The 1,153,433-nt window shown below is 42.5% G+C and overlaps 2 protein-coding genes, 2 long non-coding RNA genes, 2 other non-coding genes and 1 pseudogene across 6 annotated transcripts; 2 read left to right on the top strand and 5 right to left on the bottom strand.

The window, feature by feature from the left end:
- Positions 1 to 138,215: 138,215 nt before the first annotated feature.
- SOX4 (SRY-box transcription factor 4) lies at positions 138,216 to 140,543 on the bottom strand. Its single transcript, XM_040967625.1, has one exon. The coding sequence runs from the start codon at positions 139,756 to 139,758 to the stop codon at positions 138,262 to 138,264; it is 1,497 nt and encodes a 498-aa protein (XP_040823559.1). The 5' UTR covers positions 139,759 to 140,543; the 3' UTR covers positions 138,216 to 138,261.
- A 118,269-nt stretch (positions 140,544 to 258,812) lies between these two features.
- On the top strand, positions 258,813 to 281,491 carry LOC121147822. The gene is made up of 3 exons (XR_005882475.1): positions 258,813 to 258,963; positions 260,577 to 260,727; positions 281,437 to 281,491. It is a non-coding gene; the product is annotated as an uncharacterized LOC121147822 (long non-coding RNA).
- A 157,846-nt stretch (positions 281,492 to 439,337) lies between these two features.
- On the bottom strand, positions 439,338 to 439,440 carry LOC121147839. The gene has a single exon (XR_005882480.1). It is a non-coding gene; the product is annotated as a U6 spliceosomal RNA (small nuclear RNA).
- Positions 439,441 to 496,779: 57,339 nt separating this feature from the next.
- Positions 496,780 to 1,137,759, bottom strand: CDKAL1 (CDK5 regulatory subunit associated protein 1 like 1). Its single transcript, XM_040967680.1, has 15 exons — positions 1,137,657 to 1,137,759; positions 1,127,052 to 1,127,221; positions 1,125,264 to 1,125,376; positions 1,034,033 to 1,034,117; positions 964,504 to 964,600; positions 948,946 to 948,994; positions 927,860 to 927,980; positions 868,833 to 868,936; positions 769,074 to 769,240; positions 715,646 to 715,791; positions 663,479 to 663,659; positions 630,059 to 630,121; positions 541,834 to 541,917; positions 538,725 to 538,889; positions 496,780 to 497,641 (listed from the first exon to the last, which is right to left on the bottom strand). The coding sequence occupies exons 2-15, from the start codon at positions 1,127,219 to 1,127,221 to the stop codon at positions 497,471 to 497,473; spliced, it is 1,716 nt and encodes a 571-aa protein (XP_040823614.1). The 5' UTR covers positions 1,137,657 to 1,137,759; the 3' UTR covers positions 496,780 to 497,470.
- On the top strand, positions 638,924 to 656,496 carry LOC121147780. Its single transcript, XR_005882470.1, has 3 exons — positions 638,924 to 639,270; positions 650,024 to 650,079; positions 656,051 to 656,496. It is a non-coding gene; the product is annotated as an uncharacterized LOC121147780 (long non-coding RNA).
- On the bottom strand, positions 644,346 to 645,252 carry LOC121147779 (annotated as a pseudogene).
- Positions 674,335 to 674,441, bottom strand: LOC121147838. Its single transcript, XR_005882479.1, has one exon. It is a non-coding gene; the product is annotated as a U6 spliceosomal RNA (small nuclear RNA).
- Positions 1,137,760 to 1,153,433: the final 15,674 nt, after the last annotated feature.

The raw sequence follows: 1,153,433 nt of genomic DNA, 5'->3' as shown, positions 1-1,153,433 counted from the left end.
AAAGACCAGCTCCTCTGTTAAAGTTGAAAAGTTAAGCAGTTAAGGGCAACCGCGAAGCAAAAACTTGTGTCCTTCATTCATCTAAACACTTTGCCTGTTCTGCCCACAAAGGAGCTGAAGAGGGAAAACATGGAAGACACCAGGTTAAAACAATCGCACTGAAAAGCACACAAACTTCTCCTTTCTGGCCTTTGTGAACACCAAGCATAAAATAGTGGTAATTCTGGGATGAGGCTGGCGCGAGGACAGAGAAAGTCTATAGCAAATTTTCACAGATGACATTACAGGGAAACAAACAAACAAACAAAACAACAACAACATCGAACTCAGGGTCTATTCCTGAAATCCACATTTTCATGTAAATCTATTCCATTCATGAGAATGGAATTCTCAGTATTATTCCGAAGTACCAGTGATGTCTCAGTTTAGCCAGCACCAAGTCATCTATTAACTTTAATTCTATAAGAGCGCCTTCAAAATCTGAAGGGAGATGCAGTAGGATAAGAAAAGCTGCTTGTTCAATTCACATGAATATAAGCAACAGATAACTGGTAAAGGAAATTTAAAAAAACCCTCTATTCTAGTCCACATTAATATCTGCTCTTAAATATTCAAGTAGAATCATTTGAAAGAATTGGAAAACAACAATGTCAGATTGGCATCTAATTCTGTGCAAGACACTCCAGAATTCAGGAATGCAAAACAATATACTGAAGATCGCCTTCTCCTGAAGAAGCAACGTGAGAAAAAGAAATCCAGGTCACGGTGTTGCCTCAACGTCCTACAAGACCATGACCAGCAGAGATGAGAATCTGAAGCAAGAACAAAGCATTCATGATTCAGGACGCATGCTGTGTCCCTTCCAAATTGGCCAATTCTGGGATCAGCTACATCAGCCCTGCGAAATGATCATGGCTCAGAAAGATAAAGGGGGTGTCGTGTGAGCTCACCCATCACTGCCACAAAGCGACACGACTGTTGTAAAGTCCTTTGGAGACAGTGTGCCAGCAGATAGGCGTAGTGGAAGAGAATATGAAGAGAAATGCTTCCCATCAGACCCTGTGGCTATGACTTGTTATCTGTGTAGAATTCTTCTACATATGCAATTCCCAGATTTTCCCCATGGCCAACCGCGACTAGCATTAGCTCCATCTTCTCATCTTCCCACAATTTGCTTTTGCTGACTGTTGTCTAAGGACATGCCTTACAACTTTCCATTACTTTTAGGGGCCCTCTTATTTCACACGTATATTCTGGTGCCCATATCATTTTATGTTGAGTAATAAACCGACATATTCCCAATTACTTAAGCCACAAATCCGTGCAAGTCCCTGAGTTTGGGTGTGTGGACTTTATAGTTTTCTCAAGTTTCTCTACTTTAAAAAAAATTAAATTTTTATCTTCTCACTGACTCACTTGAGTTTTTCTTTAAAAGCAACGGGGGTGATGATGTATAAGGTTGCATTATGCTGTCCAAGAGCATGAAGCCAAGCCGACTTAAGACAGAGTATCAGACTTCACCTGGAAGGCTTAAACAAAAAGAACTTTCTCCTACTCCAACGATTCAAAACATATGAGTAATGCTGGATATCTCTAAAAGGCTTTCCTTCTAACATGATGAAAGTAGCTCACTTTTATACACTCCTAAACAGATCTTATACATCACATTTCCATCGCAGCAATGTTCACACTGGATTTCCCAGCGAATTAATCTTGTTAAAACAGCTCTTCCTTTCAACTTTGAGACTGAAAAATAATATGTTGTTCGTGCAAAAAAAAAAAATCCATCTTAAAATCAACTTTTTCTACGATACTGTCTACATGAACAGATAAAGTTGAAGGTTTTGAGTCACACGAAATAAGATATATTTTTTTAAAATGGTGTCACAATAAACAGGCAGATGAAAACATCAAAACTTCAGACGGGGGTGGGGGGGGAAGAAAGCACCTGTTTTGTCCTTAACACAGGATGGGTCAGGAACCACGTGATGACATGTTCTTCTTCCACCTGTAGCCCTGGCAGCCACATAGGTGCCGGTTCAGATCATGTCCTGACTGCTCTACTTCTGTTCCAGCTCTCTGCCAATGGCCTGGGAAAGCTGCAGAGGATGGCCCAAGGCCTTGGACCTCTGCACCCACATAGAAGACATAGAAGAAGCTCCTGGTTCCCAGCTTTGTACTAGCTCAACTTTGACCATAGTGGCCAAGTGGGGGAGTGAGCCAGCAGGTGGAAGATTCTCTTTCTCTACCCTCTCCCTTTCTGTAATTCTGACTTCCAAGCAAAAGAAATAGATCATTTCAAAAGAAAGAAAGAAAAATCGTCATGCAAGTAATAGAAGCATTTCCCTTACAGAAGGATGGGGGCAACAAAGTATTTACCGGGTCTTAAAACCACAATTATTCTACCGATTGAAGGAGACAAGGAGAAAGGAGCTGGCCCGGTGGCACAGTATGTTAATCCTCAGCCTGTGGTGCCGGCATCCCATACAGGTCCCAGTTCAAGTTCCATCTGTTCCACATCTGCTCCAGCTTCCTGGTGGCCTGGGAAGGCAACAGAGGATAGTTGAAAGCTTTGGACCCCTTCAACCATGTGGGAGACTCGAAAGAAGTTCCTTGGCTCCTGCTGATCTCTCTCTCTCTCTCAACTCCTTCAAATCAAATAAATAAATCTTTAAAACAAAGAGCAGGAGGATCAGTTGTTGCTCAAAACAGAACAACAAAATCTGTCCTGAGTAGGAGATGCCCTGGTAGACAGGATTCCTCAGCATAATGGCATGGTACCTTGAAATGCAGGGAGGGAAGTAGATGCTCTTTATATTTGGGGAGCCAGGAGAGAGCAAGAGTCCAGTAACAACTGAGCATGCCCAAAGATGGAAGACAACGGAGTGATCAGACAGGTTCTTCCTCATGCTGATGCCCAGTCCCAGTGGCTGCAGACTTCAGCTTTGTCCCTTATTACCTGTCTTGTTGCTATGGAGACTCTATGGAGATCAACTGGGTTTGTTCCTGAGGGGTAATTTTAGCTCCATATCTTTTATACAGCTGTCATATCCAATTTGCACACACAAGACCCCTTAAAGTCTTTGTAGAATTCTTTTTTTTTTTTTAATGATTTATTTATTTTTATTGGGAAGTCAGACTTACAGAGAGAAGGAGAAACAGAAAGATCTTCCATCTGCTGGTTCACTCCCCAAGCAGCCACAAAAGCCAGAGCAAGCAGCCTGGCACTACTTCCAGGTCTCCCACATGCGTACAGGGTCCAAAGGCTTTGAGTAATCCTCAACTGCTTTCCCAGGCCACAAGCAAGGAGCTGGATGGGAAGTGGACCAGCTGGGACATGAACCAGAGCCCATATGGGATCTTGGCACATGCAAGGCCACTAAGTTTAGCCACTAAGTTACTGCGCCGAGCCTGTAGAATTCTTTCAATAAATGAAATAGCGAATGTGTTCTTTCTCCTTTCAATTATGAGAAATGATGCATTTTTGCTGCATTTTTTAAGGGATACTGCTTAAATAAATGATCATACACCCTTTGCGTCCCATCAAATATTATGCTGCCGCTGAAAAAATCAGAAAGATTTAGGTTTTTGGCTTGGGAGTTTATCAGAGGTTGGGACATACAGGAAAAAAAAAAAAAGAAAGAAAGAAAATGGCAGAAAAATCTAACGCAAAAACACAGTAATCCTTTATTTGTGAGAGGAATAAATATGAACACTTATGAACATAAGAGAAGAAGTTTGGAGGGACACATGGCCCTTGCAGCCAGTTCTCTCACAGAGAAGAGACACGGCACAAAGTTCACCTTCCTACTACCAGGCAGCTGAAAACCCACTGTGCTGAAGGAAGGTAACTAATAAACAGTGGCTGTATTCGTTTATGGGAACTGGTTTGTTTTCACAACTGCACCCTACATTTTCTTGAATTAGCCAATCATGTATATCCCAAATGCCTGACCCAGTGCGCGAGCACTTCATGTTAACAGCATGAGTGAATGCACAAGCAGTGTGTGAGGAATACGTGTCTTCAACTGCTTATAATGAGGATTGGATTCTTATGTGAAAAAGTTTCAGAACTGGTCAGTCATAGAAAAAAAAAGTGCTGCAAACCACCTTGCAAGCCTTAGGAACCCATTCCACCTGCTCTGTGGGTGACAGTCTTCTTTTTTCCCCCCCCCCTATATTCTCTTGTTTTCCTTTTCAGTTAGCAAGAGACTCTTCCCCAGTTTTTAATTCTACTGATGAAAGTGACAAAAATAAAATACCTGTTTCTTCTTTCCTCCTCTCTTCCAGCTCAAGATTATACGTCTCGGACAATTTTCCCCTAAGAACTAATAGAGCTCAAAGCTCACCAGGAGAATTTATCCTGACCAGCATCTTCCTGAAAGAACCCACAGGAATTTAATCACACTTGTGTCCAGAGATTTAAAACACTCCTGGCCCCCTCACCCAGGGGGGAACCCACAACCCACAGTTTTGTGTCAGTTCCACTGCTTGCTCTCAAACAAGCCTAAGGAAAACAAATGACCTCTAAGAGGACTACTCAGAGCTGGGGCGGAAGGGAAATGGACAACCCTTATTTCTCTGGTCATCAATCAGAACTTGCAGCATGTCTAACAAGATAAATTGTCACGCAAGTAGCAGAAGTGCTTCCCTTACAAAAGGATGGGGGCAACAAAGTATTTTACTGGGCCTTAAAATTGCATGTTTTTCCAATGTATACCCTCTTCTGAGGCAAGGATTTTGAGACACTTAAACTCTACGTAATTGGAATAGTAACCACGCTTCTGAATATTGATCACCCAATCCTTTGGCAGTAGTGAATAGATTATTCTGGATTATTTTGGACTAGAATTGTGCCAAAGTCATTGATCATTTCTTCCGTATTTTCCTCTCTCCTTAAATAAATACTTGTATATAAACTTTTACTTAGGGAAAAAGAAAAAAAAAAAAGAATCTTAGTTCTAGTGTTCAAGCAACCTGTGGAAAGGTTTAATTAAATAAATATGTATCATTAACCAGACAAATACATACATCAAAAGCCTTTTTCCTATACTAAGTTGCACTCCACCAAAACCCCACTTCGCTCAGAGCTATTCTGAATTCTACTCAACTTTTAAGGACCAGCTGAAATTACACCTTCCTCCTGAACAATATTCCTTCACCCTGTGTACCCATTTAGAGTCATTTTTGTCTCCAGCTGCGGCTATTTATTATTTCGGCACTTAATCGTAAATTCTCTTACCTGTAACTTTGATTCTTCGAATGTCAAATATGATCTGTCTGTCTAGCCCAGGTTTCCACTGCGACTTGCTTTCTTCCTTTCTCTCTTTATCACAAACCAGGCCCTTAGCCAAAACTTCAGGAATGAATGAAGGAAAAAAATGAATGATCCCACCCCATGCTGTTTGAAAATGAGCTTTGGAATTAACCACCCATGTGTTAAGGTGATTTTCCCACAGATGTTCCAAAGCCCCCTTGAATTATCCAACTAATTAAAAGGAGCAATGACTAGAATGGTAAAATAACAATACATGCGAAAGATGGTTAGACATGACATCCGAAGACGGCACGTTGAGAAATACGACTTATTCAAATAGCGTTCACTCATACTAACACCTGAAGGGAGGCTTTTCGTCCGCAGTTCTGGAATCGGAAGCAACACAACACTGCAATTTATAACACGAATGTGTGCAGACACAAGAATCACTTCCCTTAAAGAACTGTAAGTTCCAAGCAAAGATGTTTGGCTGGAAAGCTTAGGGGCAGCTTTGGTTTGCCTTGGCTTCAGAGAGTCTGCTGTATTCCAGCACATCCCAACAGGTGGCTGCAAGGGGTCTCCAGAAAGGCTGTGATGGTGACCACCACTGGCTGGAGAGCATCTGAGTCCAGAGAGGGCCAGGAACAGCTGAGAGAGCCCCCGGGCCAAGCATCTGTGGCCACATGCAACTTTAGCCATGACTCATGAGTGTGGCCCTGACAAACCTCTGACTTGTGTTGCAATGTAGAAAAGCTTGAGAAGCATCCAGAAGGCCACCCCTACATTACGGCAGGGTCAGCTAAACACCCACGCCTTCACCCTCAAGGTATAGGTGGCCAAAGGAGTAAGAGCCTGCCAGAACATGAAACAAAACAAAAGCTTAAACACATTACAGAAAGATAAAGCTCGCTAGGAGGCTCAGTAATGGGGAGGACTTCTGCATGACAAGTTTATTTGGTGTGAGGGAAGTTAGGATTAGAACAGCTGGCTCTTCTCAGCATTAGTCTTGGGGAGGGAAATACTTTTATCTTTACAAGCAACTTGAGGACAAGCAGAGGCAGGAGAGGAAGGAGGCAACCTTTGGAGCAAAACCACTCCACAAAAAATGTGACAGAAACTTGATGACAAGCTACAGAGAAAGATGAGAATAAAGACAAGGAGAAGAGGATACAGCTGTGAGCAATGCCAAGTGTGGGGGGCGAATGATGGCTACGAACACACCGAGGGGCAGGATGGTTCCCACAAGCTTTAAATTATTGATACTGCTATGATTACAGACCAGCTTAGTCTCACCAAACTTTTGTTAAAATATCTGTAAACTGGGGGACCAGCATGGTAGCCTAGTAGCCTTGCATGGGCCCGGATCCCGGCGTCAGTTCCCAGACTTCCCTTCCAGCTCCCCATTTGTGGCTTGGAAAAGCAGTTGAGAATGATCCCAAAACCTTGGGACCCTGCACCTCAGTTGGAGACTCAGAAGAAGCTCCTGGCTCCCGGCTTCGGATGGGCTCAACTCCGGCGATTGTGGCCACTTGGGAAGTGAGGAAGCGGACATAAGATCTTTCTCTCTGTTTCTCCTTCTCTCTGTAAATCTGACTTCCCAATAAAAAAAAAATAAATAAATCTTTTAGGGAAAAAGTATCTGTAATTTGCAACCCAGAACAGGCTAAGCCTCCCTCTCCCTGCAACGCCAGCATCCTATATGGGTGCTGGATGGAGCTCTGGCTGCTCCACTTCCAGTCCAGCTTCCTGCTAACGGCTTGCAAAAGCAGTGCAAGAATGCTGAGGGCCTTGTCCCACTTGGAACAAGCTAGCTGTGGCCATTGTGGCCATGTGAGGAATAAACCTGTGAGTAAAAAATACTCTCTTTTTCTCTCCATCTCTCCTTTTCTCTCTGTAACTCTGCCTTTAAAATAAAAATAAATAACTTTTTTTTTTTCTGTGAAAATCTTGGAAACGGTACTGCAATTCATGAAGGAGCTTGCAGTCACTTGGGGAGTGGATGGAAGATCTTCCTCACTTGGGGAATGAATCAGTGGATGGAAGATCTTCCTCTCTGCCTCTCCTCCTCTCTGTATATCTGACTGTCCAGGTAGAAAGAATCCACAGAAAGAATATGACATCACAGCCACATCTTTTAAGTGGTCCTGTGCAGAGCACGTGGCTCACGAGCTCTTCCTCCTGGTCCAGTTTCCCGCTCACGTCACGGTAGTGGCGATGGTTCAAGCACCTGGGTTCCTGCTGCCCACCTGGGGGACTGTATGGCATTCCTTGCTCCCAGACTCAGCTCTGACCTAGCCCTGGCTGCAGCGAGTATTTGAGGAATGGACAGCAGATGGAGGAGTTCAATCATCCTCTCACTCTTTTTGCAAATCAGTAAGTTTTAAGAAAAGTGTCAGCACTTAAACTTTCGAGGGACAACATGATGGATGAAGAGAGGATGTAAATGTATACGTGTTAAGAAATATGCACATAATATAAATTCATGTTCCCTTCTTGAATACAATTGTTCCTATTATTACAAAGATTACCTTGACACCATACAGTCTCCTAAAGGCAGTCTCCGTTTGATGCCCAATTGCAAAATTTTAAAGACCATATGTGACTTTTTTTATGTATTTGAAATAATGGCAGAAACCACTCAGATTCTATCAGAGTTTTTTAAAACTGAAAAGAAGAAAGAGATAGAGGAAATAGGGTGCTGGGCACTGTAGTGCAGTGAATTAAGCTGCCATCAGGTCCATCGGCATCCCATGTGGGCCGCACTTTAAGTTCTGGATGCCTTGCTTTTGACTCTGCCACCTGCTAATATCCCTGGGAAAGCAGTGGAAGATGGGAGGGAAGGAAAACTATGTTATTGAATGTACGTGTTTACTACCACAGTGACCAATATGCATATGTGTGACAGCTGCATAAACTTATTAAACTGGTAAAGGAAACTCTTTTGCTCCTATAGACAACACATGGATTTGAACTTCTATAATTACAGCATTGTTGGTGGTGATCTGAATATTCTGAGATATATGTCTGGTCACTGGAGCTCTATTCACAGTTGTTCAACATGAACTCTGGGCTGTGTCTACTGGACAGCATTTGGCAGACTGATGGGAGGGACAGAGCCACAAAGTCATGTTTCATCTGCCGTCCCAAATGATGTTGACAACACAAGTGGGGAGCCTGCTGCCCACTCAAAGATTGTGAAAACATATGACTGTTAACAATGACTCCCTGCTCATCACCCTGTTCATTCTTGTGTAACAGCAACTGGACTTTTTCTACCATGGTTCAAAACCAACATACAAATCAAAGTATTCCACAGAGCCAAATTCTAGAATTTGTGTAAAGAAAGTTCTGATTGGTACAAAGTCTCTTTTCGTATCTGTATTTTTTAAGTTCTTTAAAACAGATCTGCTAAATTAATATAGTTTATTTCACTTAATTAGCTATATTCAGTCTAGTGTATGATCCCAAAAAACTCAACAAAAGCCATTGATGTCAAAAGTTAAAAGGAAAGTGGTTAAAAGTTCTATTTCAGGCCTACTTATGCTTAAATGAATTTTAGCACATACACTCACTTGGTGTGCACACAGAACTATGGAATAATCCATTGGTCTATGAAGCTCTAATTCCTAACTGACATAGTAGCTTATCATTGTATTCTCATGATATTTAGCAGAAATACTAGGCTTGAGTTTTAGATCCAAGGGGACACCGTACAAGGAAAATTAAAGATGAAAGAAATCAATTGGCATCTATTTAGAACATTTATTTTTCTAAAAAATTCCCTCCTTTCCACATTTGGTTAACACAAGGGCAATTCTTAAAGTACTGATGCATTTGAAAACTTCTCCAAAGAAAAAGAAACCTTATCTTGTGGTAACATGTTGTTCTTAGATAAATATGTCACAGCTATATCACGGGACATGCTGGATTACTGTGCTTTTCAGTTTAAGTGAAGGGTCTCTTACAGTACATTGAGCTTAATGCATGCTACACACTAGCTCCTCGACTAAATGTGCTAATTGTAGACAAATAAGAGCCATCTTGAATGACAAAATAAGTTAATTTTGTCTAAAAAAGGATTATGGACAGTTATCCTAAAAACAATAGCTATGACAAGAAAAATGACAAACACAAAGCAGCTCAGTAACAATTCAGAGAATATTGTAAAAGGCAAACTTGACCAACATCACTAAATATGCTGAAGGACATTGGATAAACCCAGAACTACAAACTGCGCGCTATGAAATTCTGAAACTTACAAGTTCTATCATCCACAGTCTATGTTGCTTAACAGAAATGAGAGGTGGAGTAAAACTCATTTCCAATAAGGTTAATCTCAAGAGGAATTAGACTGAAATTAATTAATTAATTAGGGGAAACAAACTATTGGCTAAGGACACATCACATGCTCAAAGCGGCAGTTTTGACTTCCCACTAAGTCTATGGGCAGTAACACACACACACTCAAGTTGTATTTTGCCATCATTTTCCTGAAGGCTTGGAGCCAGCTACACAGCCCTATAATCATTACACACCCACAAATATTCAGAATTATCAAAGACCTGGGCCCGGCATGGCGGCCGAACGGCTAAAGTCCTCACCTTGAATGCGCCAGGATCCTATATGGTCGCCGGTTCTAGTCCTTGCAGCCCTGTTTCCCATCCAGCTCCCTGCCTGTGGCCTGGGAAAGCAGCGGAGGACGGCCCAAAGCCTTGGGACCCTGCAACCACGTGGGAGACCTGGAAGAGCTCCTGGCTCCTGGCTTCAGATTGACTCAGCTATGGCCATTGTGGCCGCTTGTGGAGTGACTCATCGGATGAAAAATCTTCCTCTCTGTCTCTCCTGCTCTCTATATATCAAACTTTTCAATTAAAATAAATAAATAAATCTTTTTAAAAAATTATCAAAGCCCGAAAAGGTCCTCCTAGTCCAGACCAGTATTTCCTGGCAGATACACGTCAGGTATCTTTAATCTGAAAATCCAAAATCTGAAATGTTAAAAAATTTGAAACTTTCAAGTACTGACGTGATGGTGGCAAAAGCAGAAAATCACACATCTGACCTTATGTGTAAATTGTCATCATTGAAACACAAGCACACAAAGCACGTCTTACATAATGCTTACGTGCGTGGATTTTATGTTTAAACTGGGGTCCCAGTCTCAAGGTGCCTCATGATGTTGTGAAGTGTGAGAGAGATCACACCAGCCCCAAGCATAGGATGTTGGGAGGAGTCTTTATTTCCCAAGCTTGGTGACAGCTCCCGCTACACTCCCGGAGTGGTATCTTCCGGAATCGGTCAGGGGTTTTTTTAGTTCTCATTGTCCAATCAGATGGAGAGCCATATAGAACAAAGTTTCCATGTGCAGGAGGCAGGAAGGGAGCTGCCAGAGCCCAATGTTTTCCTGTAGTTAACTAGCATAAAGTAGCACAACAGGAAGACTGCAGGGGCCAAGTGCTGAGCCTATGGAGCCATTTCAAAACTTGTAAAATGCTGTGGCAGGCAGGAGGAGCGGGGTACACTTGAGAGCCTCGGGAGCTGGTTTCACACATCCAATTAACTTGAGCGGTGCCAGAGGAGGTATGAAGAACAGGGAGCAGAAACTCTGTTTCCCCGAAGTCCGCTGTCAATTAACCTGTCAAGCGCGTGCTAGCCATCAAACACTGCACTCCATTACAATGATGTCCATGAGAATATTCAGACATTCAAAAAATTCTGTGCCCCAAGAATTTCAGATAAGGGATATTGAATTGGTGTAGCTATTACAGAGAGCTCAAACCTGAGCTTTTAAGTGATTTTCGCTCCCATTTTCACTGCCTTCTTCAGCTCCCACCACATGAATTCATCCTAAGATGGACCCCTCTCTCATGTTAGTGCCCTTTTCTCTCTCATCTTCATTCATAACGCTCACAGAGAGAAAAGGACCTCAGCAACAGAATACAAAAGCATGATGTCATCCTTATACTGAGAGCCTACTGTGCGTAGGACACTGAAGAACAAACTAAAACCAACCTTTCCACTTAGTGTGGCTGGAAAAACAAAAAAGTAGTATACCACGTAGAGAGGAAAAATCACTAACGAAGTACATACTGGGTAGACGTGGGCTCAGGAAATGTAGGACAAAGCAGTGGTCAGTACCCAGGGGTTCGGATCGGAGATGGAAGCCGGTCATGGATTTGTGGGAAAAGGAAGAGAGAAGCATCAAAGCGAAGAAAGACTGGTGCAAGAGCAGGAACAGGAAACACTGGACAGTGCCTAGCAGCATAAAGTGCTTTCCATTAAACATCCAATGAATGAGAATACTCCATGTTTCACACTGACAAAACCCTACATCTCATAATTATTTCCCATGTAGAGTAATATACCAAGGACAAGGTACAAGGTAATATATCACCTGCTTGAATGGGATTAAAAAAAAAAAACAAAACCAACGAAGTGAAGTATGTTATCCTGAAAAACCAAGGATTTCAAAAGCAGAAATTATGGTTTGAGTTCTAACTCTTCATTGCTGTGTGTGTGTGTGAGACACCTCTGCTTATATAAGAATTAGGGATCACATGTCCTCCGGCACACTATCATAGAACACCAATGCGATCATTTGCACCTCATTTCTGGCAGCTCTACTGCCTCCCACACGACAGGCAGGTTCAAGCACGTAAGCAGCACTACAAACCACCTAACATGGCGGGAATAAAGAAGCCTAGACTGTCACCAGCAGCTGCATCAGTCTTTGCTGTCACACTGACAGAGGATGCCCTTGGCCTGACCTTCAGAGGCTGGCATGGTGCTTTCCAAGGGAAAGTCACAGAAATGATGCTCAGGAGAGCCTACCTCCCCTTTACCCAGAACGAGGAAGAATGGTGTGAATCCACAGCCACCTCTAGTGTCTGGGTTGGCATTCTCCTCCCCACCCCTACCCTTTTATTCAATCATGGGAAAATACAGTAACATACAATTGTAATGACTTTCTTTCTTAAATGCGGTCTCTGACAAGGGGCTGCAGGAGGACATGCATCAGGTTCGATCTTCAGGAGATTTCATCAAATGTTCCACACCTCAGATTGATGATCCACGAACCCCTTTCCACCTGTTGCCTCACTTGCAAACTAGAGATGCTCCTAATGTTTAGCCAGTCGTTATCACCTACGAAACTTAAGTAGCATGTTTTACACGTCAAACTCTATTTTACGTGATCCACCAAAGTTTCCTAGCTGGTGTGATTGAAATGACTTCTTTCATGTTTCCATAATGACTTTTTTTTCTATAGTGAAGTGGTTGGATGATATCTAATACCCAGGTGAGGTCTCCCATAATTCTATCAATATCACAAAACCTAACTAAATACCATGGTTGTATATTATAGATATTACTGTATCTATACACACTGTAAAATGTGGTTTCAGAAAGTAAAGACCAAATGAAATAAAATAAAGGCATGCCTATGGTATCAGACATTCACAAACAAAGCGTATAAAGCAGTATAGACTGCCACTGAAATGGCTGTAAGAAAAACAAACACCATTCCACTGACCTCACACAACCTCATTTTGTAAACATTACGAAAACTCCTCCTCTGCTGAGCTGTTTAGAGCCGCAAGACTCAAGCTGGCTGACAAAGCCTCTTCAACGCAGTTTCAATTACTTTTTTTTTAAAAAACTAAGTGAGTTTTTTGCTGAACTCACGGAAGATTCATGTAGGTAAGTGAAGCAACAAGAATTCCTTCATTTGATTTTGAAGTGAGCCAGGGTTTTCTGCAGGGCTCCTACGGGGGTCTGTTGGTATGGGAACCACATGCTGCTGGGCTGGACAGGCCACCACAAATGTCCCTCTGACTTTCTGACTCACTGACATAATGTCCTCACTTAAATCACTCGGTTTTACAAGGTAGGCATCATGGTCAAGTATGTGGGACTTTCTGAGCTATGTGTCCAGTCTTATGTCACTTCCAGAATTCAAAACTGTGATCAACGAATAGAGGCAGCCATTGGATATGTCTCAGGGGTCTGAACTTATGCTCCCACCCCCTTCATTAGAGCCAAACTTATCCTGTCAGAAACACTTTATTCCAAATAACTGCTACATTGCTGGACGTTCCAGCACAGAGAGGAATTCTCCCCTGTCCACATGATAAAAATACTGTTAGCACTGGATTTCTGCATCTGTTTGTAAACTATGAAGAGCCACCAGGACAAAGGGAAGAGAAGGAGAAGTAGGAGGGAAAGGAGAGGAAATCACCAGGCAGATTTAAAACCAACTAAACAGATATTAAATGCAAAGAATTGAAATATTCCAGGTAAAAAAGTATCCAAGCAAAAATCTACAAATAGCATTATGCTTAACTATGGAAAAGGGGAAAAAAGGATCTTTTCATTTGACTTCATCTACTTTAAATCAATATGTATTCATCAAACATGTCTGGAAAGAAAATAAAGTGCCACTACACGCATGGGAGACAATGCCCAAAGATCTATAAAGCACTAGCAGCAACAACAAGATCATGAAATAATGGTAAAAGTGAGAAAGTTAGAAACATGCTCTTTTTAGAAGGAAAATACAAATGTCCAATAATACATGTCAAAATTTAGCATTTCCCACTAGGTATCCAGGATACTTAGGATCCTATACATTAAAACCATGAGAAGCTACTTTATGCTCACTGGGATAACAAAGGTAAGTTAGCAAGTATGTTCAATAATAGCAATAGTCAACACTTCATGAATGTTTGCTCTCACAACTTTGGAACAACAGCCAGTATCATCAAAACAAAACAAAACAAAAAAGATAGACCAAATCCCTTTCAATTTCTGAAGGAATATACACTAAGGCAGCACTTGGCCTTGTGTAACAAGAGACAATATCCACAACAGTATTACCCACAGTGATCAACAATGGAAAACATCTTTCATAGTTTAGTACGTCTCAGAAGCAGATCCTAAGATACAAAAAAAAAAAAAATGCTTAGGAGGAACCATAAACAGGAAGACTGGTAAGAGAGTTGAGAAGGAGCTCAGGAAAGGAAAAGGAAAGGAAAGGTGGCCAGGGATGTGTTCACTGCTGAGCTAACTACCATTTCATATTTGCTGCAAGCATTTGCTGGAGCTCAAGTCTCAATACCCCAACCCCCAGTAGTCCTGGGTTGAGAGCTGGCTCCCCCCAGCACACACACATACATACACACTCTCTCTCTCTCTCTCTCTCTCTCTCTCTGTGTGTGTGTGTCTCTTTTGGCCTGCCTCTGTTGCCTTGGCAGCCCAGCTTTCTGTAGTTACCATGAAGAAAGAGCCCTCAGGCATCTGGAAAGTGGGGAGAGCACCAACAGGCCTGGTGAGGCCCTGAAAGAATCTGCCACTCCACTGAAATGCAACTGTCCACCTTCCAAATCCTACCATCCAGTAGTGAAAATGAACACACTAACGCAGTGCACTTCACCAATACATCGCATTCCTTGAAAAAAACAACCAAAAAAGGCAATCGAAATAACAGCACCATTCTGTTTACTTGAAATTTTAAAAGCACGCGAAACAAAACAGTGACTACTTAGACACATGCGTGTATGGTAGAACAAAGAAAATGAAAATCACAAGACAGTGTATTGAAGTATATAAAAATATTAGAGTTCATGTGTTTATAAGAATTAAAATAACATTTTGATTTAAAGATGAGTTTTCACTGAAGAGGAAAAAAAATTTGAATCTGGAAGCACAGCTGGAGGATAAAACGCAATTGGAACCATTCTACTAAGCTGGTGCTGTATGGGTAGGCGTCTTATTATCCTTTATTTTAGAAATATACACATACTTTCTATGTATAAGACATTTCAAATGAGTAAAGGGCTAATATAAAAAAATCAAAATAGTCACATAACTATAAAAATAGTGAATCTTCTTTTCATAGCTATATTTTCCACACTAAGCACACACACTTCTTATATTAATATAACAATCTGAAGTTAATAATGCCCCCATAAGACCAACCCCCCCAGCCTAATCTCTCATTCCTCCCCCTTAACATACACAGCCAATCTATAAGAAGAGGGAAATCAAACAGCTAGCTGATGCCCTATTGTGGTTATTAACTTATGCAGAGATCCCCGGTTTGCAAATTCAGCTGCAAATTTACATTTGCCCACAGGCATTGAGGCCCAAAAGAAGTAGGCCAATTCTAAACTAAATCATCTGGTGGGCAATTAAATTTTTGATAAAAATTGAAGGAAGGACAGAATCAGAACAGCACAGATTAAATCCTATTATAAAAAAATTTTCCTATGTCTGTTTCCTCCAAGAAGAGATTTTGAGTTGGATTCAGATTATCTCTCAAACCTGAATTCTCCAAATTAATTGAAATATCTAAAATATATTAAGAGACTCAATGCATTTACAATAATTACAATGCCAATTTTTACATTGGAAGATAATAATATACCCGAGAAAGGAAACAAATCGCACAACATACACAACCGTTGACCAGGTTGAAGAAAGAAGCTGCAAGGTGCTTGAAAGAATTCACTTGCTTATTCATCCCACGCCTTATAGATTGTCAAGCCATTAGAAACTAAAATCATTTTTGCTACTCTCAAAACAACTGAGAACCTCTGGTTCCACTATATGAATGCAAATTGATAATCAATATCAACCATTCTATCAATGCCAGAAGAAAATGAATGTTCTTCAAGAGTCCAAAAAAAAAAAAATACGATTACATTGAATAGTAAGACAGGGTAAATTCGTGATACCCCTCAGATGTGTTTGTTCTGTTAGCAGCATCGTGTTCTGATGAGGCCCTAGTAGGTTCGTCTTCCTGGAATACTCCAGATCATTAAGGTTTATGTATTCATCATCAGAGAGGCCTAAGTGAATAGGCTGGAGGGCCCCAGAAGCACTTAAAAGCTGGTTGGGGGTGGGGAGGGAATGCCTGCCCGAGTAGCTTTTGCAAGGCAATGGACCGTGAATCTCCTTTGTGAGCTCAGAGGGTCCCCACGCACTCCTGCAATATCTGCCCGTGACCCCAGCCAGCCAGTTCCATTTACCCTGTTCTTCTAGTGTGACTGTGGCTAACAAAGGCTGTGCGGGAATGTCTGTAGCTATTTCAATCCAAGCTTCTTAAGAACCAAGCTTGGGGGCAGCAGGCTCTGTACCAGTTATCTGAGGGAGAAGAGAAAAGGGAAGAGGCCCTGGAATGGTTAGCCATGACAGTGGTAACCACACAGAATTGACAAGCGCGGCGTACACATTATACCATCAGTTCAGAAAATCCCTGGAACCCACGCGTGCTGAAAGACAGGGAGCAGGTACTGATCATAGGAATAACTAGTGTATTATTTCCTTAGTCTTTTGCTAAACTTCTGCACCTTGCACTGCTTCTTGTTTGATAAAAGAAAAAAAATAGCTTCTGTTTTTCCATATGGAAAGCCAATTTCAAAGGACTTTCCAGAGTCCTATAACCTAATACTGCCACTCAGAGCCTTTGTAACCAATAAATGCTCTGCTGTCTAGCTCGTAGAAGAAAACATTATTTTAATATCTAAACACAATCACCATCTTTAAACAGCATTCTAAAAGTCATAATCCTTGGATGATATAAATGTTTCATTTTTTTTTTTTGATCCTCACATGCCACTGCAGAATAACTCCCCTAGCTTTCTGATTTGAAAAAAAAAAAAAAGGAAAATCTTTAAAGCAAAGGTTATTAGCAGAAAAATATATTATAAGATCCTGTAAAATTTTCCATACAAAAATGTGCTTGAAATAAAATTTCTTTGAACTGAGCTAAAAGGTAAAGACACAATAAAAAGATACAAGCTTCAATGAGGAAAAATCTTTACATCATCATTTACTTTTCCATTTTAATTAAACTTGAATTTCAAATGACGCTGGGTTTATTAACAAGATTCTTCTTTATAAGGCACTACTGAACAGCTTCCATAAGAATTTTATGGTTTGTCAATATCAAATGGCAGAGGGTAATCTAAGAATTTAGTGAGTCAATAAAGAATAAAAGACAATCGTGGTACACCCACACAGTCACCAGAGAACTCCCTTGAGAACCAAGGGATGGTTTCAAGTTACTTTCAACTTCACCAATGAAAGCAAAAGCATAGACAGACTCCACATCTCTACATCTCTCCTTCCTCCGAGGCAGCACACAGCCCAGTCCTGCATGCACTCACTCAAGATACATTTTGACTGATGAAACTGGAATTTTTACAGCTGCAAAATATTTGAAGATCTCATGAAAGTTTACACACATCCTCCGTAACTGAAATGATTTTTGAATCACCAGAATTCATCACTTACTAGGGTACTCTGTGTACTTCCACCATTACTCCAGCTTGACTTTTTAAAATTGCTTCCTCTGTACTGGAGAAGATAACAGACTCACAAACAAGCAGAGGCTTCCACCCACAAATATTTCCAAAGGTGAGGATGGGGCCAAGGAGAAAATCAGCAGCCAGGGACTGAATCCATGTCTCCCATATAGAGGACAGGAAACCAATCATTTGGGCCACCACTGGTGACCACTGACTGGACATCAGCAGGAAGCTGGCATTTGTAGCAAAACTGGGTCTTGAACCCAGGCACCCAGGATGTGGCTATCCCAACAGGTGTGTTAACTGCTAGACCAAATGTCTGTCCCAACCATGTTGTACTCAAGGCAGTGTCTACTTTCAGGCCCAGACATGTACAGTGTAAGGATCCCAGATTCAAAGTGTCTTGAAATGCGTGCACTACTTAGGTTAAGCATAGGGGAAAAAGAACTGAGGAGCTGCTGAAAAAAACTGAGTATACAGAAAAGAAATTCCCCCAAATTCAATATCTGAACATTCAAAGCAGTTGAAGATCCTGTGAAATCTCTCTCCTAAGGAGGAAGTTCTCTGAAACCACTTAGAACTTTTTGTATCTACAATGAAAGCTAACTTCACCATGGCAGAAATCTATCAAGCTTAGAATTACAGTCCAATTCTCAGCAACACAACCCTGCTTTTCTAGCGGTGTTTATTTATTTTGTAGTATTTATTTTAATTCCGTGTTTACAAATAAGGAAAATTAAAATGAAAGATTGGAACTGAAAACAAACCAAAAAAAAAAACTTCTTTTAGTTGTACTGAGAAACAGTCCTGTGAAATGAGAAAGGAGCCTTGTACATGGCTGTTCTCCCCGCTGAAATTACATACATTGACTTCTAGGAAAAAGCTGAAAGCCAGAACTGAAGATGTGAATAATTCACACTGTATTAACTTTAATGCAATCGTTACAACCATTTATAGGAACATCCTTCCATAAAACTGCTATTATTTGCACTAAAAATTCAGCTGTCACTTCTACACTTTTTTTTTTTCCAGGATAATAATACCTCTTGGTAGAGCCTGTGGCAGAAAAACCAAATGCAGAGGGCACTGAAGGACTGAATAGGCTCATTGTCTGGTTTTGAACAGGAGGACTGTATTCATGATGAAACTGGAGTAAAACATAGATTAGAACAAAGCCTTGAAATTCAGAAACAAGTCAAAAGTAGCTGAACACACACTCAAATGGTTTAAAGTACAATTTCTATGCTTGGCATCGCCTTGGATGATGCAGCGGCAATAAAAATGTGGAGCTGATAGAAATTTATGAGGGCAGCACTTTGATATAAGAAGTACTTCCTTTGTCTTTCTCCAGTTTCTCCTGAATACTTAAAATCCTTTGGGAAAGGGAGGGAGGCTAGAATATCCTTCACATTTTTAATGCATATAAAGTGAATTGCAGATTTAGTTACTGGTACACAAGATTTTAGACTTATGCCAAAGACTGAAAGCATACTAAAAGAAGAATATTATTTCATATTTACATCTCTCTGTATAGTTTACTACATTTATTTATCAAGGAGTTTATTAGGAGTTTCACATAATTGTCTAATCCTTATAATAATAATAATAATAATAAAATACCCTGGGAGAGCAGTACAATTGGTTTCATTGCTAAGAATACTGGATGTCATTCAAGGCAGTATAATTGCCTGCTTTCCAGCTGGCCAGAACCACTTGACATAACTGGGTACTTTCAGCTCAGCATACCACTTTCCCACTTACAGAACATGGAAAATCCTGTCTTCCAGCTTCCTTTGCAGCTAGGGTTACTTCAGCAACACCAGTTAGATGTATCCTTGCTCAAGCTGTATTGGCATGTGGGCAACTTGCAGAAGGAAGCTGCTTACTGCTGTGGATTCGATTTGGACCCATCAATAAAGACAGCAAACAGGGGGACAGCAATGGTGGCAGAGCTGTGTTCCCAGAACACGTACAGCATGGCCGCTCACAATAGTTGCAAGAAAGTTAATTCCCTGGCAGTCATCGTGGGAGCCACATCATCTTTGGGCAAGCAGCCCTCACGCTAAATCCCAAACAATGTGTAATTTTTAACCAAGAAAACTGGGAGGAATGGGGAAATATATTCAAGGTGGACAGCTTACCAGAACAGAGGACCTGCAGAGGAAGGCTGCCACTAGTCTTAAGTTCAGAGTGCACTGAGCAAGAACTGAATGAAGCAAACCATCTGACACAGGTCAGAGTCCAAGCACGCGGTCGAGCATGCTCTGACCTTTAGGCCTGCCCCTAAACGTATATATGAGGAACACACACATTTAAAGTGTGAACCTGTGATATGTCAGAGTGAGATGTGTCAGCTACAGGGCAGGATTTTAAACACATAAAGGCCTTGGTGATATTCCTGCCACACATGAAAATTCATCACGTTCAGAAAACCTAACTTACATGTGAGATCTCACCTGTGAAGGGCATGCTAATGTGCTCCACATCCCCAAGTTGGATTGTGAAGAAAGCTAATGTTGACTCAAGGGTCATAGGAAAGCATGAGTTTTCCAGACATCAAACTGGTCTGGAAGTTAAACTTGAACCCTCAACCAAGGATTGAAAGTGAAAACAGAAGCAATGGAGAAACGATAGCAATAATAAGACTTAACTGTCAAGAAACAGAAGCTGTTCCAAGAACTGCTCAATCCATTAAAATGATGTCCAATTAGCCCAACACATTCAAAACTTCATTTGATCATACTCTGATCTCCCTTTTCACTTTCATGACGATTCACTGCACACGTAAATCAGTTTTGAGCGTGATACGCTCAGATGCGCAAGACCAAAAAGAGAGGAAATGAGCCCATCAGAAACGGCCCTTCACGGATCTCAGGCATCCTTTGATCCTCAGGGTAGGCGTGCCAGAGAGCTGACTTAAGGTTAAACTCAGCCAGAAACACTTCACACTTGGACTCCTCCCTCCAAGTCCATCCTTTCATGAGAAGGAAACCCAGCAACCGCGAGCAATGAGCTCTTTCTCAATTCCGTGTCCATATTTTAGCACTCTGCCTTTTAAGAAATGAAAACCCCAGTGACAAGGTCTCATATTTTCTTTATTATCCAGGATAACCCTCTATTACTCTCTGCCTTTGTCACATGAGCCCTGTCCCTTGCTACATTGCCATCTTCCGAGTATTTCTGTTTACTCCAGCCTTCACCTTTCCTTCTATGTGATATTTACGTGATGGTGTGCATAAACTCATGCATATGCAAGCGATCTAAAATGAAATCACATCCGGCGGTTTAGAGTCAGGTAAACATCATGACGCCTGTGCAGACGGCTGCACTGAAATCATTGTAACTTCTACCTCAACATGTTCACAACTGTTCTGTGTTTCAACATTAAGTCTTCTTAATTTTCCAAGATTTCTATCGAAAGTCATTATGTCTTGCTATGAAGGTACGTATACGTTTAAAATATTTATTTAAAATGTAGCATCATAATGAGAGAAGGATAGAGAGAGAGAGAAAGATCGTCACCTGTTGGGTCATTTCTAAAATCTCTGCCAAAAGTTACGACTAGACCAGGCTAAAGGTGGGAGCGAGAAATTCCAGACAGGCCTCCCGCTTGGGTGAGAGACGCACAAGAGCTTACGTCATAATCAGGTGCCCTCTGAGGATGCGCATTAGGAGGCAGCTACCTATCAGGAATGAAATTGCCAAAACTCAAATGGGGCACTCCAGTATGGGAGGTGGGCATCCTCAGCATCAACGCTGATCGGGACAATGAGTCTGTCCCAAATACCCACCCACTCCCCAATATGATTCAAGTTGTATAAAAACTCGCTCTATGCACAACCTCCCTCATCTGCAGCCCATAGGCCATTTATTTCTAAAAGTAAATTCAGTTGAAATTTATTTTATTCATCAGGTTAGACGGTAGAACTAGGAGAGGCCGTTCAGTGCTCAAACTCTGCAATCTACACAGGAACAATTTTATACCCATGCAATTGCTTCCTGCCAGGAGACTATGTGAGTATAGCCTTGGGAATTTAAATGACCGATTTACTCAGAGAGAGAGAAAGCTTATTTTTAGTAAGTGGGAAGAAAATGTTGATTTAATTTATTTTACTGCCTGTGACTCTCCTTTTCGAAAAGGAGTTTGATTAATTGGATTAGCAAATGCCGTAAGTTGTTTATTCAGTTGGTGAATCAATGTTTCCCTGAATTTAAGTTAGCTTTATTTTGTGCTTCCAAACATGATTCCAAAGGTAAGATGGGAAAAAGCAAAGGCCCCGTTATCTCAGTGCTTCAAGTATCTTTTTGTGATGGGAGGAAGACACGTCATAGTCACTCCTTTGCTTCCAGACAGCACAAAGATAACACACGAAGAGGTAGAAAAGCACAGCTAATAGAACGCAGACTACAGCACTCTACGTTGCACACTTCCTAGATTTGAGCATTTTCCTCTTTTATTGGCATTCATTGTAAATTTTTTCTAATCCGTATTAAAATCCAAAACAAGGGCCTGGCACGGTATCCTAGTGACTAAAGTCTTTGTCTTGTACGTGCCGGGATCCTGCATGGGTTCCAGTTCATGTCCACCCATCCAGCTCCCTGCCTGTGGCCCGGGAAAGCAGTCAAGGACAGTTCAAAGCTTCGGGACCCTGCACCCATGGGGGAGACCCGGAAGAGGCACCTGGCTCCTGGCTTCAGATGGGCTCAGCTCCAGCCCATTGCAGCCGCCTGGGGAGTGAATCATCAGATGAAACATCTTCCTCTCTGTCTCTCCTTCTCTGTGTGTATCTGGCTTTCCAATAAAAATAAATAAATCTTTCAAAAAAAATCCAGGGCCTGGCGCTGTGGCCTAGCAACCAAAGTCCTCACCTTGAACGTGTACAGATTCCCACATGGGTGCCAGTTCTAATCCCAGCAGCTCCACTTCCCATCCAGCTCCCTCCTTGTGATCTGGGAAAGCAGTTGAGGACAGCCCAAAGCCTTGGGACTCTGCACCCACATGGGAGACCCAGCACAGGCACCAGACTCCTGGCTTTGGACTGGCACAGCTCCAGCCATTGCAGCCGCTTGGGGAGTGAGTCAACGGACCAAAGATCTTCCTCTCTGTCTCTCTTTTTATATCTGACTTTCCAATAAAAATATATTTTTTTAAAAAATCCAAAAGGGAATAAGGAGACTTCTCTGCTAATAAAGACAGCATATTATATGACTACCAGAAAAGAATGCTTAAGGCCCGGCGCGATTGCGCGGTGGTTAAGGTCCTCGCCTTGCACGCCCGGGATCCCATATGGGTGCCGGTTCTTATCTCGGCAGCTCCTGCTTCCCATCCAGCTCCCTGCTTGTGGCCCGGGAAAGCAGTCGAGGATGGCCCAAAGCTTACAAAAAAGAAAAGAAAAGAATGATTAGAACAAATTGCTAGGCTTTTAGAAAAAAATTGCTACATTTCTCAAACTCTTCCCAGTTTTTCCTTCTTCATCTTTTTTAGTGCTTTTTCGAAAGAAGTTCCTTTCATCTGACTTGCTACATAAAATCAACCCTGATTTATTCGTTATTGAGATTTAGCCTAAGACAGCTGTCTAAACAAAGGATTTACCTATGAAAACCTGGGAAAATTGGGAATGATAATCAAATTAAAATTCCAGTTCTTCATTTTGGTAAGGAGGGTTGATTCATTTTGATATACTATTTTTAAAATTTATTAAAAAGCACAGAGCTATGCAACCTCACAGGCCACATTTTTCTTGGAATGACCTGGGTAAGTCAGAAGTTCAGACATCAATTCAACAATGTGTCATACACACTTTCTTCTTAGAAGAGTTGTTTTTTTTTCTTTCCCACTTAAGAAATCTGGAGATTCAACAGAAGGAGGAGTGGAGATCCTGGCAGTTAGGGAACCACTAGAAACTACCTGGCTCAAAAATAATCACATCACATGGAAGTGCAGTGTCGCAGACTCCTGATGCCCGCAGACGACGCTGATCATCAACTAACCGTGGAACTGGAAGGGCTTTTATTCAAAGGCTGCAAAATTCACTTCTGCCAGGGAAATTGAATATGGTCTTTAGGCCTCCGAAAATGAAGAAGATTGTAGAGTCAGAGTCTCCTTCAAGTTAATGAGGTGTAAACAGCAGGTCTTGAAATTCAAAAGACAGAAAAATGGGGCTGGCACTGTGACTCGATGGGTCCCGTAGGAGCCAGGAAAAGGCACTTTGAATTCCCCATGCATGTTTGGGGGCCAGCATCTCACATGGGTGGAAGCTGAGATCCAGCTGCTCCATTTCCCATCCAGTTCCCTACTAATGAACCTAAAAAGGCAGCAGAAGATGATCCCATGTACTTGGGCACCAGCACCCAATGACAGACTTCTGGAAAGCTCCTGGGCCTGGAACGGTGGCCTAGCAGCTAAAGTCCTCACCTTGAATGTGCCCGGATACTATATGGGCGCCAGTTCTAATCCTGGCTGCCCTGCTTCCCATCCAGCTCCTTGCTTGTGCCTTGGGAAAGCAGTTGAGGACAGGCCAGAGCCTTGGATTCCTGCACCCTCGTGGGAGACTGGGAAGAAGAGCCTGGCTCCTGGCTTTGGACTGACTCAGTTCCAGCTATTGTGGCCACGTGGGGAGTGAATCTTTGGATGGAGAATCTTCCTCTCTGTTTCTCCTCCTCTCTGTATATCTGCCTTTCCAATAAAAATAAATCAATCTTTAAAAAAAAAAAAAAGAAAGAAAAGCTCCTGGCTTCAGCAGCTGATAGATTTCTCTTTCTGTTTCTTCTTTACTCTCTGTAATGTTGTTTTAGAAATGCACAGACACACACATATGCATATACACTTACATGCATGCAAAGTGCACACACACACACACACACACACACACACACCTGGGCTTTAACAAACCCTTCTGGGACCCATGCAACAGCCTCTCTGAACTACATTCTTTTCCTTCCTTGCTTCCAGTCCGGGCTGAGATTATACTTTCTCTAAGAGATTTTTGCCTCCAAATCTGGGATAGATAATTCATAAACCATCGCCTAGGCATCGTAGAATTTACCTGTTGAACGCATTCATCAGCCCGCATTCCAGTGGTGTTGTCAACGTTCTCCAAGAATGGAAACTCCATGAAGACAGTGTAACAAAGAGCACAGGCAGGGGAGCGTGGAAGCAGGTCTCTCTTTTCTTTGATGCTTACCAAAATCGAACCTACAACTCTTGGCACATTGTGGGTGCTCAACATACTATTGAACAAAGGCATACAGGGGAAGAATGTAACCAGGTATATAAAAAAAAAATTAAAAACAAAACACTGAATTTTTGCTAATGAAAATGACTTATCATTGTTGCCCAGGAGACCGGAGCATGTGAGTGCAGTCACATGGGTTGTACAGGCTTTGGGCCTGAGCAACTCTTTCCCCAGTGAGATGACCTGGATTCAGTAGTCTGATGTTTTGCTGCTTTATTTACACTCCTGGGCCACTACTCCTCTGACATCATCCCATGAAAAGCCAGTTTAGGGCACACAGAAGGATTGCACCATTTGCTTTCATGTATTCAGATTTTCACATCATCGCTTCTCGGCCTTTTGGCTAAGATCAAGTGTAGATTTTCACATCAAAACACTAAGGCAAGAAACGCTTTTGGTTCACTGTTTCTCCTGTTTTTAAGCAAATAGGTAAAATTACACTCAAGAGAATTGTGCTTTTTGGTACAGTGATTGCGCTAACCTGGCAGTCACCCACCCCGTGGGCTGAGTTTTTGTGTGTGTGTGTTCTAACTTCCTTGAAACATGTGAAAAGTAAGGGATGATGAAATAGCTCCTCTGGCCAATTACAGGGCCCTAATTACTATCTGCCCCAACCAGACCTGAGATCTGGCTTTAGATATTTGCAATAAAACAACTCATATTTAGAACCTGATTTCATCCTATCTGTAGCATCTAGCGCCCATAAGAGAAAGCCCAAACTAGTCTGTGTGGGGGACTAACACACCCTGCAGTTTGCAGGTACTGCCTTTCCATCCTTATCCGTAGGTATTCCTGGCCCTGGTGTCCTGGGCAGAGAACTCCAAATCTTCCTCTGTCCTTTGCCCGTGCTCTCCCTCTGTTTGGAATGTGGTCTGTCCAGTCTTGTCCAGTCTCATTCCTCCCCATGCCCTTGAGCCTTGGGCCCTCTCCCCAGAGCTAAAGGCTCCTTGACCCCACTCCAGGAGGATGGAGGAGCTGCTCCTGGGGCAGCTCTCTCCTGCCACTCAACACCCTGACACTGCAAGGACCTTTCATATGCCTGGTTCCCCACCAGGCTGGGCATCCCTTCTAAACAGATACCATGTTATTCATAATTATTTGCTCACTGCATCAATCCTTCTTAGCACAGAGTAATCAGTGAATGGTTATTTTAATGGATGAATCTGCTTCATTTCTGTCCATAACCGAGACCACACATTCAAACGATCAGAATCTGACTTAACTCCAACCATGACGGTTTTAAATGTCATAAAATAACAGGAAAATGCAAGAACTACAATTTACTTGCTCTGCACGCAGGTTATAAAACTAATTGTCACAGTGACAAGCAAATTGCCCGGCTTCTGAAAACAGAACCTCAAAGGGTTGTTCCAACTTGAGCAGGAGTTGGGAACAATCCAACAGAGGACATTCGGAGATTTGTAATTGACACTTGCTATCAGTTCTTTTTAACATTTGCTTAGAAAGTATTTGATGAATACCAGCAATTTGGTGGCATGCCTTGGAAATACAAGAACTATACAGCTGGGTTAGGAAAAAAATGTCCTGACTCTAATTTAAGGTCTGTTCCCCTTAGTAAAGACAGTAAGGCACTGCTTACGGACATGCTAGAAGTGACAGAGATCGGTCATCGGGGTTTATAAGAGGGGGAAGGCAGGTGTTTGCTTCGTGATCTTACAATGCTTGGAAACAGCAGTAGCAGGTGAGCATGCAGGTCAAGATTTGCAAGAATGGTGGAGTTACAGTTCCAACAGGAACCAGAAGCTAAACTGTTAAAGTGCCCATGCCATGAAGGAGGGCAGAGGCCCATGCTAGGTGGTTTATACTGAGAACTTCCAGCCCCCATCTGAACTAGAGAAAATGCAATGGGACTGGCCTCTTTCACTCCCAGAGAAAATTATTATGTATCAGAGAGATTCAAAGAGCTCATGGAAAATGCCTGTTATGGAAAAACTTAGGAATGAATGTCAACGGTTCTGTGTACAAAATAAACATGTCTTTCAATTCCATTCTCCATGTTTTGATATATCCTTGTGTATGAACTCCCTGAATATACACTGTTAGGACACGGTTCCTGTCTTTGAGACCCTATATTCCCCTTTTCAAGGGCTAACATAGCCCCTGACTCATTCCAAGGGTTATTATACATCCAGAAGCTTAGCACATGTGCCAAGTTCAAGAAAACAGTGAAGTCATTTAATTATGCCTCCTAAAATTTCTCTAGTCTCATTTTTTCCCAATCCATTATCACATGATACGCACTCTCTGACTGACTCCCATGTACAACGTATAGCCCACGGCTTGCAAAAGATCTATTCCCTTGTACTTGAAATCTAGGAGTCTCTCAAATGCTTCAAATGTCCACCTTTCCCTGGGGACTTCCCAAGCAACCCACGCCCAAAGTGAAATACAGCCAAACCCTTTTGATATTTCAGAGCAAGGAATTCATAATGAGGAGTACAAGGATGAACCCACCATCTGGAACTGCATAAAAAAAAATCTATGCGTGCGAATATATGGATGGGGCAATGGGCCAAGGTTCCATCACTTTCAGTAAAACCTTAAAAAAGGCCTGCACTTGCATGTGCACATGCGTGTGCAAACACACACCCCTCCAAATAAAATCCCTTCACCAAAGGAAACATTTTTGCATACATATTTGATAAAATTGCCATTTATGTAATTTTAAAAACAGGATTAAAAGAGCCACGTGGCTGTGCTAATGCCACACAACCCAATATCCCTCAGAACAACAGCAAAAAAAGAGAAAAAGCCTCTAAGTAATTTATGCTCGAAAAACTTGAATCATGAAAAGATAAGAAAAAAAAAAGTAGGTCATTGTGACAACATTCTGAAAGAAGCAGTAACATGCCAGTCCTACTGACCTATAAATCACCCCGCAGTCCTGGATTCCATCACCACCCTACAAAAGGGTGATCCATCTCGGCTTTTCCCCAAACAAAACAGCAGCCAGATAACACACGCCCAGCCAGCTCACCTACAACTAACCTTGGGAAACCATCTGAAAAACAAAACAGCCAAATGCTGTCCCCCAAAATGAAGCAGGAGAATCGTCACGTAACAACAAACCGGTGTGAGATGCCGAGAGAAGAATTCTTGGGTACTTCTGTAATGAATGAAGTACGTAAGGCTAACATCAGTCTTGACTTACAACGTGAGGTCTGTGGTGCAGGGGGGTTCCAAGCAGGAGTGTGTGTGCTGCGGTCTGATCTGATCTAATAAGCGCAGGCACGGGTGACTTACTTGCTGTCATTGTTACAGCTCTCTGACACCCTTTTCTGCATAAATCCAGATGGAAACGTCTCTCTTCTGGTTCTGGGATTTGCCATTGTACTTCCCATCTGTGCTGCTAAGACCATCTCTTATTTTATCTTGGACATCAAGCAACCTTCATTTTTTTCGCACCCCCTTGTCTCTCCTCCACAGCTTCACGTGGGGATCTCTGGGCTGCTTCAAACATATCTAACACTTCTTTCTGATTATTTATGTTGGTGACAAACTCTTTCTCACCAACTGTCGGGGGTCACTCAGAGGCACTTAATTTGAAGAAGTATTTCATTTCTCATCCAATATTTTGGTATCTCTCCAGCTCCTCACTTCAGCTCTGCCAGAGTAAGCGCACTGATGAACACAATGAAACTCTCCTATTGCATCTAAGATCCTCTCTCATATCCATGTGTTAGGGTCGCTTCCACATTGGTGCATATATCTATGGTTTATTACTATTAGAAACATCCCTGAAAAGATGAATGGTGCTTTATGAAAACCCCAAGAGCTTCTTTTTACACTCAATTCAAAAATCCCAAATCTGCCATTTATTGTCAGCATGGTGTTTAAGCAAGTTTCTTTTGCACATACAATTGTATTTATGTTTGTTTACTTATTTATTTGGAAGGGAAGATAGGCAGACAGTTCTCCCATCTGTTGATTCACTCCCCAAATGTCTGCAACAGCCAGGGCTTGGGTCAAGTCAAAGGTAGGAAGCTGGAACTCCATCTGAATCTCCGGTGTGGGTGGCAGGAACCCAAGCATTGGAAGCATCACCTGCTGCTTTCCGGGTTACGCGTTAGCAGGGAGCTGGAGTAGGGAGTTAAACCCAGATACTCTGCTATGAGTTGTTAATATCCCGAAAAGCATCTTAACATCTGTACCAAAGACCCACATCTGAGCAAGTCCCTTAACTACCTTGGACCTCTTTCCTTGTCTGGAAAATCGGGAGAATGTCCTTGTCCTCTGGGTATCGAAGGTGATCTTGGATGTGAAAGGCTTCTAACAGAGACATGGCTTCCCCCACGCTGGTGCTCTTAAGTGTTTGGTAGTTACTTATGCTGAGAGCAAAGGCTTAATGATCTGTGGATAGGAGCGAATGGAATGGGAACAATTTACATTTTAAGAGCAAGCAAGCTTTTCTGTAGGAAAGCACCAAGAGCCCAGCACTGGGAGCTGCAGGCACGCTGCACTCCTCTGCTTCCTGCCTTCTCCCAAACTCTTACCTGCCTCTCCCTTTCCACCTCTTCTCTGGGTGAAGGGAAGCAGCACATGGCAGAAATGTTTGGAACATGCTAGAGAAAGACAACAAGTAGATGGAGTTCTGGGGTAAGCCAGTTGCCACACCTCACCTCTTAAAGACTGATAAAGATTTAAATTGTGACCTCACATCAGAAACACATATGGGGGTTTTAAATATTGGCATTCCATTTTGTTGCTCTTAGTAAAAGGCACCCCGACCAAAGAGGCTGACAGATTCAACAGAACACGTGGGCTCCATGGTGTCTGTCTCCCCTCCAGGTATTTTAAGTACCAGAATCAAAAGACAGAAATAAAAACAAACAAAAAGCCCCACTATCTGCCCAGACTTGGTCTTGCCAAAGAAGTAAATAAAAGATTTTTTTTTTTTAACTGAGTCTGTGGTGGGATGATTGTGGACTTATTTAGCCCATTCAGCAGGATTTTTCTCTAAGCTACAAGGCAGAAAAGATTTATTTTGTCGCCATCCAAGTCAAACAATTGAAGAAACTCAGCCTACTGCAAAATCCCCAGGAGAAACAATCTGCAATTTAATTAGTGAATAATTGAAGCAATTTAAATACAATTCCAGGCATTTTTTAAAGTAATATTTGAATAGACATCTGCTACATCGACTATGTGTTCAGGAAAAGCTCAATAATACCCGATGTGATGAGATGCCTAAGGTTATAAACATGACGGCCTGTTGTTAGGGCAAGACCTGGGATTTTAAAGACAACTCCAGAAATGTTCCCTCTTGACATTCACCCCATTCCCACAAGGGACTGCAGGAAAGGAGGAGAGGGAGAGGAGGGAGGGAAGAAGGGATGTGGGGGTGCAGGCAGGCGGGTGGGCATGCGGGCTTTAAGCATACATAGACACACGTACATGCACAAAGAAAGCCCTAGTTGTGGTCCTCAGAAATGCAATATGATGGAAACAGAACAGGATTTAAGCGGTTATCTTTACTACCTTTCTTTTCTTGCCACTGCAGTTGCTTCCTTTGCAAAACAAGAATATCAATACTAACTTTAAATAAGTTTTGAACACCAAATATGGAATAAAATATCATGCACATGTTATTTGAAGATATTCAAATACTGAAATACATTACTTCCATGCTACCTTACTATGGTATCTTTTTTTTTAATTTATTTGTTTTAATAATCTTAGTTGATTAGGGTATAAATGGTCAAGGGCTACAGAGTGAAAGTGGGTAATACCATCGTTTCCACGTTAATATTATCATTTTTCCTTGTATCTGGGGTTAGGGGAGTAAAAAAGGGAAAAGCCCCACCCAGCTTCCCACCCATCCCTGATTCCCAACAGGAGGCGCGCTCCTGCTTAAACAGTCTTGATAGTTCATCAGTTCTGAATGAAAAACTATTCAGAGTCCACTGGCTGACAGTCTCTTGATGGTTGGGGTTCTAAGATCAGCAGTTCAGTTGGAGGGATCTCCAAAGAAACTTCATCTGAGATGATCCCAGATCTAATTCTTGAGTGAGTTTGCTAGTACAGACTCCAACACCATCTGTCACACCAATCAGCTTATGCACATGCTGGTTTTTGGGATTGCTGGGTCCATTGTTTCCAGCCCTGTCTTCCACGCGAACCAACAGATGTTGTAGTCCAGCTTGATCCTACTCACTTCATACTTGGTCCTCATGCAAACCAGTTGGAGCTGCAGCCTAGTTGGGGTGATATGGTATCTTTTACTCAGAATGTTACTGGGGTGGACATTGTAGCACAGTGCATTAAGCCTCCTGGGATTCCTTCACCCCGTGAGAGTGGGTGGTTCAATGGGGCCATCACTATGTTACAAAGGGTTAAGCCACCACTTGCAGTGCAACCCACATGGATACTGGTTCAAATCCTGGACCTGCCACATCTGAACCAGCTCCTTACCAACACACCTGGGAAAAGAGCAGAAGATGGCCCAAACCCTTGGCTCCCTGCTCTCCACGTGAGACGCTCAGAAGAAGCAATGCTTTAGCTTTGAAAGATGTTACAAACATGGAGATGAATGTTGTGATGGTTTTACATCATGAATGTACTTTAATGCCACTGACCAGAACACTTAAAAGTGGTTATGCCTGCAAATTTTGTTATGTGTTTTATAACAACTTTTTAAACTTTTTTTATGATGTTCACATAGCTGGAAACCATGGTTTTATGATGTTCACATAGCTGGAAACCATGGTTTCCACATTTTCTTTTTCTTCCTCCTGTATCTGTGGGAAGGGAGGAGATAAGGGGAGAAACTGCATCCAGCCTCCCAACTGCCTCAGCACCCAGAGATGGGGAACAGTCACCCAATGCCATTCCAGGGTCCCCAGTGTGGAGCATGCGCTGAGGGTTCTGCTTAAGTGGTTTCGATAGTTCTAAAATGCTGTCAATCTCGCTGATCCAAAGATGAGGAAATCCTTCCAAAGGTCTGTTGGCTGACACAGTCCACCTTACAGTCTCCTTTCACCAGATATTTGCTGTTAATGCTTGGTTGGGGCAGTTGTCCAGTTTGTTCTGTTTTCCTTCATCTGCTATGGTACCAGATGTCCTCTGCAGACCCCAATGGACTTCCATATCCTCCATATGTATCTGGGCATGCCTTCTACTGCTCTGCATTTTCCATTGAGGAGGCCCAATTCTGACACATGCATTCTATACTCAGTCCACAGATCCTGCCATTCTCCCCACAGTTGGAGTCCAGCACTCCAGTTGAAGGGATCCCCAAAGAGACCTCGTCTAAGATGGTCCCAGACCTGACCCTTGTGTGGGCTTGCCAGAACAGGGTTTAACTCAGTCTGTCACCCACATTAGCTAACGCACACATTGGTAATTGCAATTGCTGGACTCTGATTCTTTTCTCCAGCTCTAGCTGTTCCACAAACCAATGGATGTTGCGGCCCAGACCAACCCATCCCGCTACATACTTAGCCCTCACGTACACCAGCAGGAACTGCAGCCTAATTGGAGAAACTGCAGTAACCCACACCAGGCCAACCCCAAGCCCTGGTTCTGATGCTTGCCATATGTGCAGCAAACTGGTCCAGCCTGTCTCACATCTCATTCAGCTCTCATACACATCAGTGTCCGTTGGAGTCTAGTCCAACCCCTCTATCCAGCCCACACTCATGCCAGCAGGTACCACCGCCTATCTAGCTAGGCTCTCCCTCAGACCTAGTTTTCATGCTCACCAATGGGAGTTGCCACCCATCAGAGAGGTGCCCCACAGTTTCCCTACTGGGCCCACTCCCACTCCTTGTACTCTCTACATGGTTCTAAGCCTAGCTTGACAAAATTTGCCCCCATTCCTAGCACTTGCCAGCCAACATTGCAGCAACCAGCCTGCACTTTTTAAAAGATATTTTATTTATTCATTTATGTGTTGGAGAGATAGAAAGTTCCCTTCCACCACTTTACTCCCTTCCAATGGGCAAGACTGGGTTACGTTTGAAGTGGGGAGCCAGAAGCTCAATTGTGGTTCCCCATCAGCAGCAGGCATTCAGTGACTTGAGCTGTCACTGCCGCCTCCGAGGCTCTGCATTAACAGGAAGCTGAAGGCAGGAGTGAAACAAAGTATGAAACTCCAGCAGTTCAGTATGAATCGTGGGTATGATTCTGGGTTTGGGTTTTCTTTTCTCTTTTTTTTTTCTCCCTGCCCATTCCCCCTCGCCCTGCTCAAAAAAGATTTATTTATTTATTTGGCAGAGTGCCTGAGAGCAGACATACACACAGAGCATGTCAAACCACGTCCCAACGCCCACACTAGCTAGAACTAGACAGACGCCAAAGCTAGGGTCCAGTCACTTAATCCAGGTCTTCCACCCACCTGAGTGACAAGAAACTGTCTACATAAGCCAGCCCCACTTCCTCCCCAGGTCTGCATTAACAGTGAACTTGTGTCAGGAATATGGATGGGTATCAAACATAGGCTCTCCAATACCAATGCCAATGGCCCACGGGCATCTAACCACTCAGCCAAATACCTCCCATAGGATTTCTTGGTTGGTTTGATTGTTTTTTTGTTTGTTTATTTGTTTGGGGATTTTTGCATTTATTTGAGAGACACAGAAAGAGATGTGAGCCTATTAACTGCTAGGCCAAAGACCAGCCCCTTAAAAATATATTTCATCATGATAAAAATCTCAGAGTCAAAAAGACATCTCTCATTCTTAACTCTATAAAAGCTTCAGAAGCCAAGTGATGGGGCGCAAGCCATGGAGTGGTAGACTAAGCTCCCATCAGCAGCACCAGTTCATGTCCTGCCTGATCTATCTCACTGCTTATAGCCTGGTAAAGCAGCAGAGTTTGACCCAATGCCTTGGTTCCCTAAACACCTACATGGGAGACCCAGAAGTTCCTGGCTCCCAGATTCAGATTGACTCAGGTCAGGCTGTTGCAGCCATTTGGGGAATGAACGGATGGATGGAAGTTCTCTGTCTCTCCTTCCTCTGTAACTTTACCTTTCAAATAAAAATAAACCTTTAAAAAAAAGGAGTCAAGGACAGGAGTATATTATGTATGCTACATAGTAGAGATATTCTATAAAGGCATGTTGAAAAATTCCAGGGTTCAGCCAAACTTTCAGATAGGACTCCTTTTTTCTTTGACCATTGTTCATCACAAATAAAATTGATTTCACAATAAGGCATCACACTTGCAAATTCCCATGGCTTGGACACATGAAGGTCTTGAATGACATTTGTTCCTAGGTACTAATGCATACTTCAAATCATTCTAATTGAAAATACTCCACAGACTCCAAGCATATGTTGTAACAAGTAGATTTGAAAAAACATAAACAAAAAACCTATAGCCACTTCTGTGACCTAGTAGGCTAATCCTCTACCTGCAGCATTGGCGTCACATATGGACACTGATTCATGGCATAGCTTCTCCATTTCTGATCCAGCTCCCGGCTTACCAACTTATAGACTGGAAAAGCAGTGGAGTATGACCCAGAAGACACTCCTGGCACTCAGCTTCAGACCATTCAGCTCTGGCCACGGCAGCCATTTCAGGAATGAATTGGGGATGGCTCGCTTTCTTTCTCTACTCTGACTTTCAAGTAAATAATTACATATTTTTAAAGATACTTTATTTTCACTGGAAAGCAGACCTACAGAGAGAAAGGTCTTTCATCCACTGGCTCACTCCCCAAGTGGTTGCAATGGCTATAGCCAGGAGCTTCTTCTGGGTCTCCCATGTGGGTGCAGGGTCGCAAGCTTTGGGCCATCCTTCATTGCTTTCCCAGGCCACAAGTAGGGAGCTGGAAGGGAAGTGGAGCAGCCAGGATATGAAGCAGTGCCCACATGAGAGACCCTGAGGATGCTTCTGGTATCTGGCTTCAGCCTGGCCTAGCCTTGGGTCATTGCAATCATCTAGGAGAGTGGAACCAGTGAAGAAAGATTTCTGTCTCTGCCTCTCTCTGTCTCTCTCTATGTATAATCTTTTCAAATAAATAAATACATAAATGGCTTCTAAAACTCTCTGTGGAACATCCCTTTTATTGCAGAAATTGATTAACTGCAAATGATTTCATCCCACCTGTCCTCTAGCCCTGAGCCTCAACTGGCACGGACACTCATGCATTGCTTAGAAGAGTAAGTGAATCCCATGCACCCGAAGAGGAAGAGTAACTAGCAAACTCAAAGCCAGGCATCTTAAACTGGGATCCATGCAACGCAGAGCAAGTTGCCTTGCAATTAATGGAAAGACAGAGGACCAGGCACCAAGCCAGGATGAGAGGCTTGAGTCCCAAATGCAACAAGAGACAAGAGGAGCTCCCTGCAGCAAGGAAAGACTACATAAGGAAACCTTTAGATTCCATCATCACTCCCCTGGGCTGCTAAGCCCTGAGGCAGCTCTCTCTGAGAATTTTCTATCTTGCAAAGGTGGCTGAGAGAAAGGAGTTTATTGAAGAGTTTGGATCAGGATTTAAGATTTCTAAAATCCTGACAGAAATACATTTCAAGATATAGGGTCTCTTGGTAGGTAGGCAACCATCTCTTTTGTAGAAACCAAATACTCTGTATACACAGTATTTCTTAGTCCTAAGTACGGTGGCCAAATAGTCAGTTTAATTATGCAAAGTCCTCTTAGGAAATTAAGTCTGATGAAAGGCCGTGTTTTAAAGACTAGGCAGAACTCATCTTTGTGGATTATGATTACTTGATCCTGGGGAGTATTTCCTGTCCAGGAGTGAAACTGAATCATATAGTTCCTACTAACCACTCTGGGGAAAGACCTGCAACTGATGGGATGCTTACAGAAGATCAGAATCAGAGAGGCACACATCTGGAGTGAAGCTTTGAAAGCCTCATTTTTATTTACTGAAGGAGTAAGTACTATACGTGCAGCTGTACCAGGATGAAACCACTGATTAAACACTGGGAGCAATGGCCCAATACTGGCCTACTGAGATTGTTCATCAGTCTCTCGGGAGATACCAGACCGCTTTACTAATTCGAAGGAGCCCATAAATCTGCTCCCCAGAGAAAGAAGACATCCACAAAATTTAGCACCCAGGTTTCATAGGCTTGATGAATCACTCAAAGCCCATGTACTGTCAGCTTGCACTCAAAGGTGGAAGCTTAAGGGACCACAGTGTTAGGTGATGCCTCTGACTAGAGTTGAGAATCAAGCCACCGACACCCTACATGCATGAGAAATTCCCTCTGAAGGAAATAATCATTATCTTTATCGGTCATCCTGGGAGGATATGGATCCTGAAATACAGCTAACCAAACAAGAAACTCCTTAGGGCCCACGTGATGGCTCTACTGGCTAATCCTCCTCCACCTGTAAGTGCGACATCCCATATGGGTGCTGGTGCATGTCCCAGCTGCTCCACTTCTCATCCAGCTCCCTGCTTGTGGCTTGGAAAAGCAGTGGAGGATGACCCAAAGACTTGGGATCATGCACCTGCATGGGGGAGATCTGGAGGGGACTCCTGGCTCATGGCTTCAGAATTCTAGTCACTGCAGACATTTTTTGAGAGTGAGCCAGTAAGTGGCAGATCTTTTTCTGTCTCCGTGTCTCTAAATCTGCCTTTCCCATAAAAAAAATAAGAAGATGTTAAACAAAAATTAGAAGAAACTCCTTTTGCCTTTGAGTCTAATGTAGTTCTGGCCTAGACTCTGAGCACCACTGTGCATTCTAAAGAACACAGCCTGGAAGCACAGACCGTACAGACGGACGGGGCCTATGGAATCCAAAGGTAACCCCACCTTATAGCCGCTTTTTAAGTTATTCTCTGTGCTGAAGCTGTCTCCTGTTACCCTACTCCTTTCACAGAACCTTGGCAAATGGTTCAGCTTAAAGTAGAACCCTTTAGAACTACAGGAAAGCCTTTGTGCAGGTATAACCTAGAATGCAAAAAAAAGCTAGAATGAGAAGGCTCCTTTCAAAGCCAACACAGGGATGGTGGCGAGATCATGGGCAGAGTAATGCCCTTGATGGTTGAAGGTAGGTGGCAGCAGATAGGCAGGAAACAAGCCAAAAGACAGGAAAGTCGATGAAAATTAAGGGGGGGGGGGAAGAACCATGGAGGAGTACACATACCCATGGATTTCCAGCTGGCCTGACTGCAACTGGACTGCTGGACCACAGTAGGGAGGCTAGACAAAGAAACCCTAAAGATCATCGTGAAAAGTAACAGAAAATAATACAAAGACAGTGTTCCAATCATACTCACTAAGTACTATAAAACAAACAATACTATTAGAAACAATGAATTCAACAGTCACATTTCGTGCAGGACGAGTACGATGCCACAATTAGGTATTCCACCTGGACAGTAGCTGCACTCTGGTCTCTATGGCCTTCGATCCTTCTATGCCACGCAAGTCTGGCATGTGTGCTCGGTCCCAAAGTCTTTGATGAAACACCATGCCACACAGTTTTTTAAATGTAAATAAACTACTGCATCATGTATTGATTTTGCTTCAGATGTAGTTTCTCCAAGGCCTTAAGAATAGTAAAGTCTATATTACATGTCATTCTTGTAAAGATCATTTTCTTGGAGAGGAAAAAGTAGTCAAAAGTATGATGGATTTTCTTCTGATGGATATGGGGAACGCTACCAACATAACAACTGCTGGGATAGAGCTATGCAGCTGAAGCATTCTCAAGTGAATGAAATAATAACAGCACATCATATTTTGCCACACTGTGGCTATAACAAGGTTTGGATAGACAGAGACTGGGCTGAGAAAATCCTGTGACTGATAATATGATTTTTTGCCTCTTAAGTCCTATAAATATAAAATGCTGTTATCAAACAAGTTATCAAAGAAGGGCCCAGTGTGGTAGCCTAGCTGCTAAAGTCCTCACCTTGCATGCGCCGGGATCCAAAATGGACGCCGCTTCTAATCCAGACAGCCCTGCTTCCCATCCAGCTCCCTACTTGAGGCCTGGGAAAAGCAGTCGAGGATGACCCAAAGCCTTGGGTTCCTGCACCCGCATGTGAGACCCAGAAGAGGCTCTGGGCTCCTGCCTTCAGAACGGTTTGGCTCAACTCCAGCCATTGTGGTCATTTGGGGAGTAAATCAACTGACAGAAGATCTTCCTCTCTGTCTTTCCTCCTCTCCGTTTGACTTTGCAATAAAAATAAATAATCTTTTGTAAAAAAAAAAGTTATCAAGGAAAAAATTACAGAATTCCAAACTAGAATCTTCAATGCATTATATGAGAAAGCAGGGGCCCAAGAGATTACTTTGTCTGCTAAATTAATCAAGTCTTTAACAGACACTTAGCAGTGGTTATGAAAATGCTTAAAACTTTCATTTCCCTTTATTGTCTGCACTAGGAAAGAAAAAAAGAGGAAGAGCTGGTAAAGTAATCCCACAAATCATTTTGCTTCAAAATAGATCAGCACACACACACTACCAGCAAAAACATAGCCCAGTTTCACATTTGTAAGCAGTTAGGGCTAAATTTACAGAGAAATTTTCTGGATCCAAATCTTTAAAGAAATCTTGAAGGGTTTCTGAGAAGGCTGAAGGCATACTATGAATTATGGATTCTCTCTCACATCAAATGGACATTGCAGGCAAGAAGCACAGTGACAATAAACAGGGAAGGCACCATTTACCTGAACTCTCTTACAATACCTGGGAAAAGCAACAAGCGCATCTCCAAATATTCGTTGTTGGACCTAAATAACTGCTTCTGGCCTCACAGAAACACCCTGACCATTATTAATTTTTAAATGTTTTTATTTATTTAAAAGGTAGCATTAGCAATAGGGAGAGACAGAGAGAGATCTTTCATCCATTGGTTTACTCCCCACATGACAGCAAAGGCTAGTCAAAGCCAAGGGCACTGTGTTTCCACCTGGGTATCACATGTGGCTATTAGAGGTACCCAAACCATCTCCCTGTGCTTTCCCAGGTGCACTACCATGGAGCTGGATTGGAGGCAGAGCCATCAGGACTCAAACTGGCACTCCTATGGAATGCCAGCATCACAGGCAGGACAATCTATTATGCCATAATGCCAGGCCCTGAGTTTCTCAGGGATGTTTCCACCGGCCGCACTGGCTTAGCGAGGATTATTACTGAACTGCATGGTACAAGGGATTGGTGGGGGAGGGTGATGAGTGCATCTTGTGGTACCCGCATCCCATAGTAGAGTACCTCATCAAGTCCTGGCTATTCTGCTTCTGTTGCCTGCCTCCCACGGAGGTACAACTAGCAAGGCCTTGGTGACGACGTAAGGAGTTGGGTCCCCGTCACCAAACTGGCAGACCCAAAATGAGTTCCCAGCTACGGGCTTCTGCTGACCCCGCAGTGGCTATTACGCGCCTTTGGGCAGTGTTTCAGTAGATGAAAGATCTCTTTCTCTGTCTCTTTGCCTTCAAACTAAAATAAATAACAAAAAAAAATTCAAAAGGAAAGCCATTGTAGCTTTATTTTCTTGTATTTCCAACTGACAATATCATGCTACAGCTTCGTTTTGATCCCCTGTTAGGAGATTATTTTTAAAGAATGTTGAAATACATAAGACTTTATCTTAACAAATCCGTTGACAACAAGTTGTGAGCCAATCTTTGAACAAACATACCAGAATGTTGGAGCCTCATTTAGGTTCATCACAATTGATATTAAAACTTAAAGGAAATTTGATAAAAGTACATTGTGAGTTATTAAAAGTAGATATTGCGCTTCACAATTAAACAGTTAAATATGTTCTACCCTATCTCCCTAGTATTAACAATATACACTGTTCAAACTTAACAAAAATTGCACATTAAATTTTTTAAAAATACAAATGCACACATACCTACATACAGTCATCCACATATATGGCCATGCCAAAAGAAGTAGATAGAATATTCTAGAATTTAAAATATACTTTAGCCATAAAAGGAGGAAGTCATTTCTTGACCATCCTTAAGCAAACTATTGCAGATTTCACCTCTATTTCTCCTCTGTTGCCTTCTCCACTGTTGAATGGGGCTTAAAAAGAAAAGAAAAGAAGAGAAAAGAAGAAAGAAAAGTGAAGGAAGGAACAGAAAAAGAGAGAGAGAAGGAAAGAAAGAGAAAGAAAGAAACAGCTTTAACAACTTTTGTTATATTTCTATTTTCCACAGTTCGGTATCTGCTGTTAGGGTCCGTCAGCCTGCTGTTATTGAAGATTTATTTACTCATTTATTTCTTTGAAAGGCGGATTGACAGAGCCATCTCCCATTTGCTGATTTATTATTCAAATGCCTGCAGCTGTTGAGGCTGGCCCATGATAAAATGGGGAGCTATGGGGCCAGCACTGTGGCACAGCCAACCAAGTTTCCACCTGCAGTATTGACATCACATTTGGATGCCAATACATCTCCTGGATACTCAACTCGATCCTTGCTTGTGGCCTGGAAAAGCAACAGAGGATGGGTCAAGTTCTTGAGACTTTGCATCCACACGAGAGACCTGGAAGAAGCTCCTGGATGCTTGGCTTTGGTCAGCTCCAACCACTGCAGTCATCTAGGCTGTGAGCCAGCAAATGAAGGATTCTCTCTCTTTCTTTTTGTCTTTAACTCTACAGATAAATCTTACAGGAGGAAAAAAAAAAAGCCATGGAAGCTAAGAACTCTAAGTTTCAAATAAGTGACAGGAGTTCAAACACTTGGGCCATCATAAGCCATCTTATCCAGATTGTTAGCAGGAAGCTGGATGAGAAACAGAGTAGTGGAGCTCCAGCTTAGCACTCCTTATGGAAGTGGACTTCCCACGCAGTGGTTCAACATGCTGTGCCACAAGGGCCACCCAAGGCCTCTCTTCCTGCAGACACACTTGTTCCGACCCCGCATGCACATCATCTTGCCGAATGCCAGCAATACAACAGAATACGACCTTCTCCCCACCGTTGAAGCTGTTACAATAACCAAAATTGTGGGAGATGCAGAAAGACGGTAGAAGAAAAAAAGGCAGAGGAAACAGAATGAAAGTGGAGGAAGCGCAACAGGCAACATGGGAAGAAGAATGGGGAGGGAGGAACTTCTCCAAACTCAGAGGACGGTGAGATGGTCAGAGAGAGATGCCAACAGCAGAACAGGGACCAAGCACGTCCAAGAGCCGCTCGCAGCACACAGACACAGGCCTCTCACCCAGGTCAGCTACTGGGGAGTCCTTCCTTGGTGGTAGCTGAGGAAATAAGCAGTACAGTAACCAGGAAACCAGCAAATACAGATAAAACACCTGACCACATGTGTGTGACCTGATTCAGTATCAGTAACATATGAATGCATCCAAAGCCCTAAGGTTTCTTGGGGCCAGTTTATAGATGAGGCAAAGGAGACACCGAGCAACCAAGCACTGTCCAAGGCCCAACAGCTGATCAGGATTTCAAACAGCTGCAACAGCAGGGGTCAGGAGGCCGTGGAAGGGTGAGCAAAGCCCTGGGAAGACAGGAGATGCCAAGAGAACAGCCAACCAGTGCATATTGCTTCAGTCCCTCCAACAGTCATTGTCACACGTCTGAAATGGTCCAAAAAGTAAATAATAAATAAATAAATTGCTTGTGAGTTCAGGAGCCCCACAATCAAATAGAAAATATGATCCTGGCATACCGTCATGGCATCAAATAAAAATTTTCTGTTAAGTGTTATAGCAAAAAAAAAAAAAAAAATAACAGTGCCATATTATGAAATTAATGGCAGCCAGTTATTATAAGAGGTGGAGGACCTAAGAGCCACAGTCAGGTCCTGATCTCAGAAATCTATAAATGTCACCTTAATTTGAAAAAGGATCTCCGCAGATATTACGAGGATCTTTGGATGCGGCTATTATCCCAGCTCATGCGGGTGTCCCTGAGCACTCACAAACGTCATGATTACAGAGAGGGGGGCGACACGTTGATGGCCTTCTCTCTGCCTTTTCCCTTGATGCCTCAAACATGAAAACCTCTTCTTATGCTTCCCCCTTGTCTTCTTGAAAGCGTCCCAGTTTGTATTTTTGTTTTTAACAGTCAGTCAGTCCGATCATATTTTTTAAGCCCCTGTTTATTTCATAGGATGTGACTGTGCATGTGCAGCAGGAACCAGGCACAAAGCAGTGCACAGCACACAACCCGGGCATGCTGCAAAGAAGGAAAGCCCAATAGTCGGACGTGAGGAAGCCAGCCTCACACTGGAAGCTGAGTACATAGGAGCCCTTTCATCAGCAAGAGGTGCCTCCAACATGGAAAAGCAGATCAAACTACTTCCTATCACACTGGCCTGAGCTGAAGTCTCTCTTTCCTGGATGTTTCTGTACCCCAGGGTTGTCCTAGCAGATCTATAAAGCTTCCCCACTCCCAGCAGGAGACCAGTTTCACCCACTCCTTACTCGCAAGTCAGAATGATAAGCCTTTCTTCCTTTCTCTCCCCCAAAGGGTTGGCATCCTGCGGTATGCAGGGGTCCAGTAACAATCTGGCACAAAGAGAATGGAAAAAGTGACTTTGTTTTCTATGCCTGTTACAGAATACTGGAGACCGGGTCATTGGCAAAGCAAAGATATTTACTTGGGCTCACATTTTAGAGGCTGGGAAGTCCACCATCAGGCATCAATACCCATGGAAGGCTTCAGGATGCTTTCCAGCATAGTGGTAGCCTAGTGGCTAAAGTCCTCGCCTTGAACGCGTCGGGATACCTTATGGATGCCAGTTCTAATCCTGGCAGCTCCACTTCCCATCCAGCTCCCTTCTTGTGGCCTGGGAAAGAAGTTCAGGACGTCCCAAAGCCTTGGGACCGTACACCCATGTGGGAGAGCTGGAGGAAAAAGTTCTTGGATTCTGGCTTCGGATTGGCGCATTTTGGGCCGTTACTACCACTTTGGGAGTGAACCATCGGAGGGAAGATCTTCTCTGTCTCTCCTCCTCTCTGTATGTGTGACTTTGCAATAAAACTAAAATAAATCTTTAAAAAAATTTTTTTTCAACATGGATTTCCGAGGAGACAAGCCCTAAAAGATGGTAAAATCATAACAGAGCACAGAGATGTAAAGAAATTGACCTTGCAGACCAGAGCGATGCGATCATGAGCCAAGAAAGCTCCAGGCGCCAGAAGCTCCAAGTGGCAAGGAGCAGATCTCACAGAGTCGTCCAGTACTGCTCACAAACACGGTTCCAAGCCAGTGAAACTGACTTTGGCCTCTGTCCTCCAAAACCAGGAAGAAACACTTAAGCTACAAGTCCGTCGTACTTTATTATAGCAGCCCTAGGAAACGAACATAGCTCCGCATGACACCATTTTTATTAACATATGCACATTAGCCAATGTTAAAGGATCGATAGACGTGCAGAGGGTGGAGACAAGAGCGGAAGGGCCAGAGGAAGACAGAGAGAAGGCCAGGACATCTCTGGGACTGCCCTCGCTTTTACCGCTGAAGTCACTCCTGCCCTTGTTTTGGAGAAAAACTTGGGCCTTAAGGATGTGTGGAAAAGTACCAAGGCACACCTTGTAAAAGGAAATAAACACTCATTTGCATTTTAACTTATGTGATACATCTCCCTAAAAAAACAATACTGCCAAGTGCCCGAAGTGCTGAGTTTTTGCCATATCCCGGCCCTGTGTTCAGCAGTCTGAACCACGGCGTCTTCCTCTGCTTCTGAGATGGAAACCACAAGGGATGGGAGGAAGGGGGAAGCCCAGACAGCCCTTGCCCAGCCTCTCACCAACATCTGTGGGTCCAAACCAGTAAAGGAAAGGGGCTCCACAGCAGGCTCCCTGACGGGGAGGCCCCGACTGCAGACAACCACACAGAAGCTCCAACATTGCACAACCCCCCAGACCAACTAATCGTAAATCACACTCTTCCTCTTTTTGACAACACGTTCCTAAACAATTCAATCTCTCTCTACAAAAGGTCCCCACTCAACGTTCGAAATACACACTGTTCCATTTGTTTCTCTAAAAAAAGAAAAAACAAAGATTATTTTTTCTTTATATGAAAGGCAGAGAGATACACAGAGAGAGAGGGGAAAAATGAGAGTTCTTCAGTCTGCTGGTTCACTCCCTATGTGGCAAAGCTGGGCCAAGCTGAAGCCAGGAGCCAGGAACTTCCCCTGGGTCTCCAATGTGTGCTCAGGGGCACAAATATCTGGACCATCTTCTGTTGCTTTTCCAGGCTGAAATGGAAATGGAGCAGCCAAGACTTGAACTGATGGCCTTACTGGATCCTGCCACTGCAAGCAGCAGCTTTAATTACTGTCACAACACTGCTGCCTATTCCATTGTTTGTAGATTTGAACTGAGTTGGTAAAAGGCAAGGAAAAATCCTTTCTCCAAAAAGAAGCTTCCAGGGCCCAGTGTGGCAATCTAGTTGCTAGGGTTCTCATCTTGCACATGCTGGCATCCCACATGGGCACCAGTTCTAATCCCGGTGGCTCCACTTTCCATCCAGCAACCTGCTTGTGGCCTGGGAAAGCAGTCAAGGACAGCCCAAAGCCTTGGGACTCTGTGCCCTGGTGGGAGACCCAGAGGATTCACACAGCTCTGGCCGTTGCGGTCACTTAGGGGAGTGAATCAGTAACAGGAAGATCTTCCCCCTCTGTCTCTTCTCCTCTCTTACATATCTGACTTTCTGATAAAAATAAATGAATATCAAAACAAAGAGGTTTCCCATTAAAGATCAACCAAAAACAGAAACACACTAACACACAGCAACTTGTAGGAAATTTCACCTTAGAGGGAATTATTCATTTGCCAGAAGGCCAACTTGTCACCTTAATTCTGTCATTGCCCAAAAGAATACAGGAAAGTCTGGGGTGATTTCGGTCGATGGTCAGAGACATCTTTTTAAATCTTCTGATACACTTTCCAAAAGGAAGCAGAAAAGAACCAAAGGAAGACTGGAGACAGAACCCAGACTCTGAGAACGACATTCATCCCAGGTGAGCCGTGACGTCATGCTCAAGTTCCTGGGTCTCCATTTAATGATTAATCAATTAATAGGCTGGACAGGGCGATTGAGCTCACACCCCAAAACATAGGCACATGAAGTTATTCTTCTATCCAAGCACTAATGCATCTGGCAGGTGGCCCATTTTTTTTTTTTTTTTGAGGACTTGAACACCTACTATTTTTTTCCTGACACATTTTTCCAGGCATCACATTTTCAAAATGAAACAGTAACAGCTTGCAACCATTGAAATATACTTAAGATGTAATAATGGAAAATGAGATGTTATTGATTGGCGAGGGAGGAGAAGTAACCACAATGGTGTCATCAAGTCAGAGAAAGAAAGAAAATTAACAGATGAATTCTTCAAGCCTCAGACTTGGTTGCCACCCACTACAGATGGCAGTTCTGAGTCCCAGTCCCTAGACAAAACAAGATGTACATTAAATATGTGAGACAGTCCTCAGAAGAACACTCCATTTCCTTTCCATCATAAGGGAATTCCACATCCCAGAGTAGACTGCAGCTAAAACTTATGTACTCAATCCGTTTTGTTCAGCAATAATACACACACACTCAATTGCTTGCCTTGCAATTGTGTGCCAGCAAGATAATTTCCTTTTTCCTTCAATGAAATAGTCAAAGGATATCATGGACCCACCATTTTTACAAACATCTGAAGAAAGTAGTATATTTTTAAAGGAGTAAGCAGTATTTTTGAGGACTAGTATGCTGTGTCATTAAGAGGGAGCTCCTGGGCCCGGTGTGAAAGCCTAGTGGCTAAAGTCTTTGCCTTGGAGGTGCCAGGATCCCATATGTGGGCGCCGGTTCTAATCCCAGCAGCCCCACTTCCCATCCAGCTCCCTGCTTGTGGCCTGGAAAAGCAGTCGAGGACAGCCCAAAGCTTTGGGACCCTGCACCCCTGTGGGACACCTGGAAGAAGCTCCTGGCTCCTGGCTTTGGATCAGCTCAGCTCTGGCTGTTGTGGTCATATGAGGAATGAAATAGTGGATGGAAGATCTTTCTGTCTTTCCTTCTCTCCATAAATTTGACTTTCTAATAAAAATGAATAAACATATTTTAAAAATTAAAAATGGTAAAGATTTATTTAAAAGCTTGTTGCATTTGAAAGGCAGAATTATAGATATATATTATAATTATACATATATATATATATAGAGAGAGAGAGAGAGATCTTCTAGGTGCTAGTTCTGTCCCAAATGGCTACAGCAACCAGCACTAGACCAGGTCAAAACCAGGAACCTGGACCTCCATCCAGGTCTCCACATGGGAAGCAGAGACGCAAACAGCTGTGCCATGTCTCACTGCTTCCCCAGATCATCAGCAGAGAGCTGGATCCGATGCTGGGAGGCAGGGACTCAACCCTAGATAGGCGCCCATATAGGGTGCTGGCGTCATAGGCAGTAGATTAACGTGCTGGGTCACAATGCCGGCATCAGACACCATTCATCAAAAGAGGAAGGGAGATACTTTGTAGAATAGGAGAAATAGAAAACACTCTCTTGGTAAATGTTCTTGCTAATGATTCTAATGTGTTTCATTAGTAGGCCAAAATAATTTATTAAACTTGTAGCTATTCAAGCTTGAATTTACTTTAGTGAATTGCATTAAGTTGACATAATATCAAACTACAAATTCTTAAAACAACAATAACATATTTAGAAGGTGCAATGATCTATTTTTTTCCACATTCAACTCTTTAAAGAAAATTTGCATAGAAGTTCCAATCATTTCTTCCCAGAATGAATTATCCTTTTTTTCTTGACATGAGGCTAACTGACCGTTGATTGACCAGGGACTGGAGATGACAAGGATCTCTTGACGTAAGGCTCACATGCAGAGAGCTCACTGTGGCCCTGGCAAGTGCCTATCCACCAAGCACCCAAGAAAGCAACAGCAGGTGAGAGCAGAGACCGAGTCCACTATGGGCAGTTTCTAAACTCTGCTGCCTTAGCTGCTTCCTTCACCTCGCATGGGGCAGGGGGAAGTCCACGAGCATCTCACAGGAGTGCAGAGTATGGAATGGCAGAGGGTTGGTTTGAACCACAAAGCATCTGCTGGACTCCGAGTGGCCTTGGGAGGAGAACAAAACCTTAAAGGCTGCGAGCTCCCACGTCTACACAGTCCCTCTTTGGAGTCTTAAGTGGCAAAAGGGATGTGCAGAGCCTAGCAAGAAATAAGTAATGCGTACATTCAGTTTCTTCTCAAGAGCTTACCTCCCTTGGAGAAGAGGAAGTTACTTCTGTGGGCCACCCTAAGGAAGACAAGCAGCTTGCCTATTCGTACCCACAGCCCTCATACCTACGAGCGCATTGAGGTTCAATCCGTGCTTGTGACATAAGGAATCAAGGTGTCCCCACGTTTCCTGTCTCCGGTTTTCCCTAATGTGCTCCCAAGCCCAGTGCTGACAAAAGAATGCTGGGAAGGTTGGCAGCAGGTGTGTCCCTTGCTCCTGAATGGCCATATCCTCTTGCTATGACCTCCGGGCCTCAAATGTTTCCTGTGCAACCACTTTGGGTCACATGGGAGGGCGTGTAATGCCTCGGAAGGAGATGAAAAAACTCCATACTAGTGTCGGTACAGGCAAATCGAGTGTGCAAAATTATAGGCTTGTCATATTTCTAAATCCAGAAAAAGGTTTCTGGTGGCGGTGAATAGTTTTAGCCTCAGAAGGGGCAATGCAGGCAGAAGTACTTTCCTGTCTTTGTTTGATCTAGACGTGGGCAAGGCTGGTCTTCCAGTCCCCCCTGCTAGGGTTCCTTTGTCCCAGCAACTTGGAAGTCTCGGAAATCTCCTTGAAGTGTAAAAGGAAAACACAAGCTATATCTAGGGGCTCCAGGATGCTACCAAGAAGGCAGATGCTTCCTGGTCGTGCCCTACACTGTGGAAACCACACTCTTTGGAGAGGAGCTCCTGAGTGTGCAAGAGCCTTGAAGACTCCTTTACTACTCCTTTCCTAAAACACACGCAGCAAAATAATACCCCCCCCCAAGATTGGCATCAATCATTCACTCAACTCCTGGGTGCCCCAAAGTGTTTCAGGTTATGGAGGCTGCAACACATAAGAATGACTCTCACCTTTTCACCTCGGCCCTATTCCATTTCCAACAAAGACGCCTTTTCCTTACACGGAGCCCTCTATCAGCTACAACATCTGGCCTCTCCAAATTAGTCTCTGGAATGCACAGTTCGTCAAAGAACAAAAGAATCCTTTTTGTTCGCTGAAATGTGGTCTGGTGTGCTGTGAAGAGCTCATTTGTGGGCTTTGCATGAAATAAGGCATGACTTCCAAAGGACAACTGATGGTGACCCCCCCCAACACACACACACACACACACACACACACACAGCTCCCCATCCACCTTACCCGCCTGGGAACGCCTGTCCAGCCCCAACAGTTGACCTTCCTTGCTCCCTCTTTAACCTCTGCCCTTCTTTCTCATGGGCCAACTGACAAGAAAGTCTTTGTGCTATCTGTCCATCCAGGGTGCTCTTCTGTTGGAGTCAGGGGGGAGGTGGTGATTGTGCAGGGTCAGAGGAGAAAGTAACAGAACACAGATAAATGAAATGGTTGGGAACTTGGCATGGAGAAGGGATGGGTCTTTAATTTTCAATCTGTTCAATTCATTTCACCAAAGTGTCTGCTGGCGCAAGCAGCACTATTTAACAGCCACTGCAAGGGAGCTAGGATGTGGTCCCTGTTATGCAGTCGATACCCTGGCTGTAGGGATGCCAGGTAGCAGGGCACTCAGAGCATGCATGCCCTTTGCACCACAGTAACTGTTCTGTGTGACTGTTGCCTGAGCTTAGCAGACAAGGAAATGTGTATCTGACTTGGCCAGCCTTCAGTCCAGAGCATGGAGCGTCTGTCCTGTATTGCATCTGTTCAAGGCTAACCATGGGTGACGAGGACTGCCTTTTGGAGGAAGCTCCCTCCTCGGGAGACCATTACACATGCAGCTACAACAGGGCTTCCTCTAGTTGCTGCTGCCCTTTCCCTCCTCTCAACCTTCCACCCCAAGAACTTGCAAAACACACAGTATTTCGAAGGCTTTCTTTTGGTACCCAAAAGGAGGCATCTGAAAGAAAGAAAAGAAAAATGTGCTATGCATTAAGCAAGTGAGCAATTTGCAAAAGAAATCTCAAGCAGCGTTATAGCCATCGAAGCTTCAAAGAGGAGAAGAAGAAATATGAATGGTGTGTTGCGGTCAACAGGAAACTGCCCAGAAACCAAAATGTCTTATGTGATGCCTCAAATGTTTGCATCCAGCTTTCTATTCCACGTTGCCAAAAGGGTTTTGCCTCCTGAGAGGCCTTTAATGGCATATTACTGCTGCTGTTTTAGCCAGTAGATACAACACACACACACACACACACACACACACATCCTCATCATCATCATCATCATTGACAGTAATAAAATAATCCCCAGGTTGATAACATACACCTAGGGTTGTTGGTTTTTTTTTTTTTTTTTTTTTTTTTGGTATATGAGTGGATGTGTTTATGGCTTTCAATGCCTTGGGACAGGCATCCTAAAAAATATAAAAACACAAATGCAGAAAAACTATGCATTCCATTTCTACAAATTGCAAATTCTGTTTTAAAAAAATACAAATAAGGCCCGGCATAGTGGCTAAATAGCTAATAGCTATTAGCTAATAGCCTAGTGGCTAAAGTCCTCTCCTCGCACATGCCTGGGTCCCATATAGGTGCCAGTTGTAATCCCAGCAACCCCGCTTCCCATCCAGCTCCCTGCTTGTGCTGGAGAAAGCAGTCAAGGATGACTGGGGGCACTGCACCTGCATGGGAGACCCAGAAGAAGCGCCTGGCTTCAGATTGGCTGCTGTGGCCACTTGCAGAGTGAATCAGCAGATGGAAGATCTTCCTTTCTGTCTGTCCTCCTTTCTGTATTTCTGCCTTTCTAATCAAAATAAACAAATCATTGAAAAAATACAAATAATATGCACTCATGAAAAATCCATTTCAGGGACTGCTACCGTGGCACAGCAAGCAAAGCCACCACCTGCAATGTCAGAACCCATTAAGAGCACTGGTTCACGGGCAGGCTGCTCCACTTCCCATCCAGTTCCCTGCTAACGGCCTGGGAAAAAGCAGTGGAAGATGGCACGAGTATATGGGCTGCTGGCCCCAGTGTGGGAGACCTGGATAAAGCTCAAGCTTTGGCCAGATGCAGCCCTGCCCACTGCAGCTGTACGGGCGGGTGAACAGGAGCTTGGAAGCCACCTTCTTCTCCCTCCTCCTCTCTGTAACTTCCAAATAAATAAATAAAGCTTTTTTTTTAAGTTTCAGAAGCATAGTGATGTCAATACCAAAGTATTTTCCAATATCTACCTTTTCTATGCAAACTTGAGTTCCTAAACACGTCAGATGTTTATTAGTCACCTAACTTACTCCCTTTCCCCACCTCCAACAATGTAGCATATTCAAAAGAGTTCGGCAGCATTTTCATAAATTTAAAACATAATCTGGGCCCGGCGCGGTGGCGCAGTGGTTAAGGTCCTCGCCTTGCACGCCCGGGATCCCATATGGGCGCCGGTTCTAATCCCGGCAGCCCCGCTTCCCTTCCAGCTCCCTGCTTGTGGCCTGGGAAAGCAGTCGAGGACGGCCCAAGGCTTTGGGACCCTGCACCCACGTGGGAGACCCGGAAGAGGCTCCTGGCTTCGGATCGGCATAGCATCGGCCCGTTGCGCTCACTTGGGGAGTGAATCATCGGATGGAAGATCTTCCTCTCTGTCTCTCCTCTCTGTATATCCGCCTTTCCAATGAAAAAATAATAAAAATAAATCTTTAAAAAAAAAAAAAAAAAACATAATCTGCGGGTTGCCTGGCTCAGGTCCTTGGGCCTGCCCATAACAACTGGTCTTCCTCTTTAGAAAAGACAGAACAGGAGACTGTGGGCCCAGATGCACGTGGAAGATATGGCAGCCCATGGAGGCCCACAGATGTAGCATGCCAGAGGAAGGAGAACAGAACAAATTGGACAATTACCCCAGCTAAATGGTGACAGCAAATATCTGGGTGAATCGGGACTCCAAGGTGGACTATGTCAGCCAAAGTGTCCCCTCGTCCATAGATCTGTGAGTCTGACAGCATTTCAGAACCACTGCAACCACCTGGCCGGAAGCCTCAGAGAATGTGCCACATCGGGACCACGGGTTGATACCAGGTGGCCGTTCCCCATTGATGGGTACTGGGCTCATTGGGAAGTTGGGTATGGCTTCTCCCGTTTTCTCCCCTCTTTCTCCAGAAACAGGAAGAAAAAATAGAAAACTGGTAAACAATGATCCTACCCATTTTACCCCAACCCTAGATCCTTCCTACCATGATCAACTTTGTAAACATCATCTAAAATAAAATAATTTATTTTCAAAACAAGACGACATCATCTGGGAGCTATCAGATCTTAGAGTCTTGGACCCAGTTAATCAGGCTACTCAAGAAAGGACATTCCTGGGTGTCTGTGCCCCTTTCAATGTTTCCTCCTCTTTCGCTTCAGAAAACTCTGACAACATTTGCGGTTTGCTGATGGGAGTGATTTTATCCACCAGAAGTCAATTTTTATTCCCAGTTACACTCTTCCTTCAGCTAGAACTACCCATATATTAGTCTTTCATTATAAAATAATGCCCTGCTTTCAGACTCTCTCTCTATTTTGGTACATCCTTTTAAAGTAAAAGGCATGCCATTAAAATGCATTTGTTCCATTGAGTTAGATTTTTAGACTCATTATGATGCTCATTGTTGACACAATAGCTCCTTCAGATACACAACAATCTGTCCCCAAAGACCCATACTTGGATGGGTGACAAAAGTGTTTTGCAAAGCCTGTCTTCTCAATTCAGTGGCTGTCAAAGGCACACATTAATATCGCCCTAGTTAAAGAGTATTTATTCTAAAGAGTGCAGACCATTTAAATAGAACATGACTTCATGAGCTATTTCTGCAAGTTCAGTTACTTCTGAGAACAAAGTGTTGCTAGACAGACTTTGCAGCAGCAACAGGGAGCATAGTGCAGAGGTGCAGAGCCCCGGGCTCCCGCCCGGAACATGGGCTCCGCACAGCTTCACGATGGCAGGGACTCCGGAAATCACTAGTTTTCACTCTTTCCCATAAGCAATGAGCATATCAGGTTCAAATTATGTCTTAGATGTAAATAAACTGCTTTATGGGGTCAGCAGACAAGCACCAGCTTAGGTGAAACCGCTTCCAGGTTCAAAATACTGAAGTTGGGTCATGTGCTGTATAAAAATAAATCTTAGAATAAAAATATGTTCTCTCCCTCAGAAGTGCTAAAACTAACAGCTGAACTCGAAGAGTGACTTATCCTTACAGCATGAGGTCATGCTTTATTCTTAATCATGCTGGAGGGACTTAGATACAAAGCTAATATAAAACATTACAAATATGAAGCATTTCAAATTTGCACTGCTATAATATTTTATTGTCTAGACTGTCGTCTTTAAAATATTTTATTTCATTTTGATTTTAAAGGCACACTTACACAGAGAGAAAGAACAGAGAGAGATCTTCCAACCTATGGCTCATTCCTCAAATGGCCGCCATGGCTGGATTTGGACTAGTGCAAAGCCAAGAGCCAGGTTTGCCATGTGGGTACAGGGGCCCAAGATGTATGTCCTCGTCCACTGCTTTCCAACACTGCTAGCACGGAGCTGCATGGGAAATGGAGTTACTAGGACTCAAACCACACCCAGATGGGATGCTGACATCTCAGCTGGAGATTTAGCTAGTAGTGCCACAATACCAACCCCTACACTATCATTTAAATACTGATTTTCCCATATATAGAACAGCTAGTATGTATTTACAAATACTACATAGAGCTAGGAAGAACCGCAGAAAAAACAAGTGTCCAGAAAGGTTAAATTTGCTGAAGATTACACAGCTCTTAAACGACATAGTACAGACCGCAGTTTACGCTTCTCGGTGCCTGATTCAGGAATGCTCACATTGCCTAATACGGCTTTTCTGCCTTAAAAAACAATATGTGATAACAGATGTTCAGAATCACTGTGAAAAATTAAAATAAAAATAAAAATTAGAAATGGCCTTAAAGTTATATAGTTTGTGCCCTGTAGTTAGATTAGCTTTGAAACTGCCTACGGCCATACCACCCCGAACGTGCCCGATCTCGTCAGATTAGCTTTGAAACTGAGCACCTCTTGGCTTTGCTGTGTAAAGTATATGTTAATAAAACAACTACATTTTTGTGATTCTATTCATAGTAATAGTAATGGATGCAGGAACAGACATGGTGGTGCAGTGTGTTAAACTGCCTCTCGGGATGCCCATATCCCAATTAATGGTTCAAGTCCTGGTTCCTCTACTTCCAATCCAGCTTTAATGCAGCTGGAAAGACAGCAGATGAAGGCCCAAGTCCGTGGGCTCCAGCCAGGCCTGGCTGTGGCTGCTGTGGGCATCTGTGGGGTAAACAAACGGATAGAAGGTGAAAGGGTCCATGTTCTTTTTTCTCTCCTTTCTCTCTACCAGTATTTGCTACATCTTATAAATAAGCAAACAAATAAATCTCTTAAAGAATAAGAAAGATACAGGACCACGCAAAACTTTATCTGAAAATCACAAAAAAATATTAACTATAGGCACATTGCCCACTCCTGGATGAGAAGAATAAATAATGTAAATATATTAAATGTCACAAATAGGTCCAATGTCATCTCAGTGAAAGTTCACCAGGGAACTCTTGTTGGACAGTAACAAAAGTGAGATTAGCAACAGTTAGCAACCTAATTGAAATGTAAAAAGGCAACACGCCAAGCAATCTTTTCAATGGGATAAGTTTTAAAAAGTGGCATTGTGTAATAAAAGGATTTATAAATGTACAAAGCTTAAAGTATTGCTATAATAGTGTAAGAGTGGATATCCTACCATTGAAAGAGTACAGGAATCCCACACTTAAAATACCTTAATAAAAAAAAAGAGGTGGCGATTCAAAACAAACAAGGAAGTATTGCTTCGTTTCTGGGATAACTGGTTATTCGTAGAAACATAATTCTAGATTGCTACTGTCAGCAATCTAACAAAGTGAAATACACACATCAAAAACTCAAATGCAGGAGGAAGAAAAAAAGAGGCAGTCATTTCAAAATAGACAATGATACTACTAAAGAGAAAAATTCTTGAACAAAATAGACATGGGTAATGAAGAAAGCAAGGCATGCACCAACAGAAGGCTGTGCGCAGGACAGCACTGGAAAGTGAAAACCACTGAATAGGAAGGAGGAAAGATGCTTAAGATCAATAACAATCAGAAAAACTCCAATAATTTAATGAGATTTTTCATTTAAAAAAACTGGCTGGAGACATTCAACAGATAATATTTGCAGCTGGTGAGAACAAACAAGATGCTCACCACAGCCTGAGGAGTACAAGTCAGGGGCCACATCGCCAAGGCCTATAGAATTGCTAATGAAAATACATGTTCACTCACCTAGCAATTTAACTACGGAATTCATTCTAAGGAAATAGTATACACAAAAAGATAATGTATAAAGCTACTCATTAGAGTGCCATAAACAACAAAAACACTTCTCTTTAACATATCATGCTTAAGAGCAGGTGGCCTTATGGTCGCATCAAATGGCCATTAAAATTTATTCATAAAAGAGTACGTGCTGTGCTGGGGATGGTTAACAAAGGCAGTACGCAGCATGGGGCTGATGGTTAAGAAGCTTTCATCTCATGGCTTGGTACCTGGACCGGAGTCCTGCCTCCAGTCCCCATCCTAGTTTCCTACAAATGCAGTTCCTTGGGAGCAGCAGGGGGTGCCACAAGTGTGGGGGACACAGACTGATTCACATCTAGCTTTCGTCAGCGTGGCTCAACCAGGGCCACTGCAGACACTTCCAGTGATATTCTCTGTCTGTCTGTCTCTCTCTCTCATTCTCTCTCTCTCAAATGAATAGAAAATAAGTTTAGAATGCCATTAAGAAGAGAGGAGTCAGCAGCTTATGGTGAAGATTATATTGCAATACGTACAGATCTCTACACAGTTGGAACACCCAAGAATATTGACCATAACTCCCCACAGAGGGGAAGGAATATCAGGGCTTTTGCTTGCATTGGGGCTTCTCCCAAATACCCAAATCAACCACAATGAACACATATTAATTTTCCAAGAAATGAAGCGCTCTATGGGCATTAAAATATACCACAAATATACCAATATATTAAAATGAAAACCTCTTACTATATTGCTGTATTTAAGAAGTGATAAAATTTCAACTGAAACCTACTGAGGATTTGGGGGGGAGGAGGAAAAAAGTCAAACCTCAAATGGACCGGTCAACCACACACAAAAGTATACAGGAAACTAAAAAGAATTTTTAGGGATGCATCACTCAGCCTGATCACGCGTCACTTTGGAAGCAAATCTCACGTGTCACATCATTCCATTCATACGTAGTTCATTATGTGTCTCTAAAAGATAGGGACTAGAGGCTTCCACATCATCAAAATAACATTACCACACTTGAAAATACCACATTGTAATCCTTTAATATCATCACATATCCAAGCACAATTCAAATTAGCCCAATTGTCACATAACTATTGCTTTGTTTTACAGTCTGTATGTCTAAAATAAGAACCCTCATGGAGCTCATGTATTCTGTATAGGAGACCTTTTTTAATCTGTAAGTTTTAATCATCTCCATCTCTATTTTGTCCCTTCTGGGATTTATTTATTTATTTATTTTAAAAGATTTATCTTATTTTTATTACAAAGTCAGATATACAGAGAGGAGGAGAGACAGAGAAGAAGATCTTCTGTCTGTTGATTCACTCCCCAAGTGGCTGCAGCGGCCAAAGATGAGCTGATCCAAAGCCAGGAGAAAGGAGCTTCTTCCGTGTCTCCCACATGGGTGCAGGCTCCCAAGGCTTTGGGCCATCCTCAACTGCTTTTCCAGGCCACAAGCAGGGAGCTGGATGGGACATGGGGCTGCTGGGATTAGAACCGGCGCCCATATGGGATCCAGGTGTGTGCAAGGTAAGGACTTTAGCAGCTAGGCTACTGTGACGGATCCCTGTGATTTCTTTCCCCAGGATGAATATTTAGCACAAGTTGAGTCTGAAAATTTGGTAAGATTTGGTTTGAGTCTTTAACAAATCTACCAAACATGATATTCTGTACTTCTCAGGACTTTGTCCATTTGGCTTTTTTGGGTGTGTGTGTGGGGGGAGGGGGAGTTACCATCTATTGACAACTGCCTTCATGCAGAATTCATGAATTCCTGCAAGATGGCAGCAGCATCCTGTCACCCCTTCTCATGTCTGTACGGGAACCTGAGCTACTTGGCTGCTCTGAGATTTGTTTGTTTCTTTGTTTTTGCTTACCTTTATAAAAATAACAACCTAGTTTCTGAGGCAGGGTAATCCTTTTAAAGAGCAAATGGAATCCCCCTCCTCTTGGATCTTCCCACACATTCTTTAGGAGGCAACTTGCCCTTATGATCAAGTGTAGCTTCTTCCAAGAGGCCTATCGGGCCACCAATAGTCTCTGACCTATATGCCCCGACTTTATGTTTTCTGGAACTCTCTGAGGTCCAGCTCATGATGCTCCCTACACCACAAAGCCTTTGCTTGGCCGTCCTCTGAACCTGCATTTGCAACTCCTGTCTCCCCATTCATGTTTCACATCCCATCTCTGATGGCCCTTTCTTTGCGAAGCCATCCCAGCTCCCCAAGTCTGGACCATCTTATTCACAATAGATAGGCTCATTTGCTTCAAAGTGCTCATCTCCATTTGTGCTCCAAGTGCTCATCTCCAACTGAACTCCATTCCTTTATCTGTCCCTCCCTTCCCAGCTGGAAGCCTGTTGGAACAGGTGTCAAGCCTGTTGGAACAGGTGTCAAGCCTGTTCGGGACCGCAATGACTCAGTCCCGATACCCAGGCATTGAAGTTTCTGGCACATAATGTGTGGAAACGAGAGAATGAGTAAAGGGATGTCTGGGTTCCAACATGATTTGCTATTAACTCAAAAGACATTTCCTCATCAGAACAGCCAGTGTATGCTGGGCATCATGATAGGGGCCAGGGATTTTGAGCTGAAGGCAATCCAATCTAGAAAGCAGACAAGTCGGGCCTGGTGGTGTGGCCTGGCGGCTAAAGTCCTCACCTTGAAAGCACCAGGATTCTATATGGGTGCCACTTCTAATCCCGGCAGCTCCACTTCTCATCCAGCTCCCTGCTTGTAGCCTGGGAAAGCAGTTGAGGACATCCCAAAGCCTTGGGACCCTGCACCCGTGTGGGAGACCTGGAGGAGGTTCCTAGTTCCTGGCTCCGGATCGGCATAGCACCGGCCGTTGCGCTCACTTGGGGAGTGACTCATTGGACAGAAGATCTTCCTCTCTCTCTCCTCCTCTCTGTATATCTGACTTTGTAATAAAAATAAATAAATCTTTAAAAATAATAATATTTTAAAAATTAAAATATAAAGAAAGCAGACAAGTCAACAGGAGGTTCCAAGATCATGTTGATGGTTCCCTCACACAAGAAACACAGGGCGATCCCAGGGCATCCGGGCAGGCAGGGCATAATTACACTAAAGCAGCCTGCTCCACTGTGGAAGAGGATTAGCTAGCCTTTTTAACACAGCTGCAGCCAATTCAATGAGCATATAAGGACCACAATGATTTCTTTAAAGACATAAAGTTCATCTCATAACAAGGTTCCCTTACAATTCAAGGATTAAGATCTGTGCCCAAAGCAAGAGTTCTATGAAGCTGTTGATGATACAATTTGGAGGCTACAAACATGCAAGATAGACCAAGCGCTGTAGGCAAATGGTGTTAAAAGGGATACACAGTCGGTCCTCCATATCCACAGATTCAACCAATTGCAGGTCAAAAATATGCAGAGGAAAAAAAAAAAGAAACGACACCTGTACTGAACATATTCAGACTTTCTGATCATTGCTTTCTAAGTACTACAGTATAACAGCTATGAATATTCATATAGCATTTAACCTGCAATCTATATTAAAAATAATCTAGGAATGATTTAAACACATAATATGTGCATAAGTTGCACACAAATACCATACAATCATACATAAAGTGACTTGAGAACTTGTAGAAGTTGGTATCCATGGGGAGTCATGGAAGAAATCCTGCAGTACCCAACAAGAACTATATTTTTAATCATTTCCTTAAAAAAAAACATGGCTCAGGGTTCAACACAGTGGCCTAGCTGCTAAAGTCCTTAACTTGCATGCGCTGGGATGCCATATGGGTGCCAGTTCTAATCCCAGCAACCCCACTTCCCATCCAGCTCCCTGCTTGTGGCCTGGGAAAGCAGTCGAGGACGGCCCAAAGCCTTGGGACCCTGCACCCGTGTGGGAGACCCGGAAAGTAGCTCCTTTCTCCTGACTTTAGATCGGCTCAGCTCTGACCATTGTGGCCGCTTGGGGCGTGAATCAAGGGACAGAATATCTTCTTCTCTGTCTCTCCTCCTCTCTGTATATCTGACTTTCCAATAAAAATAAATCTTAAAAAAATAGAAAACATGGATCAAATTCTCTAAGCAATTCAGAAAAGTTATAATTTCTAAGTCATAATTAAGTAACACTAAATCTATTGAACTCATCAATATAAGCTACAAGGTGCACAAATTATTTTATTAGCATGGGTATATTTTCACAAAAATCCAACTGCGGTGGAATTTGGAGCCATGTTTAATCAGGTAAAATAATTCCGGAATCTGTCTCTTCGACAATACTTAAGACCTTATGCATCATTCTATCCCTCAGGCATAGAAAGAGAGCTTGGTAAGGATAGGAAAAATGAATGAATCATCTCAAATAGGAAAGCATTAAATAATGCACACCAGAATATAAGTATAGATAGGATAATCATAAATTAGTTGTCCAAATTTAGACACTTCTTAGAGACAATGAAGATTCTATTAATAGGCAAAAAGCTGGACTGTCCAATATAAACCAACTTTTCACCATAGTGTTAAGCTACAGAAAGATCAAATTACTGTTTATAAGCTTAAGACTCAGGAAAGTTTGGGGGACATCAAGAAGAGGCCATGGCCCTGATTGTTTTTTAAATTATTTATTTTATTTGACAATCACAAACAGAGCAAGGAGATAAAGAGAAAAACCACCCATCCTCTGGTTCACGCCCTAAACACCAACATCAGCCAAAGCTCAACCTAGCCAAAGCCAGAAGCCATGAGTTCCATCCAGGTCCTCCACACAGGCAGCAGGCATCCAACTCCCCGAGCCATCACCGGCTGCCTTCCAGGGTGTAACTTAGCAGGGAGCTGGAATCAGGAACAGGGTGAGAACTCAGACACAAACCCAATACTCATATATGGGATGCAGGCATCCTAATACTGGTTGGTTTGTTTTTTTTTTCAGGATACAGTTCCATAGGCCCAGGGATTTCCCCCTCCTCTCTCCCGATGTTTCCTTTCCCTCCTCTGTTTTCCCCCATATTACTGCAACAGTCACAAGTCCATCATTCTGCTATTTAAGTGTGTTGTGACGCTGTTAATATAGACAATGGTAGAAAGTCTAGCATCCTATCATCAAGATATATTCAACAGTTTCAATGGGAGTCCATCTTTTATTTGGGAGTAGAGATGCCGCTAGGCTATCAGCTTCATAAACTATAATATTTAAATGAGAGCATACTCTAATAAATTAGCTTGCCAATGTGGAAATTTAAAGTGCAATTTCTATTCTACAACTTATGTAAGTGAATGACTAAAATTTTAAAAATGAAGCTAAGAAGAACCAGCAAAGCTGGAAAAAGTATACATTGGTATAAGCATTTTTGAGAAACTCTTTGGCAGTATCTACAAAAACTTAATATGTGCCCTATGACTGGCTAACTTTATCCCACAATAGAAATGAATATATATGCTCAATAAGAGACATTTGATAAGGACGATCATATTCATTAAATAATGAACATGATATAAAATCATCACATCATGCATTGTGAATATGTATGATTTACTTCTTTATTTGTTTGAAATGCAAAATAACAGAGTGGGAGTGACAGGGAGAGAAAAATCTTCTTCCCACTGGTTCACTCCCCAGATAGCTACCACAGTCGGGGTACAATCAAGGAAACAAGCCAGGAAGAATCAGGGAGAGAGGAACTCCACTCAGGCCTTCCATGGGGTGGAGGGGCCCAAGAACTTGGACCATCTCATGCTGCTTTCCCAGGCTTCTTAGCAGACAGCTGAATCAGAAGTGGAACAACAGAAACTTCAACTTACACTCCTAAGTGTTGCTAGCATTACAGGTGGCAGCTTAATCCACTGCATCCCTATTTTGATACCAAATCTGTATTCGCTATTTTTATACATTAATTATTTTTAAGCTGAGATGTAAACATTTGGCCTAACAGTTAAAATGCCATTTGGGAATCCTACATTCCACGTTGACTCCTGGGATTTAAGTTCCAGGACACTTCATATTCAAGCTTCTTGTTAATGTGGTGCCTCCCGCTGCTGGGTTCCTGCCGCTCACCAGGGAGATCAGGTGTCCCCTAGGCTCCTGGCTTCAGTCTGGCCCTGTCCTGGCCATTGCCCGTGGGTAGTCAATCAGTAAATGAGTTTTTCTCTCTGTGTATGTGTGGGTGTGTTGCGTACGTCTGTTGCCTTCTCTCTCAGATATCATTTTTATTCAATTTTTCTTTACAAAAAAAAAAAATGTGCAGAGCAGCGATTATTCCTAAAAATCAAAAAGTAGAAACAACCCAAATGTCTACCAGTTTCCCAATGGATAAATGCAACGTGGCATATTAAAACAATTCAATACTGTACAGCAAAGAGAATAAAGAAATTACTGTTAGACACAGCAGCATGGTTAAATCTTACAAACATCATGTTGAGCAAAAGAAAAACTGCAATGAAGTGCCTGGTGTACAATTCCGCTAATATGAATGAAGAGCAGCACAAAGCTTCTATGTACGGTGGTGAAAATCTTGAGAGAAATGACCCGTTGGAGGAAGAGCAATTGAGAGGGGAAAATGAGGAGCTATTAACAATCCCAATCCAAAGAATTTACTTTGTGGAGTTGGCATCATGGCACAGAAGTTCATCACGGTGGCAGTAGCCACATCCCAAAGGAACACAAATTCAGGTGCTGGCTGCTCTACTTCTTCCACACCACGTGCTGTGTAAGTAAGCAGCAGATGACCCAAATGTTCCCATCCCAGCCAGACACATGGGAGACCCTCCGGAAATTCCTGGCTCCTTCCTTTCCTTGTTTTTAGTAACTGTTCTCTTCAATATCAGATCAGCAAGGATCACCATAAAACAAATGATGTCACTGAATCGGACCCACTAATGAGAACTACTACTATGGAACTTCAAAATTCCCAGACTTGAAGGAACTTGAACTTAGTTCCCTGTACTTCAGAATGTGACTGCAACAGGAGAACATGAGTCAAGGAGGACTCACAGCGGGGGGCTGGAACGGGCTAATCCAATGACAGCTACCTTTAAAGGAAAAAAAAAATATGGGCGCAGGGAAAACACAGCATGAAGGTACAGAGAAGACAGCCATGTTCAGAGAGAGATGAAACCATCCCGACTGACGTCTTACTCTTGGCCCCTCAGACTCCAGACCCACCATGCAAAACAGTTCTCTGTTGTCAGACTGCCTAATTCACGGTTCCTTGAATTGCACCCCTAATTGTGCAAAATTAAGAGACTTCAATGCCCAGGCTCATGCTTTGCTGTCATAACTCTGTGAGGTGTGTGGGCTCTGACTGTAAGCTCCCCTAAAGCAGGACTGCATTTGCTTAATTTACCTGTTCTGTTTCTCAAGCCTTTTCCTTCAAATACACACTCAACGCTTTTTGTTTGTTTGGGTGAAGCATTCATTTATAGCTCTCTCAAGATTCACTTTTATCTCATCCTCTCTTTGCATCTATGTCACCCAAAAACCAAGCAAAGGAGAAAAAAAAATAGCTGCTTCTAGAAACAATGGGAAGGAGAAATGGAAGTACAAAGAACACTTCTTTCTGGAAGATAAATGAATATAGGTTTCCCTTCCTACCAAAAACAGAACATGAAAGGGGGGCAAGGAGGAAGTCACAAAGACAGAAGGAAAAAAAATAGATTGCACTAGGAAAGTAACCCCTGCAATGAGAAGCTCTAAGCCCTGCGTTAACCTTCCACGAACATCATTTATCCGCCCAGTAAGGCCATGACCCTATCCCACTGTGATTTTTACTGAGCATCCCTAGTCTTCCAGTTCTTCTGCCCCAGAAAATGTAGCAAATCTCTCCTAAAATATACATCCAGCTATGCATAGTACAGGATTAATTTAAATGCACCGGTCGTAGACCTTCTAGAAATAATTTCTAGGAATTTGTCAGGATTAACCTTTAGCTAAAACATAAATTTGTCTAAATTTAAAACACTTTAAAGAGGTGCAAAGGTTCACTTGTATTATACAAATGCTGTATCAGCAAGTCGATAGAGGCCAAAACCATACGGATGCTGGAAATATGGAGGGCTCTGTTCGACCTCATCTTCAGCGCCACAAAACAGGATGGGAAGAAGCAGTGCACAAGCAACTGAGTCTTCCTCGGCTGCTTCTAGAAAAGCCAAGCCATGTAATTAGCAAGGAACTCGATGAGGTCCACGGGACACAATATCGTGATAACAAAGAAGGAGCTCACCTCACAACATTTCAAATGTTTTTAAAATGCAACATCCGGTCTGCAGAATTAAAGGACAATCAAGCATTCCTAGATGTTATTCAGGAGATTCCAAATGGCCTATCGAATAAAAAGTACTCAGTGTTGGAAATGCACAATTACTTTCAAATACTGGCCAGTGGCCCACACCCATATTGTCCCTTCTGGAAAGGGAGGCAGAGGGGTAAAAATTACCATGCTATTCTAGATACGTGCACAGATTTCACGTTTCTGAAATGTGTTTTTTAACTCAATTATGCATAACTAAAATCATAAGAAAATTAACCCGTGCTCCTGCTACAGCATTTCTATTTCTGGAACACAAACCATCTATGCCAGATGACAACAGTATTACTGTACAAAGATCTGTCTTCAAGAAGCCAGGATTTTCCCAAAGCCAAAACTGTGTCTTGTGGCTGCTCACCCAAGCTTCCAGGAAGACCTACTAATTCACATTCAAGTGCTTTCACCACATGCAGTGGGAGCCACACACACTTTAGAACATGATAACCATGATATTGGTGGAGCATTCAATATGTGTAAGACAGCTTGTTGAGAGATTGGGGTGCTCAAAAACGCAGGTTCTTGATGAATGCTTCTTGATAAAGTGGGAAGAAGCCACAGTTGCTCCAGGATATTTCAGCTTGACCAATCTGAAATACTCCTCAAAACGGATTCCATTTTGCTTGACTCACCAACCAAGCCATAGGAGAGGTATTGTATTGCATCATATGGGAAGGTTCTTTTGCAAACTCTGTAACTCAGCCCCGGGCCAAATCACCCAGGAACCACCAGCACCTCACATAACGCAAGAACTTTGTCTGGAATGAACCAGCTTTGAATGAGCCACCTTGAAGAGGGTCAAGCCATGTCCACACTACCTGTGTATGCTTATGCAGCTCACAGCCAACAAATAAATTGTCTCTTGCTTTCCTTAAATAAAAGACACTTGATATTCTCTGGCCAAGTTTTGTTCACCCTACCATAATCAGGACTTTGGAACTGACCTTTTAAGAAAAAGCAAGGGGCCAGCATGGTGGCCACCAGGATCCCATATGGGCGTCGGTTCTAATCCTGGCAGCCCTGCTTCCCATCCAGCTCTCTACATGTTGCCTGGGAAAGCAGTCGAGGACCACCCAAAGCCTTGGGATCCTGCCCCCATGAGGCCGATCAGCGATGGAAGATCTTCCTCTCTGTCTCTCCTCCTCTCTGTATATCTGACTTTACAATAAAAATAAATACATCCTTTTTAAGAAAAAAAATCTGTATTTTGAAAGGCTGATGCTCAAAGTTTGGCTTATTAAATAAGCCAAAGATCTCTAACTAACAAATCTGCATTGGTATTCATGATCATCATCATTTACAGAAAGAAAGAAAGAAAGAAAGAAAGAAAGAAAGAAAGAAAGAAAGAAAGAAAGAAAGAAAGAAAGAGAATCTCTATTCGCAGTCAGCATTCAGAAAACTAAAATTTAAAAGTCCAAAAGAAAAGAAATTAAGATACACTTTTTCCCTCATGATAAAATTACCTTACTCCACGATTCCCAACCTCCAACTTTCTCACCAATAGAACAGTATTTCAGATAACAAATGAGTTTCCCAGGCTTGCCAATAGTAGCCAGACTTATCCCTTGGTTTATCTGATAAGCTGAGGCTTCCTACCAAGTGATTAGCAGGGTCCAGGAGTGAGGAGAGCTACCCTACACCCAGCCCCTGTCACCACAAAGCTTAAACAAACACAGCCACAAAATCAAAAAGGGATTCAACATCTATTGGGCTTGTTTACAGAATAAAGAGAAAAAATAATTCTATATATATTCAGGAAAGCAAATCTCTTAAAGTCACCTTTCTTCCTTCTTCTGCGGTGATTTTCCTTAAACTGAGTAAGATGACTTAGCTTTGTAACTGCTTTCTAACTGTAAGTATCTTCCACAGGAGAGAAAATATTCTACCAGCCACTGTACCCCCTCTATGACCTACCAAAGGGACACAAAAATCTGTCCTGGAAGTTCTGCAGAGCTGACTTCCTTGCCCTAAGCATCCCACACAGGACAAAGTACAGTGACAAATCAGATGGAAAATGGAATCTGTCTCAGGAAGAGCTGGCATTTCCGCTAAGGTGGGATACATAGAACTGGTAAAGCAGCCCAAAGCCCCAACCTCTCTGCCGAAGGGACTCTCACATGCATTTCCCTCGGAGAGAACACGTTACATTTGCCAACTGCACCTGGCACAAACAGCAGCCAAATCTATGATTTGTACAACCAACAACTCAAAGTAAAGAGAAACTCCTTTGCATTCCGGGTGGCTTTGAATCACCATCAGGAAGTACCTGCAAATGCAGTAGCCACATTTGGGTGGAGAGGGGAACAGAAGCAGCTAAGAATTTGTCCACTTAAGGAAACATCACAACATGTCACCTGTAAGAGCCAGTTCTGTCTATCTTAGGGGCCTTATTTTCATTCCACATCAATCTGAGTAGTATATTTATTTTGCTGGAAAACACAGTTTACAAAAGATACGTGGCTTTGACGAACACATTTTCATAAAACTGTTTTCAACCAGGGAATTAACAATTCTTTTCCAAAGTCCTGCTGGGTGTAGGACAAGATTTTCCACTTAATCAAATACAAGCCTTCTGAAAAATAAACAGCCAAAGAGCTGTAATCCATTCTAGCCTCCAAACTCAGAATGTCTGTCAGGGGTTTGCTAAGTAATCCTGAAATTATTGATCCTTCCCTCAATAAGTGTTTTTTTCACAAATAATGAAGGGTGAGAACACTGCTTTAGTTTCAATGAAAACAACTGCAAACTGACTTGTAGGAAGGAGGAAATACTACACTCCAAACCTATTTGCATAATCTAAAAACAAGAAAACAAGACTTTGGCCACAGGTGAGCCTTGGTAGAACCCTGCAAGAAAGGGTGGCTAAGTAGCACTGATGATTTCTTATTGTTTCACCATATCCCAAAGCAAACAGTGACTCAAAACATTTTCTTATCATAACGGCCTTTGCCAGAATGTATTAAATCATAAAAGAGCAGAAGGCAGCATGGCCCTCATGTGCAATGACTAATCTAGATATATGTACCATGTATGTATCATCAGTTCTCCACAAACATCAACTTGACCCGTAACAGATTCTGTCATTCTGCGATATGAATTAACTGAATCTCCAAATCCAATTCAAACCTTAAGAAAATTAACTAAACATTGCTTAAGTTCTCCTGCTTATAAGCGTCTCGCTTCTATTTCCTGTGCATTCTCCAGGGGCCCCTGTACAAAACAACCAGGAGCAAGTCCTATGAAACGGACTTAAATATCACTATCTCCTTCCCACCAAACAATCACAGGTTCTTACCTGCCTTTGGGAAAAATATATATAGCAAAAAGACAACATGCATATAAAAAATAAAGGGAAGAAAACTTCCATTCCCCCCCTCTAGAGTTTTGTGTGCATAAAGAGATAAACATAACCCCCCCCCCCATTTCATAGACACAACACTTGGGCTTTTGATGAAGATAAGTAACTGGCATAATAAGTAACCTCATAATGAAGATGAAGATAAGTAACCCCATAATAAGACAGGGCAAAATTCAGGTGTCACAGCACTGCCACCACAACTCCTAAAATTCAAGGGCATAACACGCTTTACACAATCTCTAAATTAGGGCTTTTACTAATATTTATGTATTTATTTATTTGAAAGTGTTACAGACAGAGAGAGATCTTCCAAGCACTGATTTACTCCCCCAGGGGCCTCTATGGGTCAGATCCTATCCCAAGAACCAGGAACTTCATAAAAGATGGTGGGGATCCAAACACTGGAGCCATTTTCTGTTCCTTTCCCAGGCTTGCTCCCAGGAAGCTGGATCAAACAGTGCTCCCAAGGGATGCTGGCTTCGCAGGTGGCCGACAGCCACAACGCAGGCCCTGGGTGCTCCACTACTAATTCCATCTTCTTGCTAATGAGTAGCTAGTTCTGCAGGCAGCCCTGATGGCTTCAAATCAGGCCAAGTCCCAGTCACCCAGGCTGGAAACAGATTCAGGTCTGACTCACAGCTTTAATGTAGCTTTAATGTGGCTACTGTAGGCATTTGGGGAGGACCAGAAAAGAGATCTCTCTCTTACTCTCTGCCTTTCAAATAATATGGATAAAAATAACTTAAAATTTCTTAAAATAATTATCTAAAAGCCTCCAGATGGTATAAACATGGATAGACAGTAGCCATATGTGGCTTTTGAGCACTTACTAGGCCAAATTGAGATGTACTCAAAGTATTAAATACATAAAGTACACAGTACACATATAAATATGTATTTACTTTGATTACATGTTGAACTTGCATTTTCAATATAGTCAGTACATTGTCAAAAGTCATTTTGCTTATCTCTTTTTCCTTCTTGAATGCAGAGACTAGAATACTTAAAATGACATCCATGGTTCACATTTGTGGCTCACACTTTGTTCCTCTTGCACAGCACTGAACCGTAAGATCGTCGTTGTGTACAATACAGAATGGGCTGCTAGGTTAATATGAGCCCAGACACACAGCTCCAGTTTTGCTTCCATCGAAGCCTGATGACCAAGTTTAGTCATTCAATCATGAATCCACTCAGTGAATAAATAATTACTTATTGAGTAACTGCTGTGTTCCAGGCAAAATGATACAATGTCTGGTTGCTGGGTTTGTCTCTAGGGAAACTCCTAAGCATTCTTACAGACAATTCCCAATCACACCACTAAATACTGCCTCACTAAGGTTAGAGCTGCAAGTGGTTTAAAAAAAGGCTGCCACTACAGCATATTTTAAATAATGACAGGCAGAAAAAGAGGATGCAAACGGAAATACAAAGATTTCAGTAATGGGACTTGCAAGCTGGGCTGAGTTAAGACTAAATTCATGTCAGCTTTTAATATTCGTCAGAATATAAGGTAGGATACACATTAAATGCAATGAAAGGAAGGTTTCTTTCTGGTCTAATCTTCACCTCACCCACATTTAGCCAAGATTCAGATTAACTGTGGCCTTGGATTTCACACTATATCACTACTATCTGTTAGATTTTACTACTCAAAAAAATTAAAACACATGTTACAAAATCTAGTAGTGAGTTTATATTTGTATATGGGGTCAGGCAAAAATGTACACCTAAATAATCAAACCTTGGGGACTGGCATGGTGGCTCGCAGGCTAATCCTCCACCTGCAAGTACCAGCATCCCGTATGAGTGCCAGTTCTAGTCCAAGTTGCTCCATTTCCTAACCAGCTCCCTGCTTATGTCATGGGAAAGCAGCAAAGGATGACACAAATCCTTGGACGCCTGCACCCACATGGGATACCCATAAGAAGCTCCTGGCTACTGGCTTCAGATCCACTAAGCTACGGCCTTGGCAGCCACTTGGGGAGTAAACCAGTGCTTGGAGGATATTTCTCTCTCTGTTTCTCCCTCTCTCTATAAATCTGCCTTTCAAATAAAAAAATAAATCAATCTTTAAAAAAAATAACAATCGAACCTTGAAGCCAACATTATGGAGCAGTGGTTTAAGCCACTAGCTGCAATAACTCTATCCCACGTGATCGCTAGATGATGATCCGACTGGTTCCACATTCATCTAATCTTCAGCTAACACGCTTGGGAAAGCAGAGACAATGGTCCAGGACCTTAGCCCCCTGCTAGCCATACCGGGGTCGCAGAGGCAGCTCCTGGCTCCAGGCTTCAGCCCAGCCTTTAGAGACATTTGGGGAATGAACCAATGGATCTGTGGATAAATGTCTTTTTCTGCTTTTCTCTCTCCCTCGTTCCAACTCCACCTTTCAAATCAACAAAATAAATCTTAGAAAAAAATAAAAATAATCAAACTATATAGCAAATCCACAAGAAACAACCACCTAGATTCCACACAACAACAAATACGAGGCCAATAGCACCTTAACCAAGTGGTGTGTGCTTTTCCGTTTCTGTATCACAAATTCTACAATATTAGTAAAATGTTCTAACCATTTATCTGAGCACCTATTTCGCTTTATAACATAAAGAAAACTGAGTTTCTTAAATGAATGATCTAAAAGGAATCTTATCTCCCCACACAAAGAAACAAAATGTACAAAATGCCTTAATATAGGAAAAGACAATGTTCACTACTATATCAGATTTTGGAGCCAAAATTCCAGATGCTGTGGCTTCCTTTTGCGTAGCATAGTTTATATCTCCCAAACCGTGATCCTGTTCAGCTCAAGCCCCCGAAAACACACTAAGCGAGCTGCTTGAGGAAGAACCAAGCTCACAGTTTCAAAATTATTTTTCATGGGAGATTTGAGTGGAAGATTTTCTGTTTTATTTGGAAATCCCAGACCACCATCATTTAGCTAGTGTCAGTGGAAAAAAAAAAAACAAACCAGAGGTAGAAATGAGACAAGTGTGAAGGTACCAAGGTAGCATCTAATGAAGACATGGAACCACCAGCTGCCATGGTTCGCTGTTGTTCTGCTAGGCTGGGCTTGCTTGGTGCTATCATTAATATTCTACCATGGCAAAGGGACGTTAAATCCAAGCGTTAAGACTGAATAAACTTACAAGGGACTAAGCCTCAGGGATATTCATTTCTTTTTTCTTTTTTTTTTGTAAATGAGTGGCCAAAGCTGATCAGTTTCATTTCTCTTCCAATAGCATTTTAAATACAAATGCTCAGGCTCTGAATTTCCCAGCTGGTGAAGCGGCTCATCGCAACACCTGTGTTTTTGAGCCCCTCGTCTATGCGGAAGCCTCTGTGGCCCAAGGAAGACACGCATAGGGGACACTGCCCCGCCCCTTACGAAGTCCACAGCCTGTCTCGGTCTCTTCAGACCACCTTGACAAACCGTCACAAACTGCAACTTTAAACACCACAGGCTTATTTTCTCAGGGGCACACGCCCATCGGAGCCTTGGGCTGGGCTAAGGGCAGGCATCCATTCTTTGCCTCTATGGTAGACAGCGGTGGCTGCTTGCATCTCCCGGCTCCCAGATACACAGCACTGATGTCTGCCTCTGTCCTCGCAGGCACTCACGGGACTATTTTCAATCCCTCAGGAGCAAATATATTTACGAATGGAGTTGGGTTCCACTCAGGTAACCCAGGGGCGGAAAGTCTCCATATGCAGATCCTTAACTTAATCCTGTCTGCAAAGACCATTTTTCCTTGAGAGCAAGTATGTGTTGCAGATATTAGTTCTTGATTTTTTTTCGTTGGGGAGAAGGGGAAATTCTTGGTGCGCAGGCTCTGAGCCTGTGGTAAGGCTGGACTCCCAGCCAAGAAGTGAAAATGCTTGCAAACCAGGCACAGTGACCCCGCTGCAGGGGCTGACCTCTGTAGGCTCAGCGGCTCTCCGCACTTCATGTCAGAACACCCAGCTTGAGCTGTGGCTGCTCCAGTTCTGATCCGGCCTCTGCTACTGCACACTTGGGAGACGGACGGGGACAGCTCAAATACTGAGGCTCCTGCTAGCCATGTGGGAGAACCCATTGCATTCCCAGCTCCAGGCTTCAGCTGAACTCCGCCCTTGCCATTTGGGAAATGAACCCAACTGAATAGGAGCTTTCTTTCTTTCTCTATTTCTCTTCTCTCTCTCTTGCATTCAAATAATTAAAAACTTAAAAAAAAAAACTTCAAGAAAACCATGATTCTATGCCAGGGAAAATTTTTAAAACTTAACAATTTAGGGCCCAGCATGATAGCATAGCGGCTAAAGTCCTCGGCTTGAACTTGCCAGGATCCCACAGCAGCCCTGCTTCCCATCCAGCTCTCTGCCTGTGGCCTGCGAAGGCAGTCAAGGACAGTCCAAAGCTTCAGGACCCTGTACCCGTGGGGGAGAAGAGGCACCTGGCTCCTGGCTTCAGATGGCTCAGCTCTGGCCATTGTGGCCGCATGGGGAGTAAATAAATCATCAGATGAAAGGTCTTCCTCTCTGTCTCTCCTCTCTGTGAATCTGACTTTCTAATAAAAATAAACAAATCTTTCAAAAAAAAAATCCAGGGTCTGGCATGGTGGCCTAGCAACCAAAGTCCTCAACTTAAACTTGTACGGATTCCCACGTGGGCTCTGGTTCTAATCCCAGCAGCTCCACTTCCCATCCAGCTCCCTGCTTGTGGCCTGGGAAAGCAGTCGAGGACGGCCAAAAGCCCTGGGACCCTGAACCCATGTGGCAGACCTGGAGGAAGCTCCTGGCTTCAGATTGGCTCAGCTCCCGTCATTGCAGCCACTGGAGGAGTGAACCATTGGATGGAAGATCTTCCTCTCTGTCTCTCTTTTTCTCTTTATATCTGACTTTACAATAAAAATAAATACATTTAAAAACAAAACACTCAACACTTTACCCAGCACATATCTTGGGACCTCCCTTACAGGGCCAGTGAGCCTCCTGAAGGAAGATATGCATCATCAGCTTATGTGTTGTTTTTAAACTGTGCAATGGCTAGAGAGCCACATTCTCGCCTTAACTCTGAATTTCCAGCATCCAGTCTAGCCCTAGCACAGGAGAGGCACTCCAGGCACTCCAGGGTATTTAACAGAGGAACAAAAGGAAGGAAAGGTGGATAGATAGATGGATGTACAAGTTGGATGTACAATTTTTTAAAAAGGATTTATTTATTTTTATTGGAAAGGCAGATATACAGAGAGGAAGAGAGACAGAGGAAGATCTTTCGTCCAATGGTTCACTCCCCAAGTGGCCGCAATGGCTGGAGCTGAGCTGATCCAAGCCAGGAGTCCAGAGTCTCTTCCAGGTCTCCCATGCGGGGTGCAAGATCCCAAGGCTTTGGGCCATTCTCAACTGCTTTCTCAGAACACAAGCAGGGAGCTGGATGGGAAGCAGGGCAGCTGGTATTAGAACTGGCACCTATATGTGATCCTGATGTGTTCAAGGCAAGGACTTTAACCGCTAAGCTACTGCACCTGGCCCACAAGATAGCATATTGAGAGACTTCGTTTCTTTAAATGACCAAGAAAAGACAAGAGAACAAAAGAAAGGAGAGGGAATAGGCAATGATGGAGAGCAGATTGAAAGGTTAGCAGGAAGACAGTGACGGTCTTCCTTTAGGGGACACTGTACTTGGGGCCTGTTCTCATCAACTAGCTCATCCTAGAGAACCCTTCCAGATTCCTAGGGCTTCCTCTGTGCTGGCTTGGATTCAGACACACTGAACAAGCCAGTTCTATCATTGACACTTCCACTTCCTCAACTGCACAGAGATATCAAAAAAGGCAAAAACCAAGCAGCAGAAGCAGTATCACATTAGGACCAGGCAGACATAATTTTCAGCCATTAAAACAACCCAACCAATCCCCGCACGATAGCTCAGTGGCTAAATCCTCACCTTGCAAGCACTAAGATCCCTTATGGGTCCCAGTTCGTGTCCCAAAAGCAATAGAAGACGGTCCAAAGTCTTAGGTGCGTGCACCTGCCTGGGAGACCCGGAGGAAGTTCCTGGCTCCTGGCTTTGGATTGGCTCAACTCCAGCTGCTGCAGCTACTTGGCAAGCGAACCAAAAGTTGAAAAATATTTCTCTGTCTCTCCTCTATGTATATCTTATCTGCCTTTCCAATAAAAATAAATAAATCTTTAAAAAAAAAAACAGTGAACACAAATGCCAGGAAATGCAAAGAGAAATCATGCATTTGGATTTGCAGACCTGCTTGTGGGATTTGCATAAGTTCTAAAACAATAAGCTAAAGTCCTATGCAAACAGAAGTCAAAAACTAAGATGAAGTCATCATCCGGTGAGAACCTCTCCTGAGACGCTGTAGGGGCTCTCATGTTCCAAAGGCAATCTGATCAGCAAGCATGAGCTACAACCCAGCTCTGGCCGCTGAGGACCCGGCCTGCTCAAAGCCAAGAAACACAGGAGGCCATAACAGCACAAAGAGGGGACCTGAAATTTGGAGTAGAACAGCACCATAATTCAAAAGAAAAGCAATCAATAAGTAAAGGATTTTATTTATTTGAAAGACAAGATTACAGACAGAGAGAGAGAAAGGGAGAGACACAGAGAGATCTTTCATCTGCTGGTTCATGGCCCCAGATTACTGCAATGGCTAGAGATGGACCAGTCGGAAGCCAGGAGCATTTCCTCTGGGTCTCCCATGTGGGTGTAAGAGCCCAAGCACTCGGGTCAACCTCTGATGCTTTCCCAAGCACATTAGTAGGGAGTTGGGTAGAAAGGGGAGCATCCTGGACTCGAACCATATGGGATGCTGGTACCACACCCAGATGGTTTTACCTGCTTGCTCCATGATGGCATTGGCCCCAACATGATCCTTTGTGTCTTTGCTTTCTCCCTTCTCAAACAGACTCTTCTAAAACCATCTTGCTGAAAATCTTCACAATATATTTAGGTCTAACAGTTTGACGAATTTTATGAGAATTTTGTATTTGACCACAGAAGGGAAATCGACAGAAAGTTTGAAGATAAACATTTCATGACCTTTTGTAAGGAGTCAGTGGGTTAAAGGCAGATAGGGTTGGATCCCTGAAGAAAGATGAGGGAAAGGGAGTCCCTTTGAAGATGCATATAATCTTGTCTCTTCTCTAGTTTTATCAGAAGAGTAGCAACTATCGGACAGGTAAGCGGAGCCTCAGGAATATGAATCCCACTCCTGAGTTTCTAACTTTATCATGACAGTGGCAAGGAGGCTGTGACTCTCCATTAGGGATCACACCCTTTCCATGGCTATTCATGGCAAGCCACACAGAAGTGGCATGCTAGTCCTACGAGTTTTATGTCCCTACCTTCTGACTAATTATGTGTACAACATCCACCTCCACCACTTTCTTGAGTCTTTCCTCTCTTGAGAGCCCCCCTGCCACCGATGGTGTGGTAGGAGGTTTCTCTCATTAATAAATCTCACTTTGCTCACTGAAATTTTCCACATAAAAATTCTTCCTTCATGTAAGAACCACCATTGCCTCCATCCTTCGCATCAAATTATCTGTAAGACTTCTGCTCAATTTCCTGCACTGAGACAAATGTTGGGGATTTATTATGACAAATTCAAGGTTTGTTTATCCTAATGGCAGAATGACAAGAGGAAATTTTGTTTATTGTTTGAACAACGCTATTCAGCAGAAGATAAAACAAGCTGGAAACATATAATGATTATTTTTTTGCTATAATACCATGTCTTTTAACTAATCGTTGAAACCAAATATTGAAACCAACACGGCTGTCGCCTAACTGTGCCATCCGCAATGGGCTATCCATCCTGCACTAACCTCAGTAAGGAGTTAGCATCCTGTTTGTGCCAACACAATGGAACGTTTTTCTGGAAAGGAAGATCAGCTCCCCAGAATGTTGACTTGTTATGATGCCTAAGCAAAATTGAGAGTAGACAGATGGGGGTCATCACACAAAGTCTGGGAGAAAAAGAAATACCCCCTTGGCAGTGTTCTGAGTTCTCAGAATTTTTTACAAAGGTACTTCAAAAACTTCATCCCCCTCCCCACCCAGGGGGGGGGGTGTCCCCCGGCACCGTGGCATTGCACAGTAACCCTCCATCTGCAGTGCTGGTATCCCATATGAGCAAAGTTTCATGTCCTGGCCACACCACTTCTGACTGAGTTGCTAATTTTATGGCCTGGCCCTAGCGCCCCTGCATCTGCATGGGAGACAGCTCTGACTGTTATGGCCATAACAGACTGAAGATTAGTTTCTACCTCTACAGCTCTGTAACTCTGTTTCCCAAGTTAAAAAAAAAAAGAAATCTTTTTAAAAAGTCAATGGGAAATGGAATTAAAAGATGTTTATTTTGAAACAGAATTCTGAAATTCATTATAGATTTTTCAAAATGACATTTTCTATGAAGAACTAAAATCCTCACCTCTACATCCCAGTAGATGACTGTGAAAGGGTGTCATTCATTATAATTAATAATCCAACTCACTCATGGTAATCTTAGGGTTCATGCTTCAAACCAAGCAGGAACTGTGCAGATACACATTGGGGTAAAATAAAAATAAAATAAAATAAAATTCATGGATACAAAGTGAAGCCCTGACACTGCTTACAGAACTTCTCATGTAGGGACTGGAGAAGGGTCCAAGTTCATTTCTTCCTTTCAGGTCAGTATTGGAAATCAGAAGCTCAGGATGTCTCTCATGTTGAAAAACCCTTACTACTAGAGGCTGAGTCAAGAAAAAAGAAAGCAAAGCCCATACGCTTGGCCCACTTCTGCTGTGGCCCTTAAGAAAAGATGTTTTGTTCTCCCCACTGGAGACATAAGGCACGGTAGGCTAGCAGGACCCAGTTCTGGGAAAGGGGCAGGAAAGTGGGAGCCATCTGGTTTAGCCCCAGTTCATCAAAAAGAGCAAGAAGGGTCCCTGGAAACCCACCAGAGCCCACAGCATCTGCTGTTCACTGAAGTAAGCAGGCAGCACAGGAGAGCGAGGGTGGCATTAAAGCCCATCATTGCAGCAAGTCCCTCTACACACACACATGCATGGCTTTCTCCCAAACATGCCCTTTTCATGAGTCTTTTGAAGATCATGCATGGATCTCAAAGAGTTTTTTTTGCACCAAAATAAATATCTCTTGAAGCCATCTCCATTAACATTTTTTGAAGTACCATGATAGGAAAACAGAGAAAGGCAAACAGAATAACCTAAGATCAGGGAGCAAGTAAGGCTGGAGACTCAAAGAGTGATTCAGTGCAGGAACTGTGAGCCTGTTCATAGCTGTTCCTTGCACATCTGACTTGAGGAAGAAAGGAGATGAAACGATGATTCAAGGCCCTGTCCAATGACTCAATTAGCTAATCCTCCACTTTCAAGCACCGAGATCCCATAAGGGTGATGGTTCATGTCCTGGCTGTTCCACTTCCCATTCAGCAACCTGTCTGTGTGGCCTGGGAGAGCAGTGGAAGATGGCCTAAAACCTTGTGGCTCTGCAAGGGAGACCTGATGAGGCTCTTGTCTCCTGGCTTCAGATTGGGCTATTTCCGGGTGTTGCAGCCAGTTGAGGAGTGAACCAGTAGATGGAAGATCTTTCTGTCTCTCTTCATAAATCTGCCTTTCCAATGCAAATAAATAAATATTTAAAAAGTAAAACAACGATTCAAAAGCCATTTCTCTTCTGCTACACAATGGGGAGGCTATGAGAATCTTGATACATAATGCATCTTTTGGGAGTTCCTTACAAAGAATGGCATCCTGACATTATGGCAAGTGAAACTCTTGGTCATGGACAGGACGTACTGCTTGTGTTGGCATCTCCAGTGCTGCTTGGACACAGTCAGTCCTGGCTATGTGCACAACCCAGCAGAGCAGCCACTGCGAGGTAAAGCAGCTCTCCAGGGCACTCTATCTTCCCAGCTGACATTATTGGCCCCTAATTTCTAGAGAAGAGTCAATGGATTTGCATTGTGCCCATTTAGTAATTTGACCATTTGGACGGCACCTTTGTTCAAAATCCAATATCTTCACTTGTAAAATAAGCATCTACTGCTACATGGGATTCAAGTGAGGATCAAATAAGATCCTAAGTATTTGTTGCTTAAATATCTGAGGTTCCTGTAATAGTTTCTACTTCTCTGAGAAGCAGAACTTTGAATCAGAAATTGTCAAAGGAATTTTTCATACCCACCAATGCCCACTGGCAAGAAATTTAAACTTCCTCTCCTAAACTTTTTCTAACTCTACTAGGAAATCATACAGGGTAAGAGAATTACTGAATTACTTAGATTTTAAAATAATCAATTATCCTGGAACGCAAGCCATGCGGGGACACTGATGTATCGAGTAGAATTCGACCATGAGTTCAGTTCAAGTTAATGGTGCTCATTGCTTTATTGTGCTCCCTGGGCAGGGAAGAGCCTAGCAGAGGCGGCTACAGCAACCTGTCAGATGGATCATGTTGTGGAACTAGTGTTGGTAAGAAGTGATATAATGGGTGTTAATGGGACCAGAATAGGGGAAAGAGAGATATACGCTTTTATACTTGTCCTTTCTGCGACATATCGTTTTTGATAATAGCAATTGGTATAATGTGAAAGAAGATAGTATTAGTAAGGACAGCATGAGCAGAAAGCTTGAGATATCTTCAGGGTATTGAGTCATGAAACTGTTTAAAATATTCAGAGAAGCCGTGTTATAGGAATGAGTTCAAGATTCGTTTCTTGGAATTTCATGCAGTCAGCAAGGCTGGAGATGATGGATTATGTATTAAAATAAAGGTTGGTAGTTTGGATTATGTGTTTTATTATTATGAAAAAAAATGTAAGGAATAGATAAAACAATTAAAAACTATTATTTCCATGTAAGCTCCAATAATTTTTCTCAAGCTGTTTAACCTAATCTAAATAGTCAAGGACTTGGTGGCTATTAACCAAGATGAGGAAAAACTGTTACTGGTCTGCCAGGAGGGTTACAGACTGATTCATAAGAAAGGAATGCTGAGGTTGACAACTGCCCAGTCATTTTCTCAAAGCTGTGTTTGCCTTCCTATTAGCTGGAACAGGTTCATTTTCAGAAAGTCTTAATATGATAAGCAGACAATACCATAATAACCTGAATTCCAATAGGATGAGTTACTTCTATTTGAGATTATGGCTCATATCTTAAAATATAATCGTTATACATAATAACAGTTGACTCCACTTCATATGTGTGCCTTTCAAAATTATTTTTTCTTTGCTTGAAAGAGACAAATATCTTGCATGCATTGGCTCACTCCCCTAAATATCTAAAGCAGCTAAATGTGAGCAAGGCTGAAGCCAGAAACTAGAAACTCAGTTTGGATCTCCCTTTTGGGCGGCAGAGACCTAGGTAGCCTTCACTGCTGACTCCTGCGTACACATTAATAGCAAGCTGGAAACAGCAGCAGAGTCAGGCATAAGTAACATCTAACTACCAAACAACCACCTCTACGTTGTATGTTTAAAACAAAAATACTTCCTTGGGCTGGCATGAGACCATCGAGCTGATGGCTGATCACTAACCATGACTCATCTCCTTTCAATTTTATTCTGACACAGGCTACTGGTGAACATTTGGGACTCCTTTCCAGGACCAGGAGTTAGTTGATCAATTCAAACCTCTTTGTGGGTCTCCTTGCCACTGAGTAGTTCATCTCATGGGCTACTATCTTCACCCTGGGAAGTGCTCCTATGGACTTCTGTTTTCCTCACTCTCAGAAAGATAGATAAAAGATCAGAATGTAGAGAAACTGAACACTCATATTTGCTCTTAGAAACTTCAAACTTGTAACATGGTGCCACCACTTTGCAACGTTTGGCAACAGGGCCAGTGCTGTAGTGTCAGCATGCCATATAAACACTGGCTCAAGTTCTGGCCGCTTTATGTACCATCCAGTTCCCTGGGTAATTCACCTGGGAAACTACTGAAGGATGGGCACCGTACCCATGTGGGTGATCCAGGAGAAGCTACTCGTTGCAGCCTGTCCTAGCTCAGTCATGTTGGCCATCTCGGTAGAACCAGCAAATTGAAGACTTCTCTCTCTGTCTCCCTCTCTCTCCATCGATAAGTCTACCTTTCAAATTAACATAATAAAACCTTTAAAAAATGAAAAAAAAAAGTTTGACAGTGCCTTTAGAAGTTTATTATCAATTACCATATAATCTAGCAATTCCACTCTTCCATATCTACCCAAGAGAAATGAAAACGTAGGTCCATGGAAAGGCTTACACACAATGGTCCAATCACTACTACTGGGAATTGCTTAACAATTCACATTCACATGTCCATTACCTCATGAATGGAGGAGGAAAATGAGCAAAATGAGGTGTGTCTATACAACAGAGCACCACTCAATGGTAAAACAGAACAAACCACATATATATGCGATGCCACACACAGAAACATTATGGAAAGTAAAAGATGTCAGATGAAAGATGATCAAGATATAAGTCTATTTTTGTGAAACATTCTGAAAAGACAAATCTTTAGAGACAGAGATCAGATTAACCATTTTCTGGAGTTAGTGGGGAACCTTTTTGTAAAAAGAAAAATACTAAAAACGGTGATGGTTGTAGAACTCTGTAGATTTATGCCAACCAACCCCAAAATCGCTGAATTGCATGAATCCAAGTATACAGACACATTTATTGATGACAAGGATTTACTTTCCTCCTTTTCACATTGTCAGCTGATGAGCAACTATGACAGACTAATCTGCTAACTTAACCAGTGTTGGAACAGCTCTATTGATTGCATTAGTGAGAAACCAAAACCAAAATAAAATCAAAGTCCTTCCGTTTTGAGACACTATTAGTTGGGTTTTCTCACTTGAGATCAAAGCCATTCTGATTAACGTAAACTAGAGATACAATCAAGAGACAATTCAGTTGCATAAGGTTCATACACACACACATTGAATTTGGGAGGAAGAATTCTGATATACGCATTTGTGATGACATGCATGTGTTCAGGTGTTTCTCACTTAGGCTACATGGTATTACCCTATGGGTCCAGAGACACACTTAACATGGTAGCTGATGAGTACCCTGTTAAAGCCTTATTTTAATCTAAGCATGAAGCAACACTGTCCCTTGACCCACTCTCCCATCTCCACTGCTTATGTTCAGCTTGACTCAAAAGGCTCAAAGCAACCCAAATGCATTCCAGCTCTCTTCCCATGCTGTTTCATCAGGCCATGTTCTGCACATCACATTTTCCTAGCCTAGAGTATCTTTTTTTTTAACCTCATGTCAAAATTCAAGAAAATGTCCACTGATCTGAATAGATAATCATTCCTTTCCCCTTTAGTTCTAGCCATGGGGTACAGCACTACCGTCATCTCACTCACACAATACTGGGGTTGGTGTTATTATTTTAATCACCTCTGTTGTGAAAGACAACAGGTTGAAGCTGACCCAACCCTGTATTACATTTGGATGACAACGGAAAAATCAGTCTACCTCAGAGTCTCAAGTTCTTCAGAACACAGATATTTAATCACCTTAGAATCTCTTAAGCTACCATGAGGCTTAATTAAGATAATACATACAAAAGCATTTTTGATTACTAAGTAGTGACATATTTTGGTTAGAATATATGACATTTTTAAGAGGCATGCAATGGACCACACAATTTGGGCCAAAGATATGTGATCTCTCCTCATTTTATCAGAATTGCTCTGAAGACTACCAAGGAGCATGGCCTCTGAAATGGCCAAACCCAAAAGTCGGTGCTCAGTTCTCATTGTCCCTAAGCTAGCAGTGCCACTTCCCAGCTCTTGCGTTCCTCCAGGAAGCACTGCATCTCCACTGGGCTTCCCTTCAGTATTCTTCCACTTCCACCTCGGGGGGGCCTGAAAGCTGACTATCAAGGTGTCTTCGCTTTCTGCTCTCACTCTCTTGGTGATCTTCTGTCTCACCGTTTTAAATGCACTGAATTTTTCTGAAATTACAGATTTGTAACTCCAAGTTTCTTTAGTGAAAACCAGACTATCAAGACTGTATGGACGCTTAAAAAAAAAAATGTGAGTTTAGGGTCCGGCCCTTGGCTGTTCACAATGCATGCACGTTTATCACACCGGGGGTGGTTCAAGCCCTGGCTCTGCTTCCATCTCCAGCTTCCTGCCAGCGAGTAACTGGAAGAGGAGCAGATGACGGCTCCAGTTCTTAGGTCCCTGCTACCTGGACTGAGATCTACACTTCTGCTTTCAGCCTTCCCAGCCCCAGCTGTTGCAGGCATTTAGGAGGAAAGCAGTGAAATGAAAGATCTGTCTTTCTCGCTCCACTTTGGGAAAAAAAAACAATCTTAATATTGTTCTGGATTCCTCCATTGCAGGTTCACTTCTCAGCTCAGTGAATGGTATTCAGTGCTTCCAGGAGCTCAGACTAAACCTCTCAGAATGATTCTCTGTCCTCGTGCTCATGTCCCCTCCCAGCCACCAGAAATTCCTCTCCATCTCAACCCCACAACATTGTCTGCTTCTAACTTCTCACAACTTCCAGCCCATGTCCAAGCCACCACTGCCTCTCACGGGAGTAACAGAAGTAGCTCCCTGATGCTCTCCCTGCTTCTGTTCTCCTCCACCTGACCTCAGCCTGCCCATGGCAACACGGGTTACATCAGGTGGGTCCTTGTTCATGACCTCTCCATGGCATCTCATCACAAGCCCATTTCCCCTCCAACCTCACTCCTACCACTTGTTCTTCTGTGTCCACCTGGTTTTCCCTTGACCCACCAGGCACCTGCCTGAACACTCCTCCCTCGGGATGAGACATAACATTCACTCACTGAAATCCCAACCTGACTCTGTGTGTGCCTGCTTCCTTTTGTCACTTCGTTTTTCTCTACAGTAGTTGTCACTTTCTAGTGTCTAATTGTCAGTCACTAGTAAAAGCTCCAAGAGTGCAGGGGTTTTATGTACTTTATTCACTTCTGTGTCTGCAGTGCTTAGAAAATAAGGTCTGGCACATAGAAGGATTAAATAAATGGCACCGCAAAGGAAGAATGAGAAAAGAATAAGGGAACAACATCAGCTTCTTAGATTTGTGACAAATAAAACTGTTACCTTTAACCAAAGGCACAGAAATACCACCCAAGTTTTTAGACACAGCCTACATTAAACAGTAAATCTGAGGTCAGAAAGAAGAAATCAAAGTAGATTTTAGAACACCAAACAAGGACTGAAAGAAGCCCTTAGCAAAAAAAAAAAAAAAAGAGAGAAAAGTATAAATGGTTCTCAGAACATAATAAAATAACCTGATAATTACCTCCTAAGTATCAAGAGAAAGTTAGATAAATACTATTTATTTCCTTATAGTACCCTCAGCATATATTATTTTCATCATTTCTAGCAGGCACAGGTAGGCTTAAGGTATCTTACTATATATACTTATCGGAAACATTTTGATAAATTGTTCTGGTTCTACTAACTCAAACTGATCCAAGTCAGCAAATAACTTTAGATAACAAAGGCCATAACATGTGATATCTATAGTAAAAGTTATTAAGTCTGTTTGGCTATGATTTGCCAACACATAACTTTTTAATGAGTTTATCAGTTTCAACTATAATTACTGACTGTTCTATCAATAGTTACTATGCTAATGATATGTCATCTACTAATTAAGATAAGTATTGTTAACAAAGTTCTGGATATGATTTTTTTAAATTTATATTTTATTATTATTGACTTTAACATCCTCTTCATATTCTCATTTCTAGACAACTAATTTCTAGAAATGACAAGCAAGGTAAATGCATGCCCTGTGAAAGGTGGGGTTAGGTGGTACTTGGCCTTCTGTCTGGGATGTTTTTGGCCCTGATCACGGTGTCTGGGGCTCTTCTCCTGATCTGAGCTTCTGCTGATAGACCTGGGAGGCAGCAGTGAAAGTTTCCAGTGGCGGGGTTTCTGTCACCCACACAGAGTTCCTGCTTTCAGGCTTTGAAGGAATGAGTTAGCATAGGGAATCTCTCTCTGTCCCTGCCCATCTGCATATCAAATACTAAAAAGCATTAGATTTTAAAAAAAGGAATGTTTGGGACAGCACAGGTAAGGCCACCACCTTGAATACACACATCGTATTAGTCCTGGCTGCTCTGTTTCTGATCCAGCTCCTGGCTAGTGTGCCTGGGAATGTTACAGAAAATAGGCCAAGTACTTGAGCTCTTGCAACCCACGTAGTAGACTAGAATGAAAAACTCCTGTTCCTCACTTCAGTGTGGCCCAGCCTAGGTTGTTGCAGCCATTTGTGAGTGAACAAGCAGATGGAAGATCTCTGTGTCTTTCTCCCTCAAATAAATAATATTTTAAAAAATATAAAAGCAGGAATGTTCAACTTTCCTAGTAGAATTTCCTAAAGGTAAAATAATACAGTCTTCCTTAAACGACATCTTCACCTGCAGAAACCAATGTGCCAACATGTCTGCTGTATTACAGACATAGAAAATGAACATCCAAGACCTGAAAGTTAATTTAGAATGAAATACAATTCTGCCAAGGGCCGTTTACATTAATTGTGGGGTTTTTAACTGTGGGTTTCAATAAAAGCCATTCTATAAAAATTAATATGGAAAAATATGCTAACGTTTTTTGATAGTCTCATCAAATCACTGAGTTATCACTTTATATTTTAGATGAAAAGTAAATAAACAATAGTTTAAAACTATAATTCATTAATACTAGAATTAAAAAGAGAACGTGGATACATGAAGTCCAGAGTCACAACGAACATTATCCCCCATTACAGATATTTCTACAAGGACGTGGAAGGACCATTCTCCTAAGACGAAGCCATGGCCTGGGGCAATATGTGTGCTCATGACAAGATGTAATAAAGTCTTGCTGAAGTAAATTAAACACCTCCTAAATTAATGAGAGAATTGAACAGACTATTTTTATATTAAAAAACTTTTTCAAATGTCTGTTCAAATTGCCTTTGAATACTTTAGTATTTTTGGTAAATATGGCCTAAACTTATAAGAGTCATCCAAGAAAAGTTTGGAGTATCCAAATATTGCCAATCCCTTGATAATGCCAATCACAATACAGTAATGTGCAGATTACGGACACTAAACCCTCTGTTAATGTTAGCCCTTTATGAATCATTTCCTACATACATTATTTTGAACAAACGTTCCCCACCACAGCCCTGTAAGATAGGTTTGGGATCTCCCCTGGCTAAGTGAGAACTCTCAGAATCAAGGAGATCAAGTCCCCTGGCCATGGCACTGCAGGGAGTCACTGAAGTTCAAACTCAGGTCTGCTTCATTCTCAAGTGCGTTTTCAAATCTCATGCCCAAACCTGGGTGAGCATTTAAACAAATTCAAATATATCCACTCTAGGTGTTTGCAGGTAAGACACTTATGGGGGAATAAGACCGGGCCCTCAGCCGCAAAAAAAAAAAAAAAAAAAATTGTTGCAATGAATAAACTTACAGTGAAGACATGTAAAGCAATCTAAAGTTCCCATACAACACATGCTGCCGAAAATATGCTTCACAGAATACTTGCAGGATATTTCCTGAGGTAACATATTCCATGCTCAGAGCCTTGATACAAAATAATCATCATTAATTCACATTAAGTTTTCCGTGCTGATTACCATTGTTCCAGAGATTAAAAATAAACTTCATCAGAGAGGACACATCTTAATAATGTGAGTAATGAACCGAATGTAGAATCTCAAACTTGGAAGATTCCTTTCAAATCAACTCAAGCTATCCTTCATTTGTGGATGGTAAATTGAAGCCCATGAAAAGAAAACAGCTTGTCTTAGTTCATACAGTGAGAAGGAAGCAAATCATAATACCTTTTTTTTACTTATAGTGAGATAAAAATATTTCCTATATTCAATTCTTTTCTTTGATGAGGCCACGGAAACAAAACTTCCACATTGCATAGCAAACAGCTGTGAACCAAGGACAGTAAGTATGGCCTCAAAGCAACTTTTTCTATTGCCAGCAGCAGGTAAATGTTTAACTGCATTCTCAGGGAGGAACAAACATAAATTTTAAGATTTACAAAAAAGAATATAGGACTCCAAAACAATCACTGTAAAAATTCAAAGTCTAGCATAATGACCAAACCAATTGTGCAGTCTGTTGCTATTACTCAAAGTTTTCAGATCCTGTTAGAACTCCCATGCACTTTTGGATTCTATTTACCAAAATAAAGTTTCTGAACAAAGGCAAAACTATAATAATGCAAACCACATGAGTTATGTAAATATGAAAATATCTGCTGTGATGTTTAAGAAGAAAATCAAGCAGAAGCAAAACAGGACATTTGCCTTTCGGACCCAGGACTGCTATGAAATGTTCTTCGTGACTTTATGTACCCCACACTCATGACATGTGTTCATACTGAAGACGATTAAGAAAAGTCCGTCAGAAATACACAAGTCATCATTGCAAAGGCAACATGATCTATTAAAACCCACAGAAAACCCAAAGTCATACATCACTTTGGTCAAGCAACAGCTCAAAATAAGGAGACAGTTCTCTAAGGGCATAAGCACCAGTACTGAAATGAAAATGATAGCCGATGAGTATTCAAAAAGAAACGTACCTTTCTAAGGTAGATAGCTTCCAGTCATCAAGTTGTAGTAATCCACAAAGGAAAGGCATTAAAAAAATAATAATAAAGAAAGAATCCCAACTACTGAACTGCGACAAGTAATTCCAAGGGAAGAAGCTTGATGACATTCCACCCAGAGGCCATTTGATATTTCATCGCCACTTTCCACATTGTTTGATGATAGATCCACTGAGAAAATGCAGGATGAGGTTCAGCACCAGAACGTCGGTCCGCCAGCAACTGGATGATGCCCTCGACACTGCTAGTTAGGACACCTGCACAATCCAAATGAAGCCGGCTTAGCTTTCAAGTCATCTTAGGCATTCACCTTGTAAAATAAAGTAACCATCACATTGTTATAGTTCATTCTTGGATGTGAACATCCAAAATTCATATATGCTTGAATCGTCTCTAGCAGGACCTTCTAAGTCACGGACACCTCAGGACAAAATCATAACTTTGGGAAGTTCCAAGACTGCATTTATGTGTTGCCTAAAGTTATGAACAGGGCATGCAATTGGACGCAACATTTGTCCTGGCAAGGGTGAGTAAGTCCAAGGGCATGGGGAAAGCCGCCAGCACTTGGAGGTACAAAAATACAGAAGGTGAGAAATAACCTTGGTATTTGGACCGATCCCACAAAACATACCTGAGAGTAATGACCTAAATTTGCCTTGTGGACTCAAGAAGCTTATTCCACACATTCCTTATCATTAACTACATCCCAACAGTCAGGACACTCATTTGCACCCTCTATACAACCTCCCCTACCCCAACTTCAGTTCTCCAAGGCGCCTTTTCTATTAATCAAGTGACAGAAAAGGTGCAAACAACTTTGATAGCCAGGTGGAAAGGCGCTGGAAGAAATTTCATGTGAAGTGGAGATGTTGACTAGTTGTTGCATGTTCCCCTCATCTGAGCAAGATCCGACCTACACATGTTCTGGGTTAAGTCACTTAGGAAACAAAGTTGGGGAGTCTCCCTGCCCACAACCCCAGGAAGAGCTGTGCGGCCTCTCCAGCCCAGTCGCTCTTAGCCACCTCTCTTTGGGGCGGGCGTGGCAGACAGAAACAAAAGGTTAAAACACAAAAGGCGGTGGAGGGCTAGGTCAGGGAGTGTCGGAGACTCACTTCATCCCTCTCTCTAGGCAAACCCAGAGATGGGAAGGACTGCTTGTGAAGTCGGAAAGGTGAGGGCGAGCGCCAGCGACTGCATGGGTCAAGCTGAGTGGGGCGTGAAACTGAAAGGGGCTGAGGGGATGGCGGACTCCAAGGAGTGGTCCAGACCCCATCCCCACATCCCTGCATCTCTCTTGACAGTCTGGAATCGGTGGCTTCCTTCACCCTACCCTAGCTCCAGAGAAAACTTTTCGGAACTCTTCCACTGTTAGCTGTAATCCCCTGGACCACAAACTCAAAAGCACAACCTCTACCAAGCAAACCCCATCTGCATTCTATTGTTGCAGCTTTTGGTATTGCTGGGTCCACAGTGGGATCCAAAGCAGTTAAGTTACTAAGCGGTAGGGGAGAGACCCCTCCTCCCTACCTTCTGTCCAAGTCAAGGCTGGGGGTTGGGGTGCACTGTCGGTGAGAGGTTGGGTTCGTCCCCATCCATTCTGGCGTATTTTCCTGGGACGCAAGCGCAGCGGGAAGGCAGGGAGGCAGTGCCCCTTCTTGGGATACCCTCCTCCCCACCCCATTCCCAGCACCTCAAATAAAGCAGTATACCCGAGAAATGCCTGCTTGGCTTCTCCCTACGGAAAAAATAATAACAAAACAATCTATGCAAGTTCCCTCAAGAACAAAAGAGAAGGGAATGGAGGGAGGAGGTACAATTTGAGCAAGCAAACTTTGCCACCGGACTGCGCCTCTGCGCCCTGCGGGACGCGGAGCCGAGCGAGCGAACGCGGGAGGGAGGCACCCAAGACAGCAATCCCCACTCACCTTCTAGCCCACTCTGGCGCACTTTCCAGAGACCCGATTCCTTCGATGCTGCCCGCCAGGCGCTCAGACACTGCCCTGCGGCCTGACAGCGGAGAAAGTGGCCGCAGCAAAGTTGCGAGCCGGAGAGACCCGGGCGTCCGGGGCGAGGGGAGGAGGGAGAGTTCATCAGAGTTCCCCCTTTTGTTCCGAGTCCCGGAGCAGACAAAGAGGCGGCGAGCGCGGCAGGTTTCTGCCTCTCACCCTTCTTCCTCTCTCTCCCTCCCCGCCCTCCCGCCCCCTCCCTCTCCCCGCATCTCCCGCCCGGCTCGGGAACCTCCCGGGCCAGCCCTGCCGCACTGTCCCCAGTTCCCCGCAACTCTGCCCCCGACCCGTCCTTCCCACACTCACCCGCAACTTTCCCCGGCTGATGCCAGTCCCGGTCCCCTCTACACCCCTCCACCCTTTGACCATCACTCTTTCCAAAGCGCACATGTCCACGGCGGGGCGGGGGAATGAGGGCGAGAATCTCCAAAATCATTGTTTCCGGCAGATGCACCTCTTTGTTTGCACTCTCCCTGCCAATCAGGATGAACGATCCACTTTGGCGTCGAGTTTCCCGCAGTTTTCACCATCCCAGGACACTGAACGCGAAGGGTCCGGGATCAGCCCCAGCAGATAAAGGCGCTTACACAATCAGAGGTGGGGCGCAAGAGAGCCTCTCCATCCCCGAACCTCCGGGCGGATCCACCCTTCTGCATTCCACGTGCAGGCACCGCTCCGTGGGGTTCCGAGAGTCAGTAAACTCTCCCCCCACCCGGCCCACCCCCACGGACTCCAGCCCCAGGCGAGGCTTGTTCTAGGCAGCACAATGGCCAGCTCAGGCCCAGCCAGGGCTTCCACCCACTTCTAGACGCTACCTGTTGCCGCACAGGCTGCACATCGCGGTCCAGGGGCTCTGAGCGTGGCCTCCCAGACCCAGCACGGCGCCCACCTTCTCAGGCCCCCAGCCCCGGGCTCTCTGATCCCTAAGTGCACTTGCAAGGCTCTATGTACATAAGGAACACCGAACTCAATCAGACCCTGCACAGAAGCGCCCCTCCCTCATTCTTCAGCCTACCCCACCGCTGTCTTATCCTGGTCCAAGGACCTAAGCAGGGTCCCCAGCCGCCTCCTCATTTTGTACTCCCCTAGGGCAGCGAGTTCGGCCCAAGCATCTCCTCTTTTGCACCCTTCCTCCACTGCCTTGCCCCGAGAAACTCAGGTGTCCAACTCCGACCCTTCGACAGGTCTTTTTCCTCCACCTCCAGAATTGGGGACCCATCCTTACCAAAACTCTTAGCCCCCTCCACCATATCCCAACTGCAGGTCACAGTGTGGGCTTGCTCAGTGACTCAGTGCAAATGCCTAGAATTCTAGATCTCACAATTAGTAAAGAAGAAAGCAGTGAGAGGGGGGAAATGGTAAAGAATCGGGTGGGGCCTTCATTGGGAGGCAGCTTCAGGGCAAATAAGGCATCCCTAAGGGAGAACGCACATTCCCATTCCCTGAGCACCTTCGCCCCACCTTCTATCCTCTCTCTATTCCGGACTCGGGGTCGACGCGAGTTTGGGACTGAGCGACTGGGTAGAAGCCTGGGGACTTGGGAGCCAGGCCAAGGCTTGGCTTAGGGATGAAGAGGCAAGATAGGGGTTGGTGAGGAGGAGGTCCCCTGCTGGATCCGGAATGTCCCGGCTGCAGGTCCAGGCACCCGGCAGGCAATTCCTGGCCAGGTCTCCCCGGAGCAGAACAAAGACGCCGCGAGGAGCGCAGACGTCCTCTCCTCCCTGCGTCCGCACCCCGCCCTGGGCCCCGTTCGCACCAGCTCGCAGCTCCCTCGGAAACTTTTGAAACCAACTTCCCCAAGAGTTAGCGCGCGCGCGGCTCGGGAGCCCAAAGACGAACTGGGACAATCGCATCCCGGGACCAGTGATGCCCTCTTCCCGGTTCCCTCCCGGACGAGGTTCCAACCAGCGGGTTAGGCAACCTACTGAGCCGGGGGCGGGGTGGGGAGGGAGGAAGATACTGGCGTTTTTCCCGCCTCCTCGAAGGGGACACGTTTGGACACCCGCAGTACTAGGCGGTGGGGTTGGACGGAAAAAGGTTGGCACAAAAGGAGAAAGCAGGAAGAAAGAGAAAAGCAGGAGAAGATGAGGACAGCGGCTTGGGCTGCGGCAAGAGGCCGAGGGCAAGGAGAGGCACGAGTGTGAGCCGCGCCCGTCGGGCCGAGTCCCTGCGCGCCCCGCTCCGCCCTGAGATCTCAGGACCCCAGACCCGCTCCCAGGCCTCCAGATGCGTGGGCATCCTCACCTGCGGGCAGCGCCGGCACCTGCGCCGCCAACTCCGGGAACCCCGGCTCTCCTCTGGGGCTGCAGCTCGCTTATTGGAATCCCAGAAACTTTCATGTTAGGTTAAGGATCTTGAAGGCACTACCATCAACCTCGAAGAGAAAGCATCCACTCCTGTCTGGCACATTTTCCTCTTTGTTTAATTATGATGACTTCCAGAATTCTCTTTTTAGGAGAAGCCTACCCTCTCCCCTCCCCCCTCCCCCCAGACAAACTCTTCCCTTCTGCTAGCCTCCGGGATCTACGGAGAACATAATGAAAAAGTCAGTGCTTTGAGACCATTCCAATCTACTCAACTAACACTTTCTCACTGTAAGTAACACCCAGTACTCCTGTATTACTAGCAAGGGGTACTCATCAAATCTACTAACATATTATTCATCATTTGAAATTGTTTACTGTGGGTTTTGTTTTGTTTCAAGGAATGAGGTGATTAAAGATCTCTTGCTAATTGGGGGGGGGGGGAGGAGTCAATATGGTTTAAGAAGGTTTTCTTCTAGCTGCCTGCCTTTGTGAAATACACCTGCCAGCACCCCTAACTCAGCCTGCTTGTGAACAAACCGATCTGCTCCAAGACTCTGGGTCCTGATCTGGCCATGTCTCCCCAGGTTTTATAAGAATGCCCACTCTGGGACCAAGCTATGGGGAGATCTACTGCTTGCCACCTTGCAAAAAAAAGATGCCGTCTTTCTCAGTTGCTGTCGCATTGTTAGGGTCTATTAATAACATCAAGTCCCAGCGATGGCTATATTAGAACAGGTGGTCCGAGTGATCCAGGTGTCCTCTGTACGGAGGGTTAGGTGGAGCTCCAGGGGGCATGTCTGGGTTTCCTACCAGCAGGCTGATGGCACCCTCCTAAATGGATACTTCCCAGGGTTACTTCTGGCTGCCAGACCTCGTTTTGCCTGGCAGAGGGACAGGGCAGCCCTTCAGGATAGCCTTCAGCTACCTTCTAAACTTACCCACAGGCACCTGGTGGATTCCTGGAGGCTGTATTTCACACCAGAGGTTTCCCAAGTCTGAACCTCAGTCCCACAGCAATATTCTGCTCTTCGAGAAAGCCTGTTTTGGCATCCCCCATCTCGTGCCATTCCTCTCTTGCCTGCCAGAGCTTTCTGGAGCCATAATACAGACTACAGCACCAGCTCTGGAACCCTACCCTGAGTCAGCTTCAAGGGCCACTCAACCCAAGGCCACTTTCCAAAGCGTTTGTGGGGAAAATGGACTTGACAAAGAAGCTTACTTTGATGCAAAAAAAAAAAAAAAAAAAAAAAAAAAAATTGAAACTCATACATATAGGTTCCTTTTTTTTAATGAGCATTTTCCATGAACTTTTCATCTTCTTTCTGAAGATAATTTGTTCTATTTAAAGACTGAAAACCCAACGTCAGAGTTTCCCCTAGAAAATAGGCCAAAAATAGAATAACAAGACATGCTTTGAGTTATTTAGTTCATTTTTATGCAGTAGTTTCAACTTAGATACCTTATTGAACGAAGCATTGGAAAAGTCATAAAACAGAATTGTGTATCATGTATGATCACTTTGGATATTGATTCAGAGTAGAAACAGGCAGAAGTTCCTTAAGTCTCATGCTAGCTCTGCAGCAAGGACTACTATTATCATCACCTGTTTGCTAAAGCAACCAGCAGTATGAAAGAGGCCTTTGGATGAGCCACCAATACACCTAACTGGGGGGAACAGGGAAGGCCACTTGGCATAGCCCTATCCTCTACAAGATGCCCAGTTCAAGTCCTCGCCCTGCTTTTGTTTCCACACACCCTGAAAGGTATATGGTGATGCCAGGTCTCTGGAACCTACGTGGGAAACCTGGGTTGAATCCTTGGTTCTATCTTCAGCCCAGCTTATTGCTGGCATTTGTGCATTCTCTCTTGCACTCCCCTAATAAAATACAATTTGCAAAGATTTATTTAGTTATCTGAAATACGGAATGACACAGAGGGAGAAAGGAGGAGACGAAAATCTCCATCTGTTAGTTCACTCCCCAGTGGCTGTAACAGCTGGGGCTGCAGCAGGCTGAAGCCACGAGACAGGAACTTCATCTAGATATGTCATGGGGGGGGGAGGGGAAATGCAAGCATTTGGACCACCATCTTCTGATCAGTTTGCTGGACAGAAAGCGGAGCAGTCTTCCTAACTGAACCAAGGATCATTTCCAAATCATTGTCTTGGGAAATCCTAAAACAGCCTGGAATCTTAAATACAAAGGGAAGTAACTCTGTCAGAGCTTACTTCCTGTACTCCACAACACCTGTGTATTTTCTGCCTTTCCCACTTCCCATCTTCCAAGTATCCCACTGTTAGTGCTATTATATGACACATTTCCTGTGGAAATGGCATTTCCACCCAATACAGAGCTTTCTCTGAAACCTCTGCATTCATAGAATAGATTGCACTGTTTTCAGTAAAATGTGCATGTATGATAACTTCCGATTACAACTCAGGTTCCTGGGTTATTATCTTCTCTGCATATTTAGCAGTCCTTCAGGCTAGCGTGAACATGGCCACAGCAGCATTTTGTTTTAACTTCCTGATTGAGAAAAAAGACTGATCCCGTGCCATGTTGAATGGCGTAATTTGGGGGTTTCACTTCTGACTTCCTGTTTCATAACATTTATCTCCTATATATCTAACTTAGATAAAAATCTTTGCCCCCACCCCAGCCAGCAGTACACTTGAATGAAAATAGTCTTTACCTGTTTTCTTTCAAGTTCGCAATATTTTTATGCTCCAGTATTCATGTAACTATGCCATAGTTTTTCACTTTCTGTGGAAATTCTTACTTGAGATGATAACAGACTAAAACAAGAATAGAACTGATGAATATTTTGTTTTGCAGAGAAAGATATGATTAGATTCTCTCCTCTAGACTTCAAAAAAAAAAAAGCCCACACACAACACTCAAGGTCATTCTAGTGAAAGAAGTTTCTCAGAGAGGCATTTTTATTACAGCCTTGATTCGCTCAACCCAGGATTCTATCACAACTGGACACAACTATAAAGCACAAGGGATAACCAAGATGACTTTGTTCTTTCCAGCTGCGCGCTCTCTCTCTTTAAGTTTATTGATTTATTTATTTGAAAGGTACAAAAATGACAGAAGGAGGCAGAGGGACAAGAAAGACAAGAAATGACTACAGTAAGTGGGGCAGGGGCAGGCTAGAATTGGAAGCCAGGAATTCCATCTGGGTCAGGGCCACAAGCACTTGGGGCATGACCTGTTGCCTCCCAAGCTGGGTGGGCAGCAGAGGCAGTGCTGAAATGCAGACACTACGAGGTGTAACGTGGGCTATCCGAGTGGGGTCTGAACCACTGTGCCAGTTCACCTAGCCCTGGTCATCTGCCTTCTGTTATCTCTCCCTGCGTAGCAACAGTGACCATCATTGCCTGTGCTCTCTTATGAACTGGAATGGGCCACCTTCCATCCCTCTGGGAGTTATCACCTGCTCACCTGCTCTCGGAGAGAAGACCCTAAATATTCAATTTCCGTGCTCATTTTTCCTTTCGGTTTGTGTTAATCTCCTGAGAGATTTCCTTCTCAATTTTGCAGTATTTTCTTCCCTCGTTATTTATTTAGTTTGCTCTTTATTTGCTCAAAGAGTAACCCTCAGAATAAGAATTAGAGATAATCCCTTCGTCCCTGGCACAGGCAGGAGCTCTGAGAGCAGACCTTCACAGGTGGTCTCCGCAGCTCAGAGCCCACTCTCCGGGGAACCATGCTGGGACCACAATGCTATTTAAACAAGGCCAAAGAGGCAGCCATTCTCTCCTTCAGGGCCAGCTGCTTTTTTTCTCCTGTAACAAATGACTTCATTCCATAACTGAAGATACAGAGGTTAAAATTCACAGCTAACTCCAATTTTTTTTTACCGCTTATAGCACCTTCCAGAGAATTCTCCCATTGATTAGTAAAAATACCACTTTGAGTCAGTAGACATGTGCTCAGACAAAATTGTTAAGAATGAAAGTAAGGGGCCGGTGTTGTTGAGACTGTCACATCTCATATCAGGCTACTGGTTCAAGCCCTAGGCACCCAACTTCTCATCCTGCTCCTTAATGGCTCAAGCATTTCATTTCTCGCCACCCACAGGGGAGACCAGGATGCAGTCCTGCTACAACTCAAATTAGCACTCATGTGGGATTTGGGAGTCCCAAAGGCTGCTAAACCTGCTGTGTATTGGTCCCTTTTTACAGAAACATACACACAGACTGTCCATCTGCTGGATCATTCCCAAGTGGCCACAACAGGAACAGGGAGGAGAAGCAAGGTGAGGACAGAGTAAGAAGGTGGCCATGAGCAAGGCAGGAGGACGGCCCTTGCTAGACACTGAGCTGACACTTGTAGCCCTAAGAGAGAAGAAAACTGCAACTCCTCTGTGATGTTTCCATATAGCACCTGAGTAGACCAGCACAGTTTCCAAACCAGCCGCCCTGTCCGTTCCCACCCTGGTGCCATCTCCCTACCACGGACAGCACTGAGCCACATTTGGGAAAACACCACTGCGATCATGATATGCCTACCCTTAAGAAAGCCATCTTCCCAAGGTGCTCTGCACTGCTAGAGCCCAAGATCAGGTTCCTCCACGATCTGGCCTTGTTTACTCACCACCACTCTCCACCATCCAGAGGCAGTCACTTAGAACTCCTGCCACACATTCCTCCTCTGTGTCTTCCCCCATCCCTCCCGTCTGCAGACCCAGGCCCTAGGAAAGGCTGCCTTTGGACTCTCCTTCTCCTTGGAAGTCTCAATGACTTGCACACTCCCCTCACTTCATGTCACCCTAGCACCTAATCACATCTTTGTTAGAATACTGAGCAACCGTGCTGCACTTCCTGTGTGTGTCTCATAAACAAGGCTCTGTGCCTTATCATTTGCAGTCCTAGTATCTGGCACACAATAGACACTCAATGTTTGTTCAGTTGGTAAAAGGATGTGACAAAGTTGGGAAAATACCAAGACAATCGTTTTCTTCCTGTGATGTCACAAACATGTGACTGTCTTTCATCTCTGTGGATATGAATCTTACCAGATTTATCGTTCCAATGTATCCCTGTTTTTAAGCATTTAGATCTAATAGGATGGATCCACAAATCACAAATTCTGAACCTCCAACCAGGTCATGTCCCATAGTGGATCAATAAATCCTGATCAAAACGCTAAGGAATGACTTTTATAATCTCCATGTCTCTCATTTTTTTTTCTCTAGGATTTATTTATGTATACTGCACTGGTCCAAGAATTTAGCCCATCATGGCTGCCTTCCCAACAGCATTACCAGGAAGTTGAGTGAAGACTGAAAAAACTGGGGCTCAAACCATGTGCTTGTGTGGGATGTTGGTATCACAAGGCAGGCTTCAATTGCTGTACCATAAGGCCAGACCCCGCTTTCCCTTTATGAATTACCTTCTCATTTCATCTAATTACTTATTTTTTAAATTCATTTTTGTTTTTGAAAGGTAGATTTACAGAGAGAGGGAAGAGAAGGAGAGATCTTCCATCTGCTGGCTCACTCCCAAAATGGCTACAATGGCTGGAGTTGGGCCAGTCCAAAGCAGGAGTCTGGAGCTTCTTCCAGATCTCCCAAGTGGGTGCAGGGGCCCAAGGATTTGAGCCATATTTTGGCTGCTTTCCAAGGCACATTAGCAGGGAGCTCGTTAGGAACTAGAGTAGCTGGGACTGAAGCTGGGATCCATATGGGATACAGGCACCACAGGCTGACGCTTAACTCACTATTCCAATTCCCAGTCCCTCAACTACTTATTTACCCACCAAAATGCCTTATTATCCAACTGTAAAAGCTTACCTCTAAGCTCCTTATCTGTCTTCAGGTTCGGGTTCCTTGTCACAAGAACATCCCACCATGATGTTAGTCTCATAAGCTCAGATAACTGTTCTTTTCGCCATCCCCTGCTGTCTCTCATGGGTGACAGTATTTAAAAGTTTTAAGCATTTTAGAGAAATTTCAAAATTGAGTTTGTGCTCAACTTGTACTCTGGGTCCCTTATTTTCACTACCTGTGAAAACACTCCTTTGGAACGCAGACCACCAATGTCGCCTCTACAGAACACGCCTTGATGCCAAGCCTTTGGAGGATGTCAAAGAAAGAAACAGACACGAAAGCTGTGTGTGGGTCTATGGGAACCAGGTTGCCAAGGCTATGCAACATAGTTACCATATCAAGCCATCTCCTCATCCATGAGAGTTTACCGGAGGACCATTTCACAGGCTTTTTGATCAAAAGTGCTTCGCTGATAGTTTAGCTGTAATCTTACAGATAAATCCTATAATTGCACAAGTTCTATCTTTGTGTCTGAACAACATAAATTTGCCGCTCTTCCTTAGTCTCTATCCAAGGTAAAAAAGAAAAGTTAGCGTGTTTGCATATGCCAATCTATCCATTTATTTGAAAGCCAAAGTTACAGAGAGAGGGGAATAGAGAGAAAGAGCAAGATCTTGTATCTGCTGGTTCTCTCTCCAAATGGCTGCAAAGGCTGTAATTGGGAAAGAAAGTCATATGTCAGTCTATATACACTCATTGATTTGTTTTTGGTTTGTTTGTTTGTTTGTTTGAAAGCAGAATTATGGGGAGATAAAAGGACAGAGAGAAAGAAAGAGAGGGAGATTTTTCATCCTCTAGTTTACTTCCCAAATGGCTATAATGGCTGGCATTGGGCCAGGCCTGAGGCAGCAGCCAGGAGTTTCAGCGGGATCTCCCATGTATGGGATATAGGAACCCAAGTACTGAGACTGGTTGGCTACCTTCTCCGCCCTATTAAGAAAGAGCTACATCAGAAATGGTGCAGCCTGCACTCAGACTGTATTGCAGGTGGCCAGCTTAAACCCTTACACCACAGTGCTGGTACTTGCATATACAGTGAGGAATATCTTCCATCTGATGATTCACTCCCCAAGTGATCACAACGGCTGGTGCTGCACCGACCCAAAACCAAGAGCCAGGAGCTTCTTCCAGGTCTCCCACATGGGTACAGGATCCCTAAGCATTGGGCCATCCTCAACTGCTTTCCCAGGCCACAAGCGGGGAGCTGGATGGGAAGTGGAGCTGCTGGGATTAGGACCGGGACCCATATGGGATCCTGGCACATTCAAGGTGAGGACTTTGGCCACTAGGCCATCACGCCAGGCCCCAGACTTGACCACCAGCTCCCCAGGCAAGCCTCTCTGTATGTAAATTCTGCTTTTGACTTTAACCCTGTCCATTCTGAAGGCTGCATAGCCTGGGTCACATGGAAGAAGTGATGGCGCAGTTTGGGCAAATCAGTACCAATCCACTGGAAACACAAATTCACCTATGAACTCATATGTTACACAGAGACATAAATCAACTTAATGTGTAGCCATGAGCTTCCTGTGAATCTAGATTATTTACACTTCTGTAACATAAGCTGACAGATACAAGTATCTAGTAAGTATTTGGTTGAAACAGATTCAGAAAAAAAAAATCTTTCTTTGGATAGATTATTTTTAAAAACCTAAACGTGTTTTAGAAAACTAGGAAGTATGCTACAAAAATCAGAAAAGAAAGGCATTTATTGTTATTATATTGATGGAAAGTTTTAGAGCTACTTAAAAATAGTAAAATTAATATTAAATGGGGCCTGGCAAGGTAGCCCAGTAGCTAAAGTCCTTGCCTTGCACATGCCGGAATCCCATATGGGTGCCAGTTCTAATCCCGGCACCCCACTTCCCATCCGGCTCCCTGCTTGTGGCCTGGGAAAACAGTCGAGGACAGGCTAAAGCCTTGGGACCCTGCACCCGTTTGGGAGACCTGGAAGAGCTCCTGGCTTTGGATTGGCGCAGCACCAGCCCTTGTGGTCACTTAGGGAGCGAATCGTCAGACGGAAGACCTTCCTTTCTGTCCCTCCTCCTCTATATATATATATATCTGACTTTCCAATAAAAAACTTTTAAAAAATAAATATTATATATAAAAGCTTATGGACTTAGGGGCCAGTGTTTGAGTCTACAGTCACAATGTCACTTGTGATACTCACACCCCATATGGGAGCACCTGAATTCTAGTACTGGCTCCATTCTGATTCCAGCTTCCTGCTGATGACCACCCAGGCATCCACATGGAAGGTGTGGACTGAGGTCAGGGCGTCTGGCTTCAACCTGGCCCACCCCAGGCTGGTGTAGTTATCTGAGGAGTAATCCAGCAGATAGATAGATTGCTGTCTCTCTGCCTTTCAATTAAATTAACTAAAGAAATACATTAATTTTTTTTTTTTAACCTAAAGATAGTACAACTTGCTTCTCAAGTCTCAGAATAACTCAATAGTCAGTTTGTGGTTTTAAGGAGATTTTTTTTAAAGCCCCCCATATCATTTTAAAAATTAATACTTATTTTTCTACTGAAATCCTTGTGGATGTATAATGACTGATATGTCGAATATAACCCAGTTTTTCACCTGCAGAAATGAAAAGATGATCGTGGCTTTTCCTAAAAGCCTTTTCCACATGCCTTGCTTGTTTTCACTGAGGTTTCTCCTTCTCAAACAGACTGTCGTTCCTTGACTAGCATTCTGAGCTGTTCAACACAATCCTTTTCCACAGTCATCGTCATCTGTGCATGCACGGTCTGAATCACCCTGACGTCACACTCATGCCAGCCTTACACAGCTCATCACATCACAAATCTGCTCAGGCGTCCTGGGAACTCACTCTAAGGATGCTGCTGTAATGACATCTTAATTTTTGGGTGGATGTTGTCAAACTTAAATAAATAGCAGCCTGGAAACATGAACTGGTATTGGTATCCCCTACCTCTCCATCAGGACTGAAAATAAATACTGTACACAGATATGCACATATATGCACACGTGTGTGTTTAAATACATTTATATATGTGTGTGTGTTTCAAATAATAAAACGGGCAGGGGGCAACTCAGTTGCGTAGCAAGCTGATCCTCTGGCTAAAGCACCTGAATCCCACGTGGGGACTCAGCTTGTGTCCCAGCTGTTCCATTTCCAACCCAGCTCCCTGATTACGGCTTGGGAAAGCAGCAGAGGATGGCTGAAGCCTTAAGTTCTTGCACCCACATGGGAGACCCAGGGGAGGCTCCTGGGTCCTGGCTTCAGATCAGCTCAGCACCAACCCCTGCTGCGATTTGGAGAGTGAGCCAGCATATGGAAGGTCCTACATATCTCTCCTTCTCTCCATAAATATGCTTTTCCAATAAAAAGCAGTATCTTTTTAAAAATAAAATTAAAGTAAGAGCAATAAAAGAGAATATCTACAGCATCAGAGGGAAAAGAGATCCTCAACAGTAGCAAAGAACCCACCTAAGGCCCCAGAGGAGCAGAAGACATGATGCCACTTCTCTCTGCCAGGACAGGACATGGAATCTATGTCATACAACAATTGTGTTGGTCAGTTGTTTTTTTTTTTACCATAGTAACAAACCCAGGAGAAGAGCTGAACAAGGTGGCAGAAGGTTTAGTTTGGCTCGAGACAGGAGGTTCGCATGGTTGCACTGGGCTATTGTCTGATGAGGATGGGAGATGGTAGAGTATGTGGGGAAAGAGAATCATGTGGGGGGCCAGGGCAGAGTGAGATGGAGCAGAGTTCTCCCCTCTTAAAAAACCATCGAGACCCCATCACAGGGTCCCACTCTTAACAAGCCAGTTCAATGTAATCACTCCCCAAAGACCCTATCTTGGTACACCCTAACTGCACCAAGCCACTGCCCGGTGAGAAGGTTGTGTCACATGCTATGGACTTTGCAATTCAAACACGGACATGAGTTGAGAAGCCAAATTCTGTTCCAATCGTAGCAATACTGTGCGGACAACCAAGATCCCCGTTATACATCGGCCCTTACTGTGACAGGTGAGCCAGAAATCTGCCACGCCACAGAGATGATTCACCAACCTATAATGCCAGTGCATAAAGAAAGTCTTCAGAGACTTTCAAATATTAAGACTATATCCTATGTAGATGTAGACTGACCAGGAATCCTAAGCTGTGAAATTTACATAAAATTGCCTGAAAAATGCTGGGACTCTCCATTAGCAATTACTGTAGTCTTATGGATATTTCAGTAGTTAGTTCTTCCAGAAGCCAACTCTCAGGCATGAAGGCAGGAGTTGATGAGCAAGTTGATTAGCAAGGTGTATGGAAGGACAAGCATGGGGAAATGTGACAGTCCATCAGTATTGTTTCCACAGCAGGCTACTAGATCAATCACTCTGGAAGCCAACCAAAGGAGCCAACAAAGGCCCTAGGACAATTCCAGCTGAAGGGAGTTTGTTATTTACGCAGCAGCTTCGGAGTGTCCCTGTTAAAGGGCTAGCACAAGGTCCATTTATTCCCCCCAAGTTACAGCCCATAGTTCCAAGGAGAAGGGAATGCAATATTGGCAGATGGAAGTCAATGACAAAATAGTGACAAGCATCTCCCTTGAGAGAAGTGTGGGACAGTGATACTTACTAGGCAGACTGGGAACAGTTAAAGCCAGACATCACAAACTGGAAGAAAAAAAAAACAAAAAACAAAAACAAAGGCAATACATCCCGGGGTGAAACAGAAAGGTGAAGATAATTTCATGGAAGGGAAACTGAAAGTTTTAGAGGCTAGAATGAGAACAACAGTTACACCTTAAATAATCTCCAGGAGAAAAAAGGAGAGCTAATTTACATGCCTGCATATGTTTTTATTGTTATAAATATGTTTTATATCTAATAATGTATGTGTGCAAATAAACATATTTTAATTATATTTGATAATTTAGTTTTGATTAAGGATATGAATCAACATACTGAAGAACCAAAATCTCAAAATAAATCTTTTCGTAAATTATTTTACAGTTGGTAAGAGTGGGTAAATACTACCTTTTGCTTTTTTTTAAATACTGCAAGAAAAACAACAGTTTAATCTATTAATTTAGGTATAAAAACCCTAATGAAATAAGATAAAACTTAATTTATCACCATATTTTAAAAAGCAATAAATCATGAACAGGCATAGAATACCCAAAGGGCTTATGAATCATTTAGTATTATAAAAATCTATTAACGTTATTTAATAAAATGACAAGTTAAAGGGGAATAATGATCAGATCTTCTTAATGATTACAAGCAAATGGTTTCTAAAATCAGGATAAAATAAACAACTTAGCAAATTAGGAATGGATTGGCATTTACTTAACACGATGTGGCTATTGGGTTAAGCCACAGGTGTACAACAGGGGAACCTGTTTCAAGCCCCAGCTGCTCCCCTTTCAATCCAGCTTCCTGTTAATGAGCCTGCAGGAAGGCAAAGGGAGATGTCCCAGGTAGTTATGCCGTTGCCAACAAAATGCGAGACCCAGATGAAGTCCAACCTCCTAGCTTCAGCTTGGCCTAGTCCCAGCCCTGGCCACTGCCATTTGAGAAGTGAACCAGCAGATGGAAAACCTTCTCTAATCTACTTTACAAATAAGTAAATGAATCTTTAAGAAAAAAAAAATGCTCCCCTAAAAAACAAATAAGCAGGCAAACAAAGCACAGTGAAGTTACACACAATGATAAAATGCTGACATTTTTCCTGGATTGTCAGCAACAAATTTTAAAAAGATTTCAGTATCACAGTTTCTCTTCAAGGTCATGGCTGGAAGTCCCACAAAGAACGAAGGGAGAAAAATAAACCACAGCCCTTAGAATCTCTCTGGGGTACACTGTTACCAGAGGAGGACACATGGTTTCAGGGAAAGAACCTGTCTTCATTGAGGAAGTTTGATTGCTAAATTGTCAGCACAAAGGTGTGGCCTTTGGCCAGTTGGAGCTGAGGCAATGAAAACCAGAAGCTCACTAGCACTTCAAATAAATTAACTCTGGGTCTAAGAAAGGGAGACCTAAGGTGAGGGAGAGGAAGAGCTTTTTGAGACGCAAATACCCATATTTGGTAAAAGTCATAGCAGGTGCAGTCCAGGTGTTGTCAACTTTCCATGTTAAGAAATTTGTACCTGCTTAACTAAGTCTTTCTACTGGCACAAAATCCTCATTAAAAACTTTTAGCTGCAGCAATCTGCTTGCTGCCTCCATAACAAAATACTGGATGCTTCTAAACGGTAAAACAATTTATTTAGCCCACCGCTTTGGAGGATCAAATCCAACATCAGGCAATCCCACTAGTTTGGTCTCTCACATGTACCATACATGGCAGTCATGCTGTATGCACTTAGGACAGAGCACATCCAACTCAGGGTGTGGAGAGAGAGAGAGAGAATGCCCAATCCAAGCTTCACACCAATCCTCATGAGAAGGAGGTCCTGACTACAACCATATTAAATTTCCACCCTCTTAGAACCATTAAACTATGGCTGCCATTTAAGCTTCTGCATGAGATAGGGGAGCAAATCACATCCAAACCTAAGCTAGCAACTTCCAAAGGGAGTGATTTTTTGAATGTAACTTAAGGTAGAGGGGTAGGGAGGGAAAGCTGAAAAAATTCTCCATCTGGACCAGTATGACACAAGCCAGAGAACAAAATGCACAGTATCAGTCTAAAACACCTCAGCACCCAGTGCAATGGCTCAATTGGCTAATCCTTTCCCTCCAAGTGCCAGAATCCCATTTGGGGGCCAGCCTGTATCCCAGCTGCTCCACTTTCTATCCAGCTTCCTGTTTGTGACCTGGGCAAGCAGTAGAGGATGGCCCAAAGCCTTTGGTCCCTGCACCCACATGGCAGACCCGGAAGAAAAACCTGGCTCTGGCTCCTGGCTTCGGATCAGCTCAGCTCTGGCTGTTGTGGCCACTTGGGGAGTGCACCAGTGTACAGAAGATCCTTTGCTCTGTCTCTCCTTCTCTCTGTAAATCTGCCTTTTCAATAAAAATAAATGATTGAGAGAAATAAAATACCTCAAAGAAAAAGGAGCCTAAAGCCAATGAAATCACAAAAATGTGGCACATCATAATTGCGAAAGGTATGGAATAGTGGGGTGAACAGAGGTCTGTGAAGATTTTAAGGGTCTAGAAAACATGGACTATTAGTACAAAAGTGTCTGAAAAGAAATTTGTACACTGAGTATGTAAATTTCTTGCACTTCACATTCCCCTAGTAGTGCGGAGTGTTGCTTCTGGCCCCCTCTCTTCATCTAAACAGAAAACTGTCCGGAGAATATCAATTACGAAAAAGAAAACAATTTCTTCTGGGGAGTCTAATTTTCCAGTGTCTACATATTTAACACTAGAATACATATTCAGTCAAACTAACGTCAAGGTATAAGTTACTTATCTTTAACAAGTGGATCCCACAGTAATTGTTTAGCTTTAAAAGAATTATATCTATATCTCAGAACACAAAACTTAAGGATATTAACATAATGAACCAGTCCTCATGGTCAGAAGGGACTATTAGAACTCTGTCGCTGTTTTTAACCATTCAAGTCATACAATTCTGTAAAACTAAGTTATAACAGTAGAAGCTTCAGCATTCATCAACTTAGGCAATATAAATACTCTGGAGTTACACTAAATGTCTAAAAGTAACCCTTTTAAAACTATTGCCAAAGCGTAGTGCTTAAGATGTCACATGCTCAAGCGCCTGTATCAGAGCGCTGGGCAGACAGCACGGGATGGCTCAAGGCCTTGGCTCCTTGCCATCCACCCGGAAGATCAACACTGAATTCCTCTGTCCTGCATCTTCTCTCCTGCCCCAGCCCTGACTGTCCCCAGGATTTAGGGAATGAACTAATACATGGAAGTTTCTCTGTCCGTCCCTTTCTGCCTTTGAAATGAAAAGTAAGCAATTAAAAATTCATATCAAATTATTGCAAAGTATGAAAAATAGTCTTGTTTCTTGGGGCTGGAGTTGAGGCAGCAGGTACAGCGGCGGCCTTTGACACTAGCGTCTGTGTGGGCGTCGGTTCACGTAGTACCCCACTTGTGACGCGGATCCCTGCTGATGGCGGAGGAGAGGCAGTCAACAAACCATGGCTCCAGCGCTTGGGCACCTGTCACCCACCTGGAAGATCAAATGAAACTCCTGGCTCTGGTTTCAGCCTGGTTCAGCCTTGGCCTTTGCTGGTTATCTGTGGACTGAACCAGCAGATCCAAGTTTCTTCTCTCTCTCTCTCTTTCTCCCACTCTGTGTGTATGTATGTCTCCTTCTCTGTAAATCTGATTTTCAAAATAAATAAATCTTTAAAAAGTCTAGATGCCTAAGATGCAGTCCTACTATGCAAGAACCCTGCGAATAAATGTTAACCAGCATGCACTTTTCTGTCAAGGTTGCACTGGATTTTTCTTTGTAACAAACAATATTGCTGCACTAATAAGCACTTTACCATACATTAGAAAACAGAATGTTTAGTCTATTTGCCAAGACTTCTTGGCATGTGGCTACATCTCTGTTCTAAAACATTTTCTCTCTCCTTTTTTTTTTATAGAATTCAATTATTCATTCATTTCATTTGAAAGGCAACATAACAGGGAAAAAATTGTAAAGGCACAGAGAAACACAGAGATTTTCCAACAATCAATTCATTCCCCAAATGCCCAAAACAACAAAGACTAGGACACGTCAAATCCAGGAGCCAGAAACTCCACGGAGGTCTCCTACATACATGCGAGGAACCCAAGTACATGGTTTCATCATCTGCCTTCCCAAGTGTGCAAGCCGGAAGTGGAACCGGAAGTGAAGTAGCCAGGACTATAACCTGTGCTCTGACAGCAATGGAGCTTTCTTCCTTGAGAGTAAGCTAGTAGATGAGACCTCCTCCACCTTACCACAGGTAAACTACGCATGTAGTCAGGGCTTCTGTATTAAGCTCTTCCAGTGAAAAATGGATATTGCAAGCAGCAAGGGCTCACCTTAAGTATTTTAAAGAATTAGGCCTGGCGTGATGGCCTAGCAGCTAAATTCCTTGCCTTGAATGCACCTGGATCCCATATGGGCACTGGTTCAAATCCTGGCAGCCCTGCTTCCCATCCAGCTCCCTGCTTGTGGTCTGGGAAAGCAATCGAGGACGGCCCAAAGCCTTGCGACCCTGTACCCGTGTGGGAGACCTGGAAGAGCTCTAGGCTCCTGGCTTCGGATAGGCACAGCACTGGCCATTGAGGTCACTTGGGGGTGAATCATTGGATGGAAGTTCTTCTTCTCTGTCTCTCCTCCTCTCTGTATATCTGACTTTTTAATAAAAATAAATAAATCTATAAAAAGTATATCTTAAAGCAACTTTTATATAAATCTCTTAAATGTGTTACTGTAAGATGGGCAATAGCCAAGACTTTCTTTTCTGTAAATATTCCAGTAATCTTTCTCCTCTCCCATTTCTTCTGCATTAAATTAAATGATCAGCACATTAAACAACTCCAAATAGGGGCCAGTACTGTCACCTAGCAAATTAAGCCCCAGACTGCAGGACCAGCAACCCATTTGCTGGTTTGAATCTTGGCTGCTCCACTTCTGATCCAACCCCCTGCTAATGACCTGGAAAGAATGGCTCCAGTGCTTGGGACTCTGAACCCACGTGCGAGACCTGGACGAAGATCCTTGCTGCTGGCTTTGGCCTATCCCTGCCCTGGCTGGTGCAGTCATTTGGGGAGTGAGCCAACGCATAGTTCTATCTCTTCCTCTCTCAATTTCTGTTAACTTTACCTTTCAAATGAATGAAACAAATCTTCAAAGAAAAAAAAATTCCAAATACCACTAATAAAGGGCTACACGCCCTCGTGGTTCTGTGCTCGTGTTCACAACGGTGACCAAAAGAATTTGATTTAAATTGCAAGAAGTGGGCCCGGCGCGGTGGCGCAGTGGATAAGGTCCTCGCCTTGCACGCCCAGAATCCCATATGGGCGCTGGTTCTAATCCCGGCTGCTCCACTTCCCTTCCAGCTCCCTGCCTGTGGCCCGGGAAAGCAGCAGAGGACGGCCCAAAGCTTTGGGATCCTGCACCCACGTGGGGGACCCGGAAGAGGCTCCTGGCTTCGGATCAGCATAGCATCGGCCATTGCGCTCACTCAGGGAGTGAATCATTGGACGGAAGATCTTCCTCTCTGTCTCTCCCCTCTGTATATCCGCCTTTCCAATAAACAAAATAATAAAAATAAATCTTTAAAAAAAATGGCAGGAAGTATTGTTAGCACAAAAAGCATGATCTCGTCCCAGTTTTTTGCACTTCTTCCTATAGGATATCACCTACAGTTCCAAGCTTCCCGACACCCTAATTTGCCTTTGATTCTTTGACTTTCCCTGTCTACCTGACAACAGAGGCCTGGAGTACGGGCGTGGATGAACTCTCCTGTTAGACAGCAGACGCTGAGGAGCTGGGAGGCACTGCACTTCCTACAAGCTGAAACTCAGTCGGCAAATCAACCGACCCAAAAGGGCACGAACCTTGAGCCAGACAGGGCAAAGGAACAGGAACAAAGCCTTTACTTCCTGCTATTTCCAAATCCCATTTCCTACCAATTTTCCTTAGCGGCCCCGTCAAAAACTAGTAATCCTGATGTCACACAATCCTTGTCCCTTTCCGGGGGCCCACAGTTCTCCTGCTTTTCCCTTACTGAGAAGGACAGAAAGCAGGTTTTCTCCGGGAATTGGGACAGACAACCTTTTCAAAATAACTAGATGACTCATGCCTACTTCATATCCTGAACAAATCAGATCCTACTTGCAACACAGCTACCAACAATAACCAAAACTATATGTAGAATTTATCTGAATCATGAGTTCTCTTGCTATCTATTTCAATCTCCCCCCAAGTCACATTCCATGTCAACGAAATACACGCAATTTAAAGAAGTACCCTGGAAGTTCTGGCTTTGTAGTCTTGACTCACCAAAACTTTTAGAGGTCAGCAGGAGTAGCAAAAACTAGACTAAAATAAAGATTTAGTTTAGTTTCATTGTTTACCAAATCTTTCTTAAGATCTAATTTTTTTTCTTCACCTCTGTTTCTTTGATAGAAGTAGAGTATTTTAAAAGTAACCATACTCAGCCCAGTGCAATAGCCTATTGGTTAAAGTCTTTGCTTTGCCTGTGCCATGATTCCATATAGATGTCAATTCATGTCCCAGCAGCCCCACTTTTCATCCAGCTCCCGGCTTGTGGCCTGGGAAAGCAGTCAAGGACAGCCCAAAGCTTTGCGACCCTGTACCCGTGTGGGAGACCTGGAAGAGCTCTAGGCTCCTGGCTTCGGATAGGCACAGCACTGGCCATTGAGGTCACTTGTAGAGTGTATCATTGGACAGAAGACCTGCCTCTCTGTCCCTCCTCCTCCTCTCTATATATCTGACTTTCCAATAAAAATAAATAAATCTTTAAAAAAATATTTGCACTACAACAAACATTTTTTCAAAATTTATTTATTTAAAGGATAGAGTTAGAGGAGGCAGAAAAAGAGATTTTCTTTTTTGAAAAGACTTATTTATTTTTACAGGAAAGGCAGATTTACAGATAAAAAGAACAACACAAAAGTCCTCTGTCTGCTCGTTCACCCCCTAAGCAGCTGCAACAGCTAGAGCTGAGCTGATCCAAAGCCAGTAGCCAGAAGCCTCTTTTGGGTCCCCTAAGTGGGTACATGATCGCAAGGCTTTGGGCCGTCCTCCACTGCTTTTCCCTGGCCACAAGCAGGGAGCTGGAAGGGAAGTGGAGTAGCCAGGATGCAAACCAGCACCCAAAAGGTATCCTGGCTCATACAAGGTGACGACTTTAGCCACTAGGCTACCTTGCCAGGACCAGATTTTCTTTTCATATTTTATTTTCTTAATAAAGCTGCACTTGGGCCCTCTTTTAAAGATAGATTTATTTATATTTATTGGAAAGGCAGATTTGCAGAAAGGAGGAAAGATAAAGAAGGCCTTCCATCTGCTGGTTCACTCCCCAAATGATTGCAATGGCCAGAACTCAGTTGGTGAGAAATGGAGGAGTCAGGACAAGAATGGTGCCCATATGAGATACCAGCAACACAGAGTGGAGGATTAACCTACTGAGCCATGGCATCAACACCCAAAACAAAGTTCTTTCCATTTGCCAATTCACTCATATGGCAGCAATAGCCAGACTGAGTCAGGTCAAAGCCAGAGGCCAGGAGCTGCATCCGGGTGTCCCACGTGGCTATAGCAGCCCTCATACTTGGGCCTTATTGCTTTCCCAGGTGCATTAGCAAGGAACCAGATCGGAAATGGAGCAACTATAACTTGAACGGGTGCCTATACAGGATGCCAACACTGCAGATGATGGCTTCATCCAACACACGACAGCCCCAAACCTCTTTTAATTAAACTTTGTATGAACTGTTTGAATTTCCCTCATATATGAAATCTCATGTAATTCTAGGTGGAAACTGTTTGAAGCGATATGGCGGTTATAGGGTGGGGAGGGCTGCGGGGTGGGGAAGGGCATACAGGGAGGATGGTCCTGGCGTCTAAGAAGGCAGTCAGATAGGAGGAGTAGGAGGAATTCCAACATTCTATATAGCACAGGAGGGTAACTGTGCTTGATAACAAGTACTCAGATATGTCAAAATCACTGGTGGAGAAGTTTGTAAATGCTCCTAACACATAGAAATTGAAAATGTTTGAGGTGACAGATATGCCAATTACAGCGATTTGAACACTACACTCAGCATACTTGTATTGCAACCACACATTATATCCCAAAGTTGGTACAATGAGTATGTCAGGAACATCTTTTTTATTATGTAATTAAAAAGAAGTGGGAATTGTGGCACAGTAGTTTAATCCACTGTCCAGACACCCACACTCCATACTGGAGTGCCAGACTGGTATACTGGGATTTCCATTTCAACTTTCTGATTCTACATCCTGGGCACACAGCAGATCATGGTTCAAGCGCTTGGGCCCCTGACATCCACATGGGAGGCACATATGAAATTCCTGGCTCTTGGCTGTGATCTGATCCACTCTTGGATATTACGGACACTTGGAACATGAACCAGAATGTGGCGGTGAGTTCTTTCTCACTCTATGCCCTTGAACAAGATGACAATAAAGAAACCTTTACTTAAAAAAAAAAAAGGCATTATGACTTCACTCAATCAATGATCAGCAAATATTTGTTGCTTGCCTACCAGGTGCTAGCCGTCATTCTAGCCACTGAGATAACAGAGGCAGACACAATAGACAAAGTCCAGTCATTCGTATCTAGGTGCTAGTGGGTGGGGTGAGAGACGAAAGAGAAAACAGAATCGTTTCAATAGTGATCAGCTGTGAAGAGGAGTCCGGGTTGGTGAAGCAAGTCCCATCTGACAAGGGACATTTGAGCTAAACGAAATGCAATCAGCTTTACCAACACCGAACAAGCACATTGTGGGCCTAGGAAACAGCTGCTGCCAAGGCCTCAGGATGAGAACAAGCTTAGTGTGTTCAGGAAACATAGCTACTGTGTGGCTGGAACCTTCTGGGCAAAGCGGGATGTGAACATCAGTGGCACATCAGGCCCTGTAGCTATGCTGGGACATGTGGAATGTATTCTCTGCTATGGAAAACATTTGGAGGGTCTTAATTAGGAGACTGACATAATCTGATTTCATTGCAAAATATCCTCTGAATGCCGGGTGAAGAAGAGAGATGGGATTAAAAAAAAAGAAAGAAGACACCAAGGTAAAAGCTTGTGCAGAAGTTACAGTGATGCAACCTGCAATCTTTTTAAAAGACTTGTTTATTTATTTCAAAGAGTCACACACACATACACACTCACACACACACACACACACACATCAGAGAGAGAGAGACACACACACAAAGATTTTCCATCCTCTGATTCACTCCCCTAAAAGGCTGCAACAGCCAGATCTGGGTCAGGCTGTTTCTGGAAGCCCCAACCTCTATCCATTCTACAATTTGACATTACCATGTTGAGAAAACCAGTTTCTTAGGCTAGTGCTGTGTGGTCCCATCCTCCCTGTTGATGCTGAGAGGCATTGGCAAGGGCAGCTTCCAATCAAGCCCAGGATTGCAGTTAAGGTGGGAGCCACACTGCTCCGCAGGGCTCTGGATGGCTGAGCTGGGAGGAACAGGAAGTCAGGTGCATTCCACCTGCTTTCCACCAATCGGAGGACTCTTGGGGCTGTAAACCCAACAGAAATGGAGGAGCATCCACCTGCTGGCTCAAAAACCATGAAGGGTGGCCTGGCGGCGGGTGATTGTGTGTGTTGGAGACAGAAACAAGCAGATTCTGAAACAGAGTTCACGGCACTTGCGCGGCTGTGTGGGGAGACTCAGTTTGAGGGAGACACCACAGAAATGAGCAAGTTCCCTTGGGCTAAATTTAAACTCAATGCTGGTAGCTCCAGAGCCACCCTTGACCCCATTTCTTGCGGTGGCTACTGAAGTGAAACTCAGGGCTGCAGCTTCCCAGGCTGCCGCAACCACTGACTCCCAAACTCTCTGCCCTGGGGGCGTTGAGTCCCTCAGCCCTCCTCAACCCTGGAGGCTGGGTGGAGCAGCATACATATTCTCAAAGCTTTCAGAGAAGAAGAAACCTGAAACTGGTGTTGGAGAACAGGCAAAGTGACTTGTCCCCTGAGTGCCTGCTGTCCCAGAAGCCTCTGCCCTCCTCCTTGCAGGTTGCCTGTCAGTAGCTACCTACCCACACTTGGGTGCATATATGGGTACCACAGGACATCCTCTGATCATGTCAGGTGCTCCGGGACATCCCACCCCACTAGATAACTCCTTCCACTCTGTGAAGGAGATGGAGGGGAAGCCGCAGACGCTGGTATTGGAGAAGTTTGGAGGAGGACAGAACAGCTGCAGGTGCGAACCGCAACATAGGGAACCAGAGATCCAGGAAGGGGAGAAGCGAAAGGGTCATGAGATGTGCCTGGTGGCAGCAGACACTTCAGGAAAAAGGAGGACGTCATCGTGTTACGGCAGATTGAGAAGTCTGAAAAAGATGGGCTGATGAGAGCTTAGTATGACTTAATCTTCCAGGAACTGGAGGCATAGTGAATGAAAAAACAGAGGTAGAAGAATTGTTTGAGGGCCCAGGGTGGTAGCCTAGCGCCTAAGTCCTTGCCTTGAAAGCACAAGGATCCCATATAGGTGCTGGTTCTAATCCTGGCAGCCCTGTTTCCCATCCAGCTCCCTGCTTGTGGCCTGGGAAAACAGCAGCAGAGGACAGTCCAAAGCCTGGGGACCCTGCAACCGCGTGGGAGACCTGGAAGAAGCTCTGGGCTCCTGGCTTTGGATTGGCATAGTACTGGCCATTGTGGTCACTTGGAGAGTGAAACATCGGATGGAAGATCTTCCTCTCTGTCTCTCCTCCTCTTTGTATATCTGACTTTCCAATAAAAACAGAATCTTCCAAAAAAATAGTTGCTTGAGGGAAGAGCAAGTCTAAGGAATCATTTTAATATAGAGCATCAGAAAAGCAGTTTTAAATGCCTTGCAAATACGATTATTAATGTACAATCTCTTCATATGCTACCTTTTGTGTATTTTAACCTTAAGTCTTTATTTTCCTAACCAAGCTCAAAGTAAGATTTTAAAAAAATCACATTGCTTTTTTCTTGTATACAGATTGGTAAAAACTTGATGACTAAGGAATAAAATCAAAATACATAAAAGTATCCAGGATATTATCTTGCATACATAGACATTTCTAAATTTTTTAATTAAATTGTGTTACTTAAGAAAAGGTATTTAATCCTATATGTGTGATTTCTCTGAAATATTTATTTATTTGGGGGCTGGTACAGTGGCATAACAGGCTAATCTTCTGCCTGCAGCCGTGGCATCCCATATGAGTTCCAGGCTCTCCAGTTATGATCCAGCGCTCTGCTAATGCCTGGAAAGCAATGAGAGATGGCCCAAGGCCTTGGACACCTGTACCCACGTCAGAGATCTGGAAGAAGCTCCTGGCTCCCAGCTTTGAGCTGGTGCAATGCTGCTCAATGCAGCCATTTTCATAGTGAACCAGTGGATGGAAATCTCTCTTCCCCACCCCTTCCCTACCCTCATATCTCTTTAAGCCTGATTTTCAAGTAAAACAAAAAATAATAATGTTTAAAAATATTTATTTAGAGTGACACAGAGAGAGCTTCCATCTGTTGGCTTACTTCTCTGCTGCCTCCAGCAGCCAGTACTGAGCCAGGCCGGAGCTAGAAGCTAGAAACTCTACCCTGGCCTCCCTTGTGGGTGTTGGGGAGCCATACTTAGGCCACCATTCACTGCTTTCCAAGGTACATTAGCAGGAAGCTGGATGGGAAGCAGAGCAGTCACTGTTCCTGCTGGCACTCAGATATGAATGCAGGAATCCCAAGATGCACTGTAATGCCCCCTGGCCTGCCCATGCCACACTGGTCTTTATAACAGCACACATACTTACTTACATATATGTCGTGAACATAATAGGTTCTCAATATATGTTGATCAGTTTTAATTATATTATATTAGTCACCTCCAGTTCTCACTCCAAATGACAAACCATGATTTGGCAATCACTAAAATTACAACGTAATTACACTAAATTGCATTCTAATATATGGATTATCTCACCCTCTCCCCCAATGAAATCCAGTTATGTTATTTTGCCAATTAAACTACCCCTTTATCAAAGGTCCATTAATCTCCTGGAGGTACTACCGTGCTCATTAGCTAAATGTCAGGTAGGCACAGAAGCTACTTTGGATTTCACTTAATAAACCAGAGCAATTTAAAGTAATTAGTAGTGTCTTGTGAAAAGAAGCCAACATGTAGCCAGTTTAACCTGCTTAGGGATCTGTGGGTGAAAGACCTTGTAAAGTGGGGAGACTGGGAATAAGAGCCACAACTTCTTTGCCAAAGCTTTCAAGCCCAGCAATGATTTACCCTCGCAAAGAACAGCATTGCCTCCCAGAGAACTTTAAAAACCCTTCTCAGGTGCTCGTAGACTACTTTAAAAAAAAATGTTGCAATATTGCTTCTCAGCCTTTTGGCTAAGATCAAGTGTAAAAAAGTGTTGCATTGTCCAACTCATTGCCTGCGTTTGGCTTATGTTGGTGAAAACCTATTTTAATAACATTTTCTCATTTCACCCATTTTCTCACATTAATGCGATGTGCTTTTTAGGACACAGAGTGGTGGTACTTTACGACATTTGCAAGAGTAAAGAAATAAATTATAAAATGTGTAGTTTTATGCCTAGTAATTTTCAAAGAGCGGATTATCATTTGGATTTACTTTAACTCACACACTTACACATTATTTAGTGTACTTATAAATGCTTTGAGAAGTGAATGAAATTAGCACACTTTATTAATGATGCTAGTCAATATAACAGACTAGTTATTATAATAATCAGGAAAACTGCAACTAATTTTTCCAAATTGTGATACTGTTAAAATCACGTGTATAATATTCATGATTACAAAATGAATTTATTATACAACTTGCAAAGTTACCAAAATTAAAGAATTAAGCAACTTGACCTAAGTTTCAAATGTTTCAGTTTGATAATCCATATCATCTGAAAACCAAATGATGTCTTTCCCTCACCTAAAACTGAAATAGTACATTAACCTGCTAAGTTAACAAGCTACTCCAAGAAGGGAAAGATAATCAATACTTTCTAAACACTTACTATATCCAGATGCTTTGAACAAGTGTCTTCTTCAGCCTTCACCCTGTACTTATAAGAACATTTTACTGATTTTTATTTTACCTCCATTTTACTGCTGAAGAGAACCAGTGTCTGTGGATGAAGCAAAGTGCCTGAGAACAGGACACTTCATGCCTGAAATCAAACTTGGTGGCGCCTGCCTAAGTTACTTCACCTCAGTAAATATCTTCTTAAAAATTTATTTTATATTTATTTGAAAATCAGGGTCACAGAGAGAAATAACCTCCATCTACTGGTTCATTCCACAAATGGCCACAATGGTTGGAGCTGAGTCCATCCGAAGCCAGGATCCAGGAGCCACAACTCCTTTCCAGGCCACAAGCAGAGAGCTGGATGGGAAGTGGAGCAGCGAGGACATGAACAAGCACCCATATGGCATGCCAGCAACACAGGCAGAGGCCTAGCCCATCAAGCCACAGCACCAGTCCAAAGGTCATCTTTAATTAAACAAAAAAGGAAAAATGACAAGCAAAGCATGTATATTCCTCCACCAAGATCTAAACTCAAATAGTATAAATTGTTCCTTTTACTCTGAAGTATCATACATATTTAATTTATTTTTTAAGATTTTGATTTATTTATATTAAAAAGTCAGATATATAGAGAGGAGGAAAGACAAAGAGAAAGATCTTCCATCCAATGATTCACTCCCCAAGCAGCCACAACAGTCAGAACTGCGTCAATCCAAAGCCAGGAGCCAGGAGCCTCTTCCAGGTCTCCCACGCAGGTGCAGGGTCCCAAGGCTTTGGGCTGTCCTTAATTGTTTTCCCAGATCACAAGCAGGGAGCTGGATGGGAAGTGTAGCAGCCAGGATTAGAACTGGCATCCATATGGGATCCTGATGCATTGAAGGCAAGGAATTTGATCATTAGGCTACTGAGCTGGGCCCACACATTTACTTTCTTAACCATTGGTCTTCTTTCTGCAGTATTCAGGTAATGCAAACCAGACTAGGGCTGATTCCTAAAGTGCAGGGTTTTCCCCACGAGGAGCTGAGACACGGAACTGTGCATGAGCAGAGAAGCAAGAAAGCAAATTCTGGGCATCGCAAGTGCTTGGATATTGTTGCAGTACAGAATACAAAGGTGGAGAGTAGAGGAAAGGGAACAAATGACTGCAGGAAACTCAACTGACACCCAGAGAGCGGGGGACCACGCTACACTGCGGGAGCTCTCCCGCAACTGACACCCAGAGAGCGGGGGACCACGCTACACTGTGGGAGCTCTCCCGCAACTGACACCCAGAGAACGGGGGACCACGCTACACTGCGGGAGCTCTCCCGCAACTGACACCCAGAGAACGGGGGACCACGCTACACTGCGGGAGCTCTCCCGCAACTGACACCCAGAGAACGGGGGACCACGCTACACTGCGGGAGCTCTCCCGCAACTGACACCCAGAGAACGGGGGACCACGCTACACTGCGGGAGCTCTCCCGCAACTGACACCCAGAGAACGGGGGACCACGCTACACTGCGGGAGCTCTCCCGCAACTGACACCCAGAGAACCGTGTTTGATGCTACACTGCGAGACCTTTCCCGCCGGTGCTAAGGGTTCTGAACGGGGAGTGAATGACTTCGTTCAACAGATCACGCTGCGACCAGTGTGATGAAAGGTCTGAAGCAGGGTGAGGCTGGATGGAGACAACAGTGAGAAAGCTTCCACGGCAGCTATGGCTGAGGCTGCAAGATAGCAAGGTCTCTCATAGTAGCAGTGGCAGAAGGAATGGGGTGAGAGGAACATTCCAGAAGGACTGAGAACGTAAAGACGAGACGTTGGGATGAGGGGTCACCGAAGAACGAATCTAGAATGGTTCCCTTTCGACACCTGTCCAACTGAGATGAGGCACTCTAGTGTCAGTCTTTAAAAAGATGGGCTCTCAGGGGAAGAGCGGGAAGGGCAGGGTGGCTCAGAATCCATACTTCAGTATGTGAGTTTGACACCGGCATGAGCCATCTAAATAGAGCTGCTTAGGAGAGAGGCTCAGGAGAGACACTGCCACATGGATTGCATGAAGCAGGGAAGAACATTGGAGCATGCTGGTAGGAGACACCGCTGCACTCAGGCCATAGAGCTTGCTAGCGGGTTGCCTGCATTTGGACAAGGTAGGTGTGAAAAGAGAGAACCACAGACTGCGAATAGGAGCGTACTTTAAAAAGTACATGGAAAGTACAACTTTAAAACCTAAGCTTTTTTTTTGTGTGTGTGCAAAAAGTAAAAAAGACATGTATAGTTGTTGTTTTTTTTTAACAACACAGATTTTCCCATGACTTTTTAAAGTCTCCTTGTACACATGGACTTCAAAATATTTTGTGCCAAAATAAACTTACTTTATTTTAAATTTATCTTCCTTTTTATTTAAAACACAGAGAACACGAGAGAGGAAAACACAGAGAGAAAGACAGAAATTCTACCTGCTTGGTTCACCCCAAATGCCTGCGACAGCTGGAGCTTTGCCAGACTGAAGCCCGGAGCCTAGATTTCAATTTAGGTGTCCAGGTGGGTGACAGGGACACAGCTATTACTGCCTTGTGGGTGTACAGTAACAGGAAACCGGAAGTCGGAGCAGACCCAGGCTCTGAGTGTCCCAAGCAACATCACAACTGCTGTGCCAAATACAGATTTCCCCCAAACTTCAATTTTCATCCCATCTTCCATGAACTTATTAAAGTACACTCAGAGTAAAGAATAGCTAGCAGCTGAAGAGCCCAAGAGAAACAAAAAACTGAAATGGAAAACTGAGGGAATATGATGTCATGGGAAGTGAAAGGAGGAAAGCTTCCACGAACCCACAATGGGCACTGTCCAACACTTGGGCAGGCGTGACAGTGAGACCAGATAAACCCTGCACAGCACACAATAGACAGTGACACCGCCAACCTTGACCAGTTTGGTGGGAGCTGTGGCAGTAGAGTTTGGGAATGGCAGCTGGTGGAAAGTTCTCATCTGATATGACTTCCTGAGTGAAACAAAGTAATCATCCCTACTTCTTACTTGCTAGGGGCTACGTGCCAATTGTAAAGTTGAAACTTTTTCTCAAGCACGGTTATATTGTTGGCAATTGCATAAGCAACAAAATTGTTCATGCCCTTTTCTTAATTACAGAGTTCACAATGTATTAGGCTGCATGGAACAAACAGTCTCATCTGTAAGATGGGTTTGCTGCAGCACAAGGTTAAAGCTAGGTCACACGCTAAAGCTATCATTGACTCAAGCTAGTTCCTGCACTTTACTTGTACGGGCTATGTTTAGAAGAATGGATGATCTGCTGACACAGTGATTACTTAGGAATAAACCTGGAAACGTTCTGTCTTCCACCCACCTTATACCACTCTAATAAAACTTTTTAAAAAGTTTTTTTAAAGAGTCACTTGTAACCTCTAAAGTACAGTTAATTGTATCATATTAGGGTTTTTTTTTTTAAGATTTTTTTTTTAATTGGAAAGTAGATCTTCACAGAGAGGAGCGAAAAAGACCCTTCTTTTGCTGGCTCACTCCCCAAATGGCTACAATGGTTGGAGCTAAGCTCATCCATAGCCAGGTGACAGGAGCTTCCTCTGGGTCTCCTACATGGGTGCAGGGTCCCAAGGTTTTAGGGCATCCTCAACTGCTTTCCCAGGCCACAATCAGGAAGCTGGATGGGAAGTGGAGCAGCCAGGACATGAACTGGTCCATTATGGCATGCTGTAGCCTCCAGGCAGAGGATCAGGCAGCAGAGCCGTGGGGCCAGCGCCTCATAGTAGCTTTATATTGATAAGTGTTTTTCTCCTGAAGAATGACACTTTACACCAACCATGCCTAAGTAGGGGCAATAATAACCTAACCTTCCATATTACTTCCTATGTTTCTTTCTCACGTGTGTAACATTTTGGACTTTTCTATGAAATCTTTTTTTTTTTTAATGTATTTATTTACTTAAAGGAAGAATGACATAGACAGGGAAAGGCAGAAAAAAACAGAGAAATCTTCCCCTAAATGCCTACAACAGCTAAGGATGGTCAAGATGAAGCCAAGGACCGAGAACTCCACTGGAGTCTCCCACACGGGTGGCAGGGATGCCAGCACTGGGGCCATTTTTCACTGCATTCCCAGGTGATTGGCAGGAAGGTGGAGCAGAAGGGTAGCTGCGACTCACATTGGCAGATGCAAAATGCAAGTATTCCACGAGGCAGCCTCACCTTCCGTATCACAAAGCCTTCCTCTGTATAACTTTGTAAATAATGATGAAAGGTCAAGTTATTTTTTGCCTCAAAAATATTCCATACTACTACTTAAATATCTACCTGTATTTAGGCATTTCAAAGCCATTCTGAACACACATATAGAAAAGTACGTGTGTGTGTTGGGAAGCTGTTTTTCTTTAACGAGACCAAGAGACAGAGACAAACAGAGGAGATTCTCCTTTTGTTGTTCGTATTTCCGAGTGTTTAATGAGAATAAGATTCCTGAAGTTTCCAAATCCTTCATTTCATCTCAGATCAGAAAGAAGGAAAGAGGCTGTATCCTTCTGGAAACTGCAAAGCTGTTCAACCCATCAGAAACTGCTCTCTCTACTTTCCATCCAATGCAATGGTGACCATTGTCATTGAACTCATGTATGGTAAAGGTCATGAGTGATTCCAAATGAGAGAACTGCTTCTGTACAACCTGACCCTCTAGCAAACACACACGCATAGTGCACTGTGTACCGAAAGACCATGCATTCAGTTTGGGATCCACTTCAGCTTATTGACAATGTTCAACCAGAGACACAACCAAGATGGCTCAAGCAGCTAGGCTTCTGCCACGTGGGTAGCAGACCTTGACTGGGTTCTGCACTTTAGCCCTCTGCCATCAGAGGCTTTCTGGGAATAAGCTAGTGAATGGAAAATCTGCCTTTCAAATAAAAAAAAAATTTTTTTAATGAATAAATGACCTTTTTTTAAAGTAGGAAAAGGAGGCCCGCATTTTCGCACAGTGGGTGAGGCTAGCTGCCACAGACCCAGCATCCCATATGAGTGTCTTTTCAGATCCCAGCTGCTCTACTTCTGGTCCTTCCCCCTACTTAGGTGTCACAGGGAAGCAGGGAAAAATGGACCAAGAACTTGGGGCGCTGCCACTGGAATGGCAGACTGTGATGGAGCTGCTGGGTCCTGGCGACAGCCTCATCTAGCCCTGACTGCTGTTCCCATGCAGGGAGTGAACCAGCAGATGGAATATTCTCTCTCTGACCCTGCTTTTCAAATGAATAGATTTTCATTAAAAAGTAGACTAACATGTTAGGCTCTGAAGCCTGATTTTTAGCCATAGTGCAACTATCATGGTATTTTTAAAACAACCAATTATAGTTAATAATGAAAAGTGTATTTTGAAGTTTGTGTCTCCTGAATTTTAAAGGGGAAAAAATGGGGAAAAAAATGTACTTCACAGTCTTTAAATAAACACAATCGCTCAAAATTTTTCATCTATAATTATAAACTGTAATAATCTATGAGGCACATAGTTCTATTAAGTTCAGCAAGAAGAACATAGAATTGATTTTTAAGATTAAAAATATTTTTCCTTGAGATTGTAAATTTTGAAATTATTCTTTTAAAGTGAAATCTGGATGTTCTTTGTGGTCTTCATTCTCTTGCTAGCAAAATAATTCTTTAATGGAGTAGCAATGACAAGAAATTCGGGAAGCAAGTGGGTGAGAAAGAGACCACAGAATTGTAATTATCCCCCAGAAAACGGAGTAGCTAAGTGCAGCCCAACCCTCGTGTTGGCATCAGGAAAGCAGATCTCACAACATTCCCAGTGTACCATCGCAGGGCCAGGCGCTCCAGCAGGAGCAGCAGAGGATGAAGGACAAGGCAAGGAAAAGTCACATGCAGCCCCCGTGCTGCACTCAAATGATAAAAGCGGACGAGCCAGAGATGAAAGTGTGGACACCTGACAAGGGGCACTGACCTGAAACAGGCTCAGAAGGGTTTATGCAGAGAGGCCTGTGGAGGCTGCAGCTCAGAGAAGCTGCACAGAAACAGAAGGCCAGGCCTATCGCTTAGGGAACAGTCAGCAAAGTGTCTCCATCTTCCTTTCAGGAAGAATTCTGACCTGCAGCAACAAAGGCCCTGCAGGGAGAGCCAGGAGAGCTTGTCCTGCCGGTCTCCTGCTGGCCAGCCTGTCAGAGGCCCCCTGGGAATAGAGCCAGTTCTCCAGAGACTGACCTACGTCATGAGGCCCGCCCCGGGCATCCCTGTACCCCCTGGGTAGCAGGTCGTGGAGAAAGGCGACCCTCTTTATTTTACAGAGGGAAGAAAAGGAGATAAGACTAACCACAGATCAGCTGAATTCGAACTATCCTGCTAGTGAACTGGTTGGGATGACTGAGAAAGTAATTCAGCAATCAAGTGTGGCCCAGAGACAATCATTGAAATCCCTAATTGTCTGCATCTTTTGGCTACTCATCTGGTAGATCTGAATATGGTATTTCATAGTCACATGACATTCTCTGAGTCGCCTTCAGACATACCTTGTGTTTGCTTTTGTGACTTCTCATTATTTTTATTTACTCAGGAGACCAAAAAGGGGCTGGCACTGTAGTATAGGCTGTTAAATCATTACTTGGCAATGCTGCCATCCCATATTGGAGTATCAGCTGGAGTCCCAGCTTCTCCTCTTGCAATCCAACTCCTTGCTAATGTGCTTGGGAAAGCAGCAGAAGATAGTATAAATGTTTGGCTTACTGACACCCACCCGAGAGGCCTGGATGGAGTTCTTGGTTCTGGCTTTAGCCTGGCCCAGATCAGACTGTGGTAGCACTTGAAGAGTGGAGTAGCATATGGAGAGTCCATTTCTCCACCTCGCTCTGTTTTATCTCCTTTATCTCTCTCTCTCTCGTGCGTGCTTTGTCTCTCTGACTTCCAAATAAATAACTTTTCAAAAAGAGAGAGAAGACACTTGCGCGCACACACACACACACGCAGATTGGCCACCCTCTGATTCACTTCCCAGATACAGTCACCAGGTCCATGCCAGCCTGATGCCAGGGGCTGAAAACTCACACCTCTCCAGTGGGTGTCGGGAATGGCTCTGGTGCATCTGATGTATCCGAGGCATCAGTTGCCACCTGCAAGGGTGCACATCAGTGGGAGGCTGCAATTTGTAATGAAGCCAGGACTTGAATCCAGGGTCTCCCATGAGATGCAGGCATCCCAACCAACAGACCAAATATACATCCCTATGACTCCACTCTTTTTTTTTTTAATTAAGACATATTTATTTTTAAACAAGCCTTATTTTTTATTGGAGAGGCAGATTTACAGAGAGGAGGAGAGATAGGAAGAAAGATCTTCCATCTGTTGGTTCATTCCCCAAGTAGCTGCAATGGCCAGAGCCGAGCTGATCTGAAGCCAGGAGCCACATCTCCCACATGGGTGCAGGGTCCCAAGGCTTTGGGCTGCCCTTTCCCAGGCCACAAGCAGGGAGCTGGATGGGAAGTGGAGCAGCTGGGACAGGAACCAGCTCCCATATGAAATCCTGACGCACGCAAGGCAAGGATTGAGCCACTAGGCTACCATGCCAGGCCCCTGAAGACTTATTTGATCGAAAGATATACTGACACACTGGGAGCGAGGGAGAGAGGGAGATAGAGAGATCTTCGATCTGCTGGTTTACTCTCCAAATGGTTGAGGAGCTGGGCTGGCTGAAACCAGAGGCCAGGAACTCCACTTGGAGTCTTGCCAGGGACTCAGGTAGTTGAGTCATCATCTGCTGCTTCTCAGACACATTGGTGGAAGTGTGAGTGGGGAGGGGGGTGGATAGGAAGTTGAAAGCCAGAACTAGAACCACCACTCAAGCTGCTGCTTTACCCACTGTGCCACAACACCCTCCTGATGACTTCATTCTTAACAAACTTTTATTTCTTCAGCCTTGGAAAATTCTACAAATAAAACCTAACCAATCACTATTAAGAATGCTTGTAAAATTGAACACTCTAAGCATGTTGGCTGAATATATGTTATACATGAACAATACAAGTAACCAGACATTTCTGATTATCTTATAATATGGGCTGTGTTCTAAATTTTGGTTAGAAGACAAGTTGCCAAACCAGACAGTCTAGGTTCAATTCCACTTCTTTTTTTTTTTTTAAAGACATAATTTATTTATATATTTGAAAGGCAGAGTTACAAAGAAAGAAATTTTGTTACAAAGTTGCAAAGTAACAAAGGGATCGGCTGGTTCACTTCCCAAATGACCACAATAGCCAGTTCTCTCCAGGCAGAAATCAGGAACCTGGACCTCCTTTGTATGGCTGGGGCCAGTACTTGAGTCACCTTCCCCTGCTCTCAGGGCACATTGGCAGGGAGCTAGATGGGAAGTGCGGTATCCATCTTTTTTTTTTTTTTAATAATCTTACATGGTTGATTAGGGTACAAAGGGTCACGGGCTACAGGAAAGTGGGTAATACCATTGTTTCCACACTAATATCATCATTTCCCCCCCCTGTATCTGGGGTCAGGGGAGAAACAAAGGGAAAAGCCCCACCCAGCCTCCCACCCATCCCAGGTCTCTAATGTGAGGCATGCTCCCAGGGTCCTGCTCAAGTAGTTTTGATAGTTCAACAGTTCTGAGTTGCTGCCAATCTCGACATTCCAAGCACAATGAAATCTCTTCAGAATCCACTGGCTGACATAGTCTCTTCACGGTTGGGGTTCTGAGATCAGCAGTTCAGTTGGAAGGATCTCCAAAGAAACTTCGTCTGAGGTGTTACCAGACCTGATTTTAGTGTGTGCTTGCCAGTACAGGGTCTGGCACAGCTTATGCATATGCTGGTGGTTGCAATTGCTGGGTCAGTTCTGTTTCCAGCCCTGTCTTCCACTGGAACCAATGGGTATTATAGTTCAGCCTGATCCTGCCCACTTCATACTTGACCCTCAGGCAAACCAGTGGGAGCTACAGCCTAGTTGGGGTGACTCCCCATAACCCCCACCAGGCCTGCCTCCTACCCTGGTTCCTATGCTTGCCACTATGTACCGCAGACTTGTTCAGCCTATCCCACATACCATTTAGCTCTCGTACATGTCAATGGGCATTGAAACCTAGTTCAACCCAACCAACTCAGCTATTCAGCCCACACACATACTGGTGGGTGTCTTTCTGTCTAGCCACCCTTGCCCCTGTCCTGCTTTGCGTACTTTCCAGTGGGAGTGGTAAGCCAAGAAGGAGTTGCACACTATTTCCCTCCTAGGCCACTGCCAGTCCTGGATTATGCACTCTCCAGGTGGTTCTGGAGTTTAACTTGACAGATTTAGCCCCCAGTGCCAGCCTCTGCCATCTGATGCTACGGCAAAGCTCAACCAACCCTCACCCACTTGCACCATTCGGAACAGTCAGCCCAGCCTGACTTTTCTCTGATCTAGTTCACGTGAGGCCCACAGGTGTTGTACCCCTGCCTGGTCAGGTTTACCACCATCCCAACTCACACTCTCCAGTAGGAGTGGTTGTCCAGCAGGGGAGCCCACATTCCCCCTGCTGGCTTTGCCCCCTCTCTCCCTGGTTCTCACGAGTGCTGTTTGGGCGCTGCGGCCCCATCTGTTATGGCTTACCTCACCTTGGCATGCTGTAATCTGTACTGGTTTGTGTCGCAACTGAACCTGGCCCGACCCACACTGTTCTGGTGCTCAAATTTGCCAGCAGGTGATGTGAACTCGTTCAGTCTGGTCTGCCCCACCGACCTATCCAAATGTATGCCAGTGGGTAACTTTCTCTGGTCTGGTCTGGGTTGCTCCCTATCATGGTTCTTGCACTCACCATCTTTTTTAACAGAGATGTTCCATCTGTTGGTTCATTCCCAGATGGCCACAAAAGCCAGGGTTTTCATATGGGTGGCCTTCTCCCATTGCTTTTCCTAGGTGCATTAGCAGAGAACTGGATCAAAAGTATAACAGCCATGACTGGAATCAGTATTCGCATGGGACTCTGTTGTGTCACAACACTGGCTCTAAAACTCTATTTCGTATTAGCTGTTTCCTGAGCTAAACTATTTAAAATCTCTGCCCTCAATTTTCCTATCTGTAAAATAGGGATAATAACTATTTCAGAGGGTGGATATTAACAGTGTGTGTGTTACAAAACTCATGGCGAGTATTTCATAAGTACTGTTGATGCCACAGTGATGATAGTTACAGGGTAAGCTTTAATAGCCATTTCCATTTGTCCTAGAGCAAGCCAAACAGTAACTTTCTGCATGAAAATCCACATTCTCTACTTATATTAGGTAAGACTTTGTTGTCAACAGTGCCTGGATCAACAGGAGCTTCTAGTCCCCGCCCAACAAGCAGGTCAGTGGTCTGTCCTTGAGTGAGTTGCACAGCTCCCAGCATCAGGGCTCTGGGTCAACCCAGCTGGTTCTCTGTTGCTTTCAGCCCTACCAAGGGTTGGCCTTGCAGCTGCTCCAAACATCACACCTTCAAACGCTAGGCAGGAAGGAAACAGGAACAGACATCATCAATGGCCTCTCACCCATCATCTACAGGAAACCGCTCTCAGACATCCCTCCCGGCTTCCCCTGCAGACTTGCCCTCAGGTCATCCTCCTGGATGCTTGGCTGCTTCTGGCTGAAGAGGAAGCCGGGAACAGACTTATCTGCACTTTCAGCTACATCAGCAAGAAAGGGGTCTGCCAACCAGGAGAAAGGTGAACCAGCACTGGCCACTTTATTTTACTATTGCTGTTCCTTCTCTTTATTGACTATATACATCATTTTCAAAAGAGCATTTCAGATGCCTTGGCCAAAATAGGATGCCTTCCTCCGTGCCTACTGAAATATTCACTGTCAGAGATAAAGAAATGTATAACCAAGCCCATCCTGATCCCTTACAGCAGAACAAGTAATTGTCAGTCTATTTAGGAATCTACAAATATGAATCCCTACAAGCTTGGGAAGCACTGAGCCAGATGGGCACTCCTGATGGCTGCTGGCCAGGTGACTCACCCTTTTGTCCTCTCTGAGAAATCCCCCTGATGTTATCACCCACTTCTCTCCCCCCTTCCATCAGATGGATCAAATGTTCTTTAAAGTATCACCTTCCTCTACTAGCAATGGAACACCAGAGGAAGGGGAGGAAACAGTGAATTGAGGGCTGGTGTGTGTATGTGGGTCAGAGAAAGAAGTGGAGGGAGAATACTGAAATGTGCCTTTCAACTTGACCTTGGCTGTGGTGAACTTCACCCACCCTATGCCTTCCCTGCTACCCTCCTGCCGAAAAAGAAAATTGGCAGAATAATGGCAAAACCAGAGGAAAACCTCTCATGCCGCTTGATTTTTGAAGGAAGCACGTCTGTCTTTTCCCTTATGCTGGAACTTGATCAGCTGCTCAGAGCCAATCTTGTCCTGGAAATAAAGCCGGCGATCCCAAAGACTGGGTCTGCTCCACCCAATGCCCGCGTGGGCCAGTTAAAGGATGCTGTCTTGGAGAGTTGGTTAATGATCATGTGTCTCTGAAGAAATGAAATCTGATCAAAGTCATTCTACAGTAGTCCCAAACCACTGTCAAATATAATCTGAGTGGGATCAACAAGGGGTCTAACCAGCACCAGAATGCAGAGGCTTTCTCCACCAGGGAGGGGAAAAAATCCACACAGTGGCAGGCAGGGAGCTCCAAGGCAGTGACAGTGAGACTGACCTCTAAGGATACTGGAGAGACTTGGGAAGATCTGGGGCTCATCAGACACGTGTGGACTTCAATGACCAGCCACAAGAATGACACAGCCAGGGGCTGCTGTTGTGACACAATAGGTTAACCTGCCACCCGAGATACCAGTATCCCACTTGACCCAGTTTGCAATCCAGCTGCTCTACTTTCAATCCACCTCTTTGCTAAGGTGCATGCGAAAGCAGTGGACTATGGCACAAGTGTGTGGGCCCCTGTTATGCACATGGAAGGCAGACCCTGATGGGACTTTCAGGGCCTAGTCCCTCAGGGCTGTCGCAACCATCTGGGAAGTGAACCAGTAAAGGGAAGCTCTTCATGTCTTCTTGTCTGTTACTCTGCTTTTCAAATTAAAATTAATTAGTCATCCACACCAGGGAACTAAGATGAATCCACTTGGAGTACATCGTGTGCAGACGCACTAATAAAGCTGGCTGAGTATCCTGGGTGGGAAGACCCGTGAGCTGGCAGGAGCATCCTTTCTCACTACTAGACATGGTGTAGAGGTCAGGTGCACCCTTGTTATTGACTGAGTGCCTGCTGGCTTCATGATTGTGAATAACATTCCTGCCTGTGCTATAAGAACTCAGGGAGGCAGGTATGCCAAAGGCCTAGGACCTACCTGCCTTGTTGTACTGAATGTTCACTTCAGTTATTAAGTCCCTCCCACCTTGATTTCGATAATTCTGCCACTTCCCACAAGTACCTGAGGACATCAACAAGTATTATGCGAGGCGAGGGGTGGGGGCGGGGGCAAATAGAAGAAAACATTTTGCAGAAACAGCACCAGGCAGTTTGTGGACAGCATGACAAATAGGTGGTCCTCAGACTTTCATTTGCGCGATCTTGTTAGAGCATTGCACTAGAAGATAATCCTATTAAATTTAGAGAATTTGGCAGAATGGAGATTTGCAAAGGAACGCAATGTTCTGTGGGATGTCGAGTGTCTCTACAAGCACTGGATAAACCTAATAACAACTTCTTGCATGTGTGAGCTGCCTGTAGACATCAAGTGCTAACACGTGCATTGTTGTAGCTACTGTCTGCTGAATGATCAGAAAATCCTCCCTTCTGGACTGCAAGCAGCTAGAATCCAGGTTTCTGGCTCTTGTTCTTCCTTGTGACCTGGCTGCAGAGTGACTCTGTTATCATGATTTTTCAGTGGCTGAGCCTGGACATTTGTCATTTCTCAGCAGCTTTCAGATCGCCCAAGAATACAGGGCACAACTCCCCTACACAGAAATCTCCACCAGCACAGAGGCTTTCAAATGTCCCTGTGATCAATTCCTCCAGTGTGGTTGGTAAACCACCTGCACCAAGAGCACTTTGGGTTGTTCGTTTAGAATAAATGCCACCTATGTCTGGTATATCCAAGTTGCCAGGTGTGAGGACTGGAAGTTCACCTGTCTAGCAAGTACCCTTGCCTCTACTAACAATGAGGAACAGTTGCTCTGAGGCTTCAGGAGCACAAGAAGTCACAGGCTGCCCAGCACCCTGCTGGGCTAACGGCAGATTCCAAGGTGGGCAGAGGAAAATGATACAGATGTGTCAATTAGTTCCTGTGCCAGCAAACCACATAAATCCCACAGCTGGGGGCCCACAGATGGGACAGACACAAAATTGAAACATTGCCCAAAAAACTCATGTGAAAGAGAGAAATAGCATCTTAAAACTTTATATATAAATATATATGTAAAGGAATGCGAAAATATCTATGATGAACAAAGCATGAAACGGGTCAATGAAGACAAGATCAGCATTCTTACCTAAGCTTTGTTTTGGCCTCAGGCTCCAAGAGGCCTTGGCCACAGGCAGCTTCGGCCAGGCTTTTTGTCCTGCAGGTCAGCAAGCCCTGTCCATCTTCTCTTCTCTCTAGAATTAGAGCCTGAGACAGAGAAAACCAAATTGTTTTACCTTCATGTTGCCATTCCAAAAGTCTGAAAAGCGAAAGCCTAATTTTCTGAACTTGAACACATTCCTCTTTCCTTTCGAAAGAGTCCGACTGAGTTCCGTGGTTCTGGATGACACTGAATTTTGATCTACTGGTAGGGTTCACCCAACCCAAAACACACAGGCTCATAAGGAGCCACACCTGCCTGAGCTGCTGCTCAATTAAAGGGATTCTGAGCAGAAAGCGTGATGGCCAAATAGACCCCTCTCTGGGGTGTCACTCTGCTTCAGATGCCACCTTCTGATAGACTCCTCTGGGTGTGTAAAATTTTAAATCCTTTATAAACATCACTGATTGGCATAATTGGTGTAATTATAGGTATCTAAAAAGGAGAAAATGCCTATGTAACAGCTGCCAATAGTTGATTTCAGGAAACATGCAGTCACTTGTGAAGAGCCGGGCTGGGGGTATAAACACTTGGCTAATATTACTTCCAGATGGACCGTGTTGAATCAGAGATGGCAGAGAGATAGACAGAAAAGGGTTCCCTCCCTAAACATTGAGTCCCATGGGACCAAGAGGCGGGGAATGATTTCGGAGCAGGGTCTCACCGAACTGCACAGCAGGTATGTGAAGTGAGGCAAGCACAGTGGGCCCAGACACTCAAACTATGGGTAGGAAGGAATAGGTTCAATGATCTTTTGCCAGGTTTACTTCTAAGTGTTCCAGAGTTGTTCAGGCCTTTGTTAATGGGAGCAACCACGGAAAAACAATTGGCAGCTGGCTCGTTTATATATGAGGGTATTTCAACAAGTTCACACACACAAAATGAAAAAGATAAGTGGGTGTTTGGCCTACTGCTTAAGATGTCAGTTAACATACCTACATCCCATACTGGAGTATCTTGATCCCTCTGCCTCCTGACTTGTTTCCTGCTGATGCAGGCTCTAGAGATGGCTTGAGTGGTTGAGTCCTGGCCACCCACATGGGCGATGCACATAAAGGTAGATGTAGACTGGGTTCCTGGCTCTGGGCTTAGGTCCAGTGCAGGACTGCTGTTCTTGGCATTTATGGAAGGAATCAAAAAATGGAAACCCTTTCTCATTTTTCTCTCTCTCCTTCTACCTCTCAAATAATTTTGTAAAAGATGTTTATTTTGGTGCAAAAGTTTTTGTCCCCCATTAATATAAAGACATCTTCAAAAAAATTCATGGAGAATGCTAACAATAAACAAACTGTGTGGATTTTTTTTTAATTGCACCAAAACAGTCCTGTATTTAAATAATATTTTCTGGAAACTTTTTCAAGTAACTTCTAAATGGAAACAGTGGGAATGGGAATTTCTGCATTATACTGTGCCCTAAATATTTGGTCCATCATAAAATGCTTATGGTTTATTCTGAAGTTTTTACAGCCAATTTAGTTAGTAATTTTGCACTTGAACCTATAAGCACTACCCCAAACCCCTTCCTACTTTTTTGGAGAACATGTGGACTTGAGAGAGGAATTAATTGGGAGAAGTTGCAAGAACATAAAAGAATAGACCCTCTGGCAGATTCCCAAAACCCGGTCCTGGTAAGCCTGCCAAAATGGGAACCAATTACTAAACTACCACTAAGGAAATCCTGCTCTCCCCATCCCATTTCCTGAGTGTTCTCACTTCATTTTGTCAAACTGCTCACCCTTCTACAAATGAACAGCTTTCCTGAGCTTAACTAGCATGTTGTTGTTTTCTTACAAGGTAAATATGGCTAGTAGTTCAAAAGACTGACGAGGACCACTAAATCCTAAAATTCCACTCAGACTGATATTGCATCAGTCCTACCTAACATCCATCCAAAAGGAAAGACAGTGGGTGGTATTTTGTTTGGAGAGGATAGAGACTTCCGATAAAGATGTTAATAATAAAGTTAACACTGGGTTATGGTTAACCTGCAGGGCACAATGGGCTCCAATGTTATGTTGGGTAGGGAGATTTGCTAAGATCAATCTTGAGAAATGAATAGAGCGGCCTCTAAAATTCTTTTTGAATCCAGACAAATTTTCAATTCTATAATCATATTCTAAAGCACTGGGTGTTTTTGCTCCTGTTTTTAAAGCAGAATTTTTTATGTAAAGCAGGTGAAAGAGGAACTGTTCTGGCTATATGTTTTCATGTGGATTTTCATGTGGATTATCCAGACAGAAGATACTGGATCTCGGGCTCTGTGATGAATAGATAAGTGTGGAATTTCTTTCCCACTTTTAGACAAAGTAGCCTAGACCTAGTCAATTTGTCTTTGGCCAATTTGCCACACGGATATACCATCAGTAGAAAACAGTGCTGTAGGATCAATATCGTGGTCCAACAAGAAAAGCACATCAACGAAAGAGCATCCGATTGTGATGTGAGAATGCAACTTTCTGGCCACTTTCAGTTACTAAAAAAGTCAACACAGTTTTTTTTAAAATTGCCTTCAACCGTGACTTAAACCTCCTCCCTTCATCGCCCGAGTCAACTTGGGCTGCTCTGAACAGAACAGATTCCTTCCCCGCCTCCTCTCTACAGTGCCTCACTCCTCCTACATGCTGGGAAAAGCATGCAAGCAGAACAGTGCCAGTGTCCTATCCTGAGCTAGCTATTGTTAACTCTCTGGTCTTGCTGTGAGCAGAATCACTCGCAAATATCTACTGGGCGATCATGACTTTGTGGGGGTGGCAGACATGTGCAGGCGGGTTTCCTAAGGGAATACATGTGAGTTCTTCTGAAGTTCCCCCCTTCCTTGGAGGACTCCAGCCTGAATTCTTCCCACCATTCTTCCTGCTCCCCACAGTACTCCTTCTACCCTCCTTGCTGCTTGGACTCCTCCTTTAATGTACTTGACTCAGACTCAACTGTTTGCTGTCAAATGCTAAAAATATGGATGATCAACAAAACCCCATCCAGCCTGTCTTCCTCCTTTCTCTCCCTCTCTCTCTCTCTCTCTCGCCGAACACATAGCTGCCCAAGTAGATGAGTGACTGCACATAGAATGCCCATCTCCCTGTCTTCACTGCGACCTTACCTGTCATGAATTATTTTCTTGGCTGTTACCTTTCACTAACTTTGAGATGGGGCAAGGACCTACTGTGCTCTCTTTAACTACATTTTAGGACTCTGGACTCACTTGCATTACTCCCCACCATCACCACCACCTTTTTTTCCCCCCACTCTTATGCTTATTTCAGGGCATTGTGGAAAGCAGAAAATGGATTATGGCAGAATCAACTCGGCTCTAGATGACTGGGGTAAAGGGTTTGGTCCCAGTCATTGCATGCTCCCTTTAGAATATAGTACATTTAATCCCTGCCGCTTTGTGACCCTATACTCTCAAGTTAAAATTAGATTAGGGCTACAGAGTAAAAAAATCATATATGCATAGATAAAAGCCAAACAAGTAGGATATTGTGGAGGATGAAAGCTCCACGGACATTGGGCTTAACTTTCTGTAGTCCACGGAGGCCAATGAAAAATGTAAAAGGAAACATGGGGGTGGTGGGGCCCCAGGAGCAAAAGCAAAAAAGAGGGAAGTTAAAGTAGAAAACAGACTTCATAGGTATGCGCTCAATGATTGGCTCAGAAGTGGACACATGACCCAGAAGCAGCAAGATCATTTACCTGCCAAGTGCTTGCTCCAAGAGCAAGCATGAGTTTTAAAGGGGCCTGTGGAGGCTAAACTAACGGAGAAAACAATGATGAGATATGGCAATGGGGAGAAGATCAAGACACAGAAACACTACGAGAACCCCTGAACAAGAGCCGTGTGTACAGATCCTCATGCTCAGCCCACAGCCCCTTCCCCTGTCCTCTGCTGCTACCGTGGACCTGGAGTGCCACTTCTCCCACAACTCCAGTTCCATTGTAAGAAAGCACCAAGATTTCAGGTTACTTGCAGGAACCTCTGACCTCGCCATCAGAGAACCTGGCCAAAAAAAAAAAAAGTGAGGCCAGTAACACCGACATGAGAAGCAGCCTGAAGAGTTCTAATGAAAGAAGAAAAAGACCCTAGAGAGTGGAGCCCTGTTTTCACATTCATTTCAGCAAAGTTAAAGTCCCCTCCCTTTTTTACTATGTGTGTGTCATGGCTATTTCTGTAACTGCCACATTTTTTGTTTGTTTGTTTGTTTGTTTTTTAATTCACATTTCTTATCCTAGGCTTGGGATAGTAAAATCAACTTAGCATAATTTTCAGATGTCTCTACTTATAAACAACACAAAGGATTCATCTTCCATGGGGTAAAAAGTTATTGTTTCAAAGTTTACTTTTTAATCTTAGTTCATTTAGATAAATCACAGATTTTTCTCCCAGTCACCCACATGACACCTGGCCTGCTCGTCTCTCAAAGCCTCTAACACTAAGATTTCTCTACTTTCAGTGGCTACTCAAGAAAAACACATTTGAAAATACATGTGTAAAAAAATCATTGTTATACTGTTCGCTTAATTCACTTGACATGCATGGATTTCAAAAATTTTTGAACTTACAATTACAAAAATTTACTTACAATTACAAAAATCAACTTACAATTCCATTTTCCACACATGGCATGGGGTACCATTGCATCTGCTCACACACACCTATCAATATGTTCAAAGACTCTTTTGGGGGGCCTTATTTAAGCAATTTCAGCAACACATTTTTGCCCAACATATTTTTCTCCTCCAAAAAATGTTCAATAAAAACTGCTAGCAAAGCCCCCCAAAGTATTTAGCACCCCATCTTTGAAACACGGGCCTCTGGACCTACGTCTGCCTGGGGAAGGACAGAGTGTAATATGCCTTCTGAGATTACAGCCCCATAACTTCCCAGGAACTTCAAATAAATTATTCAGTCCCTCTTCTCAGGGGATTGGCAAACAAGAACAGATAAAAGGCCCACACTGGGGGTATGGGAAGGTGGAGGAAGAAAACAGAGGCTCAGAGGGAAGCTCAGGCATTCCAAAAGAGGGCATTTTTCACAGGTTTTAGGTGCTGGAAGTGGGGAAGTTGGCACAGGCACCTGGACGATAATGACAACTAGCCAAATATACAAGAGAGTTAACTATGGTTAAACAAGGCCTGGCTGCTTAGTGCTCACCAAAGTGGTTAGACACACTGTACAACAGCCAAGCCTCATAGCCCAGAGCCGGGCATTCAGCACTGCCAGTACCTCCTAAAGGTAATACGTCATGTCTTCATTCGTCTCTTGCCTTTCAGATATATGTGGTGTCAGGAGCTAGCACATTCACTGTGTTTAAGAACTACTCCAAAGAATTATGTATCTGGGAAAACACCTGGAGAACCAAGTCATTGGAGTACATGGTATTTCATTTGGTTTTTATGTCCTAGCCCTTGCTTAAAACACTCAAAGCTACAAGTCTGCTGTGAACGTCTTAGGTATGATGCAAAGCAATTTTAGGCAGTGCTGTACCAATGAGTTACAACTTTGTCCTTTAACCGAAAATCTGCAGGATGAAGGAGGGCCCTACTCGAAGCTTCCTGCCATGACTTGATGTAGGCCTGGCTTATTTGGCAGTACTCCATAAACCAATTACCCTGAACTGAAATTGTCAGAAGAAAATAAAACGAACAAAATCTATTGTCACCTATACCCATGCACGCACCGCAGACACTCACAGAGGTGCGTTGTTAACTCGGGCTCCATCAGACAGCCCCCTGGGAAATAACGTTTGGTGATGTGAGGTTTTCTTTTCTTCTTCTTTTCAACATTGAAAAGCAAAACAACACATGCAGGAAACCATAAAACCCTTCAAGTTAACTGTAGGCAACGGTCAATCTCATTAGGGTATAATGGGTAGTCTGTCGCCCTCCCTATAAAGGCTGAGTGCCTGCCTCTGAAAAATTCCCAGCTTAGGGACCATGCTGGAAGCTCTGCCCTTTAAAGCACACAGCACAAGTTTCCCTCACTGGATGTATACAGCTTCTATTCTTCCCAAATTCAGCCCCTGTGTTCCTCCCCCTCACCCCCCTGTGTTTACTCATTCTTGTGAATTGGACTGTATGGATAAATGAACACGGTGAATTACTTACACTCTTCAGCTAGGACGGTGGTGGGGAGGAAAAAAACAAAACGTGGCCGTCAGAGGGCAAGGGGAAGCCCGTGGGAGGCAGGGGGCCCTGGCTAAGCATTGGTCTACTACTTCGGTGGAGAAGACCTCTCTTCAGGAGGATGGGTTGCACGTGCCCTCGCCCTCACTTCTGACTTTTTGATCCCTGTCACTGAACCATTCTCAATCTCTCCCTGTGAAAATAGGTGACAATCCCTTGCTTGCATATTAATGGGGAAAATATGCTAAAACACTGTGGGGGCTGTGAGTTTCTAACTTCTGTGAACCTGAGAAAGACCTAGGGGGGACTTAGTAAGGCCCCAGTCACCTGCTGTGACCTGGGAACCTGTAGAATCGCTATTCCTAGCAAGAATCCTCAAGTAATTCCAGCCCTGAGAAACACTGAACCAAGGGTTTATTTTTTTCAGAGCTGGGTATCTTCTGTGTTGCTGGCACTGTGTGTTAGGCTTTCCCAGGCATTAAATTTTTATAACAACTTATGAGGTAAGGAACTAGCAATTTAATGAGCCCATACACAGTGGCCTGGCATGTACATGTATTCTACATGCGCAATTTCATTAAATTCGCACAATAGCTTTATATATCAGTTAGCATTCCCCTCCCCCTCCCGCCATTAAATAACTTAGAGCACTGAATTTGGACAAGATCTTCCAGCTACTTGTTCTCAAACCCAGCATTCTAATTAACCCATGTTTTCACCAAAGCCCAGGTACCCGCCTGTCATAGGTGTAACAAAATGCATATGCATTTGGGAAGCTCTTAAGACCCCCCTGGACACAAGGAAAATGTTAAGCCAACAAATGAAGATTAACATGACTATGTGCAAAGAGGAAGGGCATGCAAATTTGTAGATACAAGAAGTATTCGAGGTGTAGCTCCTTTCCTCCAAGGAATCTAGTGTAATGAAAGAGATGGGGAAGGCTCTCTTGGATTGGAGACTTGAAATCGTGGGCTAAGCCTGTCTCTGCAGGGCCTGGACTAGCATGTGAATTCTGCAGTTTAGTTCAAGCAAGGGGATTATTGCTGAGTCCGAAATGCCAGGCAAATGTCTTAGGCGCCTCCCTTTACCTTCCACCCCTCTGCTTTAACTGTCAGTGTGAAAAACTGGACATGCATGTGGAGATAATTCCCCTGCATGAGCCAAAGAGATAGGAGTAAACATTCATGAATATGGATGAGGGAGCTATTTCAGAGACCTCAAAGCAAAGGGGGAAAGCACACAAAACAAAACCACCACCAGGAAGAAAGAGACTCCTCTACCCTGAATAGTTAAGATGGACTAGCACTACTAGAATTGAGTTTTCTTGGCTTTAAGTATCTTCCCAAATGAAGTCTGACCCACAGCATTCCCCAGCCCAGGCCTTTCCCATGTGAGTGTACCCTACACACATACGCAGCGTTTGGTAAACGTCCACGTTTTTGTCCCAGCCAAAGTGTTTCTTCCTGCCTTCCCTCTGAGCTGCTCCGGGCCTGCCGCACCTCTGTTCAGAGCAAGGCAACACGAAGCCAGCAGCCTCGCACGCGTTGCACTCACCAGCACCTGCCTGGCTCTGTATTTTCTATTGACACTTATAGAGATTCAACTAGGACCTGATAAAACCTGCTTCAGCGAGGGGCCTTGATTCACATGTCTGTTGCTGCACAGGGACAGAAGCAGTGTCTTTCAAGAAAAAGTGCTTGATAGTCTTAAAAGCAAATCTAAGATGTTTGCTTTTTTCTATTGATCCTAACTTATCTGAGCTGTTTTGTTTCCCAGGTTTATTACGCCTTGCACCACCCAAAGCCTCAGCGTCTTCTCTGAATAGAAATTGATTTAAAGGAAAGAGAATAAAAACGCCTCTTCCATTTACTCCACCACCCAGTAGGAAGAACACACACCTCGAAGCTTTTGGTTTTAAAGCAATGTTATCCAAATCCTTCGAATCATCTATGGGCATCTGTAGTCACACAGCAACTCAAGGGAACATGAACACCATTGTAGCAGAATTCTACAAAATAAATACAAAGGTATGTACCATTTAAAAAAAAATGTATCCTAGGGGCTTAATTTATGTCTGAGAGTTGATATTTATGATCTGAAAGACTAAACAACCATCAGTTCCATGAACAAAAATGAAATCTAAGCACTTTTCTGTAGAAAAGTTCTATTTTTGCAAAATTTTTAAAGACACTGAAGACATGATGCTGTTTCAAGGTTTTTGTTGTTGTTGTTTTTTAATGGGGTATTGTAATTGTTGAAATCAAATGAAACTACAAGCCAGTAGAAGAATCCATGAAAAAAAAATTGGAAGCTGGAAGCTATATTTAAAAGATGAGTTCCACTGAAATACAAGAATTATATTATTTTAAGAAAGGAGTCAATCACTGCTTCTTATTGTACAAAAATAATGGTTTGTACTGGGCTACAAGCTCCAAAAAACTCTTCCTTCAGCCCTTACCTCTAAGCAATCAAGATGAAGGGATTATTTCCCCAAACTCATTAACCTCTCCAGCCCAGTGCTGAAAAACCACAAGACATACAAAACACACACTCTTAATGAACAGACATTTGGAAGTGAGGACGGCTTTTTTTAACCCTCAAAATCAACAGGAAGTAGTGCTGTTGAGCAAGGTGTAAACAGTTACAGGCCTCAGGCATCCCAGGTACTTGCCTGCCTGGCATGGAGCTCTCAGCAGTCCTGCTGTGCCGGATGCTTCAAGCCAGTGGCAGTCTTGAGCAGCTGTAGGGTGAGCTCCTGGCCCAGGGGACCAGCTTTCCTCCTGGGCCTGGCAGAACCCACTGGTCTAGGCAGTGGCTGCTGCCCTGTGCTCTCACACTAACACACCCCACGCTGGGAACAAGCTCAAAGGGAAGATGCTTAGCACCACAGAATCTTCCTGTTTTGGAGGGGGAGAAGCACTACCCATTTGCATTTCATAATTGGCAAAGCCTAAAGCCTCTTCTACAACCGAACGTTAATTTCACAGGTTTATTTTGTTTTCCATCTGCAAAAACCAATTCTAGCCCCTGCCAGATGACAAGCAAAAGAGGCAAGTTAAGGAGAAAGCTTCAAGACAGGCTGCCCCTCCCCCCTTCCAAATGTCCAAGACAAAGGGCGTTTTTCTAGATGTGCCAAATCCCAGAAAAATTCCTAGAAAGCGTGCAAGTCGTTGACATACATTCAACTGATACTGTCATTGCGGGGTCAGGGCCTGCCGAATGGGGCCAGAAGAACTCCGTGTTTGTCAGGAGGATGCCTTTTAAGGGGCTTCTCTCTGGGAACTTCATCGGCTTCCAGGCTATGGCAGACAGGGCCGTTTGAACACATCCTAGGGCCCTCCTGAAGTCAAGCATTGGGCATAAAAATGACAAAAGTCAAGATGTAGGGTTCAGTTCCAGCTGATTTTATTTCCTTCTCAAAAAAAGTTATTTACAGAAGGTATATATCAACAATCTGACAGGCAGTGAACTTGACATGATTAGCTGGCATGATTTTCTTTTTTTTTTTTCTCTTCCCCCCAAACATTGTTTTGTGTGGCCTTGAATTTTAAGACAAATATTCTACACGGCATATTGCACAGGATGGATGGCAAAAAAAAAAAAGTTTAAAAAACAAAAACCCTTAACGGAACTGCCTTAGAAAGGCAGACGTCCCAGTGCCTGTCATGTTATATTAAACATACATACACACAATCTTTTTGCTTATTATAATACAGACTTAAATGTACAAAGATGTTTTCCACTTTTTTTCAATCTTTAAACACAACAGCTATAAACCTGAACACATATGCTATCATCATGCCATAAGACTAAAACAATTATATTTAGCGACAAGTAGAAAGGATTAAATAGTCAAATACAAGAATGAAAAACGCAGTACATAGTGTCGCGAACTCAAATCGGCATTTAGATAGATCCAGTGGTTTAAACGGCACGTTTTTGCTTATAAAAAAAGTGCAAAAAAGATGTGATTTACAAATTAAAGCTACAGGATCCCTTTTTTTTTTTGCTGTAAATGCACCAGTTTTAAAGCCTCTGGACAGAACAGTATTTCTTCTTCTTTTTTTTTTTTAAAAAATCTGTTTTTCTGTAAAGCATACAGTGTTCAGCCAATTCTCCCTCCCCCTGTTTACAAGACTGGGGTTGAAGGGTGGGTACTGGTGGCAGGTCAAGGGATACTGTCACTTTAAGAAGCCTGCAGATTGAAGTGTAAACATGGAGAAATTAGGGGCTGATTTTTAAACTGTGTGAGATATTAACCAGCCTCCCTATTATAAAATCAGGAAATCCAAACAGCGATTTACACCGATTAACACCCCCTTTATATATTTTTTACAAAAATACACTGAGAAAATAATCAAACGTTTCATCTCTCTTGTCTTTTTTTGTTTTTTAAAAGTGTCAAAAGTCTACATTTAAATATAAAAAATTAAAAGTTAAAACTCTAGCCCTTCAGTGAAGGAGACATAAAATGGCGTGGGTAACAACAACTACCAAAAAAAAAAAAAGGTAAAAAGAAATAGAAAAAAAAAAAACCTTTAAAAAAACAAGAAAAAAAAAAGAAAGTCAAAGAAGGTAAAGAAAAAGGGATTAAAATAAGAACAAAAATATGTTTGGCCAGTATAAATACGTCCACATATAAAATGGCATCTGATTACATTTACAAGGAAAAAGAAAATACGAGGATGGAGTATCGGTGAGGGAAAAAAACACGTCCTTTCATTTACACCTAGAAGGAATAAACACATACACACTGAGAAAAAATTTGGTCCTGAATTGTTTTCTTTAAAGTCCAGCACAGATTTGAGTTGCGTTTGAATCCTTTAAAGAGTTAAGAATGAAAAAAAGCTGGTGATAATTTCGTTGTAGGAATCAAACATAGCGCCATCTATCTGCTTTTTATATTATCCTACACTATTTTAAAAACTGCTCAACAGTCTCATACAGAAATCTTTAAAAGACTGACAGGATAACATGCTATATTAACCCCACCAGTGAAATAATCCAACACCATCACGATTCCGATTAAGAGAAGAAAAAAAAAAATCTTTTTTTTTTTTCCACCCCCCCGAAACCACTCGCCCTAATCTGCGCGCGCGTGCCCGTCCAACAGTCCCAACCGAGGCCTTTCGGGGGTCGCCGGCCCCGCGCCCCCGCACCCCTCCAGTCCAGCAGGTGCCCGCCAGCCCCGCGTCCTCCGCCTTCGCCCTCATCCCTGGCTGCGGTCCTCGGGTGACTTCCTAGCGCCGGTCCCTCGGGTGGCCTCCTCCCCTCCTCATCGAGCCTCCTCAGGCTGCCGGAGCAAGGGAAAAAAGAAAAAAGGAAAGAAAAGAAAGAGGGAGGGGAGAAGGAATCCAAACGGGAATTGGCCAGCGTGGAGTCTTTCCAGTCCCAACGCTCCCCTCAAGCCTCAGCCCTCGTCCAAAAAGCATCATCACTCCGCAGCCTCGTCTTCGTCAGGCAAATCAAGAGAAAGAGAGGAGGGAGGGGAGGGGGCGCGTTGCATCCCCCCCCCCAACCGCCGCCACCACCATCTCTCCTCTCCTCTCTGGACCAAGAAACAAAACAAAATCCAACACAATCAAGCAAAAAGGTGGCGAAGCAAGAGGGCTAAGATTCCTTCAGTCTCTAGGAAAAAAAACAAAAAGAAAACCAAAAAACGAGCGGGGAGGCTCGCCGGGGGCGCAGACAAGTCCGGAAGTTCTTTGGAAGAGGAGGAGAAAGGGGTTGGGGTGGGGGGGGGTCTCTTCAAGCAAAAGGGGGGGAGAACTCCAAGTAGCTTTTTTTTTTTTTTGCCATCATCATCATCATCATCAACAACAACACCAATAACAACAACAAAAGGTCGCCCCCGGCCCCCCGCACCTCAGGCTGGGCCGGGGTCGGTCCCCGGGCCCGGGGTGGGGGAAGGGCGCGCGCGTCCCACGCGCCACCGCGCTCCTCTCAGATGACCGCGACGCGCCGAAACCGGCCCTCACTGTTTCTTTTTCTTTTTTTTTTTTTTGCTTTTTTTTTCTTTAATTCCTTTTCCTTCTTCTTTTTTTTTTTCTTCAGATTTTTTTCTTTTTTTTTTTCCTTTTCCCTTTTCTCTCGACTCTTCATCCGTTCCGTTTCTCCTTTTCTCGCCGTTTCTCCTCTCTCGACCCCCGCCCCCTCCCACGTTCCTCCCCCCACCCCCCCTTGCACCCCTCAGAACCCCCTCTTGTCGCTTCCTTGCCCTTCCAAGCTTCCCCTGTCGCTCCCCCCCCACACACCTTCTCCCCTCAGTAGGTGAAGACCAGGTTGGAGATGCTGGACTCGAGCCAATCTCCCGAGATCATCTCGCTCACCTCGGGCGTACAGTAGTCCGGGAACTCGAAGTGAGAACCGGAGCCCGGTTCGAAGTTAAAATCCAGGTCCCGGTCGAGCGCCGACGACGAGCTGAAACTGCCCAGGGACATGCTCTCAAAGTTTGAGCTGGGGTGCAGGTCGAGGAGGTCGTCCTCGAACTCGTCGTCGGAAGATGAGGAAGCCGAGGACGAGGCGGACGACGACGACGAGGCCGACGAGGACGAGGCGCGCGAGGGCGCGCTGGACGGGGCGGGCGAGGCGGCGCGCAGGCTGGCGTAGCCGCGGTGGTCGGCGGGCGAGCGGCCGGCTGCCGGGGAGGACGAGGCGCTGCTCCGGCCGCTGAGGCTCGGCCCGTCGTCGGGCGAGCAGCCGGCGCCTCCGTCCTCGTACAGGCCCAGGGGGTCGCTGGGGTCTGCTGCGCCCGCGCCCACGCCGCCTACGGGAGACGCCGAAGCGCCCAGGCCTCCGAACAGGTAGACGCGCTTCACTTTCTTGTCGCTCAGGCTCTTCGCCGGGGCCGCCAGGTTGGAGGAGGCTGAGGAGGCTGAGGCGGAGGAGGCGCTGGGAGTCCGCGCCTTGTACAGCGAGTGGTGGTCGGCGGCTGCGGCTGCGGCGGCGGCGGCGCCCAGGGGCAGCAGGGCGGCGGCCCCTGCCTGCTCGGCCGCGAAGGAAGCGGCGGCGGCCGCAGCTTTCCCGCCACCGCTACCGCCGCCGCCGCCGCCGCCGGCCGCCAGGACGAGCTTGGCGTGCGGTTTGCCGGTCCCGCCGCCCGCGCCGCCGGCCGCTTTGGAGCCGCCGCAGCTTTTCTTCTGCGCCGGTTTGGAGTTGGCGCCGCCGCTGCCGCTGCTCGCGCCGCCGCCTCCTCCCCCCGCGTGGCCGTTGCCGCCGCCGCCGCTGCCGCCCCCGCCGCCACCGACCTTGTCTCCCTTCTCTCCCGGCTTGGAGGAGGAGGAGGAGGAGGAGGAGGAGGACGGGGAGGCGGCGGCGGCGGTCGCGGCCGAGGAGCCGGCGTTGGCGTTGCCGGACTTGACCTTCTTCCTGGGCCGGTACTTGTAGTCGGGGTAGTCAGCCATGTGCTTGAGGCGCAGCCGCTCCGCCTCCCGAATGAAGGGGATCTTGTCGCTGTCTTTGAGCAGCTTCCAGCGTTTGCCCAGCCGCTTGGAGATCTCGGCGTTGTGCATGTCGGGCGATTGCTCCATGATCTTGCGCCGTTCTATCTGCGACCACACCATGAAGGCGTTCATGGGTCGCTTGATGTGCCCGCTCGGCGTCTTGCACCAGCTCGGGTCGTCGGCCTTGCCGCCCGTGGAGGCGGTGGAACCGGGCGTGGGCGACGAGGCGATGCCCAGCTCGAGGCCGGCGCCCGAGTCCGAGCTCTCGCCGGCCAGCAGCGCTTCCGTGTTCTCGGCGTTGTTGGTTTGCTGCACCATGGCCCCGGCTCCGCGGGCGCCCACGCGCGCTCACACCCTCGCGGCGGGCCGGGGGCGCGATCGCCGGGTCCTCCCGGGCTGCCCCCGGGGCCGAGCACACGCCGAGCGGAGGTGGAGGTGGGCGAAGGGAGAAAAGTCCCGAAGAGATGCGGGGACGGAGAACTCCGCCTGTCGCGCTGGAGTTGTAGTTTCCAGGCTGGAGAGGCTGTCTCGCCCGCCCTCTCCCTCTCCCTCTCTCACACTCTCTCACCGACCGCGCCGCACTTTGCTCGTCTCTCGGCTCAGACCGTGCTAAAGTGGAGAGGAGTTTTCTTGATTGCTGGTTGCTGAGGCTTCCAATGCAAGTTTCTCGTCGCTTTCCAAGCAAGTCTCAGAAAAGATTTTTTTTTTTCTTTTCTTTTCGTCCCCTGAAGTAGTTGCTTCCAGTCGAGCAGTGCTCTCTCGGTGGCTCAGGAAAGCGACATAGTCTCTAGCAGTTAGTCCCTTTCTTGTAATGCAAAGCAGAAAAAGACTCTGATCCAGGACTCTCTGTGGGCGGAATCGGAGCTAAGGAGTTTGTGCAATTATTTGGTTGCAAGGTAGGAAGCCAGAAAGCCTGCATGCAACAGACTGGCATGAATAAATATGTTTTCCCCTCCCTCTGCAAAGAGGGAGCTGGTGATGGCAGAGTTCCTCCAGTGCAGACTCGTCAAGAGCGTGTGCAAAGAACTAGAGACCCGGGAGCTCCAGGGCTCTTCCCCCTCACACACAGTTTCTCTTGCTGCAGCTTAGAGCAGACCCCAATTCCGCCTCGCGCCTCTTTATCCTTTCACAGTCTTGGCCGCAGCCAATCAGCCGCTGTAACCAACGCTTCCTCGTGCCAAGCCCCTCCTCCGAGCCTCCCATTGGCTTGGAACCCGATGCAATAATAATCCCCGCGTGCAATGAGAAGCTCCACATCTGACCTCATTCCAATTTACAGAGCAAACTTTTTAAAAGGGCTAGAAGTACAGCTGAGATTTCTGCTGCCTCTTTTTTCCTTTTGCTCTGTGTGTGAGTGTGTGTGTGTGCGCCCGCGTGCGCGCGCGCTCCCCGCGTGCGTGTGTGAAGAGGATGTTAATGCATGAAATTATTAAGGGGAGAGACGGAAATGTATTCTAACCATTATGTTAGATAACAAGGAGCTAGGAAAGGAGGGCATAGATGAGGGTGAAATATTGTAAATGGAAGCTTTCTGCCTAAAAGCCGAGTGATTATTTTTATTAGTTCTTTTCAGCATTAGAATAAAGAGTCAGCCTCTAGTGCAAAATCTGTTCCACACTCCTTTAAACCAAAGATATAAAGGGGGGGGGGAGAGGAGCAGGCCACAATAAATCATTGGATATTGAAAACCACTGTGATTGCAATTATTTTAGCGACCCTAGGTACAGCATGGCTGTTGATACATCGTGCCAGTCCTTTTCAGAACCGTCTCTGTGCTGTTTGTGCGGAGCAGAAACAGGGACATTCTCCCCCCCCCCCCGTTGGTTTTTTTTTTTTTTTTTTTTTTAATAATTGCTGGCTCTTCTAACCAAATCGGGGTTAACGCCGAGCATTTGATGACTCAGGCGCCTCCGTAAATGCTGGAGAGCCGGCACTGAGGAGGAGCTTGTGCTCAGAGCACACCCCACCGGGACCTCCGAGGGAGACAGCCCTGGGGGCGTGTGTGCCGCGCTAATAGTGATGTTCTCCACCTTTTCAACAGGGAAAACCGCTTCACCGTCTATCTACCCCCATCCCACCCTCAGACACCCCCGGCTTTTCCCTTGCCACACACCTCCTGTTTGGGCCTTGGATCAAGTACAGCTCCTAAGACCAAGGCAAGGAGCGGGTGTAGGTTCCAGGTGGTAACTGGTAGCAGAAGTGAATCCGCATTAGACCTGATGGGCCTTCCTCCTGGTTTTGTCATTGTGGGGACGGGACACACCGTTCCTCAGTTTGCCTCACCCGTGACATGGGAACGTTAGGAGCTACTTCCTGTCTGTGATTGGCAGGAGGGGGTGCAGCTGAGGCTGGTGACTGCAAAACACCTAAGGGCAATAAACCCTGCGTGCGTGCTCCTCCTTCCTTTGGTAATTCAGGCCGCGGAGACACTCCTAATAGACGCTGTGTATTGTTCAAGACAGTTAAAATCTAGGCTGTCCGGAGAGGTGAGCCACAGGGGACAGTGGAGACAGCCTGTCCCCTCACGGATAGTAAGAGACTGCACGGATATTCGGGAGAATGTGGCAAAGAAAAGGCACCTGAGTATTTAGAATGCACACTCGTTACAAAGGCCACACACATCATTTGTTGCCAGTGTCTGAAAATCAGAATTTTAGAACCCATTGGCCTGCCTTCTAACATTGTAAAAAAAAAAAAGTAACTTGACTTTCCTCGGGACCAATGAGAGGCAGAGCCAAGCCAGCATAATTAAGTCAGCTTTTAATTCAAATCAAGCCAGTGCTGGGTGGACAGATTTCTATTTATCTTATCAAACTTTCAAAGCATAGAGGCTGGCAAGAGGCCCAGATTGTCAGATTTAGAATTTTACTGGGAAAAAAAAAACCCACTCTGCTGAGACATTCAAAGAGATCTCTAAGGACCAGCCACAGCGGGAATGCTTTTGTAGGTAAATGCAGGTAGTTGCTACCCAAGCTACAGGAATGCTTGCGGAGGGGAAATTGTAAAGGTTTGCTCCCCTCCCCCGCAAAACCTACACAGGCACTGGTTTTGTGTAACTAAGCTGGCATGTTATGCATTCTAGTTTTTGGCAGTATCAACAAACACACACCCCTAAATATTACCAATCTGACCTAAAAATTAATCTAACAGATTTATACTCTCTATGAAATCGACCTTTTAACTAGGATGAAAAAGAATAGATAGTCTTAGTTTGGAATTTAGAACAACTGTGATCTGAGGGTGTAAACTAGCGTGATGATTTCCAGTCATTGATGGTTCCACCCTCCAGTGTGATGGGGCAAAAATGGAAATTAGTCACAGTAATTGTGTTTTATCAGTGTACTTTTTGAAAATTGTACTTATGCATAAAGCGAGGGGATTTTAAAAGGGCATGCTCCCAGGCACAACTGGCCTGATTTTTAAAAAATTAAACATATTTTTTTGTATCTCAGCAAAGCCAACAGATTTTAACACACAAGTGGTTATATTACACAACATCAAGGAAGAAAAAACTGCCCATGAAACTGTGACATCATCCATCTTATTGCATGATGCCTGTCTCATCCAGAGGTGTTAAAAGAAAAATTTTCTCTTAGAATTCGTGAAGTATGATATTAGGAAGTTCACGGACTGTGATTATATTATCTCAGTAGATGAGTAATTAGACATTCAATGCAGGTCTTTGGGGGGATGTTAATTGTCTTAGCATAAAGACAACATGTGACAAAGGCCTTTTATTAAAGTCATCTCTGACCAGCTGAGCCAAGTGTCCATGCACTGGAATGCATCGGGCCTCTGAACACCAAATAACGAGATAAAACCAGCTTCTAGCGTTCCCATGGCCTCACTGTGTGTGCGCTGGGCAATCAGCTCTCCATTACTGACTTTTTCCCCCCTCAAATACCAGATGTGTGGTGGCCCCTGCTAAAGCAGAACTCAGTGTTCCCTCTGCTGGCTTCGCAGCACAGAAACTAGACCTGAATGCTCCTCTGTTAGCCGGAGTAAAAGAAAGCCAAGATCATTTTGCAAAAAAAGTGCTGCTTTTGGAATAACAAATGAATTGTCTAGATTAGCAGTGACCTACACACCTCAAATTTTAAACTAAGGGTAAATATTTCATCTTAGTTATTCCACTCGGTAATGAAATTGCATTTGCAATGGAAGTGTAGTAACAAGTGTAGTATTTGCTCGCGTACTGCTTCTGCTCTCACACACCTGCACAACATAAAATCAATGCCAATTCTGCCCTGTGGAGTGGGGGGCTGGATGGAAACAGAATACTCTCCCACCGCCTCACATTTTCCTATCATAGAGGAGGTTGGGGTGGGTTGGACGGAGGCGGGGACCTTGCAGGAAGTCTTCAGATTTTGCAAGACTGTGCCTGGGATTGGGTTGTTGAAACTACAATTGTACTCAAGTACCCCGTTCAGATAAAGCATAGGGGTGGGGGTGGGGAAACCCCTGTTGTTACTTTAGTAGATAGGAAAGAAACCTTGGGACTCAGACACCATGGGCCTGCACCCACTGCCAGCACTGCCAGCTTGGCTTCTGAGGGTCCCGCATCTCACGGCAGAGAACCCGCCATCGCAAGCCCATTTACTTCTTAATCTAGTCGACCATGGAACTCTTTATCTTTTGGAGTTGATGCTTTATGGAAACTGGACTGGGCCAAGGGGCTGTGTGGAAAAATAAGGCATAGGAGTAATTCTTCCCTTCCAAAACCAACCCAAGATGTGCAGGCACATGAAAACGATGTTTTCTTTGTTTGTTTGTTTATTTATTGGAACAAACTTAGAAAGGTCACACACCTGCATGGCTAATCATTTCTGCCACACTGTCTGCCCAGCATGAGCGACGAGCCCACGGTGGATTCCATACCACTGGCCCTCATTTTCTGTCACCCAGGAGGGCTTGCACGGGCCACGTCGCTCTGAGGCCTACCTCGGGACTGGGCGCTCGGTTTCTCGAGGCCGACAGGGCACACCCACCGGGAGCCCGGGGTCTCTTGCAGCCGGCCACCTCCCACTCCCCTGCAGCTGCGGCCGCAAGGTGGCAGCGCCGAGCCTCCCTGCGCCCGCGCGCAGACGTGGGAAAGCGTGGGGATGGCGAGCTTTCTTTCTTCTCTTCCTCCTCTCCCGAGCCTGTAACACACACCCGCGCGCGAACACACTCTTCTGCCTTATTTAGGTGGCAGTTTAATCGGTCGGCGAGTCCTTGGGTGTGTCGGTGAATTCGGATTTTTTTTTTCCTCCTCTTTTAAATCAAAGTTTAGGGTAACCAACTGGCGCCTGCAGTTCAGCTGTTAGGAGCTGCCGGAGGAGATTGGGCAAGCCAAGACTAGCCTTCGGTTTGCATCTTACTGGCCGCACTCGGGAGATGATTTCTTTTCCAGTGCCCGGAACACCTTGCAAAATGCAAGGCGCGGTGAGCATGCAGCTTCTTAGCCAGCTTCTGTACGGCTTGGGAGAGCGGCTCTGGGAGGGAACCAGCGCGCGTAGCTCCAGGACGAGCCAAAGCGCCTTCTCCCCCCCACGTAAAACCCCAAAATGGTTTCTCCAAGCCAGAAAGCGCACCCGGGCACAGCGACTGCGGCGCCGGGGCCGGTTCTGCCGCCTTCGGCTCGCTGGGGATTAGTAAAGCTCGGCCTCGCCGCGCGCGGCAGCTGAGCTTCGCCTTTCGATTACAGTTACGGAGAGGAAATAAATTGGAATCGACTCAGGCTGTGCTTTTGGAAGACTCCTACTATAAACATGTTTCAGGCGATCCTGTCACCAGCATTTTAACACCCGCCTTCCGCTGGGGGGTTTGTACGGGGAGAGGGAGCTCACAGGCGCACGGCCGCTTGGCCGAGGGAAGACGCCCCTGCGGCCCCACCGGCTCCCTGCCGCGCCTGGAAGTCGCTCTGGGACTTGGCTAGCCCCCCGGGTCGCGCGTCCCGCGCGCTTGGCTCCTCCAGCTCCCCCCCCCCCCCCCCCCCCCCGCGCAGAGCCCCTTGGCCCCTTTGGCGACCATGTCCAGTTCCGCCACTGACCGGAACTCACAGCCACTTCGGCCCCCTTGCTCTTTCTTGAAGAGCCTCTGACCCCCATCGCTCTGTGCGCCTAAATGCTTCGGTTACCGTGCCACCTCCGTGCAGGGGACTGCGTAGCCTAGCCCGGTGCCCGCGGACAGAGGCCGTTATGCAGCACGCAGCCGCTTGGTCTCTCTTTCAGGACCGAGGTGCGTGTGTGTGTGTGTGTGTGTCCGCGCGCGCGCAGCCCGCCAGTAGAGGCTGGCAAATCTTTGTAACCGAATCCTCAAGCGTGCCTTCCCCTGGTGCCCCTCCACCCATCTTCCTCGCTTGCGCGGGAAAGGCCCGGGGTGGCCGAGTCTGCGCGGACCACGGAGGCGCCACTGGGAGTTAAGGAGCAGTGGCCCGGGGGTGCGCCCTGCCCTGGGGAATTCGGCCCCAACCCCCACCCCGAGAACCTGCGGGAGGCGGTTTCGGGTGGGAGAGACGGGACATATGGCAAGTAGATAACAGGGAGCGGCTGCACCCCCAGGGTGCACTTCCATGGAAGCCAAAGTCTGCCGGAGGGCTCAGTTCGCTTTGTGACCTGCGAATTCGCTGGTCCCTTTGCTTTTTTTTTTTTTTTTTTTTCTTCTTCCCTCCTACCAGTCAGGTCCAACGCAGGCATCCGGGAAGGGGGTGCTACTGCAAGATCAGGGGCGCCCCCAAAAGCCCCACAGTGGACTAGCACTAGATGTAGGTTGGGGACACGCCCCTGAGCCTCCCAGCCCCAACCCAGCGACCTAGTAAGAAGCAGTTACAGTTGGAGCACCGCGGGGAAAGTGGCTTAGTTTCATTTATGGAAAATCGCGCAAACAAGAGGAAAACCGCGCTTTGGCCGATGTGAGGGCTGTCAGGGAGGGCGCGTCGGCTGCGGAGGGAACCTGCTGGGGAGTAGGCAGGGAAGCAAAATGTCCGTTGAGAGGAAGAGAGAGAGGGGAGGAAGAAAGGGACGCGGTCGCAGTGAAGGGAGGTGGGAAGAACTGGAAACTGTAGATGCTACTCTAGGACTTGGGTCGGGGAGAGAGGCACGAGCTTGCTGGGCGGCGGGCGGCGGGCAGCGGGCAGCGGGCATGGGACGCGCAGGCTCCGCCATGCACCTTATCTTGGTTCTTCCAGCTCCTGTGGTCCACTGCCCTGCCAAGCCGGCATGACGCGTCAGGTAGACTGCAGTGGAGGTTCTCCTGGGGATGGGAGGGGAGGGGGAAGGGGAAGAGGGAAGGGGTGGGGCAGAGACCAAAGAACCCTGGGCCCCAGACCGCGCCAGGCGTGCTGCACACCTGCCACCCGGGCTTCGCCATGTTTCTGCCACTGCCTCTCAAGGCCTCGGGTGTGGGCTTGGAGGAAGATGGGAGTACCGCGCCGGTCCCAAGGGCACTTAAAGAACTCTGCCCATCCCGATTATGGTGCTCCTACTTGCGTAGCCCCAGGGGGCTCCAGCTGCCTGGCTCAGGAAGTCCACCCTCTGTTCCGTTACCCATACCCGACAGCAAGAGAGAAGTTCTGTGTATATTGTTGTCCTGTACGTGCAAAATGTGAATAGTAATGCATAAACACATCTTCCATCTCTAGGGCAGGGACTCCATATGAGGAGGGGGCTTGGAAGAGTAATCTGGGGTGGGGGGATTGTGACTTTTTTGTACTAATTCCTGAAGCATGAAACACTCCCCATGCTACCTATCCCACAGGATCACAACATACAGACTAAAATGAAAAGCACAGCGGTTTGGAGGCAGCTTAGGACACTGGTCCCATTCCGGAGTGGCTGGGCTTCAGACTGCAGCTGCCCGTTCGTGTGTGCTCCAACGGGCAGCTCCTGCTGGGTACCCCCGATTCCCACAGACCAGAACTGAGTTCTCAGCTTCCAGTCCAGGCTGTTGCTCTCCTACTGGGGGTGAACCAACAGCCTCTCTCAGTAGGCCTGTGTCTCTTCCTGCCTTTCAGATAAGTAACAATACATTTAAAAGTATCAATGTATTACATATAAACAGGTTCAACAAATTTACCCATACCTTGGCTGTCAGAGTTTGTAAACAAATGAAGGTTGTCTTTGAAAGACTCAAGCTTATTTCACAAACGTCAGACACATGACTCTTGTTGTAGCAAACATTTTGTAATCTAATTTTATAATCCTGAAGTAAAACTCATGGATTGTATAACCTGCTATGTTTATAACTTAAAAAAAAAAAATCAATCTAACACATGTGATTTATAATAACAGCCAAAATTTCCACAAATAATGAAATTCTGGGCCATTGGAGTTGTTCTGCCCAGGTATTGAATTTTACACCATGGCAAGGACCAAGTAATAGGCGTGCTGTTGATGTTCTCAGTTTTTTGTTTTATTTTTCTTTGTTTTGTTTTAAGACCAAGCAGATTTACAGAGACAAGGAGAGACGGAGAGAAAGAACTTCCATCCATTGGATACTCCCAAAATGGCCGCAAAGGCCACAGCTGAGCTGATCCAAAGCCGGGAGCCAGGAGCTTCTTCCAGGTTTTCCTCATGGGTGCAGGGTCCCAAGGCTTTGGGCTGTCCTGGACTGCTTTCCCAAGCCATTGAGATGAGGATTTAGCCACTGAGCCATCGTGCTGGGCCCCACTCTGAGTTCTTAAACATGTGGTGAATGTGGTAGAGTCAAACAATCATTGGGCCTCCAGGTATGTGTGCCTTTCTGTGGACCTTCTCAGCATGACTCTGCATTTGGTCACTGGCTCGCTTTAACCAGTGGGGCTTGAGCAAACCTTGATAAGGAGCCAGCTTCCCTTGTCCTGGGGGCTGGGATATCCCAGGCCAGGCAGTTGTCAGGCAGGAGCTTCAGGGAGAGCAGGTGGTTGTTCCAGCTCCAAGGCAGGAAAAAAACAGCCCAACAGCTTGAGGGCAGGGGGTAGGAGACAGGCAGGCAGACAGGGAAAGCTCAGCCTTTCCCCCACCCCACTCCCCATCCAGGCCTGAGAACGGACCTGCCCATGTCAAAGAAGATCTGCTTTTCTGTTTTTTTGGTTTAAATATTAAACTCATTAAAAACACACACACACACACAAAACACCTGCACTGACATATCCAGAATATTGGAATAAATGCCTGGGCATCTCATGGCCCCGTTTGTTGGCCACACGATTCACCATCCCGAGCAGTCATGACTTCCACTTTAGAGAAATGATTTGACCCAAAGCGTAGCTTCTGGGCGTAGCCATCTAGAGAAGGCATTTTAATGGGGTGGGGAAAAAAAAAAAAAAGGAAAGATCTTCAGCCCCTCCCTTCCGAGGTCTTATCTAAGCTTCACCCAGTAAATAGCAATAAAGCCTAATAAATTACCATTCATCTCCTAGTCTATATATTTTTCCCAATTATAATGTATGCTAGCCAAAAAGGCTTTCTCTTGGGGCTACCACTGGACAGCAATTGCAGCTGTGCAGCTCTTCCTCCATCTCCCCGCAGATGCTCCAACCGAAGCTGGAGGGAAGGGAGACCACCGTGGGAGGGGTGGTTTCTGTCCTGATGAGAGAAGGAAGAACTGAAGGTTCAAACCGGCTACGCCTTTCCAACACAGCTTTAATTTCTCGAGAATGGAAAGTCCCTGATGTTAATAGGCAAGATAGTATCACTGAAATTACTTCATGTTTAGGATCCAATATAGGTTAGCTCAGAATAGATACAGCCTTGCTTTTTCTGTGCATGCCTTAAAGGTAAAATGAAAAACAAAACAAAAGGATGTGTGTGTGTGTTGGGGGGTAGGGGGACAGCCCAGGAAGCTCCTCTGTGTAACTGAAGGATCCCCTTCACCCACCTGCTTATAGTTCTGTTTTGCTACTCACTGCCTTTGCTATCCAGTAGTCCCAGCAGCGGTGACTGGCCATGCCCAGCGGCGGCTCAGGGAAGCAGGCCGGGTGGCCCAGGTCCTTCCATGTGACCTCCTCTATCGCTAGGGGGTGGGCAGCAGGGAGAACTCTCGCTCTTAAAGGCTGCTTCCTGGAAGTGCCCTGTGGTGTGTTTGCTCATAGTCCTTGGATAGAACGAAGCTCATAGCTCTGCTTGAAGGCTTGGAAAAAGGACTTTCACCTGCCTCCCGCAGAGGAGAAGCTGCTCTGAGTGAAATCTGCTCCCTGGCAGCTTTGGAGCTGATTTGCCGCTCCCCTCTTTTCTACTAGTAACTTTATTTTCTGCAAATACTGTGGTTTTTTTTTTTTTTAAAGATTTATTTTTATTATTTTTTCATTGGAAAGGCGGATATACAGAGAGGAGATACAGAGAGGAAGATCTTCCATCCGATGATTCACTCCCCAAGTGAGCCGCAACGGGTCGATACTATGCCGATCCGAAGCCAGGAGCCTCTTCCGGGTCTCCCACGCGGGTGCAGGGTCCCAAAGCTTTGGGCCGTCCTCAACTGCCTTCCCAGGCCACAGGCAGGGAGCTGGAAGGGAAGCGGGGCTGCCGGGATTAGAACCGGTGCCCATATGGGATCCCGGGCGTGCAAGGCGAGGACTTAACCACTTGCGCCACCGCGCCGGGCCCAATACTGTGGTTTTTTTAGATACAAAATAAAAGTCAAGATTATATTCTACCAGCATTTTTTTTTTAAATTGGAAAGGCAGATTTACAAAGAGAAGGAGAGACAGAGAGGAAGATCTTCCGTCTGATGGTTCACTCCCCAAGCGGCTGCAGTGGCTGGAGCTGAGCCAATCCAGAACCAGGAGCCTCCTCCGGGTCTCCCATGTGGGTGCAGGGTCCTAAGGCCTTGGCCCATCCTTGACTGGTTTCCCAGACCACAAGCAGGGAGCTGGATGGGAAGCAGAGCAGCTGGGACAAGAATTGGGGCCCTTATGGGATCCTGGTGGATGCAAGGTCTAAATTTTAGCCACTAGGCTACTACACCAGGCCCCAGAAAAAAAACCCATATTTTTAAACCTAGATTGATAATGGAGTATCAAAATGTTCCAAAAATAAAATTTTGGTACCAACATTTTTTGAAGTCTCTGCATAACTTTTTCATAATATGTATTGCAGCGAACTTTTGGAAGTACTCCTGTAAGCATGGATTTCAAATTTTACCTTGTTTTCCCCCAAGACTGATTCATTTGTTTGAAAGATAGAATGACCAACCTGGTGTGTGTGAGTGTTGGGGTTAGGGGGTGGAGAACAGGTATACCCAGAGGGTCCTTAAATTTGGCATTAAATAAAAATTATTTGAAAGGTGCAGTTAGGGAGAGAAAAGAGAGAGAAAGAGAGCGAGCAAGCTTCTACCAGCTGTTTCACTCTCCAAAAGTCTGCATTGGCCAAAGCTGGGCCAATCCCAAGCCAGGAGCCTGGAGCTTCTGGATCTCCCATGTGCATGCAAGGTCCAAAGGCTTTGGGCCATCCTCCGCTTGTTTCCCAGGCCACAAGCAGGAAGGCAGATGAAAGTGGAGCAGCAGGGACTTGAACTGTTGCCCATCTGAGGTGCAGGCAGAGGTACTGGCTTCACAACTTAGACTTTTAATCTCATTTCTCTTGAGCTTTTCGAGCCCATCATATTTTAGAATATTGCTATATTAGTTTTAAATCACATTCAGGGCCCGGCGCGGTGGCGCAGTGGTTAAGGTCCTTGCCTTGCACACCCGGGATCCTATATGGGCGCCGGTTCTAGTCCCAGCAGCCCCGCTTCCCTTCTAGCTCCCTGCCTGTGGCCTGGGAAGGCAGTCGAGGACGGCCCAAAGCTTTGGGACCCTGCACCCGCGTGGGAGACCCGGAGGAGGCTCCTGGCTTTGGATCGGCATAGTATCGGCCGTTGTGCTCACTTGGGGAGTGAATCATCGGACGGAAGATCTTCCTCTCTGTCTCTCCTCTCTGTATATCCGCCTTTCCAATGAAAAAACAATAAAAATAAATCTTTAAAAAAAATCACATTCAAATGGGATCTTTGTGGTGACACATCAAATTCAGCTGTGGCCTCTGACTCTGGTGTCCCCTATCAAGGTATTGAATCTAATCCCGGCTGCTCTGTTTCTGATCCTGCTTCCTACTTATGTCCTGGGAAAACAGTGCAAGAATTTCCAAGTGCTTGGGGCCCCTGCTACCTAAGTAAGAACCCTAGATGAAGTTCCAGGCTCCCGGCTTCAGCAAGGTACAGCTCCTTGACTGTTGTGGCTGGAGCCTCAGCCAATAGGTGGAAGATCTCTCTCTCTCTTTCTCTGTATGTCACTGTACCTTGGAAGTAAACGTGGTAAATCTTTAAAAATAAATAGAGGCTGGTGCTGTGATCTAGAGGGTTGAACCACTGCTTGCAGGGCTGGCATCCCATACGGGCTCCTGTTTAAGGCCCAGCTGCTCCACCTCCAGTGTGGCTCCCTGTTCATGTGACTGGGCAAGCTGTGCAGGCTAGTGCAAGTCCTGCACCCACACAGCAAATCCAGAAGAAGCTCCTGGGTCTTGACTTCGGCCTAGATCAGCCCTGGCCATTGAGGACATTTGAGGAACAAAGCAGCAGATGGAAGACCTCTCTCTCTCTGTCTCTCCCTCTCTCTTTCTCTATAACCCTGCCTTTTAAATAATAAATAGAACAAATCTGTAAAATATAAAAATAAATAATATTCACATGAAATCAATCGAGACATGACTATTTCTCTTTCTGAGGAGTGTAGCTTTTAGCCAGAAACTATCAAAACCAGAAGAGAGGAAATTACAAAAGTCATATTTTTAAAAAATTATCTTATCTTTTTTTTTTCTTTTTATTGGAAAGGCAGATATGCAGAGAGGAGAGACAGAGAAGAAGATCTTCCGTCCGATGATTCACTCCCCAAGTGAGCACAACGGTCACCAGGAGCCTCTTCCGGGTCTCCCACGCGGGTGCAGGGTCCCAAAGCTTTGGGCTGTCTTCGACTGTTTTCCCGGGCCACAGGCAGGGAGCTGGAAGGGAAGCGGGGCTGCCAGGATTAGAACCGGCGCCCATATGGGATCCTGGGTGTGCAAGGTGAGGACCTTAACCACTGCGCCACCGCGCCGGGCCCATCTTGCTTATCTTGACAGGCAGAGTAAGAGCAAGAGTGAGAACAAGAGTGGGAGAGAGAGAGAGAGAGAGAACTTTCCTGTACTACTTTTGTTCAGCTGGCTAGAGGGCCAGGCCAGGCTGAAGCCAGGAGCCTGCAGCTCCATCCGGGTCTTCCATATGGGTGGCAAGGACCCAGGTTTGACATCATCTTGCTGCCTCCCAGCATTCATTAGCAGGAAACTGGAAGCAGAGCAGGGTTCTCCAAATGATACTCCAGTGTGGAATCTGACCAGCTTCTTCCTGTCTACCCAACACTTGCTCCATGAAAGTCATGTTTTAAAAGAGATTAAATATCCACAGAAGCATAGGAGACTAGGGTTAGCAGACACAGACATTATTTGCTATCAACAATTTTCATAGAAACATGGGAAAATAGATGAAAAACTAAGCAGGATATTAGAATCTTTTAAGAATAACTAAATGGACATTGTACAAATAGAAAAATATATTATCTTAAATTAAGTGCTCACAGGATGGGCTTTATAAAAAAAAAAAAACAACTGGAAAAAGGATAAGACAGGACCAGTGAATTCAAAGACAAATCGATGTAGAATACGTGAGTGTAAGGATCGGCGTAGACGTGCAAACACTAGAACAGAGCGTAGGAGGAGTGTATGATCCACGTGTGTGGTCTAACACTCTCACTGAGGTCCTGGGAGCAGGGAAGAGAGTGGATTTTGCAAGTTGGATGGTAAATATCTAGGCAAAGCTCCAAAAATCTCAATAAACCCAAAAGTGACTCAAAGTTAAAGAGTTTTTCCATGGCACATCTTTGATAATGAACATTAAGGGAAGAAATTGAAATCAGTCAAAAGGGACAAAGCCATACCATATTGAAAGAAGAAAAGACACACAACTTTTCTGACATGATGGCTCAACCGGCGAATCTTCCACCTCCAAGTGTGGGGATCCTATACGGGTGCTGGTTTGTGTTCCCACTGCTCTACTTCCCTTCCAGATCCCTGCTTGTGGCCTGGAAAAGCAGTAGACAATGGTCCAAAGCCTTGGGACCCTGTACCCATGTGGAGGACCTGGAAGAAGCTTCTGGCTCCTGGCTTCTGGCATTGGATCAGCTCAGCTCTAGCCATTGCAGCCACTTGGGGAGTGAAGCAGTGGATGAAGATCCTTCCTCTGTCTCTCCTTCTCTCTGTAAATCTGCCTTTCCAATATAAGTACGTGAATCCTAAAAAAAAAAAAAAAAAAATCACAGAGTGTGGAAGCCAAAAGACATGATATTTATATCTTAAGTGTTTAATGATGAGTAATAAAGGAAATTGCGTGTCTACAGTCTAATTAATGTACAACCATCCTTTAATAGTGAATATTTGTGCTCTCTTTGGCAGTGGAACAATACAGAGAAAAGTGAAGATTAAAAAGGAATTAGACAAACAGGAGTTAGTGCATTTTTCTAGTACAAGGCCACACTAAGAAAGATTAAAAGAAGTCTCTCAGGCCAACGGAAAACCATCCCTGGTAGAAACACAGAAGGCTAGAAAGGAACAAAGAGCATCGGAAGAGTAAATACCTGGGGAATACAAAGGCGTGCTGACTATTTAAAGCCACCGTGATAATCATGTCTTACAAAGTTTGTACATAAAAGTAAAATATGTGGCAACAATGGCATAAAGGGTGGGAGGAGTGAGAGTGGATGTGGCCTGCTCTAAGTTTCTAGTCTATAATAACTCAAGGATGCATATGCAAAAATTGTAGTCATCGGAACACTGAAAGAGCAGTACACCAAGATAATGCCAAATAGCTAATGAAAGAGATAAAGTACAATAGTAAAAATATTTGATTAATTCAGAAGGAGCTAGGGAAGGCAAATATGGAAACAAAGCATAGGTAAAACATAAAAGCCAAAGAAAGATCACACACATATAAGCTAATCAAGCCATAAATACATTGCATGTGAATGGATTAACCATTCCTGCCAAAGAGATAGGCGAGTTGGCTTTTTAAATGACTAAAGATTTGTTTACAAAAGACACAGTAAAAACAGAATAGGTGAACCTAACACTATGTCTGCTGTACAAACACTAGAGATGTTCTTGCTTTACTGATTTTTTTTAAAAAAAGATTTATTTATTTTTATTGCAAAGTCAGATGTACAGGGAGGAGACAGAGGAAGATCTTCTGTCCAATGATTCACTCCCCAAGTGGCCACAACAGCCAGAGCTGTGTGAATCCAAAGCCAGGAACCTGGAGCTTGTGGTTTGAATGTGCCCCCTCTCAAATCCACAGGGTGAGACTCAGCTGTCCATCTGGGGCTACTGAGCAGGAGCAGTGCCCTGGCGTCAGGGTTTGGGGAAGCCTGCTGCCTACTACTGCTGCCACGGAAGAGTCGTGAAGCCGAGAGGGGAGTCTTCCCTAGTCGTGGAATCTGCTGGAACCTGGATAGTGGCTTTCCTGACCTCCCAAACTGTGAAACAGATAGATTTGCGCTGCTGACAACTTGCCTAGTTGAAGGAAGTTCCTGACAGTAGCCCAGTGGACTGACAGGAACAGTGAAACACGAGGGAGGATATGGAAGGTTTGAGCCACACTGTCAACCCAACCTAATAAATGAATTTAAAAAACATCTATTTTCAAAAACTCTATCCTAATCAAAAGACTACGTTTTGTGTGTTAAATCCAACTTCAGAAAAAAAAAAAGACGATATTTCGTAGAGCACACACTAATTCTTTTATCCATTGCACATCCATGTTGGCCTGTGATTAGGGTGGGAAGGGTCAGGTATGGAGGAAGGTGGGTGGACAAATGCTTCAATTTTCTTTTCCTCCTATGTGCACATGGGAGGAAGGCAAGGGGCCACTCCATGCTGTCACACTACATCAGCACCCAGGGGTAGGGGGAGGTTTTTTTTTTTTTTAAAGATTTATTTTTATTATTTTCTTATTGGAAAGGCGGATATACAGAGAGGAGAGACAGAGAGGAAGATCTTCCGTCCGATGATTCACTCCCCAAGTGAGCGCAACGGGCCGATACTATGCCGATCCGAAGCCAGGAGCCTCTTCCGGGTCTCCCACATGGGTGCAGGGTCCCAAAGCTTTGGGCCGTCCTCGACTGCTTTCCCGGGCCACAGGCAGGGAGCTGGAAGGGAAGCAGGGCTGCCGGGATTAGAACCGGCACCCATATGGGATCCCGGGCGTGCAAGGCGAGGACCTTTAACCACTTGCGCCACCGCGCCGGGCCCAGGGGGAGGTTTTTTGATGACATCTTAGAGACCCTGATGTGGGGAAGAACACTTCAAGATGCCACTCGAGTGGTTTAGATAGTTCTGAGAAGTTGTTGGTTTTGTTAGTAAAGTGGGTACTGTGGCCTACCCCAACTGGCCTGCACCCGTCCCAGCTCTCACCAGTGGGTACTATAGCCTGGCCCAGTCTGTCCTGACACCAGACCCGACACTCCTGTCACCTGTTGGATACTGAGACCTTGCCTGGCCTCTTCCAAGCCCATTCTAGCTCTTGTGAGCACTAGCAGGTACTGCAGACTTGGCAAGCCTGGTCCACCCACAGCCTTGGCTCTTGCATGTACTGGGTTGAGCTGCAGCCTAGGGTTCCCTTACCAGGCTTGTTCCCAGCCCTGGGTCTTGCATGCGCTGGTGAGTGCTTCAATCTAGCCTGGCATGGCCTGTCTGTAGTCTCAGCTCTCTCTGGTAGGTGTTGCAGCCTAGCCCAGCCAGGCATGGCCCACATCCTGTCCTGACTCTTGTGCCTACCAGTAGGTGCTAAGGCCTGGCCCATACAAATGCTGTAACCTTGCTTTGCCTGGCTTGGCCTGCCCCCAACCCTGGCTCTTGTGCTGCCCAGTGGAAGCTGCAGCTTAGTAGGAAAACTCCCCAAGCACTCCTACCATGCCTGCTCCCAGCCCTGGGTCCTATGTGTGCCAGTGAGTACCTGCTTGGCATCATGGTCTATCCTCATTCCCATCTTTGCATATGCCAGTGGGTACTGCAGTCCCACCAAGGGAATCCCATAGTTTTACTACAAAATCTGTCCCCAGATCCAGTTCTCTTGTGTTCTGGTGAGTACTGAGCCCAGCTTGACACGGCCCACCCCTTGTTTTGACACCTATGTATATGCATAGTACATATATAAAGTAAAATGACATGTATATATACATACTCATACATTCATACATACAGTGTATATATACTGTATATATACACATGTATGTGAATATATGCATAGAAGCAGTGAGAATCCATACATTTTAGATACATACACACACATTCATACAAACACATACAGGGTTCAGTACTGACTGTGATCTCAGGCATCCGTCGAGGTTCTTGAAATCTGTCTCCCAGAATTAAGAAGGAGTGAGACACTTCTAATCACACTGGGATTAAACGGAAGGTCAGTAATAGAGAGCTAATCAGAATTATCTCAAAAATGTTCGAAAAGTAAGTAACATACTCTTTTAAACAATCCATGCTTCAAAGGAGAACATTCAAAATTAGAAATTACTTTGAACAGATTGAAAATGGAAATATGACATATCAAAACATATGCATTCGTAAGAAATTATATAGCTTCAACTGCATATGTTCAAAAAGAAAATCAAAGACATCTTGGATTCCAGCTGAAGAAATTAGAAAGAGTAAATTAAACCCAATGAAATAAAAGGAAGAGTGATTATTAAGATAAGTACAGAAGTCAATGAAATGGAAAGCAGATGTCCTACAAAGAAAAATAGCAAGCTGGTTCTTGAAAGTGATTAATATCCTTAACCACACTAATCAAGAGGAAGAAGCAAAACACAAATTACTAATATCATGAAGAGACAGGGGCATCCATGCAGATGATACAGACATCTAAAGTATGGGGAAAAAGCATAATCCATAGCTATCCACTACTCAATTAAGAAGGAAGGAAGCGAGAACATTCCTTGTAAAACATGACTTAGAAAATTAACACAAAAGGGAAGAAAATATGAATAATCCTGTGTTTAGTAAATAAGTTCAATCTGCAATTTAAAAACTTTTCCCCCAAACAAACACAAGATTCAGACTACTTCATTGGCGAGTTTTGTCTAAAAACTTGGGTAAAAAGCAATAATTTCTTTTTTTTTTTAGATTTATTTATTTTTATTGCAAAGTCAGATATACAGAGAGGAGGAGAGACACAGAGGAAGATCAAATAGCAATAATTTCATGCAAAAATTTTTAAGGACTAGAGAGAAAAACATCAAGTTCATTTCATCAGAGAATGCAACTCCAATGCTGAAACCTGGGAAGGAGGATTTGGAAAGAGAATGTCTTATGTAGCAAAAAGAATAAAATGTAACCTAGTGAGGTGTATTGTAGGAATGCAAGATTGGTTTAACAACTAAAAACAAATCCATCAAGAACTTAAGTAAGTAAGTAAAGCTGGAGAACCATATGATCGTGATAATAAATACTTCGGAAGCATTTGGTAATTTCACAACCAGTTAGGATTAAAGCTTTCAGTAGATCTGGAGTACAAAGTAAGTTTCTGTATAAGCAAACTTTATTAATCTGATAACCCTAACACTATAGGTATGTAGAAATTTTACAGGAATTTTTTTTTTTTTTTAAATTTGAAAAGTAGGCAAACCAGACTCCTGTTTGCTGGTTTACTTCTCACATGCCAGAACAACTGAGGCTGGACCAAGCCAAAGCACACTCAAGATCTCAGACCGGGTCACATATGTAGGCGGCAGAGACACAGCCTGAGCCATCACCTGGTGCTCCTCAGGAGCACAGCCCAGCTTGAATATTAGCAAAAAAGCAGAATCAGCAGCCAGTGCCAGGACATGTACCCAGGCACTCTGCTAGGGGAGGTGGGGCTCCCAACCAGTGGCAGTTAAGATGCATGCTCTGTTTGTTTAGTACAATGTTGAAGACTTTTTGGCTGACATGAGAAATAATGCAAAGATGTCCACTCTCCTCTTTTTTATTCAGTTATTGGAACAAAGGTTCCAGCTGATGGAGTATGGTAAGAAAAAGTAATTATAAAAGATGTAGATTAGAAAAAAATTGCTTTTTCTCATAGGCATGATTTTTATATACAGGAAATGTTAAATAATGTAATTATAATTAATAGGTGTGTTCAGCATAATCAGGGTACAAAAATCAATTATTTTGCCCTGAGAGAAAAACATAGGAAGATATCTGTATGACTTTAGAGTGGGCAAAGTTTCTTAACATCAGATACAAAAGCACTAAGCAGTAAAGAAATCAAAGACTAAAGAAGGTATTCATGGGCCTGGCGGCGTGGCCTAGCGGCTGAAGTCCTCGCCTTGAATGCCCCGGGATCCCATATGGGCGCCGGTTCTGGTCCCGGCAGCTCCACTTCCCAGCCAGCTCCCTGCTCATGGCCTGGGAAAGCAGTCAAGGACAGCCCAAAGCCTTGGGACCCTGCACCCATGTGGGATACCCAGAAGAAGTTCCTGGATCCTGGCTTCGGATCGGCATAGAATCGGCCGTCGCGCTCACTTGGGGAGTGAATCATCGGATGGAAGATCTTCCTCTCTGTCTCTCCTTCTCTCTGTATATCTGACTTTCCAATAAATAAATAAATCTTAAAAAAAAGAGAAGGTATTCATGATACATGTGCTTAATGAAGGAAATACTTTATTTTGTTTTTAAAAATGGATGCAGTCATCTCAAGAAAGAGGCTATGAAAATGCCCATTGACCATTTGAAAGGGTATATCTTGAGAAAGCAAAATAAAATCACAGTGAAATACTGCCTACAAAATGGTTAAAATGAGAAGATGAACAGTATCAAGTGTGGCACAGATGTGGAATATCTAAAATATTGACTCACACATTTGCAGCCAGCATGTATGTCGAGCTTGTTTCTGAAGGTGAGTTTGGTGCACATATTAGCTTGGTAAATAGTGACAGCTCTCCATAGCAGTTATGCCCGTGCTGTGGTGGCAGCCTTATACCAATGCATATGCCATTTCCCCTACTACATCAGGAGTGAAATTTTCATGCCATATTAATTTAGAACTACTTCTGAGATACTCACTGTATGATAAATACAGTGTTAGGAACTGGTATGGACTAGAAATCAAGTCGGGCCTGAAAGAACTATCTGATGGGAGAGAAGCTGATTAGAGACACGTGGGAATTATTAGCACAGGAGAACATTTAACCGCAAGAGGGGGTTAGTCAAGAGCCAACTTCCCTAAAATTGGGTATGGGGTGTGAGCCCTAAAGAGTGAATAGGAGTTGTGTGTGTGTGAATACAGAGCAGAGCCCCAGAGCACACAGATAGAGGGCAAAGCACGTGCCAAGCAGGAGAAAGAAAAGCTCAGCATGTGTGAAAGTCCTGTGTCTGAAGTGTGCCGAGCAAGAGCATGTGGCACGAATGAAAGCAGGTGTGTGTGTTTGGAGGGGGGTGCCCAGAGTCAAAATAAGGGGTTTGAGTTCCTTCCTAACTGCAATGGGATGCTGGTTTTAATTAGCTGAATAGTGCAATATGATTAATCATTTAAAAACATCCCTGTAGCCGCTACATGGAGAATTCATGGAGATGAAAGTGACATAGCAGGAAGAATCTTAGAAAACTACTGTGCTAACCAACCCAGCTGATGTTGGCATGGGTAGCAATGAAAAATAGAAGTTAATACTTAAGGCCTGGTGTGATAGCATAGTGGCATCTGCCAGGATCCCATGTGGGCACCAGTTCTGATTCCAGCTATTTCACTTTCCATCCAGCTGCCTGCTTGTGGCCTGGGAAAGCAGTGGAGGATGGCCCAAAGCCTTGGGACCCTGCACCTGTCTGGGAGATATGAAAGAAGCTTCTGGCTCCTGGCTCCAGACTGGCTCAGCTACAGTTGTTGCAGCCACTTGGGGAGTGAATCAGCAGATGGAAAATCTTTTCTCTCTGTTTCTCCTCTCTGTGAATCTGACTTTCCAGTGCAAATAAATAAATCTTAAAAAAAAAAAAAAAGATAAAGAAGGGAATGCTTAGAGGATGTATTTTTGGAGTAAAAGTCAAAGAACTTATGAATGGGTTCTTTTAGGGAGATTAAGGAAGGACAGATTTGAGGAGAGTGAGGAGTATAAAATAATTGTGTAGGAAAGCAGTCAACTGAGCTACTAGCCACATAATTAGGTTGCCAAGCAATATTTAGTTGGAGATGTTGACTTTCCAATGATACCAATCAGTTCAGCTGTGTGCTTTCTGCAGCTCGAGTGAGAGTACAGGGAGGACAGATGGCTGGGTTCATCTAGGGTTAGAGTTGGTGTGTTTGACAAAGGGCAAGGAAGCAAGGTAATTACTACAGTGTTTGCAAAGGAGTTATTCTGAGAGACTACGAGTACTCCAATGTAGAAGTATAAAGCATGTGGGGCTCATGGACACAGAGACCAATGCGATTGCGCCCTGCAAGTCTCAATGGGATGGAGGAGGTGGGAGAGTGGGGAGTGGGGTGGGTATGCTGAGAGCCACAGAGCTACGTTTCAGAACGGGGCATCTGATTTTGTGATGTTATAAGCTACTAGTGAGAAGAATGCAAAGAACAAACCAGCTTAGTGTTTTGAATGGGTCTTTCAGGATATTTTAAAGTTGCCTAAATGAGGGTAGGAGTTGAGGTGGATCGCAATAATAATAATAATAATAATAATAATAATAGAAAGTATGGATTTAAGAGACAGAGAAAGGGGAAGAAATCTGCTTCTCTCCCTGAAGTGTCTTCAGTGGCCAGAGTGGGCCAGAGCTGGACCAGGGCTGAAGCCAGAAGCAGGGTACACGGTCTAGATGTGCCACACGGGTGGCAGGAAGCCAATTATTTGAGCCATTACTCTTACCTCTTTAGATCTGCATTGGCAGGAAGCTGGAGTCAAGTGTAGAGAGAAGGGCCCTGCACTCAGACACTGCAGTGTGGAATGAAAGCTCTTCTTAATCACCAGATTAAACACCTGCTCCCGAGGAAACCGATCTGTTGTCTGAAAATGGGCAAATATTTCCTATCAAACCTGAGGCAAGAATAAGACATGTTCACTTAGATGGTCAGCGGGGCGGTGGGGTGAGGGTTCACAGTGCTGGGTCTCATGAGGCACAGGTGGATGAGAGTAAGAGCGGAGGAGAACATCAGCGGTTTGCTGAGCACGGAGCAGGCCTTGTCCAGCATGGGACAAGGTCCAGAGGCAGGCCACCTGGAGTGATGGGTCTGTCCGCCACACATAGGCTGGACTGAATATGAAAAGATTAGACCAGCGTTTCTGGAGGGGTCATTTAGGTCTTTCAGAGAGTTTATTCCTGAAAGGTTTTGGAAAGAAGAGTTAACTTCATATAAAAGATTTTGTTACTCTTTTAACAACATATGTGATAGCTGCAGAGGAGGGGAGCATTTTCATCTCAGGGCTGCCTTAAACCTGCTCATAGGAGAGGATATCAAATTAATGACTAGAGTTTTCTCTTTGGGATGTTGGGCAAGTTCCGGAAATAGCGTGATGGTCACGCAACGTTGAGACTTAATGCCACTGAATTGAACATGACAAAGTGATAATAATAGTGTCTTAGTTTGTTTAGGCTGCTCTACTAAAATGTCCAAAACTGCCGGCATAAAAATGAGAGAAATTATTTTTCACGTTTCAGAATGCTGGGAAGTGTCTGGGGAAGAACCACTTCCTGGTTCACGGAAGCCTGTCTTCTCGCTGGGATCAGGGTCAGGGAGTTCTCTGGCATCTCTTTCAGACATGGGCTGATACAATTCTTTTAAAAACTTTTAAAAAGATTTATATATTTACTTGGAATGCAGAGTACAGAGAAAAAGGGAACACACACCCCACACACACATATGCGCACACACACTCAGGTCTTGCATCTGCTAACTCACTCCTCCAGTGGTCACAACTGCTAGAGTTGGGCTGGTTAGAAGCCAGGAGCCAGGAGCTTCTTCCAAATCTCTTATATGGGTGTTTGGGCCAAGCACGTAGGCTGACCTCTGCTGCTTTGCCAGACACATTATCAGAGAGCTGGATCATAAATTGAGCACCCAGGATTGGGACTGGAGCTCATATGGGATGCCAACCCCACAGGCAGCAGCTTTGCCAGCTATGCCACAGTTCCAGCCCTTTTAAAACTTCTTTGAACATTTATTTTCATTTTGTTTGAAAAGCAGACTTAGGCAAAAGAACCAATAGATTGATGAAATCTTCTGTCCACTGGGTTACACCCCAGGAACCCCAAAAGCCAAGGTGGAACCGTGCTAAAGCCAGGAGTGTAGAACTCAGTCTGTCTCCCACATGGGTGGTAGGTACACAGTCTTGTGACGTAACACTTGCTGCCTCCTAGGCTGCGCTTTGGCAGGAAGCTGGAATCAGAGGCAGAGCCAGGACTGGGACCCAGGCGCTTTGATGAGGGATGGCTTGTTAGCCAGTACAGGTAGTCTGTTACCCGCTGCACCAAATGCCAGCCCTGCTGGTTTCATTCTGCCCAAACGAGAGTCTCTCCAAGACCCTTAACACCATACAATGGGGAACACGGCTTCACACAGATGATTTTGGGGGACCAAGGAAGACAATGTTAAGATAATTGGAAATGGCATGTTGTTACCATGGCAAAACAAAAATAATGGACAGACTATTGAGGTTGCCAGCCAGGATTCCATCACTGAAATCTGCTCTCAGGCATGGGTGTCTGCTGCAGACTGTTTCATAATATGTGTAAAGAAGAGGAAGTAATTTCCAGTCAAGAATGTAGTTTCCATTGTTTTTAAAAAAAAAAATCTTTGGAGAAGGTCTGGCCTGATTGCCTAGTGGCTGAAGTCCTCATCTTGAATGCATCAGGATCCCGTATGGGCTCCAGTTCTAATCCCAGCAGCCCTACTTCCCATTCAGCTCCCTGCCTGTGGCCTGGGAAAGCAGTCGAGGATGGCCCAAAGCCTTGCGACCCTGTACCCATGTGGGAGACCAGAAAGGACCTTCTGGCTCCTGGCTTCGGATTGACTCAGCTATGGCCATTGTGGCCGCTTGTGGAGTGAATCATCGGGTGGAAGATGGTCCTCTCTGCATATCTGCCTTTCCAATAAAAATAAACCTAAAAAAAAGTATCTGGAGAACTTGTATAAGATCCCTTTAAAAGAACCAGGCCATCTAGTAGCAATGAACTCTTGTTTCTTTTTGCGTAGTCAGTGGCCTGTAATCTTTTTTTTTCCTTTTAAAGATTTATTTATTTTTATTGGAAAGTCAGATTTATAGAGAGAATGAAAGGCAGAAAGAAAGATATTCCATCCACTGGTTCACTCCCCAAGTGGCTGCAATGGCCAGAGCTGAGCCGTTCTGAAGCCAGGAGCCAGGAGCTTCTTCCGGGTTTCTCTGGTGAGGATGCCCCAAAGCACTGGGATTCTGCATCCACATGGAAGACCCGAAAGAGGGCTATTGGCTCCTCGCCATGGATTGGCTCAGCTCTGGCCATTGTTGCTACTTGGGGAGTGAACCAGTGCATGGAAGGTCCTTCTCTCTACCTCTCTGTAGATCTGCCTTCCCCCAAAAATAAAATTTAAAGAAATCTTTAGAAATTAAAGAAGTAATAAGCCTTCTAGGCCCTGTGTTTCAAGAAAAATGAGCGAGAGGGGAGAATATCTTTCTTTGTGGAAGGACAACTGCGTTTGAATGTGTGAACAAAGTGTGAATGTGTAAGCAAAGTGTATCTCGGGAATACAGTGTGGTCCACTTCAGCTGTGTTTATTACCTGCCCAGCCCCCCACGGCAGGGATGTTTGCCTCGCTGATTTATGTAAGCCATTTTTACTGTAAGTTTTCTATAATTTATGCCATTGTAAAGTTTTAAAATATTTGAAGCTCATAGAAAATTCCTAATTTTCATCAAGCCTGTGGATAATAAGCATACTCTGCCTTTGAGCCTTGGGGGAACAAGATGTAGTTTGAATTAATTGATTAAAATATTGTTCTCAATATTCATTCATTTGAAAATTAATGAATCATGTTCTGTTTTCTGTATGCAAGTGAAAGGGGTTATGTAGATCTCCCTTATTCACTGGCACATAAACTCACTGTTTGTGCCAAATGAATCAGTAGAGATGGGAACATGAAATCATTGAGTGTCAACATCACTGGGAAAAAAATGTTGGTACACAGAACAGGCACGTCCTGTCACTAGAGAAAGTGCCCTGACTTCTTGTTTGAAAGTAACACCTGATCTTTCGGCGTGGTGATTGATTCTAGTCCCACGTATCCTAATAAATGTTAAATACTTTTCTAAAAAGATTTATTTATTTTGAAGGGTGGAATGACAGTGAGAGGTAGTAAACAGAAATTTTCCATCTATTGATTCACTCCCTAAATGCTTTCAGCAGTCAGGACGGGGCCAGGCAGAAGCCAAGGTGTTAGGGGCCCCGAGAACTTGAGTGTGCACCTGTTACCTGGGGCACATTAGCAGGATGCTGTGTTGAAAGTGTGGAGGTCAGCTTTAATTCTCTTCCTATGGGCTGAGCTCATTTTGGACAGCTTTGCTTGATAATAAACATGTAATGAACGATCAGATTGCTAAGTGGCAGCTGGAAACAACACTTAATGAGAATGAAAATTCCCAATTTCTTCTTAGGATTGGAGGTTTGTCCCAGTATCTGTCACCACAGTCTGACATCTGTTGTTGTCCTGGACATTACAAAATATACCCAAGACCCAGGCCAAGTCGGGGAGAGAGAGAGAGAGAGAGAAAGAGAGAGATACAGATTCCCCTCTGCTGGCTCACTGCATATTCAAGTGGCCTTTAAAAAGTTCATGAGACCAAGCATAAATAAAGGGCATGCTTGAGAGTGGGCACTCTGGCACAGGGGTTAAACTACCTCCTGGGATGTTTGCATCCCGTATCTGAGTGCCTCATTCGAGTCCTGACTACTCCGTACCTCTGACCAGCCTCGTGGTAATGCGCCTGGGAGGCAGACTCTTCTGGCTCAAGTCCTTAAGTACATGCCACCTATCCGGTACACCTGGAATTTCTGTTGGTGGCTTTGGCCTGGCCTTTCTAACTCTGGCAGCTGCTGGCATTTGGAGAGTAAACCGGTGGATAGAAGATTGATCGCTTGATTGATCGATCATCTATCGCAATCTCTCTCCTTTCAAATAAACCAAATTTATTTTTTAAAAAATTTATTTTTGGACATGTGAATTTGAAATCCACTCATGGTATTTTTGGGGGTGGGGGTGGTCAGGGAGGATTGTTTGTTTATAATAACACAATGCTAAAAAAAAGTAGGGAGTTAAAAGTTAAAAGTAGGGAGTGTGGCAGCATTATGGCATAATGGGTTAAGCCGCCATCTGCAATGCCAGCATCTTACATGGACACCGATTGGAGGTCCAGCTGTTTCATTTGCGATGGAGGTCCTTGCTAGCGAGCCTGCAGAAAGCTGTAAAAGGTAGTCTCAGTGCTTGGCATGGCGGGTTACCATGATGACGACTGAGTTAGCCCTGGTGCCATCCTGACCTCGGCTGTGAGATCTCTCTTCCTTCCCTCATTTTGGCTTCTGCATCATCTCCCATTCGGTCTTTCCAACATGACAAGATAGTCGATGGCAACCTTGATCATTTTACACGGGTTTCTGATTGAGTAAGCGTCCTAGCATGCGCCTTCCTCCTCCCATCCCCCGCCCAAGCCTTGGAAATGGAATCCTTTGATAAGAACCTGGAGAAGCATTCCTGAGAGTCCCTGCTGTTGGACCCTTCCCTCTGGTCTTCCGTGCTTGCCTGTGCTGCTTAGGTGTCCCAGTGTCCATCGCGTCGGCCATCTGATGGCAGCTGGCTTGCCTTGTCCCACTTCTCGCTCCCTTGGAACCCGAACTCTAGACTCAGCCCCTAAGCAGCTGAGAACTGCGAGAAATCACACAACTGACTCATCAGCTAAAAGTTCAGGTGCTTGCCAGGAGACATTTCATTGCATCCACGAGATGCTTAATCCTGGGACGTCACTGATTCCCTCCTAGGCACACCTCACCCTTGAGTGTTAATTCCTGGAGAAAATGCACAGGTACCTTCTTAATTTCATGGTATCAAATCTGAAGATGAATCTACCCCACCACTTTGAACTCCTCATTTTCAACAGAAGCAAATGAAGTTGATCTAGGATCTTTAGCTGCTTCCCTCAGCCTCTGGAGCCAATCCCTTCCCGTCTTCTAGAATCCCAAGGACTCTATCATTGTCTCCGGCACCTTCAGGCTGCATCCCCTTCATTGGTCCTTTCCCTAAAAGAATCTTATGTCTCTTTTTTACTTTTCTGTAAACCAAAAATCCTTCATTCACCAAAAAATTTCTCTCTTAATTTGATACTTGCCTTTACTACAAAAATCACAATAACTTTCCCTGTGCTATGCATTCAGTTCCCTTTTCATTTTCAGTGAAACTTATATACAGTTCATCTATAGTTACACATATCCATTCTTAGATCCAGTACACTTTGCTTCCCTCTCCAAAGTGACTAAACACTTGAGTACTATTGGATCCAATAATACTGTTTTATTTTTTGCCTTTTCTGGCAGCATATGCTAATCTTTGACTCAATATTTCTTGAAATGTTGTCTGCGTGGCTTCTTGATACTTAGAATTTCAGTTTTTTTTTAATGTGTCTTCATTATTTGTTTGTGGTTTTTTTTTTTTTTTTTGCAGGCTTTTCCTTATTGCCTCATAAGCATTGATATTTTTTGGTTTCTATTCTTGACCATCTCTATTCCTTAAGCTAAAAATTTTCCTATTAGATTTTGCTATGCCCATGAATTTTTTTTTTTCTGACAAGTTGCAACTTGGCTGTTGCTCAGGTTGCCCCAGAAATTCATACTCCCCTGTGCACCTGTCTGCTAGGCAGCTTCCCTGAGATAGGCCATGAAAACCTCAAATGGACCTTGTCCAAAATGAAACTCAATCTCTACTTACTAGTACTCCTCTTCCATTCTTGTTTCAGCTCCTGTGTTCTCTAAATTAGTCCTTATATCATAGCCCTGAACTAGAACTAGATGCCAGCTGAGTAAATATCCCCTGGGCTTTATAACACGTTGTGCCTCTGGCCACTGCCAATAGCCTGTATTCCAGCCTCCCCCACCACACACACACACTCACACACTCACAATGGCCTTTTAGGAAGTAACAGAAAGCTATTCTCTGTGGTGAACAGTAGGCCACACATGATGGTAATTAAGACACTCAGCCAATGACCCAATGGAATTGCTTTATAATGCCCCAGTTCTTGGGCAACTTTGAGACATTTGGTTTATATCCTTTCACAGGGTTTCTGCAAGGGGTATGCCCCAGGTATTTACAGCATCCTAAGTGTATTTGTCACCTTTTTTTGTTACTGTAATGAAATACTGGATGCAGCCTAATTTGTAAGGAAAGGAGGTTATTTTGGCTCATGGTCCTGGAGGTGCAAGGTCAGGGGGGTTATCTGGTGTCATTCTTCTTGCTGGTGGTCTCCCAAGGCACTGCAGGCAACACAGAGCAAGACACTGCCTGTATTTTTCTGTGTGATTTCCTATATAGCCACAAAAAATTAATCATGGGGCTCCACCCCGATGACTTAATCCACTGTAATCACTTCCCAAAGGCCACACCTCTCAATTCCATAACTAGATTATCTTTCTATTCTCTTAGAAATTGTAGCATTAAAATAGGATTGGGGATTAGACGTTTGAGTTCAGGGACCAACCAGATCATGCTCAAACCACAGCAATGCGATGCTTTTCTATCCTCCCCCCTGTAAGAAGTGACTCAAACGGTGACCCCCCAAGATTGACCGCACTGTCCTGGACCTCGAATGCCTGCTGACCCAGTGCGCCTTAATTCCCCTATGTCTCTGTCCCCTTGAATATCTGGGAGGGGGGACGAAAGCAGGGAATAGAGAGAGAACCATCTGTTGGTTCATTTTCCCCAAAGCCTCCAGCAACCAGAAATGGGCCAAGCCAACGCCAGGAGCCTTAGAACTCTACCCTGTGGCTATCAGGAGCCTGAGCCATCACCCACTGTTTCCCAAGCATATTTGCAGGAAGCTGGACAGGAAGCAGAGTAGCTGGGACTGGAATGTGGCTCTCCATTGTGGGGCCAGAGGTGTCCCAAAAGGTAACTTAACCTCACTGCTCCATCCTACCTGCCCCCAAGGTATACCCTTTTTTAGACTGTCTTTCCTTCTTTATTGTGCTTCCTCACTTTGCTGCCAATATTGTGTGTGTGTGTGTAAATAAATGAGCTATTTGCACTGGAATTTTCCCCTGGAGGTCTGTTTGTGTGGGAAACCAAAGTAAGACATCATTCTCCTTTCCTCTTCTTCGCCCCATTTTGTTAATTCTATCGCCCCATTTTGTTAATTCTCCCTCGTAATCGTCTTGAGAAGCTGGCGGCTTTCACAGCCCCATCACACCCTTGTTCTCCCTCTGGGTTGGGTCACTCAACAGTCTCCTTCCTGCCTCCCTTCAGTGTTGTGGCTTGCTGCACTTTCTGTTTGCTTAGGCAGGGATCTTTTAAATATGTAAATTTGATTAGATCACCGGTATCCTAACCTTTTTAGGTTCATTTACATCTAACTTCCTGTGGGAAGCTTTCCTTGATCTTTCAGTTCTAGAGACGGGATTAAAGAGAGCCATTTCCTTTTTAAAGCACCTCTCACACAACACTAATTGACTTTTCACTCAGTTTGTATTCATCTCTTGGCTGTACTTTACAGAGAGAGGGTGTTTTTTTTTTTTTTTTTTTGTCTTTTCTGGGTCAGCCTTTTTCTTTCCTTGTTTGCTGTTGTACTCCTAGACTATAACTCAACATAGTACACGGAGTTAAAATTCAATTTTTGATAAGTAAGTGGACGCTTAATCAATCATTTCTGGTGCATTCATTGTGGCCAGTTTCTCGAGGGCCAGAATCTGATTCTCTGAGGACAGTCTGTGGTGGCAGGTAAATTCACTCACAAGTTGATTTGCATCTACTCTTCCGTTCTAATTCCAGATGTTTGATGACTGGTGACCAATGATCTCCCTAGGGCATCTGCGTTGAGCAGATAATGGGGAGTTGTGTATAGGATTGATTTTGTCTAACCCTTGCCAGGTAATCATCCTTATTACTTGGTGTAAGAAGAAAGATGGACAGGGTGATAGCTTAGCGCCTCTGAAATCTTCGCAGTTAAACATTTTCCTTAATCCCTTATATTTACTTCCATTTATTATTCATTTATATTTATGCCCTAGGTTGACAAAAAAGCTACGTATTTATGACCTTTGGGTACAGGTGTATATTGTGAAATTATGACGTCAAGCTGAATAATATATACATCACCTCACATACTTGTGTTTTTTTTGGGTGTGTAATGAGAATATTTAAAGTCTGTGATCCTAGGAATTTCAAAACACACAATACATTATTAGTAAGTGTAGTCATTGTGCCGTACGATACACCTCCAGATCATTTTCCTACTGTAATTTTTTTTTTTTTTTTTACCAACATCGGTATGTTCTTCCCCATTCCTCAGCTCCTGCTAACTGCTTGTTCCTCTCATGTGGGAACATGTAGATTCCACTTATTAGTGAGACCCTGTGGTGTGCGACTTACTGGGTGTGAGGTCCTATGTGTGTCTGACTTACTTCTCTTACCACAGTACCCTCCACAAAATGAACATAGCACTCACTCACGTTGCGGCAGGTGACAAAATTTTCTTCTTTTTTTAGGATTAATCACATTACATTGCGTGTATATATATATATATATATATATATATATATAGTATACTGATATATTTTGTGATATAAATCATAGCATATATAATATACACAATAGATGCACCTGATATATACTAAACAATATATGTTGTGTATTTTGTATATAATATATTTATCTATCTGTCCCACATTTTAAGATCTATTCACCCACAAAGGAATTCATATTTGATTTCTCATGTGGTGGTTAATGTGAGTAGTGCTGCAAGAAATGGGGAGATACAGATTATCTCTCCTGCATACTGGTTTCATTTCCTCTGGGTGTACACTCAGCAGTGGAATTGCTAGATCATGTGACAGTTTTTTTTAAAGAAACTCCATATAGATTTCCATAATAGATTTCCAAGCTTACATCCCCCACACAGTGTGAAAGGACTTCTCCCCATCCCCTTACCAATGCTATTTTTCTTTCTTTCTTCCTTTCTTTCTTTTCTTTCTTTCTTTTTTTTTTTTTTGCTGCTGTTTTTTCTTTTTGACAATAACCCCCCAAGCAGGTATACAGTGATGCCTCATTATGTTCTGAACTGCATTCTCTTGAGGATTAGTGAGGTTGAACAGTCTTCATCTAGCTTGGCCATCTGCATGTCATGAGGAATATCTTTCCAGGTCTGTTACTTTTTTTTTTTTTAAATCTGGGTCACTTTTTTTTCTCTTACTTTTGAGTTGTTAGTTACTTACATATTTTGAATATGAACCTCTCAGCAGATACGTGGTTGTAAATCCTGTTGGCCACTCCTGGCTGGCTCTATGTCAACCACTGTTTTCTTTGCTGTGCAGAAGCCTCGGTACTGATGCAGTTCTGTTTACCTGTACGATTGTGCTTTTGGAAATCTAAACATTTCCTTGCCAAGACTACTGTCAAGAGGCTTCCCCGCCCCCCCCCCCATCCTTTCTAGTAATTTTACAGCTTTAGGTCGTTATATGCATGTCTAAGCCTTCATTTATTTTGAAGTCTTTTCTGCGTATGAGGTGAGATAAGGATCTTGCAGTCTAGTTGTCTAGAGGCTGTCTAGTTGTCATCACGCCTCGTTCAGTGTAGTACCCTTGTGAAGACGGATTGGCCGTAAATATGTCGATTTTATCTCTGGGATATCTATTCTATTCCACTGATCTGTATGTCTGTTTTTATGCCAGCACCATACTGTTTTCATTACTCTAACTTTGTAGTGTATTTTGAGAGTCACTGTGATGCCTCCAGCTCTATTCTTGTTACATAAGATTGCTTTTGTGGGCCAGGTGCACTAGCCTAGCAGTTAAAATCCTTGCCTTGAACGTGCCGGGAACCCATATGGCCACCGGTTCTAATCCCAACAGCCCTGCTTCTCCTCCAGCTCCCTGCTTGTGGCCTGGGAAAGCAGTCAAGGACTGTCCAAAGCCTTGGAACCCTGCATCCGTATGGGAGACCTAGAAGAAGTTTCTGGCTCCTGGTTTCGGATCTGCACAGCACCGGCCGTTGAAGTCACTTGGGGAGTGAATCATCAGATGGAAGATCTTCCTCTCTGTCTCTCCTCCTCTCTGTATATCTGACTTTGTCATAAAAATAAATAAATCTTAAAAGGAAAGATTGCTTTTGCTATTGTAAGTCTTTTTTATTCTGTATGAATTTTAGGATTTTTTCCCCTGTGTCTGTGAAATCTGCCATTGGAATGTTAGTAAGGTTTGTATTGAAACTGCACATTACTTGGGATGGTATAAACATTTTAGCAATATTAAGTACCCAAATCCATTAATGCAAATTATGTTTCCATTTATTTGTCTTCTTTAGTTTTTTTTTTTATCAGTGTTTAATGGTTTTCAGTGTATAGATCTTTCTCTAAATATTTTTTTTCCTTGAGGTTGTTGTAAATGGAATTACTTTCTTGATTTCTCTTGTGGTAGTTCATTTCTAAATTATTTTCTCAGAAGAGTAAATATGTTATCTTATTAATGCATTATTATTTCAGTTTGTTAATTGATTTTTTATTAACATAGCTATGTTTGTACTAAAAAATAAAATGCTACCCAATTTTACAAAAATCAGACCTCACAGCTTCTCTCATACCCATGTCCTTGGACTAGAAGCTTTCTTTTCTCACTAAAAAGTATTATAAATTTGCATCTGTTCCAATTCTAGCATTTATAGAAATGGTCGATAACAATGTTTGTGATATAAAATTTAAGATGTCAAGTACTAACTGCTTTCTCTTTCCTTTTCTCGTGGTAGATGCTGAAAGCACGACTTTTAGAAGGAGACATGCCAGAGAGTCTTGATTCTGCTGCTTATGAAACTGTGAGCTGAGGTGGGTTGTTTGGCTTTTCGGTGCCTCTTCTGTTGAAAGAGTAATGTGATATCTTCTCTTAGACTTGCTGTGAAGATAGATGAGACCACATATGACAGTCACCACCGTTACCATTATATTATCTGTTAGCTGGAATGTAAACTGTTTGTGTTAGTTAAGCCTTCCTAACAAGACTGTCATATTGGCAGTGCTATCATCTATGTATTAAAAAAAGCGAGGCACATTTAAAGTTATGTACCAATTAGTTAGAGTTGCCATAATACTGTTTTCCAAGTGCTTTGACCTCCAAACTTGTACAGTTTCCACAGAGTCTTACGTAAATTACATGAAGAGAGTAGAAGTAATCTGATGATGATGTTAGAAGGCGAGGTCCTTGGGAAGTGATTGGATTTGGTCACCAGGGTAGGACCTGGGGATTGAGTTCTGGTGGCTTTTTCAGGACAGAGCAGATGGACACAGGCTGTCTCTCTCTCTCTCTCGCAGTGTGCTTCCTCTGGTCCAGGCTGACAGGAGCATCATCTGCACAGGCTGAATCCATGGAACCGTCTGGTCTTGAACTGTGGACTTCTCAGACCAAAATAAATATCTGTGGCCTTCCAGAGTTAGACTAGCAGATATTTTGTTATGGTTGATAGCCTGAAACTAAAATAACAGATAAATATTAAGTATTCAAAATATAAAGTTCTCATCACGTATCAGGATCCACTGTAAACTGTTTTCATGTGAATTGATTCCTTCCTGTCCTCTAAGACTGAGGTCTTGCCATTATCTGCAGTTTACAGAAGGGATTAAGGCTGAGAAGTATGCAGTAACTTGTTCTCCCAAGTGGTGGGATGAGGGTTCAAATCCAGGAAGTCTGGCTTCTCAAGTTCTGTGATAAAGTGGCATGGATGTTTAAAAACCATTATTCTGAGACTCTATAGGCTGTTCTTCTGTAGATATCCCATCCTGGTACCGGTTCGAGTCCTAGCTGCTCCACTTCCGATCCAGCTCTCTGCTTATGACCTGGGAAAGCAGAGGAGGATGGACCACAGGGTTGGGACTCTCCACTCATGTGGAAAACTCAGAAGAAGCTCCTGGATGCTGGCTTTGGATCAGCTCGGCTCTGGCCATTGTGGCCTTGTGGGGAGTGAACCAGAAGATGGAAGATTTTTCTCTGTCCTTCTCTCTGTAGATCTGCCTTCAAAATGAAAATACACTAATCTTAAAAAAAAAAAAAGAAAGAAAAAGGAAAATCATTATTCTTGGTGTGATAAGCTAGTCCCCAAAGTCAGATATTTTAAGTCAGATATTTTGTTTCTCTGATATGTAGCAGTTGATACAGAATACAAAAAAAAAAAAAAAAAAGATAGGAATGAAATGGACATCTTATAATAGGACTATTTTTAGTCTGTTTACAATCTGTGGAACTGTGATTTTTCTAGCTCTTACTGATTGAGTATATATTTTTAAAGATTTATTTTTATTGGGAAGACAGATATATACAGAAGGAGATACAGAAAGAAAGATCTTCCATCTGCTGGTTCACTCTCCAAGTGTCAACAATAGCCAGAGCTGTGTCAGTCTGAAGCCAGGAGCCAGGAGGAGCTTCTGCCCGGTCTTCCACATGGGTGCAGGGTCCCAAGAGCTTGACTGCTTTCTCAGGCCATAGGCAGGGAGCTGGATGGGAAGTGGAGCAGCTGGGATACCCATATGGGATCCTGGCATGTGCAAGGTGAGGATTTAGCCACTAGGCTATCATGCTGGGCCCTACTTATTGAATGCTATGATTAGTGATGAATTATACCTGTGATTATTGAGTGGATTGAAAGCACATCTTTGCAATAATTAGAAAAAAAAAAGGAAAGGAGGAAGCAGGGTGTGTGAGGGAGGGAGGAAAGAGAGGAAAGTATGGTTATCTTCCTAGAACTGTCCCTATGGAACACAGGAAACCTATTCTCGTTATATTACTAAAAATTTAAAAGACAGATATAAAAGAAGCAATTAAAATAATGACTATTGATTAGGAAGTTTGAGAAAAAAACAGAATTACATTTCAAGTCTAGAAACATCTAAGCCGTAAATTCCTGCTATTTCCCGATACTGGTACAGAATCTACGAAACATTTCACTATCCTGTCTCCTAGTGGGCTCTTTACAATGGCTACTGATGTTCTATAACAAAATTTCATAATCAGCCTAGGTTTTTGGCAAGGAAAGATTTTTAATTTCGGCGTCACAAGCGACTATGGATTTTATGTTGTTTTGTTGGAATCAGACTCAAGCTCACAAACTTAGCTCTCAGGAAAAAATAAAAAAGAACCTTGGAACTCTCATGTAACATGTTGCCCTTCTCTTTTCTCTGGAATATTGATACACCTGTCACACTCAAGCAGGACCTAGGATTAATCTTAATGTGCAGGTGCCCCTCCCCACGGCCAGATGCCTGAATCTGCTTCCTTCTGTGCAGTCCGTTTTAATTTTGATTAATTTTGCCGTCAGGAATAATAATTTCTCAGAGAAGATCATTAGGAAGCCACCAAATTGATTGTGTTTAGCTACAGAATTTGTAAAACTCGTCACCACCAAAGGAAATGAACACGGAGGCCCTTTTATATGGCATGCACAAGGAACGTTTTGGTTTATTCTAACTGGATTTCTGAGACAAATTCGAGTTTAAAAGATTTTTTTTTAAAGATTTATTTGTTTTTTTTTTAAGATTTGTTTTTATTATTTTTTTTATTGGAAAGGTGGATATACAGAGAGGAGAGACAGAGAGGAAGATCTTCACTCCCCAAGTGAGCACAACGGCTGACACTATGCCGATCCAAAGCCAGGAGCCTCTTCCGGGTCTCCCACGCGGGTGCAGAGTCCCAAAGCTTTGGGCCGTCCTCGACTGCTTTCCCGGGCCACAGGCAGGGAGCTGGAAGGGAAGCGGGGCTGCTGGGACTAGAACCGGCGCCCATATGGGATCCCGGGCGTGCAAGGCGAGGGCCTTAACCACTTGCGCCACCACGCTGGGCCCAAGATTTATTTGTTTTTTATTGCAAAGTCAGACATACAGAGAGGAGGAGAGACAGAAAGGAAGATCTTCTGTCTACTGATTCACTCCTCAAGTGACTGCAATGTCCAGAGCTGAGCTGAGCTGAAGCCAGGAGCCAGGAACTTCTGGGTCTCCCACGTGGTTGCAGGATCCCAAGGCTTTGGGCCGTCCTCTACTGCTTTCCCAGGCCACAAGCAGGGAGCTGGGTGGGAAGTGGGGCTGCAGGAATTTGAACTGGTGCCCATATGGCAACCTGGTGCGTGTAAGGCGAGGACTTTAGCTGCTAGGCCATCACGCTGGGCCCGCTTTAAACCTTTTTTTTTTCATAAATAAAATACCTTCAAACTTGCCCTTGCTTCACCAACAGACTTTCCACCTTGTACCATGAATATCTGTGGCCGAAGTTGATAGGCACAAACAGTCAAGGTAGTATGCTTTCCATATAAACTTGCGAGTATCTCTCAGTACATATTTGCAGTGGTGAGCTGGCAGATCCATAAGCCCCTGAGATATAAGAAAGGGGCCAGGCTTATAACCCCCAGCCAAGTCCACTGTCTTTGTTGAGACACTAATGGCTTTACACTGTGGCTACTGCACCTGCCTCTTGTCTGTCTACAGCTTCATCCAGGCTTATGTGGTCCACACACCACCAGGGCTATCCAAAGCAGAAATGTTATATTGTCACCCTGTTAAATTCTTAACAGCTATATAGTATTTTTCGTGTAAGAGGTAAGCTCTTGCCTGCAATATTCAGGGAAAGCATTTTAATTGCTTTTTCTTGACCGCATTAGTGAGATTCAGTCAAGAGATGCTGAAGCCCTAGACCTCCACCAGCTCTCACATGGCCCGAAGCAGCCAGTATGCTTCTCTGCCATTGGACGTCTGCCTTCCAAGAGACACTGTTCACTGGTGGAGCATTTGATTCCAAAGTGCATTAAGGTGGCATCTTCATTCAAGTTCTTCTCCCTGATGACAGCAGCAAGGGAAAGGCGATCAGAAACATGACATGGCATGGGCGCAGGATTCTGTGGCAGCAGCACATGATCTCAAGCCCCATAGATCACTCCCTAACACCCGTCATGTGGCCCTGCTCAGCTGTACTACAGTCAGGAAACGCATCCTGTCTCTAAGGAGGGCAGAATTGGAAATCCTGGTGGGCGTTTGGAATGTCTGCTGCGATGCCTCGTATAGGAAATGTGAACTCCTCATCAAAACATTGCAAGGAATGTCCTTCATGACCGGATCTCTGCGTGCGTTATCAGCCTCCCCTGCTCACCAGCAACTTCTGGGCCCACTCATCTACTCCTTTGCAATTACTGGCTTCTCCCTGAACTGGCTGCACTCGCGTATCCTTTAGGGTTTCACTGTCGCTGTGTTGAGGCTCTCACCAACACTGGCCTTAACTTTTCAGGATTCACATTCATTGCCATCTGCTCCAGGATGCCTTGCTCGTTAAACTGCACTTCTCCCATGGCCCTTGTCTTCAGTCCCTTGCTGCTTAAGCTCAGTTCTATACAACTGCTGTCACATTCTGTCAGTGCTAAATGTCTGTTTCTTCTATTAGACTGTGAGGTTGTTGAGAGAGGAATTTCTGCCTTGTATCTTTCCTGCTCTAGTGTAGGAGAGCTTAACCTTACCACTCCCCGCCACATCGCTTTTAAGACTCGGATGAAAGCTCCAGACCCTAATCTCTATTCAAAGTATCGTCAGTTTTTTTTTTTTTAAAGATTTATTTTTATTATTTTTTCATTGGAAAGGCGGATATACAGAGAGAGACAGAGAGGAAGATCTTCCATCCGATGATTCACTCCCCAAGTGAGCGCAACAGGCCGATACTATGCCGATCCGAAGCCAGGAGCCTCTTCCGGGTCTCCCACGTGGGTGCAGGTTCCCAAAGCTTTGGGCCGTCCTCGACTGCTTTCCCAGGCCACAGGCAGGGAGCTGGAAGGGAAGCGGGGCTGCCGGGATTAGAACCGGCGCCCATATGGGATCCCGGGCGTGCAAGGCGAGGACCTTTAACCACTTGCGCCACCGCGCCGGGCCCCAAAGTATCGTCAGTTTTACAAATAATTACAAAAAGTTCTGGAACACTCTACCTCTATCTGTGGACCTTGGGAATCCATCGACCCCTAAGTCAGGAAACTCCACACTCGCTCCCAGATAGTCATCCCTTCAGGTACTGTGACAGGTGCCATTCTGAGTGCTTCCTGTGACTCACAGCCATCCTTGAGGTGGTACTGTAATTATCCCTAGTTTGCTTTTGTGGAGCCTGAGGAACCACATTTAAGTGATTTATTCAAGGCTTTGCCTGAGCTTGCTCTCTCAACCACAACGACATATCGCCGCTCAGCTTTACTCCACGACTGCACGTAGCACTCCACCTTAAAGACTGCATGTCTGTGGAATCAGGGCAGGCTCTTGGCACAGCAGTCATGCGGACACTTGGGATGCCAGCAGCACACATTGGAGTATCTGTATTTGCGCCCAATTCCACTTTGGATTTGAGATTCCTGCTAAAACAATGTCCTGAGAGGTAGTGATTGATAGCTCAAGTAGTTGGGTCTAAATTAAATTCCTTACTTCTAACTTTGCCCTGGCCCAGTTCCCCTGTTGTAGGCGTTTGGGGAGTGAACCAATAGAAGGGAAATGTCTCCTACTGGATGAAACAGAATGAACACAAGCAACAGTGGTGTATACCAACAGCCTTAAATATGGTTAAAATCAGTCAGAAAATAGAGGCTTCGTAAACACATGGTTTGTAACTGTTGTGATATTTCTCAGTGCAGTTGATAGCATAGGCTACAAGCTATGTCCAACCTTTAGGCAACCGTAAAGTTAAGGGATGGACAAGTAAAGAATGTTGATTGAATGCTTAGTGCATGCCCAAGACTGAATTTGGTTCTTCTTTAACAGACCACACTACACGATAATGCCAGTGTTTCTAAGAATGTAATAGAATTTAAAAAAAAAAAATGTGTGTTTACCCTCTTGAGCAGGACCCTTAGAGCATGCCCCACATTGGGGACCCTGGGATGGCGTCAGGTGGCTGTCCTCCATCCCAGGGTGCAGAGGTGCTTGGGAGGCTGGGTGTGGCTTCTCTCCTTGTCTCCTCCCTCCCCCCAAATACAGGAAGGAGAAAAAGAATGTGGAGATAGTGATTTCACTCACCTTCCTGTAGCCCCTGACCTTAATCACCCTAATCAACTATGTAAAAATAATTTAAAAATTTAAAAAAATGTTAAATGTGTGTTTATTTGAAACATGGAGATCACACATCCACTGCTTCTTTTCTCAGTTATCTGCCATAGGCAGGACTGGGTCAGGCAGAGCTCAGGTCTTAGTCTGATGGGGTGCAAGTACTCGAGCTGTCACCTGCTACCTCTCCTGTGTGCAATAGCAGGAAGCTGGAGCTGGAAGCAGAGCTGGGTCCTGCTTCCAAGCAATCTGATAATATGAGATGGGCATCTCATGCAGCATTTTAACTTCGGTGCCACACACCTGCCCCCACCAGTTTTGAGCTGTGGGGAAGCTCTAAATGGGGAAATGTAGTGTCATGTTCTCAAAGCAGATGTCATTAAAACCAGCAGTTTATTTGGTACCAATCAACGGAAGTTTGACTGCTTAGAACATAGACAGGTTAAGGAGGTATGGGTGGATAAGTTCTTTCTTTTCATAAAGATAAGCCTTTCAAGTTTTGACGATAAGGAAGAGTTATACAGTTGCAGTTAGATAAGACTGGGGCCTTCACTCAGTTGTGCACACATGCACGCTCAGGTGGGAAAGGAGGGCAGGAACGACAGGAAGAGAAATCTGTAAGTGATAATTGTGTCAGAATTACATCGACAGATTCCAAACGGGGTCTTTAGTCCAGGGCTTCTATGATGATCTGTGATTCAAAGGTCAGGTGTCAATCAGTTGATTGGAGGGGCCTACAAGGAAGCCTAACCCTGCCTCAAGAAACTTGCAGACGTACTTGAAGAGACAGAACAGAATTTCATGGAATACAATATTAGCGATTCTAATAGCGACCATGCTCAGTCTGTTTCTTTTTAAAGATTTATTTTTATCTGAAAGGATAGCAGAATTACAGAAAGACAAGGAGAGGCAGCGATCCATCCTCTGGTTCACTCCCCCAGAACTACAAGGGCCATAGGTAGGAGCCAGGAGTTTCTTCCAGGTCTCCTATGTGTGTGCAGAAGCTCAAGCACTTGGGCCTCCTTGTTCTGCTCTCACAGGCCATCAGCAGGGAGATGGATGGAAGTGGTCTGGAAGTGGAGCTACCAGACCTCTAACCAGGGGTGCCAGTGCTGCAGCGGAGGCTTAATATACTACACCTTAATATACTACACCTTAATATACTACACCTTAATATACTACACCTTAATATACTACACCTTAATATACTACACCTCAGCACTGTTTGTGAGCAATTTTAACCATTCTCAAGAAGGTCCAGACACAATAATGTATATTCAGTATCTTATGTCCTCCATGGGTTCCAAGGACCATCTGAGAGTATTTTGGAATCTGATTCAGAAGATCCCTCCCAGATAAATGTTGAATCTGTGTGTGAAGGTAGCCCAGATTTGCACAGGACCAATGGATAACCCTAGAGCTCTAGAGGATATGAGTCTTCATGCCTTTTGGGGGGTGGTGAGGTGGTGGGAGGGTTTTTCCAGGTCAACCCCAGGGTAGATGACCCTGAGGTTTATGTCCTCAGTGGCTAAAGGACTTGAAATTCCATCTCACAAGTCACCATTAAAGCACAAAGGAGCGTAGAACTTTTAAAGTTCTATGTTCCAAAAGTATTTGGAACTAAATTTAAGGAAATGTTTCTGGCTTTGTTTTTCTACAACAGAAATACTGGCTGATATGTTAACAATTTTTTTTTTTTAAATAGTTGCTTGGAAGACCCAGCACAATTGCTCAGTGGCTAAATGTTTGCCTTACACATGCCAGGATCCCACATGGTTACCAAATCATGTCCTGACTGCTCCACTTGCCATCCAGCTTCCTATTATGGCCTGTGAAAGCAATAGAGGATGGCTCAACGCCTTGGGACCCTACACCCATATGGGAGTCAGGAAGAAACTCCTGGCTTCAGATTGGCTCATCTCTGGCCGTTGTGGCTACTTGGGGAATGAACCAGTGGATGGGAGATCTTCCACTCTGTCTCACCTTTCCTTTGTAAATTTTATCTGCATTTCCAATAAAAATAAATAAATCTCTAAAACAAATAGTGGCTTGGAAAAGATGTTAACATTCTCTAATATTGGCTTGAACACTCTTCCTAATTAAGCTGTTTTAAATGACTACTATCTGTACAGAACTCTTACTTTGAAATGCAGTCATTTTCTCTCATAAATCATCTGAAAGGGACTAAATCAAGCCAGCTTTCCACTGAGTTACAGTAATAGAGACTCTAATTATCCAGTCTGCATCTCAAGTTGTGCTGTATTTCATTAAGATTCTCTTTTGCTCCTTTTCAGTTGGATGTATTTCAGCATTCTAAACTCTAGTCTCTTCCTGTTTCACAAAATGTAGACAGTGAGTAGAGTATATTTGGATCTCATTTGTTGGTTAATTTGATTTTGTAATGATCTCTTTGTTTCTTCATTTCTATAACCCATGACTGTGCCTATCTTACCAGTCAAAATGCAAATTCTCCCAGAGCTTAGCTCCTATGGTTCCTTAGCAAAAGAATTTTGATCTTTGGGACTGATTTGCCTGTGGATGTAGAATTCCCGTGACACCGTGGATTTGCATCCAGGTGCAAATCCAGAGAGAGCAGGCAGGAGAGGGAGCTGGAGGTTTTAAAGGAAGGTGCTGCTACCCAGGGTGTGGAGAATGCAGTCCAACACTAAGAACCAGAGTGCCTGTGAAGCCTGGAGGTTTGCTCTTCTGCAAGGTCTGCATAGGTGTGTGGCCGTTGGATGTCAACAGCCGTCAGAGCTGTGTCAGTGGTCTGGACTTCGGCTTTCCCAGATGTCTTTGGACAGTCTGTTGAGGGGAGGTTATCAGGTCTCCTGCCTCTCGGTGGGCTCAGTCTGTAACTTGTATAAACTCTGCAAGGGAATGTGACTTTATTCCTGCCTGTGGACCCTATTGTCTTTGTTCTCAGGCACCCACAGAAGTTTTGAAATATTCCTGCTGAGAATGCACAGCTTTGGTGTTGCCCACATGAAGTTCACCTCTCTGCGTGTTCTGGCATTTGTGTCCAGGGAGCAGTTTGGCGCAAGGATGAGGCTGACGGTCTAGTTTCTTCTCCCAGTGAGACAGCACGTCTTTCAGTGTCATACCTGATGTAATTTCATCAGGAAGAGTAGACGCCAAGGAAAAAATGCCATTGAGAATTAAGAGAAATACATGTGTGTTTCCTCCTCAAACATTTTAGAGAAGAAAGAGCTGTAACTGACCTTAAAATCCTGCTTTGTGTTTTAAGATGGGAAGTTTCTAATCTTTTTGGGACCATTGCTTGCCGAAGTCAAAAGGAGAAAGGAAGCTAGCAGTAACTTTAATACATATCCGATTTCTTATCTGGGTATTATATTACAGCTCCAAATAGAGGGAACATGAGTTTTAAATTACACATGGTAGCTCAATTCTCCCAGAAAAACGAAATCAGAGTGCTCATCAAAAATTCTGTGTTTTACTTGATGTAGCTTTACTAACAGAAATTTTCAAGAGTATTTTCCTATTGCTAAAGCAGTGATTATACTGGCTACGGGTTACACTCTATAACAAGATTAAAAACATTTGAGCTGATTAGGAATTTTATCTAATTACATTGGTCCATTAAAAGATAGTATCCCTACGCTGGCTAAACAGCAGAAATGCACCCGTTAAACTTATTGCTAGAAATCCAAAAGCCATTTTCCTCGCTTTCTTTTCTTTTGTCCTGTGGAGCAGAGTGCATCAGAGGATATTATTTTGTAAGTTTTGGCAAGAAGACTTTACATTTTTTTAATGTGATTTCTGTTACAACTTTTGCTTTAAAAAGAGATTTATTCGAAAGGTAGAATTACAGAGAGGGAGGTGGAGATGCAGAGAGATCAGCCCTCACTGGTTCACTCCCACAATGGCCACAGGACCCAGGAGCTTTAACTGGCCCTTTGTGTGATTGGTAGGGGCCCGCATCCTCGGGCCATCTTCCACTGCCTTCCCAGGCACATTAGCAGGTTTCTGGATTGGAAGTAGAACAGCCAGGGCTTGAACTGGTGCCCAAATGGGATGCTGGGGTTGAGCCATCATGCCAGCCCCGCACAAATTGCTTTTAATACCTCTCCCTTTAGGTCCTATCTGTGAGGCTCATTCTTTCTTTCACTGGGTAACTACATTTATGTTTGGACTTACCTTAAGGAGTCTTGCAGTCTTTGAGGGCACTCAGAAAGTTCCTAGAAAATGGAATTGAAAGATTGTATTTCGGTGCAGAAATTCTTTTGAAATTAAGGCAGAGTATACACTTTAATTCATCCTGTGTGTATGGATGTTAATTTTTTTTTTTTTGCAACAAAGTGAGTTTATTTTTTTAATCCCATTTTCCACCAACTTTTTGAAGTATTCTCATACGGATTCATAATAACCAAGGACAGAATAAATAATGATTGCAGTAGCTCTACTATTTTTTTCTCAGCATGTAGCTATTTAATGATGGATAAAAATCAAATAGGTTGCTTTCGTGGTAACATTTGAGATTCTCAATCAACAGAGACTAAAAACTACTCTCTTAGTAAAATAAATACATAGGCTCTCACACTTGAAAAGTTGGAAAACAGCTAGAAACTAGGAATGTAAAGTGTCATCATTATGACACATTTACGCTTCAGCTTGGGTTCCTTGCGTGCTTCTGAACTGCCCCATACTCAAAGGCATGATTCAGTGCTGAGAGTGAATCAGGCCAGTGTAACACGCAGGTCTCAGAAGCGTGCAGCCTGAGAGTTTGTAGGAAGCAGGAACACGTTCAAATGCCCTGCCTGCAAGGAGTCTGTGCTCTGGTTTTCAGTGCTCTCAAGTTACTGTGTTACAGCTCAGCAGATGGCAGCTGGCCCTGGAGGTCATGCCCACAGATGGTCAGGATCCACTGGCTCATGCTTCAGTGTGCCCAGCCTCACCCCATTCCCTACATCTCCCGGCATGCAACTGTGACTGAGTAGGGAAGAGTGAGGCAAGGAGGGGGGGGCCACCTATAGGCAGATGCCCCAGAAGGCATCACAGCAAAGTCAGGAAGGGATGAAGTCCTGGGTTTTAATCACCGACTAGCAAAAGAACCCGCCTCTGCCACTCTGCTAAAAGCAAAACTTGTTGCCTGAGCTCTACATACAAAGGACAAGGGCCAGGGTTGGTGGGGGCACATTTTGAATCACAACCCCTGCTTATCAACAATCAGGAAAGCGTCGACTTCCACTCCAAGTAGGCAAGTAAGTCCACTCATTTTGTACACTGCACAATTTTTTTTTATTGTTTATAAATAGTTACAGCTCCCTTTCATGTTTCAACATTCTGAGCCCAAGGAAAGAATAGAGTTGGGCCTGTTAACCTTCGCCTGCGACTCTGAGGCAGTTTATGGCTGGCCAGGTGCAAATGCCCTCCCTATCTAATCTGTCCCTGCGCCCCGTCTCGCAGCAGCTGCTGCGGTTGGAGGGAGTTAGGCAGTGATTAAATATCAAGGAAATGTTTGTGCCAATACAGTCCCACTGCTCGGGGCGTTCTGCTCACAGGTTGTTTTCCACTTAGGAAGAGTGGCACTTGTTAACCAGGAAAAGCCGTTCTGCTGAGATCCCAGCAGTGGGGATGAGGGCAGAGTGCTCCATCCGGAGCCTAGGGACGTGTGGGACTCTTTATCAGTTGACTTCCGTGTGAACAGTCGGGATTATATTATTATGTCCCCCATGATTGGCAGCAGGACATTAGCTGCTCAGAGACAAGGTATATTGACTCGGAACACAAAAGCCTTCTGTTATCCCTCGGTAATGCCCAAGGGTGTTAAAAAGGCTCATAGTATCGTCTGGGATATGGTAATTTGAGACCTCAAAAGGGAGGTTCTACAAGGAACTATTGGAAGCATACAGGTAGTTCTGTAAGCACTGAGCCCCAGAACTCCATGCATGGGCGGCTGAATCAAGGCATCGGAGCCCCAGTTTCCTCAACTGCACTACAATCAGTTCATCATTGCAGTATGGCTTTTGCTATTACAAGTCTGTATGAAAGGTATACCACAGGGGCCAGCACTGTGGCATTGCAGGCTAAGCCTCTACCTAATGCACCAGCAATCCACGTGGGTGCCTGTTACAATACTGGCTGTTCTGTTTATGATCCAGCTGCCTGCCAGTGGCAGGGAAAAAACAAAAACAAAAACAATGGTCCAAGTGCTTGGGCACCTGTACCCATTTGAGAGATGTGGAAGAAGCTGGATCCTGGCTTTGGACCAGTCCAGCTCTAAGCGATTGTGGTCAGTTGGAAAGTGAACCAAAGAATGGAAGATTCTCTCTCTCTCTCTTTGTGTCTGTGTAATTTTTAAAAGTAAAGGTATGTTACAGGGATGGGCATTGTACAGTAGCCAGTTAAGCTTCTGCCTATAAGATCAACATTCCAGATCAGACACAGGTTCAAGTCCTGGCTGCTCGACTTCTATCCACCTCCCTGCCAATGTGCTTGGGGAGGGGGCAGAAGATGGCACATGTTCTTGAACCTCTGACAGCCTCTTGTGGTCCAGCCATGTGAGGTCTAGATTCCTGGTTTGGGCCCACATCAGCTGTGGTCAGTGAATCAGCAAATGGTGTGTTTGTCTCTTTCTCTGTCTCTGTTTTTTGGTTTTTTTTTTTTGTTTTTTTTTTGTCACTCTGCTTTTCAAGTAATGAAATAAATATCTAAAAACAAAAAACAAAGGTATGCCCATACACACAGAATAGAGGGAAGCACGGTAGCAATTTCAAAGGAAATAAGACATAATCTGTATGATTGAATAATTAAGTCTGTATGAGATCAACACAGGTATAACAATTACTGACTTGACAATTTTTATGAAGATGTTAATGTCAAAATGATCACATACCTTCAGTGTTCTATCCTTAATTCTACTATGTTTCTTTTCATCCTCCTTAATTTTTAAAAAAAGATGTATTTATGTTTATTGGAAAGGCAGATATACAGATAGGAGAGACAGAGAGGAGAGACAGAGAGGAAGATCTTCTGTCCAATGAGTCACTCCTTAAGCGGCTGCAAATGAATGGAACTGAGCCAATCTGAAGCCAGGAGCCAGGAGCTTCTTCAGGGTTTCCCATGCGGGTGCATGGTTTCCAAGCTTTGGGCCATTCTTGATTGCAGGGAGCTGAATGGGAAGTGGGGCTGCCAGGATTAGAACTGGCACCCAAATAGGATCACAGCACATTCAAGATGAGGACTTTTAGCCACTAGGTCACCGTGCTGGGCCCAGCAGACCTCTTATTCTTTAGCTATTTTCTCAAACTGTTGACCAAATCTTGGCCTTAATTGACGGTATCACGTTGTCTGTGTCCAGAAAGGAAGGAGCCTTTTCCTCTTCTGATCTGATCTGCTCTGGATCTATGCTTGGCCAGCTGGTAAGCCATTAGCCTGCACCAGCACCAGCTTAGCCACAGCGGATCCAGGCGGCGCTCGAGGCAACCTCCTCCACCCTGGTCTCGGCCCTTCCACCTTCTGTGTCTCCAGAGTATCACATCCTACTAATGCTTTTCTGCTCAGCTATTAACTGTATTCAAAAAGTTTACAACCTAGAATAGCCCTCACCAAACATCATTCATAGAATGGTGTGCCTTGTAACGGCTGCTTCTAAAATGCTCTCTTAAAACACACTTGTTAAACTAATACAGGATGGACACTGTCCCCATCTCCTTGCCTCCCAGGCAACTGTCCTTGACTCCCAGGCAACTGTCCTCAATGCCTGTTTGGGAGCAGCCCCCTCTGTAAGTCATACAAATTGACAAACTGGATGCTCGTTTCTGGGCTCTTCCTTTATGTCATGTGCATTGAGGAAGCTCTCATAAATCTCTCAAAAAGTTTTGTTTGCACAAATGTGCTGCCTTCAATCACTATAATCTTCAGATTGTCCCAGAACTGACCCTAAACTTTATACAGTTTTGCTGATTCTACTGCGTTTCTGATGGCACTCTCTAACACAGGAAGCCTAACTATGCCTGTTCTTTTATACTTAGGAAATTATTTTAGCGAGTGTAACTGCATTTGTTTACTTTCAAAGATTTGTTTACTTGATAAGTAGAATGATAGACAAAACTGCAAAGACACAGAGAGATAGATGCCATTGCTGGTTCACATCTCAGATGTCAGGATGTGAAGTCAGAAGCCAAGGATCTCATCTGAGTGTCCCACATGGGAGGCAGGGGCTGAAGTAACACGGGCCATCATGCACTATCTTGAAGATGCACTGGCAAGAGGCAATATCAGCAGTGTGAAGTAAGCAGGATCCAAAGCAGGCACTCTGATGTGGGATGTGGGTGGCCTGTTGCGCTACAACAACTCATCTCTATGTTTAATTTATTGTGAAAGCAATGATTTGTTAAGTGGTAGAGTGAATGAAAAGTGGCTGGTTCCATTTTGATTTATCAGCCAGTTAAGCACAAGTGACAGTAGGGATCAGAAAAAAAAAAAAAAAAAAAGAAAGAAAAAGAAAACCCATGCGATTTCCCCTGGATTTGCCATTCTCCAAGTACTGCGTCTTCTGAGAATGGAACAAACCTGAATCGCTTTGGCAAACTTCGGAACTCAATAATTCTACAAAGACATGGAAAATCACATGTTGAGAGTTATTATTTTTTTAAAAAAAACATCCCCAGCTAGAATATGAGCATGTTGAGAATGTTGGTGGTCTTGGGAACTTCTGGTTCCTGATGATTTTAAGTATTAGGTCAGTTCTATGTGCAGTGGGTATGATGAGCAATGCACTTCAAGGAAAAGTTCTCCAATTTCTAAAGGAAGAAGGGAAGATAGTCACAATTATCTTGTTACATTAGAAAATATATTTTTCTTACAAGGTGCTTATTTTTTATTTGTTTTATTTGTTATTTGCAGAGCATGATTAGCATAAGAAATCGCTAAGGAGAGGATGGAGCAAGAATCCAGATCCAGGACCAGTGGGGATGGAGGGTGAGTAGGGCTCTTTCACTGCATCATTTGAAATGAATAAGATGACTCAAACTGTGAGAGGTTATATTGGATGACTGCTTGTGTTTTGAAATGGCAATGCAAACTTTTAAAAGTACATCCGCATGCATTAAGTATTTGTCTGCATTACTCACTCAATGTTTTCATTCCCAGCTTAAAACGTATAAGCCTGAGCCAGATAAGGCAAGCGATGTGCCCAGTGTCTGCTACCTCCTAGCTTAAATGGCTCTCCCCCATGCTGCAAACACTTATTTAATTTTATCTCTGACCTTTAGTTTCCATCCCTCAGCTGGGGAGGTGGGGTGAGGGGGAGTAGGAAGGCAACAGAGAGGCAAGCTGACTTTGTGTTAGAACAAAATGGACTGGGAGGTTAGTGATACGTTAAGACGCAGCATATTCAGATGCCAGAAAGAGTCCCCTCATTAAACAAACAGAAACCTTTGCACCAGTGTGTATTTATTCCAAAAATAAACCGCCTTGAATGGTCAACTTCCCAAAGCTTGTAATAACTATTTCAAAATATTTTTTTTAGAAAAAGAAAGTCCAGCTCCCATACCTAGGAGTTCTTTTAAAATTTGTTTTCATTTTTTTTTTATTTGAAAGAAAAGACAAAATTTTTTGTCTACTACCCCAGTCCCTAAATGCTACAGTAGCCAGAGAGCCGGGCTAATGAAGCTGGGAGCCAGGAACTCAACCCGGGGTGTCCCATGTGGATGACAGGAATCCAGCCTCTTGGTACTTATTAACAGGAAGCTGGAATTGGAAGCGGAGCTTGGACTTGAACCCAGACACTTGGAAATCACTTGTGTGCTTCCAGTGATTAACTGTTGTGCCAAATGCCCCACCCCTGTACATGCGTTTTGTTTAGCCTTCACTCAGGATCCCAACACTTCAGCGTACTCATGTTTTACCAAAACGTGCTGTCCAAAGGTGTTATGGCTTAATGGTAAACAGACCTAGAGAAGGAGTAACCTGAAAGTATTCCTCAGGTGAAAGAAACAGTTGAGGGGAATATTCTGTTAAATATATTTTCATGGAGAGATCAAATAACATGCAATTATTTTGCAATTACCTTGCAGCCCCTTCTGCTATGTAATTATTCATTTGGTTATATGTGCTTTACAAATTAGCACCCCTAAAGATCTAAAAAAATTACACAGAACATGGTGATTATCTTTGGAGTTACATGGTTTCCCAAAGGGTAATTGGCATTTAATTTGCTAGATCTGGGTTCATATCATGGCCTCATGGTAAGTCTGTACTTACACAGTGACTTGTATGACTTTGGGAGGCCTCAAAGTATTATGTACAAATAAAACATTGGGGCTTCTTGGACTCATGCTGTGTGATGATCCTGGCCCTGGACGCCACCAGGCCTGCTTGTATGTGGGGTGGGGAGGGAAGGAGATTCTGCAGATTACCCGGGGAAGGGGATTTGGGGGTGTGGGAGTAAAGCCACCAAAGGAGTGTTTGACAGGTGTGGAATGTCTTCTAGGGGACTGGAAGGACCAGGCCATTATACTCAGAGATGAGGAATGACAGCAGGGGGCTTCCATGTACCAGGCCACTTAGACTTACAGGGAAACTGAGATGAAGCCATTCAGAAAGGGGAAACCAGAGGGCATGTGTGGGTCAGACTGGGGCATCCACCTATGTGACTGGCCTTGGCTGGGTCAAGTAGCATCACCTGGTGCCTGCTTGCACCCAGGAAAGCTAGCATGGCAGGGGCCTAGGCCACAGTACCCGCCAGCTAATGTTGGAGCAGGGGATGGGGCGTGCAGGGCTGGGCCGTGACACCAGCCGCCTCACAAGAGAATTGGGTCTGGGGGCAGATTGTGTAAGGGATTTGTGGGCTCAACCCTGTGGGATTGTAGTACCAACCAGTTTGCACTAGAGCTGTGGAGGGTGACAAACTGAGCCAGGCACAACCATGGAGCTAACTGACCCCCTTGGGGTTGGGAGCAGTCAGGGATGGCACACGAATGACTTTCAATCAGTGTTGACAAATATATAAGTGAATGTGGATTTGCCCATATATACACCTGCAGGCACTCTTGCATTGCCAAAGGCTGACCAACTTCCCAAGGTAAGGGAACTTTTCATCTAATCAGGGAAGAGCCACTCCACTTAAAAAGTCACCCACATTTTCAAGATCTATTCAGTGATCAAATAAAGTAAAGCATGAATGTCTCAGCTCCCTTTTAAAATCAAGAACAGAAGGCAAAGCACTATTATGACATACAAGAAGTGAAAGTAAGCAGTCTGAAAGATACAGAAGACTACCCAAGATCTGTAAACACCACAGAACTCTATATTTAAAACAAAATCTGCCATGAATATACAGACACCCCCTCACTCTTGAGGGGAACTGGATCCAGGACTCCTCTTTGGATACTGAACTTTGAGAGTGCTCTAGCTCCTTAGTAAAAGGGCATGGTGTTTCCATATAACCTATGCGCATCTTCCCATGTGATCAAAACCGCTGTTTGCTGACTTGTAACACCCAATGCAATGTAAATGCTGCATAAATAGTGTTACAGTATGCTGTGTAGAGAATCGTGACGTTAACAAAAGCAGTACTTTCCATCTGTGGTTGGTTGAATCAGCTGACACAGAACCAGCGGAGGCAGAAATACCACAGGAATTATAACACGATGCTGCCTCTGCTAATGTAATTCAGGAGACTGTTACACCACTGCTGGCCTCTTGACATCAGCCTTGATGGCAGTGTTTATACCACGGGAATTGGCAAACACAGCAAGCCTGGGCTTCCTTCGCCTTTGGTTGAGAACCAGTTTACCAGCCCTTCACTGAGTTCAAATACTATGAAAGGGATACTGGGATGTAAAAACCCAGTTTCCTAGTAGTTCTTCCTCTATAAGTTTTCTCTGCTCCTCAATTCTCAGACTTTTAAACTTTCTAATGAGTGTCTACAAGTTTAATTTCTGCGTTTTCCTTATCTCTAGGCTTTCAGTCAGAGACTGAGATGAGTAACTGCCATTTGTGGGGAGTTCATACTTGAGCGCTAATGGCTAAGAGGACAAAATTTGACTTTGAATTCTAGTTCCAGCAGGTTTGAACCTACCAAAGCACACGCACCAGATGTGTCAGCTGGACAGTGTTCATGCTTTGGGGGTTTTGTGAAAGCGGCCTAGTAGTACCCATGAAAAGGAATCTTGATGGGAATACAGGCCTCTTGTAGGGATTACATGAGTTACCAAACAAAAGGACTTGAAACAGTTCATGGTAAATGAAATTAAAAATCAATCCATGTATAGTTTTTTTCATAGTGTTCTTTTTTTTAAAAAAATTTATTTTAATTTGAAAAGCAGAATTAGGGAAAGGGTGGGGGGAGTGATCTTCCATCTGTTGGTTTACTCCCCAAATGGCAGTAATGGCTAGAGCTGAGCCAGTCTGAAGCCAGGAGTTTCTTCCAGCTCTCCCATGTGGGTGCTGGGGCCCCAGGATTTATGCTGTCCTCTTTGGCTTCCCAAAGTGGAGTAGCTGAGACATGAACTGGTGCACATATGGGATACCAGCACCACTGATGGAGGCTTAGCCTACTAGGCCATGGTCCTGGCCCCATATAATGCTCATTTTCATGACCTGCTTGAGGACACTGTAAACACACGGATTTGAAAATATTTTTGCACCTGCAACCTGTGCTCGAGCTCAGTGAGTAAAGCCCCTGACTGCGACACTGGTGTCCTGTCTGAGTACAAGTTTGAATCCTGGCTCCTCTGCTTCCCATCCAGCTCCCTCTTAAGGTGCCTGGGAAAGCGACAAACGTGGCAGAAGTATTTGAACTTCTACCTTTCACATGAGAGACGCAGATGGTATTCATTCTCCTGGCTTCAGCCTGATCCATTTCCGGCCATTGAAGGCAAATGGGGGAGTGAATCAGAGGATGAAACAGCTCCATTTCTCCAGGTGTGTCTCACCTCTCTGTGTCTCTATGCTTCCAAATAAATGAATACATCTGTAAAATATGTGTTGTTACCCCCAAACAAATTTATTCCATTTCTGCAAACTTTTGAAAGTATATTTGTATGTACAGCTTGTGCCTCTGGCCACAGCATGGTAAACTGTGAGAAGTGATAGTGAACATCAGTTAGCCTGAGTGTGGCCATCATCTCGTGGTATATTTGCACAAATCAAAATACCACCTTGTACACATTTTTTACTTGTTATTTATACCTCAACAATTTGGGGATAGAAAGCAACATATATGCATTTTTTTTGTATGTGTTGTTCGGAAAGGTAAGATTATCACATGCACTTGGTACATTTTGGACTCTCAGTAAATGGTAATTATTTTTCTTCTTCTTTTTGCATGTTTGTTGCTATACAGGATTGATATTTGGGTTAAAACCACTGTTTCTGTAACAGATAGAAGGATCATATCTCCCGGGCCATGGCCTGGCAATGTAGAGATTTCCTATTGGCAAACTTGAAGCTTTTTTTTTTTTTTTTTTTGGTCATGAAAAATGAACCAATAAAGAAGCTTTCAAACAGAGTGCCGGGGACGGTAGGGGGGCCTTTTGCACACAAGGCAGGCCCAGGGGGCACTGGCTGCTTATAACTCAGTCTGTAGTAAGCACTTTAGACTTTGTTCTGCCTTCTTCATGACCGGGGATTATATTTATATCTTGGGTGTCATGTAGGTGATGATGCTCCTGTTTTGCTGTTTTGTGGTTGAGCAAGATTGGGTGGAAGTACAAGAGCATCCCACCCCTTCCCAGCTACCTCGCATCCCTCTGCTTACCACAGCAGTCCCGTTCTCAGGGACCTTCGGACTGCGGACCCGTGCCCTGGGCACGTCACTGCTCACAGCCCGGGGTGAAGACCCACTGTCAGAGCCTGTCTGGCAGAATAGCTCCTTCTCTTCTGTGCAGCAGGGTCTCCAGAGCCTTTGGGGAAACGTTGATTCCCCTAAATCAGCCTCATGAGTAGAGGCTTTCCTGTTTATTTTGTTAAAAACATTTTTTTTTGTTAAATTTTTTTATTTTGAAATTTTGCATTTTATGGTACAATTTTGTATAGACCGGAATCCTCTCCCCTCAAACTCCCACCCCCCCAACAGATTTTCCCCATGTTGCTACAGTAGTACAGTCTTTCATAATGAGTCGTAATTCCATCAGCTGATTTTACTAAAAACATTTTTATTTACTACTTTTTATGTTTCATTTGAAAGGCAGAGGTAGAGATGGAGAGAGATCTAGCTGTGTCTCATTCCTCCAAATCCCACTTTCATCCATGATCTGGCTGAAGCCAGGAGCCTACAGCTCCATCTGGAATTCTCGTACGGGTAGCAGGAACCCAAGTTATTTACTGACTCCCAAGATGCACATTAGTAAGAAGCTGGGTTGGAAGTGGTGTGGTCCGGATTTGAAGCAAACACTCTGATATGGGATATAGGAATCCCACATGTGTCCCAAAGAGCATTTCTTCAATATGGAAACTGTGTATCTTAAGAGGTATGTTAAGTTATCTACTAGATTCACAAGTAAAAGCAAAGTGAAAAATGTGCCTACTTAACTCTGGGGTAAGAGGCCCGGTCGTAACTTTTTAGGACGATTCTCCTCGTCAGTAGTATGGCTCTACTTTGGTTTCTATAAAGCTGTGCCTGAAACAACGCGTATTAGTGATTAGACTGTTGAATCGTGGGGATCTCTGTTGTGACTTGATCAGAGTTTGGCTCCCCAACCTTATTCGCTCATCAAAGCCCTGAAACCGTGTGCTAATGATTGATGAATTAATGTTGAAGGTTGGTAGATGAAGGGTAGGCTTCTGATCCAATAATAGTGTCTGAAAGTAGGGCCTTCAGAAAGGTAGGGCTCACGGAGCCCATGAGGGAATCCTGGTGGTTTCATGAGGGGAGCTTCCTAGCTCACCATAGGAGCCACCCTGCTTATACATCCCACCCTCATCAGAAGCTGACCTTGTGGGACCACTCCAGACTGCACTGGCAACCTCCAAGGCCTAAGCTGACTTCAGTTTCCTTACTTCTCAAGTATTTTAGTTAAAGCAACAATAACAGAAAGGCAGACTAATGTAATCTCTCAGAATGTATACCAAAAATAACGCCAGCCCTGTAAGTCTCCTTAACCTATGGAGACTCCAGAAACTCAAGCTGCTTGTGATGAAACGCATTTGTGTCAGTGCAAATGAAGTCAGTCTGCCATGATGATCAATTGAATTAAAATAAAAAATAAGGGAGGAAGAGGAAAATAGTCATCGTGATGAGGCCTCGGGAGCTGTGTGCTTGCAAGGACGTGTGTTGGGTGGCTTCATGTGCACTGTGGGATACACATAACAGTCCCAGGGGCATGCTCTGTGAGCGCTGTTTATAGAAGAGGAAGCTGAGTCCCAGAGAGGGAGACAAGCTTGCTCAAGTTCACACAGAAATAAATGATATAGGCAGAGAATTTAAAAGGCAGTCTGACCAACGTGAGAGCTTTCTGCCTAAACTCCTCACCTTTTATTTCTTAGCGTTTAGATCTTATGGATGGATTGAAGGAGATATGCGGCATACCATGTCACACCATGTAAACCTTCCCTTAAACACACATACCCCAAAAGACACCCTCCTTGATTTGTAGTGTTTGCTAGTGCCTGTGGTGTAAATATTCCCTCTCTGGTTAGTTTCAAGCTGTTAGTATTTTATAACCAAGCTTATAAAGTTCCTGAATTTTAAAAAATTGTCTCTCTCAACTGCTGGCTCCAGGATATCACTGCCTGTAAATATGTTGTAGGAGAGCGTCTGACATAGATTTCGTAGACGTATGCTTTCCTGTTTCCTCATCTAAATGACATTGCAGCAACACACTACCTTTTTTGCACTGCCCAGACTGCCCCCAGTTATAAAACAAAAACTTGGAAGAATCAATTTCCTTGATCGCTTTTTTCCCCATGGAACCTTGGGAAGAGTCTGTACATCATGACTAGATCAGTTTGCAAATAACAGTAATTTTAAATACAAACATGGAAAATATGTGAGTCACTTAAAAGTCACTGTTTTTAAAAAGACTTACAGAGAGAAGATGAAACAGAGAAAGAGAGAGGTCTTCCATGTGCCGATTCACTCCCCAAATGGCTGCACTGGCTGGAGCTGAGCTGATCCAAAGCCAGGAGCTTCTTCCGGGTCTCCCACGTGGATGCAGAGGCCCAAGAAATGGAACCATCCTCTCTGTTTTCCCAGGCCATAAACTGGGAGCTGGATCAGAAGTGGATCAGCTGGGACTAGAGCCAGCGTCCATATGGGATGCCAGTGCTACAGACAGTGGATTAGTGTGCCATACCACTGCACTACCCCCCTAAAAAGTTCACTTTTAAGAAGACACATTCAGGGCCTGGTGTGATGATTCAGTGGCAAAATCTTTGCATTGCATGTAGCAGGATTCCATATGGGCACCGGTTTGTATCCTGGCTGCTTTACTTCCCTTTCAGCTCCCTGGTTGTGGCCTGGGAAGCAGTGGAGGACAGCCCAAAGCCTTGGGACCCTGCACCTGTGTGGAAGACCCAGAAGAAGCTCTAGGCTCCTGGCTTTGGATCAGCTCAGCTTCAGCCATTGCAGCCACTTGGGGAATGAACCAGCAGATGGAAGATCTCTTTGTATCTCCTTCTTTCTGTACATCTGCCTTTCCAATAAAATAAATAAATCTTAAAAAGAGAGACACAATCAGTTTTAGCTTTCAATTCAATAAATACAATCCTCAATTCCTCTTTCCACCTGCTTATCTTGTCTACAATCTTCTTGACCTTGTTTCCATGTTGGGTAATAGTTGGAACGGAAACAAGGAAAGTAGCTTTGCAGTTTTACCTTGAAAAAACTTTGATTTCTAAAGAAAAATGTTTTTGTGATTTTCAAATGATTATTTATTTATTTATTTGACAGAATTATGCAAAGAGAAGAGAGAGAGAGAGAATCTTCTGTCCACTGGTTTGTTACCCAAATGGCTACAACAGTTGGAGCTAGGCCAGGACGAGATCAGGAGCCAGGGACCAAGGCACTTGGACCACAATCCATTGCTTTCCTAGAGATTAGCAGGTGGCTGTATTGATAGTGGATCAGCTGGGACACTGGACACCATCTGGGATGCTGGTTTGTCGGCAGCCGCTTTACCCACCACAGTACAACACCAGTCCCAGACCACTTCTTCCTGTTGGGTGAGGGCCTGAGAGGAATCATAAGCAAAGATAGGGATGATCTGGAGGAGAGTGAGAGCTGTCCAAGTCTCCCCTGACCCTGAGGACCTGCAGTGCTCCAGTGTCTGTGCTGTGGGCTTAGTCAAGCCTTCCTGGCCACCACCAGGACAGGAGCCCCGTGCCACAAAGCAGGAGATGCCACTTCCCTGGAACCGCCCACCCTGAGCAATGACTTCCCACCCAGACAGTGGATGCTTGGAATTCCTCCATTTTAGGCAACCACACCTTTTCTTGAACCTACTTTTCCTGAAAAATGTAAATGCCTCCAAGGAGTGCCCCCAAACATATTTGATAGTTTGTTAACATTTGGAGTTTTATAGCCTGTTAAAATGTAAACAGAATTTGAAAGACCCTAGCAAGGGAAGCTTATGTCTCTATAGGATGTTGTTAATGAGAGCAGGATAGGATTCAGCAGAGAGGGGGAGAAGCCTAAGGCTGGCACGCTTGGGGAAGCACCTTTTAGCACTTGCCTGTAGTCCCCCTCCCTTCCCCAAGGTGGAACCAGTCTCTTCCTTCCCCAAGATGGGACCAGTCTCTTATTTGAGTGTCACGCGCTGCTCATTCTAATTCTACAGTTCTGTGGACAAGCATGTTTGATGTTGCATTCACCTCTCTGCTATTTAGATATCTCCTCGCCCAAGCAAGGCTCACAGGGCGAGAACCAAAGGGAAGCAAACAGAAACAGAAATGAGCAATGTGGGCCGGTCTCTGTGTGCTGTTCCTGTACTATGTGTGCAGTGCTGGCTCAGGCTGGTGAGCGTCCGTCCCCAGAGAGCATGGCTCCTGGCCGGTCTGTAGAGCACTTAGCACATTCTGAGTGTTTTGGAAATCCGAGAACAGGAGGTTATCTTCAGAGATGTCTCCTCAGAGGAAGAAGGTGCTATGCAAATCCTAGTATTGTTATTCTTTGAGCACAAATTTATAATTGACTTTCTGTTCCACATTGCGGCGAGTTAAATTAATTCAGCATGATTACAGTCATTAAACCAATGCCTGGTAATGACTGCTTTCTTATTTTAGCAATTCCTCAAACCACTGGGGTAATGGCACGTAAGGCTTTCTTTCAGCCACATTGTCAGATTAACTGGAATGTGACAACCTGCGCCCCTGGACAAGAGCACACACACTGCCTCCCCCCAAGTGGAGGCACGCTGATTTAAGGCTACTTCTCGACTGGTGTTCCTTCTCCTTTTTCCTCCTCCTCTTGCCATCTTGTGACATATCGTTTACTAGTTCATTACAGCCTGCAAGTAGCTGAAAGCAATTCCCACCTGTTTTTTGTTTTTTTTCAAGAAAGAGAAGAAAGGTGCTGTTTTAAACCCACAGCTGGGGCAAAGAATTCTCTCACAGTTATTCCTGTGATGCTGAAATGGACCCCGCGTGAGAGGGATGGTGAGAGTTTGAACCTATTTCACTGGGGAATGATCGTCCCACGAGTGAGACGGTAGCACGCAGGAGAGAAACAGTTAAGTCCGCAGAAGGCTCTGCGGCAAAAACTGTCCGCCCAGGGAGAAAAGCAGCACAAGAAGTCCCTTGCTGGCCAGGTGTGGATAGAGGCGGGCAGCTGTCCTTCAGCCACTTGACGTTCCACGGTCAGCTGTCTGGTGCCACCTCAGGAACTGGCCTGATTCTGGAGAGGACATTGAATGATAGCTCCCTGTGAGTCAGCTGACTGCCGTGTCATAGCTGCTGCTCTTGGCATTCTAGCAACTGGCAGCTCTGGCTCCTGCAGCGTTCCCGTCGCAGCGCGGCAAAGCGGAGGCATGGGACTAGGCACAGAGCAACCGAGTTTTAAAGTCTTACTTGCCTGCGACTCTGCAGTAGCTTGTCTCACACGAGGAGTATTTACATTCGCTTAGCCAGGAGCCGAGCTGCAGTCTGCATGTTTGTGATGGCTTCTAACTTGGCAGCGTGAATTTGCAGCTGAGCAGGTATTGCTTGGAGCCTGGGGACCAAAACCGCCTCAGCCGGAGCTATGGCTGGTTTCCCATCACTTGTGTGAATGGTCCAGAGGGTTTCTTGATGCCAGCCTGCTCTACCTGCAGCAACCAAGACTAGGACAAAGGAGATGGCGCTTGCCTCGGTGTGCCTGGCTGGGGCCTGGGCAAGCGGCTCACCGAGTTGATGCTGTGCGACTTCCCAGCTCGCATGTAGGACTGGTGCAGAGCCCCGCTGCTCAGTTAGAACACCGTTGTAAAGGAGACACCAGACTCAGTGACTTAAATCAATACCAGTCCGTCCGTGGACGCGGGACAGCTGTCGACTGGCACTGACACCACCGGCCATCGAGAGGAGAGTCCCTGCAGCCGCAGTGGATGCAGGAGGAGCCTGTGAGAGTGACACAGTCTGATTTTGGCGATCCAAGGGTTTCTTCCGGCTTTCCTTAAATAATCGCTCTCGCTAAAGTAGACAATGGTCTGGAGGAGTCTGCCTGCCCCCCTCAGTCCTCATCATCTCTGGCTGGAAATCAGGGTGCCAGGCAAGCTTGCATTAGCACTGGCTCCCTTCTGCGGGCTGCTGCGCAGCCAGGATGGGTCCACACTGACAACAAAGAAGGAAGCAGGATGCTCCACTCTGTCTCCTCCTATGATGTTAGTGGAACCTGACTCTTTCGCAGTGATGCCCTCGTATGTGTGTGCATGTATGTGTGACTGTGAATGAGTGTGAGTGTGTGTGTGTGTGTGTGCGCGCGCGCGTGAATTCCTCTAATCAAAGAGCCTAACAGAAAACATCATGGATGCAATTTTTAATGAATTGGGGGTGGGGGATGGGAATGCAGCCTGTGGAGACAGCTATTTGAGAGGGAGAGCAGCACACGTAGGTTATTGCCAATTTGAAAGATTTGGTTAGCGAAGCCCAGCCCTAAGGGACCAGCTCGGTAACTGAGAAAGAGATCGTAGATAAAGAAGTAAAAATGACAAGCCTAATGGAGGCTCCGAGAAGGGACTGTCAGAGCATCAGTTTGTGGATGGCAATCGCGCCAGGCTGAGATTGAATAATTCATAGATTGAAATTACCCTGCTTTCACCTTTCCATTTAAACCGGCATGATCTGAATCTCTAATAAATTTTCAAGATAAAGTAAAAACGCCAGTTTGAATCTGAAGAGCTTTTCAAACCAGATGCTGCCTCCCTGAATCTTTCGGCATCTTTCACAATTACCCTATGAGAACCACACTTCATCATGAAGCACTATTACCAGGGAAAATCACTATGATTACAATAGCAACAATAGAATGCCTCCCAGTGCTCTCCAATTTACCTAATTTGCTAAGACCGCGTGGGCTCCAGACTCATTGTGTGTTACCATGCCCGGCGTCTGTGGATCTTTTTTTTTGCGTGTTGGAACAGAAAGTAAGGTGTATTGTATAGACCTACCAGACAGCATTGTCGAGGCAACCACGTCTCATTTCGCTTGCACGCTTGTGTTTCTGGTTTGTGTGTGTGATGTTTGGTGTTTTACTGATGCTTGTGCCCCCAGTTGTGTGTTTGGGGAATGGTGAGCCTGTCGTGGATGGCAGGCTTATTCTTTGCCACAGGGAAGCATCAGCGTGTCTGTGCACCCACCACCGTCCTGATGGCTTGCAAGCACGTGTTTGCCACCAGGGAGGAAGGATTCTGACCTGGGAGAGTGCAGCCGAGTTGTATTGCGCTCTTTTCTGCTTTGAAGGCCGTCTGCTTCCAGGTTAGCAGCGTTGCAGGGAGCTTCGTCCCCAGCGTGATTTGTTTCAGACCAGGTGTTACTCAAGCACGCGTGCTGGATGCGGGGCGGCTTTGGCTCTGCTTGTGTGTGCTGTGTGCACCGACCACATCGGTCTTTCGGGGAGCTCGTTTTCTGACCGACTGTGCAGGTCATCTCACGGTCACCGTGCCATCCTGAGAGGGCGGCCTGGGTCGTAAATCCTCCCTGCAGAACAGGCTGCAATCGTCTAGAAGGCACGGTGACTTCTGGATTTGTCAACAGCATGGTGTCACTGTGGGTCCCTCCTAGCCAAGTGGTGTCTCTGGGTCTGGTTCTCTGCCATCTCAGGTCAGGGACACATTTGGGAGGAAGGTAGCTCTGAAACATCCCTGTCCAATAGCCTGGGATTTTTGGCCCAAGAATCTTAGGTATGATGTGTTCCTTAATGTGTTGTGATGGCTTTACCCCTTCCTGTAGCCTGCACCCCACCAGTACCTTTGCAGAAGGAGGTAAGTTGTATTTCTAATCATTGTTTCAGAATTGACGGTTTTCTTACTGATGTTTTGAGTACATACTTGGTATATTTTCTGTCCGCAATCTGCTCTTCTCCCTTGCCTCAGAACCACTCACAACTTCCAGCTCCACCCCTGTGGTTTTCTAAGTCAAATAAAATTGTAATACCTTAAAATATGACCTAATGTAGTTTTTGTCCACTTTAATTGCATGAGACATTTCAGTGTTTTTCAAGTGGGGGGCAGTGAATGATTTGCATAAGTCGCCAGAGAGGAGCTGTGTTACCATACTGCTGTCTTTACCTGGCTTACATTTCTAACACTAAATTCCTTATTGTTATCTGCCCAGGAAGAGCCTAAATGGCGAGGGTCGGAGGGCTTCTCAACAAATCCTCTCCTGCCTGTGTGCCGAAATGTTTTCTGTTCTTGCTAAACCACAGTCTGGAACTTCTATAAAGGATTTTTAATGTCTGGCATTTTCAAGTTCTTCAGTAGTCCAGGTTTGAATAGGTAATCATGGATGAGAACTGGTGTTTTAACTCATGCAACCATCATAAAATCATCTAGGATTAAGAATCAGATGTTGGTCAGGTTGTGAGGACTCAAACTCTAACTGCATTCACCTAATAAGAATAGAAAATTTAGAGCTAATCACTTTACGATTTAAATATCTGTCATTTATAGTGTTGGGAAATGGGTTTTGTTTTGTTCCATTAGGATGCAAATGCAAGGATAGTATTCCCTTTGATAAAATACCAGCAAGAAAGTACTGTCATTATCATCTGTCAGTGCTTGATGAGGTTGGAATTTACTTGTTTTGATACAGAGAGAGAGAGAGAGAGAGAGAAAGAGAGAGGTGTCAGACAGAACTACTAATTTGTAGGAGTTGAAGTTCACTGTTTCTTTGAAATAAAAAAAATTTTTTTTACAAGCTTTAAGTAACTGAATATAAATGAACATCATCTTTCAAAATAAGTTTGTGAGATTTTAAAAAATCTTTATTGATACTCTTTCTAATATTTATAGACCCATCTTATTTACTACAGTGCTCCAGGTAATCTAAGTGTAAAGGGTGGAAAGACTATAAGGATGATTTTATAACGGCAGTAATTGGAAAATAAAGAATTAGGTGTGAAATTATGCTGGCCGGGGTTATTTTAAGTAAACTCTGAGGCACTTGTGGCTAAAACCCTCTGTGTTTTTTGTGGAGAGAAAGGGAGAAATAAAGTGAAATGATTACACACACTCTCTCAGCCCCCTAGGGCATCACCTGCAGTTGTAAAATGTGGTTTAAAATTTAAACACCTGCCAACAGACCCATGGAATCCACAAAATCTGCCTCATGCCTTCAGATAAGCTGTGTACTTATATTATTCAGTTACTTTTGGAATTGAGTGTGTTTTAGATTTTATCTCATCCCCCAAGTTCAGTTGGGAGTGAAAAACAAATCAAAAAAGCAAACTAAATGACAAATCTTCACCAGATAATATATTAATTGCTCCAGTGTTAATGAGTTCACAAACACTACAGCGAATAGATGCATTTCACACATCATCAAATGGGAGTCGGAGTTGACAAGCAAAGCTGGAGATCTCTAATTAACATATTTTAGAAGAGCGATGGCACAGCGTATTTCCCCCTGAGTTTTAAGTGAGAATTAACTTACCTTTATCAATATCAGTATCTGTACTGTGCTGTTCTGTCTATGAGAAAATGGCAAGCCAAACAAAGACACAGAAAAGTATGAAAGAGAACACTCATTTATTCAGGAACTTAAAGAACTGACATGATTGAAGAAGATTAATAACCTTGTGTCTATACACTGTCTTTTTTTTTTAGATTGATTGATTTATTTGCAAGAGTTACAGAGAAAGAGAGAACAGACAGAGATTCCGTACATGGATTCACTCCTAAAGTGCCTACAATGGCCAGCGAGCCAAAGCCAGCAGTTTCTTCCAGGTCTCTGGAGTGGGTGGCATGGGCCCAAACCCTTGGGCTGTCTTATGCTGCTTTACAAAGGCCATTAGCAATGAGCTGGGTCAGCAGTGCATTTAAATTGGTGCCACTATGGGATGCCAGCAATGCAGGTGACAGCTTACCCACTCCATCACAACACTGGCCCCCCATGTACTTACTGCCTTTTCAATGATGCTCTTGTCTCTTAAATAAACATTCTTTCAATAGTCTATCAACATTTCAAGTGTATGTGTAAGTCAACCATCGTGAGCACCCATATGTCAACCACTGTGAATATATATATATATATATATATATATATTTTTAAAAGACATTTTAGGCTACCTTTTGGTCATGTAGCTTCCCAATTACCCATCCTTACGTTTATTCAACCATCCATCTTATTTTCTGCGCTGTCAAAATGAGCTGCAGATGCAAAACACTTCACCACCAGGAACAGGCCTGTTGAAACATTCAGTTACAATTCAGCCATTGTTTACAGTACCTTCCTAAGTCAATTTTGTACATATAAAAGATAGCATTTTGAACAATAAAGTGCTGTGGTTTTTGACATGGCACAAATCATTGGTTTAACATGAGCGGAAGCCTGAGTCCTACCTCCTGATTCTGTTTTAACTTGAAAGGCATACATGTCTTATTCACAGTCAAGGGAAATTGTTTACGGGAGAGGCAGATGGGCGATCACCAGCCTGAAGCAGCCCAGCAGGCCAGCTTTGCTCCACTAGGCCCAGAGAGCACAAGGGGCTTGCCTCTAGTCTTGGAGTAGATAAGGGATCAGGGAAAGAAGGAACATTTCCCAGAGTCTGTTCTTACTCCTGGCCAGCATTCCTTCTGTCTCCTGAAGGAACCTGAGTTCAACCCAGAGACGTCTTAAAAAACACCAGGCCTTCTATTTCTCTCTACACTCCTTCTTCCCTCCCACTATTCCCATGTGACCTCCCCTTGATTCCTTCTCATAAATGTTTTGTTCCCGGAGAGGGGGAAATTCAGTTTTGTTCCACTTCATAGAAATGGTTGTAGAAAGCTAAACTGAGGGATTAAAGAATCTAGCTTTATTGTGCAATTCTAAAATAAATACAATTCTAAAGGCAGGTAGTTTCTCTTGGTCCAAATGAGTTGAGGATTGCTCCCGCAAGGTCTCCACAAATTTATCCTTTGAGTCTCGTCTTGCGAATGACATCAACTCATTTCTTTCTCTTGCTCGTTAAATATTTATTTATTTTTTTTATTGGAAAAGACAGATTTGCAGAGAGAAGGAAAGAGAAAGAAAGATCTTTCATCCACTGATTAACTCCCCAATGGCCACAATGGTTGGAGCTGAGCCAATCCAAAACCAGGAGCCAGGAGCCTCTTCTGAGTCCCCCTATGTGGGTGTGCAAGGTCCCAAGGAAATTGTGCCATCCTCTGCTGCCCCACCCTCCCCACCCCCAGGGAGCTAGATCAGAAGTGCAGCCAATGAAACACAATCTAGTGCCTATATGGGGTGCTGACACTGCGGGCAGAGGATTAGTGCGCAATGCCACTGCCCTGGCCCCAATTATTTCCTCTTAACTGGCTCCCACACCGTATCACACCTACCAAGCTTCCCTGAGATTTGTGCTGGTAGAGCTCCTCAGAATGGGGCCATGCTTTATGTTCCCCACCAAACTACCAGGTTTTATGGACTCTAGCTGCCAGTTACTGTCTCTGGCCCAAAGCACTTCCATTTAGGGGCGGCGTGAAGCTGCATGTCTTTGGTTCTTGTCCTTTCCCAGGCCTTCTTCACTAGGTTTTCATCCACGTGTACCAGGCCAAAAGTCAGCTTTGATGCGGTTTCTCCGTAACTAGGCCATTTTTCTTTATTCAGTGCAACATGTAACACTGGGTCTGTCCTTGGCTAAAATTCTACCAATTTTCCTATCTTTATAAAATAGTGATTGGATTTAATAGAATGGTTACAAGTTTAGGCTCTGTAGTGAATTTAGGCTCTGCAGTATAATCTCAGCTTTGCAACTTAACTAGCAGCGTCACTCTAGGCAAGATATTAAATCATTCTAAGCTTCTTCCAAGTGTAGCTGTGTTAGCTGACAGTTATGTGTAGTAATATATAGAAACACAGCACGGTGCCTAAGACTTACTTGGTTCTCATTGTGGATTAGTATCTTACATTATCACTGTCAACAGGTACCCTCTCATCCATCAATGTAGCCCTCCTTCCTTCATGATCACCAAAGGATCCTGCTACGCTGCCCTGTTTCCCTATGTCCAAAAATAATTTTTAAAGATATATTGATTGATTTGAAAGGCAGAATAAAAGAGAAGGAGCGAGATCATCCATCTGTTTGGGTCATTCCTTATCAGTCAGTCAGGGTTAGGCCAGGTCAGAGCCAGGAGTCAGGAACTTCATCCAGGTTTCCCCTGTGGGTGGCAGGAAGTCAGGCACTATGCCCTTATCTGCTCCCTTGCAGGCACATGGAAAGGGAGCCTGATCCGAAGGACTGGGGAACCTGGACTGGACCTAGGCACTCTGATGTTGGATGCAGACTTTCCAAGTGGTTGCTCAACTGATTGTGTCTGCAGCACTGTCCCCATTCGCCGCCTTCTCCAAATTTGCTGATTTTAATAGGCCTCCTATGAAAACTCTTCCTTTTTAAGGTCTACAAATATCCTATCTTTCAGCCCAGTGTAAAGCCTGGTGACCAACCTGGCCCACCAGTATGTTCCACAGCAGGATCTTTTTGGAATTAAGTATATTAGAAAAGCAAAATTATTGAACATCCCCAAGCACAATTAAAATGCAGTTTTAACAAAGCGGCACACAGAAGGTCTTTCTTTCTATGAGGATCTTTCTCCTGACCTTTATATATCAAGAAACATAGCAAATGACTAAGATTCTACCAGAGAAACATAACCCTTAGGCCAGCAAGAAAGCCTGCTAGCCTGGCCCCCCACACTTCTTTCCCAGGACTCTGCCCTTCTGCCTGCCCTGTCATGGCCCTGTCCCTTGGAGCTGGAGTGAGAGTCCCCCCAGAATTTTGCTTCACACCCTTGCAGAGCATGTTCAGGTCTCCCCAACCCGGAGCCCTGGGCTCTCTGCAACATCAGAGCCTATGTGGGCTTCTTCCTGGGCAGATCGTGACGCCCAAGGGCCTGCTAACATTTACACTGTGAGTCAGCAATGATAGCTCAGAATCTAAGTCAAAGGCATAGCTGGGAATCAAGCCTGGACACAGTTGGACCTCCCAAAGAGCATCTTAGATGTCGGATGTCCATCCCTAGCTGAAGGTGATAGTCCAAACACTTTTCAGGTCAGTAAATTCTGAATGTATTCATATTTATGTATAAAGTGGAAAAATAATAGTTATGTAGTTACAGAAAATTTATATGAAACAGCTGCGTGGATTTCAGTTTTCTTGCAGCAATATGAATTTATCATTTCATTACCCTTTTCCATGAACTTTTTGAAGCGCCTTTATATCGTGTAACAAGAGGAAATAATGTTGTTTGCTGATGTCTTTCTCTCTACTGGGATAGCCGGAAGGTTAACTGTTTTTGTTTTTTTTTTTTGTAGTGGGCATATCCAGAAAGCGAGCAGCCTAGCCTACTGAGTTACAATTGGGCCAGCACAGTGAAGGATGGGGGGCCCCACATTCTTGGTTGGTTTGAGCTGTATGATCGTTGTTCCCCCATGCTGAATTCAGTATTTGGTGCTGAGCTCGGGAAGTGAAAACAGAGATGTTAAGATGTCAAAACTCAGGAGCAGAGAGTAATTTTCTCCATTGGATTTCCAAAAGAAAATTCACAGGAGACACAAAGCAGAAGAATTGGAAAGTATGAGGAAATAATGTGCCTGAAACAGTGCAGATGTTTTACACATAATAAATCATTGAATGCAGATGTCATTCAGTGTAGGGCAATGTCCCATGGGAGCAAATATGAGGATACTTCTGAAAGTTCATGCAGGGGTGGGCACTCTGTGGCTGCAGCTTAAACCACTACCTGGGATCCCTGCCTGTCATATGTTAGTGCTTGGGGTCCACTCTCAGCCACTCTGTGTTGAATTGAACTTGTTGCTAACATGCCTGGGAGGCAGCAGAAGATGACCCCAGTACTTGGGTCCATGTCACCCATGTGGGAGACCCAGACAGAATTTCTGGCTCTTCCATTTCAGCCCAGCTCAATGCTGATTGCTCTGTGCCTTTATGAAATAAAACAGCAATTGGAACAACTCTGTCTCTTCTCTCTCTGCTACTCTGCCTGTCAGTTAACTAAATAACTTTAAAAAAAAAGAAAAGCATTAATTGGGACTGACATGGTGGCTTAACAGGTTAATCCTACACCTTCAAGCACCAGCATCCCATATGGGTTTATGTCCTGGCTGTTCCACCTTCAATCCAGATACCTACTTGTGGCTTGGAAAATCAGCAGACAATGGGCCAAAGCCTTGGGGCCCTGTACCCTTGTGGGAGACCCAGAAGAAACTCTTGGCTCCTGGCTTTGGATTAATTCAGCTCATTTGGGGAATGAACCAGAGGATTAAAAATCGTTGTTTCTCCTTCTGTCTGTAAATCTGCCTTTCTGATGAAAATAAATAAATCTTAGAAAACAAAAAGTATTTTGAATAAACAAATAAATATTCAGTTTATAGATAATACCGTTTCTGTGCAAAAATTTCCAATCCACATATAGTTCTTTTGTTAGTACACATTTTCCATGAACTTTTAAAAAACCCTTTGTATGCTTGAATTTTGAAATTTGTTTGCACCAAAGTAAACTAACCTTTCAAATCTAGTTCCATCGAGTTTTGTAGTTGTTGGTATTGTTTGGGGTTTTGTTTTGGCAAGGTTGAATTGTTTATTTGAAAGGCAGAGTGACAGAGATCCTCCCTCTGCTAAGTTACTCCCCAGGAGCTGTCATAGCCAGTCTGGGCCTGGCCGGAGCTGGAAGCCAGGAATGACACATTGGTCTCCCAAGTCCCCTGTTGCCTTCCCGAGCATATTATCAGGAAACCAGATGGGAAGTGAAGCAGACGTAGGAGGGGCATGGCATGAAGCCTCAGCCTAACCTGCTTTGCCACAACGCTTAGCCTCTGCACCAAGTTCATAGAAGACCCTCAGAGAACCACACTGAAGCCAGAGGAACAGGACTTGAACCCGGACTTTGATGCTTCTCCTGTGCAACCAGGGTTGAATTTCCAACCCTTTGTTTCTGCCTGCTCAGACAGAAAGCAGTAATCCTTGTGCCTTCCTCAGAGAGAAGGAATGAGGATTCACTTAGTAAATATTTGCAAAATTATTAGAAGAGTGTCTGGCATGTAGTAGGTTCTATGAGAGTACTTGTAAAAACATGAAGAAAAATGAAAGATGAAGAAGTTGAAACCCAGAGAAGTTATTAAGTTGATTTCAGTCATGCTGTGCACAATAAAAGATTTATCATCCGGCCTGGCTCGTCGTGGAGGTCCAGCTCTGAAAACTGTCCTTTGCCCAAGAGCTGCTTTTGACCAAGATAGCATATAAATTTTCATCGCTTGTTAGGTCTCTAGTGGAGAAATGAAAAGAGCTACAGTGTTGTACTGACAAATATTTTAAGTTTCTGTCTAAAACAAAAAGTCTCCTGTGTTTTGTGTTTTTCTTCCCATATTCTCATTGTATTCCCTCCTCAAGTTAATTTCTTATTCTAGACCCATCAGCCTATTGAGTTACGTGACTGCTTCACTTCAGTTGGTTAGCGACTCCAAGGAAGGGTCAGTGCCCCCACTCGAGCCCCATGCACTGCTGCATGGTGCCTGAGACCACACACACACATTGTCTCTGAAACTGAATGTGCATTGCATATTCTACATTGTACCCATATCATTTTTTTCTTTTTTAAGAAAAAAAATATAGTTTATTTGAAAACATAATGACACAACAGGACAGGGAGAGAGAGATCTTCAGTCCACTGTTCTACTCCCTAAATAGTTGCAACAGCCAAAGCCATGCCAGGCTGAAACCAGGAGCCCAGAACTCCACCCAGGTCCCTTACATGGGTACCAGGGACCATCTTGGCAGGGAACTGGATAGGAAGCAGAGTGGCCAGTCCTTGAACCAGAATTCTGACAATGGAGTGTTGACATTACAGGTGGTGATTTAGCCCGCAGGCCACATGCGGGTTCCCTACTTTTTGAAAGTAAATATATTACCACTGTGTTTCCAGACCACTGAAGTATTGTTTTAAAAATGAATTCATTTAATTGCTCTTATTCAAATGTAAAATCCCTCTAATAGCACAAAGATCCCCATATTTTTATCATATGTGTTATCACCTGACCTGCTATAATTTTTCATATGACAAGATAAGATTAACCAGACCCATTTTCTGGGCTGTAAGATTCACCATTGAACAACAGGGGACTCTCTCTCCCCTTTCCTTCTCGAGGACCTGCAGGAGGCTTTGCGTTGGGCAAACTGCACTGACCCCAGTCCGGGGTAAGGACCTTGCTTGCAAGAATGCATGCTCAGCAAACTGGGAGTCATAGGTTAAAAGTCACGGAGGCCTTGGCCTCTTCGAGGTCAACGGAGGAAAGAACCAGACCCATTCTGAGTGGAAGGGAGGAGCGCTACTCGAGAGGCCAGGGTTCCTCCAGAGGCTGTTGAAGGCAGCCTGGAAGTGGCAGAACCTCGACGCGAGAACATGCTGCAATCTGCAGACTCTGCTGTGCTGCTGTGCAGGTGTCAACCTGCCTATACTTCAGAGCTTTGTCTGGGCACAGTGCTCCCCCATGACAAAGCTAGGGATATCCTCCCCTAAGTGCAAGCACAGTTCATGTCCCAGGCCTGTCTTCAGTCCCAAGGATGGAAAAGGACAGCTGGGCCACAAAAGGGATTGGGGCTTCTGGCCAGCGCTGGCCGGTGCTGATCAATCAGGTGATTTGTTCAGAAAGATCACATGACACATCAGCAGCAAGTAGAGTTCATGCCTGACTTTTTCTTTTTAGAGATTTATTTTATTTTATTACAAAGTCAGATATACAGAGAGGAGGAGAGACAGAGAGGAAGATCTTCCCTCTGATGATTCACTCCCCAAGTGAGCGCAATGGCCGGTGCTGTGCCAATCTGAAGCCGGGAACCAAAAATCTCTTCTGGGTCTCCCATGTGGGTGCAGGGTCCCAAAGCTTTGGGCCATCCTCAACTGCTTTCCCAGGCCACAAGCAGGGAGCTGGATGGGAAGTGGAGCTGCCGGGATTAGAACTGGCGCCCCTATGGGATCCCGTCGCGTTTGAGGTGAGGACTTCAGCCTCTAGGCCACGCCGCCGGGCCCCATGCCTGACTTACATAGTCCTCTGGCAGGTGTCACTTCCTGTGTCTGATTCTTTGCTTAGAATAAACTCCTGGAAGGGAATTGAATTAGAAAAGTCCAAATAGTTTAAGACTTTTTGTGTCTTATTGCTAAGTGTTTGCATGTTTTTCAAGGGTACCGATTTCTTCTGTTTATCCTTAAGAGAAGGTTGTTAGGGAAGGGAGGACAAGCAAAACGAGAATAGTTAATTGATCCTGAAGTATAGTTGACCATTATGTATAAATTTCTGTCTCTAATCTGTATCATCCCAGAAGAATTAAATTACTGAAGAGGTAATTAATCACGAAACATTTAAGCAGGCCCATGTAAATTTCCGCATGAGAAAGTGAGTGAACTCTATGAGTTGTGCAGACTGTCAGAGAATCATCCAATAGACTAGCAAAAGGTAGACACTGGAGTAAGTCGAAGCAGTTCTGATCTGTCCCCTCAAAACCTCACTTTTTTTTTTGGCACAATAGACAATTTTTGATCCTATTTTCATGCTAACTTTTTGAAGTTCCCCCAGCTCCAAGAACGGAGTCCCATTTTTATCTAATGCTTACAGAAGGGAAAGCTGAAGGTCAGGGAGGAAAAACAGCTTGGTCAAAGTCGTGCACCTGGAGAGTCGGCCAGGGAGCTAGGCTGCAGCACCAGGCCACTTAGACTCCACCAAGGTGTGCCACAGGCTGTGAGGGGAGGATGAGCCAATTGAGACATTGTACCAGCTCCTGTAAACCAGTCTTTTACAAGACAATCTTTTTTTTTTAAAAGATTTATTTTATTTTTATTGGAAAGGTGAATATACAGAAAGGAGAGACAGAGAGGAAGATCTTCTGTCCGATCATTCACTGCCCAAGTGAGCACAACGGCCGATGCTATGCCAATCCGAAGCCAGGAGCCTCTTCTGGGTCTCCCACGTGGGTGCAGGGTCCCAAAGCTTTGGGCCATCCTTGACTGTTTTCCCGGGCCACAGACAAGGAGCTGGAAGGGAAGCAGGGCTGCCGGGATTAGAACCAGCGCCCATATGGGATCCCGGGCGTGCAAGGCGAGGACCTTAACCACTGTGCCACTGCACCGGGCCCCAAGACAATCATTTTTTAAAAATTTATTTGAAAGGCAGACTGTGAAAGACAGGAAGAGAGGGAGAGAGAGATATCTCACTCTTTTGATTGACTCATCAAATGCCTGCAGCAGCTGGACCTGGGCCAAGTTAATGACAGGAGCCCCAAACGCAGTCCAGGACTCCCAAGTGGATGTCTGGGATTCTAAGGACTTGGGGCATCATCTGCTGTCTCCCATGGCACACATTAGCAGGAAGCAGATCCAGGACTTAAACTAGGTGTGGTGTGGGGACAGACATCCCAGCTGGCATCTCAACTGCTGTGCCAAATGTCTGCCCACATTGTATGTATATTTGCCTAATACAGTCTGGTTGCCTAAAGGTTGATCTTTCCAGCCGTGAGTTAGAAGAAAGTTGGAGCCAACATTGTGAGTGTGGAGATGGCTTGGCTGGGGGATACTGGGAATGGCCTGGGGACAAGGGGCCTTGACCTGGTCAGCTGCAGAGTGCTGGAGGTCCACAACAACCATGCTGGTTCTCTTTCCCCTGGGCCTGCCTCTGTGGTTCTTGCCCATGGCTAAGTGGAGGTGATTTTTGAGATTTGCCCACCAAAGGGTAAGTCACTGCCTGTGTTCCACTTTCCTCCCGTACCCTGGGAATTTCCCATCAGAAGCTGAAGTGGATACTCTGCTCAGGATCTTTCCTTGCTTCATCATTGCACTTAATCTTTAGAAGGATGCATTCTGGGCCCCAGTTGAATAAATGCTGAAGATGAATGAGCATTCATTCGGAATGTCAATGCTGTGGACATTGGGAAGAAGGAGGTTGTGAAAGGAAATGCTTAATTTCATTATCCCTGCTTATAATCTTTTTAAAAAAGGATTTGTCTATTTTTATTTGTAAGGTAAAGCTACTCAGAGAAGAGACAGATCTTCCATCTGCCAGTTCGCTCTCTCAAGAGCTCCACAAACTCATCTCTTCTAGTCTTCTAGTATTCATAGAGAAGGAGAGAGAGAGAGATTGATCTTCTGTCCACCGATTCACTTCCCAAATGGCCACAATGACTGGAAATGAGCTGATCCAAAGCCAGAGGTTCTCCCCAGGTTCTCATGCAGATGCAGGGTCCCTAGGCTTTGGGCTATCTTCTACTGCTTTTTAGGCCACAAGTAGGGAGTTGGATGGAAGTGAAGCAGCTGGGACACGAACTGATTCCGGTGTGTGCAAGGCAAGAATTTAGCTAATTGAGCCGTCCACTGGGCCCTCCTTTTGATTCTTATACCAGGAGTATTCACTGTTTTGTAAGAGTAACAGATATTTGCAAATTGTGCTCTCCAAAAAGATACTGCACTTTTATTACAATGGACAGTGTAGATCAAGCCAGCTGATGAGAAGTACACAGCAGGGTACTGGTTAGCACTGTGGATCATGGCATGAGACCATGGCGTTAGCTTGTCTTCAGCTTCGCTGGGAACTAGTTCGGTGACCTTGAAGAGTTGTGTACTCTCTTAGTTTCTTAAACTTCTGAAATATAAGCAAGTAACCAGTAGTTTGTATTGATGTAAGGTCTGCCACTGCTAAAGCAGGCACTACTTACACACAGCACTTGCTCCTGAGGATCTGCTGATGGGTGCTTGACTTAGAGGCAGCTGACAGTCACGTTTCACATAGAACCTGGTACATGATAGGGAATTATTTTCAGCTATCAGTAGGTACTATTTAGGAGAATTCCATAAATGAATCTGGTGATGTAATAATAATAAGTACGTGTGAAACAGATCATCTAACTGGTTGATGTGAAAGGATTCCTGGTTTACAAAGACTGGAGGGGAATAAAATGTCTCTCACATTTGCACCGCACACGGGGAAGAAGAGGGACTTCACCTCTGGTCTCGCTCACAGTCTTGGGCTGACAAGTCCAGGCTGGCCTGAATCTTCAGGGGGTTTGTGAAGTTGCAGCAAAATTACACCACATTTGCAAAGCTTGTGAAAGTTCATAATGCTGTATTGTCTTCCCTCCCCTGGGGCAGGAAGGTTTGTCTGGAAAAGGTTAGCTGTTGCCATTACAGGGGCCTGGCGTAGCCAAGAGAGAAATGTGAGGCAGAAATAAACCATGAGCTCTCAACACATTTGCCAAGTGATTTACACATGTGTTTATTTAAAAAATAAGCATCACACACAATCTTGTATAACATTATGTCTAGGGAAGTTTTGTGACTGTATGCTCAAATGCCCACATCATACTCAAGTAAATCCTCCACATGTTCCTCGTAGGAATTTAGACCAATTCTTAGCTTTATCCAAATGCATTTTAGTAAACTAAACAAACCTGGATTTCCTGCTAGTATACTCACACCTCATCTATCGCACACTTTTTTTTTCTTCACATACTTGAAGCCAGCTTCGTATAAGGAGAAGAACCTCCGACACAGCCTCCTTTGGAAGTATCCCAGTGAAGGAGAGGGCACGGAAGGTTCTAGTTGTCTAGTCTCTCTTGATGTTTTATAGTGCTTTGAAGCATAGCAGAGACAGGCTTTCAAGTAGTAAATCAAATGATTGCAGACCTAAGGGATCATCTGGTCAATTGCTTCGTCGCGGGCCAGTGGACTTCTAGATCCCCGAGGCAGATGAGAATGAATCTTTCTGAACTCAAAGCTCTTCAGAGATAAAAGCCTCTGTCACCCGATTGCAGGTTTAACAAAGGTTCTCTACATTCAACTGCAACTTCTCCTGTGTGACCCATGGAAAAGAACTGATCTTGTGGGCAGACAGATGGATAGACTCAGCACCAATTCCTAAGCACCTTTTCCTTTCTTGCCTCTACTACAGAAATTGGGAATAATGTTGCCAGCTTCCTTTGTAGCCAGGAGTGATGATGTGAAAACTCCCAGAGGGCTGTGAGCAGGGTTAGGGACAAGCTTTGTTCCCTTGGTAAAATGTGACTGATATGTCTAGCCACACTGATTTTCTTCCTGTCTTAAAAGCCAGCAGTGAAATCTGGAGCTCCAGCACTGTGTTGGAATCATGAGGGAAAAGCCAGGGGACCTATCATGATGGTATACACATTCTTCAGCTACCAAACTCCAGTAGCAACCACTAAGCCCTAGACTGCCACTAAGAAAAATTTGCCCCGTTCCTTTCCATCACTGTCATTAGTTTTTTTCTGTCACTTGCACTTGACTTTAGTGCTATGTGAAATGCATCAACTCCAAGAGTGTGTGGCTGAGAAGACATAAATCAGCAACTTTCCGAGGTTGGCACTGTTGTACACATTTGCATGTTGTCAGCTCCCCCCATGCCCAATCAAGCTCATGGAGGCATTAGTTCCTTTATTGCTTTCCTGTCTTTGTTCCACTTCTGTCTCCAGGTCAATGTCTGTTCTCTCCTTAAATGCATGTACCTACCCTACAGCCTTCCCCGTGACCTGTGCAGGCACCATTGTCCCAGTAAGACACTTCTGGGGCCCATGTTATGGCATAGAAAGTACAGCTGCTACATACAATACCAGCATCCCTTATGGGTGCTGATTTGTGTCCCAGCTGCTTTGCTTTTGATCCCGTTCCTTGCAGGTGCAAATGGGAAAAGCAACATCACGGACCAAGTTCCTGGCCCATGCCAAATATGTGAGAGAACCAAAAGAACAGACTGGCTCTGTTTCCACCTGGCTCAGCACTGGCTGTAAAAGCCATCTTGAGAATGAATCAACAGGTGAAAGATGTCTCTCTCCCTTTGTTGCTTTCCCGTCTCTGGAACTGGTCTTCATATAAAGATATCTACATAGCCACACTGTAGTGGAGACCTTGTTGTGCAGTCCCAGTGAGGATTCTGCCCCATTGTCCATAAATGTGTTTACACTTGCTAGACCACATCCCCTGGTGTGTGTATGAGAGGGGCAATAATAAAATGAATTTCATTTCTCTTAGCTTAATATGCGTTTGAAGGATAGGGTCATAGATGCTTCCTATCTGAGTTCTTCATGAACAGACTGTCAAGTAGCTACTCCCACAGAGTAGCTCATCTGCTGCTCCAAGTGCCTCCCTTTTGCTAGAAACAGGAGCAGGGTTCAGACATTTCATGGGGTGAAGAAACCACATTAAGGGCTACTGGCTAATGGGGCAAATGCCTTGAAACATTAGTTCTTCCACCATTCCCTGTAGTCATGCATCTTCTGTGTATAAAAAGGAGTTTCTGGAGCAGATGTTTGGCACAGTGGTTAAGATGCTGGTTGGGATGCCCACATTTCATGGAGTGACTGGATTCAAATCTTGCCTTCACTTCCCGCTCCTAAAATCCTAAATTCATACCCTGGGGAGCAGCAAGTAAAACATCAAGTACTTGGGATCCCTGTTAGCCCAGCCAGAGACCCAGATCATCTTCCAGCTTCCTTGTCTATGTGTTATTTAGGCAGACAGAGAGAGATACCTTTCTGCACTTCTTTTTACTCCCCAAATGCCCACCACATCTGGAGGTGGGCCAGGTCAAAGCCATGATACCAGACTTCGAGTCTCCCACATGCATGGCAGGGATCCAAGGGCTCATTCTAGGGTTGCGGTGGGGGAAGTACAACATGAACCTACAACAATTGGTATGTTATAAACCAAGAACATGTTCAAGGAACAATGGAGCCACGTAAGACAACTCAGAAGGTAGACTCCAGTAGACTCCTTTTGGCCAAATCTCAGATAATTCAAGTGTTGCAATGAATAACTATAGTCTCCCATCATTATCCCATCATTATCTATGGGGGGACTGGCTCTGGGACCCTCACGGATAGCCAGATCCACGAATGCTCAGTTGCCTTCTGTAAAACCTCAGCTGCCTCCAGACACAGGTAAAGTCACTGCCTGTGGTGCTGACACATCCTGGCCTCCAGTTCATGTCCCGGTTGCTCCACTTTCCATCCAACTCTCTGCTTATGACCTGGGAAAAGCAGCAGAGGATGGCATGCATCCTCCTCTATGCCTCTCATTACTTCCAGATGGCTTATAATTCTGCAGCTGTTATGTACATCTCCAGATGGGCTGTGAGTCTACTACTATAATGCACATGCTCTGTAAATAGCCAGTAGTAGCCTTTGTTTATGGGATGACAAGAACAACTTAGTAGAATCTTTTTTTTCCCAAATAGTTTTAATCCAGATTTGGTTGAATTCATGCTTGCAGAAACTGAGCATACCCAGGGAGTGACTGCACATAAATACATTCCTGTGTACTTAGTAACTCATCATCTACAATGGTCTGACCCATTCTCAGCTGTTGTGTGCATGTGGAGAGTGAACCAGCAGAAGGGAGTTCTTTGTCTATTTGTCCTCTCTGCCCTTAGGATAAATAAAGTCCCCCCCCCCCCAAATAAAAGAAAAATTCCTGAATCAGAAGTACTTTGACTCCCAGGCTTCTTAGAAAAAGGAATGTCCAGTCCATGTGAGGAAACCTTAGAGATTATCCATAGTCAGGGGTACTAGCAAAACAAATTCTTGCATGAAAATGTGAAAACTTTATGGGAGATATTTGAAGTGAGAAATGGTAAACACTTGGCCTTGTTGGCTTGCAGTCAACAGATACTGGACAACATTTTGAAATCTTTAGAAACTTTTTTTTTTTCGTTTACATACTACATAATACCTTATCTTTGTGTCATGTTATGACGACCCTATTGGCACAGATTTTTACACATTCTCTTATCTGGCTTCGTCGACCCTGAAAAATGACATTCATCAGATTCTGGATTTGGAATTCAAGGTGAGACTGAGCTTAGAAACCGTGAGAAGGAAGGGAAGCCAATTTCATGGTTCGTGTGGGTTTTTGCTTCATGTGAATAGGTGTAATCTGAAATAATCAGGAATAAGACACCTACATTGCTTCCTGGGAGGGAGCAAAGAGGAGATAACCTGAGCTGTGATACTACACTGCCCCTTTGGGTGTGGCTGTGTGCCCGTGGCCTCAGTGAATTTCTCATCTATCGCAAAGGGTTGTCTTAAGAAGTAAAAGCAGATTTTTTGTGTTGCAAAACTCATAACACAAAAGGCTTTGCGTGGAAACATTTTGAGATAACTTTAAAAAATGTATTTTATTCAAAATTCAGATTTTAAAGAAATGTTTATTTATTTTTACTGGAAAGGCAGCTTTATAGAGAGAAAGAGAAATAGAGAACAAGTAGATCTTCTATTCACTGCTTCACTCCACAAATGACTTCAAAGGTTGAAGCTAAGCTGATCTGAAGCCAGGAGCCAGAAGCCTCTTTGCGCGCTCCCACTTGGGTGCAGGGTCCCAAGGATTTGGGCCATCCTTTGCTGCTTTTCCCGGGCCACAAGCAGGGAGCTGGATGGGAAGCAGAGCATTCAGGACATGAAGTGGCGTTCATATGGGATGCTGCACTTGGAAGTAGAGAATTAACCTGTTGAGCCACAACACCAGCCCCTTGAGATGATTTCTGTTTAGTAGTCTACCAGAATGATTGATATAAGGTGTTATTAATGCAATTCATACTTATGTGTCAGTTGCTGAATTGATGAAACCTAACCAGAGTATATAACTGTAATGAGTAATCCTTTAACCTCGGTGGCTGTCAAATTGAAAGGTACGTTGCTATTTTTCATTAATTCATTTTACTTGAATGGCGCACATAGAGAGAGATATTTTCCATCTGCTGGTTCGCTCCCCAAATGCCTGAAAGCTAGGACCTGACCCCAGACCTCCCGTGAGATTGGCAGGGGCCCAGCTCCTTGACCCGTCACTCCTGCTTCCTAAGGTGTGCACTAATGAGAAGCTGGAATCAGAGGCAGAGCCAGGAATGCAGATACAGGAGCTGCTGAGCCCAATATCAGCCCCCTCCATTCTATTGAAACCCCTTCAGGAAGACCCTTCAGGGAAATTGTCCTCCTCAGGGTGGTTCAGCGAAGCTCCTCATCCAGACTTCCATGATGCTGAGTCAGGAAGACAGAGTTGCATAACTGAGTACTGGCAACTTGATGCCTTGACCCACATAGGAAATGCCATTGCCACTTACATTTCATTGGTAAAAGCAAAATAGATGGCTAGAAGTAAGCTCAAGGTGCTTAAGAAATGCAATCCTTATGTTCCCAAAAAGAAAATGAGAAATATTAGCACATGGCTCTGATAGCTTCAAGTCTGCCATCATGGGTGATCTCCAGTTGAGAGCTGGGGAGGGGCAGGGGGAGGGAAGTGGTCAAGATTTGAAAACTATGTAAAACTGTAGTGGACACTTCAGTGATTTCTGAAAATAATACAGACTCTTAGTAAGGCTATTTCTTTTTAAAAATTTTTTCATAAATTCCATTTCTTACATGCTACATGCTGCATGTTCCCTGCTTTTTTTTTCTGCACTTTTGTGACTCCAACAGATGGCAGTAAATCAACAGTGCACACAGTCAGACTTTCAACTTTTTGTGAATTTGAATAACACTATCTTGAAGAGACCACATCTGCAAAGGCAGCCAACTGATAGATCGCAGTTCACGTCCAAAGTCACAAGGCACCGAGGGAGCCAAAAAGAGACTTTGACGCTCACTGCCATTAGCCACAAGAGTGCTTTTATAACTTCCTTGAGAAAAGTTGGCTCCAAAGGAGTTATTCATGTTTGTTGGCAGTTTGCAAAGGTGATTACCGCTTTTAGCCTTGGACTGTGCTCATGTACAGAGCATTAGGCACAATCGTGGTGCAAAATAATGTCAGACACAGTTAAACACACAGCCTGCATGCAGGTCCCCTCGTCGAGAGTCTGTCTGGAGAGAGAAGGCACACGACTGCTTTTCTTTGCCAGGTGCCTCTCTGCAAAACCTCTGCCACTATGCAGTCAGCATCAGTACTTCCTGTAGCCTTTCCTATCTTCCTGATAGGAACAGCCTGTCTGTCTTATACTGGATATTTATCTCCCATAAAGATACAGATCTGTTTTTTTTTTCTTTAGGATCTACTTATTTATATAAAAGGCAGGGTTATAGAGAGGGACACACACAGTGTGAGAGACAATATGTTTCAATTGCCAATTCACCACCCAAATACCCTCAACTGCTTGTGCTGGACCAGCTGACATTGGAAGCCTGGAACTCCATCCAGGTGTCCTGAATGGATGTTGAGATGCAAGCTCTTGGGCCGTCTGCCACTGCTTTCTTGGGTCCATTAACAGGGAAATGGATCCAAAAGGAAGCAGCCAGGACTCAAACTGGTGCTCATATAGGATGCTGGCTTCACAGGCATTGATCTAACCCACTATAACACCGTGCTGACCCTACAGATCAGGTTTTATTTAGGTTTTTATTTTATTTTATTTTTTTAACTGAAAAGGCTGATTTGCAGAGAGGAGACAGAAAGACTGTCCATCTCCTGATTTATACCTCAGATGGCCGCAATGGCTGGAGCTGAGTGGATCCAAAGCAAGGAGCCTGGAGCCTCCTTAGGGTTTCCCATGAGGGTACAGGATCCCAAAGCTTTGGGGTATTCTCCACTCTTTTCCCAGGTCACAAGCAGGTAGCTGGAAGGGAAGTGGAGCAGCTGGGACATGAACCAGTGTCCATATGGGATCCTGTTATCACTTGGAGGTGGAGGATTGGCCAGTTGAACCAATGTGCCAGCCCTTATTTAGGCTTCTTACCCCTTACACCCAACTCGGAGACTTAAGCAAAAGGGAGACAAAATAGGTCTTTGTTGAATTGGACAGTGAACATACATTCACTTCATAAACCTCAATTGTAGTTTTTAACCATATCCTTGCTATGTCTTAAAACTACCCACCAATACCTATTTGCCAAGAAGGACAAAACCTGTGTTTGTATTCTCCAGCCAAGGCACATGTCATGCCAAAAGAGAGAACTGATTCCATTTGAGAGTTGAGGCCTCAGGTAGATCCAAATTAATTTGATCCTCAAATGACGAAGCCGATTAATTGTCAGGTCTGGTCTTTCTTCCCAGTCAACCTTAATCCCTTGTAATTCACCATGAAATTAGTGGGAGTTGACTGTTGCAGGCATGAATAAGGTAGGTCTTGTTCAAAACCTCCCCGGGCCTTATTGAGGCAAGAAGGGTGATGGGGCTGGCTGCCCTGTGGAGGAGCAGGTGTAATGAGGATTAGGTCACATGGTGGGAAGGGGGCTGCAGCAGGCAGGCAGCTGGTGCAATCCCAGGTGTGTGTGATTTGGCAGGGGTACAAAGGAGAGCTGCAAACAGCTCAAAGTCCCTGGGCTGTGCAGCTGCTTGTTTGGCACTTGTTTGGGACCCACCTGTAGTGTTGATGGGCACAACCCACTCCTAGGAGCAAGGAAACATGAAAGGTCCATGAAGCTGCAGCAGCCACGCCCCTTCCAGGCAGAAGGCTGGAGGAAGCCAGCTTTGCCCACTGACGGCTGTGAACGCGCATCAGCACACCTTGTAATCTTACAGTGCTAAAACACTGGAGATCTATGCCTTTTCCATTTCAGGGGTCGGCCCTTGGGAGGACTAAGATAAAGTTACATATTTTCTTTGCCTTCAGGTACCACTTTACAAGCACTTTTAGAAAGTAAGAAAAAAAAAAACAACTTCTTGAGCTGGAGAATAAGTTAGCAGGCCGATACTCAGAGGAAAAAAAAAAACAGGCTTAAGGCTAAAAGACAAAAACAAATGACGATCCTTTCTCCCGAGCTGTGGGGAGCTCGAGTAAACAAGCTCATCAGAACAAGCCCTTATTCATCTGTTTGTGTCCCAGTGCTAATAGCTCTTGCGGTTTTTCGTGGGGTGGAATACAGTCTCAGTGCTGAGGCTAGTGTTTCAGATTCAGTGACTGAGTTATGGGAGGTCCCTTGCTCTCCAAGGAGCTGCCGGCTGCAACTCTGACCAGTTGTACGTGCGGGTCAAACAGGAGTCTCTCTCAGATGTGCAGGCTGGGAAAGCAGCATTATCTCCTCTGTCTGACAAGACTGGCTTCTTGACCACTCACTGTTTATTTTGGCTTCCCCCATCTCTGCTTTTGAGTACAAATGATAGAACCTGCCGATTCATGCCATGAACTGCCATACTCTTTCTCCTAACAGAATCCTCTTTGGGATAAGAGGAGAGTGGCAATGTACACGGTGATGACATACTCGCCCAACTGGACTGCCATCCCTGGGTGTCTATAACTTGGGTTGTCAAGAAGATTTAAGCGAAGAATGTCTCCCAAAGATTTCTCCACGTAATCATGGCCCATTTGGAATGCTCCTTTTTTTTTTCCTGTAGGGAAGGCCAAAGAGGCATCAAATACGTGTTGTCCCCACCCCCGAACACTCTATACCATAGGAGAAGAGAATGAGTCAGGGTCCTCGGTGGCATAGCCGGGGGCTGAACCCAAGCCCTGACTATCGTCTCCTGGGCTTCCTCTTGGAAAGGATGCCAAACTTGAGTGGTCATGTGAGACAAACTAAAAACTGTCCATTGCAGAAGCATTGACTTGCAAGCCTGAAATTTTGTACAGTTCCCACAGGGTATTGGTTTCAAGGCTGCTCAATCCTGTATAAAATAATGTCATATCAACACACGACCTATACCCTTCTATACTGCAAATCATCTCTAGATTGTTTAAGAGGACCTTAAACATACAATGTGGATGCTTGCTAAACTGTGTTGTTTAGGGAATGAGGACAAGAAAAAAGTCCATGTGCAGTGTTGATGCAGTTTTTTTCCAAATAGTTTTGATTCTCAGTTGGTTGAGTCTGTGGCATACACTCTGGGCTGACCCTGTTCCTGACAAGTTCCCGGATGCTGCTGACACTGCTGACTGGAGACCGTATTTTGAGAGCCATTTGGGGTAACTGAGCTGCTGTCTATAAAGGTCACTCACAGTTGCACACTGTCCCAACTGACGCTGCCCTGAATCTCTCAGTGCCAGTGCATCTTGCCAGAACCTTCCACTCCAGAGAGAGGTGGAAAGTTCATAGAACCAAAGGCATAACTACTCCATGAGGTTCACCCTCGCTGTGGATTCTGACAAGAGAGGAAACATTAGGTCGAAGTGGAGAATCTGCTGGGAACTCTGAGATGTCATCGGAGCTGAAGGGAAGGAGGTCCCTGGAACAGGAGCCCAGACTTAGACACTCTGATGTCAGACTATCCAGCCCATCGCTTTGTTGACTTGCGAGTGGATTTTCTCTGCACCCTTTCACTCTGTTTTACAGTGGAATCTGGGGAAAATGATATAGCATGTAGGCGCTTCGGTTTTCTCATCTATAAAACTAGAATGATGATAACTTGTCACATGGCTTATTGTAAGGCCCGAGTGATGTCAGGGGGTCACAGATGACCCGAGTCTCTATTGTTGGAAAGTAGAAAGGTGTGTGTGTGTGTGTGAATACCACAGAGATAATGAGCAGATGTCCTGAACAGATAGATGCACTTGAACAATCGCTAAAAACACAGCGCTTAATACAGGTATGCAATGCACTGGATTTTATGAATTCAACAAACATGTATAAAAAACAATCCCCCCTACATAGCATTAGCAAAGGTATGCATGAAATACATGAAAATGGTATTCTGTCAGAAAGGGGGAATGGGGATAGGATATGGATATAAAATTTAAGGAACAAGAGTGTCCATGAATTTTTTTTTGACAAAAAACACAAAGTCTGAGAAAATACCAAATTTTAATGAAAATATGGTGTCCGAGGAGCTCTCCCGTCCTGTTGATGGGACCAGATGTTGGTGTAGCCTGGTATGGCCGTAGTGGTTCCCAGTACCCATTTCTGCGGCTACAGAGTGGAATCGTGGCTCTTTAGCCAGGCACATGGTCACTCTAATCCCTCCCATCATCCCTCCCCAGAATTAGGTGCGATCCTATGAATAAGTTCTGGCTGGGGTTGTAACACTAGAAATACCATCAGCAACTTCTGGACAGTTTCCTTGAAGGAGGAGAGCTGAATAAAATGATTGGGGACAGGGGCAAACACCCTAAAGAGATGGAAAGATACATCTCTCCTTGGAGCCAATCCAGCCCCCAACTGGGAATTAAGCAACCATAAATGCTCATGCTCTCTCCTTGAGGGCCCTGGGAAACTATACCCTGATCAGCCAGGGTGGGACGTGTCAGCATGGCTGCATCCTGAGAGGAGAGGCAGAGAAGCCCACACGAAGGGGGCAGCTGTAGAGAGACCTGACGCTCCAGGGCTCCAGCACGGGGCCCCGGAAGTCTTGACGCCTCCTTCCTGAACCTCTGCTGCAACCTGGCGATTCGTCAACAGTAGTAGTGCTTCTTGTTTGTGCACTCTTTGACATATACACAAATAAATATCCAACAGCTTTTTTTTTTTTTTTTTTTTGGTAACTGGGTGAGAGCCCTTACAGCAAAAACAGTTATGAGTTCAATTTGTTCATATTTCTCTTTCCTAAAAAAAGAAGGCATTATGATTCTTAGTCAGCTGCCTTCTTTCAGTAACAGTGTGCTAACCACCAAAAGCCATAGCTCACATCTGTTCCTAATAAAAGCCCAGCATCAGCAATGCCCGTTGCCTTTCAAAACTTATTTCCTTCATTCCCAAACTATGCACGGACCTGGCCAAAGCTTGTCTCTGTTGTCACCGAAGACATAATGGCATTGCATTTATTCCAGGATAAATAAATCAGCCATGATTCCAAGTAGAATCCGTGTCAGCCACTTAGGCTATTAAACATTTAAGTCTTAACTGCAAACTGAAAATTTCATCTATTAATGTGCTGAAGTGTACAAGCTGTTTGTTTTTATGTTTATAACATTCAACTCTTTATGATAGTTGGTTTCAGGTCAGAAGGCTAAAATACACTTGGTAATAAAAAACAATTCACATTTTCAGAACAAAAGGGACTCTCCAAGGAGCAACTTACACACACACGCATACACACACACGCACACACACACATTTATAAAACTTGTGGACTTCAAACTGACTCTGCAAATAGCAGACTAGGCCACTGTCTAGCAAAGGCCTTCTTGTGGAACTGGCCTGTAGGCTAAGAGCCCTTGGATATGGCATTCAGAGATGGCCCGCAGTTCTGCTTGTAGCCTGTCTGGCTGCTATGTGAGATCAGTCTGCTGGGCTTGTTTTCAAAACAGCCTTTATAAAAAGCACAGTATATAATTCTGGGTGAAAGTTTAGGGTCACTTTTCCTGGCAGTGACAAATCCAATATGTTTTCTTTTTCTCCCTCTGAGAACAGTTGATCCTCAATGTTTTTTCAGCTTTGAGCCATTTTCAAAGAGAAGCACATGTTGGAAGTTTTAGCAAACTTCCATTTGTCCTAAAGCAACAGGGTAAGTGTGCAAAGCAGTGTGCAAGAGGACAGAATACGGCAACACAGGCAGCAATAGGGGCCCAGGAGCAGCTGCAAGACCTTAGAGGATTTGAAACACTTGTGTGCATAGCTATCCAGGTGTCAAAATGGGAACCACCATCCTGCATGAGTCCAAGGTGAACCTGAACCCACACTGGTCACTTCAGACATCTTTGATTTCCATTGCTCATTGCTAGTAGGTGTCTTTGAGCTACAACCAGCTCATTCAAGGATGTAGTAAACAATGTACAGTAATCCCTTTCGACAGATTGGGATTGTGCAAAACCCTGAAAATCGTAAATCCTGTTTTATAGAGTATCACCAAATGAGGTTTGGGGAATGATAGGAGGGGAAACTCAATGCATAGAAGGAACATGACGAGGCTGTAATTTGGGATCTTAAGAATAAAAAGAGAAGGTACCTTAATGATGCTTTTTTTTCTCTCTACTAGGAAGCTGTTAATTGTGATGCAAGTGAAAGAATCCTGATTTTTTCCCCCAAGGCAAGTAGCCTTAAATCTAGTAGTCCTGTTCTGTTTTGTGCTTCATGAATGAACGAGTTTGCACACAAAAATATGAAGTTAATTTTCCCAGAAAACCCTGAAAGAACTGGGATTGTGTTCCAATGAGACAGTGGTTAACATCCCAGGGGGTGAGGGGAAAATAAAAACATTGCCTCCTGATGAACCATGAGTGAGTTCACAAGCCAGACACAAGAGTGCACTGGCACACTCAGGGACTTTCGAAATAAAATGATGGCTTGCAAAGTGTCCTCTAGGGTTGGAGACAGGACACTTCAGCAGGACACTTCAGGTACGTGGTGACATCTGCAGCATTCCGTCTTAGCATCTGAACTGATACTAAGAGACTTTGTGTTGTCTGCAGGAGTTGAGACTTTGTTTTGCACTGAGCACTTGGAAGGACAAGAAGACACAGGGAAGCAAGGAGACCACCTACGTCTTCTGATTCCCCCGCCAGGTTGGGGTTTTGCCTGTGAACCAGGTAAAGGTAGATCCAGATTCAGAGCAGCTGTTGACAGAAGCAGAGCTGGCTGCCTTCCCTCCCTCTTCCCCCTTGTCTCCAGAACCCGTGAAGTTCCAGTGCTGAAAGAGGTGACTCCCATATGTTCATGTGCTATGTACAGGGAGGATCTGCTGTATAAGTGCTTACAGAGCCACGTAGCTCTTGGGAAAGGCCGAGGCAACTGTCCTCGGCCAAGGATAGTTACCAGTGACTCTAAATGGCCTTCACTTTGTCCTTCCTTGCTTAATTTATTCAGTAACTCTTGATGCAGCATTGAAAAGGCACCATGCACTCTTCTAGGTGATTCAGACATAGGAATGAACAAGAAGAAATCCTTGACCCGGTGGGGTTTACATTTTTTTTTAAATTTGTATCTGTTGTTAATAGATCCTGAGACATGTTCAAACTGCATAGTAATTGAAAACTTTTAGAGCAGTTATGTTTCACGGAGTTTCCCCGAGAAAGACAATTCATAAATCAGGCAACACTCAGAACCAGAAGCTCCAAGGGTTCTACAGGGCAGCATAGCTGAATTCAGGAGCAAAGTCATCACCTGTCGGGAACAGCTTATTTTGGCAGGGTGTGTTGGATTGAATGGCTGTAGGTGGATGAAACCCAGCCGTTCCTGACTGGCTGGAACCTGGCTTTTGTTAACAAAACAAATATTACTAAGCTGTAGTAGTTAGTGGTCGTCGTAGTAGTACAGGTTGTTTGATGGGAGTGTTCAGGATGGAGGCAACCTCAGGCTTATGGACACCTGCTTATTTTGCCATGATGATAGTACATTAAACCCAAATGAGCAGTAAGAATTCATGGAACTTATATGTACAGTTTCGGATGGAAGTCTGGGTATTTGTGTTAAGATGGTGGCGTTTGTGATAGTATGAAAAGGAGGCCATGGAGCAAGCTATGCAGATGCGTGCGCTCGCGTACACACACACACACACACACACACACACACACACACACAAGCATTTCAGGCAGCAGACAGGCAGGTGCCAAGACCTGAAATAGGAGTGCCCTGGAATGCTGGAAGGACAGTGACGTGGTTGCTAAGGTTGGACTGGATTAAGAAAGTGAGAAGCATGACGTCTGACAGCCGACGAAAGTCCTCATCCTGCAGATTGTCATGGCTGTTCTGTCATCCTGTGTGTACGGAGGGGAAGCTGTGCGAAGGGGTGGAGCAAAGCTGTGAAATTATCTAATTTGGGGGGGATTTTTTTTCCTTGAAATGGATTTTTTTCCCTTAACATTTATTTATGTAAGCTGCAAGTCAGAATTACAGAGAGAAGGAAAAACAGAGACCAATCTTCTGTCTGCTGCTTTATTCCCCAAATTGCCACCAATGAACATAGCTTTGCCGATCAGAAGCCAGGAGGCTCTTCTGGTGAGATGCGGGTACTGTGTCCCAGGGCTTTGGGCCATCCTGTATTGCTTTCCCAGGCCATTAACAGGGAACTGGACCAGGAAGTGGAACATCCAGGACTTGAACCAGTACCCATATGAAATACCAGAACTGCAGGTGGAGGATTCACTTGCTAAACCACTGTGTTGGCCCTGAAAAGGAGAGATTTTACCATTCACGTCAGAACAACTCTCCCCTGGAATACCTGCAAAGATGGGCTCATTAAAAAAAAAAAAAGGCATAGTGTAGCATAAAAGTCCTTGAGTTTGGGAAACTTGAATTTTCATTGCCTCTGAGCATTTTGTCTAACTTTGCCCTCAGCAGAAAGCCATCGAAAATGAAAGTTCCCTGAAGATGGAGTCATTCCCAGTGTTGCTCCATGTGGAGTCTAGAACACAGACTCAGGTAACTCAAAACCCAAGCAGTACACAGAAAGGTGCAACCAGTCTAATGCTCTGGGGCTCTGTCCAAACTTCTGCCCTTTAAGCTGAGGTCTGAACTGTATGGGAAGCCCTGCTAAAACTATATATGGCAATTGCTTCTGCTAAGGATTTGATCAAGTGCTGGATACCCGTTTCAACAGCGTCCAAGGAGGCTGTGAAGAGAAAGAACAAGAGGATGCCTAAGCAAGGGCGCTGTGGCTAACGGAAGCTCCAAGGAGATGAATCTCCGTTTTAAAGGAGAATGATATCACTGGATCTTTTTTATAGCCTATGAGGTCAGAGGAAACCCCAAGTCAGTCAAGGTTCTAAGACTTCTGCCAGGCTTGACCTGGAATTGCCATCTCTACTGGGATGAGAAAGCAAGAAAGTGTGTCCGGGGACACCTGGAGCCCTTCCATCTGTTTCTCCTGCATGACAGCTGGATAGTTCAGAAAACTTCAAGGATCTCTAGATAAATCTTCATGGAATCTTGTCTCTACATAAGAGCCCACCGCAGTATTAAATATTTTCATTTAAAAAGAAAGATTCCTGTTTACTAGAACAGAAAACCTTGTGAGGACATTGTGTGTCTGACTCAAAAGCCAAAACCAATTTAGATCGTTTGATTTTAGTGTCTGCTACCAAACAGGATGTAACTTGTCTTTATATAGAAGGCGGAAATGAAGGTTAAGAGGTAAGATTTGCCTACAGGTCGGGATTTGTACACAGAATTTCCAGAATGCTGTAATTCAACAGGGATCACCGTAGAGACACTGGAACTCATCCCACAAGGATTTCACAGGTGAAGGGGACTTGATAATGTTGATTTCTCTAATAAGTGACAAAAATTATGTGAGTAACAGTTTGATGTCTTCTGAGTTAAAGTCTCTATTGAAATAGAAAGCGTAAATTAATACTCTTAGGAGACCTGCTTAAAGGAAAAAACAGAATGGAGATCATAAACCCTATTAACTCACATATCTCAAGTCTCTAATGAAAACTTCCTGAGTGAATGTGGAATGAGTGGGATGCACCAAGACCTCAAAACATTGTAAAGCTTACAGACTTGAGTTTTATAGAGTTTCAACACAGCGTCCTGAACTGATTTTACAACTGCAATTTCCGCTTCCGATCAAATAGAATACATAGCGAAAGAATGACTCTGCTAAGCCCTTTCTGCAGAAAGAATGATAAGCCTCACTCCCCCCCCCCCCCCCCCCCCCCGCCAAAATATTTACTTTGCTGAGTAGTCTGCTTTTTTCTGTAACTTCTCCACACTGGCCCAGTTAGGAACTCAAAATCTATTGTTGTCATCAAATCAATTTCCCTATAGAATGAAGAATCCAGTTACCACAATCCTCATCATCTTTTAAGAACTCAAGTCAACAAGAATCCCTGAGATTGTCTGGGCCCAGGGATTAGAGGCAGAGAGAATGCACAGGAAAAAAAGAGAGAGACTTGCACTGATGATTTTCCAAAAACTGCTCATCTTATCAGAAAGTAAAAGAAATTAAATTTAAACAGATTTATTTAAATTCAGCTTCTACTCTTCTGCAATTCCCTTTATAAGAAAAAAGTAATTTATTAGAGCTAAACACAAAAAAAGTATTTTGGGGCAAGAAAATTTGAAATCCATGCAGTTTTTTTTTTCCCCAGCTTCCTACTGATGTGCATCTTGGTAAGCAGCAGGTGCTGGCCATATTAGTAGAATCACTGTCACTCATGGAAGAGATGGAGGCTGAGTTCCTGGCCTAGCTGGCCCAGCCCCAGCTGTTGCAGTCATCTGGGGAGTGAAGAAAACTTAAAAAAAAAAACCCTTTAAACTGACATTTTATTCCACTTTCACTCAATTTTTAAAATATTCTTGAATGCCTAAAATTATGTAGTGTTGAATATTTTTAATGGGCACATAAATTTGTTCTACTTATGACTAATTCAATGCATGTACATAATGTGTATGCTTAAGTCAGGGTAATGCCTCCTTTAAAATTTATTATTTCTACATATTGGGAAACTTCAGACTCATCTAGTTATTTTTAAGTATAAATTACTACTTACTATAGTTACGCATTTAAAAAGTTTTTAAAGATTTATTTATTATTTTTATTGCAAAGTCACATATACACAGAGGAGGAGAGACAGAGAAGATCTTCCGTCCATTGATTCACTCTTCAAGCAGCCACAACTGCTGGAGCTGAGCCAATATGAAGCCAGGCACCAGGAATTTCTTCCAAGTCTCCCACATGGGTTCAGGGTCCCAAGGCTTTGGGCCATCCTTGACTGCTTTCCCAGGCCACAGGCAGCAAGCTGGATGGGAAGCGGGGTGGCTGAGATTAGAACTGCTGCCCATATGGAATCCCAGCATTCATGGCGAGGACTTCAGCCTCTAGGCTACTGTGCTGAGTCCTGAAAATTATTTAAAGTAAAATAAGTTCATAAGAGTAATATCCACACTTTATTCCATACCTACTATGTGGCAGACTTTTTATGTAGTTATGTACTAATGTTTTCTACAACTGTGAAAAGAAGTGTTAATATTCCTGTGTGACAGATGTGAAAAGAGACTTATGGAGGTTGTCCTAAATTGAATCAAGTTTTATTCGTCAAAAAATACGTGTAGAGCCAAATTCGCACCTGCATCTAACTTCTAACCCTGGGACCCTCCCACCTTAGTGCTCCCTCAATGCTACAGCAATTAGCCAGCTGTCAAAATCTAAGACACCAGCTTTCACAAAGAAAAATCTTCTTCCATAATTAAAGGACATAAATTCATTTCAAATACATTTGTGTGCATGATTCCTCTAATCAACTCTAATCAGCTCCCTTGATTGAATTCAAATTTAATAGACTTCTTGATTCTAACATGAAGATGGAACTGTGCTTTCTCCTGCACTGCTGGAACACCCACCATGATGTGCAGGATTGCTTCAGACCCTGGGAGGCGAAGGCCTAAAGGTTTCGAAGTGCCTGCACTAATGCTGTGGCAACAGCAAGTTGCAAGCACTGCAGAAAGTGTTTGAACACACTGCTGTTGAGCCACTAACATTGCTGCCAAGCCTGACTTGCTGATTCTTCACCTTTCATCTTCTCTTCCCATGTGGCAGTTACCCAGGATTTTACACTGCGTGTTTTTTGGTGTACTTGTCTTATAAGTTTAAAGGTGAGCAGAATGCTGGATTAGAGGCTGGCTCTGCTGTACCTGCATCGTGATGTGCAGCTTCTCCAAGGCTCAGTTTCTTTGTAAACATGCGGATGGGAGCCGCCGTGTTAGGAAGCTGTGGCTCAGCCTCTTGTGCACTCTATGTAAGAACCTGTGTGGCTCCTCAGTCCCACTCATATTCTTTCTGTTGCTCTGAATACCTGAACTGTGTACTTTGGGAACTGACTGATTTCTCTGACACACTGAGCACTTTCCATGCACCCAAGTGATTTCATATCTTGAGCATCACAGCACTTCCTTGTCTATGGAAGCTTTTCCCATGTGTAAACTTTGTCCAGTCTGGTGTGCCAGCTTCTTCCTCTGTGCTCACACAGCACCGAACCAACATTTCCAGCACAAAGCCACAATTTTTGTTGAGTTGTTGATGGTCACCATCTGCACCAGCTTTTAATAATCTCTAGTCCTCAGTGCACTCAGAGTAATGCCGGCTGGAGCAGTGCTAATAGATTATGAACAAGTAGATTATCATTGCAATAGAAGGAGGCTGGGTGGTTGGCCAATGTGATAGCTTAGTGGCTAAAGTCTTTGCCTTGCATGTGCTGGGATCCCGTATTGGCACTGGTTCGTATTCCTGCTTGTGGCCTGCGAAAGCAGTGGAGGACAGCCCAAAGCCTTGGGGCCCTGCACCCACACAAAGAAGCTCCTGGCTTCAGATTAGCTCATCTCTGACCATTGCAGCCACTTGGGGAGTGAACTAGTGGATGGAAGGTCTTCCTCTCTGTCTCACCATCTCTGTATATCTGGCTTTCCAGTAAAAATAAATAAATCTTAAAAGAAGAAAAAAGGCAGAGGGCCCAGTCTGATAGTGTAGCAGCTAAAGTCCTTGCCTTGAAAGCACAAGGATTCCATATGGGCAACAGTTTTAATCCTGGCGGCCCTGCTTCCCATCCAGCTCCCTGCTTGTGGCCTGGGAAAGCAGTTGAGGACGGCCCAAAGCCTTGGGACCCTGCACCCACGCAGGAGACCTGAAGAAGTTCCTGGTTCCTGGCTTCGGATTGGCTCAGCTGCGGCCATTGTGGCTGCTTGAAGAGTGAATCAATGGACGGAAGATCTTCCTCTCTGCCTCTCCTCCTCTGTATATTTGCCTTTCCAATAAAAATAAATAAATCTTAAAAAAAAAAAAAAGAAGAAGACAGAAGGCAGGACTCCCCTATAGAAGTGATGCTATAGGAGCACAAGCAGCATTCTGCAGTGTGCCGATGATGGTGTAATCACCTCCTAAAGACAGCAGAGTGCACACAACCCTGAATCTACGTGACTGTTTGCTGAACTTGGGTTTGCATATCCCTACTTACTTACAATATACACATTAATATAGTTGATAATATGGCATGTTTTATAATATACTGTATAAAACATAACTTTCTTTCAGAATCATCTTGCATTTCAGGTAAATGTAAAATATTTACAGAAGACAAGGTTTGCAGTGAAGAAATAAAGAGTTTTCATACTTTCTTGTGGCAGCCCCCACAAGAACACTTCTTGGCTGATCAGCACTATTTTTTTCTAATAGAAGAAAATAAGTCATGTTTTTCTTTCCCTAGACTACTCCCTGATGTAGGCTGCTTTCTCTCTGTCTTCAGGTTCTCTTACGAGACCACCAACATTCTTCAAATATTGGTGAAATAAAACTGGAGGAGGGTTTGTTGCTCGGGAGTCTCAGAGTGGAAATGTTACAGTTTAATCCCGAGGGTTTGCTGTGGAGTTGTAATCATGACACTGTGAAACTTGACAAATTATTCTTGAATTCTTTGTTTGCTTTCCTTGTGACCTGACTCATAAAATTAATTTTATTTTTTTCTTGCAAACTCCCAGAGTATGTGGTCATATGACTTCAGAAGAGAAAAACACTGTCAAAACATCATCAAGGATTTGTCACTTTTACATTGTCATCTTCAGATAAAAAGCCTCAATGTACAGACCTAATGATACATTTTTATCTGTAGTTCAAAGAATCCCAGTACTATAGTTATTAATATTAGCATTAGTTATTATTTTTAGTATTACTATAGCTTTATACTCTAAAGAAGCAGTCAATATGTATGAAGACACAGAATGTTTTAGGAAAATATATGCAAAATGCCCACAACATTGAAACCATTTTAATTGCTGGCATACACAAGGAAAAGATAAGATGGATATTTTATATATATATTGAAAGGGATTATCTTAGATAATGAGAGACTGAGTTTAATTTTTTTTTTATTGTATATTTTTGTGATTTTTTTTCCAAACACTCTTTCATGGGCAAATTTGCTTAAGAACATGCCTGCCAATGTTGTGCAGTCATTGGCCCCCCAGAAGAAAACTGCTTATTATTTCTAAGTTCTGTACTGCATTTTAATTATAGCACAGTTTAAAAAAAGGTTTAAAAAGGTTTATTTCCTTTTCTTTGAAAGACAGATTTTAGTAGGAGAAGTACAAGAATTAGAGACAGAGAGAAAGACCTTCCATCTGCTGATTCACTCACCAAAGGACAACATGGCTGAAGCTGATCTGAGGTCAGGAGCCTCTTCTGTACAGGGACACAGGGACTTGGGCTATCCTACACTGCTTTCCCAGGCCATAAGCAGGGAGCTGGATGGGAAGTGGAACAACTGAGACTTACACTGGCACCTATTTGGGGATGGGGATGCCAGTACCACAGGATGGAGGATTAGTTTGCTGTACCACTGTGCTGGCCTTCATGTAGAACAATTTTTAATGTTATTTTGTTTTTGTATAAAAAAAAGTTGGGTTTTATTTGCTTTTAAAAATTTTTTCCTTTTTGATTTTTAAAAAAAGATTTTTTTTTTTGCCTGAAATATAGGATGATACAGAAAGATAGAGATCTTTCATCTACTGTTTCATTTGCCATAGGCCCACAGTGGGCTAAATCGGAGCCTGGAAGTCCTTGCTGTTTCCCACAAGTACGGCACATTCACAAGGAGCTGGATTGGGTGGAACAACTAGGAGTTGAACAGATGGTTTGGTAGGGATGCAATTTTTAACACACTGTGCCACAACATTGGCCCCAGCCCTACAAAATTTTAACTCAATTCTGTTCCAAAAAAAATCACCCTATTGATTTTGTTTTTGCAATACTAGTTCTGGGTTTTTCAGAATAATGGTTAACATGTTCCTTTAATTCAGGAGTCTAATTTGTGGGTTCAGAACACTTGGGCCTTGACCTGGTACTCTAGCTGTCTGGGGCCCAAATGCAGCAGCCTGCGAAGCTCTTATTTGGTTTAAGATCCTTGGGAGCCTAAGCCACGACAACACGTGAGGCGGTCACGTTGGTATTCTCCTTGGTTTCCATAGGACTCCTCAGGCGCCTCATGCTTTTTTCCCCCCCGATTTCCTCGTGCAGAAAACTGCATTTTGCTCCCCAAGGCTGTTGCCATTTCCCCATCATTTCCCTTAGCTGCTGCAGGAGTTAAAAGGCTATTCTGTCATTGCATAGAGGAGGCACCCATTTGAGACTGTAGAAAGACAACTCGACCCAGAAGTGCCTTGCTTCTCCATCAGTAGTCCTTCGCTCTGTCTTCCCTGACAGAGCCACCGCTTCCTCTGGACCTACAGACTGCTTTTCCATCCTGCCTCTCTTCTTCCCATTCCACAACTCGGAAACCCATTGGAGCAGACTCAAAACTTTCTGCATGAAATAACATAGTCATTATTCTTACAGCTTCTTGCTTCTGAAATGATGTGGGCAATGAATATGTCAGTGTGGGATCCAGGTCTATGTCTTCCACAGAGCTTAGCAATACTAAGTGGAGACTGGCATCCTTTGCAAATAGGAATGGTTTATTCAGCAGGAAGAGAATAAACACACATTCACGTGGCAGCGGGGGCTGCCCCACACTGAGAGAAATCCAACATGAGTGGGCTGCAAGAACTGCGCATGAATAAGAGATAGAGAACAATAGCTCAGCGTTTGTGGTTCACTGTGAAAACAGCACAAAAGGCAACTGTTCTCTATGCTGAACTCTCTCCCCTTCTACTTTTTTTAAAATGGAAGGGTTGTGAGGGCAGTGCTGTAGTGTAACAGGTAAAACTGCTGCCTGCAGTGCCAGCATGCCATATGGATAACAGTTTGAGTTCTGCTTGCTTCACTTCTGATCCAGCTCCCTACTGATGTGCCAGGGAAAGCAGCAGAAGATGACCCACGTTCTTGGGCCCTATACTTCCATGGGAGACTCGGGTGAACCTTCTGGCTCCTGGCTTGGGGCTGGCCCAGTGCTGGCTGTTGCAGCATTTAGAGAACAAAACAGCAGACAAAGAATCTCTCTCTTCCTCCTCCCTCCGTTTCTCCCTCTTTGTAACTGTGCCTTTCAAATAAATAATAAATCTTTAAAAAAAAAGAAAGGGAGGGTGGTGTCCTATCCTGTTATGCAAACAGGGTGGTGCCTGAGCATGTGCTCTGCTTCCAGATGCTTAACAGTTAAAGAGACAGCATCATTTTTCAAGGACATAAGAGCTCCAGCTTGCCTAAACTTGAATTAACTAGCTGTATCAAGAGGACTCACAGAAGCCACATTTTTTTGAAGATTCATTTTTATTTTTATTTGAAAGATTTACAGAGAAAAGGAGACAGCGAGAGAGGGAGAGAGGGAGAGAGTGAGAGAGTGAGAGAGTGATATCTTCCATCTGTGGGTTCATTTCCCAATTATCCACAACAGCCCAATCTAAAGCCATAAGGCAGGAGCTTCTTCTGGATCTTCTAAGTAGGCCAGAACCATTCTCTGCTGCTTTCTCAGGCCACGAAAAGGGAGCTGGATTGAAAGTGGAGCACCTGGAACATGAGCTGGTGCATTCTATATGGCATGCCTACCTACAGGCCGAGGATTCACTTGCTATGCCATGGCACAGGCCCTGACAAATGTTTTTCAAGGCAAAAATGCCTGGCCAGTGGCCTCCATCCCATGCTTTGGGAGTGGGCATTTAGCCTACTAGTTAACACAGTGATTAAGATGCCTGTGTTCCACAAAGAAGTGAACCAGCTCTGGCTGCTGACTTTAGCTTTCTGCTATTGCAAACTCTGGGATGCAGATTCAGGTCTCATCACCCCTTAGCGGCCTAGATTGCCTTCCCAGCTTCTAGCTCAGGCTGCAGACCCCACTCTGGTTGTTACCAGCACTCAGGCAGTAGGCCAGCAGGTGGGGACTCTTGTCTCTTTAGCTATCCTTGTCTCTCTGTGTGTCTGCCTCTCAAATAAGCAAATAAATAACCAATGTTTTTCTTTTCCATGAATCAAGGAATATACTTAAAGGTACTAATACCCATCTAAAATATTCTTTTTTAAAGACTTCATTCGAAATTGTCATAGTCAAGTTTTCCTTTGGGATCCCAGAGTCTCTAAATAAGGTGATTCAAAAAACTTCTAAGTAAGACTATTTGTCAAGCAAACAACAGCTATGTTTATTGCAGGACTATCATAATAGTACATTTGGAAGTAATCTGAAAGTTGACTAATGAGAAAATTATTAAGTAAGGTATCACATAGGTATTCCGTGAAATATTGTATAGTCTTTAAAAAAATTAGCCAAAAAGCCCAATGTGATAGCCTAGAGGCTAAAGTCCTCACCTTGAACATGCTGGAATTACATATAGTCACCAGCTCTAATTCTGGCGGCCCTGCTTCCCATCCAGCTCCCTGCTTGTAGCCTGGGAAAGCAGTGGAGGATGGCCCAAAGCCTTGGGATCCTGCACCCGTGTGGGAGACCCAGAAGAAGCTCCTGGTTCCTGGCTTCGGATTGACTCAGCTCCAGCTGTTGCGATAGCTTGGGGAGTGAGTCACTGGGCAGGAGATCTTCTTCTATGTCTCTCCTCCTCTGTGTATATTTGACTTTGCAATAGAAATAAACAAGTCTTTTAAAAAATTAGCCAAAAGGCATGTAAGCCACAAGAATACATAATTGTGAGATCATAAATCCATCCGTAAGGTGTCAGGGCAGGTGTTTGGCCTCATGCTTGCATCCTATAACAGGATCTAACATGTGTTAGATATCCAGCTTTAGCTCCTAGCTCTAGCTTCCTGCTGTTAGGACAACGGGAGGCAGTGAAAATAACTCAAGTAAATGTGTTCCTGTTGCCCTAGTGGGATGCTTGATTCCTGCTTCTTGATTTGGGCCCCTGGTTTGGTCCTGGCTGTTATGGGCACTGAAGAGTGAAAATCATAAAAGAACCCTCAGTTTTTGTTTGTCTCTCTGCCTTTCAAATTTTCTTTTAAAAAATTTTTAAGTAGGAAAAAAAATAAAAGTAGGGTGTCAACTTGTATAGATGATGGTAAATGATACAGATACTTAATAGGGAACATAGGAAGTTTACTAATGTACAACGTGTGATCGTGTTTGGGTACTCAAACTATGGGTAGTCTGTTTATTTGCTTCTTTTCTCTATAGACCAAATTCTCTGTAGTTAAGTCTATTTTATTAGGGATAAACTTACAAGGTCATTCATCATGAGACCAGTTTTAACGTACAGGATCACCCTGAAAATATGAACCTTTAAGCTAAAGCAGGAACATAGAAGCTGTATGAAAGCTGAGCATTGCATGTATGCCTTATGACACGCCTTAAGTTCTGTGCTTTAAATTCACCTGTCGTTCATTTAATGGTACCCTTTTTCCCAGTCAGTTCCATTCTTGGGAGTGTAGTCAAGAAGTAGGTCAAAGTAAAAAGTAACAAGGTTCTGGTAAGCCGAGGGAATTGTCGGAGCCTGCATTGTCACAGCCTCTCGCCAAGAACCAGTTAGGCTCATTCTTGCCCCAATCCTAACAAGCTCCAATTTCTAGGCCACAGCATGTGAAAAGCAGGAAATGGAAAATGGATGGGATTGCAAAAACAGGAGTATTTGACAGCCAAACTGTCCATTCCAGAGATAGAGTAAACCACCCCAAAGTGGACCAAACTGTTTTGGTTACTGGGTGCCAAGTATAACTGTACTCCAGCTCTCTCTACTGAAGTTGGCCGTGCTGATGACATTGCGTGCTGGAGAGCAAGATACTAACCCTACTTGGAATGCTGGCTTGTCACAGAAACGTGTGGAATACACACTTTCAGAAAGAATTCCACATAACATGGTTGCTTTTCAAAATGTCTATTTGGTGCTTGTTTTGCCTAAAAAGAAACAAACAAACAAAAGCACTCTAAGATAACTACCTAGACTTGCCCACTCCTCCCTGACAGGCAGTATAAGAAGTTATGGTTGAATTTTGCTTGAAACCATGGCCATTTCTAGAAACACCTTTCTTCTCAAATCTGTGTCATTTTGCTCTATTGCTAATTAAGCTCCCTGAGAATGTTTTCGTCTCAAAGCTTGCAGTGTGTCCTTTGGTCTGCTTTTCCAGACCCTCCACCCACGCCTGTTCCCCTCCTTGCTTATCACAGACTTGAGCTGCGCCAGTCTCCGGGGCATTAAAACGGAGATATTTAAATGTCAATTTCTATTATAACTAACAAGAAACCCTTCCCACCAGCATCTCGGCAAGTGCTCCCAGCCCTGGGAGATGCCCGGGTATCGCAACGCAACAGTCAGGCTGTTTGGAAAGTTTTCAGGTTGTTTGGTGAGTGGATTCATTCCAAGTGAGGCGCATGTTTTTTCAAGAAACGAATGCCAAAGATAACAAAAAATGCAAAGGAGGCAGGGGGAGGGGTGGAGGGAGGCTTATCCAAAGTGCAGGAGTGAACCAGGATAAGACTTACTGAAGAGCAGAATGTTCAAGGGCACTTGAAACTCCACCATAGTTAGAAGAACCCGGAGTGCCGGAGGTTAAAAACAACTCAGTCATTTTAGAAGACAGTGATTTGGGACTCTTGAACATGTTTCACGTTTTCACGGCACTTGAGGCACAGGTCACTGTGTTATTGTCATTTTAGCTGTTTACGGCTCCATTGGAGTGGTCTTTGTTGACCATGTTGTTTCTGAGTAATTTCCTGAAAACATTATGATTCCTGTTCCCTGTCATTAGCAGCTATAATTTGTTTTCAGGACCGATGGTCAGCATTGTAATTGCGCTGAGAACACTGAGTGGGTTTGCGTGATGTTTGGGTAGGCTTCTGTTTAAACTCGTGCTATTTGTTGAACATGTTTTAGAATTAAAAGAGTATGCCACTTCCTTCTTTAAGGAAGCTCATGCACGATGATTATTTCCATGTTGTTCTCACTGAGCATTCACCTAGCATTTACCTTTCCAAAGACATTGTGATCAATTATCCAGCCTTGTGCCCTTGAACTCGACACCATTTAGGTTTCTCTGATTTCTAGATAAATCGCAGAGGATTGGGGAAGGGTAAGTTGGCTGAAGAGAGGTTCCTCCCTTCCTGTCAGGATTCTCATCTTTTTTTTCCAGGCTACCCCACCCAACTGGGATATGCACAGGCTAGCTTCGGGACTGTGTTTGAAGTTTTATGTTTGATCTTCTCTGGATGTGTGTATAAAACACATTCCAAAAATCACTTAAAGATCATTTTTGGATTTTCTGATCTTCTGGATTTTCCCTATTAACTTTCACTTCCATGCATTCATTAAAACCTGGGTTGAGTTGCTCATTTATGACAGGCTGTAGACTCTAGGGGAAGATGAGGTCTGTGGGCTAGCGGGTAGATAGGAAAGGACAGAGGTGGGAAGTTGAGCCCATGAGGCGCTCATTACTGTCAGAAGGTACTCCAGGTGAACCAGTGCAGTTGTTTCTTGGGAAGTCAGGGATTATGTTTTTGAACTGGAATTTAGAAACCGCAGTTTCGTGCGCATTAGGTTGGCATGGGTAGAAAAATGATGGAGACAAACAGCTTTATTGCAGATGACACAAGGACACAGAAAATGAGAACTCAAGGAAGAATCACTCATTTGCCCTGATGAGATGGCTTGTGGTAAGGAGGTGTGGTGAATTGAAACTGGAAAATGATTTGGAGGAAAGTTCTGCATGGTCTTGAATTGTCTGCTGAATGGGATATACTTCTCCGTTTAGCCGTGTCTCCCCAGTTGGTCTGTAGGTGAATGGAAGTGGCAGAATATAGCGAAAGCAGTGGGAGAGATGATTACAGAAATGGTGAAATGTATGGGTAAGAAACGAAGTGAACAAATAACCGAGAGAAGTGAACCAAAGAGCTGATTGTTCCTGTCTTCTCCTTGTGGGGGTGGCTAGTTCACAGTGTCAGCAGAGGGAAGAGTTAGGGGCATCAGGGCTTCTAACTGAGACCTCGAGGAGCCTCAGGGACACCTGTCCCTGCAGCTCACCATCACAGGGCTCCCTGTTCACCCCTGTTCACTCCTGGATGTTGGCCTTAGAGATAAAGTGATCAAGGTATAACTTATATTGGTGGGGTTTGAACCAAGCAAGATTGACTAGAACCATTTCAGGCTTTTATCATTAGATAAACAACATCTTGAAGAGCTGCTCATTTATTTATCATTTGTAAGTGATTAAAGGGTTCCAGACCCTGTGTCTGGCAAAACTCATTTGTTCATAGATGCCTCTGTCCACTCCCTTCTGATTTTCCGTCTCTGTCCTGTATGGCATAAAGATGTCTTCAGGCCAGATTGCATAGATAAGCCAACAATGTCAGTGACACTGGGATCTCTGCACTCCATGGAAATGTGTGAGACACATCACAATCTTTGTCCATTTTGCTCTCCTACATATCACCGTGCTTGGAAAGCTGCCCCTAAGGACAAGTGGACCTGCCCACCTGATCTCAGGCATGGGCACCACAGACTTTGCTCTTGACCCATAACCTTATTCCGTAAGTACACAAAGTAAAATAATAAAGTAGGAGCATCTATGTTTTATGGAATGCCTACTGTGTGCTGAGTTCCAAGCCATGTTTACCCACATTGTCCCATGTAACTCACTGACTCTATAATATATTTTTTTAAAGATTTATTTTATTTTTATTGGAAAGGCGGATATACAGGGAGGAGAGACAGAGAGGAAGATCTTCCGTCCAATGAGTCACTCCCCAAGTGAGCGCAACGGCCGATGGCCGATGCTATGCCGATCCAAAGCCAGAAGCCTCTTCCAGGTCTCCCACACGAGTACAGGGTCCCAAAGCTTTGGGTCGTCCTCGACTGCTTTCCCGGGCCACAGGCAGGGAGCTGGATGGGAAACGGGGCTGCCGGGATTAGAACCAGCGCCCATATGGGATCCCGGGCATGCAAGGTGAGGACCTTAACCACTGTGCCACCACGCCGGGCCCTAAGTGAGTAAATTCTAAAGACATTGTTGAAGACATCTTTTTAGTAGTAACTAAATAGGCCTCAGCACAATTTTTAAACACAGGAGCCTCGGTTATTCTGAATGAAGAAAATGAATAAATTAGGAATTATTTTATGAATTAATATCTCTGATCACTAAAATGATTGTAAATGTCTTTCCCACCATCATGGCTTGAGTTTCCTTTCTTGAGTCCTAATGCCCAGTATGTTAGAATGTAACCTCACTTGGCATGGGATCCTTCAAGAAGTAATCAAATTAAAATGAGGTCATTCCAATACAGTATAAACAGTGTCATATGTACAGGGGAAAGTTGAATACAAAGGCACACACAGAGGGTAGACAATGTGAAGAGACCCAGGGAGAAGGGGACCTTCTATATACAGCCCAGGACAAGAAGCCAAGGTAGTTTATTTCCTCATAGCCTGCCTAAGAAACTAGTCATACTGATACCTTGCTTTTGCATTTCCAACAATCAGAGATGCAAGACAAGAAATAATTGAGGTGTAAGCCAGCCAGTTTGTGGTGCTTTGCTATGGGACCTTTAGCAAATGAAGGTGTACGCCCAGTACAATGACGGTTGGAATTCCCTCTCCCTGGTATTCATCAGCATAATTAAGAACCAACAGAACTGACAGCACTTGGATGAGCTGCTGTATTTTTAGCTTTAAGCTAGATAGTAAGCTTTTCCTGCAGGAGTTTCCTTTTAAGTTTACTGATTAAATGGTTTCATATCTAAGAACAAGCATTTGAATATTACTCTTTCTGGATTAAAAAATTTTAATGAAGCAATTAATTAGAGGTTGTAACCAAGTTGGAGCCCAACCCAGTGGTGACAGGTGTTGGCTGTAACTTGGGTGGATTTCTACGCAGTTACCAGAGAGCACTAACAGTATTCGGATCTGGTCTTGACACAGGCATATGCAGCTTCTTGCTTATGATGTGTGAGTAGCCTCTTTATTTATCCCTTTTGCAAGTAATTTTCAAGACAAGCCCAAACATAGCTCTCACAGTTGGTTGCTAGAAGAGTTAATGACTCCAAGCTCACCAAAAATGGCTTTTTTTGATTATCCATTTGACAAAATCTCCCCAAGGCCACCACCTTCTACCCCCTGCCTACTTCCCTAGTTGAAGTTAGTGACCATGTATTAATTAGTTGAAGCCAGATTTCAGAAAGCACCAACCCTTGTCTTTTCTGGTTAAGAATGCTAAGTTCACATTAGGAGGCAAATAATTCTAAATTACCTTCAGGCTTCTTGCTATGTATCCTGAAAGTTTCCTAAATACTTTGTTCAATACTTTCCTAAATACTTTGTTCAAGCTTCCTAAGTTAAGGACTTGTCATCCCAGTGACACTGACTCTCCAGGCAGGCAGGCAGATAATTGCTTACCTGAAACTATTAGAAGAAACATAAGCAGAATCCTCTTCAGAGCAGTTTTTATACTGGCTTTCCACAATTGAATGTCCTATAAAACACACGATGTGTAGAGTTAATCACTGTCTTCACTTCTATACAAGATGTATCATCCCTGGATGAACTAACCTCTGGTTCCTACCTGAACCTATCCACAGGGATGGGGGACCATATAGATGTAAGCCATAAGGGCCACACTACAATCTGGAGATTGAGGTTCAGTTTTCCAGGAAACACTGGGACACCCTGTAACCAAAGCAACCAAGGGATGGCACCAGGTCAAAGTGTTGAGAGTCTTCTCAAGACCAGGGTTGAGTTTGCTGAGCTCCTGCCTAATGGGGCTTCGGTTTGCACAGTTCCCAGCTCAGCAGTACCACCTGAGTAAGAAGCCCATCACTGGATGGTGAGAGGACATTTGGAGGAGCGAGTATGTTAGCGTGAATTAGATCTCTGCATGGAATTTTCTGTGGCTCAACTAATGAGAACTGCATGAGAGGCTGGGTCTCCCCTGGGGACTGCAGGGAGAGGACACCAAAAAGAATAAAAACTGAAAATAAGCCTCTTGATGATTCTGCATCTATCGGATAGGGACTTTCCATTTTTTTTTTTTGCATGTCCTTTTGGATACAGAGAATGGAAGTCTGGGTAACTTAGTGATACAACACTTCAGGAAAGCAGACTGCTTATTTTGCTTTGCAAAGTGAAGAGAATTCTTCAGGCATAGTACACAGGGATTGGCAGGCTTTCCAACATTCTCCGCCTGCCAGGTGGCATCCAGGCTTCTGTTACCACCAGGGCCAGCTGTGTAATGTGTGCGGTCAGTGCACAGTGAAAGATGCAGGGCCCATCGTTCAAAATGCAGAAAAACAAAAGACATCCCTCAAGGGCACAAAATAGAAAAGTCTTTTCTTTCTTCCATGATTTCTCTTTGAAGTCATGATTTTTTAAAACTTTCTATTTGATATTGTTAAGTAAAAACAACTTGAAACTTTAAGTTGTTAGCATGAACTCTAACATTCTGCTTGTATGAAACACTGATATTTTAGATGATTTTAAACTCATGAGAAATCTTATTATTGAATTTACGTATTTTTAAAGATTTACTTTAGTTTTATTTACAAAAGAAGGAGAGACAGAGATAGAGGGGTCTTCTATTCACTGGTTCACTCCCCAAATGGCCACAAGGATCAGAACTGGACCAATCTGAAACCTGGAGCCAGGAAGTTCTTTCCAGGTCTCCCACGTGAGCGCAGGGGTCCAAAGACTTGAGCCATCCTCCAGTGCTTTCTCAGGTCATAAACAGAGAGTTGGATCAGAAGCGGAGCAGCCATAATACAAACTCATATGCCTTTGGGGTGTGGGCGCCTCAGGTGGAGGATGTTTGCTAAACCACTGTACTGGCCCCCACATTTCTGTTTTATAGCTTATAGGTGATGACATGTTTTATTCCTACCAAAGCAGAAGAAACGCTGCACAAACTATCTCAAGCGCTTCTATTTTTCTTGTTACCCACACTGTCTGCCTTACCTCACTTGTCACTCAGAAAGGAATAAAAGAAAATGGAATGTGGGTAGCCTCTCTCTTTCCTTCCCTCCATGTCATTTTCAGCCTGTGTGGCTGGCTATTATCAGGAGAGGTCTGAATAAGAAAGCACAGGATACTATGCTTTGGTCACCACTCTACTTTGAACACCATTGCCTTCTTTCTCTTTGTGAAGCAAGTTTCAGCTTAAAGGAAAAGGTGTCATCTATGGGCTTACAGGCTCTTGCTCTTGCAGTGGTTAACAGAACACACTTCCCTTGAGCTCATTTGGTGTCCTGCTAAACTCCCATGCTCATGGTTGAGTACCTGTCCATGGAGCATTGCAAATAGTGCCAACAGGTTCCAGCATGCAAGGATTTGGACTTGATCATCATGATAGGAGAACCCCACACATTCAGCAGAAACTGTGTCTGAAAGTTGAGTTTGGCTCTTTTCCCAATCTAAAGCTACACATTCCAATCGTCTCTAGTGATGCTGGGCCATGCCAGTGAGTGCACCTCTCAGGCAGCCCCAGAGTTATGAGGGAACCTCCACAAACACACTTGTTCTGCAGTGCACTGTGGTACTGGGCCAGAATACATGGGAGGTTAGGGGCATTCAGTGGATTTTCCACTTGTGATGTTTTCAACCTTTGATGAGTTTATCAGGATGCAACCTCACTGTGGCAAGTCAAGTGCATTCGTATTGTAAACAATGCAGCAATGAGACATGCCAATGCATTTCTCCACGGTCCTTTTAAACTTTATGTGCAGAATGTGAAGCTCAAAGCTAAAATCTCTGAGACCGTCGAGACAGTGACAAACAGCGTTGAACCAGGAGCTAAGTGCTTCTGGTACATGTTTCATGCCCATGAAACCGATCCTGATATCACAGTATGCCATGTGAATTTCAACTACCGCCAATCCCTTCTCACCCACCCACCATCCTTCACTCCTCCATTCCTATGGAAATTTGTCCCTTTTCTCTTTAATTATCTTTATCTCCTCAGCATTTCTCAAGGGCAGTAAGCACGCTTGGGTTGTTTTGTCTGCTATTCTGTGTTGAGCGATACTACCCCCTCTAAAAGGTATCTTAAAGTCTTACCTAGCAGTGTCCCAGGATGTGAGCTTAATTTGTGATTGTACTTATAGAAATAATCAAGCTACAGTGAGGTCACGGTGGGGGTGGGGTTCTAACCCCATATGATGGTGTACTTATGAAAAGGGAAAATTTGGACACAGAACACACATATGTATAGGGAAGAAAATGTTGCATTAGTCTGGTCGGGCAGCTGTAACAACATGCCATTGTTAAGCAACGTTAAACATTGACATTTAACAATGTAGATTGGCTCAACAGTTCTAAGGGCTAGTAAGGTTAATATCAGGGTGCGTGCTAATTTCGTCCTTGATGAGGGCTCTCTTTCTGGCTTAGAAGAGGCTGCACACTGGCTGTGCCCTCACACGGGAGAAATAGTTGGGGGTGTGAGGGGCAGGCAGAGGAAGCGCTGTGGCACTTTTCTTTTAAGAGCACTAATTGTATCGTGAAGACCACATCTTCACGACCTTTTGTGGAACAATCTTCCAAAGAATAAATATTCGAGGACTTATAAAAGCTCATGGAAAATGCATAGTATAAAGAAATACAACAGATATTAGCTGTTGATCACCACAATAAGATACTAGACAAATTCTTATGAAGGAAGGAAGTTTATTTTGGTCATTATTTTGGAGGTTACAGTCCAAGACTGGTCGGCTCCATTGGCTCTGCCTTCTGATGAGGCTGGAGGGTGGCAGTGAGAGAGTGGGCAGAAAGGAACAGTAACAAGCAAGCTGGGAACCGGAGCAGCTGAGCCTGACTCTGGCTTATCTAATCAAGCTTCTCAAGAGAACTGCCTTGTAAAGACTCTCCTCAATGACTAAAGACCTCACACTAAGCCCTCTTCTTAAATAGCATGATTGCGAGGAGTTTCCACCCTCTTAATACTGTTGACTTACGACTTGGGGGTTTAAATGTCTGCATGAATTTGAGAGCCACTCTGCTGGAAATATTGGCACTGTGCATGGATTTCAAAGTTATTTGTACCAGAAGAAACTTAGATTCTATTTTTCCACAAACTTTTTGAAGGAGTGCCCTCCTCTTCCCCTGCCCCACCCCGTATCATCACTTGAGGAATAGGATTTCTACAGAGGAATTTAGGGAGACACAGTTCATCACTCTGCAGATATGCATGATATCGGGGAGAGGATGACCATCTACAAGCCAGGGGAGGGCTGGGGCAGATTCCTTCCCAGCCCTGAGAAGGAGCCAATACTGCCCACTCTCTGGTCTTAGAATTCCAGCCTCTGAAAATGAGTCAAGTATCGTTATCTGTGCGCCTTTATTATGGCAGCCCCAGAAACTAATGCATGTGCTTCACATTGGACTCGTTCATTGTGTGAATATGTATAAATGATTGAAAATGCCTTTCTCCAAATGGTCTGCTTCTTTGTATTGGAGGCTGCAACTATACACTCATTCAGTATCCAACCTTGCAGGGATATTTAAGGTATTTTAAAAGTGAACTGTTCTGTTCTGTTCTGGATAAGATATGGGGGATAATCAGCCCAGGTTATCATTAAAAATAAATATAGTTGGGCAAGTAGAACCGGAGCTTGCAATAGCCAGCAAGCAGTGCCTACTACGGATAGTATCGGGATTTTAAAATGTACAGACACAGTTCATGTAACAGTTCTATGATTTGAATTTTAATGCAGACACACACTAATGAAGCAGTGTAGTATACCTTATCCCCTTCTGCAATTGAGAAAGGTGACGTGCAGAGCAATGAAAGCACTTCTTGGGCATCATGAAATTAGTAAGAGGATGTAATTTCCAGTAGTTAGGCTCTAGAGTCTCAGCTTTTAATCGCTAGGCTGTTCTGCCAGAATATTTCCTTTAGCAGTGGAAAAATAAAATGAAATTGTAACCCTACCTCACACCACACAGAGAAATGAACTCAAACTAAATTGGAAACCTGGCTGTGAAAACTAAAGCGTATCTCAAATCAGTACATGTTACTGGGTTATTATTTCCTATCAAAAAAAAAGTATACAATTAAGAAACATTTAGCTTGATTTGTTGTCTTTTCTCAAGTGGCTGTCCTATCCTTAACTTTTAAGGTTTTGTCTTCAGACTAACAAATGCACCTTCTCCTTCTGCTAACGCTGCCTACATTCTGGCTACTTGATCACATTATTTTCTTTTGATTGTTATTGTCCCCATCAAAAAAGTTTTTATTCATTCTGTATCATGCCAAACCACATAATCTGAAAGAACAAGCTACAAGTCCACTTGGAAAGACCTAATTGGGTTTCAGCCATTGCAAGGAAAATTGTGGTCCCTGTTCAAAATTATTAATTCAACTGGCCAAATGCCTGTTATTCCCAGATTAATAGTTTCTCCATGGTGCCTGAAATCTTGATGTTATTTTCACTTTTACACCAAATTTCTGCAAATTGGAAGCAACAAAGTCCTAGTATGCCCTCAATTTCATAAATAAAAACTTCTGTTGTTTTTCTCATTCCCCACTTCAATAAATCTACGCTTATGAAAGCAATTCTCACTGCACTGGTTTTCATGATCTTTGTCCATTCACCTACCCATCTGCTTTTGCTGCTGACAGAAGGAAACATTGGCTTATCCTGCATTTGTTTCATTCAGAGGAGCCTTGACATGTCCTACCTTAAATTATATGTATCATCATTAGTCTGGTGACAATAAACTATCGGTGGACCAAGTCAAGTTTAGACAGTAACATGGGATTGAGATAAATGCAATAAGTTTGCGATAGTATGGTATATATACTGCCTCAGTTATAAAGCACTAGAAAGTCTAAAAATCTAAAAATGCAAACTTAGTGCAAATAAAATATCTTTCTGCTGCAAGGTGTTAAGTATGAAGTTTTTAAACTCAACGAATCATCAGATACTTCCTGGTAATTAACAGAACTATTAAAAAACTAAAACAACCTGAACATTTTAGTCTTGGCTCCCTCAGGACAAAGTCTGAATCTGTTAATGACAGCAGGGAAAATAATTTATTGGTTTCCATGGCTTTCTCTTTCTCTGTCAACCTTTTCACCTCCAACTTCTGAAATAGCCCAAAGTCAGAAAAATGTTAATGTACAACCCAAGGGCAAATTTATGTACAGTGAGTAAAATCCAGCCCTGAAAAATCTGAAGCTGGGACTGCAATTCTAGAGAGATTTCTAAGGATGAGACAATCTAGAAAATCGATTGAGGAGGCTGTACTAATCACTCTGGGACCCTTGTCTTAGCCCAGTCAACCCAGTGCCCTGCCCCAAACAGGGGCATTTTGCTAAAGAGGATGGTGATTACCCTTGGGTGGTAAGCCCTCTCTCCAACCTGTTATTGATTTATTGTCTGTATGTTTTTCTAAACCCTAAAGCTATTTGTCTTCTCACCGACATAACAAATTCTGTGCATATCCAATCTGTTACATAAAATAGAACTTCTTTATCCCTTAAACCAACATTCTTAAGCTTCATAAAGATTCTGAGATTTGGGGAACAAGTCCTTAAACAGATTTCTCCTTAATTTTTATGATTGTATGGATTTTCACGAGTCCCCTCAGCTTTCCCCCTTTATCATAAATACTTTTATCCCAAGAAACATGGAGGAAAAGACTAGTCATGGGGGAGGGAATGGGAAGGGCATGAAGTCTGGATTTGATCATGGTAGAGCAAAGGCTTCCGGTAAAGCTAGGGATAGCCAGGTAGCAAGTTCTGCACATGTTGAAGAGGCAGGTGGTTGAAAGAAAGAGCTGCAGATGAAATCAGTTGCTACACGCAGCAATAGGATTGATAACAAGTTTTAGCATAATAGAGAGTTTCTAGGTCTCAGATTTTAAAACCTCATTGACAAAACAAGTCACACACTGGTGTGATTTCATGTATATGAAATATCGGAATGGGCAAATCCATTGAGACAGAAGATTAGTGGTGGCAGGGGCCTAAGGTGAAGAGGAGATGAGGAGTGGATGATTAATAGGCACCACTGTCCTATTGGGGTGATAGAAATGATCTGAAATTGGACAGAGGTGATGAATACCCCACACTGTAAATGCACCAAATGCCATTGAATTGGTGTGCACTTTAAAATGGTGATACTGTGTTTTGTGAATTTTAACTTTAAAAGACCCTTAGAAAATTTTTTTTGAGCAAATAAATAAGGAATTCATTGTAATGGAATTCAGTTATTACAATGCACATTAAAATTTGAATGATAGAACTTTTTATATCCAATTCTCATAGACATAGTGTATATATAGTACAAGTAGACCTCAAACAGTTCATGGAAAATGAAATTAAAAGATGAATTTATTTTTTTAAATCCATGCCCGGCTTTTTCATGCTATGCATTTTCCATGAATTATTGAAATCCCTCTGTATGTCTTGAATTAGTATTTAACAAATATTTGAGTGACAACAATGTGCCACCCACTTTGCAGCTACGGGGAATTTGTCAATGGAAAAGCTAAAACTGACTCCAGTCTTTCCGGAGTTTTCAGAAACTAACCACACAATCATGGTGTTATGCGAACAACACTACAGCAAGAAGGCACCTGCAGCTGTGGAAGGGGTTTGTGACACAGACTTCCTTGACCATCAAACATGCATGTGCATTGCCATGCTAATGCAGATAAGGCATTTTGCTGTTAGTTCTCCTAACGTTTTCAGGTAAATGGTTCTTTATGGTTACCCCACAAGTTATTGTTGGTGCGTTTGTCTTACTCATTTTTCGCCAGCTCTCACTCACCCAGACTTCTCTCATTGTTGACCCAGAACGCCCACGTTTCTGGTAACCTTCTTAAAATTAGACTCTGTATTTCATAATCCGTGATGGTAGCACTTGGTTCAATCTACTGACACACTTAACCTGACCAAAATTACTTGAGCAGAAACTCTGCAAGAACCACTGATTGCTTTTATTCCTTTCCTAGGGCAAAATGCTTTCATTTCTTTGCAAAGTTGCCCCCACCCCTGCTCCCTTTTTTTTTTTTTCTCCTTTCAGAACTAGATTTGTTTCCCAGCAAAACCCACAAAAACCGGCAATTATTGCCAGTTGTTAATGGATGCTAGCAACAGGCTTTTCCGTAATAGAGTCAACCACATGAATTAGAAGGGTTGGGTGGCCTGGGCCAGGATGGATTAAGGGCAGGTTAGGCATCTCCAAGCAGAAATCTCTCCCAGGTCACCCCGGCCCCGGTGCCTGGGACTTCATCTTGAGTGAATCACCTCTTTGTAGTAAACATTGCTTTCTGGAAGGCATTCTTCAAAGAAATATCAGATTTAAGTCCAGTTGGTGGCCAGCAGGATGAGAGAGGGGCACTATACTAAGAGGAAGAGGGTTGAAATAAAGGTGTTAACATGAAGCCTTGTGTACTGACAGTTTCATTAAGGATTTTTGTTACAACACTGGTGCACGTGGAATAGGAACCAATGATGAGAGGATGATTCCAGGATGGTTGGAACCCCTGAGCACATGCTTGATATGGTCTTACTATTTATTTATAGCAGAGCTTAACACACAAGCACAGATTGGGGCTGGTGTGCTGGCTCAACTGGCTAATCCTCCACCTCCAAGTGCAGCATCCCGTATGGATGCCGGTTTGTGTCCGGCTGCTCCACTTCCCATCCAGCTCAATGCTTAGAGGCTTGGAAAACCTTGGGACCCTGCGCCTGTGTTAAAGACTCGGAAGAAGTCTGAAGCTCCTGGCTCAGCTTTGGCTGTTGTGGCCACTTCACAAGTAGATCAGCAGGAGGGAAATCTTTCTGTCTCTCCTCTCTGTAAATCTGCCTTTCCAGTGAACATAAATAAATCTTAAAACACACACACACACTTGTATGTCTAATTGATTTTTTAAAATAAGCACAGACCTGATTTGAGGTTAGCCTAATTCAATATAAATGACATGTTTTGGGCCCAGCAGCGTGGCCTAGTGGCTAAAGTCCTCGCCTTGAATGCACCTGAATCCCATAGGAGCACTGGTTCTAATCCCAGCGGCTCCACTTCCCATCCAGCTCTCTGCTTGTGGCCTGGGAAAGCAGTTGAGGATGACCCAATGCTTTGGGATCTTGCACCTGTATCAGAGACCTAGAAGTTCCCGGCTCCTGGCTTCAGATCAGCACAGCACCGGCTGTTGTGCTCACTTGGGGAGTGAATCATCGGACGGAAGATCTTCCTCACTGTCTCGTCTCTCTGTATATCTGACTATGTAATAAAAATAAATAAATCTTAAAAAAAACCGCAACAAATGACATATTTCTTTAAGACAATCATTTTTCTAGTCTAAGTAATTCTGTCCTGTTCTCTGAGAAGTTATTGGGAACATCTGGAGACATTGGGGGTTGTTATGTATGGGCTTGGGAGATGGAGTCCTACCAGTGTCAAGTGGGTTGAGGCCAAGTGATATAGCTAATCACCTCGAAGGCCCAGGGCAGCCTCATTACCCAGGCACTCCCGGATTCAGGTTAGGCCTGCCAACTTGACTGAGGTACCAGAAGCCCGAGCTGGGAATGGTTTCCGAACCCAAGCCCACCCTACCCTCTGAGGGTGACCCTCTTCTAGCATCCAGCAGCCTTTGTTCTGGGCTCTGAATGCCAATCCAGGTGAGACTCCTGGATGCAGATTCTGTGTTTTCTTACGAATACTTACCGGGATCACTAATGCTAAAAAGACTCCTTTCTTTCAGTACTGCAGGTGCCGTGACTCAGCACCACGGAACCTTACACCATACTCTGCTCTTTCTGACTCGGATCATGGCATCTCTGGGCTGCTGGGCTGCTGGGCTGCTGGGCTCCAAGCCTGCACCCTTGTTTGATACTTGCTCTATCTGACTTGACCCTGGCTGGTCTGTGTAGGACACTGCTGCGTGCCGAAGACAGCTTGTCCAGATCTCCTGCCCGAGGGAGAGAGGATGGTGCTAATCTTTGTTCTTGCAACTGAGATACATGGGCTGGGAAATGTCTCAAGTGTGACAATCTTATCACGGCTTACTCCTTTGTAAATGCCTTAGTAAGTCATCAGAGGAAGAGACGTGAAAAACAGCCATGTGCTCTCTTCCCCTAGTCTTATTCTTTTAGTCACGTTGTGACAAACCACTGATTTCTGCCCTATTAATTATTTAGAATCCCACCTTCACGTTGGAATTGGAAAATCAATCTCCCTGATTAAAAAGTGACCAGCCCCATGCTTCCAAATGTCTCTTTAATCTTTTAATTGTGTCTGGTTATAGATAGCATGAGGCCCAAAGAAGCTGAGAGCTGCAATCTGTGCTAACTGAACTATGGAATGCAAAAGATCTATAGTCCAGCAGCCTTCTCACTGAACCATTTGGCATCGTTACTGTCAGGGCAAACTGCTCTCAGAAATACTGCTGGACACCAAGGGACCTGCAACTAATATATTTCTATTTCAAGGTCACATTAAGGTTTCACATTTTCTAACGTCCCCAACTAAAACAGAATTTAAAGGGTCTAATGAAAGACACTGCAAGTATAAATGTCAGTTTAATTTTTAAGAAAAGAGATTTAAAGCATGCAAATGTCTGTATACTGGCCTGAGAATTCATCCCACACCCACCATCTTGGGGGTGCCAGCATCCCATACTAAAGTCTCAGATGCTCCACTTTGGATCCAACTTCCTGCTAATATACCTGGGGAGGTAGAAAAAGATAGTCCTTGGGTATTTCAACCCATGTGGGAATTCTAGACGTAGTTGTAAGATTCTAGGCTTACCCTGGCCAAGCACTGGGTGCTGTGGCCATCCGGAGAGTGAACCAGTGATAGAACTCTGGCTCCCTTTCTCTTTGCTGCTATGCCTTGCAAGTAAAAAAATAAAAAAAGAAATCTTAAAAATAAAAAGCAACAACAACAAGAAGAAACCCCTTCTTAAATAGAAACAGCCACAGTAATCTCTGTGTGTGTTGAAGATTCATTTTATTTTACTTGAAAATGTTGCATAGTAATTTGTGTGTGTGTGTGTGTTGAAGATTCATTTTATTTTACTTGAAAGTGTAACAAAGAGAGTGGGAAACACAGAGCATATCTTCCATCCACTGTTTCACTCCCCAAATGAGCACAGCAGCAAGAGCTAGGCCAATCGCATGGGAGCCAGGAGCTCCCTCTTGGTCTCCCATGTGGGTGCAAAGTCCCGTGTACTTGCCCAGTCTTTGGCTGCTTTCTTAGGGCTTTAGCCAGAAGCAGGGTTGGAAGTAGAGCAGCCAAGACTTGAACTGGCAACTCTAAGAGATGCTGGCACCACAGATGGAAGGATTAGCTTACTGTGTCATTGTGCTGGTCCTCAAGTGTAGTATGTTTTAATGGGCTTACAGGTGGCAAAAATTTTGGAATGAATTATAATCACTTCAGCAACCCAATTCTTCATAAAACCCACATCTGTTCTCTGACAGGCAAGATGAAAAGCAGACACCAGCAGGCTCCCAAATGTAAGCCTAGGCTGCCAAGTGCACAAGCAGAGACTGAGATAAATCTCACAGTGATTGCTAGAGGAGTCATGTATCAGGTATCTTACCTAAAACTGCAGTGAGACCTACAAGGAAGTATCATCTGGAACAACCCAATCACGGCTGACTCCTTTGTAAATCCTTTAGTCAGTCAGAGAAGACAATAACAGAACCAATATAGAGAACAATAATGTGGTCCAAGAAATCAAAGCTGGCATGGAGCTATTGGAGATTTCATGTCTGAAAGTCCATGAGCATAACCCTCAGCTGACTACTGGGTTTTTGAAACACAGCTGCTGTGTTGTCTGTGTTCTCGCTGTGACGGGAATGTCAAGGCACTGTATCTCATACTGCAGCAGGGCACTCCTTGGAGGTGAAGCTGTGGGCTCTGACTGTGTGGTTGGGGTCCTGGGGCACTTAAAGCCTCAGGGAATCTGGAGCACCGCACTGAGCAGCAGAGGGAGACGCTGGCTGAGAGGTTTATGGGACATGAAGGCCCTGAGCACGTGGCGCTGCCCCAGGCTTCCTTGGTCCAGACAGGGTTCTGTCTTGACAACCCCCATCCCACGGAGCACACCCTGTCAAACCTGTGTGTGTCGCTGATACCATGAGTCTGTAGATCTCTGTCTCTTCAGGGACAACTTCTTCATCTACCCTTGTGTTTCTCAACCATGCTGTGGTGTTGTAACAACCTCAAGAATTTCTGAGCAACTTTAAAATGTACACTTTAAATTTTATGTTACATTCTTCTGTTTGAAACCCTGTAATCTGGAGAACACACACTGTATCTGTTATTCCTAAAGGATTGGGAGGATCGTCAACCCAAAGGTCTTCTGGCCTGATTTTTTTTTTTTTTTGCTTATTAGTATTGTTTTATAATACAGTTCCCCCAAAACATCCCTGCTCACACTGATTTCCCCCATGTCATTACAATAATATAATTCTTTTTATGGTCATAAGTCTGTCATTGCAAGCATAGGCAATGGAAGAGAGTGAAACATCCTATTGTCAAGATACAGTTTCATTGGGAGTCTATCTTTGATCTTTGACCTGTAAGTAGAGATGCATACTGCATTGTATCCTCACACCTGGATGTGATGGGCTCCATTGCATAGTCACTACACATCACCCTAAGTTAAAAGTCACAAAACAAGATCAACAACAGGAAGAAAAATAGAAATTTACAATGCCATGAAGTTAAACAACATGCCGCTGAATGTCCAATGTGTTGCTAAAGAAATGAAAAAAAAATCAAGAACCTTGTTGAAAAAAAATGATATTGCAATGTAATTGATGTCAGTGAAGAGTTTAATATGAGAAAAAAACAGTTTTGAAGAAATTAAACTAAAAACAAAAGCATCAAAATGCATGAGATATAGTTTCTGCTGATCTTTGTTGGTGAAATGGGTCTCCTGTAGGCAACAGATAGATGGGTTTTGTTTTTAAATCCAGTCTAATAATCTATGACATTTGCTTGATGAGTTTAAGTCATTTACTTTCAGGGTTAATATGAATAGGAGGTGATTTGGTCCTGTCATTTTAGCAATGGGTTGTTCATTGTTTGATTTCGTCTTCTATTGTTATTTTACTGGGATGTTCTTCACATTTCCCTTTGGTTTTGGTGGGTGCTATTCATTTTCTCTTATAAGAGAATATCTTGAAGTGTCATTTGTAGGGCAGGTTTGGAAGAGGTGTATTCCTTTAGCTTTTCTTTACTATGGAAGAATTTTATCTCATTTTCAAAGGCAAAAGAAGGCTTTGATGGTTGAAATATGTTGCTCCATTCTCTTCTGGACTGTAGGGTTTCCTGTGAGAGATCAGCTATGAGTCTTATATGTCAATTCATTTTTTTCACAAGCACATTTCAGGATCTTTTCCTTATGCACAACTGAAGACCTTCATTATGTGTTGTTGTGAATATCACTTTTGGTCAATCCCAATGGGAGTTCTGTGCCCCTCCTGGATGTTGTTTCCCAATTCTTTCTCTGGGTTAGGCAAGTTTTCCTTTATTAATTCATTTAATATATTTTTTAACCCAACTTCTCTTTCTGTGCTCCATGGAACTCCCATAACTCTTACATTTGGCATTTTAGTAGTCTCTCTTAATTTTTGAATACTTTATGTAACTTGACCCAGCTCTGCTTCCAGCTTTTTGATAGTTTCCCCATTGTGACAAGAAAAATATCTTGTCACAGTTCTGACACTTTCTTCTGCCATGTTCATTCTATTATTGAATTTTTCCTCTGAAGTTTTAATTTGCTCTGTTGCATTCTTCATTTCCAGTAATTCTGCTTGATTGTGTTTCAGTGTTATTTCCTGTGTGACATATTCCTTAAATTCCTTGAACTACCTTTATGTGCTTCTTGTTGTTGATAACAAGCTATATAACGAGTTTTCTGAATTCTGTACTTGTCATTTTCTTGTTGTCTCCCTCATTTAGCTCTGCAGTTGACCAAGACTTTTGTCTTTTATAGGGTAGTCTTCAGTAATATTCATTGTGCCTCTGTTTCTTTTGCTCATGGTCATTGTACTTCTGGTTCCCAGGCTCTTCTCCTTGAGGCAGGTTTCCAAACTCTGTCACCCAGCAGTCTCAATTTGATTTTACTTATTATAGTTGGTACCCTCAGCTCTTTGTTTGTGACCACTTGTGCCACTCCAGCCAGCCAGTTCCAGATCTGGGCTCCTATGTTAGACTTCCACCAAGGTCCCCATAGCCCCAGCTCTTGGCTCACCAATCTCTACCTCCTGTGATGCCGTGCTGGGGCTGCACCGCTGTCTTACAATCTTTCTCCCACTTCCTGTTCGAGCAGTTCCCAGGATTAGGGAGACACCAGATGTCCTAAATAGCTAGGTTGTTGGTGGTGCTGATCTTGCCAGAACATTCTGGCTGTTAGGTCTGAGGGACATTTGGACATATTTTGACCTATAGGATGCCAGAGTCAGTATTATTTTCCTTGTGGTATCAGTGTAATATCCTGCGCTGTAAGTAACTTTGCTCTCAGCTAAGCACATGTTCAGCTCACTGTTGTCCCTCCGGTATAAAGCCTTTGCTACACTATATAAAATGGTGCCCGATGTGCACTGCAACACTACCATGTTGTCTCCACTGTCTTCCCATGTGTGCCCCTCTGCTGCTGGCCTGTCTGCTCTTTCCTGAAATGTGCCCTCTCTGCTTCACCTTGCCTCTGTTTAAATGTGTCCTTACCCTATTCCAACATCTTGATTCCTTCAAAAAATAAAAACAAATTTTAAAAAAATATCCTGGCCTGATCTTCACTGTGAAGGCAGGAGCATGGCTGTTTGGCCTGGGGGTGAGCCAGGGGTCCCACCTTGCTGTGCCTGGGTTCCAGTTCTGGCTTCTGATCCAGCTCCATGCTAATGCAAACTCTCTGAGAAAGTAGTAATGTCTTAAGTTGCTGGGTCCCTGCCACCCATTTGGAGAAGTGGATTGGCATCCTGGATCCTAGCTTCGGCTCAGCCCAGCTGTGATTATTGTGAGCATTTGGGGAGTGAACCAAGATTGGGGATGTCTTTCTGTCTTCTATGTCTGCCTGTCAAAAAAGAAAATGAAGAAGGTGTTTAAGAGCCAGATGTTACTGGGCATTCAGGGAACACTAACAGAGAAGAGGGCGTTGATTGGTGGGTTCCTTTGGGATAAGCAGTGTGCTGAACATGATGGAATAAAGGAAGGATAAAACATGCTATTGGAGATCAAGAGACTTCCAAGTAATTGGGAAGATAAAAATGGCCAAAAGAAGCATGTTAAAATTCAGTGCTAGATTGTAAACCATGTGTTACCATTTATAGTAACTGGAGCCTTGCGTGCTGGTCCAAGGTGGTATCTGTTCCAGGGAGCTTTGGTCCTGTTGGATACAGAGGCAGAGGCAAATATTGTCCTGATTGCTGCAGTAAGAGCAGCGCTGGGGCTGGGATTGTGTGTTATGAATAGCCCTTGATAGAGCACGATTGCTTGCGCTAGACAATGATGAAGGGTTGTGTATCCAAATATGTTTGCTGTCTTCACAAATGAATTAGTGAAGGGAGAGATGGCTGGAGAGACCAGACTTCAACTTGTAAGTGAAAGCTGCAAACATGGACTGCTGTACCTGCTTCCTCTTGCCTTCTGACTTTCATTGTAGGGGGCTCCAAACCATGCCTCCATTAACATCTGAGGGTCTCCCATGTGGAAAGATTGCCAGGTGGCCCCTTGAACCAAGAGAAAGAGCCTCGGTCTGTGCAGCATACAGAAGCATGGCTGCATGTAAAGATACTGAGTCATATTTTCAGCACCATTAGTGATCCAAGAGTTCAGAAGAAAATGGGGTTTTATTAATATCAGCCAATAATTAAGGAAGAGCACAGCAAACAGTGATTCATCTAGTAAGAAAATACCTCAACCTGTGGAATTTGAACTTCCTTTATTTACCCATTCATTCAGTACACATGCATGAAGAGCCAACTTGAGGCCCAGCACTATACCAAGTTTGTGGCTACTGAGAGTAACACATAGTCTCAGCACTTGAGAGGGTTGGGTGCCTTGGTGGTGAGAGAAGGGAAAAAGATGTCTACCATTATTTCTGTACTCATAGCTTATCAAAAACTGCTGCCCCCAGGATTTACCTGTCTTGCTCATTTATTGTTACTATTTTAAAAAGATTTATTTATTTGAAGAGCTTAGGGAGAGAGATGGAAAAATAGAGAAAAAACTTCTGTCTAGAGATTTACTACTCAAATTGCCACAATGGCCAGTGTTGGGCCAGGCTGGATCCAGGGGCCTGGAACTCTATCTAGGTTGTTCATATGGATGGTAGGGTCCTAAGTACTTTGGCCATCTTTTGATGCTTTCTCAAATCTCAGCAAGGAACTAGATCTTTAGGAAAGTAAAAAATAAATAAATAAGAAAACCAAAGGAGATGATATTAGATAATGATATTGATCCAGAATGACCAATAACTGAGTGATTGTTTCATAAGCTAAAGGAGGTGGGAGGGAAACAAACAATAAGAGCTAAGATATAAGAAAATTTTACAGGCTTTTAGAATAAAAGAACAACTGAAAGGAAAGACTTGACCAAGAAGCATCATTTTGAAATTTCAGACCTCCAGATATAACACAATGTTCACATGAAAATGACAGGGAATTAAAATCACATTGAACTTGTAAATGGAAACATTGAAAGCTGGAAGATAATGATTCCATTACTTTAAATACAGATGGGAATTATGTTAAAACTAGAATTCAATTCTTAGCCAAACTGCCAAACAAATTCAAGAGTAGAATAAAGATACTTTCAGGCAGGAAAATTCCCAGTAAATTTACCTCACATGCACTCTTTCTCAGGAAGGGTGTGCCACTGAAATGTGGGAATGAAACGACAAAGAGGAAAACATGGGAACCAGGTAGGCTAGTCTCCAACATAAGAAGGAGGTAAAGAGGGTCACTAGGATGATGACCAAGGGATGTGCCTGAATATTGATTCAGCCAAATTTGGGAGCAAGGGGAAACAGTATTGAGGGCTGGGAAACTTAAAGCCTCAGCCTTAGTCACTATGACAGTCTAGTAGAACATGTGCATTGTTTAAAAATCTTAGGACATTAGTGATATCATAGCCCAGTGGAAAAACCAATAACACATTGGGAAGAAAAAAAAACACCCACAAAGAGAGTGATAAATTTATATGTTATACAGTAGTGTGTGGAAATTCGGAGAGACTGTTAGAAATTGTGGCAGGACTTAAAGACAGTTGCATACAAAACTAGGGTGGTGAAAAAGCAAGGCAATTGTTAACTCCAAGAAAAACAAAAAGTTGTACAAGAAAGGAAAAGTAATTATAGTGTAGCGTTAGTTCAGTGGAGAACATTATTTATATAGCTATAATAATATAAACCCGGAATATTGATTTAGTCAAAACTGGGAGCAAGAGGAAACAGTATTGAGAGCTAGGAGACTTAAAGGCTCACCCACAGTTGCTAAACCATAGTCTAGTGGGACACGTGCTTTACTTTATTTTTTTATTTTTTATTTTTTTGGACATGTGCATTATTTAAAACTATGGAAGTTAATCCCAGAAGAAAATTAAAATTAATTAAGAAGTAGTTTCCTCCAGAAATATTTCCAGTGATGAAGAAAGAGGACCCAAACATTGTGATTTTTTTCCCGTTTGTTAAAACCTTTTAGTAACATTGCTTTTTTAAAATGTGTGTGTTCATTTTAATAAATTTGCACCTATTTTTAAAAATATTAAGTTGCCATAACTTTGATTACTAGACTAGTAAGATGACATGTTCTACAAATTAGATCCATTTCTGCCCCTCATTAGTCCACCATGTAGACAACAAATCTGGGAAAGCCATTTTCTAATGTAACGAAATACAGAGTTTAGAAGCAGCATGAATGTGTTTCCCCTGTTTTTCCTCTTCAGTTTATAGAAATACTTAAAATGAAGATGCAACATGAACAGATAGCTACTGATGTCCTTCCAAAATGTTTAATGGATTAATTACGTTACTACAATCTGACTGGATATTTGAACATGGTAGCCACTTGCACCCTGAAGTACTGTATCTTTATTAGAGGGTAAGTTCAAACAGACACAGCACTGGGGGTCACTGAAGTTGGAGCCAAGGTCTTTGCATAAATGACACGTGCAGTTCTGAAGGATGGGAGACAGTTCTATCCCCCGAAGCACAGAGCACAGTGAGCAGACAGGAGAGTTGTAGGTCAAATCCAGAGTCGGAATGGCCCTGGGGGTTCTCAGAAACTTGCAAGGTTTGGAGAAATAAGATGTTCAAGAGTCTGAGGATGTAACCTGCTAATTCATCCCTAAACTGCAATCTTTCGGATCACAGCTGAAATCCCTGGTAGACTAATAAAGACTTTTTGCCTAAAGCAGCGTCAGCCCCGACCAGGCAATAGCTAGCTGCCTCACAACAATAATAACGTGTTAATGACTTTGATAAGAGAGGATACATATCATTATCACGTCTTAATTACCTTTTGGGTAATGGGAAAGCAGCTGTAGAATACACAAATCAAGAAGCTGGGGGAGGAAGTTTGCTTTAAAGTGGTCCCTGTGATTGTTAATTTTGTATTTTCCTTGCCTCCCTTCCTCAGTCTTTCTTCTTTTTTAACGGTTGCCTGCCATTCATTAAGCAAAGTAAAGTGGTGGATTCAGTTTCAATTGCAAACATGGGGTTTCACTCTAGGAACAAGCTTACAGTTGGCACCCGTTGTTGATTTCCCTAGTGTCTTCACAGCTCTGCTCCTGTACCTTGCAAGCCAAGATTGGGGAGATGTGTTGTAGGGATAAGATTCCTTAGGAAAGCAAAGTCCAGTTTTTCTCTTCCATGGCGCCCAGCACAGTGTATGACATGAGTCAGCCAAGCAATCAATCTTAACTGAGTCTACTCCAGATGTTATAGACATTATGCAGGTCTCACTCTTTTGATTTGTAGACTGCCTTTGAGAGTCCTGATATTTCACAGTAAATATGGTCGAAGCTGGACCATCTCTGCTTGCTCCACACCATAGTCACCCGAATACCTTCTGTAAACTACTTCTGTTTACCATTCCAGGGAAGGGCAGGAATGGCTGTAGTTCTAACCAAGATTGTCCTTATGCTTTCTACCTGTGGGATGGGGAACCCCCCAAAATGTCAATCCTGAGGTATCCTGTCCTTCAAAAGTCTGCCCAGTGGCCGAACCAATGACTGTGCAGCCATCCAATATCCTCTCTCTCCCCTCACCAAAGTCTGTCCCAGACTTCGCAGATTTGGAGGTTACACGAACACTATTCCCAGGATCACTTCAGGATTCCTCTGAGTGAAGAATTCTAGTCCTTGATGGGATTCTTGTTAGGTATAAAATTCCCTATTCATCTTTCGCTGTTATCAGTTATAATAGTTAATGATCCTGAGACATTTCTCTATCGGTTGGCAAAACAATTGTCAATATTCTGCCAAGAGACAGGGGATGGGGGCAGGAAAGCTGAGAGAGAGCCAAAGAGAGAGGGTGGGCAGGAGGGAAGCAGTTAGGTGGGGGGTGGGGGGCGGGAAGAGGAAAGAAGAAAGTAGGTTGGGAATAAAGTCAACTGGAAAACAGTGAAATGCTGATTCTTAAAACAGTGAAATGCTGATTCTTAAGCTTTCGACTTTTTTTTTTTAACTAATTTTGTCCTAATTTGTGTTTTAGGCCTGTAGCAGAAGTGAAAACATGGCTGATGCATTTTATATTCATGAACCCAGGGCAATCTAAATCCAAGATTACCCTTCAGATCTGAAGTTAACATAAACCCTCAAATGATGAGTGGGCAGCTGAGAGGACCACAAATTCTGCTCTTTGGGTGAGTTCAAAATAAATAAGAAGAATTATTATCTAGATTAAGAGCCCTGCTGATTTTTCTACCGGTTTCTGTATCATTACTTTCTTTCTTTCTTTCTTTCTTTTTTTTTTGAAAGTTAAACAGATCATTTGAATTTTGTTGAAAAAAAAAAAAGTAATAGTGCAGGCAAATGCAGCTCCCTTGGCCCAAAGCCCTTTGCTCTCACCTCTTGGTGGTCGCTGCTGCCAGTTCAGCGTCTGGGGCTGAGCAAGAGGCCCGTCAGAACCAGTCAAAGAACAAGTCCCAGACAGAAGAGGAAATGAGAGAGAGAGAGAGGCCGTGCAGCCCTCTCTTGGCCACCCAACTCCCCTTCCTCCCTCCCCAAGCCTTGTTCAAACCCACCCACAGCCACTCTGCTGTGTTCTAGAATCCAGACCCCTTGGTAGCCTGGGGCAGACATTTTGCTACAATAAGAAGTTCTTGCTCTAGAGGGTGGTGTTTGGGAATAACCCCCAGCTGACTTTGATCATCTCCTGAGTCTTCCTCTTCCCTGTTTGAACTTGAAGATGAAGGAAGGGCGTGAAAACTCTATACTGAGCTGCCTTTGCTGTCAGCATCACAGACAGGAGGCATCTACAAGGTCAGGAGGAGGGGGAATTTTCCGGAAGTCAAGCCACCCAAACTGCAAGTCTGATACCAGAGCAGTGGGGGCAGAAGAGATACTGGTTCACTTCCCAAAAAGGCCACAACAGCTGAAGCAGGGACGGTCCAGGTATCCGGTATGCGTGCAGGGACTCAAGGACCTAAACCATTCTGTACTGCTTTTCCAGAGCATAGGCAGTGAGTTCAATCAGAAGAGGAGAAACCAAGACACAAAGCAGCACCCATGAGTGATACTTGCGCCACAGAGAAAGGCTTAGTCTGATATGCCACAGCACCAGCCCCACACAGAACTCTTAAGCTTCCATCTTCTTATGACACCTTGAAACTTTGACCCTAAGCTGGGGATCCTGGGTCACCATGAAAGAGCTTCAGAGACTGTCACGTCCTTCACGGGACACCTGGAAAGCAGGTGGGAGGGGCAGGATGCCATGGCGCCAGTGTGCAAAGTTAAAACCCTATCGCTTTCTGAGCAAATCTGTTTACATATGGTTAGAGCCTATGATATTAATATTATACTACGCCAAACTTTGGGTACATACTCGAAATAACAAGCTTTTGTGTGCTAGTCCCAGGGCATAAACACACTATGCAAAAACATTGTTTGAATTAGAAAAAGGGGTTCCAAAGTCCCAAGGAATATTCTTAGCAACGAACTGTTTGGGCACAACTGGTATATAATTTGCAAACTTCCTGTGTGATTTTTTAAGTCAGCTTTGGTCATTTGTGCCCTGAGAAGATGGAGATCCTACCATTCAGCCAACACTGGTGTGCCTTCGTACTGAGCTGCTCTGCCCTCACAAGTCCCGGAAACAGATGCTCAGTGGCATTGGGTGCTTTCCTCTCTCTTTCTCTCTGCAATCCCAAACCATCCCCTGGTACTGTTCTCTTTACATGGCGCTGTGTTTGTGGATTCATCTTTCCCAAGAGACTGAACTAGGTTTTGGTTACCTTTTTGTCCCAAGATGAACAGAGTTCAGGCTCCAGTAGGTGCTGTAGAATGTTTGTTGACTGAAATAAATGACTAAAAGTTATGAGTGCACACATAATGAGTTCTGAATAAATATAGTAGGGTGGGAAGGGAAGAAGGGGAAAAGTGGGAAGCAAAAAGGAAGGAGGGAAGGAAGCGAACAAAAAGGGACCAAGTCTGTGGGTACCTGTTGAATATAGCAGTGTTTATTTCCTGGATTAAAACACCCCGACTCTAAGATTCCATGAATTATTGAACAGCTGTTATGAGCTTAGCACAGGAGGAAAGGAAAGTGGGGGGTGAGCAAATAGTATTGATCACGGAAGTCATTCTTACCATGAATTTATATAGGAGACTAAAATTAACACATGAGGCAATCAAAGGACATTACGTTCTAATGAGACTCTAAACTACTGAATACAGACAGAATTGTGAAAGCAGAAACCAGCAGTCCATATGAGCTGGAGGAATATTGAGTGGAGTCTATGAGTTTGGGAACTTAGGAGCCCTTGAATGTGACAGGGAGGAGGGAGGAGCTCAGTGGGTACCGAAGAAGGGATGCCACCAGGTGGGCATCAGTGAGACCAGTGTGGTTATAGAGGGACAGGATAAGGTGGGACCAAATTACATGTGGCCTTGGGAGTCAGCGTAAGGTGTTCACATGTGACATGGGAGCAAAGAGATGCAGCCTCAGAGGTGTTTGGGCAGGATTCGGTGACATGCTTGGCTAGAACTGTCCTGTGGCTGATGAGCTCCTGAGAACGTGGTGGATGAAAGTGATAGAGGCAGCACCAAGATGCTCATTCTGCTTCCCAGGTGCTGATGAATCTGGGCCAAGAAGTATCACTGTTTCCCCAAGTTCCGGGACTTCGCAAATGTTGCAGGGAAAGGGGTGGGAGATGGGAATAAGGAGCTTGCCATGAGAGCATTGCCAGGCAGTACTTTGTGAGGGGCATTGAGTGTCAGACTCAATCGGAGATGCTGCCCACAGGTGTGTCACTTCTCATGCCAGGTAAGACATCAGTCAGAGCAGTCGGGGTGCTTTCCTCTTTTGCAAAACACCCCAACCTTTCTGTACCCTGGAGATTTTCTGATAGTCATAGCAGTGTTTTGCCTCTATCTTTGAAAATATACCCAACATGCTTCATAGAGTACACAGTAATGACCACCAGTGAAAGCAAAAGGTGCCACAATCTTTGAGCTAGCATTATATCGTCCTGATTATCACAGAAATAACTGCTTGGAGTGATTGTGCTATTTATAAATATTGGAGCTTTCATAAAATGAAAACATGTCATAAAATAAATATCTTTTAAATTATATGCAAATGACTCATTTTGAATAAAAGAAATGTTAATTAAGATTATATATGCAAATTAATTCTTATCAGCCATGTTTTCATACTTAGCTATTAACCACAACTTTGTTTTATAACTCATTGTAATTGGCTCTTCATTTAGAAAATATTAACGAAAGAATGCTTTATATTTTTATGCATTAAAGATTGAATGTTATCATTCAAGTAAAAAAAAGGAAATACACTTGACAATTTACTATGAAACAATAAGGAACAATTTTATGGAATGAGTTTTATGTTAATTTGAGAATTGAGACTAGAGAAATTATGTGCATGTATGCTTCTAGTATGGGAAGTGCATTCAGAAAGTTAGTGGAAGTGTGTAATATGAAACTAAATATGTTTTTAAAACATGTTTTGCACCAAGATAAAATTAGCGGCAGCTCCACTTTCCATAAGCTTTCTGAAGAACCTTGTCTTTCTGTGGTCCCCCCTTGTTTCTCCATCAGACTGAGTTTTCAGATTCTTTTTATTGTATTTAATTTTGATGATGTTTATGTAGTTGATCAGGGTGGGAAGGGTCAAGGGTTAGGGGAAAGTGAGTGAGACCATTGTTTCCAAATTTTCTTTTTCTCCCTCCAGTATCTGGGGGAAGGGGAGAGATAAGGGGAGAAGCCACACCCAACCTCCCAACTGTCTTAGTAGCCAGGGATGACCACCCAATAGTATCCCAGGGTCACCAGTGAGGAGCTCAGAGTTTTGACATATGAGTTTGGAGAGGATCTGGACGTGCAGTCCATCCCAGTCTCCTAGACCCATGCTGTCCAGCAAAATAGTTACTGGCTACGTGTGGCTACCAAATCCTTCAGTGAGGCTTGTGTCGAGTGACACTGGTGAGTACAAAACACACACCCTCTTTTGAAGACATAAGATGCATAATACACTAGAAAATACATCATCCTTAATTTGCTGGCTTTACCTTCAGACCAGAGATGGTCTCACCAAGAAATTGTTGAACCCACTAGGATAATAAGACGCTGGACTTTATGCTTGGTAAATAGTTCCAATGAAAGAACCTCAACTGAATTTGAACTGTGGTAACGCAGCAAGGTGGAGAAATCCACCATGGGGAGAAGGTTCGGGGAGGGGTGGGGGGATTCCCAGTGCCCATAACACTGTGTCACATAATACAATGCAATTAATAAAAATAAATAAATAAATAAATAAAAGAAAATACATCATCCTTAGTTTTTACACTGTTGACATGTCAGATGATAGATAGTATCTGGAATATATTGGGTCAAATGAGACTATTATTACATTTTATTTTGCCAATTTCTTCTGTTACATAATGCAGCCACTGGAAAATGTGAAATGACATTTGTGTCTGACACTCATACCTGGATGATACAATCTTGTGCCCCCACCCACCAAAAAAAGTTTGAGGCAGCAGAAGACCACAGATACGCCTGTCATCCTATGAGACAGTGGCTGAGCTAAAAAGCTTCTGTCACCTCATGACATCACAGCCATTAGCATGGCCTAGCATAGAGCATCACTCACCTTCTTTTGTAAGGCTGACACCAACACAAGTGTGCCGCTGGTTGTGCGGTACATTAAAGTACAGCAGTGCAATTGCATAGCACATGAGAGAGACTTACATCTTTACTGTCTACACTTGATACAGTGATTTTTGAGTAGACTCCTTCTTACTTCTGTATTAAAAAGTTTACTGTCAAACGGTGCACATGACACCAGCCCGAGCCTCACAACATCTCTTGAGTGTGTCAAGTGCTCACATTGAACAGTGGATCTGCACCATCCAGGTTAGAACAGGTGCAGTGGCGGCTGTTTCCAAAATTTCCTCCCTCCCCATTGTCATTGTCTCCTGTGTTTGAGTAGTCACAAAAATATTCACAACAGATCTCAGTAAGACCTCTCTTCACAGCCTCACTGTTTATCATTGAAACTGATCAGTGCTTTCCATCGTAAAGATTTGGAACTCAATATGAGCAAACTAGGCAAGGGACTCATCTTATGGGAGCTTGTTTCTGCCAGAGGGGCTGGAATTGTGATGTGCTGAGACCAGCTGCCACCTGCAACACTGGTTTTTTGTGTCAGAGCACTAAGTGAAAGGATTAGCTAGCTGCCTTGCCTCTGATTCAGCCTCTTGCTAATGTGCCTGGGAAGGCAGAAAAGGATGACACAAGTGCTTGTGTCCCTGCCCTACGGGAAAGAGACCAGGTTGAAGTTCCTGTCTCTGTCCCAGCCATGGAAATCATTTAGGGGAGTGGATCAGTGGAAGGAAGATCTCTCTCCCCACCCCTGCCCCTCTCTAAGGCATTTTGCTTTTTCAATTAAATAAATAATGTAAAACTAAATGATAGAAATTAAGTAATTAGCTGAATGCAGTTCTAACCTGGTCACATTCTGGAAGTAGGGTTCCTTTTGAAGGGATGTCTCATTTGGGCTGCTTTCCTTATGTTTTATTTTTCTTCTTTCTTCTTTCCATATAGTTCAGATTATTTCAGCTTTCTGTTCATGTTTTGGCAAGGAGTTATAACCTCACTTAGATTTGATGCATGCAGTATATGAAGTTATTGAACCAATACTTCTTGTTGCTGTCTCCCTGAGCAGGAAAAGCACAGATTCCTTGAAGTTCTTGGTCAATTATTGCAGGAAAATAAATTTCGCTCATTCAGTCTCTAAGAGTGGACACCTGCTCCATTCCTTCTGAACCCCCACAGGGTTTCATTTTGAAAAGTCCAATTTGAACTTCCAGATCTGGATGTCTTGCTCCCTATAACTTCCTCTTCTCAAAACACAACAGTTGCTTTGAGATTTAGATTAGGCACGTAGGCTTGTGGATTTATACGGTTATTTCCTTGGATTCTGTTTTGAAGCGGCAAGAGGTAGTATTCTCTTAAACTCCAAATCTTCAAAATTCAGGCACAAGGCAGGCTCCCCATGGAAGCAAAAATAAATTGGTTAGTGATGGGTGAACAAAATTATCTTGTTATAGAAACCACTTAAGGAAGACTGGGATCAGTTTGCAAATACTGTGCTGCATTATTCAACCACAGGAAGAAGAAAGGAAACCACATAACTTTACACAACTTGAGTACCTCATATAACCTTCCAGAACCACCCCCTCTAGACAGACCCACCCCTGCCTTTAAAGGCCGTAGTTTTCTGGAGTTAAAAATTTGGCTAAAATAAGCCTAACTAATTTAGACTCTATGATGTATGACTGTGTTGAATAGTGGAGAATACTTGATTGAAGAGGAAGAGTTCTCCAAAATTTCAACTCTTTTCTTGGATACGTGGCAGGATTGGGTGCACTTTCTCATATTGTTGGATTTAGAGGCCATATAAGTGGCTTTGGCTGATAAACAGTGCACGGCATTTTTTAAAAAAATTATTTATATAAGTCAGAACGAGACACAGAGAGAGATATCTTCCATCTGCTAGTTCACTGCTTAAGTGGCTGCAGTGGCAGGAACTGAGCAGATCAGGAGCCAGGAGCTTCTTCTGAGTCTCCCACACTTTCCCAGGCCACACACAAGGAGCTGGATGGGAAGTGGAGCATCTGGGACACAAACCGGAGACTATATGGGATCTTTGCAGATGCAAGGTGAGGACTTCAGTCACTAGGCTACTGTGCCAGGCCCAAATCACAGCATTTAAAAAATGTACTTATTTATGTATTTATAAGTTAGAACTGGGAGGGGAGAGGCAGAGAGAGCGAGAGGGATCTTCCATCTGCTGGTTCATTCCCCAAATGGCCAGAATAGCCAGGACTGGATTAGGCTGAAGTCCACAGCCAGGAGCTTTATCCAGGTCTATCATGAGAGTGAAAGGGGCCCAAGCACTTGGGTCGTCTTACACTGCTTTCCCATGAGCATTAAGAGGGAGCTGTATTGGAAGTGGAGCAGCCAGAAATCAAATTGGCATCCATGTTGGGTGCCAGCACCGTAGACAGGGGTTTAACCCTCTGCACCATGGCACCAGCCTCCAAAGTGCACCACTTTTGTTCAGGTTTGAGACAAAATGACCATGGCAACAAGTAATCAGATACCCAGATGCCTACATAATCAGAGTCCTCCACACATGTACTTTGTATGAGGGATATTCAGATAGTTTGTGGAAGTGTGTAGTAACAAAACGAACAACAACAAAACCCAAACAATAACAACAAAACTACATATAAATTTCAAAATAAATTTTATACCAAAATAAACTTAGTTTTAAAAAATATTCATTTATTAAAAAGGTGGTTGTGTAGGGGAGAAAGGCAGTTCTCCAGTTTACTCTTCAAATGGCACAGCAGCAGCTCTGAGCAAGGCTGAAGCTGGGAATGCAGAGATCCATCCAGGTCTCTAACAGGGATGGCAGGAACTCGTGCACCTGACCCACCAGCTGCTGCCTCCCAGGAACTGTGCATCAGCAGGAACTGAATTACAAAACAAAATATCCAGGACTCAGATCAATGGGGTTCAGGCATCCCTTGCAGTGCCGTGACCCCTTCTTCTACACTCATCTTTGAATTGTGTTTCCCCATGAACTTTCAAAGTACTCTCATGTATGGTGGCGTGAAATACTAAGTCACTGAGGTTTATTTTTTTCACGATTATGGCATGTCCTAGGCTGCCGTTACTAATACAACACATCACTGGGTATCTAGCATTTTCTCTACCTTTCAGCAAAGATAGTAACTTCTTCCCACCTTTCCACGGAAGGGGGAAATTTTATAAGCACATTTGAAAGAGTTCATTTCCAGAAAGAGATGCCCGGAAAGCACAGGGTGGAAAGCACGTGGTCTTCAGACAGCAATTGTTTCTGCTACCAGGCCCTGTGTCTCTGCTCTTGTCTGTTTTCACAGTGCCTCTTCTCCACGTTCAATACAGTGGTTTGCTCCAGTTTGTAATCTGTGCCGGTTCAACAGCATAACCACAGAACTGCTTCTAATGACCAGTTTTTCCATGGCCTGATTTTGGTGTCAGCCAGTTTTCCATGATTTCTGCTGCTTGTGGTCCGTTAGAAAGGAGACTCCCTGCTCAGAGAGGACACCTGCAGGGCTTGGACTCTGTAACCAACTTTTCCATGCACTTTTTTTTTTCAGTTTCCCCTTTGGGTACTGAGCACAAGCATGCAGGCACGAAGGCTGGATGCTAATAACAAGAGAAACTGGAGTTGCCTGTAGTATATTTCTAGATTGGAGATTCTTCTGGCCACCTGGGCATGCGTCGTCAAGCAGGTTGCCTCTGGTGACTCAGAAGTTTAGTTCTTTTCCTCTTTGCTTTCCATTTAATTTGCTATTTAATCAACATGGAACATGAGCAGCATTAAACAGATCGAATAATACTACAAAACCTACCGTGGAAAAGTACCATCTACATAGCTTTCTTTTGGCCTGTGATTGATACATTAAAATCTAGTCATTGTTTTTCTCGGTTCTCCAGAGCTGCATGATCTTTCAGGTTTAGTTAGATGTATTGATTTCCCATTGTAGAAACTGGAACTTCGCTTTATTTTATTAACACCTTCTACACGCACCACCCCCCCAACACACACACACATATCTGTGATTCGCTTTTACTGTGTTAACAAACACCCCAGGACAGATTGTTTAAGGTCTTAGTACTTTGCCTCAGCAGGCGGGAATTGCTGGACAGGTGATTTTAGTCAGACATGAGCTCATCCCCGCAGCTGCCATCAGATCATGGGGTGGCAAGGGCTGGCGGATCACATGGCTCCCACCAGGATGCTGTTGTACACTCTTTGCAGTTTGTCACTTTCTCTCTTGCTCAGAGGATGGGTTGGGTTGTGGGAGGAAGCTAAGCTTCCTGAGGGTCGGGCTTGCTAAGAACAGGCTGGCTGGAGCTTTCTCTCATCTTCTCACCAGCACAATCCTGTGGGAGGGGAGGAGACGCAGACTGCCTCTTCATCGGAGATGCTAAAAAGCCCGATTGCAAAGAATGCAGGGAAAACAACTGTGGGCATTTTTTGTCACATTTGACATAATACACAAATGACACAGACACACACAGCCACATTACACATACTTCCTCTTAGCACCATCACCACTATTCTCTTTAGCTATAAAATACCCTGTAGCACCAGTGGGAGTTGAATCCACGTTCAGTATTTACATTAGTGTGATGATAGATGTCTATTTACAACTAGACCTCATAATGAACCAAGATTATTACTTTTTCTTATATTAGGGTTTCGGCAACGATGCCCTCAGAGTAAATAACTGTTTTGAGTTGTTTGCCTGGTTTTCATTATGTAAGGACCGCAAATTCTGCTCCAAGCTCTCGGCTGTAAGTGTAATTTCCTAAGAGCAACCACAACCTGCATAGGGTCTGTTTCCACCAGCACTCCCGCCCCCTTGTAGTTATTCCCCTGGAGCCTGCTCTTCAGGCCTGCTACACCCATAATCACCCAGAGCTTCCCCAAGCTGTGTTTGTCTGTGTTCCATCCTCCTTCTGAATTTCCTTCTTCTTGGAGTACTGTATGTCCCAGTAGATTCATAAAAAGGCATGCATAGGAGGCATGTTGAGTGTCCCAAAATGCTTATCCCATGGGGCACCTGCTTGGCAGTCTGCAGCAGTTCCAAGATGAGACTGATTTTCTTCAGTGTTATTAACCATTACTCTTCTTCCTTCCAATATTATTTATGAGGACTCCGAGGTCATTCTAATGCCTGCTCCTTTACACATCATCATAGTCTCTTTTCTAGAAGTTTCTAGGATCATATCTTTATAATTGGGCTCATACAAAGAAATAACAGTAGGAGACTTTTATACATTCATGGTGTAGGAACATCTATTCCTTCAACGTGATGACTTTCTTTGTTCAGGGATTCTTCTTGAATATCATGTACAGATGCCCTAATATTCTTTTTATTATAAAACTATTTGTTTTGCCTCATTTTAAATCTTTGAGTGGCTCTAAAATTATTTTTTTCTAGGCCCAGTGTGGTAGCCTAGAGGCTAAAGGGCTCACCTTGCATATGCCAGGATTGCATAGGAGCACCAACTTGTGTCCTGGCAGCCCTGCTTCCCATCCAGCTCCCTGCTTGTGGCCTAAAAAAGCAGTTGAGAATGACCCAAAGCCTTGGGACCCTGCACTCATGTGGGAGACCTGCAAAAAAGCTCTTGGAGCCTGGCTTCGGACGGGCACGTCTCCAGCCATTGCAGCCACTTGGGGAGTAAATCAGTGGACATGAAACCTTTCTCTGTCTCTTCTCCTCTCTATGTGTGATTCTGAGAAAAAATATAAGTACATCTTTAAATAGTCATTTTGTTATTTTTAAATTATAAGAGCTCTTGGAGCTAAGACTTCCTTTTTAACAACATACTATTCTTGTTTCATAGATGCAGTATTTATAAATCTGTGTTTTTCTTCTGCTCCCTGGGTGTCTTCCTGACTGTTATGTTTGCTAACTTTTTTGCCTTTTGTGTTACATTTTTCCTTCATTGTTGTTGCCTCTTGGATCTCTGTTTTTACAAGTCCTAATCAGCTGATGGTAACTAATGTTTGCAGCTGAGGTTCGCCAGAGAGTGGTCAGGTATTTTGCATTTGTATTTGTTTTCCATTGCAGTTGTAACAAATTACCATGTACATGGAGGCCTCAAAAGATAAAGCTGCTGTTTTATTGTTGAAGGCCAGGAGTCTGAGACCAGCTTACTGTGGTAAAATTAGGAGGAGGCTGCCTTGCTACATTCTCTTCTGGAGCCTCTCGAGGGGAATCTATTTCCTTCCTTTTCGTGTCTTCCAGAAGACTCTAATAGCAGTGGGTCCAGCTGTTCTCACAGCACGTGACTTCCATGTACTTTCCTGCCTCTCTTCTACCTTTACAAAGTTTGGTGATTACAGTATGCTGGCCTGGGGAACCACCTGGATAGTACCACCTGATTAACCAACTTAGCAGCACCTGTTATCTTATTTCCCCTTTGCCACAGAACCCACCACAGACTCTATCTACAGATATGTCGCTGTCCTGCGGTGACACTAAAATGACGAGGAATCTCGAGGACCTGGAACCGCCACCACAACCGGCACACACACACACTGAACGAACACACGAACACACACACAGGTGAACCAGAAAGGAGAGAGAACAAAAAGGGGCAGGTGAACGAAAAGAGAGCGAGTTTATTGCCAAAAGTGGGCTGCTTATATACAGTTCTCCACCAATCACTTCTCCCCGTGGGTCCACAGGACGCTACCTGATAGGCCGGTAGAATCGCTAGCCTATCCCTGTGACTTCCTGTTTACCTGCTGGCGAGACAAATCCCGCCTCCTGGCCCTCAGCCAGGCGCCATCTTGCAGCAGCCCCTCATACACTGGGGGTCAGCCGCTCCCCACAAGCCGCAAGATAGATTGGGCCCATCAGTTTATCCAAGAAGGGACTCTCAGCTTTCCTCTATGCCTGTACAAGCCTGCCAACATTGTAAGTCACAGGTTGAATTGTTGCAATGCCATAATTTGGTCTGTCGTGTCCCCTTGCTCTTTGTGCTTTGCCTACACCACTATTGCCCTCAGCTGTGTTTAATTCCTTCCTCTAGAACCGTCTCAATCAACCTTGTTTGGGAGTAAAGCTGCAGCCTTCAGGGATTTGGAGCAGACAGTAGCAGGCGGGGCAGGATACGGTTAGAGAACCTACCGATCAAACTATGCCTTAAGCAGATCTTGCTCACCTCTTCTGTTATCAGCCCTGCCCACACCCTTCCCAAGGCGGCTGGTGTCTCTATTGCTGGGACTCTCCAGGGTTCTGTAGTCTCATTCAAGCTGACTTTTTTTTTTTTTTTTTGGCTTTCCTTTTACTGGTAAGTCAGTGATTGCCAACCCATCTGCTCTGTGGTGTTGAAATACTGCTCTAGAGAAGGACAGTGTGCCCTTCTGACATAAGAAAGAGCATTCTATGTCTTGGGGATGGATTCTGGGACAGGCACCGCTCTTCCAAGGTGAACATCATAAGTAGAATCTGGTGGGAAGGCCAAAAGCTGCGGCTTGTAGAACACCAGGAGCGTGGCCAGGCCTTTCACCAGGAATCAGCTGTGCCTGTTTGCGCTATTCAGTGTTTGTGCTCTGACCTCGCAGTGTGGATTGTAAAGCCCACTGGCTCCTCACAACTCGCCAGCAGGAAGAAAATCAACTGGCTGCTTTTAGTCCCTCCCAGAGTACAGGTAAAAGTCTCTTCAGGTCAGATGTGTGGGTTTTGCTCTTGGATTTAATAATTTTGCTCATGAGCCCTGTTGCATTTGGGACTCTCATAGCACCACTGCTGTTCCCTGTTTTGCTCTCATGGTTCTTATTGCTGTCTCCCTAGTGTGACCTAGGGGAGTTACAACTGCTTATTTGTTTTTAAAGATTTATTTATTTTTATAGATTTGCATGAAGAAGGAAATACAGAGAAAAACACCTTCCACCTCCTGCTTTACTCCCCAAGTGGCCGCAACAGCCAGAGCTGAACCTGCCCAAAGCCAGGTGCTTCTCCTAGGTCTCCCACGCGGGTGCAGGTCCCAAGGCTTTGGGCCGTCCTTTACTGCTTTCCCAGGCCACAAGCAGGGAGCTGGATGGGAAGTGGAGCAGCAGGGATATGATCCAGAGCCCATATGTGATCCCCGAGCATGCAAGGCAAAGGCTAGAGCCACTAGGCTACTGCGCCGGACCTTGGGAGTTACAATTTTAAGATGTACTGAATTACTGGAATGTCTAAGTGAGAGAAAGAGAGCTCTTCCACATACTTGTTCACTCTCAGATGAATGCAACAGCCAGCGCCAGGCCAAGCCAGGAGATTCTTCTAGGCTTTCCATTTGGGTGACAGGGCCCACTTGGACCAGGAGCTTCTTCTAGGTTTTCCATTTGGGTGACAGGGCCCACTTGGACCATCTTCCACTGCTTTTCCCAGGGAGCTGGATGTGAAGTGGAGCAGTCAGGGCTTGAATTGTTCCCCTATGGGATGCTGGCAGGACAGGTGGCAGCTTTTCCTGACTCACCACGATGCAGGCCCCTATGCTTTAACCTGCTTGTGTAGCTGGAGGTCCCCGTACTTTGTTTTCCGGAGCACTGAGTAATTATGGCACCAGTTCTATTATTCTTTGTGTGCTGCATAACGATCACTTTTCCATTCGTTTTTATTTAATGTCAGCGATAAAAATTCAGACATTTTTGTATTCCCTGTGAAAGAAAAAAATTTTTGGAACAATGGTGTCAGTTATCAAGTGGCAATCTCAAAATAGTAATGTAAGAATAGCCTGCTTTTCTTGCTCCAGAGCAAGTGCACAATGGGACTTTTGTATGAGTTGCATGATGCCCAAAATACACTCCAAGAATCATGCAGGTTCCGATATTAGTCCCAGTATCCCTAAGCATAAGCTATGCATACTGACCTGGTGCTAAATAAATGATGAATTTGCTCATTGTTTCTAGATTGGAGCTGGGAAAACCAGCCTGTGCCCAGTGTTGTAAACAGATATTGAAAAGTGCTGCTTCCTAATCAACTTCAAAAAAAGTCAAAACTTGAATTCCCTTGAGAACATTGAACCTGGTGTATTGACAGAAGGTCAGTTAATTTTATGTACAGATATGTGGCTTTTATTACCTCCTAGTTATATTAATATGTGATTATGTTTTTCTCCTATCCCCACACCATGCTTTCATTGTTTTATTCTTTTCTGACAGCTTGCATTCAAGGAATGAAAGTTGGTCCAAGTTGTATTGTGACAGTACAGGTGAATGGGGTGGGACAGCATCCAATTAGGGGTAGCATGAAAGCTACAATCTGACTTTCTTTTCCTCTAGCACCTTGACTCTTTTTGCAAGTAATTGCTGCCCCTCTTGTTCCCTGTGGATATCTATGAGGTGTGGGAGCCTTCAGGCATGTAGCAGTTTGCTCAGCCCAGTAGTAATGTGGCAGTTCATCGGACCCTCTCCCAAATGAGGATGTGGGCTGCTTCCAAAGGCCTTCTCCCAGCCTTGAACCATTGCCCCCAACTGTACTGGGTTCTACTGACCCCTGGGAGCAGCATCTGTACCCAGCACCATTATAACACCGGAACTTTATTGTGTTAGTAAGGTATGCTTCTCTGAAATGCTACTAATAAGCTGTTAACACATGGCACATTCATACACACCTCCCTGCATAGAACAGCCAGCTCAACTTGAGCTTAGAGTTGACAGCCAGTGAGAAGGAGTGGTTATGACATGTTCTGTTCCTTCAGAGTAAATGAAAAAAAAAATGTTATTGGATGTATTGTATTTAATAGTACTTTGTTGTGTCATTATTTATGACTCCAAACATGGACCTTGATTGGAAGGCATGTGGAGTGGGAACAGAAGAGGAGGGAAAATATTTCTTTTGTAATCTGCTTTGCAATGACCTGAGGAAGGAATACTTATTAAAGGAAGGAATACTTATTAAAACCTCTACTAGCTTTGGGACCTTGATCACAATCTTTCTTCTGACTTGAATTTTTCTTGGTTTGGAAATGAAAGGATTGGATTCCTTGTATGTTAAACTAAGATTTTTTTTCAATGTTAAAAGCTGAGATTTCAAGAAATGTAATTTTCACACACTAGTCGGAGCCTGTGAAAAGACAAGTCTCGCATTATGTAAGGATTTATAATTATACCTAGCTTGGATATAGTTTTAAAATCTTATATAATAAGTCCCTAGCACCTGTATTTTTGTAATGGTGAGGAATAGACTGAAATATGGAATAGAAAGAAGTAACATTTTAGAAGCTTCTAAAACATATTGCAAGAGGGGCCAGTGTGATGGCTTAACAGGCTAATCTACCTGCAGACACCAGCATCCCACATGGGCATCGGTTTGTGTCCCAGCTGCTCCACATCCCATCCAACTCCATGAATATGGCCTGGGAAAATGGGGCCAAGGATGACCCAATTCCTTGGGTCCCTGCACCTATACAGGAGACCTAGAGGAAGCTCTTAGCTTCAAATTGGCTCAGCTCTTTCTGTTGTGGCATTTGAGGTCTTGGTTTCTCTATCATGTGTAACACTCATGCCACAATGTCTTCAGCAATGTGCTTTGTGGAACAATGCCAGTCTGAAAAGAGCGTACATACACAGAGAGATCTCTACTACAGACTTATTCTGATATGCTCATTGCAATAAGCAAAATGACAATACCATACCACTGAATTTCACATGTCACATGTTTTAAACTCAACTAATGATAGCCTAAAATGCCAAACATGTTCATGCCAAACATTCAGTACCTTTTAGGGACAAATATTATGGTGTAGCAAAAACACCAGCATCCCTTATGAGTGCCAGTTTGTGTCTCAACCACCCCACTTTCTGGGTCAGCTCTTTACTAATGGCCTGCGGAAAGTAACCAAAAATGGTTCAATGATCTTAAGACCTGGCACCCATGTAGCAGACTGGACGGAGCTCTTGACTGCTATCTCGCCCAGTGCTGGCTATTGCTGCCACTGCCGAGTGAACCAGTAGGTGGAAGATTCTCTCTTTCCTTCCTTCCCTATTTCAGAATTGTACAAAGTCATTATCTTCCAGCTTCTGTCATGCTTTGGTGATCTTCCTCTCAAACCTGCTGCTATCCTGACACTTGCTGTTCATCCAGAACCTTCCAAGGTATCTTGGGCTCTGATCTCAGGGCACCCTTAAAGTTGGTCTTGAGGTCACCAACATAGAAACTGTGGACATTCTCTACTCTCACCAGGGAAAGCAAACACACACACACACACACACACACACACACACACACACACACACCGTTTCTATTAGCACACAGTTCTGGTCTTCTCTATCTTTGAATGATACCTGTTGGAATCCAAATACTGCAGCCATTAGTGTCTTATTTGAAGTCAATTTGTGATTCTCCAAGCTCTGCTCCTTTCTATGACTTAACCCACCTAGGGTTAGACCAACATGTGAATAATGAAGCCCTGGAAAACAAAGACCTAAGAAAGACAGAAGTCTCAGTTCTGTTCCATGTAAAGGAAGACTTCAGCAGTTAGTCCAGAAGAGTGTCTTCAGAAAACGGTCACTTTATGCACTCTTTCTGTCTTGCTGCATGGCAGTTCTTACTACAGGGCTTTCCCCGTGCAGCAAAAGACACCTGCTTGTATCTTATCCATTTGTTAGCTGCCCTGAGCTCAATACTGGCCCCACTACTTGTGGGTGTCTGATTTGGATGTATCACTTAGCTTTTTCTAAGCAGCTATTCCTTTCCATGAAAAAAGTTTACTAACTTCGCAGGGTTTTCTGGGTTAAATAAGAAAGTGCCTTACAAAACAGAATTTTCTCGGGCTGGCACGGTTGGCTCAGGTCTGACTGTTACAGCCATTTGGGGAGTGAACCAGCAAATAGAAGACCCTTCTCTCTTTTCCTCTCTTTGTAAAATAAATGAGTGTTTATTTAAAAAAGAATATTCTGTACAAATAGTGTAACTTGAGGCTGGCAGGATCCCAGGTTGATACAGAAATTCCTCAATAAACAGACATTGTTTATAAACAGACTGATAGGCATATTAGTGTTAAAGAGACTGGTGTGGGATTACCTATGTTCACATGGCAGTTCCAGCGCTTGCTAGCTGTGTGTCTCTAGGCAAATAGCCTGTGTGTGCATCACTTTCTCTAAAACAGAGCCTAGGACTCTATGTAAGTACACTGCACTGGTATGTTCACTTAAATTCAACAGTTCTCAAAGAGCCATACTGGGTTTAGAGAAGGCACACAAATGTTAACTAATAAGAGCAGAGATTGTGTTATTGCTAACTGGCTAATGGGAGAGGTTAAGTAAATATCCAGGGTCACATTCCACATTAGTACCAGAGCTGGGATTTGAACTCTGGCCTTTGTGAATATTCTGTAATCTATAAGTCCAGCTGGAATGCTATCCAATTCATACTTATCTACATTATTTCTAAGAACATCAGGGAAACCTTGGTTAAGTGTTTCCCTGGATTTCTCATAGTTTTGGTGGTGCAGGGGGCAGTGGACAAGAGAGATCTGAGTTCCTGAAGATAGCAGCAAGGTAGATTGGCATGCCTGATCTGGCATGCAGAGGATTGCTTGGGGGTACAGTTGATGAGTTCACTGTTCCTGAAATCATTGAAAAGCCCCAGGCCAGGCAGCCCGGTTTAGTTGTTTATGTCTTGAAAAAGTTCCCTAAAATGGCACCTTCTTACTTGAAAGTCCATTTCTGGAAGTTGTATGTCATACTTCCCTTTGTGTCATTAGGCAGAACTTAGTCACATGGCCATAGCTAGCTGCAAGAGAGGCTGGAAAATGTGGTATTCATATAGTTGTAGCAGAGTTTAATGAAAATATTGTAGGGAAAGATCACATATCCTGGATTTTTTTTCCATGATTAAATATTTCTAATCTATTTTCCTGGAAGAACTTCAAGATAAGCTTAGAAAGTACTGTCCCATGTAAGACAAGCCAAAGAGGAGAGAAGACATATGAAAGACTATGTTAGGATATGTGATGTGGATGTCATAACACATCCATACATGACTCCGTCCACCTATCAGGGTGATTCAAGGTCAACAACAGTTGTGATTTAACTAGAGATATTTCCATGGATAAATTTTATCCCACACCAAAAAGGAAAGATATAATTATGCAAGATAATTAAGCAGGGTCTTTCAGGAATGAGCAGTTTCCCTTTAAAAAAATTCACAAAGTTATTCTCAGTGCCCTTAATTCCTTCCTACTACATAATTTTCCTCCTGTGCACTATTTGGGTGTATGATGTATGCACACACACACACACCCCATACACAGTCTACACAGAGGTGTATACTAACTAATGTATTTGTGAACCATGGAGAAAGGTAAAAAATGAGTCTACTGAAAATGAACTCTTACCTACTTGAGATTTCACTTGCTACCCATCCCAAGAGGACTGTGCAAATTAAAGGTTAAAACTCCCCAGGAATCACTATATCTCTGAATCTATTAACAAATTCCTCGGGGGGAGGGGGTAGATTCTTGCACAATCCTCAGAGGATCATAAAAGAATACCTCAAAGAGGTTCTACTCCTATAAGTGGAGAGCCAGGCCATAAACCTCCCAAGAAAAATGTCCAATATGATTATTCAAATTAATATGAGGGATCCGGGACAGCAGAGTGTCATCATAGTTTGGAAAAAGGCTTAGTGGGCAATGAGTTGTACTTTCTAGGTAAAAGTGAAAGTGGGAAGAAGGGAGCTCTTAGGTCAGGTGGAAGGACCAAGCCGAGAGTATAGAGGTGGACAATGGTCAGTAGTCTGTATGATGGAGCCAGACTATTGCAGGCCATCGTGAGGCTCCGGGCTGAAAGTACAGCTGGAGACCTTGGGACACAAGTGAGGAAGAAAGAGACCGTACAAGCCAAAAGAGAAAAAGTCTGGAGCAGGGCTGATCCCCAAGTAATGGCTCGTGTGGGCAGCACACTGACTGAAGGCTGAAGTGGCAGGCTGCAGTTGGGAGACCAGCTTCTGTCCAGGTTAAGAGCTACCAGGGACCAAAGCAGAGGCTGTGGAGACTGAGAAGAGAGAAAGCATCACTAGGTGTGGAAAGATCACATCAAAGAAAGTGGGATGCTGTGGCAGGCAAGGAGGGGAGACCTTGTAGGAGCAGGTGACAGGAAGTCAGCTCCCCACGTATCCCAAGCTTAGGGGTGTGCAAATGGAGGAAAAGGCAGAGGAACTGCAGTGAACCAAAGGCGAGAATGGAAAAACAGAGTCATGGATCAGCAGACCATCCACAAGTCTTACTCTCTATATATAAAACAGAAGCAGGCCTCAGGGAAATACTGGTATCCAAAGAGATGTGGACACCCCTGCCCACCCACCCACTCATCCCTGATGCTAATGACTTGGCAGGAGAGAGATTACCACTGTGGGGTAAGTCATGAGACAACAAACTAGTGGAGACAACAATGCATATCACAGATACATGGCTCGTCCTTCATAGGCAGCACATCGACTGATCACAGGAAGTACAAGATGAAGGACCCAATAAAAACCAGACAAGATCCTGGGCAGATAGTTCACACACACACACACACACACACACACACACACCCCCTTATACAAATGTAAGAGACTCAACATGACTCAAAGTCAGAATGAGACATGTTAAGATGACATGGTTATCATTTCTCACCTCCTAACTGAAAGGTGGACCCAATACAGCTGATGAGGCCATGAAAACATCATCACTGTTTTTGCAGAACTGCTTTGGGTCAAAGGATAAAGGAGTGGCAATTTCCATCACTCCTTTATCCTTTGACCCAGCAAACCAATTCTGCTTCCTCCTCTTTATCCACACACTTGTACGTGCATGAAACAGCATACACATGTAGCTGTTCTTGTGGCATTATTGGAAAGAAAACCAGTCAGCTAACAGGAAGAACTGGTTCCAGAAACAAAAGAACAGCTGCATTGTGGAATAAAATGCAGCTGTGAAAATGACACAGAAGGTTCTTTATGCCTTGCTAGAGAATAAACTCCAAGCTATGTTGTTATGGGAAAAAGTGTGATGTGGGGTATGCTGTCAAGTAGAAGGGTATGCCAAAGAGTGTATGGAAAACACTTAAAAGCCGCTTGTTTGCAGCATCTTGCAATCCTTGTATCATAAAGGTCTTCCAAAACCTCACAGAAACACATACTGTTAAAAAGCTAGCCATGCATTTCAAACATTTCTGCACCAAATAGCAGTTCAGTATCCCCTTTTCTGGAGCACCTTGTATATTATTTCTGGTGTTACAGAGAAGAAAAGCACACGTTTTTGTTTGTTTGTTTTTAAATTTACATTTGGCCTTGTAAAACACTGGATATATAAATGAGAAACTAACAATGTCTATCTAAAGGGAAAGGGAAAAAACTAGACAGTTTAATATAGATCTTCATATTTCACTTAGATTTTTGTGTCCTGGATGCTCCATTTCCCACCCAACTTCCTGCTTAGGATCCGGGAAAGCAGGAGAGAATGGCTCAAGTCCTTGGGCTCCTGTACCCATATGAGAGGCTTAGAAGAAGCTCCTGGCTCCAGGCTCCAGGCTTCTAACTTCAGGTTGACTCAGCCTCATTTGTTACAGCCAGTTGGGTGAGTGAATCAGCATATGAAAGATCTTTGTCTCTCCTTCTCTGTAAATATGCCTTTCAAATAAAAAGAAATAAATCTTAAAGTAGCCATACCATAGAATCCAGAAACACAACTTGAAATAAGGCATCAATGATATTATCATATCCAAGAGATTTGTCCTAACCGGAGCAGTCAGGAAGGGTTCCCTTGAAGAAGTCACTGTGGAACTGCAATCTGAACAAAGCATTCAAATCTGAGAGCAAATCTGGGAGGCAAACCACACTTAGGAGGAACTGAATGGAAGCAGCAAAACAAATCAAACTATGAGACAAGGCTGGACCTGTAACGGCAGGCCCCACTTGTGACTTGTAAGCTGTGCTGAGAGATGTGTATTTTAATTCTAACAGTGGTAAGAAACTGTTAGAGGGTTCTTAACTGGCAGACATGAGTAAATCCAAGGTTAGTTTATACTTTATTCAGGGGGTTATCCATAGTTACTAAAAACTGTCAAGGTAAGATTTGGTGCAGTCACCACACTTGCTTATGGAAAGAACTGCTGGTCTCAGTTTTCCCACATTCACCCATAAAATCACACAATACTGCTAACAGCATTGTGCATATTTTAATTATGACCCATCAGTTGCTATTTGCTGAAAACATTACACAAATTGCACAAAGGACAAAGTTGTGATAGTCTAATTTACATTGGAACTTCTCTTGGTTTCCAGGCAACATCATCACCCTGGATAATGATGGCTCCGACCCTTAGAATCTTTGACAATTTGGTACGTGAAATGAAGGAGGAAACCAATTTCTGTGTGTTCAGGCCAGTATTGCAGTCTATTACATCCAACCAGGAAATAAAACCCATTGTTAATGCACCATTTGATAAGAACACTTAACCTCAGTGTGTGTTGTAATTAAAGAGATAATTAGAACTTCACTAGAACTACTTCAGACCAGACATACATCTGATACTCACCTAGAATGAAAATGACATTGTCTAAGAGCAATGCGAGGCATTTCTTTTTCCTCCCAGGTTTACCTTGCCAGCTTTTCCTACCCCAAAGCTTTTACAATCTAATACATGGGAAAAGGTAAGAGCTTTATAGGTAGTGTATATCATAGAAGGCTAATGAGTTCAGTCAAAAAATGCTTTACAGTTATGTGAAGACGAGGGGAGAAAATCATAATTTTGAAAGCCAGCTTGAGAGACCAAGCACAGAAAAGATTAAATGAGTCATGTGTGTGGTGAGGAAAAAAAAAAACCCGCTCATGCATGAATCCACTCATAAAATGTTAATATATGCATAAGAAAATTGTGTTCCTTAATCTCTGAAGAAACACTTATCACTAAGAACCCTTTAATTCTTTTCCTGTGCTTGATTTATTAGCTTATGAAATTATGTTAATAGCCTTCATGTTAATGGTTTGGGGGCTCAAATGACCTGATTTTAATAATGAAGTAATTTATGCAATAAATGCAATCAGCATCTATGAATCTTACTTAACAGAACATATTGGTGATTAGCCAGTGCTAAAACAAGTGACTGTCAGCATGGGGCAGGCAAGGCTGTGCTTCTGCTGAGAGAACCGAGCTGCTGATGGCAGGGGAGGGTGTGGGCTCCGTGGGCCACGTGATCCAGGCTGCGGCTATTGGCTGTGAAGGCTTTGCCGGGGTAATGGAGAGCAAGCATGAAATTAATTTGCTAAGTGTTCAATGAGTCTGGTACGTCAGTAACTGCAAAGAGTACATCTAAATGGGCTGTGTATGCGTGACGAGGAATATCTGTGTCTTTGGTGGAGTGGAACAGTTCCTAGAAAGAGACTAGAGAGTACGGAAGACAACAGCCAGCCTGCTCTCTGTAAGAAAGCCCCAGGAGAGGAAGACCCCAGAGGAGCTGGCAGTGGGTGTGAGTGCGGGGGAGCAATTGCAATCATCTTTAACATGCGTCTTGTCCTGGAGTAGTGTGGGTGGTAGTGTTTCCTTGAAGACCCAGAATACAGGTATTGATTTTGTGATAAAGTCACAATGTGTGTAAGTTTGGAAAATATATACAAAATACTGCTTGTAAGCAAAGAATATCAATTTTTAGCAGAATTTTAATTCTTCATCTTATTGACCATATTTGAATTTGAATTTGGGTCATCCTGAAAGCTCGTGTTTTAGACATAACCTTATACCCCCATTTTTTTTTGGATCTACATGAGGTTGATCATAATTTTACAGCACTGTAAAATATGAAATAAAATGTTTGTGAAAGGCTTTCTGTATGACCTGCAGTAAGAGCTGCCATATGCAATTCCATGGTGTAAAACACTCAGGGACAGGAATGCCTGTTAGATGATGGCCACTGACTGCTCGCCCGCTGGTGGAATAATATCGGCAAATCGTTCAGAGTTGAGATGGAAGCTTTATTGGAAAATCCGCTCCTGGGCCCCCTTCGCGCAGAGGGGAAGGAAGAGGGAAGTGAAAAGGGTGTCTGAGATACGTGTGGAGGAGTTTTATACTCCTCTAGACACGAGGGCGGGCAAAGGGGCTGTCTGTGTCCCAACTATGTAAGGAATGTCCATTCAGGTGTGTCATTGGCCAACTGGAATCCCACCAGGTCGATGATGTAACTGGCTCCTGTGGGCCTTCCTGTGCCAGGCTGAACTGAGGCAGAGCAGACCAGCCCCTAGTCTCCAGTGCCCTGGGCAGCCATCAATGCCTTTCCCTGCAATGCTCCTGGCTATCAAGCTGATGTGCAGGTGCAGGCTGAAGATTAAAAAAGATCAGCTCACGAATCACTCCTGGAGACGAGTTCCATGGAGTGTTGGTTGCATTTCATAAAGAAAATCATCCCCTAAGAGATGTTTGTAACCCCTTCCGTGTATCTCCAAGCACACTGCCTGAGTGTTTCACCTACTATGATGTTTACTGCAACTTCACATGCTCATCAAACAGGAGTTTAACCTATGTGGTGATAAATAGATTCATAACATTGTGAAGAGCTAGCTCTGAAAGTTATCTTGAAATGTCTCATGGAAGAAGTTGAAGTTTCCTTTTCCAAGTAGAAACTATTATAAAAAGGGAAGAAAGCCTATTTTTCCCAACACTGATACGGGATAGAAGATTTTAACTAACGTCTAGCATCCGAGACGTCCAACTTTGCTCTTGAGTTTTTCTGGAATTCTATGGCTTTTCATATTTTTCCTTGGTTCTTATCACTGCTATTTTAAGTGACTTTGCCCTCACCAATGGGAGAATGAAAACTCCCAAGAACACATCCTTCCATTTTTTGTGGCAACTATTGTACTGTGTGAGGCAGGGACAAAAAGTGATGGTGCAGTTGGAGCTGGTTGGGGAGCGGTTATCCTTTCCTCCCTTTTCTGAGCTTTGATTCCACACAACCCTCCCTCCATTTGGGGAGCTAATGTCTTCCTTCTACCTTCTTCTCACTCTTCCCTCAGATGCCACACTGTGCCCTTCTACCTTCAAGACACAGTGGCCAGTTCATAACCACTTTGAGCAACACAAGAGGTGTCATAATTATTTTCTAGGTGGAAATAGAAGGTTAGTTATCCTGTGGGCTTGAGGTGGCCATTATGTCTCAAATACAACCCTTCCCTTGTTCTTCAGGGTTTATTGGCCATCTCCTACTTGTGTTTCGGAAGCATGGGCCTTTGTTAACTCAAGAGCTTCTTGTACCTGCTTACTCTCATGGTTCAGAAGACACTCATCCTTCTGTGTTTTAACTATGGCATTTTTTTGCATTAGTTGCTGCTGTTGAGTATTTTAAACCAGTCATTGTGTCAAAGGAAATGTGTTAGCATTTCTGCTATTGGTTATTCACATCTCTCTCTCTCTCCAAGCCAGGGACAAAGGGCTGAGTTCCTCCTGGTCATGTGATTCTCCTCTTCTCCCCACACATCACTGTTCTGTTCTGGGCAGGGCAAAAACTCTGGCCCATTTTATGTTTGAACTCATTTTGGAAAATGAATGGGTAGCAGAGGGGGAAAAAGTTCCAATCGCTAAAATAGCAATTGCTGGGTTTAATGAATATAATCCCCTCCTCCCCCTCAAAAATAGCCAGAAATAGATTATTTTTTAAATCTCAGTGTCTTTTTATAACACAGAGCCACAGTATTGTGGTGGAAAATGTGGGTTCTATAGCCAGAACGGTCTGGATCTGAATTCGGTCCCTTGTAATTGCTATGTGTCTTCAGACGGTGTCTTACTCTTGTGCTGCTTGCTTGGTCCAAGTTTAAAAGGAGGTTATGGGTGGGTGTGGAGTTCGGCTGCCTCTCTGGGTACTCACATCCCATACCAGAATGCTAGTTCAAGTCTTAGTTATTTTTTCTTGCAGTCTAGCTTCCTGCTAATGGGCAGGTCACCAACCAGCATAGGAAACCCAGATTGGGTTTCTGAATACTGGCTGCAGTCTGGGCCAACTCTCACTGGTGTGGGCATTTGGGGAGTGAACTAGCAGACGCAAGATCATCTGTCTCTCTCACTCTTTTTTTTTTTTTTTTTAAGATTTATTTTTTATTGTAAAGTTAGATACACAGAGAGAAGAGACGGAGAGGAAGACTCTCTGCCTGATGACTCACTCCTCAAGCAGCTGCAACAGCCGGAGCTGAGCCGATCCAGAGCCAGGAGCCAGGAGCCTCTTCTCCAGGTCTCCCACGCAGGTGCAGGGTCCAAGGCTTTGAGCCATCCTCGACTGCTTTCCCAGGTCACAAGCAGGGAGCTAGATGGGAAGCAGGGTAGCTGGGATTAGAACCGGTGCCCATATGGGATCCTGGCACATGTAAGGCAGAGACTTCAGCCACCAGGTTTCTGTGCAGGGCCCTTGTCTCTCTCACTCTTGCTCTCATGCAACCTTTAAAATGGATTTATTTTTTTAAACAACAAAATGGAGGTAGAAATAGCCCCCACTTCAGTTGTAATGCAGATTGGCTGGATTTATAGATATAAAACCCTAAGAACCTCTGGCACAAAGTAATTGCTGAATTCCTGTTATCTATTGTTAGAGTAATATCACATGCCAGGTCCAGTCCCAACAATAAAATGTCTCTCAGGGACAAGACCGTAAAACAGTTTGAAGGGTTTTTCAGACAGGATCAGGAAGAAGATGTTTTGCTTCTCATTTCCTCTCTAAAACATTGTCCTGTTTACTGTTATAAAATTCCTTTGATCAAGCACAATCTTCAGGAGATACTTATCAAGATAGCTGCGGGGTTGTCTGTTTTAAATCAGATGATTTAGAGGCAATGAGATAAGTAAATGACTGGCAAGGCTGAGAACCCTTGACAACCCTGGTTGGAACCCTATGTTCCAGAAAATTCTCAAGGTGGGTGGCTCAGTCAGCTTCCTTGCAGAAAGAAAAAAGCCATCTCGGACTGGAGCAAATTAAAATATTTGCCATTATCCTGCAAGAATTTCTCATCCCACATATGAAGCAAGGGTTGCTGTCACTGCATTGAGCTTTGAGGAGGGGAAGTGAAGATGTGGCTGGTGGAAGGAATTAAAAATTACTCATCCAAACTGTCTTACAACATTGTGTGTGCGTGGGGGGGTGGGTGGGTTCTGGAGGAAGGTCACAGTTCCTGTTCCTTCCATCCCATCAAGATTATCCTGCAACCTGACATTTCTTAATCTGAGTTTATTTTCCAGGTCATTAATTTGATTTCTCAATGTTTTGCAGCCTTAGGAAGTCTCCATTAAAAACAGTATCATCAACATCAATCATCATTTTCATTTCTTCCTTATTGTGTCCCTCCTGTTTTTTAAAAATCTATTTTCCATCACTATTTTTGAATAGTATCTGACCTGTTTGCATTAATTCAAGCCAACCCAACTTAATAAATCAAATTTGAGTTTCTGAAGGGAGACAAATGGAAATCCAGGCAGGCCTAGTTCCTGGATTGTGGAAGCCAAAAGAATAGCAACGTTCAGGTGTATTTTTGTCTTTGCGGTTAAGCTCTGCAAGAAACAAAACTGACTTGCAATAAAAGAGAGGACAGTGCGGGCCCAAATGTCCCAAACCCTTGTGACCCTGCACCCCAGCACCCACATGGGGAACCCGCGGGAAACCAGCTGTGGTCGCTGCAGCCACCTGGGGAGTCAATCAGCAGGCCAACATCTTTGTCTCTTTCCTTCTCTGTAAATGTGAATTTCCAATAAAAATAAGTAAATGTTTAAAAAAAAAGAACATGACATGTAAAAGCTTCTTAGAGAGAGAGAGAAAGCAAGAACAATGCAAGGGATAAGTAACACACCCCCAACCAGCAGTGTACTTCCATTAACTATCTTCATTTTTTCTGAGCATAACCATGGGAGTATTTCCCTTAGCATCCTGCATGCTCTACTCTTATTATAAATATGGAGGGTATTTCTTTGCTGCTGCTTTAGGCAGATTGGATCTCCCAGAATACTGAAACTCCTAAGTGAATGAGGTTTTAAATTCAGAAGAAATTAAACTGTATTCCAGGAATTTCCCTGCTTTGCTGTTTAAAACAGAAAGGAGTTCAAATGGTGTGCGAGGTCTTGGGTGGCAGGGCCCCCAAGCACCCAGACCGTCTTTTGTGGCCTTCCCAGGTACAGTAACTGGAGCTGGATGGAAAGCAGAGCAGGCTGGACTTGGGACCAGCTGTCTGATAATGAGATGCCAGTGATGTAAGGGTTTAACCTGCAGAACCTTAAAACTGGCCCTCATTTGTTTAATTCCTATGTCCGGTTACATATGAAACTAGGGCTTTCTTACCTAGGAATAAGCATACTTAGTTTTATTTTGTTTTGGTTAGGGTACCTGAGGTCTGAAATGACTTGGCATTCTCCATTCTTACTGGCTGCTGTCAGGAAAGCCCTGGATGTCTTCACCTAAACTTGGTTGGTTCTTGAAGACTGTTCTCAAACACTTCTGCTTCCATGGTGATCCAAGGCAGGACAGCTGCTTTCTGCAGAGGCCTGACTCCCATCGCTTAGCCATTCAAAATCTCGCTTGTTATGCATTGCTGTCACCTGCCGAGGCACTTCACATGAGAGCTAGATATACTCAAAGGATATGGGCAGTGATAGATAGGTGATTCATGGTATATGATCCTGTAATTAAAAAAATTCAGGGCCCAGTGCAATAGCCTAGAGGCTAAAGCCCCTACCCTGCACATGCCGGGATCCCATATGGGCGCTAGTTCTAATCTTGGTGGCCCCGCTTCCAATCCAATTTCCTGGTTGTGGCCTGGGAAAGCAGTCGAGAAGTGCTCAAAGCCTTGGGACCCTGCACCCATGTGGGAGACCCTGAAGAGACTCGTGGCTCCTGACTGACTTCGGATCAGTGTAGGTCTGACTGTTCTGGCCACTTGGGAAGTGAACCAGCAGATAGAAGATATTTCTCTCTGTCTCTCCTCCTCTCTGTATATCTGACTTTCCAAAATAATAATAATAAAATAAGAAAATCTTTTTTAAAAATTCAGAATGCATTTGCTTTTAAAAAAAAGGTTTATTTATTTATTTTGGAAAGGCATATTTACAGTGAGAAGGAAAGACAGAGAAAGATCTTCCATCTACTGGTTTACTCCCCAAATGATTACAATGGCTGGAGCTGAGCTGATCCAAAGCCAGGAGCTTCTTCCAGGTCTTCCATGTGGGTACAGAGAGTCCTAAGGCTTTGGGCCAGCCTCTCCTGCATTCCCAGTCTACAAACAGGGAGCTGGATGGGAACTGGAACAGCCAGGACACAAACCAGTGGCCATTTGGGGTTTCTGCACTTGGAGGGGGAGGATTTGTCAGTGGAGCCATGGTGGTGGGTCTTGCATTTGCTCTTAAAGATGTTAGGTACTTGCGTTTTCGTGTTTACTATGGAAATTTAGTCAAGCTGTAAGGCAATTGAATTGGAATGTTGTGATTCCCCAATGTTCCTTTAAGGAAAATAGTGAAGTATTCCTAAAGTTAAGGTATTGGAAGCTGGATGAGAACTCTGCCTTTGCTATGGGCCCAGACCCCATTAGTGGTGTTTCTTTGCATCGTCTCCTCCTTCCTCACTCAAAGACAGAAGAATTTCTTTCTCTTTTTCTGTTTCCCCTCTCTGGAAGTCTGAGTGGGCTGCTTCAGTCCTCCCATAACTTCTCAAGCCTGTCTGCCTGTGGAGTCCTCCCCAGCAACCAGGGGAGGGAACCCAGAAGCAGGTGGTGACTGTGGTCAAGAGAGAAGCTTCCTACAGCTTGTTACTTCCATCTCAGCTATGCAGTCCTTGGGGACTGCTGGCAGCAAAGAACGGTCACTGGCACTGTCCAATAATGCCCTAGTCATAAGACAACTTCATATCTATTACCACACTTGGTGCCCACTAGGAATTTCCAGGGTAGGTGTATTAATCAGTTTTCTATTACTATGGCAAAATATTTGAGTTGGATCACTTATAAAGAGATTTATCTCAGAGTTTCATGGTCTGAAAGCCCAGAGTGTCTGGTGCTCATTCTGATGAGGGGCTGTTACACGCTGGGGGAGGAGGCACCCGTGGTAGAACACATGTGAGAGGAAGAGCCACTTAGCAGGACGAGAATCCTACACAAGGCTGGAGTCTCAGAAGAACTGTGCTAATACCTGCCTAGGGAAGCATGCGTAGTAGACTGATTACCTCCTACAAGGCTCACCCTTTTAAAGGTCTCACCACCTTTTATTTATATTACCATACTGAGAGCCACTTTTCTAGCACATGAAATTTTAGGGGAAATGCTTAAAGCATACCCAAATTTAGAGAGAACATAACTGAAGCTTGAAGGTGAGTATCTTGAGATCGCTAGCAGAGCTAGCATTCCCAATTATCTTCAGAGTATCAACAGAGTCTTTGATATGAATTCATGATAGAGGCACAGGTAGAGCAATGATAGAATACATTTCTTTTTACTGCTATTAATCAACTTCCCTTTGTAGGGTAAGTGATTTTTCTTTCTAAAAAGCAGTATACTTCAAAGGTTCTTATCCTGTTGTAATCATGCAACTGCTCAGGAGCTGAAATTTTGCAAAGCAAACTTACTAGTATATAAAACAATTTATTTCAGGAACCCAAGATTGGACACTTAGAATTGTATCAATATTCCATGAGTAAATTAGTAGAAATATGGGATTATATCAACACAGACAAAATAACAAGTGAAACAATTCAGTAGGCACCCATGAAAAAGGTTTTTTTTTTTTGTTATTAACATTGTATTATGTGATACAGTTTTATAGACACTGGGGATTCCCCCACCCCACCCCCCATAGTGGATTCCTCCACCTTGCTGCATAACCACAGTTCAAATTCAGTTGAGATTCCTTCATTGCAAGCATATACCTAGCATAAAGTCCAGCGTCTTATTGTCCAGATAAGTTCAGTGGCCTCTTGGGGAGACCTTCTCTGGTCTGAAGGTAGAGCTAACAGAGTAAAGTTCCGGTCAGTTAAAAGCCCCAACAAAACCTCAGCATCGATATACAACATTATGGAATTAATTGACATAGTATTGAGTAAAAAATATGTTAAAAGGAAAAAAATTACAAATACTTATCAAGACCCAATGAGCAATATCATGCTAAACAAATTTCCCACCACATTCAGAAACAGTATTGCTACCATTATTCAGAAAATGACTTGGAGCCAGTTGGCATTGGTGAGGGCATTTTGATAGGGAGGAGGGAGCATCATAGAGAAGATACCTGAGAAATTTGCACTCAGATCCTGGGCCAAGACTTGGATGTTTACGTATGGGACAAGATTCTGTGACACCTAGTGTAGGGAGGCTGAGGGCTGAACAGAGGTGGTAGACATGACACAGAATTTGCAGACATTGAAATGGTGGCCCATCCAAAGTACAGAACCATTGCTGAAAACATGAGGTTCTAGTCAGAGTTCCAAGAGAAGTCCTGCTGTATGAATCAGGACGGTATCCAAAAGTAAGGGCCGTATCCTGGAGCTCAGGTCAAAAGGGAAGAGACTAATGTAACAAAGTCCACAACAAAATCTGATCAGGTCAAAATCCACCAACTACACAAGTGCCTACTAAAACACTTCAACACACTTTAAAAGTAGACAATACGATCAGTTCTCTCTGCAATGTCTAGCATGCAATAAAAAATTACTAGACCTGCAAAGAAGCAGATGGTTAAATCCATCATCGAGGGTGAAATAAAGGAAACAGACCTTGAAATAACCCAGATGTTGGGAGTAACAGATAAAAATTTTAGAACACCTATTAGAAAGATGCTTAAGGATGTGAAATAAAACCCTGAGCAAGAAGGAAAAAAGGAATCGCAATCAAAATATTACAACTTTTTTTTTTTTAAAGAGCCAATGGAAAGAGCAGATCTCAAAAAATCCTGAAACAAAAGATTCCCTGGAGAGGTTTAATAGCATAGGATACTACAAAAGGAAGTGTCACTGAGCCTAGTTTTCAAACTGCTAGACACACAGAAGATTGAAATACAAATGACCAAAGCCTCAGAAACTCAGGGGACATAGAAAGTGGTCTACTCTATTGTCAATGGAGATGTAAGACAGGAGATAACGTAGGGAAAACTTATAAGAAGTAGTAGCTGGGAACTTTTGAAAATTGATGAAAGACATCCATCAGTAAGAAAATCATACACAGGTGATCCTCATCAAACTGTTGAAAGCAAAGCTCAAGATAGAACTGTAAGGCATTCTCGGAAGAAAAAGACACATAATACAGCAGGGAACAAAGATAAAGATGATGAATGACAATTCACAAGCAACAATCAAGGTCAGAAAGTAACGGGATGATTCTCATACAACAGAGAATTCAACAGCTGGAGAGAAAGTGCTCCAGTAAGTGAGGTTCAAGTGAATTTCTGAATCCAAGCATCCGAGGGAATTCATCACGAGCAGTTTCTCTTGAGGAGAAGCTGGAAGGAGATATTAGCAGATGAACACCCAGTTATACAGAAAGAAACAAAATCCCACCCATTAGTGTAAGCACATTTCTTAAAAAGAAAATTATTTACATCAGTTATAAAAGCACTGCACTGTGCATTTTATCATATCTATATGCAAGTAAAATATGACAATTCATTAAGGATGGAATGAAAGCATATTGAATTGTGCCTTGGTAACAGCTTTAGGTTTTACTCTGAAGCATTACATTATTAATCTAAGTAGACTGTGACAGATTAACAATGCACAATGTAATTCATAGAGCAAAACTTTTTAAAATATAGAGGAATAACTCAATATATAGAGAATCTACAAATGATGATACCACAGTTAAATGCCCACATGCTAAAGTCCAACCCATACCTTATACCATATGAAAAAATTCATGTGAAGCGGATCATAGTTCAAAGATTTGCCTCTTGAAAAAAGGTTTCTGGAAGCAGGATTTAAAGGAACGTCACACTGTTGAGAATACAATTTTTCTATATGTACTTATCTACATGTTTTTCAAAAGTTTTAGGATTTACACCTAACAGTGTAGACTTCATATTATATACATTTTGCCTAAATTGAAAATAGAATTTAATACTCATAACAAATAACAAATTTTAAAAATCAGATTTCTAAGTTAACAAGATAAAGAACAAGGAGGAGGATCGGTACTTCAGAAAATACAGAAATTTTTCTCAGGTTTCAAGGAAAATGTATTAATGAAAGCAGGTGTAAAATGATGAATTATATAAGTAATTTTTTCGTAATGAAATAACCTCTACCTTATTGATTTGTGGAAAAAAGTTTAAGGAAAAATTCTAAAAGCTTATAAACAAGATTCAGACTGTCATTAGATATTAGAAGAGTATGATAGAGAAATAGCTTTAAAGTTACCAAAGAAAATAACTTGGAGCCAAGAATTCTATGATATATAAATATGTATGTATCTATGTGAATATTTATAGTGTATGGACATATATGCATACACATATAGCCAAAAGGAGAAACAAAAGAAGTTGTTGGAGAACTAGGCATAGAAAGGCACATAATTATGCAGTAAGTAACAATTAAATGAACTAGAGCTACGTGTAGCTGTACAAGTAGTCTCCCAAGAGCAAGTTAAAAAAAAAAGTTATAGTATGAGGCAATGTGTGTTAACTGAAATTATCCTTGTTATGGTTAATATTATCATCAGAGAACATGCTTTTAGAGTCCCTTATGTGCCATTTGTGGTGTTGATTCTGTATTTTAGTCCATTTAATCATCATATCAACTCTGTAGAGAATGACTGTCACCAGTTTACCAAGAAGAGAATTGAGTGTAGAAAGTCCTTTAACTCAGGTTTCAAAGCTGTTAAGTAACAGAGATGGAATGTGAATCCAGGCTGAACAGTAAGTTCAAACTGTATGCTCTAGTGTCTCTTTGCGTTAACTTTCTGGTTACTACAACAAAATACCCAGAACAAGATGTTTATGAAGGAAGTAGGTTTGTTTGTTCCTCACAGTTTTAAGAGCTCAGAGTCCAAGATCAGTGTGGCTGGATTCCATTTGTACAGCCAGAGGTGAAGATGAAGGACGACAGTGGTAGAATATGTGCAGAGAAAGGATCCCAAGGCAAGCTGGGAATCAGAGGGTAGCACGTCCCAACTCGGGTTTTCTGACCAATCTTTTCAGGAGAACTATCTTACAGTGATACACCCCTGATGACCTACGGCCCTCTGAACAAGCCCATCTAAGTCTCCACCCTCTCACTATTACCAACTATGATTTTGGGATTCAACCATTTGCATAAATTTGGAGAGAACCACAGTCTCTCCAAATCATAGCACCCTTTATGGTGTTGTCTTACTCAGCAGATGTAGGAAAACGTGGTTAGGAAGATTCATCAATTTAATTATAGGGATGATCTTGGAGCGGGGAAGAAAAGGAATCAGATGAGGGAAAGATACCAATTTCCATTTGTAATATCTTATCCCATTAAATAAAGTAAAGCAACTATGGCAAAATAACATGTTGAATCAGAATACAGGGTATATGGAGCATTCTGTAAGATTATCCCCTGTGATTTGCTGCACGTGTAAGCTAATTTAAATCAAAGTGATGAAGCTACGAAGTCTTTTCAGTTCTTGTATCTGTACATAGATGAGAGTCAGTGAATAAAATTAATTTGCCAAGACTCCATAAAAGAACTGTGAGCCTCATGACCTCTGATTCATGAGTAAAGAGACTTAATTTTATTGCTGCTTGTATTTTACAAGTAACTCATATTTCATATCACGATGATAATTCCGTAAAGAACAACCAACAGAATGGCAGAAAATATTTGCAAACTATAGATTTGCTAAAGGAACAATATGCAGAATCTTTAAGGAGCTCAAGAAGCCTAGCAACGAAACAGCCTAATTATGAAATGGGGTAAGGCTCTAGGGCCGTCCCTCTCCCCCAGGTGCTGGTGTAGTTTGATGGAACAGCAGCAGCCCTCTCCCCTGTCTCCCCTGAGGATGCAGGAAACAAAACAAAACACTGAAATGTGTGTCCCATTCACCTTGCTCCATACCTGAGCCTCTCCCCCCTGAGCAGAGGCCCACCTGTGTCTGCATCCCTCTCAACCATGTAAGCAATATTAAAAATACATTTTTTTTTAAAAAAAAATGGGGTGAGGGTATGAATGGGCATTTTTCAAAGGATGAGAGACAAATAGTCAACAGCCACATGAAAAGATGCTCAGGATCCCTAGCCGACAGAACACTGCAAATAAAAACCACAGCGAGCTTAAACCTCACCCCAGTTACAAAGGCTGCCGTCCAAAAGTCACAAAAAACGCTGGCAAGGATATGGGCAAAGAGGTGCCCTAACACAGTGCTGGTGGGAATGTACTGCCATCACGGAAGACAATGGAGATATTCCTTAGAAAACTAAAGCTAGAGGCGCCCCATGACTCAGCCATTCCTCTCCTGGGGATTTGCTTAAAGAGACTGACATCAGAATTTTCTGTGCGCCATGTTTATAGTGCGTTACAGCTAGGATGAGGAATGAACTCAGATGTCCATGAACTAATAATGACTGAAAACAAAGTGTGATGCATATATACACGACAGAATACGACTCACTGTAAATGGGTGCTTAGGGAAATAAGTCAGTCCCTGAGAGACAAAGCTGATGCATTTTCCCCCTGATTGGGGGTAACAAATATACAGAGCACAAAAATGTGTATGAGCAAAATTGACATTTCGAGATTTGATTCGTGTTTAGAGTGATTGTCTACAGTCTTGAACAGCGGTTTTTCTACTTGTTGAATTCTTTGTTTTGTGCAGGGTGAGGCTTATGATTGTAAAACGTATGGAAGGTATGTCATGGCAAGCAAGATGTCTTTAAGTGAGAGAGGATGGGGGAGGGTAGAGTGGGAATATCACTGTGTCTTTAGTACTGTTTGTGTAAACACATGAAGCTTGTTCTCTTTAGCTACGTTTGAAGGTCCTTTTAAAAGATGATTATACGATTCACCACGGTCTACGTAGTGTTGGAAGACTTATGACTCAACTCCTCCTCGATGCAGTGGTGGCTGGGTCTCTTTTGTGAACTCGTTGTTAGAATTAGAGCATCTCACTAGCTTCACTGGACCAAGAGCCACAGCGAAGTCTCTCTAAATGAGTTGCTCATAAAAGCAGAGAGCTTTTCCAAGGCAATCAATCATGTTGTTTACAATGGAATTCAATTGTTAGCACGAAATTTGATTCAGTCAGACCTGCTGGTGGGACCATATTGTTGAAATTTCATTTTTGTACACTCCTTATATGGAAGTGACATTTAAAAAAAAAATCTTTATAGTCAGTCTTCTTAGTTTCATGTATCCGGCAGTTAGTTTAACTGGGTCCTCGGGGCAGGGGAGCAGTCAGCCTCATATTACCTGATGTTTAAGCTTCCAAGGCTTCATGTTAAATACAACACTCTATTCTAAGTGGGGGTGAATACAAAGAAATACAGGATAGGGTGCCTATTTTCTAGAACTTTCCAGTTAGGAAAAGATGTGTAATATTAACATCTACAGCTATAATGTAAGTTAGAATGAAAGATCTCCAGTGTATATGTCCAAGAGGTACACAGCCAGCCCTCCAAATGTATAGCTTCTGCCTTGGTGATTCAACCTATCACAGATTGGGCATATTTTAATAATTCTATCTGCTGACCATGGAAAGACTTTTTTCATGTATTTATTTGCTAAGCAATGCTGTATCACAAGTGACTATACATTTATAATATAGTTGGTATTATAAGTCATCTGTAGACTTATATTATGCAAACCCCATGATATTTTATGTGAGGAACCTAAAAATTCATATATTTTTATACCTGTGAGTTCCTGCAACCAATCCTCCATACACACCAAAGGCAATTATACAACTAAAAGGTTCGTGAGGTTCAGAGAAGGAAGTTAAGGGAGTTAAGGTAGGTTATCAAGAAAGACTTTTTTAAAAAAGATTTTTAAAAAAGATTTATTTTTTCTCTGAGTAAATATTTTATCTTTATTTATTTTTTATTAATTACATTGCTTTATGTGACATAGTTTTATAGGTACAGGAATTCCCCCCTCCACAAACCCTCCCCCCATGGTGGGTTCCTCCACCTTGCTGCATTACCACAGATAAAGTTCAGTCGAGATTCTTTCATTTCTTTCATTTACCAAGCATAGAGTCCAGCATCTTATTGTCCAGATAAGTTCAACAGCTTCTTGGGGAGACCATCTCTGGTCTGAAGGTAGAGCTGGCAGAGTATCATCCCAAACAATTAAAAGCCCCAACAAAACATCAGCAACAATTTATAATGTTATAAAATTAATTGAGATAGTATTGAGTAACCAATATGTTAAAAAAAAGAAAAAAAATGCAAGTTCTTACATCCTGTGACTTTTTCATTGACATTTCAATTTTAGTTTATATACAACCGGGTTCTATACATCTTAAAATGGCTATAGATTACTGTTCAGCTGTCCCATGTCTATTTTCATTATAATATTTGGCATTTTATAGCATTGAAGCATAATTTTGCTGAATTTTTTTTTTCGGGTAGTCTAGACTGGCTTATAACTCTAACAAGACATTTGTCAACAGTTTGGGTTCCGAACAGTGTTAGGAGGGGTGTGCAGAGAAATCTTCAATGCCCTAGTGAAGAGTAACTAATCTTTGTGTCCTACCTCGTAAGGTATAAGTGAATCCACACTGTTTCCTGTCTGATTCTAAGCTTTCCTTGTTGTTGTCTGTCTATCCGTTCTAGATTTTTTTGTTTATTTGTTTGGTTATTTTTATTTGAAAGTCTGATATATGGAGAGGAGAAGAGACAGAAAGGAAGATCTTCCATCTGTTAATTTACTCCCCAAGCAGCCACAACGGCTGGAGCTGCGCCAATACGAAGCCAGGAACCCAGAACCTGTTCTGGGTCTCCCACTCAGGTGCAGGGTCTCAAGGCTTTGGGTTGCACTGCTTTCCCAGGCCACAAGCAGGGAGCTGGATTGTAACCGGTGCCCACATGGGATCCCAGTGTATGCAAAGTGTGGACTTTAACCATTAGGCTACTGTGCTGGGCCCAGGAAAGACTTCTTAATGCTCATGAAGTTTTTATGAGATTCTTAGAAAAATCAGGCATGGGAACTGAACGTGGAAGGTAGTTGGATGGCAGGCACTTTAACTTTTATTTTTATTATACATTTAAGAGAGAGATCTTATCTGTTGGCTCACTTCCCAGGTACTCACAGTGGTCAGGGCCAGGGCACTACAAAGCCAGGAGCCAGTTACTCAGTCTGGGTCTCCTACATGGTCTCCTGGTTGTCAGGGATCCATCCCCTGTGGTCTTTCATTCTGTATTAGCAGGAAGATGGAGCTGGGAGTTGACTCTTGGTACTCTGTTGTGGGAACTGAGTATCTCAATCAGTATCGTATCTGGTAGGCCAAATGTCCATCGCTCTGTGAGGTTTTTAGTAGATAAAATTTCCATCACTGGGCAGAAGAAAGCAGTGTTGGCTGGGAACAAAATGGGAAGATTCAGATCAGGATGAGGCTAAAACAGGAAATGAAAGACGTGTTTGACAGGCTGATTTTACTGACTTAAGGGTGAGGACTGGGATGATGTATAGTCTTGCAGCCTCAGGAAACATAGGGTCAAACCATGGAGGACTAACCCTCTGCCCTGCGGTCCGTGGGGGTGGCTCATTTCCATGCTCCACAGTTGAGCAGGTAACACCGAGAGCAGATTTTTGCCTTTGCTTGCGACTCTCAAGAGTGTTGATTCCTGTATGTCTTTTGTCTTTAGAATAAAGCTTCAGACATGTCAACCCACTCCTCCTGTCTCATTGGCAGACTGGAAGGCACAGCACCTTCCAGAACAAACACTGCATCATTCCTAGCTCGATCTGGGATTCCCTTTTCTCCCAAGGTATATTCCTGCATCTGAGATAACTGGGTCTGAACAAATTAAGAATGCTTGTGGGATCAAAGTGTAAGGAAAGGCAGTGGACACTGCATGGACAACCAATAATACGCACCATGGGAACCAGCCTGTGCAGTGACACAGGTTTGCAGCGATGTTGAGCTTGTCTAACACATGCAGAGATCTAGATCCAGGGGAAGCTGCCCAAGGGCCAGGCTGAGATGTCTGAAGCAAAAATGCCTTTGCACAGGAAAAGGATGCAATCAGAAACATGTTTTGGAGGCTTAGAAGAAAGACACTTGTGGGAGAGGAGAGATTGTACATTTATCTAAGAGTAGCATGACTTCTTGTCAAAAACAGGTAGAATTTTCCCTAGCTTTCCTTTCTCTTTGGGTTTTGTTAGTATCCCTTCTTTCATTCCTCTCTTTGGCATCGGATCAGTTCAGCTCAGCTTGAACAGCACATGGAGTACATTTGATTTAAGATAAGAACTGAGATGATATATGATAAATGGATAAACCACAGTTAAATAACAAATAGCCTCTCCTGCTACTCAGAGGGGTTTTGTACAATTGAAAGAAAGACAACATGATCATTTGGACCAGTGGTGAAGATGCTGCTAGGGGTGTCCACATACCATGTTGTGATGCCTGGTTCAAGTCCCATCTCTGTTTCCAATCCAGCTTCCTGCTAACACAGTGATGGCTTAAGTATTTGAGTCCCTGCCACCCATATGGGACACAAGTATTGAGTTCTAGGCTCCCAGCTTTGGCCTATACCGGATCCAAAGTATTGCTGGCATTTGAGGGACGAATTGGCAGATGGAAGATCCCTGTCTTTTCTGTCACACATTGTCCATTTCCATGCCCTAGGGGTGGTGTTTTGCCTCACCCACTGCATGGTGTACATAGTTCCCTAGCTGGATCCCCTGTCACTCTCTCCTCTTGCTCAGTTCCCTGCCTCCATATCTCCAGTCCTTACCTCCCTTTGGTCCTACCCCAGCCATTAGGACATTTCCAAGGAAGTCTGGAGGTCATTGCTCTTAACACAAAGGATCCGTCTCCTCCCATTCGTGTTCATGTGGGTTTTTTCCATACATTACCTTACTTGATCCAGACACACAGTGTCCTTGTTCCTATGTTCAGGAGGAAGTGAGATTATTGAAATTTATGTTTGTTTTTTTAAATATCTGAAATATATTTAGGAGTTGATTTTTACCACCAGACTGTAAGAGGGTACAAAATATCATAGGATGAGAGTTAGATTATAAAATATTAATGCTGTCCCATGACTGACAGGTGCTAGGCAGTTGGGCTCCACACTCCTGTCTGGGGCCTGGGAGACCAGCCCCTGCTCAGGACCAGCTGATAGAGGTCTCTGCTCTCATTGTCCCTTTTCTCTGGTTCCTCTACATCTTTCCTTCCCCTACCCCAGTCCTCCACCCTGCCCCAGCCAGATTCACTGTGAACTGAGCAAATGGCAGCCTTCAGAAGGGAAAAGAGAAGAGAGGCCAAGGCCAGGCTTACAGGTACTATCTTTTCTCCTTTGTCATTGCCTTAAGCAATTCTACAAACACCTGTTAGTAGCCCGAGAAGGCTTGTGGCAGGGCAGCTGAACCCTAAGGTCAGTGAGATAAATTCAGAAGAGGTCCTCCACCAGGTTTGTCCTCCGGATTAGCATATATGGGGACACCCTCAGCTGTTTGCCCAAGTTTCCTTCAACTTCTATGTCAGACAGGAAGCACTGCATGTGGGACTGCATGTCCACACCACCTGCTTTTTTGGAGTTTGGGGTGCACTTTCTCACCATCTGAGAAAGGTGGCTTTGTTGTGTTGGGAGACTGGACTGGACCAGAGGCATGCACAGTCTGCACGTGGAAGCCACAGGCAGAGCCCCAGTCCTGATCGTCCAGCACATGAAACGCTGATCTAGGATGGGAATTGCCACCGCTCTGCTCTTCCCCACACCCCGTCCCATCTCCCAAACCCTTTGTTGTGGCTCCATTCCAGGCAAACTAGGCTTTTTCAAGCAGAGTCAACCAATCTGCTCTCCTAGCATTCACTTGGGACATGCTGTCCTGGACTTGAAGCTTTCTGGGTGAGCCCTTTTCCCTAACTGCCCCCTAGAATGCCTTCTTAGTATTGAGCAAACATCGATTCTGCCGATGTCATGATTTTGTCAATATGAACTGAAAATGTGCTGGCTTGTTTTATCATCACTAACAGCTTTCTTAATTAACCCACTGGTAGAGTCAACAGCACAGTTCACTGTTCACTGTTGGCTCTGCAGCCACCGCAGAGCCAGGATGCTCTTGGAGAAGTACAGAACACTCGCCTGAGGTTGTTTTGTTTTCCAGTAAGAAGGGGGTTGGGGGGTGGGGAAATCAGGACCGCAGTGAATTTGACTTAATTGCTAAAACTTCCTTCGGATTGTTTTGCCCCCGAGTAACAGCCCTTCCTTAACTAATAGCTTTAATTATAGCCACCACTAGTTATAAAAGTGTACCTTTTTTCTTGACTCGGTTTGTTCCAGCAAATTCTAATTATGAAACCAAGGAACAGGAAGTCAGCTTTACAGGTTTCCATTAAAAAGGCTGAAGCTTATAGACTTACCAGCTGTATGAGAATTCTTCAACAAGTTTGTGGAAAATGGAATGAAAAGATTAAAAAAATTTTTTTTTCACATTAAAAATGGAAATCTGTGCATAGCTTTTTATAATACCCATTTCCAAGAACTTTTTGGGGGCCTTGCTGGCATTTCTGGCTTTTGGAACCAACCCATCATGGCTTCAAATCTACTGGACTCTGTTTTGGTAGTTTGCCTGACATGTATGCCGATAAAGAAGTGAAGTCAGCATTCAGTCCTCACAGAATTCATCTTTAGTGGGTGCTGAAGTTGAAGCTGTTGTCTTCCAGCTTTAAGATGAAATGTAAATTTTCCACTAAACCCAAATCTTTCATTTCAAAAAGTGGATCAGGATGGTACAGTTATGGTTTTAAAAATCAGCAGGCAGCTAAAAAATCCAACACACGCCTGTTCTCTGGCTCTCTACCCACCACATTTTCATGTGATTATGAAGAAAATAACATTTTCCTACACTTCAGGCTATTTTGTAAGATTCTTTTTTTGTTTGTTAATGGGATGGTGTATCTGTTAGGGAACAAGTGAGGTTTAGGGATGGTGAGAAACTGCTCCAGTGACCGACTGTGGCTGCATCGCTGCCAGGTGAGGACAGCCTCATGTCTGATGACACATCGGAGCAAGATTGTGCAAACAGCAGGGAAGCGTTTCTAGACTGTTTTGCCTTTGCTTGCATCACCCAGTGTATTCTCCTCATGTCCCCTTGCAAAGCTGCTCTTTTTCCTTCTTTGAAAAATCCCTCAGTTCCGCCCCCTCCTATGTGAAATGGTGTGGGGTGGCCATTCTCCCCCTAAGCCCTCCGTGGGCAGCCTGTGGTTGGCCTCATTCTTGCATCCCAGGGGACATGAGGAAGGAAGCACCTTTCACAGCATGTGGCCCCCATGTGTGGACTGGGGATGACTGGGTGGGCGGTGACCACTGCCCATCCTTGCTGTAATGAAGGTGGACAGCCCTACCCACAGACCACAAGAATTTCCCACAGACTCAGTTGCAATGTTTGATGCTGGCAGATGATTTCCAACCGGCGCCTGTGTGTGCCTGATGGGAGGCTGACCCACAAGTTTCACTTCTTGCAGTGAGGTTTTCTCACTCTCTTTCTCAGTGTTCAATTTTAATTCGTAAGTCATTAGTCATTTCTCTGTTCTAGAGATAGCAAGCTTTCTTAGAGGGCTCTTTGGGAAAGAGAACATTAACGTAAAATTAATGAGTGCATCTCGGAAGGGGTGATGTGGACTGCCTGTTTTAGTTCGTTTTCTGTAACTATAGTAAAATACCTGGGGCCAGGTACTTATAACGGAAAGAGGTTTTATTTAGTTCACAGCATGGTGCTGACTCTGGCTCATGGTGACACTACAGGTGTTGTGTAAGAGAGGGAGAGAGCGACCAAACAGTGAGACAGGGTACCAGAGATGGAGAAGGGCCAGCCTGCTCTTTCTACAATAGCCCTTTCCAGAGAACTAACTCAGGATTCCCTGGGGGCTGCCATAATCCCTTCTGAAAATAGAACCAGCAGGACCTAATGTTATCAGAAAAGCCCAGTGGTTCTTTCTTCAGCTTAATATAGAAATAAAAAGGTGGGAATCAGTTGCAAACAGAAAAGTTTAATTACAAAGGGACCAGGTGAGTGGGGACAGAAGTGGGAAAACACCTCCCGAGAGAAAGCCGGGAGCTGGGGTGCCTCTCGAAAGGAGAGAGGGAGAGAGCCCTAAGGTTTGAGGAAGAGCCTTAGGCTTTTAAGCCTTGCCTGACCCCTCCTTGTTGGGTGGGAACCTACAGGTAAGATGTTTCCCATTGGTGGTCTCTTAACCAGTTAGGAAATGGGTGGGCAATGCTTGTGTCACCCACTTGAAGGTGTGACCAAGACCTCAGCAGACCTGGATGGTCTTACCTTATAAACAGAAAACAGCAAGACCTAATAACATCCATTCCTTAAACAGCTGGCCACCTCTTCACAGCACCACACTGAAGCCTCCAAAGATGAATGCCTGGAGGAGAAACCACCCCCATACCATAGTGCAGACAAGGTATGCTGGTGGGAACACACCACGATGGGGAGGGGTCGGGGGATCAGGAGAGGCAAACTTGGTTCCACTGGGAAAAGCTGGGGAGGTGGTTCTGGTGTAGGTATAGTGCAGCCTGCAAAGTCCTCTGGGCCCATGCGTGGAACTGAGTGGGTGTGCTGAAACTGCTAAGCCCAGTGATGCAAGCACAGAGCTGTCAGTCACAGGAGATCTTTGAAATGCCTTTAGGTGCAAAGCCCCAGACCTGCAGTGGCACGATGATGGTGGCAATGGGTCTGCATTAGGGCGCTGCTAAAGGTGGGGCAGCCACCAGTAGGATGGTCACACGGTGGCAGTTTCCTCTCTGAGAAGTAGCAACCTGGATAGCTGATAGGGATTGAGGAGGATTGCATATCCACGCATCCCTGGGGGCTCAGGTCAAGTGTAATCTGAGAAACAAAAGACGAGGCTTCATTGGCACCCAGTATAGAACTCCAGCTCAGAGACCACAGAGATCATTTAGTTCTCACTTTGCAGGGGAGAAGTCATCCGTCCAGACCAGTTTATCCCCATTACAAAGCAAGTCATGAGAAGCACGTGGTGCTGGCAACCAAGCCATTATCTTTCTGTCAAAACCTGAATTCCCTGGCATGGGTGTTTGACACACAGTGTCACCTGTGAGACCTCCACCCCATATAAGAATGCGTGGGTTCAGTCCTTATTCCAGATTCCCACTAATGCACATCCTGAGGAACAGCAGGTGTTGGCTCATGTAATTGGGTCCCTGGCACTCACACGGAAGACCTGTAATTGCATTTTAGCTCCAGTGACAGATTGGCCCTTGACTGTTGTGGGTATTTGGGGGGTGAACCAGCAGATACGAAATCTTTTCTCTCTTAGTCTCACTGACTTCTAAGTAAATGAGAAATAAATAACCTCCTTCTCCTTCTAAATGAATTTTTTTTAAAAGTCTATGGTTTTGGCGAAGGGATACAACTTCTTCCTTTGGAGTTTTGAGATTAAATGAATTTCCCTGTTTATTTAATGAGATATATGTTACCAGATTTCCTTCAATCACTAGGAAATCCTAGTAGTTTCTTGGTAAAATGACATCAGTAATGAATCTCTTTACTTCTGACCCTAATCCCGAATCTCTCTCCCAGGCGCTGGTCCTCTGTGTCCACCATTGATGCTACCCCTTTCCCTGGATGGTCCATGACCACTGCCCAAACAGCCTGGTCAGAAGCTAATGGCTCTCCTTGGCTCCACCCAACCAAACCCCTCTTCAGAAATGACCTTCTGGAACTCCTCCTCCCCTTTCTCTCTGGTGCCACCTGCCAGCCTTTTCTCTCCATCACACGAAGTCCTATTTTTCCTGGCTCGGTAGATGCAATTTTCTCTCCTCTTTTTCAAACCCTGCCATGGCTGAAGTACTTTAGGCATGTCTTATCTTTGATTTGGACTGCGAGAGTGTCCTGATTGGTTCTTGGGTTGTTCTCCCATTGCAGGTTCAGAACGTATACCTGTGATCTTGTTACTCGTCAACACAGCTGTCTACGCTGCCAAAGTAACCTCCGTATCCCTACATATGCAACGAGGGCCTCACAGCCACTCACTCCTGTCTCAGGCTTGCCTCTTCCCCTTCTCCCTTCCTGCCTGGCCTCTAGGTGCCAGCCAGACCCAGCTCTCAGAGATCTATTTCATGCCCCCCACTCTGCCCTTGTGAGTTCCCTGCCCTAGGAATGTCCCTGTGTTAGTCTGGTGGCCACTGACAGCTTTGAGTGTCTCTTCTCCGACAAGCTCTTCCTAACGTCTCCATTGCCTGGGAGAGTTCCACCTGAACTCCATGTAAATTTCTACCCTGACACTGCGAACATTTCAGGGCAGCTACTTGTTTCATGTCTGTCCTTGCTTTGTGACACTGAGGACAACTTGATGCCTTCTAAGCATATCATATTTATCCTTGGTTTCCTAGTAGCAAGCACAGCACCTGTCATATAATAGGTATTGGATAAGCATCTGTGAAGGAAGGCAGGAAGGAAGGAAAGAAAGGATGGAGAAAGGGCAACAGAGAGGGAGGAATGACTGAGTGGAGACAGAGGAGATAATGTCCCAACATACAAGGATATTTCAAGAAGTTTATGAAAAAAACAATTAAAAGATAAACTCATTTTAAGATAAACTTTTTTGGCACAAAAGTTATTGGAAATCCAGGGAGTTTTTTCAGAATATAAAGGTCCAGTGAACTTTTTGAAAACCTTTCCTATGATTGTTCCTTTTTATTTTTTACAAAAAGGCATATTGGTTACACTTGTCACTATTTCTTTATAACACTTTCTATAGTACTTATTCCTATAATAATAGGTAAAACTAATTACCAGAGGCAGTCAGGACTTTGATTAGCAGTGTTAAATAACAGAAATACTCATTGTCATGTTTTACATGACATGACCATTAGTTAGATGTTCACAAAATTCTGTTGTGTCTAGAATGAACAGTGGCAATGTTTGGGATGTCCAGTGTTGTGGGGTGTGAGAAAGATCACACCAGACAGGTCCAGAATGTATTAAGCAGTCTTTATTAAGCAAGCTTGGTGATTGCAGGGCCCACTAGAAATTAGCAAATGAAGTCATTGTGGCAATCCAGTCTGAATCGAAATCCTGAAAGGAACAAATGGTTGTTACTATGAAATCTATCCATTAAATTGAAAACCTATGTTCCAGCTTCCCCAGCAATATAAATTATCCTAAGATGTGTGCAACGAACAATCTGGACACACTTACAAAGCTGTAAACATCTACCTTTCCCTGGCTTCTCTGCCCATACTGCATTATTGTTAGGCCTCACCTCTCCCTGAACTCTTGAAAGCACACATATTAGAGATACAAAACATCTTAGCATTTGCGCTTCACTGACTCACACATGTAATGAACAGAGGGTGAGGAATACAGATACACAGAGGCCATGTTCAGGGGCTACTTGTCCTCAAAGTCTGTCCATGGCAAGCCAGAGAGCAAGCAGGTACTCAGAAGGCCAAGAGTCGGAATGCGAGTGTGATGGAACCATGCAGTCAATACAGAGAGCCCTTCACCATCACGGACCTTTATGAGGGCTTGAGAGAGGAGTGGTTATGCAACTGGCTGTGATTCCTGGCCAGACTCCATATCAATGGCCCTCTCTATTCTCACCTTTGCTATTCCTGTTCTACACTCAGCATCTTCTCCAACATTTAGCTCTGAAACGCTCATGAGCACCTTCTCTGCTCGATGTACTAAGTCCCTGTGCACAGAAAGGCAAATACAGCGTGTCATACACTCAGGAGGTTTATGGAGAAGTTGGGAGATAGATGGGCCAAGGCACCAGAAAGTGTGATGAGAGCAGAGGGAAGCAGACACAGACAGGGCAATTAATGGTGGGAGGATGGCAATCATGGAAGGCTTCTGGGATAAGCTATCTCGAGGGCAGTCACAAAGGAGGAAAATCAGAGAAAGCAGAGTGGTGCTCCAAGAAAAGTGATGCAGATAAGCAAAGGCCAACATGGAAAACTGTAGAGGTGAAGTTTAAGATAGGATTGAAAGGAAGCCCACAGTGATGTGGGGGGCGGGGTGGAGGAAGAGGTCACGCCATGGAGGACTTCATGGGGACTCCAAAACATTCATGAAAAAAGGTTTATTTTGGCTTAGAAATATTTTTTTTTCTTTTTAAAGATGTATTTATTTTTATTGCAAAGTCAGATTTATAGAGAGAAGGAAAGACAAAGATCATCCATCCACAAGTGGTCACAACAGCTGGAGCTGAGCTGATCCGAAGCAAGGAGATAAGAGGTTGTTCAGGTTTCCCACACTGGTGCAGGGTTCCAAGGGTTTGAGGCTGTCTTCCACTGCTTTCCCAGGCCATAAGCAGGGAAGGAGGAAGAGGGGGAGGGAGGGAGGGAGGGAGGGAGGGAGAGAGAGAGAGAGATACCAAGATAGAGATCATCTCCCCATGGTTCACTCCCCAAGTGGTCTTTGTGTGTGTAGGAGCCCAAGTACCCCTCTGTGTCTTCTGCTGCCTTTCTGTGTACACAGAAAAGCTGGGTGGATTCTTTCCTCAGCTTAATATACAAATCATAAGCTGGGAGTCAGTTGCAGACAGAGAAGTTTCATTTGTGAAGTGTACAGCCGAGCAGAGAAAGAAGAGAGAAGCACCCTCCAAGAAACAGCCGAGAGGTGGGGTGCTTCTTGAAATAGGCAGGGACACCTCAAAAAATTCTAAATCTGTGAATACGTAGAATCATCAGAAATTTCATGGAATATGTGTATTGTGAAAAAAAAATGCATGAAATTTTTTTTTTTGGCACCAAAACAAATGTATCTGTCCATTTCGTTTGCCTTGAGCTTTTTTATGAATAGGTTGTCGTGTGTTGGATGTGCTATGTTGTGGCGGATGTTAGATAAGCAGAATGGCACCCAGGCTAATAGGAAGCCCTGCAGGATTGTCCATAGTGGGGTGTTTTCAGTCAGTGGTGTGTACAGGAGAACAGCGGCTGGAAGGCACAGGCTGGAGAGGAGGAGGCCCATGAGGAGGTTATCAGCCTGGCCCAGGTGCACTAAGATCGCTTGAGCCCCAAGTGGGGAAGTAGTGGGAGAGGCGGGGATAAAGGGAGGGAGCAAAGCGGTTGTTAGGAGACTCTGAGTTTCCATAGAGGTTCACCTTTGCTCTTTGTCCCGGGTATTGTCACAGCCTGAAGAGGCTTAGCTGATAGGTGCGTGATAAATGGTCCCTTGGCATACCTCCCCCCCAGCTCACCACCTTCTGATATGATGAGATTGTGCCCCATCAGATTGGCCGTGGGGGTCCAGACAATCCTTCATCTCCCTTCAAAAGTGACAGGAGTAATGCAAAGGCCCCTAATATTTTTTCCGTGTCAGCAGACATCTTTGACAGCGTAAATTATTAATCTTTCTGGGCTTCCTTATAAAATATTTTTCATTTATCAAGACGATCTTATTCAGAGTTTCAAAAGAGTCTTTAGCTAGAATGGCCTTTCTCCTTTTTACTGGATAGCTGAAGTACATTAAAAGCAAATAGACAAAAGAAGAAGAAGAAGAAGAAAAAACTAAAACTAAACACACATGACCAGTGGCTAACAATGTCAGGCATGGCTGTCCAATTTTATCAATGAAAAATGAGGCCAAACTGCTAAAGTCACTGGGATTTGAAATCCCCACTCCCCAAACAAATCTATGCTCACACTGGTGTTCCGGGATTGGGCCCAGCAGACAGTTTGAATTCAGGACTCATGATGCAGATACACTGGCTCCGTTCCCAGCAGGCAGATCACCAGGAGAATCCGTATCTCAGTAGCTTGGGATTGGGATAGCAAATCTTGTCCTTAATGGAAATAAACACGAGAACCACGAGACATCCGGTATCATGCAGAGACTGATAGGGAGGAAGTATTTGGCCTCCTTGCAGAAATGTGCCCGTTATTCTTGAATTTTGGGACTAGTACAAACTGCATGTAAAAAAGAAAAAATCCTCAGAATGAGATTGAGGCTGCTCAGGGAGATTGTCATAAGTAAGATATTAGAGAGTCCCCACCCCATCAGCAGCTTCCTGAGTAACTGATCGCTCTAGGTATGGGTTTGTGTAGTCCTGTGTTGTTTAGGAAGTAAAGGAGCCCAGAGAGCAGCCGGGGCTCAGAAGTGACACATTCCCGGAGACACCCCTCACCACACCACCCCAAACCTCCAGCAAGACCATTTAAAAAAGTCCAGGCAAAACAAATTAGTCCCTGCCAAGTGGTACAGTTCTTGTTTGTGCCAAAGGAAAAACATTAAAACCACAGTGGATTCCTATCAGCTCCTGCTAGGGGACATGCATTTGCAGGTATACCTGGAGGGGAGTTCCACATTTAGCTTGTTCTCCCTCAAAAATAACGAATGAGAGCAACTGTATTTAGAAATGGGCTTTTCCTCTGGGAGAGCCCATGCCTGCCTTGTCCTAGGGCACTCGAATTTTTCATTTCTAGACAAGCTTTTTCTTGGGCATTTTTTGGTCTAGCACTTCCAGGTGTCCAAGAAGAAAGAAAAAAAAAAGTCTGTAGATGGAAGGGAGTGTCTCAAAGACCTAATTGCAACTCTGACAAGCTTCAGATCAAAGGAGACTCTCCTAGCTTCTTTGATCTCCTGATAACCACATTTAGCACGTCCCTGGGCTGTGCCTGGGGCAGGCAGCCCTCCCTGCAACTCCCTCTTAAATAATTCAGCTGCTAAGCATTTCCAAAAGAGTGAAAATAAGCAAATTCTTGAAGACTCAACTCCTTTAGGAAAGCCTTCTTAACATATAAGTTTGAAAGATAAAAATCAACATAGAATCCCCAAGAGGGGTGATGGTGGTGTGGTGTCAAGATTCTCCAGCCCTGTTGGACTTGAAGTTGTGCAGTGAATGCTCAGGATAGGGTATCGGCTACAGCTGTAGCAGCCGAGATACCCAGGTGGGGATAAGCAGGACAGTTGGCTTCCTGTGCCTTTGCCTTCATCTCTCCTTCCTTCCTCCCCTCCTTCCACATTGCCAGGATAATTCAGTGAGATTTCATCCCGCGTCTCCCAGAGTCCTTCCAGTGCTGGGTTACCCCATCAGCTGTGCACAGCCTGTTCTACTCAGGAGTGACCTTCGTGAAAACAGCAGCAAAGGAGAGGAAAGCTGTGCTGTGAAACAGTGAGTGAATAAGAGCACAGGACGTCGGGTAACGTTGAATTTCAGACAAGTCACAATAGTGTTTTAGCAGGAGTCTGTCCTAAATGAACCAATATACCCAAAACATCATCATTCATTGTTTGTATGACATTCAGATGTAACTCAGTGTCCTGTATTTTATCCAGAAACTCCACCAGGGTGTCTTTATTACCCACCTTGCTGGAATGCCAAGGTGTTGTCCAATTTCCGAACACCACAAAGACTCAGCTTCATCCTCACACCTCCTTGAGAATCGGGTCTTTTCTAGGTGGTGGCAAAGCCTTGGAGGTAGCATTTGTTGAACATCTGCTTGCTTGAGTTCCTTCTGAGCTTCATAATACCACCTCCCTGCCTCCCAGGGAGGAGTGCTAGATTATTCTTAGTTCCCTTGTATATTTGATGGAACTGAGGCCTGGAAAGCAGGTGGCCAGTGTATGGGGACGGATTCTAGCCCAGGCATCCCAAACACCAAGGGAATGATCCAGCCGGTACCTGCTGCCTGCTGCCGGCTCTTTCTCTCTCCCCAGTGGAGCAGGGCAAACCTGAGGCAGAGGGACTTGTTCCAACATCAACAAGCTCCTGCCATTCCAGATAGATCTTTCCACATTAATCATAAGCTTCAGATCTTATCCTCTGGAACCCTGTGTCCCACCATGAGCAGCAGAGGCCTGTGGGAAATTTAACCTGAGAAAGAAAAATAGATCTGAATGAGGGGCTTAGGAATGGACACACACTGAAGGGAGTCAGGAAGAGTTTTCCTGCTGCAAGTGAGCACATGAAATGCATTCATGTGCACTCAGTGTGAAGTAAGACACCAGTATGTCAAGAAATCTTGGCTTCCTTGTTCTGAAGGGCTGTGGTTCTCAGCTTGGAGTTGCTTCCAAACCTCCTGGAGGGCTTGTTTAAACACAATTTGCTGTGTGGCAGTTGTGGTGTAGCAAGCTAAGCTGCTGCTTGGGACACATCCCATTTTGGAATGCCAAGGATCAAATCCTGCCTCCACTTCCAATTCAACTTCCTGCTAATGTGCCTGCAAGGCCCAAATATGGTGGCTTCAAGACTTCATTTCCTAGCCATCCCCCACCACCAAGGAGAGCCAGATGGAGTTCCTAGCTCTTGGCTCCAGGGGTCACCAGAGGACGAAGGGAAGAAGCTAAGTCCATACAGAGACAGGAAATGATAGGGCAAGTTCAAGGGCTACAAGAAGTTTTCATGGCTGATTTGGTGATGGATGGGGTTAAGGGAGATTTAGGGGATCTCAACAGACAGGTCAGGCTGCCTTCCTTGACTTCAAAGGTGGAGATGAGGCATTGGGTGGCTGTGTAATTGTGGGATACCATGATTAACCCCATAATTTTGTCAAGTTGAGTAGAGAGGTTAGTGTCTTATGTTCAGGCTACTAGGACAAAATACAGTGAGCTGAATTAAAAAGCAGCTGTTAAAAAGCAGAAATAAAAGCAGTAGAAATGAAGAGATACTAATCTGTTTCTCACAGTTCTGGAAGCTAGTAAATCAAGCATGAAGACAGATGTAGTGTCTGGTAGAGGCCATGTTCTTAGCTTATCACAGCATCTCCTTGCTGTCTTTTCACATAGTGGAAAGAGAGCTCTCGGGTGTCCGCTAGTAGGACACTAGTCCCAACTGTGAGGACTCTGACCTTCCTCCTCTCACGCTGTGGGGGTAGGATTTCAACATATGAATTTGGGGAGGGTACAGGCCATGGTATCCAGGAGTACCCAACATGGGGGGCAACGAAGGTGTAGGGGAGCATGAGGGCTCTCCAGGCTGAAAGCAGAAGCAATACTGAGCTGAAAACATTTGTTTCACTCCCACTCCCATCTACCACTAAAGAAGACTATATGCGTGGCAGAGTAAGATGCAAATGTTTGTTTTTTCCCCTCTCTATATGTGTTTACTTTGGTTCATTTGTTGTCAGTTTATTTGAAAGGCAGAGAGAGAGAGAAAAGAGATTCCTGCTGGTTCACTCTTCCAGTTCCTGCAATAAACAGGCACTGCCATCAGAAGGCCAAACTTGCAGCGAGGCTCCCAGGCAACAGGTGGGGACTTAGGTCCTTGAGCGATGTGTCAGCTGTTGCCTGGTAGGCTGTGCACTAGCAGGAAGCAGGGTCAACAATGGAAGAGGAGAGACTCACCCAGGGACTCCGACATGCGATGCAGGCATCAAAACACCTGCCCCTTGCTGTGTGTTCTGACCACAGTATCTGCCCTAAAGTGTTCTGCTCCTGGGATTTTTTTTTAAAGATTTATTTGTTTTATTGGAAAGTGAGATATACAGAGAGGAGGAGAGACAGAGAGGAAGATCTTCCGTCCGATGATTCACTCCCTAAGTGAGCGCAACAGTCAATGCTATGGCGATCCAAAGCCAGGATCCAGGAACTTCTTCCAGGTATCCCACGCGAGTATAGGGTCCCAAAGCTTTGGGCCGTCCTCGACTGCTTTCCCAGGCCACAAGCAAGGAGCTGGATGGGAAGTGGAGCTGCCGGGATTAGAACTGGCGCCCCTATGGGATCCCTGCACATTCAAGGTGAGGACTTTAGCCGCTAGGCCACACCGCAGTGCCCTGATCCTGGGATTTTTAAGGACTACTTTCATTTGTAATCAGATATGCAATTGTACCCTGCTGCCCATTCCCAGATGTCTGTTTATTTGTGCAAAATCATTTAGTAGCTTCCTGACTGGAGAGGAAGGCAGACAACTGGAATTCACCATGGCACATGGTACAGTCGGGGTGTGTGACAAGACCAGTGTGACCAGAGAGGAAGGAGGAAAACACCCAAACCCTCTTGAAGAAAGTTATCTTGTGAACCTGAACAGAAAGCACTGACTTACTCCGTAGTTGAAAAACCACCTCCATGATGATCATGCATTTTGTTTCCTCTTTGTTAAGGCCTGATCAAACAATCTCAGTACAGACACTGGATAAAATATTTCGGTGACTGAGAAAATGAAGCTGTTGTAACATATTAATCTCACTTAAGTATCAAAACTCTAAAGTAAGTAGAACTGTCTCCATAATCTGTTTTCCAAATGCAAATATTTTATTTTATTTAAAGATATTTTTTACTTATACTAAGCGAAGGCAAGACTGTGTTACCCCAACCACCAGGAACACATGCTTAGCCTTAAAGAGATAATTTGACTTCACCTTGGGGAGTAAGTTCATGCAAAGAGCTTATAATGGAGTGATTTCAGTGAAAACATAGATGAAAATATGTCCATGTTCGGGAGTGGGAATTTAGAAGATAAAAAAATGTTTTCATAAGTCACTCCTCCTCGTGTACTGAGAATCTGTAGTGACACGATAAATCATTTGAATCTCTTTAAATTAGGCAAGTTTGATAAATCATCCCTCCAGTGATTTGATGCCAGGTGCTTGGGGTAGAAGTGATAGAAGTTGTCCCAAAGGAGAGCAAAAACACCCTTCTCAGGGCCTCCTGTGGCCACAAGGTCAACCTGGATGGTAGCTTCCCTTGAACTCCAAAAATGACCTTGGATAACTCGTGCAAAGCACTGTCACTCTCTGCGGTGTCCACCACTCAACTGCTGTTTGTCTTTGGGACCTGCCAGCAGCTCCATCCATCAACAGACCGGGCGTGCCCTTGATCCTTCTCATCCCGATGTCCTGACCTCACAGTGGGGAAAACCCAAACCCTCTCAGCCAGAGGAATCTCCAAAATGAAATCAAAGGCAAATTAACTGGGAGAAAGCTAGAGGAAAGAAATTAAGCGGCATGATTCATGATCCTCCTTTTGGCTCTCGGTGGCACGGGTTCACGGCTGGTTTTGTTCTCTGGGTTCAAGATCAGCCCTCATGGTGTGCAGCCCAGTGAAGGCAGCCTCGGGTGTGTCCACCTGACCCCAGCGCTTGGAGACCACCCAGCTGGGGAGGCTGGCAGGCAGAATCCTAGTGTCAATCGAGACCAAAACCAGGAGGACCTGTTGTCTACACCTCTCCTTTTGCCTCCTTAGGAGTGCTGTAATTGCTAGCATCATTATTAACCTCTTGGAAAAGGTGTGTGTGTGTGTGTGTGTGTGTGTGTGTGTGTGTGTGTGTGTGTGTGTGAAGAGAGAGACCATAAACATCTGTGACATCAAATTTGCAGATGCAAAAAAAGAAATGTGAGTGACTGACATACCAAGGAGCTGTCAATCCTGGGGGAATTACAAAATAAACAGGCTCATCATTACTATCACTGCCTGCTGCCATACCACCTCTCACTTAATTCACCTGGGCCTTTCCACTGCCTGGCTATTTTCTGTTTTCACATATTTCCACTCTTTGGACTGCCTACACACCCCTGTTTTAAAATGTCTCATACATGGAACCACTCCTATTTCTCCTCTTGGGTCCATCTCTGTCCTCTACACCCATCAGAAATCGCCTGCCTGGAGGAGCAGGTGGTGTTCTGGTTCAGTTATTTGCACTCAGGTGAGGACGGTGTCAGTAAGAGCAGCAGGGCAACCACTGGCTCATCCATTGTCCTCTTTGTAGCTGTAATTCCGGGACCAACTTGCTTTCTCAACCAATTTGTTCTCTTGGCTGGCCATGAGTCACCGTGTTGGCCAAGGAGACATAAGCGCAAATCGGCTAGGGGTATCCTTGAAAGTGTTTGCTTGATGGAAGGGGCCCACACACCTGGAATGTTTCTCTGTTCTCTTCTTGGGAGGCAGCACCACAGCTGCAGGTTGCAACCAGGCTGCTGGTGCCAGGAGGCAGCCAGGAAGAGTAAAAGAGTATGGGATGGTCCTGTTTCCAGCTTGACCCATGTGCAACCCAGGATCCCTCTGGGCATCCTCTTTTGGCAGCATCCTTCATCCCCTTGCGTCCTTCTATGACCCTCTGTCCTGGTGACCTGGATCCAGCTGCTTCCTGACGTTGTCCACCGCTGAGGTGGTTTTGTTCTGTTAGTTGTGGCGAGATTGTAGGAGAGGTGGTCCACCATCTTCAGCGGCTGACTCAGCAGGGTCAGCTAGAGGAACAACACTGAAGAAGAGATCTTTAGAACTGGCTCATCTGGCCTAGCTGGCATTTCATTCCTGTGGATGCGCAGCTAACCTTTGCCCCCTTCTTCCTGGCTCCTGGCAGCCAGGACTTTTCTCTCTGCTCCTGTGAGAGTGACTGCTGGAGACCCTGCCCCAGCCCCGTGAGATGGGGTCGGTGCCATGCTTGTCCTGCTGTGCTGGCTTAGCTCCCTGGCCATGTGGCGGTTTTTGATTCTTTCTGAAGTCTAGCGAGTATCCCCAGCACATCTGAGGTCTTAACCTCAAGTTTTCATCTTTACTTAGGCCTTGCCTGGAGTCAGTCTACATTCACCCTTTCCCACAGGCGCCGAAAAATGGAAACTGTTGGAATTCAGTAACTTTTCCCGGCACTTCAATCAAAGGGAACTTGAAGAAATCCCATTGTAAGTTCACTAAGTGAGATCTGCCTTGCCCTTACCGGTTCTTTCCTCATTGTTACTGAGCTTACAGTCAGAGACGAACTCAATCCCTTTGCCAACTCCACTGGAATAACTGTTGCTGGGTGACTGAAGTCCTTTTACCTCAAATTCTTTCCTTGTGAAATAAAATAATTTGACATTTTTAAAAAAACATTTATTTTTATTAGAAAGCCAGATATACAGAGAGGAGGAGAGATAGTGAAGAAGATCTTCCATCAGTTGATTCGCTTCTCAAGCAGCTGCAACAGCTGGAGCTAAGTCAATCAGAAGCCAGGAGCTTCTTCCATGGTCTTGGGACCTTGGGTGCAGGGTCCCAAGGTTTTGGGTCGTCCTCAACTGATTTCCCAGACCACAAGTAGGGAGCTGGATGGGAAGTGGGGCCGCCAGGATTAGAACCAGAACCCATATAGGACCCTCACATATGCAAGGTGAGAACTTTAGCCACTAGGCTACTGTGCTGGGCCCAATTTGACATTTCTTTACCAGTATAATAAAATAAGTGCAAATGAACATATCTGCACATAGTAAGTATTTGGTAAATATTAGCTATCATTTTTTGACAAGGTATATGCCAGTACACAAAGAACGACACCTCTGCCACCTTAAGGCCACTTTTCTAGATACGATCTATAGTTCATTCACTGGGCTAGGCATCCGCTTGTCTGCAAAACTGCTTTTTATTCTTGAAAAGAGAAGAGCCATTGGCACACAGACTGAATTTGCTGGAACAAGCTGGCATAGAATCAGAACACTGCAGGCAGACCCAGGCTGTCGAGGGCAGTCAGACGGGGAAGAAACTGATGGGAAAAGTGGAAGCAATGGGGATGAAGACACATCAGCCCCAGACCTGATCCTAATTATTGCCTTTTCTTCTCTGTTGCTATGTTCACTCCCTTTGGTTTAAAAATATAGTGTCCTGTTTTAGCTCTAATTACGCCTTTTATTTTCCTATTTCTAAGATTGCGTAACCTGTCCGGGACAAACTGTGATCAGAGGTGCTTGACGTGTGTTGTGGAGGGAAGGGAAGGCAGGCCTAGAGGCCAGCCCCAGTAGTATGCGTAGCGTGAGAATTTGTTTGCCGAAGGTTTGGGGATTGTTCTCCTAGGCAAGGAAAACCAACTCAAAAGAAAACAAACAAGCTTGTATTGTGGGGGGAGTATTTCCCAGAAAAGATGCAGGTATGGTTAGGAAGCGGGGATTCGGTTTTGTTTTTGGAGCTGCAGCGGGTGGCGAAAGGTCAGTGCTGTGTTGTAACCCACTCTGGTGCCTCTCAGCCCGAGTCCTGACCACAGGCCTCTGAAGGCTGTGCACTTGGCAGCCCCAGGATGAAACTGAAGGCTGTGCAGTTGGCAGCCCCAGGATGAAACTGCATTTTCTAGATGTTTTTTTTTTTTTTCCCCCTGGTACCTTGACACGTTGATGCTAGGTTTGGGAATGTTGTGGGAAAACTCTGCTGGATGAAACTGCAGAATTATTTTCCTGTGAGAAAGCTGCATAGACCGTTTCCCTTTTGAAAAGCCAGTGAGGCCCCCAAGACGAGGCTAGGGTGGAGGGGGAGTAAAGGTAAGGGTCAGGATTCCTCCATCTCCTCCCCTCTTTTTCTCTTCCTCCCCATTGCCCCTCTTGGAATTCTTTCCCATGTTATCATAGTACGATAGTGCTTTAGGTACAGTTACAAATTTAACTTTCTGTTATTGAAGTGTATCATGGCATTGTAGGTATCGGCAAAGATAGACCACCTAGTATCATACTGTAAGATCTATTTAACAATTTCATCGGAAGTCCTCCTTTCACTCAGCATTAGAGATGTATACTGCAACGTATTTTCACTCCCAGTATGCTAGTCTTTGTTATACATTTCATCTATATGATACATTTCATTTGTAAGAATATATGTAGAAACTTGATTATTTATAAATCTATTTTGTACTTTTCATGAAAGCTGTCTTAAGTCATAGAGACTTTTGGGGACTGGCTTATTTCACCAAGCATGACGGTTTCCAGTTGGGACCACTTTGTTAAAAATGCTAGGATCTCAGTCGTTTTTATGGCTGTGTAGTATTCTGTGGAGTAGATGTACCCCAATTTTTTTTATCCATTCCTCTTTTGATGGCATCTGGGTTGATTCCATGTCTTCACTATTGTGGATCATGCTACTATGTAGTAACTAAATAATTTTTTTTTAAAAATTGTTTTTATTGGAAAGTAAAGATATGGAGAGAACTAGAACTCCCATCCATTGATCCACTCTCCCAAATGCTACATAGGCTAGCTTGAGGCTAGGGGACTGGAACTCAAAGCAAGTCTCTCCCAGGGTGGCAGGGACCCACATACTTTAGCCATCACCTGTTGTCTCCCAGGGTGGGCATTAGCGGGAAGCTGGAGTAAGGAGCCAATCTTGGACTCATACCCAGTCATTCCATATATGGGCATTCCTGTGTCCTAACCACTGTGCCAAATGCCTGAACTAAAAGCAGGAACACTTACCCATGTGTGAGTGTGGGTTGCTAAGAAATCCACCACCACTACACTCTGCGTAGACTGCATCAAGCACACTTTATCAGTACCAGCAGGAGTCTGTGTCTCCTGGATGGAATGCCTCGCCTTGGCCCATGATTGGGGTCTGCATCTTCCTGCATTCGAAGCCTAGAGCAGAACTGGCCACCTGCATATACTCAATGAAGCTTTCAAATGATGGAATCGCACAGCAGTCAGTACCATTAGGGAAGGACATGCTGCTTAATGCAGGTTCCAGTCTCAAACTGGATTAACAGTCCTAACTTCATTCAGCTCATTTCTAATTAGTTCTGGCATTAAAGACTTAATCCAGCCTCCGCTAAGAAGTCAGCACTTGACTAAGCTGAGACGCCACCTCCTCTGCTGTGGATTGAATTGCCTGCATTTCCACTCACAGCTCATATGGTGAGATTGTAACCTGCACGACCTGAGACTGTGACCCATTCAGGAGATAGTCTTGGCAGAGGTGAAGACATCAAAGCAAGGTCATGAGGCCGGGCCCTGCGTAATCGGGCTGGTGTCCTTATTAAAGGGAGAAAAGTGGACACAGACACATGTACCCAGGGAGCAGGTGCATGTCAGATGAAGGTAGAAGCAGAGATGGGTGTGGTGCTTCTGTAAGAAAAGAAGACCAGAGATGGGCAGCTAGGGAAGATGGTGCAGCAGGTGCCCCACCCACCCCACCCCCCATCCCTCAGAAGAACTGACTCCATAATCCAAGAATCGGGTGTCCAGCTGCCAGAGCTGTCAGACAAGGCATTTCTGTTGCTTTAGCCACCCCAGTATGTGGAATTGGTTATTACAACTGGAGAAAATGAATCCATGTCTGGGGTTGAGGGCCCTATGCTCAAGAAACAGGACACTACAATCCTGAGCAGGAGAATAACGGTACTCACTGAAATTGGGGGCAGCTTTCCACAGCCCTCATGATCAGCAGCATGTTCCCAGAGTGGCATGCAAGGTTCTTACAGTAATGAATAGAATTGCAATGCTTATGGTTAAAAAGCAAAATGCATTGTTTTTAGTCACTCCCATCTGCCTTGTGCTGTTAACTTATTTCCCACACATCCATGGTGTGAGGAAGATGAGAATGATCCTTTGAAACTCTGAGTACTACAAACCCATCTTATAGTACCCTTGACTTCACAGTATTGTGTGCTGCCACCACCCCACGGGCAGTACACATCTAAGTGAAAGAAGAACAAGAATTCCTGGAACCCGGATGTCAACATGTCCTGTGCCATTCAACAGTGATGCTGCGTTAAACGTGAACATCTTCACTGCTCTAAATCCCTGGGGCTCCATGGGAGCCCGAAATGTTCCCAAGTATTGATAGATCCCTTTGGGGACCATGACTGATATTGCCAGAATTAAAAAAACAGTCTAGCAGATCCCAGATGAAACTATCTCTCCATTTCCATAAGGATATTGGCTTTGGAAAGCTTCGTGCCTGGGACTACATGCTCTGTGGGCCTTAAAACACCTGCTGATACCGGAAAACTAACCAAGCAAGCTGACTCAATATTATCCAGCAGTTTTTCTGAACTCACTTTGCAAAAATCATCCATGGAACTGATTATTAATATGTGAGCCAGTCATGAAAACAAGTTTCTCCTTGAGAATCTGTGATCAGATGGGCTGGTACTTCATCCCCCTCCCCCAGGCGTTGCCCCAGCACCACTGGTACCACCGCCACCACCATCCCCAATATTTACATCTTCAGCAGAACTCCACCCCAAAACACTTCCTTGTACTAGTGAGCCTATGCATTTTTATAAACAGAAAGCTGGCGTCAGATATAGCATTAAGCAGAGTAGAAAGATCACGATTCAGTTGATGGTTTTGAAGTGTACCCCTTGTGTCCAGTCTACAAATGCCCAGGTCAACGTTTGGTGTTCCAAAGAGGAGAGCGGAAGTGGCACTTTGGCAGGTGGCTTCCAATCAAACCAACAAATAAATGCTCTAGGATATTCTTGTGTGTAGCGTCTTTTTAAATAATTCTTTACACAAAACATGTCCAAACACAAGTGCTGAGGTCATGAATGTTGAGTAGTGGACCAGATGGAAGATATTCCTCTGTCCACCTTCCCAGGGTTTTACCTTCATTTTTCAATCCTCTCTTGTAACTGTGTGGGGACAGTTATCTCCTTGAAAGTAGTGGCCATGACCATGAAGCCCCAGGCATTTGGTAATGAGCTATCAGAACAGGAAAAGCTTAGTGACTACAGACAGAAGTCTGAGTGCCATGGGGTCTCTGTCACCTTGCTTGCTGTCTGATCTCAGGAAATTACTCACCACAGGATCATTCTGAGGATTAAATGAGCTTGTGGGTAAATGTAAGCACTGTCAGAGCAGGTGCTCAATCTGCTTTTACTACTGCTTTTGTTTCGGGCTAGGCTGGGCACAGAGTAGATCTGGAGGGGGAATCTTACGGACTCTGTTGGCCTGGCAACACTCAGTTGCTTCAGAATAGTCAGTCTCCACCTCTGAGAATAGCTAACCCTGGCCACACTGGCACAGGTGATACTTTCCTGGAGCCTCGTGCTCCTTCTTGGAATTCTTTGATTCTTTGGTTTGGGTCATGCTGCATTACAGTGGACCCTCACCTGTGGAATGTCTCCTGTTCTGCCTCTTCTTTTGACCTCAAACTCGGTGGCTTCCTAGGCTGTGTTCTAACCCAGGGCTTGTAGCATCAGGCTCATTGCTCCAGCTGTCAGCTGAACATGTCCACGGGGGAGGCCTATTAGCATCTCACATGCAGTCAGTCCCAAATCAAACTCAGCAGGTTCCTCACCAGGCCCAGCCCTATCCCCCATTATAAGCTCATGTGTCCTGAAGGCCATAATTGCCACTGCCCTAGCTTTCAGGCCATCATTAACACCTCTACTTACTGTTGCAAGGATCTCTCTCTCTCTCTTTTTCTTTCTGATTTTATTCTTGCTCTGTGTGAATCCATCCTTCTAGAAAAATCCTAAAATGTAGACTTGATCACAGTCCAGATGCCTCTTTGTCATCCATCCACAGAGAATACATTCCAAGATTGCTAATGGATTCCTGAAACCATGGATACAATCAAATCCTGTAAATATTCTGACTCTTTTCCCTATACACACATATCTACCAAAAAATTTAATTATAAACTGGACACAAGGAGTGGTTAATAATAGTAATCGATGACAACGTAGAGCAATTATAACAATATTGCCAGCATTGCTACTGTTGTACCTTGCATCCATTTAGTAAAAAAAAAAAAAAGTCACTTGAATATAATAGCCCAATAATTGATGTGATAATAATGGAGACAGCCACAGGGTGACTAAGGGAGGGTAGCAGATCCAGTGTTAATATACAGGGCAAAGAAACAACTCAATGCCTCAGGAAGGATGGAGAAGGATTGAGTGATTCTTAAAAATTATCTATTTGAGAGGCAGAAAAACACATATGCGCGCACACACACACACACAAAGAGAACGAAAGAGAACACACCCCCCCCCCATAGCTGCAATGGCTTTAGGCCTGGGGCAGACACAGGAAATCAGGAACTCAACTGCAGCTGGGATCAGAGCTGATGGCAAGGCATCAAACTCAGGTACTGTGAGGTGGGGCAGGGTCATCCTAACTCATGCCTTGGTCACTAGGACCATTTTGTCCACTCAGTGTGATGAGATTGCACGAAGCTACTCAGACCAGTCCTCAATATAAAACTGGTGAACTCTTTATTTTTGAAACGTTTAATATTTTTGGACCGTGGTTGACCTCACTAAAATTGCAGAAAAGTGGAACTGAAGATGAAGAGTACCCTACTCACCCCTCAAACACATCCTCCACACATACTGACACCCCTTAAGCCTGCCACCCAGTATCTCCACTCTGGCCCCAGCTGGTCTTCCTGCCTCATCTGGGACACCAAACCACCAAATACCTTAGTGTTATCCCAGCACACCGGGCTCCTGCTGCCTCCCATCTGACTTCGCCTCCATCCCCGCCCTTCTTCATGGTTCTTAGAGCGGATGCTCCTGACACCTGCTCAGATGCCACCTTCCTGCCCTGGTTCCTTGCTCCAGCACTTGGCTACCACTTCCCCTTTGATACTAAGCTGTTCCTAGTCATTCAGCTCCGTGGAGGTGTGTGCTTTTGCCCATCTCTTCTCCAAACCACCTTGCTACATGTCTAGAGCAGGACTGGAGGGTGTGCTGCCCTCCCCTGCGTCTGCCCTACTTAGTGTTTCTGAGTCCATGGCTTTGCTAGGGAGAGCCTTGTGCAGGGTTGGAGACCTTCAGCTCTGTGGGCTGTTCTACTTGAGCACCTCATAACCATGCTGGAACATCACTTCTTCCTCCACAAAGGTGATGGCTTAGATGGACCAAGACCTCTCCAGTTTTTGGTTGTTCAAACAAACAGGCTTTTCGTTTCTGTTCATCTCAATACCTATGATAATGCCTGCTGTTTCCAGAACAAGTTACTGTGTTTGCTTATAGCGTTTATCTCTTAGGCCAAATAAAGTATATGACTAGGATATTTTAACCTTTATCATAAAGAAAATTTTATTTTTTCACTTGTTCATAATTAGCTCTCAAGCAGTGACTTCAAACATGTAATCAAATATATGCTTCAAAATGGCATGTGTATAAATAAGAGACTCCCCTTGCAAACTGAGTTACTCTAGGAAGATTGGCATGGATATAACCTGTGAATCATAGAATACACTGCATTAAGGGTGAGACGTGCACATGTCTGGAAGTGTCCCATTCTGCTCAGAACATTTGAGAGTGCCCATTTCCCACACGCACACCGAAGCGGGGCAGAGAAACTGCCGGAGCCGGGACCAGGGTCCAGCTCTGTGAGCGCCACTCTCCTCCCTTCTGACTTCAGACCCTCTCAGCTCCTACATTAGGTCCCAATGTCTTAGTTCAGCTTATTCCTTTTGGCAGGTTCTTCTACTCTTTCTGGGATCCTTGATCCTGACCAGGAAGGCCTCTGTCTTCTGCTCTGGGGCCAGTCTCATTTCCATCTCTGTCTGTCTGAAGCCCTCACTTCTCCTGAAAAGCCTGATCATGCCAAGGATTTGCCTACGTAGACATCTCTAACTCTCGGTCGAAAGTTCAGTCTCCATCTTCCTGACAACAAAATGCCTGTGCCCTCAAGCCTCCATGTGTGCGTGTTGTTGATAAGAAATGCATGATGGAGGAGGGTAAGGGCCAGCTGTCCTGAGAGCTTGTTCTCTGTTGGTGTTCCAGCCTCCAGAACATCCACTGCTGATACTACAAAACCAAAAAGCTTTGAACCCTGCTCCTCCAGTAGAAAGCAATCCCTTCACCCGACCTTGTACATCCTGAGTTTAAGACTTTATTTTTTCAGTTCCTTACCACCTATTTAGTAGGTATCTATGGGTTCTGCATCCAAGGATTGACCCAATCACAGATAGAAAATACTTCAAAAGTTTTTCAGAAGTGCATCTGTACTTTATTTCTGCCATGTTCACCTACACAATACAGTAAAACAACTTTTTACATTACATTTGCTTTCTGTTAGGAACTGTAAATGACCTAGGTAAAGTGTGCGGGAGGATGAAGACAGGCTCTACGCAAATAGTACACCATGTCAGAGAAGGGACTCAAACATCTACAGATTTTTGTATTTCTGAGAAATCCAGGTCTCAATGCCATGCAGATACAGAAACGACTGTATGTTAAAGTCTGCCTACCTACCAGAAATGACACTCAAACAGAGGTGTTCAGTGTCTGTCTTCTCCTTGACAGAGAAGAATTGACATTCCAAGCATAAAACTACTTTTCGGAGGAAGTGCCTGAAGGAGCACACTGGAACTCAGGAATCCTGTAAGACATGCAGAGCTGGAATGGCAGCATAAAGAGTGGAGCAAAGAGCCTGGTGACTGATCCCCCAGCGCCATGGCTGGAGGGAGACTGTTGCGTGGGAAAGTGTCAGCTTCTGCAGCAAGCCACAGCCATCACAGGCTGGGAGCCCAGCAAGAGACGCTACCTGGAGCTTTGCCTCAGGGAAGGAATTCACTTTGTCCCCTATCCTCCAGGCTCAGGCTGTGGCAGTGTGGAACTAACTTCCTTGAGAAGGAGACCAGATGGATACTGCCCTAAGGGTGAAAACCCCCTTGCAGATCCCCATCTTGCAGCCCCCTCCCCTCCGAGTCATTCCATCTCACTAACAGTAAAGACTACGGCTTCATGAATCCAGCCAGACCTCACAGCGACTGTGGTCGCGTCACTTTAGTTCAAGCAGTGCCTGTACAGCAGGACAGGTGGTTCCACACAGAAGCATGGGATTTGCCTCGGGGCCCTAGGAGCACTGGTGTGTGGCTCTCCAGATTGAGACTGTTCCCACATGTTCCGTACTGTTCCCCCAGGGCAGTGCCCATCACTCCATAGTGAGCCAAGTGGGCTGTGACTCCCTTTCCAAGCCTTGCTGGCATTCGTGGGCCATGCCCATCTACCATGAACTTGGGCCTGGCACTGTCGTGACTGTAGGACTCCCATACTCCTACTGGGACTGGGAGCAGTTTCCCATTGTCTCTCCTGCTCCCACCATTGACGACAGTGGGAAAAGATGTAGGGAACTATTCTTCAACATATAACCAGTGCTGAGGCCAAAGAAGCCTACCAAACTGGTGCCTGAAGGTACAACTTCAGAAAAACACCTTTCATCCACAAAAGGTTCTCTGGAAGCAATAACCTATGAGATGCATAGCTGGCAAGGTAAGGACACAAGAAATATGAAAGAGTGAGGCAATGTGACTATCCAAAAGGGACAAATAATGATATGGTGTCAGCTTCCAAACAAAGGGAGATTGATGAAATTCCTGATTAAAAAAATTCTAAAGACCACTCAAAGACAATAGAGAATACAAATAACAGTTATATGGAATTAGGACAGAATGCATGACATGAATAATGCATCCAACTAGGGGAGATTTTGAAAAAGAACTATACAGAAATGTTAAAAATGAAGAGCTGAACAACCAAAAAGAAACAAAACAAAAAATGCAGAGTTGAAAGCCTTAATAACAACAAACAACAACAGAAAACCTTAACAACAGATTAGATCAAGCAGAGAAATTCTGACTTCAAGGTAAGTCTTTTGAAATAGCCCAGACAGGGGTAATACAGAATGAAGACAATCTCTAAGAACTTTGAAATCAGAGGAATCTCTGGGGTAGGCAAAAGGAACGTGGGTATAGAAAAACCTATTCAATGACACGGTAGTGAAGAACTAACCCAGTCTGGGTATATATGTGGATATCATGTGTGAGACATCCTGAGGACTCTAAGTAGACATGACTATAAAAAAGTCCTCACTGCAATTCGTTACATTCACACTGTCAAAGTGTAATACAAAGAGAATTCTAAAATAGTCAAGAGAAAGCTCCAGATCATTTTTAAAGGAAGGCCCCATTAGGCTATCAGCAAAGGTTTCAAAAGTACCCTTCTAAGCCAAGAAGGAATAGAAGGATATATTCCAAATTGTGAAAGAAAACAATGAACCTGATAACCAAAAATACTTTACTCAGTGAAGCTATCTTTCATACACAAAGGAGAAATAAAGACTTTTCAAGACAAGTAAATTCATCACTACCAGATGGGTCTTACAAAAGATGCCTAAGGAAGCCTCTAACAGAGAAAGAGGGCCTCCATCACAAAAACGTGAAGGTATAAAACCCACTAAAGAAAGAACAGAAATCATTGAAAATCAGTGGAAGATTTTTTTAGATGACAGGACTAAGTCATTGCTGATTAATAATCATCTTAAGTGCAAATGGACTGAATTCCCCAATGAAAAATTATGGACTGGCTAAATGCATAAAAACACAAGGTCCTATGACATTCTGCTTATAAAAAATCATTCATACCAACATAATCTTTTTTGTGGAAAGATAAACAAAATTAATGAATTTTTAGCTAGACTTAAAACAATGAGATTCAAATAAAGTGAGGAGAAAGTGGAAGCATTCTGATTGATATAGAAATATAAAGGATCATTAGTGATTATTTTGAACACTATACCTGAACAATTTGGAAAACCTAGAAGACATGAATAAATTTCTGAACATACAGAGGCTACCAAAACTGTGAGACTATTCAAAATGTCAACAGATCAATGATGAATTTATAATGAAAAGTCTCCTACAAAGTAGAGCTCCAAACCAGATGGCTCTATTATCCTAAACTTAAAAAAAAAAAAATCTAACACCATTTTTTGAGGTTAGCAAAGCTGTCTTTCTTTTCTTCTTTAGAAGATATTTGTTTGTTGATTTGAAAAACAGAGTTGCAGAAAGAGGTAGAGACAGAATGGATTTTTCTGCACATAGAATTATGTCACCTACAAAAACAAGGGTAGGCAGAGAGATATCAAATAACCCACTTGTGGGTGACATGATCTTATATGTAGAGAAATCCAAGACTCCAAAAAGGACTAATAGAAGTCGTAAACCAACTCAGGGACGTTTCAAGACACACAACCAACACACACAGATTGGAACTTTTTTAAAGATTTATTTTATCTTTATTGTAAAGTCAGATGTACAGAGAGGAGAAGAGACAGAGAGGAAGGTCTTCCGTCTGATGATTCACAAGTGGTCACAATGGCCAGAGCTGAACTGATCCAAAGCCAGGAGCCAGCAGCCTCTTCCTGGTCTCCCACATGAGTGCAGGGTCCCAAAGCTTTGATCTGTCCTCAACTACTTTCCCAGGCCACTAGCAGGGAGCTGGATGGAACCATCACCCATATGGGATCGTGGCATATACAAGGCAAGGACTTTAGCCACTAGGCTATTGTGCCAGGCCCCCAAATTGGAACATTTTTGTACAACAGGTGAACTTACAATAAGAGTAGTCTCATGAATAATAGTTACAAAAATACTTTGTAATTTAGTCAAGGATGTGAAGGATCCTACCATGAACCTTTAGAAGTACTAGTGAAAGAAATTGAAGGAGACACACAAGAAAAGGAAAGAACTCCCATGTTCATGGATTGGAAGAATCTATTAAAATGACTCTGCTGCCCAAAGTGACTTATGGATTCATTTCAGTTCTGTCAAAATACTGATGATTTTCTTTACAGAACTAGAAGAACAATCCTAAAATTCATTTGTAAGCACTGCAATAGTTTAAGACATACAATGTAACTATACTATTATAACTAAAATATTATAATGCTGGCATGGAAGTGGATATAAAGACCAATGTAGCAGAGCAGAAATCCCAGAAGTAGGGACAAGTACTGTGCACAGCTGGTTAAGTTACCACTTAAAACACTGGCATCTCCTGTGAGAGCACCAGTTCAAGCCCTAGCTGCTCCACTTCTGAACAAGGTCCCTGTTCATGTGCTGGAGAAGCAGTGGAGGGTGGCCCACATACTTGAGCCCCTGCCAGCCATGTGGGATACCCAGGTGGAGTCCCTGGCTCCTAGTTTTGGCTTGACCAACACTGGCTATTGCAGACCTTTGGGGAGTGAGAGAGTGGACCAATGATCTCTATTACTCTCACCGTCCCCAAACTCTTGATAACTTTCCCTTTCAAATAAACTTTAAGAAAAAAAATCCCAGAAATGAATCCATGCATTTACAATCACTTGACTCCCAACAAAGGTGTCAAAAACACGTGATTAAGAAAGAGTGATCTCTTCCATAGCAACAGTGCTAGGAAAGCTGCATATTCATTTATACAGAGCCATCCTATATAAAAGTCAACTCAAAATAAATGAAAGGCCTAAACATAAGACCCGAAACAGCAAATATACTAGAAGAAAACTCATGGGAAATATTTCAAATCCTATAGGCAAAGCTTTTTGGGTAACATTTTAAAAGCATATGCAACAAAAGCACATGTAGGGGCCAGTGCTTGGGCGTGGTAGGCTGAGCTTGTGTTGGTTGCATCAGCATGTCCAGCTGCTCCACTTCTGAAACAGCTCCCTGCTTGTGTCCTGGGACAGCAACAGATGATGGCTCAAGTGCTTGGGCCTCTTTCACACGTGGGAGATCCAGAGGAAGCACTTGGCTACTAGCTTAAGATCTGCTCGGCTCCGGCTGTTGTAGCCATTTGGGAGGTCAACTGGCGGGATGGAACATCTCTTTTTCTTTCTCTCCTTTTTGTAACTCAACTTTTCAAATAAAAAGAAAATACATCTTTAGAAATAAAGGATTTTTTAAAAAAGTTAATTAGAACAAGTGGGTTTATATCAAACTAAGAAGCTTCTGCACAGCAAAGAATACAGGCAGCACATTGGAGAGACAGCCAACAGGACGAGAACCGACATTCGCAAATTATTTGACAAAGGAGTAATATCCAGAAAGTATAAATAACTCAAACATTTCTACAACAAGAAACAATCCATTTGAGAAATGGACAAAAGATTTTAATGAAAATTGCTCAGAATAGGAAATATAAATGGCCAACAAATGCATGAAAAAAAAACCACTATTAGCTATAAGGGCAATGAAAGTAAAATCTAAAATGAGGGATTATATCATCCCAGTTAGAAGAGCTATGACCAAAGAAACGAACAACCCATCAGGTGTTGGCAAGTATACGACAAAAGAGAGCCCTCATAGATTTTTGGTGGAAATGCAAATTAGTACAACCAATGTGGAAAACTACACTGAGGTTCCTTAAAAAACAGATCTAGCCAAGTTCTCAGTGTACAGTCAAGGGAAATGAAGTCAGCCTATCAAAGAGACACTTGCATTCCCATGTTGATTACAGCAATATTCACAATAGCCAAGGGTAAAAAGTTAACTTATGTGTCCATCGATGGAGAAATGGATCAAGAGAAGGCATTGTGTGTGTGTGTGCGTGCGCGTGGCTACTAAATTTTCAGTCATTTAAAAAGTATGAAATCATGAGACTTTCAAGGACTTTGTAGGAAGTGGTGGTCATTAGATTAAGTGATATAAGCCAGACACAGAAAGAAATTTACCATGTATACAGAGGCTCAAAAAGTCTGTCTGAATGAGGAATGTGATTGCTAGGAGCTGGAAAAGCAGATGTAGTGAGAAGTTGGGGCATAGACACGGACACAGGGAGTAAGTTCTGGTGTTGCATAGCGTGGCAAGATGACTACAGTCTACAATAGTATAGTGTAAACTGTGTAAAGATCTGGAAGAAAGGAGCTGACAGGCTCCAAACACAAAGAAAACATACAGAACTATGGAATGGCTGCTTGGTTTGGTCAATTAATGATACATACATATGTGTGTGTGTGTGTGTGTGTGTGTGTATGAAATATTGCAATGAGCCCCATGACATCTATAAGTACTTCGTGTTAATCAAAAGCTTTTTAAAGCTTCAGAAGGATTAAGAAAACGCCTGTCTAACACAGAAGTTCATCAAGGCTGATGTTAGGAAACAGCAAAGGAAGTGGTGTCCTGTGAGGGTTGGCCTGTGTCTATACTTTCCCACAATTTATGGACCCAGGATTCCCTCTAATTGTAGAAGCTCTCCCACCTCCGATATACACACCTTAATTGCAAATGCTGCCCAGGAATCCATGATTACCCAGGCATCACTCCCATCAGAAACTCCTTGGGTGCTTGTTAAAATGCAAATTTTCAGTTTCCTGCAGCCTCCCTGAGTGGAAATGTTAGGGTAACTTCTGAGGGCTGATTTTTGTGCTTATCATGCATTTCCATGCATGTGGAACAGCTCCGAGAGTTGTAGCAGAAGCTGTGATCAGTTCTTGTAGGAATCCGAGGAATTACGACTAATTTGTAGGCAGAAGGAGAAGCTGGAAGAGTGAGATGGGGGCAGTTTGAAAATTGTACTGCCTTTGGGAGGCACCACCTGAGTTATTAAGATCTTCTGTCTTCTCCAGCTGCCTGGCACCTGAAGCCTACAACAGTTCAGAAACTTTGAAAATAGAAGTGCTGCTGAGCACTGGCACAAAAGCCATTGGTGTTAAGAATGTGGAGCCCCCCTTTCACAGGCTGACAGCCATGACAGTCGTTCTATGTACCAACTGGCCAAACAGGACATGTGCAGGTTTTAGCTTCCTCTTCTCCATCTTCTGCTTGTCCATCTCCTGGGATGGACAGACCACATGCGTTCCTCTTATGTCGCCATCTTCCTCCGGACCAGCAGCAAGGGGTCTTCCTGCCCCAAGTCTTTCTGACAGAGAGCCAAGGGACCTTTGCAATTCAACTAAAAGTGCTTAAGAAACAGCCTCCAGCTGTTGTTTTCCTTTCCAAAAATAATTCTCATATGGTGCATTTACCAAGAGGAGTTAATATTTTTGAACTTAAATTGGTGACTATTAATATAGATATCCCATAATCCCTGGGTTATCATCCAGTGCATTGAATCAGAGTACATTTCAATAGTTGTGGCCAATCTCTGCTACAGTGACACAGCAGTCATCTGCTTTTACAACAAGATCCCCAAGAGACTACAGTCACTGCAATATCGGGTCCTGCAGCACACAAAGGATGAGTGACTCAGTCCCGGAGATGTATTCTGGTAAGGCTCTGGATTCCTGTGAACGTGACTTGGCTCTCCAGGGAGACCTTGCAGTGAGGCACGGAATGAGTCTAACTTTGTTTCAAACACCTAACCATATAAATACTAGGTGTTCAATGCAGTTATTGGTTTGGTTGTTTCTACTACCTTTGATGAAGGGAAGACAGGATGCACACGCAATGTCAGCAAGGAAATATGCAGGTGCCATGGCTCATGCTAACAATATTTTGCCTGCTGAACCTCATTTGATCACCCAGCTACCGGTGGTTTTGTGTTTTGAAAGATGAGAGTTGTAGAGAACAGAGAGAGATGGAGAATGTTCACTTCATAATTGGTCTCAATGAGCACGGCTGACCCAGGCCTGGTCCAGGAACCAGGAGCTCCATCTGGGTCTCCCATATGAGTGCAGGGGCTCAAACACTTGAAAATTCTTCTGCTGCTTTTGCAAGCCATCAGCAGGGTACTGGATTAGAAGTGGAACAATTGGGGGTCCAGCATGATGACCCAGTGGTTGAATCCTCGCTTTACAAGTGACTGGATCCCATATGTGCACCAGTTTGTATCCTGGATGCTCCGCTTCCCATACAGCTCCCTGTTTGTGGCCTGGGAAAGCATTAGAGGATGACCAAAGGTCTGGGGACCCTGCACCCGCCTGGGGGCCCCAGCAGCAGTTCCAGGCTCTTGGCTTCAGATCAGCTCAGCTCTGGTCTTGTGGCCACTTGGGGAGTACACCAGCAGATGGAAGTTCTTTCTCACTGTATCTTTTTGTGAATCTGCCCTTCCAGTAAAAATACGTAATTCTTAAAAAAAAAAAAAGTGGAGCAATCAGGGCACAAACCAGCACCCACATGGGATGCCAGCATGGCACGTGGTGGCTTTGCCCACCAAACCATACGAGTGGTTTCTAGTTCACGTGGTGGTAACATTCAGACACGGGATCTGGAAGGCTGGGCTTACTCTGCTCTTGCACAGTAAAGTGCTCTCATTCTTGGATCAGTATCAGACAACTGATTCAGAAGCTGACTCTGACTTCTGTGTCATTTTTGATACTGGCTAAAGACACTTGGACTTCAAACGGCTATGTCACTTCCTATCTGGAAATCAAATCACACTTTGCCAAGTAAATGTGTAAGCTAGACTTTGACATTACTTCTTCACAACACACACACACACACACACACACACACACACACACACACACAGGCTCATGGCAATGTATTATCAAACTAGAAAGCATGGAGTTGCTTTCATACTAGTGATATTGGGAGCAAGAATAATTATAAACTGTAGGAGTTGAAGTTAGGATGACCATGACAAAGCATTGAGTTTATCAATTTGCTGTTTTTCATGGTCTAATTCCAGGTATCTTCTAAGCCACATGTTTCCAAAATAATAATGTGAGAGATAATTTTTTTTAACAAAAGAAATGATTTAAAAGTTTCATTTTGAGTAAACCATTTATATGCATTATTCCAATAAAAAGCTCCTTTCAGCTGCTGGGGTCCAAGTCTGGCTGGGACTCTGGTTTTCCTTTGCTGTGATGGTGGAATTTCCATGAAGGTCAGAGTTTATCCCTGCAGCAAAGGTTAGACAGGGCAGTAATTTGGCAGTGGAATAAAGGATTCAAGAGGGACGGAAAAGAATTACAGCGAATATTAAAAATATGATCTGCTCTGTGAAATGTAAAACAATTTATCCTAGGTCTCACGTTCCTAATACAGATGAACAGAAATGCAGAGAAGCCAGTCAAAGAAAAATTGTTTAATTGTGTTGTTTTTTTTTTTTTCCCAAAGGTTTTTGAGGCTGTACAGACACACCCAAACCATTTTGGCTTGTTCCCAAAAACCCCAGACTCTAGTGCTGCTGTAAAAATAGCTGTCAGGCTACAAGGAATTGAGGGGTGGGGGAGTGGGAAAAGTCTGCATTTCTGAAAGAGGCCTTGTTTGGTTTCAGCCTCAGAGGCTGCCTCATGGACAACCTCATTTGTCCACATGGATAAATGCAGCCACGGTGATATTCGCATTCCCAAGACAGTGTCACATGAAGTCAAAGTCTCCCACAGTGTCACGCTCAGTGGGGGAAAGAAAGTTGGGCAGTCCAGATGTGGCTAGATAATGCTGAGCTGTTTCCATGAGGAGTTGTAGCAATGGCATTAGCTCACATGGAAATAATGTTTTCCCTGGCTGGGAGTGGTTCCTGGAACATGCCTTGATTCTGCCCAGATCTAACCCACCCTGGGCCACTGCAGAAACCCTACCCAGACGGGTATACCAGATGGGGAAAAAGACTTCAGTAGAACCCTGGTACACATAAAGTTGATTGGAAAAGGCATGGGCTCTATCACTGCTAGTCTGGGTTAGGTTAAAGGGCCTCTGAGAAACAAGAGCAGAACTCAGCCATAGCTCCTCAGAATGCTGCGATAATGCTGCAGTGATGCCTAGGGAAGCGGGGTGATGAATGTGGGGAGAGAGAGAGGGAGGAGAGAGAGAGGTTTCCAAGGGATTTGGGGGCTCGTGTACAGCAGCAGGCAGGAAAACTACCTTCTCTACCTATCCACTGGATTAGATCTGCCACTGACGGACTATATATATATATATTTTAATTCCTTGTCTATAACAAACATTCCTGGCAACATGAATTCATCTCACCTGATTTTCATTCTAAGGCAATGTTGAAATGGCCAGCTCAAGTTAATATCTTTTTATTTCAGGGTAAGAAAGCGTATAAGGGGGTCTTTGGAATTAGGCTTGGAGCTTGAGCCGGGCAATGACTGTCTCCCCTCCAGCACTGCCACTCTAGCATTTGTAAGATAGAATGATGTTAAAAATTAGTCCGAACAAGGTGTACACTCCTCTGTCTTAGGCTAAGAGCTGGCTGCCTCTCCACAAGGCCCTGTCGATGCCTGTGCCACTGTGAGAAACTCTGCAGAACCAAGCCTTAGCAGGACAGTGCTTTGAAAGAACATCTCTCTTTCTCTTCCCTTCTGTGGCACAAGACTGTTAATTTCAAGGGTTAGAGAGGATCCATCAGATCTTTTAGGGTGGCTGCACAAGTATGGTACAACCTCAGTTCATAACCCTTAAAGTCAGCTATTGCCTTGGCAGAGAGCAAAGCGGGTTCCCAGCTGTGGTATGTGCTCTGGAAGGAATCTACCAAAGAGGAGAATCACTTTGGGAAACAGGGATGTATCTACAAAGCCAGGTAGAGACTGGGTGGGAGGAAGAGAAAAAAAAATGAGAGGCAAAACTTGACATTAGGAAAGCACATGAAAGCCCAGAGCAATGGCTCAGTGGCTAACCCTCCCCTTTCAAGCGTTGAATCCCATATGGTTGCCAGTTGTGTCCTGGCTGCTCTATTTCCCATCCAGCTCCCTGCTTGTGGCCTGGGAAAGCAGTAGAGGATGGCCTGAAGCCTTTGGGACCCTGCACTGTGTGGGACACCTGGAAGAGCCTCCTAGTTCCTGGCTTCAGATCAGCTCAGCTCTAACTGTTGCAGCCACTTGGGAAGTAAACAGATGGAAGATCTCTCTCTCTCTGTATCTCTTTCTGTAAATCTGCCTTTCCAGTAAAAAAAATATATAAATCTTTAAAAAATAAAAAAGGAAAAGCATGTGCGGCATTAAGCAGATTTGGAAGGTGAGAATCTGGTATGCAAAGAAAGATGGCTTTTTGAATTTAATTTTTATTGCTGTTATTTTCCATGATATAGTTTTGTAGGTATAGAGATTCCTCCCCCACCTCCCCTTACTTCCTCCCTATTTTCCTCTCTTGGTATTTTCCCGCATATTATCACAGTATAATCAGAAAGATGGCTTTTTAGTAAAGAAATTGGAAAAGCAAGGAGCAGCTATAGACTCAGATTCTGTGCCAAGGAAGATAGCATGACTCCATTGGGTCCCTCCCTGGGTGCTTTGGAGAGTTGAACTACAGGTTTTGCTGAGAAAGTTGAATATGACCTTAGTGAAAACAACATTCAATTTGGGTCGTGAGATCAAATCCAGGATGGCTAGCGCTTAAGACATACTTACACTAAAGGAGTTCTCCAGCAGTCATTAGCTACAGCAGTGGTACTGCTGTTTGGAACGTCTGCAGCCCACAGCTCAGTGCCTGGCCAAATCTAGGTCCTCTGTTGGCAATCTAGCCTCCTGCTAACATGCACCCTGGGAGGAGCACATGGTAACTCAAGTATCTTAGTCACTGCCTCCCACATGGGAGACTTCCATGAAATTCCCGTTTCCTGGCTTCAACTTGGCACACTTCTGTCTGTTGTGGATATTGAGGGTATTTGGCAGAGTGTCTCTACCTGTCAAATAAAGTGAAAAGAAACAATTTTTAAAATTGATTTTGTTGTTTGAGATTCAAATGTAACTGGGAATCCAATAGTTTTATTTGCTAAGACATGCAAATCCAGATTCAGTTTGCTAAACATAATATGATTACTTAAAACTATCTACAGTCTACATAACAGGCTTGGGTACATGTCCCTACTTCCTTTTATCTAAGAAACCGAGAGGTGAGAGGGTTTAACCTTTAACTGGTGTGGCTTGGAAAACAGCTTGTCTTCGTCTCAAGTCTGGATCCCAGCATGCAAACCATATGTGGCGTATGAGCCACAAACCACACCGACTGTACCAGGACAGCCACTGACTGCTTCCAGGCCATGATTGCCAAGTCATTGTCTCCTTCATGCATTTACTTTCTGCACTGTTGATCAGGCAAAGCTTTGTTGGCCTTCAGAAGACTTTTCAAAAGGCTGAATAACCTTCATTTTTCACCCAGTGGGCCTTTCCTGGGCTTTTCCAGGCCATCTCTGCACAGTATGGGTTCCCACTGGCAAGCTCTCCCTCTTGTTCTACTTCTCTTGAGATACCTTCCAGAAGATTTGAGGCACTGTGGAAATTGGTTTCTGTCTTCCACTGCTTAGCTGCCAACTATACCCTCTGCTACAGTGTCACTCACTGGCTCCATGGGGGTGATGAGAACCCATGTCTCCAAGCTGTGCTCACTCTCCTGCATCCCAGACTCCATTGCCTGTCACCTGGGCACCAGAGACCATCATCGAAAGCCAGGAAAACATACGGACCTAGCTGCAGAAGGGGCAGTGTCCTGGAATGCCAGGAAGGAGTTCTACTTGGGAAGTGCCCATCGTCACTTAGAAAAACTCAAGGAACCCTGGGAGCGAGTTCCAATCCCACCTTGAAGGGCAGATACATGGCATATAGCTCCACTTTCTGAGCCAAGGAGCCAGGGGAGAGGCTTTCTGGTGCCAGGAGAGTCAGCCCATACTTGACAGGAAGATGGAGGCAGGGATGAGGACACTGACGCAGAGCCGAGTGCTGAGGGAAGTGGGTGCTGAGCTGAGGGTACAAAGCACTTCCCCCTCTTTTTCTTTCTCGTGAGCTCCCATGAGAGTTTAACTTGGTTGTGTGGGGTTCTTCTGTCTTCCCGCAGTCTTGCAGAGGTTAACCCTCCTGATTTATTAACATGTAATACTTGTACATGTTTGGGGGATTTGATGTCATATTTCAATACATGTAGACAGTTTGTGAGGATCAAGTTAAGGTAGTTAACATTCCCACTTGTCATTTCTCTGTGTTTGGAGCCTTCCAGATGATTCCTTCTAGTTCTTTATAAAACAGAACAGGTTCTCGTGAACTACAGCTCCTCACTGTGCTGTGAAACACTGGAGCATATCCCTTCCTTCTGTCTCTGTTTGATATCAGTTATACCACGTCCCTTTCTTACCCCTGTCACTATTCCACACTCAGATCAAGTATTTTTAGCTTCCACATAAGAAAGAGAACATGTGGTATTTGTCTTTCCGTGTCTGGCTTACTTCGCTTAAAATAATGCGGATCTTGATATTTTACGGGTGGTTACTGGAAGCTCAATAGCATCCTCTTTAAGGATAGCAGTGGGAGCATTTAGCCAACACCGTGATAGGGGGTGACAGGTGTAAACCCGAGAGAGGTTGGCTACCTCCATGGGTGATATTGGAAGAGGCAGACTTGATCAGCGCAGTGGACTGTTTGCACAGCTTAAAGCTTCAAATGAGATTATTGATTAGGTTAATTTTCCGAGGGATATTGGATTCGGTTTGCACTTCAACGGCAGAGTTCATTAAATTTGCATTGCGGTTGATTATCTTCCATTAAGAAGCACAACTTCAAGTTTCATTACTGGGAAATGTATGTGCCTCGACACATCTTTCGTGCTAACGTTAAGAATGCAAATAGAGGAGCTCTCTGTTGATTTCATCGAGCTTCCCTAGGTGGCCTAGGCCCATATTCTGTTTGAAATTCCTGTCCCAGCTTCTTGAAAAAAAAAAAAAAAGAATACCACTACTAGTAACAACAAGGCGGGCAAGGCTAGAGCCCCTATGGGCCCATCACACGATGAACATAGTTGCGTAATGAAGAAAACTGCTTACCACGACAGTTCTAAGTTAGCGGATACTTAACTCAGTGACTTTTGAGGATAACGTCACTGAGTCAACTGGAGGCTTAGGATTTTGTTTTGTATCGTTTTGATTTTTGGTTTTCAAATACTATGATATCTGGGTTTCTAAAACTATCAAATGGTACTTCAGAAAGTTCATGGAAAATGGAGTTAAAAGGTTAGTGGGGGGCAGGCGTTGTGGCACAGTGGGTTAAGTGGTGCTTGGGACATATGTATCACATCTGAGTGTCTGGGATAGGGTTTTGCAGACCAGCTTCCCGCTAATATACACTCTGGGGGGGCCCAGCGTGATGGCCTAGCGGCTAAAGTCCTTGCCTTGTATGTGCTGAAATCCCATATGGGCACCGGGTTCTAATTCCGGCAGCCCCACTTCCCACCCACCTCCCTGCTTGTGGCCTGGGAAGGCAATAGAAAACAGCTGAAAGCCTTGGGACCCTGTACCACGTGAGAGACCTGGAAAGAGTTCCTGGCTCCTGGCTTTGGATCGGCACAGCTCCAGCTGTTGCATTCCCTTGGGGAGTAAATCATTGGATGGAAGATCTTCCTCTCTGTCTTTCCTCCTCTCTGGATATCTGTCTATGCAATGAAAATAAATGAATCTTTAAAAAAATGCTTAAATATATATATATTTAAATATATATATATATATACACATACACTCTGGAAGGCAGTAAATGGTAGCTCACATACTTGGGTTCCTGCTTCACAAAGAAGGCCTAGATGGAGTGCCTGGCTCCTGGCTTTAACCCAGTCCAGCCCAGGTGGTTCCAGATAGGATCAGATCTCTTTCTTTCTCTTCTCCTTTACCACCTTGAAAATACGTAACAATAAATAATTTTTCTTTTTTAATGTGCTTTTTTTAAAAAAAAAAATATTGGAAAGGCAGATTTACAGAGAGAAGGAGAGATAGAAAGATCTGTCTGCTGATTCACTCCCCACGTGGCTATCGTGCCTGGGTCTGAGCTAATCTGAAGGCAGGAGTCTGGAACTTCTTCCAGGTCTCCCACGTGGGTGCAGCATCCCAAAGTTTTGGGTCATCCTCAACTGCTTTTGCAGGCTACAAACAGGGAGCTGGATGGGAAGTAGAGCAGCCAGGATAGGAATGGGTACCCATATGGAATCCCAGCACGTGCAAGGTGAGGACTTTAGCCACTAGGCTACTGTATCAGGTCCAACAATCTTTGAAAATTGCACAAACACAAACATTTTTGGAAAACTGTACATGATTTTTTTCATAATACATATTTTCCAGGAACTATTTGAAGACTCCTTGTTTGTGTGGATCTCTCTCTTTTTTTTTTGCACCAAAATAAACATCATTTAATTTTATTTCTTCATGATCTTTTTGAAGTGCTTCTATATTTCATATTGATAATCCAAAAATGATACATCCCCAAGAGCCTGAGAGCTGGAGAGCCCCCAGTACATCCTATGAACACTCATCAAACATGAGTGAAAACATCCTCCACGACTGGCAGAACTCCAAATGTCTTAGCCTTGGCTTCAGATGCTATAGGTAACTTTTCTTTTAATATTATTATTATTTTTTTCATTAAAAAGAGGGAACTTCTGTCCTTTGGGTCACTCTCCAAATGGCCAAAACACCTTGGAATTGGACTACGCTGAAGCCAGGAGCCAGGAATTCCATCCAGGTTTTCCTTATAGGTGACAGGCATCTGAGTACTTGGGCCACCTTTTGCCTTCTTAGCCACGTTAGCAAGAAGCTGAATCAAAAGTGGAGCTGCTGGGACTTGAACCAGAGCTCCTATGGGATGACAGCATGGCAGGCTGGGAACTTAACCTATTGTGTCATGACAGCAGGCAATAGAGGTTTGCTTCTTTAAGGCAAAAGCACATATTTATGAAAAATAAGAATTTCCAAGGAAGACTTTACAACATTTGGACTTCATTTTTAAATCTCTCGCTTTTGAGAAACCTGAGCTCCCAGGAGTATAAATAAAGCTGTTGAGCAGTGGAAAGCTCTCACTTGGTGTTTGGGATTTGTTGTTGTTGTTGATGTTTAACCATAGCACTGAAGAACCTGAGCCTCAGGCATGAGGGAGAGAAGGTGCTTGTGAGCCCCAGTAAAAGTCTGTTGGCATTCCAGCTCACCCTCTTGGTGACAAGATGACGTTTCGAGAAGGATCTCGCAGTAAAGCACAGCAGTTTCAGGTTGGAGCTTGGCAGTGATTTGCACCAAGACACGCTGTGCACGTCAGTGCCACATCTGTCTGCCTGTCTGAGGAGTTTAAAGTTCTCTATTCAGAGCTCGGGCTCCAAATGGGAGTTTTTGAAGTTACATACCCTTTCTGACTACCCCTGGGGTCTTGAACCCAAAGCTTCTGGTGAAGATGCGAGCCCTGAAGATGTGTGGTTTCAGCCCTGTGCTTGTGGTCCCAGCTGTCCTGCAGCCACGTGTTCTCTTAAATTATTGTCTCACCAGCACAGATTGAAGGAAAAACTGGGAAATCACATCCGAGTTCCTGGAAGCAAAATGTCCCTTAAAACACCTTTTGATATGGCTCAAGTTTTCTCCAAGGAAAGTTATATTCAAGAAATCTAGAGGAAGGCACGCTTCATAGGATTAAAAAAAAATCAGAGGCAGGGAATCTGTAAGCCAAGACAGTTTCAAAGGTCAGAACCCAGAGCAGACAATCAGTTCAGGTTAAGTCAATTGAATATGATAGATGCATAAGATAAACCCTTGCATAGAACCCAGATGCAAATTCAGTTATGCCTGGGCTGTCAACCCCAACTATACATTGGAATCACATGAGCTGCATTTTAATCCAAATCCAGAACTCCAGTCCTCCCTGTTTCGATTGGAGGTGGGACTGGCTCTGAGCATCCTTGTCTGAAATTCTTCCCACGGGACTCTAATTTGAATCAGACCTGAGAAGAACAAACCTAACGCTTTTCTTCCGTATTCTTATCTGGGACAGGTAGTGGGCTATCCTAGAGAGCAGGAACTTGGCCCAAGGTAAGGACAGGGAATGGATGATGCTGGGATAAAAGGAACATAGAAGGAAGCAGCTGAAGGTAGAACTTGATGCTTGTGCAGCTATTTGCAGCCTGTATTCCAGAAAAACAGAAGTGTGTCGGCTTCTTAGTTCGCACCAGCCTATGTTGTATTGCTGGTATGCCCTTGGGTCGGCTCCATTATTGCTTCTATTTCCTCATTGCTAAACTTCCCCATGGGGATCGTAGCACTGGCTTGTGTGCTCAATGCCCTGCCGTCTCATAAGACTCAATTCTGTAGCACTCCATTATCCATCTCTTGAAGTTCCCTCATTTCCCCGGCAAACTCTCCAGTCTCCATGGATGACTCTAATGAGGCTCTTCACATCCGTCCAATATGGAGCAGAAGGAGAAAGCTGGTGTACTTTATATTTCTGTGAGCATCCAAGATCTTGTTGTTGTGACACAATCAGCTGAAATGAACTCATGTCTCACTATGTACTGATGCTGTCTCTCTGGTTATTGGTGTGATGCACCCACCTTCATAGAATGCACCTGTCACATCCAAGGCCAGGTTGTGTGCTGAGACCACACTGCATCTGCAGATCCAGCTGAGGGAGCACCCTCTTCCATACAGAAAGAGATGAAGTATGCAAGAGAGCTCTTTTCCCACCATGGGCCCTGCTTGCAAGTACCACCCTCATTTTCTCTTCCTGCTGCAAACTGGAGGCATCCCTCCAGTCTCACACAGAGGTACCGTTTCTGATTTTTTTTTTCTTTATGAACAATTCCTATGACTCACTTGTGTTGAGTAGTTCTCAGTGGAAGGTGGCCCACACTGTCATGGGGAATGTTTATTTATTCTCTTCCTGCCAAACTTCCTATTTGCCCACGATAAGATGGCTGTGTCTGCTTAGTGTTTTTGTGTGGGAGGCAAGAACCTGGATTTAAAAATTGATATGTTCAAGTCCCCTTTCTTCTTTGATCATGAAAGAAGTCTTATGCTAGTCAGCTCAGTTATAGAGAAGGAAGACTTGCTGACCCAATTCCGAGTTCCAGACATTATAACTTCTTCCTGGTATGGCTTAATCTACCTTCTAACAGTCACCCTGGTCAGTTCCCACTCAGGGAGTTTCTCTGATTCCAGGATCAGGAGGTTGTGATTTCTTTCCCACACGATGGAAGCTGTTCTACCTGCCACTATTTCAGCTTCTGAGCCCTGTTTTGGATTAAACTGGCCTGGTAGTTGAAGTTCTTCTGTGGTAACTCTGGATTCTATTATTAAATCTGTTTTTAAAAGTCTTCATCTGCTTGTTGAGTATTGATATCAGTAATTTCTAGGTTATGGGTATAACATATCCACCAGTGGGATCCTTCTGGCTGTAACAAAATTCTCAGAATTGACCACTGCCTTTCAGAAAGCAAGAACTCACAGAATTATTTTTCCTTTGATACTCATATTCTCTTTCAAGTTTCTCTTTTGCTTTTGCTCTCATAAACGCTCAAGAGTTATTCCTGTTACACCTGGAGACACCCAGAGTGCAAACATAGCCCCTTCTCCAATTTCTTTAATAAAACCACCCCGGGATATATCTGATGATTTATTTCTTTTTCTTGTGATTTTACTGCAGATTCGAGAGTTGCCAGGAAATGGTCATATGGTAGGTCACATGACCTATGACTATTTCCCTTGCTCTACGTTTATTCCACTCCTTATATTCTCCACTGCAAAGAGTGGGTTATCACTTTGAAAGACAGTGTCCTCAAAAGACCCATCAGGAAAACACAGCATCTCTGCCATATATCACCTTGAATTAAGAACATTTACATGTTGATGGCTGTTGTGCCTGTGGGAAACAAAGGCTTTATTCTTTTTAAAATTTGGCTAAGGCAGAGAGAGGAGCTCTTCCCACTCATTCGCTGATTCCCCACATACTCCCAATAGCCAGAGCTGGGTCAGGCTGGAAATGGAAAGGATGGAACCCAACCAGGTCTCCCTTGGGTCCTTTAGGCCTCACTGGCTGCTTCTCATGTGTGGCTTAGCAGGAAGTTGGATGGAAAGCAGAGGTAGAACTTTACCCCAGGAATTGGGATGTAGAGCATCCCTAATGGCATCTTAACTGGACCAAATGTTCTGCCCTGCTTTTTCTTTTTCCTTTATTACTGTTTTCAAGCCTCTCTTTTTCAACACCTCAAGATCCAGACCACCCCTAGACACAACTCAGGCCCTTCCTTTCATGGTGTCAGTGCTGCCATTCTGGCAATTCACCCCTCCCACCCTGGATGTTGTTCCTCTGAGAATGGAAGTTTGTAGGGTTCTGAGATGGATTTCTTTTGTAGGGTAGTTTTAGGTTTGCAGCAAACTGAGAGGAAGGTTCAGAGATTTTGCAAATGTTTCCTGTGTACCCCAGGACGCATGTGGTCTCTCATTGTCATCAACATCCCTGCCAATGAACGTGGCAATCAATGAAGGCGTTTTGGCACACGTGATGGTCAGTCTGGAGCTATGCCTTGTGTGAGGACTCTCTCTTAGTTCTCGCTTGGTAAATGGGAGCATTTTTTTAGCAACAGGTTTTATGACACCTGCTGTGTTATTTGGGCTCATGGAAAGCTATGAATTGCTGCTTTACTCTGCCTGCCCCATCAGTGGACCTGAGATGAAGAATCTTATTTCTGAGTTCTTTCTATTTCCAAAGGCCTTCAACATCCTGCCATTAGCTATTGCTATGAACTTAAAGTTCTGGAATATAGAATTTCTCCCCCCTGCACATGACTTTAAACAAGGCCTCAGGGTCATCATGTTTTCATGATATCACAGGGGTGAGTTTTCAGGAAAGGGATTGTCTTGGCCTGTGAAGCTAGCCATCGAGATCTGTTGATAGTAAGTTAAACAGTGCCAGATGCAGGGTTCAACTCCACCTGCATTGCAGAGAGCATCAGGGTGCAGGATAACAAGTTACGGGATTGTTTAAAGAGAAACTTGTCCTGGTTTCTTTGATTACATTTGAATTCTCCACTTCCCTCTAACATAGTCTTAGATCCAAAGCAAATGCATCTTAGTTCATGTGGCCTGCTGGGAGCTTCTTCACCGACCAGGCCCTGACAGCCATAGTTTGTGAACACTTGAATGCAGCACTTTTTGCTGACTTTCTCATTGTGCAACTGGAAGAGACCCCTTCATTTTTAAAGGATTCCAAAGGCAGAACTCATCTCAGAGAATGTTTTCTCGGGGAATTCATTTATAGCAAACAATGAGAATTTTGAAGCCAGTCTGGGTTATTGTTTCATATACCCTGAGGCTCTTGCTAACAAGCTAAAATTAGAAAATAGAACTTTTTTTCTTTTTTGGACACATAGACTCAAAGACAAGAGGAGAACCTGATGATTTATATATATATATATATGTATGCACACATACACACGTATATGATGTGTTTATAGAAAAGAAAGGTCTTCCGTCTGCAGACTGACTACCCACATGGCTGCAGCAGGCTGGACCAGGCTGGAGCGCTGAGCCAACGACTCGGTCCAGGTGTCTCAAGTGGGTGACGGGCACCCAAGGTCTCGGGCCATTATCTGCTGCCGCACAGGTGTATCAGCAGGAAGCATGTAGTTACGGGGACTTAAACAGGTGCTCCGTTAGGGGGTATGGGCTTACCAAGATGTAGCACAATTTGTTACCCCACAGACAGTTCTCATCTCTGCCACTTTTTTTTTAACTTTGTGGGAAATATGTTTCTTTCTGGAATCATGCTTATTTAAGTTATGAATGATGAATATGATCCCAACTTTTCTTCCACAATGTATAAAACATTTATAAAATAAGAGTTAAGGGAGATGCAAGGAAAAAAAGGAAAGTGTGTTTACTGGTTTTGCTGCTTTTTTTAAAAAATAAAGCTTGGTCAAAAATGTAGCTTTGGAAAACTTTGTCTTGAAAATTCTCTTTGGGAGAAATAAGGATGGTATTTTTCAGCTTCTTTTACTTTGTTATATTAATAGCCTGTAGTAGTCTCTGTGTTGCTTTTATCATTTTATTTTTTTAAGCATTTATTTAATTTTCTTATTGGAAAGTCAGATACACAGAGAGGAAAAGAGACAGAGAGGAAGATCTTCCATCTATTGATTCACTTCCCATGTAGCTGCAATAGCCGGAGCTGTGTGGATCTAAAGTCAGGAACTAGGAGCTTCTTCCAGGTCTCCCACATGGGTGCAGGGTGCCAGAGCTTTGGGCCGTCCTTGACTGCATTCCCAGTCCACAAGCAAGGAGCTGGATGGGAAGTGCAGCTTTCGGGATACAAACTGGTACCCATATGGGATCCTGGTGCCTCATGCTAGGCAAAGACTTTAGTACTAGGCTACCACGCCGGGCCCTCATTGTATTTATTTTCTTAAAGATTTATTGGTTTTTTTTGGAAGGCAGATTTATAGAAAGGAAACACAGAAAGAAAGGTCTTCCCTCTGCTGGTTCACTCCCCAAGTGGCTGCAATTGCCAGAGCTGAACCAATCTGATACCAGGAGCCAGGCACTTCCTCCAGGTCTCCCATGTGGGTATAGACAGTGTCCCAAGGCTTTGGGCTGTCCTAAACTGCTTTCACAGACCACAGATGGGGAGCTGAATGGGAAGTGGTACAGCTGGGACATGAACCAGTGCCAATATGGGATCCTAGTGCAAGCAAGGCAAGGATTTAGCCACTGAGTCATTATGCTAGACCCGGCTTTTATCATTTTCAACTCTTGTTTGAAATACATACATTAAAAAACATTTGTATCCTTATAAATCAAGTGTAAACCTCTCTAGAGTGCCATCTTGAACTAGGACTGGGTCAAGCATCTTGATTTATTTTAGCGTTATATATTTTTATTGCAAACTGGCCTCAACCAATTTGGCCATTCATAGTTAACCTCAGGAGACTGGAGGCAGTGATGTGCAGACAAATGTTTAAAAATCACCTCCCATAATGAGGAAGGCTCTGATGTGTTCATTTTCTCATTGTCATAAAGGATTTCTGTCCAATGTGTGGTGTCACTGAATACAGAGTTGAGATTTGTATAATCAACTCAAACATGCAGACATAGAAACACATATGCAAACACACACCCATACATTCTTAAGTTATGTTTTTTTAAGATTTATTTTTTATTGGACAGTCAGATTTACAGGGAGAAGGAGAGATGGAAAGATCCTCTGGCCCCTGGCTCACTTCCCAAGTGGCCACATAAGCTGGAGCTGAGCCAATCCAACACTGGGAGTCAGAAGTTTCTCTCGGGTCTCCCGCACAGGTGCAGGGCCCAGAGGTTTTGGGCTGTCCTCCGTTGATTTCCCAGGCCACAAGCAGGGAGCTGTATGGAAAATGGAGAAGCCAGAATACAAACCAGTGCCCACATGGGAGTCCAGTGCATGCAAGATGTAGTCCTCAGCCACTAGGCTACTGGGCCAGGCCCACACTGTTAAGTTTTTTCAAAAAGATTTATATAGGGCCCAACATGGTAGCCTTGTAGCTAGAGTCCTTGCCTTGCATGCACCAGGATCCCATAAGGGCATTGATTCTAATCCTAGCAGCTGTGCTTCCCATCTAGTTCCCTGGTTGTGTGGCCTTGGAAAGCAGTCTAAGATGGCCCAATGTGGGAGACCCAGAAGAGGCTCCTGACTTTTGGCTTCAGACTGCTCTGGCCAATGCAGTTGCTTGGTGAGTGAATCAATGGGGAGAAGATCTTCTTCTCTGTCTCTTTTCCTCTCTATATATCTGAGTTTCCAATAAAAATACAATAAATCCTTAAAAACATTGATTTATTTTATTTTTATTAGGCAGATATTCAGAGACACACACAGAGAGAATTCTGAGCCAATCTGAAGCCAGGAGCCAGAAGCTTCTGCAACATGCAGGATCCCAAGGCTTTGGACCATCCTCTACTGCTTCCCAGGCCATAAACAGCTAGATGGGAAGGGGAGCAAGCTGGACATGAACCAGTGCCCATGTGGGATACTGGCACTTGCAGGTGGAGGATTAGCGGGTTGTGCCATCCTGCTGACCTCACTCCCATGTATTCTAACCACTGTGGATGCATCAAGACCAAATCCCAGACTGATTCTAAGCCATCTAATAGCAAATAGGCACACAAGGCCATCCCCACATGTTTATGAAGGCAGATGAAGAGACCTCAGGTCTTTGTGCCCTTAAAGATCCTAGTGAAAATGCTTATAAAAAGATTTATTTATTTATGTTGGAAAGGCAAATCAGATTTTACAGAGAGAAAGAGGGAGAGAGAGAGAGAGATTTTCTATCCACCAATTCACTCCCCAAATGGCTACAGTGGCTGGAGCTGAGGTGATCCAAAGCCAGGAGCCAGGAGCTTCTTCCAGATCTCCCACATGGGTGCAGGGTCCAAGGCTTTGGCCATCCCCCACTGCTTTCCCAGACCACCTGCAGGAAGCTGGATGGGAAGTGGAGTAGCCAGGATACAAACTGGCACCCATATGGAATCCTGACACTTGCAAGGTAAGGATAGAGCATCAAGCCATTGTACTGGGTTTCTAATGAGAGATTTAAAAAAAAAAAAGACTCCTTGAAAACATACATTCCCAAATCCTGATGGAAAGATCTGGTGGCTTCTCAGTGAGTATCAAGTAACAGAATCGAGCCCAAAGCAGATGCTACTGTGTAGAACCCAAGTTCCTAGGCTCACAGCTCCCCTGGTCCTTGTTGGTACTGGGCAGGGGGCTCTCTAGGTCTTTCCAAGGCAACATGCATCTTGGGCCCCACTGATCTCAACAAGTAAAAGTGTTTTCCAACACCTCTCCTGCTAAATCACAGGCCTTTTCTACCTGCTGATGGAGACAGCCGAGAGGAGCAGCCTAGCCTCAAAACAACTTCCTCCTGGGGGTGAGGCAAAGTAATGAAAGTGCTAAGGACCCAGCCAAGGAAGCAGGTATTCCCCATAAAGACCGAGCTAGGCTCTCTGGGGGTGAGGAGATGAGAACAGAAAGCTGTGTAGCTCAGAAGTTGGCTCTCCCACCCAGGGAAAGGCCCGGGCTAAGACAGCTGGATGCTGACCCAGGCCCTCATGCTCCCCAGGATCTCATCCCTCCTGGTCTACCTCTGCAAGGGAAGGGAAGCCAGGAATCAGAAGATGGCTCTCAGAAAGCAATCCACTGACTTCTCCAGCTGCCTCATGGGTCTCCTGGTTTCCAGGTTTCCCTGTAGAGCCGTTCTACCCATTTTGTGTATTTGCTCTCAGTCTATGCCAATGAGGTTGGCTAAGTAGTGAAAGATGTGCAAGTGAAGTGAGCAAACAGGGTAGGTTTGGCAGGGGCAGGTTGAGGGTGAAAATGACAGAGGACAGCTGTGCAGCCCACAGAACTCCTGGGCTTGAATAGCAACCTGGGAGAAAGCTGACATTTCTACCAACTCATTTTATGGAATGGCCAATCTGTAATACCTGCTTGACATGGGGATTGGGCAAGGTATAGAGTGCTTTGAATTTCTATTTCCTCATCTAAAAGAGAACTTTAGGGGCAGGGGTTTGATAGGTTTGATAATAGCTGTTAAGTTTCCACTTGTGATACCCATATCCCATATTGGAATCCAACTCATGGAGCTCCCACTCTGCTTCCAATTTTAACATCTTCTTGCTACTATGCACTCTGGGGATGTACACCCTGGTTCATATCCTAGGGTCCCTGCCGCCCACGTGAAAGACCTGGACTGAGTTCCCTGCTTCTGGCTTTAGCCAGGCCCAGCTCTGGCTTTTAGGGGCATTTGGGAAGAAAACCAGCAGATTGTGTGTGTGTGTGTGTGTGTGTGTGTGTGTGTGTGTGTGTGTGTGTGTGTGTGTTGGTCTCTCTGCCTTTCAAATAAAATTAATCAGTTTCTTCTCTAGAAAACCAGGAAGTGATGCACCTTGCTTGGGGAGGCGATATTGTCAGGTAGTTGATAGGACAGTGATTCTAACCTGTTACTGTGTATATTACAGGCACAATTTTGCATACTTTGGTTAATCTTTACTGAGAGGTTTCAGGCTAAACATCATAGTCAATTTCACATTACAAGCAACTCCGTGAGACCCTAAAACAACCCTTTATTTCCCTAAAGTTTCTCTTCCTGAGGAAATTTCCCTAAAGTTTCTGTTTTCAGCCCAATCATTTATTCTTACTTCAGTTTATTGAGTCAATGCATCAATTGACAATCTCTCTTTTTTAAAAAAAAAAATTATTGATTGCCAATCTGAGAGATACGGGGAGGTGCCAGGCAAGGACTAGAGAAAAAGGTGTACTCACCACCATTTTTTTACACACTAGAAAAGAATAGCCAAGAATAACTGATTGGTTATGCAAGAAGAAAGGGATCTATATTTGACAATCTCCCCATTTTTATTTCTGCTAGACTGCCATGCCTCCTACTGTTTTAACCCAGTTTTGAAAATTTATTTTACACATCCCAGCAGTATTCTTCCTGTCACGGGTAGCTTTTATTGCCATGATATATCTCACGACAAGAGGTCTGTGGCTGCTGAGAACATCTTTAGGGGATGATGAGGTTTTGTGATTGGGCCTCTGTGAATAAGTGTATAAGCACAGACATATGCTGGTACCCACAGACACCCTTAGGTTCACAGAGAGTTTTCAGTTTCCCTAAATGGGCTTGCATCTCAGGATTTCCTTTTATTTATTTATTTCTTATTTCTATTTTGGCTGCAACTTCCTAATGGCCTACTCTGCACCTGCATCAGGCAGAGCCTGGCTGTGACCTAGCATCCTTTGGTCCCATCAGCTCCAACCTCCCCAAGGGCTGGGCAACTAGTGTCGAGCCAGGACCCACCCCGGAGTTCAGGCAGAATGATGAGCCCAGCTCTTTCCTCAGCTCTCCCATGGAAGGCCTGTGAGGCCAGCAGGAGCTCCAAGTGCCCAGAGGCCATGCTCTGCCACTTCCACCAGGCTATGGCAGCCTTGCCTTGCAGCTGACCTCAGGAGCACCTGCCGACACACGCCAGCCATCAGCCTTCTGCCCCAGGATACTCCCAAGATGCTGCAGGACATAAAATGGAGAGACACACCATAGTTGATTTCTGCAATGTCAGATAATGTGTGTGTCACCCAACAGAAGGTAGCAAGAGATCTGTGAGATTCCACTGCCGCCCACAGGGCCCTGAGCAGGGTTTCAGTGCTGGTACAGCCAGAGGGCACTTGTGGCTCCTCCATCTGAAGAGGTAGACTCTGTTCAGTAAGAGAAAGAGGGCATGCAGGAAAGGGGTCTATGCCCATTGTAGAAATGTCTCTTCCTAAAACCGCACCAGGAAGGGTACCCCAAGCAGCCCTGGCCAACAGATAAAACAAACCTCTGAACATAGAGGGCTTTCCCCTCTAAGCCAGAGCTGTGACCACTTGTGTTTAGATGTGAGGATGGCAAGTCACAGAGCTATGGAAACAGATGAAAGAGTATCTATCATACACATCAAATGTATACATTTGTTTACTTCCTTGTCTACGAGGACCAGATCCATCCCCCAAAAGATCCCCATGGATCAAATGGAATCAGATCTTGGAATGCCTACCCCTGACCTCCCAGATATGCCAAAGCCCTAGAATGAATCCAGCTAACACTTCCGATATGGACCTCTCTGAAAAGTGCAATGCAATGCAGGTGGTGTAGGCAGTGGGAAGCCCTTAGATACCTAAACACACTCAGTTAAATGAAAAAGTCTTGTTGTTTAGCATCTACTAAAACATTACTGCACACCAGCCGCTGCTTTAGATGGGTGTCTGGATTTAGATGAGCCAGATGGTTTGTGCCATCAAGGAACTGACTGATGTTCTCGCTGGAGAAAAAGGAGTGAAACGTTGATTGCTTTTCAAGGGGATTGTCAGTAAGACAGAGTCCAAATAATTGAATGGGATCCGCTTTAATGCTGAAATGCAGAATAAAGCTTAGCTCTGAGGGAGTTCTGGGAAAAGGGCTGAGAGAGGTGGAGGGAAGGCTTGTGGAGATGGAGGTTGGGGAGAGGAGAAAGGAAGAGCATCGGGAAGGGGAGGGATGAGGGCTTGAGGCTGGGCCACTGCATGCGAGTTGGCAGGTGCGTGCAGTCACCTGCAGGGCAAGGCAGTGAATTAGACCGCACTCAGACTGTAGAGAATGTTAAAACCCACGCAACAGGAATGGCCTTGGCCTTTAACCTTGTTAAGAAAAGTTGACTGTTCTTAAGGGCGAAGTGGGAACCCCAATTTTTTTGTCTGTGTGTTTCTGAAGTCCTGAGGGACCAGAGGTCAATATTCTTTTTGCCAGAATAACTTCTGAGAAGATGGGCACAACCTTAAAATATCAGGATAAATTGGAGACATTGCATGCTTCCTGTTCTAACCATGATCATGACCTTCACTCCCACTTCGGGCAGGAGGAAGCTGAATGCACATGAGGTATGCAAGAAAGGGTGGATGCACATGCAGTGCAGTGTATCAGCACACACTCAGTTGTGCCACTGCTCCTTGGCTGCAGGTGTGGGGCTGCCAGAGACAAGGACTTGGTGATGCTGTAATCCAGCTCCCTGCGCTGAGGCACTTGGGTTGCTGCTCGCCCACTGCCCCTGGAATGGTTTCCTGCCCTCCTTCCCCACCCTCCAGCAAAGCTGTATCTGTGTGATCTTAGCTCCCATAGACATAACATATCCTTGAATATGCATTAATGCTTAATATAAAACATGGGATAGCAATTTTTTATAAAGGGACAAATGGCTTTGTGTGCCATGTGGCCCAGTTCTGTCACTATAGTGTATCATCAACCATGATCAGTGAGACTTATCACCATGAGTCACTGATTGTGACTGTGTTCCAAGAAAACTTTATTTATAAAATGAAGCAATGGGCCAGATTTCCTCTACAAGCCATAGTTAGCTGGCTGTGACTATTTCAAATATGTAACAGTGCTTTTGAAGAGCCTGTTATTATTTTAGAAATGTTTGCACAATCTTAATTCTTCCTCACAATCATGACAGATGGGAAGGGTCTGCATTGAGCATATCGTCTTTATTAATAACTTGTTTGAAACAGCCAGAAAATTAAAGTGGAAATTCAGACCCAAACACATGTTTTCAGAGTTCAGGATAACTTTGTATGTCCCTCTAGCCTCTCTTCCCTCCTTTCCTTCTTCCTATTATTTTTGAAAGAGGGAGCTCCCATCCTTCTGCTGGTTCTCTCCTCCAGATGCCTGCAGCAGCCAGGCTTGGTCCAGTAGCCCAGGACTGTCAATCCAAACCTCCCGCCTGGGTAGCAGGAGCCCAATGACTCAGGCCATCACTGCTGCTTCCCAGAGCTGTGTTGAGTGGAGAGGTGCATAGAGTGATCCCAGAGGCTGATTCCAGATACAGGCACCTTAACTCAACTCACTGTCTCTTACTCCAGTGATTTCCAATGTGTATCTCTCCTTGTCAACAGATGTTATGGCAAAAAGGAGATCTGGGATCCAATAAGTATATTTGACCTTAAACAAGGTTAAGGATGATTTTCATGTTTGTCCTGAAAGTCCAAGGAGAGATTATGGTAGATTGAGTTTCTCCTTCATATCTTCTCGGGTCTTAGACTTTTAGGATTGGTGCCTGGTGACACCTTACTCAGCATAAACACAGCCAACAAATCAGAGAAGAAATGGCTGAGATTGCAAATAGGTTAAGGCCCTCATGTAGCTCACCCAAGACAGACCCTAAGTTTGGATCGCATCCCAATCCAAGAGAGTAACAACTGGATAATAAAGGGTCATCAAACTCCACACCTAAATTGTGGTGACTGAAAGAAGTCTGGAGGGAGATGTATTTTGCTTTTCCCACACAGTAGCTGGCTGTGCTCTGGCCTTCTCTGGAGGAATTCCCATCTCCTGGGTCACAGTTCAAGTCAATGGTTGGGCTCTTTCTCCCTGTAATCTCTACTTTAGGGAACAGGCACTGGCCAGGACATAGTGCGTGGTTTGGTTAGAGTTCATGCTTTCTGACAGTGCCAGGTGCAAATCACAATTAGTGGAATATTTCTTTGATGAAAGAGTTATGTACTTCTAAACGTTTTCCCATATGAACATATGTCTGTTGGGTATGCCATAGTCATGAACATGGTAGCCCCAAATAAAAATATGTCCATTCCTAGGATCAATGAATGTGACCATGTTTAGGAAAATACTCAAGTAAGTTAAATAATTTTTAAAATAATTATTACCAGGGCCAGTATGATGGCTCAACTGACTAATCCTCTGCTTGCAAGAGCTGGCATCCCATATGGGTGTATGGGTGCCAGTTCCTATCCAGTTGCTTCATTTCCCATCCAACTTTCTGCTTATGGCTTGAGAAAATGGTGGAGGATGGCTCAAAGCTTTGGAACCCTGCACCTGCATGGGAGACCCAGAAGAAGCTCCTGGCTCCTTGCTTTGAATCAGTTTAGCTTCAACCACTGTGGCCATTTGGGGAGTAAACCAGCAGCTGGAATATCTTTCTGTGTCTCTCTTCCTGTCCAATAAAATATGTTTTGAAAAGATTTTTCTTTTCCACGAAAGTCTTTTTTTGGTAAAGATTTATTTATTTTTATTGGAAAGGCAGACTAGTAGAGGTGTTTCATCTCCTGTTGCCCTCCCTAAATGGAGGGAATAATAAATAGGGCTGGCCAGGCCAAAACCAGGAACCAAGGGCTGCATCCAGGTCCTCTCTGGGGGTGATAGAGGCCCATGTGTATGGGCCATCAATTACTGCTTTCCCAGGTGCATTATCAGGGAGCTGGAGAGGAAGTAGAGCAGCCAGAATTCAAACCAGCACCCTGAAACGGTGTGTCGGTGTCTCGAGTGGTGGTTTAATCTGTTGTGTTACAACACTGGCACCTGGAATTAAGGATATTGAGTGAAGGAGATCATAGTGGATGGTTGAGGTTGGTCTAAACCAATGACAGGTATTCTTAATAAAAGTGCACTGAGGGAAAGTGGTGTGCAGAGATTTGATTAATACGGAAAGTCACCAGAAGTTGAAAATAGTATGGAAAAGTTCTCCTTCAAGCCTTCAAATGTGGTGCACGTGTGGCCAGCATTGTGGCTTAGGATGTTAAGCCATCTCCCGTGACTCCAGCAGTCTATGTGGGCCCTGGTTTGAGACCTGGCTGTTCCGTTTAGGATGAAGCACCCTGCTAATGAGCCTGATTCAGCAGCAGAGGATGGCTCAAGTGGGAGACCTGATTTGGGACAAGAACCAGCAGATAGAAACCTCTCTCTTTCTTTCTATCTTTCCCTCTCTCTGTGTAACTCTGCCTTGCAAATAAATCTTTTTTTTTTTAAGAAAGGTAGTGTCACACTGCTGGAAGTTTGCCTTTGAACTTCTGTCCTCCAAAGCTGAGAGAGAATGGGTTTCTGTTGTCTTAAGCCCACCACTTGGTGATAATCTTTCATAGCAGACACAGGAAGCAAATACAGGCATTAACTTTTTCAGTCTGCTTTTTAAATTAAATTTCAAATGTCACAGATACAAGGAGATGCTTCTTCATATTGAACATCTAATTCTGCCCCTGCAAGTACCAAGACCATATTCTAGGTCTACACGCAACCCTGAGCTAGCTTCAATCCTGACTTGAGAATCGACAAAGCTGGCTTCATGGGGGAGCCCTGTTCAGGTGCAGATGGAAAAGAAGGACATTCAACCAAGCAAGCGAATTAAGAGGAAAAAATATTCACAGACTTTGAGTAGGGAACATACTTGGATTTCACAGAAGATTCTGGTAATGCTACCAAATCCAGCCCTGTTGGCACACCAGGCTAAACCACCAAGAATACCTGTGCAGAAGTAAACATCTGAACACCTGACACAGATTCACCTGTTAACTTATGGCTCTGTGTCACACATACCTGCCACCTCCCAGCCTCCTTCCCATTTAATCTAGTATAATACTTTGTCATGATTTCAACATCTTAGAAAATCACTGATGGCTTTTACCCCAAGTTGATTCTGTCTCCCTCCAGAAACTGCAAGGGCCAGGGTGACTCCCAGGAGATAATTGCAAGGGAATTTGGTGGGGGAAAGTTTCTGAGTTTCCAATTCACACAAGTACTTGGAGTACTTTTGTTTGTTTTTTTGCTTCAGTCAATTAGGTCAAAGGGATTGCAGATTTTGAAGGGATGAAGTGACCTAAAGGCAACCCCCACCCCTTTCCTCAGCCCCCCACAGGATTTGAACTAGCACAATTAAGTTTCCCACAGGAAGGCACATGATTTTTCTAATAAACAGGTATCTAGCCAAAAAAAAGCTAACAGTAAGCAATAGGCATTGTTCGCAGTGGTCACTTCTCAATTTTCAGGGTCCTGGGAGGTATTTTTCCACTGGGGGGTGGGGGAAACAAAGCAAAGGAAGCTGGAAGTTACTGCCAAAACAGATCAGTTCACCCAGAATGCAGCAAGCAGGACTCTCCTTCCTGCTCTGCGAAATGATGTGATCCTCCCCACCCTTCTAAATTACCCTGACCTCGTAGACTGGGTGTCCTCACTGCATATACAGAGTGCAGCTATTAGCTGATAACGTGGCCTGTGCTGCTCTTGGCAGAGACCTATATTTTTTTCCCAAGAACAGAACTCAAGTTCTGGAACACCAGGCTTTTGGAATTAATGGCCAGTTCTTTGTCCTTTGCAGAGGTGTGTGTGTGTGGGGGGGGGGGGGTGTCTCCTCTCTTACGTCATCCAGCCATCAGCCCGGAGGCTACAGCAAGAGTGTCCATGTCATAGTTCTTTGAAATCACAACTACAGGAGGGGCTGCATTACATTACATTGGAAGTTTGCCCCAGATGCGTCTTCCTCGCTCTGTGCTCCATAAATATCCCTGTGTCTTACACAGAGGGAAGTCTGCTCCTAAGTTAAAAGTCATTACAGGCTTGAGGTCACAATGGCAGCTGATGACCTCAAAATGGGTCAAGATTCGGGTCTGGTTGACCTGCTCAGAAATTCCCCGACAGCAAAATCCAAGCTGCTCCCAATATTTAACTTCCCACTGAAATGAAAACATTCGATTCCTAAATGGTGGTTTCAAATACAGGCAATAATTTGTTCCCAGCTGCTACAATTGTTTAATGAAATGCCTGCTGGGTCTCCAGAAGCGACAGTCTCCTCTTCTCGGCAACAATGAAAATTACCCCATCTTGGGGGCCACTCACTCAATCCATGCAAAATGTTCTCAACTTGAAGTAGAAGGTTTTCAATGGCAATAATTTGCCATATGGAAGAAGGAAAAAAATAAATTTCAGAGGTACACAATAACCTGGAAGAGAGGGGGGGGAAAAAAAATTCCAGCTGAAGGCTTGAGCCATTTCGCTATTGGAATAATTATTCTTCGAATGCGTTAATCAAAGGAAGCTGCCTGTCTCTTTCCCTCATCTGTATTCAAGCCACCACACTTTGTAGGTGTTCATCTCCACGCCTTCAGGCGGTTCGAAGGAACGGAAATTGGCAGTGCCTGAACCGAAGAAGCCTGTAGGAGAACCGTACCTGGCACTGCCCTTAATTATCTCGATTATGTTAATACGTGTTGTTTGTCAACAGCTAGGAAGAGAAGAGCGGGAAGCAAGTGGGTGGTGGGTTTTTAGATGTCAGCTTGGGTGATGAAGATGAACTTTCTTCCATGATTTTTAAAAGAGCTTATTAAAAATCGTCATTATGAGAGTGGAAAAAGGGACTGAAAACTGCCCATAATCCCAACAAGTATTTTCTTAAGAGCATTTGTCCAATGTGGTTTCAATAAATTTTGTTTTTTCTTTCTCACAAGTGATCCAAATGTTTGTCAACATAATTAGATAAATACAAATATTTGGCACAAAGGATCTAAGGGTGTAGGATGACAGCAATTTATTTTGCAGCAGCTAAGCAAATAAATAAATTATGATATCAAGTAAGTATCGCAGACTTCCAAAGGCTATCCAAGGGAACGATAACAAAACCATTTCATATTCAAAACCATAAAATTAGTTGATTATGCTAGAGCAATATAGAAAAACACATTTTAAAAAGTTTGTGGAAGGACCCAGCATAGTCCTAGTGGCTAGAATCCTCACCCTGCACACACCAGGATCCCATATGAACACCAGTTCAAATCTCGGCCACTCCACTTCCCATCCAGCTCCCTACTTGTAGCCTGGAAAATCAGTGGAGGACGGTCCAAAACCTTGGGACCCTGCACCTGCGTGGGAGACCCGGAAGAGGCTCCTGGCTTTGTATTGGCTCAGCTCTGGCTGTTGCAGCCACTTGGTGAGTGAATTAGCAGAGGGAAAATCTTCCTTTCTGTCTCTCCTCCTCTCTGTATATCTGACTTTGCAATAAAAGGTAAAATTAGGGCCCAGCGGCATGGCCTAGTGGCTAAAGTTCTCGCTTTGAACGCGCCATGATCCCATATGGGTACCGGTTCTAATCCTGGCAGCTCCACTTCCCATCCAGCTCCCTGCTTGTGGCCTGGGAAGTCAGTCAAGAACGGCCCAAAGCCTTGGGACCCTGCACCCGTGTGGGATACCCGGAAGAGGTTCCTGGATCCTGGCTTTGGATCGGCACAGCACTGGCCATTGCACTCACTTGGGGAGTGAATCAACGGACAGAAGATCTTCCTCTGTCTCTCCTCTCTGTATATCTGACTTTATAATAAGTAAGTAAATCTTTTTTAAAAAGTTAAAATCTTTAAAAAAAGATTTGTGGAAAATGGAATTAAGTTTATTTTTGTGCAAAAACTTTGAAGGGCAAGTACAGTTTTCCCATAACAAACAATTTCCAAGAATTTTTGAAGACCCTGTGTTTAATAGGAATCTTGGTCAATTTTCTATTTCCTGGCACAAACAGCAGCTGTTACCCAGCCTAGGATACTCAAGTATGGACCACAGAGGGAAGCTGACCTAACTGCTTTGGTCGTCATCCATCTCTGTTCACATGCTCTCCTCTGAGCAGCAGAAGAGAGCAATGTGTGCTGGTTTCCTGCAGCCTTGCACGGGGGTGTGTTCACCTTCGATGATCTAGTCCACGTTCATGCTTTTCTCAGAATGTTTCCCAAGTTTTCTGGCCTGAGCAGTCTGAACCCTGGTAGGAGAGGGAACAAGCAGTGGATTGCCTGAATGTTGCAAAGCCAAATTCAGACTGGCTGGTTTTTAGCAGCCAGCTCTAAATACCTCTGTGTTGTGGCTTGTTGGAGAAGCCTGGAAGAGGAGGAGTAATAAATGTAGAAATGACATGTGTGATCATTTGGCCAACAGCATCAAGGGTGCTGGAGCCGAGCCATTCTATTCTATTCTATTCTATTCTATTCTATTCTATTCTATTCTATTCTATTCTATTCTATTCTATTCTATTCTATTCTTATTCTTATTCTTATTCTTATTCTTATTCTTATTCTTATTCTTATTCTTATTCTTCTCTATTTTATTCTTCTTATTCTTCTTATTCTACTCTATTCTACTCTACTCCTATTCTATTCTATTCTATTCTATTCTATATTTTAAAGTCAGAGTTAAAGAAAGAGAGAGGGAGAGAGAGAGAGAGAGAGAGAGAGAGAGAGAGAGAGAATCTTTAACCCATAGATTGAGCTGCAACAGTCAAAGTGGGGCCAGGCTATGGCCAGGAGCTGGAAGCTTCCTTTACTTTTCCTTGTGGGTACAAGGCCCACGCACTTGGACCAGCTTCTGCTACTTTCCCAGGTGCATTCACAGGGAAAAGGATGGGAAGTAAAGCATCCAGGGTATAAACTGGTACTCATATAATGTGCTGCATTGTAGGCAATGCCTAACTTGTTAGTCCTTACAGCCTTCTTTCTGAAGTCCAGCATGTGACTGCCTCCTACAAGAGCCCACAAATAGTTGGGCCACAGAAGGAAGGAGCAAGATAACTATATATTAAAGTCCTAGATTCGAGTTTTGATTCCAGCATCAACCATCTGGGCAAGTTGGGTAAGCCACCAGCGCTAACCAGGTGAGTTGAACCAGCCACCAGTTACAAGTTTGTTGAGTTGGGAAGTCATGATTTCCTAGCTGGGAGAGTTGAATAAGTCACTTAACATGTTCAAAATCAGATTCCTTACGTGTGCAATGGAACCGGTGCAGTATCTCTTAGACCAGGTTATTTGTAAAAATTGAACTAATCAAATTAACAAAGAGAAAAATTTTATAGACGATGGTAGATGATAACAAGTGCTATGAAGATGTTCTCCTACCCTCACTTTCTAAAAATATTTATTTTTATTGGAAAATCAGATATACAGGGAAGAGGAGAGACAGAGAGGAAGATCTTTTGTCCAAGGGTTCACTGCCCAAGCAGCTGCAACAGCTGGAGCTGGGCCAATCCGAAGCCAGGAGCTAGGAGCCATCTCTGGGTCTCCCATGTAGGTGCAGGGTCCCAAGCCGTCCTTGATCACTTTCCCAGGCCACAAGCAGGGGGCTGGATGGGAAGCAGGGCCACCGGGATAGGAACTGGTGCCCATATGGGATCCCGGTATATTCAAGGCGAGGACTTTATCCACTACACCATTATGCTGGGTCCCTCCTTTTCTTTTCAAAGCAAATCCTACTTTCCTGTTCAGAACACTCATTCCCACTGGCATGCTAAAAACACCCTCAAAACACTCAGTACTTCCTGTTTAACCTACCTCCTTGGTAATGTGTTAGAACACAGTTTCATGGGGGTGGGGGAGGGGATGTTTTGTAGTGAACGAGGATATTTTAAAAATTCTCATTGAAAATGAAGCCAAATCAGATACAGCTGGCCCTGGATATCCACAGATTCGGAGTCCAAGGAATTAGCCAACTATAGATCACAAACACGTAGGAAAAAAAAATGTGTCTGTACTGGGCACGTTCAGTCTTATTCTTGCCTGTTGTCAGTGTCTAACATTAAGGTACAACAGATATTTAAATATCATTTAAACTACGATAAGTTCTGTAAGTAACCTCGACATGATTTAAAGTGCACAGGAGGGTTTAATGCAAAGGGCTCGAGCATCTGCCAATTTCAGTAGCTGTGGGGTGTTCCGGACACACTCCCCCTGCCTTGATGCTAAGTATTCACTCTATGCATTTGAGCTAGAAAGAGCTAAAGGGAATGTAATTCACTGTGTTCCTCAATTACAGGCAAGCTGAGAGGGTGGAGCCTCCTCCTGTTCTGTAAGGGAACACAGCGAGAACGAGAGGGCGTGAGGGCTCCGGTCTTACAGATGCCTTCTCCTTGATGCCCAGCTGAAGCACAGATGCCCAGTGGCAGCTGCTTTCCTCCTAGCAATAGCCAACAGTTGTAGTAGATTCAGTGCAGCCCATAAGGCCCAGTTAAGGTGCAGTGTCAGATAGACCATGCTAAGTATTTCAGAAGTAGGTCCTATGGGTCAGTTCAGTGTTGCGGTACAGGGAGTTAAGGCACCATGTGTGGTATGGCTGCTCTACTTCTGAACCAGCTTCCTGCTAATGAGTCTGAGAAAGTCGTCAGGGATGACTGCAGTTGTTGGGTTCTGCCACCCATGAGGGAGACCCAAATGAAGTTCCTGGCTGCTGGCTTCAGCTTGGCCCACAGTGCTGTTGTGGCAATTTGAGGAAATGGCCCAATGGAGAAAAGATTGACCTCTCCCTCTCACCCTTTCCCTTTGTCCTTCCCCTCCCCCACCCTCTCTTTTAAATAAATCTTCCTAGGGTCTGGCCTGGTGGCATAGTAAACTAATTCTCCACCTGCAATGCCAGCATCCCATATGGGTGCCAGTTTGAGTCCCAGCTGCTTTACTTCCCGATCCAGCTGCATGGTGATGGCCTGGGAAAGCAGTGGAGGGTAGCTCTCAGGTCCTTGAACCATGTGGAGAGAAGCTGCACCCATGTGGGAGAAGCTCCTGGCTTCAGATGGCTCAGCTCTAGCCATTGCAGCATTTGGCAAATGAATCAGTGCATGGAGGATCTCTCTATCTCTCTGTTTCTCCCCTACCCCTCTCTCTCTAGCTTTAGCTTTCAAATTGAATAAATAAATCTATAAAAAGGAATGAATAAATAAATCTTTCCAGAAGAAGTATATCCTAAATATTATATCTAACCTCCCTGAAGCGTTGCCTGTGGCAGAGGAAACAATGCAATCATGGGCTTTAGTTCTCTTTGTAAGAGAAGAGAATGAAAGCTGGGTTCAGCCTTCTGATTTTATGCCTGCATTTATAGAAGCCAAGAGAGTGACCCTGCAATAAAGAAAACCAAGGTCAATTTTCTACCTGTATTGCGGGTGTGACTGATTCTTTATTTTACTGGACTAACAAGTCAGAGTTTAAGAAAGAGAGAGAAAGGCTCACTGAGAGAGAGAGATCATCTACCTGCTGGTTCACTCTAAATGGTCACAAAGGGCCAAAGCTGGGCTGGTTTGATGCCAAGATCCATGTCTCCCACATGAGTGCAGGGTCCCAAGATCATGGGCCATCTTCCACTGCCTTTCCAGGCCATAAGCAGAGAGCTGGATCAGAAGTAGAGCAGCTGGGATTCAAGCTGGCACTCATATGGGATGCCAGCACTGCGGGCAAAGGATTTACTTGCTATGCCACTTCAGTAGCCCCGTGATTGATTTTTAAAGCCAGTTGACACACCATACTGTCATAGATCTGAAGAAGTGCTCGCCAGCACGCAGGGATCACGTGTTGGGCGGGAAGAGCCAGCTCAGGAAGGGCCCTGAATGAGTGAATGACTCTGTAAGTGTGCAGAAGGACATGGTGAAGGTCCTCTGTTCACCAGCCTTAATTGAGATGAGTCCATCATCAAGCAAGGGTAAGGTCAGAGAGGGGCAAGAAAGACAGCTGACGAGGGGGAGATTTTTTAACAGAATTCAGAATGGAAATGTATCTGGTCATAGCTGCTTCGCCTGTCCTACCTGCACACCCCAAGGATGCCCGTTCCAACAGGGATGTGTGGGCGTCCGCACCCAGCACACCAGCTTCCTTTCTTCCCTGGGAAGAATGGAGACAGGATATTGTTTGGAAGCACTTTTGCCACTCAAGGACAAAGCACGAAACAAAACAAAAGCATGCAGTGTAATGAAAGCTGGATTTGAAAGCAGGCTGGAAGCCTTGCTGTGGCGGATACAGTGGGGAAAAGATGGTATTCAAAGGCTTCAGCCCCATAATTATAAACCAGTACTTGTTTTTTCTTTTCAAATCCTTTTACCTTGTCCCATGAGACGCCAGGTACACACAGAGCATTATAAAGAGAATGCTAGGAGACAAGCTTTGTCTTAGTACTTCCTCCCCACACCTTAGAGCTGGCCAAAACACTCCAGTGATGCCACTGGCCAAGTCTCAATGCCCGTAAAACACTTTTGGAACTGCTATTTATTATAGTGTCTTCTGTGACTTGCCGTTAGTAGCACACACAGGCCACCGAGGGACTTTCCCCTTCCTGTTTATCCATTAGCACCAACGCCTTGGCACGGCCCCCCTAGTGACTGCACAATCTCACACCTGCCGGTGCTGGCAAGTGGTGGCAATGAGAGCTGTGTGCCAGAGCCCCCTGTGCAGCACTTCACTCCATCCAAGCCCTGCCTTCCCCCTGGCTGTTGGCAAAGCAACTGATTTCTTGCACTTGCTGAAACTTTGGCAGCAACAATATGCAAACAGCCCATGCAAGGACAGAGGAGGATGCCAAGAGCCAGGGGTTCTCACAGGGATACTCTGGCTGCCTCTCATTTCCACTGCTTTCTACCAGGCCCTCACCTCCATGTTCCTGTGCTCTCGATGAGAGTTTGCAAGAATGAGTGGGAAGACTCTGACCTAGGAACATGTTCGGAGCGTCGACCCTTGGCGAGGCCTGGGGTGAGGCACATTCTTAGATTTGATCTCCTCTGATCCTACAGAATATTCTGGGTGGTCATGAAGGTCCCCATGTTGTAGAGGAAAAACTTGTGGATCAGGGAATGGGACGTTCCAAAGCTGCAAGCTGATCTTTTTCTAGACTACATGATAATCTGTTTTACAATCTGTGTCCCGGTTAGAATTCCTCCATCAACTACAGTGAGCCCAAAAGAGGACAGCAGTGCCAGTGAATAGCCCACAGCATGAAGACAGTGCCCACGGATTATGGCCAAAACATCATCACTTATGCCCACTTATCGCCGCACTCTTCCTGGACAAGAGTCTGGCCTGTCAGATGGACTGGGCCCATTGAAAGCAGAGAAAGAGTGACACATGTTTATACTCCGTGCTCCTGAAACACATCCCAACTTTTCCCTGTAGATTGGTCATGCTCTATTAAAACTGCTGCTTAAAATTATCTTCACTTGATACTTTACAGAAGTATTGAAGTACCAATTGCCTACCCAGTGCCATCTCCCTAAAGAACCAACCTTAACACTGTGCTTGACATCTGTTCACACACTCCTGCCTAGTCATAGAAAAATATACAAGCATCTCATGTAAAGAGTGAAGAATCAGAGAAGCAGACTGGGGTGTGAGGAAGAATGCGCAGCCACGCAGAAGTGTGGCTGGACAAAGGGGACACAGTCTAGTAGAAATAAACTGCTGGCCAAGTAGCAAGGCCCATTTGTTCAGTTTCTCTCTGGGTGTCTCCATGTCCTTTCCCGGAGTCCAGGGAAGGGCACCTGTCGATCAGAATCTTCAGGGCACAAGGGCAGGAAATGCTGCTGCCTTCTCAAGTGCCAAGGTGCCATGTTTTGGTGCATCATTTTCCTCACCCGATATTTAGGATATCCCTGAATCAGTTTTCTCTAATTTCTTTGCATACAGTTGAACTGTATAGCATCATGGATTTACTACCGCCTCATACAAGAAACTATGAATTTCCATGGCATAGCTCTTTTGATCTCTTCTGGTTCCAGGTTTCAGTCACAACGAACACAGCAGCAATAAACACTGTCTTAAATAACTGTGTCTACGGGAGAAGTTTCCTGCAGTGCTAAGTTAGAGTATGCTTCCATTTTGTCTCGTACAGATGTGACTGGAGTTCTCTCCTAACAGGCTGTAGCAACAATTCACGTTTCAACCAAAACAGGCACGCACGAGTGCTGGTTTCTTCTACCGGCTGGCAGGCAGGCAGGCAATGTTGGCAGTTTCGTCTTTTCTCAATAGAGTAGGTGTAAATGGGCAGCTCATTATTTTAAGGCGCAGTCCCCTTACTGCTGGCGTCATCCAGCATCATTTCCATATGTTCTTGACCTTTTGAATTTGCTTTTCTCTAAGTGCCTTGCAATTGCCTAATTGTTTCTCGCGCTCTCCCCGGAGTATACTGCCACTCCAGCAAGTGCCAAGTTGATCCTGTTACTCTGATTGCTTCTGGCTCCTGAGCAGTCTGCTGGAAAGTAGTAAATGCTCAATAAAAAGCCAAGGAATGAAAGCAGGAATATTCTTCCACCTCGCAATTGTCCTCCAAGGAACAGTGCTGAGGAGGTGATAATGGTCGTGCATGAGGACTGCCAGTAAGAGCATGAATTATAGCTTTGTAACTGGAAACAAGCCAAAAGTTTCAATACTAAAGTTATAAAATACATAATGATACGTGACCCGGAAGGAAATGCATTGTGATGACTCGAGGAGCTAGCTTTCACTTACTGGATAATTTCAGGTAGTGGGCTAAGAGTTTTCTTAAAATGAATGTTCTTAATAAATCTTCATAATACATCAAGTGCTTACAAAGCAAGTATAATACTATCTGCATGATAAATCCATCTTAAAGAAAGACTTCTCTAAGCATGTGTAAATAACCAGAAAGATTCACCCCCAAGCAATCAGCAATGACATATTTGTGTAAATAACAAAGTTCAAATTGTTTTATTTTATGCTTATCGCTATTTTCAACATTCATAATAGGAAAAAGAATGTTAAGGAAAACTCTTAATGAATATTCTGCTGTCTAGTGATTTCTTCTTTTTTCCAAAAAGTGTGTGTATATATAGATATGTGTGTGCTTGTGTGTGTATAGGTATATGATATATTTGTATACATATATTTAAGTATAGATGTATTACCTATTCAGATTCACATGAGGGAGGGTCAGAGCCAATATATACACGAATTTCCTTTAAGCAAGTGAAACCCTGCAATAAGGCTGATAAACACTGAATGAAATAATTCATTGGCTGCCTCATTTTTCCCAGATAATGTACGTCCTGGGGCTTATTTCTCCACGAATGAGGCAAATTTGTCTCCTCTATTTTTCAGGGTTGACCCATAGAGGCATTCATCATCCTGTCTGGAGCCTAAAGAGAACCCTCTGGAAACAGGCTGAGGTGCAGCGAACCTGTCGGCCACCAAGGCAATGATGGAGGTGACTGTCCGCCTGGCTGCAGCCGGGCACAGGAGTATGTGCTAAGCAACAGGTTCATTTCCCGCCTCACTAGCCTACACCGCAGGTGAGGCACACCCACGCATGTGCCCAGAGCAGGGGATCACAACTGGACAATGATTGTTCTGGAGGGCAGGGCTGATGTGCAAGACAGTAAATGGTACCAGGAGGAGACAAAGAAGCACTTGATAGAAGGATAGGAGAAGGGTCCCCTGCTGCCCCTGCCTCCCCCAAAACATTTCAAACAAATTAGAAAAGAAAAAAAAAAATCAGGGGTCAGTGTTGGCCAGCACGTTAAGCCACACACAGCCTGCCGCGTTGGCATTTCACAAGAGCTCCAGTTGGAGTCTTAGTTATGTCACTTCTCATGAAGCACCTTGATAACGAGCCTGGGAAAGCACTGGAAGATAGGCCAAATCCTTGAGCCCTGAGCAGTGTGCCCATGGAAACTTGGTGCTTCAGGGGGCCTGGTGGGAAGGGTCTGTGTTATGGAGGCAGTGACTCCAGGAGGGGACCCACTCCTTTCTCCCAGGAATCACTGGGTGTCCCAGGGGTCCAACCCCCCCTTCCTCTCATATGGCTTCCCGCCAAGAGCACTAATCCTCCAGCGGCAGTGCCCCAGTGTCCAAGACCGTGACCCAATATGAACCTCTTTCCTTTTATGAATCACCTCCCAGGTATTCTGCGATAGCAGTAAAAGAAGACCTATGCCCCTGCCCCCACAATGCCCCCAACACACAGAAATACAGACAGAGCAAGTGGCTTTTTCTTTTTAACTTTTTATTATTTTTGATGATACAGTTCCGTAGGTTCAGGGGTTCCCCTCCCCCCACTGATTTCCCTATATTATTACAATAATGTAATCTTTCAACAACGGTCGCAGATTCCTCATTCTGCTCTTTAACTGTATCCTGACATTCTAGGTATAGGCAATCGTAGAAAGTTCAGCATCCTATTGTCAGGATATACTTAGCATTTTCATTGGGAGTCCATCTTTAGTTTGGGAGTAAAACGCTTATGACTGTTAAAGTCTAAGAAGTGGAATTCCTTCTCCGCAGCTACCCAGATGATGGCTTTTGCTATCTGAGGAAAGTACACGAGGAGCGTTGAATTTGCAAATGTAGACACCTGAGTAGGTCTCCATCCCTCTTGACACAACACCACCAGCAGTAGCAAACATTCCTGTGAGAAAGGAGATTGGCTTAGCACCCAGAGCTACTCACACCAGAACATCCTCTTTTGTGCAGTTCCGTTGACTGTGGTGGACCCAGGCAAACATACGAGTTTGTATTTCCAGCTCCTGCTTTATTCTTACTGCACAGGACCCTCCCCCCCCCCCCCCCCCCCCCCCGTCTCCTTTTGGACTCCACGACTTAAGATATTTACTGTTTCAAGGACAGACTTTGCCCAGAGCATTTTGATATTGGTGGAAAACAAAACTAGATTCACTTCAAAAATGACCCAAATGTTGTTACATTTCTGATTTTTTTTTTTTAATTCTCCTCAACCATTTAAAAAGAAATGCCTGCTGTTTGAAATAATCACCTGAATCTCCGGAGAAGCTTTCAATCATGTTAGACAATTAAACAGATTGCTCGCCATCACCCTGGCCGTCTGCGGGCTGGGGTGGCTTGGAACGGCGCCGCAAAGCTGGAGGTAGTAATTGGAGGGCACCCGGCAGGTGTAAGTGATGTCTTTTTTTTTTTTTCCCCCCAGCAGAGTCCACATCTCAAAGTTGCTTTGATAACATCCCTGCGAATTGTCAGTGTGACACTTCCAGCACAGTCTTGCTGCAAAATACCTCTTGTGTTGATAAGACCACAGGGGTTTGGATGCCAGCTTGTTCTCTCACGTCTGATACGTTAGAAAAAGACAGAGCTAGAGGACATGACGCCAGAGACGTCAACTTTCCTTTCCATGATTATCTATAGCACAGTGTGTAGCTAGGGCTACGTGTTGGTGGAACCACAGTTACAGACACAACTAGAATACGCTGGTGTCAGGGGCATACAGGAGCGGCCAGCCCCTAAGCACAGCTGTCTATATGGACAGTAGTTTTAGATCACTGAAAGGTTAATGAGGAACTCTGAAATGTATGACAGGTGGAACACTTATGCCTTGGAAACAATGCAGGGGCAAGTGTGGAGGTGTGCCATGTTACACGGCTGCTTATGATCCCAACCTCTCATATGGGAGGGCCAGCCTGAGTCCTGGCTGCTCTGCTTGCCATCCTGTTCCTTGTTCATGTGCCTGTGAAGGCAGCAGGAGATGCCCAACTACTTGGAGCCTAGTCACCTAGACAGGAGAGCTGAATGAAGTTTCATGTTTTTGGTTCTGGCTTGGTCTAGCCCTGGGCGTGGCAGCCATTTCTTTTCTTTTTTCTTTTTCTTCTTTTTTTTTTTTTTTACACTTGATCTTAGCAAAAAGGCCGAGAAGCGATTCTCTTCTTTTTTAAGATTTATTTTTTTTTACTGCAAAGGCAGATTTACAGAGAGAAGGAGATGCAGAGAAAGATCTTCCACCTGCTGGTTCATTCCCCAAATGGCCACAACAACCAGAGCTGAGCTCATTTGAAGCCAGGAACCAGGAGTTTCTTCCACATCTCCTATGTGAGTAAACGGGGTCGAAGGCCTTGAGCCATTATCTACCACTTTCTTAGGTCCTAAGCAGGGAGCTGCATAGGAACTGGAGCAGCTGGGACTCAAATGGGAACCCATATAGGATGCTTGTGCGATAGAGGCTTAACTTACTATGCCATGGTGCCAGCCCCATATACAAACTTATTTGTCTAGATGCAATGGTGGACTTTGGATGCCAGTTTCAGATGGACACAATGAAATTGTAAAAAATCCCAATACCTTAAGGATTCATTTGTAAGCAACCTGGGTACAGAAAGGATATGGCAGCTTACAAAAAATATATGAAATTTCAAACAAGATTTTTAAAGCCTTATGAAAAGTGAGAAAGAGTGAGAGGTGTGTCGGGGGGCGGGGAGGAGACAGACAGAGAGAGAGCTTCCATCCATTGGTTCACTTCTTCAATGCATGCAAAAGTTGAGCCTGGCCTGGCTAAAACCAGGAGCCCCGAATTCCATCCGGGGCTGCCATGTGAGTGACAGGGATCCAAGCACGTGGCTCATTATCTGTTAACTCCCCAGGCACGTTAGCAGAAGGCTTGATTGGAGGTGGAAGAGCCGAGGCAGGAACAATCACTCTCACACAAGATGCAGGCATGCCAAGCAGTGGCTTAACCTCCTGCACCACACAGTGTCCTATCTCTTTTTAAAATTCTGTTTAAATACAAGTAATAAAATGTACCCTCTTATCCACCTGCAAGAGTACAGTATAGTTGCAATATATGCCGTATTTTGACCTGGTCTTTAGAATATTTTGTTTCACCAAACTGAAACCCCAAACCCACGAAACAGCTCCCTATTGGCAATTTGTTTTACATAAGAAAATTGTGTATTACCCACAATACGTTTAAAAATTAACCAAAACATGATAACCTTTGCTGGTCTTTCAGGAAAGCTTTTGACTATGAACACAGTGATTTGGGGGACAGAATAAAAAGCTAATGAAAGAATCGGAACACAGTGGCATGAGAATAGGGAAGAGCAGCCAGGAACCGTAACTTTAGCACAAGCGTGGGTAGTCTGTTGCCTGAGTTGATCCATAACTTTCACCAGAGGTTCTCCGCAGCCATGGAAGAATGACAGGCAAGCAGAGAACCAAAGCTAACTTTTACAGCTTTCTTGAGAAATCACCAGAAAATGAGTTTCAGGAATGGGGTTGTCCAGAAGTTTAAAAAGCATGAAAACAAAAAAAAGAGGCAGGTGAATAGAATTTGGGTGGATTCAGGGCAGGAGGTTAAGCATCCTTTTAGAATGCTTGAATGGAAGGATCTGAGTGCTATGTACTTGACCTAGGTCTGCAGTGAGGGATGAAATCAGATCAGATGATCTGGAGTATGGACTCTAGGGCATCGGGTGGCACTAACTTGGGGTAAATTCTGAGGCACTGCTGCATTTGTGAAGGAAAGTCCGTCTTCAGAAAGAACCTTCCTTATACCCAAGCCAGTGAGATAAGAAAAGTCTCTCTCTCTCTTTTTAAGATTTATTTATTTTAATTGGAAAATCAGATATACAAAGAGACAGAAAGGCAGAGAGAAAGATCTTTCATCGACTAATTCACTCCCCACATGGCTGCAATGGCCAGAGCTGAGTTGATCCGAAGCCAGGAGCCAAGAGCCAGGATCCAGGAGCTTCTACTGGGTCTCCCATGTGGGTGCAGGGTCCTAAGGCTTCGGGCTGTCCTCAGCTGCTTTTCCAGGTCACAAGCAGGGAGCTGGATGGGAAGTAGAGCAACTGGGACAAGAATCACTCACTCTGAATTCAGCTTCTTATTAGCTCAACACTTGAAATCTATATCCAAGTGAGTAAAATGTATTTCTCTAGTCTACATTCTGTAGCCCACATTGCGCTTGCAAGGATTCCAAGATGATATCCTAACAAGGAAAATCCTTTGGCTGCCGGCACTAGAATCTACCAGGAGAAAATAGAGAGAACGTCTGCTAAATTTTAGGAAAAACAGATGAAAAAATTCTGTCTCATTTTCGATGGCACGGATGCTATGGAAGAGAAAGTTTTCTTAGGTTCACAAAAGATACTTTTAGATCCACAGAAGAGAAATAGTCAAACTTGGAAGTTCTTGACAGTGTCTCACAGCTTTCGTTGGAAGAATTTTAGCAATGTTTCCCGAAATTTGGAAACTTTTCAAGCATATTCTCTGACATTTTTATACTGCTGTATGCTACAGCACAAGTGTATGACTCTTACACCACACAGACATGTTACCATGGCACGAGGGCTGGGGCAGGTGCCATGGTAAAGCGGCGTTAGATTCTTGACAAATCCTGTTCCTGAACAGATTTGTGATAATGGGGAAATCAATCATTCCACATGTTCATCTTGCACCTGTGTTATAAGGGTAGTAAAAGTGTCATAAAAGTCATCGGGGGCCAGGCATCTGGCCTCGCAGTCAGGATGCTGGGGAAGACACCCAAGTCCTACATCCACGTGCCTACTTTCAAGTCCCAGTTCTGCTTTCAGTTCCAACTTCCTGCACAGCCCAGGAGGCAGCAGTGACGGCTCAAATCACTGGTGTTCTTCCACTGATGTGGAATCCTGGCTTGTGTACCCTACTTTTTGACTCCAGCTCAGTCCAGCCCAGGTCTGGCCTTTCTTTCTCCTTTTCAAACTATATATATATATATATATATACATATATACATATATACATATATACATATATATATATATATATATATTTTAAATTATCAGGAAGAATGTGGGTCTGCAGGATGAAAGAGTGTTAAATGAATTTTAAAATATAGTATATTCCTTCCTTGGTATCCTTAGGTTAGTTCCAGGATCCCTTACAAACACCTGGATTAGCATATGGTGAATATTCCTATATGAAGCAGAGAGTATTTGCAAGTTATCTACATGTATCATCCCATAGCCTTTAACTTATCTCTAGATTGCTTTCAGCAGCTAAATCAATATAAATGCTATGAAAGTAGTTGATATACCATGTTCTTTGGGGAATAAAGGCAGGAAAAAAATGTCCATACATATTATGCAGAAGTGCAATTCTTTACCTAGACTTTATTGTTCATCCTGTTGCTTAAGTCCACAGACAAGCAGGCCCATCTGTACTTTACATGAGCCTGAACTAGGCTGAACCCGTCCAGTTACAAAGACACCCACATAGTGGACACAGCATACACCTAGAATTGTAGATGGAGAGCTTCAGGCTAATAAGAGACTAGCAGGTGACAGAAACAAGTGAAGTCAAAACCCAGAGAGCAGGTATAGTTGAAAAAGTGGCCCAGGCTTTCACTGGGTTTCTCAAGTTCTGGCTGCCATGTGATGTGTTTCTAGTGCCCACAGCAGGAGATGGGTGAGTGGTCTCTGTCCACTGAAGATGACATCCTGAGCCGAGAGCTCCTGTGGCCGTTGTGAGCTGTGCTGATTTGCCCAGGCTCCCGTGTAAAGATGCCACGGTCTGGGTGTCTGGAATGACCAGCACAGGTGTGTTTATCTGGAGGCTGAAAGTCCAAGATGAAGCTCTGGCTTTTCTGTGGCTTGTAGATGGCCGTCGCTCCCTTGCTGTGTGCAAATCCTGGGTGTCTCCTTCACATAATGACGTCAGTGGTAGTGGATAGAGCCTTTCCTGACACCCTGTGTCCAGGCACAGCGTGATTCTGACCACTGGAAGTTAGGACTTCAACACCTATGTTTACAAGGGACGCAATTCATTCTGTAACAGGCACCGTCAAAAGGCATGCAAGAAGGCCTAGTGAAACAGCACGAATATTTAAGTCATCTCACCACTCACCGAGGGCCTTAGACAGGAAGGGGAAAGCTCGGCAGTGAGAAATAAAACGCCAGGCCTACAATACGGATACAGATTTGCATTGTGAATATATTCTCCCTGTGCAGTGGGGGAGATGTGAGCTCAGAAACGTACATAAAATGCTGGCTCAGGCCCCAGCTGTTGCAGCCATGTGGCGAGTGCTCCTCGGGATGGAGGAGATCACTTGCCTTCCGCCCTCAGCCTTCCTCCTCTCTCCCTTCCTCCTCTCTGTCCTCTGTCACTGTGCCTTCAAGCAAATAAACAAATCTTTTTTTTACCATTATTATTGTTTTAGGATATCGTTCCATAGGCTCTGGGATTTGCCCTTAATCCCTCCTCAAATCCTTCCTACCCACTGATTTCACCCATATTATTACAATTGTATAGGTCTCCATAAGCAGTCAGAAGTCCATCATTGTGGGCATAGACAATAGAAGAGTCCAGAATCCCATCGTCAAGATTAATTAACAATTTCATTGGGAGTCCATTTTTGATCTGGAAGTAGAAATACATACTGCATTGTATCCTCATATCTGGATATGATAGTCTCCATTACCCAGTTACTATACATCTCCATAAATGAAAAGCCACAATACAAAATCAACAACAGGAAGAAAAACAGAAATTTACAGCACCATAAAGTTAAATAACATGCTACTGAATGGCTAATGTGTCGCTGAATAAATGAAAAAGAAAATCAAGAACCTACTTGAAGAAAATGATACTACTACCTATGAGTCAGTGAAGAATTTAATATGAGAAAAAAACCTGTTTTAAAGAAATAAACTAAAAACAGAAACATCAAAATCCATGGGATATGGTTCCCGCTGATCTTTGTTGGTGAGATGTGTCTCCTGTAGGCAAGAGATAGATTTTTTTTCATCCAGTCTAATAATCCATGAAGTTTGGTTGATAAGTTTAAGCCATTTACATTCAGGATAATATGAATGGGTGGTACTTTGGTCCTGTTATTTTAGCAATGGGTTGTTCATTGATTTAGTCTTCTGTTGTTATTTTTAGTAGCATGTTTTTCACATTTGCCTTTGGTTTGGGTGAATGCTATTCCTTTTCTTTGTCAAGTATCATTTGCAGGGCAGGTTTGGAAGAGGCATGTTCTTTTAACTTTTCTTTACTGTGGAAGAATTTTATTTCATTTTCAAAGACAAAGGAAAGCTTGGCTGGCTATGTTTTCCAGGCCCAACAATTTTTTGCTTTTAGAATCTGGAATATGTCACTCCATTCTCTTCTTGCCTGTAGAGTTTCCTGTGAGAGGTCAGCTATGAGTCTGATTGCTATTCCTCTATTTGTCAATTGATTTTTTCACATACATATTTAAGGATTTCTTTTTTCCTGATGTTCGGTTGAAGAGAGCTTGATTATCATGTATCATAGTGAAGATCGCTTTTGGTCAATCCTAATGGGAATCCTGTACCCACACCCCTCCTCCTGCCCCCAAATGTTGTTTACAAATTCTTTCTCCATATGAAGGAAGTTTTCATTTATTATTTCATTGAATACAGATTTAAACTCAGCTTCTCGTTCTGTACCTTCTGGGACTCCCATAACTCTTACATTTGGCCTTTTAACTCTTGAAAACTTTCTAGCTTGACCTAGCTCTGCTTCTAGCTTTTTGATTGGTTTCTCGTTGTGACAAGAAATATCTTCCAATTCTGAGATTGCATTCTTCATTTCCAATAATTTGGCTTGATTTTGTTTCAGTGTTTCTATTTCCTGTGTGATATATTCCTTAAATTCCTGCATGTGCTTTAACTGTTGATAAGAAGCTTTGTAATGAGCTTTCTGAATTCTCTATCCCACATCTCCTTGACGTATTCCTCAGTTACCTCTGAGGTTGGCAAAGGCTTTCACTCCTTTGCAGGGGAGTCTCCAGTAATCTTCATTGTGCCTCTGTCTTTTCTTTTGCTCTTGGTCATCGTGCTTCTTTTTAGCAGATTCTTCTCCTTAGAGTAGGTTTCTAAGCTGTTTCGATTTTATTTATGGTGTTTGGTACTTGGTGTTTTGTTTGTGATCACTTGTGCCACTCCTGCAGGGAGTTTCAGGTCTGGGTTCCTTTGTTAGGCTTCCATCGTGGTCTCCATCAGCAAGCTCCTGGCTTTCCACTCGCCACCTGCTGTGATCCTGTGCGGAGGCTGCATGGTTATCTATTCAACCTTTCTTTCCTTCCGGTCGAGCAGTTCCCAAAATTAGGGAGACACCAGGTGTTCTGAATAGCTAAGTTGTTGGTGTTGTGATCTTGCCAGAACCTGTTGGCTCTTAGATCTGGGGGTTACCTGGACTTAATTGACCGATAGGATGCCAAAGTTGATATTGTTTTCCCTGTGGGACCAGTGCAATGCACTGAGCTGGAAGTGAGTTCCCTCCCAGCTCAGCACATGCGTACCTCACTGTTGTCCCTCCAGTTTCACAGCATTTGTTGCACTGTACAAAAAATGGCACCTGATGTGCTACTGGTGAAGTTCTGGATCTACTCATCATAAGGTCTGGGGGCTTTGGACCTGTTTTGTATGGAACCTGTATGATGCCACATTGTTGCAGTTCACTGAGCCATAAAGGAGTTCACTCCCAGCTTAGTGCTGTTCTGTCCTACAGCCTTTGCCTCCCTACACAAAATGACACCTGATGCAGCTCTGATGGGGTCTGGGCTGTGAGATCCACCCTGCTCCTGCACCACCTATTTGGGATCTAGTACTCTGGTTGAATCAAACAAATCAGCAGGACAGGCAGTTTTTTGACTGGGTTCACCTCCGGAGCTCTTGCTGAACTCCCCTTCCCACCTAGCTGTTGATGGTGCTTTGGCTACCAGCGGAGTTCAGATCATTGCTCACTGAATGCCACTGTGGTATCTGATCAATGCAATACCACATCATTTTCTCCACTGCTTTCTCATGTTTGTCATTCTCCAGGTGCCCCTCTCAGCAAATCTTAAAAACAAAACAATGGCACTGGGACCTCTATCCACCACCATCAAAAAACACGAACTGAAAGAAATAATCAGAGAAAAATTTTACAACCTAGGACACAAACTCTAAAAGAAACTGCAACACGAGTCATTGGCAAAACATGCCGATGGGCCTCAAAGGGGGTTTCTGACATCTGCAAGGAAAACATTACTGGAATATGCTTGGAATACATGTTCTCGGGCCCTACCGCAGCCCCTGTGAATCACAAACTCTGAGAGAGAAGCACGCATCAAGGGGTGTCTGCTGACATGTGAGAAGCATCCAACATAATAGATGAATTAGCTCCCCAGCAACCACAAGCCATGACCCCTGCAAGGCACAGCCTCTCCTTCCTCCCTTCCTCCAGGGCAGCCACCAGCTCAGACACTCTAGCCACTGCCAAGCATAGCCTCGCCACCCATCCCTACCCACATTACTCCATTCCTCGTTCACCCTCACTCTTTACAACTTTCCCTTGGGTGCTCTGGCCTTCCCTGCCCTCTCCAGGGATCGGCACATAGCAGATGCTCATATCATCCCTGCAGGATGGAAGGATAAACTAGAGGTGCGTGAGTTGTTGAGACATGTTCTGAATCCTCTATTTACCTTCTCAGATGGGTATGGTGGGCTGCTCCCACCAACAGTTCCATCCTGACAGCACAACTACAAGACAAAGGAAGCGACTCTGAGAGGGTTCCATGGCATGAACATGACAGCTCCGTTGTTTTTCCTGTATCTTCACATTGTTATCCTTCTGCACGTGCCTGTCCCTCCATGTGACATTCTTCCTACAGAGACACTAGTGGAGCTGGTGTCAGGGCACAGCGGTATAGGCCACTCCCTGTAATGCCAGCATCCCACATTGCAGCTGCAGTTTGAGTCCTGGCTATTCAGCTTTGGATCCAGTTTTCTGCTAATGTGCCTGGGAAGGCAGTAAAGGATGGCCTGTGTGCCTGGGCCTCTGCCACCCATGTGGGGGACTCAGAAGGCGTTCCAGGGCTCCTGACTTTGGGCTTGTCTAACCCTGGTGGTTGCAGCCAATGGGGCTGTGAGACAGCGAATGGAAGACCTTTTCTTTCTGAGTGTGTCTCACCTTTCTGCCTCTTCAGTAATTTAAAAATTAAAAAAAGGATACCAGTCATTGGGACCAAGTTACACCAGTGGGATCCCATCACCGTTCCACATTAGACCTGTAACGGTCCTTTCCCCACATCTGGTTATTCTGACATATGAGAGTTTAGAATTGGTGATGGGAAATGGGGAATGGCAATTTAAATAATACATGCATATTGGGTAATATGTACATTTCTAACATGTACAGGCTTTCTAAACTTGGTAAGAATGTAGCATATGTTTAGGGTTCCATAAATACATAGCAAAAGCATTTTTTAAAATGCATGGGAAGAAAAAGGCCAACTTTAGCTTGAGGCTTCCCTCAGAGGGGAATGATGTCCAGAGAGGTCTGGGGAGAAACTATGATTTGGTTTTTAATATTCATTTATTTTACTTGGAAGAGTTACACAGAGAGGTGGAGGGAGAAACAAAAAGAGATCTTCTATCTGCTGATTTCACTCCCCAGTGGGTCCCAATGGCCAGAGCTGGGCTCATCTAAAGCTGGGGTCCAGAAGGTCCTTCTAGATTTCCTACATGAGTGAAGGGGCCCAAGGACTTGAGCCATCCTCTGATGCTTTCCCAGGTCATGAAGAGGGAACTGAATCAGAAGTGGAGCAGCCAGGATTTGAAATCGATGTCCAAATGGGATCAGCACCACAAGTGGAGAATTCGTTTCAAATGCCACAGCACCAGCCCCAATCCATGATATTTTTTTTTAAAAAGATATATGTATTTTTATTGGAAATGCAGTTTTACAGAGGAAAGACAAAGGTTCATCTGCTGGCTCACTCCCCAGTTGGTCACAATGGCTGGAGCTTAACCGATACGAAGCCAGGAACCAGGAGCTTCTTCTGGGTCTCCCATGAGGTTATAGGGTCCCAAAGCTCTGGACCATCCCACACTGCTTTCCCAAGCCACATGCAGGGAGCTGGATGGGAAATGGAGCAGTTGAGACACAAACTGGTATTTCTATGGAATTCCAGTGCTTGGAGGGGGAGGATTAGCCAGTTAAGCCATCACACTGTTCCTAATAATCCACAGTGCTAGTAGCTTTCAGTTCTTTCACATGTGAGGAAGTATGTGACATTATTATGTGTCACAGTCTATTTTCTGTTGTAAGAAAATACCTGTGACCAGGTAATGAATTAAAAATGAAGGCTTGTTGGCCTCATGGTTCTGGAGGCCAGGAAGTCCAAGATGTTGGCACCAGCACCTGCATGGTACTTGTACTGCAAGTGAGCATAGTGGAGGCTCACAGTCCCAGTCTCTAGGTTATGGTCTCCTTTCACGCACATCAAAAATACTTCCATGTCAACCTGACTCTGTCTTCACGGCAGTATGTTCTAGAAGCAGTTTAGCACTCCCATGTTAATAGCAAATGTAGGATTAAAGGCTTTTTAAGAACATGTGCCAGTAAGCAGCCTGACAAGAGTGTGTGTGTGTGTGTGTGTGTGTGTGTGTGTGTGTATGAGAGAGAGAGAGAGACAGAGAGAGAGAGAGAGAGGAAGGGGGATTACAGGAAGAGGATACGCAATCAAGAGGTTGCACGGATAGGAGACCCTGCTTTATGGGAAGACCAGGGTCCCTAGCAGACCCTTCTGATCATTTGTGGTGCAGTGGAACTATAAGGATGACCTTTGCGTGGAAGAGGAAAGGACGCTTGTCCCGCTGCGGTGCCTGCCAACAGGGAGGCCCCGGTCCGGCTGAGGCTCACGGTGATTGTTATTCTAGCCTGGGGAGAAAAAAAAAAAGTCAATTCAAAAATTGCTTGTTCATGTCATGGTAAATCCTTAATGCTTTTAATGAAAATTCTTCTCCTTCATGAAATATTTTCTATTTTAAAGAAGAACAGCAAATTAATACAGCATTTCCAATAGCCTTTAAGTCAGGTTTAATTGGGACAATTCCCTCCAGTGAATCGAAAGATGACATTCGTCTTCATTGCCTGGGTGGAATGTTAAAATGGAAGCAGGGAGGAAATGTCAAGGTAAAATAATGCTAATAATTATTCTGAATGTTACATTCTCCTTGACCTTGGAATTTAAAGGGCCAAAATGAAGGCTTTTTGTCAAAAGTCAAGAAGTCATCTAGAGACACAGCTGACATTTATGATTAATGTAATCTGGGATGATTAGGAGAGAATGCAGAATATGATTAGCTCTTAGTACCTTTGTAATTCATTTTTATATTATTATAGAAACCATATAGTATGTGGACATAAAAAGAACTGACACGCTGTGGATAATCCTAATCTCCAGAAATTTAAAAACGAAACCTCGAATGATAAGTAAGACTTTTTAATTAAAGCAGCAGTGACCAAATAATTAAATTTATAGCTCAGTAGTAAAAGAGGGAAGAAAATGACCCTGGTCTTGGGAGAGATAATGATTTCTTCTGCACCACACACATGTGCACACAAAAGAAATGAAGGCCCTCTCTGCTGGGGCCCGTCGCTTCAGAGAATTTTCTGGTTCATTTGCAGTGACAAGAGAGACTGAACGCAGCTCGCGGCACTGTGCCCTGAGCTGGCAACTCAAGCTGCTGCTGAAAAATGAGGCCGCGGCTGAGAGCGAAACACCTCTGTGGGAAGAAGGATGGCCGAGACCAGCTGGGGCGGAGACACAGCTCCTGTTTCCGGCACCAAGAGCAGGGTAAGGGTCTAGCAGGGCAAAGTACAAAGGCAAGAAGAACCTATGCTTTGTGACTCAGTTTCCCTGCTAGCTCCCCCCACCCCCTCTTCAGTAAATTCATCTCATTTCCCGGTTCAGCCTAAAGCTGAAAGGTAGAGGACAGAGCAGCAGGGACACTGCTTCTGAGACAGAGAGAAAAATAGCCAACTCCCATACGGAAGGGAAACAAAGCAAGAAGGCTTGCGAGAGAAAAAAAAAACATAAAATGTTCCATTCCTTATTTTAAAAAGAAGAACTGGAAATAAGTGTTATGCTGTGCAATCGAGTAACATTCTGATACATAGAAAGACAGCATTTACATGAAATATGATACATTATATATATACACATATACACACATGTATATATATATAGAGAGAGAATTTACGTCAATGTTTTCCCCCAAAAGAACAGATGAGGGATAATGAAGGAGAAGAGAAAGAGGAGGTAAGAAAACATTAGGAGGGAATTAGATGGAGCAAGGGGTATAGACAGAAGAACGGGGCCAAAGGGAAAAAAAAAAAAAGGGGGAAGCAAAAGCCCAGTTCGGGCATTTGTTGTGTCTTGGTGTACATTAGGGGCATGTCTGCTGGCTGTTGGTCAGCTCTCGGGCAGTTGGCAGCAGATTGAGGCCTCCCTCTCGCTGTGCTGGCAGCACAGCTCTGGAGGGTTGGTTGGTTGGTGCCCAGATCAGTGCTTTCCCTGTGAGATCTACAGACACCAAGTGAAAGCCCCTCTCCTTCGTGGGCCTGTGCAGTCTGCATGATGCTGCAGGCATTTAGCCTCATGATAAATAATAGTTTAGAAGAAGCTGAAAGAGGCGTTATTTAAAAAGCCATCATATGAACGCTTTCACTTGCCATGTTGTAGGGAAGGTGCTTGGGAAACAAATGCAGGTAAAGACACCTGCAAAATCCCAGTAAGGCTGAGAAATTTTTGCTCAAAATATAACTACATGAACACAGCCAAGTCAAGGACTTGAGAAGTCTTCAAGGTATCTGAGGTCTGAGGTGAGGCAGCAATCATAGTTTGTTCTGCTGCTTCTAACATCCCTTCCCCACAAGCAGGTGTTGCTGTCTTAGATAAATAACAACCCTCAACTGATGTCACAAGAATAAAAGACACAGCCACTGCGAGTTGATGTTGAAAAGAGATAGAAAGTATCCCAAGGACATAACCCACCATTAGAAAGTGACAGACTATGGGGCTGATGTTGTCCACTAAGACCTCCGCTTGTCACTTCATTCCATGTCAACAGCATGTGCCGTGGCCCATTGGTAGACCCTGCTCTGGGCCCTGGAATGTGGGGATGTACAAGTGTCACAGCATTAGCCACCCTCCTGGTCCCCTGGAGGAGGTAGACATGCAATCCAGCAATGACAAAGGAGTGCTGTGAGAGCCTGGGTGCCAACAGGAGGTCCTGACAAGGACATTCATTCAGCAGGTGCAGGGGCTCAGGAATGGGTCACAAGACATCTCTGCAGAGGTAGCCCTTAAGCTGAAATCTTGGTGACAATGGAGGAGGAATCACTCAGGCAGGAAGGGAAGCAGGTGTAGATGACAGTGGGTTGGGTGGGGCACGCACATGAACGGGAAGACCCCCCACATAGGCCATCATGCTGTGCAAGGCAACAGCAAATCAATAAATGGCACTATGGCCCATCCAGTGGCTTCAAGGCAGAACCTAGGAGTCACGCCTAATTCCCCTATGGCCCTCACAGCTCGAGCCAAATCATGAAGACCTGTTGAATTGGTTGTAAAATAGCGCCCAAATCACTCTGTTTCTCTCCCATGCAACTTCCTGGTACAGGCCTTGTCTCCTCCAGACCCTGCAAATGTTCTCATTCACTGTTCCAGACTGAATGTGTAACTTCCTAAATCCACACAAGGAAGCCCCCACCCTCAGAAGAGGTAAACATCTCCACTCAGAGAAAGTGAATGAGCCATAGAGTTGAAGCAAATGGTATTTATTGAGGGGCTGGTGGGCAATCCCCCAGCGACAGAAGAGAAAAGGCAGCCCTAAACTATCAACTGGGGCAGGCATGAGATGGGAAAGAGCTGCAGCTGGCGGAGGAGGCCACGCGGAGGAGAGCAGGTCTGCTTTTGCCTGGAGCATCCTCGGCTGCTTTCTGCTAGGTGCTCAGAGAGGCTCATGGAGGAAAAGACTGCCCACCCTGGTACAAACTGATGTGGTCTAACGGCACAGATTAGGAGAGCTGGGATTCTTACACTCTACTAAGCAACGTTTGTCTCTTTGTCGACTTGACACACCCACCTTCATAGGTTGCACCTGTCTCGTCCAGTCTCCGTACCAAGGCGCATGCCCAGACCCCTGCTCTGTTTGTAATATCCGCCTAAGAATCATACCCCCTACTTCCAGAAGCTGGGAAAGGGGAGAGATCTCTGTCTTCACCACGGACCACCGCCGTAAGAGGTAAGGTTTTCATTTATTTTTCTTTCACAGACAGCTCTGTGGCCCTACCTGTTGGGTGTTCCTCTGTGTGTGCGTGCGGGGTGGGGGTGGTCTACACCCGGTGTGTGAAATGCAGGTGTATTCCCTCCTGGTGAGGTGATCCCGCCCCTGTTTGTCGCTGCCAGCCTCCTTTTCTCCGTGCAAGGCAAGAACCTGGAGTAAAGATTAAGATGTTCGTGCCCACATCAAAATGACCCAGTGTGAGACTCAAGTGAATAGCGCCAGCCTGCTGGGAAACCGTTGAAAGATTTCCAAATGAAAGGACACTGACTTGTCATTTTAACACCAGCACGCTTAGGGCCAGATAGAAGGTGGGCCGCTGTGGGAAGCAGGAGCTCCCCATGCAGGTGGGGACCCACGACCCTCCTGCAGGAACTAGGAGAGGCCTTCCCACTGTTTGAATTCCAGCTCAGCTTGACCACCTGATTTCATGAACTGCTGTCTTGAAAGATTTCTTCCTCCCAGCATCACTAGAAAACAGGGACAAAAACAAAAGGCAGTGCTGTTTCATCCAGAGAGCCCCGCATTCCTTAGAAGAGTTGGTCAACCACAGGGAAATGCCTCAATACCTAATAAAGGCGTTCTGCTTTCAGGTAAAAATTACATTCTCTAGCCTAATCATCACTTTGACTCTGCATTGTTCCGAAATATCAGATCCGCCCCGAAAGTCAAAGGTTTGTCAATTTCATCTAATTTTTGTTTTTAATCTAAAGAAATTCCAACGGCTTTTTTTTTTAAGCATTTGTTTTTAAAGTCTAAAATCGAAATGGTCTCAAAGCGATGAAGTGAGAGAGGTCCCTGGGGTGTCATTTTGAGCACGTGCATTCTAAAACTATCAAGTACGAACGGATGTGTTTGTATGCATGAGGATGACAGATGAGTAGATATGCATGTCACACACCAGAGGCTGTCAAGATACTAATGGAATGCTCCCAGAATCTCATTATTCTTGAGGTTAAGGGTCAAACAAAATGTAATTATGGGGTGTGCAAACTAGCCGCATGATAATCATCTACTTTGTTTAGTTTCACTTTTACAAAACAAAGATATTTCTCCAGTTCTAATTCTGAATGTTTACTGTGTCATAGCCGACATCAGTGTGGCTACATTTATAGCCACTAAATGCAAGACCCCATTAAAACGTTATAGAGAGAGATCGGTAGCCCTTATTTGTGACAACACATCTTTTCATGACTGGCTTGCTATAGCTTCAACCAAAGTGCTGAATCTTCTACAGTCCATTAAATATATTATCCTATCAAACTGAAAAGGTCATTTATAAAATCCAACAGGAACATTCATAAAATATTGAGGGTAGATGTTAAGTATTTTTTTAAGATTTATTTTTTGCTGGAAACGCAGATATACAGAGGGGAGGAGAGACAGAGAGGAAGATCTTCTGTCCGCTGATTCACTCCCCAAGTGGGTGCAGTAGCTGGAGCTGAACTGATCTGAAGCCAGGAGCCAGGAGTTTTCTCTGGGTCTCCCATGCAGGTGCAGGGTCCCAAAGCTTTGGGCCATCTTCCGCTGCTTTCCCAGGCCACAAACAGGGAGCTGGATGGGAAGCGGGACAGCCAGGATTAGAACTGGTGCCCATGTGGGATCCCAGAGCATGCGAGGTGAGGACTTTAGCTACTAGGTTACTGCACTGGGCCCGGTAGATGTTAAATCTTTTGACTAAATTCAGTATATTAGAAATTTTCTAAATTAGATTTCATCAGCCCCAGTTACCCAATTACACAAACTATTTTGAAACGCCATTGGCTAGCCATAGCACTTATTGCTACAGTAGTGAGGGTCAATGCCAGAAAAAATTCCAGCCGTGCTGCAAATTAAGAAACCAACTGAGCAACCCATCAGGATTAGAAAATTTCTTAACAGGTTTCCCAAGCAACCATCTGACCTTATGATTTAAAAAAAGTACACAGCTTTATTTACTTACAGTGTACACACAATTGACACACCCTGTGTAGAATACAATCATTTTGGAAAACATATTTGATTGCGTAATTATCACACTGCCATTATGACCCAATTATGAAACATATCCATCAAGCTCCCTTGTGTCTAGTTACATTCAATCTTTAATGGTTATCTGCAGGCAATTTCTGACTAGTTTTCCGTTTCCACAAAATTGCCTTTTCTGGACTTGTGGTCTCTCTTGTCTGCCTTAGGATTCATCTAATGTTTATACATGTTTGGGTGTTTATCAACAGTTCATTTTTCAAAGTCTGAAAAATTCTGTGACTCATGCATACTTCATCTGGTCACTTGTTCACTGATAAACACTTGGACAGTTGCTAGACACTTGGACAATTCCATTTGCAACTATTGTACGCAGTTGTATTTATCCATGATCTCATTCATATCTTTGTGCAGTCAGAAGTTGTTACTTCTTCTGGTGCATACTAAAGACACAATCACTGACCTGTGGGTTGTCTGTGTGTAACCTTTTAAGCAGGGGCCAAATTATTTTCTCAAGTGATTGTACCATTTTGTATTCCTAGCAATAGTATATCAAGATTCCAGGTTCTCCATGTCTCCACCAATATTTGGTACCATCAGACTTATTTATTATAGCCATTCTAGTGGATATTTTGTGGTAGTTTTACTGTGTTTTGCTTTATAATGATGTTGAATACCATTTCAAGTACTCACTCGCTGTTAGCATATCCTCTTCAGTGAAATGGCCACTTAAATCTGCCAATTTTAAAAATTGGATGGTTGTCATATTATTTAGTTGGAAGTGCGTGTTTCAAGAAGAGATACAGTCCACCACCAGGCACACTGGTGCAAATGTATGGAAATCTCGTCTTTGCAGAGACAGATTTTGGTGCTGCTTCCCTGTCCAATTTGCAAATACTTTTTTCTCGTCTGCTGCCTCTTAATGGTGTCTTATGAGAAGCAAGCTTTATCTTTGATGAATCCAGATTTTATTTTGGATATATGTCTATTCAAAATACACATATGTACATATTTAAAGTTATTTATATTGATTTAAATTAGATGTGACGCTGGTATTTATTTAGGAAACTTCTTTGCTAATGGTCACCAAGATTGTCTTGTTTCCTTCATGTTTTAGGCTGTTACTGCTTCCATTGTAAGTCTCCAATCCATTTTGAGTTGATTTCTGTGTATCACGCAAGGTTTACATGGATGTTTTATTCCCGTGGACAAATTGCCAATTGTTCCAGCACTGTTTATTGAAAAGATTGTTCATTTTCCTGCTGAGCTGGCTTTGCACTGTGATAAAAAAATCAACAGACCATAAAGGTGAGGCTTTATTTCTGTATTTCGAGTTTTGTTTCCTTGAGCTATGTGTTTCTCCTATGCCAATCCTATAGCTACCCAATTTCAGTGAGCTTCAAAATTGGGTAGAAAGTCATCAAACTTTGTTCTTCTTAAAAAATGTTTTGGCTGTTTTAGGTCCTTTGCCTTTTCATATACACTTTAAAATTGGTGGAAAATCTACAGATTGGTTTAGAGAGAAGTGTTGTCTTAACAAAATGGAGTGCTCTAGTCCACAAACATGAACTGTCCCTCCATTTATTTAGCTCTTTATGCATTTTTGTCAGCAACATTTTAAATTTTCAGTGTGAAAATATCTCCTTGTGTTAATTTTTTTCTAAGTAATTTGTTCTGGAAGCTATTATGAATAGAATGTTTCCCTCATTTCAATTTTTGGTTTATTGTTATAGAAAAATAATTGGTTTTGTATTGATTTCTGTACAACAATCTTTTATCCTGGAACTTTTCTAAACACTAATAGTCCCATTCGTTTGGTGTTGGAGGTATAGTGGTGAGCATAGCTGCCTTCCATTAGTTTGTATATGCTTTTAAAACTTAAAAATAATTTTAGTGTTGTTTATATAGTTGAGAGGGATGCACATCCTGTGGGCTTCCAGTTATGGTGGGGAGAGTCGAGTCATGGAGCAAGGTAGGTGGGAACAAATGTTTTAGTTCTTTTCTTTTTATTCTCTTGCTCTGCTGTCATAGTCCATTTCCGTTAGCACTCCAGGACTGGGGACAGTCATTTGGCGATGCCTTAGAGACCTCCATGAGGGGAAGAATGTTCCGGAGATGTTGCTTGAGTGCCTTTGAAAGCTCTAGGACATTATCAGCTTCCTTGCACTAGGGTTGAGTTATTGGCTGACCGTGTCCATCTCAGTGTGCATCCGTACACAGACACTTGTTGCAAAGCTTGGTCATATGAGTTGTTCGAACTGTTTTGCTTTCCAACCTCTGATGAGGCACTCAATGTCCTCTGCTCTCCCAGACGAGCTGGCCGTCACATCCCCCATGTGCATCTGGGCATTTTGTCCACTGCACAGGACTGAGGAGGCCTAGTCCTGATACACGCACTCCAAGGTCAAGCCATAAATCTTTTGATTTTTCCTGTGGCTGGAGTTCGAGTCCAGCAATGTAATTGGGGAGTCCCCCAAGAAAACTTGCTTGGGTTGACCTCAGAATTGACTCTTCTGTGTGTCAGCAAGTACAGAATCAAAATTTTTGGAAAACCATACGGTTTTTTTTTTCATAATATACATTTTCTGTGAAACTTATGAAGATTCCTCATAAGCAATGACTGTAAATTTTTATACCACAATTTAATTTTTCAATTTAATATTTTGAACAGTATTATTTTTTAAATGTTATCTTCAAAATGCCCTTTTTTTTATAAAGATTTATTTTATTTTTAATGGAAAGGCGGATATACAGAGAGGAGAGACAGAGAGGAAGATCTTCCGTCCAATGATTCACTCCCCCAGTGAGCGCAATGGTCGATGCTATGCCGATCCAAAGCCAGGAGCCTCTTCTGGGCCTCCCACACGGGTGCAGGGTCCCAAAGCCTTGGGCCGTCCTGGTCCTCGACTGCTTTCCCAGGCCACAAGTGGGGAGCTGGATGGGAAGAGGGGTCACCGGGATTAGAACCGGCGCCCATATGGGATCCTGGGCGTGCAAGGCGAGGACCTTAACCACTGCGCCACTGCGCCGGGCCCCAAAATGCCCTTTTATGCCAACTTCTTGAAGTACCATTATATATCATAAAGCACAATGACACTGTGTTAACTTTATATATAAAAAGTATAACTTTTTATATAAAGCAACACTGTGTTGCTTTATATGATCATACATATAGTTTAAAGAACCTGGGTGGGAGTGAAAAAAATTAATTTATACTGTGTTCTCTATTTGCCCACATATTTACCAACCCTTATGCTTAGATTTATTTTCTAGTTATGTGTCTTCCACCTCAACTCCTCACCCCCCATTTGCCCTCCAAGTGATCCAGCTGGAGGAAAACAGGATGATACCATAGAAAATACCCTGAAACTAAACACAGTCTGCAAATTGTGTCACTGAATCAATTCCTGAAAGGAAGAAACTTCATAAATGTTTCAAGTACTATTTTGCTAAACAGCCTCTTGCTGTGAATAAAGAGCTCTGCATTCTATAATTTCACATTCTTCTTTTTAAAAGATTTTATTTATTTAAAAAAGCAGAGTTAGAGAGAGAGAGAGAAAGAGAGAGATCTTGCTTCTGCTGGCACACTCCCCAAAAAGCCATAATGGCGAAGGCTGGATCAGGCTGAAGCCAGGAGCTTCCTCCTGGTCTCCCACATTGCTGGCGGGGTCCCAAATGCTTGGGCCGTCTCCACTGCTTTCCCAGAGGCATTAACAGGAAGCTGGATTGGAAGGGGAGCATCTGGGACCTGAACTAGTACCCACATGGAGTGCTGGCATTGTAGGCGGTGGCTTTTACTATCTACACCACAACGCTGGAGGCTATGAACTGGTCCTTGTGGTTGCTGATTTACTTGTTCCCATGGTTATTCTTGGCCACCTCATCTGTGTGGTTCTAACATCTGGATGCTTCTCTCTACCTCTCAGTGAGAAGATTAATTTTATAGGTATGATTCCTTGGAATAATCATCCTAGGCATTTTTGAGTAAATTAAATGAATATAAAACATATCTTTATGGAATGCAACAATTTAATGCAGACACAAGTCTTACAATACCACTCTGGGAGCCTGGCACAATGGCCTAGTGGCTAAGTCCTCATCTTGTGTCCATTGGGATCCCATGTGAGCGCTGGTTCATATCCTAGTTTCTCCAGTTGCTTTTCAGCTCCCTGCTTGTGGCCTGGGAAAGCAGTGGAGGATAGCCCAAGGCCTTGGGACCCTGCCCACATTGGGGACCCAGCGGAGGTTCCTGGCTCTTGACCTATCAACACAGTTTTAGCCATTGCACACATTTGGGGAATGGGCCTTTCTCTCTGTTTCTCCTTCCCTCTTTGGATCTGCCTTTCCAATAAAATTAAAAATAAAATCTTTGAAAGAAAATGCTGCTCTGGAAAGAAACCCTCTATTCAAGCTCTTTCAACTCTGAGATAATTAGTTTAACTCATAGACTTCTAAGTTTGTATTCCAGGTCTGATAAGACTTGACTAAATGTTTTATTATAATATAATTATGGTTTCAGTGTATCACTAAGAAAATATTCAGACATGTGATATCTGTTTTAAGCGGTTATATAAAGCTATGCAGATAATTGCTTTTGCTTCATCAACTTAATTATATATTTGTATTTTGAGTTTTGTTGTTGTTGTTGTTACTGGTGACTTGGCATTCCTAAAATTACCGCTCATACAGCTTCCCACCTCTTAAATTAGGACTATAATGTTTATAATCTTGATCTATGCGATAGGGTGGTCTGTACAGATCACAGGTAGAAGGAGAACAGAGAAGGAAGGAAAGAAGAATGGGAAGGAGGGAAAGAGAAGAGAAAGAGGAAAGACAAGTAGAGGAGAGAGAGGTGGGAGGGAGAAAGGAGAAGAGTAGAAGGGAAAGGGAGGGCAGCAAGCAAAGTGGGGACAGAGAGAGAGAGAGAGAGAGAGAGAACTGACATGCTTTGTGCAGAACTTGTATCCCCAAATCCATACAGATGCTTAAACCCTCAATGTTCTTTTTAAAAGTTTGTTTTAGTTGTTTTATTTTTGATGATTTGGGATCGTAAGTGTACACCTTCCTTTCTTCTCTCCCGATTTCCCTCTCCTGCCATTTTCCCCCACATGATTATAGTAGCATAGTTCCTTTAGTTGCAAGTTTAGCATTTTGCTGTGTAAGTGTATCATGGCATTGTGGGCATAAGCAAAGCTATAACATCTAGTAGCATACTGTCGAGGTATTTTTAATAGTTTCATTGGGAGCCCTTCTTCTGTTCAAGAGTAGAGATGCATACAACAACATATCTTTGCTTCCCGGTAAGCTATATACAGTTCATCTATGAGATGTATGCATATATTTATTTGCCTATAAATCTATTTATTTTGCATTTTGCATAATGATGGACTTACATCAGAGAGCACATTTGATATTTGCTCTTTGGGATTGGCTATTTTCACTGGGCATAATGGTTTCCTTTCTGGGTCCAATTTGTTGCAAATGGTAGAATCTCATTGTTTTTGATGGCTGAGTAGTAGTCCTTAAGGTAGATGTACCACAGTTTCTTTATCCATTCCTCTTTTAATGGGTCTCTGGGTTGTTTCTATGATTTTGCTATTGTGAATTGTGCTGCTGTAAATATATGCAGGTCGCTTTCTTGTATGCACATCCACTTCATCTGGATATATTCGCAGGAGAGGGATAGGTATATCATATGGTAAACCCTAAATTCTTAAAGTTCATGAGTATGGATTAGTATTAGAGGTTGATGGGTAGGAGTAGAGATGTGTTCTACTTATGGTGCCTGAAAATAGGAATCTGAGGAAATGATTGTGTTGAATTAGCTTGCTGGGATGGAGCTGCAAGGTGGAGTCACCATGGCTTCACAAAGAGAGGTACGGGGACCTGGGGAAGAGTGTGTTCCCTGAGAGCTTCCTGGCTTGGCGTGTCATCACTGCTCCCCTACCCACCAGCCTCACAAAATGTCTGCGCCCATGGAGGACCTGACACAAAGGTCCAAATGTACACGGAAAGAGGCCTCCTAACTTTCTCAGTGGTTGCCTTCAGGTATTTGCTGAAGTGATGAAAAGATGAGTAATTTGAAAAGAAGGAAAACTATAAGCCAAACAATGTGAGTAAGGATTTGAAGAAATAGCCTGTGCCTCATCCTTTGGTTCTGTTACTACTCAAGAACACAAAACCGTGGAGCCCTAAAATGAAGGAATTACAGAGTAGGGTCTGGGAGAAAACTTTAACAAACTGCATATTAGGTCCTAATGCAATGACTCAGTGGCTAAACCCTCACCTTGCAAGCATAGAATCCTATATGGGTGCCAGTTTGTGTCCTGGCTGCTCCATTTCCCATCCAAATCTTGGCCTATGGCCTGGGAATGTAGTAGAGGACAGCTCAAAGCCTTGGGCCCCTATACCTGCTTGGGAGACTCAGAAGAAGCTCCTGGCTTCAAGTTGATTTAACTCCAACCATTGTGGCCAGTTGGGGAGTGAACCAGCAGATTCTCTCTCTCTCTCTCTCTCTCTCCATCTCTTTATAAAATCTGATCTGCCTTTCAAACTAAAAATAAATAAATTTGTTTTAAAAAATAAGAAACTTTATATTAATCCTCAGTATGCTTTAATTTAAAAAGATAAATAGGACATTCTTCTGCCTTTAAATGAAAGGCCTATTGAAATGGAAATTACTGATGTCTTCATAGGAGGGATGGATAAGAAAGGGTTTGATGCAAAAAATAACTAATATCCTTCACAGTCATTATTTGGTTATTGACAAACAGAAAGCTACAGTTTAAAATTTTATCAAGCTTATTAGTTCCACCTAATTAAGGATACAACCAAAGAGCATAGTCAACCAAACTCAGCTAACTTGTTTCTTTGCTCCTGGTTATTGTGAACATCCTTCCTGAAATGTGACTGGTCGTCTCTGCTCATCTTGGCCAAAATTGGAAATAGAACTCCAGGGCAACAGTCTGCTCTGGCAGTACCCAGGATAGAATTGTCTAGAAATGACCTTCTTGTTGTCTGTGACAAAGCCTTGTCTCTTACCAGAATATTGTCAGAGAATGCATGAAATTTGTTCATTATCCTTCCAGGATAAAGAACATCTATAGAACCTTGGTGGAGATAATTTAAAGGCTGCTATTTCAATTAGTATTGCCATCTTCCACTCCATTTATTCTAAAGTAAAGTCCAGCATTTTTTCAGAACCTCGAAGATGTTTCAGCCTGAGAGAGTCAAAGAGAGGCTTTTGAAATCAAAAGTTAGAAAAGGAGGAAATTAGAGATGCATGCCCATGCAAACACCCACTTGCTCCTTATTTCTCATCTTCTACCTCTTTCTCTTTCTTGGGAAACTCATTTTTAATCTTCCTTCCACCTGTGTCATAAATATGGAGAAGCTTAAGAAGCAGGCTGTCCTTTTCCGCAGCTCTGGATCATGGTGAAACGAGGGTAGCCACAGGTGCCTGCAGCCGAGAGGCCAAGTAGATACAAGTTAGGTAGCCAGACCCAAGACACACATCTATGAAGGTAAGGGCGAGGTGGAGAGAGAAGCCAGGAGTTGGAAATCTACTTCTTAGCCCAAAAGCAACAGAAAGTAAGCAAATGCTGATGGTACACAGCAATGACTACGAGTCTTCCACCAAGAACTCAGAGCATCAGCAATAGGGACCCCAGAAAGGTAGATCCTTGGAGGCAAATATGTGCTTGGGACAGATAATATTCTGTACTGAGAATAGAGCCTCAAGTGCACTTGCTACCTGTCTCCCAACAAAGGAGTGATGGGCTGGGATCCAACTGCTTTGTATTCTCTACAGGTTCTTTAAAGCTATAACTATCTTCATAAGTGATTCTTACAAATAAGGTCTGTCCCTCTATAAGGTGTTGTTGACCTGAAATTGTAGTCTTGAAATGTAAAGCCTAGAGCCATCAGAGGTGTAATTTCATTGCCCTTAGTTACACAGATAAGGAAACTGAGTCTCAAAAAGACAACCTGAGATTGCTCTTGAAGTTAAGCCATTGAGTTAGAAAACTAGTTGAGTACCTGGAACAATGACTCAGTGGCTAAATCCTAGTGTTGCACACACTGGGATCCCATATGGGTACCAGATCTAAACCAGTGGCCCTGCTTCCCATCCAGCTCCCTGCTTGTGGTCTGGGAAAGCAGTGGAGGATGGCCCAAAGCCTTGGGATGCTGTGCCTGCATGGGAGCCCCAGAACAAGCTCCTGGTTCCTGGCTTCAGATCAGATCAGCTCCAGCCATTGTGAACACTTGGGGAGTGAACCAGCAGACAGAATATCTTTCTCTCTGTGTCTGCTTCTCTCTGTAAATCTGCCTTTCCACAAAAAAGTAAAAAACAAAACAAAACAAAACTTAAAAATCCCAACTAGTTGAGTCACAAAACCTTATGCTCCATTCAGTGCTGTCTATACTATCATATGCTAGCTTCCCTTCTGCAATGCCTAGAGACGCCAATACTATACTTTTTTTTTAAAGATTTATTTTTATTATTATTTTTTTTATTGGAAAGGCAGATATACAGAGAGGAGAGACAGAGAGGAAGATCTTCCGTCCGATGATTCACTCCCCAAGTGAGCGCAACGGTAGATGCTATGCTGATCGGAAACCAGTGGCCTCTTCCGGGTCTCCCACGCGGGTGCAGGGTCCCAAAGCTTTGGGCCATCCTCAACTGCTTTCCCGGGCCACAAGCAGGGAGCTGGAAGGGAAGTGGGGCTGCCGGGATAGAACTGTTGCCCATATGGGATCCCGGGCGTGCAAGGTGAGGATCTTAACCACTTGCGCCACCGCGCCGGGCCCCATACTATACTTTTACTTTGGCTTGATTTGGGCATACCCTGGGGACTTTTATTTTCTCAAGGGAATCATTCCTTAATGAGAAGTATATTTGACTAAATTATAGAAAATCTGCAATACATACTTTAGGAGTTTGGTTTCTTCTTGCATAAAACACACCAAAGCCAGGAGTCAGGAATTCCATCCTGGTCCTCTGCATGAGTAATGGGGACCCAACTACTCAGGCTGTTAACAGGGAGCTGGATAAGAAGCAGAGCAGCTGACATTTGAACCAGTAATCTACTGTAGGCAGTGGCTTAACCCACTACGCCATAATGTTGAACCCCAGGAATAACTTAGGGAAAAAAAAAAAAAACCCTCTCAGGCAAAGAACCATTTCTGTCATCCAGAGAAGTGAATGAACATTTGTAAAACTTAGGAATGTTATGGCCATAGAATCTTCTCTCTTGGATTTTCCTCCTGAACTCTTACTCTAACTGCCATGATCACTTTTTAAAGATATTATTTTCTTGTCCCCTTTACCACTGAAATAAATATTATATTACTAAGTATTGAAGATTATTTGTGTTGAAGAACCTGTAAGAATGTGGCTTGTGTTTGTAGAATAACAGGTTAAGCCACTGCCCATAGTGACAGTATTCCATATGGGGGTACCAGTTCAGGTTGCAGTTGCTCCATTTCTGATCCAGCTTTTTGATGATGTTCCTGGGAAAGCAGCAGATGATGGCTCAAGTACTTGGCCCCTTACCCCCACAGGGGAGATCCATATGAAGCTCCTGGCCTTGATCTGGCCCAGTACTAGCCACTTGGGGAGTAAACCAGCAGACGGAAGACTTGTCTCTCTATCTGTCTCGTCCTCTGTAACTATGCCTTTCAAATAAATGTCTCAAAAAAAAACCCCCACTTCCAGAAATATTCCATGAATATGATTCTCAGGAATCCCATTCTGGACAAGATGGAAAGAAGTGTGGTGGGAGGAAGCATCATCTCCTCACTGGGATTCATATAAAGTTCTGGGAGAGCATAGGCCAGGGTCGGCTTTATGGATTCGTCTTTGCCATTTCCTGCATGCACACAGGACATGTCCTATTCCTGGCCCCTTTTCCAGGGCCAGCCCTCAGCAAAAGAAAAAAACTGGGGAAAGTTTGCCTTTGGTCTTCTATAAATTGAGTCTATGTTCTCCCAAGGAGTTGATTATTTTCCAGTCTTATTGCCGTATCACTATAAAATCCTTTTTAGCCCAGTCCTTTCTTCCTGTTTTATTGACATATTCCACCCCTTCTCTCTCACTTCGGATCCAATGATCTCAGACAGTTGTGCTTTCAAAACTTCAATCAGTGGATTGCCTTTCCCAAAGGTGCTAAAGACGTAGGATGTATTCATGGGTGTAGAATAAAAGGTTCTGTCACTGGGTGACATAAACGACTGACTTTGGGATGTAGATGGTCCAGATGCATCTTGGTCCATATGCACATGCAAGCTGCATTATTGGGAATTTTCCAGTAATACTGTGGTGGGACAATGAAAGCAATACTGGTTTTTGTCTTACACTGAAGAAGAAATTCCACCTAGATGGGGACAAAGAGCAAAGTGAAGTTTATTGAAAGTGAGACACCTCCTGCCACAGCAGTCAGGAAGGGGATGCCTAAGGGGGGAGTTGCTGGGGTGACTTGCAATTGCTGCAGCTTTTATACATGAAATTGTCTCCTTTCTGAGGAGTATAGATTTAACCAATCAGGAAGCCAGAATAATAGCCAACCAGGACGTAGGAGTTAGTAACTGTGCCTCAGTTTGTTTTCTCTTGCTAATGACACCTACTGTGTAAGCCAACGGACCTCAGAGTAGTCTGATTTTTATAGAAGTGTGCAGCATGCTCAATTAGGTTTATTGGACAGAATCAGCAACATCTGAAATTCCAATTTGTTTCTCCCATCTCCTTGGATCCTACTCCCTCAGGGCTCCTGGAGAGAGTTGTCACGTATTTTTTTTTTCCTTTTCTATGTTTTTGTTTCTTTTCTTTCTGGGAATTCCTGGTGTCCATAACTCCCAATAGGAAAAAGGATGCTGGCTGTGCTTGCTGGTCATATTGGCTGCTTCATGCTGAAGTGTGGGTGGGCATTCTTGAGGAAGGGTAATAAGGGACCATCCCCAGAGATCTATCAAGGGGTGTACAATAAGTGGAAGTTTCCATGCAAGGCTCCAACTACATGACCATCTGAAGCTTGATTGGATCTAAAGAAGTGACTCAGGTTTGAAGATTGAAGAGACAAGACAAAGACTCAGGGCTACCCTGAGCCAGAGGCCACTAAGGACCACAACCCTCGGAGGTGGCATCTGGTTGAGTACCACTATTCATGGCAGTGACTTACCTGGGTGATGGTGTTTTCAGCCCTATCCATGTACATGAACACCCTACAGCTTAGCAGTGACACCACTGGGTGAGGTCAAGAAAGCAGGAGGATGAAAGGGCAAGGCACACAAAAAGGCATCATATGAAGCATGCCCTGTTATTATCTGCCCAACCCCGAGGGGGACTGTGCGGAATCCTGCCTGTGTGATACCAGTGATCAGAAGTGTTGCTTCTGCTCCGTGGTTTTTATTGCCTTTTCTCTTGCCTGCCTGTAGGTGTTATTATCTGTCCCATGAAGCCTTCTACCATTGACAGAGAGATATGCTGGCACTGTGGGGGGAACACAAGGCAGCTGCCTCGCGTAGAACTTCTCCCTCCTCCTCTCCTTTGTGCACAGTCACGAGGGAACTTGCCTTGCACATAGGCTCATCTTTGCCCCTGTTCTTCCACTCCCAGGAGCAAGGAGAGCAGGGAGACCTCTTTATTCTCTGCGATCTTGAGGCACTATTCCAGCACGCACGCATACACACACACACAGAGTTCTGAGGAAAGGGACTTTGCAGTCAAGCTGGTTGTCTTATCCAAATATCATCCCATTTGACCTCCCACCCTCTTCGTGTTCATAGAAACACTGATGATGGCATGTAGGTTTGGCAATTGATTCTTCCAAGATCAATGAAAATGACCTTTATCTCAGTTCAGCTTGCCTACTGCTAGCAAGCAACAGATTCCTGTGGAAATGTGATGTCAGAATGAGGAAACCCTACCAGAGGTGTTTTAACCTTCTATGGTTATATGCACAGCAGGTGAGACAATTAGCACATCTGTAGCACAGAACAGTATCACTTCAACTTTTCTAAATCCAACTTTCCTGTGGAAGCTGTAATTTCTTTAGTCCATCGTTATTTTCTGCGCCTCCCCAAATTTGTTTGAATTGCTCAGCAATGCAAAATGCTTACCTATAAAATGACAGAAAATCAAGCCTTAACTTCAGATTAAGTTGTTAGAGTCAGGGAAATTCCTTAAAATGTGCTGTGGAAGAGTGTGGTCCTTGGAGAGTTCCCATTTCATCATTAATTTTAACCGTTCTTTCCCATTTCATCTTAAGAGGGGGATATTGGGACCCTACCCTTCATAAGAAATTCTTCCAGAGTAAAGGGACAGGTGAGATCCATGTGCCACTTTGGCTACAAGGTCTGCTATTTGATTGCCCTTAGTTATTTTATTGGTTCCTTATAACCTATAATCTAACACACCATCAAGTCCATTGAGCTCTCTCAGAGTAGCTCCACTGTCAGACTGGGAGCCACCTTGTGCTTGGACAGCTTAGGAAAACTGAATAAATGGCTCTGTAACAGAACATAGATCAAAACACACAGAGGCACCCCACTTTGCATAATCTGAAGGGAAGCTCAATGTGAATGACATCAATAGTTTGAATGGAATGGTGGACCCCATTCCATTCTCTGGAGCTACCCAGAGCTGGCAAGATGGCAGAATTCATGGAGCTTCGAAGTTGTCCTGCAAGAGCTGTGGGACTCAGTGATGTTTAAATATAATAGGAAACTCCCCCAGCCACCAGAAGGATGGTGTCTCAGCAACCCCCTAAGAAGGAAAACCACAGAGCCCTCCCCTCTTCCACTGCTCTTTCAGTCCATGTCCTGATAGGATGAAAAGAACCAGTACCCAGCTCTCCCAGACTGACCAGTGCCCCAAGTGCCCAATGGTCTAAGCTGTGGTAAGGCCACCTGGAGACAACTGCAGGCACACTTGGTCCCTCTGGGTTGTTCTCCACCCCTGCCATACTTTCGCCTTTAAACATGGAAGAGGTTTTCCAGCAGGTATCTCACTTGGACACCCTCACCATCCGTTGGGTTCAGTCTGGATCTATCAACTGCAACAGCTTATAAGAACTCTGGGTCTGCACACGTTGGCATTGACATGGCTGCTCCCCACAGCCACCGGCAGGGACCAGGGACGAACTGGGCGTGCAGCTGGGCCCAGGATGTGGACTGCTCTCTCCAAGTACATCATCACGCTCTGTACCTTCTCAGAACCTCCAAGGCTGAGCTGTGGGTGGAGCCAAAATCCAAGCTACTCGTTGTGTCCCCAGGAGTCGCCTCATTATTTTTTTTTTCAGCATAATATTTGTGCAGGTAACTATGCTTCACCCCCAAGCAGTTGTGTCAAGTCTGAGAAGCAACTGGTGCCTCCTCTCATCCCCCTCTAGGGAAACCCCAGCTCCAAAGAGGCAGCATCCTGTGGGCAGAGTCCTGCACAACAGCCTTCCACAAGCAGCCCCCTCGTGTACAGAGCACTATCTGATTGTAATAAAGTCTGCTAACATTTTTGAAGAAGCTATCAGAAAACTGGAATCCAAGAGCTGCCATGAGAATGTAAATCAGATTGCGTGAGTCTTTAGGGAAGAATGCAAAATGATAAATTGTGAAAATTTTTAAATAGCCATGGTTGCCACAGGATCATCAACCTTTTACAGTTTTTTTTTTCTAGAACATAACTTAGTTTAGTTTCATCCTGTATCTTGACAGTACTTTTAATATAATCAGCATAAGCTAATTAGTTGTTGTCTCCTCAAGATAAGATGTATCTTTTGACATTTCCAGGGGCCCTTCTGGAAACATCAAAGTTTAAAGAAGTTTAAACATTGGCTTCAGAAAAAGAAAACTCTCCAAGAGGCCAAGAGTGCTTAAAATATCTAGTCAAAATAGGAACCCTTATCACCATGAAAGAGTGCCCATCCATTTAGTCACCCATTTGGAGTCCAGTTTTAGTCATGGCTGTAATGCCTTTGAACACGATCCCTCTAAAACAACCAGAAGAGCAAAATGATATTTGCAGGACTACTAATGTACACAGGCTTTCCTCCCCTTTTTTTAATGTTTTAATTTTTTTTTTAACTTATCGCATACATGTAAAGGAGAACATGCGATATTGGTCTTTCTGGGTCTGGTTTATTTCACTCAATGTGATGTTCTTCGGTTGAGTCAATTTTGCTACAAATGGCAGAATTTTTCATAGCTGATAATATTCCATTATGTATATATATCACATTATATATACATTCATCTGATGATGGCACCTTGGCTGATTCCAAGTTTTAGCTATTGTAGGTACTGCTAAAAATGTGGTGGTATCATAAATTCTGTAATTCATTGTATTGTAGTTTTTTGGGTATGTACCCAGGAGTGAGATTGCTGCATGCAGCAGCAAGTCTATTTTAGTTTCTTAAGGCATCTTCACGCTGTTTTTCCACAGAGACTGTGCTAATGTGCGTTTCTACCAATAGTGTACAAGTGTTCCACCTGGCTTACACCCTTGCCAGCATTTGTTCCTTTCTCTGTGCTTTGCATTTGAGCCATTCTGACAGATGTGAGGTGATATCTCACTGAGCGTATGACTTGCATTTCCCTGATTGCTGGTGATGTTGGCTGTTTTAAAAATATATTTCCATGTATTTGTTGCCTATTTGTATATCTTCTTTTGAGAACTGCCTATTAGAGATGTTTGCCCATTTCAGAACTGGATTGACTGACATTTTGTTGTAGAGTTTTAAGGTGCCAATATATTTGGGATATTAATTCTTCGTTAAATAGGTGGTCTCCATATATATATATTTTTTACCATTCTGTTGGGTGTGTCTTTCATTCTATTGATAGTTTTCTTTCCTGTGCAAAGGCTTCTGAGTTTGACAGAATCCCATTTATGTAGTTTCGCTTTTGTTGCCTGTGCTTCGGGGGTCATATCCAAGAATTAGTCCCCAACATAAATATGTTGGAGTATTCGTCCTACATTTTCTTCCAGCAACTTCTAAGTCTCAAGTCTTAAGCTTAAGTCTTTGATCCATCTTGGATTGATTTTTCTATAGGATGGAGGTATGGATGTAATTTTCTTCTTCTTCATATATACATCCAGTTTTGCCAACACCATTTGTTGAAGAAATGAGCTTTACTCCACTGTATGATCTGAGAACTTTTGTCAAAAATCAGTTGGCTGAACATATGTGGATTAATTTCCGTGTATTCGGTTCCATTGATCTGTGTATTGCTTTTTATGCAGTACCATATGGGTTTTTAGTATGGCTTTGTAGAATGCTTGAACTCAGGTATTGTGTCTCCACTTGAATTTTTTCTCATGCATGATCACTTTGGCTACCCTCAGTCTTTTGTGATTTCATATGAATTTTAGGACTGCTTTTACTAATTCTGTGGAGAATGTCATTGGTATTCTGATACAGATGGTGTTAGCTCTGTAGATTGCTTTGGGCAATGTGGACAACTTAGAGATATTGATTCTTCCAAAACATGAGCAAGAAATAGCTTTCCATTTTTTTTTAATGGGTTGAGGATTGCCTTCATTAGTGTTTGATAATTTTCACTGTAGAGAACTTTTACTTTTTTGATTAAATTTATTCCCCAAATATTTGAATTTTTGTGTGTGTGGCTTTTGTGAATGTGATTTGTTTCCTGATCCTATTTCATGAGCTCATCATTAAAAAACAAAACAAAAAAGACTGCTTTATGTTTTCTTTTTTGTTTTTGTAGCCTGCAATTTTCCTGAATTGGCTGGGAATTGTAACAGCTTTTTGTAGAGTGTTTTTCCACCTACAACATCATGTCATCTGCAAACAAGGATAATTTGACTTGCTTTTCTTCAATTTTGATGCCCTTTATTTCTTTAGCCTCCTTAATTGTTCTCACTAAACCATCTGTGTTATGTTGAGTTAGAGTGGCAAAAGTGAAAATCCTTGTTCTGTTCCAGATCTGAAATACTTTAGCTTTTCCCCATTCAGTAGGATATTGGGTGTTGGTTTGTCATACATAACCTTTATAGTTTTGAGGAATGTTCCTTCTCTACATAACTTTAGGGGGGTTTTTATCATGCAGGGTATTGAATCTTTTGGAATTCTTTCTCTGCATCTATTGAGGCCATTCACTTTTTGTTCTTCGTTCAGTTGACATGATTTATGAGACTTGTGGATTTGGAAATGTTGACCCACCTTTACATTTCCGGGATAAATCCCAGTTGATCATGATGTATGATCCTTTTAATGTGGTTTTGGATTCAATTTCCTAATTTCTTTGCATCTATTTTCACTGGGGATATAGGTCTGTAGTTTTCTTTTCTGTGCGGTGTCTTTGGTTTTGATAACAAAGCAGTGCTGACCTCATTAAAAGAATTTCAAACTTTATTTTATACCTATATCAATGTTACAATGCCATAGTTTTAATTATCTGTGATTATTTTATAATTTACTATAGATGGGTGAAATAGTCATTTTTCTGTTCAATTATTGATGATAGCCCTTGTTGGTATTTCCACTAAACTAAGGTTCTTTGTTTTTTCCTTATTAAACTTATTTTTAAAAACATTAACCCTTTTACTATAGTACAAATATAAAATGTTATTTCAAATATATATATGTTTTTTATTGGAAAGTCAGATATACAGAGAGGAGAAGAGACAGAAAGGAAGATTTTCCATCCGTTGATTTACTCCCCAAGTGGCTGCAATGGCCGAAGTTGAGCTGATCTGAAGCCAGGAGCCAGGAACTTCTTCTGGGTCTCCCACGTGGGTGCAGGGTCCCAAGGCTTTGGGCCATCCTCGACTGCTTTCCCAGGCCATAGGCAGGGAGCTGGATGGCAGGTGGGGCTGCTGGGATTAGAACCGGTATCCATATGGGATCTCGGTTTGTACAAGGTGAAGAATTTAGCCACTAGGCTACTGTGCCGGCCCCATCTCAAATATTTTAAAACAAAGAAAGGGAAAAGGAAAGAGAATGGCAGGGAGGGGGAAGGGAAGGAGGAGGATAACGCTATTATGTTTTTGGAATAGTATCCAAAAAAAAACCCACATTGAGCCTATTAAATATTGCTTAAAATTTAAAAAATTATTAAAAGGACATGAACGCATACAAGTTATTGGCGTGCTTCATAATTCAGAAGCAGGAAAGATAAAGATTGACTAGAAAAGTCAGAGAGGGTTATTGATTAAATGGGAACTGTGAAAGAGTTTTGGGTATGGAGGACAAGTAGGGGAAGTAGAAGGATCCTGTGGATTCTTTTGTGGTCCTCGTCAAGACAGAACCACCCCAATACTTGAGTCAATCTAACAAACTTTGTAATCTCGATTGTCTCATAGTACCAAGAAACCCTGTATGTTAGGGACCTCGACCCACTTCCTACTTTATGACAGAAGAGAGCTCATTGAAGAATGGTATTATAGCTAATTCCAGCCTGCAGAGGCCAATTTTGCCTATCCTCTGGCTTGCAAGGAAGTAGGCACTTCAGGCGTTTTTTTTTTTTTTTTTTCTCTCATCTCTGAGCATCGAAAGAATCTCAGTGTCTAAGGATGTACCCCAAGGGATGCCTGATCTGGATGGTTTATTTTCCATCTCTAATGAGAGGATAAAAACAGAAATATCCTTCAGGTTTTTAAGAAATATTTTAAAGGGTTTTTTTTTTAATTTTCATCTGAAAGGCAGATTTACAGAGAGGAGAGATAAAGATTTTCCATCTGCTGGTTCTCAACAACAACAGGAGCTGAGTTCATCCGAAGGCAGGAGCCAGGAGTTTCATCCAGGTCTCCCATGTGGCTATAGGAGTCCAAGGACTCGAGCCATCCTCTGCTGTTTTCCCAGGTCATAAACAGGAAGATGGATTGGAATCGGAGCAGCCGGGACACCAACTAGAACCCGTGCTGGCTTTAGTTTTTCTCTCTCAGTCTCTTTCTGCCTGCAGCACCCAGGCACACACTGAAGCCCCCAGGGAGGGTGGAGGGTGGAGGTGACACTAGCATGAATTACCCACACTTAGCCCTTCCTCATCTGTGACCTGGACAGTACACTCTGGACCTATACAAATCCAAACTGTGTCTTATAGGCCTGAATTTAGAAGTGAGCTTCCATGATAGGAGTCTAAACTGGTTTTTTGAGCTAGAGTTTGCGTGGAGGGCACCAGCCCTGGTCACCACCCAGGTCAGGGACTTCGCTGATGAGGTGATAAAGGAACATGGTAGGAAGGTAAAATGTCCCTCCTGAGGAGGCTACCTCTGAGGTCTGGGTTATACAAAGGACCCAATGGAGGGTAAGGGCAGGCCACATGGGGAAAACCCACAAAAGGAAGGAAGAGGACATCCAAGAACATGCTGGAAGACTTTTTTCCATAAGTCCAGGTCACAAGGCACTCTATGCCTGAAGAAGTGACTAGACGGAAAGGCCACCTGAGTCTGCAAGGTGATATCTAAATTCTGATCCCCCAAAAGAACTCTACGTTTCAGGAGAAACCAGTGATGTCACAAATCTGAATTCATACAAAATGAAGAGAGTTGGCAGGACCAAGAATATCTGGGGTCCATAGGGTGGTAAAGCAAGCAGGGGTGGAGGGGAAGATCAGGTTGAAGTCTGGGGTTAAAGTAAGGTCTTGGGGAATGACACCCATGGTTTCACTCCAGGCTGAGCCCTGTCTCAATAGTACTACTCCCTGCACAAACGGTACTTCTCAGCCAAGCCCCATGGACTGTCAGTGTTTGGAGGCCAGCAAGCAGACTTTTGAGAAACACCATGGTATAGCCCCAATCCCAATCCAACAGTCATTTCAAAGCTTTCTCCTAGTCCCTCACAACAGGCCAGTCCATGCAAGGAGGAATGAGATCAGAGTCTTGGCTGCAAGTGATTTTGATCCAACTTTAGTCAGCAAGCCAGGACTCTTGAGTCTTAAGATCTGCAGCCATGCTAGCCACTTTTAAGTGGCTGACTGACAAGAACCCAGTGTTCTTGAGAATGGCTACGTAGGAGAGTGGGGCATAGGCAGGCTACTTGCTCACCTGTCTGATGCGGCAATCCAATGCAAATCTGAGTCAAAATATTGCGGGATGATGAGAGCGACATAGACTCTTCTCTCACACCAGAGAAACATTTCCACATGGACAGAGACAGTGAGCTTAACGAGGGCAAGAGACCTTCAGCCAAGTCAGGAGGCAGGTTTCAAGGGAGGAGTTGCTAAGGAAGCTCGCAAGTGCTGGTTTTTATATCCACAATGTGGCTCTCTCTGTTGACTTCTTCTGAGAAGTGAGTATGGTTAACCAATCAGGAAGGCACAATCACAACCAATCAGGATGCAAGGATTAATAAATATATCTTTGCCTGACTTTGCATATTCTTCCACTGATGCTAGACCAGACCATAAATAAGTTATGGAAGTTCAGGTGCAAGTATGACAGAAATAGTAGTAGTAGGAGTCTGTGACTCCACTTGCTGGGTCAGTGTCTCATCTCAAAGCAATATAGCAGATCCCTTTTTCTGGGTTTTATTTCATTATTACCACCAGTTGTTTTCCATGAGACAGCTTTGCTGGGATGGACTTTCTTCCCTCTGCTTTTTCTTCCTCCCTCCCTATCTTCCCCTCCTGCAATCTTCCCCCATATTGTCACAGTAGAGTACTCCTTTAGTAGCAGTTACAAGTTTAACATTCCACTTATTAAAGCAAAAGTAGAATGTCTGGTATTATCCTATCAGGGTCTACTTACTGCTCCGTTGGGGGGGGGAGTCCTTTTATTCAGGAATAGAGATGCATACTCCAATGTTTCTACTTCCCAGTATTTTTTACTGGAGTCTTCAGGAGTAGCGTGGCTCTCATGTCCTAGCTATTTCCTCTCTCCCACATCCATTGAGTGCTACCACCGTTTGGTTACAGCTTCTCTTCTCTGCCGGGTTCTCTGTCTCATGACCACAAGGAATAAGACAATAAGAGTGAATGGAGGTTTGTGGTAACCAGGATGGCCTGCCCCAAAGGGTTGCCTGCTGGAAGCTCTTCTCAAGACTGCCTGGATTGAAATTTTAAAAGTAGGAAGTTCTCCCCGATTGGCCGATGTGTATGCCAATGAGATATCTTATGTGAGCCAATCAGGATGTTGACATTGGAGTAGCCTGTTTCTCACAGACGTGTGCAGGGCACTCAGTCAGCTCTGTTCTACAGACACAACATCTCCAGGTTATATTGTATATGCTTCTCTCCAGATTGTATTATCCATGTTCCTCCTCTCCTTCAGGGATCCAGTGAAAATCATATCTTGTGTGTTTTTCTTTCCTATGATTTTTCATTTCCTTTTCATGGCCGCTTGAGTCCTTACCCGCACAAAACCATGTTGAAAGGAAAAAAAGACAGCTCCAACTCCATAATGGTTGCACAGTAATTTCCACTGACTCTTTCCAAATGTGTATGTCAAATTTCTTGACCATTTTTTAAGTCCTAGTGTGTCTGTTTGACAATGTACCTAGCACTAAAAATAATAAAGAATAAAACTTCTATTTCTACCTGCAAAATGTCTATCACATGTAAAAAACAAACAACAAAAAAACCCAGCTGTAACTTGACTGGTGGGCCTAACCAGGCATGTCAAGGATCACTTTTCCTAGGATTCCCACCACAAGTTCCAAGGAGCCAGAAAACGTGGACTCATTTTTCATATAAGCCAGAGAATTGTTTTAAATCCCTTCCACCCAATTTGCAGAAGTCCTGTTAATGCAAACCACACTGTAAATAGCAAACAGAATGATGGAGGCTATTTTTACGATGTTATTCCTCCCATCTGGGGAGCATTTTGAGTCCTGGAGGAGCCCAATGCTGAGCCCCAAATGTCACAGCTTGGTCATAAATGCTCACCATCACCTTGACTGTTTTGGAAAAAAGTGGCACTGTTCCACTGTCCTTGATTTATATTTGATGTGGTTATTCCTGCTCTACTTCATGCCAGCCAGAAGGGCTCTGCCAAACTCTGTTTTTCTAGCAGAACGAGCACGACTTACAAAGATTCAGTCTGACAGTGAGTAAGTTTGTGCATCTCAAATCATATTGGATGTCTTGATGCAGAATTCTAATATTATAATCAAGTCATAATGTTTCTGGGAAATCTAATTTTGACCAACTAGTTACAAGCAGTGGGCAACGTCAAACAGGAAATTCCATAATTCAAATAGACCATTTATCCATTTTCTGAATTTCAGAAAAATCCTTGATGGGATTTGAGTTTTTCCAGTTTTCTTCTATGGCCATTCATTCATTGGGTTACATGCAAAGTCCTTCTGGTTTTCAGTTCCAGTTTCTTGACAAGGGGATCGTATGCCTGCCCCTAGCATTTGGAGAGGAAGAAATCACTTGAAAGTGACCTTGAGTTTTGTGAAATTACTAAGATCATGCATCTATTTCTCTTGAAAACAATCCTTGAAACCATTCCAAAACAAAAAAAAAAAAACAGATGGAAACATAAAGTTATCTTTAAGGAAGCAGGTCAGGTGTAACTGCAGCAGCAATGGATGATGATGGGAAGCCAGCAAGGCATAGCAACCACTTTGTAGAGGTAGAGATTTGAACTTGAGTGTTGGCAGAATTGAGCATTTTTCCTCTTTGAAAATTGAGGAGAGCAGAGGTATTGGAACATTCCTTTCAACAGAAGGAAAAAGGTATATGTGACATAGGAGATAAACATAGGGAAAACGTCCTACTGTGTGGAAACACACTGACCCTGGCTCCTTCTCCACCTTTATTGGGGAACATGCTCCAAAATGAACAAATCCATAAACAGGTAAGCTCCCCTTCTTTTGTAAAAAGAAAAAAATGGAGAGAGCAGAAGAAAATGTCAAGACATTATACTCCTAAGATGTGATTTTAAAATATCAACAATAATAATAATAATGTTCAACATCTTAGAGCTCCTGAAAATGGAAAATATGAGACTTTCAAATTGATTGAGCAGATGGAAGGTGGAGCGGCACTTTACATATTGTGTGTATATATATATAGCAGAATATTACACAAATACATATAATATATGTTTATTATACAGAATAGGGACAATGGGAGGAAAAGGGTTTTAAAAAAACCACCATGGATTAGATGAGAATATCCAACACCCAAATAATAGGAGTTCCAGAAAAACATTAAGGAGAATACTATCTAATAACAGTGATGATAAAAAAAAAAAAGTAAAATTCTAGAACTGAATTTGGTGCCTGCAGCTCCAAACTAGAAATACCCACAGAGTGAATATTGAAAACAAAGGGTACAAAATGTATTATGGTAGTGCCGAACACTAGAAACAAAGGGCAGATCCTGAATGCTTCTAGAGGTCATCTGCAAAGTAGCTGGACTCAAAATAGCACTCAGCTAACCCTCCACCTGCAAGCGCTGGCATCCCATATGGGCGCCAGTTCAGGCCATAACTGCCCACTTCCAATCTAGCTTCCAGCTTGTGGCCTGGGAAAGCAGACGAGAATGGCCTAAGTCCTTGGGACCCTGCACCCACATAGGAAACAGGAGGAAGCTTCTGCCTCTTGGCTTCAGATAGCTATTAGGTTCGTTAGATGAATTGTATCACAGTTATACAATGGAATAGTAGGTAGTTATTTAAAATCCATCTTAGAAGAATGTTTAGCACATTCCAAAAACTAACAAGATGGTGAAGGTGAAAATGTGACATAGCGGTATAAGCGATACAACCCAGATTGGGATTATTTGTCTATCTGAGGGAACTGTATCAAAATATCAATGCTTATCACCAGTTAAGAGAGTTGCTTATTGGTCTTATTTTTAAAGATGGTCTTATTTTTTTTTTAGGGGATTACTTCACTTCCTAAATATTCTATATCAAACATTTCACCATTTGGCAATACGTACATGTCTGTTATTTGAAAAGCACATTATGATAATTTGGCTTTTATGAGTGTCCACCAGATTAGGCAAGTTTAGTTTCTATACTACATCCCAGCAGATGAAGATTGCTTTCATCATTCTAGATAGCACATTAAAAAAAAAAAATAAGATACCGTGAACTCTGTACTATCCACAAAAAGCAATGGGAGTGTGGTTACAAGCAACACAAAGAAAAAATGAGAATCCTTTGTGAAGTGTGTACATCAGCCTCTGTGTTACTGTAGCGGAGACAGGCTACTTTTAGAAGAAACAGGTGTGTTTGCTTCTGGAAGTGTGAGGTCCAAAGCACATGCACAGGCTCTTTGGAAGGCCTCCACCCTGCTTCCCAGGATGACAGTAGTGTGTGTTTATCTCCTCTGCTCTGTGCACTCTCTTTCCCAGTTCGCAATAAAGCTACCAGAATTCAGTCCCAGGCAAACCACCCTAATAGCATAATCTAATCACTTCCCAAAGTTCCCACCCCTGAAACCTCATCACGGGATGAAGTTTTCATCCTTTTAATCCCAGTAGCATAAGATTTGGGAGATTAAACCAAGCACAAGCTCAGCAGGAAAAATCCTTTTCAAGCCATAGTAGGAGGCATTGCCAGTCCTGTTAGTGCTGATGTCCAAATGTCCGCTGTCCTATGCAATGTTCCCATGATCAGGAATTGTATAAGAACATTGTAACTTCTAGTGAAAATTTCCTCCAGGGGCCTTAGGACTTGAATAATGCTTTCTCTCTAGACTACAAAGGGAATTCCCAAAGGAGAGGCAAAGTTGGGCTCATGCCACCCAAACTCACCCAGTATTTCAGTCTCACTTTTTCTTTCTCTTTCCCTTTCTTTCTAGCAAAGAACCTCACTGGAGAAGGAGCCGCCTCACTCCCCAAGCAGCAGGTAAGCCCTTTCTCTCAAGCCCAGAGTTGTGTTGGCAGAACCCTGTTACAGGAGCAGATGGACCCAAGAGAGTTGGCAGAACTATGGAACCGTAGTAGCGAAAACAGATTTATTTTTAAGTTTTCTCTCGCCAGTGGTATCTGAATCTACACCAAGCCCCACAGATTTTACTCATTAATTCATAAAATTACTATAAAAAATTAACCATGTAGCTACAATAAGCAAGGAAAGCATTTACAATTGGACATTGTCATGGATGAACTTGAAGTCCGTTGGAAGTCGCATATTCTTATCTCACATCCAAGAAAGATGGGCACATTCTACTCAGGATTACCCAGCTTCTTTGACAGAAATCTCCAAATAAATGATGCTTCTTGCTAGACCTCCACGTCCCAGTGCCCCCTTGTCATGCCCATGTGGGACTGTGTCTGTTTCCATTCTACCCTAGACCACAAATCCTACCATGAAAATGCCTAGCCAGTGATTCAGCCAATCCTTGGTGTAGAAATGAGCAATGCCTTGCTCTTCCAGTGCCTCTGGTAGCCATACAGATAATGCTGAGGTCTGGGTGCTATTCCCCTCTTCACTCTCCCGATTCGCCCTCTCAGCCCTCTTCCAGCTCTTCTGAAGCAGAATTGAAGCTCGCTCCCGTGAGCAGTGCACATCCTCAGTGAGGAGGGAAGGAGAGGTAATGTGAGCAGTTCATCAGCAAGTGCCCTGAGCATGGCCATAGGGACCCCAGCAGCAAGTGGCACTGCAGTAATCTCTGAGGGGCTAGGGGACCATGTCCTTCCAGAAGTAGGCATCAGAAGAACACAATTGCCAGATGTAGAGTTGGCAAAATCATATGGAATCGATCTTATGTTTAGTAACAGTGTAACACTAAGGCTTAATAAAATTGGCATGCCTGGTGATGATACAAAGAGGATTAGAAAAGAAAATGTTGTGTGGGCTTGAAACACTTGAGGGACCAGTGTTGCGGTACAGTGGGTTAACCTACTATCTGTAAATGCCGGCATCCCATGAATACTGATTCAAGTCCCAACTATTGCACTTCTGATTTGGCTCCCTGCACCTGAGAAAATAATGGAAGATGGCTCAAGTACATGGACCCTTGCCATCCCATGGAGACCATGATGGATTTGAGGCTCCTGACTTCAGCCTGGTCCAACCTAGCCACTGGGGCCACTTGGGGTTTGAGCCAGCAGACAGGATTCTCTGTCTTCCAAACACTGAATTTAGAAAAATACGAAAAATTGTGAAACAGCAACTCTGCAGCTCAACTTAAAGAAATTCTAATTTCTTTAGAAATTAGAGAGAATAAATCATAGCATTAAACTTCAGCCATTAGCGAGCCATCATTTACTCCACAACACTGTGTTTATTAAAACACACAGTTCTGTGTTGTTTGTTTTGCAAAAAATAAAATGCAACTGTATGTTACAACATGGATTGACTGCCTCCTGACCCCTAAGTCCTCACAGTTCTTGATGCATCGTCCCTCTAGAGATTCATCAGGGCCAAGTTCAGTTTCTGAGCATGAAAGCAGTCTGAATTTCCTGATACGGACTTTTGTCAATGCTTTCACATATAAAGATGATCCTTACTGTGGGTTAGATGGTATGTTCGTTTTCTCTCACATTTAAAATATATTTAATCGCATGCCTTTTCCTATCGTGCTGCATTAGCATGACTGAGGTAGATGATTACAATACTCCAACAGAAGAATGGGGCTTCCCTGCGAAACTCATGTGCCCAGAGAGATCACGTGCCTGGTTTATGGCTCATTGGAAGCCATGTGATGCTCAGTGACAGACGTGAGCCGATCTGGGATCTTGTCCTGCTTTCTGCAGAAGGAGGCCAGGGAGAAGTTGCAACTCCAGAAATCAGAGTGGAAGTGGCAGGGCACATCTGGGACCTGCAGAGGTCCAGGACACAGAGCATTAGTATGCTGTATGGCTCATTCAGAGTTTCCAGCAAGCCCCCCCCCCCTCCGCAGCAACCCCCCTCCAAAAAACAAACAAACACACATGACAGCCTAATTAAGGACAGGACTAGTTTTCTAAAAGGAAAAGCAATTATTCTCTATTTTAATTGTATCTGCTTGGCTTATGTAAAAATACATTAGAAAGTTAGGCTCTGTATTTTTTTTTTAAACATTTGTTTTATTTTTATTGGAAAGTCAGATATGCAGAGAGGAGGAGAGACAGAGAGGAAGATTTTCCATTCGTTGATTCACTCCCCAAGTGGCTGCAATAGCCAGAGCTGAGCCAATCCAAAGCCTGGATCCAGGAGCTTCTTCCTGGTCTCCCATGCGGGTACAGGGTCCCAAGGTTTTGGGTCATCCTTGACTGCTTTCCTAGACCACAAGCAGGGAGCTGGATGGGAAGTGGGGACCTCCAGGATTAGAACCAGTGCCCATATGGTATCCCAGTGCACGCAAGGCAAGGACTTTAGCTGCTAGAATACCATGCTGGGCCCTATGTGACTTTTAAATAGAACTTATTGAAAATGGAAAGAATCATCCACTAGTTGTAGCTATGTCCACAGCTCCGTCATTTAAGCAGAAGCTGGAGGATTGGTTGGTTTGTTTTCTACTCCAGTATAACTGCCAAGTTCCAGGAAGTATCTTGACAGATGTTGATGTGTTTCCTAATACACAGAGGAGTTGGTAAAAACTGGCCAAACATGAGTCACTATAGAAAAAAGTGTCTGAGGTGCCCCATTTCTTATTTACCTTTACGAGTTCCCAGACCAACTCAGTTTGAAAGCTCAGATTTCGGACTATGTACTTGCCTAGCCCTCACTGTCCTTGTGTAAATATGAATGAGAGCTGGCTCTACCCACACCAACCTAGTCTGCCCATCTCAGGCTTTCTGCCAGGGTCTCTGGTCCCAGTCCATATTCCCGCTGGTTCTCCAAGCTCCACAGGTCACATGCTGCAGTCGTTCTGAGAGCAGTGGTCAAACATTGAAATAAAAGCAACCTCAGCCCCATTGGATGAGCAGAGTAGAATCACGTGTGAATGTCAACCAAACTCCAGCGAGAAAGGCAGCTGTGCCACCGCACGCATAGGGCTCGGAGCACCGGTGTGTACCGCTCTGCCATCGGACCCACTTCTACCTGTGGCAACTCCAGGCTGTCAGCACCGGAACTCATTAAAATATCCACGTTGTCAGGGAAATCAAAGCTTTCAGACTCCTTTCTGTCTGCCTCAAGATTCTAGATGAGAAAAGTGGGTCATGAATCTCGTGGTCAGGCAGAAGAGTTGACTTATAGAAGAGTTCCGTTTTGGAAATGTAGTCCTAGGTGTTACAAATGCAGTTATCAATTCATGGTTAATAGTGCTGTAGTGTTAAAATCATTCTACTAGCATTTATCACACTATCAATCAGTGAATGGATAAGCACCATATGATGGAATAATACTCAACTACACAAAGGAAGGAGGTACTGACATGTGGCTGTGGTACTCATGGGTGCTGTGTACGTATTACACATATGATTCCAATTATATGAAGTATTTAAAATCATCAAAAACAGAAAGGAGGCTGGTATGAGAGGAGTTTCAGGGTCAGGGATAAGAGAAAATGGGAGGTGACTCCTCCAAAGATAGGGAGTTTCATTCTAGGGGAATGTAAAGTTCCAGAAGGAGATAGTGGTAACATTTGCACAGGAGTGGGAACATGAACATCCAGTCACCAAGTATCCCACTGTACGAGGGTTAAAACGTGGACTTGGCTACAGGTTTTTAAAGAGAAGATTAAACCTCTGTATTTTGTTCTCTCAACTCTTAACTGTACATAGACTCTCGAGTCCGTCTTCTCTAATCCAGTACAAGAACTAAAGAAGTGACTTGATGAAAATCTTTGCAAGTGAAAATGTGTGTGAAAGGAGACAATAAGAAGCACCCTGCTGAGTACACACTTGGTGGCTAAAACTGTCCAGGTCCCTCTGGGCTAGGATATTAAAAGAGGCAGCTGCCGTCTCCCACACCTCATGGGGCAGCCTCTCTGCTGCCCACTTTTCCTGTTCCCTCCCCACTGCGAGCCCAACCCCTCCCCCAGTGACTCCTAAGATAAATTGCCAGTCACAATTTACAACAGGAATACTACTGAGAAATAGAAACAGGCCACTGTGCTTGTTCCTGATGTATTCCAGGCACTTGATATGCGGAGAGCACAGGGCGATCTTTTTTCACACGGCTGATCTCCTTAGGGTCTGTCTTCTAGACCATTTCAGCGGTTTCAAATACACTGTGGTTCAGGCATTGTGAAGTCGGCTGGGGTGCCTGGAGCAGGGAAGGAGGGCAATTTGGTTCACCATGCTGAGATTTTTCTTGTATTTAAATCGTTTAAATGTCCAACTCCCATCTTTTATTTCTTTCAACAACATTAAGCATTGGCGTGCCACTTGCCCCTCTGTTTCTAGGAACCAAGAGTAGAAATGTTAATACAAAACATTAACTCGGGGGCCTGATCTGGCAGCGTAATAGATCTTTAGAACTGCAGTGGCAAGACCTGCCTGCGCTTCCTCCAGTCACAATAAAGCACTATAATTCTTTTATTGAGCCAAGAGCATTTAAGTCACAAATGTATCTATGCAGAAAGCAGTTGTGGCAGCTCCTGGAGTACATGACTGAAGGAACCATTCAGTAGCAGCTCTGATGGGGCCTGGTGCTAAAGGTGAAAATAACAGGGTGGATTAGAAAGAACTGCTCAGACCCAGAGCAATCAATGACACCTCAGAATTGCCTATTGGAGCTGTGATCACTCTTATTTCACATGCAAGGCACACTGCATTAGCAACCAGATGGTATCTTCTTTTTCCTTGCTGGACGTCCTAGGGTTTCCAAAGACCCTAGCCTAAATTATTTCACTTTCTCCAGCCGGCTTAATAAGGTTTCAGCTAGCTGACAAGCCTGAATACAAAGAAAAATGAATCCCAACAAGTAAGCACAATTATATATTGGGCTTAAAAGAAGAGAGGAGAAAAGAAAAGAAAGCATGGCTTAGACATCAATAAAGTCAGTATCTGTGACTCACTCTCTCTCCCTCCCTCCCTCTCTCTCTCTCTCTCTCTCTTTAATACACTGAAAACTCACACAATCTCAAATCTGGAAGGGACATCAGAGGGTAACTAGTCAGTGTGCTGAATTAGATACCTACTAATACATAACAGATCTTCCCAACATCCAGAGGCTTGAATACGCAGCATCTATTAGCTCAGCACTTCTGCAGTGCCAGGAGTCCGGGCACACCTACATGGGTCTACCGTGGCTGCAGTCACCTAAAGGCTTGTCCCACCCTCCCACCATTCAAGAGCTTATAGGCTGGAGTCAGTTACTCCTGGAAGGCTGTTAGACGGAGGACATCGGCTCTCCTGAGCTGTGAGCCAGGGGGCTCTCTCTGTTCCTTGACATGTGAGCCTCTGCATAGGGTACATTTCTTGTCACCGTGTATACAGATAAAATGAAGAATACCTATAGGAGATTGGTGGGGGGGGGAGAGGGTTAAGAGGCAGCTAGGAGAGCGAGGACTAAATGGAAACATGTTATGTGCTTGCTCTGTTATTTAAAATTCAGTGACCTGTGTTCTGGGCCATTAACATTGTTCCCTAGATTGGAATCCGTAGCTAAAATTAAGCTAATCAACTTTGAAAAAGTTGTCTCATGAATTAGTTGGTTGATTCAGATAGAGACATGTTTCAAAATGAGCAATGGCAGCAAATATTGCACCGGAAGCAAGTAAGATGCCACCTGAGTCCATTTGCTGGCATGTTCACTTGTGAGCCATCCAGTGATACCATAATTAATTGAGAGTAAAGATATATATATATATAAAATATATATATATTGTTTTTTGCCACTTTCGCTTTTTAGCTTCCCCTCTCTGCTATTTACATTTGCATCCTTAGAAATAAACTGTGACATCCTAATTCTGTATGCACTTCCCCAGCCTTCAGGGTGGGGAATGTATGGATGAGAACCAAAGAATGCATGGACTCCATCAGCCCCCTGACTCCAGTACTTGTCCTACATGCTACAGAGCAAATTTGACATTCTCATTAAGGTTTACATGCTGAGTCCCCTCTGGGTGAACAACAACATCAATCAGTAAAAGAAATATCGGTAGAGGATGAATGGGAATACAATGAAGTTTGTCCCCAGAATTCATGGGAGGAACTTAATTCCTCCTTGTTGAGGCCTAGTGGAAGATGTTTCAGTCATGGCATGGAGCCCTCATGACCAGATCTTTGCTTTTCTCATGGAAATCTATTCACTATCATATGAGTTTGACCCCTTTTCTTTCTCTTCCACTCCCACCCACCCATTTGCTTTCTGTTTTCCACACTGAGTTCACCCATCCGTCACCAGACATAGCTGCCTCATCTTGGGCTTCTCATGCTGCTCCAGAGCCATGGGCCAAAATAGAGATCTTTTCTTTATAAATTGCCTAGTATCAAGATTTTTGTTGTTAGAGCATTAAAAGGACTAAGACAGGTGTATTTTTACATCCACGAATGATAGTAAGCAACCATTAGCCCTCTAGAAATATATTAGTGATAGTGTATACAGGAATGTTACAAATATGAGTCAAAATTGGCTCTCAGGTGCTGAAAGCACATTTTAGCAAATATGAAATCATTTGGAAGTACAAACATATTTGTACAACAGGCATGAATTAACCAAAGAGCCATAGAACAAAGGTTTTCTAAATGCAAGGTTCCTCTAGAGCAGCCAACTGGCCTACACTCATACTCACCACTCACCATTTCAGGCCGGCTAAAGATCAAAACATTATGCTTCAACATTTAATTCCAGGGAAATTTAAGGTGTCTTCAAGCAGTCCAACTTGAAATAAAAGCAACCCTTACTCACAAAATTTTTTTCAGATTTCCATATTCTGATTCACAAGTTTCTAAGCGAATGATAATAAAGTATTGTGCTCACTTCAAAGACGTAGATAGTTGTCCTTCAGTATCCAGGTTCATCTGTGTATAGTAAAACTTAATTGATGCTCAAGTCCCATGCATAAAACCATGTAGCATTTCACATGTAACCTCTACACATCTTCTCATGTATACTAAATCACCTGTAGATTACTTAGAATACCTACCAAGCCATATTGTTTAGGAAATAACTAAAAGGCAAAGACCATTTCCAGTACACACATGTTTTTCCCCAAATGTATTTGATCCACAGTTGATTGACTCTAGGGATATAGAGCCCACAGAAATGGAGAACTAACCATGCTTTAAAGAATATATCTATTCGCAAATGAGGAGAAAGGAGCCAGGGAGTGCTTCCTTCTTCTGTCTTTGTCCCTTAGGAGAAGATGCACAGCGAGCGGGCTGCATAAATCCTCCTTCTGCTTTTGCGGGCCGGTCTCTCATGAGATGTGAGAATGAAGATCATTCCATGCTTCTGTTTTGGCCTGACTTAATAACTTACTAATTGTAATTGACTAAACACTAGGCATCAACTCACACATGTCAAGACTCATTCCTGTCACATTTTTGGACCCATTGCGTTCTACAGAGAAGCATGCAGTGCAGAGTCTAATAGGTCAGCACAACATGGTGGACCCAAGATCCATATCACAATCATCCAGAATAGCAGGCCAGATGGTCTGAGAGGCAGGGCCGGGAACAGGGAGGTGCAAGTCAAACAGACGCTACAGGAGCAATGACCAAGGCCAGCAGTCCTGGGCTCCTATGATGGAACACTCCCCGAGATGTGTGAGTGAGTGCAGTTCTGAAGAGCCACAGTTGGGGCACTAGGTTAGGGGATTTTGAAGCAGGGTTCATCTCACACCTAGAGAGGGCCACTGCCCAGGCTAAATAGCTTCCGTTCTGGACACCTCTGAAACATCTAATCCCCACAATTGGAGTTTGTTCCTCTGGGGAATGAAGGACCTAGGGGCATGTGACTGGTTACCTAGAAATACTATTTGCCTTGATTCGGGGGGTGAGGAGGATGTAAAATAGGATCACAACCCGAAGCAGTTTCACCCAGCCCATAAGTACCCTTTGTCATCCTCCTATTGGATTATCCGGGGAAGTGGCATGAGGAGGGTTAAACGTCTTGGCCCAAGACAGAGTGGAAAACCTGGGCTACAACCAGGATTTAGAGCGTCTGAGTTCTAATTTGATGCTTTTTCTACAGCTACTCTGCTATCTTTGCACATAAGTTGTTAAGATAAAATTCCTGTTTTCATTGCCTCCTAACACATATGCAAGATAGAATTATCTACAAAACGGAGCCCAAGAAACATTATCTAGTAGAGCACTGCATGTCAAGGACACATCAACTATTGGAATAAGGCAATGAAGGGATTATTGTTGCCCCAGGAGTTGGTTTTGGGAGGGCTGTACATTTACCCCCTTCCTGTGGACCCTGAATGGAGTCCACACTTGGTTTTTTGATGGTGACAAAATGTGGAGAATTAAACACCTCAGTGACTTGTCATCTCACGGTTCAATAGCATTAACTATGTAACGTTGGTTGGCAATCCTCCTCCTCATTATTCGTCCATCAGACTCTTTTCATTTTGCAAATCTGAAATTCTGCATGGAGGCACAATTTGAAAACATTGTCTGTAAGGACCAGTTTTCTTTTCCCTGGCTTCTCTCAAAGGGCTGTGGGGTTAAATCCTTCACGACTTTCTATCTCCTCACCCCTCCCAGCCCAGGGAATGGCACTGAGCCCAGCCAGCAACCTTTGCTGTAATCTCTACTCCTCGGAAGAGACAGGGCAGAGGCTGTCTCCAAGCCCATGACTCTAACAGGACAGACTTCTTCTCTCAACACTGTATTTATTACTGGGGTGTGAAGCACAAATCTGCAGCTGCCTTTTCCACTTGCCTGCTGTTAGGAGCCTGCTCAATAATTTATTTCTCTCTCTTCCTTACAGACATTGGGGTTTGTTGGCTATTGCTGAGAGTGTGTGGGATGGGTTTTGGGGGGGTGTCCTGAGTCCTCCCATCCCCTCTGCCATCCCCTTTTGTGGCTGGCTGGCTCTCATCAACATGAGTTTGCAGCTGTAGAGGCAGAGGCTGTTTCTTTCCAGGGCAGCCACAGCCATTATTGCTCTTTCACAGACATGGGACTGTGCCGGCTCCCATTAGATTATCACTGCAAATTGATGGTTACTTAAAAAAAAAAAAAAAAAAAAGGAAAGGAAAAGACATTCACAATAGGAGACCAAACACTGGCAACAGATAAAACAAAAAGAGGCACTGAGCTCTTTAATTAAGGTTCATGAAGGCATGAGAAGGCTGCCTTTCAGTTCCCCTGCTGTGCCTCTGCCTGATTAGCTTCAATGCATCTGCTCGGTTTCCTGGTATCCATCTGTACCGTGAGGGAGCAATGTATTCGGCTTGCCCTGATTCTCAATAAGATGACTCGAAGGCATCAGCTGCAGATAGACTAATGGTTATGCGTGTTGACAGAGTGTCTCTTGTGCTCCTTGCTGTGTTGACATGTAAAATCACACCACCTTACACGTACCTAGGCATAACCTACAGCCATGCAGGCAGCCAAAATGAAACGCCTGCTGCAAGAAAGCCCAAAGATTTTTTAGGATGACTCATTTCCCTGTTGTGGTATTTTTGGTTGGAAATAGACCTAAATCACACCCTGTTTGCAGATTTTCCCCACCTTTCCACAATGGCTAGCACCACACAAATCCTCCATGTATTAGAATGACAATGAGAATTGGGACTACTCTGCACAGGGCAGCATGGGGACTTTGCATTTCAATGCAGCAGCGGCAGCAAGGAGTGTGTGTTGTGAAGGAAAGAGCAGGCAAGACCAAAGCCACCTCGGTCTGGAGCTGTGTGGGCCAGAACGTGCTTGCCACTGGGACGTGTTGGTTCTGTGTAAATGGAAAGAGCTGATCCAGGTCACTTAGGAAAATGAGGATTTGTTAGAAAGTAGCACTGTCTGGATTCTACCATTCTTGATTAAGGTGCTATTATGTGATTTATTAGCGCTGATTCTATGAGCTCAAATCATAGAGTTTTCCTTTATACAAACTCAGGTATTTGGAACTTGAAAATATTTTTCTAAACCTAATGAACACTGGTGTATTTTCAAATTAAATTTACACTTTTTTTTCTTACTTAGGTATAAATAAAAGCAAAACTTAGTTTAAACTTGATATTACCAAGAAGGGAAGAAAAAAGTCCATCTGGCTCTCTGATCCCAGAAAGACAAGGGCTTAGGAAATCATGGATTAAAATTTTGCTATCATGAAATCGGTGCTGATTTAGATCATTTCATCACTTCTTAAATAGTTTAATTTACTACACTGAGGCAGCAAGGGCCACAGTCTTGGAGGATTTCGTATTTTTTGGCAAAAATGTTCAAATTGCATGTCTTGAGCTATGAGGTTAATAGCAGGTATAAAATACTGGGATTAAATCCATTTCAGGAGGAATTTCTCCTATAAAGTGCCTTGGCTTGGAAATCTAATGCAAAGCTCTATGAATACCAGGAGCCGACTGGGAGCAGACTGGGAAAGACCAAGCATTGTTTTCCCTTTGTCTGCCGGATTTCCGTCTGCTTGTTCACACTAGCATATAAATTAGGGTTATATTTGGGGCAATTATCATTAGACTAGCCCTACAGAACTTTAAGGAACTCTATCAGAAGTACCACTAGAGTCTTCGAGATAACGTTTTTCTTCCCAAGTTTGAGAAGTAAGGTTCAAAAACATTGAGAACACCCAGGCAGAAAGAATTTGAAATCAAATGTTGCATAATTATAAGGTGTAATTATTAATTTTTAAATTTTGCTTATTTGTTACTATTATTATCATTTTATGATACAGTTCCATAGATCATGGGATTTCCCTTATCCCCTCCCCAGTTCCCTCCCCCTACCCACTGAGTTCCCCTATATCATTACTAAAGTATAGTTCTTCATATACAGTCATATGTCCATCATTGCAGGCATGGACAATGACAGAAAGTCCAGCATCCTGTTGTCAAGATATACTAAACAGTTTCGTTTGGAGTCAATCTTTGGTCTGGAAGCAGAGATGAGTACTGTATTGTGTCCTCAGATATGGATATGATAATCTCCATTACACAGTTACTATACATCCCCTTCAATGAAAAGCCACAAAGAAAATCAACAACAGGAAAAAAAAATTTGGAATACCACAAGTTAAATAACATGCTACTAAATATGATAGTTTCCATTACACACTTAAATGAAAAGCCATAAAACAAAATCAACAGGGAATGCCTTTTGTTTGGGTGCTATTCCTCTTCTCTGTCAAGAGTACATCTTTAACAATCATTTGTAGGGCAGGTTTGGAAGAGGCATATTCTATGTGTCAACTGATTTTTTTTCACGTGCACATTTAAGGATCTTTTCCTTATGTTCGATTGAAGAGAGCTTGAATATTATATGTCACGGTGAAGATTGCTTTTAGTCAATCTTGTTGGGAGTTTTGTGCCCCTCCTGGATGTTGTTTCCCAATTCTTTCTCTAAATTAGGAAAATTTTCCCTTATTATTTCATTAAATGCATTTAGAAACCCAGTTTCTCTTTCTGCCCTTTCTGGAACTCCCATGATTCTTATATTTGACCTTTTAATAGTGTCTTTCAATTGAGTCCTTTTTTTAGGTTGAGCCAGCTCTGCTTCCAGTTGTTTGTTTCCTCCTAATGACAGGTAATATCTTCAATTCTGAGATTCTTTCTTCTGCTTCATTCATTCTGTTTTGGAGACAATCCACTATATTTTTAATTTGTTCCACTAAATTCTTCATTTCTGATATATCAGCTTTCATTTGATTTCCGGTGTGACATATTCCTCAAATTTCTTGAACTCCTGTATTATGTGCTCTCATTGATAAGTTTTATAACAAGTGTTTTGAATTCTGTATCCCCCATTTTCTCAATGTCTTCCTCAGTTAACTCTGAGCTTGGCAAAGGCTTTTCCTCCTTTGCAGGCGAATCTTCAGTGATATTCATTGTGCCTTTGACTCTTTTGCTTTTGCTCATTGTACTTCTGGGGTTATCAGATCCTTCTCCTTGGGGGAGGTTTCCAAGTTGTGTCACCCACAAGTCTACAATTCAATTTTACTTATTACAATCGGTACCCTCGGGTTGTTGTTTGCGGCCACTGAGCCACTCCCTCCAGTAAGTTCCAGGTCTGGGTTTATATGTTAGATTTCTACCATGGTCTCCATAGCCCCAGCTCCTGACTTATCACTCTCCACCTCCTGTGATCCTGTGCTGAGGCTGCACTATTGTCTGTACAATCTTTTTCCCACTTCCGGTTGGAGCAGGTCCCAGGATTAGGGAGACACCAGATGTCCTATATAGCTAGGTTGTTGGTGGTGCTGTTCTTGCTGGGACCTGTTGTCCATTAAGTCTGAGGTCCACACAGACCTATTTTGACCCATACGATATGAAAGCCAGTATTATTTTCCTTGTGGGACCAGTGCAATGCACTGAACTGGAAGTGAGTTCACTCCCTGCTTAGAGCATGCACAGCTTACTGTTATTCCTAAAGTCTAAAAGCCTTTGCCACATGATACAAAACTGCACCTGATGTGCCACTACTAGAGTTCTTGAGCTGCTGGCCATCAGGTCTGGGGGCTACCCACACCTATCTTGGGTGGAACCTGTAGAAAGCCACATTGTTGCAGCTCATTGAGCCAGAAATGAGTTCACTCCCAGCTCAGTTCTGTCCCATAGCTTTTGCTTCCCTACACAAAATGGCACCCAGTACAGCTCTAAGGGGCAGACTAGGCTGCAAAATCCACCCTGTTCCCATACTGCCCATCTGGGACCTGCCAGTCTGTCTCTGCTCCCGATGAAATTAAACAAATCAGCAGGATGAGCAGTTGTTTTTCTGGGTTCACCTCCTGAGTTCCTGGTGAAAGTCCCTACTCCTCTGCTGTTGTTCTGTCCTCTCCTGTTTACTGAAATGTGCCCTCTCTGCTTCGCACTGGCTAATGTTTCTCCATCTGTTTCAACATGTCCTTACCCGTTCTGCCATTTTGATTCTCCATAAAGTGTAATTACTACTGTTATCATGGGCAGCCACTGGGCCAGAATCACTCAGCTGCTTAAACCATAGAAGATTCTGAACTTCATGGAGCCAGGCATAAGTCTTTATAATTTAATTATGGACAGTACTGAATCCCACACGAGAAAGTGTTTAATAAATAATCAACCAATTGCAGCGTGGATTCTTTAATCCCAAGCCAGAGGAGAGGATCGCTTTCCTCTTCAGCAAGAGCGCAGGCTAAAGAGAAGGCATTTGTCCATCAGTTTGAAAAGAAAGGAGAGGGAGAAGTTTGCAATTTTTCCTAGGGGAGAAAACTGTAATTGTTGGGAGCTGCTGTGTTACATCCATTGAAAAGTTATATTTCCGAATTAAGAGAACATTGAGTGGGGAATATACTTTCTTTTGAAAAACCAATTACCAACCCAGTATTTGTATGCCAGTACCCTTCCTAAGTACACAAGTCATAGCCTGTTTTGTGCACCAGTGACATCTACCAGGACAGGAAAAACATCATTCTTGAGATGCTTTCCTCCCTGTCCCCCATTTCTCTTGATCTCCCGCAAAGCCAAGCCAACTTCTTTAAAAACAGATCAGGTTGAAATAACCATGTTCCATGCTAAATATCAACAAGATCCATGGCAATGAATGAGAATGAAGGAGAACATTTCATTTCATATTTAAAATGTTAAATTGGGTGCTTGTAATTCCCCTGATTTAGTTTTTTTTAATTAAAAAATTCAAGCTTTATTCAAGATTTGCATATTCATGCCTCTATAATGTGCACTGATTGCATTAAAGGCAGAGAAAAAGCATGTTAAGTGCAGCACAAATATAGTCACTCATCAAGTGTACCATCTATGTATGCATAGATAAATATTTCCAAACAAATTAACATGCACCCTAGTGCAGGTGCTCTGGCCTCATAGCTCCCCCCAGCTATTTCAACTCTTCCTTTAAGTTTGAAGAGCCCAAAAATCAGTTTAGAAATGGTCTAATTTGGTGATTTATAGAATTAAGGAACCTTTTGACAAGTCACTGAAATCATTGGTCAGAGTGATTGCTTTTTTTTAGTTTATGTATTTCAAAGGTGGAATGAGAGAGCAAGAGCAAGAGAGAGAGACTGAGATATTCTGATTGCTGGCTCACTCTCTAAACGTCCATACCAGCCAGGGCTGGGCCAGGCGGAAGCTAGGCACTGTATCTGAGACTCCCATGTAGGTTGCAAGTACTTGAGCTCTTCATTGCCTGCTGCCTACCCAGGCATGTTAGCAGAATGTTCACTTGGAAGCGTGGTGGGCTTGATTTGAACAGACACCATAACGTGGGATGCCAGTGTCCCAACTACGGCTCATTCTGCTGAGCCACAGTGCCCGCTATGTGAGTGACTAATTCTTTAGCCAGCAACAGCCAGGAGGGAAAAAATATTCAACTGTACTCTGTATTAAAAACCAAAGGTATGGGCCTCAGCACAAATGGCTCAATGGTTCAATGGCTAAATTCTCACCTGGCAATCACAGGATGCCGTGTGGGTGCCAATTCGTGTCCCAAGTGGAAGCTCCACTTCCCATCCAGTTCCCTGCTGTGGTCTTAAAAAGCAGTAGAGGATGACCCAAGTCCTTGGGGCTCTTGTACCCAAAGGGAGGGGCTCCTAGCTCTTGCCTCGGGTCTCAGTTGCAGCTATTTGGGGAGTAAATGAACCACTGGATGGAAAATCTTTCTCTCTGCGTCTCCATCTCTCTGTAGGCCTGATAAAAGTAAATAAATCTAAAAATAAAACCCAAAAGAGAAAGGACTCAGTTGGCTAGGCCTGGTGGATACTGCTGATGGTCCAGCCAGAGCTAATCCCCTCTGACTTCCTGCCTGTTGACCATGACTTTGTATGAAGCCGCAACATGCTCAACTCAGGAATAGGCCTTGCTGTGTTGGCAAACTACCATGGCCCAAATTCAGCCCACCACTTGGTTTTGTAAACAAAGTTTATTGGGAACAGACATACATATTTGTATGCTAATTCTGTGTGGCTGTTTTTACATTCTCAGGACAGACCTGAGTAGTTGCGACAGGGATCATAAAGCTTGCAAAGTCCGAACTGTTTACTCTCTGGCCCTTTAGGGAAAATACCTGCCAATCCCTGGTCCAGGCTAATGCCTGCCAAGTTCCCAGCCTCTCTTTTAACTAGGAGGATACGGAATGCTGCACAGTAGTGAAGGAAGGGAATGTTGCTGAGGGCTACTCTAGGTAACTGAATACTTGGCAGAGGTACTTGCTGAGATAGGAGCCGTGGAAGTGCACTGAGTTTGGGGAATGAAGGGCAGAAGATACAAATTCAGGACATCAGAAAATAGGATTTGAAGTACCTAGTGGAAGTCAAGTAAATATGTCAATATTCAAACACAGAACTCAGATAATTTCTGAGGACTAGCCCTAAGATTTCAAAGGTTATTTGCATGTTTGACTCAAATAGAGTCTTGCTGGGTCTTAGGTGATACAAACTGTGAATTTTTACATCAGTCCTCTTGACCAGTGCTGCCTCGTTGTCATTTGATTTTCACTTAGTCTCTGCAGTGTTAGTGGTTCCCTAATCGCCTCTCGGACTGTCCCCGTGGCCTTTCTGCCCAGATCTCATCATTTCACCCCCAAACTGGGGGATACTTTCAGATTTATTCTCAGGCTTCCATGCTCCCTTTCCTGTGTTCTTTGCACCCTCTTATCAACCTCATAATTTTCGAACAAATGACCCTCAAATTGACATTTCTAGCTCATATCTCATCATTTTCTCTGGAGCACAACTCTTTCTTTGATTTATCTGTTGCAAATTTCCAAATAGGTACCTTGTTGGCAACTCAAAATCTGCATACCAGGGCTAGTATTGTGGTCTAGCAGGTAAAGGCACCACCCCAGATGCTGGCATCCCCTATGGGCACTGGGGTGTGTCTCAGCTGCTGCACTGCAGTGGAAGATGGAGCAGCTCCTTGGGCACCTGCCACCCACACGAGAGGTCCGGACAAAGCAGCTGCCTCCTGGCTTCCATCTGACCCAGTGCTGGCCATTGTTACCATCTAGGCAGTGAAACAGTGAATGAAAGAGCATTTTCTCTCTCTTTCTTTCCCTCTCTATAGATCTTTCAAATATACGAGCATATATATTTTTTAAAAAATACGTGTAGCTAAAATATTATCTTCCTCCATCTCTCCTAAACAGAACAGGGAAAATATCTGCTATAGTGTCAGAATTACTCATTTTGAGCACTGGCTTTGTAAACTTAGTAGTTATGTAAACTTTTACAAATTCCTTAATTTGCCTCTATTTCATCATTTCTATTTGCTTCCAGATGGACACCAGGTTTTCCCCTTGCGACTGCTGACTTCGAATAAATAGGGAAGGAAACCTGGAAACCTAGAGACAAAGACAGTATTTGATTTGAAGAGTGTAAAAACTTCAAAAATCCATAGTCTGTCCTTTGACAGGGCCTGAGTTTAGTATATGCTGAAAAGGAACACACTTCCAGCCCCAGTTGGAAAGCTGAGACAATCCAAAGACCATTTTTGTTTTGGTTGCCTGCCTCAACTCCCCTCAGTCCAACCTGTGTTCAAGCCAACAGCATCTACCCAACCCACTTTGTCTCCCAGATATTCCTGAATTCTTGAATTTCCAAGTCAACTGAAATTTGACCTCAGGTTGGCATCTGCTTTTTCCTCTGCTTTAACCTCCTTGATTGAAAGCCCCAAACCCAGTAACAACAGTAACAGAACAATGGGACTGAGCTTCACAAAGAGACAGTTAGTGTGGGTGTAAGTCCCTTAAACCATAGGATTATAAGCAAGACATCAGCCACAACTTTCAGGGATGTTCCTTTATGCCAAGCAGCCAGAAAACTCTGTGGCCCTTCCCTGCCGTGGCTGACCTGCTGCTGGTCCTTCTGGGACGTGGTTTGTAGATGAAGGTGATGGGCTTTTCTGGCCTCTCCTGTTTTCTACATGACATTTCCATTTCGTGTTTGCTGAAAAGATCAACTTTGAGCCTTCCTGTTTGACACAAATGAATCTTTTCCCCAAAAATACTTTTTCCTGTCTTGATATGCAACCCCAAAACCCAGATCCAGAATATTTGAGCAAATATTTCTAAAATCTTTTAAGGCTATCATTTCAGGGGTTTCTTTATTCCTGTTCCTTAAGAAAATAGGAAAGCAAACTCGGTTATGAATGGAAGACAAAAAATGACTTTTTAAAAAAGATTTATTTATTTATTTATATTGGAAAGGCAGATATACAGAGAGGAGAGGCAGAGAGAAAGATCTTCTGTCTGCTGATTCACTCCCCAAGTGGCTGCAATGACCAGAGCTGAACCGATCTGAAGCCAGGAGCCAGGAGTTACTTTCAGGTTTCCCACGCAAGTGCAGGGTCCCAAGGCTTTGGGCGATCCTCGACTGCTTTTCCAGGCCACAAGCAGGGAGCTGGATGGGAAGTGGGGCCGGGACTTGAACCGGTGCCCATATGAGATCCTGTTGCATGCAAGGCAAGGACTTTAACCGCAAGGCTGTTGTGCCAGGCCCAATTCTTAAGCCAGGTAGCTTCAACACACAGAAAGTACAAGATGGGGCTTCCTCTGAGCTGATTGTAACACATTCTGTGCATATACCAAAATGTCACATGGTAGCCCATAGATAGATACCATCATCACATACCATAACAATTTAGGAAGATGTACTTTTTGAAAGGATAAAATTCTCATTGCTGTCTCCTGTTTGATACGTTAGGATTGGGAGCTGCCCAGACAGACAAAGTTAACACAGAAGCCATACTCCTCTATGTGAGTCCAGCAGCAAAGTTCTCTCTTGGTTCTCTCTTTGTAGTGACGACGAGGTACTTCTGCCAGTTAGCGTGGGGCCACGGGCCTGGCATTGGAACAAGAAGTGAGGCCAAGCCTAAACGAAATCAAACTGTGAATAAAGGAAGATTAAAATAAAAATTGACAGCATGGTTCACAGAGCTAGCGCCATGGCTCAGCTGCCTGGAAGTCATTGCCATCATACGCTTTGGACACCAGACATGAAAAATTGCCTCGAGAGGTACTGGCAAGGGAAGGTTGTGGGAAGCACATTTGTCTGCACTTTGTCGCATCTACAACACTGGAAAGGTAAGAGGGGCTGGTGAGAATGTTGACAGGCTGATAAGTTTCTTTGGAAACAGCTCGTAAAGACTGCCAACAATGTGAGAAGCTTCATGTTCATATTCCAAAGCGATACTTCCCCTGCTTTAGGACCTCAGCAAGATGATTTAAAAATAACTCTTACAGAAGGAACATGGCATTAGGGATTGGAAATGTAGAGTTTTTTTTTTTCTGACAACTTTCTTTTTCTCTGATAATTCATCATCTAGCTTTGCATGAGACATGTAACTCGGGTTAGTGTGCTAGAATTAGGAGTATTTTCAGTTTGGGGCAGGGGAGGGAAGAGTCCTGGGGAAATTGGAGGGGGGTTTGGGAGGAGATTTGGCTCTGGAATTCTGGGTCCAGACTGGGCAGAGATGTGCAGAAGAGGCCTGAGCCACAGCTAGTCCAAAGGCTTGGGTTTATTTGCTCAGCATCTTGATCGAAACATTGGGTTGACTAGATGTTTCTAAAGAAGATACCCACGTCTTCATCAGCAGAAGTTATGAATGTTATCTGGTCTTTGAAAAAAGAGTTTCTTTGCCCATGTAAATGAGGATCTTTAGATGAGACCATTCTGGACTTGGGGTGTGCCCTTTATAAAAGCAAGCAGAGGGAGGATGGAGATACTCAAAGACACAGGCAAGAAGGTTGCATAAAAACCGAAACAGGGATGGTAGTCCCCAACCCCAAGGCCCCTGGAACCTAGAACCCCAAGAAGGTGTAAACAGTAGCAAAGGATTCTCCCTGGAGACAGTAGTGAGAGTGTGGCTCTGCCTGTACCTTGATTTCAGACTCTAACTTCCAGAATGTGAGAGAATAAGTGCTTCTGCTGTTGTACGCCCTACAGCTTGGGGCAATTTGTTACAAAAGAGCATAGGATCTTTCAAAAACAAATGCAAAAAACCAAAGCCTTCTTCTAACCTTGTGGTTTTAGAAACTTTCATTTAAAAAAAAAAGGTTTCACTCTCCAGGAAAGCAGAAGGCAGGGAATGTTTTTCCTCTAACCCTTTCAAACACCGGCTACTCAGGAAGACGAGGGCTTTCTGCACTCATCTAACCGGAGCCCAGAAACCCAGAACCAAGTCTCATCCCACCCCGCCTGCCAACTTCTCTAGTACTTCCTAAGGGAAGATGAGAGATCACAAAACAGGAACGACCAGTTCTCAGTCTCAGTCCCAGCTGGCGCAGTACTCTCGCACTCTGTGTCATGTGATTGTAGTTCCAGGAGTCTACCGTCACCATGCTGTAGACTTCATACATATCCCTGATACCACCTGTCCTCCCATGGGTATGAGATAAACTCGTGGGCTTGCTACATTTTTCAATCCAATAATCAATAGTTTTGTGCCCCAGTGGTTGATATTGCCTGATTAGTGCTCACCACCCCACACTTTGACCCTTGTCCCAACACAAACCATGGCAGGTGTGTGCCAGTGAAGGGCATGGCTGTGGCCCTCATGTATCTTGTACTGCATTGGTTGAGCAACAAGTCAAGGAAAGGACCATGTACAATAAAGATGCCTGCATTTTTCCAAAAGAGCTAGAGTGATCAATGATTTATTTTAAATACCCATTGAGAGCTTTCATTACTGAATTCACTTGCCTCCTTATGCCTGGACCAAGAGAACTTTTGTATAGAGCATCGTTCAGGTGGAACAATCCTCTTTAATGCTTCACAGTGCACTGATCTAAGAATAGGAGCTACAAAAATATTCAAGGGGGGCATTCTCCTTTTCCTTAGACACAAATTATTACAATCTTAGCTACACTATTTCAGTTTTAACTAGTTAAATGTTTTATTATTTCTAATTGTGGTAAAATACACATAACATAAAATTTGCCATTTTACGTGTTCTGGAGTATTAAGTAATCACTAAGTGAATGGCAGTTCACTACAATTTTACTGGTTTAATGGCTCCTCACCAGTGAAGTGAATGTGGTCCAGTAATTCATTGTACTCACATAGCTATACAATCTCTAGAACCTTCTCACTTTGCAAAACTGAAACCATTTCTGTTTGATTAACTCCCTATTCGCCTTCCTCAGCAACTGCTCTCTGTCCCTATGAATTTTACTGTTGTGGTTATTTCTTTCATGTGGAAATCATCTAGTGTTTGTCTTTTTCATAACTGCCTTCTGTCATTGACTATAAATTGCTTGGGTTTTGTCCATGTCTTAGCATGTGTCAAGATGCCATTCTTTATTATTATTCCTTCAGTCCTTATTATTCATTCCTTTCAAAGATTAAATATTCCATTTTTGTTTGTATTACATTTTTGTTATCCATTTACCAAGTGGACATTTGGATTGCTTCTATCCTTTGGCCTTTGGGAACATGCTGCCAAAACATAGTTGCACAAATGATGAGTGAGAAGTTTCATTCTGTTTGTGGGTTGAATGCTCCTTGGACTTCCCTTGCATATTTCCGTATCTTACTCCGTACTAATACAAAACCATGTCATTGTTATGAATGTCCTCGAAGAGATTCTTCTGCTGTCTCTTTGCATCCAAGGCTCACAAAGGATCCCATAGCACATTGACAACTCATTCCTGGCTGTTGCCATCTGCTTGGTCATAAGGAATCCTATCAGTGGCCTTTGCCACTTTGCTACACTGTGTCATCATTCACACAGCAGAACTGGAATTGATTTTCATCTTCTACGCATTTATTCTACATTTATAATCCTGTGGCAAATGCTGCAATGTTCTGAGATATTGGTTCCTAGAACTTCTGACCCTTCATATCACCCTAATACAATTTGAATGACATTCTGTCAGAGAGAGGCCATGCTTTTCATCCTTGAATTTCTAATGAACTCTTCTGTTACCCTAGCTTACCCTGAAATAGAGATTTCAGGGTTCGCATGTCTTCTAAACAGGTCCTCATAAGCAATAATTGCAATGCTTGACAGTGGCATTGCCTTCTTTTTCTTCTAAGATTTATCATTATTATTATTGGAAAGGTGGATTTACAGAGAGAAGGAGAGACAGAAAGATCTGCCATCTACTGGTTTACTCTCCACGTGGCCACAATGGCTGGGGCTGAGGTGATCTGAAGCCAGGAGCCAGGAGCTTCTTCCAAGACTCCCACACGGCTGCATGTCCAAAGGCTTTGTCCAAAGGCATGTCCTCCACTACTTTCTTAGGCCACAAGCAGGGAGCTGGAAGGGAAGTGGAGCAGCCAGGATACAAACCAGCTTCCATAAGGGATCCCAGTGCATGCAGGGCGAGGACTTTAGCTGCAAGGATACCATCCTGGGGCCAGGATTGCTTTCTAAATACTGTCCAACTCCACTGAAAATCTAAGGCCTCTATTTAGGTAGCCTGGAGATCAACCCCTCTGCTGTAGAAAGAGGAAAGGATGCAGAGGCCACTGTGTGGATTTGGGACCAGCCAGGATGCTCTGAATGATCATTGTCCTAGGTGTTCTTTGATGTCACACTCAGAAACAGCAAGCGGAAGGGTTAGAACTGTGGAAAGCTGATTATTCATCCGTGTCATCAAAAAGGGCCCCTCTTTGCCTAGCGCTTGGAGTCTGACCTTGGTTTCATCATGTAACCACTCTTACCAGTTTGCTCATCTGTAATAAGGCGTTAATGATGGTGCCTGTGCCACTGTGTTAAAATTATTAAGCCAGTCAACACTTGTAAATGCTTGTACATATACACATGTATATCTCGATATCCTATCACCAGGACCAGGTTACTTGTTTGGATTGGTTTTGGGCCATTTTCCATTATTACTCACTCCTCGTCTGCCCAGTTAGCCATAAAGGAGAAAGATTTGTTTTTATTATGTCACTGAACAGGCAAATATATATTTTTTTAAATTGGCATTTTCTCTGTCCGGGGAGCTGCCCTGGACAGAGTCGAACTCCGCTGCTGTAACGTGGGAAAGATCCAAGCTCTAAATCTCAAGCCAGGTGGGTCTACCTAACACACATCATTGCTGAATCATCATTAACTTGCATCAAGTATAAGTCGGGAACTATCTGTATGAATGGCATAAAACAGGACAGTTTTTGAAACTTGTTCTATTGGTAGTGCCAATCAATGTAACGAGTGATACATGGAGGAAATGTCTTAAATTAATATTTATTTATTTGATAGAGACAGATCTCCCAATGTACTGATTTACTCCCCCAAATGGCTACAACAGTTACGGCTGAGCCAGACTAAAGGCTGGAGCCAGTAGCTTCTGGTTTTCCCACGTGGGTGCAGGGCTTTATTCATTTGGGCTATGTTCTGATGCTTCCCAAGGCACATTAGCAGGGAGCTGGATCCTGGGACTCAAACCAGCACCCATGTGGGGATTCCAGCACTGCAGGCAGCAGCTTAACCTGTGACACCACAATGTCAGCCCCAAGTGGAAGAGGCTTTGAAGGCCATTTGGAAAACCATATAGAGTTAAAGAAGGAGGAAATGCCAGCTGCCAGCTGCGATGGCCCCTCCTCAACTGGGTCCTCCATCCTAAAGCCTGACCCAGGCTAGGTGATGAATAAGCTATAGAAGAAACACATGCGATGCCAGGCTCCGTGTGCTTGGGCTGCTTATCACAACAGCCTGGTCATCTGCTCCACTCGAGGCCTTCCTGCCAGACCCTCCCACTAATTCTCAGAATTCTCAGTCCGTACCCTGAGCTGCTGGAGACTATCCTTATCTTTTATGTAAACAGCCTTTCAAAGTAATGAAAGAAAGATGTGGACCTCTATGGCTCATAAAGCTGCTTGCACATATCCAGCGTAGCACAACCAGCTTCCCTTCACAGTGCAGTTTAACACGTCTTCACACCCCGGGGATCTTGAATGTTCAGTAGCTAACGATGAAGTGAGAAGGAAGCAAAGGAGGCTGCATGAAGAGGCGTGCTTGTAAATGAGTGGCTGGTGTCCCATGTAAGAAACCTAACACCTCCCAGACATGACAGGGGTAATCCTGTGAGTGTCATCACAGAATAGTTATGAAGTTTATGATGGTTTGGATTGTGTCTTCAAGCCTGTAAGCCTGATATCGAATCACTTTCGTCTCTGTTTTTTTCATATACGATATCACAGTGTTGGGGGTTTGTACATACATTCATTGCTTGTACTGGGGAGGTTGTGGCCAGGTTACGGGGGGGGCTACCAAGCGTATCACAAGTTCACTCATACTGGGGAGCTGGCCCAAATGCTCATCCACTTTTAGACAAGATACAGCTGGCCCTGACAGCTGATTGATTCATTCCAGTCTGACAGGTCTTGCTGTCTCTGCCAGTTTCCCTTCTGACCATGTTTCAGCAGCACGGTCCCTCAAACATAGCTACAGTCAACCCTTTCCTTCCAGCTGGCATGGAGAGATAGAGGCCTGAAAGTCAGCCTGGGTCCTGCCCCTAAACCCTCAGCTCCCACAACCCACACAGCTCCAGCATCTTCACCTTCCTGTACCAGCCTTTTCCACTCCCTGGTACCTGTATGAAACTACCACCACACCTGCTCAGCATGTCCCTTGCCAAAACGATTACAGTACCAATTACTAGTCGGATGACATTGCGAGACCTCCACTGGATGCCTGAATCCATGGATAGTGCCAAACTCTATTGGTAACTTCAAAAGTTTATGGAAAAATGAAAAGTTTATTTAGGTAACAAAAAAATATATTGCAAATGCATGCATACTTTTTTTGTTTGTGAACATTAATACAGAGATTTCAAGAGTTTGTTGCATCAGAATACATCTCTTTTCATTTTCCATAAACATTTGGAACTGTTTTCTAAAAACAAGTCCTGATATGAATTTTAGTTTATAAATTAGGCATAGTAGGCGGTTAATCACAATAATTAATCAGAAAGTATAACAATATACCGCAATGAAAGTTACATGAACGTCATTTATCTCGAAGTACCTTTTTGTACTGTAGCGCTCATCAGCCTCAACATCTGATTCCTATCTTAAATTACGAACTTTGGCTAAAAGGAAGCACTCCTTGCTTTCCATTGGTGTGTTTCAAGTGCATGGCTCTTGCACTTCAGAGTTCCTTGAATTCAAGCACTGTAATACCATGAGAGCTGACCTAACAGTTGGGGTAGTTATTAAGTGATTGACTGGCTGGGAAGCATATATGGGCAAGAGGGTGAGTCTCATCCTGGGTGGGGTAAAGCAGGTCACTGCAAGATTTCATCAGGGTGCTTAGAATGCCATGCACTATAAAACATACAAATTGTTTATTTTTGGAATTTTTCATTTTGTATTTTCAAGCTGTGGTTGACTGCAGGTATTGAATCCTCAGAAAATGAACTTAGTGATATGGGAAACCTGTTGCGTTCCCAGTCCACCTCTTGTCCACCATTCTGCAGACGGGAAGGGAACACAGCCCCAATGTCAAAGTGAGGAGAGTATGAGGTGAGTGGCAGCCCTGCAAAACAGAAAGAAGCCATTTATCAAGGAGGGAAGACTGAGGCATCCATCGGGTGCTGCCCTTGTGGCTGCAGGCTGGGCAGGGAGTCATCTTTCTCCTTCTCTCCCCAATCCCCTCTGCATACACTGCATACTCTCCTGCTCTGGGCTCCCTGGTTCTCTCCTCAGTCCAAGGTGCAGAGTTTGTCTTCCAGCCCAAGGAGCTCTTAGTTCTCTTCCTTAGTCTCTGGTGAATGATTCCCTGGATCTTTCGGTGCTTTCTGGACACCTTCCTGCAGCTCCAGCTCCTCATGAGGCGTACTCGAGACATGAGGAGTGGCACATTAGTTGGGACAGACTGAATACTGGTGTCCCAGGTGGAAGCCGCCTCACCCCCAGTTGTCCAGGAAAAGTGCGCCTTGCACAGTGCAGTTGCTGCTCCGGTTTTCATTTAGAATCTTGTGTTTGTTCTCAACCAGTGAACACTGCCATAGCTGACAGATGCTTGGTGCATACCCCACATTCTCCAGCAAACAGCAGATGTGAGCCAAGCACTCAGCTTACCCACAGTTACAGGTTCATGTTTTGTTTTGTTTTGTTCTTTTCCTCACTTGGAAGTGACTTTCTGGGCCCATTTTCTCATGAAATAAAGAGATCTTTCCTTCCCATCTCTCAAGCATAGGTTTTTCCAAATTTTCTTCTTCCATAGAAGCTTCCAGAAATCATTTCACATCAACAGACACCACCCCCTACTGTGAATTTTATTTCGCTTACAAATGCCACACAACATATTCATTTCCAAATGTCAAAATCGCTTGGTTATTTTCTTCATGTTTACCATCTCTTAGTAAATATGTCACACATTTTAAATGCTATTTTTCCAGCATCTGTCCCACTTCTTACATCCAGTAGCTCCATCCCTAGGTTAAGTTACACGTTCTTAATTTTGTGTAATTATATTAATCTGTTGAGCAAAACCTCTGTTAAAAAAAAAACAGTAGGTAGACATGAGAAAGATAAAAACAACACACAATCACAGCTCTTGAGGATTTCAAACAACACTAAGGGCGAAGTTCTGACAAAAATATTGTCATAGAAATTTGAATAAAATTGGGGAAATGGAAGAGTCATTCACTTTGCTGGAGAAAGATTCAGTGAGGGGAAGCGACCATCTGTGACACCAGCATCCTATACGTGCCCCGGCTTATAGTTTCAGTCCTGCCTGTTCTACTTCTGGTCCAGGTTCCTACTGACATGTTTGGGAAAGAACGGAAGATGGTCTGAGTACTCGAGCCCTTGGCACCTAGATGGAGTTTTAAGTTCCTGGCTTTGATCCTGGTTGTTGCAGCCATCTGGGGGAGTAAACCAAGGGATCAATGATCTCTCCTTCTCTTTGTCTTTTCTCTCCCTCCTTTCTGTAAATGCTGCCTTTGAAACAAATAACTAAATCTTTTTTTATAAAGGAAAGGGAAAGAGCCTTTAGGGTGGGAGCAGGGATGTGTAAAGGATGCAAAGACGTAGCCCTCACAGCAAAGAAGGAAAGCTGACCAAGCAGAGGATGTATACAGACAAAGGCATCGTCACCAGTTAGCCATGCCTGGTTAGAAGACAGGGAAAAATCTCAGAAGATCTGGGGTGAATTGCCATGGAGATGATTCACAAGGAGTAGTTTGGCAAGGCAGGTTGGCAACGTAGAGTGACAACAGTAGGGGATGCTGCAGTATAAATATGATGTGGTCAGCACACGGCAGGGATCACAGTTTGTAAAGTCACCTTTAACTTTAAATGTTTTAAATTTCTAGCACGGCAGTTGTGATTAGGATGTGTGTGACGCTCAGGATGGTGGTGTTGCGCTGAATGTGAGTTCCAAAGGAAGAAATCACTTGCCCAAACCTTAGCTGTGACTACCCAGTCCACCCAAGAAAGGCCACTGCACCATGATAGTAACCGAAGTTCCTCTTCTCAAAAAGCGGAAGTGTACACTCAGTTGTGGCCAGGCCATGGTCATCATTCGAAGTGTAAGCATGTTGTTCGGCCACATGGGTCCTACTGCTCTCTGGGGTTGAAAACCGGGGTCTGGTCCACCTCACTTCCACTTCATAGCCAAGGGAAGTGAGCCAAACCACATCTATTCATTCACTTCATTTAGTAAAGGCCTGTCATTGGCCCCTTTCCTAACATGGCCAAGGAAATGGCTATCTTACCTCCGGAAATAAATGCAAAGGTAGACTCATCAGATTTAAATATTTTACAAAGTAGAAACAGGTGGTTTAACGTTTCTGTAACACTCACAGCCTGTTTTATCTTTATCCTTCTTTTTTTTTTTTTTAAAGATTTATTTTATTTTTATTGGAAAGGCGGATATACAGAGAGGAGAGACAGAGAGGAAGATCTTCCGTCCGATGATTCACTCCCCAAGTGAGCGCAAAGGCCGATGCTATGCCGATCCGAAGCCAGGAGCCTCTTCCGGGTCTCCCACGCAGGTGCAGGTTCCCAAAGCTTTGGGTCGTCCTTGACTGCTTTCCCGGGCCACAGGCAGGGAGCTGGAAGGGAAGCGGGGCTGCCAGGGATTAGAACCGGCGCCCATATGGGATCCCGGGCGTGCAAGGCGAGGACCTTAACCACTGTGCCACTGCGCCGGGCCCATCTTTATCCTTCTATAAAGGAAGTGATTAAAGAAATCTCTTCAGGTGATATCAGTCATCTACTAGTTGTGTGATCCCAGTTAAATCACTTCACTCCTTCCTCGAAGACTCAGTTGTTCTGTAAAATGGGCTATGGTGAGGTTGAAATGAGACAGCAGCTGCTATAACGTTGGTTTCTTTTGAAAGACAGATTGATGGATGGATTTGAAAGGTGGGCGGAGAAGGAAACAAGGTGAGAATGAGAGAGAGAACCTACTGGTTCATTCCCCCAAATAGTTGAAACAGCCAGAAGCCAAGAGCTCTGGGTCTCCTACAGGGGGTAGCAGGGGCCCCAGCACCAAGACCCTCATCTGCTGCTTTTACAGCACGTTAGCAGGAAGTTGGGTCAGAAATAGAGCAGTCAAGCTTCTAACAGGCACTACAGTTGGGGAGCTGGCGCTGCAAACAGCAGGTTAAATTATTATGCCAGAACACTGATTGCCTACCCCGAAATGAATCGATCTAGTACTTTCACCAACTCCTTTAGATACCCTTAGAGCTTTAAGTCTTTGAATTAATTTCAAGAAGTTTCAGCATAGTCATGAGGTATATAAGGGTGATATTTTGGGATATTATCTGGGAAATTTCCTTCTCAGTTACACTTGATCATGACCCCAGATCTTCCCTTCATGGTAATTCTCAGCGAGTCTCCGGCTTAGTTTCTTACTGGAACTGACTCTACTTAGCCAGATGACCTTAGCTCAGCCTAATCCCACAGCTTGGGGACCAACGGTTCTGACGCCACTCACAAGTTTTGTGAAACGATTCCATTCTGTCATAGGTGAAATCCTCCAGCACCGGGGAAGGGAAGGAATGCTAGTCAATTATTCATTGCTATTCATTAGAGATGAGGGGAAAGGTAAGTTCACGTTTCTTCTGACCTCTTTGTAAATTCAAAGCAGGCAGCTTGGGAAGACGACACCCTCTCACTCATCCAGAATTGGTGGGATAGGACAGTCACAGGCAAACAGTCATTCCCTGAACATCAAATCTCCAGTAGGAGCCCGAACAATCCGCAACCCATATGGAAGAGAATCATGAAATCCAGCAAGGCAGCTCCTGCACCTTCACTCTCCACTTGCCAAGGCAAAGAGATGGCTATGGGATCCGGCCCTCAATCCAGCCAAGGGTGCAAGGTGTCAAAATGCTGAAGGATGGGAAATCTTTACAAAGATATTCACGAATTTCTATGTGAATTGCTAAAAGTTTTACAAGTCTGCAAAGACTGAATTATTCCCTTTCCTTAATCTGTCTCTGAAGAGTGGACTCTGTGTCTGGGGACAAATCCCAGGTGCTATGGATTCCTAAATTGGAGCTGTTAAGAACAAGGCAGCCCACAGCTATTCCCAACTCAACACTAATCAGCGGGCCCTTCTGTGCTCTTGGGTGTGTGTAAAAGTCACCTGGATAGCCTTAAGAAGAATTAACCTAATGGCTGAGTCTTACTCCTAGCACAGGATTCTCAAATTTTGTTGCATAGAAGAATCACCTGGGGGAGATTTTAGACTTCCCAATGCCCATGCAGTACCCCAGACCAATGTAACTTTCTCTGAAGATGGCAGCCCAGTACCTAAAGCTCTTTAAAATTGCTCATGGGATTGAGAAGCAGTGTGCTAGAACTTCTAATGCAAGTGGTAGCAGATGGTCCTATGGGACCGTCTCATGGACCAAACCCTGTTGTATCAGCAGTGAAATAAGACACAGATGAGAAGGAGCCAATCAACAGGAAGACATCCACAGGAAGGAAAATAGTAGGAAGGACAGAGTGACCTGGATGGCCTGAGTGGACTGAGGTGGACAGTCTTGGCATTCACTGTTGATGGTGCCATATGAGGGGACCCCTTCACTATTACTAACAGAGCGTGATTTTGTTCTGTTTTAAAAGCCCCATGCTCAGGCTGGTTCACAGTAATGAGCAGACACGCCCTGAGCTGCTAGCAGGTGGAAGTGATAAGGCAGAGAGCCTACAAAAGCGCTTTAAAAAGGAGCCAACTCAGCTGGAAGAGCTTCTGGTGTCGCTCCTTCTCCCTAACTCTTGCTGGAAATAAGAGTGGGAAGCTGGAGTTTGAGACCCTGACAGAACCCAAGGACACAGACACGGCGTGCCAACAATGTTGGTCAGAAAACCTAGAAGGATGGAAGATTCTGAAGTCACCAAGGAGCCACTGAACCAGCCTGTCTGAAGACTGCAAGTAAGAGAATTATCCCTACTCTAAGCTTTTCTATGTGTTTGCTTTATGCACCCAGGGAAGAAAGAGAAATGGTGAAGCTGGTAAGGGAGGGAAAGTATGGAAACTCATGGCGGAAAGTGTGCATTCAAACCCTTGTGGGAAGGGACAGAAACATGGTGGTAGAGAATGTCTATATTTGAAGGATAACCTGTCTGTGTCATGTTAGTATTTCTGTTTTTCACTGTTGGTTTTAGTTTCACGACTCCTTTTGAAGTTGCCTCGAGTTTGGCTACTTTTCTACCATAGCAACTATTACAATTGTGAGCTCTGTGGCTTATTGCTGACGTATCCAAGAGTACTTAAAGTACTCCAGAAAGCTTGTGGCAACCGAAATGAAAGAGCTTATTTTCATATAAATACATGTTTGAAACTCATGCATCCTTTTTTCCAAGTTATTTTCTTTTGGCTTTCTAGTTATTTACTTACGTATCTTTCTAAAAGGCAGAGATGGACAGAATGACCAAGAGAGATGTCCCATCAATTGTTTGAACCCCAGATACAATAAGCAGACCAGTTCCAGGCAGGCTGAGGCCGGGAGCCAAAACTCCATCCAAGAGTAGTTAAGCTATCACCTGCTGCTTTCCAGTGTGCTCGGGTGTGGGGTTAAGTTGGAGAGCTTCGTCTCTAACCAGGCATCCCAAGCCATGGCTTGGTTGCTGGTTGCTGCGTAAAATATCCACCCTTTCTATGAACTTTAGCTAAAGATCTTGGATCTGCATGGATTTCAAAATCGTTTTCCACCAGGATGAATTTATCTGAGTTCTCTTTGGAAGTTCCTTGCATATGCAGTGATCATGCAAAACAAGTGAAACCATTGTATGTGTGTGGGTTTTCTTTTTTTTAAGCACAGAACATTGTCTTAACCACACACAAAAATGCAAAGACATTGCTTACATGGTTTTCTTTGCTGTGAGAGATCTCCTCGGACTGAACAGAATTTGACACAGCATAGATTCCGTTACGTTTGGAAGGAAAGAGAGGAAGGGTGGAAATGTCAGTGGGGCACTAGGGAAAATTCCCTCTGAGCTAGAGACATTTTAATGTGGAAAAATTGCTTTTAAGTCGCTGCTGGCCACTGGGTAGTGAAGATGTTTTAACACAGTTGTTCATGTGCAGCAATTCTGTGATGGCACTTCAACATTCTATAAGAAATTTTCAGATTAGCTTATTTTAGTATGGGTTATTTTGAAATCGTGCCTATTTCTTCATGATGCGTGATCAGTAACACAGAAATCATGCTTAGAGATTTCCTCAACGGAAACACTGCTACTTTTGTCTCATTATTAGTGAATTCTTTCAACACTGTACAAATTAATAAGCGGTTTCCAAATTTCAATAGCTGGGAAGGTGATGGTGTTCAGTGAGGTGACTCTTGTGAAGTGCCTACTCGTGTGCTAGCCAAGTTGGAAGGTGCGTGCTGGTTTCTGTTGATTGCTTTTGGTTAAGAACATCATGTTCTGGGATGGGAGTTCTTGGTGTTGCTTCTAGTCAGTGCTGGGACTTGAACATTCTGAAGTAATCTTAACAGTTCTTGCAAATGCTACTTCCAGCTGAGAAATTCTTAACAGAAATTGTTGAATTTGACAAATTTTGAATATTTTCAGTTGTGTTTTCTTTTACCTCTTACTAATCCTTTCTGACACTAAGATGACTAAAGTGGCAGCACCAGGTGATGGGGAGTGGCTGACAGCTGTGAGGATGACAGCTCTGTTGTGTTTCCATGAATGATAGTGAGCCCTTGTCTCACTCCCCTCGTACTGTTCTTGTATGAATGGACAGGAAACTTACAGCTTCCACTCTTCCTGGTGTTGAAGAAGCTAATGAAAGCAGGAAAAGCATCTTCTTTTGTTTGCACAGGCTACGCTTTTCATGGAAAGATGCAAAGGAGATTTCCTTCTTCATGGAATTAACTGTATATATGCTACAATGGGTGATAGATTGATACAGACCAGTGGGTATTGATCAAATCAGGCTAATAGAAAGTATTTCAGTGTCCACAAACATCTTTAAAACATTTCAAAACTCGATAAGTGTACATATCTATGGAACATAGAATAACATTTTAACAAATGTATATAATACTTTGGACCAAATGAAAAGACTCAACACCTCCGTTTCTCTATTCTTACTATATTGGAGCCCTTGAGTGCTTATCACCTATTTGTTCATAAAATATGCAATGGGTTACTGTAAACTCCAGGAGCACCATGGACCTGAAGACCCCTAGACTCACATTTGTCTAATGGGAGTACTGGAACCTGTTACTCAGCCTCCCCCTCCTGCGCTCACTTTTCCTAACCTCTCATAAGCACTTAGATTCACACCATGTGAGAGAGAACAGGTAACACTTGCTGTTGAATCCAATTTCACTTAACACGATGCTTTCCAGTTGTACATTTTTCTGCAAATGATAGAAAAGCTTGTTTTTTTTATGACTGAAATAGCCTGTGACATAATGTGATATAATCTGATAATGTGAATATATCACATTATCTTTGTCCACTCATCTATTGATGGACAACTGTATTGTTTCTGTATCTTAGCTATTGTGAATGAAGCAACAATGCGAGTTTCTCTTTGATGGGATTGTATTTTTAGTTATGTAACAAATAGGATAGTTTGTGTCACAGATCTCTTAGGTTTTTGAAAAACATGAACATTGTCTTATAAGGGTTTTTATAATTTCAATTCCCACTTGCGATGTGTAAGTGTTCTCTTTTCTCCAAAACCTCACCATAATGTGTTTTTTTTCTTGCATAGTAGCCATTGTAAATGGAGTCAGATGATAGTTCATTGTGATTTTTTAAATTTACTTTTATTGGAAAGGCAGATTCACAGAGGAGAGAGAGAAATCTGCTGGTTCACTCCCCAGAAGATCTCAATGGCCAGAGCTGAGCTCATCTGAAGCCAGGAGCCAGGAGTTTCTCTCGGGTCTCCCACATGGGTGCAGGCTCCCAAGCACTTTGGCTGCTTTTCCACATCACAAACAGGAAGCTGGGTAGGAAATGGAGCAGCTGGGACATGAAGCAGCACGTGTATGGGATCCTGGCAGGTGCACGGCAAGGAGTCAGCCTGGAGCAGCCGGGACTGAGCCATCGCAGCAGGCCTCCCTTACTGTGATTTTTGGCTATCATTTCCCTCATGGCTAGCCATGTTGAAATTTTTTCACACATTTATTGGTCACTTGGATTTGTTCTTTGGAAAAAATTTTCATGTCCTCTGTTCTTATAAAATTTATTTTGTTTATCTTTGTACCATTTGAGCATCTTCTATATCCTGGATCTTAGGCAAACAGTTTGCAGAAATTTCCCTCCATTCTTTGTTTTCTCTTCCCTCTCTTTTGTTGAACAGAACTTTCATAGGTTAATAGAATCTCATCTCTAGTTCTGCTCTGTTGTATGTGCTTTTGATTCTTAGCCCTCCCCCCCGCCAAGCACCCATTGCCTACACCCATGTGAAGTGTTTCCCCTGCGTTTTCCTCTCGTAGTTTTATACTTTCTGGATTTGTATTTAGATCTTAAATCCATTTGGAGTTGCCTTTTGCAAAGAGTGAGACAGAGGGATCAAGTTTTAATCCTCTGAATGTGAATATCAAGTTCCCACACACCATTTCTTGGAAAAACTGTCCTTTTGCAGTATTTGTATTTGACTTTGAGAGTCAATAGGCTGTGAATGCATGAATTCCTTCCTAGGGTCTATATTGAATTCCCTTGGTTTACGTGTGTTTTTATGCCGATCCTGTACTGTTTGGGTAATCAGGCATTGTGATATCTCCAGTTTTTTGTTTTTGATTGCTTTTCCTATTACTTGCATATGAACTTTATGATCTATTTTTCTAGTTCAGTTTTATTTAATCTATCATTAAATCAGTTTCATTTCATTTTGGTTAGCATAGACATTTTAATGCTAATATTTCCAGTCCATGCATATGAGAATTTTCATCTTCTATGCCTTTCTGAATTTCTTTCAGTGTTTAACTATTTTCACTATGGTGGCCTTTTACATCCCTGGTTAAACTTACTGCTAAGCAGTTTTTGAAGATTCCCTTTTATTGGAAAGGCAGACTTACAGGAGAAACAAAGATCTTTCACCCACTGGTTCACTCCCCAACAGCCAGTGATCGCAGCAGCCAGAGCTGAGCTGATCCGAAGCCAGGAGCCTCTTTCAGGTCTCCTGTGTGGATGCAGGGTCCCATGGCTTTGGGCCATTTCTCCTCGGCTTTCCTAGCCGCACGCAGGGAGCTGAATGGGAAGTGGAGCAGCCGGGACATGAAGCAGCACCCACGTGGGATCCTGTCACTTGCAGGTGGAAGAGGAGCAAACTAAAGCTGGGGGCCGGCACAATGCCTTTTTTTTTTTTTTCAAATAGCGATTGTGAATAGAACTGTTACTTAACTTTGAGTGAGTGCCTCACTGGTACATAAAAGTGTCTTTTTTTGTATATGGTGTTCAACTTCACAGATCCAGTAGTCTTTTGGTAGAGTATTTAGGTTTTCCTATATAAAGGAGCATATCAAAGGTAACGACTTTTTCCTTTGCTATTTGTATATCTTTTGTCTTAACTGTTCTAAGATTTCAAATATGAAATTGAATGAGAGAATAGACACCTTTGATTCCAGATACTGCAGAAAATCCTTTCGGCTTTTCCCCATCAGCAATGCCTTTGGCTGTGAGTTTATCACTGACAGCCTTCCTTAATTTGAGGTGTAATCCTTTTATTGACTTAAATAATGATAAATCAATTTTCTCAAGTACTTTCTCTGTGTCTAATGAAATGATCAAATTATTTTTATCCTTCATTCTGTTATGTATCACATATATTGGTTTGTGTATGTTGAACCAACACCACATTTCTGGGATGAATCTAACTTCATCATGGGAACCTGACTTCTTCTTGAGATGCAATTGAATTTAATTTGTTAGTGTTTTGGGTATTTTCAAATTTATGTACATCAAGGATATTGGTCTATAGTTTTTTCATCGTCTTTTTAAAATATGGAACACTTCACGAATTTGCATGTCATCTCGTGCAGGGGCCATGCTAATCTCTGTATTGTTCCAATTTTAGTATATGTGCTGCTGAAGCGAGTACTCTTTGAGTCTTTTTTGTGGTTTTTCTATCAGAATTGCTGGTCTCATTGTATGAGCTGGGGAGGGACCCTTCGTTTCAGTGTGTTTGGAATAGTTTGTTTTTTGGAGAAGAATTTGTGTGCATTATTTAAAAAGTTTCCAGAATTTAGGCCCAGCACAGTAGCCTAGTGGCTAAAGTTCTCACCTTGCATGCACCAGGATTCCTTAATGGCGCTGGTTCTAATCCCAGCTGCTCCCTGCTTATGGCCTGGGAAATCAGTTGAGGATGGGGAAATCAGTTGAGGATGGTCCAGACTTGGAACCCTGTACCTGCCTGGTAAGAGACCCAGAGGAAGCTCCTGGCCCCTGGCTCCTGACGTCAGGTCGGCTCAGTTCCAGCCGTTGTGGCCCCCTGAGGAGTAATTCAGTGGATGGAAGATCTTTGTCTTTTTCTCTGTAAATCTGACTTTCCACTAAACTTTTTTATTTTAATGTGCAGAAATCAATAATGAAGGTATCTCTGCTTGAGTTTCATTTTAATGGAAACTTTAAATTACTGATTCAGTCCCATTACTGATCTGTTCAGGTTTTCTCTGCTTTCATTGTTCCATTTTAGTAGGTTATACAAATCTGTTTCTTACAGGGTTTCCGATTTGGGCATATTTATTCATAATAGAACCTAATGACCCTTTGTTTCTGTAATATCAGTTTTAAATCTCTAGTAAAAACTAATAGATGTAAAAATTGTACATGTTATAACATCCTTTGATCCAGTGTAGTAATACATTGCATAATATCTAACCAGGGTAAATATACTTACACTCTCATGTATTTAACATTTCCTAATAATGAAAACTTCTTCTAATTCTAGAGAAAGTTACACTATCGTCTTACTAGGTTGTAACAGAACCCCAGAACTACTACTTTCTAGCTATGCCCCAGTGCCCTTCAACCAGTTTTTCCTGACCCCCTCTCCTCACTTTCGTCTGCAGCCTCTGCTAGTCACAACTGTGTTCTTGACTTCTGACAGCTCACTGAGATTCCTCATGATTTACATCCTATAATGTTTGTGTTTCTGGGCGTGGTTTGTCTCATTTAACACAATCAGCAGTACCATGCGTGCTGTTGAAAATCAGAAACTTCAGCTTTTTATCGCTAGTTTCATTTTGTATAGCTACCAGCCTTTATTCATCAGGTAATAGAATGGTCACTTGTTGGTGTTTCCTGGCTGTTAAAAATGGTGATGAAATAAGTGAAGGAGTTCGGAGATCTGTTTGACAGAATAATTGCATTTTCCTTGGATTTTATATACCCAGAGGTATGGCGGTGCTATTTTTCACTTTTTCTGCAATAACTGGACTGATTTAAATTCCCATCCAGAGTGCAAAGGGCTACTCTTTTCCAGATCTTTACCAACAATTACTTTAGTTATTATCAAAAAGATAAAACAGTTTTAGTGGAGTGAGACAATATCTCATTGTGGTTTTTATTTTCCTGTGAATAGATATTTTAAACATTTTTTTCCTCTACCTGTTGGTCATTTTTTTGCCTTTTAGAAATGCCTGTTTAGACTCAATACAGCCTTGACCTTTGTTTTTGCTATTGCTTGGGTTCTTTGTATATTTTGCATCATAAGTCCTTGTCAGGTGCATAGCTTATGTACACTTCATCCCATGTTCTGGGCTGTCTGTTTCTTTGGGTATGTAAAAGCTCTTCAGTTTAATGAAATTGCACTTGTCCACTTTTGCTTCTGGTTCCTATGATGTTGGAATCTGATCCAGAAAATCCTTGTTTGTTCAAATGTCCTTCAACTTTCTCCCTATGCTTTCTTACAGTACCATAATTTCAGTTTTTGCATTAAGTCTTCAATCCATTTTGTGTTAATTTCTGTTAAGGGTGGGAAGTAGGTATCTATTTTGATTCTTCAGAACATGCGTATCGCTTCTCGGCCTTTTGGCTAAGATCAAGTGTAGAACATGCGTATCTAAATTTAGCAGCACTATTTATTTAAAACACCATCCTTCCTCAAATGTGTGTTCCTAGCACCTTTGTGAGGATCTGATGGTGGCTAATGCATGGATCACTTCTAGGATCTCTGTTCTGTTCCACTGTCTGAAGGATCTGTTTTTAGGCTATCTGTGCTACTGTAATTACTTCAGCTCTGTAAAGTCAGATGGTATATCGCCTCTAGCTTTGTTCATTTTGTTCAAGACTGCTTTGTTCATTCAGGGTCTTTTGTAGTTACATATGTAAGAGTTTTTCCTAGGTCTGAGAAAAATGACACTGGGATTTTGGTCAGGTTTTCTATCTAAAAATTGCTTTGAGTAATATGTACATTTTAATGAGATTGACTTCCCAAATCCATGAACATGGGATGTCTTCCCATTTCTGTTTGCTTCATTTAACCCATCAGTTAATTATAGTTTTCACTGTAGAAGTCTTATCTGTCTGGTTAATTTATTAGCAGGTATTTTTTATTCTGTAACTATCAAACATGGAATTGCCTTCATATCTTTTTGGGCAATTCACTGCAGGTATATGACAGTGTTGCTGACTTTTGCACATTGAAGTTGTAGGATACAAAGTCAATGAATTTGTTTATGCTAACAGCTTTCCACTGGATCTTTGGAGTTTTCTGCAGAGTGGAAATTTGACTTCATTCTTCCGAATTTGGATGATCTTTTTCTTTCATCTGTCACCTTCTGTATTATGTTGAGTGAAAGTAGGTATCCTTGACTTGTTCCAGACTTTTAGAGAAAGCTCATCTTTTCACCATTCAATATGATACTAGATTTTGGCTTGTGTATATGCTGTACATTGGTTAAAGTAGGTCCCTTTTATACCAGATTTGGTCAGGGTTTTTTGTCATGGGACACTGAACTTAACAAATCACATTTCTGTATCTGAAAATTCTTATTTTTGCCCTTTATTCTGTTGATGCAGTGAATAACATTTATCAATTTGAGGTTGGTGAACTAGCCTTGCATCCCTGGGGTGAATCCTACTTCACTGTGATGAATGAGGATTCTAATCAGCCATCAGGTTCAATTTGATAGCATTTTTTCTTTAGAATTTTTGCAACTATGTTCTTTAGTAATACTGGCCTGTAACTTTTAAAAATTCATGTCCTTGTCTCTTTTGCTATCAATGTAGTACCAAAATCAGAATAAATTTGGGAGAATTCCCTCTCCTATTTTTTTGAAATAATTTAAGGATTGGTGTAATCCTTTGAATGCTTGGTGGAATTGATCAGTAAAGCCATATATTTGTTCCTTTACTTTTCTTTCCTAATAGCTTTTTTGTAAGATTTATTTTTTTTATTGGAAAGTCAGATATATAGTGAGGAGATAGAGTAAGATCTTCCATCCACTGATTCACTCCCCAAGCAGCCACAGTGGCCAAAGCTGAGCCAATCCAAATCCAAGAGCCAGGAGCCTGGAGCCTCTTCTAGGTCTCCCATGTGTTGCGTGGTTCCAGGGCTTTGGGCCATCCTCGGGCCATAAGTAGGGAGCTGGATGGGAAGTGGGGCTGCTGGGGTTAGAACTGGTGTCCATGTGGAATCCTGGTGCATACAAGGCAAGGACTTTAGCCACTAGGCTACCACACTGGGTCTTCCTGATAGTTTTAAGTGGTTCAATCTAACCACTGCTTATTGAAACAGGTATTATGTTTCTTCATGAATCTGGGTCATGTCAACATAACCAAGACTTCGTCGATTTTCTTCTAGATTATTGAATTTGTTGCCATAGTTTATAATAATCTCCCAGTCCTTTGTATTTTTCTGACTGTGTTAATGTCTTCATCTTCCTATCTAACACTATGCTGTTGAAACTTCTCCTAGGTACTTTTAACTAAGGACTTCTTAACTTTATCTTAAAGAATAAGACATCAATTCATTGTGTATAGCTGTGGTTTTTTTTGTTGTTGTTGCTGTTTGGGGGCATTTCTTTCTAGTTTGTATCATTTCTGTTTGAATTTTGTCATTTCTTGCCAATTTGGGATTTGATTTGTTCTTATTTTTCTAGTTGCTTCAGGGTGCTGTGCTAAGTTGTTAACTTGATCCTTAAGAATTTTTGTATGTCTCTTGATATAGGCATTGGCTGGCTCTAAGTCTTAGTACTGCTTTTGCTGTATCCTGTAAGTTTTCATTTTCATTATGGAAACACAAATGAAAAGCACATTGAGATTCCACCTAACCTTGATGAGATTGCCTTCACATTTGGAAATCTTAACACCTGCTGGGTGTGGATGTGGGAGGAGAGGTATGCTACCCCAGTGTTGGTAGGAATGTAGGCTGGTGCAGCTGCTGTGAGGGAGAGTATGCAGAGTGCCAAGACAACTGAAAACGTTCTCCTGTACACTCAACTATCTCACTCCCAGAAATGTATCCAAAAGAAGAGAAATCTGCATATCAAAAAGTGACCTGCAACCCTATATTTACAGCAGCACAATTCACAATAGCAAAGTCATAGAAATAACTAGATGCCAATGGAAAGAAGAATGGATAAAGAAACTGATAGATCTACTCCATGGAATACTCCTCAGCCATTCAAAACAGTGACATTGTATCATTTGTAGCAAAATAATCCCAAGTTGAGACCGTGATGCTTAGTGAAATAAGTCCATTAAGGGCAAATATCATATGTTCTTGATATAAGGCAATCTCCTTGCAAAATAAGATAAATAGATATATATACCCATTTACTTATACATGTTTTCGTGGTTGAACTATAGAGTGGAAACTAGCATACTAAGAAGTGAAGATACGCTGCAAAATGCATCTACTCCTGAATAAAAGGCAGACTCCCAATAAAACTAGCAAATATACTTTGAGTTTATGGTGTTAGACTATCTACCATTGTCTACACCTATAATGCCATGACACGTTAAATAACAGTGTTGGAGTTGTGACTGTGGAAGAACTATGCTATTGTAGTAATATGGGAGGAGATGGAGGGGAGTTAAGCGGGGGACATTCCTGTGTCTATGGAACTATATCATGGCATTTTTAAAAAATTACTCTAAACACGAGAAATCAAATCTCTGAATCTCCTTGATTTTTTTTTTCTTTGATCAGGAGTAGCTGTTTAATTTCCACATATTTGTGTGCTTTATAACATTTTTCATATTGGTTGATAGTTTAAAATATATCCAATGTGTTTTCTATTTTAAATTTGAGACTTGCTTTGTAACCTACTATATGATATGTCCTGAAAATTTAAAATTTCTGTAATTTTCAAAAGAATGTGTGTTCTTATGCTATTGGCCCAAAACGTCTATAGATGTCAGTTAGATTATACCCTTGATCAATTGGATCTTTGTTTTTTTATTATTCTTGGTTCTGTCATTTTTTTCCCTTTAATTTTTTTTAATGATCTTACTTAGTTGATTAGAGTACAAAGGGTCAAGGGCTACAGGAAAGTGGGTAATACCATTGTTTTTACACTAATATCATTTTTTCTCCTGTGTCTGGGGTCAGGAAAGAAACAAAGGGAAAAACCTCACCCAGCCTCCCATCTATCCCAGGTCCCCAATGTGGGGCATGCTGCGAGGGTCCTGCTCAAGCAGTTTTGGTAATTCAACAGTTCTGAGTTGCTGCCAATCTTGCTGTTCCAGTCACGATGAAATCTCTTCAGAATCTACTGGCTGACATAGTCTCTTCACGGTTGGGGTTCTGAGATCAGCAGTTCAGTTGGAGGGATCTCCAAAGAAACTGTCTGAGGTGATCCCAGACCTGATTCTTGTGTGTGCTTGCCAGTACAGGGTCCAGCACAATCCATCACCCAAGTCAGCTCATGCACATGCTGGTCATTGCAATTGCTGGGTTAGTTCTGTTTCCAGCCCTGTCTTCCTCGTGAACCAACAGGTGTTGTAGTCCAGCCCGATCTTACCCACTTCATACTTGGTCCTCACGTAAACCAGTAGCAGCTGCAGCCTAGTTGGGGCGGCTCCCCATAACCCCCACCAGTTCTGCCCCCTACCCTGGTTCCCATGCTTGCCAGTATGTACCGCAGGCTTGTCCAGTCTGTCCCACATCCCATTTAGTTCTCGCACATGTCAGTGGGCATTGAAGCCCAGCTCAACCCAACCAACCCCCTATCCAGCCCACACACATACTGGCAGGTGCCTTTCTGTCTAGCCACCCCTGCCCCTGTCCTGGGTTATCTAACTTTGTGGTTGTGTGGTGTTTGTTTGTTTGTCTAGTTGATTTTGTCCATTCCAGAAAGTAGGGTGTCAAAGTCCCATACTATTACTGAATGGGAACCTCCTTCTTCTCTCCCTTTAATTCTATTACTAGCTTTATAGATTTGGGTGCTTCAGTAGTAGGAGCCTATATGGTTATGAGTTTTATTTCCTCCTCCTGATTTGAGCCAATTATTATATGATCTTCCTGGTCTCATTTTTTTTTTTTTTTACAAAGATTTATCCTTACTTGAAAGGTGGATTTGCAGAGATGAGGAGAGGCAGAGGGAGGTCTTCCATGTACCGGTTCACTCCTTAAGGGGCCTCAGTGATCAGAACTGAGCTGATCAGATGCCAGGAGGTTCTCCTGTGTGCATGCAGGGTCTCAAGGACTTGAACTGTCCTCTGCTGCCCTCCCAAGCCGTCCTCTGCTGCCACCCAATTGGCATCACCGGGTGAGGATTAGCCTGAAGCGCCACAGCTTTCAACTGCTTTTGATTTAAAAATGTATTTTATTCTTTCTTCCTCCAACTGCATATTTTCAAATAGTCTGCCTTTGGGCTCCCAGATTCCTTCTTTGATCTATGTTGCTATTAATGCCTTCTATCTCATGTTTAATTTTGCTTTGTGTATTTTCCAGTTGAAGGATTCTTGCTTGATTTAGCTCCATTAGATCTCACTATTGGATCTCCTTGGATACTGAATCATCTCTCTATGTTCTCTTGAGTTTGAGTTTGCTTAAAATAGCTGTTTTGGGATCTTCACCCAAGAATTTGAAAAATTCAGCTCTCAGGTGGTAGTTTTCTGGCACCTTAGTTCTCTTTTTCTTTATTTTCGAGCAAAGAAACACATGAGTTAGAGGAAAATACCTCCCATCTGCTGGTTTACTTCCCAAGGAGCTACCATGGCCAGGGCTGAACGAGGAGTTAAGAACTTTATCCAGGTCTCCAATGACATTTAGGCCTTCTTTTGCTATTAATTAGTTCATTAGCGTAGAGCTAGATCAGAAGTAGAGTAGCCAGGACACAACTGAACTGGTGCCCATATGGTATGGTGATATCACAGGCAGAGGCTTGACCTACTCCATGTCAGTGCCAGCCCCACTGTTCTTTACATAAGGTTATGGAAGTTCCTGATGCCTATTGGAATATGATGTCATCTGCCCATTGTAGGTTTGGTTTTTGTAATCCAGGTTCACTTGTGGATATCCCTCTGAAAATTCTAAGAAGTCTGTTCTGCTCCTGAGATGGGTACAGCATTATGGCGGTGACCCCGACAGCCCCTGGAGATGCTATGAGGCATTCAAGACTCCTCAAGCGGCACCATGGTACTCCCCTGGGTGTTGCAGCCGGCCCAGAGGCGCCATCTGGATGGAAAGTGACCTTTGGAATGGGGATTGCTCAAAGGGGCTTGATGGTGGGTGTTCCCAACCTGGCACAGAATCCGTGCAGGCCTGGGAGTCCCTACTGTCTGCCCAAGGTTGGAGGAGTGAGAAGCAATTCCTTCATTGCTCAGGTAGCCCTCAAGCGGGTTGCATCTGGTCTTCCAGTAACAAGTCAGGAAGCTGTCCTGGGGGTAGACACTAGGGCTGCAAGAGACTGGTGGCGCTCCACACCAAAACATGCCCATCTCAGGAGGCAGGACTCTGCCTGATACAGGGGCAAGTTCAGAGATTAACCAGAGGAACTGGCCTAAGGGTGGAAACCATTAAGACTTGCCCCACATTGGGTTTACTAGTCCACCTCTGGTTTCTGGTATCTTGCTGTCTGCTCAAATCAGAGGAAGGGTGACCAGGGTCCTCCACCAGCCACTGACATTGGCCCCAGCCTGGTCACATCTAGATTCCAAGTCCCCAAGCCCCACCAAGTCCTTGGGCTGCCTCCATGTCCCCCACCCTGAGGCTAGTAGCAACACACTCCAAAGTGAGTCCAACACACAAGAGTTCAGGGGTCTGCCTGAAGGCAGGCGAATCTGGAGAGTTGGTTTGTGAGCCTTGGCTGGCGGTAGAGACCTTCGGACTTGAGCAGGTTTCAGGTCTGTATGTGGGCAGTCTGGGTGTGACTTCCAAGGCAGAGTTCTAAGCTCCTTCTAGCTCCTGCAAGCCTGGGAGTTTTCTTCTGTGGGTGGTGCGGAAGGCCACCTGATGCAAGTTTCCAATACTCACTTCAGGGATAAGAGCCTGGTGGGCTCAACCAGATGGAGTGATTTCATAGGTGCAAGAATTCCATCTTCTTTTACATGCCATGCTCCTTGAAGCCACAGGCGAATGGACATGGAGCGCACTTTGCTTCTTGCTTTTTTCAATGTGGCTTTTCTTAAGGCTATAAGACAAGGTAAAATGGTCACTCACTTGACTTCCGTAGCTCTCAGGAAGTGATTTGTGGTGGGCACCACAGTTTACCATGGCTTCTTGCTCAGCCTTGGTGTTAGTTTTGACACCAGTTGTTTCATTGTGATTGCATCATGAATCATCTGTGTCCTTTTATTTCTTGTTTGGGCTACCTAAAGATTTGCCCAATTTGTCTACCTTTAAAAAGGGAAAACTATTTTACTGATTTCTTTTCATATTTTTTTTATTATGTTTTTCCTATTTGAAGAAGGGAAATCTAGGTTCCACCCACTGAGTGGATACCCAAATGGCCTCAATGGCCGGACTGGGTGAAGCCTAAGTCAGAAGTAAAGAATTCCTTCTAGACCCCAATGTAATTGGAGCAAGCACTTTAGTCACTCTCCTTTGCTTTCTCAAGCACTTTAGCCAGGAAGCAAATTGGGAGCATAGAATTAAACCACTGCAAAAGTATGTAATACTGGTAACTTAGGCAGCAGTTTAATGTGCTGTACCACAACCCAGGCCTCTGTGTTGTCTTCATTAGCCTCTCTATCTGGTTTCCAGTTTATGGAAGTTCTCTTTTATGTGTAAAAACTCATTGTGGCAGTCCAGTACAAATATGTGACAGAAAATTAGTGAAGATGGATAAGAATAAGGACTCACGTTCTGCAAGATGGGCAATGCTGCCATAGCATCTCTCAGAAACCTTTGGAGTCGTTCTTCCAGAACAACTCAGAGGCATTAAAATGTAAGAATCAATCATTGGCTTGTGAAGCACACCCAAGAATTGGCGCTATGTGGGTGTAAAGTTGCCCAGAAAGTTGCAAGGGGAGTGTAGCTGATGTGGCTATTTCTACTCAGGTCAACAGTGTTACCTAACAGCAGTTGATTCTCTTAAACACTTCTTGCTGGGCAGGCTCCTAGTGCTGGATTCACTGTTGCTTAGATGGACGTGTCTTCATTTTTAAAGGGAAAGCTTTGCTTGAAATAATATTCTTGGAAATTTTTTGTCTCCTTTGTTAAAGATCTATTTATTTTGATTGGAAAAGCAGATTTACAGGGAGAAAGTGAGAAAGATCTTCCATCCATTGATGAACTCCCCAAATGGCCGCAGTGCCTGGACTGAGCCGAAGCAAAGCCAGGAGCCAAGAGCTGCTTCTTGGTCTCCCACATAAGTGAAGGATCCCAAGACTTTGGGCCATCCTCTATTGCTATCCCAGGCCATAAGCAGGGAGCTGGATGGGAAGTGGGGAGCAGTTAAGGACACAAACTAGTCCCCGTGAAGGATCCCAAGACTTTGGGCCATCCTCTATTGCTTTCCCAGGCCATAAGCAGGGAGCTGGATGGGAAGTGGGGAGCAGTTAAGGACACAAACTAGTCCCCGTATGGGATGCTGGTACTTGGATGTAGAGAATTACACAGTTGAGTCCTCATGTCAGCCCTGAAATTTTTTTGTTTAACCAAAGCTTGTAAGATAATTTTAGCCCAAGGTTTCTGGCTTATCAAATTCCTATTGAAAATCAGCTATTAGTCTAATGGAGATGTCCCTTAAATGTGACTTGGGTTTTTCTCTCACAGATCTTAGAATTGTTCATTTCTTTGATTTATTGTATCAGTGTGACACATTATCTGATCATGTCTACTTGGGGTCCTGTACTTGTTGTCCATTGTTTTCTCATGACTGGGGATACTTCAACTGTGACTTCTTTCACATACCCCCCAGATTTCTTTCACATACCCCCCAGATTTGAGTGTTTCTTTGTGTCATGGTGTCCTAGATTGTCTTTTTGTTGCTGTTTAAGGTATTTCATAACTTCTGTTTTAAAACTCAGATATTTTATTCAGTGTCATCTATTATCTTATAACTCTTTTGTTTGTTTACTGTAAAAATCAGGGTTACAGGGAGAGATGGAGATGTGTTCATCCACTGTCTCACTTCCCAGACGGCCGTACTGAGCTAGGGAGAAGGCAGGTGTCTGATGTTTCCTCTGGGTCTTAACTGAGTGAGAGATGCTCAGAAACTTAAACCATCCTCAACTTTTCCCAAGCCACTAGCAGAGAGCTAGATTACTTTGCTTACTTTGCTTAGCATAATGGTTTCCAGTTATTACGAAGAGCAAGCTTTCACTTTTTTTATGGCTGAGTGGTACTCCACAGAGTAGATGTACCTCAGTTCCTGTGTCTATTCTGCTGTGGATGGGTTTGTGGGTTGTTCCCATGTCTTAGCTATTGTGAATTGTGCTGTTAATAAACACAGGATTGCAAGTCACTCTCTGGAATGCAAAATTTTTTTCATTTGGATATATTCCCAGGAGTGGGATGAGTGGGTTGTTGAGTGGGATCAGTTTTCAGTTGTGTGAGGACTCTCCATGTTGACTTCCATAGCGGTTGTATCACTTCACATTTCCATCAACAGTGGATTAGGGCATCTCCCCCCCGCCCCCCATATCCTTGCCGGCCACTGTTTGTTGATTTCTATATGTAGCCTATTCTTACAGGTGTTAGCTGGAACTTCTTTATGGTTTTTTTTTATATTTGCATTTATTATAGCTAGAGAACATGAGCATCTTGTCATGTTTTGAATTTCATCTTTTGAAAAATGTTCGTTCATGCTTTGCCCATTTCTTGACAGGGTTATTTGTTGGAGTTCTTTGTAGAACCTGGATATTAGTCCCCTATCTGTTGGTAGTGTAAGTGAAGATTTTCTCCCAATCTGTTGGTTCTCCCCTTATCCCTTACCCCTTACTACAGTCACTTCTTAGTTTGGTATAGACTCATTTGTTCACTAATTGTGCTTTTGGTGTCTTTTCTAAGAAGACTTTGCCTACACATTGGTTTGGATTCTTCATCAGGCATTTGATCAGTCTCCTTTCCTTGGGAGACTGCTACTAAAGCACCAATACTTCGGAGCTATCTCATGCTCTTGGTTTTTATACTTGTCTCCTTGTATTGATCTTTGTGCATTCCATAGATGGGTTCTTTCTGTCATTTGTAAAGGGTGGTTGTCAGGGCTGACATTGTGGGATAGAGGGTTAAGCTGCTGCTTGCAGCACTGGCACCATGTATGGGTGCCAGTTTGAGTTCTGGCTATTCTACTTCCAGTGCAGCTCCATGCTAATGTGCCTAGGAAGGCAATAGAGACTGACCCATGTGCTAGGGCCTCTTATACCCATGTGGAGATGCTGGAGAAGCTCCTTGCTTTGGCCTGGTCCAGCCTTCACCATGAGACCAGCTAAGTGGAAGACCCCCATACCTCTCATTCTCCCTCGTGCTCTCAAGATTTATTTTTATTGGAAAGTCGGATATACAGAGAGGAGGAAAGACAGAGCAAGGTCTTCTGTCTGCTAATTCACTCCCCAAGTGGCTGCAATGGCAGAGCTTAGCCAGTCTGTAGCCAGGAGCCTCTTCCATGTCTCCCACATGGGTGCAGGGTCCCAAGGCTTTAGGCTGTCCTTGAGTGCTTTCCCAGGCCACAAGCAGGGAGCTGGATGGGAAGTGGAGCAGCTGGGATACAAACTGGTGCCCATATGGGATCCTGGCACATGCAAGATGAGGACCTTAGCCACTAGGCTACAGCACCTGGCCTTTTCTCTTTGTAACCTTGCCTTTGAAATAAATCTTTAAGAAAAAATTATCTTAAAAAGGCTGGCTTTTATGGCAAAGGCTTTTTTCCCCGAAGACAGGCCTCTAGTTTGGTAGCCTACTTTGGCTTTAGTTTCAGCTGAGTGCTTTAGTGAAGTCGCCTTCTCTTGGAGATTGGTGGTGGCAGCAGTGGCCTAGGTCCATCAGTCACAACTGGGATGCACAGGTCCCTTGGTGATGGTGCCGGAGCCCTCTCACAGTCCTGGGACAAGAGACTGGGGCTGTAAGTCCAGCTGTGGTCCATAGGGTATGGCTAAAGTCACAGGAACACTGATGATGATAGGTAGAATGGGATGGGTACACAATCCTGAAGGTGACCCAGGAGGTTGTGGAATTGCTGGAAGTCGGGAGGGTGGGACCCTGGCAGCATCCCCAGGCAGTGAAGTCACAGGAATATGGCTGTCAAAAGCCTGGGCAGAGTCTTTGAGGTCAGGAGGAAGCCAGCAGCCTGGAGCTGTGGTCAAGGAGGCCCTGGCTGGTAGTTGTAGTCTGCATGTGTTCCTGAGACCATAATGATGCTACAGGGAAGGGAAAGCAATGCCAGGGGGATGGCACCCAGACATACAGACCTCTAACACCTTGCCGATGGGGTCCTCCTGCTGTACCCTTGTCCTCTGTAGGGCAGAGCAAGGGCGAGGGCTGGGGTGCTGGGCCCCCAGGAACTGGGCTGAATCCAGTTGGATTTGGGAGGTGACAGCCCCTTCCAGTGTGGCGGGATGTCTAAGGCCTCAGGGATGAGAGATGTCAGGGTTTCCATCCCCTAGGTAGGACGAGTTCCCACTGTGACTCCTTTCTCAAGATGGCATCATACTGCCTTGGCCTGTGCTCTGGGTGCCTGGAGGAAAATGACACAGGGCGTCCTCAAAAGCTGGGCTCCAAGCCTGTGGATTCCTCCTGCTGTGAGGATTCCTGGGGTACGGCATCCACATGGTTCCTCTCTGCTGGAACCTGCCGATTTACCCGGTCCTCTGCAATGGGGCTCCCTCTTGCCTGTGGGGCCGGAGTCAGTTGCTGGTTTGCTTGATTCCTCTCCTGATGCTGCCTTCCCAGGTCTCCATGTCACAAAGTTCCCATATGGCCCTTGATGAGTCCCAGTGTTCCACCTCAAGCATGCACATGGAAATGCAATTCTTTTTGTGTTTTGAGCTTTTCTCTGAGGCAGCAAGTGCCAGGCACCATGATTCAACTATCTTGAAACTCAAATCTTTTTTTAAATAGGCGGGAACATTGATTTTAAATGGATTAAACAACCTATAGGTTGTTGTCCTGTTTAGTTGCACACGGAGTGGCAAATGTCAATGTTTTTGATAACTGTAGAATACAAATACTGATTTAAAGAAATTTAGTTTGCCAAAATGTTGTACCTAGAAAAGTAAATCAAGCAATTTAAAACAAATTTCCATTAGGAAATTGAAAGTTATTCCGCAAAGATATTCTATTTGGGGCTGGCACAGTGGTGTTGTAGGCTAATCCTCCACCCTGTGGTTCCAATTCCCTGAGGGCACCGGTTTATGTCCCAGCTGCTCCACTTTTGATCCAACTCTGTTTATGACCTGGGAAAAGCAGCAGAGACCAAAGCCTTGGGACTTTGCACCCATGTGGGAGACCCACTAGAGGCTCCTAGCTCCTAGCTTCAGATCAGCTCTTCTCTGCCCACCTACAGCCATTTGGGGAGTGAACCAGTGGATGAAAAGGCTTCTCAATCTCTTCTCTGTAAAATCTGCCTTTTATATAAAAATGAAGAAATATCACTTAAAAAATATTCCATTTTGGCTTTAAAACTTTTTATTTGAAAAGCAAGAAACGGAGTCAGAGAGATTCCCCCAAATACCTCTAGCAGCTGGGCAACCAAGCTAAAGCCAAAAGTCTGAAACTCGGACTGTGTCTCTACTTGGCTGGCTGGAACCCAGGGACTGAACTATCTTCTGCCTGCAAGGGTGCACATTTGCAGGAAGCTGTAACCTGAAGTTGAGCTGGACCTAATCCTGCATACTCCGAGATGGAATGCAAGTGCTAAGCAGGTGTATTAAACCCACGTGCCAAATGCCCATCCCTGAAGCTACTTAAACTCGATTATCACACTCATTCATAGATGATGACTTAAGAGATCAGAGTGTGTTATGTAAAATTTTGAATAATTTTGCATGGGACAATGACTTACCAGTTCAGAAAACGGGCTGTTGCGAGAGAATACTTCAAGTAATGAATGTGGGGTTTTGTTTTTTTTTTAGATACTGCAAATAATCACTATGCAACAAAGCAAGCATGTTCACTCTTCTGCCTGTCTCTGTTCTAAAGCTTCCCACTGAACATTTATACTGAACTGCTGAACATTCATAGTTGCTGGTGAAAAATAGAGATCGACTATGCAGCAATGTTCAAAACAAGCTATTTGATACCCACCTATATGAATGTAATAATCCCTCACCTATTTGAATATATAATAAGAGTGATAATTAGCGGACTTCAACAGAACCATTCCAGTACTTTCTGACTCATTTTCTACCCCCTTACATGCAAAAATGAAAATGACACTAGGACTATGGCATACTGTAGGACACAGGAAGCCTCTCCTCTGTGGTTTCAGTACCCACAGTGAGTGGCCTGGAAGTCCTCATTCTTGTCAACCCATTTGATTTGAAAGGAGAGGAGGGGAACTCCCAGGCATTGCTTTATTCCCCATACACTCAGGAGGTGAGAATTCCAGCCATTTCTTCAGTGTGAGTGGCAGGGAGTCATCTGCTTGAGCCATGCCCGGCTGCCTCCCAGTTAATTCACGAGCAGGAAACTGGAATCAGAATGGAACTGGGTCTCAAACCCCAACACTTAGCTATGCAACACAAGCATCCCAACCAGTGTCTTAAGTCTGGGGAAGGTATTTAGCATAGAGTTTAAGAATATCAACTAAAACATTCCAGAAGTAAACTACTTACGAGCTTTAAACTGCACACAATTCTGAGTGGCATGACAAGATCTTGCTCTAGCTTGCTTGGGATGTGAGTCATCCCTTTAACCAGCATGTCCATACTGTGTATCTTCCCTACCCATTAGTAACTTGGTAGCTGTCACAGTCATCAGATCTCCTCTAGAGCTACCATACTACTCGAATTCAAATAATCCTTATTTTACTTAATAGCCCCAAAGCCTGTGAGTAGAGATGTTGGCTATTTAGTTTAGTCTAACTTACCAGTTAAATCTTATGTATATGTGTATAGATGTGTACATATATATCAGATAATGAAAATATAGGATGTGGTACTACCTACAGGTTCCAGCATCCACCAAGGCTATTGGAATGTGTCCCTTCACAAATGAGGGGAAAAGTGACCTTCTGGAAAGCAAGCTCAGCTGTTCCCCAGGCTTAGGAAATTGATGTTTTGGCAGGCCCCAGTAAAAACCATGGTTAAGTCATTCTGTTGAATAGTGAAGCCATAGGCAACTTAAAGCATGGTTGAAGCAGAACAAGGGATGGCAAGCATTTACTTTTGGCTTATCTACAGGGACAGTATAATAGCAATGCTCTTTCTTCTGCTTGGTCGAGTCAGCTGGTTCATTGAAATAGATGGCTGTAGTTGAGTTTTTAAAGATGACTTCATGGTCTGGTGTTGAGGCATAACAGGTTAAGCCACCGCCTACAGCACCAGCATCCTGTATGGGTGCCAATTCTAGTCCCAGCTGATCCAGTTCCTAGCTAATGCATCTGGAAAGGCAACAGCAGAGGATAGCCCAAAGCTTGGGCCACTGTACTTCTGGGAGAGACCTGGAAGAAGCTCCTGGCTTGGGCCTGGCTTGAGCCTAGCCTGGCCCCAGCTATTGTGGCCATTTGAGTGGTAAAGTAGTGGATGGAAGATGTTCTTCCGCTCTCTCCTCCCCTCCCTCTGTAGCTTTGCCTTTCAAATAAAATCTTTAAAAAGCAATGACTTTAAAATGTATAAACCTCTACTCAGTTGAAAATCTTTCTGTTACCCCAGAGTCCTTCCTGTGAGTACGGATCTACTTCTTGCAACCAAGTCTTTCTTGAACAAATCACATCCGCAAATGATGCTCTTCAATTCTTAGTGTCTGTTTAGGATGGCCTGAGAAAGTGATCATGTGTGAGAATCTGGATGCAGGATCCTTGCAGACAGGCACAGCTGTGCTTTCAGATGACTTGCTTGCTGTTTTGTGCAGCATCCCGAGTCCTATCTTTGTAAGTCACTCAACTTAGTTTTCACTGAAATCATGACCATCTCCTCTTTTTGAAACTTACTACATTTACGACATAGATTTAAATTGAATGTAAGTAAAACACTGTCTACAGGGCACGCAGCTGACGCACTTTCAGCTGGCAGAAGTGCCTGTGTGGCACCCAGGGAAGGAGGAGTAGTCAGTGACATCAGCTACGGGGTGGCTTGCTGCCTGAACTTCTCCTACGCTCCCCCTGTTAGGAAATGTACGTGTTGACATCGTTGGGGGACTTTGTCTTCCGAATGCTTCCTTGTTTTGGGTGACTTTCATGTCTTTCACTCAATGGCAGAGGATAGGATGTTTTGCCCTTCACTGTTCAAAGGGTACAGCCTCTGGAGAAGGTTGCTATGGGGCTGAGAGAACCCTGGCTGTCCACAGAATGGTCCCACATTTCCCAGTATCTCTTTGTGATTTGTTTATTGTCACAATGTAAGATCTTTAAAATGCAAATTGCTGTCTAGCCAAGCTGAAGGAGTCACTGGGGATCTTTGATACTTGGCTAATAAGATGTTGTCAGGCATTTTTATATTAACTGTATTCCATTTCCTAAACTACTGGAATGAGCATTCCTCAGCTAAGTGAACCCCCCGCGTGGGATGTGAGGGGATGGGGAGTGGCTAAGCAGAGGGTCGCTATCATGGATTCCATTTACAGAGCTCATATGTCAATGTGTGCTCTATAAACCAGGAAATGCTTGTGTATTATTTCTCTTGAAAAGAAAATGCATTAAAACAACAATGAGATGCCAGTTTACAGCTACTGTAATGGCTAGAATCTAAAAAACTAAGAAACTGCTGATGGGGATATAGAACAGCAGTCACATTTATCATTTTGTGTTTCAACAAATACAGCCATTTTAGAAGATGGTTTGGCTGTTTCTCAAGACACTAAACATTTTTTTTTTCAGTATAACCCAGCAATTGTGTCCCTTGCTATAGACTCAAATTAGTTGAAAGCGTAAATGCATACAAATGCTTTCACACATGTTTATCAGTTTTATATACAGTTACAAAGCCTGAAAACAAAAACATAATGCTCTTAATAGGAGAATGAACTAATGGGTTTGGTATAGCCATGCAGTTGAATATCATTCAGTGACAAAGAAATGAGCTATCAGGAGGCAAAAGGACATGGATGAATTTTAAATGCATAGTGCTGATTTTAAAAGTTAACGTGAAAAGGTTGCGTATTATGTTTCAAGAATAGCACATTCCAGGAAAGACAAAACTATAGAGAACAGATTTCCAGGACCCAGTAGGTGAGTGAGAGGGTTGAGGAGGTAAAGTATCAATATTTCCCAAGGCATTAAAAAAACCAGATGCTATTAAAATGGTAAAAATAAAGACATTTAGTATCTGTCAAAACTGAGTAAACATAAAATGTGTACAAATCTTAATCATTCCTAAGGTGAGGATGTGAATATCTCAATGAAATAACTTCATTGATGGTTTCAGAATAAGATGCTGACCACAAATGCTTTATTTTATTTTTAAAGAAATTGGATGAAATAACTACTCAAACTGGTTAGATTGCTTCGTACAGGGGTACAGGTTAGCAATTTGTATTGTTTAACTCCAGTACAAATGGATAACCATTTAGTGAACACACAGCAGACAGTGGGAGCCAAGTTTCTCATTGCTAAAGTGCAGACTTACAGATGAACACCAGTTGGAGGCTAAAATCTTGTGTATATAGATATAACAATATGTAATTTGGAATTGCATAGAACTGGAAATATTAATGTGAATTTGTGGTTAGTTTAATAGATATTTCTTACATATATGTCTGTACACACACTTGTACACACACACACACACACAAAAATTTCCCTTGCTTATCAGCTGACAGGGTTTTAAATAACCAGTTGGCGGAGAATTAAGATGGTGAAATAGGGTAAGGACACTTTTAAACAGATGGAGAATGGTTAGGGCAAAGCAAAGAGAGCGCAATCCAGGAAATGGGAGAGGACGGGCTGATGGCAGAGGGGAACCTAGAGACTGACGGAAATGAGGAAGCAGCAAAGATGATGGTATTGCAGTGAGTGACCAGATACCTAAGTGGTATTCAGAGAATGGCAATCTGAGCTCCACTGGTGGCCAGAACTCTCCCAGCAACCAGGTGGAAAGGGGCATCCACCAGGAATTTAGGAGGTAAACCCAGAAAAAGAACTGCCCATCCTGCTGGTTTGATTTGACTAAGAGCAGAAATGGAGCAGCAGATCCCAAACAGGCAGTGTAGGAACATGGTGCTGTTATAGCCCGGGCCCCTATTAGAGCCAAATGGGGTACCATTTTGTTTAGGGAGGCAAAGGCTATGGTATAGGATTGCACATGCACTACACTGGAAGCAAACTCATTTCTGGCTCACTGAATTGCAATGACGTGGCATCCTACAGGTTCCACCCAAGATAGATCTGGGTAGCCCTCAGACCTAACAGCTAGCAGACCAAGAAATCTATAGTGACACATCAAGCACCATTTTGTACACTATGGCAAAAGCTTTGAGACTGCAAGGAGAACAGTGAGCTGTGTATGCCCTGAGCTGAGAGTGAAATCGCTGAGCTCAGTGTATTGCACTGGTCTGACACTGAAATTAATACCAACTTTGACATTGCACAGGTCAAAATAGGTCTATGTGGTCATCACACCTACAGCCAACAGGTTCTGGTAAGATCAGCACTGCCAACAACCTAGATATTTAGGGTACCTGGTGTCTCCCTAATCCTGGGAACCAGAAATGGGAGAAATGTTGTATAGACAATGGTGCAGCCCCAGCATAACATCACAGGAAGTGGAGAGTGGTGAGCCAGAAGCTGGGGCTAGAGATTGTAGTGGAAGTCTAACACAAGAGGCCAGATCTCAAATGTGAAGAACATCTCAACAAAATAACAGAAGACTAAATGAACAGCCTATTGCTAAAATGACAGACCAAATTACCACCTATTCATATTAACCTTGAATGTAAGTGGATTAAATCATCAATCAGATGTCATAGATCAGTGGACTGGATTAAAAACACAAACCATCTGTTGCCTACAGAAGATATCGCCAACAAAAATCAGAAGGAACTCCTATCATTTATTTTGATGTTTTTGTTTCATTAAGTTTTTTTCTTGTTAAATTTCTGACTCATACATCCTACAGTAGCATAATTTTCTTCAAGAAAATTCTTGATTTTCTTTTCAGTGATGCATTAGTCATTCAATAGCATGTTACTTAACTTCATGATTTTATAAGTTTGTTTTACTTCCTGTTTTTTTGACTTTCCATTTTAGGCAATGTGTAGTAACTGTAATAGACTGTCATACCCAGTGACAGGGTGTTTAACTTCATGGCATTATAAATTTGTTTTTCTTCCTGCTGCTTTTTTTCTTTGTGGCTTTTCTTTTTCAAAATCTAATTTTAATTTTTGAAATTCATCATGCAATTTTGTATAGTCTGGGATTCCTCTCCCTCCTTTTCCACCCCCGATTGATTCTTCTATAATGTCACAAGTCTCCATAAGGAGTTAAAATTTAGTCAGTTTGCTATGTAAGTGTGTCCCAACCTTGCTGGCACAGACAACATCAGATAGTCCATCAACCCTTTGTTTAGATATATCCAACACTTTTGTTGGGAGTCCATGCTTTGTTTGGAAGCAAAGATGCGTGTTGCATTGGGTCTTCACTTCTCCATTACTCCACCACTCTACATTGCAATTTGCATGATGGTTTCCTTATTAAACAGAGCATATGGTATTTCTCTTTGTGATTGATTTTTCACTGAGCATAATGGTCTCTAGTTGGGACCATCTAGTTGCAAATGGTATAATTTTGTTCTTTTTAATAGCTGAATAATATTCCATGGAGTAGATGTACCAGTTTCTTTAGCCACTCCTCTTTGGATGGGCATCTGGGTTGTTTCCATGTCTTTGATATTGTAGATTGTAATGCTGTAAGTATAGAATTACAGATCCCTTTCTCATATGTAGTTTTAATTTCTTTTGAGTATATTTGTAGGAGTGGGATAGCTGGTCATATGGCAGGTTTATTTGTGATTCTTTAAGCTCTCTCCATACTGATTTCCATATTGGTGTACTAGCCTGCACTCCCATTAGCAGTGAAGGAGGGTACCATTCTCCAAACATCCACGCTGGTCTAAATGTAGACCAATCTCACTGGAGTTAGGTGGTACCTCAAGGTGGTTTTCATTTGTGTGTCTCTGATTATGGAGCCTGAGCATCTTTTAATATGTCTGTTAGCCATTTGGATCTGTTCTTTTGAAAAAAAAAAAAGTCTGTTCATTTCCTTTGCCCATTTTGTTATAGGGTGTGTGTGTGTTTTGTTTTTCTGCTGTTCCTGGGTTTCTGAAGCTGTTTGTAAATCCTGGTCATTAGTCCCCTATCACTTCTTCACTTTGCTTCCTTTGCTGTACAGAAGCTTTTAAGTTTGTAGTTCCATTTGTTCATTTTGATTAAGAAATCTTTCCCTGTTCCTGTATCTTGAAGTGTGCTTCCTATGTTTTCCTTTAATAGTTTGATGGTTTCTGGGTGTATATTTAGGTCCTTGATCCATTTAGAGCTAATTTTTTTTTATGTGACAAGTGTGGTTCTTCTTCATTCTGCATCCAGTTGTCCCAACAGCATTTGTTGAATAGACCAGGATTTTTGCCTGTATTGTTTTCAGTCTTGTCAAAGATGAGTTGGCTATACATGTGTGGGCTCCCTTCTGGTGTTTCTATTCTGTTCCATTGATCATCTTCTCTGTTTCTGTACCAGTACCAGGCTGTTTTGATAATCACTGCTCTGTAGTATGTCTTGGTCTGGAATTTTAATTCCTCCAACTTGATTTCTATTTTTCAGGATAGTTTTAGCTCTTTGTGGTTTTCTGTGGTTCCAGATGAACTTTTGTATCATCTTTTCTATTTCTGATAAGAAGGATGTTTGGATTTTGATTGGGATTGTGTTGAATCTGCATATTTTGGTAATATGGTCATTTTAATGATGATGGTCCTGCCAATCCAGGAACATGGTAAGTTTCTCCATTTTTCAAGGTCTTCTATTTCCTTTTGAAATGTTTTGTAGTTTTTGTCATAGAGGTCTTCCACATATTTAGCTTAATCCCTAAGTATTTGAAATTTTTTATTTTAAAGAATTTCAATTTGCAATTGAAATTTATAATTTCTTTCTCATCAATTGAATTATTTGTGTACTCTAGTTCCATCGACTTGTGTGCATTATTTTGTATCCTGGTACTCTACCAAGTCTCTTATGACTTCCACTAGTCTCTTGACTGAGCTTTTTGGTTCTCCTATGTAGAAAATCCTGTCATCTGCAAATAGATAATTTTAGTTCCTCATTTCCAATTTGGATTCCTTTGATTCCTTTTTTCTTTCCTAATAGCTCTGACAAGGACTTTCAATACTGTATTTGAGGAGTAGTGGTGACAATGGACATCTGTCTAGTTCCACATTTTAGTGGGAAGGCTTCCAATCTTTCCCTGTTTATGAAAAACCTAGTGCCAGCATCATTCTAAATTGTTTTGGCTGTGTCATAGAATGTTCCTTCTATGCCTACCTTACTTAGGGTTTTCAGCATGAAGTGGTGTTTGATTTTTATCAAAACCTTTCTCGGGCCCAGCGCGGTGGCGCAAGTGGTTAAGGTCCTCGCCTTGCACGCCCGGGATCCCATATGGGCGCCAGTTCTATCCCTGGCAGCCCCGCTTCCCTTCCAGCTCCCTGCATGTGGCCCGGGAAAGCAGTTGAGGACAGCCCAAAGCCTTGGGACCCTGCACCCGCGTGGGAGACCTGGAAGAGGCTCCTGGCTTCGGATCGGCATAGCATCGGCCATTGCGCTCATTTGGGGAGTGAATCATTGGACGGAAGATCTTCCTCTCTGTCTTCTCTCTGTATATCTGCCTTTCCAATAAAAAAAAATAATAAAAATAAATCTTTACAAAAATAAAAAAACTTTCTCTGCATCTGTTGATGATCATATGTTTTTATTCATCTTGTTGATGTGCAATATCACACTGACTTGTGGATGTTGAACCATCGCTGCATGTCTGGGATGAATCCCACCTGTTCTGGGTGAATGATCGCCTGATGTACTGTTGGGTCCTGTTGGCTTGTATTTTGTTGAGGATCTTTGCAGCCATGTTGATCAAGGATATTGGTCTGTAGTTCTCTTTCTGTTTTCTCTATCTGGCTTTGGTACTAAGGTGATATTGGCTTCATAAAGAGTTTGGAAGAATTGCCTCTTTCTATTTTTGGAAAAGCTTGTGGGGGCATTGTCATAAGTTCCTCTTGAAACGTTTGGTAGAATTCAGCAGTGAAGGCATCTGGTCCAGGACTTTTCTTGGTTGGGAGGGCTTTAATTACTGATTGAATCTCAGTGCATGTTATAGGTCTATTTAGATTGTTAATTGCTTCTTGATTCCATTTTGGAGTGTATGTGTCCAAAAATCTATCCATCTCTTCTAGGTCTTGTTTGTTCACATAGTTGCTTGTAGTAGTTCCTAACAATCCTCTGTATGTCTGAGGTATCTGTTATGCTTCCTTTCTCATCTCTGATGCTATTGATGCGTATCTGCTCCCTCTTTTTGATTTGTTGGGCTAGTGGTGAGTGTTTCTTAGAGTATTAGCTCTTTGATTCATTGATCTTATGTATAGTTTTCTTGGTCTCTATTTGGTTTATTTCCTCCCTTATTTGATTTCTTTTTTCCTAGTAATCTTGGGATTGCTTTGCTGTTTTTCTAGTTCTTTGAACTAGAAGGTTAGCTGATTTACTGGATGCTTTTCTAGCTTTTAACGTAAGCATTGAGATGAACTTTCCTCTTAACACTGCCTTGGTTATGTCCCATAAGTTCTGATATGTTATGTTGATGCCTTCATTTGTCTCAGGCAAAATTTTATTTTTAAAAGAATTACTTACTTTTTTATTGGAAAGGCAGATATACAGAGAGGAGGAGAGACAGAGAAGAGCTTCCTTCTGATGGTTCACTCTCCAAGTGGCTGCAACAGCTGGAGCTGAGCAAATCCGGAGCCAGGAGCCAGGAGCCCTTCTGGGTCTCCTATGCAGGTACAGGGTCTCAAAGCTTTGGTCCATTCTTGGCTGGTTTCCCAGGCCACAAGCAGGGAGCTGGATGGGAAGTGGGGCTGCCGGGATAGAATTAGCACCCATATGGGATCCTGGGGCATACAAGGCAAGGACTTTAACCACTGCGCTATCGCACCAGGCCCCTCAGGCAAATTCTTTATTTTCCCCGTTGATTTTCTCCCTAACCCATTACTCATTTAGTTACATATTATTCAGTCTCCACACGTTTGCAAATCTTCTTAGGTGTTTTTTGACTTCTTGGTCTCTAATTTCACTCCATGATGGCCTGAGAATATACACGGCATAAGTTTGATTTTTCTTTTTTTTAAAAATTGAGGCTTATTTTGTGGCCCATAATCTGTTCAGTTCTGGAGAAGGCTCCATGCACTGATGAAAAAAGTGTTTATTTGTAGGGTGAAAGGTTCTATAGATATCGACTAAGTCCATTTGCTCTGGAGTTTGGGTGAGTTATGTTTGAGTTTTTTTTTCATCTGTCCATTGATGTTAATGGGATATTAAGGTCACCCACTATGATTGTATTGGATTGGAATCTATTGATTGGAATCTATTGATTGGAATCTATTTCTCCCTTTAAATCCGTTAATGTTTGCTTCACATCGCTTGGATGCCTTGGCATTCGGTGAATATATATTATGGTGATCTTTTCTTGCTGAATGAGTCCTTTGATCATGTGGTATCCTTCATCTCTTAATGTTTTTCACATCAGTGTCTATCATTTGATGTAAGAATAGCTACCCCCGCACAATCTTCCTTACCATTAGCTTGGAATATCTTTTTCCATCCTATCACTTTCAGTTTCCTCTTATCTTTGTTAGTGAGATGTGTTTCCTGTAAACAGCAGATGGATGGGTTTTGTTTTTTGATCAAGTCCTCTAATTTATGGCAGTGTCATCTTAGTAATGGGTTCTTTGAGTCTTCTGTTAGCCTTTTAGTGGAATGTTCTCCACATTTGCCTTTGGTTTTGGTAGCTGCTATTCCTTTTCTTTCTTGAACATCTTTGAGTATTAGCTGTAGGGCAAGTTTGGAGGACATGAATTCTCGGAGTTCTTTATTGTGGAAAAATTTTCTTTCATTTTCAAAGATAAGAGCTTTGCAGGCTATGTTATTCTGGGATAAAAAAATTTTCCCTTTTAGAGCTTGGAATATGTCACTCCATTCTGTCCTGGCCTGTAGTGTTTCTGAGAGATCAGCTGTGAGTGTTATTAGGGTTCCTCTGTAGGTAACTTGACTTCTCTCACATGAGACTTCAGGATTTTTTTCTTAGGTTCAACTGAGGAGAGCTTGATTATCATGCGTCTTGCTGAAGGTCGTTTTTGGTCAACCCTGTTGAGAGTTCTCTTCCCCTCCTGGATGCTGTTGCCCAGTTCTTTCTCTAGATTAAGGAAGTTTTTGTTATTTCATTGAATAAACCTTTAATCACAGTTTTGCTTTCTGTGTCTTCTGGAACTCCTATACTTCTTACATTGGGCCTTTTATTTTATCTTTTAATTCTTGGATACTCCTTTTAGCTCAGCCTAGCTCTACTTCCAGCTTTTTGTTTCCCCCTGGTGACAGGAAATACCTTCCAATTCTGAGATTCTTTCTTCTGCTTCAGTCTATTTTTTACTCTCCACTGGACTTTTAATTTGCTCCACTGTATTCTTAACTTCTGGAATGTCAGCTTTCATTTGATTCATTTCCTGTGTGACAAATTCCTTAAATTTTTCGAATTCTTGTATTATGTGCTTCTCATTGTTGGTCAGAAGCTTTATAATTTTTCTGAATTCTGTGCCCCCCATTTTTTCAATGTCTTCCTCAGTAAACTCTGAAGGTGGTAGAGGCTTTTCCTTTATGGGGGAGTTTTGCATATCCTTCATTGTGCCTCTGTCTCTTAACTTTTGACATTGCAGTCCTGTTTGGATTTTTCTTAGTAGTGCAGATTTCTAAGATGTATTACCTACAGGACTACAAGTCAGTTTTTATGTTAAGTCAGTGTCCTGGGTTAGGAAGACACCAAATATCCCAGATAACTGGTTTACTAGCGGCACTGAGCTTACCTAAACAAATAAGATGGCACCTGCTGGGGCACTGCTGGAGAGCTGGGGCTATTGGCCCTCCGATCCGGGAACCACACTGATCCTGCAGGATGCAAAGCTGGTGTTGTCCTGCCCATGGCATCATCTGGGTGTTACTAGCTGGAAACACACCCACTCCGGTGTTTGACCCCTGTGCTGTTAGCTCTGACCTGCCACCAGTCTACCCTGAGGAGTCCATAGCTCCCCTTCCGTTCCTTGCTGGGATTCATATTAAGCAGGATTGGCCAGTTCCAGAGCCTTCACCTCCTGAGCACCCTGTGCAAACCCAAGCTCCCATCTGGCTGCTGCAAGGGCTGATCTGTGGCTGCTGCTGGATCCCTGGTTGTGGCTGGAGTCCGGATCACAGCTCACCAGTGACTGGTGGGTTTTCTGTTTCCTGTAATACTGCTCTGCCATTGTCACCTCTTCCCTGTGTCCAGGGGGGGTCTCCAGGTACCTCCCCTTTGACTGCCTGGCCCCTATCTGTTTCTGTAATCTGCTCTTTGTTCTTTATGCTGTCTAATGATTTTTCCATCTCAAGCATGTCTGTACCCTTTGTCTTTTTGTGGCTTTTCACTTGGGGGGATTTATAGTGACTGTAGTGGAAAGTGACATGTCCAGATGTGAAGATGCAATGCAGTGTGCATCTCTACTTCCGGACTGAGGATGGATTCCCAGTGAAACTGTTAGAATCCAGCAACCCATTATCAAGACACATCTGTCAATTTCAATACCCACAATGATGGACTTACGACTGTTACTGAGGAATATACTGTTGAAGTATAGTCTTGTAATAATATGGGGGAATCCAGGGTTGGGGTTGGGAAGGGGTAGGGGAAATCCCAGGGCCTACAGAACTGTGTCATAAAATGATGCTAAAAATGAAAATATATAAAACGAGTCTGGAGTGTGTTGTAGCACTAGGAAGTAATGTGAACAAAGTAAAATAAATCACCATGTTGCTGGAAATATTAAAAGATCTCCCAATATTCAAAAGCTGGAACCATATTAGTGCCCCCAAAATAAAATAGCATTGGATTTTAAAGCCAAAATAAATAACCCAAGTCTGTACTGATAAAAATGAGTTTTAAAGATTTTTGAAAGGCAGAGTGAGAGAAATCCATCTTTTGCCTGCTGGGTCACTCCACAGATAGTCTCAATATCCAGGGCCAGGCCGATGCCAGGAATCTGGAACCCAGTCCCGGTCCCAAGTACATGGTGCGTCTTTCACTGCTTTCAAGGTATACCAGCAGGGAGCTGGATCAGAAGTGGAGCAGCTGGAACTCAAATCGGCACACATAAGGGATGTTGGCACCAGTTGGCAGCTGGCCCTGATATAAATATAAATAAATGAATAAGCAATTGACGAAAGACAAATCTCTCTTCTACCAAATGGCAGTTTGTACTGCCATCCCCTCTCAGGCAGGCCGTGCATGATTCCTCCCTAAGTGTGAGCTACACATAGGACTTACTTCCAAAAACGGTCTTGAGCCCTGAGTTAATAGGACCCTGATGGCTTAAATACATTGGCAGACACATCTGCACGTGCCTCAGCTGCACCCGAGACCTCCTCAGTCTCTAGGATCTGGGGCAGACAGGGCCACGAGAGCTGGCAATTCTCGCTTTCAAAACCAAACATGTCCTTTTACATTAAAGCAGGAGAATGACAGCTATAGGACCTTAATGTTCAGGACCTCAAAGTATTTATTTTCAATGAATGTATAAAGATGCCACAGGAAGAAGCCATTTCTTCATTTTACAATATGATTTGTTTTCCTTTCACAAGTGAATAGCATAGATAAAAGGGAAGGGGATTACAAGAGCCACTTTAGGATGACATTTTAAGTATAACCTCTTCTAGTACAACAGAGCTTTTGGGATCATGATTGAAATAAGTCAAAGTCAAGATAGTGTTTTCAGACTATCTTGGAAATGTAAATACAGAATAGTATTGACATAACAAGAAATCTGTTAATTTTGTGATGGTGTATATCTTAGAAAATGCTGTTCCTTGTTTTTAGTGTGGCTTAAGTGATTTGAAGGGAAATCATGGGACCACTTGGTATGTGCTTTAAAATGTCATCAAAAATCAAAAAATGGTAGTGTATGGAAGCAAGTATAACAGGTTATGGTTATTGAGAATGAGTGGCAGGTGTATGGAGTTTGTGGTACTTTGAACTCTTGCATTAATTTGAAAATTTTCATAGCCATTGTTGAGGATACAAGGGAAGAGAACTGTATCATCTAAGAATGACTTGCTTAAGGTAGACGTCTAGGAAAATGGTTTGGCGTCACAAAAAGTTATACATAGAATTACCATATCACCTTGCAGTTCCACTCCTACCTGTGTGGAAGAAAACTGCCAACAGTTGCTCAAACAAATACACGTGCATGCATTTTCTTAGAACTACTCACAATAAAAGGGGGTGAGAGTCTAAAACTCAAGAGATAAACAAATGTGTGTGTGTATATATATAATTGAATCTTATTCTGGCATAGATATTACCAAGTTCTGAAAAGAACAAGTAGCCTGGCAGTTAAGATGCGGACATGCTCACGTTGCATAGAAGAGTGCTTGGGTTTGGTTCCTGGTTCCACCTTCCCTGGGCGGCAGTAACGATGGATCTAATAGTTCCTGCCACTGACAGGGGAGACCTGGGTTGACTGGGTTGAGGTCCTGCCTCTGGGCTCTAGACGGGACATATCAGAAATTCAGGAAGTTACCAACAGGTGGGATCTGTCTCTCTCCCCCTGTGCACTCTGTCATTGCACACACTCATCTTTTTGTGTAGTTTTCAAGGTTTTAAACCATCAGAACTTTGCTGTCTTGCCATGTGAATGAACCTTTAAGATGTGCTGACAGACAGTCTGACAGACTGACTTGCGGTGTACATTTCCAAGAATGGGTGAATTCATTCCAGGTAAAACAAAGGCTGCCAGGGGCTGTGAGTAGGAAAATAAAGAGCTTCTGCTTAATGGGGGCTTGCTCTCCAGCGATTAAGATTTTGGAAATACATAGATGGTTGTATGGGATTTGTGGATACACTGAATGCCACTGAAATATTCATGGCAAAAATGCATGCTATAGGAATTTCACCTCAGTCTTAAAAATAAGAGGAGGAATGCTAGGCAATGGTAAGAGGGATGTGAGGGTAGTGGAGGGTTTCCCCTGTGTCCATGAATCTGCATCTGTACCACCAGGTCCTGTCTTCCTGGCCAATGGGAACATGTTTACAAAAAACACCCCCACAACAAATGACCACCCATGTTTATAGAGCACTAAACTTTGTAAGACTTTAGCACGTTTTGCCCACATTAGCATCTTGAATTTCTTAATTTTAAAAATTATGTGATTCTACCATTTCAGATCTAGAGTCCTTATTCAGGAAAAACATGTTTTGAGGTTTGATTGAATGAAATCCGCAGCATCAGAGTGAATTCTAACGCACTGACTTTGACACCATTATTTCACCTAACAGTGAAGCTTGTCAGATGGTCGAGAAGGGGTTGGTGATTGCTGTCGGCATGAATGCTTTCCCCATTACAAATAAACCTTCTCAAGCTTCAATGTATTGTGTGTCTGGACACAAAATGAGCTTATAAGGAGGGATGCTAATAATTGGTGTTCTCCCTTCTAACCCAAACCACCAGGGAAGGGGCAGGTATTGCACCTGCATGCTAAGATGGTGATTGGGGTACCACATCCCACATCAGCATACCTGTATTTGAGTTCTGGTTCCACTCTCAGTTCTACCTTCTTGCTAATGTACACCATGCAAGGCAGTGGTGAGGGCTCAGCTGGTTGGTTCCCTGCTACCCACACAGGAGACCCTGGTTGAGTTTCTGGAACCTGGCTTCCACCAAGCTCAATCCTAGACATGGTAGGCTTTTGGGAGGTGGACTAGTGGTGGATAGGAAACCCCTGCCTTTCAAATTAGAAAACAAAATACTACTAGAGCAAACTACTGCCTGATACTAATTTGAGATGAATCAAAATTTACATTTCATCTGATAGCGTCTCGGGAGATCCCTCATCTTTGCTCTCTTGCAGGGCTGTCTTACTCCTCATCCTGTTACACCCAAACACTGTTACTCAGTGTTTGAAATACTCCCACTCTTATTCTTGTGTATAATGGGCTTTTCCCTAGATTGTCTTTAGAGCCAGGTGGTGGACAATACGTTGGAGAATGTGCACAACTGGTGCCTTCCAAGGGGTGTGGTTTTACTGATGACACAGGGGTACATCCTGTGGAGACAAGCATTTCTGAATGTTTTAGCACACCCTGCCTATGGGTTCTTTGCCTTTCAAATAAATACATATTAAACAGTTACAGAGATATGGGAGGTAGAGGGAGAGAGAGAGAATGAGTGAGAGAGACAATCTTCCATCCACTGGTTCATCCCCAAATGACCGAATGGCCAGGGCTGATCTAGGAAAAAGGCAGAAGCAAGGAATTTAACCCAGATCTGGTAGGTGGCAGGGGCCCAAGTACTTGGGCCTTGCTCGGCTACTTTTCCAGCCACATTAGCAGGGAGCTAGATTAGAATTGGAGCAGCCAGAACTTGAAGCTCCACTCATGTGCTATGCTGACATCACGTTGCTTCTCAATGCCAGCCCTTGCCTGGCTGCCACATTCAGATGTGAGGCAAGGATGTGCATAAGGAACTGAGGGGAAACTGTTCTCCAGGGCCTTTATCCTCTGAGCCCTTGCCTGGATCAGACCATGGAATCTGTTCTGTTTCCATCTTTTCATCTAGTTCAGGCAAGAACTGGAGCCTGTGTAGTTTTGTCTTTGGTTTGTGTTCTTGTCTTTGGAATTTTCATTCCAACTCTGTCCACTCCTTTTTTTCTCTTTGCCCTCCAACATTAGGGAGCCACCCCAGTCTTCCATCAATCCATGGTCTAACAACTTTTCTTCAGGAGGAAGCAGACAGAGTTGGACAACTTCCGTGAGAATTAGAAGATATCAAAGATTCAGAGTTGGAGAGTTGTCAGACCTCCGTTTCCATGAGGAGGAACTCTATTTTCACTCATAGCCCAGCAAGAGATTAGCGGCTTGAAATCACTTTGACGGCGTCAGTTGCTCTATTGCATACCACAGGGAATTTTAATTCCAGCCTGTGAAATTGTAATTGCTTCTCAAGGAGAGGTGAGGAATCCTGGGTAATGGCCATAGTCGAGCTCTATGTCAGAGCTGCCCGTTGCTGCCACATCAGATATTACTTGCTGTTATTCAAAAATCACTGCAGCTCTCCATATGGGAAGTTGAGCCGGGGAGTGAAACTAAATTAACAGAAACTGTCAGCTGTTCAGAACAGCAGAGACAGCAGTGTGACAGGTGGGCGACTTCCCAGCAGAAAAGGTAACTTGGCCCCTCTTTTCAGCTAAGATAAAGAGCTTCAAAAATTTCATGACTAATGTATGCCACTAAATGATGTCATTATTAGGCAAAAAAATGATCTGGCGCATGGCATGATAAGATTAAAGCTGCCAATTTCTGTTTACTCCTTCTTGGAAAAAGTATGGGGTGGAAAAAGTAGCCTAAGAAAATGAAAATAATGAAGATAACAAGTCCCTGTCGGGTGGCTGTCGGGTGGGTTGAAATGACTATCTCGGCAAGACATTTGAGAAGGTCCTTTCTCAAAGACGTAGAAAATCACATGCAGAGGGGGAAGGGGCTACTTGACCAGTAATAAACAGCACTGGAATTCACATTTACTGTCTCTGTGGAAGGCCAGAAAGAAGAGGAGCTAGATAGAATATTCCAGAAAAAATGAACAATCTGGTGTTGTGTGTTGGATTTTTTTAATGGAGAAAATTCTGTGTCTGCTTATCCATATTTGATCATATTTAGTGCAGATCACAGGTGCATGTCAGTTCACTTTCTGGCCAAAGGACATTCTCCTACTGAAAGTGCTACTTGCCATAACTTTTTCTCTTTCCAGTGAAAGATGGCAAGAGGTTTTGTGCCTATTTTTGAGTGCTGTCTTCTCCCACTACTATTTTCAGTGAGTTAACTAACTTTAATTTAGAGGCTGACACGCAAGTGGGGGCAGCATGATGGGTTAGCACATTAGTGCTATACCTGCAACCCCTAGGGGCAGTGGTTCATGTCTCAACTGCTCCACTTCTAATCCAGCTCCCAGTTTATGGTCTAAGACAGAAACAGAAGATGCCCAGGTCCTTGGGCCCCTGTACCCATGTATCTGACCTGGAACAAACCACTGGCTCCTGGCTTCAAACTGGCTCAACAACTGTTGCTGTGGCTGGTTGGGAAGTGAACCAGCAGATGGAAGATCTTTCTCAGTCCCTCCCTTCTGCAAATCAGCCTTTCAAATAAAAACAAATCTGAAAGCCTGATGCTGATGTCTTCCAGTGTCACTACAACTTGATGCTCCTCCCAATCCATCCAGCTCCAAGGTCTGTTTTGCTTCTTTCAATGAATAAAATCTTTCTCCAGTTATTTAAGATGCAAAGAAGAGGCTTAATTTTTAAAAAATTTTTTTTTTTTTTATTATTTTGTTATTGGAAAGGCGGATATACAGAGAGGAGAGACAGAGAGGAAGATCTTCCATCCGATGATTCACTCCCCAAGTGAGCGCAACGGGTCGATACTATGCCAGGAGCCTCTTCCGGGTCTCCCACGCGGGTGCAGGTTCCCAAAGCTTTGGGCCGTCCTCGACTGCTTTCCCAGGCCACAGGCAGGGAGCTGGAAGGGAAGCGGGGCTGCCGGGATTAGAACCGGCGCCCATATGGGATCCCGGGCGTGCAAGGCGAGGACCTTCAACCACTTGCGCCACCGTGCCGGGCCCAATTTTTTAAAATTTTTGATGGATACAAAATTGTAAATATGTACTTAAAGGGTCTATAGGATTTTATTGTACGTGAGGTTCTGATACACACATTGTCGTTAGAGCAATTAGCATATCCCGTCTCCATAAACATTTATCATTTCTTTGTCATGAGAACATTTAAAATCCTTTCCTAGCAATTTTGAAATAAACACATTGATTCGCTGTAGTCGCCCATTGCGCAATAGAACACCTGAACTCATTCACCCAGTGTAACATTGTACCCACTGACTAATCACTCTACCACCTCTTATAACTGCTAGTCTACTGTCAATTACTAAGGAATCAACTTGAAAATTCCACACATAAGGACGATCATGAGATGTTCTTCTACATTGTTTATTTCATCTAGCATCTTCTAGGTCTCCACTTGTTGCAAAGGATGGGATTTCAATAGTTTGTCTTGGAATTATTTTATGACACAGTTCCATAAGCCCTGGGGTTTCTCTTACTCCCTCCCTAAATCCTCCCCTTCTCCCCCCACTTATTTCCTCTACATTATTACAATAGAATAATTCTTCCTTAGCAGTCATGAGTCCATCCTTGCAGGCATGGACAATGGCAGAGTCCAACATCCTATTTTCAAGGTATAGTAAACCGTTTAATTGGGAGTCCATGTTTGATATGGAAGTAGAGATGCATACTGCATTCTATCCTGACATCTGGATGTGAGACACTGTATTACATAGTTACTACACATCCCCTTAAATGAAAAACCAAAAAACAGGAAAAAGAAGAAATTTACAATGCCATGAAGTTCAATAACATGCTGCTAAATGACTAATGTTATCACCGAAAAAAATCAAGAACCGACTTGAAAAAAATGATGCTACTGTGTATGGTCTGTGAGTCAGAAATTTAACAAGAGTTTTGAAGAAATGAAATTAAAAACAAAAACCTCAACCAATGAGATGGTTTCTGCTGAACTTTGTTGGTGAGATGTATCCCCTCTAGGCAGCAGATAATGGGTTTTATGGTTTTAATCCAGTCTACTATTCTGTTTGAGTTTAAGCTGCTTACATTCGGGGTTAATATGAATAGGTGGTAATTTGGTCTTGTCATTTTAGCAGTCGGCTATTCTTTGATAGTCTGTTACTCTACTGGGATGTTCTTCACATTTGCCTTTGGGTTTGGTGGGTGTTATTTCTTTTCTGTCAAGACAACATCTTGAAGTATTATTTGTAGGGCAGGTCTGTAAGAGGCAAGAATTTTTATTTCATTTTCAAAGGACAAAGGAAAGCTTGGTTGGGTACATTATCCTGGACTGGCAATTTTTTCCTTTTGGAATCTGGAATATGTCACTCCATTCTCTTCAGGCCTGTAGTTTCCTGTGAAAGGTCAGCTATGAGTCTGATTGCCATTCCTCTATATGACAGTTGATTTTTTCATGTGCACATTGAAGGATCTTTTCCTTATGTTTGATTGAACAGAGCTTGAATATCATGTGTCGTGGTTCAAGATCGCTTTTTGTCAACCCTGTTGGGAGTTCTGTGCCACTCCTGGATGTTGTTTCCCAATTCTTTATCTAGATTAGGGAAATTTCCCTTTATTTCATTAAATGCATTTGTAAACACAGCTTCTCTTTATGCACCCTATGGAACTCCTGTAACTTTATGTTGGACCTTTTAATAATGTTAATTCTTCTTTTTTTTTTTTTTAAGCTTGACGCAGCTCTACTTCCAGCTTTTTGATTCCCCATTGTGACAGGAAATATCTTCCACTTCTGAGAATTTCTTCTGCCTCCTTCAGTCTATTATTGTGACTAGCCACTGAATTTTTAATTTTCTCTATCACATCCTTCATTTTCAATAATTTGGCTTGATTTTGTTTCAGTGTTGCTATTTCCTCTGTGACCTATTCCTCAAATTCCTTGAATTCCTGTATGTGCTTCTCATTGTTAAGAAGCTTTATAGTGAGTTTTCTGGATTCTGTATCCCCAATTTCCTTGATGTCTTCCTCAGTTAACTCTGAGGTTGGTAAAGGCTTTTGCTCTTTTGCAGGGGAGTCTTTAGTAATATTCCAGTATCACTGTGACTCTGTCTTTTGGCTCTTGTTCATTGTGTTTAAGAATATTCCATATGTGTTTAAACATATTCCATGTTTGCTTGCTTCACCCATTCATCTACTGATGGACATTGGGGTTGATTCCATATTTTGACTTTTGGACTAGTGATGCAGTGCACACCCCAATGCTGATGTGTCCTTGGACTCACTTCTGCATGCCACTGGCAGAACTGCCCTATCATAATCGCTATATTTTTAAGATTTATTCATTTTTATTGCAAAGTCAGATATATAGAGAGGAGGAGAGACAGAAAGGAAAATCTTCCCTCTAATTCACTCCCCAAGTGACTACAATGGCCAGTACTGTGCTGATCTGGAGGCAGGAACTTCTTCCAGGTCTTCCATGCAAGTGCAGGGTCCCCAGGCTTTGGGCCATCTTCGATTGCTTTTCCAGGCCACAAGCAGGAAGCTGGATGGGAAATGGGGCTGCCAGGATTAGAACTGGTGCCCATATGGGATCCTGGCATGTTCAAGGTGAGGACTTTAGCCACTAGGCCACTGTGCTGGGCCTCTTTTTTAAAGAGCTATATTATAAAAATTTTTTTGGAAATAAATTCAGAAAGCTGACTTAGAAATTTTGAATCTCCCCATATATATTTGTATTAAATTCATTAAAGCATGAAGAATGCACTAAAATTGTTTCAAACCTGTTTCCCCAAAGATAACTGAAGGCTTAAATAATTTCATTGGTGAATTTTGGATATGAAAGAAATCATAGCATAATAATGTTCTTCAGAAAATAGGATCTTCCTCATTTTAAGAGACAAGCTTAACTGTGCTATCAATCTAATGAGAGAGGCTGGCATTGTGGCACACTGTGGTTAAGTCCCCCTGATACCAGCATCCCAGATGGGCAGTGGTACATGTCCCACCCAGCTGTCCTAGTTCCATTCTGGCTCGCTGGTAAGGTGCCTGGGAAAGCAGCAGAAGGCGCAAGTCTCCGGGGTCCTACCCCCGTGTGGTAGACCTGGAAAGAATCTTCTAGCTTCTGGTTTCTACCTGGTTTAGCCCTGGCTGTTGAGGCCATTTTGGAATGAACTACTGGAGGGGAGATTCTGTGTGTCTCCTGTCTCTAACTTTACCTTTAAAATAATCTTTTCAAAAGGCAAAATCTCCTGAGAGGGCTCAGTGTAGTAACACTATGGGTTAAGCCATAAACCACTACCTGTGACCCCAGCATCCCCTTCTCCTGGTTGCTCTGCTTCTGATACTGCACCTGCGCCTGTGCCTGAAAAGGCAACAGATGCTGATGGTCCAGGTCCTGGGGCCCCTGACTCCCATGTGGGAGTTCCAGGTTTTGACCTGGCCCAGCCTTTACTGTTCCAGCCAGTTAGGGAATCAACTGGAAAACGGAAGATCTTTCTCTCCCTCTGTGTCACGTTGCCTCTCAATAAATAATAAATTTAAGAGCACTTAACAAACACAAGAATTCTTATAGTCCTAATTCATACTGATGAAAATACTCCTAGATAGCAAATAAAATCCACTGAAAAGGTAAATAAAGCATGAATCATTACATCTTTGTGTGTCTGCTCCATGGTTGATGTTAGGATTTTCAGGGTGATGGTTATTTTACTTCAAGTCCAAGAACTCCCTTAAGTATTTTGTAAGACTGATTTGGTGGGGAGGTTTTTTTTTAAGATTTACTTATTTTTATAGGAAAGGCAGATTTACAGAGAAGGGACATACAGAAAGATCCATCTTTTGTTCAGTCCACCAGTGGTCACAACAGCTGGGGCTGAGCCAATCTGAAGCCAGGAGTTGCTTCCAGGGCTTCCGTGTGGGTCCAGGATCCCGAAGCTTTGGGCCACCCTCTACTGCTCTTTGAGGCCACAAGCAGGGAGCTGGAAGGAAAGTGGAGCAACCAGGATATAGACACCTGGGATAACCCGTGCCCATATGGGATCCCAGCGCATGTAAGGTGAGAACTTTAGCCACTAGGCTATTGGGCTGTGTCCCCTACAGCTTTTGCTTGCTATGGAAAGTCTTTCTTAATTTCTGATTGGCGATTCCACTGGATGTAATATTCTTGGCTGGTAATTTGTCCTTTTCAGGACTTTGCATATTTCATCCCATTCTCTCCTGGCCTGTACAGTTTCAACAAGACTGCCTTAAAAGGGACTGGATGCTTTTCTCTTGCAGGCTTTAGAATTCTTTGACTCCAGTTTGCTGCCGCTGTTGGCTGGGTTTCCTATACCTCAGAGCATCTCTCTTCACTGACTCCATCAGGGGTCATCTGAACTTCTGGACCTGGATATTTGTACCTTTCCCAAGATTTGGAAAGTTTACAACAATGATTTCATCAAATAGGATTTCTATGCCTTTTGCCTTTTCCCCCTAGAGTGCCCATAATGTAAAGATTTGCTCATTTGAAGGTTCAGTCTTTGCTCCTTTCTTTAAACTTAATTTTCCTTTTTGGATTTCGAAAGACCTATATTTTAAGCTTGTTAGTTCTTTCCTTGACCCACTCGATCCTTCTTTTGGGCCTCTCTGCTGTATTTTAAATTTCATTTATCAAGTTCTTTAGCTCTAAGATTTCTGACTGGCCCTTCTAACCATTTGTCTCTTTGAGTTCCTCACTGAAATCAAGAACTGAATAGTCTTTATAATGTCATTGAACTACCTATGTATATTCCGATGCATCCAAGTAACTTTTTGTAAAATTATCCTTTTTCCTTTCCGGTCTTAAAGGCTGAAAGTTAGAGACAGCAAACATTCCCCGCACACATTTACTGCTTAAAAAGGCAGAGTGGGAGCAGGAAGGGATGCTCACTGCAGTTCTTACTTTATTTAACATAAAAAGCATAAGGTATAGAACACTTTCCTTCAGCTCCTGCTGTGTAATATTTAAATACTAGCCCTAGATATACATAACTAATTGTTGATTGCTTCCACAAAATTTCCACTCCTTCGTTTTGTTTTTAAAGCTGAGTTAGAGAGAGGCTAGATCTTCCATCCACTGGTTCACTCCTTAAATGACCTCAGTGAACAAGACTGGGCCAGATGAAGCCAGGATCCAGGATCTTCTGCAGAGTCTCCCACAAGGATGCAAGGACCCAAGGACTTGGGCCATCCTCTGCTGTTTTCCCAGGCACATTATCAGGGAGGTGGATCAGAAATGGAGCAGCAGGGACTTAAAATGGTGCCCACATGGCATGGTAGTGTCATAGCTTAACCACTATACCACAATGTCAGTACTGCCAGCCCTGTTGAAGAGATTCTGCTAGTATCCCCTGGGGAACCACCTTGTGATACAGTGGATTAAACTGCTACATGTAACACTGGCATCCCATGTTTTTGTCCCACTAGGTTATGTCCTGGCTGCTCCACTTCCTATCCAGTTCCATACTAATGCTCCATTGGGAATGAGTTAGCCGATGAAAGGTCTGAGTGTGCCTTTCAAATCTTTTAAGACTTACTTTTTTTTTTTTCTTGGAAAAGCATACAGAGAAGAGACAGAGAGGAAGATTTTCCGTCTGATGGTTCACTCCCCAAGTGGCCACATGACGAGCTGAGCCAATCCAAAGCCAGGAGCCAGGAGCTGTTCCAGGTCTCCCATGTGGGTGCAGGGTCCCAAGGCTTTGGGCTGGCCTCCCAGCCACAAGCAGGGAGCTGGATGGGAAGAGGGGCTGCTGGGATTAGAAGGCGCCCATATGGGATCCTGGGTGTGCATGGCAAGGACCTTAACCACTGCGCTATCCTTGCCGGGCCCTCAAATCTTTTAAAGAGACTTTTACAAAGCCACCAAGACCCCCTACAATGAGCCCCATTCCCTGTCCTCAAAGGAAAGGCAGAAGGATCTCCCATCTGTTGATGTACTCCCCAAATGGCTGCCTCAGCCAGAGATGGAACTGATGCTAAGCCAGGAACTTCCTCCAGGTCTCCTACACAGGTGCAGTCCCAAGGCTTTGAGCCATCCTCTACTGCTTTCCCAGGCCATAAGCAGGGAAGTGATGGGAAATGGAGCAGCTGTGATTAGAACCGGCATCCATATGGGATGCCAGCATTTGCAGACAGAGTTGGCCAGTTGAACCACAGTGCTGTCCTCTCCACCCCCTGCACGACTTCCTTGAGTTTGATTGGATGTAAAATTTTCAGTCATCATGGCTGTTGAAGGGACCTTCCCACGGGCCAGCCCTCAGTGGATGCTGAGCAAAGGCTAGCTCACACCTGATCTTCAGCCCCCAACTTCCAGGTCAAGACTGAGTCTACCCACTCAGGTAGACCAGCAAAGAGTTACTGCCTCCTGGCTAATGGGGCATAGAAGGGCTTGCTGGGCTGACCCTTTCAGGCTCAGTCTCTGCCTCCACCTCCTGTGTCTCTAGCAATCTTTTGAAAAAAAATTAAGTTTTGTTTTTATTGGAAAGGCAGATTTACAGAGGAGATGCACAAAGATCTGTCTGCTGGTTCACCCCCCACTCCCAAATAACTGCAATGGCCAGAGCTGCAATGGTCAATCCAGAGCCAGGAGCCAGGAGCTTCCTCTGGGTCTCCCATGTTGTCGCAGGGTCCTAAGGCCCCAGGCCATCCTTGACTGCTTTCCCAGGCCACAAGCAGAGAGCTGGATGGGAAGTGGAACAATCAGGACACGAATTGGTACCCACATGGGATCCCAACAGATGCAAGGCAAGGATTTAGCCCCTAGGCTATAGTACTGGGCCTCTTTTGAATTCTTTACTAGATAATTGTGGTTTTTTTTTCTTTATTGTTGTCTACAACTAGGAAACTGTTGCTTTGTGTTAGCGGTTTCTTCGTGTGTGTGTGTGTATGTGTGTGTTCCTACATTGACTGGTATAAATGGTGGGTGAGTTGCTTCTGTTTATAGTGGTTTTCATGGTAAAATATGTTCTGCTGGATGTTGGTTGGAACACCACATTAGCCTTGCTTCCACAGGGTGACTGTGGGCATGTAGGCTGCTCTGCTAGTTTACATGCAACTGCCTTGGCCTGGCAGGTTCATCGGCAGCTGTGTGCGTGATGTAGCAGCTGGACACCTGCTCCCATCAGTTAATGCACAGTGTGTCTGGTTATAAGTTGGGATGATGGGGAGGGAGGAAAAGGGGGCTGAGCTGCAACACCGTGCCCAATGGGGAGCCATACAGGTGTCTAACTTCATGGGACCTCTGGGGGCTGACCTGCTCCTAAAGGGCCTGTCCAGTTGCTTCCCAGGACTAAGGATGGATGAATGAGACCAGTCCTCTGCTTATGGCCTTAGTGGCTACAGCTGCTCACCGTGGGCTGCTCAGCTGCCTCTTGGGGCCACGAGTCGTGGGTGGGTAAGGATTTTCATCTGCTTCTGTGGGCCTCTGTACACCAAGAGCCTTGGAGTTATTGCCTGGTTGCTTTCTGAGCTGAGCGTGAGTGAATAGGGTCACTTGTCTGCTCCTGGGGCAGCAAGATGATGGGTATGGTACCCACAGTTTTCTGGGGCTCCTCACTGGCTAAAACACTAAGGAAGTACCATTCACATTCTCTTTTGGGCCATCAAGGGTAGGTGGGGCTCATTGGCTGGGTCTGTGGGGCAGCTAAGAGCAGCGGGTTCACAGGCCCACAGATGGGTGAGTGCCTCAAGATGGCTCAAGTAGGAGGAGCCTGGGGGAAGCGGGTATGCAGAGTGGGCTGAGCCCTGTCTCAGGAAGCTGTTCCATGGCCTAGTAACTCTGGGGCACCTATGTTGGCCTTGGGATTCTCCAGCAGCAGGTGCCTCGGGTGTGTGGTGTGAGTGTGGATGACTGGAGGCCTCCTGTTCACCCTTCCTACCTAAGCCCCTTCTGATTATGGGTTGATATCAAGAGACAGATGCCCAAATGCTACTTGCCTGGTTGCTTTCTGTATAAAGCCAGTGTGTGTGTGTCTGTACTGCCACACTCAATCTGGTGTCCTACTGCCAACTGCATACCCAAGGTTGAGAAACCCCAGTCCCCTGACCAACATACTTCCATAGACACTGGTCTAGGGGGTTGGACACCGTGCAGCTCTGCTTGTTTCAGTGTCAGGTGCTAGGACCTACACTTCATTCTCCCTGGCTTCCCTAATGAGCAGGCTTCTCATTCCATGTGTGCTGCTTGGAGGTGGGATGGAAGTGATGTGGGCATTTACTCGTTCCTGCCTTCTTAAGTGCATCTTACAACACTGAATTGAGGGTACTGTGATCCCTTGCCTGGCTTCCCTAGCTCTCCTTAAGAAAGGTTGGTGTGTGAGCAGCTATTCAGATTCTGTTCAAATTGGTGTCTCTGTGGAGGGTCTTCGCTACCACTCTTGTTCCACCTTCACCCTTAATACCGAGAGGGTGTTTTTCTTTTTAACCCTGCTTCTCTTTTTCCATCATCAAATCCAAATATTTTTAAAAATCCAATTTTTTGAGATGTTACACAGATAATGACAGGTCTCTTGGGGTCATTACAATGGGTTGGGTGTAGGAGAGGTGTCAGTGCAGTGGGTTAAGGTGCTACTTGCAACAGATCCCTGCGTCAGAGTGCTGGTCTTGAGTCCAGGCTACTTTGCTTCTGACCCAGTTGGCTACTAACCTGCCAGGAAGGCAACCCCTGCCACTCATGGGAGACCTCAGTAGGGTTTCTGGCTTTGGCCTGGCCCAGTCCCGGATGCTGTGGCCATTGGGGTAGTGTGCAAACAAATGGAAGATTCATTCTGTGTCTCTCTAGCATTACCTTTTGGATAGATAGATGAATCATTTGATCTTTTAAAACATGGGCTCTGGAATACACAAACAAAATGGTGACACGCAATAGGCACTAAGGTTAGGTGGCCTTTGTTTCAAACTGAAAGGACCAGTGGCTCATTTGCATAATACGTGTCTGGATGTGCAATAACCTAAACCTCGGTGCTGAGGTAGCACATATTGTGAAGAAAAGGTATCCGGTCAGTCTCGGAGCCCATGTCATGCCCAGCTCCATCTCCTAGTGAGCCTTCCAAAACTGCAATCTGCTGTTAGTCTGGACATACCGAGCTCTCATTCCATTTATTCTGCAAGCTGTTTGCTCAGAGCCTCCCCTCTGGCACAGGTTAATCGCATTAGATAGTGAGTATGCTGAAAACTGTTGCACAGCAAAGTCCAGAATTTAATCCCCGAACAGCCTGACACCAAATACTTGGGAGACTTGCTCAGAAATGCCTCCCAAATCAGAGGTATTGCCTTGGGTGAGTCTCTTAATTCTTCCATCTGTACAAAAAGTGGGGTCTATGTATGCGATCTCCTGGATCCCCTTGCTCGTTTTCTAGGTTGAGTTGCAGGACTGGCATCCCATGCTTTTGCAATTCCAGGTCCCCTATGCAACAAACACACAAATTGCATTTCATCAGGCACTGAGAAATAGCGCCTTATTGTGACTCTCAAATCTCGCCTCGAATGTCGGATGCTACTGCAAAAATGGTTGAATTCCCTATGTGTCTGAAACAGGTTGCTAGGGTTGGTTCCCAGAAGGCAAGCCAGGGTTACTTTCCAGCACCTTCAATTTGTGACTTCAGCATCGGGTGCCACAGGCTTTGCTTTTAATATTAATTGGAGTTACTGTAGCACCTCGGTGTGTCAGCTTGATTCTGCCACACAGCGTGAGGGAAAGCTGGTGTTAAATTGCCTGGGTTTTCTTCCCCCTCACTCTCCTTTTGATTTATATGTCTGAAGCATTAAAACTATTCTTGAACCTGAACCACAACATTTTTAGCTGCTGGATTTTTTTTTTTCTTTGTAGCTTTTTATCCTACTTTTGGCCCAAGGCAGTCTGGTTTGATAAGATTAAATTTTTGGGACTGGTTATCCAACTTTTTTCTTAAGCTTGCCTTGGAACTTGCAATCTTTCAGCTTGTGCAATCTTGGAGGATGTCAGGTTAAAAAGGAAAAAAAAAAAAAAAGAGGACCCTAATTGAAGGCTTGAGACTCTCGCCTTGAATAGAGGGGTTAGAGATCAGACAGGTAGGAAAAAACTACTGGAGAATCAGATGAAAAGATGTAAAATCAGGGAAAGATGCAAGCAGTCAAGGGCAGCAGTTATAGCACACTTTGGGGGACTTCTAGATCATTCTGTTGAAAGGCACAAACCCCAAACCATTGTGGATGTTTCTTCACCTAAATCATTTGAAGGTAAACTGAACAATGCTCCTTTTCCCTGTCCTGGTGAGTGGGCCTGGCTTCTTCCTTCACTATAGCTTGTCACTAGACTTTCTGATCAGGAGATTCCTGGGCAACCATCAAAAGCAAAATCGTCCCATTCCCTAATGAATTCATATTAAAGATCTTTTTTTTAAAAGATTTATTTTTATTATTTTTTTTATTGGAAAGGCAGATATACAGAGAGGAGAGACAGAGAGGAAGATCTTCCATCCAATGATTCACTCCCCAAGTGAGCGCAACGTCGGAAACCAGGAGCCTCTTCCGGGTCTCCCACGCGGGTGCAGGGTCCCAAAGCCTTGGGACGTCCTCGACTGCTTTCCCGGGCCACAGGCAGGGAGCTGGAAGGGAAGCGGGGCTGCCGGGATTAGAACCGGCGCCTATATGGGATCCCGGGCGTGCAAGGGGAGGACTTAACCACTTGTGCCACCGCGCTGGGCCCCATGTGAAAGATCTTAATAAAACCAGGCCCACATGCCAAAGGAGACACTGGAGAAGAAGCAGGCCAGGTTGGTAAGGAAATGCTCATGAGATAAGGCATGTAACTGTGCTATGTCAAGGTCACCATCTCAACAAGCTCCTTGGACAGTCAGACACGTATTTTTGGGACCGTGATTTTCTTCTTAGCTTGAATGAGCTGCACTACTCTATCGGGTCAGTAATAAACATATGAAATATTTTTTGGGGGAAAAATGATTATTTACTTCTCAAAGTTCAATTTTTGGCTGTGTATATTGTTTGGCTCCTGATTTTACTATCAGATGTGGGAACAGAAGAGAGCTGATCTTGACCCTTTGTCTTTGATTCCTAGGAACAGACAAAGCTTGGTACCAGGTTTACTTATTTGGCCCTAAAACATGGAGTTAAGACCAAGGGTTTTTCCTAACATGTTTATGAGGATCTCTGATCAGGATCAGAAATTTAGTTTTCCTATCAAGCTTGGGTTTAGGCATAATGGGTGAGGCATTGATGTCTGTTAGGAGAAGTCCTTTCTTTGTAGCTCAAATAATAGCAAATTAGCTGTGTGATTTTTGCCAACTTAACAAAAGTGGGAAAAAAAACAGGAATAAAAAATCAGTAACATCTGGCCTCTAAGATTATAATCTAATACTCAAGAGGCTTTTAGTGAGGTGTTCGTGTCCATCCATTTATGAAGAATAAAGAATATGAATGCTTAACTGAACAGGTGTAGTAACAGAATTTGAGAAACAGAAGAGCAAAACCAAAAAAACAAAAAAAACTGGAGTTCATTGTTTACATCTCAGTGAACAAACAAAGAGCAGGTGCTGGGGGGTTGCTGGGTCCCCAGAAGTTATTCATGGTGGAAGTGTCAAAGCCAGGATTAAGGATCAACGAGGCTAGCTACAAAAACAGGACTTGCTCTTGCTGATACACTTTCTTAATTAAAATAAGGATGGGATCACAACTACACACACACACACACACACACAACACCAGTGTTGGCATTGGCAATGAGGAAACCAAGAGCCGCCACCACCTGCAGAAGCTGGAGCTTGCTAACGGGTCTTGTGGGCAACAAACACATTGCCAAGGAGGGATTAAATCTCTGCCTACATCTTGCTTAGGAAAGTGGCTGCCATGTTGTCTGCTTCCAGAAGGGTCAGCACAGAACGAGGTGGCCAGTGATCTGGACCATCAGCTGGAGAACCAGCCCCTTGGCACGTTGTTACTAGAACCTCCTCACAGCCCACAAGTTCAGCAGCCTGCAGTGGCTGGTCCTGAGCAAAGCAGTAATAATCCTTACCATGTGGCCTAGGATGATGTCTCAGCCTAATGTCCCATCGCTTCCCTTATATGAAGATCCTTCCAAAAAGTTCATGGAAAATGGAACGAAAATGTTCTTGATGCAAAAACAGTTTTGAAATCCTTGCATAGTTTTCTTATCAGATACATCTTCTGTGAGCTTCTTGAAGACTTCTTGTATCACGGATTTCAAAGACCCTTGGTGTCGTAACATGCTTTTAATTCCTTTCTCCACGACTTTTTGAAGTACACGCGTATGTTATTTTTACCTCATACATTCTGAAAAAATTAGTGCCCGAGAGGAACTCCCCTCCCTCTCTGCTCACCCCTGGCAGCCTCTGAGTTGCTTTGTCTGTATAATTTGTCTATTCTCGATGTATCATGCAAGTTTGTCTTTCTGACTTACATTACAAAGCCCATTTTCAAGGCTTATCCACATTGTGGTACCTAACAATTTCCCTCGTAATTTTAAGGCTGAAAAAAATTCAGTTGCTTGTACATTCTTCTATGTATTCACCTTGCAATGGACACTGGGGGAATTTCCATCTTTCAGCTCCTGGGAATGCTGCATGAATCTCGCTGTATACACATCTGTTTGAATCCTGCCTTCAATTATTTTGGATTATGGATTTATTTTGGATTATGTATTTGGATATATATTCATATTTAGAACTGCTAGGCTGTATGATAGCTTTTTTTAGACTTTATGTATTTTTATTGGAAAGTCAGATTTATAGATGGAGAGAGGAAGAGCTTCCGTCCTTTGATTCCCCAGGTGGCCGCAATGGCCAGAGTTAAGCCGATCTGAAGCCAGGAGCCAGGAGTTTATTCCAGATCTTCCAAAGGCTTTGGGCCATCCTCTACTGCTTTTCCAGGCCACAAACAGGGAGCTGGATGGGAAGTGGGGCAGCTGGGACATGAACCGGCACCTGTATGGGATCCCAGTGCATGCAAGATGAGGACTTTAGCCATGAGTATTTAGTTTTGGACAGTTTTTGTATTACAGTTTCTAAATTTCGAGCAGGGTAGGTATTGTGTCCTGCCTCCAATATCCAAGCACCAGTTTAAGTCCAAGCTACTCTACTTCCCTTGCAGGTTCGTGCTGATGCACATACCGTGAGGAAATAGACAATGACTTAGTCCTTTAGTCCTGCCACCCATATTGGGAGACCCCAGTTAGAGCTCTGGACTTCTATCCCAGCTGTGCCTGTGGTCAGTACGTAGGGCAGTGATCCAGCAAATGAAGATCCGTCACTCATTGTCTTCCAAATATAAAGATTTTTGAGGAACTACCGAGCCATTCTCTATAGAAGCTGTACCAATTTTACATGTTCAATTATAATGATTCTAATTTCTCCAATTCTCATCCATTATTCTGTTTTTAATTGTACTCTTTGGATAGCTAACAAACTAATGGGTGTTAGGATAATACTTCACTGTGATTTCCCTGAAGACAGTGTTGAATGCCTTTGCCTGTGCTTAGTGGCATTTGTTAGTAAGCTTTCAAGAAATGGGTATCCAAGCCTTTATTTGCTTTTAGCATTTCCGTTGTTGCTTAGTTGTAGGATTTTTTATATATATAATAGACGTGTATGTCTTGTCATGGGACTTACAAGTATTCTCTCCTGCATGTACTGACTGTTTGTGTTCTTGCTGGTATCTTCTGATACGTAAGTCCAATTTATCAAATTTCCCTTTTGTCTGTATTTTTTGGTATCTGAGATTATTGCCAAGCTCAGTGTCATGAAGATTTTCCATATTTTCTCTATGAGCTTAATAAGCTTAGCTGTTAAATGAAGGACTTTGATTTATTCTGGGTTAGTTTTTCATATGATGTAAGGTAAAGGTGAAACTTTATTCTTTGTTGTAAACGTACCATCTTTATTGAGTAGTCGTGACATCATCAAGAATCACTTGATATGTGAGGATTCATTTCTGGGTTGTTTGTCCCATTCTGTGCCATGGTCTGTAAGCCTAACCTTAAGCCAGGGCTATATTCTTTTAATCAATGTAGTTTTAGGTTCTGGAGTTGGGACATGTGGGTCTTTGATCTTTATTTTTCAACACAGGTTTGGCTATTTCGTGTCTCCTGTGATTCCATTTGAATTTTAAGTATTACTTTTTCCATGAAAATGTTATTGGAATTTTGTTAGATTTCTTTTTTTTTTAAAGATTTATTTTATTTTTATTGGAAAGGCAGATATACAGAGAGGAGAGACAGAGAGGAAGATCTTCCGTCCAATGATTCACTCCCCAAGTGAGCGCAACGGGCCGATACTATGCCGATCCGAAGCCAGGAGCCTCTTCAGGGTCTCCCACGTGGGTGCAGGTTCCCAAAGCTTTGGGCCGTCCTCGACTGCTTTCCCAGGCCACAGGCAGGGAGCTGGAAGGGAAGCGGGGCTGCCGGGATTAGAACTGGCGCCCATATGGGATCCCGGGTGTGCAAGGTGAGGACCTTAACCACTGCGCCACCACGCCGGGCCCGAATTTTGTTAGATTTCATTGAGTCTATAGCTTGCTTTTGTTGTTGACATATTAACGATGCTAAGTAATCCTGCCCATGAATGTGGGATGCTTTTCTGTTTTTAGTGTTCTTACGTTTCTTTCAGCAAGGTTTATTAGTTTTCAGGATAAACATCTTTTACCTTCTTAAGTTCATTTTTAAATATTTCGTTCAAATGCAATTTTAAATTTCTTTTTGGACTATTCATTGCAGATCCATGAAAACACAACTGATTTTTCTTTATTGGTCTTATAATTAATAACGTCACTCAAGTGATGTATTAGCTCAAGTAGTTTTCTTGGGTTTATTCAGATTCCCTAAATCCATGTTACCTGCCATGTCACCTGCAACTAAATAGTTTTACTTTTCCCTTTCCAATTCAGATGTTCCTTTGTCTTACGGTGGACTAGTGTTCACTAGAACTCACAGTGTGTGTTGAACAATGATGTAAACAGATTCTTGCATTGTTCTTGATCTTGGAGAGAGAATTGAATGTCTCCCCATCCAACGATATCAGTGTTTTCACAAATATTCTTTTCATGTTCAAGAATTTTTCTCCTAATCCTACCCTTCTATTTTTCATGAGGAATGAATGCTGAATTTTATCAAATGCCTCTTCTGTGTCAGTTGAGCTGGCCATGTGGTTTTTTTTCTTGGTTTCACTGATACAATATATACATGGATTGATCATTTTATTCTGAATATCCCTTATGTTCCTAGGATAAATTCCAGTTGATCACTATAAACAATTATATTAATGTGTCGGAGTTTCATTTTCAAACATGTTGATTTTGCATTTATGTATTAAGGATTATTGGTCTTCATTTTCCTTTCTTGTGATGTCTTTGGCTCTGTTATTAGTGATGCTGCCTTCAAAGAACAGGTTAGTCAATGTTCTCTCCTCAACTTACAAAAAATAGTTTGAGGACTTGGTGTTAATTAAATTTTTGGTAGATTTCAGCCATGTAATCTGAAGTGTCTACTTTTCTTTATTGGGTGTGTATCGACTCCCAACAGCATACTCCCATGCCAGTCCAGAGGGGAGTCTGCTTTTTGGGAAATTAAGTTTTGTTCCAAGTCGTTTCCTTAAGATTGGCAAGCAAGGTCCCACAAAGAGTTTGACCAAGGACTCCTATCATTTCATCTAGTTCAATCTTACGCCTCAGTTGCCAGGTATGTTTAGATTACTTCTGGTTATTTCAAAACAAGGAGGATTTTCAAAACTGTATCCTCCTCCAAGGGCTGACTCTTGGTATTCACAACATAGCAGCAGGAATGACTTTCAGGATTCAGTGTCCTGTGGCCACTTCACGGTGATTACATGAGGGAGGTAACACTCCATTTAAAGTAAGCTGTGGTTCCTAATTGGATTTTTTTAAGATTTTTTTTTTTTTGTAAAGTCAGATTTACAGGGAGGAGAGACAGTGAGAAACATCTATCTGCTGGTTTACTCCCCATGTAGTTGCAGTGGCCAAAGCTGAGCCAATCCGAAGCCAGGAGCCAAGAGCTTCTTCCAGGTCTCCCACATGCGTGTAGGGGTCCCTAATCTTTAGGTCATCCTCAACTGCTTTCCCAGGGCAAAAGCAGGGAGCTGGAAGACAAGTGGAGCAGCTGGGATGCAAACCTGTGCCCATACAGGATCCTGGCACACGCAAGGTGAGGATTTAGCCACTAGGCTACTGCACCAGGCCAAGATTTGTCTCACATATCATGGCTGACATGCTACCACTCACGAAGATTGTGTCCAAGCATGAGAAGTCACAAGTAAACAGCGTGGTTTATATCTACTTGGAAATCTTTAAGTCTGTTGGGATTCCTCTCCGTAGATGTTGAGGGTAAAAATGGAAGTTTTAAAAACTTTTGTCCTTGAAGATAACAGTCTCATGTTTATGGTGATGAATTAGGCATATTCAATGCAGGTTAAATAAACTAAGGAGTTAAAATTTTAGATCTTGAGAGCATATACACAACTTTTACCTTGACTCAAGATGGTCCCCGCTTTCCCTTTTGTCCCCTGGGTACTCATCAGTGTATTCAGGTGAAGTTCAGAAAATAGGAAGGCCTCTAGAAATCATAGGAAACTGTTTGCTTCATTTTCTACACATCAGGTTTTTGGTCACAGAACTGTGGGAAACAATAGTGGAAGGAAATATTTGATAGAAACCCAGTGAAGAATAATGGTCTTGGCATTTCTTTCCCCACCCATGACAGGCTGGTTTCCCCTTTCAACTTGGCCCATGAAAGTCTCCTTTCTGATCCTTTCTGTTCGTCTCTTCAAATACAACCACAATTCCTTTAGTTTTAGGTCTTTTTTGGCTACGTTCAGTAGATCAGACTCTGAGCACATTGAGTGAGGCAGAAATCTGGGTATGTCATAAATAGTCTTGGGTGATCATGTGTGCTACTCAGAATTTAAAATGTGTATATCATTTAGAATATTGGGTTTCTTCTGTAAATGGCTAAAGTAATCCGAGGAAATGTGTGTGATGCACATAGTACTTGATAGACATGAATTTACTTCACTGAAGCTCAATGATCCTGCAATGGAATGTGATCGCTATTTTATAGATGAAGCTTTAAAACAAATGGAAACACACAAACAGTGGCCTGGCCAGAATGTGAAGCAAGGATTTGATGTCAAAAATCTCCTGCTCTTACCTTATATTATCTGCTGCAACTTTCTACTGCAGACAAGTGGGACCTGAATCCAGCTGGTTCAGATCCTTACCTCCTTTACAGTTTCAACATCATAAATACAAAAAGCAACGACAAGTCAAGTTTAAATTTACCAAGCATGTGTTACTGATGAGCTAACTTTAAGAAAAAGGGGGGGGGGGATACTTTCAAATTTGATTAATACCCCAGAGTAAATTCAAGTCTGGCATGAATTCTACAAATTAGGTTATACAACAGAGAAGAGGGTCTCATTTTTATTTGAAAAATGGAACCTCTAGGATAAAAGAAATGAAAAACCATTCTGTTTATTAACTCCTCTGCAGCAACTTAAGTATTTATGTCCTAAATTTTTGAAGAATTATTTGAAAAATAATCTGTATAACTTGATGTATTTTTATTTCAAATGAAAATTTCTACAATTATTAATGGCAGGTGCTGTTCTGTTGGGCACTGGGCAGTTTCTCAAGTTTAGAATGTAATCACCTTTGTTTCCTGTTTCACATACATTTTTATTTGATATTTGCCTTTTTATTATAGCCACCTTAAAATCTAGTCTTTTCAAAAACATACATTTGAATTTGGAAGATTAATACAGACAGGGAAGAAATGAGAGATTAGGAGAGGTGGTGGAGAGAGATTTCCATCAAAGAATTTGCTCCCCACGTGGCCCCCATATCTGGACCCGGCTCTCGGCCAAAGGCAAGAGCCAGGGATTCCATCCTTGTCCCCCACGGGTTCAGGTACTCAGGCTGTCTAAGTCGCACTAACAGGAAGTGGGATCAGAAGTGGTGCAGCTGGGACTTCACGGCCGTTTGAGATCTTAGCTAATGTGCTATAACACTGCCCCGTCCACAAAATATAGTCTTAGCAAAGATATGATGTCATAAAAGATCTATGCAGGCTAATGCTGAAAACAAATAATTGGTGCTAATGGTTTACCTGATGTCTGACAGATGAAGTTGTGTTTCCCTGAAAAATTAAAAATATGCTAGGTTATTTCTGTGAATTCCCTATGGGTAACTGAGCAAGTTGGCCTTTCTTACATATGCGAATTTTACTGTATTTAAAGTATACAAGGTGTTTTGATACATGTATACACAACTTATTACTGTCAAATTAACACTCATCTTCACACAGTCCCTTGGTTGTAATCCTTAAGAATCTCTTCCCCCCGAAAAAATCTTTTCCCATCCCTCTCCCTCCCTGCCACCCCTGATTTTTCTTACATTTTTTTAAGATTTATTTTTATTACAAAGTCAGATATACAGAGAGGAGAGATAGAGAGGAAGATCTTCTGTCTGATTCACTCCCCAAGTGAGCGCAATGGCCAGTGCTGCGTTGATCCGGAGCCGGGAGCCAGGAGCCAGGAACCTCTTCCAGGTCTCCCATCCGGGTGCAGGGTCCCAAGGCTTTGGGCCGTCCTCGACTGCTTTCCCAGGCCACAAGCAGGGAGCTGGATGGGAAGAGGAGCAGCTGGGAGTAGAACCGGTGCCCATATCCCGGCACATTTAAGGTGAGGACTTTAGCCCTAGGCCACTGTGCAGGGCCCTTTTCTTACATTTTTTTATGATGCCAAGATATCTTGAAGATTCTATTGTCATCTCACTTCTCTTTCCATGATATATTACAATAGATACTGAAATGAACTGTGACAATGACAACCTGATGTTCAGACATGTTCCCAGCAGCAAAGCAAAGCTTTTACAAAAGAATTCTTTACAGTTTCATGTGGGCTGTCTCACAAGGCACGCAGGGATGGTCTGAAAGGGGGGAAGGCAGAAGGGAAGTGGGGGAGACAAAAGCCTGATTGTCCTTACTTGAGTTCATCAGTCGCCATCCCATCCTTGGAGGAAGGCAACGTAAAATGAAGGTCTGGACTCCTCCACAACCTGGGTACCACGTAATTAACTCTGGATGTCAGAGGTCTTCATGAAGTTCATGGACAAAATGTAACATGAGAAACTATACGTGGATTTTTAAAAAATAAATAATATTGATTTTTTAATACACAATACTGGTACATTTTTATGGCTATGGTATAATACTTCTAAATGGGTAAGCAGTGTAAACTGACCGAATGGGGCAACTGGCATGTCCTTGTCCTCCGGAGCTTGCAGTGCCACTGTGAGTGCCTCCGACTGTGCTGTGATCGCAATGGTGGCTCCTCCACTGTGCTGTGCTGTCTCTTTGATCAACCCGTTACCACATAACCCTCCGTAGTCCCCCTCCACCACTCCTACAATTGCTAAGTTCAGATAACTTTCTAAAATTCCCACATGTGACAGTGAATGTGTCTGGCTTGAGTTAACATAACATGTTAATTTCACTCAGTTTCCTATAAATGTCAGGATTTCACATTTTCTGGATGAATGGAATGGGGATTTAAATGACATTTTCTTTCATGAGTAGATACCTAGTTCAATATTTTGCTTTTTGTGAAGAGCACTGCAAAAGGTGTAGACTGCTTTTATTACCTTAGGCTCTCTATTCTCTCCCCTTCCAACCCTCCACCCAAACTGGGTTATTATGTTACATTTGTATTTATATATTTTTTAAAAAGGTTTATGTATTTTTATTTGAAAGTTAGAGATCTTCCATCTGCTGATTTCACTCCAAGATGGCAGCCACAGCTAAGGCCAGACCAGGAGCTATGAGCTGCTGCTTGTTCCCCCATGTAGGTAACAGGCCACTTGCAGGAGCTGGACTGGACGTGCAGCCGCCAGGAGAGACGGTGTCCCAGGAGAGAGATCTGGGATGCTGGTGTCCCAGGAAGGTGCTTTACCCACCATGCCAAAATGCTGTCTCCTATTTAACTTTTTTGAAGAACCTCTGTACTTCTGTCATAATTGCTACATTCCCACATCCCTTCAAATAGAACATACGGGTTTTCTAGATCCTTGCCAGTACTTATTTTTTTGTCTTTTTGGTAACTGCCATTCTAAATGGCTGACACCTTATCTCCCTGATATTGGGAATTGTTTTCTACATTTGCTTTTCTTTTAAGAAATGCCTATTTAGATCAGTTGCTCATTTTTCATCGGATTTTGTTATTGCTGCTGTTCTTGCCTACTCATTAAATTTTTTTTTACTTGTAAGGCATAATTACAGATGGAAGATCTTTCTCCGTCTCTACTATCTGCTGACTGACTCACCAGATGGTCACAGTGCTAGAGCTGAGCTCATCTGAAGCCAGGAGCTGCTAGGAGATTCTTCTGGGTCTCCTGGAGGGTTAGGGTTGATGCTGCCTTCCCAGGCCATAAGCAGGGAGCTGGAAGGGAAGTGGAGCAGCTGGGACATTAACCATACAGGCTGTTGGTACCATACTATTCCACAGTTCCCCTCCCACCCCACCCTCCACTTATTAACTTTCACTTGTTGTCTTGAGTCTTTGAGTTCCTTACATTTTCTGGATATTAATCCTTTGTAAGAAGCATAGTATGCAAGTATTTTTCCCTTTTCTATCAGCTGTCTCTTGACTTGGCTCTGTGTGCAGTAGCTTCTTAATTAGGTTATTATCTCATTTATCTAGTTTGGCTTCGTTACCTGCATTGTGGTGGTCTTACAAAACAAATCTACACTGATACATCATAATTAGAGAATCAGGCCTTGTATTTAGTTCTTCGACCCACCTAGGGTTGACTTTCATATGAGAGGTAAAAATGAAGCTTAACGTTCTGCATATCAACTTCCGGTTTTCTGAGAGGCCATTTTTTCTCCAGTGTATATTTTTGCTAGCCTGGTTGACGGTACTCCTTCAGGATTCTGATAGTTCTTTCGAATTCTTAAGGCATTTCAGTCAGCTTTTGTTTGGAGTCCATTAGTCAAAAATCACTGGGTTCTTTTGGCAACATCGAACTGCTCTGCTTTTAACTGTGCTTCCTGAGTTCCTGTGCTGGTATTTGTATTCTGGCAGTGTTTCTGCAACTTTTGTAGGCTGCCACTCCTGGTGGAAGACTTTATTCTGAATTGGTGACTTTGAGTGTGCACTTCATATTTTGGTTCTTACTGGATGGTGAGGTGCATTCTCCCTAGCCTTGTCTTCCATTAAAATGGATGGCAGCTGAAGTGGGATGCACCTCTCAGTTCTGGCATGGGTCTCAGCAGGAGCCAGGAAGGGGGCGGCCATTGGGGCTGTTGGCTCTCAGTCCATGGATACTGCATGCATAATGACACAGGTCCAAACTTCCAGGAGAGTGGGCACAGCCCTTGGGGGTGGAAAGTAGCATCAGGCTGAAGTTTGGGGCAGGTGCATAGCTAATCACTACACAAGTGTTAGAATTTTCTGTTTTAATGCCACTTCTTCCCCCAAGCATTCTGTGTTGTGCTGTCTGGGGCTCGGATAGGACTGAGTAAAGCAGTCCTATAGTGGCCAACATTGCAATGCTGCTAAGTACCCACAGCCTACAGCATGCCAGAACATTAGCAGCATGCAGTAGATCACAGCCCATATTATCATGGGCCTCCTCCTACTGAGGTCACTGTACTCAACCACAGGTCATCATGACTGGAATGTTTTCTTGTCTAAGGTCACAGGTCTCCATCTGGGGCAAAGTTCAGGGGCTCCATCCACTGGCAATGTCCTAGGACAAGGCACTGACCTGGCACTGATTCTAAGATGAGGTCTTGTGCTCCCTTTGGTGCCCTTCTCCTTGGGTCTGGAGTCTCACTCCTTGCTGTTTGCCCAGGATTGGGGGAGGGCTGATGAAGGGACCCACATGACCCCCAAGACTGACAATAAGCAGAGCTGCCCCTGCATCGAGCAGTCCAGTGGACTCTCTGCTGCTTTGTGGATGGGTGCTGGGCTTGTACAAGTCTCCAGATGACATGGGCTAAACCACTTTGCCCTGGCATGGCACAGGTCTCCTTCTGATGCTACGTCTTGGTCTGTGTGAGTCTGGGGAGCAGGGGCCATGGGGCTCTTATATTAGGGCTCACTACAGCGGGACTGGCATTGAGCTTCAAGAGTCCAAATACCTGCCAGAAGCTGGGGTTGGGGTGGTGGGCTCAATCATTTAGTCACCTGACTGTGGAGAGTCCCAGGGTTTAGTGTGCAAGTACTGGCTTGGGGGCAGGGACCATGGGATCCTACCAAGTCCTGGATTTCACGGTTAAGACCTGGATGTAATTCCATCTTCCTTCCCCTAGTATGAAGCAAAGGGTCTCTAAAGGCTGACACAGGCATGTTTCCTTCCAGTCCTTGTTAGTATATCTTAAGTCAAAATCAGAATTCTGGGCTTCCCCTTGGCTTCCTTAGCTCTTGGGATGGTGAATTGCTCATTCGTAGCTGTTCACATTGGTGGCTGGGTGTGCTCATGACTGCTGGAATATCTGACTCAACTTTCATCTTACTCCTCCCCTACAGTTTACTTAACTCCATTTTTTTCCCCATGAACTTTTGGACGTACCTTGTATCAGTTGGTGCAACGCAAATTGAGGTCAAATGTGAGACAAAGGAGTAGGAATATTCTTAGCACATGAATGCAAGCTTTGGAATCAAGCTGTGTCCAAGTCCTGCCCCTATAATTTAGCTGGTCTGTGTTTTCAGAAATTGCTTCATTTGTTGGCTTTGAATGTTTTTTTTTTTAGTAAAATGACAGTAATGCCTATCTCATTTCTTCAGAACAATTTTAACAACTGTACAAAGCACATATCTAGCATATGTAAAGGACAGACAGCTTACGGTTTTCAATATTCTCATGAAAATGGAACTGCAGGACCCAGTGCAATGGTTCAACTGGCTAATCCTCTACCTCCAAGTGCTGGGATTGTATATGGGCACCAGTATATGTCTGAGCTGCTGTATTTCCCATCCAGTTCCCTGCTTATAGCCTGAAACAGTAGCAGAGGATGGCCCAAAGCCTTGGGACCCTGCACCTGCATGGGAGACTCGGAGGAAGCTCTTAGCTTTGGGTTGGTTGACTAAGGTTTGACCGTTGTGGCCATCTGGGGAGTGAACAAGTAGGTGGAAGATCTTTGTCTCTCCTTCTCTCTGTAAATCTGCCCTTCCAATAAAAATCGGTCTTTTAAAAATATTTGGAACTGTGCCATGGAAGAAAGGAACAGACAAGGTCTGTAGAAAAATATCAAAGGTTCAAAGGAAAAAACTTAGTTTAAGTCCACTGCTGGCAGGCATGCAAACTGGTGCAATGATTACAGAAAAGTGGCTGTGCCCACTGAAGCTGAATTGCTTTGACCCAGCAATTCTACTCCTAGGCCAAAATTCACAACGTGTGGCAAAACATGCTTCTAGCAGTGTTTTCCTAATAGCAACCAAACTGGGAACAAATTGTGAAAGGATACAACACGGTATAGTCATCCAGTGGATTACTACTAAGCAATGAGCATGAAGCTCACAGCGACTGGATGCCTCTCTGTGTGGAGTTAGAGGCAGATTCAGAAATGATGCTGTGTGATTGCATTTGTATAAAACTGATCAGGAGGAAAACCAAGCTTACAGTGTTAACGATAAATAGTGGTTGTATTTCAAGGAAGTAGCTGGGAGCAGGTGTGAGGAGCCACCCAGAGCGGGCTGCAATATGTCTGCAATTCTGTACATTTTCATAACGATATTTTACTCTAATAAGGAGTTGAGGAAATTGTCCAGACCACAGACAAGATTTCTTCCTGGTTTCTGTTTCGTATACAGGTGGCGGGGGCACACGTGAGAAAAAAAAAATAGGTGTTACTAAGGGAAAACAAAACATACAGCTGCGTTTTCAACCTGCAGGTAAAGTATCCTACCATGATGGGAGTCAGGCCACACCACGGCACAACCCCAAAGTCCAGTTATTTCACACAACACAAGCACAATGCCTGTTCACTCGTGCGTCTTGGGACATGCTGCTGGGGGCTTTGTTGAGGATCCTTCACAGTGGTGGGACAAGCACAGGGGGAGCTCTGCTACACAGGAACGTGTACCCCATACATTTATATTTACACCAGCCCTGTGGGCATGCCTGCCTTCAGAGGGTGAGAATGCAGGCTCAGCCCTGGGCTTGGTCCTCTGCAGAATGCCACTGGTAGGTGTCTACATTGCTACCTCCCTTCCTGTCGCTGGAGGTAACAGGAGAGCAACAGCTGGGCTTCCAGACTTGTGTTACACCCTGGGTCACAAAAACAGTGGCTGAAATCGCGTGTGTTCCAGGCTGTGCTGCATGGCTGTGGCTCTGGTCCCTGTCTGGACCGAAGGGACAAGGGATTACACCCTGACAAGGGCAAGTGGCCATCTGTGCAAGTGGCCATCCTGGCATGGCCTACACAGCCGGAATAATGCTTGAGGACCCCTGGCCAGGCGTGAGCTGGCCACAGTGTGACTGTCAAATCAAATGGGAGGGGAAGAATGGGGACAGCAGGAGCAAAAGAAAGCAAAACCCTGTGTGTCCTGCCGGGTGTGGGGCTAGGGTTCTTGGGTGCCGCATAGGTAACACAAGGCTTTAACACGGTGTTTCTCTCCCCTGGGTGTTTGCTAGAAGAGTACCACTTTTATTCACCCATCTGGTCACAAACTGTGGACAGCTCACAACTGGAAACAGCCTCTGCCAGCCTCCAGACTCCCCCAGAGAAGTGAGGGGGCTCCCAAGTGGATACTGGACTCATCTTGGATTGTAAATGTGAGTTCTCTTTACAACACATAATGGGTTCAAGAGAAAAGTACTAACACCTAGAAATAAAAATATTAAAAACATATATATGTGAGTATATAAGTTTAAATTCTCCAACCAAAGGCATATTTAAATTTTAATATGCAGGTTCCATAACAGACATGCAAGTGTTAATGGGTGTAAAATCCTAATCTCTACCAGATACCTGACTTTCTTTTGCCTGAAAATCCAAGTAACTTAAAATTTGACAAGCGTTGCATTTCTTTATTGCACCAATTTTTTTTTCCACTGCAAGTGGACTTGCTTAATTCAATGGTGTCATGTAGAAAGAAGGCATTAGAAAATGGGTTACAGCCTGTTTCTGACAGATGCCGTTTGTGGGAGTCGGTGGGTGCTGCAGACAATAGGTGATGGTTCAAATCTTACAGAGTGTTGAGCAGAGTCCTTTAATTGGTGGCCTTTTCCGGTGCCTTCCAAAAACAGGCTTCAATATAAGCTTTTTGGGCATACATCTGCTATGAAAAAGAGGTCTGTAGCATTAAGACTTTAAACAATGCATGAAGGGGAAGGCGTATGTAAAAATGTTTATTAAAGTTAAAAATTCTTCCTAGGGAACAGATGATCTTGGTCACTGTACCATTAGGCTCTGACTGCAACTTTTTCTTTTTTAATGCCACCACTTGCATTGCTTGCTAAAAATAAACCAAAAGGAGTTTAATTTGAAAAATATGCTGTGGCAGTTGGGATTAGGTTTCAGGTCAAATAACCAAGGGGCCCCACTCCGTGAGAGACAGGGTGAGCCTCATTAAGAAGTGTGTCGAGGAGGAGGCAGCTGGGCCCGCACAGATCACTGCCCTTTGGAGAACTGATGTGGTGGCCTTCCTGGTCACTGAGGATTTAATTAGAATTCCTTCATGGAGACTTGGTTTGGTTGTGTTCTAATTACAGACCCTGACTAAAGAAGCCACGAGAAACGCCAGCAGCGCGAGGCCCACCGCGACCCTCAGGGCGCAGTCCTCGTGCAGCCTTGGGGTCTGCTGCGTCTTTCTGGAACTTGCTGCGCTGCGGGATGTGGAACTGTGGTGAGTGCCGAGCTTGCTGGTGGATTCCTAAGGAGACAAACAAGAGAGAAGGTGACTTGAGGACTTGACCTTACCCTGCTGTGAGGTCCAGCAGTGAGCAGACTCCCCACTGCAACACGCATGCCTTTGAACTCTCACTGTAGACCAGGTGGCCCAAGGTGGGTAGGAATAAGTCATGACTGCTTTCCTTGATGGGACAAAGCCACTTCATTTTCCTAAGGCAAGACTACAGGAGGAGAAACGGTATACCTACAGTGAACCAAGGGCAGACAGATGAAAGGTAGACTTCGTGACTTGGATTGTCCCACCAGAATGTTCTAGGGCTGCAACCAGACTCAAAGAATGAGGGTAAAAAAAAGGATGGGAGAGCCATTATATGTAGCAAACACCTTCCTTAGGACCGCCAGCTGCTCTGCTGCAGGGTCTGGGTGACAAGCAGTCCCTGACACCCCACTGTGCCAGGTAAATCCCATAAGGCCCAACCGGGGTGGGTGAGGGGGCCTACGTGGAGGCTGAGAAGGCCTCCCCAGGAGAAGGCAGCTTCCTCCTGGGCCAGCAGTCCAGCAGTGACATAGGGAACCACCAAAGTTGAAGGCACACCCCTTTGTCCCCTAACCCCACCTCTATTGCCCCCCGATAAAACAATCCCTCACATTTCCTGGTGAACCTTGCCTGGGAGTGCTCTCAATAAAGCTTGATTTAAGCTGAATTTTTTTTAAGATTTATTTTATTGCAAAGTCAAGATACATAGAGAAGAAACACAGAGAGGAAGATCTTCCGTCCAATGATTTCATTTCCCAAGTGACTGCAACAGTGAGGGAGCCAGGAACTTCCTCCGGGTCTCCCACATGGGTGCAGGGTCCCAAGGCTTTAGGCTGTGCTTGAGTGCTTTCCCAGGCAACAGGCAGGGAGCTGGATGGGAAGAGGAGCCGCCGGGATTAGAACCAGTGTCCATATAGGATCCCAGTGCGTTCAATGCGAGGACTTTAGCTGCTTGGCCACTGTGCCGGGCTCTGAACTCTATACTTTGTGGATTTCTGGTTCTGAACATGTCCTATTTTTCTAGGTGCATCAGGCATGGAAAAAGCGCTGAAATGATTTTGGAGATGGTGTGAGTAGCTGGGACCGAGACCAAGGAAGAGCAGGTAGGGAGCACGTGCCATTTGAGAGCTTTTTTTGTTTCAAAGCGAGTTTGTGAGGGGAGATTCCTTCCCCTACAAGGTGCTGTTCCAGGAGCAGTGCTGCCCCCCCAACACTGAGAAGTGGGCGTGGTAAAGAGGTAGATGAGAAATGCTGGGAGGACAAGTGAGGAGGGACAAGCTGGAGGCAGGACACAGAGGGCGCCACGGAGGAACCAGGAAGTCAGTGTAGCACAGAATGCAGCCAAGAACCATTTTCTGGGTTCATTTTTACCAGCATATGCTCTCCGATAGCTGTTGGTGAATTTGGCTTCTTTGGGGTCACCATGTGTGCTAGATGGTGCCTGTGCAGGGATGTGGGGGGTAATGAGGGAGGTGGGGCATCGACCATGGAGCAGATCACCAGGGCCTATGTTGCAACTGTGGCAGAAGGGATAGAAAAGGAAACGGTTGTTGTGGACACAGAACGGACAGGATGTGAATACATGAGTGGATAGTGAGAGATACTTTCATTTCTTCATTCCTATTCTCTGTAACTTCCACAGTGCGATTTCCACAGGCTAATATTTACACATGATGGATGAGGAAGGAGTCTGGCTTGGACTGTAGGAGACTAATTGCAAAGTTAATAAAGCTGCCGGCCTCTAGGATAAATCTTGCAAGCCTAATGAAAGTCAAACCATCATTTATATCCCTGCTCCCAGGTAGTTGGGCCCTTACTCTGTGGTTTTCCTTGAACTCTGGGTCCTGCCCAGACTGACACACAGCTGCACAGAATGGAGCAGCCATGCCCACAGCAGGAGGAGCTGATGGTTATGTTCACAGGGACCGATGATGGTGCAGCCGAAGCTGCTCCAGCCCCTGGGAGGCATTCCCTCGCAAGACTGGCTTTCCGCATGGTGTTCTGAGGTTGGAAACCTATTGGTGACCTTCCATTTGGATTACAAATAGCTCCAAGGCTGCAAGGGCGGCATACGGGTGGAGAAAGATGGTGGCACAAGGTGATCCTCTTGAAAGGATCGTGAGTTGGACCATGATTCAAAAATTAACAAGAGGTAAGGGAGCCGGGTGAGAGGCTAGTGTGTCTGCTTTTAATATACCAATAGAAGACTCACTTAGAGATAGCTTTCTTTCTGCCCTCTTTTCTTCCACGGCCTGGAGAAAGATGCCTTGCTTTCTGTTGGAATGGGGTGGCAGTGAGAGAGAACTAAGCTCAGTACCAGGCTGTTTATCATGCAACCTAGATGAGGCCCCACTACCACTCGTGCCAGGCCAGTACCTGTAGTGTTTGGGTCCTTCTTAGCCAGATAACCAAAGGCCCACACCTTCCCCAGTTTGATACCAGACTAAGCCTCAGGGGAGTTCCATGGGAAATGAGCTTAGGCTTCTGCCTTGAAGCTGAACGGCAAGCTTGCCTGGGTGAGACCCAGCACCACACAGGGCCAAAGGGCCACTCTCCCAGGCTAGTGGTAACAAAGCCTGTGGATCTGCCTGACATCACACAGCGGCCTACGACATGGTGGGACAGATTCACTTTGGTGTGTGTCACTGCTAATTGCATAGGGCCTGGGTGTGCACTCCTGAGACTGCATGGTGCCTCGTGACTCAGATAGGTGAACAGCCCAGGTCCTAGCCAGGGTGGCTTAAAGGTGCTGCCACCATTTCCCAAACCTCACTCAATGAGCAGGACTTGAACTACAAGGGAGTAGGGCAGGAAACTGAGATCAGAGTTTGCCTGTGGTTCATTGCCACTGCTGCAGCAATGAGATCCAGAGCCACAGGGAACCCAGAGGTCCCTATCGCCAGGCCAGTATTTGCAAACAACCTCCTAAAGACCAGTGCCTCGATTCCTAGGATGGGTGTCTTTACCTGTACGACCATATCTTCTTGCAAGGATCTGGTACAGATATGATACACTGTGCAGAGCCCTGTGGCTGCAAGTCAGTACGTGTAGCCCAACTTAGTGTCTGTCTAGTTAAGCAATACAATGTTCACCACCCATCCTTAGAATTCAGTGTGGGTTGGCGAAACAATCAGCAGATCCCAACCATCTCTGCTCCATGCCAGCATCTCTGGCTAGAGCCTCTGGTACCTGCCTTGGTACCATCTGGATTACTGTGGCACTGGGTAACTAGACTCATACCCTGGTCACTATCAGCTGTGACTTAATGACCCTGGGATGCAGCTGTACCCTAGCAGTGTGATCCTTGGCCCAATCTTGTGCTGGGGGCACTGCAAACTAGACAGCTGGCTGCGGGCATTCTCATGACATCTGCCACAGTCTCAAGAGAGCTAGGCTTCCTTGGGATGAACAGGTACATTCCACAGAAACTCGGGGTTGGCATGACTACGATCCCAGTGCTGCTCCTGCTAACGTGGGGCCACGGGGCACTACTGAGATCCATGCAACTCTGAAAGGGTTGGGAGGTGTGCCACATAATACAGGCAGACTAAGTTACAGCCTCCAGCTGAAACCAGAGCTGAAAGGGTCTAACCAACCAACACTACACATACCTTTTCAGGAAAAAGCCATTTGCCCTGAAACACTCATTAAAATGTATAGAAATAACTGGTCACCCAATGTGCAAATATCAACATGTGGATGGAGGAAGTATGGAAAAGCAAGGCAGTATGACGTCCCCACAGGAAAACAGTAAAAGGAGATGGAGGAAATGCCTGATGAAGAACGCAAAGGGATGGTTGTAAGAGCTGTCAGACAGTTGCAGGATGATGTGCAAAACCAAGAGATTGGAAAACCAATGCATGACATGAGAAACTTCACAAAGAGAAAAAGACCTTAAGAGCCAAACAGAAATCTTGCAAAGATCTTACTAAGCCAAAAACAGTTGAACACCTCAAGAACAGATGAGATGAAGTAGAAGAAAGAATGAATTAAGAATTTTTTGAAGTACCTGTCAGACTATAAAAAAGGAACCTTTGGGAGCCTATTAACTAAGCATAGAAAACCCATTCCCTTAAATAATAGCTTAAAAACCCCAATATTGAAAAGGATGTGAACATTCAAGCATAGAAGGTCCCCACAGCCCCAAGTAGACGTGCTCAGAAAAGATCCTCCTTGCAATGCATGGAAGTGTTGGAGCAAAACTCAATGGGAACACAAAATGATTATTAAAATATGTAAGATAAAATTGACAAGTTATACTTAAGGTGGCACTCACTAGATGAACAGATTTTCCTTCCAGTAGACCACTTAGAGGCCAGTAGGAAATAGAATGATATATTTCAGGTTTTCAAAACTGTCTACCTTTCAGACAAATCTGCTGCTCAAGAATGCAACACACAGAAAAGTTCTTCCAAAAGTTGGCAGAAATAAAGACCTCCCAAGACCAGCAAAAAATGAAAGAATGGAGCCGCATCAGACCAGCCTTGCTCCAGAAGGACCCCCCTTAATTTCACCTTCATAAAAACACGTGAGACTTGGGCTGGGCATGCGGACGTGGACCTCTGTTCCATCGGCTTTGGCTGATGGGGGGGGGGGGAGTGCAGCCTAGCCCAACTGCTTAAAAAATCAACCAGTGCCATTTTGGCTCTGGCGGCACCTGGCTTTGTCCGTTGGCTGCCTGTTTTGTCTGGGCTCATGGGGGTGTGGAATAACTTCCTAGGGACATCCATGGATAAGGTCATTGTACAGGTAAGAGAGGAATGAATCCTGAGGGACTCCCAGTGACAAGGCCATTGTACCTGCAGGTAAACCGGGTGACTGAGACCTGGTGGTTTGGAGGGAAAAGACTGGAGGGTCTGTATGGGCCAGACTGATTCACCAGCCCACATGGGAGTCCTGCTTCTTAATGCAGAACATTGCTGACTGCCACAACAAGCCTGTCCACATGAAAGCTAGGGCTGGGGGCCTGTCTAGCATGGCTAGATCCCAGTGCCTGACTCGGTGTCAGAACAGGGTGGCGTCACATTAGGCTGGGCCATGACACTAACCAGCACGTAAGAGAACCAGGTCTGGGGCTAGATTTTCAGGGGATAAGTAAGCCCAACCCTGTGGAAATACAAGTCCCACTGGTTAGCTTACGAGTTGGGGTGGTGATGGACTAAAATAGGTGTGATCATGGAGCATGCCAACACTCAAAGATACTGGGCCGAGAACGGGCTAGGAGGTTCAGGCTGCAACATCCGCATGTGCATCCTAAAACAGGATGTGGGGCAGGCTGGGCCACAACATTCACCAACCCAAAGCCAAGATGAAGGGGCAGGCTATGCCAGGCAAGGGCCTAACTAGCACCTACTGGGATGCGTGAGGTCTGGGTCTGGGAGTGAGCTGAGTGGGGAGACTTGGGAAACTCCCCTACGGGGGTCATAGCTCCCACTGGTGAGCATGTGGTCCAGACCTGGATAGCAGGCAAGGTAGCTCCATCCCGTTGGCAAGGATATAGGTTGGTTTGAAAGGGGGTGGACTGGGCATAGCTGAGTAAACCTTAGCTCATTGCAAAGTGCAATGCAGGATAGAACACAGGTCATGCTGGGCTAGGCTGTCAAACCTGCCTGTCTGCATGAGCTAGTGATGGGGAGCAGACTGAATCAGCCCAGGTGCCAGAACCTGCCAGTGAGAGTTGGGACTGGGGGCAGGACTGGTCAGGCCAGGCTGCAGCATCCAAAGGCAAAGGCCAAGACAGCTGAGGGACTAGGACAGGCAGGGTCAGAGCAACCACTGGCACTTTGCGAGATCTGTGGCTGGGAAAAGGCCTGGTTGGGAAGCTAAGGGGATGCCCTGGCTGGGTTGTGGTTCCCACTGGGTGAGTGCAGAGTCCAGAATAGGGGCTGCTGTCAGGTCTGGACATGGTTGCAGTCTCCTTGGCACAGGTGCAGTCTGGCATGCACCAGACTGGGCTACACTCCAGCACCCACTGGTGCTCATGAGAACCAGTGTGGGTGTAGGACAGGCTAGGCTAGGTCTCTGCCCCTAGTGAACCATGTGTGAGCTGTGTCTGGGTGTGGGTCAGGCTTGGCTGTGCTGTAACACCCAATGGTAAAAACTGGAATGGGTGAGGACCAGTCAGGAAACGCCACTATCTCTGCTAGGACAAGAAGGGGACTAAGTAGGGCTGCCCCAGGGAGCCACCAGTATGCACAAGATCTGGCACTGGGAGAGGCTCTAATGGAGGAGCTTGGGGAACTCCTCTGTTTAGACACAGTCCCTGCAGGTGAACATAAGAACCATGATAAGGAGCAGCCCAGGTCAGGTAATGGTACTCACCAGCATACATTTGGCTCAGGTTGGGGGCGAACCAGGTGGGTCAGTTCATGTCACCTGCTGATGAATCTGAGTACCAGAATGGAGTGTGGGTTGGGCCACAACACAAGCCAGTTCACAGGACTGGGGGCTGGCTGGGCTGGACTAGGCTAGGCTGTAGCCCCCACCAGTGTGAGTTGAGCCTGGCCAGGCTACAGAACCCTCTGGCAAATGGCAAGGTGAGGTGGGCCATGCTTGATTTGGCTGCAGTGCACAACCAGCACACGTGAGACCCTGAGGGTAGGGGATGAACTGGGCAGGGGAGCTGCATGGGACTCCCCTGCTGGTCCATCACTCCCACTGGAGAGTGGGATAGCTGGGATGGGGGTCAGAGCAGACCAGGCCAGGCAGGGCTACAAACACCTATTTGCATATGAGCTGGATCTGGGAAAAGCCAGGCTGGGTTGACTGTTCCTACTGATACATACAGAAGCCAGAGTGGGTGTGGGTTGGCTGGCCTCTGCCACAGCATCAATTAGCAGATGCTAGCACAGAGGACTAATTCTGTCATGTTAAACTGCAGAACCACCTGGGGAGTGCAAGCTCCAGGAGTGAGTGGGCACCTTCCTCTTGGGTTGCCACTCTGATTGGCAAGCATAAGAACCAGGACTGGGGCAAGCATGGCTAGACAGAGGCACCCACCAGCAGGTGTGTAGGTTGCATAGTGGGACTGTTTGGGTTGAAATGGGCTTCAGTACCCACTGACATGAGCGCTGAATGGTATGTGGGACAGACTGGACCAGTCTGCTGTACATACTGGCAAGCATGGCAACCAGAGCAAGCGGCAGGCCTGGTGGGGGTTATTGCGGGTCACTCCAACCAGGCTGCAGCTTACACTGGTTTCCGTGAGGGCAGGATCAGGCTGGGCTCAAACACTGGTTTGCACAGAAGACAGGGCTGGAGACAGAAATAACCCAGCAATTTCAACTACCAGTGTGTGTGACAGACTGGCCAGAAGCAGTCTTGGCAAATACAAGAATCCGGTCTGGGAATACCTCACTAAAAGTTTCTGTGGGAATCCCCACAACTGAATTGCTGGATTTAGAATCCCAAGCACAGAGAGAATTGCAGGTTCCATGGTCTGACTGTGGAGTGCATGTGTTAGAGCTGGGCTGCCTCAGTGGCTTCGATGGAGCAGCGGACAGCCTATCCACATGCACATGAAGGATATGGCAGTAAATTGGAGTATACAGAGGATGGAGAACAGAACACCTTGATCAACTACCCCAACCATGTGTTGGCAGTGAATACCTGGGCAAACAGACTCTAAGGTAAACTATGTCAACTCATGGATTCTGTGAAGATTAGATGATGCTTTGAGTGGTGAGATCAGTAATTCAGAACTGTTGAACTATTAAAAACCTCTTGACCAGGACCCCTGGAGCTTGCCCCACATCAGAGACCCTGGGATGGTGTCAGGTGGCTGTACTCCATCCCAGGATAGAGGCAGCTGGGAAACGGGGTGTGGCTTCTCCCCGTTACCCCAGATGCAGGAAGAAAAAATGAAAATAGTGGTCTGGCCCACTTTCTTGTAGTCCTTGACCCTTTGCACCCTAATCAACTAAACAAAAAGTGTAAAAATACATACGTGAAACTACAAGACCTGCTAGAAACAGGGAGAATCCAAGATGGCTCACAAGGAAAAAGGTGTGCTGATTTTGCCCTGAGGAATATACTAGAAGAACAAGGAACTGCCTTCCCAGGGTACAGGTGAAGGTTTGCAGTGCAGAGTCTACAGGAAGAGGACAGATTGCGTAAGGAGCAGTGAGTGGGACAAGATGAGTGGGCTTCCACAGCCAGTGGCTGGGGCAGGGGATGTTATCAGAGTAAGGAAAGAAGAACCGGGGCAGCTCCTGGTACTGGTGATCCCCACTGCCTGGGGGAAAATGTCACACTCACTACTGGCTTTGAGTCTGGTCTGGGTCCCTGAAGCAAGGGCATGGTGCTCCCCTTACTCAAAAGGTGTCTGATTTAGGGCCTGGTGGCGTGGCCTAACAGCTAAAGTCCTCGCCTTGAACGCCCCGGGATCCCATATGGGCACCGGTTCTAACTCCGGTGGCCCTGCTTCCCATCCAGCTCCCTGCTTGTGGCCTGGGAAGGCCCAAAGCTTTGGGACCCTGCACCCGCATGGGAGACCCAAAAGAAGTTCCTGGTTCCAGATCGGCATAGCACCGGCTATGCCAGTGGGAAGTGAATCATCAGACGGAAGATCTTCCTCTGTCTCTCCTCCTCTCTGTATATCTGACTTTGCAATAAAAATAAGTAAATCTTTTTTAAAAAAAGTGTCCGATTTAACTTCCAAAGTAGAGCACCAACCTCTACCGGATGGGGAGTCTTGTGGGGCTGGGAACACCTTGGTTATCCCTGTGACCATGCCATGGGGAATGGCTCTGAGCTCCCTGTATAGATCCTGAGTGGGTGGAGTGTGCAGGCAATGGGGGGGGCGTCGCCCCGGCAGACAGCTTTGTCAGGATGTCAGCATGCACATCACCACCCTGCCTCTACCACTTGCTAAAGACAGAACAGCTATGACCAACCTGGGTGTCACTCTGCACTCTTGCCCCATCCCTCACTGGCTGGACCGCTCAGGCCACACTATGCATCCTTAGAGCTCCACCGAAGGAACACACACTCCACTAAGCCAGTGAGACATATTTCAAAGGTCTCAGAGGAAAAAATCAAGTGTTTCTACTAACAAGAGGCATAGAAATACAAGGAAGACACAATAACATTTCAGTATTACAATGTGAATGGGAAGAGACTAACAAAATGCCTGAAAATGAATTCGAATGAATGGTTAAAGAACAGCGACCAAGCTGTTCCACTTCTGATCCAGTTGGGAAAGTAGTGGTAGATGGCCCAAAGCCTTGAATTCCTATACTCATGTAGGAAACCTGGAAAGAAGCTCCTGACTCCTAGCATTGGACCTGCTCAGCTCTGGACAGTGGATGAACAGTGGATGGAAGATCTTTGTCTCTCTCTGTAAATTTGCCTTTCAAAAAAAAAAACTGGATCCAAGAGCACCTTAGATCATTCATCGGCACCAAGGGATGCTGGAATATTCAGTACACACAAATCAGACATATCACATTAAACTCATAGAATCATCTCTACAGATGCAGAAATAGGCATTCAACAAAATTAAACATTCAGTCATGACTAAAGGCCTACACTAATGAAAAGGTGGAAGGACTGTCCCTTACCAAAGTTGTGTACAACATATCCACAGCCAGTATATCATACTGAACGTGGAGAAGCTGAAAACGTTTTCTCTACAATGGGAAACCCACTCTCATCACTCTTGTTCAGCAGAAGTGAGGAAGTTCCACCCAGGGCTATTTGAAAACAAAGAATGGTAAGACATACACCTGGGGACAGAGGGTCAAATTATCACTGTAGATCATGTGAGACTGAGGTTGTAATGCACACAAACTACTCCATGGAGAGACTAACCAGAATCGACAGATGAATTTAGTAAAGTTGTAGGACACCTACAATCAGCAGATTTACACACCAATGAGAAACTCAGAACAATGTCATTCACCATAACTACAAATACCCTGAAATAAATTTAAACCAAGAGTATAAAAAATTTCCCCAATGAGTTATAAAACACTGATGAAACTGAAGACATGCAAAGAATGAATAGATTCCATGTTCATAGATTAAAAATCTTCATAAACGTTCATACTACCCAAAGCCATTTATAGATTCAGTGCATTCATTGACAAAACTAGATAAAGCAATCCTAAAATATGTATGTAACCATAAATGACCCCAAATATCCAAATCAAGCGAACAAAAAGAACAAAACAAGAGGTATCACAAAACTTGATTTAAAAACATACTACTGAGTAACTGTAACCAGGGAGCATAATATTGACGGAAAAGCAGACACATAGATCCCAGCAATGAATCAGCTGGTTCTTGACCAAGGTGCCAAAGACATGTATTAGAGAAGGGGCAACCTCTTTAATAAACGGTGCTGGCAAAACTGCACCGAAGATTTTAATCTTCTATTTCTCCTACCATTAACATTCACCCTTCACAGAAATCAACACAGCATAAACCGAAGACCTAAATGTAACACCGGCAGCCACGACAGTACTAGGAGAAAACACAGGGGAAACCACTGAAGACAGCACGGGCAATGGTTTTCCAGAAAAGTCTCTAAAGGCAAATCAGATCAACTCAAAATCAGACAAATGGCACTGGATCAAACTCGGACGACTACACAGCAAAGGAAATAATCAGAGGGAAGACAATCAACATGGGAGAAAATATTCAAAACTAGTCTAAAAAATTGCACAGCAAAAAGACAAAATGAAAGAAAATATCGGAAACCAGTGATCCAACAGAAGATTAATAAATAGGGAATTTTTGAACTCCTTAACAACAAATCACCTTATTAAGAAATGGACGAAGGATCTAAACAGACACTTCTCAAGAAGAAAATGCAAATGGCCATCAAGCATACGAGCAAATGCTTATCACCAGGCAACAGGAAAATCTACTCCTCATGCTGTTATCAAAAAGAAAATAAGCAATGTTGATAATGATGGGGAGAAATGGGGATATCAAACCAATAATAGGGTTGCAAAATAGCACAGTCATTATGTAGCACAGGTTCCTTAGGAAGCTAAGACCAGATCTCCCATATGGCCCCGCCATTTCATTTCTAAGTATAACTATAAATCCAAATTAATTGAAATATTCACACCAGAGATACATTTGCACTGCCATATTCACTGTATCACTATTCACAATGGGCAAAATATGGAATCAAACCTGGCATTTACCACTGTGTAAATGGAACTGGAGGTCATTATGTTCAGTGACATTAACCAGACATGAGATGACAAATAGCACAATTCTTTCTCTTGTGTGAAAGGCAGAATAGTGATTACTGCAAGTTAAGAGTGGGAGGGGCAGAGGAGATAGAGGGAGGTTGGGTAATGGGTGCCAAACACAGCGACGTAGAAGCAACAGGTTCTGATGTTTCACAGCACAGTGGGGCAACTGTCATTGACAATGTAGTATATACTGCATGAAGATAGGTTCCCCATCTTGATACAAAAATGCAAATTAACTGAAGTGGTCCATTTACTGCATGCATATGTTAAAATATCGAATGGCATGTTAATCAAGAATTGTATACATATAAAAAAAAGGCAGAGTCCCTCTTTGTCTCAAGTGATGGAAGGTATTTGAGTTCCCAAGAGGCAACAAGGATGCCTAATTTTTCTCTGGCTTCCCCAGAAGGGAGTGTGGCTAGAGATGTGTGTACGAATGCATTAACACAGAGCAGTGTTTTCCGATGAACTGTGTAACCACCAAGGACGCACCTGAGATTCAGGTCCATGTGTCTGTCACGTGGTATTTTCAGGGCATTTGCTGCACATGAGTCATGAACTCTTGTCTCTACTAATTAATGAAATGATCACTAAGATTGGTTTTGGAAGATCAGAACTAAGAGGCTGAATTAGTGTCTCCTAGACTGGAGTCTTTTCATCTTTGCCACTCACAGATGGCTCTGAGATGTGAGAACTACAGACCCTTTGCCAGAGATCTGCGCACAGCCACACTGTCTATTACTACAGCAGATTCAGACGTAGCCAAACTCAGCCGTGCATCTAGATTATGTACATGCTAATATCTTTCCCTCAATTTCCAAAAAATTTTATTGGAGAGATTGTCTACCAACAGGTTCATCTCCCAGATGCTGGAAGGCAGAAACTCCATCCTGCTCTGCAAATGTCTGCTGCTGGGATACAAATACTGACTCATCATCTGCTGCCTACCAAAGCACTCACACCAAGAAAGCCGGAATCCACAGTGCATCCAGGGCTCAAAGCGAGGCCCTCGGTGTGGGACACAGGTATCCAGCACTGTTTAACAGCCACACCAAATAATTACCCCTGATGCCTTCAGTGTGTGTGTGTGTGTAAAACCATGAATACAGAATTAGGTACAGGTCTTAAAGGAGTCCTTCAAAGTAAGAGGTGCTGAAACCCCAGCTCTACTAGGGAAAAATCCACCCCTGCCCTCAGCCGCAGAGCAGAACATGACCTTGGTTCTGTGCCTGCAATTTGAAAAGTGGCCACTTTGATTAGTGACGTGAGGGCAGGGGTCGGGTTGACCCAGGCAAGGCTAGGGAGTCTTAGAGCATTAAGCACTAGCTTTGGCTTCATGATACATTCTGCTCCACAATGCTATTTGGGGAATGCGCCTGTGCTATTGGCCTGAACGCAAAAACAAAAACACAACCCAAAGCCTTCTGACATCTGATGTCAATTTCAGAAGATTTCTTCTTGGATTCACTCGCAGAAAAGTTTTGCTTAGAATACAAATGTTACCTATTAAACTATGGCACTAGGTTATCAGTGGCTGCTTTCAATGGGGTCAGTCTCCCTTGGATGTTGATTTTTCTTTTGCCCCCTGAAACACGGAGCACATCTGCACCGAAGGGTCTGGAGCTGCCCTGAGGTTCCAAATGGAACAGCTCTGTGCAGCTTCTATTTTCAAATCAAAACCTTGATACTGTCCTTCCATATAAAACTGAAAGACAAATGTCTCTGATGACATAGTAACCACTGGCTCTGTGCATTGCAACTGTCACGACCTCCAGGATATGACAGCAAAAGTAACTTGGAAAGGTGGGAAATACAAGGTCTTCCTCATAAAGTTCATATTCAATCATTTAAATGTATAACCACAGCAGATTTCTACAGGGTTACAAACTAATGTAGCACTTCTAAATGTAATAAAAAGTGCTCACAGGTGAAATGTTTATGAATAGCCAAAAGAAAGTAATAAACAATGCACAGTTATGTATATAATTGATGAAGAAAAATTCAATATGTTAGTATTTCTAGAACAGGAAACTCAAACCTCCCCTAAGCCTTTTAAACATCATCAAGGTTACTTCTGAAACTCTTGCCACATATAATACGAAATATAAGAGATTCTTTTGTTAACACAGACCAGATGTCCATTTATTAGATGTCATTTTAAAAAAATAGAATTTGGGGTTGGCATGGGGCACTGGGATTCATTTTTCCTTAGGATGCTCCCATCCCATTTCAGAGCCCCTGGTTTAAACCTGATCCAGCTTCCTGCCTCTGTGCACCCGGGAAGGCAGCAGATGCTGACTCAAGAACCTGGGCCACTGTCACCTATGTGGGAGATCTGCACAAATTCCTGGCTTCTCTTGACCCAACCCTAACTGCTGTGGGCACTCGTGGAGTGACTCAATCAGTAAATGGAAGAGATCTCTTTGGTCATCTCTCAGCCCATCTTTCTTTCAAGTCAAACGAAAATAAATTCTGTTAAAAACCTCCATTTCTACTCAGAAATGCCTCTTTCACCACAGGACAAAATTTGAAACAAGGCAAGATTTGATCTTTGTTAAATAAAAAAGATGCATGTATTCAGACACGGTAGCCCAACAGTCCCACTAGGAATTCCCATCAGGTACTCTCGTTATCTTTTATTATCCTGTGTTTTCTCCCCTTGTAAGTTTGACTGTTCCCCTAAGTAATTTCCAAAGCTACTTCTTAACTCTTAAGCTCTATTTTTTGAAATTTAGAGGAATATATTTATCAACAACTGCCCACGTAAGAGATGGGTTATAGTATAACCAAGTATATAAAATACAAAGGAAGAAAACTTTCATGTTCAGAAATTGAGGGACTGGATTTCAGTCAGTTACAAAGGAAGGCGGAGCAGGCGGGAGGCTGAGTAAGATACTCCACCAGCACAGATGGTAATTCAAACAGTATCTCATGCACCAGTCTACCTTCACAAGAGCAGGGAAGCCAGACCAGAGACGATGGTACATGGCTTTAGTGCAGTAAGTAAATACACTAAAGAAGGCAGGAAGGAAAGTGCTGACTGTCCCACCCCTCCCCATCTCTAAGTAGCAAGTTGTGGAGAGGGACACCTCTTGTTTGAGGAATGAAGAGGGAATTCAGTCCAGGTCTTAGCACTAGGCATAACACCAGGCTTGCCATGGTAAAATCCACTTTTGGGCAGAGCACCACAAAATGGTGGCCCAAAGCCAGGTCCTATGGTCTGAGCCTTTGGACTTAAGTTAGCCAACTGGCCAAGGAATGCCTCTATCACATTTCTACAATTTTGTATGGTGTGGACGAAGACCCCACTCACTGCAGGGGTTGGAGGGTGGAGGGCAGGAAAGCGAGCATAGACACCCATGATGGCCTTGTAAAGAGAACTAAGCACACAGCAGCTGCTGGTCTGTCTCCTGAGCCCAGGGGCACTTTGCTTGGCAGGTAATGGGAAAACAGGAGGGCCCTGGCAGTCACCCCATGTTACAGGCACCTGGAGAACCCTGCAGGCCCTGAGCTTAACTGCTGTGCTGCCATTGTATGATGTGGGATGAGGAGCCCAGCCTATGCTGCACCCTTTGCATCCAGCCACTGTACTCCACCCAACCAGTGGCCCCATGAAGCAGCTGTTCCACCGACAGCCCTGCAGGTCAATGGGGAGGTCCTCCCCACCTTTCTGTGGCCCCAGGGAGAATGTGGGTGCCATGTCCTGAGCAGCTGAGCCTGCAGGGACCCTGAGAAGAGTTGGGTGGCCCAACCCACCCATCTGCTGTCCCAGAAGCAGCTTGTTGGCCAAACCTACCCACTCTGAGCCATGAGGGAAGCATCTGGGGAACTAACCTTGAGTTGCTTAGCACACAGAGGCTGCACTCATGTTTCCAGGAAGCAACTAAGTAGCCTTTCTTGAGAGTTTTTAGGCATCAAATGGATGGCTGTGCCTACCCCGGTCCCCAAGGCTCAGCTGAGCAGCCCAGCCTCGCATCTTGGCCTAGTGAGACCTTGAGAGGCAGACACATGGCCTTGCCACCCTTTTTCCAACCCAGGAAGATGATTTTCAGTCCTCCCTGGGCAGGTTGGCCCCCCCAGAGGACCGGTAAGTTACCCATGCCGTCTTCAAACAGCAACAGGCACTCTGCTTGTTATGGCCCAGCCCTTGTGCAGACAGACACCGACAGGCATGCCAACCTGTTACTGTGCACACTGCACTGTATACACCTGTGGTCACAGGACCACAGCCAGGAACCTTCTCCATGTAAGGGAGCTGCATGGCACCTGGCAATGCAACGCCACAACCCCTGCAGCTCAGGCCACTGAGATATCCTCGGATATCACCAACGTTGAATACAGCTGAAGAAACTATGTGGATACTAAAACAAAGGGCCTATCCAGAACCACAGTCATCACAGTATATACAGATGAAACTCTAGAACCAGCATTATCTCTGGCATATTTACTATGAATGATACCCTGCAATATTGCTAGTGGCAATGGACCTATTAGCACAAAAATTCATGTAAGGACACAAGAAGCATGAAAAAAGCAAAGGTAACATGACACTTCCAAAGAAACAGTAATTGCCCAGCAATAAGATGTTAGGAAATGGAAACTAACTGGCTGACAAAGAATTCAAACAATTTTAAGGAAGCCATGAGGCACATAAAACCCCAGACAATTCAATGACATCAGAAAGCAAGCTTTCGATATAAGATACCCTTCATGCAAAGTACAGAATAAGCAGATATAGGTAATCATGTATACATATATACTTATTTATATACATATATATTTATTTATTTATATTTTCTCATAGATGAACTGTATAATGGCGACTAGCATGCCAGGAAGTAAAGATCCATTGTAGTACATGTCGCTACTCCCCAATAAAAGTAAGATTCCCAATGAAACATTTATATATACCTTTACAGTATGATGCTAGATTTTTCTACCTTTGCCTATATTTACCACGCCTTAAAACACTTAAAAGGCAGAGCGCTAATAGCTGAAGGGCTAACTTGTAACTATTACTAAGAGACTGTACTACTGTGATAACATGGGGGAAATGGCAGAAGGGGAAAACGGGGAAGGAGGAAGGGGAGGGAGGAACTATTCTTACAAAATAAGTGAAAACAGTAATGATAAAGTCACAGCTAAAAAATACCTTTAAAAGACTTAAATTTTCTCAGAAGAAATATGTTGTTGAAATGACTGACAAGTTCATGAGTTTTTCTAATTTGCATAAAATTACAAATATCATTCAGTCAAATACATGCACTTGCCATATGTCAATTAATTGAAATTTTGTATAGATAATAATAAGGGGCAAAATTGAGAATCCAAGGTCAAAAATAGAGATTTAGACATTAGTATTTGCTGAATTGTTAAAATATGAATAACTGATTAATATGCAAGTTATTATATACTTGCAATCCTGGACAAAATAAAGCTATCAAGACTTGCAAGGCAGTATTTCACAGTTTATGTGATGTGTGTTTCAGGAGAAGAGATGGGAACAGACATATAAAACATATTCAATGTACAATAATTTCTAAAACTTTCCAAATCTTAGGAAGAACACGGAAACCCAAGCCCAGGATGCCCAAAGTACCACCAGTAGATTTAATGAGAAAAGATACTAAGATATATTATACTTAAACTGATATTTGAAAATATTCTAAAACATCGAAAGGGGAGTGAATTAATGCATGGAAGATCTTCCTGTCTCTTCTCCTCTCTGTATACCTGACTTTGCAATAAGAAAAAAAAAAGCATTATGTGTATCAGGTCATTTGTAAAGGAATCCACATGAGATTAAGAGCAGATTTGTCGGTGGAAACCTTATAAGCCAAGCCAAAATAGAATGAAACAGCTCCAACTCCTGAGCAGAAAGAGAGTATTATACCCAGCAAAGCTATCCCTTAGAAATGGCAACAAAGAATCCATGGCAAGCACAACCTGTTATCCATGGCCTCTGGAGTGGCCTACAAAAGATGCTTACTGGAGTACTATATGAGAAACTAAAGAATGACAACCACTATCGTGGAAACACATGAAATCACGCATCCCAAAGGGAGAACAAACATGGAAAGAGAAAGGGGAAAACCCGAATCCAAATCTTTATAACAGATTATATGTGCTATATATCTAGCTGGGAGTACTTCCAGTGTTAACTAGGATTATGAATCTCTCATTGTTTTTTCTTGCATTTATTAGGCTTTGACATCTAGGTATAACTGGTCTTTTAAAATGAGTTGAAAAGCATTTTAGCCTTCTGTGTTCTCGGAAAGAACATGTGGTATTACTAAAATAATTTAATGTTTTGTAGAATGCATCAGTGAAATCATTTAGGCCTTTACTTATCTCTGGGGGAATATTTTTACAGTGAATTTAATATTTTTATGCATTTTATAGGCAGATTTATAGAAAGAAAGTTACAAAGTTACCACGTGTCTATCCACTGGTTCATTCCCCATATTGCCACAGCAACCAGAAATGGATCAGGCTGAAGCAGGCTAGTCAAAATGCTTTCTTTCCATGTCAACTTTTGGAATTTGTGTTTTTGGAGAAATGTGTTCATTTCACTTAGTTGCCAAAATTGGGCAGAAAATTGCTGAACATCCTTAGGAGAAATAAAATTTGCGCTACCCTATGGTGCAATAATCCTAGCACTGGCTACATATCCAAAAGAAAAGAATCAGTCTCTCCGAGACATCAGGATAAGTGTCCATTAAAAGAGGAATGAATTTAGAAATGTGGCATATAAACAAAATGGAATACTGTTCAGACATGAAAAAGACCGAAGTGCTGTCACTTGCAACTACAAGGATGAACCTACAGGACATTACATTAGGTGAAATCGATCAGGCTCAGAAAGACTAACACCACATGATCCTTCGCATGAGTGGAATCTTAATCAGTTGAGAGAACAGTGGTTGTCAGAGGGTGGTGATGAGAAGGGACATGGGTAATGAATGGAGAGACTGGAGAGAGGTCATTCACAATGTACAATGTCATAGTCACATTGGAAGAACAAGTTCTGGTGTTCTAGCGCGCTGCAGGATGACTGGTTAATAATAATGAACTATTTTATTTCAAGATAGGACAGGTGCTGAATATTAACAAAAACAAGGCGATGAATAGACATGCTAATTTAATCATTAGATTGTGTATGCATGTATCAAAATGTAACATTGTAAATCATAAATACATATTTATAATTATGTGCCAGTCAACAAATCACACCAACACAAAGTGTCCAGAACCCAAGCAGAAAGTCTGGGAGACATAGGTTTAATCTAAAGAGCAGATATTATTGTGACATGACAGGAGTGTGTCTTGGAATGGAGGCCAGGGTCTTTGTGCCACTCATCAGAGAACGGAGACGATGACAACGCTGCGGCCTGAACCTGGCGCTAGCGTCCCAAACACAGACCTAAAGACCTCCTGTCCACCATGCAGTCAGCAACTCTCGCTCACTGGGCTCTACCCCTGGCCGTCTCTTGTTGTTTTCTTCCACAGGACATGAATAGGAATCTCTCTCTCAACCCCCGCCTGCCCAGCATGAGCCTCAGGTCCTGTCCACTGGCCCTCAGCCTGGCACATGTCAACAGTGGTATGAATCTCCTGCTTCCTGTGTCTTGTGCTGCCGGGTGCCAACTCCTTCCAGGGAGACCTGGCCTTCCTGGGCATCAAGGAGAGAACACCTGCAGCAGAATATCTGATGCCAGCATTTCTATCTTAACATTTGCATTGCTGCAAATATTCTTTTCCAGGTGAGTGGTCGTCTACTTATGGTATTTATATGCTCAGGATATTTTTCCCCTCAGACTCAGGAGTTTAATCCCCAGAGTCATATGTTACTGGCACTGAGAAAGTAGACTTTTGCTGCATTATGGTATTCGGGGCTGGAGCCTCTGGGAGGTGAGTAGACTGGCTTGGATTGTTGGGTTGGAGCTGCCAGTGCTTAATCCTGCTGTTTTATAGAAGAGCTATAGAAAGACATATGCGCCCCCTGTCCCTTGCCATGGATACCCCTTATCTCTGGGGACTTGGCCAGCATGAATGCCACAGCCAGAGGCTGCTCAAAGGTGGACTGTGGACTTCCAGAACTATGAGCTAAATAAACCTCTTTTTATGAAGTTGTCTGCAGTAGGTACTTTGTCATATTAATGAAGTGCTAAGACAAGCATCTCTCACGAGATTGTCAGGTATCAGAAACACAGAGTCACGCATCACTAAGCCCTCATGCCATGAATAAAATAGGGCCACTGGGGAGGAAAAGTACCAATGTAGAAACAGCATGCTGTAGTAGTACTCTCCGGCTTCTTTAAAAGTGACCACAAACCTAGGGTGCTAAGCAACATTAGATCTCTTCACTCTGGAGGTCCTAAGGTCTAACTCCAGGTGTTGGCAGGGCTCTTCCTGCTGGAGGCCCCAGAGGAGGTTCGGGTTCCTTGCCCTTGGTACCTGCTAGAAGCTGCTTGCAGCCACTGGCCTGTGCCTTGGCGTGCATTTTTAGAGTCACTAATACAAAATGGTTTTAGAGGATGCTTTTATTTTTTTTTTTTAACAGTGGAGTCACCTAGAGAGTCTAGGCTCACCACCCCCATTCTCAAGATCATTAACTTGAGCACAACTGCAGAATCGCCTTTTGCTATAAGGTATCATCGTCTGAGGTTCAAGGTATTAGGGCGTGGACATCTTTTGGGGAGGGAGCACCGGTGCTCTCCAGGCTCTCATCAGCAAATATGCTCAATGACCTTGCAGCTGAACCAGCAGCCAAGAGAATGCACTCCAGTGCAAGTGTGATGCCCTCTTAGGCTACCTCCAGGGCAGAGGGAGGGGTGCAGGGCCTGTGGCTGACTGACTCTGAGGCGTCCTGCGAGAGGAACACACACGCACCTCCGGGGTTGTTTACAGCCTTTCCTTCCACTGAGCTAGGACAGACTTGCTGAGCCAGCCACCAGCCAAGGAAATGGGGAGAAGTTGGGCTTTCGGGACCACCCAGATTTGTTGTACTCATTAACTATCAGAGATGAAGACTTGAAGGAACAGGTGCCTAGAGGGCAGTCTATCCCTGTTTCCTAGGGCTTTCTTGTACTTCTATCACTTTGCATTCTATAGCCACATCTTCATCTAGCCACAAATATCCTTTTTAGGCACTCTGTGGAAGAAGGTCACAACATTCATGGGACAATTCTTAACCAAAACACTTCGTTTTCACCAAAAATACAGATAAATTTTAACATGGACAACAGCTATGGAGCCAAATGCAGAAAGATCCAGTGAGAAAGGGAGAGGACAGGATATTTACAAAAACAGTAACCGGAAGAAACATTGATGGATATTAGAATAAGACCAGTATGGTTCTAAGAACTCTGCCTGCCTTTTCTCCAGTTTCCAGTAGCTCAGTGAAGGAGTCAAGGAGATTATGAGTGAGCCCCAACTTTTAGCCACTAAAAATAGTGGATGCAAGTCTTGGCATTAGTTGCACTAAGCATGGCCCTGTAGCAATGTAAGTAAGTGAGAGAGAGAAATAGAAAAGCTGTAGCAATGGAAGTAAATGAGAGAGAAAGGAGGGTGGGGGGAGAAGCAAAACACCACATGGTTGGGACCCAGCGTGGTAGCTTAGCGGCTCAAGTCCTCGCCTTGCATGCTCCAGGATCCCATATGGGCACTGGTTCTAAACCCAGCAGTCCTGCTTCCCATCCAGCTCTCTGCTTGTGGCCTGGGCAATCAGTGGAGGACAGCCCAAAGCCTTGACACCCTGTACTCACATGGAAACCCAAAAGAAGCTGCTGGCTCCTGGCTTTGGATCGGCTCAGCTCCGGCCGTTGTGACCACCTGGGGAGTGAACCAGTGGACAGAAGATCTTTCTGTCTCTCCTTCTCTCTATAAATCTAACTTTCCAATAAGGATAAATAAATCTTGAAAAAAAAAACCCACATGATTATTAAAATGGCCACGGGGCTCAAGTTTTTTACTTAGTAGGGTTTATCCACTTTACTTGCTGCTGTGTCTTCTGCAAGTAATCATGGGCTGTCATGTTTGCCTTCCAGAAAAGCCACCTTGGGGATGGACTTCTCTGCCATGTCAAGCTTCAGTGTGGCCTGTAGATGGCACGTGGCTGAGAAGTTGCCTGACACATGCGCACACACACACATGCTGGATGTACTCATACGAGAACACGTCGCAGAAATGTGTTTTAATGAGGAACAGTTGGTCTGGTTCTGCTCAAATAAAAGATATCCCTGTAAGAGAGTTGCCACCTGTCTCCCCATCTTGCGGTGCAGCTTCTAAATGAGCTCCTCTGTCCCTGACACCAGCAGGTGTTGCCAGCTCCCTGGCTCGGGTTGACAGACAACCCCGCCCCTGGGCTTCCTGTCATTACCAGACACACACACAAATGTAGAATGAGACTGAGGGCACAACACTATTGTTCGGCAACATCCTTCCAGATAGTCCCCAAGCAGGGACGTCTTAGTATCATGTAAGCAGCAGTGCCCAATTATCTGCCAACCAAAGCTGTTAGCCTTGTCTCATTCCTGAAGCCTGTGTCAAAAGCATGTTAAATGCAGAGTCCATCAGCTTTACAGGCACGTTGGAATGTAACAGGATCAACACGCCTGGAATTAATTATGCCTTTTCCTTTATTTTGGAAAGAGCATATACATTTTAAAACCTTTGTCACACAGTCACATGATGAGAACACAATGCTGTCAGCCTTTCTGTGTCATTTTTGGGTGTGAGTAATTCCGGCATACCTAATCCAGATGAAAGTCTTCCTTTATCTCCTTACCTCACCTGTGTAATTGCTATCAAGTCATTAAAATTATGATGGGGAAAAAAAAACACTCTAAATTTGAAGAAACAGACCAAAAAAGTGACTCTAAACTTCATATCATAGATGTGTTTTTATTTTAGTTTGGTGAGAGTAAAAACAAACACAAGGCTTTGCTAATAAGGTGGAACATAAATTATTAATCTTTCTACTGTGTGATCAAATGCATCTCAGACTATCTATTCTGATTAATCTTGCCTTGAAATCCACCAAAGGGATGGATCTGACGTGCCCCTGTGGTCCTGGTGATCCCTCTCTTGCAGAATGCCCAGTCCTCAGACCTGGGCCGTGCCAGATGAAAGAAGGAGATAATCAAATCACAGCCCAGAGTGTGGCATCTGTCCGTCACCTAATTATTAGCTTTCTGTAAGACCCTGTTTTATCCGACCCCAGAGGTATGAAAATAGTTCTCTGGCTCTGAACTTACTTTAATGGATTCAAAACATTTCTTATGTGTAAATTTTTCTCACAGCAATCTCAGAGGCACTGTTAAAGCTTCAAGTGTGAGCTAACAAGAATAAAGGGAAAAAAAAAAACAAAAAACGTATTTGATAGCCCACATCTCAAGATAAATCTGAGTTCAGAACAGGTGGTTTTCAGCACCCCACCCCCTCCTGACTGAACCTGAACGTGGCAGCAATGCAGCAAATCTACTGAAACTGAATACGTGACTGATTCATGATGCTCCTGAAATATGCATCATGCAATGCAGAATATGCTCAGAAGGGAGTTTTGTAAAGTTCATGGTTTTAAAAAGTCTGCTTTGAATATAAAACTATCCTCTTATCAGAACACTATCTCTGTCCCAGCCGCTTCTAAATCCCCAGAGTATATGCTGGGGAAGCCCCTCCTAGTTGGGGCCATGAGCTTGAGCAGTGGCATCAATCCTCCAGGGCAAGGAGCCTCGGAACTGACCCCTCGGTCGTCTTAGCACCTTCACGATGCTCCACTTGTAGCCTCCTTTCAGTCCCTTTGTTTCTGGCATTCTTGGTCTTTGTTTCATTCAGCACCACATGTCCAGTCAAATGAACCTGTGCTCTCTCAGTGTTGGCCTGATACATCTACCAGAGTAACACAGCAGAGTCCTCTTCTTTGGAATTTATCTATGCACAAGTTTCTTAGTTCTACCAAAAATGGGTACTCAGTATGGAAAGTGCACATCAACTGCTTAAGAAAAGACAACAGGGTCCAGCACAGTGGCTAAATCCTCCCCCTGCAAGTGCCAAGATCCCATCTGATCCCAGCTCTCCACTTGCCATCCAACCCCTTGACTGTGGTCTAGCAAAGCAGCAGAGGATAGCTCAGATCCTTGGGTTCCTGCACCCACATGGAAGACCTGGAAGACTCTCCTGGCTTCAGATCAGCTCAGCTCCAGCTGTTGCAGCCACATGGAGAGTGAACCAGCAGACAGAAGATCTTTGTTTCATCTCTCCATAAATCTGGTCTGCCTCTCCAATAAAAATACATTAAAAAAAAAAAAGAAAATGACTTGGATATGTTTACTATAACTACATTAAATGAAAACACGTGAAAAAATTTTACATCCTTACATACTCCCCTATCATTTCCAAAGTTCCTTTGCACATTCGTCCAGAATCCCAGACCAAGGTCCACTCATGCTATTTCTATTTTGAATGCAGATTATATTTTAAAAGTGGAAAACAAATCATGGTCCTAATAAATACCCCTTAAAATAACTGGGAATAAATTCATGCCAGAAGATTTCATGATTTATATGAGTATCATTACCAAGGGTGGTAGCAGTTGTGAACACGGCCTGCAATGATGTTTGCCTCCCAATATTCACACCCTTGTGTGAAGCTTTCCTCTTGATTCTAGGATGAACTTTGCAACTTGTTTTTAATTAACAACAGCTGATATAAGGATGCGCCGTCACTTCTCAAGTTAGGTTACAAAAAGCTGGGCTTCCATTTTTCTTGTTCTCTCTGTTTATCATGCTATGAGCTGCTTGGAGCAGAAACCCACATGCAAAGAAATTAAGGGATGCTTCTGACCAGTTCCCTGAAAAAGGCTGTGCCCTCATGGTCACAACTCAGCAGCAACTGAATCCTGCTTTTACCATCCTGAGTATCTGGGTGAAGCTGCAGCACTGGCTGTGTCCCTGGTTTAGGCCAAGGCACCCAGCTACACTGCACCCAGATTCTAATGCATGGAAATGGTGAGGCAGTAAACATAGTTTCAAGTAGCTACATTTTTGCACTCATTTGTTAAACAATGATAAATAACTAACATAAAAGTTAACAAGTAGAGTGTTAAAAACCAACATATACACTTGCAGGAGTTCGATTTATAATAATCTACTCTGGGTCAGTAAAAGGATGGAGTTTCAATAAAAAAAAAAAAAAGGTTTAAAATGATTGGCTATTCATGTGTGAACCTAAATCTCTACCTGCCATGCTTGGAAATCCATTTCTGGCAGATTAAATACCTGGCAAAGGCGCAAAACTGGAAAAATTATAGCAGACAATATGGTAGTAATGTAACCACAAGGTAGGGACATATTTCTTAATCCAATTGCAAAAATACATCAAGTTCTAAACAGACAAAGAGAGACTACAGCTGCCGACTGGGAGGAGACACTTGCTTCATATACAGCTGACTTTAGGTTATCTAAAGAATCCACTGCCATCAATAAGATATCCAGTGGAAGAAGATGTAGAAAAGACTTACCCGGATGCATCAGTGAAGAGGAAACTAGAACAGACTAATAAACAACTTCATTTGCAATTAGAGAAATAACAACTTAAAGACACAATGAACTACTAATTCACACACACCAGGTTAAAAACTAAAAGCTTTAACACTGGCCTCAACACAATGGCTCAATGGCTAAATCTTCACCTCGAAAGTACTGGGATCCCATATGGGCACCGGTTCATGACCCAGCTGTTCAACCTCCCATCCAGCTCCCTGCTTGTGGCCTGGGAAAGCAGTCGAGGACGGCCCAAAGCCTTGGCACCCTGCACCCATGTGGGAGACCTGGAGGAAGCTCGTGCTTCAGATCGGCTTGGCTCTGTCCATTATAGCCATGTGGGGAGTGAACCAGAGGATGGAACTTCATCTCTTTTATCTCTCTCTCTCTCTCCTCTCCATAATCTTGTCTGCCTCTCTAATAAAAACAAATACATGCTAAAACAACAGCAACATTAACACTACCAAGTCAGTGTTTAACTTTTTGAGTGTGTGGAAAGTGAAAGCAGTGGGACACTGCTGTTGTTACAGGGGCATCCACATCACCCCTAGGCACCAGTGGGTATCTAGTGAGGCAGAAAACAAGATTGAGAGGTGTATGGTAACACAGGAACTGTCACAGCAGCTTCCCAGGATTGCCACTCCTAGGTGCATCATCCAGACTGGGAACAGTATTAGAGAAGTGAGGACCTCAAGCTGCCATCACCGGACAGGGTGTGGACTAGAGATGGGGGAGAGGGAGAAATTGGTCAAAGATCAAAAAAGTGGCCCCAGGACGTGGTGCTCAAGACCTGTGGAGCTGGCTTCTGAAGAACTTAGCTCTCCACACTGTCCAACAACCTTTCTTTTTTCTAATGGGCCCCAGCCAACTCCCTTTCTTGTTCTCTTTAGCGCCCTTCTTTCCCCACCTCTCAATTCCTAAGTGCTCCTTTCCACAGTATTCCCCAATTTGCTTAAATGATAGGTCATTATGCAAAAGAGATGGGACATGAAGCCCCACATCTCCTCATTTATTCCTGGCTTCTACAGGATAAAAATCAGGGCCTGGAATTGTTTCCTAGGGTTGTTGTAGCAAACTACCAGTAAGTGACTGACAGCAACACAAGGGTATGATTTCACTGTCTGGAGCTCAGAAGTCGTATAGAAATCTCACTGGTATCAAATCAGGTGGGGTGCTAGCTTCTTTCTAGAGGCTCCAGAGCAGCATCCATTTCCTTGCCTTTCGTAGCTGGCATCCCTTGGCACGTGGCCCCTTCTATCTTCAAGGCCAGCTTTCCCATTACTGTACCTCAGATTCCCCTGCTGTCTACACTGAATCCTGGGAATCCCCGTGATTACCTTGGGTCTATCTGATTAATCCAGAAGTATCACTTTCAGACCAGCTGATTCCAAAATGTAATTCCAGTTGTAAACTTAAGGACTTCCTGCCATGAACCTGACATATTCATGCGTTCCAGGTGTTAAGATATGTATGTTGTTGGGGGACTATTACATAGCTTATCACAGGCCTCTGTGGTGAACAGGATGGGAGTGTTGGGTACAATACACAGAGCGCGCACCTGGAGTACTTAGCAATCCTTCATAGGAAAGACAATTCTAGCCAAGGTCTCAACTGAACCAATTTAACAATCCTAAAATTTTCCGAATGTTTAAGCTTAGTGAACTAGAAATATCCATTTTTAGTTCTACTGAAATCTACATTTATTTTTTCTGACATCTAGATTTCAGGTTCTCTTTCATTGGATCACACCCTTCCATTTCTACAACTAAGAGAGAGCTGCAGGATGAGATGGACAGCTAGAGCCACGTGTGAGTCCTTGTGGGGTTATATAAACTAAGTGGAAAGATGGGCACATTGCAGACAGAGACACCCCATTTCACAGGGTGTGGCCGACTCACATCAATGGTTCTAGCTCTTTCCACTTCCCCGGACTGAGATTAGCCTTGGGGCTTAGTTGATCGCTGAAATGTTAACAAAGAAAGCATGCCAAGGCTTGAAACACAGTTCCGTATATCTACCTGCATGTTCTACCAGGAGAACGTGCTCCAGTTGGCCTGTTACAAGATGTGATGCACAGGGCTGAGCTAATTCACTGGAGCCACCAAGATGTACCAACTGCCAGTTGAACCCCAGACACGTTAGGGAGCCCACCAAGGCTGGATGGGTAAATACACATTTGTGAGTGAGACTGGTTGCCATCAGTTAATTCACCCTGGGGCTTTGTGGTTTTGTGGCTCTGTTTATCATGGGGCATCAATGGTAGAAACAGATGACTGATACATGGGCTGCTGTAGGATGACCAGATAGGTACTTCAGCAATCCTTCTACTGAATGGGTATGCCCATGTCTCCAGAGCAAATTCTTTCCTTCAGACATTTACAGAGCGTTGTTCCATGCCAGGCACTTTTCTAGTCATTAAGGACACAGAAGAGAATGAAGCAAAGTCCCAGCACTTAGAAGCTAGAGACAAATACATGAATGGGGTGGGTGTTGTGGCATAGCACGTTAAACTTGGGATGCTCACATTCCATGTTGGAGTACCTGCGTAAGCTCTGGCTACTCTGACTCCAAACCAGATTTCTGCTCATGAATCCGGGGAGGCAGCAGAGGATGCCTCCCGTGTCTGGCCTCTGGCACTTCTGGACTCAAGGCTTGGCTCTCGTGGCCATTTGTGAAGAGAACCGGTGAATGAAAGGTCTGTTCCTCTCTCCTACTCTGTTGCTCTTTAAGTAGATGAAAATAAATCAGTAAGCATTAAATGAAAGGAACATAAATACTTTGTGCATCTAATGGTAAAGAATATCCCGGGGGTTGATATAAAGACAATCGTAGGGGATGCTGGGAAAGTATGACTTTTATCTAAGGTTACCCAGAATGTTCTGATAAGGCACAGACCAGAATAAAGTGGGTAACAGAGAAGACACAGGGCCTGTAGGAGAAACGCATTCCAAGAGGGACTGGCAGTGGAAAGGCCTTTGCTAGGGATGAACATGGTATATTCATGCCCTGGGAGCATTGTGGAGGCCAGTGTGTCACTCGGTGCTCACGGTGAGAAAGGTAAGGGTCATGGGCCTTGCTGACCACAGGAGAGTTCTGCAGCTTTTGCTCTGAATACACTGGGATACCCTGGATGGTGGTGGTTTTTTTTTTTTCCCCCAAGTGAATGTTTTATTGTGGTAAAGCAAATAACATCAGATGTTTTAAAGCCAGTAATTCAGGAACACTGATCACATTTACCACTGTATATACACAGATCATGGTTACCAGGTTGTGTGGTCACCATCGTCTCTTGACAAACTTTTCCCAAACTGAAACTCTGTAACCATTAAGAAAACAACTCCCCAACCCCAGCACCAGATCCTGATCAGCTCCAACCTACTCCAGGTCTCTGAATATGCCTGTTTTAGAAAACTCACATACATAGAATGCTTCTACTTTCTGGGTATTGTGAATTATGCTGGTATGAGCACTGCAGTACAACCGTCTGTTAGACTGCCTGCTTTTCAGTCTTTTGTGATTATGCATAGGAGTGGAATTGCTGGGTCACGTGGGACTCTATAGATGATGTTCAGCATCTGAGACAATCTGATTTATATACAGGGCAGAAACAGGGAGACCAATTATGCAGATTATTCGTGTGCTTTTTAGATAATAAAGGACAGGTCAGGGAAAATCACCTCCCACAAGAATATTTCGGAGAGGAAAGCTCACGGTGAATGACACTATCTTATCGCATGAATACCTTGTTGTTCAGAGGAAATGACCTCACAGGGAGAACAAAAGAAAAAGGCACCTAACGTCAGTGAAAAGGGGAAACTTAAAAACACTACCACAGAGCATTTATTTGAGACAATGGCCAGATCTTGAAAGACCAGTGACCAAGCATTCTCCTCATGGTACGTACGTAATGGGGCAAAGCATCACCCATGTCCATGGATATTATTAGTGTCTTCTTTTTTCATTTTTATTTGAAAGGAAGAGAAATAGACAGGGACATGGACAGACAGAAGGGAGATGGGGGAAGACTGATTCTCTGTCCATGGGTTTACTATCTGGATGTCCAGGACAGCCAGGGCCAGGCCAAAGTTGGAGTGGGATCTCCATCCAGGTCTCCCACATGGATGGTAGGGGCCCAAGCACTGGGACCTGCTGCCTCAGGGTGCATGCACGGCATGGAAACTGAATAGGAAATGACGTAGCCATGCTCTGATATGGAATGTGGGATTCCCAGATGGGAACCTGACCACCGTGCCAAGCACCCTAGTACCTGATTAACTGGACTCCAAACAAAGCTTCAGTAATTATCACCATGCCACCAATCCCACCCCACATATTGATTGATCAGTTACCACAGCCACAGAACGCTCTGAGTGTTACCCACGTTGTTCCTAACTTCACTGTCCAACCACTGTTCCGGTCCCTGACTGATAGGGGAGGAAACCGAGAGAGGACACTGACCAGATGAGGCTCACCATCAGTGAGGGGAAGTATCACATTTGTGAGGCTGAAGTCTGACCCCAAAGCTCATGTGTGTAAGTGCTACTCTATTTTTTTTTTTAAATAGAACTTTGCAATTAAGGCGGCCTGGGAGCCAGAGATCTGTGGAAAGAAAATGTTGATTATTGCAGGCTGCAGTGGTCCTTGCCTTATGCTGTCCTCTGGATTTCTCTGGCAGATCTGAAAGGCCCTGCATCCTATTTTTACAGATTGACTGACTTTGTATATGGCTTTAAATAATTTATGTTTCTAGGGAATTTTATATGAAGGCATGGATTTTTAAAATTGTGTGCACCAAAATCAACTTAACTTTTAATTCTACTTTTCCATAAACATTTCAAAGTCCCCCTCACAGAGCTGTATTTGGGACAGAAGAAGGGGAAATCTTGTTTCTCCCGAGTCCTTTAACTTTAAAACACAGCAGATTATGTGGAAAACAAGCATGTTCAGCTTCATTAATTTAAGCATATTCTATTTTATTTAGCTAAAAAAACAGGGTCCTATTATTTTGGGCACGAAGTCAATCCTCTGAAAGTGACAGGAGAAATAGACTGTCACTTTCATCATTGAAAGGAAGAAGGAAAACTAAAACTTCTGGTTAGAAGCAAGCCCTGCTCTAAAGTACACAGTCTTATAGTTCCCATGACAAGAATTTAAATGTACAAGATTATTATCAGTTTTAAAAAGAGCTTTTGCAATCTGCTTATCAAGATGTCAAGTAACTTCTAAGAGCAAGTTGGGTGGCTTGACTATGTGTGTGTTTAAGCACTCAATGAATACATTAATGTTCTACAGAGAAGTAACAGAAGATTCCAAACTTGCATATAGTCTCAACTTTCCTGTCCCTGCTGGAGAACTCATCCATTCCACCATATTTGTCACTGAAAGTCAAGTTCATGCCACAGACATGTGCTGAACATCAACTCCCAGGCAGCCACCATGCTAGGGCCTGAGCTGATGGTGAACAGAACAGAGCACACAAGGAGACCTTCCACTCCAGAGCTTGCATTCACTTAGTTATGCATGCTCAAAAAAGTTCCTGTATACATGGTACGAATTTCTAGCATTCATCCATATCATCTCCTTATTCATATATAAGTATGCATTTCCCAGGCTCCTGACATTCGATGGGGCAGTGGACGTGAACAGAAAAACCACATGCCTCTCTGGTGTTGAAGCAGTGAACACCCGAACTTGCCAGCAAGGCTCTTTTCTTGCCATAGACACACGTTGTCAACCTGTGTCCATGAGCCACTGTGTGGAAAACACAGTTCTTGATGCTAAAGTGCCTACTGAGTGGTGAAACTCATCAGTGTGGGTAGGAAATAAACCTATGTAGTGAAGAGAACACAAGTTTCATTTGTCCCTGGAGCATATTCTTACTTCTCCTGGATCGATAGATGTACTGGCAAACCTGTTAGGTATTACAGGATTTGACTTCAAAACCCACAGGTCCTACTCCTTATACTGAATGTCATTTTCCTCTGCCTCCCAACTGCTCCCAAATCACATTTATCCCTCCGCATCCTGTCCCGTGACCTGCCTTTCACAATGAGAAGATATCCCTCTTCACTTGTTGGAGCAGGGTCCTTTTCCTCTTCAAAGTGCAGTTCTAATCCTACCAAGCTCGTACACCCTCTGTAATAGAAATTGATCCTCAGGAGTAGGAAAATTTTCATCAGTGATTGCACAATTAGTGATGCAAGTGAAACGAAAGCTAATTGTTTAGCATCAGTTGGCTGTGATGATGCTTTGGATGGTACTCAAATTGGTACATGGAAGGTACCATAAACATACTAAACACAGTTTTGGTTGACTTGCAGAATCATGCAAGTACAGCTGCGATGGCCCAAAAAAACACAGCTCAGCAGCACAGAATAAAAGCTCTGTAAATAAATGGTAAAACTCAACTATGAAAAAGAAGAAATGAGCAAAATATTAAATGTGCTATGGTTTAATTGTCTGTGACTCCAGTGCAACATATGGGCAACAAAGAATTCAATCCTGTATAAATTAAAAAAAAAAAAAAAGAACTGGAAAAACTGCTTGGGACTGGAGCCAATGTCTTGGGGGGGTGGGAGGAGACTGGGCAGGAACACACCCTCATTTGCTTCCAACACGGTTAGCTGGTCTGTTTGAAATTAGATCCACCTTCAACTGTTTTAACTTAATTATTAAGCCATTTCTTAACCTTATGAACGCAGTTTTCATGTGCTTTCAAATCTGGCCCTGAACTAATAGTCCCTTTCACTTCACTGGTTTTGGAAATGAATGTTAGGTGAAGAGGAAAGCATTTTCACGGTGTTTTTCTAAGGGTCAAAGCTCTGAAAACACAGTCTAGGTTGTATATAAAACTCACCACACCTGAATATCCTGCTGGCGTTTTGTCTCCTAATGAGGCAAACCATGGCACCCTTTAAAACTTGCACTTCCTTTCTGAGAGCAGGCAGCTACGTGGGTGCTGGGCTGCCCTGCTGCTCCAGTGAATCCATTATTAGCATCAAAGTCCCAATAGATGGGAAACAGGTGTCAGCCAGGCACCTGGGGGGATGGTGCGGCAGTTTTCTCTTGACTTGTGAGAAACAGAATGGCAAGGCCAGGTCTCCATCCCAAAACATTCTCCTCACAAAGGGGACATGAAGAATAAGAGGCAAAAACCAGCTGTCCGCAGGAACAGACAATGCATGGGACGGCTGCCAAATCTCTGCCAATTTGTCATTCCCATTGTGTGGGGGAATCTCCTAAGTGGATCCAGCTTTATCCACCGTTTCATAAGAAACTCATGGCTGGTCAACACAAGATCTGAAATGATGGAATACTGTGCAAACTTTATCTGCACTGATTAAAGCAAAATCACGCCTTGGCATGGATCACAGGTTGCAATAAGAACAGGAATACTGGGCAATGTTTATGAATTGCTAAGCCATGTCCGTGCAGAGGGGAAAGAACCAAGGGTGAGAGAGATTAAGAGGCCTAATTTTTTTCTTGATAATGATTTTAAAAAGAAGTGTGAAATGCAGGTAATCAGAATCCAGAATCCATGTCTTGACTGCTAAACTATACTGTACAATGAAATTCAGTGCAAAGAATTTCTTAAGTAAAATTAAAGCCCTCAAGAAATCAAAATAAAAGTGAAAACATCACTGTTTTTTATAGCTATTCTTTGTTTAACATTTTTTTATTACTTAAAAAAATATTTATTTTTATTGGAAAGGCAGATTTACAGAGATGGAGAAACAGCAAGAAAGAGCTTTAGCTCGCTCAATTGGCACAATGGCCAACTGAGGTGATCTAAAGCCAGGAGCTAGAAGAGTTTTTTAGATCTCCCATGTGGCTTTTGGCTCTGGCCACAAGCGGGGACCTGGAAGGGAAGTGGGGCAGCGGGGGCACGAACAGGCATGCATATGGGATCCCTATGTATGTAAGATGGGAATTTAGCTACTAGGCTACTATGCTAGGCCCTTTACATTTATTCTTGCTGAATCCTTTCATCAAATATTTCACATCCTCCTACGTGTTCTGTCCATATCATCTACTTTAATCCTCTGTGAATTGGTCATTACCTATATTTTACAAGACACTGATTCAAGAAGATGAGTTGAATAGAACCTCAGGAAATATAGCTATCACTTGAACCCAAGCCCCACAGAGTCCAGATCCCCCAGCTCCTTCCCCAAGGCCACCCCTACCTCTTGTCACTTTAAAGTGATCCTTTACTAGTAGGAAAGAATTCAAAAGGAGCAGAAAGCCTTTGCAGAAATCTTCTGCAATAAAGCTGACTCCAAGTAGACATTTTACAAGGGAAAAGTGCTTTTCATCTTCCACCAGGCACAAAACAGTTCCGATTTCTTAAGTATCAACTGAAGAAGGGCTAAGAGTCAAGAGATTTGCTACAGCATCAGTCATACAAGCAGAAACATCAGTAGTAAAACTAGATAGTTTTTAATAAGATGCACAGTAGCAACATACATATTCTCTTATCTGAAGGCAGACTTATGACTCCAATACCATATTTAAGTCAACACACAAAACATGATTAATACCGCACGTGTTCACATCATTCCCATTCTCTTACACCCTGTAAGCTTACTCTGGTATACAAAAGGGATCTGCTAGCTACATGTTATCAAATAGGTCGCAATTGAAAAGGAAAAGACAGTATGAACTGACTTAGGCTTAAAAACACAGGCTTGGGCTAGCCTATGGCAGAATGAGTTAAGCTAATTATGACAATGGCATTCTATGTCTGAGTGCAGGTTTGAGTCCTGGCTGCTCCACTTCTGATCTAGCTCCCTGCTCATGTGCCTGGGGAAAGCAGAAATTGATAGCCCCAGTTCTTCAGCTCTGCTGCCTTTGTGGAAGACCAGGATGGAGTTTGAGACTCCTGACTTTAGCCTGGCCCAGACCTAGCTGCCATACCCATCCGGATAGATGCATGGGGTGGGTGAGTGGGTGGGGTGTGTTGTGTCCTCTCTGTGTAGCTCTGCCTTTTAAATAACTTTAAAAAAGAAAGCCACAGGTATGATCCATATTTGTTAGGATGATTATTATTAAGGAAACAAGAAATAATTAGTGGTTGGTGATGGTGATAGAATCTGTAACTCTATGCATTGTTGGTGGGCATTCTAAATGGTACAGCTGTTGTGGGAAAGAGAATGGTGATTCCCTGAGAAAATGAAAGAGGGTGGCATTTAGTATAAAGGTAAAGAGACCAGTCAGGTTGCTCGCATCCCATATTGAAGAGCCTAGGTTGAGTGCTGGCTCTTCTGCTTCTCATCAAATTCCTGCGTACTGGAAGGCATCAGATGGCAGCTCAAGTATTCTGGTCCCTTACTACCCACATGAGACACAATGGTTGAGTTCTGACCTCCTGCTTTTGGCCTGGTCCTGTCCTGGCTGTTATAGACATTTGAGGAATGAACCAGCAGGTGGAAGATGATTTCTCATTCTTTTTCTCCGTCTCTGATTTCTCTAATAAAGTGAAAATTCCCTCTTTCTCTCCTACTCTCTCTGTAACTCTTTCCAGCAAGTTAAAAAAAAAATCAGAATTACTATATGATCTGGCAATCTTACTTTTGGGCAAATATCCAAAAGAGCTGAATGCATAGCTCTGATGAAATATTTGTGTACCCTCATACATAGCAATAGCACTCATTAATAGTCAAAGGGTAAAAACAACCCAAGTGTCTACCCATGGACGAATGGATAAACAGAGAGCAGCACACACATGCAGTGGAATATTACTCTGCCTTCAAGAGGAAAGTTTTGACTCATGTGTTTGATTCTGATTGGAAAGCTAGTATGCTTTTCAATCAGATGTGTAGAATGGAAGTAGACTGAGTTACCAATGGCTGGGGAAAGGGAAAAATAGGGAATTCCTGCCCAATGAGTACAACTTCCATTTTCAAAGATAAAAATTTCTGGAGATAGGTAAACAACACTGTGAAAGTGCTCAACGCTACTGAATATGACACTCAGACAGGGCTACAAATCGTACAGGCTGTACATATTTTTACCCCAATCAAACAACAAACACACGCGTCAGTAAATGCCCCTCCCGTGACTGTAAGTTCTTGAGCTTTCGATGCTCCGATTCTGCAGCTGTGAAATGGAGATGCTAACAGCTCCTTCCTGACAGGGCTATGAGAACAGGAATACATGCGTGTAAGGTAATGAGCACAGCAGTTGGCCCACAAGCAGCCCTCTGTGCCTCTTAACTTCAGGGAACTGCAGCAGGCTGTAAGGATTTGACCAATGACAATTATAGTGCAGTTATTTTTAGGTTTGATGATGTATTGCAATTGTGTTGTTAAAAGGAATGTTACAGGTATTTACTGATACATTTCTAGGTGAGATGAAAATGATAAATCCTCAAGAATAACCAGAGAGGAGGGGGGTGGGGGCAAGTGAGAGTGACATAAGTGACATAACACTGGCTGCGGCATGGCAACTGTCACAAGCGGGCAATAGGTTTCATGAGATTACTATCCCATGCTTTCTACTTCTGTACATGCCTGAAATTGTCCATAAATATATTTCTATAATACAGATTAAAAATCACCAATGCCAACCTTTGTTGGTGGCGCTTAGAAAAATTTTCCTTAGTGTTGAAGGGTCCTAGATTTGGTAGAGGGGACCTCAGTTCTGATTACGGGAGGTTTTCTTTAGGCAGAATCATTGAACAGAGCAATAGTCTCACAAGGAAGTCTCGAGGATGTAAGATGCTTACAATGAACAGGCTACCACAAAATGAGGTACTATGAGAGGAGTGTAGTAAAACTGCCAATGCCTTAGCATCTGAAAACTTTTTTTTTTCTGATTTCCTCTTCTTCTGGTTTCTTTCACTGCATGAACGTGTGCGCACCCGCACCCATACCCACTGTCTCTCTCATAGCCCCAATAATCACTTTCTGAAGAACGATGGCTGCCTGTATCCCCAGCATGCAGACTGGCATTGGGAAAGCTTGGAATTATTACACTGTGATATCAAAACTGCCCTGATAAACACCCAACCCTGCTCTCTGCCGTATGAATTCTTTTCTTAGACAGTGGATCTCAAAGATCAGGGTATGCAATATACCATTATCATCTGGAAAACCCAGACTGCTCAGGCCCACTGCCAGATTTTCTGAGTCAAGAAGCTTAACGTGGGCCCAGGAATCTGCATTTCACAAGTTCCCAGAGAATGCTGATGCTGTGATTCTGGGTACCATGCTTCTAAAACTATTTCCTAGAGTGTCGATAAAAACATCTCTACTTTCTGCTTACTCCATACTGTTTTTCCATTCTAAGCACAAGGTCCCTTGACGTATCCCATGGAAAGGATCACAAGCCAGGCATCCTTTGATTTTTATTTATCCCTTTGAGCTTTGGGATGCCTTCCTTTGAATAATTATTATACAACATCTTTCTGAAATTAATTACTTATTCAAAAAGTCCCTTATTGGGTTGGAGGTGCATTTGGCATCCCATTTTTCCCTAAACATAATCAAGCTAATTTCGTCTCTCCTATTTTCCCATTTTTCTCTTTGTCCATCCCTCTGATCAAGCTGAAATGAGGAGTACTAATCACAAAAAGATGTTGTATTGTGGCGTTTCCATCAGAATAAAATTTTTTAGAGGACAGTAATGTTATTTCCAATTTGTTTCAGCTTTTCCTTTCTATCATGCTATGGGCACCTAGTTAATATTATCTGAAAATAACAAGGCTTGTCTGATAGCTATTAATATTTATAGAATTCAAAGGATAAGCATTTGTTCTACTTCGTTTTAATATTTCTAAACATATCTGAAAGCCAGCGTTACAGAGAATCAGGGAGAGACAGAGAGAGATCTTCCAATCACTGGGGCATTCTCCAAATGGATGTGACAGCCAGGGCTGGGCAAAGCGCTCAGGCCAGTCTCCTGTGCAAATGTAAGGGCCCAAGGACTTAGGTCATCATCCCACTGCTTTTCACAGGCCATCGGCAGAGAACTGCATCAGAAGCGCAACAGCCAGGACACGAACCAGTCTACATGGGATGCCAGTGCTGAAAGCAACAGCAGCAGTTTTACCTGCTATCCTAAAACACCAGCTCCCAATTCAATCCATTTTTGCTAAATAAAATACTTTAATCACAGGATCTCCTTAGGGTGCAAGGGTTCTTTTATGATCACCACTTACTATCATTTCACATGTGAGACAAACAAGGTACAAGAAACCCAATCATGTACAAATAATCATCACGTATGTTTCTGCAAGAAACAGAGCCTATGGTTCAGACTCTGGACTACCAGCCCAAGCTTTTTTCCCAGTCTGTTGTACTTCTGACTCATTCCATCAAAGGCAGCCAATCATGCCCCAAATGAGACCAAAAAAAAAAAAAGAAAAAAATCCAAAGCGTGGGGAAATTGTTCCAGAAAAACTCTGGAGCAGCCAGGAGGATTTAGAAAGACAGAAATTATGATGGGGTTGGTTCTGTGATGCTATTATTCATAAAGAAAACATACACACTTCCTTGCACCTCACCAGATACAAGGTGTAGTGCATGAGCATGGCTCAAATAACGAAAAAGAAACAACAACAAAACTGTTAGTGCCAAACTCACCCACAGCTGGGTCATGCTAGAGGTAACCAGATTAGAGAGAAAAGAACTAGTCGGTAAACACAAATGTGGGCCAGGAACAATCTGTTAGCTCACAGGCACTACTGAATGTATGCCTTTCATTAACATTGTCAGACAGATGTCATTACTCCCATACCAGATGCAACCTCAGGTCTATCCAACCCCCACGACCTTCACTCACATAAGGCTCAGTTGAACTCTCTAAGAAAAGGCTTTGATTTAGTTTTTTAGGATTTATTTATATTTATTGGAAAGTCAAATATACAGAGAGGAAGATCTTCCATCTAATGATTCAATCCCTAAGTGGTCACAATGGCTGGAGCTGAGCCAATCCAAAGCCAGGAGCCAGGAGTATCTTCCAGGTCTCCCAAGGCTTTGGGCTGTCTTCAACAGCTTTCCCAGGCCACAAGCAGGGAGGTGGATGGGAATGGGGCCACCAGGACATGAACTGGTGGCCATATGGGATGCCGGCATGTGCAAGGTGAGGACTCTAGCCACTAGGCTATGGCGCTGGCCCTACTGTATTTTCCATGAGCATGATCAATGTTGGTTGAGCTATAACACAGACCTCCAGTTGCATGTACTGTAGTTTTAAAACAAAGTGGGAGTGGGGGACCCTCAACTGTTAAGCTTGCTAAAACATGTTTTACACTCTTTGCTATTTGCATAATCTGTAATGCAATCTGTAACTACAAGGCTCCTTGGTGTATTTATGAACAAACCACTGTCATGTGGTTTGCTCAATCCTGTATTTTCCTGTCTTCTAATCCTACCCAATCCCTCCTCCTGCTCTGTTAGCCCAGCAACTGGTCTGGACACCCCATCACTTGCCCTGCCTAAGGCAACATCTGGGAAGATTGTGATTCCCAAAGCACTCAGCCAGTGAGGAACTGGGCGAAGGGGCCTGTGTACCAGGAGATAAAACAGTGCTCGGTTTCTGTCCTGGGTGTGCCTGCCACCAGCCACTGCCCTGCAAGGTCATGCATGAAGCTTTGCTTCTCATGACCTTCCTGCGTCTGAGTCCAGCCGTCAGTGGGTAAGTGGTCTCAGGTGGGCATACTTCCCACAGCTTCTTCATTCGAGTCCCACAGCTAGCATTTGCTGTCAGGTCAAAAAGCCTGAATCATGATTACAAACTCTATCTACTTAAAAAATAAACCCTACAAAATGCAAGTTTCCTGATGAATCTGTATAGGTTCATAATATTGGCAAAAACATGTTGAATTCAATGAATTCAATGACGAGGCCTTTTGATCTTAATGCATTTGGCATATCTTTAAAACTAATAATGAGTAAAAAGAATGTTTCCTAACTTAGAGCAAGTCAGAAATAGTGATAAAAGACTTGCCTGATGTTTCCTGTAATGTGAATACTCAAATCAGTTTCCCCAACCCTGCCACCTCACACGCACCATAAAGCTGCTGGAAGCCCAGGAGGGCCAGTGGTCAGCTGTCCCGTTTCCCTCATCTAATCTAGGACTTTTGGGTCACTGAGGTTTGCAGCAGGCTTTTGGCAGGACTGAAAATACTATTTTCCAGGCTGGAAGAACAGATAGAATAAAAGACTAATCAGGAAAACTTCAATGGGGATGCCCTTTCAGAAAGTAATTAGAAATTAGTTAAGGAACTAATAAGTGGACAACACTTCTCTTTATCTGTGCATTAATGACAATGTTTTAACCCTTTCCTTTTCAATAGGTATAAAGGACAAGTCCTCAAGACGTTCATGGAAGTATCTGGCACCGTGGCTCAGTGGCTAAAATCCTCGCCTGGCAATGCTGGTTCAATCCCCCACTGTTCTGCTTCCCATGCAGCTCCCAGCTCACGGCCTAGGAAATCAGTGGAAGATGGCCCAAAGTCTTGAGACCCTGTACCCGTATTGGAGACCCAGAAGAAGCTCCTGGCTCCTGGTTTCAGAACAGCTCGACTCTGGCCATTGAGGAGTAAACCAGCAGATGGAAGATCTTTCTCTGTGTCTCACCTTCTTTCTGTAAATCTGACTTTCCAATGAAAATAAATAAACCTTTTATCTGGACGATAAGATGCTGGACTCTATGCATGTTACATGCTTGCAATGAGAAAGAATCATGACTGGATTTGAACTGCAATACTGCAATAAGGTAGAGTAATCCACCATGGGGGGAGGGTACGGGGAGGGGTTGAGGGAACCCCAGAGCCTATGAAACAGTGCCATAAAATGAAATGTACTAAAAAATAGAAAAATAAATCTAAAACAAAATCAATTGTGTAAAACACACTATGTAAGAAAGTGAAAAACTAAGCCAAAACTTTCTAAAGTATTAGCTAACATTTCCAAAACCAAAGCCCTGGTTATACAAAAGAGGTGCTAGGTCACACGGTTTTATTGTGGCTGTTCATCCCACCCCTCCCCTCATAAAAAATACTAGCAGGGGAGGCAGCAGGTGTGGCAGTTAAGATGCTATGTGTGACACCGATACTCTATACCACGAAGCCTGCGTTCGAGTCCCGGGACCTCTCCAGATTCCAGCTTCCAGCTACTGTGCATCCTGGGAAGCAGACGATGGATGGCTCCACCAGGGTGGAGAACCTCAACGGAGTGCCCACATCCCAAGCGTTTGGGACGTTTCTTGCTTTTCCTCCTCTTACCTCTTTAAATTTAAAAAAAATATTCATAGAAATATCTATGATGCATAGCTTTAGAATTCTCCTGGGCGAGCAGGAAGACCCAGTGAAGGTTTTGACAAACGGTAGACTACACCTTTCTGTCACGTACCACAGCAGAGGCCATGAACACAGCCCTTCATTTACACATGGCAAGCTCAGCAAGTGTCACTCCAGTTGGATCTGAGAGCTCGGTATTTAGGCCATGGGAATATAATGTGCCTTCTTTGTCACTATTCTCAAAGGAAAAGCTACACTCCCTTTGCTTTCATGAACATGCCCATCCGATTTATTTTGTAGGAAAAGATAATGAACAGATCAAGACAATTTTAGAATTACATGGTCAGATAAGTATCAGTTCTCCTTTTTGGGGGTATGTTAAGTCACTGCCATATACTTTTTTTTTTTTGAGCGCTTAACAATTGTGTTGGAGAAAGGACATCAAATGATGCTTAGAAATGTGATACACATTTCCATTTCACACCCCATCAGCTTTTACAACTGTAACTCAATGCAGTGTAGGAGAGAACCTGGCAAACGGCCATATTTACCAAGGTAGAAAATAGGGGTCAGGTTATTTTTTTTTATAGAAAAAAAAAAAGTTTAATTTTCACTCCACATGAATCAAGGAAATATGCAGCTAATGCTATAGAGAAACGCACCAAAACCACACATACGACACGGTATACTGCCTATTCAAGCACATGTGGGTTTTTACATTGCTCAAAACAGCTTTGCAAGGAATGAAAGCCCTGCTTTCCTCGGCCCCTCTATTGCAGATCCACTGATACAGAGACAGGCTGCATCAGATCATCTTCAGTGTTCAACCTCTTACCTGCAAAGAATGCTTTCGCTCTCAGCTTCTACCCTGCAAGCAGAAACCGCTTATTCCCTTTGCAGTAGGGAAGTGGAGCCGTAGGCATTAGCAAAATCACATTTTTCTAATTCAGGTTTCAGTCTGTCAGAAAGGATTAAGGCCTCATGCCTACATGAAAAGGGAACCGTGAGCGCTCCTGGAGCCACCGCCCCGCTCCAGTGCTCATGGACGGGAGGAGGAAGGCATCTCTTACCTTGGTCAAGCCCGAGACCTGGCCCTTGGCTAATGGTGTGCTGATGGACGGTGTGTATACTTTGGCATCTGATACTGGTTGTCCTTTCATGAAATGTTTCCCTGATTCATAAATGTCCACTTCAACCATTTTCCCCAGGAAGGCGGGATTCTTCGGCACTAAAACCTTTAAAAAAAAATTCAGAAGGCTAAATTTTTTTGAGATAAACTTTGGATTTAAGGTTAGAAACGTTGTCAAGACGGAACGCAGGGTTCCTGTATATTCACACCCAGCCTCCTCGACTACAGTCACGTCTTAGGTTGGCATGATACATTTGTTACCATCAATGGACCCAACACTGATAGATGACTATGACCCACACTCCCCACTTCCGCATCCCTCAGTTTTCCTCTGAGGTCTTTTTTCTATTCTGGAATCTATTCTTTTCTGAAGTGGGTATGGCCCCCCCCACTTGCAGCATCCAGGGGGGTGCAGCATCTGGAGGTGTGCAGACCTGGGAAACAGTCTAGGAAGCAGCTAGCACCTCTCAGGCCTTTCAGAGTCAGCTCCTGGCTGCCCCACGCAAGGCAGGAAACCGAGACAACACTGGGGAAAGCCTTGTACTTGATTTGAGTTCATAGTTCAAATAAAATAAAAGCTTGTATGTATATATGTATATATATAGCTGTGTGTGTGTGTGTGTGTGTGTGTGTGTGTGTGTGTGTGTGTGTTTTGCATTGTGTGTGGCGGTTGGAGCTACATGACTCCTGTAACTAATGCCTGCTTCGCACTTCTCCGGCTCTGCTAGAAAAACAAAACATGTGTATGTTAGTTTTGGGAGCCCACCTTCACACAGAAGCAGCTACTTCACGGGTACTTTGGCCAGTTCACAGGAAGCCATCACATGTTCTCATTTCACTAGATAGAAGCACTACTGACCCGGAGCGAATGCTTTCCCTCCCCAGCAGCTTACAGGTGCTTGGTACGCATGATGTCTCCCCTTACACTTGTATTTTAGTTCTGTAGCTACCTGCCAACCTTTTCAAGTGAGGATCCAAAACAAACAGGCCAAATACAATCCAGCAAGAATTTGATATTTAGATACAATCATCACTTCTGGAACTCCTACCACAGATGTATGCTTAGTTGTAGACACACACACACACAATCAGATGAGAGGCAACAATTTTACAGCCAATCTCTCTGAAAAGCAAACTCAGTTCTCGGTCTTTTGCAAGTTTGATTTTTACAGAGACCATGTACACTGCTTCCTGACAGCACAGGTTACGAGCATGGTGAATCACTCAGGGAAAGCAATGGCACCAAACTTCAGGATCGGGATAGGCTTTTTAACAGAAGGAAACCTCCAGTCGAAGGTGGCCCTGGGAGATCTGCTGCTCTTCTGGGGCAAAATGTCTCTCCTTGATTTGTGTGAAGGACTTGCTGTGTTTTCCTCCTCCGGTTTTAATCATTGGGAAAAGCCTGGCTGCTTTAAATGGGAGGAAATGGTTAATGAGGCATGCCATTGCCTTTAAAATGAAGAGAGGGAGAAAAAAAAAAAGGTGCCTGCTGTGGCACAAACCCAGGTGGCAAGAAAAAGGAGAGGGAAGGAGCCCCTGAGACACAGTGGAGCCACTCCCCAGGGCCCAGCTGAGGTCTGGCCTGCACAGGACGGCGGTTCCCTAGAGTGGGAAGATGGCGTGGGGCTCAGGATGAGGCGCTGGAACCCCTTCCTCATGGCCGGCTCCACAGGGGCTGAGCGCAGCTTGCGTAGTCTGACTGCAGAGCTGCCTTTCCATTTCCTGAGGGCCCTTGGCCCAGTCCTAAATGCTTCCCAGCACAGCATCTGCGCTGGAGGCCTTAAGAGCTCTCCTGTCGTTTGATGCAAACAGAAGCTTCCCTGGCTTGCACTGTAGCACAGCCTGTGAAGCCACTGATGGTGTGTCAGCATCCCACTGAGTACGGATTCCAGTCCAAGCTGTTCCACTTCCCACTCCCACCCAAGTGTTTGGGCCCATGCAACTGTGTGGGGCACCTGGATAGAGCTCCATCCTCTTGGCTTCAGACTGGAGTTTCTATCCAGGCTATTGCCGACACTTGGGGAGTGAACCAGCAGATGGATGATCTCTTCCCAGCCGTCCCCTTCCCCCATTTCTCTATGTCTATCCCTCTCTAAGTATGATTCTCATTGCAGATAACGAATCTTAAAGCCTTTTCAAACCTCAGCTCCATGAGGTAGAGGAAAATGAAAACCACTTCTCATTTTAATGAAGATAAGAATGAAAGAAGAGGGAAGCCCTCTGACTTCAAGCAAAGTTCACAGAGTTCACCATGAGAATTCCTCCACCCTCGGGAGAGGCCCTGGAGCACTTCCTGCCTGGTCCCAGCCACAGTCACTGAGGGAGGCACGCTGTTTGCCTCAACTGCTTGTAAGGCCTTTTTCCAAGGGACAAATGGAAGCCCAGAAACTGTGCCAGAATTCAGGCTCCCAGCAGGACGAGTCGGGCTGCCTTAGGTGGGTGAGGTGGGGAGGTTGGAAAGTGGTGAGGGCCTAAGCTTGGCCTTCAGCAGTCTCCACACTGGCATCCAAGTTCACAAAACTTGGGTGGAAGCCAAGTAGTAGATTCCTTTTCCATTGTTCCCAGCATAGTTATCAATGTAGACATAAAAAAAAAAAAGCAACTAAAACTAAACACAACTGGAAAATCAACCAACCACCCAAACAAAGCAACTGGACTGAGTGGTGTGGCAGCAGAGGAAATCCCTGCCCTGGGTGCTGGTGTGGCCCATGCACACATCCTTCCTGCAGCCTCAGTGGGACCTTCCCGCACCCAGCCGGACTGTGGGAATCCTGGCAGTGCCCCAGGCCTCCCACAGGCCTACAGCTGGTCCTGTCAAAGATTGACACAGACCACAACACATACCAAGCGTACTTACTGCTCTGTATAGAATTCACTGTGGAATATGTCACAAAGCTGGGCCCCCAGCTTTAGCCTACTCGCTTCATGCTATAAAGTAGCTTTCTTGTGGTAAGATTCAATTTTCGCCGCTTTTTGGAATCTCTTTTGCTTAAACTTTTGGGACTCTTTCTCGTTTTGGAGGAAGCACAAGAACACCAAATACCTCTTACCTGTTCATAGAATCGATTGTGTGCGACATAAAACTTGGAATCAAAGGATTCTTCGGTTACTAACACTTGCTGTCTCTCACCAATCTGTGCAGAGAAGAAAAAGGGCAGATAAGGACAGATACCCAAGAGTGTAAAACTCTCCCAGCCCAGTGCCTCTGCACCCAGTGGTGTCCTCCTGGATTGAACGTAGACTCAAAATGGCAAGTTAATTCATAGTTAGCACTGTCCAAGCCACCAATTCAAATTTCTTGAAACACAGAATTGGAGAGTAATATACAAAGAACAGAGTAGGAACTCTCTTTTTCTTACAGAATGAAAAAAAAAAAAACCCCAGAATTTGATCTTATTTTTTTTTTCCTTCAACATAAGTAGGATAATTAAGGCTTCTAAGACATACCCAAATCTTCTAAATATCACTGTTTCTTAAAACAAAGTTTCAAAACAAGCCAGAACAAGCTGCTTCTAATCCAAATTCATGAAAATATTTTGGCAATATGAAAGAATAGTAATAAACATTAATTTGAGCGATGAGGGATGTAACACTAGAGAGAATGCTTCCCCAAACTAGTCGTCGGGCCCTGGTGGTGCACTGCTTTACACGCTGAGTGTGATTCAGAGAAGACGCACACACATGGCTTTAATTATATACATTTTTCTCTGTCACAGGCAACTGTCTCTTTGCTGTGTCCATGACCTTTGGTCGATCTTTTTTTTTTTTTTTTCCAAAGAGAAAGAGCAAATCCAGGACTATTACAGCTACATATACAATTTAAGAACATATCTCTAGTCAATAACAAGTTACATAAGTTAAAACAATGGTTAAGGAAATAGGATTATCCTCAAAAAAAAAAAAAAAAAAAAAAGCAAAAACCCAAAAACAGGAAAAAACAAAGAGAGAAAACACCCACCATTTCCAAGTTAATTCCACAGTGAAATGCAGCATTTACAGTATCTTTTATGAAGATGCCATCAAGTCTGATACAGCAAACCAGCTGGATTGAATGATTGTGCCCAGAATTATTTTTGCCACTGCTACTTGATAAATACAACCCTCCAAATGGAAGCACTCTGGCAAGATGATTTTTCTAAAAGAAATTCCTATTCTCATTTGCAGCAACTTGTCACCGTGTTCATGCTGTGGTTACCATTTAGGAAACAAACACAGCTGCACTCAGCGGACCACCTAACAATTTAAAACAAAACAAACAAAATCAAAATCCTGTCTCTACCGCACAACAACAATGCCTAAATACTCTGTGATTTAATGTATGGCTTTCTATCTCATTCCAAATGCAGCCCCTGTAGCCAAAGGTTGTGAGGTCTTTGTTCCAAGATGACACTTAACGAAGACTCATTTCACTCCCTGAAAGCCAATGAAGGTTCTCTGACATCAATCCTCAAAAAAGTCAGGCAGCAAAGGTTGGCACCGTAATGCAACAGGTTAAGCCAATTTTTGTTGTGTCCCATATCATAGTGTAAATTCCAGTTGCTCTGCTTCCCAGCCGGCTCCCTACTAGTGCACTGGGGGAGGTGGCAGAACATGGCCCATGTATTTGAGTCTCTGCCACCCACACGGGAGATTTAGTGTTCCTAGCTCCTGGCTTTGGCTTGGCTACCAGCCTGGCCAGGGTAGCCATTTGAGTGATCCAACAGATGGAAAGTATTTTCTCTCAAACAAATAAACAAATAATTTTGTTTTAAAAAGCAAGTGCCAAAAACTGAAAAACTCTCCTAACCTCCACTTTGAACTTTGAGATCTTTAAAATAAAATAGTCTAATACTGGGTGATTTCGTTGACATATATTCTTCTAGAATAAGGCTTAGAATGTTGGCACACATTTCAGTGTGAGTTGTTCATGACTTAGGATAAGTATCTGTCAATGGTTCTTAAGGAAATCTGCAATTACACTTCATCTAACACTAAGTTTTCAGGAAATTAACCTAACAACAATATGACACTGCAGAGTCACTGAAAATGGATCCTGTGACATTGTTCTTGCTAGGCTTAATGTGGACAGCTTGGAGCCATCACCACCTGAGACGGCCACGATGACAGCAAGGCATAGGCATCGAGCCAGAAAGAATTACTCTTCAGGACTGGGCTCTCCCACACCCATGAGAGAACCATTCGTATACGTGAGTATTTAAATATTGTTTGTCAATAATAGAATTGTCAAGCATGGTGTTTTCAAAGGGCAGACACCTCTCTAGTCACCTGAGGTGTGCCCTTTCTTGCAATGTTGTTAAAGTGCATTTCAAATACAATCTTTAAGAGAATTGACTACTTCAGATTTGTTTTTTTTAAAGCAGCAATAAGGAAGAAGAAATTCAGGTGGAACTCTCGGGAAAGCAAATTTTCCTGGGTGACAATAAAGAAACCTGGGGGATGAGCAAATGTGTATAAGCCTCAGGTTTCTGTATACTTTCCAACAACTGTTTCTCTACCCAATATGCTAATCCTGTGTCATAAAGACTCCCACATGGGAACCAACGTTCTGTTGCAGTGTTAAGCTGCCAATCTAGATGCTGTCATCGCATATTAGAGCACAGATTCGGGACCTGCTTGCTCTGCTTCCAATCCAGCTTGCTGCCAATACACCTGGGAAAGCAGCAGAGTATGGTCCACAGTACTTGCACACCTGCCACCTGTGTTGGAGATCCAAGAGGCAGTTTCTGGCTCTTTGCTTCAGCCTGGGCCAGTACTTGTTATTGTGGTCACTGGTGGAGTGAATAAGCAAACGGACGTGATCTCTATCACTCTTCTAAATAAGTAAATACATCAAACATACATACATATATACATATATATATATATATGTTTTTATGAGTCCTATAACAACATCTAGGGTAACCAGTCTGATTTTCCACATTCTAAGAGTCTTGGGTAACTGAGAAAGTCTCAAGTCCAGACTTTGCATGGCACGCAAAGAGGGAGTAAGACTGTAAATAGTCTTGGGCCAGTAAGACCACATCTCCCAACCACCTATGATGTTAAAGAATCCATACAGAACATAGAGAATCCACTAGAAAGGAGTCAGGTGTGCTGTGTCTCATTCAACTAATGGTGAGATGCCTTATTGTTTCTGACAGAACCTCTTCCAGAGGCTGATGCTGTGGCGCAGTGGATAAAGCCAATGTCAGCAAGGCCAGGATCCCACAGCGACAGCACTTCATGTCCAAGGGGCTCCACTTCTGATCCAACTCCCTGCTAACACACCTGGGAAAAGCAGTGAAAGATGACACAGTGCTTGGGCCTCTGCCATACATGTAGGAGATCTGGCAAAAGTTCTTGACTCCTGGTTTCAGCCTCACCCAGCTGTCGCCATTGCGGCCATGTGAGCAGCGAACCAGGGAACAGACGTTCTCTGTCTCTTCCTCTATCTGTAATTCTGATGTTCAAATAATGAAACAAAACTGTTTGAGAGAAAGAGAGAGAAACTCGCCCAACAGCTGAGACCACCCACAGGTAATTTGCCTGCCAGCTAACATTACTCTGAAAGACAAAATTCTAGAAGTATGTAAGAGGCTGAAAACTATGGTTTTCAAAAGTACTTGATGGGCAGTACAGTAGGGCTGTTCTGCAGAGATGATTAAAATATACCTGAAATGGCACATCCAGAAAGCTCTTGGATGGCATCAAAGTGGTTGGCATCGGGGGACTGTGATATTAATGCAGGAAGGAAGGGTAAGGTGGCAAGGACAGAGAAGAAAACAGTCAGAGGTTCTAGTGGAAGCCAAGGCAGAGGAGCCAGGAGGGTTATTCAACACCTGCCACCCAGTGTCTGGATAGGCCAGGAAGAAAGGAGGATAGAGGGTCTGGCAGATCATTCTTGAGATTGTAGAGATCTGAGTATGCTTTGGGCTTTCAATATTCTTATCTACAAACTGGAAGGCAGACAGAAGTGATGGAGTGCAGAGCTGGAGAGCAGGTAGACGATGATACCTATGTAACATTTCCACTCCCAGGTTTTCAGTCCTTGTTCGTAAGAGATTTGTAGGTCAGGGGCTGATATGCCCCTCAAAGGAATCACCAGAAGAGAATCATGTGTCCTAAATCAACACTGTCTTTTTGTAAGGTAAAGACATGTTTGGCAACCTCTGTGAAGAACAGCCATTTTCTTGTTGCACTTAAACAACTTGATTTTTAACAACAACAAAAAAGATAAATGTGTTTGAATCATAAAATGACAGATGCTGTAGATGAGACCGACAGCGAGAGACCTTCCATCTTCTAGTTTACTTCCCAAACGCTTCCCCAGCTAGGGTTGGTCCAGGCTGAAGCCAGGAGCCAGGAACTTCACTGGGATTTTCCAAATGAGTGGCAGGCATTCAAATATTAGGGCCATCGCCCACTAACTTGGTGCATTAACATAGAGATGGGACTGGAGTTGCAGAGTAGCCAATATTGAAACAGACACTCTGATATGGGATGCAAGCATCCCAGGCAGTGGCTTAACCCACGGCACCACAACCCTTGCCCATGGCTCGATCTTTAATAACCACCAGAAGATGACAAAATCTATCAAAAGGCTATCGCGTGACCTGATGTCTCCTTAGAGCAGCCTGTCCAAGTCTCTACGAAGTCCTTTCTCTTCTGATGTGCTGTGTAGGTATATACTTTATAAGTGATTAAATAAGATGCTTACTTAATTTCTGCTACATGCCAGATCGTAAGAGCCATGTCTGAGAATACAATGCCCTGCGACAGCATTTCTTGGGGGCTGTCAGTTTCCCTTTACAACACTTTGATCTGTAGGAAAATAACTTGATTCCAATGATCTGAGAAAAGGAGTAATCCTTACCCTTAAAGCTTGGGCCCTTCCTGAAATGAGCTCTGTCGACTTTTGGATATGGTCATTGTTAGTATCAGCTTTAACAAGCTGGGTACTCCTGCACTTTACAATGAACTTATTAACCGTAAAATGTGTTCATTATTGTTTCTTAAGATGTACTGGTCTTCACTTACTCCATCTTAGCTCTATTTTATAAAAGCAATTTTTATAAAAACCAGATTTATAAGAAGAATCCTGTAAACCCACCCCTTCCAGTTCACAGACTGCATCACTGGAGTGAGGGGACCTGCACGCCAACACTGCCCCTCCTCCCTCACCACGACCATGCATCACAGGGGGGTCGGGAGCAGACCCTGCAAGAGAAGCCTGGCTGTGGGGTAAAACGGGCTACGCAGGAGGGAGCAGTGGACGATGCTAAACCTTGGGAAGAGAATACAACAAAAGCTCTGAGAAGAGGGGACTTTAAAAATGCCCTTGTGGAAAATGGAAGCAAAACATAAATTTGTATTTTGCAACAAAAAATTACTGAAATCCACGCATACTGTTTTTCAAAATACATTTTCATAAATTTCTGAAGATGTCTTTATGTGTGGATTTCAGAACTTCTGTCATTGCTATTGCTATTATTATTATTATTATTATTTGAGAGGCAGAGAGAGACAGCCAGAAAGATACAACTCCCATTTGCTAGTGTAGACCCCAAATGGCTATAGTGGCCAAAGCTGGAATAGGCTGAAGTGGGGAGCTAGGCATTCAACCCAGGTCTCCTGTGTGGGCTGTAGAGACTCCAATACTCCAATATACACCTTTAGACTAATTACTGCAGTGTAATGTTGCCCTCCCCACCTTATTTTTAATTATTTTTCCCATTAATTTTTCAAAGTACCCTCATGTTTTGTTTTGTTTTTTAATCCTCAAAGGCAGAAAATAAAGGCAGTACTTGCCCAGACAGATACACAGCGTAAGAACTCGGAGGGAGGTCAGCAGTCTCCCTGCTGTCACAAGGAGGGGACACGGGACACGTGTCCAGCGAGACGGGCAATCTGCTCAGAGGCAGCGGCAGAGGGAAGAGAAAGTCGTTGAATTGTTTCCACTACTCCTGTTTAATTGCTAGTCATAGAAAACTTAGAAAACTTAGAAAGCAAGGATTTAATTCAGCAGTGTAGGACTTTTCCTTGAGGAGAGAAACACTGAGATAAACAAAAAGCCATGTTTCTACAATTCAGATGGGTGAGGGTAGACTTTTCAGTATGTTACAGAATCGGGCGGCTGTGTCATTTGTGTCACATCTATGCTTCGATTTTCTAAAATGCCTGGAGTTGTGAGAAACATCAGTTTTAACCATATGGCCAGAGAACACACATCAAACACAAGTTTGCATTTAAAAAAGCAGTGGTTTCCAACAGAACTCGGTTGCTGAATGAAGGCTCATTCAAGGACACTATTCCCCCAGTTGACAAACACCGCTCCACGACTGTATACAAGGATGTAGAGACAAAATGAACAGAAGTGTTAAACAAAGACATCAGGGTATTTGGGCTAATGCTGTTAAGTCGGTGAGAAACGTTACCTTTCTTTAAGTACTCTTTCGGCTAGAAAAAGCCCAAGATTTGCCATAGACGTATGTGGCTCCAAGCAAAAACTCTGTTAGAGTACACTTTTATTGTTTTTACTTTTTTCTGTCTTCTTTTCACTTTAACTTACTTAAACAGAAAACCTGAGATGGCCCTATTGAAAACAGCATCAATCCAATTTTATATTCTGAAACGTTGAGTTAAAAAATTATTATTTCAGTGTGATAGTTTAAAAACAGTCTCAGAGTACTATAGATATATACACACACATAAACACATACATATAAAACACATATATGTGTTATGTATATATTTGTGGGTCTAAGATAAACATTCGTTTTTTAAAAAAATAATTATAAAGTGATAAAGAGTATTACTTTGCTTTCCCCTCTCGAGTTCTTAATCATGATTTTTTTCTGTTCCTTTTTGCCTTAGGAAGAGAATGAAGATTAAAATACACTTATCACAAGTTCTTATACCATCATGGTCCTAAAAAACTTGGATTTTTATCTCTGTTTATCCCATGAAATATTCTGACATGCTACTTCTGCAACTAAGCCTTTTTCTTTTTACTTTTGTAGATAATAAAATACAATTTTTCTATCTGAGTGGTTTCTGAATGCATGACTCTGGGAAATGTCAAATGTCAAATGTCTTTCTTTAGCTCCAGTCAAATTAGTTTTTCTTTTTTTTTTTTTTCCCCTAAGCTGCCTGGAACATGTTAAACACAAGGCTGTGACCTTAAACTCTGAAATAATATTTCTAGTGTCTGGGCAGAGGCTGCCCTCATATACACCTTTAGACTAATTACTGCAGTGTAATGTTGCCAGTGAACCGCTGTAATTACACTGGGAGAAAAGTATGGTCTTGTTCTTTCCTAGCTAATGAAAATGATAACCTTTCCATTTTGATTCATCATTCACAACAGGCATAGGCTGCGATGCGGGGTCTCCGGGGTATACAGTAATTTTCCTGACTGTTTAGGAACACTTTTGCTTTCTGGCCTTGTAGAAGCTGGGAAGAAAGAAGCAGGCACACTTAGGCTAAAAACAGTCAACAGTAATAATAGCAATAACATTAAAACTTAATGTCCTTATTCCACAGTTCCATTCCATAATGAAACAGGGCCATGACACGGGGGTAAGTGTCAGAAATGATGGTAGTACAGAAAAAGGCAAGGCTGAGACTCAGTCCCCGATATTCAAGATATTTCACCAACGTTCACCAGCTGAGGATTCTCCAGGGAAGAGGGTGGAGGGCTAACTTTCATAGGGGCTGTACTTGTATCTAACTTAATGACAAAAAAACACTTTCTCAGATTTGTAAAATCGTTACCCTCTGTTTAGAGAGAAAAAAAGTTGTTAGTTATGCTTAATAACAGGATTATATTTATCTAAAAGGAAAAGAATGTTCCTTGGAATATCATGCTTTTATGTCTTTAATATAGTCTTACCTACATGTCATGAGTCTCGCAGTGACCTTGTTTCCAGAAAAAGACTTACACACAAAGAAAAGCTGCAAAGCAGTTGGGTTCTGCAAAAGTCCCTCCTCTAGAAACAACCAGGCAAGGTGCACAGACCAGACCTGGGGCAGCTCTACCAAATCAAACCACACGATGAAGCTTCTTCTGCAAATACCTTCCTTGCTGTTTTTCTTCTAGCCATGTGAGTGTCCACCAGAGTAAGAGCACAGCTCTCTGCCTGAAGCAGCCTCATTCTCAATGCATCTGCTGATGGTGAGCCCACAGCAACGACATATGGCCCAACCCCTTTCTAGCATCGAAGATCCACACCCAGTACGAACTCAAGTCCCAGTTCAACCAAAGGTGGAGTTATAACTACCTGCTTACACATTCGTGACATTTACAAGGCATTCACGGAACGTTTTAAGACACACAATGAAATATATTCTCTCCATAAACCCAGACAAGTTGACCCTATAGACCTGGCACAAGTACATTACTTCTATTTTTTCCCCACAACAGGTAAACTCTACTCACATCATAGCAGTATGGGAAAGTGCTCAACATTTCGAGGTATCTAAAGTCCTATGGCCACACATCACTGGTAATATTTATTCATGAGATCTTATTATAGATTTTAAATGGGACCCTCAGGAGCTACATGCCTAGAAACTTTTCCTTTTAAAAGCTAAATCCTAAAATTGAACATATTCTCCATTCACTTCCAAAGTTCTGATCTTTTTCCACTGGTCTCTGTCAGGCATTATTTGGTAGGCATGTGTCAATCTTTTTTGACAAGCTTCTCTTAAAGGAACAGATGTGCACTGAATATCTTAAATAAATGTATACAATGGTCTGAATACAATTTTATGTGTTAATTAAACCTCAAAAAAGATGGAAAATGTTTTGCAAAATTATGCTTAGCCACATAATATTGTAAAGACCTATTTTTAATATAGTATCATGTTTTTTTTAAATAACAGCTTATGAGTTTTAAATTGCATGCCCTTCTGAACAGGGTGCTGAAATCTCACACCATCCTATTCTGTCTTCCCCAGGATGTGGTATCCCCACTGTAAACATCATTGCTCATCAGAATTCATAGCACAATAAGGTATTTTCAGAGAAGGAAGCCATATTCATAACTTTTATTGCAGTAATATTATTACAGTTTTTCCTTATTATTGGTTTTAGTCTCTTACTTTGCCAAATTTACAATTAAACATTATCATGCATATGTATATAGAAGGTTTATGGCATGCATATATCAGGGGTATGAACATACAAGCTTTAAGGGGGGAAGGTCTTTACAAATCTCTCTTTAGAATAAGGGCTACTATATATAAAGTACTACCCATCAACAAGTTAAAAAGAAACTGAAAAATTTTACTTACATGCTGTATATTACATATATGAGGGGACCTTAAAAAGTTAAAAAAATTTGCTTCATAATAAAATTATTATTTGTCTTAAAGATTTATTTTATTTTTATTGGAAAGGCAGATTGGTAGAGAGGAGAGACAGGGGCAAGATCATCTGTTTACTGGTTCACTCCCCAAGTGGCCGCAACAGCCAGAGCTGAACCAGTCCAATGCCAGGAGCCAGGTGCCTCTTCTGGGTCTCCCCTGCAGGTGCAGGGTCCCAAGGCTTTGGGCTGTCCTTCGCTGCTTTCCCAGGCCACAAGCAGGGAACTGGATGGGAAGTGGGGTGCTGGGATATGAACTGGCACCATCGGGATCCTGATGCTCGTAAGGTGAGGATTTAGCCACTGAGCCATTGTACTTGGCTCAACAAAATTATTTTTAACCTCATATTTTTAAAAACTTTCTATGTAAAAGCAGGTTTAATAAAACAGTAAGAAAACAACGAAGGCTCCCATTTCAAAGAACTCAATGACAGTTGGGAGGAGTGGAGGATAGTCACTTAGCCTACAGGTTCATGTGCTGATTCAGATGCCTGTGTCCTGCACAGGAGTCCGTGGTGGCCCTGCTCTGGGGCTTGGGTTCCTAACGGCAGCTTCCTGGTAGTGGAGGCTCTACCTGGGAGCTAGAGGTAATGGTTCAATCAATTGGGTACCAGCCATCCATGGGGAGACCTGGATTAAGTTCCTGGATCCCTTGGCTCCAAAAAGACAAATATCATACGTTCTCTCTGATCTGTGACAACGAATACACAGAGCATAAAAATGTAATCACTGTAAATGAGATTACCATAGTGGGAATAAACTGCAGTATATGACACGCATCTGTACTCCTGAGTAATAGCAGGATTTCCATTTTCCATTTTATTTTCTTTCTTCTACTTGCTACACCAAGAAACCTTTATATATAAGAAAGCTAAGCTTACTACTCTGCAGTGAATGAATATGCTATGGTAATAAGTTAGGGAAAAATTAGGGGGGATACAGGAAAGGAGGAGAAAGAGTAGGCAGAAGTCATGAAAAATGTAATTTACTCATTTTCTGCATATTTTTCAACAATAATTAAATTAAATTAAATTAAATTAAGAAGACCTGGCTTCCTGACTGGGCCTTGCCCATTCTTGGCTGCAGCAGGTATTTGGGGACCAAGTTAGTGGCCAGGAAATCTGTGTGTCACTGCTGTGGGGGATCTTGGCCTCTCAAATAAATGAGAAGAAATTTTAAAAACAGACAAACCAGAAAATCTGAATTATCTATAGATATGTCAAAATCTTCCACTTCACTCTCAAAGAAACAATGAATAAGAAAATATCCCTTGTTCTACAAAGGGGTCAAAATATGCCCCCACCCCACACTCCGAGTTACCATAGCTTGGTTGAAAACGGAAGGTTTCTGTGGGGAAGGGCTGTCCCCCTACTGATCAGATACACACATCAGCCACCATTGTTTTAAAAAAGAAAAAAGGAGAGGCCCAAGCTGAGTCTGTGTATTGCTGTATTTCTGTCTTCCACTTGCCAGTTCCCTTTACGCCTTCTTTGTTCAGATCCTCACTGTCAAAGCTGGGGGCAGGGCACCTCATCTGCCCACACCACCAGCCCCCGCCCCCGTCATTTCTACAGGACTCCAAGGAGCTTATGAAAGACCCAGACATCTGCAAGAAGAAGGGCTGGGTGCACAGGTGTGAGTGCACAGGACACTGTCCAGCCTTGACTGCGACCCAAGAAAACGTCTCCTCACATACACAACTGTGAGTGGAGATGGACTGACCTCTGAGAATTTCTTAAATGTAAGGCATTCAGAGCTGGAGTGGCTGAAAGGTGAGAACTGACTGACCATTCAGTCCACTTTGCCTACATGAGAAGACAAAGGCACCTTGTGGAGTAAGCGACTTGGTCAAGGTCAGACAGCTGGTAGCATTTAATCCATATGTTAAAAGTGTATTTTATTTCCTGACAGTCATTATAGGCAAGTGGGAAATTCCTCAATGACTCTAAAATTGTGACCTCCGCTTCATGGGCACCAGCCCCAAGTGGCTTGAAACGTGGCTGAACTCAGATGCGCTGTGAAGTGCACGCCATAGATACCCAAACATGAAAGACAGAATATAAAATTTCTCATTTGTTTTCCTGTGGATCACATGATGAAATGAGAATATTTTCATGCACTGAATCGAGTAAAATTCATTATAAAAATGAATTTTATCTGTTTGCTTTTACATTGTTAATGTGGCTTCCAGAAGATTTAAAATAACATTTGCAGTTCACCTACGTTTCTATTGAACAGGGTTGCTCAGTGTTACTACAGTCCTCCGTTTCACAATTTCAGAATCATAAATTCATCACAAGAATCCTAACGACAGTAATCACGGACTGTAGTGCAGTGCTTTAATTTTAGGAGAGAACGTGTACATGGCTATACATTGTAAAGGCCAAACATTTGCATTTCTGTTTTTGACCTTCACATTATTCTTCCCTCTCCATGGTTGACCCCAACCTCCGTAAAATCTGAAGGGTGTTTGCAGGGATATGCAGGCAAACGGGCAGCAGTCATCTCAGCTTTCCAACCTGTCACTTCCCACTTGGTGTGCCTGAAAAAGCCAGTATCTAAAAAAACAACGGCATTTGGACTTCAAAGGCAGAAATCAGTCATTCTCAAATGCTTAAAAAAAAAAAAAGGCCATCACGGAATGTCCAAAACACATACTGCCGCTGGTAAGATAAATCTTTCATTACTCGCCCTATTACTAAAGTCCTCAGCATAGATGTGAGCAAGAAATAACACGTGCAGAACATCCTACCATCTTTCAACCATTTGCCAGTCAGGACTCTGGCTGAGGAAGCAGAAAGGATTAAGCAGAAATCAAAGACAGCCAGGCTCTAATGGTGTCTAATTAGCATAACAAAAGACTCGGCCACAATCTTTCAGCGGTGGGCAATACATCTCATTAAAGGAGACTGAGTAACAATTATTCTCTCTGCTAGCAGCCTTCCCCACCCTGCACTTGTTGAGACGGCAGAGCTCAGCTCGAGAGCTTCTGCCTTATTGGCCATTCAGGCTGCAGGGGAAAGAGCCCACTTGTATTACTGTGCACCTGCATCTCAATGCTTTATTCCGATTTCCTCTCCTGCTGTGCAAATGCAGCTTCTTCAAGCACATACAAGCCCTGCTATGCAGTTTGTAGGAATAGAACATTGGAAATGTCAATGAGGATAGGAAAGGAGCAAAAAAGAATATAGCTGCCTCTAAAATGTCTTTCTTTGTAAAGAAAATGGATCTATTTGGTTCTCTTTGCCTATTCTGTTTTTCCAATTTAATACTACTTCACTGTCTAGGACTTAATGAAGTCAAATTGAAATTCTACCAAATTTTACTGCAACCAGTAATTAGCCATGTGCACGTGCACACACATGCGGACACACACACACGCACACACATTCTGCAATTTAAAGAGGAATAATTTGATTCAGACCTCTCCTCTCCACCTATTTCCTTTTGCTAACAGTTTAGTGAGAAAATATACTACTCAACACAAGGAAACAGGCATTTCAGATGATCATGCAGTGAGTAGTTTTCTGTACATTTTTGTGTGAGAAATGTTATTTTTTAAACTATATTTTATTTTTTACATGTTAATATGATACTAATACAAACAGAACAGATTCAATGTAATTCATAAATAAATTCATATATTTATTCTTTATTATTCTATATTCTATATTATTCTTTATTCATATATTCATAAAGAATATAAAAATATCCCCTCTTTACCTTCCTTCTTCCCTCTGGTTTTTGTACACATTTAAAGCAAGAACAAAGATTTCACCTAAATCAAGAATTAAAACGAAAAACCTCTTCCATCATGTTTAATAAGAAATCTAAACGCTCCAAGCCATTTTGTGGACTTTTTCATATTTACTTTGGAGAAAGAAGTGAAGGAGTTAAGGCAGAAAACACGGACAGTTATTTAATACAAACGATGTTCAATGGTGAGCTGTGTTTTTTTTTCCTTGTTCAGCCACACCTTTTAAAAGGGATTTTGGCGGAGGGGCTGGGAGGAGAAGGGCGTGTGTGTGTGTGTGTGTGTGTTCGTGTGTGTGTGTGTGTGTGTGTCTGTCTGTCTGTCTGTCTGTCTGTGTTGGGCTCTTCTGCGAAACACACTATCAAGCATCTGTTTGTGCCCGAAGACTGCTACATCCCCAGGAAAAGCAGCTTATCACGGATGCAGGCAGGAACCGTGCCATTATTCCTGCACTGCACAGCAGAAACGCAGTCCACTCGCAGGAGTGGCTGGGGAAACCTGCTGAACCTATTTGGTGTGCGTGGATTTTCTCAACTGCTGCAAAATCTGCACTGTGAGAGAACTGAGAGACCTCGAGACTATTCAAGTCATTAGAATTATAGACTGGAGACCTGGGGTGAGACATTTTAATGCTCTAATACTCTGCATGTCACAGCATCCACTTAAAATAAACCTGGGAACATCACTTAAATCCTAAAATGCCCTTCTCAATGTGGGGAACTACTTGGCATTCAAGAGTGGCTTGTGGATTTTTACATCTTCTCTCCTGCTGAATTTCTTCTGCTTAATAAATCACGTGGTCAGATATCCATATTTTTTACTTCTTGCCTACCTGCATTTTAGTTTTGTCAAGAAGGCATGCAAATGGAAGCTTGCATTGCTGTCTGATGTAAAGTTCATTCACATGAATTTTGTATCTTGATCCATAGTCCCTTGTTACTCCATGTTAGTTAGAACCCTGGCCAGGGGAGTAGGACTTGGAGAGATCCAGCAGGGAGTTGGTGAGCCTCAGTCTCCCCTGCGCCATTCTAACGAGCTGCCTAACTCCAAGCAAATCACCTTCTCTCAAGCCTCAGTTCACGCTTCTGAAAACAAGAATTGGGGAGTGAAATCAGCTTGCTGGATAGCCAATTCTGGCTCCTGGCTCTGAACATGAGGCTCTCTGTGGTGCCTTGGATGCAGAAGTGAGATGCCATCAAGCCCTAGGCCCTCAGCTTCATAGATTTTTTTAAAAATCAAACATCTTACCAAAATGAACTCATTAAATCCAGGGACTGGTCCAGTGGCCCCACAGAGTCCTTGATCACAACACACAAGAGGTCATTTCTCCTCCCTCTGCATAAATGGATGCCTTGAGGGATTCTTTCCCAGGAACCCCAGGCACACCACAGCAAGTTGATTGGGAAGCGACAATGCTATTACCAAAATTCTATCATTAAAAGTTCCCAAGGAGGATCATGTGCACCACAGACCAACCAGGGATCTGCATAGCAGCTGAAGAAGTTACCTCTCCAACCCAACTCCAGGTGTAGCACCCCTTATCCTTAAATCCTGCAGGAGCCCAGAAACTAAGGAAGAGCAGCCCACCTCCTTGCTCTCTGCACTTTGCAGGAAGAACCTACTTCTTCCAGCCTTTCCAATGTCAGTGACTGGGTTGCAGCACACGGGCAAGCAAGCCCAGGCTTGGAAGCTTCTTTTAACATCTCTTAAAGTAAGAGAACCAAGGAGGTGTCCAGCAGTGCCCAGTGGAAAGGGAGAAACTGCTCTCCACGGCTGGGGCATTCGTGTAGGTCCTTCTCCCTAGACACGGTTAGGGCTGGCTCTGACTGGGTAGACTGGCATTCATCCCATCACTACCATGGTCCTTTCTTTCCACAGCTGGCACCCAGTGTGGGATCCAAAGACAGAATGAAAGAAATACCATTTGGGAAATTGTTTTCTTTCTGAAAGGAAACATTAAAACTAGAGACAGTGGCAGGAGTAATGGTACAGAGGAACCCAACGGAAGTGCCAGAGAAGTCAGGTAATTATTGGGAGCAAGCCCTGTGCAACTGATAGCACTTTTGTAATCTCCAGGAGGGTCCCTATCAACTGAGCTCTCCCTATATCTTCCATGAACTACGAGAAGACAGCTCTGTGAGTTGAAATGGACTCATGGTTTCAACATTATGACAGAATATCTTTAATCAAGCCTCAATTTTAAGCAGAATACTGTCCTGAGGTTTGGTTCAACTACAGCTTCAGACTAGAAGCAACTTTTAGACGGGGACACTCTCTGGATGTACAGCTAATTACCTGGAGTCCAGATTGTTGTAAAAAGCACTTAAAGCGGAGGGTTGCAGGAGGCTTAAGGATCTGAGATCTGGAGAGGTACAGGTTAGCATCCTGCAGGCTGTTTCCTTTTGAAGCCATGGCTCCGAAGGATTGTACAAAAAACACAACATATGTAAATGGGAGACTGGAGGAACATTTCTCAATATATATCAATCTGCAATTAATTCACGTTTCAGTAGCTATTGGAAAGATGGATGACACTGGGAAAAAAATTCCAAGCAGTTTCTTGTTATTCCTAAAACATGATTCTCTGCCTGCCTGAAAGAGTTAAGGCTGTAAGCTGTATAAATATTTATCATTCTTCTTTCAAAAGAATAAAGAAAGATTTCCTCTGCATACATGAATTACAGATTGCTAAGCAAACATCAGGATATGGTCAGGGAGCCATCATCTTAATGAGGATATGGTAATGATAATGATTTTTTTTTTAGCTTGCTTATATGTGATCAAAACCTGGAGTCTGTGATTTTTATACTCAGGCATGCATGGATCCAAGAACAGTTAATGCTTTTGGAAGCATATGGATGGGATGACAGGAATACCATCAAGGGCTTACAGTGGGACCAGGGTAAAAGATTCATTAAAAGTGATAAATGGAACATGCCTTTCTGAATGTTCTGCGATTGCATATTCAATACAGCAGGCTAGTGACTATGCATTTTAACTGTCTTTATTTTTAAGAGAGCTGCCAGATTTTAATTACAGATTAAACAGTTATTTGCAAATGAGTACCTCTTCATTAACATCCCAGAACCATAATAATAAACCATTCTCTTACTGAACAGAACATAGGATAGTATGAAGTTTATTAAGAATAATCTGTATGTATGGCACCAAGCAGGGCACAATCTCTTCTCTATTTTGAGCAAACTGATGACCTTAAAATGTGTGAAGGGAGATAAATGACCTCAGTGAAAGCTCACAGGACCCGAAGTTCCAGCAGTGGGGATTCTGTTTGTGTGCAGCTGTGTTACTAGTGCCTAAAAAAATAATGCTTGGGTCATAACAGTTTCTTGACAAAAATATTAGTTATAGGAATGAATAAATGAATCTATTAATAACCAGGTAGCTACATTTTTATTTTTTTGCAGTTAAGATGTCAAGCCCTGATACCTTTAGAGCATTTTTAAATTGGAATAAAGTTATGCCTATGTGGTGTTTTCCCCAAGGATTCCATCCTGTCCTGTGTTCTAGGGGCCTTAGAACAAGTACATCTTTCTGTTACCACCAGCATCACAAAGGGCAGCTACAATAACCTGATTTCATGGAGTGCCTTATTTTTCATTTTCACTTGTACTTTTGTTGTTTCCCACCCACCCGAGAAGCACAGGGAACTTAAGTAACGCGGTTCAGGGTGACTGTGAGTTAGACCTCTCAAAGTGACAAGTTTCCTAGCCTGATGTTCTGGGTGTGATAAGAGGCTGTCCATCTCTGCTACTTCCTGTGACTGGAAGCAAGCCTAAAAGACGTTTTCTGAGAAGAAATAAGAGGTTCAAAAACAGCCACTAATCACAGATCCTCTAGCTCTACAATAAAGTAGAAAAAGATGGGGAATGCAGACTTTTTTCTTGTTATTACAGTTCACTCATCAGCAGGGGAAGATGGAAGATACTACAAATGTTCTCTCAGTATAGCCATCAAGAGTCCTTCGCTGCTTTGTATTATTGACACCACAGAAAATACCAAAATGCTAGCATTACAAGGAGGCAATGAGAAATTGTCTTTAAAACCAACATAGACCTTTTGCAAATGGCTCCATCTGGTTTGTGTTGTTGTAATGGAACACCTGAGAATGGGCGATTTTATAATAAAAAATGATAATACTAAATTTACCTCTCACAGTTCCAAGAGGCTGAAAAGTTCAAGATCAGGGGGCTGGCATCTCAGGAGAGCATTCCTGCTGTATTACTCCTTGGCAGAAGGCAGAAGGGCAAACAAAGGGTGAGGGGGTGCGAAGCTAACTATTCCTACCGTGAGGAACTCATTCCTGTGATCACAGCTTTCATCTATCCACGAGGGCAGAGCGCTCAGCACTCATGGCCTATTCTCTCCTGAAAGTCCTACAGCCCAACACTGCAGAGTGGGGGGTCATGTTTTCCACACATCAACTTCAGAGAACACAGTCAAACCCCCACGATCGCCAAATCAGCTTCTGCAAGACGACGCCGTTCAGAGACAAGCTGGATTGGAGGACATGAGTGAAAGTCAGATATGGACAGGTCAGTGCTGGCCACATCACAATCAGAGGATGAAACCACAAAAGGCTCTTCAGAAGATGTAATTAAAAAAAAAAAGAGGGGGAGGGGTTGGCATACATGATGATTAAACTGGACACAGCAAAGGTGGTAGGGCTAAAGAAACATAAAGAGAGGACAGGGCATGATGAGAAGCATTACTATGTTCCTAAATCTGCATCTATGAAATAGATGAAATACAATCACCTTAAAAAGCTAAAAAATTATTTTTAAAAGCCCAAGATGTTTCAAAATTAAAAATGATAATCTAGTCTCCTTAACAGTAATTTAGGAGTGGCTGAGTGATGGCTCAATTGACTAATCCTCCTTTGGCCAGCGCCAGCATTCCATATGGGTACCAGTTCCTGTCCTGGTTGCTCTACTTCCCATCCAGTTCCTTGCTTGTGGCCTGGGAAAGCAGTCAAGGATGATCCAAAGCCTTGGGGCGCTGCACGTGGGTCCTGGAGGAAGCTCCTGGTTCCTGGCTTTGGTTCAGCTCAGTTCTGACCATTGCAGCTATGTGAGGAATGAACCCGCAGATCAAAGATTTTTTTGCCTCTCTTTCCCTCTGTAAATCTGCCTTTCTAATAAAAATAAATACATCTTAAAAATAATTTTGTACTAGGAAATACTCTTAAATACCCTAATACCCCATCATGGTTTAGAATGATAACACGAGATGGATTTTCTACCATTTTACTTCCCTTTTCTTGGATATTGAATGACTGTCCCTTTAAATCTTTTTTTTTTTAAGATTTATTTACTTTTATTGGAAAGTCAGATATACAGAGAGGAGGAAAGACAGAGAGGAATATCTTCCATCTGATGATTCACTCCCCAAGTGAGCACAACGGCCGATGCTCTGCTGATCCGAAGCCAGGATCTGGGAACTTCTTCCAGGTCTCTCATGCAGGTGCAGGATCCCAAGGCTTTGGGCCGTCCTCGACTGCTTTCCCAGGCCACAGGCAGGGAGCTGGATGGGAAGTGGGGCTGCTGAGATTAGAACTGGCACCCATATAGGATCCTGGCGCGTTCAAGGTGAGGACTTTAGCTGCTAGGCCACGCTGCCAGGCCCTGTCCCTTTAAATCTTCACCTACTTTCCCTCTGCCTACAACACTGGCAAAGACTACCATGTAAATTGCATTTTCATTATTTTGTTAATAGACTACAAAAAGCATGAATTAGAGACAAATCAGGTTGAGTTCAAGAGAGATTCTTACTCTTGTGTGGACCAGCTTTTCAGTTCTGCCTTTTATGAAATGAGGAAGCTTATAGCAAAGACTCCACATGAAAAGATCAACTAAAATACTACAGTATCTATTTTAAAATTTCGTTTTTTTCAAAGAAATTAATTTTGGAGAAAATTTCATTCCTTATACTGATTTACTCAACATTTTGAAGAGACTGCAAGTCTAACAGAAAATTTCAGAAAATCACAAGATACATCATTATATATGCTTTCCTGTATTTATCTATGTTAGAGTCAATGTTCAGGCTAATTACTCAACACACAATGTACCCCTTTGCTGCTGGAAAATAGAAAAAAAAACCCAACAGGTCACATGATACTTTTAACAAATACTCAGACTCTACGTCACAATGCATTCTTTATGTCAAACCTCTAATTTAGCAAATCCACTCCTTGTTTTGTGTACAACACCCAGTTTTCTCATCTATTCATTATTAGTAGTTAATGAAACAGCAGAGGGAAAACATCGTATAAATTGAAGCTTCCAAACAGAATTAGGCAGTTAAATTAAATCTATGCAAAATTTGTTATCATTATAAACCTGAACTGGTTCTTTCTATATTTGATAACAGACATACTATCTACGTATTAAATTGCATGCATTGAGGGGGAGAAGAATTGAAGTGCAACTGATCAAAACAGTATCTTATAAAATGAAAATAGAAAGTGAGGCCTTCCACCTGCTGGCTCACTCCCGAGACTGCCGCAGTGTCCAGAGCTGAACTGACCTGAAGCCAGGAGCCAGGAGCCAGGAGCCAGGAGCTTCCTCCAGAAGGCCATGTGGGTGCGGTGGCCCAAGGACCTAGTCAACAGGCAGGGAGATGGATCGGAACCGGCACCGTATAGGAAGCTGGTGCTGGCGGGCAGAGGCTTAGCCTGTTAAGTCAATGTGCCAGCACTCATGTATTTCATATGTACAGTTCTAAGAAGATAATAATACTTCACATTCTCCAATTTTGCTCCCACTCTGTTTTCTTTATTTTTAATTTTTTGACGACATACTTTCAAGTTACTTTAAAGTCATGAAGTTAATTCTCCATTAACTAAATGAACCTAGCAAGTAGTAAGAAGGAAGCTCACTGATGTGCCTCTGGAGGACAGCAAGGGCTGCAATGCCTTTCTAATAAAATAAACTCTTTAAAAATGCTGCTTTGAAAAAGAAATACATGAAATCTGTTTCCTTTATATAAATAAACTTGAGAAAAAAAATTTCAAAAAAAGGAAATAAACTGATACTTTAAGGTAGAGAGAGAGAAGACACTCTAAAGTTGAAGGGAAGAGATTTAAATTTAAAAATCATGTAGTAGAGTAGATTTTTATTCAGTTCAAGTCTACCTAAATTAACTGAGAATACCCAAATGTCTGAAAATGCATAGTACAGGATAATTTTAATTTACGGAAGGAAAAGCCTTGCTTATATAAATAATTCAAACAATCAGGGAAGTTGCTAAGTTTTCTAATCATAATTTTATCTCTAATAACCAGGGGGCTGTGAGAATTGCTTCTTATAAACTGACTTCCATCAAGTGAAGAACGTTTCAGACTGCAGGGACAGCAAGATCCTATGCCTCGGCTGCCTTCTGATTCTTAATTTGCCACATTCCAATGCACTTTTCATGCTCAGTGGGCGGAGACTATCTGTCCACATTTGTAAATCGAAAGCAAAAACTTCAAGGGTCCTCGTATTGCAGCATTGAGTATTTTGTGTTCTAAGGATGCCCACTCTAGGTAAGAATCTTTCCACTGTACTTATTCATTGCACAAAGAACCATTGCACGGGTCTTACACATTTTTATGGTTTAATGCCGTATGAAAGCACCATCTGAAGGAGGGATCTTCCTGATCTGTGATGCCACAGCTGGTGGGTGACAGGCACAGCCTGAATTCACACTGCGCACTTTGGTGGAGTCTCAACTACAGCATCATGCTATCTCAGCCAATCTAAAGCCAAATCACAGTTATAAAGCAACAGTACACACATTTCATTAATCTAGATGTGTACTCTGCTATGCAAGTAAAAATAGTTCCTTCTTCTTGCAAGATCTTTCCTAAGACAATGTGAAATATTCACAGTGTGAGGAGATCAAAGTCAAATGACACCTTAAAGTCACCAATAGATCAAAGAGACTATGCAGTGAAGATGGGAATGCCAAGGTTCACTTATTTATCAGTAATTCCAATCTGCTAGTTTTTAGGAACGGATAAATTGGTACACAATAAATATTGACACAGCCTTGGAAGATGCAGATAAAATAGTGAATCAGAGAATGAAACGCGATGCCAGTTACACTCTAGATCCAAGTTTGGGTCACTCTCTAGAGCTGGGTGACAAATTTGTTTCTGAGCTTCCAAGGGTAGTTGCCGAGATAATTTCCACTATCTCAAAAAGGGAGTGGTGGGAGGCTCTGTCTGCAATGCGAATGGAAGGAAACGAACAGATTTGTAATTCCAACCAGTTTAATGGGTGGATTTTCCATTCTGGAAACCAACATTTTGTCATCATTGCCAAGGTAAGTGCTTTCCCTGCAGCAGCTTACAAAATATGTCCCAACAGAACACCAAGCTATATTGCCCCATGGAAATATACTTTGGCTGTGTGACAGCACTTTCTCAGCTCTTTACTGTCACAGAGTCACCATTAGTGCTCAACTGAATTAATGGGCTTCTAATGGGCTTCCTGACTCAACTCTGTCTCTCATCCATTTCCCATAATCCATCCAGAAAGGCAATTTAGAAAATACCAAGCCTGGTCATGTCTCATCTCCACTTAAAACCCTCTGCAGGTTTCCCACTGCTCCCAAGAGAAAGCCCATGACCTCATATTGCCACACAAAGTCCCACTTTATTTTTGAAATCTGTGCACAGCAGGACTTAAAATGAAGTTGCTTTCCTATTAAAAAACATTTGGCATGTTTATAAGTTTTGGCTATTACCAATAATATAATGTCTCTTTGGAGAGGTAGCTGAGTTTTCCTCTAGAAGTGGAATTATCAGGTTGAAAGATGACTATTATTATATGATTTTCATACAGATAAGGAATGTGTATTACCAACCACCAGCTTAACTAACGTGGCTCTGTAGGTTAAACCACCACTTGTGACATCTGCATCCCATTTCCAAGTACTGGTTGGAGTCCTGGTTGCTCTGGTTCTGATCCAGCTTCCTGCCAGTACAGCAGTGGACACTGGGTGATGATGGCTCATGGACTTGGCTCCACTGCCAACACAGGGGAATCCAGGATAGGGTTCTAGTTCCAGACTTTGGCCTGGCCCAGTCCTAGCTGTCACGCACATTTGTGGAGTGAACCAGCGAATGAAAGATAATCCTCATCTTGTCTGTCTCTCTGGCAGATGAAAACAAACAATAAAAATAATAATGAAAATATAGGAAGAGTTGATATCATCATTCTGTTATGCTACTCTAAGAATATGCTGTCTTATTAAGCATGCTTTTTATATTCTAAAAATATTAGTTTTCTGTATAAAGGTCTTAATTTTTTACTTATTTCATTTGTATTTATTTCTAGAACTCAGTATTTGTTTAGTCTCTTTTGTGAATAAGATCTTTTTTTGCTGCATGTATTTAAACTACCCTTTCTATTAATATAATTTGATGAGATTTTTAGCCAGTTCATAATTGTTTTGTTAGTTTTTCAACTAGTTATTTCTGTGCCTGTCAATATTCTCTACCAGACTAAAAATTGCATGACAGATAAAATTATATCTATCTGTTCCCATTACAGCCACTGCTGCATAGGTAACCAACAAATACCTTCTGAACTAAATGGACCTGGCAGTACAGAAGCAGGCCTCTCTTCCCATGAATGGGTGTCAGTACATGTTCAATTCTCCTTGTGAACTCCCTGAAAGAATGAACAGAGGATTCTCCTATCTGAAAATGTGATGGGTGCAGATAACACATTTGGAAATTCAGAACACTTCCTAAATAAATGCTGGATTGGAAGACAGAAAAATTCCAAGTCAATTTAGAAGACATGGAACAATAAAAGAATAAGATATTCAACTTCTAGCATTTAGAAAATAAAGTCATTCATTTTAAAAAGGGTTTACTTGTTCATTTAAATGACTGGGTGATTAAGGGAGAGATGGAGAAAACAAAAATCCTCTTTCTACTGGTTTCTACTGGCCATTCCCCAAATGGCCATAGTACACAGGGTTGGGCAAGGCCAGAGCCAGGAGGCCAGAATTTCATCCAGGTTTCTCACATGTGTGATAAAAACGGAAATATCCGGGCCATCCCTGACTGCTGCTGTCTGGAGCACATTAGCAGGTAGCAGAACTGGAGCTGGAGTAGCTGGGACTCCAGTCAGCGGGGTAAATTCATACTGCCACAATGTGCATCTCTAAAAGTAACACTGAATACATTTCTCTTAAAGGGTGCCAGGCAAGGCTTGCAAGAAACATCATCCTAAACTTACAGAAACAGATTCGTGACATGGAGTGCAATATTTCAGGAAGGTTGTGACTGAGATTAGAAACAGTGGACCCAACTAGGCAGAAGAAAGGATAGAAAAGTTAAGAGCTTCTCTCTCCTAAAGGCTGTGGTAGCAGGGTTGAGCCAGCTGGCACTGGGGTGGAAGTGTCTTGGCTGTGTCCAGAGGCCCTGCCTCCCTTGTTCCCTTGATTCCTGTGACCTCGAGTCAGCCACAAGCAGAAAACATTAAACAGAAAGTTCCAGAAGTAAACACTTTGTACAGTTTAAGTAATCTGTATTATGGCATATTGCTATCATCTGTCAATTTTATTATTTTATTATTGCTCATATCAATCTCTTACTATGCATAATTTAGAAACAAAACTTAATCCCAGGTAAACATGTATGTGAAAAATGTGGCGTATATAGCATTCAGGAGGACTGATGGTTTCAGGCATCCAATGGGGTCCTAGGATGTTCTCCAGGGCGGTAGCTGAAACAGGAAGGACACTGGAGCAAGCCACCTTCCCCGCTGCACTCAGATGTAAGGATGAAAGGAAACGATTCCTGCTTAAAGCACTTAGTACCATGACAGCAACCAAGACGAAGCCAGGAGCCTGGAGATTGTTCTAGCTCTCTTACAGGAGCCCAAGCAATTGGGTTATCTTCTGCTGCTCTCCCAGGACACTAGCAGGCAGCTGGATCGGAAGCAGAGCAACTGCAATACAAACTAGAGCCTATATGGGATGCTGGTGTTGCAGGTGGAAGTTTCCGCAGCTAAATCACAAGGGCAACTCCAGTAAGTTATTTTTTCTTAAACAATCAAGGGGAAGCCATTAAAAATATCTTCTTTATAAAGCAGACAGAGGCTGGTGCCATGGTGTGATAGCTTATGCCTCTGCCTACAGTACTGTCATTTCATACAGGAGCTATTTTGAGTCCCAACTACTCAATGTCTTTTCCAGCTCCTATTATTATGCCTGGAAAAGCAGCAAGAGATACCTCAGGTACTTGGACCCTGGCACCTACCTGTGCGATCTGGATGGAACTCTAGGGTCCTGGCTTTGGATCGGCCCAGGTGTGGCCATTACAGCCATTTGCGGGGTGAACCAGAGGTAGACTATCCTGCTCTGTCTCTAATTCTGTCACTCTGCCTTTCAAATAAAAATAAATTTGGGAAGAAAAAAGCAGATAACAGCAGGTAATCAGATGGTACTACTGCTGACCATGTTGTGATGATAATAATATTCTTCCTATTTTTTGTTAGATATTAAGATGATTTAAAAACACTACTGATGAATGACAGTCCTACAAACAAGCATCATTTCATGTCTTCTGAATCACCTGAGAATGAGGGTTCAGAGAAAGGTATCTGGCTTGGAAGGTCAGTGTACTGTCTTCTTTAGTCTCCGTAAATTGCAGGTTTTCCCTACCATCCACTGAAAGTATCAGTGAGAAAAATTCCTTGCATCAGCAACATTATAGAAACAGTACCATAAATTTTTAACTTTATAAGGAAGAAAGAAAATCTAAAACAGTGCTCAAGTCATAATTTATGAAGGTACTCCAGAAAAGTCCACAGAAAATAGAATTTAATGTACAAATTTCCTGTGGTAGAAAAATTTTGGTGCAAATTTTCTTTCATAATACATGGAAAATGCTTATTATGAAAAACCTATGCAAAAAGCTCAACACTGTTTCTGCATGAACATAAATTCACCCTCCCACCCCTTCCCGCAAAGACCAATTTGGAAGGTAGAGCAGCAGAGAGGGAGGGAGGACAGAGACACAGTCCATGCTCTGCTTCACCATCTGAATGGCACAACACTTGGGGCTAGAAGATCGTGAAGCTAGGAGCCAGAAGCCCCCTCAAGTCTCCCTTTGGGTGGCAAAAGACCAAGTGCTTGGACCATTATTTTCTGTCTTCCCAGGTGCATTAGCAGGGAGGTGGTCAGAAGTGGAGTGAGCACTCAAATCAGCACTGAGCTATGGGGATACACACATTACAAGCAGTGGCTCGATCTACTGCAACACAATGGTGGCCTAAACTCATGCCTTTCAGTCTGCTTCTCACAAACCTTTTGGAGTAACCGCTTCTACGAAATCACACAGCCAATACAATCCATGTTGCTGTTTCCTCCTGGAGGCAGTTCAGCATTACAAGAGGAGATGTATCCATCAGTGTGTCCTCTGAGGATGAATACCAGCCTGGCGGTCACCTTGGGAAGTTTGCTTCTGGGATTCCATCAGACAGAGCTAAAGACAGGTGCACTGCACATCACTGTGTGAGCCACAGATCATTAGCTGTCTTTGCCATTACTGAGCTTCTCTCAGTGGTGGAGATGAATTCATCTACATGTATCAGACATTTGATGGCTTTTCTATCACTTCTTTCTTCATTCTGTCAGAAAATTGACAAACCCACCGAGAGTGATGCTAGTCTGGTAAACATCACTTTTTAAATTACTTAGGTTTTCAGTGGGACACAGGTGCACAACATCTATAATAGCTGCTCATCTCTATTATCATCAGATGGTGGACGTTGAAAAATACCTTCACTGCAATTTTGTTTTAAATGCACAACTTGCAGATCATGTTATTTCACAATGCTTTATTCCTTTTGTCTGGAAAAAAAAAATCATCCTGCAGCGGTTCCTACCGTCTCTAACTAAGCCATTTTTCCTTTGCTTTTCTCACCTGATTGCTCTACAAGTTTTACTGCCCTGGAACTCTGTCCTGCAGTCCAAAAGATTGTATGCCTGTTAAACTGGTTCTTTTCTTGGGGAAAAAAGAATGATACAGTGACATATTTATGAATTGATTAAGGTGGATATTTATAAAGGCAAAAGGGAAGGAAAGAGATTAAGAGAGAGAGGGAGAGAGTAAAAAGAGGGAGAGAGCAGAGAGGCAGAGAAAGGAAGAGAAGAATAAAGCAAGACAGATGAGAGAAACACTGAAGCTCTATTGGTTTATTGTAAATATATTATCAAGAAGAATACTGCTAAAAAGCCTGCTATTTACATGGGCTATGGGTACAACAGTGCATTAGAAATTGTTTTTATAGCTCTTTGAAATGACACTCATTTTTTAAAAAATTCCCTTTAGCTCTTAGAAACAGATGGTGAGCTTTTTATTTTGAAATTACCCCTTCCAACTTTTCCCAATTGTGGCATATTACTCTCTGATTTGTAAGGCAATAGCTCTGAGTCCAAGGAAATGTGCAATTAGACACACACACGATTTTTCTCATGTGTAGCTATGTCAGTGAAGTAGTAAAGGTTCTTCCCACTAGTGAATCAGAATTAATCTCTCTGAGCTTCCATATGTTACCTGGAGAGCAGCTGCTCAAATGAGTTGTCTTTCCTGGCTGGTTGACATTTTAGGACCTGATAATGATGCCATCTTGGTTTAATCTCAACAGCTCTTCGTGAGTGATGCTGCGGAAAGGGCTGGAGCAGCCCTTGTCATGTGCGATGGTTCTGAATCTCACAGGGAGGCAGCTGGGTGCACTGGTGCTGGAGGCCCCCTTAGGGGAAGGCTTAGTCTGACTGTACTTACTTCAAGTCTCTTAGACTGTTGCTTTCAAGTCTCTAGTAGGGTGTGCCATATAGCCAGCTGCTGGCCCAGCTGCAGAGTGGAACATAACTCCCTCATTCTGGAGGGTTATTGCCAAACCCCAACACTCTGCCCACTCAGTGTGGCTGTTGGACACACCTTCTTCAGCACTGCCCTTTGACTCTGTGGATCACCACAACAGCTTCTGAGGCCTGTGAAGGCACCAACAGGAGGTGGTGGCCAAGGGCTTCAAAAGCACCAATGTCCAATCCAACATCAGCTTGATGGTCCTGTATCTTCTTGAGTAAGGCTCAGGAAGCCATTGCTACATACATTTTTACTAGCTCAAATGCAATCTAGGATGATCCTGACTTCTTCCTCTGGTGACCAAGGGATGTTGTCTAAAACAATTAATAACCCAGAAACGATTTCAATCAGTTGACAAGCTTCATGGTAGTCATTTGAGAGTGGGCATCTCTTTGCATCCCGGGAAGGCTAGACAAAGCCAAACCTCTATCCTTTCCATGAACTTGATGTAGGTTTTCTTGACCACACAAAGAAGTCTGAAATTGTGCACTAATAATGATGACATGGGCCAGAGGTTAAAGCTGAGCAGCTACTGTTGGATACATTCCTCATGTCTGCTATAAACGAATCATGGTCTTTGCTCTAAGCTAATTACAAATTCTCTGGTATTTATACAACACTCATTCCATGGTTGATATGGAAATTGGTCATGGCTACTTTTGGTAGACAGTCACTAGAAGTGACTAAGCCAATCCATGGTAAGCTTTGTCATACATTTGGCAGAACTGTTTCAGAAAAGCAAATCTAAGATCACAGCCTAAAAGCATCTGTATTTAACCTTCTCACCTGAAACGTGAAAGAACCAGAGAACAGAAAACTCAACCTAGCCCATGTTAGTGTCCAGCTCGGCTAGCCAATGTCTCTCCTGATTTTCTGGTCTCATGCTGCCTTCACCAATATTATCTCATTTGTTCCCGATGACAACCATGGACACTGGCGAGGAAACTGAAGCTCCCAGAGCGTTAAGTGACAGACACAAGTCAGCCAGCAGGGTAAGTGACAGAACCAGACATTAGTAGACCAGGCTAGTTTCCTTCCACTCTCCCACCTGTCCTCTCAGGGAATTGGCACAGATACAGTCATGAATAGAAGTAACAGGTTAGATCAAGCTGGGTACCATGTATTTAACAGAAGATTTTCTTTCACCAGCTGTTTGATTATTCTTCTAAAAAAATCAGTATGGTCAGCACTATGTTTGCCTATGACAGCTGGTTTGAATCCTGGCTGATTCTCTCTTTTTTTTAAAATTTATTTATTTTTATTACAGATAAAGATATAGAGAGGAAGAGAGATAGAGAGGAAGAACTTCCATCCAATGAATCACTCCCCAAGTGAGTGCACCGACCAGAGCTGAGGCAATCCGGAGCCAGGAGCCAGGAACTTCCTCCAGGTCTCCCACGCGGGTGCAGGGTCCCAAGCCTTTGGGCCGTCCTCGACTGCCTTCCCAGGCCACAAGCAGGGAGCTGGATGGGAAGTGGAGCTGACGGGATTAGAACTGGTGTCCATATGGGATCCTGGTGTGTTCAAGGTGAGGACTTTAGCTGCTAGGCCATGGCCATGCCACCACTGATTCTCTTTTAATCCAACACCCTGCTAATGGCCTGGGGAAAACAGCACAAGTTGGTCTAATGCTTAGGTCCCTGTATCCATGTGGGTGATCCAGATGAAGCTCCTGGCTCCAACCTTCAGCCCAGCTCAGCCCAGGCTGTTGTGGCCTTCTGGGGGTGAACCAACACATGGGGATTTTTCTCTTTGTCCTCTCTTCTCCCCCCCTCCCCTCATCTCTCTCTCTCTCTCACTGACGTTTAGTTCCTTATAGGAACTAAACACTTTCCCTTCCAATAAAAAATTATCCACTATGTCATGTTGATTAGTATGCTGAGAATTAATCAAGCCTTTATCTACCTAAAAGTTTTTCAGCACGTAAATTCCAGATGAAGATGGCTGACTTGTTTGGTGGCCAGTGCGTGCAAGAGTCTAAACTGTCATGCATATATGGCAGCCATCACGCTGTAACTGAAGTGTCAGGTGGCAGGTGCAGTCTTCCTCAGTCCACTTCAGAAGGTCTAAGCTCTACAGTGTTTCTTATCTGGCATGGTATCTATGATCTACTTCATGCTATCACCAATCTTTTCCTGTGTTTGCTTTTCCTAACATTAAAACCGATGAGATAACCATCTTTATAAAGTCCAAATCTAGTCACTAGAAATTTTGTAATGTCCCCAAAACCTACAGAATATATTCTAACCTAAACTGTGTGTATACCCCCCGTGTCTCTGTAGTCTCAGGTATAATGACTAATTTGGGGGCAACAGTATAAAATAACATGAAGAACACTGAAGATGATCTGTTCTCATACACATCACTCTTTTTCTCAGATCGACATCTAGTAATAGTGAAAAACTAACTCTATGCCAGACTTTTACATTCCTCCCATGCCTAGCAAAAATTGTGGTTATTTTAATATACATACAAAAGATTTACTTTTAGTTCTGTATTTACAGATTTATTTATTTGTATTTGAAAGGCAGACTTACAGAGAGAAGGAGAGACAGAAACAGGAAGATCTTTCATCCAATGGTTCACTCCCCAAATGGCCACAATAGACGGAGCTGAACCAATCTGAAGCTAGGAACCAGGAACACAGATGCAGGATCCTAACCACTTGGGCCATCCTCTGCTGTTTTCCTAGGCCATTAGCAGGGAGCTTGAAGGGAAGTGGAGCAGTTGGGACATGATCTGGTGCCTACATAGGATGCTGGCACTTGAAGATGGAAGATCAGCCTGTTGAGCCATGGCACTGGCCCCTACTTGATTCATTTAAAATGTGGGGCTACGGACAAACAGGGACAGAACGAGTTCTACCATTGGCTGGTTCACTCCCCCAGAATGCTGCAATAGCCAAAGCTGGGGCAGGCCAAAGCCAGTAGCTTCATTTAGTCTTCCAAGTAAATGTAGGGGCCTAAGGCCTCAGGCTATCTTCTGCTGTTTTTGCAAACCATTAGCAAGAAGTAGAGCAGCCAAGATTTGAATCAGCATCCACGTAGGATGTTAGCATTACAGGCAATGGCCTAACTGTTCATGCCGCAATACCAGCCCTATTTATTTATTTCAAAGAGAGAGAAAAAACAAGAGATCATACCATCAACTTCCTGGCTCTTTCCCCAAGTGAAAACAACAGGGCTGAGCCAGACTGAAGCTAGGAGGTGAGGATCGCCTAGCTGAGTCTCCTGTGAGTGCCAGAGAGCCAAGTACTCGGAATCATCACCCCTGTGTGCCAGAGTGTGCATGAGGAGGAAGCTGCCATCAGCAGCAGAGTGGAGACTCAAATCCAGGCACTTGTTTATGGGATAGGAGTGTACCAAGCAGTGTCCTAAATGCTGCGCTGAACTCCTGCCCCAACATGTACTTGATCATGTGGGATGCTTACAACAGCTCTGCGAGGTAAGCATCATCTGATAACAAGGAAGCTACTGGCACAGAATGATAAAATTGCTTTCCAAAGATCACACACATAGTTAATGGAAGAACTAGAATGTGAATTCAGGCGAGCAGTTTTCCGGACATACTCAAATCAGGAAGTCAACTCTTACACTCAGGTGACACTTTTGTGAAATGTCTTCTGAGCAGCTCCCAGCCTTAGCAGGTGTGTGACACACCCTCTTCTCAGCTGCCACACACACCACAGCACATACTGCTCTGTAATCAGTGAACGAGACTCCCTCCTGACCTGCTTGACCTGGGAGGGTAGCACTGCCCCATCCATTCTGTGCCCTCCACATCTTTCACAAGTTTGGGACACAGTCAATGCTAAAACACTGCCTTTTAGTCCAGCAAAATAAAAAAAAATGTATATTATTACAATGTGAGTAGTATGTTAACATGACTATGTGCTAACCCAGTTTCTTCTAAAGGCTTTCAAACAAGAGCATTTTTTTTTCTTCTTTACAAAGCTTAAAGATGCATAATTCTGAAGTTTTTTTTTTTTAAAAAAAAAAAAACCTAAACGGGAAAGAAGCTATGACTGTTTTTGTTACATCTACTCACAAACTGTTGAGAGCAAATAATCTAATAATAGTATCAGCTATCCCTTTGTAGTACAGCCTCAGACTCCCTTCATCACACAACACAGAGATGTGGGCACCACGTGTTGGGGAGTCGGGCAACAGAGAGACAAATGACTGCAGGGAAGGATGTGATGGGTGAGAACCTCCTGATTAGCTTGGTCCTTCCCTCCCAAAACAGGAAGTGGAAGGGAAGGCTGGAGAAGTGGGTGTGAGGGGGTTGCCCTTGCCACTGCCAGAGCTCTGGTTAGTTAGCAACCTGGCTCTAGCCAACAAGGGGGTCTGGTCCTCTGAAGAGAGGCTTTGAGGAGGGAGAAAAAGGCTTCTGCTATCACATGGATTAGCTACATCTTTGCTGCCTCACCATTCTGACATCTGCGGAGTGCGTGCTAAGGCCGTGAAGATGAATTAAGACAGGTACTGGCCAAGGAGCTTCACAGTGCCGTGATGGCAACAGACATCAACCACAGAGATTCCTTCCAGCATCAGTGGTGCATGCTGCTGAGGGAGGGGCAAGCACAGGGTAAAGTGGCGACACACAGGCTGGCATACTGACGATGCCGCTGGTGCTGTTGTGTTTCCATGCGGTTCATCGAGGTGGGAAGGCTCAGAGGGCATTCTGACCTCACTGTAAATGCCAAGGATTTCTGGACTCGGTGTGGAAGAACATTGACCTTATACCAGCACTGATTTTTTTCTGGTTTAGGTCAAGGATAGGGAAGAGGGCTAGTCCATGGCTTGTGTGTGATGCTATAACACTTAGACTTCTTTTTGTTTTTTAATTTCTTAACAGACACATTATCAATTATATATTTATGGAGTACAATGTGATGTTTCACTCAATGTATATACCATATAATATCCAATCATAGTAAAGACAGTTATCCTTTTAGATATTGCTTTTACATACGATGGTGGCTGCAGTAGGTCAGACATAGTAGTCACACACACACACACACACACATTTAGTTTAATGCCTATGCTCACAGTCATTTCATAATAGGAAGGGATTTTCAAGGGCAGACTTTAAACTGATCACATTGCATTGTTCTCAGTATTGTTCTATGTGCAGATTGGAGAAAATGTCACCCAGGACCAGCATGTAGTGGAACAATAATGAGGAGTACTTGGATGCAACATTCTGCGTCTTCATTAAGATAAAGCTAGAGGGGACAACACTGGTGACAGGGAGCCCAATTAATTATTAAAATAATGGCATTATTTTATAAACACAAAGTTTAAGATAAGATTTCCTTTAGCACTCAACTCCATTTGCCTTTTCCTGGTTTTCATCTAACAAATACCTGCGGGGTTGCAGCCTGCACAGAATGGGCATATTGGACAACGTGGGAGCCTCAGACGAGTGTGGAATGAACCCGAGTGGAAAGAAGCATGCAAGGCTGAGAGAAGAAGGTGACTTGGATAGACCCTGAGGGCAGCCATGCCCCTCAGCTGCAGAAGGTGCGGCCTGGGGTCCTAATCTGATGCCTGTGGAGATAAAAGCCCTCGACCCAGTCCATCACAGCTGGAGCCGGACAGCAGGCCTCTGCATACCTGAGAATATGGAATAGAGAAGCTCATGGAAGTAACCCAGGCAGAAGGGTTTGGTGACACAAGATGGGAACAGCCGGCAGGAACTTCCCCAGGCAGGACTGTGCAGGGGTGGGAGAAGATGGGTGGGAGAGTGGCATTTGCTAGCTTCACACGTAAGGCATGATTCCGAGGTCTAATTCTGCATGCTGGGTGCAGAGTACCAGTGCCCATCTGGCGGGGTGTGACCTGAGCCAGTCCTCTTGGTGGGTCATGACAGGCAGGCTTGAACTGGCCCTATGAAGGAGAATCAAGCCAAGCCTGTTCTAGATCTTTCAGAGCAGACAGGGGGTGAGGACATTACAAATGGGATGTTGAGCCTGACCGAGCTGGGTGGTATTTTGTTTCTATTTTCTATGTCACAGCAAAATCTTTTTTTTTTTTTCTGAAGATTTCTTTTATTTGTATTGGTAAGTCAGATATATAAAAAGGAGGAGAGACAGAGAGGAAGAGCTTCTGTCTGCTGATTCACTCCCCAAGTGACTGCAACAGCTGGAGCTGAGCCAATCTGAAGCCAGGAGCTCAGAGCCTCTTCTGGGTCTCCCACGCAGGTGCAGGGTCCCAAGGATTTGGGCCATCCTCTACTGCTTTCCCAGGCCACAAGCAGGGAGCTGTATGGGAAGTGGAGCAGCTGGGTTAGGAACCACATCCATATGAGATCCTGGTGCATTCCAGGTGAGGATTTGGCTGCTAGGCTATCGTGCCAGGTCCACAGCAAAATCTTGACTCTAAGTTTGAGTTCCAGGGCCTGAGCTGATTTTAGGTGAGACAGAAATTGTGAAACGAGCCCGAAAGTTCTGTGTCCTTTTACCCTGTGTTACTCTGAGGCACAATTTTCAGCTTTGTTTTAGTTGGGAAGATATTTGCTTTTAAGACCTCAAATGGGAGCAATTTTTATGAGGAATTAGGAGTCGAGGGGGGGGGGGAAGAGGAGTTGTACCCCTTTGGCTCTCCTGACAATCACATCATTAAAAATGCTTTTGGATTTTTTTCTAGACTTTTGGAGAAAAAGCAGTAAATTGAGGTTGATAGGCAAGAATGTTTTTAAGACAAGAATTTTGTAGGGGGTCCGTACAGCTCACTATATACAGTATACTATTTATAGATAAAGTTCTAGCACCAAATAAATCAATATTCAGGAAAAAGTTCCCTAAACATCAAAGATGCCATGCTCAAGGATACATTTTAGACAGAATTTTAAAACAAAGACTGCAAGAATGAGGGCCCTCTGTTGAACCTGGAGACAGCAGCTCATTGTTCCAAAGCACTCCGGGATTCTCTCTGCAGAGTCCTGCAAAGGTCCTTGTGCATCCCATGAGTCAAAGCGTCAGGGAAAATGGGATACCTGTTTTTGGAGTTTGAAACTGTTCTTGTCTCCCTTTGCTAAGGTGCACCTGAATCTCCAAACGCTTTAAGAATATATCGCCATAAATCAACTCACGGAAGCGGTGTCTGTTGTGCTGAGGAAGACTCTGATGCTAGGCACTGTGGGCTCTTGCACTCGGGCACTGAATTCACATAAACGGCAATTTGCATTTTTCCATTCAAATGTGCTTTCTTTTGCACCACTTTCACTTCCTTCTAAATGTAGCTTTTCAAAGAAAATGACAACAATTAGGAGCCCTTTGAGAGTTAAAATAGGAAACTCAAGTTATCAAGCCTTAATAAAGGCCTAATAAATTCCTTTATGTGTTACATTATGTCTGCCTAATTACTCTGTACCCATGGAGGAAGCACTGTGGAAATGGAGTTGATATATTCACTTTACAGAAGAGTGAATTTTGAGATGCTTTTCTTGCAATTTAATTCTCTGTGTACATTTAAACATGTTTACTCAGAGACATTATAAATCTAGAACACAGATCATTCTGATAAATGTACTATGTGGATAAAACTGATGAAAATCACCAAAAAATTCTTTATCTCAGAAACAGCAGCTTACCAGGCCAGTAAGCATCTCTTTGTATTGTTCAAAGTTTATCTCTTCCACGGACTGAAGTGAGAAATATAACATGTTTGCTTCAACCACCAATACAGTCAGGGTTTTCTATAGAATGTAAATACTGAGGCAGGCGATCATCCTTACTTGGAAAAAAAAAACAGTCTTTGTTTATCTGCTGCTGTTTAGGAAAATCTAGAAAGCCACATTATCGTTATGCTGGTAATGCCAGTCTTACACGGTGTCTCTGGAGAAGGTGGAACAGAGTCTTGTTCAGCACATACGGAAGACGGGCCCAAGGATGTAAGGTTCATGTCTTCACTTTAGAAGAGGATGACCATGACTTTTGCATACTGATATGAAAGGTCAGGTTGGACACCCCAGGAGGTCTTACTCCTTGTGCCTTCTCCGGACCTCTGATGCACCTTCCCACCAACACAATGGGCTTCCTCCATTAAAACCCCGGCTCTCATTTTCACCTTAATTTGAATTGTACAGCTGTTCAGGGCATACATATATATAAACATATATATATATATTTAATGCTCAGGTGAAAATGTTGTACACGAAAACTGTTCTTCAGGGGTTACAGTTGTAATAACTGTGACACCACCATCCCATACAGGCAGCAGTTCACATCTCCAGCTGCTCCACTTCCCATCCAGCTTCCTAGCAATGGCCTGGGGAAAGCACTGGAAGGTGGCCCAAATATCTGTGTTCTTGCAAGCCACCTGGGAGACTCAGATGCAGCCCCTGGCCTCTGGCTTTGGCCTGACCCAGGGCTGGCCATTGCAGCCATCTGGGGAATGAGAAGAAAATCCATTTCTTCATCTCTCTTTCTCTCTGTCTAGACCGTTTTCCAGATAAATACATAAATCTATAAAATAACTGTAGAGAAAAAAAAAGCATTTAATTCCTCTTCAAAACAGAAAGAATAAAAGCAAAAAGGAAGGCTAATCATTTCAAAGGCATAAAGGACATATTCTCACCAAAACTTTAAAACTCAGACCCACAGGCCTGTAGGTAAATCTGGTGACATATCTACAGAATACCGGTATTTCAAAACAAGCAAGATGCTTCCTCAGAGAAGATCCAAAAACAGAGAAAAGCAACTGATGATTCTAGGTCACAGATTAGATCCTATGTTTTTGTTGTCAGCACTAATTTTTGTACATTTTTTGATCTGGGAAATATGACACAGAATTAATCCAGCCTCATTGCACAGATCTTTTTCAACAGTGGCTAGAAAAAGTCAACTATGTGCCTTGGTTGTGTGCACCAAAGCCACGTCTTTGAACTCTTTCTGGAAGCATCAAACCCTGTCCAAGCAGGGGTTTGCATTGCAAAAGGTTGTTCGGTGGGTCAGTCAGAGAACAGAAGGTGAGACTTTGGTACCGTGGTGATCCGGTGAACTAGATGTCGCCATTCAGAGTGAGTTCCTGCTCAAACTTGGACCAGGGCAAGCAAAGACACGCTGTCACTGGACAAAGTGTGCTATGGACATCATCTTTAACATTGAATTATTCTACAACTCTTGTCTGGGCATCTACCACAGGGTAGTACCCATGCTGTGTTCTTCTAGAATTTACTTTCCAGTGAGGGAGGAGGAAGAGGTAATCAAACCCACCACATAAATGGAAAACGGCTGCGTCGGTCACAAGGACCCACAGGCTGTAATGAGTGAGTGACCCAGATGGGACGGATAGGGGAGGGAGAGTGGAGCATAGGAGCAGGGAGGGCAGGCCATATGTGAAGAAGCGGCCCATGGGCATGTGACCGTGGTGACAGCAAAGGGCTGAGAGGGCCAGGGGAGTGTGGGGAAAAGATCTGGCTTTGCAGATGCAGAAAGGTTTGGCCTTTTTCTTAAAAAGCATGGAAAGCCACGGAAAAGTTTAAGCATAGAAGTACAACAACACAAACAGATGTGCTTGTATGAAAGCTCATTCTAGTTTCCCTCTAGAGGACAGATGTGACCCGGATGGAGGATGGATGTGAGGCACTGCAATAGTCAGGGTGAGAGAAGCAGGTTGCCTGGGCTAGACTTGACTTTCCACAGAAACGCATGCACATGCGAGTACTTCATAAAGTTTGTGCAAAGTGAAAATCAAAGATAAACTCATGACAGCATTAAAACAATCTGAAACCCATCCCAAGCACCGTTTCTGTTGGTTTATTTGTTGTTTTTAAACACTTTACATTTTCCCTGAGCTGTCTGGAGGCTGCTCTTATTTCCCAGGCAGAGTGTTTCACCAGCGCACAGTTTCTTAATTTTGAATAACAGAAGCTGCATTCTACCCTAGAAATCAATTTAGTCTCAGTTTTATTTCTTTCTCTTTGATTCAAGACATTTTTTGGTCCAATATCTTGCTAGTAGAAAGATGCCAAAGAGACCGCCAAGACACATTAAGACCCTGAAAAACAAGCCCGAGGAAAGGCTAGAAAGTTATCCACAGGCAAAGCCTGGGACAAGCTCAATAACTCGGCATCGTTACCGGATGAAGCTACTCGTGACTGCCTTCTGAATGCAAGCTCTTGATCAGATGCCTCTACCCCGAGCTGCAGGCTCCGCGGGACTGAAGCCTGGCCAGGGCAGCCCTTCTAGAGCTTCTGAGTGGAAGACTCACCAAACTGCAGGAGCATAGAGTGCAAGGGATGTATACCACAGAGACCCCAAGGATGGAGCTGCTCTAACTGCTAGTTACGACGTACAAACAGACCCACTGTTTGTACCTTACTGGGGGAGAAAAGAAGTATTTAAAAAAAAAAAGGAAAATTTTTGTTTTTGCGGAGCAATATAGAAAAAACTTAAAAAAAAAAAAACCTAAAAAAAATTTCATAAATCAATGGCCAAGAGATCTCAGGGCAAGGCATTAGGCAAATATCTAAAGTCTGCAATGGTCAGAATAAGCACGTTTGGAAAGGATCATTTCTCATAACGAAATTTAAGAAAAGTAAATCAAATACAAGTTTATAAATAATCTTCATATACATGTGTTTAGTTGTATATGTTTCTAACTGAAAAAAAATAAAAGAAGCTGAAGACTCAAGTGGGAAATGCATGGGAATATTTAGTTACTTTGGTCAGAGTTTTAAAAGATGAAATATTTCTATTTATCTCAGATCACTTGAAACTCCTTGAGTATAGCATCCTTGATACGGAAACAATAATAAAAAGTAAAATAAGCTAGCAGTAAAAAGATTAACATCATAAGCTTTTTATAATATAAAGTAGCTAATAAAGAATACAAAAAAACATACAGGACCGAGCTTGTCACTTTGGGATATGCTTGTCCTTTTCAGCACCCGTTCACACTCCAGGGGAAGTGTGGGCTTCTGGTTTTTTAACCTGCTCAATATTACAGTCAGTGGCAGATAAAGCCTGCAGATACACACTGGATACTATTATACCTTAGCAACAACTGACGGGGCCAGGGAGGCAGGGCTGCTGCTCAGTGGAGCAGGGTCGCGAGCCTATTAGGGTCGTCTTCTCAGACTATATGCAATCTGCACTCTTTGTATTCATGAAGCATTTAATAAACAGAAAAAAAGTAGAAAATTAACACCCGGGCAGTAGGTTTCAGTGAAAACACAGGTAAATTCAAACTTTTCCATGAAATTGCTTTCAGGTTGGATATAAAGTACAAAAGAAACAAATTAACTTCATGTTTAGATTTGAATCTATCCTTAAGATATCTAGTTATGTGTGTGAAAATATTCCAAAATTTGGAAAAAAAAAATCCCACATCTGCAATGCATCTGGTCCCATCCCTGGATAAAGGACACCTAGCTTGTGATGAATGATGACATTATTACTAGAATTTCTAGATTCAAATGGATGCCATCCAACAGGCTTTGCTTGGGTCTCAACAGAAAGGGAAATGCTATATGATATTCACAAAATGAAGCCATTATTTCTGACGGGCAGTCAAGATACAAACCCATCCTAAGTTTATTTCCGCAGGGGAGTTAGCAGTGCCTGCAGTTATCTGGCCAGTGTACGTCTTGCCCCTGAGCAAAGCAGTGCACACACCCCTAGCAAAGGCTGGAGCAGAAGGCAATGGAGAACAAAGCTTTGACACTGCCATGACAGGATCGAACAGACTGCAAGAGGCAGTAATAGGAACAGGATAATCTGATATACTGGGGTTGTAAACTTTGCCAGAAGCTGAACAGAGCTTACAATGGAAGATAAGGTAATATCATTTACTTTTCTGAGCAAAGTAAGGTTGGGTCAAGTCAGGCAAAGAAACCCCCTTATGTAAATGGAAACTAGCTCACTATCATGCACACACGGAATATGTCTATATAAAGACCACAGGTTATAAACATATATAAAACTTCATGCTAACACATATGTATACAAAGCATTCATGCTTTGGCCTAAGAATAGATGGTAGGAAAGCCAGAAAGAAAAACAAACTCTTGTAAAAGAATCTTTCAAATGGAAAGAGTACTCTAGCAATTTTAAGCTCACTTAGTATCATATTGCTCCTCAAGTATTACAAATAAAATGCCTCTGCATCACATTGCTTTTCCAAATAAACAAGCACATGTAGACACAGATTTTGACTGAGAAGATTTAATTCACAACAGAAGGATGTTGCTTATGGAGTGCGAAGTGAAATCACACCCCTCTGGGCACACGCAGGTGCTCCGCCAGCTCCCCAGAATGAGGCGGAGCGGTGTGCTGGCAATTCTCAGAGACTGTTTGCTTTCCATAAGACCGCTTCGAGTGACAGCGGATGTCACAGTTCAACAGGAACACTATCAAACAGCTGACTATGGTTAGCAGCACTCAGAGCCAACCAAGCAGGTTGTTTGTCCTGGTGAAGGTTTTGTCCTAGCTATTTTCTTGATAGTACTGGGTAAAAACTACCAAAAAAACAAACAAACAAACAAACAAACAAAAAAACCTCCAACAAACAAAAAGGACAACAGAAACAAAATAAGATGTCAACATAAGTGTATGTTTTTCTAATAAGACATACCGGGATGATATAATCAAGAGCAAAGAGTATCTTAAGAGCAATGAAGAGTAACTTAGCAACAACTCGTGACTGTCTATCACTGTGAAAGGCAATGAGCTGGTGACTTTACGCACAAACACCTCGTATAAATCTCAGCAAAGGAATTGTTATTAACCTCATTTTAACACTGCTCACTCAGCACAGAACCAAATTCACCCCAGGCCATGGAGCTTACAGGCGACTGAGCAGGGAACCAACCTGGATCTGATGAATTCTGCCAAGCTCAAAAGCCTGTATCTTTACTCTGAGTATCATGGCATAAACAATATGGTGCAGAAAAATATAGCAATAAACATACACGAAAAGATAAAAGAATGCATGGCTAAAACGTGCTTAAGTCCTATGTTAAAATGAAACAAAACCACCACAGCTGAGACAGGCCAGTCTCCCTGGCAAAGTTTACCAGGTGTGCAATATTCAGATCAGTGCTACATCCCACAGCTCCACACTCCTAAGTGGATGCCACGTGAATGCAATGACAGTAGCATGCCTGCCAATCTTACTCCCAGGATTCAGGCATCTTGCCGAGCCTCTCTTCCAGGATTGTATTAATGTCACCATGCAGATTTTTTGGTAGATGCTGCTTGGAGGTGTTGACTCATCTCTTTCCCCGTACGCACGGTTCTTCCTCCCTCCCATGCATACTTCACGCCTTACAGGTGTGCGTAGCCCACCCATCTACAAAATGACACTGGAAAACTCTCCTTTCTCCTTTGTCTCCCCTCCCTCCCTTCTCTCCAAAAAGCACAAAAAGGGAAATATAGCCACTCAAGATTATGACTTTGACAGGTAACTCCAGAAAAACTGATAGCGTACTTACTGTACTTCTCAAAGTTCACTGGGGAGCTGATGTTATATAGCAAATTAAGCTGCCGTCTGCAACTCCAGCATTCCATAGGGACTTTAGTTTGAGTCCTGGCTGTTCCACTTCCAATCCAGCTGCCTGTTACTGTGCCTGGGAAAGCAACTAAGGATGGCTTACCTCATACCTCATGAGGATGGCAGCCTGCAGGCTCCTGCACCCATGTGGGAAACCTGACCGAAGCTCTTGGTTCCTGCCTTTGGACTAGCTTGACTCCAATAAGTGCAACCATTTTGGGAAGGAATCAGTGGACAGAAGATATTTTTCTTTCTCCTGTTACTATAACTCTGTCTTCCAAATAACTAAGTCCAAAAATAAAATTCATGAAAAAATGAAAAGTTTTGCAGCAATAATATTTTGAAACCTGGGCATAGCTTTTTCATGATGTATACTTCGCATAAACTTTCTGAACAGCACTCCTATGCATAATTTGAAAAATTTTGCAGCAACATAGATTTGCCTTTTAATTCCATTTGCTGCATAATTTTGAAGTGTACTCATACTTTATCAGTCTTATTTTCTAAGCAAATAGTTAATAACTGTTTAATAATATTGATGTTATAGATAGGTCATCTTGAAATAATTTGTCAACTTGACATATAAATGAATATCCTCCACTACTTATAATTAAATATGCTCACATAACAGGTTTGTAGTGACTGCATGGCATTATAACATGAATAAAGCATGTTAAATTGTCACCGATTGTTGGACACTCTGGCTGCTTTTTGAATTTTACTATTTTAAACCATTCTGCATTGAACAGCCTTACTGATTTATGTTTTATTAGATCTGTGACTCTTCATTACACATTCCTCAGCATATTTGGAAGAACCTGATCCATACGGTCAGACTGCCTTGCTCACAGATCTTATCAACTTCCATCCCGTCATGACTCATTCCTGATGCATGGGAAATGGGGATTTTGAACAGAATGAATGATTGCCAAGTCACACAGTGACTTATAAGCGAGTGAAGTCATTCACTCAGTACTCATGAGTGCTTTACACATGTGAGATACTGGGGCTTTGGCATGCTTCCTGCTCCTCCATGACTTCGTGAGTCTTGAGGTGAAAAGCAGAGCAGTCATAGCAGGCCCAGAGAGGTGCAGTGAGGGGAGCTGACATCCTGGGCAGAACCAGGCTTCTCCAGCTGCTGCTCAGACTCAACCCCTCACCCTCCAGCCACCAAGAGCATCCTTTGTCCCTGTGCTCTGCTTACTGCTTCCATCTCTCACTTTGGCTGGTGGACCTCAGGGCACTTCCAAGTCCAAAAGGAAGTCCTACCAAGTCCCATAGCATTGAAAAGTTATGGATCCTCGTCCCACTAATTATGATGAGTAATTCTAGAGAAAAACTAGAAAAAAATAAAGCAGTTACTTTGAAGGGAAAAGTGTCCTAAATATTTAAAAATCTAAATTTAAGTGTTTTCTAAATGTATTTATCAAAATGAGTTTCTAGAAATATTGTCATCATCAATATGGTAAACAATTCTGATGAACATAACCAAAATTGGTCAGCAGTGAATGGCTTAAGGGTTTTGAATGGAAGCAATCACAACATGCAATAATTATAGTCTTAAAATCATGTCATTATCCCATGTGCTTTAATATTTAGTGTTGCATTTAGCCACCACTGAAGCTTAACTTTTGCAAAGTAATTTACTTTTCCATTTCATGTAGGCAAGAATCAAATGACTAAAACTCTTAACATGTCTGATGAGACCTAGTTACAACATTGCTTTAGAAACAAAATACATTTTTCCTCCAAAGAATAATTGTATAAAGATTAAAAATATAATCAAAACTTTAACTAAAATTTTGGTTTTGGGGATGACATTGCACTACAGTGAGCACAATAATTTTGATTGTAAATTATTAACTGACTTGTTCAGGATACAAAATACTTTATACTTGAAGAGTTAAAATTGCTAGAAGGGTTTTAAGGGACCATTTTTGTTTTCTTAGAATGGGCTTTAGATGTATGACTTCTTTGCAATTAAGTTCACAGTAAATACATAAAAAACAAATTTCAATCTTCTATCAAACGCATGTCCACGAATCTGGGAGATCTGGACGGCATTTATCCTAAGCAAACAGTTCTCCACTTGCTTCTACATGTGTTAATCTAATCAGCAGGACAACTCAATGAAGAAACAGATGATGACCAGAGTGACTTCTTTCCTCAGGGTAGACAAGTAGTGATAGCGGACTTGGGTCCCAGTCACGTGTGAGCTCCAGATGCCACCTAGGGTGGCCCTGTCCCTCAGACCCAGATGATGAGCTCCCACCTTCCCTTCCTTTCCCCTCGTTCTTTAAGTGACTTTAAACACTCAGAGATTTGAATTCTCATGATCCGACCCAGCTCCCAATTTCTGATCTTCTTGGTTCTGTAAGTATCTATGGCAAGAGGCAAACAATCCCAAAGCTGAGCATCAGTCATTCCCTTCTGCTTCCTCCTCTTCCAGCACTCCTTCTCTATGCTGAGAAGACAATACTCCATTTCTCCACTATGCAGAAATTGCTTCAATTCTTCACAGCCTTGTGGCTAACTCCCACTTTCAGGGCTCAAGTTCTTGAACCATTATCTGTTGTCTCTTAAGAATGTTAGCAGGGCTTGGCATGATAGCCTAGTGGTTAAAGCCTTGCCTTGCTAGTATATAATGAGCCTATATACATAACAAAAACCAGAGAGCAGTCTTATAATTACACACCTGGAATCTTGCATAGGTCAGATTCCCGGAAGGGCACATGTTTGTGTCCCAGCTGCTCCACTTCCAATCCAGCTCCCTGCTTGCAGCCTGGAAAAACAGTAGAGGATGGCCCAAAGCCTTGGGACCCTGCACCCACATGGGAGACTGAAAGAAGCTTCTAGCTTCTGGTTTTGGTCTGGCACAGCTCTGGCCATTACCAGCATTTCAGGAGTGAATCAGCAGATGGAAGATCTGTCTGTATCTTCTTTCTATATATCTGCCTTTACAATAAAAAAAAAAAAAAAGACAGAAATCTTAAAAAAAAAAAAAAAAAAAAAGGGGAATGTTAGCAGGAGCTGGACCAGATGTGAAATAGCTAGGACTCGAAGTAGCACTCCCATGTGGAACGCAGGCATCCCAAGTAGCGTCTCAACATGCAGTATCACACCCCCATCCCTGAACTGAACGAGCTATTTAGTTTCCTAGGCAAAGCCAGGCTACTCCTGAGAAAAACGCCATTGCGTGCTAAAAAGAGAACTCCATTCTCCCCACATGTACATAAAATATGGAAATGAGACATCCTATATTACAATTAATATAAAATATTACAACTGATGATTAAACAGCTGCCATAACAGAACAGATGTAACGTATGTTCACTAAATTTTCAGAATAGAGGCAGAAGCAATGCAAGTTCAAAGGGAATTAGGTTAATGTTTTAAAGTCTTAAATAAAACCATATGGAATCCATTATTAGTTTTATTTTTTTTGTATTTGAGAATTCATGGTTAGAAATGACAACACTTATGCTTTTTTTTTTTCTAACCAAAAGAAATCACATACCTTTACCCTGCCAATTAGGTTGTCAATACAAATGACAAGTGTTAAAAAGCCATGCCAAAACATGATTAGAGACAATAGGTTAAAAATATCATTGGAGGCAGACACAGATTTCTAAATCATATATGCCTAGTTCACATAAAATGAACTTGCAAATTCTCACATATATCTGAACTAGTGAAACTGAATTATTCACATGGTTTCATAAAGCAAGAGGATGCACATGAACAGAAGAAAGAAAAGACACGAAAAAATGTGTAAGATATGTTGTTGTTTCAAGCCCAAAGTATTTTGGGAGCACCGACATGCAAACGTTACCCACCCTGGGCAGTGTCTGGCGCCCATCAAAGCTGCATGGTTGAGAGGGTGAGTGGATGAAGCAGACTTGTGTTTGGGTATTCTCTCAAACAAAAAGAAATTCTGTTTTTGAAAACAGTCTTTGCTTTCAAAACGTGTTATAGCAATTGAGGAAAAATTGCATTAAGTTTGTTATATACGAGGGGTCTTCAAAAATGCCATGAAAATATGCATTGAGAAAAAAATATGCAGATTTCAAAACATTTCCTTATGATTTATTGATTTATTTCATTTATTTGAAATACAGTTATACAGTTGGGGAGAGAGAGAGAGAGAGAGAGAGAGAGAGAGAGAGAATGAATGTATCATTTGCTGCTGGCTTACCCCCAAATGGGCATATCAGCCAGGGCTGTGCCAAGCCAAAACCAGATGCCTGGAACGCCATCATGGTCTCCCATGTGCATGGTTAGGTGCACAAGCACTGGGACCATCGTCTGCTGCTGTCTGAGGGGCAGCAAGAGGGAGCTAGACCAGAAGCAGAAGAGCTTCATATGGGATGCAAGCATCACAGGTGGTAGTTTAATCCATGACACCACAATGCTGGCTCCTGACCTCAAATTATTTTTTATATCAAAGTCAACGTATCTTTAAATTCCATTTTTCATGAACTTTTGAAGAAGTCTGCTTGCAAACTTACTTCATTATTTGGGCTTGTAGATAAGACAAGAAGCTTGGCTAGTACGAGCTCGAGGAAGAGCATCCACTTGCCTTCCTAAAGTGTGTTCTTCCCAGTTACATGTTGCTTGATCTCAACTCACTATGTTTGCTATTTTAATTGCATGCAACCCATGCAGCAGGTTCCCTGTTGGGCAGGTGCAGCAGGAGAAAACTGCTTAAGGGAAGAAACCATACACACAAGGTATACACCTATTCCTTGCCTCACCACCTATACCAGTGGAGTAGATTCATTTTCAGCAAATTAATGGTAACTGGGTAGGTGGAAGAAACAGGTTAAAGGGGGGAGACTACTGCTGTGCCCATCTGAAACAGGGAGAGGAAGACACAGGACTTGTGTGGACGGTAGGTAAGGGTTCCAGGTATTCCAGGACTCATCACTGAGCTTGGTGATAGAGGAGTGGATGGTGTTCTGAGACAAGAAGGAAAGAAAGAGAAGGAAAAATACATACAATCAAGCCATGAGGCATAGACCTGTGTGCAGGGGCAAAGAATAGGACATAAGAAAGGACACACGCTCCATCTTCTCAACGAAAATGATAACGTGTCTGTGAAGGTGCCTCTGTCAGTAGAGCCTGCCACACGTCAGGAGGGTGGAGCAAGCAGGCTCTGAGCCCTGAACTGGCACAGGCAGAGACCAAGCACTGTGTTTCCGCGTGAGTGGGAAGGCAGGAAAGAGTGCGCGATAGGTAATAAAACTGCTTTGGATAGGAGCCTTGCTTTTCAAACCAATGTTTTAGTTGTTCAATAGTTTTATCAAGAACTGTGCTGGGTATTGGGGGTGGGGGGGTGGGGGGAGAGCATTAGAGAAATGTAAGATATGACTCTTGTCCCTGAAAAGTTAAACAATAACCCAGAGATATCTCATGGCAGAATGTGTAGATATGTCAAAAGAGAGAGACAGAGAGAGAGAAAGAGAGAGGACAAAATGCTTTGGAACAAGAACTATTCATCTCATATTTTTCTGTATACTACAGTCTAATAACTGCCTGTTCTATTATTTTTGATGTGTATTGTGTGTTTTATGGTCAATAAAAAGGCTGGATTTCATAGTGGAATAGTTATTTTAACAGATATTTGAGTTCTTCTTTTGTTTGTGAAAAAAAAAATCCTCAAGGTTCAATGAGTAAAACGGGTCCCAGGGCTCCGGCTGCATCCGGCTCATTCGTCAGGTGGACAGAAGGGGCTCTTTGTCAGCAATGCACTCTGTCGACCTGCAAGACTGTTTCCCAGGACTCCGCAACACACAGTGACTGTTCTACTGCCCAGTAAAACTCGAGGCTGGAGCCGATAGGGTTAAACTAAAAACGAAGTGATGTGGCTTCCCCTTTAGTTCACTACAGCTTTTCTATAATTCTCTAGAGCCACGCAGCTGACAGCATGGATTTTTATTGAAGAAATGCTATGACATTTGTTCTAAATGTCACATTTCTCCCCCACAAACTAAAAATAGCATGTCACCATACCCCTACCCCTAATAAAATTGTTGGCTTGGAAATGACATTGATAAGCAAAATGAAGCATATAACCTTTTCTCCCCTTTTCTATAAATGTTTTATTTATTCCCGAGTAGCATTTGGTATCTTTTGTGGGCTGAGATCAAAGGCAAAAATCAGTAAATTTTACTGCTGGGGTAGTCTTTACGGGATGGGACTGTCACTTTTAAAGCGTGTTCCAGGCAGGCGCAGCTGTCATTTGAGTAGTGATCTAGTGACTGAAAGAAAATATCTGTAGAAATAATGTGTGCTCTCATAGTAATGTGACATTTTATGAGCAGTTTGACTGTTTTCATTACTCTGATTTCAGTTTGTTGGAGAGTCAGTTAGAAAGCCAGCAATGGAACACAGAAAAAGACTGTCAGCATGGAGTTGATGGGACAACCCTGAAATGGGGTGACTATATTTAATAAGACTTGATCAGAATTATCTGAAGCCATTATAAATAGTAAGTTGCCCTAAATGCTTAATCTGGTCAATTCCAAGGTCACTCGCTTTATTGACAAGTGTGTTTGGTCAAGTGACGAGCTGAAAGCCAAGTTCCAGATGAACTTTTAGGAGGCATTGGCTTGTGTATTTGCCTTCATTATCTTAACTCTGTTTTTATCTGAGAGTGAAGATTGAGTTATACAGGGGAAAAACTTCATTACCATCAACTCTTTATCCAAACTGTTCTCTTCGGTGGCAGAACTGTGCTAAGAACATACTGCTAAACACAGGTCTTGGAGCACAGGACCTGGCCATGACAACAGCTCATCCAGAGGCTCTCCAAGAAGTCACCAGATTTTAACAAGGCAAGGAAGGAATGCCTGTGTACCTTGCTTATACATGCCCAAGGCCCATTTATCTTTGGCTATTGGTGAACGTGTGGTGTAGGTAGGAAATTCTGAGATCCCACAACTCTGCTTTGAACAGGGTATGCTCAGAACACACGTGTGTTTATTTTGTTGATGCACAAGTGTGCAAGTCCCAGGCTACATCAACATTGAGAAAGTAGAGTCATTCATGAGGGACATCAGCCCATTCTTAGTGTGCACCTGTATAGAGCTTACTATTAGTATCATAGTGATTTCACAAATACCTGAAGATATCACTCAAAGTTTTCTATTACTTCTGAAAAAAATTTTAGGGGACAGAAGGGGCTCCTATCTGCTGGTTCACTGCCCGGATGTCCACAGTGTCTGGGGCTAGCGAGGGTGTGCCACAGTTGGGAGAAGCAAAATCAATCCAGATGTCCCAGGTGGGTGACAGGGACACAACTGCTCAAGCAAGCTCCTGCTGCCTCCCAGAGTCCGTGTCGGCAGGAGACCGGAGTCAGACATCAACTCCAGACACTCTGACATGGGCTGGGAGGATCCTAACTGGAATCTTAATCACTAGGCTGACAATGCCCTTCCCTATAAAGCTTTCTTAATATTCACAGAGGCTTAAAACGGACCATTAGCAAATGTCAACAGACTACAACTTACCAGGGATGTACAAGACTTCCAAAACTAGGTGGAAAGATGAAGTTGAAATATAAATTTATTTTGATAGGAAACTTTGAAATCCATGCAGTTTCTTTCATAATGTGCATTTTCCATAAAACTTTTTGAAATACAAAGCATTATTTTCATTGACTATTATTAAAATAATACTTTATTGTGTAAGTCTTCATCTAAAAGATTCTGATTTAATGCTGTATTTCCTGTGTTGCTGTAAGTCTGAGTTCGCTCTTTGGGGATGGCTACTACTTTACAATTGTTGGTTTCCCTAAACACCTAGCAGGCATCTGCAATGTCCTCCAGCATACTAAAGCCAATGTCTGTACCACTTCAAGATAAAACTTAATCCTGGAATTCTAGTATTCAAATAAACACTGTCTTTACTTCATGGAGCTATAATGTCTAAACCATGTTTCAACACATTTCACTGATTTATTACAGTTTCCCAGCAGCCGCATTTATTTGAACGCTAAGGGCATGGAGAGGGAGAGCGAGATCTGGGCTAAGCTGTTTGCTCTCCATGGCCTGCCACAGCCAGGGCTAGGAGCATGGCTCTCACTCCAGGTGCCCCCCAGCAGTGGCAGGGGCACACACATTTGAGCTATTGCCTGCTGCATCAGAGGACATGTACTATCCAGAAGCTGCAACTTGAGGCAGTGCTGGAACTTGAACTCGGGCACTCCAAAACAGAAGGCAGGTAACCTAACTGCTGTCTTAACTGCTGCCCCAGGCCTCTGGTGAGAGACTGAGAGGAACAGATAGATTTTTCAACCTGCCAGTTTACTTCCCAAATCCCCTGATGTCATCAAAGCCAGGAGCTGGGATCTCAAGATAGGTCTCTCACATGGATGGCAGACATGTAAGCCGTTACATTTACCTCCCAGGGTGCACATGAACAGCATGCTAGAAGCAGGAGTGCCACTGATTGAAATCCAGGCATTCTGAATTAGGACACGGACATTCCCAAATAGTTTTTTTTAATTACTATTTCTCCATGATATAGTTGTGTAGGTACAGAGATTCTCTATTCTACTTCCCCTTCTGAAATACCAAATATCAACTCATTGATAATCTTTTCAAACTGAAAAAAATAAGTCTGCAGTTCACATTGCCTTTCCTTCCTGCCCATCACCAGATTTTTATGGTCTATTACTAGGGACACTGCAGTCAATACACTGCCATTCTCTGAGTATAATCAGATGCTTTAAAACTCCAATCATTTCCTTCAATTTTGAAGACACAATTAGCAAGCTTTGACAAAGCTCGCAGCAATAGCTGCTAGTTTAAAAAAGGAAGAAAGAAAAACATACTCAGAAAAACCTGTAACAGTTTGAGAAAACAGGATGAAACAGCACTTTATTTGGAGCTCTATAATATTGTAATTCTGGTCTTTGTTAAGGATATATAACACTGAAAAATAAATGTTTCTGAATTTTGCAAAAGAATCATATATTCTGTTGCATTTGAATGAGTTTACGTTTTTGCATAATGGTGATTATTTTGTAATGTCGGAATTTTTTTCCCTTAAGAAGGATAAATAAATGTGACTACTTCTCTCAGGTGAGTGGAGCTATTCATGTAGGTGCTCCAGGCAGAGAAGGACCACCACCCCCCGCCCCCCCTCACACAGGACCACACACACAGGACAGGGTAAGGTAAGACATGGCTCCTGTGGTTCACTCTCAAACACATCTCCCTTCTGGTCTCTCGTCCCATCCCCCTCCACTCCAAACAAAACATTTATTAACTGAAGCTTCCAACTGTGACAGAAATTACAGTCATGTTAATGGTACAGATGGTGCAAAAAATGCAATCAAAAAACATGATTAAAAACTCACAAGCTAGGTAGCCCAGGTTCATCTCGGACATGGCTGACCAGACATTGATGGGGAAGGAAATACACGTTTTTGGTTAATTGGTTTGCTTTTATCCATCCCTGTAATTAGAACATGCTTTCCCCCTACTTAATCCTAAAACAGTCATTAGATTTAATAAACCTTTCTCGATTGCCACAAATGAGAAAATGAATTAGTTAAAAAGTAAGCATTAAGCTGTATAAGCAATATGATTGTAACATCATGTGCATAGAAATGTTTTTGTTTAATTATTAAGCACTAAATACATCATTTTGCAGCTTGGTGCAAGAGATCATTCAGGTTTTTCTTTCCCACCTTCTTTCTCATGTTGGTTCAGAATGGAGTAAAAACACTAATTTTGCCCCCACAGAAGCTTTTAAACCAAATGGAAGGGATTATCACTCATTCTTTCCACAAATCAACCCACAATTAGCTCATTCTCAGGATAAAGTGGAGCAGGAGTCCCACGGGATCAAGGGTGGGAAGGTGGTCTTGGTGGCGGGGTACCAGCTCAGAAGCCTGGCGGAAATTACTCCACGGGACCTCAAGGCCGGGATGACTGACAGTGGAAACAGGGCTACGGGTCATCTTTGTTTTTCTTGTTATTTTCTTCCTCCTTTTTGTTTTGTTTTGGGGCTTATTTATTTATCTGAAAGGCAGGATTACAGAGAGAGAGAGAGAGAAACAGAGAGGTTTCTTCTACCCACTGGCATACACCCCAGATGGCTACAATGGCCAGGGCACTGCCAAGCAGCAGCCAGGAGCTCCATCCAGGCTACCCTGTGGGTGGCAGGGGCCTGAGTACTTGGGCCATCTTCTGCTGCATCAGGAACCAGATCAGAACTACAGCAACCAGGTGACTCCCATTTGGGATGCCTGCTTTACAGGTAGGGGCTCAACCTGCTGTGCCCAAACTCTGGACCCTATTCGCAATATTTTCAGTCTTGAAGCTTCCTGTGAAGCTCAGATACTCCCAGGAGTCCCCCTCTACTCCAATTTTCATCTCCATCACAATGTATCTGCCAATCTAGTAAGTTATATAGCACAATTCATCATTTGATCATAGGTTAAAATAATTTCAAAGAGTTTATGCATGTATGATGGTGGTCCCTAAGGTTATACTGCCTAGTGATTTCATAGTCCTTTTAGGTTGTGTACATTTATCCTCTGATGTTTACATAACATTGAAACCCTCTGACGATGCACTGCTCATAACATGTCTCCATTATTAGGTGATGTATGATTGTATTATAAAGCTGATGACCGGGACCAGTACTGTAGCATAGTAGGTTAAGTCACCACCTGTGATGCTGGTATCTCATACAGGTGCCAATTTGAATCCTGGCTGCTTTGCTTCTGATCCAGCTCTCTGCTTCTGGCCTGAGAAAGCAAGAGAAGATGACCCAAGTGCTTGGTTCCCTACACCCATGTGGGAGAACCAGAAGAAGCTCCTGGTTTCTGACTTTGGCCTAAAGTAGCCCTGGCACTTGTGGCTATTAGGTGAGTGAATAGGCGGATAGAAGATCTTTCTCTCTCTCTGAAATTTAGCCTTTCAAAGAAACAAATAATAATAATAATAATAACAACTGCAGATCCAGGCTTTCTAAGTTGCCATTTTGTTGAGCATTCTCGGTGCTGTTGGAGTCCCTCTTTTTTTTTTTTGTCACTAAACATTATAATGAAACAACTTCCTGCAGCCAAAATCTCAAATTGTGTTGAAAACATTAACGTCAGAACTCTTTGCAATAACTTCTCTGTATCTCTCTCAAGTAAACAGAATAAATCAATCTTAAAAACAAAACTAGCTACTCTCATGGGCGCACTGGCTTGTTCCTCGTTGTTCCGCTTCCAATCCAGATCCCTGTTAATGCAGTTGGGAAAGCAACAGAAGATGGCTCAAGTGCTTGGGCCTCGGCACCCATGTGGGAGACTCAGAAGAAGCTTCTGGCTTCTGCCTGGCCTAGCCCTGACTTTTGTGGCTGCTCAGCAGTGAACCAGAAGAAGGAAGATCTTTCTCTCTTTCTCCGTCTTACTGTGTCTGTATGTATGTGTGGGTATCCCTGTTTCTGATTAGTTGAGATGACTTTATTTTTGAAATTCCTATCTTTGCATGACTTCCCCCTATCACTGCACCTTCTAGGTTCTTTTGAGGTCAATAGGATAATTTACAATTTTGAGCACATTTCACAGAGCAGAAAACTGAGGCTCAAAAAAGCTAAGCGATTTGTTCAAGACAACAGGATTTGGTGGTGAGATGATGAGTGCATATAAAACACTAAACAAATAAAAATGAGATGATTTGGGAATGTCTAAGTGAAGGCAAATATGATCATTTTATATGGAATGGCATTTTGACTTTTTCTGGATATGGCTCCTAAAAATTCAGCATCTTTCACCTTCAGACTCTATCTGCACTTGGCCATGAAGAGGTGCTTGGCCTTCGGGCTAGGCTGGCAGGTCCCGTAATGCCCTGTTCTCTCACCAGCGCAAACCAGTCAGTCAGTTATCCAGCATGTGGCAGAGAGCTGCAGCACACAATTATGTGCCTGGCGAGGGCTCCCTAAGACCCAGACTTGGAGAATTACGGTATTAAGAAATGGTGCTTGGTCCGATCAATAGTCTCTCAGGTTGACTTAATGTGGAAAGAAAACAGCATTAAACAATTATGTCGCACACGCGCATGCCACAGAGGAGAGCACTCTTGATCATTTTTATGGTTTCATAAAAACATATTTGCTGTTTGTTTATTACAGATGCACGAGGAAAACTGAAACTTATTACATGGAATGGCAGCTAGTTGGCAAAACACCAGCTCAGAATGAAAGGCGGGCAAACTCAAAAAAAACAAAATGCCAGTTTCTAATATGTCAATAACATCAAGAACATTTTGTTTAAAGACAAAAACCGGACTGTTGTTTGAGGCTGCTGGTTACCCTCATGCTTCCTCAGGAGCAAAATGAACAGGGAACTTTAGTGATGAAATGCCAATGGGCACAGTTGGTCGGGCCCTACCTTGCACTCAAGAGACAAGCTTGTCATTGCAGATGTACTGGCTCTGATGACACAATACTTAAGTAGAGACAGGGGGAAAAAAACAATCTACAGATTACAGAAATGTCAAGGGAAAAACAAACTTTCAGAAATGTATTACTGAGTGTACTTGAGCTTTCCTAATCAGGGCATACTGCTTTATTCCATTAGCTGTTTTTGCTTTTGATCTGCTGGCAAAATGGTGTTTTTAACTTCTAAGAAGTGAAATATAACTAAATGAAATATGAACGGCGAGGTTTCTGTTTTACCATCTGAGAATAAGGATTAGGGCAAACCAGCAAATTAATTATGCCCCCCTGCATTTTGAGCCTGACAGAATGATTATTTGGCTACATGCTGCATAGATCACGCATTCTTGTCTGTAACAAGGCAGATTAGATATTTATGCTTCCACTGCAAACAATGCAGACACGCTGTCTGGAGGGCTTTTTACTAAGTATCCCTGTAAGGAAAGCTTTGAAGTCTTTCCATGTGGCAGTGCAGCCTAGCATACGCACATGAAAGGTCTTGCTGAGGGTCACATGGCTGCCTACTGACATAGCCAGTGATGGGATGGTTGTCATTACCATCTCCAGGCCCCAAGGATTCTGTACAAACGGTGCTCTTGTATGAATTTGTACTCATATTTTTACATAAAGGCTGTGTCATTATCTTGCACACACCCCTTTTCCTGGAACAGTCTGTTTGTGGACTTGTCAAATGACCAATATTGTTCATCTAAATCTTCACAGTATTAGCATAAGTCTCCCACCTTCTAGGGAGGTCAGAAACTGCCTCCTGTGATCTGTTCAGTGGCTTCCAAAGAGGGTCCTGGGCTGAGGAACCCAGTCAGCTCCACTGGTTCTGTAACAGACCACACTCAGGGTAGAGAGAATGTTGGCATTCATTAGGTCTTCAAGGAGACAGATGTTAGACCTTGGTGCAGCCACATATCCTGCTGCCGGAGTGAATCGACCTGGGCATGCCAACTTCGAGAGTCCTAGTGCCCTGCCAGCCTGGTGTTATGCATAGCAGTGACTGTTCTGATTTTCAGATTGGCATGCCAGTCATGGTTAGCAGCTGCCTTTCCTAGAACTCCAGGTACCCAGAGAGGACCCTGACCCTACTCATTAGTCTCCATCTCAAGCCAGGCATCCTCTGCCTGATGGGAGAAGAGAGGGAAGAACTGAACAGTTTCTGCTTCTTCAGCATCCAGCTTGGAGTCTGGTAGGCAACAAGCTGGATTCTGTTGTGAGTACCAGTGCCCGTGTTGCTCACACTACCTGTGCTAAGGACCAGAGGTTCAAAGAAAACACTTCCTTTTCAGGAAAACAAAAACAAAACAAAAAACCCTTCAGATCCATCAGGAACCAATTCTTTACATAACACAATAAAAATTCAAGACTAGGAAAATGGAATCACCGAAAAATGAAATCTAAGACAAATTTTGATATTTTAACATAAGACTTGGGTGACATAAAATTCAGTCAAAGCCAGAAGTGCTTGGCTCAACTTCTGTGCCAACCTTATTTCATACATTTGTGGACTGACTAGGTGGCTCCAGCTGCCATGTTCCTCTCCCAGCTCTGGCCGCTGTGCAGTGACTCAAGTCTGAGCGCATCCCCGTGTAAGCGTACCTTCTCCCTTCTCGCTACCACTTCCCTGCCCCTGCAACAAGGATGCGTTCCTTCCTCCACAAGGCCAGTGTTGTTGCCATCCACATCCACGCAGGCCTCCATGTAGGGTTCTTCCCAGTCATGGAGAGCACATGATATCAATTTCTTTTCTGACAATGCTAATGATGCATTCATTAAAAAAGTATTTGGTTGCTCCATTTCCCCTCCAGCTCCCTGCTTACAGCCTGGGAAGGCAGAAGACTGCCCAAGGCCTTGGACCCTTGCACCCATGTGGGAGCCCCTGAAGAAGCTCCTGGCTCCTGGCTTCAGTTCAGCTCAGTTCTGGCTATTGCAGTGATTTGGGAAGTGGACCAACAAACACAAATTCTTTCTGTTTTTCCTTCTCTATCTGTAAAAATCTGCCTTTCAAATACAAATAAAATATATATTTTTAAGAATAACTTTTAAAAATTTATTAAGTATTAGGTATCAGAGCTTGAGCAAACTGTTGGGACATGCAACTCAAGAGACAGAAAGTCAGCAAGTCACCCCGTGCAATTTGCTGGGATAACGGCCATGCCAGAGGGAAGACACACGAAGGTGGCACAGTTGTTGAAAGTGCTGGGCTCCATCTGGGTGTGTAGTGAACATAGGCATCATGAGCACCAAAGCTGAGGGCTGAAGGGATAAGGCATCCATCAGGGGCCAAAATGGGATAGGATCTGCTGAGATGCAGAGGTACTCACAGTGCTAGGCCTGCCCAAGAATGAGGTGGCTCAGTAAGGCTGAAACTGTGGGCGGGGGAGCAGGAGGGACAATGAGCAGGAAGTGGAACACAGAGCTGGTTCATCACGAGTAGCGCAGCTTCTTGCTGAGACTAAACGCCAGGAGTACTGCCCACCCCGCTCCCGCCTACCCCGCTCCCACCCGCCCGCCCCCGCCAGCCATGGACACCCCCCAGAGAACCCGGGGTACTTGAAGATTTGGTCAGGAAGCAGAGAAGTCTCTGAAGTGGTAGCAGTTTCCCCTGAAGTATAAAGTGCTGTTCCAAAGGCACAGCCAAGGGGGAGGAACCCACAGCAGCCATGTCTAAGAGATGTCCAAAGAAAACCATGCCAGCCTTCGCTAGTGCTTACACCTGGTCTCCACCAAGTGATTTGTAAGTAACTTTGCCATTAATTCAATTCCACTCAGTAAGCATTTACTTAGAACCTATTAAATGTCAACCACTAGCCGAGGTTCTTTTAAGGACATTTGAAAACATAAGACAGAGCCCCTACTCTCGAGAAATTTACACTCTACTTGCTCAGATATAGTGAAACAAATATACCAGGTAATATATAAGCCAGAGTTTGACAGCATATTATTCATACGTTTCATGGGAACATTTAGTAATTAAATGGATTCTTTTTTTTTAAAGTCCTTTTCTTTGTTCTTTCCTATCTGGCCCAAATTCCCTATCAGGAGAATAAAAGAAACAAAAAGTCAGCAGAAAACTAAGATCACCAACAATTACTTATAAGTTTTCCAGTTTTTCCCTTATTAGGGCTTGTGGAGAAAATAATAGTGCAGTTTAACCAAGGTGTGTATGTGTGTGGGGGAGGGGCGGGAGAGGAGCAAAGAGACTCTTGCTTATGCTGCGTATCTTAACAGTTAATAAGATTCTCATTCATTTTGGGATGTTTTCTGTAAGTAAAGTTCCAGAAGATTTTTATTTATTTATTGAAGAGGCATAATGAGAGAGGGAATACGGAAGTGAAAGAAGAAAGGGAAAGAGGGAGGGAGGGGCAGAGGAAGGGAAAGGAGGAGAGGCAAAAGAGGGAAGTAGGGCAAGGGTGAGAAAGGAGTAGAGAGAAAGAGAAAGATCTTCCATTTTCTCATTTGCTCCCCAAATGCCTATAACAGTCAGGACTGAGCCAGGGCAAAGTCAGGAACCTGGGACTTCATTTGGGTTTCCCATGTTTATGGCAGGGGGCGGTTGGGCCACCATCCGCTGTCTCGCAGGTGCACTAGGAGGAAACTGTATGAGAAGCGTGGAGTAGTTGGGATCTGAACCCGCACTCAGCCCACGGTGCCACAATGCCCAGCCTCGGTACAGTTTCCTCAGGTATCCATTTTCCATTTCTTTTGAAGATTCCTTACGACAGAATGAAGGGCAAGGAAGTGGGAAGTATTTTACAAATAGTTGCTAGAAAAATGGTATCTTCCCAGTGGAAATTATTTTCCCCAGATCACAGATGACAAAATGTGAGGGTCGGAAACGTGAGAAGATGTGTGGTGAATGTGTGGAGTGGCAGGTTAAGCAGCTGCTCGTGATGCGCATGTCCCCTGATTAGAGTGCCCAGGATGGAGTCCCACCTCTGCTTCCCGCTATGGCATAACCAGAGAGGCAGTGGGAATGCCACAGGTGTTTGGCTCTCTGCCACCCACTTGGGAGACCCAGGCAGAATTCCTTGTTACTGACTTCAGCTCAGTCCAGTCCTGGATGCTGCAGATATTTGAGGAATAAATAATGGATTATTCTTTCTTTTACTCTAGTTCTTGCTCTATTTCCAAATAAATTTTTTCTTTAAAAAAAAAAAAAGAGGATGAGGAAGAGGAAGATGAAGGGAAAGAAGGAGGAGAGGAAGAAACAACAAAGAAAAAGACAAAATTATGCCCAGAGTTTCACATCTACTCCCTGAGGGAATGGACAATCGAGGCCAGCACCACACAGCTCCAGAGCTGCTGCTCTTCTCAATACATGCCCAGCATGATGCCTAGGTTATAAAAATAGTAGAAAAATGATTTTTAAAGTAGCTTTCAGACTTGTGTATCTGTGGTTGAAATAATAAAAGGATATCCTACCCCACCCATGTCTGCCTATTGTTGATTATCATGGCTCAGTTACATTTTCTGTTGCATGCTAGCATTTATAAGGCAATAAACCATCTACCCAGATTCCTGGGGACGAGGGCTGCAAGCATCCTCTGACACAAAACAGGACTTCAGGATTAACATATGGAAGTGAATTACACAGCTGATGTTCAAGGGGGAAAAAAATAAATGAAACAGCAAGAATGAAATGAGACCAGAAGGGATGAGCATGGGTGGGGGCTGCTCCACAGCACAAGGCCCATGTGTGCACTGCACACAGAATTCTAGAAATGGCTGTGAACTGTGCTTGTGGCATGGCAAGCTGTGGGAGTAAGGATCCTGGCTCCCGGGGGAAGCTGGATGCTGGTGCTCTAAGCGCTTTGGTTCGGACGAGCAGCTTCCTGCCTTCTTTAGCACTCGCTCACCCTGGTCACCTAATATTTCAATGTTCTTTTTCCACTGTTTGGATCATCTGAAATCAACAAGTTCAAGCAGGAACTGAGCCCTTATCATTCTCCCTGTGAGTAGTTTCTTCAATGACGAATCGTAACAGAATGAACTCCAGGAAAGACAAATTTCTATTCTCTTTGTGTTCTAATACAAAAATGGCTAAATCATAAGAGTTCTCTTAAAAGACAAACACTCCCATATTTATAAGACAGCAATGCCCTGTGGTCTCTGGGCTTCTACACTTTACCTCTAGAAAACTTCAACAGGTTGTGGGAAAGACAGCAAAGGGGCTGTTGTCCCACTCCTTATACAACGCTATACAACGCCTGCTGGGGTGGTGGGGGTCAAGTCTGAGCCAGTAACTGAACCGACTCACAACTAGTAATACACAGGTTGATCAGCTCTGGTTACACATAAACAGCTCTGTCAACAACAACAGTATCTTCACCTCAAAACAGAACAGTTGCAGGATCCTGGATTTACTGAAGTGAAGCATTTTTGGAGTGAAGAACAATGTTCTCTCCCATTACTGATGAGTTGGTGACCTGTCATTCACAGGGATGTCCCCAGGCTGAGTAACGCATGACTGCCCTACCCTGTTCCCCCAGGAGCCCTCTTTGTAGTTCCCTGGCCTGAGGGGACACAACTGTACGAGGCAATGGAAATGGCAGACACCGGTCTGGGCTCTCGATAGCCTGGGGTGTATTTGGATAGAGCAAAGGGCAAATCATTGATTCCAATAAGGGAGAGGGAGCTAGGAAGTAATTCCTCAGTGTTATCTTTATGATATCAGATACGTGAGCTCAGATTATCAGATGGCCATGTGGTATGTACTCCTTGCTTTTTTTTGACAACTTAAGCCAGATGTAACACTCTGGTACCCAGGACTACCATGCTCCTGATGAAGTTGGCACAAGAACCACAACAATGTAGACAAGCATCCAAATAAGGTCATTAGGAGAGGAATAAGTCAATATTTTCAAAGTTTTAGGAGAAATTATTTGAACCAAGGAATGCACGGATCACGGTTTTCCCCCACCACCCTCTTTTTACTGAGTATTTTATTCCTTCAGGGTTCCAAATGATTCACAGTTAACTGTGGTTCCTTTAAAACATTTTTATGCTTTGCTATTAATTCTCCCACTAAGAAAACAGTAATAATATTATTAGTGTTACTGACATCCTGTATGAGTGAGGACTTAAAATTAGCTTGGGGCAGGTGTTGTGGGGGCAGTGGCTTCATCTGCTGCTTGGGCAGCCCACATCTTAGGTCAGAGTGCTGCTTCTGGCAACTCCACTTCTGAGCCAGCTTCCTACTACTGCTCCCTGGGAGGCAGCAGGTGACAGCTCAAATACTGGGGCCCTGTCACCCATGTGGGAGAACTGAAGAGAGTTCTTGGCTCCTGGTGTTTGCCTAGTCCAGCTGTATCTGTTACAGTCATTTGGGAAGGGAACCAGCAGATGGCAGATTCTTCCCTACCCCCTACTCCTGTTACCCTGTCTTAACATTTTAAAAACTAGCTGTTCAAGACATGAGCATTTAGCTTGACAGTTAAGATGTCTGTCAGATGACTGTCTGAGTTGGAGTCCCAGCTCTTCTCTGCTTCCAGCATCTGGGAGGCAGTGGGGATGGCTCCAATAATTGGGTTCCTGGAGCCATGACGGAAACCAGAGTCAAGTTCCCAGCTCCTGCCTTGGGCCTGGCCCAACAGAGGCATCTGGGGAATGAGCCAATGGATAGGAAACATCTCTCTTTCTCTTGGTCTCGCCCTCTCGTCCCCCATCTGTCTTTCTACCCTTTAAATAAATAACGTGCTATTCAGCTCCATCATCCTCACAGATGAAGAGTGGTATCTTACTGTTTGCATTTCCAGCACCTTCTACATCCATGATTGATTAATTCATTGAATATGAGACACACAGAATTTTATAGAATTCTATTGAGTTCCATCATGAAGACTTAGTTTTTATGTACATGCAAATCGGCTCTATGGCAGTAGGCCCAAGTACACAGAGAATATATGACTTCACCCAAAATCTTAAACAGCAAATGTAACCTATAATCAAAGTTATTTTTCCTTGATTTTTAGAATCTATAAGTTTTTAGACAAGCTGGCAACATTAAGAAGTGCTTAAAAAAACCTGAAAGTATTATGTAAATTGTCTGATATCAATAACAATGTAAACTCATTATAAATACTACAAATGGGGTCAGTCTTATGCAGTGGATTAGCCCAGCAATTGCAACGCTGGCATTCCATACCAGACCATGGTTCAGTGTCAGCTGCTCTACTTCTGATCCAGCTTCCTGCTAATGCACTTGAGAAGGAAGCAGGGGATGGCCCAAGGGTGTGGGCTCCTCACACCCGTGTGGGGGACCCAGCTAAGTTCTGTCCCCTGGCTGCTGTTGCCACATTGGGGAGTGAAGCAGAAGAAGGGAAATCTTTGTCACTGCTTTTTCCCTAACACTTTGTCTTTCAAATAAATGCATAAATACATCTTTTTAAAAGTTACAATGAAAAACCCTTTGCGGGTACCAGTATTGGATTAAGCTGCCACCTCTAACACCAACAGGTGCTAGTTTGACTCCTGGCTGCTCCACTTGCGATCATGTGCCTGGGAAAGCAGCAGAAGAGGGCCACATATTAGGGTCTCTGCGCTCACATGGGATACCTGGAAGAAGCTCCTGGCCTCTGGCTTCAGTCTGGCCCAGACCTGTTTATTGCAGATAGAAGATATCAGTCCCTCCCACTTCCTCTGTAACTCTATCTTTCAAATGAACTTATATACACACATACTTACACACACACACATATATTAAAGTGGTGGTTTAAAAAGTAGTATTTGCAATCAGTAATTGCAAAAACATGGAAGCAACCAAAATGCCCATCAGCAGAAGATTGGATAAGAAAGCTATGATTCATCTACTCCATGGAATACTACTGAGCTATTGAAAAAAATAAAATGCAGTTCTTTGTGGCCAAATGGGCCCAACTGGAAACCATAATGCTAAGGGAAATGAGCCAATCCCAAAAGGTTAGATACCACATGTTTGCCTTTATTTAAGATGAAATGATGTCAATATGAAAAATAGTACCTGTAAAATGTAATTAAAAAAAAATATTGGTTACTCAATACTATGTCCACTAATTCCATGACATTGTGGATTGTTGCAGATGTAATGTTGGGGCTTTTGATCGGTCGGGATGACACTCTGCCAGCTCTAGCTTCAGACCAGAGATGGTCTCGACAAGAAGCCACTGAACTTATCTGGACAATAAGATGCTGGACTCTATGCTTAGTATATGCTTGCGATGAAAGAATCTCAACTGAACTTGAACTGTGGCAATGCAGTAAGGTGGAGGAATCCACCATGGGGGGAGGGTTTGGGGAGGTGTGGGGGGAATTCCAGTGCCTATAAAACTATATCACATAATGCAATGTAATTAAAAAAAAACAGTAGTGTTGGTATTTATTTATTGAAAGGGGTGAGTTGGCACTCACGAAATTTGTGGCATCTGGCTCAAAGCACGTTGATAACTTGTGCAGGAAGAGGGGAGTTTGTGGGTCCACTCCCTTGTCCACTTGTTCCTGTCCCCTGTCTGCCAGTGGATATGAGGGATACTGCCCCCCCGAAAGCTGTCTTCCTGAGCTAATGAAATTGAATGTTTATAAGGCCTTCCTCTTTTAGTCTGGTCTGAGTTTCAGCATGAAATGCCCTTAATTTTTTTTTTTTTTGATGATGTTTACATAGTTGATCAGGGTGGGAAGGATTGAGGGTTAGGGCAAAATGGGTGTGATCATTGTTTCCAAATTTTGTTTCTTCTTCCTGTATCTGGGGAGGGGGAACATAATGGGAGAAACCACACCCAATCTATCAACCATCCCAATACCCAGGGATGGGGAACGGCCATCCAATATCAACTCAGAGAACCCAATGTGGCGCATGTTCCGAGGGTTCTGCCCAAGTAGTGGTTTTACTAGTTATGGAATGTTGCAGGTCTTGCCGATCTAAGGGTGAGGAATCACTTCCAATGTCCATTGGCTCACATAGTCGGTCTCAGAGTCTCCATTTGCCCAGATATTTGCTCTCACTGTTTGGCTCGGGTAGTTGTCCAATTTGTTCTGTCCTGCTTCCTCTGCTATGGTACCAGATGTCCTCTGTAGGCCCCAGTGGGCTGCCATATCATCTGGGCCAGCCATCTACTGCTCTATCTTTTCCACTGAGGAGGCCCAGCTCTGACACATGAATTCCACATTCAGACCATCAATCCTGAACATGAGATCTCAGGCCCCTGCACGCACCCACCCACCTGTACCATTGCCAGATTCCTGCAAGCCCACACACCAAATCTCCACAAGTATGCTCCTGGGTGGCCAGTGAGATTCCCTAGGTACCATTAGCATCCCAGGTAATCTGACTAGGGCCCTGCAGGGCTACCCATCACAGGGGCTCATGGACCCGGCACCCACTGTACAGGCGGGCCCAAGGACACGGGCCAGGCAACCCAGCACCAGACTTCCTACCCGCGGGACTCACAGACCTGGCACCCACCATGTAGGTGGGTCTAAGGACCCAGGCCAGGTGACTCGAGCCCTGTCAGAATCCTGCCCCCAGGCTAAGAGTCCCAGCACCCACCATGAAGGCGAATGCCCTCAATTTTGAAGTTATAGTCCAAATAGCTTTCACATTGCCAGAAGATGAAATTACATTGTCACATTTCAGAAGTGTAAGATCCCTCACAGGAAGAAAACAGGTTTTAATCTCTACCATAAACTCTAGGAGGGAAATTTGGCCACTGGGAAATACGTGTAGTCATCATCCCATTGGTTCCTAAAATCTCCTGTGACACAGGAAGAGTATGCATCACTGTGCGTACACTTATGAATAGAACATGAAATCCAGAAAATTCTAATCAAAGAAAATGATGGCACTTTTGTCATACTTAAAAACCTGTAACACATTCATGATCTCATATAACCCCCCAAAACAGCTGACAAGTAGAACAGTCATGATCTTTATGTTTAAGAAACCAGTCTTGAAGTTATTAAAGACACCTCATTATTTTTCAACTAAAAAGCTCACTAAGACTCTCAAATCTTACAAGAGAGTTAGCCGGGAAATAGATCAGCACCAGTTTAGACTTCGTTTTTGAGATCATCCAGCCATCCGGCAATCCCTTCCTTCTTGGGGCCAGGTAAGTCCTCTCCATAAACCTTCTAGAACCCCATCCAGGTTTACCTGTTCAACTCCACCTCAAGTCAGACTCCGGGTTACATAATACCTGCTCCTCACCGTATTCTTGGCAGTGAGAGTATTTCTTTAAATTCATAGGAGAAGACTGAATTAAAGAATGGCAGGATCTAAATTACTGGAAGAAAGCGCTAAAAGTGATTTTAAAATATGGGCCAGCCAAATAGGAAACTATTTGTTTCACCCCTGAACTGATTTCCCCCTTAGCTTTCTGGGCAATGTTCTCTTAGCATCTTAAATTCTAATGTCAGTTTGTATCCATGTACTACAGTCTCTGCACTTTCCATTGGTACTGCTCACAGTGCTTCTGTGACTAATTAAACCTCTCTGTAATTACATTTCAAACAGAAGCTGCAGTTTACTCATTTCTCAACACAAACTATGATTGTGTGCCTTGCTTCCCATGCATTATCCCATGACTGATTGCTGTTACAGTATGGGCCGCATTTTGCATTCTGTAGCACACAAACATTAATCTGCACTTATTCTCCAATCAATAGTCTCATTCATTATAATACATACTTTAAATTTGAGGCACACAGGAGAAGATGTACCCACAGAGGAATACAGTGCTCTTATGACCAACACAATTAATAAAACATAAAATGTGTTTTATGAAGTTACAGTTTTAATTTGCTACCTCAAGAAATATGCTCAAGCAGTTTTGTGCACGGTAACTTCCCTGGAGAATTTAAATCTCCCTCACTCCCCCTTCCCTGGGTCCTGGAAGGATTATGATTAATGCACGCTAAATCTCTCTGCACTGGAAAAAGTCCTAGCAAATTTCTAAAACCGAACGTGAGCTGCTGATAAGTACTGTAGTCTGAATCTGGAGCCCAACTTTGCTTGACTTGTGAATTCCTCCTCTGCCCTTCCTGGCCTCTCTGGTCCTCTCCCTCCCCCGGCACTGTTATCACACAGCATGGGACCCAGGCGGAGGCACAAAAGAGCAGACCACGGTCATCCCCAGCGGCCCAGGCAAAAATCGATGACCTACATTAGGTGCCAGGAGTTCAAGTGAGAAAAAGTGAATCTGGGTTGCAGCTTGCGTTTAACCTGGATTCCAAAAGGCAATTAGAGAGAGGCAGAAAGTAAACACGGGTAAATATGTGTGACAGACACACATCACTCTCAATTCATGGGCGATGCCAGCAGAACTGTATGTGTTCATGGAAATGTGCACATGGTCCTCCTTCTCTTAATTCCTCAATCTTCATAAACAAATGTACTAGTGGGAGGTTAGGCCGAGTAGAAACAGCACTAATGGGCCGCATATTAATATTTATGCTTTACTATATAAAGACCTTGCATACATTATGACTCTGTTTTGCAAGCCGAATGAATAACTAATGTTACATTATGTATGGGTACATATTAAGCAGACATGTCTACACTTTCTTAGTTCAGGATATGATTAATGCGGCCTATCAGAAGCCAGATGGTGCAGAACCACAACCATCAATCAAAATGAAAAGACCACTGGGCGCTATCCACAATGAGGTTCTCACAAATGGAGATTCTGTTCACAGGCCCTAACTGGTAATAGGCAGAAAACGCCAAGAACATAGCTGCACGTCCCACTGGGATGAGAAGTCGTAGCTCAGGCTTGGCTGCATAAAAAATCTGGCATAGGAATATTCTGCCTGGAGTCCTGAGTATCAGAAAATGGGAAAGCCTGGAGCAAAACAACACCCCAGCCTGTCCTAAGAATGGGGGTGGAGGTAACGGCAGCAGCAGCTTTTAAATTATTTTAATAATGTTTGTGCTGATGACAGTATCTGTCAAACAGTCCCCATTTCCCATTTGATTTTGGATGGGACGGTGCCACGGAGTAACAAAGCAGCTGCCACTGTCTGCCTGACACGTGGGCTGGCATCTTGTTTCTTTTGCACAGGTTTTATTATAAATAACCCCACATGCTTTAGTGTTATTTTGCAGCCTTTCTTCAAGGATCTCTGGGAAATGATTTTTACTCTCTGTTAGGTGTAATACTGATGGAGATTGCTAGGGCAGTTGTAGAGAGAAAGGAGGCCGAAAGACGCTTCCTGTCCCTTTAAGGCTGTTCATAGAAACAGCTTTGGAAACCCGAGGTGCTTTGTCCTTGCAAATGGATCTTGTATACCTAGAAAATGCTAAAATATCCCAATGCACTGTAAGACCTCAAAAAAAAAAATCAAACAAACATGCAGGCTTCATTTCTCAAGATTCACTGAATTTAGAATTCTTGTTCTGTGGAGTTTGTCGGGGGTGGTCACATATGGAATAAAGGAGAACATTCCATGACCTACAGCTTCTTCTAGAGGAGCTACGCAGTAAAATGCTGAGTTACTTAAATTTAATATACTAAAACCATAAATATAAAAGGTTGATGTCATGCGTAATATTTCAAAAACCTAAATGCATTTTGGAAAGAGAGGAGCCAATTTTACAATCAGTAACACTGAAAACAGGACAGTGCTTGTTAACACACATAGGGCAAATACAAATTTATTACACAAATGTAATATAAGTAAAATGATTGTCTTTTATCTGCTCTTTTCATAATCATGTAGTTCTAAAGTAGGACTGTCTTCCTAAACATAAAATTTTGTTACCTTCTTTTCCCACTAATAACAGGAACAGTTAGTTGCTACACTGGAACAGACTTGGCAGAAATGTTTTTCAGCTGGGTGGTGTTCTACTGCTTTCCCCCTCATCCTGCAATGTACTTACACAATTTCCTGAACAGCCAGAAAGAATGTTTTTTTTTCCTCCTCTCTCCTTCCTATTATCAATAACAACGCAACAACTATCTCTTCTTGTAAAATGAGATGTTTCTGTCTTTAAGATTGCTTCCTTAGAATAAATTTATACAAGCCAAACTGCTGAGCTAAATGATACCAATTTTGAGGCTGGTTTTGAAATTTACATGTTCATGCAGCATGCAGGAGTCTCAACTCAAAAACCTTCAGTAATTGTACAGATGAGAGCAGTACTTGCTGCAATTTACTTTGTGTTGTTTTAATTACTAGAGAAATCACAAACTGTTCAGTGGTTTAAAAAAACTATTTCCATTCTAAAGTCTTATGGGTATCTTTAAAATATAGCTTATATATTAATTCTTGCCTCATTACAAAAAAAAATCACAGAGTATTCCTCTTTAGAATGCTGATTTTGTCAGATTAGTTGAATGCCTTGAGTTTAATTCACTTAGACAATATTTAAAGACTCTGCACTAATTTAGGCAGGTCTCTCATGAAATTACTTCAAATCAATGACAATTTAACATAATTAACTAAATGTTCTGAACTGTGGTCACCTATTTTTATGTTTTTTTTTTTCAGTTAGCAATGTTAGTTTTCTTAGTAGTGCTTGCAATATTACTGCTTTTCTGCTATCAAACTTAATATTGCACAGTCAGAATCAAATTGCATTAGGCTCAGAATCAAATTGCATTTGGCATAGCTTTGATGGCTTCTCTGATAGATACATACAGATCATATCCACGTAACAAAGATGTGTGGTATAATATGAAAGAATAAATAGTTGTGATTAATCTATAAGACTATTAAAGTGATTCAACCAAAAAAATTAAGTTGATGCAAAATTATGTGTTGTTAGTAGACATAATTAAGACAAAGCCCTCAAAAGACAGTATCTATCATGAATAATTGGGGTTTCCAAGATTCAGTGGTGCTTTACACTTAAACTGCAAGTAAGATATAGCGGGAAGATTACATTTGCATATAAATAAACATATGTATACATGTGTAAAATCAGAACCAACCAGAATTTAAACAAATGATCTAAATTTTCTCGGACAAAGTCACAGCCTCTTTTATGCCTCACTCTTAAAAATCACGTTCCCCCAGTGGTAGACAATTCAGAATCACAGATACACACATGGTATTGGTATTCTGACTGAGTACATTGTTGTGTGCCTGCTCCACGGCTCTGTGCCATTCAGCCTCGTCTGGGGACACACTTCCAACCTGAACATGGTGGACGGAGCTGAGCAAGCACCAGAGTTGCAAGTACGTTGAGCACCACTGGTCAACGAGGAATGAATTCCAACTCAACACTGACCGGCAGGTCCTCTCTGTCTTGGCCCTGGCAGTTTCTGCCATACCGTCCTCTCAGCGGACTACTTTGCAGCTGTAGCTGGGTTTATTCCTGGGGTGGCAACTGCAGTGAGGTAGACCAGGGAGCTAGAACTGCCCTTAGCCTGGCCAATGCAGAGACTTTTGACCAGCAGAAATGCAACAGGGGGCAAGTCAGAGATGCTGGTTGAAAGGACCAAGAGCAGTAACTGGGTAACAACACCCATCTCATGCCCCTTGCCCCACACCACATGGAAGCCTGGTAGCCTGAAAATCCACTGCTCAGCTAGGCACATCACCCACAGAGATCAAGTCACATGTTAGGTCTGGTTTTGTAAAGGGCAGACAGAGCACAGTACAGTTTTGAATTTCAGAATGATGGAAAAGTAGTTTTGTCCTGCAAATTACAAACACTGGATATCAGCAGTTGTAAATAAAAAACAACAAATCCTGCCATAAAAACGAAAATGCTCACAAACAACAGCAAAAAACCCCACCCCAACAAAAACAACCGAACCAAACCAAACCAACAAACAAAAATGAAACAGAACATCCTGGGCTAAGGGAAAGATATTTCAGACTAGGAGGCAGAAAATCAGGTTTGTTATTAATTATCTAACTGTCTATGGGCCCTAGATTCAAGCTCTAAATTTAAAAAAAATAATTGAAAAAAGCAAAGACTGTATTAAGTGGATCCTAAAAAAATCCTTGATACCTTTCAATGCTTATACTTAATTATTCTAAAAATATACCCTGTTACTTTATTTTGGGGCAAACATAAAAAGCAACCAATCTCCACCACATTAGTATGTAAAGCATTCCAGGTGATCTTATTTTGGGTTCTATCTAGAGTTGGTAACACAGTGACTAAACTATTATCCCCCTGTGCCCTTTAAGCCATTAAACTATATTCAGCATATAGCAATCCTGGAAGACAATAGACCTTGGCAAGTCAGCCACCCAGACACCAATGACCCTGCATGCAGCTCAGTGCCAGTCTGAGGCCGAGGGGCTGTCACAAGTGGCAAGTGATGAGACCTGCTCGAGGTTCAGACGTTAGCTAGCTTTTCGTCATTATGGCATCTTGGACATCTTGGAGAGTTTCAGTGCTTGTCTAAAAACATTAAAAGGCGAATTCAAACACCATTTTCATTTCTCTCCTTTAGAGTTTCAGCCTGTTAAGATTTCTTAAGTAGTTGAAGGGTTCTGATATAATCCTTTTTAAATCAACTAGAGTTATATCTATAATTATAAGTAATCAACATCAAAATGTTCAAATATATGAAGCAAACATTCCTAGAGCTGAAGAGGGAAATACACAATGACAAAATAATATTACCAGATTATAATATGCCACTTGGAAAGATGGACAGAGAATCTGTACAGAGTGCAAAGAAGCAGAGGAACTGAGACATGCATAATCAAAGGTGCCTAATTACATGCAGACTAGCCCACCCAACAACAACAGAATATACCATTCTTTGTAAAACCAAATGGAACAACTGGCACTACAGAATACATGGTAGGTCATAAAATAATCCTTGATTTAAAAGAACTGAAATCTGATGCTATTATTTCAGCATTTAATTGCATGCTTTCTTTAAGTACCATAAAGATCTCACTGCTGACATATTTATGGGCATTTAGTTAGAGGAATAAATGTTTACTGATAGAATTTGTAAGAATCATCCTAACTATTATTTATTAAGCCCTGACTACATTCAGGGCAGTAGGCCAATGTCTTATAACAGATCTTCTCTTGCTCAATCTTCATTATAACCTTGGGGGGGGAGTAGGTGGTAGTTTCTCATTCCCATTTTAGAGAGGAGAAGGCTGAGCCTTGGACAAGTTTCCTATATCACACAGTGAGTAACGAGAAGAGTCAAACCCAGGCCAGATTATGTTTCCGCTGAAAACTGTCCAACATGGCTTAAGAGCTTATTGGGTTTTATCAATTTTATATCATGGTCCATTATGCTGTTCAACACCCCTTCAGAGGAAGATTGATGGGATATACTCCATTTAGAGATTTGCCCTGAGAACAGGTTGCCACTGCCCTTAAGTGAGAGCTGTGCATTTAGCTGCATTTGTCTTTTTGTCTTTGATCTCAGCTGACTGAGATCTGGTGACTCTGACGTTGAGTGAACAAGTACTTATTGTATCTTAAGTATCTTTTTTCTTTGAAGATTAATTCACTTATTTGAAAGGCAGAATGACACAAGGGGAGAAACAGAGAAGACAGAGATTGCCAGTCTTCCATCTGCTGGTTCACTCCCCCAACAGTGGCACCAGTGGCACCGGTGAGGGCTGGGCCAGGCAGAGGTCAGGAGCCAGCAACTCCACCGGGTTCTTCCGTGTGGGTGGTAGGGACACCAGCACCTGGGCCCCGACTGCTGCTTCCCCAGCAGGAAGCTGGACCATTACTGGAGCACCTGGGGCACAATGTGGCACTTGGGCACAGGATGAAATCAGCCATGCTACAATGCTGGTCCCCGTCCTAAATGTCTTATCATGTGCTTTTTATATAGGCTATGCTGAAGCTTCTTTAGACAACAGCACAAATTTAAAAAAAAATAGGTTGTAAGTAATAAAGACCATGTATTAATAAAATTACATTTTAATTATGAAATTTTATTTGGTCAGGTAAAGTCAACCTGATGAACTAGTAAAATTAACAGTAACAATTAACGCTGACTCCTCATTATATGCTTTAACATTTATTATCTCATTTGCTTCTCACATAAATTCTGTGAGATGTATTACACCTGCACTTAGCAGATAACAGAACCAATGATCAGAAAAAATAAATAATATATCCAAGGTCAGACAGATAGTTAAATGGCAAAGCAATGTGAAGTCAGTTCTTCCATTACACTGTTCTTATAATATTTATTAAAATAACTTTTAATATGCCCAGAAGAATTAAACTAATTCAATGATATAATAAGTGATTTCTTACAATATTTCTAAAACGAATATAGCTATTACTTTTTTTTGCATTCACTTCAGTAGGACTTTAAAATGGTCTAAAATAAGCAATTCTACATGTAACAACAGTTCAAATTAAGCATATAGTGCTCAAATGCTGATATAAGCTTTACGGACAGATAATACTGACATAATTTGCAGTAGTTGAACATTTGTCATTTCTTCTTTGTACATTCTTTACTCCTTGGGCAGTTGACAACGACTTCATCTCCCAAACATCAGCCAATGTGTCTAGAGTGTTTGGTTTCACCCCAAGTCCAGGGATGAAAATCCTGATTGACTCTACTCAACTCACTCAGTTTCTCACTGGTCCAATTCAGGTCTGTACTCCCAGCTCAGAGCACTCACTGGCACTTTGGTTAGCCTTTCCAGGCCTTCTCTCTTCTTCATGTCTGGTGCTAGGCATGAGGTGTGGATCTGCAGCAGCCACTTTGCTGGTTCCCCGTGGGTAAACCTCAGATTAGTTGACAGATCAAAGACTGCCAAGAGAGGGCTACACCAGTGCACTCTGTTTGAGTCATAAGTCGAGCCTTGCTTAATGCTGAAACAACCTTGACAGTTCAATTAAGGAAGCCAATAAATTATAAATATAAATTACCTCTTTGTTTAAAGCAGTATGAGTTGGGTTACTCATAGGATAGCTCTAAATAAAATAACCTAAAAGTCAATTAAAATCCTCAGGGCCAAGTGTTACATTATCAGATAAAGTACAGTGTGGATAAAAATAAATATTCAAAATGGTAACGTCGATTCTGTTTGGGTAACATAATAGAAACGAATTCATGGGAGTTGGGGAAATCCAGCATGAGCCAGGGAGCCAGGAGGATCAAGGAAAGTGATGACATTCAGGAGAAGAGCCAGGAAGAATGTGAGAAGAAGATGACTGGATAGATGCTCAAGGATCAAGACTGGCTGTCCAGCTGCTGTGAGATGGCTTATCTGTGCACTTAAAGCAACACAACACAGGCACAGTTGTGTAGACTCAAGATCAATGTTCTTTAAAGAATCCTGAGTGATTCTCATGTGTCATCCAGTGTAAGAATCTCTGAGAGAAGCAACATGGGTTTGAGAAATAAACAAAACCATTGTTGTATGCAGAGATAACAGCCAAAGAGAGGATGATGTCAAATTTACATAAATCAGATAATATGCGTAGGAAAGTCAAATCAATCAGACTTATTGGGAAGGGGATGGGTATTTGGCCTGATGGTTAAGACCAGATAAGACACAGGTATTAGTGTTTAGCCAGGTTAAGCTTTCAATTCCAGTTTCTTTCTAGTGTGCAGCCAGAGAGGCAGAAGTGATCGCTAAAGTTGTTGGGGCCCGATCAATCATGTGGGAAACCAGATCCGAGTTCCTGGGTCTTGGCTCTCACCTTGCCAAGCCCTTGTCTTTGCAGGCGCTGGGGAAGCCAACTGGTGGGTGACAGCTCTCTCTTTCTTTCTGCCCCATCCTGTCACCCGACTCTCACTTTTTTACTCTCAAGTAAAAAAGATTAAGCTGCATGGAAAATATATTATAAAAACAGTGTTGGGTAAAAGGGGAGGGCGAAATTCAAAATGATACCCTGGTTTGTGCCTTAGTTGCTGGAAAGATGTGAGAATATCCAAGACACTAAACACAGTGCACACAAATGTGTGTTGGTGCAGGTTGAAGGAATACAGGAGGAGACAGAGGGAAACATCCCCAAGTCGTGTAGTACTTTGGGACATTCAAGAACAGTCACGGGCTACTGAGAACAGGGATGCTTTGGTGAATGGGCAACAGCAAAATCAGAGACAAAATTAAGAAGCAGCTTAGGAGAGAGAGAGATCAAAAAGGTAAGAAAAAATCCTGTTAGTGATCAATATAGCCTACTATTCAAATATTATGAATTACATATACTGAGATAAGCTTAGTGTAAGCCTACTGGGAAGTGTCATGTCAACTGCACATTCAGATTGTGTTTTATGAACACTCATGAAAAGGATTCTTTTACTCCTGAGTTCAGAAACATTATTTTAAGTGAACATATTTGCATCTTACAACTGGCAAATGCTTCAATCTATCAAAATGGAGTTCTGAATCACTAATCAGGTCTTGAGACAGACCCCTGAGGGAGCTGAAGCGTTAGCAGCTGTTGACCTTTGGGGGCACCAATTTAGTGATAGTTCGGTAACAATGTAAATCGGTTGTTCAAAGCCTTCCTGCAGACTGTGACAGTCTTTCCATAGGAGATGTTAGGACTGTCTCAGTTTTTCAGAGCAAACTTTTTGGTTTGGCCTTTTTAAAAGTAAGTGAAAGGTGAGGGCCAGTAAAGTCAGACACACACACATCAGCAAATGAGTCAGTGATAGACGCATAATTTTAGAACATGTGAGATGAACTTGAACCTCAATGGCTGCCTGGACAAGAGCAAGGGCACTTGAGTCTCCCTGACAAGGCAGGAGAGCAGGGGCAGGCTGTACTGTAATAAACAGGCAGTTTTTAACAAAACCCTGACTCAAGCTCTATCTACTAAATGTAAGGCAGCAATATTTACACTTGATTCTGAGTACACCCCCAAGTTTTAAGGTCACTTAGAAGACGGGAAAAATAATATTAGCCAGAAACATGGCTAACTGGTACAGAATTAGGTTATCCTAGCTCATTTTGATATCTACCAGAGAATTCATGTGTTAGTCACAGCATGCATATCTTTCCCTCTTTCTCTTTATCCATTTACTAAATTTTATATATTTATATGACACTTTGTAGACATAATATTACACAATTTTATATTATGAAAATATTTTATATTGGACCTATTCAAAAGAGCTAAATTGATATTACACTTCAAATTCTCAAAGATCCAAAATAGACTTATGGTATAGGGGTATTCAAATACACCTGCTCCAGTTAAAGTCCACAGAAGACTTTCAACAGGCAGTCTAAAGTAGGAAATTTCTATGATTCAAAAGGAAGAACGTAAGGCTAAAGAGCCTATGGAATATATGAAGATTTTCCTGAAGTCCACAGCACATACAGCCAACAAACTTGAGTTGGCTACAAAATTATGGCAGTCATGTACTAGTAACAATGCTTCTATCAACAGCTCCACCACATACCTAACAGTGGCCCTTCCCTCTGTATTACATCAGAGCCCCGAAAGTTCTATGGCCGAACTTATCTGGACAATAAGATGCTGGACTCTATGTTTGGTAGATGCTTGCAATGAAAGAATCTCAACTGAACTTGAACTGTGGTTATGCAGCAAGGTGGAGGAATCCACCATGGGGGGAGGGCTTGAGAAAGGGTGGGGGGAATCCTAGTACCTATAAAACTGTGTCGCATAATGCAATGTAATTAATAAAAAAAAAGTTCTATGGCCTTTGATGCGACTGTAAACATACCCACTGGGCAATCATATAAAAGGATACTAAGTACAGTTATACACAGTGCATGGCATCTAGGAATGATGTTAAATGATTCTGTCACTAGTTTTTTATTTGTTATGTCTTTGTCAAATTTTTAGAGTTCACATTTTCTGTTTATAACACGAGCCAACTGCACAGGTATTTGGCAAAGTGGTTCAGATCCGCAAAGTGGTATTGCGTGGTTGGTTGAGTCAAGGCTTCCTGTTGATGCAGGCCCTGAAGAAGGCAACAGCCATTGCATTCCTTCTGCCCACCCTGAGTCCCTGGCTCCCGGTTCCTGGCTCGTGGCTTCTGGCCCAAGCCTGGCTGTTGCAAGCAACTGGATGGAAGATCTTATTCTATCTCTTAATGTCATTCATTCTATTTTCCAAATAAATTAAAAATCTTACAAAATAGTCTGGCTATAAAACCCTATAAGCTGGCCCCACACCTCCCATTTTTACAGACTCTTGCTTCAAAGACCATGTCTCTTGATTGTCCTACACCATCTAGGTTTGTGTAAATAAGAGAATACTTTAAAATGTCAATAAAAATGTATCTGTGACCTGTGAGCACCTGTAACTCACAAATAAAGATTTTTTAAAAATATAATTAGCATTGGTTTATTCACCTTCCATATACAAGCTCTTAATTACCAGTGCCCAAATCAATATTTTCTTTTAATGCACAAAGTGTTCAGCGACCCAAACTGAAACTATACTATTACAAACTGAAACTATACTATTACAGTATGTGTTAAAAGCTTAATATGGTGATAAAAAGATCCTGTTCTAATTGGATGAAATCATAAGATTATAATCTAGATTTTATAAACCGTTGACTGAACTCTAAGGTAAGCTTTCTACAGATTCTCTGAAAAAATGTTAGAGGAGGAGACAGATCAGTTCCTTCAATCAACAAATAATTACAGAGCATCTCTCATATGGTAAGCACTGTTTCAGGTTTTTAAGGACACAGCTTTAAACAGACAAAATCTCTCCTTATCTGCTAATAACTATCATTTTACATTAATAAAAACTAAAAGGTATTTATTGGAAAGGTACTATGTGGCGAGTACTGGCAGTACTGGCAGTATGTCTGACATCCCAGTAATTTTAACTTAAGGAAGAATAGTCAATTATTGAGCACTTTTGTGCAGGGGGCCATTTTCTGGGTACTTCTAATTTTATCGTACAACAACTCTGAAACATAATTGAAAACTACAGGACCTAGTGTGGTAGCATAATGGCTAAATCCTTGCCTTGCATGCATCAGGATCCCATGAAGGTGCCTGTTAGTGTTTCTGATGCTCCACTTCCCTTCTATTTCCCTGCTTGTGGCCTGGGAAAGTAGTAGAAGATGGCCCAAAGCCTTGGGACCGTGTATCTGTGTGGGAGACCTAGAAGAAGCTCCTGGCTCCTGCTTTTGCATCGGTTCAGCTCCGACCATAGTGGCTGCTTGGGGAGTGACTCAGAGGATGGAAGATCTTTCTCTCTGTATCTCCTTCTGTGTATCTGCCTTCCCAATAAAAATTAAATTAAAAAAATAAATAAATGAAAATTGCATGCATATGGTTCTCCCCCTTTCCCATAACATGAAAAGATGGTAAGTAAGTTGGAATAGCACATACCACACCAGGGTTGGTGAGGAATCAAGCAAGCACTCTCCCACACTGTTGATATAGCGCTCATTGGAATTCTTGCTTGACTGGGAACCTGGCAGTATCCACTCTAGTTAAAAATGCACACACTTAATATCCAGATATTACACTTTCAGAAACTTATCCTGTAGCTCACAGTTACAAATACATGAAATGACCTGTTTGCTAGATTATATAACTGCAGCACCATTCGTAAGGGCAAAGAATCAGAAGCCACTCAAAGACCAAAAGTTCAGTTAAGTAAATAAACATCAGGTACAGTTTATATGCAGCTGCTTTCTAATAAAAGAACGAGCAGCTCTTTAAAGGCTGACTGAAATGATTTCCAAGACACAAAGCAAAGCAAAACAAGAAGAAAGTGACAGTTTGACTTAAAACAAACAAATGTTTAGGGATTGGTGTTATGGTAGAGCAGGTTAAGCTGCATCTTGCAATGCTGGTATCCCATGTGAATGCTGGTTAAAGTCCCAACTGCTCTACTTCTAATCCAGCTCTCTGCTAATAATGCCTAGAAAAGTAGAAGGTAGCCCAATTTCTTGGGTTCCTGTAACCTATATGGAATATCTGGATAGGGTTCCTGGCTCTTGACTTGGGTGTGGCCCTCCCCTGTCTTGTCCCCTGTCTCCTTCCATCTGTCTCTGTGTCACTCTTTTAATAAATAAGTCTTTAAAAAGACATAGATGTATATGTATAAAATAAATCTAGACACATATACACAAGGAAGAGGGGTTGTTTCTGGGAGGGAAGAGTGGTCAGTAGAGCAGGGCAGTAAGGGAGATTTCCCTTAAATATGGTAGTAAGTACAGGAGTTACCTATTTTCCAATTAAACTAAGAGCAAATTGAGCATATTCTTCCATAGCTGTGTCCATTATTCTTTCTTTTTTAGATTCATTCTTTTTTATTATTATTATTAGAAGGGCAGATTTACAGAGAGAAAGAGACATAGAAAGATCCTCCATGCCCTGGTTCACTCCCCAAGTGGCCACAATGACTTGAGCTAATTTGACCCAAAGCCAGGAGCCAGGACCCTCTCCCCAGGTGGGTTCAGGGTGCCAAGGTTTTGAGCCATTCTCTAGTGCATTCCCAGGCCACAGGCAAGGAACTGGATGGGGAGTAGAGCAGCCAGGAACCGGGAACAGACACGAACTGGTACCCACATGGGATCCCAGTGCAAGCCAAGGCAAGGATTTTGCCACTAGGCTATCATGCTGGGCCATTGGTTCATTATTCTTGAGACATTCTCACTAGGTACTGACAGAGTTCCAAGTCTGAAATTAGATGACTGGGTTTCATTCAGTTCTTTGCTTTTTGTTATGTATATATAAGCATATTAAATTCTAGCTCATATTTCAAGGTCCTTGCCTGGTCAGGTAGGGGAACTCACAAGATATGGCCTTGTTTTCAAGACACTAAAAGTGTAAAAGGGCAAATAGTGATGTCCACAAATAAACACACAATAGAACAAAGTAATTACCATATAGGTAACCACCATCTTGCCTTGTTTTTAGACTATGTATTACCTAGTCATTATTTCTGTCTCCTAAAAAATGGATTACTTATTGAATTTTAAGAGCACAGCAAGTCAAACAACAAATATGTGAAGTAACTTTTAGAAATTCATTGAGAATAGAATTAAGACATAAACCTTAAACAAATTACCAATTTATTTGAAAGAGAGAGAGAGAGAGAGAGAGAGAGAGAGAGAGAGAGAGAGAAAGTCTTCCAAATTCTGGGTCAGTCCCCAAATGGCCCTGGGGCTGGTTCAGGCTGAGGTTAACAGCCAGGAGCCAGCAGCTTTTTCTAGGTTTTCCATGTGGGTTCTGAGGGCTCAAGCAACTTGGCCATCCTTCACTGCTTTACTACGCACATTAGCAGGGGGCTGCACTGGAAGCAGAGCAGCAAGGAGTCATACTGATACCAGCACTACAAGCCACAGTCACAGCACTGGTCCCAAGAGGTAAGTTTATTTTTGTGCAAATTTCTCTTTATGAAATCTCTGCAGGAAATTTTTTTGTAATAGCATTTCCCATGAGCATTATTTTTTGGGAAGATTCTTCACAGTATTTATGATGGACCTTGGTATAAATGGTACACATAAGTCCTTGATGTAAGTTCATGACAATAGAACAATTCTGTGTATCAGAAAGTATGCCAAAGAAGGGAAGAAATGCAACAGGGTCTTGAAGGATGATGAAGAAATCAATAGGAAAGGGAATCTTGAGGCTTTATAGAGTGGAGATGGCACCACCTGAGCTCTAAGGGGCTGCTCCAGTTCATGCCTCTCATCAGGGAGGACAGATGCGTTACTGTTTCCTGTTATAACCTGCCGTAGAAGAGAAACAAGGACCCGAAGGTATGCCGCTGAGAATTCCCAAATCACACTGTCCAGAAGGAAAATAATGGAGGGTGAAAACTGGAAATGTCTAAGAAATTACATGGAGAAAATATGAGTACCAAGAATGTATACAAGCTATTCGTTCTTCAGCAAAAGAACCTGAAGACAAAGAAGATAGTAGCTGTTACCATACAGAAGGGTAGGTGGGGAAAAGGAGAGGAAAATCAAATTTGCATTAACTTAGAGTCTTAAGGTTATAAAAGTGCTGATAAGAAATAATCAAGACAAAAAACCCTGTGGTTTAAAAAACAACCCTTAACCCCCCCTGGAAGCCTAAAATGAATTAGCGAGAATTCTTAATTGCTGGGTTAATTTTTATGCTTCCCTGTAATTAAAAATGCAGTAGTCTCCTTTTATACCCAGGTGTGTACCAAATGATTGCTACATTCAAAAGGATTTGAGTATTTAAAACTCCTTCACTTTTATTTGACAGATGTGCATATACACTTCTAGAATCCTGAAAAGCACCCAAACACAGGCTGTTGGATCATGGGAAAAATTAACAATCATTCAAACAAGCAAGTTAACTTATTTTCTTCCCAGATGCTAAAACTTAGTTTTTCAATTCCAAGATAACAGTGTTAATGGATATATTTTTCAAAACATAGTTTAGTAGTGCCATAAATGCACACTCTAATCACATCGTCTTAATCTTATAGGAAAACTCCGGAGAGAATGAATTATTTGCCTTGGAAATACTTTTGACCCACTACTCTTTGTAAACAGAATCCTGGATATTGTTTTGCACAACTCAGAATCTGTTCGGAGGGTCGGTAATCATTTGAGAGTGGCACCAGGACTGAGACCTCTTAATGAATAATGTGCTGAGAAAGACAGAGGCCAGGTCTGGGGAGCCTGTCCCTGAAACAGCATCGGCCCACATTCCGCCCAGCACAGAGCTCTGGACAGCCTTAAAAACCTGGGCTGTAGAGCCAAGAATAGAACAGGCAGTATGTACTTCTTCCTTCCTCTGGCGGATGCCTGCACTGCTTGCTTTATCCATCCTTAGCATGAATGTTTCTAGGACATTTCAATAAAAATGACTTGAGCCACAAAGAAGTCATTAAAAATATGTTGTGATAAAATGTATTGCTGAGAAACAAAGTGTATCTGTTGTCATGGTGGGGAAGTGATTTGAGAATTAAAAATATGGATGGTATGGTGTTTTTCTTCTCTTTCTGCCTTCCAAGATATTTCCCAAATGAGTTTTCTGTTGCAAGATTTGAACATCATAGTCAAGCAAGTTCTTTTTTTCAGTAAGTCAGTAAATGTTGGGCTAACTGTAACTGACATAGGCTGTGGCCTTTTACAAGGAGGCCGGGCACATTGCAAAGGAAGGTTCATCATAGTAAACAAAGAGAAAAGTTTAAAATGATTTTTTTAGTTTACCCCACTGTAGATGCTAATTTCCTTTTTGGCATTCCATCTTCATTTTGCCCAAATAAAATGTGCACTGTGCAGGCAAGTGGCATTGCCATATACAAATAGGACGCAGAAATCAATAAGAATTTCAGTCAAACATAAATAAAATGTTAGTATCAATATTCCCACATACTGCATGTCATGCTAAAAACATAATCAAACCACTGCTTTCTTAAAATTCACATTTCATTGGGTTTCTCATATTCTTATTAGCTAAGTCCTATGCTTAACCAACTGAACACAGTAAAAGGATAATAAGCCAGCCAAGGGGCTGAGAAGGGTTGATGAGGGACAGAAAACCCTGGTGGTGAAGACACAGCAAAAACAGGGTTGATGGGAGCAGAGCATGAATCAAAACCCTGACACTGTCAACAAAGGTGGCATACTGTGACGGGGCTCAAGGTCTGATGGTGGAGGACAAGTCAGGGTACCAAGCAGTGTAGTGGTATGGACTGGGCTGTTACTGACGGATGGTCCTCATGCTGGTTCTTGGTATGATGCAGTTTCTCCTTGCTGCTCTGTTCACTGCTTCCTTAGGCTAGTGAATTCCACAGAAGCAATACGTAACCAATTGACAGTAGAAACACACTCATAGGCTTAGTACATAGTTTGAAAATACAGCAACTGCTGTAACTACATAAATCTTTTGACCAACTTTTTATCAACACTTTTTGTATGGAATGTTGGCTAAGGATTTGACCATGAGCTGCATTTGATCCCTGTCGCTGATACTCCTGGGAGAGCTTGGGTAAGAGACAGAAGAAATCAAAAATGTTATTACATAGGGGACTCTAAGATAGAGGAACTTACCAGTATTTGCATCCTGAGCACAGGATTAACAGTATACACAAGATTAACTTTCTCCCAAATTCTAACATTGCACAATTTCCCAATTTCATGACCAATATTGTGCTAATCTCTACAAGTATAAAGTGACATGAAGATTGGCACTGTAGCACAGTTTGAGCAGCTACCTGTGACATTGATGTCTGATATGAGTGATGGTTCTAGTCCCAACTGTTCCACTTCCTAGCCAATTCCCTGCAATAATGCCTGGGAGAGCAGTGAGGGATAGCCCAAGTGCTTGGGCCCCTGTACCTATGTTGGAGATTTGGTTGGAATTCCAGGTTTTTAGCTTCTGAAATTCTTGGCAGTGGGTCCCATGGTAGCGGTTACTGTCATCTGTGCAGTGAACCAGCAGATCGCTCCTCTTCCCACACTCTGTGCTTCTCTACAACTCGTTCAAATTAAAATTAGAAATCTTCAAAGGGGAAATTAAATACCTTCTCTAATCTTGTATTTTTAATTTTGCACATTCTGGGGAGAATGAATAATGACCCTCTGAAATAATTCCACCTCACTATACTTTGTAAACAGAATTCTAGAGAATATTGTGCAGATCAAAGCTGTCTTGAAGAGCTCGCATTATGGCACAGTGCATTAACCCACAGCTGGCAATGCCAGCATCCCATATGAATGCCAATTCAAGCCCCAGATGTTCTACTTCTAGTCCAGTTCCCTATTAATGTGCCTGGGAAAGCAGCAGAAGACCACCCCAATTGTTTGGGCTCCTACCACCATATGTGAGACTCAGAAGAAGCTCTTGCCTTCTAGCTTCAACCTGGCTCAGTCCCTGCTACTGAGGTCATTTGGAGAGTGAACCAGCATCTTTTTTTTTTCTTTTTTAAAGATTTATTTTATTTTTTATTGCAAAGCCAGATATACAGAGAGGAAGAGAGACAGAGAAGAAGATCTTCCATCCGATGATTCACTCCCCAAGTGACCACAATGGGTGGTACTGCACCGATCCGAATCCAGGAGCTCTTCCAGGTCTCGCATGCGGGTGCAAGGTCCCAAGGCCGCAGGACATCCTGGACTACCTTCCCAGGCCAAAGCACTGAGCTGGATGGGAAGCGGGATTGCAGGACCAGAACCGGCAACCGTATGGGATCCTAGTGTGTTCAAGGACAGGACTTTAGCCACTAGGCCACCATGCCGGGCCCTGAAGACTTCTTTTTCTTTGGGCTTCTGTAACTCTTGCCTTCAAAGCAAATCAAGATTTTTTTTTAAATTATGGAAAGGTAGAATTAAAGGGAAATTTATTTTGTTACAAACATACATAGTTTTTTCTCCCATAATATGTGTCTTCCATGTATATTCTGAAGCCACCCTTTTATGAAAATTTTTCAGAACAGTGCTAACTATGTGACGTGCCTTGAAATGACTGTTATATAATCATCATCATAATAAAGATTAATTCCAATTTCCTTTCTAAAGCAGTTGTCAGGGCACAATTGTGGCATCTACAGCACTGTGGCATTCCGCATCTGTAACAATATATTTGGTTACACCATTTCAAAATCTTCACACTTGCCCTAGAACTACCCATCTTTAGGGTTCTAGGAAAAAGTTACTTAAGCCAGTATGTGCAAAATAAGATTTAACACTGGAAACAATAGAACATAAAAAGGAAAAAAAAAAAAGGTGGTGGGGGGGGACATTTGAGAACAATGCCAAAGGCAGGCCCAAGGGGACATGATGATGTGTTATTCAACAGTTTGCATCACAAGTTCTTGAGTTAGAAAGTGAGTATGATGCTCTGGACCACTTGGGTACAGATGAGGGAGGGAGAGTGGGCAAGGCGCCCTGGCAGAGGCAGGAGACAGCTGTGCCTGCAAATCAGGTGACAACAACACGATCACTGGGAGAGGGAAGCTATCTTTTTTTTTTTTAAAGATTTATTTATTTTTATTTGAAAGTCAGATATACAGAGAGGAGGAGAGACAGAGAGGAAGATCTTCCGTCAGTTGATTCACTTCCCAACTGACCGCAACAGCCAGAGCTGTGCCAATCCAATGCCAGGAGCCAAGAACTTCTTCCAGGTCTCCCATGCAGGTGCAGGATCCCAAGGCTTTGGGACGTCCTGGACTGCTTTCCCAGGCCACAAGCAGGGAGCTGGATGGGAAGTAGAGCTGCCGGGATTAGAACCCGCACCCATATGAGATCCTGGTGTGTTCAAGGTGAGGACTTTAGCCGCTAGGCCACTGCGCTGGGCCCCAGAGGGAAGCTATCTTAATGAAAGAAAGCGCAGGGCTCACACCAAATTGTCCTGTGTGCCCTTTCCTGCAGTTGGCTCCACAATGGAGTCGAGGCAGCGTTCTCAGTATTTACCCAGACACTCACTTCCTTCCATCACAACGCCACGCCCTGAGCACGGTTTTACTAGAACATAATAAAACCATAAAGAAACTCAACCAATTACATACGAGTTCAGTTGTTCTCGATATTTAGTAACATCCCTAAAATTACTTTTGAAACATTTTTTTCTTTTAAATCTCTGCCAAAGACAAGAACTGGAGTTCAGTGCACGGATGGCTTTGTGCAATCTGCTGCAGGGAACTGTCTGAAGCGTGGCATAAACACGCCAGATCAATAACTTGTCTCTTCATCTGCACGTGCCATGCAAATCTGGCTATCATCGAGTGCCGGATACATTAAAAACTGAATTTGCTATTTCCAGACAGCAGATAGCTCAAAGCTCAACAGGGCCAGCAGGCAGTAATCCAAATCCACATCTCTGTCTCCAGGAGAACAACTCAGAGCACTCTGTTGCTACATTATGTTATTCAAAGAACAGGAGATAATGAAGGCTTGACAACACCGCGGCTGTTCAGGAAGGAGTCAAAGGGCCCTTGTGCCTCCAACACGAAGGGACTGTGCGATCTGACATCACCAGACAACCCTGATCTAACACAGAAACATGTACAAATAAGTGACTTCTGAAATGAAGTTGCCCCTTCTGCTTAAGAGGCATGTGAGAGATATTTATGAAAGCTGATGCCACAGAGCCTGCTATTTGAAGGGAAGAATGAATGGCACCTTACACTTTGAAGGAAGCTTACTTATTTTCATTAGTTGGAAAGGTAGAGCAAGGGACAGGATGGACAGACAGACAGTAGATGAAAATTGATTTTACATCTGCTCATTCACTCCCAAAACACCCACCACAGCCAGGGCTGAGTTAGGTCAAAGTCAGGGACCTAGAACTCTGTACGGGTTTCTCATACAGGTGGCAGGGGACCAAGCACCTGAGCTATCTCTGGCTACCTCTCAGGATGCACTAGCAGGAAGCCAGATGGGAAGCAGAGTAGCAGGGACTAGAACCGGTACTTCGGTATGGGATGTACATTTCCTAGGCAGGGTCTAACATGCAGCATCACAACGTCTGCCCTAATACTACACTTTTAAACATAGACTGTTACTGTATGCTTTTGCCCAAAGCTGCAGAAAATATTTTAAGCATGATATTTCGCTCTATACCAGTAAAGATAAATCACAGACTTTTTTCTTTTTATTAGTAACAGTTCTTGGGGAGTAACAGCCTTGGGGAATATTGATTATTGAAACATATATAAATGATTTTGCATATTTAATACTGGAATAAGGATCCTCTGTATTAATACATTACTTAAAATTATTTCACTTAACTAGAAGTCTTTCAGATAAAACAAAGCAATTCTCAAAAACTGGCATTTTTGTAGTATCTAATTGCATAAATAAATAATTTTTAGCATTATTGATACTTCTTCCCTTATTTTTTACTCTCCCAAATCTCTGTTGTACCTTACCAAACCACCAACATATAGTCAATCGTTTGTGATTTCTTTTTGGTTAAAACACTCTCAACAGTAATACTCCATTTACTTCACCTTTTTCAGAATCAGCTATTCCTAGGAGGATTTTCAACATCAGACTTACTCCCTAAAATACTAATGTTTCTAAAAATAGTACATGCACACTTGTACTATTTTTAAGTGAAACATCTGCTTCTTGATACAAAGTCATACCCATGATGTTCTCATGGTACTCTTGAGTGCACAGGGCACACCTGAGTGTTTGGGTCTACAGAAGTGGCTTCAGGCAGCTGCCCTGCTAATGACTTGTGGCTTTTGCAGCCCGGACTCCCTTTCATTTAGCATACTGTCACTGCTGATTTGAACTCTGACTTCCTGAAGCAACAGCCACCCTCTGTGTTAACTGTTTTTTGAGTTGACCGAGGTTTGGGAGAATTCTGTTTGTTAGAATAGCCTCCCACTCCCTACCCTGCCAAAGGAGAGGGAGGGAAGGAAAGGGGAGGAGAGAGAGAGCACGAGCGAGCTGCTTGTGGACAGGGGACTGAACAAGGAACGAGGAGAGGGCCGAAAATCGAGCAGCAATGTGCATTCGGGCCCAGGTTTGATGCAGGTCCTGTATCATGCCAAGAAGGCCCAGATGACAGCACCAGAACCTCTGGTTGACTGACAGCAGTGATGTTCTTTTTCTTTCTATTTATGAGTTAACTTATCAAGGGCATTCATCCATGGCTGGTTTTGCAACAAATTTGTTCACAGTTCCATTGGTGTATGTCTACAGATGCAGAAAAAATACTAAAAATCATGATAGTCAGCAAGAGATTTAAAAAAGCCCACCTCACCAATGCAAGGACTGTATATTTCTTCTCAACATGTCCCTTTACTTATATTTATATGTACACAAAAGATTAAAGTACCAAGTCACTAAAGGAAAATGAGAAGCCCGTCTGATAAAACACAGCAGGAGCATGAAGACTCACTTTTAATAGCAGAGTAAGTCTTGATTCAGATTTACCATGTTTAGGAACTGACTCAACTCTGAGCTTTTGCCCAAACTGCTCTAAACCGCAAAAGAGTTTTTCCTTCCCAGAGTTTCTATATTTTATAAGAACTTTCTATTAGCAGCTTATAGGCACCTGTATTTAGTTAGTAAACCTAGATTTCGCCCAAAACCCTGATAAAATATACCAAAGGAAAAAAAAAAAGCTACCTTTCATGTGCAAGACAGTATTTTTTTCAGGCCAAGGATACACAACACATGCTGATTTATATGACTTTAAAGAAAGTTTTCTAATTATAGCATGTCTTGACTGACCCGTGAAATTATCCAAAGGAAACATTCAACTCCAGCTTGGCTTCTGCAATCTGCGAGGCCTCTTAGCCCTGTCACCTTTCCTGGAAGTTGGTCAGGGAAGTTTTCAGAAACTGCCAGCTGTGCTTACTATCTGTTTACTAAAACAACAGGAAAGGAAGCAGAGCATCAAACAGAAACAGGTGACCCGTTACTTTGCAGTACCTTTCCTAATGTTTCCTTTCATCAGGACACAGCAACGGGAGCTAGCTTTCCTTGAGTTCCCCTTTCATTTTCTTTCTTTTTAATCCTAAAAAATCTCCAAAACATTTTTTCAGACATGAATATGGAACGGGGGACAAACTATCCCAAACCAAATTTTTTTTTTTTGGAAGAACTCAAAGTGTTTCTTGAGATGTATTTTGGGTGCACATTTTGCGCAGAGGTGTATTTGCTTTTTGCAATGGCACTGAAAAGAGAAAATCAACTGAGCATTTACTGCCTAAACAATGGCTTCAGGGTATGACTAAGAAATGCACCTGGCCTCTCTCGAACAATCCGTTTGTTTAACCTGGTGACTTTCCTGTGTCTGGGGTCAGGTAGGAGCAATCTTGCTTGGGGAAGAGAGAACAGCCAAGAATACAGCCTGACTCATGGAGAACAGAATGGCTGGACTAACTACCCTTGGTAATTTCAACTGTTTTAACAGTTTCTATTAGGCAAGGCTATCATTTAACTGACCATCTGTAATTTGGGATACAACTCCAGGAAATTATGCCAACTTTAGAACAGGGGTTGCATTTCTGAGTTTACTCAGTATCAAGAATCCACTGAAATGCTGAATATTCCTTCTCTGGTACAAATTGACGTCAAGGGAAAAATTAACACTAAAAGGAATTGAACTAGAGAGAAAAGAAGACCCACAACTTTCACTCCTAGGAGCAGACCTTAGTTTATTTTACTTTTTGTATCTATTTTCTTATGGGAAATTTCAATCCCATGGAAAAATATACAGAATAGAATAATGAGCCCTCACAATCCTATCACTCCATTTCCATAATCACCAACACATGCTCAATCTTATTTTACTTATTTGACCTTGTCCACTTTGCTTTCAGTTTTTTTTAAAGCAAATCCCAGACAGCTGATATTTGATTTTATATAAGCCTTTATTTACAATGCATGTATGTATTTTCGTAAAGATTATTCTCAAAATCTCAGCAAGCACGAGATGTTTAAAACAACCTGAACCACGTCTTGTAAAACACTTTACACTGAAGCCTATTTGCCTAGAAAATGAATCTGTTGGAACACAACTGATAAAATGACAATATAAGCTGAAACACAAGGCTCTATTATTTCAGTTATAGGGAAGAAACACACACACATCATTCCACGGCTGAGAAAATAGAGCATGTTCCTTCATTCCTATGGTTTCTAGTCTTGGTGGACATTCCAGTCAACAAGAAGCAAAGTCAAAAGCAGTACGGTTAGACTTGCCTGGATGGAGCTGGGAAAATAGGAAGAGGCTAGGAAGAGGTCAGGGGCTGCCTGGAGCAAAACTTTCCCCCTCCTTCCTTCATCACGTACTCAGAGAATTCACCAGGCCAAACCTAGGAGCCTCAGAAACCACTCACAGAGCCGACCAGAGACTTCCAGTAATTTATTACCCATCTTAAAACAAAGATCAAAAGGAGCCCCATCTAGCATTTATACTCCTCACTGCCTGATGACTAACCTGTAGAGGAATGAAGTCTTCATAAGGGAAGCCAAAATAATCTGAGGTGACTTTGATACAACGCCACAAAGGATATGAAGAGGAAGCCGGGAGAAGCTGCAAATGGCTTGGTTCCATTAAGACTTGTAATAAAAGAATAATGGAATTTCCCTTAACTATGAATTGAAAAATGTTAGAAGTGGGTAAAATTTAGGTAAGTTAGGCAGAATCTTTGATTTTTCTCCCTTTTGCCTCTTTCTTTCTAGTTGAACTTTAGCCACTTAAGTTCATTACATGGTTTCATCTGAGAAAAAAAATGCACCATTCTCAATACAAACGTGGCCAACTGCATTTCTTTTGCTGTTGTATTGCTTGTCAGCCTGCAGCCCTGTATGCACTGTCACACACGACTGGTTCTCTCAGTTTTTCCAATTGTGTGTTCTGCAGAGCAATGGATGTGGCTAGAAAATCATACTTCAAAACAACAGAATTCGTAGTCTTGTACATCCCCGCCATCACACAGAACAGAAGCACATCTTTCACAAGTTTTTGCTGCTGAAGTTCATGGGTCACTTTAGAAACACCAGCAGCTACTCCGAATCACTGAATGACTATGAACAACTGGCATGAATTTTCCCTCCTGAATCCAGACAGCTCTGTATTTTCAACTGAGGAAAGTAGTTTTCACACTACTTATTTTGGCTAGTTAAAAAATCCCTACCACATGTCTCCTTGTAAATTTATAAAGATTCAAGTTTATATTAGCATTTCAACTGTGCAAATTTTTTGTTTGCTTCTGAAATCACCTCAAATTAACAGACTGATTGGAACCCTACATGGAATAGAAGTTTCACACAAGCCTCAGGAATCTTGTGATGCAATTCCCCATGAAAATACAGTAAGAAGCATTTTCTTCAAAACGGCTACAGGTTTTAAAGGAATCACTCTTTTATATTTTAAAATGTACAGTGAGATCCTTCTAAGAGAAAAGGCATGTGGGAATTCTTCAAATTTGGGGATGGAGAGTGTGTCTGTAAACGCAAAAGCAACTATGAGTCTATGAAGTTGTGTGGGATGGAGAGCCAGGACAATGATCATATCATTTGGTTTCCTGGGCAAACTCTCAGCAGTGAGCATTTCAGGTATAATGTCATGTCCTGCTTTTTGTTAATATTCTATTCAGAAAAGAATCTTCTATTAGAAAGAACAGAGAACCAAGATCCACCAGCCAATTTTTCAACTACACTAATTTGAAAGCCAAGTTCATCCATGGCAGAACTTGGAAAGAGAAAACAAAAATGAACCCAGCAAAGAACATCCAAATATCTGTCTTTCCATGGTCTTTGCAATTTCAGTGACAATATGTAGCTAGATTTTAATGTGAAGGCAGCATAACAATTTCAGCTCAGAAGTATAATTTTTTTGTGTTCGTTAAAAAGTTTGAAGAATCAAAATGGAAATATAACTGGCTACAGTACTTCAAAATCACGTTCTATTGGTTAAAATCGGGCTTTATCACTCCAAAAGAGAAGTGTAGCTGGTTTCCTGATAAAACACCAAGTCCTAGATTTTATAATGACAATGCTAATCATCATTAAAACTCCAGTATCTGATACAGTAATGCAATGCAACTCTTACCTTATGATCATATGGATTGTAAGAATGAAACACTCGAGAAAGATCTTTTGTTCTTTGCTTTTTCTGTCAAAGGAAAAAAAATTGAGAGTTGGCAACTGGCAATATACGTGTATTTGCATATATATGAGCGTATCTATTTTTATCTGTTTATAAATAGACAATATTTATTTTTACTGTTCCGCTGTTTTCCTATATATAAAGTGTAGTGGGACACAAAGATGCAATTAAGAACCAAAGTCATTGTGGGTCACTGTCACAGAGCAAGCAGGCAACCTCTTCCTAGAAGGTTTCATAATGAAAACACTACCAACAAAAAGATTCATAACTCAAAGATTAAAATGAAGAAAAAACAATGAAGAGAAATAAAACAATACAGATCGAGGGCACTTTCAACTCCCTTGTAATATCAGCCACTGTCTCTTGAATTTGGGCTTCAAATCTTCATACACATGAGGCTGCTTCAATATGTTCATGAAACGTGGAACTGAAAGATGTTTCTTAGTGCATTTTTTTTTTAAAAAAATCTGTGAATAGTTGTCTCATAATACATATTTTTCATGAGCTTTCTACATGGATTTCACAATACTTTACAATGAAATACACTTATAATTCTGTTTTCCATGAACATTTTGAGGTAATAAGGTACATACACGCAGAGCGATTATTACTTTGAAAAAAGGAGCCCATTCCAATACAATGTTCTGTAATTTTCGTTTTTCCAGGTCACAGTTTATCCTTGCTCGATTTCCATGTTTTGTTACATTTCAAAACTTAGGTCAGATTTAGAATATTGAATATTTCTGCACTTCCTAATGACAGAATTTACTCCTTGTATTTATTTCTTGTCCATGATAGTTAGCCACAATGACACCGTATAATTGACATGCAAAATACCTGCTGGCCTTTAACACTGCCCTTGCCTTGCCTCTGGTTCTATCTCAGGGTGATTATTCCAACTGCTAAGCAACTTAGCTGCTTCTTGGCTTGGTATCCATGTGTCCCTTCTTACTTTGGCATCCTCACTTGTCTATCACAATTCCCCAATGCCAGAGATCTAATCAGATCCCTGCATCCACTTGGCTGAGCAGTGAGATCTGGTGTTAATCAGGGGCTTGTCTTAAAGTCATCCATACACACACAAACTGTTCCCATTAAACCATTTCCTTCTTTCAGAACCATCAGTAGAGTTACAGCGTCAGCAGTCAGCCTTCAAAGCACTTGGCCTGTTGCTTCTTTCTGATGCCAATGCACTTCATTTTCCCTGCAGCTCAGCTGAAGTTCCCACCTCCTCCGGCCACCTGAGTAGTGTTTCTGACAACCTACCCTAGAGTAATTTAGCACTCCTTTTACCCAGAGAGCAGAATCATGTCTCTAAGATGATTGGAAACAGTTCCCTGGGCTAATGAAATGTCAGCTCGGAGAGCCTTGGAATCTGCTTTGAACAGGTCACTTGCCCATCAAAGTTTCCATTAGCTTATAATTTTCTTTCCTTTCCATACACCCACTTATTTGGTCTAACAGTTCTTGGCTTATACTTCAATCAAAAGGAAAATGATGGAAACTAACACTTCCTTTGGAAGGAGACTTGATAGAAAACATTAGGGAAAAAAATGGGACAGGAAATTATGCTACAGAAGATAAAATAGGCATTATAGCAATACTCCATTTAGGAGGGATCCCACAGTCTGATGGGTCTCCCAAATGGCTGAGCTACCAGCTTGAGTTGGCAGGTGTATAAGAAAGAATAAGAAGCATAGAAGTCATTGCGTGAGACCGTTTCATGTGGATTTAGATTTTATCTCCTATTTTGATCTCTAAAACTTACATATGCCTTTTATCATAAGCAACTTCAAAGAATTTTGGGAGGGAAGTGGGGTTAAGCAAATTAAAAAAAAAGTATTGGGATTATCTTCAAAAACAAGTCACTTTTTATGACAACAAATTTATTATGTAAAATTACAATTAAGTCTTGGCCATGAGTATTGCTCACTTTTTTTCCCCTTCCCCGGAAGTCAGTTATACGGCTCAATGGCATATCTTCTGCTATCCAAAACAAGGGTAGACAAAATATGGCCCATGGACCAGTTCAGGCCACTGCCTGTTTCTATAAGTCCAATTTTATTGCTGATATACAGCTATATCCACTCAATTATTATTTTCTACAACTGCTATCATAGTACTACAGCAAAGCAGTTAGTGAGAGATTGTATATATCCTATTCTAAACTATTTTTAGGTTCTTTATAAATTAACCCCTTGCATTCTAGACTCTATCCCTTAATCCCAAATCAATGGGATAGTTAACTATCCATCTGGATAAAGTCTCTTCCTCTTACTTATGTGAGGAAGAATCAATCATAACCCACATCCTGACACATCAGGATGAAGTCACCAGGCTTAGTGACAACTGGCTGTGTTGCTGCGCTGCATTCTAGGAAAAGGCAGAAAATACTACAGGTTAGTTTCTAGAACATGTTGAAATGAATCTTTTGTAGCTTTCTGCATCTACCTGTGACTGCTGATCATGGGGGCCCTGATAAAAAGGACTGTCATTGACATTGTAGTGCTACAGCCAAGTACAAGGTTCCACAGACAAGTAACTGAAACATGGCCATTGTTACTGGCGAGCTAGCCAGCCAGGAGTAGGTAAGGTTGAGTACTGCTCAGCAAAGCTTGTTGAGCCTTGCTATTAGCACTTTTAACTGAAACTCAAATCAGAGCCAAAAATGGAATAATTAGGTATTTTCCTATTGCATCAGAGTGTATGTCTAAATAACCTCCCACTGTTTAGCCTGTTAAAACAAACATCTCAGTCATGCAATCACCTGTTGATTCTTCAAGTGTTTAAAAAGTAAACATGTTAAACAAGTTGTGTGATGAACTTGCTGCGAGGGTGGCCAAAGTACAATGAGTACGGCAAATACCTCTTCCAGAATTGTGTGAGGTACTTGCAAAGTCACCTTCATTAGTAATCCCCAATGTATTGGTCATGGCAAGGAGAGTGCATTGAAAACTACACGCTGAGTCTTGCAGTGCATGTGGCCTGCAGTGGCACTTGAAACAGGGGACAGTGTGAAAGTTCTGTAAAAACTTGTAGACTCCTAAGAAAGCTAAACACGTGCAATTTCCACTCCACGGACACTTTATAAATTGCTTTTGCAGATGGATCGCCTTAGCAGAAAACAATGAAGACTCCCTTTCCTTATACGCATGATTTTTCAATTTCTTTTTCAAAGCCCAACAAATACAACAGCCTTGAGGGAGCCTTTTTAACATTACTAATTACCAGATAACAAATCATTTCAATTTTATCAAAGGTAGGTAGTAGCACAGCTCCGTCCTGAAAGAGGTTCCCTGTGTCAAGAGAACTGGCATTCTGAATATGAGGTTATACAATCAACTACACTTTAACAATATCTACCAATTAAACTACTTTTGGTTCCTCAAACTAATTCCATTCTCTTTGCTAGTTTGAAGACTAAAGCTCCGCTCCCCCCAATCACACTACCATTAGGCAAAGCTGAAATAAGACAATGGAATTAATTTCCACATGTGGATTCTCAAAAGGTGCAAAAGCCAAAAAATTTTGTAAGAGTTTGATAAGTTTAAAATATACTGTACTAAAATGGAAAGTGCTCAGTAAGTTTTCATCATCTTTTATGGTAAGAAGCCAAATGGGCAAGTTTGAGTTTCAACACACTTGCTTTTTTCTCTGCTTCCTTCCTGGTTGACAGCCTGGTTGGAAAAGGTAACAGGAAAGATAAGAGGCTAGGACAGCCCACAGACTGGACAGTCAGGCTCTGAATAACTCAATGCTGTGTCACACAGGGCCACTTGCGGCAAGTGGACAGTGATTGGCGGAGACAGAAGGCTAGTCTCTCAAAACATTCCCAAAGAGGCTGGAGTCCAACTCCAGGTCATAAAAGTTAGGGATCAAGGACTTGGCAGTTAACTACACGCCAGGGACAAACACTGTGTGCAGAAGGCAGAGAACCATAATCTAAGGCAAAGAAAGAGTTGACAGCAGCCAGAGGGTACAAGACAAAAGCAAGTGACTGAGTGTCCAGGGGTCCTTGGAGAACTGGTCAGAAACTGGGAGAATCACAATTGAGTACCTGCGCTTGGCAAGAAGTTGTAAGGGACCCTCAAGTCAGGGACAAAAAGTAAAGTAGCTAGAAAGCCTTAGGAGGTAAGTGAAGGCATTAACCACCAAGAATGTGGCTTGCCGTTAAGGGCAGGTCTACCGTTTATCTTGGGATTGCCTATTTTGTAGTGCAGGGCAGGTTCAAGGTCAGGGAGTGGGCCATGGTAAGCCTATGAAATCTGGTGTGCAACGTGACAGCAATTGGTTGAAGCAGGAAAAATAAAGCTTATTGGAGAGTTAAATCTTTGATTAAAAAAAACAAAAAGCAGGAACTAAAGCACCAAAGTCTACAGATAAATGGCAGCCATGTAAGGATTGCAAGGAAACAGGTAGGGCATGGCTGTGTGAAGACAGAGGGAAAAGGAAGGGACCTTGTTGAAAGGAAAACCTAACTCTGAGAGCACATGATTACAAGGAATTTGACCAAGTTTCTCTTTCACATATAGCATCCCAATGTTAAAGACAGAATTAATGTGGGAACAAAGCTAGAGGCACAAGATGGTATGAGTGGCTGATACAGTCAATCAGGAAAAAAAAAAGTAACATCCCTAATGAAGACAGAGGCAGTGGGAGAGGGCAACAGAGAATTCTTAAGAGCCAAGAGGCAGGACGGACAGCAGGTCATGACTGATGACTCTAGAGTCCATGAAGGAAGGGCAGAGCAGTGACCTTTCTGAAGCAGCTCGCTGTAGGAACAGAAGGCCTCTTTGATGATACAGGTCATCTGGATTGAGCAGCAGGTTTGGGGACTTGGTGGGGAGCGGGGCGGGGAGGGCTGGGGGAAGCCAGGTTTCAACGTTCTGGCTGTTGGACACTTAGAGATATGATAAGTATGTACCAGAGCAGTAAATAGTCCTCAGAAGAGGGATATGACCCACAGTTCTGGGGTTAGGACCTAAACAATGATCTAACTTACAATGGGGCAGGAAATGGGCTCACAGAGGACGTATATACAGTGAGGGAGGTGGGAAGATGACAGAAGATGGAGGCAAAAATCCTGACAAGCCACAGCTTTCTGACCCTGAGACAAGTGCAGTAGGCCTGTGATTCTAAATCCTGGTGGACTTCAGAATTACTGGGGAATTTTAAAATATACCCATGCTCCAGTCTTAGTCCCCAGTGACTCTGATTTCATTGGCCTTCTAGGACCTGGGCTCATGTATTATTTAAAAGCTCTTGGGTATTTCCCATGTGTGGCCAAAGGTGGAATACCCTGACAGAGATGACCCCTGGAGTTTCACCACTGTTGACCTTGGTGCCGCTTTTAGTAACGGACACTTGGTGTTCTGAATTGTGTCAGGTTTTTCATTTCCAATCTTGCTATTATGCCTGGAACTTGGCCATATTTCCTGACCTCCTCTTTTACTTAGAAATGGACTACTCAGGCAGGAATGCTTATGGGCACATTGAGACTTTGGCCGCAGGACAGGCTGCTGCTATGTATCTGGTGAGTGCTTCCAAAAAATAAGTGTGAAGCCCATTTAATAACCCAACTGCATTTGTTGTTACTAATGTCCAAAATATCATAGGCTTAATTAAAAACCTTTGACAACATTTGTATTCTGTCACAATCTCATGTTTAAGCTATCCATATTTTGATAATATCCCAAAGGCGGTAGGAAACACTCTGCAAAAAATCAGTGAGATGGGGAAAAGATCTTGGGAATTTGGACATGAACCTCGAAATCTGGTGAAAAACTCTTGATGTGAAATATGCTTGGCAGTCAAGAAGTATCCCCAAATACACAGGGAAATAGGTAATCTAAAGATCTAATCTAAATTTCCTTTGTGAGGCACATATGTCTAATACTTCCCCATTCTTCTATGAGAAAGAATGTTTTCATTAATGTCCTTGCAAAAGGAAAGGAAAACACAGCTGTTCTTGCCAATATATTTTTATCCCTTACTGTGCTAAGATCTGCAAAACAACTGAGATGACAATAAAGGTCACTAATTGTATCCTTGGACTTCCATCCCTTCATATAGTCGCACTTAGCTTCTTTAGTTTCTCCTTTGTCTGCTGCACAGCACACAGGGCAGGCATGTCTTACAGGACTTAGAACAGTACACTTGTAACAGAGTCCGAGAACAGCTAAGGGAGGAGTTGGATGCTGTGGGTAAGAAGCTATTGGGGACTCCTGTGTCCATACTGGAGTGCTTGTATTTGGGTAGGAGTTCTCTCAATTTTAGCTTTCTGCTATGCCCACTTTGGGATTCCCTACCATCTACACGGGAGACCCTGATGGAGTTCCTAGCTCCTGGCTTTGGTCCAGACTAGTCTTGGCTGTTGCAGGAATTTGGAAAATGAGCCAGGGGTAAGATAGCTCTGTGTACCTGTGTCTGTCTGTCTCTCTCTTCCTTTTAAATAGAGAAAGAAGAAGGGAGAGAGAAAAAAAGGAGAGAGAGAAAAGAAAAGGAAAGTAGGAAAAAGAGAGAAAGAAAGAAAGAAAGAAAGAAAGAAAGAAAGAAAGAAAGAAAGAAAGAAAGAAAAAAAGAAAAGAAAGAAAAGATAAGTTGTTTATCTATCTGATTGGCATCAAAATATAACAACCAGGTATGTGTGGAAGCACACAGCTCATTTCAAAGCATAGGAGAAATCAGTGTGAAACACTTTTTCAACCTTATACATTTTAAAATAACATTAGAGGAAAGAACGCATGAGCACTATTTTCATTTTTGCTGGAGGCAATGAGAGGGGTGGTAGAGGGGCAGACACCGTTTAGCTGGTAGGTCCTTAACTAGGCAACAAATGCTGGTAGGAAACGCAGAGAATTTTGCATTCATTCAGGAATATGGGATTTGATAAAACATAAGTAGTCGTATCATCTCCCAGAACGGTGATTCTGTTTTCCAAAGAGAATGTTTGCTTTCAAATAAAGGTTATTTTTTGGCTACTAAGGTATGGGCAGCACACAAGGAAGGCAGGAGACTTGGGTTAATTTGTAGTTATCGCATAGGGCCAAAATGAGCAGCCATCACAAGTGGGACAGAAACAGCCTCTCTGCTAAGGTAAATCTCTGTGTAGCTTAAGGTCAAAGGGCTCTGAGCGCCAAACAGCATGTAACAGTTTGCTCTGGTACCCCTGGTATGGTCCTGTACGGGTGCTCACATGTCCCGCACAGAGCAGGGTATGCTCTGAACATGAATTCAGCATCACAAACCCTCACCTTGTCCTTCAGGCTGACCTCAACAGAGCATTGCCCTGGCCTCTTGTTGGGATGATGACAGTCACATCTGCCTCCCTGGCCTCAATCTTCTCCCCCTCTCTCGAAGATCACCTAAATATTGTCTGTGGCCCAAATGCAGCCAGCTGACTACATTTGTACAGTCTGCATTTGTTTTACATGGCTGGGAAAGAAGCGGAATATTTATGATATGTGCAAATCCCATGAAGTTCAAGTCCCATACATCAGGAGTGACTGGAGCACAGCCACACAGCCGTCTCTCGCTGCTGCTGGGCTATCGCAGCAGAGCTGATCGGCTGCAACACAGACCCTCCGGCCCAGAGAGCTGAAAAGATTTACTACCCTCCTCCTTTCTGGAGTTTGCCAAACCTGGCTCTAAATCACAGACTTGCAACTTTGGCTGAACACTGGAATCTGGGGATTTAATTAATATGGACTCCTGTGTCTCAGGCCCAGAAATCCTGATTGAATTACTTTGATGTTTAATTGCCTAACCTACCCCTCTACTGAGTGGAAAGCAGAGTAGATACGGTACCATCACCATCTAAGGTCACCTACCATCACTCTCCTCTTCAGAAAGCCCAAGGGCTCCTTACTGCTCAGCGAATCCCATTTCAAGACTGCATCTCACTCTTCCTGCTGGAACCAGTATTTCATTCCTAAGGGGCCCTGAATTCTCCTGACTCTACATCTTGCCAATCTTTCTCTCTTTGCCTATAATGTATCCATCACCATCACAATGTACTTCATTCATTTCTAAAAAGCAACTGAGTGATGATTCTCTCTTCCTGGATTCCCCAAATAGATCTGTCCACCACATTCAAGATGTGTCAACTCCTCCTCAAGGAAAGAAAGAATGTTGCCATGATGGGGACACTACCCCATTCCCTCTGCAATTCTACATGAAAGTGCCTAGAGCTGTAGCACAGTGGATTACACCACTGCCTCTCAACTCCAGCACCCTATATGAGCACAGGTTTCAGTTCTGACTGCTCTTCTACTTCTGGTACAGCTGCTTGCTAATGTGCCTGGGAAGGCGGCAGCAGGTGGCCTCAGTACTTGGGTCCCTGTCACTCACATAGGAGACGCAGTGTTCCTGGTTTCTGGCTTTAGTCCAGCCCAGCTCCATTACTGCCGACATTCAGAAGGCAAAACAGCACATGGAAAACCTGTTTAGTCTTCTATTTGTTATTCTGCCTTTCAAATAAAATAATCTTAAAAATGTTTTCCTTTCTGTTTTATTTTGAATTTTATGATACAATTCCATACACTCTGGGATGTTTTCCTCCCACATGATTTCCCCCATATTATTACAATAATCTTAACAGGTAGAAAAATAAAGGTGTCTGACATAGGAAGATGCTCAGTAAATATTTTCCATCCCTTTAATCCTACAACCCTTTTGGTTCACATTCATAGAGTCTTCTCGTTCCTTCAACTATCCACCCAGGTCATCTGTTTCCTCTAGGCTCTCAATTCATGGCACAGCACCTTAATTTCTGTCTTGTCAGTAACCTCAGCTTCCCCTTGCAGACTCTCACTCCCTCCACTCCCCTTACGCTAACCTGAACGCCACAGCACTGAGCATCGGGGGACTGATTCTTGGCTATTGTTTCCATCCCTGTTCAAAGCCTCCCAGCCTGTTTTCCCATCTCTACTCTCCCTCTCTATGCCTACAATCCATTTGCTACAGATTAAAGCTTACGTGATTAACTGGATGACATGTCCAGTCGACACTTCTACTGCACACCCATCATGCTGCAGGCATCGCACCAGTGAGAGAAAGCAAGGAGGAGAGGCAGTGAGGCCACTGGACTCGGCACAGCTTCAAGGCGAGTGCGGGATGACAAGCAATTGCATACTTAACTAGCAACCAGGCATACGGTAAGTGCTTAGGTACTGGTTGGATGACTCCAAAATTATTATTAATACTGTTCTCCAAGTAGCTATGTGGATGAATGACCTGCTCATAGTTCTTAAATAGATTACTAAATCAAATGCAAATTTTATGCTCTATAAATTATTTTTATAGTTATAAATAGTACCTCACGATGATAACTATAAGCATTCTGGAAGTTGAAATTTGTTTTCCACTGGACTTTAGTTTTGAGTATTTAGTATTTCTAGATCAACACATGAATAGAAATGGTACCCCAGCTTACAGACGTCACTGTTTTCCTAAAACACAAATTACCCCTTGGACATATAAAAAGATAGCTATTCTACAGTGATGACTTTGAAAGATTAGCAACTTTGGTGCTAAAAGTTGGCCATATCCTTACAACCCAGTGGAGAGTGTGAGACCACAAATCTGCTGCAACCCAAACTGTTCTTATTTCTGTCTTCAAAGTTTTGTGTTACAGTCTTCATGAAAATTAACGGAGTGGGAAGTGTGAGGCTTTATTTAACAAATTTATACATTTTAATGATGCTTGATTGCTACAAGGTAATTTAGTAAGGCCAAATAATACAATTAAACTCAAGGTAAAAATAGAAGTCCTATTAGAGATGTTAACTGTAAAGAAATAAGATTTCCCAACTGGAAAAAATAAAAGCAGTATGGGTTTTGCTAATCAGTACTCGAGAGTTCTGTGTAGGAGTTCTTCTGGATTGTCACTAACCACCTCTTGCATGTGTGAGCAGTCTGTGAGGACAGGATGAAAGCCAAGCTCCGCAGAGCCTGGATCTATATGAACTCTATCAGCACTGGAGCCGCACGCTAGTTTCTAGGGGATAATCTGCACGGCCCTCAAGGGGGAAAGAGATGAGAAAAGAATGGAGAAAACAAAATTTCTCTGACCCATGGATAAGCCACTACACAGTCCTAAAAACTGATCAAAACGAATGCATTTCATGTCATGACCCCAAATAACCCTGAGGATCACCTCATTGGGAAAGCTCAAAAATAGTCTTGTGCCAGTTATTACTGAATCTCTAGATAAGCCCACATCTCGTTTTTATTATGATTCCTCGGCTGGGACCACGGAGGTCAGACATGACAATGTAGGCTTGATAACTCCCTTGCTTTCTACATCTAATTTAGTACCTACTGTAAAAAAAAAATAAACCATTTCTATCATCCATGCAACCATCATTGGTATCTCTCGCTGCTGCATCATGCCAATAACAAGTCTCAAATTCATTTCAGGGGTGGCTGGGCTTTTTGACCTATCTTATCCTCAACTACTATGTCAAAAATTGTCTTATTTTTGTTCCATATTTTAAGCATACATATTTTCTTGTTTATTTTTGGCCTTTATGACAAAAGAGTCTTTATTTGATAACCAGAAGATGATATAATACACAACCTGTCTTGACATCACTTCAGAAATCAGTTGATGGTCTTTTAGGTTGTAGGGTGAGGTTACTACAGAGATAACCAGTGAATGAAAAATTTCTAAAGTTGGCCCATTGCCAAAACCTATTTTTCAGTCACAGGCAGGAAGGGGTCTTGTTTGTGATGGGAGGGAGCAGAGGCTGAGGAATAGTGGTCTAGGGAGGAGGCCAGGCCGCAGGCATGTTTTGCAGAGAAGGAATGACTTCTGTGTTCTTCCAAAGACTAGGCCACTGCACCAGCAGGTAGGCGAGGGAGCCGAGACATGTAGCAAGTAAGCTGGGCTTTCCCCTATGCCCACCAACCCTAGCTCTACATAATTCATGCTATGAAATTATCAACCACATTCATTTCATCTGGTGAAAAGATGTCCACACAGTACAAACAATGCTTCAGCTAAGTGCACAAAGCTCGCAGGCATCTGTGGGCTCAAGTATTGCTGTTCTTTCATTCATCCTCATCCTCCTCAGGAGCCCAGGGCTCAGGGCTCTCTGTTTAACCTCAGGAACCTGTCCTCACAGCCCAGTCTCTTATCCCCCTGCCCCTCCACTGTCCCCATCTTCATTTAGCTCTTTAGAGACAAGAGCTAAGCGAGAGAACGGAATCATTTACGGACTGTGTACGCTGCAGATTTTCTGGTTTTTCATTGAGACAAGATTCTGAAGTATTTACCTGCCCCCTCAAAAAGAATTGAATTGGCTTAATACACAATACCACTTAAAAAGTTCATGGAAAATGGAATGAAAAGATATTTACTTTTGGTGCAAGATTATCCTGAATCTTATGCACATGGGAATTTTTCAGTTTCTGGAAAACACCTTCTCTAAAAAAAAAAACCATCCATGGAAACAGAAATTCCTTTGCACCAAAATACACATCTTTTAAATCCACTGTACAGGATTTTTGGAAGAACCCTTGCAGATAGATATATGATTAAGATGTAAAATGACAAGTAAATCTCCGGAAAGCTCAATGAACTACATATGATGACTACAAAAAAGGTATACGTAAGCCCAGTGTAATGACCTAGTGGTTAAGTCCTTGTCCTGCATGCACCAAGATCCCATATCAATGCCAGTTCCTGTCCTGGCTGCTGCAGTTCCCATCCAGCTCCCTGCCTGTGGCCAGGGGAAGCAGCAGAGAATGGCCCAAAGCACTGGGACCCTGCTTTCACACAGGAGACCAGGAAGAAGCTCCTGGCTTCAGATGGGCCACTTGGGGAGTGAACCAGCAGATGGAAGCTCTTTCTCCATACATCTGCCTTTCCAACAAATATAAACTTTTCTTTAAAAAAAAGTTAAAAGGATATAATCCATTTCAAAGTCTAAACATCTTTGATATTTATATGCCATTATTTATTTTCCGTGTTCATGGTTATATTTTAATGGCAAAAATACATTTGTCCAAAGGTAATTAATTGCAAACTCCATGCATATCAGCACACTACCTCTTTTATTTTCCCCCATTGTTTTCCTCTGTGTACCATCAACTTAAAAAAAAAAGCACAATAAAAGTTCCTTATGTATTAATTGTAAAGAGAAGCTCTATATTCGTTTTACTTTTTTCTTCATATTCAACAGCAGCATCTTTCCAATTCTCTATATTCCTGCACACCTGGAGACAATTCTAGGGGCTTTCTGTAGCAGTGGGCATTTATGCACTGGTGGAGGACAGCTGTGCACGGGCCAGTGTCCTTGTACCAGTGACTTATCTACGATACTGTGGTTTGGGGGAATTCCTTGGCTATTCTTCTCACAGACATGTGAGCTACAGAGTTCCTCTTTATTGGCCCCGTTGGTTAAGTTCTGAAATGAGTGATTCCATTTGAGACTAGTAATGTTCACCATAAGCATATGAGCTGAAAGAGTCAGCAGCTCAGCAGTTCACCAAGGTCCTTAGTGCATGCTCTCGACATCTGTGTCCAGGCCACTAAACAGCATGTCTTTGTTGTTGCACTTGATTCGTTTTTTGGTGCTAATAGTGTCTATTGACTTCACACTATACAAGATGACTCTGTAGTCTTCCCTCTGGCTGTTCAGGTTATTTGTATGTTTTCCACCTCTGCTTCACAAGACAAGTCCCTTCCTGCCATTCGTATTTCCATCATTTCTTTACTTCAATTACAATTGCATTCCTGTATATTTTGTTTTCCTTGGTAGCTTAAAAAAAAAAACTTTTTTCCTTCGCTAAATTTTCTATGTATTTATTGTAACTTCAGTTCCAAATTTTCTTTCAATGATCTAAATCATCTCTGTAGAATTTCATTCATACTCAATATTAGCCTTTTTAAAAAATTAACTTAAAGATGAATTTTACTACATGTAAAATGATATAAATGATGTTATACTATAAGTAGCAAAAAGGTTATAATGAAGTAAATTGGCATATTTTTCATCTCACATTATTTCCAACTTCAGTGTGTACGTAGCAAGGGCAACTAAAATCTATGATTTTGGCAAAGAAACTGAATACAATACAATTACATTAAATAGTGTTCTCCACAAACCAACTCTGTAGAATTGCTTTGGCCATTCAAGGTTTTTCAAGACTACATGTTTCAGGATTATTTGCTTCTAATTCTTTCTAAAACATTTTAAAAACTATTTATTTATTTGAAAGGTAGAGATACGAGGGAGAGATACAGAGACAAGGAGATAATGAACAACAGAGAGAAACAGAGAAAAAGAAAATCTTCCACCTGCTGGTAAACTTACCAGATGGCCACACAGCCAGGAATAGGTCATAATCAACCCAGGAGGAGGAACTTTGAGTTTCCCACAGGGAAACAGGGATCCGAACACTTGTGCCATACTCTGCTGCTTTTTCCCAGGCCATCAGCAAGCTAGACTGGAGGGAACTGGAGCAGCGAGGATGTGAACTGATGCCCATACGGGATGCCAGCATAAGTGGAATTATTTTCTTGATCTCCCTTTTGGCTAGGTTATTATTCATTGATAAAAATGCAACTAGTGGTTGAATTAGTAGTAATCCTCCAACTGCAGCTTTGGCATCCCGTAATTGTTTTGCTTCTAATCCCAGATGCTCCACTTGCCATCCATCTTCCTGCTAATGGCCTGGGAAAGCAGCAAAGGATGGCCCAAGCTTTGGGTCCCTCTACTCATGTGAAGGGCCTGGAAAAAGTTCCTGGTTCCCAGTTTAGTGCTGCCCATCTCTGGCTGTTGCAGCCACTTGAGAAGTGAATCAAGAGATGGAAGCTTTCTCTGTCTCCCCTTGCCCCCAATTCTTTATAAGTCTTTTAAGTAAAATAAATATTTCTTTTTTTAAAGCAACTGATTTTTATACATTGATTAAGAACCTTTGCAAGCTTATTACAGTATTTATTCTAATAATTTTTGGTGGAATTTTAGGGCATTTCTACACATAGAATAATACCACGAGTAAATAAAGTCACTTCTTCCTTTCCTATTTGGATGCCTTTTTAATTTTTCTTGTCTGAGTGCTTATGCTAGTATCTCTAATACCATAACTACAAGAGTATGTAATATTATCTTGTACCACATATTAGAAGAAAAGCTTCCAAGCTTGTCCCCATTGATAATGATATGTGTGTGTTTTTTAGAAATGAATTTCATTACATGTGGAGATCGCCCCTGGGCATCTGCCTGCTTGGCCTATGTGGTAGGTCATAAGGACAGGGGAGTCCCCTTACAATGGTCTTGGCACAACCAAGACCTCAACCTGACCTGATCACTGGCCATACAGGAGAGAGCACTGGGCAGTACCACCACCTTCCTTCTCTCTCCTTGGACAAGCTGCACTGGGACTTCCTTGTAAACTGCTGAGGAGTCAGTGCAGGCCCACATCACCTGCCAGTTGCCCATGACATATGTGACTTGCAGGCTGCCTGGCAGCCGTAAGTGATGTATGTGACCTGCAGCAGGACTGGAGGGTCCAGAGACATAGGGCTGCTTCTAGCCAGCTACAGCGCTGTTGGTGGGTTATAGGATTGCCAGGAGATGCCCTTCTGCCAGCCCATTTTCTGAGCCTATGTAAGTTTGTGCTTGCTTTACAATAAATGGACAGCCCCTGGTATCTCATCACTGTTACTCATTTCCTCAGTGGTTGCCAGGGTCTACTGGTCAGAACCTGTGAGAATTATGTTGAGAAATTATTTTTTTTTAATTTATTTATATGCATGCATTATATCCCAGGAAAAGAATCCCAGAGTTTTTCCCTCCTGTGTGTCTTGCTTCTTCACGATCTATGATGCCAGTAGAGATTGTCAGTACAACAACATCAAACTGACAGGATGGGAGCAGATTATACTGCCAGTTTTCTAGATCTTTCAGCTGCATGTCCAATCTGGAGCTGATCACTCCACACTTGTTTAACCTGCCCGTGATGTTCTTAGCTCTGTGGTCACCAATGAGTTCACTCACCAATGTACCCAACTTCATCATCATGGTGAGAGAACGGACAGTGTCCTTGGAGCATGGCCCAATGAACAGCTGGCATTTGCCTCTTTTCTCAGCACTGTAAATGCTCTACAGGGCATCGGCCAGGACACTCATGCATACTGTAGTGTTGGCACCAAAAGATGGCACCAAGAGAACTCTGCTATTTCTACACTACTAGAGTTATAATCCACAAAGGATGTTGAACGCTGTCAAATTTCTGAGCCAAATATTTTCTTATCTCATTCTGCTAATGAAATATATTACATGGATTCTTTTGCCTATGTTAAACTAAGGATATCAGGAATATGCATATTAGTGATACATCCTATTTGTTCATGCTGTATATAATCTTTGGATATGTTGCTGAATTCAGTTGTTTTCTTTTACACTTTATTGAGGAATTCTGCAACGGTGCTCATTAGAGATATTGGCCTGTGGTTTTCTTTTTTGAGGCCTATGGATGAAGATGGAGCTAACCTTTTGGCTAAGATCAAGTGTCACCTATCTTTTCATCTCACCAAAGATGCTTCTGGACGGCTCTGTTGCAATCTGGCCACTTTCCAGCTCTGCTGCCCGGCTGCCTCTCCTCCTGACACCCTGGAGATCCTGCTTACCACTCTTCTTTTCCTTTTCCCCCTGGCCTTCTCTCATACCTCACTCTCTTGTTGATGATGTTCAGATGATTTAGCAACATTCTGAGAAGAAGCATGCAGAAAGTGGAGGGGTGCTGTGATGCGGTATAAAATTCTAGCAGGAAAAGTGCTATTCCTTAAAATGTAGAAGATATCCCTCATTCGTTGTCTGAGTGCTGCTGAGAAGTTTGAAGCCATCCTGTTTGCTGATCTTAGAGTGTTGGTTCCTTCTTAACTCAGAGCCAGGCCTATTCTTTACTCAGTCCAGAGTGACTGCTTTCATTTGGTAATTCACACCCTTGCATAACTAGAAATGTTCTTGAATTATGTCATTGATTATTTTACCTTTCTCCTCACTAATTTTTGGAATACCAATTATCTAAATGCTGAACTCCTTTCATAAATATGCTTTTACTTTTCTGTTTCTACTGTTCTCTATCTAGATTTCCTCTATGTTTTAGAAAGCTGTCCCAATGTTATTAAAAAATTTTTTGCAACCCACTTTTTTAATTTCTAAGAATTCTGTTTTGTATTGTAAATCATTGTTTTTGTCACAGTCATTGACCTTAAGTTAATTCAAAACTGACTCATTTATCCAAGAATATCAATGCTAGCTTTTATTCTTTTCTACAACCTGATTAGTCCTGTTAATAATTTTTTATTTTTTATTTTTCTCACTTGTCCCTGTCCGCTTGTGTGGATCCTATGACCAACAGCTGAGTCACCTGATGCCTTTTCTCAAGTGTCTGGTAATCCTTGTCTGTCACTGATATTTAAGGGACTAAAAGGCTGGCTGAACGGTCTGAGTTGATGGTTGCACATGTTAATATGAGGCTGGTTATAGGGATGATGTGGCTGGACTGCTGAATTTGGAAACACTGATAGCCAACATCTTTACAGCCTGGATCCAACAGGCTTCCCAAGGACACTTCTCTAAACTCTAATCAGGATGGCAAGCTCATGTTGGACTGCCAATCTCCCAGCTGCTGAATGAAAAAAAAGGACATTAGACATCCAAACTGACCAAACTTCTATGACCCTTGGTGTCTTTCAGCCTACAGATTTTGTTTCCCAAAAAGAAAAAAAGGATCCAATATTTTGTTGGAGGAACTCTAGGATGTTACCTGGAAGCCTGAGTTGTGGACAGGATGAAAGAATTTAATGGCTTCTTAAACGGTTTTTAAACTCTCTTACTTTATTGCCCCTGTTCCTGCCTATTTTTCTTTCAGACATACCAGCCAATTCTTCTACAATCTGAGGACTCTGTGGTATACAGCTGTCCCTTATTATTTGAGGATGACTAGTTCCAGAACCCTTGCGGATCCCAAAATCCTTTGGATATTCAAGTTCTTATATAACACAGTGACGTATTTGCATGTAACCCACAGAATCCTTCCATATTCATTAAACCATATTATTATAAACTGAACTTCAGTAACAATACCAAATAAAATGTAAATGTCATGTAAATAGTTCTATGCTACAATATTTTTTTGAGGAAAAATAACAAAGAAAAAGTGCATACAAGCTTAGAAGAGAATAATAGCTTTGTTCTGCAAGTGGCTGAATCTAAGGAAGCAGAGTCCATGAATCAATATCAGGTTGATATTTAGAATTTTAAGCTTGGTGAAATTAACTGCTAATTGTTTGTATTCTCTCCAGCTATTTGTCATTGTTGCTGCTTCCATTCCTATGGTTTTTATCCTTGAGAGCTAATAGAATGTTATATATATATATATCCTCCATACTGTAGTTTTGCCAGGATTTCTTAACCAGAAAACACTTAGTATTTGAAGCATTTAATGAAAAAAAAAACCCCTTAGTTTACAAGTACACATATGGAATTCATGTGCCTCATTTCAAAATAATCAACAAAGAACAAATTGAGTGATAATCTAACATTAGGATCCCATGCATAAATGAAAGTGAATTTCACATGAGGCTAGAAATTCTGTCATGATGATCCCCCCTCCTATTTTAAAAAATATTTATTTACTTTTAATTGGAAAGGTAGATTTAGAGAGGGAAGGAGAGACAAAGAAAGATCTTCCATCCACTGGTTCACTTCCTGAGTGGCTGCAATGGTTGGAGGTGAGCTGACCCAAAGCCAGGAGCCAGGGATGGGAAGTGGAGCAGCCAGGTGGGAACTAAAGCTTCTGTGGGATCCTGGCACTTGCAAGGCAAGGATTTAAACCACTGAGACACAGTTCCAGGCCCAAGGATGACCTTTCTTGTTTTAAGTTTTTTTTTTTTTTTTTCACTCTGTTATGGCATAATGGATTAAGCTGCCATTCAGAGCACTAGCATCCCATCTTATCCTTGTTACTCATCCTAAACCTGCTCTCTGCTAATGCAACCGGGAAGGCAGTAGAGCTAAGTACAAGTGCTTAGCACCCTTCACCCACATGGGAGACCCAGGGCTTCAGCCTGGCCCTCTCTGGCCATTGCAGCTATTTGGGGAGTGAACCACCTGATGGAAGACCTCTGGGTTCATCTCTCCTTCATTCTAACTCTGCCTTTCAAATAAATAAAACTTTCAAAAATGAAAACTTACTTTACTTGAAAAGCAGAATCAATCAATCTCTCTCTCTCACACACATACACACACAGAATGAATGAATGAATGAATGAATCTTATGTCTGTTGGTTCGTGCCCAAATATGCCAAATAGTAAGAGCAGAGCAAGGCCAAAGCCAGGAGTCTGGAACTCTACTCATCTTAGTCATGTGTGTGGTAAGGGCCCAAATACTTAAGTCATTATTTGTTGCCCCCCGAGGGTGATTAGCTGGAAGCAGAATATCTAGGATTCCTACCAGGCACTTTATACAGGATAGAAGAGAGGCAGCTTAACCCACTGCACCATGATGCCTGCCCTTTCAGGTATACTTTTATGGCATTCTTTGTCCCAGAGGCTGTACCAGAGTCCCTATCAGCAAAAGGAGTTGTGAAAGTGGAATCATGTTTTTTTTGTGCTTGATTCCAGAATCAGCTTAGAATATTAGAGCATTGTTCCCTCACCTCTTCATATTTGTTTGGCTTAAAACAGCAGATTCAAAACAGCAATAAAGTACTTTGAGAGTGAATCTATGATTCACCAGCTATCACAGGTTGAACAGAGACACAGGATACATGGGAAGTATTTTTGACTCCAGTGGTTTGCCTATGACACTAAGTCATGTCCAGATAGAATCAGTGAGTCACTATCTTAGTGTTTCAAGAGGAACATTTTGCTCATGACTGGGAATTTCCCCATAAAATTTAAAAGATTCAGCACTCAAAAACTCACTTTTTTAAAAAAACTCCTATGTCTTTGATCTGTGCAGTTTTTGAAGATGAAGGTGTATGTGTATCACCTGCCTAAGAAATAGATGAACCCTTCAGTGAAATTCTCCATCTTTCCAATTTTGGTTTCCAAGTCACTGAATACCCAATTTATGCCACTGTGTTTTAAAACACACATACACACATACACATATACACACATACACAGTCTATGCAACACTTCTAGAAAAAATGCAAAATTCACAACAAAAATGTTTACACTGTACAAATGTGGTAGTTCAAGTCATCATACACTTTAAAACACGGGGTATGTATGGTGGCTCTGTGGGGGCATGTACTGTGGTTCCGTGGGGCATGCAGTGTGGCTCCGTGGGGGCATGTACTGTGGCTCCACGGGGTATGTTCTGTGGCTCCATGGGGCATGTACTGTGGCTCCGTGGGGCATGTACTGTGGCTCTGTGGGGGCATGTACTGTGGCTCCACGGGGTATGTACTGTGGCTCTGTGGGGGCATGTACTGTGGCTCCACGGGGTATATCCTGTGGCTCCGTGGGGCATGTACTGTGGCTCCGTGGGGTATATCCTGTGGCTCCGTGGGGCATGTACTGTGGCTCCATGGGGCATGTACTATGGCTCTGTGGAGGTATGTACTGTGGCTCCGTGGGGTATATCCTGTGGCTCCGTGGGGCATGTACTGTGGCTCCGTGGGGCATGTACTGTGGCTCAGCGGGTTAAGCTGCACCTGTGATGCTGATATTGGAGGGTTGGTTCAAGTCTCAGCTGCTCCATTTCTCATATAGCTCTCTGCTAACATGCCTGGGAAAGCAGCAGAAGATGGAGCAACATGTGGTGGGAAACCTAGATGGAGTTCAAGGCTTTTGGACTCTGATCTGGCTCACGCCACTGGGGTCATTTGAAAAGTGAACCAGCTAATGGAAGACTCATTCTCTCCTTTTCTTTCTCTTCTTTCAGGAATGAATGTTTTACTGTTTGTAAGAGCAAGGAACAGAAGACAGAATGCAGCCCAGGTATTGAGCTTTTTTCACTTAGTTATGGAATCTGGGGCAAGTTGACTTAATGAAATACTGTTGAAAGAATAGCAAGAAAAAAAGAATGCAAGAAGCACACACTATGTTTGAGTGCAGTAACATTCACACAATAGAAGCTTTTTCCCCTTTTCCCCTGCCCTAGTCACTTCTTATCTTTAACAGCACTTGTCTGAAGCCAGACTATTATGAGTACCAAAAATAAAGGAACAGAACATTCATCTTAGATTGTAAGACTTGAGATGGAATACAATAGAGGAGTGTACTTTCATCCACTTAAAAGCTTATCTGGCTCATATTTGATCAGTTTTTCCTTAATGCTGAAATAAACATGGTAACCAGGGGCAAGTATTCGAATGGAGTTTCATATTGGATTACCAGATACACCCTGCTAACCAGAATACATACTTAATGTTAGCGTTACCATTGAAAATGACATGTTTAAGTCTCTCAGGAGGTTATAAATATAAAGTTATTAATGAGCCAGGGCCACAGTCATCACAGAAAAGAGACTCAGATTAAAAAATCTAGATAAGTTTTTTTTTTATCTTTAGAAGTTATTCCAAAGAGTCTACTCACTTGTAACACTGTTATTAGGGTAATAAAAATGAGTTCAAATATTACAATTTTAATAAATCAAGTTCATATCAAAGGCACAAAGGAATTATATAGGTCTCTATAATTTTTCTGAAACTTACATGAAACAAAGCATGTAGAAAAGTTAGACTGAAATATAATAAAGATGACTTTCAAAGAATAAAATTCATATTCTCTTAATACATATTTATCCAATCTTTCTTACTACTCTATTGGAACTTTCTAAAAGCAGTATGATAAAAAAGAAATATCAAAAGTAAAGCAAAAAATTAAACAACCCGAGTGCATTTCTTCTACAGGGTGTTCTCTTTCAGCATTTTAAATGATTTCCAATCAGCTCGCTACACGCCAGAGATGAAGACTACTAGCACTGAAGTCAGGGTCTCAGAGTGCATCTGAGTCTTCAATGTGTATCTACGGTCCATGTATTTAAGCACACTTGAAATACTGACTTTCCCAAGTCCCCAAATACAGACATTCCTGATTCTTTCCTGCAGTGGCTTATAATTAACTGAAGAGTTAGATGAAGGGGCCTTTGGTGTCTGTGGGGTTTTTCTTATCATAACCTTCTTGGACAAAAACCACTTGCCAGGGAAACAGGGTCTTTTCTGGAGTTAGCGAACGCTTGTCATGTGAGTATGACACACATTCAGTCCAGCACCAGTGGGTCAGAACTGGACAGAGCTGCATGGTACTCTGCGGCAGGCAGCTATGCGCGTAGGGTGAGAGGGCAGAGAACTGTGAGGAGTAGCAAGAGAACAGAGGGAAAGATAGGTTCGGCAAGGATGCTTCCGGCAGAGGAATCAGGAGTGTGTCTTTGAGAAACCACCTGCAGAGGCCCTGGGGAGCACGCTCCTCTTGGTGTTTCACGGGGCCCTCGTATGGGTCCCCAAACACCATGCTGTGAACCCCCTTTTATAACATACTAACCAGACGCCTGTTTCAATTCAACACAGATTAATCACACTTAACTTTTCTGATGTCTCAATGTTCAAGACGGAAGACACCAAAAGGCTTTGTGATGATGGCAAGGCCAAGACAGCATGTGGGCACTGGCAAGCCTCCTTCTGTGCAGCTGAGCTGAACAACCACCTTTTCTGTGTTTTACGTTTTTTCAGTAATAAACATTTTTTACCTTCTTTTCCTTTAGCGTCTTTAAAATTTTAGTGAGAGAATGGATAAATGGATAAAAGGGAACCGCTCTGCTTAAAAAGGGTTTTTAAAAGAATTTCCAATTAGACCTCCAGTTTCTTCAAATGTTCCCAAATCTAGCATGTTCATTCTCTCCCTCTCCCTCTCTCTCTCTCTCACACACACACACACACACAGACTGAGTTGATAAGCTTATCATCTGGTGCTTAAAATAACAAAAACACAAAGATAAAGAGGCTACAAGGAAAAAGCCAATCTTATAAATGTAGAGCTACTTTGGCTTCAGAACAGACAAGATTACCAAGGGCAGACAAGGGGAGGGACCAGAAAGGAGTGTACAGGGTCTGGCAGTTCCAAATCAGAGTGGAAGAGGCACAAGCCTCATCCAGGCAATAATCTCATGACAGTACTGGTTGGAGAAAAAGGCAGAAGAAATTATTGCTGCAAGTTTTAAAAAACATTCAAGGGTCCTTGTAAAATGTGCTGTCCTACCAGGACTTTATCTACAAGTCTATGTGGCATTAACAACAGAAAGAGAAATTATTACAATTAATTCAGCTATCTTGGAAAGTCAGATAATTTAAAAGGATTAAAATATCCCACAAGGGCTGGTGCTGTGGGCACTGGATTAAGCTGCCACTTGTGACACTGATATCAAGTACAGTTTTTAGTCTCATTGACTCTGCTTCTGATTTAGCTTCTTGCTAGTGTGCCTGGAGGCAACAGATGAGGCTTCAAGAATGCGGGCCACCCTGCCACCCATGTGGGAGGATGGAGTTCCTGGCTTGAGGCTTCAGCCTGGTCCAGAGCTGGCTGCTCCGGTCAATGGGGAGTAAATCAGCAGGTGCAATCAAGCAATCAGTCTCTCTCTCACCCTACTTTATATATAAATAAATATGCTGTAAAGAATAAGTTATGCCCCCCCCAACTAGTAGGTTAGTTCCTTATTGTTGCAATAACAAACTAACAAACTCAGAGGTTTAAGACAACACAAACTGCGTATCTCACAGTTCTGGAGGTCAGGAATCTCAAATGGGCTTTGGAGCAGAGAGGAGGCTCTCGGGGAGATTCTGCTATGCTGGATCCTTGGATCCATGGTTCATTCCTTCCCTGACATTCCAAGGGCATCATTCTGCCATCTGCTTCTGTCCTCTCATTTCTAAGTTTGGCACTCTTGCCCCCTTCTCAACAAGAGCCTTATGATTACAAAGAACGTACCCAGAAAATCGATAGGAATCTATCTTAAAAACTTTCATTTAAACACATCAACAACTCCTTTTCATTATGGAAGCTAAGAGTCGCACATTTTATGAGTGAGAAGTATATATTTTGGGACGGGGTCATTACTCGGCCTACACTGACTGGTCTCATTTTTGCCATGTAAGCCGCATAGAGAGCTGATTTAGTTATGTTTCATTGCTCCTGATTTACATTCCAGAAAAATTCAATCACTTGATTATATGAGCAAAAATGAATCAGATTTATGATAAAGTTAGAAGGTGAATAAGTATGGAGTGGAGATACAAGAGTCAGGACAATCATCCTGGGGAAGAAAAAGTATCGAGATCTTAGATAGATCTTAGATACACTTTGTCTTAAACTGAAAGACAAAGAATCAAAGGCTTTTTAGGAAATTTAGAGAGATCACAGAAACAATCATAATGAAAAAATCTGGTAAGTGATCTGTTGCTATCTAGACACAACAAAACCACGGTTAGTTGAAATACTCAGTGAAGAATGATGTGGTCTGGACGTTGGCTGCAGCAGCTTCAGTTGCTGGAGCCCACTGGAATGGATTCCTGGCTCCTGTCTTTGAACTCAGCCAGCTCTGGCTACAGTGGCTAACTGGGGAGTGGATCAGCGGATCGAAGCAACCTCCCACTTCTCCCTTGCCTCTTCTTCTGTCACTCTGCCTTTCAAACAAATCAATAAAAAAAAAAAATTTTTTTCAAATAGAAGTACCAACTGGCAGCAAACACAACTACTTAGATAAGAATGTCAAGATAGCCTTAAAAAATGTGAAAATGAGAAGTATTTTTTCAGAAAAGGGCTTTCCTAGAGTCGCCTGGAAGCCAATCAGTAACAAAAGTCTAAGAATCTACAGCATAAGAATTCCTGAATTGTTTTTTCCCTGGGGTTGGTGTGGTGCAAGTAGTAAATGCTACCGCCCACATGGCAGCATCCTATGCCAGTGCCACCTTGAAGCTCAGCTGCTCTGCTTCCAATTCAGCCTCTGAAAAATAGTCCAAGGACTTGTGCCCCTGCAATCCATGTGGCACATGGCATTCCGGGAACTGGTCTGCCTGGCCCAGCCCCAGCTGTCACAGCTATATGGGGACTGAAGAAGATGAAAGATCTCTTTGTCTTTCCCTCCCTTTCTAACTTTTTCAAACACATAAATAAATATTTAAAAATTTCTTTCCTGTTTTTCAAAGAAAAAAGTTTAATCTGAAGAATTAGGATTTTAAATAATTATATCACCAAGAAAGCTAACAGTATCAGCCCTGTTCCTATTGAAGCAACTTGATGGTCTTTAAAAGGTTGAATTGTTAAGTGTAAAAACAACATTCTGAAAAAAAATTATAAAAATTTTTACAGACGGTGACATTGCCCTTTTATATACTATGCTTTGCTTCCTTCACTTTTGTTTCTACCTTATCTTGGACTTCCAGGCAGCCAGTTTGGGTGAGTCAATACTGAACAGGCTTCTACATATGATTTAAGAGCATTCCTCTTTTATATTTATTCCTACTTGCTTTGAACAACCACAGCAACACTTTAATCCTTCACAAGAAAATTCACCATGGACAACTTCAGCAAATCTGTCTCTTTCAGTGTCAACAATGTATCCCACCAGTTTCACCAATACACCTCCTACTCAGGTTTGAGGAAGGAAGACTCCAAGTGCACAGTCCACTGTGGCCGTGCTCCCCGGACGCAGACAGTCCAGGCGCAGCACGTAACTGAGCAATGTTTGCTTTATGCTGACAAAGTTGAAGGCACTGTCTTTACTCCCTGGTTCCAAGATGTTAGGAGAAGTAAGCAGGTGCATTTGCTATCACGATTTAACTTCACACATCAACAGGAACACCCCAACAGGCATCTTTGTCATCTACAGAAGTTCCCCCAAATCATAGCATCTAAAAACAAAGATTTCATTATTCTCTACCAAAATTTTCCAAAAAAGCAGTCTGGAACTGACAGCTAAGGATCAAAGTATTGTTAAACTTAGGTGACCTTTTCTGGGCAAACCAAAAAATCTCAGCCACATTTTAAAATACTAATCTAATTAATTAAGATGCACGAAGGTTAATTAAGGAAAACCTAATGAAATAGAAACTACACACATGCAAATTTGACTTTTCATGTAAAATTCCTAAGTCACTTTCATTTGGCTCAGGTGATTTTACTATCGTTTCTTATACATTATTACTCTTATAAAAACTGGGAGAAAAGTTTCAAGTTTATTCTATTCACAAAAAATATATTGCTTAATTTATTTTTATGTATGTTTAAGAGGGTGATATGCTTTACTTGGTAGGCAATAAAGCACTGGCAAGAAATTCTTTCATTGCTGAACAAATGCAGAATTCAACTAAACAGTACTCTATTCACTTGGTGTTTTAAGTGATTAAAGCTTATGCAGTTGATTCATCAGAGTTCTCCTGTAAAACACTAAGACACCAAACTTCATTTCTACTAATTCAAGTGTTTGTGTAAAAACAGAGAAAAGCATATACTGAAATTATTTCTGCTGTGTATGAGTAGAGCAAATGCTTTAGAATTTGTTTTGAGCAGAATTAAAATATAGCTAAGAAAATGCTATCTTTTTTATAAAAGGCATTCTAAAACTCAAAATAAGGCAAAAGCCTTAAGTAGGTAGCATTTAATAAGATTCTTTTACTTTTTTGGCAAAGAAATGAAAAATAATCAAATATGAAAAATATTGGTAGCCATTTTGTAATTGCATTATAGTGAATTCTTCATGTATAAGGCAATTTCAAAAACTACATGTGACAGGCAGAGCTAACCATATTAATTTTTGGTCAATTTAGGAGACCCAACAAGGCACAATGCACATTAAATATATATTTATGAGATCAAAAAGAATATATGTATATATGTATATATATTTTGATATCAGATTCATTAAATATTTGTTATAGTGAATTTTTTCTGACACTCTTTTATAGTTATTTGAAAGGTGGAGTGACAGCAAGCGAGGAAGAGGCAAAGAGGGGAGGCAGGTACTCTTCCAGCCACTGGATCATTCTTCAAATGGTCACAAAAGCCATGGCAGGATCTCCACGCTGCTCCCCCTCGGATCATCACCAGCTGCCTCCCAGGTTCATCAGGGAGCTTCTGGCTTGGAAGCAGAGCCTGCACTTGAATCTAGGCACTCTGGTGTGGGGTGCAAATGCCCCCAGCAGCATCTCAACTGATGTGCCATATGTCATGTGCCAGGAATTCTCCAATCTTTTCATCTAAACTTCTGAATTGCATAGAGGAACCTGTTCCAAGTGCTCATTTTACCTACAGTGTAATTGTAGTAACATAAAGCAGTGTTTTGGACTGAACTGTATTCATTCAAAAGGTTGTACTGAAGTCTTAATTACTGGTACCCCAGAATACAACTTCATTTGCAAATAAGGTTACAGACTGCATCCTTAATTCAGCATATTTGATGGTCCTTATAGAAAAATGAGGCCAGGGACGCACAGAACCCCTCATGGCAAGGGTACAGACTAAAATTATGTAAATTTAAGTCAAAGAACACCTGGGGTTGCTAGGAAGTGGCAGAGGGCAGAGGCCTGTCTTCATACATGGAACCTACAGTCCTGGGAGGCAGTTCAGGTCTCTTTTGTACCTTAGTAGAGCTACCCTAAAAAACCAAGAAGAGGCTGAGTGAAGAGACATCTGAATGAATGAAGAATTCCTAATACTGGGTTTCTGAAAACAATGGGACTGAAATTGATGAAAACTCTTATGCTGCTAGCCTAGAACAACCTTAATCTTAATATACAGTGAAAAGTTAATAATTTTTACAAAAGGACACATACAACAAGAATACACTTTAGGAGAAAACAAGCCATAAAATGGGAGAAACACACAAAACACATAAATGATTTAAAATACGGTTATCTAAAATATACAAGGAAAGCTCAACAACAAGAAAATAAACGAGATGGTTTAAACATGGGTGAAAGAACAGAACAGAAACCCACCTCATCAAGGAAATACATAGGGGCCAACAAGTATTTGAAGATACTCCGTATCACACATTATCAGTGCCTACAGTGAGATACCAGCGCACCTATTGTGACAGCTGAAATCCCAAGTGACAACATCAAATGCTGATGAGAATGTGGAGCAACAAGAACTCCTGATGGCTGCCAGTGGGCAGCAAATGTGAACAACACATTGATCATGCTGTGTACCACTGATGTGGTACAACCACTTTCAAACACAATGCAGTGGTTGCTTACAGCACTGAATACAATCTTACATACAATTCAGTAGTCACACTCCTTAATGTTTGCCCAAATGAGCTGAACACTTATGTCTATGCAGAACTCTACACCCGGATGTTTATGGTAGTTTTGGTCATAACTGCTAAAACATGGAAGCATCAAAATGTCTTTTAGTAGGTAAAGAAACTGTGGTATGTCTAGATATTATTCAGCAATGAATCACATTCAGTGCTAAAAAGCTGTGAAAAGACATGGAAGAATCTTAAATGCATATCAGTAAGTGAAGGAAGCCAATCTGCAATGGCTACATATGTATTTTGCCAAAGACATGATACACAGGGGAAGGCAAAGCTCTGAAGAAAGAAACAAGATCAGCAGCTGCCAGAGTTGGGGGAAGTAAGGCATGAACACGAAGACAGCTTGTAGAGCGATCGGACCACTCTCAATACTGTGATGGTAGACATATGTCATCATACATTTCGCAGAGCTCACAGAACGGATGATGCCAACAGTGAACGTTGAGTGCAACCCAAGACCTTGGATAACAATGACAATGTCAGTGGAGGGTCACTTGAGTGTAACACATGGACTAGGCAGGTGCAGGCCGCTGACAATAAGAGGCTCTACACAAGTGGGGACAATGAATAGAGTGAAACTCGATAGGCTTCTGGCTCAGTTTTGCTGTGAACCTAAATTGCTTTAAGAAAATAAAGTCTTGGAAAGAAAAGATTCCACCATGCAAGGCCTGAGCAGCTGCTGTGTGAAAGTGTGAGAAAGACACTGAGAGGCTGTGATAAGAAAGGACAAGACAGAAAAAGCTCTGGGGAGCTGGGACCCAGAGAATTCCATTCTGGTGGAAGGAAAAACAGTTTGCTTCAGACCAACATTGCTGCCACAAGCAACTGCGAGTGGAGAAGTCAAAGTGCTAACTCTAAAAGCCACCAAGGCAGTGAGAACCTGAGGGACCCAGCTCCCCACCAGAAAGGAACCCACAGAGGACAACTCAATATGCAGAGCCACTTTCCCTGCCAGGTGTTTGTCAAGCTGTAAGTAGTAGCTGGCAGGCTGAGCAGCCAAACAAAAGCTTTGAAGACTGAAACACTACACAACCTGGTACACCGGCAGGAGCTTGGGGAACTGGGAAGGAAGGGTCAAGATCTGCCATGAGGGACAGGCCGTGGGCACCACAACAAAGTTTCAGTTGGGAATCAGAACTGCACATGGTGATATGCTGGACCTAGGTCACACAGGCTTACAAAAGGTGGCTGTGTACACCTTCTGCCAATTTTGTGGCCAGGGGCGTGGTGGGTTTGAAAGCAGCAACACTAGAGGGGTTTGTATCAAGGGATCCGGCAAATGCTGTATGCCTAGACCCATTCTCCTGAGAGGCTTTTGTTAAGCAATTGCCAGTACACAAGGCCAAGGCAGAAATAAGCCAATCCTCAGAAAGACTAGGAAACCATTCCAAAAGCCAACGCAGTCCAAGAGAGAGGCAAAACAGCTAGTCCTTCCTTAGGGCCCTCGTTGTCCTCTAGAATATAGAGGGTTTGTTTTGTCTGATAAATGATGGTCATTACTCAACAAAAAATTATTATGGACATGGAGAGGAACGAGAACACGCTGAAGTTTTCTGTTCGTTTGTATCGTTTAAAGAAATTAAGAAGGAATTAAGAAGAAGTGAGATTTACACATTGGGGAAATTAGGAAGTAATACAACAGTAATATGTTCATAAAATAGAAAGGAAAATATGGAAATCTTAACTAGAATAACAGAATCTATGAAACAGAATCAATTTGTAATTCTAGCAATAAAAAATGAACAAATATTAGAAATTTCAAAAATGCCATGGGGGGGAGGGTTGTGGGAGGGGTGGGGGAAATCCCAGTGCCTACAAAACTGTATCACATAATACAATGTTATTAACAATAAAAATAAAAGAAAAAAAAAAAAAGGAAAAAGGGGCCAGGACAGGCAGCACAAGAACCCTTCCAGCTTAAAAAAAAAAAAAGAAATTTCAAAAATGGATTTTATAGGTTGAAAACAAATAAAGGGTTGACTTTGGGAAGGAGACACAAGGACCCAGTTCTGTTCAGTGGCACGTTGGATGTTCAAACCAGACAAAAGCAAAAAGAAATAAAAGTTACGAGGATTGAGAAGAAAAAAATAAAATCACAATTATCGGATGATAAAATTGCACACAGAGAAAGCATGCAAAATTAAAGCTACAAATAAACAAATATATTTTAAAAATTTCTGAAGAGCAACAAAAAAATGAAAACCAAAAATCTTAACCATAGCAAAAGAGATAAATCTAATCAATAATATGTGAGACATACAGAGTATGTATGGAAGCATTACTGACAGAAGTTGGAGATCAAAACAACAAAATGCCATGTAATTCAGGGATAGAAAATTTGATATTGTTACAATGTCAAGTTTCATCAAGAATGACCAGTAAAATAACTACCATGCTAATAAAACTGACGGCCTGATTTCTGCTAGACCGACAAATTTAGAAGATCTTAAATAACTGCAACTGGACCATAGCTGTAGAAGTACAATGGAAAATGACAGCACCTATAAGATGGTGTGGTAAAGTAACACATTTCTTAAACAGGACACAGAAATCACTAACAATAAGAAAAGTACTTCTACCACCGTATTATATTAAAGGTTAAGGATGTTCTTTGAAAGGTGGCATGATAACAGCTGAAATGACAAGTTACAGAATGCAAGAAGCTATTCCAGTTACCATGATCTAGCCTACCAAAGGTTTATTCCCCAAATTCCTATGTAATTCCCATTTATCAGGAGTAAACTTGAGAAGTCAAAGGACAAATGAGTAACAGAGTTGAATGGGCACTAAATGGAAAAGGACAGTCCGTAAGCGCACTGTACTCAGTATCGTTTCTTAGCAGGGAGAGGTTACGTCAGAGTGAGGCACATTCTATTTCCTTCAGAAGGGTTACCATTGCCAGCGCCACACTGCCAAATGCTGGAGAGTACGGACAGCAGCTATCACTTCCATATACTGTGGCTGCAAATGTCATCATTTTGAAAAATCATTTTGTGGGCCCGGCATGAAAGCGTAGCATTTAAAGTCCTCACTTGAACGTGCCAGGATCCCATATGGGCGCTGTTTCTAATCCTGGCAGCCCCACTTCCCATCCAGCTCCCTGCCTGTGGCCTGGGAAAGCAGTCAAGGATGGCCCCAAAGCTTTGGACCCTGCACCTGCGTGGGAGACCTGGAAGAAGTGCCTGGCTTCAGACTGACTCAGCTCCAGCCGTTGTGGCCGCTTGGGGCGTGAATCATTAGATGGAAGATCCTCCTCTCTGCATATCTGCCTTTCCAATAAAAATAAATAAATCTTTAAAACAAAATGAAAAACCATTTTGTATTATCTACCAAAGCAGCTCAACTGTACCATCTATGACTAAGAAACAACCCTCCTAGTTGAATACACAGCACAAATGTGGACACGTGGGTAGCACAGGATACAAAAGAGCTGATTAGCTGTATTAGAAATATTGGGTTACTAAACACACCCAGTTCATTTCATTTGGTTTTAAATTGGAAAGTTGTATTTACAGAGCAAAGAAGAGACAGAGAGAAAGATCCTCCATTGCTGGTTAGTCTCAAAGAGGCTAACGCAGTTGGAGCCAGTAGCCAGGAGCTTCTTCTGGGTCTCCCACACTGCTGCAGGCTCCCAAGGCCTTGGGCCATTTTCTGCTGTTTTCCCAGGCCACAAGCAGGGAGCTGGATGGGAAGTGGAGCAGCCGGGTCACAAACCAGTGCCCATATGGGATCCCGGTGCATGCAAGGCAACGACCCCAGCCTACCATGCTGCACCCTTTTTTTCTCATCTTACCTTTCAACATTTCCAAATCTTTATTTTTACCAAACTCAGAATGTGGTGACAAAACACCCTTGTATCACTGCAAACAACTAATCAACTATGACACTCAGACATTTATCTTTGCATTCCACATGCACATTTTCTATTGTAAATCTGTAAAACTGGGCCCAGGGTGGTGGCCTAGTGGCTTAAGTCCTTGCCTGTCACATGCTGGAATCCCATATGGGCACCAGTTCATATCCCAGCGGCCCTGCTTCCCATCCAGCCCCCTGTTTGTGGCCTGGGAAAGCAGTAGATGACAGCCCAAAGTATTGGGATCCTGTATCCAAATGGGAGACCTGGAAGAGGCTCCTGGCTTCAGATCAGTTCAGTACTGGCTGTTGCGTTCACTTGGGGAGTGAATTCGCGGATGGAAGATCTTCCTCTCTGTCTCTCCTCCTCTACATATATCTGACTTCCCAATAAAAAAAAAGTAAAAATAATTTAAGAAATTTTAAAAATAAATCTGTAAATTCATAGTAACTGAGGATACATGATTTCTTATTAAACAGCTCCAGTTCATGTGAGCAAGCATTAATAAATTCTTTTAAATACATCATCATGGAAAATGTAACAGGTTCAATCCTTAATTTTTAGAAAATTTTGTAGGATTACATTTATTTACAAAGGATTGTGTCAAATGTGTTCTGCCAAAACTTTCTCCATCGTTTTTCCTTTTGCTGCATACTGCTGTTTTAACTATCTTTAATTCCATAAGAAAACTACTCTTCCAGTTTCACACATGATGGCAAACAAAGGCAAAAATCTCAGCTTCCTGGACATCCAGAGTTCACTTTCAGGCAGAATATGATGGAGCAGGAAGGATGTTAGGGCACTAACATCCTGAGATTTACATTCTAGTGGGACCAAGGCTCATTCATACAAGTTAAGAGGTTATGATAAAAGGAGAGCAGGTGAGTAAGAACCCACAATGAGTAAAGACCACATGACAGGGCATGTGATCCGGCCCGCTATACCCTGTGACAATAAGTATTGGGAATGGCTACCCATGAGAGTTGAGGCAAGGAGAAGGAAGGATGGCATCACACCTTGGTCCCGGTACATTCCGTTCGTTGGGCTGCCATATACTTTGCGTGAAAACCTAAGGCATTCTTTGCTAATGTGATCAGCTTTTATGGCACCACCCTTTATCTGCATTCCATTCAGTGGAAAACCCTACTGGCTTACAAAGTTATGGAAAGTCAAACATTACAGTTGTTGCATTGATGAGACGGCCACTGGAGAATGTGTTTCCAGGTAGCTTCACTCCGTTTTAACAACAGAATAGAAAAAATTGTGATATATGCATGTATGCAATTCTATGTGTCAATGAGAAGAGCAAATCAGTACACCATGGAAACCAGAGCCTAGTTCCATTGACATAATATCAAGGGGAAACAAAACCATAAAAAAACTCCCCACAAATTCAAATACTGGTAAATGTATCCAATTAAGTGGAAATGTAAAACATTGGCAAGTTGATACTTGGTATCAGCAGGAGTGGCAACTGTTTCCTCTGAGGAAGAGAAGGCTGCACAAATGCAATAATGGCACCACAGAGATCTTGCCATGCTGGACATTCTTCTTCATTTCTTTCTCTCTCTCTTTTTTTTAAATAATTTTTACCTATTTGAAGAGTAGATAAAGAGGGGTCTCCCATAAGCTGGTTGGCTTCCCAAAGAAACCCAGGTTGAGGTCAGCAGCCAGGAACCCCATCCGGGTCTCCCACATGGGGAACAGGATCCCAAGTGCTTGAGTCACTGTCCTGTGCTGATGCAGGCCCAGAGGTAGGAAGCTGGATTGGAAGCAGAGCAGCTGGGACTTGAACTAGCAATCTGACATGGGATGCTGGTGTTACAGTGTCTTAACCTGTGATGCCACACCAGCGTTTTCCATTTGTTTTGACTCATTATTTTAATATATACATGCACAAATTAAAAAAAAATGTCTTTGGCATCAACACAACTTACTTTTTAATTTCATTTTCCAAGCACCCTCCCAAGATAGCTAAATAGCAGATAACATTTAAACTTATTTTCCCAATGTGATGTGAACCTCTTCAAAAGAAGCAAAAGGGGTGATTTTAGCTGCTTACAGTCATTCAGTTTCTCCAAGGTCACCCTAGCTCTTTACATCTATTTGGAAATCTTCCTGTATTTTACATGAATTATACCATGAGCGAGTTGTGTTTATGTGAACAACAACAGCGGTATTATAGCCACTGAAAAAAACAATAAAAACACCTTACAGGAAAAACACCTTACCACGTGTGCTGGAACTTGTTCCATTTTGGCAGCAGGGGTTCCTGGTCTTGGATAAAACTGGTTAATAAAGAGGCTTGGAAATCTGTACTCTTCAACGAGTTTCACTGTTTCTTGAAAATCCTGATCTGTTTCTCCAGGAAAACCACAGATAATATCTGTGGCAATGGTTATTCCAGGAACTCTAGAAAAAAGTAGTAACAAGACAAAAATGTAAAAAAGGTGATTTTAGGTCATAATTATTCTACTTCCCTGACATACTCAATACCATTTTAAAAATTAATTTTTTAAGACACTTGTAGATTGTCCTTAAAAGCCCTAAATATTAAAAGCTTATAATGAAAAATGATGACCTCACGTTATTCTCAGAAATATGCATTTTAAATTTAATGTTTCTTTGTTCCTTCCTCTCTGTTAAAATAAATGATTTTGCTATTTATAGATTTTACTTTTTTAAAGAAATGAGGCCTTAAAAATATCTATTGATTTATTTGAAAGGCAGAGTTACAGAGTGAGGAGAGAACCTGGATCAGCAGGCTCACCCCGCCACATGACTGCAGTGGTTGGGGCAGTGCCAGATGGAAGTCCGAAGCCTCTTCTAGGTCTCCTTTGTGAACACTGGGGTCCCTGCACTAGGCAATCCTCTGTGGCTTTCCCCAAGCCTTTAGCAGAGGGCTGGGTTGGAAGTGGAACAGCCAGGATACGAACCAGCACCCATCTGGGATACCAGCAGGCAGTAGCGTTACATGCTATACCACAATGCTGGTCCTCTAACACTGATGTCTAAACCCTGAATGTATTATATGATTCATCAATTCTCTTTTTTTCTTCTAGAAATGATTTTCTACTTATTTGATTATGTGTTTGTTTTATAGTGAATTGGCTATTATTCTTGGATGTTGCTATCTGTGTCCTTTCTCTCAATCCCTTTTGAATGGTCCTAGTTCTGTGTTTCTGATTAAGCTGGGAAATGCCACTACTATGAACTTAGCATGTTTGCATGTATCTTAATTTTATCCAGCTGTTGACAGCACAATCGTACAGTACAATCAAAATGGAAAAACAGTATCAGAATTTTGTACTATTTTTGTTAAGCTGGCAACTTAGCTGATTCCCTCCGATGCACACTTCATTACGTGTGTCCCTAGCTCTCCTAAGCATCAATTATTCCTGATGATTGTCGAGTTCACAATATTATGAGTTGGATGGCATCTCTGCATCCTTGCATGAGGTACAATCCATACATTCATGATCTTCAAGCCTGGGAAATGTTCTTCTTTACTGCTTCCTTAGCAATTTTTCTCTTCTTGAGATTGTTCTCTGAATATTGAATCTACTGGATTCATCTTCTATTCGGTTTCTCTCTTTTTTCCCATCTTGGCCCATTCGTTCTATTTCCTGGAAATTTTACTTGAACATATGGGAGTACTTCAAAAAATTCACAGAAACAGGAATTAGAAAATAGTTTTAGTCTGTGTAAACAAAATTTGAAATCTCTCCATAGTTTTTTCATAATACGCATGTTTTCCGTGACGTTTTTGAAAACTCCCCGAATCTTCCAATTCTCCTTTCGGCAGAATTTTAATTCAGCTGTATAGTTTCAATTTCTTTCTTTCTTTCTTTCTTTTTTCCTTTTTACATCATTGTCTTCTTGTTTATCTGGGTTTATTAACTAAGCTTGTTGAACTTTTTCTGTGGCTCACTACTTTATGACTACATCCTCGGGATTCCTATGTTCTCACACTTGTGACTCAGGCATGGCTTTCCATTCATAAACAGTAATTCTCCTTTGCTATTTAAGAGCCAATCACTGACAGCTCTGTATCACAGAATGACTGGCTAAGAAACTGCCCTTGCACTGGATGGACCCAATGTTAGAGTCTACAAGTGACTTCTTTGGTTATTCAGTTGCTCCATGTGTATGCTACAATGTCTCATTGTATTTCAACAGTCCAACAACAAATAAATGACATTACCAATACTCAAAAATACAGTACTATTCTGAATCTATGAATTACAGGAAAAACAGCCTCAAACATTATAGTTCATAACTACTGCAAAAAGCACTATCAATTTTCCTATCATCTCAGTGAAGTTCTATACAGAGGAATAAAACAATCTAATGGAGTCACTTAAGACAGTTTGAAGCATAAAAGAGAACCAGGACATACCAATGACAAAAGGCAAATTATTGGATTTCTAATAAAACAGCTTCAATTTGCTTATGGAACACATTAATGTCTGTGTAAAAAAAATCACAGCGTATTAAAAAAACTATTTCATTTCTCATTTTTACTTGGTCTCACCTATGTAGCTATTAACTCATTTGAATTTTAATTAGTAAAATAAAATCCAAGGACTGGAATATAAATCTGCAATGATAAGTAATATTCATATGTAAAAAAAAGAAACAGCAATATTTAGAACTTCAAAAATTTCATGGTGATATAATAGTTCCCTTCATTAAGGGTGATTGCTAGTTACCTTTGAAAAATCACAAGCATCATATGCTGTTACTGTAAGTTATACATACAAGACCATTTATTTAAACCAACGACAAAGTATGTGGAAACGGAATAGTTATGTGAGTAATTTTTGGTTAGCAAACTAATGACACTTGTCTTTAAACTAGTCCAAATCAAAATAAGCACGTTAAGTAAAAGTAAAAATAGATTACAACAGGTAACAGGGAAGAGTCCATCAAACACTTGGAAACACCAAAAAAAAAAAAAAAAAAGTCAACCTTGAACTATCGCAGAAACAGGCAATTGTTTATTGTCTTCAGTTATGAACTGGAACAAACTGGCACTGGATCACGGGGCATTCCCGAAGGAAAGTACCTTGCTGATCTTCCCCATCCCTCTGGATCCATGCTAACTGAGCTCAGGATTGTGCAACACCTGCTCACTTCGGCCTTCAGGTCACACACAGAAGGAAAGGACAAGCATTCAGAAGGCTCACCACAGATGTTCCAGGATGTGCCACACGAGGATGTATTTGATGAAATATTCTAAAACTTTACAGGCTATGATGAATTAGTGACTGACACTAGTCAATATTTCAAAGCAAAGGCAGTTTATCTGGTTTTAAAGTATCTATGGATCTGATCATTTAGATTTTTACAGCTGGAGACTGTAATGTCACAGGAGGATCATCCATACATGAGTTTTATGTATGCAAATGGTGCCACTTACATTCCTGAAAGCAATTCGGCCCCTCAGGTGAGCCAAAGACAATCTCATTTATGCTGCTAATTTGCCTAGTAAATAATTCTCCTCAGTGTATGAGCAAATCATAGAAGTTTGAAGTGGAACAAATTCTAAATTAATAGCGTACAGTTTTAGGAGTGAAGAGAAAATAATAAGAAGGTGTAACAGGGAATATTAATCCAAATATTTAAGATGCTAACAGTAGGCAAATGCTCCCTTGAGATGCTATGAGTTCTTAAAATACTACCTTTCAAAATGTAATTTCCACAAATCCTCTGAAGTTCAGAAGGTAATGTATATAATTTCTAAGTAATGTGTTCTTAAAATTTTAAGACTTTCCATATTTATTTTTCCACAGTAGTTTCAAGAAATATTCTGAAGGATGAAAATGGAAAGAATCGAGTCCTTAAATAACAGGGAAATGTTAACACATTATAGGTTTTTTCCCCCCTCTCTTTTGCCTTATATTTAATGGCCAAAAAAAAAAAGTTTATCATATAACTTGGGATTAGAATTTTAAAATTCCAGAAATCATTTATAAACCAGTGGGGCATTTTCAAGCAGGTTAAGCTGCACGTGCCACATGGGAATGCCATGTGGCAGCAGTTTGAATTGCTTCACTTCCAGTCCAGCTCCCTGCTTCTGTGCCAGGAAAAGCAGTACAAGATGACCCAAGCACTTGGGCCTCTGCCGCCACGTGGGAGAGTCAGAGGGAGTTCAAGGCTTCTGGCCTCAGCCTGACTCAGCCTGGCTGTGGTGGCACCCGGAAATGAGTCAGTGTACTGATCTTTCTCTCCTTTGTCTCTCCCTACCTTTGTTTCTCAACTAAATCTTTGTAAAAAAAAAACAGAATACAAACTATTTGTTGGCTCTAAACTAAAATTTCAGAGACACCTAAATATTCTAAGACCTCATTACTTTTTTTTAAAAAGATTTATTTTTCTGTGAAAGGCAGATTTAAAGAGAGAAGCAAGAGAGAGGGAGATCTTCCATCTGCTGGTTCCCCCATGGCCCCAACCGCTAGAGGCTGCCATCACCACAGGTGGAGGGGCTTAACCTGCTGTATATCATGCCAGTCCCAAGACTTAATTATCTTATCTTGAACAAAAAATAGCCAACACTATATATTACATTTTAAACAAATGAAATACTCCTTAAAACAGTGTAATTTAATTAATCTCAAGATTTTCAACTGAATTCACTGTTTCACAGGCAACATTTTTTTTTACTCCATTGTTTAGGTTAATCACATTTAAATTCCACATGTAAACAAAAGTAAAACTAGCACAAATGCTATTTGTATCAAAAGAAAAAGGAATGTGTGGCAGAGGATGAAAGTCATTAGAATTAGGCATAAATAAAACCCATGGTTAGAAGGAACATTTTCTAGTTATATGGAGATATATTTAGTATTTTTGGGAAAAGTGAACAGGAGGTAGGTGAGAAAAACATCTTTGAATGAATGAAAATGAAAGTGTAACACATCTAAACACAGACAATGTAGCTAAAGCAGAGCTTAGAGAGAAATTCTAGATTTAAATGAATATTAGATATAAAGAAAACAACATAAGCTTCAACCCTCACAGAGGAGCAAATGAAATCCATAGCAAGACAAAGAAAAGAAATAATCAAAGAAAAAAATCGATCATATGAAAATAGTAAGAAAATTCAACAAGACTGAAACAAAATGTTTGAAAAAAAAATCACTAAAGTACTATGTAAGCCAAGAAGGAAAAAAGAAGAAGAAGAAAAAAACAGATGACCAACTTCAGCCATGGAAGAGAGAATGATACTACAGATGCCACTAACAGTAAAAGGGAAGTTAAATTGTTACAAACCATTCACAATTTAGATGAAATAGGAAAATTCTTGAAAAGCAGAAATTATAAAAATGAGCCTAAGACAAAATGAAAAAGCTTTTCAAGACTTGTTTATTTTTCCTGGAAAGTCAGATTTATGGAGGAGAGATAGAAAGACCTTCTGTCCACTGATTCACTACCCAAGTAGCCGCAACCGCTGGACCTGAAGGCCATCTGGCCAGAGCTGATCCAAAGCTAGAAGCCAGGAGTTTTGTCCGGGTCTCCCATGTGGGTGCAGGGTCCCAATGCTACTGCTTTCTTAGGCCACAAGCTATAAGGGACAGGATTCCACACATAAATAACATTTTATTTTTATATATTAATAAGTAGCAATCTTAAAATGAAATCCTGATGTTATTTCATAACATCATGAAATATTCAGGAATGAATCCGAGAAAGCAAAAAAGGTAAACAGTAAAAATGAAGAAGAAAAATTTTCCTAAAATATGCTGAGAGGAAATTCAAGAAATAAAAAAAACAAAAAACAAAAAAGATAAATGGAGAAATGGAAATAAAGGCGATTCATTAAGATGGAAATCCTCTCTAAATTTATATGTAAGCAATATAACTGCTCTAAAAATATCAGCAGAATATCTGCAGAAATTGAAAAACTGATCTGAAAACTTACATGGATTTAGAATAGCAAAAACAATTTCCAAAAGGAGAAAAAATTTAGCAGAATTTAAGAAATTTAATTAATTGGCAGGGACTAGTGTGATGGCTCAACTGGCTATTCCTTCATCTGCATGCACTAGCATCCCATAATGGATGCTCAGTCCAGCTGCTCCACTTCTACCCAGCTCTCTGCTTTAAGGCCTGGGAAGCAGTGGTGGATAGCCCACATACCTGGGATCCAGCACCCCTGTGGGAGACCAGGAACTGGCTCAAGGCTCCTGGCTTCAGGTCAGCTCACTTGTGGCTGTTGTGGCCATTTGGGAATAAACAAATGGATTTCAGATTTTTCTCTCCATCTCTCTTTCTCTCTGTAAATCTGCCTTCCCAATTAAAAAAAAAAAATGGTATGGGGGCCAGTGCTTTGGCATTGCATCTGAAACCATTGCTGGTGATGTCAGCTTTCTGTCCTGAGAATGTCGGTTCAAGTCCCGGCTGCTCCACTTCTGCTCCAGCTTCTGGCCAGTGTGCCTGGCACGACAGCAGAACATGACTTAAGCACTTAGGTCATTACCTATCACGAGGGAGACCAGATCTCGGCCTGGCCCAGACTTAGCATGTGTAGTTGGTCTTCAGGAGGTAACTCAGCACATGGAAGATCTTATGCTGTTTCTGTCACTTCTCATGAAAAAAATCACAAATTTTTTTAAAAAAATGTATCAAATCTTTAAAAAAAATACTATTTTAGCATAAAGGTACAATAATCAATACCATGCGACATCAGAATAATTAAATCAAATAATATAGTCCAAACTAATTTTCTACATTTATGGCTAACCAGTTAATAAAATTGTCCAGCCAATTCATTGAAGGCAGGAGACAAATTGCTTTCAATGTTGCCATAACAACTGGATAGCACATGAAAACATAAATTTATTTCACCTTTACCTTAGACTATTAAAAAATTTTCAATTGTATCACAGACTTAAGAACTGGAATTATTAAATGTCTGGAAGAGAATATGGGAGCAAATCTTTGTGGCCTCAACTTAGACAAAGATATCTTAGCCATAACAGCAACATTAGAACCATAATTCAGAACAGAAAACCTTGATATACTAGTGCATTAAGCCTATTATAAAAGGTACCATTGACAAAATAAAAAGATCAACCATACACGGGGAGAAAATACCTGCAAATCATTTAACTGCTAAAGAGTTATTTCTGGGGTCACCATGATGGCCTAGTGGCTAAATCCTTGCCTTGTACATGCCAGGATCCCATATGGGAGCCAGTTCCTGTCCCAGCTGCTTCACTTCCCATCCAGCTCCCTGCTTGTAACCTGGAAAAGCAGTTGAGGATGGCCCAAAGCCTTGGGACCCTGCACCCACAGGGAGACCCGGTAAAGGCTCCTGGCTGCAGATCAGCTCAGCTCTAGCCACTTGAGAAGTGAACTAGTAGATGGCAAATCTTTCTGTCCCTCCTTCTCTCTGTAAATCTGATTTTCCAATAAAAATAAAATATTTTAAAAACAGATGTATTTCCAAAACATATCAAGCTCTCTTTTTCTTTAATGAAGTCCTTTTAAATGCTTATTTTTATACATTTGAAAGGTGGAATGACAGTGTGAAACAGAGAGTATTTTTCATCTACTAGTTTCGTCTCCAAATATTGACAACAACCAGAGCTGGGAGAGGCTGAAGTCAAGGACTCCTGTGGGACCTCTCAATTGGGTGCCAGGGACTGAAGCACGCAGGCATCCTCTGCTGCTCCTAGGGAGCGCGTTATCAGGTAGCTGGTTGGTGAGTAGGATGCGATTCAGGCACTGGGAAATGGGAAGCAGGTACCCAACTGCCAGCTTACCTAAATACGCTGTATCTCCCACCACATATAAAAAACTCCACCACTCAATAAAAAGAAAAATACAACCATGCAATGACTTAAAGACTTTTACTAACACAGTATCCAAAGAAGATACATGAGCAGCTAATAAGTCTATAAAAAGTTGCTCCACATGATCAGTTGTTAGGCAAATCCCAGTTAAGCCCATATAAAAAGGCAGTGGAATGGACTGTTACTGGGAAAAGATGAAAAAAGAACGTATGCTGGGAAACATTCACAGAAACGGAAACCATAGTGCACTCACTTTGGGAAAGGATTGGACAGTTTCTTTAAAAAGTTCAACACATATCTGTAGTCAAGCAGCAATTCTACTACTCATAATCTAGTCAAGAGAGATGATAATAAAATCTCACAGGAAGTGTGTACCTGGATGTTCACAAACCACTTTCCCTAGCAACCCTATGCTGGAAGAGTCCATGTGTCTATCAACCAGAAAAGGATCAATGTCTCAAGGCACATTCCAACAATGGAAACTGACTTACAACCAAAAGAGAACCAACTGCTGATATACACACCAACACAAGCAGATCCCCACACATTGTCCAGTCAAAGAAAGGAGATACATGGGACTACTATTTTATAATTAATTTAAGGAAAGCAAATCTTCCTACAAGACTCAAAAAGTAGCTCAGAGTTGCCAGGGGCTGAGGCTGGGAGTAGGGACCCATTGCAAAGATAAGAACAAACTTTTTGATGTGATAAAAGCTTTGTAAACTTGAAGTGCGTGCGTGCGTGCGTGCGTGCGTGTGTGTGTGTGTGTGTGTGTGTGTGTGTGTGTGTGTGTGTGTGTGTGTGCCTGGCATGATGGTTCAAGAGCTAATCCTCTGTCTGCAAGAGCCAGCACCCATTTGGGCACTGGTTCATGTCCTGGATGCTCCACTTCACATCCAGCTCCCTGCTTACAGCTTGGGAAAGCAGTGCAGGTTGGCCCCAATAGGACCCTGCAGCCACGTGGGAGATACCTGGCTTCTGATCTGCTCAGCTTGGTGTTACAGTCATGTGGCAAGTGAGCTATTGGGTAAATATCTGTCTTTGCTACTTTTTTTCTGTAAGGAGAATAAATAAAAATAAATACATTTTAAATTTAAAAAACCCTGAATCATGATGGCAGTTGGCACAGGTACACTTATCAAAAAGCTTTAAACCACACACTTATACTTGATCAATTTCTTTCCAAAATTATATCCATGATAAATAATAAATCTGCTAAAAGGGAAGACAAAAAAGCTTTGTGAAGACAGCAGGAATCTTCTTGTTCTTCTTAGAAACATGTTCTTCTGAGAAACCTTTTTTTAAAGATTTATTTTATATGAGACGCTAAGTTAGAGAAGGAGAGGGATAGACAGAAATCTTCCTTCTGTTGGTTCACTCTCCAAATGGCTGCAATGGCCTGGCGCTAACAGGCAGAAGGAAGAAACTTTTGCTGTGTTTTCCACCTGATGCCGAGGCTCAAACACTCGGGCCGTTCTCCACTGCCTTCACGGACACAATAACAGGCAGTCGGGTCAGAAGTGAAACAGTTGTCCCACACTGCCAGCTCCTGAGAGGGCTTCATAGCTGAACTTCTGACTGGGTGTAGCAAAAAAATCAAATGGGACAAAGAAAGGCAAAGGCAAAGAAACACAAAGCAGTAAGGTTGAAAGGAATTACATTCAGAGCACAAAATCTTGAAGAATTCAAAGTAAAACCCAGGGGGTCCACATGATGGCTCAACTGGCTAATCCTCCACCTCTAAATGTGGCATTCCATATGGGTGCCGGGCTGCTCCACTTCCCATCCAGCTCCCTGCTTGTGGCCTGGGTAAACAGTAGAGGATGGCCCAAAGCCTTGGGATGCGGCATGGTGGGTGCCAAGTGGGTTCCCACGTGGGAAACTCGGAAGATGCTGTTGGTCCCTGGCTTCGGAGCAGCTCAGCTCCTTCTCTCAAAATCTGCCTTTCCAATACAAATAAATAAATCATTTAGAAAAAGAGCAAAACCTAGTGCTACACCCCACAAAACACCCATACAACAAGGGATGTTCCAACTGAACTCAAAGGGTAAGTTTAAGGAGAAAGAAGTCAACATTTCCAATGATATATCAGAAAATTTAGCAGTTCAAAATTGATTCTTAATCTGATAAAAAAAAATCTGAAATGATCTAAGCCAAAAACAGATAAAGCATCGAAACATTTGGAGAACAGTGGTGAAGCCAGCAAGGGTCTCTTGGACAAAGAAGGACTCGTGTGATCTGGGAGTCCATCACACATCTTTCAACAGGAGTATGTGGTCCAAGAATTGGCCCTTCCATAACTCAGATTTTCTGCCACTAATTGACGCATTCTCTTGGGATGACACAGAGGATGCCAGAGTACCCACAGGTAAAAGCAACGCATTCATGGATGCACAGACTGTTCAGAACAGTGTTTGGTATGAATTCACTATTACTGTTATAACCTTGTTAGAGCAATGATACCAATTACCATTAATTACAGAATCCTGTGTACCATGCAGTACCCCTTTTTAATCAACCATCTGTAAGTAGACTGTATCTCAATCTCTACCTGCAACTGACAAAGTACAATTGAGGCAGCGCCATTCAGAGTGGGAGCGCTCACGTGCATTGTGCTCAAACCAGCGCACATTACAGGAAGGATCCCCGCCACTCAGGGCCACCTGCACTGATGTTCTGCAGCACACAGAAAACAGATAATCACTGTTAGTCCCCGTTTAGCTCGGCTTACTACAATGTGGTAAAGCTTGCCTGTGTTTTGGAAGTACAATTTTACAGAAAAGGAACTACAGTTTGTAGAGGTTGTGTGATTGATGACAGGTGACCGAATTATTGCTCGTAGGATGAACTCAAAACTGCCAATCCAATTCGTGCCCTTTCTATTGTTTTTGCTCTAAACAGGGAGGAATTTCAAACCCAAGTAGCTACTGGCTAAATTGATTCTTTCTAGGACTCTTTCATTTTTGTTTGTGTGTTTCTTTTCAGATTTGTTGTGGGCCTGATGTTATGGCCATGGTAGGCTAGGCCAGCCTGTGACACTAGCATCACACCTACAGGGCCCAGAAGTTCCTGGCTCCTGGCTTCAGTCTTTCCCTGCTCTGGCAATGAAATAAATCTTTGAGAGAATTTTGAATGACATGTTGTTCATTTGAAAGGCAAAGTTAAAGAAAAGATTGATCTATCTTCCATTTACTGGTTCACTCCCTAAAAGAATGCTAGGATCTGGCCAGGCCCAACCCAGAAAGAAGCTCCATGTATGTTTTCCACACAGAAGCAGGGATTCAGTTAAAAATATGGAACACTTCACGAGTTTGTGTGTCATCGTTGCACAGGGGCCATGCTAATCTTTTCTGTCTTGTTCCGACTTCAGTATATGTGTGGCTGAAGTGAGCACAGAAGCAGGGATTGAATCACATGACCATCTTCTGCTGCTTTCCTGGGAACTTTAGCAGGGAGCTGGATAGGAAATGGAATAGCCAGGATAATGAATGACCTGTGACCATATGGAGAGTGGCATAGGAGGCAGCTTAAGACACTATGCCAAAACATCAGTCCCACCTTAATTCTGGTTTTCATCATATCATCCCTCATCAAGAAATGAGATTCTTTTGTAAAAGACTGATTCATTTATGTGAAAGGCAGTGTGATACACAGGAAGAAAGAGGTTTCCCTTCTGCTGCGTCACTCCTCATCTGCCTGCAATAGTCAGGGCTGGCACAGGCTGAGGTCACGAACCTGAACTGCCTCCAGATCTAGCATGCAGGTGGCATAAACCCAGTCACTTGGGCCATTTTCTGCTGCTTTGCTAAACTGACACTCCATTATGGGATGATGCCAGCATTGCACGTGGTGGCTTAATCTGCTGCAAGACTATGCCAGCCCCTCATTAGTTCACTTTGCACACAGTTCAAACAGAAGTAGCAGCAAGAGTGTCAGCAGAAAGGAATCACAATTTAGGCTAAGAAAGCTTTGGGGCCATGGTTACAAGCCACCTTCGTTCAAGTTTTCTGACTAATCAGACCCTCAGGCCCTTCCCCGGAACAGGGCCAACATCACATCTCTGCCGGCCTCCCTGGGAAGCTCAAGTCAAGCAATCAAAGTACAGCATTTGGAACAGCAGCTTGTGCACAGCAGGGAACAGGCAGATGCCAGTTGGCTTTGGCTTCCCTGAGACTGACAGACCTGAGGACCAAACTGCACCAGCCACCCTGAACCTGGATTTGTCCTTCCAGCACATTCAGGCCCCCTATGCATGCTCACTTTCCCTCTCTGCCTCTGGCACTACAGGTCAACCATTGGAAAACCACAGGGGGAATGTAATCAGAATCTAAAACATCCTGAATGAAAGAGATCTTGCACAATATGACCATCGGGCTTGTCTTTAGCACAAACTGTATTCGCTGAACTTGGAAGACACTGACATTTGGTGAGCTGGTTTATGCATAAAAGATAAGAAACTCTAAAATGCTCCAGATTTGGTAAACCTTCTGGCTGTGGTACAACCTGAAAAACAGCTTTTAAATCTCTAATGAAGGCATTACTTCAGCATGAAGTTTGTTCTGAAAGTTCATTATGTCAAAAGTGATTGCATAAATAAAAACCGGCCAAGCCATGCTGAGCACTGAGCAGACAAGATTTCACCTAGAAAGTAATTCATTTCGTAAGTGGCAATTTCATACAAAATTTTGTCTTTGGTAAACAGGTGTTCATTTAATGAGTAGCATCCATCTGTCTGTCCCTCCATCCACTCATCTGCCCTCTAACTGCGTCATCGTCATCACTAAGTCAGTCCCTGGGATCACTCTCCTATAGCACATTTATGAGCAGGTGGACACTGTAGTTTCAAATAGGCAAATTTATAATGAATAAAGATGAAAGGGATGCCAAGGAAATCAAACAGCTTGACAACACTGCCTTCCCTACCTTTTTTATGTCATTCTGTTTATTTATTGGTGTCTGAAGTCCTGGATATTCTACGCAAAATAGAATGTGACATTTTTCTGAGGGAAGTGGTTATTGTGATCTTGTTTTTTGGGGGGGGGGGTGGGCTTAATAATACATTAATAAACATGCCTGTGAATACTTTAGGAGCTAACAAAAATATTTAGAAAAAAAAAAGATGACGGGCAAGAGGCAACCTCAGAACTGGTAAGACAGTCCATGTTTAACAGAGAAAGAAAGGTTCATCCAAGCTGAAGTCATCTTTGAAGCAGTGTCTTATATGATCCATAAACTGAGACATATTACGCTGTTGCTTTGGGGAAGTGAGCAAATTAAAAAATGGACAAAAGTCACTTTGGTGTGACTTGACTTTAATAAAACTCACTAAGTGAAACTGTCTCCACTTCATCAACTATTTTGGTATTTGGAGATCATGAAAACAGATATTATTCCTACTGACTTGGAGTCTTCAGAAATCTTCTGGACTGTAACACTGGAGCTGCATGTCCAATGGCACATTTTGCTTCTAGGTTCTGAGGTTGAGATTCCAGAGTCTAGGACATGCCATGGCATAGTTGATCATTTACCCTCTTCCATGTTGCTCCTTTAGTTAATTGAGCTCTATGCAACCAATCCCCTATGTTAATCATCCTTGGTGAGAGACAGCAGCATAGGCATGGGTGTGATGACACAGCTGGTGAGGCCACCTCATGAGACACCTACATCCCATGTGTGACTGCCATGTGCACACCGGGCTGCTCTGTTGCAGATCCAGCTCATAATGCACCTGGGAACACACATGGTGCTAGTACTGGGTCCCTGTCACCGGCATGGGGAGACCCAGATGGACTTCCTGCCTCCTGGCTTCACCTTGGCCCAGCCCAGCTTTTGTGTAGGCATTTGGGAAGTGAACCCGTAAATGGAAAACCAATCTCCCCATCTCTCTGCTTCTCTGTGACAACGTGCCTTTCAAAACTAAATAAATCAGTCTATTAGAAATGTTAAAAAGGAATACTAGCATTTTTCTTCCTGATCAAAACCCTGATCAAAAAAATCAAATTCACCAGTGTTAAGATTTAATGAGAATATATTTACAAATCCACATATTCACTTAGGATAAAGCAATACATTGGAAAGTGACAATAAAAAGGTAGACTTTTAAAAAGCCTCAACTATATTACTGCAGACTAAATAGAACAAGAATAGTATAAGCAAGAATAGGTGTCATTTTCCACTGAAGAAAACCTATACAATTTCTTTCTTCTACATGGAAATCTGAATCTACTTGTTTGTAGAAATTGTTCTCAAATGTTGGACAAAAGCTAGATGACAGCATTCAATTAACTTACCCAACATACCATACTTGATATTTAATCAAATGCAGCCTTTGAAGGTTTAATTCTGAATAATATTCAGTAGCAATTAGTTTTCAAACTACCCTCTGCCTTTGAAAGAAATAAAACTACTTTCAGAGGTTAAAAAACAAAACAAAAAACCAAATAACTCCTAGATGAGTCATTTTGTTTAAATCTCCTATAGTTTATAAAGCAAAAAAAGCAATCTGTAAAACAAGGACAATGAAATACATGGATAAAATGACTTAAAAAAAACACTACCCTATATCTGTGGTAACAACTGGACAAATGTATTGGAAAACCATTTCTGAAACTCGAAATGCAACATGGTTGTCATGTGGCCTTAAAAGGGGGAAAGGAGACTAGGTATGGGCTACACACAGAGATGGCACCAGGAATCCAATGCCATTCATTGTGTTTCTAAACTTGGCATGAATCCAAAACATACAGTTCGGCTTCAAGTAAAACTCAAATGAATCATCAGTGTTAACCGAAAATTAAATAAGAACGTTAAGTAAGTTTTCTATCCCGTAACATTATGCCAGCACTCCACAGCAAATATTTTAGAATCAGCACAAAGCTTATATAAGAGCAAAGATATTGCTTTAAAAATTAAAAGTAAGCATACTGGATAAGATGGTTATAATATTTAAAAGGGACCATATTAAATTTCAAAGAATCCTTACACATCTGTTATTAAAATCATTTTATGATCCCGCTGGTTAGAGTGAAGGTATTTACTATCTATGGTACTGTTAACACAATTCTTATATTGAGTTTTTCTGTTTCTATGGTAACATGAATTATAAGGTTCAATGAAGCTGGATTCAGTAATGTGTATTTTTCTGTTATTCAAGGTGAAAAGGAAATGAAACATTTCTAACATTCATAAACTGCAGCAAATGTCTGAGTTCCATTTGGAGATAAGACGATAATTATTAAAGTAATTAGAATTCTTCCTGGATGGAATTATTTTACACACAGCGGAGATTTAGATTTGGGAATGAAAGCCGAGGCCAGAGTACATTCAGCATCAGTAATTAATTACTCCCCCATCCAGTCCCCCATCCCGCCATGTCGGTACACATCACACCTTCTTTGGCTTGCTGCTGACTACAACATGAAAGGAAACTGGGCCCCCACCCCTGTCCCTCAAGTCAGAAAGATAAAGTAGGTGAAATCATTTTATTCAAGAGAAAATCCAATTACAGAAATAATCAACTTTACCCTCTTGCTTTATTTTTTCATATTTGAAAGGGCATTCACATTAGCAGAACCAATTAAACGAATATCAGGACAGGGCAAAAATTACGAAGTTGAGCAAGTTTCTTAACTCTTTTGAAATTAAACTTTGAAAAAATACCCCACTTATTGAAATTTTATAGATTCAAACTCAGCTCAAAGTATTCTTTAATTAAAAGGCAAAACTGAAAGGCGACTAAACACCAAATTTCAGGAAGAATAATTTATAAAGCCATACAGTTGTAATGCAGTTGTCTCTATTGTCCAGCCCATTGTTAATAAGAAATTAGCCAAATTATTACCTCTAACAGAAATGGCATCATTAAGAAATGGTACTCAGAGACATTACAATTCAAGTCATATGTCATTTGAAAGTACAATTTGTGCAGAATCATCATAAATAATCCTGAACAGGAATTACAAAAATCAAATTCCAGAGAGAGAGAGAGAGCGCTGGAGAAAGGTAGGGGAGACGAGAGGACAGAAACTAGAACAGAAACCATTCAATCAAAACAGAGTGACTTATAGTATTTTCTTTATTCCTTATTCACTGAATTTCTATTGTTGCCTTGGCTTAAAATTAATTTTCCTTCATTAGGTCATGGATTAGCAAACTATATATCATGTGTCAAATTCAGCCACTGCTATTTTTGTAAATAAAGTTTTACTGGAGCACAACTATACCATTTATTTGCATACTACCTATGGTGCCTCTGGTACAACATAGACTTGAGTAGCTGCAACAGATCACATGACCCCGAAAGTCAACAATATTACTCATCTGTCTGGGAGCCTAACCAACCAGTCACATGGTTTTGATATTTACTAAACAATGCCAGTGACACTCCATTGTAAGTTTCAGGGACAGTGGGTAGGTATATGATACTCTTATTGATCCAACTCAGATACAACACCCTCACTACAGCTGAACATACTATTCAGAGTGGCTTGTGTCTCTGAATTAAAAATTTCCTTCATTTTCTCTTAGTATCTTAACTCATTTACAATTTCCTGTAGTAACTGTGTTGCCTTTTTTTTTTTTCTTTTGCTAGCATCAATCTCAGAATTTTCCTGTGAAGTCCTGGAAGTTATCTAGAACAGAGGAAGGGCCAGTGGAGATCCAAAGGGCTTTGTAGGCCATGGGCTTCTTTTGAGGACAGGCCAGATAGTGGCCACTGCTGAGAAAACGAGAGCTGCAGTTCACCTGATCTGCTTAGAGGCCCAGTCTTAGTTCTTAAGTCAAAACACAGTTGAAAAAACATGCTGTGTCTTTAACATTTCACTTGAACATTTCTATTTCTAGGAATAATTAGGATGTTGAGACTGGTTCAATATTTATACAAAAGGGTACTGTGAAAAACCCGTGGAAAAACAGAATTAGATGATGTTTATCTGGTTCTAAACCATGTTGAAATCCATGCCTAGTTTTTTTTTTTTTTTTTTCACAACCTACACATTCACTGGGATCTTCCCGAAGATCACTCACTGCTATGCATGGACTTCAAAAATCTTTCAAGCCAAGGTAAACTCAGCTTCTAATTCCATTTTATACAATCTCTTTTTGTACTGCCTATATATTAAATAATGACTTTACCTGCAACGCTCTGTGAAAATGCAGGCAAAGGGGTATAGTATAGGCTGGAGTCAAGGGTCCTGAAAAGGAGTTTGACCTAATGCTGCTCACAGGGGATCATGTCTGCTTTAGAAAGGGAGGAGTCCCATCACTCCCATACCAGTTATGGACTAGATGGTGTGTCTTCCTCAAAGTCCCCAGTGGTCACCACTTACGAGGCCTGCTGTGGTTGAGCATGGCAGGTGCCCAAGAACCCTGCCACACAAACACATCTGCAACCTGACTGCTTCTGTCAGGAATTTCGCCCTGTTCTGACACAGCCTCTCAGATGCCCACTGGGCCTGTGTCTCTGCCACAGGAAAGGGCTTTGTGAGGTCATCACTGGCTGGCTTCGCAGCTGTGCCGCTTCCTGGTTCCCAGAGTCAGCCACCACAAAAGCCTCAGATGTGCTTCGTCGGCCTGCAAGACGCTCCAAGTTCATCCTGACTCCCAGGAACCCAATTCCCCTTGGGCCACTGCAACTCTTCCACAGTCTTCGCCTCCACACCCTCCTCAGCAGTACCAGATGTTGGGTGTCATTACTAGACTGGCAAAAGCAGAGCTTCAACCAAGAAACACTGCAAAGCTCAAGAGTGGAACCACTACATTAGGGAACATTGGGGCCATTACAGTAACCCCCAGAGTCATCATGTAGGGAAGGAAAGAGCATTAGTCACACATGAGCTGGCTCCACATAGGGTTCAGACTGTGGCATTCCCACCCTCTCTAAGCTTACGGTAATAAGAGCTGCTGCTGACAATCTTGCAAGGGCTTTTCGTGTGATGACTCACTGATTCCTTAAAGCGGGCTAGGAGACAGGTCATCTCCTCAGTTTATAGAACTGGCATTGGAAATGCAGCAGAGCAAAGCCACCTACTGAGCAACACCCAGCAATGAGCAGCTGGGTCTCGAACTGAATGCACCTAGCACCTGATTTCAGAATCTGTGATCAAGTGAACCACCACCTCCTGCAGATGGAGGGCAAGGTCCTCTTCTCTCAGAAAATACTACTGGATATAATCTCTCAGGGACTTGAGACTGCTGTACACAAGCACCAATACTGCCCCGTGACTCTGTAACTACTATAAAATCCCCTGTGTAATGTTAACTTTCATCCACTCTTCCATTATTAGACTGCTACCTCCATGTTAGAAAACAAAACAAAAATAAAACAGGGCACCAAGGCCAGGTCGCTTGTCCATGCTTACGCAGCTAGCTGATAGGAAAAAGGGCCTGGGATTAGCACTTCTGGCTCCCAGGGCTCTACTTACGCATTTGCTGTTTCAGCCAAGGAAACATAGGGAAAAAAAATCCTCACCAGATAACATATCTGTGCCAGTTGCCAACAAACAGATACTCACAGAAGCTTACATTTCATCACACATACTTTCTGGGATGCCAAAATGAGGGAAACAGAGATAGGACCCCATGAGACTAGAAACAGTAATAGATACAAGTAGCCTCTGGCTCACAAAGTCAGTGAGAAAATAAAAAAAATCCTGTTAATCTTAACACTTTACATCATGCCACAAATCATGCAAGGTCTAGAAAGTAGCACTGATTACATTACATTTTGGCAGACTGATCACTACGTGGCAGCGCTGGATGTCAGGTCCTGGACAGTTCCTACCCTGACACATACACTGAAGTGTCTATGTACGATTCAAACCAGAGGCATGCCTTCATGGGCTCACAGAGGACTGCGCAGAAATGCCCCCCTTTTCTGTTTGTTTTTGTTCTTGTTTTTCACTGTTTCCTGCAGAATGCACGCTCAAACTTAATCCCAGCAGGCACTAAGAGGTGGGGTCTTTGGACAGGAATAGAGTCGTGAGGGCTGCATCACATGGTTGTGACCCAAGGGCTGGAGGTTGAAGGGAGAGCTGTGCCTGGCCCTTCCTTCCCTTACACCTCAGCGAGGACACCCATGTGACACCTTTTATGAAAAGCCAGCCTGCACGAACCAGTGAGTCTACCAGACTTCCCAGCCTCTGGCATGGTGAGAGATAAACCTCTACTGCTTAAACAACTGCATGGTCCCACGTACTCCCAGGTACCAAAGTCGTGGGATCCTGCATCTGCATGGGAGACCTGGAGGAAACTCCTGGGTCTAAATAGGCTCATTTGCAGCCATTTGCAGCCATTTGGGGAGTGAACCAGAGGACGGAAGATCTTTATGTCTCCTCTTCTCTGTAAATCTATCTTGCCAATAAAAATAAATAAATCCTTAAAAAAATTTCCTGAGAAGGGGTGATAAGTTTACTTGCAAAGGGCAATCACAATCTGAACACTACTGTCTCCCAGGAGGGTAGTAAAGGAGAGCATTCTGTGATAAACAGTGGAAAGAGGAAGTGTATGGAGGCGATTATGAAGTAGTAGGTAGTCAGGTGTATCAGGATGGCGTCTTGACTTAATGGCAGTTTGATTCAATTCAACCAGTATGAACTGAACACCTGTAGGCAAGGGGTAGGAAAGAGACGCAGAATAGAAGGCTGTACAGCATTTACGGCACCATTGTGCCAGCTGACGAGAGCATCAGGGGACAGCTTCAACAAGACAGGCACCACAAACCTTAGAGAAAATGACCTTGGAATTACATGGGGAGAGAAAAAAGACACTGTGGGGGTTCAGCAGGACATGAGCTATAATGAGCTGCCACCTTATGCTGAACTGCAACAAAGCATGACACCCTTAAATTTATATTCCATGTCAACCTTTATGCATGTAACTTTAATTACAGCAAACATTTTCCTTACTGAAGATTTCTTTTAAACAAAAATCATTTCTGACTTAAAAACAGAAAAAGAAATGAAGAGACCCCAGACAGCGAAACTGAGTTAATTACTGTTATCTCGCCACGGTAATTGTCCGAAGCAAGAGTCACCTGTTGAGAGCCACAACTTGCTGCCCGCTCTGAGCTCCCCGCTCGCATTCCCTGGGGGGCTGTGAAGAATTGTTTTTCATTGTATGAGCATGTGTTCTGTACATGGGATATACATAAACAGAACAAAACAATCACAAGAACGACTCTGAGACAGTGCCCAAGCATGTGGTCCCAGTGCATCAGAAGGATGGATAGAACAATGTTCAGGGGCACAGAAGTGCAGAGAGAAACATCAAAGTGTGGAGAGAGAATACATCTCTAAGTGAGCCTACAACTTTTTTTTTTTTTTCAAAAACAGAGGACAGTCATAAGCAGCAAACTTAGGAGTGTTGGCCAGGATATACCACTAGGAAAAGCAGAAAAGGAGGAAACAATATCATGTAGACCTGGAAAGCCAGAGAGAACTTGAAATATTAATGCAGTTTTTCCCCAGACCACAACCAGTTTTTAAAAATCCTACAGGCAGAAGAGTTTCTTTGGGCTTTGATGACTTCGCAAAGCACATTCAGTTTAATCAACATTCAATGAAGTTGCTAATCTAACCAAAGCTGTATAAGGACCTCTTATGTTCCCACCCTGTGTGACATGCCACACACCAGGACGCTACACCTTTGTTAAGGTCTCGCTCACAGAGATCAGCAAGGCATACAGCAGAAGGGGAAACTGCCCAGAAATGCACGGAGCATGTCTGCTTCAGATTTTCTTTTTCAGATTTGAGAATATTTGCATAAATAATAAGGCAACTGGGGATGCAGACTCAAATCTAAATAACAAATTCAATGTTCCATATATTCCTTATACTCGTAGCCTGCAGGCAGTGTGTCCTCATTTTGGCTATGACCCAATCACAGGAAATCATGTTTGGAATTTTTCTCTTTTTATTTAATCCTCCCAGCACTTGGACAAGGTAGGCACTGTCACCATCCCTACTTTTTCCTTTTTTTTTTTTAATTTTACAAAAGCATGGAAGGCTTAAGTGACTTCTAGGTAACAGAGTTAGTAAAGATCAGAGCTGTGATGTGAATCCATGAAGCTTGGCTGCAAATTCTGAGCCCTATGCTCAGTCATATCTTATTACCCGGTGAATCAATCCAATCCAAGGCACATTGCAAAAGTGCTACACAAGCACTGTAGGCTCAGTACTGCAACGCAGAGAGTGAGAGATCCAAGATAACTTCATGAAAGTGGTTCTTTACCTGAAGAATCATACATGCAGAATGGTCCCTGACAGTAGAAATATGGTACAAGTAGCACATGCATTGATATGTTTTCTAACAGTCCCATTAAAACAAGTAACAAGTGGGGCTGGTGAAGTGGTATAGTATGCTAAGCCTCTGGTTGCAGCACCAGCATCTTGTATAGCTGCCAGTTGAGGAAGCTCCTAGATCTTGTCTTTGCATTGGTTCCGTTCTGGCCATTGTGACCATATGAACAGTGAGCCAGCAGAGAGACAATCTCTCTCTTCCTCTTTCTGTAAATCTGCATTTAAGATAAAAGTAAATAAATCTTTAAAAAGAAATTATTAACTTTTAAAATATATACACTTAAAATTTGAGAAACAGACTGATAGAGAAGGGGAGATGGAGACCAGTCTTCCATCTGTTTGGTTCACTCCCCAAATGCCCATGATAGTCAGGGATGGCCTAGACTCCTCCATCCAGGTCTCCCAGTAGGGTATCAGGAACCTAAGTCTTTGGGCTACCTTCTACTGCTATCTCTTGGGAATTTGCAGGCAGCTAGATCGGAAGCCAGGAGCTGGGACAGGAGCTGGCACTCTGATATGGAATGGGGGCATCCTAACTGGTAGTTCACCCCGCTGCACCACAAGCTTCAACTCAACATACGTAACTTTCCAAACACAGTATATGCAAATTATTTAGTAAACATGTAGTTAATATAAAAGCCAGGGATATATGTTATACTCTTTTGTGGTATGTATTTTATTTTTACAGCTAGCCATATTCCGCATGCTCAACAAATGCTATGACTGCAATGCTGACTCCAGTGGATAATGTGAGTACAGAAAGGCATTCAGTAACAAGAAACCAATCCCAAACAATACAGGATGCAATGTGTATCAATGAAAGTGATGGAATGTTCAGCTACAAAGGAGGCTAGGACCAGCATGTAAAAGAGTTTAGCAGAAAGCAAGGCCAAAGAGACTTGGGAGAAGCCACATATAAGTAAGATGATTCTGGTAATAAGCAAGAATGGTTTTTGTGTAAGATGATATAAAACAAAATCAGGATGATCTCAACTAGAACACTGATAAACAGGGAAGGAAAGGGGCTAGTTGCGGCTGGCTAGGGTAAAGGCATTGCAGGCAGAACCAGATCACTTGGATTTTTAGTATTCCCCGTGCTCAACGCACAAGGAACACCTAGAAAATTAAGCAGCATGGAAAGAGAAGCCAAAGGGCGAACAGAGGCCAGAGGGAAATGATCATGTAAGGTTACACAGGACAAACTAGCATCCTGTAAGTGGCATTAGTGTATCCCGTTGGTAAGAACTGCTGGGAAAGAAACTGCAGCTGACTTTAAATGGACTATGAATGGAGGATTTCAACTAGAATTTTCCCTGGTAGTTGAAAGCAGTAAAAATAGTGAAGACAAAAGAAAACAAAACCAGACATCAAATTGCATCTAGGTAAGTGTTCCTTTATGACACGAAATGTGCAGGCAACTTAGAAAACATGCTTACCAGGTAAGTCCTGCTCCAAACATTTGAAAGAAAATACCTTCCAACAGGCAAACTGTGTTACTCCTGGAATTCATCAAAATCAATCTTACGAATGAATGCAAAACATTAATAAATGCTTCTTTGTACCCTGATTAAATCAATGTGATTTTGCCAATTATTCGCTACTAATCATAAAAATGTTAGGACAGATATATCAAAATTAATATATTCTACAAAATTTAAAAACAAAAGACACAGCAAATCTCCAATATTTAACACGATAAGCAAACACTGTAGACCATATAATGAAATCTTTTGCAGAAAAAAAAAATTTTGAAATTTAAAGAAAACAAATGATTTTTTTTGGAGTTAACAATGAAAAAAATGTATGATAGAAAGGTAATTTGATGCAAAAACTATTTTATTAAATTGGAAATATAATTTAAAAGAGCGATTTTTAAGCCTGAGTTTTTTATTCAAACCTTCTGTTTCGATTACTTTTTACAAATTTAAATCTGCTGATGGTGTGCATATTTCCAATAAATACAACAGCATGAGACTCTATGCTAGCAGGACACCTGCTAACATCTTTTATTCATGGACGTGCTCCCAGTGCAAAGCAATTATATTATTTCAAATATTTTAAAATGTTTTCTATTACTGCTTCACATAACTGTGGGTTACCTCACAAATAATCGCTTTCCTTTCGCACTCTCTCTGTCTAATCTATGAGAAAAAGACTTATCTGCTGGTGTTGCATATAGAAGTCAATAATAGCTTACAAGTAATCTCAGTCTGCTTTTGCTTGCATCTGATTACAGACGTGAGAACATCGCTTCCTATCGAATGCAAAAAAAAAGACATGCACATATAGATTTTGCTTCTTATCCTTGATCCAGCTCCTTGGAATTGGTTTCCAATGTTATAAATGCTGAAGACGAAATGAGTGTTAAAAGGTAGTTATTACAGCTCCAAAACGCAGCAACACTCACTGTCCCCCATAACTAACCACAGTCTTGTCAGCTTCTCATTGTTAGGCATGGACAGAAACATATGGAAGGGTAGAGTGTTTGAGAGATAGAGATGGGGGGGAGGGCGAGGCATAAACAAGCAAAGAGCCAAACCTAGTTTTGTTGCATTTGCCTGTACTATTGCACTGGAGATAATTTAGTTACAGCTTGCAGCTGAAGAAGATAAATCTGAAAGGCAGTGGATTTCTGAATACTAGCATTAGGTTGACGTATTATGGATATATCATGACATTTGTTCTCAGTGTAAGTATCCAAGGTGAATATAAGGCTAGTGCTGAAGATTAGAGAAAAACTGTGCTTTTGGCACCGAAGCAGTAATCCCAATGTTTAATGTTATTTTAAATTAATCAGAAAATATTGACATATGCCTAAAGAAACCAAGGATTTTCAGGAAAGCCACTCCATCTATTTAAAGCCAAAATTCGCATGACCTATTAAATATTAATGGTAGCTAATATCTAATTGGCGATAACTTATCTCTGCCCATTTCCAACCTGAGCTTTTGCGGCTGATGGTGACTACTCAATGAAACATACACTTCATCTCAATCTCACAGAGACGTCCTTTATAAAGAGAGTAGCCTCACACGAGGCTTTATCGCATGAATGCGAGCCTGCAGACCATCATTATTATGACAAAAAAAAAATGAGTGACTTAAGACAAAAAGCTCAACATCCTTAAACTTCATTTCTATTCATTCTCTAATAAATACCATCTGTTGTGTACTTTAGGGATCTAATACCGTCAAAAACTCCATCGTATTATGAGAACCAGCACCAAGTTGATCTGAAATGCATATTTGAACAGATGTGTTTAAATTACATCTCCGTCTATCCACATGCAGAAATTCAGAGCGTGTGTTGATTTAAAATGCATAAAGAAAGGGATTTGGAGATGCATCAGAAGTGAACAGCATCTCAATGGATCAAGGCTCACATTATGAAAGGTCATTACTAAAAATAAAGTTTGCATTTATTAAGGTTGCACCAGGGGACTGTACATGGGGTCTGACTTAATGTTTGTGGCACAAAATCAGTCATTGAAACAATTTTAATTTTTCCCCCACGTAAAATATGAAAACTGTCATGCATGAATACAGAAAATATGGAATAGTAGACATCAAAATAGAGAAAATCATACAGTAGATCTATTGTTGTGGCTCATATAACTTAGCTGCCCATGTAACAAACTCACTATGCATACTTTCAAAGTGTTTGAGTGACTTCTGCAAGCATAATATTATTCTGATTTTGTGTTTCATGGATATGAAAACAATTAAATCCCTCTGGACCCATGGGGTACATCAACATTTAGTGAGAAACTAAAAAAGTCAAAATACAGGCACTAAGATGCAGGTCTTTAAAGGTATATGTATAGTAGATATATTCTGCAAGGTGATCATGTTTTTGCTGGCTTTTATTTTCAATAAATTTTACTGATGAGCTGGTGTTGCCCATCCTCCACTAGCAGAACAGCAGGAAAAACAAGAACTCTAATCGTCGAGTGAAATTCTGAGTATCAATGCTAATTATATGCTACATATACATGTGGCATCTCAGCTTTAGCACAGAAGCTGAATGTAAGAATAAATACATCAGATCAATTCTTGAGTACTCGTTTCTTGGGATTGTTATTACCCAAACAATTGTTAGCTAGACCATGCACTAATATTTTCTTTATTCATAGATGAGGAAAGTACAAACCAAATGTCAGGGCCAGCACTGTGGCATATCAGGCTAAACCTCTACCTGTGATGCCAGCATCCTATGGGTGGTACATCAAATCTTGGCCATTCCAGCTCCCTGTTTATGTGCCTGGGAAAGCGGTGGAGCATGGCTGAAGTCCTAGGGCCCCTATACTCAAGTGGGAGACATTGAAGAAGCTCCTGGCTTCAGACCCTCCCAGCTCTGGCCATTGTAGCCATTTGGGGAGTGAACCAGCAGACAAAAGATCTTTTCCTCCTCTCTTTGTAACTCTGCCTTTCAAATAAAAATAAATAAATCTTCTTCAAACTAGATCACATGCAAAATTGAAGAGAAGTTTTATATAGTCATCTTTTAAATTAACCTTTATGACACTATGATATATTAGGTCAGTTTAAGAAAAAAAAAAAAAAGGGATGACCATGTCAAAAGAAATTTCAGTTTTGATAGAACATACCTAGTCTTTGCAGGTGTCAATTCATATTTCAACTTTGTAACAGGGTTTGGAAAATCCTCTGAAGCTTAAATGAACTAACCAAAGGCCAGTAATTGAAACTAACTGTATTCCTTGCATTGTTTAAAAACCAAACATACAACAATAACAACAACAACAACAACAACAAAACCCTGTTGTTAAATCCTAAATATTTTCAAGGTGTGCTTGGGCTGGTTATTCTGTCCTCTCCACCCCCCCAGCTCTCGCCATGGGCACTGTGCTGCCCAGCTGTGGGCCCCTAGAGGCTAGTCGACTCCCTTCCCTGGCTTTGACAGCTTACTGTGACAATCCAGTCCCTGTGACTTTCCATTTTTTTAAACCCCTTTACTGTCTGGCCTACATGCATACAAACACTTCCTTGTTGCTTTGAGAAACTATTTCACAGAGCTAGCTGCTGCTCTGTGAGGGTCTCAACAACACTTTAGGGAATCTTCCCTGAATTTAGAATATACTTGGTATCTTCTCAAAGTTGCCAAGTCCTCTGCCTGTTCTGTGGTTCCCTTACATCTGCTTGTGATTTCTCATTTGCATCTCCTAGGACTGCTGTGGTCCTAGCCCTCTAGCGACTTTTTTTGAGATTTGACTCTCAATGTTTTATCTGTAGTAGGTAAAATTAAATAAATATTAATGTGAAACATTTAACAAAATACAGCAATCTTTTAAGTAAGTGACAAAGTAAAGAAAAATACCTGGAAAAATGGAGTAAGTTTGAATGAAACCATTACCTACAGCTAATCTGACCAATATTGTAGATGCTAATCACACATGGATATTTAAATTAAAAGCTGCTGAGTGAATTAGCTTCCTCTGGTGTTAGATTACCATATATAACCAGGTACAACCACAGTCAAAGCCATAGGTATTGAATATTTGCATCACTGCACCAAGAACTACTTTAAGGAGATCCTGTAGGTGTTAGAACCTAAAGAACAAACAAATCCATTTTACAAAATGGCAATAAAACCCATAGATTGCATTGCAGTGTTAAATAAATGAGAGTGCAGTGAGTAATACGTAACAGTGATCAAAGCAGCTTCCTCTCTACTCCTACCATGTAAAGGTACTATGTTCAAGGCAGATCCTACCACTTGGTGAAAAACTGTCCTTTTCTTACTCGGTGCTAAGAACAATGTTTTTCATTAAATATTTATTTTCATTGCAAGGTTAGATATACAGAGAGGAGGAGAGACAGAGAGGAACATCCTCCATCCGCTGATTCACTCCTCAAGTGGCTGCAACAGCTGGATGCAAGACAATCCAAATCTAGGAGCCAAGAGGCTCCTCCGGGTCCCCCCTACAGGTGCAGGATCCCAATGCCTTGGGCCATCCTCCACTGCCCTCCCAGGCTAGAAGCACGGAGCTGGGCAGGAAACAGGGTCACCAGGATACAAACCAGGGCCCACACGGGATTCGGGTGCGCACAAGGTAAGGACTTTAGCCACTAGACTACCATGCCGGTCTCAAGAACAATGTTTTTCAAACTGTTATTGAGTGAAAGGGAAGACCAGGTGGCCCTTCAGGACAAAGGGTACCAGGGCCTTGCACTTTCTGACTCCAACAGAAATGGCTTCAGAATTACTACATACCCTACACACCTCTCTCCCATACTTTGTCCCTGAGAGAGGACAAATCTACAAGCAAATGTCCAAGAAATAAAATCCCCTTATTTAAAAATCTATCCTGTGGCTGGGAGGAGCGTCCACCTAACCCTCAAGAGGCACCGACTAGCACGATGTAAGACACCCAGAAAAGAATCTCAGAATTTGTGTCTTCCAAGTGATGAAACTGTTCAATAAAAACCATGCTAGCCTGATATTTCATGACTGAATTCTCTGGCAGTAGGATCTGTGTGAAGAAATTTTAAAAGATAAATTACCTTCCGTCTCAATACATATCAACACTGACAAATCAATAATAATTTATTTTAACAGGGCAAAAATAAATTTTAAGGTAGAATAAGAGAAATATTACTCAAAGTAATCCTATTCCTTTCAACAGTAGACGTCTCTTATAACAAAAAATTGCATACATTAACATTACTTTTTAATTGCGTCATCTCTTCCCTCAGATATATTCCTGGCTCTTTATCCCCAAAGATCACTAATTTCTGGACCAATCATCTTGAATAGCTTAAAATATTTGTAGAAATAAAATTCTCCTCTCAAAATTGAGCTACGCTTGAAAGAACATACATGACTGTTAAACAATTTTTAGAATAATGAAGGAGATTCAGTGTGCAGGAGGCTCTCAGCAGGGCATCAAGCTAGCTGCACCTTCTCCTAGGGACTGCCCAGGCTCTTATTTTTCTGGATAATTTCATATAAAGAATTTGAGGGGGTTTAAAACAGGCTCAGTTTCCAAAGATGGGTCTCAAAATCTTGCTTATTGAGAAATTAACTCTTGAAGCAAAATTTAATTATATGCTCCTGTGATTGCCTAAGACTGTTGCTGCTAAAGAAAGAAGTTAAAATAAAATCCACTGAATCACAAACATCAACACATGCAATCATGAACAGAATGTTTCAATATGAAAAGTCCTTAACATGCCACTGCATTTTTATTCTATTTCGTTAAAAATGAAACCCAGTAACAGACATTATCTCCTCACGTGTGATATGTGAATAGCCCACAAAATCGTAAACTTCATAGGTTAAAACATTTTAAAAGCAACTGAATTTATAATTCACAAATAAGATTCCTAAAATCAACGCTTGTGCCTTTGCGCTGCTTGTTTAGATATGGAAAAACGTGTCACACATGAGTTGTTCATGTTTGCTTTCTCTGTATTTATCAGGGATACCAAGACTGGTTATTAAAAAATAATAATGTGCTGAGGTTAGATTATGAAACAGCTATGCTAAACCAACCCTATTGCTCCCAAGAATGACTCCGAGATGCGCCAAACTTACAGCCAGTTGCACTGGTCTGATCTGGACCAAAGCAGATGTTTCCCGAGTGCTGTGGCTGCTTCATCACATAGACAGGTACTTTACAAACTGCTTTCATTTCTCTACAATGGACCCATCACAGGAGCCTATACCGCAGCCCCTTTAATAGCCTACATCCTTGAAACTACACAGGTGTGGCTGCAAGACTGATTTTTAGTTTGGAAATATTGTTTATCATAACATCTTTGAAAGTTAAGCAAGGTAAGAATAGAAGCTGAGACCAAGGTACAAAGCCAGCAAGTGCTTACAGAAAATAATGTTGACTCATTAGCTGGGAAGACGAAAACCATGTGGCAACACTGAGTTTTAACTTCATATTCCAGTGAAGTTTCATTGAATTTTCTTTATTTCTCCCTAGACTCCAAGGAACACCTTTGCTGCTCTGTCACTGCTCTCTGAGTCCTGTGCCTGCTCCTTTCTTCAGCATCGTCATGCTCTCCCCCTGCACTCTAGCACCTTCCCTTGGCAACTAGACACTTCCACAATTTCCCTGGCAAGACCCACCACTCTGCCTCTCTAGTTACGGAACAAGTCAACCCACCTCGCCTTACCTAACTCCTCATTCCCCTCTTCTTAACTTTTCCCTCCTTTCCAGACTTCCTAAAGAACAGACTTTGGCTGGCACTTCCGCTTCCTCACCAGTGATTTCCAGGGAGACTCTATAATCTGGCTTCTCACCCCCAAGCATGCCGAAGCAAACATAATCCCATCACTGGCACATCTGTCAATATTAAACAGTTTTCTGTCCTAATTCCTCCTGACTTAGGTATATCTGACACTTTCAGCTACCTTTTTCTTAACTGTTCATTTGACAGATAGGCACTTAGTACCCACAACAAACCAGGTTTCACAGCTGTGGCTGCTGCTTTCATGCCCACAGCCTGGTATGAGAGAAGTGACACAGCAGGGGCCCAAACAAGCTACACAAGCAGTGCAGGCATTTTGAGAAAATGATAGGACAGGGAGTGGAGGGGGGAGCGGAGGAGAGACTCCCCTTAAACTCTCTTTGCTTGGCTTGTTTTTAAAAGTCATTTATAGGACTTTTTCCTGGAGTCCTCTGTAATTCCTTCCCAGGGATTTTGATATCACTTTCCGAATGACATTGATGTTTTCCAGTCAGGTTAGAAAATGCTGAGTCAGCTCTGAGGCATCTGTTACATCCTTTACAGTCAGTCAAGCTCTAGTTAAACAAACACATGACCCAGTCTCACATGCTTACCCTTATCCCTTCCACCTTCCACTGCCAACCTTCATCTCTCAGTGGCCACTGTCACATGTTCTCCTCACCTGTCGGCAAACACTCCACAAGCTTTTCAAATTTGTTATTCCAAGTGCAAAAGCACAGGCATAATTTTTAAGTCCCTTAAAACTTTAAATCCAGTTTGGCTGTCCGTCTGCACTTTCAAACTTCCCAACTATACGCTTCCAAAATCCAACCTGTTTTCCAACTGGCAAAAACACACATTCCACTAATCTCTAAAGCTGATTTGGAGACACTCTCACCTGGACTGCACCCTCTCTGCTGAGCAGCCAAATGGAAAGAGATCCCCAACACCCAAAATCACTCCTCAACAACAAGAAACACTTAGGAACCTTTACAAGGTGATTACTGCTGCCCAGGCATCATTCAACTCTTTGAAATGCACTAAAAAATTTGTTAGTTTTTACAACAAACTGAAGTTGACAGGTATTATAACCTATTAAGAAGCAGAGAAGGGGTAAGCAACTTGCTAGTCAAAAATGGACAGTCTTCTCTGTAGAGCACTTCTGGAGTAAAAGAAATGAAGGCGTGATCATTCTGTATCATTCTGCCTGTGGTCTCTCTGATGTCCGATACAAATGCAAGAGCGGCAGGTGCCAGGGTGTCATGCTCCCTTCATGCAGACACCAGAACAATCACTCTGCTGCCCAGGCACAACACAGGCCTGGGATTGGATTGGAATGAGCCAAAGGTCCATGACTGTTACTACATAAGCAGCACAAGGAAAAAGCAGCTGAGAAAGATGGGGCTTCTAGAAGCCTCAGTAAAAGGCAAGCTGTGTCTATCAATGTATTCAGATACAGCAACTTTGTTGAGCAAATAGGGTACGAGGAGGATGCCTCAAGAAGACTATGGAAAGATGGAATTAGGTTATATTTTAGCATGATAAACATTAAAATCCATGCATAGGTTTTTTTTTAATGAACTTTTTAAAGATCTGTTGTTTGTATGGATTTCAGAGGTTTCTGCACTAAGATTAGCTTACCGTTTTATTCCAATTTTCCATTAATGCTTTGAAATATCTTCATGTTAATGAATATGCCAGGCAGAAGCCAAATGGTCCTCATCAAACAAAGACAAAGTCGCAGATAATGGCAAGAACACAGGGTTAGTTGATTGCCTATCTGGGAAGTTTAGGGACTTGAAGGCATGTTCTGAGTAATGCTCAAAAGTTAGGCAAACAATGCTCTGAGAATAGAATTGGTAAGGAGAGAAAAGGAAAGAAGATAGGGGTGGCTGACTCCTAAAGCATGGGCAGACTTACAAGAGGAGTTAGATTGTGAAAATAATCAAGCCGATTGCACTACCACTCCCAGTGCTAATTTGTACCCCAAGGCACTGTTTCCAACCCCATACAGGAGTTAAGACAGTCCTTATAACCCAGTATAAAATATGAAAGAGAACTGTAGGAAGAATTCTCCTTCTAGTCATCTAGATTCAAACTTAAACACATTTTCCTCATTATTTCTTCATGTTGTTATTGTTCTTTGCATTTTAGTTGAAAGGCAGAGACAGAGAAGTTTACCACTGGTTCACTCACTGAAAGGCTGCAAAAGCCAGGTTTGGGATAGACTAAAGCCAAGAGCCAGAAATTCCATCCAAGTCTCCAGTGTGGATGGCAAGGACTCAAGTAACCGAGCCATAATATGCTGCCTTCCCAGGGAATGCATTAGCCAGAAGATAGACTGGCAGCAGTGTTAGGACTCAAGTCATCACTATGACATGGGATGTGGGCATCTTTCAGTGTATCCTTAACTGGATAAGTGATAAGGGTCCTTCTAGGGTATTTTTTCTGTTTTAGTTTTTTTTTTTTAATTTTTACATATTATTTGGGATACAGAGAGATAAAGTGAGTGAAAATGATTCTCTCTCTCTCTCTCCACACACAGAGACACACAGACACACAGACACACACACACACACACACACAGAAATCTCAAGATATTTATGTATATCACAGGAACTCAGCTACTTGGGCCATCAGCCCAATACTCTGAACCTACAGTAGCAGACAGCTGGAACCAAAAGCCACAACTGGGTATCTAATGCAGATACTTCAATAAGGGAAAGGCAAATGGCCCACCCTTGAAAGGAAGAATCTTTTTTTTCCCCTGGCAGGAATTTAAACGGTGTTCCAGGTTTTGTAAACATCTTTTTAAAAATGTTATAAAATCAAATTTCAAATACTTCACAGATTAGGAGCCTCATGATACTCCCCACCCTAGCCTCCCTGTCTCTATGCCTCACCCACCTTTCTCCTTGACAAGAAGAATTCTAAGATTGTTCCTAATACCTTCTATCTCTGTCCTGTAGGTGCTTATCCCAGTTAGTCCATCAAACACTTATCTGTGTTGTTGCTTTTAAAGAATACTGCACATGGAATTCAAGTCCTAAATCAGTGGACCTCAAGAACATCCTGATGGATCTGATCTAATCAGAGAAAGAGTTCAAATAAAGCAAAAATGCCTTTCTAAAAGTTTATCTGAACATCAGAGTTGGCGAGAGAGATCAAAATCCTCTACCCACTGTTTTCTCTCCCCAAATGGTAGCAACAGCCAAGGATTAAAACCATGAACTTCATCTGAGTCTCCTACATAGATGCAAAAGTGCACAAGGACTTGGGTCATCTCTTGGTGCTTTCCCAGGCATATTAGCAGGGAGCTGGATTGTAAATGCAGTAGCAGGGACTCTAAAAGGCATCCATTTGAGATGTTAGGGACACTGGCAGCAGCTTAACCCAGTATGCCACAACACTGGCCCCATTTTCCCCTCATTGTTGCCAGGAGGGGAAGTCAGAGAGACGGTCTGAATGTTTTATTAAAAATAATCAGACATCCATGTTCTCAATTACCAGTGGGTGCCATGTGGCAAAGGGCCACAGGCATTCCACAGGAGCTGAGCTGAGAATGCTGCCGGCTAACAGCAGCTAGCAAGAATTCAAGCACTTCAGTCATAAAGCTAGAAGAAAGCGCACACTATCAACAACCAGGGAGCTTTCCAGAGGACCCTGTGTCCTAGATACATGGTCCAAGAAACACGTTAGTTCCAGTCTGATGATATCCTGAGGAGAGAAACCAGCTACGCTGTGCCAGATGTCTGACTACAGAAACTTGTTTCACAATAGTTTGTGTTCTTTTAGGCAACTGGGTTGATGGTCATGTGTCACACAGCAACAGAAAAACTCACAGAATGCAAAATGAGGCAAAGTCTGAACCTCTGCTGGCACCCCATCTTTACATAAAAGAGAATGAACAGACAATGAGTGAGTGAATGAATGAATGAATGAGTGAACTCTTCCTTCTTCAGTTCCCCTAGACAGCAGTTACAGCGAAAGATACACAGGCAGGCACTTCAAAGAGCTCCTGGAGAGGCGGACATTTGTCACAATGGTTCAAATGGGAAATCTGCATCCCATTTTGGAGTGACTGAGATGGAGGCCCAACTTTGCCGCTTCACCCCAGTTTATTGTGACTGAGCTCCGTGATGCTGATGGTGGGAAGAACAAGGAAGGGAGCACTTAGTCCCACGTGTGTGACTCAAGAACTTGGCCACCCACATAGGAATATGGACTAAGATCCTAGCTCCAGAAGATGCAACCTTCATCAGCTCTTTCACACTCACTAGTACCAGGGCCTCCCTGCTTCTGCCATACTTTCTAGCGCCCCCGCCCCCCCCCCCCAATGCTGGTATATCATTGTTTCTAACTCAGGTGTGGCCCAGTTCCAGCTGTGGAAGACACTGAGGGGGAAACCAGTGGATGGAAATACCTTTGCTCCTTCTAACTCCTGTCACCCTGCCTTGCAAATAATCTTTTCTTAACACCTAGTAGGCAATTATTAAAAAGATTCAAAGTCACATAACTACTTAAGTCTTTATCTTTTTGAAGATTTTATTTATCTTTATTGGAAAGGGAGATCAGACAGATGCAGGTGTCTATTTTTTAGTCCATAAATGGAGGGTAATAACTGTTACAGGCTGTACTCTATCTCCCCCAAACACCTGTATGATGCAACTCTATCTCCAGTGTATGCTGCAGACACATCCCTCAGATACGGAAGGCTCAATGAGATCATAAGCATGGTGTAATGATCTGAAAGGGTCAGGCTCTGGGTGAGAAAGAGGCCCAAGGGAGCTCTCTTTGCCCACCCACTCATGGAGGAAAAGTTACATAGGGAAGAGAAGTGAATATCTCTAGGCCAGGAAAAGAGCTCTCACCAGAGACCAAGTCTGCCAGCACCTTCGCATTGAATTTCCAGCCTCTGGAACCCTGAGGAAACCAATTTCTATTGTTTAAGCCCCTTGGCGTGTAGCATTTTTTTTCCAGCAGCTTGAGCAGACTAATACACTTGCTGGGTACAGTAAAGATCAAACATCTATACAGTCCTAAGATACTGCCTGATACACAGCAATTCATTAGGTATCATTACCACAGGAATGTAACAGCTGGATCAGAGCCAGAAAAACTTTGAACCATCCAGAGACAATATTTTACTGACAGGCCCTCTGGATCTCCAGTCATCATAGCGTCACCATTCGGCCCAGAGATTCCTGTCATTTGGTCTTGTCCCATGTGAGCCTGGATGGAGAGCCTGATTCTCTTGCTGTTTATATAAAGATACAGTTCCACTGAATTAGGCTTGCATCCTTACCCTTGGGTATCATACACGTCATTACACATACACATATAATCCCCACAAAACGCTACCTCAGCAGTCCTTCAGATGCACTAGTGCCAGGGCCTGCCTGCTTCAGTCACAGATTCCCTGCCTTCTCCCAACACTCAGTCTACTTTATTTTTCCTCTAGTTAACACCCTGGGTCTCTGAGGTTTACCTGGGATTCATGGGCCAAAGCCTTCAGCTGACTTCACGTGGTAGGCCTCCAACTAACTCCATCTTCCAGAACATGGCTATTGAGTAACGTCACCTCTCTCACTCCTGCCCGCTATGATCCATTTCAGTCTACAGAAGAGGCAAAGCGGTAACTTCTCAGACAAGAGGATGGAGAATCCAACTAGTATGGAGCTGTGTTTTGAGGAAGATAAGGAGAGGGAGAGTGTGTCCACTGTTGAGTAGAGGCTTGAATAAAGCTGGCGCAGAGGACAAAGATTGGACACGGCTAACACCAACATGGAAGAAGAGATTGAGGCACTCAAACAGGAATGAATGTTAATAAAATAATACAACTCCCACAGCAAAGTTTAAAACAGGCCCTGGCCAGCCCATGTAGCAATATGGAAGAAAGGGGTTAAGTGGAGGGATAAAGGCCAGGGATGAGTGATACACAGGTTAAGGAATACCAAAACCAATACCAAAGATATTACTGAAACAGAGAATCCATGGGGACGGGCCAGGTAGACGGTGGAAGACTGAAGAATTCAGAGAGGTAGGAAGCCTGGAGATCAGGATTAGGATGAAGAATATGAATGGAAAACAAGAGCAGGGAGTCTGAATCTCACTGGGACATTTCTGATCACCCACCCGCAGTCATTTCTAGTGACAAATAAACATGAGCAAACAACCTCAAGTGCCTGGAACAAAAAGATTTTCTGAGATAACATCTCAGTTAAGACTGCAAATGTGTCTGGTTTTGAACACAGGCAGTCTGTACTTTTCCTTACAGAGAATTCCTAGAAGACGCATCATAAAATTCTGCCTTTTCTCCTAGGAATAGTAAAAACACTGACTGTTGCTCTCCTGATGGTGACTCTGCACAAAGTCAATTACAGATAAGTCCAAGAACATATCATAAAAGCAAAGCTGCAAGAATAAACCGATGCAATCACTTTAAAACAGTGAAACTATAATCCACGTTATTCAAACGATGGAATGTTAGAGCAACGGAGGACCTCAGCATCTGTTTAACTTAATCCTCTTGCTGAAAACTCGAGACTCAAAGTGAAGCCAGCAAGATTAAGTCAGTTTTTTTCCCCCAACTCATCAACCAGCACAACAAACTTGTTTCATCATTCTCAAATGCCTTCATGGCTCATTTCAAACGAGTCCCACAAAATAAGCAAAACACACAGTGCATTCTGGAAATGGGAAGATAATCAGGGTATTTTCATAAACAAAAGTACTTCAAAACTTCATGTAAAATTTATTTGTCTGTTTATTTATTAGGACTTCTGTATTTGAAAAGGAGAGTGATCGAGAGGGAGAGAGAAACAGAAAGAGATCTTCCTCCCACTGGTTCATTCCCAAATGACTGCAACAGCTGGAGCTGGTGCAAGGAGAAAGCTAGGAGCTTGAACATCGATCAAGTGTCCCACATGAGTGGTAGGGGCCCATGTACTAGGGCTACTTCCTGCTGCTTTCCCAGGCACATCAGCTGGAAGTTGAATCGGAAGCAGAACAGCTAAGACATGAGCTGGCAATCTGAGTTTCAAGCATTGCAGGTCATGTGTATCACTGAGCCAAATACCAACTCAGTTGTTTTAGAGATGAGCATTGGTGCAGGAGTTGAGCTGCTAAATGGGGCACCTGCTGGTTGTATCACAGTGCCAGGGTTTGAGTCCTGCATTACTTTCTGATTCCAGCCTCCTTTTACTGTACTCTGGGAGGCAGCGAGTTATGATTTAAATACCTGGGTACTTGCCACCTACATGGAAGGCCTAGATTGAGTTCTGAGTGCCAGGATTCAGTCTGGCTCAAGTTTGGCTGTTCTAAGCATTTGGGAAGTAACCCATCAGATAAACTGATCTTATTCCTTCCTCATATAAAATGAAAAGTGAACTTTTATAAATGAATGAATAAAAAGCCAATTTTGGTGGGAAAAGAAAAAAACAACCTTGAGTTCACGCACACAAGAAGTCTTCAAGGACTTCACAGAGGGACCAGTGCTGTGGCAATAATGGGTACAGTGCGGCTTCTAATGCTGGCGTCTCATATGGACACAGGCTCATCTCCCAGCTGCTCCACTTCCAATCTAGCTTCCCATTAATGGCCTGGGAAAAGCACCAGAACATGGAACAGGTGTTTAGCCCCTACCACTCTTGAGGGAGACCCAGATAAACCTCCTAGCTTCAGATAGATCCAACCACTGCTGTGGTGGCCATTAGGGAGTGAATAATCGGATGGAGGATCTCCCTCTCTCCTCTCTCAAACTCTTTCAGAATAAATAAATTGGTCCTAAAATATTAACAGTAAATGCATGTTATGAAAGGATGATGCAACTTCAAATTTTTTGCCTCTATGTAAACTTATCTTTAAATTCCATTTTCAATGAACTTTTTGAAGTATTTTCATATATGTACATAGATACAGTGAGCCTACAGAAGTGAAAAATGCAAATGTACTTTGTCGTTGTTTCATATTCCCTAACACTGCAGTAATATTATATGTATACATATTTGCATGTATTTTCATGTATTTGCATGTATGTAACTCTTGCCTCTGTGGTATCCACCTTGAAAAAAGAAAAAACAATACACTGAGTTGTGAATTCAGAGAACAAGATAGTTGAAACCTAGTATCACTATATATTGTTTTCCTATAAGGTTATATCATGTCTACTGTATAAGCCAATATAAAGTAAACAGATAGATAAGCTGTCAGGGAAATTTGGAATAAAGTTTTCCTTGCAGCTAGAAATAGGAACAGAGGGCTTCATAACACATTCTACTGTTTATTTCAAAGAAAATGTAAATACTCAAAGAATGAGCTAAAAGTTATTTTCCATGATCTAGAGAAAATACTAGTTTGAATTGTCTTTCTGTTCACCTTTATTTCCTTGTTCATGACCTTCCTATGCCTATACTAACATGTCTCTATGTGTTTCCAAAGAGAAAGCTGAGATGTCTGAAAGTTCTAGAAGGAAAAAAGTATTATATATTTTAGATAATATATAAAATATATAGATATATTTTAGAGAGAAGTCCACTTCCACACTTGAAAGCCTGCTTAAATACATACTATACAAGGAAGGCAAACCAACCAAACCAAAAATACTATAGCAGTCACATAAACCTTTGTGAAAAACGGAACCAAATACACAGATAAGCAAATAGATAAGAATATTGAACGAAAAAATAAAAACCTAGTATGTTTCACTATCAACTACACTGATAAAAACATACAGTCATAGCTCATATTTATAGTCCAAAATACAAAGAGAATTCTGGGGAGGGAAAAGGTTGAGGACAAGGTGACTGATTGTCAAAGCCACAATTTACCAGAACCAGTGTTCAAATTATTTATTTCCCATCAATTGTCTAAAAGTGGATTACAGTTACATTAGACAAACAGATTTTTTTTAAAGCCTGAGGATCTTTCCTTGATTGGCAATAACACACAACTCCATCACAGATACTGTTTGAACAGTATCAACTTTACTGCCACTCGATACACACACTAGTTCCCAGAAAGAGACCAGTGGCCAAAGAACACGGGACCCATCAGCCCCTCTAGACGGTCTAAATTACAATAATTAAACCATGCTGCATGAAGGCTTTGCATTGGCTTCCTCTGGACTCTGATTTGGCACTCTGCTGCCTGAGAAAGAAAGGAAAACGGCTCCCCTGTGGCTGGGAATGAGGCACTGTGTTACAGCAAGTCTCACAGGTCAACTTTTTGCTCCCTCTCACTGATAAAAATCGTGTTTGTGAACTCTGGATCTTTAAGCTTTTTTAAGATTTATTTTACTGGAAATAAAACAGGGGAGGAGAGTCAAAAAGGAAGATCTTCCATCTGATGGTTCACTCCCCAACCGGTTGCAATGGCTGGAACTGAGCCAATCTGAAGCCAGGAGCCAGGAGTTTCTTCTGGGTCTCCCAAACAGATGCAGGGTCCCAAGGCTTTGGGCCATTTTCAACTGCTTTCCCAGGCCACAAGCAGGGAGCTGGATGGGAAGTGGGGCCATCAGGATTAGAACCAGTGCCCATATGGGATCCTGACACATTCAAGGCAAGGAAGGACTTTAACTGTGATGCTATCGCACTGGGCCCCCAGAATCTGTAAAATTTTTTTTTAAGATTTATTTATTTTTATTGCAAAGTCAGATATACAGAGAGGAGGAGATACAGAGAGAAAGCTCCTCCATCTGATGATTCACTCCCCAAGCAGCCACAACGGCCGGAGCTGTGCTAACCTGAAGCCAGGAGCCAGAAGCTTCTTCCAGGTCTCCCACACAGGTTGGGTTGTCCTCAACTGCTTTTCCCAGGCCATGAGCACAGAGTTGGATGGGAAGTGGGGCCGTTGGGATTAGAACCTGTACCCATATGGGATTCCAGCACGTTCAAGGCTAGGACTTTAGCCACTAGACACGGCGCTGGGCCCAGAATCGTTAATCTTACAGCCTACCATCTTATACAGGACAATGTTTCTCTCCTTGTACCATCTCATACAAAGTTCAAGGTCAAAGATGCAGGCCTTGCCTAATAAAGACTATGAGACTAGAAGACAGTTTTCTGGTAGTAACCTTAAAAAAACTATTAGTATTAAAACTGCATTGGCCCAGGTCACCTATCAATCTCTTCCACGTTTTGTCCCAGGAAAGAACACTGCTTCTAATGTTTACATTTCTTATGACTCACTTATAAAGTTAAACCTTATGAGAGGAAAGTATAACCTAGCAGGTATAAACTTAATAAGATATGTATTATTGTTTCCTAAAAGCTGACGTGTAATGGCCAAATTATTTGTAATTTGACTAGTATATGTATATATTTATAAATCATTCAAAAAAGAAATGAAGTTCATTAGAATTCACAGAACTTTCTATAGTGGAGGATAATTTTCCCTTATTTGATGATCTTATGTAAACCAAAGAACAAGCACTGAGTGACTAAGGGACCCACTAAAATGAATGACAAGAGGAAATGATGAAAAGAGTCATGAAAGATTTGTTCCCATTTTGCCACGGAAAAGCTAAATGGATGTGACCCTAGTGACTCTATGTTAAATAGGAACATATGTGTCATTCTGTTTATTTTTCTGTTCTCAGTGAAAATTTGCACACTGTTCCAAAAATAAATGGAAACAAAACTGGAAAATAAAACAAAAGCCAGGAAAAGTTGTAGAACATATTTTCTCAAAGCTTTTCCATTAGAACACAGAAGCATCCACAAAGGAGAAGCAAATCATTTAAATGATTTAGAGACTCTCAAAATCGTACAGGGAAGGAGATAAGGGTTATCCAGTTCGATAGGAATATGGCGAAAGAATCACTTGACCTATGTACTAAAAGGCCTTGGGTTTTCCAAACCAAAATCTAATTTACAGAAAGAACACAAAGGCAATTCATATCAAAACACTGCCCTCAAGGTTTCCTGAGACTCCCAGCCAGGTCCTAACAGGAAAGTGTAAGGTTACAGTCACCTTGCGTCACCTGCTGGGGCTCAGCTCTTTATGGAGCTTCATCCTCCAGTTAGGTATTCTTTCATCCAATCCAGAGAAACACACATCTCTAGAGAAGGGCTTAAATCACGGCAGAGTAAATAGATTAAAGCTAGTATCCAGGAGGTATCAAGCTTCCATTTATGTGTCTACATTTAAAAATAATAAATCATGACTACTGAAGTTCAAAGAAATAAAGTTCTTTGCTAATGGCAGAGAAGAAAATTAAACTGAAAACCACTCATTTTCAAACTTACACACACAAAAAAACAGAACTGACATTAAACTGTTAATGTTTATTTCATAGATTTATCTTCATGCTTTCAACCTTAGATCACTCCTAAAACCCACATCTAACCTGAATGATCTAATCAAAGGTAATACAGATGATTCATGCTGATGCAACATTAATTCCTGCTCTGCTCTAGCCTAAAATGTACAAGAGACAGGAGTTCTTCCTGAAAATCCATGGAGTGCTACGTGGCACACAGATACAAATTCTGATACTGTGAACAGCAATACATTCACTATTAAACATCACCAGCAAAAGCTAGATGTAGCAGAAAAAGCTGGATGGAGCAGAAAGCACACTCTTACTGTGGCAGCTCCACCTGGCATGTGAGTGGCTACATGGCCAGGGATGCACATGATGATGGCAAGAAGAAGTTTCTGAAGCCCGGACACCTAAGAAGTCACCAAGGACCACACACTCAGGCTGGGTGGAGCTTGCAGCAGGCACGAGGCAGGAGAATGTGACCAGAGAGCAGCTGCCGTTTACCGGGAAAGGTTTACAGTTACACCAGCCGACCCAAACCAGAGTCAGGCCTAAATATGAGTCAAGCTCTCTTGACAACTTAAATCAACAGTCCGGGTGTTTGTAAGCCAACCCGCCACTAAGCTGAGTTCCCGCCACAATGCATTGTTTGGAGTTAACTAAACTGATTGCATCTCATAGGACTCTGGGCAGCGGCCAAGCCAGGAGAGTCACGAAGATTATCTATCCATGCAAATAACACTCCAAGTTAACTCTGTAGCTGGGCAAGAACCTGCAAGGTAACTTGGGACAGGCATTCTTACTTTATTTATTTTTAAACCAACGGTAGAATGAGATAATGTTTGACATTGTGGGAGGTGCAGCAAATGAATAACGATTTGAACTATAACTGCACTGCCACCCTGGGGGAGCTGGCAGAGAAGCGGAAAGGGAATGGTCACGCGCATAATGGCAAGACAGTAAGATTCATGGGCCAGACTCGCTTTCCACCCAACCCGCTCTCATAGACACTAGCCGGATCCTGCAAGAACCACATCAGTCTCTTCCTCTAAGCCTCCCCCATCTAACACACACACACACACACACACACACACACACACTTAGAGATCGCACCACCTCAACATTTCCACTCAAACCATATGTGAACTGAAGCACTCACGCCGTGTCCCTTCAGTAGGCCTAAGCTAGCTTCTGCACTTACATTAAGATGTGAAGATTCGGTAAGTCTGCAGGTGATCAGCAGTGACAGGGACACACGGTGTCCCGGGAAAGCAAATATTTCTGAGGAAAGATTGAAATGTATGGACAGCTGGAAATACGAGGCACAGAAGAGGAGTATGTCAGCTGTGGCAGCTACTTTCGGTGATGGAATAAAGCAAGAAATGTTTACTTGCGGTGAAAACCCTGGTCCTGAAAAAGAAAAAATCTAATTTCAACCCTGAAACTCCATGTCATTACATCATTCTTAGAGGCATTGGTGGACTGCAATAAACATATAACTGGGATATACTCACCCAGCACTCTCAATGCTCGAGAGTTCTGCCTAGGGCACATTTTACAAAATCCAGCAGAATTACAACAAAAGTATGTTCGCAGTCTCTGTCTTGTCTCAAAACTGATCCATGTGCATTTTAGAATAACGGAACCATGAGTGTGGGCTTCCAGCTATCATTATGTGCTCATCTTTTAGGTTGCATTTGCTGGCTGTATCTTCAATGGTGCCACTTGCTCATTATGGTTTTATTAGAAGAAAAGCCAGGACAGATCATTCAATTAATGTTTCCCAGGACTCACTGAATTCTCACCAAAAATTTTAAAGAACAGGTATGAGAATGGGTGTGACTCTCCTCATTTTACAGACAAGACCACCAAGTCAATACTACAGAGAGACAAGTTTCACACCTGGTTTACCTGACATCATGGCTGTGCTTGGTGACTAGGCCACAACGCATTGTTGATCAAGAGTTCTTCAGTTTTAATGACTCTCATAGAGAAGCTGCTGTTTAGAATGAAGTACTGGCAGCACCTGGCTTCACACCCCCTGCCTGAGTGGTGGGATTCCCAAGTCACCTGGCTTCACCTTCTTTGTCTCTGGATTTCCATTCACGTAAGTGTACCCGTGACTCAGTGCCTTTCTATCAAGAGCAGCAGGAAGTAGTTGAAGATCTGCTGCTAGCTCAAGGAAATCCCCTTGATATTCCTGCCTGGAATTTTGAGCAAAGAAGCCTTTTCAGGCAGCTGAGGTACACCAAGGTTGACCAGAGATGAACTTGGCCATTACATATGAGAGAGAGAGAGAGAGAGAGAGAGAGAGAAATGACTAATTTCTTTAGGCCTTGGTTAAAAACAAACTATGGCTTTTAAGGTACTTTCTAATTCCACATGTTCATAACCAAATTCACTAACCTGGCAGACCCACGTACCTGATACCTTTTAGGAGGTCTGTTTTGAAAGGGAAAGAGAGAAAAGGTTTCTAATAGGGTTAATACAATAGTTCTTAAGACTTCTAAACAGCGTCATTTGGAATACTGGTATTAAAAGAATTTTTCTTTTGAAGATAAAATTTTTATTGAGCAATAGAGGAAAAAAAAAAGCGAAAGAGGAACACTGGCCATTGTATAACAATTTGAAAAAAACAAGAGGGAAAAATTAAGCTGGAAGCAACTTTGAAGATCCTTTCCTCAGCGCCAGTTGAAACAGGTCAATGCAGTAGCCATCTTGCTGCTGAGCATCTCCTAGTGGCCTGCTGGTACATGAAGCATCCTGATGGCTAACACAGAAAAAGTTGATTTGTTCCACTGCTATATGGGTCTCAGTTCTTATATTTAGTCAATGAAATTAAGACACAATTAAAATACCCACATAGTATACTTTGAACAAGACCATATTTCAGCACTCATACCAGCTAGCCACAGGCTGCTGTGACAATTCCTACAGCTTATGGCAAAGGCATTTTTAAAATCTCACATACCTAAACTACTTATACTTATGCTGTACTACATCAAGTCTGTTTTTAAAATGCAAAAAAAAAAATATATATATGCTCTGGGAACTACAATTCTATACACAGAACCTGACCAGTAGTAGGAAGAATACCACAAGGATACTAATCAGAAAAAAATATATATATATATTGTAGCAAATGGGCATCTGTAGAAATAATTTCCTTTAAAAATCAGAGAAAAAGAAAAAAAAGGGAATAATCAGTGACTTCAGGGAGGAGAAAAGAACAATTAGTTCTTAAAGATACCACAATAAATAAAGAGTATGGCAGATGACAGAAGCAGAGTTTGTGAAGCAGGTGGCTGGGCCTCCCTTTTGCCCAGAAAAACAATCTACTCTGTATGAGGATTTGACATTATTTAAATAATCATGTTGGGAAATAATAGAAGAGTGAGTCAGCCAGAAAATCTCTGCCATCATAAATAACCAAAACTAATGACTAGAAACAAAACAGCGCTGTACAAATCTGTGCTATTACATTTTAGGTTAATGAAGGCTTCTTGTGTTCCAGAAGATTTCATTTGACCAGAAGCACGATGTATACAGCACTGGCAAGAGATTAGGTAGTTCATTCTATGTCTAAGTACAACCTCTATGACTCAGGCAGAAGCTTATCTAAACACTCAGTAATGCAGGAGAATTTCATTTTTGTAAGAATACATTCCATTAAGGTGACATGATATAAAAAGACATCATAACGAAGTGCCACATCTACAAATTTGCGCTTTCAAAAATCAACTTCAGTATTAACACTTTGTTTTAGGAGAATTAGAACCCAATTAGTTAAGCTGGAATCAATATTTTTCTCAGCAGCTTTGGAAAGCCAAAATCCAGCAGCAGGGCCTGTTTACAGCCACAGCCAGTCTGCACATTCCTGACTTGGTCGTTAGCTTTATTTCCCTTGGTATGACATTATTTCTAAAAACCTAATGTTGGCCCTGCGTTTGGCTATCTAACTTGGAAGTGCTACTTTTAACCCACACCTCTTTCAGGAGGCGACTATTCCAGCGATTTGTTTTGAGGAAGGGGTAAATTCATACCGCACTTTCTGTTGGTACAGCAAACACAGCAGCAGCTTCGGCACTGACGGCTGCAGGGAGGGAACAGCCTGCTCTCTGACTCCGGCTAGCAATCAGTTTGTGGCCTCCAGCACAGCGCTTCGTAGCCCTTGCAATTCTAGTTTAGCTTTTCGAACACTTGGTATTATTCATAGAAATGTCAAATTCTTATTGCTAATATGACCTAACAGTGTTGGTGACCTCAGCTTACACTCTCTAAAACATCTCAGAAACTGAGGAATTATATTAAATTTTATGTATTTGAAGTTAAGCTCCCAAGAAAGGGCAAGAACAGAGTTTGCTGCTGAACATGGAACACCAATGCTGTGTAAAAGCCAACCATTGAAGCAATACAAACAGGCTTCACAAAACCAAACCATCTTACAACAACAACAATGAAAATCGTTCTCTTTGAGCAAAGAATTGGGCAAAACATTTAAGAATACAATTGATTTTCTATGGCTTTTTTTCTATTAGAACAATTATTTTGCGTTAAAGTATGGGACATCTGGGTGTGAGGCTGCCAGCAGCCTATATGTACTGAACAAAACCCTGCAGACATTTGCCCAACCTGCAAATCTTACACACCTGCATCATGATGCTGTCCTCAAATAAATTAGAATTATATTCCCAATTCTTAAAAGCATAATTCCAAAGGGAAGAAAGAGCCAAATCCAATTAGTGAATCTATTGTGAAGACTTAGAACAAACTGAACAATGAGACATTTTTGAAGGAAAAGTCCCCAAAAGAATTACGTAAGTATATTCTACCAGTGATGCAACTGAAAGTCTGAATCACAACCAATTAGAAAAAAGTACATGGCAAAGAGTCACTACTGGACAGTGGGACCTAAGAAGGGAAGGGGAAGCTAATGTTGAGCTTTGCTTACATAGCTTAACAAATACAATTTGTTCTAAATAACCATTAAGGGAAAAGATACCTGTTAACGTACTTAAAGAATATCAACAAGAGTATGATCAATGTAATTGATCAAAATCAAACTGAAGATTTATCAGGAGAAAATTCCATTAATACATAAAAATGTTGTGTCCGGTGCAGTGGCCTGGCAGCTGAGGTTCTCGCCTTGAATGCAAGGGGATCCTGGTAGTCCTGCTTCACATCAAGCTCCCTGCTTGTGGCCTGGGAAGGCAGTTGGGGATGGCCCAAGGCCTTGGGACCCTGCACCCGTGTGGAAGATCCGGAGGAACTCCTGGTTCCTGGCTTCGAATCAGCATAGCACCGGCTGTTGAGGTCACTTGGGGAGCGAAACATTGGACAGAGGAACTTTCTCGTTGTCTCTCCTCTCTGTATATCCGCCTTTCCAATTAAATAAGTAAAACTTTCTAAAATATACAGAAATGTTAAAAAAATAAAAGGCATAACAGAGCACACAAACAACCCTCACATGACAAAGCAGAGTGAGCTGGAAAGTAGCTTGCACACACAATCAGATTCTCCCCATCTCTCTGTTTTACCAGTGTACCATGTAGTAATCCTGGGAGCACGCTAACTCCAAGGTACTGAGCATCTGGAACTGGAGATAGAGTGTAAGAAGAAAGCCCTGAAGACTGTTATCTCAGTTTCCGTTAGCGGGACAGACAGTCCGTGGAAAGACATGTTCCAGATGGCAGAGAACATAATGTGGTGTTATGCTTCAGATTAGATCAACAGTTAAGACATGACCGGGGACACATGACTGTAGGCAAATGACCTAAAACCTCCGGGCACTGAGCATTTCATTGGCCAACATGGTCAACAGTTGGCACAGAAGTGGGTGTGGGCTGTAACATAATATAATAATATAATTTCAATAAAAATATTTAGGTATTTTATTGCTTTTCTAACATTTCTATACACAACATAAAACCTGGAAAAGAGTATGAGTCACTTCAGGTACACGTGTTAATGGAGGTGGGAAGGGCCCTAGCAGAACATGAGGATCTGGTATCACCAAGGGTCTGTTCCTTACGAGTTTCCATCAAGTCTTTTTAACCATTCTGAACCCTGACATTTGCTTTGTAAAAGGTTGGTGAAAATGCTATTATCCCTCCATCAGGTTAAACTTCCGTTAAGACACCAAAAAATGGTAACACAAGCTCAGGGAATATAAAAAGCATCCGCAATGAAAGGAAAGATGCCTACTCTTAGTATACTACTTCCTAGACACGTGATTTGTTTAATGGCACAACACTGACTCAGGAAAAAAAAAATTATGTGGAAGATAAAGGGAAGTTAACTTTTTGTTTTCTGAAAAGAATTATACCATTGTATTATCCAGTCAAAAGATAAAGAGGAAAGAGGTTAGAAAGATAAATCAATCAAAAAACATGATTTGGAGTGGTTCCCCCAATTACATGGTACTTGGTACATGTCGTCAAACTATTTAGCATACAATTTTCCAAGTGCAAATTTAGTAGTACATCAAAAAAATATACTTTTCTTCCGATAACTGTTCCAATGATATTTATTTACTGACTCAAACAAGCAATGGAAGAAAGGGAAAAGAAGCTGACTATCTCAGAAAGAAATCTGACAAAAGATAAAACTGCAGGGCCAGCATGGTGGCACAGCCCGCTAATCCTCAGCCTGTGGCACCAGTATCCCATCTGGGCACTGGTTTGAGGTCCAGCTGCTCCATTCCTGATCCAGCTACCTGCTCATGGCCTGGGAAAGTAGCAGATGATGACCCAAGAGCTTGGGCCCCAGCACCCATGTAAGAAACTAAGAAGCTCTTGGTTTTGACTTCGAATCAGCCCTGCTCTGACAACAACAGCAATTTGCACAGCAAGTCAGTGGATGGAGAGAGATCTCCCTCTGTAACTGATCTTCAAGTAAAAAAAAAATAAATCTTATAAAAGACAAAACTGCAAATGGGTGGGACCCTTAAAGACGTTCAAAGTAACAACGTAGTCTAAGACAGTCAAAATGAAGAGGGGAAGCCAGGAAGCATTTTTCAGGGACTTATTCTGCCTAACTTGTCTTGGAGGTGGTTATTCACTGCCTAGAAACACATCTGGAAATGAACTAAAAGGAAACCCAATTGCCTAATCCTTGAGATTTTCAATTGTTCTTATTTTTTTGTAGTTCCTTTTCTTCTAATCAGACAAGCAGTGCTACTTATGTGTCAAACCATTAGAAAGAAAACTAAATGGACAAGGAAAACTACAATACAATGTAACTTAACACCTTTCAGCAGATGTGTTTCAGTAACATCATGTGGATGATGAGGATGAACAATAGGAGAAAAGACACACAAAACCCTCAACACATTACTGAATTAGCATGAAGCTGTGCATACTGACTACACCTAAGCCCTAAGAAGGCTTCACAACTTGAGCTGTGACGCACAGAAATCATCGCAGCAGAGTGACACTGCTTTGTGGTGACAGTCAAGGGTGAAACCCTTTCCAGAAGACTGTGACCTCCCCTTGCTTTGCTGCCTCAGGCCCAGTTACTCCTTAGTTACTTTCTCTGGGATTGCTCCCTGGGCAGGCTCTGGGTAAACTCAAAAGTGTGGATTTCAGAGTGAGTGCTGAAAGTTCACTATTTTATAAACAAGGAAATCTAACCCAGAACTAAAATATACTGTGAAATGGTAACAGCAAATTCTGTGAGGGCTAATGTCATGAGGTTAAAAATCACTGCAAAGAAGCTCCAGTAAGACTCAACTTGCTGGTAAAGATAGAACTTCATTATTTCATTCAAATATAAGTGCCACCTTACATTTGACAGGAGATCTCTGTCACTCAGCCTTGCAAATAAATTATTACATTCATAAATAAATTTTGTCTAAACAGGCATTTTAAAGAATAAATGTTCATTTCTTAAAATAGGTGTATTGATGGGGCATTCTCGCATATTTCTTTCACACTTTAACGTGTGACTTTAACAGCCCCAACTCTTTTCTTTAGCATCATATGCATGTTTGCCACAATGATGACTCATGTTGCAATGTTTGGAATATATGCTAATACATGGTTTGTGTGGGACAGTGTGTACATTTAGTGTTTTTCAAATATGGGGGGGGGGGGTCCTATCCAAGTTCATGTCCAAGGTCCCTAGACCCTGGGGACACAAATCACATAATCCCAGCATCTCAAAGTAAAAAAAAAAAAAGTTCTTGAACTGAAAATTCTCTCAAAATTACGTGATAAAAGAATTTTAATCACACCATTCTAAAACTTTTTAAACCCAGTGATGAGAGGAACCAGATAAGAAACAACAAAAACAAAATTCATGAAATATTTTTTAACATGATTCTTTCTTCATCTAGAAATGTACCTTTGTTCTATACAGTTTCTTTACACATCTCTAAAAATCTCATTATATATTTCAAGGCATACTAGCCCTTTAAATAGAAACATCAAACTGGACTAATAAAGCAGAATAGGATAATTTCAGATGAGAGTGTCTGTTTAGGGCCGGCTGTTGTGAATTAGTGCACTGAATGATTTAGGCACTCTTTTCTGCAAAGGTTGCACCATTTGATAAATTCCCGGACGCCTCCACACGTGCCCACACTGCTAGCTCATCTTCAGTCGAGCTGCTGTTAGCCATCAGGACTACCGACTTTCAAACAGCTGGAAGGAAGGATGAATTCGCTGCAAGTTGGCTCAAATGTAAACTTGTATTGCTCAGAGCTAAAACACGGGCCACTTGCAATTGTAAAGAATTTTTTAAAAATGTAAGATTTCCTCCCCACCATGAAAAACACGCTCCACAAAATGCCACTGGACTAGTGGTTTCAAAGCATACGGCTTCAGGTAAGCTCCCTTGGCTTGACTTCTCAGTCTCCGATGCTGCAGGTCTCAGGGATTGGCCTGGTTTGAGGAAGCAGATCAAGAAATGCCTCCTTTGCGATTTCTAACATGGATATTTGACAAGTCTCAGAAAATTAGACTTTCATTTGTTAACAGTTCAATACACACACACACAAAAAAAGTTTTCAAAAACTTCAAGAGAAACAGGAGATACAAAAGCCAAGAGCCACTAGTTTAACAGGGTTCTAAAACGCAATTAAAGAGGAATGTACCAATGAGTCATTTCAAGTGAGGGTCATTTTAAGAATGACTTTTACGCACAAATCAAGGCCAGGTAACAGTATTAGGTGTTCTAAAAGTGAATTTAACATACTGATTGAATAACACATTTTTTGGCTGGGTCAGTTATTTAGTGATTCTACAGAAATCCCTGAAACTTTGGTGTTTCCAAAATAAGCACTGATCTATTTGTGCAGAAAATAAGCAAGATATATGGCAGAAGTTGGCTTAGAATATTTCACTTATTTCTAAATTCCCATAAGAGCTGGGAAGTTCTCCTTCAATGGTCAGACTCTCCCAAAGAAAACACAAATTCTTTTTTCCAAAGTTGGATTATACTGTTATTTCACATCAGCAATAGACTGGACTGGAGAAACACAGACTTGCATGGATTTAGCGAGCTTGTATGGTATAAGATGTTTACTTAATTCATAGCTATAATCTAATTCCTTAAAAAATATAGAATCCCTGAAATTTACTCCGCTCTCTGCTATGCATAGGAAGTAGATCCCATGGTCTCCTTGCCACAGTTTTCCAAAATGCCTTGGCTATCCTCTAAATGTAAAACTGTTCACCAGGTGGCTTCTGTCTTGGCTTCATATATGCAGCACAGAGTTGATTTAAAAATCTCCTAGGGATGCTAAATGCCTAGATTTATACTCTACAGAACCAGTAACTTACAGCATTTGAAATGAAACCCCGCACAGGTACAAGGTGGGGTGTTTTCCACAGCACCCCACCATCCTCTTCCAGGGATCTGTGATGTTTCCAGTACTGAAGCTATGAGAGATCTTTGGGATCCTGCAACTAATGTTAAATCTACATGCATGCCTAAAGGCAACTCAGAATCTAAAGAAAAGAACCTGGGTTTGGTCCATGAACAAATAGACAGGTCACTATTTCCTAACACCTGGATGTGATCATCTTCTGACCTTTATGTAGCTCCCAGAGGATGTTGAAACTGTTCAAGATGCAACGGACTTGACAAGTCCATCTTTAGAGCAACATAAAAGGTTGGAACTTATTGCGAAACTGTTGGCCAGTTAAGTAGCCACAGTAACAAACAACTGAGTCAGCAGTCACCCAAACGCAGTAAAGGAGAGGTGTTGATTCTCATTAAAGCTCATTTGATCCTATCAATGCAACAAACTATTTGGAAAGTGTTCTGACCTCTTCTGCACAACAGCATGCATTTTCCAAGTGTGCATGTCCACACTTGGAAAATGTTGTGCAACACGTAGGAGGGCTGCACATTATTTGCTGCTGCTTCCACAAGCAGGAGGCAAGAAATTTCGTGGGTACCACAGTTTCCTTGCAACTTTACAAACAATATATTCACCAGTGCCAGTATGCCCAAAGGAGTCTCTTACATGAAACTACTTCGGCTAGCATAAACTAGAATGCCTGCAAGGCAGTGAAGTAGGCCAAGACACTGAACAGGAAAACGTTTATTCTTTAGCCATGATGGATACTCAAGACCCAATGACTTGAGATGGTCATTGTGATGGGCTAGTGATGCGCTCAACTCTTTGTCACTGTGAAGGCTGTATATACTTAATGATTACAATTATGAAATCTTGGGATAAATACACTTTCTACTTAGTGATTTCAATATTCAAACAATTAGCTGTATTTATCTCAACGCATAGTGACTTTATTTCCAGTGGTTAGAATAATCAAATGCCTAGAGGTGAAAAAAAAATTAGACATGAAGTATGGGAAAGAAAAGAAAAATAAATAGATGAAGAAAAAGACTTTAAAACAAATATACACAGTCAGGAAGGATGACTAATTAAAGGTAGAAAGATTGCTCCCAATTTATATAAAGTAATCATACCTGCATAAAACTTCAAAATGGCACGAAGGTGCAATATTATCAACAAGAAAATGGAAACAATAAAGATGTCTCTTAATGAAGAGAAATAAGAGAAGGAGAAATTACGGAAAGTAGGAAGACCCATTCCATAATTATGCAAAGATGAATGGCACACCACTTCCCCCTTCGGGAGAGTTCTGTGTGACCTTGGCTGCCACTGCTACTTCCTGCCTTGTGTAATGTGTGCTGAGGAGGAGGAGGATTTTGAAGAATATAATTAAGGACTGCAAGTGTTTTCTGTGGAAACAAAATTATCATTCATGTTTGAGATTGTGTAAATATGTTTTAATTTTGGTCAGCAGCGATTTGAACTTTTAAAAACTAGAACCCTCAAACCTCCTTATAAGTCATAGTTCTTCAAGTTAACTACAGGGGTTTGTGTATAAAGGTAAAGAAATTCCAGATACTCTGGTCAAAAAGATTATTTTGCAGATTACGATCTAGCTTTTGGTGACACAAGATTTGGCCTATGTTCATGTCAAAACCAGCTTACCCCTTCAAAAAGCCACATTAAAGGTGTGTGTGTGGGGGGGGGAGGGGCGGGGTGGTTAGCAGAGCAAAGCTCCAACAGTTTTCATCTACCAGGCCAGGTATAAAAATAATCACAATTCATGCTACCTTAGGAAGACGGGCAATCTTCCACAAATTAATGGTGTGTCATGCACAGATGTGAGGTGGAGAGAAGCTAGCGAGAAAGGAGAAACCACATCAAGGGCGCCTAAGGAAACCAAAGGCTTTTCAAAGCATCCAAGGTCTCGCCTTCTGCCCTGTACCTTTAATTGTGAGGCTCAAGTAGGTGCATTTTTGCCACATGCTTTTGACGGAAGAAAGATACGGTGATTTTCTTAAGTACTAACAGACTTACTTCTCCTTCAGGAAATCCACCACGCTTTTGAAGTCGGCAACGCAGTACTCTCTCTTCATCGCCATGAGCACGCTGTCGGAGGCCGACTGGACTGGGATGTGCAGGAAAGCGTAGACTCTGGGGTGATTGAGGATTTTCGCCATCTCCTTCAAGAGCGGAAAGAAGAAAAATATTCATCACTTGCACAGATCTGGGAATGATCTTCAGATCCAGGCTCACAGATGCAAGCCGACAGACACAGTGGAGAGGAAAGCCATCATCAAGACTCTGCAAGCGAGCAGCCACACAGATGCTCTGTGCTAACCCTGGGTTGTGACAGGTGACTTTCGGAGGATCCCACACAAGAATTATTTCCTTGCACTCTGTCTCTCCCAGGTGACCAGAGAGTCACAGAGTCACACGATGGCAGCCAAACAACTAAGAGGCTCTTAAGGACTTGAAAACAAACGCCACTGCTTCTTCACCTCAGCTTTGCTATTCTGCTTTGTGAGGCAGCGAGGAGGCGACAGTATTTCAGCACTGACACCCACTTCCCTGGACACCTGAAACAGACAAGGTCTCCAGACTTCCGGGAGTGGCCACACTGAGAAAAAGGGACCTGCAGCGCATCTGCTTCTTCTTTCAAGTTGCACTTAGTTCAAGAACTCATGCCATTTTCAGTATCAACTATGCACAAAGCACCTGGCCAGAGAGTCTGGCTAGTGGGCTCCAAAGCTCAGGACACAGACTTCAAAAGATGACAAAGAGGGAAGAGAGGAAATACCACAAAAAGTGACAAAGAGTAAAGCTGAGGGAAATAAATGAGGACATTGAGAGCATCTTATAATTCTTCTCAAGATACAAGGTATTTATCAAAATCGAAAATTAATAGAAACAAAGTTGTGCTCTGAGCCAGCAGTGTAAGCAGAAAGACAATGACTGACTTGAGCGCCCCACTCTCCCGCCGCGAGCCATCAAAACATCAAACTGAGGTGAACCGAGGGTGCCAGGCAGAGGCCAGCAGTATCAAAAGTGGCAAAAAAAAAAAAAAGCTGTTTTTAAAAAATGTCCATGTGTCCTGTGATTTTTCCGCTTTCAAACTATCAACATTTTCATATCTGTTAACGATACTTCACCCTTAAAACAGTATTTGGAAGGCTCTTGTGGAGTTAAAAAACCAGCTAGATCCACAGGCCTGCTTCATGGCAACTGAAGAGCCAATCCTTAGTAACTGCACTCTTTGCTTCATTTCTTTCTAGTGTGTGTCCTGGGATGTTCACCCAAGTGGAACAGAGAAGTCCACATCACTGAATTCTTAAAAACAACAACAACAACAAACCAAGTATATTGAAAGAGACAGGTGGAGAGACAGAAAGAGATCATCCACTGACAGCTTCACTCATCAGATGGCTGCAGTGGCTGGGACGAGCCCATCCACACGTGGACGGCAAAGGCCCAGGTACTCGGGCCAAGTCCCACTGCCTTCCCAGGTGCATTAGCACGGAACTGGATCAGAAGTGGAGCATCCAGAAATCCAATCACTGCTCAAATGGGATGCTAGCACTGTAGGCAGCAGCTTTACCCACCACACCACACAATATCCCCCAAATATCTTGACAAACAGGACATTACACGAAAAGATTCTTCACTCAGTCTCTGTGGCCTTAATTTTCTCATCTGCAAAACACAGCCAGTGATAATTTCTACCTCTTACTACAAAAATAGAGAAAACCAGTGTGTGCTTGTATAGCAAGCCCTCAATAGAGAAATGATCTAACATTCTCTCTCCTTGGAAAATAGCTAAGGCTCCTTATAAACAATTAATACACTTTCATGGAATTAAAATGGTAAAATAATAAGCCAGCTCTGTAGCTAGCAAGTAAAGGACAGCTAACTTCTGTTGACTGGTGTTACCGAATACGCTAGGCGTTCACCAACAAATGTGACCCGGGTCAGGAAAGGCAGCACAGTTTTTCTTGGAAACACTCAAGGTGGTCTTCTGTAACCAGCTTTCCACCTTAAGTCAAACACTGTCCTGTTACAGGGTGCCAATTATACACATGAAAATGTTAACGATAAATAATTAGGATGAATGTGGTGGCTTTTTTTCCCTTTTAGTTCTCAAAATAAGGCTTTTGCATTGGCAATGACCTCCAGCAGCATAATATGGAATCAGCAACTTAAAACATGTGAAGTGCTGGAATATGACATAAAACGTGCCTCTCCCAGGCTGCCACCAAGGACACCCCCAGGACTTAGAATGCTGCAAGCCAAGGACACAGGTTGTGTGATTTTCTTCTTCTGTTAGTTTCTCTGATGGTCTTCTCATTCACTATTCCTGGTTAACAGAAACTCTGCTCTCTTCTGTTATTTTTCGCAAACCTCACCCTGGTGTTAGCAAAGGGTTTATGCAGTTCTACCTGACAACATGACAATGGATTTCAAGACTGAACGCCCTACAAAAGCAGTGTAGGCCACGTTTTTGCTTGTGTGAAAGAATGCCTTAATAATTATTTTGGCTTATGGGTCTAGAGCGGCAAAGCTCATACAACACTGAGCAGACTTTGCCCCGGGCAGCCCCTGGGCAGCCTCAGCTGCTACTGAGGGTAGGTGTTTGTCTTTCTGTATGATCTCCCCTTGGCGGGTTCCAATTTAACAACAATCTAATCCAATCATTCCCAGGGTCTGCCCTCTAAATAACAGCGCCAGGTTAAGCTATCTCTTACTAGCATTAATATAAGGAATTTGGGAATTAAAACTCCTGCATTAATTCCAGTGGATAGATCATATTCAACCACAGCAGGGGGAAGTGCATCTTACCTCTTTTTATGGTCTTTTTCTTTTTTCAACATTTTAAAATTTATTCAAAAGACAGCATTACGCATGCATACACACACACACACACACACACACACACACACACACACACACACACACACACACACACACACTATACCCACAAGTCCATGCCTCCCCATAATAGCTGGGGCTAGCTCAGATGGACACCAGGACATGGGTTGGCCATGGCAGTGGCAGGCTGAGCAGGGTACACATTAATAGGAGGAGGAATTTGGAAGCAGAGCCAAGGAACTCAGGTATGGAATGTGTATTTCCCAAGAATGACCCAACTACTGCCATGAAAAGCCCACCCTTAACATTTTGTTATCAAGTGATAAGTATCTATACATAGTTATGAAGTACAATTTCTGATCTATATTACATACATTACATCATATATAACATATTACATATAAATAGAGTATATCAATCAAATCAAGGTCAAATCTATTTACTTTTTTATAGAAAATGTCAAATGAGGAATAGTTCAGTTTGGTTAAAGCAAGCAAACAAACATCTACTTAGATGGCTAATCGACCTGCCTTAAATTTTGGAATAAGTGAAAAGTTACATGGGACTGTCAGTAAACCTTCATATAGGTTCAAACAATCCAGAGACTTTAGAGTGAATCCCATCGACCTGTATTTTTAAAGTGTCTGCTCAAGCTCTAGATTGGAACCATACACTCTTCCACTTTCTAAAGGATATAATTTATAAATGATGTGTAAGAATGAAGTTCCCTGGAGGCAAAGGGAGCACTTGGTTCAAAATTAGGCTGACGAAGACTGGCAGCCATGAGTATCCAGTGCTCTGAGCTGGACCAGAGCCAGAGCACAAGGAGAGGGAGTGGGAGTGAGTGGCTGTGACTGGGCTCTCAGGACTTCCAAAGGCACTTTGTGTGCACACTGTATCTGCTTTAACATTTTGCATGCACACTGTGTCTGCTTTAACATAAGGCCATTTGTAACCAAAGGACTGATGTGACAAGGCAACTGTTTCATGGGCAGGGACTGAAGAAGAGCTAAGCAGATTAACAAGACAGTTTTTCTCTCCACCACTGATTTACAAGGGGAATCCTACTCACCAACTGATAATTACATCAATGTTTAGAACTTCTAATCCTGAAACTAAAATGTAAGGATAAACCCAGAATAAACTGAATGAAAACAGACTTGATTTGTAAAAATACGATGCTCTGTATGGCTATGGTTTGGAAGGAACTAAGCTTCATTTTTACGTGCCCTCAGGTATCCAGCTAATCATCCTCCTCCACCTGGTTTGGAAATATAATATCCTACAAGCTTAACGAAACTACTGTGGGTGAGGGTGTGCCATATGCTCATACGTGCCTTTGGACACATACGTATTCACACTGATAGTTATCAATCGGAAAGCATTCTCAGATTACAGCTTTGTTATGAAGTAATAGGCATGCTTAAAATGCTGAACTACATGGGGCCATGTTTTCAGCTAATCTGACTGATAAAGCAAAAAAAAAAAAAAAGCCTTTAAAAAGAAAAAAAGAAATTGCACTATTTGCTTTTTAAGATGTAAAAAATAACGTAAGATTTAATTCACATATCAAGTTGACATAGTCAACGTACACGATTAAATTTTTAAGCACATTTACAGAGTTGTACCACGATCCCCACAACCTAATTTCAGAAGAATTTCTTCGATCAGAACACTACTCCTTAGCAGTCACCTGCCTTCCTCCCCCTTTCATCAAGTTCCCCCAGGTTTAAACAATGACTACCAACTTCTGTTTTATGTTTAGGTAGATAAATTTATATATTTCTGGACATCTTATATAAATGGAATCCTATAATATGTGTTATTTTGTGACTGACTTACTTCACTTATAATATTTTAACAAACAAGATAAATGCTGCAACATGTAAAAGCATTATTTCAACTAAATTGTAAAACACAAAGCTTAAAATTTATTGCACAGAATATTCTAGGTATAGTAAGCTATTATTAGATTATTACGGTGGTAAAGGAAGTTTCACCCATGCATAGGGCATTTGAAAATAAAACATTCTAATGGCATAAACCCCACAGCTATTCCATGTAAGGTTTAATTAGGGAAACATTAATACGGAGATAAGATGAGGAGGGAAATATTAGGAAAATTTCCTTTAACAACTGGCGTGCTTAAAATGAGAATAATGAGAGCTATTATTATATGGTTTATGTTTAATTGTGGTGAATTACATAACACAAAGCTTCCCATTTCGACCATTTTCGCGTGAACAACTTGGTGACACTGATGATGCTATCAGCTCACCATCCAGCATCCATCCCTAGACCTCACCCCTCGTCCAGGGCAGCGTTACTCCTTCCTGGGCCCTGGACGGCAGCACTCCGCTTCCACTCTGTGAATGGGACTCCTCCAGCTGCCTCACCTAAGTGGAGTCCCATGGCCAAGTCCTTTTTGATCTGGCTGATTCTACATGGCCCATCAATGCTGTCACTGTTTTCCACATGTCCTGCCTCGGCAGCAGATGGCTCCCCTCTCAGGGAAGGAGCCCATGCTTCAGACTTTTGTACTGTTTGCTTATATTTCCATGTCACGCAGTGTTACCACACATCTGCACAATCCAAGGTGCTGCGCTACTATTTCTCAATTCCTTGCTCAATGCCTGGCTCTTCAAAACTCAAATTACAGCTGCGTATATGAAAGACGGAGACAAGCACTCACCAAATGATCAATACGACCCAATCAACTATCAGCATGGTTCTTCTGGAGCAAGCCCCAGGACTTCTAAAAAAAATAATCAAATATAGGATGCCTGTGTTCCAGGAAATCCTATTTCTGGAATCATCTCAACACCACAAAGTCAGGTAAGTCAAGACAGACTAAGTGTAGTAGCCTATCTCATCCGTTACTTCATTAGTGAAGTTCTAACCACCATTAAGTGAATTACCAGTACCTACATTTATACTCAGGCGCTCGGTAATAAATTATCATTAACAGCATCAGAAAACTAATCAGGAGCATGGGAAGGGAAAATTCCCAGGCCTTCCGTCCCAAATGGAAAGGGTTAGAGTCTGTGAATAGATTCTAATTTACGTTTGACCTATAACTTAATTAGAACAGGAAATTCACCTTTAAACTGCAAAGAGTTAACATTTTCAGTATTTATGCTAAAACAGGTTGACACGGAGTGTCTGGTCTAATTAGCTCTCCCAGACATGTAACAGGACTTAGTGCTCCTTCAGCATCACCACTTCATCTCAGATCAGATTCAACAGTCAGACTCTGTACTACGGAGATAAAAACATACATCTTGATACTCATGTCAAGATGGTGACTTTAATTACACACACACATACATTTTGAAATGACATTATTAGTATTTTATTTTCAAGTTATTATTTTGGCCTGTTAAGGTTATGAGGCAAGATTGTGGCAGTGCTTTCATAAGTCTACACATATATTTAAGCCTCATGAAAGGCAACATACCAAAAAGTCAATTTTATTATAAGAATATTTAGTTCTTTATTTGAAAAGCAGGAATCCAGGGCCTGGTGCCATAGCCTAGTGGCTAAATCCTTGCCTTGCACATGGCAGGATCCAGTATAAGTGCTGGTTCATGTCCCAGCTGCTCCATTTCCCATCCAGCTCCCTCCCTGTGGCCTAGGAAAGCAGTGGAGGATGACCCAGTCTTGAGACCCTGTACCCACATTGGAGACCTGGAAGAAGCTTCTGGCTCCTGGCTTTGGATCGGCTCAGCTTCAGCCACTGCTGTCACTTGGGAAGTGAACCAGTGGATGGAAGCTCTCTGTCCCAGTCTTTCCTTCTTTCTGTATATCTGCCTCTCCAATAAAAATAATCTTAAAAAAAAAAAAAAGAGCAGAAACATAAAGAAGCCTTATATCTGCTAGTTCACTCATCAAACGCCCACAGCAAGTGTGGCTGGGCCAGGAGGAAGCCAGGAGCCAGAAACTCTGGCAGGCTCTCCCATTTGTATAACAGGAACCCAAATACCAGGCTGCTACCAGCGGCAGGCAGCTGGAGCTGAAGAACAGCCATGCCCTCAACCAACATTTCCACACAAGAAGTGGGTGCTTCCTCTTCTTTTTTTTTTTTAAGATATATTTTTATTGCAAAGGCAGATTTATAGAGAGGAGGAGAGACAGAGAGGAAGATCTTCCATTCATTGATTTGCTCCCCAAAAAGTCACAATGGCCGGAGCCAAGTCAATCCAAAGCCAGGAGCCCAGAGCCTCTTCCTGGTCTCCGATGCAGGTGCAGGATCCAAAGGCCCCAGGCCATCCTTGATTGACTTCCTAGTCAATCAGGGAGCTGGACTGGAAGCTGGGCTAGCAATATTAGAACCCACGCCCATATGGGATCCTGGCGCATGCAAGACAAGGACTTTGGGCGCTAAGCTATCCCGCCGGGTCTGAAGTGGAGGCTTCTAAGGAGCAGCCTAGCCTGCCGCACCACAAGGCCACCCACCATAGTACTAACTTTAAAATAAACCAGCAAGGAACAAAACAAACAGTAAAACCTGTGACCCAAACCATATAGGATACAACAAGGACAGTTAAAAGAAAAATGTTAACCCACTTAGAAATCTTTTTCATTACAAAAACAACCCCCCCAAAAAAAAACTGAGTCAAATACTTAATATTAAAACAAATCAACAACAAGTCAGTTTAAAGAAAAATACCCAAATTCAGCAATGAAGACAGGACAGTTCTGTTGGTTTCTCTTACATGATATAAAGAGTTAAGGAATCCAACTGAAAGGTAGATGCAAAAAAACATATATTTAGATACATTGACATTATAGGTTGGGCACTGGGTTAGCCCACTGCTTGAGACGCGCACATCACAACGGAGCTCTGGTTTGAGTCCCAGCAGCTCCACTTCTGTTCAAGTTCCCTGCCAATGCATCCTAGGGGGCAGCAGATGACGCCTTGAGACTCAACTGCGTGCTCGGGAGACCTGAATGGAGTTTCTGGCTCCTGGCTTCAGCCTGGTGCAGTCATGGCTATTGCATGGTTATTGAATGGGGTGTGAGGAGGGCAGGAGGGTGGGAGAAGCAGCAGATGGAAGATCTCTCTTTGTATCTCTGCCTTCCAAATGGATGAAAATAAATGTTTTTAAAAGTCTTTCACATTGGTGGCCTATGGACAGATGACAGAAACCGAGGCTGAGACTGAGACATTTTAGCTTCTCATTTTAGGGAGTACAGAGTAGAGAGAATGGTCTAGTATCTTCTGTCACTGCTTCAATTCTGAGTTTCTTAGTGTGCAACTAAGAAGGTACTCGCTAAGCATCACACTTTCCGGGCTTCGGAACACAAAGCAGACAAGGCCTTTCTAAGTCCTGGCATTTCGTAAAGTGCACAAATAGTGCTGCCTCTAACAATGGAGCAGAGTGTGACAGGTGCTCTGCTAACGGGTTAGGACCATCTCATTCACCTCCTTACTGGTTAGGCATATCACTCAACATGGATCTTTCTGGTTTCTGTAAGTGATTTTACTGTTTGCCGAAGATGCTGACATCCCTGCTTATGAAAGTAGCATAACCCTTGCCAACTCCCAGGAGTTAGCTCTGTGACTTACTACAGACAATGAAACAGGAACAGAAGTGACCTATGTCACTAATGGAGAGAAGTTTTAAAATTCATGGTTCTCTCTCTCTCCCTGCCTTCTTGCGCCACAGTCTAATTGAAAAAACAAACAACTGGAACACACCTTCAGCCAGTTTATGATGGATGTGCTGGGCAAGAAAGAAACAAAAGCTTTTCCATTGTAAGCCACTGAGAAATTGGGTTGGGGGGTGCAGGATTTGCTATATTACATAACTCAAATAACCTTTACAAACTGTGACAGCTGACATTTTGAGTCAACCTGACTGGGCTAAGGGATGCCCCGACAGCTAGTCGGGACATTTCTGGGTGTGTCTAGGAGGATGCTTCTAGAAGAGAACAGCACATAGAGCACTGGACAGTAAGAGAAGGACACCTTCATCCATCGGAGCAGCCACCACCCAATCCACCAAGAATCCAAACAGAAGAAAAACGCAGAGAACAGAACTTTTTCTTTCTCAAGCTAGCCCAGCCTAGACCTAGTCCTAAGAGCGTCCTGACCTAATTCAGAAGGGCTGTTGGTGCCTGTGGTGTGAGCCCCCTATCCACAGCAAGGACCCTCGCGATGCACAGGAGTCTGCTGAATGTGTGGACTCTGCTGGTTCTCCAGCTTGCACACACTAGAAGGAGAGGCATGCAGGTCTCCACGTCCATGACAGGCAGTTCCCAGAACTAATCTCCTCAAGGCGGTGTGTGCTCCTCTGTAGAACTCCAGGTAATCCATTTTAGAGACAAAATTATAGGTTTTCATGTGATGACTTAAAAAAAAAATCCAATGTTTAGAGACATTCAAATATCACATGCCTGAAATCAAGAGTCCTGTGGGGAAAAACTGGATTCAGAAACTCTACACTGCAGAATCACTTTTCGAAACACCTTTCAGCTCCTATTGAAACAGAAGCATACATCAATTACAAAGATAGAAGAGGGGAGGAAACTATCAGTCATGTTACATAGGAAAAGAGGATTCAGCAGAGGGAGAGCTCAATATAGAAAGGTTAATTTTTTTCCTCTTGGAATGCAACAGGTAACACATACATTTAAATAATAAAAAATGGATGCCCAGTGCTTGATAACACAAGGTCAACTGCTCACAGGTAATCGGAACAGGTCATCCTCACTTCTCCAAAATGCTAACCCTAACTATAAACAAGCTGGTTTCTCATAGGTGAGATTCAAATGGAATCACAGTAGGTACTGTGCTCAGTGGAGCAAGATACCACTTGTAGTAACTGGCTCAAGTCCTGGCTGTTTGGCCTCAGGTTCACCCTCCTGCTACTGTGCACCCTGGAAGAAAGCAGTGATGTGGCTCAAGCGCTTGGCTCTCTGGCACCCACACAGACAACCCGGACTGAGCGCAGGGCTCCTGCTGTCAGCCTGGCTCAGCCCTCACTGTCGCAGGCAGCTGGAGGCTAGAACAGCAGATGGAGACAGATCTCCATCTCTGCCTCGCTGAACCTGATTCTTAAACGAAAGTAAAATTTTAAAATAGACACACGCACGCACACACAAACACACACGCACATCAGAGACTATGTGATGACCCATCACACACATCAAAAAAAGGTCAAAATAATTCCGCTTTCTTTCTTCTATGAACCCTGCTAGAACACTGAGATTTCCTACAATTTTGAGTTTGAGACACACTGGTCCACTCAATACCTTTCTTTTGTATGCACAATAAACTATTTAAAACTTTAACTTGAAATAAATTTAGAAATACATACAGTAGTCTCTTAAAAGACATGGTTATTTTATAAATCATCCAATAACCTGTCATGTCATATGTGTGTATATAAATATGCATTTACATCACACACATACATATACATGTATATATGTGTACATAACTACAAACAAGAAGCATACTTTTAAGGGCAGTGCATCAGTAGCCGGAATGAATTTTTCCCATGATCCAACAGGTTTTTCACAAATGATCTGCATTTGAAGGTGTAACTGGGAGCCTTACTGCCGTTAGCTTTGAGACTCTTCCAAAGCACTACTACCGAATGCCTACTACTTCAATGAATCTGCAAATAGCTTCAATCTTCATTAACATCATTCTAAAGACAGAATTAGTTAAAGGTTGGGCTTATAAGAGGTTGAACTGGTTACATTTTCTTAAAAAAAGGGGGGCTTTAAATAATTACTGCATGTAAAATAAACAATTTTACAATAATATCTCCTGGGCTACTCCCAAATCATTTACTTTCCAGGTGGTTCTGCAGTTTAACTTGACAGAATCAGCCCCCAATGCCAGCCTCTGCCAGCCTCTGCCAGGCAAAGCCCAACCAACCCTCACCCATTCTGATTAATATGCACCAGTAGGGACAGTCAACCAAGCCTGGCTTTTCCCTGATCTGGCTCACATGAGGCCCACAGGTGTTGTAGCCCTGCATGGTCTGATCTGCCCCATCCCAGCTCACACTCACCAGTGGGAGTGGGGTTCTAGCAGGGGGGCCCTCCAAATTCCCTTTACTAGCTTTATCCCCTCCCTCCCTGGTTCCTACATGTGCTGGTTGGGCACTGTAGCCCAGTCTGGTATGTCTCCCCTTCACCTCAGCATTTGCCAGTGAGTGCTGTAGCCTAGCCTGGCCCAGCCCGGCCCGGACCACACACACTTTCAGCTGACACCGGTGAGGGTTACAGTCTAGCCCAGCCCAGCCAGCACCCAGTACCAGCTGTAATGTGTACTGGTATATGTTGTGACCGAACCTGGCCTAACCCATACTGTTCTGGTGCTCAGATTTGCCAGCAGGTGATATGAACTGGTTCAGCCTGGTCTGCCCCCAACCTATGCTAAATGTGCGTTGGTGGGTACCTTTACCTTATCTTGTCTGGGCTGCTCCCTATCATGGTTCTTGCGCTCACCTGCAGGGACTCTGACTTGACAGAGTATTTGCCCAGGATCCTCCATCAGAACCTTTCTCAGTGCCAGACCTCAAGCACATCAGTGGCTCCATGAGCCAGCCCTACTTAGTCCATCTCAGGTCTTAGCAGGAACCGTGGCCTTTCCTGAATGGTCTCCAACCCATTCCAGTTCTTACAGTTGGATGTTTCAGCCCAGCCAAGGCTCATCCATACCCAGACATGGCTCACACATGGCTCAGTTGGGGCAGAGACCTAACCTAGTCCAACGTACATCTACCCTGGTCCTCCAAAGCATCAGTGGGTGCTGGAGTCTAGCCCGGCTTCATGCGTCCAGTCCCAGTTCACACTTGTGCCAAGGGAGACTGCAGCCATATCCAGACCTGAACACAGCCCCCACTCCAGCCCCTACACTCAGAGGGCTAGCTAGGGTGTCCTCTTACATCCCAACCAGGCCTGCTCCCAGCCATAGGGTTATCACTCTCACTGGAGTGCTGGATGGTGGGCCCAGGTGAGTTGAACTAAGCTTCAATGCCCATTGACATGTAGGAGAGCTGAATGTGATGTGGAACAGACTAAACAAGTCTGCATATTGGTAAGCATGGGAACGAGGATAGTGGGCGGGCTTCGTGGGGAATATTGGGAATTGCTCTGACTGGGCTGCAGCTCCCACTGGTTTGTGTGAGGGCTCAGCATGAAGTGGACAGAATCAGGTTGGATTCCAATATCCACTGGTTCGTGTGGAAGACAGGGCTGGAACAGAACTGACCTAGCAACTGCAACCAGCAGCATGTGCATAAGCTGATTAGGGCGACAGACTGTGCTGGGCCCTGCACTGGCAAGCACACATAAGAAACTGGTCTGGGATCGCCTTAGACAAAGTTTCTTTGGGGATCTCCACATGTGAACTGCCCAACTCAGAACCCCAACCATGAAGAGAAGTGCAGGTTCCATGGTCTGACCGTGGAGTGCAAGCATGTGTCAAAGAGGAGCCTTCTCAGAGGCTCAGATGGAGAGTGGATAGCATACCCAGGTGCACATGGAGGATATGGCAGCCCATTGGAACCTGCAGTGGATACCTGGTACCACAACAGAGGATGGAGGACAGAACAAATCAATCAACTATCCCAGCCATGTACTAGTAGTGAAAATCTGTGCAAATGGAGACTTGAAGGTAGACTATGTCAGCCAGTGGATTCTGAAGAGATTTCATTGGGCTTGGAATGGCGAGACTGGCAGCAATTCAGAACTGTTGAACTATCAAAAGCACTCAAGCAGGATTCTCGGAGCATGCCCCACATTAGGGAACTGGTATGGGTGGGAGACTGGAGGGGGCTTCTTCCTCTATCTCCCCACTTTACCCCAAATACAGAAAAAAAAAAGCAATAATGTGGAAACAATAGTCTTACCCACTTTCCTGTAGCCCTTTACCCTTTGTGCCCTAATCAACTATGTAAAGATAGTAAAAATAAAGCAATTAAAAAACAATACGTATGCAAAACATTTTAAAATAGAAAATTCATCACTGCTCAAACCGATCATTATTAAAATAATTCATCTTTGGAATGACTCAATAACAAAATTACACTTGATATTATCCTCTTGGCTTAGGAAAAGTGAAATAATTTTTGAAGATCAAAATATTGAGGTAGCAGTATTTCCTGACATCATTACAGCTAAGCTCAGTTTCTTCCCGAATAAAGGAGGAAAACTTTTTTGTAAGCAAGGTCCCAATCACCTAGGCACTTATTCTCCAGGGACCTAATGCTTGCACAATAATGTAACAGGAGAGAGAAATCTGAATATGAAAACAAAGGAGAATCTGAGATAAAAATCAGCAAAACAACCCAGCATCATTCCTGAAGAAGTCATTACTTTTACTCCAGTGTTGTCCCTGGAGCTATGAAAACAAAAGGTAAAAAATAAACAGACATGAAAGGAAAGATGTTTCTTTGTTGGAAGAAACATTAAAAAAAAAGAGAGAAAGAAAGTAAAAGAATGATGGGCAATTGTCTTCCCCCTCCTAAATTTATTATAATATAATGGAAGCTTCAAGAAATTTTTATTCTTTTTAAGACCTCAGGTCTTAAAAAACTAGAAACATAAGAAATGTCTTAGTTACCACCTGTAGGCAGCTTTTGGTGCTGGGAGAAAAGCAACCACTAGCTGGCAGATATTCTGGGCCTGGTTAATGCCAAATCTGTGGTAACTGTACCACTGTGCTAAAATAGTTGCCTATTCCATTTTCTTTTAAAGGTAAGTGGGAGGAGCAGGTTGGTACCCACCAAAAGACCACCCCAGGGCCCACGGTGGTGGGGCAGGAATGGAGGTAGGTGGAGAAGGAGTGGTTGCTGTGGGTTGTTTGGGGATGTGTGGGAGTGGAGGCATCCCAGGGAGCACAAGGACCGGGAGTGGAGACAGGTTGGGTTGGGCAAGACCATGCAACTCCAATGACACTGAACTGTACTTGGGAGCAGGCTGTACTTGGCAGGCTGCAGCACCTGTGAATGTAATTACAAATTGGGTCTGGGGTTGGGCCGGGCCTTGGTGCCTATCAGCATATGCAAAGGCCAGGACTGAAGGTGGACTATACTGGGCAAGGGCTTAGCACCTGACAGGACATGTAAGATCTGGGTCTGGACTTAGGGCCTGGTAAGGGGACCAGGAGAACTTCCTTATCAGGCCACAGTTCCTGCTGGTGAGCATGAGGGCTGGAGTGAGCCAGGTCAAGCAGGGCTGAACCACTGGTTAATATTTGTGTGGTCTGGCTCAGGGGGCAGAGTAGGCTGGGATGCACCAAGTCTGGCTCAGCACAGGGGAGTTAAGTGGGGGTGGGCAAGGACAGGCTGGGCTGGGGCTGGCCAAGTCTTAGTACTCACTTTGACGTACAGGAGCCGGGATGGGGTGTGGACCATGTTGGGCTACTTCACCTGCCAGTTAACATGACAGTCAAAGATGGGACGGGCTGTGCAGTGCTAGGTCACAACATCTACCAGCAGGAATTGGGAGTGGGGGTGAGCCTGGTTAGGGTAAGCTACAGCATCCACTGGCAAGTGCCAAGACTGGGGGTAGGCCAAGTCAGGTTGGATCAGAACACCACCAGTGTGTGCAAGATCCGGACAGAGAGAGGGCCTTGTAGGGGAACTATGGACTCCTCTGATAGGCTGATTCCCAGTAGCAAGCATGAAAGCAGGGGCTGGAGACAGACCGTGGTAAATACGGCTGCAGCACCCCTTGGCATATGTGTGGGTGGGTCCAGGAGTGGGCTAGACTGGTTTAGGCCCCAGTACTTGTGCTCGTAAGAGCCAGTGTGTGTGCGAGACAGGCTGGGCTAGGCTGCAGCTGTGGCAAGCCCACATCAGAGTCAAATCTAGGTGTGGGCCAGGTGAGGCAGGCTGTAGTGTCTGCTGGTGAGAGCTAGAATAGGTATAGCCAGTCAGGCAAGGACACAGTAGTTGCCAGACAATGCTGGGATGGAAGCAGACCATGTCAGGCTGGACAGAGCACCAGTATATGAGGTGTGGGGCTGGGAACTCGTCTGATAGGGAAACTTAGGTACAGGCCAGAATGGGATGGGTTGCATCACTTGCCAGTTTTTATGAGAGCCAGGACTGGGGCATGGCTAGGCTGGCTAGGTTATAGCATCTGCTATAGTAAGCTGGGACTGGGGACATGCTGGGCAGAGTCAGGCTGCAGCACCCATGGGTGAATACCAAGGAGAAACGGACCATGACAGACTCAGCCACAATACCCAACAGCATGCACAAGACCCCAGGCTGGGTAACACTCTTGGAGCATTCTTCGCCATTCTGAAGTCTCTAAGATGACATTAAATGGTAGTCCCCAACCCGGGGGTGGATGTAGTTTGGCAACAAGGAGAGCTCCTCCCTCTTCTCCTCCCCCAGACAAATAAAGAAGAAAAAAATTGGAAACATCTGTTCTACCCTCCTTCCTCCATTTTTCTACCCTCCACATCCTAAGCAGTGGCACACATGGGCATACAGACTTCTCAACTACGCAAACATTAAAAATAAGCCATATAAATGTCTTAATTGATATGATTATAGAAGAACAAAGAGCTGCATAGCCATTCCCACATTACAACAGAATTAGTAATGTGGGGATCCCAGAAATGCCCCCCAAACATGCAGCTTTCACCTGCTGAGAACTCTGAATTGAAGGACACTGGAAGGTCATATAAAGTGTTTTAGAACCAGGATTTCATTAAGCTCCTTTTGTTTCCTCTCTCCAAGCCTAAGAAGGGGCTTTCTCTGAGAGTCTCCACAAAAACAAAAGAAATGTAATTGTCTTGGACACCTTCTTTAAAGTCCATCAGCAAGGGAACTTACCATTGGAAAAGATACTAAACAGACATGTGGCTCAGGCAGACTCTGACTCTCATCTTACAATTATCTGACACGCTCCCACAAAGACAACTTTCATTCTCTGGACACTCTGGTCCCTCATCTCCCAAAGCCCAAAGGGACCTGGTCTCAGGCCACAAGTCTGTCCTCTAGATCCATTCATTTTCCCTAAGGTCATTGCCGTACCTCCTTAATAGCTTATTGCTTCCCTTCACGCTCTCCCCCACGAAGAGCGGTATGTACGTTTTTTAACTACTTTAGGAGCTGCGGTTTGAATATGATTTGGATCCGAGATTCACAATGATTTTTAAACCCCACATAGGTAAATGGCACTAATGGGGTAAGAAACTTAACCGAATGCTGACGTTCAGAAGGTGGGGACTAGCAGAGGTCCTAAGTCATTGGAGGTTTATACTTGAAAGGTAGCTCTCACAACACAGTTATTCATAAAAGTCTGGGTTTAGGCCTGGCCCGTCTTCTGGTTTCACCACGTGATCCTTTTCTATACTTACCCAATCACTGCCATTTGCCATTCTCAGCAAAGAATAAACCAACTGCAGTTTTCAAACATGAAATTTCCCTAAACAAACCCCCTTGGTAAAACTGGCCATTGATGTTCTTAATCATGGAATAAGCAGGAATAGTCATCTCACTGACTATGAGCCTGACGGACCATGTGTATTGCTCCTTTAATTCAGTCCATTCCTTTGGATAAGGGACAGGTAAGGACTCTGTGGGCGAGGGTAGGCAGACTAGAGGCCGGGGCCGGCTTGCAGGATTTGTTTCATCCTTTTACTGTACATATACTTTCCTTGTTTTCTTGAGCCCCTCTTACGCATATAGGCTAATAGCTACCTAGTGGATGATTTGTGTCCCACCTGCTCCAGCATCCTGCTGAGCAGAGGACGGCTCACATCCTTGGAACCTTTTGCCAATACCAAAGACACAGAAGAAGCTCCTGGTTTCTGGCTTTGGTTGAGCCCCAGCTAATGTGGCCCTTTGGGGAATGAACCAGTAAGATGTAACATATTTTTGTTGCTTTTCTCTGTAACTCAGCCATTCAAGTAAAAACAAATCCTGGAGGAAAAATTAGCAGCAAGTTACAGTGTGTGAGAATCAGAGACAGCAGCAGGAGAGAGTGAAAAAGAGACCTCCCATCTGTTGGTTTACTCTCCAAATGCTCACCAAGGCCAGAGTCACAGTCAAGAGCACAAGTGAGTTATCTAGTGTGGGTGTGCACACTGAACCCGTTACTCAAGCTATTACTGCCACATCCCAGCATCTACACGAGCGGGAAACCCAGAACTAGCACTGGACACTGGGCATTCTGATGCCCATGGGAAATGGGCATCTTGACTGCTAGACTAAACGCCCACTTCATATAAAACAGAACTGTTAATGACTGGCTAACCAAAAATTACTTGTCCTCATCTGTAAATATGACAGACCAATTATGAATATTACTAAATTATAGGGGTCTGAAATAAAAACATTTTTAAGTGAAGCAACAACAGCTCAAGAGGCAGCAGACAAGGCCATTCAAGGATGAGTAAAATACACTATTTAAATAGTATGTTATTGCTCAAATATAGATCTCATGTTGGAAACAGATTTTGCAAATACAGAAAAACTCTACTCTTTCCTTAAAAAAATAAATTCCACATTCACTAGCTATCTCACTATCCCTGTCATAAAAATATGTATAAAATGAAATTGAAATTTTTCACTGTACCATATGTACAATGAGAAATGTTCATAGCCCATGTTGAAGAAAATCACTCAGTAATAATACTATTAACTCGCAGTCTAAAGAGAGTCAGGATACTTGGTAGTCTCAAGCACAGCTCAAATCTGTTGGTTTAGCCTCACATTTACTTCATGTTTGTATTTTCACAGACTATTTTGTATTGCTAGACACAACCATGTATTTCTGTTAAGAAAGCCTTAGTATGAAGCCTTTTTTAGTCTCATCTGGATGCAATAAAGGAATGCAAGTCCAAAACGGTGCAAGTGTGAAAGCAAACATCTACTTTTAATTGTAACAGAAACAGCTGACTGGCCCTTTCCTCACCTGCTAATAACGCTAAGGAAAACACTGGGAACGCGTGAAGCTCTGAGTCAGTCTAAGAGTCGGCGAGCCACACACAGGTTGACTCGGTTTCAAGCTGACTTTACAAAACCCAATCCAAGGTCGAACCTTTGCAACATTCTTTGTGGAGTGTCCTTCGGGATTCTGATTACGTAGTAGCTGAGTAGCCACATCTGTGATGGGTTACAAAACCAAAGCAGTTGCCAGTAAAGCTTTTAGTATTTTATTTTTAAAAACATACAATTTTGGTTTAGAAAACCTTCTATTATCTTAGTAGTTGAAGAACCTCAGTATTTTCTGCTTCTGTGATTTCTGCCTTATTTGTTTGGTTGGTGGCTGGGTGAACTCCAGGCCTGACAGTCTATGTGACACCTGGCAGGTCACGTAGGCAGAGCACTCCTCAAGAAGGAGGTCCCTGGTGTTAGATAAGACTCCTCACTGCCCTACAGCCCACCAGTTTGTATTATTTGAAAGCTGCTTGCTTCAAACCCACCAATAGAAGCATGTCAATTTGCTCTTTTAAAAAGTTAACAGATAAACTGACCAATCATGACTGTAAAATTACATGGAATTGGCTTGAAATGCATAAAAACCCTGTGCTGTTGAACCTCGTGCTCTTCCTCTGCCTCTTCTCCCGCTTCGGCCGCTGCATGGTGGCTGTCACTGCTCCCCCGTCCTGCTGCGCTGGGAGCCTAGGTTGCTCTGAATAAACAACCTTTATGCATTTGCATCGACTTCAGACTCCTGATGATGTTCTAAGGATCGCAAAATCTGGGCACAACATCATCTACAATTTTAGATTTACTTCCATGACTTTGACTAACCGGATTTTTCTCTTCCTTGCATCAGTGAAATTTGATTAATTAGACTGAGTTAAGTATTATAATGAAGTAAAATATTGACCAACTTTAAGAGACTTACTAATAAGTCAAACTTCCCTCCTATCACCCTTATTTCTAAAGTCAAGGATATTGAAATCTTTTGCCTTAGGTCATGTGGCAGTTGCTCGGCGCTAGAGTTAGAACCATGGTCTTCACATTTTTATAACAGTGACTGCTTAACTGTGACTTGCACTATTTAAAAATTACATGTTTATTTCAATCATGCCAGAGTGTGTTTTAACAGAATATCATGCAGCTGTGAATGAAACCTCCCTACTCTGAACTATCTCATATCTTGAATAGGTATTGTATTTCCTATGCCTTGGGTGTTTTGGGGGAACAAACAATCCACAAACAATCTTGAACACCACTCTATTTGTTGAAATATAACAGGGATCATTTTTGAAACAGTCTTTACTATTTCCTACCCCAAAATGTGGTTAACAGAGTAACATAAACTCTTACACATGGCTGGCAATTTTACTAAAGCCAAACTCGAATCCAGCAATTCTATGCCTAGATATACACTCAGGAGAAATGAGTGTCTTCCACCACCAAAAGACATGTATGTAACGTCTGTAAAAACTTTATTCCTAACAGTTGAAATCTGGACAATCACCTAAAAAAAACTGGTAGCCGAATCATGGTAGACATATGCACCATTTTGCAGTGAAACAATAGCAACGAATTATTCAGACACTCATCAACAAGGTGCCTTTCAGGGATACTCTGGTGAACAGCAACAACAAAAAATCAACTTTAGAAACGTACTTAGACTTCATGACCCAAAACTCAAGAATCAGCAAAAAGGGGGACACTGAGGTCAATATCGAGGACAGCAGTCGTGATAAACACACCCCATATCAAAGCGTCCATTCCAGCTTCCTGCTTACACACACCTGGACGGCATCAGCTATCTCAAGCAGTTAGGTGGGTTCCTCCCTTTCCTCTTGGGAGACCTATGCTGACTTCCCAATGCCTGGCATGAGCTGGCCCAGCCTCAATCATTTGGGACACTGGAGGAATAAGCTAGTGGATGTAAACTTCGCCTCTCTGCTTCCTAAAAATATAATTATACATTTTTTAATTTAAAAATATAATTTTTATAAAAGAAAAAAAAAACACCTTGGGCCAATGTTGATGTACAGTGGATTAAGACTCTAAAACTGGTATCCCACACAGGTGCCAGTAAAAATGCCAGCTGCTCTATTTCTGATCCAGTACCCTGCTCATGTGCCTGGGAAAGCAGCAGAGGATAATCTAAGTACTTAGTTCCCTGCACCTAATGGGAGGTCTGGATTTCAGAGTATCTAGGGAGTAAAGCATCTCATTCATTTTTCTCTTGTTCAGTTATTCTGTAGTTACCTGCCTTTCAAGCAAGTAAATAAATCTTAAAGGTGAAAAAAAATCTCAAAATAAAGCAAAACTTAATACTGATTTGTTTTACAGCTTTTAAAAGGATGTATAGTAACTGTATAATAGAGACTACTGTATCCAGATGTGAAGACACAACGCAATATGCAGCTTTACTTCCAAACCAAAGATGGGCTCCCAATGAAACTGTTGAATATATCTTGACAATAGGGTGCTGGACTGTTAACATTGTGCATATCTACAGTGCCAAGGTACAGTGAAATAATGGAATGATGGACCGATGACTGTTCATGTAGGACTATGCATTGACAATACAAGCTGGTGGGGGTTAGGAAAGGACTCAGAGGGAGGTAGGAGGCAGGAACCTTAGAGCCTGTGGAACTGTATCATAAAATAAATTTTTTAAAAAAAATTAATAATGATTGGGCCCCGGCACAGTGGCGCAGTGGTTAAGGTCCTCGCCTTGCACGCCCGGGATCCCATATGGGCGCCGGTTCTATTCCTGGCAGCCCCGCTTCCCTTCCAGCTCCCTGCATGTGGCCCGGGAAGGCAGTCAAGGACGGCCCAAAGCTTTGGGACCCTGTACCCGCATGGGAGACCTGGAAGAGGCTCCTGGCTTCGGATTGGCATAGCATCGGCCGTTGTGCTCACTTGGGGAGTGAATCATCGGACGGAAGATCTTCCTCTCTGTCTCTCCTCTCTATATATCCGCCTTTCCAATAAAAAAAATACTAAAAACATTAATAACGATGGAAATTTCTAATGCAGACTAGTACTTGCCTCTTGGAAGTGTTCATAAGGAAGGGACTTCAGAAAAGTACATGGGTTTTTAAATATGTTTTATTCTCTCCATCAGTTGTAGCCACATCTTAAGTTCAGTGTACTCCTCTTCTCTATTCATGGCATACCACAGGGAGAAGTGGTTCTAATCAAGTATAAGAACAGGTTGAAAGTCTAAGCTGCATTCTTGAGAGACAGGGACTCATTTATTTCAACTCCTCTGGAAGATTTAATCATTTCAAACAGCTTTTCTTGCTTTCAGCTACATACCCATTTGTAAGTTTCACTTTATATAACAAAGTATACACTTTACTAATTTTTAATCAATGGCTTTAAAATAAAATTTCTGTGGCAGTGATAAATTGTGATACATCCAGACCATAGGATTTATCAGCACTAAGAAATGAACTATCGGTCCGATGCAATGGCTCCACTGTCTAATCCTCCCCCTTTGAGCGCTGAGCTCCCTATGGGTTGTCCTGGCTGCTCCACTTCCCATCAAGCTTGTGTTCTGGGAAAGCAGTGCAGGAAGGCTCAAGACCTGGGGGTGCTGCTCACACGGGGGAGCCATGGAGGAAGCTCGGGCTCATGGCTTCAGATTGGCTCACCCTTAGTCATCAGTCATTTGGGGAGTGAAGCAATAGATGGAAGGTCTTTGTCTCTCCATTTCTCATTAAATCTGTCTTCCCAATAAAAACAAATAAATCTTTAAATGAAACAAAAATGAAAGTCACAGTGAGAGAAAGTACAGCTGCAACAATCCTGGCCTGTTAGGCAAAAACTCAGTCAATCAAACACTCCTGAGTCTATCCATGGGATTGGTCACATATTCTTTTAAAGACTGGTAACTCTACTTAAGATTTATTGTTCCTTAAAAATATGTTTTAAATAAAAAGTAGAGAGAATTTGACTAATTGTTATCCCACCCACAGGCTCACATTCCAAATTCCTGCAAAAGCCAGGGCTGGGCCAGGCTGAAGCCAGGGACTTGGAACTCCATCTGGTTACCCATGTGGGTGGCAGAGACATAAGCACTTCCGCCATTACCTGCTACCTCCCAGGAGGCCTTCATCAGGAAGCCAGATGGAAAATACTAAACTAGACACTGATATAGAGTGTGGGTATTCCAAGCCATGGGTTGATTGCTGCCTCAAACACATAAATTTTTTCCTTTTTTGGCAACTTTATTGAGATAATTCATATGCCATACAATCCCTCTCACTACCATTTTATATACACAATGCAATGCTATTTAGTGTATTACAGAGCTATGCAGCTGTTATAACAATCAATTGAAGCACATTTTTTTTATCAACTCAGACACACACACACGCCCTTCAGGTGTTACCCCCTGATCTCCCATCTTTCCTTCCAGTCCTCTACAACACTCAGCTATATTTTTTTTTGCCTCCACAGACATGCCCATTTTGGACATTTCAGAGAAATGGAATCAGGCATGTGGTCTTTCTGCAAAGACCATGTTTCTAGCATTCATCCGTGCTATAACACAGGCCAGTGGCCCTTTTTCTAACACCTCAATAATATTCTACTCTATGAACTTATGTCACATTCTGCGGTCCTATTCCTCAACTGATGGCCAGAATGAGTAAGGCCATTAAGAACACGTGTGTGCAAATTTTCTTGTTTTTGCTTTCATTTCACCTAGGAATAAAACCTGTGCATCACAGCTAACTATATGTTTAATATTTTGGATACCTGTTATGTTTTCCACAGTGGCTGCATCATGCTATACTCCCACCAGCAGTGCATGAAGGTTCCAGTTTCTCCTGATCCTTGGCAACACTCATTTTTAATACAGCCACCTCAGTAGGCATGAAGTGCTATCTCCAGGTGGTTTTGCATTTGCCTGATGCTGGCAAGCATACTTGCCTTTCTTTTTCTTTTATGACACCATTTAATAGGCACTGAGGTCTCCTTTTTCCATCCCCAAGTTCCCTCCCCTCTAGTCTCACAATGGGTATCTTTCATGAATTTTCACAATTCCATCATGCTGCCACTGAGGTGTCTCCCAACAACATAGGAGATTGTTAGCCATATCGCTGTGAATCCATCCTTGTACTACATGCATGAGAACTTACTTCTGTCTCCACTTATGAACATATTAATTTCCACTACACTTCCATTACACATCCCCTTGAGGGCACTCCAACATGAGGAAAAAAGAAAAAGTAAAACAGGACATAAAAAAAATAGTGAACCTCACATGAGGTTGATGAACATGTAACAAAAGTATCAGTGTGCACTAGGGTGGTGAATAAGAGTGTCCAGCAACCTCACATAGAAGTAAATTCCACCTTGTGTCCCATGCGCAATGATGAGAGTACGATAAGAACTAGATCATTATTACTTATGGGCAGTAGCAACAACACTGATATAAGGGACATTGACAATCTCAGGTGATTACAAGCAATCAGTCTCATGGATGATTGATGAACGAATTACATCACAAGGTCTTATTGCAAAGGTACAAATAATTAGGAAGTGCAATAACGTAGAATTCACAAGAAAAATCCTTAGATTTGACATCATACTATATTAAGGCAAACATATGACATCTGATCTTTTGGGATTGGCTCATTTCCCTTACCATAATGGTCTCTCGTTTGGCTCATCTGACTATAAACAACTGTATTTCATTTTTTTTTTTTAAAGCTGAATAGTATTCCACAGAGTAGATGAACCACAGTTTCTTTATCTAGTCCAGTGTTCATGGGCATTTAGGTTGTTTCCATGTTTCTGCAATTATTGATTGTGCTGCAATGAACTTTGGGGTGCATGTTGCTTTCTCATGTGACAAGTCTTCTGGATGTATTGCTAGGTTGTATGGTAAGTATTGACTTCCATAATGGTTGTACCGGCCTGTAATACCACAAGCAGTGGAGTAGGGTTCCTTTTTCCCCCCAACTTCATCAGCAGGTGTTGTTGATAGTTTTTTGTATGTGGGCCATCCTCACTGGAGGATGCCTATTAGCCATTTGGATTTGTTGTTTTGAAAAGTGACCATTTCTTGATTGGTTTATTTATTTTGTTGCTATGGATGTTCTGGAGTTCTATGTATATTGTGCAAATTAGCCTTGTCTCCTATGTAATGTACAAAAATCTTCTCTCATTCTATTGGCTGCATTTTTACTTTGTTGATCGTTTCCTTTGCTGTGCAGAAGTTTCTTAGTTTGATGTAGTCCCATTTGTTTATTTTGGTCTTGACTTCCGTTGCTCTTGATGATTTTTCTAGTAAGTCCGTGCCTACGTCTTTCTCTTGCAGAGCATTTCCAACTTTTGCTTCCAGAAGTTTGGTCATTTTAGGGTATAGGTTTAGATCTTTAATCCACTTAGGTTTGCTCTTTGTGTGTGGTGAAAGGTGTGGGTTTGCTTGGTATTTCTGCAGGCTGTTAACCAGTTGTCCCAACAGCATTTATTGAAGAGACCTTTCTTTTTCCCTGGATTGTTTCCTGTTTTTTTGTCAAAGATTAGATGGATGTGCATGTGTGGGCTCCCTTCTGGTAATTCTATTCTACTCCATTGGTCTTCTCTGTTCCTGTGCCAATATCAGGCTGTTCTGATAACCACCCCATAATATGTCCAAAGGTCTGGGATTATGATCCTTCCTGCTTGTTTCTTATTCTTCAGGATAGTTCTGGTTAATCGTGGTTTTTTGTTTCCAGATGAACCTTTGTATCATTTTTTTACATCTCTGTGAAGAATGTTCTTGGTGTTTTGATTGGGATCACATTAAATGTAGATACTGTTTTGGTAATATGGACATTTTGATGATATTGACTCTAATCATCCAGGAACATGGTCTGTTTCTCCACTTACTGAATTCTTCTCTTAATGTTTTGTAGTTTTCTTCATAAAGATCTTCCACATCTTTTGTTAGGTTTATTTCAGGTATTTCATTTTCTTCTCTGTTATTTTGAAGGGTATTATGCTAGTTAGTTCTTTTTCCGCCTTTGAGTTGTTTGTATACACTATGGCTGTTGCTTTTGGTCCACTCATTTTGTACCCTGCCACTTTACCACTTAATCATCTACAAACCTCCTCATTTCCGATTTAAATTCCTTTGATTTCTTTTTCTTGTCTAATAGCATCTGCAAGTACTTAAAGCACTATGTTAAGTAGCAGTGGCAATACTGGACATCCTTGTCTGGATCCAGATCTTAGTGGGAAGGCTTCCAATCTTTCCCCATTCAGTATGATGCTGGCATTGAGTGTTTCATACAATGCTTTGATTATGTAGTAGATTGTTCCTTCTATGTCAACCTTGGAGCTTTTAGCATGAAGTGTTATTTGATTTTATCAAATCCTTTTTCTGCATCTATTGAGACTATCATATGATTCTTGTTCTTGAGGTTTTTGATGTGATGTACCACAATTATAACTTTACGTATGTTGAACCATCCCTGCATGCCCAAAATGAATCCCACCTGGTCTGGATGAATGGTCTGATGTATTTTTGTATTCTGTTGGCTAGTATTTTGTTTAAGATCTTAGAGTCTATATTCATCAGGGATATTGGTCTGTAGTTTTCTTTTTTTTTTTTTTTTTTTTTTTTTTTTTACTTTTTTTTTTTTTATTGTTGCTTACATTGTATTATGTAGTACAGTTTTATAGGCGCTGGGGATTCCCCCCACCCCTCCCATAACCCTCCCCCCATGGTGGATTCCTCCACCTTGTTGCATAACCATAGTTCAAGTTCAGTTGAGATTCATTGCTTGCAAACACATGCCTAGCATAAAGTTCAGCGTCTTATTGTCCAGATAAGTTCAGTGGCCTCTTGGGGAGACCTTCTATGGTCTGAAGATAGGTCTAACAGAGTAAAGATCCGGTCAGTTAAAAGCCCCAACAAGGCCTCAGTATCAATATACAACATTATGGAATTAATTGACATAGTAATGGGTAGACAATATGTTAAAAATAATGCAAGTTCCATTCTTCGAAACATCTGGGTTGAGACAGTATCAATGACTGGCTCAAAAAATAACCAACAACCAAACAAAAAATTACAGGTTAAATCAAGGCAAACATGTGGTATCTAATCTTTTGGGATTCACTCATTTCCCTTAGCATTATAGTTTCCAGTTGTGCCCATTTAGCCACAAAGAACTGCATTTTGTTTTTTTTAATAGCTGAGTAGTATTCCATGGAGTAGATGAACCAAAGCTTTCTTATCCAATCTTCTGCTGATGGGCATTTCGGTTGCTTCCATGTTTTTGCAATTACTGATTGTGCTGCAATGAACATAGGGATGCATGTTGGTTTGTCGTAAAACAGGTGTTTTGGATATATTCCTAGGAGTGCTATTGCTGGGTCATATGGTATGCAGATTTTGAGTTGTTTGAGTGTTCTCCAGACTGATTTCCATAAAGGCTGTACCAATTTGCAGCTCCACCAGCAGTGGAGTAGGGTTCCCTTTTCCCCGCATCCTCGCCAGCAAGCGTCGTTGGTGTTCTTGTTTATGTGGGCCAATCTTACTGGTGTTAGGTGGTACCTCATCGATGTTTTAATTTGGATTTCCCTTATTGCTAGGGAGCTGGAACATTTTTTCATATGTTTGTTTGCCATTTGGACTTGTTCCTTTGTGAAATGTTTGCCCATTTCCCGTGCCCATTTCTTGAGTGGTTTGTTTGTTTCGGTTTTTTGGTTGTTTTGAAGTTCTTTGTATATCCTGGAAATTAGCCCCCTATCGCCTATATCGTGTGCAAAGATCTTCTCCCAATCTGTGGGTTGCTTTTTTACTTTGTTGATTGTTTCCCTTGCTGTACAGAAGCTTCTTAGTTTGATGAGGTCCCATTTGTTTATTCTGTTCTCAACTGCTATTGCTTTTGGTGTCCTTCTTAGAAAGTCGGAACCTACTCCTAGGTCTTGCAGGGTATTTCCTACATTTTCCTGCAAGAGTTTGAAGGTTTCTGGATGTAGGTTTAGGTCTTTTATCCATGTAGATTGGATCTTAGTGTATGGTGATAGATGTGGGTCTATCTTTTTGTTTCTACAGGCTATCAGCCAGTTGTCCCAACAACATTTACTAAAGAGGCCTTCCCACTTGCTTGAGTTGTCATTGGTCTTTTTGTCAAAGATTAATTGGCTGTATTTGTGTGGGTTCCCTTTTGGTGCTTCTATTCTATTCCATTGATCTTCCTTTCTGTCTTTGTGCCAGTACCAGGCTGTTTTGATAACCACTGCTCTATAGTATGTCCAGAGGTCCGGGATTGTGATTCCCCCTGCTAACTTCTTATTTTTCAGGATGGTTCTAGCTATTCGTGGTTTTTTGTGTTTCCAGATGAACTCTTGAATCATTGTATCCAGTTCCGTGAAGAATGTTTTGGGCAATTTGATTGGAATTGCGTTGAAAATGTATATTGCTTGTGGTAGTATAGACATTTTAATGATATTGATTTTGCCTATCCAGGAGCACGGGATGTTATTCCATCTTTTGAGGTTTTGTTCAATTTCCTTTTTAAATAGTTTGTAGTTTTCTTCGAATAGGTCTCCTACGCTTTTGGTTAAATTTATTCCCAAATACTTCATACTTCTCTCTGCTATTTTGAATGGTATCCTGTTGGTTAGATCTTCTTCCATCTTGGTGTTATTTGCGTACACTATGGCTGTTGATTTTCGTTCATTAATTTTGTACCCCGCCACTCTGCCAAACTCTCGTATAAGTTCTAGCAGTTTCTGTATTGAGTCTCCTGGTTTTTCTATGTACAGGATTATGTCATCTGCATATAGTGAAAGCTTGACTTCTTCGTTTCCTATACGTATGCCTTTGATTTCTTTTTCTTGTCTTACGGCCTCTGCAAGTACCTCTAGGACTATGTTGAATAGCAGTGGTGATAGCGGGCACCCTTGTCTTGTTCCAGATCGCAGTGGGAAGGGTTCTAGCTTTTCTCCATTCAGTATGATACTGGCATTGGGTTTTTCATAAATTGCTTTGATTATGTTGTGGATTTTCCCATCTATGCCTACTTTGGCTAGAGTTTTTAGCATGAAGAGGTGTTGGATTTTGTCGAAAGCTTTTTCTGCATCTATTGAAACTATTATGTGGTTCTTGTTTTGCAGTTTTTGGATATGGTTTATAACATTTATGGATTTCCGAATGTTGAACCATCCCTGCATTCCAGGGATGAATCCTACTTGATCCGGATGAATGATCTGTCTGATGATTTTTTGAATTCTATTGGCTAGGATTTTGTTGAGAATTTTAGCATCAATGTTCATCAGAGAAATAGGTCTGTAGTTTTCCTTCTCTGATGGTTCTCTGTCCGGTTTTGGGATTAAGGTGATGTTAGCTTCATAGAATGAGTTTGGGAGGGTTGCTTCCTCCTCTATTGTTTTGAAGAGCTTGTAGAGGATTGGGGTTAGTTCTGTTCGGAATGTTTTGTAGAATTCTGTAGTGAAGCCGTCTGGGCCTGGGCTTTTTTTCGTTGGGAGATCTTTGATGACTGTTTCAATCTCTGCCTCGGTTATGGGTTTATTTAATTCTGCAGTTGCCTCCGGACTGAGTTTTGGTAAGTGGTGGGAGTCCAAGAACTTTTCTATTTCTTGGTGGTCCTCAAATTTGTGGGAGTACAGTTCTTTGTAGTAATTTCTAATTATTTTCTTAATGATTGCAGTGTCTGTTGTTATGTTGCCTTTTTCATCTTTAATGCTATTGATTCTCACTTTCTCTTGTTTTTTTTTGGTCAATCGGGCCAGTGGAGTGTCTATTTTGTTTATTTTCTCAAAAAACCAACTTTTTGATTTGTTGATTTTATGTATAGTTTTTTTGATTTCTATTTGGTTTATCTCCTCCCTTGTTTTGATGATTTCTTGTTTCCTATTGTGTGTGGGACTCTTCTGCTGCTGTTTTTCCAGATCCTGGAGGTGTGAGGTTAGTTCCTGTATTTGGCGTCTTTCTTGGGCCTTGACATGGGCTCCGATTGCGATGAATCTACCTCGTAGCACTGCTTTGGCGGTGTCCCACAAGTTTTGGAATGTTGTATCAGAGTTTTCATTGGTTTCCATAATTTTTTGATCTCATCTTTAATTTCTTCTCTGACCCATTGTTCGTTTAATAGCATATTGTTCAATTTCCAAGAGTGCCTATACTTCCTGGGGAGTTTTGAGTTGTTGATTTCCAGTTTCATCCCATGGTGGTCTGAGAGGGTACATGGTATGATACTAATGTTTTGGAAGTTGTTTAGATTCGCTTTATGTCCTATCATGTGGTCGATTCTGGAGAAGGTGCCATGCACCGCTGAGAAGAAGGTATAGTCTGTGGCCTTAGGATAAAAAGTTCTATATATGTCTACTAAGTCCAGTTGTTCTATTGTTTGTGTGAGCTCTGTTGTTTCTTTGTTGAGTTTTTGTTTCGTAGACTGGTCCATTGTTGTTAGAGGTGTGTTGAGATCGCCTACAAGAATTGTGCGGGTGTCTATGTCTTCCCTTAAGTCTGTAAGTAATTGCTTTACATAAGTAGGTGCATTAAGATTCGGTGCATAAACATTAATGATGGTGATTGCTTCTTGATGGATCATTCCTTTCACCAGTATAAAATGGCCTTCCCTGTCTCTTTTGATGTTGGTTAGAATGAAATCTATCTCGTCTGAAATTAGGATAGCTACCCCAGCTTTTTTTTCTCGTCTATTGGCGTGAAATATCTTTTTCCATCCCTTCACTTTCAGTTTCTTTGCATCCTTTCTGGTTAGATGCGTTTCTTGTAGGCAACAGATGGTTGGGTCTTGTTTGATGATCCATTCTATTAATCTCTGTCTTTTGATTGGTGAATTTAGACCATTTGTGTTGAGAGTTAAAATTGAGAGGTTGCAATTTTGCCCTGCCATGTGATTGTGTTGTGTGTGTGTTGTTGCCTATGTAATTGTCTTGTTGGTGCGGCCTTTAGTTTGGAGACCTTCTTATTTGCCAACTTTGTTTGTGATTTGCCTCCTTTTTGTCCGGGACTAGCGCATTTCTAAGGAGACTTTGCAGAGCTGGTTTTGTGTAGACATATTCTTCTAGTTTTTCTTTGCTATTGAAGTATCTGATTTCGTTCTCATATACAAATGAGATCTTTGCTGGGTAGATTATTTTTGGTTGACAGTTGTTTTGTTTCAGGACTTGGAAGATCTTTGTCCATTCTCTCCTTGCTTGTAGGGTCTCTTCGGAGAAGTCAGCAGTGATTCTGATGGGTTTTCCCCTGTATGTGATCTTTTCTCTACTTCGTACTTGTCTCAGGATTCCTTCTTTGTCTTCATTGGAGTAGAACTTGAGCACCGTGTGTCTGGGTGAAGATCTCTTTGGATCATGTCTGTTGGGAGTTCTCTGTCCATCCTGTATGCGGGGTGGATTCGTGTTCCAAGTGTTTTGGAAGTTTTCCTGTATAATTTCATCGAGCACTGCTTGCATCCCAGATTCTCTTTCTACTCCCTCGGGGAGGCCGATGATCCGAATATTCAATTTTCTAAGGTAATCCTTCATCTCTTGCATCATTTTATTAGTTTTGCTGAGGTTTGTCTCCAGCTGTTTAATTCGCTGGGCACTTTCATTTTGTGTGTCTTCTGTTTCAGAGATCCTTTCCTCTGCCGCATTTATTCTGTTGATGAGGCTTTCAATCTTATTATCTTGGGCATCCAGTTTGGTTTTGATTTGTTGTATTTCGGTGATTATACGGTTCTGGAAGTCTTCCAGCTTTGTGTCCACGTCTCTGAGAGATTTTAGCATTATTTTCATCAATTCCTTTGTTGGTAACACTTCCATGTCTTCATCTCGTATCGTCGATATTGATAATGGCTTTTGGCCCTTGTTTGGTGGGGTGCTGGCTCTTTCATCTGGAGCACAACTCTTTCTGGTGGTTTTTCCCATTGCGTTGGTGTATTCTGGTGAGGCAAATGGACCCGTGTGTTGAGGGGCTGTCAGGTGCTTTCCTGTAGAGATTGGAGCCTGTAGGCGTGGTGTTGCCGGGCGTGGTAATTTTCAAGGCACCGTTGGTGCGTTCTCAGGGCCCGGGGCTGTAGAGCACCACCTTGGGGGCCCAGTGGATTCCAGGCACACTCTGGGCACCTCTTCTACAGGTGTGACACCCCAGGGCGTGGCGGGATGGAGGCGCTCTCTGGGTGTGCTCCCTTCACGGGAATCCGCAGTGCGTAGAAGGTTTTATGTGCTTTCTCCCTGCGTTCTCCGTGTCAGGGACTGCAGGGTTTTTCAGAGCCCACCTGGTGCGTCTCCCACACACGGGACTGTGGGTGAGGCACTTTGCAGGCGTGGCTCTTGTGCAGTGAATCCACCACTCGTGGTGTGTGGGTGTTCAGAGCCCCTGCTCCCGTGTGGCTCCCCCACACAGGCCCTTAGCGGAGGAGTGGCCCGGGCGCCCTGTTATAATGACTTCACGGCGGCAGGTTCGCACCGTGTCAGTTTGTTGCAGGAGTTCTCCTGACACCTGAACCTGCGCTACGGAGGTGCTGCTGCTGCAGGCGGGGCGCCCAGCCCGCTCGGTGCGGCGATCAGAGTCCTGGTGGTTTCAAGCACTCACCAGGCAGGATGTGGGGGACTCCAGACCCTCGCCAGCTACCTCTGCGCACCGAGCCGCACTGGTCCCCTCAGCGCAGGGACATCCGATGCGCCTTCCCGGGGCCCCCTCAGCCACCAACACAACACCACTGTGCGTAGTTCCACACAAACCCAACAGTTTCGGCCCTCTGCTCCGCGTTCTGAGGCTGGAGCCTCAGCGGGGGGCAAGAAATGCGGAGGCTGCCACGTCAACCCCCAGCTCACCAAAGGTCCAGCCGCTGCAGCAGTCTGCCTCCACCGCTGCCGAAGGCCTCCCGCCGGTGACGATCCCCCTGATCTCCCCGCCTCCGAGCTGGCCGCGTCTCCCGTCAGGCCGTTTTCAAAAGTGACTCAGCAGGTCTGGAGTGGGATGTCGGTTTCTCTGCCTTTGCCCTGCTCCGTTCTCGTTGTTCTTCCGAGTTGTGTGGATCTTTTTGGCTCCACACTGTCCCAGGGAGCTTCACGGACCTCTCCCTGCGGTTCCCTGCTGTTCCTCTTTGCTGCTTCTGTAGCTTTCTATCCCTCTCTCACTAGACTCTCCCTCACAGCCTTCCTCCTACGTCGGCCATCTTTGCTCCGCCCCTCTGTAGTTTTCTTTAGGTGTTTATTCTCTATCCAGCTTTTATATTAAGGTGATGTTGACCTATGAGAATGAGTTCGGAAGAACTGCTTCCCTTTCTGTTGTTCTGAAGAGTTTATAGAGGATTGGGGTCAGCCCTGCTTGGGATGCTCTGTAGAATTCAGCAGTGAAACCATCCGGGCCTGGGCTTTTCTTTGTTGGGAGCATTTTAATTACTGACTTGATCTCTGCCTCTGTTACAGATTTAGGTTTTCTGTTGCTTCATGACTAAGTTCTGGTAGATGGTGGGAGTCCAGGAATCTATCTATTTCGCGGAGGTCTTCTGTTTTGCAGACACACAGTTGTTCACAGTGATTTCTAATTACTTTCTGTATGGCTACGGTGTCTGTTATGCCCCCTTTTCATCTTTGATACTACTAATTCTTGTTTTCTCTGGCTTTTTCTATGTCAGTTGGGCCAGTGGGACATCTGTTTTGTTTATTTTCTCAAATAACCAACTTTCTGATTCATTGATTTTGTGTTTTGGTCTTCTGCCTTGCACAGCTGCAGCCATTATAACCCTACATACAGAAGATCTCACCTAACCCCAAAACTCTATTTTACAAATTAACAAATAACTCTTTAATAAACACTTGAAGATAAAGCGTTTACTGCACAACACCGCATCACTCTATACTATACTTGTTTCTCTAAAGTTTTTTTTTTTCAGCCATTGTTGGTGAAAACAGAGCCAGAATGGGAACTGTTGGCAGGACCATGGTAGGTGAAGCAGAGACACAGGTGACGCTGGCACAGCTCTGTGCTTACAGTGACTGTAGCATCTCACATTTTCACAACAGCTCTTATATATCATTCTCCTCCGTACTGACTGGATGCCACAATTTGCTTTGCTCTATCAATCAAGGGATTCCCAATGAGGAAAAAAAATCATGAAACTTGAAATAGCTAATATAAAAGAGCCTTTTATATGGGTGAATAAGGTTCTATATTTTGATATATTTGTGGATGCATCCTAATACAAAAATTACAAACTCCCTCTTACAATAATTTTTATTATTTTCTTATCTTTCAGAGAAATGTTGTATTTGTATAATACACTCCAGTGTCAGGAATGGCCAAAATGGGTAGGCGACACCCATGGAACCTCGTGTGGGGATGAAGAAGGTGATCCTCAGAGAAGAGGCTCCCTGACCTCTGACAGGTCAAGAGCAGATTGGCACAGGGGAGGAACCTGAATCCTTGGCAATGGCCAAGCAGCACACACTGTTCCAGTATCAGTTCCTGAGCTGGACCCACTCACTATACAAACCCTGACACCAATCACGATAATTACTGCTCTGTCAATGGTCAGGGAGGCAACACTTGTCTAGAGCTCCAATTTGGCTACCTAGAGCATGGAGGTACTACAGAAAGGTTCTTTAGATCACTCCTCTGGCGTACTCAGGAGGAGGCAGGCACACCCAGGTTGATTAAGCTCTGAGTACAACAGCGGAACAGAGTGGGAGAATTAAGTATCACTCCCAGGAGTTTTAACTGCTGAGCCCCTACAGTGTGCTAGGCACTGTTCTTAGCATTCTATGCATATGGATTCTTTGTTCCATGAATGTTCATCCATCACTCAACAGTGATATTCTGTTACATAAAGTCTTTAATTTATATGGCATCCCTCAAAGCACTGCTGATTGACTATCCAGTATTCGTTATATAGGTATCTGCTCATATACCCCCTACTATATATCTGAAAGCATCAAAACTTATAGAAATGTGAAAATGTACCCAGTACTCCATACAACTCTGAACAAACCCAAGGCTTCATGAAGCAGCAGAATTGATTGTAGATAAATAGCAACACTCAGTTTAGTTTTTATAAACACTGAGATCTAAAACCAAGCTCCTTTGATCAAGGAAAGAGAAAAGAGGTCCCTGGTACATGCAGCAGTGAGGGCTGGGGATTCAATCATCGATAACCCACAGTCCAAGAAAGAAATACACTTGAAACTAAAGGAATGAATGGAGATGAAATGGGTTAGGCTGACAGAAGAGCAAAAGATGAATCAATATATAGGTTATTGTTTAACTTATTGTCACTTAAAAACCTCCTCCCATGGCCCCTAGAGAATCTGGAGGATTTTGAAATGAGAATCTTGGAAAGAAAATGACAGGCTTTTTCACATAAAATTGAGTGTGCAAAAGGGAAGAACATTTTCCCGATGTACCTGGGAAAAACAGAAGGCTCACCAAGCACCAGGGGAGAGTGTAAGGGCTGAGAATGAAGAGCGTCAGCCAGAGGGTCCTTTGGGAGGTTGCAGAGATCACTGCCACCAAGAAGGCCCCCCACTCCTCTCCAGGGTCATTGGCAAGAAGAGCCCCATCTGCAGAACCAGCAGTCCTTGAATGGCAGGTTTGGCCATGCGTGCTTCTGCATACATTTCATTTTCATATGGTTATTTACAGAATGAAAAACAGAATGTAGGGAAGGAGGGTCATGCTATCTTAAAAAAAAAGGCTTACTTCTTGGGTGTGAGTGCAAGACTAAAGTCAAGGGAGTGATTTTCTGTGCTCACCAAAGCAACAGAAGCTTTTATATTCCAAGGCTTTCTGACACAAGGTTACATAAATATGATTCACAACAGTCAATAGCAGTGTTGAGATGATTATTCCATACCAAATGACAGCTCACAATGTGGTTCAGCCCTTATTTGATATGCTGTTTTTTCTCTTAAATTACAAGTCTCATCAAGTAAAATGAGCTTAAAAAGTGTTTTAGCAGGCCGAGAATTAGATATCACATGGAAAATCAAGTCTATTTCATTCAGGTCAATCCTTTTATTATGGCCATGCTTTTAGGAATGGCTCAGATGTAAATGGAGTGACCACGCATGGGAGCTTAACAGCTAAAGTTCTTACCTTACATGTGCCGGGATCCTATAGAGGTGGTGGTTCTAATCTCGGTGGCCCCACTTCCCATCCAGTTCCCTGTGTTTGACCTAAGAACGTATTTGAGAATGGTCCAAAGCCTTAGGACCCCAGCACCTGTGTATGAGACCCGAAAAGAGCTCCTGGTTCCTGGCTTCAGATCGGCTCAAGTCTGGCTTTTGCTGTCACTTGGGGAGTGAATCAATGGGTAGAAGATCTTCCTCTCTGTCTCCCCTCCCTCCTGGATATCTGACTTTCCAATAAGAACAAACAAATCCTAAAATAATAATAAAAACAATCTTCCACCTCTTAGTTCACTCTCCAAGTGCCTGCGTTGCCTGCAATAGCTGGAACTGGACTAGGTTAAACTTAGGAGTCTGGAATTCCATTTGGATCTCCCATATGGGTGGCAGGGGCTCAAGTCCATAGTCATGATCTGCTGCCTCCCCAGGTGCATTAGTATAAAGTTGGGTCGGGAAAAAAAAGTTGAAATTTGTACTCTTGATAGTGGATTCAAAGCATCCCAAGTTGCAGATGAACTCACTGCACCAAAATGTCCAACCCTAATTTAACACATCTCAACTTGTACCAACTCTCCATACAGTAATTCATTTGGTTGAAAAGATAAAATTACAATTTCATAAAGATTTACCAAAATGCTGGTAACAGAACTGAGCCACAGTAAAGCTTGTATTTATATCCCTGGTAGAAAAACACTACACTGCAGATTTCAACATGTCTCTTTCTCAAAATTGAATACTCCCAAAATATCACTAGCAGTTCACTGAAAATTCTAGAGTTTAAACTATTAACTTAAACTCTAACATATTTTTCTTTAGTAAATCAACACTCAAAGAAGCTCGTTTCCAATGAACGGTTCCTGATTGGTACACTCTGCTTTCTAAGTCACTACACAGACGATGAAGCATGGCTTAGAGACAGACCCTTCATTAGTCAGGAAGACAAAGCTCTCCCACGAGTCCAGCCCAACAGAGGCATCAACAGCATCAAGCACATGATAGGAACTTGACTACCCACTAGAATAGGAATTCAACAATACATGCTTTGAGGCTTTGCATGAAAGCATCAAAAAAGGGAAGGAGGCAATTCATAGTCATGGAAGAGAGTGGATGTGTACCACATCATTTTGACATTCTAATCTGTACATATATGTGCTTCCCGTGACGGTGACCCAACAGTGACCGCAGGCAATCAATAACCTAGTAAGGACATGAAATTCAAAAGCGTTAATAGAGCACATGACACCAGAAGTGATGGATGACACCTTTGACACAGAAATCAAAAATTAAGAAAACTGATTCAAACTCAAACACTAATGGCACAATGGCCAAAAGAGTATCAGATGTCTAATAATATATATCAAACTATTTTTATGTCAACAGCAGTGGTGGATTAAAGACCTCTGAAAATCCTCTCTTCCACAAAAACAATGAGGTTACGGACCAAAGTCAGCTTTTTCAGAACTCTGGAAACTAAGTAAAACCTTATAGCAACTTGGCAAGTCTTAATTTAAGAAAAACAAGCAGACCACAGTAAGAACATAAACTGCACAGTGTTTTCAATGCACCCTACTCTCACCTTCTGCTTTCTGGGTTCATAGTTTTCTTGAAGCCTTTAGTCATGATAGAAACCAGTAGCCAGGCAACCAATGGAGTCAGCAAACCAGGGTTTGAGATGCTTCAAAACCCCATTCCCAGAAAACTGCCATTATCTGACTGCCTGGAAGCGCCATGGAATAAACCACAACTTGCTCATTTCACATGACCTGGCATTCACCCAGTGAGAATAGCCTTCTGCCCAAGGGCGTTTGTCAAAAATAATCAGCAGCGATTGTTTAAATCACAGCTGCCTAAGGCTATGAATTACAATTGCTAACACTAAGCAAACCAGAAAGCTTAAAAAGAAAAGCTAGGGCATGAGATATTCATAGGGGGCTTTGAAAATACTACCTATTCCTGGGAACCTAGAAGGCCAAGCCTGTGTACAGGGCTATGTGTGTTCAGGTTGAGCAAATGCTCAGCAAAACCCAGACAAGGGGGCCTGACGCCATGGCCTAGCGGCTAAAGTCCTCCCCTTGAACACACCGGGATCCCATATGGACACTGGTTCTAATCCCTGAAGCCTGGTTTCCCTTCCAGCTCCCTGCTTGTGGCCTGGGAAAGCAGTCAAGGATGGTCCAAAGCTTTGGGACCGGGACCCTGCACCCGCATGGGAGACCTGAAGGAAGTACCTGGCTCCTGACTCTGGATTGGAGCAGCACCAGCCGTCCTGGTCACTTGGGGAGTGAATCATCGGACAGAAGATCTTTCTCTCTGTCTCTCCTCCTCTCTGTATATCTGACTTTGCAATAAAGATAAGTGATTCTTAAAAAATAAAAAAGGAAAACAAACCCTGACAAGCAGTTAACTTCACCTCCAGATAAATCTGAGCCTTTCTGTACAAGGAGGTAATGAAAGTGTAAGTGGAGCTGTAAACGAACAAGCTGAACGCTGCGCATACCTACATGGCCTTTACAAAACCTGAGAAATGTTTTGGGTCCAGCCATTTAAGGAAACCTTAGTCATATCGTTAGCTGACCACTCAGCTACATTGGTAGAGGATCTCACTGTCTTCATATGAAAAACAGTACAGTCTTACTTCACAGAATAAGGTCAGAAAAGGCATTATACAAACAAGGGCCACAACCACCATGGGCATGCAGGAGAATCTGATTTCTATAACTGCTATAATCATATTATTTTACAACTCCAATTTCAATAAAAAGTTATAAAACATACGAAAAAAATTCCCCCCTCCTCAAATAAGAAAATATGGCCCCATATACTTAAGAAAAAATATGATCAATAAAAATTATCCCAGAGAAAGTCCAGTAATAAGACTTAATGATCAGCAATTCTGATGTTTAAAGAAATTTTAAAAACATGTTGAAAGGAGAAAAAAAAAACAAAAAAAAAACAAAAATAGAGAATGATGTCTTACCAAATAAACAATATCAATAATGAGAAGAAATTATTTAAAATTATCTCCAGTGAGAAATTTTGGTATGAATCATCCAAGAACTGAAAGACAAAGTTCACCATAAGATTTGAACAGGCAGAAAAAATAGTAAGAACTTACAGTCAAATGAGGTTGCTTGGCTTGAGACTATAAGAAGAAATGACTGCATACATACGGACAGCCTTACGAATCTGCCGGAAGCCATCAAGCATACCAACATACATGTAATGGGGATTCCAGAAGGAGAGGAAAGAGTATAGGAAGAACATTGGAACAAATAATGGCTGAATCCTCCCCAAAACCTGAGAATTGATAGACCCTCTACAAATTTCATTGAGAACCACAGATATCTAAGCCTACAAAAACCACAATTGAAAAGTTCAAAGTCAAAGCAAAAAGAGAATCCTGATAGCAGGAAGAAAGAAGCAACAATCCTGGTTAAGAAATACTAAACATGATTAATGGCTGATTTCTCAAAAGAAAATACGGGGCCAGAAGGAAGTGGGAGGAAGCACAGCCTTGTCAACGGTGCCAGTCCAGACAATCAAATTTGAGACAATAAGGCTACATCTCCTGAATCATTTCTGGGACGTATCCATAACCTTGGGTTCTCGGGAAGACATTGGGTTCTCGGAAATGTTTCCAGCTTTGAGTCCCTAAACTAGACCCTTGTATTGGCCCCTGCATCAGCACTGCCCATTTATATAATCCTTTTCAATTATTTGTGGCAGAAAATAAAAGGGTAGTTCTAACTCAGACCCCAGGGCCACGGCAGCAGCTGGTAGCTCATATGTCAGAGGCTGAACCCAGTAGTTGCTGGATAGCCGTCCAGCCTTTGGTTGATAGTAGGAATGGCTAGTAAAAGAAGTTGAAAAGTTTGTTTGGGTCAGAATCTCCCACTTGTAGCCCCTCACTCAGCGGAAGCCCTCCTGAGAAGCTCTCCAGACAGTTGGCTAAGAAAAGCTTAACTGAATACCAAGCATTACTTTCAGACCAGCCCAGGATAAGATTTCTAGTAACTTCTACCCTCAACCTCACTGCTTTGCTCCATGATGATTAGCCTGACAACCCAGTGCATGACTGTGTGTCTGTCACTGAAACCCTTTCTGGCCTGTGCCCAGAGTTGACTGATATGCCTTGAACTGATCCAGATGAGGTATTATGCACTGATGGGAGTAGCTTCATGCAGAGTCGAGTCAGGTATACAGGAGCACTGGCTATTAAAAAGAAACAGCCTGGGCACAAGTCCTGGACCATGGGATCTCTGCCCAAAAGGCTGAGCTAACTGTTCTAACCCAAGCCTTGAGATAGAGGAGAAAGTGGACAGCATTTACACTGACAGACATTGTTGCCTCTGCTACCACCCATGTGCATGGGTCTCAGTATCAGCAGACAAGATTATTAACCTAAAAAAGGAAAACAAAACTGAAAACATTCCAGGGCCCAGCACTGTAGCCTAGAGGATAAAAGCCTTGCCTTGCATGAGATGGTTCATGTGTCAATGTCCTGTTTCCTATCCAGTTCCCTGCTTGTGGCCTGGTAAAGCAGTTGAGGATGACCCAAAGCTTGCATCCACGTGTGGGAACTGCCACTTGGGGAGTGAAACAGCAGATGGAAGATCTATCCTCTCTGTCTCTTCTCCTCTTTATATATCTGATTTGGCAAAAAAATAAAAAATAAATAAATCTTCAAAAAATTAACTCCCATTTTATTTGTCCAAAAAGCAGATTTGAGTTGCAAAAATGATGGTCATTTCTGCCATGCTGTGACTGTCCAGACATGGATGAGGCCAAGACCGGACTCTGATTAAAAACCAGTGGGGGAGTATGACAGCTCAAACAATGAAATATGACAACAGTAAGGCTAGATCCGCTGAAATATTTCCAGGATATATCTATAACCTTAGGTTCTCAGAAAGATCTTGGGCTCTTGGAAAGACCTTGGGTTCTTGGAAGTCCCAGAAATGTGAAGGAGAGTGCTGATTGCGAAAACCATCCCATTCCAGGACGAGATCTTGATCTGTTAGAGCTCATGAAGTAAGCCAATTGCCCCAAATTGGTTTCTGTGCATTGACGTGGAAGGATCTGTCTGGATCTGTTTGGTTCAGTTGTTCGCCTCTAGACAGGATGTAGCTCCTACTTACTAGTCAGTTTAGACAGCAAGATGTTTAAACTAATTATCTGTTTAATACCACTACAGTTAACTGAATAATTTGTATTGTGCACTCATGTAAGCTTTGTTAACGGAATGATTCGTATCCTGTGCCAGTGCTCTTAGTTGATTGGATGATGGCTGCTTAAAAACCCCTGAGCACAGTTCATCAGGGTTGGTCTCCTCTTACACTTGCAATGGTATGGGACAGTCAACTGGTTGGCACCAGCCAGTGAATAAAGACTCTGGAGCTTTCCAGAGTCTGCCTCTGACTCATTTCTGGGATTTCTTCAGTCAATTCATAACATCAACCAAGACTGCTATCAGTAGGGAAGCCATTGCTCAAAAATGAAGAAGAAATCAAGATATTGTTGGATAACAAAAAAAGAGAATTCACTGCTGGCAGAACTGTTTTCCCAGCAGTATTTAGTAAAGTTCTTCACACTCAAAAGAATTCTGGGAAGGAACTCCAATCTACACGAAGCCATGAAGAGCACTAACAAAGACAGCATTAGTAAACATGAAAAACTGTACTATGTATCTTATTTATAACTTTCATGTTTATCTTACCTGATTAAAAAGACAACTACATAAAATGCTAATATGAATCTATTTTGATGGTCACACATTATATAAAGACACAGTTTATGAAAAACATAATACAAAGAAAGAGGGTAGAAAAGGAGCTTACCCCAGTTGTTGTTTATTTTTCTTGCAAAGGCAGACAGACAGAAGGAGATAGATTCTCTGTCCACTGTTTCACTCCCTCAAGTGGCCAAAATGACCGAAGCTGAGCCAATCCAAAACCAGGAGCCAGGAGCTTCTGCTAATGGACTGTTTACGGAAATAACCAAGTTGAACCAAGGTCACACTGCATTAGGGTATGCCCAATCCAGTGACTGATATATAACAAGAGAGCATTTCAACAGAGAGACAGAGAGAATGCCAGATGAACAAGGAGCTGGGGTTCAGAGTGACATGCCTGCATGCCAAGAAACCCCATGGCACTCCAGGAACCTCCAGAAGCTCTGAGTGTGGAAGTGAACAGAATTTCACTCACAGCCCCCCAGGAGAATGACCCTGTGCATACCCTGATTTGGGACCATACGCCTGCAGAATTTTGAGAGAATTAACCTCTGCTGCTTGAAGCCACCCAAATTGTGAGCCTTTGTTCCAGCCCCTGAAGTAGGACAAAGGCAGTAACACAGGAATAGAGGAACCATAATCAAATTAACAGGTGTTTTTTGTTTTTTGCTTTTTTAAGGTGGAGAAAACAAAAACTGAAAGTGCAGCATCCAGTTAACTAAAAGGCTAGTGTCTAGTCAATTCCCTAAAATAGCTGAAATGGCCAGGGCTCAACCAGACTGAAGACAGAAGCCGGAACTCCATCTGGGCATCCCACAAGGGCTGTACACTTAAGAGTCCAGCCATGAGAACTGCTGAACTACCTGAACCTCTTGAGTAGGACCCTTGGGGCATGCCCCACATCAGGGACTCTAGGATGGTTGGGAGGCTGGGTGTGACTTCTCCCATGATCTCCCCTCTTTCCCTCAGATACAGGGAGGAAAAAGAAAATGTAGAAATAATAGTCTCACTCCCTTTCCTGCAGCCCTTGACCCTTTGCACTGTAACTACATAAAAATAATAAAAAATAAAAATAATCATCTTAAATTAAAAAAAAGAGTCGAGCCATCATCCACTGCTTCTCAGCCGCATTAGCAGGGAGCTGGATTGGATGGGAAGCAGCCAACACAGGAACCAGTGCTCTTGCAACACCAGGGTCCACTGCCTTACAACACCAGCCCTGATGGTCACTTCTGCATTGCCAAACACTACTGACAAATTTATTTGTAATATTTTCCCTGCTCAAACAATCCTTTACGGAAGCAATTCAAAATTCCATGGAAAAAGCAGCTAATAGTAAATTTATACGTGAAACACATTTATGAAACTTTTGCATAACTTTTTTCATAATATGCATCTTTCACAACCTTTTGTGAAAATCACTCATACATGCTATAAAGAGAAACAGAACAGATTTTTTTTTACCCCCTCAAACTAACGAACAATTGGAAAGCTGTCAGTATTATCTAAACAATCAGCTTGATTTTCTCTGGCTCACATACAGACTTTTCTATGCTAAAGACAACTTAAAACACACAGACCATTTGTGCCCATTATAATTTATTTGGTTGTTGCTACCATTCATGAAAGAGAATGAGTTTGTAAGAGTGGTTGAAATGATGATGATAATAATATAAAAAATTTACCTTTCCATTTTGGACACAATGATTATTCATTGTTAAAGAAAATTAGGCATTTTGAGATTTAAATTCTGGAAACTTACCATTTTCAGGTAGATTACTGTGGTGGTAGGAAAATTAAGATGAGTGTGTGGGCAGGTGGGAGAGGGATGAGATAAACAAAGAAATCAACAATTTAATAGAGTCAAAGTAAACAGAAGCAGACCACAGCTATGAAGTTTGTTTTCTGATAAATAGGCAATGTGGCTCACTATCAATTATTCTATGAACCATTAACTTCATTACCGGTCTTGCCGTTCTACACCATGAATCTCCTGAGAATTCTATTACACACCTGATACAAACTATGAGGATTTCATTTCAGCAAAAGCTAAATTAGCAAGTGCCTAAGGTAGCTTTTCATTTGCTCATCCGAGCAAAGAAATCAATAAAGGACTTCAGAATCAGGGGGAAAGAGTAAGGGAGGCTACGCTGACTGCCTTACGTGCTAGCCGCGCCGTGTGCCTGAGAAAGGAAAGGTGAAGACAGCTTCCCCCAGAGGTGTGAGCCTGACTGACTTCCTCAATTAATAAGGAAGTCAGAGTCTGCATTTGGCTCACTGCGAGGGCTGAACTGTACTGATTTTGACAGGTGACATGCAAGTCTTCTCAAGTACTCCAGTGAAATTAAGGAATCAGGGCACTAGCAAGGTAAAAGACCTTTTAAGATGCAAATTAAATCATAACCATGTCTAATGCCCTTCGATGTAAACTGAAATATACACTACACTAAAATGAATGCCATAAATGAACTATGCCATAAATGAACTATGTAAATTACCAGCTTCTTCAGTATGCTCAAACGAAAGAGATTTAACTATATATTTTAGAAGTCTGTTTTGTAATATACAGAAGTCTGTTTTGTTAACAGCAAAAAAAATGCATGGCTCTAAATACCCGACTGTGATGTCAGTTTCTGTATAAGGGATTTGCTAAAGCATTTTCACTCGTTGCCCTGAAACACTATTTTATCCCTACATTCTTCTTTTCCTCTCAGCAAAATATCAGCTTTTAGAAATGAATATCTGTAGTTACAACATTCCATTAACAGTATTCTGTAATTTAGGCCAACTGCAAGGGAGAAAATGGTATTAGCAGTTGAGAAGCTCCAAAGTTTATGCCACAGGATGGACCAAAGCATTTCAGGATAATTAAACATATTTGGCCACCCTGAGCCAAGAACCTCGTTGCATTCTATCTTGTAACAGAATCTGGAACTAAGGTGTGAGCCCCCCACTGTGCTCAAGGGAGACATACTCAACATTACTTACACAAGGAAATCCATATTCATTCCCAGAACAGATTATTTTCCCCTCTGAAAGCATACACAGGATTATAAACATTGTGCAGCACTGGAGAAAACTTATTCCAAGATCAAGTCTATCTTCTTAGGAGTCATATTTTTCTTGGGTCCTCAATCACCAGGACATCTTAGTACTAACTTAGGCTCAGGCAGTTAGTAGTATGTTATGCACACATTTCTGAGGGATCCTTGAGTTCAAGAAAAGCTTAGGCTCTTGTGGCAGGGCTGGAATCCAGGGCTAGAGCCTGGACAAGACAATAAGTATCCTGGGAAAGAAGAGGTAGAGACACAGTGATGGGTAGAGACACAAGGCTGTTGGTTGGCGGAATACCCCTACTGAAGCTGTGTTAGAGCTTGGGCCCAGGCCCAACAGGCAAGGCAGTGTTGGGAAAGCTGGAGGATGCAGCAGAAATCTCTCTGTCCTCAGAAGTCAAATCAGCCAGCAAGTGGAACTGGACCATCTCTTCCACCCACAGCTTTACTTCCAGAGGGCCTCTGCCACCTATGAAAATTCAGTGCCTGGTAGAGTCTGGGTAACTTTCCTTTGTGGGCAGAACTCTTTTCTCCTCCCTCCCACCCTCACACCTGTTTTTCAGCGGCACAAATCTTGCCCACACTTTCAAGGGATTCACTGACCTCTGAAAATTTATTCATAAATGCCATGGTAAGAATGAAATAGAGCTCCGATGATTACAAATAGCAATAAACTGGTGCCAACAGTATGGTCAAACCACACATGGTCATGTCTCCAAAACTATCAGTGGATGACAGAAAAGAAGGATTTTCCATCTCCTTGCTCAAAATAAATCATCTAACATGTCCTTTTATTTGTCAAAAAAGGAAGGAAATGTTTTAGATATAACAGACTGTATATGCATATATTTCTCTTATTCAGAAAAGTATAAACCCTAAGGGGAAAAATTCATAAAGGCCACTTATGAGTTGCTGTGTTCAATTTTGAAACTCTCTATTGCTTTGATGAAACACTAAGCACGAGTAAGTATTGAATGTGCTATTATTTTGGAACTCTGAGGTCTTTTCAAAAGTCTGCATAACCTGAGGTATTGTTAATAATCATAAAACTCCAAGCAACAAAAGTCCCTCACAGATATCATCTGTCCTTTGCCAGGCACAATGATTTTGCTAAATTTACAACTGTATTAGGATATAGGTTATTTAACTAGAAGAAAAGATGCAAAAATCAAGGGTAGCAGGAAACCAATTTGCTGTATCGAATAAGACTACCAAGCTAAAACCACAGGGGATATTGAATGATCACTACTTGTGACTGTCTTCATGATGGCATATAATATAAAACACCTAAATGCAAGTGCTGAATAATATATTAATTCAAGCTAACTAGTCACAGCAATGTGAATATCAGCATCCATGCTTTGTAGTGATATCTTATGAAGATATTAACATGCAATTTATTGCTTCATTCACAATTTGAATTTAATATCCTTAATAAGAAGCATTTGCACTAAAATTAATTGTCTCTGAGATACACACCTAAGTGATCATTAAAACTGATATCATGTTGAGACATACCTTACTCTTAAAGTACAATAACTGCTGCTTTAAATTATGAACAACTCCAGGAGAACCAGGAGAGTTTAGATAAACATAATAAACACACATCTCCAATTTTCCTTACCACTCAACAGATTCAGTATCTTTCCCTTATCAGTCAAGCCTCAAAACTATAATCATCACAAACTGATTTTAATTTCTCCGTAACAACCTACTGCCCATTTCCCTAATGAAGTTTATAAGAAGCAGAAGAAAGAAGAGTGAGTAATTTAATAACTGCACAATGAGCTCATTTGCTGTAGGTAGACCTAAAGATCTTGTCTCTGTGGCATTTGAACAGGGCAAATAAAGCAAAATACACTCTCAGGTGAGGTTTCTGTAACTCAAGAGAAAAATAAATGATGAAGACTGCAGTGCAAGGAGTAAGCTGCTGCCCTTGATTCTGGTACCCTGCATCAGACTAGCAGTTGGTCTGCAGGCTGATCTGCTTTTAACCTAGCTCTCTGCTAAACCATCTGTGAGAACAGTGCAAGGCGACCCAAGTGCTTGTGTCCCTGCTATGTGCATAGATGACTCAGAAGTTTGCCTTCGGCTGTCAGCCTGGTCCAGCTCAGCGCAGTCACCATCTGGGAAGCTAAGCAGAGGACAGAAGACATTTCTCTTCCTTTCTCTTGCGCTCTCTCCTCTCCTACTTTCCTTGCTCTCGCTTTCCCTCTTTCCTCCCCTCTCCCTGCCACTGTCTTCCAAATAAAATAGAGAAAAATACTTGCCCATTATTCCTAACTCTCCCAAAACTAGCTGCTCTTCAAAGATATGAAGGTATCCAGTTTATAACAACATAACAGACAAGGAACAGCTAGAAGAGCTGAAACTCAGAGGTATCACATTATGCAATACACATTGAGTGTGTGTTATCAAAGGTACTAAAATACAAAGACAAGTGTGGACAGCCTCTCCCTACAGACAGTGCTTTTGTTAGACATGCATGTTAAATAATCACTGAGCACCACAATGAGCACTGAGAGACCTGCTGACAAAGTGCAACACTTCACAGAAGGTAGGCAGGAGCAGCCCAGGAAGTGGAAAGGTGCTTTACACTCAAGCAGGTTCAGAAGCTAGCCAGCAACATGGCTTAAGCAGTTACTTAATCTAATACTCGGCTACCCAATCAATAAAAGTGGCCAACAATATCCATACAGTTAGCTTGCTGTTAGGAGAAAAGTCATCACAGATGTTTAAGAAATCAGCATGGTTTCTTAGAAATAACAAACACTTGACAAATTATACTGGTTTCACCATTATTACTATCATTGTTCAGAACCGAAAAGAAAAAAAATTAGTCATTTCTGATGTGCCACTGGCAGTAGCTGTTGCATCACTACTACTGCTCTTACCATACCATCTTGGGTTCTTTTGTACTAGCTTGTGGGGGAAGTAATGGTTCACCCATGGACTGCCTACCATGAGGATGGCAAAACTAAGCAATGCAGTTAAAAATGCAGAAAAAAGGAAGAGGAAGGTGGATGAGAACCAGGGGAAAATGGGAGGATGGGGGAAGGTGTCATTACTGTGAAATACATGAAACTGTTCACCTTACATGGACAAAATAAATTTAAAAACATGTAAGCAAGGTCCCAAATCACTTCACTTTATAAAATGAGAGCTGATTAAAGAGGGGCAAGCTAGGGTTATGACACTAGCAGTTTTAACAGCAAAGGAAGCACAGGAATACCACCTCGTGTGCCACTATAGGATCAATCCTACCAGTCAACATGACGGGCTCGCAAACAGGAATGCATTTCATTCACATGACTGTTACTACCAGCTGCCAACATACACTCAGTATGGAAGAAGAGAAAAGTAAAGTGCAAACTTCAGAAATACCAAGTGGTGAAAAAATAACAATAATGAAGGATGCACAGGAGGCCTGAGAAGAGCACAAAGGAGCCCAGCATTCCAAAAGAGAAAGCCTATTGAGGACTGCACTTATTACGCTAGTGAACCTGCTGTCAGCCTGCAGCCAATTGCAGAGGCACCAGCAGATGAGCTTAAACAGTGTTCAGTCTATTGGTTTACCACTTCCATTATTTTTCCAAACTGAATACAGTATTATATAAGCTCACTGTCATGATTAATGCCAGCGTGTTTCCACAGTATACACATTTGAGATAACACTGGCAGTTACGTCATCATTAAAATGAATCCTATATTGTTTTTAAGGAGGGATAAATTAAAAGCAGGGATGCTGGAGGTTACAGAAGGTCACTTTACTCCGTGCCTCCTTGTTGCTGGGAATAAGGACTTTCCCCTCCCTTCCTGTAACTCAGTACACATTGATTCAGTATCTACCATAGAACATGCCGCACACGTTAGGTTCTTGATAAAATCTTTAGCCGCAAAGGCATGCCACCAGGCCCAGGTTCTTGATAAAATCTTAACAAGTGCATCACATGTGAAGTGTAATAGGCATCTTTTATCCCCAGGGAGATTTAATCAAATGAAATCTCAACCCATCTATTTTTCCACACCGTACTATTGAACAATACGGTACAAATCTGGGTATTTTCCTTTAAATTTTTCAAGAATTTTTTTTTTAAGCTGGTGAAGGTTTCTTTTTTTTAAATCTCAATTGTTAGGTGAAAGTAAAGTGAGGAGAAAGAGAGAACAGCCCAATGAACCGCTCTCTAAAGAAAACCTGCCCAGTGATGCATCTTGCAGACACACAGGCGAGTCGAGTCCTACCAATGGAGTTCTCCAGAAACCCTCCGAGGGCAAAAACACAGTAGAACTATCATTTCAAGGTAGAATCCTTCAAATCCTCAATTTAAAAAAATTAAAAAAAAAAAAACCTACCACCTTCTTTCACAGGCATTAGTTTCTTTCTGTTCCTCTCCTTTTTCTTACTGATAAGCACTCCTTAGATAAGCCAGGTCATTTTTATAGAGTGGCCTGAATGTGTCAGAGGAAAATGGAAAAGCCAACGGGCTCCTGGGCATGGAGATCACACCAACTGGGCTTCTTCCCACTCTCCTTCCAGATACCAGGAGCCATGTGAGCCTGCCATATGACTCACCTTTCTTTTCAGCCATTCGGGTTGTATCTGTGGAGTGGCGAGCTCTGGGCTCTGCCACCCAGATAAGGATGAAGAGAACCCATCAGGAATGAAGGTCATGTCAAAGTGACAAAGAGGCAAAAGGCTCCCAAGTTCAGATGGCGGGGCTTCCATGGGCCCATTTGCCTTTGTTTTCTTTTGCCCCTTAGCTCCAGATGGTGTCTCCCCCTTGGAGTGTGCAACGGCCCTGTCCACTCTGCCTGTGAAGTACAAAGGACTGGAAGGCTTTCTAAGGGTCAGATCCTCATCTGAGAAGTTCATATACCCCATAATGACCTTATTTAATTTTTTAAAGATTGATTTACTTTTATTGAAATTCACATCAGATTTATGGAGAGGAGGACAGAGAGAAAGTTCCTCCATCCGCTGGGTCATTCCCCAAATAACCACAACAGCTGGAGCTGAACCAACTGGAAGCCAGGCACCCGGAACTTCTGAGTGTTTGATGCAGGTCCAGGGTCACAAGGTAGATCATTCTCTACTGCACTCCCAGGCCACAAGCAGGGAGTTGGATGGAAAGCGGAGCAGATGGGACACGAACTGGCTCCCACATGGGATCCTGGGACTTTCAAGGTGAGGATTTACCACTGAGCCCTTGCACTGGGCCTCTTCTGGTCAGAGTCTACACTTAAGATATATGGCTACACTATAGGCTGTACAATTCATTTTAAGCAGAAGGCTGTTTGATTCCTTCTCTCCTACATTCATTTATTGAGTCACTACTGGGAAAGGTATATCCAGAGAAAGAAATGACAAAGTCCTGTTTTAAGATGACAATGTAGGATGAAGACCAGATTCATACACACCTTTATCGCAAAAACTTAATATAAATGGTAACAAACTAGAACTTGTGATCACTTGCCAGCTGTGAACCACACATCTGGTATCTCCCAATAATACTACAATGTCGTATTTTGGAATGGTCCATTCATCTTCAGATCCTCTCCTCCAGCATCTATTTTGGGCTGGCTGAATTGGCAGTACTGGCACTGGTTTAGGCGGTGAGCTTGAGGATTTGTTCTGCATTCTGTCTTAGCTAGTGCAATCTTGTAATCCACTGAAATGATGAATTTAGTTCAAGTAGTATTTGGTTAGTCTATTCAGAGTTAACACATGAATATTTCTCTTGTGTGGATTTATCTGAACTTCTGACTCTAGCTACTCTGGGACTATCCATCCTTACTATATACATTTCTTCATTTCAAAGAAATTAACATGTTATCACAAACCATACATGGGTGAGGTCTGTTTCCTTTTCTGCTCACACATTCACTGCATCCACTGGTGTTCACAATGTGTGTCTCAACTTTCCTGCAAACACGGCATGGCTGTCATACTTCTTGGTATATTTTGTTTTGGTTGAGATTCACTTGTTCTTACAAGTGTTGAGTCAAAGTGCTGAATAAAAGTTGACATGCCTATGACAAATTTGTAAACAGCAAGTCTTAATCATCCTACACTGAAGTACTCAATAAATTTAAAGTATAAATCACATATAGTTACTAGAATGACCTAGCTAGGGAAACAAGAACAAGGCTAAAACTGCTAAGTCTTTTTCACTGTATATTTATAGTTAACAATCAGTTTGATATGAACCACACAGAATGGCTAAAGTGTATTTCTGGTAAGGCAGAGTCTATTCACTAAAACTTCACCAAGTACAGAACTAGGCACCAAACAGGAGCTCCATGCCCCCTGGAGCATGTAGTGGTGGCTGGGTGAAGGAAGGCAGCCTAGGTCCGTGACTGAGGACTTTGACCCCACCAGACGCCGAGAGGCACTGGCGGCTCCTTTAGCTGTGCTGGGTGCGCCAAGCAAGAGTTCCAGCTCCACCCCAGCCCCAACCGCACTGCAATCCCTCCTACCGCCCATGCCAGCAATGTCAACACCCATGTCAGGAGCAAAAAACTGGAACCATTTCTCTTTCATTTCTAATTTTAAGAGACTGTGCCCTGGTGATGCACTAGCTAACATGGCTAGGGGATCTTTTGCTGTTCTTCTCAGGGAATGGCTTTTTTTTTGTTTCATTTTACAGTTTTGCAGTGTCAAATCCAATTATTTTTTCCTGTGAATTTACCTTTTCACGCTTTCTATTTGTATCTTTCTCATTAAGTTCTTGTGATTCATTAATTGATCATCCATAAGAGTCTCCATAAGAGACTGATTGCTTGTAAATATCTGAGATTATTTTGTAAATATATTTTTATATTGAATTTTGAATTACGTGGTACAATTTCGTATAGCTTGGATTTCCCCTCCCAAACTCCCACCCCTGACAGATTTTCCCCATTTTACTACAATGGTGTAGTCCTTCATAAGGAATAATGATTCTATCAATCTCTTTTTAAGTGTACCCTGACATTGTTGCTACAGACAATGTCAGACAGTCCAGCATCCCATTGTCTACACGTGTCCAACAGTTTCTTTGGGAATCCATCCTTCATCTGGAAGCAGGGATGCATGTTCCATTTTTTTACCCCCACATCTGTATATGAAAGACCCCAGTACTCCATCACTACACATTTCCATAACTGAGAAGCCATGAAACAAGGTCAACAACTGGTATGAGTTAGAACAGCCACAACAACAACAACAACAAACTACAGCACCATGAAACTATATTATATACATCTAGGTGGTCCCAAGTGGAGACCATTATGCTCAGTGAAAGGAGTCGATCACAAAAGAACTAATATCATATGTTCTCTCTTATATAAGGAAACCAGCATGGAAAGTGTAACTTCAGTAATCCAATCCATACTGTTTTTTGTTTGTTTGTATGGCTGTATCCCATGTGTTTTGATGTTTTTTATTTCAATTTTGTTTATTCCAAATAATTCCTTTTCTCTTGTCAAATTCATCACTGGCTCATGGATTACACAGAGACATTATTTTTCACAGAGACTTTTGTGTTTCCTTTTTGTTACTCATGTGCTGGTTACTCAGTGGCAAGTTTGTTCAAACACCTGAGATTGATAATGTGCCTTTTATCCCTGTTATTGCTACATCTCATGAGCAACAATGTTCTAGTTTCTATTGTAATCTCTTTAGCACAACATGTGTCATGCGCTGGCATCTATTCCTACAAGAAGATTCTTGACACTCTCTCACTGCTCTACTGATGCACTCGTATTTTTATCGCATGTTCGTTAACTTCATGTTTTGAAAGTCTACTCTTTTTTTCCCTGTTGTGGACTGTGCACACTGGCTCTGTATTTAAAGGAATGAATTACAGAAGTATAGTGGAAACAAATGTGTACAGATATGGAAACAGAGCAGTATGTCTCTACGAACCCCCAGTGAAACGGCTGAAGATGTCCTGACAGTAGGACCCTGGACTCTCTGACACTGTCCATGCCTACATTGTCGGGAGACACTTCAAAGCAGCATGAGGGACACCCACTGTAAAACTAGAGGGGAAATCAGTGGGCAGGGGAGGAACTTGGGGAGGGGGATGGGAAATGCAAGTGGCTATTTTAAATTGTGTCATAAAACAAAAATTAAACAAATAATATAGAGAGCTAATTTTAAAAATGACAACAGTAATGTCCACTTAACTGTCAGATGGTCAAGGCCTCTTCACAAAGTTTATGGGAAATATATACTACGGAAAAAATATAGACCTTAAGTTGAGAGAAATAATTTTTTTAGGAGAAAAAAATCTTTTAAATGCTTAGATATTTGTATTTATCAATTTCAAAAACTGCATTAAATTTAAGCTTTTAGGCCTGGCACAATAGTGTAATGGTTAAAGTCCTTACCTTGCACGCCCAGATCCCATATGGGCACCAGTTCTAATCCCGGCAGCCCCACTTCCCATCCAGCTCCCTGCTTGTGGCTTGGGAAAGCAGTCAAGGATGGCCCAAAACCTTTGGACCCTGCACCTGCGTGGGAGACCCAGAAGCTCCTGCTCCTGGCTTTGGATTGGCTCAGCTCCAGCTGTTGTGGCTGCTTGGGGAGTGAATCATCAGACGGAAGATCTTCCTGTCTCTCCTCCTCTCTGTATATCTGACTTCCCAATAAAAATGAATCTTAAAAAAAAATTTAGCTGTCTTCTGCACAAATATACTGCAAAGAGCACACTGATTTCAAGTACAGATTTTATACAGTGCTTGACAGACTGTATGTCCGTCACTAATAGTCTGAGGTAATTATTCTATTTCCCAAGTGACCTTCGGGCAACCAGTGGATACTCTCTAAGCCACATGGTTGCTCTCTTGTCCTTATTCATTGCTCCCTGTTTTAGAAAATTTATTCAGCTGTTTATTTCTTCAAAAGACAGGAACAGACAAAAAGGTGGAAAGGTAGTTCACTGGTACACTCCCCAGATGCCTGCAACAGTTGGAGTCGGACAGGCAGGAGTTGGGCATCAGGAACTGAATCTGGATCTTCCACATGGATGAGAGGGATCCGACTGGTTAAGTTATCGCTGCTACCAGCCAGGATGTGTATGACAGAAATGGGAGCAGAGCCACGACTCGAACCCAAGCACTCTCATATGGGATACAGTTGTCCCAAGCACTACTTTATTGGCTAAATCAAATGCTGCCCATTCCCCTGTTGGCATTTGTTATCTGGCACCACAGTTACTTGGACATATGTCCATTTCTCTAACTTGTCACTTGAGCATGAGTGCACTGATGGGTAACGAGAGCATGGGTTTAATGACCTCCTAGTTTGTTTGCAGTGACCCTAGATGAATCAAGTGGATGGATATCAGACTCTGGGTTTCCCATATACCATTCATCCCCAGATGAAAGGAAGATGTTGAAATCCATGCTCCAACTGAATGCATGGTATTCTTACTGAAACAGGTTAAAATATTTCAGGTAAAACACAGTGACTATTAGCTGCAAGGATTACTGTTATGTGACAGCAGCCAGGAACAAGAGAGAGTTCACCAGGGAAGAACTAAGGTAAATCTATTTAATGAAAAGGAAAAGCTGCAAAGATACAAGAGCTAAGGTGGAAAATATAAACAAGAATCAGGCAACATGCATTAATGAAGAGGAAGGAAAGAAAACGAATAGGCTGGCCACCAGTCTCCATTCTCCATCAGGTGGCACTACAATAGAAGCTGGAGGCGACCGCATGGCAGTCTGCAATGAGTCCCATGGGGAGACACTGTTGCTGGCCCATGGTCAGGTCTGCTTAGGCTCTGTGTCTTGAGTCAATGGCTCCTTTGCCTTACCTGCAGATGCTCCAAAATATAGGGTGGGTTTGTCATGCCAAGCCTCAACATTGCTCCCTCGGGGATTACTTCAACGAGCTTCCACAACAGCGTGGGGAGGTCAGTGCCAATATCTCTGCCGTAGGCCCCTGTGTCCTCACTGGTCAGCCAGATCTCACAGACGCCCTCTGGGAATCAAGGAGATAATGAACAAATCTGTTAGGTACTGTCTCAGGTGGCATAGCTGCTCATTCTGATGCACTATTTTTCAACATCATTAAGCAGTCAGTCTGGGTATGCAACTGCAGAGAAAAAAGCAGCTTATCCCATGGTAGCAGTGGGTTAATAAGTCCATTTTATGAACACCAAAGAGTAACAACATTGCTGTGAAGTATCAGTGCATTCTATGAAGTGATTAACATTCACAGCCAATCAGTTCAGCTGTGCTTCCTCTGAAGCACTTTGATCAAGTCTAAAGCTTCATCCCACCTCAGAGAATACCTACTGCATTGAACACCACCAGCTCTGGAACTAAAACAGACTCCCCACAGAACAGGTACCATCATCAGCTAGCTCACTCATCAGCCTGTCACCAGCTCTAGAAAGTATGTCAAATGTAGCTTTAACTCACAGAATTTCTCCTGCAGTAGCTGCTCAAATCTGCCATTTTTATGCAACTAAAATTGGTGTTCATTTCATTGCTGCATTCAGAAAAGCTGATTGATGTGTTAAGTTCTTTGTGTTAGAAAAACTGTTCACAGATAGCCTGCATCCTATTTTCTATCAGACAGGCTAGGAAAATGAGTACATGCACCTAATACATTCAGTAAGCATTCTGGGTACCACACATACACAAAACATGTATACACAAAGGTGTGTTTGTGTATGTATACGCTATCATAGGCATACAAAATCCTGACTGCAAATTTTATAGCTTATAATAAAATCATTCTGAAAATCAACAGGAAATGCTTTTAGCTCACTGGGTGCTACTTAAAATGAATGAGAGTCAGCAAGAATCATCCAGATTTTCATGGTCCACACACAGAACCTTTCAGAACTCAAATTCCAAGGATGAGCCTATTTCACAAGGCCAAGTGACTGAAAAGGCTAAAGCGCACAAGGAATCGAGCCTGGGAATTTGGTCCCTGTTCAAGTGATTTGCTGCTCTGAAGAATCCAACACATCCACAGGCCATAAAATGATACTGCAGCTTGATCCAAGGTAGATGTTTCTAGAGAGTGCCTTAAAATTATAATTTTAAATGGTCTTTAGTTGACAGAACACAAGAATTGCAAAACACACTTGAATATTCCTTGTCAAGAGACACATCAACATAAAAAAAAAAACCCACAAGTAAACCCAGAAGTTGTCTTTCTGTGAATGTGGACTTAAAAGTGTAATAAAACAGCAGAAAGTAAAGATCTGTAGTCCTTAACATATTCCATGGAGGCACAATAACATATAGCGCCAAGATCTCTAAAAATGATTTTTTCCTTAAAGATACATTGACTATTATTTTAAAAAATGCCCAATCTATGTAAAAACATTTTTTGTATTTTCCCCACCTGCCTATCTTTGAGACATACATATCCTCACCCATATCCATTTATCATTAAAAAAAAAAAAAACACCCAAAGGAGGGAAATAAAAGTTTAGCTTTCCAAAATTACAGAATCAATGACTTAGCACTGAGAACGGAAGACACAAATCACAGCTCCATTTTAAAAAGTTGAAAATGTTTTTAGTTTTTGAAAATCATCAGTATTAGATACTTTAATTAGGAAAACCCATGACTTCCTAACTGTAGAAATAATCTTTAGTTTTAATCACTTAATAACAAGCCTATCTTCCAAAGAAATCATCTGGCATATACATAGATTATCTTTGTAGTCTCAATTTTATAAATATTCTGTTCATGGAATATTTTTCTATTTAGAATTGGACTACAATTAGCAGTATCATCTTCATATCATATATGCCATCAGACACTGAGCTAATAGTCTTTCTTTTCCAAAAAAATATTTTTAATCACAAAACCACTTTAGGAAAAGATGGCTAAGTAACAACATAAACAGATTTCAAAACATTCTAAAAGGGGTTATAAAAACAGGACATTATCCATGATTTTCCAGTTACTGGCATTTGAGCAACACAATGTGAATATTTTAAAATGAACAGAATAATTTTAATTTATAATTTTTCCATCCAAATGGTTCCATGTTATGCCGTATGTAGAGGGAACGATTTCTTGGAACAGTGCCTCGGTTGCTTGATGAATATAGAAGGGGAAAATCACCATGAATAGGAATGGAAATAACAACCACGCAGAAAACAGCAGTTGGCTCTTAAAGCTACATAGGTGGAAGAGATCAAGAGCCCCCTGGTGGGGTGAACCACCAAATGAAATCACACACACACACACACACACACACACACACACACGAAGGTGCTGGAAACCCTCCTAAATGGGCAAAAAAAACCCCAAAAAACCCAAAAAAAAAAAAAAACAAACAAAAAAAACCAAGCAGCAGTCTGGGTATCTCCAAGATGAAGGGAGCTGAAATACAACACGTAATAGCAACCTGGTACAAGAACCAATTAAAGGAGAGCATCTGTGCAAAAATACACACCCCTCACACAATTCTTTACTCAAGCACCAAATAGTTACCAGGCCCTCACCTACTGCAGCTGTTTCAGCTCAGCACACTGACTCATCATTAAGTTTCTCTGAGCATTGAGGGCCAATGTTGTAGCACTCTGGGTTGAGTTGACATCCTGTGTCAGAGCACTGGTGCAGTAGTCCTGCCTCCTCAACTTCAAATCCATCTCCCTGCTAATGGGCATAGGAAGCCTGCCTAAGGTGTCTTCTCCTCGTACCTGGGCTGCTGCCAACAGATACAATTAATTAAACACTAGCCCTAGTGCTTGCAACCAGTTGGAAAGTGAACCAACATATGGAAGATGACCCTCTCTCATAGCCTGTCTTTCAAATAAGAATTCTTTTTCAAAACTCCCATGAACAAAAACCATGACACAGGAGCTGAAGAGGAAACACTGACAGAGGGCAAGTTCATGAGCATCCCTAGTGGAAGTGCCAGAAGGGGACAGAAGGAATTGCTGGGATGAACTAAAGTAGATAGGACATCACTCCAAATGAGATAAAGCCAGGCTGCACTGCAACTTGGGCTTTGAGGAAGAACTAAGAGAAATGATGGTACACTAAGCAGCCCAGACCTGTAAGCAGAAACACACGCCAAAAATGGAAAATGGTGGGAAGCAAAACGCAAGACAGAAATTAGTTGTCCTTGTAAGCTTTCAGAAAGAAATTTTTACATTTTCCCATAACTGTTCATCTGTCTGACATTTACTTCCCTGAAGCTGTCCAGTCTCCTTGACTACTGTGATGTAATGCTGGGTTCAACGAATCATGTACTACCTTCAAGATGAATTCCCCTTGAAAAGCCTAAGCCAGTACTAACAGAATGAAATGCACTTCACAGCAGAAAGCCCTTAGAAAACAGCTGACTTGTTGGAATCTGCTACCATCTCAGTCATGCAATCACAGATGAGCCTGTAGCTGGAACACACAGCTATGTTCCCCTGCTCACAGGGCACCCTCTACAGCCACCTTGTGATCTCCAACCGACAGTCATGTGAGATGTCGACAGCTGACGGAAAAAGTAGGAGACATAAAAGGCTCATAATAAAACAAAGATAATGTCCTCAATAAAACAATCCCCCAACAAAGAAAATGTCCTGGAAAAAGTGAACTTTGCCAAAATCCAATTTCAAAAGTTGATGACTCACTCTGACTTTCCCTAGGTATGAACTTTTTTTGTAAGTGAGTTAAAATTTGGGTGAAGATGAATTCCATCTGGTCAGAGGAGAGATATTTCCCTAGTAGCACTGGCTTTATCGTTGAAAAAATTTCCACAACAAGTTGTTCAAGTAGCCCAAGATGAGCAGCCTTCAAAAATAAGAACTATAAAAATAAAGTACTGCAAACAGCTATTAAAGAGATTACAATTACAGGGTCCTAGATGAAGAGACAATCACATCTATTAAACAATCTGAAAATTCCCTCCACCTGCACCTCCGTCTTCCTTTTGCTGATGTACAGTTCTCCTTGCCTTTTGTTCTCCATTCCTATTTTCTCTACTCCTTCATCCTCCCAATTTTATACCCCATTTTCCAACATCCTGATACAGGTTTCACTCTCCCATAAGGAATTAAAATGAAACATAGTATTTGTTTTAGTAATTTAGTGTTCACTAAATGATCCGCTTTTACTTCTTGTCGCTTGATTCTGTTAGAGTACATATTAATTATGTTGTGAATTATTTCTTCATAAAAATAATCTTAGAAAGTCAGAAATAAATAGGGTCTTCTGTTCAAGCATTTGAACTGTGATGGAGCGGCCAGGGCTGTACTGCAGTGGGTGGAGTGAGCCACTGCTGTCAACATCAGCATCTATATGGGTGATGTGTCAAGTTCTGGTTGCTCCACTTCTGGTGCAGCTGCCTGCTAATGGCCTGGGAAAAAGACAGCCGTGTGCATGTGCCCCTGCTATCCACATGGAAGATCTAGATGAAGCTCCTGGCTTCTGGCTTCAGCCTGATCCAGCCCTGGCTGTTGTGGCCACCTGGGGAGTCAACCAGTAGCAGAGTCTCTCTATCCCTCTCTCTCTCCAATGGTAATGCCTAGTAGACAATACTACATATGAATATATATATATGCATATCTATATATGTGCTTACTGTCTACTAGGCACTATCCTATATTATATGGGCTTCTTTTTTTCTCCCCAAACCATCTGAGAACTGGTGCAAACACTATAGCACTTCACTTCTAAATACATCAGCACATGTCTTCTGGGAACAAGAACACTCTCTCTCAACTAGTGCTCTTGATAAACAACACAGCAAAACACTTCCACTTCAACCAGGATAAATCCTCCGTAGCTCACTGGGCAACTCGTTGAAGTCTCTGTGCTTTAAGCATACGTTTCCTCTTCCACTCCTCTTTGCATAACGACTATCTCTTCCAGAAAACTTTCATGGAAGCTGAAAGTAATTTACCTTCTCTCTTTTGTGTTCTCAACTACCAGGTACACAATTCCCTAACACACTGTTACAATTATTCTTACTTGACTTGTCTCTATTGACAGAACATAAATATCACCTGGACAGAAGTGCACACATCGTAACAGAAGCACATAGGCCTAGGCCCACTGACGGCGCCTAGCAGACAGCAAGCACTCAGGACATGTTGATTACATCAACGGTATTTAAGAAGGACGTTTTCATCACCAAAAATGTGCACATTTAAACTTAGATATTACCTGCAAAGCATTTAATCTAACACACACATAGCACATGTGTGTATGACTACACATGAGTACATACACAGCGGGAAGAAAAAGTGTGCACAGGAGAGGAGGAATTTCTGTATTAGCCAACGAGGAAACAATATGCATATTTCTTGGACAATATATAGACATGCAGCTTAAATGCTGTAAATCTGGTCGCAATTCTCTTACCTTCTACGCAAGATTAGTAATTTTGCTTTAGCCACAGCCAGACAACATACTACCTGGACATCTTTTTTGTTAGAAACGAGATTTCTTTGTATAAAACTATTAATCTTTCAAAATGAATTATATGGACTTCATAAATAACAAACAAGCGGGAGAGGCCCAAAGTCCCGCAGCTCCCATGCCTGTCTCCCACACTGGCGCGCCTGAGCTTTGTTCCTAACCGCTAGCACAGGCTATGGGATACGGAGGCAGTAGGGATGGCTCCGGGACCCGCACTTCTTTCCAGGACACCATAAAGAGTAGGAAACAGAAACAAAAAGAAACCAATGAGGAACAAAGTTGAAACTTCTTAGGAACAGAGTGTATTTTCAAAAGATTATTTACTTATTTATTCATTTATTATTTGTGAGCAGAGTAAGAAAGAAAAGGAAACAGACAGGAAAAAAGGAGATATTTTTCTCTCCCCTGACTATCTCCCCGAGACATAATGAATCCAGGAGCCTGGAAGCTCATCCTCGTCTCCCACAGGACAGGCAGGCGTCCAAGGACTTGGGCCAGCATCTTCTGCCTTCCCAGGCACATTAGCATTAGCAGAAAGCCTAACGGGAAGCAGAGCAGTCGGGATTCCGACTGACACTGATAGGAATCCTGAAGTCACAAACGCTGGCTTAACCCAGTGCACCACAATATCAGCTCCAAAGACCAAGTATTTTTTTATGACTTGTTTCTTTTTTTTAATCCTAAAAATCTTTCTGAAAAATGGTATCCACCAACGTGTGTTCAATAGAACTTGAAATTCTGTGGCTATAATAGCAAAATTTATTTTTTAAGGTAAAACTTATAATTCACTACTGTAAGTATATTAACTATTAGTTTTCCATTGTGTAGTTATAATCTTACACCTTCAGCTTGACTATTTAGTTATATAACGTAAGTGTTCTAATGCAAACATTTATTCTTTGTTCCTTTCACCAAATTATTGTTGAGTGTCTAACTAGACGCTGCTTTGAATATTACTAATATTTCTGCCTTCATGAAACTTATCCAGATGGCAGGGAAACCATTCTGAATCAAGTGGCATACTATCAAGCAGCAATAACTGGCAATAACATTTCTTAATGGAAGCTAAAAGGTACGAGTGATAAAGTGGAAAAGGAAGGATACTGATATTTTCAGCAGGGAATAGTTGAGCAAGACTAAGGATGATCTAAACCTGTGTGAGCCAAAGCAGTAAGCCACCTCAAGCTGTCCTACGGAGGCAGAGGCAATGTAAGAGCAAAGTGTGAGTGTCTCACTTCCTTTGAACTCCAAGAGGCCCGTGTGGTTGCAGTAAAGTGCAAGAGGCACCGCGATGAGAAAGAATGGTTCAGAGGGGCACCGGCTGCTGCACAAGGTCAACAGGGCAGGGCTGAGTGAGCTAACTGACACTGACAAACTACACACCTTCATATGTGATCAGCACGCGATACCTACTATCCCTGCCAGTGAAAGCTCTCAGCATCTCCATGCTTCACAAGGCACTCAGGCTTGCACTGATCAATACTGAATGCAGTTCCAGGACCCCCTAAATCAGCACATTTGGTATAAAACAGTCAGGAAAGGAAAGAACGGATGATGTTCCTATCCAGTCTGCTCCTCCAAAATCCTTCCCTCTTTTTTGCTGCGACAGGACATTTACAATTACTGACAAAGAATCAAGACCCAACACTGACAAATGTCAATGGACACAAGGAAAAGGAGCCCCAGATGAGTAAGGCATGCACTCATTCACCCAGCATCACCTCAAAGGAAAAGAGCTGGTGTTTCTCTTTCATACTTCTCCTTTTTCTTCCTTATTTTCCAATAGGGACTAAATACTATTAACTATTGGGGTTCAGCTTTCCTCTTAGCATCACTTAACCTGACACCCCCAAATCAGCCACTGCTTTGCAACACATTCCAGTGTCTGAGTCTGAAGCATTGTGACGGCTTCAGAGCAAAGCACAAGCAAGAGCATGTAAAAGGAAATCTCTTCTCAGCAGTGAGAGGCACGGTGAGAGAAGTGTGTTCACAGCCTACGAGCACATGCAAGTCTCTGTAATGACCAGTGTAACCACCAGAACCACTGCTACTCTTGTCCACAGAATAGCAACTGATCAAAGGGTGGTTTAACTAAAACAGTCTTGATGTGTGCCTTTTTCAAGTTGGAGGCAAAACAGAGGTCAGAAGTCTATGCCCTATAGAGAATACAAAGTGAAAAAGTGTATGTGTTTGTGTATGCACGTAGGAATGTATAACATGCAGGACGGACTGCTGGCTCTGGCCATGCTAATGACAACCAGAAAGCTTAATTAAAAGAAATACTGAGCCACTTTGACACACACACAACAGTAACTGTTGCAAGGATTATCTTAACACTATCAACAACTAGAAAATTTAGTAAAATACACGACTCAACAACCAGAAGATCAGGAAAAGCAGTGAGTACAGGAGCATGATTCTCAAGAGACAAATGTGGCAAACCTGAGGACTTCCTGGCCGTTTGTGGGGGCCACAGTGCACGAAGCAGCAGACAGACAGACCTCAAGGATGTGGCTGAGTTCAAGGAAAAGATACCCAAGTTCAGAAGGTACCGACTCGCAGAGGAGAGCACTACACAGAGACACAGCTCCAAAGGTCAGGAGGAGGTTCCCCTCCAATTCTCAGCTGACTTGTGTTGGGCTTGCAAGAAAACAAAAATCCCACAGCAGTTCCCAGAAATCATGTTGGGAATAAGAGATGATGTTCCTCCAAGCAAAAGGACAGACACTGAAATGTGTCAGTCATCGGAGAGTGTCATGAAGCCCTAGCGATGGAAGAAACTTGAGTTTTAACTGAAAAATGTTCTGGACCTGTGCTTACCAAAATCTACAAACAATTTAACTAATACAAGTTAACTAAGTAACTTTAGACAGAAAGACACTGAAAATTTTTTAAAGAAATGAATCTATCAAAAAGAAGGGAAGAACAATGAAGTGCTGCTGGTTTACCCTGTTCTTTGTAAGACCACGCTTAGTAATTGGGGCCTGGTTCCTATTTGGGATTGTGTACTTCACCTTGCAAATGATAGCATCTCATTTGGGGGCCAGTTCACATGCCGGCTGCTCTACTTCCTACCCAGCTCCCTATTACTGGACCAAAGCCTTGAGACCCTGCACCCACGTGGGAGACTCGGAAGAAGCTCCTGGCTCATGATTTCTGGCTTTGAGTTAGCTCAGCTGTGGCTACTGCAGCCACTTGGGGAGTTAGCAGCAGATGGAAGATCTTTGTCGCTTCTTCTCTCTGTAAATCTGCCTTTACAATGAAAATAAATAAATCTTAAAAAAAAAAAAAAAGCACAGCAAAGACCAACAGTCAACAGTGTAAACTGCAAAACGTCTGACATGAAAAATAAAATTAACAGACCCATAGGTAAGAAAAATACTGGCTCTGGTCATAATGAAGAAAAATATCCATTAAAACAAAGACAGCCAGGAACAACCGAGATGGGAAATGGAAAGGTATGTGGGATATTTGACTAGTTTACAACATGTATATGTGGTGGATTATTGCACTGTATGTCATAAAATGGACAAACATTACATGTTCATCTGAACTTTTAACAAATGGATTATGTTTAAAAGGAGAAAGAATTGATGGAGATAGGGAAATTAGCAAACACCTAAATACAGAAAAAAAAAAAAAGAAAAGAAAAGAAACATTATGAAAAAAAGAAACTAAGTATTAGAAAAACCCTCAATTGAGCTTCTGGAGATGAACCTGAAGACCTAGTAACAAAAACAACGCAAAATGAAGCCAGAAGAAAAAGAGCACTGGGAACAAGAAGGAACAGAGCAGGAGCCAGCACTAAGGCACAGCCTGCAGTGGTGCAGCGTGTTAAGCAGTTTCTCGAAATGATGGCGCCCATAGCAGAGGTTCAAGTCCCTCAGATTCAAGCTCTAGTTGCTCTGCTTCCAATCAATCACCGTACTAATGTGCTTGGGAAAACAGAGCAAGATGGAACAAGTGTTGTGGATGCTTCTACCCACAGGAGAGATCGGGATGGAGTTTAGAGTTGTGAGTTCTGGCTTAGGTCTTGACCAGCCCAGGCAACTGTGGCAATCTGGGAGAAATCAGGAGATGAAGACCTGTATTTTTCTTTCTCTGTCACTTTACTTTCAAGAAAATAAAATAAATGTTTAGAAAACACACATGAACAGAACAGACTAACAAATGAGTAATTAGATAACCTAAAATAATGGTTAGATTTTTTCCAAATTTGTTGCCAACCAAAAACAACAGATTGAAGAAACTCAACCTTTCATAAGAATAAATATACAGAACAGAAATTAAAGTCACAAAAAAGAAATACTTTAAAAAACGATAAACAGAAAAACGAAAATCAGGGAATGTGGGGAAATGTATACAGGCACAAAGATGAGAAAAACAGAAATCTATTTGTCAGAAACTATGAAAGCCAAAGCATCATGGAGAGACATCTCCCAAAGACTGAAAAAAAATATCAAGCCAGAATTGTTTATGAAACAGCCAAGTGACTCTTAAATATGAAGGCAAAGTACTATGAAGACAGACGGGGCACGGAAAAGTCAATGTCAGCAGACCTCTCTTCTCAGGAATAATGAAGATCAGGAAGTAGGGGAGAAACGATAGCAGATGGAAAGCACCAGACCATCCCCAAGGGAAAGAGCTGCACCACAAACAAGCATGCAGGCTTGTGGATTGCAACATTTTCCCACCAAAATAGCTTATTTTTAAAGGATTTATTTGTTTATTTGAAAGGCAGAGAGTGACAGTGTGAGCAGGGGAGAGATGAAGTGAGATACAGGAAGGGGTGAGAGAAGGGAAGTGGCAGACAGAAGGGGCGAGAGTCCTTGGACCAGCTGTTGCACTCCACACACGCCTGCAGGAACAGGGGCTGGGTCAAGATGAAGCTAAGGAGCTGTCTCATCTGGGTGCCAGGGGCCCAGTGCTTCTGCCATCTGCCACTGCTTTCCCAGGTGGATGCGCAGTAGTGGGATCAACAGTGGAAGAGCTGAGATTTGAACAGTGTTTGGGGGGGAGGCGATGGTGTCCTGGGAGGGGGGTTAACCCTCATGTCACAATGCCAGTGAGGATAATTTTTTTATTTCTACTTCCCCACAAACTTTATAAGATATAATTTGTTTCTCATTTTTAAAAAAATCTTTTTTTAGGATGAAATATTGATGATAAATGTCTTTTTTTTTCAGATTGTTTGATTTGAAAGGCAGAATTACACAGACCAGAAGGAGAGAAAGAGAGAGAGAGAGAGAGATTGAGAAAAAGAGCGAAACATAAAAATGTCCCATCTGCTCATTCACTCCCCAAATGGCTAGAAAAGCCAAAGCTGGACTGGGCTGGGCAGCTTCTTCCCCATCTTTTTGTGGCTTTCCCAGGCACATTAGCAGGGAGCTGGATTGGAAGTAGTACAGCTTCGACTTAACCAGCGGCCTTAGGAGATGTCAGCATTGCAGGCAGAGGCTTAACTTGTTATGCCATGGTACCTACCAACCACTCATTTTTAATCTCTTTGAAATGTAATTGCTTAAAGCAAAACTAGCAACAGTATAGCACGGGGGTTACAGTTTGTAAAATCATGACACTAGTACAATGGAGCAAGGAAGGAAAGGAAGGAAGGAAAGAGGAAAAAAGGAAGGAAGGAAGGAAGGAAGGAAGGAAGGAAGAAATTTTTTATAATTATAAAGTTCATACATTATAACTGGAGCAGTGAAATTCACAGTAGATTGTGGAAAGCTAGGGAAGTATATTTACAGTGTAGATACAGCAACTCCAAATCAATGAGCAAATCAAAAAGGCATAGCTAAGAAGACAATCCTGGAAACCAAATCGAATTACATGACTTAGTCCAAAAGCTAGAAGGGGAATCTGCAAAGTCGGAAAAAATAAATAAATGAGAGGAATTACACCAAATGATCAACTCCAGAGGAAACAGTAGAACCACAGCAGATCCAACCAGTGGGCTTTGTTTCTTTAAAAGCTTTTCTTGAGTATGATAAAACCTCATGATGTGATACAAATGGAAGATGTACTTTCATGTGTTGGAAATAGCTTTAAAATTTCATGACAATAACCAACATGATTACATAAGTTTTGATGTCCGTTTTGCTTCCATTTCAAAAACCATTTAGAAACAAGCTAAGTCAACAACAGAAGTAGAGGTGCTTCAGAATAAGCATAATCAGGTAAAATGTTTACTGGATTCTGGTAAGGTAGAATAATATAGAGAGCTTGTATTTAGGATTTAAAAACAGACTGTTGGGCCCGGCGCAGTAGCCTAGTGGCTCAAGTCCTATCCTTGCATGCATCGGAATCCCATATGGGCGTCTGTTCTAATTCCTGCAGCCCTGCCTCCCATCCAGCTCCCTGCTTGTGGCCTGGGAAAGAAGTCAAAGACGGCCCAAAGCCTTGGGACCCTGCACCCACGTGGAAGACCAAGAGGCTCCTGGCTCCTGGCTTCAGATCGGCTCAGCTTGGGCTGTTGTGGTCACTTAGGGAGGGAATCGGTGGACAGAACATATTCTCTATCTCTCCTCCTCTCTGTAGATCTGATTTTTCAATAAAAAAGAATAAACTTTTCTAAAAATTATAGCATATTAAAAAAAAGATTGTTACCACAACACTGCCCAAAGGGGCAAGACAGAATGATCATGTCCAAAAAACTGTTTCACTGAAGGAAAAAAAAATGGCAGTTTTTCATTATCAAGAATCAATTTTTCAAAGAAAGAAAGAAACCATACAACTAGTTGGTGACACAGAGAAAAACAAGAACCAACTCTACTTAGCTCACTTTATTCCAGACCAAATTAAACAATTCAGAGCTTCCCAGTTTTTACCCAGATATGATGTAAGATTTGAACAATTTTACAACTAAGCATGAACTAACCCAGTTTCTCTGTCTTCATGGCCAACTGCCACACTTCACTAAAAGTAAGTTCTATTAGGCCCTTTTCAACATCACATCTGAATATATTAGGGTGATTTACCATTGTGTGTGAATTTTTAAAAAATGCATAATGCTTACAATTAAGAATCATCAAGGGTCCTGTGCAGTAGTAGCCTTTAGTGGCTGAAGTCCTCGTCTTGCATGCAATTGGGTCTCATTTGGCCATCTGTTCTAATCCCAGCGGCCCCGCTTCTCGTCCAGCTCTCTGTTTATGGCCTGGAAATGCAGTCCAGGATGGGCAAAAGCATTGGGACCCTGCACCCATGTGGGAGACCTGCAAGAGGCTCCTGGCTCCTGACATCGGATTGGCGCAGCTCTGGCCATTATGGCCACTGTGGAATAAATCAGCCGACTAAAGATCTTCCTGTCTCTCCTCCTCTGTACATCTGACCTTCCAATAAAAAAAAAAAAAGAATTATCTAATGACAGGATATCAAACACCTTAATCCATTTTAATCTACAAGAAGGCTCAAATACTAGAGGCGTGAAGAGACTTGCCGAAAGAAACGGAATAGCAGCAGCAGAGCAACGATTATAATTAATCTCTCAATCTCCAGGAAGCAACCCCAACATCAGTATTTTTGTCGATTTAGTGACTCAAAGAGAACACCTATGAAATACTGGCCATAATTATGGTAACATGGCAAGTACCTCCAAAGAAGCCTTAGGAGCATCCGAAGTAAAAAGTGAAGGACGGAAACCAAAACAAGAGCTGTAACAAAGATCCTCAAATGAATTAACTGACACTGCCCAGTGTGACTACTAAGTGCCAGGAATACAGTTTTCTGAAGTGAAATGGCAAAAAGTAAGAGGAAAATAATTGCTACTGACACAATGACAGTTTGGCATGTTTTGAGTTATTTAAAATTAATCAAATAGGCCTGGCACTGTGCTACAGCAAGCTAGGCTGCTCCTTACAATACTGGTATCCTATATTAGAATGCCATTTTAAGTTCCAGTGGTTCTGCTTCCAGCCTAGCTTGCTGCTCACGTGCCTGGAAAGGCAATGGAAGACAGTGCAAGTACCTGGGCCCCTGCTAAGGACACATCAGGACAGAGTTTCTGCATCCTGGATTCAGCATGACCCAGACCAGGCTTTTGTAGCCAGCTGGGGAGTGAACTAGCAGATCTCCATTCCTGCACCCCTCCTTCCTTCCTTCTGAACCCACCTCTGAGTCACCTGACCTTCAAATATACCCTTATGCAGAGGTCTACGGGAGGCTGGGTGTGCTTTCTCTCCTCATCTCCTCCTTTCTCACAGATACAGGAAGAAAAAAAAAAGAGAATGTGGAAATAATGGTCTCACCCACCTTCATGTAGCCCTCAACCCTTATCACCCCAATCAACTCTGTAAAAATCATCAAAAATAAAAATAAGCATAAAAATATTTCAAATAAATTCAATTCAACCTGCATCTTCTAAATATGGCTACCAGAAAAAATTTTAATTACACATATAGTGCAGAAATATTTCTATTGAAAAGCTCTGCTATAGAATACAGAATTGTCTTCACTGAAGAGGTGGAAAAAATAACATGATTTTCTATTTCATGTGATAGCATGTGAATAACACTATACATCTTTTCTAAGTACTTCTCAGCAGACGCTGACAATTCTTCATCGTTAAATAAATATAATTTACAGATCTGAGATGCTAAACCTTTGGGTAAAGAGACCACCTAGGAAGCTGGCAGGTCACATGGGGAAGGATCAGCCCCCTGGTCGCTCCATTTGCACTCTAACTCCCTGCTAACAGCCCGAGAAAAGCAGAAGATGGTGCAAACACGTGGGCCTTTGCCACCTGCGGGAACGCCAGAGGATGCTCCTGGCTTGAGGCTGACCTAGGCCTGGCCATTGCAACCATCTGACAATGAAATCAACTGACCTAAGTCAGTGCTCGCTCACTCGCTCAGTCACTTTCCTTTTGCCTCTCTCACTCGCCCTCTTCCTGTGTCTATAAATCTGATTTTCTAACCTTAAAGAATAAGATGCTAAATCCTTTCCATTTTGTACTTCTTTTACTTACATGTTGTTTTTCTGCGTTGACACATTTCAAACTCATAAAGCAGTAACAAGCAGTCACAAACTTTAGAAAGAGCCACTTTGAGTATTCTTTCAGTCACATAATTACCTGAAACTGAATAAAAGCCAACACCACCATCAGCCTCAGTCTCCCTGCAGAACACAAGCCACGCCACCCCCGCCTGCTCTCCAGCCAGTTTCTTACTGTAGAATTTCCTAACAATGATTTTAAAGGAAAACAGAGTATTTGTGAAAACTGTGCTGGCCCAAACTTCAGCAATTACAGAAAAACTACTTTATTACCTTTCCTAAGTGTGCTCATTATGTTTTTTAAAGGCCTTATCTGTGTTAAGTCTGCCAAATCTCTTCTAAAGAAAATCCATTTTAAAGTTTCAAACTTGAATTCACTTGAATATTTTTACAAAGCCGTTTTGGCGGAGAAAAAAAAAAAACTTCACTCTCACTTCTGAAACTTGCCATCTCCCTTGTCTCCTGTGTTATTTCATGTAGCTTTAGCTGGTCACACACTAACCCATGTTCTTAGGAAAAAGCACTTCCATTCCTCATTCATTTTATTATTTTGATTTTTTTAAATACATATTTTAAATTTTGGTAATTTTACATAGCTGATTAGGGCACAGAGGCGCAAGGGCTACAGGAAAGTGGGTAAGACTATTGTTTCCACACTAATATCATTGTTTTTTCTTGTATCCGGGGTAAGGGGAGAGATAAAGGGAGAAGCCCCACCCAGCCTCCCACCCATCCCAGGTTCCCTAAAGTGGGGCATGCTCCCAGGGTCCTGCTCAAGCAGTTTTGATAGTTCAACAGTTCTGAATTGCTGTCAATCTCGACGTTCCAAGTACGATGAAATCTCTTCAGAGTCTACTGGCTGACATAGTCTCTTCATGCTTGGGGTTATGAGATCAGCAGTTCAGCTGGAGAGATCTCCAAAGAAACTTTGAGGTGATCCCAGTCCTGATTCTAGTGTGTGCTTGCCAGTACAGGGTCTGATAGAGTCTGTTGCCGCATCAGCTTATGCATATGCTGGTGATTGCAACTACTGGGTCAGTTCTGTTTCCAGCCCCCATCTTCCACGAGAACATCAATGGGTACTATAGTTCAGTGTGATTCTGCCCATTTCATACTCGGCCCTCACGTAAACCAGTGGGAGCTGCAACCTAGTTGGGATGACTCCCCATAACTTCCACCAGGCCTGCCCCCTACCCTGGTTCCCATGCTTGCCAGTAGACTTATTAAATCTGTCCCATATACCATTTAGCTCTCATACATGTCAATGGGCATTAACAGCTACTTCAACCCAAACAACCCTACTATCCAACCCACACACATACTGGCAGGTGCCGTTCTGTCTAGCTACCCCTATCCCTGTGCTGGTTTTTATGCTCTCCAGTAGGAGTGGTAACCCAAGAGGGAGGTGCCCACTATTTCCCTACTAGGTCATTCCCACTCCGATTATGCACTCTCCAGGTGGTTCTGGAGTTGAACTTGACAGATTTAGCCCCCAGTGCCAGCCTCTGCCAGGTGATGCTCTGGCAAAGCTTAACCAATCCTCATCCATCCTAATTAATGCTTGCACCAGTAGGGAAAGTCAACCAAGCCTGGCTCTTCCCTGATCTGGCTCACATGAGGCCCACAGGAGGTGTAGGCCTGCCTGGTCTGATCTGCGCCAATCCCAACTCATGCTCGCCAGTGAGAGTGGAGTGGCTGTCCAGCAGGGAAGCCCACATTCCCCCTGCTGGCTTTTCCCCCTCCATCCCCGGTTCTCATGTGTGCAGGTTGGGCGCGGCGGCCACATCTGGTACAGCTCACCTCACCTTGGCTTTCTGTAATGTACTGGTATGTGTTGTGACCGAACCTGGCCCGACCCACACTGTTCTGGTGCTCGGATTTGCCAGCAGCTGATTTGAACTGGTTCAGCCTAGTATGCCCCCAACCTATGCCAAATGTATGCTGGTGGGTATCTTTCTCTGGCCTGGTCTGGGCTGTTCCCTATCATAGTTCCTGCACTCACCTACAGGAACCATGTCCTGACAGAGGATTTGCCCAAGCTCCTCCATCAGAACCTCTCAGTGCCAGATCTCGCACGTACTGGTGGCTCTATGAGCCAGCCCTACTTAGTCCACCTCCTGTCCTGGCAGTAACAGCAGCCTTTTCTTGCTGGCCTTCAACTCATTCTGGTTCTTACTGTTGAATGTTTCAGCCCAGCCAAGGCTCATCCATACCCAGACACGGCTCACATATGGCTCAGTAGGGGCAGAGATCTAGCCTAGTCCAATATACATCTACCCTGGTCTTCTAGAGCACCGGGTGGTACAGGAGTCTAGCCCGGCTTCATGCGTCCAGTCCCAGTTCACACTTGTGCCAAGGGAGACTGCAGGCATATCCAGACCTGAACACAGCCCCTACTCTGGCCCCCGCACTCACCAGGGAGAACCCCACTCCAGTTAGGATGTCTTTTTTTTTTTTTTAATTATTGGAAAGGCAGATATACAGAGAGAGGAGGAGAGACAGAGAGGAAGATCTCCATCTGATGATTCACTCCCTAAGTGGCCGCAACGGCTGAACTGAGCCAATCCAAAGCAAGGAGCCAAGAGCTCTTCCGGGTCTCCCACGCAGGTGCAGGGTCCCAAGGCTTTGGACCGTCCTCAACTGCTTTCCCAGGCCACAGATAGGGAGCTGGATGGGAAGCAGTGCCACTGGGATAAGAATCTGCCCCCATATGGGATCCCAGGCGTGCAAGACAAGGACTTTAACCACTATGCTATCTCTCTGGGCCCAGGATGTCCTCTTGGGGAAGCCCTAGATTACACGTGCTAGTGGTTGCTCTGACCCAGTTGGTTTAGCCCCTCACTTATCTCAGCCTTTGCCTTCAATGCTGTGGCCTAGTATCTCTGGGCTCAAGCTGACCAGCAGGTGTAAAAGCCTAGCTCGGCATGACCTGTGCTCCACCCTTATGTCTGTTTTTTCTTGTGAGTTAAGATTTGCCCGGCCCTGCCTGGTCTGCTCACTTCGAGTTGGAGCTCGGCCCACTCCACATCCTGTTTAAGGATGCACATTTGGCTGCTGCTACCTTGAGCTGCCCAGACTGTTGTCGGTTCTGTTATCTGTAAGTGATGGCAGGTTCCATGGCCACACCTAGGTCAGCCCATCACCACCCCAATTCTTGAGCTAACTAGCGGGACTTGTATTTCCACAGGGTTCAGCCTATACTTACCCTACAGAATCTACCCTCAGACCTCGTTCTCTTACATGCTGGCTAGTGTCTTGACCCTGCCAAGTGTGACCCATTCCTCGTTCCATCACTCAGTCAGGTACTGGTACCTAACCATGCCAGACAGGCCCCCAGCCATAGCATTCATGTGGACTGGTGTGTGGCAGTCAGTGTTGGTCTACGCTAACAGCCCACTTCAGGGTTCCCATGTGGACTAGTAAATCAGTCTGGTAGAAATACATCTTATGGACTCTCCCCTCCAAACCACCAGGTCTCAGACCCCACACCTGCCAGAAAGTTCCCGTGAACCGTTGCTGGAATCACCCAGAATTCATCACTCATCTACACTCACACTGGGCTTATCCATGGATGTCCCAAGGCAACAATTACATACCCTAAAAAACCCAGAGCTTGCCGCTGGTTGGCCAGCAGGCAGAGCCTGGCACCAAACAAGCCTAGGACTTGATCACCACTTGGCAGCAGTGACCATGGGCCTGAATTCCCAGCATTGGTTCCAGCCTGGCTGGAGCACCCCCTGCAGCCGCCACGCTGAAGGAGGCTTCTTTCACCCCAGCCCCAGGGCCAAACATTGCCCTGGATATTCCTGCCACCAGATTATAGCAACAGGGCAGAGCAAGGGCCTTAATCCAGTTCCCAAACTCCCCTTATGATGTACTTATCCTGAGGGAATAAGTCTCTCTGGTCTGGAATCACTAGGACTTGGTCACCACATGGCAGCAGTGACCATGGCCTGAGTCCCTAGCATTGGGTCCAGGCTAGCTTGGGCACCCCCTGCAGCCGCCATGCTGCAGGAGGCTCCTTTCGCCCCAGCCCCATGGCTAAACTTTTTCCAAGATCTCCAATTGTGCCATACAAAGAGAAATAACTCTGGGATGTTGTGCAGGGGAGGAAAACACAGAAGGAAGAGTGGGAGGGGTATCGCTCTGATACTCACTGGATGGTTTACTACTGATTACGTTTACCACCCCCACACGTAGAATGTAAAGTAGAATTAAGACTGGGATTGTCATCGATTTTGTTCACTGATTAAAGCTGCATTAGAGCAGTGCTTAACACCTGGGAGGGACTCAATGTACATCAACTGACTAAATGACCTTATTATGCTTTTACACGGCAGGAACACAGGAAGCTAACAACTTTCAAATGTATACATGCTATTCTCATTACAGGCGAAATATCACAATCAGCAAATGTCCACAATACATTTTTATGTAGTTATTTAGCATATATAGGTATTTACACATATATTTATAAATACGTGTATTTATATATAAATGTATGCATATATTTACACTTATATCTGCACAGATGTATTATTATATATTTACAAATACATATTTAACAGTAAAATAAAAAAACAGGCTGATAAGAATTATAAAAGAATGTTTGAGCTTCTTACACCTTTCTCACCTTTCCACAGTTTATATCTCATCTACTCAGACAAATGGGGAGTGGCCAAGAAACATCCGGAGAGCTTAGAGAGAAATACACAACACTGACACAATGCTGTATCCATTTAGTTTATTCACCTTTTAATGAGAAAAAAGTGGCATATTTAATTTTAATAGGAAAAGGGCAAAACCTCATCAGAGACTCATGTGAAGACTAGGAGGTCTCCATTGAAGCCTCATCTTTTGGTTCCAGTTGAACTCCACAAACATGATTTTGAAGACTTTAAGGCAGAAGACCAATTCGCCAGAAGCAAGGAACACAGGAAATGACTGGACTTTGGTTTTTAAACACCATACTTCAATTCAAAACAAACAAACAAACAAACAAACAAGAAAATGAAAACACCTACAAAGGACAGGCTGGGAGGGATAGGTCAGGCTGTTGCTTCTGCCAGGGCTCAAGAGCTGACTGAAGGATGGCCAGGTAGGGAGGCCTGGAGGCTTTCTCCAGGCTGGGTCACTGCCCCTGCTAGCACGTGAAGATCTGATGTAGGGACAGACTGAGCAGGGCAACCCTGATCTCGGTGAACAGAGCTCATAGATGTATTTCAGCCTTGCAGCACATGTTGCATGGTTGGCCATCTCCTTGGACAACTCCTGGGCAAAGATGAAGAACCTACCCAGGTGCTCACGAAAGATGAGATACCCACTCTTCTGATCCAACTGAAGACCTCAAGTACCTCTTCAAAAAGTGCTAAGATAAGCAAGCTGACCAACCCTTCAGGCCAAGTACCTCAGCAAGCACCCGTGTCTAGACACTTCAAAGTAGTCATGGAAGGTCACTGATACACTTAGATCAATAAAGAGCTTGTGTGGGGATGGATGAAACTTGTCAACTCCTGTTCAACTGAACTCAACAACTTCCCGGAGCAATCCAGAAGATCCAGGGGACGAAGTGATGGGCACCATACGGAAGGCGTGCAGTTCAGAAGAGTCCATTTTAAGAGGGAATGAAATGGGACAACTAGGCAGCACATTATGATTGTGAGTTGGAAGTCGAATCTACCCTGCTCTATGTAAATTCCATGCAGATATCAGTCTAGTAACCAGGAGCCAGGTCCTCCCCCAGGATGTCACTCCCGCTCCCAGGGTCCTGTGACTACTCCCCTTCCCTGGCACCGGCAGGTCGGAGCAGGGGCATACTCTCTCTCCCACCAAGGACATACGACGTAAAGTGAAAACATTCTGCTCACCCACCTTTTCCATTTGTTCATAGCCCAAATGTACCTGTAATCCCCTCACCTTTTTAATTTCTTAAAAAAAAATTAAAAAGCACAAAGTTTTCTTAGAAACATGGGTGATTCCAGCTATACTGTTAGAACATTTTCTGGGGCCCAGCACGATGGCATAATGGTTAAAGTCCTCGCCTTGAACGTGCCCGAGATCCTATGTGGGTGCCAGTTCTAATCCCGGCAGCTCCACTTCCCATTCAGCTCCCTGCCTGTGGCCTGGGAAAGCAGTCAAGGATGGTCCAAAGCTTTGGGTCCCTGCACCTGCATGGGAGACCCGGAAAGAAGTTCTTGGCTCCTTGCTTTGGATTGACGCAGCACCGGCTGTTGTGGCCACTTGGGGAGTAAATCATTGGACAAAAGATCTTCTTCTCTGTCTCTCCTCCTCTCTGTATATCTGCCTTTCCAATAAAAATAAATAAATCTTTAAAAAAAAATTTTTCTGGCACTGGAAAGTAAGAAAATGGTCACAAACAATGAAGGACTCTCACAAAATATAGTAGTCAATTTGAGGAAGCTCCCAACTGTCCATCAGGGGCAATTTGAGCAAAAAAAAAAAAAAAGGAATGTAATATAAAGTACAAAATGATGAAAATTAATGGGTATATACCGAGAGCAATAAGTAACTGAAAAAGTAAAGTAAGTGAGAAAAAGTTCAACTCTGAATACAATAAAAATCCCCACTGGTAAAAATGAAAGACAGAGGAAAGAACAATCGGTAGGTTTCTGTTAAAAAATTAAGATGTATTATGCATACCTGTATGCATTTGAAACACAGAGCTAGAGAGAGACTGAAGAAAGCCTTGCATTTCCTGGTCTCTTCCTGCAATAGGCACATCTGAGCCAGGACAAAGTCAGGATCCTGGACATCCACCCTGGTCTCCCAAACGGGTGGCAGGGGAGCCACTTAGTAAATCATCTGCGACCTGATCAAGTGCATTTACAGGAAGTTGGATCAGAAGCAGAGCAACAGGGATTTCAACTGGCACTCCAATATGGGAAACTGGTGTCACAAGAGGCAGCTTGAGCTGTTGTGTCATGATACCTGGCATAGAAATTTTTGTAGTTTAACTATCCTTATTAATTTAAATGCAGGGAGGGAGGGAAAGAGGGAAGGAGAGAGAGAGAGAGAAAGAGAAAGAGAAAGCACTTCCACATCATCAGTTCATGCCCCAAATGCCTGTAACAGCCAAGATTGGGCCAAACTGAAGCCAGGAGCTTGGAATTCGTTCTGGGTCTCCCATGTGGTGTCAGGGACCTAAGAATACTTGAGCCATCACCTGCTGCCTCCCAGGCAAGGAACTGGAATCAGACATGGATCGAAGGCTTCAACCGAGGAACTTCCAATACGGAATATAGGCATCCCAAGCAGATTCTTCATCATCAAGTCAAATGCCTGTCCCCAGTTCCCCAATGGATGTTGAAGGTATTTGGCAAAAGTGAGAAAGGGACTGCTTTCATTATATTGAAGTATTTTTTAATAAGATAATCATTAATTAGAAGGACAAAAATATTAAGCACACAATGAAGAAAGCTGGCACCACTTTAATAAAATGAAGCTCACTGGTAATGATACCTCTCTTCAACAGTGCCCTTCATACCCTACAAAGTGTGTCATTTCAAAAATACAAGGGATTTAAAAGACAAAGAGTCAAAGTCCTGACTTCTGCTACAGGTGAAGACACTATGGAACTAAACACAGCCTGGGACCCTGGGTTGGACTGGGTCCAGAGATACAGCGTGAGCCACACAGTGAATGAAATGTGGAGCACTCTGTAGCTCAGAGTACACAGATTATTTCTTCAATACAGAGTGCCTATTCAATGGTCATGCATGATTTGAACATTAGAGGAAGTCAGAGGAAAAGTAAACACAAACTCTGTATCGTTGGTGCAACACGTTCAGGAAATATGGTTAACAATGAACAAAAAGAAGATCAAGGTGAGTTTTGGAGTTAGTGCAAAGCACCACAGGTATGTGCGACTTCATTCACCAACTTCCGCTCTAGAAGTTTCAGATGAGGTGTAAGTAGGGCAGGCCCAGCAGCTTTTGCCTAATGCAAATCAAGAACCAGTTTCCTCCAGTGTTGAGTCAAAGCTTTCTAATTAAAAATAGCTATTACTAGAATGAACCTAAAAATCATCATCTTATTTTAAAAGCCCATCAGAGGAACACATTCTTCAAAAAAGTCTCATATACTACAAAAATGGAAATCTTTAATATCCTGTGTTTACAATTTGAAACTTAAAGGGGGAAAAAAGTACCTTCTGACCAAACTGCTATTATCATCATCAAATATCATTTACTAAGTAGTTGCCTCCAAGCCCCATGTGAAATTTCTCAGGGCATACATAAGCTAAATTGAAAACAAGGCAATGAATGAAGAAATGAAATGCAACGAAGAATTTCACCCTGAAATGTTCACAACACAGCAAAGTACAAGCATAGGCAATAGGCCGAGTGGATGTGAAGATGACCATGACTGTCAGCAGTGGAAGGAATGTCAGTCTACATTTTTTTAAGACCTAAACTTATAAATTCACTTATTAGTCTGCCTTTTTCCACCACGGTTGATCACTATCACAATCTAAACACAATGCTTTAAACATTACTGGCATTTAGTAAATAACAAATTACCATTAACTATTAAAACTAAAGATTAAACAGAGAACAACAGAGGGTAGAAATCTCTAGTGACCGCAGAACTGCTGTGACACTACAAGCTATCTTGCTATAAAAAGGCCTCAAATTACAAAATATGCAGATTATCTTTATGCAAGAACTGTACCAAATATTCTAAGATTCTGAGTGCTTAAAAATATTCATCCAACTGGGATGATTTCAGATTAAAGAAAATAAGGCCTGTGTAATTACACACACTTACCTTGACAAATAGAAAGCAATCTGTGATTAGAACACAGCAATTAGTTACAAAATGCTTCACATGGATTTAATTACCCATCCATCTACATGTAGCTTAATTACTTTTATCTCATTGCATCAGTAAGAGATTTCTGCCTGAGGCAACTGCCAGTCATATATTTATAAGGCTTCTAGACTTTACAGTGAATTCATTATAATATTCAGGCAAATGTGCTAAGTTACAGTTGCAAAGGCATTCCCAATTTTGAGCCTGGAGTTTTAGTTCAGAACCATCTCTTCTTTTTCTTAAGAGTCAACTCCCATCTAGTTTTCAAAATGACAGCATCACCTGTTTGGTTAAGTTACACTGTTGACATAAACATCACTTCTGTTTATTCTAACAGGAGAAGGACAGACCTTCAAAACCAAAACAATCACCTTATTTCCCTGAAGGCTACAATAAGCAATGGAATGCAGGAAGGAGATGACCCCACTCTCCTTAGATGGTGAAGACGCCCTTCTCCCTCCCTGATACTCTGCTGATCCTGGCTTTGTCAAGGCAGTGGCTTCCAGGGATGGATGTTTTGTGGTTCAGGATAGAAAGTGCTATCTTCCATGTACTCATTCTTGGGATGAAGCATGTTTCAAAATCCAGCTAACCAGATCTGATTCCTAGCTTTTTTGTTGATGAACCCAATATCTTTAAACATGATACTTAATTAACCTGAGGATAAGTGATAACAATCTCATTCAAGTGTTAAATTCAATAACACCGTTAAATGAGAAAATAACTAGTAGCGGGTCTGGCTCCCAGTGAATCCATAATAAAAGTTAATGTTTGCTGGATTTACCTTTGAGAATCACATGAATTGTGGATAAAAAAGGGGGAGTTTCTTAGTAACTAATTAGAAAATGCCCTCCCTGTACCATTTTTGGAAGAAACATTTTGAAGGGGAGTAGGCTCAGAAATTAGTTTCTTTCAAAGGTGAGACCTTTTCAGGACTGTGGAATCTGGTGTTGTAGGGTCTGGCTTGATATCCTGGATAATGGAGACAGGTGCAGGTGGAGTTAGATGGCACTGCATCAACTCACACAAACCTAAAATGGCTTCCACCAGATCTGGCAGCATTCCTCTGCCACCCCTTTCACATCATAATTCCTTCTGCGCTGCATTAATACAAACAAAATAGACAGAACAATGATGCCCAAGTGTTACTAAGCTTGAGTCACCTATAAAGAACATGTATAACTCAAGTGGGAAGCAGCGGAGGAGATGCTAATTAGCAAGGTGTGCAGCAATAAAGATTGTGTTCATTGGTGATCTTGACAGCCAAGTTACGAGACACCCCAGGTTAGAATCACGCCAGGAACACAAGAAATAGCAACAACAGCTTAAATAACTTGCTTGTTGGAAGTTGAAAAACATTTGTAGACCTCTCAAAGACTATTCCTCCCTTGAATTTAGTTAATGCTCACACTATGATTTTATTTATTTACACATTTGCCAAAGGAATCACTGATCTCCCAAAGGAATATAGCCCCTAGATTCTTAAAAATAGATTAAAAAGGGTTCATGTATCATCATGACGCATGACTTCTCCAATGTAGTTTAAATAAAAAGAACTGGGTAAAAGAACTTCACATATGACAGGTATATTAAATATGGTTATATCTACACCCAGTGCAGTAGTAAAGCAGCTGACAAGTCCTCACCTGGCACGTACTGGGATTGCAAAGGGACACGGGTTCTAATCCCAGCAGCTCCACTTCCCATCCAGCTCCCTGCTTGTGGCCTGGGAAAGCAGTTCGAGGACCACCCAAAGCCTTGCAACTCTGTACCCGTGTTGGAGACCCAGAGGAAGTTCCTGGCTCCTGGCTTTGGATCGGCTTGGCTGCGCCCATTGCGGACACTGGGGGGTGGGGGATGAATCAGCAGATGGAAGCACTTCTCTGTATATCTGACTTTTCAATTAATAAATAAAGGGGGATATCTATGATGTGAAATTAATCCAATGAAAGTTTAATGGAATTTTTCACTCCTTTGCAGAACTCATAGCAAGAACTAGATACTAGTTGTTCAGGAAACATTCTGAAGTTCTTTCATAGAAAGTGATGGGATTTAATCCTTCCATGTACCCTGCTGCTGGGACAGTGACTATAATTTATATTAAGTACTAAATTGATGTCTGAGAAATGAAGGAAACTGATGGGTTGGAAACACTTCAAAACTACCCCCTTCTCGGCGGGGAGGTGTGTTTTCCAAAATGTTTTTCCTACTACTACAGTGGGTAGAAAATCAATTATTACAAAGCGCTTTAAGGATAATCAAAAGCCATGGACATAAATAACCACTAAGCATTTTAGAAAAGAGCAATTACATTTCAATTTCTTTGTGCAGTTGGTCCTCACCTAGCAAAGGAAGAACAGCTCTGTTTGGAGACAGTTTCCCTTAAATTTGTCTCTAACAAGGTCATAAACAAACACGTCAATATGTCTTATGCCTTGATCATAAAATGGCCATAGTGATGCTGCATTAGTACAATTCCCTGAGAGTAAATCTCACAATAAAGGACCTGGCACAAGACCTGCTAGCTGGCACAACAACAAACAAAATTCACTATATTCAGCATGAAGTGACTTCAAAGATGAGCTATAAGTAGAAAACCACTGCAGATAAAGTGGTAAAAGCCCATTCGTTTGTATCAGCACAGAGCCATGATTCATCCATGTTAAGTTTGGCTGCAGGTCATTCTGGGTTAGAATCCGGCTGTGCCATTTATAAGCCAGATAGCCTAGGCAGATTTCACTACATATCTTGGAGTTTAGGCTTCCGAACTATGAGACTAGAATTGTAGCACACACCTTGCAAACCTGATATAAAGATTAATTTTATAATAGATGTGAAACACCTCCCACTCCACCTGGCACACTATTTGAAATAACACTGTAGATTTATTATTACGGTAGGTGACCAAGTAATGAGGAGGGGTGTGGATCCAGCTGAGATAGCCACACGGCTTTTGTTGGCTGCACAAGGTTCTACTGCCAGTGGATACAGGAAATCACAATATGTTGAATAACACATTTGAGCTACTCAAGAGTTTGCGTATAGAGAAAAAACTACCTCTGTGACAGTAAAGTTGCAATAAAAATGAACAATTATGGCATAGCTTGAGCAGACCGATGTGCAGAAAACACTCCAGTTGCAAATGGGAACCACCCAAGCAAAGAAATACAGCTTGAAACAATGAAGTTAATTAAAAGAAAAAAATACTTTTAATAGAGTTCAAAAACAAGTCAATTTTCTTTTCAAATTTACATTCATGGTGTTAACAGTCAAGCAGTTAAAAAAGCAACGAAATAAATGCATAAAACCACTTCAACTGACTTGTCTTAAATAGCTTTCATTAGTTTGGTGTGAGTATGTTTTAACTCATTAAGTATTTTGAAAATTAGATCTGTTCCTTTAATGTAGCTTTTCAGGTTCTTTATGGCAAGAAAGACATCCCGAAATCATTTACGCTTTTGCTAAAAAAAAAATAAACGCAATATCTATTATTGTCAAACAAGTTTATTGAAGATAAATTCAAAGTAAAAAACTATAGATAGTCTCAAATGACAAAAATAAGTGCAAAAGTCATAAATCATGAGAAAACTTCCTTTTAATAAACTACACTGTGTCTCTGATCCCTTTTTCTCCTCATATTTACCAGAGGAGAGAGCAAAACGAGTCAACCCAAGGCGAAAAAGACCATCTGACAATGGGAAGGAGCGCTTCTACTTGTAACTCCTAAATGGACAGGTGTCAGCTAGCCAGCCAGCAAAAGTTAAAAACAAATCAGCCTACCTACCTGCAGCAAAGTAACACCCTCAAAGCCTGTTTCTACAATGGTGGAAAAAAATTAAAAGTTGCTGCAAAGAAAGTCAAATTACAGAAGGCGAAGATTAAGTATGAAGCTCAGATGCGTTATCATTCTTACCTTAATGCTTTTGTCATTATATTTTTTTCTAAAAAAATTTTATTTTTGTATTTCAAGGCACAGTTACTAGAGTTAGGAGAATCAAGATGATGGGATAGGGTAAGGACATGTTTAAACACAGAAACATCAAACAGTATGAAGCAGAGAGGGCACATTCCAGGAAATAGGAGAGGACAGAATGACAGCAACGGGGCATCCAGAGACTGACAGACACAGGAAAGCAGTGAACACTACAGTGTGGTGTTGCAGTGACCCATAAACCAGCAGCATTCAGTGAGTGGTGATCTGAGCTGCAATGGGAGTTGAAAATCCTCAGCAACAAGGTGGGAAGGGACATTCACCTGGAGCTTATGAAGTAAACCCAGACAAGAACTGCCTATCTTGCTGTTCTGTTTGATTTGACCAGGGACAAGACAGAGCAGCAGGTCACAGATGGGCACTATGGGAACAGCATGGATTTCACAGCACATTCTGCTCCCTACAACCATACTGGGCACCATTTTGTGTAAGGAAGCAAAGACTAACAGAAAGGACTGAGCATGCACTGAGCTAGGAGTGAACTCGTTTCTGGCTCAGCAAACTGCAACAACGTGCTATCCTACAGGTTCCATCGAAGAGAGGTCCCAGTAGCCCTCAGATCTGACAGCCCTCAGATCTAGAACTGTAGTAGTGGCACATCAGGTGCCATTTTGTATAATGTGGCAAAGGCTTTAGGACTGCAGGGACAACACTGAGCTGTGCATGCCCTGAGCATAGAGGAAACTCACTGAGCTGTGCACTGCACTGATATCATAAGGAAAAAATACCAACTTTGGCATTGTACAGGTCAAAATAGGTCCACGTGGCCCTCACATGTAACAAGCAACAAGTTCTGACAAGATTAGCACTACCAACCACCTAGCTATACAGGACAGCTGGTGTCTCCCTAATCCTGGGGGACTGCTGCAACCAGCAGTGGGAGAAAGGTAGTACAATGGTGCAGACTCAGCATGGTATCACAGGACGTGGAGAGTGGTGAGCCAAGACCTGGGGCTACACAAACCCTGGTGGAAACCTAACATAAGAACCCAGACCTGGAACTCCCTGGAGGGAGTGCACAAGTGACTGCAGAAAAACAGCCACATATCAACTGTAATAAGTAAAATCGAACTGTAGACCTGTAGGTGACACAGCTTAGAAACCTGCCCCAAGGAGAAGAATCTGATAAGCAGAAGTACAATGACCAAGAGCAAAAGAGACAAAGGCAAAATGAATATTACTCTAGATTACCCTGCAAAGGATCAAAAGCCTTTGCCAAACTTAGAGTTAACTGAAGAATACATTGAGAAAATGGGGGATACAGAATTCAAAACACTTGTTATAAAACTTCTTATCAACAATGAGAAGTACATAATACAGGAGTCCAAGAAATTTAAGGAGTATGTCACACTGGAAATGAGTCAAATGAAAGCTAATATATCAGAAATGAAGAATACAGTGGAGCAAATTAAAAGTACAGTGGAGAGTCTCCATGATAGAATGAATGAAGCAGAAGAAAGAACCTCAGAATTGGAAAATATTTCCTGTCACCAGAGGGAAACAAACCAAAAGCTGGAAGCAGAGCTGTGTCATGCTAAAAAAAAAGTATCCAAGAATTTACAGACAATATTAAAAAGGCCAAATATAAGAGTTACAGGAGTCCCAGAAGGTGCAGGAAGAGAAGCTAAGTTTGCAAATGTATTTAATGAAATAATAAGGGAAAATTTCCCTAATCTAGAGAAAGAATTGGGAAACAACATCCAGGAGGGGCACAGAACTCCCAATAGGGTTGACCAAAAATGATCTTCACCAGGGCACATGATAATCAAGCTCTCTTTAATTGAATATAAGAAAAAAAAAAATCCTTAAACATGCACATGAAAAAAAATCAACTGACATCTAAAGGAATGCCAATTAAATTCACAGGAGACCTTTCACACAAAACTCTACAGCCAGATGAGAATGGAGAGACATATTCCAGATTCTAAAAGAAAAAAAATATTGGGCCATGAAAACATACCCAGCAAAAGTTTCCTTCGTCTTTAAAAATGAAATAAAATTTGTCCACAGTAAAGAAAGTTAAAAGAATATGCCTCTCCCAAACTTGTCCTACAAATGATGAAGATGTTCTCTTGACAGAGAAAAGGAACAGCAACCACCAAAACCAAAGGCAAATGTGAAGAACATCCCAGTAAAGTAACAGAAGACTAAATCAATGAATACATTGCTAACATGACAATACCAAATCTCCACTCATTTATATTACCCCTGAATGTAAATGGCTTAAACTTATCAATCAAATGTCACAGATTAGTAGACCGGATTAAAAAACCAAACCCATTTATTTCTTGCCTAGAGGAGACACATTTCACGAACAAAGATCAGTGGAAACTGTATCTCATGGATTTTTTTTTTTGTTAGTTTCATCTCTTCAACATACTTTCTTCTGATTATATTCTTCAATGACTCATAGATCATACAGTAGCACCATTTTCTTCAAGAAGATTTTTGATTTTTCATATTGTCAATGACACATTAGTCATTCAATTGCATGTTATTTAACTTCATAGCATTTTAAATTATTTTCTTGCTGTTGATTTTGCTTTGTGGCTCTTTTTTTTTTAAGATTTATTTTTATTATTATTTTATTGGAAAGGTGGATATACAGAGAGGAGAGACAGAGAGGAAGATCTTCCGTCCGATGATTCACTCCCCAAGTGAGCCTAACGGCCGATGCCATGCCGATCCGAAGCCAGGAGCCTCTTCCAGGTCTCCCACGCGGGTGCAGGGTCCCAAAGCTTTGGGCCATCCTCGACCGCTTTCCCAGGCCACAGGCAGGGAGCTGGAAGGGAAGTGGGGCTGCCGGGATAGAACCGGCGCCCATATGGGATCCCGGGTGTGCAAGGTGAGGACCTTAACCACTTGAGCCACCGCGCCAGGCCCTGCTTTGTGGCTTTTCATTTAAGGGGATGTATATTAACTGTAATAGAGACTATCATAACCAGAAGCATGTTATTTAACTTCATGGTGTTGTAAATTTCTATTTTTCTTCCTGTTGCTGATTTTGTATTATTGCTTTTAAATTTAAGGGGATGTATAGTAACTGTAGTGGAGACTGTCATATCCAGATGTGAGGATACAAAGCAGTATGTGTCTTTACTTTCAGACAAATATGGACTCCCAATAAAACTGCTAGCTAAATTTAAAAATAGGATGCTGGACTCTGCCACTATCCATGCATGCAGTGATGGTCATATGACTGCTTATGAAGAATTATACTATAGTAATAATACAGCGGAACTCAGAGGTGGAGTACTTAGGAAGGGGGTAAGAGAAATAACAGGGCCTATGGAACTATATTGTAAAATGATAATAATAAGAAGGAAAAAAATAAAATGAGTGTTAATGAAAATATCTCAAAAAATAAAAAAAAAAAAAGCAAGCAGAATTAGAGAGAGAGAGAGAGAGGGAGAGAGATCCTCTATCTGCTGGTTCACCACTTAAATGGCTGCAATACCCCAAGGCTGGGCCTGACCAACTGCAGGAGTCATGAGCTCCATCCATGTTTCTTCATGTGGGTGACAGGAGCCCAAGTGTTTGGGCTGCCTTCTGCTTTCCCAAGTGCTTTAGCAGGAAGCTCGGTTGGACCATCCAGAACTTGAATCAAGGCTTATATGGGCGCCTGCAGCGCCACAATGCTGTCCCCAATCACTACTTTATGTAATTATATATCTAAATGACAGAATGACAGATAGTATTTCCAATCTCTGATTCACACTCCAGATGCCGGCAACAGCCCTGGGCCAGGGCCTGGATCTCAATGCAGGTCTCCCACATGGAGGTAGGAATCGAAATGCTTGAGTTATCACCACCTCTCAGGGTCTGCCTTGGCAGGAGCCAGGGTCAGGAATCAGAACTAGGAACTAAACACAGATGCTCATTTGTGGGATGCTGGCATTTAACCTGTCAGGCTCAATGAGCCCTCCAACTGCTTTCTGGAGCACCAACTCTGATCCTTTAAGTACCTCCTGCAGGAAGGGTTGGGACAGTATCTTTATGTGTCCCCTCTGCTAGAGAAGTCCTAGAACTTCCTAAAGGAAAACCTGGCTAACCAATGGTTACACACATGGCTGAGACTTCAACTAGACAATCTTTTCCAGGTCTACTTGGAACCCATCACTATGTATGGACTTCCACTATGTATGACTTGGCAAAAGAACAAACAAACAAAGAAAACCACCAACACTACATTTCCACTTAACAGAGTTTAAAAATTGTGGTAGAAGGGGATTTTTTTCAATTAGAATATGTAATAAATATTGGCTGGCTTTACAGATGTCCTAAAGTTAAAAGGAAAAACAAAACAATATTCTAAGATAACATGATTCCAGTTCAGATGTTTTGAGTTGAATAAATATTTGTATGAAAAAGAGGTCATAATATTTTTTTTTTCAATTCTAGGTTCTGAACATCAACTTATGGAAGAATATTGGAAACCTTGATGACAGTCTATAGGAAAAGAAATCATCTCAACTGTAGACCTTCTATTACTGCCTCATCTTACACAAATCCTTTGTTTTTCATCAGCTTCATTTTCTTCATGTGGAAAATAAGAAACCTTAATCCAGGCACGCAGCTCACATTTCTAGATTAGTGATCCTCTTTGGCACTGAAGCAACTTAAGGAACCTTTTCACAATTAAGCAACTGTCGGAGCTAAGTCGATATGTCAGGTGATTCACAGATCCTTGGAAGCACATATGCGAAAAACTTCTGAACTACATACATTCAGTGCACACAAACACATTTTAACAAGCAGGTATCTGTTTTGTGGAATCTTTAGAACTAGAAAATCAACTTCTTTACATCCCCAAATAGCCACTGAATAATTGCTTGAAAAACTTAAAAAATGTTGACATGACATTCACACTCCAGCCCACTCTCCGTGACCGTAACATAATCAGGCCAGCTGAAGACACCGCAAAAGTCATAATGTCTTGGTCCCGAGACTTTATGAGTTCTCCCCCAACATCAATGAGATACTGTTTAAGGCTAAAGGGACACTTCCCACATTTCCCTTTTACATCAAATGCAAGCTGTTTGCTAGGAATACGAAAATAAGAGTGGTTATGAAAGAAGAATTCCACTGATCGGCAGACATGTGATCCAATTTAATAAGCAACAGTGTGAAAGTTCAGTGAAAAATTGATATTTTTACATCAAAAGAAGATGATAACGATCAAGATTACTGCTACAGAAAATAAGGAAATTAAAGATGTACGGCTGTTTTACATTTAAATGAGAAGACACCATTTTGAAGAAGAAAATAGCCATTATTAGGGATTGTAAGACACCAAGACAAATAGGCAAGTATGAAGAAATTTTAAAATTAAAAATATCATCGCAAAAGTAGGATAGTCCTTTTGGATTATTAATAGGCAATGCAACAGAAAAGGTCTTTGTTGGTCATTCATCACTGCCCTTGCAAACAGTTTCAGAATAGGAGGTGCTGAAGCATGAAGACTGTCTGCAACCACTGCCTTCTGAAATCACAGCGCAGGGAACTGGCGGAATTCTTGCCGCCTTCGGTGATTATCAGACATGGTGAACTCTGTTTAAAAACCGACTATAAATCCTCAAGGGGGTCCCTTCCATCAAGGAAATATTTAAAAACAATCCCCATCTCCCATTTTAATGTATTCTGCCCTAAGACTGCCATAAATATTTAATATAAGAAAGGCACTATTTAAACACAATGAATAGCTTAAGAAATTAAAGCTGGCAGATGGATTACATTGCATATATCATACACTGTAAATAACGACAAGGAAAATGTGAGCAGCATTGCTAACTTTCACTTATTTCTCTCGACACTTTTTAAGGAATATTCAAACGATAATTAGATGTGAAGGTCCTAACTGACATCAGAGTAGAACTAACCCTAGAAGCCATTCTAGTGTTGACCATGTACATAAACAACTTTGTGCATTAACACACTGAAATGAGGCAGTATGCTTTCCATTTCCCAAGATGCCTCTCTTCATTTGCTACCCGCTTTTACAAAAGTCACAGAACTAGTAGGGATGCTTTAGTTACAGATTCTTGTGTTTAAACTGGAGTCAGCGTGTGCCATTAGACATTGCTATCACATAAAATACATGTTTACCAAATGAGTACATACAGTTATTGCCAGATGCAATTAGCAACTGCATTCCCAGGTTCTAAGGAAAGTTATTCCTCTCTCTTTCTGGTACTACTCCAACAACCAACCTGCACGTTTTCAAAACCCCTCAAGATCCATTTATTCTTTACCTAAACAGAAGTAGAGAACAGCTAGTTTTTCCCCTCCTTATAACTCCAGGTCATTTGATTCTTAACGTCCAAATCAAACAATTTACACAATTTTTAATTTTCCCACAGGCTTCTTTTTTTTTTCTAGCCCATTTTCATGGAACTTCTGCAGAGTGTAATAGAAGAAATTTTCTCAATATTTATACAGCATGCCCTAAAGCAATCTTAACTCATACAAGAATAACACATCTTTGACAAAATCTTTTTTTTTTCTTTGCTGGTTTAGTGCCAAGCCCCATTTCTTTACATGAGCAACTCCACATTCAACACACCACATGGTTATTGATGTCTCTGACCAAGCTTTCCACAGTTAGTCCAGATTCTGTTATTCTCTTGATACCACTGATTTTTCACATATTTATATCATGCAACAATAATGTTTTTCATTATTCTGTCATTTCATAACATTTGTGTGTTTTTCACTCCATTTAATAAATAAAAGGCAACACTGTACTAGGCTAATGATATCATCTGTAGAGAACCACGCACAGCAGCTGGGGGAGATCTGTATAGTTACCTAGAACAAATGCTGATTCACCTCTCTAAAATTCGCACGGAAAGAAAAAAGGTTGGAATGTCCTCATGATTAGCATTATTGTCTAGTTTTAGGTACATCCTTAAACATAATTAACATAGTATTACTAATGCAGAGGAGTTATTAACATGAAAAGTCAGACTTACTAAATTGATATTTCGTGCTAGAATTCTAAACATCTTAACATACTAAATATCTAGGTTTATGTGGGGATGTTTTCCTCCAAAAAGACCTGTCAGCCTTATGTAGCTTCTAGCTTGTGAAAGTACCATTTCATTTATTCTGAAACTCAGCATTCCAGGGGCGGGAGAAGAGAGATCTTCTACCCACTGGTTCACTGCCCAGATGGCCACAACTGCCAGTTCTGGGCCAAGCCAAGGCCAGGGGCCCAGAGCTTCATTAGTATGTCTTAGGCGGCTGGCAGTGCCAAGCGCTTGAGACATTTTCTGCACTTCCCGGGGAATTAGCAGGCAGCTACGTTGGAAGTGGATCTGCGTGGATACAAAGAGGCACTAGCATCGAGACAGTGCCTTTACCCATTACATCACAATGCCAGGCCAATAAGAACTTTTTTAGTCAAATACCACACCTCCAACATCCTTACGTGTATTATTTAAGAGATGTGCCCTGAGCCTAAATTGTGCCAACCATTCCTTTTATTAGAATATCATGATTAATGGATAGATGTGCCCAACATACAAACTATTGGATAAATTTAAGTTCTATATATTATCTAGACTCACTGAAACTTTTTGTATCAGACAAAAACTTGCCAAATAATCAGTTACTGCTTGAATAATTACAAAAGCTACAAAATCGAATTTTTATTTTACTAGTCAAAGGGTTGTCAAAACTTTCTTGGAAAATGTGCATCCTGAAAAAAAGCACATAACATCAAAAATTTTTACATTAAAATAAACTTATCTTTTCATCCAGCTTCCAACAAACTGTTTGAAGTTGCCTTTATTTTGCATCCCAGATCTAAGTCAGAGAGCATCAACTGCAGGCTGTTGTCATATTTGGTAAAAACATATGTTCTCGAACTATTAAAACTTAGCACTGAATGCAATGAACAAGAAAATCACCCTTGGTTTGTACTTGCCATGATTCCGTTGCAGAAGCATACCCATCTCTCTTCACAAGGCCGGGCACAGGGCCCGGTGTGTTAGCCCGGTGGCTATACACCTTGAAGTGCTGGGAGCCCATATGGGTGTGGGCTCTAAACCCGGCGACCCTACATCCCATCCAGCTCTCTGCTTCTGGCCTGGAAAAGCAGTGGAGGATGGCCCAAAGCCTTGGGACCCTGCATCCTCATGGGAGACCCACAAGAGGCTCTGGGCTCCTGGCTTCGGATCAGCGCAGCTCTGGCCGTTGTGGCTGCCTGGGGAGTGAACTAACAAACAGAAAATCTTCCTGTCTCTCTTTCTCTATATCTGACTTTCCAATAAATATAAATCTTTAAAAAGAGCCGGGCACATACACATATGGACATATGCTATCAGCTGTGCAATCAGAATCATCTCTGCGACACTGCCCAACCTTTCCCAGGGGAGCTCACTCAGATTTGATTATTCCCACTATCCCTCATCAAACCTTCCAGCTATAAGGAATCCTGTGTGTGAGTGAAGAAAGAAAAGCTTCAAATACAGGATTTCTTCAAAACCCAGTAAGCCTGGACTTGTGTCTCCCGCTCCTCCTCCTTCAAAGAAGAGAAAAGATGTCCACCGTTAGTACGGCCACTAGTCAGGCAGGGTCCCGGTTCCACGGAGCAGCCTGGTGCTCATTGGCTGTTGAGGCCATGGGTGAAGAACGCAAACTAGAGAAACTAAAGGCTCACACCGGAGAAATGACTTCAGCAGCAGGCAGTGAAATGACAGCGCTCTTTGCAGTCACTGCCACATGCTAACAAACAGGCTGTGAAACACAGCACAGAGCATGCGCAGAGGTGAAAGATAACCATGACCTGATGACAGGCTGGCAAGGGCAATTCACTAGGCTCCCAAGTCAGATGGAGAGTAAGCAAAAATAAGGTTCTTAGGAGAGGTATCCAAGTTCCTTTGTATTTAAAAGTTACTCTGCTATGTCAACTGAAAGCAGACCTGCAGAGTGAGCTATTTCACCTCCGTGAAGCTTAAAGTTTTCTTTACAAGTTAGGATGGGCAGGCCATCTTTTCCCTTGTGTTTTGCAGGGCTCCAAAATCATTTCTGTAAAGCATCTAATGCCTTGAGTGTATCTAGCTGGTCCTTAATAGGTGGAAAATAGAACCACGATCTCTTTCTCTATTGGTAAGAACATGTAACAGGAAACTTTCAGCTCCTTATCTAGCAGACAAGTTAACTAAGATCAATCTTAAGTGAGATAGGCATAAATCATTATTAAAGTCATACTGCCTCCTGCGCACATGTTCCCACGTTACAGAACTACTTCAGCAAACGCTCACTGCGGAAGCCTGTTATTACATTCCATGCAGTACTAGCAGAGCTTTTTAAAGATCTGATTTAAGTTGTACCGTTTCAAAAACAATGAAGAATAGACAGGAAGATCAGAATTCAAAATTCTCCACTGACTACCTGTTAGGTACACAGTACTGTTTTAACATCTCGGGATACAGTGAAAAGACAAACATATACTAAATAAATTAGTATAAATAAATCTCAGATCAGATTACGAAATAAAATCAAGGAAGAGATGAAAGGTGGTCAGCGTGAGCAGTGACGGGGACCAGGGTAGGGAGAGCACACAGGTAACACCTCCCTGAGAAGGTGAGTATGCGGATATTCAAGCCAGTGTGACCTGCAAAGAACAGAGAGCCTGACTGGCCTCCAGCTCCTGTCTGCTGCTGACTGGGCTGAGAGGCTTTCATAACATCTCTGATTTCATTCCCGATTCCTATCTCTCTCACTTGTTCCTGAGTCAGGATCTCATTCCTACTGCTCAACTCACGTTTACTTAGGAAATAAAGGCCTGACCAGCATACCACCTCCTCCCTGGAAACTCATCCGCAGAAGCCACAAGACTAAATCCATCTCCTCATCCAGGCAGGAAAAAGTCTATCGGGATGGATTGGACCACATTTCAGATGAAAAAATAAGCAGCAAACATAAGCTAAATGGAAAGTTGGGGACTTAGAAAAGGAACACTGGACACCTCTATGGATTTAATTCAAACAGTAACAATAATAAAAAATGCCTGGCAAAAATCAACAGCAGAATCGGGATGTTTCATTCTCTCTGTCCTTAACATATATATGTTAAAACGGGCAATGAATCAGGGGCACATTAATCACCAGGTGGTAGAAAAATACAAGCCATATCAAACTATTGGGTGGTCCTTTTTCTACAAGCAAAGTTGTCGGATCCATCTGACTTTGATCACTCACTCACAGAAACAGCCCGGAGAAACTTCTCCACCCCATAAAAATAATAAATCTCACAAGCCACACACTCTGCAGGCCAGAAATCACCTCTGGTGAGAAATTCTCCATGCCAGTGGGTTAAGTAAGCAGACATTAACTGTTCAAATGCTTGGTTGGAAACATCACAGTGGGAGAAACTAAAAAAGAAAACACCCAAATGAGATGAGCCAGGAGAAGGAGGGGCTCCATCTCTCCAACCTTCTCTGTCACTCCACAATTCAAAGTAAGTAATTCTTTTAAAAAGTTAAGCAGACTCACAAGCTCATCTGTTCCTTGGGAGAGTCTAGAAAGCTGTTAAGCAATAGCCCAGAAATTACTAACAAAAACTTCTGGGGAAAACTGGGTTCAAAATACAGTAGAACAGTAAGAGAGTTGGTGGTGTAATGATGAGAGTGATGCAGACAACAATCAAGAAAACAAGAGTTGGAGATATGAACGCTTTTCTAGTTCAGAACATAAGACAGGGAATCGGGTCAGAAAATCACAGTCCTCGGCTTCTTGGGGAGGCTAACTCAATTGTTAAAGCTGTTTCCTCGGTGCCCTTCTAGTCGTGTGGACCTGCTAACCTCACAGGACATCTTGACCAAGGTTGCTTTTGGAACGGAAAGAGGACCTTTTGGAGTGTGCAGCTCAGCCCCTTCTGCAACGCATGCTGGAAGCTAGGGGCCTGCCTGGGAGGGGACTGCACTGAAAGATGATCTGCCTGCCTACAAATGGAGAGTCCAAGGGCAGAACCGTGCCTTGTTTCTGGGTGGGCTCCCTGCAGCTCACAACACTGTAATGTTTCCAACACTGGAAAAATAACAAGCAAAACCAGGGAAAGTATCACATTTAAAAACAATCTGTCTTTTAAGTTGATTTTCAACAAAGCACCTAAAGCATTTAATTAAATCTGATTGCAAATGCAGTAATAGCTTGGGTTTGACTACTAGCCATTATAAGCGAAGTATTATTGGTTTACAAAACTGAACTACACTGAGGAAGTGAAGACTCACAGGATTAATTCCAAAAGATGATAACCATGATATAGTCTTTGAACAGTGTGACCCATTTTTTTGATCCCTTCACTGATTCTGATTATCTAATTCCAATTATCTCCTAGTACTAGATGTTTGGAAAGATCATTGAGCTTGGTATAAATAGAATCCTGTCCCAATGAGATAATTTGAGACCAAATGGAAAGCTAAATTAGTTCAAACCCAGAAATACCTATCTCTCTCTCTCTCTCTCTCTCTCTCTCTCTCTCTCTCTCACACACACACACACACACACTTTCATACTATAGCTTATTTTAGTTTTAGAATTTTACCTAAATGGTCACATTTGGTTTCATAGGTTTATTTAAAAAGGCTGCAGAACAAATAGGGACCAAGCAGAAAATTGGGCAACTCATCAGAACATATTTGCTGTCCAGTATTCATTCAGATTCATTGTAGCAAGACTCAAGGATGAGAAATCTATGACAAAAGGAATCACAATATTATGACTGGACCAAAAGCAGTTCAGTAAAAACACAAATTAAAATTCCTTTCAGAAAAATAACCAGGCAGAGTATGTAAGCTTAAAAAACATATTTCATCACATTATAGCATAATCATTTTGAGACAGACCACAATGGAATCAGCCTACAATGCACTGTTGAAATGCCAGGAGTCCATTCATTAGAAGACTGCTATTTAGGATAAAAGTGTCTGTAAGTCAGTTACTGCCAATTCAAAACAAATTTTCTCCTACAAACATGATGAAAGAAGGTCACACAAAGCATTAATAGGCTCATATGTGTGTGTATATGAATACACACAAGAATACACACACATATAACTTCTTTAAATCTTTATAAACAAAGATTGCAAGGATGAGAAGCTATTAAACATTTAAATACAGCCTTATAGTGGTGTATGATACACCCAATATTAAAATCCAGATCAAGTGATGTGCAGTTCAGGGTACCTTTTTGTTTGCCTAAGTTTCAAAAGATTCAGAAAGAAATTCCTGGTTATTTGTCAATAAATTTTTTTTTTACCTTTGTAACTCATATGTGCTTAAAACTTAGTTTCAATCAATATTACATGTTTTCAAATAATTATACCCAGGCCTATTAAAATGGGATAAGACAATATTCAAATCTTATGACAGTGACCATGGATATTCAAGATTATCACTTGTCGTTTAGTGAAAAATACAATATACTTATACTGTTAGGTTTCCATTTAATAATTCTAGTATTTGAAGTGTCTCTATTTATCTATTTGAATGTTTGAATTAAAGAGAAAGGAAAAGACAGAGGAATCTTCCATTCACGCCCTGAAGCGTCTACAATCTGGCAGGAAATTTTTCTGGGTCTCCCACAGGAGTTTCAAAGGTCCAAGCCAGTTGGGCCATTTTCAACTGGTTTTCCCAGCCATTAGCAGTGAAATTGCCTTGGAAGTAAAGCAACCAGGATGTGAACCAGAGCGGACACGGGATGCTGGCATTGCAGGCAGCAGCTTTACCTACTATGTCATAGAACTGGTCCCAAATTATCAACTTTCAGGAATCCCAATATTCAGATTTCATCTGAGGCAGTTTGTTTTGTGTGAAGTGGCTAGGCTGGGATCCCCCAAGGATACTATTCTGGACACTCCTAGCGTCCCAATGGCCCAAGAGGAACTGGTATGAGACCTAGCAGCAGAATCAAGCAGCAATCACACTCTCTTCATGAAGGCTATCATGGCTGCCAGTGCCACAAAGAACCCAGCAGGTCTCAGCTTTTCTTTATCCTCCTCCTCGTGGCACTCAGGCTTCTAGGCCAGCAGACACTGCTGACCTACAGAACCCCCGATCACCCATTGTTTGCAGCAGAACCACTAAGCCATTGCTGCATACTCCCAGCTCCCCAAAAGCCTGATGACATTCACTTCTACTACCCACTTGGGCAGCCAACTGTCCTGGGATCCTTGTATTTCTGCTTGCTACTCCAACCCACCCTGGCTCCTCCCATCCATGAAAGTTTCAGTTCCTAGAATAATTTCCTTGTCCCAAAATTGGGTGGTTGGACTCACCCTCACTGATAATTTCATTTTGCCCTCTGACTCCCAGATTCCAAACTTTCTGGCAAAAAACTCAAGAAAAATCTGATAGCTGTTCCCTTATATGTGACAAAACAGCTCTCTCATTGTTTCCCAGCTATTACCTGGTCTTTCCAACCTCTGAGTTCATTCTACTTGCAGTTTACTGAGCTTATACAATCATGTCTTTTAGTAAATCTGGTTAAATATTCTGTCAACTTCTTTTCAAGTGGCCACAACAGCCAGCATTGAGCTGATCCAAAGCCAGAAGTCAGGGGTCAGGGGCCTCTTCCTACTCTCCGATGTGAGTACAAGGTCCCAAGGCCTTGGGCTGTCCTTCACTGCTTTTCCAGGCCACAAGCAGGGAGCAGGATGGCAAGTAGGGTGGTTGCTGGGACTCAAGCCTGCACTCATATGGGATGCCGGAGCACACAAGGCAATGACTTTAGCCACTAGTCTATCATGCAGGGCCCTCTTGTAAGACTTTCACAAGGAACATATTGATACATTTCAATTGTGTGTTACAGGTTCCTTTTTTTCTTATGCAGTTGCAATCAGCCTATTTTCAAGGACATGGATTCTTCTCTCTACCTTCTCAGAACTCCCTTTAAATTGCTCTAGTGAACTTTCCATTTCAATCATAATACTTCTCAGCTCCAGACTGTTTTGGGGTTTTTGAGGGGTCTTTCTTTTCAGTATTCATATTCCCATTTGCTTATGTTTTCTTAATGTCACACTCATTTTTGTCTATTTGACATTTTTTTTTAATGGAGAAAATATCTGCACTGCAGCCATCATCCACACTTTTAGGATGACATCTATTTCGTTTAACGTTTTAACACAAATGCCTTAGTTTTTATTTGGCAGATGAGCCATGAGGTGTATTGTAAAGATATTTTTTGTGGGGCCCGGTGCAATGGCCTAGCAGCTAAAGTCCTAACCTTGAACGTGCCTGGATCCCATAAGGGCGCCAGTTCTAATCCCGGAAGCTCCACTTCCCATCCAGCTCCGGCCAGCTTGTGGCCTGGGAAAGCAGTAGAGGACAGTCCAAAACCTTGGGACCCTGTGCCCATGGGAGACCTAGAGGAGGTTCCTGGCTCCTGGCATCGGATCAGCGCAGCACCGGCCATTGCAGTCACCTGGGGAGTAAATCATCGCACGGAAGATCTTCCTCTTTATCTCTCCTCCTCTCTATATATATCTGACTTTGTAATAGAAATAAATAAATCTTTTTTAAGAAAACAGATATTTTTTAGTTGCTGGTGGTTTTATTTTTTCCTCTGAACAGGGCACATTTACTTACTACATTATGTTTTCACTTTTTTTCCTTCTTTATTAAAAACGAGTCATTTCATATAATAATGTTGTAATTGTGGAAATGAAATTCTCACTTCCTGAGAGCTCACTGGGGGGCAGGGATGGGACTGGGTTTTGACTGCTGTGACCCAAAGGATCACCCACAGGTACAAACGTGACGTCTGTTCAGATGTTTCCTGAATCTGTACCACTCCTGGACCATGAGCATGCATTTCTAATTTCTCCACACACGTCACTGCCTTTGATTATCCTACTTTTTCACTATCTAGCTTCTAAAAGGGGCAAAATGATAAAAAATAAAGGATGAAAGAGGATCTAGTCCTTTCAATTCCTTGAAAGTTGGAGGAGGAAGGCTCCACAGCAGCAGCTTTCATATATCTGTGTGAAGGAAGCAGTAAGAACGAAGCATGTCCATCTTTGAAGATCAGGGTCCTTGTTATTGACCCCTGCTAATACAAGCTGCTCCCAGAATAGGCATAAGACTGCCTGCCATGATGATCAAGTGTGGGAGTGAGAAGCTACTACAATGCTAAGAACAAACCAAAATGAACCACAATTCACCATTCATGGCTTCAACAAGTTTTAACAGATCTCAGAGTTCCAAACTAGCCAGATCACATAGGTCAGTCCTGCCACTGAACCTGTTGTCTCAATAGGGAATCAGATTCCTGACGCTTCCTATTCTGCTACTGTCTCAGAATTCTCTTCTGTTACTTTTCAAACTATAATTTCTAATCCAAAAGGGACTCACGTTTATCACAACTAAATTAAGGCAAATTCAACTATACCCTGAGATATAAATGCACATGAATTTCAAAGTTTGTTTCTTAGGTGTGATTATAAACACTATCAAATAAAACATTTTTTTCTATTTACAATTTGTACTTTTGCTACCAAATTCTCCTGTTCTCAGTGACCATGTTCAAGCACATGGATAAGTCATGATTGCGCAATCACACTAAAGCTCGGAGTAGCAGAAAAATCATCTCATCTTCGCTAAATACCTAAGGAGCACTGTAAAAGCAGCAAAGCTAAAAGAGGGAACATCAAGATTGCTCTCTGCAGACTTCTAAAATAACGCGTATTACTAATGTTCAATTATAAAATCTCACAGGAATTAAGGCTGAGTAAAGTAATGAACATGCATTTGCCAATTCCAGCAGCATGTATTCAAGAACACGTCTCCAAATAACGAGGCTTGGGAAGAATAAAGGATACAGTGTTTCAAAGCCTAACCTCCTCAGAAAAGGTTTGAAATTAAAATTAAGATATTCAGCATTACAGTCTGTCTTTGTGCACATACATAGGAGAGAGCAAGTGAGCGAGCACCAGCCAGTTTGGCTGTTCATATAAAAATCAGGCATGGAATTTGGGTTTAAAAAACATACACACATTAAAAAAAAAAATGTCCTTGAGGCCAACATTATACAGCAGCTGATTAAACCAACACTGTTGATCCATGAATCCCAGCTGCTCCACTTCTATCTACCCCCTGATAATGTGCAAAGGAAAGCAGTTGAAAATGGCCCATTCCGTTGGCTTCTTGCCATCCATGTGGAAGACCCTGAGAGAGTTCCTGGCTCCTGGCTTTGGCCTGGCCCATCCCCAAACACTGTAGCCACTTGGCCAGTGAAGCAGGGAATGAATCTTTCGCTCCCTCTCTCCTCTCTCTGTAAACAAACAAATACATATATCTGTATGTAGATATGAAAATCTTTTAAAATTTTTTATTTTCCTCAAGTCACAAATTGAAATCTACCTATATCCACCCCAAAGTATCAGTAACTTCCGATTTCACCTGAATAGCATCCTGTCTATATGACATAGTGGCCGCTAAATGAAGAGATAGAGCAAAGACTATTTGTTGGCAAAGGCATAAGGATCAAATTGAGCATGTGGCCTGACTCCTGGGCGAGTCCTGCCCTGGCACTTCTTCGTTTATCAGCTGCTTATTGAACCTATTCCTCCTCTTCTGTTACTGTACTTCTGCAAGCCTCCTCTTTTCTTGTCTCCTGTTTTGCATGCTGTAACTGTTTGAATGTGATTTTACTTAAACGCTCCAATACGATTTTAAACTGCAATCTGTATTTCAATAGCTTGCAAATTTTAATCTACAGCACAGTTCCCATTTTTAGTCTTCAGACACACATAAAGGGAATTCAGAATGTTCATAGAAAAAAATGTAATGAAAAGATGTTTACTTCAGTACAAAAAAAAAACTCACAACTTGGAAAAATCTTCCATCCACTGTTTCACTCCCCCAACTGGCCACAACGGCCTGAGCTAAGCCAATCTGAAGCCAGAAGCCCAGGGCCTCTTCCTCCAGATCTTCATTGCAGGTGCAGGGTCCCAAGGCTTTAGGCTGTCCTTGACTCCTTTCCCAGGTCACAAGCAGGGAGCAGGATGGAAAGTGGAACACTTGGGTCATTAACCCACACCTATAAGGGATCCTGGCACATGCAAGGCAAGGACTTGAGCCACTAGGCTATCGCGCCTGGCCCCCATTTTCATTTTTTTTTTTACATAAAATACATTTTCCGTGAAATGTTGGATGAGCTTTTAATTTAACTGCATCCCTGAATATTCCTTCAATATCTTACAGTGATTCCTGCTAGCCTTCCACATTCTTATTCATTTGGCATATCTAACTTCAGCTTATGTGACCTAATAAACAAATTGCATATGAATGAACGCTTGTTGAAGATGTTTATTTCTCTCCCTCTGTGAAGTTACCATGTGATACCTTCAACTGGACTTTTCACTTACATTTGAGATACCCAAAATGTGTGCTCCACACTGCAGCTGCTGATCTTACAAATTAAGTCAGATAGGATCCAGCGCGACGGCGCAAGTGGTTAAGGTCCTCACCTTGCACGCCCGGGATCCCATGTGGGCGCCTGTTCTGATCCTGGCAGCCCCACTTCCCTTCCAGCTCCCTGCCTGTGGCCCAGGAAAGCAGTCGAGGACGGCCCAAAGCTTTGGGACCCTGCACCCGCGTGGGAGACCCAGAAGAGGCTCTTGGCTTTGGATTGGCTCAGTTCCAGCCATTTGTGGCCGCCTGGGGAGTGACTCATCGGAAGGAAGATCTTCCTCTCTGCCTCTCCTCTCTGTATATCCTCCTTTCCAATGAAAATAAAAAATAAATCTTTAAAAAAAAAAAAAGGAAATTAAGTGAGATAATGCCATCTCATAGACTATGGTCTTCCCATAGCTTCCTATCACAGGAAACAGTTCAAAATACATGACGGGTCCTTGTGAAAAAGCCAAAGGGTTGCAAGTGCTAGAGATCTGGAGAGGAGCGGCACAGTGCTTTCTCAGTTGCTGGGATGCTCTATTTCTCAATCTGCATCCATTTTAGGAAAAACATAGCCTTAAGAGTTCCTTCTGGGCCCGGCGCAGTGGCGCAAGTGGTTAAAGGTCCTCGCCTTGCACACCCGGGATCCCATATGGGCGCCGGTTCTAATCCTGGCAGCCCCGCTTCCCTTCTAGCTCCCTGCCTATGGCCTGGGAAAGCAGTCGAGGACGGCCCAAAGCTTTGGGACCCTGCACCCGCGTGGGAGACCCGGAAGAGGCTCCTGGCTTCGGATCGGCATAGCATGGGCCGTTGTGCTCACTTGGGGAGTGACTCATGGGACGGAAGATCTTCCTCTCTGTCTCTCCTCTCTGTATATCCGCCTTTCCAATGGAAATAATAATAAAAATAAATCTTTTTAAAAAAAAGAGTTCCTTCTACATATATATAAGGGTACTTAAGTGCAGAAAAATCTGAAATCCATGGAATTTTTCTAAGACATCTTCCATGAACTTGTATCTTTATGCATAAATTTCAAAGATGTTAGAATAAAAAATAGACTATTAAAATTACATTTGCCAGGATCTCTTTGAAGGATTCTCACATGCTATTTTGAATAAAAATAAAGAAAAAGCCAAGAGGGGAAAATAAACAGGCAATAATCACAGCAGTGCCATCTCCATCAATGTGCATCTGCGAACAAGCCGCGTAGCATGCATCAGGTGCACCTGATCTAGACTGCTCTCCTGCTGGTCTCCTCTCCCCAGCTCCTCCCTGCCTCACACCGAGCAGGCACGACGGTATCACCTCTGGATTTCAAAGCAGACACAAAGGCTCCTATTTTCATACACAGGCACCAGTGGACACCACCTCATCATGAATAACACAAAAGGACACTTCCCATTGATTTTCACCACCAGACGGTTACAGAAAACTATTGCCAATTACATACCTTTCAGAACAATGTTTTTTTTTCACTTAAATTTAACATTTTCTTTCTAGAAAACAATTTACACACATGATAAAATAGGCCATTACAGGTTCATAAAAGATTTCCTTAAGGAATGTGGTCTATTTTCTTCCATTACTTAGGTAGAAATACTACAGTAAGATTTTGAAAATGAGTTTGTGTTTTCCTCCTTTATGAAGAAATCCATTAGCAAGGAGCATGGTGACTGCATAGAAAGATGGAAATGACTCTACCCTAAAGGTGTTGTTTAAAAATGACATTTCTCACAAAGGAGCAGATGTGTAGGGGGAGTCTTTCTGAATACGCACACAGTCAATGACACTCAGACTCATCATGAAGTTTAACAGCAGCCCTTTCACTGGAGGAGCCCGTATCTGATGTGCCACTAGCAGCACCTACTTAAGGAGCGGGAGCTTTAATTTGCAGCCTGCACCAAGGCATGTGACATTTCAAGTGGGAGTGTGGGAGGTCACATGACAGCGCCGCAGCGTGTCTCACTGCTTCCTGAGGAAGCAGCTTCGTTAGCACTGAAGCCTTTCACTGTAACTGTCGGGAGCCTCTCTTTGAAATGGTTAGAGCCATCAAAAAACGGTTTTCATTCCGTCACTTCTACCCAATGACCCTCAAGAGTGGCTTCGGTGGGATCCTACATATATGTGGCTCAACACTCTTCCGAAAGAGCAAGCCAAGCACTCAGTCACCATCTGAGAAGCGAGGTTTGTCAAACTCTGCGGTGATCTAGAGTAAAGTAGGAGGGCCTATTTGATTTAAAACCTTCCCAGAACAGTTCTTGTAGGTGAAAATGCTAGAATATTGAGAAGATTAAGTGTACGCAGAAACTGTACCCCCGCACAGTAAAGACAGATGGTTCCATCACATCTCATCACCAGGAAGTTCACCTGTATACAATGCTCATACGCAGGGCCACAATGCATACACATTTACACTAACATGGTCAAAGCTCTCAGACCCTTTTGCCTCCCCATCAGCAAAATGGGAAGGAAAAAAAATACCTTCACAGAAGATTCATGAAACTAAAAATACACCAATGACATAAAAATTATCTGGCACAGTGTCTATGAAACATCCTATTTTTTTTTAAATAGACTTTAAAAAGCCAAACCATTCAGCAGAAAGAACATATATTATGCTCTAAAAATAATACTCTATTAGTAAGACATAGTGTAACATGGTAGCTCAAGAACACACACAGCAAGGGGCCTAGAAACTCTTGGTTGCGCTCACTGGTGTTAGCTTTATAACATAAATCCTGTAGCTTCCTGCTACTCAACTTCAATACAGATAAAATGTGCAGTTCAGTAAGAAAATCTTCAAGATACTTCTTGGCATTAACATTCCGTGCAGGAATCCTGGGAGTCCTATTCTATGAGTAGAAGCTACTGTGAGCAAACACAGAGTAGGAAAAAACTTAATACAATTCCATTATAGGATAATATGTACAAAAACCACATCCTATGTAAAAATCTCAAAATATTTTATATGATTTGTTTCATAAAACCTTATTTGATTCGATAACTTTCAGGATAATACTACTTTAGTAATGTTTGGTTTAGCAGTCTACTTCAACAATTAGTGTTCCTAATCCTATGAAACCCTAGGATTTATGAAGAGGAAACAGATTTCCACCCCTCTGACTTTAGATGCCAAGAAAAACAGTCATTACTCAAAAGAGGAGTCCACTGTAGAATGACGGTACCCCATAAAAATCAGCTCACCTTTGAGAAGAACCCATGAGAAGCTTAGGAGGTCACTTTCACATGACAGTCCCATCAAAGAACCTCTTCCAGTCTTTACCTAGTGTTCCGAAAAAGTCCATTCAGAACACCGCAACTGGAGAAGGCTATAGAGCTATCAGGATCCAAAGGAAGTTCCAAGTAACACAGGAGGGAGAAAGGGAAACAGCACTGCACAAGTGGACAGAAACAAAGAATGGCACACTTCGCAGAAACAGGGACCAAGAGGACACTTAGAAATGCAGAGAAAGGCAAGCGGAATCAGAAGACATCTGCAAACCAGTAACAGTTGAGGCAAGAAGGGAATACAGGTAACTGAACCCCAACTCAGCCCCAGCAGAAGCTACAAGGAGCCCAACCAGGTTGCAGTGCAGAACACAGCTGCCACTAGCTACACGCAGACTCAAGGGCAGCCAGGTTACCACTCCCCACCCACAAGGAAAGGAATCATGATTAACAGGACTGCACCATAAAAAAGAAGCTACATTTTCACGGTGTTCACTGCAGACTCTGAAACTTGATTTATCAATTCATTAGACCTCTGAGTCATTCATATATTCTAGTGTTAAATAGATTTTTAATGTGTTTTTAATTACTCCTTAAAATGCATCTTAATTAATTAAATGTATTTAATTACTTTCTAATTAGGAAAAGAAGGCTAATTCGTGTTTGTAGTAAGAACTACAGATAATAGGCACTATCAAAAATTCCATGAAATTAAAATTTTAAAGAGTTCACACAAATGCAGAATCATTTAAACACTTTTTAAGTAGCCTGTTTCTAGACATAAGAGACTGTTTTACCCTATAATGCAGTGATATCACAGCTCCTTAGTAAAAAAATATGAGATATTATCTGGACATAAAACTAAAAGATTTTTTGGCAGAACAAAATTAGAGCAATTCCTGTTAAGATCATCATGATTATTTGTGTTTCCTGAATTACTGATAGATGCTATATGAGGTCATGGAGGTCATGACCTGTAGCTAGTCTGACTTGGGACAGCATGGGGCAGCCTCCACTTTCAGGCAGTTGACATGCTAAAGAATGCTCCATCACAGCCAGCTCTTCCCTCATGCCAGCCTACGTGTTTAATATTTCTACTGCAATCCAGCAAGCCAGTATACCTGCTTGTAAAGTCCCACTTGACTTTGCCTTTTTGAACAGATCCTCAAAACTAAATCATCTTTAACAACAGGATACGCATTGGCATCTTCTTGGTATAAAGAAGTAGGACCTTGGTGTTGGGGGTTGGGTTGGAGGGTCAAAAATATTAAGAATATTCTAGAAAACTGAGTCTGGTCCCTTAAGAAAAAGAGGAACCGGTCAAGCCCTGTGCTGTCTGAGGACAGATAAAAAGTTGTTATCTGGGAAGCAGGGAGTGGATCTTACCAGACCCTGACCGGCCACACACTGTCCTCAGAACTGGAGTCTCCACAATGATGAACAATAAACTCCATGCTGTTTGTAAACCACGCCTCTCTAGGGCAGTTTGCTACAACAACCCAAACAGACTCATTCTATCATTTCTGAATCCAAGAATACTTTAACCTGACCTTGAGTTGTACCACACCAGAGTCCCAAGGTGGTTTCTTTGAGAGGTTTAATGTGAAGAGAGTAGACAGAGGGGCCAGGAAGAGGTTAAAGATGTGAACTCTGCCAGACTACACTGCCACTGTGGTGATGTCTGGTAGTCTTACTCTCTAACTAGAGGCACAGAAACCTAAATGGTAATTAACTAAATAAAGAAATAACCCCTTAATTTGATGAGCTCACAAATCAAACCAAACTGTATCTTATTTATTTTTAAAACCACCAAATTCAAAACATGGCCTTCATTAGTGATTTAAAATATTCTTTACTGGTTACTTTGTTTAGTGGTCAAAAACAGTCACTTAAAGCAATTTCAAATACATGGATTTTACATCAAATGGACACACACAAATGTGCTTACTAATTTATTTTGGCCATGGCTTTGTAACATGTTCTTTCCAACCCCGTTTTCAAACTGCATAAAATGATTTCAAAAGAAAAGCAGCCACTTCCAATCCCCATCTCTTCATTTGTATCCGTCAGTGTTCCTTTAAGTCCCTGCCCAGAATGTTCATACTTTTTTTTTTCTGACAGAACTCCAATGATCCTGGAAAGCAGCTGCAAGTGGCAGAGTATGGGAAGCCACACTGCAGAGGGAAATGACATTTTTCAGTTTCATCAATAGGGCCACTGGGCATTCAAAGCCAATGAAAAGACTGCAAGGAGTAACTGCTAAAATAGGCATATTTCCATAAAATGTGTGTTTGGCTACCATAATGTTTGCACTAGGATGGATCCTTATGGGGAGCCCACCCCATTTCTTTCCAGAAATAATGCAAACCACTTGAGATAAGCACCTCCTGCATGGATACATCCAGACAGACCCACTACCACCTCATGCCAGAACCCAAAGCCATGAAGTTCAGTCTTGCAGTAGATACATTTAATTCTGAAGTAACTGAAGAGTGAGCAAGGATATGGAAACAGGGATGCATTACACTCTGCTGGGATGGAGTCTATGAGAGCACAGAGGTAAAACTCAGCCAATTGAAAATAAGCCTGTTTATTAGCACAGACCCTCACAGGAAATGTAAATTGAAATAAGTTATATGTGTCCAAAAGGAAACACATTCAAGGATGTTCACTGTAATTACATGACTGCAAACAACCCCATCGCCACATGAATGAACTATAAATTCACATAATAGGACTTTATATTGGCGCTACTAAATGAAGTGATTCAAAGTTTTGATCTTTTTCATGAATCATAATATTGATATATCTACATTGCTAATAATATGTATGCACATATCTATATATGTCAAGCAAAAATGCCAAAATATTTCAAAAATTGTTAATCTAAATAAATTCATTGAACTCATACTTTTCTGTATCACTTTGAAACATTTAAGAATATGAAAAAGAGTGAAATATATGTAGAAATTTATAGTTCTTACATGATATGGTAAGAGAAAATGGCAAGGTTTTAAAAACATGAGCTTAAGACCCAGTGCTGCAGCCTAGCGGTTGAAGTCCTTGCCTTGCATGTGCCCAGAACCCATAGGGGTGTTGGTTTATGTCCCAGCATCCCCACTTCCCATCCACCTTCCTTGAGAAAGCACTCAGGGATGGCATAAAGCCTTGGTACCCTGCACCAGCATGAGAGATCTGGAAGAGGCTCCTGGATTTTGGCTTTGCATTGGTTCAGTTCCAGCCATTGTGGTCACTTGGGGAGTGAATCATCAGATGGAAGATTTCCTCTCTGTCTCTCCTCCTCTCTGTATATCTGACTTTCCAATAAATAATTTTTTAAAAGTGAGTTTATAAACCATATTCTAATATCATAAACTAACAAAACATACAATTAGAGATACAGAGAGGAAGGGAGGTCTTCCATCCTCAAGTTCATTCCCCAGATGGCCATAACAGTCACACGTGGGCCAGTCTGAAGCCAGGAACCGAGAATTTCCACTGAGTCTCCCACCTGAGTTCAGGGGCCGAAGTACATGAGCCATCCTTTGCTACATACCCAGGTCATAAGAAGGGAGCTAGACCAGAGACGGAGCAGCTGGGACTCAAAACAGTGTCCATATGGAATGCTGGTGCCACAGGAGGAGGTTTAGCCTATTTATTTAAAAAAAAAAATCACAAAAAGAACCTAAAAAGACAGGTGACAAAACTAATATCTGTCCATTCTCTATGAGGAATTCACCAGTGTTAGCTATATTTTCATTGGTATTTTGTGTTGTTTTTGTCAAAAACTATACTTGAAAAGTATCTTAATGTAAAAATTCAAACAATGGTTATCACTATGAATGTAGAGGTAGTTAATTTAGAATTTCTTCAAACTTTCCAAGAAAAAAAAAAACCTGCTTGTCCAGACAAACAGCTTTATAAAGAAGAGAATCTATCAAACTGTTCTAGGAAAACAAAGCTGCTTAAACCTGACATTTTAAAAACACAGGAGTCAAGTTTGTTTTTTCCCCAGGTTTCCTGAGTTATCTACTGTCGCTGTCCCGCAGCGATGGACTTTGTGCATGGGGCCGATAATAACACCTGTGGACTCTGATGGTCAAAGCCGAAGTTTGTTAGTGGCCTCTGACTTTATACACTGAGGGTCATATAGGATAAGAGAGGAAGTATTGAGCTCAACAACAAAACCTATCAACTGTTTCTACACTGTTGTTTGGAACTCCTTTCCACTCAACTGTTCTCACACAAATGATATTCAATCAGTTATACAAAAGGTATCCATTTGGTTGTTATCATACAAATATTATCCAATCAACTGTAATCCTGTGCTCGTTGACTTTCTAGGATCACAATGTCCTACAACCTACTTTGTGTTTGGAAGCACAACAAGCAATTACGTAGGCTATAGATTCCGAGGTTACTTCTCCCAAGTTGTAATATTTTTACATTTACCACTATTAACTTAAGGTCATCTGAAGAGGATAGCAAGAATAAAGTGCTGTTAGAAACACATACTAATTTCTTAGAACTGTATCTATATAATAGTACCCTTTATACTGATAAACATTTACCAATATAAATGCTAATTTATAAAGCATACTTGACAAACAATTAAGCTGGCTTTAAGATTTATTTATTAGGAAGAGAGAATTACTGAGAGATCATTTATCTGCTGCTTCACTCCCCAAACAGCCACTCATGTTGGGGCTGGGCTAGGTAGAATCCAGGACCTTCATGTGGGTCGGCCACAAGGATACAGAGGGCCTAAAACTGGACCCATCCTCTACTACTTTCCCAGGCACATCAGCAGAAAGCTGGATGGAAAGTGGAGCAGCTAACTCTTGAATCAGGGCTCATATAGGACATTGGTGTTACAGGCAGTAGCTTAACCTGTTATACCACAGCACTGGCCCAAAGCTTGTTGTCTTTTTAAGTTTATTTATCTGAAATACAAAGAAATGAAGCATCTTTCATCTGCTGGCTCACTCCCCAAATGCTCAGCAATAGTCAGAGCTGAGCCAGATCAAGACACATGGTCTCCAATGTGGGTGGGCAAAGACCCAAGGAGTTGAACTGTCACCTGCTACCTCCCGAGTGCTCATTAGCAGAGGCTGGAAAGGAAGTGGAGCTAGTACTTGATTCTAGGGACTATAATAAGGGATTCAGGTGTCCCAACAGGTAGCTGAACTTGCAGTTCATCAATGCCCATCCCTAACTTAATGTTAAAAGAGGCAAAGAATGAGATGAGTAATAGGCTGAACGATAACTACTGTGGCATTCTGACTTCAGTATGCAGCTAACAAACAAATGAACTACCAAGATCTTCAAATATACTTACCATACAATCAAGTATCTGAAAGTTTAACAGATAAATGGGAGTGGGTGAGGGCGGAAGGGAGGCAGGGAGTGGGGAAGAGAAAACAGGTGAGCTCCCATGTTCTTGATCCTTTTGCAAATGTCTACATGGCCAGGGCTGATCCCAGTCCAAGTTTAGAGCTGGGAATACAATCTCTGTCTCCCACATGAGTGGTAGGAACACACATGACATGAGCCAACCCTGCTGCCTCAAAAGGGCTTGCATCCACAGGAAGCTTGAGTCAGGAATTGAACCTGCACTCTGATGCGGCATGGTGATGGCTTAACCAGCTCTAGGATAAACTTTTTTTCTTTTTGATAGAGCACAAGTTTTACTCACATAGCAAACAAATAATCATGAAAAAAAGGAGGGAGGGAAAAGCACATCATACAAGGCATCTGGGAACTGGGGAGTCTCCTGAAAGACCACACACACACACACTCTCTCTCTCTCTAGCGTGAACTCAAACTCACATTTACTCTCTATGCATTTATAATTTCAACTCTATTTGCATCATTTGAATGCTTTGACAAGGGCTGTCTTACTGGCATGAAATAATGTTCAATGTTACTCTAGTAAGAAGCATTGGGGGCAGGTGTCACAGCACAACCGGTTCAGCTCCCATATGCTGCCACCTGGGATGCCTGCATCCTATATGGGAGTGCTGGTTCAAGTCCTTGTTACTGGACTTCCAATTCCAGCAAATACAGCCCAGAAGACAGGGGATCTAGCTCAATGGCTCATTTCCCTGCCATTCACATCAGGTATCTATATGCAGTTTTAGGACCCTTGACTTCAAATGCAAACAACCCTGGTTGGTGTGGGCATGCTGGGAGACTCATTGGGGGAACACAACTCCTGCTCCTTGTCACTCCTACTTCCTAGAAGGAGAAAATAACCAACCATGAAAAAAACCAACAAAAATGCTACGCCCATATACTACTAAACTACCCCTACTACTTATAACTGTCCTAAAATCAAATCTTGAGCACTTACTCCATGTCTTGCACTGTGTATTTTTTCATTGAATTCCTATTGCAACTTCTATTATCACATTATAAAGTATGAATCTGATGTCACAGATATTAAATATCTTACACTAAGTCAAACTTAGCAAACAAGAGAACAGGGCTTCACCTGATATCAAAATTCAATTATTCAACCATTATAGATTTTATCTGACTATAGGAGTCAAACATTTAACTAATGTTCTACATATAATTAGATTTTTTTCAGAAAGTGGAAAACAGCATATGTGTAGTCATGTTTAAGACAACAGATAAAGCACTGAGGTAAATACACTTTAACATTTATATTAAATTTTCCCTATGGTTACACCTTCTTTGCTTAACAAATCCAGTCACATACCCCTTAACTTATATCCCCTGTTCTTCACTGTGACTGCTGGAAAGCATTTGTTGTAGGCATGAGATCTAAACTGAATATGCCAAGAACCATTTATTTATATGTGGGGAAAGCAGGCACAAGGCATGCTATTGTTCTTTTGCTCTGAGGCAAGCAAAAGGCCAGTGAATACTCGTGGCAGCAGGCTGCCTATAAACTGCCTTCAGAATAGCAACTTGAATAAATCATGATTATCTTACTGACTCCAGTCAAAATCCCAAAGAATCTAGCATGTTATTAAGATGTCCTAATGTGCTTCTTTTGTGATGCCAAGTCAAAAACATCAGCTATTAAAAATGAGGCTGTACAAAGGGCTGCATATTTGGGATCATTCCAGACCCACCTACAGGGTAATGCTGTTCTGCTGTCAACAGCTGTTTCTACTTACCTGAGGTGCGGCAGGTGCAGAACAAAAGAAGCAAGCGACTCTGCACCTGCTCCCTCAAATTCAACTCAGGTAAATCAGTTAAAGTGACCTTTGTGAGTCTGTCACAAGCAGATGTCTAGTGGAGGACCAGGAGCTTTTCATCCACTTGACTTTGCCTCAGTCTAATTCATTCACTGTAACCAATTTGATCAGATTCTATCGACAGATGTTTAAGGCCACTGCTTCCAAGAAAGTTTGGCTTATTTAGAAAAATCCTGTCAGGAAATGCTGGAACCAGATCTTACCAGACCAAGGTGGAAGCTGGTAGTTAGTAAGAGGTAAATGGAGACACCTTAGGATAATCAGTTGTAACATGAAAACTGTCTTATTAATTCTGGATATTAGTGTAGATGAAGAACAGTTATGAGAACCTATTTTGAACTTTCATTAAAGCATATATAATGCGAAGGTACATCAAAATAACAGGGGAAATTAAATCACAGATTACCTTACCTTGCTGCATTTAACAATCTGAGCATAATTTTTCATATGCACATCCCATGAATTTTCTAAAGAATTGAAAGTATTGTATAATGGATCAACATGTGCTTATTAGTCACTTTTAATAAATATCAATCCACATACAGTCACAGAATCCCCTCCCCAAAGATTTTTTTTATTGTTACAATAGACTTACATTTTTCTAAAAATCAGGAATATTTAGTTTTTAATTGTCTTATAGTGGTCCATTTAAGGTCTATGATTGCAATTCCCTTAAGTCTTAAAGCCTACGGTTCCACTTCAGCCTCTACCACCTTTCCACATAATGCTTCTTATCTTTTTCTTTGCTGAAGAAATTATTATTATTTTTTTATTATTTTTTTTATTAGGTACTACAGTTTGTTTCAGTCGGAATTTTGCTGACTGCATAACTGAGTTGCAACCCTGTTCTATTTTGCACCATTCTTATTCAAATTCAAGTTCAACTTTTGTCAATCTCCTTTATGGCAGGCTGTGTGTAAAGAGCGTGGAAACACTCATTTTTAATAGATATACACGCAACATTCACATGTCATGTAAGTGCTAAAGAGGGGACAAGACACAAAAACAAGAGCATTCTTATTATAAAGATGTTATAATGAATAAGAGTTGAGGGGAAAAAACTCTGTAGACAAGACGAAATTTGCAAAAGGATAACAGATGACCACCAAGAAAGCCCAAAAGCACCACATGCCATCAGAAACGAGCAGGATGGGCAACAGAGTGTAGATGCATATGGAGCCGAGGACAAGCAGACCACTGCACTGGGGGCCATCATTAACTGTGTTAAGGGCAGGCTGTGCACGCCCACCTTCCTGCTGCTAACCAGCGCCCAAGCCAGAGCTCAGGCAAACACTTCCTACTGGCAGTCAGTTCAAGATCAAAGCTGCCTGCAAGGAGATGAGCAGTGCGACACAGAACCATGGTTATCCCCATTTACTCACCAAAGAGAAACTCTTTCCAGCCTTCCTTCCTCATCACCAAAACAATCTATTCCACCATTACCACCAAAATAATCTATGCTTCCTGCTTCCTCGATGGCCGCCACTTTCAGCACTGGCTCAGCCATAAGTGCTGAAGCTGAAATCTAAGGGCTTCCAGCCTGACCCTGACACCTGCGATCCAAGCAAACACCATCTGCTCTACCTGTGTCCCTTTAGGTAGTAAAAGGGTTTTTTTTTTTTTTAGAATTAAACTAATATAAACAAAGTTTTCAGAACAGTCACTGCCAAGTATTCAATACTATTATCTTTACATTGCTTTTAGTATTATTGCATTGAACTATCAAACTTTTTGGTCATCAATGAGAATTACAAAATCTTAACTGATCTTAATATATTCTTTTCTCTTTTTTTAAATATTTATTTTTATTTGAAAGGCAGATTTATAGAGGAGAGATAGAGATGTCTTCCATAATCTGGTTCACTCCCCAGATAGCTGCAATCGCTGGAGCTGAGCCAATCCAAAGCGAGGAGCCAGCATCTCCCATGTGGGTGCAGGGATGCAAGGACGTCAGCCATCCTCTGCTGCTTTCACAGGCCATTAGCAGGGAGCTGGGTCAAATGTGGAACATCTGAGGCACACAGCAGTCAGCGCTTGCAGGTAGAGGGCTAGCATACTGAGCTACCAACTATGCCAGCCTCTTCATTTACATTCTTTAACATATTTATTGAAAGACCAACATCATGATCCCCACCCATCCATACTGCACAGCAGTCTCCAGGGCACGAGTGTAGGAATCACACTTTGACTAATACTAGGGAACTCCTTTTCACCTCTTCATTTATTTAGTTACTTCCACTTTATTTGAAAGACAGAAATATACACAAAGAAATAAGACCCAGAGAAATCTTCAAGACACTGGTTTGTCCCTCAAATGCCCTAAAACAGCTGCCACTGGACCAGGCTGAAGCCAGTTGCCAGTAACTCAGACCTTTCCTCCCACACGTGTGGCAGGGATCGACATTACTGAGCCAACATCTGCTCTTTTCCATGGGACCATCAGCAGGAATCTGGAATTGGAAGCTGAGTAGGCCCTAGAACCACACACACTCTGGAATGCAGAATACAAGTATTTCCAAAGAACATCTTAACCACTGTGTCAAATGCCTGTTCCACCCCCAACTCTTTCACAAAGAAATGTTGAAGACACACTTGAGAGCCCAGGACAGAAAACACAATGCCACCGGCAGGCTCCAACAACCACAATGTTCACTCAGCTGTATATAAATTGTGTTGGCCACTGACAGAAAAAACTTCATAAGTGCTTTTTCCTCCTAAAAAACACATCAAACTGCATATTGGTTCTTCCACATTACTGAGTACTATTTTCTGGCAATTCTGATTACAGTATTCCAATCAAGGCACCAAAGATCTTATTTCAGGAGAAGTTCCTGAGAAAAGAAACCAAACTGCCAACAGCAGTGTGCATCTTGCTTAGCATCTACAATTGATAATTAAGCAGTAAGAGATGCAGAGATGAGGCCTGCAGCACGAGCTAACACACAAGGCGCGCACTGTGTGACAGCAGGCCGTCCCAGCCCCAGGGCAGTGCTACCAGTTCCATGAACATGCAGTTGTTTGATGATGCCATGAAACTCATGGATTCTTGTTTTTCATATCACTAGTCTTTTATTTGATAGCAAATTTACATAAAGTGAAACACACAGATCTTAAAGTCATTCTGGCAGCTATGTACATCTGTACTATGAAAATTACTTTCTAGCCACTTAACACTACAATTCCTCTGGCAAGAGACCCTGGGAGCCATCTCAGACAATTTCTCCCCACGCCCATGTCTGGAAGTAATAGAAGTATTTTGACTTTTTTCCTCCCCTGCCGACTAAGTTTGCCTCTTCTATAGATCTGTATAAATTGGAATTGTATTTTGTGGACTTTCTGCATGATGCTTCTGTCACTCAGAATAAAATCACTGAGCTAAATCCCTGCTATTGTCTGAATCACTAGTTTGCTTTCTTTTTTCTTTTGATTCATTTATTTTTAGTAGAAAAGCAGATTTATAGAAAGGAGGAGAGACAAAGATCTTCAACATGCTGATTTATGCCCCAGATGGCCTCAAGAGCTAACGCTAAGCTAATCCAAAGCCAGGAGCTTTTTCAAGATCTCTGACACAGGTGTAGGGTCCCATGGTTTTGGGCCATCCTTGACTGTTCTCAGCTGAAGAAGAGGAGCCCAGGGGACACGAACCATCACCCCTATGGGCTTCTGGTGCTTAGAGGTTGAGGTTTAGCCAGTTAACCAATGTGATGGCTCCACTTCCTTTTTTTTGTTCCACAAATGACGTTTAATTTTGTCAATAAACCCCATGCTGTTTCTTTATTCTTTTACTGAGGGACACACATGCTGTTTCTAATTGTTAGAAATGCTGATAGAATGGCTATCAGCATTCTTGTACAGGTTGTCTTGTAAAAATGCTTTTGCAATTCTCGTCAGTAAGTACAATTACTGAGCATAGAACTCATCACAGAACAAGTGGATGTTTACTTTCAAAAGAAGCTATCAGACCTTTCTCCACAATGTTTGGAAATCTTGAGTTCCCAGCAACAAAGTTCAAGGATTCCAATTGTTCCACATTCTTGCCAATACTTAGTGCTGCCAATCTTTTAACTCTTATTATACAGTAGTATGCTATTATAAACTAATTTAGTTCTTTCAGGACTGATAACGCTAAACATTCTTAATATTTCTGTCATTTGTATCTCCTGTTGTAGAAAATCTTTTGCCCATTCGGAAATATAGTAGAAGTGTAATAATTCTTTATGCCATAGACATCAATTCATTCTTTTTTTAAATTTCAGATGATGTTTACATAGTTGATCAGGGTGGGCAGGATCCAGGGTTAGGGAAAAGTGAGTGTGATCATTATTTTCCAAACCTTCAATTTCTTCCCATTTCTGGGGGGAGAGGAGAGACAGGGGGAGAATCCATACCCAGTCTCCCAGTACCCCAGGACATGGAGGTGGGACCCACCATGCTGTATAAACCCAGGGTCAGTGTATGGCACATCCTGAGTGTTCTGCCCAGCTGGATGCAGTAGTTATGAATGCTGCCAATTTTGCCGACCTTTGGATAAGGAAACCCTTACAATGATGGACATCAATTCTTTACAAATAAACATACTATGAGTTTCTTTTCCCAATTTGTGGCTTGACTATTTTTAACAGTGTCTTCAGTTTTAATTTTATATTTCATACACATTTATTACAGTCACAATGTTGTGCAAAAATTATTTGCAAACTTTTGTCATCGCAAATAGAAACTGTGAATCTTACTGACAACTATTGTTTGAACACCCTATAATGTGTTTATATTTTTTCTAGAAATATGTGCTTAGACCCTTTCTAATCATACTATTTACGTTATTGATGTAAAGACTCACTTTGTATATTCTGGAAATCATATTCATCAAATCTATCACTTGCAAATATTTTCCCCTATTCTGTAGATTGTCACAATCCATCATGAGTTTATTTTATAGAATTACAATTTATCTATTTTTATCCATTAATTTCTGGTTTTGGTGACCTGTCAGCATTAATTACTAAATCACTCACATTTTCTGTTTTCTAGAGTCTTACACTTACATTCAGATTCATTTTGCTATTTCCCCCCTTTAGATTTCTTTTTATTGGAAAGGCAGATATTGGGAGAAATGAGACAGAAAAATCTTCTAGCCACTGTTTCACTCCCCAAATGGCCGCAAATGCCTATAGCTGAGCTGACCTGAAGCCAGGAGCCAGGAGTTTCTTCCCGGTCTCCCACACAGGTGCAGTGTCCCAAAACTTTGGGCCATCCTCTAGTGCTTTCCCAGCCCATAAGCAGAGAGTTGGAAGTGAAGTAGCCAGGACACAAACTGACATCCGTATGGGATGCTACTGCTGGCAGGTGCAAGTTTAGGCAGTTGAGCCATCACACCAGCCTCCTAGATTTAGTTTCAATCAATCATTATAAATAGTGTGCTAGTTTAGCACGATCCTTTTATGTAGACAGCTATGATATCCCATGCCAGCTGATGAAGAAACTATTCTAAGTGGATTTGCCACACTTGTCAAACATCAATGGGCTAGATATAAAGAGCTTCCAACTCCATCTGAACTGATCAATATCTATTGCCATGTGAGCACCACAGTATTTGGACTATTGCAGCTTTGTAGTGACTGTTGAAATTGCAAAGTGGAAATCTGTCAATTCTATTATTTTTAATGAATGCTCTTAGTTAACCAGGACTCATTCAAGTGCCTATGAGCTTACCTATTTCTGTAAGAAAAGGAGGGTGAGACTATGACAATTTTCATAGAGATTTGATCAAACTATAGTATACTTCAGATCATAACAAATTTTTACTAAATCTACCCACTCCAGAAAATGGTAAGTCCTCTAAAACGTGTTTCAGTAATGCTTTGTAGCTTTCACTGTACAATTCTTTGCGGTCAATTTAGTCCTAAGCACTTTATCCTTTCCCATACTGTAAGCTGAATTACATTCTTAATTTCCCTTTTAGACAGTCCCATTTTGTGTAGAGAGACACCAATTTTTATGTTCTCCTATTATGAAATCTTGCCAAATTCATTTCTTAACCCCATCAAACTGCATACTCTATGGTTCCACTTATGGAACATCTGGAAAATGCAAAACTATAGCAGCAAAACCCAAGCGTGCAGGCACCAAATCTTGTCATAGGTTTCTACTACACTGTGCCTAGGTGTGTATTTTAATGAATAGTTTTAACTATGTAACTGGCGTAACTGTGCCATATAATGCTTGTAATGGTGCCTACAGTGTCCAAAAAGACAACATTTTAAAGTGTGTGAACAAAATAAAGTATTTAAGACTTATTTGGAGGCAGAATCATGAGATTCAACATTATAAAAACAAAGGACAGGCTAGAAAATATGCTAATAATAATAATAGCAAGTAAAGCAACGATAAGACATTTGGCAGATAGTTATTTTAGGACTAATTAGAGATCAGAGAAAAAGAAAAAAAAAGTACAATCGACTAGTCAGAAGCCCCAAAAGGATCAACTAAGAAGCTGTAAGACTAATAATTTAAAAATCAAATCAAGTATGTACAAAAGGTAGCAAACTTCCCAGGTTCTTCATTTTACAAGGGTTGGATTAAAAATTCCTGCCAGGGAAAGAATCCATTCATCAGAGTACAGGGAGAAAAAAGCTCAATAATAATGTACGTGATTCAAAACAGTAACTGAAAATTGAACCACTTATATAATATGTGTACTGAAGAAATGTTTATGAATATACATGGCAAAGAATGAATCATCAACCAACAGTAGAAGAATGCTATGTCTTCAGGCTTTGAAAAGCAAATTTTTATACTCAACTCCAGATTGACTGAATTGCACACTGTGGGCACGGGGCTCAGTGAACTTTAGCAAGTCCTTCATGAAACTGTCATGATACTGTTGCTGGGGATCATGCTTGCACAACTGTAAGTAACAATGAATGGTGATGATGGAGGGCAAGGGGCAACTAAGTGGAAGAATATCAAATCAGTCTTTCAGACATACTAGTCTGTTCTATATAACTTCTAATGTAGACAATCATATATATGAATGAACAGCAATATAAAATAGATAAGCTTATGTTGGTGCAATTAAAAATAATGCTATGTAATTTTTCCTGATGTGCATTTTCCATAAAATCTTTCAAAGACGTTTTACAATGCACAAATTTAGAGAATTAACACTAAAATCAATTCATCTTCTAACTCCATTTTCTTAAGACCTTTTAAATGTAACTGCATGTGTATGTCTATCTTCTATTTATTTCTTTTTTTTTTTAAAAAAATATTCTTGTACATGTGTCTATTTCAAAAGCTTATCCAGGTATGGGCATCTCCATCCTGACATAGTGTTGTGGGGAATTTGATGGGAAACAAGGCAGCAATCCCATTTCCTGTCTCACATGAAAGAAGAATTTCATGTGGACAACTCTAGTTTGCAAAACAAGACTTATTTAGGTACAGGAGAAAGAAGGCTCCTGTGGTAGTGACAGGGGGGCTCCACAGGAGGAAAGCCCTGAAATGGTGGAGGGAAGGGGGCTCAAATGAGTCACTCCAAGGGCAGAAAGAAGAAAAAAACCCTCATTTGCAATGGGCAGCCATGTCTACCACCTCTCCAGAGCTTAAGTCCATCACAGAGGTAGGACTGGTGGCTTCGTCCTCGCATTCTGAGAACCAGGCAGCACCTCTTTGATGGTAACCCAGAGATAGGAACAGTAATGGCTATGTCTTCTCGCTTTTGTTAAGACAGCAACTCTAAGAGATGGGAAGTGATACGTTGATTGTGTTCCTTTGTTTCCCTTGGGGGAGGGGGGCATGTTCCTGAAAGAGTAAGAAATGGGAACAGCACCATTCTACCATTTAAAAGATAACTTTACCAGGGACCAGAGACCCTAACTGCCTACTACTCAGACTCCTCACAATAAGCTACATATGGGAAAACAGGTAGGGATTAATGGGCTTTGGGAGGCAGGTGGCTGGCGAATTCTCTCAGTTCTCCCTGATGGTCCTCTCTGGCCAGCAACCAGGCTCCTGTAAATTCCCCTCTACCTACCGTTAGGTGTACTTAACCTGAAAGAACAAATTTTCTAATTCTTTTTTCCTAAATCCTATAGGAACTTACTTAGCAAGCCTGCCCACCAACATCCTTATAAGCACATAAATTATTTTGGATAATTAACTTTCAAAAACGTCTCCAGGCTCACACAGCAGACAAATTTAGGAGGATTTAGGTAAATGTGTATGAGACTCAGAAATTTATAAATAGGAAAAGTTGTACTATGACACATTATAGCATTTTAACAGCACATGTAAGATTTTAAAACCTGAAAGAATTTAATTTCATTCACAGAATTAAACACACAAAATATGTCGAACTGTTGACTCTTGCCTCAGACACCTTTTATTCTGTCAGCACTGACTGAGATAATTACTGGTGGGGGAGATTTACTTAAAATCTGATAGAGTTGTGACAGCATTAAAGATTTAGTGACTTAGCAACACTTGAAGGAGTCCAGGACCAAAGCGTTCTGTGTAAGAACAAGGACAGGGCAGGCTCTAGGGGGTGTGAGCACAGGAAAGGCTGGTGTGGATGAAAGCTTCCGGGAAAGAAGGAGCAGCTCATTAGATAAGAGCAGATAAAGAGGGCATTCAATCTCGCTTCTTGGTTATTCCCCGAGAGCTGGGTCTCCACTCTGCTCTGAAAGCAAGTCACTAGATGGGAGATTGGCAGAAACAATTTACTATCTCACGGGGTGATAAGACACGAGACATACAGCCACAGCACATAATGAGAAAAATAAAATGCCATAAAATATACACAGGGCCAAAAAAAGAGAGCTCATTTCAGGTGGAAAAATCAGGGCAAATTTCAGATGCAACATGGCAGTCTGGAGCTCAGCCTGGAGGAAGCGGGCAGGCCCGCCTCACCTGCTCAGCACAGGCCAAGGTTTGATAGAGCAGCAGGGAGTGGGGGTTAGGCTTAAGACTGCAGGTAAGACACTACAGATGGCCTAAATTTCCAGCATTTGGAGTTAGGATTATAACAACACAAAGTCAACTAGTAACATCCAAATGTCCAAATCAAAACACAACAGGAAATGCTGCTTCAGAGAGAAGGCAGGCTCAGTTAACTCCCAAGTAGACAGCAAAGATTGTGGCATGAGTCATGTCTAGATGAGCAACAATAAGAAATAGACAGGGAACTCACCAAGAGTCACAAACAGTTTCTCATGTTGAACCTTAGCTGAAGAAGCAGGATCATGGCCAGCCAGGGTGATAGAGGGTGAGTCACTAGTAAATCAGTGACAAGGCTCTTAGCCCGAGGACAGCCAGCTCAGGTGGCCTGCATCACATCCAGACAGACCCCTCCCAGGCTTGGCCAGTCTGAGAGGACACCCTAAGACTGGCTGACAATGGGAACAGACAACAATGTTAGAAAAACAGAGGGTCTGAAAACACTTGGGGCACTTTAATTTCAGCAGGTTTTAGAGGGCAGATGCTTCTACATGACACTCACCAGGCTGCCAGGGTCAGAATCATCGTCATCATTTAACAGTGTGCAGTGTTTCCATGTGCAAATCCTAACTGTTTTGTTAAGTGTTCCACATTCTACATCCCTTTCTGCAAGAGATCTTTCCTAACCACAGGGCACTGGTCAAGCTGTCACATAAAAGCTTACTGATTTTCTTATATTCTCAGCAGTTGCTACCAGAAACATAACCATCACCATTACGCCTCGCAACACTTAGCACATACGCAAGGTTAAATCGGTGTGCTGATCAAATAAGCATACCAAGTTGTCGGCTAGTTCTGACTAGTATGCAAATGTATAGCATGTGTAAGTCTCATCTGTAGGACAACAACAAAGCAGTTAGAGATGGATGACAGACCTGTGTGTCTGCATGCTCACATGTGATAACCACATGCACCATCTTGTCACTGATTGTCTTCATCAATGAAAAGGGCTAAAATGTAACACTCAAAGGAAACGGTCTTCACTTGAGGAAAGAAAGAAAATGATTGATAGTCATATCCTGAATTCTGGTTTCCGCTTCTACTTACAGAATCAGAATATACTGGGTTTTCAAGGCACAGACAACCATGAGCATTCAGCGTATCAACATGTTTCCATTTAAAGCACCAAAAAAACAAAAACAAAAACAAAAACCAAAAAAACACCTTACATTAAAAAATGCATCCTTGGGGCCCGGCGCGGTGGCACAAGTGGTTAAGTCCTCGCCTTGCACGCCCGGGATCCCATATGGGCGCCGGTTCTAATCCCGGCAGCCCCGCTTCCCTTCCAGCTCCCTGCCTGTGGCCTGGGAAAGCAGTTGAGGACGGCCCAAAGCTTTGGGAACCTGCACCCGCGTGGGAGACCCGGAAGAGGCTCCTGGCTTCGGATCGGCATAGTATCGGCCCGTTGCGGCTCACTTGGGGAGTGAATCATTGGATGGAAGATCTTCCTCTCTGTCTCTCCTCTCTGTATATCCGCCTTTCCAATAAAAAATAATAAAAATAAATCTTAAAAAAAAAAAAATGCATCCTATTCTTAACTCTATACTTAGGCACATTAAAAATAAAAGCCTACTAACCACAGAAGTAATTTCTCATCTATGAAATGAATCCACTACTGTTCAGGTACATGATTATATAACAAATACTAACTCTTTATACCAAATTTCTGTTCATGTTCATATTTGCAGTATCAAGGGCCTCAACACAGACGGAACAATCTGCACAGATTCCAGGAGAGGAATTACTCCCCCAAAGGACACAGTGTTAAAACAGGCCACCAGGACCTTGTATTTACACATTTCTAGGCTCACAGAAACCGTAACAGGAATGGCAGTTATCCAAGGAATTGGATAATATGAATTGTCCCAATAACTCTACTCTAGAGATAGTATTATTGCTCCTTTCCAGATGAGTAAACTAAGGCTCAGAAAGTTTCAGAAAACTGTTTGGCAAGATCAAATGGCCAAGAAGTAACAGAATCCATATCCATACCCGGTAATACCAGACTTGAAATTCAAACTCAAAGAAATCCCTATCTCTTACATGCTCACACTAAAAGCTGTGGACATGAAAAAAACAGTATTAAAACAAACTTAAAATAGACAAGTAATTTCCCAATAATGTTTATTGTCATTTTGCTTAGCATATGTTTGTTATCTAACAGACTATTGCTAAATTGAATTCACCCTCCAAGCATGACCCACACTCAAAGGTAGTGGCACGGCTCACGTCCCAATAGGTAAGCAGGAAGCGTACATGGTCGGCCTCCTTGTTAAACCAGTTGCATGTGTGCAGAAAGGACCCCCTCATTCCCTGTCCCTAGTGGAACACTCTCCTACCTAAAATTACAGCGACCTTTTTTGATCACCAGTCCAGCTTAGCCTGTTTTAAACGACACACTCATATTCAGCAGCAATAGTACACCAGCGGGTTTAGACCCAGTGTGTTTAGCTGGTAAAAATGGAATGCTAATTCATTACAGATGGTAAAATGTTGCTTGTGTTTGAATATATTTACATTTTCAGAAATTCTGAATCTGCAGTTCACAGTGCCAAATTATTGTAACGTATAAGGTTAGCCTTTTTAATTTAGTCCATGCACAACAAAAATAAGTTTGCATGTTAAAAATTCTTCTAGCAAGCCCCATTGGTTTTATATTCCCAGTTTATTGTAAAAGCCCTTAGAGTTGAGTCTTTGTTGAGTGTCTTGCTAGATAAATCACACTTAGAGTCAGGTCAAAATGAGGTCTAAATCAGACCATAATGTTTCCAATGCAAGTATTAGTTGTGAGAGTAATTTTATATCTGCTACAATTGCCATGTTTACAAATGTGAGACTAATAAATTACTAAATTGTAAGATTATTAAATAGCTCTATAGTCCTAGTTTTTTCCCCCCAGTGGTTTAGATTATAGGGACAGAAAACGCATTATTACTTAATTTATAAAAGCAGCAGTGAAGAGAGAAAGGACGCACCCACACAGAATGCTTACAGCGCTGCTGCCCCCTCCTGGAGTCACTCTTCCAGCCCCTCATCACAGCACAGAAACAGCAACAAAGGGGAAATTTCCTAATTTCCAACAGTGAAACATTTGATAACAATGCCTATGACTTCCTATTATTTCTTTTCTTCTATACCTCCAACATTCTACATGGATATATTTAACCATCAGGTCACACACAACCATTCTCATTCTGATTGCTTACTGGAAGCAGATATCCTTAACTTTTTAATGCCTCCTATGAAGAGAGTCCCCAAATCATTCCTTTAAAGTTTCTACTCTTCCTAACATAAGTTCAAAAAAAGCTGGGGGTGGGAAGGAGGTGGCACAAGAATGCTCCTCTTTCCTTGTTGTGTCACAGTAAAAAAATGTCCCTAAACTTTTGCTAGTCCACCATTCCTGTCCTTTCTAATCTCTTTTGGAATGATCTGCCCCTCAACAAAGATGCCTCATGCTTTCTCCTTTCTTGTTCTTTGCCATCCAGAACAAGGTATGAATACAGAAATACCAATTCTGCAAACAGTTGCCTTCTCATACGCATTTTTCCCCTATAGGAAAAATGGTAGTTTTTCATGGGGCTTTAGTAATACCCTGACTCCAGCCTCGACTATTTACCTCTATATCCTAGGCCCAATGCTACTACAACTAATAGAAAATATATAATGTTAAAGAATCTAGGCATGCTTGCCTTAGCACTGCCATCTTAGGCCCATTCTTACACAGAATACTGCATCTCTTTTTGTTATTTTAAGGATTTATTTAGAAGGCAGAGTTACTGAAAGAGATTGTCCCAGCTGAGCTGATCAGAAATCAGCAGCCTCCTCTGTGTCTCCCACAAGGATGCAGGGGACCAAGGAATTGGACTATCCTCCCCTGATGTCCCAGGCACATTAGCTGAGAGCTGGAACGGAAGTGGAACAGCCAGGACTCCGAGCCAGCAAACATGCAGAACATTGACAAAGCAGGAAATGGCTTTAGCGACTATATCACAGCACCAGCCCAGAACTCTTTACAATTTCCACAGTCCTGCCTTTATTTACTTCCTTTCCCTCTCAGCCCAGCTCTCTGCAACCTAATGTTGTCTCCAATTAATCACGAAAATTTCATTGAAGTGAAGAGAAGCCTGGTCACTTAGTTACTTGAAGGCTCAAAGAATATAAAAAATTAAGCAAAATCACAATAGTGTCACAAATCAACACATTTGCAAATAGAGCACCTATGGGTATGTGAGTCTAAACATATGGACCCCCTGGAACTACTTTGATAGGTCCAGCACTATTAAATAAACACTGATTATTAGCATGTACTAGGAATACCAGATTGACGAAGATCTTGGGCCGCAGACCCATTTCCAGTTGTGTAAATGTTTTAAGGAGTGAGCTTACGTATGTATGTATTTAAAAGGCTCAGCAACAGAAAGAAGGAGATGGAGGAAGAAAAGAGGGAGCAAGAGAAGACAAGACAAGGAGAGGAAGAGGGAGACAGGGACAGAATCTTCCATCTACTGGATCAGTCCCCAAAAGCCTGTAACCGTCAGAGCTAGGCAAGGCGAAAGCCAGGGGCCAGAACTCTATTCTGTTCCCGCTCATGCGTATGAAGGACTCAAATATACTTTGGTCATCCTCTGCTGTCTTCCCCAGGCACACTAGCAAGGAGCTGGATGGGAAACAGAACACAGGGTTTCAATGAACATTCCCTTAATGCATACCTGAAGATATAAGTCTTAACCTTTTACACCACAAGGGTAGCACCTGATAGCATAAATTTCATTGAACTTCCATGTGATCCTGCTTCCCACTTACACAATACAAAAGCTTGTAGTGCAGATCTTCAGTGTTCCTAAGAATACGAGGTGAGTGGATAGACAACACAGACAGGAGGAAGGGTAGGGTGAGAAGTTAAACTATGCTTCTAAAATTTATATTGTGAAATTTGTTCACTTCATAAGTATTCTATCTAGGGGGACAAAAAAAGGAAGAGAAAAACTGATTGCAGACAAAAACCTGCCTAAAATAGTAACTATAGTAAGTCCTTGACATATCTCAGCTATCACACTAGCATCATAATCTTCATCTGAGTGCTTATTAACCTGACTTCCAGGTCCTGCATTCATAATAGGTTTGTGACAGAGCTTTCCCAGTGTTTTGGAAACCCAAATTTGAGAATTACTAGTCTTAAGAAATATGTCTTCAGATAAGCGACAAATTTCTAGTTGTTACATCAAATGATCTCTTCAACGTATGCTACCCAACCTCTGCAAAAAGAGTTGGCAGCCCTTTAGCCTTCCACTGTAATGTTTGAATCCCAAAACTTCATGTGGACTTGAACTATGCAATTGAGCTTCAGAGGAAACCCTGAACTACACCACTGTGTGACTATTTTTCCAGGGAGAAATACTAAGAGCATATCTTACTCTGTCTAGGCTGTTATAATGAAATGCCTTCGACTAGCTAATTCATGAAAAAGAATTAGTTTCTCACAGTTCTACAAGTTGGAAAGACCAAGACCAAGGCAGGGAGTGGCAGATCTGGTGTCTGGTGAGAGCCCATTCCTCACAGACGGCAGTGTCTGTGTGTCCTCCCTGGGCAGGAAGGGAAAAGAGACAGCAAGAGGCAGGTATGGCTCCGTGGGTTAAGCTGCTGCCTACCAGCATTCTGGTTGCTATGCTTTCTACCAGCTCCCTACTAAAGAGCCCTTGAAGACAGGCTGACTCATGTATTTGGGTCCTTACCACTCTTGTGGGAGAGCTGAGGCTCCTGGTTTAGGCCTGACCTGGCCTCAGCTATTGCAGCCTTTTGGGGGAGGATTATGACTCTGCCTCTTTCATGGAGAGTTTGCATTTCAAATAAACATATCTTAAAAAGAGAGTGGGAATAAAGGCAGCAGTAGTTTCCCCTACCCCTACAACACTCATGTGCTGCCACTAGATTTCTTTCATAAGGACATTAACTGCATTCATGAAGGTTCCACCCTCAAGATCTGGTTGCTTTCCAACAGTCACAAGTCTCCACAGCAATACGTTGAAGATTGGGTTTCGACCTATGAGTCTAGGTAGGACACAAACACTGAGCACAGCCCTGGTTGGGGATGGAGACTGCGATGCCCTTTTCCTGTGAAAGCTGCTGCTCCCTATGACCAATCCTGCAGCACTGACACGCCTTCTCCAAGCCCTCAGCCAGCCTCGGTCTTCTACGCCTGTGCTCCTTCCCAGTCCCGGATATTTCAAGATCTGTGCTCACCAACATCCTTTGCTTCTGACCTATCCTTTTCAGTAATCACTGAAGTGGAAATTTCACACCAAGAGCCTTTAAAAACAGCCTTTAATGATCTTCTCGGCGTCCCATGTCTTCCTGTTTCAAATCATTTTTGATTCTACAATCTGAATCATCCTAAAATGTAGATTTGTTCACGCCTTCTGAATGAGAGAAAATGGAAACATTTATTTCTTTACAATGGCGTGTACAGTGATGGTTAAGCTTATTAGCATAGGATATTTGGTCCCTGGAGCACCCCACTGCACACTGCCAGGTAAGCACCTATTCAGACTGCACAGTGCACCCGACCAGCATACACATGCCCCTCTTTCATTACTGGCTCTAGCAATTTCTTCAGCCACAAATGGAAACTTCCCTTCCCATATTACCATTTACTGCATCCCAAGTGTCCTTTAGAATCAGCTTAAAGGTCATTTCCTCTAGAATCTTGTACCATCTTAAAAGCCAAAATCAATCTTTCACTACCCTCTGACAACCCTCACTACAGTGATATTTTTACTCAGTTCTGAGTACAATTTTAACAATCAAAACTATACTAATGGATTAACATACTGAAGAAATAGGCAAGAAAGTGTACATGGGCTGGATAGGGGGGAGGAGGAAGCTTTTTACAGAACAAAGAAAATTCTGCTGTCTTAAAAACACATTTTAAAGGAAAATATTTTTTTAACATACAAGTTATATAACATATTTGTAAGCATAGGATATATTTTTGTTGCCTTTCCTTTCTATATTAAAAATATTTGAAACTATGCAACACCAAGGAAAATGCTAGATTCTTTTCTATTGTTCCATATTTTGGCAAGAACATTTTAAGACTTTTGTCTAGACATCTCTAAAAGTTTAAGCAAAATCATTTGCAAATATCAAGCTCATAATCTTACACACTCTTTGTTCACAGAGACAACTACTTGGGCTATAGACTAATTGTCTCAGAAAAGTGACACACAGATTCAACAGTGAAAGACACATGTTTCATAGAAAAATCTGCTTGTAGTTCAAATGAGACAGCAACATCTGTATTCAAATTAAAAAGTAAGGAGCTATTTCATATCCTAGGACATAGCTAATCTTTTAGAATGACAGAGGTAGCAATGAAGGGCTCATCAACCAGGGGCCTTGGTCAATGGCTGGAACAGTAATAACCTTCTGGTGTGACACTGTTAGTCTGTTTTTAGATTATTTTTCATATTAGCAAGTGTGTTTATTAGTGATTGTCATTAAAGCTATGTCTCCTTCATTAAATAGGCTAGTTTTGAGTTGCCTACACTCTACTGGGACCAGAAGTCCTGTGTCTAGCAGCCTAGAAGGACAGATCTGGGAGACAGAAGGGGAGTCCGAATAGTGATGCTGCCACCAGACCCTAAGAAATCAGACACTGCCACACCGCTTCAGCCACTGCAGGTATCCTATCACCCACTACTCTGAAATTAGTGTAGAGAGCACAGAGATACATCCTGTTACTCAATGGATTGATAAAGCAGCACATACACTACAACAATTTTAGATATTAATATTAAATTTAATTTACCGCCTGCTCTTTTAACCCTTTAAATGTTATTTTTGGGTATTTGAAATTAGCATGACAAGGGACCTATAACATTGAGAACACTTCAGAAAGTTCATAAAAATTTGAATTAAAAGATATTTGTTAACCAAAAAACTCATAATGTAGAGCTCTTATAGACTTTTAACATGCCTTCATAATGTACATTTCAACACTTTTTTGCACCAAAACCAACTTATCTTTTAAGCTCAAATTTCCTCCAACTTTTTGAAACATTATGTATTTCTCCTAATTGGCTAACGTCATCCAGTCAGCTGGCATTTTTAAAACTGATGACATTGAAATCATTGCATGGGTAGTGTTACGGTCTACTGCAGCAGGCCTCTACTTGGAAAGCAGGCATTGCATTTAACAGCACTGCTTAGAGTACAGGATGCTCCAGCCACAATCTTGTTACACCCCTGGAAAAGCACAAGTGTTTGAGCGCCATTACCTACTTGGAAGACCAAGAGGAGTTACTGGCTTTAGCTTGGCCCAATCTTATCCCACTGTGGCCACTGTGGCGAGTGCACCAGTGTTTAGAATCAATCTGTCCCTCTATCACGTCACTCTGCCTTTCACATTTGTTTGAAAGTATTAATTTACAAATACTTATGTAAAGAAAAAATATCACCCTTGTCCTTTAGAAATGGACAGTATCATGAAATATAAGATAATGGATTACTCTTCTGTTTGGCCTCTGGAAATAATCTAAATGCTACATATCGCATGAAGTTTTAATTGTCTTCATGTTATGGAACTTTTGCTTGTAAATAGAAACTGTAGCAATAATCTTCCAAGGCCACATACAGGTCTACGCTGAGGGTATATTACCATGATTTCTCATATGTTTATGTTACAGTTAAGAAGCATGAGGCTAAGAGTCACTCCTTTCTCAAACCCATAAAGCTGGTTAGTGGACAAGCTGGGATTTGAACAGCATGACTACCTGCCCACCTCTTCACTAGCTCAGAGCCTGCTACACAGGAAATCAGCAAATACATGTTAGATGCATAGCAGGTGGTACGGGGTGGGGAAAGGGTGAACATCCTAACATCTACATGCCTTGAACATAGATGGGTAAATTTTAGGAGGGAAATAATGTAGTGTTGCACACTTGTTGTTTAGTGCCACACTGTATAGACTAAGAGCTAGCTGAAAGAAAATTTTCAAACTCTTCTCACAACTGCCCTAAATCATTTTACAGAAAGAAAATGGGCAGGCAGAAGGTAGAGAAAAGAGGCATATTTTATCAGCTATTTAATGTGTTTATTCAATGCAAACAAGTTAAAATTTTAATTTGGCATTAAAGTATTAAAATAGCTTACAAATAACAGTATCCTCTCCCAGTACCCAAAGCATCTGCACACCAGGCTGGGAGTCAGGAATGAGATATGCAAATGGCAGGAGTGTCACCTACAGAAAAGCCACTGTGGCACCACAACAGGGGACAGTGCGCTAAGGGAGGGGCTATACCACTAGGAGCACCCATGGAGTTTTGGGACAAACTGTTGTGTTTTTCTTCTGGAGAGGTGGGGGAGGGGTTTACAGAGACACATCTTGAGAGCCAGAGAGGGACTTTCTATCTACTGATTCACTTGACAAATAGCTGCAACAATAGCGGCTGGGCCAGGCCGAAACCAGGAGCATGGAACTCTTATTTAGTTCTTCCACATGGCAGTAGTTGAGCCATCTTCTGCTGCCTTCTCAGACCCAGTAGCAGGGAGCTGGACAGGAAATGGAGCAGCTGGGACTTGGCATTCATGTGCTACACCAGCATTGCAAGTGGTGGCTAAAATCATTGTGACTAGATACCTAGGGATTCTCTAAGTGGAAGATTTTAGTGGGGGCATTTAATGAAATCCATGGAAAGCTCTTCAAGAATCTTTGACTACAAATATACTGTAAGGTTTTTTTTTTTTTTAAAGATTTATTTATTTTATTGGATAGGCAGATGTACAGAGAGGAGGAGAGATAGAGAGCCAGGAGCCAGGAACTTCTTTCCTGGTCTTCCACGCGGGGACAGGGTCCCAAGGCCTCGGGCCGTCCTCGATTGCCCTCACAGGCCACAAGCAGGGAGCTGGATGGGAAGTGGAGCCGCCAGGTACAGAACCAGGGCCCACATGGGATCCCAGGGCACTCAAGGCGAAGACCCCAACCATTACGCTACCGTGCCAGGCCCTTATACTGTAAGTTTTTAAAAGTGAGGGAAAAATCATGAGTCAGTTAAACACAGGCACAAACATTAGGCCTGCCCAAATTATTGTAGCACATTGCACTGCTATCAAATATATTAGAAACAGGTCAAGTTTGACTCTAGTAGCATGTATTGATATAACATGCAGAATAATCTCTTTTCATTGATATTCACACTGATAAAGAAGCCATATATGAATAACTTTCTAACACTATGCTCAGTGCTTTCAACATATTATTGCAATGTTACATGGGGGAAGCATTTTACTTCCCTACACAATATACATTTTGAACACTATTTTTCATTTTCCTTTAATCTTTTTAAACATTCTTAAGTATACAAGTCCAATGCTATTCAATCTATACCTATATGGTTTGGCAATCACTACCATACATTCTCACTTTGAAGCAAGACTAAAAACCCAAGTTTTTGTTACATTTGAAGTACAAAACTGCATCAGCCTGTAGTAATAACACACAGGGGTGGCTGCCTGATGCTGCTTTAACTTGGGAACCCTGACTCCCTACTATGGAATACCTGAGTTTGAATAACAGCTTTGCTTCCAATTGCAGGTTCCTGCTGGTGCACATTCTGAGAAGCAGCAGGCGATGGCTCGAACCCTTAGGTCCCTGTCATCCACCTGATGATGGCTGACTTAGCTCAGTCCTTGCTGCTATACACATGGAGGAATAAAGCAGAATATGGAAGGTCGGTCAGTGCACAGTCTCTCTCCCTATATCCCTCAAATAGAAATAAATAAGAGCCATAGTTAAAAAAAAAAAGATAAAAGTAAATGTAATATGGCTCTTTTTAAATGTTATACTGTATAAATTATTTTAAAGAACAAATGTCATGTGGTTGCACGGATAACATTATTAAAAACAAACTACCAACTGTTTAAAATCAGATGGCCATGTGATAAGTGTGCATTATTCAGAAAGAAAATCAGCTGGATGATTTAATATATTTCACTAGGCAAGGTTGTGAATTACATCATATCAACACCACTGTTGAGAGCAACTCCCACCTAAAATGAGATGGGATTCTGAACAGATGAAGTGCTGTTCAAAGTCAATGCAGCCCAGACTTAGGGGACAGAAGAATTAATGAGAAAATGAGAATCTACCAGATGGTGCTGCAGTATCCCTCGCTGCACATCCACCACCTCAAGCAGCTTCTATACATGCAAAGCCCCAGGGCCCCCACCTGGTAGCGGCATAATTACCCTAAATGTGCACTTGTGTTTCATTACACCTTGGTCATTACTATGTGCACTGATTACAAGTATCAATCCCTTTCATTTCCATACACCTCTGCAGTTCCATAGCATTCAACTGTGAAAACTCAGCACTCCAGTCACTTCTAACACATGGCCCATGCTGATAAAACCACAGAGGGTAAATTATTTGTCACTCTACAGGGTGCCAATTCAGTTTGATAAGGATGACATCATGCCCATTTCACCAATAACAATGGCACTAACAAGAACGTGTAATCAACAAACCTCAGTCCTCTGCTAGCCCTGGCAGGTGCAACTCTTTTTATGCTAAAAATAAGCCAACATTAGCTTCCAGCTCAAAACTATTTCTTTTATCACAATGCTAAGCAGAAGTTGGCTTCCATAAGGCACTGCAGCTGCTGCTGCCGCGGCCGCTTCTGCAGATGCCTGCATTAATTGTATCAAGGACTTACTGCAGTAAGTGCTTATTCAGCACAATGGCTATTGGGGAGCAGCTGGAGGCACAAGACAAACCGTCTTGAAGAGACTGTACCAACCCAGTGTGTAAATTACAATGATGAAGTACAGAGAGACCCTAAGCTTAAGGGTATACTCTAACTGCAGCACAGCAGGAAAACTTAGCGTTACCAGTGGTGCCTGGGTCAAATAAATACGAGCAGATTCTGTCAGATTTGACCAAAACTGCTTTCAGAATGCGGGTGCTACTCAGCACATTTCAATACAGCAGAAATAGGAAAGTAGGTATTCAAAGTATAAACAGTGTTGACACTGCCCTTCTCCTGTGTATAAATCATAATAATACAGTTCCCTCTCACATGTATGTGTACATGTATGGGCATTTCAATTAATGAATTAAATAGCAATTTAAGAAAAGCACTGTTTATTACAAGAAGCAACATTTGGCTCAAAAGACAGTACAGCCTTCTTCCTGATCCTCTTTCCAGCTATTCATGAACTCTTTATACATTAGTTTACACACATCAGTCATTATCCCTCCATTTTCTAACTTCCACATTAGAGAGAGGAAATGAGATAATGGTGACTAAAGGCTACATTCCAGGTGACCATAATTACAGCACTTTTGCTTATGCCAGTGCAGTGGTGATATAGAAATGGATCAGTAAAGATACTCCTAGAGAAGGCAGGGATGTGAAGTGAGAGGAGAAGCCGGGGGCCTGCCCTCAGTCGTGTGGTTCTCCGTTGGCCTATATTGTGCTGTCCTGGCACTGAAGCCCTTGACAGGGGTCTGAGGGTCTCTGCACTCCTGTGCTGCTTGGGAAATGGGCCTGAAAACACACAGTGGTCCCCACTATACAGATGTCCCTAACCAAACTGTCCTCTGAGATGACAATCCATCTGCTTTGTCTTTGCAGTTCAGACAGCACTGCCTCAACGGTCTAGGTCCAAAAAGAACGCAATTTTAAATTTTCACATGATTCACTCTACTAGTAAAGAAATCCAAATAATAGAAGTGACCTCAAAACAAAACAACTAGGTAATGACAAATTTTCAAATACTAGGGTCTTTAAAAGCTCACTGAAGATATAAACCAAGCTGCACATGGACTTCAAAATCTTTTGTGCCCAAATAATTCTGTAATGCCACTCAACATGCACTTTTTGAAGTAGCCTCATATTAAAATATGCAAGTATTGACAAATATCATAAGTCAGAGGTTATGATAGTACTGTGGCTAATTGCATTTAGATGACATTCCACACAGGAAATATTTCACAATGTACAAGTAAAAACTCACGTGAGACATTTCTGTACATTGCAGTGAGACATCATAAGTGCTTAGCTGCCGACTAGACAGGGCTCTCTTAATGATCTGCTCTTCGTATTTGGGCTTCAGAGTAGATGCTGTCCAAACACAAATGCAACTCTAAGATAATTCAAATGGATTTTCTTCACACTTCCAAAGTATGAAGAAACAGCTTAAAAATGAAAATGGCATTCCACAGTCTCCCATTGCCAAGGGTGTCTGTATCAGCCCCTAATACAAGGTGCAGATCAAGTACAGTTTGCTTTAATTGAGTATAAATACGAAAAAGGTATTCTCCACCAAGAGAAAGGCAGGTTCACAAAACACAGCGAAGCACACTTACACAACATCAGCTGCACCTGCAATCGGTACGAGGCACCAGATTCCTGTCTCCACCAACACATACATACATACACACATACACACACACACACACACACACACACACACACACACACACACAATAAAAATGTGTTTTTTACATAGAATCTTCTAGCATAATTGTGATGATGCTAAGATGGTGCTACTGTCATATACTGTCATATAATGGTAATTCTATGATCTTCAATTCCATAAAATACCATTTTATGATAAATGAATGAATACTCTCCAAAAAAACGTAGCTGACTGACAGCAGTCCCGGCCTGAGTGAGTGCATCCAGTGACCCATGTCACTCCAATCTATAATATAATATCTGAATAAATAGCTAAGGAGTTAGAACTTTTATGAAGAGTGAAGCAAAATTTCTGATGCAGAACTTGAAGCACTACAGCTCTTATGCCCCAAAGGGTCATGACAGTACTTTATGCTGAAGCAGCCCTGCAAATGTCTGATCTTTGACAGATATACTACCTCTTGAGCAGCACTGATCATGTTTATTTTAAATAGGTTTGCCTTGCAACAGCTGCCTAAGATGCTAATCTCCTTTCTTGGACCTTTTGTAAATATTTGAAATGACTGTTCATTAACAGTTGCACATTTATTCAATCCTGTTGTACAGCTTGTGAACTGGAATTAGTTTTATTTTTATTTTTCCTATCTGTTGGCCAGAGTAGAGAAACCCTGCTGTTTGGGTTCAATCTGTCAAGGTTCAAATTACCCTCAAACTGAGAGTTAATCAAGGGCACCTGACCTGGTTTGCAAATAAATGGGGGACAAAAGTGGGTTTATTTTTTCTTTCTTTGCAGCACTGGTTCTCAGAAAAGTGAAGCAAAACAAGAGCAGGTCACGAATGCAATTGCCTGAAATCAAAAACAGGCATGAGCAGCAGCTGAAGATGAACTGGATTTGCTCAGCGTTTCTGAAGCCTTGGATTGCAAGCTGTAAATCCATTTTTTACAGGAATTGGTTTGCAAATATACTTCATATTAAAATTCACAGTTCATTTAATGCAAGTCTGTGGCACGAGGAGCACATAGATTGCAGGCAATCTCGCTGCTGGGATGGGAGCGTCATACACCATAAGCATCTCCACGGATCCCGAGCTGCAGACTAATAGGCATGTGCAGCAGAACTAATCTTTCTGCATCATTAACATCCTTACCATGTCCATTTTATGTACGTCTCTGAAACATGAAATGGAAGTCGCTTTGCAACATCTTCAATGCCCAAGCCTGACAAGGATATTTACAATTCAGGAGAGTTAGTTTTAAAAGCACCTTAACAAACTACTTGGTGAATGTACTTAAATGATTTCTTATTACTAACAACATTAAAACACTATATCCTTACTATACCGAGGTTCCCAAAGAATAAATGATAACAACTTATTTCAACATTCAGTTGTTTCTAAAAGATATTTAATCATTTGAAACAGATTATGACAAGGAACCCAAAAATCTGGGAAATGTGTCAGGACTACCACTCAGGAATATTTTGATTGCAGTTCCACTAAAGGCTTCCCTTAAAATGATTCCAACTGATGAAATGACCCCGGTTATCCTAATCAACTAAACTGCACTACAGCAACCAATGCATTCACAATGCCGCAACACTGAGTACAACATCTTCCCCAAGGGGGCCACGCTATAGTGTGAAGCACACTGGCTCAGCAATCAGGAAATCTTCATTTCAAAACCGTTCCTCACCCTCAGTGTCGCTGCTCTGTGGCTTGATAAAACGGAGATCACAGTAGCAGCAGTGAAAATTTAGTGTGGAAAAAATTTACCAAGCCAGAAATAAAAAGCTAAGTGTGGAAGTGCGAAGAAAATAATTTAATATACGCCTCTTAGGCCATTTTATTAATATACGTGCCTAGGAAAGAGTATACTGTCTGGAACAAACTTTTAATCATGATTACTGACATTAAAAGCAAGACTGAAGATTAAATAAAGGAATAACACCAGCGATATACAAGCAAGGGCTCTACTTTATATTGACTGGTGGAATAATATACCGATGTGATGTAGCACAAAGATTTCTATTTATTAAATGGTGCCAATTATGATTCTTGGAGCCAATATTTAACAACAATTAGTGATACAGTAGTTATCTGATGTCAAGAATTAGTTGCTAAGATGCACCTTGAAAAAAACCTCTTTACTTAAATTATATATGTGAAATATTTATTTACCCCCTTATTTCAACAATTAGAAGACTGCCAACATTATGTACATTATATTTTAGCAGTTTTCGATTTCAGAAATACAAAGTTTCATAACTTGCTATCAAGTCATATGTATAAATTACAAACTGCCTGAAACAAGAAGTTGACATTTATGTCAGAAAATTCAAAACGTAAACTGCCTTTTAGCAACAACCTTTTCTTTTTTTTCGCTTTTATTAATCTGAATGGCAGACAGGCACAGAAAGACAGAGCAAGACTGATCCTCCATTCACTGTTCCACTTCCCAAATGCCTGAAAATATCATGGGCCCAGGGAAGATGAAAGCAGCAGCCAGGAACACAATGTCTTTCCCTGTGGGTGCTGGGACCCCACATGAGGTCATCACCTCCCTATGTGCACATCAGAAGTGGAGCAGACACTGGAGAGACACGGGAAGCAGACATGCCAGAAAGTGCAGCCTCAGCAAAAACAAATCAAAACTGCCATACCTACAACAAGCCCTATGGTAAAAGTGAAATTTAATGTATACACTATTCTCAATGGAAACAATTCTCTTGTATTGACTCAAGCTATTTTAAAAATTATTTGTTATTATTAATGTCATTGTTTTAAGTTCACAAGCATACAACACAAATGTTACTTCATCTGAGGAAAAACAGTTTAAAAATTCATTTGGAAATCATACTTTTCACATAACCCCAATATTTATAAATTTACAAAAAATATGCACTGCTTTAAAATTTAGTTTCAGAAATATTTTGCACAACAATAATTAGGCTAATACCATTACAGAAGTTATTGGGAAATATTTATTCAATTTATTCTCAAAGTGTCAAGTTTCTTTTATTTTCCCCCATACACATATTGTTTCTAATAAAGCTAATCAGACAGTGCATTACATATTATAGTCAAGACAACTGCAAGAAAGGAGCAGCACTGTTTTCATATAAGCTACGACAGTCCACAAATAGACATTAAAAGAGAAATCAACTGACTTGTGTAAGCACTGACTTCATTTTTCAAAGGGAACATTTGTTGTTTACTTCCAGTTTTCTTCATCATTCCCTATGTAGAAGATATGTTTTGCCTCAAAAATTACTCAATTTGCTACGATTTTTTATGACACTGTATGCCAAAATATTGAGAGAAGTGAAGTCTCAACCATGTCTCATCCACACTGCACTCCTGGAATCACCTGGCATTTGCAAATACTCCATCATTCCTTCATTATCTACCAAGGGTATCGGGGGCCTTTCTGTCAGGCTCCAGGTTCCACAGGGAGAGAAGGCTCAGCTTAAAGTGTTCAGCAATTTCTTCAGGGGAGGTTAAAAAAAAAAGGTCTCAACTGTACAGTACTGAAATGCACAAGAGCATGCATTCATTCCAAATGCATTTGTTGGACATGAACTGTGATAGGATCACTAAAACCCAAGCAATCTATTGCACAGAAGGAAAAATGGAGGATTTGAACACATAAACAAATCACTTTAACCACACCTGGTAAGCATTATCAGGCATCATAACAAAACATTGTGTGTGACTGGAGAGCAGAATACACAGTACAGAAGGACATGAAATAACTGCTCAAGATAAGAGCTTGACTAAAATATAAAGAGACACAATCTAAAAGTCCATACTATCAGCATCACCCAAAATAGAGCTTAAGAATGTAGATTCTTAGGGGGCAGCACTCCAGTGCAGCAGGTAATAGCACAGCCTATGATAACAGAACCCCATTATGGGTCCCAGTTCAAGTCCCAGCTGTGCCACTTCTGATTCAGTTCCCTACTGATGACCTGGGAAAAACACTGGAAAATGGTCCAAGTGCTCGGGCCCCTGCCACATACCAAGATAAACCTCCTGCTTCCTAACCTAACCTTGGACACTGCAGCCAATCAGGGAATGAACTAATAGAAAAAAATCTCTCTGCCTCTATTTGTCCCTGCAATTTTCACTCCTAAATATTAAAAAAGGGAATGAAACGAAAACCATCCAAATAACACATGTAACCACAATTCTCCAGTGACTTATACACTGTAAAATATGAGAACTGTGCCCAAAGTACAGTGTTTGTTTTAATGTCTTTCACATAGAAAAACGAGATCAGAGAGAGAGAACAAATGGCTATCTTAGAGTCACAAAACAAAGCATTGAAACAGAACTGAGCCCACTGTGTTCTCCAGCAAAACGCCATAGCATCATGTCTCATTTGCATCCTCCCTCTTACCACCCAGATACAGACTGTGAGCCCTTCATCACTGGCTCTGGGGTTTTCAGTTCCCTCTATGCCTAACAGTTGCTAGTAATAAGACATCAACTGCTAAACCACAAACCCAATATTATCACTTGCTAATCAATGATGTAAAATGTAACTGGATTTGTCTTTCCTTTTTTTTTTAAAAAAAAGATATTCTTTTTCTCCCGGGTCTCCCCCGTGAGTGCAGGGTCCAAGGGCTTTGGCCAGCCTCTGCTGCTTTCCCAGACCACAACCAGGTAGCTGGAAGGGAAGTGAATCAGTTGAGACATGACCAGCATCAATATGGGATTCCAGCGCTTGCAACATGGATAAGCCAATCAAGCTATTGCACCAAGCCCTTACTTAAACTTTTTTTTAAATGAATTATTTTATTTGAGAGAGAGAGAAAACATGCATACTTCCATCCTCTGGTTCACTCCTCAAATGGCTGCAATGACTGAGACCCAGCCAGCCCAAAACCAGAAAACAGGTGCTCCATCTGGCACATGGGAGCAGGAGCCAGGAGACTTGGACCATCTTCTGCTGTTTTCCCACGCACATTATCAGGGAGTTGGATCAGAAGTGAGACTACTGGGACTTCAACTGATACCCACATAGGATGTTAGTATTCAAACAGGCAGCTTAACACACAATGCCACAATACCAAACACTACCTGACTAATCTAAAAAGGTCAGATGATATATGAAAAACAGCATGCTATTTTTTTAAACATCAAGGACAATACTTCTACTGCTGCAAGATACATGCTGTAGAAAAATTTCATAATCTAAAACAGTAATTATTATCTCCTATGTGGGTTAGGCTCTGGTGCACAAGTCTTTTGATCAACATGGTGGCTCAAATACTCAATGTGGCTTCTTGAACCACCTGTTCAGACTGTTGGCTGAAAATCAAGCACATCTGCGGTCTAACTAAGCCTCACTGTCCAAATATCATCAGTAGGGTAGTTACACCCTGATCCAAAGTAGCCTGGGGCTACAAGCAACAGTGGACCACAACAGGTGCCATTGAACAGGCTTATCAAACTTCTACTTGCATCATGACTTCTAATGTTCCCCTCATAAAAGCACCAGATATGACCAACCTGACAGCCAATGCAGAAAGGCTCTTCACATAGCATCATGACTGGGTGATCGACTCACTGAGGGCTACCAAGTAACAGTCTACCAAACAGCACACTTGTTTTTCATCTCATGTCAGCAAACAGGAATTATGGACTCTCCTGATTACTTAACAAAAATATACATAAGTAATTATAAATATTTAAAGTCAGCAAAGTATCAACACTTCAATTACATTTTAATGTCAAAAATGAGCTTTTAAACCCTGAGTCAAGTCCAGTCCAAGTGGCACATGCTTGAGTTTGGGGAAGAAGGGAAAAAGAAGGGAAGGGAAAAAGACAACACAGGAGAGAAATCGAGACGAAGGATGCTGGCAAGGTAGCAAAGCATGATATTCAAGGAAGCAGAGCTAAAGGCTGACTGATTCCAGAGGCGTGGGTAGCCTGGGTAGGGCATGAGAGCAGAGCCAGAGCACAAAGGGCCACTGGGGCTTTGATCAGACCTGAACTGCATTCTCCTCCAAATAGGCAACAGCCCATCTGACCCTATTCAAGTCCGTCCTTCTAAGAAACTACTGGATGTTCTAGTCCACAATGTTCCCTAAACTTCTACTCTTCATCTCTTTTTCTCTCTTCCATATGCTTTGAAATATCTTTCCCAAAGGATGCTTCAATGCTTCAGCTGCGCAAAGAAGTCACTGGCATGGGTGCAAGGAGCCGGAGGGCGCCTCCTACCCTGCGGAGCAGTGACTTTTTTCCATGTCTGGAAGTGAAAGGCTAAGGACTGCAAGGCCTTCTGGAGTGCTGCAACTTCTGACTGAGTTACAAGCCTGTACTTAGGACTGCAGAGTGAGGCAGGAGGCAGAAAGCCAAAGTCAGGTGCTTCCAGATGTTTCCTGAAACAGATCTTCATAATAAGGTTTGTTATTTGTTAAAATTCTTAGCATAACAGACGATCCTACAAGCAGAGTGTCTGCAACCATTCCAATGCAATGCACAAATATCTTTTTAGTTCAATAAATACTTCTACAGTCACACTTCTGTTTCTTTGTCTTTAGTAATCAACCGTGACTCTGATTTCAAACCTTTGTGACTTAGCTTTCCTTACTGAAAAACTCTAGTAACATGAAATTACTTAAAAATAGCCTTTTTTCTATACTGTTTCTATACTTCACCTAGACTGAAATGCAGCTACGAAAGACCTGAAAAAATGTTAAGAGGAGAAAAAACGAATACATTCTTTGTTACTCAAATAAAAGTAACTTTTGGGTTTCATTTCTCCTTTTTTCCTGTTCTTAATTTTTGGCTACTTATTTTTCAAAAATCAATTGTGATAGTACAGTTCATATGCATTCCCCTGTCCCTTCTAACAACAAAAACCCCCAAAACAAACAAACAAAAACCCAGCATCAGCTTGCTGTCAACTCAGAAAAGCTTACTCAGTGATCAGGCAGAACCTGACCCTGCCAGACCTTGATCGTGGCCTTCTCAGCCTTCTGGGTTGGAAGTAATACATTTGCACTGGTGAGGAATTTCCCAGGCAAAGGCATGCTGTGACAGCCATCTGAATGGACTGCTGGACCACAAGCCTCCAAGTGTCATTTTCAAGGCTCCCCGAGTTTAAGAATCTCTACACTAAGACTTGCTGAAAAGGGCAGAAAGGCCTCTTTAACCACCCTTTTGGTGCTACAATTTGATGTAGGCCTTTCAAAACAGAACATCACACTGTCATAATCAGAAGAATAAAGGGACCATAAATTCCCTTGAATATGTTTAATACAACAAAAATGCCAACATTATAGAAATGACTATTATATATAAACCTGCTATAATTAGCTCATTTGTTTTAAAGGTATATCAATAATATGCATATTCGTGTAGTTTCGGGACATACATGTATTTTTCTATGCTAAATCTAGAGTACTTAAGAAGTCTATACCCTCACTAGTTTGAGACATTTTCACAAATGGCATAATATTGATGTCTTTTTTTTTTTAGAGTTTATTTGGGGGCTAGCGGCTAAGGTCCTTGCCTTGAACGTGCCGGGATCCCATGTGGGCACCGGTTCTAATCCCGGCTGCTCCACTCCCCATCTAGCTCCCTGCTTGTGGCCTGGGAAAGCCGTCAAGGATGGCCCAATGCTTTGGGACCCTGCACCCGTGTAGGAGACCTGGAGGAGGTTCCTGGCTCCTGGCTTCGGATTGGCACAGCACCGGCCATTGTGGTCACTTAGGGAGTGATTCATCGGACGGAAGATCTTTCTCTCTCTCCTCCTCTCTGTATATCTGACTTCGTAATAAAAATAAATCTTAAAGAAAAAAAGAGTTTATTTGATTTTATTGGAACATCAGATTTACAGAGAGAAGGAGAGACAAAGAGAAAGATCTACCTACTGGCTGACTCCCCAAGCGGCTGTAATGACTGAGGTGAGCCGACCCGAAGCTAGGACCCAGGAGCTTCTCCCGGGTCTCCCACATGGGTGCAGGGTCCCCAGACCCTGGGCTGTCTCAGATTGCTTTTCCTACACCAAAAGCAGGGAGCTGGCAGGGAAGTTGAACAGCCAGGACAGGAACTGGCACCCATAAGGGATCCCGGCACATGCAAGATGAGGACTTTAGCCACTAGGTTACTACACTGGGCCCAGGTTTCACTTCTTAACATAGTGGGGGTTCTTTTTGAGAAACACAAAGTTTCAGTCCCTAACAGATGTTGGATGAGAATCGGAATTCTTTCAGGTGAAGCCTGGGAAATCAGTATTTTCAACCTTCTCAAAATAAATGTTGAGATCTAATGCCCCTGTACTGAGATCTGGTGTCCTTGATGAAGGGCTCTTTCCATCACAGTCCCCCCATTCTGGCTTGTGAGGACACAACACTCCATCCCCCTGGAGAACTAAGCAGCAAGGCACCACAACGAAATATGAGAATGAGCCCTCAAAAGACAGGGTATCTGTCGAGTGCCTGGGCTTCCACTTCAAGAGTGGGAGAAAGAAGTCTCAGATCTCTGTAAATTGCCCAGTTTGTGATACTTTGTCTTAGCAGTGCAAATGGACTAAGATAAAGGAGCTGGCATGGGAAGAATGGTTCTGGCCCACTGAAGGACTAAATGGGAACAATTAGCCCAGGTTGTTACAGCCCTTCAGCACACTTCTTTCCGATCTCAAAGGAGCATCATGATCAGATGACTCAGTGTACCGAAGCAAGAATGTCCACTATAAGTAAGGTCACTGGAGTGTTGTTCAGATCACCTGCAACCATCGCAATTATTTGGAATCATTCACCTGCGATTAGTCTATGGCAAGGCTACAAAATTAGATCTGCTCAGAAGTTTGTATTTCAAATACATACCCCTGAGCTTCAGAAACAATTCTTATCAACTGCCAAGGTTTAAACTGACTTCTACAAATGATGACTGCCTCGCCATTCACCTTCCTGAACAATTCAACAAACCAAAACAATCTATGTGCAATGTAGGACCATTTGAATCATTCATTTCTTTATTATTGGACTTATTCATCACATCTTTCTCATTCTTTCCCAGTAAAATTGTTACTGAGTAATCTTTTTACCCCCCTAATTTTCACAATTTGGACACTACCAAAAACAGTGATCTTAAGCATACTTTCAAATATCAGCCACTGGACAAATTTTTTTCTTGTAATAAGCAAGAGATGGCTTGCAACTCACCAAGAGAAATAAAAAGCTTAAGTGAGAGCAACAAATAAAGAAACACAGAAATATATTTCTCCCAGAATAGCCAAGGTCCCGCTCACAAATATTTTTCTCACGCACAAAGTTGTACATCATACGGGATGCTGCACAAGTATGTTTACTGCAATTTAATACCCACACAAGCAGAAGAAATTTAATAATTCTTCAAATGAAATGAATTGACACAAAGTGCAAGGAAACTGCAGACTCCACAGAATCAATAAAAGCTGCTGCCACCACAAGGTAGTACTTTTGCCCAGAAAACATCTCAAAAGGTCAGGTTTACAAACCACCAGGTAGCAGGATCCCTTTCCCATCTTTCTAGGGCTATTAAAATTCCATTAAACAACCTACCAGAACTGACCAGCAGTCTTCAAAGTGCACCCAAACCATCGCAGGGATAGTTCAACCTCGGTGGAAACTTGGAAAACAAGCTCTTGGCTAACTTTAGCTGCTGTGTCACCAAAAATCGTTTGCAGAATTATATTTAGGAAAAGGAAAAAAAAATCAAAGCAAACACATATTTATTTAAAGCCATCAACTCGGGGTGAAGTTGATGCACAATTTTAGCCAGAGGACAGGCATCCTCCAGAAATGGCATTTCAAAAGTAAATTCACTACCTGTTAACAGACCCAGGAAAGACACCCGAGTAACAGCTGCTATTACACAAAGACGCCTGTGTTACAGGACTCGGCACTCAATGCTGTGGAGAAGCACATTAAACTACGTGCCTTTCGTGTACTCCAGAAACACACTGTATTCTCACTATTGGCTCCAGATCACACGTGGAATCTCAGCAGGCATGATCAATTCTAGGTTACTCATTTAACCTTTACTGTGCACGTGTTAAACTCACAGTCACACTATACAAAATTTGCAGAACACCAAATCCCTCTCACCTCAGTATTTCAGCATCTCAAAGACCTCACTGCAGTTTAGGAGGATATATGCACTCTTGGGAATGAAGTGCCTTTCTCAACTTCTGGCCAGAGTTGCAGAGCTGCCTGTAAATGCAGTACTGCAAAGAGCATAAACTTCATTACTGGCTTATTTGATTTCAAAACCAAATGCACGGGCACTCAATCATAATCGAATAGGGACACCAGCCTTGTTCAAACTAAACACCTGGTTCAAAAAATGATGCTTACTTGGAAAATAGGCAGACTCTCTGTCCCTCTGTATCTGTGGTCTCCACATTTTTCACTGTTACTTTTTCTGCATCTATTTAAAATTCATCCCCATGGATAACTGTCTAACAATCACATTCATGAGCCGTTACACGAAAAAAAAAAAAAAGAAATGAAAAAGGATTTAAAAAGTAGGAAAATGCAAACACACACTCTAGTGTCTGTTTCCTGTGCTCTGATGTATCACCTCCCAGAGCAATGAAGCATGTGCGAAAGCCTAAGGGCTGCCAGCCTCTGCAGAAGCCCTTGATGGCACCCAAAGGCTACAGCATGAGCTAGACCACCAGTGGGTAGCCAATGTATCATCTGTGTTGTCTTGGTCTCCCGAGAAAGCATTTTGGCTTGTGATATGAGTGTGATGGGAGTACTGTTGAGACTGACTTTGTCTCCCAGTTCTCAACAATAAATTGCTACATGAAAACTTCAAGATCTAACGTCAACCTGGTTTCCTTCACTCCCTCCTTCCCTCTCTCACAAAGATAGTAAGCCTATGGTAAGTTTAGCATCAAAGCAGGAACTTGATTTTTAGAAAGCCCCTTTGTGATTATGGTGTATTTTCCCGAGTCTTCCAATTCCCCATCAAGTCTTGAGTTTTCTATTCTCATCTATTTCCCTGAAGTCTCATTGTTTTACAATTTTCTATTCCATCTTTCATTTGAAAGTTGTTTTGTAGAACACAATGAAAATAAAACTCACCAGAGACAATGGGGTAATAATATGACTTTGACAAATATGGAGACAAAAAGGTATTTCTTTAAAAAAAAAAAAACGGAGTATTTCTAGAAACTTCAGATGTTTTGTGCTTTAGATCACCTAGAACCCTGAAAAATAAGAGAACTGTGAGGATAGGTCATCCTGTACGATGCCCTCAGGATCCTGTTTCCCACGGATAGAATGAGCTGCCTGATCGGTTATCGGCAAACCTGCTTGCTCCTCTCCTCCTTCCTCCACTCCCCCCATCCCTGACTGAAGTAGTCAAACACTGATTATAATAACGAATCATCTGTCACAATTTTTTTTTCCCAATAAGCATCTCTCTTAGTAGAAACATCAACTGCTTCTAATAAATGCTCAAGAAATACTTGTGAAGTAAGTAGTAAAATAACCACATAGTTCTAATAGTTACTTTAGGTAAAAAGCTACTTGAGTTTCTTTCATGAACTTCTAGCATCACACAAACCACAGGATTCAGAATGGAAAGTAGAGTTCATCTCCACTACTAGGTGTAATCCAATGGAAATGGCTAACAAGAACTCCATAGGGAGAAGAGAATTGGTGAAGACTGGCAGCGCATGTGGCAAGTTCGGGAAGGTAGAGCGGCCACACAAATATTGTCAACAGCTGTCACTACCGTGGACACATACTGGACGGCCTCTGCACAGGCATCTGGCACCATCTGCAGTACCCGAGTTTCAGTCCTGGCTTTGACCACAATTTCAGCTTCCTGCTAATGTGCATTTAGAGAGCAGCAGGTGATGGGTCGCGTCACCCACAAAGAGAAGCAGACTGAGATCTAGCCTCCTACTTCCAGCCTGGTCCAGCCGCTGTGATTACGCACATTTAAGGAATAAATCTGTAGAAGGAAGCTCTCAGACTCTTAAATACAGAAAAAACCTTTACGAAAAGTAAAAAGTAGACCAGCAAACACTAAGCGATACTAGCAGATTCTGGCTGGATGTGACAGATTCTGGGGAAACCTTTGATGATCAGGAAACCTGAACAGCTCTTACAGAAAGTCACAGAATGGAGCAGGCAAAAGCCAGGGAAATCACACTATTTTTGCCAGGGGTGGTAAAGGACTAACAGTCTCTGAAATCAAAGTGATGAAACTCAGCTTTAAATTGAATGGAGGGGCCCGGCGCGGTGGCGCAAGTGGTTAAAGGTCCTCGCCTTGCACGCCCGGGATCCCATATGGGCGCCGGTTCTAATCCCGGCAGCCCCGCTTCCCTTCCAGCTCCCTGCCTGTGGCCCGGGAAAGCAGTCGAGGACAGCCCAAAGCTTTGGGACCCTGCACCCGCGTGGGAGACCTGGAAGAGGCTCCTGGCTTCGGATCGGCATAGTATCGGCCCGTTGCGCTCACTTGGGGAGTGAATCATCGGATGGAAGATCTTCCTCTCTGTCTCTCCTCTCTGTATATCCGCCTTTCCAATGAAAAAAATAATAAAAATAAATCTTTAAATTGAATGGAGATATGACTATCTGGGCATTCTCTTTACCTAGTTACTAAAAAATTCACTTTTAAAATTCTATTTTAATATTCTGCTTGGGGATTTTTTCAAGAACACAAGGAATCATCATGACAAACTATATACTACCTTTTATGCGCTCATATCAACTCATGCCAATATTTCCCTGTTCTGAAGAGGCAGAAGTCCCAGTTGTAGAATCACCGCTTCCTTCAAAACAGGACAGCATTTTCTATAGCTTCTACTTTCACAGACTATTACATGCAATCATTTAATATAAGCTGCCACAAATCCTTTTTGGAAGTTGACAATGTATAACAAACATGTAAATTAGCATCATTAATCCTATAGAAGAAATGGATTTCGCAATTTTATTTCAGCATTGCACAAATGAAAAGATAAGAAATTAAAGAGACATTTAATTTAACTGCCATAAAAATTAATGGAATGCAATTACTGGACCCTTTTTGATTTTGGATCAAAATCATTATATAGCAATCAACATGAGAGGTGATCAAATGATGTATACAGCTCAAGTGAGCAAGCTGATGCTTACACATAAGAGAATCGAATACTGCTCATATTACTTCCAATTTGAAATAGTACAAAGCAATGTTTCATTTCATGATTAATCTAATGCACAATGGACAGGACCATTATAAATCTTAAAATACAGCAGAAAACAAACAAAATTCTAACATTAATAGTGCAATCACTGAGCATCAAGAAATTTTCTCCAGGCTCATTTTAATTCATTTTACCTTTCCATAACCGGTTTATGCTGCTTATCTTGCGGGAGTGTTTCAGATTTATGAGGCAGAAAAAAAATATAAACCCCGCAACACACAAATGAGATCTAGAAAAGCCTGCAATAGCTATAAAAACAGCTCATCCATCATCTCCACATTTTGATTCCAGAGACAGCAGTGGAAGGCGTTTCCACACCACTCACCCAGCACACTTAAAAAGGTCTGCTCCGTCACTTGCACAACTGAGACTGATTGATTAGCTGCTTGAGAAAAATCAATACAAATATCCTGGAAAACACTAGCTTGTAAATTCATCCTGGCCCCCAACAAAGTCCTGGCCATTGCTTGACATGTTTTTCCAGATATCTAACCCCAAGCCCTGAGCACAGTTAATGCCAGGAATTTTTAAAAGCCCTATCTCAGTAGAGGTGAGGAAGGAGGGAGGAAGGTTTTCCAAGAGTCCCTGAGAACCACGGCATGACAAACGGAAGCTGCCTGGAAAATTCTACACTGAGCATGCAGGACTGTCCATAAAGAGGAAAGGCACACAGGGAAGGAAGAAAGTCAATGAAAACATGAAGAGGAGTAGGTGAAGCGGAGGGTGAGGGAGAAACGAGGAAACCAATTAAACACATATTTTCTCTCATTCTTGCTCTTCATCTCTGCCCCAGTCACTCCCCAAACCCCTGCGAGATACACACATGCACTCAAAGGAACATTGGAAAATTTATAGAAAAATGAAAAGTTAATACAGAATAATTCTAAAATCCATTTATATGGGGGATCCTCAAAGAGTTCATGGAAAATGTGTCTCATGGAAACCTATGCATGGATTTCAAAACATGCTACCTAAAGAAGCTTACCTTCTGATTCCATTTTTGCACAAAAATTTTTGCAGTACACACATATATGTGGGTATATAGCATGTACAAGAGAAACAAGTTTTCTATTTAAAAATTCTATTACAATGCTATTTATATTTATTGTTAGTTGGCAAGGTTTGTGTCTTCATTTTTACCAACTACAAACAAATGAAACACTTTCAGCAATTAAGGAAGAATTTTGTAGTTAATACTTTTCATAGTTCCTGCAACATTTCTTCTGTTTCTGATTTTTAAGTTAGCCCTTTTTTCTACATTCATTAGATAAATAGTAAAATAAACTTTTAGACACGGAAAATGTTTCATAAGTACAATACTCATAAAGAAAGTTGTGGTTTTACTATATATTCAATCATGACAGGCAACTTTGTTTCAATCCCAATGCCTAAACTGACTTCAGAATTCTCAAACTGAACATTGTATTTCTGACACATAGTACCTCTCCAAAAAATGACGAAGATGACAAGAAAGAAGCAAGAGTTTGGACTAGCAATTAAGAAACTGTTTAGGACTCCCATACTCCATCCGTCCCTTGTAAACGGTCATGGGCTCAATACCCAGCTCCGATTCTCAACTCCAGCTTCTGACAAGGCCAACCCTGGCAGGCAACAGGTGGATGTCTCAGGCAGTGGGTTCCTCACACCCACACAGCAGCCCATGGTCGAGTTTCCCGTTGTGATTTCAATTCCCAGTCCAAACCCAGCTGCTGTGCTCACTGAAGTGTGATCCAACACACAGGGTCACTCATTCTTCTCGCCCCTCCTCTGAAGGTCTCTCAATTAAAAACGTTTTTAATGGAGGAAAGAAAAAGTAAGGAAATGTCACTTGGAAGGAAAAAAATTGCTTCTACCAATAGAATGCCTTGAACCACAGATGGAGAATTCAATGACAGCATGTTAGACTTTCAATTTTAAAGTAACTTCTCAAAAAGTTGTTTTTCCATTGCGGAACTACCAAGGTAATTATGGTAGAAAATAAAAATTAATGACTTCTGGACCAAAACATATTCCTAACATCTCAACGACTAAAAAGTAAATATATAAGAGAAATAAGGAAATGAATTTTCTGTAGATGCTTATAATTATCCCTCACAATTTTAAAGCTCAAATTGAAGCAATATCTGATTACGAAAAATCTCAAAGTACTTTGTAGATAAAAGAAATCTACTAACTCAATGTCTTTATAATATGAGCTTGCAAACTGATATTCCCTATGGTAAAAGCAGTTAGAAGGTCACCTCTAGCATGAATCTGTCCTTCTCCAGTTCAGAAAACATGAAGTAACTCTCCCAACTGAGGAGTCTTTTGCTCTAGAGAAATTTTTCATAAAACATGTATTTTAGAAATTTTAAAAACCTTTTCTTTTAATTGCAAAGTCAGATATACAGAAAAGAAGAGACAGAGAGGAAGATCTTCCATCTGATCATTCACTCCCCAAATGACCACAATGGCTGGTGCTACGCCAATCTGAAGCCAAGAGCCCGGAACTTCTTCCAGGTCTCCCACACGGGTGCAGAGTCCCAAGCCTCTGGGCTGTCCTCGACTGCTTTCCCAGGCCACAAGCTGGGAGTTGGATGGGAAGTGGACCTGCCAGGTTTAGAACCGGCGCCCATATGGGATCCCGGCACATTCAAGGTGAGGACTTTAACTGCTAAGCCACATCACTGGGCTCCAAAACCCTATTATTTTATTCTAATCATTACCATCTTCCAATATGCTCACCCAAAGTTAAACCAGTGGATTCATTTTCAATTCCTTCAGTATAAGTAACATGTCTTCTTCACAAAACTAATACGGCAAATGACTTGACTTTGTTATCTCAGATCTTACAACAAACAGCAATAAATGTTCTGGTGTGGAAGACATCATGGCTTGTCCAGATCACGTGGCTGTAAACAACACTGCTGCTAACTCAAATGCCACCTATAGCTAAGAGCCCCAAATATGTCACCACTTAACATTTTCCTGAGCACACTGGCTCACCCAGCAAGTTGTGACCTCAACACTCCAGCACCACATATCAGCCACACAAAACCACTTATTAACCAAGTTAGTTCAGTAGTCCAAAAACTGATGCTCACTTTCAACTCTGACTTACAGATAACAAAGACTCCAGAAATACTGCCCACTGCAAACACTGCAAGACCGGGAATAAAAAGCCATATATACATGTTTGCTGGGGCTCACGGTCACCCCTCTAACACTTGTGCCACGAATAGTCACCATATCTCTGCTGATTTGTTCTTTGACTTACTCAGCTCAGCTGGCCCAACTCACTAGAATAGGACAATATTAACTGGAAGCTAAAGACCTACATGCTGCATTTCTTGCTCACACGGTATTTCTAAAGGCAACTTTTGAAAACTCAGCTGTGTAACTTATGGAAACTGCTGTAACTCTTTTATAAAGCCAAAGTCTCAGTCTTCTCTCCAATGTTAAGTCAGGAAGCAACCATATTCAAATGTTACCCTTATCATCGAAGAGTTCAGGCAAAAGTATGTGGAAAAAGGACTTTCACCACCCTATGTCTGGCGATTTCTTTAAAGAAAAAAAAGTTTTCAACTAAATGAAATCAGAGACATTGTGAAATTATATGCTGTTGTACTTAGGCATAGGTAAGAGGCAGACCCTGGCGGAGCAGTTACAACTTCCCTTGCGGGTCTGGCAGTTTGGCACAGCAAGGAAAATCACTCTTCTGTGATGAGGCACCCCATATTGGTACTGGTTTCAGTCTGTGCTGCTCATGTCCAATCTAGTTCCTCATAAATGACATGGGAAGCAAGTGGAAGAGAATCCAAGTATGAGGGTCTATGCCACTCATAGGGGAAACCTGGAGGAAGTGCCGGCCAGGTTTAGACACTGAAGCAGCCTAGCAAATATTTTTGCCTCTCCCTTTCTCTAACTATGGCTTTCAAACTGGTCAATTAGCCAAGCAATAAATCTTAGGGTGATGGGTGAGGAGGGGGTGTGACAGCACAGTGGCCTAACAGCTACTCATCTTGCATGTACTGGGATCCCTTATGGGTGCTGGTTCATATCCTGGCTTCCCAACTTTCCATCCAGCTCTCTGCTAATGACCTGGGAAAGCAAGAGAGGATGGCCCAGGGCCTTGGGATCCTGTATGTGTGGGCGACACGGAAGCAACTCTTGGCTCCTAGCTTCAGATCATCTCAGCTTCTACTATTGTGTCTATTTGGGAAGTGAGCCAGTGGATAGAACTTTCTCTCCTTCTCTGTAAATTGGACTTTCCAATAACATATCTTTAAAATAAGCAAATAAATGTTGGGGGGGCGGGGGGGAGAAGCGACTTCATTTAAGACACCCATATCCCACTGTAATACATGGTTTCAGTTCATGGTTCACTAAGTGCAATGTAGCGCCCTGCTAATGCACACCATGGGAGGCAGGTGCAATGGGCTGAAGTATTTGGGGCACTGACATGCAGTTGAGACATGCAGACTCGTCGTTTCAGGATTGCTGGCTTTGGCCTGGCCTACTTCTGTCAATAGTGGCCACTTGCGAAGTAAAAGCAATGCATTAAACACATCTCTGTCTTGCAAACGAAACAAAAATGTAAAAAAAAATTTGAAAATGTGATTTTATAAACACTAATTTCAAGGTCTCCTAATTAGTTCAGGTTGGTACACACACTCATTTAACATCCCCATTACCTGACAGAGGGAAAGGCAATTAAGAATTGTATCAAGGACCAGCACAATGGCTCAACTGGATATTCTCTACTTCTAAGTGCTGGCATCCCATAAGAGTGCTGGTTCATGTCCCGGCTGCTCCATTTCTCATATAGCTCCCAGATTATAGCCTGGAAAAGCAGTGGAGGATGGCCTTGGGAACCTGGCCCTGCACCTATGTGGGAGACCCAGAAGAAGGTCCTGGCTCCTGGCTCTGGGTTACATCAGCCCTGGCCATTGCAACAACTTGGGGAATGTACCAGTGGATAGACGACCTTTCTGTCTCTCCTTCTCTCTGCCTTTCCAATTAAAAAAAAAAAAACTTAAAAAAAAAAAAAAGAACCACAGCAAAGGCAGTAGGTTTTCAAAAAGACCATGTTTCTGTGCAAATTTGTACCCATTTGAAAAGCCCTTAAAGCAGTCAGCTTGTGGAACAGACAACTACCCAGGTTTTCTTTGGATGAAACAATGGCACAGTTTTTTTTTAAGGATTTATTAATTTTTATTGCAAAGTCAGATATACAGAGAAGAAGAGAGAGAGGAAGATCTTCCATCTGACGATTCACTCCCCAAGTGACCACAATGGCTGGTTCTGTGCCAATCCGGAGCCAGGAGCTCTTCCGGGTCTCCCAGACGGGTGCAGGGACACAAGTCCTTGGGCTGTCCTAAACTGCTTTTCCAGGCCACAAGCAGGGAGCTGGACGGGAAGTGGAGCTGCCGGGATTAGAACCGGCGCCCATATGGGATCCCAGCGCATCCAAGGCGAGGACTTTAGCAGCTAGACTACGCTGCGGAGCCCTGGCATGGTTCTTAAAACTGAATAGTAGCAAGAGTCAATGCATTTCTTTTGCTTCTCTTCAATTCTATTTGAAAGTGAATGGAGGAGCTAACTGAACTAAGAAAATTTAAAAATTGCTGAGAAGCATTCACAAATCAACCAAGGGTATGTTTATTTCTACTAAAAGGAACATTCCCAGCGCATACTACTGAAACACTGTGTGTAGACTACACGTTTTGGGAATTCACACTCTGAGGTTCAGGATATGACCTACTAAAAATAGCACAGCAAGAGACTTGTTGGGGGCGGGGGGGAAGTACACTGTTGGTAATATAATCCGCAAGATTATGAGACAATAGGTTATCTCATGTTGTGTGTAAAAACACACCACTATTATTTGCTCGGATGATGAACAAAGACAGAAAAGGAAGTTCAAGGTTAAGCAGCAATGTATTGGCAAATGAGTGACTCATATTATAGATAAGTCTCTCATTCAAAGTGAGACACAGCTAGACAATCAGTTTCCAGCAAATGATGACTCAGAAGTAACTGGCTATCCCAGACAAAGCATTTTTCTCATTAGCATTCACCAGCCAATCTGTTCCTTCCTGGATCAACAGCTCTGCATCTAAGGAAGCAGGTCTTCCCTGCTATTGCCAGGAAAATTTAACTTCTCCATCAAGACTCCTGGAACCTTTCACTTGCCTTATTATTTAACAGCCAAAAAGTAAAAAAAAAGAAGTAAAATCTAAATATCTCATTCCATAGATAAAAAGACTGATATCAGAATCTCATGGGTATCATTTTTTTAAATTTTTCACCTTTTTTAAAAAAGATTATTTTTATTGGAAAGGCAGATATACAAAGAGGAGGAGAGACAGAGAGGAAGATATTCTGTCCAATGGTTTACTCCTCAAGCAGCTGCAACGGCTGGAGCTGCGCCAATCCAAAGCCAGGAGCCATGAGCTCTTCTGGGTCTCCCAGGGGGGTGTAGGGTCCCAACACTTTAGACTGTCCTTGACTGCTTTCCAAGATCACAAGCAGGGAGCTGGAGGGGAAGCAGGCCTGCCAGGATTAGAATTAGTGTCCACATGAAATCCAGGCGCTTTCAAGGAGAGAACTTTAGTCATTAGGCTATTGAGCCAGACCCGTAAGTATAGTTTTATTTTTACTTTTCTGGAATCTAGAGATGGGTGATAAAGATTGAAACAGATTGCTTAAATGATAAGTACATAGAAAGACAGAAGTAGAATAATGAATACAAATAATGCAATCCCAAAGCACCAAGGACGTTCTTATCAGATCTAGCTAAAATTCATATGAAAAAGAAGAGGGCCCAATAACTAAAGTAATCTTAAACAAAAACAAAAATGGAAGCAACACATTGTCCCATAGAAGACATAATACAGAACAGCTGCAATGAAACAGCCTACAACTGGCACAAAAATAGACATGCAGAACAACTGCAGAGGTGAACCCCAGAAACTAACCTACACATTTACAGCTGATTTTTGTAAAATGAGCTAAAATCAATCCCTGAGAAAAAACAATCTCTTCAACAAATCATGGAGAAAATTGGATCTACATGTGCCAAAGTATATTAAAAAAAAAAAATCCCTCTCTCACACCTTACATAAAAATCAAGTCAGAATGGATGAAAAATTTATAACCCAAAACCACAAAACTGCTAGAGGGAAAGATTAGGGAAACTGCAAAAACTTTAGCATAATGACTTTTTGGAAGCTCAGGTAATACAAGCAAAAACAGACAAATGGGATTATACCTGGCTAATTATCTTCTGCACTTAAACACTCAACAAAGTGAAGAGTAACCAACAAAATCGGAAAAAATACTTGCAAATTATGCAGGTACTGAAAGATCAATACCAAATCTATAATGAGCTCACAAAATTCAGTAACAACAAACCACACACACAATCCAGTTAAGAACTGAGCAAAGAACACCATCAGGCATTCTTGCAAGGCTGAGGTACAAAAGGCAGAGAGACACTTGAATTGATGCTCGGGACCACTAAGTCATCAAGGAAAGGTAAATAAAAAGCACAATGAAGTTTCACTTTACCCAAGTTAAAATGACTGCTGAGGATGCTGGGGGAAAGGCAGCATAATTCACTGTTACCAGGAATATAAACTACTATGACCATTATGAAACACAGTAGAGAGATTCCTTAAAATTCTGAAAATAGATCTGCCATATGATCTACATTCAGTATTTGGAAGAGTCATTCGTATACTCATGTTTTTTGCAACTCAACTCTTAATTGCCAAGACACAGAATCAACCCAAATGCCCATCAGTGATGACCAGTTAACTTTGTGCTATGTATACTACTCAGTCATAAAAAAGAAATTGTCTTTTGCAATAAAACTAATAAAATTGAAAACCAGTATGTTCAATAAAGTCTAAAAATTGCAAATATGGCAGTTATTATAGAATTTAAAAAACACAGCAATGAAACGGACATCTTGTAACATGATTTGTTACTTTTTGCTCCAGTTTATACTCTCATGGAACTCTGATCTTCCTGCTTCTTACCTGCTGAATATTATGGGTAGCAGTTAATTGGGACTGAAAATATTGGTTTTTGAAGAAACTGATGAAAATTTGAAGAAATTGATGAAAAGAGAGGAAAGGGAGGCAGAGCTTGGGAGAAGAGTGGGAACCATGGCTTTATTCTTGGAATTATACCTATGTAGTGCACACAATCTGCTCTTATATTAATAAAAAATGCAAATAAAATCTGAGTGGTTACATCAATAACATTTACTTGTACCCAAAGCAAGATATTCATAAATTCTTTAGAAAGCTAAAGGTATCAAATGTGAAGTGGCACTTAGAAGACTAATGTAACATTGTATATTCCAAATAATCTCTTTTCTCTAGTTGAATTCATCACGGGCTCATGAAATGATGGCATCATTTCTCCCAAGAGACTTTTGTGTTTCCTTTTTTTGTCACTCGTGTGTTGGCTATGTAGTGGTGCATTTTTTTTCATGGTGCTGTAATTTGTTGTTGTTGATGTTACTGTAGCTGTTCTAACTCATAACAGTTGTTGATCTTGTTTCATGGCTTCTCACTTACGGTAATGTATAGTGAGGGAGTACTGGGGTCTATCATATACAGAACATGTATCCCTACATCCAGACAAAAGATGGAGTCCCAATGAAACTGTAGGACATGTGCAGACAATGGGATGCTGGACTGTCTGATAGAATTAGGATTCTTTATGAAGGACTACACTATTGTAACAAAATCGGAAAAATCTGTCGGTGGGGTGGGAGTTTGGGTGGAAATCTCAGCCTATACAAAATCGTACCACATAATTCAAAATTCAAAATAAAAACGTATTTAAAAAAAGAAGACTAATGTAACATTAAGATAAGTTTCTCACAGATCTAGAAATTCTTACCTTGAAAAGATTGCTTGGCTCTATCTACGAGTTCATCAATTGGATAACTGGCCAAATTTCCTCTGGCATGTTTAGTTTTGCAGTAGGTACAAGCATTGAGACACCTGTTGAAGTGACAGCAATAAATAAGGATCAGAATTGTAGATGGTGTGTCCTTAAGGGGAGACCCATTCAAATACACGTGATAGTGGTATCAGTAGTAGTTGCTTAATACCTCTGGATTAAAAAAAAAATTAAACATATCTCATACTTATTTCCACTAAACCCAGAAAGTTGCAATTGTTTCAAATTGCAACCATTCCAGATGACTGTATAAATCATGTATTAAGTGCACATGTCCAAAAGGCAGTTTATAAATGTTTATGATGAATAATCTAAAGACTGTCTAGTCACACACCTTTTTGTGGTAAACCACTGACATTTATTTGGGCATCATAAACTAGGAAACTGTAGTACTGATCCTGTGTGTGTGTGTGTGTGTGTGTGTGTGTGTGTGTGTGTGTGTGTGTGTGTGTACCTCAGAAATGATGCAGACTCATCTAACTTGTAACCAACAATGTAAAAATAGTCCACATGACATTCCAGAAAATACACCCTTAGAAATTTCCTAAAATAGTTTTCATTTCTTGAACTCTGATAAAAGGAATGTTAAAACCTTCCCAGTGAATATTTCCTGGGATTGTTTTAATCAAATTAAAGTAGTAGAATGGCATGGTTAACTTTAAAAATTTAGAAACTAGATTTCTTTCCCAATACTTTTTAGACAACTTTTAATGTGGTAGGTTCTACTCAGAATGTTTAAATGTAATTTAAATATATGCTTCTTACAATAAAAGCAAAAGAAACAGATACAGCATAATGGTCTTTCTTCCAATAAATAAATTACAACAGTGCACAAAGTAAACAGGAACATCTCTTCAGTGATTCAATGACCGTACCAACAACGTTTTGGAAATACCATCCACTAGCCAAATGTGTGCTTTAAAATTCCACACCCCACCCCACCAAAAAGTACTTTTAATCACTGAACCTGATAGGTTTTTTTAAAATTAACACATGACTTCAAAATATACACATTCACTGTACTTAGCAGTCAAACACGCAAAGCTTAATTTCTGATCACTTTCCCATGGAACTCTTAACGTCAACTACCCCATGCATTGTGAAATGTGCTCCACCATTTAAATAACCATACTATCTTAAATTGCTTATAACCTACCATGTAAGCAATTTATATTATTTCTATAAACGCAAACTTCGGTGTTGGTTAGGTGAGTACAGTTCCCATTCTTTTTGAAATTGTGAAGTGAGCAGAGAACACTCTTCTGGTTTTCTGTCCTCGGGATGCAGAGAGCTGTCTACACTTAGCCTTTCCTCAGCAGCGACCTTGCTTTTATTGAGACCTCACTGATGACCAGCCTCTCTGACAGATGATGTATCTTACTTTATCACTGAGTATTTCTAAAGTCTGACACCACTTACTGCTTCTTACGGACAAGAATCTACTCCCAAATACTGCTCAGGGTCATGTAACAACAAATTTAAATCCTGGTCAGTCAAGATTTCAAACAACATGGTATTTCCATATAAAGCCACCTCTCTTGAGACAATGTGTTAGACCTCCTAGTTCTATTCCAAAACAAACAAAAACACAGAAAGACATTCAACGTAAGATACAAAGTAACAGGCCATACACATTCCCAGATGTGGCTAGGACTTGTTTTCCTGTGAATAGAACTGTAAATCCTGCTATTCTGTTGTTCTGTGGAAGCCTAAGATCAGACTTCTGGTACATTCCCTGGCTCACACGTGCCACTTTCATCCTCCTTGCTACTGTTCAAGCTGTTTTTGATCCTTTTGCTGGTTCTAAGATCAAACATGTCATCTCATTGGATCTATCCTGTTATAAATTCGATAGTTAAGATTGTCTAAGCTGTTTGCTGGGTCCACATCCCCTCGGACATTTTTCTCAAGAGTCTCCATAACTCACTCTATATAGGAGACCTTGCCACTTACCTGTTATGTCTCCTTATAGCTTTAATTCCATGACATACACAAGAAGTACTCAAAAAAGTCAGATAAAAAGTTGTGTGTGGATTTAAAACAAATTTTTGTAACACTGTAAACTTTTCGTTTAATTTCAATTTCCATTTGCTCTTTGAAACATTTCTGTACTTCGGTTTTCATCTGTTGTGCCTGACTGGTAAGGCCCTCCCAAAGGTATGTCATAGAAACGTAAACAGGGCCTAGTGCTGTAGCATAGTAGTTAAGGTCCTTGCCTTGCATACACGGAGATCCCATAAGGGCACCTGTCTGTGTCCCGGCAGTCCCGCTTCCCATCCAGCTCCCTGCTTGTGGCCTGGGAAAGCAGTCAAAGACAGCCCAAAGCCTTGGAACCCTGCACCTACGTAGGAGAACTGGTTCAGCTCCAGCCATTGTGTCCACTTGGGGAGTGAACCAACAGACAGAAGACTTGAAGACTTTCCCTCTCTGCTTCTCCCCATCTCTGTATATCTGACTTTAATAAAATGAATGCATCTTACAAAAAAAAAAAAAAAGAAACGTAAACAGTGGGCCATAGGAAGCTTCCAATTCCTGCAGGCAGCCTGACCCATATACTGGAGAAAGGAATGTGGAACAATCTGAATGGAGGGCCAGTGCTGCAGTTTCCCCACTAGTCTGTGATTCAATGAAGTTCCAATCAAAACCCAAAAGGTCGGGATTCCAAGAGTTTCCCAACTCTTGAACAAGTGGTGGCTCCTGGGGTGTGGCCTCTAGAGAACACAAAGAAACTCTACTCACTTCTCTCCAGAACTTGCCCTATTCATCTCTGCATTGGTGTACTCTACAGTACCCAGTCAACAGAAGTGTTTCCCTGAGTTTCATGAGCCCGTGTAAGGCTTTAAACTCCAGGAGAGCGAAGGCCAAACAACCTGGGGCTTGGAACGAGCACCTAAAGGGGAGGGTGTTAGTGGGAGTGGAGCCCTGCATTGTGGGAGCTGACACTGTGTCCGGGAAGACTTTCGAATGGAACTGAGTTAGAGGACATGGAAATAACGGGCACTGCTGCAGCTTATTGATGGGGAGAAACCCTCATACCTTTTGAGGTCACAGAACTTCCTATGTTGATTGTGCAATGAGAACGGGGGGGGGGGGGGGAGAGGAATGTGTGCGGCTTTTTTTTTGTAAACAACTGACACACCAGTGAAATAAGCACCCTTCCAGGGACCTGCCACATTGCCTACTGGTATCACACGGGTCTCGAAATGGCTTTCTCATATTCATCCTCCGATCAACAGACTGCAGAGTAATCAAATACATGATGTTAATGGAATTACTGGTATATTTGACTTGGGTTATAACATTAAATGAGTTAAGCCATGTAAAGCACTTGGCATAGTTCCTGCCCTAGTGACCGGTAAGCATTGGTCACTAAGCCCATTAGCATGACTGTGTTTAAAAACTTTCTCATGGAAAAGTAACGCATTATCATGTCCTAGGTATACCCAACTTTATGAAACAGATGTGTTGCTGATATGTTAGCTAGCACAAAGTCAGCATCCCATGTTGAGTGCCAACTCAAGCACTTTCAATGTGCCTGGAAAAGCAGTGTAAGATGGCCAATTGCCCAGGACCCTGATGCACACGTGAAGGACCTGGGAAAAAGCTCCTGGCTCCTGCCTTCAGCCATAGCTGTTGCTGGAAGATATCTGTCCTTGCTCCATTTAATTGTGATACTTAAATAAATCCATAAATATTTTTTAAAGTGTTTAAAATTTTTTTTGGAAAAGTCAACTTTGTTAACCAAATCATTTTCCTACTGCCCTACTTTAGACAAGTGTAAATGTGTTCGGAACGAAAAGTCAGTCGTGAAAGCTACTAAAAACTTTAAACAAAACATGGTGATAATCCAAAACAGTTAGAACACTTAAAACAAGCCAGTAAGAACAAAAATTAGATTATGAATTCTAAATATTCTTCACTGAACTCTTTTTCGGCACCTGATTTTAGCCAAAAGGCCAAGAAGCGATCAACTGCTTTTCTGAAATTACGCTAACAGTCCTAACTCAAATGACAAAGTTATCTGTATTACAGAGAGTGAAGCTGCCATCTGTGACGCAGCCATTCCATTCAGTTCAACTCCCAGCTGCACAATTTCTGACCCAACTCTCTGCTAACGCACCTCGGAAAGCAGAAGACGAAGGCAGAAATGCTTGAGGCCCAGCCACCCATTTGCGAGTTCAGGATGAAGCTCCTGGCTCATGGTTTTGACTGAACTATTGCGACTATCATAGCCATTTGGGGAATAAGCCAGCAGATGGAAGGTCTCCTCTCCTCTGTGTGTCTATCTTGTCTTTCTCTCTCTCTCTCTCTCTCTCTGTTAATCTGCCTTTCAAGTAAACCAAATATAACTTGTTAAAAAGACTATTAGCAATTAGCTTCTCAATCCTCTTTGGTTTTGAAACAATTTTTCGGATCACCAAGAATTATGTTGATCAATCATTTCACCAAGACATGATTTCCATTAAACAAAGGATTTCATAATATAAAATTTCAGTAAATAGTTCTAATTCTCTGTAAACAACTAAAGAATTATCTAAGAGGCAGCACACTGAGCGTGATTCTTAAGCCATTCCCCAAACACAAGATCTTTGAAGGCTGTCCGTTGAAAGTCAAAACCAAGAAGTGATGCCTGCAGAAATGCAAGGAAGACACAAACTCATGAATGACCCACACTGTTGTGATAGGAAGATAAGGCCTACATACCACATCCCCTCAAATAGTAAACTGGCCGCAGCCAAGAAAGAACTGAAAGCCTCAACAGCATGGGGAGGTTAAATACTTAATTCAGTAGTAAATTTCTGGCATCTTAAAAGCTTAAGGTTGCATATTAGTTTTTATTTATCTTTTTAAAGGCACAATGAGAGACAGAAGAAAACACTCACATCCCCAAACAACCAGGATGGCAACAGGCAGAGCTGGCTCGGGTCAAAGCCATGAGTTTGGAAAGCATTTCTGGCCTCCCACATGGACAGTAGGGCTCCAAGTGTTTGAGATGCTATCTTCTACTTCTAGGGTGTACATACACAGGAAGCTGGATTGGAAGTGGAGAAAATAAGACCCAGACCAAGGTCTTAGCTCTGGGATACAGACAAGTGGCAACTGCTGTATTAAATGCCAGCCAAAATTATTATTTACTTCCAATTAATAGGGTACACATTTCACATACTACAAGAGAACATGCTCTTAGTAGTAGCCAAGCATTGAGAAAATCCTACTTTGAACAAGCCACTTCCTACATTTTGAATTCTGAAAGAAAAAACAGCATTCCATGAAACAAAAAGTAAACATGGTAGACGAAGCCAGACTGGTAAATAAATTCTATTGTGAGCCGTTATCTTGGTTTGAAAAGTTTTTCCAGAAAAAGTGCAAACCTTTGGATCTTTTACACAAATACATGAGATTTTTGTTTCAGCAGGGTCGGATATACATCTGCCGGTGATAACATAACACCTGTCTGCCAAGGCCAAAATCCTGGGCAAACAATGACATACTAGCAAAGTTTGCAGAACACAGTTTCCAAATCCTAGACTGTTTAAGCCATCTGTGGCCAAAGCTTCTGCATCTAAAAGGAATTCATTCCCTTGGTTACTGCCCTGACCTCCTGCGCCAAATCCAATTTCATATTCTAGTAACTAGCTTCACTTCTCCCACAGTGCCCACTCTGGGGTTTTCTCGCTTCTGCATCAGAGAACTTTCCTGAATTAACACAACTGCTGCTATAGTTTGTCATCTTTTATCCCCATTACCTACATGCTATTTCAAAGAGTCATCCCAATATATTGTAACTCCCTATCTTTGTTTCCTCAAATTCACCTGCAAGCTTCAGCAACTGAGCAACAACCGCTCTAAAAAAATCACACTGAAGGAAGAGTGGCTAATAAGAAAGTATAGTTGCTAAATGCTCGCCAAATACTCAATCATGCTTGAATAAATATTACTCCTACCTATAGTGGAGAAAATTAACAATAAGATTGAAAAACTTGCTCATCGCTACACTAACAGTAAAGTTGTACAGAATCTTATCTGAAAATCCTTTATCACTTATCATTCTGTAAAACAATTACTCCAAATGCTTTTTCCAATGCACAATTAACTTAGGGAACAAGTACATATATGTGTGTGCATATATATACATATGATATATATAACTATGTTGCTATCTAATTGCATTTATCACAGCACCTTATAAGCTAATAGACTTATTAGTAAACATCCAAAGCTATTAGTGATTTCATCATGGGCAAGATCAACATTTGGACACACAGCTAGAAGGTATGCTGGAAAAGGACATTCAGTAAACTACAAGGTGTGGAAAGGGAAGGCAGGAATGTAAAAGGCATGCAGAAGTCACAATAACACCCTTGTCTTAGAAGTAAGGAAGTTGGAAATGGAAAACCAAAGCTTAGAGACCAAAACTTTAACATCAGGGGCCTAAGACTGGGTATAAGCACATTACAAGTGCACACCATCCAAGAGACTACCTACCTGCAAGAGATTAACACAGGAGAAGTGATTTAACCAGGGTGTCACCTCAAGATATGACTAAACCACACACTAAACACAGTGATCAAAAAACAAAACAACGCTGAAAAATGGGTCCCAAAACACTGTCTGTAAGTTAGAAAGAATCCGCAAGGGGAGCTATTGCTTTTGCTTCCTCGGGAACTTATGTGCTGGTGTCTATTGAGTTGAAATTTCACAGAAAACACTGGTTGAAGCTAATTTCCTAACATTTAACAGGTGCCGGATTTTGGCTCCTAGGATAAAAGGTATTATTCGAACGGTGGTCAAAACATGCTGGGAAAGGGGGGAAAAAAATCCTGCATTTCAAGGATTTTGAAACTAGAAAGTTAAATTCAGCATGGGAAAACTGCTCAGGTCAAGTAATGTGTGAGCAATTACATAACAAAGAGACATGAGGTGTTTAAACTGAAATGGACAAGTCATGCCTGGGCATCTACACAATTAACTTCCATTTTTAACTTCAACAACCCTTCTCAGTTGGAGGACTCCAATTTTAATCCACATAATAATACTTTGCCTGTACCTATTTTTTTTTTCCTTTTTTAAGAGATCCCAACCAAAAGAGGCACCAGAACAAAGTACACTTAAGAGAGAAATGAAATGAGGAAGTACAGTCTCTTCACCAAGAACCAACCAGACTTCAGGCTGGCTGCTCCAGTCTCTGCAGGAACAAGGCAAGCTCACCGGGTTCTCATTCACACAGTGGTTCAGTGTATCTTCTCCCTCGTACACAACATACTTTATTCCCTAGACTGACTGGAAGAATCACTACTGATCCAATAACAGCTCTTTCTTCCTGTATTGGAATTTGGAGAGGGAGTGATAAAAAATATACCTATTAAATACAGAATTGAATTGTTCATAAAAACAAAGACAAAAATCAAACCAAACCAAACCACACTGCATTTAGACAGAGTGGAATGGGGTCCAAGAACATGAGGCGAGGGGGTGGGGGCTGTGAGTCATTGCTGGCTCACTCCACAAATGACCAAAAATGGCTGGGGCAGGGCCAGCTGAAGGCAGGAGCCAGGAATTCATGTGTATTCTCTACATGGCTGCAGGGGACCCAGTACTTGGGCTATGACCCACTTAGTGAGCAGGTGCTTTTGCAGGCAGCTGGATTGGAAGAGCATCCAGAACTGGTAACAGTGCTCCACTTGGGATGCTGACATCACAAGCCAGGGATGAACCTGCCAGTTCAGGAAGTCCCATAAGCTTTTATTGCTTTTCAGTACTGGCAAAACCACTGGACTTGCCAGAGAACAGCTGAAACCTAGACTATCTATACGTGACTACCTTGGAGGCACTAATTTTTTTTTTTCAAAAAAGTTATTATTGAGACTGGAGAAGAGACGAAACGGCTAGATACAGAAGACTCCTATGCTCCAATCTTGGATTCTTGCCCCAAACACCTGGGATTCAGTCAGGCCCAAGCCCGGAACTCAGAACTCAACCTGAGTGTTTCACCTGGGTGGCAACTACTAGAGCCATTACCTACTGCCTCACAGGGAGTGAGACAGAATTGGAAGAACAGTCATGACTTGATCCCAAACACCCAATATGGGATGTGGGTATTCCCAGCACAATCTCAGTAGGCCAGGTGCCCACTCCCTGCCTTCTTTACGGTATCTGGGGACAGATAATCACTGCAGTTACAATATTTGCACCCAGCACTGGAATGCTTGGATCTGGTCATATAGACCTGGGAGGCAGCTGGTAACAGACCAAATGCCTGGGTCCTTGACTCTCACAGGAGGCCCATATCCAGTTCTGGGATCCTGGCTTCAGTTTCGTACTACTCATAGCAAACATTGCTGGGAAATGAACTAGTGACTGAAAGATGTCTCTTTCTCCTTCTCTTTCCAACAGTAAAACATATACATATATATACACACAATATACATATATATGTATATGTATATCTATGATGCATATCATATATATGATATATATATATAAATACCAGGAAAAATGAAAAAGAAACACTTGAAAAATCCACAAACATTGCATCTTTGGTGACATGACAACAGCAATCTAGTGAATCAATTAGCCTTTGCAACACCATCATTAGTTTGATTTACATCAGGTCTTTTCTTTGCTCACTGTGAATTCTTTTGCAACTCCAGGTTAACTTTACCAGTATGCAGTCATGTATTATACATCTGTGGCTTATTCACAGGACAAGCACCCTTATGTTCTCTTTGTGTCTGCACAGGAGGTGTAAAACAAGCATGAGTGAGAAGAAATGCATGGGTATCTCATGGAAGAACTAGAAGTTGGATAGGAGTCAGAAGACAACAACCAAATGCCAGGCTTTGTGTTTGCAACTACTTTTCTACTAGTCTTTGGCAGGGGACTGCCTAATTTCTTAATATATACCATTTAATGAATAATTGTAACATTTATTGAAGTAAAGCTGATACATTACAAAGTGTACTTTTCTAAAGTGCGTAATTTGGTAAACGTTAGTTAAATGAACATAAAATGCGAAATCCTTGCTAAATGAAGACCATGAGTTTACCCATCAACCTAAAGGTTTTAATGTCTTTGTCACCTTTTCTTCCCAGGATCCAAGAAATTATTTCCTTTCTTTCTCTCTAAGGTAGCATTCATGAGTAAATTAGTTTATGACAATTTTATATAAATAGAACAATAGAATACATGCTCTTTTTGGTCTGGCTTCTTTCATTCCCTCCATGGAAAACAGTAATTGTCCACTCTTTGTTACTGCTAACTATTATTCCATGGATTCTGTGTTTTGCCAGCTGCCCAATGAGTTTTCATTAGAAGCTAACAAATCAGAAAAAAACTGGACAAGAGAAGGGATTGTATTTTCTTTGTTTTTTTGTTTTGTTTTGTTTTAAATTTGTTTCTTCTCATTTGTAGCACTGGTTTCTAACAGGTCAAAATCAGAACTCATAACCAATGAGCAAATGCCTTTAATTCCATGATTTTTCCAGGCAGTTTTTGTTTCACAGATGCTTCAATTTAAAGTATCTTAAATGGGAAAAAAAAATCTTAAGATTGTGGAAATGTGTTGACAATTTCTTCTGATCCAGATACACTCAAGCTGAAAGCACAAAAGCGAGAAAATATACTAACAGCACACAAGTTCCTCTTCCTCCAGGACTCCCAAAAGCTCTAACACCAGCCATTTGTGGACTCCAGCAAGGTTCAAACAAAAGCCAGTGAAATAAACACAAAGTCAAGCTGTAGAAGCCAAGCTCGGATTTGTGAAAACCAGGACTGGAAAAGTTACAGATTCCATAGAAGATGATATTGGAGCCTGGGATACATCTAAACCCCACCCCCACAGCTGTCCTTTCCCAAGCATCTCCAGGAAAGCAAGCCTTGCCCAACAAAGACAATGCAGCTCATTGTGGAAACACAACAGAGATGTAAAGGGCAAGCAGAGGCCACTGGAGGCTAGGCTTTTAAAGTCCTAAGGTACAGGTAGATGCTTGTAGCTCCCAGTGGGAGAATCCTAGACTTGGAAAGGGTAAAAAGGCTTGGCCTTTGGCTGTGGTTACTGCAAATGGAATGGCCCATAAACAAGTACACTGATAGTTCCCTTGGCTTTTATGGGAACTGACTGGACCACAAGAGCCACAGAAGCCTGCTGAACGTCTCAGTAGGTGGTTCTGAGTCGCAAAGAGCATCAGAGGCTCTGACAGTCTCATCCAGGCGGACTGTGGGACCCCTCAATCTGACTCAAGTCTGCACCCCAGTGACAGTAACACTACTGGGCATGGGACTGTAGCCTGAGAGCCACATTAAGGCAGCCCATGATGCACTAATTACAGAAGAACAACTGAACATTACTGTTTCCAGATCAGTCTTTTCCAAAGACTGAGAGGCTGCTAGGAACACAAGGAAGAAAGCCACGCAAGCAGGGAAAAAAATATCAGATGCTCTCAAATACACTAAGAAATTTAAATTTTCTGCCACCTTGGGTAACATTAAGTATTCCGGGATTATAAATAAAATAACCAATCTGTGGCCTTTCTGATCATCCTTCTTTTAAAATGAGAATTCTTTTCAAAATCACCCTGCTGCTGCTCAGACATAAAAAGACAGGCACATATGACTTACTCTTCAGGCATGGAGTGCAAGACCATCAAATATTCCATCAGACTGATGGAGCGTTACACGGACTCAGAGATCCTGGTCTTGTACCACGATTAAACTCAAGATTTGTGCTCTGGAGTGTGGTGGGGATACTTCCTTTATGAGCAAGTTTCAATTAAATACATGAATAGAAGCAAAGGTGTGGCTGGACGTCCAGGAGCAGAAGAGGTGACTACTTCAACCTATTCCTTTCCTAAAATATTAGATTCGATTTGAAATTCTACTCTTTTGTTCTGCGGTCCAGAAGGCTCAAGGTAAACCAACCCTAAACACCAGTTCCAGAGTAGAGTTCAAAGGGAAATCTCTTTTTTCGATAAATGTTTAGTTCAGGACTTCAGGTCCAGGACAAAAAGGCACATAGCATTCTTGTGGAAATTGGAATTCATTCAGAATTATGCATGGGACTAAATTCCTATCACTGACACGTCAACGGACTCTAAGAAAAACACTGCTCTTAAAACAGAGCCCTTTTCTTTTAGCGATTGTGACACGTTTGTTCTCAGCACCACCTGACACTCAGCCTGAAAGCCAAAGTAGGTACTGCCCAGGAAATCACAGGAAGAGGCCATCAAACTGCTGGGTTGAGGTATGCCTCTGAATTTGAAATTATGCAACTCATTTCATTTAATTACCATTGGGTTATCTATGATCTGCAGTGGAAGCAAGCATCTCAATAAGCAGCACAAGTATGAAAACCCACTGAGAGCTTCAAACAACCAACTAAATGGTGACTGCCACAACAATTATATATTCACCTGAACAACTCTTTCCATTTACAATCTTCTAGATGCCAATTTCCAAGACTACCTGGTATTGAGGCAAATGAGAATTATTAGGAGAATAAAATACAGTCTCCAGCCTCAAATGATGAAAGTGTTTTAGGGTAGGCATGTTGCAGAGCTTTTATAAAACACTTATACAGAGTAAGCTGGTAGATTTCTGAATCTGAAGCTTACCTCTTACCTAAGATTCAAAAATCTAATGGATACAAAAATCAAAAGTAGAAAGCCCCTCAAACTACACATCTACTTACACCTTCTCGTTGTTTTAAATACAAAAAAAAAAATGGAGACCAAGACTCGGGTAATTAATTTGAAGAAGCAAAACACAGGTTTTCTGGAAAGCAGCTTAGTAACGCTACACCAATGGTTCTCAATCCTTTTTCTTGGCCGAAGGTAGTGCTAAGATATGCCCCACCTCCATAGTAACATCAGCAGAAGGCAAGAAGAGGGATAGGTATGGCAGAGAGCGAGAGCAGTGAAGAAGCGAAGTGGGACACAGAACTGCTGCTGGTGGAGGCGAGGGAGCAGGTCAAGAATGCTAGAACGTGAGCAACGCTGCTGAGGGAGGAAGTCTGTTTTACTGCTGCCTCAGTGATTTAGATATTATGTACAGTCTTCTTAGTTTGTGTTAGATGTTTTAATTTAGCACTAAAATACATGGTTCTAAAATTCACTTCTTAAGAAAAACGTGGTGAACTTTCAGGAAATGATATAATGAGTGGATTCTTGAATATTATTATTCTCAACTTGGTATAAACATTTTCATGTGCTACAGAGATGTAGGACAAAAATAATATAACTGTCTTTACAATTGGATTAATTTATTTGCAGAAAACAAAAAGGGAGTCATACTTCTCTTATCTAATTTTGTTGATGTTATTATTCTAAAGTTTAGGTTCAGCATAGTTCAACTATGCAGTACTGAAGAAAGTGAAAAGGGACTCATACCTCTACTATCAAGTTCTTTTTTGTTGATATTATCATACCACAGTTTAGGGTCAAAACAGTTCAGCTATGATGTCACTGGTAGGCAATAGTTCACTTTAGAGTGAAAAACAAACCTATTTTAAAAATAAAATCCAGAATTCATTGTCATGGTCACATTGGAAAGAGCTGATCAAAGCACTGAAAAGTTACACAGTAAAGGTTTCCAGTTCTTCCTACCCTCTGTAAGTCTGAGAAATCAACATTACTAAGGCCAGTCCATTTCCTTATGCTCAATACAGAGTGACCTCAAATAAAAAAGTTCAGGAGACTTTTTTTCCCCCTTTTTTCAGGGAACAGGGACGGGAAGGTGGTCATCTCAGCCTTTTGGATATCATGGAAAAAATTAATCAAGAATCCTACAGAGAAGTTTGCACATCTAATCCAAGGGTTGCCCAATTCCAATGTTAATTTGTATGACAAACACTGAAGGGTAAGTCCTGCCTTGCATGCAGCCAATTAAGTTTTCCTGAGATGAGGGAGCAAGCAGAAACAACTGCTATAACTAAAATATGTAATATTCGTTATACTACAGTATAATGAATCAAAATGGATTTGTTAAGGACTAAATATTGTCACAGTGGATAACAGTGAGGCTTTGCTGAAATCTATTGACAGGATCTCAAAAAAAAAAAATGTATCCAACACAAAATCTTTATAGACTGAATATAAAATGGCAAAACCACTGGTAGTTTTTAAAAAGTCAAAAAACAGGATCACCACATGAGTCAGCAATTCCATTTATGGGCACATACACCAAAGAACCCAAAGAGATGTGTAGATCAGTATTCACAGCCTAAGTTCTTCACTAAAGCCAAAAGGTGGAAGCAATCCACATGTCAAGTAACACATGGCATATGGGAACAAAATGTGACGTAAGCACAGATTGCAATATTGTTACGAAATTAAAAATTCAAGGAATTCATTTTATCCAGTTTCAGCTTAATAAATTTACATTGGAAAGGTGAAAAGTTTCTGTAGATGGAAGATGGTAAACAAAATGAATGTGCTAATGTCACTTTGACTGTTCACTTTAAAAAAAAATCATTAAAATAGCCCATTTGATATAATGCATATTTTACCACAAACAAAGGGTATGAGACAAGTTAATGTTGACACTGCATCAAAAAGGTTCGAGTAAAATAAAATTCAAAACACTCTAAATGAACCCCAAGTTATAAATGCTGGTTAAATTTCAACATAAATATGATGGAACAGGTACCACAATCCTTTTTATAAAAATTAGTTTTGTATTATCCCCAGAATGACTGCCAACTAAATCCCATGCCTACATATAATAAAGGTTTATTAAAACTAAAACTGGTTTTCCCACACTAAAATAGAGCAACAGCAATTCCACATTTGTTGTTTGTATTTCATCACTGTTTTTCAGACAGAACAAGAGTTCTGCTGCCTACACACCATTTCTCAGCATCAACACTCATTTTCTTATGCAATTTTAAGTTCTGTTGGCAGGTTTCAGGCATGTTTTCCAACCACAGACAAAAACTTCTTTTGATACTCTAAGTGAACGTTCAAGGAAATGTTCCTAATAAAAAAAGACTATTTAAAACAATAATGTGAATGTGCATCAACAGTCTAAGGAAAATCTAAGTAGTAATGCAATCAAAACTTCACTTCTAATTACAGGATATGAGGACTCTAGCTACACCGTTAAAACATCACCTCTTGGACTCTTCAACAAGGAAAAAAATGTCTGAAGAACATAGAATACTAGCATGCCTTAAAATGAGCAAAACTACATTACCTAGTAACCTATGTCAGTAACCATGAACTTTTATCACTTCAAACACTATCATGCAATAGTCCTTGCTGATAAAAAAAAAATCTAGCTTCATTTATTCATTCCTTCATAGATACACACAAGTGGAAGCAGCTATTTAGCTTATTAGTTGAGACTCCAGTAAAGACATCTACATCCCATGTCAGAGAACCCTATTTTAAGTCCTGGACATATTTCTGATTACAACTTTCCACCAATAATGGAGATCATGGAAAACAACAGTAATAGTTCAAGGAATCTGGTTCCTGCCACCCACCCATAGGCAAGACTTGGACTGAGTTCCTGGCTCGTGGCTTTGGCCCCAGCCCCACACCAGGCATTGGAGACATTTGGGGAGTGAATCAGCAGATGGTACTTCTGTCTCTTTGACTCTCAAATAAATCACTTAAAATCTGAAACAGTCACAGAAAACTGACATATACTGAAAAATATTAGCTTGAACACAACTTAAGTTCTAATTCTTGCTTCAAGCAGCTCATAAAATTTATTTTTGTATAAAATAAGAACGTTTGTGGTACCAGACATTTATACAGCATGTATAGGGCAGAGCTAGGTATGGCTACAAGCACTTGACATGTACTAAATCAGTTACTCCAGAACACCAATCATCAACTAGGAATTATGCTAATTTCCGGTTGTCCCAGGGAGGAGGATGAGACATGGAGTGGTGAAATGATTGAAAGATCACATGAACATTGTACAGTTGGTCAGTGGTGGAATCGGCACATTGTGGTTCTTTTGGGCACTTGTTAGGTGCACATGTTACCCATCATCATATGCTGGGAAGTACAGATTATTTTAACAAATCTCTTCAAAAACATAATAGAAAATATTTCAGTTGCCTATGGACTACTGTAATGCATTAACTGTTCCCTTGGGCATTTTTGGTTGCTAGAGCTTTTGTTTTTAACTCTGTGTCTCTGCAAGAAGAGGAACAAAGACAGGAGTCACTATTAGAACCTAGACTCTGGGCACTTTCATGAGGAAGAAGGAAGTAAGTGCCAGAGATTTGTGGCTATTTAAAAAAATCTTGAATTTTTCAATCACTATACAAATATAGAAAAAAAACCTGACAGGAATAGGTGTTGGCTTGTCAAAGAAATAAACATATCCTCCTATAAGGGGGTTAAAACACAGCCAGCCAGTCAGACTCAGTATAAACAGAAATATAAAACTGAACTTTTCAAGATATTAGTTTCAAGATGCTGAGGTATAGGTAAACTGTCCAAAATAATCAGAGATGTGGAGCAAGGGCAAAGTTCATGGTCAGTATGACTCACACGTGCCTCACAGCAAAACAAAAACCACCAGACGGTTTATCTTTCAAAACAAAAGACACGGAGTCTGGCACCAGCCTGCAAAGCAAGAAACACCATGTGCAAGTCAGACGTTCCTGTGAGGTTTAAAAATAACATGGAGAGATAGGCACATGAGGAGTGATGACATCTAAAGCCGACCTTCTCTGAAATACATAATCCATTTATAACATCAAAAAACAAACCAAAAGAAAAAAAAACCCTCAAGCACCTGAAAACATCAATTTTGACAAGTCAGAAAAACTAAAAATAAAACACATTACAGTAAGAAATAACTGTATTAACAGAAAAAAAAAGTACTGTTTTTGCCATACTGACTGTGATAACGAAGCAGGGTGCTCCTTCCCTGTACCCACATGAACTCTGTGAGACCAGCTGTGCCCTTCCTTCAGCCAGCCTAAGCAGGCCTGGGTGCACTGGCAGACGAACCATCTCCCACCAAGAAAAACTGTTCCCCAAAACTTCAACTTGGGGGAAGGTGTTTTGCCATATCAGGTTAAGCCACCACCTGAAAAGTCAGTATTTTATATTGGTGCTGGTTCAAGTCCCAGATGTTGAATCCTTCTCCCTGCTGATGTGCCTTGGAAAGCAGCAGCAAATAGCTCAACTGCTTTGGCCCCTGTATGCTCAGGGGAGACCAGGAAGGAGTTCCTGGTTTCTTGTGTGGGCCTGGCCCATTCTCACCTATTGCAGTCATTGGGGAGGGAATCAGCACACACAAGATCTGTCTCTGTGTACCTCTGTCTTTGAAATCAATAATCTTAAAACACACACACACACACACACACACACACACACACACACACACACACACTCTGGAAAACCAAGATGACAGAATAAGGTAAGGACATGCTTAAACAGATGGAGGAATATTAGCCAGTGTGAAGAAGAGGGGACACATTCCAGGAAACAGGAGAAGACAGAACAGCAGCAGAGGGGTACACAAAGACTGACAGACATAGGAAAGCAGCAGACTCAACAATGTGGTATTGCAGTAACTGATATCCCTACAACATTGAGCAAGCAGTGATCTGAACTCCACCAGCAGCCGGAACTCCACCAGCAACCAGGTGGGAAAGGACGTTCACTGGGAGCTCAAGAGGTGAACCCAGACAAAGAACTGTATGTCCTGCTGTTTTTTTTTTTTTAATTTGATCAGGTACAGAGACAGAACAGCAGGTCCTAAATGGGCACTATGGGAAAAGGGGGGATTTCACAGCCCAGTAGCCTACCTCCTAGAGTCGAATCAGGTGCCATTTTCTTTAAGGAGGCAAGGGTTATGGGGATGGACTAAGCATGCACTGAGACAGGAGCAAACTCATTTCTGACTCTAAACTGAAAAAAGAGGCAGCCTACAGGTTCCACCCAAGACAGGTCTGGGTAGACCTCAGACATGAAGGTCAGCAAATTCAGAACTCTAGCAGTGTTGCATCAGGCATCATTTTGTACAGTGTGGCAAAAGCTTTGAGACTGTGGGAACAGTGCTGAGCTGTGCATGCACTGAGCTCAACGAGAACTCACTGAGATAAGTGCATTGCACTGGCCCATAAGAACATAATACCAACTATGCCACTGTAAGGGTCAAAATAGTTCTGTGTGGCCCTCACATGTAACAACCAACAAGTTCTGACAAGACTACCACCATCAACAACCTAACTATACAGGACAGCTGGTGTCTCCCTAATCCTGGGGAACTGCTGGAACCAGCAGTGGGAGAAAGGTTGTACAGACAATGGTGCAGACTCAGCATGGTATCACAGGATGTGGAGACTGGTGAGCCAAGACCTGGGGCTACAGAAGCCCAGACCTGGAACTCCCTGGAGGGAGTGCACAAGTGACTGCAGAAAAACAGCCACGTATCAACTGTAATAAGTAAACTCGAACTGTAGACCTGTAGGTGACACAACTTAGAAACCTGCCCCAAGGAGAAGATTCTGATAAGCAGACGTACAATGACCAAGAGCAAAAGAAGAGACAAAGGCAAAATGAATATTACTCTAGATTACCCTGCAAAGGAGCAAAAGCCTTTGCCAACCTTAGAGTTAACTGAGAAATACATTGAGAAAATGGGGGATACAGAATTCAAAACACTTGTTATAAACTTATCAACAATGAGAAGTACATAATACAGGAGTCCAAGGAATTCAAGGAGTATGTCACACTGGAAAGGAATCAAATGAAAGCTAAAATATCAGAAATGAAGAATATAGCGGAGTGCCACCATCCAGCAGCGACTCTAAAATGATGAGGAACACTTGCAAGAGTCTGGAAAAACAGGAACCACCACCGCAACCGGAACACACAAACACACAAATGCACCAACAACCGAAAAAGCCTTTATTGCCAAAAGCGGGCTACTTATATACAGTTCTCCATCAATCACTTCTCCCCGTGGGTCCACCTGGCGCTACCTGATAGGCCAGTAGCAATGACATAATCACAGCGAGGGCATCAGCCTATCCCCATGACTTCCTGTTTGTCTGCTGGCAGGACCAACCCCACTTCCTGGCCCTCCGCCAGCCGCCATCTTGTAGCAGCCTATCATACATGTGGGGTCAGCTCTCAGTACACCGCTCCCCACAGTGGAACACATTAAAAGTACAATGGAGAGTCTCCAAAATAGAATGAAGGAGGCAGAAGAAAGAATCTCAGAATTAGAAAATATTTCTTGTCACGAGGGGGAAGCAAACAAAAAGCTGAAAGCAGAGCTGTGTCATGCTAAAAAAAAGTATCCAAAAATTGAAAGACACTATTAAAAGGCCAAATCTAAGAATTATGGGAGTCCCAGAAGGTGCAGAAAGAGAAGCTGGGCTTCCAAATGCATTTAATGAAATTTCCCTAATCTAGACAAAGAATTGAGAAACATCCAGAAGAGGCACAGAACTCCTAATAGGGTTAACCAAAAGCACATGATCATCACCAAGACACATGATAATCAAGCTCTCTTCAATCAAACATAAGGAAAAGATCCTTAAATGTGCCTGTGGAAAAAAAAAAATAATCAACTGACATATAAAGGAATGCCAATTAAATTCACAGGAGATCTCTCACAGGAAACTCTACAGCCAGATGAGAATGGAGAGACATATTCCAGATTCTAAAAGGAATAAATTGTCGGCCCAGGATAATGTACTCAAAACTTTCCTTTGTTTTTGAAAATGAAATAAAATTCTTCCACTGTAAAGAAAATTAAAAGAATATGCCTCTTCCAAACCTGCCCTACAAAGGATACTTAAAGATGTTTTCTTGACAGAGAAAAGCAATAGCACCCACGAAAAACAAAAGCAAATGTGAAGAACATCCCAGTAAAATAACAGAAGACTAAATCGATGAACAATCCCTTTCTGAAATGTCAAACAAATTACCACCTATTTGTATTAACCCTGAATGTAAACAGCCTAAATTCATCAACCAAACATCACAGATTAGTAGACTGGATTAAAAAACAAAACCAATCTATTTGTTGCCTACAGGAGACACATTTCACCAAAGTTCAGCAGAAACTATATCTCATGATTTTTGACGTTTTTTGTTAGTTTCATCTCTTCAGAACACTTTCTTCTGATTATTCAATGACTCCTAGATTACACAATAACATTTTCTTCAAGAAGGTTCTTGATTTTCATTTCTTCAGCAATACATTAGTCATTCAACAGCATGTTATTTAACTTCATGGTGTTCTTAATTTTTTTTCTTCCTGTTAATTTTGTATTGTGGCTTTTCATTTAAGGGAATGTATAGTAACTGTGTAATGGAGACTATCATATCCAGATATGAGAATACAATGCAGTATGCATCTCTACTTCCAGATCAAGATGCATTCCCACTGAAACTCTTTACTATATCTTGATAATAGGATGCTGGTCTCTGCCATTGTCCATGCCTGCAATGATGGACATACTGACTGTATGAAGAATTATACTATAGTAATAATATAGGGGAACTCGGTGAAGGGGGAGGAAATTGGTGAGGGGAAAAGGGAAATCCCACAATCTATGGAACTCTGTCATAAATAATAAAAAGAATTAAAATAAAACTGATTTCCATCTAAAATAAGAAATGTTAAAGAGACACTGAACTTTCTATATATTTATTTAGATACAAATTCTACTTAAGAGGAATACAGTACATGTTACAAGAACATCCTTTCTTGGACCCAGTTCAGGTCCTATCTATGAGCAAAGACCAGACAATCCAAAACAAGATCTAATAAATGGAGAGGAGACAGTCATCCGCCAATAACAACCAAGCAAACAAAAAAAAGCCATGAAAGTACGTCCACTGGGGACTTGTGGTACTGTCTCTATCGAGAACTGTGATATTTTTAAGATTTTCAATATTTTGGGTCCAGCAAGTAGCCTAGCAGCTGAAGTCCTGATTTGCACACACTGAGATCCCATGTGGGCGCCAGTTTGCATCCCGGCAGTCCCACTTTACATCTGCCCTGTGGCCTGGGAAGGTGGTCGAGAACAGCCCAGGGCCTTGGGACCCTGCACATGTGTGAGAGCCCCGGAAGAGGCTCCTGGTTCCTGGCTCTGGATCAGCTCAGCTCCTGCCATGGCAGCCACCTGGGGAGTCGGTCACCGCTTGGGGAGTGAACCAATGGATTAAAGATCTTCCTCTCCTCTCTGTCTCTCCTTGTCTTTGTATATCTGACTCTCCAATAAAAAGAAAATAGATCTCTAAAAAAGATTTAATATTTTAGTAGTGTCATAGAAAGAAAAGGAGAAACAGACAGCAAGATACTGTGCTGCTTTACAATCCAAATAACCACAAGAGCCCGAGTTGGGCCAAGCCAAGGCAAGAAGCTTCTTCCTGGCCTCCCACTAGCGTACAAGATCCCAAAGACGAGGATCATCCTCATGCTCCCCTTGGCTAATAGCAGAGAGCTGGATCACAAACAGAGCAGCCAGGGCTCGAACTGGCACCCATATGAGATAACAGCGTAGGCCATAACATTTAACACATAACTAATAAGCAACTTGAAGTAAGTATTGGCAAACTACCCGTTTAAAATTCTTTAATTATACTTACATTGTCACAACAATTTTCAAAGTATTTACAGTATTTATAGCCTGTTCCTAGCGTCTACGCTCTCATGTCACAAAGCATTTCTAGGAGGAATTAAGCACACTATAGCAGCTCAGGAGAAGAGGGATAAAAGCCTAGGATGCGATGCACTGGTAGCAGGCACAAGTGTGTACACACACACACACAATCCTACAGAAGCTTCTAGGCAATCTATTTCTGTACGAGCTCTACCACAGAGCAGTAACAAGCCCTGCCACACCAGCAGCACTCCACCTTCTGTGCATCACTGATGCACAGCTTCTTCCTTACAAGCTCCAGGAAGGCTGGAGTCTCAACAGGACCCACCTGAAACCTGTCTGAGAAGCAAGCTCAGCATTACTGTCTTGTCATTTAAACCATAGAGCGGCCACACAGTTCCCAAGCACATAAAGTCGTTGAAGAATGCAAGTGTAAAAGTAATTAATCTCTAAAAAGAAAAAAAGAAAATGGTCCAAGAGAATAGAGTTGAAAGGAGTAAAGAAACACAAGGGGGACCAGAAGCAGAGCTGCCTGGATGCAAAGGCAAGGGCTGAAGATGTAAAACATGACCAACAGTGTCAGATTCTACCCAGAGCTCATGACTTGGTGTGTCTGCTCTGCAGCAGACTACTTCCAAGAACTGATAAGAAACAGATGAGGCATCAATGTAAACTCAGTCAAAATTACTAGATAACTGCAACCTATCTCCTGGAAATACAAATGTATTTTTATTACTCTTATACATTCCCACAAACACATCATCCCAAAAATTCACAGTATTTTACACACAAGCAAGTGAACTGGCCCTTCCACAGGTAGAGAATTCTCCCACCAACATGTTCCATGTGAATGGGCTTGTTGCCAACAGACTATATTTAGGGTGGCCTGCATACGTACGCCTGCTGGAAGCCAGGTTTGGATAGCACCTCATGGCACCACATGGCAAGATGCTGCCCACACAACTGCACATGATTGTGTTATATCTGACTACAACATCAGTCTAGCAAGGAACCTCTCCTTTACTGGCTTTGAAGAAGCTATCATTTTGTACGCTGCCAAATGGAGCAAACCATGTGGCAAAGAATCAATGTGGCCTCTGGGTGACAACAAGAAATGGAGGTTCTCAATCCAAAACCCAGCCCCCAATGACCAGGTGACTTTGGATTGAGGTAAGACTTTGGATGAAACCCGTTTTACAGAAGACCCTAAGCTGACTGGGAACCCGATCATCACAGACATAGTATGATGATGAAGGCAACTAGGTTTGCAGTGCTATCACTTTAAGGCAGTAAAGAACACACACCAAGACTTTCACAGTTGCCAATGCATTCCACTTACATGATACTTTATGGTCCTTCTGACAGGTTGGGGAATCCACACCCCCCACTAGCTACTGAAGATAAGAGGACCGAAAGCATTTCCAAGAGCAGTGGTAGCAACAAACTACTTTGGTAGGTCTTGCCATGCTTGCATCCACATGAGGATGAACTCACAAATGTTACACACAACCACCACCCACCTTGGCTAACAGCAAAAGTGCCTCAGCACAGTTTTGAAAATTGTGACTTGAGAGCAATGCAGTAAATTACACATGACAACACATCACGGGCAAGGACCACTCTACACCGAGCACTGTGTCATCATCTAGGTGAATCCAGTGGGCAGGAAGACGACCGTGACAAGGGGATGACACCTGAGGAAATAACAGTGAGGAGCACAAGAAGGGGCAAACCAAGCAAGGAACCATGGTAACCAGAAGCAGGACAGTAAATTCACAAATGGACACCAGGGCATGTCCCCAGATGGAGACAGAAAAGCTGCTGTGTGTGACAGGCGGAAGGAGAGAGAAGACAGATGAGACAGGGAGCTGAGAGAGGCAGAATGAACCGACAGTGTGAGCATAGGAAACAGTAGGTGTTGTTAAAGTATAATCAGGCCGGACAAGAAACTGAACATCAGATGGAGAAGTCTGCACTTAATTTACTAAAGATTCAAAGCAAAATTTTAAACAGCCAGGGTCAGAGAAAACGATGCTATTTGCCATTTGGCCTGGTGTTATGAGATTCCAAAACCGTTATTTAAGAAGTGTCCCTGGGGCTGGAGTTCTCTTGGGGTCTGGTCTGACTGCAGAGACTGGGACTGCATGGGGGCAAAGTAGGAGGGACTACAACATCTAAAATCACTTGCAGAATTCTGTTTTCAATTCTGCCTTTTAATATTTTGCAAATAAATCAATTTGGTTGCAATCAACTATTTTGTTTCACCATCAAATACACTCTCGTTGTTCAATATTTGCTCTCATTATCATTACTTTATAATACATTTTCAGGTAGCAGTAAGATCAGCATCGCAGAATATATAATCCCATAAACATAAGGTGTATTAGGACCTGGGGCACATTCTGCCCCTAAAGAGCCAGCCAATAAATATTTCAGGTTTTAAAGGACACAAGGGCTGTTTTACAGTTTCCCAATTCTGTTGCTACAGAATAAAGCAGCCACTGACAATGTGTAGATGAATGAGCCCAGCAGACCTGAAATGAAATTCCACTTGCAAAAGCAGGCCACAGCCTGAGTTTAGTCCATGCATCACTGTTTGGTGATCTCTAACCTATATTCTCTAACATTAATTTATCTCCATATAAAAGAGTAAAATGTGACCTTATTCTGCACATTAGCTTTATAATATAATCGTAGCAATGTTTGAGGTTGACTTGCATGCCAGGTTCCAAGTTATTACCTGTAATCTATTCTTCCAAAAATGGATGAGAATATCCAGATGGAGATTCTATCAGCTTTATCTTTAAAATGCACAAACTCCCCTCCTCCCCAGATCCAAACTCCTCACACCTCCTTTTACCTCAGTACTCAAGCCGGCCATTGAGTAAGCACCTATCAGGTGCACACTCTGAGCCTGGATGTAACTCAGTACGGTCCGGCTAAGCCTGGGCTATCCAGGAACGAAGCACATAGCCCTGCAGCCCTCGGGTGGAGGCTCCCCACAGGATGTTGTTGCCACCACTACTCCTAGGACTCCTCAGCAGCATCTCAGTCCCTAGTCTTCAGTTCTGACTCCACAACAGAGGTTCTCCATGAAGCAGTGCAACGGCACTGCCAAGCTCACCTTCATATCACATCCAACTGCAGCACACGGTGTACAACGCCCAGGGGCCGACCTGGCTCCTGATACATCCCCATTTCACATCCTACGACATTCCATGATACACTGCTCCATGGATCCAGGACCCCACCCTCAGCACTTCACCCCTGACGCCTCATATAGTCTTGGCACACAGCAGCCTCCAACAAACATTCCCACAAGGTCACAGAGCAGCCAAGTGGCCAAGCCAGGACTTGTGCTTGTAACTGCCGGATACCAAGGCCACACTCCTTACCAGTCGTCACTGAAGGCAGGTCCTCCTTGGGAAAAGGGCAAGACAAATCAGAAAGTCAGCTATGGGGACAAGGCCTCTCAGCGTCAGGTTTCACCAGATTTGTGACAGTCCACAGATAAAAACCTTCAGGGCTATTCACTGTATCTAGAACCTCCAAGGACTGAGAGGAAGAATATTCATGCTAATATTTTGTCACTGTTTTAAGAAAGCCTGGAACATTACAGGTGAACATTAGGCAGATACTGAATCAAAGTTTTGCAATAGTGTAGAATAACTACGTGGAAGAGGAAAAGAAAAGCAAAATACCATTTGAAAATAGTACTCTTTGAAATTGTTCTGAATGACCAAGCTCAACTGAGTCCCACGTGAAACACCAGCAACTCTAGTTCAACCGGATGACTGTTTTAATTCAAATCATAAACCCATCAAGCGCTTGAATCACCCGTAAAGAAACAAACTCCTTTTGCCAGTTAATAACCCAGAGGTCATGAGCAGATATCCAAAACACTCTATTCAACCTAAATTCTAAGCACACGCAATAAGCAAGATGTGCCACAAGGTGAGCAATGCTCCCAGTAGTCCCACTTGATGTCATTTCCAGCAACAGAGACATGTAAAAAGTACCACATGGGTGCACCATAACACATTTACCAAATTTTACCATGAATCTCTGATGTTTATTGAAGTTTAAGCATCTGTTTTAGCAAAGTCTATTTTTTGATTATGTACCATGCCTTATAAAACCAAAGCTAGGGGGCCCAGCACAGTAGCCTAGTAGGTAAAGTCCTCACCTTCACATGCTGGGATTCCATATCCATGCTAGTTCTAATCCCGGCAGCCCTGCTTCCCATCCAGCTATCTGCTTGTGGCCTGGGAGAGCAGTCGAGGACAGCCCACAGCCTTGGGACCCTGCACCCACGTGGGAGACCCAGAAGAGGTTTCTGGCTTTGGATTGGCTCAGCTCTGGCCAATGTGGCTACTTGGGGAGTGAATCATCAGAAGGAAGAACTTCTGTCTCTCCTCTTCTCTGTATATCTGACTTTCCAATAAAACAAAAACTAAAAATAAAACTAAAGCTGTAATTATGTAATCATGCTTCGTTGTTTTGAGCATTCACAATACAGATGTGTTAAGTTTATTTTAATTTGTTATTATTACTTGAAAGGCAGGAAGAGAAAACTCCCATGAACTGGTTCACTCCCCAAGCACCCACACCATCTAGATCGCACCAGGCCTAAGCCAGCAAACAGGAACTCTGTCCAGCTCTCCCTCACAGCTAGCAGGTACTCAAGTACTTGACACTGCACCAGTCATCCTCCAGGGCATGGCTTAGCAGGAAATCGGAAGAGGACGGAGAAGCAGGACTCAAACCCAGGCACTTTGGATGCAGGGGTCCCAGACCGAATCTTAAAAACCCATACAAAAGGGCCCGGCGCGGTGGCGCAAGTGGTTAAGGTCCTCGCCTTGCACCCCCGGGATCCCATATGGGCGCCGGTTCTAATCCCGGCAGCCCCGCTTCCCTTCCAGCTCCCTGCCTGTGGCCTGGGAAAGCAGCAGAGGACGGCTCAAAGCTTTGGGACCCTGCACCCATGTGGGAGACCTGAAAGAGGCTCCTGGCTTCAGATTGGCATAGCATCGACCGTTGCGCTCACTTGGGGAGTGAATCATCGGACGGAAGATCTTCCTCTCTGTCTCTCCTCTCTGTATATCCGCCTTTCCAATGAAAAAAAATAATAATAAAAATAAATCTTTAAAAAAAAAAAACCCATACAAAAAACATCTGCTCAACTTCTTCGTACATTTTTTTAAAAGATTTTTAAATTCTTTTTATTGGAAAGGCAGATATAGAGAAGGGGATCTTCCATCCACTGGTTTACTCCCTCAGTAGCTGCAATGGCCTACTGCTTCCCAAGCCACAAGCAGAGAACTTGATGGAAAGTGGAGTACCTGGCATTAGACCCATATGAGGTCTCATAGGGTCCCAACGGATGCAAGGTGAGGATTTAGCCACTGGCTATCGCGATGGGCCCTACCTCTTTGTACTTTGATAAGTGAAGTTTAGGTTCTGCTGAGCAAAACTTATAAAGTGCATATTAATCGACATCATGATGTGCTAGCAATCAGCTACTGCTATTATTGCCTCCATAAACAGATTTACCCACAGTGCCAGATCACTGGAAAAAAAAAGAACTGGAGTTCACACACTTTCCTTAGAGCGTTTACCCCAGTTGATTTTAAAAGATGAGCATGCTCTTCCATTATTCTTGATAACAATTTAGTTGCTTTTATTTTTAACTAAGTAGAATAATTTTTAATCCAAATTAATCATTTAAAAAAAAAGTCAATCCAGTTGCATTCGAAAATTTGTAAATATGTTGCCTTATATTTCTGTTTCTGTTCGTTGCCTGGTTTAGTAAGTCATTCCTGGCCCTTTTTCATGATGTTCATCTTGGTGCTTACTTAACACACAGCACTCCTCAGTCATCTTTCTCATTTCTTGTTCAAATATTTATCTACCACCCCCTTTGCTATTTTTGTTATCTGGCCAGTCAATAGTTATTCTGTATTACAATGAATTAAGTAGTATTGCAGCTGTGTTTAACACTCGCATGTTAAGTAGCATAGAGGACCGTGGAAAGCAGGCTGTGGGAAAGGGCCCAGCATCCTTGAGGTTACTCTGTGTACTGTGGTGTGCTCTTTCCCGTTTTGCTTTTCTTTAACCCCTAACACTGCACTAAAGCTGTGCATCGGACCTATTTTAAGTGTTACAAAACTTAACACAAAAAGAAAAAAAAAATCATCGCTTGGCTCCTGGTATGTTTTGCACTAGTGCTCAGACCAATGTTTTGCAAGTATTACCTCCTTTTGTTCTGTATGTACCGGCAGCCTCCAGCTTAGGCAGGGGGTTCCTGTAAGCATCTTACAGGTATTCTACAAAATAGCCCACTCTAAAAAGTGAAGGAGAATCTTGCTTAGTTTTATCCTTGTAATTGCTTAATTTCCCATTGATGTACTATCTCATCACTGTAAATGACAGGTCAAAATCTCAAGGAAGGTAGACAACCTTTTCATGCCAGTAACTTTTTACAATCAAGAATTTTCAATGTTTTACAAAAGTACAAGGAGTCCACTGATTGTGTTGTTTGAAGGGTAATGGTGATGTTGTCCCTCCAACTACAGCAAACACGGAGGCACCATTTGTGTAAATGCTCTGTACAATACAAAATAGCACAAATTAACTAGTATTTATTAAGTAAATACTAGTTTTGGTGCACTATTTATGGCTCATATCAATAATGAACTTTTTTTCTAGGGTTTTTTTTTAATTCATTTTGTCTCCAACAGCAGCATGAACATGCTTGTATCCTGACGTGTGAGGCTCCCAAAGGAGTATGTTATGTCCCAACACCCTTCCCCAAGCTCTTGTCTCCCTCCCACAATCCCATTTGTCATCTTCATCAACCCTGATGTCCTGCGGTTCACAGTGTGGTGTCACCTGTACCCAAAGAGCACCTTCTCTAATAATGACTGGTCACTTCTCTAATAATGGAATGTTCCTGAGCTGTCACAATCTCTTGTCCAGTCTCATGGGAATGAATGTTAAATTATCATGATCAACGGTTGGACTGTAGTCTTTTGATAACATGTCTCAAACTGGACTGAGCAACTTATTCACCTGAGGTGTGTTTAATTGAATATGATGAATTCTTAAGTAACTGGCAATGCCATGCATCTCATATTTGTGCTTTTCATCATTTACACACAATACAGCAGTGATATTACATTAGATTGTATTACAATATATCAACCCAGTATCAACTACCTTTTATTTTATTTTTTATTTGCTTCTGAACTGTGTTCAAGGAAAGTGATAAAGATCCTCTCATTAAAACTGACATAATTTTACTCTGCCACTTTGCATAATTCAAATAAAATACACACAAGTTACAGAGGTGAGTACACTGGCTAACAAACCACCTGAGTCACATGGATCCCTTACCAGAGTTCCTGATAAGGGTTCAAATCCCAGCCCTATTACCGATTTCAGCTTCCTAGTAATGTATATCCTGGAAATCTGTCTTTCAGATAAATACAGTACAACTTTTACAAAGGTTTGTTTAGCTAGCTATTTGAATGCCCAAGCTACAGAGAGAGAGAGAGACAGAATCATCATCTGCTAGTTCACTCCCTGGATAACTCCAACAATGGGGCTGGGTTAGGCCATGCAAGGTATTAGGAGCTTTATCTGGGTATTTCACAATGGCAGGAGCCCAGGCACTTGGCCATCTTCATCGTTTTCCCAAGGCCATTAGCAGGGAGCTGGATCCAAAGTGGAACCATTGGGAAACAAAAGGAAGCTATATGGAACATGGGTGTCACAGGGAAACAGCTTTACCAACTATGTCAGAAAGTCACCACAAATGTTTATATTTTAAAAACAAGAAAAACAACGAAAAGGTATAATGGACTCAGTAGGGCCCTCCCAAATTTCACGCCTATCTGGAACATGTGAACATGGACTAATTTGGAAATGAGCTGTTTTTGCAGAGATTATCAAGGTAGGATGAGATCAAACTGAAACAAGCCAGGCCCTAATCCAAAAGCCAGCACCCTTGGAGAGGAATGGGTCAATCTGTACACAGAGAAAAAGACCACATGAAGACATACACAGAGACTACTCTTCATGCTGAAAAGCCGGAGATGACCAATGATGTCAGCAACCATCAGAAAAGCGACACTTCTCCAGGCCTTTAGGACAATCATGGCATAGTCCATCCTGATTCCAGGTCCCTGACTGTGAAAAAGTAAATAAGACCCCCAGTTTTTAGTATTTTATTTAAAATAGCCTGAATAAACAAGTACGTGTACAAAAAAGTTGATCTCAATTGTGTTAGCATTAACATGCAATTGCATGCATGCTAACAAAACAGAAGATGCCAAACTAACATGGTTATCTGCAGGTGTTAGCATGGCTGATTTTTATTATGCCATCCATGCTTTTTTCCTAAAGATAGAAATCCTTTTTCAATAAACCTGTTTACTTTTATAAGCAGAACAAAAGCAAAGTTTATACCACACATTAAAAAAAATCTGTACAAAGTTAAACTAATTGAGAAGCCAGGGATTAAAAAAATAAACATGCAAAATTTAAAAGGGTATGGGATAAATTACCAACAAAAAAGGACAAAAATTATAAGACTACACAAACTCAGATAAATATGAAAACCCAGAAAAAGTGGGTAATTCCTTAGAAAAATACAATATGATAAAAGTGATTAAGAAAGGTGGAAAGTCGAAGATTTGAATGAAAACAGAGCGTCTCCAGCATTCTCCTATCTGTTCAGCCTTTAGACAGCAAGTGCTCTAACTGCCACATAAATTATTCCTAAAGTCAGAAGAAAAAGGAAAATTCCCACTACTTTTGCTGTGAATCAAACATGATCAGTTTGAAACCTGACAAACAAACCAAAATGTAAAAATGCAATCATGCCAGAAACGCCAATGCAAAATGCTAACAAATAGAGCAAGGGCCAAGGAATTCTCTGGCCAAGAAAAGGGACAGGGACTAGGACATCTACCCTTTTACATTTAGCACGTAAAAAGTGAGATAAGCATATATGGAATAAAAACAAGTCTCAGACACTGCACCACAAGACGAGAACAACCAGTGCAAGAAAGTAAGAACTGAGAAAATGGGAATAAACGGGATGAGCCTGTAGATCTTCCAGCATTCTGCCCTAACAGTGGCCAAATCTTGCTATACAGTGTACACAAGAGCTCTGGCAGATTCCATGATGACAAATCATTCAGATCCAACACTATGTCAACACCAATTTGCACAGAATGGTTTAAATGATGAAGGAGCTCTAAAGAATTCCAGGGAAGCTGAGGATGGTCTCCCTTCAGAACTGACCAGCGTACATTTGAGGTCAAGAGAAAACATTTGCAAAGAAACAGGCAGAACAAATCCTTACCAGCCAGGAAGAAAGACTTGCTAGCATACAGGTACCTGGGCAACAAAGATTACCAGCAAACTTAGAAATGGCCAAGCTATTATCCAAGTAAGTGCCCACCAGAATACAGTCCAAATTTAGAAGAATAAAAATAACTTTACAATGTCTGGATCCTAAAAAAATGATCAGGCATGCAAAGAAATAGGAGAAAAGATGACCCATAATTGGGTGAAAAATCAGTTAATAGAACACAGATCATAAAATTAGCAGACACAAGTTTACAGAGCAATTCTAAGTATATTCCATATGCCGAAAAAGGCAAAAGGTAAATTGTATGCTAAGAAAACGAGTATCAATCTTCTAGAGATGCAAAATAACAGCAGAAGAAAAACAAAACATTGCACAAGAAAGGAGTAAGAACATAAAGGCAACAATAGAAACAATACAAAATACAGAGGAAAAAAATAATAGAAATGATTAGCGAGTACTACTGAACTAGGCAGTGTCAAACAAACAAGCTGCATCCCAGGAAGAGGACAGAGGGATATCTGAAGAAATACTACCCAAGGTTTTGGAAATCTGATGAAAATATTAGGCCCAGAAATGTCCATGAATCTCAATGAACACAAAGGAATGATTTGACAAATGTACAATGCATCATAATTAAACTCTTCAAGACCACAGATGAAATGTTTAAAAAGCCAGAGGACAAAAACAAAACAAAAAAACACAAAAAACTTTATCAGACCGAAATTGAAGATGACAGCTGACATCTGGTAACAAATGATGTAAAGGCAGTAAGAACTGGTGCAAAATTGCTTAATATTGGGAGAAAAACTGTCTAGCGAAAATTCTAACCTCACTGAAAATACCAATCAAAAAATAAAAAGTAACACAAAGACTTTTTCAGATCTACTAAAGGGAGTCATTTCCAGCAAACCAGTACCGCAAGAAGTGCTTGAGACTACAAAGACAAAGATATCGAGTGGAAAACCAGATGTACAGAAAAGCTAGAAGAGTACATGAAATTATAAAAACATGTGACCTTCTACAAGTGATTTTTATTCAAATACATGCAATTTCAAAAGTTAGTATCAATTTCAAAAATACACAATTTTTGGAAACAAAGCAAAGGTGCCTTCTTCAAGGGACATCCATGGGAGCACTGTGATCCTTTAGGCAAAAAACCAAAACAAACCAAAACACTCAACAGCTACCTTCTGACAGTCCTAAACAATCTATTCAAGTTTTTGATAAAATGGAGAAAAAGCATGCATGAGACATCTCTATGTGAACTGTACAGCTAAACCACCAAATAATGGGGAACCCCGCTCCTCCCAAGGAACTTCAAACAAAAGCTGAAGGAAAAACAGAATTAAAATACACCCATTTGCAAAGTTTTATAAAATAATGGATCCTGTCCAGAGGTCAGCAAGCGACAGCCGGCTGACTAAACCTACCCAGTCCCTGGTTTAATGTATGAGCAGGGAGCTAAGACGGTTTTTTATCTATGTAAAGGATTGTAAGAAGAAATAAAATTATCTGCCAGAGAATTCTGTAGTTCACAAAGCCCAAAATATTTATTTCTTGGCCCATTATAAAATATGGCTATCTATCGCTGATCTAGCTAACAACTCACTCTGCTTTTAGTATTATGCAAACCAGCAACATTTTGCGCTTGGCATCATAGCCTAGTGGCTAAAATCCTTGCCTCTCATGGTATCTGGATCACATCTAGGCACTGGTTCATGTCCCTAGCTGCTCCAGGTCACCTTCAGCTCCCTGTTGGTGGACTGGAAAAGCAGCACAGGATGGCCCAAAGCCTTGGAATCCTGCACCTGTGTGGGAGACCTGGAAGAAGGTCCTGGCTCCTGGCTTCGGATCACCTCAGCTCCAGCCACTGCAGCCACTTGGAGAGTGAACCAGCAGATGGAAGATCTTTCTCTGTCTCTCCTCCTCTCTGTCAATCTCTCAAATTAAAAAAAAAAAAAATCCTAAAAAAAAAAAAAAGGCAACATTTTACGAAGCCTGGATCAAGTTACACACAACTCACAGATGAACAAGTAGGACAATAAGACATCAACTTCCTACTATGATGCTATAGATAGCACACAGCAATAGTCATTGTGGCATTCTCAGGAAAATTCTGAACTCTGATCAAGTGGCCAAATCTAACTATTGAAGATTTATTTATTTTTATTGGAAAGACGGATATACAGGAGGAGGAGGGACAGAGAGGAAGATCTTTCGTCCAATGGTTCACTCTCCAAGCAGCCCCAACAGCTGGAGTTGAGCCAATCTGAACCCAGGAACCATGAGCTCTTCCGGGTCTCCCATGTGGGTGCAGGGCCTTGGGCCGCCCTCAGCTGCTTTCCCAGGCCACAAGCAGAGAGCTGAATGGGAAGCATGGCTGCTGGGATTAGAACCGGTGCCCATATGGGATACCAGCATGTGCAAGGTGAGGACTTTAACCACTACACTATTGCACCTGGCCTGCCAAATCTAACTTCCAGTTTATAGCAGAAACTGGAGAGAAAGCAGCATATTAAATAACACCTTGTGGATGGAATCGGCAAAATCCAGAAAGAGGATCTCCATACGACAAATCAGATGGTTTCCGCAAATTGCAAAAGAATACTTCAAGAGATCATAGGACAGAGGGTTAATGCTGAATTTCCTAAAAATGACCTCAGACCTCCTATTCTCACATTCGTTTCCTAGGAATAACTGAGAAATGCAGAATGTTACGTCTGCTTTGTTATGCTTTGTTATGTGGAACTGTCCTCACGTTAGGTGGGCCTTGGTGCTGCCTCACTATGGTGGTCTAAGAAATTACGGAAAAATCAAGAGTACGTTTTCATTGTGTCAAGGTGGTATCTTATGTACAGCTGTCAAAACACACCATTCAGCTGACAGGCTAAAACAGTACGTCCATTGTGATAACTGCTGGTTTCCTGAAGACATGAAAAATGCTTTACCTGGCATGTCTCCTACCTATAATCCTCACATGATTTTAAATGATAGTATTAGATTACAGTCATTTGAATCTGTAATGTTAGATGCACAGATTTTATTTGTTTCCTGTTTCCAAGTAACCAGTCACAGGGAATTGGCATCTGGCCCAAGCAGCCAAGACCCCCTTTACACTGCCATCCTACATCAGAGAGCCTGGGTTGCAGACCCGACTTCATTTCCAATTCCAACCTCCTGCTGACCAAGGCAGTAGGTGATGACTCAAGTACTGGACTTCTTGCTCCCCATGCCGGAGACATGGATTCAGTGCCCAGCTTCTGACCCATCCCGAATTGGCCTGCACCAGCAGCTGGAGTCATCTGGGGAGCAAACTAACTAGATGGGAGACTGCCCCCATCTAAGTTTAACAAACCAAATCTCACCACTATTGTAGGGATTGAAGGTAGGGGATGAAAGAGAAGAATGGACAAGAGCATTGTCCACGAAAGTCTAGAGAGTGGCCAGGTATTTGATGACATGAAGGAAATCCAATTAATTTTTGGTTGACTATGATATCAAGTTATGTTGCTGCCTTACCCTGCTTTCCAAAAAGAAGATACACAAAGAGGGAACAAACTTTCCTGTAGTGAATATCAATTAACTGATGTCATATCCAAAACCTGCTTCCTAACAGTCCAGTTGAGCTGGGGCAGAAGGGGCAGTAGATGATTCATGATAATATCTGAGGTTACTGTGGCTTAACAGCTGCAGCTTGATATGTGCTGGAGGGTTCCTTCTATCCTGTTTCTAAATATCTTTTTTTTAAGTTAGGGAAAACTGAAGAGTTAAAATGTGGCAAAAGGATGTAGGAAAACAGTCCAGTTTTTTTCCATCTAAAGTTTTAGATGTGATGACATCACCCTTAGAGATCTTTGCATTTTACCTTTAACTCACCTTGTTGCTTCCATTTCCATTTCATACCTTGTTTTTCTTCACATTATAAAACTTCAGTAAACATTAATACTTTCAACTTTTGCTACGAGCCTCATTTTTCAGTTACGTATCTTAAAAGACATAACTTACGTAAGAATGTAATAAAAATATAAAGCAAATCAATCGCTTTTTCTAAAACTTTATTTTATATGTAGTTATTTTAATGTCAGAGAGACACAGTGAGAAAAAGACCAGGTTCCCATCCGCTGACACTATCCTTAAATGACCACACACTTGGGACGAGGTAACAGTGAAAACGGAGCCAGGAAGGCAATTCAGGTCCCCGCCCCTCCAGATGAGGGAGCCATCACCAATCAACTCCTAGGGTGTGCTTTAGCAGGAAGAAGGAATCCGAGTGGAGCTGGGGCTCAAACAACAGGGTGGCCTGTGTTGTACCAAATGCCCACCACTTTGCTGATTTCCTGTCACTTGCCAAGTTCTTCAAGAGCTACAGCAACCTTTTTTCCTTATAGAGTTTATTAATTCTTAAGTTGCTAGCCCTAGGTTGGTGATTTTATTCGATGCAAAAAGAAAAAAAAAATTAACTTATTCACTAGAACAAAGCATTCACAAGGAAACAAGTGAAAACAGAAAAAGCGGAGCAAAGCATGGCCTTCTCGGAAGCCAGAACTAAAGTGCTCAACACCACCTACTTCAGATTCCAAAAGCCTTCCTAATGCACTGAATCACCAATGCATTAAATTCCCTGCTCCCTGGCTGCTTCACCGAGACACCTGCTCAGCATACTCCATTGCTAAGTTGAGTCTCAGAACCAGGCACCATAAAAAATTTAGTGACACGAAGTAAAACAAAATTCTCCATCATATTGTTTTAAAATGAGACAGTTATGGCTTCTGGAAGCTGAGTACTAACATGAAACACACACTGGCTCAAGGAAGGAATGGCCCGTGAATGAAGGCTGGGACTGGGAGCTCCAATGGAATATTCTTAATTAGGAAATACTGACCTTAGCTGTCTGTTACAGTAAGTTGTTTTGGAAAGAGTCCTCAGGCAAAAAGATCACAGATTTTGTTATGCTTCCCACTGTACACAAGTTTTAGCTTTCCCTCTGATAAAAAACACTGTGGTTTCTGCAAGCAACAGTAACGGAGCCAAAAATATGTGTCTGCTCTCTGCCTTCAAAACTGATCTGCTAGAGTCTATTTTAGCTGAGAATTAAAGTTCTATGTAGTGAAACAGCATTAAATTATGTAGGCAAGAGAATGTGACACATTCTTTTGATATAAATCAAAAGAGTGGTTACTTATTTTAGATCACTGTCTGTTTCATCAGAGAAAATACATTGGAAAAATTTATTTTTTAAAGGAACACACTATATTAAAAGCCACACCTAAAGTCTATCACAATATTATCCTAGTGACAACTTGTCCATGCCCTGATTCCTAAGTCCTAAACTAATGGCTGAGAATCTCCCACCACACCCCAGAGTAAAGTCAAAATTCAGCTGATCTATCTTCATTGATCTGCCAAATCTTGTCTCTCCTCTGACCTGACTGCAAAAATAGCATAATGCCCCAGCCAGCAACCAAGCTTATCCTTTCTGGCTTTTTCCATCACATCACTTATATCCAATTAACAAGGGGCTGGTAGATTATTTTATGTCAACCATCTTTTTTATGCACATAAATATTTTATAGGCCAAATGACAACATCAAAGGTATTATGCAGATACATATATAAAAAGGTACAACAAATCTCCATGAGACTGACTAAATTCAAATGTAAGAATTAATACAAAGATTTCTGAAATATAACTATTAATGAGAGAAACAGAATCTATCTTGTTGGAACAATATTGCAATTGGCATTCAAAGTTAGTATCTCCTACCATCAAATAGATTACAAATGTCCATCTATTGACATATAAATAGTCTACTTATTTCCTCTCTGAAATGTCTTTTCACACAGGTAGGTAACAGCAAACCTGGAAAGCAATCCACATGCGTGTGATATTAATTCAGCAAATTCATGACTTAGAAGGCATTTATATAAGTCTTTTATTGGTATTTACCTTTTAGCATGTCATTAACAATCGAGATCAATGACTTCCAAAAGAGGTTAAGTGGTACCTCCTTAGTGAACATGTAAATGAATTTTGAAATACAGAAATTTCCCTTGCTCCTGACTCGACATCCAAACCAATGCTGCCAGAAGTGTAGCTGGTGGGGTGTCTGCTCCAACTTCACAGACGTGAAGAATTTGCACTTGGTTGAATTTGGCAACATATCAAATGTGGAGAGTCCTGACATTACTTGTGCAAATGTAACTTGTTATCAAAATGACTTTACTGTTACATTTTACATAAACATGCCTGTTTAAGTTTTTATTTAAAGATTTATTTATTTATTTTTATTGGAAAGGCAGATATACAGAAGAGGAGAGACAGAGAGGAAGATCTTCCGTCCGATGATTCATTCCCCAAGTGACCGCAACGGCTGGAGCTGAGCCATTCCAAAGTCAGGAGCCAGGGGCTTCTTCCAGGTCTCCCATGCAGGTACAGGGTCCCAAGGCTGTGGGGCCATCCTCAGCTGTTTTCCCAGGCCACAAGCAGGGAGCTGGATGGGAAGCAGGGCTGCCAGGATTAGAACCAGTGCCCATATGGGATCCTGGGCGTGCACGGCGAGAATCTTAATCACTACACCATTGCGCCAAGACTCAGAGTTTTAATCATAAATCAATTTCATTGTGACATTTCTTTAGTAGGCCCAGCGTGATTGGCTATTGGCTGAATTCTCTCACCTTGCGTATTCCAGCATACCACGTGGAAGCCAGTTCCTGCCTCAGCTGTTCCACTTCCCATGCAGCCCCTGCTTGTGGTCTGGGAGAACAGTGGAGGATGGCCCAAATCTTGGGCACCTGTGGGGGAGACCCCAAGGAGACTCCTGGCTCCTAGCTTCGGATTGGCTCAGCTTTGGCCATTGTGGCCACTTGGCAAGTGAACCAGCAGACGAAGGATCTTTCTGTCTTTTCTCTACATACCTGACTTTTCAAGTGAAAATACTACATAAAATTTCTTTAAAGACATTTCTCCAGCAAAACCTACTTTCCATGCCAGAGACTGTTTAAAACTGGAAATGAGGCAGAGATCTTGCTCAGAAAAATTTCAGTTTTGACGCCAACAAGGAAAAGGAAAAAGGAAAAAGGAAAAAGGAAAAGGAAAAGGAAAAGGAAAAGGAAAGGAAAGGAAAGGAGAAAGTAAAGGGGAAAGGAAAGGGGAAAAGGGAAAGGAAAGGGGAAAGAGAAAAAAGAGGAAAGAGGAAAGAGGAAAGGAAAAAGGAAAAAGGAAAAAGGAAAGGAAAGAAACACACACAAAAACACAGTAAAACTTTCCTATTGCTAAGGTACAAAATACTTACAGGAGGGAGGACAGGTGAAAATACAGTTTTACCTTCAGAAAAAAAATTCGCAGATCTCTTAATTGGCTATATCTTCATCAATTCACCAACACTTAATACAGATTCTATGTGCTGATAGACAGTAAATACAAACATGATCCAATGAATAATTCAGCAAGCAATTACCTACAAAAATGAATGCCCACAACAGAATAAAAACAAGGAATAACTGAACACTTTAACTGCCCTATATTCTTACAGAGTTGTAAAATTTAGACCTCTCCTACCCTACAATCTCATCATCAGTTGAGACACATCGTAGCAGATTCCACTTCAGCTCCTACTGAATTCGTAACTTAATTATTACAAGCTATTACAGACCTTCACTCTCCAGTTCCTTTAAACTTGCCACTGATTTCCTCTGAGCGAAACTGGAGCCATGACATTAACCATGTTAAATAATTTGACTTAAATCACTGATAACATCTACTAGCTAATAATCTTAAGTTTACTTTGGCTGGGAATACATCTTCAGCTGCTTTAATCGAAGATGATTTTTTTAAAAAAAAAAATCTGATTAATTGATCATCCGTAAGAGATAGCTTATAAACACCTGAGATTGTAAATGTCCATTTCAACACTGTTTTGCTACATACCATGAAGTACTAGTTATTATAATTCCTCCAACACCACAAGGGTCATGCATTGGCACGTATTCCTACATGCAGGTTTTTGATTCCTGTTTTTACCACTCTTGTGGTGCATTTTTATTTTAGTAGCATGGTTAACTTCATGTAGATGGAAAACTTATTTTCATCCCGATGTGGACTGTGCTCTGATTCTGTAAGTTAGGGGATATGTAATAGAAGTGTAGCAGAGACTGATATGTTCAGATACGAAGAAAAAGTGCTATATAACTATGCATTCAGATCAGAGATGGACTCCCAGGGAAATAGTTGAATATATCCTAACAGTAAGATGGACTCCCTAACAATGTCCCTGCCTACACTGTTGGGAAATGCTTGAACAACAAGATGGACCTGTGATTCTTAGGCAAGATGCATGGATCTTCTACTGGCTAGTTCCCCCACCCCACAAATGGCCACAATCGTTGGAGCAGAGCCTTGTTGAACCAGCAGCCAGGAATGCCATCTCATCTCCCATTGGGGCGGCAGTGACTCAAGTACTCCCAGGCGTATTAACAGGAGCAGAGTAGCACTCTGATAGGGGAGGGAGCACCTCAGGGCACAGCTTAACAAGCTGTTCTATAGCACCCATCCTTGCCAGCTGCTTTTCTGAGAGTTGTGACTAGAGTGAAGAGGCTTGTTCAGCCAATGTTAAAGCATATTGTATTATTTTAAACAATGTTTTTCACTTAATTTTATATCAAAGTTATTCAATAAACTACACCATTCAAAGCAAATTCATTTTCTCTCTCTGTCTCTTGTTTTATCGGTATATACTCCTAATAAAAAGTAATGAAAAATAAAAAGAGTGACACAAATTCATTCAAAATACTAAATAAAATGAATATAAATGAAGAAAACAGATGTATGAAGAGAGATATGACATAGTAAGGAAAATAAGAGATTTCACCGTGGGTATACAAGGTGTCCAATATCGCTGTCTCATTTTCTAAAATTTTGATGCAGAAAAATTAAGTGTGCTTACTACATTGTTTTAGATCTTTTTAAGTAAGCCTTAAAGCCCATAATACAGAATATGAGTTATACTTCTATTCATTGCTTCAAACATAGATCTAGATTACAAGCACAATAGCAGGGTAGTACTTCTCACTATTACAAATAAAGATGACCCACTTTGAGCTATTAAACATCATTTGATGATGAATTCATTTGACAGAGATAGGAACCAAGAGAAACCAGCCTCCAGGAACTGCTAGGCTGTAAGCTGAGATTATATATAATGCCAGAGAAGAGCAGAGGGGCATTATGTCAGATGAAAGAATCTAGGCCTTCCCATTAAAGAAATAATGTTACTCTAAGAGTGGAGAAGTTGAAGATTCTCTTCTGCAACTCACTGTAGTGTTATGCCTTATACTGAAGACTAACAGGAGACTGGAACAAGCCTTTTAGGTGGATCAACCCAGTAAACAGAGTCTCCTTAGAAGTAAAACACAATTCCTGGGATTAGAAGTCTGGGCAGCCCAAGGGAATAGGGAATGCATCGAACAGGAAAGCAATCATAAATACCACCTCCTAAGTGTGTAATACAGGCCCCCAGATTCTTGTGGGTACACACACATTTTAAGAGCCCTCTGACTCCCATCCAAATATCCACTTGTACTCAAAATGTTAGGTGTATGTGTCTTTTTCCTAGTTTTCAGACAAGAGGTCCAGGGTGGTCATCAGACACAAACTAAAATCTATGAAAAATCACTGACTGAAATGTACTCTTAGATTAATGTACATGACATAATAAAGGATTTGTGAGGATGACCTTAATAAACCTGTCCAAAAACCACCGGTTGGGGTAAAGTCCATTTTCCACACTGAATCTTCCATCATTTCCCTTGAACCTCAAAACAAGCAAGCATTCAAGAGTATTAACTGTATTGTTAATGGTGTATATGGGGAACACCAGGTAAATGTGTAAAGCCCAGGTTACTAAATATCAACAGTTACAAAAGTGGTAGCACTGAGTGCTTCCGCCATGTGCAAATAGCTGCCTCAGGGGATAAGAAACCAAAAGCTGGAGAGTATACACAAAAAACCAGTAAGACAGAACACCAGGTTGGTGTCTTATGTGCATGAAGACAGCGGTAGTATATCCACATCTGCTCACTTTTCGGCCATGAGTCAAAGTCATTCTTCCATGACCAACATGTTTGTTCTAAACAAGATTTCATCCTTGCCCTCTAACCTCTGGCAGCACCAGAGAACTTCAGAAAGTTGTTTTCCAAACAACAAATGGAGACTGGCAGGCTATACCAAAATGAAACAGTTTTCTTTAATGGGAAATGACACCAAGTAATTAAAGATTTCTATTTAATAAGTCAAGCCATAGCACAATTCTGTCACTTAATTGTATTATTCTTCCACTCTTACTTAGAGGTGACATTATTCTGTTGACTCCTGTGGACAAATCCAGTAATGCTTTATTTAACTTTCAGCAAATATTCTGAAGCTCAGCTCTTCTCAAATACACAAACTCAAATCTGTATCCCCTCCCTGTCCAGAAGACCTTGTTGCCTGTTTAGATGGCAAACTATTTGACATAATTTCAATTTACCCTGGTTCTCTACCTTGGCAGGTTCAAATAACTTCTTTAAAATACCCACATATAGTAAAAGTGGTTTTCAAAACCAACAGATTTTCTATTAATACACTGAATGACACACATAATTATAGATGGTCAATTATACATACAGATAACTCTATATAACCACCTTCTTTGACTCAGCATAAGGCTTATTCGACTGACCCAAGATGGTGAGGGCATCAGTTGTTCTTTTCCTTTCATTAATCAAGAGCAGTCCACTGAACTAATGTTTATTTTTCCATGTACCTGAAGACCACGAGCTGTTTTTCATTTGAAACCATCAAGAACGGCTAATTGTAGGCTTTGTGTAAACTTAAATTTTTCTCGTATGAATTTGGAACCTTGGTTCCATTTAACATTCTAAATTGTTCGAACTATTTCCCAAGTGGATACTATATGTGGAATCCCCACCAACAATGTACAAGAGTCTTATTTGCTCTATAAACTCATCAGTATGTGGTACACTCAGTATTTTATCAAAGCCAGTTTTACAGGTGAGCTTTAGTATCCCCAATAGTAATGATACTGAAGAATGTTACATACACTTATTTGTAATTTATATGTCCTCTTCAGGGAAGTATTTGTTCAAGTATTTCACCCATTCAAGTCATTTCTTTTCCTATTTTTTTTATAGCTCATTATATATTTGAGAAAATCTATGCTGGGTATCTTATTTCCAACTGAATTTTACTTTTATTCTCTTAATAATATCATTCACAGAAAACTGAAGTTGTAACACTGACGAATCCCATCTTTACACAATTCACACTTTGGGCGTCATGTCTAAAAACACTGGACCTAATGACAGGTCACAAAAAATTTCCTCATGTTTTATTGCATAACCTTTATGCTTTTACATTTTGATAATTAATCTCTCTTGGGTTATTTCTTTTTTTAAAGAAACACATGTAAAGATTGAGTCAAAGATTTTTCTTTTTTCTACCTGTGTATCTATTATCTCACAATTAAAACAGTTCTCCCCATCCTTTCCCCAAGAACTAACTTTTGCATTTGTCAAAAACTAGCCTTATCCTAGTGGGACTCCTGTAGCTCCAGAGGCTTGTGTGCCTGTCCCTTTAATACCACCATACTGCCTTTATTGCTAGTACTTCAGATTGTCTTACAACAGGGTAGTGTAATACCTCCAACTATATTCTCTTTCAGAACTGTTTTAGATAACTTTACTTTTCCTGCCTTTGTGTGTAAAATTTAGCATTACTTTACCCAATATTGTAAGAGGATTCCTACTGGAATCTGTATTGAAACCACTAAAAAATATAAATCTAAATAAATATATATGTAAATATATATACACACACACACACCACTACATATGTGTGTGTTTATTTCATGGGGAAATGATCCCTTCATTACATGTATCCTTCCAATTCATGAACACTATTGTGGTTACTTAGATCTTTGATTAGGGTTCTGACATATATATACATCATACACATTTTTAAGTTTACATGTAAATACTGTATATTTAGAATTATATAAACTAAAAAGATCCCTTCTATTTCAGCTTCTCATTGTATATTGCCAGTATCAAGGAATATGATTGGGGTCAGTGCAGTGGCATAATGGGTCAAAGCTGCTGCCTGTGGCACCACCATCCCATGCCCTGTGTAAATATAGTGCCAACCCTCAAATACCAGGAGAAGATACCAAGTTCATGCTCATCACACTCAACCTACCAGTTCCAGTCTGTGTCCCTCAGCCTTGAATCTTGTGTCAAAAACCTAGCAAGTTTCATATGCAAGCCCACACAAAAGCCAGTTCAACATTCCGGCAGTATATGCTTTGAGAAAAATACAACATGAAAAATCTATTGCATGCTAATGTTTTATTTTTCTTTCCCCAAACAAACAAATTTACTGTAAGCTATTCATCTTTACATCAACTTAGTAAGAAGAAAGCTTTGTAATCTCACTAAATAAATGTAAAAGCACTAAAATCGAGTCAATGAATGACAATAATTCTTGGAAAAATCAACCTCAGAGGGTTATTAGAAGCAACTGAATAAATCAGCCATTCTTAGCATTCTAAAGACTGACTACAGAAGACTGAGCTGTGATGCCCTGTCAACTCTCCCAAGGACAGTTCACAGCTATTATCACTTCAGATGCTGAGGAAAGCAGCTTGTTCACTGTAAATAAGGAATGTTTTAGGATGTTCACCCAGGTCAAGGCTCAGAAAATTGTGTGACTTTGGAACAACATTATACCACCAGTATTTGCAAACTGAGTCATAGAAAGTATTTTCTGGAGAGCTTCTATATGCTAATTACTATCACATACAAGGGATCTAATCACACACATTGGAATAAAAGGAAAGTGCTTGGTAGGAGCAGAAATAGAGAAGGGCAATAAATTGTGAAAAGGAGAGGAACACAACATAGTAAGAAGTCTGCAATTCCTCACAATGCTCACACTCCAAAAGAAGTCTCAACAGTGGCTTTCCACTCCTAATACAAGACAACAAATATAATGTTGTCTTGTTTCTTTTAACAAACATCACCGACAACAGTGACACGATTTCTGGCACTCTTTAGCTATACACTTTCCAAACCCAGCCAATATAAGCTATTTTTTTAATCAACCCTTTTTTCCTAAACACGTGTATGTAGACCACCAAGAAAATGCTGTCAAGAACGAATCTATGTATTTATACTAAATACACTGAAACCACGCTAGTTCTCTGTCATTTACCACACTAAAACAAGGGGAAGTTTAATACAAAAATATGAAAAGTATAGATTCAAAAGGCAAAGACAGCAAAGTGCCAAGGGGACACAACAATGACTTTAAAACAAGAGACTACAGGGATATAAGAACAGAAAAGAGTTATAAAAAGATCAACCAACTAAAGTTCTATCATCTAGAGGTGTCCAGGTTCAACAATTTTTGTGATATAAGCAAAGCAGTACTGAAATAAAAAGCACCACCACCGAGAAAATTAAGCAACCTATACTAACACTGCTTCAAATAAGCATCTGTGGGGGATATCAAGAAAATATTCTACTGATGGTCACACTGAATTATAAAATAAGGCATGAAAGAAAAATAAAAAATTGAGAAACAGTCACGGAAACACTGGTATTTCCTCTCTCCATAGCTCATTCTGGACAATCTACCATAAGAACTTGGGGTGGGGAGCTTGGTGCTGTGGCACCAGAATCCCCCCATGTGTACTGGTTCAAATTCCTGATGCTCCACTTATGATCCAGCTCTCTAATGCACCTGGGAAAGCAGTAGAAGATTGCACACGTTTCTGAATCCCTATACCCATCTAGAAAACCCAAATGAAGTTCCTGGCTCTTGGCTTTGAACTGCCATTTGGGAAATGAACCAGCAGATGAAAATACCTCTTTCTCTCCTTCTCTCTCAGCCTTTCAAACTAAAAAAAATATTTTTCATTTAAAATCATCTTAATGATATCACTACATTCCACATAGAACATCTGGGCAACAAAGCTCCAGTAAAATTAAGAGAATTAATTATTTGACGAAGAACTACAAAAAGCGAACTACTTAAGAGCAAGACATCAGACAGCAAGCAATCACCATGTAAGCCTTTAAGCAGCCATCAATTCTGCACTTACAGGTGAGTGTTGTGGTGCAGATTAACACGCAACTTTGGACACCAATGTTTCAAATTCCGTATCACAGGTTTGGGCCCCTAGCTTCTCTGCTTTCAATGCAACTTCCTGCTGATATGTCAGCAAAGCAGCCGATGAAGGCAGTTCCTGGCTTCTGGGTTCAGTTTGACCCTGCTCTGGGCCTCAAAGCCTTGAGCCCCTGCATCCATGTGGGAAGAATGCTCCTGGAGTTGCCAGGTCACTTCTGGCCACGACTGCCATTTCAGGAGTGTCACTTTCATCTGCCAGTGGACAAAAAATCTTTCCTACTCTCTCTGCATCTCTGCTTTCAAATAAAAACAATCTTTTTTTTTTTTAATTTTAAAGTTAAAATGAAAACAAAAACATTTACTTTGATATAGTAACCACAAAATCAGCATTTGAGACAATGTGGGCTGCCTGAACTCCAGAGTGAGACTAGCGCGTGCCGATGGTGACTAAAAGCTGAACAGCACTCAACTAACCAAGAAGGTGTGAAACTAACATCACGCACATGCTGTCCATTATTAGTGACAAGCCTAACTGTAGCAATCATATCATACAACTCCTATTTTACGTATTATCATTACCTGTGGTAATCTCTAGGCCCACAACTTTACATATAGGGTACCATAGAGTTTACAAAGACTACGATGAAATTATCTGTAACAACTACACTAGATGGTCGGGCTTTTGGGAACAAAGATGCAGTAGGTAGGTCTTACTTGTTCTATTACACTTAATACAGCATCTGATTAAAAGAGAGGTTCAGTAAATACTGTACACATGAGTGAAGAGCACACATTAAAAAAAAATGTAAGAAAACTCACGAATAAAACAGACCCCACAATCCTGATAAAATATTTTAACAAAGGTCTCCCAAAATATAAATCTGACATTGTATACCTTGTTCTAATAAACAGATGGACAGGGGAGCAAATACTAAGAAGGAAAAGAGCACCTGGAAAAGGGGAAAATACTCAAAATCCAGTTTCAACCTGTGTTTTTTCCCTAAGAGCCATGACAGAAAACTACAGACAGGCAACATATTTTTCAAGCTACGAAAGTCTTCATGCATTTTTTTTCATGGTAAAAAAAAAAAAAGGTTGTCTGAACTATACATTCAAAACACCAAACTCCATGCGTTGTCTAAAAACTGAAACCAGCATTGCATGCGATGACCTCGCCTTCAACCCAGTTTCCTCAGTGAATTTATAGAACAGACATTCCTCAGAGACTACCTCATCAGAGAAAGGCAATGAGGTCTTAACTGCACGCACTGTTGCCTTTTTAAAAAACCAAACAAAACATTCTGCTTTGTCAGGCTTAGAAAAAATAAAACCGATGCTACCATGCTGAGATGTAGTAAAATAAAAGCCAAGTGGTTTCAAAAATAAATATGGGATATATATATTATCCTTGTATTGGAGAAAATGGGTAGGCGGTCACCCACCATCACATGTGTATCCAATTATACCAATTACACTTGGGCTGCACAAATTTTGAGGTTTCTTTGCTCCTGAGAGGGCTGGAAAACAAGTTTTCTTGAGGTAACAGGAAAAGCAAGAGATGTCAGCTCTTTGCTCATGTCCAATCAAAGCACTTCGAAGGGCAACTCTTTACATGCACCTTCATCCAGGAAAGGATTGCAAAGAGAGAAAGACACAAGAAACCAAGGTGGGCAGACGCCGCGGTAGAGATGCTAACCCTCTATGGGCGCATCCCAGGGGTGCTCCAATTAGTGTCCTGGCTGCTCTTCACATTGTCACGGCAAATCATGAGCAGATCTCAAGCTGTTTTAAAAGCTTTCTTCTGTCATTCCCTTAGTCAAAACACTGTCACACTGACCCAGTCATTGTTCTCTGTGAAAGGCACGGTCTTTCATAACTCAATATCACTCTTAATGTGTTTTTCAATATACATAAATTGCCTTGGAAAACACCTGAGATAAATTATAAGATAGTGTTTAAATAGTTCTCTCCATGGCAGCCTGCTCTAACTCAGCTATGTTATCCATCATGATCCTAAGATAACGGCTCCTTTCTGAACTATTGCTCTTATAATGCTATATTTTAATCACAGCACTCTTTGTGTGTTCCACGCTCCAATCCGTGAGGTTCTTAACTGGGAGCATCAAAAGAACTTAATTTTCCACCCTCAGCAGTCATGGATGGCTTCAATGAAAACTGAAAACTGGGAAGTAGGATTTTCTTCCTTCCTCTTTCTTTTTTCCTTTTTTCTTTATTTCTCTCTCTCAGAAATAGTGTATCATTTTTGCAAGATCCATTTATGTTTATTTGAAAGGAAGGACAAAGAGAGAAAGATGATCCGTCCACTGGTTCATTCTACAAGTGCAAATAACAGCCAAGCTGAGCTGACCTGAAGCAGAGGCCAGGAGCTTCTTCCAGGTCTACAATGTGCATGCAGCGTCCCAAGGCTTTGGACTATACTCCACTGCTTTCCCAGGCCACAAGCAGGGAGCTGGATGGAAGTGGAGCAGCTGGGACATGAACCAGCGCCCATACGGGATCCAAGCACATGCACAGCAAAGACTTTAGCCACTAGGCTAATGTGCTGGACTCTCTACTTTTTTTAAACAGCAAATCTTTTATTAAGAAATGCTTATTTTTAATTACAAACGTAACTTACAAAATGATAAAAGCAACTTGAAGTTGTTAAATTAATATAAATGACATCTAAATATGAACCAACATGAACAATGTGTTTGCTATTATCACTCAGTTAACTTTAAAGTTTCCAAATGATATATCTAAACTTGAGCATATTTAACTTTTTGCTTCTTATCCAACTTCAAAGTTATTCTTCCTTTTTCAAACCAAATAGCTGCATTACCTAAAAAAAAATTTCACTTTTCAGTTGGGGCAACCGAACCCTATACCATGCTAAAACTCGCAATGACTTTCTAAGGCCCCCTCTATGATTTCTCTATAACATTAGCTAAATAAATTATATATTCTTTTTAAAGCTTATTTAAAATAGAAATTACATAAGGAACAACTTCTGAACTTCAGCATTAACTCTCCAGCCTGGTGCTGTCTATGCCTCGAACCTGAGCTGCTCTCTTGGAAGGCATGCCTTAAGCCAGCATTTCTAAGTTCTGGAGTCTCAGGATGATCGCATCACAGGTACAAGCCAACAGTGCCATCCACTGTTGCTGTGAGTTATCTTTCCATGAGCAGTGTTACAATGCACTGAAAACAAACACTTTAAAATCTCATTTGTGCAATATTTCAGGGGAGAGGAGGTATCTTGGGGTTCCATTGAAGACATCCAAAAGCAGCAAGTTTCAGGACCACTAGTTTTTACAGTCACCAGCGAAACTACTGTAACAAGCCCAAATTTGCCATAAGTACTTCAATTTCACACATTTAATTGTTTAAGTTTCATTTCATTCACAGGCCAAATTAACATACTCTTTTTTTCCTTGCAAAACAATCATCTAGAACAAAGAGAATTCAAACTATATGCCAGTTCAGTCAGAAAATGTTTTCAGCATTTAAGCTACACTGGTGTCATTGAGCTACTTAAATATTTACAGAGGAAGAGTGTGAAAGGACACAGCAATAAAAGCTACAGGGGGTATTAAGAGAAAAGGGGATTTTTTTAACCTCTAGCGGGCATTCACTTATCAACCAAAGAACTGATGACAAGTAAGATATAGCACAAGCCCAGCAATTTTTTGCCCAAATGATAGAAAAATGAAGGGGAGAAAGGGCACTGAAGAACGGGGTATATAACACAGGATATAACATCAAATTTTGAAAGAAAATACTAATGTGTCAGGCCACACCTAACGCAGGTGACACTGGGCCTGTGTCAGAGATGAGATCATCTGGAAGAAGTCATCTCATTTGACTCGAGCAGCTAGAAACTGACAAGATGAGTGAAACTGTATGACTCCTGGCTCCCAGCCCTTTCCCAGCACTCCTGCACTCTTTCCAGAAAGAGCTGGGATCAGAGTCTAGGCTCAGAAAACAGAGCTCAGGAGCCCACACTCCAGTAGGGTGGAGACCAGGAACTGTAACCACTCCATAGTTACCTCAGGGAAGAACCAACAGATGTGGTAACCTCTGAATTTTCAGTTACACAAAGGTCCTGTTAGGATATCTTTACATTTATTTTAGGAAGCGTGACATGAACTGCAAAAGATATAAGCCCCCAAAGCTTAGGACTCTGAGAGCAGCTGGACTCAGAAAGGCCACCTCTTGGAAGGAGATGAGCTGCCTTTGAGCCTTGGCTAACATAGAGGGGTTTTTTGCTAATTAGCATAACAAAGGGTAGAAATAGATTCTCACTTTTTAAAGTAGTAACTGCTAACCACCTGTGGTTAACTAATAGGATTAAAAAATAATAAAATAGGGCATCTTTAGTGAAAGCAGCAGCACTGGAAAACACTTGGAGTGGCTAAAATAATGTACAGAACAGGGCAAAGAAGTTTGCAACACAGAAGCCAGGAGCAGTGTTTCTCAAATAATCTACACAAACAGACCAAGACTGTTACTGTCAACTGCTCGTAAACCAGTATTTGTGTAAAATACGAGTGAATATTACAATATCGTAGAAGACACAGGGGTGGAAGGAGACAAAGGATTCAGCTTGTCCCTACGGAAACACTGACTGTAGCATGGCTTAAGGGAACATGCCAGGGAAAGATGGACTTATTAGTGACAAGGAAAGAAAGAATTGCTGGGTTAGGCCAGCTTACATTGTAACTTCTTCCTATGGAGTCTGGACTGCATTTGTTTTCACTGTAACCTGACAGCCAGGTGGTAGGGAATCCCCAGTTTTTCTGAAAGGTATCACTACACACAAAAATTCCCATTGGCATAGAAGAACGTACACAGCAAAACTGGCTAACCTTAAGCCCACATGAAAAAAAGTGATACTGGGGGCCCAGCACAAGTAGCCTAGTGGCTGAGGTCTCACCTAGGCATATGGGCATGGGTTCATGTTCTGGTGTCCCTGCTTCCCATCCAGCTCCCTGCTGGTGTCCTGGGAAAGCAGTGGAGGACGGCCCAAGGTTTTGGGACCCTGCACCCTCATGGCAGACATGGAGGAAGTTCCTTGCTTCAGATGGGCACAGTTCTAGCTGTTGTGGCCACTTGGGGAGTGAACCAGTTGGCAGAAGTTCTGTTTCTCCTCCTCTGTGTAGATCTCATTTCCCAAGACAACAAGAACAAGAACAAGAACAAGAACCAAGCAAGCTGATGCTAACACATAATACTTAGTGACAGAGAGGAGAGAAGCTGGCCTCCTCATCCCCTGCCTCCCACCTGCCACACACACACACACACACACACACACACACACACACACACACACACGGAAGGGGGTCAAGCACAGAGCAAGAGAAAAACATTTCCATCTCTGGTCTACTCCCCAGATACCTGCAATGGTTGGAGTTGGGCCAGAGCCACAAACTATGCGGCCTCGCATGTGGCATGCAGGGGCCAAGCCCTTGGGCCATCAGCTGTTGATTGAGTCATATTAGCAGGGAGCTGAGCTGGAAGGGGAGCAAGCTTAAATCAACACTCCAGAATGGAACACCAGTTTACAAGGTGAGGCTTAACCAACTGTACCACAAATGCTGCAGCACCTGAATTCTTTTTGGAGCATACCATACCTTGAAAGATTGTTAAAGGTCTCATGATCTTTTGGTAGCTGTGCCAGAGTCCAGTACCAAAGTTGGACACGCTACCCTCAAGTAAGCCAATTCAGATTATCTGAATACTGGTCCAAGAGAAACTAAAAAATTCAGCGTATCCCAGGTTCTTAACACACACACACACACACACAAAAAAAAAACAATGTCAGAACTCAATAAATTAGCACTGAAAACACTATGCACAAGGGCTCCTTCCAAAGAGATTATAGGAGGCCTAAAAATAGTGCAAAGAATTATGCTGATAACAAATATAAGCCTGATACTATGTTATATTCAAACTTCTAACAGGATCACTATGGAACCTCAAGAATGTCCCAAATCAGATACCCACAAAATGATTATGTAGTTATCACACAGCTATCAAATAAAGACCAACATAAAATGCAGCACTGAGAGGTCAGCATGGTGGCTTAGCACACTAATCCTCTACTTACAATGCCAGTATCCCATATAGGCATTGCTACATGGCCCAGCTGGTCCATTTCCAATCCGGCTCCTTGTTTAAGACCTGGAAAAGCAGCAGATGGCTTGTGTCTCTGTGCCCTGGCCCCCACCTCAGACTCACAGGAAAAGTCAGCTTTCTGGCTTCAGACAGACAGTTCTGCCTATTGCTGCTATTGGGGGAGTAAACCAGTGAACAGAGAAGCTCTTTCTTTCTGTCTTCCTATAAATGTGCCTTTCAAATAGAAAAAAAAAAAGTTAAAAAAAAAAGCCAGCAATATTGAAGGATTATGTTATCCTTATGTACGGCAGCCAACCTATTTGACTACAAGGCCAAGGAAGAAACAGCCCTCACTGTGTTGCACCAAGCAAGACACCAAGGTGCTCATGACAGCTCTTCAACCAGGGAACCTGAAGACTCTCACCCCTGGGCAGACAGACACGCAAGGATCCCAGAGTCTGCCCATCTTACAGATGAACATGGGATGCAAATCTCTCCCTCAGGGAGAAATAGTGAACTCTGCACCCATAGCTGCATAAGTCAATGACTTCCTCTGCATTAGGACCTGCTGGCTTAGGAAATGCCTATTTCTCTTTGAATGCAAGCTAGTGCCTAAGTCATAATCCCTGGTAATGTGGTAAGCACATTATAACTATATTTTCAGATGCATCATAACCATTTCCTTTAAAACTGTTTGGGGCCCAGCGCAGTAGCCTAGCAGCTAAAGTCCTTGCCTTGCACGTGCCAGGATCCCTATGATCACTGGTTTGTGTCCCGTCAGCCCCACTTCCCATCCAGCTCCCTGCCTGTGGCCTGGAAAAGCAGCTGAGGACGGCCCAAAGCCTTGGGACCCTGCACCCACTCAGGACACCTAGAAGAGGCTCTGTGCTCCTGGCTTTGGATAGGCTGAGCTCCGGCCACTGCAACCGCTTGGGGAGTGAATCAAAGGATGGAAGATCTTCTTGTCTCTTCTCCGTAAATCTGACTTTCCAATAAATAAAAATAATACATTTTAAGAAAAAAAAGATTTTTGTGTTTTTAATCATTAGAACCAGAAAACTAAGAAAATGTTATGAGTAGTGAACGTCTCTGTGAAAACACATTAACTGGGATTAAACCTGCATTCTTATTCATTTACTCTTTCAAGTAATTATAGAGAGATTCTTTCTCCAGCACAGGAACAGAGAATAATATAACCTAGAATGTGTACAGGAAGAAAGCAAAAATACTCCAGCTAAGATGTTATTTTCTCAAAGCTAAGATGTTATATGGTAGCAGTAGGGGAGTGGAGTTATGCACACTTTTTAAAAGTGCCAATAATTCAAGTATGTAATTAACCTCAAAGAAAATTGCATTCCCCTTCAAGGTTCCTGTATTTATCCTTTTACGTCCGATTTACAGAAAATAAGACAAGATCAAGTTTTGAATGGAAAGTATCAGTGGAGTATTACAGCGGGAGGCAGTATTGCTAAGATGTGTTTAGCCTGGAGGAAGATTTCAAATCTATAAACCAGGGATAACCCGATAGGCATATCTACAAAATGATAGAACTTATATTTAAACTGCTAAGTAGCAACTGAATCTTGGCTTTGGAAGATAAAAACTGCCAACAGATTATCAGAACTGATAACTTTAACCATGATGGAGAAGGCAAAATAAAACCCAGATTTTATTTATGACCTAATTTTCATTTTTTTAAACTTTGATGCCCTACACAATTACTTCACCATCTGTCCCCATACTCTATTCCCACTGTTAGAAAAATGAGAAACCTAGGGGCCAGTGCTATGTCTCAACAGGGTAGTCCTCTACCGTGTTGCTGGCATTGCACATGGGTACTGGTTCCTAAGACTGTCCCACCTTGGATCCAGCTCTGTTTACAGGCCGCGGAGGCAGCAGAGGATGGCTCGGAAGCAGGTGCACCCACATGCGAGATATGGAAGAAGCGCCTTGCTTCTGGTTTAGAACCAGCTCAGCTCTAGCTGTGGGAGTCAAGAGGGGAGTGAATCAGCAGATGGAATATCTCTCCTGTGTAAAATCTGCCTTTCAAATGCAAATACATGAATCTTTAAACAAACAAAATAAGACATCCCCTCAATTGTGCCTCAGTGAAACACTGAGCTATGAAACATTAGCTCTCTTTTGGTTAATGCCAGCCCCGCTACTGACTCTGGGGACACTTTCTCTTAATTCAGTATACATACACAAATATTTCAGAAGTACAACCTCCTCTACTCAATAAGAAGCAAATACTCTGGCAAGAATCCTCAAATTTTGTTTCTTCAGAAACTCAAATACTTCTGGTCAAATATTTATTAGACTCTAACATATTTAGACAGTTTCTGGATGGAACTGGAGGAGAGGGAAGGAAGAAGTGAAGCAGACAGGAAACAAAGTCTAAAAGAATTTCCCAAAGTCCTTGTGATGGGTGAACGACCCTATCTCAGGTCAATATCCGGAAAAAAAAAAATTTGTGCTTAAGTTAACTAAGCCGTATGAAATGTCCCACCTGCATTTTGTCTGGTAAAGTGCAATGGCCGGGATTTTCCCAAAGATGAAAGTAACGAGTTCTCCTGCTTACTCAGGCTGCCACTCCAGTCTTCAGGGAGTCACAACACCATCTTTCTTCCTTCCCAATTCTCGCGTTCCTGTGTTTCCCCTCGCATATTAATAGCTACCCTTTGGCTCTAAACAAGCACAGAGATCTTTCTGTTCTTTTTAGAACATCTGTCACATTTTACAGTTTTATTTCTGCAGAGTAACCTGCTTTGTCAGAGTTTACTGATTTCCCCTGAGTCTTTCATTGGACCAATCCAAAGAAAGGGCTCACTGTTGTCAGTGCTGTGCCTCCTGATCGAGTTGGAGGGACATGTTACTACCTGACTACCTCTATGTTATACAGGACATCTTCCTGTCCTGCGCACTGGCCACTCCCCATTAGTGTCCTATTCTCACCGGTGTCCCATCCACTCTCTTCTATCCACGGGGTGGCCCTCGCTTCCTCCTGCCAGCCTTTCTTTGGAACCACCAATGCCCTGGTTTCAAAAACTGCCCTGGATTACACCAAAGCTCATATTCATCAGTAGTTCTGTCATGCATGCTTTCCATTCCCCAAACTACCCTGGGGCCCTCACTTCTTCCACTGGGTTCTTCAAGGAGTTCTTCCAGAACACTGTTACCAGTTCTTCTTGCCATTCTGTCCCTAGGCCACATCAGCACACACTGGCATCAGAATAATCCTCTTCATTCACTCCAGGACTGTCCCTCACCTCTGCTCGCCTCATCCTGCATCATCTGAGTAAGCATGGGGAAATCCCAGGCTCCACTTAGTAGATACCTGGCCTCACATTTCCTCAGTATGCAGGAAGCCCCAGAACTAGTGGACAAAACCATTCTCCTCCCGGAGGACATGCAGTGTCCTTACCTCCGCTTTGCTCTTTTCCTTCTCTCTTCCTACCTTTTTGCTTAGTTCCGTAAGAATAATGGTCCTCTAAGGACACACTCAACCTCTGCAGCTTTTCACGGCAAGGAATAATACAAGTTACAGATGAAACAAAGTTCCTAATCAGCCAGGATTTAAACAGAGAGGCTAGCTGGGATGGTCCAGGTGGGCTCAGGGAAATCAATAAGGTGGAAGAGTCAAAGTTAGAGGAGGATGTAACTAGGCAAGCAGTAACAGCTGGCCTCAGAGCCAGACAAGAGACCTGCAGCATCGGGAAAGTGGGTGATGTTTAGATGCTGATTAAGCACGGCAACTGATTCTCTTCCTCAGGCTCCAAACATCACCCAGCTAACCACCTGGATTTAGCATTGTCATATTTGTGTTAGACTTGGAATTCCAGAACTGCAAAATAAATTTGTGTTCTTGAAAGAATAGGTGTCTGCTGCATTTGTTACTGCAGCAATAGAAAATTAGTATACCTTCTTTGTATTATCATCAAAATTCTATCCTCCTCTAATGAGGTGTCTGTTGTCACAAGTGCCCTCCATGCCAACTGTAGCAGATGCTGAGTCTTCCTTTCTCAAAACTTTCCAGTGTACCTGGCAGGATTTAACAGGTGAATTTCTGTCTTACGCACCTATCATGAATCAGCCAAACTGTACTTGATTTTCCTCATTTGCAATACATCTCTCACAACTGTTCTAAGAGTTAATTTCAGAAAACATTAATATGCATGACTTTCAGTCTTGTCTATATAACTGATCAACACATCAGCAAAGCATGTGCCTATTCATGTTTATTTTGGGTACCGTTTTCATACAAGGAAAGCCTAGAAATAGTTGTATTTGAACACTGTTCACCTGAAAAGAACACTGTACACTAATGAATCAGCTAGAATAAAATTTATACTCACCACAGTAAACAGAACGAGGTAAATCATTACCAAAAGAGGATATAAAGAAAAAAGTGTAAACCAGTAAAAAGCAACTTCATAATCACTGTTCTCTATCTTTCTAAAGATTGCTAAAAATTTATGTGAAAGGCAAAGACACTGAAAAGAATCAAAGAGACAGAGATCTTCCATTTGCTGATGCTCCACCCAAATCCCTGCATCGCCAAGCCTGGGCCAGGCCAATGTGAGAGCCAGGAACACAGTCCCTGTTGCCCAAATGGGTAGCATGGACCACACTCTTGAGCTGATGCCTCCTCAGGTTAGCATCAGCAGCAAGTCTGAATCAAAGCAGAGCCAGGACTTGAACCTAAGCACTCGGATGAGATGAGGACATCCACAAAAACCATCTTAAACACTATGCAAATGTCCATCCCTCCATCTTCTAGAGTAATAGCAACAGTAATAAACAACCAGTAGTCATTGTATACACCGTCACCAAACAAGCAGTATGCAACTGATCAAAATACAGCATTATCTAAAAGTGCCACTTTGCTCTCTAATGCAAGTACACTGTCCATTTTAAGTTTCAAATTAAAAACATAATGAAGCATAACAATCGTACAGAGTCAAATGGCAACTTGCATAATTCACTACTATGTGTAATAAAACTTGCAGGGAATGAAATCATTTTCCTTAAGGAAAAGCGGAAAATTTATATGAAATTTATAACTCCATAATCAACAGGAAAGAAGTAAGACTTTTAAAGGCGCTGAGCTCTTGATGAGAAGCATAATTTTATACTGACCAAAGCATTGTGGGTATATACATTTTCAAACATTCAAAAGTAAATAGAAAGGCAATAAGCTCCACTAAGTGGATTTTAAAAATGAACTCGGAGCCAGGATGCTATAGGACAATACACTAGACAAACAGAACACGTCTATCTGAGAGCCAGTGATAAGACAGCAGCCGACTCAGAAAATGCAGTCAGGGAACGGTGGAAACACATCTCCATTCCGAAACACAAACCAAATTATCTTTGCAAGCTATTTGCTAACTTACTTAGGAAGGGTAAATCATACATGCCACTGTGAGAAATAAAAGAGGATAAGAGAGTGACAGTAAACACCCAGTGAGTCTTCAATAGACGATAAAGTAGTTTCATTTGAGAATATTCTAAACCCAGAAACAGGGAAATTCAAATAATATACATGAAAAACCCACAATGCTATTTATACTGATTAGCTGAAACAAATGTTCTAAAATTTTAATGCATCTTTCAATTTAGTAGAAGATGTGAAAGAATATCAAAAGGTCGCAAGAACCCAATGTGATAGCCTAGTGACTAAAGCCCTTACCTTGCTGGGATCCCAGCTGCTCGACTTCCCATCCAGCTGCCTTTTGGCGGCCTGAGAAAGCAGTAGATGATGGCCCAGGGCCAGAAAGTCTGCATCCGCATGGGAGACCTGGAAGAAGCTCCAGGCCTCAGATTAGCTCAGTTCTGGCCACTGCACCATGTGGAAGATGGAAGATCTTTCTCCATCTCTCCTCCTCTGTGTGCATCTTTCCGATAAAAATCAGTCTTTAAAAAAAAAACACTAAAAAAGGGACTGATATTGTGGCAGGCATCAACACCAGCATCCCCTATAGATGTTGGTTCAAGTCCCAGCTACTCCATTTCTGATCCAGCTCCCTGCTAACGCACCTATGAAAATAGAGCAGATGGCTCAAGTGTCCGGGGCCCACACCTATGTTGCAAGAACCACATGGAGTTTCAGGTTACTTGCTTCAGCTTGGTCCAGCTCCAACTGTTGTAGCCATTTGGAGAGTAAATTATCAGATAATCTAAATTTGCCTTTCATATAAATCTTTGAAAAGAAGTTTGCAGAAAAATGAAATCTAAAGGTATGTTTACTTTAGTGTCCAAAAAATTTGGAAGACATGTACAGCTGACGTTATAAGTTTTTTGGCACCAAAATAAACTTAGCCCTTCCACACCGCCCAAGTCTAAATGATACAGTGGGAACTGTTGTCATGATTGTGTTAAAGAGGGGCAGTGGGTGGTAGATACACAAAGACAGAGGATATAGTCAGCTGGTTTTGGAGGGAGGAACAAAATAGCCACCCATCAAAAAGACATAAAGCTAAGTGGAGAAGGCTCCTAACCTGGATAATAGGGAAGCAAAAACATGCCACCATGGCCCCTCACCCAGCAGAGGGGCCTGGACACTGAGGATTTCAAGTAGCTCAGAGCAACTGAACATTGGAATAATGAGGAGGCAGCTGTGAACAAACATGTACCTGGAGACTACACAAATTGGAAACAGATACTCCACAGGCCCAAACGAGTGATGAAGTCAACTGCAAGAGATACAATAGCTTTCACCTAGAAGAGGTTGACAGGCTGTGAAATACTGCAGGCCAACAATCTTGCACAAACCAAGAAAGATTTGACTTCAGTCTTCCACAGAAATTGTTTGGGAGACAGTAAGTGTAATCAGCAACCTCAAATGCTATTGTCCAATGGGCCAGGAAACCAGTAATGTGAAGAGAATGTAGCAAATGCCTGTTAAATGCTAACACTACCCTACCTCAAGAAATGAATACTTACCAAACCCCTAACAATCTAAAATCACTATCACCATGGAACACGCTTGCCAGGAAGGAGAAAGAATCACAGTGCAAGCAACATCCATTAAGTTGAAGCTATAGAGGTCCTTAAGGGGGGAAATAAGGAAGACCACAATCCGCAAAAGCAAATGAGAAGCTAACAAAAAAAGTACTGCAAGGTGTCAAGGAAGAGAAATGAAAAAGAAAAAAACAAAACAAAAAAAACAAACAAAAACAAAAACCCAGCTAACAGCCAGTGTGGATAACAAGACCCTGACTAGAGAGGAAAGACCAAAGTCCTACTGCGGTGATACAGCTGGACTCCTCACCACCAAATTCTGGTTTAATCACTAGTTTTGGGCTTGACAAATTCAAATTTTAAAATGCTCAAACACTGAAGCCCTGGCAACAAATTCACAAGTCAATCAAATGCCACTCAAGAAATTTAGGTACATTTTAAACCTCTGCCAATCTTTTTTTTTTTAATGATTTTTAAAATTATTTTATTCTTTATTTACAAGGCAAAGTGAGAGAGAGGGCAAGAGAGAAGAATAAATATTCCATAGGCTGGTTTACTCCCCAAATAGTCACCAACAGCCAAGTCTGGTCCAGGATAAAGTTATAAACCTGTAATTCCATCCTGGTCTCCTTGGTGACTGGCTGGCACACAAATCCTTAGGACACAGTCTGCTGATTTCAAAGCACATTAGAAGGAAGCAGACAGAAAGCAGAGCAAATTAGGATTCTGATTCAGTAGCCAGCACTAGCAAGCAGTAGCTTGAATTGCTACATCACAATCCCATCTCCCTTTAGCAGTCTTTTGTGTTAGTGTGAAAAGTGAACCAGCATCGTAAACAGCACAAGAATGACTAGCAACGATGCAGCTACAGTAATGAAACAGGAAAAAGGAAGGCACTGAGTCACAGAGACAGACAGATGCTACAGAAGGAAAGCCGAGCTCCTCTTATTTTAACTGGGAAGAAATACAAGGAAATAAGGGGACAGAAGGAGAACCATTTCAAAATGGAGGGAAAGAAGTCAACACGTAAAGAAAGTTTACATTCACAAAAGTGACCAGAAGATCTACAAGTTCAGCTCCACATAACAGAAGCCCTCGATCTGGCCAAATTTAGAGAAAACAATCACCTTCTCAGAGACTGTTAGAATTTATTTTAAAAACCCAAGCGTAATAAATGCCAATAAAACAAAGTATGAATGAACACATCAAGAACATAATCATGAAAGATTTCAGACCAAAATATGGAAATTGAATCATTGCTTATTCTGTAATGATGCTTTTCATCTTGGAAACTTATAAGGCTATCATTTTAAATATGCATTTCAGATAGTCATCAAAACATGGTTAGTCATTTGGGAAACAGTGACTACAACCTTACTTTAAAAAGCAGTCAAAGATGATGATCAGTATATTAAACATTCCATGGGGAAAAAAATGCTCTAAAATAGATTTAACCAAGGGCATACATAACTAGAAAGTGAAATTCATGTTTATTATCAAAAAGACGACGACTATTAGTCCAAGACATAAAATCCTGCTGCAAGAGAAAGCGTACCTGCCAGGAACATTCCAGAAGGACATTTTACAACTACAGTTGCTGCTTTACAGATATGTATGATTTTTTTTTCTTTCCCAAGAAAATGTTCACTTAATTTTCTGTGTCAGATGTCCAGGAGAAAAACTGAATTCTTAGAATATATTGAATATTTCATGAGTTGAGTGCAAGAAAGGCTTACCCAGTATTGATGGAAATGATTTCTATCAGCGGATTCTTCCTTATCTTTGGCAAATCCAGTCGTGCTCCCCCAAGCCGCCTTCCGTTCTCCTTTTTCTGACCCAGCAGTCTCACGGAGTGACCTTCCAATCAAACACACAGACATACATTAGCAAGGATAATACAACTTCAGTTCTCAGTTTAACAAGTGTGTTTGCCTTTACATTTCAGTGTGGGAATGGGAAGCAAACAACCTACACAAGATGCCATCATTGGAAACTAAGGAATACTGTCAAAAAGCACAACAGTCATGTTTAAGGCTTATACTTAGATGTGCCTTGGAGGACCACTGCAGTGGCACAGATGAAGATGCCAGTGGCAATAACAACATCGCAGTCCTAGCTGCTCCACTCCACGTTTGATCCAGCTCTCAGCTAACCTGCCTAGGAAACAAAGTGGCGGAAGACGGTCCAAGTGATTGGGTTCCTGCCAGCCACAAGGAAGAGACTGAAAGAACACAAGGGTCCCGACTCCAGGCTACCCAGCCCTGGCAACTGCAGTCATTTGGGGATGAACCAGTACACGGAAGATCTCTCTCTGCCTTTCAAATTATTAAATATTTTTAAAGTGCCTTGCTTATATTATTTGCACATTTTTACTTCAGAGATGAGAAAGCAAAATAGAAATATCCTCAAAATATCATTCCACAAGTGTGACTGCTCCCCAGTGAAGCAAACATCAAACTAAAGGAGTAAACAATCAAGACTGAGAAAAAATGTACTTTAGGGCTCACTTGGCTAAAACAGACAAAACTTTCTAAAGGTTTATAAAATGTCACATTAGAAACATTTTTATAGTTCCTTTTTAACAAGACTTATTTGAAAGGCAGATTTTTACAGACAGTGAAGTCTTCCATCCATTGGTTCATTCCCCACATGGCTGCAGTATCCAGAGTGGAGGTGAGGTGAGCTGAGCTGAAGCCAGGAGCCTCCTCCCAGCCTCCCAGCTGAGAACCCTGGTCCAAGGTCTCGGATCATCCTTTTGTTTTACCAGGTCCTAGGTAGAAAAGTGGGTAAGAAGTAGAGCAGCCAGGACATGAATCAGTGTCCATCTGGGATGTCAGCACTTTACATGAAGAGGATTTTTATAATTCTGAGGTGTATTCTATATCCTATAAAGTTCATTCACTGTGGGCATGCAATTTAATGATTCTCTATTTTTATAGCTTTGCAATCACTAACCCAGTTTGAGAATAATTCAATCATCCCAAAATTCCCTCATTATAAACAGTTCAACTCTCTCTCTCTGCATACCACAAGCAAGTAAGGTGTACTTTGTTAATCCCTTCACTAGCTGATAGATATGGGTGTGCATCCAACAAATTGCATTTACCAAAAAGCTTCTATGAAGATTCATACATCAACGTTTGTATGACCGCGTTTTCATTGGACTTGGGCAGAAACGTGGGGAGGAATTTCTAAGACGTGCTCTCCTGACTCTTGTGGTTGGTACCATTTAATAATCTGGCCAGCAATCAATAAAGTTTCAGATTTTCTATATCGCTGCAAACATCTCATATTGTAACTTTTCTTTGGTAACAGCCAAAATGGTAATGAACTATGATTGTAGTTTGGAAAATACACATAACTTGCCAAATGTATTTCCTCAAAACTGGTTAATTCTAATATGCTAACTTGATTGGACAACAGAGTGCCTAACTATTTTGAACAGTTACTACTCTGTAACTTTCTAGGCTGGGATTTCTGGGTGAGATTAACACTGGATTTGGTAGATTAAGCACAGATGATTCGCTGTAATGCGTGGGCCGCACTCCCTCAGTTGAAAGCCTAAAGAGAACAAAAAGGGTAGCAAGAGTCCGTTACTCTGGACTGACTGCAGGAGCTACAGTACTGGTCCTTCTCAGCCTGCGCTCACACTGCAGTGCTCTTCAGTCACGAGTATGTTTGCTGGTGGAGTGGAACCTACATCACTAGCTCTCCCGGCTCTCAGGTTCTCAGAGTACACACTGCCTTTCCAGCATCTCCAGCTCCTGTTGTGGAGTGGACAACTTCCCAGTCTCCACAATTGCACACATCAATTTCGTGTAAAGCATCTCTCCACTTTTAGCATTTTAGTTAGTATCAACTGAATGCGTAACACTCACCCTCTCCCCAGTTTTCCAACATTTTAACTGCGATATTGCCATTAATGAATTTTAAGAATTCATAGAGAAAGCCATTCATATCCAAAGGCTGCACATTTGCAGGTTCAAACAACCAATGACAATATTCCAAGTCATTTGCTATACTAAACATACACAATTTGCTTGTCATTATTCCCTAAGCAATACAGACTTGCTACTTACACACCATTTACATTGCATTACATCTACATCTGAGGATGACTTAAAGAATATGAGGATATCTAGAGATCTATGCCAATATTATGACGTTTCTATCAAGCGACACTCAACATGTGCAGAATTTGGTATCCCAGAGGGGCCCTGGAATCAATCCTCTGCAGATACGGAGGAACAATTGCATACTGTGGTTACAAGAATTCTATCAGATATATGATATGTAAATATTTTCTCAGGCTGTGACTTATATTTTCATTTTCATGATAGCATCTTTCGGAAAAAATGTTCAATTTAATTAAGCTCAATTTATCTTGTTATTTCTCTGATGGCTCATGCTCTTGCTATCACATGTAAGAATGCGACCTACCCTTAGGGCAGAAGGCTGTCTCATATTTTCTTACGAGTGCTTTATTGTTTTAGCGCTTACGTTTAAGCCAAGGATCTGCTTTATTAATTTTGTGTATAATATAAGTTCCTACTTTTTTAAGATGGACATTCAATTGTTTCATACTTATTTCCTTTACTTCTTCCTCTTTTGTGCTTCTGTGATGCCTATTAACATAAACGCTGCATAAGGCCAAAAAACATGGTGCTTTAACCATTGCTTTATATACCTGTATTTTTATAACAAAGGAATATTTTTACAGTATTTACACATATCCAAATGTCATTTCCAGCCCTTGCAATTTGTTACAATTTGATACTCCTTCCTTTCTGCCTCAAAAACTTTAAAAAACGCCTGATAAAACAACTTAGCTATCAACTCCTACAATTCTTTGTTTATTCAGTTCTATCCCACTTTGCTTTCTCTATTAAAAATAGTTTTGTCAAATATACAACTGACAGTTGGCAATCTTTTTCATTAAGCTTTGAATATAACATTCTACATCTTATTCATTATGGTGTCTGGCATCAACCATACATGTCTTTGTTGCTCCCCTGTGTAAGTCATTTCTTCTCCTAGGCTTTCAAGAGCTTTCCTTTTCAATAGTTTGTAAGTTTTCTAGCTCTGGATCTCTGACTATCCTATAGTAGATTCCATTAATTTTTGCATTAATAAAGTAACATTTATCACCCAATTTATGAAGCTCTCATCATTTTTTAAAAATGATTTTCTTCTGTAATTGCCATAACACATTTGGCATTCTAGATATCCCATAAGTCTTTCAAGCTGTTTTAATCAGTTCCCTAAAGAGACAAAATCCATGTGTGTGTATACACACACACACACATATATACATATATATATTCACAGAGATACATAGAAAGGAATTTACTAGGGAAATTGCATGACATGATTACACTGGCTACAAAGACCCGTGAAGAGCCATGAGACATAAGCCAGAGAATTAAGGAATCCAATCTCATTGTTTATCACAAGTCTCAAATCTCAGAATCCAGGGAACCAAGGGTGCAATTCTCTGTCCAAAGCTAAAGTTTCAAGAGCCTAGAAGGCCAGTTGGTGTGAGTCCTGTAGTCAGGCCAAAGAACCTGACCTATGAAGCCCCAACACAGAAAACGAACTGCTCCCCAGCACTGCAGCACTCAGTCCACTGAGACAGTCCACTCTTTTATGTTGCAGCCTGGCACCCGAGCTCACTGGATGATGCCTTCCCAGACTGAGCATGGATCCTCTCTACTCAGCCCATTGACTCATATTCTAATCTCTGAAGGCACCCTCACTGACTTCCCAATCTGTAATATAAAGGAAAACCACCTGGGTATCCCTTTCAAAAGAAGACATATAAACTTAGTCTTACTAATGTGTTGGGAGTCAACACTGCTTCACTGGCTTTCTGAGTATCACTTATTCTCACAAACACTTGTAAGCACGGTGAAGGACATTTCAAGGATTAGCGGAGTAACATGTTGATTCGCTTTTAACCATTTGTCCAGCTTTATTGTTGCTTTTGGGAGAACAATCTGATGACCTACTCATGAATTCACGCCAGAGGCAAAAAATATGCAGGTTTTTAAAATCAATTAAAAATACCTTCAAATACAGATCGATTACAGAAACAAGACTCTAAGCAATTATCGCCTCTCATTTTGGAAACATGCATTGCTTAAGTATCTGCTGTACAGATAGCTTTTCAAAACCAGAAGTAATAAAACCATCAGGAACAGCTTTTTTACACTAATGACTTTAATAAGAAACACTAATACTTCATTCATCTGAAAATTTTTTGCTCTGACATGAAAATATAACTAAAGTCAAGGAAGCATCTAGCAAATGAAATTCCTCAGATTTTCAAGATAAGTCGAACTCATCAAAAGTCCAGTTAATGAAGAGGTGAGCAAGATTGGCATGATAACATAATAGTGCTCTATGAGATGCCAAAAGTTCAATAATGAGTACACAAAGGCATGCCATTTCCATACTAGCATGAGACAAATTTCATTATGTCCTGCTGAGACTCTGGTAATACGCAGCCTGCACTAATAACATTTGATAAATTATTCATCTGCACTATCTACATGCAAATAAAGGAACATATCTGTGCACGATGATATAATGAGTTATTTTCCAAGCCATTAATTATAATTCCAATCCAATTCATTAAAAAGTAGTAGGTCTAACAATCAGCTATTTCTAATTGAAAAATATAGTACACTGAAATAAAGGAGAAAATACATTAAAAATCGTTTGCTGTATGGGGCCCAAGATAAAATGCAAAAAAATCAACCAGAGAATTATTTTCTTAAAAAAAAAAAAACATAGTGAAATAAATCTTGTGTCTGTGATTCAACATCACTTTTAAAAGTACTATCTCAAATAAAACTTTGCTGCTTCAAATTAATTGATTAATACATAGGCCATGGCCTAAAAACAAATATTGTGAATCATTACCTATCTTAAGTGCAATTATAGGTAGACTAGACTTCTAAAACAAACTGAAATTTTACACAGTGAAGAATAAAACTGAAGCAGCTGTCTTGAACATATCTTTCTAGAGAAAATGAAAGAAAACAAGGGCCCAAGAAACATGCTGAGAAAGTCAAGAAATTAAAAGTGAAAGGGAAATTCTCAAAGCAACATGTTCGGGAATCAAGATGGCAGAAAAGGGAAAGGACACGTTTAAATGGACAGAAAAACATCTAATCAGGATGAAGCAGAGAGGACATATTCCAGGAAATAGGAAAGGACAGAACAAAAGCAGAGGGGTACCTGGAGACTGACAGACACAGGAAAGCAGCGCACACAAAGGTGTGGTGTTGCAGTGACGGATTCTCCAGTGACATTCAGCTAATGGCGATCTGAACTCCACCAGCAGCCGGAACTCTACCAGCAACCAGGTGGGAAGGGACTTTCACTGAGAGCTTGGGAGGTGAGCCCAGACAAAGCACTCTCCGTCCTGCTGGTCCAGTTGCTTTGACTAGGAGCAGAGATAGAGCAGCAGATCCCAGATGGACAGTGCGAGAACAGGGTGGATTTCACAGGCCAGTCAGCCCCCTAGAGCTGAATCGGGTGCCATTTTGCGTAAGGAGGCAAAGACAAGGGAAGGGACTGAGCATACGCTGAGCTGGGAGTGAACTCATTTCTGACTCCGTGAACTGCATCAATGTGGCATTCTGCAGGTTCCACCCAAGACAGGTCTGCATAGCCTTAAGACCTGATGGCCAGCATATCAAGAACTCTAGTAGAGGCACGTCAGGCACCATTTTGTACACTGTGGCAATAGCTTTAGGACTGCAGGGGACAACAGTGAACTGCGCATGTGCTGAGCTCCACAGAGTCACGTGGATGGAACTGGTCCCGCAGGAAATTAATGCCGACTTTGGCATAGTACAGGTCAAAATAGGTCCGTGTGGCACCCAGAACTAACGTCCCACAGGTTCCAACAAGATCAGCACCACCAACAACCTAATTATATAGGACACCTGGTGTCTCTCTAATCCTGGGACCTACTACAACCGAAAGTGGCAGAAAGCTTGCAGAGACAACAGTGCAGCCTCAGCACAGTATCACAGGAGGTGGAGAGTGGTGAGCCAGGTGCTGGGGCTGTGGAGACCACAGTGGAAATCTGACATAAGAATCCAGACCTGGAATTCCCTGGAGGTTGTGGCACAAGTGGCTGCAAGCAAAGAGCTGTGTACCAACTGCAATAGCTAAAATCACATTGTAGACCTGTGTATGACAGAGCTTAGAAACCAGCCCAAAGGAAAAGACTCTGCTAACCAGAAGTACAATGACCAAGAGCAAAACAAGAGACAAAAGCACAATGAATATTTCTGAAAACTCCCCTGCAAAGGATCAAAACCCTATGCCAACCTCAGAGTTAACTGAAGAAGACATCGAGAAAATGGGGCACACAGAATTCAGAAAACTCATTCTAAAGCTCCTGATCAACAATGAGAAGCGCATACAAGAGTTCAAAGAATTTAAGGAAGCAATAAAGCAAATCAAGGCTGATATATCAGAAATTAAGAACACAGTAAAGCAAACTAAGAGTACAATGGAGAGTCCCCAAAATAGAATGAAGCAAGCAGAAGAAAGAATCTCAGAATTGGAAAATATTTCCTGTCACTAGGGGGAAGAAAACAAAAAGCTGGAAGCAAACCTGGATTAGGCCAAAAAAGTATTAAAGATTTGAAAGACACTATATGAAGAGGCCAAATATAAGAGTTATGGGAGTCCCGCAACATGCAGAAAGAGAAGCTGAGATTGCAAATGTATTTAATGAAATAATCAAGGAAAATTTCCCTAATCTGGAGAAAGAACTGGGAAACAAAATCCAGGAGGGGCACAGAACTCCCAACAAGCTTGATCAAAAGCGATCTTCACCAAGACACATGATCATCAAGCTCTCTTCAACTGAACATAAGGAAAAGATCCTTAAATGTGCATGTGAAAAAAAAATTGACATATAAAGGAATGCCAATTAAACTCACAGGAGATCTCTCACAGGAAACTATAGGCAAGAAGAGCGTGGAGAGACATATTCCAGATTCTAAAAGAAAAAAATTGACAGCCTAGGATAGCATATTCATCAAAGCTTTCTTTTGTCTTTGAAAATGAAATATAATTCTTCCACAGTAAAGAAACGTTAAAAGAACTTGCCTCTTTCAAACCTGCCCTACAAAGGATACTTCAAGATGTTCTCTTGACAGAGAAGAGGAATAGCACCTACCAAAACCAAAGGCAAATGGGAAGAACATGTCAGCAAAATGACAACAGAAGACTAAGTCAATGAACAACCCATTCCTAAAATGACAGGACCAAAGTACCACCCATGTATATTTAAGTCTGAATGTAAATGGCTTAAGTAAATCAAACATCATAGATTAGTAGACTGGATTAAAAAAAAACAAAATCCATCTATTTATTGTCTAGAAGAGACCAACAAAAATCAACGGAAACTATATCGCATGGGTTTTGATGTTTTCTGTTAGTTACATCTCTTCAAAACACTTTCTTCTGATTAAATCATTCAATGACTCATAGATCAAACAGTAGCATCATTTTCTTCAAGAAGGTTCTTGATTTTCATTTCTTCAGCTACACGTTAGTCATTTAGTAGCATGTTATTTAACTTCATGGTGTTGTTATTTCTTTTTTCTCCCTGATGTTGATTTTGTTTTGTGGCTTTTCATTTAAGGCAATGTATAGTAGCTGTGTAATGGAGACTGTCATAGCTAGTAATATGTCATTTAACTTCATGGCATTGTAAATTTCTACTTTTCTTTCTGTTGTTGATTTTGTATTATGACTTTTCATTTGAGGGGATGTACAGTTGCTGTGAAATGGAGACTAATATGCAGATGTGAGTATACAATGTAGTATGCATCTCTACTTCCAGACAAAGATGGACTTACAAAGAAACTGTTCACTATATCTTGACAATAGGATTCTCGACTCTCTGCCATTGTCCATGCCTGCAATGATGGACATATATTTTAATAATGATATAGAGGAACTAGGTGGGGGGAGGGAATTGGGGAGTGGATAAGGGAAATGCCAGGAGCCTATGGAATTGTATCATAAAATGATAATAGAATGTTTTAAAAAACCAGCATGTTCATTTTGAAGGTAAGTGAAGCAAAGACCACAAGTACACACCAACAAATTCCAAGGGTAAGGACTGCTTTTGTGATTTCTGTGAATTTCATCACCCTCTGGCAGAAGAGGGAGGGGAGAAAAAAAATCCGAGCAAGGGCATTCAAGAAGAGAGGGAAGGGCCCGGCGCGGTGGCGCAAGTGGTTAAGGTCCTCGCCTTGCACGCCCGGGATCCCATATGGGCGCCGGTTCTATCCCGGCAGCCCCGCTTCCCTTCCAGCTCCCTGCCTGTGGCCCGGGAAAGCAGTTGAGGATGGCTCAAAGCTTTGGGATCCTGCACCCACGTGGGAGACCCGGAAGAGGCTCCTGGCTTCGGATCAGCATAGCATCGGCCGTTGCGCTCACTTAGGGCGTGACTCATTGGACGGAAGATCTTCCTCTCTGTCTCTCCTCTCTGTATATCCGCCTTTCCAATGAAAAAATAATAAAAATAATAAATCTTAAGAAGAGAGGGAAGTGTTTATCTCATTTCATCATTTCAATCATGTAATAAAATGAAAAGGAATAATGGAAACAGATGGGAAGAATGATGTACCAGGTGACAAGACTGGCTAATAATGACACAAAGCGACTGACAAGATGGCGACAGAGATGTAAAGTGATCGACACAGATATGGCACTTCCACAGAAGAATGAAGGGGGGGGAGCACTCCATACATAGTGGGATACACTCAGTGTTAGCTCTCGGAGATCTTCCATCTTTTCCACTTTAAATGCAAATTCGTATTTCAATCCCTCTAATTAATGGTCAAACATGTCTGTAGGTTTATTATCTATCTTTAATAAACAGCCCCCTAAGTTGTTACTTACAAGTGTCACATAAAATTCAACCTGTTAAATTCAATTCTAAGCCTTGAGGCTGTCAGCAGTTATTTATAAAACAGCTAAAAAACCCTGATTCCATGCTGGTTTCTAAATTTGACTTAATCCACTAAAGAATGTTACTAAATTGTTTTTATCTTGCTACCGTTCGTATATGTCAAAAATTTTCAAGCAACAAGCTAACTTTTAAGTAATTCACTCTGATGTGCACATCTCTGCATTCATGACCTTGGAGGACTTCTAGGAAGAAAAACCCAAACACTGTACAATCACTGCCATCGTGGATGAACCAAGGCTCAATGCTGACTACAGATACCCCAAACCAGAAATCTTTCCTAATTCACATAGTGCTCAATGCATTGAGCATTACTAGATTGTACTGAGTTCATCTCATCAATAAATACTAGACAACCTATCCTGCCAATGTTATCAGAAAGTCCATTAATGGTCAGTCACACACCAAAAAAAAAAAAAAAAATCCTTGAAACACATAAAATGCATATTAGCGAAGACATGTTTTTGACACAAACCAAGCTTTCCCCCTTTATTCTCACAAACTAGGTAAGGCATTGTACATGTAGGCAGTAGGTTAGCACCACCTATTAAACACCAAGAATCTGGTAACTTGGATTTCTATTATTTTTGCCTTTAATTTTTTTTTCTTTTAAGGCCTCTATAAATAGCCAGATTTTCCTTCATTACTTTATTCAGTACACCTAATTTTAAAAGTTATTGATTTGTTTCCTCAACATGTGACCACCCACCAGCACCAGGGTGGGTTCATGCCAAGCTTTTTTTTTTTTTTTAATCTATTGTTGGCTGCCCTCACTTCCCACATACTATTAAACACACACTGAGAAGACTTTTCTGAACTCTCAACTCTGGGTCAACATACTGCAAAACGTCCTAGTAAAGCGATCCAAGAAGCACAATGCCAGGGCACAAGGCGGAAGACGACTGGTAGGAAGACAACTGGTAAAAAGACAAGTGACAAGAAAAAAAAAATGAATAGAAGAAATGCAGCTTAAAATTCCCCTTCAATAACTTTGGCCATACTGTTTTATTTAATAATACACAATGGTGTTCAACGTAACCTGCCTAAAATATGAGTAGTCACTTGACACATGAACAACAAGCATTTTTAACTATCCAAACACAAAGCCAGAGAGAAGCAGTCAAAAGACTGTCTCTATTATTTCTCCTTTTCAGGAAGGAGAGAGCAGGAAGCATGGAGGAGGAGAAGGGGGCAGGGAAGCATTTTCTGAAATTCAAACTAAAGTGTGACGCCCCCTTGGGATACTTTTATCTCAAAAAGGAAAAAAGTGAAGAAGTTGGGTTAAGTGGAAAAAGCAGTCTTGTCACAATTCTGTTGGAAAAATTCTTAAGTATGATTAACGCTAGAACTGACAAAAGCACCACGTTGTGATGCTTCAAGTTTCACTTTTTAGCTACGAAGATTAGGCAGTGTCCCGTCTTTCAGAGTCTCAAGAGCTTCACTGTTACTTAGAGCAACAGAGCAATGACACCTGGACAACGATGGTACCATGAGGTGAAAACAGTAAGAATCAAGGCAAATCATCAAGGAATAAGTGGAGAGCGTGTATGGTCCTTGAACACCTTGCCCAGAAGGCGGCTGGGAGGGCATGAAGGCTGGGGGAAGGAGATGAAGGGAAAATCCTGCCACCCAAATTACATCCCCAAAGTATTTAATATCAATGTCTGCTACACACAAAAATGCATGAACAGGAACTATGAAAGAAAATGATCATCTCTGTCAAAATGGATGGCTCCTGGGCATGTTTTCTGTCCATTTGCACATTGCACTGAATTCAGGCAAAGAAAATGAAGTTATGTTATCAAGAGATACATTTATCAAAAAATCCATGTCCACAGAATAGTCTCCTAAATCTATGGGTGACAGCTTCTCGGGACAAACTCCAAGGAGCACTTAATGGCGTGGGTTAATTATGTCTTTTGCAACTGCACATGCTTTTTATAACAGCACGAAGAGATTGTGGTGCCAGCTTTCCGTGTAAATCAAATGCACGTAAGAAGGGCCCAGAGTCACAATAAGGAAAGGCACTGTTGCGCACTGAATTCACTGTTGCATGTCTGCATGCTATTGTTAAGTACCAGGGATCAAATCCTGGCTCCACTTCCATTCCAGCTTCCTACTAACACAGCTACATGGTTACAGATGATGGTCCAGGTGTTTATCTGCCGCAAATGTGGATGACCCAAACCAACTTTCTGGATCCCAGCCTGAGTGCCAGCTATTGTAGAAACTTGAGAGGTTAACCAACAGATGAGAGAGCTCTCTTTTCCCTGCCCATTCCTTTTGTTGCTCTTCCTTTTAAAATACACGCTTTATTTTTTTTTAAGTCAAAACAGTCTGATGAATACCTCAAAATTATCTCACACATAAGGCAGACAGAGCTCCCATTCACGGATTCACTCGCCAAGCATCCGTGATGGTTAGAGCTAGGAACTCAATCTGGGTTTTCATGTTGGAAACAAGGATCCAGCTACTTACACTATCACTTGCCGTTGCCCAGGGTCTGCCTTGGCAGCAAACTAGAGTCAAGAACCAGAAGAGAGCATCAGATATGCCGAAGAAAGAAGTAGGCTAAACATCTACTCCCACAATCACATTTAACTTTTGAAACTCAGTCCAGATTCCCAATATCTATCTGTAATTACAATTTCAATTCTATTCTTGTTTGCCTCAAGCCACAATAAAGGATGACAGAAGCTAGGGAAACAAAGCTGGAGAGTTGGCTCACCTAAGTCCCTGTAAGAATGCCTGTCCCTCCTCAGTGCCCTTCATTTCACCTCTAGTTAAAAGCTGGGCACACTTGGGGTGATGTTCGGTGTAGTAGCATAAGCTGTTTGTGCTACGTGCATCCTAGTCTCAGCTCTGCTCTCCACGCTCGCTTCCTGCTAACATGCACTTGAGAAGACGCAGATGATGAAGCCTCAATCTCAGAATCAGACACCCGGACTGAGTTCTAGGTTCCTGGTTTCAGCCTGGCACATCCCTAGCTGCTGCAAGCGTTTGGAGCTAACAAGCACATGCAACATAGCTGTGAGTCTCTCTCATCTTTTTTTCAAAAGGCAAAACATACTTGTATTGAAGGCAGTGTAAGGGCAACACAAACTAGGAAGCAGGCATCCAGGGTTTGCACGCCTTTAAATTCACACTCGTGGTCCCTGAGATTAGTGCTCTCAATGCTCTCAGCAGACACAGCAACAGCGCCACAAGTTTACCAAGGTAGGAGAAACAGAGATACATGTTTTACATTAACATACTACAACAGAATACACTACCACACATGCTAACTGCAAGAGAAGCCTGATTATGCTACAGATGAGCTTAAAAGGGCAGCATGGAGTATTTAATTACTTAATATAATGGGAAGACTGTCAAAATGTACCCCATCACCTTCCCAACCCATTCTAACCTAGCCATGCCCTTCATTTCTGTCCTGAAGAGACTAAAGCTCTTTCAGGAAACAGACTCAAAGAAATAACTGAAGTGAACTGTCAGATCCTGTGAGGGATGTTTCCAGGGCTAGGAAAGGGAAGGTGAACCCCATGCGCGTGTGGCCAACAGCTAAGGGAGAGGCAGAGGTTTCCAGGAGGGAGGCTGGGCAAGCAGAGCATGCAAATCCAGGATCACGTGCTTCACAGCATTCACTGCAATTCCCCATTGCCACTGACGTTCCGCTTCTTAAAAACAATCTAGTGAAAAGCCTATCACTAAAACCAGATTCTATTGAACAAAAGTTATTCATGAGGGAACCGCAGGGTAAAACACATACCTCTAAGAAGAAAATGCACCTAAAATGTAATTTATGAAACAGAAATTATGTGGCCTGAAATTCTTAGTTCTTGCAAAAAAACTAATCAAGTTGTGTTTTGTAAACTGAATCCTAATAACAAAAATAGTTATGAAATGTTGAAGAACAAAGCTACATTAAAATACTTTTATGTTTGCAATACCTGCCTGGCTTAAACACTTAAGACTTAGAACACAATTCACATTGTTAAAAAATGTGGGAAATCTTTTAACCTAACAATTGAAAAGCTAAAAAATAAAAAAAAGCATAAAGTGTGTTTCATACTAAATCCTTCAAACATTACCTTTAAAATACACAAGGCAGTTTTCTCTGCAGATTGTCTTAATAAGTTTTGTGGACTAGGTCATCTTTTGATTGCTTGTTTGCAGTTAATACTTTTATACTTTTATTTACTCATATCCTAATATTCCCAGTAAGCTATGAGCAAAATATTCCATGCAAAATTTTTTAAACAAATTAAACAAATCCATGTTAACTCCTAAAAAAAAAATATTTTACTAGGAAGGTTTCTGTTTCCAAAAAATAAATTGGCAATTATAACTAAGAAAACGGTAAGCAGAAAAAAGTCAAAATAAAGACAGGATATTAGAAGGATCAAATTGATGACAGAATGTGAACTACAAAAAAAGAATTAAGTAGTGATCTTAAGCAATAGCTAAGAGTCTAAGAAATGAAATTTTCTTGCTCACTTCCCCAAGTTCAGTGTAAGCAGCTTAGAAAATAGAAAAGGAATATGGAACCAGAGGACTAAGTTTCCAGTCATGGTTAACTGCTTCTTAGCTGCACAATCACCATGGTCCGGCATCCTGTGGAAGATACAGGAATTCATATATACAAAGAGGTACAAGCTAAAAAAGCTACACTGAAGTTCATGATATTTACCGCCATCATGAACTCAAGTGTACTCTTACCACGACCTACAGTGCTAACGACGTTTCTCAAAAGGCAAGGAGGTTGTCAAAAATGTCACACAACACAAGTGAAAGTCATATCCAATTTAAAAGCTCTGGAGAGACAGGAAATAGGTCACACATGGTTGCACTGATAATGATATTCAAGTCTATGAATGGCTTGTTAAATAAAGCAGATCCAAGGTCATCCCTAGGAAGTCACTTGCATTTTGATATAACTTCCCAAGTATGCGAGAAGGGCAAGAAGGATTAGTAGCGCATCCGGAACGGTATAGGAACGAGACTTAGCAATGTGCACCTAGACAGCATCCAAGTGACTCTCAGCTCCAGCAGTGGCTCACGACGGCGATGGATCCAGCTGGGGGACCACAAGAATCCTTGCCTGGCTACCTCATTCTAGTGGTAACCTCTCAAATTTGACTCTGGGTCACAAACTCATACAGTGCAACAATTTAAGGATGCAAGAGATATTCTAAACACACATCACACAATCAGGAAACTGTGTGGGTTGTTGAAGAGTCAGTCTGCAAAGCATCAGTATCGTATGATTTCCCTGATGTGTGGTAACTCATATACAAAATACAAAACACACTATATGGGCCAAACTGGGGTTTGGAGATTTGATTACTGTATAAAGCCCTTTGCCTAGACGCTTGATGAACAGTGTTTTTTCCAGCTGGTCATTTTAAAGAAAATTAAAGTATGCCATGTAAAAATTAAAAACCCAAATAAGCAAAGGAGGATGGAGGGAGCAGAAGTGAAGGGAACGCAAGGTGTAACGTATCATGCTTTTAAAACAGTATATTTGGGGCCCAGCACAGTGGCCTACAGTCTAAAGTCCTCACCTTGAATGCACCAGGATCCAATATGGGTGCCAATAATGTGTCCCAACAGCCCCACTTCCCATCCAGCTCCCTGCTAGTGACCTGGGAAAGCAGTCAAGGACGGCCCAAAGCCTTGGGACCCTGCACCCACTCGGGATACCTAGAAGAGGCTCTGGGCTCGTGAGCTCTGGGCTTCTGAGCTTCAGATCTGAGCAGCTCCAGCCACTGAGACTGCTTGGGGACTGAATAGTGGACAGAAGATCTTCCTCTCTGTATTTCTAACTTTGCAATAAAAATAAATGTTTTTTAAAAACTGTATAGATGTAACAAAAAAAGATACTGCAAAAATTAAAGCAGGAGGTAAGTTTGAGGGAAAGAAGAAGGGAAAGAAGTATGGTTTCTTAGAATTTTATCAATGAAATACATGAAAACTGCTTTATATTAACTTTTTTTCATCAGGTGACACTGCCAATGGCAGACGTCACTACAGTACACAGCTCGTCCTTTTGCCTTGGAGCATCACACAGCTGCATGCTTATATTTGTAGAGTTACGATAAACACTGAATGTATTGGAAGCCGTCTTTTATAAAGACATTTCAATTACTATTTCTTTATTGCCCTATAAAAATGTGCTGTATTACTTAGTGGTAGAGTTGACATGAGTAGAAGTATTTCTTCTTAAAATCTGTGAACTTCTACCTAAAACATATCAACAGCTGATGTCCTAAACAGAGACTCTAAGTGAGTTTTCTCCCTTCAAACCCATACGTAAACAAAACTGCTATTTATTCTCCTCGTTTAAGAAGTAATAGCTATATTTCTACTTCTCAGTGTTACAAAACTGAAGAAAATGCATGAATTAAAAACAAAGTACAGGGCCCGGCATGATAGTGTAGCAGCTAAAGCCTGGTGCATTCAAGGCAAGGAATCCCATATGGGCACCTGTTCTAATCCTGATGGCCCCACTTCCAATCCAGCTCCCTGCTTGTAGCCTGGGAAAAAGCAGTCAAGGACGGCCCAAAGCCTTGGGACCCTGCACCTGCATGCGAGACCCAGAGGAGGCTCCTGCCTTTGGACTGGTTCAACTCCTAGCCGTTGCTGGCGCTTGGGGAATAAATGGACAGAAGATCTTCCTCTGTCTCTCTTCCTCTCTGTATATCTGCCTTTCCAATAAAAATAAATTTTTTTAAAAAAGGAATAGTACACAAACCAACCAATAGATGCTGACTGTTAAGATAGCCAAAGTATTTTTATTATGTCCCTACTAGTATCATCGTTAGGGTTCCATGATAAGCACACAGGGTCAGTAAAGAAAGGACGTAATACAACCAGCAAAGCAAATTCTCAAATAAACCTATTCAAGAGAAAATAAAATTTGAATCTCTGATCTATCAATACCTGAGCTGTTAAATTACTCCATGATATCAACTTTTTAATTTGGCTATTATAAGTTACTTCCCCGGCAACATAACATCTGTGTTTGAAAAAAGAAAAAGAAACAAACAAACAAACAAAAAAAAACCAAAACCACACACCCTCGAGGTTACCTGAAATTTTGAAAACCAAACCTTAAACCTTTGATCTTTGAACTCTAATATGACCTGGTTTTCACCTTCTAATTTCTCTTTAGAGAACTCAGTGATAAAACAAAGAATTATCGATTTACTACTGTGTTAAGATCAAGCCCAAAAATACCAAAATTAATCAACAATACTCATTAGAAAATACCATGTATTTTTTTTGTTCATGCTCACATAACCTCCAAATCCCAACAGGCTAAATACAATTGGATGCCAGGTGGCAACAGGCTTACTGCTATAAACCACACACAAGTGGTTCATGGGTGTAGGTCAAGGTAGAAGAGCAGATCTGGAGGGACAAACTGTAGTTTTCTTCTTCTGTAGATGACTCAAACACGAGTGAAAACCAAGTTGAAAATATACAACAGGCATCTAACAGTACAGGTGGCTGCACCAAAAGGTGAGAGAATGGAGGTCATGGAACAGCATGCCAAAAACAACCGGAGTGAGTAGAAGACAAGATCATACTAAGAAGCTGCAAGCTAACTTCTTGGGCGCCAAGCACCGAGTGGAAATATAAGCAGGTGAGTATGTAACGCCCAAGGTCATAGCAACTGCACAGACTCAGAGAGCAGAGTCCTATGGCATATAACACCTGGACTCTTCCAGCAGGCCAGGTGGTAAACATGCAAAAGAACTGTCACCCTCGCACTCAAAGACCGCATCCACTAATCCACCCCATTCTAATATGAGAAAACTGAACCTCAGAAAATTACCTTGGTGAGAGACAATCAACCACGATTGGTTAACTTCTACAAAAGTCCTGTGACAACGGACACTGACTGTTGAAAGGACATACTGGCAGTAAAAACAGAAAGTGATGAACAGAAGCTGACTGGCAGTCCCAACTGTTCACTGAGAAAGAGATCTCAGATATGAGAGATCTCTTTGCTTCCTAATGTGCAAATTAAAGATACCTAGGCGGCTATCACAATTATTCCTTACCTCACTAAAAATCTTGCCACATTACTAACAGGCCTGAATCAAACCCATCAATGAAGGAAGATATCCATCAACCTCCTCTTAGCTCGCCTTTGCTGTCCACTCATTCTAGAAGATGCAGTCTAATAAATCCACTGCAGTCCAAACCAAACAGGGAAAAGTCATCCCTGACTAACTCAAGCTGAGGGAAGGGAATAGTGACAGGTCACCTAGTATTCCCACAGAAATTATATATCTCTACAAATCATTTGACAAACACTTAAGCACACTGTTAATTATTGATTTTACTTTTAGAGCTATTAGGTAATAAAATTGAACAGAAGTAGAGAATTTTTATGTGCCACTGTCATCCCCAGTATTAATATCCTGCCCTAAAATGGAACCAGAGTCTACACAGATACATCATCAACACCCAGATCCCACAGCTTACAGTGGAGAGCACTGTAGGTATTATCCATTCTATGATTCCATCACACCTCTACAGATTACAGTATCAAATAGGGCTGTGTTAGTCAGATTTTACCAGTAAGAAATACTTGCAACTCTATAAAGGAAGGGTGTTTATTATGGCTCATGGTTTGAGAGCACCCTGGTCCACAATTTGGGATTCTGTTGGTCTCTCTGGAACAAGGATCTCTCTGACGCTGGTTTATTGACATCCACAGTTTCCAACACTTGCATGGCATAACATCTGCAATTTCTCACAGGCAGTTCATGTTGCCAGCACCTCTACTTTCCTAAGATTTCCTCTGTACTGCCTTTATTTCTATATGTGATATATTCATCACTGCCTATCCTTTAAATAAATGCAATCACTGACCCTTTTTAGAAAATTTATTTAGTTTATTACTCCATGACACAATTCCATAAGCTTCAGGACTTCCTCTCCCGACAAATCCATAGCCTCATGACTTTCCCCATACCATCACAATAATATAGTGCTTCACAATTGGTCATAAGTTCATCACTGTGCTATTTAAGTGTACCCTGACACTGTAGGCATGGACAATAGCCGAGAGCCCAGCATCCTATTGTCAAAACACATTGAACAGTTTCATTGGGAATCTCTTTCATTTGAAAGCAGAGATGCACACTGCATTGTGCCTTCACGGCTGTATATGATATGCTCTACTACAGTTACTATGCATTCCCTTCAAAAACCGAAAAAAAATCAGAAAAATAGAAAACTTACAATATGAAGTTAAATAATATGCTGTTGAATGAACCATGTGTCACTAAAGAAATGGAAAGAAAATCAAAGACCTTCCTGAAGCAAATGATGCCACTGTGTGATCTATGAGTCCGCAAGGAAATCAGGAAAACAAAAACTTTTACTCAGTAACACCTGCTGTTGAGGATGTAAGGAGAAAAGTACCATTCTTCACTGTTGGTGGATGTGTAGGCTAGTACAGTCACTGATCCTTTTACTCCTCAGTTCAATTGCTATGGTTCAAATATCAATTTGTACATCCTGCAAAGGCCACGTGTTAAAGGCTTTGTACCTAAAGTCTTAGGTTGAGGGCTTATGGATTAATGTTAATGGTTAATGGATTAAGAGTGGATGCTTGATTCAATTATGGCTGCCCCATGATGGGATCACAGCTGCTTTACAAAGAGAAGACAACACAGCTGTGCAGAAGCTTATTCTCCATGTCTCTGCCTCTGGCTCATCACAGGATCTACTCTACCTGTCTTCTGCCATCCCCACCATCATCTGATGTCACATTAATAGGACAAACTGACCTTGAATTATGAACCTCAGAAACCATGAGGACAAATAAACTGCCTTTTTCCTAAGTAGTTTCTCACTGATATGTGTTATAATCATGAAAAACTAACATGAAACCCCTTCTACAATGTCCCATGGGACAGCCCTTTCACTCTCCCCTCTCTAATTTGCACTTATGATTCAATTATGGCTTTGTCTTTTCATGAGTTAATGACTTCTTTCTATTCAGCACGGAATGCAAGTCCATTTTCTGGTTTGTCACAGATTAGTGACTCATCTACTTACAAAAAGAAACCTTTGTTGTCTAAGTTTTGCCAATCATGAATAAAAGTTTTATAAATACCATAGGCAACTATCCTTGGGGACATTTAAGTTGTCAACTCATTGTGAGAAGTAAAGGGGCACAACTGTTAGGTTAACATGTTTCAACTATGCCTAGTTTTGTTAAGAAACTGCCAACCTGTCTTCAAAAGTAGCGGCATCATGAAGCAATCAACAAGGGTTCTTGTTGTTCCAGGAAATTCTCACCAGAATTTGGTGTTGTCAGTACTCTGGGTGGCACATCTTTGCTGCTTACTTTATATTTCACTGTGACTTTTGATGGTGAGCATTTTTTTAACATGCTCATGTGCCATCTGCATATCTTAGTTAAGTATTAAACTTTTGCCCATTTTTTTTGACCAGCCATTGATTTTCTTGGATAAATTTAAGAATTCTAACTGTATTTTGTATTATATATGTTTATCATGTGACTTCCATATACACTTACTCTCATATTGTGTTTTCCTTTGCCATTCTCTTCACAGCGTATTTTGCGGATCAGAAGCTTTCAATTTTCATGAGATACAACTTGACCAATTATTTCTTTCCCATACTATACCTCTGGCATTATAGCTAAGATGTCACTGCCATACTGAAGGTCATCTAGATTTTCTCCTAGGTTATCCTGATGATCACTGTACTTTTAAATTATTGTGTGTTCAGTGTGTGTCTGGTACACAAGACACAAGATGAACAAAGCAATAGAACCTTCAAGCATCTTGGAACATTGTTTAAACAGCACAATCAGACAAACTTTAAGACAGTGACTCAATTGAGAGAAAACAGGAAAACCCCAGGACTGTGTGAATCACAGGCTTCGGAGCCAGACTCCTCAGACTCAAATCCCAATTCAATCCATTAGCACCTAGGTACCCGAAATGAGCAGAGTATGAATCTTTACCCCATGGTACTAATATAAAGATTAAACTACTTAAGCCTTGTGAAATCTTAGCTAAATCCATACTACATGTTCACACTCAGATTCCCCAAGATGAAGCTGAAGTTTAGTTTGTAAACTTAGTATCATTGTAAATGTTTAAATGTCATTTTGGAAATACAATTCAGTACAGTCTGATCATTATCGCACTTGGTGAACAGCAAACCTAATAAAATATTCCAAAATTAATGAATCAAACCCTGTGGTAGCAGAACAAGGCAACAGGGAAAGTGCAGTGGTAATGACTCCAATTTTGCAGATGTTGTCCATATCAAACTTCTCGTTCATAAAATATAACAAATTTTACGGAAAAACCTCAATTCATTTACTAATCCAATAATACCAATATTTCTTTCTGCTAATCAATCTGCTAACAATTGAAAACTAGTTTACAAATACTTAAAATAAAAGCACCGTTCAAAAAAGGAAAACTGCATCTAATTACCTGATAAAAAAAGCAATCTTTACTTCTATTAATTCAATTTAGTCTTTTCAACTGAGATTACAGCTAAAACCATTATACATAAAAATTTTAAGACCAAAAAAATTATCTTCTGACTCTTAGTCATGTAAAAGCCTAAGAAATATGTGATTTCTTCATTTTATGTTACATTGGCAATGTAGAAACCTAAGAAGAACTTCAATAAATTTATATGTAAAGGAATAATCTTTACAAACATGCTTGGAACCTGTCAACTTAGTGATATTTTTATAACACAGCTCAGAGAAACATATTTCCCTACTTATCTCACATTAACAGTTACCTTTAATTGTTTCCTCCACAACTTCTACCACACGATCTATCTGTTGAACCTAGAAAGGAAAACACTGTTAGATAAGCAATTACACAGAGAAGAATTTATTTGTATTTATCTTCCTGCTTGACTCAGTGTTACAGTTTCTGAGCACATCAATGCAGGTTTACTGTAATTCACTCACTTGGAGATATCATTTTAAAACTCTGTATTAATGTTCTCGGTTACAATGAAGTATGAAATTATTACCTTCCTGTTTTCTGAAGATAAATGAAGGAAATACACTGCATTTAAATAAAGTACCTGGACAGCTTAGCAATAAAAACTCAGCGTATGTGGAAACATAAGCCTAAGTTGGATTGATACCTATTTCTTCATGCAGATCTTTAAGGAAAATGACAAGCACACTGGAGCATGCTAGTATTAAGGATATCTCTCCAAAATTCTACTCCATTCTTTCAACATTCAAAACTTTCAATTATTTTCACCATGTGCTCAGGACCGAACATGGAATAAAAACTTAAACAATATGATTGCAAGAAAGATTTCCCAAGGTACCTGGGAAGACAGGAAAGTTCATATAATTTGACCAAGTGATCCAGGAATACTCTCTGGGAAAACAAGAGAGATCGAATGATAAGAAAAGCTCATAGAGTAGAGAAGGAAAATGAGTAACTTCTTGGCTCATAATTATACTCTGCTTTAGAGGAAGAAAGTAAGAACAAGTCAAAGTTAATTGTCTGAATATCCGTAAATGTTACTCATTTACTGTAGAAGAAACATATTGCTGGAAAAGTTAGAGCTGAATGAGAAAAAGGAAGTAATTCAGATCACTCATCACCCTCATTGCAACTCCATATATAAACTACTCATTTTGAAAGGCAGAAACTGAGATGTGTTCCTCTGTGTTAAAGACTTATTCATGTATGAGTCTGTTTTATAAGACTTTCCCTCGTCCGTCTGTTTCTCCTACTCAAATAATTTTTTTCAAAAACACACTGTCAAGTGCCTTTAAAACATTCCTTCAGTCTCAAGGTCTCACAAGAGAAAAGGGAAGACAAGAACATAATGGAACCCTCCTCTGCCTCCAACCACTCAAGCCCAGCGTAACAGTAGTGGCAGCAACAGTTACTAAGGAACTGAACAAAGTAAAATAAAAAGGAAGGGAGTGGTCAACCTTGTCAAACGGCACAGAACAGTAAGTAACATGCAAACTACAAGAGCATGCTTGATTGAACAATAAGGAGGTCAATAAGCATAGGTGAAGTAGCGAACTATGCAGTAATGAATCATAAATAGGAAAATTGAGACAGCTAACAGAGACCACTCACACACACACACAAAAGCTGTGTAAAAGGAAAAGAGGAAAAGGACATCTGATGCATGCACACATCTTTATTTAGACTAGGACACTGAACCTTTTGTTTTTAATAGTTTCCATGCCGAGAGAAAATGGCAACAAAATGGAAGAATTGGTGATTGAAAAAACAGATGAAGTAAGGACCCCTATTATGATATTAAATTCCATCCTGAAGGATGGATGGAACCACATAGGAAAGTCAGGTAGAAAAAGAAGCCCAGAATAGAAAGACAAAGTATGCTAAAACAAGAAAAATTAGGAGAGAAACATTGAACTACATGCTAGTCCAGGCGAATGCTAAGCAAATTCCTATTATTGACCTCAATTTTTCTCAATGAAGTAAGAAACTCGTAGGCAAAGAGAGAGCATATTGTGAAAAAAGAACAGAATGAACACTCAAAACTACCTATTACAGAGAACAAGACAACAAAATGACTGGGAACATGTAAAAATTGCCAGACAGCATGGAGACACTTTTAATTTAGGGACTAGGAGTTTCTTTCAATGACTCCAAGGGTAGGTGTCATTTTCCTCAAGGACCAGCAGTTCTGGTACTAAAACAGTTCCATCCAACATTTGTTAATCCAATCATTCATGTGTTCGTCATTTATTGAGTGTTTAACATTACCAAGATGATTAAATGTCACAGAAATTTGTGTACAACTTAGAAAAAGCCTACAAAAGTTAGCTATCCATTTCAGGAATCATGTAACTCACAGAATAGGTTAGGCAGGGAAACACAAGGAGGAGAAATGAAGTGTCTGAACGTGGGAAGGGAAGTAAAGAAAGGGGGAAAGAAGGAAGAAATTGGAGGATGGAGGGAAGAGACATCAAGAGACCACAAAAATAATCCGGCAGTTCCTCAAATGCTTAAATATGTTTATCATAGGATGCAAAAATGTTAATGGTAGACACAAAAGAAACATTTATTAATATTGCTAAACAAAATTTTATTAAATATATGGTATATTTACCATTCTAGTATAACTTAGATAAGTATAATTATTCAGTGATAATTAATAAATAAAATGTAAAAGTAAAGATTATACATTCATGCAAATACTTGTATCATACAATATCCAAAGCATTATTCAGCAAGGCCAAATGGTGGAAATCATATCTATTCACTGATAAACAGATACACACAATAAAGCATATCCAACCAATTAAATATTAAGCTGAAAAGGAATGAAGTATGCTACAAGACTATGCTATTTGAAAGAAAAACAGGAAAAGCAATCATATGCTTGCATTGATATGAAACATCCTCACAGGAGAATCTGGAGACAACCTGGATTTGTGGTTGTCTTTGGATGATGGAAGAGATGGAGGGACATGCAAGGGAGTACTGGATTTCTTCTTGGAATGATGAATATTGTCCGATTGTGGTAATGGACACAACTCTTAATATACTAAAAACACTGAGCAAATGCATCCTTCTCAGTAAGTCAGTTACTACTGAGAAAAACTTGGTTAAATGGCTGCATGAGGGACAAGGAAAAATGAAGGAAATGTTACAGATTAAAACAGACTAAAGAGGTCTGACTGCTGAAATTGACTACAAATGTGGGGCCCTTCTTTTCCTCTTAGGAGTATCACTGAGACAAACGAAATCTGCATACAGCCCATAGACTGGCCTGTTGGGTGGTATCAATGTTAGCCTCCCGATTTCACGGATTACATACTAATGATACGATGGCCTGGTTTTTAAAACATACAAGCATTAAGATGTAAAATAAAACCTGCTTAAAACTTATTTTTCAGAAAAATATATGCACAAATAGATTTATGAAAATATCAATATTTGGGAAATATTATAATTTAGGGTGCTTTGGAATTATATTAGTCAATTTGAAGACATTTGTCTCATAGTAGAAAAACATGCTGAGTTGTTGGCTCTTGCGGGAACTTTCTAAACGTGAGAAGAGGCAGGTGTGTGCTCTAGAAGATAGGTACACATGTCCCCTAGGAGAGTTCCCCACTCTGGACTCCCACTTCCTGCCAAGGCATCTGAGAGGCAGCAGTCATAGCTTCCACTCATAGGCGACCTGACTCGAGCTTCAGCTCCTGGCCTTGGCTCCATGCCCCCACACTGTGGACATCCAAGCAAAGGGCATTCTGTTTCCTTCTACCCTTCCTTCTCCATTCATTCATTCATATTCTCTCTCATAAATCAGTCAGTAGATGAAAATAAGTAAAAATGTCAGGATTTTTCAAAGTAATCATAAATAAGCAGGAGAGATGTTCCTTAAATGATTTAAAGCAAATACTAGGTGCTTTTCCACTAAAAAGGACAACAGAAGAACTATCACATGGAAAAACTACAAAAAGAAGGGATATCCAGAATAAAAAAATAATGGTAGGACTCTCACAGAGTTCTCCAAGTGCAGTAGCTGGGTAACAGCACTAACGGATTCCAACCCCAGCTTTCGGCCAATGCATACTCTGGGAGGCAGCAGGTGACAGCTCCAGTAACTGTGTCCTTGCTACCCACAGGAAACACTCAAATTCAGGACCCATCCTTCTGCTGGCTCTGCCCTGGCTATTGAAGACCTTGAAGGCAGCAAAACACCACATGGACGATCTTCAACTCTGTTCTTTAAATAAAGAGAGGAAAGTGTCCGGCAAGCAGGTGAAATGAAAGAGGAAAAAGTTAGGAATTAGAAAAAAAAAGTACAAAATGGGAAGCTGAGAGAGAAGCAAAACAAATCAACAAGAGAACACTCAAAATCCAAACACAGTGATGAAGACTACAACAAATTCACTCTGGAGAAAAAGGAAAGCCATTCCTAATTAATACTATAAATTGTAGCCCTGGATACACAAGAGCTTATTCTCTGGCATATAATTCAAATAAAGTAAATACAACAGTATCTTGTGTCCTTCAGACGCTTAGTTATAAATATCCAGGAAAAAAGGCAGGCAGTATGTTCTATTACTGACTCCATATGTTCCCAATAATGAAGAAAGGGATTGGTGAATAAACAACTCATAAATAACATTAATGAGTCATTCTGCTGCAGAACTTTTAGAAGTAGTCCGTAAAAATATTTTACTCAGCTATTATAAGCTACTCCAAATTTATAACTAAACAAATGTTGAAGATACAAGTCTATACAACATCATCTAAAGCAAATAAAAAGTGTTCTTCTAAGACCTGCTAATTGCTTGGAGCAGTGCTGTCAACAGACCTATCAACAGTGATGGAAGTGTTTGCCCACCGTGCTGTCCAACACAGTATTCGTCAGCATCATGTGGTCACGACTGGTGAAGCCTTCATCAAGTCTGAATTCAGTTACACATGACTACCAGCAAGCCAAATGTACGGGTTAGGGAAAGGCGGAGACAGCCATCCGATACACAAGAATTGGTTAGAGAAACAATGGAAAAGGCACAAACAGATCACACAAACGCTTATCAGCAAGACTCAAGCAAAGGTGCACCCTTGCTGGTCTGCTCCAGAAGCAGTCTGCACCCTGCAAAGAGTCTGCTGCAGGATGCATGTTACACGCACCAGCACCAGGTAAGGAAGGACTAAGAATAACACGTTGCAGCTAAGAGTTTGAACAAGGCCTTTGCACGTGCATGATCACTTTTCATCTTCACAAAGCCCCTAAGGCAGGAGACAGTGCTGTTACGTTCAAGGAGGAGGGGACTAAGGTACAAGGATACCCAGTTGGAATTTTGCCAACTATCCTTAGCACACCATGGCCAACAATGGCAGAGTGGTAGTCCAGCAAACTGAATTCCCTCTTCCTGTGCACGTGGAGGTCATTACTGAACAATCACAGACAACTATCCAAATGCACCTGGACTTTCAAGAGACTAAGCAGCACCTATTCCTGCCAAACAACTGCTGGCATGAATGCAATCACTTGACAAATATTGATTAAGCACCAATTATGCACTGCATTCCATTCAAGGTACTGGTTATACAATGGTGAAAAATATAGAGTTTCTTATTAGTGTATTTTGTATTCTAGTTGGGATAAGCAGATACACACACACACACAACTGCACATCTTCCATTTCTTTTCATTACAGACTCTATAAAGAAAATAAGATCTAGGAGTGGCAGGAGGTACAGAGAGCGAATTTGCTATAGAGGCCGAGATAAATCTTTTAACAGGCGGCATTAATCTAGGGACCTTAACCACACATGAACCCGGATGGGAAAAAGCAAGTACAAGGACAGAGGAAGAGAAATGCTGCAGACTGGGCTGCTAAGTAAAAAGAAATTTCAGTGAATTTAAGACTGAGGGGTGGGAGACAAGGGCAGATGACCAGAGAAGACTGTATGAGATCTTAGAACTCACACTATGCAATTTAGATGCTATTCTATTTACTAAAGACATTGAACAAAAAGAACTTTTAACACTGCCTAACGTAATACTGAAAATTTCTAAAGACTGCATTTTATTCACATTTTTACATTACTATGTATGACTCTTTATGGCTGCATGAATCTGTCAAGGATTTTATCCCAACACCCTCAAATTGTTTGGACATAAATACAGATCAATACATTATATAATATACAGAAACTTTAAAACAGCAATTTGTTATTCCATTATAAGAAATATCAGACCAAAGCAAAACTACATGATAACTCCACTGACCACCAAAGGAAAAAGAACAATAACAACAACAACAAAAAGCCATGAAAAGATGCAAGGCAAGGATCCTCTTTGTTTGCGGCACATGAATATCAGATTTTCCTACCACCACTTTAATCTCTCAAATGTTTACCTATTTTTTCACTACTTAAAAGCAGAATGTTAGAGTGATCAATCTTCCATCACCTGGTTCCTTGCACAAAGGTCTGCAAAAAATAGGGTTGGACCAGGAATTCAGCAGCCCAGAACTCCACGTCTCCTACGTGGGTAGAAGCATCACAAGAAACTGGACAATGACAATTTAACCTACTGAGTCACAATGCTGCCCTCTACCAACACTTCTCCTCCACTGCCAATTGCTAAAGTTATTTTGCCACTGTGTCTTCTTGGAAATCCAGCAGAAAATCAGTTTACAATAAATGTTTGAGCCTATTTTGGAGTTATCCATTCTGCTCCACTGGACTATGTCTTTGGTTTTGGTTTTAAAAAAAAATTAAATTCTTATGGGAAAGTTGGTTCATAGAAAGAAGGAGAGAAAGATCTTCCATCCACTGGTTCACTCCCCAAAGAGCTGCAATGACTGTAGATGAGCTGATCCGAAGATAAGAGCCAGGAGCTTCTTGTGGGTCTCACATGCAGATCCAGGGTCCAAAGGCTTTAAGCCATCCTCAATTGCTTTCCCAGGCCACAAGCATGGCGTTAGATAGAAACTGGAGCAGCTAGACTATGAACCAATGCCCGTCTGGGATCCTGGCACATACAAGGCGAGGACTTAAGTTATCAGGCTACTGGGCCGGGCCTAACCTATGCATTTGTGTTAACATAGTGTTCATAATGTAATTTGAAAGCAGAAATAAATGAAATGATGCTCTTGCTCAACTCTTGGTTCAGTGGGGAACTTTCATAATTCCATGCAATATCAGAATTGTTTATGAAAAAATTCCAGTAATTTTGATAGGAATTGCAGTAAATCTACGTATTCCACTACACTTTGCACATAAAAGGGTCCAGATGTGAGGATACAAAGCAGTATGCATCTCTACTTCCAAAACAAAGATGGACTCCCAATGAAACTATCTTGACAATAGGATGTTGGACTCTGTCACTGTCCATTCCCACAATGATGGACATATGAGTGTATGAAGAACTATATTATAGTAATGATATGGGGAAATTCAACGAGGGAGGAGGGAATTGGGGAGAGGGTAAGGGAAATCCCATGATCTATGGGCCTGTATCATAAAATAATAAAAGAAATAAAATTTAAAAACGTAACTTTTAAAAAGGGGGATCAGTATAGTGGCACAGTGAAATAAGCTGCTTCGTACAATGCAGGCATTTCATGATAAATTCCAGTCTCAGTCCTGGCTGCTCGATTTCCAATTTAGACTGGAGACTCAGATGGAGTTCCAGACCAAAGGCATCAACCTGGCCTAGCCCCAGCCATTTCAGTCATTCAGGGCATAAACCAGCAAACGGAACATCTCTAACTCTTTCAATTATATAAATTAATCGTTAAAAATATATACAATATTTTAAATAAAAATCAATATTGAAATTCTTCAACTACTATAATGAGTTTATCAAACTGAATAGATCTACATTCAAACTCAATTTCATGTTAAAAATGGAGAATTAAAAGGGCCTTGAGCAGTAGCCTACTGGCTAGGGTTGTTGGCTTGCATGCACCAGATCTAATCCCATTGGCCCAGCTTCTCATCCAGCTCCCTGCTTGTGCCTTGGGAAAACAGTCCAAGACGGCCCAAAATTTTGGGACCCAGCACCGGTATGTGGGAGATCAAGAGGAGGCTCTGGGCTCCTAATTTCGGATCGGTACAGCTCTGGTTGTTGCGGCCACTTGAGGAGTGAATCAGCAGATGGAAGATCTTCCTCTCTGTCTCTCCTCTCTGTATCTGATATTCCAATAAAAATAAATAAATCTAAACAACAACAAATAGAAGTACACAACCATGAGCAAAAGAAGAGACAAGAGGCCCAATGAATATTATTGAAGACTCCTCTGCAAAGGAGCAAAAGTCTTTGCCAACCTCAGAGTTAACTGAGGAATAAAATGAGAAAAGGGGGATTCAGAGTTCAGAAAACTCTATAAAGCTTCTTACCAACTATGAGAAGCATGTAAAGCAGGCATTCAAAGAATTTAAGGAAAACGTCACACAGGAAATAGTAACACTGAACAAAATCAAGCAGAATTACTGGAAGTGAATGATAAAATAGAGCAAATTAAAAATTCAGTGACAATTCTCAATAACAGAAGGAAGGAGGCAGAAGAAAAAAACTCAGAATTGGGAGATATTTCTTATCACAATGGAGAAACAAAAAGCTGGAAGCAGAGCTGGGTCAAGCTAAAAAAAAATTACTGAAGACTTGAAAGACACTATTAAAAGGTCAAATATAACAGTTATGTGAGTTCCAGAAGCCACAAAAAGAGAAGCTGGGTTTAAAAAGCATTTAATGAAATAATCAGGGGAAACTTACCTAATATGGAGAAAGAATTGAGAAATAACATCCAGGAGGGGCACAGGATTCCCATTAGCATTGGAAAAAAGAGATCTTCACCACAACAAATGATAACCAAGCTCTCTTGAACTGAACATAGGGAAAAGATCCTTAAACGTGCATGTGAAAAAAAAAAATCAATTTACCTATAGAGGAATGGCAATTCAACTCACAGCTGACCTCACAGGAAACTACAGGCGAGAAGAGAATGGAGAGACATTCCAGATGCTAAAAGGAAAAAACTGTCAGCCTACAATAATATTCACATCAAAGCTCTTTTGTCTTTGAAAATGAAATAGAATTCTTCCACTGCAAAGAAAAGTTAAAGACAATATGCTTCTTCCAGATCTGTCATACAAATGATACTTAAAGATATTCTCTTGACAGAAAAAAAGGAATAGCAGCCACCAAAACCATAGGCAAATGAGAAGAATATCCCAGTAAAACAGAAGACTAAATCAATGAACAACCCATTGCTAAAACGACAGAACCAAATTACCACCCATTTGTATTAACCCTGAATGTTGTATTAACCCTGTTCTTGATTTTGTATTGTGGTTTTTCATTTAAGGGGTTGTATAGTAACTGTGTAATGCAGACTGTCAAGTCCAAATGTGAAGATACAATGCACTATGCATCTCTACCTCCAAAGATGGACTCCCAATGAAACTGTTTACTGTATCTTGACAATAGGATGCTGCACACTCTGCCATTGTCCATGTCTGCAATGATGGACTTATAACTTCACGAAGAACTATGCTATAATAATTACAGCGGAAACCAGTGTGTGGGGATAGGGACTTTGAGGAAGGATCCAGGGAAATCCCAGAGTCTATGGAATTGTATCATTAAATAGTAATAAATGGGGAAATTATAGTATGCCCTCACTTAAGTGGTCAATCATATTTTGTTAAGATCGAATATATAGGGAAAGACTAAAATAGTGTTGGCAGGAAGAGAAGATGTAGGGGAAAGGAAACAACGTTCAGCAAATACGTGACAAAAAATGAGATGAACGATGCATAGGACCACAGTTAGTGAAACGGTGCTGTGCTGGGAACATATGGTAAGTACATGCAGCTGTTCTTGTCACCTGAAGTAACTATGTGAGATAAATGCATTAGTATGCTTTAGTACAGTAACCATTTTGATACCTTCATATATCCCAAAACATCATGTTGCAAGCCTCAAGTAGATTTAATAAATACACTTGCATATTTAATATACAAATCTAGGGGAAACAAGTAGGCAAGCCCATCAAGACACTTCAAGGAACATACGCGTCCATAGCTGGAGTTCAACTTTAAAAAAAAAAAAAAATTGTTATTGGAAAGCCAGATTTACAGAGAGAAGGAGAGACAGAGAAAGACTTTCCATCTGCTGTTTCACTCCCCAAGTGGTCACAACGATGGAGATGAACTGATCTGAAGCCTGGAGTAGGAGCCAGGATCCTCCTCTGGGTCCCAAGGTTTTGGACCAACCATCTTGTTTTCCCAGGCCACAAACAGGGAACTGAAGTAAATGGAGCCAGGACATGAACTAGCACCCATATGGCATCCCAGCATGTAGAAAGTGGGAACTTTAGCCACTAGGCTACTGCACAGGGCCCTGGGCCCTGGGGTTCAACATCTAACACTGCTCCCAATTCTGCTCACTGTGAAAGGCAGCAAGAGATGTCTCGGATGCTTGGATCTCAGTCAAGACACACACACACACACACACACACACACACACACACACACACACACACACACACACAGGATCTCAGTCAGACACACACACACACACACACACACACACACACACACACACACACACACACACACACACACACACACACACACACACACGAAACTCCTGGCCTGGCCCAGCCCTTCCAGCCATTTTCGAAGTGAACATGTAGATGGAAGTATTTTCTGTGAATGTGTCCATGTGTGTGTTTTTCTATCCCTCGTTCTCTAATTATCTTTCAAATAAATTCTTTAAAATGATTAATATCAATATACACAACAAATAGAGCGCACAGAGTGTCCATCACTGTATTATGCTACTATTGCCTTCCTCTTTCCATGCAGTTATGACCTACCCCACCCGCCCCTCAAAGCTTCCACACACTCCTATCAATCCTGACCTCATTTCCTTGAGGGAGAACCTCGTTCCTACATCCTCACAACTGTGGTATCACTCATCTGAACGCCTCAGGCCATTCCTCCTCCTCCTCCTCCAGACTGCCTCTTCCACTGCTTCTTGGTGATCCTTCTCCTTTCCAGGTGCCCAAATGCACACAGGCCCTTAGTTTTTTTTTTTTTTTTAAACATTTGTTTGTTATTTTTATTGGAAAAGCAAATAAAGAGAGGAGGAGAGACAGGAAGATTTTCCATCTGATGGTTCACTGCCCAAGTGGCTACAACGGCTGGAGCTGAACCAATCTGAGGCCAGGAGCCAGGAGCTTCTTCCGGGTCTCCCATGCAGGTACAGAGTCCCAAGGCTTTGGGCCATCCTCAACTGCTTGCCCAGGGCACAGGCAAGGAACTGGATGGGAAGCAGGGCCGCCGGGACTAGAACCAATGCCCATATGGGATCCCAGCGTATTCAAGGATTTGAGATGAGATTGCATGAAAGCCTTCCTCCTTTCTCCACTCCGCAAACCACTGCTCACCCTTGAAAGCAAGTCAAGGAGCGAACAGCCCTCTCTGTGCCCATAACCATGCGTTCAATGCCATTCTGTGCCTCTCATCAGATTTCACAGTCATTAGCAGAAAGACATGTCTTGATCAGCTCAGTATCTCCACCAGATAGTTTCGTTCCAGGCACAAAGTCGCTCTCAAAGTTGATTCTACCATTAAGTGAATCCAGGAGAAAGCCATAATAACCAACAGAGCACACCATATGCCAGGCAGCACGCTAAGTACATTACATGTATTAACTGATGTCACTCTTCCCAACCTGGTCAGGTTCTACCATTATCACTACTTAACATATTTTACAAAAGCTAAGGTACAAAGAAGCTGAGCCAGTTGCACAACGTGAATCAGCCACGAACTGGCAATGTAGGGTGCAAGCATGCACCATCCAGCCCCTCAGTCTTAAGCACTACGTTGCCCTGCACTGTAATACGTCAATGGATGAAAAGCACACACGTGCACACTAGACAGAAGGGACCCTAATAAAGAAAAGCATGAGGCCGAGCAAGGGAAAGGCAGGAAGGGGGTGTTCAATGTAAATGTTACCGCTTTCCTACTACTTTTCAGATCACAAAAGGTCAAACAAGGGAAAACAGGAGCTGTAAAGAAATGCAAACAGAATGCTTTCCCAGAACCAGGCCATTGTTAGAGACACTGTGTGACTTAGTGCAACTGTTTGTACATGGTATATAACAGAAATATGTCCAGATTCACGTCTTCCTCAAATCATTTTGAATACTCAAGATACTCAATGGCTCACATTTGAAGCAACCACTGTGCCATAACTTTTCAGCATTAGAGCAATCTGCCGGAAAAGCTGTTTAAATCACTGCAGAACAATCTGGGAGTGACAGTTGTTAAGGAGACAGCTGCGTTAAAGCGCATTTCTGTTCAGCTCTCCAAAGGGAATGTCCACTTCCCAGCAGGACTCACAGCTGGAACATAAAATCTGTCTCCCACATTTTTTAATAAGAAATTATACATTCTCCTGCCAACTCCATGTTGTAAAATATTTCAACCGGTGTTATTAATTTGCAAGATTTCCAGAGATACAATATAAAGTCCAATAAATCAACACCAAGTTCAACTGCCGTTCTTGCTGTTAGCACAAAACATCTACACGAAATATGCAGTTTTGTAAACATTCCTGTAAACGTGTAAGAACCTTTTCCTTATGTTCAATTAAAGAGAGCTTGATTATCATGTGTTGTGGTGACAATAGCTCTTGGTTAACCCTGTTGGGAGTTCTGTGCCCCTCCTGGATGTTGTCTCCCAATTCTTTCTCTAGATTAATGAAATAAAAAGGGAAAATTTCCCTATATGCATTTGTAAGCCCAGGTTATCTTTCTGCTCCTTTTGGGACTCCCCTAACTCTTATATTTGGCCTTTTAGCAGTGTCTCAGTTCTTGAATACTTTTTCTGGCCTGATCCAGCTCTGCTTCCAGCTTTTTGTTTCTTTCCCCCGGTGACAGGAAATATCTTCCAATTCTGAGATTCTTTCTTCTGCCTCCTTCGTTCAATTTTGGAAACTCTCCATTCCACTTTCAATTTGTTCCACTGTATTTTTAACTTCTGATATATCAGGTATCATTTGATTAATTTCCAGTGTGACATATTCCTTAAATTCACTGAACGTCTGCTTTATGTGCTTCTTGATAAGAAGCTTTATAAAAAGTATTTTGAAATTCTTTCTCTGAAATCAAATTCTAGATAATTTTTTGTCCTAGTAGGTATGTTTTCCAAAATATCCCATTATATGCACTTAATATTTATACACAAAACTCAAGTGCAGGAATTCAGTTCAGGAGTGAAAACATCAGTGTACTGTATCCATACCACAGGATTTTAAAGTGAGTTCCACTTGCCTCTCAATTCCAAGCTACCAGTTAACACAAACTCTTGAAGACAGAATACAAAGGCTCAAGAATTCCTGTCCCTGACACTCATGTAGGAAACCTAAGCTAAGTTTCTGAGTCTTGATTCTATCTTGTTTTGGTTTTAAGATGGATGCATTAACTCAGCTTGGCACAACAGCTCAATGATTAGATTCTTATCTTCCAAACACCAGGATCTCATAGAGGCACCAGTTCTTGCCCTAGCTGTTCTACTTTGACTACAGCTTCCTGCTTAGGGCCTGGGAAAGCAGTGGAGGACAGTCCAAAGCTTTAGGACACTGCATCCTCATGGGAAACCTGGAAGAGGGCCATGGCTACTGCTTCGGACTGGACCACCTCCAGACACTACAGCCTTTTGCGGAAAGAACCAACGGATGGAAATTCTTTCTGTCTCTCCTTCTTACTATATATCTGCCTTTCCAATAAAAATAAATACATCTTTTAAAAAGCAGTTTTGACAGGTCTGGCAAGGTTGCCTAGTGGCTTACGTCCTCACCTTGCATGCTCCAGTATCCCAAATGAGTGCTGGTGCTAATCCCAGCTGCTTCACTTCCAATCCAGCTCCTTACTTGTGGCATCGGAGAGCAGTAAAAAATGGCCCAAAACCTTGGGAAGTTGCACCCATGTGGGAGACCCAGAAGAAGCTCCCAACTCCTGTCTTTGGATCCATGCAGCCCTTGTTATTGTGGCAACTTGGGGAGTGAATCAGCAAACAGAATATCTTCTCTCTCCTCTATAAATCTGACTTTGCAATAAAAAATAAACAAATCTTAAAAGAAATAGTTGAGAGTACTTCTTAGAAAATACAAGATTAAAAGTCTAAGGAATTAAGCAACATTATAACAAATGCATTCTTGTAATTTAACTATGAATTTTCATTCTATCTGTTTTTCAAAGTGTACTGTAAAACAACTCTTTAGAATGTTAATAGTATTAAATGGGACTAGCAGAATGAAACCGTATTAAACAAAAACAAAGTTCCTTTGTTAACAGCACAACTATCACACTTGAATAATACACCGGCAACCGCCTCCTTGTTTCACACTTCAGGAATCTTTCTGTGCCTCAGCATGTGCTAGTTGTTCCCCTGTGCACCAAGGAGTTCAGAAATGATCACAGCATATGCAGGAGGCTTTTTAAAGAAAGAAATTCTGCTATCCCAGGAACTTACATCCTTGGGATGAGATCTAAGATGAACTCCAAGCATTTGCCACATTCCATCTCTCAAACAGAGTTCCTAACTGGCTTCCTATTTCCCCAACACAGCAGGATTATGTTTACAGAGAAAAGAAAGTCTGACATGAGAAGATAGCTCATGAGTCCCATATTCATTTCATTCCTCAAACCAAGAGAAATCAAAGTGTAAACAGACAAATGGTGAAAACAAACAAAAGTTACCAAACATTCAAGTTTTATTTGTTTAAAGAAGAAATGTTTGTTCAAAGATTATTAAATTTGCTAGTGAGGGAAGGATTTCACAGCAGAACAGTTTATTATGCTGAGAACATAACACAAGAACTTGTGAATAATACAGCAAATAAGGAAAAGCTATTAAACTCAACTCAGACACCAATCATTCATATATCAACTTTTTCCATGGGTATACAATTTTTATATATAATGACCCATTCCATAAAAGGCAATCATTGATGAACTACTGGATACAGATTCAATAGACAGAATTTAAGAACCATGCGCAGGAGCTGAAAAAAACATCAACTATATCAGGGCATTTGGCAAGCACTGATGGCCACAAGAAATGTTAAGTGAGAGAACAAAGAGTACCTCCCGACTTCACAGAGCAAACTGTGCATCAGGAAAATCATGCCAGTGACAAAACCGCAACTGCCAACAAGCACTGATACACACACACACACACACACACACACACGAGAATTCTGAGAAAGACAGGAGAAACATGGGGAGTGTTTCTAAAAAGAGACTGAAAGCTGCCCTCACGAAGCTTTCACCTAAAAGACGTGGAGCTTATTCAAGCAATCATAAAGCTAAATGTGAAGTCACACAATTTTGTCCTGAACAAGCAAGAGGGAATCCGGACACAAGACAAGGAAGGAGGCCACAAAGTGGTCTAAGAAGGCGTTACATCAAGGCTGTGCTGGAACTGCCCATGGGGGTGAATGTTAGAGAGGTGGGCATTCCACAGGTACCTACATTTAGGGGGTGCCAAGTACAAATTGCATGGACGAGGTGAAAGGGGAATTGTAACGATACGGAAACACATGGTAATGGGAAAAAGATGCGATTATTGAAGGATCTCAGCTGCCTAGCAAAGCTTTTCATCATGTTCCTCTTTCTTATGGAAACTCAGAAGATGCTTTTGCAATAAGGTTTAGTTACAGACATGACCAAGTTGCCCTGACAATGGAAAGTGTACTTAGCATACCCATTAGCAACACAGAAACCAGAAATAAAATGGGGAACTAATATATGTTGACGACATCAAGTTTCTTTCTTCTCATCTTGTGTAGGCTTACCCCAATGATGCTCAGTCCTTTAAGGTAGTCCTGACGGGGCTGGGCTTGAGGAACGCAACCAGCCAGCACCACCTTCTTGTTCTCTTCCTGAGCCTTCCTAAAAGGTTGGAGAGAAAACAGTGGTGAATGTCACTGCCCACAGGTGTTCCACTGGAAGCTGTTTTTGTGCACACAAGTCTTCCCAATAATATGCTCCTGTAGCATGAACCAGAATTTTCTTCCAACTGCTTCAATAAACTATAGTAAAATCAGATTGCTGCAGTGTATGTCGAACTTGCTATGTGATTAGACAACATACAGCAATTCCTCAAATAACACCTTTCGTTTTTATCTCATTGCAAAACAAGACAAAGAAAATCAATTTTGCAGGAAACTCCAGAGTATGAATCATTCTTCAGGATATTTTTTTCCAAAGTAACCATTCAAATTAGCCATTTATAGTAAATAATAAAAATATTCAAACCTATTATCCCCAATGATTTGTCTGAAATAAAAGCAATGTGTGTGTGTGTGTGTGTGTGTGTGTGTGTGTGTGTGTGTGTATTTCTTTTTAATGAACGTTCTGATGGAGAGAACAACAAATAAAAAATGAAGTATTCCACATTCTGGAAATCTCCCCATCTTCCCAGTCCTGCTCCCCAGGGACCATCGGGTTATTGATTGCTTATGTCTGCCTACCAGTGCATTCCTTACATGTATAAGCAAAATAATTACATTTGTGTTGTATGCACACATATACTTGATAAAGTATTTCTGTATTATAGAAACCCAGATGTAAAATCTATGTTCAGCTGTGTCTTTATTTGCCTCCCTAGCATAAATTCTAAGGAGCAGAAATGCTGGTAAAGGATCAATATCTCAAAAGGGAGCTGCAATATATTTTTAGGCGGACATTACTCATCGGTGTGAAACATCCATATTGTACAATAAACACTGATTCTGTGCTTGAAGTTAGTAATGAACAAAGCAGTTTCCATCTTTTCCCAGAAACTACCCATATCCTTCATGTATTTTGAGATTATATTTTCCAATTTTCAATTTCTTTTCAAGTCCAAGGACTCGGCAATGTTTTGGCATCAGTTCCTTCTGCCTTAACGCTCAGGTTCTGACAACAACTGAGGTCATCAGTACTGCTGTGGACAACTGGCTTCAGACTACACCGCCCAATCAGCGAGAAGCATCCACACTTGGCATACTCTGTCGTCTTTTCAAAAGCACAAAGTCAGAACTGGAAGGCCAATGAACTAAGTATGATACACACTATGTCAAAACCTCCCAGGAAGTAGACCAAGGATTAAATCAATAAACAAGCACAACACATGATATTAATTTTTTTTACATAATACTATCTTGACAACACACAATTCACTAACATTAGAATATTTTTATGGGGCCCGGTGGTGTGGTCTAGTGACTAAAGTCCTCGCCTTGAATGCACCAGGATCCCATATGGGCGCCGGATCTAATCCCGGCAGCTCCACTTCCCATCCAGCTCCCTTCTTGTGGCCTGGGAAAGCAGTTGAGGACGGCCCAAAGCTTTGGGACCCTGCACCCGCGTCGGAGACCTGGAAAGAAGTTCCTGGTACCCAGCTTCAGATCGGCTCAGCACTGGCCGTTGCAGTCACTTGGGGAGTGAATCATCGGACAGAAGATCTTCTCTGTCTCTCCTCCTCTCTGTATATCTGACTTTGTAATAAAAATCAATAAATCTTTTTTAAAAATTTGTGTAATCTTAAGTTTGAATCCTGAAAAATCTTAATTTATTAAAAAAAAAAAAAGTCTTCAGTATATTGAGTAGACAGCCCAGAGACTTACTGCATGGCTCTTCTACCTGGTTCCCCTTTGTTATCAGTACCAAGTAAATACTTTTCCTGCAGGAAATGGAAAATACCTTATCAAATGATGAAATCCCTAGTTTCCATCTGGCTCCTTCGTGAACTTTACATCTAACACCAAATGTCACTGTCAAATAGCTAAGAGATTGTCAACAATTAAATCCAAGCTTAAACAGCTGCTTCCTGTAGCACAACTCAATCATTTAATGATCAAGAACATCCAACAGAGTGCAGTGAGTGAGGAAGGGTATACAGTAATGTGGAAGCACTTTGCACTCACCCCGCCAGTGCTTTCTAACAAATGAGATGTGAAAGAACCTAACACAGCAGCAACTAGAATGCTCTTAGTGACAGGTGGGTATGACATGAAGGGTAGGAGACAGGAAAAGATAAAAACAAAGCACCAAGAAAAAAAAAGATCAAGCGGCGAATTCAGCAGAAGGAAGAATGTTAGGGAATAGCCCCAAAGGAAGAGGAGGAGCACATGAATACCAGTTCAACTCCTGGCTATTCCACTTCCAATCTGACTGCTTATGAGTGTGCCTGGGAAAGCAATGAAAGATGGTGACCCCGTCACCCATGTGGCAAACCTAAGTGGAGTTAGGCTCCACTTAGGCTCCAGGAGGCTCTTGGCTTCTAGCTGTTTCAAGCCCAGCTGTCGCAATCACTTGGAGAGTGAACCAGCAGATGGAAGATTAAAATCATTCTCATCCTATCTCCCACCTCTTTCTATTAAAAAAGATATTTTGTTTTTGAAAAGCATACAGTGAATACTTTACCTATGCCTGGTCACAGCTCTGTTGCAAATACGTAACGCTGTCACTTTAGTGCAAACTGAACCACAGACAACACTTAAAAGAATGAGTTTTTGTGTATGCAAAAAAAAAAAAACAGGCAGAGGGCTGGACTGGGCCCCTGGCTCATGGTCCATGGCCCATAGTCCACTGATCCCTAAACTAAGCAAATCAAACAATCAGGGTCTCACCAGCTCTCAGCTGCTGGCTGAGTACCAGGAGAGAATTCTCTCAAGAGACACCAAATCTGAAGCAGATATTGGCAATATATTGCAAAGTCCTAGATGATGACAGCGCAAGCTGCAGTCCCCAGTGGTAATGGAGAGAATCCTACAGAAAACACAACTTCATGGTTCTTCCATTGCCTATCAGTCTTAAAAATCTGGTCCTCCGTAAAGTGCAAATACTGCCACAGAATAAAAACACTGCAGAAGACAAAGAGGAAACATACCAATAAGATTATAGCAATAATAAACATGCCACATCACGGTAACAATCATCATATGTTAGTTATACAAACTATGAAAACATGGGTGGCTGCTTGGTCTAATGGATAAGAGGCCAGTTACGGCACACGCATTCTGGCTCAGAGCACTGGGTTTGGTTTGTCTCCAGCTGCCTGCCAGTGTCACCCTGACAGGCAGTGGTGCAGCTGAAGGACTCTAACTTGCTGACTTTCCAGAGGAAGCACTGAACCGAGTTCCCTGGTGTGGACGGTCCAGCCCAGCTCTGTGGACAGCTAAGCAGCGAATAAACAGATGTGACTTTTTTTCCTGCACCTGACCTCCAGCTCTGCAGTTCTCAGATGTAAAAGATAGTAAAATACAGTAGATGCCAATAGATGATAATTAAGGGAAAATGTTCTGCTGATGCGAGAAACACCAAATCAGGTTACAAAATCATACTAGACTAATTATAAAGGAGTAAGAACGCCAGAAAATGAATGGGAAATTTCAAAACACAGATGTGTGGTGATGAAGAAATGTATTTTAAAAATTATGTTTGAGTAAGCCTTTAGAATGTAAGAGCAGAAATATAAATCAAACAGAAGTCAAAACTTAAAAAAAACCTCAGCATTGTAATATTATTACAACTTTTTGTAAATGACCAACCAACTAGCGAAAGTTGTAAAACAAAATTTCTAGTCATTCTTGCTCTGAATCTTCTCCAGTGGTACCCTATTCTTTTCATCTAATGAACTTTACTCAGTTAAAAAAAAAAAAGGAGAAATGTTTCTTTAAAAATTTACCAAACACAGATGTACTTTAAAAAGCTTTTATCCTTAAAAATATGAGTATTGGTAAGAGTAATAATTTGAGAGTTTAAAATAGCATAAATTCCCATGTCTTCATTTCAGATTCCCTTGAAATGTTAATTAAAATGAAAACTGGTTCACATTTCTTGAAACTTATGTTAAAATAGAAGTGGTGATGTGCCCTGTTGTGACCATTAACTGAAGTAATAAGGAAAAATGAAGAAGCCATCCACTCTTCCGGCCAAAGCTCTGAATATAAGAAATAATTTGTACATAATTTCAAAATACACAGCAGGCAAAGTCGCTGAGAGATGCCACATGATCATTCCTTTACTGTACTGATGAGAGAACTAAAGGTTAAAAAGATAAAACGATGGAGGCTCCAAGTCCCACACCTGGGGGAGTTGACCGGAGCTGCAATGAACATCTGAGACCTCCTGGTTTCCTTAGCATCACACTGCACAACATAAATTTAACTTAAATTTTGATTATGCGATAAACATTGAAACAAGTGTTTCTTGATTAGAACAGCACAGAGATGTACAGAGCTATGGCATACTAAAAGTCTATAGAGGGGGCCTGGTGCAGTAGCCTAGTGGCTAATATCCTCACCTTGTAAACTCTGGGAGTCTGTATGGGTGCCAGTTTCTAATCCTGGTGGCCCAGCTTTCCATCCAGCTCCATGCCTGTGGCCTGGGAAGGCAGTGGAGGATGGGCCAAAGTCTTGGGACCCTGCACCCACATGGGAGACCCAGAAGTGGCTCCAAGGCTCGTGGCTTTGGATCATTGCAGCTCTGGCCATTACGGCCACTTAAGGAGTGAATTATCGGACAGAAGGTCTTTCTTTGTCTGTCCTCCTCTCTGCATATTTGCTTTTCCAATAAAATAATACTAATAATAATGCTATAGAGGTTGGTATGTGGTATAAAGCTGTCCTCTTTGGTGCCACTTCAAGTCCTCGCTGCTCTATTTCCAATCTAGTCCCTATCCACATACCTGGGGAAGTAGCAGAGGACTCACGCAGGAGCTGCAGATGAAGCTTCTGCCTCCTGTGCCTCCTGGCTGCACATCAGCTGTCTCAGCTCTGAGCACTATGGCCATTTGGGGAGTGAACCAGTAAATACGTGAAGAGGAAAGCAATGGATGGAAGATTCATTCATTCCCTCATTCTCTCTCTCCTGCATGCACACACTTTTCAAATAAACCTTTACAGGAGAAAAGACAGACTGCAAAGTAAGAAATGCCTTCATATTTGACACTTCTTGTTTCCTTGTTGCTAGCGAATAAAGTCGGGGTCCAAGGAGAGTAGCAAGTGCTGGGAAGAATTCTCTAGAAGCAGCAGCGGAGATGCTGCTGCCTCCACCTAGCCCTTTGTCACTCCCATCCCTTCCCTGCAAGAAGCGCAGGGGGACGTCCACGTACTTAACCCGACTTTCCCTCAAGTGCTTGATTTTTGAATTGTGAAATGCATACTAACACACTCAAAAACCCTTCCTCCCGACAGCAGCAGGAGGAGGGAAACCCAGCTATTTCTGTCGAGAACAAGCCTAGCTTTCACCGCTGCCCATGACTGCTCTAGGCATCCAAACGTTCCAGCGAAAGGACACGAACAGAAGTACCGATGCGCAGGTGTGCAGCGGCATGAGCTGCATACACACAGCGATCAGAGAGACGTCAGGAAATAGAGCTAATGAACGGCAGCAGCAGCACAGTCATCAACCGTGACGTCTGTCCAAACTTTTGGAACCAGCCAAGGAGGAAACAGTTCATATCAACACCTCTCTAAATACATGCATCATTTGTTGTTAGAACATGAAGAGATAACCTCTATGCTGCCAATAATTGAAAACAAAGTCACTTTAAGATATGATTTCATCAACCTGAGAAAATAATCCATCAGGATATATTCTCACATGTAGCTGGGGATGTACAGAGATGTAAATCCATACTAAATGATGTATGATCTTGGGAACCCTAGATAGCATTCTATCTTAACCAGCAAAATTAAAACACTGCATATTTTATATGCCTTAGGAAGGAAAACTACAACAAGGAAAGGACTCATCCGCATACCACTAAGGAAGTAGTTGAAAGGATACAAATGAGTGGGCAACACCCCAGGCACGTGGTCAAGGTAATCAAGCCTCCTGCATACAAGCTGCCATTCTGTTAGCATATCCAGATACACCAAACTAGGACATTCTGATGAAGTGGCCAGACAAAACCAGTCAAGAAGTCCCCTTGAACTTGATTCCAAGTTCAAGTGGTTTCCATGACTGCAGATTTGCCAAGAACTATTGTTTATGTAAAAGTCACTAACTCATCAATTCATGTTCTCACTCTACCATTCACTCATGCACTGCTACATGTTGACAAGAAACAATGAAAACAAAGATAAAACAGTCACTGGTCAAGCTGAATCCCGAGACAACACAAACAGCCAAGATGCGGAGGTGGCAGGGAGAGGAGAGTAGCATTAGTGGAGAGGGAGTCAGCGGAAAGAAGCTATTTGTTTTTTCTCATACTTGCTCCACTTTTGAAGTAAGTCATTTTTAAACAAATAAGTAAAAGCTTCTCCCCTGCACAGAGCTAGATCCCAAATCATTTCTCTATTCTAAAGGAAATGCTTCTCTTACACAAGACATTTTTACATTGCAGAAAATATAATGGATCGATACTGAACTTGTGGTTGATTGCCTTAAATAATCACTGTGGATATAAAATTCCACAATTCTAGCATGCCTCCTTTCCAGCAATGCCATGACATTTTATGAAAAAGGAAACCAAGGATTGGAAAGATCCACTAGCTTGCCAGAGGTCAAAGTAAAGGCAAAATCACAACTGTAAGCCATTCATCACTGCCCGTTGCCTTCACCTAACACGCCATGGGCCAGGGGTTACCAAAACCCGTAAGATTCTATGGCCGCAAATAAATAATTTCAGTAGGCCATAAACACTGGTCACTCTTTTGTAGATGTCAGGCATTACTTCGCCACACATCTCACCTGTCCATTCATCCTATGGTCATCACTTCCAACTGTATGCAACAAATAGGAAAATTTAGAGAAAGTGAAAGAAATTCAGATTTTCATTTTGCATATCATACTTGCAAGTTCTTTAATAGACTATTCTATGCTTATCAAGTATGTAATATATATTCAATGGTAGAGCAGATAGCAAAAGGAATTTTCACTTCTAGGAACACAGATGAAGTTTAGGTCTCTCGTCCCTAAAGAAAACTAAAAAAAATGTAAATTATACAGAAATACAAACATTTCAAATTAACATGATTAAGTAAATTAATTCACAAACTAGTGGCCATGAAACATTTTATCAAGGCATTTAATGTTGTTACAGACTCAAAGAATGAAAATACCCTCAAATGACCCAAATATGTACAGCTGTGTAAAACCCAAAATTAAATCCATGTAGTGCTAAAATGATCTAGTCTCCCATGTGAGTGCCAGAGGCCCAAGCACCTGAGCCATCTTCAGCTGCTTTCCAAGGCACAACAGCAGGAAGCAGGATTGAAAGTGAAACAGTTTACACATAGGGCATTCAGATGCAAGATGCCAGTGCCATAATACTGGACCCTGTACTAAGATGTTTTATACACTGTAAAATATATCCTAAGAATCACATATTTTAAGATGAGTATTACAAAAGGAAATTAGTCATCTGAGCTCAAACAGGGGAGAAGTCACTGCAGGACCACATAAAGGATTGATAAAGCCATGTATAACACTGTCAGTTACCTAGAAACCATTCTTCTCAATGGAAGAAAACGAAACTAAACCAATCGAAACCCCCCACTAGGGCATAAGGATCGTTTTGATAAAATGGCAGCCACAGGTACAAAAGTTTTCTGTCCTTCCTACCTAGAAATAATTTAATCTGATTTGAAAATTTTATAAATGAACCTGATTTAGCATATATATTTAAGTCATTTTTGCACAACTAACCACTTCCGCTAGAAGCCTTTTAGTTTGCTGACTCTGTTCTCTGTACTTGGGCTCCTTTGTTTTCATGGTTTATAAACTCTGAATTAAAACCAACTCCTTGGATCCCATTTCTTTGTGAACTTCTGTACATATACTTGTAACTAAAAATTTTTTGCTATTAATCCGTGGTTTTTCACTTTGATCTGTGGGCCTCAGTTTTTCAGACTAGGAGAGAAAATGAAGAGTTTTTTTTTTTTTAATTCTCCGGTATTTTAAAATTTAAATTGCAATTTCATCACCAAGGTAAAGATGACTGAGTGCTGTTTATGAGGAGCCATGCTATGCATGTAAGATGCCTCCCTTGTTCAGAGCTCACCTTTGTACCTGGCTATTACACAAGCCTTTCCTCCTTATAGAGCAAGATGATAAGCACTCCTATTTTAAAAGAATTTCCGTAAGCAAGTAAGATTAAGTGTATGACATGAACTAGGGTACTACAAAAGCTCACAGAAATAGAACTAGAAGTTTATTTTAGTACAAAAAGTTTTGAAATCCACCCGTATGACATATCTTCAAAAAGCCCATGAACACTGATGTATACAACTTTAAAAAAAAAAAAAAAACCTGAAGATTTAAACTTTTGCAGCAAAAGAAATTTATCTTTCAATTCTATTTTCCCATAAACTTTTGGAAGGACATTTGTATACTCCTATTATGGAGAAAACCCATTTCAAATAACAAAACAAATCTACAGTTTAAATAGTTCACCCCCCTTAGAACAATACCAATACTGCAGAAGCATCACTGTACACGGTAATACCCTTCCAAAGAGGGATAGAACAACTAAAATAGAAACTCCAAAGTGTACTGATGCATCAGAAGACTTCAATCTAGTGACCCTGAGGAAAGAAGCCCTGATGAGCTGCTGTACCGACTGAATCCACCACCTAATTTGCACATCCTCTTGTACTTTAACACATTCATCAACCATGACTAAAATGAGGGCGTGAATCTATTATATTGGGGGGCAAGAGACAATCAAATTCAGTTTCCAGCTAAGAATTGAAAGGATAAAGCTTATAAGATATTTTAATGTTTTTCCCAGTCAGTGTTAAAAGTCCTGAAGCAAAATACATACTTGGGTTTATTATTACTAATCACACTCATCTGAAGACGAGGAGGACTACTGGATCTCGAACTGATTTTTGATTGTAGACTTAAGCAAACTTAAAATATGTTGTACACAGGTGGTTCTTGATATGCAATGCCTTTATAACCCAATGAACCCACTGTAAATTCAAAACACACTCAAAAATGTATTCAATGCCCTTAACCTTTTGAACGGATAGAATTTTTACAAAATATTTACCACTTTTGAACCCTGTAAAGCCAAAATATTGCTAAATGGAACCATCTTAAACAAGGGGCTATTTATATATTGAAACTAAGTTTCTTTAAAATTTAGGTGATTTGGGCCTGGCGTGGTGGCGCAAGTGGTTAAAGGTCCTCGCCTTGCATGCCCCGGGATCCCATATGGGCGCTGGTTCTAATCCCGGCAGCCCCGCTTCCCTTCCAGCTCCCTGCCTGTGGCCCGGGAAAGCAGTCAAGGACGGCCCAAAGCTTTGGGAACCTGCACTCGCGTGGGAGACCCAGAAGAGGCTCCTGGCTTTGGACTGGCATAGTATCGGCCCGTTGCAGTCACTTGGGGAGTGAATCATCGGACGGAAGATCTTCCTCTCTGTCTCTCCTCTCTGTATATCCGCCTTTCCAATAAAAAAAAATAATAAAAATAAATCTTAAAATTTAGGTGTTTTTTTTTTACCTCCTTTTGTAGTCACTTTTCAAGTGTGGTATTACTTAATTCATTAATATAGCTGATCCCTTCCTTAACAAGAAAAATGAAAAATCATCTTTAGTTACTGAAAGTTTAAAAAAGTGAGCCCTAGCAACTAATGGAATCCAGTCTGAAGGGGCGACTCCTTGACTAATATATAGCCATGGAATCCCACACCTTCTGAGACACAGGCAAATACTCTCAGCTGGGCTTCAGCAAGTTCCCATCTCACCTGACCCAAAGATTTTGCTGCAGGGGGAAAAGGCAGCCAACACTGGTATCTCAGGACACTAGAAAATTCACCTTGGCCATATTCTTGTTGAGCTGGGTATGTCAAACCACAGGGGAAAAAAAAGTGTGGGTTTATCTACACATGAAGCACTTTTCATGTCTCATGGAAAATGCATATTATGGGAAAAATACACAAGAATTTTAAGTTTCCCACCAGAATTCATTCATAATTTTAATTCTATCCTTCAACAAACTTTCAGAAGTCTACCTATACAATCGTCTCTAGCCTATCTTTCCACATTGGACAATAAGCAACGTGAGAATAATGGCAAGACACGATACACTTTACTCAATGAACAATTTTTAAGAAATGTTTTTGTAATTGAACAAATGAAAGAAAGCCAATAACAGGAAATCCAAAACCAATCATTGGTTAATGCTGTGACTAGTAGCTATGCTTGTAAGTCTAAACTGAGTAGTCACCATTAAAGAATTTTCCCCCACTATATGAAATACAAATGATACAATCAAAGGAAAGACTTGATTATAGTCAACAATATTTTTTTTGTCAATTTCATGGTACTGTATTTGTACTACGGTAAATGCCATATTTGCAATATGCTCAACATATTAAACAGTTGATAAGAATCACCATAATAGTGTTAAGAATTATCTTCTTACTCCTAAAACAGTACTGCTTTTCCACCTTTCTCTCATATCCCTTCTTTTCCCCCTTTAAACAGTTAAAAAAAAAGCTCTTCTATTTCTACTATGTCTGTAGAAACATACGACAGATATTGGTTATAAAAATCTGACCTCAGACCACGATTCATCACAAAATTATGTAACTTAATACAGTTTAAAATATTTTGTGGAGAATTTTAATCGTTGCTGGAGATGAATTTAGCAGTCACCATCTATTTGCAGTTCCAGATAATGCAACAATTTACTGAGAACCAATGTCCCACATGCTGAGTGATAGTACATTACGGTCAATTACACACTCAGAATTCAATGTTGGAAGACAAAAAGCTGCCAAGTTCATGTTTTTTGCAGTATAAATCAAAGAACTTATACTACCGTCAATTGAAATTATCACCTGAAATAAGGTAATTATACCCATCATTTAGCAACCTCACTTGAACAAACTGAAGTCACCGTAATAACCAGGACACTTAGTGCAGCAATTAAGATGCTGCTTAGGATGCGTGCATTCCTGACCAGATTGCCTGGCTTGAGTTCAGACTCTGCTTCCAACCCAGCTTCCTGCTAATGCACAACCAGGAATGCAGCAAGAAGAGACTGCAGTACTTGGGGACTCAGAAGCTCACCTGGGAGACAGAGACAATGTTCTGAGCTTTTTACAACTTTAACTGTTGTGGACATTTGGAGAGTAGGGCAACGGACAAAAACTTTCTTCTTCTTCTATTCCACTCCAACCCCACCCCATCACCTCTATTCTTTCTGTAGCCATTTCATATAAAATAACTAAAAAAATCACTTTACAAGAAAATGAGATTAAAACCTAAGTTTATTTTGGCACAGACATTTTTTCTTTTTTCTTCTTAAGATTTATTTTATTTTTATTGGAAAGGCGGATATACAGAGAGGAGAGACAGAGAGGAAGATCTTCTGTCCGATAATTCACTCCCCAAGTGACCGCAATGGCTGATGCTATGCCAACCCAAAGCCAGGAGCCTCATCCCGGGTCTCCCATGTGGGTGCAGGATCCCAAAGCTTTGGGCGGTCCTCGACTGCTTTCCCGGGTCACAAGCAGGGAGCTGGATGGGAAGCGGGGCCGCAGGGATAGAACCGGCACCCATATGGGATCCCGGGCCTGCAAGGCGAGGAGCTTAACCACTGCGCCACCGCACCGGGCCCCAGACATTTTTTCAAAGGGCTGGCACTGTAGTACAATGGGTAAAACCACCAATGGCACTGGCGTCTTAGCTGCTCCACTTCTGACCCAGGTTACTGGTAATGCACCTTGGAAAGAGGAAAATGGTTGAGGTACTTGGGCCCCTGCCACACAGCAAAGATCAGGACAGATCTTGGCTTTGGCCTGACTTGGCCCTAGCCATTTGTGGACATTTGGAGATTGAACTGGCAGATGGAAGATATGCATGTCTATCTTTTTAAATCTTGTTCTGAAAATACAAGTATTTCTTTTGTTTTAAAGATTTATTTATTTTTACTGGAAACAGATTTACAGAAAGGAGAGACACACATCCACTAGTTTACTCCCCAAGTAGCCACAACAGACAGAGCCAGGCTGATCTGAAGCCAGGAGTCAGGAGTTTCCTCCAGGTCTCTCATGTGGGTGCAGGGTCAAGGCTTCAGGCCATCCTCTGCTGCTTTCCTAGGCCACAATCCTGGAGCCAGATGGAAAGTGGAGCAGCCGGGACATAAACAAAAAGCAGTATGGGATTCTGGTACTTTGCAAGGGGAAGATTAGGCAATTGAGCCATTTTACCAGGCCCAAAATACACAAATCTAAGGAAAAAAAATGCATGCACATGAGAAAAAAAGTTTTAGTTAATGGAAATGATTATTATGAAAAAACTGTTCAGACTTTAAAACTTTTTTGCACCAAAATAACTTCCATGAACTTTCTGCTGTACCTGCGTACGCAACAGAACCAGACTTTCATGATTAGCACCTTCCACTATGCAGAAGGAAGCGTCAAGGCCAACAGAATCGCAGATGGGACTTTAGAATTCCTCCACACAGGCTGTGGGAAAGAACACGCTTCTCCTCGGTGTCCAGGCACTGTCTCCCTGAGGAATGGCTATGATATGAAGACTGCATCTACACATGAAAAACCTTACACAGGACAATGGCAAGTGAGATTATTATCCACTCAACAAATGGTTCCTGACTGTGTAGCAAGGTGTGAAGCATTTGGGCACAATTACATAGCCTAAGGCTGAAGACAATAGGTTGAACTCTACCAGTTCTATTTAGGATGCATTTCATTTTGCACAAACAAAGCAGGAGATGCTTTTACAAAATTAATCACTTGATTGGTCCTTTAACTATGAATTTGACTAATGGCAAAAATGAGTCAATGTATACATACCTACAGACAGGTTAGTATGCACAGGGAGAAGAGTGGCAATGCCAGCAATAGTCTATTAAGCTATTGCTTAACTTTAATTTCAAGATTAACATGCAAGGTACTATATATCTTTGTATGTTTTCACACAAAGCAAATGAGACTGTAGAAGTGATGTAAGTAATACAAAAAATTTTAATTTGAAGCTAGAAACAAAGGGTAGAGGGCCTGAAAGAAACAAGAAATAAAATCCAAACTGCTACAGAACAAACGGCTGGGAAAAAGCCGCATCGGGGAACACAACAGCTGTTCCTGTTCTGTGTTATGCAGCTGCGTGTGCAAGCCACCATCTCAAACCCAAGTACGAAGAAACTGCTGTGTACCACCACACCTCCACGGACTTTCACTTCCGCCTGGCGGATCTCCCTGGAATCTGATTTGGAGAACTGCCCTTTCCACACTTGGCAGTGAGAAGTTACACACCGCTTCTGCTCTGCTCCTCCCAGGTCATACTCACGGCGATGTTTGGGGTAAAGGGAACCCACCCCCCCACCCCCACCCCGCTGCCCGGAGCCTTCCACAACTGTGGGAGATGTTGGCAAAAGCCCCAGAGCAATGCTCACACAGGCTGAGTAAGGAACCAAGGTTTACCTTTGCTTCTGGCTGGCAGTACACTTAAAAAAAAAAAAAAAAAAAGACAAATCCGGCCCGGTGTGATAGCCTAGTGGCTAAAGTCCTTGCCTTGTCTGCACCAGGATTTCAACTGGGCACCGGTTCATGTCCCGGCTGCCTCAGTTTCATCCAGCTCCCTGAGTGTGGCCTGGGAAAGCAGCTGAGGACACCCCAAAGCATTGGGACCCTCTACCTGTGAGAGACAAATGGAAGAAGCTCCTGGCTTCAGATGAGCTCAGCTCCGGCAGTTGTGGCAACTTGGGGACTGAACTAGCAAATAGAAATCCTCTCCCTCTGTCTCCCCTTCTCTTTGTTAATCTGACTTTCCAATCAATCAACCAACCAACCAGTCTTTAAAATCTGTTCCCAACCTGGGAGATATGAGGAACAACCCTAATGCATCTTGTAAAATCAGGAATTTTTAAATCAGTTCTCAATGCCACTGGCATCTGGTGGATCTTGCAAAGAATCCATCTATATTCCGCCTCTCTAAATTCATAGCCCACAGAGCAAAATTTCCTATACACCTTATAGTCGCCTGTAGAGCAGCGTTCAATCACTTAGTTCCAATAATAAAGCCACTGGTGTTCTAAGCCACAGCACCGTTTGAACTATCGTAACAAGACCTGAGCAGTTACTCATCTGTATCACACACACCGACAGCCAGAGTTATTAGTGCCCCAAGCCCCAGCATCACTCCAATTTCCCAGCAGGATAAAAGGTCAGCCCCTTCATCTCCCTCAGGTTCAAGAATCAGGCCCTGGCTGTCACAGTCACCATAGAGATGGACACCAAAGTCTCTGTGGACCAAAGATACACACCTTGAGGGACCATATTCATCCCATAGCCGGTGGTCCATCACTGAATTGAATCAAATCAAACTACTCTTTTCACTCAAACGCCACAGCCATTAAGACAAAGAAATCATTCTGACTATACTCCAGGGCTCACCTACAACCAAAGCCAAAGCAAGAAGCCAAGGGATGCCCTACACGCCAGCTAAACCATAAGCATTTTGCAATAAAATCTACTTCATGAAGAGGGGACAATTACACCAATGGCACAGACATCAACACAGGACATGGAAGACATGAAGAAAGCAGCATGATGCCCCCCAAAGAATACACTAAGCCTCCAGAATTAGATCCTCCACTGAAACCTATGAATCAGGCACAGAATTCAAAATAATGATCGTAACGAAACTCAGACGCCAGAGAACACACGGAGGAAATCATTGAGTGACATTAGTCAAAATATTACTAAAGAGATAGAACTCAGAAGAAACAAAGAAATGCGGAGGTTAAGCTTCAAAGTCGGTGAACTTCAATCATAAAAATGACTGACAGCTGTATCAGAATAAACCAAATAGAGGAGAAATTTTTTGACGCCAAGGACTTAAAATATCAGAATGAAACAAATTTTATTAAAGGAAAATTAAAATTAGTCTATGTGAAATATGGGATACCATTAAATAAGCAAATACGCATAGCATAGATACTCCTGAAAAAAAGGAAATACACACGGAAACCCTGCTAAATAGGAAAAAAGTTGGCCAATTTGCACATCTTAAAAGAGTCATGACCATTCAGATACAAGAGGCTCAACAAAGCCCAAGCAGACGTCCAAAGATCTTCTCAAACCATACTGTAAGCAAATTGGCAAAAATTAAGGAGGAGAGGGGCCTGGTAGCATGGCCTAGCAGCCAAAGTCCTCACCTTGAACATGCTGGGATCCCATATGGGCGCCGGTTCTAATCCCGGAAGGTCCATTTCCCATCCAGCTCCCTGCTTGTGGCCTGGGAAAGCAGTCGAGGATGGGCCAAAGCCTTGGGACCCTGCACCTGTGTGGGAGACCCAAGAAGTTGTTCCTGGCTCCTGGCTTCGGATCGGCATAGCATTGGCCGTTGTACTCACTTGGGGAGTGAATCATCAGACAGAGACTCTTTCTCCATCTCTCCTCCTCTCTGTATCTCTGACTTTCAAATAAAAATAAATCTTCAAAAAAAAATATGAGGAGAGAATCTGAAAGACACCAGTAGAAAGGTGCCATATAAAGAACATATAAACAAAGTATACGATCTGACTGAATAAAAAAGTCTGAATTAATACACAAAACCTTCAACAAGGAAATAATTTCAACACATTTCAAACTATTCCAAAATACTTAACAGCATAGAAACCTGACATTCTTTTTATGAGACTGGCATGACATCGATAGAAAAACTGAACAAAAACACAAAAGGAATCATACAAATCTATATTCTTAATGAATATAAGATGCAAAGCTTCTCATCAAAATGCCAACAAATTGAATGCAAAACCACATCAAAAACACCATACACCATGACGAATTGGGATTTATCCAGAAATCTAAGAGTGGTTCAGTATCTCCAAATCTATGGCACCAGAAATCACATCACTAGAACAAAGAACAAAAATCACAAGGTCATGTCAAAGTTAAAAGAAAGCATTGGATAAGATTCAGCACTCTTGGTGATGGCACCATGGCTCACTAATTTTCCACCTCTACGCAGCAGCTCCCATATGGGGCCAGTGCATGTCCAAGCTGTTCCACTTCCCATCCAGCTCCCTGCTTGTGGCCTGAGAAAGCAGCAGAGGATGGCCCAAACCTTGGGACCCTCTACCGGGAGACCCGGAAGAAGCTCCTGGCTTGCTTCAGATTGGCTCACCTCCTATCATGGACATCTGAGGAGTAAACCAGCAGATTGAAGATCTCTATCAATCTGTCTTTCCAATAAAACCAAATAAATTCTTAAAAAAAAAAAAAAATTATTCGACGCTCCTTCATGATTGGGGGGGGGCGGGCCTCCAAAAAACATATAGAAGGAACATACCTCTAATTCACAAAGACTACAAAGGAGAAACCAACAGCCAATACCATACTGACTGGGGAAAAGCTACAAGCATCGCTCCTCAAATCTGACCGCGTCATGGGTATCTTTTCCCACTACTATTCAATATAATACTGAAAGTTTAGGCAACAGAAACTAGGGAGGAGAAAGAAAAGAAAGCATCGGGATTAGAAAATGGGAAGATAAATTAACCATGTTTGCAGATGACATGTTGTTATACATGGAAAAACCTAAACACACCCCCCAAAAAACTGTTACAACAGATAAACCACTTCAGTAAAGCTACAGGTTACAACAGTAGTTTATATTTTAACTCTGAGCTCAGAGACGAAAAATCCCATTCCATTCACAATGAACACCAAAATAATCAAGTATTTAGAGATTTTTAAAACGATGTATTTTTTTTTAAAGATTTTTATTATGTTTTATTGGAAAGGCAGATATACAGAGAGGAGAGACAGAGAGGTAGATCTTCCGTCCAATGAGTCACTCCCCAAGTGAGCCCAACGGGCCGATACTATGCCGATCCGAAGCCAGGAGCCTCATCCCGGGTCTCCCACGCGGGTGCAGGCTCCCAAAGCTTTGGGCCATCCTCGACTGCTTTCCCGGGCCACAGGCAGGGAGCTGGAAGGGAAGCAGGGCCACCAGGATAGAACCGGCACCCATATGGGATCCCGGGGCGTGCAAGGTGAGGAGCTTAACCACTTGCGCCACCGCGCCGGGCCCGATGTATTTTTTTTTATTAGAAAGTCAGAGTTACAGAGAAACAGAGAAAGGGCTTCTATCAGCTACTTCACTCCCCAAATGCTCACAGCAGCAGGAGCTGAGCTGATGGAACCCAGCAGCCCCTTCCTGCTCACCCACACAGGGACAGATTCCCAAGGCTGTAGGACATCTTCACTCTTTTCCCAGGCCACTGGCAAGGATCTGGATGGGACAGGGAGCAACAAGGACAAGAGGTGGTACCCTTATGGAATGTGGCAGTGGCATGCAGTGCATCAGCCAGGTGAGTCAGCAGGAGGACACCAGCAGCCCCTGTAATTGCTTGGGAAACCTGAAAGGAGAAGCTTCCAATTGCAAACTAGCCCAGCAAGGGCTCTTGAGGCAAATCTCCAGGGGGGTTACGATTTTCTCACCAATTAAATGCAAACGTTAAAAGACAGCGAGACTTGTGGCTTACTCCAGTCCTAAAAATCTGATTGTAACAATCAATCCATCAATAGCCTCGGAGGTAGCAAGTGTCACCAAAACCCAAACAGTAAGGGTATTTTCCCTATTAATAAGTGAGAAAATTATTTGACTTTTCCTCCCACAAAAAGCAGTGACCAATGTTCAAGTTTCTTCATCCAGTAAATAAAGAAAATGGAATTTAGTGGTTGGGAGAATCAGCAAATGAAAACAAAGTTCACTTTAACATCTTAAATTCTAGTTTTATTCTGCTGACTTTAATATATCCACCTATAATGAAGTTCACCTTTTCTAAAGCTCGCAGCTCAAAATCCCAAATATATTCAAGTCGCTACCGGAAGCCACTCAACAGAAAGAACAAAATGAGGAGCACACATCTGTTGAAGATCAAAGACAGGAGTTCCAGGGGTGGACCTGTGCCAACGGCCATGACGCATGGAGAATAAAATGACCACCATGACAAGACATTGCTCGCTTGCTTGCTGTGGGCTTTTCCAGATGGTTTTCATCCCTTGCAACATGCCACGTCATGAGATGCTTATCTTGCCATGAGTCCAAGGGAGAATTTTTCCCAAATGGCACACTGCGGCTCAGGTAAGTTAGTTAACTTGAAAACAGAACACAGGAATAAGGGACGAACTATCCTTGGCCTCTACTGCTTACAGCAAAAGTGTGCCCTTAATTTACTGAAAGAATACAGAATGTACACAGGGATGGCTTCTTGGTCTGCTGGCTAAGCCCATACAGAGAATATATGCATGGAATATATGCTGTGGTTCTGTGCCTGTTTCCAGAGGAAGAATGGGTTCACTTTAAAATCTCATGGGGCGCAGAGAAGGCAAAGCAAGTGAAACCGAGACCTGTAACCACAGCATCCCATGGGGTGCTAATTCAAGTCCCAGCTGCTCCACTTTGAATCAAGCTCTCCGCTTATGGCCTGGGAAAGCAGAGGAAGATGTTCAAGGCTTTGGGACCCTGAAGCCATGTAGGAGATATGGAAGAAGCTCCTGGCTCTCAGCTCCAGAACAGCCCAGCTGACACACGATCGTGCATTCTCTAATACTGATTTTCAAGAAAAATAATTTTTTTTAAAATTTTTATTGGAAAGTTAAGACATACCGAGAGAGGGACGGAGAAACAAAGATCCTCTGTCCACTGATTCACTCCCCAGGTGGCCACAACAGTTGGAGCCGAGTCAATCTGAAGCCAGGAGTCCGGAGCCACCCAAGGGTCTCCCACATGGGTACAGGGTCCCAAGGCTTTGGGCCATCCTAGACGGCCCTCCCAGGCCACAAGCAGGGAGCTGGATGGGAAGTAGGGCTGCAGGGATTAAAACCGGCGCCCATATGGGATCATGGTGTGTTCAACATGAGGACTTTAGCTGCTAGGCAGCTGGGCCAGGCTCAAAATAAATAAATCTTTAAAAACAAACAAAAAAACAAAACACTGGCAGTGGTCATATGGCACACTGGTTAACATCCTCTGGGAGGTGCCCACTGAGGGAAGCCTGTGCGATGGCTCAAGCACTTGGGTCCTGCCATCGCATGGGAGCCTCAACCTGACTTCCTGGCTCCCAGGCACTTTCTCAACTTAGTGATGAGAGGTCTCTGTGCCTGTTAGTCTGTCGGCCCCCTCTCTCACACTCTGTCTTGAGTGAAAATAAAGTAAGTGTTAAGAGCAACAGAGTCTTGAACGGAAGTCCATCTCACGTGGGGCTGTCGCAGGTGGGGCACTCCACCTGGCAGGGCAGCTGGTAGCTCCACAAGGCTAGCACTACGCCCTGAAGTCTCTAGACCGCCCAACACTGCAGCTGTGTGAGCTCTCAGACCCAAAAGAAAGTGTTCTGCTTCTCCCCTGAGTCATATGGAAAACCAAAGACACTGCAACAAGGCGAAGGTAAAAACTCAAGGTTCCTCAATTTCACCTTTCTCTCATTCAAGAAAAGCAGGGGAAGAGAGGACAGGATTTTATATTTGGTCAGTGAAGCTCAACTCCATGTGTAAAGAAGATATATTTGGACATACTACTACATATCTTAAAATCAACAAAAATAATGTAAGTCAACAGAGGAAAATATTTCTAAAGCATTGTTTTAAAACTAAAACAGCTGTTAGTTTGCCACTAAGCATGCCTGCATCCCAGCCTGGACTGTCTGGATGAAGGCCCAGCTGCTGCACTTCCAATAACACTTCCTGCTAAACTGTACCTCGAAAGGCAGTGGCAATGGCTCAAGTTCTCAGATCCCTGCAACCCACGTGGGAGACCCAAGTGGAGATCCAGGCTCTGCCTCTGGCATGGTCCCATCCTGACGTGGCTGTCTCAGAAATGAGCAAGCAGATAGCAGGTCAATGATAGGTCTATCAATCTCATTCACCGAATCCTTCTGTATGTGTCACCCTTGGCCTTTCAAATACTAAAATGCACAAAAATCTGGGTAAATAATTAAGCAAATAAAGCATTGCACACTCCTAACATGGATAGTCTCCTCCTATTAGAAATCTCAAATGGCCTGGTGTCTAATTTCAAAAAAAAGTCAAACTATCAGAGGGTACATGGTACTCCTTTACACTATCCCTATCTATGAAATATCAACAACAATGTTTCATAAAACAGCTCATTTTAGGGCAACAGCTCCATGGTATAGCACGCTAGGCTTCTCTGCACAGCGCTAACATCTCACATAGCTATCCGTTCATGCGTCAGTTGCTCCACTTCAAGTTCCTTCCTTATGGCTTGGGAGAGCATAGTCAAACAGCTCAAGTCCTTGCACGCTGATACACAAGCAGGAGACCCAGAAGCTCGTGACTCCACATAAGCCCACCTTCTGTCATGGGCCATTCTGGGAAAGAACCAGTGGAAAAAAGCTCTGTGTCTTCTGTCACTGTAATTATACCTTTCAAATAAAAATAAATTAAAAAAAAAGAGCAAGCAATGATAGGCTCTCCTTGGGGCCTCGTGAGTCAGATGCTTCCTGCTCTGTGCTCCACACAGCTACTCTCACACAGACTGTGTTCTTGTAAGTGCCCCCTTTTCTTCTAAGCAATCTCTCCTTGATGGTTCATACTCAAGAACACACAAACATCGAGTAATATGCAATCTTAAAAATACAAGATAAAAACACTTCCTTCCCCAGCTCCGGCTTCACTCTCCTGCCCTTTTTAGCAAACTGCCTCTAACATACAATCTGCCCTGAGTCTCACTTTCTTGCCTCGCATTCCATTTTAAGTCCAATCAGTCCTGAATCCCTATCTCTCCACTGAAACTGCTCATCAGGAACCACCAGCAGCTCCCACTTGACAAACTCGATAGATCAATTTTGACTTTTCGTCAGACTCAATCTCCCAGCAGCACTTACACAGATGATCACTCTCTCTTTGGGAAACACATCCATCACTAAAATCCTCTGGGCTTCCTTCTCTCTTGCTCAGTATCCTTGAGTCGCCAAAGCAGCCTCACACCCCAGGCGGCCAGCAATCTTGCAGCTTAAGTACCATCCAAAGGGTCAAGATCCTCATATTTCTATCATCTCAAATCCTAACTTCATATACACAACCTGTCAGCCAGAATATCTAATAGGCAAATCACCTCTAAGTAGTACAGACCTACATAGAGGGAGACAGAAAGAAAGAGGTGCCATCCACTGATTCACTCCCCAAATGCAACAACAGCTAAGAGTGGACCAGGTAGAAGCCAGAAGCTAGGATCTTCAAATTCATCTCCCACATAGATGGCCTGGGCCCAAAACATGGACCAGTATGCCAGCAGCTGGATCAGAATCTGAGAAGTGAGGACAGAAATAGGTACCCTTATGGGACACAAGCATCACAAGCAGCAGCTTAATCTTCAATATCAACACAAGCCCCCCATTCTTGTCTCTTAAAGATAAAACAATGTTTCATACTGAAAATAAATAGTGCCTTCAAATTCATACAACTTTTTCTTGAGTAGGAAGGATCGTGTTGAGCATTTGCTGTTGTAGCTACAGATAACTGAATTTGAGTTATACTAAACATTAAATCTTACATTTAGCTTCAAACTTTTCATAAAATATTTCCAACCCACCACATGGCCTGGGTCCTGTACTATAAAAATTTGGAAGAAGGCTTAGCTGTTCCATGACTAACTCCTACATGAGCCTACTCATTCTTCAGGCACAGACTCATGTCACTTCCTCGAGACAATGTCTTTTCTGACTGCCACGACTTTAGAGTCACGTTTCACATTAGCCTGCCATCCTAACCCATTTCCCCATAGCAGACTGCATAATGTTCTTTCTCAGTTTGTGCAACTGCTTCTGGATTCTGAGCAGTGTGGCTCACTACCACTGGTCTTCTCAAGTTCTCCCCTCGGCTCACCTGCTTTCTTCCTGGCACACAACTGATTTTGTCACTTGACCTGGAACACGATGTGGTCAGGACTCAGAGACAGTGATGTGCAGTAGATCTTTTCAGAATGGACTTCCTTCCTACTAAAAACTAATACCTTTCCTATTCTTCATGCTGGTATATAAATCTGAAACCATTGTTATTATAGCAATATTGAAGTCATGGATTAAGTTCTCGTGGACAAACTAAAAATGACAGAATCAATCACTGGAAAATTTCACAGAAGATCCTTAAGCCATGAAATTATCAACCTAGAACTACCAGTGTCTAGATGCTTGCCATATGACCAAACATTTAAAGTTCAAGTTACTTCTGGCTGAGGCTTCTGTTACCTTAGTCAAAGCTATCCACACTGAAGTAGCTTCCTGGGATAAAATGCAGAATCCATGGGATGAACCCATTTCTGCTCGACTCCAGCATCCATGCTTTCATTCCGGGAATCCATGAGACTTTTTTTTTTCAAGAGCTGAACCAGGACCACAAGCCCCAAAACCCAAACCTCGCTTTGCTGTACCATAGGTCATCAAGAGAATTTTCCTCTATGCTGTTTACAAACCAATTTCTCTAACAATCCTGATGCAAAACATCATTAGAAGTCACTTGGCCAATAAGGCATTATAAGTATTGGGGAAAATCTAAAGTGCTTATACCTACAAAATATTTCCTTTCTAAAAAATTAACACAATTTTCATTAAAGGGAAAAACCCACTATTTTCTAGCATCCATGTATGCAATGAGGACAAACAGGTACCTCACAAGCTTCACTCACATTTTACTTCATATTGCTCAAACTTTTAACATATGATTTCAATTCCAGTATAAAGGCACCTTGAGAGGAAAAGACATTCTTCAATTTCCAAAGCCAGGATGGGCTAGAAACCAACAAAAGCGAGCACCATTCTGAGGCAACTGCAAGGCAACTTGTTCACAAAAACAGAAGTTCAACCTCTTACTAAAAATCATACACACAGTTATTACAACTAGAAACTTGGAATCTCATTTCCAAATTCACTGCTCTTCCTGTAATAAATAATACTTCCAAGTATCCTAATAAGTTACTGAGGATATTTGGCCAAACAAAAATTATCTGCTTTTGTACATTCAACTAATCCAAAATCCTTTTAAGGCGAAGGTGACAGGTACACACAAATTACATTTCACTTTCATATACAAGATTTTATTAAATAAACAAAACAATCTGTTATCAGTTGAAACAGGGGAGAGACAGTTTGATCTCTAAAATATAGCATTATAATACTGTGCATTATATTAAGTAAATTTAAAGACAGAACTTCATATTTTTGTATTTTAAATGTTTCAATTTCCCCCAATGAAGTAATTATCTCATAATGTTGATTTTACCCAGCATCCTCTTGGTTATGAGCCTAATTGTTCTGCAGTATTAACTTGGGAATCGGGAAATCAAAGATCTTTAAAAACCTATTTATAGGGTGCAACACAATAGCCCAGTGGCTAAATCCTTGCCTTGCATGCTCCGGGATCCTATTTGAATGTTGGTTCATAACCCAGCTTTTCCACTTTCCCTTCCAGCTCCCTGCTTATGGCCTGGGAAAGCAGTAAGGAATGGCCCAATGCCTTGGGACCAAGCTCCTGCATGGGAGAACTGGATGGAGCTCCTGAGTCCTATATTCAGATCAGCAAAGTTGTGGCTGCTGAAGTCACTTGACCAGTAAACCAACAGAAAAAGATCTTTCTATTTGTTTCTCTGTAAATCTGCTTTTCCAATAAAAGCAAATAATTCTTCAAAAAAACTATAAAGTTCAATGACTATTTCACTTAGTGAATATCACGGTTGATTCTAACATCCACTTCACTCGAGCTGATTGTTGTAAGCCAATCATTACAACTCCATCTCCTTTGCCAATCTTCAGGGCAGATGAGTGTGAAGCCAGCCAGACCACTAAGCTATGAAGAAAACCGTGCTCAGGTATTCAAGAATACTAAAGCCAATCGCTTTTCATGAAAAGGTAAACAAGGAAACCATAGGCCTGGTTGTTCTTGGACTCACAATCAAAGAAAGCAGCAGCTTTATGGATGAAGTTAAAGAGGCAAGAGGAAGACAGCAGGATGAGCCTGTGACTCTTAGCAGTACAATGACTTCAATCAACCCACCCTGAAGCTTTCTTGGACTTTGTATGGTGCTACATGAACCACTTCCTTATACTGAAGTAAGTTTCGGTTCAGATTTCCATTACTGAATCAAAGAGGATCTTGATTGATAAACTAATAAAAACCAGATCCAGGGATAACAAACACAAGAAAAAGGAACTATAAACCTACAATATCACAAAAACCATCTCTCAGAAGTAACTTCATTAGATGGTTCAACTCTCAGGCAATGTTCAGGGACTTCTATAGAGCCAAGGAGCTCCTTAATAACACAAAAAGGCTATATTTCCAGAACCAGCAGAAAACGAAAGCATTTGTGTTATGGTTGAATAGTTGTGAGACACCCAGCATTCTTCCTGACTTAGGATACAGCTATAAACCAAAGAGCCTGCCTTTGGAGCAAACATCACAATAGGAAGAGGCTTGACAAGCAAATAAATCTCAACCTCTGGATTTAATTATACTGAGGAAAAATCACCCAGTACCCAAAAAAGCTTTGTCATGAGAGTTGTCTGAATATTACAATTTTTTAGGGTAGATAAAATCAAGAACTGGTCAATACTTCCACCTCAATAAAGAGTCAGAGACAGAAAACAAACAAACAAAAAAAGACTTTAGACCAGAATTACAGAAAACAGAATACAAAAAGAAAAAATATATATATATCAAACACACCAAGGAAGAAAATAAGTAGGCGATTTTAAAAACATCTGTTTTAATTTAATCCTATTAGAAACAGGGAGACTAGGACAGATGGGATGTTAAACCGATTAACAAGGTCTTGAACTTACACTTCTAACACCTTTTTAAAAAACACCTGTCTCAGACCAGAAGAAAAGGCCAAAGTTCCCAGTGCAGATCCCAGAGTCCTTCTAAATCACAAAATAACTTGCCAAAACCCTTTACAGTGCAACCCACATTTCAAGGCTAAGCTGAGCCCATTCTGTCTGATCAGTTCTCTTGACAGGCAAGAAACACCACCTTGTTACCACCTACAGAAAAGAGCAGAAATTCCTACCACCTTGGCTGTAGCATAACTTAAGGTTTATAGGAGACTGGAAATTTAAAAAATAAAGAAAAGGGCCTGGCACTGTTAGACTAGCAGCTGAAGTTCTTGCCTTGCATGTCAGGGATCCCACATGGGCACTGATTTTATCCCCAGTGGCCCCACTTCCCATTCAGCTCCCTGCTTGTGGCCTAGGAAAGTAGAGGACCAACATGGGAGACCTGGAAGAGGCTCCTGGGTTCCTGGCTTCAGACTGGCTCAGTTCCAGCCATTGCAGCCACTTGGGGAGTGAATCAACATATGGAAGATTTCCTCTCTGTCACTCTTACTTATCTGACTTTCCAATAAAAATAAATCTTAAAAATGAAAACTTCTAAAGCAATAAAAACAGAAGTGCAGAAAAGATTATCCAGTCTTTATATACTAGAAAAGTAACAGAACACCATCAGGGAAGGAAACCAAATCACTTGGATTCTTTATTTTTCTCGGAAGGGATTTAAGGAGTTTCTAAGTAGCCACTGAATTGTTGAACAACTCCAACTCAAAATGGTGAAGTAAGTTGGGTGCAGGATAAGTTATAGCACTTGACTAAATGGTTCACACACTGAGCATGCCATTTACATGATTTTAGAAGTGTTCATTGCAATCTTTAAGAGTTTTTCACACCTGTGCACTAGATGTTAACATCGTGTCAGTCTCAATCTTACGTCAGCAAACGCCCAAGAGTGGGCCTTAACACCAGGAAAGCCTACAGATCCTAAGCTCTGAAATGTACATTTTTAAAAGATACTTGGCAGAAAATTTTAAGATTCTTTTAAAAGCATACAGAGATATTAAATTTGAAACTATCTGGTAAGTGCTTACTTTGTATGATACAATTTAAACACAGGAACACAATTGGATTGCTCCCTGGGTTGCCTGTATACCAGAGTTACTTCAAATCCAGCTCCTCTACTTCTGATTGTTTCTCGACAGCACATCCTGGGGGCCAGAAGATGGCTCAATTAGCTGGATCCCTGTTACCTGGATGGTGTCGCAGGATCCTGACATCAGCATCCTAGAACCTTGACTTGTGTGGGCAGTTAGGGAGTACATCAAATAGAAGAGCTCCCTCTTATTCTCTTGTTCTTTGTTTCTGTTGCCTCTATTTTAAGTAAATAAAAATGACATTAAGAGACACCTACACACATATATACACACAAGAAAATTCTTAAATGCATGAGGAATGCTTGCTTAACCTTGACTACAAAGGGTGGTATAGATGACCAGACCTTACAGAACTGGAAAATATCCTAGTCTATACTTCTTATTCCAGCATAATTGTTACCCACTCTGTCACTCCCAGATCTGACCCAGCTTAGTCACTCAATTATATGGTTACCCTATGGCAGTGGCTAAACAGACAGGTGCTTTATGGTGGCTGGCTACCATAATGCCAAACAGGTTTCTTTTTTATGTTGTAGATAAGAACAAGCTGCCTCCAGATAAGATGTAAAGACTCCAATGCTCTATCAACACAATAAAAGCATTCTGTGGTTGCTGAATAATAACTTTAAAAGGGATTTGTTTTCTTAATTCAAAGATGCAGTAGTCAAATACTCCATCATTCTGTGCTACCAGATTAATCATTTGCAAGCAACTCAGGCAAATCCCAAAAACCACATGACCAGCCAGAGAACCAAAACACTGAGGTTTCTTGCCAGACTGCCAGAAGAACAAAGGCCTAGCAGGTGGCCATCCCCTGGCTCCAAATTAGATCACGCAGCACAGAACACTATCTCCATCATCATCTAATGTTGTTTGTATGTAATGTAACTCCTCATATCCAATTTTCAAAATTAAGACAAAATTGTTTTCAATGACAGACAAATCACAATAGGAAATCACCATGATCCCAGTAAAGCTGCTTAAGCTGCTTGGGATGCCGTAAAAAGGGCCTCTTCCACGTCCCAGAATCAACCACCAAAGTCCACCCTTCCTCACCCTGATATTTGTTCAATGTAGCAGTGCAGTATCTGGAACAGATCCCAAGGCCTTGTTAAACAGCAGGCAGCAGGTGGTATACTCAGGTCTTTTTTTTAAAGCGTACCCTAGCTCAAACTTTTCATCTTTATGACATGCAGCACAGTATTTGGGCAAGTGAAACTGTCTCCCAAGTACTTGACACACAGACCATAATTACACCTGTGAGTCATCACCTTTAGCCCAGAAGCAGCAGGTCAGACAGATGCTGTCCTCCTGGATTATTGATGGCTCTGCATGGAAGACATTTAAAGGATATACCTAACCCAGGAATACAGATATTTAAGTGTATTTAGATATTTCATGATGTTGATTTCCTTGCTGTAAAATAAACCTGTAGGTAGGTTACATTAAATAAGCACTTTGGTTTAAGCAAGTAAAGGTAAAATGGAAGGGCCAGGTGGCGTGGCCTAGCGGCTCAAGCCCTCACCTTGAACGCCCCGGGATCCCATATGGGCGCCGGTTCTAAACAATCCCGGCAGCTCCACTTCCCATCCAGCCCCCTGCTTGTGGCCTGGGAAAGCAGTCCAGGATGGCCCAAAGCTTTGGGACCCTGCACCTGTGTGGGATACCTGGAAGAAGTTGCTGGATCCTGGCTCCGGATCAGCATAGCATTGGCCGTTGCGCTCACTTGGGGAGTGAATCATCGTATGGAAGATCTTCCTCTCTGCCTCTCCTCCTCTCTGTATATCTGACTTTCCAATAAATAAATAAATCTTTAACAAAAAAAAAAAAGGTAAAATGGGGTGGGGGGAAAGAAATACATACACAATATCATGATGTCTGAGATGTCTTTTCACAAGAAATTTAGCTGGGGTTGCATCTTCTAGGGATGTAATCCTACTTGAGGGTCACCAGAAAGAAGGCAGGTAGGAGTCTAAAGTGGGAGAAGCTGAATTGATCGGCTCTCCTGTCTTCAATGCCCACCAGACCCCACCCCCACCCACCACACACACACACACACACACACACACACACACACTCACTCACTCAGCACAGGTCCAACCCAATCAGCTTTGCCACCCCACCACACAAGGCTAATGAAGAGTACGTTTATCTTGATGCAGCAGAGAACTGGGGTGCAGGGATGTTCCCACAGGACCAATGGCCTGTCAGGAGGCAAGCTGTCTGTGCCAGCTTACTGGAATGGGTCTTCCTCACCTGCACAGCACTGGGAAGTGCAGAGCAGAAGGGTGCTCAGGAACACTCCCCGCCAGCACCCCATGGGCAAGGACATCCAGCACTATGAATAACCCCTAGCTCAAATGTTGGGGCATAACAAGTACCTCACCCAAGGATCCCATCATAAAGCAGCTCTTCCATGAACACATGCTAATGCACCATACAGCACAGAGCCACTTACATCCTAAAACACCAATGCTGACACCCAAGAAAGCTACCAATGTTGACACAAAATCAGATCTCTGAACGGATTTCAGAGGCGTCTGGCACGCCTCTGAAATCTGTGCAAAGTGCACTGGTGCCTAACATATGTCACACATACTATGACTTCCAAGGAACAAGATCTGTCCTGAATTCCAAATATTTGCCAAAGAGCTTTTCAGAGTCGGTCTGTTTAGATGTGAGGGTCTTCCTGGTAAAGCACTTCCCTCACCGTCTCAATGATTTACATTTCACCTCTTTTTGTGGGATTTCAGTAATCATTTCTAAGAGCCGAACGTTGAAACTCTGCAGTATTACCAGAACAGTAGCTACACAGTTGTGGTTCATGGTGTTACTTGTAAAATATAATCATCCTGAATCAGTAACAACTTCATTACATCAAAAACAAAACTTCATTCATTGATACGGATTGAGTGTCCCTTATCTGAAATGCCTGAGCCTACAGAGGGTTTCAAATCTTGTAGTTTTTAAGTTTGGGAATGTGTGCCCAGATTTTAACCAGTGGAGTCAGCCTGATCTGAAATTCCTAAATTCAAAATGTTCTTGAATCTGTAACTGAACACAGGTGTGACCTTGAAGATGCCAGAGACCTTAGTGCGGGTACTAATAGCAGTGACTTCAGAGCATCTGGCTTCAGTCCCAGCTCTGCTCCCCAGCTCCAGCTATCTGACCTGCAACCTGATAGGCTGCAGAGAGGACTCGATGGTTGGGTCCTTGTCACTCAGCTGGAAAAATCTGAACTGGGCTCTTGACACTCTGCTGCCTGGTGAGTGACCCAGCAGATGGATCTCTACCTATCCCCCCTTTCCCTGCCTCGCAAATAAAAAAACATACATAAAATACATACATTTTAAGTTAAAGCAACACATGTATTATTTCAACAAGCATTGCATATTTTCAGAATAAAGAAACTCAATCTGTACTTGTTTTAAAATTCAAAACCTCCCCTAAAAACACTGCTCAGCTATATTGAATAAAGCTAAATTGCCATAAATACTGTCACTTACTTAAAAGTAACAGACTTCTAAAAATTTTTAGCTACTTTTGTTCAAATATATTGCACAAGCCCTAGGTTAATTAGTTCACACTTCAAGTCAGCTACATAGTATGCCTTGTAATTATAAATACCGTAATCAGTATATCGACAATTTTAGGAACTTGACCATTTTGCACAACACTTCCAGGAAAAATTAACACTTGGAACAAAGTTGACTTTTAAATTTACAACTATTAATTATCATCATATATCTAATCTCCCCTTTACCCTAGCACAATGAAAAATCATTGCAGGCTATGCACATTTTAATTGAATGTGAATTGCTATTCTCATTTTAGTCAGGCTTTCTGACCCATTTGTTCCAACCCTCATATTCTCTGCAGCAAATTAACCAGATGACCACTATATAATGGGCACTGGCACACCATAAATTCAACAATTTATATAGACCTCAGGGCACTGGATTGTACCATCTAGAATTCCATTTTCAGACAGTGAACTGCCAAAAGCTTCGCAGAATTGAGATTTAATTTGGGCCACAAGCAGCAAATGGACTCTTAATTCTGACTCATTGGTCTAGGGACCGATCCCATGGACTCTTGCATCCTGGTTTCATACCACTGTCCCTCCACACAGAATTTACAGCCCCCAGGTGAATTTACCTCTGATATATATTCAGAGCCATTCATTCCATATAAAACAAACTCATCCCATGCTACTCTCCCCTGGCTCCTTCATCTCCAATTACTCTGGCTCCTCCTGGACATCCTTTACAAGTAACAAGCACATCCCTCCCCTGGGGTTTTTCCATTGAAGCTCCATTTTTTCTAGAATGTCTGTTTTTCAAACACTGCCACTACTAACGATATTACTTAGGTATCTGCTCATATTTCCTTTAATCAGGGAACTTCCTGATAGGTCAACAATAGCAATCCCATCTCTTTCAAGAACAGGTTTTCATCTTCTTTATAGGATTTGCTATCCAACACAAGTTAACTTTCTTTTCAACTACAGTGTTTCAATGACAGGCTTACGAGACAAAAATTCGTCTTGGTCACACTGCCACAGCCCCAAGACTTAGGAAGCACCTGGCAAGGATCAATAAGTAAATGAATCAGAGGCCAGCACAGTGCTGGGTTAAGCTGCTGCCTGCAATGTCATCATACAATATAGAAGCACCAATTATCCAAGTGACTGCACTTTCTTCCAATCCAGCTTCCTGCTAATGTACCTGGAAGATGGTCCAGATTCTACTATCCCTGACATACACACATGAGAGGCTCAGGCGGCATTCATGCTCCTGCTTTCAGCCAGACCAGAGCCAATCACTGTGGTCATTTGGAGCATGAACCAGCACACAGGACATCTATCACTCTAGCTTGTGCACAAATCTATAAATAACTGAATCAATGCACGTTTGTTTCTTCATCTCCTCATTCGTGGTAAGGAGATATCTTGTTTCATGAAATGCTGAAATCTAAGTGCCTAAAACAATGCTTAGTATTCGACACTCAGTAATTATGTTGAATAAAATTTGCAATATATGCCTGTTTTTAAACTCTCAAAGTTTGAAACAGTACAGATACCTAATTAGTTCTTCATTTGTTCACTAAATGGAAATTCAGTATTTCAAAAGTAACAAACTTCAAAGTTTCCTTTTTTGTATAAAATAAAATCATCGACTTATTTGAAAGGCAGAGCAACAAAGGGGGAGAGAGAGAGAGAGAGAGATCGATCCTCTATCCCCAAGTGGACAGACATGGAGCTGTGTCAAGCCAAGAGCCCAGAGCTCCTTCCAGGTCACCAATGTGGGTGCAGGAACCCCAAGACTCTGGCCACCCTCTGCTGTTTTCCCAAGCGTATTATCAAGGAGTTGAATTGGAAACGGAGCGGACAAGAGTCGAACCAGCACCATATGGGATGCCTATATCCCATTTCTGTGTGTCTGGCTCCAGTCCTTTTTACTGTATTTGATTAAGCTTCCTCTTAGCTTCGTGGGAGACAGTAAGAGAAGACTCAAACTTGGGTCCCTGCAGCCAATATGAGACTTAGACTGAGTTCTGTCTTTGCCTTTCAAATAAGAAATTTTTTAAATCATTAAGCATTCATGGAAGTATCATGTAAAACTAATCGGGCAGTGACATGTTTTTGGATTCACAAGCATCACATTACTCCCTCCCAAAGAGTCACAACCCAAAACTCACAGGAAGGCAACAGACGGAACTGAGAAACAGAGGACAAGGAAGCAAGCGTTCCAGGGAGCACCCAACAGGCAGCGCTGGTAAGCTCAGGCAGGGTACAGGCTGCAGATGCAGTGCTGCCACATCAACAGGGACTCTAAGAGAGCCAGAAACAGGCTTTAAAAGAAGAAAAAAAACAGTGAAGCTACAAACAATTTGTGCGTGTTTTATTTTTGTTTGTTTTTTCAAACATTCAAGAGGCCAAAGAAACTTGATCTGTACGACAGACTGCTGGGTTGGCAGGTTTTCCTTGCTCTGGTAGAAACTGCACTCTTGCACTCTCCAGTGTAACAACCCAGAGGGGCAGCGCACAGAGTTGCTGGTGCACTGGCTTCTTGACAGGTCAGCAACCAGCCTGGCTTTTACACTGGGGTGCTGCCTCATGGACCCTGAAGGAGATGCCATTCGCAATCTGCACTACTCAGGGAGGGAGTGTCCATCTGAAGCTAAGAAGCTTGCAACCCACACTTCAGCTTCCGAGTTCAATTTCCACTCCTCTGTTTCCAGCTAGGATGTACCTTAGGAGGTAGCAGGGATGGCTGAGAGTATGGATCCCTGTCACCCACACAGGAGACCTGGATTAAATTTCCAGCTCTCAGTTTGGGTGGGGCTGTGTCCCATCCACTGCAGGTATCTGGGAAATAAAGCAGAGGATGAGATCTCTCGTCTCTGGGTTTCTCAAATACTGATTTAAAACTTTTTAAATTTACATTATTCTATAAATACCTACAAAAGTAAATTTAGGTATTTCTAATATGCTACATAAAACAATTTTAACCTTCTCTTATCAAAGTCATCTCAAAATTAAAATGATTTAGAAACAGCTAACAAAAAAAAAAATCAAAAAATCTCCAGACCACTATAGGATGAAACCAGTTTTCCATATTTGCTTGGTGCTGAGTGATGTGTTCAAAATGCAATTTAGAAATTCATATATACAAGTTCTACCTGGTACTGAAATCAGACAAAAGGTGGCTCAGCGGGTACCTTCCTTTCTCACTATTTTGTGTATCTTACTCCCAGTTCAGCTTGCTCCAATCAGTAGTATCTTCCTGTGGCAGAAGGTGAATTTCAAACAAATCTGAGCTTGCCATGAAATTTAGGCTACTTAACTAGGGGCAGACCTGTCACAGGTCAGGCCTGCCAGCTGCTGTGCAACTTCTGCTCCAGTTTCTGCCCAGGCCTGTAATTATTTACACTCTTGCACCTGTCAGGATCCTGGAACAATGACTTTCCTTGTTCCTCAAGGTTTACAGAGAGCCAAGTGTACTCCATTTCAAAACGGAATAGTAAGACACACGGGGCATCACTACAGTTCAGCTTTTAAAATATTTTAAAATAAATGAGCAGAAAAAATAAGTTTTATAGGTGATAAATAAGAAAGCAGTTTCTCTCAATCTTCCAGAACACAAGAATTATTTGTAAGTTGTTTGAAAGATATGTTTAAGTAAAAAGGGAGGTCTCCAAAATAAGAATTTTAGGAATAGGGGAACTGGTTCATATTTTCCATATGGTATACAAAGTATGTTTTTCAACTAATACAACAATATAATAAACAAAAACCATCATCTTAAAAGACTGCTTAGTCACTACTAGAGTTGAATCAAAAACTGTTTGGGGTAAGGGGAGGCATTTATTAGATATTTCTGTGAACAGGTAAAATTCAAGTACTAAGTACACCAAAAAAAAAGGAAAAAAAAAAAATGAGTGGTCTATCTGACCGCTCATAAGAAACGTAGGGGCAGGCACTGCGGTCCAGCAGGTTAGACCACCCTTTGCCTCATCGCCACATCCTGTATCAGAACACCTAGGATGGAAGGCTGCTTCCACTTTTGACTCAGTTTCCCACTCATGAGCCTGGCAGGCAGCAAGACGGCCCAGTACCTGGCTTCCTGTCGCTCACGTGCGAGACCTGCATGCAATCTCCAGGCTTTGGCCTGGTCCAATCCTAGCTCTCGAGGATATCCAGGGAATGAGCCAGTGAACAAAAGGTATTCATTCTCTTTTTGTCTCTCTCCCCTCCCTCTGTGCCACTCTTCCTTTAACACAGATAAATAAATCTTAGAGGAAGGGAGCAGGGGGAAAAAAAAAAAAACATGCAGGCAGAAAAGAGACAGAGGCAAAGAGTGGAGAGAAATGACCCCCAGGACAGGACAGGGAGTGTGAGCTCCGGTCAGAAGCTCTTTAGTTTCCCAAGTTATGCAACTCTGTCCAGAAGGTGCATATTTCGTTAAGGCATCAGCAGCCCTGGGTAAACAGGGTGCATCTGGTGAGCACATGTCCACGAGCAGGTAAGCACATGATCTCAGTAATTGCTTCCAACGCCATCTGTCAAGCAGGTAGTTCTGAACCTACTCAACAGGAAAGGCAGTTTGAAGTAATTTTTTGCTTAATAAAAATGAAGATCAAAACACAGACCTAGAAACCTGTCTCCTTTGCCCTGAATTTACCCAGGGCACAGCCAAACAGGCTCTTTCTTGTAACTCAAATGGATAATAATGCTGCACAGCCTAAGAAATACATGAATCTGATTAATTAGCCCCAAAAGAAAATTCCTTATAATTAAAAATGGCAGTAATTTATTCATCACTAATCAATAACTAACAAGACTTGTCTCTGTAATAAATTAAAGTGTGTCACCTGTCTGCAAAACTGCCTCACCATTAATTAAAGAATAAACCACTCTGCTGACAAATGCTTTGAAATATTTCCCAATATCATTAATTCTGCTTAGAAAACATAAGGCTTCATGCAAAAGGAAACAGGGAGAAACTAAATCTACACGGCAGGAGAGAAAAAGATTAAGAAATTACAATTAAGAATTTTTACGACTTCAAACATTTGGCTCCCAAGAGACCTTCTAGAAATCCATTACATTTATGTGTAGCTATAAAAACCACTGGTCAAACTTTTATCACATAAAGACTGTCAACTTTTAAGATTTGAAATGCAGAGTTACATAAAGAGGTAGGGACATGCTGAGAAACTCATCCACCTGCTGATTCACTCACTCCCTAGATGGCCGCAAGGACTGAGGCTCGGCTAGGCTGAGGCCAGGAGAACAGAAGTCCATCCAGGTCTTCCAAGCTGGTACACAGGCCCAAGGACTTGTGTCATCCATCTGCTGCTTTCCTGGGCACATTATGAGGGAGCTGAATAGGAAGTGGAGCAGCTAGGACAGGAACTGATGCCTATATGGAATTCCAGCAGCATATCCCACTATGTCACAGCGACAACACAGGCTCCACTTAACAATTCACAGCTTCAAAGGTGATGCAAGAGTGCGAACTCATACAACTGGCCTCCCAAGGAAATTTACATTTTCTTTTGGATACAATTCCCTCACCTACTTTGCCACAATTTTTCCCATTGCAGCACTGATTGATATTATACATCTTGACTCTTCTCATCAATCCATTTTAAGAATGAAACACTGGCTACTCAATACCATGTCAACTAACCCCATAATGTTGTAAACTGTTATCGATGTTATGTTATAGCTTTTAATTGGTCGGAATGATACCCTACCAGCTCTGCCTTTGGACCAGAAATGGTCTCCCCAGGAAACTGTTGAATTCATCTGGACAGTAAGATGCTGGACTTTATGCATGGTACATGCTTGCAATGAAAGAAACAAAACTGGATTGGAACTGTAATACTGAAATAAAGCGGAGTAATCCACAGTGGTGGGAGGGCACAGGGAGAGGTTGGGGGAACCTCAGAACCTATGAAACAATGTCATAAAATGAAATGCAATTTAAAAAAATGAAACACTGAAAATGAAATTGCTCAGGATACAACCATACTAAAAATGATTAGAATGCCACTTAATTTGTGTAGTTCTCACTCAAAATATGCTGTAAACATGAGAAAATCAAATTTAAGAGGCATTGTTCAAGAGAACTCACCAGCTTCAACTCATCAGGATCAAACTATGAATTGTCTAAAAAAAACTGAGCCAGCCAAGCCAGAGGAGACTTGACAGCTAAGTGCAACACAGAATCCTGAACAAGGTCATAGAACACAGCAAAGTCACAAGGGAGTAATTCATAACATTTGAATGAAGTGTGATGTTGAGTGAACAATAGTGTACTTACATAAACATCTTTGTTATAAGAACCATACTAAAATGTACTAAGATGTTAACAACAGGAGCAAAGTGTCACTGGAAATTTCTAATTTATTCCACAACTTTTTGTAAATCTAAACTTATTCCTTTTTTTAGAAAAAGATTTATTTATTTCTATTGGAAATGCAGATTTACACTGAGAAGTGGAGACAAAGATCTTCCATCTGCTAATTCACTTCCTAAGTAGCCACAACAGCCAGATCTGAGATAACTGAAAGCCAGGGGCCAGGAGCTTCTTCAGCGTCTCCTAAATGAGTGCAGAGTCCCAAGGCATGGGGCCATACTCTGCTGCTTTCCCAGGCCACAAGCAGGGAGCTGGAAGGGAGGTAGAACAGCCTGAAGATGAACTGGTATCCATACGAGATCCCAGTGTTTGCAAGGTGAGGATTTAGCCATTGAGCTATCACACTAGGCCCTGGATTGAGCCTTGTAGTGAAATATCACTGCGATGTCAAGTTTGCTTGCAGAAGAGGATTACACAATTGAGGTATGTAGGTCTATTTCTGAATGTGCTTTTCAATGGGTAGAATGACCAGTTTATGAAATTGTGAGCATGTGACTCAAGAATAAACAGTCTTGATTAATCCAGAGTCCACCATCTGCAAGTGCTTCTTAGTTAACATACTTTTCATTTCAACTACCAAATTCACATTTCCCTTCCCATTAAAGTGACCTTTTTAGCAAGAAGTATCTATCTTTCAAAACTAAGCAAGAGGTTAGGCACTAGCAGGTATAATTCATTTGACTTTTTTAATATCTCACCTTAAGCAAAAATAAAGTCCTTCAGAAGTTACTAATGTGTGATTCATTTCTGGGTTTCAAACAGTTTTACCTAAAAGTTCAAATGGTTTGCACTTCTCGGTAGAAGTTTGTAAATAAAACCCACAGATTTCACTCATGTTTGCAGGATTTCCATGCTGATTTTTGTATTGCATTCTGCTTCCAATTCAATCCAATCCCAGTAAACAATCTGTTTTCCTCCTTTTGCATCTCTAACATCTTTTTTCATTCTGAATGAACTGGCACAAGCACAACTACCAGCAACGCTGTCCAAGGTCAGATTATCATCTCGGCATTTGAGTATCTGATACAGCAATACACACGGAAAAGGCTGAAACTTATTCAAGCAAAGGTTATGAAAAATGACTCTGATATCCACAGTCCACAAGATTCTTCAGCACATACTGTTCACATCAAGTTTGAAGTGAGGAAAGCTGGAGAGACACAAGTAGCAGTCACTGACTGCTTCGAACAGTCACCTCACAGCGAATCCAACACCATACAAGGTAGTTTTCATTCCATGACATCTGTCAACTTAACATGTCTTAAAATAACACTACCATTAGAAATAGGAATATGTGGTCATAGGAACCTATGGGATATAATGAGGCAAAGGGGGACGGAGGCAGAGAGGGAATGGTTCCCAATGCATTTAAATCTGTATCAAGGGCAAGACAAATGAGTAACTGCACATTTTTTTTAAGATTTACTTTTCTTTATTGGAAAGGCAGAGATACAGAGAGGAGATGAGACAGAGGGGAAGGTCTTCCATCCAATGGTCCACTCCCCAATCCACCGCAATAGCTGGAGCTGAGCCAATCCAAACCCAGGAGCCTCTTCTGGGTCTCCCACATGGGTGTAGCGTCCCAAAGCCCTGGGCCATCCTCAACCGCATTCCCAGACCACAAGCAGGGAGCTGGATGGGAAGTGGAGCTGCTGGGATTAGAACCGGCACCCAAAAGGGGTCTCGGCATGTTCAAGGTGAGGATTTTAAGCACTACGTTATCACGCCAGGCCCTGCACATATTCTTTTAACAGGAGATGGAAATACATGGTCAGATTTTACATAATTAAAAACAGCTAAAATATCGTTAAAAAATTAAATACAAAGCCTGTTTTCCCCTAATCTAAGCAAAATCATGGATAAAGTATAAAAGCAGATTAAAAAAAACCATCTTTGCATTCAGTTCTACATAGAAACATCAAAGGAAAATGGCTTGGCCAGTTACTAAACTAACTTGGAATTTGTTTTCTCAAGGAAGGATATCATTTGTTTCCCTACCATACTACAGTTGCTTTTAACTACCTGGATTCCTAAAAAACTGTCTGACTTTAAGAACTTTGGAACTTTAGACCCTTGATAAAGCCGAACATGAAATTCTCCCTCTTCCAGTAAAATGTTGCTGACACTGGAGGATCTAAAGACATGGGGGGGGTGGGAACGCATTTGCTTTTAGCTGGTTTTTCAAAACCAGTGTTTATTTTAGTGAGCAAGCTATTACAGATGGGGCTCCCCATGTGCTGCTGCTCTCCTACTCCCCACTGGCCAATGAGGATACTTTTGGGGCCACGGCAACAAGAAAAAAAACTGCAAGCTCAACTGGTGACTGAGCAGCAATTGAGGCAATGTGGCAGTGGCTTTTACAAATGTATATATGCAATATATACATATATTTAAAATTGGGAATATGACTATATAAGGTGTATGAGAAAAATTCAAAGGAAAAAATAGAACAGCAACTCCTAAAGAATGTTGAAATGAGAAGACAGTTATTGTTCCATGCGTATGACATTTCAGTTTGGGATAATGAAAGAGTTCCAGAATTAACAGTGATTATTGTACAGGAAGGGGAGTATTCTTAACGTATCTGTATTTATATATCTGTATCTACATCTAAGCACTTTGGAAAAGGGCATGCACATCCAGATTATGTGTTTTAGGTCTGAAAAAAATGGGGTAGTAGGGGGAAAAGTCAAAAAAGAATGAAGGAAGTAGCCAGTACAAGTTATCAAGATACTAGGTGGTATGTCCGCATCGGCAGACACGATAAAGGAAAGGCTGTAGAATGCTGTACAAACATCACTCCCCTCACTTGTAAGCAGACATCTGGGCTCAGCTTGTGAGAGAGATTATGGTGCACTCATCAACACCCAAGGAAACCTTGTACCTGAGAAGTACTCAATGATGGATCTGACAATAACTTTTCACCCAGGCAGAACAAAACGGGGGTGTGGGGGGATTAATGCAACTGACCATCAGGGGATAGAAGTTGGAGATTAGTGGAAAAATACAGTTACTTAGTTTTAGAAAAAAATTGTAGATAGTTTCTATCAGTGGAAATTTTTCTCTAGGAGAAAGCTTGGTTCTGACAGTCACACACTGTTTCTATCCCAGCAAACCTCCATCATTTAAAAAAAACACATGTCTGGGGCTGGCATTGCGGTATGGTGAGTTGAGCTGCCACCTTGTACAGGTGTTGATTTCTATCCCACATGCTTCACCTACTATCCAACTCCCTGTAACTAGGGAAAGTAGCAGAGGATGCCAAGGGCCCTGCCACTCATGTGGGAGATTCAAAGCTCTTCAACTTGAGCCAAGCTCAGCCATGCCTATGTGTGGTCTTGAGAGTGAAACTGCAGATGGAAAGCCTCCGTCTCTCTCTCCCTCTCTGTAACTCAAACTATCAATGAATAAATATTTATTTCAAATAATAAAAACAAGGCCTCAGCAAGGTTAGTCTAGTGGCTAGAATTCTCACCTTGCATGCACCAGGATCCCATATGGGCAATGGTGTGTGTCCCGATTGCCCCGCTTCCCAACCAGCACAATCTCCCAAGTTTGTGAGACTTAATCCAATGATTTGTATAAAGCACAAAGTAGAAAATAAAAAAACAGAATGAGATAATAATGAGTTGTTTAATGTGTCCTCCCTTCCCGTCAGTTGTCAATGCATTGCTTTATCTCACCCTGAAGTGTGTAGTCCCCACTTACAGGTCAACTGCAAGCCTCAACAAAAGCAGTCACAAAGAGAGCTCTCTTCCACCAGGCTGAAGAGGCCACGACAAATCACTGAGGACTGAAAAACCTGTAGCTCCGGAGAGTTGCTTTTGTCCTTTTCTCTATTACTGTCACGTCTCCCGAAGTAATGAAGGGCAAGGAAGGAAGTAGAGAGCATACAGCAAGTTCAAGGCCACCAGTTAGTTAAGCATGCTAACAAGGGGGCTGACTAGAACTACAGATCACATTAACTATTTCTGTTCCTTCTGCCATCTATGCCCTCCCCATGGCCAGGTACTACTCGTGCCACCCTGCCTCAGACCATTACTCCGAGTAGGTTCTGTTATCAATCACCCTCTCCAGCATCACAAAGCAGGAGGCAGGCTGGCCCCACCAGGCCATCTGCACGCACACCTGCTCGAGCAGCAGTGGCTGCTTAGGGTCTGTTGGCCCAGAGATGCCTGGGTTCAGTGAATACCATTGTAAATGCATGCTTTGTACAAACTAGTCCAAAGATTTCAGAAGAAAAACTTGAGTCAAACATAAAAGAGGGGACACTGAATGACAGTATTTCAAATAGGAGCCACATAATCTCCTGGGGACTAGGGAGAGGTGATGTCATGAACTGCTCTGCCCACTTATACTGCCTAAGGGATTTCAAAGCTGTTATTGCCAAGTACCTCTTTATAACTTCCACTTTCCTGAAAATCTATTAAAACAGTATTCTGTATAATACATACTTTCTATTGCCTCCAAAGTATATCTAACATGACACACAGCCTAACAATCGGCATAGGTATCAGAATCCTAATTAAAGTCACAAAAGCATTCAAATAGGTTTTGGTGAATATGTGAATATGTAGAAATATTACCCAGTGAATTCACATTATGTCTGAAAATTCTATTCTCAAAATTTGAATGTTAAACTCATTCAGTAAAATTATGTAGGGCATGGTAAAGCAGTTTTGACTTTAAAAGTTCTCTTAGCTCATTTTTAATACAAAAGGAGTTCATATAAATGTAAAGAAAAACATCAAGTCTACAATACACAACAGCAATCAAGCTAAATGAAAAATGATAATTTTAATATGAAGATACATTAGCAGAATGAAATATTAGCATGTCATTATTTTATATTTTATTTGTGTTATTAAAAATAAATTTTTGAAGAGTAATTTAGTTAAATAGCAATGCTAAACAAAGAGAAAGGGACCCCAGCCATAGGCAACTGCCTAGGTAGCCTTCTACCTAGGCAAGTGTTAGCACTGTTAGGAGAAAAGCAGCTAATCACTGGCAGACATTTGGGGCCTAATTAATGCCAAATCTGTGTTGCCTATGCCAGAGTGCCAGCATAGTTGTCCATTTGTTTTAAGACATGTGGGGAATGTTGTGCTCTAAAATGCCACCCTGACCACAAGGCTAGGTGGGGAGTGGGAAAGGATGTTGCACATTGCCCTGGGAAGTGGGTCTGAGGATATATTGGAATGGGAGTGGGTGAGGGTGTATGTAACAGGGAAGAAATAATTTCTGGAGCCTTCCATGGACCAGGCCACTGCACTTGCAGACAGGCGAGGGAGCTAAAACAGAGTAGGTTAGAGGGACTGGAGAACTGGAGGGCATGTCTGAGTCAGCCCAAGGTACCAGTCCATGTGAGAGATTTGGGCTGGGCTAAATAGTCACCTGCCACCACTGGCACATCTAAAAGCTGAGGCTTGGGGTATGCTTTACTGGGCTAGGCCAAAGTACCAACTCTGAGTGTAGATGGAATAAGTCAGGCTGGGCCATAGAACGCACCAGAATGCAAGAGAACCAGATCTGGAGGGGACTTGTGGGCTCAACTCTGTGGGACTGCTTCACCTACCACTTTGCACTAAAAGCAGGGGGCTGTGACAGATCAAGCTAGACTGGACCACAGAACTCACTTAATACTCACGGGAGCTAGGACCAGGACAGGTACGAGCTGGGCCTGTGGCATCTGCTGGCACATGCAAAGGCCAGCCTGAGGCCACCAACATGCATGATATCCAAGACCAGGAGCAAGCCTCATAGCGGGGAGTGCCCTGTCAGGCCACAGCTCCCACTGCTGAGTGCAAAAGCCAGAGCTGGAGGCAAAAAAGTCTGTGCAAGGCTGCAGCAACTGTTGGCATATGTGTGGGCTGGGTTTAGGGGCAAACCAGACTGGGCTAGGATCCAGCACCCACTGTCACTCACAAGAGCCAGAATGGGTATGGACAGGCCAAGCTAGGCTAGTTCACATGAGAGCCAGGTCTAGGAGTGGGCCAGGCTGGGTTAGGCTGTCACCTACCTGTGAAAGCCTGAATGCGTGCAGGCCAGAAGGGCTAGGTCACAGTATCCACCAGTGAGGGTCAGGACTAGGGGCTGGCGACATCAGACTGGACCACAACATCCACCATCACATCCAAAATCTAGGTCTGGGAATGAGCCTGGTAGGGGATCTTGGAGAACTCCCCTTCTAGGCTGCAGCTCCCACTGGTGAGCATGAGAGTCAGGATTAGGGGGCAGGCCAGATCAATCTGAGCTGCAGCAACCATTGACGTATGTCTGAGCCACAGCTGGCAGCAGGCCAAGCTGGGCCAATCCACAGCACATACCGCCTTGAGCAACGACCAGGACAGGGTGCAGGCCAGTCTGCCAGTACACATGAAGGCTGGACAAAAGGTGAACCGACTGGGCTAGGCTGCTGCACCTTCAGGAATGTAGCAGACCCACTGCTTGGCGCAAACCTGGTAGGTGAGCTTTAGGACTCCCTTGTTAAGCCATTGTTTCCACTAGTGAGTGTGGGAGCTGGGACTGGAAGAAGGCCAGTCTGGGCAGTAGTCAGGCAGGGCTAGGCCACAGCATTAAATGACAAACGCTGCAAATGGGTGTAAGTCATAGCAGGTTGGACCTCTGTACCTCTGGCAGGTATAAAATCCGCAGCCGGCAGTGACTCTGGAAGGAACAGTTAGCACTCTCCTGCTGTTGATCATGAGAGCCAGGTATGAGGGGCAGGTCAGGCTCGTCAAGGCAACAGCACCCATTGGCTTATGTGTGGGCTAGGTTTGAGAGCAAATTGGACTGAGCTAAGCTGCAGCATCCATGTGTATTGTTGAGAGCCAAATGAGATGAGAGATAGACCAGGCGAGGTTGCAGCATAAGACAGCACACACAATGGCCAGGGCTGAGGGAAGGTCTGGTAGGTTGCCCTGACCAGGACCCAGCAGCAGCAGCTGGTGTGCACAAAGACCAGGCCTGTGGACTAGGCTAGGCCTCAGCAGCCACTGCAGCACCAGCCAGTGCAGGTGACAGACTAAACTTGACCCTGCACTGGCTGATGAACACAGGATTCAAGTCCGAGGTCACCCCCGGCATGGTTTCTTAAGGGACTCCTGGATAGACAGCTGGACTCAGACTTTGGCCACAGGGAAAAATCACAATATATGTAGTATGACCTTAGAGTGCATGCATCAGGACTGGGTTTCTGTTTGCTGATGTGTGTGCAGTGAAGAGCACACCCAGATGCACATAGCGGATGCTCATCTAGGCCAGAAGAGAACATCAAGTCCCTCAGAGGATGGAAAGCAGAACAGGTTGGACTATTCTCCAGCCAACTTTGGCAATATGTTCCTGAGCCTGTGGATGCATGAAGATACCAGTTCAAATCCCAGCTGCTCCAATTCTAATCCAACTCTGTGCTTATAGCTTGGGGAAGCAGAGGAGGATGCCTCAAGTTCTTGGGGCTCTGTACCCTCATGGAAAGAACAAAAGTTCATGGTTCCTGCCTTTGTATCAGCTCAGCTCTGGGCATTACCACCATCTGGGAAGTAAAACAGCAGACAGGAGATCTCTGAATCTCCCTCTCTTTCTGCAACTCTAACTTTCAAGTTAAGTAAATCCAAAAAATAATAAGTACACAGGTCAGGAAAAAATAATTTTCTGAAAATCAGCTATTTTCTAACATTGAGACCAGCAATAAAAGCAGAGTTCTTATCATTCAATTCTGAATAATTCTGAAATCTGAAAGTCAATGTCACAGCATAAACCTTTAAGAAATAGCAGCAGCTGAGAAGGCAAACACCACTTACGCACAGGCAAAATTACACAACTCGCATGAAATCACCACTATAGTTTTTTCCAGCAAGTTTTCTTCCCCTAAAAGATATCTGTCAGACATCGAGTTTCTAGTTCAACACATGAGAGTTTGGAAGTTGCCATTTCCTATCACTGTCAAGTAAAAAACTAAGCAAACCAGAAAAAATCAACAGCTGCTAGATACAACTGAGGTCACAGAACAAAACTCTGCTGCTGTTGATATTGGAAAGACCAACAGGCAGATAAAGAGAATGGCAACTCACCTCAGCAGCAAAACCACAAACAGAATCCTACACAGGAGCCAGTGCAGGGACAGGAAAACCTCAACTCCCGCTGAGAACCACTGGAGGCTCAGGATAGACCACTCTGAGAACTACAGGGCCACGATGATGCGGGGGAGGGGGGGGTCTCACACTTCAAATTTTACTTCTGGGAGCTTGACTTAGTTCTCACAGTGAATGTTGGAGAAGAAAAATAAAGATCACTAATACTTGCAGCAGAGGAATGAGTAAACGAAGCCATAGGGAAGCAAGTCACATACCACTCTGCTCTTGACAGGGCCTGCCTACTGGGGCTGGATCAGAGCCCAACACATCAGGGAGAAGCAGCCATCTCCTGCCAGCCTGGTCTGAGTGTGGGGGGGGTGGGGGGCAGCCACCTCCAGTCAGCCTGGCCTGAGTGTGGGGGTGGGGAGGGAAGCTACCTCCTGCCAGGCTGTCCCCAGTCAGGGAGTGGGGGGGTCACAGCAGCGGCACAGGCACTCCGAGAGTGTAAGGCTGACACCACACTCCCCTCTCCCACACTAGACCCTCGCATGACTAAATATGGGTTTACAACAATTCCTTTTCCCAAGTTCATCATGGCCAAATATTAATACAAGGCACATTAGAAGCAAAAACTCAGTTTGAAGAGGCAAGAAGAATCACAACTAGAATCAGCTGGTGGCATTATCAGACTACAATTCTACAACAGGATTTCAGAGAAACGACATGGCATACGAGAACAAATGGGCGAAGCTGGCACAGTGGTATAAGGGAACAAGCCACGTGCTGCAACACCAGCATCCCCTATGAGCACTGATCCAAGTCCCGGCCACTCTACTACAGAGACTGCCCCAGAAACACAGCAGAGGCCGGGAGATCCAGAAGAAGCTCCTGGCTCCTGACTGACAGCTGGCCCAGCCCTGACTATTGCAGCCATGTGGGGAATAAACCAGCGGATCAAAAATATCTTTGTGTTTTACTCTGCCTTTCAAATAAAACCTGTTTAAAAATTAGGAATAAGCAAGAACCAAACAGGAATGCCAGAGCTCAAGACCACTGTAACAGAACTGAAGAGTGCCTTTGATGGCTGGTTAGACGTGACTGGGAAGACTCTCCTGGCTGTTACAATGAAAACGTCAAAAAATTGAAAAACAGAAAGTAAAAACAATGTAAAAGATGGAGCAGAATACTGAAGAACTGTGAGAAAACCACAAAATACACAACTGGCACAAAGCAGGAATACTGCAAGTAGAAGATAAAGGAACAGGAGAAATACACAAAACAATAGTTATTGAGATCTTCGTAACTTAACGTGAATGCCAACCTAAAGGAAGCGCAGAAACTACACATATCCTATTCAAACCACAGCCAATCAAAGACAAAAACTCTGACAGAAGGCAGAGGGGCAAACAACCTGAAGCACCTCTTACTCACGGAACAGAAAGACTAGAATTATCATGGGCTTCTCCACAGAAACCAAGGGAAAAACGAAAAGAAATACCTAAAGTATTGAGCAAGAAACAAAACATAAAATTCTACAATTGGTGAAAAAGTTCCTCCAAGATAAAATAATTTCTCAGATAAACATTTAGGTAACTCATCACCATTTTGTATTCCTGGTGAGATTGTTAAAGGATCTTCACAGAGATGCTAACGTACCCGAGAGAGGCTTAGAGCCACACACAGAGCAGGTACTGTTGAAAAAGCACAGTAGCAACACAAGTTTCCCATCTTCATCTTAATGGCTCCCACAGGTAAATTTGTTCATAATAAAAGCAACAATACCTTCAATTATGGATTCTTGTCTCTGTATGTATATTAATGATCACGTTTTAAATAGGTGACAGCAAATAAGTACTACTATAAGCTAGGATCTATCTCATATAATGGCGTTTGAGCCATTAATGGACTGCATGTACAAGAGTGGTCCTATAATAGTTGAAAAGTTTCGATTCCCTGGTAACATTGTAACTGTCTTAAAGGCATCAGCAATGCATTACTTCTGTGCTTCGTGAAGCTAGTGTAAACAACCCTATTGTACTGAGTCACGTAAAAGAACACAACCATGCACAACAAAATACTCCAAAATAATAACAAATGACTGTCACTAGTATGTAATAGTAACAGACTTCTATTTGGAGAAAAAAAGGTAAGTACAAAATATTGTCTCTTGTTATACTGGAAACAGCCTGATCTTACATATTTGTCAGAATGTATCCACATCATTAAGTGACACGACAGTGATTTAAATGAAAGAGAAGACATCACTATAGACAAGGCTATAAGGACAATAAAACCATATTATGAATAAGTCTATGTTCCCAGATTTGATCGGCCTAGACTGATTAATCAGTTCCACATGGGAACAGGAATTTGTAAAATACACCAGACAGTCTGAATAAGCCAACAGCTACTAAAAATATCAAATCAATAATTAACAACATTTTGGGGGCTAGCACCGTGGCACAGCAAATCAAGCCACCACATGCAGTGCCAGCATCTCACATGGGTGCCAGTTCAAGACTGGGATGCACCTCTTCTGACCCAGCTATCTGCTAGAGAACCTGGTAAAGCAGTGCTTGGGCCCTTGGACCCCTGCCCTGGGCTCCTGGCTTTCGGCTGTCACAGCACCAGCCACAGATGCCAGCTGCACAGGGCATCAGCAGATGAAGTATGTCTGTTTTCACATCTCTCTGTAACTCTGCCTTTCAAATAAACGCAATCTTTTAAAAAAAGCACTAACATTGTTAAACTCAGTGTACCACACTTAGAGGGGTTAAATGGGGTCACTAGTGAATTCTACCACACATTTCAGGGAAAAAAAAAAAACGCACAGTAGATTTGCAGTCTATAATATCTTTCAGAACAGAGGGGGGACTTTCTAACTCATGCCAGGGCCAGTATTACCCAGTGCAAACCAGACCAAGAAAACACAAAATGACCACAGACACAAGCTAAGTTGAATCTAACCATGTGTAAGACAATGATCAACCAGAATGCATCAGGTATGCAAAGCTGATTCAACAGTCGGCAATCAACATGGTAAATCAACTTACATTGGTAACTGACCACGAACAGCTTTTTCTTTTTTTAACCAAGATGCAGCAAAAAGCACTTGACAAAACAGCACCTACTAAAACAGAATAGAAACCTCATAGAACAACTTCTTAAAACTATAAAAACCTATTTAGTGACAAGAAACTTGATGATTTTCCACTAAAATCATAAACAGGGCTACGACAGCCCTTTTCATACTCCTTTTTTTTTTAAAGATTTATTTTTATTATTTTTATTATTGGAAAGGAGGATATACAGAGAGGAGACAGAGAGGAAGATGGAAGGGAGCGCAACGGCTGATGCTATGCCCATCCGAAGCCAGGAGCCTCTTCCGGGTCTCCCACGCGGGTGCAGGGTCCCAAAGCTTTGGACCGTCCTCGACTGCTTTCCCGGGCCACAGGCAGGGAGCTGGATGGGAAGCGGGACTGCCAGGATAGAACCGGTGCCCATATGGGATCCCGGGCGTGCAAGGCGAGGACCTTAACCACTTGTGCCACCGCGCCGGGCCCCATACTCCTTTTCAAATTCATGCAATTCCATGAAATAAGAAAAAGGGGTGGGAGGAGAATAACCGGTGTACTAATTGTGAGGGGAAAAAAAATCAGACCATCTTTGTTCTTGGATGAAATTATTATCCACATAGAAAGTTGAAAGTAGGGCCTGGTATGGTAGCCTAGTAGCTCAAGTCCTCACCTTGCATGGGTCACAAAACCATATGGGTACCGGTCCTAATTCCAGTGGTCCTGCTTCCCATCCAGCTCCCTCCCTGTGGCCTGGGAAAGCAGTCAAGGATGGCCCAAAGCCTTGAGACCCATGTGGGAGACCCAGAAGAAGCTCCTAGCTCAGGCTTTCAGATCAGCATAGTTCCGGCCATTGAGGCTGCTTGGGGAGTGAATCAGCAGGTGGAAGATCTTCCCCTCTGCCTCTGCTCCTCTCTTAGTTTTTACTAAAGTCAGATATACAATCTTTTTTTAAAAAGTCAAAGTAATAGACAAATCGACTCCTCAGTTAATAGTGTATCTAAGCAAGTTCACAAAATGTAACATTAATGTATAGAAGTCAATTTACCTATATGCCAGCAATGAATAAGTGGAGTTTGAAATTAAAAATACCCTTTTCAGAAGCACCCCCAAAACTGAAACACATAGTTACAACTACATCAGTATGTATGTATGTATAAATATGTGATCTATGAGGAAGCTATAATACTCTAATGAATTAAAAATAAGCAAATGGCATTGTATTACATACTTATTTACAGGAAGATTCAATATTGTCAAATGGCAGCTGTAACTTTGGTCTGTAGTTTCAATGTAATCACTATCAAAATTCCAACAAACAATTTTGTGGCTATAAACATACATGCAAAAGTTTATATGGAGTAGCGAAAAAAGGAATAGCCGACATAGAATTGAAGGAGAAGAACAACGTGAAGCGAACAAACACCACGCAGCTTTTAGAGCTATTACAAAGAGTAATCAAGAGAGTGTTCCAGCGTCAGTGGAACACAGCGCAGAGACCAGAAACACATCCACATAAATATACTCAGCTGGTCTTCGGCAAGGAAACAAACGCAATACGATGGCATAAACATCATGACAGCAGGACAAATCAGACACATGCAAGTGGAAGAAAGGAATTGGGCACAACCTCGTGGTCTTCACGAAAATTAACTTAAAATGGATCAGAGGCCCAAACTCAAGACACAAAACTATAAAATTGCTAGCAAGTAATACGAGAAGCCTTGACACTTTTGAGTTTCAAAAATGACTTCAGAAGCAACACTAAAGATATAATCCACTGAAACAAGAATCGATAAGCTGAACTTGAAAAGTTTAAAATTTCTCTCTGCGAAAGACATGGTCAGGAAAATAAAAACAGGCTAAAAATAGATAAAAACATTTACCAAATATATCTGATTTTTAAAAAAAAATCTAAATATACAAACTTTTAAAAATTGGTAATAATTCCACTAAATTAAGAAATGCCCAAAGACTTGTACTTCAAAGACAACATACATATAACATGTAAGCAATGCTCCATATGATGCAGTAACACCAGGTACCCAATGCACTCTGACAACCTCGAATGCTGGCAGCAATGCAGAGTAACAAGAACTCTCTCAGTGAAAATGCAAACTATCATCGCTTGGAAAACAGTTTGGCAGCTCCTCAACACTCACACAAACATCTAGCAATTGTCGTCCCTCAGTATCTTCCCAAAAGAGCTGAAAATTTATGCATCAAATTCTGTACATCATATCTATGGGTTCAATCATAACTGGAAAAATCTGAGCACAACCAAGCCACCCTTCACCAGGTAAATGAATAAACTGATAAATCCAAATAATGGAATACTATTCATTAGTAAAAAAAAAAAAAATGTTTTATCCAGTCATGAAGTCACGTGGAGAAAAACTAAACACTTATTCAAGTTAGGGAAACTAATGTGAAGAGGCTATTACGATACTGGAAGCCAACTATGTCATATCCTGGAATGGATAAAAATAGAAATTTGAACTAGTTCAAGAAGCATTTGAGAGGCTCTGTTAGACACTAGAGACTCTGAAATAGAAATGCCCAGAGAGTTAAAAATGCAGTCCAAGGGGATAAGGCAGTTACAGTCAATTCAGGGTGTTGTGAAAGAGTGCAAGGTATAAAAGCCTAACCCAGGCTGGGAAGTTGAAGGATTTGTAAGTGGAGCTGAACAATGAAAGCATCACCAAGAGTGATAAAGAATGGAAGATGAGCAAAGCTCAATGACAGCTGTAGCTGGAACTGGACTCTGTTGTAAGACAAAGCCAGGCTGTGCTCTCCGGGTGGTTGTCTCCCTCTCAACTCCACACAACCAATCTCCAGTGCAACAGTGTCAGTAGCAAGACCTCCGAGTGGTTTGGTGTTCTTGTACAGGAGTCTCCAGAGCTCCCTGCCCCTCGAACCATGTGGGGACACAGCTACAACGAACAGGGACACATCACCCCACCAACACACCATAGCTAATCTACCATCACCTTCATCAGACTCCTCAGCGACATGTTTCTCTTGCAAATCACCCTCTCTATGCTATCCTGTTATAGCAGGCCAAGAGAGAAAGCAGGATTGCTACTGCACTACCGTGTGAGCTCCACTACACAGCTCCACACACATACCCCACACCACCCAACCCAAGCCCAAACCGCCCTACCCCACCCCTGGTTCCACCGTGAATGAACAAAGCGGGAAGATGGAAACCCAAAAGGCTTTTTCTGCTGGTATCACCTTGCAGTTTCCCTCTAGCACCATTTCCTAACAAAGCCATCATTATACCAGCTAACAAAGGACAACTATCCCAGGGCAGTCCCACCAGCAAAGGCAAAGCAAAGGTGGCTGGACAGGGAGCTGGGAAACAGGCACACTCCCTTTCCTGTTAGAGACAGGACCCTGTCTTATTCTTCTCTTCTTGGTCCCAAACATAATGCCTGGCCTAAGGCAGTAACTCAACAAATGTGTAAAGCACAGTATAATGGAGAGAACACAGAGTTACATGCAGTAGACAGTAGTTTGAGCCACTCCAGACACAAGGCCGGTACGATCTTGGGCTATCAACAAGCAACAAGAATGAAATTTATCTCCCAAGAGCGATGCATACACACTCTGTTGCTTGCCAGAGTCATTCTGGATACCAGACATTTTAACTTTCTAGAATGTTCCTTGCAAAAGCTAATCCAAAAAGAGGCCATCTTTCAATTCTATTATAAAAATTCACAACTGAAACAAGTGAGATCGAGTCAGCCATCAGGGAAGAGACTCAAACTAGCAATCTCCAGCTAATGTGATTCAGTTAACAAAACTGAAACCATGCCCCCTTCCTAGCCTGGTATTTCATTATTCAGAGAAGACTGATTGTTCTCTGAAGGCATTAAATAGCTTGGTATCTTTGGAGTCAATAATCTGTTATTTGCTGCTCCTGGAATCATATCCTGAGGTCTCAGAACTTTGATGATCAAACAAGATGTCTCTTTGTGGGCTACCAAACAAGAAACACGGGTTTAAATTTTGCCCTGGTACACATAACCTTGCCTTCCGGAACAGAGTCAGCAATGATGGATTCTATTTTTCAGACCATCCGTTGGCTCAAGATTTGATTTAAAAAGTGCCCATCAAGCTGAGTGTCAAAGATTTTAACCTCAGGAAAAATTTTTTTAAAACAATTTCAGGTACACAGCACAGGAACCAACATTTCGTGTTAATGAAGCTTTGCCTATTGCTCCTGCCAGAAGAGGTAGACAAAGTCAACCTGCACCAAGGATCCACTGGTGTGAACAAGATCTGCCACTAGCAGATCTAATAGAGAAGCTTGGGGCTACTCCTTTGTCAGGATGCAGTCCCTACAGGTGAGCACAAGAACCAAGGCAAGGAGCAGCCCAAACAAAGCCAGGCTACAGTACCTGCCAGCATACATGTGGGTCAGGTCTGTGGGCAGGCCAGACTCTGGGCCAGTTCGAAACATCCACTGGCAGATCTGAGATCAGGACAGGGTGCAGGAGGTACTGGGTTGGGCTGCAACACCAGCCAGCTCACACTGGGGATGGGACTGGAGGCCAGGTGGGCTGAGTTAGGCTGCAGCATCCATCAGCAGGAGCTGGAACGGGGGGCAGACAGGACTGAGCAAGGCTGCAACATCCACTGTTGGATGCCAAGGTGAAGCAGGCCAGGCCAATCTGGGGACAGTGGGTGATGGGTTCATGAGCCCTGGGGAAGACAATCTACATGGTGGGTGCCAGCTTCATGAACCCTGGGAGCGGAAAGGGCTGGTGTGACCTGGGTCACCTTACAGGGCCCTTGGGCTGCCCTGTGCAGTGGTATCAGGTTCACGAGCCCCAGGACATGGGGTCCAGCAAGGCCAAGGTCCCCTGGACTGGGTCCCTGGGCCTGCATGCACAGTGGGTGCAGTGTCCATGAGCCCAGGGGCATAGTATTCAGAAAGGCCCAGATTGCCTGCCTCATTCCTTGGCCCCAACTATAAGAATTGGTCATCCTCAGTGGAAAAGATGGAGTAGTGGACGGCAGGTCCTGATGCATATAGAGGATTTGGCAGCCCACTGGGGCCTGCAGAGGACATCTGGTAGGATAGCAGAGGAAGGAGAATAGAACAAATTGAACAACTACAAATATCTGGGAAAATGGAGATCTAAGGCGGACTGTGTAATCTAATGGACATTGGAAGGGTTCCTCATCCATGTCAGAACTTTCACAACAATCTGGGCAGAAGCCTCAGAGTGCACCACATCAGGGCCCTGGGTTGATAGCAGGTGGCCATTCCCCATCCCCAAAGCACTGGGCAGATAGGAAACTGGGTATGGCTTCTCCCCTCATTTCTCCTGACCCCAATTGGTAATTCTTAAATTCATAAACAATGATCACACCCACTTTTCCCTAATCCCGGTTCCTTCCCACCCTAATCATCTATGGAAACATCATTTAAAATTAAAAACACTGCTGAGAGGGCTCGGCATGATAGTCTACTGGCTAAATTCTCGCCTTGCATGTTCCAGGATCCCATATGTGCACCGGTTACTGTCCCAGCTCCCTGCTTATGGCTTGGGAAAGCAGAGGATGGTCCAAAAGCCTTGAGACCCTGCACGCAAGTGGGGAGTCCTGGAAGTAGTTCTTCGCTCCTGGCTTCAAATCGGCTGCAGCCACGTGGAGTGAGCCAGCGGATGGAAGATCTTTCTGTCTGTGTAAATGTGACTTTCCGATAAAAATCAATAAATCTGAAAAACACTGCTGAATGACAAAACATAAAACGATGTCCAGTCCTTAGATGATATAACTTCATTAAAAACACTACTTTGCCCTGTAAGCTCACTTATTACAAGTGAATTCCTAATTTGCACATATATGTATCAACTGGATTTATCATGAAGTTAGACAACACAATGTTACAATTCATTTAAAAAAAAATACTTAGAAACATCATGGGGCTGGCATGGAGGGATAGGAGACAAATCCTCCTCCACCTGGGACACCAGAATCCCATATGGGCACAAGTTGATCCAACAGACGGAAGAGCACACTGTCTAACTGACTTACATTTTGATCCAGCAACCTCTGCTCCAGGTATTTAAAGGTACAGCTCAAACACATGCAGAAGCTTACTCATCCCAGTACTATCTGGAATTCCAAAGGACTGGAAACATCTGAAATGCCCACACAGAGGAGAGGAGCTGAAAGAAGCATGACAGTCACTCAGCACTACACAACCATGAGGAAAAAAAACAAAACAGGATATTTATGAGCTGAAGCAGGGTTACCAGGTTCTATCTCCTCCACCCCCCAAAAATATCTACAATACGCTATCATAGGTAAAAATCAAAGGGAAAATTTTTAAATTTATGTGAATTCCATATATAGAACTCTATTTCTTCATATTATGCCCATAGAATAAATAACCATGAATGTGGTAAAAAAAAAAAAAAAACTGACAAAATTAACAAATGGGAGTAGTATACAATTATTCCTTATTGTAAAACTGATTAATACATGTAGAATGTATGGTTGAAACAAAAATTGCCACTGTGTTCATGTATATTTGTACAAAAAGAAGATAATCACAAACAGGCTCAGGATGGAAAGAACTAAGACATAAGAAAGGTTTAAAAAATTAACATAGTTCAAACTTTCGGGGTGATGCTAATGCTTCACATACTCAAATTAAAATCATCCAGGATATGGGCAGAAGCCACAAGTGGTAACAAATTATCTTAACTGTATTACAAATTACAAGTACGATCACACTGAAAAGAACTGATTTTGACAAAAAAGACCTACACCCAGTTAGTAAAACTTGGTTTGCACAAGATGGGTTAGAATTTTTTTTGAAGATTTATTTATTTATTGGAAAGTCAGATACACAGAGAGGAGGACAGACAGGAAGATCTTCCGTCCGATGATTCACTCCCCAAGTGACTGCAACGGCCAATGCTATGCCGATCCAAAAACTTCTTCTGGGTATCCCACACAGGTGCAGGGTCTCAAGGCTTTGGGCTGCCCTCAACTGCTTTCCCAGGCCACAGGGAGGGAGCTGGATGGGAAATGGAGCTTCCAGGATTAGAACTGGCACCCATATAGGATCCCAGCATGTTCAAGGTGAGGACTTTAGCCGCTAGGCCACGGCGCCGGGCCCTGGTCTAGTAATTCTTAAATATTCTACATAATTAGAATGAACAAATGATGTAAGCATATTACTTAAAATTTGTGCCTTTTACTTTTTTTTTTTTTAACTGGGGAAAGGGCTAAAGCAGAAACAAAGGGAGAAGTCTGACCTGGCCCCTTTTTAAAACAAAGATAAAACAAAAACAGATACAGTTGTTTGTGTACACACCTACATCTCCCAGCTCTGCCCATTACGTGCAGCAAGAAGCCACGGCAGCCCATCAACAGGAAGGGCCCAGATCTTACAGACCAATCCAGACTTGAAACAAGGAAAGCACAGGGTCACCTGGTAGTACTAACTGATGGTGCTGTGAGGAGCAACATGTCTGACAGAGGCAGCATCAACACGTATAGGAGCTCTGCCTAAAACTGAATGGACCCTGCCCACACTTCTCCACTACGCACTTCACAACAGGTGGTAAGCCAAAGACACCTACGCAAATTTCTACATGTTAACCGTTTGCCTATTTTTTAGCCACAAAAACGTATCACCTATACAAAAAAAAAAAGGAGAGAGGGGAAACAGGTGGCAAGATACTGGCATTTGGGGAATCTGGACAGTGGGTATGTAATAACAGCACACGAATCTAAACTTTCCTACCAGTCTGAAATTTTATAAAACCTTAAAATTTACCAAAAACATGGTGTGTACAGAAGAAATTATTCCTTGACATGTGGAAATTGAATTTCAGGCAACTATCTTATTAAAGACCAAGATGTCACACTGAACTTGACAAAACTGGGGAAGAAAAAAAGCCAGAAATGATTAGGGTTTTCAGTATCAACTTTGCTCTATTCAACTTGGAGCTGCCCTTCCTGATACTTACAATGGTAATGAGCTTTTCTTGGGAGCAGGAGGTGGAAAAAAATGATACTTGGGAACACTGTAGGGTACAGACTTGAGTAAGACCTCAGCCTTCAAAAGCTCAGGTATCCCAGGTGCCCACCTCCATGGAGGAATTGCTACCCCACACCCCCAAACCCTGCTTAGTTTGAATAACTACAGTCAAGACAAGATCCCAGCCTTCTTATTAACCATCCAGCTCTCAGTTGCACTGGCTGTATCTCATTAACCCTTACAGCACCAAAGCCTTACATAACACAGTGGGCAGTCCACAAGGATTAGTCAAATTGAATGAATACTAACTCTAGCTTCTCTAAAGATGCCTGACCAGATATGGTACAAACATCAGTGACTTTGAAAAAAATCCCACGAGTGCTACTCAGGACAAGGCCAAGGAAATACAAGTTTATTTTAACGCAAAGAAGTTTGGAAATCACGTATAGTTTTTTTAATATAAATTTTTCATGAGCTTTTTGAAGACCCTTATCTCATTTTACAGGGCCATGTAAACCGCAGTCATACGTAAACAGAGCATGGCTAATAAACAGAAGAGACAAAACCTACATAGCTAAGAGTGTCCAGAGAAAATAAACATTTGTTTCAGATGAAAAGTTCTACATCTTCTAAGCAATGCACAGTTAATGTCTGAAATTGGACTCTTACGAAACAAGAATCCAACATTATTCCACAGAAACACTTATGTCACAGCTATTGACAGAAGCAGTTTGTTCTTTAACAATAAGCAGAATCCAAACACTTAGAAAGAAGTTATCACGGCGTGTTTGTGTGTGTTTTGAAAGGATGCCATGGAGGATAATGTTATCACAATCAAGGGAAGATGTTAGAAATACAGAGATCCAGGTCCTCACGTTGCTTGTCCTCTGGGCAACTCTACAGAGGCAGATACCAGGATGGACAGCAATAAAAGCACCGCCAATGTGCCCAGAGAGAAGAAAACCTAAGTGGTATACTATGGCAGACTTGTTTAACACCTTTTGCATTCTAAACAGTGACACGTTGTTTCCATTCTTGCACACTGGTGTTTTCATATCTCCAGAGGACTACAGAACACAGGACTGCTATATCAAAAAGCACACCTGTTTCTATTTTTGTACTTTTCCCAGATTACAGCAATGCAAACCCTCACCAGCAATGAAACCGTAGCTGTTCTGATCCTCTCAGCAGCAATGAACCTGTTAAGAAAATAGCTATCTAGTGGACAAAAATTAGTCTCATTTTAATGTGCATTTCCCTGACTACTGGTAATGAACAAACCATTTTCATTTTTATTTGATACCATACTTTCTCTTCTATAAATTGTTGCTTCAATTTGGGTATAAATGAAACTAATATATTCATAGAGCAGCTCTCATTTATGGTTTTAGCCAATTTGAGCTGTTTAAGGTCAGACAAATTTTAGTCATTATCTGGTCAAGTCTATCAAATCTTCTGAGTTCTGACACTGATTCCAAGTTGCAGAGTGGGCAGAAGTCAGGGATATTAAATGCCTTCCACGGCACAGGTCTCTACTACACAAAACGCCAATTCTAAATATCCCACTAGACATTCAAGTAGAAAGAAAAGAACCCACATTAACTCAGTAAAGGTCTAGCTCACATGCTTATACAATTCTGGCAGTTTCTGAAATTCAACTTCTCTGAACAGAAGAAAAAAAAAATACTTACTTAAAACTTTAGCAAGACTTAATTCAGAAAAGCCCAATATTGGAGTAACACTGTTGCCAATACTTAAGTTCCTAAAGACATACATATCAGTGAGAATTCATCAATTGGAAATTCACTATAATTCTATACACAGTGCATTCAGCAGGCATTCAGTTGTATTTTTGTCTAAATATTTCTACTTTGAAATATATGTAATACTACCATTTTTTCCAGTTGACTTTATTTGCATTAATCATACTGACAGCACTGTGTTGGTGCATTTGTGACTATGTGCATGTGTAGATTCATTTATGCAGTTCATTTAGAATAAAGGGTGCAATGCACACTTAAAAGCATCACATTTCTAATGCTCTTCAGAAACACTGCCCCAGGTAAAGATGGCAGGTGAGACACCCACCATCCCAGTTCTGCATCTCTGTCCCTTCAACGGAGGTTAGGGCAACTACTCCTCACTCGCACCCTTCACCACGACAGCAACTCAGCCTCTCAGCCGTATTTCTGGATACTCTCACCCACCCAGCTCTACAGTCCTCGCAGCTGCCCAAAGTCTCATGGGCTGTGGGACGACGGGAGGAAGCCATTTCGCTCACAATCAATCCTAAAGATTTCCAATTATGGTATAAATCATTCAAGTCAGCCCCTTACCCAAGTCAGTATATTTCAAATTTCTCTGCATCTCTCTGAAATGATAAGACTGCATTCTAGAAGAGAAAAAGGTTTTGTGTTTTTGAACTTGTTCAATGAACTAGCCACAAGTGCTGTACGCTTTAACTTTTTAAAATTTACTTGGTAATGACACAAAACTTAATATATAGTAAAATTTTCAAAACAGTGAATTAGTCATTCATCAACTGTGATTGACAGGAATACTACAAAAATCAGTTGACTCAAGCCATTTTCTCACTTAAAGAAAAACAAGCCCTCTCTATCACTTTTCTAAAATATTGACAAGCATTTAAAAAGCACCAAATTAAAGTTCTTAGTTCTGCCATAAACTTATCTGATCTATCTTGTAACAAATTTATGAGCTTGAAAGCATACCACATCATTGGCTGGCACAAAGGATGAGCTGTTGACTTCTAAAACACTGTTACAGACATGGTTGGCATCTACTTTAATTTGTATTTTTCCAAAAACAGCTTCTACCATATGATTCTGTCCGTTTCCTTTCTAGCACATTTACACAGAGAAACACAATCAGGAAGACACACACACACACACACACACACACCCTGCCAGAAGAAAAACAAGAACCATTGTAACAAATATGCCCAATAGTTTATGATAGTGGTACAGTATCATCACTATGTGCATACAAGAAAATGCTTATATGGACCATGTAGGTTACATTCTAAGGCAAAAATTTCATATCCTTAACTGCCCTCTGCCCATAGCACCAGTCTATGGAATAATCTGCAATCAGTTTTACAAGTCTCTCTTCCCACTGGTAATTTTCACTGTTATATTCAAATCTATTTTCTTCCATTTAAACACAGAACATTAAACGTTGATATTAGTAAGAAGATGTATTGTTCTCACTTATAACTTACTTGAAATTATGCAAGATAATGTTTGCTAACATTTTAATAAAATGAATTTGTTATTCAACCTATGTTAAATCACTGAAACATTAATAATCCATAAATCCAATTTTCATGTTTGAATCTAAAAATTTCCAGTTTTCTGAACTAGACTTACAAATACATCACAGAACTGAATCTCAAGCAATGGAAAACTGCTTTCCTGATTCAATTTTGATTTTGAAGATTTGTTTGTCTGAAAGGCAGAACAAAAGAGGAAAGAAGTAGATGAGACACCGCATCCATTAGTTCACTCTCCAAATGATGGCAAGATCCAGGGTTGGGGTCTGGCCTAAGCCAGGAACTCTATTCTGGTCTCCAATATATGTGGCAGGTACCCAAGAAGCTGGGCTAAGTTCTGCTGCAGCACATTAGCAGAGAGTGGATGGGAAGCAGAGGAGCCAGAATTCCTACCAGCACCCTAACACGGCCATTTAAAATATGGTCATTGCAAGTCTGAAGAGTGGAAAAGATGTGTAAGTTCCAATTCTTTGTGCGAGTATGTGTGTACAACATCTGTGTCATGAGATTTTCCTGTGTATTTTGCTATTACTTCATCAGAACTTGCTAAAGGTAAACAAAATAGAGAATGTTCTCAAACGTCTGTTATTCCTTCAGTGTCTTAAATAAAGACAGTAGAAGATGCATTTGTTCACAGGCATGGCGGTGGTGGTCATCTCCCACGTACTAGCCCTGATAAATGATACAAAGGTAAATAAAATCCCTATCTGCCCCAAAGTATACCCATCAATAGAGACATGTGAATACCTAGATGACTTTAGTTGATTATCCACAGTAGACATCCTCCCTTTCTTCCTTTCTAATCCCAGTTCTGTGGGGAACACTGGTCACAATATAAAACACTATTTCCCAGGTCCTCTTATAGATAGCGGTAGTTCCGTGTGCTGCTTTCCAAGACAAAGAGATGCAAGTGCAAAGCTTTGAGTAGGACTTCCCATGAAGCTCCTTAGTGGAGAGGCAGGCTCAGTTGGCTGTACTTTTGATACATCTTCCTTTGGGGAAATTTGACAAAAATCAATTCTCTTCCTCACTTTGGCCTCTACACTTTTTGGTTTTCTATGTCATGCTGTTGAAGCTAAATTCAAAGTCATACAACCTAACAAGAGGACACAGAAGAAGTCCCATGAAAGTCCACCGAGGATACCAGAGGCAAGGGGTGGAGGAATTGAGAGCAGAATCACGAACAAGGCAAAGATAGCAGCGGTTGTCCGATTTGTTCAATAAACAATGCCAACCACCATACTAGGTGCTGGGACACAAATGAAAGACACTGCAGCTGCCCCAAAGCAACTGTGAAAAGAGGGACAAAGAAGTTATTAAAACAAAGCTTTGTAAAGGGATGGCCATACAGTGATGCTGGACTGTGTTTTATATAGTTGTCCTTACATCCAAAGAAGCCATACTGTCAAAGGTGACGGAGAGGACAGGCCTCAGCTTTTAGAGACATAAAACCAGGAGCAACAGGCAGATAGAAGTGGAGAAGATCTGCACCCACATCTACTAGCTCTCAACTGCAGGCAGCAGTGCACAGCAACCACAGGTTTCCTTTCTCCCTCACTGTCAGCCCTATCCATTTTTCAGGATCACAGACAGCCAGGTCTTAAGCCAGTGTGAAATCTCAGCCACTGTGTTAACGTGCTTCAGAGAACACCTAAGCCCAGACACTGCCCTGCGAGAGGAACAAAATACGTTCATATTGAACGCTTGAGTCACAAGTGCTATGGGTTTAATGAAACAGATTTTTCTTTTATTTCTATCAGTTATAAAACAATGCTGCTGACTAAAAATGTTTAAAAGATTATATTTGTCAAACAGGGTATTCAACAAGGAGAGAAAAACCTCACCAGACATTTTTCCCCCTTCTGCTGTTGTATAAACACACACACCAAGAATAAGTAGATGTCTTTCAAACTCAAACAATAGGAAATCACTCTTGGCTCAAAGCACGGGCTCGGATCATGTTGATTTCTTCTTTAATCCTGCTATAGCACGTTTCCGCATGCTCTCTGCAGCCTCCACCTACAGAGCTGTTAGGACAGCGGCCAACACATTTATTTAATCACCTAAGTATTCAATGCTATCAGCCAGCTGTTGCCAGTACATAATACACTGACCTCTTTCACGCACCCTCATGCATAAAATGGCCAAAACAAAGCAACTGTTGATGTAACAGTAATCATGAAATATGCAAAGCACTATTCTGCAGAAAGATTTTAGATAACTACAAAACTTGGTTTTGCATTTTAAAACAATTTACTGCCTAAGAACTGCTTTTCCTGTTCCTGATTTGCAAATTACTTACTAATCTTAACTGTAAGTTCAATTCTTCCTTTATTTTACTTTTCTAAAAGTCAACTAGTTATTCAAGCCTTAAACATGTTTTCTTCTTTATTTCTAATTGTATATCTAACCAGGACACATTTACATGATAACCTACTCCAAAACTACTCACGGGGGGGGGGGGGGGGGGGGGTGGGGGGGGAATGAAGTACAAAGTCCTCACAACAAAAAGTTGACTACACAGAACATGGCAAATGAATTCCTAAATGGTAGGTGATATGAAGACAAAAGCCCAAGCCAGAAACTCACCCAGGGAGATGTGGCCCTGAGCCCATCACCTTTAAATACAGTTGAGCATCCAACCAAACAGTATTTATCAGGCACTATACTACAGACTAAGGATACTTGCATAAGGAAAACAAAACAGCACTGTCCATACAGATGTCCATCAGTGTGTCACTCTTCTCCCAAGATTCTATCAGGTAACTTCAACAACACCTAATTGTTATTTTATTCACTTCTCAACTTCAGTGGTATATCTGGTATGCTTTCCTCATTCATCAAGACTGAACAATCTGACCCTCAAACTTAAGTGATATTTATACTGGGTAACTTACACAATTTATAACATGCTTAACGTAATACACTAACAAGGATCCAATGCAATGACAAGAGAATGATGCTTAGCTCTATTTTCCAAAATAAGGAAGAATCACTTCAACTGAGTTGTCCGATGAGCTACTGAGTAACTCTAATTATGTGTCAGACTGAAGGCCCAACATCAGGTCTGCATCCACCTTTCCTGTCTGTCTCCAGATGCTTAATTAGGTGGCCACAGTCTAGTAGCTGGACAGTTCATTTTGTCTGATAGGGTGAACAGGATGGTGGCATTCACAGTATAACCAAGTAACTAGCACAAGAAAACATTCTTGCGACTTTCACTATTTACACTCACCCACCACCACTACCCCCAAAAGTAAAACTGACGCATTATGGAGAAACACATGCCTCCTACCTGGTTAGGATAAAACAGGTTTCTGTATATTGTTTCCCTCGACTAGGAACAAGCAAAACAGCCTAGTTTCTTAGAAGAGAATCCCTTCTCTGTGACACAGGAGCCACAGCAAGATGGGCCTGGGGGGCATTCTCATGAAAATGAAAACCGCCACACGTTAGCATCAGAGGGTCACAGAGCCCACAGAAACAATTTTCCAGAGGTCAATATCCGGACTCCCAAACTCACAATCTGGTACAGAACCTAACAGGTAAACGAATAATAAAATGTAACAGGCAAAAAGAGATGTACGAGATAAATTAGCACAGAACAAAGGGCGGTGGCAGGTGTGGACTTTGAGGCAAGGGAGCGGGTGGGGAAGGCTAAAAAGGAGATGACTTCGCCGAGGATCTTCCTTTAGTTACTTGGCCAAGCAGGACTAACATGGCAGGGGGAGAGGTGAGCTGGCAAGTGCACAGAGACACAGGTGGGAGAAGCGAGGAAACAGGCTATTCCAAGACAAAGCATGTATTCAAAAGACATTATGTGCTTGGAAATTTTGAAATTTTCTGGAATGGGGGATTACATTTTAAAGGAGGTTAAGAACATGTAGGCCAGGAACAAACAAAAATACTTTGTTACACCAAGAAACTACAACTGCATCCTATAGCCGAGAAGGAACCATTACAAACATCTGGAGGAGGAGAAAGCATGAAATGGAACAGAACAGACACTGATTCAGCTTTAAACACAAACCAAAAACAAGTCTACTGTAGTAGTAAGAGCAGAAGATGAGAGCCATAACTCTACTAGCAGCGATCAGGACAGGGAAAGAGAATAAAGTTTCAAAATCATGTGCCTAGTGTCTCACAATTATTTTTTAAAGATTCATTTTATTTACTTCAAAGGCAGAGTTAATGAATTTGAACTGTGGTAATGCAACAAGGTGGAAGAATCCACCATGGGGGGGGCGGTTGTGGAGGGGATGGGAGAATCCCAGTGCCTATAAAACTGTCACATACTGCAATGTAATCAATTTAAAAAAAAAAAGGCAGAGTTAAGAAAATAGAGAGCGGGAGAAACATCTTCCATGTGCTGGTTTACTCTATTGCACAAAACCACTAGGATCAGGGCTGAAATCAGCAGCATTATCAAAGTCTCTCCTATGGGCAAACGGGGTCAACAACTTGGAACTTCACTGCTTTCACAAGTGAATTACCAGGGAGCTAGCTGCACAGGAAGTAGAGCAACTAGGACTTGAACCAACACCCACATGGGATGCCAGTGTAGCAGGCAGCTGCTTTACTGGCTATACCACAACACAATCCCCTAGTTCCTGACAACTTGCTGAAGAGGTGAGGAAACACGGGTTCACCGCTGCTCCCAACAGTAACACTAAGCACCACAGTGAGTGACGAAAGCCTAGTAACTAACACAGGGCAAAACTCTGGAAAGGGGGAGTAGACATTTTGGAAACAGAATTCATTCTCCACAATAATGAACATTTCCAGCTGACTGCAACCAAATATGATACTAACGTAAGCAGTGTCTAGAGAAAAGGTGTGAGTGCATGAGGAAGAGACTGGGGAATGGAGATTTGAAATGTCCATGACCATCCACATGGAGGCGAACAGGAAGGCCCCCAGGAAGGAAAAATAAGGGTCAGGCACAAATGTGGGAGGAGCCAGGCATTAGAGGCAGTACCTGGACAACAGAAACACAGATGTGAATGGACAAACTGTAAATTCATATTAAACCTATCACTGGCTAGGGGGAAAATTTCTAATGAAAAATAACTGATGGGAACTACACACCAAGTCTAAATTCCCAAAGCTTTGAACTAACTTTTCATGTGGAAGGAAACTTTGCTGGGCAAAGATGGATGAAACAGACCGTCACTGGTGAAAGCACGCCATGACTTAATGTGTCTGCTATCAATATCAAGCAAAACAAAGCTGATACTCAACATAAGGTCCTTCACAAGAAAAGCCAAAGCATCTGACTAAGTAGTAAACTACAGCACTAAAATGTAAATTAAGCCAACAGGCATTATCCAACTTTTTTAAAGGTAAAATTAAACCCCAATGTGGCTTATCTTTCTAATGCCAAAAACTTCAGCAAGAATTTAAGCGTTTAGTAAACATAACCTATCAGTGAATCCTGCGAACAGAAACAACTAGGGTGTATTTTCTTCTGAATCAGAAAATTCTGTCTGGAAGAACAAGCACTCTGCACTTAAGTCGGCTTCTCAGACAGTATTTTACAAATTGGAGTTGAGTAATGCTCTCCTTCAACTTCAATTTATGATAAAAAGGAGATCTACATAAAACAAAGGATATTTTCACAATAGAAATGACAATTTATATATTTTGTTGACAAGGTTATCTTGGGAATCTTCTTGGAGATTAGACGGCAGCTAGAGCAGGTATCCTCTGTCAGACAGATTTCCTCTACATCCACTTCTGCCTCTACTTTCCACTGTGCTGTCAGGAACTCGCGGACATCTAAGTCACTCCTTTAACATTACCATTCATTTCTCCAGGCAACAGCAGTTCACAGACCTAGTGGCTCTTGTGGATCTCCTATCAGTCTGGTTAAACCACAGCGCCCATTTGGGTTAATAATGTGCAAGGTCAGACAGAGGTTGACAGTCCGTGATCAAAGTCAGCTGGATAGTCTTTCAGTCATTTATACAGAACACACAAGATGTGTTTATTTTCACCAGCCTCCGCCTGACCTCCTTTAGAGGTGGCATGGAAAAGATCCCACATTTCTATAAAGCATTAACTAAAGAAGTTTTCTGATTTAAAAAAAAAAAAGTTCTAAATGAGAATATCAACTTTTGATCTTTTTTTCATTTACTCAGGAACCCTTCAAGTTAAAGGCCATGTTGTATAAATTAAATTGGAATAATGGATAAAACAAGGACATGGCAGCTGACAAATGCTCCAGAGTAAAGCAAAAAGAATGAATCCAATAGATTACCCTCATACAATGTGGCACCCATTAGTGATTTTTTTTTCTAAATTAATAAAGGCCATAGCATTTAAGATTTCAAAGTTCAAAAGACATCTAAAAAACTCTCTGAACTCTCTGCTCTACTATGCAAACCTCTTTTTCATCAGTCTGAACTTGAGTAAAGCCTTGGGAACAATACCAAAACAAAGTCAAACAAGAACAATTCAGTCAATAACTATCCTGTCAAATTCAGAATTCCTACATCTTACTCAACAAGACTTACTAATCAGAGGAAACAAACTTCTCAGAGTCATTCTTTATTACTTTTTTTTAAATGAGGTGTTCTACCTAGTGACTCAAGAGACACAAAACAGGGTGGCAAACAATTAAAGACAAGTATTAACAACCAAGAATATTTATGTGCATGGATTTCAAATTATTTTTTCACCAAAATAAACTTAAATTCTAATTCAAGTCTGTACCAACTTGAAGTACCCAAACGCATTGCAAGAGAAATAAAGTCTGTTAGGAACAAAGTCACAAGATGACAGTCTGTTAAAAACAAAGTGAAGCAGGCATCATGCGAAGTCCAGGTGAGTAAAACCAGGCTTCACCCCATTACTGTAAACCTCTGGATCCAAGTCTGAGGGACAGGACCCGAGAGAGCAGCAACACTACATCACACGCTTCCTGAATGTAAATCAGACTGCAGGCTCAGGAAGGAGGAGCGGGGAGAAGCAAACTGCATGTAGATCAGAGTCTGAAGAGATGGTACCAGAGAATGAAAGCAAATAAACGTGTGGCATCAGCGAGTCCACAAACCACTCTGCTTTGCTCTGGTAGGAAAGGGTGACAAGTGAGAAGGCATCTGAACACAAGATGCTCGACAACAGCTCATCATTCATCTATCAAAGATGTGAGTGTCGCTGGAATCTGATGGTTCATTCAATGTACACTGCTATAGTGCCTTTTACAGAAGTTATTCTGGAAACCAAATGCTAGCTTTCTCATTGTGTTCTGTTTTAAAGGTTTCTTTTACAGGCAGGGAAAAGGGGAGACCTTGTATGTGCTGATCACTCTCTAAATGGATTTAACAACTAGCACTCAAACCAGTGTTACCATATGGGGTGCCAGAGTCTGGACTTGTGCTGTAACAGGTTAAGCTTTGGCTAGTGATGCTTACATTCCATAGGTATACCAGTTCAAATCCCGGCTGCTCTACTTCCTGTTCCCTGCTAACACTCTTATCAAGGCAGTGAAATATGGCCCCAAGAGCTTGGCCCCTGAATCCACGTGGGAGACCCAGAAGTGGCTCCAGACTCGTAACCTCACCTTTTGAGGTCACCTGGGCCTCAAATGAATCAGCTGATGGAAGGTCAATCTCACAGTCTCTCTCTGCAACTCTGCTTTTCAAATAAGTAAAAACTAAATCTTAATTGGGATGCTGGAGTCATAAGTAGCTAAACACAATGCGTGAATGCATGTTTTTCATCTTTTTTCACCCTTAATGTCTAAGTGTTGTTTAACAAGAGTGAGCTGTGATAAGTATCTTCAAAGCCATTAATGTATATTTAATCATAAATGATGTTCTCTTTAAATAATTTGTCCAACAGAACAGGGACAACTCTACCACTTGGGAAGTGAACAGCCTTGGAGAACTTCATTTATAAGTCAGATGCTGTTCAGCTGTGAAATCAAAATAAAAATGTTATCTGCATAAGAGGCCATGGAGAGCAAGTCAGATAATAGCCAACTCATGCAGAGTTCTTACAACACTGCCATGTAGGAGACGATGAAGGTCAAGCACATTTATTTAAAAAGGCTGGCTGTGACTCGATATAGAATACCAAAACGAAAACATGTCTTCCTTCAAGTGGAATTCTTTCTAGAATTCCTTATCTCATTCTGAAAGCCACAGCCCTGAGAGGCATGGCAACTGAGGTGCAAAGAATGCTTCCTCCTTACAGCACCAACTTCTGCCTATGCTTAATGTTCCCTTTCAGATAACACCATCTGAACCTGGATTCTGGCAGTAAACTTCCTTCAGGACTCGGGAAAGGAGCTTTCTCTGGTCCTTACTTAGCTCCAACTTTGGATCCCCACCTTCTCTTGCAATGACCACCAGGGTCGCTCCAGTGCCCACCCCCCAAATACACATACACATACACATACACACACACACACACACACACACACACATATTAGAATAGATAGAACAATGAAAGCTTAGAACCAGACAGGAAACAGTCAGCGTGGAGTCATAGATACTTTACTAGGTAGGACACAAAGATTAGTTACTCCTAAGGTACTGAAGATTTCTCTGCACACCCCTCCTAACACTGTTCTGCACCTCAACTGTTGACATATGCCTTGCTAGAGTTAAAAGCCAGTTTAGGCTATCCTAAAATCTGCCAAGTTCAGCAAAATTAAGCGTCAACACTAGAAACTGCTATATACTAAAATGAAAATAGACACGAAACAGCTGAGTAGTACCCTATAGTCATTTTAAGGTGTATAGAACCCGGTAGTATATAAACTAAAATTGAAAATGCCAATGAAGTAGTCTTAACCAGAGGATGTAGTTAAGAACTTGCATTTTTTAACATATTGGTTACTCAATACCATGTCAATTATGTAATTATGTTTTAAGTTGTTGTTGATGTTATGTTGGGGCTTTTAATTGATTGGGATGATACTCCGCAGCTCTGCCTTCACCAAGAAACCGTTGAATTTATCTGGACAATAAGATGTTGGACTCTATGCTTGGTATATGCTTGCAATGAAAGAATTCTGCCTGAATTTGAACTGTAATACAGCAACAGGTGGAGGAATCCACCATGGGGGGAGGGTACGGTGAGGGGTTGGGGGAATCCCAGAGCTTAAGAAATTGTGTCACATAATGCAATGTAACTAATAAAAATAAATTAATTAATTAAAATGGAAAAAAACGAAAATTGGAAAAAAGAAATGTTCCTCAAATAAAATTAAAGAAAATTTAAATACAGCTCAGCTCTGGCCACTGTGGCTGCTTGGGGACTGAACCAGTGAACTGAACAACTTTATCTCTCCTCTCTGTATCTATGCCTTTCTCTTGGTATATATGCCTTTCTAATCAAAATTAAAATGAATCTTAAATATAGGACAGCATCTTCACCAAAAGCCTGACCACACCGACTACTGGAAAAACAGATTCACACATCTACTGTCAGAGGGAATGAACAGTGGCACATGCAGTTATGAAAAGAAATGGGCACTGTCTGCTAAAATCTGAATGGACACATATCTGTGAGCCAATTACCAAGTCCTAACTATACATTCTAGAGTAATTCCTCTACGCACTAGAAAACATTAAGAACATTCATAGCGGTAGTATTCATGAAAACAAAACAGAAAAACTAACAATGGTAAACATGGATAGACTGGCAAATTCAATGATCTATGAGGAATGGCTAGATGCTTTGGAAAAAGGTAAATCTAGGAAGAACACATGGTATAACACCAATACCAAAGTTCAAACAGGGCTAAAGTAAACGACACATGGTTTAGATACATACTTGATAGTAGACTGTCGTAATAAATGATTCCTTGTCTAGTACAGGAATGGAGGTTCCTGTACTTCCCATTTGAGTTTTTTTAGTGGAAAATTTGGCAATCATAAAGTGGAATTAAGTCATTACAGAAAAACCAATTTTTTTTTAAAGAAGGGAGGAGGAAGAGTTGAAAAGAAGGGGGGCAGAGTGGAAAGTATCATATTCTTAACTGTATATATGAGAGACCAGCACGATGGCTCAGTGACTAAACCCTCGCTTTACAAACGCTGGCATCCCATATATACCGCAGTCCATGTCCTGGCTCCTCCACTTCCCATCCTGCAGCCTGCTTGTGGCCTGGAATGCAGAAGACAGCCCAAAGCCTTGGGATTCTGCACCTGCATGGCAGACCTAGAAGTAGTTCCTGGCTTCATATCAGCTCTGCTCTGGCTGTTGCAGTCAGTTGGGGAGTGAACCAGCAGATGGAAAATCTTCATGTATCTCTTCCACTTTGTAAATTTCTGTTTAATAGAAATATATCTTTTAAAAAAAAAGACTATATAAAATTCATAAAATCGGTTTCCTTTGTGCAAGTAAAAAAATTCTTAAATAGTAATGATTACAGAAGTAAAGATTATTTCTTGAGGGACATGATTCAAAGAGGGGAACATTTATCACTGCTTTTGTCTTACAATGTTACAATTATTTTTTATGCTGCTGGAGTGATTATGTGGATGTTTATTATTACTGAAAGCAGACATTTTTATACGACATGCTTCACAATAAAATCAACCAAAATAAATTCAGGAAGTAGCAGACCTTAAGAAGTATCATGTGGAGGGCACAAAAAAAAAAAGACAGTATCTGGGCACACATGCTAACTGGACGTGGACATGTTTAAAGGCTAATGAAAAGGTACCAATGAGGTCAGAGAAAGTGACACATTCAAAAGGCAACACTACTTCCCCTCTGGCCTGAGGGAACACAGCAAGCAGCCGGTCTTGCCCAAGCTGCTGGAGTTCCCCTGCAGGCCTCAGCAGCAGCGCACAGGGAATGAGAGTGCTCCACCAGGCAGCTTCACCCAGCTCACCTGGATTTCTCTAAGAGCTTGGCGTTGCAAAGACAATCGTCTGAAAAGCCCAACTCATTTTTCAGAACATACCAAACATTTTGACATTAGGTGCTTTTAAAAGGTCAATTTGTTTTGGCCAGTCCTTACCTTGATGACAAAAAGAAAAACATGGAAAAAAGCAACTTGACTTACTTAATTGAATTTCTAAAGTGGTCCTCGGCTGGATTTTTTACAGTACAACTGTTCAGGAGCCATAAATCTGCATCCGATGCATTTTCTAGCAAAAATAAAGGAAAAATCAATCTCAATATCACATTTAATCATCAACTATGTCCCAGTGTTCACCCAGATGGCACTGGAAATGCCAGGACAGGGGAGAGAAGGTCAATGGATCCTCAGACAATCGGTAAAGCAACACAGCAAGCCTGAGCAATAGACAAAAAGATACATTTTACCCGAAAAGTTGTAACAATTCTACTTATTTTCAATGTTTGAATGTATTATTTTATGACTTGCAAAAACTAAAGTGAAGTTTGCCCGATCTTTGAAATGTAAAACTAATTGCCCCTTTTCTGAACTGTCTGTATTTCTCAAGCATGGGTAGCAGCAGACACAGAACAATCACCTTGAAAAATTATTGAAAACGTAACTTATCTGTCTTGAAAATTAATGACTTACCTCAAACTGAAACTTCTACTATCAATTTTTTTTACTCTGCCATAACAAATCCCAATTCCAAATCTATATTAATGTCTTAATACTTAAAGTGTATGAAGCCATTGTACCTGCCTTAAAGATATACTAGTTGCCTAAAACAATCTTACACATTAAAGATTACCATAAAGGTAACCAAAAACTGAAAAAATAAGCTACAACTGCTGTAGTTAATGAGAAGCAATTTCACAAGAGCATTATTGCCCTACTCCTTCCATTTCTTTTCCAAACTCCTGCTCTATTATCTCATTTTGCCACCAACAGCCCAGACACACCTTTTGTGACATATAAGCAACCATTTCTTTGCTGAAATACTAAAATCATGAGCATTCACCTACTTTCTCCTTGGTTTTCTCCCAATCTTTCCCACAATAACATGAGAAACAGTCCTCTCATATTGACCTGACCTTAAACAAGCTTTCAATCTTCCTTCTGATTCATTATAGTATTACAAAACCTGTCCAGATCCAGCCATCCACCATCCACCTGCAATAACCCCTTCTCCCTGAACCCACCTGCCCATGCAGCCAGTCTCTTAGTCACCTTCATTTACTGCTTAAGTCTCGCTGGAGGCCACTTCTCTGCCCTCCCACAGTGGAAGGAACACAGGATATTCTTGCACTTTACAACTGTGTATTAAAATCATTCACTTTCCACCCTGTTCTTGCTAATTATTCAAAAAGATGCTGAAAGCAACATTTTTATCTGTTGTTCTCTGAACGTCCACATGTTAACGCAGTGACTGGCACAGAGCAGGGATGGCAGCAGTATATAAGGTGTCAGGATAGAGACAAGGAGGGCCGCACACCTCTAACACACACATGACACTTGCAACAACTTGCAAGGTTGCACAGGCCACACTCAAGTTCAAAATCGGGCTTCAAGTTAGTCCCAAACTTCCTTAACAGGTATTTAGGACTGAGACTTTTTCCCTAATCACAGCTAGATTTACAGCCCTTTACTACAGTGCCTGGTACATGGTGGATGTTTATTAAAACTATATTGAATGTTTAATTTTGAAAGGCAAAGTAATACTATAAGCAATGCGTTATGCAGGTAGAGAAAGTCATGGATGTCTATTACGTAACGGTAAAAGATACATAGCTATTGTGGATTTACCTTGATAACAAGCCAATAAACCACCCTAATGGCAAAACGACTGGGCCAGATGCCAGCTTTTATCTACTTCATTATCCTTAGGTACTCATATATATAGCTCTGACTCAAGAAACTCCAGCAAAAAATAAGTAGAATAATTCTTGTTTATGTGAAATTCTACCAGTATTTGCTTCAAATTGAAGCGAACAGAATGGTGCTTCCAAAGGTTCAAGGGAAAATGGAATTAGTAGTTAAACTGGATTCAAAAAGATTTTGTGAAGTTTATTCTCACCATTTACTTCCACAAACTTTTTGGAGATGTTCTGCATCAAAACATGTATTTTTTTTATTTCATATTCCATGAACCTTTGGAAAGATCTTCGTACTATCCTTGCTGATCTCGCATGAGACATCTTCATACTATGCTTAGTGATCTAGAAAAAAAGACTCCTGTGACTCTACCAGATTACTCAGCTTTTCAGGAAACCACTTCATTCTGACAGGAAATGCCCTTTTCCATTAACAGGGTTTTTTTTTTTCTGAATTCAGTCACTGCTGAAAGCAACAGTTCCACATAAAGGAATCAATGATGAGCCCATGATGAGAATTTATCACGTACCAAGCTGTGTTCTGAGCATTGGAGAAATAAATGGCTGTGAAATTACTCAATGAGTTTGAACTCTTGAAGACATCATCTGACTTAAAAGTTAAAAATTTTAAAAAGCAAGGAAACAAGCAAGCAGTACCATTAAGATGACAAAAAAGAGCAAGGAACCAAAAATAACTGGGGCTGCCAACTAAAGCAAGCCTCCCTTGAACGTGGAAAGGTGAGCTGAGAGTTAAACAGCAGGAAGAAATCTACTACACCAGGATCATAAGATAGATCATTCTGGCAAGAGGACAACCTCAAAAACAAAGGCTGGGAACCATTCTTCACATCAGCAGAGCTAGGAGAAAGTCCGGGAGACAGGTAAGGCATGGATGATGTGAACAAATTCAAAGTTTTGGATTTTATTCAAAGTGTGACAGGAAGTCAGCTCTGGATTTCAAGCATAGGCTCATGCTTATGTAAGAATGTAATTCTGACAGGGCTGGGAAGAATACCAAAAATAAGGAAAAAGTAAACACGTTCGGGGTGGGGACCAAACAGAGACCAGAAAGCCAGTGGAAGGAGCTACATTAGTCTACAAGTAAATGAAAGACCATGGTGACATGGCTCTCAGCACCCAGGAGTGGGAAGTGAATGAAGACTGTACTTCCCAGGTAGACTTAAGGGAAAGCACTGATACATTAGATGATGGTTGTGCAAGACGGAATCAGGAGGAATTCCTGAGCACACGGGAAGGATTCAGGCCTAAGCATCCTTCACTTGTCTGGGCACCAACACTGAGGTAAAAATGTTTGGGAAGAAACAGATTCGGGGGACAGGAAACTAGTATTTTTGCTATGGCCATGTTACTTTTGAGATTCCTTTTAAACAGCCAGATGGAAATACTGATTGATAATTTATACATAAAATACTCCAAAAAGTGTGAATAATGAAATAAAATAGATTTGGGGACAAAAGAGCTGAAATCAATGTACAAAAGAGGCCTCAAACATGAACAGGAAGAGCAAGGGAACTGATGTACAGTTGGAGGTTGAGAGAAGGAACAACGGGAGAGGGAGAAGGGAAAAGAGAGGAAGGGAAAGGAGGAGGAAGGAGGGGAAAGAGACGCCAGAGGGCAGAGACAGAAGACAAACACTGGACAGAGAAGATCTGCCAGAGAAGGTAACATAAGAAAAACTAAAAATTAGTAAGAGCGGAGAAAGACTACAAAGCAGGATGTAGTAAGTCTTAAGAAGGCAGCATTTTTTTTTAAAGAAAAGAATTATAATGGATGCTAAGTGTTCAAGAAATATTTGATGTCAATATTGTTAGCAAATGCTGATCCTATCCTTTATTTTCCTTTCTCAATTCAAAGCATTTGCTTACACAATCATCTAGCTCAGGCACTTTTTACTAAGTAATTTAGAAAAACTCATGAGAAAGGGAAACCAAGAAGGAAAACCGTATATGCCTATTGGCCAAAAAGGAATGCTGCGTACACATGGTTTTAGCCTTTTATGAACACATTTCTTGGATTCCATCATGCCATCAACTCTGAAACACAGCTTAAGAACTCTATAACAGCTCTTTCAGAGGACTGGTACCTGATATGTTCCTACCTACCTCATTTGGAGGAGCAGGGAAAGAAATGCATTTGTAAACAACAAGTCAATTTGGTATACTTTACTTTGGAATGCAAACATCCACAACAAGCAAGGAATGTGAGAATTCTCCTTTCCAAAATCTTGTTTCCCAAATGAAATGGATGTCCAAACCTACAGATGAACCCAGTTCTTGCAGAAAGTACCAGCTAAGAAGAAGATAATACTTTGGTGCTACCTTACTGAAAACATTCCTGGCAGATTCTCTGGTAGCCCTGAAGGAAGCACAACACTGAAGCACAACCCAAGGGCACAAGAGGATCAAGATCAAGGTTGAGTAAGGAAAAGCAGGCAGAAATCAAGCTCGCAGGCACCGCTTTGGAGAAGACCTAGGGTGAAGCTTAATGTGGCCTAGAGCACTGGAAACTTCTGAAGACATCGAAAATCATCTTAGGCGGGTGACAGTGTGGTATACTGAGTTAAGCCACCACTGGAATGCCAGAATCCCAAATGGAAGCCAGTTCAAGCCCCAGCTGCTCCAATTCTGATCCAGCTCCCTGCTGACATGCCCAGGTTGGCAGAGTGCTTGGACCTATGTCATTTACCTGGAAGATCCCAAAGAAGCTTCTGGCTTCAGTCTGGCCATGGCAGCCATTCTGGGTGTGAACCAGTGGATGCAAGTGCATTCGCGCTCTCACACTCTTTCCACCCCCTCTCCCTTCCCATACTTTGTCTTTCAAATCAATATAAATGAGTCTTTTTTCAAAAGTATCTGCACATAACTCACATGTTGACAATGCCAGAGCTGAGATAACAGGGCTACTCTGAAGCCTGTACATCTCAAGCTAGCCAGATACCATCTAGAATCCAATAGATGCAATGAACATACCATTTTGTGATCTTCCCAGACTACTCTGGAAATGAAGTCCAAGCCAGCATCTCTGAGCACAGGTTTAAGCTCCAGATGCTTTGGATCCAGATCCCTAATATACTAGGAAAAGCAGCACAAGATGGCCCAAAGTGCTTGGGCCCCTGGCACCCAAAGGGACATCCATCCCGAATGGAATTCCTAGCTCCTGGTTTGGTCTGGCCCTTCCCCAGCTACTGAGCCCATTTGGGGCCGTTAGTCAGCATATGGAAGAATTCTCTTCTCCCTCTCAGTCCACCAAATGTTTCTGTATCTCGGTCTCTCCGTTTTACAATTAATGAATAAGCAAATATTTAAATGTAATGATGTAAAAATTGTTTGGAAATCCATGCATGGTTTTTTCATATTACACATTCACCAGGAATTTTCTAAAGCCACCTCGGATGTGTAGATTTCAAACATTTCTGCACCAAATTAAGCACCTATTGATTCTATTTTTTCCACAGCACAATGTTTTTGAAGTTCCCTATGTCTACTGTCTCATTTGTGTTTTAAGAAGGAAAAGCTAGATAATCTGTTCTACGCAATTTTTAGAAGCATAAAAGCACCGAGGTGTCGGCCCCCTGGAGTAGGACAGAACAGGATACCTTTTAGACTGTCACCATTCTTAAGCTTGAATGGACATTGCTTTTCTAATTCTTTAAAGCTTGATCCTCAAAGGTGACAGACGAGTATTTAATTGATATCCATTTGCACTGTCCAAGTTTCTGAAAACGGACCTTGTGTTTATAAAACTAATCAACCAACACAGGCACGTGTGTCTGCCTCTACATATTTGTAAGTTTCAATTCCAGATTTAGAATCGACAGCATCCGTTCATTTTAAGGTGAGAACATAAACTATTTTGCTGCTAGAATCCATCACGACAATGCTGACCCTGATATACATTTTCTGAGGGATGCTTTTCACCTCATTAACAGCTTCTGTGCTCAAGGAACCAAGCAAGGATGGCCATTAACAAGGCACCCATGACAACTGTGAGGACAGAGGACAAACTATTATTTGTTTTAACAGAGACACGCTCAAACTGCTCCTCTACACACATAAGACATTATTTTTAAATCTAAGGTCAAAACAATGACTGGGTGCTGGACAGCATCACTGAGTGTAGATTGCTTCCAGCAATGTGCCAAGCATGTTACAAGCATTTTGTCATGTAATCCTCTTTTGAGGTGGATTTCTTTTTATTACAGTTCCACAGAAGAGGCATCTAAGGCTTAGAAAGGAAAAGTCACTTGCCTAAAACCACTCAGACAGTGGACCAGGATTAGAAATTCAGACCAAATGAGTCAAGACTGAATTTAAGGGAATCAGCACGCCTCCTTAGTGGCGTTGTGCCTCGATGAAACAGACAATACAATCTCTAAAAACAAAACCAAGAAGTATTACATGGCCTGGAGGGTGATGCATCACAGCCATCTTCAACAGAACAAACATCAGGCTTCACAAACTGCTATTCCGCTATTTCCAAAATTCAACATTTTGAACATGTCAGCTCTAGGTCTGCTGTCACCACAGGGACATAAGAAAGCTAAAGGGGAATTAACCATGAATGCACCAATTACCACTAAGCACAGGCAGGCTCTTGCCAGAACCAATCTCCCTTTCCCCAGCAGGCTCCCATCAACACACTCAGGAGAACACAACATTCATCTTCCAGGCTTGTTGCACTTGAATTTCAACCAGGGGAGTGGCATTCAACAATAACTATATTCGAAGGCTGAAGAAGGGCAATGGGCTGACAGAAATCCAACGTCACTAAGAACAGAATGGGCGATGGGGTGAGATGTAATCGGACCAAGCACACAACTCTGGAAGGCAACTCCATCATTTAGTCATCACACGGAGCTTACTAATACAAATCACCAAGTGCCTACTGAAGTGGTGAGAGGCTGCTTTAGTGAGAGAACCTAAAGGCATTCATTTCAAGACGCACCTTGAAAACTAAAGATTCTGGTCAATGGGTTAATTTTTTACTTCATGTTTTATTGTTTATAAGGAGTGGTCGAAGCATGGCATGGAATGCCTCTGTTTTCAAAACCTGCTTTCTGAAAATAAAGTGGTTCATGCCAAAATATTTACCCATTAGCTCAGGAGGGCTGATTAATGAGATGAGGAGGGGAAAAAGACAGGAAGTGAACAGCAGAAAGGAGCAGGAGGCAGCGGCAAGGCAGACCTTCTACAGATGGGGCCTTAAAGACTGGGTCACAACCGGCATGGGCTGTGCAGCAATGATGACCGACCCTGGAGGGCCGGGCTCCTGGCTCCTGCAAGGAGTACTTATCTTGGCCATTACTCACAGAACGATTCTGTTCTTTCAAACTGTCCTGCTGAGCACTTCACAGCGGTAAAGTGAAGAAACTAAGGGTCAGAGAGAATTCTATTTATATCAAGAAGAAAAAACATTTTTAATGAAAAGTAATACCTGGCAAAGCTCTAGCAGAAAACTACCAAAAATTAACTGCATAGCTAAGTGGGCCTGGTCATAATCAAATTCCAAGTGCGAGGCAGACCTTCTGCTCACTGTGCAGAAAAGAACGCTGCTAATATTCCCTATCCTCATTCCAAATCAAATTGCTTTGCTGATCCTGACATACAATTATTTCACAAGTTACTACAGCCTAAGAATCCTTAATAGGAGATCTACTTCTACATGGGGAGACCTGCTGTGTAAAGAAAGAGCTAACAGGCAGAGAGGCTGCCCAGAGCTCTTCACAACCAGGTCCCTCTGTTCTAAGTCACTCTCCACCATCTCCCTCCTGCAAGCTGTGTCCCTGCCATGCTGAGCCTTGAGGCCCAGCAGATCAACAGGTCCATGGAAACCTCAAAAACCAAGATGACCAAATCTACCAGGAAAAAAAACAAAAATACGCAAAACTTGTACTGAGATTTCACGAGGAAGGATATACAAATATGACTTTTAAACAAACAAAAAGATTTAACCCTATTCTTAGCTAAGTAAATGAAAAAATAAGACTACAGTAACTTAGAGAAAATGCACCATTTCTATACCCAGATGATCAAAACTCCAAAGGTGGACCAGAGACAGTAGCCTAGCAGCTAAAGTCCTCGCCTTGCACATGCCGGGATCCCATATGGGCATTGGTTCTAATCCTGATAGCCCCACCTCGCATCCAGCTCCCTGTTTGGCCTGGGAAGGCAGTTGAAGATGGCCCAAAGTCTTGGGACCCTGCACCCATGTGGAAGACCTGGAAGAGGCTCCGGACTCCTGGCTTCAGATCGGTGCAGCTCCAGCCATTGCGGCCAGTTGGGGAGTCAATCAATGCACAGAAAATCTTCCTTTCTGTCTCTCTTCCATTCTGTATATCTGACTTTCTAAATAAAATAAATCTTAAAAAACTCCAAGGGCTTGAATACACACCATAATGATGTGACTGGAAACAAACAGGTATGCATGCATGCTACTGCTAGAAGCGGCAAGTAGTTCAGCAACCACAGAGGCAACGTGAAATCAACCTTTGAAATGGGAAATGTATTTCTTCCGACCTAACGGCTACATTTGTAAGAACTGAGCCTGCTCCTGCAAACGTGCTCACACAGTAACGCAATCATTTATGACAGCGCTGTTGGTAACAGTAAAAGGTGACTGGCTGAAGACATTTCCATACGTTCCAAATGGAGCTCTCTATAAACCTCCTCAGAGAAGGAACAAGCTATTAACACCTAAATCCCTATTGACAGAGACCTCCGGGATACACTGCTGAAGAGTAGGACACTGGAAAGTATTGGAAGCTACCTCTAGGGAACTAAAAAAGGAAAATATAGAAAACAAAACCCAAGGATGGTTGTTTTTGCATTCAAACCTGGGTGTAGGGGGAAAAGCATTTGGCCTAGCAGCTAGGCAGCAAATAAGACGCTCACATCCTTTATTAGAGAACCTGCCTTCAAACCCTAGCTCCAGCTCCTGAACCTAGTGGGGGAAAACTGAGAGGCTGCAGTGATGTGGAGCAGTCGACTTCTCTCACCTAAGCAGAGAACCAGTACTGAGTCCCAGTCACCCCAGACTAACGGTACACAAGAGCTCTCTCCAGTTTTCCCCCCTCATTTGGGCAGGGAGGGGGCGGCTTCCAGAAACAGAAGATAAAGCTGGGATTGGGGAAAAAAAAAAAAGGTATGTCGATAGGACTGATGGACCAATTTTTATACAACCTCCATTCTTAAATCTATTTTTAAAAATAAAAAATTTTTTTTGGCAAGAACTTCCATGTGCTGGTTGACTCCCCAAATGGCTGCAACGTCCAGAGCTGGGCCAGGTTGGAGCCAGGAACCCAGAGCTTCCTTCTACGCTCTAACTTGCGTGCAGGGGCCCGAGCATTGGGGCCATCCTCCCCTGCCCTCCTTGACACATTAGCTGGCAGAAGAATGAAGAGTGGAGCAGTCAGGAGTTGGACTGGAACCCATTAGGGATATTGGCACCAAGCACACCAACATTACCATGTCAGTTCCTTAAAACATCTCAAAAAACAGGAAAAAAAAACTTACATAAATCATACTTGGGTACTTCCCAAGTTTTTGGCTTCATTTTGCCAAAAACTTCCAACCATTCACCATTTCACTGACACTACCCAAGAAGACTGAAGGAATGACACAGACACTTACAAAAGGCACAGTGCTGTTAACAACCCTCTCCTTGAGGAGTCAACACTGTTGCTTTTCTCCTTTCACCTTTGACCTTTCTGCCTGATCTCCTACCTCACTCCCAGAGGAATTCGAGTTCCTGAGAACCTAGATTGGGGTTCATTATGAAACTCCATTAACATCAACATGCAACACTTAAGTATTTTTAAAGATACATTTATTAGCCCCCCCCACACACACACACACCAGAATAGATAGGCAGAGAACAAGGAAATATTGGTCAGCATGGACTCACACATACCTTACTAGGTAGGACACAAAGAATAAGTACTCCTCATCAAGGTATTGAAGATCTCTCTGCACACCCCTCCTAAAACTGTTTTGCACCTCAATTGTTAAAATGTCATTGAAGTAGTCACAGGATGTTGTTAAGAACTTGAATTTAATTTTAACATTGTTTACTCAATACTATGTCAATTAATTCCATAACATTATATATTGTTGCTGATGGGGCTTTTAATCAATCAGGATTTTACTCTGTTACCTCTACCTTCAGACCAGAGAAGGTCTCCAGAAGAAGCCGTTGAACTTATCTGGACAATAAGATGCTGGATTCCATGCTTGGTATATGCTTGCAATGAAGGAATCTCAACTGAACTTGAACTGTGGTTATACAACAAGGTGGAGGAATCCACCATGGGGGGAGGGTTAGGGGAGGGGTGGGCAGAATCCCAGTACCTATAAAACTGTCACATAATACAATGTAATCAGTAAAAAAAAAAAAAAAAAAAGATACATCTATTTTGGGCACAGTGCAGAAGCCTAGTGACTACCTAGTGACTAAAGGCCTCACCTTGCATGCACCTGAATCCTATATGGGCGCTAATCCCGACCACCCTGCTTCCCATCCAGCTCCCTGCTTGTGGCCTGGGAAGGTAGTTGAAGATGTCCCAAAGCCTTGGGACCCTGCACCCATGTGGGAGACCCAGAAGATAGTCCAGACTCCTGGTTTTGGATTGGTGCAGCTTCAGCTGTTGCAGCTGCTTGAGGAGTGAATTAGTGGATGAAACATCTTCCTGTGTGTCCTCCTCTATGTACATCTGCCTTCCCAATAAAAATAATTTAAAAATAAACTTTAAAGATCCGTTTATTTTTATTGGAAAGGTAGACTTACAGAGTGGAGAGACAAAGGGAAAGATCTTACACCCACTGCTTCACTCCCCAGATGTCCACAATGAGTAGAGCTGAGCTGATCCAAAGCCAGGAACGTCCTCCGGGTCTCCTACACAGATGCAGAAGTCCAAGCACTTGAGCCATTGTCCACTGCCCTCCCAGGCCACAAGCAGGGAGTTGATGGGAAGTGGAGTCGTTGAGACACAAACCCATGTGGGATGTCAGCACTTACAAGTGGAAGATTAGCCTGTTGAGTCATCAAGCCAGTTCCATCACATGAATATTAAGCTTCATATAATGATCCCCAAATTTGAATTCAAGTTTTCACCAGTATAGTCATCACACTGTACAGCAATCATTCCTAGTTAGGAACAGAGAACCCACTCTGAGTACTAAAGCAGAACAGTTAATACAGAAATGTGTTTGGATGAGTGATGGAAGAGCCAAGATCTCAAATGAAAAATGGTGCAGTGATTCCAAGATGAATTACAGCAGTGGAAGGGTTCAGGGCATAAGACCCCAAAATATGACACCCTGGGATACTGACTATTTTAAGCTGAAAGAAACAGAACCACAGCAGTCTCTCTGATCCCCCATTCTCCCTGAAGCAGTTCCTGAACTCTCAATGCAATGTTCTGACCTTCCCCTAAAGCAGTTCTCAAGACCCTCAGGTTGGACGCACATTCCCCACCACTAGGAAGACAGGAACACTGACACACTGGCCTCACACAGACTCGCCCTTAGAGTACAGACTTCCGCCCAGCTTATCTTATTTCTCCCAGTCTCTATTTGTCCTCAAAAGTGCTGTAAGAAAGGCGTCACTGCTTTTCTGAATCCCCACTAACTTAGGGTCTCGTATTAAATCAACCTGTATGTCTCTCTTGTTGGCCTGTCTGTGTCAGACTCATCTACAGAAGCTCTGGGAGGGTCAAGGGGACACTGATAACCCTCAGGCTAGAGCAAGGGCTGCCTACAAGGAACTCAGCGGAACAGCGAGGAACTGTGGGGTAGGAGCTGTAGTCACAAAGATGCTATTTCCCAGCCACCAGCCAGAGCAAAGAGAAAGTGAACACCCCATCTCTCAAGACCTTTCCCTCCCACCCGCCAAGAGCATCTCTCCCATCACCCAAACATATTCACCAAAGTCCATGCAACTCAAAGCAGGACAGAGAGTCACTGAATCGGATGTGAGACCCAAGAGGCAGGTGATTAACCCTCACCTAATCCAGTCCTTGCCAACCTGATAAATGACCCATCTACCAAATGCTAGAAATAGAACCTGAACCATGGCAATCATCTCCTGTCTCCCTTTAGCTGCCACTGGGCAATGCACAAAGAACAAGCACACAAAGGGACAATGACAGCTATCTTGACACTCGTGGAAAAATTCACCTGCAGGATTTAAATCTGCATGAACAGAATACATTCAATTCGCTGCTAAATGCACATTTCTTATGATAAAGTCATTCATTATTGAGAAATTATCCCAGAGAGAAAAAAAAATTTAAAAAACAAGTAAATATAAGCCTAAATGTTGTGTTCCATGAAGAATTTCTTTCCTTATTCAAATATTTCAAACACGATACCCTGAAAAGATTTTTATTTAGTCAAGGAGTACGTCTTAACAAACAAGACAAAACCACTCACTAAAACACTGCCAAAACATCTGGTTTCCATTCAGATTACAAACAACCTGCAGTTGTTCAGCGAAAATCAAAACCTTGACTCATCTGCTCAGAAAGCACATTTCCAGCATCAGCAATAAATCTGGAACACCAGAAGCATCTCTGAGGAGACCCTTACATTATCTGTTTAGCACAAATGCCATTCTAGTATTTGACCTACCAAGCATTGTTTCAAAACTATTACCAAATCAGTAATTAAAAATAAAACCAGAGCCCAGCGTGGTAGCATAGTGGCTAAAGTCCTTGCCTTAAACACGCCAGGATCCAATATGGGTGCCGGTTCTAATCCCGGCAGCCCCACTTCCCATCCAGCTCCCTGCCTGTGGCCTGGAAAAGCAGTCAAGAATGGCCCAAAGTCTTGGGACCCTGCACCCACGTGGGAATCCAGGAAGAGCTCCAGGATTCTGGCTTCAGATTGACACAGCTGCAGTCATTGCGATCACCTGGGGAGTGAATCAGCAGACGGAAAATCTTCTGTCTCTCCTCCATTCTATATGTATCCGACTTTGTAAAAAATAAATCTTAAGGGCCCGGCGCCGTGGCGCAAGTGGTTAAAGGTCCTCGCTTTGCACGTCCGGGATCCCATATGGGCGTCGGTTCTAATTCCGGCAGCCCCGCTTCCCTTCCAGCTCCCTGCCTGTGGCCTGGGAAAGCAGTCGAGGACGGCCCAAAGCTTTGGGAACCTGCACCCACGTGGGAGACCCGGAAGAGGCTCCTGGCTTTGGATCGGCATAGTATCGGCCCGTTGCGCTCACTTGGGGAGTGAATCATCGGACGGAAGATCTTCCTCTCTGTCTCTCCTCTCTGTATATCCGCCTTTCCAATAAAAAATAATAAAAATAAATCTTTAAAAAAAAAAAAAAAGGAAAACATCAAGACGGGAAATAGCCAGGTCAAAAAATAATGCTTTGGACTAGTTACATAGGCTTGTAAGACTTTAGATGTGCCCCACCTCCAGAAAAAGCAAGATCTAATGAAGGCAAAAGAAAAACTGCGCATTTTTCCAATGCCCATGCCACATCTAATCAGGTATTCTGAAAATGACTCGAAAGACCATCAGTCAGCCATACAAACATGAACTGAACTGGTTGACAGATGTGTATAATGAACAAAGAAAGTCTAAAATTACAAATATGCTTCATAAGCGAGAGAATAGTAGAAGCTTTAAGAAGACACAATGGTGCCTTAAAAGACTATCTAAAGGGGCCAGCACATTGCAATAGCATGCGAATCCTCTGCCTTGCAGTACCAGCATCCCACATGAACATAAACTCATGTCCTGACTACTCCTCTCTCAACCCAGCCCCTGCTTATGGACTGGGAAAGTAATGGAAGATGCCTCAAGTCTTTAAGCCCCTGTACCCACTTGAGAGACTCCGAAGACGCTCCTGGCTCCTAGTTTCAGAATGCTTCAGCTTGGCAATTGCAGCCATTTGGGCAGTAAACCAGTAGAAGTAAACAGATCCATCTGAATAGCAGAAAACTTCTCAAAGACAAAAGTCAGTATTTATTGCACAGTAACCTAGTGGCTAAAGTCCTCGCCTTGAACGCGCCAGGATCCCATATGGGTACAGGTTCTAATCTCAACTGCCCCACTTCCCATCCTGCTCCCTGCTTGTGGCCCTTGAAGGCAGTCTAGGACAACCCAAAGCCTTGGGACCCAGCACCCACATGAGAGACCTGGAGAAAGTTCCTGGCTTTAGATCGGCACTGCTCTGGATGTTGCAGTCACTTAGGGAGTGCATCATGGAATGGAAGATCTTCCTCTCTGTCTCTCCTCCTCTCTGTATATCTGACTTTGACATAAAAATAAAATGTTAAAAAAAAATACTGCCATACATAATAAGGAGAACCATCTTTAAAAAACAATACGGACCACTTAACTAGAATCTGATCTGTGGATTTCACTTTTATCACCTTCACTCTAAATTAACTTTCAGATTAAAAAAAAAGGTTTTTTTTTTTTATTAGAAAGGCAGAGTTATAGTAGAGACAGATCCTTCATCTGCTGGTTCATTTCCCAAATGGCTGCAACAGGTATCCCACATGGGTGCAGGGTTCCAAGGACCAAAGCCAGGTTACAATCAGGGACCTGGATCAACAGTGTAGGAACCAGGACACAAATCAGCTACTAAGTCACAGCATTGGCCCCTTAAATTTTGTTTTAGTTGTTGAAATTGTACTTGATTCACCTCAGCACATTTTCTAATTACAATGTCAAATGCAATCTGTTGCAGTCTCAATTCTGCTTTTAAAAAACTGGAGGCAATATAAAGAACAAGTTTTACTTTAATGGTAAAAAGATAAAATTTATACAAAGCTATAAGAATAGATGACAACCACATAAAAAAATACTGTTACAGGAACAGAACTTGACCTTCAAAAGGTCACACCATCTTGTATAGCAGGCGCCATCACAACAGCTCAGGTTTCATGTCTTAAAGTTCTAGTCCTGCCTTCTTGGAAGACCACACCTACCATTTCACCCCACCTAGTACCAAAGTCTTTCAAAATTACCCCATCATCCCTTATTGGGTAAAACATACACTGCCCACCAATCACTCCCAACAACTCCTGTAAACCCTGAAAGCCCAACCACACGCAGCCCAGCAGGTCTTGCCTCACCCAGGTCCATGCCATTCTTCCTCCGTTGAAGGCAGTTGCTGTCAGCTGATGAATAAAATCTCTTGTGTGATTCATGGGAGCTGAATAATGGTTCCAAAAGCTAATAACTCATTAGGCATCAGGAAAATACAAATCAAAATCACAATGAGGTATCCTACGTGAGTGCCACATTTAAAGAGTAAAAAGAAAAAGGCTCAAAACACAAATGTGGGTGTTTGCTTTAGTATTGCTACAAATAGTTTTTGCAATCTTTATACTTTTGTCAAATCAATACTGCTATACTAGTAAATCTGATTTTACAATTCACTGTTTAAAAGCGAAATGGTCATCTTTCCCTCAGATTATCATTCATAGCTCCACCCATATTCTCCCAGTACTAGTCTTCCTGCTGTTAACGTATTAGATTTTTTTATCTACTGGAGCATTAAGCTCTTGACTGTTACATAAATTAAAAATGTCACCACAAAAACTAAAGGAAGGGAAGGAGAGTTGAGGAGGAGAGGGAGGAAATACCATTAGAGTTATAGAATTCTATCTGTGGACTATACTGAATTTGTTTAAAAAAAACCTAAAATTAAAATAAATAGAATGAGTCACACATATTTTTCCTACCAGGATGGCTACAAATTGAGAAACACTGTTGGCAAGGATTTATAGAAACTGTATAAATACACAAATGGATACACAAAATGGCATGCCTGCTTTGGAAAATAATGACATCCTCAAATTGGTAAACATCTATATCCTATACAAGAAAACATTCACTCTGAAGCATGTAAATATTAGCATTAGTTCTAATAATCAAAAATTCGAAGCACCCCCAAAAGACTACTCACTGAATAATGGGTAAATACTATAGATTCATACAATGGACTATCAACCACCAATAAAAAGAAATGAAGGGGCAGATGTTGCAGGACAGTGGGTTAAACTTCCACAACAGACAACCATATCCCATACTGGAGTGCCTGTTGTAGCCTGTGGAGCACTGTGGCAGCAATTCATAAATACATAATCCCTAGAGACAGGTTATTCATCTTTAATCCCAAGAGCAGAGCTCAGGACAGAGCGGACAATGGTTTCATTGTGCCTAAATGAATGAATGAACAGATGAATAAACAAAGACCCAAGGAGGCAGGAAGGTATGCAAATGTGTGAGCCTGTATACCAAGTTGGGGAAGAAAAAAAAAAAAAAAAACAGAATAACCAAAGCAATCAGAAGTTACCACTAGACAAACAGAAGCTGGAGCAAGCAATACCAAGAGCCAGCATTTCTTACAGAATACCATGGTGCAACAGGAACAGAAATAACAACTTTTTTTAAAAAAGATTTATTTTTATTATTTTTTCTATTGGAAAGGCGGATATACAGAAAGGAGAGACAGAGGAAGATCTTCCGTCCGATGATTCACCCCCCAAGTGAGCGCAACGGCCGGTGCTATGCCGATCCGAAGCCAGGAGCCTCCTCCGGGTCTCCCACGTGGGTGCAGGGTCCCAAAGCTTTGGGCCGTCCTCGACTGCTTTCTTGGGCCACAGGCAGGGAGCTGGAAGGCAAGCGGGGCTGCCGGGATAGAACCGTCGCCCATATGGGATCCCGGGCATGCAAGGCGAGGACCTTAACCACTTGCGCCACCATGCCGGGCCCCAAAAATAACAACTTTTAGCCTATGAAATACTGTGCAACATGTCATGTGCTTTTGCTGTTGTTATTGCCAAACAAGACATGGAGTGGGTGCTGTGGCACAGCATCGTAAGCTATCCTTTGACATGCCCAACCCACTGAGTCCTGTCAATGTGCTGGGAAGCAGGAGGCAATGGCTGAAGTACCTGAGTCCTTATCAGCCACATGGAGATCCAGATGCAGTTCCCAGCTGGTTTTCAGCTGGCCCAACATGGCTGGTGTGGCCACTTGGGGAATGAACTAGCAGATATAAAATCCTCTGTCACTCTTACTTTAAATAGATAAATCTGTGAACAAAAGTATAATTAGAAAATCAAAGCAAAAATATATTTTTGAGATGAGAAAAATGCATCAAACTGTTAACTGAAGCTGTATCTGGATAATTAGATTTGTATTCTAGATATCAAACTGTCCTAGACTGAAGATGCTTCCAGACCTAAGTATGGGTCTAACAGGGTAAGTCTCCTTCCTTCAGTCCATGCCCTATCCACAGGAGCATTTTACAGATCCTCACAGGTCCCAAGGTCATCGAAACAGCAATGAGACCTAAGTGGTGCACCAAACGAACAGAACGGCAAACTTCCTTCAGGACTCAGGAGAGGAGCTTTCTCTGGTCCTTACTTAGCTCCAACTTTGGACCTCAACCCTCTTTTGCAATGACACACCGTATGTGTCATTTAACAGACTTCTTCAAAGCGGCAGCTCCTTGCAGTACTGGTATAGGCCCAGGGGTCTTTTCCATGTGAGTATAATCTCAGCCCAGTCTGGAATCTGGCAGGCTGAGGTTCTAATGTTTACCTTGAAAATAAGGGCAAGAAAATAGAGCAGGTGGACAGGAGGAAGATGGTATCCCAACCCCAGAGACTCCCAGATCCTCACCAAAGACCATCACTACGGGAACCAAGGACTACATCCCAACTGCCAAGGAGACCACGAGGAATTGGAGCGCCTTCAGAGGCTGAGAACTCTGAGGTCACCCACCCCCAATGGGATCCACCACATGGGATGGAAGAAGCCCAAATCCTTCCTCACAGGTCCCAAGGTCATCGAAACAGCAATGAGACCTAAGCGGTGCACCAAACGAACAGGAGAACGGCAAACTTCCTTCAGGACTCAGGAGAGGAGCTTTCTCTGGTCCTTACTTAGCTCCAACTTTGGACCTCAACCCTCTTTTGCAATGACCATCAGGGTCGCTCCAGAGCCCACCCCCCAAACACACACACACACACACACACACACACACACAACTAGAATAGGCAGAGAAAAATGAGAGCTTGGGATCAGACAGGAAACAGTGTGGACTCACACATACCTTACTAGGTAGGACACAAAGATTAGTTACTCCTCACTGAAGTATTGAGGATTTCTCTGCACACCCCTCCTAACAGTGTTCTGTACCTCAACTGTTGACATATGCCTTGTTAGAGTTAAAAGCCAGTCTAGACTACCCAACAAAAAGCCAGGTTCAGCAAAATTATGCTTCAATGTTATAAACTGCCACATACTAACATGAAAATAGACACGAGACAGCTGAATACCCTATAGCCATTTTAAGGTGTATGGCAGCCGGTTCTGTATAGAAACTAAAATTGAAATGTCAATGAAGTAGTCACAGGATGTGGATAAGAACTTGCATCTTGTAACAATGGTTACTCAATACCATGTCAATTATGGAATTAATGTTTTAAGTTATTGTTGTTATGTTGGGGCTTTTAATAGATTGGGATGATATTCTGCCAGCTCTGCCTTCAAACCAGAGATGGTCTTCCCAAGAAACCGTTGAATTTATCTGGACAATAAGATGCTGGACTCTATGCTTGGTATACGCTTGCAATGAAAGAATCCTGACTGAATTTGAACTGTAGTACTGCAACAAGATGAAGGAATCCACCATGGGGGGGGGGGGAGGCTAAGGGAAGGGGCTGGGGGAATCCCATAGTTTATGAAACTGCACATAATGCAATGCAATTAATTAAAAAAAAAAGGAAAAGAAGGGCAAGAGACAAATTGTCAATTATGAAAGCAACGAAGCTCAAGACTTTTGGAAAGACTTAAAAACTGACACCATCTTGGAGATGACAGGGCAAAGATTCACTGGTTTCCAACCTAGAAGGCTAATCCCAAGAATGGCTCCAGCAGCATAAATGGACATCCCCAGGAGGACCAAGTCAAAGAAAGATGTAGGGGCAGCACATGGGGTCAGTGCAAGAACCCTGCCCTATGTTTCTTCATTCCCCACTGATAGATGCCTGAAGAACAGGGCAACAAGCCAGTGAATGCATCCAAGAATCAAAGGAAGGTTGACAATGAGATGTCAAAGAGGAGAGACAGCAGGCTCTAGAGCAGGGGAGACTAATATACAAAAAGGGAGAAAACCACACAGAAAGTGAAAATCTGTTACAAAGCCATAATGAGTGGGCAGGCCTTCAATAGAGGTATATTTGTTGGGCTGAGAAATGGTGAGAAACAATGGACTTCAAGACTTGGTGAAAAAAACTATGCTGCCTCCTCCTCTGCCTTATGAGTCAGAATTTGCCTAGCAGTCATAAGTGCAATTAAAACACTTGACTTTAATTTCCCATACAGCTCAATTTTGACTGTGTAATAAATTCAAACAAAATAACCACATTTGCATACCATTTTCCCATTTGCAAAACATTTTCAAACATTATGTTGAGCTCCCAACAGTCCCTTTCATCCCTGTCTCCCAGGCAAGAGAGGAAGGAGAGAAAGCAACGCTGTGAACTACAAGTAGGTATCATCAGTTGGAAGTCAGCAGGCAGAGCCAAGGTGAACCACGGGCCTTAGAGCCTGAACAGGAATATACTGAGTGCATACTATCCCCAGGCCAAAGCCAAGCAGCATGATGTGGCACGCCCTCACTCTCACATACAGGGACTGTAATGCTCCCAGCCAGGCTTTTGCACGTTTATTCAATTAATTGTAGTAATCTGCTTTTCCCTAAGGAAAACAAACCTTACATATAGAACAATAAAAATTTCCACCTGCCTACTATCCATGAATAGGTAAAAACTGATGAACACCAGAAAGCTGTTTAGAACATGGCAACTGAGAGGAGATAGAAGCCAACTCTTCCCTCCCTACCTCATTAGATCAATTCACAAGGAAAGTCAGTAGGCGAGGTGGAACAAGGCAGGAAGTTGTGTTGGTAGAAGGTGGGAGGCAGCAGAGGCAATGTATCCTGGCCTGGCAAGGACACGAGCAGGATGAGGAAGGCATCTGCATGGGAGGGTGACTCAACATGCTCATCAATGCCCAAGGGAAAAGGAAGCTGGGGGTGGCATAAAGCAGAGGTGTCTGGCATGAGTCACCAGAACCAGTCCAACAGCCCCCACAGGGCCTCAGAGCCTAAACGAAGGGATCCCTGTAGGACAACCAACAGGACACACCAGGGAAGGTGTACACTAGATGGAGGTCTCAGGAAAGGGTGGCCTGACCTGGGGTGCCCCCGCCCAGAAGAGAAGAGTGCCAACTGAACAGGGGAGGCCTATAGAAGAGCTAAAATAGCAGGGGAGAACCTGTGCAGAGAATGACCCGGCCCAGTTTCATCACAGCCTCCCTCCTGGTGCCTGTCACCTGCGATAAACTTCTGTTACTTGAGCTAAAATACCTGGGAGAAGCTAGTTTTGAGGGGCCACAGTTCCATTCAACATCAGGTGACCCCGCCAGGCTGCTGTCCACTGCACTGGGAGGATTGCACAGGCAGTTAGGAAGCAGGGAGCCTCACTGAAAGCATTTGAAGAGCTACCTTCAAAAGTGCACGCCCTCAAAGTCTTAAGGACCTCCCACAGGCCCCACCTCCTGAACACCAGCACTGGACCAAGCTTCCACCATTAACCGTTAATCATTTACATGAACAGATCAATCATTAACATAAGCCCTCAGGGATGAAGCCCCCAACAAATGGGCCTTTGGAAGACACTGAATCTAACCCAAACCATAAGGAGATCTGGCGGAGGATGAGAGAAAGCACCCCTGGAAAAGGCAGCAACACGCAAGCACAAAAGCTCAAGAGGGGTAAAAGTTCAAAAAACAAGAAATTTCAAACGCATCCAAGAATCACTTCACAAAACAGATTAGCTACAAAGGAGAAAAATATAACCTCCCAATACAGAAACCCAATAGACCCTACCATCAAGTGATCAAAGTTAACATCACCAATAAAAGGACAAATCAAAGAAAGGGCCCTTATAGGGTGCACTGAGGGGAAGTAGCCGTCACTTCTGAGAAGATCCTGCCAAGACTGTTACAACTGGAACCTACACCTGTGGAACATCAGACAAACCCAAATCAAGGGATCATCATTCCAACAACTGGCCCGTGCTCTTCAAAAATGTCACAAAGGCAAGGAAAAACAGAAATAGGTCCAGATTAAAGGAACCTCAAAAAAGGAAGTGACAACTCAATGCAAAATGTAATTTCACACTGGGCCCTTTTGCTATAAAGGACATTTGGGGAGTAATAGGAAGGAGGTCTGAGGAGAAGGAGCAGCAATACCTATATGCTAATGTTCTGGTTTCGATGATGGTTGTGGTTTAGTACAACAGTCTTACAGTAAATATACACTGAAGTCTATGGAAATGATGGGATACTGAGCCAGCTGCTTACAGTGAAATGGCTCAGAAAAAGGAGTATGCGGTGGTGGCAACTTTTCTACAGGTGTCTTTTTTAAAGTTTCATTTTTAAAAGAAGATTACAGAAGCAGGATATTCCTCAACATAAAAAAATAAAGCTTCTATAAATAAAATAACCAAACCTTCAAGAGATGGTAAGGCACTATAAGACATGGAGCATCACTCTGACCACTGAAATTTTTTGTCCTGGAGACTAATAAAGAGAGCAATGTTACAGAAATAAGATCAGAGACAGGACCAAAGATACTAACAAAGTTTCTTATTCTTTAAAATGTGTAAATTAAAGGGACATTTTCTTCAGGGCATAGAAGGTTAACCTGCCACTTGCAACAAAGGCATCACCTACGGATGCTGGTTCAAGTCCATGCTGCTCCATTTTCTATCTAGTTCCCTGCTAATGCACCTAGAAAAGTAGACGATGGCCCAAGGAACTTTAAACCAGAAGTCTCTCCTAAAAGATTCTGTGCATTTTGGGCCTGGCATCATGGCCTAGCAGCTAAAGTCCTCGCCTTGAACATGCCTGGATCCCATATCCTGGCAGCTCCACTTCCCATCCAGCTCCCTTCTTGTGGCATGGGAAAAGCAGTCAAGGATGGCCCAGAGTATTGGACCCTGCACCTGCGTGGGAGACCTGGAAGAGGTTACTGGTTCCCGGCTCCGGATGGGCGTAGCACTGGCCACTGCAGTCACTTGGGGAATGAATCAGACGGAAGATCTTCCTCTGTCTCTCATCCTCTTTGTATATCCGCCTTTCCAATAAAAATAAATAAATCTTTAAAAAGAAAGATTCTGTGCATTTTCACTGTTTTAGTTTTAAAAGATTAAAAGACTTAAGTCTCTCTCACCCTTGATTGAGAGAGACCCAGATGCAGCTTCTGGCTCCTGCCTGTCCTGGCCCTTGTGGCAATCGAAGGAGTCAACCAGCAAATGGGAGAGATTTCTCTTTCTCAAACTCTGCCTTTTAAAGTAAAAAAATATGCATTTGTAAATTCAATGAACAGAAAGAATGTCTCCTGTTTCCTTACATAAAAATGCACACATGGAGTTGATTCAGAGTCCAATAACATCTTTATATAACATTTAGTGACTAATTTTTTGTCTTCACATAACATTCAAACGTTATCACTGTACTGCTCACATACTACCTTAGTTTCAACTAAAAAGTGATCACGTCCCTTCACAACATTATCTGTGAAGTTCAAAATAGGCTTCTGACAGAACCACTCAAAATAGGGATAAGATTTACCTGACACACATAAGGAACGTCCAACAATAAAAATCCTACAGCTAACAACTTTCTTGAGGTTAGAAAACTTAAGCCTTTCATTTGAGATCAGAAACAAGGCCATAATATTCAGTTTCACCACTCCACATTCAACATAGCCAAGAAATTTAGGCAGCAAATTCAAGCAAAGGAGGAAATAAACTGTACTTAGTAAGGAATAAAAGTACCTGTAACTTGCAGATAATTGATTGCAGAGCTTTATGCAACCACTAAAGAAAGGCCAAGAACATCACAGAACAATAGTTCTAACATTGTCCAATGGCCTGGTCAATGACAGTGGACATCTACTTCCAAAATTCTATCACATAAAAATAAACCTTCACCAGATTAAGCCACAATTAATTCCATGCAACATACATTCAAAAGTATCCATTCTTAAGCATGTCACTTAATGAATTTTAAGTTATCACTAATAATGCTTAACACTGCATTACTATTGCAAATATTCCTAGGGCCTTTTTCAATAACTCGTACTTTCACAACATATCCATGTGCTGTTCTAGGTTATACAGCCTCAATTATTCCATTGGCCTCTTTGAGTCCCATTTTTTTTTTCCATTTAACAAACTTTTTGTTTGTTGTACCTGAAACCCTGGGCACTATGAAAAGAAAGCAAAGGAGAAAAGCTGGAAGAGTGAAGTTAGATGATCACAAGTAAGAGAAAGGCGGGGGGGAGGGGGGGAGATGAATTCATTCACATCCTGCAGAGCATCCCGCCAACACCCACCCCAAATCCACATAAGCCAGGCAGACCCAGAGGCAAAGTGAGATTTTCATGGAGTGGTCATGAAAGGGCACAATCCAGGCAGGGCACTTCAACAATGCCCTTGTTTCAAATGCATTTAAGTCAAAAAGAGGAGCTAGCATAGTCAACAAGGTACAGAAAGTAGCAATTACAATTTTATGGAATCTGCTTCAGCTGTGTTGGTTTGTCTTTTGCCTAGTAGCCCACATTTTCACGTAAGATGTCATTTTTTGTAGTCTTCACTACACTCAAGACCTTGTATGTGGAGGTCTACCCAGAAGCAACTCATTGATTATAAATGCCCCACTTCTATCTACAATAAAACAGATCTAAACATTTCAATCTCTTCAGAAGCTTAAAATACCAAAAACACATTTGCACCAAATACTCTAAACGATTACTAATCAGAAATTAGGGGTGGGCATTGTGCCATAGGAATGCTAGGAATGCTTGCATCAGATATTACATGGTGACACAATACATTAATCCACAGCTTGAAATGCCTGCATCATACATTGCAGTGCCTAGGATCAAGTTCTGCCTCTGCTTCTGAACTGGGAACCTGCTAATGTGCCTGGGAGGCACCAAAAGTTGGATCAAAGCACTTGCGTTCTTACCCATATGCAAGTTAGAGTTCCTAATTTCTGGCTCTGGCTTGACTCAGTCCCAGTAATACAGGAATTTAAGGAGTAAAACACATGAAAGATCTTCGTTTGTCCTTCTGGGTCATTCTGCCTTGCATATAAACAAACTTAAACTGCATCTTACAAGAGTTTATATCTATGTGTAAGATCATCCAATAGCCTGTCAAAAGTCAGAAAATATATTCAACTTTTTTTCCTTTTTCTTTTTTTTTTAATTGTTAGTAACATTGTATTATGTGACACAGTTTTATAGGTATTGGGATTCCCCCCACCCCTCCCGCAACCCTCCCTCCATGGTGGATTCCTCCACCTTGCTGCATAACCACAGTTCAGGTTCAGTTGAGATTCCTTCATTGAACTTATGAAATTCCACACATTCGCTTATTGAGAACTGTGAGAACCACACACACCCTTAAGACTTCTGTTAAACTAAACAAACCAGACGAGGTGAAATTATGTATCACTCAACATATTTTAACTTACTTCATCCATTAATTATCCTGATACTTTCTCTTTAATATTTATTTTGATTGGAAAGGCAGATTTACAGAGAAGGGTATCAGAGAAAGATCTTCCCTCTGCTGGTTCACTCTCCAAGCAGCAGCAATGGCCCAAGCTGAGCCGATCTAAAGCCATGAGTTCCTTCTGAGTATCCCACATGGGCACAGGTACCCCAGGCTTTGGTCCATCCTCCACTGCTTTGCCAGGCCTTAAGCAGGGAGCTAAATCTGTGGTAACTTACAGATTACCTAAACATGTGCATAAGTGAGGCTGACATTTTGAGATCTGATTATTGTTTATACCTCTTGTCTATAATCTGGAGGAACAGTGGCTTCTCTGGTTAATACTTTGATTTCTTTATTTAGTGGAAAGTTAAGACTGATTATGAAGTATACTGGAAATTTTAATTAAAAAAAAATCAGAACAAGATTAAGAAAGGCAGGAATCAGGGTAGAATGAAAATGGAATGCAGGGTGGGAAGTAACATAATGATCCTAAGAGTGTACACACTAAATATATGAAATGTGTTCCCTTTATATGTAAGATTAAGACTTTTTTAAAGATTTATTTTTACTGTAAAGATATACAGAGAGGAGGAGAGGCAGAGAGAAAGATCTTCTGTCCAATGATTCACTCCCCAAGTGACTGCAATGGCCGGTGCTGAGCCAATCTGAAGCCATGAGCCAGAAACTTCCTCTAGGTCCGCCACACAGGTTTAGGGTCCCAAGGCTTTGAGCTGTCCTCAACTGCTTTCCCAGGCCACAAGCAGGCAGCTGGATGGGAAAGTGGGGCTGCCGGGATTAGAAGCAGTGCCCATATGGGATGCCAGCATGTTCAAGGCTAGAACTTTAGCCGCTAACCACTGTGCCGGGTCCTCTTAGGATTTTTATGGCTCATTTCAATGGCTCAATTGGCTAATCCCTTCCTTCTAGCACCAGGATCCCATAAGGGTACTGACTCTTGTCCTGGGTGTTCCACTTCCCATCCAGCTCCCTGCTTGTGGCCTGGGAAAGCAGCAGGACGGCCCAAAGTCTTGGGACTCTGTTCCCACTTGGGAGACCTGAAGAAGTTTCCAGCCTCCGATCAGCTTGGCTCCGGCCACTGCAGCCACTTGGGAAGTGAACCAGTACATGGAACATCTTTCTGTCTCCACTCCTCTGTCAATCTGCTTTTGCAATAAAAACAAACTCTGAAACAAGTAATTTTAATAGAAGAGATGTTCATTCTTGTAAATCCTTATACCATCTCCAACAAAAATAGATTAATCTTCCGTAGGATTGCACTCTGTGAAACATGTTTATCTAGACTGCCTCTGATTTTGATCTCATTGCAACCAAAGGAAACAAATATTTCCTTAATTAGGTATGCTAAGTATTCTGAAAAATCAGGGCAGATGAAGAAACGTAGTGACACTATTTTATTAACCACAACCATCTAATCCAGGCCAAAAAACAAAAGCATTGAAGACGGAATTTTGCTTCAACAAAATCATTACAAAAAAACTAATTCTACTTCATAGCCTATCATGTAACAAGTCATTGATGAGACTATAATAAACTCAAAGGGACCAGAAATTGGCTTCTGTAGAAATTCTGTGCACTACAAAATTAAATACAGAAGCTTAGATAAACAATCCGAGTACTATGCAAGCTTAATGCAATTTCAAATGCTACTCAACTATTCTTGTCTTTTATACACTAATCTGTGGAAAGAGATGGTTTTTACATTACTGCTATTGCTCAGCTCTGAGGTCACTGTCCAGTTTCATGGGTTTATGGTGCTCCAGTAGGCTGGTAAGAAATCACTAAGGTGAAACGAAGCACAAGCCCAGTTACATCCAAGGCCGACTTTCGCATTTGGGGGAGTTTCTTTGTTTTGGGGTGTATGTGTGTGTGAGAGAGAGACAGACAACAGAAGCCATATACCTGCTATTTGCTGCCCCACCCCTGATTCAGGAGCAAAAAGAACTGAAGGAATCTTTTTATATATATTTGATAAATAAGGGAGCAAAGTTAAAAAATTCTATTGCATTTCCTTAAACATGATGGCTAACAGAATGATTAAGGATGTAAAGATGATTGCTCTTTCCACACATCTCAGAAGCTAAACAGCTAACCATTCATCCAACTGATAACACTGTTCAAAGCAAACTGACCGAACTATGTCATCAACTCTTCCAAATTAGACACGATCAGATATCAAGAAAGCCCCCAATAAACTCCTTGTTAAAGGTTCTCCAGTCTTTCAAATATACGTTACTACTAAACCAATATCCCCAATATGTGACCACATTTACCATTTATTGAGCATGCTCTTTGTGCCAGTCTGAGCATGACACACAGCAATTCCTCCTATCCATATAATTCTACAAAGCAGGCATAGGAACATCCCCATTTTCCTGGCTAGGAACTCACATTGAAGCCACTAAACTAGGTCACATATTACCAAATGGTGAAACAATCTGGCTCTAGAACCTTCAGCCACAACCAGCACCACTGTGACACCCATTTTAACCCGCAGCAAAGTAGAATAATGTAATAAGGGACTGGCATGAATTACTGTTCTTTTCATTGGGCACCATGGCTAAAGAATAAATATACTCTTCTACCACGTAATTACGCCACAAGCCTTGGTTGACTTTGTAAAACACATACCGTCTTACACTACATTTAAAAATCAATATACTCCAGTGAACTACACAATGAGATACATTCTAATAAGGTGTGAATACAACACAGCAATTTCCCTTCCTTACTGAATTTCCACTTCCTTCCTTGAGCTTATATTTTTAAACTTTAATACCCTAAGTGCTACAAAATAAGTTTAAGCCTGCAAACTATGCTATATTACAATGTCACATTCTATTCCTCATCTCCAAAACCGACACGAGTACATGAACTTACTAGGCTGTCCTCCTTGCTTATGAAGTTAGCTTGTACCATCATTATCTTAATACTTCTAAAAAGTTACTGTCCTGAAATATGAATTTCACCCAACTTTTTCTGCTATTGTTAAATGAACACGCTTTTCGCAACAATCGAATGTGACTAGAACAATCTATTTTCCAAGAAGTTATGTGACTTTGCTCTGGAACTACTAAGATTTATAGTTCACTGCCTTACTAGCCAACAAAATCCCTTTAATATACATTTTCCTCCCACAAAAAAAATTACATAAACAACATAATAAGTTACCACAAATATGCTTAGGCACAAAGAAAATATTCTATATACTAAAAAACACAAGTTGTTTCCTGCTTAAAATTATTAGTAAAGGGAGAAAAAATTCTCACACAAATGATTTTCAATTAAATGCCTTGATCTTACAATGAGAGCTGTACAAGATGCCTGCTAAGATAACAATCAGAAATCGCAATTGTACTTAGACGTATAGCACATTTGGAGTGCCTATAAGATACAGTGTAATGGGTTTTATCGGGAGAAAAATGCAGTCAGTAGAATAGAAAACAGCTGACATTATCTTTCTCAAAGCCCAATGAGCTAAACAAAATAAATAAGATTAGCAAAGAAAAAAGTGTTAACTAGGGAAGGGAATCAAATTCTACACATTTCCCTTACATTTTAATATGTAAGGCAGAAAGACAGGAAAAGAGACAGAAAGATCTTTTATCTGCTGGCTCATCCCACAAATGCCCAAAACAGGGAACAGAGGCAATGTGGCCATAGCCAGGAGCCATCACAGGCTTCCTCTCAGGGGGCAGAGCAGTAAGCTCACTGGAAGCAGAGCCAGACCTCAAACCCAGGCACTGTGACGTGAGATGGGGGTGCATCTTAACCACTGCACCGAATGCACAGCTCTTAAAATGCCATCAGGAAGTTAACAAAACTAAATGCATATTATTTTGGTAGTCAACCCACTGCTATTTTCATCCCCCTCCCCCAAAAAAGGAGAATATCCTAATGAGAATAAAATGAAAAATTCAAATGTCTCACTAACTCACAGACATTCTTACTTTTAAAAAGCATGTAATTGGACCCAGCACGATAGCTCAATTGGCTAATGCCAGGATACCACATGAGTGCCAGTTCATGTGCCAGCTGCACCACTTCCCATCCACCTGCCTGCTTATGGACTGGGAAGGCAGTGAAGGACGGCCCCTGTACCCAGGTGGCAGACCCAGAGGAAGCTCTTGGTTCTTGGTTTCAAATTAGCTCATCTCCAGCCTCTGCAGCCATTTGAGGAATGAACCAGAAGATGAAAGGTTTTTCTGTCTCTCTTTGTAAACCTGTCTTTCCAATAAAAATGAATAAATCTGTAAGAAAAACATACAAACATGTGAACACAAAGTTTGGAATTCTGTGCCTGTGGACACTTTCGGATAGGGGTTAGGTTTGCACAGAAAGAGCTAGATAACCCACAAAAGCATCAGAAGGATTCGCGAATGGAGAATCCATGCAACTGATGGTGAGCACTAAGACATTCTTAATACCAAACCAAGATTAACCAAAAGGAAAAGATTTAACTGCCATAAACTAAGATTATTAATCATCATTTAAATAGTAGAGTTATGATATATTTGAGTTGGAGATGTCAGTAAGAACACATTTCGTAGATTCACAAAAAAAAACTTCATATTCACATAAAACATCTGTACGTATGGTGAACACACAATACAGATATTTCCTTGCTCTGCCACTGAGGTCTAGAAGAAATGACACCCTCAACAACCAGCACCCATCCTTAGTTTCTTTTATCGGACAGTGGTGCTAGAAACCAAGACTTCTTAGAGAAATGGGATTGGAGGGCTGAAGCAGAAATCGTACAAGATGAATCTAGAGCACCTTGTAATGCTGGGAGGAAATGCTGAAGCAACTGCTGAAGGTCAAAAGGACAGCAAAGCAACTGAAATCAAGGCCAGAGCTGAAACAACTTAGGTAACAGAACATAGCAGAACTATGGACAAAGTTGTTAGAAAATGTGCATGATAAATAAACGTAAGTGCAGATTTTAGAAGTTTTGTATAAAAACTAGCTTCTCTTTGAATTCCATTTTCCCACAAATTCAATGTTTTTGAAGACTTATTTTTATTAGAAAGCGAAATTTAGAGAGAGAAGGAGAAACAGGGAGAAAGTTTCAGACTGCTTATTCACTCTCCAAGTGACCACAACAGCCCAAGCAGAGCTCACCTGGCGCCACAAGCCAGAAGCTTCTTCCAAATCTCCCACGTGGGTGCAGGGTCCCAAGGTTTTGGATCATCTTGTGCTGCTCTCTTAGGCCACAAGCAGAGGAAATGGAGCATTTGGGATATGAACCAGCACCCAAATGGGATACCGGCACTTGCAAGTGAGAACTTAGCCACTGAGCCATCACACCAAGCTCTCCACATATCCTTTTAAGTATCATTGTATTAGATTATAACCCAGGGTATAATATAAGCATCAACGTATTCATAGTGACAAATATTCAAATGAGCTGATATATGCAAGCAAAGAGTGATGAATTCGAAATAAATCTTGCAGCTCTTCCACCTGACAAAAAGGGGACATAATTCCTCCTCATTAGATCAGGGTAGGAATACATAATGACTTTCCAAAGCACAGCACGGAAAAGAAAGATGGGAAAAATTTTGCAGTGGGGGATCCTCACCAACACTATTCCAGCCAGGTTGAAGGCTGTCATGAATCATAAATTATGACAGTACATACCTGTGCTACGAGGAGATGAAAATGGTACTTGAGGGGTCTTCCTCCCAATAACCCTTTCCCCATCTTGTGAGAGAAACACAAGACAAATTCCAACGAAGGTCATCCTATAATACATACCCAGTACTTCTTGTAACCTTTACCCTATCTTGTGCAACCAGTAGTACCCACAAAATGTCAGAGTAGCCCATAGCAAAGGCATTCTGAGAAACCACCACAGAAAGAGGCGGCTAAGGAGACATGACAACCTTCATCAACATGGACAAGACTTTAAGCCCAAACTTTTACCTCTTCAGCTGATCAATGTGAACAAAAGGAGAATCTACCACAGAGCAGAAATTCTGGGTAAACATGGAGAAACGAAACTTACTTGCAGATAATGCATCATGAGAGGAAAGAAGATTTTACTCGAGCCAGAAAAGAGGGTTGGTTAGCTTCCCACCAAATCGGTTAAGAGACACGGTCTGCCCCAAGTCTGTTGAACTGCCGTATAGTAACAACATGGAGTGGGGAAGTGAATATAAGACCTATAAAAACACAAACTTTCATTCAACTAAATGATGGTATGAATGATGGCATAGTAAAAGCTGAAGAAATTCACATGCAGAGGCCTCCTCCCATCTTTTTTTGAAACTGCAGGGCACCATAAAGGCCTATGAGGCAAAGGGATTCACCACCCAGAACAGACTACAACAGGACGCATAAGCAAACACATGTTAATGTAAATCCAGCAACTACGGAGTCATTCAGAAAAGGAAGAATTCTCAATCCAATGTGATCTACGACTTGCGCAATTAAAGGAAATCTGTTCAATTTATACTGCCACGGGGCAGTTGGACAATAACAGGATTTCTTGTTTTCGCTCAATTAAGATGTAAGAACTATGTGTGCTTATTACATACAACATGTTCTGAGTATAACATACCTTTTGACACGAGTAAACATAGCTAAGTGATGTGTGCACTGTGTCCTGCAATTATCACTATGCTGAGAATGCTTCACACCCATTTAGCATTTTTCAAAAACATAAGTACAGTCAGTGTACAACCGACCTCCCATCTAACGGAAACCCGTGACCTTTAGTCCTTATTGAAGAAACAAAAGTGTTACCAATATCCAAGAATGTGGTTCATGTTTTTAGGTTTATGACATTGCCTTTGGAATACAAATCAGAATATAAACTTATTAGCAAGCACTATCAGAGTGGCTTAAAGTTAAATAGGTTAAGCTGAAAATGGAATTATATCCATGGAATCTTTTTGACAAATATAAACTGAACTGAAATTTATAGTTACACAAAACATTTTTACCCATAAATGTCACAAAAGCATGCTTTCTTGTGTGAAGCTAATTAAACCAAACAAGTTTTAGTGACAATTCTAGGATCAAATAAGACCTATGTCCCTGACCCATACATTCAAAAATGTTTTCAAAAGTGTTTTCTTTTTTTTTTTAAGATTTTTTTTTTTTTTATTTTCTTTATTGGAAAGGCGGATATACAGAGAGGAGGAGAGACAGAGAGGAAGATCTTCCGTCCGGTGATTCACTCCCCAAGTGAGCGCAACGGGCCGATACTATGCCGATCCGAAGCCAGGAGCCTCTTCTGGGTCTCCCACGTGGGTACAGGGTACCAAAGCTTTCGGCCATCCTTGACTGCTTTCCCAGGCCACAGGCAGGGAGCTGGAAGGGAAATGGGGCTGCCGGGATTAGAACCGGCGCCCATATGGGATCCCGGGCGTGCAAGGCGAGGACCTTAACCACTTGCGCCACGGCGCCAGGCCCTCAAAAGTGTTTTCAAAACATTACAATTTTCTGGCAGTACATGCCCAATAACAAACTGAACCACCTCTGAAATGTTTTTAGTGTTCGTCCCATTTGGTTATTTCTCACCACTACTTAAAGAGGTACCATTCAAGTCACAGTGGCTCCCCTTCCTGCGGGTAGGGAGCTCAGCAGACCTCAAGGACCACCCCACATTCTGGAAGTTAGGTTTTTGACCTGCACAGATGCCTGTAGCAAGGCCACGTGGCTCCCAAAGGAAGAGCCCAGGCACCAAAGGTGCCAAAAAGGATGGCGCACCCTGATGGTCTTGATTTACAAGGGGATGACAGCATCACACAGGTGATAGTGAGATGACCTGTGCTTTTACAGTGGTAGAGTACTGAAGACTACAATATCCCGAAGTGAAGACACAATAGAAGCAGAGATGCATGTTGCAAACAAAGATGGACTCCCAACAAAAGTGTTGGATAGATCTAGACAATGGGATGATGGACTGTTTAACTTTGTACCAGTATTGTCGGGGCACATTTAAACAGCAGAATGGTGGAATTATAACTCACGAAAAGTGTGACATTTGAAAAAAAATCAGGGGCGGAAAATGCGGGGAGGGGAATCAGTACACAGAATTGTATGATAAATTTCAAAAACAATTTTTTTTTAATTACAGCTGAGGGACTTCCATAGCTAAGTCACCATGTGTACATAAGTAGGGGAGTGACACCAAATTGGTTTGGAGGGGAGAACAAGAATGAGAGAAGTGGGTCCAATAACAGCATCTGTAGGGGCAATGTGGGCTCATCCACTGCTGGCTCGCCCAAGAACAGTGGATGGAGTTAGGCCTTGCTGGGGAGCTAAGGTGGCACTCCAGCTGGATTGGGGTTCCCACTGGTGAGAAAGAATAGGATTGAGGGCAGCAGACATGGCTGTACAGGACTACAGACTGTACCGGCGCGGGTGTGCACTGAGACTGTGGAGCGGGAGTGGGCTTGACTCCAGCCCCCATTGGTACTCATGAGAGCCAGGGTAGGCCTAGAACAGGCCAGACTAGGTCTTGGCTCCTGCTGAACTACGTGAAATCTGTGTCTGTGTGTGGACCAGATATCACTAGACTGCAACACCCAACAGTAAGAACCAGAATGGGTGTGGCCAGTTGAACAAGGCCACTGTGGTGGTCAGGACAGGAAGTGGACAAAGTCAACCTGGGCCAACAATCTACTGTTGTGCGTGAGAACTGCCACGGTGAAGAGACTCGATGGAGGAGCTTGGTAAACTCCTTCATTGGGATACAGGCCCTGCAGGTGAGTGCAAGAAGCAAAGCAAAGAGCAGCCCAGACAATTCCAGGTTACAGTACCCAAAAGCATATATGAGTCAGGTCTGAGGACAGACCAGTTTGGGCCAGCACAAAACACCCACTGGCAGATCTGAGAACCAGGGCAGGAAACAGGAGGAGCCAGATTGGGCCACAACACCAGCCAGTTCACATTAGGACCAGGACAACAATCAGGCCAGGCTGGGATAGGCTGCAGGACCCAGCAGCAGGAGCTGGAACAGGGGGCACACTAGACTAGGCCAGGCTGTGCAATAAGACTGTGATGCTTAGGTGAAGCAAGTCATGCCAGCCTGTGACCAGTGTGGGCCAGGTATGTGAGTCCCAGGGACAGGGGCTCAGACCATGCTTGGGTAGCTAGACTACAGTCCTTGGGTTAACCTTTGTGGTGGGAGCTGGGTTCCTGAGCCGGGGAGGGGGTGGGCCAACGGTCACTGAGAGGGTGACATCATCCTTAGATCAGTAAAATCGGCAGCATTTCAGAACTACCCAAACCCCTTGGACAGAACCCTCGGCATATGTACACGTTGATCTGAGGTGGTGTTTCCTCATCGCTGGGTACTGAGACATGTCAAGTCATGAGTGGTTCTCCCTTTGACTTTTCCCTTTCCCCAAGAATAGTAGCAAATTTGAAAGTAATGAGTTCACCCAGTTTTCCCTAAACCTTGATCCTTCCCATCAGATCAACCATGTAATTATTAAAAGAAAAAAAAAAGTACCATTCTAGTCACTTAGACAGCCTGCTCATTCACAGCCCAGTGAAAAGTCATTTGAACACCTCTGTGATGAGCAAAGACCCCTGGCACACAGATGGTACCATGGTATACATCCAGGTATACAGAGTGAGGTCTCCCCTAGAACCAGCACAGGGGCAGAGCTTCATGGGACATGTGAAAGTGCTAACAGCATACAGTCTTCTCAAGTAAGTGATTACTAAAGGCACAGCCACAAACATTAAAAGGCTGCTTTTCTTTTTAACTTGGAAAAAAAAATTTAATTGCCTCTTAGGTTTTTTGATCTGTACACATAAATGTATAATAAAATACCTAAAATTCGGGTACCTGAAATCACCTTAAAGTTCTTCAGTGAAAGTATTCAGTGATAAATTGGAATTATTTTCTCTTTTTACAAGTATGTGGACTTAGTAATAAAAATGTTCAAGCAGGGCCTGGTACGATAGTGAAATGGTTAAGATCCTCTTCTTAAATGCTCCGGGATCTTATATGGGCGCCAGTTCTAATCCCAGGAGCCCCACTTTCCATCCAGCTCCCTGCTGGTGGCCTGGGAAAGTAGTCGAGGATGGCCCAAAGCCTTGGGATCCTGTACCAACATGGGAGACCCAAAAAGAAGTTCCTGGCTCCTGGCTTCCGATCAGTGCAGCACCAGCCGTTGCGGCCACCTGAATTGAATCATCAGACAGAAAATCTTCCTCTGTCTCTCCTCTCTGTTTATCTGCCTTTCCAATAAAATAAACCTTAAAAAAATGTTCAAGCCGACTGACAGACATCTTGGGCCAGCACAATAGCTCAGTTCACCAATCCTCCACCTCTAAGCACTGGGATCCACAAGTGGGAGTGCAGGGGGGAATGTTCATGTCCTGATACTTTCTCTTTGCTTCTCTCTGTAAATCCACCTATCAGTAAAAATAGTAAATAAATCTTTAAATAGATATGTAAGAAAAAAATGTAACATCTAGGGCTTTAGTGCTCGATAAAGGTGTCATTTCAAATTAGAATAGGAAAGTACTCAGCACATGGTATCTGGAGAAATAGTCATCCGTGAGCAAGGAGAGCTAGACCCATGTGTCACACATCAAACGAATACCATGTAGCTCCAGGAGTCCCATGTAGGAAAACAAAGCCACTGCAGTCACAGCAGTTAACAGCAAAAGCACTGGCAGCATCCTCTGAAGAGGAAAAACATGGGCAATATCAACTGTGGCAAAGAATCATTCCTCTCCTCATGGCAGAAGAAATCATCAACAGCAAATACCACATGGGGGAGGAGGGAACAAAGAGTTCCTCTCACAGGGAGCACCAGTATATTTATATTAAGCTTTATCTACAAGAAAAGTCACAAGGGCATACAACAAGGTCACTGGAGAAGAAATGAAGTAACTCTTATGTAAACAAATTAAAAGACACTGAGATACTGTTTTTCACTCGTCAAATCAACCAAAGGTAAGAAAGTCTCATCCTAAACAATGTTGGCAAGAATGGGAGAAAACCCTGCTGATGCAGCCCACTAAAAGCACAACCTCCACAGAAGGCAATCTGGCAATATCCAGCAACATTACAAAGTTACTCAACCTTACGTAATAGTTCTACTTCCAGGTATTTACTCTAAAAATCTTTTTGCATGTGCAAAATGATACCGAGACAAGGGTATCACAGTAGCATTATGAATAATCTCAATAAAGAAAAGCTAAAATAAAGTGACTAGGTAAATAATTAACCAGCATCACTTTATACAATGAAGAAATTCATATGAAATAGTAAATGGTTATGAAGTCATATTACATAAAAAGGAAGATCATATACCATTATGACAAAAAGTATAAAGCCATGTATATTAATATACTATTTAATATATTAAAGAGGAGACAACATGCATACAAGGGAATGGAGTCATTATACACTTTTCAGGTTGTTTCAGATTTTGTCCATGTGAAGAAATGATCCTTTCAGAAATATGCATGAGTTGCATTCACAGTATTAATTGTAAACAAACACATGGCAAAGATCACAACAAAAGCCTTCTCTAACCAGTTCACACCATTAACCCAGCTGCCATTTTAAAGAGAACTTAAATCATCTTTAGCCTCCCTAGGACTGGAATACCTCCTTCATCCTGGGCGTAACAGGTACAGTCAGCTGTACAGGAAAACAGTTTGCTTACACTCTTTCTCTGCATTACAATAAGAAAGTCATAACTAAAGGAAAAGTCTGGGATTTGTTCATATGTATTGAAAGTACTGTCTCCGGCCAAATAGGAGGCAAACTGAAAAGGGGGTGTTAGATGGTTAGAAGAAAGTGACCAACAGAAAGGTTGGAGGGTTTTCAGAAGCAATAAATCAAGCCCAAGAGCTGCTAATGACAAAACAAAGGGGTACCCATCCATGCATGGACCATCACTGCGCATGTGCAGTTAAGGATATACCAATATTCTGCACAGAAACATGTAATACTGAACATAAATCATTAGTGCACATATAGGCTGTTTGTAACACAATAAAACTCACACTACTTGAGTCAAAGAAATTATGCAAAGTAAAGCAAAAAATCCAAGGGAATAAGAGGAAAAAAACAGTATAGAGGACGAGCTCACAAAGATGACCGAACACAATGGAGAAACCAGAAATGATGAATATAAACAAAATAAAGGGCTGGGGTGACAAAACTTTCCAGAGGAAAGACATGCACCTCCAGATGTACAGAATCTACAAACTCCCACGGTATGTACAAGGTATGCACAGTCACTGAAAATTATCAGCTGAAGAGAACCTTTTTGATATTTTAGATGATGAAAGTTGAAGACAGGGTGAGGAAAGAAAATAAGAGAAACAACCAAAAGACGGGGTGGCCACACGTCATCAGGGTCAACCATTTCGCCATTAGTATAGCCTAAGAAGCATACCTGAAAAAGCTTAAAGTGACAGTGTGAAAATGTAGACAGATTCCCACAAAACAATCTTTTCAAATTCAAGTATGAAAAACTTTCCACAGTAGTTTTGTGTTAAGGAGTTGTTCAACATTTAGATTCTAGGCGATGTAGACTTGAGTGGGTTGCCATATTTCTCCTACATTTGTCCATTCACTTATTTGCTTATTTTGTCAAGGTCTGATGAAAAACAAGGGTTCCAAGACCAGTAAACCAGTAATTTACCTATCACCCCATAAAATTCAGTGCAAACTGTTGACAACACAGAAGGCACGGATAAGAAAATAACTCAATTCTAAATGCCTATGAATGTTAAGATTTACTTTATTAACAGTAGTAAGGCAAATCTAAGAAACACCAATGAAAAAAATCACTCTTGCAAAGGTTTTGCCTGACTCATGAGAAGATAATTTCCAGCTCTCATCATGCCAGCTGTGACCACAATCCAAACACTAATACTTGGACAGCATTCAAAACAAAGCACATCATGCAAATCTTTCTGAATAACTTAATTACGTGGGCCCTTTAAAAATAAAACATTAACTTCCCTGAGAGTAGATAAGAACGCTAAGTAAGCACCATCATGTTCTTTCCTGATCTGGTTTCCCAAGGTAGCACTATCCCAACTGTTGACTAAACCAGTTGTAAAGTACTGAACTGCAGACAACTTCAGACTTCAGTCTCATTTATCCCAGGCTTACAAAGTAAAATAATTGGCTTCCTCTCTCCTGGTATCAGCCATCATTTCTAACAGATGGTGTCGTTAAAGGAGGAAGGTATGGTACTGAATACAACTAATGACTAACCATATGTCAGCAACAAAATAATGTTCTCGTCAAGGATATAACAAACTGGATTATATTTACTTGTTTCTTCTTGGAGAACATAGTACAATGAAGTTACGGAAACTGATCATAGCTTACAACCAGGAACAAGCTTAGGAACTCACTAAAAAGCAGATTTACAAATTCTATTTCCCACCGTGTACTAACTATATACAAGGGGCCACCATGGTGGTGCAACAACCATGCCAGGAGCACTGGCATTCCATACAAGTGTTGGTTAGAGTTCCACCTGCTCCACTGCCCATGCAGCTTCCTACTAATGGCCTGGGAAAGCAGAAGATGGCCCATGTGCTTGGGTCCCTGCACTTACATACGAAACCAGGAAGAAGCTTGTGGCTCACAGCTCTGGCCATTTGGGGTGTGGAACTAGACAATCTCTCTATCCTTCCCATTCTCTAGTCCTAACTCTTTCAAGCTAAATAAAGAAATCTTAATAAAAGTTCACATGAAATACAGTGAAAACACCATGCATGGATTTCAAAAAAAAATTTTTGCACCAAAATAAACTGACCTCAATTTCATTTTTCCATAAACTGAAGAACTCACCTGTGTTTGACTGTGTATGTACGCATCTTACACAAAAGGCCAATGTCCCTCTTACAAGATTTTTTTTTAAAAGATTTATTTTTATTATTTTTTTTTCATTGGAAAGGCGGATATACACAGAGGAGAGACAGAGAGGAAGATCTTCTGTCTGGTGATTCACTCCCCAAGTGAGCACAACGGGCCGATACTATGCCGATCCGAAGCCAGGAGCCTCTTCCGGGTCTCCCACGTGGGTGCAGGTTCCCAAAGCTTTGGGCCATCCTCGACTGCTTTCCCAGGCCACAGGCAGGGAGCTGGAAGGGAAGCGGGGCTGCCGGGATTAGAACCGTCGCCCATATGGGATCCCGGGCGTGCAAAGCGAGGACCTTTAACCACTTGCGCCACGGCGCCGGGCCCTTAAGATTTATTTTTTAAAGATTTATTTTTATTATTTTTTTTATTGGAAAGGCGGATATACAGAGAGGAGAGACAGAGAGGAAGATCTTCCATCCGATGATTCACTCCCCAAGTGAGCCGCAACGGGCCGATACTATGCCGATCCGAAGCCAGGAGCCTCTTCCGGGTCTCCCACGTGGGTGCAGGTTCCCAAAGCTTTGGGCCGTCCTCAACTGCTTTCCCAGGCCACAGGCAGGGAGCTGGAAGGGAAGCGGGGCTGCCGGGATTAGAACCGGCGCCCATATGGGATCCCGGGCGTGCAAGGCGAGGACTTAACCACTTGCGCCACCGCGCCGGGCCCAAGATTTATTTTTTACAAAGTCGGATACATATAGAATGGAGGAGAGACAGAAGATTTTCCGTCTGCTGATTCACTCCCCAGGTGATCGCAATGACTGCAGCTGTGTCAATCTGAAGCCAGAATCCTGGAGCTCTTCCTGGATTCCCACGTGGGTGCAGGTTCCCAAAGCTTTGGGCCATCCTCGACTGCTTTCCCAGGCCACAGGCAGGGAGCTGGAAGGGAAGCGGGGCTGCCGGGATTAGAACCGGCGCCCATATGGGATCCCGGGCGTGCAAGGTGAGGACCTTTAACCACTTGCACCACCACGCCGGGCCCTACAAGATTTTTTGTATTAGCTCACAACTTCCTTAACTTTGTCTACAAGTTTCAGAAAGCACTTGTAATACTGTTTATATAACATTAAACTTTTCAGCAAACATCTACCCAAGTGATAACTTCTAAATACATTAACCTATTTCCAATAAAACAGAACCTGTGCAAATGAAAAGTGCCCACACTTTCTCTGGATTTCCTAAGAGTTATCTGAACATACCACTATTTAACATTCTTAATTCAACACACTTAAAATGCACACAGACACTCAATGTGTTCAACTCTACTTTATTCTCATAAAACCCCATAGGGAAAAACAGGCAAAATACCTGTAGTCCTCATCCTTCCGTTTTCACAGTGTTATTTGAATTGTGCTTCATGGTCGGATGCTCTTATTCCATACAAGGGCTCCCTTGGTCTTTTTTCCGAATACTGACCTTACAACCTGAGAAGCCATCTGACATAAAAGCCTAGTCTACGGATCATTTAACAATGGTGCATGATTATTCAATTGAAACATTCACCCAAAGAGCATGCAAGAGTTTTTTTACTATAAATACACACAATCATTTCAACAGAAATAGGTATACACTTCTCTGTAGCAATTAGAATAGGGAAAACATGGAACCTTGGTTAAATGAGCTATTCAGTCTGTACTTCCTTTTAAGAAAAAAGAGGTTCATATGATGACCAGGAAAGTCTGTTAACTTTAGAACTACTTTAGGTTCTTGCATTTTTGTTCCTTTATTCAAGCAAAGAAATCTCCATCTAGTACCCTTGGGAAAAGCAATCCAGGCATGTGAGGAAGCCCAGCAGTTAAGAGCCCAGGCCCAAGCCCTGCTTAGCATCAGTGACCTGAAGTCACTACCTAACCGCGATAAGCCTCAAAATCCACATCCTTACAATGAGATGAACATCACACACCTTACAAGATTTGTCAAGAGGACAAATGAGATACTGCATGGAAAGCACCTGGCACAGGGTCAGGCACAAAGAAACCTACTAAATGTACCCTTGATTCCTAAGACTGAGGAACAGCCAGAAAGGACAGCCATCAAAACTACACAGGCAGGCAGTTTTGTGATTTTTACCTGAATGGAAATAGATTTTATGAAGCATTTCAGCAAAGTTAGTTTTCATTCCCACTTCATAGCCAAATTTTCTGCAGCATTTTTTAAAAAAGGTTTATGTTTACTGGAAAGGTAGATATACAGAGAGAAGAGAGGGGAAGATCTTCTGTCCGATGGTTCACTCCAAGTGGCCGCAATGGCTGGAGCTGAGCAGATCCAAAACCAGGAGCTCTTCCAGGTATCCCATGCAGGAGCAGGGTCCCAAGACTTTGGGCCATCCTCGACTGCTTTCCCAGGCCACAAGCAGGGAGCTGGATGGGAAACGGGGCTGCTGGGATTAGAACCGACACCCATATGGGATTCCGGCGCATTCAAGACGAGGACTTTAGCCACTACACTATCATGCGGGGCCCCCTCTGCAGCATTTTTAAGATCAACTCTTTAGCCGGATAAATTCTGACATGCACTTAAAAAAAATCAAAATCAAACAAATGCAGAAATATATCCTTAAAGACAAGACCTTCAGAAAATTGTGCTTCGAAAGCATCTCTTTGGTTCTTCTCTTTCCTCATGCTGCATTTATTTACAGACAATTCCTTGGTGCTCAAATAAACTACTCCCAGACTTCTCTATGTCCTTCTTGAAATTCTACACATTCATCATCGCTAGGCACACAGACCTACAGAGGCAATCAGGTTGATCTTATCTGCCCTCCCTGTCCTCTGTTCTATTTGTAAGGAGAAAATCAAGGGAGACACTAATCTCCAACAAAATGTCTCACCATTGTAAGTCATTCTAACCAAGTTCTAATAGACACCCATTATGCATAAAGGCTTTCTTTAAATTTCCTGGGCAAGCCATGTGTTTTTTCAGTTTAATCTTAGCTTATAAAGCATTGCATGAATGTGTGGTTTCAAATATGTATATTAAATGTTCCTGCCTGAAACAACCAAAAAGCAGGAACAAGATAAAAAAAAGTTTAAGACACCTAGCTTAAGGCAATGACAGTGACCCCTGAGGGATGGCGAACAAATGAATTGGGCCCTCCATGACCCCAGAGAACTGTCTTCAGTTTCCTAATGGAGTTCAGCAAGGCATTTCAGAGGACTCCAAACTAAGACCAAGTTAAGAATTTGAGGAAACAAAGGCCTGCTGGAGTACCACAAAAGGATAGCATACCCAACTGAATGCTCATCAGGGCACACATGTGAATGTACTATCGAATGCTAGGTAAAGAACGACTCCCAAAACATGGACGTAATTGTGACCATAACTCACTCAGGGCTGGGGGAAGTTCCAGTTCTTTCCAACAGGATGTGAAAACTGATTCATATAGCACTGGACAGACTGCAAGGATCTGATCTCAGTCCTGGGGAATAATCAGTTGGCAGCAGAGCAATGCTTTGGTCATGCTTAGAAGGACTGAACTATTTCCAAGTAACTTAATTGTATCCCAGAACAATGCTCAAGCATACCTACAAAAATATAAAAATGTATTGCACCCAACAAAGTAAAATTTACAATGCCTTGCAGCCAATCCAAAATTACCAGGCATGATGGGGCAGGTATTTGGCACAGTGGTTGCAGTCACTGCTTCAGGTACCTGCATCATGTATCAGAGTGCCTAAGTTCAAGTCTAATTCCACTTCTGCTTCCTGCTTCCTGCTAGTGCACACCTTGGCAGGCAGTGGCTGACAGCCAGGGGCACAATGCCCTGCCATCCACCTGGGATATCTAGATGGAGTTCCAGACTCCTGGCTTTGGGCTGACCCAGCCCTGACAAGCACAGGCATCTGGGAAGTGATTCAGAGGATCGAAGACCTCCCTCTGGCTGGCTGCTCTTCTGGCTCTTTCTTCCTAACTTCCTACCCCATCGTGCCTTTCAAATACAATGACAATTTACAATGCTTTTAAAAACTATCAAATAGGGGCCGGCGTGGTGGCTCCACTAGCTATTTCTCCACCTCCTAGTGCTGGTATCCAATATAGTTGCTGGTGCATATCCCAGCTGTTCTACTTCCCATCCAGCGCCCTGTTTATGACCTGGGAAAGCAGAGGATGGTCCAAAACCCTGGGACACAACACTCACGTCAGATACACCAAAGCAGCTCCTAGTTCCTGGCTTCGGATCAGATCAGATCAGCCCTGGCTTTTACTGCCAACTGGGGAAAAAGCCAACAGATGGAAGATCTTTCTCTTCTTTGTAAATCTACCTTTCCAAGAAGAGTAAATACAGACCACCATTGCAACCTAGTGGCTAAAGTCCTCCTATTGCATGTGCCAGGATCCCACACGGGCACCGGTTCATATCTTGGCTGCTCCACTTCCCTTCCAGCTCCCCATTTGTGGGAGAGCAGTAAAGGATGGCCCAAAGCCTCAGGACCCACATCCACATGGAGATCCCGAGGAAGCTCCTGGCTTCGGACTGGCTCAGGTCCAGCCATTGTGACCATTTGGGAAATAGACCAGCAGATGGAGGATCTTTCTCTGTGAATCTGATTTTCCAATAAAAAAAATGAATCTTTAAAAATTTTTAAGTTACCAAATATGACAAGGAGAAAAATAATGAGTAACTAAAACTGACCCAAAATTGGCACAAATGTTATTATAACTGCACTATTTATGTTGAACACTACAGTAGAGATCTGGAAGATTTTTATTTAAAGCTTCAAATAAAATGTCACCTGTCAAAGTGACCCAAACCTTCACCTCAGAATATTTGAGTCATTAAGCATCTTGCCATTTCGTGATTAGTGTAGTACTCTATAACCTTATTAGGGATGGAAGTTCTAACAGGTACCTAAAGAATCCTGGCCGCCAGATATCATCTCCTTAATTGTGCTGGGTAGCAGGAATCCAATTCCCAGAACAAATCATTCCTACATGTAAATCTGTTCCTTTTATGACAGCTGTTCAGTGATACAGGACCCTAAAATGACCAAGTGGCTGCTTACCTCTCAATCCCATGGAATCATTGCTGTCTCCGCTATTGGAAACCTCCCTTTGAGGAACAAAATCTGGAAACCAGCAGAGGTCAGTGTTTGCAAGCCAGGAAGTACAAGTCCCCCAAGTGTATTACTGGTGTAACAGCAAGCACTATCATCCTTATTTATTTAGACCACTTCCATTCTCAAAGCCACAAATCATGGCTACTAAGAAAGCGGCAAATATACTAGTTTCTAGCTTAAAATGTACACTTCCAATCCTATAAAGAATCTCACCATTTCATAATACTGCCTCCCAAATGGCATATTTGGCAAGCTATTCCATGCCTCAAGCCGGCCAGCTACTTTAAGGTAATGTAATATGGATCAAAATCAGTTAACTCCAAGGACATGAACCCACAGCTCTACTTCTGCTGTGGAATGAACTCTAGTCAGAAGCAGTACCATGCAGAACATTGTAACAGTAGGTAAGGTTTACCGCAAGTCAACATATGGTGATGCTGACAGAAATGTTCTAGGTGGAAAAAGTAAATCCATATGCAGAACATGCATCTATTCCAGTGAGAAAACATCCTCACCTTCTCCATGATGGAAGAGGTCCAACATAATTAACCACCAGCAGATGGCTGGCTGGCTCCCTCAGAGAACAGAAGCGTATCGGGCACTACATGTTGGACTCTGCATTTGGCAGATTAGACACTCAGCAGTAACATCAGCCAGTCTTGTTATAGTAGCAACAACATTCTTATTGTTGAAGCCATCAACAGTCTTCAACCCTGCCAACATGGCCACTTTTTCATGGGCTCTTTGAACAAGCTCAAGGTGACTACAGAAAGAAGCTGACTGATGGCCACTGTGCCATTTGTTCTGTGCACGCACTGGCAAGTCTCCTTTACAACAGATGCGCTTTGGAGAGCATTCACATTCTGGAGACAGGCAGAGGTACACCCACGAGCCTTGTTCTTAGACCTCCCTGACACTAGTCTTCAGATCGTGTTCATTCCAAATCACTATCCAGACAAGACATTAGCACCTGCCAAGTAATCAATGGAGATCTGTATCTCTGGTCACCTACTCTAGACAGAGCATTTTCTTGCTTCCTGTAAGTTCTGCCTACTGGAGCGGGGAGTAGGGGGGAAGTACTATATCACTATCCTTCTCGGTGGGTCTTGCGTGAAGTTTTATTGCTGTGAATCACCCAGACCCTAGCACGCCAGATTCAAATTTTATTCATCTTAAGCAGTCCTAAGAAACACTGTAGGAAGCCACCAGTATACAATGGAGAAAAGAAAACCCTAACACTGAAGTTGGCATTAGTCTTTGCCACCTGCTCATAGAACTCACTTGTACCTTCTGTCCCTGCCCAAGCTTGGGCTCTGGATATCCATTTGATAACACACAGCTGTTGTCCACACCCAAGATATGGCTAAGTGAATCAGACAACTGTCAATCTGTGTTGGGAATCCTAGAGCACACAGATACTGATATAAGATAATTAAGCAGTGTTCGGTCTCGTACAAGGACCAGTAACAAGCCAGATACTGTTTCTACGAGTGTGAATGGTAATGTCGTGCAGAAGGCAGCCTAGATTTGCTGCAGATCCTTCAAAACACCGATTCTTTTACTGGCCTTGCTAGAGAGAAATAGCAGAAAGAAAAAACAAAAAATGTGGGAGGAAACAGTTATGATGAAAATCTCTTTTCCCAACTCAGAACACCTCATTTCCCAACTCAGAAGAACAAGTGGAGGCCACTCACTGACTACAGCTCTGAGATTTCATCAGTAACACAAGATTATAGTGCCAATCAGGAGTAGAACCAAAACATCCCTGCATGGAGAAACAGGATGTGGCCATCTCTTTCAGATCACAAAGAACATGATGAATGTGGTTGGTTGAAAGAATGGATAAAAATGCATTATTCTAAACACGGACACAGATATCCCAGGCTAATGAAACAAGCAGGTGAAACTGATGAATCCACCGGTCAGTAACCTCTGAAGACTTACAAGGAAAGAGGCGGAAACACGAACGACAAAGGACCCAATATCCCAAGCTAAAATAAATTGCACAACTTGTCTGTTTGCCATCAATCCTCTAAATAGAATGACATCATTTGAAAAGATGGTTTATAATTGCTTTAGAAACAACTCACCAGTGGGGGAAAAAACCTGAAAATCCTGCAGACCAAGTAATTGCAAACTACTCCATCCTGCCTTCCTAAGAGACTGAAAATCTTGCCAAATGAATTTTACCACATGCAGACGTCTAATCCCCCTGGAAGGAGATCCAACTAGCTGACTTCAACAACATAGAATAAAACATTTTTGAAAATTCTTGGGTCTCCAGAGTGGTGCAGGTGGACAGGAGGAGCCTTGTATCCCAACCCCAGAGACTCCCAGATCCTCACCAAGGACTATCAGTATGGGCACCACAGACTACATCCCAACTGCCAACAAGACCAGGGGGAATTGGAGTGTCTTTGGGGGCCGAAAAGTTTGAGGTCACCCACCCCCAATGGGATCTACCACATGGGATGGAAGAAGCCCAAATCCTTCCTCACAGGATCCAAGGTCATCGGAACAGCTAGGAGCCCTGAGCGGTCTATAGACACAGAAGAACAGTAAACTTCCTTCAGGACTCAGGAGAGGAGCTTTCTCTGGTCCTTACTTAGCTCCAACTTTGGACCCCCATCCTCTCTGGCAATGACCATCAGGGTAGCTCCAGAGCCCACCGCTCAAACATACACACACACACAACCAGAATAGACAGAAAAAGGAAAGCTTAGAACCAAACAGGAAACAGTCAGCATGGATTCACATATACCTTACTAGGTAGGACGCAGAGATTAGATACTTCTCACTGGGGAATGGAAGAATTTTCTGCACACCCCTCCTAAAATAGTGCTATACCTCAACTGTTGTCATATGCCTTGCTAGAGTTATAAGCTAGTTTAGACTATCCTAAAATCAGTCAGGTTCAGCAGAATTATGTCTCAATGCTATGGACTGCTAAATACTAAAATAAGGATAGACACAAGACAGCTGAATAGTACCCTATAGCCATTTTAAGGTGTATAGAAGCTGGTTATATATAAACAAATCAAAATGTCAATGAAGTCACAGGATGTGGTTGAGAACTTGCATCTTGTAACATACTGGTTACTCAATACCATGTCAATTAATTCCATAATGTTGTAAATTGTCGTTGATGTTAAGTCAGTGCTTTTTATTGATCAGGATGATATTGTGCCAGCTCTACCTTCAGACCAGAGATGATCTCCAAGAAACCGTTGAATGTATCTGGACAATTAGATACTGGACTCTTTGCTTGGTATATGTTTGCAATGAAAAGACTCTCAACTGAATTTGATTTGTAATACTGCAACAAGGTGGAGGAATCCACCACGGGGGGGAGGGAGGGGTGAATCCCAGTTCCTATGAAACTGTCACATAATACAATATACAATTACAAAATACAAACTGTCACATAATACAATATAATTAATAAAAAAATTCTTGGGTCCAAAGCAATGGCTCAATTGGCTAACCCTCCTCCCGCAAGCACCAGGATCCCACATTGGTGCCAGTTTGTGAGCCAGCTGCTCCACTTTCCATTCAATTCCCTGCCTATGGACTGGGAAAGCAGTGAAGGACAACCCAAAACCTTCGGATCCTGCATGCACATGGGAAACCCAGAAGGAGCTACTGGCTTCAGATCAACTCAGCTTTGACTGTTGCTGCCACCTGAGGAGTGAACCAGCAGATGGAAGTTTTTTCTTTCCTTCTCTCTAAACCTGCTTTTCCAATAAAAACTAATCTTTAAAAAATTTTCTTTACCAAAATTCATCTGTTATTGCACAAGAGAGCTGAAAACGGCTTTGGATCTTCAACAGCTTTCCCCTCGATACCAAAACACAATTAGCAGCAGAAAGATATGGTAGGGGTTCAAGTCTGTGCTGCCACTCTCAGGATGTATGTACCCTTCAGCTCTTCTGTAAGACTTTCCTTTGCACCCACAATATAGTGTCATACTATCCACCTCACCCATTTCTTTGAAGAATAACATGTTAGTGTGTGTTCAGCTTTTTGCACACAACCTCTCATGCAGCAAGTCCCTATTTTACAGCAGCTACTATTTTTAACTCAACAGCCCTGGTCTTCAGCAGACTTGTGAAATAAATTTTCCATTAGGTCTATCTCCTTTCTCAATCATGTTTAACCATCTGGCAACCCAATAACAATTACATATAACCAACAAACCCGGAAAGAAAAAAGGGCAAAAAAAGCCAATAAGTTGAATAAATAAGACCATGGATGCCAGGCTGCCAGTAATTCACTCAATGACTTGGCACAAGTCACCTAATCTCTACAGGCCTCAGCATTTGTAGCTTTAAGACAAGCTTGAGTTAAATGCTGTCAAGAGTTCATCTCTTCTACAATCCTGCAGGGAAATAACCATAAACAAAAGTTTCATTTATTTATAAATATTCACTTAATTTGAAACAGAATTATGAAGCGTTTCCCTGTCCACTGGTTCACTCCCCAGATAACCACAACAGCCAGCACTGGTTCACATCAAAGCCCCAAGTGCCATCTGGGTCTTCTACATTAGCAGCACAGAGCCAAGTACCTGGACCATCTTCTGCCGCCTTCCCAGAGCATTGGCACGGAGCTGTATCAGAAGTAAAGCTGTCAGGATTCACACTGACACCCACAAGGAAAGCTGGCACCAGAGGCAGCGGCCCAACCTGCCACATCACAACACCAAACCCCACAAATGAGATTTTTAAATTTTGTGTTATTATATCTACACCTGGTCCTCCCAGATGTGGGTTCATATCATCCCCATCCTTCCCATCCTTACCAACTAGCAGCCCACAATCAAAAGAAAAGCCCTAAGGATGCTGAATATCCTCTGCAAGGACAAACTCAAATCACTTTTTAATGTTATTTTACTTCCTTGTATTCAAACTCAAAACTTTAATCATTTACCATTCTCCTCTCCAAGAGCATTCATTGCAATTTGACAAAAATTTAAAAACACTACCTCCAAAATAAAATTTTGCTAGCTTGAATCAATTGATAGAATAAACAGAATTTTATTACATGCTCTTCAAGTAAGACAACTCCCACATGATCAATGATGCTGAATTTAGCTACACTAACTCAAAATTAATCAAGCTGCCACCATCCACATTTAATTATCTGTTTTTCCTCATTCTGAGTTATTGAGACTTTTGTAACCATCAACAAGGCATTCATCAGTAACACTGATTTTCTCAGCAGTCTAACCTAAGCGTGAGCTGCAAGGAGAGCAAGACAGAAGAAAAACTAAAAACTTGGCAATTCCAGCCCAGGGAGATTGGCACTTTCCCCAGGAGATGTGTGATGAACCCGATTCAAAAGCCCAACCACTCCGCATTCAGCAAACAATCTGCGAGTAAGAACAGACCAGGTTTTGTGGAGGCATATTTCACCCTAAACCCCTTCCATCCCAATGTAACACTGCACGCATGAAGTCAACTTTCCAAATTATGTACTTTAAATATAAGGGCACTCTTGCTGGAATATATGGATACAAATACAGAAACAGATATGGTTCTTCCAGATTTTTTGGCCTTTTAGTTTTGTTCAAGGCAAGCAAAACCTTACAAATAAAAGGGGCCTGTGTTGTGGTACAATGCATTAGGCCACAGCCTGTGATGTTAACATCCCACATAAGGTTGAGTTCAAGTCCTAGGTATTCCATATCCAATCCAGCTCCCGGTAATGCCCCTGGAATAAGCAAGGGAGCACACCCAAGTGCTTGGGGCCCTAGATGGAATTCCACACTTCATTTGGGCCTGGTTCAGCTCCAGCCATGAAGAACATTTAACTTTTTCAAATAAATCTTTTGAAAAATATTTTGGAAAACATACATCTTATATGAAAAAAACATTTTAATAGAAGCTACTGAAGAACTGATATCTTTCAGTAACTACATTCAAAGAGGTATTTATCTTGAAGTTCTACAAATAAAAAGAACTTCAAGAAATTTGATAGAATCACATGATTCGAATTCAGAGGCCTTCTCAACGGCCTAAAACCATTAGCCATAATATTTACAGCAGACTCAACAACAGATGAAAAAGGATAAAACACAAGGTGTGATGCTTCTTATGCCTTTCCAAAGCGGAAGCAATCACTGTTCCAAGAAAAAAATCAAAAAACTTCACCCAAAAAGGAAATTAATTGGTTCCGTACGTAGGCAAACTACTATACATACAGACACTCACACTGTATTTGCTAACAGAATTACCTTCTCCAAACAGTTGTCAGAAAATCGAATGACTTGCTAAGTCTCCCAATAATGTCAGAAAATACGTCTGCAAAGCAAGGGCCAACTCCAAGTACGTAACCTTGATGTGATTTCGTTCAAAATTATAAAAGCTGCCACAGGCCTTGGGAGCCCTCCTTCCCTCCACCTCATCCCACCGAAACGTTACTACCACGAATCAGATTTCACGGACAGTACTTGACACAGCACAGCTGCTGGGACTTGAAACCTGCCATCCCCCATCTCCAACTAGAAAGATACTGTCATACGTGTCTGACACTGACAGAATACTGTAGCTAATTTCTAGAAAGAATTTCCATGAAAACCAATGTGCTTGCATTGGCTTTTCATCCGTCAATCACAGTCACACAGGCTACCTAAGGAGTTAATATCTCCGCTCACTGTACCCTAAGCTAGCAAGACAACCCATTTTATGCAAATGTTCAACTGAAAATGGAGTCGGGTTAATAATCACAGGGTCTAGGATTCAATATGCAAATTAGACTTAAATGCCCGAGATGGGTTACCCTGAGAACACTGCCTGCCACGACACCTTTTTATTGGGTACACACTATGAAAGCTTTCATATCCACAGGATTTGATCTCTTCACAATACACAAAGCTAAATGAACCATGTCATTATTCAAATTTTAACTTAACTCCTTTGAGAAACCCAAATAAAAAATACAGGTGGTAGTATCAGTACAAAGTGCCCAGTGTTTGCACGAGCCAGTAAATTTGCATAGGATGGGTCAAACAGAAACAGTTCCAGGCAGACTAGGTTTTCTCCTGGAATTTGCTATTCTGAAGATGAAGCCAGCTACTATTTAACCTGAAACAACTATTGGGGCAGGGGCAGGGTGCCTATTTTCAGGAATGAAAAAAGTTTTGACTAAGTTATTACCTAATGTTCATTATCTGTTGCCCAAGACCTCTGGATTTCAACTTTTTAAAAAATGAAATAAAAGGGGAGGTACTTGCTTACATTTGTACAAACTCGGGAAGAATACACAAGAAATGGTGGATGGAATATAAGAACTGCATAAATAAATTGAAACAAGAACTTTTGCCCATACATCTTGATAAATTCAGGATATTTTTTTTAAAGATTTATTATTATTATTTTTCTTTATTGCAAAGGCGGATATACAGAGAGGAGAGACAGAGAGGAAGATCTTCCGTCTCATGATTCACTCCCCAAGTGAGCGCAACGGTCGATACTATGCCGATCTGAAGCCAGGAGCCTCTTCCAGGTCTCCCACGATCTGAAGCCAGGAGCCTCTTCCAGGTCTCCCACGCGGGTGCAGGGTCCCAAAGCTTTGGGCTGTCCTGGACTGCTTTCCCAGGCCACAGGCAGGGAGCTGGAAGGGAAGCGGGGCTGCCGGGATTAGAACCGGCGCCCATATGGGATCCCGGGCATGCAAGGCGAGGACCTTAACCACTGCACCACCGTGCCGGGCCCAAATTCAGGGTATTTTAAGCCATGAGAAAACAGCCAGCTTTAAATACTAAGAAAAAATACAAATAAGTTATGTAATACACCGTTGTAGCACAAAAACCTTTTTATTAACTGCAGAAGTTAAAAAAATGGGATGTTAACATTCCAAAAGGTGGTAATTGAGAGGCTACAATGCATTAAAGATTTCAGAACCATAATTTTATAATTAAAAAAAACTACAAGCTCTTGGTTAAATACAAAACCCCTAGAAAACAAAGGCACAAATACAAGGGTTTAGAGGTATAAATAAATTTCCCCCTTCATCTTTCTGAGGCAGAAATCTTAAAGCATTTAGTAAACCTATTTTAATTATCTTCATTCAGTGCTAAAAGCTAATTAATTATGAAGAGCTGATAAAATTGGCATTTTGATGTGATTCCAGTTTTGAATGTGTATTTTATTAGACACAATAGGCATGTTCCAGTGGGCCAACATTTATGAATTTAAAAAACATGGAACTAAGCCCCTGACAGGAGGGCAAGTCATTGTGGACTTACTTTCACCAGCTGTATCAGACAAGGACCACATGTCAGACTTCATATAAATGTCCAAATATATTCTCTCCCAACATAGCCATAGCCAATTTTTCAGATATCACTTTATAATCCTCAGAATCAATAGTAATCCCAAGTAAGCTCAGATTTCAGTTTCAAAACAAGTTTGCATTCTGCATTAAAAGAAATTGGGGGAGAGATTAGCAATGTGATATTCACAAGAGCCAATTGTGATAAAAACTAGCCCATGCCAAAACTTTCCCAAGATTCAAACTTTATTTCAATGCTCTTTGTGATGATATCCATCACAGGTGGATTTAAGAAATCACAGCCTCATGTGACGGTACTTCTGGAACTGTGCTAGTCCCCACAGACCTTTACAGCTTCTGGGGGCACCCAGGTTACCACTCTCCAACAGCAATTTCACTGTAAGCACCACAACCCATGGTAACATAGAACTCCAGCCCCCCAATCCCTCACACAAGAGGAATGGACAGGCAGGACAGTCATGTGACAGGGAGAAATGTTGGCTTGGGCTGCATACCCTTTCCTAGAACTCACTAGTAGAACCTTAATGATGCATCCCACATCCTCACACAGCCTGCAACTAAGAAAGACGTTTATTTCAATGGTGGCTAAAACTCTGAATGTCAAAGGACTTTTTCCTTTTAGAAACTCTGGAGAGATGTGAGGATACAATGCAGTATGCATCTCTACTTCCAGACAAAGATGGACTCCCAATGAAACTGTTTACTATATCTTGACAAGGCTGCTGGACTTCTTTGTCCATGCCTGCAATGGTGAACATTTGACTGTATGACGAACTATACTACAGTAATGATATAAGGGAACTCAATGAGGGAGGGGAGGGAATTGAGAAGGGGATAAGGGAAATCCCAGAGTCTATGGAACTGTATCATAAATAAAAAGTTTAAAAAAAAAAACGCTAGAGACAGTCCATGCAGCAGAAGACAAAACTACACTAGATTAAGGAAGGGTGAAAAGGGTTATCAAGCCAGGTTTTCAGAAAAACATATTAGGTAAAAATTATAATTACTATTAATAAAATAAGGGTACCCTTCCATTGACCACAGTAAGTCATTTGTATCTGCAGTCATGCATCATTGCAACTACATAATACAATCTTTCAGGTATAACAATATAATTTGTTTAAAATAGGAAGAATTATGCTGAAAAAAACCCAATTCTATGACTGTAAAGTGACACAGCAACAACTCAAACATACAGGCACGTTAATTCCACAAAAACAGCAACACAATTACCTAAGTAGTAAAGGCCTACTACTTCTGTGTTCATTCTTCATACTATACTCAAGCATTCCTAAGTGCAATATGCTTAAATATTGCAATGTAAATTCATTTCCTCCTACTCAACCATGTGGAATAGGCGCTACTGACCTCATTTTCTAGTTGAGGAAGCAGTAGAGATGTTAAACAACTTGCCCAAGGTTAACACAGCAAGGCAGCTGGCTTTTAGTAACCTGTCACCACCATCTACACTGTTAACTGTTCACCACCTCTCCAATTTCTAAAATAAAGCCTTAAGATTAGACAGCACAATGGCTCAGCTAGCTAACCTTCATGCACGAGCATGCCAGGCCACAAGCAGGGAACTGGAAGGGAACTGGAGCAGACGGACATGAACCGGCGATCATATGGGATCACAGTGTGTGTGAAAGGAGAGGACTTTAGCCACTAAGCTACTATGCTGGGCCCAGAACAACCATGTCTTATACCTAAGCTTTTATATCATGTGGACCAAAACTGATTTATGAAACAGTACAAAATGTTCCAGTATAAAATTTTAAATTGTTCATTTTACAAATTGGATTCTGTCGATCAAATTTTGACCAGTGAGTATTCGGGTGAGTGGAGACTAAGGAGGACTATGTCAGCTAATGGGCGGGCACGTGTGCTTCTCAAATACGTTAACATCAAAAGTCAAAAACAAAACACATTGTAAAAGGATAAAAACATAAAGGATAAAAAGTTCTTCATGTAACAAAATTGATCTTACATATTTAGGTCTGTAAAACCAAAATGGAAAACGGCTAAACGAAATTATGGACATCTTGGCTGACTTGGGCTTTATGGTAAGTCAAGGGAAATATGCATTCATTTTTAGGACGATCTCTACATCAAAAGCAGAAAAAAAAAGAGAGACTTCATTTGAAGTATTTAAGAGCTCCCTACCCAACTCGGTAGAGAAGCAGAGTTAGAAAACAATGAGCAGAGTTCAATCAAAGTACAATTTTACTAATTTTGCCTCTGAACTTTTGAGAGACTGCCAAAGAGTCCTAAACAAAAGGGGGAAAAATTAATAAAATTCTACCTCAGAGTCACGGAATGCAGGAGTGCTAGAGGGAAAAACTGAAATAGAAAAAACTTCAAAGAGATTCTGTAATCGAAGATGCCTTATTCCTGACTGCCGCATCTCAGAGATTAAAGAAGATTTTTAAAGCTCTTCCACGGACATAGAGATCAAACATTTATAAATGTTTATAATTTTACAAGTCCTAAATTCAAAGGTGGGCTCAAAAAAAATCAGAGTCACAGAGGCAACTGGGCTGAAAGGAGAATTCTTGGGTGAGAAGGGGATGTGGAAGGCAGCTTTGAAGAATATATTCTTTGCGTTAGGTGGGAAAATAGGATTTTTGAAGAGTTCAGTTAGCACCCGGACACCTAAATGAATCAACAATCTAGGACCAGGGAACCAAGGCACAACTGTGATTTATTTCTGCTGGATTTTAACAAGCCGTAAAGTCAAATCTTCCCGCAGCATCTATTCTGCAGCTGACCAAGGTTATCACTGTGAAAGAGGCAGGACTCCTTTTACAGTGACGATCGCAACAGCTCACGTTTACTTTCCAAAAGCATGTACAGGATTCAGAAACTGAGACTGATGGCTTTTATTATCCCAATTAATTTCCCATAAAATTTCCAAGCCACTGAGAAAAGGAGAGGATAAAGCCAGGAAACATCAACTCTATCAGCGACGGCTTAAAGCAAACCACCCACTGGGGGTGAGGAAGAACAGTCATACAGTGCTGATGGAATAAGATAGAAATATTAAATAATCATTAAATGATGAATATAGCACATGAGATGCTTATGGAAATAAAGATGACCTTGAACCTTCTATAATTGCACTATAACCTCACTAACTCCAAATACACCGAGTTCCCTGAAACACCGTATTCATCTTCGCACCACCAGGGCCCAGCAGAGTTCACCATGTAACACAACTTACATGAATACACAAACTTTTTTTTGTCAAAGTGCTAGCACTATTAAAAACAAGGTAAAGCTAAAATTCCAACTAAGTCAGGTAATTGCAATCTCCCTACTAAAACCAGAGAACTTGAACGCTTTTAAAATGTAAGGTTCAGTATCTATGAAGCAAGTTCTGAAGCAGAAGTCATTACTAATTCCTCTAATTCCTAAGAAGCCTTTGTTCAAACACCAACAGGAGCAGATTCCTTTGACTCTAATTACTACTCATTAACCACATATGTACTGAGTGCCTCCTGCAGGAAGGGAGCCGTGCCAGGCTCTGCTACACCAGGGGCACCAGATAAGACCCCCGATCTCATCAGCTTACATGCTGGTGGGAAAGATCATAAATGAACACAGGACACACTGGACGGTGATCAGTACTCTAAGGCAGTAAAGAAGACTAGAGACAAGACAGCAGGGCTACCCTACGTAGGACAGTTAGGGAGGGTCTTTCATAAGCGAACACATGAATCAAGACCTGGGATGAGGAAACAAGCTGCTGCCTGGGAAAGAACACTGTGTGCATGAAGGAGCAGCAAATGCATGTACACCAGGTACATTCAGAGAACAGCCAGATCATCAGGGTGGCTGTGGTAGGAGATGAGCTACCACAAAAGAGCTAGAGGAGTCCGGACCACTGGATACTATGGGAAATGATTGAAATTGTTCACTCATGTGGCTATCAATTAATCTTTATAATTCTGTTCCTCAATGACACTTGTCAGATTTCAAATACTTAGTCACATGTACCAATGGCTGCCATATTAGCACAGAATGGAATATTTCCACGGTTGCATTAAGTTCTATGGGACAGTGAAGCAGCTGCTGAGCCAGAGAGGGAAATAACCTGATTCAGGTTCAAACGATCTCTCATTGTATGAGAGAAACCAGGTAACTATCCTGTAGGCAAGATGATGAACTGGCTTACACCAAGGTGCTAGCCTAAGCGGAGGTGATAAACAGATGTCTGAATATGGCTTAGACAAGAGGACTGGCTGAAAAATTCAATGTGTGCCATGAAAGCAAGCACAGTGTTTTTTTTTTTTTTCATTCCAAAGGTTCCAACCCAAGCAATTACAAGACTACACGTTCCTTCTCCTGAGACAGGACAACTGTCACAAGCAGCTCCATGGGGAAGATCACAAGTTTCAGACACACCACCTACAGATCAACAAGCAGAGTCCATGGATAAGTACACACCAGAGGGCTTCAGAAGGTTCGTAATCAAATGGAATTAAAAGGTAATGTGAATTTTCCATGAATTTTCTCAAGCTCTGTCAAATGTGGGAGAATCAACGTAAAGTACATAAAAGCTAGATATTTTCTATGAAGGTCTCCAAAAAGTGAGCTTAGGTAGAAAATTGAAGATCTAAAGTGCCTTGGAGGCACTGCACCATTTAGATATTATAAAATGAAGGAAAGGTAGCAAAGATGACTCAAGAAAACAGGGAAATAGGAAAGAACCAGTGACCACCACGAGAGGGCAGCGTGCAAGAGGCCAAGTAAAGACTGGATGAGCAAATCAAGAGCTATCAGGGAGGACAAGCGCTAACAGAAAAGGACCAAGATAAGGACTGGGAAGAGGCAGGCATTGGGCCATCTTGAGGTCTCTTAAACAAGAGAATTTCTAGAAAAGAGGGATGACAGAACAAACGCAGGCAGTGTGAACAACTCCTTGGGAGGAGATTTGCTATTAAATGCAGTGTAGTATGCATTTCTGCTTCCAGACAAAATGGACTTACAATGAAACCTTTTACTTTATCTTGACAATAGGATTTTGGACTCTGCCATTGTCCATGTCTGCAATGATGGGTATATGACTGTGTGTGAAGTACTATGTTAGTAATGATATGGAGGAACTGGGGGGGGGGGGGGAGGGAATTGGGGAGGGGATAAGAGAATATGGAACTGTATCAAAATAATAATCAAATGTGAAAAAGGAAACTAGAAATTAGATACAGAAGAGTGTATGTTAGGGAAGGAGATTACTGTAGGATGTACCAAAGCATGTTTGATGACAAACACTGGGCAAAGAGGGAGGGTGGATCCAGCGGAGAAAGCAGAAAGCTGCAGGAGCGATGACCTGGAGCAGGTGTGATGGGGTAAGGGGCAGGCCACAGAAGTGTAGGAACACAGAAAACCAATTATCAGGCACAGTGGAGGAGCTTAGAGTCTGTGTGAAGTAAAATCAGAGGCAAGTAGATTGGGTGCGAGCAAAGTGTAAGTTCTCTTTTCACGGTTCTAGATAGAAATGTGCCTCACTGGACTGACAGCTGTTCAACAGAACGGGTTGCTCTCATCTCTGTTCCATGCACTAGCAAGCTGGCACACGTTAAATTATTCAAGAGTCGTATTGAACAAATGCATCTTTTCAACTGCGTAACTTCTCAGGGATTTCAGCTTGAGCCTTAACTCATGGAGGCCTTAGCAGGGAGTTGTGAACTCTGAGTGCTTGGCATTTACACACAGGGAAAGGCTCACCCACCCACCTGGCTCCCTTCCCACAGATAGGAAGGTTCTGCATCTTCATCCTGCAGGCCCAGGGAAGTACTCCACCCGTTTGACCCAAATTCCAAGATGCCCATCTGTTGTGCCTGACTACCCAGACACTGCTGTTGACCTGGACAAAACTGAATCCTCCTACCTCTCACTCAGCATGCTGTGGGGCGCTCCACCCACAGTGACCAACCCTAACTGCTGCACCATCCCCTCCCAGAACACCAGGCTTTACTCCAAACCACCATTCAGAATGTGTCAGGTTTTTAAAACTGAAGACATAATATGTAATTCAATTTCCTGAGCCCTTTCCTAAGAGTACAGAAACTAAAACTAAATAGAATGTGAAATCTGAGCAGCAGCATTTCAGAAGAGACATGAAACCAGCAACACACTGCCAACATCGGTGCTGCTCAGCACAGGGACAAATCCAGATCCTACGCAATCCTCTGATCTGTTTCCTAAACTTACTTTCTGACTTAAGATATTCTTAGTAAAATAAATTTGTTCATTAAGTCTGCTGCAAGCATTTCAAAAATCTTTCATCTCAAAAATGGTCTGAGTAAAAAAAAATTATTGAGCATTCAACCTTGAGCACTCACCAACATGCTGAAGCCCAACTGAGAAGTGGGAACCTTGATTGACAAAATGTCTGATGAGCTATGGGACACAATCATACCTACTGTGGCAATACCATTCAAAACACCAGTGTAACTAAAACTCCCAGCATTTCCATGATAAAGACCTGTTTTTCAACTCTGCCACCTGCCATCCTTCAAGAACATTCTCCCATAGAATTCCTGTGTTGATCCTGGAAAGATGACCTACCACTCCCACTCAACAGTTTTGCTCTGTGGATTATCATACAAATATTGCAAGGGTGTGTTTTGTCATTCTGCATGGCAACAGGTCTGATTCAAACATCACAGTCTTAAAAATCGAAAAGGAAGGATTACAAGAATATTCATTAGCACAAAATGGAAAACAATTTGGTAGAATCTTGGCAGTACATTAGAACATTACTCTCAGACCCAATGTACGGGCTCAGATATTTGCAACACTAAAGACACAAATACTGACAAATATCTGCAGCCAATACAAGGAGAGAAAAAAATATGTAAAAAGATTAATATTAAACACAAATGTGAAACTGAAGAATCAAAGTGCTCATTTCATGGCCAGGAAAAGCAGTGTGCAGGGAGGGGCCAAGTAAGGAAAATGCAGAACTTGGCATGGTGGTGCACCAGCTTAAGTCCCACTCGCAGTGCAACTACCCGACCCTGGAGCTCTGCCACTGATTTGCTTGCTAATAATGTGTCTGGGAAGGCAACAGAGGAAGGCTCAAGTACTGCCATCCTGAGGAACAAGATGGTTTTCCAGGCTCTGCTTTGACCTGGAGAAGATCGGGAAGGTATTGTCACCTGGAGAGTAAATCAGTGGATGGACATCTCATGTCTGTCCATCTGTCACTCTGCTTTTCAAGTAAAATAAATCTTCAAGGAAAATTGGGTGAAAATATTATCTTTCTACCATCTGAAGGTGTTAGCCGACTAGTAAACAAATGCACCAATGTAAAGCACAATCCTTTTTTTTTCTGTTGCAGATGGGAAAGTTTATTTGCGAAGGGACCAAGGGACCAGGTGAGCAGGGAAGGGAGAGGGAGGGGAAAAGCAGCTCCGGAAAGGAAGCCAGGAGGTGGGGTGCCTCTCCAAAGAGGAGGGAGAGAGACATCCAGCACCATTTATTTTTTTAAAAAAGCCATCCCTCAGAAAATACCGCTCCATTTTCTATTTGTAATTAAGTTCTCAGTTTTTATTATCGGGAACCATTTCTCCTCCCATCTTCTTTTCTGAGTAACAGAATATCATTGGGAGAAGACACAGCCTGAGCAACAGGATCCCCGGAAGCCTGTCCCCAGGCCCTCTCATGGGACTCAAAAAATTGCAGTGAAAGCAGCAACAAGATGTCACTCCAGCTAATACTGGGCAGATACTGGATTTCATTATAAAAACGGTTCCAACCATTACTTCCTGTAAGAAGTAGTTATACCACAGACCTGAAGATGCTTGCTTCCATAGCAGAAAAAATGAAACTGACCTCCTTTAATGCTGAGAAAGAATACCTGGAAGTGAACTTGAGTGACCACATCACCGATGGATCTAAAGTATGTTGGATTTTGCAAGTGAAATGGAACTCAAGTATAAAAACTTAAAACTCCAAAGGTACTCTGACAGAAGAAAAATCTCTTATGTTCAAGAGATTAATTAAAACTTGAAGAGCTTAATTAAAGCTGCTTCATAAAAACCAAAGAAACTCAACCTTCTTTTAATTTTTATGTAATTTTACTATGCATTTCACATAATTTTAAACATTTCTTTACTACCTTACTAGACATCAAGATAACTGAGTTTCTTATCTGTATTCCTGAAGTCCATATTTTCACTTTAGAAGATTAAAGAATTTTGGCTAAGTGGAAAAAGGAGGCATCACCTTGTATCAGAATTATCTTACTTTAATTGCCCCAGGTGAGAAATACAGAGAACCTTTCTGAGTAGTAAATGCCTCAGCACACAGCGTAATACCTCACAAATACTCAAAGACTCTGGAAGTTTTTTGCACCAAATTTTTTAAATTTCATTTTTCCATGCCCTTGAGGCACCTTCCCAAAACCGTACTCACATTTCTGAAGGGGCAGGCTGTCCACACCTGTTTGTTGAAAGACAATTTTTGCTGTATTTTTCCAACGCCACTCAGTTCTTTTTGTGAAGCATTCAGTAAAATATGGCACATAACAAAAGTTAATTCTTAGAAATACCAAGAATTAAGGCAAAAAGCTCACTCACTGACTTGCATCTTATTGTTCCAGGCAAAACCCACAATTTCAACATACTTACTATGAACTATAGCTAATTCAAAAAAAAAAAAATTATCAAGCCAAAACACTGTACTCTAACAATGACTGCAGACAGATGGTTTTAGCTGTAAATTCCCCACTGCTCCATGCTGGAGCCTTCATTAGGACTCCACTATCCTGTCACAGTACTGAAGACACTTTTATCACTAACATTTCATGAGGAACAACATTAACAATGAATGTCAAGGGTGGGCCCAGAGCCTAGTGATTAAGGCACCAGCTACAACATTCGCCTACAATCTCAGAGTAGATGGATTGAAGTCCCAGTCTCATTCTCAATTCAAGCTATTGCAGACCGTGCAGGGCTCAGCTGATGTCTCAAGCTGAGCGCCTGCCACCTACACAATGCATTGAAATTGTGAGCTGGAAACCCAACCTGGCCCAACCCCAGTCACTTTAGGCACCTGAGGAATGAACTAGCAGATGAGAACTGTCAGCTCCTCTCTTCTTTATCAAATATGCTTTGAAGGCTAATAAAACATGATAAATATGATCAATTAAGAATTCAAGAGTATGCATAGTTTTTCCAAATATGTTCCTAAACCCTAACGAAAAGCGTTATGGTTCAAATTGTCAAAAACATGTGCTTGCTTTAAGGAACACATGTATTCTGAGAGCCAAGAGCAGAGTTCTTCTGTCGCCCTGCAGCACTCAGCTAGTACCTCTCACATGGTTAGTATATACTGAATGAGCTCTGAAAAGGACTCCATATGGAATCCAAAACAGCCTTCTCTCAAGCCAAATACAGGCAGCACACAGGGTATGTGAAATCTTTACCAAAAGCTACGTGTGACATATCTAAGTCTTTTCTGGATTGTGGTGCAGCACAATGGTAGCTAATTTTACAAAGTTAGTATTATCACAACTCTATTCAGGTTTCTGAGCACCCAGTGTTCCAGGCTAATAGCAAGACGAGAATGATCTACCGTGTGGAGGGTCAAACAACAACATCCTCTTGGAAAAAGTAGTAAGTTTTAAGTTCAAAAAAGTTACAACTAAAAGTACCAATAAACCCAACTCACCAGCTAAGGGGAGGCCATTGTGGCTGTGGCACGGGGATAAAAAGGAATAAATGCCACTCAGAGTGCCTCAACCCAGAGCTGAGAAGGGTCACATGCAGAAATAGCTTTGAGACAACCTGAAGAAGGGAGAAGGGCATTAGAAAATGCAAAACAAAGCATCATCATCTCTTTAAAGTGCAAGTTCCATGAAGGACAGAGATGGAAGCAACCCTGGGGACCACATACAGCAATGAAGCTGGCACACAGCAGGACAGGAGAGAAGGCATGATGAGCTATGCGTTCTGAGACTTCCCAAAACCATGCATGCTGGAAGTGGAGGAGACACGCGGCACCATGACAAGTTCACGCTCACAAGCAGAGCTGCTACAACTTACACTAGAGTCCTGCGGCAGCTAGATCCTCCATGCATTACTCTCATAATCCTATAACTATGAACTTGATAGCATTTTCACAACAAATGACTAAATGTCAGACATTCTGGCAGCTCTAAAATGACTGAAACCCCACCATATTAAACTCACAAATGTCAAGGACCTGCTGCAAGTGCGCCCCATGTTTCCGAGTACCAGGGACTCACATGTGGTCCCCAGAATACTTTCAACTGTCACTGACAAATTCAGTACACACACTCAGGGGATCTTCCATGCAGCCTTCACCTCCAGAGTCTATGGTGGACTAGTCCCAAAGCACCAATCCACAACAATAGGCTGGAGTAAGTCACAGCATTAGCTGTGTTCAAGTTTAAACAATTGCCTGCTATTGCAGCAGATTAACTTGCTGTATCGACCCTTTCTAAATACTCTTCTCTGATCCCCCAAAAGAACTACACAACATTTTTAGAAATGACACAAATTATGAAAGTTAAGATCTAATCAATGAGTCTGTTTTGGTGCTGTCAACACTCAAAATGGTCAGCCAGCATCATTAGCAGCATCAAGGAATGAGGAGTGTGGAGTTTCCAGGCAAAGGTGGGACCTAGTACAGCGATTCAAAGCAGAGGCCCTAAAATTAAAATGACTGGGTTAGGGTCCCAGCTCTACCAATTCTACCTACCCAACTTTGCTCTAGTCTATTAACCTCCAACTCTGGCCTGGGGTGGAAACCAGATTACAATGAAAAAAATCCCCTTCTTCAGAGTTGTGAGAATGAACACACATAACGCAGTTATGATGGTTAGTTATACAACACACCACATCATGGTAGTGCTAATCAATCACAAGCTACCAATTAAAAACTGCAAATGGGGAGGGGCTCGGGGAGGCATTGTGGCACAGCAAGCTAAGCCAGCATCCCGTGAGTGTCAGGTCAAGGCACAGTTGCTCCACTACTAATTCAGCTTCCTGCTAACATCCCTAGAAAACCAGTGGAAAATGACCCAAGTCCTTGGGCCACTGGAATTCCAGATTCCTAGGCCACGAACCAGCATATGATTCTTTGATCTCTCCTCTGTGTAGCTATATTCAAGTGAATTTAAAGACAGATCCAGAACTAGGCTTTCGGAATTTAACAGCAAATGGGGCAATGATTACAGGCCTCTTCCAAAGGCTTAGCAATACCATTTGTTCACATACACAAAACCCACTTCCTCAGAGCCACAACAGGGAGATCTAAGCTAAAACACTTCATTTTCTTTCCACTCTGAGCATCTTTCTGTGGATCCTTGCCCCTGTCCACTTGGTTCAACAGTTCAGCTCACCAATACCCCCATAAGCAGTGTTGCGTCCTGAGGAAAGTCATCAGAATTTGCAATCTCAAGACAGGGGCACCTGGGTGATTGATTCTTCAGATGGGGTGAATGGAAATATTCTCTTGCTATGGGGTGTATCAAATGGAACAAATCCACTGTACTGAACCCTTAAGTTCTGTGCATTTTATACGACAGAAACTACAAGTGAAATTTTTGAAAATATAAGCAGCAAATACACCAGTGTGCACCCGCTGGGATATTGCTAACACTTAAGGTGACTTAGGGGGACGTGGATTAGAACAACTGCCCAAGAGCGTGGAGCCAAGGACTTCCTGAGTTGGGGCCCAGGAAAGATGAATACGTTATTTGTGCTTTTCCTCATCAAACCTAGCAGTGAAACCTTTACCCCCTCCATCCCGGTGACACCCCTTCCCTGCTGTCTCTCGATTCTGATTGCTGGCTCGGTCTCTAATCATCTGTCGTCAGTAACCCCTGCTAGTACTGCCATACCAGAGTTAACAAGAGAAAGCCTATGAATATCCAATCAAAACAGCAATGTTTTTATTAACTAGCCCAGCAGCTGTGTGAGCAGAGACTTGTAAATGCATCTGTTCTACAGGATTTTATGTTTAATTCAATTTGTTCAAATCAGAGCAGCAAGGGCCTATCACCAGGAGTTCTACTGAACAGATCCTACAATAAAATGGTGTCCCTTAGCAAAGAATTGTACCTATTCATTCACTCATTCATGCCACAAGCACTTACTAAGTACCTGCAGCCACCATAGCTATTATATACGGCGCTGAGAACACAGAGCTGAAATGTAGGCCTGGCAGAGGTGACAGACATCTGAACAGATGGTTACAATACACTGGCAGGTTCAACAACATACATGGGCTGGGGGTGGCACTATGAAAGCACAGGCAGGGGAAGATTGCCTTTGAAGGCTAAGCTTTTCTGGAGCAAAAAGGAAGAAAGGGAGAGTGAAAAACATTCCCAGAACACAAGGGCCCAATACGTGGCAAAGGGAGGGAGGGCTTCAGCTATACTGATAGTATTTCTGTTTCCAAGGCTGGAGAGGTAGAACGTAAATGGTCCCTTAACTTATTCTAATCCTTTGCTCAGTCAAGTATTTCCAAACAAAGCTATAATACAGTCCGTGAAACAATGTCTATGGACTTCAACAGTCTTGACAGTCACCAGCTCCTTTTCCCACAAAAGGCAGCTTAGTTGCCAAGTGGACTCGCCCAAAACACAGGGGAATAAGAAATAGGGGAAGATGTTGGTATCCTCCTAGAAGAGCTGTGTATAAGTCCCCAAGAACACAGAGATTGTCCCCTCCAAATGCACTGTAGAAAGACAACATTAAGTACCCAGCACACAGCTCTGCTTCATTTTACACACGCATACCAAAAAACTGACCGACACAGACCTTTGCAGTGACAATAAAGTGTCTCACAAAAGACTACCTCCACCCATTGTCACCGTGATTCTCTTCCTAAGCATCCACCACCACCTGCTCCATACCACACATGGGTGGAGGAAAGCAAGCTCCTGCCTCTGACATAGCTGCAGGCAAGTGGGAGTCAGGTGGGCTCCCCCTCTGAAGAGGAATGGAGGGAGGCTCCAGCAAAGGGAAGCCCAGAGTGCACTGTCAGGCGCGGCACACAGGGTGCAGGGCAGTTGCCAACGCCAAGTCTTGCAGCCACCGTATGTCACTGGTCACACCAACAGATGCATTATAATGCATTATAGATGCATTATAGATCTATTATGCGTAATAGATCTATTATACAGAAATAAATGCTAACGGTAGAACAAACAAAGAAATGCCAAAAATGCTGATGGCTTGAATACAATGATCAGGTCACCATAACACCTCATCACCTTGCTTAATTTTATTATACAAGACCTAACAGCAACAGGCATGAAATTTGCAATGATAAAACACCAATCATTCTCCTATATCATAAACTTTGATCATATCTTGCTAGCACCTCATCTTAGTGGGAGAGAAAAACTGACAATCTGGGACTCTGAGAAGTTCAAGGTTCCAGCACTGTGCTAAGATTAGCTTATGCTAAGATGACTGCCCGGCACATGCCAGGATCTTTGAGCAAAGCACATGGAACACAGATAACACCAGTCAGCCCTCTTTCCTCCTTTCACCATTCTCACAGACACCAAATAATGATGTCACCAATTGCATAAAACCTTTTTCTGTCCTTCAAAAACAAAAATCTGTTCAATGTAATGTAAAATAAATCTCTTGTACATCTCAGTGAATGTAAGGTGCTTTGAAAACTAATTGACTTTCTTTTCCTTCTCTGACCCCACAGTCACATGCTAAGTGAACAATGCACTTTACCCGTTACCTCCTCCTCACACTTGTGAGTTTAAAGGTAGGGGGCAGGACAGATTTGTGATGTTGTGACACAGTGTGTTGCCATGGGAATGACTGGCTGGTTCCTGATGAAGCACCATGACCTCATTGCAAATGAAAAAGGAAAAAGATGGTTTCAGAGGAGTCAACCGAGAGAAAAACCGAATAGGATCCAATACCAAAAACAGACGAACTGGAAAAGACTGCAAGGTCATGTGCTGTAGCGAAACATTCCCAAAGAACTTTTAACAGCTTTGGTCTCCAAAACAGGGACCTTATCATCAAAAACAAAGATAAAATATTAAGGTGAAGATAAACCTTACCTAAGACTTAGTCCTGTGGTTTCTAAATACATTATAACTCCAGTCCTGATAAATTATGAGGAAAATCCTGACTTTCTGGGGCTCTGTTATAAAATTAAATCCACATCAGCTTCATACTGGTCCTCTTCTAAAACCAGCCTGCCTTTTTTCCCCCTTTCTTTGCAGTGGCCCTGTTTATACAGCTTATCCCTTATCACACTGACAAGACTGGGAACCACAGCAGATGGTCCCCCCAGACATAATTCTAACAGGTTTTTTGTGCAAACACAAGATAAAGAAGGCTACAGCAATGATTTACTGATATCTAAAGTTGAAAAGTGACAAAACACAAACTGCTTTTTCTTACTGTTTGAACTGTTTATCCTTTAAACTACTAAATAAGACTGATAGGGCCAAAATTAAACGGTTGCAAAACCAAATAACCACTTTTAACAGCCATTAAGCTTTGTCTTTAAGTTCCTAAAATGTTTGAAAATGTTTTAAAAAAATTCCCACTACTTATATTTTACAAAGTTCTCCTTTATAAATTCCATCTAGCTGTTAGATTATGAAATACTCTGCTCTGGTTTTTTGTTTGTTTGTTTAGGAAAAATGCATTTGAATTGAAACTCCAAAGGACTTTCCTAAGAACTCACTAAACAATTCATTAACTGAACCAAATCCAAAACTTGATTGTGGAGCTCAGGTCTATCCTATTTCAAAATAATCTACCCACTGAACTAACAGCAAGTGGAAAAATGCCCCCCTAGTTACTCACCCTCCAAGATTAAAGAGTGTTTACACACCATGAAACAGAAGCTCCCCCACGACAATCTAATTGCAGAGAGCACCGTTTTTAATAGAGTACCTTGAAAACCCAGCAAGGGCCCCCAAACAATCACACAGAATGAAAGTGACAAGCATCTGAAATACACTAGACGGACATCAAGCAAAAACACAGACAGACCCACAGGGCTCCTTAATGTAGGTCATGACTGTCAGACCATAGCAAAAACATGGTGACCCTTGATAAAAATTAACCTTGATTATATGTAATCATGCACATATTTTGCTCTCAGTAACCAGTCTTCTGAAGCAGGTCCACACGGCTGTAAGAAGTGGCTATCACTGTTCTCAGGAACTGCTTTTCACCCAAGAAAACAACTGCTCTGCCATATTCCTAAACAATGGAGGTATAGCCCACAACCTCAAAGGACTCCCCACTCCGGGGCTAGAAAGATATCTTCTTGAGAGGGGTACACGGCTCTGTTTTTCCATGGAAAAATTACATAAATGAGCAAATTAAAATCAGACCAGGAATAATAGCTCAATCACATCAGCTCTTATATGTCCTATTTGCATAGAAACCAATCACAAAGCCTGACACTGAGGTGGCATTAAAATGTTTACTTTTCAATAAATCCAGGCTGGCTTACAAGGACGACAAATTCTCTATGCCAAACAAAAACGAATTATGTCCACGTGGTACAATTTATCCACAGCTAGTTAGAATACAGACAGCATAATACTAACCTAACCAGCATTGCTAATTTGAACTAGCATGAGCCAGCTAGTTGTACTGCCTTGCACCGCAGCCACAAAACAGATGTTTGATTCTGCTAGGCAGCCATCACACATGAAAACTGAAACAGGACCAACTGGGAGACCATGCTCAAATCAGTGCAAATCCATTATTGCTGAAGAGCAGCAGGTCAGAAAGTTCAACTCTGTAGGGCATACATCATTCAATGGAAACAATAGGTGTTCTCTGTACAGTGTTTCCAAATCCAATCCAAGGCCACTGTACCATGGACAAGGCACATAATTCTGATGCTAGATATATCCAAAATCAAAAAATGATCATTACATTAAGTGTAATCAAATGTTATTTGGTGGTCTGTATCTTATTCTAAACAATACAGTTTTTTCTGAACAGAAAATAAATTCTGCCGAAGACATACACCTTTGATTCTTATTGCCCAAGGACAGCATTTATTTTAACTGAAAGCCAACATACAAAGAAAGCATCACGCTGGTGTCAGATATAGTGGACAGTCAGGACAGCACGTTTTCTTAGACACATACTAGGTTCACACCCATCGGCCATCTTTTGGGAGCAGAAACAAGCTCCTAAGCAGAAATATGCTTGCTAATAAATATGACTTGGGATTTTTCTCTACACTGCAAAAGTGTTATGAAAACTGTCATTTTCATATGGCTCCAATCACATACTGTTCTCATTACGGACACTGTACTCACATTCTGAATATGTAAATAACAAACATCAACAAGCCAGGTAAAATGAGAATAGCACCGAAATCCACAATGGAAATTTCCAGTCTGAAAAAGCAGATCTAACATAACCTTAAAAAAAAAAAAAAGCACAAACAGGAAATGTGTAACAGTGACTTGTGCAAGCAACATGGTCCTTAAACTGCCGAGCGTACTAGATGGCATCCTATTAGGAGACTCTGGCTACAAGTTAATTTAATACTTAAATGTTAATATAATTTCCCCATTACCACATCTGCCATGGATGTTTTTAACAAATAAAAGCAACTTTCGAAAATGGTATGTAAGAGTGAAAAGGAAAAATCTCAGCAAAACTGTTAGCCTAACAGCCTCGATTAGACACCGTTCCAGGCGTAGGCTGAAAACCATTTTTTAATCACTCTACTTTTGAGAATTTGTGATCATTTCAGCAGAAATGAAGTAACTAGCCTGACAGAAAAATACATATGAAATAACTGAAATTGGGTTATCATTTTCCAGGCACAGATTTATTTGAAAGTATGGTCTATATTTCAATATGCAGAACTAACCCTAAAACAGATTAATTTTGACAGCTACCAATGAAACAAGTGAGTCAAAATACAGCCATGGTTAAATCTTCTTACAAGTACTGCAAGGTGGACCCATGTGTATGATAAATAAAGTGTAAGCACTCAGCATTTCTATGTATACTGCTTCTGAAGGATTATTATGGAATGCACACACTGGCTGAACTTAAAGTGCTTGGGTTTTAAACATTAATTTACTTTGACTATGTGCATGTCAAAATGAAAGATTGCTGTCTGGATCCAGACATGCCATATTAATATTGAACACAGGCATTCACTTCAGGTCAGCAGTCACTCCAAGTCAACTTCAGCAGGTGGTAAAAGTAATGTACTCATTAAAATGTATGTGTTACAAGGTTATCTCACACAAACAGCTCTCAAATACAGAGAGCCTTGAAACTGAAGCATTAGATATGCTAGAACCAACCTCTAATTGTCACAAGAACTGACTCTTGCTACCTAATAACCAATAAACTTAGTTGCTTTCATCAGTATCTTGGGAGAAGTCAGATTTCAATTCGATGCAGCAAACCTGATCACTGCCAAGAGTTAAAAACTCTTGAACCAACCTACGCTGACTAGGGAGCATCCTAGGAGATGCGCAGGCCACACAAGGATTCTTCACTTTAGAGGTCTTGGGGTATTTCACAATTAAGTGCAATGTTAGTCGTTTCCGTTTTATTAACTCCAAATTATTTTCCCCTTTGGTGATATAAAATTGAATTCTCCAGAATAAAGGCATAAGGTTCAAGATGGAAGGCGTGACTTACAGTCTTTCTGAAATAAAAGATTACACTTAACTTTAGAAAAAGATTTTAGTGCAAAGTCATATACAGAAACAAGGAGAGAAAGAACTTCGTCCAATGATTCACTCCAAAGTGGCCACAATGGCCAGAGTTAAGCTAATCCAGAGACAGGAGTTAGGAGCTTCTTCCAGATCTCTTCAAATGGTTGCAGGTTCCCAAGGCTTTGGGCCGTCCTCGACTGCTTTCCTAGGCCACAAGCAGGGAGCTGCATGAGAAGTAGAGCTGCTGGGATTAGAACTGGTGCCCATACAAAAGGCGAGGACTTTAGCCACTAGGTCACCATGCTGGGCCCCACATTTGACTGCAAACTTTTAGAAGTCTGAGCAACTAATCCCAAAAAAAGTCAAATGCTTTAAAAATTAATTTACACTTGTTACCCCAAAAACCAGTTACCCCTTCCTCAGTTTTTTCGCTTCTGATTTACAGGTTACCCCATCAATGTACCACTAACGTAACCCATGTGTTCATTTAATAACATTCTTCACTTACATAAACTGTATGCCCCAAAGAGATTCGGTCTTCCCAAAAATGTTTATTTACTTTATACCTAAAAGCTGGCACGAACCCCGAATCTAACTAGTGGCGTCACATGTTTTCACTCAGTAGATAAGAGAGAGGACAGGACAACAGAGCAGAAGCAGAAGCCTTCCCACGGGCTGCGGCCACAGCTGTCCCAGCCACTGCTGAGGGCACAACACACTAGTATACAATAGGCATAAATAAATGAGTTTACAAAGAACCATAGAACACTAGCACACCAATCATTCACTCCAAATATGAGTCAAGGAGGGGCTCAAAAAGATTGCAAGGCCTGGCTGGGGCCACAAGGCCAGTCAGTCTGACACAACGGACTGTGAGTGCGTCTTTATTCTCCCACCCACAGCCCTTCAGGTTCATTGTAACTTTCCGGAGACTGACATCTGCTTCCCCTTCCAGAAGCAGGTGGAAATCAGTCCCTCCCCACTAGGCGGCTAACCATTCTAAAAATCCCTAAGCAGGAGAACATATTAGGGGAGAATTTTACGATCTCCCCAGCAGGGCAGGATAAAGCTGGCAACAGAAACAGAACTTCTGCAAGTTCCTTTAAGAATTTTAGAACATCACAATAAAGACATCACACTAAATGCAGAGACCACATGTACTGATATTTTTACCCTTTCAGTTTAAATAGGTGGATGGCGTACATTTCTAATGGGTCTCTGACCATGCCCCGATTTCTTAAAAAATTAATAAAGATAAATCAGCATTTCCCTTTTCATAGTCTCATTTACATGTGAGCAGATGTCTATGGACTTGTAGCAGACAAAAATGCATTCCAAGATGCTTTCATTCCAACAATGTTACGCCAGTCACTTTTCTTACCACATGACAGAGTTCCACTATGAAGTACCACTTATGAACTCAGCATCACCAATCACATACAAAAGGGTTAAGACTGGGGCACCCCACGTTCACTCCCCAGGCCTAAATCCTGTACCTATAATCTCTTAGCTAAATTCTTCATCAATTCCCAAATGATTTCCAAGAGGAATGATTTAGATAAACCTAAGTAAAAGCTAATAATTCTGAAAGATATATTTAAAGCATACTTAATACAAGCCATTGGAACTTCACACAAAGGGGAGTAACATGGGGTAGAGTAAGGGACCTTAAATATCATAGGTAACTTCATATTCAGATAGAAGACTTTTCCAGACTCCACAACACCTTCGAGAATCAAACTGTGAAGCCCCCAGAATCGAGCACTCTGATAACTGGCTTCAAGTTCATTAAAACGCCATGTTTATTAGCCCACCAGACCTGCAAACGTAGCAAAACCTAACTTACTCCAAGTATTCTTGACCAAAGTCAAAGCAGTTCTTTGGCAGGTGGCAGAAGGAATGATGAGTCAGGAAGAAATATTTAACACTGGCCAGATGCCTCAAGGAATCACCAGTAAGAACAAGAAAATTAAAAGAACCAATTGAGGAAACTAACAAAGAACAATGTGCCTATTTTACTCAGTTACTTCAGGCATGAAATCTATACTTACAGTACTCATGAATCACAACCTTTACAAAGCTGTTTGCTATGGTCAGGGTCTCAAAAAGAGCTTATTTAAAAATAAGTGAAACTTGAAAAACCAACTTTAATTCTTTCAGGTGGCTACAAATCAATTAAAACAAGCGGCAACACAAACAAGAAACCATCAATGCACTCCATTTATTTCTCAGGAAGGCCATGAGCATTTACATGAAAGCATTCACCAATGCTGAGTCTTTATTACAGGCCAAATAGGTGGCTGTTACTATTAATACCAAAAAGAGTCTATTTCTGTACTCAAGTTGTCTTACCAGAGGCAAAAAAAAATACCTTAAAAAAAGCAATTTCAACAGAGTCTAATAAATGTTACAAGAGCTAAAGACAAATCTAGGTCATAGCAGCACGTTGAAGAGAAGCCATTTCCTTCTGGGAAAAGAGGAGCAATACTGTTAGAAATCTGTTACCCCCACATTTAATATAAGTTGCTTTGTGCCCGACACAGTAGCCTAGTGGCTAAAGTCCTTACCTTGGACACGCTGGCATCCCATACGAGTGCCAGGTCTAATTCCAGCTACTCTGCTTCCCATCTAGCTCCCTGCTTGTGGCCTGGGAAAGCAGTCGAGGACGGCCCAAAGCCTTGGGAACCTGCAACCATTCGGGAGACCTGGAAGAAGCTCCAGGCTCCTGGCTTTAGATCAGCTCAGCTACTGCAGCCACTTGGGGATGGAAGTGGGATGGATCAGCGGATGGAAGATCTTCCTCTCCATCTCTCCGCTGTGTATATCCAACTTTCCAATGAAAAAAAAAATCAGTAAAAGATGAAAAAAGTTGCTTTTTCAAAGTAAGACAATGCATGTATAACAAAAAAGCCAAAGAATAAAGGTAAAAGTACGGTCTGACCCAAACACATCCGTGTCAGTCAAAAGGGACTCTTCTCACAGCTGAGAATTAACAGGCTAAGAAAGGACGATGTCACCAGTAACGACGTCAGCCTTGGAACGGGCCCAAGTCTTCCAGCCCCTAACTCCATTCTTTTGTGATCTCGCTCCATCCTGTCTCAAGTCACCAATCACATCCTATATTTTGCGCAATAACATGAGAAAAAGATGTGTAAGAAAAACGCATGAACAGATTTAAACAGATTCAATACATGTTCAAACCGTATTTCCTTAAATTTGAGTCTTGGAGGCAAGCTGATGCATTAAAATCTTGACATATAATGGTGACTTTTGCTTACTTACACTTGGCATAATAATGGTTAACACTTATCAACCAACTATCAATCATCCCAGTGACCCTGTAACCCAACTTGAGAGACAGGCACTCAAGGGCTCAGGGAGGTTTGAGAAATACTCAACCAGCTATGCCAAGAACGCCGATTTAAAAATTCCCGAGTTTTCCAGATCTTGCACTTAATTAGCATGCTGCAAATCAAGACCAAACATGGTGAGACAGCAACCTCAAGACGGAGCTAAGGGGCATTGCACTTCCCAACGGACGGCCAAACACCAGGGGAGACATCACCCAGTGCCCAGTTTGTACGGGAAGGACAGAACTCATTTATATGGACAAGTTTATGTAGGTGAGGGAATCTAACAAGAATTGCATTTAAGGTATTTAAATAAATTGCTAGAATAAATCTAGTAAATAACTTACTGAAATTTTTTCTATGCCTTCTATAGAATTTTAGTGATTCTTTTAGAATGAGTCTCTTCATCTATTTTAGGCTTTATTCACCCTCATCTTACTTTCACCAAAAGGGTCTAAACTTCACACACCCCCTTCCTACCATGGAGATTTTTAGAATCGTAAACCTCAAAAATTAATGAACAGAAAATTGAGTGCAATCAATTGGTTTACTTCTTTATAACTGCCTACAACATCCAGTTTCCAATTTGATATTTTTTCATTGATGTCAACAAAAAAAAAAATCAAGCAAAAAAAATGTTAATAAGCCCTTAATAAAGCCAGCGACCCAACTGTCTCTGCTGATTAAAAGCTTCCAGTACGTGCAGTACTTATTTTCACTGAATGTTCAAACCTAACACTCTTTTAGAATTATGCCCGTTTTATCATTTCCTCCATTACTGGAGCTAATTTCTTACCAGCGTGCACTGAGTTACATTCTCCTTGTTCTTTTCCAGTCCTTGACCCAGACTGGCCAGTGATACTGCAGACTAGCAAGATCCGGCCACCGAGAGGATGGAGATGAAAAAGCTATAGCATAGAAACAAACCCAGGCCACACACAAGGTCATGAGCCGAGATCACCAGCACAGTACAAGGCATCTGAAGCAGCTAGACAAAACCTGCATGTTACATGTTTTTGTTGTAACGAATACATAATGTTATTTGAGTGGGCTTCAGCACTGGCATTGCTTGGGGAACCAGGATTGGCAGTCAACATCGTATTTCAAGTGCTACCCTAGGATTGCAGGTTTGAAATTACAGAGAACCGAAGGATTACAGGGAAGGAGCTTGCTGAGATGATTGAGGACAGTTAAGCCATTTTTGTCCACTTGTCCAAAAGCAAACTTAAAAAAATCACTAAGTACATTTTTGCTTAATTCCCCTCAGAAAAATGACAGCATGAAGTTCTTTCGGATAGCAGACCTTCTTTAGTGACCAAATCCATACTTTTGACATCCACTGAAGCAAAGGTGGGGACCCCTGCTGAGTGGCTAGGTTTGATCTCCAGTCTGCTCCCAACTCCAACTCTGTGCCCATGCAGACACTGCCAGGCAGCACGGATGATTCAGGGAACTGAACTCCCACATGCTGCTGGCAGCACAGGTTCAGGCTCCCAGCTCCCAGCTTCGGTCAAGCCATCGCGGCACGTGCGGAGAGCTCCCAGGCATGGATGTGTTCTGTTCGTGTGCCTCTGCAAGCTTTCATAGGGAGGTGAGAGAGATCAGCCTCCTGCTAAATCATTACAGTGCTGTTTTTCATTTTTATGATAAGAATATCCTGAGAGAACGGCTTCTGAAATATTCAAAGTGTCACGACACTCTTCGCACTTTTCATATTATTCACAGCACACACAGCCTGTGTCACATGCTGAAAGAATGTCTAAAGGACAGTCTTTAAGCTACTGGAATTCCTGCTGAATCGAATTTTCCCTAAATTGTACATTTTTAAACAATTAAGAATCGCAGATATCACATTATTAACATTCACAACTCGTACATAAGCACACACACTTGCGCACAGAGCCAACATCCACTGCCGAGCGAGCATAGGCCCCAATCTACCTCCACTTTGGTAGTGCACACGGTCATTTCAGAATTATGAGCTTGGGCTTTTCATGGAAAAGGTGTTCAAGAACAGTCCCTATTTTTTCATGAAAGGCAACAGGGGCACACATCTGCAATGCCTTTGAATTTTTCATCTGTTCCCAGAGTCAAGGATGTTATCACAGTAACAGGCATTCTGTGCTTTTGGAATTTCAGTAAAAAAAAATTAGCAAGTGCCATTTGTACTGAAAAGCAGCCAGAGACAGCTCTGACTGGACAGAGGAAGACTTTGCTCACCACCCCACTCAGGCCCTAGGATGCTCAGAGTGAATCAGCAGGTCTACCCTGCCCAGGAAGCTCCTTCACCATGTCGACCGGACAGAAATAATCCTAACTTTCACTCAGGTTCAGGCCATGTTGTTTTTGCATGTCTTACCTAGAAAAGTTATTCACAGAACCTAGATTCTCCTTTTATCACACCACTGCCAATAGCAATTTCGAGCCATGAAAGGTTCTGCTGAATTTCCCAAGGTCCTTGTAACATAAAATAACTTTCCAAAACGGATAACTCTAGGTGGCGAGACCTAAACGCCACACAAATCATTTATTTATGGTTGTTACATTTTAATCACTGGACTTTTTTTTTGAGGCTTTAAAAAAAAAACCGCCTTTTTCCTATTCAAAAATGTTTCAGCAAAACATTAGCTGTCACATTTAAACATGGTTTTATCATTAATTATCCTGGATTATCCATGAGTTTGTCTACAAAATCATTGTTAAATGTCTGAATTTCCAAACCATTTCAAAATAAAAATGAAATCAAGTCCGAGTAAACCCTACATGAATCAGAGCTCCATTTACAAAACAGAAAATTAAATGTTAAAGAAACCTCAATTTTAATGCATTTGCAGATAATACATTTTTTTATTTGGATGAAAAAATGTTAATATTAAACATGGGTCAACAGCGCCATCTTTTGGTTTGTTCAGCAATTGCAATGAGACATGAAAATTTCAATAATACAGCATTAAGACAAATTCAAAAACTACCTGTTTACAATCTGGTAATACTTACACTCAGTAAATATGTTTGCCATTTTTAAGCTGAGAAATCTTCAAGAACTAAAATTTTTTATCTAACACATGTTTGTTTTCATTTCAATTTCATGGGCTGGACAGAAACATTCCTTTGTAATAGAAACAGGCTAGGAAAATGTTAGCAATTGAGCCAAACCACCTGTAGACCCAAGTGGCTGAGCTCAGAATTGCTGGTTTTTAACTTCAACATTAATTGATTAAACTTAAGCAAAACCAGATCATTACCCTGTGTTACAAGCAAAGAACACAATTCTAAGGTTTTCATAAAGTTTTTTTTAACATGGTTTTGAAAAATAGGGTTATTGTTTTCAATATGTCCTATAGAGACTGTTATGTTCAAGTTCTTACATGAATATACAAACGCTACGTTCAGAGCTGGCTTCATCTCACAAAGCAGAAATCTTTAATCCAATATCATACAAAATGAGAAAAAGCTTTCACCGAGAACTGGAGATTTTTTTAAAGCCTTTTTTTTTTAATGACTTGCACACAATTTACACCTTTCCAAGCCAAAGATTAAAAAAAAAAAAAAAAAAAAAAAAAAAAACACAGCTGCAAGTGAGATGGAAATGAGAAGTTTCAAGTACTCTCCAGAAAGCGCCTTGGCTTAATTTGATCTCGTGTTAGGCATTTGCATACCACAGTTCATTTTTGCAGTGATTTCCTGAAAGGTTGTATTATCAGAACCATCATTCTAGAACAATTCATTGGTTCCTTCATTCTCCCTCTGCGTCACTTTGTCCTCGCATGCAGAGAAGATATTCCTACTAAGAAATCCCCCACCTCTGAGTCACCTTGTTATCAAGAATTTGCTGAAATGGCAGTAATGGCCGTTACACATCAGGTTTTAAAAGCATGGAAAAAATGATGTCATCTTAAATTACCCAGCAGCTCAAGTGACACTGAAGGGCCAAGAGCTGACGAGATGGACAGAAGACTCCGCAGGGCTCTGAGTACCACACCCTCCACATCCCAAGTCCACCCACAGCACAGCAGCTAGACACGGAGATATCGCTGCACAACTGAAGTAACATTTGCAGAATAGAGGTTTTGGGGCCGGCACTACAGTGTGGCAGGTAAAGCCACTGCCTGTAGTAACAGCATCCCGTATGGGCATCCCATATGCTCCACACTGCCAGCCTGGGCAAGCAGAGGACAGCCCAGGTGTTTGGCACCCTGCCACCCAGGTGGGAGACCTGAGGGAAGCTCCTGGATCCTGGCTCTGACATGGCCCAGCCCTGGCTGTAGTGCTCAACCAGGGTGGGGACGGGAGGGTGTGAACCAGACAGATAATTTAACTCAAAGAAATAAATTCTTAAAGAAAAAGAATGAAGGTTTGAAGGACTTCATTTCATTTCACCCCAAAGTTCTTTCTCCGTGTTTAGGAGAACCACAGAAGTGGGTGCTGCGGTGCAGCGTACTAAACCACTGTTTGGGACCCCTACATCCTACAGCACAATGCCTGAATGAGCCCACCAGCCCTTCTCACCCCGCATCCTGCTGATGCCCACCCTGGGAGGCAGACGATGGCTTGGATCCTCACCACTCACAAGGGAAACCAGGATGGCAATGTAGGTTCCTGGCTTCCGCTGACTGCTACAAGCCACCTTTGGGGAGGGAGCCAGCTTTTTGCCTTTCAAAAAGTATGAACTTAAACAACAAACATGAACAGCATTCTGGGATCTCTCTGGAGACTCAATTTCCTTCCCATGGTGGAGACCCAGAAAGAAGTCTGTATTCCTCTGCAGGCAAAAGAGGCGGGGAAGTGCAATTCTTACTTGTTCCCATCACTGCACCATGCCCTTTTCTATTCTTTACTGTCGCAATGAACTCTGCTCTTGGAGTCAGTGTTGTGGGACAGCAAGTAAAACCACCACCTGCAACAACCACCATGTGGATGCAGTGCTGGGCGGAGTTCCAGCTGTTTCACTTTCAGTCCAGCTTCCAGCTGATGTGACTGGGAGTACATAATACGAAGATCCCAGTGCTTGGGCCTCCGACACCTACCTGGGAAGCAAGCTGCAGTTCAGGGCTGCTGGCTTGCGCCCGGACCAGCCCCGGCCTGTGTGCCTATGTGAGGGAACGCACACCGAAAGCCTATTCCCATGCTAGCTCACTCTGTCCTCCTTCAAATTACTAATACATACATCCAATCAAAAACATTAAGAGATCTCTCCTGGTGAATACAAGCCAAGCTCCAAGAAATTTCTCCTCTCCACCTCTGTGAGCGCACGGGAACAGGACAAGTCAGTGGAAATACATACAACTGCATTTTATTAAGTTTGAAGCAACATCAAAATTTTCTAATTCAGAATTCAATCCCATTAAATTGAAAGCAATTACTGCTTCCAATCTAATAAAAAGAGATTAAATTAGATTTTTGATTCAATATAGTTTGCTGTGTCCACATCAGGAAAATGATAGTGTAAGAATCTTTGCCAAGACATGTCAAGACCATGCAGCCAGCCAGCTCCACGAGATCCTACTGAAAAACCCCACAAGGCTGGCGTTTCACACACACACACACACGTGCACAGCACAAATGTAGTTTCTGGAATTCACATATTTTTTGTTCTGCCTGAAATATAAAATTACTTTCACCCCAATATAAATATATAATTATTAATTATATATACTATAAATATAAAATTATTCCACCTCCAATCTTCCAGCCCCTTCCAACCCCACCCACTCACCAATCCCCTGGGGCCCGCCCTCAAACCCTCCCAATCCCCGCCCCCACACCTTGCAGACAAAAAGCATCCCCTCCTCCGCCTCCCCACACCCACCCACCCGGCTGTCTTCTCCTTCCAGCCTCCCTTCCCCTTTCTCACAAAGTGAATGTGTTTTTACTTGCTCATGGACATCCATGGAACACCTGAATTCCTAATTTGTGCAGGTTCTATACTTGATAACACACACACTTGGGACATTTTACATGCACTGGGTCATTTAGTCTTCAGAAAGTCATTTTCACTGAATAAGGATACGCAAGCCTGAGATGTGAAGAGTGAATATAAGGACAGAAAGATCTCACCGACCATAGGAAAGACCATAAACCAGATAAATAACCAAGACAGGAGTTAGCTGTGTGCTTACTTTAGCCCCTCTGCCGGGACATCAGCTGGGGCAGTAGGGGGGTACCAGGGGGAGTGGGAAGGCAGAGAAGTAGCTCACACAAGGAGTTAGGATTCTAAATACATCCGATTAGGTGAAAACCACAGTCGCAATTTCCAAAGACAGCCTGAAGTCACAATATGATCAGTACCTGCTTGTTCAGCGTTACACAAAAAATCCTTAGACACCCTTATATGTGCGTGTCAAACCATGAAAAATCAGCAAAAAGCAAAATGCATGAAAAATGCCACACAATCTGAAATCATTTCTCCCTTAACCTAAACCATCAAACACAATGGGGAGTCTGAAAGGCACCCGTTGACTCCACTCTGCTTTAATGGTGAGCCTCTTTAACCCTTACTCCGTTCCCTGTTCCGATCTGGGGATTCAGGACCTGTTCAGACTGCATCCAGTGTAAGGACGCATTTCCAGGAAACAAGAGAGCAAGGTCATGGGAAAGTGAACAAGCGTTTGCCCTCAGACTGAAGTGTTCCCACCTGGACAAGCTCCCTGGGAGCAGCAGAGTGCGGCAGACAGGGCAGGGAAGGCACCAAGCACTCAGCCAGCGACTAAGTCATCCCACAACTGGTCTTCAGCGTCCATACCCCTGCAGACAGAGGTCCCCACAGGATCATGCTGCCTCTCACAAGACCATTGGTCCTTACACAAAGACTGTGAAGTTCAAGGGGCAAAAAAAAAGTCAACGAACCAAAAAAACGATGCCTAATTTAGAGATTCCTAATAATTTTCCAAGAACATTTGTGACACAATTCACTATTCATACCCAACAGTGTAGTAGAGCTGCAGCGATCGTGTGATGCAATACTGCCATCTATTGACCAAAACGAAATACATCATGTCTTCAACACAAACCCACTGCACTTCAAGTTGAAAGTCAGAGACAAAACAGTATTTCACACATTCAACTTCAACATCAAGAGGTTTTCTTTCCCTCAAAAAAACACAAAATGCAAATTCAGATAAAGCTTTCATGGCAATTAATCTATCTGCTCATTTAAAAAAAAAGTTAAGCTGTTCTGAAGTGAATGACCACAAAAAATATTTTATACAAATCTCTGGTATTTGTGTAGTCTGGTAACTATAGGTAGTTCTGAAGGTTCTTGCCATAGAGAAGGGTTAAAGACCAAGGAAACAGGTGTGTTTAAACTGGACATTGCGCAGTACATACAACCACAGACACCATACCCCACTACTTGCTTTTAACATACATACCCTATAGAACAAGCAATCTTCGTGCGGTGCATTAAAAATAAATTTATACTTTCTCAAGTAAGCAGGAAGTATCTTAGAAAATCTCTAAAGGTAACTGAATATTAAGTGGCAGCTTTCTGAAAAATAAAATCTACGGATATGTTGATTGTTTCCTTAAAATTATAAAAGATTAAAAGCAGAAAGTTTAAGTTCAATTACCAGAATGCCAGTAATTCTGAAAATATCAGCCAGCTTAGGACTCCTGCATGGTGTAACAGGCTACGAAAGAGTGCCAGTCAGATTCAAGCGCCCAGGGGACAACCAGGTCAGAAGTGCGACAGTATGGACAATGACGATCTAGTTCCCAAAATAGGGCAGGGAAAGAGCAGTTCTTCCGTGCCCCGACTACTGTGAAAGCCGAGCAAGCTTTATCAAAATAATTTCATTAAACAGTTATTTACTACCAGGCATTTGCTTTCGAAGTAACAAGCCCCCCGCCCCCAAAGAAGAAAAAACCTAGGACTTAGAGCTAAAGACCTTTGGAACTCGCAAGGATAGGCTACAGCCTCTCCCTCCCTAACAAACAGGACGACTTTCCAACATTACAGGTCTACTCTCTAACAAATGCAGCTACTGCTTAGGTTCAGGGGAAACAAAAAAAAAGGCTGACACTGCTTGGCTTCGTTAGCACATAATTGGGCACAGAATTTAAACCAGCGCCACTTAGCAGTTTCACAAAATGACAGATACACAAAGAGGAAATTTCTGGGCCCACAAGAAACCAAGCATTTCTGTGCTCGCTTTAAAGGAACTAAAAGCCGAAGGCAGAAATTGGGAAACTCCTCATGCATCCTATTGAACAGAACAGTACTGAAGAGCCTTAAACATCTTTTAAAATGAACCGAGACGCTTTTGAAACGCTGCATTCCACTAAAACACTGTCAACCTTGAGACGGTCTCAAGACAGATTTTCAATTGCAGCAACTTGAAGAATTTTACTCACTGTATAAAGGAACGCATTAGGTAAATCTTCGCGCTATCCTGTCTCAGTCATACTGGACTCCTCTAAAGATCATGTCTAAGATACTATGGGCTACATACATGTCTAAGATGGCATGGGCTACATCCCCTGCCCCTTTGCCAAGCCAGAAGCAGAGCTGAAACACAAGCTGAGCAGACAGGACGCGAACTGGCACCATATGGGATGCTGGCAACACGGGCCGAGGACTAGCCTACTGCACTGTGCCAACCTGCCTTGGCCCTTACTCTGCTGAGTTCCTTGTATTCTCTGTACTCTGGGGTTCAGATACATTTTTGCAGGAGGAAACTGCAGAGATCAGACTGGTCTTCCCCCATACAAATCAAAGACAACGTAGGAATGAAGCAGGGCATGTTTCATGGGATTGCAGATCTACTGAATGCCTTCATCTGAAAGGGTGAGAGCAAGTGCAACTGAAGAGCTATAGGAGGATCGTCATGTACAATCTGAGAGCACGGATTCGCGTAGTTACCAATTTTAGATAAACTGATCATTTAATTCCATTTTCACACAAACTTTACTCTCATAAGTACCTTTGAAAACTAGACAAGCCCGTTTCACAACCGAAGGGTATTTTTTTACTTAAAAAAATTGTACTGGAAAGTCAGATTTATAGAGAAAGATCTTCCATCCACTGATTCATTCCCCAGGTGACCACAACTACCAGAGCCAACCCAAATCCAGGAGCCTCTTCCAGGTCTCCCAAGCAGGTGCAGGGTCCCAAGGCTTTGGGCTGTCCTTGACTGCTTTCCCAGGCTACAAACAGGGAGACGGATGGGAAGCAGGGCCACTGGATACCATGTAAGATACTGCACATGCGAAGTGAGGATTTTAGCCACTAGGCTACCACGCCGGGCCCAATCACCACATGTTGTGTGTAACATTTTCACTGTCTGTGGCCTTAGGGGTAAGTCTGTGTATTATGCCACAAATGCACAGTGCAGCCTTGACCACTGCAGCCATCTGGGGGAGTGAGCCAGCAGAGAGATCTGTGTCTAATTCTTTCAAAGTAAGTATCTTTTAAAGAAAGGTATGCATATGAAATGAAGTATTACTCAGTCACAAGAATGAAATACTGACATGCGCAGTAGAAATGGGACAGAGGTCTTTGTTACGTGAAATAAACCAGACACAGACAAGCAAACTATGTCCTCTCACATATGGAAATTTTAACAAACCAAAATTTAGAATAAGGCTTTGCAAGAATATGTAGAGTGATAAAGGGTTGAAACTAGATAAATTCAGACGCAAGTACAAATTTTAGTTTTCTGCAGCACAACAGGCATACTGTAGGTCACAACTTAAGTACTACACAAGCATGCATTATGTGCGTTAGACAGCTGGAAGAAGGCAGCTAGTTGGCTCCAAACTTAAGGACATGCTCATTCTGATTTGATCAGTTTACCGTGTATATGCTGTTCAGTTTTCCATAAATGAAAAAGTTCACAAAATCCAAAAAAAAAAAAAAAAGCAGTCCACCTGCTGTTTGCCACCCTCCCCCCGATGTTTACATACCATAATGTTACATGCCCAGAGTCCTCACTGGGCTCAAGTGCTCTTTGCCCACATCTGGCAGCCATTTGAGTCTAGACACGTAAAACGTAGAAGTTATCCATGAGATTCCTCCCTCGCTCCCTGTGACCCGAGTCCCTTGGAGAGAATCCGGAGGAAGGACACAGCTCAGTGACCGATGGCCACTGTCATCCCTGCCACGGGTGGAACCTTTCTGGGAGACAACCTGGAGAAATGCTTGCACCCTGTGCTGTTAGAACACCTGCAGAAACAGCTTTGAATACAACTATCCTCTCTGTGTAAGATCTGTGGCTGTGGCAAGCTTACAAAAACATCAAAACTTAGGAACAGCCTCTTTAATTCAGGAAAGTAACCTAATTTTAACACATTTTCCACTACTATGGAAGCAAGGGACATGGGAAGCAACAACCAATAACTTAAGCAAGTACTTTTAAGGAATAGTAAGGCAAATGAAGTGTCCCAAACCAAAGGGCTTTAAAAATAAACGAATTGTTTAGATTTTATTGGAAAGTCAGATTTGAGAGGAGAGAGATCTTCCGTCCACTGGTTCACTCCAAGCAGCCACAATGGTCAGAGTTAAGCTGATCCAGAGCCAGGAGCTTCTTCCATGTCTCCCATGCAGGTGCAGCAGGGTTCCAAGGCTTTGGGCTGTCCTTGACTGCTTTCCCAGGCCACAGGCAGGGAGCTGGATGGGAAGCAGAGCAGCTGGGACAGGAAGTGGCGCATGCAAGGTGAAGCCTTTAGCCACTAGGCTATCGTTCTGATCCACAGGGTATATAGATTTAAGGAAATTATAAAATTAGCTCAACACACCCAAAGAGAACATTCTACATATCAACACAAACAGTTCCTATTGAAGTGCATGAAAGGCTTTTTATTCTTCATGCATTCCTTAGTATGCGTTTCCTGAGCTTCAGAATAATGCCAAGGCCAACAGTATGTACAAGTTCATGTTCACCTTTTGCGCTACAGATCCTCCTTGTATGACAACAGCACAGTTAAATTTTTCTGTAACTCCTGATGGACATAATGTAAAATAAAAGGCATCAGCTCTGGTTGCAGAAAGAACTTCTGCAAGCCAACTCTGAGTTACAGTAGGTAAGTTGTACCACTCAACACATAATTCATACACAGCACTAAAACAATCTAAGTCAAAAAGCTAAGTGTCGGGTCCAGCATAGTAGCCTTGAGGCTAAAGTTGCCTTTAACACGCTGGGAGCCCACAAGGGCACCGGCTGTTCCACTTCCCATCCAACTCCCTGCTTGTGGTCTGGGAAAGCAGTTGAGGACGGCCCACAGCCTTGGGACCCTGCACCCGTGTGGGAGACCTGGAAGAGACTTGGGGCTTTGAATTGGTTCAGCTCCTGCCATTGTGGCCACTTGAGGAGTGAATCAAATTGAAGATCTCCCTGTCTCTTCTCTGTATCTGATTTCCAATGAAAATAAGTTAGCCAAGTGTCAACATTTGAAAGTAATTTTTCAAAGCTACTGAACAAAATCTTTGTTAAATAAGACAGTATGTAAATGTAAATAACCGCAGTGACAATGAAGGAGCAAGGCAGCTAGGGTACAGTAGTTTCCCTTACTATGGCACACACTGCAGCCACTCCGTTGTAATATTACCTCCGATACCAAACAGTTTTTGTAGAGATGTTAATTTCCTGAACTCAAACCTACAATGCTAGAATCTGACCTGACATTAATACAAAGCACCTCTGAAATACAAAGTATAAAAGTTGGTTCAACAAAGCAGGTCCCAATTTCCAATTATAAAACCATGAGGGAGCACATTACAAACTTGTATATTTACCAAAAATATCTTGTACGAATTAACAGACGAAGGCTTTGTCAAAAAACAAGACATTTTTCTGCTCGAGTCCATGGCTAGTTTATTCTTACCTTTAAGTCACTAGCATTGTTTTCTGTAAAGACACTGTGTGCCAAGGCAGTGTTTGTGAATTTGTGTGTAATTTATTTAACAAAGAAACTATCAGCAATGTTCAGTCCTGTCCTTTTTGCAATTTTTAGATGATTTCTCAGAAGAGCATCCAAAACCAACCAGTCATACATAAAACATGTTCTCCTGTTTACAAACTATATAGAACATGTCGTTAACCAACTACAGCCCCAATGGCTGCGATAGCTTTTCTCCTACTGATCAAAAAGGAAAAAACCCACACTGCTCATTCACTGCAGTGTCACAAGCTAAACATACAGCTCTGTCTACAGAACTGTCCAAGAAGTGCTCACCTTGGAGTGGTCACAAGGGAAGTCATACCTTTACTCCACAATGGCCAACAGTGGTCACCAATCCCTTAATCAAACTGTTATGATGTTCTTAGGAGATTTAAAAAAAAAAAACGAATTAGAATTATCCATGGTTGCTGATGACTTGACTGTTATAAGAACCGAAAGAGTCAAGAGACTAATGGCATGCAAAAGACTTTGACAAGGCACATGATACAAAATTAATGAGTACAAATCAACGGCACTAGTATATACAAATAATTTCATGGCTAAGAAATAAACTGTAAATGCAACCCCCTTTAAAATAGTGAAGAATCCTAAATACCTATGAATTAATATGTGAAAGACCTCTATGATGAAAACTACAAAACATTAAGAAACGGAAGACATTAAAAGATGGATAAACTTGCCGTGTCCCTGGATTGCAGAATGTCCCTATCACAATGTCCCTATGACCAAAAGGGACATAGAAACTCAATGTGATCCCAATCAAAATCGCAATATTCTTTTCAGAAATGGAAGATACAAAAGTTCATCCAGGAACGCAAGAGACCATAAATAGCCAAAGCTATGCTGAAGAAAAATCAAGCTGGAAGGAGTCACAGTTCTCAGGCCTCTCAAGACATACTACAGAGCAGTGATCATCCAAACAGTCTGGCACTGATACAGAAACAGAAGAAAGTCAATGCAACATAATAGAAACACCAGAAGGGAGCCCACATATGGGTAGCCAACCAGTCTTTGACAAGAAAATGAACAATCCGGCGGAAAAGCCGGGTCTCCGCAACAAATGCCAAAGAAGCAAACCCCCAACCTGTCACCTTACATAAAAATCAGCTCCGAATGGATGAAGGACCTATCTACACCCAGAAGCCATCAAACTGTTAGAGAAAAACACAGGATACACTCAGATACAGGAATGGCACATGACTTCTTGAAAGACACCAAAAGCACAGGTAGTCAAAGCCAAAATAAACAAATGGGACTACCTTAAACTAAAAAGTTTCTGTATGGCAAAGCAAATGATCAAAGTGAAGAAGCAACCAATGAAATGGGAGAAAATTTTACACACAGCAAAGGACTAATATCCAGGATTTACAAAGAGCTTCAGAAACCCAGTGACAGCAAAACAACCCTGTGAAGAAATGGGCAAAGGAAATGAACAGACATTTTTCAAAAGAACAAATTCAAATGGCTAGTACACATGTGGAAAGATACTCAGGCTCCCTAGGCACCATGGACAAACATAACCAGACTGAGGGAGCCGAAAATCACCGAACTCCAGGGAGGCAGGCCTACATTCACTACTCTATCAACATTCGCTGGCTTGGATATGGTGAGAAGCGTACCCTCCTTTACTGCTGCTGGGAGTGCAGGCTAGCACAGCCTCTATGGAAGCCAGCATGCAGAGTGCTTAGAGAACTGCAAATAAACCTGCCATATGACCCTACTATCCCACCCCTAGAAACATACCCAAAATAAATGAACACTGTATGAGAAAGGGATCTGTGATCTTGTATTTACAGCAGCACAATGTACAACAGCAAAGACATGGAAACAACCCAGATGCCCATCCAAAGGAGTGGATAAAGAAACTGTGGTACATCTACATGGAATACTACTCAGCCATTAAAAAGAATGAAATTCTACAATTTGTAACCAAATGGTCCAAACTAGAGACCATTATGCTCAGTGAATTAATCCCAAAAGGACTAATATTTATCCTGGCAAGGCAACCTTCATGCCAATTATGAGATCAATAGCACTTTCAATATTTTTGCTGCAACTCACGAGTTTTATTTATTTCTTCGAAATAGTTTATTGACTTCATTCACGGTAGCATCATTATCTCCAATAATGTTTGTTTAGTCACAGAGTACGTTATTTAACCCCAGTGTTGTAAATTTTATTGTAAAATTGTTATTTTACTCTGGTGTTGTAAATTTCAACTATTCCTGTTGCTGATTTTGTTCTATCGCTTTTCATTTAAGGAAATGTGTAGCATCTGTGTAACAGACGATCACATACAGATGTGAAAATACAATGCAGTATACATCTACTTTCAGATCAAAGATGAACAGTTCCATCTGGAGTCCAATTTATCTCGACAATAGGATGCTGGACTCTTACCACTGTCTGCACCCACAATGCCAGGATACACTTGAATAGCAGAACGTTGGACTTAACTGCTTATCAAGGACTATACCATTGTAATATGTGGGAAATTCGTTGTGAGGGTTTAGGAGGGTGTAAGAAATAACAGCCCATGGAATTTTATCTTGAAATAGAAAAAAGATTTAGATTTTTTATTGGAAAGTCAGATAAACAGAGGAGACAGGAAGATCTTCTGTCCGTTGATTTACTCCAAGCAGCCATAACGGCTAAAGCTGAGCTGATCTGAAGCCTGGAACCAGGACCTTCTTTAAGACTTTGGGTGGTCCTCCACTGCTTTCCTAGGCCACACAAGCAGGGAGCTGGATGGGAAGCGGGGCCACCAAGATTAGAACCGGCTCCCATATGGGATCCTAGCGGTGCAAAGTGAGGACTTCAGCCACTAGGCTACCACGCCAGGCCCAAGACTCACTCCTCAAGAACTGAGAATCAACAAAAATGCCTGAACTAAAACAGCACCAATTATTCTGGTGTCATATACCTTATTCACCAGATTTGGCTCCAAATGACCTGTAACCATGTCGAATACTGAATACACTGCTAAGACTAGTCACAAGTGTGGACTAAGAAGCGATTTCCCAGGATCTGGGGCAGAGATTTAGTATGCTGAGCCACCACCTGTGACACCAGCACCCCATACTGGTTCAGCTCGAATCCTGGCACTCCATATCCAGTCCAGCTCCAAGCTAAAGCCCTAAAGAAAGCTCCAGAAGATAGTCCAAGATTCCAGGACCCTGCATCCACATGAAAGCGTGAAATCAAACTCCTGGCTTCTGCCTAGCAAAGTCCCAGTCATTTCGGCCATTTGGTGAGTGAATCAGTAGATGGAAGATACATTTCCTGTCTGCCATGCCTTTCAAATAAATCTTCAAAAATACCATGCATCAACCTGTCCAAAGGAAATAATCTAAATATTCCAAAGACTACACTGAAAAAAAATATTTTAGACACCAAAACTACTGTAAAGAAAACATGTAGGGCCCAGTGCAGTGGCCTAGCAGCTAAAGTCCTCGCCTTGAACGCGCTGGGATCCCATATGGGAGCCGGTTCTAATCCCGGCAGCTCCACTTTCCATCCAGCTCCCTGCTTGTGGCCTGGGAAAGCAGTGAAGGACAGCCCAATGCTTTGGGATCCTGCACCTGAGTGGGAGACCTGGAGAAAATTCCCATCTCCTGGGTTCGGCTCAACAGCACCGGCCGTTGCGGTCACTTGGGGAGTGAATCATCAGATGGAAGATCTTCCTCTCTGTGTATCTGGCTTTGTAATAGCAAATAAAACCTTTTTTAAAAATGTAAGAGGAATGCATGCACTCAAGCCATATTTGTTTAAAACCACATACATGGATCCAGGCCTAGCGCAGTAGCTTATGGCTAAAGTTGTCTTGCATGCACCACCAGCCCATGTGGGCACCGGTTCGTGTCCCCACTGCTCCACTTCCAGCACCCTGCCTGTGGCCTGGGAAAGCAGCAAAGGATGGCTCAAAGCCTTGCGACCGTGCACCCACATGGAGACCTGGAAGAAGCTCCTGGCTTCAGATCAGCTCAGCTCCATCCACTGCAGTCACTGGGGAGTGAACCAGCAGAGCGATGATTTTTCTGTATCTCTGCCTCTCCAATAAAAATTTTGAAAAAAACATGTATCCACAGGGAAAGTTGAGTTGCCTCGTATAACACTGGTTTAATTTTACCACAGCCAGTTGTTCAGCTTACAGTGCCTTTGTTCTGAGTTTTGGGGATTGACAACATCTTTCCTCAGCAGATTTACTTCTGAAAGGAGAGGCAAGAAACCTGTTCTATAATAAACTTTTCCCTCAAAAAAGGCTGGAAGTCATAAACGGCAGCTAGCTGCTCGAAGCTTTGATGACATTTTATGCCACAGAATTGTGTTCTAGACTGTTTCAAGTGGCAATATCCACACAATATCCACAATTACGTACCCACACAATTTTTTCCCAAAGCAGAAAAAAAGGCATAGATTCAATTAACAAAATCATGACAAACTATTAAGCAAAAAGTTTATGTACACGAGTTTTGGAGTAAGAATTCATAATCTCCGTCTAAAATTAGATAATTCCTTCCTTGCCTGTATTTGTTGGTCAATATGATAGTGGAAAAATTTGGCGGAAAAAATATATTCGAGGACAGCCAGTATCCACAAGCACTGACAGATATAAACAATTAAAATGGCAAAGAAAGCACAGCTCTAGCCTACAGAAGAGCTCCAATCCATGAATACAAACGAGAGGGCAGAGGTCAGTGCTTAACCTAGCGGTTCAAACAAGACACCCACATCCAAGTACCTAGACTGCATTTCCAGCTCCAGATCTTCGTTTCCTGCCAATGCAGTTTCTGGGAGGCAAGGGTGACGGCTCAAGCAACCAGGGCCTTGTCACCCACACGGAGACCTGGGCTGAGTTCCCAGCTGCCGGCTTCTTCCTGGTCCAGCCCAGCCATTGTGCCGTTTAGTGCACCAGTGCATACAAACTCACTCCCTCACCTCCCCCCTCTGTCACACTGTTCTCCCTAACCAGTATTTTTAAAATAAACAGATAAACAGAAAAATCAGTCTTAAGCAAACATGATACAGTTCAAACTATTCAGAGAAGGGCCATTAGATACTATAGTTTGTAGGCTAAAAGCCAAGGAGAAACAGGACACTTGTTCTACTGAAAAGACAAGAGCAGCATCACCAGTGAGAAGCCCAGCAGCCACAGGCCAGCAGGCCAGCAACAGGACGGACGTCACAGCCCCGTGCGATGGGCTGAGAGCACTGCACTAAAATGCTTCCAGTCCGGGATCCAAGGGGGTTATTTGCATACACACAGCAAAGCATCTCAGGGATGCGATTTAAGTCTAAACATGAAATTCACCGATTTTCTTCATTGCTACCCGATAACCACCTGGAGATGACTGTCACAATTTTTAAAATAATTTGGAGTGTGAAGTAAAGCCTTAGGATGTCAAACTTGCCACTCAGTGTCAAGTCGGTACTTCAAGTTTTAGATTTCAGACCATTCTGAATGGTAGGTGTTCAGGCAAATATTTCTGCGCTCTTCTTGCCAAAAACAAGTAACTTTGTTCTAATCATGAAAAACCATCAGACAGCCAAGATGGAGGGACATTCCACACAACAATGAACCAGTTCTGAGGGATCAAGGTCAGAATACAAGGGAAAGAAATGAGCTACTGTCACAGGCTGCGGAGAAGTGGAGAAACACGATGCGCTAGCCGAGACCTTAGGTTTTCTGTGGCGAAATCTTTCCAAGGTAAAGGGAAAAGTGGTCAAACCCAATAGAATCTACGGTTTAGGTAACAGTAACACAACTAATGTTGATTTCCTGCTTATTAACTGCATCGCAATTATATCAAATCATTTTAATATTAAAGCAATTGGGTAAAGAGCACACAGATGAATTGTTCATTTTCCCCCATTTTTAGAAAAAGATCGAATTGCTTCTCACCCTTCTGGCCAAGATCAAATGTAAAAAGATTTTTACTCATCATCAGGCAGATTAACAGCGAGAAGGAATGCCAGTGAGAGGAGGTCTTCTACCTGGTGGTTCACTCTGCAGATGGCTGCGACAGCCAGAGCTGAGCTCACCCAAAGCTGGGAGCAAGTAACTTCTTCCCCATCTCCGCTGTGATCACAGGATCGCAAGGACGTGGACCATCCTCCACTGCTTTCCCAGGCCGTAAGCAGGGAGCTAGATCAGAAGTGGATTAGCCAGGACACTAACCGGCATCCATATGGTAAAGGATCAGCTTGTTGCCCTTTACCGCTTTTCTTAAAGTTGAGATTTACTTTGAAATTGCTAAAAGCTTTTTAGCGATCACTGATGGTTTGACATGGAAGGATAAACCACTGCCTTCAACGCCAGCAAACCACATGCGCGCTGGCTGCTCCACTTTGGACTCAATTCCCCTTGCTAATGGGCTAGGAAAAGCAGAAGATGGTCCAAGGATCTGGGCCCCTGACACCACCTACGAGACCCAGAAGTTCCTGGTACCTGACCTGGGCCTGGCTCCACCCTGGCCACTGTGGCCATCCAGGACGTGGTCCAGTAATGTAAGCTCTGTCTCTCCTCTAGAACCTTAACTTTCAAATGAATCTTTAAGAAGCTTTTTTTAAATGTTTAAGATGATGTCTATAGTTAACCTAGGCAATTACAGTTAAGTATCATTCTCCCTTTAATTCACCGTTATGCTAACATTTCCTTTGATCATGTGCATTGGAATGCGTACAGCCAAGATTGTAACTGAGGAACGTAGTAAGACCATCGATCTCCTACCTGTAATGTGGTAACCATAAGCGGCCAACTGTCCAGCCATATACTCCCCGTCGGAATTATTGTGAGAACAGCCCCACGTCCGTATCCAAATTTTCTGTATGCCTGGAATAATGCTGTTAAATAACCAATTGTTAAAGTCAGTCTTGTAAAAAGTCAGTCTTGCTAAATAAGTTCAAAAACAAAAATCAGAAATTATAGAGCACATTATGCATAAAACAAACTCACAGCAATCAATCCACAAACTGCTCATTAAATGTACCAATTTACTTCAAAAACTGTCACAGAACTCTAATACCTGTGTTTTGTCTGAACTGCATTTTAAACGTTTGCTACCTACCTATTATTGCTAAGTTCAACTCCTCGGAAGGTACCAATCTGCTCACAGACTATCAGTGGAAATCGTCATCTACTTTAAAAGTAGGAGGACAGGCATTCAGCCTAGCAGTGAAGACACTAGGCCTACAACCATCACCAAACACACCCGCGTCCGACACAGACCTGGCTCCTGGTCCCAGCTTCCTGCTGGCATAGCACTGATGCTTAAGTAACTGGGTTCCTGCCAGCCATGGGGGAGACAGTGTCCTCAGCTCCCAGACTCGGGCTGAAACAAACATGGCCACTGGGGGCACTTGAGTGAACCAATAGATGCCAGCTTTCTCTCTTCAGCACTCTTTCTTCTATTCACGTTCCATCTCTCAAATTAAACACACACGTACCTGTGTCATCCTACTATTGCATACGCCACCCATAAAAATAATTGGGTACTTCACCTATAAAAACACACGTACCTGTGTCATCCTATTGGGTAGTCCACCTATAAAAATAATTCTAAAAATGCTATTTCCAGGGAACAAATGTCTTTTGATTTGGATTGCCCGATACAAGTACACAGAAGTTACCTTAGGGACATGTTCAGGATAGAAACCTCATAGACTTCAGTCATTAAAATGTAAGCACATTGCAAACTCTTCAATTTTAAAAGTTTAATGTTCTAAACCAGTCAGGACTTAAGATTTATTTTATTTTTATTGGAAAGTCAGATATACAGAGAAGAGAGAGAGGAAGATCTTCCATCCGATGACTCACTCCAAGTGAGCGCAACGGCTGGAGCTGAGCCAATCCGAAGCCAGGAGTCTGTTCCGGGTCTCCCACGCGGGCGCAAGGTCCCAAAGCTTTGGGCCGTCCTCAACTGCTTTCCCAGGCCACAAGCAAGGAGCTGGATGGGAAGCGGGGCTGCCGGGATTAGAACCAGTGCCCATATGGGATTCCAGGCGTGCAAGGTGAGGACCTTAACCACTGCGCCATCGCGCTGGGCCCCAATCAGGGCTCTTAAAACTTCCAATTTACTAGAAAAACATGAGCTTATTAAAACTAAGGAAACACTCCTGTGTGCCTGTTATTTGAAATTCACTGACTAGAGGCCTACTAAAATAGGACAATGTTTGTGCTCAATGCATTTAGCAGATCTGAAAGTATTTGCAAAGTTAAGGAAAACCAAATATCCAAAACACCACTGCCTCAAAAAAAAAAAAAAAATTCTAGGTAATGAAGAAATTTGGAAGTAACAGAATTACCTACCAGCTACAATATCAGACTCCTGCTGCCCTTGCCAAACCTGCAAGAAACATCTCATCTGATCTGTTTTCCTTTTAGAGCCAATTACCTTGCCAAGTTTAAAAACATTAAAAGGAAAAAGTTATCAAAGCTCAGATATTAAAAGCTTCACACCGGTCAGCAGTGCTGAGCCTGCTTCGGGAATGAAACATTATTTCAAGAAGGGAAGCTCACCTGTCACTTGGTGGACTGTCTTCATCTGGCAGGTACTGTTGGGTGTTCCGCCTTCGCACCTTTGGAACAATGTGTTTTCTTGCAAAATGCCTGTCTTGTGGCTTTGAATCCTCCTGTGACACGATGTCTTCAATGTCATCCAGGAGAGCCTCACAGGATGCGGACGGCATCTATCACAGAGAAAACCCATGAGTAACACAAGTTTAGGGAAATCGGCTTGACTTACCAAGCGAACCTGTCCATAATCCTGACAAACCTGAACCTAATTTCGTCTTTCAAAGTTTACGGAAAATGTAAGACAAGGAAACAAAAAATCAGACAGACCCTACTGATAGTGAAACGTTCCAAGATTCAACTGGAACTGTGCCTTCTACAGAGTAGCATCACGGAGAAAAAAAGGAGAGGAACTGCTCATGAGTAAAGGAGACAAGAAACCTAACACTTCTTGATAGCCAGGAAGAATACAGGCGGTGAAGACAGCAGCCTCCATGGTGTTTTGATCAAATGTCAGACACCAGGCCTCCCAGCCACATGTCTGCAATTTCACGTTGTCGGAGCACGCACTCTCCTTGTAGGCCGCAGCTCAAAGCCCACAGACCTAAGGAAGGAGGCATGCCCCATGTTTCTATGATTCATGAGAGGACTTGAGATGGCATCTCTCAGGGGCCAAAGTGATTTGGGAATACAAAGGTTTCCTTGGATTACGATCCAATTTTGTCAGAGACCTGTGTTCCTGAACTGTGAGTGTACAAGCTAAGGAATACTGTCTCTGGATAAATTACGGGAACAAAAGTCAAGTTCAGCAAGTAATGTTCTTTTAAGGATCTTATCCAGCTAGCCATAACACAAAACTGACACTTAGGAAAAATTTTGATAGGAGGGCATTACATAAACAAATTAAAATATTACCCTATGCTTGCAAAATTCTATTTGTAAAGGTTCATTTAGTTCTTTATTTGAAAGGCAGTTACACAGAGAGGGTAAACAAAGACAAAGATCTATCCACTGGTTCACTCCCGAAAAGGCTGCCAAGAGCAGGGATGGGCCAGGTGCATTGATCAGCTGATTGGAATATTCGAGGTCCCAACTTTCTGACTGCGTTAGACTCAAAGCTCCCCCAATTGGCTTCTGTGACCCGTAAGGAGGTGCAATTATAGTTCTGGGGTGTGTGGGATGTGGGGAGGGAGGTATGTGTGTATTGATGAAATAGAATGGCCTTTTTTTTTGGTCTTGCTAGGCTGTCCTATTCAGTTTTTGATGAAAAAAGCTTATGGGAGGCCTTTCTATCTGTTGGCCTTTCTGGATTGCTGGCATCTTCAGCTCAAAACCTGGAATTCAAGTCCCAAGGTCCCTAGCCGGTCTGCTACCTTTTCAAGTTGCTCTTTGGGGACTTAAAAGTTTACAGGAGAATATGGAAGAGTGTATCTCCCTGGAAGCTGTGTTCAATTTTTAAAAAGTTACAATTTTGAACATTCAAGCAACTGAAATCTGACTTTAAGTACCAACATATTTACTAGGGTTTATGTTTTCCCATAACTTAGTGTATTTTGCTGAAGTGTTTTGATGACACACATTAAGACACATGTTTCATTTCTAATATTCAACATGCATTTTTGAAAACGAAAACTTGCAAGGCCAACATCGTAACTCAATGGGTTAAGCCACTGCCTATACTATCAGTATCACTTACGAGTGCTGGTTCAAATCCCAGAGGCTCCACTCCTGATCCAGCTGCCTGTAATGTACTCGGAAATATTTCACGGAAAAATGGAATTTAAAAGTGAGTTTACTTTTGGTATTAAATATTTGTATTTGAAAGGTGGAAAAACAGAAAGATCTTCCATTCACTGGTCATTCCTTGCAACAGCCAGAGGCCGGACACACTGAAGCCAGAAGCCCAGTACTGCCTGCATCTCCAACATTGGCAGCAGGGACACAAGTACTTGAGCAACCATCAGCAGCCTACTGATCCAACTGCCAGCTAATGTGTCTGGGCAAACACTGGAAGATGGCTCCAGTACTGCAAGTTCCAGCCACCCGTGTACAAAACCTAGGTGGAGTTCCTAGCTCCTGGCTTTGATCCTGGTCAACCCCGCCACTGAAGCCATTTGAAGAATGAACCAGTTCTATTCTGGTTCTGCCTTTCAAAAAAAAAAAAAAAAAAAGGAAAATTTAAAGGGGAGGGGTTTCAAGGTAATGGGCATTATGAAATTATGCATGCATTTCAAGAAAAAATTCTGCCCCCCCCATTGCCCACAACAGCTGGAGCTGGGCCTCACTTCACTTAATTCAGGAAACCTGAATGGGGTTTCAGGCTCTTAAGCGGGGCACAGGGACCCAAGTACTGGGGCCATCCTCTGCCATCTTCCTAGATCCATTATCAAGGAGCTTCCACAGCAAGTAAAGCAGCTGGGACTAGCACAGGTGCGGGGGGAGGGGGGGGGGGGAAACCCACACGGCAGGCAGCAGCTTAACCAGTTATAACACAACGTCAACCCTGGCTCTGCCTGATTTACACTTATTGGACAACTAGAGCAACTCAGACTGATATTGGTGGGGAATGGAAATAGATCTCAGAACTCAGTTCATTTTCACAAGAAGGCAAATGCAAATCAATGGATCCAACTGGTTTAGCAACTAGTATTAGAAAAATTGGACATTTACAAGGAACAGATCTAGGCTTCAAACTTTGTAAGATTCAAAATGGACTACAGACTTAAAACATGAACTTGTAGAAAAGATGACAGAATATTTAAGTTAGATGAAGAAGTCTTTCAATTTGATATCAAAAGCACAATCCATAAAGAAAAATTAATAAATCATATCAAACTTAAAAACTTGTTGTAAGGACTCTTGAAAGGATAAAGTATCAAACTTAGATTGAAGAGAATGTACTTGCAAATGATGTGTGAGACAAGAGAAAAGTTTGCGGAACAACAGAATTTAGAAAGCATCTATCAGGAAACAGGTAAAACACGAAAATACATTTCGTTCAAGTTTAACACAGACCAAATAAGCACAGAAGAGACCAAACTTTAGCACCAAAGAAAGCTAAAGCCACAATGAGTTATCACTATATAAAAAGCCTGTCAGCTGACAATTGTGAAACACCAAACGCTGGCAAAGATAGAGAAACTGAATCATTCCTACAATCCTGGAAGAGAATCTGGAATTTTTCTTCAGAAAGCTACATATGCAACTATAATGCAACCAAGCAGGTGTACTCTTGGGTGTTAAGATAAATCAAGACTTCTATTCACATGAAAACCCATATACAACGTACTTAATAGCAATCTTCTTTGTGGCCAAGATGTGGAAACAACCCAGATCAACTCCATAGAGTGAAAGGGTAAACAGCACGTTCGTATCCCGTAATACTGCTCGGCTACAAAGCTGAATGCATAACCTGGATCAATCAGAGAATAACACGTAGTAAATAAAGTCAGTTCCCAGAGGTTATACGCTCATGTATGGTTTCACTTAGACCACCTACCCAAGATGACAAAGTCACAGACATCAGGAAAAGAGTGGTTGCCTGGGACTGAGTGGGTATGACTGTCAGAGGGCAACAGGCATCCACAGGAATTACCAGCATCTTGTCAATATCCTAGCTGTGACACTGCGATGAATAGTTACACAAGATGAACTACTAGGAGACATGGGTAAAGTGTACATTTAGTAGTAACTCGTGCAGGAGCAAGTGCGTCTATAATCACATCAGAATAAATATTAAGAAATACCCTGCCTGGAATAGACCTCCTACTTTGTGATATTTACGAACACCCTGCAGCAATGAGGCCAGTTCTCGGCAGCAGCATCTCACCAACTATGCACAGCAACCCGATGAGGCGGGGAGCATTAGCCTCCTCTCTTAAAGACAAGCTAACAGAAACACAGAAGACAACTTGCCCAAGAACAAAAACAGACTCCCTGCTGACAAATCTAAGCTCGCACTATGCCACACTGCTGCGCTCAAGACCACTGTCCCTCACCGGAAGCATCACATTGAGATCTTGGATTCTTTCAGGCAACCAGAAAGTTTTCCAATGAGTTTGTTGAATCTTCCCACTCAAAGTGGCTTCCAATCAGGTTTATTTTTACTAGGTAGTGCATTCTTTACAATTGCAACAAACTATACACTATAAATCAGACTTGTGTTCAAATCTAAGCTAGATTTCAACTGTGATAAGATCAGAAATAATCCAAAAGCCAATCAAAAGGGAATGAAGCCCATCCAGAAACCTGAAGATTAGGAGTCATATGGACATTTGAGCATCTAGATCCAACCAATGCCTACAGCCCTCTTCAGTGCAGTAATTAAAAAAAGATGTTTATTTGTATTGGAAAGTCAGATTTAGAGAAAAAACAGAAAGATCCTCCATCTGCTGGTTCACTCCAAATGGCCACAATGGCCGGAGCTGAGCTGATCTGAAGCCAGGAAACTCTTCCTGGTCTCCCACAAGGCTGCAGGGTCCCAAGGCTCTGGGCCATCCTCAATTGCTTTCCCAGGCCACAAGCAAGGAGCCAGATAGGGAAGTGGAGCAACCAGGATTAGAACCAGCACCCATATAGGATCCTGGCACATGCCAGGCGAGGTCTTTAGCCACTACGCAACAACACTGGGCCCTACAGTGCAGTCATATGAGCCAGTAAACTCCCTCCTTGGTTCAAACTGGTCTGAGCTGATCGGGGCAGCTCTTGCAAACAAGAGCCCTAGCCAACTCAGCCATCTAGGGAACCTAAAATGAACTTCATTAGTCTTTCCATAATTGCCTATGCTTATTTTAAAATATTAGCTATCAAATGGGGAAAAAATGGTTTCAAGGTCAAAGAAAAACCTGGGAAATACTGTCTCCTCAGATTCACAGAACACATAATGAAAGACTATGAAATCAGGATTAAAATTTAAAGCATTCACCTGGGTTTGAGAAATCAGTTTTTCCCAGTTCTTACTGAGCAAAGATGGGACCAAAACCAGAAGGCCTGAATGATGCAGACCCTCAAATACCCTCCCACACTCTGCACAGATGGAGCGCTTCCTTCTGCTAGGAAATGGTTGTTAGCCCATATGCTCTGCCTTCCAGCCTGTTACTAATGAATGAACAGTCCGCCTTACCAACAACGGACCTTCTACTGACCAAGCAAGCACAGAATTCCCTTTTCCTTCCTCCTCATTAACTGCCTACCTCTGCTGAATCCCACCTCTGCTGAACCATTGCTGTTGTATCATCCCATCTTCCCTTAATAAAACAAGAATGGGGTGCAGTTGTGGGAACAGTGCATTAAACCACCACTTGTCATGTCCACATTTCCTATCAGAACACCAGCTGCCATCCCAGTTAGCTCCACTTCCAGCCCAGCTTTCCGCTAATGTGCCTGGGAAGCCAGTGGATGATGGGGAGTGGAGTCTCATCACCCACATCAGAATCACAGAATTCTAGGCTTCTGCCTTCAGCCAGGCCCAGGGGAGTGAATCACAGGATGGAGGAACTCTTCCTCTCTCACAAACTCAAAGACAAAAACACGCAGCTTAAGAGACAACTGACAAGTCAGAGAGAACTACTCTGTCATCTGGCAAGGTGCTGATACCTTGCATGGGCAAGGAATCCAGACAACGGCAGAAAAGTCTTGATTTTAATAAAGACTTGAACAAGAGCTGGGGTTGGGGTGCAACAGGTTAAGCCACTGCCTACAACACTGGAGTGTAAGTTAGGGTCCCGACTGCTAGATCAAGAACAGTGGCAGGAGATGGCCCAAGTGCTTGAAGCCCTGCTACCCACACAGGAGTCCTGGGTGGGGTTCCTAGCTCCTGACCCAGGCCTGATCAAGGAGTAAACCAGCAGATGGAGAATTTCTGCATCTCTCTCCCGGTTAATCTACCTTTTAAAAATATACAAATATCAAAACTAAAATTATTTTATCCGAGTTACAAAGAGTGAAGTAGAGTGTGACAGATCTTCCATTCTCTGGCCCATCACCCAGATGGCTGCAGCACACTGGTCCAGGCCAGGCAGAAGCTAGTATCTTCATCCGAGTCTCCCATGTGGGAGCAGGGTCCCAAGGCTTTGGGCCATCCTCAACTGTTTTCCCAGACCACAAGCAGGGAGCTAGATGGGAAGTCGAGCAGCCAGGAATAAATTAGCACCCACGGGAGGAAAATCACATCATGACAAGTAGCAGTTTCAAGCACTGCAGCACCATACCAAAAGTGATTACTAAAATGATCTGGATAAGCGTTTCTCAAGACAATACACAAATAACCTACAGGCATATGAAAAAATGCTCATCACAAATCATGAAAAGCAAATCGAAATCACAATCATCGCAGCTCAGAAACAGAAATCACCAAAAAGATTTTTAAAAAACACGAATATTGACAAAATGTAGAGGAAGGAGAACTTACAGATGTTGGTGAGGATGCAAATTAGAACAGCCACAGAGGCTCTGCCAGAAAACAATCTCTGTATGATTCAGTAATGCCACTGCTGAAAACGAAACATGTCAGAGATATCTGCACCCCAATGTTTATCACAACTCGATTCACAGACAACATATGGAGTCAACCTAAGCATCTATGAACCAATGAATGGATATGGAAAATCAGAGGATAACTCAGCCTTGAGACCCTGCACCTGTGTTGGAGACCTGGCAGAAGTTCCTAACTCCTAGCTTCAGAATATCCCAACTCTAGTCATTGCAGCCACTGGGGAGTGAATCAGCAGCTGAAGATCTTTCTACATCGTTCTCTTTAAATCTGCCTTTCCAATAAAAACAAATCTGAGCCTGGCACGGTAGCCTAGCAGCTAAAGTCCTCGCCTTGCACATGCCAGGAGCCCATATGCGCACCAGTTGTAATCCTGACGGTCCCACTTCCCATCCAGCTCCCTGCTTGTGGTGTGGGAAAGCAGTCAAGGATAGCCCAAAACCATTGACCCTGCACCCACGTAAGAGACCAAGAGACGGCTCCTGGCTCCAGATCGGAGCAGCTGCAGCCACTGAAGTCACTTGGGGAGTCAATCAGTGGATGCAAGATCTTGCCGTCTGTTTATCTGACTTTGCAATTAAAATCTTAAAAATCTTAAGCAAAAACACCTCACTGTACCTCATAACAAATGTGTCCATTAAAAACTAAAAGCAAAGTCTCCCTCAACCCAATTTCTTCCTCTTATCTCCGTATTTCCCTTCTTTAAAGCAAAGCACCTTCCACCATAATACTTGAGGATAAAAAGAGGAGGTAGAGATAGGGGAAGTGGAGTGGGTATGGAGGAGCCCCTATGCTTCTAAATCTGTACTGTGAAATACGTAAAATCCATCCATTTATGTAATCAGAGAAGCACTTTGCAAGTAGTCTATATTTTTCCCCACCCATTCTCTGCTGAACCAGGCTTTCAGTCCCATCACTCACCAAAACTGACCTCCAACAAACGCTACATGCAAAGGTCAGTCCTGGGTCATCTTTGAGAGCCTCCCTGGAGCAGGGAAAACTGTAGACCACTCCCTCCTGGAAGCCTGTTCTTCCCCGGCTTCTGGAAAGCTACTCATTCCTAGCTGTCCTCCTCCTGCAGGAGCCACTGCTCTGGTCTCCCACGTTCCCGACTCCTCACCCAGCTTCACGACGGAGATACCCCCACCCCAGCCCGGGCTCCAGCACAGGGACTGTCCTCTTCTCCAGTTACAGGCATTCCTTAGTGATCTCATCCAGTCCCGGGGCCTTGAAATACCAACTCTGCTCATATAACCAGCCACCCTCCTTCCTTGAATTGCAGACTCACATGTCCAACTGCCCAGGCACCCCTGCCAGATTCTCCGATTAATCCAAACTTAGAAGTCCTCCCTGGGACACGGTGGGCGTTTGAGACATGGAGGATCTCCATCATCTCCAAATGAATAAAATTAACATTTTATTAAAAATTTCCCTTAAATATAAGGGAAATAAAAAGCCCAGGGAACGAGGAAACAAAATGATGGAGAAGATGTAACAGCGCAGTGACAGAGTGGTGAATTATTCGGGAAGCTTTTTATAGCACATACTCAGATTTCATTCTGATTCAGAACTTGAGAATTACCTTAAAAACTGCCCAGGCAATTCCACTAAACATCCATCAAGATCCCTGGCAGGGGCTCCCTATGAGTCTAATGTACTCATTCTGTTCACCTGAGGAGCTTCTCCAACTTAACCTGCACCACAGCACCAGGTTGCCTGAACCTGGGGAAAGAGCCTGGGAATTCATCTTTTTTGATGTCTAACTTTGTGATAATTCTCATGCATGTGGCTACGCTGGCAAACCAATGTTCTTTCTGGATTAATGGTTTTCATGGTGTGACTCCCAGACCAGCAAGTTCTTAGAAATGAACATTCATGAGCCCCCTGGGACTCCAGACGTACTGAACTGGAGTAAAGTCCCACAGTTTAACTGGTTGTGCCTTTAACTTTGAGAGTCATGGTCCTAGAGCTATTCTTTCTTAAAAGAAAAAAGACTCTAGAACACATGTCAAAAATCAAAAATACCTGCTCAGGGCCCAGCGTGGTAATCTAGCAGCTAAAGTCCTCGCCTTGCACATGCCAGGATCCCATATTTATGCCGGTGCGTATCCCAGTGGCCCCAGTTAACAGCTCGTGGCCTGGGAAAGCAGTCAAGGGCAGCCCAAAGCTTGGGACCCCCTGCACCTGCGTGGGAAACCAGGAAGAAGCTCCTGGCTCCTGGCTTCGGATCGCTCAGCTCCAGCCATTGCGGCCACTCAGGGATTGAACCACTGAACGGATGATCTACCTCTCCAGCTCTCCTCCTCTCTGTATATCTAACTTCCCAATATTAAATAGATCTTTTTAAAAAGTAAAAAGAGGAAAACTCATACAATAGATGTAACAGAAGTATTGCACATCAGAGCAGTAGGTCAAGCTTCCTGCCTGCACTGCATTTTAGAACACTGGTTCAAGTCCCAGGTGCTCCACACACGAGCCAGCTAAAATGCCCAACAAGGCAGCAAAAAATGGTCCAAGGGCCTATGCCTCTGTACCACCTATGTGGGAGGCCCGGACAGAGTTCTAAAATGAGGAAAGTACTATTAAGTTATGTACCTGGTTATCGCCCTATATCACAAATAAAGACTAATAATCCAACTGGAAGCACGGGCAAGGAGAGCATTGGCAGGAAGAGCATTTGCGGCAGCACAAGCCTCCACACCAGGCAACTTTATCAGCTGCCAGCACCTAGGTTCTAGTTCCAGCTGCATCTCCAGCTTCCTGCTAATCAACACCCTGGGAGGCAACCAGGGAAGCTCCAATGAGTGCGCCGGTTTCTGCGGCTCTGCTGGAAGACTGCATCCCCAACTCCTACAGTCCCCGAGGCTCAACCCCAGGTGTGGCTAGCAATCCCAGAGTGGGCCAGTTGCTAGGAGACCACTGTCCCCTCTACCTCCGTCCCTTTCAAATCAATGTTAAAATAGTAGCCAAGGATTTGGACAGACAAGTCTCCAAGGAAGATAAGCAAATGGTGGACAAGCACAGAAAAGATGCCATCACTAACCATCAAGGACATCCAAACTACACCGGTATGCCACTTCACACCCCTTAGAGTGGCGTAACAAACTAAGAACAGATAATGACATGTTTCACAGCATATGGATTACATCATCATCACAGAGAGAAAACCAAGCCAGGAAAAACGCCAGATTTAACTGTCACGTGGAGAAGAACCGTCTATAGCGGAAGCTAAGCAGCAGCCAGCAGAGGAGAAAGGCAGGCCGCAGAAGACCAACAAACGGAGGGGGAAAGGAAGCCGCGTAGCAAAAAGTAGACACCGTCAGGAGTGCAGATGGAAATGAAAGGCTAAGTAAAACAGCTGAAAGTAGGTCTTGGCTTTAGCGGTATGAAAAAAAATTTACAACGTTTCCAGGAAATGATGGTGGTAAATTTCGCAACAAATCAAGCCGCCTTTCCTCGTATTCTAATGCTTAACATGCTGTCTTAAAAATCAGCATCTCGATTATCAACAATTTGTCTCAAGTCCTCTTGAGAGAAGAGTCTGGAAAAATCAAAAGTGATTAGAAAAAAAACAAGCACCTAACATAGTCACAGCACTGCCACAAGGACTCTTCCAAACTACCTCAAAGCAAACCAGCCTCCGCGGGAAACTGCTGCCTGGGACGGCGCTGCTGGAGCTCCAGAAGGCTGCCTCCTGGAGCTGACAGGTGTTGGCTGTCTGACAATACCACCCACACGTGGATGCGATGCAAGGACCCCAATCACTACGACACAGCCATCAGGTGCGCAGGTGAAGACACGCGCCCCCCCCCCCCAAGAACCTGACAAGTTTCACGAGCTCAAGACAACAAGGGGAAAAAAGCGAAAAGCACCTACTCCTCTGGCCAACTTCGACCTGGATCCTTAATAAGACACCTCTCTAAGTTACGACACCCCGTCACTTCCCACAGACCGACCAGCCTGGCAAATGGGAAAACAGCGGAGCCAAGCCGCCTGCCTCCCGAAACCCCATCCCAGATGGCAAACAGTCCGAGACGCAAAACAGAGAAAACCAGCCTCGCCACAAAGGGGGGAGGCTCAGACAACTCTCTGCCCTGCTCTGAGCCACCCGCCAGTCTCACCTCGCAGTCAGGACTTCACGAACCGGCCCACAGCCAGAACCTGCCCCTCACTGCGCCGAAACTACGGACTTCAGATGGAGCGCGCCATGACACCCACGTCCCGCCGCGCTCATTTACGCATGCTCGACGACGGTGTCCCCGACAGGCCAAACAGCGTCACCGCCGAGAGCGCCGAGTTCCGGCGTGACGTGCTTGAATCGCTTAAATAGGTTCTTTCTGCTCAACTCAGGTGTCAGGCCTTGAGCTAATCGCTCGCCAGAAACAGTCCCTCACAATTTATGTATGATGACTCACAGTAGCCAGAGCAGGGAGTTTGAAGTACTTAGCCGAAGTTACCCTTGAATCCCCTTCTCTGATACCCTAACAACCAGATTTCTCTCATACTGTTCTGCGAGCTTCCTTAAACTTTGTGAAAAGTGGTTCTGCTTGAATAGGGAAGATCACTGATTCAATTAAATGTAATAGATAATTTGATATCAAGCAAGTTTTGGGGTTTGTTTTATTTGCTTTTGTGTATTTTCAGCATGATGAGATGGCAGTTTGACACCCATACAGGGGAAAAAAAAGTTTAACGAAATACACTGATTCTCAGTGGTTTTACTTTGTGATTCTTGACCCAAGACAGGAATTTGACCTATTTACAGGAAGAACAACTACACTTGAGGGGGAAAAAGTGAAGCACCATGCCATGAACAGGACCCAGAAATCGAGAGTTTACATCCAACTTTAGGTCTAAAAGTGATTTGCAACAGTTTCCTTATTTTGTACTTTCCTAGCACAGTTGCTTCTAATGAAAATATCCCTTTTCTCTGCTTAATGCAGATCCATAAGAAACTGTGGTCTGCTGTGCCCCGCAGCCCCTACCCAGCTGAATAAGGTTGGATGGCCCCCATTTACTCTGCTTAGAGCACACCTCGTCCCTCCATGATTTTCTCACCTGGAATCCCACGGCCCAGCACGCAGCATTGCGTGTAATAATGTCTTAGTCAATACGAATAACACAAATGAGCCAATCCAGTTATTTTGCTCTTTTTCAAGTGCAGGATGACCCTAAGAAGAAAGATGGTGACAGGAAGGATAGAAGGAAGAATTTTCCCAAATGGATGAATTTTTCATCACAAAGGACAGACACAAGGGGGATGCGTGCTGGTACTTGGAGATGGGCAAAAGGTGTGTATGATGAGAACTGCAGCAGACCTGTCCAAATATAATCTAAGTTTAAACAGCTTTTGTTAGCATACATTGCTAGAATAATTGTGGTTTATTGTGTGGTAATTGCTCATTTGTCACTATGCCTACTTTATCAAAATTATGTGTGCTTAGGGGGAAAAATACATATCAGTATTGGGTTCAATAATATTGATGACTTCAGACATCCACTAGGGAGTCTTAGAAGGTGTTCCCTGCAGATAAGGCAGGGGCGGAAGGGGAACTTGTTGTAAATTAATCTCGAGTACTCTTTGGACTAATGCTGAATTTTCTCTACGTAACCTAACCACTAGGGGTCAGAGTGCTATACTTCTAGCATCAGCCATACTACATCAATTTACACAAGTAGGTCTGATTCTCAATTCTATAATTAATTCTATCGTTTCACTCTCCCAAGTGTTATTGGGGAGCTGTACAAGTGGCCTGTGGCCTAGACAAGAGCTATAGGAACAGCATGTTTCTCTGCTACCCCGTGCGTGCATCAGTCAAATTCTGGGCTCTCCATCAACTAACATGCTCTGAGGCTAAAGCTTCCAGGTGACGCTGTGGAGAACACCTGCCTGAGATTAAAACCATTTCAGAGGAAAGTGAAGTTGAACAACAAAAGGCGAAATCACTAGGCTCTAAAGATAGCTGGAAGCTCCTGCTCTCAACATGTATGGAGCCAGCTTTACTTTGAGCTGTTCAGTGAAGAAGCAAATCCCCTCTTTTAAGCTCATTGGAGTGGATTTCTGTCACCTCCAAGCAGCTCCAGCTTGAGCCTGAATGTTCCACTTCTGATCCGGCTGCCCGCTAATGCATCTGAGAAAGCAATGAAAGACAGCCCAGGTGCTTGGGCCTTGGGAAACCTGGAAACCCAGAAGAAGCTGCTGACTCTTGGCTTCTACCTGCCCCTGCTCCAGCTGTTGCAGCTGTTTATGGAGTGACCCAGCAGATGGAAGACCTCTCTCTGCATCTGTCCCTTCCTCTCTGTGCAACTCTATCTTTCAAATAAATAAAAACAAGAAAGTTTTGCAGTATTCCAACAAATTACTGAGAGTGTCCCATACAGGGCAGAGCTGTAGTCGTAATGAGAAGTAGTTTGAAGATCCAGCCCTGTCTATAAGATGGAGGGTATAAGAAAATTAATAAATCATTGCTTTAAAGCTTGGGGCTGTACAAGAAGAAAAATTATCAACAAAAAAACAACAAAAAAAAAAATGCAGGGCCCAGCATGGTAGTTTAGTGGCTAAATCCTAGCCTTGCATGCACCGAGATCCCATATGAATGCCAGTTTGTGTCTCAGCACCCCCCTTCCCTTGCAACTCCCTGCCTGTGTCCTGGGAAAGCAGTTGAAGATGGCCCAAAGCCTTGAGTCCCTGCACCCACATGGAAGATTCAGAGGAAGATCCTGGCTGCTGGCTTCCGATTGGCTCATCTCCCACCGTTGTGGCCACTTGGGATGTGAATCAGCAGAGGAAGATCTTTCTGTCTCTCCTCCTCCCTATAAATCGGACTTTCAACAAAATAAATCTTTTTAAAAGACTACAAAAAAAAGAAAGAAAGAAAGAAAGAAAGAAAGAAAGAAAGAAAGAAAGAAAGAAAGAAAGAAAGAAATTTGCAGATAAGCAGGCATAAAATGAGAAGAGATCAGGAGTACAGGGGCTTTAGGGGTTCGTAAGAATCTTTGCACTTTGAAATAGTTTCAGATTTTTCTCAGGTTACAGAAACATTCAATTCATGAATTATCTGCAGATAATTAAATAAAATGATCAACACCTTGACATGAATACTGACCTAGAACAGTTCTTCACTTTTGAAGAGGAATAGCTGGTTATTTTGTAAAGAGTTCCTTTGAGTCTGTCTAGTATTTTTGTCTGCACAGCTTAATTCAGGTTACAGGCTTGGGGCAAGAATATTCCAAAAGCAAGGGGTGCTGGGACCCTCCTAGTGCAACACATCTGGAAACCTAGATAGATCTCCTGAGTTATGGTACCCCCAGAACACCTGGTCTTCCCCCTGTGAAACGACTGCTTTTCCTTTTTTGGTAATGTCTTGTGGGAAGATACTTTGAATTTATGCAAGTATCCTGTTTCAAAGCACATTAGTGCCCACCAATCTGAGCATCCCTTAATGATACTTGTAGGCAACCATGATTACTGTGACATTTGCCAAATGGTAGTGTTCCATTTCCATCTCTCCTCCTTATATTGTTAAATGAACTTTCCCTTCTCATTTATCTATTCAATTATTTATATTGGCATGCACTCATGGGTGTTTATTTTACTGTATGGCTTATAATCCATTCCTAGCATTATTTTTTGCTCACACTATTCCAGATTCGATCACTAGCCTTCGGGTCAGCTTCTGTAGTCTTTTAACATTCTAATTCATTATGTATTTTTGATCATTTCCTTTTTTCTGGAACCACAAGATGCTGCAGGCTCATCTTGCACTTTCTCTGCCCCATCCTTGGCATTCTCCAGGGACACATGGTTCCCGTTAGTACAAAACGACATTTAAAAACAATATGGGCACTAGCCATGCTCACAGCTACTGAGTATTATTGCTTCAGGAGCTCAGGCTTTTTCCTTTTTTTTTTTTTTCACAATCTCCCACTGCCTCTCTTATCCTTCCTTCTCATCTTCTCCCCACTACCCCACTCAGATAAATAAACAAAAATTTTAAATTTAATTTTAACATGATATTATTGCACATGTGAAAAAGCAGTTAAGCCGCAGCTTGGGATACCCATTTCCCATGTTGGCTTTAGCAAGGCTCAAGATCCCACTCGGCTTCTAAACTCAGGTCCCTATTAATGCACACCCAAGAAGGCATCAGGTGTTGGCTCAATTACTGGGCCCCAATCACCCAAAAAGGCAACAGGTGATGGCTCGAGTACTGGGCCCCTATCACCAAGTTGGGAGACCCAGAGTAAGTTTGGGCTCCTGGTTTCAACTTGGCCCAACCCCAACTGATGTAGGCCTCTGGGGAGTAAACCAGTGGAAAAAAGACATCTCTCTGTGTCTCCAATGTTCAAATAAAATGAAATTAAAGATTTTAAAATTAGAACTAGTGCTTTCTAATAAGGCTTTATCAGTAAGTGTCATCAACTCAAATATTACTACTGAAAATATATTTCACTAGCAGTGTCAGAATGCGGTCACTACAAGTATGATTTAAAAAAAAAAAAAAAGAAACCTCTCTATCTCTCTCTCTTTCATCCTTTTTAACCATAGGGCAGAAAAATGGAGAACTATAGGAGAGAAATGCATGCCTACCAAGGTATTAGCTACATTTCTCACTGGTTTCTCTCCAAATATTTTCTTACAAGTGATAAATCTGTAGGAGACATTCAGATTCTACCAAGAGCAAACCTACTTGAAAGGGAGCGATGAGAATTAGTGCAGAGTTTGTTTGTTATTTATTCTGAACTTCTTAAAGACCTCCTTTGGAGCTGTCCATTTCACTGGACAGAAAATGCAGAGATGAAAAAGAAAAAGCAACCCAAGACACAATAAAGGAAACAAACTTTATTTTATTTTTGTTATGTTCTCATATTTTCCCTGTAGAAGACACAAGAAAGGAAAACAAACTTTCATTTTTTTCTTTTTTGTTATGTTCTCATATTTTGCCTGTATAATTTCTCAAAAAAAAAAAAAGGTGTTAAAGAGCAGAAAAATAATTGGGTTAAAAGTCACTGAGTTAACTGTTACAGCATTTATTGCAAAGAAGATATTTAATTATGTTTTACATAAACATGGGCAGAATTCATATCTTAAATGAACTTGCCTGGAGCAAAACTACTCCTTGAAGTTATTTTTTTTTACATAATTATGATGTATTATTTAACAAATGACGTGCAGATTTACTTAACTGATTATTGATTATCATGGCTAATTGATGAGAAACTGATGTGCTTCATTCAAATAATGTAAAATCATTTTATTTTATTTTGAAAAAAGCTTTGCTGTTTAGTAATGAATGTGGACATTTTAAATATTCTACGATCTTTTTTTTCTTGTAAGTATTCTTGAACACTTTCTTTTTAAAAATTGTATACATTTTATTTTTGATAATTTTTACATATTTGAATAGGATGCATAGTGTCAAGGGCTAGAGGAAAGTGGGTGAGACCATTGTTTTGATATTATCTTTTTTCCTTCCTGTATCTGGAACGAGGGACAGATAAGGGGAGAAGCCACACCCAGCCTCCCAACCAACTCTGGGTCCCCAATGTGGGGCATGGTCTGAAGGTCCTGATCAAGTGGTTTTGATAGTTCAGCAGTTCTGTATTGCTGTCAATCTTGCCACTCCAATCTCAATGAAATCTCTCCAGACCCCGCTGGCTGACAGTCCACCTTAGAGACTTCGCTTGCCCAGGTATTCACTACCAGCTCTTGGCTTGGGCAGTTGATATTTGTTCTGTCCTCTGTCCTCTGCTGTGGTACCAGGTGTCCTCTGCAGGCTGCAGTGTACTGCCGTATCCTCCATGTGCATCTGGATATGCTGGTCACTGCTCTGTCTAAGCCACGGAGGCCATGTTCCACGCTAACAAACCCAACCCAGGACTCCCATGTGGGCTGGTGCATCAGTCTAACCCCAAAGTATCTCCAAACCACCAGGTCTCAGTCCCCTTGCTTATCTACAAGTACAGAATCCCTATCGTTGGGTGTCCCTCAGGATTCATCCCTCACCTACATGTATGGTGGTCTTATCCATAGATGTCCCCATGCAATAATTCATTCATACCCCCAAGATCCCAGAGCTCACTGTTGGGCTGCCAGCAGACAGAACCCATGAGCCCAGGGCCCTCCCCGAGCCTAGCAGCGATGGATGCAGAGCTTGAATTTCCAGCAGGAAGTCTGAGCCGGCACAGGTATCCTCAGCCACAACCATGTGGCTGGGGTATCCAGATATCCATGCTACAACTCAGACTTACCTGGACTCTGCCCATCAACATGGCATCAGTAGCCAGAGCCATGATCCTGAAAATGCCCAGAGCTGTCTGAGATCCATTCCCGGCATGGTCACTGTGGATGGGAAATTCTCAGACCTTGGGCTTAGACAAGCCCAGGCCCTTCCCCACTGTTAGCAGTGGTGGATGGGGAGATGGGATCCCCAGCAGAAAGCCTGGGCTGGCACAGGTACCTCCAGCCACAGCCAAGTGACTGGGGGATCCAGACACCCATGCGCTGCTCAGACTTCATATTCTGTGAATCTTTTAAAAGCTTCAGATTAGGCAATGAAAACACACTGTTTCCTTGGTTCGACACATATTAAACTTACAATAAATACATTCTCATTGATGACCAGAAATTGCACAGCTTTCTTACCTACCCTTTAACAACTGTTTCTAATAGCCATTGTTTTGCCTTTCCCAAAACAACCTATTCTAATTCTACGTGGTTGAGGGGAGAATGGGCTATATCAACCTCTGCTGGTGGAGACTGGGAGCAGTCCATCAGCGCCTGATGGTTCTTTGTTCATTGGAATGGATTTCCTGATTCCATGCAACCCTGGCCAGCGCCTTCAGCATATCTTATCAGCTCAGTAACAGATTTATGGGTGAGCCCAGGGTAGGAGTGGTCAGTGTCCACATGCCATTTTGCAAAACGTGATCATGCCCTTTTGACCAAAGTTGATCAGGCTAGAGTTCATTCCTCAGTAAATTGAGCCAATGAGAGCTCTCTCTTGGTGGGTTAGAATTTGTGACTAAAAGACTGCAGTGTCAATATCCAATATCCCGTATGTTGCTTAAGGAAGCGACTGTAGCAAATGAGTGTGAGTTTAGAAGAAGCAAAAGCAGTTCAAGTGAGAAAAGATGGAAGAAGAATGAAATAGTCAGATAGAAACAGAAATGAAAATGAAGAGAAATCTTGATTCTGAGACTTAAAAGGTCAGGCTACATTCTTGATTCTCCAAAGGGACAAACATGAATCTTCATATTCGTCTCCTTTTTTGGAATTGGTACAAAGTTGTTTCTTACTGTCCATCAAGAGTATTTCTGCTGGGTGATATTACTAGTGAAGAGAGTAGAAGCCCAGCAGATGAAGGAAATGGCACCGGTGGGAAGAGGCTGGAAATGAAAGAAGCAAGAATGGGATGGACCCAACCAGGAGGAAAGTCGGCACTGAGGTTGGAAGGTGCTGCAAGGCAGGAGTCAGAAACGGACAGGAGGGAGAGGTGGATGTGTGCTGAGAGGAGGAGGAGTCCAACGGGGCAGCCAGGATGCGGCCAGGAGAGCAGGCTGATGAGAGGAAGATGGAACTTCCTCTCATGGATGTGATGCACAAGTAAGATACAGGACAATGGGTAGTAAGTGCCGGAGACGTGGTGAGTGTGTGTGAGTTAGAAATACAGGCAATTAATGCAGCCAAAATGATGAGGAAGACTTTAATTCTATAGTGTCAATAATGAGAGATCAAATGGATGAAACATGCCATAATGGGTCCTGACATGTTCAAATACAGAATTAATTGATATTTGGAATACATGAGCTAGAGGATCTTTATTTCTAATATATGCAAAGTATTCTCCACATTAGTCAGCTGTGATAAAAAAAAGAAATACCAAAACATTAAACCAAAAATACCAAATAACAACATGAAGGGAAGTCCAATTCTTTAAAGAACAGATTATCAAGGAAAGATGTGAAAACACAGTGAAAGTTTCTTACACATAATTTGAAAAAGAACTTTGAAGAAAACACTTCTCTTGGTCCCAGTGCACAAGCCCTGTGGCTAAAGTCTTCACTTTGAACACGCCGCCAAGATCCCATAGGGACACCGGTTCTAATTCTGGCAGCCCTGCTTCCCATCCAGCTCTCTACTTGTGGCCTGGGAAAACAGCTGAGGACAGCCCAAAGCCTTGGGACCCTGCACCCACATGGAGGACCCGGAAGAGCCTCCGGGGTCCTGGCTTCGGATTGGCCCAGCTCTGGCCGTTGTGGCCACGCGGGGAGTGAATCATTAGACGGAAAATCTTCCTCTCTCTTTCTCCTCCTCTCCGTATATCTGTCCTTCCAATAAAAATAAATAATTAAAAAAAAAAAACCACTTCTCAGAAAAACATGAAAAGTGTAAAAGCCCTTTGTGGAAGAAAAGACATGCCTTTAGATTTTTATTAATGCAAAATAAATAAATATTTCAATTACTATCTTAGAAAAGTACATTTTGGGCTGGGGCAGTAGCCTAGTGGCTAAATCCTTGCCTTGCTCACACTGGAATCCCATACAAGCACCACTTCATATTCTGGCTATTCCACTTTCCATCCAGATCTGTGCTTGTGTCTTGGAAAAGGCTTTGGGACCCTGCATCCACATGGGAGACTCAAAAGAAGCTTCTGGCTCCTGGTTTCAGATCAGCTCAGCTCCAGCCATTGCCGCCACTTGGAGAGTGAAGCAGCAGACAGAAGGTCTTCCCTCTGTCTCTCCTTCTGTCTGTAAATCTGACTTTCCAATAAAATTAAAAGAAATTCTTTTTTAAAAAGTACATTTTAAAATTCTGAGTAAAATAAAAGCTTAAAAATTAAAGCACGCTTCAACATGACTGCTTAAAATAATCATAAAGTGAATGAATGGCAGGGGCCTGCACCATTGCACACAAGGCTAAGACTCTGGCGATGCCACTAGCATCCCATGCGGGCACTGGTTCAAGTCTTACCTGCTCCACTTCTGATCCAGCTCCCTGAAACAATTTCTGCGAAAGCAGCTCAAAATGGCCCAAGTACTTGTGCCCCTTCAACCACATGAGACCTGGAAGAAGCTCCTGGCTCTTAGCTTTAGATTGGCCCAGCTCTGGATATTGTGGCCTTAAAACTAGGCCTCCTTCAGTGGCGCCAACATCCCATTTGGCTGTCGGTTCTTGTCCCACCTGCTCCAATTCTGATCCAGCTCTCTACTTATGGCCTGGGAAAGCAGTGGAAGATGGCCCAAGTCCTTGGGGCACGGCACCCATATGAGAGACCAGGAAGAAACTCGTGTCTCCTGCCTGTCTCCAGGCTCCAGCCACTGCAGCTATCTGGGGAGTGAACAAGCAGATAGAAGATCTATCATTCCTTCTCTCTGTGTAACTGCCTTTCAAATAAAACTGGAAAATAAATCTTTTAAAAATCAGAACACGGCCCAGTGATTTGGTTCAACTGACTAATCCTCCCCATTCAAATGCTAGGATCCAATATGGGCGCTGCTTTGTGTCCTGGCTGCTCCACTTCCCATCCAGCTCATGGCCTAGGAAAGCAGGCAAAGACAGCCCAAAGCCTTGGAACCCTGCATCCATGTGGGAGATGCAGAAGAAGCTTCTGGCTCTGTGCTTTGGATTGGCTCAGTTCTGCCTATTGCAGCCATCTGGTGAGTGAACTAGTGGATGGAAGATCTTTCTGTCTCTCCTTCTCTCTGTAAATCCACCTTTCCAGTAAAAATCAATAAACAAAAATATATACCAGAACAAAAGAGGTTGGCAATGTTGCTTAATTAGTAAACAGATGAACTTTGTTATTTCAATTTCAGTATACGTGCTGCCAAAATGACCACTAAATTTATTAACTTTAATACATACAAACAGGAAAAATACTCAGCACAAAAAATAAATGAACTAACACACCCAGCAGAGGGGCTGAATCTAAAACATATTATATCACATGAAAGAAGTCAGATTCAAATGGTTGCTTCCTGTATGTTTCCATTTGAATTGCATTTTGGAAAAGGTGTGATTATCGGGATGGGAACTGGGTTAGTGATTGGCAGCCTTTAAGGATAAGGAAAGGTTTCATAAATAAAAGGCACCAGGGCACTTTTTCCCCCTATTTCTTTTTTTTAACTTGACAATCTTTACATAGTTAATTAGGGCATAAAGTTTCAAGGGCTACAGGAAAGTGGGTAAGACTATCATTTCCACATTCTTTTCCTATATCTGGGTGAAGGGGGAGGTAACGGGAGAAGCCCCACCCAGTCTCCCACCCATCCCAGGTCCCTGATGTGGGGCATGCTCCGAGGGTCTTACTCAAGTGGTTTTGACAGTTCAACACTTATGAATTGCTGACAGTCTCACTACTCCAAGCACGATGAGGTCGTTGAAGAATCCACTGATTGACATAGTCCATCTTAGAGTCTCCGTTTGCTCTGTTTCTCACTGCCAACATATGGCTGGGGTAGTTGATTTGTTCTCTCCTCTGTCTCTTCATGGTTAGGGATCTGAGTTCGGCAGTTCGATTGGGGAGATCCCTAAAGAAACTTTGTCTGAGGTGATCCCAGACCAGGTTCTTGTGTGTGCTTGCAAGTACAGAGCCCAGCACAGTCCATCGCCCCAATCAGCTGGTGGCTGCTATTGCTGGGAAGGTTCTGTTTCCAGTCCTGACTTCCACTGGAACCAATGGGTGTTGCAGTCCAGCCTGATTCTGCCCAGCACACACTTGGCCCTCACATAAGCCAGTGAGAGCTGCAGCCTAGTCAGAGCCACCCACAATAACCCCCACCAGGCTCGCCCCCTGCCCTGGTTTGCCAGTATGTGCATCAGATTAGTTCAGTCTGTCCCACATCCCATTCAGCTCTCATACATATCAATGGGCATTGAAGCCTAGTTTAACCTAACCAGCTCCGCTATCCAGCCCACGCAGATGCTGTTGGGTGCCATCTGTCTAGCCACCCCTGCCCCTGTCCTGATTTTTGTGCCCTCCAGTAGGAGTAGTAACCCAAGAGGGAGGAGCTCACTATTTCCCTTCTAGGCCACTCCCATTCTCGGATCATGCACTCTCCAGGTGGTTCTGCAGCTTAACTTGACAGAATTAGCTCCTAGTGCCAGCTTCTGTCAGCTGATGCTGCGGCTAAGCCCAATCAACCCTCACCCACTCTAATTTATGCTTGCACCAGGAGGAACAATCATTCCAGCATGGCTATTCCCTGATCTAGTCCACATGAGGCCCACAGGTGTCGTAGCCTTGCTTAGTCTGGTCTGCCCCCATCCCAGCTCACACTCTCCAGTGGGAACAGCTGTCCAACAGGGGATCCCCCCTGCACATTCCCCCTGCCGGTTCTGCCCCTTCCTTCCCTGGTTCTCATGTGCTTGTTGGGCGCTACGGCCACATCTGGTACAGGCAACCTCACCTTGGCATTCTGTAATGTGCACTGGTTTTTGTCATGACCAAACCTGGCTCAACCCACACTCTGTTCTGGTGCTCAAATTCACCAGTGGATGACGTGAACTGATTCAGCCTGGTCTGTCCCAACCCATGCCAAATGTGTGCCAGTGGTATACTTTCCATGGCCTGTTCTGTGTTGTTTCCTATCATGCCTCTTGTGCTTACCTGCAGGAACTGTGTCCTGCCAGAGAAGTTGCCCAGGATCCTCCATCAGAACCTCTCCCAATGCCAGATTTCATGCAAACCAGTGGGTCCATGAGCCAGCCCTACTCAATTCACCTCCTGTCTTAGTAGGAACAGTGGCCTTTCCTGACTGGCCTTCATCCCAATCTGGTTCTTAGTGTTGGATGTTTCAGCCTAGTCATGGCTTGTCATTATCCACATACAGCTCACACATGGCTCAGTTGGGGCTGAGACCTAGCCTAGTCCATCCCACATCTACCCTGGTCCTCCAGGACACCAGAGGGTGTTGGAGTCTGGCCCGGTTTGGTGTGTCCAGTCCCAGTCCACACTTGTGCTAAGGGAGACTACAACCATTCCCCGTTCAGAACGCAGCCCCTATTCCAGTCCACGTGCTCCTTGTTGGGAACCTCAACCCAGCTGGGATGTCCCCTTAGCTCCCCAACCGGGCCTGTTCCCAGCCATAGATCATGCACATGCTGGTGGTTGCTCTGACTTAGCTTGGCACAGCCCCTCACCTGTCCTGGCCCTGGCCTTAGATGCTGTGGCTTAGCGTCCCTGGCTCACGCACACCAGTAGGTACAAGAGCCTAGCTCGGCATGACCTGTGCTCCATCCTGATTTCTATTTTTGCTTGTGAGCTAAGGTTTGCTCAGTCCTGCCCGGTCCGCCATGTTCCATTACCAACACACACATCAGCCAGCCATTGGAGCTGCTTTGCCCAGCTTGTCCGACCTCCAGGACTGGACCATGTGTTCACCAGCAGAAGCTATGACCCACCAGGGGAGTTTCCCAAGTTCTTCCACTTGACCTACTCCCAGACCCAGTTCTCACATGTGCCAGTGGGTTTTAGGCCAGTGCCCAGCATAATCTGGCCTTCCATTTGGCCTTGTACGAGCTGGTGAACATTGCAGTAGGGCACTTTTTAAAGGGTTAAAATGCTGTCTATTCGAATCCTGTCTAGTTACTCCATTAGAACACATGTCTAAGTTCTCTGAGTGACCCACATCATTGAGCAAAGCCTAACACACACACACACACACACACACTCTACATACCCAAGATAGTGATTAAGAGGAAAATAATGGCCCATGTAGAGTCAAACCAACCAGTCATCACACAAGTGATGCCTGTGGAAGTGCAACCCTCAGATCTACCTTGTTACCCAGCTGCCTGCAGTGCAGTTACCAGACACTTCTGGCAGGACCCTCACCTACCCAGCTTTCCAGCTGAGGCCACACTCTTCCTGGGCAAATCCCAGGCAAAGATGGGGGCTTCAAGCTCAACAGGCTTATTTATAGCTGATCATTTCTGCTTAGCGCAGAGGATACAATCTTGCACCAGAGCTCTCATTACAGTGACCTCGATTTTGTATGATAATGCTTGGTCTGCTCAGTAGCATTTACTCCCTCTGTTTTAAAAAATATATATTTATTTTTTATTTGAAAGGCAGAGCTGAGAGAGGAGAAGATACAGAAAGAGGGAGAGAGATCTTCCATATGCTGGATCACTCTCTAAATGATTGCAGTGGTTGAAGCGAGCCAATCTGAAGCCAGAAGCTTCTTGCAGGTTTCCTGCATGGTTTCAGGTGCTCAAGGACCTGAGTTATTCTACATTGTCTTCACAGGTCAAAAGCAGAGACCTGGATCAGAAGTGGAGCTGCTGGGACTTGAACCATGCACGAATGGGATGCTGACACCATTGACACAGGTTTAGCCTACTATAGAAAGGCACTGGATGCCTTTTCTACCACTTACAGGCAGCTCTTCCTTCCCCACCCCCCAACACAGTAGCATATCCCAAATAGACACAACATGCTCTTTCCAGCATCAAAGCACCAGGAGAATAGATGCGTTGATGTGTCATCATTTTCTGGTTTTGTTATCTGGCAACCGTGAACCTTTCTGTGGGAAAGGAAAGGACAGAAAAAAACATAGATGGGTCCTCGGCACTGAGCACACATCAGTCCCAGCTGGGAGGAGTTACAAGGTCTCCAATCTTGCCAACGGGCTGTTTTGTAATCAGCAGAAGTGGCCCCTCATCTTCCCATAGTCGTATCTGAGGTGGACACTGCGAGAGAAGGCTTTCTCCTCCTGAGCCTACGCTTCCTTAGCACTAATAATAGGGTAAGAGCACTAGAGGTAAAACAGCCACCTACCTTCTTTCAACAGACAAGTGGTAGTTAATTCTTTCTTCCATGCAACTCTCTGGGCCAATAACCAAAGCCAGTTTGTTGAGACAGTTGAGTCTAGAACTGACTCTATGGGCTACTGCTTCCTAGCAATACTCTTCAATGCTTGGACCCTCTCTTTGTCTTCATCTCCTCATCTTTCTCGGGATGATTCAAAAGCATGTTCAGAGATGGGTAGGTAAGACTTAGCTGCTCCAGGCTGGTGGTCTATCCACATGGTTGAGAATTTTGAGATTGCCTATTTTGTTAATTAGAAGTATACTGAAGGAGGTGGTTCAGATAGGGCCTATGAGATTGTTTTAAAAAGATTCGTGCTAGCTGTGAGATGTCAGATGAGCCACTTTCAACCTGAGCTCTTCTTTTTGGGGTGACATAGCATAGGCAACAAGCAATAATCTACACACTCAAATTCTGACATGGTTGCAACATTCTATCATTCCACCTTTGTCAACACATAAGCTAAGTCCTAGAATGAAACACAAAATAGTCATTTTCATGAGCACTTCCTTCTTTGTAGAAAGGCTTAACAATTTGCAGCCCAAGATGGAGGAATCTTACTTCTTTTTTAAAAATCTTGTTTATTTAAAAGGCAGAGTGACAGGATGAATCAGAGACACAGAGAGAGAGAGAACATGGACCTTCTACCCACTGTGTACACTTCCCAAATGGTCTTAACAGCCATGTCTGGATCAAGATGAAACCAGGGTCCCAGAATTACATCCTGATCCCCACATAGATGGCAAGGGCCTAGGTCCTTGGGTCATCTTCTCCTGCCTTCACAGATGCATTAGCAGGGGGCTGGATAAGAAACAGAGTAGTCAGGACTCAGACCAGCACTGTGATATGAGAGGCAGGCATGGCAGGCGGCAGCTCCGTACAATACCCATCACATGGCTTCCTAACATTACCCTTCACTTAGGTGGCTCTATTTTTCACTCTAATTCTGGTATAAATTTCTCCATCATTTATAATTTCCTTTTGGTTACAAGTAACAAATAACACATCCAAATTGGCTTATGCATATACACACCTTTGATGTGTTGTTGGCTCGTGTAAGTGAAAATCTTCCTGTAGTCCAAGCTGTATTGGGAGAAAGATCAAGCAAGAAGTCGTTAGGAAACTGCATCTCAATTTCTTGCCTTGAGAAGGAATGTGATATTCTCCAGCTCTGCATGGTGCCAAGGTAACTTCTTATAGTTCCATCTTCCCAACCTCAACTCCATTAGAGGAGGGTTTTTGTTTTTAAGATTTATTTATTTTTATTGGAAAGGCAGATTTACAGATAGAAAGAGAAGGAGGTATGGAAAGATCTTCCATAACACTGGTTCACTCCCCAAGTGGCCACAATGGCTGGAACTGAGTCAATCCAAAGCCAGAATGCAGGAGTTTCTTCAGGGTCTCCCGCGCAGGTGCAGGGTTCCAAGGCTTTGGGCTGTCCTTGACTGCTTTCCTAGACTATAGAGCAGGGAGCTGGGAGGGAAGTGGAGCAGCCAGGACATGATCCGGCACCTACATGGGATCCTGGCGCATGCAAGGCAAGGATGTTAGCCACTGAGCCATCATGCCTGGCCCAATAAAAGGAATTTTAAAGTTTGACTTCCAACAATTCCAACAAAGTTTAATTTCTTCTTGTTGGCTCTATTGGATTATATAACAAAATTAATGTAGTTAGGAGAATATAACATTCTAATTATTCAGATTAGGTCACACAAACTCTCCTGAAAAATAATAACACTCTTAAGAGATGTGAGTCACATGCTGTGAAATCACCCCCAAATAAACTCTTGGCAGAGTGACATAGATGTTGCAACCTAAAGCTCCTGAACTGAAAGCTAGGGGAGGCCTGGTTTCCTAGACAAAAATGGTACTGTTTCCAGAAAAGTGGATGTTGGCCACCCAAAACTGGCTGGCTTCTAGAGACTCCAGTGGAGGGGACCCCATCATTTGTGCGGAGTTTAGCAGTATCTCCGTGGGTTGGCCCCATGGAAACCCAGTTTACAACAACTTACTCGTTGCTCTTCTATCCATGGGGAAAAGCCTTTAGCCCCAGATTTATATCTATTTTTCTGCCTGGCTTTGTGT

The sequence above is a fragment of the Ochotona curzoniae genome, unplaced genomic scaffold, assembly GCF_017591425.1.
Source record: "Ochotona curzoniae isolate NIBS_2020 unplaced genomic scaffold, NIBS_Ocur_1.0 scaffold_461, whole genome shotgun sequence".
In the NCBI taxonomy this organism is placed as follows: domain Eukaryota; kingdom Metazoa; phylum Chordata; class Mammalia; order Lagomorpha; family Ochotonidae; genus Ochotona; species Ochotona curzoniae.
The sequence above is the reverse complement of the archived record's forward strand: the minus strand, read 5'-3'. Positions and strand labels throughout refer to the sequence as shown.

What these genes read in the sequence shown, in the direction of transcription:
- SOX4 (XM_040967625.1), bottom strand. Translation starts at nt 139,758, where the DNA reads ATGGTGCAGCAAACCAACAACGCCGAGAACACGGAAGCGCTGCTGGCC.
- CDKAL1 (XM_040967680.1), bottom strand. Translation starts at nt 1,127,221, where the DNA reads ATGCCGTCCGCATCCTGTGAGGCTCTCCTGGATGACATTGAAGACATC. An exon ending in TGTGGAGGAAACAATTAAAG is followed by an intron (nt 927,981 to 948,945) that starts GTAACTGTTAAT and finishes TTTGATTGGAAG; the next exon opens with GTCACTCCGTGAGACTGCTG. An exon ending in GTGGATTTCCTGAAGGAGAA is followed by an intron (nt 663,660 to 715,645) that starts GTAAGTCTGTTA and finishes ACTTTTTTCTAG; the next exon opens with AGTTCCTGGAATAACCATTG.